General features: G+C 43.6%; 7 protein-coding genes across 20 annotated transcripts in view; 2 read left to right on the top strand and 5 right to left on the bottom strand.

Moving 5' to 3' along the window:
- Positions 1-15,042, top strand: part of LOC144604136 (uncharacterized) — a 54,322-nt gene extending 39,280 nt beyond the window's left edge. For 2 of the 6 annotated variants that reach the window (XM_078418316.1, XM_078418321.1), the window contains 5 exons: positions 8,867-8,932; positions 10,208-11,181; positions 14,191-14,343; positions 14,457-14,591; positions 14,711-15,042. Coding sequence is in view for 2 of the 6 variants with exons in the window: in XM_078418321.1 (XP_078274447.1) it covers positions 8,867-8,932; positions 10,208-10,290 (149 nt within the window). In the remaining 4 variants the exon portion in view is untranslated. Of the gene's footprint in view, positions 1-3,488; positions 3,584-5,060; positions 5,442-8,866; positions 8,933-10,207; positions 11,182-12,441; positions 13,360-14,190; positions 14,344-14,456; positions 14,592-14,710 lie in introns of those variants that run through there. The other 4 variants (XR_013548690.1, XM_078418317.1, XM_078418318.1 and 1 more) reach the window with 4 other exon arrangements.
- Positions 15,043-37,072: 22,030 nt separating this feature from the next.
- On the bottom strand, positions 37,073-47,225 carry LOC144603798 (uncharacterized). The gene is made up of 2 exons (XM_078417508.1): positions 46,674-47,225; positions 37,073-37,789 (listed from the first exon to the last, which is right to left on the bottom strand). Exon 1 carries the CDS (start codon positions 47,161-47,163, stop codon positions 46,678-46,680), a length of 486 nt encoding a protein of 161 aa, XP_078273634.1. The 5' UTR covers positions 47,164-47,225; the 3' UTR covers positions 37,073-37,789; positions 46,674-46,677.
- A 2,091-nt stretch (positions 47,226-49,316) lies between these two features.
- LOC144604135 (phosphoinositide-interacting protein-like) lies at positions 49,317-63,120 on the bottom strand. 4 transcript variants are annotated; one of them, XM_078418315.1, is made up of 3 exons: positions 63,043-63,120; positions 61,128-61,203; positions 49,317-53,504 (listed from the first exon to the last, which is right to left on the bottom strand). In XM_078418315.1, the coding sequence occupies exon 3, from the start codon at positions 53,490-53,492 to the stop codon at positions 53,100-53,102; it is 393 nt and encodes a 130-aa protein (XP_078274441.1). In that variant the 5' UTR covers positions 53,493-53,504; positions 61,128-61,203; positions 63,043-63,120; the 3' UTR covers positions 49,317-53,099. The 4 variants fall into 4 exon arrangements, with proteins under 4 accessions (XP_078274441.1, XP_078274438.1, XP_078274439.1 ...); XM_078418312.1 differs by having other exon boundaries at positions 62,930-63,073; XM_078418313.1 differs by lacking the exon at positions 63,043-63,120 and adding an exon at positions 62,127-62,384.
- A 38,990-nt stretch (positions 63,121-102,110) lies between these two features.
- rsl1d1 (ribosomal L1 domain containing 1) lies at positions 102,111-120,382 on the bottom strand. The gene is made up of 9 exons (XM_078417506.1): positions 120,325-120,382; positions 117,848-117,987; positions 114,469-114,607; positions 112,920-113,068; positions 111,314-111,415; positions 109,326-109,419; positions 107,914-108,039; positions 105,464-105,670; positions 102,111-103,656 (listed from the first exon to the last, which is right to left on the bottom strand). Exons 1-9 carry the CDS (start codon positions 120,352-120,354, stop codon positions 103,333-103,335), a joined length of 1,311 nt encoding a protein of 436 aa, XP_078273632.1. The 5' UTR covers positions 120,355-120,382; the 3' UTR covers positions 102,111-103,332.
- A 19,947-nt stretch (positions 120,383-140,329) lies between these two features.
- Positions 140,330-184,023, bottom strand: LOC144604134 (eukaryotic peptide chain release factor GTP-binding subunit ERF3A). 2 transcript variants are annotated; one of them, XM_078418310.1, is made up of 14 exons: positions 183,773-184,023; positions 163,042-163,086; positions 162,558-162,788; positions 162,294-162,327; positions 160,865-160,942; positions 159,959-160,139; positions 159,374-159,528; positions 155,423-155,563; positions 152,744-152,789; positions 150,689-150,769; positions 149,773-149,946; positions 145,837-145,926; positions 144,190-144,358; positions 140,330-143,557 (listed from the first exon to the last, which is right to left on the bottom strand). In XM_078418310.1, the coding sequence occupies exons 1-14, from the start codon at positions 183,966-183,968 to the stop codon at positions 143,505-143,507; spliced, it is 1,674 nt and encodes a 557-aa protein (XP_078274436.1). In that variant the 5' UTR covers positions 183,969-184,023; the 3' UTR covers positions 140,330-143,504. The 2 variants fall into 2 exon arrangements, with proteins under 2 accessions (XP_078274436.1, XP_078274435.1); XM_078418309.1 differs by having other exon boundaries at positions 140,331-143,557; positions 152,744-152,837.
- Positions 184,024-228,343: 44,320 nt separating this feature from the next.
- Positions 228,344-784,805, top strand: snx29 (sorting nexin 29). Of its 4 annotated transcripts, XM_078418305.1 has the most exons (21): positions 228,344-228,443; positions 242,826-242,887; positions 246,761-246,813; positions 250,303-250,427; positions 267,872-268,052; positions 273,596-273,666; positions 277,119-277,367; positions 279,370-279,769; positions 296,373-296,497; positions 297,286-297,379; positions 297,581-297,660; positions 335,984-336,047; positions 344,999-345,127; positions 376,999-377,084; positions 445,600-445,706; positions 550,734-550,850; positions 578,430-578,485; positions 592,321-592,402; positions 689,438-689,578; positions 728,507-728,646; positions 782,238-784,805. In XM_078418305.1, exons 1-21 carry the CDS (start codon positions 228,437-228,439, stop codon positions 782,362-782,364), a joined length of 2,496 nt encoding a protein of 831 aa, XP_078274431.1. In that variant the 5' UTR covers positions 228,344-228,436; the 3' UTR covers positions 782,365-784,805. The 4 variants fall into 4 exon arrangements, with proteins under 4 accessions (XP_078274431.1, XP_078274432.1, XP_078274434.1 ...); XM_078418306.1 differs by lacking the exon at positions 250,303-250,427 and having other exon boundaries at positions 246,761-246,809; XM_078418308.1 differs by lacking the exons at positions 376,999-377,084; positions 445,600-445,706; positions 550,734-550,850; ... (3 more) ...; positions 728,507-728,646; positions 782,238-784,805 and adding an exon at positions 395,295-395,374.
- A 22,656-nt stretch (positions 784,806-807,461) lies between these two features.
- Positions 807,462-875,091, bottom strand: part of cpped1 (calcineurin-like phosphoesterase domain containing 1) — a 233,636-nt gene continuing 166,006 nt past the window's right edge. For both annotated transcript variants that reach the window (XM_078418303.1, XM_078418304.1), the window contains exon 4: positions 807,462-815,050. In XM_078418303.1, the coding sequence (XP_078274429.1) occupies positions 814,800-815,050 (251 nt within the window). In that variant the 3' untranslated portion in view covers positions 807,462-814,799. The remainder of the gene's footprint in view (positions 815,051-875,091) is intronic.

Raw genomic sequence — 875,091 nt, 5'->3', positions numbered from 1 at the left:
AAGGGTCTCGACCCGAAACGTCACCCATTCCTTCTCTCCCGAGATGCTGCCTGACCTGCTGAGTTACTCCAGCATTTTGTGAATAAATCGATTTGTACCAGCATCTGCAGTTATTTTCTTATACTACTATGTCTCTTCCTGACTTCGGTCTTCCCGGTCGAGTTTCCTTGCCTGGGTTAGAGCCGCCAACACGTCTGCCGGTCGGACTGGAAGCGTCTTCTGCCTCGACAGTTCCCAATAGGGTGTACCTGTTTGCAACAGGCTGAGCCACCGGACAGCCACTGTAGTCCACGTTCACTCCCCCCTGAAACAGTCTCCCACCTTCGCTCGACCTGGACCCTTGGCGTGACAGCCTCACAGTAGATCCTGTCCAGAAAACTCTTGCATTCCTGGATGGCCCCGAGGTCATCCAGCTGCTTTTCCAACTCTGCCACAAGTCCATTCAGGAGCTGCACCTGGACACAGTTCTTGCAGCTGTAGCTCCCAGAAGCTCCAGCTGTGTCCCTACCTTCCCACATCCTGCAGGAAACACACTGCACCAACTTATTGGCCATTACTTTATTGTCTAAAAAAAAAAACAGGCTTAAAAACAAAGGTAACTTCCTCACCTCAGCCTCCTCGCCGAAGACTCGCAGCCAAAGACACGCAGTTTTCTCACAGCGCACTTCCTTCGACAGGGCTGCACTCCCTGTGCAAGTCTTGCTTATATCAGTCACTAATTTACTTAATTGGCCAATTTACCAACCTACTTTAATTGATCAACCAATCCACGTACTCACTTCTATCCTGCCTTCCTGTCGAGCTTGGAGTTATGCGCTTTTCTGACTGACGACTATCGTCCCTTTGGCGTTCTTTTTAAACTGTCTTTTCACACTGCAATTACCGCATACTTTGCTCTCAGCCAACGGTAGTCCTTGCTCTGCTCCTGACTTTTTCTGACAGACTCTTCCTTCTGTTTCTGATAATTCTTCCACACCTTCTTCTCGTGTGGTACTTGCTAGGTGTGCTAGTCTTCGGACAATTGGGCCTAGATCTCTAGCTGAATATGGTGGTTGTACTGCAATAGTTAAATGGGGGACTGCCATACCTTCCAGCGCACATACCCTCTGTTGTGTTGGCGTTAGGCCGACCGCTAGGGCTATGCCTTCTTTTCCAAAATATAGATGCGGGCATACAGTCAGACTATCTTCTTGCCCTAACAATTCTTTTATTTGTTCTTCATATTCTGGGTCAAGATTCCTCAGATACTTTGCAGTACAATGCAAGCGGGTTTTCCAGGGGAGGACTTCCAGCATTAAGTAAAGTGTTTGGGCTGCTGGAGACAACGGTTAATAATAATAATAATATATTCCTTTATTCGTCCCGCACCGGGGAAATTTATAGTGTAACAGCATCAAAGTGGACAGCAAGAGAGCAAGAGATCATTCATTATAATAAAAGATACATAGATTGTCATTTGTTTCCCTGCATTCTTAGCTGTTATTGTTGACTCGTCTGCTGGGAGCAGTGCTGGTTGTGCAGTCTCACAGCAGCGGGAAGGAAGGACCTCCGATGTCTCTCCTTCACACACTTGGGGTGAAGGAGTCTGTCACTGAAGGAGCTACTCAGTGCAGTGACAGTGTCCTGCATGGGGTGGGAGTCGTTGTCCAGCAGCGATGTTAGCTTTGCCATCATCCTCCTCTCTCCCACCATCTGTACTGAGTCGAGGGTGCAACCCAGGACAGAGCTGGCCTTCCTGACCAGCTTGTCGAGTCTCTTCCCTTCCGCCGCTGAGATGCTGCTGCTCCAGCAGACCACTCCTTAGAAGATGGCCGATGCAACCACCGTGTTGCAGAAGGTCCTTAGGAGTGCCCCGGCACTCCAAAGGACCTGAGTCTCCTTAGCACATAAAGTCTGCTCTGGCCCTTTCTGTATAGCGCATCGGTGTTTTCAGTCCAGTTCAGTTTATTGTTGAGCTAGACACCCAGGTACTTATAAGAATCCACCCTCGCGATGTCCATTCCCTGGATGTTCACCGGTGTCGAGGGGACCTGGCTGCGCCGGCGGAAATCTACCACCCTGGTTTTCCCCGCGTTGATCCGGAGGCAGTTCCGCTGGCACCAGTCAGGTAATGGAAATTAGCCTTTACTGAATTCACAAATCACATAAACATTTGAGATATACAATATAATTTTCTAATTGAATTCATGTAGGGCTAATGATTGCTTTATTTTCAATTGATTGATATTGAAACAGTTACCAACACAATAAGACCAAAATCTAAAAAGTACCTTTAAAACCAAGTATTGTAAGCAGCCACAAAATCAGTCCGCTGAGTGTTTCCAGTATTTTCTGTTTTGATTCCAAATTTCCAGTATTCAGTAAACTTTTTGCTCTTACTAATTAAATCCGTAGCAGACATGGGCAGGAAAGTTAAATATAACTATATCGCAGAGCACAAGTCTTCACTGTTTGCAACTCCAAATTTTGTGCCATTTGCAAACTGACGAACCAATCCATCTACATTGTTGTTTATAATCACAAACGAGCGTCCCAGCACCGATGACTGCGGAGCACCACTGTCCACATGATGTGCCCATAGTTTTCTTTGTAATACTATTTCCAAGTCTGGAGTAAGACCTTGCATAATCACACTCTATATTTCAAAACGATAATGACAAGAATTATTTAACCTTAAAAAAAATTCTATTCTGATTTTCTTTAATAGAATTCCAAAATACTCCCTGATTAAAATGAATGTTAACTTATTTTAATCAATTTCCATGAATAACATTTTCTTTGTCTGAAGCATTGGGCTGTGGAAGTTTGCACAGTTTAGGCTCGCAGAAGCAATATTTTTCATAACAATTTCCAACACGCTGAGTGTTGATCCCATCTCCATTTTATGCCAACGTAGTCGAGTCCATCGCACAGATCAAACTCTCCACCATTTACACTTCATGATGTATCGGAAAAGCTGCCAACATAATCAAAGACTTGTCCCACCCTGGACATTCCTCCTATGTGCTCTCAGCGGACAAAAAGATTCAGAAGCTTGTTCAAAAGCTTCAAAAACAAATCTGGGTCACGTTCACAAACCACTTCAGATTTTTATTTTCGTCAATCCTCATTTTAATGCTTCTCTTACATGACTGTCATTATATCAGGCACCGTTTTGACCGTGTGTGAGCACTAGTGCTGGATACCACTGCACCAATAATCCTGAGAGCAAGAGTTCGGGTTGTTATGAGTTTGCTGTTTGAATCTTAACACCATAGTGTTTTGAGAATTTGGAAGTGTGCACCTTAAGACGCAGTTGTTGGAAGGTCATACAAGTGCATTCTCAGGTGCCTTTCTTTTGAGACCCACCAACTTACAAGAGGTACAGCTGTATCAATTGGTGAACTGAATTATGGGCAATCAGTGATGGCATTGCCAGCATAAATATTGACTGGGAATTAATTATGTAAAATGTTAAAATTATTAAAAATGTGCATATTTTTGTCTTTGTAAATGCAGAGAACAGATTGAAAGTTCGAGTCTGGAAGGTGAAAGTAGCCAGAGCTGTCTTCCCTGTAGACCGTTATCTAATATCATTAATGTGGTGGGTAGTGATATATATGCACAAACTGTTTTAACATCATGCCATTGGAATAACATTCATATCAATTTCTAAACTGAAGTTTTCAGTTAATGTTAATGTAATTTATTAATTCAAAACTAATGGTATCAATAACATAACGCAGTTAAAGTTCACAAGTTATAGGAGTAGAATTGGGCCATTCGGCCCATTGAGTCCACTGCCATTCAATCATGGCTGATCTCTGCCTCCTAATCCCATTTTCCTGCCTTCTCCCCATAACCCTTGACACCTGTGCTAATCAAGAATTTATCCATCTCTGCCTTAAAAATATCCATTGACTTTTACAGCCCTCTGTGGCAATGAGTTCCACAGATTAAATACCATCTGACTAACAAAGTTTCTCCTCACTTCTACTTCCTTTCTAAAAGAGCGTTCCTTAATTTGAGGCTATGACCTCTGGTCCAAGCCTCTCCCACCAGTGGAAACATCTTTCCACATTCACTCTCTATGCCTTTCATTATTCTGTAAGTTTCAATGTGATCCCCCCTCAACCTTCTAAACTCCAGCGAGTAGAGGCCCAGTACTGTCAAACCCTCATCATGTGCTAACCCACTCATCTTGAAGAAATCATTCTTGTAAACCTCCTCTGGACCTTCTTCAGAGCCATACACATTGCATTTCTCCTTATAGAGCCTCAGCATTACATGTCTTGCGTAAAGGTTTATAGTTAAGTCTGCCGACAACTCTTTTTCACTTTTATTGATTAGTACTCCGTTCCTTCCATCTCTCTTTCCCACTGGCTTTTTTTCTCTCGTGTACCTGTATTATTTCTTTAAGACAAACTGAAAGAAATGATTTAATTTGTCTGCCATTCACCATCTTTAATTCCCCTGTCTCTGCCTGTGAGGGCCCACACCTGCCAATGTTAGTATTTTCCTCCTGCAGTCCATTTTATGTTCACACCATTCGAGGCATACAGTATGGAAACAGGCCTTTCGGCCCACCTATTCTAGTCCCATTTTCTGACATTTGGCCCATATCTCTTCAAATCTTTCCTATCCACATGTGCCTGTCCAAGTGCTTTTTAAATACTGTTATAGTACCTGTTTTAACTATATCCTCTGGCAGCTCTCTCTATATATGCACAATCCTGTGTGTGGAAAAAGTTGACACTCTGGTTTTTCTTGAATATTGCCCCTCTCACCTGAAATCTATGTTCTTAATGTCCCCGACTCTGGGTAAAAGGCTGTGTATCCATCCTATCTATTCCCCTCGAGATTTTGCACACCTTGACTTTATTCCATCTGGCATTTCTTTATCCATTTCTTGGTTCTCCTCTGAGTTCTAAATGCTCCCATTCTTCAGGTCTAAAATTATTTCTGATGATTTATGAGTTTTTTAACACTCCCTTTAATTCCTCATGCCAGCCATGGATAATTCTTTTTTTTGGGGGGGGTTTGTGCATTAAACTAATTCTCTTTATTGTTCTTGATGTCAGATCACAGGGAAGATATACAAACATAATAAAATTGATCCTGGGACATGTAATGAGAAGAAGAGGATTCGGTTGATCTATGTAAAGCCTGCTGAACAACGTAATACATGGAACACAACGGAACCGATGGAAGGGGAGCAAACAACGAGGAGGTTGAGGAACAAAGTCGAGCCTGCTGAAGAACCATCGGACATTGAAGCAGTTAAGGAATCGCATAAGAAAATAACTGCAGATGCTGGTACAAATCGATTTATTCACAAAATGCTGGAGTAACTCAGCAGGTCAGGCAGCATCTCGGGATACTTGGGATGGTATTCAAAACCTTAAGCAGGTGAAATCAGATGTTGAATCACAAAATGAATCAACAAAATCAAAACCACCGTGGTAAGTAAACAAAGTGAGTTGCTTAGAAAGTATGAATACTCTTTAGAATCCCTTTGCAATGACTGTTGAAATGTGGGAAATGCACTGTTTAAAAAAATCAAAGAAGAAGCACTCGAGGAGAAAGAATAGGGTAGAACCAGTGGAAGGAAATGATGAACCTGGCAAACCAATTCCACGCATTGTGCATGGTCAACAAAAATCCTTTTGCTCTGACATATCCAGAAGGAAACAGCAATTTATTAGGAACTGAACATAATACTTGAAATGCAGTAGTCATCAAAAAGCGTAAATGAGATAATACCTTGCAATAAATGAGATAATACCTTGCAATTGGTGATTAAAATGATAGTTTTATGTATTAATAAGACTGGTCAATCCAGCTTTACATCTTCCTTTCCCCATCCCCCTCTTTGTAAAATACATTAACCTGACTTCTTTTTGTGCCTATTGAGTAATGTCGGGTGGTTCAAATTCATGCAGAGCATGAAGAACTCCAGTTGCTTTGTGTCTTCGGACCAAATAATAAAGGTGATTAGATAGGAAGGGGGAAATTCAGACTGTCCGATTTCTAAATCCTATTTAATGATCTATATCAGAAAGTGTACGTCATTAATGCATTCTCTACCGATACAATAGGAAGGATTAGTATGCGGGTGATTTATGTGTTTGCAAAGACCGAGATAACTAGCTTAGCGGAACTTTTTATTTTAAGAAGCAAATTTGTGCTGGGGTAGGGGTAAAGAAGGAATGTCACCCTCTAGTGTCCAGTAGGTGTCCCTGCCTCAGGGAATGCTGCAAGATTGTATTTGGTAAAGGAGAATGATCACAAAATAATTCAATGGGTTTTACAAAGGAGGGCAGCACAGTGGCGCAGCGGTAGAGGGGCTGCCTTACAGCGCCAGAGCCCCGGGTTCCATCCTGACTACCGGTACTTGTCTGTGCGGAGCTTATCCGTTCTCCCAGGGCTGTGTGTGGGTTTTCTCCGAGATCTTTGGTTCCCTGCCACACTCTAAACGCATAGAGGTTTATAGGTTAATTGGTTTGGTAGAAAAATATAAATTGTCCATTGTGTGTGTTGGATAGTGTTAATGTGCGGGGATCGCTGGTCGGTGCGGACTTAGTGGGCTGAAGGACCTGTTTCCGCGCTGTATAGCTAAACTAAACTACAAGTTAAAAATACAATGCTTACATATCTGTTGTGCTGCTACAAGTAAGAATTTTGATTCAGTCTGAAGAAGGGTCTCGACCCGAAACGTCACCCATTCCTTCTCTCCAGAGATGCTGCCTGTGTTACTGATTTACTCCAGCATTTTGTGTCTATCTGCGATTTGAACCAGCATCTGCAGTTCTTTCCTACACACTAAGAATTTTGATTAGTACATGTGTCAGGTGTTATGTGGAGAAGGCAGGAGAATGGAGATGAGAGGAGAAAGATAGATCAGCCGTGATTGAATGGAGGAGTAGGCTTGTTGGGCCGAATGGCCTAAGTCTGCCCCTATAACTTATGAAATGAAAGCTCGAGAGCTTTTAATATTGAGAGCATCATTTTGAAAGCCACTTCAATGGTACTTTATTGTCTCATGTACCTAGGTAGAGTGAAATTCATATTTTGTATACAGTACAGTAACAATTTTGTTCTAAATAGGGCACAATCGTACTTAAGTACAGGAGTGTGAGATTAGTAGATAACAATAAGGAACTACACAAGAGTTGCCATTTTTCCAGCGACAATTCGAGCCTTTCAAGTTCAGAGTTATCAAAAAATGTGAGAGTCTTAACTTGGCCATAAAGGCACATTGTCCAGGCGGTGGCAGTGGGTTGGGGTTGCAGGGGTCAGCCTGACCAGGCGATGCATTGATGGCCTCCACCGTTGCTCCGCCGCTCCATGCCGCTGCAGGCTGCAGGCTGCATCTGATCCACTCGCATGGCCATTGGGAGCAGCACCTGATCTAATTGAACCCCAGGCTGTTGCAAGGCCTCCAGCGGCCCCATCTTGCCGACATGTGGATCTGGAACACGTCGACCCGCGAACACGCCATCCCTCGCCTCAGGCGACCATTGCTTCTCAGCCTCCGCGCCCACGGCGCCTCCCAGGCATCTGACCTTGGAACACCCGGAGCGTCTCCAAGGTAAGACCCCAGCAGATCACCCGCACTGTTGGGACTGTTTTAATTTGTATTTTCACTTGCTTTTTGTAAAATGGGGAAAATTATTTTGATTAGAAAGGGCACCAGGAACTGCTACTGCAGAGTAAATAAAGGGGAAACAAATGTCGGTATCATCTATATATTAAAACTTTTGTTTGTTTGTTCCTGAACTACAGCCAAAATGGTACACGATAGCGCGACAATTTTAGGCTCACCTTACTCACCGTTATCCCTTTAGTGTTAATGGAAGACGTTTCATTGAAATCGGTGTTATATTTTTAAAGTTATTTTCATTTTAAAGTTTAAATCTATCTCCTAGTGAGGGGAGAAGGTAGGGGGAGGATAAGGGGGGTTGAGGGGGATGGATGGAGTGGGGGGAAGAGGGAGGGGGTCGAGGGAGGTGGAGAAGGGGAGGGGAGGAGGTCGGGGGAGGTGGAGAAGGGGAGGGGAGGATGGAGTGGGAGGGGGAGGAGGGTGTGAGGGGATGTGGGGGAGGGAGGGGGGAATGGGAGAGGAGAGGGTGCTGCACCAATGCAGGAGAGGTTTGGGCCCAACGGATCCACTTGGTCTAGTTTATTTATATTATCCCTTCATATTCACCTTTTTTACTCTATTACCCTCTTACTATACAATTATCAATGCATGCTAAATTTATTGGAGGTGGATAATAGTTGCTCAATATATTTTTAAATGGATGTGCCGGGAATTATCTTCCATGAGCTACAGCAAAGAGACAGTCTGAACATTAATTGAATTAAATTACTTTAAATATTTGTGCCTATGAAGTCAGCTGGAAAATCAAAGAAGCAGCCTTATCAATGGCCACTTATTTGTGGAATAAGTGTTTAAGTTCTATACCAAGCTACTATTCTCCTAAGTTACCTTCGAGGTGTCTAGTTTCTGTAACTCAGTAATAACAAACAATAAATGAATTATCCCTATACCCTCGAACCATGAATAACATTTCATTGATGAATGTAAAACTGTTGAAAAAAAAGTATTTTTCAATTGCTGAAACTGCAGGGTGTAAAATTATTTTTTAAGTGCAACATGTATAATAGATTCATGATAAATGTTGTCTTTTAATATAATTATAGTTATCTTCAGTTTGAGTTCTACAGCTACTGAAGATAAAATATACATTTCAGTATTTGGGTCATACAGCATGGAAACAGGCCTTTGACCCAAGATGCCCCAGCTACACTAGTCCTAATTGCAGCAATGATCTCCTAAGCCAGACTAACATGTTTAATGGTTATTTTGTCTGTCTTCGTTTAGGTCGACACGTTGCATCCAAGGGTCCCAGAATACCAGTATGTGGCCATTGGGCTGAACTCGATCTTGGTAAACACAAATTCCCCATGTTTGGTGTTGTTTGTTTATACTTAGTTTGAACAATGTTTAATTTTTTCAGCTTCAGCTTTCACATGTAAAGCTTACAGCATAAATATCTTAAAACAATTATTCTTCAGAATGAGAATCGGGGGAGAGGGGGACATAGAAAGGGAAGTGTAAGGTGTTAATACGAGACATCACGGAAAATGGAGAAAAGATCATTGTTAGCTAGGAGAAGGTGACAACGAAGCATGCAGAGAAAATTTAATCAGGGAAATAGTCAGACTGGTCAGAGAATTTGGAGGGGGAGGGATGGGGAGAGGGGGAAAGCAAGGGTTATTTGAAGTCGATATTCATACCGCTGGGGAGTAAGCTGCCCAAGCAAAATATGTTGTGCTGGTCCACCAATTTGAGCGGGCCCTCACTCTGACAGTGGAGGAGGCCCAGGACAGAAAGGTCAGTACGGGAATGGGAGGGGAAATTAAAGTGTTTAGCATTTTGGAGATCAGGTAGCTTTAGGTAGACTGAGTGGAGTCAAGGATCGAACCTGGGTCTCTGATTCAAGATTCAAGATTCAAGATTCAAGATATCTTTATTTGTCTGGCGTTGTGGGGCAGCAACTCCACCATCTGTGCCACTGTGCTCCCTTATCTGCTTCAACCACACAAAATACAGGGGGCGCCACACAATGGCTGCCTCACCTACAGTCTGTCTGTCCTTGTTTTTGCCTTCCAGCACAGTGAGGAATGTGGAGGAGTCACTGTGGTGGATGTTCATGTTAAAATGTATTTTGTGTGTCCTGTTGTTTTTTATTGTTATGACTGTATGACAAATGACATTTCTCATATGATGCCAAACATAATCACAGATTAGGCAACCGGTTTGCAGACCCATTACATTTAGTATCCCAAGAGTGAAGCAGTGTGACTATTCGCATGGGGTAGTTACGTTTTTTCAGGGAAAGTCATTCATCATTTGAACTGTAAAAAAAATAATTATTGTCTATTATTAATTCAATTAATATTGCATTAAGAATTGGAATTAGAGTCCAAATAATGCCTAGAATTATACAATATGGTAAATGCCATTAGAGCTAAATGTACAAAAGATATTTTGTAAACTATGACTTACACACTGCACTAAAATGTAAGTTGTTTGGAAAAACTCAATGGCTTGTTTTCAGAAGAATTTAGATTTGTACAATTAGTTTGTACTTTTGGTGCTGATCAGAAAATGTTATTGTTCTACTTTTAACTTTGTATATTTCTCATTTATCTTATTTAGCTGAAATCTTTGTAAATCAATGGCTACCGTACCCATCGTTCTATTCAGGATCGAGTCCAGCCCCCGACATCTGGTATAGATGAACAGATCAGACCCATGCAACGTAAACTTTGTTCCTTCCATTCCGATATGTGTGCATCCACATTGAGCTAAATGGGAGGATTCAATGTTCATGCTGTTGGATTGTAAAATACCCAAGTGGAATATAAGGTGTTCTTCCACTTTTGAGTGTGGCCTCGCTCATATTGATGGAGGTGGCATTCTAGGTGAGACAGAGGTTCACATGCTCCTTCCTTGTCTGCTGCACGCAGTTTTCCAATGTGGCCTCCTACATCGGTGAGAGCAGGGGTGGATTGGGTGGCTGTTTCTCTGAGCACCTGTGCTCGATTTGCCGGGATCCGTTGGGTCTTCCGGTTGCTGGCCAATTCAGCCCCCCCGTCCTACATTTGCCCTCCAGTCCGAAGCTGCCTTCTATACTGGAGTGGGGCCAAATGCATTGAGGTGGGACAGCACCTTTGGTTTCGCTTGGGTACCTTGTATCCTAATAGCATGAACGTTTTGGCAAACACCTGCCCACTTGGATGTGCACACATTTCTCCCTTTCCATTCGTTTCAACTTACATAGATCAACCTTTAGACCCTACCTTCTTTTCTATGGTATAAGAACATCTACATGTCCCATCTTCAATACGCTCTGAAGTACTTCACCTTCTGGCGACTTCGCCCCAACCCATCTGAGACAACTGTCACTGCCTTTCACCTCAGCAATCGGCTGGCCAATGCAAAGCTCTGTGTCCTTTTGTGGTGAGCTGGTGAAGAATGAGGAATTCCCCAAGTACCTCAGAGTTACCCTGGACCGCACCCTCATCTATCGCGAACACCTGAAGAGGGTGGCTGATAAACTGAAAGCAAGGGTCAACATCATCAGGAAACTTGGGAGAAGCAGCAGCAAGAATGACCATTGGCTGGACTTGGTGAGTCACAGGCAAAGTAGGTTTAAACAGAGCGCCAAAGGCAAGTTTGTAGTCTTTCAGTGAGGGTCGGGAGAAGCACATACCTTCAATCTCATCAGAGGAAGGCAGGTTAAGAGTGAGTGCGGGGATTAGCTGAGCAATTAAGTTAGAAGATTGGTAAATTGGCCAATATATTAATTGAACAGCTCATATAAGAAAGGCTTGCTCAAGGGGAGCGGCCTGTTGGGGAGTGGCCTTGTTGAGGTAAGTGCCTTGTGAGTAAAGTGCGAGTCTTTTGCTCGAGAGTCTCCGAGAAAATGAGAGTTTCCTGGGCAGGATCTACAGTGAGGTTGTCACACCAAGGATGCAGGAAGAGCGATGGTGGGTGACTGGGAGAAAAGGGAGTAAACGTGGAGACTCCGGTGGCTGTGCTTAATGAAAACAAGTACGCCCTCTTGGGAGCTGTCGGGGCAGAAGACGCTTCCAGTCTGAGCAGCGGACAGGTCGGTGGCTCCAATCCTGACAGTGAGACTTGAGACAGGAGATTCTGTGGCGGCAGGCAAGACTTAAAGATGGTCTGTTGCCTCCCTGGTACCCGGGTTCAAGATGTCTCGGACCGACTTCAGAACATCCTCGAGAGGGAAGGTGAACAGCCAGAAGTAGTTGTGCACGTGGGCATGAATGATGTCAGGAAGAAGAGGAAGGAGGTTCTGCAAAGTGAGTTCTCGGGTGTTTATTTCTGCAGGGTGGTTATTTCTGGATTGCTTCCTGTACCTCGTGCTAGTGAGGGCAGGAACAGGGAGATAGGGGATATGAATGTATGGCTGTGGGGCTGGTGCAGGGAGGAGGGATTTAGATTTATAGACACCCAAATATTTGTCACAGCCTAGAACTAGCCAAATCACTTGATGTCAGACAAAAACTATGACTTCCTGGTGCAGAATGCAATTAATTTATTAATTTTTGATCATTGTACTTTTTTTGAAAGAAAAGTGCACTCATTTGTTTCCATCAGTTCTTGTAAAATGAAAACTTTATGGTCCAATCTTTCAAAACAATAATTATTACAAATTAAATATGATTTATTACTGTGTAAATTATATTGAAGGTAATAGTTTCCAATATTTGTTTATTTTTATAGCAATATATTTAGTTACTTAATCAGTATCCTATTCAATTATTACGTTAAATATGATTTATTACGATGTGCAAATTTTATTAAAGATAATTGTACCAAATATTTTGAATAGTTTTTTTATAACAGTGTTTTCAAATACACAGGACGTGATGTTAAAATCCAAAGTGCCAACTCTCAACCTGCTCCCGGTGGTGATGGAAGGCTAAAGCACTCACCTACGCTTCTCCGATGTTGAGAAAGGCTGGGCAGACACGCCATTGGGGTTATCAAGTGGGCTCCTATTTTCATCGACTGGGCCCAAGATGTCTCCAGTAGGCTCAGCGGTGTGTTCTGGTGCCCCAGAACCACCCCCCTCTGCATCTGCCTAGCCGGCTTATTTGGGAGACCAGATGTGGTCTTTCCTCTTCAGCCAGAGCCACTGCCTACTCCGCTCTGCCACCCCTGATGTTTCATTGTTGGCCTGGCGTAGGGCTTGTCCGCTGATCCCCAGGTCCTTCATCAGTCTTACAGTTGATGTTGCCACGAAGCTCCGACATCCAACTTCTACCGGGCAGATCTTTGCTCCCCGCTGTTCTGCCTCCGCTGCAAGCTCCGTATATTGCAGTTTCTTTCTTTCAAAGGCTTCCTGCACAGCATCCTCCCAAGGGACTGTGAGCTCCTCAAAATACACCATGCGCTGAGAGTTGGACCAGAGGACAAGATCAGGCCTCAAGTTGGTGATGGCCATCTCTGATGGAACCGTAAGCCGCTGGTCCACGTCCACCAGCATCTGCCAGTCCCGGGCTGCCTCCAGCTGTCCAAACCTGGTCCTTGGTGGAATTTTCCGTTGCCTTTGGTCTCCCTTCCGAACAAAGGCAATTGACATAACTGGGTCGGTTGTTCTGTGCAGCAGGGCATTGTTGGTTGTTCTCCTGCTTTCCAGAGTTGCTGCCAGGCATTTGAGCACTTGATTATGTCTCCAGGTGTACCGTCCTTGGGAGAGGCTCACTTTACACCCAGTGAGGATGTGCTTAAGCGTGGCTGGTGTTGAACACAGGGGGCATGATGGATCTTCACCCAGCCATTGGTTGAGATTTTTATATTTATTTATCAGTATTCTATTCAATTATTACAAATTAAATATGGTTTATTACCATGTGTAAACTTTATTAAAGATAATTGTTCCAAATATTTTGAATAAGTTTTTATAGCAATATTGTGGCGGATCAGGCGTCTTGCCTTTTCTCTGGCCTCCGCCAGGCCACTACAATATAATGATCTAGTTATTTGACTAATAAAGTGTGATTGTGATTGATTGTGATTATTTAATCAGTATCCTATTCAGTGAGCAACTGAAAACAGGAACAGAAAAGCAGGGCTCAATGTCAGCAACTACATGAAGGCAGATTGTTTAGGAGACGAGGCTGTCGCCACACGGTTGCCGAGGTGTCGCCTGTCTGCTCGTGAGTCGTCTCCAAAGAGTCGTAGCGTTTTTCTGGTTGCCGCTGGATTTTGAGATGTTGAAAACTTTTCGGCGACAGTGAATTTGACGCCGATAATCGTAGCTTGACGTCTCCTGACGTAACAGGTGACGTAGGTTGTCGCCAGGTGACGTAGGTTGTCACCAGTGTTGACCGGTGAATTCCATTAGCGACTACCTATGTCAACCGGCAACAGGTACAGAGTTCCCTGACTGCACCTGTACAACGTCATGTCGTGTGGTAGCTGCTGTCTCCATTCTCTTGCATGCAGGCAATTCACATTGATCTTTATTTTTTTTACAGATGACCAACTATGTGTCTTTTTCAAAAGCCAAAGAACAAGATACAAGAGTTCTCTTTTCATCCATCCATCCACCTTCTCCTTTTATTTCCAAAAATTAATTACCTGTATCTTACCTATTTATGTTGCAGCTCATGCAACAGGCAACAGAGTCCAGATAGGCCATGGCACAGCCCCGGACACCACGTGACACCTTCCTGGGATTCTTGAAGAATGAGCTGCTCAAGATCCCAGATAACGTGTGGTTTAACTACACCATCACTGCCCATAACTTCTTCCAGCCAGTGAATATTTTCAGTGATTTTTGTGGGATTTTGGGGACTTTTGACTTTAATATTTGACCTTAAAATTTATAGTTATGTATGAAATATTCACACTTAATTCATGTGTGTTGCAGAATCTGCTGTAGATGGGAAACATGGGACAGCAGCAGATGGGACGGGCTCTGATGGGACCACCACAGCAGATGCCACTGATGGGACCACCACAGCAGATGCCACTGATGGGACCACCACAGCAGCGGGCTCACCAGGTATCTAATTTTGTAATGCTTTGTGTGAATTGGAGTTGGAATTCTTTGTCACCCACAGCTTGGTAAAAGTTTTGATTTCTTTGCCTTTCGCTTAATATTGATATGTTTCTGTGTTGCAGCCACAGTCACTGATGGGACCACCACTGATGCCACCACCAGTGATGCCATATTATCAGCAGGCAACATCATTACCATCACAGCAGGCATACACTGTATTGCAGCCGGCAATAACAGATGAGCCCTGCCTTAACACACCCACACTTGCACCAGTGACACCAGGGCGTACCCCCAGAACAGAGACCCAGGACGCAAGTGTGGATTTTAGTTTGGATATTCAATCTGATCACCCATCACTGTAATGTGTACACATAAATGACGTTAGGTTTTGCATGTTTTTGCACTTGAATCCTGTTTGAAGTTTATTAAATTTTATTGAGATTTATATTTTTATCTGCACTGTTGTATGTTCTCATCAACCTTTATTTAAAAAAATGTTTGTTTCAATAAAGGAAATTTTTGACATTTTGATAAAAGATTGATGTATGAAGTTATTGTATTTCAGAGTAGTTTCTCATGGCATCACTTTCAAATAGTCAAGATGCAGAATGAATGGAAACCCTACCATACACCCCCTTTAATAGGGATACCGGGTGATTCCATTGCTTTGGAGGCCACAATGACGTGAATTGTCTTCAGTTGTCTTCAAGGGTCGTAGCTTGTCGCGGGTGGACGTAGGTTGACTTGGCGACATGTTAGTTGTAAACCTGTGATTTCTACATATGAAGATGTAATTCCACTTCCAAGACCAAAGATTTCAGCTGTTTTACGTGTCACCTTTGCAGCAGGTGTAGGTGTGCTAGATTGTGCTGATGGTGCTTGACTTCCAGTTGATTGTTCATCCATTTTCAGCTGTGTAAAACTTTATTTCACAATAGGCAAATTAAAGCGAGAAGGGTCACAAGATGCAAAAGCAGGGATGAAAATGATAAATAATCCCAATTTACTTCAACACAATAAGGCTTGCAGACAGTCCCTATCACTAAAAATAGACTGGGGAGTTTCCACAATCATGCAATTAGATATTCTCCTTGTCAAGCTTTTGGAAATGTACTTTCCAGCACACTAAAAATAGACTTGACTTAATCTTTCACAGAATTGGAAGAGAAACCAAATATCATCAATTACTAATTTGTATGGGAAAGCACCAACTGTAAAACCACATGTATTTCTATGAAATTCACAAAGACTTGCAAAAATATATATGGAAGCTATTATTGTGCACATATTTAAACTCCATAAAAGCTACCCCATGTTGCTTTAAACATATCTGAACAAAAAGGACGCACTAGAATATAGCACTAATATGTACAATAAACACTAAAGGCAGCTAATATATGTTACATTCATTAATGGATCCTATTCGAATAGCTGCCGTATGAACATAGTAGAGGACATAGCGCTCCAGATTTGGGCTACCGGTGGACCCCCGAAACAACTTCCGGAAAGGGAGAAGGTAGAGAGTGCAAGAATCCCTGGGGCCATTTCCCACAGTGACAGGTATCCCCCTTTGGAATAAATATGTTGGGAGATTGCAGGCAGCTATAATGGGAGGGCATTTTAATTTCCCTAATATTGACTGGGACTGCCAAAGCACCAAGGCCTGAGATGAGCCGGAATTTATCAAATGTCTGTCAGGAAAATATAGACAAGAACATGGAGAGTTGTGGGACAAAGTAAGCTATTAATAGAGATTATGTCCTTCTCAATAAATAGATAAAGTGAAACTCATAATGCCCATCCGTATTCTGATTGTATGCAAAATAACTGATCCTAGTCTCGATTTATCGTATCTTTAAAATAGTATCTCTTTGCTACTGCATTAAAATGTTGGCATATGTTACACCGTGAAATTCCTAGAACGGTTCTTGGGCTTATAATTATTTAACTGAAAGGATTGTGGTCGACAAACGAACTACCTTGATGTCGAAGGTAGATTTGTGGACAGATTATTAATATCAGTGTTATGTCTCTGCTCACATGGTAAAAGTTAGACCACATGCTGGTTGTTTCCTTTAAATTCATGTTGTGCATGTGGTTGATAAAGCCAGCAATTCTTGCCCATCCCTAATTGTCCTGGAGAAGGTGGTGCTGGGCAATCATCTTGCAATGCTGCAGTATAGTGAAGGTCCTAACATTGTGCTTTTGCCGAGGGAACTCCAGGACTTAGGCTCAGTGATAATAAACGACTGACAAATATTTCCCAGTATGGTGTGTTACATAATGGGGAACTGCAAGTGTTGGTGTTCCTAGGAGAGAGGTCATGAGTTTAGTTTAAAGATACAGTGTGGAAACAGGCCCTTTGGCCCACCGAGTCCACGCTGACCAGCGATCCCCGGACACTAGCACAATCCTACACACTAGGAACAATTTACAATTTTTACCGAAGCCAATTAACCTACAAATCTGTACATCTTTGGAGTGTGGGAGGAAACTGGAGCACCCAGAGAAAACCCACACAGTCACAGGGAGAAAGTACAAACTCGCACAGACAGCACCCATAGACAGGATCAAACCCGGGTCTCTGGCGCTGTGAGGTAGCAACTCTGTCTCTGCGCCACCATACCTCCATGAGGTTCTGTGAGTGTGTAACCGGGGTGAGTAACTGGTAGCATTTGTAGATGGGACACACTGCTGCCGCTGGGCTGCGTACACTTGAATCCTGTTTGAAGTTTTATATTTAAAGTTCGAAGTTTATTAAACTTTATTGAAGTTTATATTTTTTGTATGCACTGTTGATCACCTTTTAAAAAAATTAAGGACATTTTTGACATTTTGATGAAAGATTGATGTATGAAGTTATTGTATTTCAGAGTAGTTTCTCATGGCATCACTTTCAAATAGTCAAGATGCAGAATGAATGGAAACCCTACCATACACCCCCCTTTAATAGGGATACCGGGTGATTCCATTGCTTTGGAGGCCACAATGACGTGAATTGTCTTCAGTTGTCTTCAAGGGTCGTAGCTTGTCGCGGGTGGACGTAGGTTGACTTTGGTTGCCATAGGTTGTCGCCTGTGTGGTCATACGTTGTAGTAGGTTTTGTCGTAGGTTGACGTAGGTGCGATCGTAGCAAACGATTTTTACTAATTTTGCCAAAGCCAATGAACCTACAAACCCGCGTGTCTTTGGAGTGTGCGGGAGAATCCGAAGAAAACCCACGCAGGTCACGGGGAGAACGTGCAAACTCCGCACAGACAGCACCCTTAGTCAGGTTCGAACCCCAGGTCTGGCGCTGTGAGGCAGCAACTCTACCGCTAAGCCACCCTATAACTCTCAGCAGCTTCTGCAGATGCGCCATACAAAACATCTGTGTCGGGATGCATCACAGCACGGTTTGGGAACAGCTCCATCCAAGACCCGCAAGAAATCTCAGAGAGTTGTTGTCGCAACCCAGACCATCACACAAACCAACCTCCCTTCCATCGACTCCATCTTCACCTCACGCTGCCACGGCAAGGACAGCAGCATAATCAAAGACCAGTCTCACCCCTGTCACTCCCTCCTTCCCTCTCCCATCGGCAAGAGGTACAGAAGTGTGAAAACACACACCTCCAGATTCAGGGACAGTTTCTTCCCGGCTGTTATCAGGCAACTGAAGCATCCTCTCACCAACTAGAGAGCGGTCCTGACCTCCCATCTACCTCATTAGAGACCCTCAGACTATCCTTAGTCGGGTTTTATCTTGCACTAAATGTTATTCCCTTTATTCTGTATCCGTACACTGTGGACGGCTCGATTGTAATCGTGTATAGTCTTTCCGCTGACTGCACAGCATGAAACAAAAAAGCTTTTCACTGCACCTCAGCACACGTGACAATAATCTAAACTAAACCTATCAACCATCTACAAGTTTGAACTAAATTATACTCTCCCTCTCCCTCTCTCCCCCTCTCTTTCCCCCTCTCTTTCCCCCTCTCTCTCTCTCTTTCCCTCTCCCTCCTCCTCCCTCCCCCTCTCTCTCCTCCCTCCCTCCCCCTCTCTCCCCCCCCCCCCTCTCTCTCTTCCCCTCTCCCTCTCTACCCCAGACACACGTCTAGGATGGGTCTCTGACACTGGGCGCAGCAGGGAGAAGAGTTCAAAGACGTCTCTCCCACAGTAGGGGCGATACCCTCTCGAAGAAACTACCTCCAGCGAGAGCAGAATGACAGTGAGCGCAGGATAAATGGTCACCGTGCCAGCACTGACCCAAAGCCAATACTCTGGAGAGGGGAGGGGAGGGGAGGGGAAGGGAGAGGAGAGGAGGGGAGGGGAGGGGAGGGGAGGGGAGGGGAGGGGAGGGGAGGGGAGGGGAGGGGAGGGGAGGGGAGGGGAGGGGAGGGGAGGGGAGGGGAGGGGAGGGGAGGGGAGGGGAGGGATGCACCCCGGGAATGACCCGTATGAGAAAGGGGTCTTGAGTTTCAAGAGGCGGGTTTTCATGAAGGTGGAAGCGGGGTTGGGTGCTGAGGGGAGCTTCGTTGTGGAGCATAAGGGTCTTCCCAATCGCGTGTATTGGAGCTGGGGAGAGGCGCAGTGTCATGCGTGCAGAGAGTTTGGACATCTCCGTAGAGAGTGTCCTAAGAGCCGGGCCGCTGCTAGAAATTCTAACGCAGGGGCCCAGGAATGCAGTGCTGGCCCGTCCGGGGCGGCCCGCCATGCCTCGGTGGCCCGGGGTGGAACTGCTGACTCGGCTGGGGCTGCTAGCTCCGCCTCGGTGACCCGGGGCGGCACTGCCAACCCATCAGGGGCGGCAAGTTCTGCCTTGGTGACCCGGAGCAGTGAGGGCCCCCGCCCCCTACGCCCTGAACCTGTGGAGGTGGTCGATGGCGAGGCGCAGGGGAAGGGCGAAGGGGGTAGGAAGGTTGGGAGAAGCAGAAGAAGAGGAGGAATAGGAAGGATGAGCCCCTCCAAGAGAGTCAATCACAAGCGGATGGGCCCTTGCCTAGACCTGAGACCACCCAAGGGGTGTTGGGCCCAGTGAGGTCCAGGACACACCTGGTGTGGCTCAGCAAGGAGCTGAGGTGAACCGGAAGGGGGCAGGAGGGGGCAAACATGGGGGTAGAATGGGGGCAGCGGGTGGTGTGGAGGCGGAGGACCCTTCCTTTATGGAGGTCACCGTACCTTCGCATGCCGGCGGGACAAAAAGAAGGCGTGCGCTTGGCGAGGAAGAGCAGGATCGTGGGCCCAAATTAAGGGGGAACGGATATTTCGAGACCTTCCACCCCTGACGAGGTCGGTGACCACGAACTGGTGTCTTATGGGCCGGAGGATGGGCCTCTGGTTCAGGGACCTTCCGCAGGTGCTACCTGATCAGTTACTGGGATCGACTCCCCTGAAATTGTTTCCTCTGGGCCGGTGGCGGCCCCCTCGTCACAGGGGCCTTCCGAGGGAGTCATCTCATCGGGTAGTGGGGTTGGTGCCCCTGGGAGTGTGTCCTCTGGGTCGGAGGAGGTCCCCTCGTTTCAGAGGCCTTCTGAGGGTGTTGGCACGCCAGTTGATGGGACTGGAAATGTGTCCCCTGGGATGGGGGATGAGCAGAGTCAGCCTGAGGGGAGAGGCTCGGGAGATCAAATGTTCCACTCTGTGCTCCTTATTAGAGCCAGTGGAGGTAGTGTGGGGTGTGCTGCCTCACCGGTTGAGGTAGTAGGGCAGACTCCAAAAACACCAGCTCTTTCAGTGGGTGTTGGTGAGGGTGGTGGAGGGTGGAGACTCTCTGGGTGCTGCCAGTGGTGTGGAAACTATGGGTGCTGTGGGGGGCGGGGCGGTTATGGGTTGTGACCCTCCTTTGGATCTCGTGGGTGCCTACGTACCAGGGACCCTGGGGGTGCCTCTTGTTTTTTCTTCCCCAGGCCCAGACGTGGGGGGTGATGGGAGAGTGCAGGAGCCTGGCCTTTCACCGGACAGCTTGTTGCTGTCAGAGGTATCGGGACCCTCCCTCAGCATTGATTCTGGTGGTGGTGTCATGCCGGAGGAGGGGGAGAGTGATGGGCTCGGCCTGTGCAGTGGGGTGAGTGAGCTTTCAGCAAGCTGCAGTCCCTCGAACTCTGACACTGGCCTTGAGCGATGTGCAGAGGAGGCTGCTGCTCCAGGTGTGAGTGGGTTGGCGGAGTGCCCAGACTCCAGGGCTGTGTCTAGAGCAGCCATTATCTGTGAGATTCCGGACTTTCTAAAAATAAATAGATGTGCAAGGACTAAAATTGATGCGGTGCGGAGGCGGTGGGCAGATCTGCCAGGATTTATTAAGGATCTTGATAATATCCTTGGCAGCAAGGGTAGTGATCTTCCTGTGTCTGAGAGGCTTCAGTTTGGGGAATTCTTGAGGTTCCTCAGGGGGAAAGTTTCTGAGTCCACGAGGAATGTGAGGAAACAATTCTAGTGTGTTTGCACATTCACAGTAGCCACATTAAATTTAAATGGTAGTAGAGTGGGCTTTCGTAGATTTCAGCATTTATCAGTCCTTAGAGACGGGAAATATGCAGTGTGTTTTCTGCAAGAGACGCACTGTTGTCAGTGACGAACCCACCTGGCGACTGGAGTGGGAAGGGGGGGGTTTACATGAGCCACCTCAGCACAAATTCGAGTGGGGTGGCTTTTCTGTTGGCCCCGACTTTTCAGCCAGAGATCCTGAAGGTGCAGGAAGTTGTGCCAGGTCGTTTGCTCTATCTGGCCGTGAGCCTGGATGGCATGCCGTTGCATTTTATTAACGTGTATGCCCCCAGTACCGGCACGATGCAGGCCTGCCTACTTCAGGAGGTGACTGCTCTGTTGAGCACTATTGATAGCGGAGAGTGTGTTTTTCTGGGGGGAGATTTCAACTGCACACTTGAGGTGCGAGATCGTTCTGGTATTCAGTGTGCCCCTGCTGTAGCGTTGTATGCGTGGAGCACCACGCACCTCCTCTATCTGGGGGTGTACCTGAGTCCCACTGAGGATGCTTGGCCGGCGAACTGGCAGGAGCTGGAGATGAAAGTCGTCGCTCGGCTGGGGCGCTGGTCAGGCCTGCTTGGAGTCCTTTCTTTTCAGGGGAGGGTGCTGGTCATAAACCAGCTGGTGGCCTCCATGTTGTGGTACCGGCTGGCTACTCTTGTCCCGCCCTCCATCTTTGCAACTACTTTACAGAAGAAGCTGGTGGACTTCTTCTGGGGAAATAGGAAGCATTGGGTTTCCGCAGCGGTCCTGAGTCTCCCGTTAGAGGAGGGCGGCCAGTCCTTGGTATGCGTGCGTACCCAGGTGGCGGCTCTCCGTCTCAGGACTCTGCGGAGGTATATTTATACGGAGAACCCCCCCAGGTAGCACGCACTGGCCACGTATTTTTTCCGTCGGGGTTGTTGCCTACGGGGGGGTTTTCGCGGCTCCCGTTGGTGGGCATCAGTCGACCCGCCTTACGGGGTCTGCCTAGTTTCTATCCGGACGTGCTTAGAGTGAGGAATTGGGTTGTTTTCAGCCAACGTGTTGCTCCACAAGGGGAGGGGGTGGTGTGGCTGCGGGAGTGGCCGGTCCTCACCCTGTCATGGCGGGTGTCGAGGAGAGGCGTGCACCTAGAGTGGTTCTGACTGAGCTTACCCCCGCTCCGTCAGATTTGCTCATCGGGCCTCGGCTCCGGGATTTTTCTCGGGCGCCGGCTCCACACAATTCGAGCCGCCTTTCCGAGATGCCCAGCGTGCCGTTTCGTGATGCGAAGAGACGCACACTGTACAGAATGCTCCTGCACATTCTACACCTCCTTGTCTTCGTCTACCGTCCTGACACATCTTGGTGGTCTGTGTTACCACCTGAGGATGGGGGCGGACCTCAGTGGGGGTCTCTCTACAAGGGAGTCGTTCCCCTTTACATCAGGGACCTGGGGTGGAGAGTGTCGCACAGAGCGGTGGCGTGTAATAAACTGTTGAGTCGGTTCACGGGCTCGTCGGCCGCCTGTATTTTCTTCGGTGAGGAAGAGACTGTGTTCCACGCGTATATGGAGTGTGAGAGGTTACTGCCCCTGTACCAATATCTGAAGGGGTTGTTCCTCATGTTTTAGTTACACTTTAGTCCTACGATTCTAGTGTTTGGACACAAGGCAGGGAGTGGGGAGGGTCGTTCGGGGGGGTGGGACCTCCCTGTCGGTTTGCTCTTGGGCCTGGCCAAGATGGCCATTCGCGGGTCCAGGCAGCGGGCGGTCAATGGTCTTGCCAGAGTCGGCTGCCTGCCCCTCTTCCAGGCCTACGTCCGTGCGCGCGTGTCCCTAGAGAGGGAACACGCGGTGTCCACAGGGACTCTGGAGGCCTTCCGTGGACGCTGGTCACCGCGGGGGGTTGAGAGCATTGTAAATAATGAAGGCAACATTGTACTATAATGATTACTTGATGTATTGTAACCTCTGAATGTGGTTTTGATGTGATGTATCATACGTTTGTGCTGAATAAAGTATTTGAAAAAGAAAAAAAAAGAATTTATTAGCCAGGTATGTAAGAACATACAATATATATAAAATGAGATACATAAAAATGAGAGGAACACTGAACTTTTTAATGTTTATTATGGATTGTAATAATCCTATAATAAATAACTAAAAAGTCCAGATCCTCTCATTCGTTATATATGAATGTATATTTATAACTTTTTTGCTATTGAGGCTATTAAACACTGCAACCTCCAAATAGGCTCCAAACTATACAGTCTAGGGGGAATATTTTTGACATTGCACTATTGTATGTGTGTGCATGGAATACTGAACACTAAGTGTTTTTGTTATTTATTATAATAGTATTATTAAAACCAATAATAAACAAAAACTTTTTTTTCACACAGAGAGTGGTGAATCTGTGGAATTCTCTGCCACAGAAGGTAGTTGAGGCCAGTTCATTGGCTATATTTAAGAGGGAGTTAGATGTGGCCCTTGTGGCTAAAGGGATCAGGGGGTATGGAGAGAAGGCAGGTACAGGATACTGAGTTGGATGATCAGCCATGATTGTGGCGGCGCCTAACGGCAGCGGCTGACTAGCAGTCTGTCCGTCTTTTTTTTCCCTTTTTTTGTTGTGTGTCGGTGTTGGGATGGTTTTTATATATATTTTTTGGTTGTGTATGTGTGGGAAGGGGTGGTGGTGTGGGTGGGTGGGTGGGGGGGGGGGGAACTTTTCTCTTCCTCACGGCGCGGGGTGCGGCTCGGCTGCGGGGCCTAACATTGCCGGTGCGACTTGGCCGCTGGACTTTACATCCCGGTGCGGCTTGGCCGCTGGACTTAACAGTGCCCGGTGCGGCTTGGCCGCCGGACTTTACATCCCGGTGCGGCTTGGCCGCTGGACTTTACATCCCGGTGCGGCTTGGCCGCTGGACTTTACATCCCGGTGCGGCTCGGCCGCTGGACTTTACATCCCGGTGCGGCTTGGCCGCTGGACTTAACAGTGCCCGGTGCAGCTCGGCTGCGGGGCTTAACATCGCCCGGTGCAGCTCGGCCGCGGGGCTTAACATTGCCCGGTGCAGCTCGGCTGCGGGGCTTTTCATCGCTGGTGCGGCTCGGCTGCGGACTTGACATCGCCCGGTGCGGCTCGACCACGGGACTTAGCTGCGCAAGGCTTGGTCGCGGGCCTTTCATCGCCCGGTTCGGCCGCGAGACGTTTCAGTGCCCGGTGCGGGGACTGTGCGGGTCGGTCGGGGACGAGCTGTCTGTCCGTGGGCGTGGGGAAGAGAGTGGAAGTTTTGTTGCCTCCATCACAGTGAGGGGGTGTTTGGAGTCACTGTGATGGACGTTTGTGTTGGGGTCATGTGTCTTGTGTTCTTTTTTTCTATGACTGCTATGTAGTTTCGTTCGGTACTTCGGTACCGAACGACAAATAAAGCTCTGTTATATCTGTTATATCTGTTATATTGAATGGCGGTGCAGGCTCGAAGAGCCGAATGGCCTACTCCTGCACCTACTTTCTATGTTTCTATGTTTCTATGTCCAGCATATATATATATATATAACTTTTTTGTTTATTGTAAAGAACAAAAAAGTTCAGTTCCTCTCATTTTTTTGTATGTATATATATTGGTTTTCGTTTGACTTTTTTGTTGTTTATAATAATCATCAAAGTTCTTTCTCTCTAATATCTCTCTATATATATAGATATTAGAGGACTTTTTAAAATTTATTATGTTTTAAAAATACTATTATCTTTGTTTATTATGGGTTTTTAAAAATACTATTATAATGCATAAAAAAGCTTAGTGTTCAGTATTTCCATGTGCACATAAGCAAAATCAAACATAATGCTGCAAGTCTGTATAGTTGCAGTGTTTAATAGCCTGATAGATGTTTGTAGGGAGGAAGTTGCTCCTGAACCTGGACATTACAGTTTTCAGGCTGCTTTACCTTCTTCCCGATATCAAGAGTTAAGTAGGAGCTTGACAAGGGCGATGTGGCGCTCTGATGATGCAGGCTGCCTTTTTGAGGCTGTGACTCTTATAGATCCCTTCGATGGTGGGGAGATCAGTAACCATGATGGCCCTTACACGGTCTGCACAAGTTCACAAATAGCTGCCTTCCACATTGAAACCTTCAACTTGCTTTGATTGTCAACAATGTTTCCTGTTGAGGACACTTTCCCCATAACTTTCCTGGTTTTTGACAGATCATTGACTTGATATAAATATTTTTTCTCACTCAAACTATTTGACTTGCTCTGTACTTCCAGTAAGTAGGCACTGAATGTATAGTAACCAATATACATTAATGACTTAGATCCGGCCCACCACGAGATTTTATCCGGCCCGCAGCAAGCTCTTAGGGGGCGGGGACTGGAGGCAGAAGCTGCCGGTGAAGGTTCGCCGGAGAGCGGATCACCACCGACCCAGAGCCGGGACAAGGCGAGAGATCGCAGCGCCCCCTCGCAAACAACAAGCCCAAAGAAACTTCCCTCCTCGCCGCCGCTGCCACCGCTCACCCCGGGGAGAGAGAGAGAGGGGGGAGAGTCGGGGTAGAGGGAGCAGCGGGTGAGAGCGGGAACGAGGGGAGGGGGAAGGTGTCAGAGGGTCCGGTGAAGGAGCGCCGCCACTTGCAGGGGCTGCTCTCTCCCTCTCTCTCCCTCTCTCCCCTCTCCCTCTCTCTCCCTCCCTCTCTCCCCTCTCCCTCTCTCTCCCTCCCTCTCTCCCCTCTCCCTCTCACCCCTCTCCCTCTCTCTCCCTCCCTCTCTCCCCTCTCCCTCTCTCTCCCTCCCTCTCTCCCCTCTCCCTCTCTCTCCCTCCCTCTCTCCCCTCCCCCTCTCTCTCCCTCCATCTCTCCCTCCCTCTCTCCCCTCTCCCTCTCTCTCCCTCCCTCTCTCCCCTCTCCCTCTCTCTCCCTCCCTCTCTCCCCTCTCCCTCTCTCTCCCTCCCTCTCTCCCCTCTCCCTCTCTCCCCTCCCCCTCTCTCTCCCTCCCTCTCTCGCCTCCCCCTCTTTCTCCCTCCATCTCTCCCTCCCTCTCTCCCCTCTCCCTCTCTCCCCTCTCTCCCTCCCTCTCTCCCTCTCTTCCCTCTCTCTCCCTCCCTCTCTCCCCTCCCCCTCTCTCTCCCTCCCTCTCTCCCTCTCTCCCCCTCCCCCTCTCTCTCCCTCCCTCTCTCCCTCTCTCCCCTCTCCCTCTCTCTCCCTCCATCTCTCCTCTCTCCATCCCCTCTCCCTCTCTCCAAGAGCCAACGAGATCTGCGCCGCTCCTCCACTCTCTTCCCCGGCCCCGTCTCCCTCTAACGCAGCGAAATATCAACAACCACGAGTGAAACTTCCCTCCTCGCTGGCGCCGCCGCCGCTCACCCGGGGATGCGGGGCTTCTGAACAACAACTACACTTGTGTTTGTTGGTATTTCGCTGCGTTAGAGGGAGACGGGGCCGGGGAAGAGAGTGGTGGAGAGGCGCAGATCTCACTGGCTCTTGGAGAGAGGGAGAGGGGAGAGAAAGGGAGAGGGGAGGGAGGGAGGGAGGGAGCAGCCCCCGCAAGTGGCGGTGCTCCTTCACCGGACCCTCTGACACCTTCCCCCTCCCCGCTGCTCCCTCCACCCCAACTTTCCCCCCCCTCTCTAACCCTCCAACTCTCTCCCCCCCACTCTCCCCCCCCCTCTTCCCCCCTCTCTCTCACCCCCCAACTCTCTCCCCCCCACCCACACTCCCCCCCCCCCACCTCTTCCCCCCTCTCTCTCTCTCCCCCAGTGATGGTCATTGTATTTTTGCTGTTTTATAAATAGTTGTATACCTACGGTGTATATATATATATATTCCAATATTTCAACCTCTTTTATAAAATTGAATATTATTTATTTGTTGCCATATAAACCTCATGTAAACTAACCTAATCTAACCTAGTTTAACCTTTCCTAATCTAATCAAATGTAACCTAGTCTAAACTTTTGTGAGTTCATTAAATTTATAAAACTCACACTTCTTTATTTTTTCCTATGGTCGGCAAAATGTGCCAAATATATAATGTGGCTCTCATGCTGAAAAGTTTGGAGGCCCCTGACTTAGATGAAGGGATTAAAAGTGACATTAACAAATTTGCAGATGACACAAAGCTGGGTGGCAGTGTGAACTGTGAGGAGGATGCTATGAGGATGCAGGGTGACTTGGACAGGTTGTGTGAGTGGGCAGATGTATGGCAGATGCAGTTTAATGTGGATAAATGTGAGGTTATCCACTTTGGTGGAAAGAACAGGAAGGCAGATTTTTATCTGTATGGTGTCAAGTTAGGAAATGGGGAAGTACAAAAAGAGATCTGGGTGTCCTTGTTCATCAGTCACTAAAATTAGCATGCAGGTGCAGCAGGTAGTGAAGAAAGCTAATGGCATGTTGGCCTTTATGACAAGAGGAGTTGAGTATAGGAGTAAAGAGGTCCTTCTGCAGTTGTACAGGGCCCGAGTGAGACCGCACCTAGAGTACTGTGTGCAGTTTTGGTCTCCAAATTTGAAGAAGGATATTCTTCCTATTGAGGGCGTGCAGCGTAGGTTTACTAGGTTAATTCCCGGAATGGCGGGACTGTCGTATGTTGAAAGATTGGAGTGACTGGGCTTGCATACGCTGGAATTTAGAAGGATGAGAGGGGATCTTATTGAAACATTTAAGATTATTAAGGGGATTGGATACATTAGAGGCAGGAAACATGTTCCCAATGTTGGGGGAGTTCAGAACCAGGGGGCACAATTTAAGAATAAGGGTTAGGCCATTTAGAACGGAGGTGAGGAAAAACTTTTTCAGTCAGAGTTGTAAATCTGTGGAATTCACTGTCTCAGAAGGCAGTGGAGGCCAATTCTCTATATGCATTCAAGAGCGAACTAGATAGAGCTCTTAAAGATAGCGGAGAAGGCAGGGACAGGGTACTGATTGTGAATGATCAGCCATAGCGGTGCTGGCTTGAAGGGGCGAATGGCCTCCTCCTGCACCTATTGTCTATTCACCCGTCATTGCTGTGGGGCACCACTGGGTGGGAGTGTTGACCACAAAATAATTATTCATTAAATATTTAAAGGAGTGCACCATTAAATAGGGGAGAGAGAGATGTCTATTGTCTATTGCCTATTGTATTTACAATACAATACAATACAATACAATACAATATATCTTTATTGTCATTGTACAGGAGTACAACGAGATTGGGAATGCCCCTCCCATACGATGCAATAATTTAATTAGCTAGTCAGTATTAATTTAAACGACCCAATGAAACAAATTGTAACAGTTTTAAAACAGAATAAAGTGCAAGTAGGTCTGTGCCGGTTCGCTGTGCGATGTGACCATCCGGCTCAGCAGGACCGGTTCATAGCAGCTATGGCCCTGGGTATGAAGCTGTTCCTGAGACTGGAGGTGCGGGCGTAGAAGGCCTTGTATCGTCTGCCCGATGGTAGAAGTTCGAACAGACTGTTGCAGGGGTGTGAAGAGTCTTTGTGGATGCTGGTGGCTTTTCTGAGGCATCGTGTTGTAGATGCCCTCCAAGGCAGGTAGCTGTGTTCCGATGGTCCTCTAAGCTCTATGGACACCTCGCTGAAGAGCTTTCCTCTCTGCTTCCGTGCAGCTGAGATACCACACAGGGATGCCATGTGTTAGGATGCTCTCTATGGTGCAGCGGTAGAAGGTCGTCAGCAGCTGTTGGGGTAGACCAGACTTCTTCAGTGTTCTTAGGTAGAACAGTCGTTGCTGTGCCTTCTTGACCAGCGCAGCCTTATTGGACCGTGTTAGGTCCTCCGAAATGTGAGTGCCCAGAAACTTGAAGCTGGACACTCTCTCCACACTGTCCCCATTGATAATGATCGGGGCGTATTCCCCGTTGTGTGACCTACGGATGTTGATGATCAGCTCCTTGGTCTTGGTGGTATTTAGGGACAGGTTGTTATCTGAGCACCAGTCCGCCAGGTTCTGCACCTCCGCTCTGTATTTTGTTTCATCACCGTTGGTGATCAGCCTGATCACCGTTGTGTCATCTGCAAACTTGACAATGGTGTTCAAGGTGTGGTGAAGGTGTGGAATTCTCTGCCTCAGAAGGCAGTGGAGGCCAGTTCGTTGGATGCTTTCAAGAGAGAGCTGGATAGAGCTCTTAAGGATAGCGGAGTGAGGGGGTATGGGGAGAAGGCAGGAACGGGGTACTGATTGAGAGTGATCAGCCATGATCGCATTGAATGGCGGTGCTGGCTCGAAGAGCTGAATGGCCTACTCCTGCACCTATTGTCTATTGTCTATTGTCTATTGTTGGTGTCGAATGCAGGAACACAGTTGTGTGTGAAGAGGGAGTAAAGCATGGGGCTCAGAACACAGCCCTGTGGTGTGCCGGTACTCAGGGTGATAGTGGAGGACAGGTGCGGGCCCATTCTCACTGCCTGCGGTCGCTCCAGCAGGAAGTCCAGGATCCAGTCACATAACGACGAGCTGAGGCCTAGCTGGTGGAGTTTGGTGATGAGCTTGGTGGGGATGACTGTGTTGAAGGCAGAGCTATAGTCAATGAATAGCATCCTCACGTACGTGCCCTGTCTCTCCAGGTGAGTCAGGACAGTGTGAAGAGCCAGAGAGATGGTGTCCTCTATGGATCTGTTTGCCCTGTATGCAAATTGATGTGGGTCCAGAGAGTCAGGGATGCTGGATTTGATGTGTGAGAGGACCAGCCTTTCAAAGCACTTCATGACTTTCAGAGTTAGGGCAGCCGGATGGTAGTCGTTCAGGGTTGGTGATCTTTGCTTTTTTCGGCACCGGCACTAAGGTAGCCGACTTCAGGCACTTGGGGACCTTAGCCAGAGATAACGACAGGTTAAAGATCCTGGTGAATACCTCAGCCAACAGTTCAGCACAGTCCTTCAGTACCCTTCCTTGAACTCTATCCGGGCCTGGAAGTTGCAATTGTGAAAAAGTGCCATTAATTAACTCTCCAAATTAGTTTATATCTGCTTCTATTCACAGGTAAATACGGACTTTGAAACTTACTTTCCAATGCTGGTGATATCAAAATAATTAATGCTGAGACCTTGATGCTGAAAGAAGTAATTATATTAGGTGGAGAGTTCACTAATGATTACACTGCCAAAATACTTATTTCAAGTCATCCACATAATGTAGTGCATGTACAGCATATCTGAAACTACATAATTCAGAAAATTTATCAGGTCATCTTATTGAGCAGGTCAGACCCGGGCGATCTGCTCATTAAAGACATGCTGAAAGGATGATCTATCCTGCTCGCATGTTTACTGTCAATAGAATCGAACGTGTTGGCCTGAAAATATATACTTCCATGACTGCATTGCAGTACGTTCCCTTATCCCTCCCTCATCATGTATCTACACACTGTAAATGGCTCGATTGTAATCATGTATTGTCTTTCTGCTGACTGGACTGACACGCAACAAAAGCTTTTCACTGTACCTCGGTGCACGTGACAATAAACAAAACTGTACAGAGAGAGTTTACGCCAGATACCTTGCATTGCAGATGCGTAATCTAAACTAAATGACTGAGTTTACCAATCAGCAGGAAACAGTAAATGTTGCTTGAATAGTTTATACTGCACTTTTGCAGGTAAGCATATGAATCACAAAGTGTGTTCATTAATTGGATCTTCGAAAGGGATTCAATTATTATTTTTGTATTAGAAAAAACAAATAGACGGGCTGTGTAGTTTCATTGTAATGAGCTACTTGGAAATGTTTTGGTTGTCCCTACAGACCATGTTAGGCTAGAGCTGGGAATACAATGAAAGGGTGAAAGCACCTGGGAGAGTGTAATCTGAGTCATTTAGTTACTGAGGGTTGGTGATAAGCCTTAGCAACACTGCTCACATGATCCACACTTACTTCATTCTCATATCAGGTAAACATTATATTTGTACTCAGCGACATACCTTGTAAGCTCCTGGTAATGCCATATTGGATGATATAATGTTTCAATGCTATGCATCACAAAACACTCTATTAGGAAACCATCATGTTACACCTGATAATATTTCATGGAAATATGCCCTTCCTCACACACAATGAACTCCAGCAAATGTTATGCAAATACATCAGAACTTATGCACGAAGCCAGTTCCTGCACATATCAATGAAATGACTGAGCATTTAATTTATCTTTGGTGATGTTTGTTGAGGCATCTGTATTGGAAGCTTCTGCCCTTAGTAACGCCATGGGTTGTTTTACAGGAAAATGGCTTCATTTTCAGCTTAAAACATGCCTCTCTAACAATGTAGCAGACTAACAATGTAGTACAGTGGCTGTTAGCATCCCTGTTTGCATATATGTTTTGCATAAAACATAAGATAAACACTGCCTGCAGTCTGTTTGTCTTTTGTGTTTTTTGTTGTTTTTTGTCTTAATTGTTTAGATGTGATGTAGTGTTTTGTGGTTGTGTGCTATGTGGGGGGTGGGGGGAGGAAACTGTAAAATTGTCTCTTCCGAATGGAGACCCGACCTTTGTTTTCTGGGTCGTGTCTCCGTTCCCGCTGCGGCCTACCATCGGCCAAAAGCCTGGAGCTGGTGGCCTCCACCTGGGACCACCTAGGCTCTGGTTCGCTGAACCCGCGGACCGGACTTACCATCTGCGGAGATGGCTGTCTTCGGGAGTGGCTGCGACTCGCCTGCGGAGGCTTCTTCGGCCGCGGGCCGTGGGCCGTGTGGATATCGGAAGCTCGCAGGTCCTGGGTGGGGGCCGATATCGGGAGCTCCGGCATCGGCAGCGTCTTCGTCCGCCCCGAATCGCGGGGCTTGGATCGGCCCACTGCGGGCCTTTCACCGTCCGGCGGGGGCTTCAATGTCGGGAGTCCCGACCGCCGCGACGTGGCAACTTCAACAGTCTGACCACGGGAGAAGATGGCAGGGGAAGAGAAAAAACATTCTGGCCTTCCATCACAGTGAGCAGGTGACTGGAGGAGACTCACTGTGATGGATGTTTCTTTTTGTTTGGTGTTGGTTTATGATTGTGTGTGTTATTGCTTATTTTTATTGCTCTTATTGTTGGACTGTGGGTAATATTTCATTTCACTGCACATTTATGTGTATGTGAGAAATAAAATTGACTATTGACTATTGACATTATCGAAATATGGTGCAGTGTGTATTCATATTGTTGTGGTGCCCATCTACCAGAGTCCCATTTACCTGTTCAAATATTCCTTCCTTAACCATTTCCTCCTGCAGCCCATTCCACATAGATCCCACCATCTGTGTGAAAAAGGTGCCCCTCAGGTTCCTTTAAATCTTTTCCCTCACACCTTAAACCTATATCCTCTAGATCTTGATTCCCAACCCTGGGGCAAATGCTGTGTGCATACACCCTATCTATGCCCTTCATGGTTTTACACAACTCACTAACATCACCCCTCAATCCTACGCTCCAAGGAATAAAATCCTCACCTGTACAACCTTTCCCTGTAACTTCGTCCCGTGTCCTGGCAGTAACCTTGTACATTTTCTCAGCATTTTTACAGTTTAATAACATCTTTCCTACTGCTTGTTGACCAAAACTGAACACAATACTCCAAAGGTGGCCTCATCAAAGTGTCATACAACAGCAAAATAACATTCCAGCTTCACGTAATTTCCCAGTATATGAACCAAATAGCCCAGTGCCAAATCTATGTTATTGATAATTACCGTATATAATTTCAATCATTGTCATAGAGTGATACAGTGTGGAAACAGGCCTTTCGGAGCATCTTCTCCCAGCTGCACTAGTCCCACCCGCCTGTGTTTGGTCCATATCCCTCCAAACGTGTCCTACCCATATACCTGTCTAACTGTTTCTTAAACATTGGGACAGTTCCAACCTCCTCTGGCAGCTTGTTCCGTACACCTACCACCCTTTGTGTGAGAAAGTTACCCTTCAGATTCCTATTAACTCTTTTCCCATTCACCTTGAACCTATGTCATCTGGTCCTCGATTCCCCTACTCTGGACAAGAGATTCTGTGCATCTACCCAATTTATTCCTCTCATGATTTTGTATACCTATTTTAGTAGGGAAGCTAAATTTATCATTTTTATTACAGGCAAGGGTTTGCCACCAGTGATGTTGTGGTGTCACAGAGTTATACAGCAAGGAAACAGGCCCTTTGGTGCAATTCGTGTAAACTGATCAAGGTATCTACCGGAACTAGTCCCATTTGCCTGTGTTTGGCTCATATCCCTCTGTGCATCGACCCGTGACTTTGACTAGCGGAGTTTCGCAAGGGTCGGTGCTGGTCAGCTACTCTTCACGTTGTATATTAATGATTTGGATGAGGGAAGGATTTGGAAGGCTTTGTGCAAAGTTTGCGGATGATACAAAAATAGTTGGAAGGGCAGGTAGTGTAGAGAAAGCAGGGTCTCTGCAGAAGGACTTGGACAAATTGCGAGAATGGGCAAAGAAGTGGCAGATGGAATATAGTGTAGCAAAGTGTCGAGTCATGCATTTTGGTAGTAGGAATAAAGGCATAGACTATTTTCTAAATGTGATGAGAATCCAAAAATTGGAGATGCAAAGGGACTTGGGAGTGCTGGTGCAGGATTCCCAAAAAATTAATCTGCAAGTTGAATCAGTAGTAATGAAAGCAAACTTTAGGGTGGATGCAGTAAAAATGTTCCCGATGTTGGTGGGAGTCCAGAACCAGGAGTCACAGTTTAGTAATAAGGGGTGGACCATTTAGGACTGAGATGAGGAAAAACTTTTTCACCCAGAGAGTTGTGAATCTGTGGAATTCCCTGCCACGGAAGGCAGTGAAGGCCAATTCACTGGATGTTTTCAAGAGAGTTAGATTTAGCTCTTAGGGCTAAAGGAATCAAGGGATATGGGGAAAAAGCCAGAACAGGGTACGGATTTTGGATGATCTGCCATGATCATTTTGAATGGCGGTGCTGGCTGAAAGGGCCGAATGGCCTACACCTGCACCTATTTTCTATATTTCAAACTCAATGCTAATATTTATTTCAAGAGTGCTTGTATACAAAAACTGGGACGTAATGTTGAAACTATAAGGCGCTGGTAAGGTTGCATTTGGAATATTATGAGCAATTTTGGGCCCCATATCTGAGGAAGGATGTGCTGGCTCTGGAGAGGGTCCAGAGGAGGTTTACAAGGATGGACAATCGGCAATAACGGACACCATTCCCCCTCATGGTACATTATAATGAGGGTTTACCGGATAAAACTTTTTCATTTTTTTCTACAATAGAGAGAATATGATTGGACTGGAGCGAGTGCAGAGGAAATCCACCAGGAAGATGCGTGGGATGGATCATTTCAGTTCAGGAATCCGAGGGCGGCCTGATAGATGTTTGCCAAATTGAGAAATGTAGATGACTAGAGAGTAGAAAACCTTTCTCCATTTCAGAGCTGGAGGATAAGCAACAGAAGACATAAGTTGGTTTTGAGGTTGGAATGTTGAACACATTACCGAGGAGGTGCTGGAAACAAGTACTCTCCCAACATTCTCAACATGAGAACTTGAGCTCTAGAGCACTTGAAGGCCGTTGGGCTAATGAGCTTGTTTTTATGCTGCCAAATCTATCATATCTTAACTTTCAAATAGCACCCCGGTGTTATTAGCAGTTTTGATATCATGCCTGGATGGTCAAAGGTTTCAAAGATCTTTTATTGTCATGTGCACCAATTAAGGTACAGTGAAACTCGAATTACCATACAGCCATACTAAAAAATGCAACCAGACACACAACTACATAAAAGTTAGCATAAACATCCACCCACAGCGGACTCCCCACATTCCTCACTGTGATAGAAGGCAATAAAGTTCAAGCTTCTTCCCCCTTTATTCTCCCGCGGTCGGGGCAGTCGAACCATCCATCAGGGCGATTGAAGCTCCTGTGTCAGGGCAGTCGAAGGTCTACGGCTTGGAGCTCCCAAAGTCAGTGTCTAACCAGGGACCGCGAGCTCCACAATGTTAAAGTCCGCAGACTCCTGGTCGATCCCTGGCAAAGGGATGGCGAGCTCCCCGATGGTAAGTCCCGTAGGCTCCCGCGGATGGAGCTCCCGAAGTCGGTCTCTTGCAGAGGCCACCAACTCCTCGATGTTAGGCCGCAGTGCGGACAGAGATACGATACGGAAAAAATCGCATCTCCGTCAAGGTAAGAGATTTTTTTTAAAATCCCCCTCCCCCATAAAACAAGCTAAAGAACTCTAAAACATACATTTAATACATACTATTAAAACAACAAAGAAAGATGGGACAGACAGACTGTTGGCAAGGCGGCCATTGCTCGTGCCAACCGGTGTTAATGTTTAATGCAGTGAAAATACCACTGGGGTTGCAGGTATTTAGGAGAAAATGCAGTTGTGTTACATGGTTAGTAGCTCACATAGAAACAAACTATGATCACACTTGTGTGACTAAGCATTTTTCATTCATGGAGAAAAAACAAACTAAAAAGCCGCTGTCAGCTAGTGAAAAGTTATCAGAGGCAGTTTCAGTTGTAAGTTTCATTTAATGATGGACACGTTCTACCTTTGACACTTATATTTATGAGCCTACAAAAGTTTAACTTATCCGTTTAAAATTTAATTGCAGAGAGCAAGAAGAGTTAACAATAGTGTAAAAAAATGTGCACAAAAGGGTTCAATTCAGCCACTAGAAATCCAATTTCAGGACTGCAAGGATATTCTTTCTCACTGGTAAGCCAATCACAATGAAAGGAAAGCTGTGATTGTGATAAATATTTTACATTTAATTAATTGTAGCAAAGCAGTGTAATCTAAAGATGTGAAATTTTAATGAATTTAGTAGTCTCTTCATTTCATTTACATTGACAATGCAGTAATTATGGAAGCATTAATTTCCCATTAGAACATTTATGGATACATATAAATTAATAGTTACAATCTGCTCCAAGATGAAAATTCCGACCAGTTTAAATCTTGATAGCCTGGGTTGTGAGGTAGAAATAAAGGTAAGGTATTTCTATTCAACAGCAATACTCCATTAAAGTCCCAGTAGATTTGAGATTTACATGTGAATAGTTTATTGCAGAGATCCCAAAGAGGCAATTGGTGCTTCAGTATTCTTGCCTAATCAAAATAAATCACTTGAACAGATGTAGATTTCATGAATTCAAAAATTAATCTTGATTCAAAGCACACCAAAAATCCTATGATAAGTAAACACTCTGCTCCTGTTCAGCTACATTTATGTATGCAGTTTGTAAATATCATTCAAAACATAAGGTTATTTGAAAAATAAATTAATCATATTCCTGAACAATTTGAATTATTTTTAGTGGTTTTATCTAAATCACAAGTCTGCGTTTCAATCTTTATTTCTTGGTACATCATGCAAAAACTAAAAATGTGATTTTAGCTTCTTGATATGCTGCTTGTGGAAAATCTTTCATATGAATGGTTGCTCAAATTGATAACACCCTCCACTGTTAGAATGTGATGGTGAGTGGGGTGGGTGGAGGGTGTGGGGCGGTGGGGGTGAGGGGTGGTGTGGGGGAGGAGTGGGATGGTGGTGGGGGTGAGAGGGCTGTTGTGGGAGGGGTGGGTGGGGGTAGTGTGGGAGGGGGGGTGTCAGAGTGATGTGGGAGGGGTGGGGTGGTGTGCGGGGTGTGGGAGGGGTGGGGTGGGGGGAGCGAGAGGAGTGATCTGGGAAGGGTGGGGGAGTGAGAGGGGTGGTGTGGGAGGGGAGGGGTGGGGGGGGGTGAGAGGGGTGGTGTGGGAGGGAGGGGTGGGGGGTGAGAGGGGTGGTGTGGGAGGGGAGGGGGGGGTGAGAGGGGTGGTGTGGGAGGGAGGGGTGGGGGGTGAGAGGGGTGGTGTGGGTGGGGTGGGGGGGTGAGAGGGGTGGTGTGGGAGGGGAGGGGTGGGGTGGGGGGGGTGAGAGGGGTGGTGTGGGAGGGGAGGGATTGGGTGGGGGGGTGAGAGGGGTGGTGTGGGGCAGTGAGAGGGGTGGTTGGGGAGGGGTGGGGGGTTGAGTGGGGTGGGGTCCAAGAGGGGTGGGGGGAGTGTGTGGTGGGGGGGGGGGGGGGGAGTGTGTGGTGGGGGGGGTGAAGGGTGGTGTGGGGAAGGGTGTGGGAGTGGTGAAGTGGGTGGTGTGAGATGGGTGGGTGTAGTGTGTGAGGGGTGGGGTGTGGGGGTGTGAGATGGGTGTGGGTAGTATGTGAGGGGTGGGGTGTGGGGGTGTGAGATGCGTGTGGGTAGTATGTGAGGGGTGGGGTGTGGGGGTGTGAGATGGGTGTGGGTAGTATGTGAGGGGTGGGGTGTGGGGGTGTGAGATGGGTGTGGGGGTGTGAGATGGGTGTGGGGTTCTCCTTGAACTGATGGCTGATGGCATTTGACTCTGAAAGGGAGTGTTCTTGCACATGTTTTGGTGAGAAGCTCCCTTCTGTTCCCTGCATCAAATTTAATTGGAGGGCATATTAGAAATTCTGATAATTTGTAATAACATATCTACAAGAACGTTTATTATATTTTAATTATAAAATTATTTTTAAATTCTAATTCACCAAAGTGAACCAATAAATAAATGTACATTCATTATTAAAGCAGCAATTAAAACAGTCAATTCAGACCAGTGAAATGATCCATGATTATCAATGTTCATTGTTCAATAGGTTTCATTTTCCAGTAAACAGATAGTAACAATGGCAGGAAATATTGTGTACATTGGCAGAACAGTGAAATTCGTCTTCTTAAAGTATTATAACAACTGTAGATAAATGTTATTTGATTGTCGCCACTCAGACTTGTGCAGTATTCCTTTTGATGCTAGTAATGGATTCTGTAAAAATATAAATCGGAACCTGTTATCCTGGTTTTACAGATTCTCGTAACAAAGAAATACATATATTTTCATCAAGAGTAACAACATACCATCAGCATTATCATCACCATTAGTGGTTTCAAAGCATCATGACTGACTGAGCTAGCGGGTATTGAAGGGATGACACCAAATGTGCAGTACGCGGTAGGTGAAACAGCAAAGGGGGGAAATAAACTATTTGTTCTTCTCATAAGCAATCTGATTTCAGACAGCTTAACCCTTAACCTGTCTAAATGTTTTTTAAATGCTGCGATAGTCCCTGCCTCAACTACCTCCTCCGGCAGCTTGTTCCATACACCCACCACCCTTTGTGTGAAAAAGTTACCCATCGAGTTCTTATTAAGTCTTTGCCTCCCTCACCTTAAACCCATGTCCTCTTGTTCTCGATTCCACTACTCTGGGCAAGAGACTCTGTGCGTCTATCCGATGTATTCCTCGCATGATTTTGACACCTCTACAAAATCACCCCTCATCCTCCTGCGCTTCAAGGAATAGAGTCCTAGCCTGCTCAGCCTCTCCATGTAGATCAGGCCCTCCGGTCCTGGCAACATCCTTGTAAATCTTCTCTGCACCTTTTCCAGCTTGGCAACATCTTTCCTATAACATGGTGCCCTGAACCAAACACAATACTCTAAATGTGACCTCACCAACGTCTTATATGACTGCAGCATTCTCCAAACTTCTATACTCAGCACTCTGAATGATGAAGGTCAATGTGCCAAAAGCCTTTTTGACCGCCCTATCTACCTGTGGTGCCACTTTCAGTGGTGTTAAGTTCATAATCTATTTTTGGTCCCATCATGAGGTGCCCACTATCACAGAACAATCTCCAGTCAATCTGATTCACTGCAGGTGATCAATAAATGGCTGAGCACACAGAATACTTAAAAACCAAACCCTGGGTCACTGTGCATGGTGTCAGCCATATGAAATCTCCAAATGCATTGCAGTAATCCACCAAATTATCTCCCAAGGTTGTGAGCTGCAGATACATAAAGTCACCATCTCAAAGTTTTCCTCCAAGTCAAACCCCTGCCTAATTTGTAAAGATACTACCGCTGATTCATCAATGCTGAATTCCCCAACAACCTAGTGGAAATGTCGTCACTACATGAACTTCAGCACTTGGAGGGACTTCTGTCTTTTGCATTGAAAATAGGATGTTGATGGAACACCCCCTCTTCAGTGGGACCTAAAGGATGGGCATTAATAGGTTGCCAGACACATTCACATCCCATGAATGAATATAAATATAATCCTTCTAGAACCTATAAAACTCTAATGGCCATTTCTGCACCCATATCTAGGTCTGGCTGTATCCTTTGACAGCCTTCTTCAATGTCTGCAACTCCGCCAATTTCTGTGTTTCACGCAAGCTTACTAACCAACCCATTTACATTTTCCACAAAGTAATTCATATATATCACAAACAACCGAAATTCCCAGCACTGATCTCTGCAGAATACCACTGGTCATAGGCTCCAACCAGACTCCATCACTACCCTCTGTCATCTATGGATAATTCAGTTCTGAATCCAAATCATCAAGTCACCATGCATCCCAGGCATCTTGATCTTCTGGATTAATGTACCATGAGGAATCTTGTCACATGCCTTACTGAAGTCCATGGTGACAATATCCAATGCCCTACTCTCATCAATCATCTTCTCAAAAATGACCTGACCCAGACAAAGCCACACTGACAATCCCTAATTGGCCCTTCTTCCAAAATGTATTAAATCTGATCCCTGGGAATTCTCTGCAATAGTTTCCCTGCCACTGATGTGGGGCTCACTCCTATAATTTTTGTGTTATTCATATTTTCCTTCTTAAACAAAAATCAACATTGCCTACCCTCCAGTCATCTGGGACATCACCTGAAGCTGGAAAGCACACTCATATTTCCTACAAGGTTCCAGCAATCTCCTCTCTTGCCTCTCTCAAAACCTCAGATAGATCCCATCTGGCCTGGGGTCTTAACCACCTTACCTCATGGATTAATTCACCTTGAATCATGAATCATTTTAATTTGTCGTTTAAAATTAAATTTTGAGTTTACTTGAGTACTCTCGATCGGTCTCAGAGACCTGGTAAAATCCACAGGATTCTATGGATGCTGATCCATCTGTGCTGATCTCAGTAGGTTGTCCAGTGTGATACAGCAATTTTGGTATCCTAGGGTCCAAGGATAAAAATCCAGCCATGATTTTGACTATGACCACAAGCACCGACGTCAGTCCTGGACATGACCAGCTCAGTTGTGATGCCCTTGGAAACTATTGTGTTCCTAGACCTCCGAAATATAAGAATAACAACTGCCTGGTGCAAACATTTGTCAGAATACTTACTCTCAAAACCCAAGTTTATTTCTGATGTGAGGCTCACTGGACTATAATTACTGTATTAACAATAATTGTTTTATTCATATTTCCCTTGAACCAACAAACATAAAATTCTGTGATATTGATTAACAGTGTGCAGTCTGTCAATCCATTCCCTCCACAGATGCTGCTTGGCCTGATAGTTCCTCCAGCACATCCTTCAAAGTTTTATTGATTTCAGTTTGAAACACATCCTCACAGAATATAAAATAAAGTGTAATATGAATTATTTCCCACACCAGCATGTTCGGACAGTCTTTTTTTCCCACTTTATTATATTTATTTCTACTATATTATCTCCTTTCCATACGTTTAGAAATTCTTGAATCAAATTAGTTCAGTTATTAACATTGCCATCTAGATGACAGCTTTCTGGACATTGGCTCCATTGAGGATCTTTGCAGTCATTATCTAGATATATGCTCCAATCCAATACCAAAAGAGACACTGTGTTGTCAAGGATTGTAGTTTCGTAAAATGTCAAACATTGCATAACACCTTCAATGAAAGAACAGTGAGTTTAATACCGGATGCAAAAAAAAAGCGATTTATTAAGTTTATGCTCGTTGATCCCTGGTATAGTTGCTCTTGGTAGAGGCCCTACAGTAGCAGCATAGAGTGGCGGTGAAGGGAACTAGCACGTCGTTCTGGACCGGACCGGACCGACCCCACATCATTGATCCAGTGTCGCCAGGACACCAAGCCTTAAAGTGAAAAAAATAAGAAATCATATATCTCCTTTTGGCTCAAGTCAGACTTTTCAGAGACTTGAGACCTTAAAGTTGCACAAGAGTACTGGATCATGGCAACTCTTTATTGCTGTCCCAGAAGAAGATCTGCAATACTTACAAATGTTACACTCTTTTATATGACATGTGATGTCATGAGAGGTTGGGAGCTTTTCTCTTGAAGGTTGGGAGGTGTGGGTGCCGGAAATGAAGACAGAAAAGTTCTTGCTTTCAAACTTAAATTCCATATATTTAGTCTTTTCCAAAAACAGGTAAACTTAATTGTTTGCAGACAGGTACACAAAACCAAAACAGGTAGTTAAATCAAAACTGTAGCTTGCTGCCTTCTTACAAAATATAACTCCCTCTCTCCCTCTCTCGCTCCGGTCGTTGTCTCTCTCTTTAAATACATTGCTTCCCTTCCCTTTTAGCTCTCTCACTGAGGCAATCAGCTCATCTGGTTCAGCTGGGCAGCAATCAGTGTCAGCAGCAATTAGTGTCAGCAGCAATCAGTGTCAGCAGCAATCAGTGTCAGCAGCAATCAGTGTCTGCAGGGCAGGCAGACTATGGGTTTTGTAATCTTTTGCTGGCAGCCATGATGGTTTGTAGTCCTTGTTGCATCCACCGGGAGGAAATGTATTTCCCCTCTATGACTCTACCTCTCATGATATCACAGACAATAACAAACTAAACGAATCCAGTCACCAAGGTAATGTACAATGACTACCTGTGAGGGTTTGGTGTATTGTGCGGAGTGAGGCAAGTTGTATGGCCTCAAGATGCTGAGACATTGGGTTCAGGTCTGCATCAGGCCACCCAGTAACTCTGGCCTATTGATGGCCATTGGCAGCAGCTGCTCCATGTGTTGGCAGAAAGCCCACATCACATCACCTGTGGCTGCGGGTAACATGCGCCCCACCATTGAGTTTATTACCACAGAGAAACCTCTGAGTTGGGCGAGCAATGCAGCCAAAATAAAGAAAAGGGGAGTCAGCAGCTTCTGTCTCATCTAACGGGAGGTGATGAGCAAGAATGTACAATCAGGAACGAGAAGTTCACAATACACTGCCACTCTGCTTAAATCTACGCTGACACCCTGCTTAATTCTCCTCCACTGAGCATTTATTACCCTTCTGAGACTCCTTTGAGAAACATAGAAAATAGGTGCAGGAGTAGGCCATTCGGCCCTTCGAGCCTGCACCGCCATTCAATATGATCATCCAACTCAGTATCCCGTACCTGCCTTCTCTCCATACCCCCTGATCCCTTTAGCCACAAGGGCCACATCTAACTCCCTCTTAAATATAGCCAATGAAGTGGCCTCAACTACCTTCTGTGGCAGAGAATTCCACAGATTCACCACTCTGTGAAAAAAAACTTTCTCATCTCGGTCCTAAAAGACTTCCCCCTTATCCTTAAACTGTGACCCCTTGTTTTGGACTTCCCCAACATCGGGAACAATCTTCCTGCATCTAGCCTGTCCAACCCCTTAAGAATTTTGTAAGTTTCTGTAAGATCCCCCCTCAATGCTCTAAATTCCAGCGAGTACAAGCCGAGTCTACCCAATCTTTCTTCATATGAAAGTCCTGCCACTCCAGGAATCAATCTGGTGAACCTTCCCTGTACTCCCTCTATGGCAAGAATGTCTTTCCTCAGATTAGGAGACCAAAACTGTACACAATACTCCAGGTGTGGTCTCACCAATGCCCTGTACAACTGCAGCAGAACCCCCCTGCTCCTACACTCAAATCCCCTCGCTATGAATGCCAACATACCATTCACTTTCTTCACTGCCTGCTGCACCGGCATGCCGACTTTCAATGACTGGTGTACCACGACACCCAGGTCTCATTGCATCTCCCCTTCTCCTAATCGGCCACCATTCAGATAATAGTCTGCTTTCCTGTTCTTGCCACCAAAGTGGATAACCTCACATTTATCCACATTATACTGCATCTGCCATGCCTTTGCCCACTCACCTAACCTATCCAAGTCATGTTGCAGCCTCCTAGCATCCTCCTCACAGCTAACACTGCCCCCCAGCTTCGTGTCATCCGCAAACTTGGAGATGTTGCATTCAATTCACTCGTCCAACTCATTAATATATATTGTAAATAGCTGGGGTCCCAGCACTGAGCCTTGCGGTACCCCACTAGTCACTGCCTGCCATTCTGAAAAGGACCTGTTTATTCCTACTCTTTGCTTCCTGTCTGCCAGCCAGTTCTCTACCCACATCAATACTGAACCCACAATACCGTGTGCTTTAAGTTTGCATACTAATCTCTTATGTGGGACCTTGTCAAAAGCCTTCTGGAAGTCCAGATATAACACATCCACTGGTTCTCCCTTATCCACTCTACTAGTTACATCCTCGAAAAATTCTATAAGATTCGTCAGACATGATTTACCTTTCATAAATCCATGCTGACTTTGTCCAATGATTTCACCACTTTCCAAATGTGCTGCTATCCCAACTTTTATAACTGACTAGCATTTTCCCCACTACCGATGTTAGACTAACTGGTCTGTAATTCCCCGTTTTCTCTCTTCCTCCCTTTTTGAAAAGTGGGGTTACATTAGCTACCCTCCAATCCTCAGGAACTACTCCAGAATCCAAAGAGTTTTGAAAAATTATCACTAATGCATCCACTATTTCTGGGGCTACCTCCTTAAGCACTCTGGGATGCAGCCTATCTGGCCCTGGGGATTTATCGGCCTTTAATCCATCCATAGAAGGATGAGGGGGGATCTTATTGAAACATATAAGATAATTAGGGGATTGGACACATTAGAGGCAGATAACATGTTCCCAATGTTGGGGGAGTCCAGAACAAGGGGCCACAGTTTGAGAATAAGGGGTAGGCCATTTAGAACGGAGATGAGGAAGAACTTTTTCAGTCAGAGGGTGGTGAAGGTGTGGAATTCTCTGCCTCAGAAGGCAGTGGAGGCCAGTTCGTTGGATGCTTTCAAGAGAGAGCTGGATAGAGCTCTTAAGGATAGCGGAGTGAGGGGGTATGGGGAGAAGGCAGGAACGGGGTACTGATTGAGAGTGATCAGCCATGATCGTATTGAATGGCGGTGCTGGCTCGAAGGGCTGAATGGCCTACTCCTGCACCTATTGTCTATTGTCTATTGTCAATTTACCTAACGCCACATCCCGACTAACCTGGATTTCACTCAGTTCCTCCATCTCATTTGACTCCCGGTCCCCTGCTATTTCCGGCAGGTTATTTATGTCTTCCTTAGTGAAGACAGAACCAAAGTAGTTATTCAATTGGTCTGCCATGTCCTTGTTCCCCATGATCAATTCACCTGTTTCTGACTGCAAGGGACCTACATTTGTTTTAACTAATCTTTTTCTCTTCACATATCTATAAAAGCTTTTGCAGTCAGTTTTTATGTTCCCTGCCAGTTTTCTTTCATAATCTATTTTCCCTTTCCTAATTAAGCCCTTATGTGGGACTCTGAATTTCTGTAAGATCCCCCCTCAGTCCTCCTCTGCTGGACTCTGAATTTCTCCCAGTCCTCTGGTAGGCTGCTTTTTCTTGCTAATTTGTACGCTTCATCTTTTCCCTAATCTCCCTTGTTAGCCACGGATGCACTACCTTCCCTGATTTATTCTTTTGCCAAACTGGGAAAATAGCTTCAAGTCTCTATTTGAATCATTTCTGCTCTCATAATGACACTGTTCCTGAAATTTCTAGTTGCAATTTAGGCAAAATATTGACAACCAGATTAGAACTAAACACAGAAACTGGATTCATGAGCATAAATTCAAGACCTTCCATTTTGAATAACTGTCTCCTTAACTATTCCTCTTCTCTTACAAGTTCATTGTGCCATCCAGTTACATACTCTGAAATGGAGATACAACAGTTCACATATGCTGGAAACTTGAACGAATACTTTGCTCAGCAACTCTGACATTTCCTTTAAATCAGGAAATCTTTCTACATAGACACAACATGCTGGAGTAACTCAGCGGGACAGGCAGCATCTCTGGAGAGAAGGAATGGTCTTGAAGCCCAGTGGTATGAACATTAACTTCTCCAACTTTAGATAGTTCCTCTGTCCCTCTCTTCCCCTCCCCCTTCCCAGTTCTCCCTCTATCTTCCTGTCTCCACCTATAACCTTCCTTAGTCCCGCCCCCCTGACATCAGTCTGAAGAAGGGTCTCGACCCGAAACGTCACCCATTCCTTCTCTCCTGAGATGCTGCCTGACCTGCTGAGTTACTCCAGCATTTTGTGATAATATTGATCGTAACTAACTGAAGGAATCATCGCAATTGAGAGAATTTGATCATTATTGTGCTGATCCTGTATCTGTACACTGTGAATGGCTCAATTGTAATTATGTATTGTCTTCCCACTGACTAGTTAGACACAACAAAAGCTTTTCACTGTACCTTAGTACACGTGACAATAGACTAAACTCAAACTCACTGTGGACTCTCCGTAATTCCACTTTCAATGTTGGTGTAACAATTATATTTGCTCAGAAAGAAACAGCACACAATATTGTATGTGCAGTCATATTAATACCATCTATATAACCATCCACAATTGTTACAAAAACATTGCCACATTTAAACATATTTATTTGATCTGGCAATGCTACACATATTTCATGACTGGTGTTTTCGCACTATTGAGTAGACAATATATGTATGCATAATTTATATTACTATTTGAAGCAAACATTTGAATTAATTTGAGAGTCAAAATGGAATATGGTTGATGGCCTGTACTGTATTAAAATCCTTCACAAGTAAAATAAACTGCAAAATATATCAGGGCCAAAACGTCACCTGTGTTCTCCAGAGATGCTGCCTGACCCGCTGAGTTACTCCAGCACTCTGTATGAGGCTTCTATTGTAAACCAGCATCTGCAGTTCCTTGTATCTATCTACAATGGGAAAATGTATAATTTGTGTTACTGAATGTGTGCTGTCAAAGGGTGTGAATGCATGCAGCAGAAGGTGGTGGCACGTCCTTAGGGCGAATTGCCATTTTCTATCGGATAACATGGATGTCCAAGGGGCAGCTGCACTGGCCAGAGGCAGTCACTCTCAATTATGATGTCACCAACAAGGTTGGTGATACTCACAGAAAGGGGAAAGTCAGTCTGATGAGCAAAACCCTCACCCAGAGCTATGCAGCCAATGTGTGAAACTTTCACAACAAACCATCTCTCGTTGCCACCTTCCCCTCAGCCAACAATGAACCATTCTACATTTCATTGGTCAACTTCTGCTTTAATCTGTCGTTTCCACACCTTACCCTTCCATATCTCTGTGTCTCCCTCTCCCCATGACTCTCAGTCTGAAGAAGGCTCTCGCCTTGAAACGTCACCCATTCCTTCTCTCCAGAGATGCTGCCTGCCCCACTGAGTTACTCCAGCATTTTGTGTCTTATCTTCTTTGTAAACCGGCATCTGCTGTTCCTTCCTACATATCCCTTTCTAAAACCTTTCAACGCTTCTAGAGTCTTTCAGGGCCTTGCCCGCCTGCAGCGTGGGTTCATTGGCAAAGCGAAATTGGACAAAGTCGCCTCGCCACCCAGTCACACAGCGCTGGGTAAACAGTTCCTGGTTCTCACTCATCGATTTCCCAATGGCCCGGTGACACGAACGGTTAATCATTAACCTCGGGGCCAGTGCTCCTTGCAAAGATAACTCCTAAAATAAATATATTTTTAAAATTTAGCGACCGTGGTCCAGTCAACAAGTGTTACCTGACTAGATGGTGATGCTTCTTGCATTGTCCAGGGCGCTGAATTGCACCTCGGTGTTGATAGCAGCGGAGAGGGTGTACAGAGGAGTGGCCGCTGGAGGGACAGTGCGTGAACTCGCCTTGGTCCTTGTGCTCACCGAGCTGACCGTCTCAATGGTCCGGCTGGACAACCTGGTGCCCGACTTGAAACTGAAACTTCTGGAGAAGCTCCTGGAGAAGCTTCTGAAGAAGCCACTCAGCCTGGCGTCCTTCTTGAGACCCACGTCGTCCTGCAGCTGGTCCAGCGGCACCTCGATGTTGCCCGTGTACCAGAAGATCCACCACACCAGGCTGAGGAAGATCACGATGGAGCCGGCGTAGATCAGGAAGTCGTAGAAGAAGACGTTGACGAAGACGCCGATCAGCAGCACGGTCAGTCCCACCGCGTCGAAGGCGACGGCCAGCCAGAAGGCACAGGCACAGCGGCCCAGGCCGGCCTGTAGGAAGACCATGTTGGCAGCAGCGCCCTGCACCTGCACCTGCCCTCCCCGTACAGGTAACCACGGGGAGAGGGAGGGAGGGGGAGGGACAGGTGGCAGCCAAACACAAGCCCATTCACCTGGGCGCAGCACCTGGCCGCACGTCACACGTGGGCGGAGCAGCGGCTGGGAGCAGCTCTGACTGCAGCTCTGACTGCCTGCACTCTGCCACTTGTACACAAACACTCTCACCTCCAATCTCATGCACTCCAGCACAGGGGGGAATGCACACCATCCCGACAACGGGGTCTAGTAGACACTTTGTTTTAACCATTACACCCTTATTTTCTCAAACATACCCACTTAATAATAAGTAGCTATTCACAAAATGCTGGAGGAACTCAGCAGGTCAGGCAGCATCACGGGAGAGAAGGAATGGGTGACGTTTCGGGTCGAGACCCTATAGGTAGTATAAGTCTGAAGAAGGGTCTCGACCCGAAACGTCACCCATTCCTTCTCTCCTGAGATGCTGCCTGGCCCGCTGAGTTGCTCCAGCATTTTGTGAATAAATACCCACTTAATAATGTTGCGTTGAAGTTAAATTTGAGGGGTTCATTAATTCTTAATCTCGCTTATTCTCTCTGCCCTCCAGAGATCGTCGAAATATCTGTGTGTAGGAAGGAACTGCAGAAGGCTGAACAAGGGTCTCGACCCAAAACGTCTCCCATTCCTTCTCTCCTGAGATGCTGCCTGCCCCGCTGAGTTACTCCAGCATTTTGTGTCCACCTTCGGTTTAAACCAACACCTGCACTTCTTTCCTACACAAGCAACAGCAGATGCTGGTTTTACATTGAAGACGGACACAAAATGCTGGAGTAACTCCGCGGGTCAGGCACATCTCCGGAGGGAAGGAATGGGTGACGTTTCGGGTCGAGACCCTTCCTCGGTGTCTGTGTTGCTTTAGTTTCAGGAGATGAGGAATGTACTGGTTTCTGGGCAGAAGAGTCCGGGTCTGGCCGGCTTAATCACACCAGTTATAAGGGATAAGATCGAAACTCAGCGCCGTGACATGTGGCGAATAACTAACTGCACCACGCAAATCGAAAGAAGGACGTCAGGTATCAAAGCTGTAGGAAAGAACTGCAGATGCCGGTTTAAACCGAAATTAGACACAGAAAGCTGGAGTAACTCAGCAGGGGTCAGGTAGCATCTGTGGAGAGAATGTATAGATGACGCCACTGAGTTACTCCAGCTTTTAGTGTCTATCTCAGGTGTCTAAGCTGACGGGCTGCTTTATATTTTTTAATGTTGTATTTCCGTAATGGAACAGACAGGTGACTTTAACACCGACAAGCACAAAGTGGCCGAATAACCAGGTCGCCGAAACTCTGCGCTCGTTGCCAAGTGGTGCATTAAAGCCTGTCCGCGGCGGGAAACGACTATTCGCTTTCAAAGGTTCACCCCCAAACCACAGAATCCTTTATGAAGTTTTGAGGGTTCATGCCTGTATTTTCTGTCAGGATTCCCCTCACCTCAAAGTGCACTTTGTTAATCGTGTCATGCGTGGAGCAAGAAACTACAGATGCTGGTTTACACCGAAGATAGACAATAAATGCTGGAGTAACTAGCTAGCGGGGCAGGCAGCATCTCTGGAATCTGAAAAGGGGTCTCGCCCCGAAACGTCACCCATTCCTTCTCTCCAGAGATGCTGACCGTCCCGCTGAGTTACTCCAGTATTTATTGTCTATCTTCGACGAAAAAATGCTATTCCCTTCAAAACAACCGTTTTGTTTAAATATTACCATTTCGTTTAAATATTACTATAAGTGTGATGTGGAAAATAATCTACTTAGTAGATGAGCTCAGTTAAGGACCTGTCCGACTTAGGCCATTTTAAGGCGACTGCCGGTGACTAGGCTGTCGCCGACGGTTCGCCGGGGTGTCGCGGGCATGACCGTGAGGAGTCTTCCAAAGATCGTAGTGGATCGTAGTGGATCTCGACGCGTCGCTGAGAAATCATCCGGTGTGAAATTTCTCGGCGACAGCTGGCTTGTCGCCAGGTATCGTTGCTTATTGCGGGCGCTGTCGCTGCTGTCCCCAGGTTTGCTAGGTTCTCTTAGATGCATTTAAAAGCACATAATATTCAAATAAGTAAAGTCATTTCAAAATACCATAAAATGCTTGTGTTTAACCAATTTATTTACCGTCAGGACATTTGACAGGTAGATTGGAGGCGACAGTTTTACAGGTGAGCGTGGGAATTTCTCGATGTTTTTGGCCAACAGCCATTACATTTAAAGTGGGCTCCAAACCCAGATACGCAACACAGAAACCAGATATGCATCTCCCTTACATTTTCAAAGAATGCCCGCACACTTTTCACAAAAATCCACTGAACCACTTTTAATTTTTTTTTTTTTAATACAGCTATTAGTAAATTGGAAGCAAATCGCACGGCATTGTCGTGGTCATTGTCGGCGGGTAAAAGAAAATTTCGGCGATCTGCTACGACTTTAACAGTCGCCGGCAGTCGCCAAAAAATCGCCTAAGTGGGACAGGCCCTGACAGCGCCAGAATCAGGTATTCTAACCTTTTAGCATCACACCTGCGACTACAGGCCTCAGGCATTCAAACTACTGCAACCTCCAGCAAAGTGTACACTTTTAAAAGTATTGGAAGTGCATTGGCATTCAGTGTTTTGTGCGGAAAATAGTAAAACGTCCAATACCTGACTTCTTATTTGTAGTCATCGACTCATAGAGTCATAGAGTGATACAGTGTGGAAACAGGCCCTTTGGCCCAACTTGCGTACACCAACCAATATGTTCCAGCTACACCAGTCCCACCTGTCTGTGTTGGTCCATATCCCTCCAAACTTGTCCTGTCCATGTTCCTGTTTAACTGTTTCTTAAATGTTGGGATCATTCCTGTCTCCACTACCTCCTCTGTCAGCTTGTTCCGCACAACTGTACCCTTTCCAGTTTGACAAAATCTTTCCTATAACATGATGCCCAGACTGAACACATTACTCTAAATGCGGCCTCACCAACGTCTTATACAACTGTAACATGACCTTCCGACTTCTATACTCAGGTTATGTAAGTTATGGTTTTCCATAATGGTCTATTTCAGTAAAGTGTCATCTCTCACTGTATGTAGGCGAGCAATATACCAGATAACATTTTTGTAAAAGTGATTTTGGCACTAAGCTTTAGGAATTTATGGGATTGTATAAATGTTCTCCAAGAGGATTGAAAATATTTTTGCGAGCAAATATTATATCATATCAACTCTCATGTTTATTAAAGGATTACATGTCCACAATACTAAAAGAGTCGTTTCTTCAAGGTTAAACACTTCTGGTCACTTTCCATTGAGTGTACTGTACATTAGATATTTGAATAGATTAAAATGTAGGTTGACACAAAATGCTGGAGTAACTCAGCGGGACAGGCAGCATCTCTGGAGAGAAGGAATGGGTGACGTTTCGGGTCGAGACCCTTCTTCAGACTAGTCAGAGGAAAGAGAAACGAGAGATATAGACGATGATGTAGAGAAATAAAGAACAATGAATGAATGATATGCAAAAAAAGTAACGATTATAAAGGAACCTGGCCATTGTTAACTGTTTGTTGGGTGAGAACAGGAACCTGACCTGGGTGGGGGAGGGATGGAGAGAGAGTGAATGCAGAGGTTACTTGAAGTTAGAGAAATCAATATTCATACAACTTGGTTGTAAGCTGCCCCAGCAAAATATGAGATGCTGCTCCTCCAATTTGCGATTACTCTCACTCTGACAATGGAGGAGGCCGAGGGCAGAATGGTCTGTGTGGGAATGGGAAGGAGAATTAACGTGTTTGGCAACCGGGAGATCGGGTAGGTCCAGGCGAACTGAGCGAAGATTGTTATCTTGCAAACGGATGCATTTTCTAAAAACATCTCGGGTTAGCCCTAGTGTATCGATAGCAATTCTTAAAATATATTTTAATTGCAACAGGATTAATTATTTTGGATAACATGCTGTGAATGTAACGTTCGCTATATCAATTAATTTTTAAAAAACATTATATTTATTAAGTACTATTGTGAATTAAGTTCCACTGCATGGTGTATGAGATTAAGAGAAAAACATTTATACCGCAAAATGATGGAGAACACACACAAAATATTGCAGCCTTATGATTTAACAGTTTTGTCTGAATGGTCGTAAAGGGCAGGTATTATAACAACGTTTAAGAATCTAGAGGAATACTTGAATCGCTATGGTGTGGAAAGCTACGGGATAAGTGTTGATGAAAGGGTATTAGTGTAGATGAGCACATGATGGTTGGCATGGACATGGTGGGCCGAAGGGCATGTTTCTGTACTGTATGACCAAATGCCATGACTCAATCTCCACTTTAAACTGTTCTCGTACCCTGACCATTATTCTCTCTACATTGTAGATTAAGTCCAGTGAAGAACGAGAGACTGCTACATTAGTAAAAACAAACACGACCACCGCAATAGCCTGAACATCAGTGGAGCTAGAGACTTTGGACTTTAGTTAGAACTTGGGACCATTTACAATTTTACCGAAGCCTAATTAGCACGTCTTTGGAACGTGGAAGGAAACTGGAGCATCCGGAGAAAACCCACGCGGTCACAGGGAGAACGTATAAACTCCACACAGACCGAACCCATAGTCCGGAACGAACCCGGGGTCTCTGGCGCTTTAAGGCAGCAACTCTACCGCTGTACCACGGTGCCAGGAGGAAATCGCAGATCCGTGAAAGGTAACGAGGCGTGTGTTTAAGATGCTTCTTTCTTCCAAGTTCCAATCAAGACAGAGCACCAAGCACGGGATTGTGAGTTGGACAGTGATGTGTGACACTCGCTAAACATCTCAACCCACCCTCATAGATCCAAACCCACATGGTAATAAAAACAGAAAACCCAGCAAATAGCCAGCAGGTCAGACAGCGGCTGAAGAAAGATGACCAGAGTTAACGTTCCAACATAAAGGAGCGGAGCAAAGTGTAGATAAACCTTCCTGGGAAACAGGAGGTGGGGGGGGGGGGGGGGGGGGAGGTGAGACGGCATGGTGGTACAACGGTAGAGTTGCTGCCTTACAGCGCTTAGAGCGCCAGAGACCCCGGTTCGATCCCGACTACGGGCGCTGTCTGTACGGAGTTTGTACGTTCTCCCTGTGACCTGCGTGGGTTTTCTCCGAGATCTTCGGTTTCCTCCCACACTCCCAAAAGGTGCAGGTTTGTAAGTTAATTGGCTTGTTTAAAGTGTAAATTGTCCCTAGTGGGTGTAGGATGTTGTTAATGTGCGGGGTTCGCTGGTCGACGCGGACCCGGTGGGCCGAAGGGCCTGTTTCCGCGCTGTATGTCTAAACTAAATTAAACTAAATTTAGTTGGGGAGAGAGAGGGAGATTGTGGCCTTTAGAAGTTTCTTTTGCCAACAGTTACTGCATAAATGCCCAGCTTAGGGCGCAGTGTGAAGGGTGGGACACGTCAGGTATTAATGGCCCATGAAGCGGGGAAGAAAGGCTGTTGGGTGATCACTGACAATTACAGATTGGGAACGACCCACTCATTGCCAGAGTAGTTCTGGGTACAATAACCTACCAGGTGAGGTTTGTACAGAGAAAGCTTAGACAGAACGCGACAGGGCGAAGATAGGTAGACACAAGAAGCTGGAGTAACTCAGCGGGTCAGACAGCATCTCCTGATAGAAGGACTAGGTGGCGTTTCGGGTCGAGACTCTTCTTCAGACCAGATACAGATGGCGATGTGGATATAGAACAAATGAATGAAAGCTATGCAAAAAAAAGTAACGACGATAAAGGAAACAGCTGTGGTCTGGGTGAAAACGAGTTTCGGACAATGAGACTCAACAAGACGACTTTGAAACTAGTGCAACGACTTGGATGCGGGATGTTTAAAAAAACGCGTGTCAGATAAACCGGGCAAAACATGTATCACGTGCGCCTGGCGTCCAGTTTCCTGATCAATCCGTTCCGTCTGATCTTCTCCTTGACGATCGGGATCCACACGAGGCCGGTCACCATGAACATCAACCCAATGGAGAGGCACACGGGCCCCAGGACGGACGGGACGTCCAGCACTCCAATAAAGTGCAGGACGGTGAGAATGACCCCGGCCAGTAAAGCGAGAAGTCCGATGGCGAACACGGTTACGGGTTTGTGATAGTAGATCCATTGGGTCAACTCCTGGCGTTCACCTGCGCTGCCCGGCTGGGCTCGGGTGTCCCGCCGCCCCTGTGACCCACCCAACGAGCAGGACCTGGCACTCGCCTGGAAGGAGAGTGGATCTGAGCCAAACTCATTCGAGCTCAAGGCCACAAGTTGCATTTTCCGAATAACCTGCAAAAGCAAAAATATGTCAGTGGAATGAAATTGCTGGTAAACTACTAACTTTATTAGTTCAAGAAAATAACTGCAGATGCTGGTACAAATCGAAGGTATTTATTCACAAAATGCTGGAGTAACTCAGCAGGTCAGGCAGCATCTCGGGAGAGAATGAATGGGCGACGTTTCGGGTCGAGACCCTTCTTCAGTCTGAAGAAGGGTCTCGACCCGAAACGTCACCCATTCCTTCTCTCCCAAGATGCTGCCTGACCTGCTGAGTTACTCCAGCATTTTGTGAATAAATACCTAGCTTTATTAGTTCGGTCTGGTATTGTCTGATGCTTCCCACAAAGAACCACATAAATAGAGGTGTATAAAATGACGAGAGGAATAGATCGGATAGACGCATAGTGTCTCTTGCCCAGAGTGGGGGAATCTAGAACCAGAGATCATAGGTTTAGGGTGAAGAGGGAAAGATTTAATACGAATCTGAGGGGTAACCTTCCACAGAAAGGGTGGCGGGTGTATGGTACGAGCTGCCAGAGGAAGTAGCTGAGGTAGGTGCTATTGCCATGTTGAAGAAGCATTTAAACAGGTACATGGACAGGATAGGTTTGGAGGGATATGAGCCAAATATGGGCAGGTGGGACCAGTGTAGCTGGGATATGTTATCTTCAGTTTAAACCAGCATCTGCAGTTCCTTCCTTACACAGGTCGGCCGGTGTGGGCAAGCAGAGCCGAAAGGCCTGTTTCCACACTGCATGACTCCGTGACTCTAAATTTATGGCAATTGGGAGACCACTCGGCCCATCTTTGCTAAATCTACATGACAGGTCCAGAAGCCCAGCCGGTTGTGCAGAGGAACATGAAGTGTGGGAGTAACTCCGACGGTCAAGCAGCATCTCTGGAGAACACGAATAGGCAACATTTCAGGTCAGGACTCTTCGTCAGACTGCCCTCCAGAGATGCTGCCTGAGCCGATGTTGTTCCAGCACTTTGTGTTCTAGGCAGGATTCCCGCATCAGCAGTTCCTTGGGTCAACAGGTTATACAGCAAATTCTCTCCTCGACATTCTTTCTTGCTTCAGATTTCCACCAACCTTCCACCGTGACAGTTTCAGCATCCATATCCTCTCTCCCCTATTCTCTCCTTTTTACACCTCCTTGCAAGTAAGAAGCCTTCACCTCCTACCCTCAATCACCACCAATTCATGTGTAGGAAAGAACTGCAGGTGCTGGTTTAAATCGAAGGTACACACAAAATGCTGGAGTAACTCAGCGGGTCAGATAGCATCTCGGGAGTGAAGGAATGGGTGACGTTTCGGGTCGAGACCCTTGTTCAGACTGATGTCAAGGGAGTGGGCGGAACAAAGATAGAATGTAGTCAGAGACAGTAAGATTGGTGGGCGAACTGGGAAGGGGGAGGGGATGGAGAGAGAGGGAAAGCAGGGGCTATCTGAAGTTAGAGAAGTCAATGTTCATACCGCTGGGGTGTAAACTAACCAAGCAAAATATGAGGTGCTGTTCCTCCAATTTGCGCGGGGCCTCACTCTGACAATGGAGGAGGCCAAGAACAGAAAGGTCAGATTGGGAATGGGAGGGGGAGTTGAAGTGCTGAGCCACTGGGAGAACAAGTAGGTTAAGACGGACTGAGTGGAGATGCTGCCTGACCCATTGTGTTACTCCAGCATTTTGTGTCTACCACCAATTCATGACAGGAGAACAGCAAATGGTGCAAACACGCAACACGCCAGGGAGCATCTGTGGGGAGAGATACAGAATCAATGTCTCAGGTTACAGATCAGATCTTCCTTCAGAGCTGGGAAAGAAGGAAAACAAGTTAGTTTCAAGTACAGAAAGAGCGGCAGTAGGGTGCATGGGACAAAGGCAGTGTCTCTGGTCTGGTGATGTGATGACAAGCTGCTGCTGAAGCTATCTGATGGACAGATTCATGAAGGCAGCAAGTAGAGTGACACACAAAAGCTGTGAAATGAAGGTCAGAATTACATGACTGGACAGCATCGGCGGAGAGAGAAAACTCATATCATTTGTTATAGATGGAGAAACTACAGCAGAACGGAACAGCATTTCCAAGATTTGCTGTTTTCATTTCCGATTTTCAGCATTTGCAGGTTTTTCTTGTTTTCATTCATTAATCTGTTATCCATTTTTACAAGGATACTGAGCTCTAGGGTGAGATTGGACAAGCTAAGACTTTATTCCTTGGATCGCAGGAGGCTAGGGGGTGATCTTATTAAGGTGTATAAAATCATGAAGGGAATTGATCGGGAAATGCACTCATTCCCAGGGTTGGGGAATCAAGAACCTAAGGACATTAGTTTAAGATGTGAGGGGAAAATTTTAATAGGCATCTGAGGGACAACGTTTTCACTCAGAGAGTTATGGGTATATGGAATAAACTGCCAGAGGAGGTAGTTGAGGTACATACAATAACAACATTTAGAAGGCACTTGGACAGGTACATGAATAGGAAAGTTTAGAGGGGTATGAGAGAAATGCAGGCAAATGACAATAGCTTAGTTGGAGTCGCTTGGTCGACATGATGAGCTGGGTTGAAGTGTAAGAAAATAAGTGCAGATGCTGGTACAAATCGAAGGTATTTATTCACAAAATGCTGGAGTAACTCAGCAGGTCAGGCAGCACCTCAGGAGAGAAGGAATGGGTGACGTTTTGGGTCGAGACCCTTCTTTAGACTTCAGACATACTGCTTGTTTCGGTGCAGTATGACTATGACTTTTTTCTCCACATATCACATAGATGACCTTTCTTCTCTGCCCACTCCCGCTTCTCTAGAACTTAAAATCATTCTTGTTCTCTACCTTTCCCAGTTCCATCAACCTGAAATATTAACTCTATTTTCCTCGCTAAGAATATTGTCTGACCTGCAGTACATATCAAGCATTTCCCGGTTTTTATTTTAGTTCTTGTTCATCCTGAAAGGTTAAAATAACTTGTGGGAAAAACAAGTAACGTGTGCCTTGATGTGCATAACATAAGTTCACTACAACAATTCACCATTTTTTAAAAGTTCAATATTTGAATGTAAATAATACATGGGTTCAAGCTCCGCATTTTAATGGAAGTATTGATTTTTGATCTCTGAAACATGACCTATGGGATCCAGGGGTGAGCCCTCACTAACAAACCACCTGAGGCCTACTTGCCTTCCATGCAAGATATCAGTGGAATCTGCTCTCAGCATCTGGACCATTAACACCAACACATCTCAGTTCACCATTGATATTGGTATTGGTTTGCTATTGTCACATCTAACTTTGTTTTGCACACTATACAGGCAGATCATACCAGACATAAGTACAACAGGTAGTGCAAAACAGAAAATAAACAGTGTAGAATATTGTGTACTTTTACGGGGAAAATGTATAAAAACAAAACAAAACTGCAAGAGCCACAATGAGGTAGATTGGAAGATCAAGAATACATTCTCAGCATCTCTCTGGCATCCGTCCATCTGCGGGAGATGATGGTGCAGCTTGGTGTGGTCCTGCTTGGAGAGGGGGATTTTTCATCTGTGGTTCCATTTCCTTGTGTGACTGACTAGGCTCACCCGTGACAGGCAGATCCTTCCACAGTTTCCACAGGTGAGGCCGTCTCTGGTCGCTGTTCTGGGGTGTCTGTGGCTGCCGTCTTTGACCATATTGCAGCGTTGGCGCCTGTGCTCCAGGGCCTTGAACCACATGCTGTCGTGATGTCCTTCCTCCACCTGCCACGGTCCCCAGAAGCCGCTTCCCAGTTGTCGGTGTGGATATTGAAGTTCATCATATCCCTTTTAATTGTGTCCTTGTAGCGGAGCTTTGGTCTTCCTCTTGGTATCCGAGCATTGTCTCGTCAAAGGTTGGTGACTAAAGCTGTTTTGGAAGAATTTTGTTCAAAGTGGAAAGATCCCACATCTCTAGGAACACATGAAAGCTCTGTGAGATACAGGTGGGCGAGCCTCTTTAGTCTAGGCTTCACTGGAGGTTATTTGGCTGCCAATAATCGTAATTACCTCATTTGTGGTCTTACTATCTTGGGTAATGCAACCACGGGGGTCCTCGACATGGTTACCCAGGGACTTACTGAACTCCGGCTCTTTACTATGCAGAACAGATATGCCCTAGATTATTTGTTGGCTTGGGAAGGTGGTGTCTGTGCTATAGTGAGGTAGATGTATGCCGAGAGTTAAAGATCAGACAGAGAATATTACTCGTTTCATCACAAAGATAAAGGAGCAAATGGACAACATGAAGGAGTGGAATAGTTGGGGTGATTGGGGTTTCAGAGGCTGGATGGACAAGTTGATTAATATAGCGTTGCATCTGGGAATTTTAATTGTTTGTATTTTTGTAGGGTTGGCTATTCTGAAATGTGTATTGAGAAGAATGCAGATGGAGTTAGAGAGTATCGACACTTCAAGAATGTTAGTGGTAAGACAGACTGAATTGTGTGATAAGGAGGCTGAGGATGTTGATAGGGTGAAGGAAAAGTTTGAACGACTAGGAAAGTTATTAGATTAGGGGCTAGCGATGTAGGGGACGATGAAGTGGTTTTGGGGATGACCAACTTAACAGAATAGGTGTAGTTGGATATGTGGCCTTTGGAGGGCGATGCCAAGAGGATGGTGCATGTGTGAAGTTTTGGAACTGAAAGGGTTAAGGCGATGCAGGCAAGAAGCAGTTCATGTAAGAGATATTGTAGCGGGGAGTAGTTTTTCTGGTGTCAGTGATCGTTGTTTAGAAGTGTTAATGACGGTCTAAGTATTGATGTAATTTCCCTTTCTGTAGAAATAAACAAGGTTTGGATTTGGTTGTACTTAGAAGTTTGGTTGTACTTAGAGTTTGTTTTCTATCCACATGAGTGAATATGAAGGCATTGTTTTACTCTGAAGGTGTCTAATGTGGTTTATTGTTTTAAGCTTTAATGGTTGTCATGGAATGATAAAAGGAGGGAATGAGGATCTATAGCGTATAAGGATGCTATCAGCTTATGTAGTTGATTAGTGATATTGATATTTTGTTGTAGATGGTTACAAATAAATTGTTTTAGCTAATAGAAAATGAATGCCTATTTTAAGTAGAAGGCAGTGAAATGGATGCTGGTTTGGAGAAGCTGTGTTGTCAGTGGTAATCTAAGGCCCCCGTCGGTCATGGCTGACCATGGGTGATGCATCCTAGTTGGCTGCTTGCTCCACACCTCAGCTAGAGCAGCGTCGCTTGTGGCTGAAGAGACCAATTCGGGAGTGACAGTCTCTGTGGCAAAGGTCACATTTGTGTGTGGTCTCTGGTCTGTTGAAGTTGCTGCGCTCCTTTCTGCGTGCCCACTTGTCTGCCGCTGCGTTCATCAGTGTCTCTTCCCCCGTTTAGAGGTGTTGGTTCAGGGTACCTCTCCACCTCGTACGGTCAGCTGCAAGGTTCTCCCAGGACTCCACATCGATGTCAAGCGCCTTCAAATCTTTCTTGCAGACTTCCTTGTAACGTAGCTAGGGGCGGCCGATGGTTCTCCTCCCAGATGTCAGCTCTCCATAGAGGATGTCTTTTGGAATATGGCCTGCGCTGCCTGAGTAGAGTGAACATACACGGAAGGCCAGCGCAAGACAGAATCTCGGCATTGGACACTGTCTTGCCAGGATATACCCAGGATACGGCGGAAGCTACTAAGGTGGAAGGTGTTGAGTCTGCTCTCCAGTCTGGCATATGTAGTCCATGTCTCACTGCCGTACAGCAGCGTGCTGTTGACACAGGCGATGTAGACTGTGATCATTGTCTTCACTGTCAGCTTTGGGTTGGTCCACACTCGAGTTGTGAGGCGAGCGAGAGTTGTAGCTGCCTTCCCGATCCTCTTGTCAATCTCTGTGTCCAAGGAGAGGTTGTCGGTGATGGTGGAGCTGAGGTACGTGAACTGATGGACAACATCAAGTTCGTAGTCGTCGATGGTGATGACAGGCAGTGCCTCTGTATCCTGCCCCAGAACGTTCATCTTCTTCAGGCTGATGGTCAGTCCGAAGTCCTTGCAAGCCCGATAGAAGCGGTCCATTAATGACTGTAGTTCCTGCTGGGTGTGGGGCACAACTGCTGCGTCATCGGCGAACAACATGTCTCTGATGAGAGCTTCACGTACTTTTGTCTTGGCTCAGAGGCAGGTGAGGTTGAAGAGCTTGCCGTCTGATCTAGTACACAGGTAGAGCCCCTCTGTTGCGGTGCTGAAGGCATGTTTCAGGAGCAGAATGGTAAATTTATCAGTGGTAAAGAATGTGTTTATTAGCTTGAGAGTGATTGAGGGCAGACAGGCACTAAAGGCTTCTTTTGTTCTTGAATAGATGCTTTATTTCTAGTATTTGCTCGGATGTTGTTGTGATCGGAAGCAAAGTCGTGCAGCTGCAGAATGGCGCAAATAGTGAGATAAGAGTGACTTTTCTTTCTCAATAACAACTCCTTATATGGGCATGTGTGGAAGTAGAAAAGATGCATTTCCCTGGAAGCATGTGACTTGTATTAATGAGTTAAGTTTTGTTTTCTTTGTAACCATGTGAATTGTATTAAGATTGTAATTGGTTGTTGATTTCCTATGTAACACTCCTTTTCCTTTCTGTATAAAAAGTAATCAATTCTGGAAAAGCTGCTCTCTCTCCCTAGTTGAGATTTCTTCAGACACTTGTATTGTATCTGGAGGTTTTCACGGGAAGAACCCCACTGTGGAATAAAATCTGTTATACTCATCCAGCATTCAGATTACGTATTAAAATCCAGACTGAAGGTAAAGAACTCGGATTATCACTGTAGTCCAGGACACGTAATGAATGTACCTTGATACTGCACTGTGCTGTCAGTTTAGATTCTATGCTCAAGCATCACAAGTGAGCAAGCAAACCTTCTGAATGGGAAGACCATCACATATCCAGTCAACTGACATAATGAAGATACTCCACACTAAAAGGTGGAGTAACTCAGTGGGTCAGACAGCATCTCTGGAGACAAGGAATAGGTAATGTTTCGGGTTGAGACCCTTCTTCAGACTCGTCCTGAAATGTCATCTACTCCATTTCTCCAGAGATGCTGTCTGACCTGCTGAGTTACTCCACCTTTTTTGTGTCTATCTTCGGTTTGTACCACCATCTGCAGTTCCTTCCCACACAACTGTCATAATGAGATTGGTCCAGCTTCCATTATGCTCCAGTGATTGTTAAACCAGAAAGTGGAACATCACTGAGCCCCATGTGTCTGAGGCATATTTCATAAGGATTTGAGAGACAGTGCACTTGTATGTGCAGAGGTAATTGATCTGGTTAAAATCTGGAATATAAATTATTCTCTGAGCAACTATCCTTTTCCACCTTAACAAATGCTTTCATCTAGCACCGATGAACTGACTTTATGAGATCCCTCTCTGGCATTTTATTTCCATTTCCTGAAGGACTTGGTACCTTTAGATGGATGAACACAAAAGGGATGAGTTCTGTTCACTGGACACAATGGAACTGGAGAGAGTTGAGGAGAATGTGGGGAAAAAAATAATTGGGATTAGTAGAGTACTGATGGAGTATGAATGGGTATTGGTCGGCTTGGTGGGCCGAAGGGCCTGTTTCCGTGGTGTTTGACTGAGATGTATATCGATCTCTCACCTTATTAGTCGTTTAGCTCCAGCCCAGTGTTCCTGGTCCCTTGGTTAGTTCGCTTGCTTCCTGTTATCTTTCTGCCCTGCATTCAAAATACAACAACAGCAACAAACAAAAAATCAGTAAGGAAACACTGCGGCAGGCATACCGGCATATTTAAATAATATTTAGACACAGAGTGCTGGAGTAACTCAGCGGTTCAGGAAGCACCTCTGGAGAACATGAATAGGCAACCCTGAAGCGGGACCCCGACCTGAGACCTCCACCATATCCTCCAGAGATGTGTAGGAAGGAACTGCAAGATGCTGGCTGACACCGAAGACAGACACAAAATGCTGGAGTAACTCAGCGGGACAGGCGGCATCTCTGGAGAGAAGGAATGGGTGACGTTTCGGGTCGAGACCCTTCTTCAGATAGAGAGATGTTGCCTGACCAGCCGAGTTACTCCAGCAATTCGTGTCTTTTTGTTTATAAACCAGCGGCTGCATTTCTTTTTGTGCCTAAATAATAATTAGCATGTGTGAAGGGCTGACGTTGTTGACCTCCCCGTGGTGAGCCCCGTCAACTGACCTCAGTCAGGCGAACGACAACAAACACAGACAGCAGAAGCAGAAGCTTCATAACTTCTGCTGCCTCAAACGCAAGAAGAAGATGACAGATAACAGATGACCGGGTGTAATTTAACATGATGCCCTGGCAATCTGTGGCGAATTGGGCGTGTAGTGTACCGTTCATATTTGTTCGTCTGTTCATCCTCTTGTACTACTTGTTCGTCCTCGCAGATTTTATACAATTTATGGAGAGAAACATATTATTCTATTGAATCGCGATTTTAGACTTAACATTCGCAGCTGTATAAGGCTAGCTGAAGCATATATCACCACCTGAAATTGATAAACAACGATATCCATTTACTTAAACCCTAGTCCCGTGAAACCGCGTGTTTCTCTCTCTGCGATTAGTTATTTGATAACTTTTTTGCCGAGATTTTATTGGCAAACTCACAATCCAGTTGTCATCTTGGCCCCCTAATGTCCTAAAAAGATCAGCTATTGAAATATATCACAGATCTGCCGGTTATTTACATCTAAAGAACAGTTGATGCGAATCTAGTCACATCGGCTGAAATTTTGCTTCCACACTGAAAATGCCGACAATGAAAGCTGTTTCGGCCTGAACCAATCTGCCTGGAACAACCGTTAGCGCGAGAGAGGGAGAGAGAGAGAGAGAGAGAGAGAGAGAGAGAAGGGGAGAGAGAGGGAGGGAGAGGGAGGGAGAGAGAGGGGGAGAGAGAGAGAGGGAGGGAGGGAGAGAGGGAGAGAGAGAGGGAGAGGGAGAGAGAGGGAGGGAGAGAGAGGGGGAGAGAGAGGGGGAGAGAGAGGGAGGGAGAGAGGGGGAGGGAGAGAGGGGGAGGGAGAGAGGGGGAGGGAGAGAGGGGGAGGGAGAGAGGGGGAGGGAGAGAGGGGGAGAGAGGGGGAGGGAGAGAGGGGGAGGGAGAGAGGGGGAGGGAGAGAGGGGGAGGGAGAGAGGGGGAGGGAGAGAGGGGGAGGGAGAGAGGGGGAGGGAGAGAGAGGGGGAGAGAGAGGGGGAGAGAGAGGGGGGGAGAGAGGGGGAGGGAGAGAGAGGGAGGGAGAGAGGGGGAGGGAGAGAGGGGGAGGGAGAGAGAGGGGGAGAGGGAGGGGGAGAGAGAGAGAGAGGGAGAGAGGGGGAGGGAGAGAGAGGGAGGGAGAGAGGGGGAGGGAGAGAGAGAGAGAGCGAAGTTGGATGTGGACGATTTCTCAGCAAGGCTGTCTGTATACTGGACTCACTTTGCGGATTTCGTCGTTAGATTGCGCGCCCGGCGAATACGATCTGATGAAACAAGATTTTGCAGCAATTCAGCAAAGTTTCATTGCCTGAACTAACGATGAGAATAGATCACCTCTCTGTTTCCCACAGAGCGGGGACAAGCCAGCCCCTGCAGGAGGTGTGTGTAGAGAGTAGCCCACGATCACATGCATCATGCGCGCCCCTTGTATGTCACATCCACTCATATCATCTCTCACACAATTACAATGGGTTTATGTAACAGCAACAAAAACAAATAAATTACTGGAACCCATTCCGGCTGTTCTCCACTTTCGGGATAGGCGTTAACAGAGAAACCAGGGGCAAAGAGACACAAAGGTTCAAGAAAGAAATTCCAAACTCAGGTCTGAATCCAAAGCAGCCGTAAGTACTAGTGCAACACAGGGCAGGCAGGCCATGCAAAGTCATTGCTGAGGTTAGTGGTGTGTGGTGTTGTGAGTACCTCCTTGACCGCAATACGGACTGTCCTCAAGACTTCTCCATTAACTGTCCCAGGTTCCCCAGTCTGTGGTAAAACAGAGGAGAAATACTCACTGAGCAGTTTGCTCATCTCCCGCAGTTCCACGCAGAGACGGCCGCTTTGGTGTCAGAGGGCCCTATTCAATAGACAATAGACATTAGGTGCAGGAGGAGGCCATTCGGCCCTTCGAGCCACCACCGCCATTCAATGTGATCATGGCTGATCATTCTCAATCAGTACCCCATTCCTGCCTTCTCCCCATAACCCCTGACTCCGCTATCCTTAAGAGCTCTATCTTAATGTATTCAGAGAATTGGCCTCCACTGCCCTCTGAGGCAGAGAATTGCACAGATTCACAACTCTGACTAAAAAAGTTTTTCCTCATCTCAGTTCTAAATGGCCGACCCCTTATTCTTAAACTGTGGCCCCTGGTTCTGGACTCCCCCAACATTGGGAACATGTTTCCTGCCTCTAACGTGTCCAACCCCTTAATAATTTTATACGTTTCGATAAGATCCCCTCTCATCCTTCTAAATTCCAGTGTATACAAGCCTAGTCGCTCCAGTCTTTCAACATATGACAGTCCCGCCATTCCGGGAATTAACCTAGTAAACCTACGCTGCACGCCCTCAACAGCAAGAATTCCCTCCCTGGTTACTGGCTTTCCCTTAATGTACTGAGGAAAATCTCTTCGGAATTTCCTTAACATTTCCTGCTGGAGCTAACTCCTGCCCCCTTTTTGCTGTCCTCGTTTCCTTCTCAAGTGCGCTCCCCTGTTCCTGAAACTCCTTCAGGGATGCACTTAACCCAGTGGTCTACACCTGTCCCTCCCCTCATTATTCCTGAGCAGAGCCTCAGTTTCTCTCACCATCCAAGCTTCCTTGTGCCCACCTGCCGTCCCCTTCACTCTAACAGGAACACGCTGAACCCTTGTCACAACACTTTTACAAGCATCCCACTTTCCACACATTCTTTTCCCCATAAACTCTAAACAACTTTAGCAAGTTTCTAAGTTGCATCAAAGTTGGCCTTGCCCCAATTCGGAATTTTATTTGTTGGACCTGCCCTGTTTTTAAACATAACTATTGTAAAGCTAATACATCTGTGTTCGCTGAGCCCAAAAGGCTTGCCCACAGACACTTCAGTCACTTGCCCTTCCCAATTTCTTAAGAGTAGATCCAACTTTGCCTTCTCCCTTGTAAAGCCCTCTATGTGAAACTGTTTTCAACATTTGACAGATTTCACCCCATTAGCACCATGGTAATCCATGTCGACATTGGGAAAGTTAAAATCCCCTACAAAAACAACCTTCTTAGACTTGCAGCTTTCTGCAATCTCCTGACACATTTCTTCTTCTAATTCCCATTGACTATCTGGGGGGCTGTAGTACATACCTAACAAAGTGATCACACCCTTTTTGTTGTAAGAAAATGACTGTAGATGCTGGTACAAATCGAAGGTATTTATTCACAAAATGCTGGAGTAACTCAGCAGGTCAGGCAGCATCTCAGGAGAGAAGGAATGGATGACGTTTCGGGTCGAGATCCTTCTTTGCCCTTTTTATTTCTCAGTTCCACTGGATGGAGCATCAGTAATGTCATCATTGGACTACTGCTCTGAAATTCTCCTTCCTCTTTTCCCATGGCCCCTTTACCCCTTCATGCCCTGAGTTCATCTGTCCTGCCCGTCAAGCCTCTCAGATTAAATGCAATTCAATCCCACAGTCCTTCCTCGCTCTCTGTCATGCTCCTGCCTGTCTGTGCACTGAACTCTCTTTCTACCTACTAAGATATTGGTTCCCCTCCAGTTCAAGTGTAACCACCCATCCCTCTTGTACAGGTCACCTCAGCCCCAGAAGAGATCCCAACAGTCCAAAATTCTGAGGCCATCCAGCAACAGCTCCAGTTCACTAATGTGCCTATAAGGAGCTGCACTTGGACATAGTTTCCACCGGTGTAGTCATCAGGGACACGTGTGGTGTCCAAATTCTCCAGAGATGCTGCCTGACCTGCGGAGTTACTCCAGCACTGTGTCCTTTTGTGAATTAACAAGCAACTGCAATAAAAGGCACAATTTCAATCCAACCCCCTCCCCACCCCCTCCATGCTCCGTTATAGCAAGGGCTTACTGTGTAGCTGCTTCGACTACTTCCTCTCCAAGTTCATTCAGTGTACCCACTACCCTCTGTGTGAAAACATTTCATAGAAACATAGAAAATAGGTGCAGGAGGAGGCCATTCGGCCCTTCGAGCCAGCACCGCCATTCATTGTGATCATGGCTGATCGTCCACAACCAGTAACCTGTGCCTGCCTTCTCCCAGTATCCCTGTATTCCACGAGCTCCTACAGCTCTATCTAACTCTTTCTTAAATCATTCCAGTGATTTGGCCTCCTCTGGCAGAGAATTCTACAAATTCACAACTCTCTGGGTGAAAAAGTTCCTTCTCACCTCAGTTTTAAATGGCCTTCCCTTTATTCTAAGACTGTGGCCCCTGGTTCTGGACTCGCCCTACATTGGGAACATTTTTCCTGCATCTAGCTTGTCCAGTCCTTTTATAATGTTATATGTTTCTATAAGATCCCCTCTCATCCTTCTAAATTCCAGTGAATACAAGCTTCGACTTTTCAATCTTTCCTCATATGACAGTCCCGCCATCCCAGGGATCAATCTCGTGAACCTACGCTGCACGGCCTCAATTACAAGGATGTCCTTCCTCAAATTAGGAGACCAAAATTGTACACAATACTCCAGATGTGGTCTTACCAGGGCCCTATACAACTGCAGAAGAACCTCTTTACTCCTATACTGAAATCCTCTTGTTATGAAGGCCAACATGGCATTAGCTTTCTTCACTACCTGCACGCTAACTTTCAGTGACTGGTGTACAAGGACACACAGGTCTCGATGCACTTCCCCCTTACCTAACCTAACACCATTGAGATAATAATCTGCCTCCTTGTTTTTGCCGCCAAAGTGGATAACCTCACATTTATCTATATTATACTGCATCTGCCACCCTTCAGGTTGATAAGTTCATAAGTAATAGGAGCAGAATTAGTTTTCATGGGAGAGTTAGATTTAGCTCTGAGGGCTAACGGAATCAAGGGATATGGGAAGAAAGCAGGAACGGGGTACTGATTTTGAATGACCAACCATGATCATCTTGAATGGCGGTGCTGGCTCGAAGGGCCGAATGGCCTTCTCCTGCATCTATTTTCTCACCATAAACCTATGCCTTCTAGTTCTTGATTCCCCTATCCAGGACATTGGAACGGCCAAGTTTATGGGTGAATAAACGCCACAGAGATAGGATGATGCAATGGAGTGAGAGGGAATGGTCTTAGTGATGATGCAGGTATGTTGGCTGAGGAAGTCAAATTGGACGCCGAGTTTGTAAACTCGTTCTCTTTTAGTTCCCAGGCAGAGGAATCAGTAGCAAGGGAATGCGATTTTGGACAAGTTAAAAACTACAGAGGGATCAAAGTGAGAGTGTTGAGCCGGTTGTTGTCATTGTATATATGGAACTGAAAGGGTTGGGTGGGATGGGAAGTGCTTCAAGAGATTTTCTGTGGCTACGAATGAATGGATATGAACGAGTGGATGAAATCATAGCTACCTGTGGCGTGGCAACGGGGAGGGAGCCGATGGCCATGTCAAAGTAAGCATGCCAGGAGGGGAGGGAAGGGCTCGATCACCTTTGTCACAACCGCACATGTGACCGCACAGGGTTTGTGGTCGGTGAGAGAGAGATAATGACGGCAAAACTGAAGGGGAGGGGGGAGTTTCTGAAGTGAGTGAACGCCAAGTTGTGGGCCGGGAAGAGAACCTTGACAGGGCGAGAGGATAGAGCATCAGGAAGCCCATGGACATGGTTGGTGAGCGTGACAAATTATACGGAGAAAGCATGTAAACTGGGGAAAGTGCGAGCTCACTGCTGGGCTGGAAGTTTAGAAACAGAAACATTGAAAATAGGTGCAGGAGGAGGCCATTCAGCCCTTCGAGCCAGCACCGCCATTCAATATGATCATGGCTGATCATCTAAAATCAGTACCCCGTTCCTGATTTCTCTCCATATCCCTCGATTCCTTTGGCCCTAAGAGCTCTATCTAACTCTCTCTTAAAAACATCCAGTGAATTGGCCTCCACTGCCTTCTTTGGCAGAGAATTCCACAGATTCACAACTCTCTGCGTGAAAAAGTTTTCCTCATCTCAGTCCTAAATGGCCAACCCTTTATTCTTAAACTGGTTCTGGGCTCCCCCAACAAGGGGAACATTTTTCCTGCTAAAGTTTGATTCTCTGGGCTCGGAGAAGGGTCTAAAGGAGTCAAGCAGGCGGGCAGGGTGGTCTTAATCTGTAGAGGGGTGAACAAGTCTATGGGTTCCACGCATCAGTTGGTTTCAGAAGCAGGTTACTATGTGCAAATTTGTGGTGACTTCTTATTGCATCGCAAAATAAAAGCTCCGTGAAGTCTTGCCATTGACATGGTCGCTGGTCATTTATTAGCGAGCACCATGTGTCACATGTTGATTGGTGTTTACCACTGTCCAAGGGATGCACTTCATTAAATGTCGCAGCATCATCTGCGCGAATGTGTTTCACACTCAGCTGTTGCCATTGAGCACTCCTCAGCGACATGTCCGCACTGCACACACTGGAGATCACAAGCGAGTAACAATCTTTGTGAATCGTGATTTCGCAGGTGCCCTTAAAAAGGTGCTTCCCCGCTCTGACTTGCAGGCACCTCCGAACGGTGCGGAGCCTTGAATCGTTGGAAAAAAGATATCGGTGGAGAGGTTCACACTGAGATTAGAGACTGCAACCGACGTAGTAACTCAGTAAATGTGTTTTGTTTGGTCGGTGTCTGGATGTATCTCACCAGCTGTATTCAGGGGGCCTTTGACCAGATGCAGACTGTTGACGAGGGTTGCCAACTTCCTCACTCCCAAATACGGGACAAGATGACGTCACCACCCCCTGCCAGCGGCTACGTGCTCCTGCTCCACCAATGGCGGCCTCCCTGGCTGGGAGTCCCTGACGGAGGTTGCGTAGCAACCCGCCTCCCGGCCCGGCCCGGGCCGCCGCCGTTGGTGGAGCGGGAGCATGTGGCCGCTGGCTGGGTGAGGTCACGTGGGGCGCGGGGAGGTGACATCACCCTTTGTCCCTTATTTGGGAGTGAGAAAGTTGGCAACCTGACTAATACGGGATAAGGGCGGTCCCGTACGGGACAAACGAATTCAGCCCAAAATACGGGACGTCCCGGCTGATACGGGACAGTTGGCAACCCTACAGGTTGATATGCACTTTCCCCACATAAATTACTTAAGGTCTGCAAACAATCATTCAATGCCGAGAAATCATACGATGAAAGAGAAATTGTTGGCTGTGTTCCTGTGAAAGAGTTAAAGTAACTATAAAAGAAACGGGTCACAAAATGGATGCCTGCTTCTTCTTGCACATTGTAAAGTGCTTAGCTAAGCAGAAAGGGGGTGAGCTGTGTTTAACCTTGAGAAATACAGCATGTACTTCTATATGAAAAAAACTGACCTTTCGTTGGCTTTGCTGAAAAAAAGAATAAGCTGAGATTGCATTATTATGAAAAAAACTGACCGACTGATGATTTTTTAATACCTTAAATGGACATGGTCTTATTTCCTTTTCTTTTTTAAAAAAAAATCTGTTTATTAGTTTTTACAATTATTTCAACAATGAACAAACAATACGTGGAAAGATACACCCCCACCCCCCACCCCCCGCCCCATCCTAGACGCAGAGATAAACATTGACATTAGTAAAACAAATACAAAGTTTAAAAAAAAAAAATTTTTTAATTAAAAATTGATTACAGACAAGGGAGGAAGAGTGTAGGCAGACATATAAGCAGTCAACACTTTGGTTTATCCCCATTCACTAAAACAATCATTAAAGTTTTTGCATAATTTAGAAACGGTAACCATGTTTCTTTAAAGCTTTCCTGTGAACCTTTGAAAGAGAATCTAATCTTCTCTAGCTTTAAGTGATACTAGAACAAGTGTGCCCGTTCAAAGCGGGCCCGTTGGGCCCGTCCCCACACCCCCCATTTTCTCCTCCCCCAGCCCCACTCTTACTCTCCCCTTGGGCGGGGAGGGAGTGGTGGAGGGAGGGAGGTGTTGAGGATGGAGGGGGGGAGGGTGATGAGAGATGGGAGGGTATTTGTGGAGGGGGGAGAGAGTGAGGGGGGAGGGGGAGGGGAGGAGGGAGGGATGGGGGAGAGGGGAGGGATATGGACCTCCCCTTTTCCCAGTACCCCTCTTTCCCCCACCACCAATTCCCCTCCGCACTACCCCTGTTGTCCCATTCCCCATTCTCAGACCCCCCTCCCCCCATCTTCTCTCCCCCAGACATACTCTTAGCATCAGTTAAAGGCCCGGTGGGGGGGGGGGGGGGGTGCGGGGGATCGGATCAGTGAAAAGTCCGGGGGGGGGGGGGTGCAGGAGATCGCATCATTCAAAGGCCCGGGGGGGGGGGGGATGATAGCGGGGGGGGGGGGGAGCGCATCAGTGAAAGGTCGGGGGGGGAGGGGGGAGCGCATTAGTGAAAGGTCCGGGGGGGGGGGGGAGAGAGCATCAGTGAAAGATCCGGGGGGGGGGGGGATAGCGGGGAGAGGATCTCCCGGGTGTGGGAGAGAGGAGAGAAGCAAGGGGAGAGAGGGGCACAGACGCACAGCAGCGCCACGCTGAAAGCCTTCAATAAATCAGTAGGAGGGGGGTGCATGGGCATTTTGACGTCACACGCTGAAAGCCATGGAAAAGACGGCTGGAATTAAAAAAAAAAAAACTAAAACCTCTGTAACTTAAAAAATATACGACCGAATTAAATAACAATATCATTTTCCAGCAGCGTTCAGCGTGGTGATTAAGGCGGTGCAAACATCGTGGCGCTACGGTTCACCGTTTTTGGCGAAAATCAGCCGAAAAAATGAGAGATTTAAAAAAAGACTTTTAAACCTCTGTAACTTAAAAAAATATACGACCGAATTAAATAACAATATCATTTTCGGCAAGCGTCCAGCGGTGTGATTAAGGCGGTGCAAAAATTGTGGCGCTACGCCTCACCGTTTTGCAGAAATCAGCCGAAATCACTGTTACAGATATACATACAAGTCAGAGTTTTAGTAAGATTAGACAATAGACAATAGACAATAGGTGCAGGAGTAGGCCATTCAGCCCTTCGAGCCAGCACCGCCATTCAATGCGATCATGGCTGATCACTATCAATCAGTACCCCGTTCCTGCCTTCTCCCCATACCCCCTCACTCCGATTAGATAACACATCCTTGATCCATCTATTATGAGTGGGTGGCAATACATGCTTCCAATTAAGAAGTATAAGACGTCTAGCCAAAAGAGAAGTAAAAGACATAATTACTTTTAGATATCGGGGGGGGGGGGGGGGGGGGGGGGGGGGGGGGATATTAGTTCCGGAAGGGACACCAAAAAGAGCTGTAAGAGGATTGGGTAGAATATCTATACCGGATATATCCCTAAAGGATTTAAAAATCCCCGTCCAAAATTTAGACAGGCGGGGGCACGTCCAAAACATGTGAATCAAGTCGGCAGGTGTTTGTCGACAACGGTTACATGCGTCACTCGTGCCGGGAAATATTCTTGCTAGTCTAGCGTTAGTGTAATGTGTGCGATGCAAAATTTTACATTGTATAAGACTATGTCTAGCACAAATTGAGGAAGTGTGAACAAGTCCCAGCACAGTTTCCCATGTCCGATCCGTCATGCCAAACCCCAAATCCTGTTCCCAAGCTACCTTAAGATTATGGAGAGATTCAGGCTTAATGGAGTCTATTTCAGTGTGTATAATTGAAATCAGCCTCTGCGCATTGGGATTCAAAAGAAGAATAGAATCAATTTCAGAGTAAGTGGGCTGACTTGGAAATTCTGGAAATCGCCTTTGTAAGAAGTGCCTGACCTGAAGATAGCGAAATAGATGTGATCGGGGCAAGTTGAACCGTTCAGACAGGTCTGGAAATGATAAGAAGGTCCCATCACCATACAGATCATTAACAGTTCTGATACCCTTATCAAACCAGGTTTGAAAAGTAAAATCAGTACATGATGGTTTAAACAAATAATTGCGATGTATTGGAGAATACAGGGATGGCCTTGTAAGACCAAAGTGTCTCCTAAATTGCATCCAGATCTTTAAAGTGTGCGTAACGGTGGGCATAGAACAGGCAATAGAGGTAAGCGGTAAACCTGAACAAACTAAAGAGCAAAGAGAGTACTGGCACGAGGACAGCTCCATTTGTGCCCAAAGAGGAGTGTTTTCCAGATTAGACCAGTAGAGAAGCTTCTGAATATTACATGCCCAATAATACTTAAGGAAATTTGGAAGGCCCATCCCCCCCATTGACTTGGACCGCTGGAGATACTCTTTCCTGATGCGCCGTGGTTTGTTTCCCCATAAAAAGGAAGATATGGTCTGGTCCAATTTTACAAAAAAGCTTCCCCTAATAAATATTGGTATATGTTGAAAAGGTATAAAATTTTTGGTAAAGTAACCATTTTAATTAGGTTAATGCGACCGGCCAGTGATAAGGGCAGAGTAGACCAACGGTTAAAATCTTGTTTACAACGTTCTAGTAAGGGGAGAAAATTTGCATTAAAAATATGGGAGAAGGATTTAGTGATGACAATGCCAAGGTATTTAAACCCACTATCCATGCGCTTAAAAGGGAAAAGTGAATGAGGCATTCTTGTGGCTGCGGGGTTTATCGGAAAAAGCTCACTTTTCTGAATGTTCAGTTTGTACCCGGAGAATCTACCAAACTGCTCAAGGATAGATATAATAACTGAAATGGAAGAGTTGGGGTTAGGTATAAATAAAAGTAGATCATCCGCGTACAAAGACACTTTGTGGGTGATCCCCCCTCTGACAATGCCTTTGAACCTAACCTCGCTACGGAGCCAGATAGCCAGAGGTTCTATGGCGATTGCGAATAACAACGGTGATAGAGGACAACCTTGTTTAGTACCTCGTTTGAGGGGAAAGAAAGGTGAGTGTAACTCATTAGTGATAACGGAAGATACAGGGGCTGAATATAAAAGTTTAATCCATGAAATAAAATCTTCATTAATCCCCATTTTCTGAAGAACAAAAAAAAGATAGGTCCACTCTACCCTGTCGAAGGCCTTCTCAGCGTCCAACGAGAGGACAATTTCAGGGAGTTCAGAAATTGGAGCATGAACTATGTCCAACAGGCGCCTTGTATTAAAAAAGGAGTGCCTCCCCTGGATAAAGCCTGTTTGGTCCGTTGATATTAAATCTGGGACCACGTGTCGAAGACGGTTATAAAGGACTTTGGCCAAGATCTTTTGGTCCACATTGAGAAGAGAAATTGGTCTTCTGCTACTACACAGAAGCGGGTCCTTATCTTTCTTAAGCAACAAGAAAATAGAGGCTTGAGACAATGTTTCTGGCAACTGGCCTTTCTGGGACGACTCATTGTACATAATTTGTAGTTCGGGGCCTAGAAGATGAAAAAATGTCTTGTAAAACTCCACTGTATATCCGTCAGGCCCTGGGGATTTACCATTTTGCATGGCTTTAATGGCTTCTTGGATTTCAAGAAGTGAAATCGGTCTTCCGAGGTTGCTGGAAACCATTTCATCAAGTACAGGATAGCATATACTGTTAAGAGGGTGATCCTGGTCCCAGATATCTGGGGGGCTTTCAGACGAGTAAAGATCGGAATAATAGTTTGCAAAGGCTTTGTTTATATCTCTTGTATCAGACAGAATAGCACCAGTGGGTGATTTAATTTTAGTAATCAGCCTGGAGGCAGCAACTGAACGAGCTTGATAGGCTAGAAGTTTACTTGCTTTGTCCCCCATCTCAAAAACACGTTGCCTAGACTTAAGCAAAAGTGTTTCAGCCTTGGTTGTTGATAACATGTCAAACTCAGTCTGGAGGTGCAGGCGTCTATTATACAGAGCAGGAGATGGGGATATCGCATACTGATTGTCTCATTTTAAAATTTCCTCAGAGATTTGAGACAGTTTCTTTGCCTCTGACTTTTTGGCATATGAAACAAAAGATATTATCTGACCCCTTAAATAAGCCTTAAAAGCTTCCCATAGAATTGATTGGGAGACATCAGGAGTTTTGTTAATTTCAAAATAAAATCCAATTTGAGAGGTAAGATAGTCCTTGAATATCTTATCAGACAGCATTGGGGAATTAAAGCGCCACTGCCTCGATGGAACATAGCTTTTTAATAAATTGATCTCCATAGAAGTGGGGGCGTGGTCGGATATAACAATGCTGTGGTACTCAGATGACTTAAGGTTTGATAAAAGTCTGTCGTCCACAAGAAAGAAATCTATCCGAGAGTATGTATGGTGGGGATGAGAAAAAAAAGAATATGCTTTGGCTGATGGAAAGAAGAACCTCCAGGGGTCGGTTAGGCCGAGTTGTTCAGCATGAGAGGCCAAAACCCTGGCAGAGTTGGAAGGGACATAGTCCTTGGTGGATGATCTATCAAGAGCTGTATCTTGAACCATATTAAAGTCCCCCCCTATAATTAAAAAACTGTTGTCAAGAACGGGTAATGTAGAAAATAACTTAGAGATAAACTGACTATCATCCCAATTTGGTGCGTATACGCAAGCAAGGACTACGGGAGTGTTTTGGATGACACCTGATACAATAACATAACGTCCATTGGGATCAGTAATAGAGCTCAATGGTTCAAAAGGAATATTTTTATTAATTAAAATTGCAGTGCCCCTGGCTTTGTAATTAAACTTAGAATGAAATAAATGTCCAACCCATCCTCTTTTGAGTCTTGAGACATCTGAGGCACATAAGTGTGTCTCTTGTAGAAAACATATATCTACTTTTAAATGTTGCACATGAGACATTATTCGGTTTAGTTTAGTAGCCTAGTTTAAACCTTTGACGTTCCAGGAAACAAAATGAACACTATTCTGAGTCGTAGTTAAGTCAGCCATTTGAAATATAGGAGAGACAATACTTAACCATGTCCGCCGCCATAAAGTAGCCTAGGTACACACACACACACGTGGGGGGAGGGACAAAAAAAAAAAAAGAGGGAGAAAAAAAAACACCAAAAAAAAACACCCCCCACAAAACAAAAAGAAAAAAGAAAAACCATATCTCTGCTCCCAGTCTAACCCCCCCCCCACCCCATCCACCCCCTACGTCTCACCTATCCCCACCCCTTGGCACCTTCCCAACTAAGGCACCTTGAACCCAAACCCCTGTCACAACAAACGCTTGTGTAAAGAAACACAGACGTTCTCTGTCATAAAACTAACAGAGTAACTCCACTGAACCATTAACAAAAATAAACTTAACATCTAGCCATAACTCTAATAGACAGTAAACATAGTCAGGTACAACAGTTGGTCAGAGGTAAATCACAAACATGTCACTGAGTCTGAGTAAAATAGAGACAAAATAGAGACAACCAACTGAGCTGTTTGCAACAAATTACTGCAGAACTTAAAAAATTATCTAGCCCTGAGAGTCAGTAAAGAAAAAGCTTCTCTTAGAGTTCTGTTTCCCTGAAATTAAACAGTCCAGATACAGTGATCAGTGTTTGAAAAGGATACTACATTCTCTGTAGCCCGGTCGCTCCGTCGCAGGTTGTATAGAAGTCCGGCAGAAGAGGAGCGCAGCCTCGGGACTGTCGAATGTGTGGGTGGATCCCTGGAAAGTTAGCCGTAACTTAGCAGGGTAAATCAGACCGAACTTCACACCTGCCTGGTGGAGTTGTGCTTTCACGACCTTAAGCTCCGCTCTGCGTCGGGCAAGTGCGGCAGAATAGTCCGGAAATATGTGGATCCTTTTCCCATGATAGGACAGCTGACTACATTCACGCAATGCGCGGAGAATCCTCTCCTTCGTCTGGTAGTAGTGCAACCGCACCAGCATCGCTCCCGGAGGCTGGCCCGGAGGTGACTTGGCCACAAAGGTGCGGTGCGCTCTATCAACAACCGGTGTGGTGGTCAAAGCTCCCTCACCCAGGAGTTCCCTCAGAAAAGGACCCATGAATGCTGTAGGGTTGTTGCCCTCCTCGCCCTCAGGTAGGTCTACAATGCGTAAGTTCTGACGACGGGAGCGATTTTCTTGGTTATCCACCGCAGCCTTGAGCTTAATGTTATCTGATGCTAGGGAAGCGCACCGGGTCTCAAGCTCCGCTAGCCTATCCGTAACATCGTTCTGTGAGTCTTCCAGTGCAGAGATTTTGTTAGCATGGTCGGCTACTGTTGTTTGTAGTGAGGTCAATGTGGAGCGAAGTTCTTTAACCATTTCTTCCCGCATAGTTAGAGCTTTTGCACGAAACTCAGCCATTATCTCCGCTTGTAGGGCTTTCACTTCGGTGCGGATAGTGTTAATCATTTCGTCCCCTGTACTTAGCTCCGCACCCTCCGCCATCTTATCTGCTGTTTGGCTGGCGGCCAACAGATACTTGTCGATCTGTTTAGTTAATTTACTGCTCTCCCCGCGTGTCTTAATCCTTCTGGGCATCGAGAATGAGTTGCTTGTAGTTTACCACGACACTGTGTTCTTTTTTTAGAGTCAAATGGCTATATTTTATAGATAAATATGTGAAGGTTCAGTGGAGAAGCTCGGAGCACGTCCTCACCCGGCCATGTCAAAACCCGAACTCCCCTTATTTCCTTTTCTACCTTGAGTTGTGTCACATCATTCACTGATAAGAAAAAGATATAACTAAACCGTTTTATCCTTTGTTTTCTAGAGTGGGACACGAGGTGAGAGGTGGGTATCAGAAGACACCCAGTGCTGGGGCGGCACGGTAGCGCAGCGGTAGAGTTGCTGCTTTACAGCGAATGCAGCGCCGGAGACTCAGGTTCGATCCTGACTACGGGTGCTGCACTGTAAGGAGTTTGTACGTTCTCCCCGTGACCTGCGTGGGTTTTCTCCGAGATCTTCGGTTTCCTCCCACACTCCAAAGACGTACAGGTATGTAGGTTAATTGGCTGGGTAAATGTAAAAATTGTCCCTAGTGGGTGTAGGATAGTGTTAATGTACGAGGATCGCTGGGCGGCACGGACTTGGAGGGCCGAAAAGGCCTGTTTCCGGCTGTATATATATGATGATGATGATGATGATAATGACCTCCCCACTTCTGCCTGGCGGAATAAAGCCTTTACTGTTTTACCACTAACTTTGTTGCTTGTTGTCTGTCTAGAGAAAACGAACTTTAACACCTGTGCTCCGCAAAAGTCATTACATATTTGCCAAATATATTTCCAGATGATGCAAACAAGTGGAGATGACAACTTTGTAGGATATCTCTCATTTCAAACGTGACTGCATAATTGGTAATGTGGGACAGTGTTTATAAACAAACGGCCGTTTGCTACAATTTACAAACACACCTCAAAAACATGTCACATTAAATCCAGATTCAATCACCACAGGCCAATAAAGGAAAGCCAGATAGGAGAGTAAACAAAGAATAAACATAAAGACAACCTATAAAAGCTTCCGAACTGACATAAAATGGAAAAAGGCAGCAAAGGATAATGTGGAAACCTCACAGGTGAAACAGGAGAAATGAAATTGGGAATAGGAATGGCAAAGAAATGAACCATATACTTAATCTTTATATAAATTAAAAACCGTCCATGAAATTGTGGAAATTGGGACTGAAAAATCATTGGTGAAATATAAACATTGGAGTAGTTAATTAGAGTGCCAGCTGGTGACTTGCATTCTTACACTTTGAAAGAGTTACCGATGGAGATCGTGCCTGCACATGTTGTGACCTTCCAAATTATTATAGAATCCAGAACACGTCCCACAGAATGGTAGGGAACAAATGTAATCTCACAATTTAAGAGAGAGAGAGAGGAAACTGGGGAGGGGATGGGCTGTCCAGCTGACAAATAGTTGGGAGAACGCTGGAATCTATTATTGGGTGCCAACAGAGCACTTAGGAAATAATAGTAGGATATGGCAAATTCAACATGGGTTTATAAAAGTAAGGTCATGTTTGATAAATCTATTAACTCTTTTAGGTTGTAAGTTGCGGAATAAATAAGGGGAAACAGTTTTGTGAGCAGTTGTAGCTCCACTCTATGAGGAAGGATGTGCTGGCATTGGTGAGGGTCCAGTGGAGGTTTATGAGAATGATCCCAGGAATGATTGGGTTGATATATGATGAGCATTTGATGGCACTGGACCTGTACTCGCTGGAGTTTAGAAGGATGAGGGGAGCAGGGCCGTCTTTACAGCATTATGGGCCCCGGGCAAAGCAGTGTACTGGGGCCCCTACGACAACTACTCACAGGAATAAAAATGTAAATGGTCGATAAAATGGGGCCCCTATGCTCGTGGGGCCCCGGGCAAGTGCCCATCAGGCCCATGCGTTAAGACGGCCCTGGAGGGGAGACCTCATTGTAAAATAACCGAAGTGAAAGGCCTGAATAGAATAAATGTGGAGAGGATGTTTCCACTAGTGGGAGAATCTAGGACCAAAGGCCTTAGCCTCAGAATAAAAGGACCTACATTTGGAAAGGAGATGAGGAGGAATTTCTTTAGTCAGTGGGTGGTGAATCTGTGGAATTCATTGCCACAGATGGCTGTGGAGACCAAGTCAATGGATATTTTTAAGGTGGAGATCCTTGATTAGCCCATCAGGGTTGTGGGGAGAAGGCAGGAGAATGGAAAGGGCAGGAGAGGGAAAGGTAGATCAGCCATAGATCCGATTGATTTGCGGCGTAGAATTGATGGGCGGAATGGCCTAATTCTCCTCCGAGAACGTATGAACATAAAACCAGCAGAAGTGGTATATATTGGGTGATCATCAGTCAGGTAGAAACAGAGGAACAGGAAAGTAAGAGCAGGAATAGGCTCAGGGAACCTGTTCCACCATATGACTCACTTCATGACCGAGCGGCCATGTTCAGCACGTACTGTCATTCTCAGCAACAGCCTCTTCCTCTTTTTGTTAACAGACTGTTGAACAGACCTCCATAAACGAAGGTCCCCACCTTGCGACCTAGATGGGACTTTGGACTTTTTCTCTGAAATTGAGACGCTACAAATGGTGTAAACTATACACAGTACACTGGCATTTTGCTCTTTGCACCACCCGTTGAAATTGTGTGTGCCTTGATTGTACAGTATGACCTATGAGTGTATGATTGTCTTACAGATTGGCACACAGACAAAAGCTTTTCATTGAATCTGGATTAATGTGACAACAATAAACCAAGGTCAATACCACATCTGTTTCCCCCACACATCCACTGATCCATTTAGTTCTCAGAACAATATCTAACGCCTTGAGTATATTTAATAATTTGGATTCAATTGGTTTTCTAACAGAATTTTAGAGATTCATCACTCTTTGGGAGAAGAAATTTCTCCTCTTTAATCTTCAATATCTTTCTTTTATCAATGCACTGTAACTGCTGCTCCCTCCTGCATCTCATCCGTCCAATCCTGTTGGAATTTTGTTGTGATCTCTCTCATTCTTCTGAATTCCAGTGAGTGTAAGCCTAATAGATGTGAAGGAAAAAAACTGCAGATGCTGGTTTAAATCGAAGATAGACACAAAATGCTGGAGTAACTCAGCGGATCAGGCAGCATCTCTGGAGAGAAGGAATGGGTGACGTTTCGGATCGAGACTGCCCTTCATCAGTCTGAAGAAGGGTCTCGACTCGAAACGTCACCCATTCCTCCTCTCCAGAGATGCTGCCTGACCCACTGAGTTACTCCAGCATTTTGTGTCCACCTTCGTATGTCTAATAGACTTCATTTATCTTAATATATCCCAGCAATCAGAGGGTGAACTTTGACTGCAGTTTCTCCACAGCAAGAACATCTTTCCTTGGATAAAGGGGGGGACTAAAACTGCAGTAATTCTCTAGGTATGGTCTCGAGGCCTGGTGCCATTGTAGCTAGAAATGGATGTCCACTCATGAAGGGTATCATACAACTTTCCTTCTAAATTGGCCACTGCACCTGAAAGCCTACTTTCATTGTCTGGTGCACAAGAACACCCAAGACTCATTGCACCTTAGATAGACACAAAAAGTTGAGTAACTCAGCAGGTCAGATAGCATCACTGGAGAAAAGGAATAGGTGATGTTTCAGTTCGAGACCCTTCTTCAGACTGGAGACTCCAGCATTTGAAGTTCCTTCCTACTCATTACACCTTCAACTTTGCTAAATTATTGCCATTCATCTGCCTTCTCATTATTGGCATCAAAGTGGATAGCCTCATGTTTATCCACATTTACAGCATCTGTTGGGCATTTTCCCCAATCCTCAACCACTTTGCATCCCCCTCATGGTTCACCCTCTCATCCAGCTTTTTGTCATCAGCAAACTTGGAGATAGCAATTTTGAATTCTCTCAGCATTTTAGCTACAAGGAGGGGTTGGACAAAGTTGAATTGTTTTTTCTGGAGTTTTGGAGGCAGACGGATGATGCGATATAAAATTGTGAGCTGCATAGAGAGGGTAGACAGTCGAAACCTTTTTCCCAGGCTAGAAATGTCAAATTGAGGGCATCATGGTGGTGCAGCGGTAGAGTTGCTGCCTTACAGCGAATGCAGCGCCAGAGACCCAAGTTCGATCCTGACTACGGGTGCTGACTGTACGGAGTTTGTACATTCTCCCCGTTTTCTCCGAGATGTTTGGTTTCCTCCCACACTCGAAAGACGTACAGGTTTGTAGGTTAATTGGTTTGATAAATGTAAAAATTGTCCCTAGTGTGAGTAGGGTAGTGTTAATATGCAGGGATTGCTGGTCGGCGCGGACCCGGTGGGCCAAAGGGCCTGTTTCCGCGCTCTATCTCTAAACTAAACGAAACTAAATTCTAGAGGCCATAGCTCTAAAGTGACAGGGGGAAAAGTTTAAAGGTGGATGCGGCAAGTTATCTTTACACATAAACTGATAGATGACCATCATGCTGCTGAGTAGTGGAAGTTGATATGATAGTAACGTTTAAGAAACATTCAAGAGGCCTCATGAGGTTCAAGATATGGATAGACAAGGAATTAAGTGGTTAGAGGGCGATGGGATTAGTTTTGCGTGGCATCATTGTTGGCACAGTCAGTGTGGGCTGAAGGGCCTGTTGTTATGCTGTACCATTCTGTTTGTTTTATCTAAGTCAATGATCTGTAATGTGAGTAGCTGGGTCAATTGCAAAACTGATTTTATGGGAGATAATACGATATAGACATTGTTGTTTAAGGTTTGTAACTACTTAGGCATTAGGCGCCTCTCTGTAACTAATTAAGGCTCTCTAGACATTCCTTACCCTTGACACATGTCTGTAACTGCTTTGCTCAGGCGGATAATTAATGGTGGAGCGAGGAGGAGAAATATATGAGTTGGAATGATGGATGAACCAGAATAGAAGATAATGGTGGCAGATAAAGAAAGACATAGGCCTTGGGGTGATGAATGGATGTGAGGGATGGACTAGCAGGGCAATAAGGGAGGCGAAGTATGAAGGGATGTGAGCATTGATATAAGGATATATTACTGAATGGGATTTAATGGTGGCGGGACAGACGGGTGACTGCAAAGAAATGAATGACTGAAGAAAGGAGTGTGGGTATGAGGTAATGTAAAGAAGATAAGGTTTGGAATAATCCTATAAACATAGACTGCCTGATGTACTAAGTGGGCAGTCAGATGGTTGACATCCTGATTGTTCCAGCCGTTGTTTGCAAATAAAGGCTTTTAACTTCTTGAAGAATTCTCCGTGTCATCTGCTTCATTTTGAACACCGGTAACCACGACAAAATCTGTAGTATCTTAATGCTTGCCTTTATTTAAAAGACTCAATTTATTTATTTGTTTCCTGTCAGCCAACCAGCTCTCTATCCATTTCAGTACCTCATCCAGAATCCCAAGTGCTTTATTTTACATTTTAATTTCTGACACAGAACTTTATCAGAAGCCTTCTGGTAAACTAAATGTGCCATATTTTTCTGGGTCTCCCTCACCTATTCCCCGAGTCACATCCTGAAAATTTTTTTAAGTAAAATTTCCTTTTTATAAACCCATTGTGTATTTTTCTGATTGTGTCTCTCTTTGCAGTTGTACAGGGCCCTAGTGAGACCACACCTGGAGCACTGTGTGCAGTTTTGGTCTCCAAATTTGAGGAAGGATATTCTTGCTATTGAGGGCGTGCAGCGTAGGTTTACTAGGTTAATTCCCGGAATGGCGGGACTGTCATATGTTGAAAGACTGGAGCGACTAGGCTTGTATACACTGGAATTTAGAAGGATGAAAGGGGATCTTATCGAAACATATAAGATTATTAAGAGGTTGGACGCATTAGAGGCAGGAAACATGTTCCCAATGTTGGGGGAGTCCAGAACCAGGGGCCACAGTTTAAGTATAAGGGGTAGGCCATTTAGAACAGAGATGAGGAAAAACCTTTTCAGTCAGAGAGTTGTGAATCTGTGGAATTCTCTGCCTCAGAAGGCAGTGGAGGTCAATTCTCTGAATGCATTCAAGAGAGAGCTAGATAGAGCTCTCTAGATAGTATCTCTAAATCTAAAAAAAAATTATGGATAGCGGAGTCAGAGGGTATGGGGAGAAGGCAGGAACGGGGTACTGATTGAGAATGATCAGCCATGATCACATTGAATGGCGGTGCTGGCTCGAAGGGCCGAATGTCCTCCTCCTGCACCTATTGTCTCTTTGCCCAGTGCACAAGTTTATTGCCTTTCATAATGGACTCCAGCATTCTCTCCACCAGCAATGTCACTTTTAACTGGTCTGTAATTCCTTGTTTTCTTTCTACCTTCTTATTAAAATAGAGAGATTACAAAGAGAAATCTTCCATGTTATAATGTCAGGAAATGGCCATCTCACGTCCAGAAGAAATGATTAAAGAAATTGGAGTCCACCTTACTGGCATGGATTGAGGATTGTTTCATGGACAGAAAAATAGAGCAGAAATAACTTTTGGAATGGGATACTGACTTTTGGGATGCTGGTTTTGCTGATATTGAGGAACATTTTTAATGATTTTGGATGAAGGGACCAAGGACAGATGAAGAATTCAAGTTTGCTAACAGAAGGCCAGGGCAGCAAGAATTGTAGCAAAACAGAATCTGCAGGAGGATATAGACAGGCCAAATGAGGTGCAGTGTGGTCAAATGGGAGGTCTATATCCTCCGCTTCGGCAGAAAAAGCATTAGAATAGTAGTTTTTAAATTACTAATAAAAAACAAACTGGCATAATTTCCCTTTGGTAAATCCATGTTGTCTTTATCGGATTCCGTCAGAGTGGCAGAGGTTGGGAAGTCATCCGACAGAATCCTATAAAGACATAACATTGACAGAAGCAGCAGGAATGTTCCTGGCGAGTGGGGGAAGCCCTCCAGCCTTCTTCTTCTTGCGTATGGCGTGCACAGCCTAAAGTTGTAGGTCAAAGGTAGACATCCAGGCCAGGGCAGCATCAGTTGCTGGGTGGATGGCCTTGATGGTATTGTGAGATGCAAATGTGAGTGCTCACAATCACGATGCTCGAGACAATCTACAGAAACAAGTATCGTTTATTTGCAAGTCTGCAGAGTTGGGTGCCTCCCCTCTCGAGACACACCGAGGTCGGGAAAATCCCTTCTTTTTATTCACTTCACTTTACAATTGTCACACCTTAAATTCCTCCCCTCTGGACTCCTTCCAATCGGAGCACTGAGGTGCACAATCTAACGACACCGCCCCTGTTGCCTCCCACATCATACATCGCATGTGCATTTAAATGAGGCATCTTGTCATGCGGGGCGTTTTTGCAATATTCATTTATCTTATTAGGCAGGCGCAGTACAGAGTAGTTCATGCCCTCTCTCCTAGTTCTTTGGATATCTTGCCCTCTCTCTAGATTGTCTCGAGCATCGGGATTGTGAGCTCCCACATTTACATCTTACAATGGCACTAGGGAAAAGCTTCAGTGAGCAGTCAATCACGACGTGTGCGATGGTCTGGTCTGGATAGCCGCAGTCGCCAGTAGGGCTGTCTGTCAGTTCCAGCTGGCCCGGCTCACCCACCGTGGATGACAATGGGACCCGTGCAACGAGAGTGAGGAGGGATCTGCGAGCAACGGGCGAGAGCGAGGTGGGCCATCGTGGCCGAGAACGATGGGGGGGGGGGGGGGGGGCACCAAGAACAAACAAGGGACCCGGCAGGTGGGAAGGCTGCTTTTAGTTTTTCTTTAGATTATTGTCACGTGTACCGAGGTACAGTGGAAAACTTTTGTTGCGTGCTATCCAGTCAGCGGAAAGACAATGCATGATTACAATCATGAGCGAGATCACCCATCGCCAACCGAGATCAGTGGTGTATGACAGTCAAAAGGTAATTGATTAGTACAGGTGGCAGGGGGTTATGGGGAGAAGGCAGGAGAATGGGGTTAAGAGGGAAAGATAGATCAGCCATGATTGAATGACGGAGTAGACTTGATGGGCCGAATGGCCTAATTCTGCTCCTATCACTTATGAACAATCGAGCCATTTACAGTATTTACCGTGTGCGGCAAAAGACAGTGGATAGGAATGTTTGGTGAACTATTGTAACTTTGTCAGCGCCAAACCGTGGTGACACTTGTGTACCGCCCGGGTGAGGTCTGCTACGCGATTTTACCGGGTTGTGTGTAAAACAAAGCATTTCACTGTGCCTAGGTACATGTGACAATAGAGTCTCATTGAATTGAATCAATGGCGGCAGAGGGACTGGAAGTCCTTGAACATGAATTATTAACAATCAATTTGCAGGTACAGCAATAAAATAGAGACCAACACTCACAGAGCACTGAGTACAGGTGTGAGATCTCAATGTATGGATATATACACTTATGACAGAGGTGTCACAATAAATATTTATCAGATTAATTTCAAGGAGAGGAGAGATTAGGCAGACTGGGTTTATACACTAGAATGCAGAATGAAAAGTTTTATTGAAACATACAAAATGTTAACAAGGCAAAAACAGAGGTGGAAGGGTGATGTTTCCAGTTACCAGCTGTGTGAGGGATTATGGTCAGAAAATAAACGCTAGGCCATTCTCAACTGAGATGAAAGTCAAGTCAAGTCAAGTCAAGTTTATTTGTCACATACACATACACGATGTGCAGTGAAATGAAAGTGGCAATGCCTGCGGATTGTGCACAAAAAAGAATTACAGTTACAGCATATAAATAAAGTTAATAAGTTACTATAGTGTAGACAAAAATTTAGTCTCTGGAGTTAGAAAAGTTGACAGTCCTGATGGCCTGTGGGAAGAAGCTCCGTCTCATCCTCTCCGTTTTCACAGCGTGACAGCGGAGGCGTTTGCCTGATCGTAGCATCTGGAACAGTCCGTTACTGGGGTGGCAGGGGTCCCTCATGATCTTGCTTGCTCTGGATCTGCACCTCCTGATGTATAGGACCTGCAGGGGGACGAGTGTAGTTACCATGGTGCGTTCTGCCGAACGCACTACTCTCTGCAGGGCCACCCTGTCCTGGGCAGAGCTGTTCCCAAACCAGACTGTAATGTTGCCGGACAGGATGCTCTCTACAGCCCCAGAGTAGAAGCAATGAAGGATCCTCAGAGACACTCTGAATTTCCTCAGCTGTCTGAGGTGGTAAAGGTGCTGCTTTGCCTTACCCACCAGTGCGGCAATGTGCGTTGCCCATGTCAGATCCTCTGTGATGCGGACTCCCAAGTATTTAAAACTGCTCACCCTATCCACAGTAGACCCATTTATCTCCAGTGGTGTGTACGTCCTTGGATGTTTAGCCCTTCTGAAGTCCACAATCAGCTCCTTCGTTTTAGTGACATTCAAGAGGAGGCTATTGTCCTGACACCAGAGTGCCAGATCAGCCACCTCCTCCCGGTAGGCCTTCCCATCATTGTTGGAGATCCAGCCCACCACCACAGTATCATCAGCAAACTTGATGATGGAGTTTGAGCTAAACCTGGCCCCACAGTCATGTGTGTACAGGGAGTACAGTAAGGGGCTAAGGACGCAGCCCTGGGGGGATCCTATGTTCAGGGTGAGGGGGCTAGATGTGTGTTCCCCCATCCTGACCACTTGGGGCCTAGTGGTGAGAAAGTCCAGGACCCAGGCACACAGAGGGGTGCTAAGCCCCAGTTCCAGCAGCTTCTCAACCAGTCTGCTGGGGACTATTGTGTTGAATGCTGAACTAAAGTCAATGAACAGCATCCTCACATAGCCCCCCTGGCTGTCCAGATGAGAGAGAGCGGTGTGTAGAACCTGGGAGACTACATCATCCGTGGACCTGTTCGGACGGTATGCGAACTGCAGTGGGTCCATGTTGCGAGGAAGGAGGGCGCAGATGTGCTTCTTGACTAGCCTCTCGAAGCATTTCATGACAACCAAGGTGAGGGCCACCGGTCGGTAGTCATTTAAACACGCTGGAGAGGCATTCTTTGGCACCGGTACAATGATGGATCTTTTGAAGCATGCAGGGACCATGGACTTAGCCAAGGAGAGGTTGAATATTGTGGTGAGCACTGGAGCAAGCTGAGTAGCACAAGACTTTAGCACTCGCCCAGATATACCATCTGGGCCTCCAGCTTTCCTCGTGTTCACACGCGTCAGAGCCCACCTCACCTCATGCTCGGACACCGAGAATGTGTGCACATCCCTGGCGGTGGATCCCCCTCCAGCCTCGCTAGCCAGCGCCCCTTCGGTGCTGTTTTTAGACGGCGAGCTGGTGGTGTTACCCGTCTCAAACCGTGCATAAAAAGAGTTCAGGTCATCAGCTAAGGAGGAGCTGGCACTTCCGGTTGAGGGTGTGCTGGACCGGTAGCTAGTTATAGTCCGTAGCCCCTGCCAAAGGTGCCTGGTGTCCTGCTGCTCCATCTGACTCCATCTTGTCCCGGTATCTCCTTTTTGCATCCTTCACTGCCCTTCACAGTCGGTAGGACTCTCCCTTGTAGTCGTCCATGTTGTCGGATGCCAGGCCGGAGTTGTAAGCAGCGGTGCGAGCATTCAAGGCCACGCGAATAGACCTGTCCACCCAGGGTTTTTGGTTAGGAAAGATACCGACCCTTACCATGGGGATGATGGTATCGGCTATTGTGGCAATGAAGTCCGTAACCGCTTCCGCAAACTCATTGACGTCGCTGGAACTTGCTTGGAACATATTCCAGTCGACATCGCCCAGTGCATCTTGCAGCATGGCTTCTGAATGGTCAGCCCACCGCTTTACGTCCCTTGTCACTGTCGCTTCCCGTACTATCCGTTGTTTATATTCCAGCAGCAGTAAAATGGCAGCATGGTCAGACTTTCCAAAAGAAACGGCCTTGTAGCCTTTCCTGAACGGCGTGTAGCAGTGAAAGATTTCTTCATCCAGAAAGTGGTGCATTCTTGGAATTCTCCAGCCAAGAAGTCTGCAGAGGCTCATTTACTGTGTGCATTCAAAACAAAGATTAGCGGACTGACTGTTAGAAATTAAAGAAACTCTTGTAGTTAGTACAAGAACGTAGTGTTAAGAAAAAGATCAACCATGACTTCATTGGACAATGGGACAGGCCTGGAGGATCAAATAGCTTCTGTTCTTAAGTAATTCTTTCCATTTCTTACACAGTCTTGCTGGCTTCCAAAGTCAGCTTATAATTTACTGTCAAACACAGGGAAATATTTAGACCACATTGTGTTCTCGGTCAGCACTGTGGAAAGATGAGCTACTTTGCTTATGCGAATGTATGCTACTTGGGGATGTCAAAATAAAATCAAGAGACTGTCATATGCTATTGCCATGGCAACCTTTGATTCCGCACAATGCTCTTAATTCATTTTATGTCGTTGGTACTGAAGATTAATTTCTTTGTCGGATGCTTAGAGGCTGCTACATACAAGGAATTAGTCATTGGTGACAGTTTTGAGTTCAGGGAAATCTTTGAGTTTGCGTAATTGTTTATGCTATAAGGGAGCACCAGTAACAGTTACATTTGGCACCGCCAGACATAGCTAACCTTACATGGAATGCAGAAACGTGTGAGCTAAATAATAGTTCTCTCCAATACAAACATCTCACATTCAAAAAGGAAATATCACAAACATTTGCTTCTTAAACATAACTGGAAACCAAATCATAATATCCAATATAAACTAATGGGTCGTAAAGTATTTTGTTTAAGTTATAAATAGTAACCTCTTGACAAGAATGAACAAAACAAACTGTAGCATGCAGAGCATTTTTTAATATTGCAATTAGTAAATTTATTTCCAGGCTTGAGACGTTCTTAGCTGCTTCTACCAACTAATCGCTATATTTGTAGTCTTTATTTTCATTTATTGGCCAATTAATTAGATCATTTCTAATGTCAGAGTTTCAGGCTAAAAACAAGTTTCCATACATCCCTCAAATGTGGTAATAATCACATTTCAGCTGTTTCTGCAAACGACATTATTCACTGCAAACCTTGCACTAAGCCTTCTGATCAGAAGAGTTGATCCTTTTCCTGCACTGCCTGGTTGTAGCAGGTCATAGAGCGTGGAAACAGGCCCTTCCGCCCAACTTGCCCACACCGACCAACATATCCCAGCTACACTCGTCCCACCTGCCTGCGTTTTGCCCATATCCCTCTAAACCTGTCCTATCCATAAATCTTTCTAAATGTTTCTTAAACATTGCATTAATCACTGCCACAACAAACTCCTCCAGCAGCTTGTTCTACACCCACCAGCCTTTGTGTAAAAAGCCGACCTCTCAGGTTCCTTTTAAATCTTTCCCCTTTACTTTAAACCTATGTCCTCCACTAGGTCTGGGCAAGAGACTCTGTGTATTTACTCGATCTATTCCTCTCATGTTTTTATACACCTCTGTAAGATCACCCCTCATGTTCCTGCACTCCAAGGAATAGGATACTTGCCTATTCAACAGTCCCACGAGTCCTGGCAACATAAATCATCTCCGCACCCTTTTCAGCTGGACAACATCTTTCCTATGACATGGTGCCCAAAGCCGAACACAATACTTTAAATGTGGCCTCACCAACTGCAACATGACCTCCCAACTTTGATAGACACAAAGTGCTGGAGTAACTCAGCGGGACAATCAGCATCTCTAGAGAGAAGGAATGGGTCACATTTTGGGTCGAGACCCTTCTTCAGACTGAGTCAGGGTGAAAGGGAAACTCGGGATATAGATGGTGATGTAGAGAGATATAGAACAAATAAATGGAAGATATGCAAAAAAAGTAACGATGATAAATGAAACAAACCATTGTTAGCTGTTTGCTAGGTAAGAACGAGAAGCTGGTGCGATTTTGGTGGGGGAGAAATGGAGAGAGAGGGAATGCAGGGGGTTACTTGAAGTTAGAGAAATCAAATTCATACCACTGGGTTGTAAGCTGCCCAAACGAAATATGAGATACTGTTCCTCCAATTTGAGTTTAGCTTCACAGACAATGGAGGAGGCCCAGGACAAAAAGATCAATGTGGGAATGGAATGGGGAAACTAGTGTTTAGCACCCGGGAGATCAGGTAGGTCCAGGCGGACTGAGCAAAGGTGCTCAGTGAAACCAGTCGCTGACCATGCCCAGTCTACATTTGGTCTCTCCGTTGAAGAAGAGACCATATCTTGAACAACAGATGCAGCAGATGAGGTTGGAGGAGGTGCAAGTGAAACTCTGCCTAACCTGGAAGGACTGTCGAGGTCCCTGGACAGAGTTGAGGGAGGAGGTATAGGGACAGGTGTTGCATCTTGTGCGGTTGCTGGGGAAGGTACCTGGAGAGGGGATGGTTTGAGTGGGAAGGGATGAGTTAACCATGGAGTTGCAGAGAGAACGGTCTCTGCGGAAGGCAGAAAAGGGTGGAGATGGGAAGATGTGACTAGTGGTGGGATCCCGTTAGAGGTGGCGTAAATGTCGGATTATGTGTTGTATGCGATGGTTGATACTTAGTACTCTGACTGATGAAGGCGAATGTGTCGAAAGCCTTTTTTGACCATTCTATCTACTATGTGTGACTCCACTTTCAAGGAATCAAGTGATCAAAACTGGAACGATAAACCAGAACCATGCAACTAACATTTCTCAATAACAACCTTAAGAAACTGAAATGGGGATTCAAATGCATCATCTATATACTAAAACTCTCGTTTGTTTGTGACTGAACTTCAGCCAAAACTGTACACAATAGCATTACATTTTTAGGCCCACCTTATTCACCATCATCGCTTTAAAGGTAAAAATTGTAGTTTTATTGAAATTGGTGTTATATTTTTAAAGTTATTCCATTTTAAAGTTTTTAAAAACCAGCGCATGCGCAGTTGGGGCATAACTTAGGGACTCACCTAAGATGGCCACCAGACCAGCGCCTACACTTACGTAAGATGGCTGCCGGGTGACTGCGCGCCAGACGCCCATTTGGTTCTGCGGCCCAAGTGGGGGAAGCGTCACCGCCGCCGCTCCAAACCCCGGGCGTCTCCTTCATTGCTAGGCCCCCGAGCCCCTCTGATCCATCGTGCCGCCGCCGCTGCTTCTTCTTCCCGCTCTAAACCCCATCATGCCCGCTGCTCCGCTGCTCCGCTTTCCAGTTCCTGCTGAGCCATCACACTGCTCCCACTGCCTCGACTCACCTCGCCGCTCACCACGCCTGGCCTCGCCACTCGCCTCGCTACCCGCCAGGCCTCTCCGCTCAGCGTGCCTCACCTCGCCGCTCACCACGCCTAGCCTCACCGCTCGCCTCACTACCCGCCAGGCCTCTCCGCTCAGCATGCCTCACCTCGTCTTGCCGGTACTCACCTCGCCACTCACCTCGCCGCTCACCACGCCTGGCCTCGCCGCTCGCCGGGCCCCTGCCTCGCCGGGCCTCGCCTCGCCTCGCCTCGCCGCCCGCCGGGCCATTGTGATTTGCTGTTGAAGACCACTGGAGCAAGTATGTCTTCAATGAAATTAGGTGTGTGCAGTTTTAAATGAAACTCTTTCTTCATAACTTAGTGATACATTTTATGACCATTGTTCTTTTATTCAATACCAAGAGAATTGGGATGTGTATGGAAAAACCAAAATAGAAAAACCAAAACAAAACAATTTTTTCTTTGTTGTAAAAAGTATTTCTGTTCAATAACTTTTCTATAAATACCAGAATATACTCATGATAGGCCTGACATTGCACATGTAGTCCAAGAACTACAGACTGTTGGAAATAATAGTCGTTTTTCACACATGAATGTATTGCAACGCATATGCGCATTTGGCGTGCATATTTTTTTTGCTGAAAAGTTGCATATTCTGAATTTGATGTAAAATTCTGAATTTTGGACATCACAATTATGAATTTGTAAAACCAAATGTTGGGAGGTTTGTTCATGAACCATACTGTGACCACACCTTGCCATGTTGGAAGAATGGAAGATGCAGAAAGAGATTCCCGAAGCCGTTTATCGAAAGCACAAGGTGTAGAGATGAGTCACATCCTCTGTACAGGAGACGGTCTCCGAATATGTCTCCAAGGGCGGCACGGTAGCGCAGCGGTAGAGTTGCTGCTTTACAGCGAATGCAGCGCCGGAGACTCAGGTTCGATCCTGACTACGGGTGCTGCACTCTAAGGAGTTTGTATGTTCTCCCCGTGACCTGCGTGGGTTTACTCCGAGATCTTCGGTTTCCTCCCACACTCCAAAGACGTACAGGCATGTAGGTTAATTGGCTGGGTAAAATGTAAAAAAAATTGTCCCTAGTGGATGTAGGATAGTGTTAATGTACGGGGATCACTGGGCGGCACGGACTTGGAGGGCCGAAAAGGCCTGTTTCCGGCTGTATATATATGATATGATATGATAATATGGGAGGATTTCAGGGACATCAAGAAGGACGCCGGGATTGACCTATTACTTCTGAATGGGAGGTGCCCTGTAATGCTCAACTCTTGAAGTTGTTCAAATGTCACATCAACGTTGAGGTATGCTCCTCTGTAAAGTCAGTCAAATACGTGTTCAAGTACACCTTGAATGGGAGTGATCAAGCAGTTTTTGGAGCTAACAGGGATGACGAAATTGCACAGTAGTTTACTGGAAGATACATTGGTCCGTCGGAAGCAGTGGGATCAATCCTTGGATTTCCAACCCATGAGAGACGCCCCGCTGTCATTCGACTCCAGGTACATCTACCACAAGAACAACAAGTCGTCATCAGAGTCGATGCTGGTCGGCTGGTGAGAAATTAGGATATCACGAGAACAACTTTAACTGAATTCATGGAATTGTGTCCTTAAGATCAATTTGCAAGAACACTGTACTACGCTGATGTACCCCGATTTTACACATGGAACAATGAGAAATGGCAAAGAAGGAAGGTTGGGAAGATAGTGGAAGATCTTCCAGGTATTTTTGAAGCCAACGTTCTGGGATGAGTGTATACCGTTTCTCCAAGATGTGACCTCTACTACTTGAGACTGCTTCTCCATCACGTAAAAGGGCCAGTATACTTCGATTCATCGAGGACGCATGACGGACATATTCTTCCTTCCTTCAAAGACGTCTGCATAGAAAGAGGTTTGTTGCAAACTGACGACCATTGGCAACAGACGATGGAAGATACTGAGTGGACAAGACTCCCCGAAGCAATGAGAGATTTGTTTGTTTTGCTGACGATTGCTGAGATCAACACTTCTCGACAATTATGGGATCGCTTCAAGAATTCAATGTCTGAAGATTACCTTCAAAGAGAACGGAAAACAATTGATGATCGATGAGAGGCATCATGATCAAGCTCTGCTGTGTATTCAAGACAAGGTTGTGAATAACAAGACACTGGGATATTTTCATGTGCCACTATCAAGACATGGAAGGATGAACCTTGATGGTGACAATCCAGAATTGGTGAGTGAATTGCAGTACAATAGACCTGAACAGTGATTTGTTGAAGAGGAGCCTCTGCTGAATGCTGAGCAAAGAGCAGTGTATGACCATATGTGCAGCTGCTTGGAAAGGAATGTTCCTTCAATGTTTTTCATTGATACACCAGCAGGAATGGGCAAAACAATTCTCACCAATGTGTTCCTCTCCAAAGTTCGAGGTCAAGTTGATGTTGCTTTTGCTGTAGCATCCTCTGGTATAGCAGCCACATTGATGCCTGGTGGAAGAACTGCACATTCTCGATTCAAGATACCCATCGAAGTGACCGATAATACAATGTGCAAGAGCAGCCCTGCCTGCCCCCACAGCGATATGGCATTGACCAACGAGCTTAACACCTTCTTTGCCCGCTTTGAAACTGGCAAAACCACCTTGAGTGAAAGAACCCCAGCCGAGGCGGTGGGACAGGTCTTGCAACTGAGCACACAGGAGGTACAACGTGCTCTGCAAAGGGTCAACCCACGCAAGGCTGCAGGACCGGATGGTGTTCAAGGAAGGGTACTGAAGGACTGTGCTGAACAGCTGGCTGAGGTATTCACCAAGATCTTTAACCTGTCATTATCTCTGGCTACGGTCCCCAAGTGCCTGAAGTCGGCTATCATAGTTCCGGTGCCGAAAAAAGCAAAGATCTCCAACCTGAACGACTACCGCCCGGTTGCCCTAACGCCGATTGTCATGAAGTGCTTTGAGAGGCTAGTCCTCTCACACATCAAATCCAGCATCCCTGACTCACTGGACCCACATCAATTTGCATACAGGGCAAATAGATCTACAGAGGACGCCATCTCTCTGGCTCTTCACACTGTCCTGACTCACCTAGAGAGACAGGGCACGTACGTGAGGATGCTATTCATAGACTATAGCTCCGCCTTCAACACGGTCATCCCCACCAAGCTCAGGTGTGGTGCTACGGAGCTCTGTCTCAATCACTCGAACGAGTGAGCTCTAAACATCTTTTGGAATTCGGAGGAGGTACAGCGGTACTCTAAACATCTTTGGGTATCGCTGCGACGCTACAGAAATCTTTTTTAAAAGGTTTCTGTGTGTTTTGGGGCTGCGAGCGGTGTTATCAATTGACTGCTCAGCTCCCACTACTGAGGCTGGCAACCTGCCAGGAAACTGTGGCGCACAAAAAGGGGGAGAAAAACCTGTCTGGACTGATACACCTGCGTCCAGAACAACCCCCCCCCCCACACTGCCTCGTCGCTACTGACCGGACGGGTCTGGTTTTCGTGCGGTGTGGGAGTTTTTCTACACCCTCGACCTTCTTCTGTGGCCTTGAGACCTGGAGCTGAAGGAGCCTCCTCTCGATCAGAGATAGGCTTCCAACAATAACAGACTGCAGGTGAATCCCTTTCGTTGCTGCAGGAGCAGCGAAGACCAGCGGGGATTGCTTGAGAAAGTCTGCAGCTCACCAGGGAACGCAGGAGAGCCGAGATACCCGGGCCAAGAGGTCGTGACGCAGCAGTTTCTAGTGGGAGCCGCCATTATTGACGTTCGAGGCAACACCACTCGCCTCCCTCCCTTGAACTGTTCTACACTTGTTTGTGTGTTTGGACTTGGCCCCGTGCCTTTTGGATTGTCTTTGTCTTTGTGTATCAGTGTTTTTGTTTCACTGTAGTGCCTGATACCATGCAGGGTCAGCGTTCTGGGGGATCGGGGCCTTCGGGGAGTTATGCTAAGGCGGCTGCTTCAGCTGCTTCGGCTGCTCCTCTGGGGGCCCGGTTCCCCATGAGGAACCTACCCTTTGAACATGGGGTCAGGTGCTACTTGCCCCCCCAAATGAACCTGGAGGACTGCGCGGCTGCTGTGGCAGCGGCAGCCAAGCCTGTAGGCATTGTGTATGTGGGAAAAATGTTTGGGAAGGGCGTGTTCTTTCTGGAGTCTGTTGAGGGGGTGAACGCGACTGTATGTAAAGGGGTCACAGTGGGTGGACTTTTCCTACAGGTCGAGCCCCTGGGGTCCACCGCGCAGCGGGTGGTCCTATCCAACGTCCCGCCTTGTATCAAGAACGAGGCCCTCCTTCCCCACCTTCATACCCTGGGGAAGATCCTCACCGACATCACCCCAATACCCATGGGGTTCCGCAGGAAGGACTTGCAGCACGTTCTCTCCCTCCGGCGCCAGTTGACAATGTTGCTGGACCGGGAGGAGGTGGTCGACGGGCGCTTCTGTGTCCAGCAGGATGGGCGAGATTTCACCATCTTCTGGACATCGGACCGCCCGAGGTGCCACGCCTGCAAGGAAGTGGGGCATATTCGGAGGAAATGCCCCAAATCCCGGGCGGAGGCCTCCGCCTCCGGTGCCACTAACCCCCCTCCCCCCCCCACTCCCACTCCCCCTGTAGTTGAGTCAGGGAACCCTGGGGATGGGGAGGGTCAAAAGAAGGGGGGCAAGGTGGCGAAGAAGATAAGGCACCTGGGGAACAAACCCCCCGGGGATAAGACTTTGCCACCCATCCCGTCACCTCCCGTTAGGGAGTCCGCAAGCCCCATAATCCAGCCAGGGGCGGAGGGGATTGGGCGGGAGGAGGGGGAGCCGCAGACTAGGGTTGCTCAGGTGACCCCAGAGTCTGTGAGCTCCTCCCCTTCGAAAAAAAGAAGGAGGAATCTCTCCAGGGAGGAGCAGAAGGGGGACATAGGGGAATCTTCCAGTGGGGCGAGGAGTGCTGTGGTGGAGGATGACTCCTGCCCTCTGGTTCAGGCCCCGGTTCCATGCTCTGAAGGGGTTTCTGGGGAGGGTGGTGATGGGGACCACTCGGGTGTAATGGAGCAGGGAGAGATTCCTGTTGGGGAGGGAATCCCAATTCATGCACCCGAGGAAGCCCAGGAGCAACCCACCCAGGACGAGGTGCAGAACACGCCTGTGGAGTTAGGGATAGTAGGCGGGGAGGGGGAAGGGGAAACCAGCCCTTCTCTCCCGCAGGACCTGGCTCCAGAGGGACTCCCTGAGTCTGGGGCACCAGAGTCCACTCTGGGCCCAACTGGTGGAGGGATAGACCCCACTGTCAATGGTCTTGACTGCCCAGGTACACCCGAGGAAGGCCCCTCTGCCACTGGCCCCACGGTGGGGACTGAGGTGGAGGAGAGACCAGAGGGTGGGGAAGAGGCAACCGCTGCACAGGGTGGGGCGGGAGTCTCAAGCACAGAAGGTGTGTCCAAGGATGGGAACGGTGACTCCATCTGCAGTGGGGGGGTGGAAGAGGACTCCTCGGGCAATGAGTCAATGGATGTTCTCGCTGCCCCCGACGCCACTCCTCTCATTCCAGTGGAGGAGATCCGCGAGTTCATCGCGGCCACCGAAGGAGCCCAACATCGGCCCAAACTGGCCTCCCTCCGGTGGCCGAACTTACAAGGGGTCACCAGCTCCCTGAACCTCATCCTCAGAAGGAAGGGGAGGGGAAAGGGAGGGACGGGGGTGAAGGGAGGGACGGGGGTGAAGGGAGGGATGGGGGTGAAGGGGAACGACCGGCGTCAGCTCAGGTCTTTCTTGGACGACCTGGAAAAGGACGCCGAGGCCCAGAGCAGCGTCGTTCCTGCTGAGGGTAGAGGGACCAGTAGAGCGTCCCTTGTTGCCAAGATCCGGAAGGTGAAACGCACTGCCAATCCATCTAGGGTCCGTAGCGGCAAAGGCGACTCTGCTGTCAGTGACCAGGGGACTGGTGAGGGGATCTAGTGTACTCCTGACATGGCGATCACCATAGCCAGTTATAACATCAATGGCAGCAGGGGGCCTCTCCGCAGGTTTAACCATCTCTCAACCCTGAGGGATGGGAAATATGCGGTGAGCTTCCTGCAGGAAACCCACACCATCCCAGGAGACGAGTCCACCTGGCTCCTGGAGTGGAGTGGTGAGGTCTTCATGAGCCACCTCAGCTCCATTTCCAGTGGGGTGGCCATTTTGCTGGCCCCGAATTTCCGGCCAGAAATCCTAAAGGTCCAGGAATTGGTGCCAGGCCGCTTGCTTCACCTGGCCGTGCGCCTGGATGGCGTGCCGTTGCATTTTGTCAACGTGTACGCCCCCAAGCCCGCCGTGTTGCAGACGTGCCTGTTCCGGGAGGTGTCTACCCTTTTGAGCTCCATCGACCCTGGCGACTGCGTGATCTTTGGGGGAGATTTCAACTGTACCCTCGAGGAAGGAGACCGTTCAGGTATCCAGCGCGGCCAGGAGTCGGTGAAGAAGTTGAAGGAGCTCGTGGGCTCCTTTGACTTGGTAGACACCTGGAGGAACCTCCACCCCGACTCCAGTGCCTTCTCCAGGAGGTCAGAGGGGGGTGGCTCTCGCATTGACCGCCTGTACATTTCTCGGGCGTACGTCTCCCGGGTCTCGGCGGCCTCCATGCGGCCGATGCCTTGCTCGGACCACCACCTGGTGTGGGCAGAGTTTACCCTGCTGCGCACGAGGGGAGGGTCCGCGTACTGGCACTTTAACAACCGGCTGCTGGAGGATCGCCGCTTCCGGGACTCGTTTGTGAGGTTCTGGACCACTTGGAAGGGGAAGAGGGGAGGATTTCACTCCCTGCGGCTATGGTGGGACGTGGGCAAGGCCCACATCCGGCGTTTCTGTCAGGAGTACACTAGGGGGTCTACCAAGAGACGCGATTCCAAGGTCCGACAGCTCGGGAGTGAGCTGCTCGATTTGGATTCGCGTCTAAGTCAGACCGGTGGGGACCCGACCCTCTGGAGGGAATACCAGGAGAAGAAGGACGCGCTGAAGGAGCTGCAGTTACAGCAATCCCGAGGCGCGTATGTGAGGTCGCGGATCCAAATGCTCCACGATTTGGACCGCGGTTCACCCTTCTTCTACTCGCTGGAGAAATGGCGGGGAGTCCGTCAGCAGTTAGTGGAGCTGCTCGCTGACGATGACTCCCCCGTCACCGAACCAGAAGACATCAACGCGGCGGTTCGTTCCTTTTATGGGACCTTGTTTTCACCGGATAGCTCCGGCGTGGACGAGTGCAGTGATCTGTGGGAAGGTCTAACCACGGTCGGCCCGGAGGGTGCCGAGCGTCTGGACGCCCCCCTGACACTAGACGAACTGACTGCGGCCCTCCATCAGATTCAAAGGGGCAAATCCCCTGGCCTGGACGGACTGACAGCAGAGTTCCTCCGCACTTTCTGGGGGACCTTGGGGGAGGACTACACCATGGTCCTGAGGGAGAGCCTGGCGACCGGGGAGATGCCCCTGTCTTGGCGGAGGGCTGTAGTGGTCCTTCTGCCCAAGAAGGGTGATCTCCGCCTACTAAAGAACTGGCGCCCGGTCTCCCTCCTCTGTACCGATTACAAGGTCTTTGCTAAGGCAATGGCCAACCGTCTGGGCCCAGTGCTGGCCCAAGTGATCCACCCTGACCAGTCTTACACGGTCCCGGGCCGGTCCATCCAGGACAATATCCATCTGGTCCGGGACCTGGTCTACCTGGCTCAGGAGACCGGTGTACCCACTGCCTTTCTCTCCCTTGACCAGGAGAAGGCTTTCGACAGGGTGGATCACGAGTATCTGGTGAGGACTCTGCGGGCGTTTGGGTTCGGACCGCACTTTGTGGCCCGGATCCGACTTCTATACACCACTGCGGAGTGCCTCATCAAGGTCAACGGATCCTTGACGGCTCCCATTCCCTTCCGCAGAGGAGTACGTCAGGGCTGCCCCATGTCAGGCCAACTGTACGCCATCTGCGTGGAGCCATTCCTTAGTCTGCTTCGGAGGAGGTTGACGGGCATGGTTCTACGCGAGCCAGATATGGAGGTGGTCCTCTCGGTCTATGCCGATGACGTGCTCCTCATGGTCACTGACCCCGCTGATCTGCAGAGGATGCGCGAGTGCCAACGAGTCTTCTCGGCCGCCTCCTCTGCAAGGATCAATTGGGGGAAATGTTCTGGACTCTTGGTGGGTCCATGGCAGGTGGACTCCCTCCCTGAGGAGATGCGGTTTTTCACGTGGAGCACCACGCGCCTCCTTTACTTGGGAGTCTACCTGAGTCCCGTCGCGGAGACCTGGCTGGCGAACTGGCAGGAGCTGGAGTTGAAAGTCGTCGCCCGGCTGGGGCGCTGGTCAGGTCTCCTCAGGGTGCTTTCCTACCGGGGCAGGGTGTTGGTCATTAACCAACTCGTGGCTTCCCTGCTCTGGTACAGATTGACCACATTGGTCCCATCAGCCACTTTTGCTGGGATCATCCAGAAGAAGTTGGTGGACTTCTTCTGGGGCAACGGAAAGCACTGGGTCTCTGCAGCGGTCCTGAGTCTCCCGATTGAGGAGGGCGGGCAGTCGCTGGTGTGCATCCGCACCCAGTTGGCGGCTCTCCGCCTCAGGACTCTGCAGAGATACCTGTACTCGGAGCGTCCTCCCAGGTGGCACGTGCTGGCGACACACTTTTTCCAACGGGGCCGCTGCCTTCAAGCAGGTACGCGGATCCCGATGGTGGGCGTCAGCCGTGCTATCCTGCTGGGAATGCCCGGCTTCTACCGGGACTTGCTGAGAGTCTGGAACCTGGTTGCTGTCGACCGGGCCCCCCCTCCGCTGACGGAGGGCGGCGGCCCAGGCGTGAGAGCAGCCGGCCCTTGTCCTGCCCCGCTGGGTGTCGGAGAGGCTCAAATGTGTGGAGCACCTGCGGCTGAGCAAACCCCCGCTCAGCCGGAAGTACTCGTCGGACCGAGGCGCCGTAATCCTTCCCGGGAGCCGGTCCCACACAACATGAGTCGCATTTCCTCGACACCCTTCATCTCCCTCCGAGACGCAGGGAGGCGTGTCCTGTACGGGCTCCTCCTCCACACCCTGCACTTCCTCGCCCTGGTCCACCGTCCGGACACTAAGTGGCGGTCAGTGTTGCCTTCCGGTCGCGAGGTGACCCCGCGGTGGGGGTCCCTCTACGCAGGAATTCTGCCCCTCTCCATCGGGGACCTGGGGTGGAAGATATTGCACCGAGGAGTCCCCTGCAACCTGTTCCTCGCGCGGTTCACAGACTCGCCAGCCGCCTGCCACTTTTGCGGGTTGGAAGAGTCTGTGTACCACGTGTACATGCAGTGTGTGAGGTTGCAGCCCCTGTTCCAATATCTAAAGGGGCTGCTCCTTGCTTTTTGGCTGCATTTTTCACCCACCATCCTCATCTTTGGACACCCTGTGCGTAGGGGAGAGGGTAGGGCCGAAGATGTCCTTGTTGGGTTGCTCCTGGGCCAGGCCAAACTGGCCATCCGAGACTCACGGCGCCAGGCGGAAGAGGGCTCTGCCCGAGCCAGCTGCCTGCCCCTTTTCCGGGGTTACGTCCGTGCCCGGGTGGTGTTGGAGAGGGACTACGCGCTGTCCACGGGCACCCTGGAGGAATTCCGGGACCGCTGGGCACCGCGGGGGATTGGATGTATCCTGGATGGGGATTGTAGTATAATTGTATGATAGTTTTAATAGGTATATTTGTTTGTATAATATTCTGGTGGTGGGTTCTGTTTTGGTTTTATTGCATTGTATATATTATTTTAATATTTGAATAAATATTTTTGATTAAAAAAAAAAAAAAAAAAAAAAAAAAAAGCTCATCACCAAACTCCACCAGCTAGGCCTTAGCTCGTCATTATGTGACTGGATCCTGGACTTCCTGCTGGAACGACCGCAGGCAGTGAGAATGGGCCCGCACCTGTCCTCCACTATCACCCTGAGTACCGGCACACCACAGGGCTGTGTTCTGAGCCCCATGCTCTACTCCCTCTTCACACACGACTGTGTTCCTGCATTCGACACCAACACCATTGTCAAGTTTGCAGATGACACAACGGTGATCGGGCTGATCACCAACGGGGATGAAACAAACTATAGAGCGGAGGTGCAGAACCTGGCGGACTGGTGCTCGGATAACAACCTGTCCCTAAATACCACCAAGACCAAGGAGCTGATCATCAACTTCCGTAGGTCACATAACGGGGAATATGCCCCGATCTCTATCAATGGGGTCAGTGTGGAGAGAGTGTCCAGCTTCAAGTTTCTGGGCACTCACATTTCGGAGGACCTAACATGGTCCAATAACACTGCTGCGCTGGTCAAGAAGGCACAACAAAGACTGTTCTACTTAAGAACACTGAAAAAGTCTGGTCTACCCCAACAGCTGCTGAAGACCTTCTACCGCTGCACCATAGAGAGCATCCTAACGCATGGAATCCCTGTGTGGTACCTCAGCTGCACGGAGGCAGAAAGGAAAGCTCTACAGCGGGTAGTCCATAGAGCTCAGAGGGCCATCGGAACACAGCTACCAGACTTGGAGGGCATCTACAACACACGATGCCTCAGAAAAGCCACCAGCATCCGCAAAGACTCTTCACACCCCTGCAACAGTCTGTTCGAACTCCTTCCATCGGGCAGACGATACAAGGCCTTCTATGCCCGCACCTCCAGACTCAGGAACAGCTTCATCCCCAGGGCCATAGCTGCTATGAACCGGTCCTGCTGAGCCGGATGGCCATAACGCATAGATCAACTTGCACTTTACCCTGTCCAAAACTGTTACAACTGTTCGTTTCGTTGGGTTGCTGCTGTCTAAATTACCTAAATTAGTGCATCGTATGGGAGGCGCATTCCCAATCTCGTTGTACCCCTGGGTACAATGACAATAAAGATATATTGTATTGTATTGTATTGTATTGTATTGAGAAGAACTCCAACATGGTTCATTTGATCAGGAGTGTGAGACTGATTGTTTGGGATGAGTGCCCAATGATTAGGAGGGAGAGCTTTGAAGTGGTGGACAGAACTCTTTGAGATCTATGCAAAAAGAACGATGAGCCTTTTGGCGGAATTCTTACCTTTTGTTGTGGCGATTTTCGCCAAGTCCTTCCTGTTGTGAAATGGGGAAATGATGCTGATGTTGAAAATTCCTGCATCAAGAAATCCTATTAACGTTCAAATTGTTATATTTTGTTATTCACATTTTAAACTTTAATAAATCCCTTTTCCACTTGCTGTGCCCGTCAGCCACCCATGCGCAGTAATACCTCCATGTTCCACGTCACCATGGAAACCTGACGGGCAGGAATGGTGGCGCCGCTGGAGAGCCCCTAAGAATGGAGGGGGGGGAGATAAGGGGGGGTGTTGTGGGTGACTGGGGGGGTGGGAGGGGAAGGGGGAGTGGGTGGAGAAGAAGGGGGGTTGAGGGGATGGAGAGAGGGGAGGGTGCTAGACCAATGCAGAAAAAATCACCATTTTAAAGAAAAATCTTGATTTTCATTGAGATTTATTATTTTTATTTTTTAAGCCATTATTTTAAAGAAAAAAGTGTGATTTTCCCCACATCACAATGGCAACCCAATGAGTTGTGGGCCCAACTTGGTCTAGTTATTAAATAAAAATATTGAATCCAGTTTTCCATAACTAAGCAATGTCAGGAGATACACTTTAAAAAGTATATTTAAAAAAAATATGTGCCCTTCATGGTTTGTGTTTTGATATGTAAATATAATTATAATTTAGGGAAATTATGTAAGCAGCTTACACGCACTAATATTTCACAGGCCTGGGTAGAGTGGAGAGGATGTTTCCACTAGTGGGAGAGACTAGAACCAGATGTCAGAGACGTTATTTTAGAAAGGAGACGAGGAGGAATTTTGAGGCGAAGTCAATAGATATTTTTAAGGCAGAGATAGATAGATTCATGATCAGGGAGAAGACAGGGTTAAGAGGGAAAGATAGATCAGCCATGATTGAATGGCGGAGTAGACTCGATGTGCTGAATAGCCTAATTCTGCTTCTATGACTTATGAGCTATTTTAGAAAATCAAAGACACAAAACAAAGAACTGAAGCGAATTTTTTTTAAAACGTTTTATTTGGTGTCTGGAAGGCCAATATAGTATTAATAAACAAACTCATGATGTGAGTTTATATTTCAATTGACGGATCTCATGGGAAAAATTCCTCACAGGGCAACTACAATGAAGTTGAGCCAAATTCAACACATATACGGGCATATATTAAATAGCACTGCATTCTTGTGCATTGGAAATCAAATAAAAATCTTTCAATGCATTTCCCTATTACACAAAGATGTCACTAAAATTGAACAATCTGATTCACATTGAGAAACATGAGAAATGTTTCAATACAATTTTACATTGCAGTTGATATCAAAATTTAAGGAACATACATTCTTTTGCAAATGTACTTATTCTGCATTGGTTTTGATTACACTGTCATTTGTTCTTTGCAATGGACGGTTGCCTGTACTGAGTTATCAGTAAGCCACTTCTATGGAGGATCAAAGACAAAGCAAATAGGTGGCACAGCGGTAGAGTTGCTGCTTTACAGCGAATGCAGCGCCGGAGACTCAGGTTCGATCCTGACTACGGGTGCTGCACTGTAAGGAGTTTGTACGTTCTCCCCGTGACCTGCGTGGGTTTTCTCCGAGATCTTCGGTTTCCTCCCACACTCCAAAGACGTACAGGTATGTAGGTTAATTGGCTGGGTAAATGTAAAAATTGTCCCTAGTGGGTGTAGGATAGTGTTAATGTGCGGGGATCGCTGGGCGGCACGGACTTGGTGGGCCGAAAAGGCCTGTTTCCGGCTGTATATATATGATATGATGATGATGATATGACATAGGTAAGGCATTAAATTATCACCTAGACTATGACACTGAATCACAATAAAACAATGTTCTTTAAGGAGAAAATGGCTGATGAGCGAAGGAAAATATGTATCAAGGAGAGATAGCTGGTTAGTTTGTAGAAAACTAGACACGAACCTCAAAGTATATTTTTGATTACAACAATAATTGTACTCCATTTCAATTCAATGTAAAATTTTGAATTAAAGTGAACTGATTCTTTATTACCATGATTGGTACACTGATGATGATTATGCAAATAAGAACAACTAAAGATGTTATCAAAGTTATCAATGAAAGGTCTCATTTACATTATTAAACCGAGTCACGTACATCTAAACAGTTATTATAAAAACTTTTCAAACAGACCATTTTGCGTTGTAAAAAATTTACTAGCAGTTTTTGAATAAAAGATTTACACCACTCAAAAATACATGGGTAAAACTCAGACAGACTGCGGAATCTTTCGCTTTTGTTTCCGTTTGGGCGTTTTCACTGTTTTCGGGGCTCCTAGCGACTTTCTCTCAGGTTTTTTAGCTGTTTTCTTTCGTGCACCTTTCTCCAGGGAGGATTCATTTTCTTTCACTTCTGGTTTTGATATCTCAAGCACTTTCCCTTTTTTACCCGGAGTTTGCGGTTTTAGACTTTTTAGGTTCTTGTTGGGCGTTTTCTGCATTTTTTGGCGTTTTATTTGCTGCGATTTCTTTCCAACTGGGGTCTCGTTTTCATCAACTGGCTTAGGTGTGGTGTGGGTTACTCCTTGTAATTTCTGCACAGCAAAAAAAAAGAACATATAGGAGTAAAGACAAATCTGATATTTAATAGAGAGAAAGACTAACGGACTAGTTTTGTAATGACACCCAATTTCCATAAATGGCAACTAATTCACTTCAAATTAAGAACACTTCACAGAGGTATCCTAGTTGCACACAAAAATCACAACTCACTCCCAAATTTACATGTGAGAAGAATCCAAATTCTGTCAATTTTCAATTTGTCACTGCTAGTAGAATCAAATCAACTAAAAATGTGTAGGAAGGAACTAAAAACATGCTAGGCGTTTGCTAAGTTTATAAACAGTCAAGAGTATTCCACAGGGTTAAAAAAATCCTTTCCATGAGAGTCACACTAACTACTAAATTAAATGTGGGCGACACAGTGGCGCAGCAGTAGAGTTGCTGCCTTACAGCGCTAGAGACCCGGGTTCCATCGAGTGCTGTCATTTACGGAGTTTGCACGTTCACCCTGTAACCGTATAGGTTTCTCCGGGTGCTCTGGTTTCCTCCCACATTCCAAAGACCTGCAGGCTTGTAGGTCAACTGGTTTCTGTAAATTGTCCTTAGAGAGTGTAGGACAGAACTAGCATACTGTTTGTTGGTTGGTGAGCTTGGTCAGACTTGATGAGCCGAAGGGCCTGTGTCCACGTCGTATCTCTGAACTGAACTAATTACTTAGTATTCTTTGTTGATATGCACCCCCCCCCCTTTATTTCATACTTTATCTCACTTTATCAAATTCTGTGCCCAAAGTATAATTCCTTTTTTTTCCCCACAGCCTCATAACCATTTCCCTTCCCTTGCTTCACTGTTTCCTTCTTTCAATGACACAGGTGGCTATTTTTCCCATGGGGTCCAAGTTCACACCCAGCAGAGGAACCCCAATTGTGCTATTCCCCCGTGCCTTATTTTCCTTATTTCCTTGTAACACTGCAGCTTATTGTCTTTCTCTGCTAGTTTTCCCTCCTGTATATTCAATGTCTATGCTTGGTCAGTATTCAAAATAAAAATCTCCAAACCTTCTGTCTAGGAAGGAATTGCAGATGCAGGTTTAAACCGAGGATAGACACACAAAGCTGGAGTAACTCAGCGGGTCAGACAGCATCTCTGGAGAAAAGGAATAGGTGAAGTTTCGGGTCGAGACCCTTCTTCAGACTTCAGAGATGTTGTCTGACCCGCTGAGTTACTCCAGCTTTTTGTGTCTATCTCCAAACCTTCTCTCTCCCCTTGTTGATTCTTGGTTTCTGTAGATCTGCCTTTCCATAGCATCCTCCCTCAATCTCAAATTATCTATTAATTTTCAGTCTCTATTCCATTTCTGTCTGCCTTTCTCTCTTTCTCATCCTAAATCATTTCCTAATGCCTTTGCCTTTCTCATCCCCCACCAGTTTTTCTCTCATTCCCTCTCCCACTTCACCCCATTTGTGCCCATGAGCATCCAGCCCATTTCCTGCCTGCGTCCATCTTCCCCCCTTACCCCACCCTGCATCAGTTTTCCTTTCTGTATATCTTGTCATTTTTTCCCTTCTTTTTCTCCCTAATTTTTGCTCCCCACGCCCATTGTGCCTCACCCCCACCAATTCATATCCTGTGTCATCTCATTTGCTTATCGCTAATTTTGCTTAATTACTCACTTTCACCATTTCACACCTGGATAAGATGGGCATATATTTAGGCACATAATCTATAATTCATAGTGAACACACCAATGGTATTTGTACCATGGGATGTCATGCAAGGACACAATTTGTTCCAAGACAGAAAGCAGAAAAAAAAATCCATCTAGGCTATGCAACATACTTGTAATTTTGCCTTCTTTGCAGGTGTTTGCTCTTCAATAGGAACCAGTTGCGGTATTTCTTCTGCGCAATGCTTCTTGGCACTAGAAGGCTTTGTGTTTTGAGTGTTTTTTTTCACGGTCTCAAAAAGAACACTGGTGACCTCAGATGACGGTTCATCAGTTGGAGCTTTCAAGTTCTTAACTTTTGCTGCTTTCTTCTGTTTATTCTGATTTAAAAAAGGATTGTATTTAAAACAAAATGTAATGAGACCTTCCGCCATGTTAAATGATCATCTTTAAGTATAATTACAACTTCATATATATCTCAACAATCTACTCTGGTTCCTGGCAGCTTATTTCATGACGTCTACTGATTGGATATTCTCAGGGCATGGACATTTATTAGAATTAATGTCTTCTCAAAACACAACTACAGTTTGACTTTCCCACCCACTGGAAAGTACAAAGTAGAATATCTCACGAAACAAGCATTCATTGTTCGACATTGTCTTGGGACAAAATGATTTTATTTACAATATTCTTCAAATTGAAATGTGCCTACATGAAGCCTTGATTTCCTTTCGAGGAAATCAATAATTGAGTTGCATACTGCTTAAAACATCAAATGGCAGCAACACCTCTCTGAAGTTTTAATCTGCTTCCATACCAGAAACAGATACATTCACTGCTCAAAACATCAAATAATACATTAAAATATTAGAACTTTATCCCAGCTCCCACTGCAAGAAGCAGTCACATCCAAAGCTTCATTTTATGCCAAAGCTAGGCTTAAAAATCAGCATCACTTTACAAAGGATGATGGGATATTTGTCCATCTGCCTCACCTGGAAAGACTGTTCGGGTCATTGGATGGAGTTGAGGGGGGAGGTAAAGGGACAGGTGTTGCATCTCCTGCGGTTGCAGGGGAAAGTGCCCGGGGATGAGGTGGTTTGGGTAGGAAGGGACGAGTGGATCAGGGAGTTACGGAGGGAACGGTCTCTGCGGAACGCAGAAAGGGGAGGGGATGGGAAGATGTGGCCAGTAGTGGGGTCCCATTGGAGGTGACGGAAATGTTGGAGTATGATTTGTTGGATATGCTGGCTGGTTGGGTGGAAGGTGAGGACAAGGGGGATTCTGTCCTTGTTACGAATGGGGGGAGGGGGAGCAAGAGCGGAGCTGCGGGATATAGAGGAGGCCCTAGTGAGAGCCTCATCTATAATGGAAGAGGGGAAACCCCGCTTCCTGAAGGATGAGGACATCTCTGATGCCCTAGTGTGAAAAACCTCATCCTGGGCGCAGATGTGGCGTAGACGGAGGAATTGGGAGTAGGGGATAGACTTTTTGCTGGAGACAGGGTGGGAAGAAGTGTAGTCCAAATAGCTGTGCGAGTCAGTGGGTTTATAGTAGATGTCAGTCACTGGTCTGTCTCCCGTGATGGAGATGGTGAGGACCAGAAATGGAAGGGAGATGTCAGAAATAGTCCAAGTATATTTAAGAGCAGGATGGAAACTGGTAGTGAAGTGTATGAAGTCAGTGAGTTCTGCATGGGTACAAGAGGTAGCACCAATGCAGTCGTCGATGTAGCGGAGGTAGAGTTCGGGGATGGGGCCAGTGTACATCCGGAACAGGGATTGTTCAACGTACCCGACAAAGAGGCAGGCATAGCTAGGGCCCATGCGAGTGCCCATAGCTACGCCTCTGGTTTGGAGGAAGTGGGAGGAGTCAAAGGAGAAGTTGTTAAGGGTACGAACCTGCTCTGCTAGGCGGAGAAGAGTGTTAGTAGATGGGGATTGGCTGGTTCTACGGTCGAGGAAGAAACGGAGGGCCACAAGACCATCCTTGTGGGGGATGGAAGTGTAGTGACTGGACATCCACGGTAAAGATGAGGGAGTAGGGGCCTGGAAACCGGAAGTTATCAAGGAGACGGAGAGCATGTGTCACTATGGCACCGGAGGAGGCCCATGACAGAAAGGTCAGACTGGGAGTGTTAGCATCCATGTCTTTCTTCATTACTTGGATGAAGTCCAATTGTTCTTTCAAGTGAACATAATAGAGCCCACCACTCCAAAATAAACAGGTAGGTTCCTCCATCCACCTGTCTCCTCCAATCACAAGACTATGGCATTGTGATACCTTGCTAAAAGCAAATTAACAGTCAATTCGATGATACTTTATTGTCGCATGTACAGTGTACAGGTCCAGGTAACCTTCATGGATTACTTAAAAATATTTCATTGATAAGAGTTATTTTGTGGGATTTTGTGGGCTACTGGGTCAGCATCCATTGCTTACCTCCTCCCTCACAACATCAAAAATGACAAGTTTCTGTAAAGTGACCTGATACATTTATCTCTGTCATAGAAGTTACTTGAATAGAAACCCTAACTTCAAAAATCCCCTATTCTACATAGTAATTTAGGGAATACCATGCCCGTTTAAAAAAAAAAAAGATAAAAAAAATTGTACATACTATTTTTGGGAGTTTCTTGGGTTCCTTCTTTTGCAGTTCTTTAAGGTTATGCATATTCGATGTATATATGGGAAGTGCAGGAGAATTTGTGGTTTTCAGATGAAGAATTTTCACATTTTTCCATTGCTACGGTCAGAAAAAAACACTTTTAGGCACGAGGAAAATAGATTAGATACCAATTAAAAGACCATATACAATTGTGAAGATCAGCAAAATCAGAATTGTTTACCCCAAACAAAGTGGTTTTAGACATGTACTACTGTGCAAGCTTACATTGACTAATTCATAAAGCATCACTGATAATTATATTTATAAATGTAGTAAGGCATGCCAAAATAGCATGCAAATATTTAATTGATGGTGTTATTTTGTGTGACTCAGCATCCATTGCCTCCCGCACAACATCAAAATGCCAAGTTTCTGTAGAGTAACCCGGTACATTTAATACAATAGAACTGGACTGGTAATGTTGAATTCTCAGCTTCTCAAGCCACGTGGTGTGGAACAAAAACATGATTGAGAAGACCAATGGCCTAAGATTGGAACTTAATTTCTAATTTTTATCCAATTTTCAAAGTTTGCAGCATTTCAAAATGTAACCATTACAATCTGCTTACATTGCCATAAAAAGTAACCTTTGGCCCAATAGAATATATTTATTCTCTAAATCATTTTCTATGCATCCTAATTTCCTATTAAAAATACATTTTTCTGACAGTATAATTCTAAATTGGCAATTGAGTGCAAGAAACTTTTAACAAAATGTTATAATGACAAGGGGTTGGATGATGCAATAACCTGAGAATTCACTTGCAGCCCATGTCTGTTGTGGTCAAGAGAATTTTTTTTTATCCCCTCAAAACAGGAACATTTACAATCAAATAGCAATTGCAAAGATGCAAAGAACTGCAGATGCTGGATTCTTGAGCAAAACACAAAATACTGGAGGATCTCAGCAGGTCAGCAACATCTATGGTGGGAATAGGCATTGGAATGGGACCTGCCCATTCCCTTTACAGATGCAAGTCTGAAGAAGGGTCCTGTCGCCTGTTAATTCCCTCCACAGACGCCTAGTACCTCCGGCACTTTTTTCTGAAAATGTGATTCCAATTGTTAAGCACACGATCTTCCTGTGTTTCTTACCAGTTCAGACTGTACTGTAATACTGTACCAGTTAAAAATTGAATGTTCTTAAATGCACTCTTTTGGCACTAAAACACGTTTCAGCAATTTGCATCCAAATCAAAAAATGTTAGTGTCAATTGTCCATAAAAATCATCTTTACATCACTTGCAACATTTTAGCCCTCTACATTATTGAAGAGAAAAATTCAGTAGTACAACATAAAACAGTTGGAAGAATGTGTAAAGACTAAATTATGCATACAGTTCAAAGAGCTATATTAAATATACCTGGGGTAACTTGACTTCAATAGTGCTGATAACTGCTGTAACATTTTCCACGACTTCCTCCAGTTTCATTCCAGTATGAGCTACCTGGGAAGCACTAAAAGGAAAAAAGGAAGAAAATTAATAAACTGCAGATGCTGGAAATCAGAAAAACAGAAAATGCTGAAAAGACGAGGTTGTACTGACAGTGCCCTCCATAATGTTTGGGACAAAGACCCATCATTTTTTTTATTTACCTCTGTACTCCACAATTTAAGATTTGTAATAGGAAAAAATCACATGTGGTTAAAGTGCACATTGTCAGATTTTAATAAAGGCCATTTTTATCCATTTTGGTTTCACCATGTAGAAATTACAGGAGGGTTTATACATAGTCCCCCCATTTCAGGGCACCATAATGTTTGGGACAATGTCATGTAAATAAAAGTAGTCATGTTTAGTATTTTGTTGCATATCCTTTGCATGCAATGACTGCTTGAAGTCTGCGATTCATGGGCATCACCAGTTGCTGGGTGTCTTCTCTGGTGATGCTCTGCCAGGCCTGTATTGCAGCCATTTTTAGCTTATGCTTGTTTTGGGGGGCTAGTACCCTTCAGTTTTCTCTTCAGCATATAAAAGGCATGCTCAATTGGGTTCAGATCAGGCGATTGACTTGGCCACTCAAGAATTGATCATTTTTTAGCTTTGAAAAACTCCTTTGTTACTTTAGCAGTATATTTGGGATCATTTTCTTGCTGTTTAATGATCAGCCGGCCAATGAGTTTTGAGGCATTTATTTGAACGAACAGATAGGATGTGTCTATGCACTTCAGAATTCATGATGCTACTACCATCAGCCGTTGTATCATCAATGAAGATAAGTGAGCTAGTACCTTCAGCAGCCATACATGCCCAGGCCATAACACCCCCACCCCACCATGTTTCACAGATGAGGTGGTATGCTTTGGATCTTGGGCAGCTCTTTCTTTCCTCCATACTTTGCTTTTGCCATCACTCTGATATAAGTTAATCTTCATCTCATCTGTCCACAAGACCTTTTTCCAGAACTGTGGTTGCTCTTTTAAGTACTTCTTTACAAACTGTAACCTGGCCATCCTATTTTTGCGGGATAACCAGTGGTTTGCATCTTGCAGTGTAGCCACTGTATTTCTGTTCATGAAGTCTTCTGCGGACAGTGGTCATTGACAAATCCACACCTGACTCCTGAAGAGTGTTTCTGATCTGTCGGACAGGTGTTTGTGGATTTTGTTTTCTTATAGAGAGAATTCTTCTGTTATCAGCTGTGGAGGTCTTCCTTGGCCTGCCAGTCCTTTGCGATTAGTAAACTCACCAGTGCTCTCTTCTTAATGATGTTCCAAACAATTGATTTTGGTAAGCCCAAGGTATGGCTGATGTCTCTGAAACATTATGGTGCCCTGAAATGGGGGGCAACTTTGTATAATCACAGCTGTAATTTATACATGGTGAAACCAAAATGTATGAAAATACCCTTTCATAAAATCTGACAATGTGCACTTTAACCACATGTGATTTTTTCTATTACAAATCACAAATGGTGGAGTACAGAGGCAAATAAATAAATGATGGGTCTTTGTCCCAAACATTATGGAGGGCACTGTATATACAGAAATATCTTTCAGGTCTCTGAGGTTTTGCCAAAGACACAAAAAGAAGAGAGGGGAAAGATAATGAATAAAGCTTCGAATTGAGGATCATGAGGGAGTGAAAACACCAAGAACACAAATGTTGCAGAAGGCAGAGCTGTGGGACATGTCTATGTCAGGCTGTGCTGACAGAGAGAAAAACTGAGGCAATATCAATGATTGTGGGAAGCTGTGGGTTTGGAATTTCTACACATTCATTCTTTCACCAATCTCATTCAGAACTATTCTGTAAATTAAAACATAAACAATTTTGCGTGTTTAGGTGAGGAGACAGATCCTTTCAAATATTGAGAAATAGGTGATGGAGACATAATCTTTAATACTCACTAACAGCTGCCCTTGGTGCTGATTGGAAGGATTGTACCCTGGATTCTTTTATTCAGTTCTTTTGCAAGATCCTTTGAAGACAGTTTCACTGACAGAGGTGCTCTGAAAACAGACAACAAAATCAAAGCAAGTCCATGCACAATACATAGCCATGACAAAATATATTGTACACTTCATTTGTATTTGTGAGCCAGATATCGAAATACCAACAGAATTTCAAACCAGATCCACTAGGCAGTGTAACTAATGCACTTTTGTTCCTTTAATGACTCATAATGTATCCGCACTAAAAAAGGGCGATAAAAACATAAATTTCCTTTGTGAATCGCATCTGAAATTAGAGTTGGAATTCCCTGGAGATTCCGTACAAAGACATGGTTTAATTGCAGTTTCCCACATTACCAAAATCATGATGACTAGATACAAAGGACAAACATCAATGCCAGAGTGCGACCTCCAATGTGAATAGCTCATTCAACTGGAGCCTTAAAGAGAATCAATCCTCACTTCAGAGACCCATGAGCATCATGTAGATTTACAAATGAAGCAGAGGCCACTGTCATTATGCTGAAAAGTTTCTCTCCTCCCCATCTTTAATCCCAAAGTGCAATCGAAAGAAGCCCAGAGCAGTTTTTACAGTGTCCTGGTCAAAATTTTGTTCTTTGAACAACATTGATCTCAATGTCACTGTTCATAAGTGATAGCAGAATTAGGCCATTCTACTCCTCCATTCAATCTGCTACTCATCAGCTCTACTCCTCCATTCAATCGTAGCTGATCTATCTTTCCCTCTCAAGCCCATTCTCCTGCCTTCTCCCTATAACCCCTGATGCCCATACTAATCATGAATCTATCTATCACTGCCATAAAAATATCCATTGACTTGGCCTGCACAGCCTTCTGTGGCAATGAACTCCCTCTGACTAAAGAAATTCCTCCTCATCCCCTTCCTAAAGGAACGTCCTTTTATTCTGAGTCTATGAACTCTGGTTCTAGTCTCTCCCATTAGTGGAGCATCCACTCCACATCCACTCTATCCAGACCTGTGAAATATTTGTGCGTGCAAGCTGGTCACCTAATTTCCTTAAATTATAATTGCATTTACATGTCAAAACTCAAACCATAAAGGGCTTTAAACCATAAATGCATGCATGTACTTTAAAACAATTGGAAACAAATCCTGAAGCCAATTAGTACAACGGCAATGAACAAAACCTTCGCTCTTTTTCTCATTAGAAGTCTGGATGTACAACTTTAGCAATTATTTGTTGCTTCGTGTGTAAACTACCGCCCAACACATCCACTTAATTGTTCAAAAAGAGCGCAATTACGGAGTTCCATCGTTTCATTGAGGATAAACAAACGCACAATGGAAATAAATTAATAAATCATTTATTTCATATGACAGCCCAAGGATTTCTGAAGGCTCCGAATACAATGAGATCAAAAGCTGGGCAATGGTTAAAGTAATAAGAAGTCATAGATAGACACAAAATGCTGGAGTAACTCAGCGGGACAGGCAGCATCTCTGGAGAGAAGGAATGGGTGACATTTCGAGTCGAGACCCTTCTTCAATAAGAAATCACAGCAAGTTTACACAACTTACTTTTTAGACTTATAAAAATGCTTCCCCAAGTGCGAAGGTAAAAGCCGCCTGATTCGATCATCAGCGAGGAACAGATCAAATCTGCTCAACAGGCGACGCTTTGCTTCAAATGGTTTGTATTCGGTCTTCAATGCCTTATATGGAATGATCTAATACAACAACATTTAGATTAGCATTATATTAGTTTCCCACTTAAGGTGTTGCTCAATGATAACCTAGTTAAAAGATAACTATTATTTCTTTTCAGGATAACAAACCCAAAAAAGGGAGATTAGGCCTCAGCAATTTACAAGATTATTAAACATTATGGATTATTTGCTCCAACCTTTATTACTGTAATAAATCTCCTTAATTTTACAATATTACAAACAAAATGAAGGAACGCCATCATTAACCAGTTCATGTAATGCAAGAATCAGAGGAAGAAAAACGCAGAGTCCTAAAAGGGACACAAAAGTTATACCAAAAAAAATCAGATCAATTCATATTTTGCAATTTCAGCCAAAAATTGTTAATCTCACATCGATGTAATAACATGCATTTTTAGACCTTGAAATTAATTTACACTATTATAGCAAAAGGAGCAACAAAATAAATACACGAAAGGGGCAAACTAGTCCCTTTAACGAGAACATTTTAGTGAGTGTCCTTGATCATGAAAAATGAAGACACTTCAGCAAAAAACCGAAGTGCTGGGGAAACTCAGCAGGTCAGGCAAGCATTTTGTGGAGGGAGTAGACAGACAACGTTACAGGTTGGGACTCTTCTTCTGACTGTTTTTCATAACATTGTCTGTTCATTCCCTCCACAGATGCTGCCTGAACCACTGACATCCTCAAAATTCCAGATCTGCAGTTTCTTGTGTCTCCAATTTAAAATACTTAATTGCTTGGATCACTGCAACTTCTTTTTGTATCCAATGGTACACACTAACACGGAGGAAATATCTGCACCGGTCTTGGTGAGAGAAAAAGGGGAAATCAGGCTATATATCAAGCTGTTTCTCCACTCAAATTAGAATAAGGCTATTTTCCAATCCTGGACATGGATTCAGGCACACCAAATGAATGCATGAGAAGAAACATACACCAAAGGCAATTAAGTCAATTAATTTCATTTAATTTCCCTTTCCCATGCATTAAAAATCACTACGTAAAGATCCCCCAAAAATTGAAACATGCCAGTTAACATGATGCTTAGATGCTGTTCCATAGGTCACTACCATGAGAATTATGCAAGAGTTACAAGATTTCAAAGGACAAAACACACATATCAATAAAGAACAACATAGACCTTCATACAGATCATTTCATTTCGAAGAGGCAATCTAAAATAGATTTTCGTGAAAGAACCAGGAACTGCAGATGCTGGATTACAAAAAAAACATTCTCAGTTATTCCCTCCAAAACACACACACAATCAGACTGAAGAATATCCCGACCCAAAACGTCACTTAACCAGAATCCAAAAAAGATGCCCAACTCGTTGAGATAACCCAGCACTTTGTCTTTTTATAAAATTTCACGACTTGCCCAGGTTTGAAGCCTACCTGTGTTATATTCTTAACGCCATGCTTGTTGAGAAGGTTTTTATAGTATTTCTGAGTCTGATCAGTATCCATGTTTGGTTCATCTTTGGTGAAGAGACAAACTTCTTTTGTCTCCACTCTAATTTCATGAGGCAGAGTTCTGCAAAAAAAAAAAAAAGAAATAAGAGTTCAAAGTATTGCCACCCATGCATGGTTTCTTTGCGTTAGTAGTTAAATTAACAGAGCAGTGCAGATTTACACAATGCTAATAAAACTGAAAAGTAAAGCATAGTTTGGGAAAGGTCCATCCAAGAAATTGCAGTGAATTGTGGACAAAGCAACCTCAGAGTGATATAGTGTGGAAAACAGCCCACGCCAACCAACATGTCCCAGCTACACTAGTCCTACCTAGTTTGGTCCATATCCCTCCAAACGTGTCCTATCCATGTACCTGTCTAACTTTTTCTTAAATGTTGGGATAATCCCTGTCTCAACGACCTCCTCTGACAGCTTGTTCCATACACCCACCACTCTTTGTGTGAAAATGTTATCCCTCAGATTCCTATTCTGCATAAGAAAGACTTCTTTCCATTGACACATCATGATGTCTCACCTCGGCAAGACCAGTAGCATAATCAAGGACAAGTCACACCCTGACCACTCCCTCTTCTCCCCGCTCCCATCAGGCAAAAGGAAATCACACACCTCCAGATTCAGGTAGTTTCTTCCCAGCTGTTATCAGGCAACTGAATCATCCTACCACAACTAGAGAACAGTCCTAAACTACTATCTACCTCACTGGTGACGCTCGGACTATCCTTGATCAGACTTTGCTGGCTTTACCTTGCACTAAACGTTATTCTCTTATTGTGTATCCATACACTGTAAATGGCTCGATTGTATTTCGCTGACTGGTTAGCACGCAACAAAAGCTTTTCACTGTACCTCAGTGCACGCGACAATAAACTAAACGGAACTGTAGTTTCCCATGGCTCCCCCCTTACTGATCTTATGTACATTGTGATCCTAAAGTTGCATAAATAGAGACTGCTACCTGATATACATTGCCAATATCAAATAGTATTCATGTGTAGGAACTGCAGATGCTGGTTGCAGACACAAAAATGTTGGAGTGACTCAGCCGGACAGGCTGCATCTCTGGAGAGAAGGAATGGGTAACGGGTCAGAAAAGTCACCTATTTCTTCTCTCCAGAGATACTGCCTGTCCCGTGGAGTTACTCCAGCATTTTGAGTCTATCTTCAAATATTTAAATCAGAAGAATAAAGTGAAATCCCCAAAGAACATTACAGTCACATTACTCCAGCGTTCTGCGTCTACCTTCGATTTAAACCAGCATCTGCAGTTCTTTCCTACAGTCACATTAATAATGGGGTGAAAGGAGTAAAGTATTAAGATCACTCATCATATTATGGTGAGAAATGTGCTACAGTCAGATTCCATTTTATATAACCGTTCATTAGAACTGAAAGTTAAAAAAAACAGGTTTCTTTAATTGGTTCTAGAATTAATTTGTGACTTGTCAAACAGTTTTCTTATTTATTGGAGTAACTTTAAGAAAGAAAATTCATTGGATGAGTTGCATGCCAGGGCAATTATTGAAGTTAAGTGGTGAATTTCTAAATAATGAAAGCAATGATGCTTGTTCGCTCAATGCTGAGTGCAAATTCTGCGCCAAGATGAATTATTTGGATGACAGCTCAAATGTGGTGAAAAGCATCTCACCCTGTTTAAATGCCTCGAACATTCAGAAAAAAATTGCGACATTTATATGGATTAACAAATGAAAAATTGGATAAAATGAAAATGCATTAGTGAGTAATAATACCAACAAAAATGAACAAAACCGCAGCTAAATACTTTTGTAATGAAGGGGTCCAACGGCATAATTGAGTCCAGGGAAAGAGCGGATGGGCAGATACAACGGCAGCTGACCGCCAGCATGTTCCACCAGGTTGTGCGTAGACAACCAAAAGCCATCGCCACTGAAAAGTGGAGGGTATTGACTTCCTATGAAGGGCCATTATTGGTCACGTGTGTGACCAAAAAATATGAACAATTGTGGAATACATTTCTGCTAATTCTGAAAGCATTACAGGTATATTGTTTTGTACTGTATATATGACTTATATATGTTGAAGTTTATCAAGTGAAATTTTTATATGTTATGCTGACAATGTTTGCTTAGGGTCAGAGGTCAAATATGACTGGTCACGTGTGTGAGCATATTTTCATAACTCAGTTTTATCTTACAAACTGTGAATTTTAAAAAAAGACATGCATTATAGTTCTGTGGATAGGAAAATAGCAACGAATAAGATTCATCTCTTGAATTAACGTTTTAATGTATTACTTTATGTGATAATGTCTGGTCACGTGTGTGATATTTTGGTTCACTTTCCAAAGAATGGGCTTGAATCACTGCCCAGGCCAATACGTTTTGTAAAAACCAGACTGCACATTACTTGGAAAATAAGAGTTTAAATGGACTAGAGAACAAAGACATCTGGAGTACAAGTTAAAATTGTTACAAATGTTGAAATACAGGTCAATAATAATTATAAAATAAAGCTTGGCAACCACCAGACTTCTTACAGGGATTTAGAAGTTGTCTTAAACCTGTACTAACTTTGCTTTGACCATACTTTGCAAGCACCACGCACTAATCTGATCACCATTTATACAAACAATGCTGCTCCACAGGAAACAAAAAGAGGTCACAAAGAGAAAACCAGAACTTTGAAATTATACCTGGAATGATAAAGGATGGGTATTTTTTTAAACTGAAATAGAGTCCAACAGAAATCTTTAAAATTAGGAAAGATTCTGATAAGACACAAAGTGTGCGTTTCCATTAGTGAGGGTAAGCGAAACTAGAGGGCATCAAAAGAGGATAGCAATCCACAAATAGGGATTTAAAAATGTCCTGTGTACCCAAGAGGGGTAAAATTATGGAACCTGCTGCCATAAGAGTAGTTGCAGATGATAGTTTAGTTGCATTAGAAGTGAAGACAGATGAGCACAAGATAGAAGGCAGTGGAGAGTAGCCTGACAGTTAATGAGAAACCAAAAGCCGGAGCAAAGTACAAACGCAGACCTTTAATGGCCTGTTGTTACACTGTATATTCAAAGTTAAAACTTTTTTTAAAAAGCGGCCTTATTAATTTGCTGCCCCCCCCCCCCCGCTACACATTCCTAAGTATTCCGAAAGATTCATGAGGCAAGAAGTCTCATTTTGCAATTGTTTGAAACAAACTAAAAATGAAGGTTTGGTACAAACACCACAATAAACAATCTTCAATTCAAGGAAAATGTGGCATCCTATTTTGCCTCAATCATTACATTCAAAAGAGCAAAGGGTTTTGCTCACAGTTTACTCACATTTTTATTGTTTGTTCCTGTTTTGGAATCTTCCACACAGTGACATTTAGCATTATATTTTCATCTTCATTCAGAAATAGCTTTGTGCCATTTTTGCCTTTCTTCACATATTCAATCAATGCATTAACGGCCTTCCGTACCTGATGAGATGAAATGACATGGGTGCAAAAGTCAATACAAAATAACACATCCATTTTGGGATAGTAAGGCATTTCAATTACAAACTCTCTAAAACGTGAGAACACTTGGATGCTGTATTCAAGGCATCTGTGATGCACACCATTAAAATGAATGTGGAATTTTCATGTCATCTTAAATTAAACCATTATTTCAATTTAATTTAAGTTTAAAAGACTCTTGGACAGGTTCATGGCTGGAAAGGTTGTGTGAGAACATAGGCTAAGAGCAGGCACCTGGAGCTAGCTCGGTTAGGCAATGTGGTTGGCATGGATGAGTTGGGTCAAAGGCCCGATTCAGTGGTATACAGCTCAATGACTGTTGCCCTCAAGAATAACATATTTCATTTCAAGGGTTCCCAATACCACAATTTTATATATGCTATGTTTCTTCCTCTCTCTTTACCCTCAATTGGAATCAAGGATAGAAACCCTTACATCCCAGGTAGACACAAAATGCTGGAGTACCTCAGCGGGTCAGGCAGCATCTCTGGAGAAGGAACGGGTGAAGTTTCGGGTCGAGACCCTTCTTCAGACTGAAGGGTGTCGACCTGAAACATCACCCATCCCTTCTCTCCAGAGATGCTGCCTGACCCACTGAGTTACTCCAGCATTTTGTGTCTACCTTCGATTTAAACCAGCATCTGCAGTTCTTTTTCCTAACCCTTACATCCCCTCTGACCCAGAATTCTATAATACTCCTACCAAGCAAACTAAATGGAAATCAAAGCTTAGTATCTATGAAGTGCACTTTTCTTTATACTTTTCAGATCACACAAGCTTTCAGGCAATAACCACAAATTCCATACATCTGAACAAGCTCAAAATTGTAACTAGTACAACGACTAGGGTACAGGAGGGACGGAGAGAGGGGAGATACAAGGGTTACTTGAAGATAGAGAAATCAATATTCGGAAGCTGCCCATGCGAGATATGAGGTGCTGTTCCTTCAATTTGCGTTGGGCCTCATTGTGACAGTGGAGGAGGCCCAGGACAGAAAGATCAGAATGGGATGGGAGAAATTAGTGTTTGGCAACATAGACCCGGGCATCCCTCCCCCAACCTTAGTTGTTGTACTAGTTTCAATGTCATCCTGGTGAGTCTCATTGTCTGTATAACTCGTTTTCACCTAGCAAACAGCTAACAATGACCTGCTTCCTTTATCATCGTTAATTTTGGAAAATCTTCCATTCATTTGTCCTATATCTCTATATATCACCATCTATATCTCCTGTTTCCCTTTCCCCTGACTCTCGGGCTCAAATGGCCTCCTCCTGCACCCATTTTCTATGTTTCTATGGAGAAGGATCTCAACCCGAAACATCACCCATTCCTTCTCTCCAGAGATGCTACCTGTTACTCCATGCATTTTGTGACTACCGTTCCCATTTAATTTTTTTTTAAAGTTCACTTCATAGATACTAAGCTTTGATTTCCATTCCATTTCCATCGTATAATCCCGATATATTTACAGATTTGTGTTGGAAGTTATGAGAAATTGAAAAGTTGAAAATATAAAATGAAAATAGACATCAGTCTGAAGAAAGGTGTAAGAAAATAACTGCAGATGCTGGTACGAATCGAAGGTATTTATTTCACAAAATGCTGGAGCAACTCAGCGGCTCAGGCAGCATCTCAGCAAAGAAGGAATGGGTGACGTTTCGGGTCGAGACCCTTCTTCAGTCTGAGGAAGGGTCTCGACCCGAAACGTCACCCATTCCTTCTCTCCAGCGATGCTGCCTGACCCGCTGAGTTACTCCAGCATTTTGTGTCTACCTTTGAAAATAGACCTGATGGTTTGTTTCCACGGGACGTCCTGGCATCGACTTTTTTCTCGGAGATTAAAAGCCGAAATTCAAGAACATCAACTGCAGGGTCTGTCGGGGGTCGGGGGTCGGGCGTCGGGGGTCGGGCGCAGGGAGGGAGGCTGAGAGTGAACACGAGTAACCTGTGCTGTGAGCCGCGCCGCGCCGCTTCTCTCCCTCCACACCGTCTGCTCTGTGTCCTTGGGCTGCCAGCGCTGGTGCGTGTGTGGCTGATTGCAGGAGCAGTGGTCGTCTCCACCCGGGCGGCGGCACCGCGGCTCCGGCCCCCTCCCCGCTGGTGCCCGAGGCCCAGCCCTGATCCAGGCGCCCGCCCCACGCGGTCACGGCCCGGCCCGGCCCGGCCCCTCTCCCCCGCCCGGACCGTGGCCACGCCGGCCGCCTGCCGCCTGCTCCAGCCCGCGGCCTCGCCTCACCTCACCTCGCATCTCCCCTGAGCCCCGAGAGATGGAGAAACACCGCCCCCGCTGCACCGTACCTGCTCCAAGTCCACCACCGCCGCCATCATTGCCTCCACGTGTGGCGTCCCGACTGCGCGGCCGTCATCCCCCGCCGCCGCCGCCAGGAGGAGCCCGCGAGTCTCCTCCAGCACAAACTCAGTGAACCATCACTAACCAACTTTGTAGATTCTGGTTTACACTGAAGATGGAGCACCAGAGGAATCTGGCCAAGAATATAATAAGTTGGACAGTAAAAGCTTCTTTAGATATGTTAAGAGACAAGGAGTAGCAAAGTCAAATGTGGGTCCCTTGAAGGCAGACACGGGTGAAATTATAATGGGTAACAAGGAAATGGCAGAAGAGTTGAACAGGTACTTCGGATCTGTCTTCACTAAGGAAGACACAAACAATCTCCCAGATGTACTGGAGGACAGAGGATCTAGAGGGACAGAGGAACTGAAAGAAATTTGCATTAGGTGAGAAATAGTATTGGGTAGACTAATGGGACTGAAGGATGATAAATCCCCTGGGCCTGATGGTCTGCATCCCAGGTTACTCAGGGAGGTGGCTCTGGAAATAGTGGATGCATTGGTGATCATTTTCCAATGTTCACTAGATTCAGGATCAGTTCCTGTGGATTGGAGGATAGCTAATGTTATCCTACTTTTCAAGAAAGGAGCGAGAGAAAATGGGGAATTACAGACCAGTTAGCCTGACTTCGGTGCTGGGAAAGATGCTGGAGTCAATTATTAAAGAGGTAATAACGGTGCATTTGGATAGCAGTAAAACGATAAGTCCTAGTCAGCATGGATTTATGAAAGGGAAATCATGCTTGACTAATCTTCTGGAATGTTTTGAGGATGTGACTAGTAAAATGGATGAAGGGGAGCCAGTGGATGTAGTGTATCTAGACTTACAGAAAGCCTTTGATAAGGTCCCACACGGGAGATTGGTGAGAAAAATTAGAGCACATGGTATTGGGGGTAGGGTGTTGACATGGATAGAAAATTGTTTGGCAGACAGGAAGCAAAGAGTAGGAGTAAACGGGTCCTTTTCAGAATGGCAGGCAGTGGCGAGTGGAGTGCTGCAAGGCTCGGTGTTGGGGCCTCAACTGTTTGCCATATATATTAATGATTTGGAAGAGGGAATTAGAAGCAACACTAGCAAGTTTGTGGATGACACAAAGCTGGGTGGCAGTGTGAACTGTGAAGAGGATGTTAGGAGGTTGCAGGGTGACCTGGGCTGGTTGAGTGAGTGGGCTGATGCGTGGCCACATATAGATAAATATGAGGTTACCCACTTTGGCGGCAAAAACAAGGAGGCAGATTATTATCTCAATGGTGTTGGGTTAGGTAAGGGGAATGTGCAGCGAGACCTGGGTGTCCTTGTACACCAGTCACTGAAAGTTGGCGTGCAGGTACAGCAGGCAGTGAAGAAAGCTAACGGCATGTTGGCCTTCATAACGAGAGGATTTCGGTATAGGAGTAAAGAGGTTCTTCTGCAGTTGTATAGGGCCCGGGTAAGACCACATCTGGAGTATTGTGTACAGTTTTGGTCTATTTTGAGGAAGGACATCCTTGTAATTGAGGCAGTGCAGCATAGGTTCACGAGATTGATCCCTGGGATGGCGGGACTGTCATATGAGGAAAGATTGAAAAGACTAGTCTTGTATTCACTGGAGTTTAGAAGGATGAGAGGGGATCTTATAGAAACATATAAAATTATAAAAGGACTGGACAAGCTAGATGCAGGAAAAATGTTCCCAATGTTGGGCGAGTCCAGAACCAGGGGCCACAATCTTAGAATAAAGGTGAAGCCATTTAAAACTGAGGTGAGAAGGAACTTTTTCACCCAGAGAGTTGTGAATTTGTGAAATTATCTGCCACAGAGGGCAGTGGAAGCCAAATCACTGGATGGATTTAAGAGAGAGTTAGGTAGAGCTCTAGGGGCTAGTGGAATCAAGGGATATGGGGAGAAGGCAGGCATGGGTTATTGATGGTGGACAATCAGCCATGGTCTGGGCATTAACTGTATACTCTGTCCTTCCATTCAACCTCCCACAGTGCAAGACCTCACGCTTGTGTGGGCTAAACTCCATCTGCCATTTCTCCGCCCATTTCTGCAGCTGATTTACATCCCACTATATCTTCTGGCAGACTTCCTCACTGTCTGCAACTCCTCCAATTTTGGTGTCATCGGCAAACTTGCTCACCAATCCATCCACATTTACGTCTAAGTCATTTATATTTATCATAAATAGCAGAGATCCCGGCACAACTCTACTGGTCACAGACCTGCAGCCAGAATATCTTCCGTCCACCACAACCCTGTCTTCTATGAATAAGCCAGTTCTAAATCCATACATCTTAATCTTCTTGATCAGCCTACCAGGAGGTAGCTTATTAAAAGCATTGCCAAAATCCATGTATATACCATTCACCATCCTTTGAACATTCCTCAAAAAACACAATCAAAGTGAGACATGGCCTACCGCTTACAAAGACCTGCTGACTATCCCTAATTAGCCCATTCTCTTCCAAATGGGAATAAATCTGATCTCGAAGAATTCTCTCCAATAGTTTCAAGACCATTGACGTGAGGTTCACCGGCCTTTAGTTCCCTGGATTCTCTCTACTTCCTTTCTTAAACAAAGGAACAACATTGGCCACTCTCCAGTCCTCGCTTGCGACTGGAGAGGAAACAAAGATCCTCGTCAATGCCCCCACAATCTCCTCTCTTGCCTCCCACAATAATCTGGGATAGATCCCATCAGGTCCTGGGAACAGTATCCAACTTAATGTTCTTCAAGAGTCTCGGCACGACCTCCTCCTTGATCTGAAACTGTCTTAGCTGATTTGTATTCTCCACACTGATGTCGCTATCCTCCAAGTACTTCTCTTCGATGAATACAGATGCAAGTACTTTTTTCATACCTCACCTATATCCCCTGACTCCTCCCTTCTCCCTGGTCATCCTCTTATTTTTAACATCCGTGTAAAAAGCCTGGGGATTTTCCTTAATCTGCCTCGTCAACAGCATTTAACGGCCCCTTCTGGCCTTTCAAATTGCCTGCTTGAGTTTTTTCCTACTCACTTTATATTCCTCATAAGCCCTGTCTGATGCCACGTTCTTAAACCTGACATACGCTTCCTTTTTCTACCTGACCAAGCTTGCAACTTCCTTGGTTATCCACGGTTCCCTAACCTTGCTGTCCTTATCCCTCCTCCCTATTGAGTAGCAGCAATCAGCAGCCAGTAGCAGCAATCAGCAGCATAGCAGCAGCCAGCAACAGCAAGCAGCAGCAGTAGCACCAAGCTGTGTTGCTTGGGAAGTATTGTGTGGGGATAGTAAGGAGTAAGACCTGTGTGATCTCCCGGACAAGTTTCGATCGCCTAGCTTGGGGTCGGAGAGGAATTTCCCGGATTTTTTTTCCCCAAATTGGCCTGGGTTTTTTATCCGGTTTTTCGCCTCTCCCAGGGGATCACTCAGTTCTTTTGGGTGGGCGGTTGGAGCAGCGGCCGGGCGGTAGGTTTAGAAACCGAGCACAGGGCTTTGTTTGGGGAGTATGAGTGCCAGGGCAGTTTATTGTTCTGGGTGTCGGATGTGGGGAATCTGGGAGTCTGATAGTCTTCCAGACATCCACATCTGCGCCAGGTGCGACGAGATGGGGCTCCTAAGGGACCGTATTAGGAACCTGGAGCGGCAGATTGATGACCTCCGTCTGGTCAGGGAGAGTGAGGAGGTTATAGATAGGAGTTACAGAGAGGTGGTCACTCCAAGACCACGGGAGGTAGACAACTGGGTCACGGTTAGGGGGGGCAAGGAGCAGAGGCAGGGACTAGAGAGTACCCCGGTGGCTGTACCCCTTGGAAATAAGTACTCCTGTTTAAGTACTATTGGGGGGAACAGCCTACCTGGGGGCAGCGACGGTGCCCGGGCCTCTGGCAAGGAGTCCGGCCCTGTTGCTCAGAATGGTAGGGAAAGGAAGAGGTGAGCAATAGTGAGGGGGTCAGATAGGCGATTCTGTGGACGCAGTCGGGAGACCCGGATGGTGGTTTGCCTCCCTGGTGCCGGTGTCCGGGATGTGTCTGAGCGTGTCCAGGATATCCTGAAAGGGGAGGGAGAGGAGCCAGAGGTCGTGGTACATATAGGTACCAACAATATAGGTAGGATAAGGGAAGAGGTCCTGAAAGGAGAATTTAGGGGGCTAGGAAGAGAGTTTAAAAAAAAGGACTTCCAAAGCAATAATCTCAGGCTTACTGTGTGCCACGCGATAGTGAGAATAGGAATGGAGTGAGGTGGAGGATAAATACGTGGCTGAGGAACTGGTGCAGGGAGCACGGATTCAAGTTTCTGGATCATTGGGACCTCTTCTGGGGGAAGTATGACCTGTACAAAAAGGACGGGTTGCATCTGAACCTAAGAGGAACCAATATCCTGGCGGGGAGATTTGCTAAGGTAATTGCGGAGACTTTAAACTAGTATCGTTGGGGGGAGGGACTCAAACACAGATAGCTAATAGGCAGTGTGTGAGGCAGGAGGCAGAAAAGGGAAACACTCAGACCCAATATGTAGGAGAGAAAGAAGTGAAAAGAAATAAACTGAGAATAAGAAATGATGGGTCCCTTAAATGTGTATATTTTAATGCTAGGAGCATTGTAAGAAAGGTGGATGAGCTTAGAACCTGGATTGACATCTGGAAGAATGATGTTGTGGCGATCAGTGAAACATGGTTGCAGGAGGGTTGCGATTGGCAATTAAATATTCCAGGATTTCATTGTTTCAGATGTGATAGAATCAGAGGGGCAAGAGGTGGGGGTGTTGCATTGCTTGTCAGGGAGGATATCACAGCAGTGCTTTGGCAGGACAGACTAGAAGGCTCGATTAGGGAGGCTGTTTGGGTGGAACTCAGAAATGAGAAAGGTTTAGCAACACTTATAGGGGTGTATTATAGACCGCCAAATAGGGAACAAGAATTGGAAGAGCAAATATGTAAGGAGATAGCAGATATTAGTAGTAAGCACAGAGTAGTGATTGTGGGTGATTTCAATTTTCCGTATATAGACTGGGAATCACATTCTGTTAAAGGGCTGGATGGTTTGGAGTTTGTAAAATGTGTGCAGGATAGTTTTTTGCAGCAATACGTAGAGGTACCTACCAGAGAAGGGGCAATGTTGGACCTCCTGTTAGGAAATGAGATGGGTCAGGTGACGGAGGTATGTGTTGAGGAGCACTTTGGGTCTAGTGATCACAATGCCATTAGTTTCAATATAATTATGGAGAAGGTCAAATCTGGACCAAGGGTTGAGATTTTGGATTAGAGAAAGGCTCATTTTGAGGAGATGAGAAAGGATTTAAAAGGAGTGAAATAGAACTTTTTGTTTTATGAAAAGGATATAATAGAGAAATGGAGGATATTTAAAGGTGAAATTTTGAGAGTACAAAGTCTTTATGTCCCTGTTCGGTGGAAAGGAAAGAATAATAATTTGAAAGAGCCGTGGTTTTCCAGGGAAATTGGACACTTGGTTCGGAAAAAGAGGGAGATATACAATAAATATAAGCGGCAGGGAGTAAATGAGGTTCTTGAGGAATATAAAGAATGTAAAAGGAATCTTAAGAAGGAAATTAGAAAAGCGAAAAAAAGATATGAGGCTGCTTTGGCAAGTAATGTAAAAGTAAACCCCAAGGGGTTCTACAGATATGTCAATAGCAAAAGGATAGCGAGGGATAAAATTGGTCCATTAGAGAGTCAGAGTGGACAGCTATGTGCTGAGCCGGAAGAAATGGGGGAGATATTAAACAATTTCTTTTCTTCGGTATTCACCGAGGAGAAGGATATTGAATTATGTGAGGTAAGCGAAACAAGTAGAGTGGTGATGGAAATTATGAGGATTAAAGAAGAGGAGGTACGGACACTTTTGAAAAATATAAAAGTGGATAAGTCTCCAGGTCCTGATAGGATATTCCCTAGGACATTGAGGGAAGTTAGTGCAGAAATAGCAGGGGCTATGACGGAAATATTTCAAACGTCATTAGAAACGGGGATGGTGCCGGAAGATTGGCGCATTGCGCATGTTGTGCCTTTGTTTAAAAAAGGTTCTAAAAGTAAACCTAGCAATTATAGACCTGTTAGTTTGACGTCTGTGGTGGGAAAATTAATGGAAAAGATACTTAGGGACAATATATATAATTATTTGGATAAACAAGGCCTGATTAGAAACAGTCAACATGGATTTGTGCCTTGAAGGTCATGTTTGACTAATCTTCTTGAATTTTTTGAGGAGGTTACCAGGGAAATTGATAGGGGCAAGGCTGTGGATGTTGTCTATATGGACTTCAGTAAGGCATTTGACAAGGTTCCACATGGAAGGTTGATTAAGAAGGTTAAATCGTTGGGTATTAATAGTGAGGTTGCAAGATGGATTCAACAATGGCTGAATGGGAGATTCCAGAGGGTAATGGTTGACAATTGTATGTCAGGTTGGAGGCCAGTGTCTAGTGGAGTACCCCAAGGATCTGTGTTGGGTCCACTGTTGTTTGTCATTTACATTAATGATCTGGATGATGGTGTGGCAAATTGGATTAGTAAATATGCAGATGATACTAAGATAGGTGGTGTAGTTAATAATGAAGTAGAGTTTCAAAGTCTACAGAGAGACTTGTGCCTTTTGGAAGGGTGGGCTGAAAGATGGCAGATGGAGTTTAATGCTGATAAGTGTGAGGTGCTGCATTTTGGTAGGACAAATCAAAATAGGACGTACAGGGTAAATGGTAGGGAATTGAGGAATGCAGTGGAACAGAGGGATCTGGGAATAACTGTGCATTGTTCCCTGAAGGTGGAATCTCATGTGGATAGGGTGGTGAAGAAGGCGTTTGGTATGCTTGCCTTTATAAATCAGAGCATCGAGTATAGAAGTTGGGATGTAATGTTAAAATTGTACAGGGCATTGGTGAGGCCGAATCTGGAGTATGGTGTGCAGTTCTGGTCGCCAAATTATAGGAAGGATGTCGACAAAATGGAGAGGGTACAGAGGAGATTTACTAGAATGTTGCCTGGGTTTCAGCACTTAAGCTACAGAGAGAGGTTGAACAGGTTGGGTCTTTATTCTTTGGAGCGTAGAAGGTTGAGGGGGACTTGATAGAGGTTTTTAAAATTTTGAGAGGGACGGACAGAGTTGACGTGGGTAGGCTTTTCCCTTTGAGAGTGGGGAAGATTCCAACAAGGGGACATAGCTTCAGAATTGAGGGACAAAAGTTTAGTGGTAACATGAGGGGTAACTTATTTACTCAGAGGGTGGTGGCTGTATGGAATGGGCTTCCGGTGGAAGTGGTGGAGGCAGGCTCAATTTTATTATTTAAGAGTAAATTGGATAGGTATATGGATAAGAGGGGATTAGAGGGTTATGGTCTGAGTGCAGGTAGATGAGTCTAGGTCAGGGAGAGTGGTCGGCGTGGACTGGTAGGGCCGAACGGGCCTGTTTCCGTGCTGTAGTTGTTATATGGTTATTGGAACATGCTGAGCCTGCACGTTGATCAGCTGGCCTTTAAATGACTCCCACATGTCCTCTGTAGTCTTACCCAATAACAACTGCTCCCAATCTACTCTCCTTAGCTCCTGCCTAATGACATTGCAAAATGCCGAGTCCCTATAACGTACTCAGCCGAATTGGTCTATGGCGTCCTGCTTACTGTTCCCGGGGAATTTATTCCTGCCGCTGGTGCTTCCCGGGAGCAGCCGTCATCTGTGTTGGTCCGTTAGCGGCAAAGATACTAGAGGAGCAAGATGAACCACTCTGTCGAAATCACCCATACTGAAGTCTAGTGCCCAAAGGAGCGTAATGTCCGCTATTTTAGTTAGCAAAACCCACCGCTCGCTTTGCCTCTCGTAGTGTAATCAGTGTTTGGGGGAACAGTATAAGTGATGATACCATAAAAAAGCAGAATATATCTCATCTATCAATTCACAAATTTTTGATATTTTTCTTTTAAATTGTTTCTGCAAGTTTCTGCCTACTAAAATGGCGCCATGACACACCACGGTTTTTAGGGTCGAGTGGCCTATCTTGCTGTCCTCTATTATCTTTGGTTTGTGGGAGGTCGGCGCCCTTTCTCCTGTCCCGACGTCTCGCCAAGGGGTGGCTCCTGCCCACGTGCCACCAACTCTCATGGACTGTTCGTATGTTTTTCTGTGCCGCGACGCCCACTGGTCGCCTTTGCAGAGCCCGTATGAGTCCCTTTCGGGTGCTGCAGCATGGGCCTACGACTTCAGTTTTGGACATGGGTGGTCGGCAGGAGACTGTGTCTGTGGCTCGTTTGAGGCCGGCCCATCTGGACCTTAGCGAGCCAGTGCGGGTGGCCCAGCCTCGTAGTCGGGGGCGTCCGCCGTCCCGGTTGGTCCCGAATCCGTCCGTACCGGGCGTGTCCCCTGTGCGTGGGGACGTATGCATGAGGTTCGGTCGCCTCGTTCATCTTCCCGTTTGGTTCCGTGCCTCTGGTTCTGGGGGGGGGATCCTGTGGCGGTCCCTGGTGGTGAGCCACTCGTGGTGCGAACCCTCGGCTCGGGGGTGGGGTCACGGAACGTGGAATGGGAAGGAGAGGCAGTTCGTAGTGGAGTGCCAGGAGGAGTTGAACTGGTTGGGTTTGGGGAGCTGTTGGTGCTTGAGGAATAAAGAAAACTTCGCTTGACACGTGTCCCACTTCATTGTCTTTGCTTGGCACTTGGGTCTCGCTTCACCGTTCTCATTTTGGAGTTTAACCCATAATGCCTCAGTAGACGTGCCCTCCAGTTTGTCCTCTTTGATTAGCAAAGCAACTCCTCCACCGCTTTTACCCCCATCCCTCCACCCCTCTCTCTCGTCTGATTATGGTGTGAGATCTTGACAATGCTGACTGCCTTTCTCAGGCAATACCTCCCATAGATCCTTGGTGGGGAAGTCAGTACCTGCGATAGAGTAGCTTGTATCCACCACGTTTTGTGATCTCTTGTCTTTATGATTATATTAATGTGCTGGGATCAGGACAGATCTTAAGAAATATATACACCCGGGAACTTGAAGTCGTTGACTCTCCACCGCCAACCCATTGCTGAGGACAGGTTTGTATATCCTCAGCTTTTACCTTCTGAAGCCAACAATCAGATTCTTGGTCTTGGTGAGGTTAAGAGGTTGTTGTTCAGGCACCATTCAATCAGATTTTCAATCTCCCTGACTCATCATTACATATTATTCCTACAACAACAGTGGTGTCAGCAAATTTTCAAGATTGTGTTGGAACTGTATCTGTCTGTACAATCATAGGTATAGAATGAGTAGAGCAGGGGGCTGAACACACAACCTTGAGGTTCTTCTCTGCTGATGGTTATCAAGAAGGAAGATAGACACAATTTGCCCATTAGATAGAAGGAAATGTTGTTGTCAATTCATACTGATTGTAGCACACCAATGAGGAAGTAAAGGATTAAGTTGTATAGGGATGTGCAGAGACGCAGTTCCCCGAGTTTGATGACAAATTTGGAACGGATGATAGTGTTGATCGCGGAGCTGTAGTCTATGAACAATCGCCTGATGTACGAGTTATTGTCTAAGTGGTCTAGTAAAGCATGGAGAGCCAGCAAGTTCATCTATTGTGGCAGAGACTAATTGTAACAACAGTCTGAAGAAGGGTCTTGACCCGAAACGTCACCCATTCCTTCTCTCCTGAGATGCTGCCCGACCTGCTGAGTTACTCCAGCACTTTGTGAATAAATACCTTCGATTTGTGCCAGCATCTGCAGTCATTTTCTTATACTAATTGTAACGGGTCCAGGTCTTTGGTAAAGTAGATGTACAATAACCAACGGCTCAAAGCACTTCATCACTGCGGACAGTAATGCCGCCGGTTGGTAGTCATTGAGGCGTGGCACCCAACTCTTCCTGGGCACTGGTATTATTCATACACTTTTAAAGTTGGTGGAAACCTCAGATCTTTGTAAAGAGAGGTTGAAGATGTCGACAAAATCTCCAGCTAGTGGTTCTGTGCAGGTTTTAAAAACGTAGCAAATTACACTGTGAATATCTGCCTTCACTGAAAGGATATCGAAAATAGTACATGTTGCTCTGGATCTTATCATGAACCACTGTTGTCACGGAATAATCGGTTGGCGGAGCATCTTTGCTAATATCTCGGCCAAATAGCTTATCCTCATGAATGTTTCAGTGAACAAGTCAAGAATGAGAGAACCTTAGAACATGGATAAACACACGCACTATCTGCACAGCGAGGTCTGAGGTTCCCACTGGCTTTAAAAGGGCATGAATAATACTGATGCCCAAGCAGAATAAAGTGACATACTTCAATGAGTACCGACTGGTGGCACTAACATCTGTATTGATGAAGTATTTTGAGTGGTTAGTTATGCTGCACATCATCTTCTACCTTAGTGAGGACTGGGACTCACTGCAATTTGCTTATCGTCACTATAGATCAGTGTTTCTCAACCAGGGTTCCGAGGAACGCTAGGGTTCTGCGAGAAGTCGCTAGGGGTTCCGAGAGAAATGAGTGTTTGTTGCATTTGGACAGGCCAACTCCAGTACTTTGTATCTATCTTCGAAACTAGGAGGTTAGCTAGTGATGGAATTGGAACCAATTTTAATGACAGCATCTTCAGTGACAGCATTCCCTCAGGTGCCACGCGGCGGAGGCCTTCCCGAGGTACCGCAGCCGCTGCGCGGTGCCCGCCCGGAAGGAACCCGCCCAAAGGCTCGGCGATCAACGGGACCAGGAAGGGACCTGAAGCTGGAGACTTCAGGCGCCAGCAGTGGGCCGGTAGGAGAGTAAATCAGGGTAATGCCTCCAGCACCTTCAAGGTAGGTTGCAGGAAGCACCCCCGGAACATAAAAATGGCCGGGAGAGGGGATGAGAGGAGAGGAGAGGGACGTCGGTTCGCGGGAACTTCTCCCGTACATCGAGCACGCCAACCGGACTTTGAATAATGGTGCCAAAGATGGCGGTGCCCGTCTGTGCAATACATTAAAAAATTTGCCCATCATTTAAGAATGTAATATGAATTAAAAAAAATTAAGTATGTTTATTTTTGTTAGTTTATGAAAACTTTGTGTTTATGTATGCTTTTGTTAGTTTATGAAAAGTTTATGTTCAAGCAGTTTGATTTCAGTTTTTTTTTGCATTGTCAATAAACTTGAGAAAAACGTGTTATTTTGTGCTTAAACTAGTTATCAGAAAAATATATTATGTTTGCCTTATGAACTTGAAGTTTATGAACAAGAAAGAAAGAGATTAATAAAGATATATAATAATTTTTATTTAGGGGTTTACTGAGACATGAAAATTATTCCAAGGGTTCCGCAAGGGTAAAAAGTTTGAGAAACGCTGCTATAGATCAACCGGGAATAGGCTACCATTTCTTGGCCTGGTTCAGCAATTTGACCACCCGGCAGCAAAGGAAGTCACAGAGTGGTAGACACTGGCCAGTCCATCACCAGTACTGACTGCTTCACCATCAAAAGGAATTAGAAAAGGCGCTGGCTGTCGCAAAAAAAGCAGCAAATATCAAAGACCACTTTGGCAATGCTCTCATTTTGTTCCTACCATTTGGAAGAATGCACAAGATTGGCGTCTTCCCAATAACCATCAGGTTCTTCCAAACTAATCTCAGCAACTATCAACTTTCATGGACTGTCTCTTTTTAGTCATAGAGTTATGCAGAGTGGAAACAATTGCCCACACCGTCCACCAATATGTCCCATCTACATTAGTCCCACTTGCCTGTGTTTTGCCCATATCCATCTACCTGTTGTCCTATCTATGTACCTGTTTAATTGTTTCTTAAACATTGCAATAATCCCTGCCTCAACTACCTATTCTTGCAGCTAGTTCCATACCACTCTTTGTGAGAAAAAGTTACCCCTCAGATTCCTATTAAATCTTTTCCCCTTCACCTTAAACCTATGTCCTCTGGTTATCGATTTCTCTATTCTGGGCAAGAGACTGCGTCTGTCTACAGGATCTATTCTCCCGATTCCTCATAACAGACCTCCCAACATTTGATTTTACAAATTCAAAATTTTGATGTCCAAAATTCAGAATTTTACATCAAATATGGCGCGTAATGCAACTTTTCAGCAAAAAAAAGTATGCACGCCAAATGCGCTAGAGTTTCATTAAAAAAACTGCAGATATCTAATTTAATTGAAGACATACTTGCTCCAGTAGTCTTCAACAGCAAATCATAACGGTCCATGTCCCCCCCACCCCTCCGACTCGCCCCCCTTTCCCCAAAATCTACTCCCCCTCCCTTCCTCCAACCCCCCTCCCCCCATTCCCTCCTCCCACTCTACTGCCCCATCCCCCCATCCCCTCTCAACATCAACGGGCCTCACGCTCTGCAGTGAGGCTAGGCCAGCGGCGAGGCCGGGCTAGCGGCAAGAGGTGAGGTGAGGCCGGACCAGCAGCCAGTGGCGAGGCTGGGCCAGCGAAGCGAGACCAGCGGCGAGGCGAGGCTAGTCTAGCAGCAAGGCTGGGCCATTTGGCGAGGCGAGGCGAGCAGTGAGGCATGTGTTTTGCGGAAAAATGTGAGGCAAAATCAGAATGGCGGAAATTAAATAAGAAAGCGGAAACTTACCGCCAAATTCGGAAGGGTTGGGAGTTCTGTCATACCATCACCCCTTATACTCCTGCGCTCCAAGGAATAAAGCCCCAGCCTGTTCAACCTTTCCGTATAATTCCGACCCTCGAGTCCTGGCAATATTCTCATAAATCTTCTCTGTACCCTTTCCAACATCTCTCCTATAACATGGTGCTCAGGATTGAATACAATACTCTAAATGTGGCCTCATATCTCATATAGCTGCACATGACCTCCTACGTACAAAAACATGCTGACTCTTCCTAATCAGCCCTTGTCCATTTAAATGCATGTACAGAATAGTCCAGTAGTTTTCCAACTACATACGTTAAGCTCACTGGCCTGTAGTTCCCAGCCTTTCTTGAATAGAGGTACAACATTTGCCAGAGTCATCCAGCACCCTTCCTGTATTTTCTTCAAATTCAAATTTCTGCCAGGGTTTCCGCAATTTCCTCTCTGGTTTCCCAGTGTCCTTGGATACATCTGATCAGGCCCGGGAGATTTGTCATACATGTCAGGACCTTCAGCACCTCTTCGACTGTAATGCTGACTGCTCTCAACACTTCCATTGACTGCCTCAAGTTCCTCAGTCCTCTTACTCCACAGTAAAAACAGGAAAAACTCATTGAAGACCTTGCCAATCTCATGTGGCTCCATACAGAGTTGACAGCTTTGATTCCTGTGGGGTCCCATTCTCTCTCATTACCCTTTTTCCCTTTATGTACTTCTAAGATCTCTTGAGATTATCCTTAATGCCAAATGCCAGAGCTATCTCCTGTCTCCTTTTTGCCTTTCTGATTTCCTTTTTAGTTTGCTCTGTAATTCCTGAAACTTGATCCCAATTGCCTATACCTGTCCCATGTCGCCTCCTTACTCTTGACCAAAACCTCAATTTCCCTCGTCATCCAAACTTCCTTTTGTCCCTTACATTTGTCCTTTACATTCCTTACCCCTCACTCCAACAGGGTCATGCATGTTCTGAGCTCTTTGGTTGCACAACAGACTTTGGATTTTTTTTGATTTAAAAAAATTATATTTATGTGCATTGTATTTGCAGGGCCTATAAGCTGCCGCAAGAAAGAATTTAATTGTTATATTGGTGATACATATGACAGTTACTCATGACACCAAAAAGTTATTATGATTTGGATGGTATGGGTTGGATTCTGGAGGATTACTGCTGTAGTTGAAAAAGGATTCAGATTTAGTTCTGCAAAATAGCTCCACTCCTGACCCTGCTTACAGTACATCATCAAAAATCATCAGGGTGATGCTTTGCTTCCTACAGGGACGTCGAGTGGTTTGGAACCTAGAGGTAGCCAAGTTCATTTGGTTCTACCTCAGTTATCCACTCTCATTGGAGGGCTGGGAATATCTCCCTGGATCTGCACCAGTGCAAGCTTAGCAGCAGTGGAGCCGGTCTGCGTGACCAAAGAATAGCTGGAGCACGGTGGAAATAGGGTTGGGTCCATGGTAGATTGCAGCAGAGAACAAGAGACATACAGCCACGGAAGGAATGGTGTGATGTGTGTTGTCAGAGTACACTGGAAATGTAACCAAGTATGGATCCTAGTCATTCTGGAAATGGGCCTGAAGTGTGGCTAGAGCAGTTGCAGATGTGTGATTGGAGGGTAATAAGATCCAAGACAAGGACACATAGGAATGGTTGTTGTGTTTAGCTGGAAATCAGGTCATTAGGTCAAATTGTGTAGGTATGCATTCAGGCAAGTGGCTAGAATACAGTGGAAACAGGACAATATGTATGGGGTCAAGCTATACAATACTGTGATCAAAGCTGCCTGCATTTTTTTAAAAAACTGCACAGTAAAATATTGAATTTGATTAAATTTTCATGTACTGTTTCAGAAAATTTATTAACCAAATTATCCACAAGCGACATCATGAATGTGTCTACATATTTAAGAGGCAATTAGATGTATTTAGCTAGTTTGAATGTAGACATGTCAATTTTTACGATTGCAAACATGAATATTGTCTTAAAGATTGTTTAATAGAGGATGAAAACACCACAAATGTTGAAATTTAGAATTTAATATAAACCAGAATTTAATATCCGAAAAAGAAAAAATACATGTTGGTGCTTTAAATGAAAGTTTCGCTGGTTACAAACGTTCCTGAGGGCAGTGCCGTAATTCTCTTCAACTCAGCAAGTTACAATGGACTGAGTGGTAGTCATGCAGATTCCATTTTGAGCTTGACAAAAAAGCATTTTGAGGGGAAAAAAGCAGGGAAGAATCAGAGGTATTTTGAAAGCTGGAAAATTCAATGGCAAAATGGCCAGTGTGTGTTATAACATTCTGTGAATACAAGGAAACACAATTGAATGGCTGAATATAGTGCCAAATTAATTTTGTCTGGAACAGTCTCAATTTCTCACTGAAATTTTAGACTTCAGAGAATGTTCTACTTTTCACTCTGGACATTTCATCTTTATCCTCTGAGCATTAAACACAAACCAAATTCCAAATCAGACACAGATGTCAACACACAACAGATCGTGTTTAACTTGTCACTCAGCAGAAACTGGTTGTGTACGTTTGGAATTAAGTTTGAAATTGAAAATCACCCCATAAGCTTTAATTACATTAAAGCAACCTCAAAATAATAAGACGGCAAAATATTTTGCAGTGGATCTTATAATTGGAACAATCAATCCATCCCATATGATCATAAAACAACAAATTAGAGCAATCCACAATTATAATAATTAATAATTTGGGTTATCCACAATTTGTATCACTGGCTTAATATCCAAATTCCTGGATCAATTCAGCATGTGCAACATGACATAAGTGCATGGGTTTAAAACCTCAACTATCAGTAAATATACCAACACACTGTGTAGGTTGCTTTGCTGAATCATTCCTTCATACACAATTGGCTGGTCAATTAAATTCTCATATTTTAGGAATATTGATATGTGCGAGGAAAATATGCATTTACCAACAATCTTGATCCCTGAAGGAACAGTCAGCCAACTCACACTCATCTCCAAACTCCTGGACCTAGGACTCAACAACCCCTCAGCAACTGGATCCCTGACATGGGAAATCGTAATCTACACTCAGTAAGGATAAGTGATAAAACAACCTCCACAGTAATTCTCAATCCCAGTGTCATGCCTTCTCAGCCCCTTACTATACTCCTATGCTTTCAGGTGACAACTGTACTGAGGCAGATCTCAGTGACAACCTGGAGGATAGGAAAAAGATTGAACGCCAAGTGGCATGACGTCAAGAAAACCCTCTTAATTTCAACAAAAAGGTGTAAGAAAATAACTGCAGATGCTGGTACAAATCGAAGGTATTTATTTCACAAAATGCTGGAGTAACTCAGCAGATCAGCCAGCATTTCAGGAGAGAAGGAATGGGTGACGTTTCGGGTCGAGAGAAGGGTCTCGACCCGAAATGTCACCCATTCCTTCTTTCCTGAGATGCTGCCTGACCTGCTGAGTTACTCCAGCATTTTGTGAGCAAAACAAAGGTGTATGTTGTCAACTTCTGGAAGTGGGGGAGTAATACACCCCAGTCTACGTCAATGGCAAAATAGTTGAGAAATTCAAGTTCTTAGCTGTAAATATCAGCAAGTTTGCCCAGTCCAACCACATTGATGATGTGGCCATGAAAGCATATTAAGATCTATTTTCCTCAGGACAAAGGAAATTTAGCATTTCCCCAATGACTCTTACAGAATTTCGCAGATGCACCATAGAATGCATCTTATTGGGATGGAACACAATTTGGTTGGATAACTGCTCTAAGACTTCCAGCAATTGCAGAAACTTACAGATGCAATTTAGTCTGTTCAGCACACCAGCCTCGCTCGTCTCCCAACTGACTCCATCTAAACTTCACACAGCCTCAGATAAGCAGGTAGCATAATCAAATACTGCTTACATCCTGGTCATAGATACATAGACAATAGGTGCAGGAGTCGGCCATTCGGCTCTTCAAGCCAGCACTGCCATTCAACGTGATCATGGCTGATCATCCACAATCGGTACCCCGTTCCTGCCTTCTCCCCATACCCCTTGATTCCGCTACTCCTAAGAGCTCAATCTAACTCTCTTTTGAATGCCTTTGTCATTCCCACTTCTTCCCTTTCCCGTTAGGCAGAAGATGCAAAATGCTTGAATGCACATACTACTGGATCAAGAACTACTATTGAACTGTCCCTTCTTAAGACAAGGGAGGTCTGATCTCCCAATCTATCTTGTTGCAGCCTTTACACTTGTTTTTTATCTGCACTTTCTGTAGCTGTAACACTATTCTGTACTCTATTCTTCTCTTTGTATCACCTGTTGACCTATGGTTTGATTGTACTCATGTATGGCATTTGACCAGCTAGCATGCAAAACTGTTTTTCATTGTATCTTAGTAGGTGACAATAATAAACCATTATCATGAGCTGGTCATAACTCAATAACAATGAAAGCACAAGGAATCACAGATGCTCATTTTAAAAAGTGCTAAAGTAACTTAGCTGGTCTCAGCTGCATCCATCAACAATAAAAGTTTGTTGTAAAAGTCAGTACATCTGTGCTCTTGATTCCAACATAACTTCTTCACTTAAGGAGCTTCTCTAAAAAAACGGAAGTGGTGGTCCCACATTGCGCAATGATTCATTAGTTAAAAATAATCAATTTCCTATTCCAATCAAATTAAAGGTCTTCCAATGAGGCTTGGAAACGATTGGTGTTTATTTATAATTGAATTATGGAGCTGAATTTTGTTTGTACCAACATCGCGTGCCCTCCATAATGTTTGGGAGAAAGACCCATAATTTATTTGTTTGCCTCTGTACTCCACAATTTGAGATTTTGTAATAGAAAAAAAAATCACATGGTTAAAGCGCACATTGTCAGATTTTAATAAAGGCCATTTTTATACATTTTGGTTTCACCATGTAGAAATTACAACAGTGTTTATACATGGTCCCCCCCATTTCAGGGCAACATAATTTTTTTGGACACAAGAATGTCATGTAAATGAAAGTGGTCATGTTTAGTATTTTGCTTGCAATGATTGATTTAAGTCTGTGATTCATCGACATCACCCGTTGCAGGGCGTCTTCTCTGGTGATGCTCTGCCAGGCCTGTATTGCAGCCATCTTTAGCTTATGCTTGTTTTGGGGGATAGTCCCCTTCAGTTTTCTCTTCAGCATATAAAAGGCATGTTCAATTGGGTTCAGCTCGGGTGAATGACTTGGCCGCTTAAGAATTTACCATTTTTAGCTTTGAAAAATTCCTTTGTTGCTTTAGCAGTATGTTTGGGATCATTGCCTTGCTGTAGAATGAACTGCCAGCCAATGCGTTTGAGGCATTTGTTCGAACTTGAGCAGATAGGATGTGTCTATACACTTCAGAATTCATTATGCTACTACCATCAGCAGTTGTATCATCAATGAAGATAAGTGAACCCATACCTTCAGCAGCCATACATGCACACCCCCACCACCGTGTTTCACAGATGAGGTGGTATGCTTTGGATTTTGGGCAGTTCCTTCTCTCCTCCATACTTTGCTCTTGCCATCACTCTGATTTAAGTTAATCTTTGTCTCATCTGTCCACAAGACCTTTTTCCAGAACTGTGGTTGCTCTTTTAAGTACTTCTTGGCAAACTGTAACCTGGCCATCCTATTTTTGCAGCTAACCAGTGGTTTGCAACTTGCTGTGTAGCCTCCATATTTCTGTTCATGAAGTCTTCTGTGGACAGTGGTCTTTGACAAATCCACATCTGACTCCTGATGAATGTTTCTGATCTGTCGGACAAGTGTTTGGGGATTTTTCTTTATTTTATAGAGAGAATCTTTGTCATCAGCTGTGGAGGTCTTCCTTGGCCTGCCAGTCCCTTTGCAATTAGTAAGCTCACCAGTGCTCTCTTTCTTCTTAATGATGTTCCGAATAGTTGATTTTGGTAAGCAGAAGGTTTGGCTGATGTCTCTAACAGTTTTATTCTCGTTTCTCAGTCTCATAATGGCTTCTTTGACTTTCATTGGCACAACTATGGTCCTCATGTTGATCAACAGTTTCCAAAGGTGATGGAAAGACTAGATGCTGAGAGCTCTCATATACCTGCATTAAGGAGGCAATTAAACACACCTGAGCAATGACAAGCACCTGTGAAGCCATGTATCCCAAACATTATGGTGCACTGAAATGGGGGGACTATGTATAAACACTGCTGTAATTTCTACACGGTGAAACAAAAATGTATAAAAATACCCTTTAATAAAATCTGACAATGTGCACTTTAACCATATGTGATTTTTTTTTCTATTACAAATCTCAAATTGTGGAGTGCAGAGGTAAATAAATAAATAAATGGGTCTTTGCCCCAAACATTATGGAGGGCACTGTAGCTAACCAGGAAAATAGCAATATATAAAACAAAATGGAATGCACCTCTGACAGGTATTGAAACGGAAATTTTGCCCATCTTATTTGCAGCTCCAAAACACTTGGTTTTGTAGGTCCTTTTGTCAATGTATTGGTCTGATCTACTGCAAATAATCCTTTCAGACTCCTGCATGCACAAAATTGAGATGGTTTGTAAGCTCTGTGATATGACTTCACCCAGCAGTAACACATGTCCAAATAATTTGTCTATATTGCATTATTCAAATTATCCACCCTTTGTAAATTGTAGAAACTTGGAACACTTGCTTTTTTGATGACTTTGATCTGGAATCGATATTGAGAAACCCTGAATTTCTGTTGAAACATGTCATCTGAAGAAGGGTCTCGACCTGAAACATCTCTCCAGAGATGCTGCCTGACCCGCAGTTACTCCAGCATTTTGAGTCTGTCCAATTAAAAAAATGCTTAGTCTTTCGGTTCATTTAACAGAAATCCAAAATAAGAAACCAATTGATAATTATTTTAAATTTTTTTGTGTGATAATAATGGATGCATCCCTCAATTTGTCAAATACAATGGATGAAATTTAGCAGGTATCATGGAGAATAGGAAATTTGAGTCAAATTTGATCTGTTCAATGCAGTTTGAATCTAAATGATTTATTTATTTATTTATAAAGCTGAGCTCTACAGGCCATTCCCCAATGTGAATTACTCCTAGCCACGCAATTTATTTCCCATTCCCACTATTAAATATGACCAAAGAGTATTCTTTGCGAAATTTGTTGATGCACTCACCACAAAGAATGGATTAGAAAATCTTCAGATGTCACTATCCAGCTGGAATCCAACTACACCTAATCAAGACCAAGATTAGCCATTTTGCATAGACCCACAGGTATGTGGTATTTTCCTAGTTTGCAACATGTAGCTCTTTGCTACACAAGCCTGTTGACATTTGGGGAAAACAAACCATTTCAAAGACAAACAACTCATCCTGCGATTATGAATAAATGATCTCATATAAACACCTTCATTAAAACTTTATTGCAATTTAACACTATCCGATGTACAATTTCACAACATATACGATTTCATCTTGGGAATCAAGGTCAATTTAGCAAATTTAGGCGGGATTAATGTGCATCTATCCATGAAGAACCAGCATTTCAACACAAACGAAAGACTGTGTACAGTAATGTGCACTTAAATAACCCATTTGCCACAAGACTATTGCCCTAAGAATTCACCAAGTTAATGTTCCATTGCACACAATTTATTTTTAATGAAATTTTGTTTGTATTACTTGTTTTATGATCACTTTTACCTTTCCATTGATTGGTTAATGAAATGATTCATACAACACATTGCATTTTAAGCACACTGAAAGTACAGCATGGACAAAAAGGGTCACTTTCAGCAATTTATACTTCAGTTTAACAGAAATTCAGCAAGTTGATACAACTTTGTTTCTAGCTTTCAACATATTGAATACCATGCATTTTAGTGAACAATATCTTGAATGTCACCTAGGTAACACAGAAAATCACCTGGTTACCCGTGTAGTCCAGTTGCCATGACATCATAGACACGATAAGAAAGGAGAGCCGATTATGTACAAATATATAAAAGATAAGTGGGATTCTGTCAGTCACCTGCGTTGAATGCAGCTGAGAGTTGTACTGCGCTTCTGAGAAATTGATTAATTTCAGAAGCAGAATAAAATGTGCATCCACATTCTTTCACACATATTTAGATTGGGTGACTGCTGCTGAATTTCTGAGCAGAAATGGGTCATTTAATTTAGACACATGTGATTTTGTCAGTCTTCCAAAGACCGAGCTAAATTTACACCTATTACTGTAGTTATCTTCAACAACGGATTGACCAATCTAGATTTCAATACCCAATATGGATAGAAAACGGCACTTCAAATCAGAATTGCTTAACAGATTAAGGCAGGTTATAAAAGGGGTCTGGTCCTTACTGCCCTGGTATTAAATATTTAACAGTCTATGCTGGAGATCTGCAGGGCTTTCTAAAACTGGTAAAGTAGCAACCTTTTTGAAAACCTTTCAGCATATCAATATATTTATAGGAAAGGTGGCAAAGCCTTTTCAATGAAAGCTTCATATCAACCCTCCACTCAATGCATTTTATACAATGGGAAAAAAAACTAGTATCTCTACAGTTAGAAGCAATATTCCAAGGGAAATGAAATCAAATTTTATTTTGCAAGATTAAGAATGCATACAGTAAATTTGTTTACTATACAATACTGTGGTCATATTAACAGCTGTGCTGTCTTACACCAACTTGTGTATTGCCAATGATATTTCATTACAAAACAGACAACTTCAAGTGGGATCAGCAAGATAAAGCCAACATTTCTCCAATTAAGAGCAAGGGCATTTCATATGACACCAATTTAACATTTTCCTTACACACTTCCCAAATTAAATAATTGTGTAAACACTGCAATTGAAACCCTTGAGAAATATTACTATCAATATATCTAAGTGCCTCTCCCCCCCGACCTCCGAGAGCAGCAAATTCCCACTGTTGACAAAAGTGGGATTTTCATTTCCATGCATTAGTGAAAGAAAACCTGTCATTATTAAACATTTGACTCATTAAAATTGATTAAATAAACCGATTAGTTTTTTGGGAAATTGTATACAATTTCAGTGGCAGGATGGAGCTCACTTGAGCAGTGGCCTGTTGTCAATGGAGTTTGCTATGTTTTAGAGTTCAGGCGTATGTTTGTTCCAAGCCTGAATGTAATTTGTTGTTTTATTACAAAATGACACCTAATTGTTGGCAATTCTAGATTACCCATTCATAACACTATTTGTTCTGTTGTTTACAGTTAATCACACCTTTCATAAATCCCTTTCATTAACTGAAATAGTACTTTAACTAGGCAAGGGAATTTGAAAAAAAAACTTCATTTTGACCCTTTAACAGTAGCAAATTTACCATTATATTAAATAACTGCTGCCTCAATTACAAGGTTTTCAAATATGTACAAGGACTATATTTTCTCACATTTCGTATACCAACCACACAGGTTCTATTTCTGATGACTTTTTTCTCTTCATTACTCATCCAAGAAATATTCACTCCTTATAAAATTAATAGTTGATATGAAAGTTGTAGCAAGTGATGAAATTCCCACTTTAAGTGGTATTGTTGTCACATGTGCTTCCACATGTTAACTCTTCTATGTAATGCACTTAAAGCAAGAAAATAAAAAAATCAGCTATAGATTTTCTAATCTGTTATTTTAAATATTTCAAGTCAAAAGAATCAAACCTAGATACTCTAATATACTGTCTGTTCAAAGGGGAATAACACTATAAGCTCATGCAGCAGTAATTTGTTCTTCACAATTCACATCATCTGTCGGATTGCTGTTATGTACCTTCACATGTTTAGAAAAGATTCGATTCCTTTGGAGATCGCATAAATTGAACAGATGCAATTGTTTCAAAATTAACTATTTCACTTGCATCTTTTTCAATGCTTAAGTATTGATATTTTGTTTCCCAGCCAGTAGAACATTTACAATAAAACACATCATGCAGTGTGAATGCTGAAAAATACCACAAAGGGCATACTGTGTGGCTACATGAAAAAAAAATGATGGAACATTCAGCTTGGAAAGAAAATAACAAAGTCAAGAGATCATTTGCTGGGAAACTAACGAACAAGCTGATGCAAGGTTGTTTCAGAAGAATCCTTTCCAAAATAATTCAAATGCCAGAAATATTTCAAATTGATTTTATTGTCTCTCCAGACTCCTTTCTAACACAGGAACACTCACACTGATCTGTTGAATAATCTGACCTGGTTGGAAAACACAGGTGAGCCAAAATGCACAAAAGAGAATGATGCCAGAATAAAATAAACTTTTTTGGTTTAATTTTATTTTTGCAGGCAATTCTGTCCACATCAGTTAGGTAGCGACTGCCGCATTTCTAAGGAAGCAGATTTCAGAAGGATTTAAAATGGTAGCTTTAACAATGGCATAGCAGAGCTCTCAATATGAGAAAGCTGACGTAAAATGTGGACATGTTTACAGCAATTTGCAGTACATGGGGAAATAAAAGTATTGATAGGCAGAGAAACTATGAAAACCAAGAAAAGAAGGCGTGAAGTAGGCTGTTGCCGAGTCCTTTTTCATCACAGTATTGTGCAGCATTAGATTGTGGATCTTCAGTCCTTCTCAGGGATCAACTTCAGGACCTTTCCAATTGCAATAGTTTTACCTGTTGGAGGAAATAAAAACAGTAGTCTATTGGTAAAGCAAACCACAGGACATGTAATGCCATTATCTTGACTACTGAATACCAAACAGTGTTAATTCTATTTTGTCAGAATCAATAACATGGTAAACTAAATTCTTTACTGGAATTTTGCAAAAATGTCAAGAAAACAAATCAATATTTCTCTGCAGTTAGGTTTTCATAAAATATGGAAACAAAACTGAAGTTCCATTTTAAGTTACTTAATTGTTTTTAATATGAAAAACTTGGAAGAAAAATAAACTACTTGGAGCACAAAACTGAGTTTAAAGCTCCAAGTTAACAGACATTTTCTTCCTGATCAAGAGATAAGTCCACAAATCCCATAAGTTTGTTCAGGGAAAATGCAAGGATAATATTTGCAAGTATATTTTTTACTTAATTAGTGAATACAAATTTCATTTCTTGATAAGCTAACCAGAATTATTTCTTTCCTGCCAAACCCTTACTAGATTTCTGGCAGCCAAAAGATGAACCATTTAATGCAAGTTTAAAAAGAGCTAATAAGAGTAATAACGCAAGCTTGAAACCATCATGAGATAGATTGCAGGCAAGGCATCTGTAAAAATATATTCTGCTAAATTTCTGTGGCTAACCTTCATCTCTCAAGGTAAAACGTCCCATCTGAGGAAAATCTTTGAAGGTCTCAAGACAGATTGTGCCTGTCGTCCTTAAACGAGCAATGCAAACCTGATCCTGTTTGACAAAACGAGGCCGCGTCTTGCTTTTTTCTCCAGATCTCTTATCCACCAGACAGATTAAGGCCTAGACAAAGCAATGTTGCAAATTAATTATTTAATGGCACAATTATTTTCTCACTACTAAAAACCACACGACATTATGTTTCACTTCCGTGCGGGTAAATTCCTGTTCAATTTTAAGCTCATCATTCATAAAACGTGGATTGTAATATTTGAAGTTAGATTGACATCCGGAGAACACTGGAAAGTTGCTGAATTGGAGTCACAGAGTTCTGTGTCATTCAGACAAGAGATGAGTACACATTTAAAGTTGTGACGTCTCAAAATAAATATTCCTGGCTTGGATTCTATTGTAGCTTACATTACAGATGAAACCAGCCACCTTATTTTTACCACAATCAAAACTCAGGATCTTAGAATTCACCCTGCATTTCTTGGAAACTGAAGACCACTTGAATCATAAACATTTCAGAAATAACCAAAATACAAAGGACTTGTGAGGAGGCAGTAAAATCATTACAAAGGCAAAGGATCTATAAACGTGTGCATTACATTTCCATCGGACCCTCTAGCCCCTAGCCTGATTTGATCATGGACTCTTCCTCTTGGTTCTAGAATGACAAAATACACTGGAGCTAAAGACAAGAGACCTAAATCAAGGAAGTGCACAAATTTGAGCCACATTTGCAGAATTTAGAAATTGTAGTTACTTAAATGAAATAAAAGGGGAATACAAGGTATATAGAAATTATTATATTCACTGGTTTAGGAATCCAAAACTAGGCCATTCTTTAAAAGCCAAATCAAGAGAAAAAACACCTATAAAGGGCACCAAAATTTTGGAACTGTACCTGGTCAACAGCTAATTTTAAATCAAGATCATTTAATTATTGTTAATCAAAGCTATTTTCAGTTCCACGAATAGAAGGTATGTGAGTTTGGTTACGTATTAGCTATGAATTTATTAAATGGTGGAAAGTGGACTAAGGCAAAAAGAACTCTGAAGTGGATGCGAAGGCAGATGGCAGAAACCAGTAACTACAAAATTGCAAGAAAGAGTACAAAATGAAGAAACTAAGAAGACCATTAACTGTTCTTACACATATTGTTTGAGTTATAATTTTCAATAACATTTGTCAGTAAAAATTCAAATAAAGAACACGGGCCCTGGTGCAGTTTGGATCCTGGCCAATCGCTCCTATTTTATCATCCACAATACACATTTCATGCAGAAACTGAAAATCTTTCAAAATTGTTTTCACCAATTGTTTGTAAAATGAAATTAATTCAGTTCCTGTGGAAACCAGTAAGGGAATCTTAGTACTTAGTATGTGCAGGAAAGAACTGCAGATGCTGGTTTAAATCAAAGGTAAACACAGAATGCTGGAGTAACTCAGCGGGACAGACAGCATCTCTAGAGAGAAGGAATGGGTGATGTTTCGGGTCGAGACCCTGAAACGTCACCCATTCCTTCTCTGCAGAGATGCTGCCTGTCCCGCTGAGTTACTCCAGCATTTTGTGTCTAACTTAGTACTTACTTACCGTTATTTGAACTTCTTCAATGCAAGTATGGATGTGCAGCACTGCATTGTAACCTGGGCAGATGATGGATTTATGCTCAATTATAACTATCTGCAATAAAAAGATATTTTAGTACTAATTTTAGTTAATCTTTTAGAAAACACACAAGGTTTAATATGGTACATCTTCAAATAAGTTCAGAAGTCATAGAAGAATAAGGCCAATCGACCATCAAGTCTACTCTGCTATTCAACCATGGCTGATATATTTTCCTCTCTCAACTCCATTTGCCTGCCTTCTCCCTGTAACCTTTGACACCCTTATTAATCAAGAACATATCAATTGCCGCTTTAAAAATACTCAAATACCTGGCCTCCACCGCTGTCTGTGGCAATGAACTCCACAGATTCACCACTCTCTGGCTAACAAAATTCTTCCTCATCTTCATTCTAAAGGAACTGAGACGGTACCATCTGGTCCTAGATTCTCCCACTAATGGAAACATCCTTTCCACATCCACTCCATTATTATTTGGTAAGTTTCAATGTTTCAATTATTTGGTAAGTTTCAATGAGATCCCCCCTTCTAAACTCTAGCGAGTACAGGTCCAGAGCCATTGATGCCCATCATATGTTAACCCAATCATCCCTGGGATCATTCTTGTAAACCTCCTCTGGACCCTTTCCAATGCTAGCACATACCCCCTCAGATATGGGGCCCAGAACTGCTCACAGTACTTCAAATGCGGTGTGACCAGTGCCCTATAAAGCCTCAGCATTACATTCCTGTTTTTATATTCTAGTACTCTGGAAATGAATGCATTTGCCTTCCTTATTACTGATTCAACGTGCAAATTAACCTTATGGGGATCCTGTATCAGCAATCCCAAGTCCCTTTGCACCTCCAATTTCTGAATCCTCTCCCCATTTAGAAAATAGTCTACTTCATTATTCCTACTACCAAAGTCCATGACTACACCGACCACTGCAGAACACCACTAGACACCAGCAGCCAAGCAGAGGAAGCCACTTTATTCCTGCTCTTTGCCTTCTGCCATTCAGCTAAGCTAGTATCTTCCCTCTAATGCCAGTGTTCCCATCTTGTTTAGCAGCCTCACACGTGGCACCTTATTAAAGCCCTTCTGAAGTAAACAATATCCACTGACTCTCCTTTGCCTAACCTGCTATTTACTTCCTCAAAACATTCCAACAGATTTGTCAGGCAAGCCATGCTGACTTAGGCCTATTTTATCATGTGTTTCTAAGTACTCGGAAACCTCATCCTTAATAATGGCATTCTAATGTCTTACCAACCACTAAAGTCAGACTAACAGGCCTATATTTTCCCCTCTTTTGCATCGTTCCCTTCTTGAATAGTGGAGTAACATTTCCAATATTCCAGTTCTCTGGGACCACTCCTGACCAATGATTCTTGAAAGATCACTACTAATGCCTCCAAAACCTCTAAAGCTACAACTTTCAGAACCCTGGGGTGTAGTCCATCTGGTCCCTGGTAACTTATTCACCTTCAGACCTTTCAGCTTCACAAGCACATTCTTAGTAATAGGAACTCTACCAACTCCTGCCCCCAACACTGAATTTCTGGCATGTTGTTGTGAAAACGGATATAAAAGAAAACATTCAATTCATCAGCCATTTTTTTATTCCCCATTACTCTTCCTCCAACAGACCAATGTCCTCTCTAGCCTTTGTTTTACTCTGTATATCAGAAGAAACTTTTGGTATGCGCTTATATTACTGGTCAGTTTATGATGCGATAGAACTTTATTTATCCCAGGAGGAAAATTGATCTGTCAACCGTCATAAAAACAGTCATTTACCTTCACACTTTATCTTTTCTCCCCTTATTGCCTTTTAGTTGCCTTCTGTTGGTTTTTAAAAGATTCCCGATCCTCCAATTTCCCACTAATCTTTGCAATATTACATGCCTTCTCTTTTACTTTCATGCTGTCTTTGACTTCCTTTTGTTAGCCACAGTCGCCTCATACTCCACTTAGACATTTTCTTCCTCTGGAATGAAAAAGTCCTGCGTTTTGCGAATCAACCCCGAAACTCCTGCCGTTGCTACTCCATGGCCATTCATGCTCGGTCCCCGTTCCAATCAACTTTAGCCATCTTGTCTCTCGTGACTCTGTACTAGTTACCTTTACTCCACAATAAGTGTAAGAAAATAACTGCAGATGCTGGTACAAATCAAGGTATTTATTCACAAATAAATGAGAAGGAATGGGTGACGTTTCGGGTCGAGACCCTTCTTCAGCCATTCCTTCTCTCCCGAGATGCTGCCTGACCTGCTGAGTTACTTCAACATTTTGTGAATATTTACTCCACAATAATATCGACATCTGATTTCTTTTTCTCCCTCTCAAATTGTAGGATGAATTTTATCATATTATGGCCACTACCTTCTAGGTGTTCCTTTACCTAATCAAATCTGGTTTGTTATCAAATCCAGATTAGCCTTTCCCCGAGTAGGCTCAACCACAAGCTGCTCTAAGAAACCATCTCGTAGGCACTCGACAAATTGCTTCTCTTGGGATCCAGTACCAACCGGATTTTTCTGTCTACCGGAATATCAAAATCCTCCATGACCACTGTAACATTGCATTTCATAGTATCGCTTGATGTAATTTGTACCCTATATCTTGGCTACTGTTCGGTGGCCTGTATATAATCTCCCACCAGGGTTTTTTTTAACCCTTGCAATTTTTGAACTCAACAAACAAGGATTCTACATCTTAGAAACATAGAAAATAGGTGCAGGAGTAGGCCATTCGGCCCTTCGAGCCTGCACCGCCATTCAATATGATCATGGCTGATCATCCAACTCAGTATCCCGTACCTGCCTTCTCTCCATACCCCCTGATCCCTTTAGCCACAAGGGCCACATCTAACTCCCTCTTAAATATAGCCAATGAACTGGCCTCATCTTCTGATCCTATGGCTTCCCTTGCTAAGGAATGAATTTCATTCCTTACCAGCAGAACCATCCCACACCCTCTGCCCACCTATATTTCTGATAGGCTGTGTATCCTGGAATACGCCTGGAGTGCTATCCCCATCTCTCACTTTCTTCATCTTTGCCGCATCTGCTCCGAAGACGAGGATTAGCACCCTAGAACATTCTTACATTAGTAGACGTGCTTTCCTCCCTGCTGTCAGAGATGGACCACTCAGCCGCATCATTTTGCCTGTAGTTCTCTCAATTTCACTACCCCTAGACAGAACAAGGATACAGTTCCCTTGCCTCACCTTTCATTCCACCAGTTTCGACATTCAACACATCATTTGCCAACATTTCCACCACCTTCAATGTGATCCCACCACCAGTTCCATCCTCCCATCCCCACCTCATCCATCTTTTTCAGACCCTGCAACCCCAGGAGCTATAACATCTGTCACCATACTTTCTCCCTCACATCCATCCAGGGACCCCAGAAGTCCTTCCAGGTGATCTAGAGGCTCACGTTTCCCTCCTCTAATCTCACCTACTCTATTTGGTGTTCCTGATATGGCCTCAACGTCAGCAAGACAATGCATAGACACAACAACCGTTTCACGGTAGAGCTGTTGCCTTTCAGCACCAGAGACCTGGATTCAATCCTGACTACAGGTGCCATCTGTGCAGTTTATATCATATCCGTGACTGTGTGGGTTTTCTCCCACACTTCAAAGATGTGCAGGTTTGGAGGTTAATTAGCTTCTGTAAAATGCCCCGAGTGTGTAGGATGCTAATGTGGAGTAACATGGAACTAGAATGCGAGTGACCAATGGTTGGCGTAGACTCGGTGGGCCGATGGGCCTATTTCCACACTGTGTCGCTAAACTATTTCTAAATTAAAACCATACATATTGAAGATGGGAAAAGCAGCAAATAATTTCTTGATATCTTGCAGTCAAGGTTTATTCTTCGTAAGAATGTCCCAAGTGAAGTTACCTGTGCATCAAAAGTACGTCCTGAGTGACAAAGGTTGCCATGATCACACAGAATGAATCCTGGCAGAATCTCTTCCTCTTCAATTCCTTTCAGTCGTATTTTCAGATTTTCACCTGGATCTGCTGAATCGGTCTCCACATCATCAGACAAAAGTCCCAGAACTTCAACATTATGCTGCAAAACAGAATACCATATTTAACTTGCATGTTCCCTAATCTGGAAGTTATCTGACCAGCCAAAACTGACATCAAAGCATTGGTGTCACAGAACTGGCTGATCAACTAGAAACAGGCATTTTCCAATGGAACAACACATATTTAGTATCTACCAAATTTTCTATCTTCAGAAATAAAATGACATTCAAGTGCAAACCAACAATTAAATACAAAGGTAACTGAACAATTAAAAACTTTGATCGTAATTCACTGCACTCAGCTGCTACTCCAAGTTTCTTACTCTATCCCTTATTTACAGAATTATATACTGCACTGATTCACTTGATTATCTCTCGTGCATTAATGAAAACACAAACAGGAAATCCAGTTTTAAACAGTCTTAAAATACATTCTTGAAAGAACCACCTCCAGTTTAAATTCCATTTGGAATATTTTGGAGGACCAAGAACTAAGAACTGCACAAGGACAATTAAAGGCAGCAGACCATTATAGTTTCAGGAGTAGTAGTGATAGGTAATAATCTCAAATGTCCATGTCACCAATATTATGCATAATAATACAAAGCAAGTTCCGGTGGCTGAAAACAAAAGTGTTTCTCAAGAAGAAATATCTTACTGCAAATGTAGTGCATTATCTAAAAGATAAGTTGAGCAAATTCTTGTTATATTAATAGTATGAACTTGCAAGATAAATTTGTTAACACTTCAATGATGTGGATGTGCAGTAAAAAGTTTACTTACTTTGTTTGGCATCATAACAAGTTGGTGTCCTTTTCCAATTAGTCCACATTCTAGTTTGCCCAAAACCACGGTACCCATATCCTACACAAAATACCATATATCATTGTTTTTAAGTCACTGTAAACCAATTTTTGCACATAATTACCGCCTACCACTTGCCTTTCTCATCAACTAAATTCGTCATTCCTGAATTAAGTTGAATTTCATACAGCAATCCATATTTAATGAGCCGTTTGCGATCCAAGATTACTTTGGAAAGCTCGCTTTTCTTAATGTACAACTGAAGTAGCTAGTCTATGTTCAGAAAAGAAAACTGGGCTTTTAAAAATAAAATAATTTCACGTTGGCCTTTTTGTAATGACCCACTGATCAGTTACAAATCCAAACCAAGCTGTCCTTGATCTAATTTATTTGAAATTAACCCTTTTATTTGAGCAAAAAGGTTAACATGAGCATACTGGGCTGAACAACCTGTTTCTGTGCAGTCCAAACCAAATAATTTTCCGAAAATCCTATTAAATGCCATATATGCACGAACTGACAGGACTGGCATATTATTTTGGCAAAAACTTGAATACAGTGTTGTAACCCTATGTCCATATTAAATTTAAATTAAAGGCAAGACTTAAAGGTTCAACGTCTAAAGTTCTACCAACTAACAAAGCCCTATCAAATAGAGTCAATACCAACTCTTCTTACACTTAAGGAAAAAAAGTAAATTTCCTCAACTTTACACAAGCAGCTGGCTTGGAAAAAGTTTAATTGATTAAGTTAACCTTTAAAATAAGTTATCTCTATGCTTACAACAATTACAACGAAAGAGCAACTAGTGTTAATGAGCACTCCCATAAATATTTTCAGATACCAAAAGACTATCGTTGATATCTATATTCCAATACATACCGAAGCGGTTAACCCTGGGATGCTTCTGCAAGATAACTAATCATTACCTTGAAGGGATGGATTTTATGTAAACATAGCACAAAAAGTAAGGAAATTTGTGTTTGGTAGATTATTTCTTTGTTGTAACAATGCTTCTTGGCAATAAATCTTATACTGTTGGAAAGCCTGTTTATTTCCCTTTTAAATGGTGCCACATTTGTAAGGAACATGCATTTGTGGGATGAGCAGCAGAGCTGAGTATATGGGTTGCGCCCATGAAAAATTTGCCAAATCTTCTCTGCCAATGCCAAACAGCTTATTCTGCTGTTGCTATTGACTCTTGTTTTGAGCTTCTGGTACCCCCAGGTGCTGACAAGAATGGGATGCCATCCCACAACAGTGTGTGACCAGGCTGGTGACCAGCATGAGGAGGAGGTGCCAGGCTGTTATGGCTGTGTATGGTTCTTCCACACGCTACTGTGGCTCCTGTTTATTAAATGAATAAATTGTTAAATTGCCAATATGTCTTGTTTTTTCAGACTTCAATCATCCAATCCACCAAACAACATCGAACAAGAGTCAATGGCAGAATAAGCTGTTTGGCATTTGCAGAGAAGATTTGGCAAATTTTTCATGGGCGCAACCCATATACTCAGCTCTGCTGCTCATCCCACAAATGCATGTTCCTTACAAATGTGGCACCATTTAAAAGGGAAATAAACAGGCTTTAAAACGGTATAAGATTTATTGCCAAGAAGCATTGTTACAACAAAGAAATAATCTACCAAACACAAATTTCCTTACTTTTTGTGCTATGTTTAGATTATTTTCCACATCTTCACCCATATTTAAAAAGAAATACACGTCATTTGCCATTACCCTGAGCATTATTTGTAAGGAGAACTACTAGTTTACAAAATTTGACTTGCCACATGGTGCGTCTTAAGAGAAAAGTGATAATTAATACTGTAGCCAACGAGGACTGTTTTCTCAAAGGCATTCTAAAAATGGAGCGCGTATTTACACTTAACTACTTCTCATCCACTCAGAGAGCTTGATTTTTCCTTTTAGATGTTTCTAGTTTAGAGAGTGCCTTGCTGTTGCCAGAAATAACAACTTATGCTTTAGAATTTGAATAAAGAAGACTTTGGAACTTAATATCAATAACCTTACCTTATACTTATCTACAATTGGTATCCGTACGGGTCCCGTAGTTGTCCTATTGAAAAGTGGCAAATTGGCCAAATAAGGTATAAATGGTAAACCACTGTAAAAATAAAAAAAGATGTTACTCGCAGCAGTCAAATCTGAAACTAGTGTTTTTCTTAACACAAATCTTAACTCCACTGATAATTAATCATTCATGATTGAATTGGAAGTGCTAATGACTTTACGTATTTTGGCTGATTTGTAATTTAACTTTCCAGCTGCGTATCATGGTGATTTTTTGAAAGACAAATACCAGACTCAAGGATGATGGAGACAAGAAGTTAATGCTGGAATGTTGAACAAAACCTAGCAGGAGAATCAGGTATGTGGAGGGAATAGACAGGGAAAGTTTCGGTTGGGGACACTTCCTCGGACTGATTAGTCGGCCTGGTCAGTACTTGGATGGTAGACCGCCTGGGAATACCAGGTGCCGTAGGCTAAAAAAAATACGGGTGCTGTCTGTACAGAGTTTGTACATTCTCCCCGTGACCTGTGTGGGTTTTCTCCGAGATCTTCGGTTTCCTCCCACACTCCAAAGACGTACAGGTTTGTAGATTAATTGGCTGGGCAAATGTAAAAATTGTCCCTAGTAGGTGTAGGATAGTGTTAATGTGCGGGGATCGCTGGGCGGTGCGGGCCCAGTGGGCCGAAGGGCCTGTTTCTGCGCTGCATCTCTAAATCTAAAAGAAAAACTAAAAAGTGAGTGATATGCACTCCATGGGAATGATGTGTGACAAAGCCTGGCAAATGGTTGGCGGACGAAACAAAGTGCTGGAGTAACTCAGTGGGCCAGACAGCATCTCTGGAGCTGTACTCGTTGAACCTTAATGTATCTTTGGAAGGAGAGAATTTTTTCTTGCTATTTAAAAAAAAACTAGACTGGATCTGGAAGTGGCATGTGAAAGGAGTCAAATTTATTTATCACCAAAAGACAAATACTGTAAAGGACTAAAATAGAGCCCTGAACATTTTAGAATGAGATCTTTCACTGAAAGTTTCAAATGAATAACCAAACAATCATGGCTCACATAAAGGCTCACATAAAAACATGTTTTTGCTTATTTTCCTCCCGAATTTAAATGAATCTCTTTCCAAGTGGATTATGAATTCAACTTTCCCATCTGTTCAAGTTAATTAGCAGCACATCAGAATAAATAAAGTCACTGTGGTCCTCAATATAAATAAATGATCCTAGATTTGAGGATCAGATTATGTAATCAAATATTTATCGATGTGATAAACCTTGGCTGTCTTGCAGACTGCTGGCATTCACCAGAAAAGCCACGACATTCACAACTTGTACACATGCACACTCAGACGTGGAAATCCTGAATTTGATGACAGATTAACGTGTCACTATCAACAATAAATCACATTTTCAAAATTGTTGGAGAAAACAGGGCCTTCATCAGAGCTGGGAAAGAAAACCAGCTTTAGCCTACAGAGGCAAGGAGAGGGATGCACATGATAAAAGGACCCCAATTCGGTAAGGCCAATGCATTACGTTATTAAAACAGCTACCCTGGTTGAGATTAATGAAACATTAGTTCTCAGAAACCTCATGTGACCTTTTGGAGCATAACCCCACCACTAAACATTAAGCCATTGTCTCCCATACCATTCTCTCCCGGACTATTATGGACCTAATTTCCTAGGGCAATCTTCCATCCCGAGCTGTCGCCCAATCGTGCACAGGCTACTCCTAACTCTTCCCTCAATTTATTTTCCATTGCACAGACAAATGCTTCCTGCAATCATACAGAATCCAAAACAACTACAACTTCTATTACCTATTACACTTCCTCCCACCCTGCCTTCACCAAAGACTCCAATCCATTCTCAGAGTCCCTCCATTTTGCTGATGTTGATGCTCACAACTTTTACCACCTTCAACAAAATTCCACTACCATACACTTCTTTCCTTCCATCTCAGATTCCAAAAGGAAATGTTCCCTTTATCACTCGGTGGTCCACTCTTTCATCTCCACCAACCACATTCTCACTGTTTTTTTTTTTTTACAGCCTTCAGACCAGAAGGCTTTAACAACAGCGTTTCACCACAGAAATCCTGTCAGAGATATTCCCTTCATTTTACCCATCCTACCCCCACATTTCTCTGCACCTCGAAACTTACCATCGCTTTTCCAATCTCTGATCGAAGATCTCCAATCCAAAACATTATTTCTGTTTCTATTCCCCCAGACCCTGCCTGGCTGCACTGTTTTCAGCATTGTTTTTATTTTTGTTTTTCAAAATTCTGTTTGCTATTTTTCTGTGATTGTTTTGAGTGTTTTGGGTGAAGAAATTTTCAAAGATATCTTTAGATTTAGGTTTTTTTAAATTCTGTCAGGGTATTCAGAAAATGTGACAGATGACAAAGGAGAGGCCATAACTAAATACAGCTCACAGTTGCATTCAGCACAACACGGACCAATGCTCGTTCATTATGGGAATTAAAATGCAAGTATCCTGAAGGAAATTTAATTCTGACCAACAACATAGCACTCAAGACTTGCAATTAATTGTATTTCCTTCCCATATTAAGTCAGCACAAATATTTGACTTCATTTTTAAAACAAAACTTTTATTTTTACATTTGACCTTTTTCTGTGACAAATAACACAAGAGGCAATTAGGACTTACATGTACCAGATGCAGTTCTCTGCTCGTTCTTTTAGGTTGGCACCAGTCAGTCCAGAACAAGGCATAAAATAAATATCCTTCTTCGGATTGAAACCAACTTTCTTCAAAAATGGAACTAGTTTTTCTTTACATTCCTCGTATCTGAAAGGTAGTGATGGTGGAAGGAGAAAGAAAAGTAAAATTGTATATTTGGTGATGCCCAAAAATCATAGAATTAATCGGGTATGGGATAATTTCAATAACATGATCACTAAAACCTTCCTTACCCCACAATTAGAATAACTTAATTATATAATATACACAAAATCACTCAAAACTTGCATCAATATTTCAAGTTTTGCAACTCGCAAAGGGCTTGTTTCCGAGTTTGTCTTTACCAACCAAGAGAACCACATTGGGTTATTGAAAAAGCCCTGAAGCTCCAGGAACATTAAAGCTAAATGGCACACTCAACCTGTGAAACCTCCTACTGTGAAAAAAATCAGCCACCTAAATCAATAAGATCAAAACAAGATAAGTATTTTCATTGATTAAGCATTCCTTGGCAGTCCTGCTTTCCAAACAAATTTCTCAATTATTATCAAACCCCATTAAAAATCAAACACCTGTATAAAAATTCTTGAATGCAAAGACATAGTAAAGCCAATTGAACTTTAAAAACATTGTTTTGGGAAAGAGTTAAAATGTTATTGTGCTGATGAAATAAAAAAGATATGATCTTGATGAATGTCATAGTAAACTTGAAAGACTGGTAGGCCTACACCTGCTGCTGTTTGCAATCACAACACTACATACAGCTGTGTTGATTAAAAACCAATGTAAATCACTCATTTAAACTGTTCAAAATAGTTTCAAACCTTTATCTGTTAGTGAAAAACAGAAGAGGGCAGTGAACTAATGCTAAAGTTAAATTTAGTAGTTTGACAAGAAAGTGAACATTGGCCTTCACCTCAGCATGAAATGCTTTATTCCTTTTTCTGCTTTGAAAGAAAATAAATTTTTTTTTTTGCCATGGTACACATACAGTGCCCTCCATAAAGTTTGGAACAAATGGCTTCACAGGTGTTTGTAATTATTCAGGTGTGTTTAATTACCATTAATGCGGGTATGAGAGAGCTCTCAGCACCAAGTCTTTCCTCCAGTCTTTCCATCACCTTTGGAAACTTTATTGCTGTTTATCAACATGAGGACCAAAGTTGTGCAATGAAAGTCAAAGAAGCCATTATGAAGACTGAGAATCAAGAATAAAACTGTTAGAGACATCAGCCAAACCTTAAGAAGAGAGCACTGGTGAGCTTACTAATCACAAAGGGACTGGCAGGCCAAGGAAGACCTCCACAGCTGATGACAGAAGAATTTTCTCTATAATAAAGAAAAATCCACAAACACCTGTCCGACAGATCAGGGTCTTCAGGAGTCAAAGATGTGCATTTGTCAATGACTACTGTCCACTGAAGACTTCATGAACAGAAATACAGAGGCGACACTGCAAGATGCAAACACTGGTCATCTGCAAATGGTCATGGCGGCACGGTGGCGCAGCGGTAGAGTTGCTGCCTTACAGCGAATACAGCGCCTGAGACTCAGGTTCGATCCTGACTACGGGCGCCGTCTGTACGGAATTTGTACGTTCTCCCCGTGACCTGCGTGGGTTTTCTCCGAGATCTTCGGTTTCCTCCCACACTCCAAAGACGTACAGGTATGTAGGTTAATTGACTGGGTAAAATGTAAAAATTGTCCCTAGTGTGTGTAGGATAGTGTTAATGTGCGAGGATCGCTGGGCGGCGCGGACTCAGTGGGCCGAAGGGCCTGTTTCCGCGCTGTATCTCTAAATCTAAAAATAGATGGCCAGGTTAGTTTGCCAAGAAGTACTTAAAAGTGCAACCACAGGAAAAAAGGTCGTGGACAGATGAGATGAAGATTAACTTGCTCTTGCCATCAGAGGGATGGCAAGAGCAAAGAATGAAGAAAAGGAACTGCCCAAGATACAAAGCATACCATCTGTGAAACACTGTGGTGGGGGTGTTATGGCCTGGGCATGTATGGCTGCTGAAGGTTTTGGCTCACTGATGATACAACTGCTGATGGTAGTAGCTTAATGAATTCTGAAGTGTATAGACACATCCTATCTGCTCAAGTTCAAACAAATGCCTCAAATCCCATTGGCTGACAGTTCATTCTACAACAAGACAATGATCCCAAACATACTGCTAAAGCAACAAAGGAGCTTTTCGAAGCTTAAAAATAGCCGAGTGGCCTGGTCAATCGCCCGATCTGAACCCAATTGAGCATGCTTTTTATATGCTGAAGAGAAAACTGAAGGGGACTAGCCCCCAAAACAAGCATAAGCTAAAGATGGCTGCAATACAGGCATGGCAGAGCATCACCAGAGAAGACGCCCTGCAACTGGTGATATCCATGAATCGCAGACGTCCAGCAGTCATCAAAATACTAAACATGACTACTTTCAATTACATGACATTGCTGTGTCCCAAACATTATGGTGCCCTGAAATGGGGGGACTATGTATTAACACTGCTGTAATTTCTACATGGTGAAACCTAAATGTATAAAAATGACCTTTATGAAAATCTGACAATACGCACTTTAACCACATGCGAATTTTTCTATTACAAATCTCAAATTGTGGAGTACAGAGGCAAATAAATAAATGATGGGTCTTTGTCCCAAACATTATGGAGGGCACTGTAACTCAGTGTAAAAATTGAAAGGACTTCATACTCCTTCAAAATAAAATTAGAAGGACTACATTGTGGCATTTTGTACCAGCATGTTACCTTCACTATGAATTTACACCTATAAAATTATAGATAACTTGGTAAAATTTTGCTTCTCAAAGCACTTGAAGTGCTACTTTGCACACAATTAGGAACATTGGGTTTCAGTTTTGCAGCCAAAATGCTGTTCGTAATGAATTTATTTCAGCTTGAAGGCACAATTGTAATCTTGTTCCAGGGATCAAATCTAAGCCCACCACTGTTGTCCTGATTCACAATTTGTGGACAGTTGTGTTGAAAATATCGTGGTATATTTGCTGTAAACAGCACAAACTATGGAAATGTTATGACAGTAGAGAGTCGTAATTAAAAGGAAAACGGGATCTAGAAGTACCAAGGAATGAACAACTTAACAGAATTAAGTAGGAAGGAACTGCAGAAGCTGGGTTAAAACTAAGAAAGACAAAAAGCTGGAGAAAAGGAATAGATGACGTTTCAGGTCGAGACCCTGCTTCAGACTGAGTCACGATGATAAAGGAAACAGGCTCACCTAGCTGTGGGCTAGGTGAGAACGAGTTACAGACAATTAGACCCAACAAGACGACTTTGAAACTAGTACAACGACTTGGGTGGGGAGGGACAGAGAGAGGAGAGGCAAGAGTTACTTGAAATTAGATAAATCAATATTCAATCCACTGGGTTGTAAGCTGTCCAAGCGAAATATGAAGTGCTGTTCCTCGAATTTGCGTTTGGCCTCACTGACAATGGAGGCAGCCCTGGACAGAAAGGTCAGTGTGGGAATGGGTAGGGGAATTAATGTGTTTGGCAACCAGATCTGGTAGGCCCAGGCGGACGGTTGTTTGCACATCTTTCACTCATTTGTTCTATATTTCTTTAAATCAGTCTATCTCTCTCGTTTCCTTTGAAGGGTCTTGACCCAAAACATCTCCTATTCCTTTTCTCCATAGATGTTGTCTGACCCGCTGAGTTACTCCAGCTTTTTGTGTCTATTTCAAGGGGAATACATGTCAAAAACAATACTCAGAGGCAGAGACTTAAATCATATTCCCCTCCTCCTCCTCCCCGCACCAATATATTTGTCAAAGTTATTCAGTACGTATCTTTGTTTCGTACAAATGCTTAGTCAGATATACAATATGACAAAGCGTGGTTTGCATAAATATACACCTCTAAAACAGTGTACAAAACATACCTATCTTGGCTCCAGTTTACTGTTGGGTCATCCATTTTATTGATGAGAACTATCAGATGTTTGACTCCTGCCGTTTTTGCTAACATAGCATGTTCTCGTGTTTGCCCTCCTTTCTCAAAGCCAGTTTCAAATTCACCTTTTCTGGCTGAGATGACCTAAATAAACGACAGAAAGGAGTTTTCTTTTGGATTCAAGAACATTTTTATGAATGGGAATTTGATCAACTAGCAACAGGTACATTTAAACTGGCTTGTTTTAACTCAAAAAAAATTAAAGCTATTGAGTGGCCTAATGAAATCATCTAGAGACTTAAAAATATTGGACCTTGCACCAAAATTAACTTCATTTACACATCAAAAATCATCATCTTTCATATAAATTTGTATCACCATTAGGATTTAATGAAAATGTTCAAATATTCTATTGTATGTTGTCTAATTCTTGCACCGATTCCCCAGTTCCCAAATAATTAATGACCAAAATTGAAGTGCAACAAACATCTCTCCTCCAGCTACCCGTTATTAAATGACTTCCTAAACCACCATCTTTACTATGAAGAATTAAGGTGAAAACTGGACCTCTTACCAATACAGCAAGATCAGCTTGTGATGCACCACCAATCATATTTGGTACAAAGCTTTTGTGACCTGGTGCATCTAAAATGGTGAAGTGCTTCTTCTCAGTCTCAAAATATGCACGACCCACTTCAACTGTTTTTCCCTTGTCCCTCTCCTCCTGATTTGTGTCCAAGGCCCAGGATAGGTACCTAAACAATGATATTTTGTAATATGAAACAAAGATAAAGCAACTACACAATTTTGTGCAACTCTTAGCAATGAATACAAATAAACATGCTTCATTCAACATTAAACATATCCAATGAATTGTTATATGATGCATTTGAACTTTAATTATCGTGTTTCCAAACAGAAATAAAAATGCCTTCAACCAAAGAGAAAAGGTAAGGGAAATGAAATGATTTAAACAATTTTAGCTGCATTTCAGCTCTTGGCTATTTAATCACATTGCTGCTTATCGGTAACTTAGTTCTCTAATTTTATTCTCCTTGCATACGGAGATTCCTTTGCTGGGAGCATAATTCCAGGTTCTAAGCTGTGTTCTGCAACTTCAGTAGAGTGGCCATATGCAAGTCCCAACAAAGATCAATGAAGCCAAAATGACAGCAGGAAGACATTAAAATCAAACACAACCTGCACATTTCCAATGTGGATTTTCAGTACATAATACCCTCTTTCCCACATATGATTAAGGGAACCAAATGAATTGTAATAATAGGTAAAAAGTGGATATCGTAACAGAGACACCAGTTTATAGATATCCTTAACTTTATAATTCTCAGATGAATCTCATTGACAACAGGAGTTACACTTCAAAAAAGCAATTGGAAATGGATACCAAAATAAAATTCTAATTTAGGAATCACGTAGTAGGTTGAAACGACCAATTTCAACATACAAATAATGATCTCACCATGTTTCTCTATTTTTCTCCTTGGCTTCCCTTTCGTACTTCTCTAGTGTTCGTTTGTCCACCATACCTGTCAGATACCTTTAAAACAGCCAACAAAAACTCAACACATCTCTTCATGCTGTTGATTTTACTGTGTTTGGGTTCTACTTAAATTTCTATTCATTATGTTAATCGTATTAAAAATGCATACAAGTAATTTAAACTATCAAGTATGCAACAAAATATACAATATTATGTTTTATTTGGCTTTTTCCAGTCGAACCTTTGTATTTATTGCAGTGTGTTCTGTAATGGTTTCTGACACTATCTGTGACCATTTTGAATGTAAATAGCTAATTCTGACTAATTTAGACATTGCAAACACAATAACATTCCAGACAAAATGGAATACTAAACAATTACACCAATGAAAATATTCTTAAAGTTATCCAAGAAAAAGGTCTGCATGAAAATATTGACGGAATCTCTCGCCCCACCAAGACTCGCTTAATACTGCTAAATTGAGCAATTTTCAATCAGATGGCTGCAGAGAACTCCTATTATGTTTAAAAAATTGAAAGACTCAAGCTTCATCTCGAGATGAATTTAACCAAATATATAATTCCAAGTCCAAATTAGCTATTTAGATTCAAAATGGTCACAGTTTATGTCAGAAACCATTACAGAACACACTGCAATACAAAGGTTCAAGTTTGCAAGATATTTTGTTTACATATCAACATAAGAAATCAATATAAGAAATCAACCTTAAAACAAAATAGACAATAGGTGCAGGAGAAGGCCATTCGGCCCTTCGAGCCAGCACCACCATTCAATGTAATCATGGCTGATCATTCTCAATCAGTACCCCGTTCCTGCCTTCTCCCCATACCCCCTGCCTCCGCTATCCTTAAGAGCTCTATCTAGCTCTCTCGAATGCATTCAGAGAATTGGCCTCCACTGCCTTCTGAGGCAGAGAATTCCACAAATTCACAACTCTGACTGAAAAAGTTTTTCCTCATCTCAGTTCTAAAATACAAATTCTTATCTTCAAAAAAGGGCAACTATTCCATGAGATATTAAACACCATATATAATCAGTTGATAATTTAAAAAAACTTTTTAGCAGTATCCGTTAATAGTAGGATATTCCACAGGACATTAGAATATGAATAACCTCCCCAATCATCGTTAGCCAGTAGGCGATTCTGTTTAATATACATTATAGTCAAAGTGAAACATTTCCATTCAAATCCACGCACAGGCCTAAATTCCAAACACTACAGACTCAAAAGAAACAAGGGCATACCCAGAATGAAACTCTCTCTTAAAAGGAGGTTGCAAGAAATAATAGCTTAAATTGTATTTTGTTTGGTAACTATAGATTGAGAACTCCATTTAGTTTCCCTTGCTCTACACCTACACTTATCAGAACCGAAGCAATAACTTACATTATTTGTCCACCAATAGTGGATTTTCCAGCATCTGTGGAAAAATAAAAACAGTTATTATACAAAAGGCAGTGTGAACACATTTTACATTGTATTGGCTGGTGTAGAATTTTCCATTAACAATGTTATGTTGCTATATAAACAGTGAATTTCTAGCTTCAGCAATGGCTGAATGTCAATGCAGCAGGTCATGAGAAAACCAGTTCACCAAATGCATTAAACTAGGAACAAGTCCATGGTGTTAAACTTTATCTAGTAACTTACCTACATGACCTATGAATACAACATTCACATGTTCTTTCCTTGGAGCACCTGGCTCTACCACTGCAACCTTTGGTGAAGACACCTCCTCTTCCTCTTCCATTTCGACTGGAGCAGCCAAAGGTGGACCCCCGTCGCCTGCAGGACCGCCACCTGGTTCTGCTTCACTTGGCTCTGCTTTCTGTTCCCATGATTCTTCAGGCCCAGCTTCTGTATCTCCATTTTCCACTAGTGCTGCAAAATTTAAATGGTCAGGTCATGATAGTCATTGCATTCAGTGACACTAACAGATTGTGGATGCTATCACAATAATAGTAAGCCAAATCAAGAACAGAGCAAAAGGGCAAAAACCCAAATAATTTTTGAAATATATCAAGATAAAATTTAAAAGGACAAAATTGCCAGTTATGTGCTGATTAATAGTTTTATGTACAAGCTGCCAAATCATAACAAATATAAGGCTAAAATCCAGCAAAAGGTTTCTTACCAGGACGTTCTGAAACTTCCATGCTGGGATCTGTAGCATCAGGTCCTGAAAAACAAATAATGACGTGCTTGAAATAGCAAAGTTTTATTGAGGTGACTTGGGACACCCATAATCCCATTGAAGATGGGAAAAATAAATTAATCTTATCACTAACGTTTATTAGAGTGTAACGGAGTAACCCCATAGTCAGGCACGAGTCATTTGGAGGCTGCATAAACATCTAAAACACAAAAAAGTCAACACAACCCTCAATGTAGAATATGGAACTAATAATGACAAGCTAACCTTTGTTAAACCTTCAGCTGCAATTGGAGACCCATTTGGCATTTTGGACAAACTACTGAAGAAGAATCTACCAATTTTTTTTATAAATCACCACAAAAGACAGATGCGAGACCTTGGAGACTGAACATTCAAGGTAAGGTATGACTAAAAACGCTGCAATGGTGGCACAGTTAAAAGAACTGCTGCCTCACAGCTTCGGCATCATTGGGTGTGAAATCTGCACGTGCTCCCAATTTCCCTGGGTTCACCAGTTTTCTTCCACATCCCAAAGATTGGGGGTGGCAGGGGGCGAGGAAAGAAGAAAAAATATGGGGAGTATAGTGTTCCAATTGGGTTGTCTTCCTGATGATTAGCATGGGTACAGTGGGTATAGAGGCCACTGCTGCATTACCATTACATCATGATGTAATCATGATTCCATGCTGCATTACCATTACATCATGATGTTTAAGATAATAACAGCCCTTGCTATTGAGGGCGTGCAGCGCAGGTTTACTAGGTTAATTCCCTGAATGGCGGGACTATCATATGTTGAAAGACTGGAGTGACTAGGCTTGTATACACTAGAATTTAGAAGGATGAGAGGAGATCTTATCAAAACGTACAAGATTATTAAGGGGTTGGACACGTTAGAGGCAGGAAACATGTTCCCAATGTTGGGGGAGTCCAGAACAAGGGGCCACAGTTTAAGAATAAGGGGTAGGCCATTTGGAACTGAGATGAGGAAAAAAAAATTCAGTCAGAGAGTTGTGAATCTGTGGAATTCTCTGCCTCAGAAGGCAGGGGAGGCCAATTCTCTGAATGCATTCAAGAGAGAGCTAGATAGAGCTCTTAAGGATAGCGGAGTGAGGGGGTATGGGGAGAAGGCAGGAATGGGGTACTGATTGAGAATGATCAGCCATGATCACATTGAATGGCGGTGCTGGCTCGTAGGGCCGAATGGCCTCCTCCTGCACCTATTGTCTATTGTCTAAACAGTGCGAAATGGTCGATGTGTTCCAAATGATCGATGTGATCCTAACAAGGCACAAATTCAAAACAAAGTTTTTTAAAAAAGCAAGATTTTTTCCAATCACTGATGCAGCAGTATCCATAAATACTTAAAAAAAATTGTTAAAGAATGCTGGCTAGCATTGGAGAATTATTTTAAAGTATTTTTGATCTAGGATGAAAGGACATAGCCTCAGAATGAAAGAACTCCCTTTAGGAAGGAGATGAGGAATTTCTTTAGTCGGAGGGTGGTGAATCTGTGGAATTATTTGCCACTGCCGCTGGGGAGGCCAAGTCAATGGATATTTTTAAGACAGAGATACATAGATTCTTGTCAGATTCTTGTACAGGTGTCAGAGGTTATGGGGAGAAGGTAGGAGAATGGGGTTAGGAGGGAGAGATAGATCAGGTGTGATTGAATGGGGGTGGGTGGGGCGTATTATTTTACAGCAATAATAAAACATAACTGGATTTTGTGTACAGTGGTTTGTAATACGAATGTGATCAATTCATATTCTGTGCAAAGGTTCAGGGAAGAATTAACTCTAGAGGCTATCAAAACGGCAAGAGAAATCCAATTTTTCACTAACAAATAAAATGATATTGGCAGTTGATCTAGTGTTCAATTTAATCTAGTCAACTGTTTTGACTTTTGCACAAGTTGCTGCTGCGGTTCTTCAACTGGTGAAAGACATTGAACTAAAAGGATTTTATTAAAGGACTAGACGACCCGTGGACCCCCGTTGTTACTAAATGTTCTTCAGTAAAGCTACTTTAGTTTAGCACCCGCCAAGCTTCGCAGAGAGCTCTTCACTCATAGGCTGGTGTGCAAGGCCCCAACAGACGCCAAACATCCTCTGCACCACCTCGCCCAGCATTCACAGCAACTGGGACCTCAACGACTGTCATCTCGTCACCCTTTCTCCCGTCATGCAGCGACCCTCTGTGGCTCCGGTTTCAACATACTAGGAGCATGGAGAACCAGCTGGGAACAGACATCGCGACCTCCTCAATTTACTGTCGCACCGAACACCACAGCTCCACCCGGCTCGGACACGCCCCGCAAAGAGTGGGTCGCCCTGAACCGGCTCCGCATAGGGGTCGGCCGGTTCAACGCCAACATGCATCGTTGGGGGTTGCGTTCATCAGCAGCCTGCATGTGTGCAGCAGACCAGCAAACAGCGCAGCGCGGCATTTTGGGCTGCACTGTCCTCCGTCCCCCTGGTAGAGGGGTAGACCTCACGGCCCTCAACAACAGCACATTGCACTGGCTACAGCGCCTGGAGGGCGTTACATAGTTTCTGCTGCCTCAAACGTAAGAAGACGTAAAGCTCCACCGGTACTACGGCGCTGGCACAATGTTTCTCCATGTACTCCCGGAAGCCCTGCACGCCCATGGCCGCCGCCCCAACCAGCTTGCCGCAGGTTGGTGGGCATGGCAACGGGCAGAAACGGGCACCGTATGGTGAGGAGCAGGAGGCGGGGAGAAAAAAGGCGAGAGGGAGCCACTCATCCCGGCCCCGGGCGGCTCGCAGTAGGAGAGCGGCCGCAAGGCGCTGCTGCACGTCCGTCCAGCCAGCAGCCTTTTTTTTTTCACCGTCTCTCTGCCGTTGCGCTGCACCACGGGAGGAAGGTCAGACGCGGGGCATGCCGGGTTGGGCGCCGGTCCTCCTGGCGCTGCTGCGCAGGCGCACCGCTGCCGGGCCCAGAAACCCTCTCCCTTTGTGGCGCTGTATTATATCAAAACGGCGATCTCATATATAACACGTTGGGTTCCCTTTATGACGCCGAACACGGTAGTATTACTGCACAGGCGCAGCTGCCGGGCACGGGGAGTGGGAGCGATTCACTAAAGTTTAAAAAGTGAATGACTTTTAAAATATAACAAAACTGAACGAAACTTGCTTCTGCACACTGCAGGCCAATGGTGAGTAAGATGCCCCTAAAATTGTTGCGCTATCGTGTACCGTTTTGGCTGTATTTCAGGAACATACATACAAACAAGATGAGAGTTTTAGTAATATGATAATATACTAGACCAAGTGGACCCATTCCTCGCAGAGGGGGACAGGAAGGGGAGAGCGCTGGTGCCCCGTGGACCCAAAGCCTCTCCTGTATTGGTCTAGGACCTTCCCCCCCCCCCCACCACACAATCCCCCTTATCCTCCCTCCTCCCCCCACTCACACTCCATCACCCCTACCCCACCCTCACTTCTCTAAACCCAGTGGAAACAGGGACCTTGTCTGTTTATATATTTTTGAAAAGCTTTAAAACATTGAATTCTCAAAATCCGATGAAGTATTAAATACACATTTTTAAGTTGCTTTATACTTTGATCATTGTGTATAGTCATTGATTGAGTCAAAGTCATACTTTGGCCCACCTAGATGGCGCTGACTGTTACGCGTCCATTTGCATTAATTCTATAATAGTCCTATTATGCGGTTCTCACATCAGTGTGGGCACACCCGGGATTTAAACCTTGGTCAATTAATCTACCAAGCTACCCATCTTGGAAAGAAACCAGAACACCCAGAGCTAAACGATGTAGTAACAGAAAAATGTGAAAATTTCAGAGAGCACCATTGGTCAGAACTGAACCTAGGTTGTTTGAGCTGCAAGGCAGCCACTTTATTATCTGTGCCATTGTGCCAAGTTAATCCAGGCCAGTCAAACAGTCAAGTTCCATACTTTGTGACAGATTTGCATGCCTACATCTGTCAGCTTATTTTACCACTCTTCACACACAGTCTAAGGGACAAAAACTGGCTGATCACCATTTACACTGGAGTAATCAAGCTCAGGTCATCTTTCAGTCTACACTTGGCATATGATCTGATATCCTTGTGTTTATTGGGCTGTAGATTCTATTTAACATTTTGTACTCGGTACAGCAAGCAAAACCAGGAATAGGCCTTTGTCAACTTTCAAATAATTCATAGAACAGTACTTCATTGCAGAATAACCCATGCTATATTCACAAAACAGCTTGTAAAACAGGTAAGCAAGCCAAGATCTCACCCAAATCCAAAATGTTTAATATACCTAGCCTCTCCACAATCAAATGAAGTGGAAAGGAAACAGCACCAGCGACTAAGAAAATGCAGCAAAAGGTGTGAGGTGGTGTGGTATGGGAACTACTCTACTCTTGATTGCCAGATTCGGCAGAGGAAAATGAACGCAACCCAGTACATAATATGGACGCATCACTTCCTTCTATGCAGACCATCTTTGTGGCGCATTACATAACAAAGGCTGGAAGTATGGTTAAGGATGACCTACACTCTGGCCATTCCATTTTGTCTCTTCTAACTTCTTGATGATATAGGAGCTTGAAAGCTCAGACATCCAGACAACTTTTTCTCCACGGCTATCCGAATCCTGTACCAACAACCTCTTTCACATTCAATTCCCGAAGTTGTTACCATATGCTCTTAACTCTACCTCATTCGGTAATTTTGCTATTGTACTTTAATGTTTTATGGACCACTCTGATTTAGCATCATAATCTTGCACCATTCTCCTGTTTTGCACTGGTCATTGTATTTATCATTACGGTACATACACTGCTTAATTTAAGCTTCATGTGAACAAAGAATTCCACTTCACCCTGGTGTAAATGACAATAAAGTAATATAATATATTACAATCAACAAAGAACAAGACTAGAAAATAGCAGGAGTAGGCCATCAAGTCCTTCAAGCCTACCCCATCATTTAATAATATTGCTGATCTCCGCTGGCCTCTACTGCCCTTCTATGCCATTTTCCATTTCTGTTATTCCCCAACCTATCAAACCTACCATGTTATTTTAGCTACTAGTGAAAACTTCCCAACAACTTCTAAACCACTAGGTATGAAATCCCAAACAATTTAGTCTCTCTTGGTAGGCCAACCCTCTCATCCCAGGAATTAGCCTGGCAAATCTCATTTCTACTAACTTCAATACTCTAATATACTTTTTTAGAGACCAGGCGAGGCAACCTCAAACCCTTTGCTATTAAGCCAAATTTTTATTTGCCTTCTCAACTACTCATTGGACCTGCTTGCTAGCTTTGAGATTCATGCACAAGAACACCTAGATTCCTCTGTATTTCAGCAGCCTCTCTCCATTCAGTTAATAATCTACCTTTCGATTCTCTTACTGAAGCACATGACCTTACTTTACCACATGAAACAACATTTGGCAGCCTTTTGCACACACACCATCTATATCTCATTGTCTAATCACAGAATCCTTTTTGCAACATGGCCTTCCACCCAAGAAGAGCTAAGAATAATTATATATTTTTTTGTAGAATAAAGACATGCTAAAGTGAACTGTTCCAGTCTGGATGACGGAAAACTTCTTGATTGCAAGGACCACACTATCTCAGGCATTTCTTAACATGATCAAATACGTATTTCTCACAATTCAAAATCCAAAATATTATTCAGATCCTGGTTTAGGATAGTACGGACCAAACTTCAATATTTCTAGAAACCGTCAGAATATAAACAAAATCAGAAGTACATTTACCTGGCTGCCACACAACACAAATTGAGTTAGAAAGAGATTTGCTGAAAGTTTTTGCCAGACACTTAACACCACCATTCCTACAGTTGTCTCAGCACAAAATAATGCTGTTTGTCACATGGTACGTGCAGCTGTCCCTGTACCTTCAACATTGTCAGCAAGAACCACGAGAAAAAATATTATGAACTAGGCCATCGGGAATGTTTGAAAATGCATGATGTTTCCATCCTTTTGAAACTTGGACACTTAAAACAGTTTGTCCGCTCTGCTTGTTGGTTCTGCTAAACATCAACAGAAGACAATGAAAACCACCAAAAGCCTTAGCAGCATTGTATGTATGCCCTTTTCCTTGTTTTTATTGTTGCCTACTGTTCACATGTCAAGTTTTAGACATCCTTCAAAATGTGAACTAATTTAATAATGTTTTCACAAACAAAGAGTGAACCATCGTTTTAACGACCACCTTTTTACAGATGTCGGATTTAGCAGACAGGCCTGCCGACCCATTCCTGGCTTGCATTGTCCTTTACGGCCGTTTAGAGCCCTGTTTCCACACCACTCCCGATTCTGAAGGTGCACCAGTGAGCCGGCCTTCAACCACCGAAAGGACACAAAGTGCTGGAGTAATTCAGCGGGTCAGGATCTCTGGTGAACACAAATAGATGACGTCGGGACACTTCCTCAGACTGATTCAGTTAGTTGAGTTAGCTCATCTGATTCAGTTAGCTCCACACTATCGTTTCACTTTAAAACTAGGCACCGGGGTCTGCACCAGCAAGCCCCACTTCAACGGTTCACACCGCTGTTGTTGCGGCTCACGGTGTCGCTCTTCTGTGTACCTCCTCAGTCACAATTGGGCTCCCTCCCCCGCTGTCACTTCCAAAGTAGAGTATGTTGACGACTCTGGGGGAGAAGGAGGGGTCCCAAAGGTCTCCCCCCCTCTCTCCCTCCACCAGCGCCTCCTCCCCTGGAGTCGCCGACATACTTCCCCTTGGAAATGACGACAAGTGAGAGGGGAGGTAGCTCCACAGTGACAGAGGGGGCACACTGCAGAGCTACAATGTGAGCCACAATAACAGCCTGGTAAACTGGTGAAGTAGTGCAGACCAGCAGCATGGCCACCTGGTTTAAAGTGAACCGACACAGGGCTGGAATAATTTAGCTGACTGGATTAGTCAGAAGGGTCGCATTGTCATATTCTCCAGAGATCCTGACCATGGAATTACTCCAGCACTTTGTGTCCTGTCGACGGGTGAAGGACGACTTGCTGGTGCACCTTGTGAGTCGGGAGTGATGTCGGAAGCGGGGACTCTAAACAGTCATGGAGACAGTACGAGCCGGGATGGGTCAGCAGGTTATTCAATTCCCAAGAAAGAAAACTGCAGATGCTGTTTTAAATCAAAGGTAGACACAAAATGCTGGAGTAACTCAGCGGGTCAGGCAGCATCTCTGGAGAGAAGGAATGGGTGACATTTTGGGTCGAGACCCTTCTTCAATCTGAAGGGTCTTGACCCGAAACAGCACCCATTCCTTCTCTCCAGAGATGCTGCCTCACCCGCTGCATTTTGTGTCTGCATTCAATTCACATTTAGATTTTATTTGGTTATATTTTATATATTTAAGTTTCTGGCATTCCATGGTGCTTTAGAGGCATGGGATGGGTGTCATTAGTGGGCCAGGGTGTATTGGCGTTTCACTACTACTTGACCTCTGTTGATCCAGAAAAATAGACAATCCAGAAAGGCTCTAGCACAGACCAATTTGATCTGTGCAATTCAAACCGTGGCCCAAATTCATCAATCGCACTGTAAATATTTTGTGTTGCGTAAACACACAATATTCTGGTGAGCCTCTTTCGGATACCCTCTCCAAAGCCTCCACGTCCTTTGTTTCACAGCAACCAGAACTGCACACAATACTCCAAACATGGCCTAACCAGAGTTTTATACAGCACCAACACAACTTCCTGACTTTTATATTCAATGCCCCAACCAATGAAGGCAAATTGGTTGAGAGTGATCAGCCATGATCGCATTGAATGGCGGTGCTGGCTCGAAGGGCTGAATGGCCTACTCCTGCACCTATTGTCTATTGTCTAAATGAATGTCCCAACTGGTGAAAGTAGTTCTGCTGAAACAAGTGTTTGCAAAGCACAAATTGGATATAATGTGAAAGATGAATTAGGCAACGATATTTGCTTTACATGGGCCAAATTGGTAATAATGTGAGTTTGAGTAAAAAAAGATAATTTTGCAAATTGACAAACAGAAATAAAGAGGTCTTTTATTTAAAGTCTTGGGGACAAAAATCCCGTTCCACTCTCCACATGAATCAGGCACCATCGTCTCACAGCTACCACCTCAACCTTGGACAGCCATGAAATTGACAAGCGAACGCTTCTACTGACACTTGTGCAACTATACTCTATTAAACAAAGTATCAAACAGCCGTTTAGTAATTTTTAGCTTGCAGGGGAAAAAACATTTCAATAGAAAATAACTGTTTTTTAAAATCCGGCAGGGAAGAAAATAACTTTGTTATTAAAGTCTGAAACATGTTAGCCCCCTAACCCCCTCTGTCTCACTGACAATCATCCTTTTTGTAACACAATTTTCTATAACATATGGTTTTAGGAAATTATAACATTACTACCTGTAAATGATATGACGGCTTGTGTTGCTACTTTCAGGGAGCTATGGAATTGCATCCCCAGATCCCTCTGAACATCAATGCTCCCAGGAGTCCAGCCATTTATTGTATACCTTTCTTTTATTTATGACCTCCTTATATTTGTCCGGATTAAACTCCACCTGTCATTTCCCTACCCATATTTCTGATTGATGATAATAATAATAATAATATATTCCTTTATTCGTCCCACACCGGGGAAATTTAAATTAATATTTAAAAAACATTTAGACAAGTAAATGGATAGGAACGGGATATGGGCTAAAGGCAGTTGTGATGGAACAGGTGTAGCTGGGGCATTTGGTCGCTACATGCACGTTGGTCCGAAAGGCCCGTTTCGATGCTCTATGACTTTATATCCTGCTGTATCCTTCAATAACCTTCCTCGCTATCCACAACTCAACTACTTTTTGTCTCACCTTCAAACTTAATTAACCCGTTTTCTGTTCAAAACATATACATCGCAAACTCAGATCCCAGCACTAATCTCTGTTGAACACCATTGGTCAGATGTCTTCCAGATATTTCATGGATTCCTGCAGTGCAGTGGACAGAACAATTGGACTAATTGCATTTCTTTTTCAAGCTCCATTTTTCCATTTAGGCACAAGAGAGACAAGAGTTGACCACGTCATCACAATTGGATGATAAACCCATGGTCAGATCCATCACCAATTTTTTCATTTCATGTATGCTTCTCTTACCTCTGTTTCCCCGATTTCTCATCACTTGGCAGCTTCTGAGCCCTTACTTAGTGTTGGCAAGGCATCAGATGAGCACTAGGCAGGCACATTTCAGCAAATGCAAGTAACGATGGATTTGACATTCCCTAAGATTTGCAGTTTCATTTCATTTTTCTTATGGAGCATTATACACCAGCACATGTGCCATGGTAGACGTGTTGAGTTAACCATGCAAACTGTTTAATAACAGTATTATACAGAGTATAATATTTTTGATGCAGTACTTATCATTTGATTAGCTTATTTACAGTTGTTGCTCAACTTATTTGAGTTCTAAGTTTTCTCGCCACGTTCCTAAGATTTTGGTTTAATGCAAGGTTGTGATTTAATACAGCCATAAAGTTAAATCTCTGCATGGCCCCTGATAATCTATGTAGAATGCAGAGGCACTTAAATAAAATCTACCCCAGCTGACTGTCTAATTGAAGTCCTCCTTGCAGTTACTTTTCCGTCCTTAGCCAAAAAAAGCCATACCTTCCAAACCTTCAAATTTACATTATCAAATTTTCCTGTAAAGAAAAACTTAATATAATCCCAAGGGTAAACGATGGATATCAAAAGATACCACAAACAACATGTCACATGCAGAATACCAAATAGAAGAATCCTCATGGATAGGAATAAGTATTTGGCAAAGACAAATAACCCAAAATAACTTAATCATTGTAGTAAGATTTTTGGGATTGTTAATAGTTAAGTGGGGAATAATACAACCATTGGATTTTATCTCAATAACATTCAATCTGATTTAGTTGATAACACTAAATTGGAGAACAGAGGGCTCTGAGATATGAACAGGCAACTTAGGCTGATGTTCAATAGGAGTAGCAGAAACAATCATACTTTGAGGGGTCAAGTTTCACAAGATGTGAAAACAAGTACTATCTGTACAGTATCAGTTCGATGCCATGGAATTATTTGGGAACAGCAAGATGTTGAACGATCATTATATTAATCTGCAGCGTGACAATGTGCCAAAGTTACATCCAGGCAGCCAATGAAGACTTGAGACTTTAAAAACTTTGCATAGAAAAAAATCTCTGATTTTAATGGTAGGTTGTTGCACACAAACCCAAAGAACACAAGAACCTGCTTTATGTGTTATAAATCTGACCGCGAGAAAGGATATCCAGATTTACAAAAGGATCTAGATCGATCAGGGAAGTGGGCCAAGGAATGGCAGATGGAAATCAACACAGACAAGCGAGGTATTACATTTTGGCTTGTTAAACCAGGGCAGGACATACAGTAAATGGTAGGGAACAAAGGAACACGAGAAAATGGGAGTAAGCCACCCAGCCTCTCAAGTGTACCTTGCCATTCAATATGATCATGCCTGGCCTGAACCTGTGCCAGTTCCTCATAACTCAATTCCTCACTCTGAAATATCAATCCATCTCCACCTTAAATGCAACTTATGATTTGGCCTCCACTAGCCTCTGGGGCAATGGATTACAGACATTAACTATCTTCTGAGAGAAGATCATTTATATCATCAGTTCACAACTTTGAGAACATTAGATCATCCCCTAAAAATAACAGCAAAATGTGTTGCATGCCGAAAATCTAAATTTAAAAAAAATGATGGTACTAATAAGCAAACATCAGTATAGCAAGAAATAAAATAATGTTTCAAATTGATGACTTAAGCTGAACTGAAATACAGAGTCATGGACCCAAAATGTTTAGTCATCATCATTCCATTTCGGTATTCTATATTAGAGTAGTCAGTGTACAACGAAAAAATGTAGATTTTAGGTACATAAAACATCCAAAATAATGGGATTAGGCAATGCTTATCCAAAACAATTATTGAACTCTACAAACACCAATGAATCTAAGAACTGCTTGGTTGCAACTAGGGACCGTGGCCATTTTATGTACCAATATTACAGCTTTTTTATTTACTGTACTTTTTTTGTTCATTTTTTTAACCCTTACAATGCTGCTTAACTTGTATAATCGTATTGGAGAGAGCATCATAATGCGGATGCAATAAAATGTTTCATGTGCAGAAGTCTTCAGAAGATGAATGCTCAAACAACCAGGAATAAAGAAAATAATTGTGAATGTATTGTATGACATGGCGAGGATAGAAACTCAGCTCAGAGTTGAACAGAATTCTGGGTGGAAAACTGCAGTAGTCAGTGAGTGGGACACAAACTCAATGTTCAAGCAGGGGAAATGAAATATGCCCAAGAAGATTTTGGAAACACCGTGGAAATACTCTCAGATGGAAGTGTAAATATGGATCATGGACACTGGTACCCAATTACTGCTCTCCCCCCCCCCCCCAAATACAGCCTTTATTTGATTAAAAATAAAACTACTTACTCTGAATTGCCACCTTTGCCAAAATCCAATGTCACCTTTAATTGCACTCATGAATTATGGCTAAAGCAGCAAGAGAATGCAATGCGACTCGATTGACAGAGGAAAGAATCTTGGAGTGAATGTCCAGAGATCATTGCAGATAAGTGGATAAAATGGTTGAGACTTTTACATAACTTGCTTTTATTGTGGGGAGATCTTGCTAAAACTGTACATGGTAATAGTTCAGCTGCATCCAGCGAACCATGGAAAATCACTTAGAACTAGAGAGTAGAAACGATTTCTAGGGATGTTGCCAAGATAGAATTAAAATGTTGAGGAGAAACAAATGAAACTGATATTCAAAACTATTAAAGGCCACTGTTGCCTTGGCAGCAAAATTGAGAACCAGGTGAAGAAACTTAATTGAAGGAAGGAAAAGATTCAGATTAATTTATCATCCTATCTATATACTAAGATTGAATGACATTTCTTGTTCACAAGGAGAGGTGAATGAAATGTTGTTTTACCAAGGAGTATCCAGGGCCTGGAACTCAATGGCTGAAGTGTACAGGAGACTAAAGATCCACCAACATATATTAAATTAAAACCCAAAGGCGGTCTAATCAAACTTTATCTTAGCATTATAAATAGTCAAGTCCTGCTCAGTACCCTGCCAGTTGAGAATTTCATCTTGGCTGTAGGCATTACCCTTGTGGTTGCCAACCAAGGAGACAGCCTACATACATATAATCCTGTATAATCTGAAGGGTCTCGACCCGAAATAGTCACCCATTCCTTCTCTCCAGAGATGCTGCCTGACCCGCTGAGTTACTCCAGCATTTTGTCTACATCCTGTATAGTCTCTTCTTTGACAAGATAGCACACAACAAAAAGCTTTTCACTGTAACTGAGTACATGTGACAATAATAAACTAAACAAAACAATGCCACCCAGCAAATAAAGTCAAAAGTTGAGATTTTTGTTTTTTTATTGTCAACACGGTGGGGAGACGAAAGAGGACGACGTTTTTAAATTTAAATACATGATCAAATGCGCAAAACAGAAATCTAGGTATCAGAATCAGGCCATTCAGCCCATCAATTCAGTTTGGTAATAAAACACCAGTGGAAGCACAAATCCTTACCACATTTAAAAGCCACCTGGTGAGTACTTGAGACTCAACGTACAAGCTTACAACGAGATTGGAAGTAATAAATATTTTCCGTCCCGCATAGGACACAAACGGTTGAATGCTGCCCTTTTGCTATAAATTTATGAATAGAACTTTGCCTCATCCACAAATCTATCCTAAAGTCACATTAGCTTCACTATGCAGGATATGGAACAGAAACTAATTCACTCCACTGATTTTTGTTAAATTTGAAACATTCAGCACCAGTAAAATATCCAAATAGGAGGAAGTTAAAACCATTTTTCCATGTTTTTCCACAACATGCCCAAACAACTGACAATCTGGATGTGTTTTCTTGAACCTCTCAATCTGTAGAATAAAAAGCTCTGGCAATTGTATAAAGCAAAGTCAATGTAGGCCTACATACATCTGTTTCAAAAGTGCCTAAACCCGAATCACTGTTACATTGTCGGAAGTTACAATGGAACAAGTTTGTGATGTTCTTCAGCTCTTGAAAGATAAAAAATAAAAATTAGTGTTGTTAATAAACAAGATTGTATTTAGAGGGTTAGAAAATGTACTTCTACTCACAAACTTTCCCGCGTAAAACTATGGGATATTGTTCTACATCACAAAGCATAAACAAATAGATTGCCAAATAATGCACACACTATCTTAAATGTCACTTTATCCACAAGAACGTTACTGAAACCTCACTATTAAACTCCATTTTCTGACTCAGCACAAATGGTAACATGACATTTCTATTGTCATCGAAAAGACCTGCTGATAATCCAAGAACTCTTTTATGTGAATCACTGAAGTTATATCTTATCCACATTCCCAACTCAAACTCAAAATACACCATCTCACTCAGAATTCCAGAGCTTTCTGCAGAAAATGTGGCCATTTTCATTCATAACAAGAATTTGGATCACCCAAAATATAAATTTGGTATTATTCCATGATGTTGACCAGACTGCCGTGTCTAATACTGGAAGATTATAACACTGCTTAACACTGGCTCATCCTGATTCAATGCACATAGAAAAATAAATCAAAATAGCTCGACTCCCGAGGAGCCGCGGCGCCTGCCCGAAGGCTCGGCAGTCGACAGGACCTCGGCCAAAGGCTCGGCGTTTCATGGCACCAGTACCCCACCCGAATGCTTGTTGAACTGGGGTAATGGCTCCAGCACCTTAACGGTACTGATGGCTGGAAGAGGAGAGGGACGTCGATTCGCGGGAACAGCTCCACGACATCGAGTCGACACATGGGCCGACTGGACTTTGAATAAAGGTGCCAAAAATGGCGGTGCTCGCATGCGTTATACATGCAAAGAAAAATTTCACTGTGCAGTTGCATATGTGACAAATAAAGTACTATTAAAATATTTAGACAATCAATAAAATTGCCAATAGCTAAACTAGTTATATCACTTCATTTCAATTCTCTCTACGCTTACAAGTTACTTCTTTAGCTAGGTTAGTCATGTCCACTAACTTTTCTTTCTAACCTTCTCCTAGCTAACCATGATCCATTCTACATTTCCCTTGATCCCCCATCTCCTCTCATTTTCACACCTTAAACATCCTTATCTCTGTATCTCCCTCTCCCCTGACTCGGTCTGAAGAATGGGTGAAACATCACCCATTCCTTCTCTCCAGGGATGCTGCCTGTCCCGCTGAGTTACTCCAGCATTTTGTATCTATCTTCGGTTTAAACCAGCATCTGCAGTTCATTCTGACACAAACTTTTCTTTGTTGCATGATCCAGTTCCTCTGTGGAGCATCATAGAATTCCTCATTATAATAAATCATGAAACATGCAAACCCAGATGATGAATAATGGGAGGATAATAATTGTCAAGGCCCAAATAATTGTCAAGACTAGCAAGGCACAGCATCAAATATGTCAAATGATCAGTTTCAATTGCATCTTACTGCCAGGTTCCAGATTACAAAATTACTTTACAAGGTATTATTCAGTTGCAAGCACCACAAATTTGTAAAACAAGTGCAATATATACTCATTCAACTTTGGAGAGTGATACCAGGCAGTGCAAATGTCAATAGTCTTCATTGGCTGAAAGAGACAGGGAACAAGTACCCCAGATGTGACGATCGAAAATGAAGTATGTTAACAAATGGACTTTAAAATTAATTTAAGATGTTTTACACCTTAAAATTATCCATTTTCTTTTTCAAAGCATTATTCCCATAGTAAAACTTGTTTTGACCTGTTTACTCAACAGCCTTCCTCTCTACCCACAACTCCAACAATTTTTGTGTCATCTGCAAACTTACCATTCACATTTATGTCCAAGTCATTTATATACATCACAAACAGAAGTTCCAACACAGAACCCTGCAGACTTCCATCGCTCACAGGCCTCCAGCCATAAGAATATCCTTCCACCACAACCCTCTGAAACATAGAAAATAGGTCCAGGAGGAGGCCATTTGGCCCTTCGAGCCAGCACCGCCATTCATTGTGATCATGGCTGATCGTCCCCAATCAATAACCCGTGCCTGCCTTCTCCCCATATCCCTTGATTCCACTAGGCCTTAGAGCTCTATCTAACTCTGCCTTCTATGAATAATCCATATCTAAATCTAAACATTCAGGTCAATAGGGATCCATGCATCTTTAACATCTGGATTAGCCTACCATGAAGGACTGCATCAAATGACTTACTAAAGTCCATGCTATCACAAAATGCTGGAGTAACTCAGCAGGTCAGGCAGCATCTAGGAGAGAGGGAATGGGTGACGTTTCGGGTCGAGACCATTCTTCAGACTGAAGGTCTCCTTCCACTTTTGTGTAAAATGCATTCTGACGAATCCTTCCCAATAGATCCCTACCATTGATGCGAGGCTCACCAGCCTACAATTTACTCAATCATCTCTGCTTCCTTCAACAAAGGAACAACAATGGCCATTCTTGTGGGCCTTACCAGCAGCAAGAGTAGAAAGATCTTCAAGGCCTCAGCAATCCCCTCCCTTGCCTCACTCAATAACCTGGGATGGGGCCCACCAGTCCCTCGGGATGCCTCCATCTTAATGCTCCACAGAGCCTCAATTCTTCTTTCTTGGTGTAGATCACGGGGCAAGGCAAAATGCACGCCTCAACAAAAATGGTTTACTCAGTTTCCTTATTCAATCATTAGTTCATGCGTGCCCTTTTTCCAGGAGACAAAGCACTGTCACCAGCTAGAGAAATAAAATTTCATGACACTCAAGGACAACTTTCAATTAAATTGCAATGGATTATTGACCATTTTGAAAATACAAGCAAATCCATCAATAAAACAAACAATATTTTTGATCGGCCAAAAGGTAAACACTTTACCAAGAGCTGAGACAATAGGTAGGTATTTGATATCTTTGTGAAGACCTCATTCACTCTCACCCCCACCCCCTAGACTAAATTTTAAAGACCAGTTGCCACTCACAATCCTCCATACAATTCTTGCCATTCAATCTATTATTGATAATCCGAGATGTCAGCAGAGAAGCTCAGATCTACATGCAAGCAGGAAGAAAAAGAGTTATCCAAGACGTGTATTTGAGAAAGTGGTGGGGTTAGCAAGGCAATGTGCTAGGCCAGAAGATACCAATGGCAGCTAATGTGGAACATTTGTGAAAGTTATGGAGCACATCAGAAGTGTTAAGGGTGGCTGAAGAAATTGCACATTATCTTTGAAACTCACACTAGGGATGAAACCTCTTACTTTTTGAAGTATTACGAACCCATATCAAAAATGGCATTTCATTGAGTGACAAAACACAGCAACACACAAAAAAATCACATGGAGTTGACTAAACGATATTCCCTTGCAACTGCCTACTCAATATTTGAACAGTATCAAGCCAGGTTTTCACTGTATGCAATTTCAAATCACTCCCACTGTACAGAATTATTCTGCAAAAAAAAAGTTTGTGGCCTCTGATTTTCCCCATCAATCAGCTCAATTACCTTATCGCAAAAATCTCAACTATTTTCTCACAATGTCCCTTTAGTGCAAACTAATAATGCCTCCCCATGTCCTGATCTTTTTCAAATTCCTCTTCATTGATACCCAAATCTTGTCTAGAAGACACTATTCCAAGCTAAATAGGTTATCTGCTTTTCTTTCTAGTTGCACAGTGAAACTAGTAATGAAGGTAGACACAAAATGCTGGAGTAACTCAGCAGGACAGGCAGCATCTGCGGAGAGAAGGAATGGGTGACGTTTCGGGTCGAGACCCTTCTTCAGACTAGTAATGATGCCTGGTCAGGTACCACACTGCTCTGGAATTCTTCCCCGCATCCCACCAACTTATCACCATGCCTCTCTGCACTGCGGCAGAAATCTTTTGCCAGTCAATTCTGGCATTACCCAAGGAATAAATATTCGTCCCTTCTGATAGCTTTCTTTCCCTTTGCCCTTAAAAAATATTTTGGAAACAGCATCAAGTTGCAAGAGAGAGCATGTGGGCATTGGCAACAAGGCCCACACCTTTTAAAGTGGCATAATATAATAACACTCATGTGCAAATCACCTTAAAATATAAAGGTTTGTTCACCAAGCAATTCTCAGCTAATTGCAGCAGAATGATTGAAAATCAAGATTTTAATTGCAGATGTCAGACAGAATGATACAGGACTGAAACTGGGCCTTTAAGACCATGTCCAACTAACCATTAAGTGCCAATCTGTACTGATCTCATTTATATGCACATCATCCACAGCCTTCAACATGGCAATTCAAGTACTTGTCTAGATACTTACAACCTATGTGAACACGCATCTCCACGACCCAGTAGTGCATTCCAAATTCTAGGTGAAAACATTCTTCCTTAGATCTCTCTAAATCTTTTACCCCAAATCTATGCCCTCAACCTTTAGATACCCGCGCTATGGTGAAAAGTTTCCTACTATCTACCTTAAATGTGCCCCTCAATACTGTGCTTTTCAGACACTTCTGCTCCAAGGAAAACAACCCAAACTATCTTCTTTACACAGGTGTTTTGGTTCTACGGGGAATGCAGTATGCTTTTTAAATTATATACTGCACGATCTAGTATCACACTCAGCAGAGAACAAATTAATTTATCACAGATGTGCCACAGTCCTGGTGCTTGGCAGTGGAGAGAGCAAATATTGAAAGGGGGGGTGGGGTGGGGGCTAACTATCACAATTGAATACTGTCGGGTCATTCATGTGTTTCTGGAAATGCACTCACTCAGAAATATGGTGAGTATCCCATCATACTTGTGACTTGTTCTTTGTTGGATTAACCTTCCCATTAGGTGATTACAATGATAGCAGTCCCAATGAGTATTGAAGTCAAACTCAAAGTACTTGAGGAACACAGCAGGTCAGGCAGCATCTGTGAAAGGAATAGTCAGGTGATGCTTTGGGTCAGGACCCTTCTTCAGATTGAAGTAAGCTGGTTAAGACTAACTACTTGGAGATAGTAACTTTTTGGCATCACAGGAAGACAATCTGACCAAAGGCTTGCTTCTATGATAGTGGGGAATTCATGAAAAAGAATCATCGATTGAGTATTTGTCTCTGGAAATATTTCAGCCTCATCTTTTACATCTTTAATACTGGGCACCGCCAGCATTGTAATAACAGCTCCCATTCCCATGAATTGTTTAAAATGATTATCCATGAAAATCTGCAACTGAAAAGCTATAATCCTTGGGTTCCTACATCACAATTTGGCTTAAAGCATGCTATCCCTTCTAAATTATTGTTTCACCACATAAATACAATATTTATATCCATGAACAAAACACAAAATGCTGGAGGAACTCAGCTGGTCAGGCAGCATCGTGGGAGAGAAACTCCAATTCCAATCCAAGATGCTGCCTGACTTGCCGAGTTCCTCCAGTACTTTGTGTTTTGCTCAGATTCAGCATCTACGGTTTCTGGTGTCTACATTTATATACAAATGCATTATATACTGATAATTGCAATTCCATGGCCCATAGCACTGAATGGCCAGTTTTGAGCTGTTTTTGCTTTGTTGATTTTATGAAAAAAGTTTTGTTTAGACAGCGTGGACAGTCCCTTCGGCCCACCGAGTCTGCACCGACCAGTAATTAACTCTACCCTACACACATTAGGGACAATTTTACATTTACACTAAGCCAATTAACATACAAAGCTGTATGTCTTTGGAGTGTGGGAGGAAACTGAAGATCTGAGAAAACCCATGCAGATCATGGGGAGAACGATCAAAGGATTGAACCTGGGCCTCTGGTGTTGTAAGGCCGGTAGTAGCTCTACCGCTATGCCACTGTGCTGCCCTGAATTTATCCAGTTTGATGAGTGTATAATTTCAACTGTCTTTACAGGGACTGTGCTATTATTATGATCCAACATATCAGGGATTGACAGACACGCCTTAAGATTGGTTCAGTTGGTTTGGTAGATGGGGTGTGAGATTTTCTCTTCCAGCTGCCCCCTTCCCAGACCATTTGGAAACAGTATCATATCTGTGCCATGATCAAGACCATCCATTCTGTCCTTGGCAGAATGCCCCTTACTTGGCTCATTTGCTGCTGAAACAGTTCCTCAGTTTGATCTCTCCTAAAATTCAAATCATCAAAAATTGCTACATAATTCTCAAATGTCCAGATCCAAAATGTCATCCATACATTTCCCTTCAGAGGCTCCCCAGAGTTCTTCAAACAATTTCTTTAAGAAACGCTATTTCTCAAATGGCATCAATTTCAATTAATCAATTGTATGTCTGTTCCCACTGACAAACTGGGTCACGTTTAATCTGTGTAAAATCCATATAATGGCTTTGCCTTTACTAACTCGAATCTTCCCTGGGAATTACAGTGGTCCTGAAATGATTGTCACTATCGATGGTCATGCCTTCAGCTGCTTAGCCCCTTTGGAATCGTGTCACAAACTCTTCAACATGTTTCCTCCATTGATTTTTTTAGTTAATTACCCTAATATTTTGTAACTCAAGTCAGTTTATTTGTGTTCTGAAGTTTCTCAGTACATTAGCTCCATTAATAGTACTACGAGTTCAGGTTGCTGTTCAGCTGTTGTTTCTGGTAAAATATAAAATCCAGTCTTTAGATTTGATTTCAGCTTTTGCATTGGAGTTTTAATTACTATAACAGACTAGCCACTAGAATTGTCATAACTGTAACACAAATACATACCGTCTAATAAATCCTTGTGCATAAAATGCAAGGTGTTTGTAACATGATGTCTTCAAAAAGTGCTGAAAGTAGCCAATATGACAATTACCGTACAGTAATCCTATAGGGCATACCAGCATGCATCTTAGCAGTGGTTGCATATCATAAAGTGTAGATTCAACAGCAAATAATTCTACCCCATGCGAATTTTAATTAAATAATTGAAAAGTACCTGACCAGTGCATCTGAAGTTGAGCCTTTATTCCACGAATGGTGATTAAAGTTTGGGTTTTAAACTTTCAAACAAACCATTTACAATAAATAAGTGAATTTACAATCTAAAATAAACCAGTTTCCCCCCGCAAATATTTTTTGTACTTCAAGACCTTAGCTTAGCGTTTACTTAGATACGGGTGCGCTGCCATCATTATTGAGTAGATACCTGAGAGAGTGCAAACAGACGATTCATTCAAATGGAGACTGGTCTCCATATTTGGGCCTCAAGCCTCTATAACAAATTTCTCGACTACCAGATGGAACATTTCGTAATAAATATATACTCGTGCTATGAGAAAAAACAGGGGTTAAAGATCAACTGTGTTTATTAAAGCATTGAAGCCTGAAGTTGACATGGGTTGCAAAACGGCCAATTTGAAGCTTTTTAAACCGCCTTGTTCGACACAATTAGTAGAACTTAGATACAGACGTATCTCGGACAAACGATGGAACTCAGGCCACAAACTCTTTTCACCTCGGAGCCTTCATCCAGCCCAGCATCGCCACAACCCTGCCTGCTGTTACGGACAAATGAACAAAGGCCCCAAGTTGCCCCACACACTTTCCTCCCAGTGTTCTACCTTCTCTTCGCCCCCCTCACTCGATTTAAAAAATAATATTTTTTATTACCTTCTGGCGACTCAGCGGCCTCGTCCGAATCCCTCAGAAACGAGGGGACGAACTCTGCTGCGTGGACGTTTGGAACGAACGGCTTGGCGTTCACATTGAGCTTCGAAAAAGAGGAGTTCATCTGGGCCTCGACATCCGTGTCGGCCGCCAGCTCCCAGCAATCAGGGGCGTAATCCGCCACGTCCTTCGAATCCATGGCCGTACTGAGAATGTTACTGGGCTTAAAAATAACGTGTCCTTTTTTCCCTCTCTATCTCCCTCCCTCCCTCCCTCCTTCCTTCCTTCCTTCCTTCCTTCCTTCCTTCTTCCTTCCTTCCTTCCCTCGTTCGCTCCTCCGTGGCTGTTAGTGCGCGGATTGGAAGGAGGCCTGGGACCAGGCTGTGGCTTGGCCGGTATGAAGCCGAAAGCCTCCTGTCCTCGCCGCCGCTCCGCCCGCTCCTCGTGTGTTTCCCGAAAGGGCTGACGTTCACTTACGTGATAGACTAGTGATAAACGCCCGCCGCTGCGCATGCCCGAGCGGGGCAGGCACGGCATTGTGGGAGCTGTAGTTTAGACGGCGGCAAACTCCCCTTGTGCTTCCGGCGAATGGAACTACATTAACCAGAAGCCCGCGCGCCGAGTCGGCCAACCACCGGATGCGTGACCTCGCAGTAACAGGCGAGCGTCTCCCGGCGGAGGTGAGGGAGTGAGTGAGTGGGTGAGAGAGGGAGAGGGAGGGGGAGAGAGAGAGAGAGAGAGAGAGAGAGAGAGAGAGAGATTACACCATGTCAGGCTTCAATGGTCATTTTTTCCCCCGGATTAGCAAGTTCCTGGCTTCAACGCGATGGAACCCAAAGATCTAGAAACATAGAAAGTAGGTGCAGGAGTAGGCCATTCGGCCCTTCGAGCCTGCACCGCCATTCAATATGATCATGGCTGATCATCCAGCTCAGTAACCTATACCTGCCTTCTCTCCATACCCCCTGATCCCTTTAGCCACAAGGGCCACATCTAACTTCCTCTTAAATATAGTCAATGAACTGGCCTCAACTACCTTCTGTGGCAGAGATTTCCACAGACTCACCACTCTGTGTGAAGAAATGTTTTCTCATCTCGGTCCTAAAAGACTTCCCCCTTATCCTTAAGCTGTGACCCCTAGTTCTGGACTTCCCCAACATCGGGAACAATCTTCCCGCATCTAGCCTCTCCAACCCCTTAAGAATTTTATATGTTTCTATAAGATCCTCCCTCAGTCTTCTAAATTCCAGCGAGTATAAGCCTAGTCTATCCAGTCTTTCTTCATATGAAAGTCCTGCCATCCCAGGGATCAATCTGGTGAACCTTCTCTGTACTCCCTCTAAGGCTAGAATGTCTTTCCTCAGATTAGGAGACCAAAACTGTACACAATACTCCAGGTGCGGTCTCACCAAGGCCCTGTAGAACTGCAGCAGAACCTCCCTGCTCCTATACTCAAATCCTCTTGCTATGAATGCTAACATACCATTCGCTTTCTTCACTGCCTGCTGCACCTGCACGCTTGCTTTCAATGACTGGTGCACCATGACACTCAGGTACCAGGTACCAGGTCACGTTGCATCTCCCCTTTTCCTAATTGGCCACCATTCAGGTAATACACTGCTTTCCTGTTCTTGCCGCCAAAGTGGATAACCTCACATTTATCCACATTATATTGCATCTGCCATGCATTTGCCCACTCGCCTAATCTATCCAAGTCACTCTGCAGCCTCCTAGCATCCTCCTTGCAGCTAACACTGCCACCGAGCTTCGTGTCATCCGCAAACTTAGAGATGTTGCATTCAATTCCCTCGTCCAAATCATTAATATATATTGTAAATAACGGGTCCCAGCACTGAGCCTTGCGGTACCCCACTAGTCACTGCCTGCCATTCCGAAAAGGACCCGTTTATTCCTACTCTTTGCTTCCTGTCCGCCAACCAATTCTCTATCCACCTCAACACTGAACCCTCCAATAACGTGTGCTTTAAGTTTGTACACCAATCTCCTATGTCGGACCTTGTCGAAGGCCTTCTGAAAGTCCAGATATAACACATCGACTGGTTCTCCCTTATCCACTCTACTAGTTACATCCTCGAAAAATTCTATAAGATTCGTCAGACATGATTTGCCTTTCATAAATCCATGCTGACTTTGTCCGATGATTTCACCACTTAACAAATGTGATGCTATCACATCTTTAATAACTGACTCTAGCATTTTCCCCACTACCGATGTTAGGCTAACTGGTCTATAATTCCCCGTTTTCTCTCTCCCTCCCTTTTTAAAAAGTGGGGTTACATTAGCTACCCTCCAATCCTCAGGAACTACTCCAGAATCTAAAGAGTTTTGAAAAATTATCACTATTTCTGGAGCTACTTCCTTAAGCACTCTGGGATGCAGCCTATCTGGCCCTGGGGATTTATCGGCCTTTAATCCATTTAATTTACCTAACACCACTTCCCGACTAACCTGGATTACCCTCAGTTCCTCCATCTCATTAGACCTCCCGGTCCCCTGCTATTTCCGGCAGATTGTTTATGTCTTCCTTAGTGAAGACAGAACCAAAGTAGTTGTTCAATTGGTCAGCCATCTCCTTGTTCCCTATGATCAATTCACCTGTTTCCGACTGCAAGGGACCTACATTTGTCTTAACTAGTCATTTTCTCTTCACATATCTATAAAAGCTTTTGCAGTCAGTTTTTATGTTCCCTGCCAGTTTTCTCTCATAATCTATTTTCCCTTTCCTAATTAAGCCCTTTGTCCCTGATGTTTCTTCCCTGATGTTTCAAGGCCTGCTTTGCAGCGATGTGCCTCAAGGCTAGACCTTCCCCGGGTTCAGTGTGAATTAGACGAATGCCATTTTATACACTTACTGCAATCCCTGAGATATGAAGCACTTAACGAAATGTCCCAAGCATCCCAAGTAACATAATGTCAAACATTATTTCTACACCCTTCTAAGGATCATTAGCATACTGATTGGAATGCCAAATATATTCGATACCGTTGAAATAATAGAATATCGGAACCATTTGTGTCCTTGGCCCTACTCTGCCGTTCATGAGGATCACGGATGATTTTAACTTTAAGCACCATTTTCTTGTCCGATCCCCATCTCTGTGTAAAACCCAGAAACGTATTGATTTCTGTTCTATGCAAAGTTGATGCTTAAACCCCACGGCTCTCCGGGGAAGTTAATTCCGAAGATCTCTTTTGAGTAAAGCAATTTCGCCTTGGTTCAGTCCTTAAAGGTCTACCATATTTTGTGACTCTGATCTCAGTTCAAGATTCCTTAGCTATGTGGAGCGTTCTTCCTTCATCTACATTGGCAAGATTGCATGCTTCAATGAGGTCACTTCTCACTCTACTGAACTCGAAAGAATAGTACTGTATTCAAATGGGGCAGACTTACCATTCCAAAATCAGTCTTGTGAATCTTTCGTGCACTCTCTCTTTAAGAAGTATCAGCAATTGTTTCGTCATTCACTCCATGTTCGTTGTGGAATCCTTACTCTATGGAATCTTGCACTAAAGGCCTTTGTAATAACTTGCTGCACCAATATAAGTGCACATGACAATAAACTCAACTTGAATTTATAAAGTTCTTTGCTATGCCTAAAAATGCATATAACAATGCATAAATCACTTAGCAGGGACATTATCAGACTTAAAATTAACAAGCCATTGAAGCAGATATTTCCACAAGTTATTTGGTTAAAATTCTAGGTTTAATATGTCAGTGGAAAGGAAGGCAGATTGTAGAAAGGGATTTCAAAATCTGGTCCTGACAGTTGTAGATTGGTGACTGAAAGAATGGAAGATAATGGAAATGATTGTTTGACCAAAAGCCTGCATATGGGCCAGAAAGCATAGGAGTGATAAATGAACAGAATAATAAAGTTTAAATAAGCAGGAAAGTGTTGGATGATAAGTTTCTAGAAAGCACAACGAGGGGTGGTGGCTATGAGTGTACTGGAGATTATGTTATATAGGATATCTGCAGATGATCTGAGGCTGTGGCAGAGTCAAGGGATATTGCAGAGACAGATTGGTATGAAACTTAAGTTGGGACAAATATAACATCAAGATTGACAACAGACTGGTTCAGTTTCAGTCAGATAACAGAAAGAAGGTTTGTTGATAGTTACGGAACAGAGTGTAATAGAATTACACAGCCATACAGCATGGAATCAGGCTCTTCGGCCCAACTTTCTCACACCGACCAACATGTCCCATCTACACTAGTCTCACCTGCTGTGTTTGGCCAATATCCCTTTAAACTTATTCTATCCATGTACCTGCCTCAACTAGCACCTCTGGCAGCTTGTTCCATACCCCCACCACACTTTGTGTAAAAAAGTTACCCCTCAGAATCCAATTAGATTTTCCCCCCCTCTCACCTTAAACCTATATCCTCTGGTTCTCGATTCACCTACTCTGGGCAAGAGACTCTGTGTGTTTACCCAAATTATTCCTCTCACAATTTTGTACATCTCTATAAGATCACCCCTCATTCTCCAAGGAATAGAGTCCCAGCCTGCTCAACCTCTCCCTATAGCTCAGTCCCTCGAGTCCTGGCAACATCTTCATATATCTTCTCTGCACCGTTTCCAGCTAGACAACATCTTTCCTATAACATGGTGACCAAAACTGAACACAATACTTCAAATGTAGCCTCACCAACGTCTTACAAAACTGCATCAGTCACGACTTGTATACTCAATACTTTTGACTGAAGAAAGCCAATGTGGTGCTGAAAGCCTTTTTGACCACCCATTTTACCAGTGACGGCACTCTCAAGGAACTATGTACCTGCACTCCAAGATCCCTCTGCTCTGCAACAATCCCCTGAGCATTCCTATTCACTGTGTAGATCCTGCCCATGTTGGACTTCCCAAAATACAACACCTCACATTTCTCTGTATTAAATTCCATCAACCATTCCTCAGCCCACATGGCCAACCGATCAAGAACCTGCTGCAATTTTTAGCAACCATCTTCATTATCTACAATACAAGTACAATACAATATTGTATATGTATATACAATAACATAATGTGTTATATACAAACTCGCTAATCTTGCCATATGCATTCTCATCCATATCATTGATATAGATGACAAACAGTAATGGGCCCTGCACCGAACTCTGAGGCACACCACTAGTCACAGGCCTCCAGTGTGAAAGGCAACCTTCCATCATCACCTCTGCTTCCTTTGTGAAGCCAATTTTCTATCCATTCAGCTATCTCTGCATGGATCCCATGCGCTCTAACCGTCTAGAGCAGCCTACCATGCGGAACCTTGTCGTAAACATTGCTGGAATCCATAAATACAATGTCTACAGCTCTGCACTCATCAACCTTTTTGGTCACATCTTCAAAAAACCCAAATCAGATTTATGAGACACGACTTCCCACGTATAAAACCATGCTGACTATCCCTAATCAGCCCTTGTCCATCTAGATGCTTGTATATGTTATCCCTCAGAATGCTCTCTAGTAACTTTCTGACCACAGATGTTAGGCTCACTTGCCTGTAGCTTTTCTCTGCAGCCCTACTTGAATAGAGGCATAACATTTGCCACACTTCAGTCGTCTGTACCTCACATATATTTAATGATGATTTGCAAATCTCAGCCAGGGCACCAGCAATTTCCTCTATAGATTCCCACAGCATTCTCGGATATATCTGATCAGGCCCAGGAGATTTGTCTATCTTCATACACATCAGGACCTTCAGCACCTCTTTGGCCATTAAATCGATTGCTTTCAAGACACTTCTATTGACGGCCCCAAGTTCCCCAGTCTTCATGTCTTTCCCCACAGTAAAACCAAGAGAAATACTCATGGAGAACCTTGCCCATCTCCAGTGGCTCCACGCAGAGTTGACCACATTGATTCCTGAGGGGTCCCATTCTCTCTTTGGTTACCCTTTTTCCCTTTATCTGTATACTAAAACTCTTGTTTGTTCCTGAACTACAGCCAAAATGGTACATGATAGCGCAGCAATTTTAGGCCCACCTTACTCACCGTTGGTGCGAATGGAAGAGGTTTCATTGAAATCGGTGTTATATTTTTAAAGTTATTCACATTTTAAAGTTTAAATCTATCTCCTAGGGAGGGAGGGGGTGGAGGAGTGGGGGAGGGAGGGGGGAGGAGGGAGGAGGGAGGATAAGAGGGGTTGAGGGGGATGGAGTGGGAGAAGGGAGGGAGGGGGAGGGGAGTGGGGTGGAGGGGATGGGGAGGAGGGGGAGGGGAGGAGGGGGGTGGGGAGGGGAGGGGGTGGAGGGAGGGGGAGGGAGCGAGGGGGAAGGGGAGGGGGGAATGGGGGAGAGGAAGGGAGGGGGTGGAGAGGGTGCTGCACCATTGCAGGAGAGGTTTGGGCCCAACTTGGTCTAGTGTATGTATAAAATCTCAATGCTAGCTGCGAGAGCTATCTCCTGTCCCCTTTTTGCCCTCCTGATTTGCTCTTTTAACTTGCTCCTTTGTTCCTGAAACTCCTCCAGGGATACATTGACCCCAGCTGCTTATACCTGCCCCAGGTGTCCTTACTCGTGACCAGAGCCTGAATTTTCCATATCATATCATCATATCATATACATACAGCCGGAAACAGGCCTTTTCGGCCCTCCAAGTCCGTGCCGCCCAGTGATCCCCGCACACTAACACTATCCTACACCCACTAGGGACAATTTTTACATTTACCCAGCCAATTAACCTACATACCTGTACGTCTTTGGAGTGTGGGAGGAAACCGAAGATCCCGGAGTAAACCCACGCAGGTCACGGGGAGAACGTACAAACTCCTTACAGTGCAGCACCCGTAGTCAGGATCGAACCTGAGTCTCCGGCGCTGTATTCGCTGTAAAGCAGCAACTCTACCGCTGCGCTACCGTACCGCCCAATCCAAGCTTCCTTACGTTTGCCTGTCTTGCCCTTCACTCTAACAAGAATATGCGTGTCCTGGTTTCTTGTCAGCACACTTTTAAAAACATCCCACATTTCTGAAGGTAGACACAAAAAGCTGCAGTAACTCAGTGGGGCAGGCAGCATCTCTGGAGAGAAGAAATGGGTGATGTTTCGGGTCGAGACCCTTCTTCAGACTGAAGTCAGGGGAGTGGGCGGGACGAAACTTTTCTGAAGTTCCTTCACACAACTTGCTCCAATCAATGTAATGAGGAAGAAATGTTTTTAAAAATTTTAGCATTATGAAACTGGAATAAATTTTATTTCATCTAGTTTCGGGTGTTGGAAAAGTAGTCTAAATTTCAGGATTACATTTTTTAAAAGAACTGTGTAAAATAACCCTAATCTGTATGTATCATCCTTCAATATTTTCCCCTGTAAAGTATTTGTAGACTGCAATAACATGCAACAAATGAAATGCATCTTAAGAAATGCTTTTAAAGTGTTATGACATCCATGGTATTTACTCCATTTGGAGCAGCTGAAAGCTGACTATAGCTCTGAAGGTCTTTGAACTTTTGCAGGTTACAGATTTGCAACAGACAATTTAAATAGCTTCACATCACATGATTCTATTTTTAGAGTCAGAGATAAAAAGAACGAGGGATACAGCAAAAATACAAAGAGAGCATGGAAGGGGTATTTTATCTTTAATAATCAACTCTTTGAAATGGAATTACAATATTTTGTCGTGAAATTAAAACTACCTTATGATGCTTTCTCTTATAGGTGCATTCCACGTTTCTATCTTTCCAAAGATCATTTGGTGACATTAATTACAGTGCAAGGAGGCATATATCTTTTAATTTCAAGAAGGACTGGCACATTGGATGAGAGTTACATAGCATGCCAAGCTGCCTGATAAACTCTCCCACAGACATTCAGCAAGTCAAAGTCATAGAGTGATACAGTGTGGAAACAGGCCTTTCAGCCCAACGCCCACACCGGCCAACATGTCCCAGCTACACTAGTCCCACCTGCCCGCATTGGTCCATATTGGTCCAAACCTGTCCTATCCATGTACTTGTCTAACTGTTTCTTAAATGTTGGGATAGTCCCAGTATCATCTACCTCCTCTGGCAGCTTGTTCCATACACCCACCACCCTTTGTGTGAAAAAGTTAACTCTCAGATTCCTATTAAATCTGTTCCCCTTCACCTTAAACCTATGTCCTCTGGACCTCGATTAATCTACTCTGGGCAAGAGACTCTGTGCATCCACCCGATCTTTTCCTCTGATGATTTTATACACCAAGTGAAAATCAAAAATTACAGGTGCTGGCAATCTAAGCAAAGCTGATAATATAGCTAAAGTTTAGGTAAGGTCTCAGACTGATGTCCTATCTTCCCTCCCAGGTAGGTATTAAAAATATTTCCTTGGTGTCAAATGTCTCCCTTTTATAATTGCTTTGGAACATTTCACAGAGTGAAAATTGCCAAATCAATATTAGTTCTTGTTTAAGATGTTAAGTGGTAACATAAGTATTTTTATTTTCCACATTCTTACACAAAGTTCTCAACTAAAATTATGTTTTATGCAGAGCTCTTTAAACAATTTTTGTTATAATATTTTAATAGTACAGCAAAGGACTTTTCCAGCTCACTATAAATTAATATGGAAAATACATGAGCAATGCCATCTTATGATCACACTTGAATATATCACAAAATATGTACATTAAATTACGTTGTTACTTTTGAGAAAGCTAATGCTTTAAGGCTAAAAATATAGTGTTATGAGTAAGATTAATGGATGATGCATATTTATGAGAAGCTAAACTTATTATATATTACAACCTCCAGGCGGGCATGAAACATCACCAGAGCTTGTGGTTCAAGACCCTGGAGTACAGGCGCCAACGCCGCAATACGGTCATAGACGGCAGCCACGGACTCCCCAGAACAACGACCAGAGACGACCTCACCTGTGGAAACTGGAAGGATCTGCCTGTCATGAATAGGCCTAGTCTGTCACATAAGAAAATCTAACCACAGATGAAAAATCCCCCTCTCCAAGCAGGACAACGCCAAGCCGTACCGTCATCTCCCCAGATGGACTGATGCCAGAGAGGTTTAATTTAGGTACCTCAAAGATAGCAGAGAGAAGAAGGCCTTTACCTCAATTCAGAGAGATGAATGGATAGTGTATTAATTCATTATGTGTTCTGTAGTGTCAAAAGAACAGCATTGATCCATAACTCCGTTTTCTTGCATTAGTTGCTCCGGTCCATTATCTATTAAATGCAGGCCTTTACTTTCTTGTTTATGGTATACCATGTGCTTCAATTGCAGAGCTAATTTATATTTTCTATCAAATGTCATCAGAAACTGTATATTTGAATTGAAGGACTATAGTTGCAGAAGGAGCATTTCAAAAACTATCTTCACTAATTGGTGAAATGAGTCGATGTGGCTCATATTAATTTTGTCCTGCCAACTAAAATGTTAAATTCGAGTGAAGAATCTGTTTTATTTATTTAGAATTAGGATTAGGATTCCAGGCAGTGACGAACGCAGTTGCATATTTTAGTTAACAGTCTCTTATCAAAATGGAAGCACTGTTCGACCGGCATCCAATGTAGATCAGGAAGCACAGGGGTGATGCATGAAGAAGACTTGCTGCACTGAGATATGCACACAAAATTTTAAACAGTGGGTGGGATGAGGAGGGGTAGCAGGAATACTTTGAAAAAGGTCAAAATCAAGTGGTAATAAAGGCAGGATGAAGATTTCAGAATGAGGTGGGGCAGAGTTGGGGTAGCTTCTGGAGGTAGAATCGGGATCAATGTGATGGCACGGATATGTGGTCGAGAGCTCAACAAGTCAAATACAATACCATTTGGTTTAGTTTTAGACGTATGCTAGGGTGAGGAATAGAAGGAATCAGTGGCTGTGGATCTGAGATTGCGATGGGAACTGACAACAGTTACTTTACTCCTTCCAAAATGTTGTTTGAGGAAATTGGAGCTCATCCAGTGCTTCATTCCAGTTAAACAATCTGACAATTTAGGGATAGTTGACGGTAATGATGTGAGGTAAACCTGGTGTCACCAACATCCAAACTATTTTGATCCAATGCTTTACCGTGGAGCTGGGTTCTGCAAGGACACAGGTTGTAATTATAATCAAGGATGTTTCTTTTTTTGTGTGTTTTTGGGGTTGTGTAATTTGCCTATTTTAATGCTTTATTGTGTAATCTGCCTATTTTAATGCTTTTATTGTTGGACTGTGGGTGACTGAATTTCGTCCAATTTGGATGACAAATAAAGCTATCTTGAATCTTGAAGGTATTCTCTGAGGATTGGTTTAATTACCCGCCTTATTGAAAGAGATGCTTGATATTTGGTATAAGTTGGGACAATTATTTGATACAACTCTGATGAAATATGCTAAATCACTGACAGAATTCTGCAAATATATTTAAAACCTATAGTTTTAAGATGTTTTGTTTGTGAAAATTAGAATGCATTTTATTTAATTTTAGAAGTAATATTTTAAAAATGAGAAGCACAGTGTTTTGAAAAAAAAAGAGACTAGTTTGTGTTAGATCTTAACTTAAAGCATTAAAATTGCATATTAATTTAATCAGTATTTTTTCAACCAATGAAAAGCCATTGGAAAGAGTATAAGTGCTCCCTGGGTTATGAGCAAAGATGCTAGAGGAACAAGATGGACCACTCCGTTGAAATCGCGTATACTGAAGTGCAGTATGCAAAGGAGCCATTTTAGTAGACAAAACCCGTCATTTGCTATGTCTCTCGCAGTGTAATCAGTGTTTTGGGGGAACAGTATGTGTGATGATACCATTAAAATGCAGAATATATCTCATCTATCAATTCACAGATTTTTGTTATTTTTCTTTTTAAATGTTTCTGCAATTTTCTGCCTACTAAAATGGCATCATGACGTACTACGGTTTTCAGAGTCGAGTGGTCTTTCTTGTTCCTCTAGTATCTTTGGTTATGAGTGACCTGATTTACAAAAATTCTCACTTTAAGAAATTCTCCCAGATGATTTTTAAGCATTTTTTAAGCTAGTAACAACAATAATGATAAAATGTTTCATGAACCTTGTGTTCATTAATTACTGGATACAGCATTTGGGTGGTTTAATCATTAGTTTAATAATGGGTAGTGTTTGGGTGATTATTCAATGAAAGGAAATAATTATATTAAGGTTATGTTGTGTGATTTGATATGGGTAACTGTAGAAAACTGACATTTCTGACTTGGGCGGCACGGTGGAGCAGCGGTAGAGTTTCTGCCTTACAGCGCCAGAGACCCGGGTTCGATCCCGACTAGGGGTTCTACCTGTGACCACATGGGTTTTCTATGAGATCTTCGATTTCTGCCCACACTCCAAAGACGTACAGGATTGTAGGTTAATTGGCTTGGTGTACGTGTAAATTGTCCCTAGTGTGTGTAGGATAGTGTTAATATGCGGGGATCACTGGGCGGCACGGACTTGGAGGGCCGAAAAGGCCTGTTTCCGGCTGTATATATATGATATGATATGATATGATATGATATGATAAACTAAATTAAACTAAAGGAGAAATCAGTTTATAGACAAATCTCAGGAATGGAATCCGTATGTACCCTGATTCTCTGTACATTTTTGATATTATTCAGGGAGTTAATTACTTTTGACATGGTCATCCTGAGTCAGAAAGGATTATCAGTTCTTGGATGGAGACTGGGTTGAGGAAATATACATGTATTTAAAGGCAGGGTAGTACGAGTTAAGGCATCTACCAAAAACGGACCATTAGATTGTAAAGTAGACCTAAGTAATCATCATCTATGCTCTGATTCCCATGTCACTGAGCAATTGAGGGTCCTCGTACATTTCTACCTCTATTCCTGGTGGAGATATCTCTCCAACAATGTCTATGTTCAGGCCTGTTTTTCTAGTGTTGGCAGAGTGGCAAAAATAAAGCATGGATATTTGAATCTTTCATGAATTTTCTCACGTGCTTGAATGAGATCATGGCAACAGCTTTCACTTGTGGTTCTTATTAGGATTTACCCCAACTGTTTTCTACGGTGAAAATATGAAATTTGGAAGTGGAGTATGTACTACTGGTCACTAAACAAGTGAGCTCACAGTATCAGGTGGGCCAAGACGCGAGAAGGGATTTTTGAGGCATGGAGAGCTACAGCATGGTTGGCCCACCAAATCCATGCCAACTATCAACCACAATTTACAATTTATTCTACATTAATAACCATCCTTTCGTGTTTGCATTCTCAAGTACATTTATTTGGTCCGAGGCTCCTTCCCGGCTTTGAAATTTTTTCCAGGTTTAGTCACTGAAAGTTGGCGTGCAGGTACAGCAGGCAGTGAAGAAAGCTAATGGCATGTTGGCCTTCATAACAAGAAGATTTCAGTGTAGGAGTAAAGAGGTTCTTTTGCAGTTGTATAGAGCCCTGGGAAGACCACATCTGGAGTATTGTGTACAGTTTTGGTCTCCTAATTTGAGGAAGGACATCCTTGTAATTGAGGCAGTGCAGCGTAGGTTCGCGAGATTTAACCCTGGGATGGCGGGACTGTCACATGAGGAAAGATTGCAAAGACTAGGCTTGTATTCACTGGAGTTTAGAAGGATGAGAGGGGATCTTATAGAGACATATAAAATTATAATAGGACTGGACAAGCTAGATGCAGGAAAAATGTTCCCAATGTTGGGGGAGTCCAGAATCAGGGGCCACAGTCTCAGAATAAAGGGGAAGCCATTTAAAACTGAGGTGAGAAGGAACTTTTTCACCCAGAGAGTTGTGAATTTGTGGAATTCTCTGCCACAGAAGGCAGTGGAGGCCAATTCACTGGATGAATTTAAAAGAGTTAGATAGAGCTCTAGGGGCTAGCGGAATCAAGGTATATGGGGAGAAGGCAGGCACGGGTTACTGATTGTGGATGATCAGCCATGATCACAATGAATGGTCTCCTGCACCTATTTTCTATGTTTCTATGTCATACTTAATATTATTAATCCTCCAATAGCGATTAAACAAGAAAACACTCTGGGAGGTAATATTAACAGGCTGACCCATTAATAATGGGTCTACCAATCACTTCTACAGAAGTTCTAAATTTGATGAGTTAAAGCAGCCTAACAGTCTTCACCCAACTATTATTTACTATGGGTAGACACAAAATGCTGGAGTAACTCAGCGGGTCAGGCAGCATCTCGGGAGAGAAGGAATGGGTGACGTTTCGGGTCGAGACCCTTCGAAGGGTCTCTACCCGAAACATCACCCATTCCTTCTCTCCCAAGATGCTGCCTGACCCGGCGAGTTACTCCGGCATTTTGTGTCTACCTTCGATTTTAACCAGCATCTGCAGTTTTTCTCCTATACATATTACTTACCATGATTGTATAACACCAAAATGGTGAGTGAGTTCTGAGTCATTTTCGAATGTCGCTCTACACTTCTGCAAATGCAGTATATTATTGCAGTAATAATTTTTCATGCAAAACTGTAAGTTTCAGCAGGCTTGCCACTTTCTACAACAGCCCATGTCATTATTGATGTAAAAACTGGAGGAGCACTGTGTTCTTGAAAGGCTGTAATGTTGCACCTAGTCAGAGATAGGGAATTTGAAGATTAGGATGAAAAATGTGAAACCCAGGTCTCAGTTGAACATGAAACCAGATTGAGAGAAAAGGATAACGGGAACAAAAAATGGTATGAGTGGGCTAATGAAAAGCTGAATTAAGAAGATAATCAGGCATATTGCACCCTTCCTGTTGGTTCATGCACCCCATTTGCCCCCCCCCCCCACAGCTGACTATTTATAAAAAATAACATAAATTGTAGCCCAGTTAGGAAAAATAAATGTGATAAACTCCATGCTACATTGAAATAATTGATCTCACCTAGTGTGCAAAAGGAAGTTTAAAATCATCTCTTAATGAACTGAAAAAGAGTTGTACGAGATTCTGCCAATGTACGATATCCATCTCTCCCTGAAGGAAGTACTTATGTGGCAACAGATTCATGCCAGGATTTGATGCCCTCCCATAACTGAAAACAAATTCTTAAAACTTGTATACGGACAATATACACATGGGTTATGTTGTGAATGGTAACTCACAAAGAACTACTTTGCAAGGAGCCAGCTTCGTCAACAGGGAAAACTGGTTGTGCTGTAAACATAATTTGACGTGATTTTAAGAGAGAGAAGTTCAGAATATTACTTTTGACATCCCAATATTGAATGTGCCTTGATTTTCAAGGGAGTAAAATTAGTGAATTAAAAAAAAGACTCTCATGTTGGTTGGCTTAGAGTTTGACTGGTAGATGAGTGGGACCAGATCACCATCCACCCATAAACTACTAGTCGTGTTAAGACTTGAGGTTTCCCCATGAAGTCCATATCGTTGATAAAAACAAAGTTTACCTTATTCATTTTTTCTTTATTGTGAACATTTCATAATTCATTTCACAGAATGAGGTATTTTACCATTTAACTAAAAATAAAATGAACAAAATTATATATTAATTGCATACTGCAATATTTTCAAACATGAAAGGAACTTGCATAAGCCAAGACTTTTCACAGCCACAGAACGTCCCAAAAAGCTCCATGACCAATAAAAAAAATATTGAAGTGTGTTTATATCTGCAATGTATGAAACAAGGCAGCTAAGAAAGTTCCTACAAACAATGAAAGGAAACGTGTAGAAGAACTTATTTCGTAATGTTGACCTTGTTAAGTTTGTGCATGTACAACATGTCTCCATCTGCTTCTATACTTTCACTGTATCATGTTCTGTCTAAAATTATTTTAAAAAACATGGTGATATGCATCACTTTTGTTGCAAACTAAAGAATTTATTAAATAAATCCCGTTATCCCACCAGTAAAATAAGCCCCTTTTCCATTGTATCTGAATAGCAAAAGGCTGTTTCTCATATCAGAATAATTCTTATTAAGAAATTGTATTTCTGAAAGGCAATGTTTTAGTAGTGCATGTGTGGTACCAGAAACAAAATATCTGAAGGTTATTTTCAAATTGCATGTGGAAATGTTATTTTTTTGCCATTCATATCACACTATTGATAGTCAAGCAATATCTGAAAAATTGCTGTTTAAAATCAGACCATTCCTTTCAAATATCGCACTAATGTTTTAACAATGAAGAAGAAAATGTCCTACCCTGCCCAATCTCTCCCGATAGCTCAGGCACTCTAGTCCAGAGTAAATCTTACCCATAAACTCTTTCCAGTTTAACAACATCTTTCCTGTACCAGGTTGACCAAAACTGGACACAATACTCCAAATGTGGCCTCACCAATTGCGACATAACATCCCAACCTGTTTACTCAATACCTTGACTGATGAAGGCCAATGTGACAAAATCCTTCTTGACCACACTATGACACCATTTTCAAGTACCTGCACTCATATATCCCTCTGCTTTAAAACACTCTTCTGAGCCATGGCATGGCATTCACTGAAGTTCCTGGCCTGGTTTGACTTCCCAAAGTGCAATACCTGGCACTTATCTGCATTAAACTCCATTGACCAAGTTCACAGTGGGCGCTGTGGCACCGTCTGGAGAGAATCGGGTGGGGAATGAGGTTGGGGATGGACTGGTAGCCGAGGACAAGTAAGGGGCTGGTGGTCGAGGGTGAGTAAGGAGCCGGCGGTTGAGGTCAGGCCTTGTGGTCGGATGGGCCAGGTGGATGCTGGACACACCGCCGAGAACAAAGAGGGACCCGCCCTGGAGGGGCCGCCGAGAACAAAGGGGGACCCAGCGGGGTGGGGGGGGCAAGAACAAAGGGGGGCCATTGTGGACTAAATGAAATAGTTGTGTAACTGTCGCCCCCCTATATGTAGCGATTCTTTGCTTACCTTGGGTATCCAAAACAGGATTTCACCATGACATGTCACATGTGACAATAACGTATTATTCATTCATTCATTCAGTCATTCAGTCATTCAATACTTTGCCCACTTGCCGAACTGATCAAGATCTTCTGCAATTTTTGATAACCATTTTTGATAACTACAATACCACTCACTTTATTATCATCTTCAAACTTATTAATCATGCTTTGTACATTCTCATTCAAATCTTTGACATAAACTACGGACAGCAATCGGCCAAACACAAATCCCTGAGGCTCACCTCTAGTCACAGGCTTCCAGTCTGAAAAACAAAAGTTCAGAAGTCGTGAGTCCTCAGATAATGAAGCAATACGTGATCAAATGCAACAAGACTTGGACAATATCCAGGCCCGGGGGCTGATATGCAACAAGTAAAATTCGTGCCATACAAGTGCCAGGCAATGACGATATCCAACCTCAAAACATTCAATGGCATTATCATCACTCAATCCCTCACTTTCAATATCTAAGGGTCACCACTGACAGGAATGTGATGGAATACTCTTCACAGGTTTGGATGAATGCAGCTTCAACAAGGTTCCAGAAGCTATACACCATACAGGACGTAGCAGCCTATGAGAGGTATCATATCCACAACTATCATCTAAACCTATTACCTCTACCTGCAAGCAGAACAGGGGAAGCAAATACATGGGTGCATCATCAGCTGGAAATTGTCCTCCAAGGCACACCTCATCCTGACTTGGAAAAATATTGCTTCTTTATTGTCACTGGTTCAAAATCCTTCTCCCCAACAGCATTGCGGAGAGAGACAATACCTGAAGGGCTGCAATGATTCAAAAACGACAACTCACCACACCACCTCAGATAAAGTAATTGTTGTTTTTAAAAGGACTCGTAGCTAGTTCTAGTTCAGCTGAGGAAACCAGCAGAAATCTTTCACACAAATCAGATATTTTTCCGAACAGCATTTCCAATGACCTGTACAAAGCTATGTGATACCCTAGGTATCAACCAGGTAGTGTGTGCATTTCAACATGTACAGTGGCTTCAGGTGACGTGAATGGATAATCACAATATCCATTGATTTTAAATTGCATGTAATATTGAGCAATAATAACATTATGGATCTCTTTAACATTTTTATCATGAAGGCCCATTAATGTATGCCCTCTAAAGTAATTCTCATTGAAACTAGGTATATTAGAGAAAATAATAATTTTCATCAAGGGTTATGGTGATGGCAAATGTAGATATTTTTACACCATCATAACTGCAAAATTACAGAGGTGGATCTTAAATAAAAACAATTTTCTTATCCCATAATCAGATCATTTGAAGCTTTTACTATCAAATATTCATGCACAATTTTACATGAAATAAAAATTTCAGATTCATTTTCCCAAATACTTCATATATGAAATAAGAAGAGAAATCTTACAAATACTCAGCTGGTCAGGCACTGTCACATTGATGCATGGTTATTGATCTGAAATAATAACTGTTTCTCTCCCTGTGCCCGGTGCGGCTCGGCTGCGGGACTTAACATCGCCGGCGCGGCTCGGCCGCGGGACGTTTCAGTGCCCGGTGCGGCTCGGCTGCGGGACGTTTCGGTGCCCGGTGCGGCTCGGCTGCGGGACGTTTCAGTGCCCGGTGCGGCTCGGCCGCGGGACGTTTCGGTGCCCGGTGCGGCTCGGCCGCGGGACTTAACATCGCCGGCGCGGCTCGGCCACGGGACGTTTCAGTGCCCGGTGCGGCTCGGCCGCGGGACGTTTCGGTGCCCGGTGCGGCTCGGCCGCTGGACGTTTCGGTGCCCGGTGCGGCTCGGCCGCTGGACTTAACATCGCCCAGTGCGGCCGCGGGACGTTTCAGTGCCCGGGGCGGCTCGGCCGGGGGGCCTTCCATCCCCTTGCGGGGGCTGTGCGTGTCGGTTGCCTCGGTAGGGGTCGAGCTGTCTGTCCGTGGGTGCGGGGGGAGGAGAGGGGAAGTTTTGTTGCCTCCATCACAGTGAGGGGGTGTTTGGAGTCACTGTGATGGATGTTTGTGTTGGGGTCGGGTGTCCTGTGTTCTTTTCTCTTTTTGCTGTGTCTTGTGACTGCTGAAATTTCGTTCGGTGTTGTGCCGAGTGACAATAAAGTTTTGTTATGTTATGTTATGTTATGTAGTGTTTACATTTTCTATTCTTATTTCAGTTTTCCAGCCTTTTCATTTTGTTTTTTTGATTACATGCATGAGTTTCATACTCGTGTGGCTTCTTTTGTTAAAACAAGTTTTATTCAGTATGGGGTGTTGTGGATAGTTGATCGTAACATTGGCACTGATTAGTTGGGAAATCGAAAGCTAGACACAAAATGCTGGAGTAAATCAGCCGGACAGGCAGCATCGCAGGAGAGAAGGAATGGGTGACCCCCTCCTCAGACAGAGAGCGAGGGGCTCTCCCTCTCAGTCAGAAGGAGGGTCTCGACCTGAAACGTCAACCATTCCTTCTCCAGAGATGCTGCCTGTCCTGCTGAGTTACTCCAGCATTTTGTATCTATTGTTGCTTTAAACCAGCATCTGCAGTTTCTTCCTACACAGTTGGGAAATCTATGTGTTTGTGCTAATTTGTTATAGTAATTGACATCAAATAAGACTTGCCCTGCTTTCAAATATGAAGGGGATTTTCTTTCGTCTTTGGTAGATGTAATTTTTTTTCTTCATCTCTTCCAGTCAGAAGAAAACATTATTTTCCCTCTGCCAAAAGGCATGGAGAATTACTCTACCCCGACTTTCCCCCCTCTCTCTCTCTCCCCGGGGCGAGCGGCGGCGAGGAGGGAAGTTTCTTTGGGTTTGTTGTTTGCGAGGGGGCGCTGCGATCTCTCGCCTTGTCCCGGCTCTGGGTCGGTGGCGATCCCCTCTCCGGTGAACCTTCGCCGGCAGCTTCTGCCTCCATTCCCCGCCCCCTAAGAGCTTGCTGCGGGCCGGATAAAATCTCGTGGCGGGCTGGATGTGGCCCACGGGCCATAGTTTGGAGATCCCTGAGTTACGTAATTCGGTCTGTTAAGAATTTGCAGCTCAAATGCTTGGTGACTCTGACTATATTCATGCATGCTAAATTGGTAATTGTTTTCTTGCCTTTAGGTACAAATGTGATCTTCAACTAAGTTATGCTTTGTCTTCCACCTCGATGATTTGATACGAGTACTTTCCCTTACTCAAAAGGAGACAACCTAAATGATGGTTAATAAATTAAATGTAATGTAAACTGATTACCATATAATGGTTGACAAGCAAGTAGGTATAGTTTATAGATTTATGCTGGAAGAAAAAAATTGAGACTATTTCCCAGGAAGGGATTAAAGAATTGTAGTTATAGATTTGTCTGGTTTCCCTCTATGTGTGTCCAAGTACACAGACTTAACTTTCTTGTAATTTTTCCAATTTTAATCTAACCATATTTTGTGACATTTCAACTTGACTTGTTTTATGTTTGATCTCTCTGATATAAACGTCAGATTAGATTATGATTACATTTTAATAGAGAAATCCAAGGATACAAAGCCAGTAGAGAAGTGTAGGAAAATAACTGCAGATGCTGGTACAAATCGAAGGTATCACAAAATGCTGGAGCAACTCAGCAGGTCAGGCAGCATCTCTGGAGAGAAGGAATGGGTGACGTTTCGGGTCGAGACCCTTCTTCAGTAGAGAAGGACATTAAAAGGCAACCAGGATTCTGACATAATTTACCATAATTGTCCTTCCCAAAATTATATACCTCACATGTCTATTTTGAATGATGACAGCCACAGGTTATTAACTTATCTTGAATAGTCTTGCAGACTTCCTTTCCATTTGTCTTACATCCAGGCAGGGATGTGGAGCCGCAGTCGGAGTTGTGGAGTTGGAGTCGGAGTTGGACTTGGAGTTGTGGAGTTGGAGTCGGAGTTGTGGAGTTGGACTCGGAGTTGTATGAATTTTGGTGCTGCTGGAGTCTGAGTCGTATACACAAGAAATCAAGGAGTCGGGTGTTTTGGGTATCGACTCCACAGCCCTGCATCTAAGTATATAATTCGTGGTTTTCAATATAATTTAATTAATTGGTTATCCTTGTTAAGTGGTGTTTAAATAGAAAGCAGAAGCCTTATCTTAATTACTTCTTATCTTCTGCCCAAAGTCTATCCCTCTGTTCAATAAGGAATTTTATCTTGAATAATTTGTGCATTCATTTTTTGTTGAAAGCGCCATTTTTCATGGGGACATAAAATAACTTATGAAAATCCATCCACATAATTTCTCTTCAACCACATAATTTCTTTTAAAAATTAAAATCAATTGAGTCCAAATTGCTTTTTACAAATCAGTGCTGAATCTGATTTCCCCAGGGTTTTCAACATGTGCAATGTTACAACTAATGTTTATCCACATCAGATGAAATATACTGAAAGTCACACATTTCTGTACACTTGTGCTGGTGATCAAATAAATTCAGTAATAGATACAGAGTTCAAATTACTCGGTCTCCCTTCTTAGTTTTCTGGACTTATATAGCACAATAATCTTTTTAACAATTAAGAATATTATCCTTGCAGAATGGTCATGACAATATAAAATGGTAGTGGAATAGACAATAGACAATAGGTGCAGGAGTAGGCCGTTCGGCCCTTCGAGCCAGCACTGCCATTCACTGTGATCATGGCTGATCATTCACAATCAGTACCCCTTTCCAGCCTTCTCCCCATACCCCTGACTCCACTAGCTTTAAGAGCTCTATCTGCTTCTCTCTTGAAAGCATCCAGAGAATTGGCCTCCACTGCCTTCTGAGGCAGAGAATTCCACAGATTTGCAACTCTCTGACTGAAAAAGATTTTCCTCATCTCCTTTCTAAATAGCCTACTGTATCCCCCGTTGCTTGCCCGTCAGCAACTGGAAAAGCGGCCGCAAAAGTTTGGCAGCCACGGTGTCCATCAGGCGCTGAAAGGCCTGTACTGCGTTCTTGAGGCCGAAGGGCATCCGAAGAAACTCGAACAACCCGAATGGGGTGACGATTGCCGTCGTGGGGACATCCTCCGGTCGCATGGGGATCTGGTGACATCCCCGGATCAGGTCGATCTTGGAGAAGAACCTAGCCCCGGCCAGATGGGCTGAGAAGTCCTGTAAGTGGAGGATAGGGTAACGGTCGGCGGTCGTGGCCTCGTTAAGGCGGCGGTAGTCCCCGCACGGCCTCCAGCCGCCGGACACCTTTGGCACCATGTGCAGCGGGGAGGCCCATGGGTTGTTGGAGCGTCCAACGATGCCCATGGCCTCCAGACTCCGAAACTCTGCCTTTGCTATGAGGAGCTTGTCAGGAGCGAGCCCGCGGGCGCGGGTGTGGAGCGGTGGGCCCGATGTCACTATATGTTGCATGGCACCGTGCCTCAGGCTGGCCAAGCCGAACTTGGCGGTGACAATATCCGGAAATTCAGCCAGTACTTGGGCGTAGAGATTGTCCACCGTCGCTACGGGGTTGCTGACCAGCGCTGTGGGCGCAATAGAGCGCAAGAAGATCTTCTCAAAAGTTGATGCGTGGACGAGACGTTGGCCCCTCACGTCCACGAGGAGCAACTGCGCCCGCAAGAAATCTGCGCCGAGCAGCGGCTGGGCCACGTCAGCGACGATGAATGGCCAGGTGAAATGGCACGTGCCGAAAATAACAGGAACCATGCGGGCGATGAATGGCCAGGTGGAATGGCACGTGCCGAAAATAACAGGAACCATGCGGGCGATGAATGGCCAGGTGAAATGGCACGTGCCGAAAATAACAGGAACCATGCGGACGCCATATGTGCGGATTGAACTGCCCTTCACAGCAGTTAACGGGGGGCCCCCTTTCACCAGCACGAAGGTCGCGTCCAGACAGGGGCAATACGCTGACCCCGGTGTCCAGCAAGAACCTGAGCCCCGTGCGCCGGTCCCAGACATACAGTCGATGGATCCTGCTGGCCACCGCGGTGACTAATGGCAGCCGGCGCTGCCATTTCACGGGAACGAACATGGCTGGCGGCATTGGCGGGCTGTTGAACCCCAGCGCTGGTGGTAAAAACACCACGTCCTTCTCCTTGGATCTCGTGGGGCCTGCTCAGCCATCCTCCTCTCCTGTGCCACTTGTCTGGTCTGTGGCACTCGTGGGCGTGGCCCTCTTGTGGGCGTGGTCCTGGGTTGCTGGGCCTGCCAGGGCGTGGAATCAATCCGGTCCAACGATTCCGGGGATTCCAGCGGTTCCAGGTATTCCAGTGCACCCACCTGCTGCTGGTCGGACAGCCACAGCTCATCAGGGCGGGCCGCTAGCCGGATGGGATCCTCGAAGCTCTCCCCTTTGATTTGCCGTCTCGCAGCAACCACTGCAGGTAGGTAAATTCAAAGAGCAGGCAGGGCTGGTGGTCGCCCATGAGCGTGAGCATCTCGCTCATGAGGGCCGAGGGCATCCGGTCACCGAGCCCGCCCATGTTAAGGCCCCGACGGGCGCGCTGCATTCGGCTCGGCCCTTAGATCCGGAGCAGCAACTTCTTGAGGCCTGTGTACTTATTCACCGCCGGCGGATTATCCAGGTAAGGAGTGGCCCGTCCGACCGTCTGCTGGTCCAGGGCGCTTACCACATAGTGATAGCGGGTCTCCTCGGTAGAAACGCTGCGGATGTAAAATTGGGATTCGGCCTGTTGAAACCAAACCCCCGGCTGCGAGTTTCAAAATGTAGGGAGCTTCAGCGATACCGCGTTGAGTTCAGCCTCGTCGGCCTTGTGGACGGCAGCGGCAGAATGCATTTTCTTTTCAAATTTCCCCTCCAGGATTACCCTTCCTGGGCGTCGGGGTCACCAATGTAGCAGGAACGCGATGGAGTCCAGCCAAAAACTAATCGGACACCAGTTGCGTGCACTAGACGTGTTTATTCTCTCCAGTACAGCTCCTTACTACTCCCCCAGTCATGGGCGTCGCCCGGCCTTAAATACCAACTCAGGTACCGCCCGCGTGGCTAGCGCCTCCCACACCAAGACGCCGCCCTCTAGGGCCGATGGTTCGTTGTGCCCTTGAGTTGACACCAGGTGTCACCACACTGCCCCTTATTCTTAAACTGTGGCCCCTGGTTCTGGACTCCCCCAACATTGGGAACATGTTTCCTGCCTCTAATGTGTCTAATCCCTTAATAATCTTATATGTTTCTGTACTGACATTTCATTTTGGTCATTTAACAATATTGAATAGCAAAGTTAGCAATGCAAATTATAGTTTCTACTTATTCTTTCCACAAACTATAGATTCGATTAACTTAGTTTAGCTTAGTTACAACATGGAAACAGGCCGTCTGCCCACTGATTCTACGTTGTCCATCGATCACCCATTTACACTAGTTCCATGTTATCCCACTTTCTTATCTACTCCTTACACACTGGACAATTTTACAGAAGCCTCCAAACCCGCACGTCTTTGGATGTGTTTTAGTCTTGCCTGTATTCCCACAACCGAGTTATACTTTTTTGTCAAAACACTAGACAATGACAAAAACAATCCAAGTCAAAAGAGAAAGCTACTACGATCAATTTTCTCAATGATACTCCTCTTCAATACTGCCTCCTTGGGTAATATATTTATGCACAGTGATAGATTTTGCATGCATTGTGAAGGCAAACGGATCCCCTTTATACTGGAATAATCTGGACCTTATGAATAAATAAGGACTTATATCCATTTTTATTGAAAATAAATGCTTTCATCAGAAATTCTGACACAAACACCATTGCATGACAACACACATTCTGTAATCTTTAAATTTATCTGTCTACTTTTTTTCAAACATCCGTTCAAAATGTTTTCCTTCATTCAAGGGATTTTCACAAGCATCGCTAACTGAGGATAGCGTGTGGCTTGGAGGGCAATTTCTAGGTGGTAGCACTCCCATGCTTTTTGCTGCTCTTGCCCTCAAGCTGGTGAAGGTCGTGAACGCAGGATCCTTGCCTCCAGAAGGCAGCTAATATTATTGAAAATACACACTACCTTGTGCATGCTCTCATCTTGCTGTAACCATCAGGAAGAAGGTACAGGAGCCTGAGAAATGTTACTTGCAGGTTCAAAAAAAGCTTCTTTCCATTAACCACTAGACTCTTGAACCACCTCATGGAACCCTAAGAACAACCTTACCTCAGCACCAAACTACTCTGAACTTTGTATAAGGACTGCATTACATACTTTGGCTTGCACTATTAAGGTCTGGTCACATAGTATAACTGATATTTTGTTGTATTATTGCTCATTATATATTTATTGTGTTGTTACATTAATGTGTCTGTAAAGCTACAGCAAGTAAGAATTTCATTGTTCTGGCCCTGGTGCCTATGACAATTAAACACTTGACCTTTGATAGTGCTGTCTGAGGAACCTTGGTGAATTGCTGTAGTGCATAATGTTGATGGTACAAACTGTTATATTGTTTGTCGGCGGTGGAGTAAGTGAATGGCAATGGATGGAATGTCGATCAAGCAGGCTGCTATGTGTAGAAAGGAACTGCAGACGCTGGTTTACACCAAATATTGACACAAAATGCTGAAGTGACTCAGCGGGTCAAGCAGCATCTCTGGAGAAAATGAATCAGGACGAAACCCTTCTTCAGTCTGCTATATTCTTGCATGGTGTCGAACTTCTTCAGTATTGTTCAAGCTGTATTCATCCAAGCAAGTGGAAAGTATTCCATCATGCCCCTGACTTGAGCCTTGTTGATGGCTCTAGGGAATGAGGAGCAGACCAACACACTGCAAGATTGCTAATGTCTGGCCGGCTCTTACAGCCAGATTGTGTACATAGCTACTCCAGTTCAGTTTCTTGCGAAATGGCCGAGGACTGGCATCCATCATGGAGGAAGTTGAGGTGCATCATCCTCAAAGCACTTCTTGCTAAAGAGTTTTGTAAGTGTTTCACATTTCTCCATTGCACTGAGGTACTGGGCTCCCCCACTATTGAGTATGGGGGTATTTATGGAGCCCCCTTCTCCAGTGAATTGTTTAATTGTTCATCACCGTTCATGACTGGAATATGGCAAGGTTACAGAGCTTCAATCTGACCCAATGATTGTAGGATCGCTTACCTCTGTCTATGTGTGCTGTTTATGTTGTTTGGCATGTAAGTAGTCCAGTATTATAACTTAACTTGGGTGATCCTCATTCTGTGGTAGCCCTGGTAGTGCTCCTGGCATACCCAGCTTCAGTCTTCAATGGTATATTATTGTCAAATGTATGTAGACACATTAAAAATCATACTATACATAATCATACTTAAGTACAAGAGTGTAAGACTAGTAGATTACACTGGGGCAGTACACAGGAGTTGTCACTTTTCCGGCTCCATCTGTGCCCTTCAGTCTCATAGCTGTTCAAATGTGGAGTCTTAACTTGGCCCTAAAGGCTCATTGTCCTGGCGGAGGCACTGGGTCGGAGCTGCAGGGGTCGGCCTGGCCAGGTGATTTTGTCGGTGTCCTCCGCTGCTGCTCCGTGCCGCTACAGGCCATGTCTGATCTGTGCGCCTGGCCTCTTGGAGCAGCGCCCAATCCACAAAAGCCCCAGGCTGCTGCAGGGCCTCCGGTGACCCACTCCACCAACACATCGACCCATGAACGCGCCATCCCTTGCCTCACATGGCCATAACTCCATGCACTGGAGTGCCTCCAGCAGTTGAGATGCCTCAGAATCCCCAGAACATCACTGAGGACATGGGATGTGAGCTCCCACCCGGCTCACTGGCTCCACTCCTTTCCTCCGTCCACTGCCGCCATCATTTAGCGAAGTTGTCAGATCAAAAGGAATCTGCTGGGAGTCTGTGGCATTCAGGCCTCAGGCACGTGAGTAGGTGATGTGGAATAGCTGTGTCTCAATCTTCTGCTGGGCCTCATTGTAACAGAGCAGAAATGGGCCTCATTGTAACAGAGCAGAAGGCTTGGATTGGTAGGTTGGAATGGGATGGGGAATTACCGAGGTGGGTATCAGGAAGCTCAGGGTCTGATCACTTGGAAAGTGGTCCCTCGATCTGTTTGGATTTCTCCAACATGGTGGAGGTTGCTTAGCGAACAGTGAATGTTGCCCACTGGATCACTGAAAACATTGTGAGTGAATGCTTGCCTCCTCTGGGCAGAATATTTGGATGGTGGGTGTTGAACACTTGAAAAGTGTTGAAAAACCTTCAACCCAGCACCACACTCCTGGCGTATGGGGCAGGATTGGATTCCACCACCCTGCACCCTTGAGAGATTTACAGCAGCCAACACAATGCACTTGAAAAATGGCGCACATTCTCCTCAAAGCTCATTGAACCAGGCTTGATCCCCTGGTTTGACTGCGATGGTAGACTGGGAGAAGATGCTGGACATGCGATTGCAGATTGTGATTGAGTACAATTCTGCTGCTGTTGATGGCTTGCATAGCTTCATGGATGACTTGTCCTCAGTTGCTAGATCTGTTCGCAGTCTGCCTCATTTAGCATGTACTACAGTACTAGGCAGCAAGTATATATATTCTACTAGACCAAGTGGACCCGTTGGGCCCAAACCTCTCCTGCATTGGTGCAGCACCCTCTCCTCCCCCCTCCTCCCTCCCCTCTCCCCTCTCCCCTCTCCCCCCTCCCCTCCCCCTCCCCCCTCCTCCCTCCCCTCACCAATTCCCCATCCCTCCACTCCAAGCCCCTCAACCCCCCTTATCCTCCCTCATTCCCCCCTCCCTCCCTCCCTAGGAGATAGATTTAAACTTAAAAATGTGAATAGCTTAAAAAATATAACACCGATTTCAATGAAACGTCTTCCATTAGCACCAAAGGGACAACGGTCAGTAAGGTGGGCCTAAAATTGTCGCGCTATCGTGTACCGTTTTGGCTGTAGTTCAGGAGCAAACAAACAAACAAATAAGAGTTTTAGTATATAGATGATGTACTGCTCTGTTAATCCTCTTAAAAGACAATTTTTTGCTTTCTCTCCACAATAAAAATAATTATCTTGCTTCTCCATTATGTCATGGACAATGGGGATATAAACGTACAAACATACAAATTAGTAGCAGGAGCGGGTGCCTTGGTCACTCAAGCTATTTGCCAATTAATAGCATCTTGGCTGATCTGATTGCAACCTCAACTTCATGTTCCCTTCTACCTGCAATAAACTTTCAGAACCTTATCAAAAATATTTCTACCTCCACCTTAAAAATGTTCAAGGACTTTGCTTCCACCACCCTTTGTAGAAGAGAGTTTCAAAAATTAATGACCCTTTCAAAGAAAACATTTCAACTCTGTATAATAGGAGACCCTTTATTTTTAATCAATGACCCTTTATTCCACAACAAGGGAAAACATTTACTCCTTACACACGCTGTTAAACCAACACAAATCTCAAGACCCACTGGACTCAGGCAATAACCATATAACCATATAACCATATAACAACTACAGCACGGAAACAGGCCCGTTCGGCCCTACCAGTCCATGCCGACCACTCTCTCTGACCTAGTCTCATCTACCTGCTCTCAGACCATAACCCTCCAATCCCCTCTTATCCATATACCTATCCTATTTACTCTTAAATAATAAAATCGAGCCTGCCTCCACCACTTCCACCGGAAGCCCATTCCATACAGCCACCACCCTCTGAGTAAAGAAGTTACCCATCATGTTACCCCTAAACTTTTGTCCCTCAATTCTGAAGCTATGTCCCCTTGTTGGAATCTTCCCCACTCTCAAAGGGAAAAGCCTACCCACGTCAACTCTGTCCGTCCCTCTTAAAATTTTAAAAACCTCTATCAAGTCCCCCCTCAACCTTCTACGCTCCAAAGAATAAAGACCCAACCTGTTCAACCTCTCTCTGTAGCTTAAGTGCTGAAACCCAGGCAACATTCTAGTAAATCTCCTCTGTACCCTCTCCATTTTGTCGACATCCTTCCTATAATTTGGCGACCAGAACTGCACACCATACTCCAGATTCGGCCTCACCAATGCCTTGTACAATTTTAACATTACATCCCAACTTCTATATTCGATGCTCTGATTTATAAAGGCAAGCATACCAAACGCCTTCTTCACCACCCTATCCACATGAGATTCCACCCTCAGGGAACAATGCACAGTTATTCCCAGATCCCTCAGTTCCACTGCATTCCTCTATTCCCTACCATTTACCCTGTACGTCCTATTTTGATTTGTCTTACCAAAATGCAGCACCGCACACTTATCAGCATTAAACTCCATCTGCCATCTTTCAGCCCACCCTTCCAAAAGGCCCAAATCTCTCTGTAGACTTTGAAACTCTACTTCATTATTAACTACACCACCTATCTTAGTATCATCTGCATATTTACTAATCCAATTTGCCACACCATCATCCAGATCATTAATGTAAATGACAAACAACAGTGGACCCAACACAGATCCTTGGGGTACTCCACTAGACACTGGCCTCCAACCTGACATACAATTGTCAACCATTACCTTCTGGTATCTCCCATTCAGCCATTGTTGAATCCATCTTGCAACCTCACTATTAATACCCAATGATTTAACCTTCTTAATCAACCTTCCATGTGGAACCTTGTCAAATGCCTTACTGAAGTCCATATAGACAACATCCACAGCCTTGCCCTTATCAATTTCCCTGGTAACCTCTTCAAAAAATTCAAGAAGATTAGTCAAACATGACCTTCCAGGCACAAATCCATGTTGACTGTTTCTAATCAGGCCTTGTTTATCCAAATCATTATATATATTGTCCCTAAGTATCTTTCCCATTAATTTTCCCACCACAGACGTCAAACTAACAGGTCTATAATTGCTAGGTTTACTTTTAGAACCTTTTTTAAACAAAGGCACAACATGCGCAATGCGCCAATCTTTCGGCACCATCCCCGTTTCTAATGATGTTTGAAATATTTCCGTCATAGCCCCTGCTATTTCTGCACTAACTTCCCTCAATGTCCTAGGGAATATCCTATCAGGACCTGGAGACTTATCCACTTTTATATTTTTCAAAAGTGTCCGTACCTCCTCTTCTTTAATCCTCATAATTTTTGGGTGGAACTCAGAAATGAGAAAGGTTTAGCAACACTTATAGGGGTGTATTATAGACCGCCAAATAGGGAACGAGAATTGGAAGAGCAAATATGTAAGGAGATAGCAGATATTAGTAGTAAGCACAGAGTAGTGATTGTGGGTGATTTCAATTTTCCGTACATAGACTGGGAATCACATTCTGTTAAAGGACTGGATGGTTTGGAGTTTGTAAAATGTGTGCAGGATAGTTTTTTGCAGCAATACGTAGAGGTACCTACCAGAGAAGGGGCAGTGTTGGACCTCCTGTTGGGAAATGAGACGGGTCAGGTGACGGAGGTATGTGTTGAGGAGCACTTTGGGTCTAGTGATCACAATGCCATTAGTTTCAATATAATTATGGAGAAGGTCAAATCTGGACCAAGGGTTGAGATTTTGGATTGGAGAAAGGCTAATTTTGAGGAGATGAGAAAGGATTTAAAAGGAGTGAAATGGGACTTTTTGTTTTATGAAAAGGATATAATAGAGAAATGGAGGATATTTAAAGGTGAAATTTTGAGAGTACAGAGTCTTTATGTCCCTGTTCGGTGGAAAGGAAAGAATAATAATTTGAAAGAGCCGTGGTTTTCCAGGGAAATTGGACACTTGGTTCGGAAAAAGAGGGAGATATACAATAAATATAAGCGGCAGGGAGTAAATGAGGTTCTTGAGGAATATAAAGAATGTAAAAGGAATCTTAAGAAGGAAATTAGAAAAGCGAAAAAAAGATATAAGGCTGCTTTGGCAAGTAATGTAAAAGAAAACCCCAAGGGGTTCTACAGATATGTCAATAGCAAAAGGATAGTGAGGGATAAAATTGGTCCATTAGAGAGTCAGAGTGGACAGCTATGTGCTGAGCCGGAAGAAATGGGGGAGATATTAAACAATTTCTTTTCTTCGGTATTCACCGAGGAGAAGGATATTGAATTATGTGAGGTAAGCGAAACAAGTAGAGTAGTGATGGAAATTATAGTACAAAGCTTTACAACTTTGTTAACCCACTGGCTGGCTGATTTGTATTGCAAAATTACATCCTCAAACTTCCTTGACGGTTGTAATAATCATTGAGAAAGGATACTTAGCCCCTCCATTATGCATGAAAAGAGAACCTAATTCACTTTTATGGATGTGGTTGATGTTTTAACATTGGATTAAAATTGTTAGGTGTTGCATTTTGGGAAGTCTAATATAGGCAGGATCTACACAGTGAATGTGTAGTTCCTGCACATATTAGACTTCCCACAGGGCTTTGGGGAGTGTTGTAGAGCAGAGGGATCTAGGAGTGCAGGTGCATAGTTCCTTGAAGGTGGAGTCACAGGTAGATAGGGTGGTCAAAAAGGCTTTTGGCACATTGGCCTTCATCAGTCTATTGAGTATAGAGGTTGGGAGGTCATGTTGCAGTTGTATAAGGCCTTGGTGAGGCCACATTTGGAGTATTGTGTTCGGTTCAGTTCAGTTCTGGGCACCATGTTATCAAGGATGTTATCAAGGATGTTATCAAGCTGGAAAGGGTACATAGAAGATTTACGAGGATGTTGCCAGGAATAGAAGGTCTGAGCTATAGGGAGTCATTGAGTAGGCTGGGACTCTATTCCTTGGAACACAGGAGGATGAGGGGTGATCTTATAGAAGTATACAAAATCATGAGAGGAATATATCGGGTAGATGCACAGAGTCTCTTGCCCAAAGTAAGTGAATCGAGGGCCAGATTACAGGGTTAAGGTGAAGGGGACAGGTACATGGATAGGACGGGTTTGGTGGGATATGGACTTAATGTAGCTGGGACATGTTGGACGGTGTGGGCAAGTTGGGCTGAAGGGTCTGTTTCCACACTGTATCATTCTATATTTTTAGCAACCGCTTATCTCATTTGCTTCAAGTAACCTTTATTATGATGAGCAATTTCAAGCGTCTTCACCCCATGTGACGACAAGACAAACCACCGGGTGGCGCCCTCAGTGGCTGCCTTGCCAACAGTCTGTCTCGTCCCTTCCTTCTTTGTTGATTTATAGTATGTGTTAAATGTATATTTTAGTGTTCTTTATGTGGGGGGGGGGGGGGGGGGGGAGGGTTGGGGGAACCTTTTTAAAATCTCTTACCTCGACGGAGATGCGATTTTTTTCCGTATCGTATCTCAGTCCGCTCTGTGACCTAACATCATGGAGTTGGCGGCCTCTTGCTGGAGATCGACTTCAGGAGCTCCAACCGCGGGAGTCTGCAGACTTTAACATTGTGGTGCTCACAGTCTCTGTTAGAGACTGTCTTCGGGAGCTCCAAGCTGCAGGAACTTCGAATGCCCCGATGCGGGAGCTTCGATTGCCGGCTGCGGGAGCTTCGATCGCTCTGACTACGGATGGTTCGACTGCCCCGACCGCGGGAGAATGAACAGGAAGAGATTAGACGTTATTGTCTTCTATCACAGTGAGGAATGTGGGGAATCCGCTGTGGTGGATGTTTATGTTAACTTTTATGTAATTGTGTGTTTTGTTGCTTTTTTGTAGTATGGCTGTATGGTAATTCGAGTTTCACTGTACCTTAATTGGTACATGTGACAATAAACAGACCTTTGAACCTTTGAACCCTTCCGAAAGACATCTGGCATCCCAATTACTCTTCATGAATTAAAAATCAGTTCACGAGACCTCCTTTATGTCTGATTTGGAATTAAATACAATAAATTTTAGAAATCGAAGGTATCACAAAATGCTGGAGTAACTCAGCGGGTCAGGCAGCATCTCTGGAGAGAAGGAATGGGTGACGTTTCGGGTCGAGACCCTTCTTCAATCTGAAACTGCCTTTTAACACATTTGTATGGGTTTTGGCGCAGTTAAGGTGAACTAAGGGGAACCTCGTATTACAAGTGATATTACAAGTGATATTACAAGTGTAGATGTTTAAATAAGGTGAATTACCATTGGATCTAAAGTATTTGATGATGGTGACCTAAACTTGTCCGATTGGATTCTGCACATGCAATGAGTTTTGTGGTTATGATAAACAAAGATCTCTTTCTTTTGGACTTACTGTGCATCCGCCAACATTTCCTTACATGTGCCATCAAGTTTGGGATCCTGCTCAACTTTCATGTAATACCTTTCAAAGGTGAATAAGCTCACTGCTGGAAAACTCCATATACTTAAATTAAAACGAAGAGTATGTAAAATGATTTTTTTTATGCAGTTACTCATGACTGGGGCATATGCAAAGAAGAAGAGAAGTGAAAAAAAGCAAGGACTACAAAAAGAGAGCTTGAAAATAATTCAGAATTTCCCAAAATCAGCAGAAATCATTTTTATATATTAGGGAAAGGACAATATAGATTCCTTAAAGGTAGATGACAGTGACATGGTAAATGACTTTAAATGCATTAAAGGATCATTTTGCATCGATATTTACTCTAGAGTAAGAGTGTGAAATGCTGAACATGGCAAGGAAATCATTACTGAAGGAATGGAATTCACTAAAATTGTGAGCAAAAAAGAAGAAAGTCGTGCAACAAAAAGTGAAATAACCCAGGAATATCCCTAGAGTTATAGCTGCTCTGAATCGGACCTGCTGAGAGCCGCCATGATCTGTCTCTGCCCCCAGGGTCATCTGGCACAACTGACCCCTGCATGAACCTTTTTTGCACTTTACCTTGTTTCGTTTTCGTTTTCGCAGTGATTTATATATATATTTTATAGCATCGATATGGAAGGGACAGTCTTAATCTCGTTGTACTTGTACAATGACAATAAAGATATTGCATTGTATTGTATTGTCTATGTTTTATTTCCAAGGGTTTTAAACAAAGTGGATGAAAGCCTAATGGATGCATAAATTATAATCTCGCTAAATCTGTTAATTTAGAAATGTTTCCGTCCTATGAGAAAATACCACAGTCACTCAACAATCGAAAAGAAAGACGGGCAAGGGCAATCAGGGAATATAGAAAATATAGTTAGGAAAATAGTTGTTGCTAGTAAATTTAGTACGAGAGTCTGGAGTTAAAGATGGAAGATCTTCAAGGTGTTCGATCATTTTGTTAAGTCTCACAGAATGATAAAATGTAAGAAAAATCCGATGTTTGGTGCAATGCATTCCACTGCAGGGAGAGTGACGGCTGTGAACTAAACCAAAATATTGATGCTTTTATCCGAAAGAGTCAATGGCATTATAACAATTTGTGAACAAAGAATAACGGCTTCCAGAAAGGATTGGATAAAGTTGAAGGTAATTTAATAACAGACTATTAGAAAAGATTGTACCCATGGCCAGGCAGAAGACGTAATGTGTACGAAGGAACTGCAGATGCTGGTTTACAACGAGGATGGACACAAAATGGTGGAGTAACTCAGCAGGACAGGCAGCATCTCTGGATAGAAGGAATGGGTGATGTTTCAGGTCGAGACCCTTCTTCACTCAAAGTCAGGGGAGAGGGAGTCAATAGACAATAGACAATATGTGCAGGAGTAGGCCATTCGGCCCTTCAAGCCAGCACCGCCATTCAATGTGATCATGGCTGATCATTCTCAATCAGTTCCTGCCCTCTCCCCATACTCCCTGACCCCGCTATCGTTAAGAGCCCTATCTAGCTCTCTCTTGAAAGAGAATTGGCCTCCACTGCTTTCTGAGGCAGAGAATTCCACAGATTTACAACTCTCTGACTGAAAAAGTTTTTCCTCATCTCCATTCTAAATGGCCTACCCCTTATTCTTAAACTGTGGCTCCTGGTTCTGGACTTGGCATTATAACAATTTGTAAACTAAGAATAACGGCTTCCAGAAAGGACTGGATAAAGTTGAAGGTGATTTAATAACAGACTATTAGAAAAGATTGTACCCTTGGCAAGACAGAAGACGTAATGTGTACGAAGGAACTGCAGATGCTGGTTTACACCGAGGATGGGCACAAAATGGTGGAGTAACTCAGCAGGACAGACAGCATTTCTGGATCGAAGGAATGGGTGACGTTTCAGGTCGAGACTCCTCTTCAGACTCCAAGTCAGGGGAGAGGGAGTCTAGAGATATGGAAGGGTAAGGTGAGAAAACGACAGATCAAAGCAGATGCTGGTCAAGGAAATGTAGAATGGTTCATTGTTAGCTGAGGGGAAGGTGACAATGAGGCATACAATCAGAAAAATGAATCAGGAGGACAGTGAAACTAGTCAGAGAATTTTAGGGTGGGTGAGGGACAGAGAGAGGGCGAGCAAGGGTTACTTGAAGTTAGAGAAATCGATATTTAAGTTGCCCATGTAAAAAGTGCAAATTCATATTCTGAAAAGGCTGGTGAAAATGCATAACAGGATTTTTTGTCCATTGCCTTCCAATGCACGGAGAGTGGCGGCTGCAAACGCAAGCAAAATATTGATGACTTTTATTCGAAAGAGTCAATGGCATTATAACAATTCGTAAACTAAGAATAACTGCTCCAGGTTTCCAGAAAGGATTGGATAAAGTAATTTGAAGGTAATTTGATAACAGACTATTTGAAAAGATTGTGATCATGGTCAGATGGAAGACTAGACCTTGTCAGGTAGCTCATGCCCCAAAGGTGGAAGAGCTTGCCATTCCCAGCCCCATCGGTTTTAAGAGCTTGCCATTCCCAGCCCCAAAGGTGGAAGAGTCTGGGATTCGGGTCGGATTCACGAGGTGGAAGGGGAAGCAAGTCATCCAGCACCCGGTGGATCTTCGGCAGATGGCGCTGACATGTTGTCTACACGAGGCGAAACCCACTTGCAACCCCAGCGCTAGATGGCGACCTTCTTATTAAAACTGCGAGCAAAAAAATAATTTAAATAACCCAGAGTTTAAATTAATAACCCTTTACCTGTCCTATCTGAGACATGTAACTTTTTACACTTGTGTTGGTAATAATCATGTTTCTTGCTCGAACTTAAGGAGACTGAGGACAAAAGAAACTGCTGGAAGCCGAGTTACTCCAACATTTTGTGTCCATCTATGCTGGAAGATCTCAGCAGGTGAGGCACCTCTGTGGAGGGAATGGGCAGAGGACGTTAAGGATCCTCGGGCTTCCCTCCAGCTGTTTTGTTTTGTTGTCCATTTCCCTCCACAGATGCTACCTGGTCCGCTGAGCTCCCACCAACAGTTTGCTTTTTGTTTGGGTTCAAAATTCCAGCATCTGCAGCCTCCCTAAAGGATTCTTATGGACGATTCCTTAAGCTTGCAGTTGTTTATTGATACGTGGTCCACGAATGCAAAGGACGAAATATTACATTTCTTGAAACATTTCAGTTACCTGGTTTAAAAATATTTTGTAATTAAGGAATACAATTACGTGATAACACAAATGATAGCTTATTAAAAAGAAACCCAAAGAGCTTAAGAGGGAAATCCCGCTGCTCTTTCGATAACAACTTTCTTTGGTTCGCAATTAGTTGCTCTCGCCATTTCTACAGCATAGAAAAAGAGACAAAAGAGACAGAAGTCAAGTCAAGTCAAGTCAATTTTATTTGTATAGCACATTTAAAAACAACCCACGTTGACCAAAGTGCTGTACATCTGATTAGGTTCCGTCCAGAGCAAGTCCTTTTGATCGCGTGGCTCGGGAGTGCCCCAAGTCTTTTTACTGTGACAAGCAGATAGATAGATAGATGTACAACACACACACATATATATATATATGTATAACACACACACACACACACACACACACACACACACACATATATATATATGTATACACACACACACACACACACACATATATAGAAATATATACACACACATATATATGTATACACACACACATATATAGATATACACCCACACACACATACATACATACATACACACACACACACACATATATATATATATATACATATATACACCCACACACATATATAGATATATTTACACACACATATATATATATATATACATATATATATATATATACACACACACACATATATAGGTAAGGGGTGGAGATGGGAAGATGTGGCTAGTGGTGGGATGCCATTGGATATGGCGGAAATGTCTAAGGATTATGTGCTGTATGTGATGGGTGATGGGGTGAAAGATGAGCACCTGGGGACTCTGTCCCTGTTGCGTCTTGGGGGAGGGGGAGCAAGAGCGGAGCTGCGGGATACCAAGGAGACAGGCATGAAGGTCTCATCTCGGATGGATCTTTAGTGCTCTAGCCATTTATTAATCCAAAATCACGGCCTTAATTATGCAGCTCTCTCTAGTTACAGCCCACTGAGGGCAAATCCTCAATCTTAATAAATATGATCCTTGCATTTTATAATTTTATTCATCAAATTATGCACTATCCACCACTATAACATTCATGTCTCTTTATGCTACCCGAGAGCCTTCTCATTTTATTTTATCCCTTCCTACATTATGGTTGTTACAGATCGCACAATGTTTCATTCCATTTGCTATTCCTTAGTAAACAAAATAGTCCTTATCTGCCTGTGGTGAAGCCTAGACAAAATCTTTAACTTTTATATATGTTTATTTTTGATATATCTGTATTAGACACTAATACCCAGGTTAAAATGTACTTTAAAGTGAGCAACCATTCTTATTTATTCGCCTGAGCTAATTCTATTTTTTAAATAAAACTTCATGTTGTAATTGAAAAACAAAAGAAAATGTTGATACTGAAATCAGGACCACATTGTGAGTTCAATACACTGAATTCAAAGAAGTACAAATAAATTGCTGTTTAATGTGGGAAAGAGTTTGGGTCTTGGATAGTGGAATGAGAAGATGTTTGATTTGTACGGGTGTCAGGGGTTATGAGGAGAAGGCAGGAGAATGGGGTTAGGAGGGAGAGATAGATCAGCCATGATTGAATGGCGGAGCAGACTTGATGGGCCAAATGGGCAAATTCTGCTCCTATCCCTTATGACCTTAAGTAGAACATAAGGTGTTGCTACATCCTCAGATGCATGGGAAGGTACTGTGAGAAGAAGTGTGAAGGTTGGTGGAGATGGAAGAAAAACCAAAAGGAATGCTTCCATTCAGAAGCATAGAATGTGGTTGAAATGCTGGAGGATGAATTATTGAATAAGGAGGCTGCAATGGTGGAAGTTTGGACAAGGGAAACCATATCGCTATGGTGTGAAATGCTGTGGTAATGGCTGGCACTATTAGGGTGTTGCAAAGTGTGTCCAAAATTAATTGATCTAGTTGTATTGCAAGATGATAAAATATCAATACAAACAATGATTTTGAAAGCTAGGGAACGCAATCTCCATCAGGTTTCTTGGCACTTAAACGAAGATGGTACTAATTAAAATGGTAGAAGACCGGCAAGTGAATTGGAAGAAACAGCTATGACCAAAAGCATAAAAATTGATATTTTGGGATATTTAATGGATATTCTTTTGATTAGTTGTGCTTTTCATTGCTTTGTTGTATTTTTTAAAATGTTTTAATGGTAATTAAAAGTTTTAAAGTACTTTTTAGTGTTTTTAAATGTCAGGAACATTCATCCGCACTCACAGTCGTCAAGAGACAACCTCAATTGGCTCTCAAATCATTGGTTGGTTTGGGGCCAGTCAGTTTTGACCCAAAAGGACCTGTACTATGATGGCCTTGCACATCAGATGGGATCCAACTCCTTGACACAATCTGATCTGGTAAGAGCAGGCTTCAAGGGCAGGTAGACACAAAGTGCTGGAGTAATTCAGCGGTCAGGCAGCATCTCTGGAGATGTTAGATGTTTGGATAATGTTTTGGGTTGGGACCTTTCTTCAGACTGAAAGCAGAGAGGAGGGAACTGGAGGTGAGAAAAGGCAAGAACAAAGCAGGGCTGGCAACTGATGGCCAAGGAAGGGTGGAGCTCTTAATGGCCCATTGTTTGCTGGGAAGAGGTGATAGCGAAGTATACACAAAGGATGCGAACAGTGGAACTAGTAGGACATCTATGGTGGGGAAGTGGATGAGGGAGGAAATGCAAGGTTTACTTGAAATTAATGTCCATACAGGTTGAAAGCTGCCCATGCAAAATATGAGGTGCTGTTTCTCCAATTTGTGTGTGGCCTCACTCTGACAGGACAGAAAGGTCAGTATGGGAATGGGAAGGGGAGCTAAAATGTTTGGAAACTGGGTGATCGCATGGGCCAAGGCAGACTGAGCGTCAGTGATCAGCGACATGTTCACCGAGCTTGGTCTCGACTATATATAGAAGCCTACACGGAGATCAACCGATACAGTAGATGAGGTTAGAGGAGGTGCAAGTGAACCTCTGCCTCACCTGAAAGGACTATCAGGGAGCCTGGATAGCGCCGAGGGGGGAGGTATAAGGACAGGTGTTGCATCTCCTGCGGTTGCAGGGGAAAGTGCCTGCGGAGGGGGTGGATTGGGTGGGAAGGGAGGAGTGAACCAGGGAACTGCGGAAGGAACAGTCTCTGCGGAAAGCAGAAGGGGGTGGAGATGGGACGATGTGACTAGTGGTGGGAACCTGTTGCAGGTGGTGAAAATGTCGGAGGATGATGTGTTACATGCAATGGTTGATGGGGTGCAAGGTGAGGACGAGGGGGACTCTGTCCCTGTTGCGACTGGGGGAAGGGGGAGCAAAGAGCAGAACTATGGGATACGGAGGAGACAGATGTCAGGATCCCATCTCTGATAGAAGAGGGGAACCCCCGTTCCCTAAAGAATGAGGATGTCCTGATATGGAACACCGCATCTTAGGAGCTGATGCGGCAGAGACGGAGGAATTGGGAGTAGGGGATGGAGTCTTTGCAGGAGGAAGGGTGAGAAGAAGCAGTCTAGACAGCTGTGGGAGCCAGTTGGTTTCCAATAGACATCAGTCGATAGTCTATCTCCTGTGATGAAGATGGTGAGATCAAAATAAGGGACGGAGGTGTCGGAGATGGTCCAGGTGAATTTGAGTGCAGGGTGGAAGTTAGTAAAGAAGTTAATAAAGTCTGTGAGTTCTGCATGGGTGCAGGAGGTAGCACTGATGCAGTTGTCAATGTAGCTGAGATAGACTTCAGGGATAGGGCTAAACACTAACACCTAGTTATCCTTGGCCTATGCAATTTCCCAGTTTCCAAACATTTCAACTCCCCTTCCCATACTGATCTTTCTGTCCTGGGTGTCTTCCACTGTTAGAAAAATGCAAATTGGAGGAACAGCATCTCCTATTTCACTTGGACAGTTTACCCAGTGGTGTGAAAGTTGATTTCTCTCATTTCAAGTAACTCCTGCATTCCCTCTCTCACCCACTCCCCCACCCTAGTCGTCCTGCTAGTTCCACCCTTCGCCTCCTAGTTTGCCAGCTACTAATCTGTCATTGTGGGCTCCACCCTTCCTTGGTCATCTGTTGACAGCCCTGCTTTGTTCTGGCCTTTTCTTACCTCCAGTTCCCTGAAGAAGGGAACCACCTTGAAACGTCACCCATCCTTTTTCTCCAGAGATGCTTGCTGCCTAAGCAGCTGAGTTTCGCCAGCACGTTGTGTCTATCTTTGATATAAACCAGCATCTGCAGTTCCTTGCTACACTTCAAGGGCAGGTGACAGGCAAGCTTTGGCAGCTTGATGGTCAGTGGAAGTATTTTGTTTTTTTTCCAATGATTTCAGATGAATTTTAATGGTTGCCACTTGCAAAAATTTCTACTTCCCTTAAATATTGCCATGGGCACTGTTTACGATACGATAGAACTTTATTTATCCCAGGAGGAAAATTGCTCCGCCAAGTCATAAAAACACAAAATACCCGAAACATGAAATTAAAGTCACGAGTGGAAAGGCTTGGGGGGTGTGCAAAGATTGGGGAGGGGAGGGGGGGCGGGGGAGAGGGGAGCCAGTCTCAGTCTACCCCACGTCAGAAGGGGGAGGAGTTGTAACAGGGAAGAAGGATCTCCTGTGGCGTTCTGTCCTGCATCTTGGTGGAACCAGTCTGCTGCTGAAGGTGCTCCTCAGGTTGACCAGTGTGTCATGGAGGGTGTTACATTCATGTGGGGAGTGGATGTTCTTCAGTTGAACATTTTATGCAACAGATGGATCTTTTTATCAGTGTTGCTCTGTCAATTCTGCATTTATGTCAGTCAGGATTAGGTGATTAACTCTACGAGGGTTGCTTGAATGCATGTCATGTGGACTCCCTTTGTAATTCTAAATGCTACTACCAAACCAAGGCAGACACAGCCACCTCAAACTTACTGACACTGCTACTTTTAATTTGACTCCTGTTTAGTTATTACTATTAATGTCTTTGCTGTCCTTTTATTGTATATTCTAGGATTAATACAATTTTACTGTAGGATTAAAATCATTGTCTGGTTCATCATTCTCCTCTCGGTGACTTTTCGGAATCTGACTTCCATTTGATTTTCTTTGGCACACCGTTTGTGTTTTTGTTCATGAATCGATTGAAAAATAAAACGTTCCAAGTATTTTATGTTAAGCAAAAGCTAATTCCAAGATAACAATTTGCAGAAAATAAGATAAACCATGTAATTAACCAGATATCAACCTTTCCTTTTGCACTATGCAATAGCAATCTTCCATAGAAATATATTCAACTCTTTCAAAAGCTTTCAATCAATATGTGCTGGCTGCATCAGCTGGCAACTTATTTTAAAGCTTTATCATTCTCTGCATTAAAGCATACCCGGCAAGATACGAAATCTAGTTTACTTATACACTTCACCTTATTTTCTCATATTTTTGTCCAATTCATTTTGACTGCTCTCATGAATATGGTTTTGTACTTTATTTATTTTGTAATATTTTAATCAATTCCAACTGAAATTCGTATTTTTTGTATTGCTAAAGTGTTTAACAGCATAATATATGAAGAACAACCTATTTGGCTTTAACAAGTCTTTTCTCCCAAGAAAATCAAAGGCGGGGAATTTAAAATATATATATAATTTATATATTTGTTCTGTTTCTTATCTCCCTTAAATCCAACTTTATTTCATAATCTTTATTTTGCATTCTATTTGTGCATTAAATCTGATGTAAGATCTATTGTAAATCTAAGCTTCAGTGAGGATTATTCAATCTATCTGATTGCCTTCACAGATCTACAAGTGTGTCCAGCTGGAACAGGTACAGTATCAAATTATTGCAAACCCTGCATGAAATGAGAGAATGGTCACAGAACCCCCCCCCCCAATACCAATTCTATTATTATAAAGATTTTAAGATGGCATTACTGTTTTGATGGTTTTCTTCTTGACCCACACTAGATGGTGATACGACTGTGTATTTCTTATTCTTGCCCCTTTTGTTGCATGGCATTATTTTGATATTAATTTATCCATTTGTAATTTTAAGGTGCGATGCTGATAGTAATGTCATCATTTCCAGTGTCAAGAAAACCACACAGGCAGAGGTTGCGCAGGAATTCTCTTCTGTAAGGAATCAGTGTGTGGCCTGGACGTTGAACTGATGGCTGTGGGCCTCCACTTATGCGTGTGCCTGGGGGATTCTCACGTGCCACTGTGGTGGCTATTTAAGTCTATGTTTAATCTTTATGTAGTTATGTATCTTGTTGCTTTTGTTATGTATGACTGTATGGCAAATCAAATTTCACTGTACCTCGCTCGGTACACATGACAATAAAGGACCATTGGACCATTGAATCACTGAAGAATTGGAACAGTTTGTGGAACTTTACATTTCCATTGTCCCATTGAAGGAAGTGAAGTGAAGACATTGATATCAGGTGTTCAGGGAGATTGTGACTATGATGCATCACTTCCTTTACCAGCGACTGAAGAAGGAGCAACAGCTCTTGTCACAACCGAAACCATAGAACGGTGTAAAAAAAAGCATAACTTTAGCAGTAATAATGAATTTTGAAATGGGAATTAGCTGACTAGAATTATGCAGAACAATTCCTGAAAAATTGCTGTTTGTGAGATCTTGCTTTGTGCAAATTGGCTGCCCTGCCTGTACTTCACGTGAACTTTGTTGGCTGTAAGGAATTTTGAGATAACCCAAGGTTGTCAAAAGGGCAAACGACCATATAAATGCAAGTTTTTTTCTTTCATGTGGGCCTTTGCTACAATTTGTAGATTGTAGACTGAGATGAAACCGATCCTGCCAAGTGATTTATCAATAATGTGTAGGAGTGAGCTGCTGATGCTGGTTTAAACGGAAGATAGACACAAAAAGCTGGAGTAACTCAGCAGGTCAGGCAGCATCTCTGGAGAAAAGGAATACGTGATGTTTTGGGTCGAGGTCCTTCTTCACACTGAGAGTCAGGGAAAAGTGAAAGGTATTCCTTTCTCCTGACTCTCAATCTGAAGAAGAGTCTCGGCCCTAAACGTCACCTATTTCTTTTCTCCAGAGATGTTGCCTGAATCGCTGAGTTACTCTAGATTTTTGTGTCTATCTTTGATATATCAATAATGTTGAATTTTCCTCTTTTTTATACCTTCTGGATTTTTGTAGTCAACTGCCATATTTTTTTTCCTTTTTATGGTTTAATCAATTTCCCTTTCTCCATTTCTACCTGTCCTCTCAATGAACCAATTCCAAAGTTTCTAATTTGTTCAAGCAGTTGGGTTTTATTCTTGGGTTCCTTGACTGGTATGTTCTCTAATTCCTTCAGTGGTTTGCATTTTACTGTAATAACATTTAACATTTACTTCCCTTATTTTGTTTGACAATATTCAAATTTACTTTGATTTTCTTTGCTTTTCCTACAATTTCTAGCAATATTATGAAATTAGTTTTGGGTTCTACTTTTATGCATTTCTTTATAATTTATATAAATTTATAGGTCATAATACTGTTTTATAAAATCCTTTTCTTCCATCCAGTTTAAATTTGGGTTTGTAACATTCCACTAGTTCTCAGCTGCTCGCTGCTATTGCTTCTGGTTCCTTTAATTTATAGTTCAAATACTTTTGTTTTTGCTCATTGGTTCATTTTGGCCTTGGGCAAGTTATTCTGTTTTCTCTTTGGTTCTTTCCACTCCGTTTCATATTTTTATGCTCTGGTTTTTCCCCACCACAGTTACTTTTGCTGTCTTCCATGTCAACCTTTTCAGTCTGCAACTTTTGCAGTATTTCTGTCAGAATGACTTCTTGGTCAGTCTTCTGTTTTTTTTTCAGGTACTTCCCCTACTGCTGTTACTTATGCATTTTCCTTAAATTTGTAAATTACATAACTTTACCATTTCTTTAGTGTCGATCCGAAACATCCTGATTCCTTTTCTCCAGAGATGCTGCCTGACCTGTTAAGTTACTCCAGCTTTTTGTGTCTATCCACCTAATACTTGAATTGAATTGAATTTATTTGTCATTCAATAAATTTGACCGAAATGTCGTTACCATAGTCATTGCAATAAAAAGCAAACAAAACGCACAATTACATAAATTTAACATAAACATCCATCAGTGACTCTACTCCAGGCACCACCTCATTGTGATGGAAGGTAAAAAAGTCTTATCTCTTACTTGATGGCTTTGTTCTGCCCCGTTTCTCTTCCAGCTTTCTTCCCCCCACCCACCCAATCAGTCTGAAAATCGGTCCCCACCCAAAACACCACCTGTCCATGTTCTCCCCAGATGGTGCCTGACCCGCTGAGCTACTCCAGCATTTTGAGTCCATCTTTGGTGTAAACCAGTATCTGCTGATCCTTCCACCACCTATCATTTTCCAGGTTTCGTCCTCCCCCATCCATCCCTAATCAGTCTGAAGATGGGTCCCAACCTGGACCGTCCCCTGTCCATGTTCTCCCCAGATGCTGCCTGACCTGCAGAGGTACTCCAGCACTGTGTGTCCATGCTCCAGAGATGCTGCCTGACACGCTGTTACTCCAGCACTGTGTCTATGCTCCAGAGATGCTGCCTGACGCGATGTTACTCCAGCACTGTGTGTCTACCCTCCCTAGGTGCTGCCTGCCCCACTGTTACTCCAGCACTGTGTGTCTACCTCCAGAGCTGCTGCCTTCCCCACTGTTACTCCAGCACTGTGTCCATCCTCCCCAGATGCTGCCTGCCCCACTGTTCCTCCAGCACTGTGTCTATCCGCCAGATACTGCCTGCCCCACTGTTACTCCAGACTGTGTCTATCCTCCAGAGATGCTGCCTGACCCACTGTTACTCCAGCACTGCCTATCCTCCAGAGATGCCCCACTGTTACTCCAGACTGTGTCTATCCTCCAGAGTTGCCACCTGCCCCACTGTTCCTCCAGCACTGTGGGTCTATCCTCCAGAGATGTTGCCTGCTCCACTGTTACTCTAGCACTGTGGGTCTATCCTCCAGAGATGTTGCCTGCTCCACTGTTACTCTAGCACTGTGGGTCTATCCTCCAGAGATGCTACCTGGCCCGCTGTTCCTCCAGCACCATGTGTCTATCCTTCCCAGGTGCTGGCTGCCCCACTGTTACTCCAGCACTGTGTCTATCTGCCAAAGATGCTGCCTGCCCCACTGTTACTCCAGACTGTGTATCTATCCTCCAGCGTTGCTCTGCCCCACTGTTTCTCCAGACTGTGTCTCTCCTCCAGAGATGCTGCCTCCCCCACTGTTCCTCCAGCACTGTGTCTATCCTCCCCAGGTGCTGCCCGCCCTGCTGTTACTCCAACGCTGTTACTCCAGCACTGTTACTCTTCCCCCAGGTGCTGCCCGCCCCGCTGTTACTCCACCACTGGGCCAGATGGTGTCCGGGATGTCCCGGAGCATGCGCACTGAAGGAGCCGTCCTGTGCGTTGTGCGCATGTGCGGCTGGGCCCGGCCCCGGCGACGGCGCATGCGCGGTGCGGGCCGAGTGCGGGGCCGTTGCCACCATGAAGCTGCTATTTACGTGTCAGCCTCTCGCCTGACGCCGGCCCGCAGCCGGCAGACGCCCACCCGCCTGCAGCATGAGCGGTAAATATACCAACCTGGTGATGAACATGTGTTGTGGAGTGTGCACCTGGCTTGGTGCCGGGCCGTGTGTGGGGGCCGGGCTCGGTGACAGTTGACGCTGACTGTGCTGGGGACTCCTGTCAGGCTGCTCATCTGTCTATTATTATTAATCTCCCACTACATCTATTTCCTGAGATTGATCCTCTTGCGTTGTTTGTTTTGTTACTTTTAACAGAGCATTATGTTAGTTTGTTGCGATTGTTGCTGTTCACCTTCGGCCGGTCGATGTTTTTCAGCCCATTCACTCAGGCAAGTGAGATCATTGTGGTTGAATCTCCATGTATTGAGAAGTTGGAATCATGAAGTGAAAGTCTTTGCCAACTGGAGGTTTCAGTTAAAAACACGCTCACTGAAGGAAATTGAAAGCTTGGCAACTCCAACACATATGCTACAAATGCTAAAGAAAGACACAAAATGCTAGAGTAACTCAACGGGACAGGCAGCATCTCTGGACAGGTGCTGCCTGGCGCGATGAGTTACTCCTGCATTTTGTGTCTATCTTCGGTGTAAACCAGCATCTGCAGTTCCTTCCTACACATTTCGTCTGTTACTAATGCTGGTTACACAATTCGAGCAAAGCATTTAAATTCTCACTCTCTCAACCTAATTGTTTAAAAATAGTTTAGGTGCATCAGAGATTGATGTGAGAATTTAGGTGTGCGGTTTTCCACCTAGTCTTTACAGGTGTACACTCCCGTGACATTCGACCTCCGAAAGTGCGACACTTCACACTTATTTGGATTAAACTCCATCTGCTATTTCTCTCCCACATTTCTGCAGCTGATCTATATCCCACTGTATACTTTGACAACTTTCTTCACTGTCTGCAGCTCCACTGAATTTGTACTGTTTGCAATGACAAATCTTGTAAACTTGTCTCATGTTTAATGATTATAAAACCGATGCTTCGGAATCGCTGAGAGTAACAGGTCATTGTACATAAGTGACCATAATTGAAAGTTGGCAATTCCAAACATCAGCAGACATCACTGCAGCGTTAAATGCAATTGAAACCCTTGTTTCAATTCTTTTACATACTTTGCACAATTTTGCAAGGAATTTTGCTGATTATGTTTTTTTGGGCATGGCAACTTAGTAACGTGGAAAAGACACAGATGCGGGTGTAGAGGAAAATTGCAAGCAATGATTCCTAATGGGAAGATGGCGTTAAAAAAGCTGGACTTTTATGTTTAGCCAACTCTCGTACAGTGTGGAAACAGGTCCTTCAGCCCAATTTGCCCACACCGGCCAACATGTCCCAGCTACACTTGTCCCACCTGCCTGCACTTGATTCATATCCTTCCAAACCTGTCCTATCCATGTACCTGTCTAAATGTTTCTTAAACAATGGGATATTCCCAGCTTCAACTACCTCATCTGGCAGCTTGTTCTATACACCCACCACCCTTTGTGTGAAAAAGATACCCCGTGGATTCCTATTAAATCTTTTCCCCTTCAACTTGAACCTATGTCCTCTGGTCCTCGATTCCCCTAATCTGGGCAAAAGATTATGTGCATCTACCTGATCTATTCCTCTCGTGATTTTACACATGTGACCATATTGATTTCAGTTTAAACTGTCAGATACTTATTTGTAATCTCTTCCTTGATTTTAAGACATGTTATTTGGACTCATCATTGACCAATGTTGGGATAGGAATCATAAAAGCGGTATAGTATAAAAGGACCTTAGGATTTTTAATTTTTTTATAAAGGAAGAGAAAAAATGGCAATTAACTATTTTTATCCATTTTCTGGGAAAGGTGCACATTAATAGCTTGATTGTTCATGTATTGATTGTTCAACGCTCACCAAATCCACCCACAACTTCACCCCCAATATTGATGGTTTCCCAGTATCCACCTCCCCTCACATCCGGAATCTTGGAATCATCTTTGATCAAACCCTCTCCTTCGACAAACACATCAAACACATCACCAAGACAGCCTTCTTCCACCTCAAAAATATCGCCCGTCTCCGTCCGTCCCTCTCCTCCACAGCTGCAGAAACCCTCATCCACGCCTTCATCACCTCCCGTCTGGACTACTGTAACAGCCTCCTCTAAGGTTCACCCTCAAAAATCATCAATAAACTCCAATACATCCAGAACTCTGCTGCCCGTCTACTCACCCACTCCCCGATCCGTGACCATATCACCCCTGTCCTTTACAAGCTCCACTGGCTCCCCATCCCCAGAGAATCCAGTACAAACTCCTCCTCATGACCTACAAAGCCCTCCATAACCTGGCCCCATCCTACCTGACTGACCTCCTCCACAGACACACTCCCACCCGTATCCTCCGCTCTGCTGCTGCTAACCTCCTGTCCCCCCCCTTCCGGACCAAACTCAGATCCTGGGGGGACAGGGCTTTCTCCATCGCTGCTCCCACCCTCTGGAACTCACTACCTCAAACCGTCAGAGACTCCTCCTCACTCACCACATTCAAAACATCACTGAAGTCTCACCTGTTCAGCACTGCCTTCAACCACTGACCGTCACCTCACCTTATTTTTCCTTTTCTGTTCGTTTACTTATTATATATTTTTTCTTTCTATGTTTTAGTAAACCCTGTAAAGCGTCTTTGAGTGTTTAGAAAAGCGCTATACAAATGTAATGCATTATTATTATTATTATTGAACCAGCCAAGTGTGTGACCTAAAAGTGAGCCGATTCTAATTATAAGCTTATGTTCTTTAGAATATAAGGAAATGATTTTGTGCCTGGGATTCCCCACGTAATTGCAAGTCCGAATGATGTTGAGTGGAGGCCAACTCTGAGATGTAAACTCCTGTGAAAATTGAGACTGGAATTTAAAATTAGCATCAGTTCCATAGTGTGGAGATTAATTTCAATGTGAAGGGATTACGTGACTATGATTGGCATTTGGCTAGACTATCATTCAGTCAATACTGCAAAGTGGTTCTACAGAGCAGTGTTTGCAAGATTTCCTGCTCATAAAAAATGGAATTTAAAGGTGTGGCGAATAAATCTTTTAATGCTTAATGGGAGTGAAAATGATTTTCCGGCCATGTGAGAGTTTGGTTTTGGCAATGGCATTGCCTTCGACATGAGAATCTATTTTACGAACAAAGTGAAGAAATTGTAGAGTGGTGAGAATCCTCTTCGACAAAGTGCAATAGTTTTGTTGGATTCATTGTAAGATGGGAATTTTGTTACTTCTGGGATCTGGGGATAAAAAATTCCCTCATCGCTGTCTTAAATGGACAACCTCTTGCTTCTCTTACTTTTAGACAGTGAATTCCCAGTCCTAGATTCTCCCAAATAGGACACATCAAGATCATCATATCATCATATATATACAGCCGGAAACAGGCCTTTTCGGCCCTCCAAGTCCGTGCCGCCCAGCGATCCCCGTACATTAACACTATCCTACACCCACTAGGGACAATTTTTACATTTACCCAGCCAATTAACCTACATACCTGTACGTCTTTGGAGTGTGGGAGGAAACCGAAGATCTCGGAGAAAACCCACGCAGGTCACGGGGAGAACGTACAAACTCCTTACAGTGCAGCACCCGTAGTCAGGATCGAACCTGAGTCTCCGGCGCTGCATTAGTTTCATTCTTCTCGCTCTTCTTAATTCCAACGGATAAAGGCCAAGCTTGTTCAGTCTTTCCTCATAAGACAATTCACTCATTCCAGTTAACAGTCCAGTAAATCATCTCTGAACTGCTTTCAGTGCCTCATCCCTTGTATCCCTTGTAGACGAATATTATACAAAATCCTCCAGATGAGGCCTCGGCAATAGTCTCTGTAACTGAAGCATGTAACTGAAGCATTACTGCCCTAGTTTTGCATTCTCTTCCTCCAGCAATAAATATCAATATTCTATTAGTTTTCTTAATTACTTGCTGAACTGTGTATTGGCCTATTGTGAGTCATGCACTTTGACACAGAGATCCCTCTGCATTTCAGAGCTTTTGAATCTCTCACCATTGGGATAGTGTGGTTTCTCAATGTTCCTGTTGAAATAGACAATTTCACATTTCACCATTTGTTGTGAAAGCCTGGTCTAGATTAAATTAATGCCATGGTCTTGCTTTGATGTGATTTATTGAATTTGTGTTGTTGTGTATCTATCGAATACTATGTTTACAAATCTTTTGTGCTGCTGCTGCAAGACAGAATTTCTTCTTAAAATGAAGATAGACGCAAAATGCTGGAGTAATTCATCTCAGGCAGCATCTCTGGAGAGAAGGAATGGGTGACATTTCGAGTCGAGACCCTTCTTCAGACTGATCAGTCTGAAGAAGGGTCTCGACCTGAAACGTCACCCATTCCTTCTCTCCAGAGATGCTGCATGTCCCGCTGAGTTACTCCAGCATTTTACGTCTATCTTCGGTTTAAACCAGCATCTGCAGTTCTTTTATACACAAAACATTCTTCTTTTTCTCTCTCTTGAACAACTTTGCTTTTAAGCCAATATTTGATGTAAATCGTTTCTTAAAATGACTCTTATTGAAGGAGTAAGGATTAAACTAATTCTGCTATTATGCTGGGCTATACATTGTTTGCTTACAACTTTAAATTTATTTTGCTGTTATAGCATAAGCCATAGTCTGTCCCATGAAAACTACTATAAACTGGACTTAATTTGTGAAGTTTCTCACTTTGATGTGAAATGTTACTATAATTATCTAAATGTTGGCATTTGTGAGTGATGCTGGAAATATTAAATAAAAACAAAAATATTGGAAATACTTAGCAGGTCAGGCACTGTTGGTAGAAAGAGAAACAGTTCATGTTTCAGGATGATGAGCTTTCATTTGAAATATATATTTGAGTGGTGAGGACTTATTCTGGGGAGTTTGTTGAAAAATATCATTGGTAATGCTGAATAGTTGAAAAATGGTATATACTGTCAATAAAATATTCGAGTTGCAATTTGTCATTTGTTGATTTACAATGATGTTTGACCTTGCCAAAAGAATTTAACCAAAGCTTGAATCTAATATACAGTGAGCAGTTGCTCCTTGAATAGCCATTTCAGGCCAGGAGAATAAATGTTGTTCATCATCATCTGTTGGAATACAAGTTGTGCAGGTGGTCCTCCTGGGTTTCAATTATCTGTATTAGGCCTGGAATCATTCCATGTTGGGTAAAGTTAGCCAGACTCAGAGAGCAGCATAACTCAATTCTTATCAATTATTTATTCAAACTTAATAACGATGTGGCTAGCTGGTATAATGTAAAGCACTACAAATAATTTAACTTAAACTATTATAAGAAACTGCAAAGTAATTTACATAATGCACAGTTGCATAATAGGAAAAACTCCAAACAAGAATAAAATACCGTGTATAGGAAGGAACTGCAGATGCTGGTTTACATCGAAGATAGATACAAAAAGCTGGAGTAACTCAGAGGTTAGGCAGCATCTCTGGAGAAAAGGAATTGGTGACGTTTTGGATCGAGACCCTTCTTCAGATAATATCAGTGCAGACAAAATACCTTGTGTCAGGATGCCATCCCTTTTTCTCAATTTCATCTTCTCTACTGCATGTGTTCTCAAGATGAGGCCTTCTGTTCCAGGGCCTCTGAAAATGTCATTGATTGATGGAACCCTCAAACACAATTCCTCGATTTATTACTCTCACCATCTTTCCAAGTCAGAACAGCAATAGAATTCCTTTGGTCTCCCCTTTTACCCCATCAAACTGTGCATCCAAAACTTTGTTCTCCTCTATTTCCTCTAGCTTCAATGTAACTCCATAACTAGTCACACCTTCCTTTCCCCCCACCATTCTGCTTTGCCTAGGGGCCTCTCTCTTTATGACTCTGATCTGCCTATCCCTCTCCACGCCCTCCTCATGTCCCCTGCCACTTACCCTTGCACAGTAGGAGGAGTAACTGTCTCTTTACCTCCTCTCTCACCATCATCCAGGGACCTAAATCGCATCCCTTCGTCAGTCGAAATGTCACCTACATCTCTTCCAATCTGATCTACTGCATTTTTTTGAAATCTATATTGATGTAGGCTTTGCAGTATGAGCCAGCATGTAATTGCCCATTCCTAGTTGCCTTTGAAAACGTGGTGGTAAACTGGGTCAAGAGTGCTTAATTGTCATTCGTTAATGACAATGGACAAATAAAATTCTTACTTGCAGCGTAACAAGCCTGTAAAAGCAACAAATACAGATAGTGTATAATAAATAAAAAATGTCAATAAATCAAAAACCTGATACCAGTGCTAAAAACCCCAAAGTCCTTGGTGCAGTCAAGACACTCCATAGTTAATATATAGAAAAAGGCCTGAAACAGCTCCTAGCCATGTTTCCAGAGGTGCCGTGGTTCACGCTGAATTACTCCAGCACCTTGAGTCTTTTTTTCTCTCCATAGGTAAAAGATTAGTTAGTGTTCAAGAGCATAATGGTTGTTGGGAAGAAGCTATTCTTGAACTTGGAGGTCACGGTTTTCAGATGCCTATACCTTCCTGAAGGTCGGAGTAAAATGAGAATGTGGCCAGGATGGTGTGAGTCCTTGATGCTGGCTGCTTTTATGTGGCAGTCCCCCCTTTCAATCCCTTTGATGGTGAGGCGGTCAGTACCTGTGATGGACTGGGTGGTATCCAACATCTTTTGTGGTCTTGCTGAACGAGGCCACAATGACTAGTCAATATGCTTTCCATCGAGCTCAATGTGGAAGTTGAAGAGAGTATTCATCGACATGCCAAATGTCTTCAATCTTCTAAGGAAGTTGAGACATTGATGGGCTTTCTTTATGATTGCACCAATGTGCTAAGACTTGCACGGCTTCAAAAATCAACAATCAGCTCCATCGTCTCGCTGACATTGAGAGCAAGGTTTAAAAAAAAAGAAACAAAAAAAAATCTTGAGTAACTCAGCGGATCTGGCAGCATCCCTGGAGAACATAGAAACCGAGAATAGGTGACATTCTTCGGATTGATTGTGGGGGGTGGGGGGGGGGGAGGGGGGGTGGGAGGGGGGGGGGGAGGGGGGGGGGGGGAAGGAAGAAAGCTAGAAGAGAGGATGAGTACGACAAGGCAAGGCTCATTATCGGTGAACACAGGCGAGGGTGTATTTGATAGGCAGATGGTTGGACAAATACCAAAGGTGAGAAAAAGGTGTGAGGATTTGTGAATTGTTAAGCCAGAGAAAGGAAAGTAGATGGAGGGGAGAAATTACTGTGAGTCTACGTGGTGCATGAGGGAGGTGGGGGGGGGGGGGGGGGGGGGGGGGAGAAAGGAGGGTGTGTGGGGGAGAAAGTGGAGGGATGGGGGGAGGGGTTGTTAGAGTTTGCTCCTGTGCTGATGGTTTTCGAGGAGGAAGTAAAGTTGCTAATTCGGACTGGTTGTGGTCTGTTGATGAGGAAGTTGTATAGAGATATGCAGACTCCCAGTTCCTTGGGCTTAATAACAAGTTTGGAGGGGGATGATGGAGTTGATCACTGAGTTGTAGTTGATGAAATACAGCCTAACTTACATTTTCTAATTGTCCAAGTGGCTCAGCGCAGAGTGAAGAGCCAAAATCGTATCTTCCGTTTATCTATTGTGGTGGTTGTCGCGGTTCCGTTTTTGCATAGGTGGGAGTTGATATGCACCATAACTGACCTCTCAAAGCACACCATTCCCACCACAGACATTAGTTCCACCTATCGGTCATCATTGAGGCATGTCACCTTACCCTTATTGGACACTGGTATTATTGATGCCCTTTTAAAGCAGGTTGGAACCTGCTTTAGTAATGAGAGGTTGAAGATGTCCGTCAAAACTCCAGCTGGTTGTTCCGCACAACTTTTGAGAATGGCCTGGTACACCATCAGGTCCAGATACTTTCATGAAGGATCTTCTCACGTCAGCCTTGATGGCTGTGATTACCATGCTACCACAAGCTATAGTGGGGTGGAGATGGCACATCAGTGTTCTCCCTTTCGAAGCGTACATAGAATGCATTGAGCTCCTCCAGAACTGATGCCTCACTGTTGCTTGAGCTGCCATTTGGTTTGCCTCGTCGAAAATGATGGCATGCAAGCCCTGCCACACTGCCGAAATTCTGCCTCACCCTCTGATTTTGAGCAAAAGTGTATCTTTGCCTTTATGATGGTCTTATCGAGGTCATATCTGGATTTCCGAAAGAACCTGTGTTGTCATACCTCTGGTCCTCAGCAGATTGTGGATCTCCTTGTTCATCCAAGGCTTCTGGTTGGGGAACAATTGCATGATTTGGTGGGAACACACTGCTGCTCCACACATTCCCGAATGAAGTTAGTAATAATCCTGGCAAATTCAATCAGACCAGTTGCCCAGTCTACCGACTCCAAACAATCGTGACGTCGTTCTACTGCCTGTTCTGTACAGACCTCACTGGTAGCTGCCTACACACAGGAAGAAGGAGCACAGCCAAGTGGTCTGATTGCCTAAAGTGAGGGTGAGTGCCCTTGTTAGAATCTGATAAATAAAGAAGGTGATTAATAGAGTTAATGGAGAGGCAAAGGGCAGATGAACCGGATGGGGGACAGAATCTCTTGGTTGATATGTGTGGGTAGAAATATGTGTGGTGAGAAATAATTGTGTTCTCCCCTGTGGGTTGTCAGGAACATTAGCATTTCTGGAAAGTATTCCAATTGGTTAAACGTGTTCTATTCTTCTCTTGTGGGGATGGGAAAGGGAAACTATTCTATCAGAATCGCCAGAAGTGTTTCCTTTCTCTTTTTTCTTTGAATTTCATGATCATCTAAAGGTTTCTGTTGGCTTTCCTGAAAGTGAAGTCAAAAGTATTTACTCTGGGAAAAAATCATGCAGGGTAAAGAATTCCTCTCACAAGATCTACTTCACCAAAATGCCTTCACTTGTGAAGCATGCACTGTGGAGAATTTATGTGCTGTCGCATGGTGTTCCTCACCTTGTGTCCAAATGTTGAAACCTTCACTGTCATGGCTACTGCAAGAATCAAGCCAAAACTATAAGTTTGCTCCAGATTTTGGAGTCACCAGAACTCATTAACTATTCTGGTGTATCCAAAATATTTTGTAAAAAAGAAGAAACGTGTCAGATTAAAGTGTGTCTATTAAAGCACTCATTAACATGGGTTAATCAGAAAATATAGGTGTCATTACATAAATCTGAAATCAGGGATTGGAGGCTATGTTTGGCTGTAGATTGGTGGGGGTACTGGTGACGGGTGTCAGAAAATTAGGGTGTGGTTGAACTCCGAGGGGTTTTGGAATGAAAGAGAGCGTCCAGGGATCTGGATCAGATATTGATAGGGGGGGCTGGGCTGGTAAGTTTGTGGTTTCATCAGGGCGTGGATTAGTGACCAGTGTTTTGAAGCTGATGTTGGGTGGAAGATTGATTTATGGTCAGCGCTTGACCAAGGAATTGTGAATCTGAAATAGTTGACTGCAGATCAATCATTGCGGGACGATGGTAATTGCAGATGGATGATCAAGGTGAATTGGTTAGCAAATGAGTGGTGGAGTGGGATTGAGGAGCAGAATAGATGATGGAGATAGTAGATGTCTGGTGGTCAGAGGTGAAATGGTGTTGGGAGGTAGATATATGTCTTTGGGATGGTGTTGGTGGGGTCAGATGGCTGAGTGGGTTGGTGGATGGGAATGAGGTTAAGGCAGGAGGAGATAATTTTCTTCTGTTTTAGTGGCTTATGTGTGTGTGATGGAAAATCTTGGATTTGTGTCCAAAGTACCACAGCATTTAATGTTGCTGCAAGTTTCTCTGAGATTGTGAGTGAGGTACACTGAGGATTCGGAAGGCAGATTAAAGTCTTTGTGTAATGTGCAACCCTATTTAATTTTTTTGGTGTAATTTTTCTTTGAAACTGAATTGTTTATCACACAAAAATGTTATGTTGTAAACCAGTTTCTCCGCAATTCATTTATAATGGCTTCCTGGCTGAATTCAACTGATTCAGCATGGCCAGTTATTAAACTATTGACCTTCCCCTTTTTTAGCTGAACACAGCACTAAGGTTTGTTTCCTTTCATTTTTTTATTCTGGTCTTTCCTAATTCACAACACCTTTATTGATCAGCAAACTTCTGTTTTTCACTTTATTAAAAATGCCTTGGAGGTTAAAGTGAATGCAGATTTATTACTTTAAAATTAATCTTAGGAAACAATATTTTTAAACCAATGTTGGTTATGCTTTTGATGGGAAAGGAAAACCCCCCAATAAATTTGTTGTATAGTTTCTGTGCAATATCAAATATTAGCAGTTTACAACTTCAGTAAGTTACCATGTCAGTCATTTTATAACTATTGCCATTATGAGAATCTTTGGAACCCTGAATAGTTGACTATTTAAAGCAAAATTTGGTGTGAAATTTCAATGTATGCTTCAAACTTGCATTTCTCATTCTTGATATGCTGAATTGAAGAAACAAGGAACTGCAGATGCTGGTTAACATAAAAAGACACAAGGTTCTGAAGTGGGTCAGACAGCATCCCTGGAGAACATGAATAGGTAGAAACAAAGAACTGTGGATGATAGTAAATACATAATAGGACACAAAGTGCTGGAGTAACTCTGCGACTTTGGCTGCAGGATAGTTAGCTTTTTGGGTCGAAGCCCTTCTTCAGACTGTTTGTTGGGGGGGGGGGGGGCGAAGAAAGCTGGAAAAGGGGTGAGGCAGAACAACGCACGGTAGGTAATAGGTTGATAGAGGTGAGGCGGGGGGTTGAGAGGCAGATGGTTGGAGCAAAGGCCAGAGATAAGAAAGGAAGGAAGGTGTGAGACAAGTTTGAAGAGTTGCAGATTTCAAAGCTAGAGGGCGAAAAATGGCGGGGGGGGGGGGGGGGGGGTGAGTTCAGGTGATAAATAGCTGAGAGTCCAGGTGGGCACAGGGCAGGGATGGAAGGGGGGGGGGGAGATAGAAAGGGGGTAAAAGAGTGTTTGGGAGAGAAATGGGAGGGGTGAGAGGAACTGAAATTGGAGAATTCAATGTTCATACGTTTGGGATGTAAACTACCCAAGCGGAATATGAGGTGCTGTTCCTCCAGTTTGCGTGTTGCCTTACTCTGGCTGTTGAGGAGGCCCAGGATAGAAAGGTCAGTATGGGAAGGAGAGTTAAAGTGGTTAGCAACCGGGTGATCTAGTAGTCCTTGTCAGACCGAGCGCAAGTGTTCAGCGAAATGGTTGCTGAATCTATACTTGGTCTTGCAGATGTACAGGAGGCCACATCGGGAACACCGGATGCAGTAGATGATATTAGAGGAGGTGCACGTTGGAGGATAGGTCACATTTTGGCCCGAGACCTTTCTGCAGACTGATTGTGGGGGGGGAAGAAAGCTGGAAGAGAGGAGGGATAGGACAACGCGTGGCAGGTAACAGGTGAACACAGGTGAGGCGGGAGTTTTGATAGGCTGATGGTTGGACAAAGGCCAGAGAAGAAAAAAATAGAAGCAAAGATAGCAAGATCTATCTCTGACACCTCCCTCCCTTTATTGATCTCTCTGTCTCCATCACAGGGGATAGACTATCGACTGACATCTACTACAAACCTACTGACTCCCACAGTTATGCGGACTACACTTCCTCCCACCCTGCCTCTTACAAATATCCTATCCCTCACTCCCAATTCCTCTGTCTCTGCCACATCTGCTCTCAAGATGAGGCTTTCCATTCCAGAACATCCAATATGTCATCTTTAATTAGTAAAGGTGGTTTTCCCCCTGGTGTCATAGATGAAACCCTCAACCATGTCTCTGTGTCTCATAGTTCTACTTGCTTTCCTTCGATGGAACAAGGATAGAGTTCACCTGGTCCTTGCCTTTCACTCCACCAGCATTCGCATCTAACATCATCCTCTTACTTTTCCGTCATCTCCAATGTGATCCCTCCACCACATCTTCCCATCTCCATTCTTTTCCACATTCCACAGAGACCGTTCCCTCTGAAACTCCTTGGTTCACTCATCCCTTTCCATCGAAACCATCCCCTCGCCAGGTTCTTTCCCCTGAAAACCGCAGGAGATGTAACACCTTTCCTTATACCTCCTTCCTTACCTCCATCCAGGGACCCCAGCAGCCTTTCCAGGTGAGACGGAAGTTCGCATACACCTTCTCTAACCTCATCTACTGCATCGGATGTTCCTAATATGGTCTCCTGTACATTGGCAAAACCAAGCATCGACTCAGCGACTGTTTTGCCGAACACTTGTGCTCGGTGCGCCAAGGCCTACTGGTTCGTCTGGTTGCTAACCATTTTAACTCCCCATTCTCATACTGATCTTTCTGTCCTGGGCTGCCGGCATTGTTAAGAGTGAGACTACATGCAAACTGGAGGAACAGCACCTCAGAGCCAAGACAAAAGTACGTGAAGCTCTCATCAGAGACATGTTGTTCGCCGATGACGCAGCAGTTGTGTCCCACACCCAGCAGGAACTACAGTCACTGATGGAACGCTTCTATTGAGCTTGCAAGGACTTCGGACTGACCATGAGCCTGAAGAAGACGAACGTCCTGGGACAGGATACCGAGGCACCGCCTGTCATCACCATCGACGACTACGAACTCGATGCCGTCCATCAGTTCACGTACCTCGCTCGGCTCCACCATCACCGACAACTTCTCCTTCGACACAGAGATTGACAAGAGGATCGGGAAGGCAGCTACAACTCTCGCTCGCCTCACAACTCGAGTGTGGACCAACCCAAAGCTGACAGTGAAGACAATGATCGCAGTCTACAACGCCTGTGTCAACAGCACGCTGCTGTACGGCAGTGAGACATGGACTACATATGCCAGACTGGAGAGAAGACTCAACACCTTCCACCTCAGAAGCACCTGCCGTATCCTGGGTATATCCTGGCAAGACAGTGTCCAATGCCGAGATTCTGTCTCGCGCTGGCCTTCCGAGTATGTACACTCTACTCAGGCAGCGCAGGCTGCGGTGGCTGGGCCATGTCCACCGCATGGAGGATGGCCGTATTCCAAAAGACATCCTCTATGGAGAGCTGACATCTGGGAGGAGAACCATCAGCCGGCCCCAGCAACATTACAAGGAAGTCTGCAAGAGAGATTTGAAGGTGCTCGACATCGATGTGGAGTCCTGGGAGAGCCTTGCAGCTGACCGTACGAGGTGGAGAGGTACCCTGAACCAGCACCTCTAAACGGGGAAGAGAAACTGATGAACGCAGTGGCAGACAAGTGGGCATGCAGAAAGGAGCGCAGCAACTTCAACAGACCAGAGACCACACACAAATGTGACCTTTGCGACAGACTGTCACTCCCGCATTGGTCTCTTCAGCCACAAGCGACGCTGCTCTAGCCGAGGTGTGGAGCAAGCAGCCAACTAGGATGCATCACCCATGGTCAGCCATGACCGAAGGGGCCTAAGAAGAAGACATGCAAACTGGAGGAACAGCACCTCATATTTCGCTTGGGTAGCTTATAACCCAACAGTGTGAACATTGAATTATCCAATTCTCCTCCTCTCCTGTGCAGTACCCAGATTTGCACATCTTTCACCCTTCCCCCTCAACCTACATTCTTTTCTCTGCCATCAAAATGTGCAACTTTTCAATTTTTTTGTCTCGCACCATCTGTTTTTTCCACTTCTGGTCTTTGTCTAACCATCAGCCTCTGAAACATCCCCCTCATCTGTGTTCATCTATTACCTGCCACTCTTTGTCTTGCCCCACCTCTCTTCCAACTTTCTTTCTTCCCTCCCTACACCCCTATTGTACAATTAGTCTGAAGATAGATCCCAACTTGAAATGTCACATATTCATGTTCTCTCGCGACGCTGCCTGATTCATTGAAGTACTTCATATGCTGAACTGAATCTTTTGTATATTGAAAATATATTCTCGATGAAAATGGGGTGTCACCGAAAAGCAGTTGATCATATTAATTGTCTGGATTGTATTTTTTGCCAGTGGGAAAAATGTGGGCAGTCAGTCTGAAGAAGGGTCTCGACCCGATACGTCACCCATTCCTTCTATCCAGAGATGCTGCCTGTCTCACTGAGTTACCTCAGTATTTTGTGTCCATCTTCTGCATACAGTATAATCTAACGAGAAAATTGGGATGATTGATCGACTAGCTTCAATACACTGAAGCTATCATTTGAATTGTGCAGGTGGATCATTACCTTTTAATAGCTGAAATGGTCATTTTGTGGCACAGTGAATTTTTCTTCTTCAATTGGTTGATCATCTCTCAGTGGAGAAATAGAGGCTGAGTTGTCATATGGCTGACATTTGTGGGACCGGCACTGTACCGACTGGGCACAAGGTATATGGTGCTTACCAGTTTATTCTTTAGTTGTATTTCCAGGCAGATTTATAATGTAAAGACATAGAAAAATATAGTAGCTAATTCTGAACATTTAATCTCTTTCAGTGTCCCAACACAATGAGAGGACGCAGTCCCTGCTCGAAAGGCTTCTTGATGCAGTTAAGCAGGTAAAGAAAATTAGCTTTATATGTAAGATATAATTGTTAATAGGCTTATTGATTACGAAAATGTCCTTTGCAAAAGAAATAAAAACTAAAATTTGCCCAGCCTGAGGAGAAGGGCATCTATCATCCTTAACATTCATTCACTCTGTGAAATTGAAAAATATTTTTGGGGAAGCACAGTGGCACAACTGGGAGAACTGCTGCCTCTTGTGCCAGAGATCCAGGTTCGATTCTAAGCTTGCGTGCTGTGTGGAGTCTGCACGGTTCCCTGTGACACGTGGGTTTCCTTCAGGTGTTCCGGTTTACTCCCACATCCTAAAGACGTGCAGGTTTGTAGGTTAATTGGCCTCTAAATTGCCCGTAGTGTGTGGAGAGTGACATGACATCGAACTAGTGTGAGTGGCATGGACACGGTGAGCCGAAGGGCCTGTTTCTAAGCTTATATTTCAATCAATTCAATCAATTTTAGATGGTACACGCTGCAGGCTTTGCCTCGTCTGTAAATGCACTACATTTACCTAACTTTTACCATTCATCTATCTTTAAATCTCTCCTTTTTATCCTGCTATCTTCCATTCCGCATCAGTCATTGATTTCTCTTTCACTTTAAAATTCCCAACTTGTAAATAAGATGAATCATGATTTTTTTCCCCCCCTCATATCTAAAAAAAAACTGCAACAGCCAAACTCATCTTTTGGATATTCCCATTCCTTTATCTGACTTATGTTAGTTATATCTGCAGTCAACTGAGGTCCACTGGAATCGTGTTCCTAAGTCCCCCTTTATGCCATTAATTTGAACACAAAACTTTGACCAAGTATTTGATCATCTTTCCCAATATTAACTTCTTTCACTTCTTGCTTGCGCTTCATACACTTGCAGCACTTTTGGAATTTGATATAGAAAAAAAGAACCACTGTTGCCTGTAGTTAAAAGAAAATAACAAGATGGGAAGGCTATTTAGGGTTCCTGCTGAGGATGAGACATTATGCGTGATTTACAAAAAATAAGATTAAACAAAGTCAGAAAATCAGACAATGGAAAATGAGGGACGTAAATAACTTGGCATGAGTAGTCAATTAGCAGAGATGTTGAATGAAATTGGAAGAAAGGAGACTCAGCTTAAAGATTTTCAGAAGACAATAGAGTGGAAGATATGACCTTATGACGGATATAAGACCTTATGACGGATATATCCTTATAGTATTCTCCTTGATTTTTACGTACAAAAAGACATGAAATTAAACCCTTTCTGAATAAAATATAACATAACATAACAAACATAACAAAACTTTATTGTCATTCGGCACAACACCGAACGAAATTTCAGCAGTCACAGGACACAGCAAAACAGAAAAGAACACAGGACACACGACCCCAACACAAACATCCATCACAGTGACTCCAAACACCCCCTCACTGTGATGGAGGCAACAAAACTTCCCCTCTCCTCCCCCCGCACCCACGGACAGACAGCTCGACCCCTACCGAGGCAACCGACACGCACAGCCCCCGCAAGGGGATGGAAGGCCCCGCGGCTGAGCCGCCCCGGGCACCGAAACGTCCCGCGGCTGCACCGGGCGATGTTAAGTCCAGCGGCCGAGCCGCACCGGGCACCGAAATGTCCCGCGGCCGAGCCGCGCCGGGCACTGAAACGTCCCGCGGCTGAGCCGCGCCGGCGATGTTAAGTCCCGCAGCCGAGCCGCGCCGGGCACTGAAACGTCCCGCAGCCGAGCCGCACCGGCGATGTTAAGTCCCGCAGCCGAGCCGTGCCGGGCACTGAAACGTCCCGCAGCCGAGCCGCACCGGGCACTGAAACGTCCCGCAGCCGAGCCGCGCCGGAGATGTTAAGTCCAGCGGCCGAGCTGCGCTGGGCGATGGAAGGCCCCGCGGGCGAGCTGCGCCCCGGGGAAGAGACCTAATAAAAGAAAGGTTTCCCCCGCCCCACCCCACCCCACCCACACCCACCCCCACCCCCCCACACACATACACAGCCAAAAACAGAAACAAAAACCATCCCAACACCGACACAAACAAAAAAAAAGAAAAAAGACAAACAGAAGGAAATTAGCTGGGTCTGCGGTCAAGGGAGGGTTTAAGGCCTTCCTGGTGGAGGATGGAGGTGTTGAGTGACTAGACGTCCATGGTAAAGATGAGGTATCAGGGACCTGGAAACCAAAAGTTATTGAAGAGTCGGTGTGTGAGGTGTCTCGGACATAGGTTCGGAGCGATTGCACAAAGGGGGGGAAAGGATGGAATTGAGGTATGCGGAAATGATTTCAGTGGGGCAGGAGCAGGCAGAAACAATGGGCCTGCCAGACAAAAGATGCAAATGCAATGTGTGCTGACGTATTTTAAGTTACATGGATGAATGCAGCTTTTCAGTCTTAAGAGAGAGATTATCTAATGTGTTTGCACCCCTATCCATTATTTTAAACGTTCACTTCCTTCACTGTCACTGCATATTGGTTGCTGTATGTGTCATCTTAAAAATGTACAGGGACATTTTGATTTAGTCTTTTTAGCTCTTAAATCCATAACCTCATACTTAGAAGGTCAAAAGTAAAACAAGTTCCAGGGAACATCATCAACTCCTGCATGCTTCTTAATTCATGCAGTATCTGAATGAGAAATATATTGCTATTCTTTTGTTGTCCCTCAAGTCAAAATCCCAGAACTGCTAGCACTATTTTTGGCACACTTTGCATGAACTGAAGCAAGTTAAGAGTGGTTCCCCACCAACATCTTGAGTTCAATGAGCGATGGGCAAGAAATGTTAATGATTCCCACATACAATAAAAATGATTAAAAAAAAATAAATCCAATGAAGTGAATGAATTCAAATGAATTCTTATTTTTGAAGCCTCCCTCCTCATTTTCTGCTGTTCTCTTTTCTCCTCTTTGCAGAATGTTTAAAAAAAATGTTGAACTACTTTTTTTCTCTCAATTCTCATTCCTCGATACTATTTTCTTTTGATCTTCCAGTTGTGTGTTTGTTTTGTTGTTCGATAATATCAAACATTATTTCGGTGATTTGTTCTGGTTGCACCAGTTGATCAACCAGATGCCAACTGCTTTCCTCATTATGGTGCCATTCTCCATAACTGTTAACTTCAATTTTCATTTGTGCGTTTTTATGGCTGGCGAACTCACATTATTTACTCATTGAATCTTCTAAATCTTTACACAAGTTAATTGGATCACTTAAATGAATACATAGCTTTTCAAGCAATTAGTTGTACGAGGTCCACGTTTACAGTTTAGCTGCTTTCACTTTGGGATTATAGTTAAGAAACTGACCTCTCATGTTTTCTTCCATGTAACTTGTTCACTTCATAGTGAGGTTATTAATTCCACCGAAAATTCAAGTTTCAATTCTTTGTGGAAAAACTATTGTCATTGCAAACTTTGCTGGTAAAACCAATGCTGTTTTTTTTAGTTAAATGTCCTGGCAGTTTTTCCCCATTCTTCTGCTTTTGTACTTGTACTTGGACACTGGCATTATAGATATACAGCCTCAATCATTTGTGCTGAAATGTTAATTTTGTGTGAATTGTCTTAAAATTTGCTAGATTACGCACATATTGCAATAAAAAATGTAATGAAATATTTGCCATCAAGCTCTCTGCTGCTTTGCAGTGTTTGAGAAAGGTGTAATAGGATTTGACTACATAATGTTCATGTGTGTATTCATGCAAAGAGCAGACATGATGTACATGGGCATCATCAGACATGATATGGCTGAATATTACATCCTTTAAATCAATACTAATTCATGTTTGTCTTCAGAGTTTTAAAGTTAGCTGTGTTTCTTATCTTTGATATTTATTTTCTGGTTTCAGCACTGATCATACCCCTTGCTTTTTCAAATATAGTGCCAAATTCGCTTTGGTGGAAGAAAGGAAATTGCATCAGATGCAGATAGTAGGTAAGGCATTTTTGCAATTGTTCCTTACTTTTGATTTATATATACACTCATTAAATTGATTGCTTTTCATTTAGAATTCCAATATTCAGTTTTCCTTTCACTATTGCTGAAACATAGTTCCAGATTGAATCTAAGATATGCCATTAAATAGTGGTTGCAGAAAGTGTTGATAGCTGGAGGGATTTGAACATCAAGATTTGGTGCTTGAGGAAGCATCTGCCACCTGAGGAGCTGAGTGACTGGTAAATGGCTCATTTCAACCCAGAATTTGAAAGTGTAGGCATGTTTAGTTTAGAGATACAGCGTGGGACCTGGCCCTTCGGCCCACTGGGTCTGCGCCGACCAGCGATCCCCGCACATTAACGCTATCCTATATACACGAGGGACAATTTTTACATTTACCAAGCCAATTAACCTACGTCTTTGGAGTGTGGGAGGAAACCTAGGATGTCGGAGCAAACCTAGGATGTCGGAGCAAACCCACGCAGGTCACGGGGAGAACGTACAAACTCCGTACAGACAGCACCCGTAGTCGGGATCGAACCCAGGTCTCTGGTGCTGCATTCGTTGTAAGGCAGCAATTCTACCGCTGTGCCACCATGCTTGATGGATGGTGAAGTCCTTCCTTGGTGCAAAGCTGCTGAACATTCTAGGGGCAGAGGGTCGCATTGTTCAAAAAATCCTATTTAGAATAATGCCCTCTTTTTGTCTCTTCATTCTTCCCACCAAAATGTAATATTTCATATTTCATGGCATTAAATGTAATCTGCGCGTACATCAGCATTCTTCCACCGGCCTGTCTTCATCTCCTTGAAGTTTATTGCTATCCTCCTCATACTTCCTCCGAGCATTGCATCATTTGCAAATATGGAAATTGTGCCTTGTGTATCCACTTCCAAATGTTGTGAAAAGCAGTGGCACTGTTACAGATTCCTGGGAAGCTTCTATGTACATTCTCTCTGGTCAAAAAAAAATCAACAATCAGCATGGTGGTGTGGTTGTAGAGCTACTGCCTTACAGTGCCAGAGACCCGGGTTCGATCCTGACTATGGGTGCTGTCTGTACGGAGTTTGTATGTTCTTCCCGTGACTGCGTGGGTTTTCTACGAGATCTTCGGTTTCCTCCCACACTCCAAAGAAGTGCAGGCTTGTAGGCTAATTGGCTTGATATAAATGTAAATTGTCCCTAGTGTGTGTAGGATAGTATTAGTGTGCGGGGATCGCTGGACAGTGCAGACTTGGTGGGCCGAAGGGCCCGTTTCCGCGTTGTATCTCTAAACTAAACTATAAACACTAAACTCCCTATTATTTGTTACTTAACCTATTTTCTATGCATGCTGCTGCAGTGCCCTTAATTCTGCTTGGTCCAGTGGCAAGAGAACATTCTGCAAGTTGAGTTAGCCTTCGAATATGAAGAGGTTTTGTTTGTTCTATCAATTGACCATAACGTGGCTCTATTTGAGGAAGGGCATGGAAATTCTCACTGTGATCTGCTCCATTTGTATCCTTCAGTAAAAAAACATTTAATGAATTGTTGTGAATGGAAAAGCAAGATTTTCCAGCATGAAAACAGTGACAGAACTTTGACATTCCTTTTTAGTTGACAGAACTTTTATTAGTGACAGAACTTTGCCATTCCAATATCTTGTGGTCAGGGACAGTGAAAAGTATACAGTATGTTAGATATTTCCTTCGTTTGGATATTCATTTATATTGTGACTCTAGTTTGTTTAGTTGTGTTGTAAACTGTCCTTGCAGGCTTGATTTGGTCCACTTACATTATGTCTATGGTTTATGGATAAATCAGATCAGCCTTGCAACAGGAAATTAAATAAATGCACATTCCAAATATTCCCGAGTTGAGGCTTCCCAAAATTCCAAACCAATTCTTGTTTCACTATGTACTTACTGATAGTTCATTAGTCAGAACCATATTCAGTTTGCCTCGAGAGATAATATCAACCCGTTCTATGTAAAGCTCTCTTATCAGTAGGATTTGCAAATAAGAGATAAAAAGGAAATGGATTCTCTGCAGAATTGGAACAATAAAGAGATTTGTTTAGTTTTTGTGATCTGGTTACTGATGAAATTTGTCCCAAGTAGGTGATCGTCCAGACTAAACAAACTTCTGTGTAAACTGATGACATTTTGCACAGTTCATTGGATTATTTCCTAAATCTGAAGAAGGGTCTCGACCCGAAACGTCACCCATTTCTTCTCTCCAGCGTTGAGTTACTCCAGCTTTTTGTGTCTATCCTCAATCTGTATCTCTTTTCAAGGGCTACATTTGGTTACATTATTCCTAGTGTGAAATAGATTTGAACTGAACTGAAAACAATGTTTTTGCAAGATGAATATTAGCTGTTTATGTCTAGTCTGCTTTACCTGGGTATACTTACAAGGGTTGGAGTAAGGGGTATTATTGGTTTATTATTATCACAGCACTGAGATAAAGTGAAAAACTACTTTTCATGCTATTCAGGCAAATTGTACCAGACGTGAATAGACCATGTAGTGTAAAGAAGAAATTAAAGAGGAGTGTAGAATGTCATGTTACAGGTGGGGAATGGTGCGGATAAAAGAATTGCAAGGGCCACAATGAGGTAGATTGGAAGATTGGGAATATACCTCTAGCACGAGAGATCCATTCAAGAGTCTGATAACAGCGGGGAAGAAGCTGTTATTGAAGCTGGCGGAATGTGCTTTCAAACTTCTATATCTTTTGCCTGATGTGAAGGGAAAAAAAAGAGTGTTACGAGAGTGTGAGTACCAGGGTCTTTGATTATGTTGGAGTGGATGGAGAGGAGTGACAAGGGGGTGGGGGTATTAGGGATAGGGGAGTGGCTGGTCTGTGTGATGCACTGGACTATGTTCACAACTCTCTATAATTTCTTGTGTTCTTGGGAATAGCAGTTGTCGTAGCAAGCCAGGAAATATCCTGAAAGGATCCTTTCTATGGTGCGTCTGTAGAAATTGGTAAGAGACATTTACCAAGGAGTGCTGGAACCCTGTGCACAATAGAATGTTTAAATCAACCAACATTTTTGTTGTTATTATTTTTTTCTTTGTATAGAAGGTATATTTATGAGCAAAATTTCATCACAAAATAATTTCTTGAGGTGTGTATTGAAAGATTGTAGGTAACGAAGTGATTGATGCTATATTTGCTTTAAACTTGCCTCTCACCTTAAAGCTATTTGATTTAGTGATTAGCATTAAATTGCCTGTAATTCTTTGGCAATAGATGTTTGACCATAGAGAATTTTAACATCTTGTGTTTAAAGTTAATGTTGCTTGTTCTCAGAAATTTATGAAACTGTTTTTTGTTCAAATTTAGACTAGTTGTTCAAGTATTCTGATAGCCACTTTTTTTGGTGCTTTCAAATCCTAGAATGATTTTGTTTTTAGGTCACCTCAGTTGCAGCAGGTATCAGATTTGATGTATTGGCTCAAAACAATCTTGTATATGTTTCACTTGCTCTGTTAACAGGGTGATCTGTCTCTGTGCTCAGTTTGAGACTGTACTACAGCATGGCTTGAGGAGATGCAAAGGATTAGCACTTACAGCAGCTGCTATCAAACAAGCAGCAGGATTTGCCAATAAAACAGAAACAGGTAATTATCCTAAACAAAAATTTGCACCATGTTGTTTGCTTGATTTAGATTTATTTGCTAAGAATGAAGGAGTGAAGAAGTTCATATTTGATCCATTAAAAATTGCACTAGGAAGCTAAAGTTAGATACTATTAACACTGTTTGTGGTGTATGTTTGCCAAATTATTTTCTCAATTCTGGCCCTTTGACTTTTTCCATAAGACCATATGACATAGATGCAAAATTAGGCCATTCAGCCCCCTTAACTCTACTCCGCCAATCAATCATGGCTGATCCATTTTTCCCCTCTTAACCCCATTCTCCTGCCTTTCTGTAACATTGGATGCCCTTGCTAATCAAAAACCTATCAATCTCCGCCTTAAAATTACCCAATGTCTTGGCCTCCACAGCAGTAGGCAAAATAAATTCATCCTCATCTCCATTCTGAAGGTATGTCCTTTTATTCTGTAGCTGGTTCTAGACACTCCACTAGTGGAAACATCTCTTCACATCTACTCTATCCAGGCCTTTCATTATTCGATACGTTTCAATGAGGGCTCTCCTCATCTTTCTAAAATCCAGCGAGTACAGATCAAGAGCCATTAAACGCTCATCAAACATTAACCCAATCATCCCCGAGATCATTCTCATCAACCTCCTATGGAGCCTCTCCAAAGCTAGCACATCCGTGCTCAAATATGGGGCCCAAATAACCATATAACCATATAACAATTACAGCACGGAAACAGGCCCGTTCGGCCCTACCAGTCCACGCCGTCCACTTTCTCTGACCTAGTCTCATCTACCTGCTCTCAGACCATAACCCTCCAATCCCCTCCCATCCATATACCTATCCAATTTACTCTTAAATAATAAAATCGAGCCTGCCTCCACCACTTCCACCGGAAGCTCATTCCACACAGCCACCACCCTCTGAGTAAAGAAGTTACCCCTCATGTTACCCCTAAACTTTTGTCCCTTAATTCTGAAGTTATGTCCCCTTGTTGGAATCTTCCCCACTCTCAAAGGGAAAAGCCTACCCACGTCAACTCTGTCCGTCCCTCTTAAAATTTAAAAAACCTCTATCCAGTCCCCCCTCAACCTTCTACGCTCCAAAGAATAAAGACCCAACCTGTTCAACCTCTCTCTGTAGCTTAAGTGCTGAAACCCAGGCAACATTCTAGTAAATCTCCTCTGTACCCTCTCCATTTTGTCGACATCCTTCCTATAATTTGGCGACCAGAACTGCACACCATACTCCAGATTCGGCCTCACCAATGCCCTGTACAATTTCAACATTACATCCCAACTTCTATATTCGATGCTCTGATTTATAAAGGCAAGCATACCAAACGCCTTCTTCACCACCCTATCCAAATGAGATTCCACCTTCAGGGAACAATGCACAGTTATTCCCAGATCCCTCTGTTCCACTGCATTCCTCAATTCCCTACCATTTACCCTGTACGTCCTATTTTGATTTGTCCTACCAAAATGCAGCACCTCACACTTATCAGCATTAAACTCCATCTGCCATCTTTCAGCCCACCCTTCCAAAATCTGCTCAAAATATTTCAAATGTGGCATTGGCAGCACCTGATAAATCCTCAGCATTGCCTCCTTGCTTTTATATTCTAGTCTCATCAAAATGAATGCTAGCAATGCATCTGGCTTCCTTACCACCAACTCAACCTGCAAATTAACCATTTGTGAATCCTGTACCAGCACTCCCAAGTCCGCTTACACTGACAATTTCGGAATCCTCTCCCTGTTTAGAAAGTAGTCTAACCCCATATTTCTTCTACCAAAGTGCATGACCATACACTTTGCAAACTTGGCCACAAACCCATTAATTCCCTCATCCAGATCATTAACATATAATGTGACAGGTAGCAGACCCAACACTGAGCCCTGCAGAACACCACTAGTCACCGGCAGCAAAAAACAGAAAAGCCCTCCTTTATTTCCACTCTTTGGCTTCTGCAGACATCCAATTTTCTATCCATATTAGTACCTTGCCTCTAATACCATGGGCTGCTATCATATTTAGCAGCCTCACATGTGGCACCTTATCAAAGGACTTCTGTAAATCCAAGGAGACGACATCCACTGACTCTCCTTTGTCTATCCTGCTTGTTACCTTCTCAAAAAACCCCATCAGATTTGTCAGGCAAGATTTCCCCTTAACAAAACCATGCTGACTGGTGGAGGTGGGACAAAGCCTGGCAAGTGATAGGGGGACACTGGTGAGTGGGGGTTTTCTATTGGCAGATAATTGGATAAAGGACAGAGATGAAAAGACAAAAGTTGTGTGCAAGGAGCCATTTTGCGCTTATTAGCTATCTTAACGTATTATTATATTACTTTGTATCCTGCTGTATTATTTTTGTACACCAGGGAATTGTCCTGAGATTAATGTTGGAGTCTTACGTATATGGACTGGGAGGAGCCGTGGGCGGGGCCAGAATTATGAGTATAATTTGCCCAGCACTGACGTAATGCGACAGAGTGACACCATAGGAGTCTGCTAAACAAAGGGATTTGGCAGACCATACAAGTAACACCAGGAGCTTGCTAAGATAATAGGGGTTTAGCAAGCCAGTAACAGGATACGAAGGAGTGATGGTGAGATACTAAGTTCTTACCAAACAAGTCAAACAAGTTGTCAAACAAACAAGTTAACGACGGGAGATATATTAATCTGTTTTGTATTATTACTTCAATAAACGACTAACTAACTGCAAACGTCGTGAAGATCTCTCTGTTGTTATTTGCGTCAAGAACCATCGTTCCCCTCCTTCGTCAACGGTAAGCTTAAGGACTTTATTGGGAAGGACTAAGTTGCCGCTACATTGTAAGAACTTATCTTTAGCCGGAGTGCAACAAGTGTAAGAACCCTTCTTTAGCCAGAGTGGTATTGTAAGAACTTATCTGAACTGGAGTGATTTATTGCATGAGCTTCCTCAGCCAGAGTGAATAGATCAAGAGCTATCCTCGATGAGAGAAGGTAAGGTAATCCGTCTCTAAGAGTTATTTAAACTTGGAACCGGCTCTAGGAGTTGGGCTGGAACTTGTGTATCGACTGCATGGAACAAACGATTGTTCTATTGCAAAAGCTTTGAACTCAACAGACTGATAAGAGTCATTTTCTGCATAAATCTGACTTCGGAGAAAGGAAAACTTCGAAAGCCGGTAAGTATTAAGCTTTATAGGAAAGCTGTTTTTCAGAAGTTGTATAAGGAAACTATGACTGAAAAACTTAGGAATGCGAGAAACAATGAAGTGACCTTGTGCAAGCTTGCTATCAGTTTTGTTTTTAATTCCTTTAAAGATATGGCTTTGCGTCAGTACGTCTTAAAGTGATATTGACGTACATGTATGCTTGTATGTAAATCTGATGTTCAGCTAGCAGGTGGCGCCATCAGAATGGATTCCCAAAGGGAAAATGGTTTTTCTTCAATAGGTCGAACTTCTAAGTTCTCTTTGTCTCGGTGGGTTTCTACCCTGAAAAGTCAGCTTGAGATTGAAAAAAACCCAGAAAACCTCAAGATATAAACAAGCTACCAAGTTATTAGAAAAAATCAATGAAGAATATGAAGCACTGGTAAAGTTACCACTGCCTGAAGATGAGCTCGGAAAGCAAAATCAGTGGATTCACCAACTCTCAAACTCTAAATTGATCTTCAAAACTCGTTCTTCATCTCGTGCATCTTGGACACACTCTGCTCGTATAAGAAGTTTAAGGCAGACATGGCCGTTCTCGCAGAACGGGCTGCCTTCATGGAAGACAGGCATGAGATTGAGGTACAGGAACAGGAATTGGAAAAAGAACAACTAAGAAGAAAGGAAGAACAGAAACGAGATGGACAATTGAAAACCAAAGAATTGTCAATTCAACAATTGGAAATGGTGCTCGACAGGAAGAGAAGAAAAACTGGAAATGGAGCTCGCATGGGAGAGCCAGAAGGAACAGCTGAGAAGACGGAAGGAATGATTGGAACTAGATGCTGCAATAGCAGCAGCCAAGACAAGACTCAATGTACTTAATGCTAGGAAATCAAGATACAGCTCGACAGCAGCTGCTGAGATGAACTCTTATTTGAAAAGAGGAACCGTCAAAGGCCCTACCTTTGCTAAGGCAAGAGAAATGCCGAAAGCAGTTTGGCAATGACTACAGAACCTGTAGAATCACAGGTGCAAGAAGATCATCCTGAAATACCTCATATTGAACAAAAGGACAAGGAAAATAAACCAGAACAGAAGAAAAAGCCAAGTGCGAGTGATGCTGTTCTCCCATCTAAGACGTGTGACCATATTGGGGTCAGTGATGAAACCTGCATCTCCTCTAAAGCAGTCCAAGCTGATCCATTGGCTGGAGAATTGGGTCCTGAAAATACTTATCTGAGCAATAGACAATAGACAATAGACAATAGGTGCAGGAGTAGGCCATTCAGCCCTTCGAGCCAGCACCGCCATTCAATGCGATCATGGCTGATCACTCTCAATCAGTACCCCGTTCCTGCCTTCTCCCCATACCCCCTCACTCCGCTATCCTTAAGAGCTCTATCCAGCTCTCTCTTGAAAGCATCCAACAAACTGGCCTCCACTGCCTTCTGAGGCAGAGAATTCCACACCTTCACCACTCTCTGACTGAAAAAGTTCTTCCTCATCTCCGTTCTAAATGGCCTACCCCTTATTCTTAAACTGTGGCCCCTTGTTCTGGACTCCCCCAACATTGGGAACATGTTTCCTGCCTCTAATGTGTCCAATCCCCTAATTATCTTATATGTTTCAATAAGATCCCCCCTCATCCTTCTAAATTCCAGTGTATACAAGCCTAATTGCTCCAGCCTTTCAACATACGACAGTCCGGCCATTCCGGGAATTAACCTAGTGAACCATCGCTGCATGCCCTCAATAGCAAGAATATCCTTCCTCAAGCACAGAGATGACTGAGACCAACTCTGAACTAGCACCAGAAAATCGTGAATCTTCGGATCAAGGAATGATAGAACTGGAAACTTCAGGGGATTCTGCACCAGAAAACACAGCTCACTTTGAAGACGTTTCAACCCAAGTAATTGCTGCAAAAGCTAATTCCACAGAGAACTCTACAGTTTTTGTCGACGGTGGAAAACTAAATGAATCCATCACCAGCGAAACTGAGGATGACCATCCAGAATTCTCTGTTACAAATAGAACTACCCTGGATGGTGAACTGAGAAAAGACCACGACAGCAGGGATGGAAATGACTGCCATGCTGCTGTCAATCCAATATCCATTGCAAGCCAAGAGGAGCTTCTGGTCAAGCAATACAATCACGACTTCATAATGGGGAAAATCCAGAATTGACACAATGCTGCGAAAAAAATTACAGCTTCAACTGGACAAATCCATCTTCTGGACTGATAGCACAACGGTGCTTAAGCACATCGACAACGAAACCAAACGCTTTCAAACATTTGTAGCAAAGAGAATCTCTTTTGTAAGGGATGCTACTTATGTATCACAATGGAGATATGTTAGCACAAAGGAAAATCCTGCCGGGGGAAGCATCAAGGGGACTAACTGGAGGAGACCGCTTCTTAAGCTGGAATAGAAGAAGACTGAAGAAGATCCAGTCTAATGGGCAGAATATTGGAGGCTGTACCAGATGCACAAGATTTTGTGCGCATGGTTCAACTTCGGACTAAGAGCAACATCTTGGAAAGACCGATAACGAAGATGTGTCTGCTCTTAGAAGCTGATACCTTAGTACAGCAAAGACTGGTGGTCTTGAAGATTGAAGAATTACTATAGTAGATTAGATGCCAATATATATAGTGCATGCTTTTTTGATTATGTATGGTTTTTATGGCTCCTTTTAATGTTTATTTGTAATTGTTTTGTTATATACTTGGAACAATTAGGGGCCGGTGTGTCAAAGCCATTTTGTATTTATTAGCTATCGTAGCATATTATTATATTACTTTGTATTCTGCTGTATTAGTTTTGTACACCAGGGGATTGTCCTGAGATTAATGTTGGAGTCTTACGTATATGGACTGGTAGGAGCCATGGGCAGGGCCATAATTATGAGTATATCTCTGAGCGGCTGCAGGACATTCTGAAGGGGGAGGGTGAGCAGCCAGTTGTCGTGGTGCACGTTGGCACCAACGATTTAGGTAAAAAACGGGATGAGGTCCTACAAGGTGAATTTAGAGAGCTAAGAAATAAACTAAAAAGTAGGACCTCAAAGGTAATAATCTCTGGATTACTACCAGTGCCACGTGCTAGTCAGAGTAGGAATAGGAGGATATTTCATATGAATACGTGGCTTGAAAAATGGTGCAAGGGGGAGGGATTCAAATTTTTAGGACATTGGAACCAGTTCTGGGAGAGGTGGGACCAGTACAAACAGGACGGTCTGCACCTGAGCTGGAATGGAAACAATGTCCTAGGGGGAGTGTTTGCTAGTGCTGTCGGGGAGGATTTAAACTAATGTGGCAGGGGGATGGGAGCTGGAGCAGAGAGACAGAGGGGTGTAAAATGAGGGTAGAAGCAACAGGTAGCAAGGTGAAAAGTAAAAGTGGCAGGCAGACAAATCCAGGGCAAAAATCAAAAAGGGCCACTTTTCAACATAATCGTACAAGGGGTAAGAGAGTTGTAAAAACAAGCCTGAAGGCTTTGTGACTCAATGCAAGGAGTATACGTAATAAGGTGGATGAATTAAATGTGGAGATAGTTATTAATGATTATGATATAGTTGGGATTACGGAGACATGGCTCCAGGGTGACCAAGGCTGGGAGCTCAACATCCAGGGATATTCTATATTCAGGCGGGATAGACAGAAAGGAAAAGGAGGTGGGGTAGCGTTACTGGTTAGAGAGGAGATTAAAGCAGTGGAAAGGAAGGACATTAGCTTGGAGGAAGTAGAATCGATATGGGTAGAGCTACGAAACACTAAGGGGCAGAAAACGCTAGTGGGAGTTGTGTACAGGCCACCTAACAGCAGTAGGGAGGTTGGGGATGGCATCAAGCAGGAAATTAGAAATGCATGCACTAAAGGCGCAGCAGTTATAATGGGTGACTTCAATCTACATATAGATTGGGTGAACCAAACTGGCAGGGGTGCTGAGGAAGAGGATTTCTTGGAATGTTTGAGAGATGGTTTTCTAAACCAACATGTCGAGGAACCAACGAGAGAACAGGCCATTCTAGACTGGGTATTGAGTAATGAGGAAGGGTTAGTTAGCAGTCTTGTTGTGCGAGGCCCCTTGGGCAAGAGTGATCATAATATGGTAGAGTTCTTCATTAGGATGGAAAGTGACAAAGTCGATACAGAAACAAGTGTTCTGAACTTAAAGAAAGGTAACTTTGAGGGTATGAGGCGTGAATTGTCCAAGATAGACTGGCGATTGATGCTGAAAGGGTTGACGGTGGACATGCAATGGAAGGCATTTAAAGGTCGCATGGATGAACTACAACAAGTGTTCATCCCAGTTTGGCAAAAGAACAAACCAGGAAAGGTAGTGCATCCGTGGCTAACAAGGGAAATCTAGGATAGTATTAAAACAAAAGATGAAGCATACAGATTAGCCAGAAAAAGTAGCATACCAGAGGACTGGGAGAAATTCAGAGTCCAGCAGAGGAGGACAAAGGGCTTAATTAGGAAAGGGAAAATAGATTATGAGGGAAAACTGGCAAGGAACATAAAAACTGACTGCAAAAGCTTTTATAAATATGTCAAGAGAAAAAGATTAGTTAAGGCAAATGTAGGTCCCTTACAGTCGGAAACAGGGGAATTGATCATAGGGAACAAGCAGATGGCAGACCAATTGAACAAATACTTTGGTTCTGTCTTCACTAAGGAAGACGTAAACCGTCTGCCGGAAATAGCGGGGGACCGGGGGTCTAATGAGATGGAGGAACTGAGGGAAATCCAGGTTAGTCAGGAAGTGGTGTTCGGTAAATTAAATGGATTAAAGGCAGATAAATCCCCAGGGCCAGATAGGCTGCATCCCAGAGTGCTTAAGGAAGTAGCCTCAGAAATAGTGGATGCATTAGTGATAATTTTTCAAAACTCTTTAGATTCTGGAGTAGTTCCTGAGGACTGGAGGGTAGCTAATGTAACCCCACTTTTTAAAAAGGGAGGGAGAGAGAAAACGGGGAATTATAGACCAGTTAGCCTAACATCGGTAGTGGGGAAAATGCTAGAGTCAGTTATTAAAGATGTGATAGCATCACATTTGGAAAGTGGTGAAATCATCGGACAAAGTCAGCATGGATTTACCAAAGGCAAATCATGTCTGACGAATATTATAGAAATTTTTCGAGGATGTAACTAGTAGAGTGGATAAGGGAGAACCAGTCGATGTGTTATATCTGGACTTTCAGAAGGCCTTCGACAAGGTCCCACATAGGAGATTGGTGTACAAACTTAAAGCACACGGTATTGAGGGTTCAGTGTTGAGGTGGATAGAAAATTGGTTGGCGGACAGGAAGCAAAGAGTAGGAATAAACGGGTCCTTTTCGGAATGGCAGGCAGTGACTAGTGGGGTACCGCAAGGCTCAGTGCTGGGACCCCAGTTATTTACAGTGTATATTAATGATTTGGACGAGGGAATTGAATGCAACATCTCTAAGTTTGCGGATGACACGAAGCTGGGTGGCAGTGTTAGCTGCGAGGAGGATGCTAGGAGGCTGCAGAGTGACTTGGATAGATTAGGCGAGTGGGCAAATGCATGGCAGATGCAATATAATGTGGATAAATGTGAGGTTATCCACTTTGGCGGCAAGAACAGGAAAGCAGAGTATTACCTGAATGGTGACCGATTGGGAGAAGGGGAGATGCAACGTGACCTGGGTGTCATGGTGCACCAGTCATTGAAAGCAAGCATGCAGGTGCAGCAGGCAGTGAAGAAAGCGAATGGTATGTTGCCATTCATAGCAAGAGGATTTGAGTTTAGGAGCAGGGAGGTTCTGCTGCAGTTGTACAGGGCCTTGGTGAGACCGCACCTGGAGTATTGTGTGCAGTTTTGGTCTCCTAACCTGAGGAAAGACGTTCTTGCTTTAGAGGGAGTACAGAGAAGGTTCACCAGATTGATCCCTGGGATGGTGGGACTTACATATGAGGAAAGACTAGATAGACTGGGCTTGTACTCGCTGGAATTTAGAAGACTGAGGGGGGATCTTATAGAAACATATAAAATTCTTAAGGGGTTGGAGAGGCTAGATGCGGGAAAATTGTTCCCGATGTTGGGGGAGTCCAGAACCAGGGGTCACAGCTTAAGGATAAGGGGGAAGTCTTTTAGGACCGAGATGAGAAAACATTTCTTCACACAGAGAGTGGTGAGTCTGTGGAATTCTCTGCCACAGAAGGTAGTTGAGGCCAGTTCATTGGCTATATTTAAGAGGGAGTTAGATGTGGCCCTTTTTGCTAAAGGGATCAGGGGGTATGGAGAGAAGGCAGGTACAGGCTACTGAGCTGAATGATCAGCCATGATCATATTGAATGGCGGTGCAGGCTCAAAGGGCCGAATGGCCTACTCCTGCACCTATTTTCTATGTTTCTATGTTTCTATAATTTGCCCAGCACTGACATAATGCTTCAGAGTGACACCAAAGGAGTCTGCTGAACAAAGGTATCACAAAATGCTGGAGTAACTCAGCAGGTCAGGCAGCATCTCAGGAGAGAAGGAATGGGTGACGTTTCGGGACGAGACCCTTCTTCAGACTGATGTCAGGGGGGGGCGGACAAAGAAAGGATATAGGTGGAGACAGGAAGACAGTGGGAGAACTGGGAAGGGGGAGGGGAAGAGAGGGACAGAGGAACTATCTAAAGTTAGAGAAATCAATGATTATACCACTGGGCTGCAAGCTGCCCAAGGGAAATATGAGGTGCTGTTCCTCCAATTTCCGGTGAGCCTCGCTCTGGCACTGGAGGAGGCCCATGACAGAAAGGTCAGACTGGGAGTGGGATGGGGAGATGAAGTGCTCAGCCACCTGGCGACCAGGTTGGTTAAGGCGGACTGAGCGAAGGTGTTGAGCGAAACAATCGTCGAGCCTGCGTTTGGTCTCGCCGATGTAGAGAAGTTGACATCTGGAACAGCAGACACAATAGATGAAGTTGGAGGTGGTGCAGGTGAACCTTTGCCTCACCTGGAAAGACTGGGTCCTTGGATGGAGTCGATGGGGGAGGTAAAGGGGCAGGCATTGCATCTCCTGCGGTTGCTGGGGAAAGTGCCTGGGGAGGGGGTGGTTTGAGTAGGAAGGGATGAGTGGACCAGTGAGTTACGGAGGGAGCGGTCTCTGCGGAACGCAGAAAGGGGAGGAGATGGGAAGATGTGGCCAGTAGTGGGATCCCGTTGGAGGTGACGGAAATGTTGGAGGATGATTTGTTGGATACGCTGGCTGATGGGGTGGAAGGTGAGGACAAGGGGGATTCTGTCCTTGTTATGAATGGGGGGAGGGGGAGCAAGAGCGGAGCTGCGGGATATAGAGGAGGCCCTAGTGAGTGCCTCATCTATAATGGAAGAGGGGAAGCCCCGTTTTCTAAAGAATGAGGACATCTAGTGTGAAACACCTCATCCTGGGCGCAGATGTCGCGTAGACGGAGGAATTGGGAGTAGGGGATGGACTTATTGCAGGAGACAGGGTGGGAAGAAGTGTAGCCGCTCCACTGCTGAATAAAGGGATTTGTCAGACCATACAAGTAACACCAGGAGCTTGTTAAGATGATAGGGTTTTAGCAAGCCAGTAACAGGATACGAAGGAGTGATGGTGAGATACTAAGTTCTTACCAAACAAATCAAACAAGTTGTCAAACAAACAAGTTAACGACGGGAGATATACTAATCTGTTTTGTATTATTACTTCAATAAACAACTAACTAACTGCAACATCGTGAAGATCTCTCTGTTTTTATTTGCGTCAAGAACCACCGCTCCCCTCCTTCGTCAATGGTACACTTAAGGACTTTATTGGGAAGGACTAAATTGCCACAACAGGGTGAGATAAGGATAGAAGAGGCATGAAATAAAAAGCCAGAGAAAGAAGTATAGGTGGAAGGGGATAAGACGAAATGGGTGCACATCCAGGTGGGCACAGGGAGGAGGGGGGAAGGGGGAGAATGGGGTTGTCAGGTTAGTTACTTATAATTGGAAAATTCATTGTTCATACCATTGGATTGTAACCTACCCAAGCAGAATTTGAGGTGCTGTTTCTCAAGTTTGTGTGTGGCCTCACTCAGGCAGTGGGGGAGGACCAGTACAGAAACGTTGGTATGAGAAGGTAAGTTCAAATGGTTAGCAACTGGGAGATGCAGTAGGCCTTGGTGCTCCGAGTACAGGTGTTCTGTGGAAAGATTGCAGAATCTACAGTTAGTCTTGTTGATGAAAAGGATACCACGTTGGGAATACCGTGTGCAGTAGATGAGGTGAGAGGAGATGCACGTGAATCTCTGTCTTACCTGAAAAGACTGTTGACGTCCCTGGATCGCTTTGTGGCAGGAGGTATAGGGACAGGTGTGCCACATCTGGATGCACAGCCATTCCCCCCCTTCCACTTCCGCCTGTCCGCTTCCATCTATATTCCTTCCTCTGGCTTCATAATTCTCTCCTCTTCTATCCTGAGCTCACACTTTTTGTCTTTTCATCTCCGGCTTTTGTCCAACCATCTGCCAATCAAAACCCCTGCTCACTTGTACTAACCTATCACTTGCTAGTTTTATCACGCTACCACCTCTCTTCCAGCTTTGTCCCCCCTCCAACAATCATTCTGAAGAAGGGGCCCGATCCGAAATGTCACCTCTCCATATTGTCCAGAGATGCTGCTGACCCGTTGAGTTGCTCCAGCATTTCGTCTTTTTTTGTAAATCCGCATCTGCCGTTCCTTATTCCTACAGAATATTGGTTGTTAGCCTGAGAACATATGATGTTGTTTCAAGTTTATCACCATCTGGGTTAGTGTTTCAAATTTTGCAAACTATTTTGGGTGAACTGAGACAAATTTGCACTGTATTATCCACTTTTGTTGAGCAAACTATCAGCCACAGTGAGACACTGTATTTGAATGTGACTTTATAGTCACCACATTTCATTATGTTTTCCGAGTCAGCGTACCATGAGGAAAGATAGACATAAAATGTTGGAGTGACTCAGCAGGACAGACAGCATCTCTGGATATAAGGAGTGGGTGATGTTTCGAGTTGAGACCTCTCCTCAGACTGTCCCGCTGAGTTACTCCGGCAGTTTGTGGTTATCTTCGGTGTAAACTAGCATCTGCAGTTCCTTCCTAAAGCGTGTTTTCTTGAGGGAAGAACTGATTTGACCAGAAGTTATAAAGTCATGTCAAATGAGTTTTCTTCCCAAGATGTGTGTTTAATTATATTTCCTTCATACTGTGCTATTTTTATCCCAATTGGAAAGTTCCAATTTTAATTTGGAAACTACAAATTCCAACTTGGAAAGCCTTTACTATTGCTGATGTATAATTTTACAGGGATATTTCTTATGTGCAGAATGCTGCAGAGTATATATCTTTCCTTGTTTATATTCATAATCCTTCATTCCTTCAATGGAAACTTGTCTTTATGGTAGGTTCAGATAGTCCTGTGACTGTTTTCCTGTGGTGATCTTGTCAAATAATCATTTTAATCTTTTAAGAAGATCTTTGTTCATGAACTTATGTTAAATCAATCTTTGATATTAGTTGCTATGGCAGTTTTTCCTGTGCCGCATGAGATGTTTCCAAACCTCAGGCACTTTAGGGAAATTTTAGCTGACAATGCTCCTGGCTTTAGTTCTGTTTGCATGGTTCAAGGAAGTGGATATTCTAGTTAACAATTTGCGGTTTGTCGTGTTCAATATAGTTGGTGAACACTGCACTACAATGAAAAGATCAAACTGGGTATAAACAATTTAATATAGTTCGAAAACACGCTTTATAAAGCTGAATGATTGCATTGAAGAAGGGTCTCGATCCGAAACGTCACCTATTCCTTCTCTCCTGAGATGCTGCCTGTCCCACTGAGTTACTCCAGCTTTCTTCGATTGTATTTACTGCTCTTTTCAAAATATTCTGGTTACTCAATTTGTGCATTTTGATCACATTCTGACACCCGATGCTCAAAATACTTTAAAAAAAGATTGTGATTCACAATCCAAATTATAGTTAGAAAAATTCCAGTTTTTTGTTGGTGTGCTTGCTATTATTTTAAAATAATTTGTATGGCTCAGTTCCATAAATTTAATTATTGTGCATCCTGATCCCCCACTGACAAATTTCTGCCCAAATCTGTTACTCATTTGAGTATTCCACAGTGGATTGGTGGGTAGTTGGAACCAGCACATTGACATATGTTTCTAATCAAAAATCATTCCAATTGAAAAATTCAAAATTGGAATGTTCAACCACCAGCTATTATAGTTGATATAAGTGTGTATTTAAATGTTGTTGCTCTGCCAGTTTTCATTCTGGTTACATGGATTTTTCCCAGTGAATTGAATATGTTCAAAAGCTGCCTACATTTGTATTCACTGTTCTTTATTAAAATTAATCATTAACTTTACAGGTCGATCAGTTTTTCAATGAATCAATGCAAACATGAAATAGCTTTTAAAATCCCATTTTTATTTAACAGAAAACATTCTGGTTATTGAGATGCTGTAGATGTGTCATGTTTATACAATAATTTTTTTTTTAAGTTCTTGCCTGGTGTTTGTTTTACCATTCGTAGTCATTTAAAAGATTTACTTGTATTTTCTGGCTACATTTCTTCTCTCCATTAGTCTTCTGCTGGCAGTGGTACCAACTCCACCGCCATTGATGATGTTAACTAACTCAGGACAAATGAAGAATCTATCTTTGGACTTTTTAATTGTATGACTCAATCACACTTTGCCATCAGGAAGCTGCATATGTACACTTCATGGGTTTTTATTAATTATTTTAGAAGGATGAGAGGGGATCTTATTGAAACATATAAGATTATTAAGGGATTGGACACGCTAGAGGCAGGAAACATGTTCCCGATGTTGGGGGAGTGCAGAAGCAGTGGCCACAGTTTAAGAATAAGGGGTAAGTCATTTAGAACGGAGATGAGGAAAAACGTTTTTACCCGGAGAGTTGTGAATCTGCGGAGTTCTCTGCCTCAGAAGGCAGTGGACGCCGATTCTCTGCATGCTTTCAAGAGAGAGTTAGATAGAGCTCTAAAAGATAGCAGAGTCAAGGGATATAGGGAGAAGGCAGGAACGGGGCACTGATTGTGGATGATCAGCCATGATCACAATGAATGGCGGTGCTGGTTCGAAGAGCCGAATGGTCCAATCCTGCACCTATTGTCTATTGTCTATCTTGTCAGACATGTAAAATAAACATATCAGTCATCAAAATTAATTTCTGCACCCTGTCTTCTTAATTTCATAACACAACAGGAGCAGCAAAGCTGAACAATGAAGATGTATTTAATTAATGTAAAGATATGCTCAGTAATACTATTTGATCATCCTTATTAATCAACTAGATGAACTGTCCCTTGTTTAATATTTAATAACCTGTTGATATAACTTGCAGCAAATTTGTTAGCTGTGGATTGAATCACTTTCCTTCAATTGAAACAAAAGAAGTTGATGTAATGGATATTGACTCCACATTTTAAAAGTGCAGGTCCTGGAATGATTGATAAGAAGTGCTGATATTGGTTTTGTTTTTTTATTGTCACATCTATCAAGGCACAGTGAAAAGTTTTCTTTATATGCTATCCAGTCAAATCACAAGTACAATCAAGCCCTATACAAGTAGAACAAGTAGTATAAAGAGAAAAATACCAGAGTGCAGAATATAGTCTACAACATTTGTAGGAAGGAACTGCAGATGCTGGACAGGCAGCATCTCTGGAGAGAAGGAATGGGTGACGGTTCGGGTCAAGACTGGAGAAGGGTCTCGACCAGAAACATCATCCATTCTTTCTCTCCAGAGATGCTGCCTGGCCCGCTGAGTTACTCCAGCATTTTGTGTCTTTCTGGTCTACAACATTATAGTCTAACAGTTTCAGAAAAAAAAATGCAAGGTCCGCAATGAGGTAGGTTGGAAAATTTGGTGCTGCACCTTTGGTTATGGGAGAACCATTCTATAGTCTGATAACAGCAGGGAAGAATTTGTTCCTGATCTGATGGTACATGCTTTCAAGCTTTTGTATCTTCTAACCGACGGGAGCGGGGAGAAGAGGAAATGTCCCTGCAAGTGATCTTTGATTAGTTTGGCTGCTTTCTTGAGACTACGTGAGGTGAAAGTGTAGTTGATCGTGGGCGGGGGGGGGGGGGAGGATGGGGAGGCTGGGTTGTGTATTGGACTAGACTGCAGCTGAAACACTGCAATTCTTTGCAGTCTGAAGCAGAGCAGTTGACACCATTGATGCTGATTGGGGTGTGCATCCCATCTCACTTCCTGAAGCCCATAATAAGCTCCTTTGCCTTGCTGATGTTGAGGGAGAGGTTGTGGTCTTGACACCTTGTTACTCAGTTCTCTATCTCCTTCCTGTACTCTTCATCACTGTTTGAGATCCAGCCCACAACAGTGGTCAAATTATCAGGACCCTGCTTGATTTGCATTTAGTTAAATAAAAGCTAGACTGAGTCATTTCTGTTCCAGGGCAGAGCACTATAAAAAAATATAATTACACTTTTGTGCTTCGTGGTGTTCCTATGAGATTATATTTTTTCTCCTTTTGATCTTGTTCAACCTTACTTGGACTTTCGCAACTACTGAACTTGAAAATATGAGCCAAAACATTAGAGCAAAAATGTGCTTATCTCGCTGTTGTCAAATATAATAATCATGAGCCACGTGCAACTAGCTGTGAATCCAATCTGATTCGAAATAAAATGAACAAGGTACAATTTGAGAAAACCACCAAACTTAAACAAGCTTTTTTTAAAAAACACTGTAGAGCATTTCACTGTATCTCAGGAAAATGACAATAACTGAACTAAATATAATTTTAAGAAGGCCTGTAAGAATTTTCAATGAGATCTTCCTTCTTTCTGGAACCGTTTTCTAAAGTGTATAATTGCTCAGTACAGGATGAAGCCATTTTGCCTGCTGCATCTTGCCAGCTCATTTGAAGAGCAATCCAGTGAGTCATATTTCTCAGTTATTTCCCCATTTCCATTCAATTTCTTTCTTCAAGTGCTTATATTTCCTGCAAGACAACTGCTGAATCTGTAACTTTTCTTACTTAAAGGGTCTGTCCCACTTTAGGCGATTTTAAGGTGACTGCCGGTGACTAGGCTGTCGCCGACAGTTCGCCGGGTGTCGTGGGCATGATCGTGAGGAGTCTTCCAAGAATCATAGTGGATCTCGGCGCGTCGCTGAGAAATCCGGAGTGAAATTTCTCGGCGACATCTGGCTTGTCGCCAGGTATCGTTGCTTATTGCGGGCGCTGTCGCCTGCTGTCCCCAGGTTTGATAGGTTCTCTTAGATGCATTTAGAAGCACATTATATTAAAATAAGTAAAATCATTTCAAAATACCATAAAATGCTTGTGTTTAACCAATTTATTTACCGTCAGGACATTTGACAGGTAGATTGGAGGCGACAGTTTGATGGTCAGGTAAGCGTGGGGATTTTCGTGATGTTTATGGCTATCAGCCATTACATTTAAAGTGGGCTCCCAACCCAGATATGCAACCCAGAAACCAGATATGCATCTCCTGTACATTTTCAAAGAATGCCCACACACTTTTCACAAAAATCCACTTAACCACTTTTAAAATTATTTTTTTGAATACAGCTATTAGTAAACTGGAAGTAAATCCAGTTTATGCCTTGTTACAGTGAAGCTTGGTTTTTAAGTAACCCCTACAAGATGTTATAGTTCAAAACTCTCAAGTACTTACCGACTTGTCAGTGATTTCAGAGAAAATTAGGATGCCGGAGAAGCATTGACAGCGTGGGAATTTCGCGATGTTTCCGAAGACGCTGTAATCTCGCCTCAAAATTGCCTAAAGTGGGCCAGGCCCTTAAGACATAAACTTCAACGTGTACTTAAATTGGCATATGATTCCTGATGAGTGATGTTTTATGTTGTCATTTCATTGAATCTCTCTGACGTCCACATCTCCCTGATGGCTTTAGATTGATTGTTTGATTGAAGCAAGATAGTTTATTATTAGAATTATACATTCTAAATCTGAATGGGCAACGGTAATTTAAAGATGTATTGCTCAAATTCAGTTTCAGCGATGAATCAAGGCTGTGTTCCGACAAATCACATGATGCTTAGGTGGAATTAAATTGTTTTTTCCTTTTAAATCAGTTGCAGACATAATGCACTTTGACCTTTATGCATTGCAACAAATGGCATCGTTTTCTGAGCTAAGTTTATATTTATTCTGTCACATAAGCGGATGTGTTCAGTTATATATAGAAAATATGTTTATGCAATTAGATTATTCTAAATATTACATTTTGTTTACTTTTCAGAGCCTGTTTTTTGGTATTTTGTAAGAGAGCATATGAACAAACATGAGCTACAGCGATACTGTTCTTTAAGGAATATCACCACAGATATAGGCCGGGGCAGAGCTTGGCTCCGATCTGCACTGAATGAACATTCACTCGAACGATATATGCACATGCTTCTTGGTGATGGAAACCAGCTAAGGTAATGTGATTGAGACATTTTGTTGGTTGTAAGATGAGGATATCTTCCTTAAATGTAGGTAATCACTGTAATGTAATTTGGCTTGATTTGTAGATCTCCTATCAGAAAGCTGTCAGTTTGATTCCCACCATGATTTAATCATTTTAGATTATACACTGACAGGGCATTTGGCTGTGAACAGCATGTCATGAGCTTCTTGTGGGCCAGGACCTCTGACCTCCATCTTACCAATGCCCTTGTCACCGAGTCCAATGACAAAGCACCAAATGGTGCTGAGGCAAATGGCTGCATCCAGTCCATCAGGTTTATTCAAGTATCCAAACTCAACTCTTAGTTGCTTCTGTCATGGGGTTGACAGTGTGAACGTTTGCAGAGTGCACCTGTCTAATTCTTTGCACTATTTGCAAAAAACAGTTGCTGCCTCCAGAAAGCAAGACCTTGATAAAGAAGGGTCTCGACCCAAAACGTCACCCATTCCTTTTCTCCAGAGATGCTGCCTGTCCCGCTGAGTTACTCCAGCATTTTGTGTCTACCTTTAATTTTTAATTTACTATTCTCACATCTTATCCCACCTAATATTGCTCATATCATATTCCATTTACTCTTAGACAGGCAAAGACCATAGGTTGAAAGCCAATTAAATATCTGTTCAAAAACTTGATATGTAACACACCCTCTAATTTAGTTTTTGGAGATATTTCAAATATTGCATTTTGGTAATAGGGCTAGAATTGAATGTGTATTTTTGATAACCATAATTTATCTATTCCCAGAATGTTCATTTATCTTGCATATTAATCAGACAGAAACAAACTGACAGATTCAGATTAGATTAGTTTATTGTTATATACATCAAGGTGTAATGAAATTCCTTCCAAACAGAGCAAACGGAGTATATACAGGAATGATAAATACAACAATAAATACAATGGTGAGTGCACAATAACACTGGTTCAAGATTGTAGTGCAATACAAAGTTGTGCAAAAAAATTGAAAGTACAATAAATATCATGATAACATTGAAACATAGAAAATAGGTGCAGGAGTAGGCCATTCGGCCCTTCGAGCCTGCACCGCCATTCAATATGATCATGGCTGATCATCCAGCTCAGTAGCCTGTACCTGCCTTCTCTCCATACCCCCTGATCCCTTTAGCAAAAAGGGCCACATCTAACTCCCTCTTAAATATAGCCAATGAACTAGCCTCAACTACCTTCTGTGGCAGAGAATCCCACAGACTCACGACTCTCTATGTGAAGAAATGTTTTCTCATCTCGGTCCTAAAAGACTTCCCCCTTATCCTTAAGCTGTGACCCCTGGTTCTGGACTCCCCCAACATTGGGAACAATCTTCCCGCATCTAGCCTCTCCAACCCCTTAAGAATTTTATATGTTTCTATAAGATCCCCCCTCAGTCTTCTAAATTCCAGCGAGTACAAGCCCAGTCTATCCAGTCTTTCCTCATATGAAAGTCCCGCCATCCCAGGGATCAATTTGGTGAACCTTCTCTGTCCTTCCTCTAAGGCAAGAACGTCTTTCCTCAGGTTAGGAGACCAAAACAATACTCCAGGTGCGGTCTCACCAAGGCCCTGTACAACTGCAGCAGAACCTCCCTGCTCCTAAACTCAAATCCTCTTGCTATGAATGCCAACATACCATTCGCTTTCTTCACTGCCTGCTGCACCTGCATGCTTGCTTTCAATGACTGGTGCACCATGACACCCAGGTCACGTTGCATCTCCCCTTCTCCCAATCGGTCACCATTCAGGTAATACTCTGCTTTCCTGTTCTTGCCGCCAAAGTGGATAACCTCACATTTATCCACATTATATTGCATCTGCCATGCATTTGCCCACTCGCCTAATCTATCCAAGTCACTCTGCAGCCTCCTAGCATCCTCCTCGCAGCTAACACTGCCACCCAGCTTCGTGTCATCCGCAAACTTAGAGATGTTGCATTCAATTCCCTCGTCCAAATCATTAATATACACTGTAAATAACTGGGGTCCCAGCACTGAGCCTTGCGGTACCCCACTAGTCACTGCCTGCCATTCCGAAAAGGACCCGTTTATTCCTACTCTTTGCTTCCTGTCCGCCAACCAATTTTCTATCCACCTCAACACTGAACCCTCAATACCGTGTGCTTTAAGTTTGTACACCAATCTCCTATGTGGGACCTTGTCGAAGGCCTTCTGAAAGTCCAGATATAACACATCGACTGGTTCTCCCTTATCCACTCTACTAGTTACATCCTCGAAAAATTTCTATAATATTCGTCAGACATGATTTGCCTTTGGTAAATCCATGCTGACTTTGTCCGATGATTTCACCACTTTCCAAATGTGATGCCAGCACATCTTTAATAACTGACTCTAGCATTTTCCCCACTACCGATGTTAGGCTAACTGGTCTATAATTCCCCGTTTTCTCTCTCCCTCCCTTTTTAAAAAGTGGGGTTACATTAGCTACCCTCCAGTCCTCAGGAACTACTCCAGAATCTAAAGAGTTTTGAAAAATTATCACTAATGCATCCACTATTTCTGAGGCTACTTCCTTAAGCACTCTGGGATGCAGCCTATCTGGTCCTGGGGATTTATCTGCCTTTAATCCATTTAATTTACCGAACACCACTTCCCGACTAACCTGGATTTCCCTCAGTTCCTCCATCTCATTAGACCCCCGGTCCCCCGCTATTTCCGGCAGACGGTTTACGTCTTCCTTAGTGAAGGCAGAACCAAAGTATTTGTTCAATTGGTCTGCCATCTCCTTGTTCCCTATGATCAATTCACCTGTTTCCGACTGCAAGGGACCTACATTTGTCTTAACTAATCTTTTTCTCTTTTTCTTTTGCAGTCAGTTTTTATGTTCCTTGCCAGTTTTCCCTCATAATCTATTTTCCCTTTCCTAATTAAGCCCTTTGTCCTCCTCTGCTGGACTCTGAATTTCTCCCAGTCCTCTGGTATGCTACTTTTTCTGGCTAATCTGTATGCTTCATCTTTTGTTTTAATACTATCCTAGATTTCCCTTGTTAGCCACGGTTGCACTACCTTTCCTGGTTTGTTCTTTTGCCGAATTGGGATGAACACTTGTTGTAGTTCATCCATGCGACCTTTAAATGCCTTCCATTGCATGTCCACCGTCAACCCTTTCAGCATCAATCGCCAGTCTATCTTGGACAATTCACGCCTCATACCCTCAAAGTTACCTTTCTTTAAGTTCAGAACACTTGTTTCTGTATTGACTTTGTCACTCTCCATCCTAATGAAGAACTCTACCATATTATGATCACTCTTGCCCAAGGGGCCTCGCACAACAAGACTGCTAACTAACCCTTCCTCATTACTCAATACCCAGTCTAGAATGGCCTGTTCTCTCGTTGGTTCCTCGACATGTTGGTTTAGAAAACCATCTCTCAAACATTCCAAGAAATCCTCTTCCTCAGCACCCCTGCCAGTTTGGTTCACCCAATCTATATGTAGATTGAAGTCACCCATTATATCTGCTGCACCTTTAGTGCACGCATTTCTAATTTCCTGCTTGATGCCATCCCCAACCTCACTACTGCTGTTAGGTGGCCTGTACACAACTCCCACTAGTGTTTTCTGCCCCTTAGTGTTTCGTAGCTCTACCCATATCGATTCCACTTCCTCCAAGCTAATGTACTTCCTTTCCACTGCTTTAATCTCCTCTCTATCTAGTAACGCTACCCCACCTCCTTTTCCTTTCTGTCTATCCCGCCTGAATATAGAATATCCCTGGATGTTGAGCTCCCAGCCTTGGTCACCCTGGAGCCATGTCTCCGTAATCCCAACTATATCATAATCATTAATAACTATCTCCACATTTAATTCATCCACCTTATTACGTATACTCCTTGCACTGAGACACAAAGCCTTCAGGCTTGTTTTTACAACTCTCTTACCCCTTATACAATTATGTTGAAAAGTGGCCCTTTTTGATTTTTGCCCTGGATTTGTCTGCCTGCCACTTTTACTTTTCACCTTGCTACCTGTTGCTTCTACCCTCATTTACTCTGCTCCTGCTCCCATCCCCCTGCCACATTAGTTTAAATCCTCTCCGACAGCACTAGCAAACACTCCCCCTAGGACATTGGTTCCATTCCAGCTCAGGTGCAGACCGTCCTGTTTGTACTGGTCCCACCTCTCCCAGAACTGGTTCCAATGTCCTATAAATTTGAATCCCTCCCCCTTGCACCATTTTTCAAGCCCCGTATTCATCTGAAATATCCTCCTATTCCTACTCTGACTAGCACGTGGCACTGGTAGTAATCCAGAGATTATTACCTTTGAGGTCCTACTTTTAAGTTTATCTCCTAGCTCTCTAAATTCACCTTGTAGGACCTCATCCCGTTTTTTACCTAAATCGTTGGTGCCAATGTGCACCACGACAACTGGCTGCTCACCCTCCCCCTCCAGAATGTCCTGCAGCCGCTCAGAGATATCCCTGACCCTTGCACCAGGGAGGCAACATACCATCCTGGAGTCTCGTTTGCGGCCGCAGAAACGCCTATTTATTCCCCTTACAATTGAATCCCCTATCACTATAGCCCTTCCACTCTTTTTCCTCCTCTCTTTTGCCGCAGAACCACCCACGGTGCCACAAACTTGGCTGCTGCTGCCTTCCCCTGATGAGCCATCTCCCCCAACAGTATCCAAAATGGCATATCTGTTTAGGAGGGAGATGACCGCAGGGGACTCCTGCACTACCTGCCTACTGCTACGCTGCCTAGTGGCCACCCGTTTCCTTTCTGTCCGCTTACCTTTTACCTGTGGTGTGGCCAACTCGCTATACGTGCTATCCACGACCTTCTCAGCATCGTGGATGCTCCAGAATGAGTCCAACCGCAGCTCCAACCTTTCAATGCGTTTTGCCAGGAGCTGCAGCTGGACACACTTCCTGCACATGTAGTCATCAGGAATAACCGAGTGAGATAGAGTTCAGAGTAAGAGTGCATGGCAGCAACTCTGGAAAGGTGGTGAGAAAGAGGTGAGAAAGTCTCGCCGTCTGAGTTTGCAAGCTCCTGTATTGTCTCTCAGAAGTTGGAAAAGTAAAGGAATAGCCAGCAAAACAGCCATCCTTGATGATACTTCACCTTTTCCTCATGCAAAGCACCGTACAGATGGACTAGATGAAGAAAATGATGGACTGGGATGTTTTGCAGGTTCAAGAGTCAAGCAGAGCAGTTGCAATATAGGGCTGAAATGCATCCTGGCAAAATAGAGCATCTGTAGAGGTTCGAGGAATCCTCACAGACATGTTGTATCTTCTCAGATACCTCAGAATGTAGATATACTGATGTGCTTTCTTGATCACTGCATCAGTGTGAAGGGATTAATGGGATGAATATTTTCACTTGTAGATAAAGTAATCCAGCTTCTTAAGTAACCGCAAGAGTTGGAATATATCAGATGAAGTCTGAAAAGATTTTGAAAATAGATTTGATTTTTTTCAAATTTATTCTGACTTATGATGTTTAATGCACATATAAATTATCCACGTGTCTTGTTTTCCACGTGATTTTTAGTGTCTTCTATGAAGATTGGTCCTTTATGAGGGATGAAGAGCATGCAAGCATGCTTCCAACCATGGCAGCAGGTAGGGTGCAAAATTGATCTATCTAAAGAGGTTTTCATTTCCTTTTATTATATTTTTAATATTTATGTGTTGATGTTCACATTGGAATATAAAATTGGGCTGCAAGTAGTAGATCCTGATTTTCTGCAGGTTCACTGAAACGTATGGGGTTTTATATGCAAATGTTAGCAGGCCACACAATGGCTGCAGAATGGTGTGTTTAGGGAAAAAAATATTGTAGATCATGCAGATGCTGAATCAGTCTGAAGGAAGATCCCAATCCAAATGACGCCTGCCATTCCCTTCCTCAGATGCTGCCTAACCCGTTGAGCTACTCCAGCACTTTATGTTGGTATAGCTGCATAAGGTTTGGGACCTTATATGGGATTCAGATTTATTTTTAAGGTTTTGTTGTTACGGTTTGCAATTTGACATAATTTCCATTTAAAACCAAAACCATTGCATGTGACCTGTGGAAGTAATTTTTGCACAGAATGTCGTACAACAGCACGTTGTAACCTTCTCTGCAGCACACCTCATCGAGTTGACAGTAAAATGTTATATTTGTTGGGAACATAAGATTGTTAAATTAAGCCAATAGTACATCAGCCTAATCTTTACTTCATTCGCTAACTGAGCTAGCTGGGAAACATTGAATTAACTTTACTGAGAAGTGAGGTTCAATTCTTACATTGCTGGAGCTGGAATTTTTATGAGGGGAAGTAAGCACTGAAAAAGTGAATCTTAAGTTTCTGCGGACCCATTATGAACACATCTTTCACCAATGCCTATGTTTAACTGAAATTAATATTTTTCTCCTTAACGCAATTTTCCCAATAAATTGCTGAATGAATTATCTTATAATTGGCATGAAGGTGATTTCTGTTATGGATGTAAGTTTATGTTGCCTCATGTTATATGTTTAAGTTGCTCAATAGTCTCCAACCAGCAGATACATTTTTGTAAAGTCAGGAAATTGAGGGCTATGAGGAACTGGCACAGAAGAGGATTAAAGACTTTTTGGCCAAGTTTGCAGAAAATGGGATGAGGAGGCAGAGATCAGCCACGATTGAATGGTGGAGTGGACTCAATGGTAGATCTCTGCCTCCTTATCCAATTTTCTGCAAACCTGGCCAAAAAGCCTTTAATCCCCTTATCCAAATCATGAATATACAACATGAAGAGAAGCAGCTCCAGCACCGACCCTTGCGGAACTCCACTAGTCACTGGCAGCCAACCTGAAAAAGCGCCTTTTATAGCAACTCTTTGCCTTCTGCCATCCAGCCAACCCGTTATCCATGCTAGTATCTTTCCCTCAATAGCATGGGCCTGACTTGCGGCACCTTATCGAAGGCCTTCTGAAAATCTCGGTAAACAACGTCTACAGCCTTGCTATCATCTATCTGTCCTGCTATTAACTTCCTCAAAGTACTCCAGCAGGTTCATCAGGCAAGATCTTCCCTTCACAAAACCATGCTGACTTCGGCCTATTTTATCGTGAACTTCCAAGTACCACGTAACCTCATCCTTTATAATTGACTCTAAAATCTTACCAACCACTGAAGTCAGGTTAACCGGCCTATAGTTTTGCAATTTTCCAATCTTCAGGAACCACTCCTAACTCTAGTAATTCTTGAAATATCATAAGGTCATAAGTGATACGAGTAGAATTAGGCCGTTCGACCCATCAATATTCTGCCATTCAATCATGGCTGATCTATCTCTTCCTCCTAACCTTCTCCCCATTACCTCTGACATCTGTACTAATCACAAATCTATCTCTACCGTAAAAATATCCACTGATGGCAAAGAATTCCACAGATTTCTGTGGCAAAGAATTCCACAGATTTCTATGGCAAAGAATTCCACCCTCTGACTAATTTTTTTTTATCCTCATCTCCTTCCTAACATATCACAACTAATGCCTCCACAATCTCTGAGGCCACCTCCTTCAGAACCCTGGGGTGCAGTCCTGTGCTTTTTTCCTGTGCTTTTAATCATTTCCGAATTCAGGCAGTACTCCTCCCACACAACTGTGCCTCGGAAAAACAGCCAACATAATCAAATACTTCTCCCATACTGGTCAGGCAGAAGATATAGAATCTTGAAAGTGCACACTACCACACTTAGGAACAGCTTCTTTATCAGGAGTCTGAATGGTCCTTCCATGTGGTATGGTATCTTCCAATTCACCTTTATCCCATTGCAGACATTGGAATTTATCTCTGGAGCTGGTGTGATACAATGCTGAAAACTATATTCTGCATTCTGAATCTTCCCTTTTGCTTTACCTATTGTATTTGAGTTTGGCTTGATGGTATGGTATTATCTGATTTGATTGGATAGCATGTAAACCAAAGCTTTTCACTGCACCTCGATACACATGACAGTAATAAACCTAAACTTAAAGGAGACTCTGCTAAATAGGAAAAAACCCCACAATGTTCACTTTCTAAATGATTCATCTTAAATTTTATGATCAATTATGCTTATTTCGATGAGCAGGATTTGTATAATTAGAGGTTTTCTATATTTTTAATTTCTGGACGTCATCATCATAGTCATACAGTGTGGAAACAAGTCTTTCAGCCACCAATTATCAAGCATCCATTTTTACACTAATTCTACATTCACCCCTATTTTCCCATTCTTGCCATATTCTAATCAACTCCTTCATATTCCACCACTCATATTATTCCGCACTCGGTATCCTCCCTGTTGCTCTATCTATTGTACTTGAGTTTGACTTGATTGCATTTCTTATGGTAAATCTCATCTGTATGGATAGCATGCAAAACATTGCTTTTCACTGTACCTCAGATGATGTGACAATAATAAGCCTAAACCTCGTACACATGAGTGGCAATTTACAGTGGACGTTTAACCTACCAAGTCGCACGTCTTGAGGATTGTGCGAGTAAGCCAAAGGCCCTGGACGAAATCTGTGTGGTCACTGATGAGAATGCGTAAACTTCACACAGATAGCAATGAAAGTCAAGATTCACCTTGGGTTACCCGAGTTGTGAGGCAGTAGCTTTACTAGCTGTGTGTCATTGTGCTGCCCCTGTCATTCAAATGCAGATTTTACAAGGCAAAATAAATCTTCAAATTAATGATGCAACAATGATTTATCTTCCATGAACACATCAGATTTATACTATGTATCATGTTCTTCCAGGTCAAAACAAAAGAAGATTATTTTTCTACTTGAATGATGTTCAATATGTATATTTAGTTTGCTTTGCAAATAATTGACAGGATTTCCATAATGCATTCTCATTTAGATTGGAAAGGTTCCTGTTTATAGAGGGAAGTCTAAATTAGTTTGGCTTTCTGATCTTATATTGGCTATTTGTATTAAAAAGATAGTTAATTAGTATGGGGAGGCCTCCAAGAGGGCACTTGCCTGCATTTATTGTATTTCTCGATAGAACTGTGAATCTTTTCTTCACCAATGCCAACTTTATTTAAAGGGTTAAACTCAATCCTCTTTGCAATCAACATTGACAACCAGGATTTGAATGGACCGAACAAGTCTGCATCTGCAGTTGCTAATTTACTGAAGGAATCAACACAAAATGTCACGTGCCTGTTAAAGGAATCCACCCAGGGGGTCAGCACACTTCTGAAAGAAATCTCAACAGTTTCTGCTGTGCCAAGTTTCATGCGACTGGAGCCTGAATCTGACCGACTGCCAGTTCTGTCGAAAACTGTAAACCAAGGTAAGTAGCTTGATTTTTACAAAATGTAAATTATGAGGCAGACCTTTGGTTTAACATTGAATTTTAATTAGTTTTTATTACAGTACTTGAAAGAGGGGAATATCATAAGCATCATTTTGTATGTTGCTGTCAATTGTGTTTTTGGCGTGTAGAATAACTACTTGATGAATTATTTCGTCAACTGAATAAAATTATTCATTATTCATGCCCGCCAACTTGTGGTTTAGAAGCAAAATCTGATGTGCATTTGTAAAATGATGCTGGTGTTCTCAGGGCGTCTGTTTCACAGCCAACACATTATTTAAAGTACTGTTAATAATGTTAGTCAATGAAGCAATGAATCTGCCGATGACATAGGCGCATAATAGACAAACTGCATCTTTTGTAACGATTGTGTTTTGGTGATGATAGATAAATGTTGACCAGGATACCTGCAGTACTTCTTTGCTATTCAAATAGTACCATGGAGTCCTTAAAAAAAACTTTTGGGAGGGGCTAACAGGACCACCATTTTACATGTTATTCCAAAGATAGCACATCTTCAATGCAGGATTCTATCAATATGACACTGAAGTCAAATGCAAATTGTGATTATTTGTTCAGGTCTCCAATGCACGCTGTGAAATGCAGAAATGTGGGTCTTGCAGATAGATTTTATGGGCAAGATCTATCTGCCTGTTGGCTTAACTACTGAACTCCCCATGGAGGAAGATGGTCCTGTTGGGTTTTCCCACGTAATTCTGGGTATTTAGGTTTTAGATTATTACCTTTTAAGATATTTATTTTCAAATGTTTTTAATTAGTTATGCAAGGAGGTGTTTTGCCATGTGTAACAAGTTGAAATAGATATTCAATTTTTATTAATGACTTAATTGAATTTTAATAGTTTTACATGCTTCAATTTCAGGGATATTTTAAAACTACTCAAATCAGTGACAGTTTTCACAGCTGGCCATGTTAGGGCTTTGTCAATGTCAGGACTGTTTAGGGGTGAGGTTTCCTTCAACATGATCTAAGGCCCTGTCACCCAGTAGACCATGTAACTGCATCTGGGGTGCAGACAGGTCGTGTTAAAGAAAACTTTAAAGCACACCACAAGGAACGGACAAGGCAATCAAGACTTTATTTAAGAGCGTAAAATACAGTGATCACTTAGAAAAACATAGAAAACATAGAAAATAGGTGCAGGAGTAGGCCATTCGGCCCTTCGAGCCTGCACCGCCATTCAATATGATCATGGCTGATCATCCAGCTCAGTAACCTGTACCTGCCTTCTCTCCATACCCCCTGATCCCTTTAGCCATAAGGGCCACATCTAACTCCCTCTTAAATATAGCATATTTAATATACTTAAATATACTTAAATATACTTTAATATACTTTAATATTTAATATACTTAAATATACTTGGATCAATCCAGTAGATTGCTCACTGAAGAAAGATTCATCTGCTCCATATGTACCGCGTTTCCCTTTGATGTGCAGTTCATTCCCGCAGGCACTAGCCTTTTCCACTTCACATGGTCCTACACCAATCATACATCAAGCACCTCAGGAAGGCGCAGATTAACAAATACATTTCAATTACACCTAGCGATAGACAGAAATTGCGCCCGGTGAGAGACAGACAGATGTTCTTTTACCCTTTAGATCTCATTTTTTTGTATTTGCTATTTGTTCTTTCACAGTAGAGATAAATCCTTCATATTTATGGACATGGCACTATGGAGAGTGGACAACCTGGCTTACATTGTGTGATTGATGGCACATTTCTGTTCTTTGCTAGCCGATTCTTTCAATCATTCACTCTTTGGGCAGTAATGATATGGCTATATGTTGCATTTATTTATTATATTATTACATTAGTACTTTAACAGCTGTAGCAACAATATATTGTCCTTTAAAAATAAAAACAACTAATGCCATTTTTTCTTAAGCTAACAATCCAAATATGCACTGGTAAAATGTGATAATGTATTATTGTTTTCTTTCCCATGATTAGAAGCGAAAAGTAAAAGAGAAAAGAAGAAAAAGAAAATGGTGCCAAATATTATTTCCTTTGATGGTGACAATGAAGAGGAAGAGCAATGCTCTGAACGAGTGAAACATTCGGATGTCACAATAGAAAGTTTTGAGGAAAATTCAGAAAAATCTTCATCTGTTTCTTCAGCCGTGATTTTAACTGCATTTGCTCCAGATTTGTATGGTAAACCAGATTCTAATGGAGAGGAATTCAGCAACAGTGTCTTGAAGACTGCGGATGTATGTCTAAATGGTGACGCTGTTCACATGAAACGAGATATGAAAAGTATTGATGATGACGATGATGAAGATGAAGATGCAGATGGGGAGCGCATATATCAAAGTAAAGAGAATGAAGAGGACAGACTCCTTTCTGAACAGTGAGTGATTACAATTAAAACGCCAGTCATCTCTTGACTTTTTAAAACATTAGTATTGTCAAGTCATGTTTAATTAAATATTGTACTTCTCCTGTGCTATCTTCAGTAATATTGTTGAAGGTTTGGGATCATGAGTGATAAGAGTAGAATTAGGCCATTCAGCCCATCAAGTCTATTCCGCCATTCAATCATGGCTGATCTATCTTTCCCTCCTAACCCCATTCTTCTGCCTTCTCCCCATAACCTCTGACACCCATACTAATCAAGAATCTATCTATCTCTGTCTTAAATATATCCACTGACTTTGCCTCCACAGTCTTCTGTGGCAAAGAATTCCACAGATTCACCACCCTCTAATGAAAAAAAATTCTTCCTCATCTTCCTAAAAGAACGTCCTTTAATTTTGAGGCTATGACCTCTAGTCCTAAACTCTCCCACTAGTGGAAACATCCTCTCCACATCCACTCAATCCAAGCCTTTCACTATTCTGTACATTTCAATAAAGTCCCCCCTCATTCTTCAAAACTCCAGCGAGTACAGGCCCAGTGCAGTGAAATGCTCCAAACGGATTCAGGCCGACAAACAATTTCCCAGCTAACCTGTATGTGAATTTGACTGTTGAGGTAAAATATGATTTACAAATCTCTTTCCAGTCTTTCCATTTGGTCCTTCAGCCCGTGTGAATTTTCATTTTGTACACCTGAAGAAGGGTCCCGACGAGAAGCATCATCTATCCCATGTTCTCCATAGATGCTGCCTGACCCGCTGAGCTACTTTAGCAGTTTGGGTCCTTGCTTTATCTCTTAATCGCCAGATGAAAGCAAACAGTATCCTTTGCAGATCTTCAGTAAAGCCCCATTAATTTCATTGGCTCTACTGGTAAAAAATAGCTCATTCATTGAAGATCACACATCTTTACTTTAACATCATCTTTAGCTCACTAAAGCTCAGTGCCTCGTGATAGATTGGCCATTGTTTACTATGATCTCACTTGTACAGTTCATTCACGTCTGTTCCTACCTCATTCTTCCAATTGACTTTATTTTGTGAGCAATTCTCCTTTCTCCAGCATCGTTCAATCCGCCTGGGCCTACCTGATCTCCAAGTTGCCAAACACTTTAATTCCCCTTCCTATTCACACACTGACCTTTCTGTCCTGGGCCTCCTCCATTGTCATAGTGAGGCCAAATGCAAATTGGAGGAACAGCACCTCATATTTTGTTTGGGTAGCTTACGGCCCAACGATATGAATATTGATTTCTCTAACTTCAAGTAACCCTTGCATACCCCCGCTCTCTCTGTCCCTCCCCCACCCTAGCTTCCAAGTCGTCTTGTTGAGTCTCATTGTCTGTAACTCATTTTCACCTATATCACAGCTAATAATGGTCTGACAATTTTCCTTTATCATCATTACTTTTTTACATATCTTTCATTCATTTGTTCTATATCTTTCTATATCATCGTCTATATCTCTTGTTACCCTGTCCCCTGACTCTCAGTCTGAAGAAGGGTCTCGATCCAAAACGCCACCTATTATTTTTCTCCAGAGATGCACTCTAACCCACTGAGTTACTCCAGCTTTTTGTGTCTAAACGATCATCATTCTCTCTGGATTGTGAACAAGAATGCTAATTGAATCAGCTGTAAAAGGAATCAATAACTATTGTGCTCTCATTAGCCGAGCAAACGTAAACAGCATGGCCATGTCCGACAAGTGATCCAGAAGCATTTATCAAACTGATGAGTTTTAATGACTAGATTTTATTTTTTTCCTTTTATTTTCTGCTGCTCAAACTGTCAGCTCAGCACTCTGCAGGGTAGTGCAAGATGATGTACTGGTTTGGAGTGGCATTTTTTTGCAATCTAAATAACATGTTGACAACTGAATATTCTCGATAGAAGGATACTAAATAACTAGACCAAGTGGACCCGTTGGGTCCAAATCTCTCCTGCATTGGTGCAGCACCCCCTCCTCCCCTTCACCCCTGCCCCTCACCCCTCCCCCCCTCCCTCCCCTCCCCGACCCCCACCCCCATCCCCTTCACCCCTCCCCTATCCCCGCCATCCCCCTCCCTCCCTCCCCTCTCCCTCCCTCCCCTCTCCCTCCCCCCTCCCCTCTCCCCAACCCCACTCCCCCCTTCCCTCTCCCCCCTCCCCTCCCCCTCCTATCTCCCACCACCCCCTTCCCACCACCCCCTTCCCACCACCCCCTTCCCACCACCCCCTTCCCACCACCCCCTTCCCACCACCCCCTTCCCACCACCCCCTTCCCACCACCCCCTTCCCACCCCCCCTCCCCAACCCCCCCCTCGGACCAACCGTGAAGCAGTAGCTGGGCGGGGCGTGTCCTGGGAAATGTCAATCTGTGGCGGGGAACGCTGGCGACGGCATGGACCCGTTGCCCGGCGGGGAGCGGCTCCCGGGGCCGTGGATGGGCGAGTGGACAGGGAGAAGGCACTGTCCTTGGCCCCATTTCTCTTGCTGCGATTGGCGGGGAACGGAGGAGACGGCCATCTGTTGGACCCTCTACTGCTGCCTCTGTGGCGCGCTGCACCACGGGAGGAAGGTCAGGCACGGGGCACGCTGCGGCAGGCACTGGTTCTCCTGCTGGTCCTCCTGCTGGTCCTCCCACTGGTCCTCCGGGGGGGGGGGGGGTTGGGGGTTGGGGGGTGGACGCAAATTTATTAAAGTTTATTAGGTAAATTGTTTTTAAAAAGTAACAAAAGTGGGTTTATTCACACCACAGGGGAATGGTGAGTAGGGTGGGCGTAAATGTGTCGCGCTGTCTACCGTTTTGGCTGTGTAGAAGAATGGCACACACATAAACATATACACACAAACAAACTCCAAGAGTTTTTGTAATAGATAGATAGATAGATTGACAGATTGATGGATTGATAGAATAGGTAGATAGATAGATAGATTGATAGATTGATAGATTGATAGATTGATAGATATGATAGATAGAAGATAGATAGAAGATAGATAGATAGATTGATAGAATAGATTGATAAAATAGATAGATAGATTGATAGAATAGATAGATAGATTGATAGAATAGATAGATTGATAGAATAGATAGATTGATAGATTGATAGAATAGATAGATAGATAGATAGGTAGATAGATAGATAGATAGATAGATAGATAGATAGATAGATAGATAGATTAGGATAGAATGATAGATAGAATAGGATAGAATGATAGATGAGAAGCATAAATAGGTTTGATAAAGTATTTTTCCCAGGAATTGATTACCAGGATGGAAATCTTAGATACCATGGACTTGGGTGAAAGGAGGAAACTTCATTGGAGATCCTTGAGGGAAGCTTTTCACACAGTGATAAGTGCCTGGAACAGATGCCAGCCAGCAGATGTAGTAGATATGATGACAATATTTAAGAGGCATTTAACAGGCAGCGAAGAAGGGATATCGACCATGTGCAGGCAGCTTGGCTTAGTTTAAATTGGTATCATGGTCACCACAGATGTTGTGGGCTGAAAGGCCTGTTCTTGTACGATACTGCATTCTACACTAATGTTCATACCACAATGTGAAAGTTACATCTTCTGGATGCGTTGGGACACATCCTCAGTGATGTGACCTGGGGTAATCGGGTGTTTCGGGTCTCACAACATCAGACACCCTCGCCCAGGCGACCCAGCCGGGGTTGATCAGGCCCCGACTTGCGTCCCAGCTGCAACCGCCCACGGATCAGCCCTCTTAATCGAAAGCCACCTAGTGGCTTTCTCTGCGGCTTCGCTTGCGGATTGAATGGCCCTCTTCTTTGCCAGCCCCGTAATGCCCAACTGGTTGAGGACTTTGCAGAGTGAGCGACCTGCAAAGCCTCTACAGCCCACCTCTACGGGTTCATAGCATGTCTTCCAGCCTCTGTCCCGGCACATCTCCACCAGTTCCTGGTACTTTGCGCGTTTCCTCTCATTTGCTTCTTCAATAAGCTCTTCCCAGGGCACTGTCAGCTCCAGAATGATCAGCTGTTTTGTCACTTCGGACAGAAAAGCCACCTCAATGAAGCGTATTTCATTTTCAGAACTCATCGGTTTTGCTGCATTTCCTCAAGTCATTATAAAACTAAAGATCTGTATTGGAATTAACAATAACACCGGCCTATATAGGTTTTGCAACTTATTCCAGCTTTCCATCAGCCTGCAATATTACAATTTTAGATTTATTCACAAAAGACGAGGCATGTATTCGGTGCTGCAGGAAACTTGGATTTTTACACCACTTTAACGTTAGTTTTGTTTTTTTAGAAGGTAAGTTACTTATGGTAAGGTAAGGTATTTACAGCACTAACAAAAGGGTGATAATCAAATAGTCTCATTGTAAATATTGATATATTAGTATTTGAGATAACCCTGGTCGTACTGTATGTGAGGGCAATCTGCATTGCTAGAGAATTATTTTCAGGAATGTTGGGGAAAATGGGGGGGGGGGGTGGGTAGGGAGCAAGGAGTCCAATGATTATAGAGACGCCACTAGCAGAGGGATTTGGAGGCACCAAAGAGAGTTATTTCTGGATTTTGCAGCATTTTGGTATTTCTGATAAACTTGAAATGCCAGTTTATAGTTTAAACTGGTATTTAAACTATAAATTTAAATTTATAAATTTAATTTATAAATTAATTAATTTATAATTAATTTAAATTATTTCATATTTGACCATGGGTTTCACAAACAAGAAGCTAGGACCCATGAAGTGAGTGGGGTGAGTAGAGAGAAAGCTGAAGAGGCGATGGTTCTTGATTATTAGGAGAATGCAGGAGCAGGCTTTGTCTGATGTAGATTGCTTTGGTTGCTGGAGTATGGACAAATAGATGGTGTTATACAGCTTTTAAAGAAAAGGCATTTCAAAAGAATGTAACTTTTTGATTTTGTCCCTTTGATATATTGTTTTTGTGGCTATTGAAAAAACACTTCAATCACTTCAATGCCATTGTGTTCCAGCCTCACCTTACTTTATGTCTATTATTGCCTTAAAATTCAGTGGGTGGAAAATTATAATAATTTGCATGAATATACCAAAAGTGTAGAATGGAAAGTTAATAACCTGTGAGTGAATCTGTTGGCTTGTGACATCTTTTATATTTCAATTGAGAAAAATTACCCCAGTGAAATGCTTAATGACAAATGGTTCAAATAGCTCCCAACGGGTGCTGTCAGTAAGGAGTTTGTACGTTTTCCCCGTGACCATGTGGGTTTTCTCCGAGAACCTTGGTTTCCTCCCACACTCCAAAGACGTACAGGTTTGTAGGTTGATTGGCTTTGTAGAAATGTAAATTGTCCCTAGTGTATGTAGGATAGTGCTAATATGTGGGGATTGCTGGTCAGTGCGGACTCGGTGGGCCATTTTTCGCACTGTATCTCCAAACTAAAGTAAACCTTTAAAAAATATATTAACCTTTGATCATTGTTTAGAATAAAGATTTTAGCTGAATTGTCAGCAACAATGTGTTTCTGTTGCCACATGCTTGGCATCAGCAAAGCATAATTATTCTTGCATTACAAATACAAAATATTGAAAACCCTCTGTACTTGCCACCTGCCTTAACCTTACTTCTTCTATTATATCAATTTATTTGCCTGACATTTAATTTTGGATAAGGCACAGTTTCTATTAGTTAACCATGGGATTGTTCAGCCAATCTATTCAGCCCCTGGAACAAGCTCTGTCCTTCAGTCATCAATTCCATCTTCTCACTCTTTAAGTTTATATCATAAGCTTGATATTCTATGCAACACTGAGTTTAGCTTCCAACCTTGTATATTTTCCCAAGATAAAGTTGACCTGACTTGGACTTTTGCAAGGAAGATAGACACAAAGTGCTGGAGTAACTCAGCGGGACAGGCAGCATCTCTGGAGAGAGGGAACGGGTGAGGTTTCGGGTTGAGGCCTTTTTTTCAGACTGAGAGTCGGGGAAAGGGAAACGAGAGATATAGATGGTGATGTAAAGAGATATAGAACAAATGAATGAAAGATATGCAAAAAAGTAACAATGATAAAACACACGTGGCTGTGGTAGCGAGTCTAGGTCTGATCAGTCTGAAGAAGGGTCTCGACCAGAAACGTCACCCATTCCTTCTCTCCCGAGATGCTGCCTGACCCGCTGAGTTACTCCAGCATTTCGCTCTCGTCGAATCGGAGAGCAGGAGGAATCACAGGGGGGGAGCAGCGAGAGAGGATGTTGCAGAACTCTCGTCGGAGAGAGGAGGAGAACTTCTTCAAAGTAGACATACCTTGAGGAAATTTCCCAGTGGAGCAGACAAAATTTGTAGGAAGGAACTGCAGATGCTGGTTTAAACTGAAGATAGACACAAAGTGCTGGAGTAACTCAGCAGGCAGCATCTCTATAGAGAAGGAATGGGTGACGTTTCGGGTCGAGACCCTTGTTTAGACTGAGAATCAGGGGTAAGGGAAATGAGAGATATAGACTGTGATGTCGAGATGAAATTTGCTTTTTTTGTGTGGGTACAGATTTATAAAAGATATTCTAAAAACCAATTTATGCAAATACAGTTTAAGCAAAGTTTTTGCTTGACAGATATTATCAAGAGAAATTACACTAAAAGTGATATATTACTTGTCAGAAACATTTCAAAGCAATTTGATTATTTTGCTGACAGTCACTTGAAATGATTTATGATAAAGAATATGAAAATTCTTCTATTGATTAAGTTTTTAAGTAATGTGGGTTATTAAATGACATGTTATATCAGCATTTAATTTGAAAACCAGCAAATTCCCCTCCAATCCATCTGCTGTTGAAAGCGACGTCCATGTCTTTTTCACCGTCAGCCTCATTCCTCCGTTGTCTTTCTGGCCGGCATTATATCTTCTAACCAGTCTTCCGAAACCTAACTTAAAACTTCATCATTCCTCTCCGGCATTACACCAGGTTTTGGTGACATGTACTAGCTCTTCGACAAAGAGTCATAGAGCTCTACCGCACAGAAACATGACTTTTGCCCACCTTGTCCAAGCCGACCAAGTTGCCTAACGGGGCTAGTTCAACTTGCCTCCCCCTGACTCGTATCCCTCCAAACTATTTCTTATCCATGTACCTGTTCAAATGTCTTTTAAATATCATAACTTTATCTTCTTCCACCACTTTGGCAGCTCTTGGCATCTGTGTGGAAAATTTTGCCCCAACGGTCCTTTTCAAACATTTCCCCTCTCACTTTTAACTGATTCCTTCCACTTTTAGACTTCCTTACCCCATGGAAAAGACTGGAAATTTACCCCTCATGCCCCTCATGACTTTATAAACGTCTATATGGTCATCCTTCAACCTCTTGCTCTCCAGGTAGAAGGAGCCAGCCTTTCCAATGTAACACTCAAAGTCTTCAGACCCGACAACCTTCTTATAAATCTTTATTATTTGCATATTTTGATGACCTCCTTCCTGCAGCGGGGCGACTAGTACCACACACAATACTCCAAATGTGTCCGTACCGATATCTGTAACATGACGGTCAAACGCTTGTGTCAGATCCTCACCCTGAACCGAATGTAATAAACACGCTTCAAGGACACTGAACATAAACGCCATTTGTTCATCCGCCATTCCTTTACATCCTGGCAACATGTGTCCTATGACCTTTCTGACTCATCGTAACAAGCGATACATATAACTACAACCTCAGTTACCTGACATCCCTCCCTCATCAACCAACAAGGATGTTCGCATCATCACATTGTAAACTGAACCTTCCAACACCATTTAGGATATGGCATTTATGGATGTTTATGGATAGATGAGGAAAAATCTTTTCAGTCAGAGGGTTGTAAATCTGTGGAATTCACTGCCTCAGAAGGCAGTGGAGGCCAAGTCTCTGAATGCATTCAAGAGAGAGCTAGATAGAGCTCTTAGGGATAGCGGAGTCAGAGGGTATGGGGAGAAGGCAGGAACGGGGTACTGATTGAGAATGATCAGCCATGATCACATTGAATGGTGGTGCTGGCTCGAAGGGCTGAATGGCCTACTCCTGCACCTATTGTCTATTGTCTATTAGTTGCATCGATAATGCAACATTTTCACTTGTCAATACATCTCACATCTAAAACACTCACAGTCATCTTCAGCTTTGAAATGACCCTTACAATTTCCTTGTCCTGTTCCACCAGTTCATCATCTTGAGTCTGGTTTCGCACCGTCTCCTCCTCAGACTTGCGCATTCTTGGCTCATCAATTTGGTAGTCTTGAGTCTGATCCCCGACAGTCTCAACTTCACTTTGCAGTGTCCCTGTACAATCACAACGGTGATACTTTTCGAAAGATGTTGGTTGATAAAGACAGCAGGACGGTGGCTGTGGAAGTCGGAATCCGCTAAGGAGTGTGTAACAACTCAGCTGACGAATCAACTAGTCCTGAAAATGGATGGCGCAGGAGTGTCGGGCCCATACATGGCCATCGCTGGCAGAGAGAGATAAAAGCCCGCGGGGGCTACGCCGCAACGAGGAGGAGTGCTGCTGCGGTGAGCAGGGAAGCCCAGGGCGTGGGCCCGGGTGGAGCAGCCACTGCGGTCAGCACGGATGCCCAGAGCGTGGGCCCTGGTGAAGCGCTGCTGCGGTGAGCACGTAGGCCCGAGTCGAGCCGCCGCTGCGATCAGCACGGAAGCCCAGGGCGTGGGCCCGGGTGGAGCGCTGCTGCGGTGAGCACGTAGGCCCGGGTCGAGCCGCCGCTGCCATCAGCACGGAAGCCCAGGGCGTGGGCCCGGGTGGAGTGCTGCTGCAGTGAGCACGGAAGCCCAGCGCATGGGCCTGACAAGGTCCCAGTAATTTCTTCCCTAGCTTCCCACAACCTGAAACACTTGTCTATCTTAGTGTTTTAAAAACTCCAGCACCTTCTTTTCTGCAGTATGTCTCTTCAAGACATCAGGTTAAATTTTGAATGTTGATTCTTGTGCCCATCTATTCCTTTTCTGTCTTGCACACCCTAACTGGAATCCATTCTTCTAACTTAAGCCCCTTTGCACATGCTTCCTCTTCCCTTTCTTTAGTTGAGTTAAGTTTATTATTGTTAGGTGTACAGAGGTGCAGTGAAAAGTTTTTTTGTTGCGTTCTTTCCAGTCAGCGAAAAGACTATACATGATTGCAAGTGTGTAGTTTGAGTTTGAGTTTAGTTTATTGTCACGTACACAGAGGTACAGGAAAAGCTTTTGTTGTGTGCTGACCAGTCAGCGGAAAGACAATACATGATTACAATCAAGCTATCCACAGTGTCCAGATACATGATAAAGTGAATAATGTGAATAACATTTAGTGCAAGATAAAGTCCAATGAAGTCCGATCAAAGATATTTTGAGGGTCTCGAATGAGGTAGATAGTAGCTCAGGACTGCTGTCTAGTTGTTGGTAGGATGGTTCAGTTGCCTGATAACAGCTGGGAAGAAACTGTCCTTAAATCTGGAGGTATGCATTTTTACACTTCTATATCTTTTGCCTGATGGGAGAGGGGAAAAGAGGGAGTGGCCTGGATGCGACTCTTCCTTAATTATACTGGCGGCCTTGCCAAGGCAGTGTGAAGTGGAGATGGAGTCAATTGAAGGGAGATTGGTGTGTATGATGGTCTGGGCTACGCCCACAATTTTCTGCAATTTCTTGTGCTCTTGGATGGAGCTATTTTCAGACTATGCTGTGATGCAACCCGTTAAACTGGTTTCTACGGCGCATCTGTAGAGGTTGGTGAGAGTAATTGGGGACATGCCGAACTTCCTAAGCCTTCTAAGGAAGTAGAGGCATTGTTGTGCTTTCTTGGGCATCCATTCATATCAAAGTAATGCACTTTGATATGGCTGGTTCAGGACAAGTGGCTGGTGACATTTACTCCTAAGAACATGAAGCTTTTAACCATCTCTACTTTGACGCAGTATGCATATCACGTCACCTTCTGAAGTCAACCACAATCTCCTTTGTCTTGATGACTCACCATTGTGTGTTTTAGTCATTTAGCAATGGAGATTTCCCTCTCTGCCTCTCTAGTCTTCTGTCCTATGCTAGTACAGTGTGATGAAAGCAAAATCCATCCAACATTTTGCAGAATTTTTCAAGCCAACATCAGTGGAAATGGAATTTAGAATTCAGTTTTTCTCTTTATATTGAAGTATATGATAAAGAATTGTGTTGGAGAAAGGAAGTGGAAAGTGTGGATAAATGGAATGCATTCCGTTGGGTATTAAGTGATTTTCTGCTCTAGTTGTTTGAGCATTAATTTTAAGCTGTGTTTATGGTTGAATAGGATGAAAGAATCCAAATTCCTTGACAAAATTAAACTGAATGGCATGGTAGGTCTTGTAGAAGGGAGCTCTGGTTAGTTTGCACGTGAAGTTCTGCATTCCTGGCACCTCGTATGAAAAAGTATGTATCCTTCAATTGGATCCATTGCAGATTCACTAAACAATTACAATCTACTAAATCCACAGCTCGCTGAAATCCAGTGCGTTGTCATGCACTTAAGTAGAAGTCGGCAAAACTGCAACATCATAATTTTGTGAATATGCAAAACATTTCAAAGAGTATAGATAAAAATGTGTGTTTTTAAAATCCAAGATTAGATATTTACCATCAGAATTTTAACCTTTTACAGTCATGACATTTTAATGTCATGACATTTAGTCTGTTACTTCTCTGTTGCATAGATCATATTTGAAATGTCAGATTACCGATGACAAGTTATCTGTTGAGGGATAATTACAATTGTTGAATTTTACTATTTGGTATTTACAAGTTATTTCAGATGCAGTTTTATTGCAGTAGTTGGGTATCACATGAGGCACAATGGTTCAGTTATTGGACTCGTATCCAGAAGTGCGGAAAAATTATTCCAAAGAATGAGTTCACATTCATCTGGATTTCTGTCAAATTTAAATTAATTACATCAATTTGGAATAAAAAACATTGTGTCATGAATTACAGCAGTGAATTGTTGTAAAAACCTCTCTGGTTCACTTATGGCCTCGAGGGGAGGACCAATGGCCTCCTTTACTGGTATGGCTTACATGTAACTCCAGAGCCACCAATGATGTTCACCTATAAACTACTATCTACCTCATTGGTGACCCTCGGACTATCCTTGATCAGACTTTGCTGGCTTTACCTTGCACTAAATATTATTCCCTTATCATGTATCTATACACTGTAAATGGCTCGATTGTCATCATGTATTGTCTTTCTGCTGACTAGATAACACGCAATAAAAGCTTTTCACTGTACCTCAGTGCACGTGACAATAAACTAAACTCAAACTAAACTAAACTTTCCCTGCCTTTCCGGATCAGGGGCAATCAGGAATGAACATTAAATGCTAATTTTGTTAGCGAAGACCACATGTACTGAATGAATATAAACAAGTGTACACATGTCAATTAATTTTGCTGATATTTTCTCATTATTAGTTGTGAATGATATTAAAGATCAACAACAGATTGGTCTATTCTGCACAATATTGTCCTGTTGTGCAGAATATGGAAAATTAAATGAAAAGAACCAATGCCGCATACACATACTAATCTTTGTTTTAATTTCTACTGGATTTTCTTTTAATTTAACTGTGTGGGTCCCAATAATAACTATGTTATTTTCTTCACCATACTGGATATTTTCATGTGATGGGATGAATGTGGCTTAAAGTAAAACAACATTAATGTAGGCTGTATCATGTATGTTGTCACCTTTTGGAGTCCATCATGTGAATGTTATGAGAAATATTCCACAATAAATGGATGTAATCAAATATTTTACATAAGTTTTTAAGATGGTAACTTTGCTCTATCTCAGCAGCTATTAACATAGAACAGTACAGCACAGGAACAGACCTTTCAGTCTATAATGTCCATGCCAAATGTGATGCGGTTAAACTAATCTCCTTTGCCTGTATGTGATCCATGTCCCTCTTTTCCCTTCATATCCAGGTGCCTATCCAAACACCTCTTAAATGCCACTATTGTCTCTGCCTGCATTTCAATTCCATTATCTCCAACTGGTTATTGAAAGGCCTAGAGTGTAATCTCATTCGAGTGATTGCACCTTTCTTACTTTTGAGGTCTACCCATGGGTGGGAGAACTCTCCAGAATGTCCTCTCCCAGTGCCGCCATGACATTCTCCCTGATTAGTAGAGTAACTCCTCCGCCTCCTTTACCTCCATCTCTATAACACCTGAAACATTGAATCTTTGCAATGTTGAGTTGCCAGTCCTGTCTTTCTCACAAACAAATTTCCATAATGGCCATCACATCATAGTTCCAAGCACTGATCCATTAAATTAAATTAATTAATTCAATCAAATAAAACACTACACATTTGTAAATAATTTTGAGAAGCAAAAAATAGGTTAAATGATTTGCAGTTATATAACTGATAGGATTGTTTTATCTGTAAGAAGGAACTGCAGATGCCGGTTTAAACTGAAGATAGACATAAAAACCTGGAGTAACTAAGCGGGACAGACAGCATCTCTGGAGAAAAGGAATAGAAACATAGAAAATGGATGCAGGAGTAGGCTATTTGGGCCTTTGAGCCAGCACCATCATTCAATATGATCATGGCAGATCATCCAAAATCAGTACCCCGTTCCGGCTTTCTCCCCATATCCCTTGATCCGGTTAGCCTTAAGAGCTATATTGAACTCTCTCTTGAATACATCCAGTGAATTGGCATCCAATGCCTTCTGTAGCAGAAAATTCCACAGATTCACAAGGCTCATGGTGAAAATAGCTGATGTTTCGGGTTGAGACCCTTCTTCAGTCTGAAGTTATTCCAGATTTTTGTGTCTTATCATTGGATTCTCTTAGCTGTTGTTTATTTATTTGAAATGAAAATGATTATAGAACTTGAAGTTACGTGATGTCAAATCGATTAGTGGTGTTGCCGTCATTTGCGCACGGACGCAGCGGCTCACAGCTCTCCCTTTCGGTGCGTTTTATGTGTGTTATCTGTGTTATGTCTGTTAGTCAATTTTAGTCATGCAAACCAGGCAAATCAGGCAAATCCTACCTACAACCGAAAGGATCTTCTGATCATAGGATTCCAGTGCAATCGGGACCTTGTGCGCGAATTTCCACACCCGCGAAATATACCGGAAGAGATAGCCAGGACACCGGGCGCTCCGTGGATAGTTGTCGGCGCGAACAGGCGTCGCAGGCGGAGGAGAAACAGGAAGCAAAAGCGAGGATGCCGGTCCGGTATACTTGCCAAGCTAAAGAGACAGCCACACAAACCACCGCTACCCAGCATGTTTCTCACCAACGCCAGATCCATCATCAACAAAATGGACGAACTAAAACTACAGATATCAGCAAACAAACTTGTGGAGGACTGTTGCATTCTCTTAGTAACAGAGACATGGCTTCATCCACTTATCCCAGACGGAGCCATTGAGCTAGCCGGGCGCACAGCGTTTCGTTGGGACAGAAACATCGACTCCGGTAAGAGCAAGGGGGGGGGGGGGGGGGTTATGCATTTACGTGCACAACAACTGGTGCACTAACATCCAAATCATAGATAGCCACTGTTCTCCTGATCTGGAGTCCCTAACAGTTAAATGCAGGCCTTTTTACCTTCCTCGTGAATTTACAGGGGTTATAGTAACAGCAGTCTACATCCCACCGAATGCTAACGCTAGCACAGCTTTAGGCTACCTGCTCGGTGCAATAAACTCACAACAGAGCACATATCCAGAAGCAGCCCACATCATAGCCGGGGACTTCAATCATGCAGACCTAAAGTCAGTTCTCCCGAAACTTGAACAACACATAAGATGTGCTACCAGGGGGAAAAACACACTAGACAAGGTTTATTCAAATATTAAGAAGGGTTTCAGGTCAGCACCACTACCACACCTGGGGCAGTCAGATCACCTGTCCATATTCCTAACTCCAGCATACACCCCACTCAGGAGGAAAGCTCCAGTCACCATAAAGACTGTTAAGACATGGCCTGAAGGAGCTTCCTCGCAGCTGCAGGATTGCTTCGAAAGGACCAACTGGGATATTTTTGAGGATCAGGACTTGGAGGAGTACACATCAACTGTACTTTGCTACATCCAAAACTGTGTTGACAATGTCACCGTCGACAAACGCATCCGGTTGTATCCCAATCAGAAACCCTGGATGACGAAGGATGTCAGGTCTCTCCTCAAGGACCGTAACACCGCCTTCAGGTCTAGTGATAGAGCTCTATACAGTGCTGCTAGAACCAACCTGAAGAGAGGCATCAAGGATGCCAAAGCGTCCTACAAGAGGAAGATTGAGGACCACTTCACCAACAATGACCCACGGCGGGTATGGCAAGGCATCCAGCACATCACCAACTACAAGACCAGCAACCGCACGACTGCCGACGGCGACGCCTCGCTGGCAGAGGAACTTAACTGTTTCTTTGCTTGTTTCGAGGTGAAAGCTAAAGTGGCAGACATAACACCCTCTCCAGCACCTGACAGCAACACCTTCACTGTGCAGGAGTATGATGTTAAGCGCGTGCTCAGAGCAGTGAATCCCAGGAAAGCTGCAGGCCCCGATGGTGTGACGGGCAGAGTGCTGAGGGAATGTGCAGACCAATTATCTGAGGTCTTCACAAAAATCTTCAACCTGTCCCTTTTAAAATCCACCATCCCTCCCTGCCTGAAGTCCGCCACAATCATCCCACTGCCGAAAAAGTCTGTCATCAGCGGCCTTAACGACTACCGTCCGGTAGCACTCACACCGGTCATCACAAAGTGCTTCGAGAGACTGGTCCTGCAGCACATCAAAGCCAGCCTCCCACCCACCTTCGACCCACACCAGTTTGCCTACAGAGCAAATAGGTCTACAGGGGATGCCATCGACACTGCTCTTCACACTGCACTGACCCACCTTGAACACCAGGGGAGTTATGTGAGGATGCTCTTCCTCGACTTCAGCTCTGCCTTTAACACGGTCATCCCGAGCAGACTGGTCACCAAACTTTCCGACCTTGGATTTTCCCAAACCATCTGCCAATGGATCAAGAACTTCCTGACCAACCGCCCCCAGACCGTCAAAATAGGCCCTCACCTCTCCTCCACCATTACACTGAGCACCGGCTCACCACAGGGCTGTGTGTTAAGCCCCATCCTTTACTCCCTCTACACTCACGACTGCGCCCCCACCCATCCCACCAACACCATCATCAAGTTCGCGGATGACACGACTGTGGTTGGACTCATCTCAGGAGGAGATGAGACAGCCTATAGGGATGAAATCCAAAGGCTGGCAGCATGGTGTTCAGTGAACAATCTGGTCCTGAACTCCTCCAAAACAAAGGAACTTATAATTGACTTTAGAAAAACCAGTGTAGGATACGACCCACTCTACATCAATGGGGTCTGTGTGGAAAGGGTACCCGCTTTCAGGTTCCTGGGTACGCACATCGCAGAGGATCTTACCTGGTCTACCAACACCATCACCACAGTAAAGAAGGCACAGCAGAGACTCCACTTCCTGAGGATCCTCAGGAAAACCAACCTGCAGGAAAAGCTCATGTTGTCCTTCTATCGCTGCTCCATCGAGAGTGTGCTGGCATACTGTATAACCACATGGTATGCCAGCTGCTCAGAAAAGGACAGGAAGGCCCTTCAGAGGGTCATCACGACGGCCCAGAAGATCATCGGCTGCTCACTGCCCTCCCTGGAGCACCTGTTCAGCCTACGCTGCCTCAGTAGAGCAGGCAAAATAATAAAAGATCCATCCCACCCCGGCCACCGTCTGTTTGTTCATCTGCCCTCTGGTCGACGTTTCAGGTCGATCAAATCCCGAACAAACAGACTTAAGAACAGTTTTTACCCCAGGGCCATACGAGAACTGAACACTACCTTTGCACTAGGCAACACCGTTAAAAAATCTTGTACTTAATATAATTGTATTTATGTATTTATTTGTTTTTGCATTTATTGCATATATGTTTGTACGCACCGTCAGGATTGGCTATTTTTTAATTTGGTTGTACTCGTTGCAATGACAATAAATAAATATTATTATTATTATTATTATTTTAGATCAGAATTTTAGGTGGTCAGGTTTCAGAATTCAATCTGACACATAATGAATCTGAGATTTGGAATTTCAACAAATAACTTCAGATGAATAGAAAAGTTTGCTAGCATTCAAACTTTGTATAATCTAACCCTGTAACTTGCTGAAATTTTTCCAAAATTAGTGGAAATAGGTACCTTTATTAATTTTTGAAAGAAAACGTGAATCGGTGATCTTTGAAAATGAATTAAATAGAACATTCTGGGATAGTATTTTAAAAGTTATGAAGCTGTGTAAATATTTAATGGATCTGTCTCGAAGTTAAAATGCATCTCCACATCAGATGTCAGGATGCAGATATAAAATAAATGGCAGTTATCTAAAGTGTTAAAGAGCTCATGCGAAAGAATAAGTGAACAGTAAGTAGAGAAAACAATTGGAAGGGTGAACTTAAAAAAAAAGTTTTGATTGATGTCATAAGAGATGAACTAGTGATTTTTTCCAAAATATTTCTTTATATTTTTGCTTTACAGAAAACACTTGCGGATTTTAAAAAAACTGTGAATTTAACATTTTTTATGTTTTTTAATTTTTCAGACCTCTTGTGGAAAATATTTCCATTGCACAAATGTCCAGCTGGAATACCCTACAAGTTTTGAATGATAATGATAGTTCTGATATCCTGTTTCCAGTTGTTGCTGTGGGTTCCTGTTCGCAGTCTGGTAAGTGCGTGAAAACAGCAGTGATTTATGCTGATTCTTTATTAGCTTGGAGCTCCCTCTGGTGCTTCGCGAATGTATGATCACCTGTTCATGATCAGGCTGTACATCCTGTTTTTCTTTCCATGATGCATAATTTTCCCTTTTTGAAGAACAATCCTCCCCCCCCTCCCAGCATTTTTCTTTCATCCTCATTATCTTGTCTACTTTGAGTGTCTTTCTTGTGGTTGTCATCAATAGCTAAATTGTAATAGTGTAACATGCCGAAGCCAAGCTTGATCAGGGTGAATTACAGTATGTCTTTATTTTCTCCTCCTTCAATCAAAATGATCAGTTAGTAACAACCATCCACTAAATTCAACTGAATTGTTATAATATACAAAATGTCAAATAAAGAAGACTTTTCTCAACTAAGGCATAATTATTTGATATAGTGAAAATCTACAAAGTTCATTATTTTCAGGCAAAACAACACATTGACATATTTTCATCATAGGACATTTGGACCTTATCCTTCTAAACCTGTTCAATCCATGTAATCATGAGTACTTGGCTGAAGAAGCCAACTTGGGAAGGTATATGTGAAATGTTACTCACACTGAATGGGTCTAACCAGCAAATATTAAGGCTGTTTTTCTAAAGATTTGCTGGCAAATAATAAATGTAACTGTGTAAAATAACAAAAGTACTTTGTTAAAGAAAATGTACTTGTCACATGCAGAACTAAATGTATTTTCTGTGTGGCAAATTAACTTATGCGGCTAAGTTATTTAAGTTATCTTGCTGTGCAGATGCCACTTCTGATAACCTGATATACTGCGATGAACATGAAAATGCCTCTCTCGCCGTTGAGCTTGCCCAGAAAGGATCCCAATTTCAGTACAGGTATGATTGTAATGATAATTCTCAATGACTGCAGTGTTGGTGAATTGGTTTCCTTTACGGAAATATTCTATTTGTTATTAACAATGCAAAGCTGTGTGAAACAAAATTTCACAAAGACTATTACAGCTTCTTTTACTGCACAGTTTAGATGCTAAGACAGGTTTTGTTTTGCTGATGTACTATATTGTTTGCCTCATACAGTACTGAAGTCACTCCTCCTCTTCAGGCTGACATTGGTGCTCTTTTGCCACCAGCTGCAGTCCCAGAATCGATGACTGTTGGTGAGTAATGCCACAAAATGATTAGGGTTACATTAAATTTGTTAATGTTGTTCAAATTACTTGTGAACTTTTGATGAATAACTATACATATAGAGTATCTGAATTCACTTCAAAAAAATCAGATCCACATTAGTTTTCCATTTACACTCGAGGTGCAATAAAATTCCTTGTTCGCATTAAGCTCATAATCAGTATACGATAATGATACAATAATAAAGTGTATCATTATTATATTGTATCATCAGTCTGAAGAAGGATCTCGACCCAAAACGTCATCCATTCCTTCTCTCCTGAGATGCTGCCTGACCTGCTGAGTTACTCCAGCATTTTGTGAATAAATACCTTCGATTTGTACCAGCATCTGCAGTTATTTTCTTATAATAAATGCAACAATGAATTCAAAACAGAATGGTGCAAAGCTTGTATTGCAATCTGAAGCAGTGCAAAAAAACAAAAAACAAAGTGTAATAATGGAATAACTATATGAGGTAGAGTTCAGAGTAAGAGTGCATGGTGGCGCCTCCAGGAATCTAGTGTGGATGAGGTGATTGCTTAGGAATCTGATAGCTCAGGGGAAGAAGCTGCTTTTTATGTCTGGACGTCCAGTCTTGCAAGCTGCTGTGTTTATTCCCAGGAGGTAGAAGAGAGAAAAGGGAATGGCCAGGATGGCAGCCATTCTTCATGGTACTGCCAGCCTTCTTGATGCAACGTACCCTGACCATGGACTGGATGGAAGGAAGTGTCAAGCCTGTGATGGACTACGCAGTCTTCATTACTCTCTGCAGGTTCGGGCGGTCAAAAGTGGAGCAGTTGCCTTACCAGGCTGAGATATATCCTGTCGGAATACCTTCTGGAGAGCATTTGGGGACGTCCCAATGAATCCTCGTGGACATGCTGAATTCTCTCAGATGCCTTAGAATGTAAATACACTGATACATTTTTCTCAATCGTTGCATCAGTGTGAAGACATAGATGAAGTTATTGGCAATATGCATGGCTAGGAACTTGAAGCTACAGCAGCTTCATTGATGAGGACATGGTCATATTCACCCAGCTCTACCCCCTTCCATAGGTCAACTCTTCTATCTGCTGATGTTAAGGGCCAAATTGTTATTCTGACACCATGACACAATGTTCACTGTCTTATTCCTGTACTGAGTCTCCTCATCGCTGATGATCTAGCGAACAGCAATGGGATCTTCGGCGAACTTAAAGATTGAGTTGGGGCTTTACTTGCTACACACTGGTGGGTGTGCCAGGAATAGAGTATACAACCCTGAAGGGCATTTATGTTGAGTGTCAAGGTGGAGGAAATGTTAGTGCCAAGTGCACTCTCGTAATTTTGTCCAGATTAAAGGATGTGCTGGACCATCAATTGCTGGAAAATTGGTAGTGGACCTGTACTTCTATCTGGAGAAAGCAATTCAATTTAGTCCAATCTCTCCTTGTAGCTAATATTCCCAAATCCAGGCAGTGTTCCGATAAACCACTTCTGCTACCGCTCCATGCCCTTCCTGCAGTGGGGTAACCAGCAATGCATGCATTACTCTAAAAGTGGACTAAACAAAATCTTCTGGAGCTGCATCGTGACTTATTGGCAAGCATACTGTACACCTTCTGTACCAGAGATTAGGCTGCATTGAATGATGACAAAGCCTCGGGCAGCAGATCATGAGGCCCCTCTCTCAGACCATCCCAAAGTCCGTGTTGTCAAAGGCCATTGACCTCTGGTAATCATTATTCTTTAAAAGAAAATCATTAAATCATGAAAAATAGTAGCTTTATCTGTAACATAATGAAAGACATTAATCAGAAGGTTGGGGGCATGGCTGCGTTCTGCAGCTGCGGCTCACTGGCAGTCTCTCTGTCTTTTTTTTGTTTTGTCTATTGTCATCGTTTAAATGTACGTTTTGATTTATTTTTAACTCTGTTTATGTGGGGGGTGGTGGGGGGGTGGTGGAAACCTTTATTTCTAATCTCCTCCTCAACGGAGATGCGACCTTTACCGTGTTGTGTCTCCGTTCGTGCTATGGCCTAACACCGTGGAGTCGGCGGCCTCCAGCTGGGATCGACCTTGAAGACTCCGGTCGCAGGGCCTGAACTTACCATCTCGGAGGCTTCGGCCGTGGGCCCTGCAGACCGCAACATCTGGCAGTTCGCAGGTCTCTGGCTGGCGACCGGCTTTCGGGAGCTCCAGCCGTAGCAGCTTCGACCGCCCCGGAGCGCGAGGTTTGATCGACCCGCTCGCAGGCCCCTCATCGCCCTGCGTGGCTCAGCTGCGGCACTTTCCATCGCCCGGTGGGGGCTCAGGACTTTCATCGGCCTGCTCGGCTCTGCCCTGGGACTTTCCATCGCCCGGTGGGGGCTTCAAAAGTCGGGATCCTCGATCGCCTCGTGGCACCACGGGAGAAGAATGAGGAGGAGATAAGACTTTTCTATGCCTTCCATCACAGTGAGGGTGTGCCTGGAGCATTCACTGTGATGGCTGTTTGTGTTAAAATTGTAATTGTGTGTCTTGTGTTCTTTATTGTCTACTGCCGGACCCTGACGTGAGAGTACGCTGGAGCTATTTGTTCGCCGCTTCTCCGTCAGGACAGTTCGTCTGTTTGTTTTTATGTCATGACTGTTTTTGTAAAGCGTCTTTGAGCACTTAGAAAAGCGCTATATAAAATAAATGTTTATTATTATTATTATTATTAGAAGTGAAATAACTTATTTCTAGTTTAGTTGATTATTGTCATGTGTTTTGAGATACAGTGTTTGTGTGCTATCCAGTCAAAGAAAAGACTATACATGAATATAATCAAGTCGTCCACAGTGCACAGATAAAGGTACAACATTTAGTACAAGATATAATATCGAAGTCCGATTAAAGATAGATCAAAGGTCTCCAGTGAAGTGGATGGTAGGTCAGGCTGCACTAGTTGATGAGAGGACCATTCAGTTGCCAGATACAGTGGGGAAGAAACTGTCCATGAATCTGGAGGTATGCATTTTCAAACCTCTGCAATTCTTGCCTGATGGGAGAGGGGAGAAGAGGGAGTGACCGGGGGTGAGACTACTCCTAGATTTTGCTGCCGACCTTGCCAAGGCACTGTGAAGTGTACATGGAGTCAATGGAAGAGTGGTTATTTTGTGTGATGGCCGGGACTACTAGCAACTCTCTGCAACTTCTTGCGGTCCTGGGTGAAGCTGTTCCCAAACCAGGCTGTGATGCATCCCAATGAAATGCTTTCTATGGTACATCTGTAGAAGTTGGTGAGGGTTGTTGGAAACATGCTGAACTTTCTAAGCCTTCTAAGGAAGTAGAAGTGTAGGAAAATAACTGCAGATGCTGGTACAAAAATCGAAGGTATACCCAAAATGCTGGAGTAACTCAGCGGGTCAGGCAGCATCGCTGGAGAGAAGGAATGGGTGACGTTTCGGGTCGAGACCCTTCATCAGACTGATGTGATCAGTCTGAAGTAGGGTATCGACCCGAAACGTCACCCATTCCTTCTCTCCAGAGATGCTGCCTGACCCGCTGAGTTACTCCAGCATTTTGTGTATACCAAGGAAGTAGAAGCATTGCTGTGCTTTCTTGGTGATCGCTTCGATGTGGCTGGTCCAGGACTAATTGTAATGCTGGTAATATTTATTCTTAGGAACTTGTATTACTGGTAATATTTATTCCTAGAAACTTCATTTTCCTTTTTGCTCCTTGTCATATCAATTCAGTTTGGTGACTCCATTCAAAGGAATGAGTTAGTTTGATCTACAACTGCCCCTGAATATTGCACTGATCATGTCAAAAGAGTAGGAAGTTAGTTCACTAGCATATTTCTTCTACGTTACAATACGTCGGAAAAGCAATGTTGTTAGCCGGTGGTTCTCTGCGGAACTACCAAAATGTCTCTGCAGTATTGTCATCTGCAGTTCTACATGATTCAGGCCATTGTTTCTTTAAGTTTTGGCACTCAGTGCATTAACTTCAACATCCTTTGCCTCTGTGAAGAGCATAGATCAAATACTGGCTATGAACAACTAATTCAATGCTCCTAAACTTTATAATCACTTTCAGCTCTAAGTTCTGCTCACAATCTCCACTTTTCCACCTTAGGCCAACTACACCATTTGGGTTTTGATGGTCATGTCCTCTTGCATCTTATTCCTGGATTTGCAGAGTTTCTACCATTTTAAAGTGTTTCCTTAAAATTAAATGCCTGGTTATTGTAGTCGTAGTTGATGATAATTGCCTCCAAAAATCCAGCTATCCAGCAAAGGGGATGCTGTCAGATTGGTTAAACAGCGTATTGCGTTGTTGCAGGTAATGAACCAGAAAACATAAAGTGGATTCTAACTATTTTACAGAGCAGCATAATGTGACTGGAACATGTGGATGACCATTTCTAACTGCATTTTATCTCAGAATGAAGATTACCGTTTATGACTTATATTTTTGCAAAAGCCATGAAAGTTGGTTTTGATTCAGGAAGAGAACTATATTTTGACGGTGAACAACTGTAACTGTATCTTTGCCCTGAGGCAGTGATGTGTAATACTGGAGAGGGAATTTATTCCAGATCTCAAAGCTGGAAAAGCTTTATGATTGTTGCACTCAACCTGGAACTGAAGAAAAATAATACTGTGGTCCAAACGTCATATTGACGTAATTAAGTGGTACGTTTGCATAGAAAATGTTCTATTAAGCAAAAATTTCCATTGTTAAATAAAGAAGAATTGAGATGAAAGTTTGAATTTCCTGAGACACCGTGAGCATGAGCAAGGTCAGGCAGTTGCAGTCTTAAATAATGTATAAATTATGAGTCAGTATTATGACTTAGAAAATAAGTTTTGTTCTCAGGAAGAACATACGTGATACAACTACTTTAATGATGTATGGATAGCAGACAGTCATGTAATTTGATGTATATTGTGAATTTGTGTTACTTTTGAAGTTTGCAGCCAAGTTGGTGGTGTGGAAAATCACATTACCAGACGGAAATATAATTGTAACTAATGTCTGTAAAATTGCTGCACTCATGTTAAAGTCTCCTTGAGTAGCGAAGCCCTCAGTAAAATATCACACGTGGGTTTTTGACTGGACTGGATGATTGTACGATTTGCCACATTGATGTAATTTGGGCTATGTTGCGACTCTCAATTATAAATTTGGTGCGTGGAGGATTTTCATTGTGCTAATTGAAAAACAGGATGCCTCCAACAAGATGAAATAGAAAAGCAACACAATTTATGATGAGCGTTGTTCCTCAACAGGCAGGTAGTTAAACTCTTAGACAGTAAACCATGGAGATTTATTGTTCAGGTTCCTTCTCTGTAAGATGTGCAAGCTGACCCTCAACTGAAAATTGTTAAGCTGAATGTCCCATTGTCTAATGTTGAAATCTTAAATCGCATGATGTAAAACAATGCCTTGGTATGTGCTCCACTTTAGGAATGGAACTGCCGTCCAAATTACGGTACGCTAATGTAGGAGTAAATTATCCATTCAAGTATGCAACAGACTAAAACTGTTATCACTGTCCTAAAATGACCCTGGATAATAGACTCTTTTAAGTCAGTTTATTTGTAACTTTGTGAACTGATGTTTTTGTATGGCTTAGATAGTTTAGTATGTCTCAAAGTGTATCAGTGGAAAAAATATGTTTTATTTTGGTCATCTTAGTTTAATTTTATCTTCTGCAAAATCTCACAGCTGACAGAAATAAGTGTGCCATTTCTATTCAGCTACATTCCCCTGACGTAAAACATAGAACAGTACAGCACAACAACAGGCCTTTCAGCCCACAATGTCTGTGCCGAACATAATGCCAAGACCATCTCTCGTTTACCTGCACATCATTCATATCCCTCCATTCCCTGCATATCCATATGCCTATCTATAAGCCTCTTAATTAACACTATCATATCTGCCTCAACCGCCAACCCTGACAGTGCGTTCCAGGCACTCACCGCCCTCACCCCCTCTGTGAGGGGCAAAAAGGGCAGCATGGTGGCGTAGAGGTAGAGCCACTGCCTCACAGCACCAGAGACCTGAGCTCGATCCTCACTACGGGTGTTGTCTGTACGGAATTTGTACATTCTCCCCTTGACCTGCATGGGTTTTCTCCGAGATCTTCGGTTTCCTCCCACACTCCAAAGATGTACAAGTTTGTAGGTTAATTGGATTGGTATAAATGTGAAAAATCATCCCTAGTGTGTGAAGGGTAGTGTTAATGTGCAGAGATCGCTGATCAGAGCAGACTCGGTGGGCCGAAGGGCCTGTTTCCATGCTGTATCTCTAAACTAAATTAAACTAAAAAATCTCTTTTAAAACTTTGCCCCTCTTAAAGCTATATCCTCTAGTATTTGATTTCCCCCCCCCTTGGGAAAAAGGTTCTAACTGTCTGCCTCTCAAATTTTATATACTTTTATCAGGTTTTCCTGCAAACTCTGGTGTTCCAGAGAAAACAATCCAAGTCTGTCCAACCTCTCCCGGTAGCTAATACCCCATAATCCAAGCAGCATTCTGGTAAATCTCCTCTTCACCTTCCCTGGCCTCCAAATCCTTCCTATAATGGGGCGACCAGAACTGCTTGCAATATTCCAAATGTGGCCTAATCAATGTCCTATAAAGCTGTATCATGACATTTTGAGTATTATACTCATTCACCTGACCTCTGAAGGCAAGCATACCATGTGCATTCTATACCACTCTATCTACTTGTATAGCCACTTTCAGGCAGCTATGGACCTGGACTCCCACGATCCCTCTGTACATCAATGCTGTTGAGGGTCATACCATTAATTGTATATTTCCTCCTTACAATTGACCTCCCAGAGTGCAACATCTCGCACTTTGTCCAATTTAACTCCATCTGGCATTTTTCTGCCCATTTCTCTAGCTGATCTGTATCCCGCTGTATACCTTGACGTTCTTCCTCACAGTCCGTGACCACAGCAATCTTGGTATCATCTGCAAACTAACTGACTGACCCGTTTACATTTACATCCGGGTCATTTATATATATCACAAACAGCAGAGGTCCCAGCACAGATCCCTACAGAACTCCAGTGGTCATAGACTTCCTGCCTGAATATTATCCTTCCACCACAACTCTGCCTCTTATCAGTGGGCTAGTTTTGAACCCATATGATCAACCTACTGTCAAGCCTGTACATCATAATATTCTGGATCAACCTTGGGGGACTTTATCAAATGCTTTACTAATATCCATACAGACAACATCCACCACCCTACCCTTCATCGATCACCTTCGTCACCTCCTCAAAACACTTAAACAAGTTAGTATGACATGACCTGCCATGCAGAAAGCCATGCTGACTGTCTGAGCCTGGATTTGTATCTAAATTTATATTCTTTATATCACCATTGCATGCAATCTTATTTGAAAGTCTTAAACTAACATCACACAGCCAACCTATACTTCAGCTATTCAATGAGGAAAGCCACATAATTCAACCCACGTTTCTTTTTCTGGTATTAACCACAGGGTTTACTGTGCTACAGTTTTTACAGCATTTTGGCTCATAATATACTGTTTCTTTCCATATATGAAATGAACACCAATTTTCCATACTTAAGTATAGTATTTTGACACAAATACATGTGACCTAGTTTTGCTGTAAAGGACATTAATTCCTTTCAATTATGTTTGTTGGGGATTTGTGACCATGAAGAACAGGCTCTATTGCATAATGTGGTATAATCCTTCTCAGGATTGAGGTTGACTTGCTTTCACTATGGTTTTGTGGGTTCTGAGGTGGCTGATGAGGCCAATGCAGGAACTGCAAACTCTTACACAGAGGGGTGGGAAGGGATGGTTTGTGAGCTGGTGTGTTCCTTCCCATGCTTTTGGAAGGGAAATACATGCTGGAAATCAAAATGTGCACAGATTGTCAATACCATCCCGAGTGCTCCGTCTCTTCGAATGTTCTATAGTCAGAGCCCTGTAGTTATAGGTTGGGATATTGTATATCTCCACGGAAGTTTTAATCACAACTTTGAATCGTTGCTGCTGTCTCCATCTTAGGTTTGGCCCCCAAAGGTATGCAAACCATGATATCAACCAATGGGTCTGCAACAGAACCAATCTCAATGATGAGTAAAAGAAGTATAAGAAAATAACTGCAGATGCTGGTACAAATCGAAGGTATTTATTCACAAAATGCTGGAGTAACTCAGCAGGTCAGACAGCATCTCGGGAGAGAAGGAATGGGCGACGTTTCGGGTCGAGACCCTTCTTCAGTCTGAAGAAGGGTCTCGACCCGAAACGTCGCCCATTTCTTCTCTCCCGAGATGCTGTCTGACCTGCTGAGTTACTCCAGCATTTTGTGAATAAATACCTTCAATGATGAGTAATGTCATATAAACTGCACTTTTGCCCCAACACTTTTTTTCTTCTTCACTGCAATGATGCACCTCACCTCCAACAAATCTCTTTTGGCAGTGCACCTAATCTTGAGAACAAGTGTGAATGTGTTCAATATAATTGATTCTTAAAAAGATTTATTGGTAATCATGCCATTATTAATGCAAAGTTGGGTCAATTAAATGAGGCAATAGAGAGACTTTGATGGAAGCTGTGATGTTGAAGGGCAGGTTTCTGGACCATCTTGAGAAAAAGAACAAAGAATTAAAGATTATTTTGGGGAACCAGTGGTGGGTAAGTAAATGAAAGAAAATGATATGCGCTTTATGGGAGAGTTGCAATGTCAGGGAAACATCTTGTGCAAAAGAAACAGAGAAGAAGGGAAAATCACCAATTTGTGGCAGGATCGAAGCATATGGGAAGAGACAGCAAGATAAATAATTATAGCTCAGTAACTTGGACCACCTGTTGCACTACCATAAAGATAGACACAATATGCTGGAGTAACGCAGCAGATAGGTCCCAACCCGAAACGTCACATCCATTTTCTCCGGAGACACTCCAGCATTTTGTGTCTTATCTTTGGTATAAACCAAAGTTCCTTTTTATTACTACCATAGACTTGTTTTCTAATTGTGTATGATTGCACTAATGCCTCTCTCTTTGCAAAGTCTTTTTCTTTTCACAGTCGGGTAGGATTTATGTATAATTTATGGTTTTGTGTGTGGTCTGAATCTGTGCCTGTGATGCTGTTGCAAATAAAATTTTCACTCTCTCTGTACCTCTTGGTATTTGTGCAGATAACGAGCTTGACTTGACTTGATTTGACGTGATCTGTGAGTCAGCTTGAGGAAGAATGTTAATTTTACCAGTATTATGAGTTTACCATTTGATTCATCATGAACATAATCACATGAGACTGATTTAGGTATCACCTTTGTAATGGATGTAAGCAATGATCACATGAATATATTGTAGCAACTGGGTCTGTATTAATTATTAAGCACAGAAACTTGGCTGGAATGATTCACAATGTTTTCTGACCACATTATTTTAAAATTGGTGTTGGCTTGAAGTCACACGCACAGTTCCTTTGGCCCACATTGTGTGTGTGAAGAATCGTGTATCTAAATTTACTGATCCAATTTTCCAACATTCAGCCCATGCTAAATATTTCTTTAATGTCTTCCCCAACACCCCCAACACTCGGTGCTTTCCAGGTAATAATCACCCTGGGTGAAATAATTCTTCCTCTAGGTCTCCTACCATTTACCGTATATCTATAGCCTTTGGTTGTAAGTAATGCTGATAATGAAAAAAAATGTTTCTCACCATCTACCCTTCCCACTGTCTCCAATTTTTCGTACTATGCCCTCATAATTTTGTTTATATCAATCAGGTCCCACTTGGTCTTTCCATCTTCAAAGAAAACAAGCATAGGCTGTTCTTTCTTTCCTTGTAGCAAATATGTTCCAACTCAGGGAATATCCTGCTGAATTGTCTGTGCATTATTCGGTGCAATCACATCCCTCCTATGGTGCAGGGACTAGAACTACACCGATAACTCCAGTTGTGGCCGAACTCATGTTTTATGTAGTTACACCACATCCGTCCTGTTCTTATATTCTCTACACGTCCTGTTCTTGTACTCTAACAAATATAACAATCTCATCTTCTTAATCATCTTATCTACCTGTGCTGTTGTTTTCAGGGTTCCTTGAACAGATACACCAAGATATCTCTGTTTCTAACATTCATTGTGTATATTCTTGTCCTCCCAAAATACATCATCACACATTTTTTCATTACTAAATTCTACCTTCTGTTCCCCCATCTTATTCCTAATCAGTATTATTTTGCAGCCAAAGACAATCAATAACACTGATTTTTGTGTCGTACGCAAACTTAATAATCATCCTCGTACCAGTTTCAAGTACAATACATGTCAGGTCACAAGACTTCTGTTCATATAAACAATCCTCGACCATCGCTATAGACCAATGGTCCTATCACCAAGTCATTTTCTGATCCAATGTGCAAATTGCCCTGGATTCCATGAGCTTTTTTGGACTGGTATCCCATTACCTGGTTAAAGTCTTTACTCAAGTCAATCACCTGCACTATTCTCATCAACACACTTAGTTACCTCTTCAAAAAATCAAATAAATTTGGGGCGGCATGGTGATGTAGCGGTAGAGTTGCTACCTTACAGCACCAGAGACCCGGGTTCATTCCTGACTACGGGTGCTGTCTGTACATAGTTTGTACGTTCTCCCCGTGACCGCATGGGTTTTCTCCGGATGCTCCGGTTTCCTCCCACACTCCAAAGACCTACAGGTTTGTAGGTTAATTGGCTTCGGTAAAATTGTAAATTGTCCCTAGTGTGTAGGATAGTGCTAGTGTATGGGGCAATCGCTGGTCGGCACTGACCCGTTGGGCCGAAGGGCTTGTTTCCGAGCTGTATCTCTAAACTAAACTAAACTAATTATGATGGACCTCCCATTAACAGAGCCATGCTGACTATCCTTGATCAATATCACACTCTACAAGTGCAGATTTATTGTATTCATTGTTTTCCAATAATTTGATATATCATACTTATGCTGAGAGTATGATACAATAAATGGTTGTCAGTAAGACTTTGATTTGTGATTATTAGTGCCTTGTAGAAAGAAGTAATTAAAAAAAAGTATTCATGTTGCTTCCTGCCCTCCTTTGAGGACATTTCAAATCACATTGCATAGGAGTATTTCTGTTGTGCACAAGACCATCCCACAGAAAACAATTACTTGTCTTTTTTTGTCTTACTACAGTGGGATAAATACTTCCTTGGTTACTTGTAATAATTTCACTGCTTTCTTTTTCCAAAACAATGCTGTATGATCTTTACCTTGACCTGAGAGATAAGGCTTTAAAATTTAATCTGCAAGGCTTTTCCTGTTTAGTACTGCTTCTAAGCTGCAAAGAGAGCGGAGATCTGGCATGTAATTTTCAAGTGCAGGAGAACGTACTGAATCAATTAAATTCTGACTCAAAGGCAAGAGTCCTCTCAATTGACTCACAATAAATATTGGGTAAGGCTAAAAATCGTGGGCGGTGAAAATATAAAAGAAACACAACATGCTGGAAATAATCAGCAGGCCAGGCATCATCAGCTAAGAGAGAAACCAAGGCAAAATTTTAACTTCTGACGTAAAATCATCCACCTGAAATCCACCCACCCAACATTCGTGGTGTGCTGAGAATTTTCAATGCTTTTACGCGGAAACTTAGATTGTTTTAAAATAAATGTTGCGGTGCTCTGATATCTCGTGTTAATGGTTTCTTTCAAGTAATTAAAGGAGACTGCTGTGGGAAATTGAAATGTCACACTATAGTAGCAGGGGTATTCTGAAGCACTTTGTGTTGGGAGGAACTGCTGATGCTGGTTTAAACCAAAGATAGATACAAACTGCTGGAGTAACTCAGCGGGTCAGGCAGCACCTCTGGAGAAAAGGAATAGGTGACGTTTTGGGTCGAGACCCTTCTTCAGACCGAGAGTCAGGGGAAAGAGGAACGCGAGATATAGACGGTGCATAGGAAAAATGAATGGAAGATATGCAAAAAGCAACAATAATCTAGCAAATGTGGGGCACACATTCGGCTATTGTTGGCTCCGGGATAGGTGACAACGAGTATGGAGACAGTGGAACTCATTAGGACGACAGCAAAACTAGTGCAACGACTAAGGTGGGGGAGGAATGGGGAGAGAGGGGATGCAAGAGTTACTTGAAGTTGGAGGGATCAATATTGGCTTGTAAGCTGCCCAGGTGAAATATGAGATGCTGTTCCTCCAATTTAGGTTGGGCCTCACTCTGAAAATGGAGGAGACAGAAAGGTCACAATGGGAAGGGGAGTCAAAGTGTTAGGCAACCGGGAGATCATGTATGCCAAGTTAAAAAGAGTTAAGTTATAAATTTTTGAAATTGAAAAGATTATTTTTTGGTACCTACTAAAACCTGCATCATGACTCAAAAATCTGACCCCTGTGAAGATCATAAGACCATAAGACAGAGGAGCAGAATTAGACTATTCAGCCCATTGACTCTACTCTGCCATTCAATCATGGCTGATCTATCTTTCCCTGTCAACCCCATTTTCCTGCCTTCTCCCAGTAATCTTATTAATCAAAAATCTATCAATTCTGATTTAAAAATACCCAATGACTTGGCCTCCACAGCCTTCTGTTGCAATGAATTCTGCAGATTCACCACCCTAGCTAAAGAAATTCCTTCTCATCTCCATTCTGAAGGTACGTCCTTTTATTCTGAGGCAGTGGCCTCTAGTCTAGATTCGTCCATTACTGGAAGCATCCTTCCCATGTCCACTCTATCTAGGCCTTTTATTATCCAGTGGGTTTCGATGAGATCCTCCCCCCCCCCCTCATTTTTCTAAATTCCAGCAAGTACAGGCCCAGAGCCTTCGAACACTCCTCATACGTTAACCCAATCATCCCCAAGGTCATTTTCATAAACATCACCTGGACCCTCTCCAAAGCTAGCACATTCTTCCACCGATAGGGAGCCCAAAACTGCTTAAAATATTCCAAATGTGGTCTCACCAGCACCTGATAAAACATTACACCCTTGTAATCTTTTGTTATCTGGCATATAACTGTCATTTATGGAAAATTAAGCTAATTAAATTTGACTTATTCTTATTGGTTTATTATTCTTACATAAAACAGTGACAAACTTTGTTTTGCCAGACAAAACATTCCATACATAAGTACATCAACCATTGTGAAGGCAAAATAAAAGAGGATACCAAAAAGCTTTTGTAGCGACATAAAGAGGAAAAGGGAGATGTGGACATTGAACCACTGGAAAATGACACTGGAGAAGTAATAATGGGGAACAAAGAAACAGTGGATGAACTGAATACGTTTTTGCGTCAGTCTTCACAGTAGGACACCAGCAATGTGCCAGAAATTCAAGAGTAAAGGGGCATAAGTGAGTGTGGTTGCTCTTACTGAGGAGAAGGTGCTTAGGTAAATGAAAGGTCTGAAGGTGGATGTCACCTGGAGCAGATGGACTACACCCCAGGGTTCTGAAAGATGTAGACATAGAGATTGTGGAGGCATTAGTAGTGATCTTTCAAGAATCACTAGAGTCAGGAATGGTTCCCGAGAACTGAAAAATTGCGAATATTACTCCACTATTTAAGAAGGGAACGAGGCAAAAGAGGAAAAATTATAGGCCGGTTAGTCTGACTTCAGTGGTTGGCAAAATATTAGTATCCATTATTAAGGATGAAGTTTTGGGGTACTTGGAAGCCACATGATAAAACAGGCCAATGTCAGCATGGTTTTGTTCAGGGGAGATCTTGCCTGACAAATCTGTTGAATTCTTTGAGGAGGTAACAAAAAGGATAGTTGAGTTTTATAGGAAGGAACTGCAGATGCAGTTTTGAACCAAAAATAGACACAAAATGCTGGATTAACTCAGCGGGCAAGCAGCATCTCTGGATAGAAGGGATGGGTGATGTTTCGAGTCAAGACCTTTCTTCAGACTGAAACGTCACCCATTCCTTCTATCCAGAGATGCTGCCTATCCCACTAAGTTACTCTAGCATTTTGTGTCTATCTTTGGTTTAGTTTTAGTTTAGAGGTACACCGCAGAAACAGGTCCTTAGGCCCACCGAATCTGTGCCGACCAGCGACCCCTGCACACTTACACTATCCTACACACGAGGGACAATTGAAAATTATACCGACCCAATCAACCTACAAACCTGTACATCTTTGGAGTGTGTGAGGAAACCGGAGATCCCGGAGAAAACACCTGCGGATTATGTGGAGAACGTAAAAACACTGTACAGACAAGCAGTATCAAACCCGGGTCTCTGGCGCTGCAAAGCCACCACTGTGCCGATAGACAAAGGAGAGCCACTGGATGTTGTTTACTGAGATTTTCTCAGAAGGCAGTGGGGGCAAGTTCGTTGGATGCTTTCAAGAGAGAGCTGGATAGAGCTCTTAAGGATAGCGGAGTGAGGGGGTATGGGGAGAAGGCAGGAACGGGGTACTGATTGAGAGTGATCAGCCATGATAGCATTGAATGACAGTGCTGGCTCGAAGGGCTGAATGGCCTACTCCTGCACCTATTGTCTATTGTCTATTGTCTATTGTCTATTTTCAGAAGGCCTTTGATAAGGTGCCACATGTGAGGCTGCTGAACAAGATAGGAGCTCATGGTATTGGAGGCAAGGTACTAGCATGGATAAAAGATTGGCTGCCTGGCAGAAGCCAAAGAGTGGGAATAAAGGGGGTCTTTTCTGGTTGTCTGCCGGTGACTAGTGGTGTTCCGCAAGGGTCGGTGTTTGGTTCACTACCTTTCACATTATATGTTAATGATCTAGATGCTGGAATTGATGGCTTTGAGGCCAGGTTTGTAAATGATACGGAGATAGGTGGAAGGGCAGGGTCGTGTTGAGGAAGCAGGAAGTCTGCAGAAGGACTTAGACAGGTTGGGAGAGTAGGCAAAGTAATGGTGGAATACAGTGTGGTAAAGTGTGCGGTCATGCACTTTGGTAGAGGAATAATAGCGAAGATTACTTTAAAAATGAAGAGAGGATTCAGAAATTAGATGCATAACAGGGCTTGGAAGTGCTGGTGCAGGATTCCCAAAAGGTTAATTTGCAGGTCGAATCGGAAGGAAAAGGCAATGTTCGAATTCATTTCAAGAGGGCAAGAATATAAAAGGGATGATGCAATGCTGACGATTTACAAGACGTGGTTTGGCCACATTTGGAATGCTGTAAACAGTTTTGGGCCCCAGATCCATGGAAGCACGTGATGGTTTTGGAGAGGCTCCAAAGGAGGTTTATGAGAATGATCTCGGGGATGCTTGGGTTATCGTATGATGGCTCTGGGTCTGTGCTCGCTGGAGTTTAGAAGGATAAACAGAAGGTCTCATTTAAACCTACCGAATAATGAAAGGCCGATAGATAGAGTGGATGTGGAGAGGATGTTTCCAGTAGTGGGAGAGTCTAGGACTAGAGGGCACAGGCTCGGAATAAAAGGCCGTACCTTTAGAATAGAGATGAGGAGAAATTCCTTTAACTATTGGGTGGTGAATCTGATGAATTGATTGTCACAGATGGTGGTGGAGGCCAAGTCAACGTTTATTTTTAAAGTGGAGATTGGTAAGTTCTTGATTAGAAAGGGTGTCAAAGGTTATGGCGCAAAGGCAGGAGAATGGGGTCGGGAGAGAAAAATTAATCCGCTATGATCGAATGGCAGAACAGACTCACCGGCCGAATGGCCTAATTCCCCTCCTTTGTCTTATGTCTTCTCAGGGAGTGGCAGCGCTACGCAGTAGCTGCGGCTCACCTGCAGTCCGTTTGTATTTTTGTGTGTGTTTTTTTTGTTGTCTTAATTGTAAGTGTTGGATGTGATGTAGTATTTTTTGTGGTTGTGTACCATGTGTGGTGGGGGGGGGGGGGGGGGGGGGAAACTATAAACGACCTTTTTTCTGGGTGGTGTCTCCGTTCACGCTGCGGCCTACCATCGGCCAAACACCTGGAGCTGGCGGCCCCCAGCTGGAACCACCTGGGGCTCTGGTTCGTAGAGCCCACGGACCAGACTGTACTCACCACCTGCGGAGCTGGCTGTCTTCGGAGGCTGTGGTGGCGCTGAGAGTGCGGCTGCGACTCACCTTCGGAGGCTGCAGCCGCGGGCCGCGCTGGCCCTATGGATGTCGGAAGCTCGCAGGTCCCTGGGTGGGGGCCGACTTCGGGAGCTCCGGCAGCGTCTTCGTCCGCCCCGAATCGAGGGGCTTGGGTCGGCCCGCTGCGGACCATTCACCATCCGGCGCGGCTTGGAATAGGCCGCGGGACTTTCCACCGCCCATTGAAGCGGGGGCTTCAATGTCAGAAGCCACGACCGCCCTGAAGTGGCAATTTCGACTGCTTGACCGCGGGAGAAAACGGCAGGGAAGAGAAAAACATTCTGGCCTTCCACCATAGTGAGGAGGTGACTGGAGGAGACTCACTGTGATGGATGTTTTTTGTTTTATGTTGGTTTTGTGATTGTGTGTTTTATTGCTTTCTTTTTATTGCTTCTCATTGTTTACTGTGGATAATGTAATTCCGTCCAAAAACATGTTTTTGGATGACAATAAAGGCTATTCTATTATATTCTATTCTATTCTATTCTATTCTATTCTATTCTATTCTATTCTATGGTAGTGCTAAAGAGTAATTACACACAGTGCAGAATCCAGTGTTACGGTCACAGAGAAAATGCAGAAAATATAAATCTGCCTTTGGAATTGCGATGATCAGTTTGGTCATCGTTGTTATTTCTCCATCTGATTCTGGCAATTGTGAAATGAAGCTATAAATTGAAGGCATCAAGACCTGAGAAATGTAGCAAAAATCCACTAGGAGGGGCAATTGCATTTTGTTTGTGGTTGCAGCAGCAGCACTGAGTTCAAGCCAAATCTTTTGTTGTTTCAGTGCTCATTGAAAATGAATACAAGGTCACTGTGACTGCACTTTCTCAGAAAGGCTTCCAAAAGGTTACATTAGATCTTTTTTGGTTCTTATTCATTCATCTGAGAGTTGATTACGTATATGTACCAGGCAAAGTTGCAACTGCATGCTGGGTTAAGCTAACAGTTATTGTACTAGGAGTCATTTTCCTGCCCTCGATGCAAGTACAATTCTAATCTGAAATTGTAGAAGATTTAGGATTTTGAGTTTTTATTTTTTGTTTCATGTTTTGGCTCTTGTATCAATAGCGAGCACAGCAGGGCAGCACATAGTTGGTGCCTTATAGCACCAGAGACCCGGGTTCTATCCTGACAACGGGTGCTGTCAGCACGAAGTGTGTCCGTTCTCCCTGTGACCTATGTGGGTTTTCTCCGGGAGCTCTGTCTTCCTCCCACACTCCAAAGCTTTGCAGGTTAATTGTACCAAGGATAGTGTTAGTATGCGGGGATCATTGGTCGGCGTGGACTCGGTGGGCTGAAGGGCCAGTTCCCGCGCTGTATATCTAAACTAAACTAAGCAGAATTTGGATGCTGTGATGGAGAAGCAAATATAAAGACACAGCAATACTCTCCAATCATTGAAACCTGCTGGATATGGCATTCATTTGAATGGCGACAATTAGGGTAAGGAAATAACTGCAGATGCTGGTACAAATCGAAGGTATTTATTTCACAAAATGCTGGAGTAACTCAGCAGGTCAGGCAGCTTCTCAGGAGAGAAGGAATGGGTGACATTTTGGGTCGAGACCCTTCTTCAGACTGAATTAGGGTGACAATTAGGGTGATCATATCATTGATATCTTGACAAGAGCAAATGGCTACTGGACTGTAATTTAAAATCTGTTTGTTATCTTGGTTAACTAAGTTGTTAAACAGTGAAGGCAACATCAACATTGCTGCAGGAAATTCAGCATTGAAAACCATAAAGACCTCACAAAGAAACTTTAATGTGGTGAAATAAACTGTAAGCTGTCCTTCAAAGAAGTTGTGTACCAAGTTTTTTGTTATTTCTGTGGTGTGTAATGTTTGACTTAGTTGGATGGTTCTCTTCTTGACTAACTGCTGTTATCCAGCAATTGACTAACAGCAGTATCTAACTGCTGTTACCCAGCTGTAATGAAATACAGGTTTCAAGGATTTGGATCAATGATGGAGGAAGAACATTCTGACAATATAAAATTGAAAGCATACACATTTATTAAAGCACCATTAAAGCTCCAATCAACCAAAGAAAATGTAGCACTAGAATAGCAGTATAACTTCAGTAAAAGCAGCAATAAACACACAAATAATCTATGATATAAATAGCAGCAGAAAATAGTAAGTACGCACTTAATCTCACACATCCTTCAGCCTCAAAGGCTGTCACTTCAAAAGCTTATTGGGATTTCTGTTTAAAAGCTTAGACTGGAGATCTTTTGAAGAACCTGTGTGCCCTGACGTCACTCCGGAAGCTCGGCATGAGGTGAAGTCCCCCTCTCTTTCCCCAAATATGAAATTCACCCAAAATAGTCTCATGAGTCTCATGGCTTTCTGCCAATGGGGGACTCCAGCTTGTGATGGAGAACTCGAATATCCTGGCACTATTCTGTTTCAGTCCCAGGTAAAGTCCTGTGAACTCATGTGTAACAATCATTTTTATACTCAAAAGCCCGAGCTTCCATCCTAATCTAAGAACAACAGTTGACTATGTTTTAAAACTAGCTAACCTCCTAAGTGTCAAAACAAGAATTATTTGTTGTATAAGTTCTGAGCTAGTCTCAGATCTCTCTGAGAAGGTAGAAGTTTATCTCGGTGACCTTGCAGATGGCCTTGTGATTTACTGGCTCTTCAAAGTTAGCCCAAGCATTTTCCCAAATATCTAATTGTTTTTCTAAGTGAACCTGCCTGCTTGACATGTGGTGCTGTTAATTTAGTTGAAAAGCGTGCATATGGCTGTTAGCTGACAATTCCATTTTAGTTCACACAATCTGTTTTAACCCTTACATTACACCAGCTAGATAATTGGAGCTGCAGCAGGGTATCCTTGGAACACTGTCTTCGATGTAATTTTCATTTGCTCATTCCTGTGGTGAAACATTTAGCCATCATTAAACACCTCTTGAATCCCAGGGACGAGTAGTTATGTATCAAGCCAGTCTGGTGTGCAGTTTTGTTTTATTTCCCTCAGATGTATTTTGTATGTTTTCCAACATTGCTTGTTACTACTAACTTGGCAGCTTTTGTATTGAGTGTCTTTCTTTTGTGAGTTCCCCTGTTTTCCCAAGGTGGGTACCTCCTTAGGGTGTTCTAAAATTTGAGGAGAATGTTTCTTTAAGTCTTGTAATTTAGGAGAAAAGTATAATTTGCAAATCATGATCTCCAAAACCAGCCATTTCTAATTTCTGCTCTTGCAGTCAATGATGCAGTTCTATACAATTTTGGAAGAGTTAACTGAAGAAAGCAATAGACAATAGACAATAGACAATAGACAATAGGTGCAGGAGTAGGCCATTCAGCCCTTCGAGCCAGCACCGCCATTCAATGCGATCATGGCTGATCACTATCAATCAGTACCCCGTTCCTGCTTTCTCCCCATACCCCCTCACTCCGCTATCCTTAAGAGCTCTATCCAGCTCTCTCTTGAAAGCATCCAACGAACTGGCCTCCACTGCCTTCTGAGGCAGAGAATTCCACACCTTCACCACCCTCTGACTGAAAAAGTTCTTCCTCATCTCCGTTCTAAATGGCCTACCCCTTATTCTCAAACTGTGGCCCCTTGTTCTGGACTCCCCCAACATTGGGAACATGTTATCTGCCTCTAATGTGTCCAATCCCCTAATTATCTTATATGTTTCAATAAGATCCCCCCTCATCCTTCTAAATTCCAGTGTATACAAGCCCAATCGCTCCAGCCTTTCAACATACGACAGTCCCGCCATTCCGGGAATTAATCTAGTGAACCTACGCTGCACGCCCTCCATAGCAAGAATATCCTTCCTCAAATTTGGAGACCAAAACTGCACACAGTACTCCAGGTGCGGTCTCACCAGGGCCCGGTACAACTGTAGAAGGACCTCTTTGCTCCTATACTCAACTCCTCTTGTTACGAAGGCCAACATTCCATTGGCTTTCTTCACTGCCTGCTGAACCTGCATGCTTCCTTTCATTGACTGATGCACTAGGACACCCAGATCTCGTTGAACTCCCCCTCCTCCTAACTTGACACCATTCAGATAATAATCTGCCTTTCTATTCTTACTTCCAAAGTGAATAACCTCACACTTATCTACATTAAACTGCATCTGCCATGTATCCGCCCACTCACACAACCTGTCCAGGTCACCCTGCAGCCTTATTGCATCTTCCTCACAATTCACACTACCCCCCAACTTAGTATCATCTGCAAATTTGCTAATGGTACTTTTAATCCCTTCGTCTAAGTCATTAATGTATATCGTAAATAGCTGGGGTCCCAGCACCGAACCTTGCGGTACCCCACTGGTCACTGCCTGCCATTCCGAAAGGGACCCATTTATCCCCACTCTTTGCTTTCTGTCTGTTAACCAATTTTCTATCCATGTCAGTACCCTACCCCCAATACCATGTGCCCTAATTTTGCCCACTAATCTCCTATGTGGGACCTTGTCGAAGGCTTTCTGAAAGTCGAGGTACACCACATCCACTGACTCTCCCTTGTCAATTTTCCTAGTTACATCCTCAAAAAATTCCAGTAGATTTGTCAAGCATGATTTCCCCTTCGTAAATCCATGCTGACTCGGAACGATCCCGTTACTGCTATCCAAATGCTCAGCAATTTCGTCTTTTATAATTGACTCCAGCATTTTCCCCACCACTGATGTCAGACTAACTGGTCTATAATTACCCGTTTTCTCTCTCCCTCCTTTCTTAAAAAGTGGGATAACATTTGCTATTCTCCAATCCACAGGAACTGATCCTGAATCTATAGAACATTGAAAAATGATCTCCAATGCTTCCACTATTTCTAGAGCCACCTCCTTAAGTACTCTGGGATGCAGACCATCAGGCCCTGGGGATTTATCAGCCTTCAGTCCCATCAGTCTACCCAAAACCATTTCCTGCCTAATGTGGATTTCCTTCAGTTCCTCCATCACCCTAGTGGAGTAAACATATTCATCTAGGTCTGTTGCTCAAATGATTTCTGTTTAGATTGAACGTATTGGTGAAGAAACAATCGAAAAGGGAAAATAATTTGTTTTGAATGGTGTTATAATGCTGTACATACGAAGTTGAAACAAGAGTCAGCCATTGGGCACTGCACATGCATTGTTAGTAAAATTGTGACTGATCAATCACCTTGTGGTCACTTTCCTGCATGATTCCCATACTGTGTAGGAAGGAACTGCAGATGCTGGTTCACACCGAGGATAGACACAAAATGCTGGAGTAACTCAGCGGGACAGGCAGCATTGCTGGAGAGAAGGAATGGGTGACGTTTCGGGTCGAGACCCTTCTTCAGACCATGATTCCTATACTCCTTGATTTCCCCTATATTCAAAAATCCATCCATTTATGGCTTGAATATACTCAGCCACGCAGTCTCCACAGCCTTCTTAGGTGGAGCATTTCAAAGCGTCACTACACTGCGGGGGAAGAATGTTTTTTTTTATGCCAGTCCTGAATGGCGGCACCCATATTTGGGACTGTGACGAGTCAGCCAATCTGCTTTTGTTTTTTCTGGAGGGGGGAAATCACATTGTGAACACCAAATGCACTACATCAGATCAGAAGTACAAATGAATCCTGGGCAGCCTCTCGGTGGTGGACAGGGAAGAGGCAAAAGCACAGGTGTGGCATCTCCTGCACATTCATGGGAAAGTGCGATAAGATGGGGAGTGGATGGTGGCGATTGATGAGCAGCCTAGTGAGTCGACATCAGAGCCCAAAGCCTCAAGCAACGAGGTGGGAAAGATGTATCTGGTGGTGGAATCGTGTTGAAGGTGGAATAAAATGTGAAAGATGATCTGTGGAATTTGAAACTTTTGGAGTGGGTGATGATGTCCAGGGCAATTTTATCTTTCCTTTGCCTAGGAGGAGATGGTCCTTCCATGTGAGGTAGTGATTCACTTCTACTTCTTCCATTGCTGTGTACTGCATTCAGTGTTCATAATGTGATCTCCCCTAGTTTGGAGAAACCAAATACAATTGGCGTGACCACTTTGCGGTACACCAATGCTCAATCCACAGTGGTGACCAGAGCTTCCTTTTGCATGCCACAATAATTGACCCCATTCTGTCCTATTTGCCTGTGGCTGTTTGTCCTGTTAATATGAGGCCCAATGTACGATTGAGAAACAGCACCTCATCATCTGTCAGGACACGATATTGAATCCTACAACTTCAGGTAAATCAATATGTCAGAATGGTCCAATAATATTGGGTCGTTTTTTTTCTCTGTCCAGTCGATTTGCCTGACATGTGGGGAATGTCCTGGACCCCATGCATTTCACAGCTCATACATTTCTTTGTTCCCATTCTACTCTATTTCTGCTTTTATGAACAAAAGACAATTTTCTCGCTCCCTGATTATCTCCTCCCCATCCTTAACGCATTGATTGGAAGATCTAATTTGCCACATCTCCAGAACAAGCCTGGCCTCGCCTTCCCAGAGGTATTCTTTTTGTTCAAGACTCCAGCATTTGTAGTCTCGTGTATGTCTGTATTTCCTTTGTCCGAGCCAACCCTCCTTCACTGTCACTGTAGTTTGATAGTAACTGTAGTTTTACCTCCTTCCAAGTTCTGATGAGTTCTGACTTCTGAGCATATCCAGCATTTCCTGTTTTAATTTCTGCATATATAACTATCCAGTTCATTTAGACTATGTGATTATACATCTTTGTAATTCCTCAGGCCATTCTATAAAGAAATTTTACAGCTCTTTTTTTGAGAAGTTAATTTACCGTAATTTCTTTTTCAATCGAGAACCCAATTTCACTTGCGTTTCTGAGAGGTTAGGGAAGTTTACTTCAGGCTTGCTTATATAATTTCCTTTCATTCTTGATTCAACGTTTAATTTAACCACTTGCTTTGATTTGAACGTTTCGTGCGTATGTGTTGAAATGTGGAAGTTGGCTAAGATGAAGGTCTCATGTTGATACATCTGATCTCCTCTAGGGCCTGTCTTGCCATTGAATTCAATGGTGAAGTGCTTGGGATATCAAACTTAATACTACTATCTGCAGCTATAATGTTGATTGAAAAGTTAAATTAAATATTTTACTTTATATAATCAGTTTTTGTTGGCAGCCTTTCATAATGTACTTTTCCACATCACAGGCTGACATGTATTTACTCTGCACGGAATCATTTGAGTGGTCCAATTCCCCAACATTGACAAAAACCTGTTGTGACATTACTTTCTTGTACCATAAATGCATAGCTCTTGACATGTGCCTGATGTTCCTTAGATAAAATGACATGTTTTGTGAAATCATAACTGATTTATGCATGGGATATATATACATGCCTGCCAGCAGTTTGAGCGAGTAGGCTCCAGTCCCTCATTAATAATTAACAATGTAATTGTAAATCATCTTATTTCATATTACTGCATTCATATTAAAACAATTCAGGCAATATATCATGGCAGCACAACAGTCAGAGAGCTTGGGCTATTTCTTGGCATCATTTAATCTTTGCTTGCTGGGCCAAAGTTCTGATGTGATAGTATTGTGAATATGTTGTGGTGGTGATATGTACTTTTTGTACTGTGTGAATAGAAAATGTTCTTTTTCTGTCCTATCACTGGACAACATAAGAAACTAAAGGTAGACACAAAAATCTGGAGTAACTCACCGGGTCAGCCAGCAACTCTGGGGAAAAGTAATAGGTGATGTTTCTGGTCGAGACCCTTCTTCAGACCCGAAACGTCACCCATTTAATTTCTCTAGAGATGCTGTCTGACCCGCTGAGTTGCTCCAGCTTTTTGTGTCTATCTTCGGTTTAAACCAGCATCTGCAGTTCCTTCCCAGACATAAGATACTAGATGTCACAGCAATAACTTGTAATTCAGCTTGATTTTAAATTGGAACATTCAATCCACAGTGGTAAGATGTAAGAGTTTGATTTACATTTCATCCAAGCAAGCATAACAGGGTATCCCAGCAGTGCGTGAGTAGACTCTGTCTGGTTTGAATCTTTTTCACATTATTGAGCATTCAAAATGAGATTTTTCAGTCTGGGCATAAGTCTATTGCATTCATACAGTCCCAATGTCCTCAGGATTCCATCTGTGCAGAATGGTCAGATGTAGTAAGTACAGGTTGAACGTAATTGTTTAATTAAAACCTAAAATGGTTATTCAACAACAATAAAACCAACATTTACTTCCAAAGTGCCTTAACGTAACATCATATGGGGCTTTACAGGAAGGTTTTCAAATAATATTTGAACTACAAGAGGTGTAAAATTGGACTGTGCTTATAATTGGCATGTGGTTCTGCAGAGAATTAATGTCAATATCCTGAAAGCTGATCAATTTGTCTGAAGAAGGGTCTCGACCCGAAAAGTCACCTATTCCTTCTCTCCAGAGATGCTGCCTGTCCGGCTGTTTCTCCAGCTTTTTGTACCTATCTGGTTTAAACCAGCATCTGCAGTTCCTTCCGACATAGTTTGTCTCCAATGTGTTTTGTCAGTCAGAGAGGGGTTGGACATCGGATACCAACACATCCTACCTCCCGCTTTGTCGTTAGATTCCCCACTAAGTTCAGTGTCAAAAAACTTCTGCGCTGAAATGAGGGGCCCGAGGCACTTTGCATCTCAGCTCTCATCTTCACGTCGGGGATGGCTGGCATTCCAACTGGGACTTGATTCAGTTGAATCTGCTCATTAACTCTGTGAAAAACGATAAATAAGAGCAAGTGGTTTACTTATTTTACCTCATTCTTTTGAAATATTTGCTATAACTTTTATGGTGCTTCCAATGAACTTTTGTTTAAAATCTCAATAGCTCAATAAAATTAAGCTATAAAACTCTCGATCAGAGACATTTGAAAACAATTCCAAGGGACTCTGATGGCAAATCCAAGGCCTGGTTGTGGTATAATGAGATTACTTATGGTTAAGAGGTTAACTTGACATCGTGTAGCTGGACAGGTATTGCTGACTGAATTTGGGCAACAGCTCAGATCTTGTAGTTTCTGGCCCTTTCGGCAAGACAACCAAAAGCTTGGTGGAAAAGTAGATTTTAAATGTAGTCTTAAGGATAGATTGAAGAACAGTAGATACTGATAAAATAAACTTGGCATCTTGACTCCCACAAGTGGAAAAGTTTGAATTTGGAATCAATTAAGAGATTACAATTGGTGGACACAGATATAGTAGAGGATTTTTAGGTTAGTGCAAATAGTAAAGATAAGGCAAGAAGGCTTTGAAAACAAGGGTGAGAATTTTAAAACAAGATATTGTTTCAACAAGAACTAGTGTAGCACAGGAAAGTCAGGCATTATACGAATGTGAAATGCGATTTAAAAGAAGGGCAGAATTTTTAAATTGACCATACATTTATCCAGGGCACTGCAGAAAGCAATTTGGTGTTTATGTTCTACTCAAGCCCCTTGTTCTCTCTCCACATCTAACTCTTTCAGTATAACCTTTCTTTCCTTTCTCTCCCCTGGTAGTGATTCAATGGATCTGTGCTATTCAACTCAACTGCATCTTGTGCTAGAAAGTTCCAAATTCTAACTAAACTTTAACAAATGTCTTCGTCACCTCCTGGTTTCCCCACAAATAGAGAGTTCTCCCTCCACCGTATCATTTCATCATCTAAAGACTGCTATCAGGCATTTCTACACAATGCAGCCTCAGGCTTTTCATTCTGCCCTGTTGGGCATAACTGCTCTGATGAGAACTCCTGTAGCAATGCTCTTGTGTGAATGGTTATTGGAAATAAAGTGTGATTTTTGTATTCACTTGTCAGTAAATACTGAAAAACATGGTGGTGAAGCCCTTTGAGATATCCCGTGAAGATACCATTGAAAAGATAACTTCATGTCAAATGCCTGCAGTATTTTTTCTAAGCTCCCTGATCCCAATTTCAGTTTAGTTTAGAGACACAGCGCAGAAACAGGCCCTTTGGCCCACTGGGTCTGCGCCGACCAGCGATCCCTGCACATTAACACCATCCTACACACACAACACACTAAGGACAATTTATACATTTACCAAGCCAATTAACCTGCAAACCTGTACGTCTTTGGAGTGTGGGAGGAAACCGACGATCTCGGAGAAAACCCGCACAGGTCAGGCAGCATCTCGACCCGAAAAGTCACCTATTCTTTCTCTCCAGAGATGCTGCCTGACCTGTTGAGTTACTCCAGCATTTTTTGTCTACCTTCAGGTTCCGTTTGGTTGTTCAGAGAGGCTTAACTTTCTGCAGGGTTTTTCACCACCGCAACGACATGGATTGGAAACTGATTAACTGGTAATTAAACTAGTGGAGTACCTTTGGGATTATGTCTGGGCCCTTAGTCATTTACGGTTTATATTAATGAGATATATTAAGATCATAAAGTATCCACGCTTGCTTTTGAAATGAAAAAAAATGAAGGGTGTGTTCTGATGGGGATATTTTGACTCTGCACCAGGATGCAGGTGAGTGAGTGAGTGGGAAAACTTGGCAACTGGATTTTAATGTGAGAAAATATGTCATGAACGTTGTTTTAAGGATAGAGACTGCTGATGAGTGAAGTAGAGAGGGACCTAGGTGTTTTCGTACATGAATTATTAAAAGTTGGCAGGCACAGCAAATAATTGAGAATGGCATTTTGGTCTTGCGAAATAAGTTACGTTTAAAAATACGAATATTATGTACACAGCTATATCGGGTTTTGATCAGGCCCTAATAATGTGCACAGTTTTGATTTCCTTACCTGAGAGTGGGTACAGTAACAATAGAAGCAGCCAAAAGGTGATTCACCAGGCTAATTCCTTAGGACAAGGCTAAACGGTTGGCCCTGCATTCTTTGCATTTTAGAATAAGAGGTGACCTTATTGAAATTTGAATGAAGAGATTTTTTTTCTACCTTCAAAACGTGAAGACAGTGGAGAGCAGCCATCTTGGTGAAAACAGAAATCAACTTAAAAAACCGGCGGGAAGAAGTAGTTTTGCTAGTTCAGTGTTGCTGAGGAGGCAGGACATTAGATTGAAACCAGCATCCAACTGGCTCCGCAAGAGGCAGAGTAGCAAATACAAGGCAAGGTACAACGGAGCGGTCTGTTGGGAGCGGCAGTGTTGAGTGGAAGTGCTGTGTTGAGGAAAAGTGCAGCTTGAGGCTTTGGCTCAAGAGGCTTCGGTGTGAATGGCAGAGAAAGGAGTGCTGACCTGTCAATCCCAGAGCACAGTAGCAGCTAGCGGGAAGTGTAAATAGGAGTTGTTGGATACACATAAACATAGAAACATCGAAAAATAGGTGCCGGAGTAGGACCTTCGAGCCAGCATTGCCATTCAATATGATCATGGCTGATCATCTAAAATCAGTACCCCGTTCCTGCTTTTACCCCAAATCCTTTGATTCCTTTAGCCCAAGAACTAAATCTAACTAAAGGAGGCATGCAGGATCATGCGATGTGCAGCAGTTGCATGATGTGGGAACTGGTGGACCCCTTGATAGATCCTGGTGACCATATCTGCAGCAAGACTGTGGCACACCAGGGATGGCGAGAATGACTTGGATGCTGTGTATCTGGAGGTAGTCACATCTTTTAGAGTAACTATTTCCAACTTGGTCTGTGTTCAGAAGGAGGGTGTGACCGCAAGTGAGGCAGGCAGGGGGGATCGAGGTAAAGTATGGGAAGGAACTGCTGATGCTGGTTTAAACCAAAGATAGACACAAAATGCAGGAGTAACTCAGCGGGACAGGCAGCATCTCTGGAGAGAAGGAATGGGTGACGTTTTGGGTCTGAAGGAAGGAGAGTGCAGAAGCGGCTACTGAAATCTCCAAAAGGAATAGGACAGAAAGTTGAAACATAGAAAATATGTGCATTAGTCGGGCATTCGGCCCTTCGAGCCAACACCGCCATTCAATATGATCATGGCTGATCATCCTAAATCAGTACCCCGGTCCTGCTTTCTCCCCATAAACCTTGATTCCGTTAGCCCTAAGAGCTATATCTAACTCTCTCCAGAAAACATCCAGTGAATTGGCTTCCACTGCCTTCTGTGGCAGAGAATTCCACAGATTCACAACCCGCTGGGTGAAAGATGTTTAATGTATATTAGGAAGGGATAAGAATTGTAAATTAAGAAGGGATAAGAATCTAAGGTCAGGTAAAATTGGGACCTATGTGAGAAGAAGGGTTGTGAATTCCGAACTAAAGGTGTTATATATTTGAATGCATGCAGTATACGGAACCAAATGGGGCAGTTAGAAATTGATAGGTACAACGTCGTGAGCATTACGCAGACGTGGGTGAAAGAGGATCGGAGCAGGGAGCTGAATGTCCAAGGTTACACATCCTATAAAAAGACAGACAGGTAGGTGGAGGGGTGGGTTAGCCCTGCTGGAAAGGAATGAAATTCATTCCAAAGGAAGGAGTGACATAGGATCAGAGGATGTTGAATCCATGTGGGTAGAGCTAAGAAACTGCAAGGGTAGAAAGTCCCTGATGGGAGTTATTTACAGGCCTCTGAATAGTAACCAGGATGTAGGGTACAAATTACATCAGGAGATACAATGGGCATGTGAGAAAGGCAATGTTACAGTGGTCAATGTTACAGTGGACTCTAGAAGGATGAGGAAGGACCTCATTGAAACTTACTGAACAGTGAAAGGCCTGGATAGAGTGGATGCGAAGAGGATGTTTCCACTAATGGTAGAGCTTAGGACCAGAGGGCATAGCCTCTGACTAAAAGGGCGTACCTTTAGAAAGGAGATGAGGAATTTCGTTAGTCAGAGGGTGTGGAAGTACGTGCCTGTCTTGACATTAGTCTTTGTGCTGAAAATCCAAGTGTTGTGTAACGTGGCACGTTTTGAGATTGAGGAGGTTTAGAGAAACATCAGCCCTCTCTCTGTAAGACTTCTCCATGAATTGTTTAGCGTTGCGGACAGCTCTTTCAGCTAACCCATTAGATTGGGGATACTCTGGGCTGCTGGTAACATGAGTAAAGTCCCACTGTGTAGCAAAGAGCTGGCTTGTGAACTGTCTGCCATTGTCTGATATAAGGGTGTGTGGTACTCCAAGAACCGAGAAGTGTCTCTTAAGTTTTAAAATGACGGCTGCTGAAGTAGTGTCTCGAAGCAGGTCGATGTTGAACCAGCCGGAATATGAGTCCACTAGCACCAAATGTCGCTGGCTGTGCCATTTTAAAATGTCTATTGCCACCGTCGACCACGGCATGTCTGGAACTGGATGCAGCGGGAGTGGTTCTTTCTGCTGGGTGACTTTGTGCTGTTACACACAGAGCATGACTGTACCTCGTTGTTGATGTCATCTGCCATTGTAGGCCAGAAAACTATGGTTCTTGCTCTCCTTAAGTTAGCTTCTGCACCAGGATGCCGTCTGTGCATAATGCTGATATACTCTGTGCGCAGCGAGGAAAGAATGACAGCTTTGTGACCCTTCATGATGACCCCGTCGTCAATAGTGAGCTCATCTCGGAAAGGAAAATTGTACAGGAGGAATCGCAGACATATTTTGACTGTAAGTGAGCCTGCCCCAGCACAGCCAGATCAACCAGCACTGCTAGATCCCACTTCTGACACCATGTATGAAGTTGCACGAATAACACCAAGTTATAACTTCAAGCTAAGTTTATTAAGCACGAGGATGCAAAGTTACAGTCCAAGCTGAAGCTCGCGAACAAGATGACTCCCCTGGATACCGCGCATGTGCAAGATGACTTCTTGCAGAAACTGCATTTACTAAAACTCGACATGGACGGACTGTGGATACAGTGACTGATCTACAGTCCTAGCCTGTCATCTCCTACAGCTCAGGTCTCTGCACTCTTTCCAGCTTAACAGCATCCTTCCTGGGGGACCAAAACTGAGCACAATCCTCCTAATGTGGCCTCACCAACATCTGTAACTGTAACATAACATTCCAACTTTTATACTCAATTCCCTGACTGATAAAGGCCAATGTACCAAAAACTTTCTATCTACCTGTGACGCCACTTTCAGGGAACTATGTATCTGCACTCCTGGATCGCTCTGCTTTGACACACTCCACAGGGCACTGCCATTCACTGTGAAGGTCTGTCACTGGTTTGACTTCCCAAAATGCGCCACATCCTACTTATCTGCATTAAACTCCATTCACCATTCTTTAGTCCACTTGTCCAGCTGAACAACATCCTGCTATATAATTTTTGATAACCATCTTCACTATCTATGATACCACCCACTTTAGTGTCAGCTGCAAACATACTCATCATGCCTTGTACATTCTCATCCAGATCTTTGACATAAACCACAAACAGCAATGGGCCCAGCACCGATCCCTAATGCACGCCACTAGTCACAGGTTTCCAGTGTGAAAAACAACCTTCCACCATCACCTTCTGCTTCCTTCTATGAAGGCAGTTCTCTATCCAGTCGGCTAGCTTTCCCTGGATCCCATGTGATCTCACCTTCCATAAGCTCATAAGTCATAGGTTGAATAGCCTAATTCTGCTCCTATCAAGTCTACTCTGCCATTCAATCATGGCTGATCTATCGTTCCGTTTCAACCTCATTCTCATACCTTCTCCCCGTAGTCTTTGACACCCTTACTAATCAAGAACCTGTCATTCTCCGCTTTAAAAATACCCAATGACTTGGCCTCCACTGCCATCTGTTGCAGTGAATTCTACAGATTCACCAACCTCTGACTAAAGAAACTCCTCCTCATCTCCTTTCTAAAGGAATGTCCTATTATTCTGGTCCTAGACTCTCCCAATAGCAGAAACATCCACTCCACATCCACTCTATCCAGGTGTTGCACTGTTTGGTAAGTTTCAATGAGGTCCCCCCTCATCCTTCTAAACTCCTGTGAGTACAGGCCCAGAGCCGTCAAATGCTCCTCCTAAATTAACCCAATCATTCCTGGGATCCTTCTCGTAAACCTCCTCTGGATCCTCTCCAAGGTCCGCACATCCCTCTTCAGATATCCCCTATGTACAAAATCATCTAATTAGGGGTGCCAACTGTCTCACTACCAAATACGGGCAAGGTGACGTCACTGCCCCACGCCCCACGTGACCTCACCCAGCCAGCGGCCACGTGCTCCCGCTTTACCAATGGTGGCCGCCCGGGCCGGGAGGCGGGTTGCAACGCAACCTCTGTTAGGTGGCGCCCGGGCCTCCACTGTCCGGAGCTAAAATGTCGGAAACCTAGAGTGACGGGACCTAAACTATCGGGACCAACAGCGTATGGGCCTACAACGTCGAGGCCTACAGCTTCGGGGACTACAGTGTCGGGGCCTACAGCGCCCCCCGGGCCTAATACGGGAAAAGGGCGGTCACGTACGGGACACACCAATTTAGCACAAAATACGCGATGTCCCGGCTAATACGGGACAGTTGACAACCCTAACTATCCCTGATCAGTCCCTGTGAATCGAATGGGAGAGGTTAGAATGAATAGACTTTAAGGGGCCAGCTTTTAAACTCTAGTGTCATTGAACCTTTTTCTTACAAAGGGTAGTGAGTCTCAGGAAATCTCTGCCCCAATAAGCTTATGAAGGTTAGATCATTAGAAATATTTGAAATGAAGTCAGATACATTCTTGAAAGATCAAGGAATTGAGAGTTTGGAGATCAGGCAAGGAGGAGGAATTAAGACGTGTGGTAGTAACAATGAACTGCAGATGCTGGTTTATACCAAAGATAGGTATTCCCTCACACAATTAAAGCATGGAATAGTCTTCACCTTACTATAGTTATTCAACCAGACGCAACTAAATTTAAGGCAGCTCTTCTCCAAGAAGCCCTCCTTGCTTAAGTCCATACTCCGCCACCTCCAGTTTAAATTCCATTTGGAATATTTTGGAGGACCAAGAACCAAGAACATGGGGTAAAAAAGGGCCTGGGGTAGATCAGCCGTGATCATATTAACTGGCAGTGCAGGATTGAGGGTTCAGAAGGCCTGCTCCTATTTCCATGTTCTTGTGTAAGTTAGTAATTAAATCCATCTACTAGGAGTTATTTTGCTGCATAATTTATCCTCTGCATTATCACAATCAAAAGCTTGTGATTGTGGGTTATGGTTTGGGTTATAATTAGATTGAGATATTTTGTTTATTCGTGTTCAGAAATATTGCTATTTGTACTCTAGATCTTCCCCTGGTAAAGTAAACACAGCCCAGGAGCTGCCTGTCTTCTGTCCAATCCGTAGTTTGTTACGCAATATGGTCAAAACTAGTCTGTCCACAGTATGTTTGCCAAGTATGGCTGTCATTTTGTGTAATTTTGTGAAATGTTGATTATATTGCCCATTTCAAGAGCACCAAGCACTTCCAACTGTCTTGTGCAACGGGAATAACGTGTTAAAATAGACATAAGGATTGAAATTGCATGTAGACTGACAGGTGAAATTTAGAAAAAGTGACTGGGTAAAAGATAATATGGCCTGAAAGGAATTGCTTTGCAAAAATAGTGTCAGGTATCTTGAAAACCTGCAAGTAAAATTTAGAGGGCATGTTCACTTGTATGCATTCATTTGTCATCATCACAAACATGAGATTTTGTTTCTAACAGCTTAACATATTGTTCAAATTTAAATTGCCAATGATTGCAGAAGTAGGAGCAGATAATCCTTCTTAAATATTGAAACAAATATAATGTTTGATTTGTAATCCGAAAATAGGTTAGTAGCCTCTCAGTAGTATTTCTGTATTTTAAATGGGTTATTTCAGAATTTTGTGTTCAGGCTATATTTTGGAACTGAATTATGACCTGTTTTATCCTGCAAACTGATGTGTAAGTATATGAAAGCAATTTTGTCAATTTAAGACTGCAATAAATGGCACATATATTTACATTTCCCATGTTGGCATTAATGCCCCATGTAAGCCTTTTCTGTTCAGTACTCGTTATTAACCAGCGACTTACTTTCTGATGCTTGTGTTATCTGCATTATAATTTAGTTACCATTCTATGAATAAAGTAGAGCAATCAATCAGGAAAAATTGTTAGGAAGAGGGTGTTATTGAATGAAGAAAATTAAAGTAAATGATTTTGATTTGCTTTATGCTTGATGGTTTCCATCAAGCAGTTAATGAATATTTTAGATTTTTCAGTCTGTTTAATATTCCTCTTTTCTGAAAAAAGATGTACAAGATCCAGTAATTAAAAAAATGCAAATAATTTAGCCATTAACAATGAAGAGACTTACTTTATTTCAAGCTGCCTTGAATAATTTTACTAAAAAGTATTCTGGCAAAAAATTGTGTGGGGGGGGCGGGTGTCAATGTTGTCGTTCAAACACCCTTCATCAGAGTTGGACAAGTGAAAGAACAGCATGTTTTAAGTTACAACGTGTGTATATACAACGTCTGTGTATATGCAACGGGAAGCATGGCAGGATATGTAAAGAGAAATCAGACAGAATGTCTCTTACAGTACAGTAGAGGTAACAATTATTTTAAAAATCTGGCAGCGAGAGACTAAAGAGACAGGAAAACACAAAACAAAGGTACAGCCGTATCTCTGGAAAAGAAATAAAGAGAAAGGGTGCAATTATTAAATCCAATGTAGTACTGAGAACTACAACGTGCTCAATTAGAAGGTGAGGTACTGTACCTTGAGCTGATTGTGGCATTATTGAGCAAATACAGGGAAGGTGGAGGACAGATTACAATTGACAAGATGTGTAGGAAATGCTAAACTCTCGTCAAAGGGATCTTCAGACTTGAAACATCACTCATTCCTTCTCTCTTGAGATGCTGCCTGACCCGCTGAGTTACTCCAGCATTTTGTGTCTACCTTTGATTAAAATTGACAAGTAACTAGGAGCTCATGGTCACGCTATGGGCTGATGGAGGTATTCTACCAAGTGGACACCCAATTTGTGATTGGTTTCTGGAATTTGGAGGAGATCATATTGTGAGCACTGAATAAAGTACACTAAATTGGAAGACCTGCCAGTGAATTGCAACTTCAACTGGAAGAAATGTTTGGGTAACTGCTTAGTGGTATGACATGTAAGGACTGCAGTAGAAAGGTAAAGTGTTATGTGAACTGGAGTGAGAAGAATGGTCCAGAGAGTTGCAACAACTGGTCCATTTGAAATTGTAAATCAAAAAAGAACAGGGAAAGATGTGGGCTGATGGTGGAATGTTTTTGAATATGACTGAAATTATGGAGGAGAATACATTGAATGTGGAGACTGGTGGGATGGCTGGTGAGGTCAAGAGGAATCCCATCACTGACCTGACTGGAAGGCGAGGCTGTAGGAACAGACATGCAGGCAATAGTGGCGACATGAATGAGAGCCCTGTCAGCCGTGGGAGGTGGAAAACCGTAGTTAAATAAAAAAGCAAGACCCTCTGAAAGTAGTGATATGGAAAAAAGTCATTATCAATGCAATTATGACAGACATGGAGAGCTTGGGGGAATGAAATGGAATCCCCATAGCAAGCAACATAAGAGGTACTGCAGTTGATGTAGCTCTGGGAGTTGATGGGCTAATAATGAACATTAACCTTTTGTTTGGAATGGATTAAAACTGTCAAGGAAGGAAAGAGTACGGGTGGATCATGTCAAGGTGAGTGCAGAGTGCAAATTGGCAATGAAGGTAATGAAATTGAAGATAGACACATAAAGCTGGAGTAACTCAGCGGGACAGGCAGCATCTCTGGAGAGAAGGAATGGGTGACGTTTTGGGTCGAGACCGTTCTTCAGACATGGTAATGAAACTGTTATGTTCTGAATAATTGCAGGAAGAAGCACCAATTCAGTCACCATTGCAATGGATAAAATAGTTTGGGGGAGTGGGGGGGTGGTGTTGTCCTGAATTGGACTGAAACCAGGCCTGTTTTGCATTTTTTATAAAAGGACACATTTCCAGCATTGCACTTTTTTTTTTTGCATTTTGAGCCCCTGCAATTTTTACCTCAAAATTAAACTGTTTGGAAGGGTCAACATCATTCCAAGGCGATTTGGCGGTGCCATCCCTTGAAAAAACAGAGTTCAAGTTCACAGTGACATCTGTATCCTGGAATGCCTCCGAGAGTCCTCTCGGACTAAAGGTTAATGCTCTACATAACCAAAAGGCCTTGTTCCAATTTGGCGATTTTTTAGGCGACTGCAGGTGACTATGCTGTCGCCACACGGTCGCCAGGGTGTCGTGTGCATGGTCGTGAGTAGTCTCTAGAGTCGTAGCATTTATCTGGTCATCGCTGGATTTCGTGGAGGCTTGAAATTTATCGGCGACTGTTGGTTTTGACGCCAATGAGCGTAGCTTGACGTCTCCTGACGTGGGCGCTGTCGTAGGTTGTCGCCAGGTTGTCGCCAGGTTGTCGCCAGGTTGTCGCCTGGTGAAGTAGGTTGTCACTAGGTTGTCGCCAGGTGTCGTAGGTTGTCGCCGGTACTGACTTCGGCGAATTCCAAGTGTGGACTTGATCTGATCATCCATCAGTGTAATGTGTCCATAAATGATGTTAGGTTTTGTATGTTTTTGCACTTGTATCCTGTTTAAAGTTTGAATTTTAAAGTTTGAAGTTTGAAGTTTATTGAAATTTATTGAAGTTTCTTACAATATTTTTGTATGCACTGTTGTATGTTCTTATCAACCTTTAAAAAAAAATTGTTTGTATATCAATAAAGGAAATTCTTGACATTTTGACGGAAAATTCATGTATGAAGTTATTGTATTTCAGAGTAGTTTCTCATGGCATCACTTTCAAATAGACATGATGCAGAATGATTGGAAACCCTACCATACACCCCCTTTTATAGGGAAAGTGGGTGAAACGTGAATTGTCTTCAGTTATCTTCAATCTTCAGGGTCTTAGCTTGTCGTAGCTTGTCGCGGGTGAACGTAGGTTGACTTCAGTTGTCGTAGGTTGTTGCCTCTGTGGTGGTAGGTCGTCGTAGGTGCGGTCGTAGGTGGACGTTCCACTTGCGACGATTGGGTCGCCGCTTATCGTTTGCTTGCCGTAGCTTGACGTCGATTAGGTGGTAGGTTGTTGTAGCTTGTCGTAGACATTGTCATAGGAGGGGTCCAGTCACCGTTTTTTCGGCGACCTGCTACGACTATGACAGTCGCCAGCAGTCGCCTTAAAATACGCCTAACTGGGTCAGGGCCTTAAATCTACTGCAGCTAAATGACAGGAAAATGATCAGGAAAACAGCTGTCTTTGTTTTTCTAAACTTTAGCAAGCAAAGTTGTACATTGTGCATGGTTACAATTGATAATATATTTTTGTTTTCTAGTCTGTTTGACTTCAATAAATATACTTACAAGCATAAGGTTTTTTTTACTTCTGGTATTAATGATTCTCAAAAGCAATAATTCCAGTTTTATGAGATAATTTACCATCTCTGCTGAGCTTCTGAGCCACTTCACACTTTGCAGAATCAAAGAGGCTTTTGTTGAAAAAGCATAATTTGAAACTGAGATGAAGACATTTAAGTCGAGTTTCATTGTTAATGCGTAGCTGTTGTACTCCTTTGTTTCATTATCATCATAAGTGTTGCCTTTTTTTTTTGTAAGCTCCTTTATTACACAGCCCTATGAGACAGGAGATTATTTTCTGATATTATACAACACTGAGAGTTTGGAGAAAGTACACATGAAAACAAAGTCCCAAGTGTGGTCCTCAATTTGCATTTAGATGTGGCAATAATTAAAGTATGTTCCGTGCAAATGCTTAGATTTTATTCCGAATGTAAATTAAAATATTTATTTTACAATATCTTACAGTAAATTATGGATATAGATATTTGGTATAGTCTGTTCATAAATGTTAATATAGTAAATTCTTGTTTTTGACGGATGTTGGTTATAGTGGACTGACCTGCAGACTCACCCCCGCCTCGTACCGCCAACCCATCCCCGGCTTCCAAGCCAGTCCTGGCTCGTAAAGTGCACCAGCACGCCCTTCTTCACCAACCGCACGGTCCAGTTGATGCGACTGTTGTAGCGGCTCACATTGTAGCCCCTGGGGACAACACTTTCTTCAGGCCGCTGCCACCAACAGGACGCGCACAGTCACCATGGGGCTCCCTCCCCTCTCACCGACTGCCACCTCTTTCAATTGGCCATCGTTTTGTCTGCTCGAATTCTCCTCCCCTCCACCCCCGCCGCCTCCTCCTTCTCCCATCATTCTTATCCACTCAGCCTCTTTCCGCCATCCCCCTCCACCGCTGCCTTCTCCGCTCCTCTTGTTTCTCTGTCTAGTCGGTCTCTTACTGCCCCCCCTCCCTCCTCCACTGCCACCTTATCCATCTCTCCCGGAGTTGCCGACATACTCCACCTTGGTAGTGGGGAGCGGAGAAAGCAACGGTGGATAGGAAGAAGGGGTAGCTGGTGGGGAGCAAAGTCCAGTGGCTGAAGCAAAGAAAAAGGACAGATCTCCACAAGAGGGGAGGGAGCCCCTCGGTGACCGAGCGCATCCTGTCAGTGGCAGCGGCCTGAAGAAAGCCCTGTCTCCAGGGGCTACAACGTGGAATGGATCCTCGATGTCCTCCCCTTATTGTATCCAGAACTCCACACATGATCAAAGAGTCAAAAATCTTTCATTGTCATATGTACCAGCAACAGAAAAATGAAAATCTTACATTCTTCACCCTTATAGGCCCATTAACACAAAACACACTAATAAATATTCAATAATCAATAATAATCAGTAATATTAGGAAAGAGGAGTGACTCCTTTGAGTTGATTGCCTTATGCAGGTTTCTGCAAATTAGATCCCAAACTCTTGCCATAAAACTGGACATGATAATAATTTACTAACTTGATGCATCTGAGCTACTGCTTTGAATGTTTTCTTAACTTAACCTCCTAATTGTCAACTCTTCCGCATTGTCTAGCTTCCCTCTTTCCATATTTTTCAGGAAGATATACCTTTTCAACTTATGGTAAATAACACTTGTTATTTTTTTTTCCATTAAACACCTGTTTTTCCTCCAGCTTGGTATCTTGTCAAAGGCTTCCTGAAAATCCATAGACACTATTCCCGCCACTCACATCTTTTCTCAAATCTGCTCAATGGGTTCAACTTCTGAAGTCAATGTTATCCATTTCAAATTATTTTCCCCTAATTTAGATGTTGTGTAATTCAACTTTTTAAAGGATTCTAAAATTTTCCTGTCATGAAATATTAAATTATCTCTATTTCATTGGAAAATGGGTAATGCATTTATCTCTATGTACATCAATACCTTTGAATGTACAATGTACCTTGTTCAAAATTGTTTCAGAAAGGTACTCTTTGTTTTTCACCAATACAGTAACCTAAGCTTTTCTTCCTCAGATGAACTACGACAAGCCATTGTAGCCATGATGAACAGAAAAGATGAGCTGGATGAGCAAAACAGGTACTGTTTGCTGCAATGTTAAGTAAACGGTGAAGAACAAATCAATCAATTCAAAGGAATGCCACAATTAGTGACCTTTTCAAATGAATTCAAATACCAGACATATTTAGATGTCAAATTTATTTTACTCTTTGTTTAAGCATAGAACGTAGAACAGTACAGCATAAGAACAGTCCCTTAGGCCCACCAAATCTTGGATAATCCATATCCTTCTATTTGCTACTTATTGAAATATCTATCCAAAATGCCAATATTGTACCTGTCTCAACCATCACCCTGGCAGCACGTTTTAGGCTATCACCACCCTCTGTGTAAAAACAAAAGTTGCCCCACACATCTCCATCTTTGGCCCTCTCACCTTAAAGCTATCCTCTTTGTTTTCGATTTTTCCATCCTGGAAAAAAAAGCTTTTGACTGTCTGTATCCATCTAATGCTTTTTTCAGCAATAAACATGTGTAGCCGTACCCTATTTTATACATGTTAGTGGAGTACTTGTAATCATGTCACTCAAACCTAATTACATTGATAAAACATTGCGATCCAATGATGAATTGATTTTGTTCTCCTTCTCTGACATAATTCTAAAATATTTTAGCTATTCCCTTTGCCCACACCTGACCCATATACCTCTCCTCTTTTCTACCAACATACCTGTCTAGTTGTTTATTGATTAAAGAGCCATCTTGTTGATTCTTGTCTATTGTCTCCATTTGGTCTGTCAAATACATAATTTTACACCCACAGCAAAGCGGGTTATTCTTAACTGTAGTTTAAAATGGCCACACAACTCACTTAGTTTTAAGTAAATGCGGGATGGGCAATAAATGCTGGCCTTGTTTTTTTAAATTATTTTTTTTTAATTTTAAATTTTTGAAAAGCATATGTACAAATAGAAATAAAAGACACATTTGTTACAGAGTTCTTACATAGCTTCAATTTTTAATTTTTTAAAGAGAGAAAATAAAAAATAAAGAAGAAAGGAAAAAAAAACAACAAAAAAAACCTATAAACTATTGGGAAGAGAGAATAAGAGGATTAAAAAAAAGATATAACTATAAAAATTAAAGGGAGTAGATCCGGGAGACAATAACCACAGTTGTACATCCAACCCTTAACTCAAGTTTCAACTTTTAATTTAAAAATTTTATTTTAGACCTGTGCCAAACCCATTTACTTTTCTAAAAATTCAATAAATGGAGACCATATTTTAAAAAATAACTCAGGTTTGTCAATTAAGGCAAATCTTATTTTTTCCAAATGCAGGCCTTGTTAATGACACCTAGATCCAGAGAATAAATTCTAGATACCATAAATATGAATATTGGACATCATAATGTAGTAGCTGGTTCCAAAATAAAATCAAGAAAGCAAATGCAGAATATTCTATGTGAAATTGTGTTTGACAAATCTGATAAGAGGTTTTTGATGGGGTCATCAAGAGGATTGATAGGAGCAGGGCAGTGGACATTGTCTGTACAGAAGCAAGGTAGGCGAGTCTAAAAGGCATGGAATCCAAGGTGAGCTTGCCATTCAGAATTGGCTTGCAAGAAGGAGGCAAAGGGTAGCTGTGGAGGGTTGTTTATCTGATTGGAGGCCTGAGACCAGTGGAGTGCTGCAGGGATCCTTGCTGGGCCTACTGCTGTTTGTTGTAGACATGACCGATTTGGATGAGAATGCAGACAGTCAGAACCTTTTTCTCAGGGTGGAAAAGTCAAAGACCTGATGGCATAGCCTTAAGGTAAGAGGGACAAAGTTTAAAGAAGATGTGCGGGCCATTTTTTTTACATGGAGTGGTGAATGCTTGAAACATGTTGCTCTGGGTGGTGGTGGAGGCAGATATAACAGGGGAATTTAAGAAGTGTTTAGATAGGCACATGGGTATGCAGAGAATGGAGGGATATGGATCACGTGTAGGCGGAGGAGATCAGTTTAAATTGGCATCATGGGCCAAGGGGCTTTTTCCTATGCTGTTTACTTCTCCGTTCTATGATGTTACTGGCCAGTAACTATGAATAGCAACTCTACAGATCATTTTATTTTTGTTTCTGATCCCAGAGCTAATAAGGGCAATTGAACCACCCAGTACCATCTGGGATAACCATTCAATGTAGCACAGGGAGTTGAGCTAATCAATGTCTTCCAGGGCATAACTAACCATAGAATGGGAACAGGCCCCTCAGGCCACCTTCTCCATGCTGACCAAGTTGGTATTTTGGGCTAGTCCATTTCCTTCCATTTGGCAATTTGGCAATTCCCTTTGTACTCCTACCATCAATATATATCTGTCAAAATATCTTTTGAAAGTTATAATTGTAATAATCATTGTTTCATTTAATCACAAGGGGAAATCAAACTTTTTAGTTTGCTTTTATTTAAAATTGAGATTAACTTGCAGTCAACCCTGAGTATTCAGAGCCTGTTAATTGTGCTCAGTTCATTGAATAAGCTATGTAATTGCCAAATAATAAGATCATAAAGTAATGCCATCTGTGATAGGAGAAGAATTAGGCCATTCGGCCCATCAAGTCTACGCCGCCATTCAATCATGGCTGATCTATTGTTCCCTCTCAACCCCATTCTCCTACCTGTTTCCCATAAGCCCTGACCCCTGACACCCATATAAGATCATTTATATTCTTGTACATTCTTTTATTCTTTGTATTTTGTATTCAAAGGTTTTCACTGCACCTCAGTGCACTTGACAATAAACTAATCTGAACTGAACTGTTTGAACGCAACTTTTGAAGTTCTTTTGAAATTATTGTTTTTAATTAACACAAGAAACCAGAGAGTCATACAGCATGGAAACAGACCTTGCAGCCTAACTCGTCCGGGTCGACCAAGATACCCTATCTGAGCTGGTCCCATTTGCCCGCATTTGGCCCACATCCCTCTAAACCTTTCCTATCCATGTACCTGTCCAAGTGTCTTTTAAATGTCATTATCGTACCTGTCTCAACTACTTCATCCAGCAGCTCGTTCCATATACACACCACCGTGTGAGTGAAAAAGTTATCTCTCAGGCTCCTATTAACCTTTCCTCTCTCACCTTAAACCTCTGCCCTCTGGCTCTTGATTCCTCTACCCTCGATAAAAAAAACTGTGCATTCAGCCTGTCAATTCCCCTCATTATTTAATACACCTCTAGAAGATCACCCCTTTGCCTTCTACACTCCAAGGAACAAGGTCTTAGCTTACATGATCTTTCCATATAGCTTAGGCCCTCAAGTCCTGGCAACATGCTCATAAATCTTTTCTGTACTCTTTCTATTTTAATGACATCCTACCTATTGATCAAAGCTGAACAGAATACGCCAAATGTGGCCTCACCAATGCCTTGTACAACTTTCACATAATGTCCAAATTTCTACATTAATGCTCTGACTGATGGCCAATGTACCAAAAGTCTTCTTTACCACCCTCTCTACCTTTATCAGAGAACTGTGTACCTGTACTCTGAGATCCGTCTGCTCTACAACAGTCGCCAGGGGCCAGTCATTCACTGTGAAGGTCCAGCCCTGGTGTGACTTCCCAAAATCCAACAACTCACACTTGTCTGCAGTAAACTCCATTAAACTGCAGTAAACTTCATCCCACTTGCCCAGCTGATCGAGATCATGCTGTAATTTTTGATAACCATCTTCACTGTCTATGATACCACCCACTTTTGTGGCATCTGTAAACTCACTAATCATACCTTGCACATTTTCATCTAAATTATTGAAAGTACAACCCTTTTAAAAAAAAAAAAGAGATTTTTCTAACATAGTCTGGAAGTATTATGTATTTCAGCAGGAAATTTGGAAAATACGTTGCTGCTCGCTTGCTGTTCATTCTCTGCTTTTATAGAACCTATAAAGTACTGCACAGGAACTAGCCCTGTGGCCCTCATTGTTTGAGTTGACCAAGGTGCCAATTTAAACTGCAAATCACCATACACCTGGTCCACATCTCTCAATCTCCTACCTGTCCATCCGTCTGCTAAATACCTCTCAACCATTGCTGTCATATCTGCTACCGTGATTTACCATTGCAATGCATTTCAATCACCTACTACAGTGCAAATAAAAAACACTTGCCTCTTAAATCTCCTTTAAACTTCCCTCCTCTCACCTTTCCAGCCATGCCCTCCCTCCGGTACTTGAAACATTCCCTCTGGTAGACTCTGATTGTCTACCATGTCTACTTCTCTCATAATTCTATCTACATTTATCAGCCGGCACTCCAGAAAAAAACAAACACATATTCTTCATCCTCTCTTTTTAACTAATACACTCTCATCCAGGCAACGTTCTGGAACATCTTTTCTGCACCCTCTCCAAGACCTGTCCATCCTTACTGTAATGTGCCGACGAGCAACACACAATAGTCCAAATGTGGCTGACCTGAGGACTTTAGTATCATGTGTACTGGTTGCACATTGGAGAATAACAGAAGTACATGAAGTGTTATGTACTTTAACATAATATACAACAGGAATGTAGTGGATCTTGGTCTACTGGAATATGTTTAAATTGTTTTCTATTTACACAGGAAGAGTGTTATTAAGTATGTTCAAAACTTGTGTCTGACACGCAAATAGAAAGTAGGTTTTAACTAGACTAGGCACCACTGCAGAATTGCATTGTTATTTGATGTAGAATTACAGTTAATTAGGTCAAATCTGAACAACTCGTTAACTTTGAGTTCTGAGTGCCTTACAGATCAACTTCATAACTCCAGAATATACCAGAGATGAACTGAAATGTGGAACAAGAAGATCATGAGGTGCTATTGTAATAAATACACAATGTCATCATTCACATCTGGCAAGAGGAGGACTACGTTAGGGGACCTAAGAAAAAGCACTCTCTCAGCAGTTTTGAGGAATCTGGAGATGGTTCTCCCCACTCTCTGTCAGAAGACAAGTCCTCACTAGGATCCTTCTCAACCACCTCTTCCCAGTGGCTGAAAACCTTCTTCCTGCATTGCAATATGATTCTGTCCTTCTGAAAGCAGAGTGGACATGAACTCTGCTGCAGAACAGCTGAAAGAGAAATAATAGGAGCAGGGGAGACCAAGAATTACAATGGATACCCTCTTCTAATTTGGCTGGCAAAAGAAGTCTATCTCCATCTCATTTTTTTCTCAGGGTGGAAGAGAAGCCAAGATCCTAACCATTGGATCTATAACATTGCCAATCTCAGTGAAGACCACTGTCAAGTGAGGCTGTGTCACTGCCCAGACACTAATGATCAATTTTACGTGCCACATGTTCCACGTCATGTCCAAGCTTTTCACAGGAATGGAACTATTCTATAGGACTATAGGGTCACTGTTCAGAACCACGAACTGAGCTGCAGTATATGCATGCCGATTTATTCACAAAATGCTGGAGTAACTCAGCAGGTCAGGCAGCATCTCGGGAGAGAAGGAATGGGTGATGTTTCGGGTCGAGACCCTTCTTCAGACAGTTATTTTCTTATAGTATATGCATGCTGCTTTTGTATGTGCAGAATGGATACGAAGTGATTGTTGACTTGTTCATTAAAGCTTGTGAGCGAATGGGCCTTGCACTTGACATCCACAAGACAAACTTGCCCGTACTGTGTAACACTGCCCTCTGCTAATGGAGATTTCATGGCAAGGTCTGGAAAAAGTGGACTACTTTCTGTAACTTCGGAGATACCTTTCTGTATAGATAGGTGTCGATGATGAAATGTTACCATTACCTTCATTGTGTCAGCATAATCTTTGGTCAACAGAGGAAAAGCTTGTAAGATGACCAAAAGATAAAACCTGGTATAAAATTAATGGTTACAAACCACAAGGATCTTTACATTCCTATATCTTTCTGACAGTTGAACCATTCGCAGCAGACATCTCAAAGTACTGGAAAGGCACCGTCAGTGCCACCTCTGCAACATCCTCCAAATTCATTGTCAGGTTGGGTGAACTAAAGGCAGCATTTTCTCCCTGGTAATAATCCCCAGTGTTAAGACTCTAATTACTCTCAGTAGGCTTATACTGGGCAAGGAACTTGGTTCATGAACTCAACAGCACTTGAAACAGACACTTTATTGATGTCTGCCGTGGACTTAGGAAGCGATTTAAGTCATCCTGAAAGCCTCTTTGATAACAATGCAAAATACGTTCTGACACTCAGAATCCTCTGGACCATGAGAGGAGAAGAGATATCCAGGATGACACTGAGCACGTGAAGTCCATGCTTCGGAAGCACACAGTACACAGAGGCTCAGCGCAATGGTCGAAGAACTGCACCATCACAAACTACCAACTTGCCCATCTCATCCGATACCTAAGAAATATACAAAATGCTGGAGTAACTCAGCGGGTCGGGCAGTGTCCCTGGAGAACATGGATAGTCAGATAATGGATAGTCAAGAGGACCCCTTAATGGCGACAAAGAAATTGTACGTTACTCGCACTTGGTAGTGTGTAGGGCGGGAGAAGTTTTGGAATGTTAAAAAAAAACAAATTTTGCCGTTTTTTCTCCCAGAAAAAAACGTGAAGTCAAGTCAAGTCAAGTCAATTTTATTTGTATAGCACATTTAAAAACAACCCACGTTGACCAAAGTGCTGTACATTTGATTAGGTTCCAATAGAAAAAAAAATGAAAACATACAGTAGCACGCAAACAGTTCACAGCACCTCCTCAATGAGCCTCAAACGCTAGGGAGTAGAAATATGTTTTGAGCCTGGACTTAAAGGAGTCGATGGAGGGGGCAGTTCTGATCGGGAGAGGGATGCTGTTCCACAGTCTAGGAGCTGCAACCGCAAAAGCGCGGTCACCCCTGAGTTTAAGCCTAGACCGCGGGATAGTGAATAGCCCCAAGTCGGCCGATCTGAGGGACCTGGAGTTAGAGAGGGGGGTTAGAAGATTTTTGATGTAGGGGGGGGAGTGTCCATTTAGGGCTTTATACGTGAATAGGAGGAGCTTGAAGTTGATTCTGTACCGTACAGGGAGCCAGTGGAGAGAGGCCAGAATCGGGGTGATGTGGTCCCTTTTACGGGTACCCGTCAGGAGTCTCGCTGCGGCGTTTTGGACCAGTTGCAGGTGGGACAGGGAAGATTGGCTGATCCCAGTGTATAGGGAGTTGCAGTAGTCTAGGCGGGAGGAAATGAAAGCGTGAATGATTTTTTCTGTGTCGTCGAATTTGAGGAAAGGTTTGATTTTAGCTATGGTTCGAAGTTGGAAGAAGCTGGCTTTTACCACAGCGTTGACTTGCTTATCAAATTTTAATGCAGAGTCAAATATCATGCCGAGGTTTTTGACATGCGGTTTGACTAGGCAGGATAGGCTTCCAAGACTGCCTGTTATCAATTTGATGGAGTCGGGGGGGCCGAATAGGATGACCTCAGACTTGCTCTCATTTAATTGGAGGAAGTTCTGTGCCATCCAACATTTTATGTCCTCAAGGCAGTGTGAGAGGCTGTTTAAATTTGACTGGTTGTTGGGTTTCAGGGGGAGGTAAAGCTGAGTGTCATCGGCATAGCAGTGGAAAGAAATGCCGTGCCTTTGAATGATTTGGCCAAGGGGGAGCATGTATAGAGAGAAGAGAATGGGGCCAAGGATGGAGCCTTGTGGAACTCCGCAGGAGAGGCTAGCTGGAGCAGAGGAATAACTGCCTATGTTGATGGCGAAACTCCTATCTTTGAGGTACGAAGCGAACCAGCTCAGGGCAGTGCCATCAATGCCAACCGCGTACCGGAGACGGTCAATAAGGATGGTGTGGTCCACTGTATCGAATGCTGCGCTGAGGTCGAGAAGGAGCAGGATTGCACAGTCGCACAGATTGAAGGTCAAGCCACATTTGCTTTAGATGTCTAATCCAGTATATTTGACTGACTTCAGGTGAATTTGCCCTAATTTGGGAAAGATCGGTATGGTGGACAACAAATATTCAAGTGGGTACAAAGATAGAAAAAATAAAAATGTGAGGAAACTGTTGAACAGTTTAATAATGCACAGAGAAACGGGAAAAGTCTAGATGGTCCAGCATTAGAAAATGCAGCATGAGGTGATTGGATGAGAATTTTTCCAATGAAGTGATGCTGAAAGAAGTAAGATTTACGAAGGGCCAGGCTTGTTGATGGTGAGGGATATAATGTGAAGTTGAAGAGACCTCTGTCAGCGATTAAGACCACACGATCATAGAGTACATAGAAGATGGCATAAATGAGGAAGAAATGTTTAGTGATAAGATGATGGTGAATTCAGCATAGAAAACCTTAAGTTACCTGATGTAGCGGAATTGCCTATGATTTGTTGCAGAAACTTCCGCCTGAAAGTTGGAAGGAAATCTGTGGGGAATTAAGAATGGGTTTCAAGATACAGGATAATGGGATTAGAGTCTTAGAGTGTTGCCATAGAGTCATAGAGACATACAGTGTGGCAACAGGCCCTTCGGCCCAACTTGCCCAAACCGGCTAAAATGTTCCACTGGCTACACTAGTCCCACCTGCCTGTTCTTGGTCCATATCCCTCCAAACCTGTCCTATCCATGTACCTGTCTAACTGTTTCTTAAACGTTGGGATAGTCCCAGCCTCACCGACCTCCTCTGGCAGCTTGTTCCATACCCCCACCACCCTTTGTGTGAATAATTTTTGTTTAAAGTGATGATTGTACACATTGTCATCAATTTTGGTGACTTCTATCTTGCTTGGTTCTCAGCTTTAAATAATTTAAAACTTTTATTTTCTCATTGAACAATACTAGAGTAGAGAATAAAACAGGTCATTCAAACTGCAGTAGATATTTCTGTAAGAGATATAAAATGGCTGCAATCGTACTTTTGTAGTTTGTATTAAAAATGAGTTTATTGTAGGCATGAGCAGCCAAGGATTGTAGAAATGATAAAGCCATTTTGACGTTTTGTAACTTTGCATTTTCTACAACAGACTGCTTTGTCGGTCTGCTTTAACAGATGGTAAATCCTGTTTTTCCAGATCACTGCGAAATCAACTTGATGGTGAGATGGAGCATTCTGCCGCGCTCAGGCAAGAAATTGACAACCAGCAAAAGAAACTGGCAGAGCAAGAAGAACGACATGCTGCCAAGATTCAGGCTTTGGCAAGGTAGGAGAAAGGTGGATCAACCTGGAACATTAACCCACAGAATAAGTAGAGAGGCACCGTGCATCACAGGCTCATCGTTCCATAAGGGCGATTGGTTTTTTGATATTATATTTCTTATTTCCAGTACAGAAATTGGATTACATAGAAACATAGAAAATAGGTGCAGGAGGAGGCCATTTGGCTCTTTGAGCCAGCACTGCCATTCATTGTGATCATGGCTGATCATCCACAATCAGTAACCTGTGCCTGCCTTCTTCCCATATCCCTTGAGTCCACGAGCCCCTAGAGCTCTTTCTATACTCTCTTTTAAATTCATCCAGTGAATTGGCCTCCACTGCTTTTTGTGGCAGAGAATTCCACAAATTCACAACTCTGGGTGAAAAAGAGTTGTGAATTTGTGGAATTCTCTGCTACAGAAGGTAGTGGAGGCCAATTCACTGGATGAATTTAAAAGAGAGTTAAGGGCCTGTCCCACTTAGGCGATTTTTTAGGCGACTGCCGGTGACTGTCAAAGTCGTAGCAGATCTCCGAACTTTTCTTTTACCCTACGACAATGACCACGACAATGCCGAGTCAGGTCGATACAAGTTACTTTTTTTGTGAAACTAGCACCTGGCTAAGAGATTACACTATTTCGGAAACATCGCAAAATTCCCACGCTTATCAATGCTTCTCCGGCGTCCTAATTTTCGCTGAAATCACTGACAAGTCGGTAATTACATGAGAGTTTTGAGATATAACATCTTGCCCGGGTTACTTGAAAACCAAGCTTCGCGGTAACAAGGCATAAACTGGATTGACTTCCAGTTTACTAATAGCAGTATTGTGGCAGTCCCTGGGCATCAGGCCACTCCTGGGGTCAGTTCCCACAGCACTTGACGGACAGGCTACGGGGTTTATACTCAGGCTGTTTGGGGGAGTGCTTCATCCCTGCGATGGAACTCGTTGTGAGTGGATGCTCACAACCGGAATAAAGGACTTTCTAAACCTGCCTGGCGTCCAGCCTTTTTCTGGCCTCGTCCAGGCCACTACACTGGTGACCCCCGACGTGCATCACGTGTCGTGATGAACCGCAACAATGCACAACCCGGTCCTGCCGACCTCGATGCCGTCGCGCTAAAACTTGCAACTTTGTGGACCGAAGAGCCTGATGTCTGGTTCCAGCAGGCAGAGGCACAGTTTGCTGTGCGGGGCGTGACCGTGGATGAAACCAAGTATTCCTGCGTCGTCAGTGCTCTGGACCAGGCGACTGCGAGGCGAGTTAAACCTTACCTCCACGCCCCCCCGGCAGCTAACATGTATGCGGGTCTCAAGGCCCTGCTTATCAGGAGGTTTGGCCTTAGCGAGTCCGAGTGGGCAGCTCGGGTTATGAGCACAGAGGGCCTCGGGGACCGACGGCCGTCGGCCCTCCTGGAGGACATGCTCTCCCTTATGGGCGACCACGAGCCCTGCTTCCTGTTCAAGCACGCCTACCTTCGGCAGCTCCCAGCCGACCTCCGCCTGCAGCTCGCCAGCAATCCATTTACCGGCACGCAGGTGCTGGGCGAGGCGCTGACCAGCTTAGGATGGCCCGTTCTGGAGGAGCTGGATGCGCTGGCTGTCTTTTCCGCAGCGTCAGGAGGCGCACAGCAGGTCGGGGCCTCCGTTGACCGCGTCGCAGGGCGACCTCCGCGGTGAAAACAGGCCTCCATCGGGCACCCCAGCCCAGGCACGTCGTCCATCGCACGGCCCGCCGGCAGTTCCTTCCGACGCCAGCAGAGGTCGCTGGTGGTGGGCGCAGTCAGCATCACCTCCTATACCGCTAGAGGCCACCAGAGGTCGCTGGTGGTCGTCCCAGTCGGCACCATCGCCTATACCACCGGACACCAGCAGAGGGGGCTGGTGCTATTACCACCGTCGCTGGGGACCAGCAGCCAAACAATGTCGCCCACATTGTGCCTTCCCGGAAAAGGTAGGGGCCGGCCGTCAGTGATTCCTTAGGCGGCCGGCCAGATCCATCGCGTGTTCGCTCGGGAGCGCCGCACCGGGGGTCGGTTCCTCGTGGACACCGGAGCGGAGGTGAGCATCCTGCCTCCTTCCACCTCCTTCCATCGCCGGCAAATGCGCCCGCCTCCTCACTGCGGCGAACGGGAGCCCTATCAGTACTTACGGGGTCCACACACTCGCCCTTAACTTCGGCCAGAGCTGGTTTTCGTGGGGGTTTGTCGTTGCCGACGTTTTCCAGCCGCTGCTGGGCACCGACTTCCTGCGAGCGAATTCAATGCTCGTGGATGTCAGGCGGCAGCGCCTGGTGCACTCCAGCACGCTGGGGCCGGTCTCCCTCCACGTTAGACCCCTGTCGTCCCTGGATGCGACTTACGCGCGCATCCTGGTGGATTTCACGGACATTATTGAACCCCACTTCTGCTCCACATCCCCACCACCGGACCGCCCGTGCACGCCCGAGCGCGGCATCTCGCTCCGGACAAGCTCCGTCTAGCTCGGGAGGAGTTCCGCCAGATGTAGTCGATGGACATCGTGCGCCTCCCCCGATAGCCCATGGGCGTCACCGCTCCACATAGTCCCAAAGGCGGACGGGGGCTGGCACCCGTGCGGGGACTACCGTCGCCTGAATGATGCGATCGTCGCCGACAGGTACCCGGTCCCGCACATCGAGGACTTCAATGCCCACCTGGCCAGAGCATCGGTGTTCTCCAAAGTGGACCTTGTGCGCGGGTACAATCAAATTCTGGTCCAACCCGATGACATCCCTGAGACGGCCATTATTACACCATTCGGGCTGTTTGAATTTTTGAGGAAGCCGTTCGGGTTGAAGAACGCCGCACAGGCCTTCCAACGGCTTATGGTCTGTGTGTGCCGTGGCCTGGACTTTGTTTTTATTTACTTGGGCGACGTACTCCTGGCCAGCCGCTCGAGGCAGGAGCACTGCACCCACCTCCGTCAGCTGTTTCAGCGCTTCAGCGATTACGGGTTGGCCGTTAACACGTCCAAGTGCCGTTTAGGGGCGACGGCCATCGACTTCCTCGGCCATCGCGTGACCCCACAAGGGGTGGTACCTCTTCCGACCAGGGTGGACGCTGTCCGCCGGTTCCCCCGTCCGACCACCATTAAGGGCCTGCAGGAATTTGTTTGGATGGTCTCTTTTTATCACCGCTTCCAGCCGGTGGAAGCCGGAATCATGCGCCCACTTTTCCACCTCATGACTGGTCGTCGCAAAGAGGTCAAGTGGTCCGACGAAGCAGGAGCGGCGTTCGAGCACGCCAAGGAGGCCCTGGCCGGGGCCACGATGCTCGTCCATCCGAGGGAGGACACTTCTGAGGTGGTGGTCGGGGCGGTGCTGGACAGGTGCTGGTGGCCGCTCGCCTTCTTCAGCAGGCACCTTAGTGGCGCCCAAAGGCTTTACAGCGCTTTTGATCGTGAGCCCCTTGCCCTATACCTCGCCGTACGCCACTTTCGGTACTTCCTGGAGGGGAGGCCCTTCACTGCCTTCTCGGATCACAAGCCGCTCACCTTCGCGTTTGCCAAGGTTTCAGATCCGTGGTCTGCGCGGCAGCAGAAGCAGTTGGCATACGTGTCGGAATACACCACCTCAATCCGCTTCGTGGAGGGCAGGTACAACAGGGTGGCCGACGCCTTATCTAGACCCGTGGTCCACGTTCTCCAAGCGGCCGGTGGTATTGACTATTCCGCCCTGGCAGCCGCACAGCTGGTGGACGAGGAAATGTCCGCCTACCGCACGGCAGTTTCGGGCCTGCAGCTGGAGGACATTGCCTGTCCTTGCTCAGTTTTACTCCATGCTTTTACATGGATTTTGTGTTTCTCTTCAGTTTCATGGTATGTCGAAACAAAATTAATACATTCTATTTTATTGAGCTTAGGAAATATAATTGAGTGATAGCTACGGCCACCTGTTCCAGAATAGTTGCCGGCTGAGAATGTGGAAAATTGTGCAAGCACATATTGACTACATTAAACAGAACAAACCCAATTACTGTACAATCAGACAACGTGCTCATTCACCTACAGCATCATGGGCAGTGCCATCAACAATGCTATAAAGTGGCATTTGGACCAACTTTGATTTTTAGTCATTTACCTGATTTGAGACAAAGTCTACTAAGTGCTTGTGCATTAAAGTAGGCCAATGTCAATGGGGGAGAACTTTGGGACCAGTGACAATAATTCTATTAGTTTTAAAGTCGTAATAGAGAAGGATCAGGCTGATCCACAAGAGGTGGGAGAGATATGAAATGAATACTTCTCATTCATTTTTGCTGCAGATAAGATCATGGAAGCTAAGGAATTGAGACAATGGAACTGACATGTCTTAGATCATACACAAATTACCATAGACAATGTCTTAACGTTTTAAGGTAGATAAATGCTCAGGGTCTGACCAAGTACATCCAAATACATCCACGGATCTTAGGGGAAGCTTGGGTGGAAAATACAAAGGCCCTTGCAGAGATATTTGCATCATCTTTAGCCACATGTGAAGTTCCAGAATAGAAGAAGGTGGCTAAAATTGTACAGTTGTTTACAACGGGCAGTAATGTCAAGCCAGAGAACTAGTGAGCCTGACATCAGTGGTGGGAAAGCTATTGGAGGGGATTCTTCGGGACAGGATCTATAAGCATTCAGGTCGGCACGGACTGATTAGAAATAGTCAGCATGGCTTTCTGCATGGGAAATTGTGTCTCACAAGTCTGATCAAAGTTTCTGAAGAGGACAGCAAGAGAATTGCTGTGGGGAGGGCAGTGGACATTGTGTGTATGGACTGAAGCAAGTCCTTTGACAAGGTCCCACATGAGAGGCTACTCTAGATGGTCAGATCGCATGAAACCCCAGGATTCAAATCCAATTGGGTTCAAAATTGGTTTGAAGGAAGGAGTCAAAGGGTAGTCGTGGAAGGTTGTTTATCTGATTGGGGGACTAGGATCAGTGGAGAGCTGCAGGCGTCAGTGCTGGATCCATTGCTGTTTGTTATGTACAGTATTAATTTTGATGACAATGTCGTTAATGCAGATGACACTAGAACTGGTGGTATAGTAGACAGTGAGGAAGGATATCTTAGTTTACAACACAATCTAGAGCAGCTGGGAAGGTGCGCCAAGGAATGGCAAATGGAATTTAATAAGTATGAGCTGTTGCACTTTTGTATGTCAAACCAGGGCAGGACTTGCACAGCAAATGGTAGATCCCTTGAGAGGATTGCAGAACGGAGAGATCTGGTGCGTAGTTCCCTAAAAGTGGAGAGTGGACATTGTGGTAAAGATGGCGTTTGGCAGGCTTGCCTGTATTAGCAATGGTGTTAATGGTACAAAGGTTGTCACATCCTGATGCAGCTGTATAAGAGGTTGGTGATACCACTTTGGAGTACTGTGTATAGTTCTGGTTGCCCAGCTAAAGGATGTCATTAAGTTGGAAAAGGTACAGAAGAGATTCACCAGGTTGTGATGTAAGCTTAAGGGCTTGAGTTATCAGAAGAGATTGGATAGATTGGGACTTTTTCTTTGAGGTTAGGAGGCTGAGGGGTGACCTTATTGAGGTGTCTAAGATCATGAGGGGCATGGATAAAATAAATGTTCACAGACTTTTTCCCGAAGGTGGAGTATTCTAAAACTAGAGGGCATAGGCTTAAGGTGAGAGGGGAGATATTTAAGAGAGACCTCAGTCACAAAATTTTTCACTCAGTGGTTTGGCTGTATCTGGAATGAGTTGCCAGAGGAAGCTATAGAAGCAGATATAATTATGACTTTAAAAGACATTTGGACTGATATACGGATGGCTATGGGTCAAATACAGACAAATGGGACTTGCCCAGTGTGCTAACGATCACAAAGGCAAGGTGGGCCAAAGGGCCTGTTTCTGCGCTCTACAGTTCAACGACTCTCTGCAAAGATTCCAAACTAAGGTCAGAAATATAGAAAGGTGAATGGTGTTTTGCTCATAATTTAGTGTACAATTGAATACATTTTTGCAATTCCTTTTCCAATTCTCCATTCCTTTAATGTGCCAATTCACACCCTGACATAATCAAGTTTCCAATCGTTTGCTGTATGCACATGTTTCATTAAATCATTGACATAATTTGTCAGTAGATTTGTGCTTCTTGTGACGGTTTGTTGAGCAATTTCCTTCCTCTAACTATAAGCAATGTTATTGTATTCTATTCTTTTTATTGCAAATGGGTATGGAATGTGATGCTGTGCCTATTTATTGTAACTCCTTTGCACATACACCTGGAACTATATTTTGTGTTTAAATTACCCGGAAAGCATTAGCAGATTCACAAAAACATTTCTCAATAAATATTGGCTTGCCTTTGCTAATGACAGATTTTTCAAATTTAGAACTTGACAAATTATGGTTCTATGTTGACTGGTTATAACTCAACAAGGTATCTGTCTTAGCAATTTAATTACAAATGTATTTGGCACTTGTTTGTCAATTATGAATACAACTGATTGACAAAGAAGCAGAATCTGCCACATCTGTCCAAATGTAAGCATGTTATTCACGGCCTGAAAAATGACATTGTTGTTAACTGTTGAGAGTGGTTGTTGTTGTGAATTAATGGAGAAATGAAGATGAAATTATTTTTCGACTTGAATACTTTTTCAGCACATTTACTTCATGGATCTATCTTAAGAGGTTTAATTTTGATAAGTGGGCTTTAAAAAAGCAAGGAATATTCTCTGTGACTCTTTGACTAACGACACCTTCAAATAATGTTATTGCAGATAAATGTGAGGTTATCCACTTTGGTGGCAAAAACAAGGAGGCTCATTATTATCTCAATGGTGTCAGTTTAGGTAAGGGGGAAGTGCAGCGAGACCTGGGTGTCCTTGGACACCAGTCACTGAAAGTTGGCATGCAGGTACAGAGGGCAGTGAAGAAAGCGAATGGCATGTTGGCCTTCATAACGAAAGGATTTCAGTATAGGAGTAAAGAGGTTCTTCTGCAGTTGTATAGGGCCCTGGTAAGACCACATCTGGAGTATTGTGTACAGTTTTGGTCTCCTAATTTGAGGAAGGACATCTTTGTAATTGAGGCAGTATTTTCACGAGATTGATCCCTGGGATGGCGGGACTGTCATATGAGGAAAGATTGAAAAGACTGGGCTTGTATTCACTGGAGTTTAGAAGGATGAGAGGGGATCTTATAGAGACATATAAAACTATAAAAGGACTGAACAAGCTAGATGCAGGAACAATGTTCCCAATGTTGGGGGAGTCCAGAACCAGGGGCCACAGTCTTAGAATAAAGGGGAGGCCATTTAAAACTGAGGTGAGAAGGAACTTTTTCACCCAGAGAGTTGTGAATTTGTGGAATTCTCTGCCACAGAGGGCAGTGGGTAGCAAATCACTGGATGAATTTAAGAGAGAGTTAGATGGAGCTCTGGGGGCTAGTAGATTCAAGGGATATGGGGAGAAGTTGGGCACAGGTTACTGATTGTGGATGATCAGCCATGATCACAATGAATGGCGGTGCTGGCTCAAAGGGCCGAATGGCCTCCACCTGCATCTATTTTCTGTTTCTAAATAGTCACAAACTGAGATTTTAATAAATGAATAATTGTATCATGAAATGTCATCTGAACACATTTATTTTAAATTGGCTTCATTGGTCAAACAATAATATGAAGGTAAACTGCAGAGACAAAGTTTGAATGATTTAAAATACTATTACTAAAGATGCAATTATTTACACAAGTATTTTAAAATAGTAAGATTAAACGAGAACTTACCAGTTTGAAGTTTGATCTGTATTTTATGAGGAGTTACGATGAGGGATTACGTGAAGACCCCGTCCAGCACGCATGCGCGACATTCTTCAAAGCAGCGGTGTGGATTCACAGAAAAAACACAACGATTGAAATAAATATAGTAAAGAAAAAATAAGAACTTAATTACCAGTTGATCTGTATAATAGAGGGTGGGAGCGGAGGGCACGTAATCCCTCATCGTAACTCCTCATAAAATACAGATCAAACTTCAAACTGGTAAGTTCTCGTTTAATCTTACTATTTTATTTCGGAGTCACGTGAGTGACTACGTGAAGACTTCAAAGCTCTGTGATTCCGAACCGTGTACCAGCTCATGCTTCACTCACTGTCTGAAGACCTTAGAGGGAGGAAGTATGTTATCGCGATCAAGAACCTGTTTGTGAACAAAAAAGGTTTATTAATGACAACAAAAAACAGAGAGCTCCCCAGGGCTTAAATTAAATATTATCTGCAGACTCTAAAATTCTGTCTGCAAATGTAGCAGGTTGCGCCAGCGGTTTATTATAAAACCTTTGGAAAGTTCTTTCCGGGGACCATCCTGGTCTGGCCAGAATATGGTCCATAGGCACGTCCATTCGACTAGCCGCCGACGTAGATGCAGCCCTGGTGGAGTGAGATTTGTAAACATTGGTATTGACTCCCGCGGACTTAAGCACCTGCTTGAGCCACCTTGAAATGGTTTGGCTCGTCACCTGACCATGAGGCTTCTTGTGGCTTATCCATAAGGCTTTTTCTCTCCCTCTTAAGTTGTGTGTTGTGTCTATGTAATTGGCGAGATGGGTCTTGGCACACAGCCGTGGGTCAGATGAATATGCCCAGAACTCCATGACTGGAGGCGTGGTACCTGGTCTAGTTTGTTTGACCAGTCCCTGAATATGGAATGTGAAACAGTCCAATGATTCTGTCATGCTGTCCAGCCTCAGAAGGTGGAGGGAATGTACCCTTTGAGCTGACACTAGTGCCATGAGCATGACTGATTTCAGTGTAAGTTGTTCCAGCGTGAGTGCCCTGGGCGGTGGCCATCCCCTAAGGTACGTCAGCACAATGCTGACATCCCAGATCTGAGTGTACCTTGGTCTGGGGGAGTTAGTGTTAAAAATGCCCCTCATGATTTTGATTACTAGTGGATGGGACCCCAAAGCCAGTTGTCCTGCTGCTGGAACCAAATAAGCTGACAACGCACTCCTGGCTGTATTTATGGCGCTGTAGCTGAGTCCTTCCCGATGTAATCCAACCAGGAACTCCACAACACTGGTGGGTGTTGCTGTAGTGTAGGTAGTTCCTGTTTTGGAGCAATACCGTTCCCATTTTCTTATGTTGGTCAGGTATTGTCTCCTGGTGGACTCCCGGTGGGATGCGGTCATCATGTTGATGGCGTCCTCAGACAGTCCCAGGCCCAGTAGAGGTCTTTTTAGAATCTGCAAGCCAGGAGATTGACTCTGTCATGGCACGGGTGACTAATGCCTGACACTGGGTGGATTAATAATTCCGGACTGCTGGGGAATTCCAACGGTGTTTCGACAGCCATGTCGAGGGCCACTGGGAACCATGGCTGTGTAGGCCACGGAATCCAATTGAATCTTGCGTAATACCCGACTGATGAGGCAGAAGGGAGGAAAAGCATAAAAGAACATTTTCCCCCAATACAGCGTGAATGCATCAACTGCTGCTGCCTCAGGGTCTGGTTCCCAAGCGACATACGTTGGTACCTGGTGATTCAGCCTGGATGCAAATAGATCGATATCTGGTGTGCCATATTGCTTTGTAATTTCGGCAAATACTTTGGGATTTAACATCCATTCGATGTTATCGTTAAATTTGCGTGACCTGGTGTCTGCCACTTTATTTTGCTTACCTGGTAGGTAAGTTGCTGATAACCAAGTATGTCTTTCGACACACCATTGCCAGATTAGGTTGACCAATTTGTCACACGATATCGACTTTATACCACCCATGTGGTTGATATAAGCCACCACCGTGGTATTATCTAATTGCAACCGGACATGTGCATGATGCGTATTAGATGAATATGCTTTTAAACCATAAAACGCACCCAACATTTCTAAATAGTTGATACCCCGTGTCTGTAGGCAAGATGATTCAGAATTAGTCCATCTGCCCCCTGTGCTGGATTGCATGTTAGTTGCTCCCCAGCCCAAAGCACTGGCATCCGTTTGAATGGTTAATACTGGGTTGGTGATTATTATGGGACTGGAACTGAGCCTAATGTTCCTTGTCCACCATTGTAACTCTGGAATGGATTCAGCAGTTAAATACATAGCTCGGTCAAAGTGACCTGAGTTTTGCTTTAGTGCGTGCACTTTTGCTCTTTGTAAATTTTGGTAGTGCAAAGGCCCAAATTGTACAGCTGGAAAAGCTGCTACCATTTTACCAATAACTCTAGCTACCTGCCGTATGGTTGCCTGACGTTTATGCATTAGTTCGTGGCATGATAGTGCCAATTGTGATGCTTTCCCCTTTGGCAGAGTTACAACCATGCGAACAGTATCAATCGTAAATCCCAGATAGTCCATGGTAGTGGACGGTGTAAAATTGGATTTATCTGGATGTATGACAAACCCCAAAGTTTCAAACAAACGTTTGGTGGCTGCTACTGCCAAAATAGCTGTCTCCAAGGTTTTCCCTACTATTAAAATGTCGTCTAAGTACGCCATGACTATATGCTTTTGTTTTCTCAATAATGCCAAGGCGGGTTTTAAGATTTTAGTGAACAACCTTGGAGCGGAGGTTAGTCCTTTTGGTAAGGCTTTAAATTGCCATAGCTGTTTCATCCAGATAAATTTAAAGTATTTACGGTGCTCCTTGTGTATGGGTACTAAGTAGTAGGCATCTTTTAAATCAATGCCTGCTAGAAAGTAGAAATCAAAAGTCTGGCGGTTTCAAAAGTTTCCATCTTAAAATGTGTATACTTAACTGACTCGTTTAACGTAGTTAAGTCAATGATGATGCGACATCCACCATCTTTTTTAGTTTTAGTGAAAATATTAGACACAAATTCCAAAGGTTCATGTTTTGTTCTTTCAATGACACCTTTTGCTAGTAGCCTCACAAGTTCAGCTTGACCCTCTTGTTTCTCTTTGACTGAGAGGGTGAATACCCTTTGGGGTATATGCTGAACTGGCGGAATGTTTTCATGAACAAAGTCAATTTTATAGCCATGAATGCAGCTTAGTATGTACTTGTCATTAGTGATGGTTTCACATGCATCCAAAAACAAGTGCAATCTCCCCCCTGATAGTATAGAGTCCCTACTGCTCATATGCCGAGAGGTACCAGACCCACCTACCTCCATGGTTACTGGTGTTAATTTCTTCTGCCTCTTCGCTGGACGATGAGGTGTCTGCTGGGCTGTAGAGGGCTGCTGTTGACATTGATGTTGTTGTTGGGGGTGGCGCATTTTCCATGGGGTCCGCTCTGGGCCCTGGCCTAAAAAAGGCTTACGGGGAATGGTTGCGGTCCCCGAGCTTTCACCAGTCCCATATGGTGGTCTATGACTGGTGGACGCCGTGAGGTACTGCCGCCTGGGTTTGTTAGGTCTGCTCGGTCCCAAACCTGCCCTCACGAGACCAAAGGTCTTGGATTCTTCCTCTAGGTCTTTCACCTTTTTTGGAAGGTCCTTTCCAAAAGCAGATTGGAGGTTCTGAACCCGATGTTTTGCGAAGTCCCGCAAACTTAGGGTTGAGGGCAGGCTTGATGATTTCCTTGGTGCACAGCAGAGCTAATGTATCTTGCTGATTTGTGGAGATGTCCACACCATCAATGGACCGAGCATATAATGTCATCCCTGCAGTCAGGGGTTTAAGGATTTTCTGGAGCTTCAACTCCAGGTTCCTGATGTTCTGCCCCAGATGTCCCCAAATTTGGCTGTTTACAGCTGGTACATTCAATGATGTACATTTTTCTGGGGCTGAATATAGTTTAAGAGCCTCATTGACCACCCGTTCTTGTAGGGGTTTTGAGGACAGGTGGTCAATGCTGGCTGCAAGTTTCGGCTCTAAAGGCCGACCCCCTCGTGGAATGACCACGTAGCGGTTGACCACACCCAGCAGCTCTTCCTGATCCTGTACACTCTGCGTACTCCGGACATCTTCAGCCAACAACCCCTCTTCTTGACCAGCCCAGACCTGGTCGCCAATGCTGCCTTCAAAAGAAGGTGAGGCAATGGCCAGTGCCGTAAAGGGCACTGCGGGAGTGCCTGGGCGCTCTGGGCCCTCCCTTGGCGAGTCTGCTGCTGCTCTCAGCAGATCTCGCTGGAGCATTTGCTCCATAAGCCGTTCCATTCGGCTTAGGCGGCTGCCAGTGCCGCTCTCTAGCGGTGTGGCATCTTCATCCGAATCGTCGGATACTACCGCCCGGTTCTGGCTGCAGGTACCTCCAGCTCGCTGCTCAGGCTGCACTAGCGATGCTGGGCTCGGCTCGGTAGTTTGCCGCCTCTTGCCCCCCCTCCAAAGAACGTTCCTCAACGGATAACGAACGGGGGCGAGCTGCAAGTTTCTTCCCTCTGGTCTTGTTCATTCATGGAACATAAAACAGACAAGAGAGAAAATACTGACGGCCACGGTAAAACTTACCTGTCGGCCCGACTTTTCAAATTGTAGCGGGAGCACCTTGAACTCCCGTTCGTCGCGCTGTACTGCATGAACGCTAATGTCCCGCATGCGTGCTGGACGGGGTCTTCACGTAGTCACTCACGTGACTCCGAAATAAAATTGTATTTCTCAGGAGCTGGGCATTGGCGCGGAGGAGAGAATTGTGTGAATGTGAAAGCATTCAAATAGTTGTGTTTCCATGTGTCCAAGTCCTTTGTGTTTCTTGGTGATAGATGCTTTGGATTTTGAAGAGTAGTGTAGGCAGAAAGCTGTGAGTTATTATATAGATGATATACAGTCTGAAGAAGGGTCTCGACCGAAACGTCACTCACTCCTTCTCTCCAGAAATGCTGCCTGTCCCGCTGAGTTACTCCAGCTTTTTGTGTCTATCTTCGGTTTAAACCCGCGTCTGCCGTTCCTTCCTACATTTCCAGCTGTCACTCGATGGCAATGTGAATGGAATGAATATTCATAAGTGGTGCGTGCGAATACCAACATGCGGTGGTGTTGCCCTGGATGGTTGTTGTTGCAACATTCATCTGAGTGAATAGAAGATATTCTGTGACTCTTGACTCAGCCCAGTAGAAATGGAGATGGATCAGTCATTGCAGGATATATGGGCTCTGGTGTGCTGTGTAGCCACATTACGTTTGTCGTTGGTCCAGTTCTGACTAAGGATGATTCTCAGGAAGTTGAAGGAAAAAGAGCCATGAATCATTGAATGTCCAGGGTAGATGGTTGAGCTCGCTCCTGTTGAAGGGAGAACTGCCTGGCACTGTAGTGGTATGAATGTTAACTGTCACATCTCAGTCCATGCCTGAATGTTGTCCAAGCCTTGTTGCAAGCAGCCACATTTGCAGAGGAGTAGTGAATGGAAAGGGACATTATGCAGACATCAGCAAAATGTTCACCATTTCATAAAATGAAGTTCAATGATGAAGCATTGAAGATGGATGAGTTTGACACATTACCCTGAGGAATTTCTGCGGTGATATGTTTGTGCTAGGATGCTTGATTTCTATCAACCACAGTGATCATTCTCTGTGTGAGTATTTATTCACAAAATGCTGGAGTAACTCAGCAGGTCAGGCAGCATCTCGGGAGAGAAGGAATGGGTGACGTTTTGGGTCGAGACCCTTCTTCAGTCTCCCGAGATGCTGCCTGACCTGCTGAGTTACTCCAGCATTTTGTGAATAAATACCTTCGATTTGTACCAGCATCTGCAGTTATTTTCTTATATTCTCTGTGTGAGGTTTTGCTCAAAACCATTGCAGTATTTTTCCCTTATTGTCCATTCACTTCCATTTTCCCAGGGTTCCAAATGTTGCCTTGATGTTAAGAGCAGCCACCTCCACCTGGCCTCTGGAATTCGGCTCTTTAGCCATGCTCAGATCAAGGCTTTGATGTGATCTAGAGCCAAGTAATCCCAGTGAAACCTAACTGGACATGAGTGAGCAGGTTATTGGTGGTATAGACCACCTCTGAACACTGTGAAGAACATCATCCATCGCTCTGGTGATTATTGAGAGTGGACTGTTTGGACAATAAATAGTTGGATTAAATTTGTGCACAACACATAACTTGGCAATTGTCCACATGGGATAGATGCCAGTATTATAACCATAATGGAACAGCTTGGCTGCATGTGCAGTCTGGAGCGCAGATCCTTCAGTACTACAGATGTCTTCTGGTCCTATAGCCTGTACTATATCTAATGCTCTCAGCTGCTTCTTGATGATACATGGAGTGAATCAGATTAGCTGAAGACTGGTATCTATAATGGTGGGGATCTCAGGGGGAAGTCTGTGATAATTGCTTATATTAGTCATATTTTATGGATAATGCATTGTGGAGAATGAAGAATTCCTCATTGAAATGCGAGAGATTTTCTTCAATAATAAATGGATTAATTTAAAAGACAAAAAAAAATAGCAGTTTCAAATTATACAGTACATTTCACAAAGCAGAATCTGAAAACTTGAGATATAAACATGCAGCCTTCCTTTCAAAATTATATTTAGATAATTGTAACCCTTGCTTTCCTTCTCACTGCATCCTTCCCCATCCTAGTTCTCTGACTAGTTTCCCTGTCCTCCTGATTAAATTTTACTGATTGTATGCCTTGTTGTCACCTTCGCCTCAGCTAACAATGAACTGTTCTACATTTTCCTTGAGCATTGGTCCCCTTTGATCTGTGTATTCACGCCTAACCCTTCCATATCTCAACATGACCACTTTAGATAATTGCAGTTTTGTGTTTGCTCATTTGTTTCAAACATAGGAAGTATTTGGTAGTCCTGAAAAAAAGTTTTAATTAATTAACCAATATGCAATTTTTACTAAACTGACCCTGCTTGCTTATACATTGTGTCTGAACTTAGAAAGGTTCATAAGGATGTAATCAAAGAATATAAAAAGAGAAAACAAGTGTTGGTCTTATGTGGGAAAGAAGGGATTTTGTGAGAAAATTCCAGACATTCGGACTTGGTTTATTGAAAACATGACAATGTGAGGTGGAGCAGAAACAAAAGAGGAAGCTCAAGAACCCAAAGGTAGTGAATTGCAGAGTTTAAGTTCATTCTAGCAACAGGTCAGCATTAAATGCTCATCCTCAATTATTCTTTAGGGTAAAAAGACAAACTGCTGGAGGAACTCAGCGGGTCAGGCAGCACCTGGGGAGGGAAATGGACAGTTGTAGTTTGAGGTCGAGACCCGTTGGGCAGAAAAAGAGGGATGACCGATATAAAGAGGTGAGGTGGGGTGGGACAAGTGCTGGCACATGATAGGTGGTTTCAAGTAAGGAAGGTAGATTGGCGGATGGTGATAACATCAGAGTCTGGGTGCAATATTAGGAGGTAACCAGAGGCTACTGAAGATAGAATCTGATGGGAAAGAAAAGTATGGGACCAAATAAGGGAGGAGGGATGGGGTGATGGGAACGCAAGGATAAGGTTCCTGCAGGGGGTGCAGATGACCTAATTAGAGAATTCAATGTTGGTGCTGTCAGGTTGTAGATGGGTGGGATATGAGGTGCTCTTCCACTAGTTGTTTTTGGCCTCACCCTGTCAGTGGAGGAGGCCACAAACAATCAGGTAGTTTTGGGTCACCTGCCCATCAGCCATGCGTTCTTCCCTTGTGATAGTTGTGCAGTAATGTGTCATGCAAGTTTCATTGACCTCCAGTGATCAAAGCCATTTAACCATATATAAAATATGCCAATGGCCTTCAGTTTTTCCAGGACTTATTGATGCCACACCTGGTCAACTGCTTCTCATCTCAACTCAAACATTCAGTTCATATTTACAGTGCCCTCCATAATGTTTGGGACAAAGACCCATCATTTATTTATTTGCCTCTGTACTCCACAATTTGCGATTTGTAATAGAAAAAAATCACATGTGGTTAAAGTGTACATTGTCAGATTTTAATAAAGGCCATTTTTATGCATTTTGGTTTCATCGTGGACTACAGGAAACAGCGGGGGAGTGGACACCTCCCCATCCACATCGGTGATGCTGAGGTTGAAAGGGTCAGCAGCTTTAAGTTCCTCGGTGTGCACATCACTGAGGACCTTTCCTGGACACTGCACACGAACACAATAAGAAAGAAGGCCCACCAGCGGCTCTTTTTCCTGAGAAGACTGAGGAATCTCAAATTGTGGAGTACAGAGGCAAATAAATAAATGATGGGCCTTTGTGCCAAACATTATGGAGGGCACTGTAAATCAAATCTATGATGAGGTCCGGCTGTCAGTGAGCAGCATATTAGTATCTAAGTGCTGTTTTTATGACTTTGCTGATGTTTGAGAATTGATTAATTGCAGAGCAATTAGTTGGCTGTTTTTTTGTGGATAGGAAACAGCTGGGTAATTTTCCACATTTTGAAGTAATGCCATTATTTTGACTGTACTGAAATTTTTTGGCTAGAGATGTGCTTAGTCCTGCTGTGGAAGTGATAAAGTCATAGAGTTGTACGGCTGGAAAATGGTTCTTCGGCTCAACTTGCCCATGAAAACCAAGATGTTTATCGGAGCTGGTCCCATTTGCCAGCAGTTGGCCCATATATCTCAATTTTTTTAATTCTATGCACCCATCCAAATATATTTTCAACATTGTAAATGTATTTGCCTCAACAGCGTATTCTAGCCCCTTGTTCCATACATCCACCGCCTTCTGTAGAAAATGTTGGCCCTCCAATCCCTTTCAAGTCTCTCCCTGGTTAAGCTGTGCTCACTAGTTTTAGATTGCCCAATGCTGCAACCATCCACCTTATCTCTGCCCCTCATGATTTTATGTACCACTCTGTGAGGTCAGCCCTCAACCATGTAGTCCAGGGGAAAGACGTTCCAGTCTTTCCTATTCCTATAGCTGGGTGACCAGAACTGCACACAATACTCCACGTGGGGTCTCACCAATGACGTGTACAGTTGAAACACATATTTTTCTGCTCCAAATACTGTCCTGGGAAATGCAGGCAAGGTTCAGAGTGATAACACTTGCCGTCTGTGCACTTGGCTCAGAGAGCAGCACTTAATTGAAATTAGTTAATTGGAACTAGGCCCTTTGACCCATCCAAATCTGTGCCGACCATCAGTCACCCTTTCACACCAGTACAAAGTTATCTCACTTTCTCATCCACTCCCGACACACTAACAGCGATTTACAGAGGACAATTAAAATACAAACCTGCACGTCTTTGGGATGCGGGAGGAAACTGGACCAGCCAGAGAAAACCCATGCAGTCACAGGGATATCTTGCAAACTCCACACAGACAGCACCCGAGGTCAGGATCAAACCTGGGTCTCTGATACTGTTCGCAGCGACTCTACCAGTTGTCCCAGTGTGAGTTCTTCCCAGTAAGTCAGTATTTAATGAGAGGAGAGGATAAAACAAAGGAAATCATTACCAGTGTTTCTTCAGATATATTGCAAAATAAATTACAAATATAGTCAATATATCTTTTTAAAACGTTGGACTGAATTCATAAATATATATTTGGATGCAACATGATGTACAATTCCTGTATTCAGTGGCTTGATTGATTGACAAGCTTATCCTAGAACCCATATAGAATTTTATAAAAGGCCTTTTATTAAAGTCCATGTAGACAACATGCACTGCTTTGCATTTGTCAATCTTCTTTGCCAACTTAAAAAAAATGTAATCAAATTTGTGAGACCCAAATGTGCAAAACTGTACTGACTATCCCAAATCAATCCTTGCCTTTCTGAAAGCAAGGGACCCTGTCCATCAGAATCCCTTCCAGTAGCTTTCTCACCACTGATGTTAGCCTCATCTACTTATAGTTCTCAGTTTTCTCTTTGCAGGCCTACTTAAATAAAGGCACAATATTAGCCATCCTTCAGTTTTCTGGCATCTCACCTGTGGCCTAAAGACGATGCAAATCTCTCTGCCAGGGTACCATCAATTTCTTCTCTAGCTTCCCACAATGTCCTTACAGCTGAGATACTTCATCTTAATATGCTTTAGCGTTGCCAGCATCTCTTTTTTTGTACTGTGGACTTGTTCCATTTCATCACTATTAATCAGGTTCAGGTTTATTATTGTCACATGCACAGTGAAAAGCTTTGTTTTGCATGCTAGCCAAATAAATCAGAAATACTGTGTTGGCATGAACTGCAGATGCTGGTTTAAACAGAAGGTAGACACACAAAGCTGGAGTAATTCACCGGGTCAGACAGTATCTCTGGAGAAAAGGAATAGCGATGTTTCGGGTCGAGACCCTTTTTCACTCAGATTCAGATATACTATATGTAAACATAGTCAAGTCAAACTAAGGCACAATACACAAAGCAAAGGGGAAGATGCAAATGCAGAATATAGTTCTCAGCATTGTGGCACATCAGTTCCAAAGACAAAGTCCAATGTCTTCAATGGGGTAGAGGTGAATCGGACAGCACCCTAGCTGATGGAAGGACTGTTCAGAAGACTGATAAAAGAGGTGAAGAAGCTTTTTCTGAGTCTGGTTGTGCGCTCATTCAAGCTTCTGTATTTTCTGCCTGGTGGGAATAGGGAGAAGGAATGACCAGAATGGGACAAGATTTTGATAATATTTTAGGCTGAAGAAGGGCCCACAAGCACGTCACTTAACCATGTTCCCCAGAGATGCCCGGCCAACCCGCTGATTCACTCCAGCAGTTTGTATCTTTTTTTTAGTATAAACTAGCATTTGCGGTTCCTTTTTATTATATCTTTGATAATGTTGGCTGCTTTTCAGAGGCAGCCTGAAGTGTAGATGGAGTCAACGGTGGGAAGTTTGGTCTGTGTGATGAACTGGGCTACATCTACAACGCTCTGCAATTTCTTGCAGTTTTGAGCAGTGCTGTTCCCAAACCAAGCTGAGATGCAACCTGACAGCATGGTGCATCCGTGGTGCATCTGTAAAAGTTTTTAAGGGTTACTGGAGACATGCCGAATTTCCTCAGTCTCCTTGGGAAGTAGAAGCATTGATGTGTCTTCTTGGCTGTCGCATCAATATCGTTGGTCCACGCGAGGTCATTGGTAATATTAACACCAGAGAACTTGAAGCTCACAACCATTTCCACTTCTGCACCATTGATGCTGATTGCAGCATGTGCTCCACCATGCTTCCTGAAGTCAATATCTAGCTTCTTTGTCTCACTTATATTGAGAGGAAGGTTATTGCCCTGGCACCATGTCACTAAGTTCTCTCTGTACACGGTCTCATCATTGTTTGTAAGTCAGCCCACCACGCTGGTGTTGTCTGCAAACTTGTTGTTTGTATTAGAGTTGAATTTGTCCGTACGGTTGTGAATCTGTAGGGAGTATAGTGGGGGACAGAACACATTGCTGTGGGTCAGTGATGTTGAGAATTATTGTGAGGGAGGTGTTATTACCTATTCTCACTGATTGAGGTCCGTGAGTCAAAAAGTTGAGGATGCAGCGGCAGCTGATTCCTTGGTCTTGCCGATTTAAGATGAATTTGGATGGGATTATGATGTTGATGGCAGAGCTAGGCATCCTTATTGTGTAGGTGTTCCAAACGTGAGGTCCAGGGAGATGGTGCCTGTTGCGATGGTAAGTGGATCGAGGCTGGCCTAGAGGCTGAAGTTAATGTGTGCCATCACCAGTCTCTCGAAGTACTTCATGATAGTGGATGTCAGAACCACTGGACAGTATACCTTACTTTATTTTTGACACCGGGTTGATATTGGGCTTTTTTGAAGCCGGTCGGGACCTCAGAATGGGAGTGAGAGGTGAAAGATGCCTGTGAAAACCTTTGCCAGTTGGTCCATCCAGGTCCTGGGGACACGGTCAGGGACTCCATCAGATTCACTTTCAGGAAGGCTGATCTTGTGTCCGCCACATAACTTTGGTTCAGGCACACCTGAGACTGGCAGAGCAGGTGGCATTCCACCACCGATCTTCTGTTCAAAATGGGCATAGAATGCATTGAGTTCATCGGGGAGGGACCCATCGTTGCCAGACAAACTGCCTGCCCGCTTTATAGCTTCGTTATAGCACGCAAGCCTTGCCACAATCCACGGATGTCTCTGTCATTCTCTCGAGACTTCAGCTTCGTCTGGTATTCCCTCTTGACATTCTTAATGGCTCTGCAAAGGTTATAGATAGATTTCTTGTACCTCTTGGGATTGTTTGAGTTGAATGCTGCAGCCTTGGACTTTACCTGGGAGTGGACATCGCAGTTCCTACAGGGTTTCTAGTTGGGGAATATGCCTATCATCTTCTTTGGTACACAGTTCTCTACACACTTCCTAATAAAGTCTGTGGCAGCAGAGGCATATTTGTCCGGGTTGGCTGCAGATTCCTTGAATATGGTCCAGTAGAGTTCAACTCAAAGGAGTCACGAATTTCCCTAATTGCTCAGCTTCCATAATCTCAATGTTAAATACTCAACAAGGGATTCTCTTTATCCCAGCTGCCCGTATACCTGTTTTTTTCCTGACCATTGCCTTAATATCCCTCATCTTCCAGGATTTGCTCATCGTGCCAGCCTTACCCTTCACTCTAACAGGGAGGTGCTGGCAATGAACACTTCAGAATGACAGAAGTGAGCTTGTCTGCTTTCATGGGCTGAAATGTAACTTGTACTCTGGTATCACCTGCAGTGAATTGAATTGGCAGATAACTGGCTGCAGAGAGGGTTGGGGCATCAAAAGGAAGTTGTTCCGCTAATTCATCCTGATATTTATTTAATTCATGTTTTTATTTTTTGACGTATCATAATTTTTTCTATTCAGCATGGTTGGGTAGTGCAGTTGGTTATTTTTTTCCTCCTGGGTGATTATGCTCTGAGTTCAGTGTACACCGAGTAAGGCGTTTTTTTCTGCTCTTCTGACTGTGCGGATCCTGTGAATAATGATCTTAGACAAATGCTTCCCATTTCCTCTTTGTTATAAATGAACAGCATAAGAGTGGTTGTGATTTTGCAGTAATTTGCAATACAGCACAGGCCAGCCACAAAGAGGTTTGCTATTTGGAATTTAAACCCCCCTGCGACAGTTAGTATGAAATTGAGTCGTTTGAAGCACAGATTTGCTTGGGTCTTGTGAAATGTGGCCTGGGGCTGCTTGATTTTGATCGTGCTGGAAATGGAAAACTTACTTTATTTTCTAATTATGCGTACTCGTACCATAATGAGCTGAAAAATCTAAATAGCTCTTTATACTGCGTGAATGTTGCAAAATTGTATTCTTGTGGCATACACTGACAATCACTTTGTAAATTGTCAGTGCAAAATGTGAGGTAAGCGAAACAAGTAGAGTAGTGATGGAAATTAGGAGGATTAAAGAAGAGGAGGTACGGACACTTTTGAAGAATATAAAAGTGGATAAGTCTCCAGGTCCTGATAGGATATTCCCTAGGACATTGAGGGAAGTTAGTGCAGAAATAGCAGGGGCTATGACGGAAATATTTCAAACGTCATTAGAAACAGGGATGGTGCCGGAAGATTGGCGCATTGCGCATGTTGTGCCTTTGTTTAAAAAAGGTTCTAAAAGTAAACCTAGCAATTATAGACCTATTAGTTTGACGTCTGTGGTGGGAAAATTAATGGAAAAGATACTTAGGGACAATATATATAATTATTTGGATAATCAAGGCCTGATTAGAAACAGTCAACATGGATTTGTGCCTGGAAGGTCATGTTTGACTAATCTTCTTGAATTTTTTGAAGAGGTTACCAGGGAAATTGATAAGGGCAAGGCTGTGGATGTTGTCTATATGGACTTCAGTAAGGCATTTGACAAGGTTCCACATGGAAGGTTGATTAAGAAGGTTAAATCGTTGGGTATTAATAGTGAGGTTGCAAGATGGATTCAACAATGGCTGAATGGGAGATACCAGAGGGTAACGGTTGACAATTGTATGTCAGGTTGGAGGCCAGTGTCTAGTGGAGTGCCCCAAGGATCTGTGTTGGGTCCACTGTTGTTTGTCATTTACATTAATGATCTGGATGATGGTGTGGCAAATTGGATTAGTGAATATGCAGATGATACTAAGATAGGTGGAGTAGTTGATAGTGAGGTAGATTTTCAAAGTCTACAGAGAGACTTGGGCCTTTTGGAAGGGTGGGCTGAAAGATGGCAGATGGAGTTTAATGCTGATAAGTGTGAGGTGCTGCATTTTGGTAGGACAAATCAAAATAGGACGTACAGGGTAAATGGTAGGGAATTGAGGAATGCAGTGGAACAGAGGGATCTGGGAATAACTGTGCATTGTTCCCTGAAGGTGGAATCTCATGTGGATAGGGTGGTGAAGAAGGCGTTTGGTATGCTTGCCTTTATAAATCAGAGCATCGAGTATAGAAGTTGGGATGTAATGTTAAAATTGTACAGGGCATTGGTGAGGCCGAATCTGGAGTATGGTGTGCAGTTCTGGTCGCCAAATTATAGGAAGGATGTCGACAAAATGGAGAGGGTACAGAGGAGATTTACTAGAATGTTGCCTGGGTTTCAGCACTTAGGCTACAGAGAGAGGTTGAACAGGTTGGGTCTTTATTCTTTGCAGCGTAGAAGGTTGAGGGGGGACTTGATAGAGGTTTTTAAAATTTTGAGAGGGACGGACAGAGTTGACGTGGGTAGGCTTTTCCCTTTGAGAGTGGGGAAGATTCCAACAAGGGGACATAGCTTCAGAATTGAGGGACAAAGGTTTAGGGGTAACATGAGGGGGAACTTCTTTACTCAGAGGGTTGTGGCTGTATGGAATGGGCTTCCGGAGGAAGTGGTGGAGGCTGGCTCGATTTTATTATTTAAGAGTAAATTGGATAGGTATATGGATAGGAGGGGATTGGAGGGTTATGGTCTGAGTGCAGGTAGATGAGACTAGGTCAGGGAGAATGGTCGGCGTGGACTGGTAGGGCCGGACAGGCCTGTTTCCATGCTGTAGTTGTTATATGTTATATGTTATATTAATAATAACTGCTTATTACAACAGCAGTCATTATCTTTTTAATTTTATTTAACATCATAGATAAATCAATAATATAAGCAGTGTCTGTGTACCTCCTAATGTTGAATATTTATTAAGTGTTTAATAACTTGAAGAAAAATTATTAAAGGGTTGCATATTATAATATTCTACAGTGGACAATATGGAATCAATCAGATTCTCAATTGTGATGTCTGGAATAAAATTGCGCCACAGCTGTGGTTATAATATATCGTTTGTAAACTGGTTCAGTTGGCAGACAGAAATATGGGGAAATGATGTGCCTTGAATAATTATGATTGCAGTACCAGTGGCCTTGAAATGAATTGAATTATTTTCAAAGCTTAGGCTTCAATGGTTAACATACCTTTGGCCAGTGAAGGTAATGCATAATGTATTTGGGTTATTGTTGTGGTTTCTGGGCAAGAAGGGATCCTGACCTTTTATGTATTCAGCATCCTTTATCTTTCAGGGCAGAAGTACACTGAAGGCTGAAGCTTGGTGCAATATTTGTTTTAAATGGAGTTGATTTAATTTGAACTTGTTTTTTGCAATCATTATAATTTGCATTTTGAATGCCGACCATGTTTAACATCAGAATTACACAGTTTTAGTAACATTAAGGGAGTTCAAATAAAACTAAAATCTTACCTGCTTTAATATGATCAAATATTGCTTTGGGACACAATCATTGAGAATCTAAGAAAGAGTTTCTATTTTTTTTAAATAAATCGTTGGAAAGCGTTTTCATCACGACAGGACCCTAAAGCAAAGGAGCACTAGTTGAATTTCCACTAAAAGTTGTCCCTTGGTGACAAGAAATGTGGCTGACTATTAAATCTTAAAGTTAGCAGTACTGGGTGAGTTATAGGATTCCATTGATAACCATTCAATTAGCTTTGATAAACTTATTGTCTGTACTGTTAATAAATTGAGTAAAAGAATCATACAATCAGTACAGAAACAGATTCTTCAGTCCACCAAGTCTGAGACAACCAACCACCACTCATTTATATCAATCCTATATTAATTCTCCCCTCATTTTCAACAATTCTGTTTGGATTCTTTCACTCATCTACACATTAGGGGCAATTTACAGTGGCCAATTGATCATCAAAGCCACATGTTTTTGGTTTGTGGAGGGGGGACCAGTGTAACTGCAGGAAACCTCTGTGGTCTCAGGGAGAATGTGCAAACTCCTCACAAACAGCCCTTGAGATCGGGTTTGGACCCAAGACCCTGGCGCCGTGAGGCAGTGACTCTACAGGCTGCACCTCTGTTTAAGTTTAAAAAAGTCAAGTCAAGTCAAGTCAATTTTATTTGTATAGCACATTTAAAAACAACCCACGTTGACCAAAGTGCTGTACATCTGATTAGGTTCCAATGGGAAATAAAAAAAGAAACATACAGTAGCACGCAAACAGTTCACAGCGCCTCCTCAATGAGCCTCAAACGCTAGGGAGTAGAAATAGGTTTTGAGCCTGGACTTAAAGGAGTTGATGGAGGGGGCAGTTCTGATGGGGAGAGGGATGCTGTTCCACAGTCTAGGAGCTGCAACCGCAAAAGCGCGGTCACCCCTGAGCTTAAGCCTAGACCGCGGGATAGTGAGTAGCCCCAAGTCGGCCGACCTGAGGGACCTGGAGTTAGAGAGGGGGGTTAGAAGATTTTTGATGTAGGGGGGGGAGTGTCCATTTAGGGCTTTATACGTGAATAGGAGGAGCTTGAAGTTGATTCTGTACCGTACAGGGAGCCAGTGGAGAGAGGCCAGAATCGGGGTGATGTGGTCCCTTTTACGGGTACCCGTCAGGAGTCTCGCTGCGGCGTTTTGGACCAGTTGCAGGCGGGACAGGGAAGATTGGCTGATCCCAGTGTATAGGGAGTTGCAGTAGTCTAGGCGGGAGGAAATGAAAGCGTGAATGATTTTTTCTGTGTCGTCGAATTGGAGGAAAGGTTTGATTTTAGCTATGGTTCGAAGTTGGAAGAAGCTGGCTTTTACCACAGCATTGACTTGCTTATCAAATTTTAATGCAGAGTCAAATATCATGCCGAGGTTTTTGACATGCGGTTTGACTAGGCAGGATAGACTTCCAAGACTGCCTGTTATCAATTTGATGGAGTCGGGTGGGCCGAATAGGATGATCTCAGACTTGCTCTCATTTAATTGGAGGAAGTTCTGTGCCATCCAACATTTTATGTCCTCAAGGCATTGTGAGAGGCTGTTTAAATTCGACCAATGTCTGAACTTTGCGGTGTTTCCCCTTGTCATCTTATCCCTGTTAGTATTACTGTCAGTACCTGAATTGTTAGAGGGAACCCGGGAAATTTGTCTCAGACTGAAGTACCGTTGACCACTTAGTAAGGCATAAAAGACCCCATGGAAGAATTAGAAGAAATCCAAGAATTTTACCCAGTGACCTGACCAACACACATCCATGCATCAGGCCAATTGTGGCACTTCATCCCCCATATTTAAGGATCTCCAGGACAATATGAGAATTGAGTGACCTGCTTTTTCAAGATAGACAAATGAAGCTGGCGTAACTCAGCAGGACAGGCAGCATCTCTGGAGAGACCCGAAACATCACCCATTCCTTCTCTCCAGAGATGCTGCCTGTCCCGCTGAGTTACTCCAGCTTTTTGTGTCTATCTTTGATTTAAACCAACATCTGCAGTTCCTTCCTACACAGGCTGCTTTTTAAATATGAATTTATCCTTTATAAACAGTGAATTCCTTCAGTGGTACCTGTAGCGAGTCATACAATTTGACTTATGGAAATCATAAAACTGGAAATCTGAAATATAAACAGGGTTTGCTGGAGATGCTCAGTACATAAGGCATCATTGCTATTCTGACTACATTGTTGGCCATTTTCCCATCATGCTCCTCAGTATGTGAACTCTAGGGTTAACCATACTATGACCTACTCTTCTTCCTTACAATTTTCAAAATTCCCCACAACAGCTTCATAGAGTCATTGAGTAATACAGTGTGGAAACAGGTCCTTCGGCTCTACTTGCCCATACAGGCCAACAATGTCCCAGCTGCAGTAGTCCCACTTGCCTGTGCTTGCTCCATATCCCTCCAAACCTGTCCTATCCATGTACCTGTCTAACTGTTTCTTAAATGATGAGATAGTCCCAGCCTCAACCACCACCTCTGGCAGCTTGTTCCATACACCCACCACCCTTTGTGTGAAAAAGTTAACCCTCGGATTCCTATTAAATCTTTTCCCCTTCACCTTGAACCTATGTCATGTGGTCCTCGATTCCCCTACTCTGGGCAAGAGATTCTGTGCATCTACCCGATCTATTCCTCTCAAGATTTTGTATACCTCTATAAGATCACCCCTCATCCTCCTGCGCTCCAAGGAATAGAGTTGCATCATACTCAACCTCTCCCTATAGCTCACACCCTCTAGTCCTGGCAATATCCTCGTAAATCTTTTCTGAACCTTTTCAAGCTTGACAATATCTTTCCTTATAACGTGCCCAGAACTGAACAGAACTGAATCTAAATACGGTCTCACCAAAGTCTTATACAACTGCAGCATGACCTCCCAACTTCTATACTCAATACTCTGACTGCTGAAGGCCAATGTGCCAAAAGCCTTTTTGACCACCTTATCTACCTGCGACTCAACCTTCAAGGAACCATGCACCTGTACTCCTAGATCCCTCTGCTCTACAACACTACCCAGAGGCCTACCATTTACTGTGTCGGTCCTGCCCTTGTTAGACTTGCCAAAATGCAACACCTCACACTTCTCTGTATTAAATTCCATCAACCATTCCTCCGCCCACCTGGCCAATCGATCCAGATCCTGCTGCAATCATTCATAACCATCTTCACTGTCTGCAAAACCACTCACTTTTGTGTCATCAGTAAACTTGCTAATCTTGCCCTGTATGTTCTCATCCAAATCATTGATGTCGATGACAAACAGTAACGGGCCCAGCACCGATCTCTGGGGCACACCACTAGTCACAGGCCTCCAGTCCAAGAAGCAACCTTCCACCATCACCCTCTGTTTCCTTCCATGGAGCCAATTTGCTATCCATTCAGTTATCTCTCCCTGGATCCCATGCGATCTAACCTTCCAGAGCAGTCTACCATGCGGAACCTTGTCGAATGTCTACTGAAATCCATGTGCACAACATCTACAGCTCTGCCTTCATCAACCTTTTGGTCACGTCTTCAAAAAAATCAATTAGATTTGTGAGACACGACCTCCCACGTAAAAAACCATGCTGATTATCCCATATCAACCCTTGCCCATCCAAATTCCTGTGTATCCTACCCCTCAGAATACTCTCTAGTAACTTTCCAACTACAGATGTTAAGGTCACCGGCCTATAGTTCCCAGCATTTTCCCTGCAACCCTTCTTGAAAAGAGGCACATTTGTCATCCTCCAGTCTCACATTTCAGTGATTTTCAGTGTATTCTGAGTCAGCAAATTATACAGGGGTTTGCAAACTTGACAGTCATCAGTTATAAATTGGAGAAGATAAGATAAATTGGAGAAGATAAGTTAATGCCCTGCCCTGCTCTCTTTACACCCATGACCGTGGCTAAGCACAGCTCGTCATGATTGTTTTATTTTCATATGTCCCAGATAGAACAGTGAAATTCTTACTTGCAGCAACGCAACAGAATATTGTAAAGAAGGCAAACTCAATGCTAGCATTTATTTCAAGAGGGCTAGAATACAAAAACAGGTATGTAATGCTGTGGCTTGATAAGGCACTGCTCAGGCAGCATTTGGAATATTGTGAGCAATTTTGGGCACCATATCTGAGGAAGGATATGCTGGCTCTGGAGAGGGTCCAGAGGAGGTTTACAAGAATGATCCCAGGAATGAGTGGTTTAACATATGATGAGCTTTTGATGGGACTGAGCCTGTACTCGCTAGAGTTTAGAAGAATGAGGAGGTACCTCATTGAAACATACCGAATAGTATGTGGGGAGGATGTTTCCATAAGTGGGATAGAGTGAATGTGGGGAGGATATTTCCATAAGTGGGAGAGTCTAGGACTAGAGGTCATAGCCTCAGAATTAAAGGACGTTCCTTCAGGAAGGAGATGAGGAGGAATTTCTTTAGTCAGATGGTTGTGAATCTGTGGATTTCTTTGCCACAGAAGGTTGTGAAGGCTAAGTGAATGGGCATTTTTAAGGCAGAGATAGATAGATTCTTGATTAGTACGGGTGTCAGGGGTTGTGGGGAGAAGGCAGGCGAATGGGGTTAGGAGGGAGAGATAAATCAGCCATGATTGACTGGCGGAATAGACGATGGGCCGAATGGCCTAATTCTCTTCTTATCCCTTATGATCGTTAATATTCCTGAACCAATGATCTTTTTCACACTACCTAGCTGGAGGTGCTGCTACATACTCTTGCTGTCAACTCTTCCTCATTTGGTTATCCCATTATTGTACTTGAGGTTTTTTAGCACAACTTCAGATTGCACAATTTGCACTTGTCGTAAATCATTCATTACCGCATGTTTACTCCTTGGGTTTCATGTGAACAAGGAATTACATTGCACGCTGGCGTGTATGGCAATAAACTAATCTGAATCTTGAATGTGCATTTGGTGTTGTGCAAACTGACGGAAATCACTTTCATAAACAGTAACCACACATAGTTAAATATTTTATCAGCTGTGAAGTGCTTCTGAAATAATTATGAGTACGAGATAAACACAAGTCCTTGTTTTTGCTCTAACTGTTCCAATCCACGTTAAAATGTAAAAGCATCAATAAAAAAGGCGGTTTGGGGAACACAACATGGTATTGAAATTAGATATGAGATTTGTCGTCATTCCCAGTGAATAATGAACTCACCACACTGTCCTCTGTGAATTATCACCAATTTATCACAAACAGAAATTAATTTCATACCTTAATGCTTCCCATGACATGTGGTAGGTTCCATCATCACATAATAATTTGTCAAGCTCAACTAATTTACTCTGTTATAAATACAAGGCTGTTGAATAATTTTTACACAAGAGCTTCATCACGCATACCTCATATCAGCCATTCAAGAACAAAGTCCAAGTGCTTTGAAATCAGTATCTGCTTTAATGAAATCTACATTAGAAAATTCCAGTGCTCGACCGACCACCTGATGTCTCACATGCTGCATTATTATGGGTTCAAGAAAGACTTTGTTATTTATTTCTTAACATCTACCTAATCTCCCTAACTCATAACCCATTAAGGATCAATATTTCTTACATTTTAAAATTCCTCTTGTTTTCAGGTCCTTCCAGAGCCTCATACCTCCTTATCATTGCAACCTCTAGTCACATAAATGTGAGGTTCCTGCAATCCTACATGTACGCCTTTGAGATAAGTACAGTCAGTCCTCCAATGCCATTCACTGGCACAGGTCCAATTTTAATCATACTGTCAACACCATCCGTACATTCAGTTGCCTTGGGCCTTCCCAAAATTTGTGTTTCACAAGAGATCACGGTTTAAGAATTAGTTTTTAGTTTAGTTTAGAGATACAGTGCGGAAACAGGCCCTTGGGCCCACCGGGTCCACGCCGACCTGTGATTCCCGCTTATTAACACGATCTTACACACACTAGGGACGATTTTACATTTACCAAGCCAATTAACGTATAAACCTGTACATCTTTGGAGTGTGGGAGGAAACTGAAGATCTCGGAGAAAACCCACGCGGGTCACAGGGAGAACGTACAAACTCCGTACAGACAGCGCCCGTAGTCAGGATCTCCGGCACTGCATTCACTGCAAGGCAGCAATTCTACCGCTGCACCACCGTGCCATGTTCCATAAAACTTTCTTTGATCATCTTTTATCAATTTTCCAAAGTCTTGATGATTAATAACAGAAATATTTTGATAGTAATGTAGTTATTAAGGATCTTATGTTTTCATAGTGTCTATGAACAGACAGAAAGCCCAGAAATACACCTTTTGGCCCATAATGTCTTTTCCAACCTCCATAACATCTGTCCAACCTCTCCGTAATTAATGTATGGTAGATCCGGCTGACAACAGTAGCATCATCGGCAAACTTAAGGAATGGCTGGCGTTGTATGTGGCTGCACAATCATCGATGTTGAGGGAGGAGAGTAGAGGACTGAGCACACAACCTGTGGGGCAATATTGTTGGGAGGAGGAAATGTTCAAAACAAACGTAAAAGCCGCAGAGCAAATCTGGTGGAGTTGCATCATTAACAGAGACCACTCCTGATTTCAATTCCTTGCCTGTGATGGTATTCAGGTCACCTTCAGTTTATTTGGGGGTTCACTCTTTGCATCCCTGATAGCCTTGCAGAGATCATGGCCTTCTGTTACAGTCCAGAATCAGTGTTCTTGAAAGTTGTTTAGGTGGACTTTAGGAGAGAGTGAATCTTCCTGTTTTTCCAATGTTTCTGGTTAGGATAGACTTTAAATGTATTTGTAGGAACGCACTCGTCGATGTATTTCGTGATGAAACCAGAGGATATTGAGGTACACTCGTTCAGGCTGGATGTAGTGGTCTTGAACATGTTCCAGTCCACCACTCAAGGAAATCCTGAAGTAGACCTTGACCTCCTCAGTCCACTGCCACATTACTTGTTTCATTGGTGCCTCAGGCTTCAATGATCCGACAGGCCCAACATTGAGAGATGATCAGACTGGCATTGTTGAGCCATAGGTATACCTGATAGTGGTGTTGTGGTGGTCAAGAGTGTTGACACCCTGTATGCGGCAGGAAACATGCTGGTCCGAAGAAGGGTCTCGAGCTGAAACTCCTTCTATCCAGAGATGCTGCCTGTCCCGCTGAGTTACTCCAGCTTTTTGTGTCTGCCTTCGACATGCTGATGGTATTTGTGGAGTATGTTTCTGAAGTCAGCATGATTGAAATTTCCAGCAATGATGAACAGGGCATCAAGATGTGCTGGTTCCAAAGAGTATAATTTGCTCAGTGCCATCTTAAGATTGGCTTGGGGTGGTCTGATGAACACTGATAAGATAGATGATTTCCCTTAGTAGATAACAGGGAGAGCATTTCATGAACAGATATTTCAGAATACCAGAATTGTGCTCAGACCATCACATCACTGCAGCATGAAGCATTGATCAAAAGGCAGAGGGCACCTCCTCTCCCCTTGCCTAAGGATTCGGAATGGTACAAATGATAAATGGAGAGACCCTTGGGTAGAGTAGTAAAGTCAGATGAGTCACAGGTGAGCAATGTTTCCGTGAAACAAAACACACAGCAGTCCCTGATGTCCCTTTTAAAGAGCAGCCTTGCTCAAAGCTCTTCAACTGTTTTGTTGAGTGATTGGTGGGGAGGGATCCCCGAGATTTCAACTGCACTTTGAGCCACCTCCCCCCAACCCCCGATGGCCACACTTCCATGTTTTGTTATTACTATTACTCACTGCTGTGCCGGGAGCGATGGATCTAATAAAGATCAATAGTTCCGAGAGTTCATTTGAAACAGCGATGAGTGACAGGAGACTTTCGGAGCTGGAACTCGGGGCTTTCTCAGTGCTGGACTGGATAGATAATTGCAGAAACAATCATAAAAGTCTGCTTTAACTGTTTTAAAAAGGAACTTTGTGTTATATGCACTATCTTGACCGCCACTGCAATGAGATAAATGACCTATTGCTGATGGTTGTTTTGGCAGAACATCAGGAAAACTGGTTTCGGTTTGATCAATGATCACATTAAGTCCCTTTGAGAGGAAAAATAGTGAATGTTATTTAACATTATATCTGATAACTCTGGTGACCATGCTGTGGCTGTACATTTCTGTCATGTTATTTGTTTAATACTAATTGTATATTTATTGTATCATTTGGTAAAACAACACGGTCATAAGAATTGCGTTGTTAATTTGTGAATCAAATATATTAAAACTATATTGGAAATATCTTTGTGAAATTTTTGTTGAAGCAACTAATCTTGTACTTGGAAAATATACTCCATCATTATTCTTACAACCTACTGTGTAATCTTTCTTCATTTAACACATCATTTTGATAAACTTAAGGTCTGATTTGGATCTTGCAGGGAAAACGAAGTGTTGAAGGTGCAGCTGAAGAAGTATGTCGGAGCTGTCCAAATGCTGAAGCGTGAAGGAAGCCAGTTGAACGATGGTAAGGTTATGGCCATCAGTCAATGGAGAAAGTCTGAATGTAATTATTGTAATGTACAGTAAGGCCTGCTTACGCAGTATCTTATCAAGCTATCCCTTAAGGGTAAGTAGGCAATTTCTCTCATACTAATGTACTGAAAAGTAATTCAGTTGCCTTAATTGACATGAAAAACCATGATTGCTTTTGTCTTCTGGACATACTAAGTGATGAATAATTAATAAATAATGCAGTGAGTTTGAGTACATTTCATAATGGGGGAATAGCTTCTTAAATGCGATTTATCTGAAAGACTCTGTATTTCAAAAAATATAATCATTGTGAAATATTTATGACATTTCTTGGATAACATATATTTTCATCAATGGGCAAGTAACTTAATGCAATCATGAGCAACTAAAGGATTTTAAAATACTATTGAAGAGTCTTGGTGTGTCACCTCATCTCATATTTAGAACATAAGCCTATTTCTATTTAAAAGAACATTTAGTTAGTATGGGATAGGTTTTTTAATATATTCCGAAGAATAGTTTGAAAATAATCCTGAGAGAAAAATTGTGATCATGCACATTCTTGTTTATCTTAAGGAGGATCTTAGAGAAGGATAGTGAAGGGAAGAGGCTAAGGAGTTTCATGAAGGATTTCCAGAGTATTTGGATTCATACTGATAAAACAGTATAGGACAAATGGCATCTTGGAATATGGGATAATTCTTTCACTGCTGAGGGTTACAGTGATACAGAAGGTTAGGAGATGCAACAAGATGATGTCCGTGCAAGGATGTGTATATTAAATTGGGGAATCAAACAAGTCGGTGATGCCGGGGAGTGATGTAGTGCAAGGCAAGATGTTGGTGGTACAGCTAGATGAGGAAATAGATGGCCAACAAAGAAAGTGTAGGAAATTGGAGTACGATTGTGACAGAGACACATGTGAGTGTTTCAGTAGCAGCTGGAATGAGGTGTTAATGATATGGCAGTTAGCCATCTTAGTGCTGTTGAAGAGATGATGTTGTAAATTCAGTAGGGTATGAAATAAATTTCCTTTGTTAATTGTCTGACATTAATGGGGAAAATTCACAAGTGGATAGACCTCTCGCCAGGTCACTGATGTGGTCATCATTTAGATCTTCCCATCATTTAGAAGGGTGTTATAGAAAACAGAAACATAGAAAATAGGTGCAGGAGGAGGCCATTCGGCCCTTCGAGCCAGTTATTATTGGACGGTACAAGAAGCAGCATATATAATCAAGAATCTGGGGTGGGGAAGAGGCATGAGCTGCATTTCTGCATTATGTAAATAGAGGATTCAACATTGAGCTTTCCAAATATGTTTAGTCCACCAACAATTTTGACAAATTTTAATTTGATATTTTAAGAAATGTAACCAATGGATGGAATAAATGATGCGCATAAGAATTTTTTAAGAGTTACTGATACCTATATATTTCCACATAAATGTTTGTCTCAGAGATGATAAAATAATAGGTTGGACTTTGTTAAAAAATTTGTGCAATAGCTTCAGCTGAAATAGAATGTAACCTGGAATTTGTTGGTATAATCGTGAAATCGTCGGCCTCTGCTGATATTCTAATTTTAAAAATGTAGCAACTTCTGATATTTAGAAACACTGAGTTAAATCCGGAAGCTGGCACAAGTGATATCCATTCTACGACATTCGAAATGTCCTCGTTCTTCGGTAAACCTGGCTTCCCCCATTGTGTTGTAAATGGATCTCACACCCTTATCTCCTCTGTGTCGCGCAGTTCTGCTCTTGCTTCCCTTCTCCCATGATGGGACAAGGATAGAGTTTCCCAGGGCCTTGCCTTTCGCCTCACCAGCCTCTGCATTCAATGCATCCTTCTTCAACATTTCCACCACCTTCTGCTTTCCACAGAGACCACCAACCCCCCCCCCACCCAACCCCACACAACTTGGCTCACTTCTTTACCTCCTCCCTCACATACATGCCAGGTGAGACAGAGGTTCCCATGCACCTCCTTTAACCTCATCTACTGCATTCGGTGCTCACAATGTGGCCTCCTCTACATTGGCGAAACAAAGTGTAGACTAGGCGACCGTTTTGCTGAACATGCACTCGGTCTGCCTAGGCCTACTGGATCTCCTGGTGGCAAAGCATTTTAACTTCCCTTTCCGTTCTTATATTGACCTTTCTGTCCGTATCTCCTCCATTGCCAGAGCGAGGCTATACACAAACTGGAGGAACAGCATCTCATATTTGTAGTTTGCAACCTAATGGTATGAACATTGAATTTTCCAATTTTGGGTAACACCCAACCTCCCTTTTCCCCTTTTAGTCCCCCCTCTCTTACCTGTGCTCTACCTGAGTGCACCCCCATTTCTTCCATTATCCCAGCCCCCTTTCCCCTTCCCCTGCCTCTTTCCAACCTTCCTCTGGCTTCACATTTTATACCTCTCCTTTTCTTACACCTTTTCTATCTCTTTTTAACTATCTCCGTCTCACTCTCACTCTCTCTGTCTCTCTTTCTCTGTCTCAATCTCTCCCCATCTCCCCCTCTTGATTTTTCTTCTTGGATCTTATATGATCACTAACAGTTTCCCGAGTTATCTTACACCTTGCTGTTACAATAATGCATTTTATGTTTTATTCATTACTAGCCCTGTTTCTTCTTTCACAGATTGAGCTATCCCTTTTAATCATTGTTTGTTCATTTGCAGACTGAGCTACTTGATTGGGACTTTTGCATTAATTGTCACACATGCTGTCTCCTATTTCTTTTTCTTCAGTGCTTTGATTGTTTTAACCCCACATTTGTTCTCTCCATCTCTTCATTGGTGTTCTGCCCAAACTTTTCTTGTTTTGATTCCTGTACTTCATAAGCATGTTCCTTGTGGAATTAAGGTACTTGTTTCAAGTGGCATGCAACATTACTAGACACAAAATGCTGGAGTAACTCAGAGGGAGAGGCAGCATCTCTGGAGAGAAGAAATGGGTGACGTTTCGGGTTGAGACTCTTCTTCGGACTGAGCCTCAGTCTGAAGAAGGGTCTTGACCCAAAACGACACCCATTCCTTCTCTCCAGAGATGCTGCCTGTCCCGCTGAGTTACTCCAGCATTTTGTGTCTATCTTTGGTTTAAACCAGCACCTGCACTTCCTTCCTACGCATACAACGTTATCAAATTTTGGTAGATTTAATGTACTTATTCTACCCTTGGTAATCGTTCCATTTCATAAATAAAACCAGTCTTAATTAGTGCGCTGATCTTCATTTTAGACATAGACCCACCAACATTTTGGACGTAACTGACCATATTTGGTAGGGACATTTATTTACATTTATTCTTAATGTGAAAAAAACTTCAATAAACATTCAGTGTAAACCAGCATCTGTAGTTCCTTCCCACACATTAAAAATGTTAAGCCTTGTTCAAGTAGATTATAGTAAAGTGTGAAGAGAGACAGGTGACAAGTGAAGTCTATTCTCCCCACAAATATGGTGAAGTACAGGTACACTGACAATCGTGCTTGCAACAGCATCACAGGCACATAAACCCACAAAACATAATTAGCACATAAATTATTCAAATCTGACGCAATGACAATAGAAAAAAAGACATTAGTACGAAAATACATATTTACAAAACAAGTCCATGGTAGAGAAGAGGCCATATCTACTGACAACGGATCAAGGGAATCCAGTCCATTGTGTTTTGCTGCTGAAGTACAATTAGGATAGCGCAGCTCATTTCGAGAACCTGATAGTTTTAGGAAAGTAGCTGTTCCAGACTCTGGTGGTGTGGGACATCAGGCTTCTGTAGCCTCCTGCAGTGAGAAGATGGCCCAGATGATGGAGTTGCTTGATGATTGATGCCACCTGTTTGAGCCAGCGCGTCATGTAGATGCTCTCAATGATTGGGAGGGCTATGCCATGATGAGCAGCCTGAGACCACCGCCTACTGCAGCCTGTAGGTTTCAATTTCCATAGCAGGCCATGATGCAAGCAGTCAGAATACTTTCCATACTGCATCATCAGATGATTGTCAGAGTATTCGATGAAATGCTGAATCTTTTTAACCTCTCAGAAAGTAGAGGTACTGATGCGCCTTCTTTGTGACTATATCTACGTGCTGGATCCAGAGAGGGTCATCCTGACTTCTTCGTTTCTGAGCTCAGTCATTACTTCCTTGATTTTGTTGACATTGAGTGAGAGATTGTTGCAGCACCACTCAACCGGGTTTTCTGAACTTCTACATGCAGATTCATCACCAACAACAGTGATGTCGCTGGCATTGGAGCTGTGCTTGGCCACACAGTGATGGGTGTAACAGAGTAGAGTTGGACACTAAGCATGCTGCTTGAAGTGAGGAGTGAAGGAGATGTTGTCACCGATCCATGGTTTGCAAATGAGGAAGTCAAGGATCCAGTTGGAAAGGGAGACTCAGATCTTGAAGCTCGGTGATGAATTTGGAAGGGATGATAACGTGGAAGGCTGAGCACTCGTTGATGAATAGCATCCTGCTGTCTGTGTTCCTGCTATCCAGATGGTTCAGGGCAGAGTGGAGAGCCAGTGAGATAGCATCTGCTATTGACCTGCTCTGGCGATGGGTGAATTGAAGCAGGTCCAGATAACTTCTGAGGCAGGAGATGATTCATTCCATAACCAACCACTCAAAGCACTTTGTTATGGTGGGTGTAAGTGCAACTGGATATAAGTTATTGAGGCAAGTCATCGTGTTCCTCTTGGGCACTGATATGATAGATGCCTTTTTGAAGCAGGTAGAACCTCACACCCCAGAAGTAAGAGGTTGAAGGTGTCCCTGAGTCCTTTAGCCTCCATGGTCTTTAACCATGCTAAGTGGTTGTTGCCGCTAACCAACACATCTGGAACTGGAAAAGCTATTTCACAAGTGTTGAAAGTCTTTCCTTCAAAATAACATAAAATTCAATAGTTATTAAAATTTAAATTATTTGACTTTTAAAAAATAACTTAGTTTCCACATTTTGTGCATTTTCCTTTAACTCGTCAAGGGCACTTCATTCTGTGACTCCTATGATATTTCTAATTACAATACTTATGAGTTAAAATTAACCCAACCTTAAATGAACCTGGTTTGAGGGCACAGATTTAATGTCAGTGGGAATGATTTAAAAGGGACCTGAGGGGCAACTTTTTCATACATGAACGAGCTGCCAGTGAAATTTGTAGCGGGTAGAATTAAGACATTTAAAAGACATTTATATTTCAAAAATAAATTTTATTCAGAATATAAAATATATACAAAACAAAAACACTTCATACCTCTCAGTGTCTAAACATTCAACAGTGCCATATTCAGTGGTGTTCACACCTACCTTCCAAGAAAACATCAGTTTTTACCCCAAAATAAACTTTATTCAGAATAATATTAAATACTAGACCAAGTGGATCCGTTGGGCCCAAACCTCTCCTGCATTGGTGCAGCACCTTCTCCTGCCCTTCTCCCCTCTCCCCCCACATCCCCCCTCCCCTCTCCCTCCCTCTACCCTCCCACTCCCCCTTCCCCTACCCCCCCACTCCATCCCCCTTAACTCCCCTTATTCTCCCTCCTCCCCCCTCCCTCCACCCCCCTCCCTCCATAGGAGATAGATTTAAACTTTAAAATGTGAATAACTTAAAAAATATAACACCGATTTCATTGAAACGTTTTCCATTAGCACCTAATGGACAGTGGTGAGTAAGGTGGGCCTAAAATTGTTACGCTATCATGTACCGTTTTGGCTGTAGTTCAGGAACAAATAAACAAACAAACAAGAGTTTTAGTATGTAGATATACAAAACAAGAACTGTCCAAAAACTCTTCCAACATTCTCAGCATTTATACATTCATTAGTGTTACATTCGGTAGTGTTCACAAACTATCCTTTTACCAAGCACCCTTGCCACTCATGTGGCCCCCCTAGGTTGATATCCCTTCCCTTGCTTGAGGAATGTCTCCACCAGACCCTGCCTCCAAGGATCCTGTTGCGGAAGGACCTAGGATTGTGGTCCACCCCTTTAGAACCTTGGCATTGGCTCCACCAAGCTTCAGCGAGTTCCTCAGCACGTACTCCTGCAGTCTAAAATGGCCAATGGGCAACATTCCCTGACGAACATCTCATTCTGCTGGGAAATCAACAAGTTTCGGGCAGACCAAAGTGCGTCTTTCACCGAGTTAATGATCTTCCAGCAACACTCTGAATGTGTTCCTGGGAACAGTCCGTAAATCAGAGAGTCCTCTGTTACTGTGCTGCTCGGGATAAACTATGGCAAGGGCCCTTGCATCATTCTCTAGATTCTCTTCATAAATCCACACTCGACGAAGAGGCGAGCATCCATCTCGGCTCCGTGGTTGCCTTCCGGAGGGCAGTTTGCAATGGTACCAAAATTCCAATGGTGCAGGAAGGATCTGACTGGTAGGGCCCCTCTCACCAACGGCTAAGCCAGGTCTTGGTGCTTGTTTGGAGAGTTCTGGTGATCAGGCATTTCACCAGACAAGCTGGGCAGTCTGCTCAAGGAACCACACCACAGGATACATTGAATCCTTGTCCTGCAGTGCCTGTAAGATGTTCCGTGCTAATCACTGTCTGATGGAATTATGGTCATAGGTATTGGCCTGGAAGAACCTTTCCATGAAGGATAGACGGTGCGGCAATGTCCAGCTGACTAGGACATTGCACGGCATTGGAACTAGGCCCATCCTTTGCAACACCGGGGATGGGTGGAACCTCAGCAGGCAGTGACCCTTCATGCACACGTGCTGTGGTTCTACGCACAGCCTGATGCAGCCACACACAAAGGTGACCATCGGGATGAGGGCGACGTTGAGCTGGCTTTTGCCCCCCGTTGTCCATCGACATGTGCATCGTGATGCGTCAAATCTGCTCCATCTTTGAACCCCAGATTAACTGGATGACGGCCCGGGTAATCGCTGAGGCAGAGGAGTTGGGGGAACGGGCCACACTTGCGCCAAGCACAGCAGCCCCGAGAGCACCTCGCATCTGATGACCAAAATATTCCCCGTTATTGAGAGAGAATGCTGCTTCCACAGACCCAATCTCTTCTTGACTGTGGCTATTCGCTCCAGCTAATTGCTTTCACACGCCTTGCCCTCCCCCTCCACCCCAAACCCAATCTCTTGCCACTCACCTGTTTGAGGGGAGTCCCCACTGGACTCTCGGACAGGTACATGCATTGGAAAGGTTTGGTGGAATCAGGGCCAGGCACAGGCAATTGGGACCATTTCACCGTGGCTATTTGGTCAGCATGGACAGGTTGGGCTGCAGGACCTCTTGCACGCTATGTAGTTCTATGATTCTATAAGTCATTATTGTACAAAACTATTGCCACAAGTGATTCAATTTGTGCAGAAATTAGGAGTCATTTTGGTTTTAATGCATTGAAAATGTTTTCATTTAAATTAGATCAGTTATAATAGCAATGTGGCCCATTGTGCCTCATTGTGCCTACAGGATACAACAATAGTGGTTCGTTCATCAAAAGGTCTAAATATTGAAGGTCAAAATCATACTGTTTTAACAGTTTATCTACAAGAGTAGTTCAATATCATTTATATTGAAGAAGGGTCTCGACCCGAAACGTCACCCATCCCCTCTCTCCTAGATGCTGCCTGACCTGCTGAGTTACTCCAGCATTTTGTGATACCTTCGATTTGTACCAGCATTCGCAGTTATTTTCCTACACTCAATATCATTTATTGTTATTGTAAAGTCTTCAACTAAAATACATGGATTAAACAGAAAATAAATCGAAAAACTAGGAAGCAACAAATTGCAAGAATAAATCAATCACAATTTGCTATTGTGTATACTTTGAGAATATTTTGATACTTAAAAACATATATTGACTCAGTGGTAAATGTACAATTTGATAAATCTACATCCTAAATGGTTGTCGGGAATAGTTTTAGTGTATTTATTATCAAAAATGTCACTTTTGTTGCTGAGGCATTTATAGCCAATGTTGTTTAATGCTTTTTCATATTAGAAATATTGATGTGATGACAGCGCATCAAAATATTAAAGTTCAAAACTCTCTTAGTGGCAATTTGGCTTTACCTCCTGCAATGTACTGCACTGTCAGGTTGTGGTTTAGCAGATGTTCCACTGGAGCCAAATGATTACTCAGCTGTGGTATCACACCTATGATGTAAGGTAATTTGCTCCATTTTATAACCAGTAACTTCATGGCTCTGGGGTGAATAGATGCAGCGTGAAAATATAAATGTGATTTCAGATGTGCAAAATAATAGTTGATGTTTGTCAGCGCTATAAAATTCATTTTAACAAGCATTTCAGGCATGTCCGCTGAATGAGTTCTGCCCCTTGAGTACCAATGGCCATTTTAAGATTGGCATTTATGAAATGTTAGCTTAGTTGATACACTAAGGAACTGCCACAACTAACAGTGTACAATGAAACTGTTTCCATTTTGTTAGAAGAGATTTGATGTTTTAGTAGCTCCTTCAAACTCCAACTAACAAAAGAAAGATTAACAGCAAAGATAGACACAAAATGCTGGAGTAACTCAGCAGGACAGGTAGCATCTCTGGAGAAAAGGAATGGGTGACGTTTCGGGTCGAGACCCTTCTTCAGACTGATCAGTCCGAAGATGGGTCTCCACCCAAAACGCCATCAGTCTGAAGAAGGGTCTCCACCCGAAACGTCATCCTTCTCTCCAGAGATGCTGCCTGTCCCGCTGAGTTACTCCAGCATTTTGTGTCCATGTTTGATTTAAACCAGCATCTGCAGTTCTTTCCTACAAAGATTAACAGCATATTGCAACAGGCCATGTTCTCTGTGTTCTTTTCTACTAATGTGGAATTTCTTCATTTCTCATTTAAAAAACCATAATGGCAGTACCCTGTTGGTGACATTTCCTGAATTGCTGATATTTTTGAAGAATATTTAGTCTTAGTCTTTAAAAAGTAATATAGTGTCAGATTGTATTCTAGCTGAATATATATGTCGTTTCAGGGAAATGAAGCCGATATTTCTCATATTTTCCAATGGCATATAAGGAGACCGTTCCACCCATTGAATCTATGCCGAGTCCCAGCTCAAGCTTCATTATTCTCCTGCCACCCATTTCTACAGTGGGTAATTTTCAGTTAATTAATCCAAATCCAGCTAATTAATTGACAAACCTGCATGTCTTTGGGACATGGGAGGAAATTTGATCACCTGGGGGAAACTGATATGGTCACAGGTTCAGGGATTAAGATTTATTTTGTATTTCTGTGACCTTTTGCTTAATTTGTACCATAGCACAGTTTATTTCACATAAACCACATTTTAAAGAATTTGCTGTATTTGAACATTATTTGTCCATTAAACCCAGTGCAGAATTAAGGCTGATAATTAAGGGCAAAAGTATTTGTAAATGTTGTGCTCATTTTTAAATATAGATCAATTTCACTGATCTGGAAAAAGACGAATTTAATTTGTTGGATCCTTTCTGCACATGGACAACAGTTCTAAGAGATAGAAAAGCACCCAATTTTAATTGAATTTCAATTTAGTCGGTTTTCCTCTGTCAATTCTTCCCCCTCTCTTCAATTCTCCAAATGTGCTTGCTATGGTCCTGACTCATTAGTGTTACTCGTGGAATGCTTTGTGCCAGACCTGGCTTGCATTGCGTGCTCAGTCCCCATGGCCTCACTAGCATGTCGAAGCCCTGTGGGCCCAATTAGCTGCCACTGTCAAAGTCCAGATCACCAGAGACATTTGAAGGTGTATAGATTTCAATCATTGCAAAAAGCAGTTATTTAAATGAATACATTTATTTAAAACACGTTTAACTGATGATAAATATAAAACGTAATTTAAACGACAGCATTAATCAAAATAAAAGACCCAAACCACTTACCTTCACCTATCTTTGCAATGAAGCCTGACAACCTCATTCAGATGGAAAATGTACCTGGTCCCCTGGCTCTGCATTATTAAGCTCCACTCTTGGACTCAGGTAGGTCAGATATGCCAGCATCTGTGCTCCAGTGCATTCAATGCCTCAGTCCTACGTAGGGATGCAAGTCAGGAACGCACTTACCCATACCACGATGTTAACTGGTGGTTCTCTCTGAAATTATCTTCTTCAAAGACATTGTTTATCCCATGAAACATGGAAGATCCCATTTATGCGTCTTGCCTCACACCTCTGACATAAGCCTGCGCTTCTGTCAAATTACAGTCATGATCTTTGTGAGCAGAAGTGTGCTGGATGGTACACAATCAATTCCTGCTGCTATAGCTATTTTCTGTTCCTAGACTCAGTGTTTTAAAAAATGTCCTTGGTCCTGGTTTGCTTACTTCCTTGGTTAGACAACTTCTCTTGTGTAGGAACATAGACACAAAATGCTGGAGTAACTCAGTGGGTCAGGCAACATCTCTGGAGAAAAGGAATAGGTGACGTTTCGGTTCGAGACCCTTCTTTAGACTCTCCCCCCTCGCCTGCCCATGGCCCCGGGAGACACTCTCCGCCCGGCTGCCCATTTTTGGAAATTCCTCGGATCCATCTTGGCCTCTTTATTTTACATAGGATCTTTATTTAATTGAGATTCATTTTATTTAAAAAAACCCAATTTATTTTAAAGAAAAAACGCGATTTCCCCAGGTGACAATGGAAACCCTACAAGGAATGGGCCCAACGGGCCCCACTTGGTCCAGTATATTACTAAAACTCTCCTGTGATACAGGCGATTTTTAGTAATATATAGATAGATTTTTGGTGCAGATTGTTGTTAGCTGGATAGAGTGGATGTGGAGAGAATGTTTCCACTAGTGGGAGAGTCTAGGACTAGAGGTCATAGCCTCAGAATTAACGGACATTCCTTTAGGAAGGAGATGAGGAGGAATTTATTTTGTCAGAGGGTGGTGAATCTGTGGAATTCTTTGCCACAGAGGCTGTGGAGGCCAAGTCAATTGATATTTTTAAGGAAGAGATAGATAAATTCTTGAAATGTATGGGTGTCAGGGGTTATGGGGAGAAGGCAGAAGAATGGGGTTAGGAAGGAGCGATAGATCAGCCATGATTGAATGGTGGAGTAGACTTTATGGGCCGAATGGCCTAATTCCGCTCCTATTACCTATAACCTTGTGACCCATGTCAGAGGGGCAAGAGTGAAGGAGTACATGTTAGGCTACAGCAAGATCAAGAAACTGAAGAAGTGAGAGATTATTTATATGCAAGTTTCGTTAAGGCTATAGTAATCTTGAGGCTGTTACTGGATTAGAACCCAATGGTGGCGAATCCAGAGATATAAATTCAGTAGATCCAGAGATCTGAGTTCAAACCCAGCAGTAACTGCATTTCAATTCATGTATCTACACAAATCTGGAAAGATAGATTAATATTATTAATGTTGACATTGAAAACAATCAGACTACCATGAATATCCATCTTGTTTGCGCATCTTCCTAAATGATGGAAATATGCCATCCTTACATGATTTGACCTAAGTGCAAGTCCAGGCCCTCACAGTGTGATTAGCATTTAGCTGCCCTCTGAATTGGCACAGGAGGCAATCAATTCAGAAGTCATTTAGCATGGGCGATAAATAATGGCCTTGCATCTACAACGGCAAAATGATTAATAAGTGAATGTGGAGAAAATAAAATGGAATTCATATAGGACTGGTGTAGTGGGTACTTAATGACTGGTGCGGACTCGGTGGACCAAGGAGTCTTTTCGTGCTCTGATTCTATAGGTCTTGTACTCCTTTGCATATTGTTATTCTGAAGCCAGTTTCATTGTTCTCATGCCACAGTTGCACAATACATTTCTATATTCCCACTGCTGTTATATCACAGTGTTCTTAACTAACTGCTCCTGTACCAATCCATAACATGACCTCTTGTGTTCCAGTCCTTTGACTTTTGCTCAATAATCCTGAACAGTTAGATTTCCGATACGCTAGTACTATGCCTGGTTTCGATAAATCGATTAAAATCCATCCTGGAAATAGCTAAAGAAAAATCTTCCCACGACTGCAATATGTAATGAACTATACCATTGATTATTCCCATATTGTCTACATATCAGATGCTGTGAACATATTACTGCCCGTTCTAGTTTTTAAAATAAATGTACATACACACATTTTAAACATGTACAGGCAGTGAATGCAAATAGAAATTGCTGGAGGAACTCAACGGCTGGGGCAACATTTGTCGAGTGAATGAAATGGTTGGGTCGAGAACTGGGAGGGTAAAGGGGAGAGAGCCATGAAGAGGTGAGAGGGAGGGATGAGGCAAGGGCTGGCAAGTGACAATGGAGATGATCAGTTCAGTTTAGAGATACAGCGCGGAAACAGGCCCTTCGGCCCACTGAGTCCTCACCGACCAGCGATCCCCGCACATTAACACTACCCTACACACACTAGGGACAATTTACACTTATACTAAGCCAATTAACCTACAAACCTGTACGTTTTTTGGAGTGTGGGAGGAAACCGAAGATCTTGGAGAAAACCCACGTCAAGTCAAGTCAAGTCAAGTTTATTTGCCACATACACATACAAGATGTGCAGTGAAATGAAAGGTCACCCACAGTCCAGCAATAGAGCAATAAAAATAAACAATTTCACACACAATCACAACCAACACAAAAAAAAGAAACATCCATCAAAGTGAGTCTCCTCCAGTCACCTCGTCACTGTGATGGAAGGCCAGAATGTCTTTTCTCTTCCCCTGCTGTCTTCTCCCGTGGTCAGGCTGTTGAAGTTGCTACGTTCCAGGCTGCGCCGGACAGTGAAAGGTCCGTAGCGGGCCGACCCAAGCCCCGCGATCCGGGGCGGGCGAAGACGCTGGCGCTGCCGGAGCTCCCGATGTCGGCCCCCACCCAGGGGCCTGCGGGCTTCCCACGTCCACACGGACCGCGCCGAAGCCTCCGAAGGCGAGTCGCAGCCGCTCTCGCAGCGCCACCGCAGCCTCCGAAGGCAGCCAGCTCCGCAGATGGTAAGTCTGGTCCGCGGGCTCTGCGAACCAGAGCCCAGGTGGTCCCAGCTGGAGGCTGCCAGCTCCAGGTGTTTGGCCGATGGTAGGCCGCAGCGGGAACGGAGACACCACCCAGAAAAAAAGTCTGGTCTCCGTTTGGAAGAGATTATTTTACAGTCCCCCCCCCCCCTGTCCACCCCCCCCCCCCCCACATAGCACACAACCACAAAAAACTACATCACATCTAAACACTACAATCAAGACAAAAAAACAACATAAAACGCAAAGACAGACGGACTGCAGGTGAGCCGCAGTTGCTGGGGCAGTTCATGTGGTCACCGGGAGAATTTACAAACTCCGTACAGACAGCACCCGTAGTCGGGATGGAACCCGGGTCTCTGGCGCTGCAAGTGCTGTAAGGCAGCAGCTCTACCGTTGCACACCGTGCCGCCCGAGATGGAGTCAGGTCAGTGAAGGGGAGAGTAGCGTTGAGGATAGAGGCTGGAAGGTGATGTGGAAACACATGAAGCTGCAAATTCTGGAGTCTGATAAGAAAGGAATGTGGTAAGTGGAACCAGATAAGGAAGAAATGGTGGGCTGATGGAACCAGCCAAAACCACCAAAATACTAAAGGTATCACAAAATGCTGGAGTAACTCAGCGGGTCAGGCAGCATCTCAGGAGAGAAGGAATGGGTGACATTTCTGGTCGAGACCCTTCTTCAGACTGATACTAAAGGTCATAATCACACATTGTTTGTGGAGACTTCTTATGTGTAAATTGGCCTTCACATTTCCTTCCTTGTGACTGTAGCACTATTTCAAAGAAGAGCTTCAATTGTAAAACTCTTGAATATTTATAAAGAGAGATGAAAAAGTTTATTTTACTTCTTGGTTATTTATTCTATCTCTTCTGACTGGTGATGCAAGCTGGATTACACTGAAGTTTCATATAAATGCAACTGCAATCTTATGCCGTAACGTGACAATATTGGTTCAAATCATACAGCAGAAATTGTTCCAATAAACAAAGGAAAATGCAGGCATATCATCATCAGAATTAAATAACTTTCCTGATGTGTTGTTTCCTACCAAAAGCATGTGCCACAAATATCGAGGAAATTATGCTCCATCAAAAATCATATGGACTGGATCTGAGCATGCAAGAATACACAAGCATCTGGAACCCTTGGTAGATGGATAGTTGAAACAAGTACAGTGGGTTAACGCTTTAAATCCTGCAGCCCAGAGGATTACACAAGCAATGGTAGAATGAATAGGGTATACCCGATAGTGAAGGGCTTGATGTAGCATTATCCATAGTTGCACTTGTAAATGCATTTGCCTTTAACACCATTTTCCCATCCAAGCTCATCACCAAACTCGCGGGACCTGGAGTCAGCACTCATCTCTGCAACTGGATCCTTGACTTCCCGACCAACAGACTCCAATCAGTGAGGATAGGGGACAAATCATTCTCGACAATAATCCTCAACACTGGTGCTCCGCAAGGATGCGTTCTCAGCCCCCTTCTTTATTCCTTGTACACCCACGACCGTGCAGCCATGTACAAATCTCATTCAATTTACAAATTTGCAGATGACACCACCATTATGAGCCAGATATCAAGTAAGCATGAGACGGAGTACAGGAAGGAGATTAAGAACCTCGTGACCTGGTTTCAAGACAACAACCTTCCAATGCCAGCAAGACAAAAGAGATAGTGTTCAATTTCAGGAAGGGAAGCGGTATACATACACCAGTTTGCGTTGACGGCGCCGAAGTAGAAATTCCTAGGAGTTCAATTCCATATTAAACCAATGGCTAAGAAAGCACACCAACGCCTCTACTTCTTTAGAAGGCTTAGGAAGTTCGGCATGTCCCCAACACTTCTCACCAACTTCTACAGATGCGCCGTAGAAAACATTTTATCAGGATGCATCACAGCATGGTTTGCATCCAAGATCGCAAGAAATTACAGAGAATTGTGGATGCAGCCCAATCCAAGACATAAACCAACCTCCCTTCCACTGACTTCATTTATACCTCACGCTGCCTCAACAAGGCCACCAACATAATCAAGCCTGAGTCACATCCTGGCCACTCTCTCCGCTCCCATCGGGCAAAAAGTATAGAAGTGAAAACGCACACCTCCAGATTCAGGAACAGTTTCTTCCCAGGTGTTATCAGGCAACTGAACCATCCTACCACAACCAGAGAGCAGTGCTGAAACACTATGTACCTCATTGGAGACCCTCGGTCTATCTTTGATCGGACTTTACTGGCTTTATCTTGCATTAAACATTATTCACGTTATTCTGTTTATCCTGTATCTGTACACTGTGAATGGCTCGATTGCAATCATGTGTTGTCTTTTTGCTGACTGTTTAGCCTGCAACAAAAGCTTTTCACTTTGACATGACACATGACAATGAACTAAACTCAGATCTTCAATCAGGAAAGATTGCAGGAAAACAAGGAATTCCAGCAAAAGTTTTGAACGTGGAGCGTTCTGCTTTCTATCTGTAGTGTGTCAGGCTGTTTACAAGCACTGGGCGGTATATCTCAAGTTGTGAAGGATGCCTCTGTCAATGGACTGTGAAAATTGGTGTTAAGTCAGTTCAGCAATTTCACTTCTTTATGTTGCGGCCTGACCTTGACCATTTTTAAATGATTGCAAGCACTGGATGAGTGTGTTTAGCTGAAATTCAGTGCCGTCTCTGTGCTGGTAGATACGTAGACTTTTACACTAAAGCAATAACCATGCTTAGAGTATAAGTCCATGTCTTATCTCTCAGAGATGTACTGATCCAGATAACTGAGGTGTTATTGTGATAGTATTAAACTACTTTACCTCGGTGTAGTAAATCACTTGGAAGTCGTTACACAAAAATAATAACATTTCTTTCTGAAAAGAAAGTTCTGAAGTAGCACACTTTTCCATTTCTGTTTACAATTTTGCATCTCAATAAAATTATTTTCCAATGCAGTTGAACTGAATCTTTTTTTAAATTTATGAACTAATGTTTCATCCTAGTGCCCTGATACACTTTTGCAGCTGAAGATAGTATCTGTAAATGTAATGCTTTATCCAGTTATTCTCTTGTGTGAGTGAGTGGTAGTTCATGTGATTTACTCAGAAACAGAAAAATTGCATGTAGTTCTTGCATTGTTCTTTATATCGAGTGTTCAAAATATAGATCAATTGATTTCTAAAAGATTCAGCACAGCATTCGGATACGCTTCATTGATCTTGTTTTGTCATTTATCGCCTTACTCACTGGAATGAGTTGTGTACTTAGTTTAAAGCAGAGTTCCAATTGCCTTTGTGTATTTCATAACATTCTTGAAAGGTCTATGAAAGTAATTAATTATAAATGCTATGTTTTCCCGCTGAGTTCTGAGAGCGATTGCATTGGAGTCCCAGAGATGGATGATTTTTTCAACATAAAAATGTGTTAATGAGGCTTGCTTTAAATACACATTGGGCTTTCTGCCAAGTGGTTCAGGCATCTGGCCAGCAATGTCCACCTTGGACTGGAAATCAGTTTACCTTAACATAAATTGAAGGTTGGAAATATTAAGCATGAACAGCAACAAGGAATGAAAATGATTTGGTCACTTTCTGCCTGCCATTTTGAATGGGGTGTGTTAATATATCATTGAGAAAAGGTGAGATCCATTTGCACTTAAAACATTTGTTCTTATTTTCTAATTGTCGTTCAAATAGAAATGAAAGATTGTCATTTTTTATTGTAGACAACATTAACAGAATCACAGTAATTTATAACTGCAGGAAGTGTATATCAAAATTTAAAGCAAGATAACGTGCCTGTAATGGTGCATATTAAACATGTTGGCACCTTTTTGCAAAGTGGTTATTTCAGGGGTGCATATCTTTAACATAAGCTAATTTGTTACAAAACATTGACCACATATTACATTACTTTAGTCTAGAGATATAGCGCGGGGAAACAGGCTCTTCGGCCCACCAAGTCCGCACCGACCAGCGATCCCCGCACATTAACACTATCCTATACACACTCGGGACAATTTACACTTATACCAGCCAATTAACCTACAAACCTGTACGTCTTTGGAGTGTGGGAGGAAACCGAAGATCTCGGAGAAAACCCACGCGGTCATGGGGAGAACGTACAAACTCCGTGCAGACAGCACCCATAGTCGGGATCAAACCCGTGTTTCCGGGGCTGCAAGTGCTGTAAGACAGCATCTCTACAGCTGCGCCACTGTGCGGCCTGTTTCATCCTGTTATGTAGTATAAAACTTTTTTTCGTTTAATGCCTGTTTGATTAAATTAAATAAATTAATGCCCTGTCTTCTGGTAAACTCACATCTATATACTAAAACTCTCGTTTGTTTGTTTGTTTGTTCCTGAACTGCAGCCAAAACCGTACACGATAGCGCGGTAATTTTAGGCCCACCTTACTCACCGTCGTCCCTTTGGTGCTAATGGAAGTTTCATTGAAATCGGTGTTATATTTTTTTAAGTTATTCACATTTTAAAGTTTAAATCTATCTCCTAGCAAGGGAGGGAGGGAGGGGGAAGGAGGGGGGTTGAGGGGGATGGAGTGGGGGGGTGGGGGAGAGGAAGGGTGGGGGAAGGGGAGGAGAGGGGGGAGGGAGGGGAGGGGGAAGGGGGGGAGGGGGAAGGGGGGGGAGGGGAAGGGGTAAGGGGGGAGAGGGGAGGGGGGAGGAGAGGGTGCTGCACCGATGCAGGAGAGGTTTGGGCCCAACGGGTCCACTCTGTCTAGTTTACAACTAATCCTTTTACTTTGAGTATCAGGTAGGAACTGAAAGCTATTACCAGAGTAGAATTTTTCATGGCTCTTGAGTATTTCAGTGTTTTCAGAGCAGGCCATTGTGGCTGACCTGAACTTGTAAACATAAAATGAAATAGAGTTAAAAGGGAAGCCTCTTGGGAGGGAGAAGTATGTTTACGAAAACAACTTGCTCCATTTAGTCTTAGAGCAGTGGGCTTGAAGGGGATGACCTGCAGTTTGAAAGGCCTCATCATTGAGCCTCTGGGGACAGGGATTAACTGAAGTGGAAACTTTCTGGATGTGAGAATGAGAAAACTTGATGGAGATTTATTTTGAAAACGTTAATCCACTGAACACAATTTTGAGTTTCAAACTGATTTTTGTTTGAGTGATGGAGTAATTTTTGCATTCAATTTAACAAATCAACCAAGGAAGGATTAAACAAGGAAACATTGTCTGTCCATTTCCCTCCACAGATGCTGCCTGGCTCATCACATTCCTCCAGCAGTTGGTTTTTTGACTACAATACTGTCCTTTATTTAAAATATTACATCGATTTCCTATCTTACTGCTTTCTTGCCTGACACTATTCATTGTTCTCCAAGTATGGTGACAATGTTTCTCAGTTAGGAGATTACTTAGTAACTATTTAATTGCTATTTTTGGACTTTGGATAATCTCAGAAACCGGCACATGCAAAAGATTTCAGTTCTAATATTAAATGTAAGTTGTTTCTGCTTGATGTGTTTCTGTTTTTGATTTCATTTAGATTTCCACATAAATTGGGTTGGTTGATTGGAAGATGCTGTTTTAAACCAGGCCTGAGTTACATTTTAACATAGCCAAAATGGTTGGAAGAGGTCATAAGTCATAGGAGCAAAATTAATCCAATAGGCCCATCAAATCAAATCTACTCTGCCATTCATTCATGGCTGATCTATCTTTCCCTCTCAACCCCATTCTCCTGTCTTCTCCCCATAACCACTGACACCCGCGCTAATCAAGAATATGTCAATCCCCGCCTTAAAAATATCTATTGACTTGGCATCCACTGCCGTCTGTGGCAATTAATTCCACAGATTCACCAGAATCTGACTAAATGAATTCCTCCTCATCTTTCTAAAGGTACGTCCTTTTATTCTGCTATGGCCACTGATCCTAGACTCTCCCGCTCGTGGGAACATTGTCTACACATTCACTCTATCCAGGCCTTTCACTATTGGGTAAGTTAATGGGGTCCCCCCTCATCCTTCTAAACTGCAACGAGTACAGGCCCAGTGCCTTCAAATGCTCATCATATGTTAACCCAATCATCCCCGAGATCATTCTCGTAAACCACCACTGGACCCTCTCCAACGTCAGCACATCCTTCCTGAGATATGGGGTCCAAAATTGCTCACAATATTCCAAATGCAGTCTGAGCAGAGCCTTATAAAGCATCAGCATTACATACCTTTAAAAAAAAATTCTAGCACTCTTGAAATATATTTTTTTGCCTTGTATTTGCCTTCATTACTACTGATTCGACTTGCAAATGAACTTTTTTGGAATCCTGCTCCGGCACTCCCTTGTCCCTTTGTATCTTCAATTTCTGAATTCTCTCCCCATTTAGAAAATAGTTTTCAGATAGGAATGTTCATTACTATTTCCTTTTTTCCTACTGCCACGCTTTGCTACACTATATTCCATCTGCCACTTCTCAGCTCACTCTCCAAACCTGTCCAAATCCTTCTGCAGAGTCCCTGCTTTCTCTACACTACCCACCCCTCTGCCTATATTCGTATCATCTGCAAACTTGGCCATAAAGCCTTCAATTCCCTCATCCAAATCATTGATATACATCGTGAAGATATGCGGCCCCAGCACCGGCCTCACCAACCCCAGCGGAAATCTGCTAGTCACTGGCAGCTAACTAGGAAATGCCCCCTTTATTTCTACTCTTTGCCTTCTGCCATCCAGCCAACCTGCTATCCATGCTAGGACCTTTCCTTTGATACTATGTGCTCTCATATTTAGCTGTGTCATGTGTCACCTTATCAAAGCCCTTCTGAAGATTCAAGTAAACCACATCCACTGACTCTCCTTTGTCTATCCTGCTATTTACTTTCTCAAAGAATTCCAACAGGTTCATCAGGCCTTTCACAAAACCATGCTGACTTTCACCTATTTTATCATTTGCTGCCAAGTACTCAGAAACCTCATCCTTTACAATCTATATACTAAAACTCATGTTTGTTTGTTCCTGAACTACAGCCAAAAGAGTACACGATAGCGCAACACTTTTAGGCCCACCTTACTCACAGTCGTCCCTTTGGTGCTAATGGAAGAAGTTACATTGAAATCAGTGTTATATTTCTAAAGTTATTCACATTTAAAAGTTTATCTATCTCCTAGGGAGGGAGGGGGGAGGGAGGTGGGAGGAGGGAGAATAAGGGGAGTTGAGGGGGATGGAGTGGGGGGAGGGGGAAGGGAAGGGGGGAGGGGGGAGGGGAGGGGAGGGGGGAGGGAGACCTTCAAGACAACAATGTACACGGTTACGACTGAACATTACGACTTCATTACGACTGAACATTTTGCGCACTTGCTATTCCATCTGCCACTTCTTTGCCCACTCTCCCAACTTGTCCAGGTTCTCATTGCTCCACTTTGCGGATCATGGACATGTTAAGCCATTATTGCTCAATGCACTCAGAAAATGTAGTTGAAACCAAGCCTTCATTTGAACTGTTTAGGAGGAGAAAGTATTTAAAATGCCCTCTATGAACTATTATATTTTTCATGGAGAAGGCTTCCTTCCCAGTGTGAATCCTATGAAGTGACTTGATTGAAATAAAAGGAGCAAAGGAAAAGCTGTGCCAAGCAGCAAAGGCTCTTGAAACCACTCTGTGCTCTCCTGCAAATGTTAATGATTGCAGAAACATGGCTTTGCTGCTATCTTGTTTTGGCAGCTGTATAATGTTGGTTCGGCTTTCCTTCTGAAGCTGTGGCAGCTGATCAGCAGCAATGGTCCCATGATATGTGAGATGACAAATGTTGAAGAATGTCTGCACTTGAGAGCACAACGCCCACTAGTACAGAATGGTTGAGGTGCAAGTAAATGCAGATCCATAAAGCGGAGATAGTAATGAACATTCCTATCTGAAATCTGCTTCCTGCAAAGCTGATGTACTGTGATGGTGCTGTGGACTGCAACAGTGGATAACCGTGTACAACATTGTTGTCTTGAAGGTCTTCAGCGTAAACCAGCATCTGCAGTTCCTTCTTACGCATTGTCAGGTCTTCAATGGGCATTACAACAGGGCAGACCTTTCACATATCTGAACAGAACAAAACTGCAGGAGATGCAACACCTGTCCCTTTACCTCCCCCTTCAACTCCATCCAAGGACCCAAACAGTCTTTCCAGGTGAGACAGAGGTTCACCTGCACTTCCTCCAACCTCATCTATTGCATCCGCTGCTCCAGATGTCAACTTATTTACATCGGGGAAACCAAACGCAGGCTCGGCGATCGCTTCGCTCAACACCTGCGCTCGGTCCGCGTTAACCAACCTGATCTCCCAGTGGCCGAGCACTTCAACTCCCCCTCCCATTCCCAGTCTGACCTTTCTGTCATGGGCCTCCTCCAGTGCCATAGTGAGGCCCACCGGAAATTGGAGGAACAGCACCTCATATTTCGCCAGGGCAGCTTGCAGCCCAGTGGTATGAACATTGACTTCTCCAACTTTAGATGGTTCCTCTGTCCCTCTCTTCCCCTCCCCTTCCCAGATCTCCCTCTATCTTCCTGTCTCCACCTATATCCTTCCTTTGTCCCGCCCCCTGACATCAGTCTGAAGAAGGGTCTCGACCCGAAACGTCGCCCATTCCTTCTCTCCCGAGATGCTGCCTGACCTGCTGAGTCACTCCAGCATATTGTGAATAAATACAGCAGGTTCATCAACCGATGGTGTCCGCGTTGAACATGAACCAAATTAAACTAATCCCTTCTTTCTGCACATAATCCATATACCTCCCTTCCCTGCATGTGCTTGATTCATTTCTGCTTCCATCACCATCCCTGGCAGCACGTTCCAGGCACCTTTCACTCTATGTAATAAAAAAACTTGTCTTGCACACACCCTTTAAACTTTCCCACTCTCACTAATAAACTTATTTCAGGAATTTCGTCAGCCGAGGTGCTCCAGAGAAAATAATCCAGGTTTGTGCAACCTCTCCTGGAAGCTAATACTCAGCAGCAGCAGCACTCCTTCTGCACCCTCTCCAAATCCTCCACATCCTTCCTGCAATGTGACGACCAGAACTACACACAATACTCCAAATGCGGCCTAACTAAAGTTTTATAAAGCCTCAATGTAGCTTTCTGGCTCTTATACTTAATGCCCCGACCAATGGAGGCAAGCATGCATATGCTGTCTGTACCACTCTATCTACTTGTGTTGCTACTTTCAGAATGGTATGGACTTGGACCTCAAGATCCCTCTGTACATCAATGATATTAAAGTTCTTGTAATTAACTGTAAACTTTCCCCTTACTCACAAAGTGCAAAACCTAGATCAAATCTGCCATTACATAGCCCATATCTGCAACTGATCTATATCCTGTCATATCAAAGCAATATCAAACAACACAAAATCACTAACTCTAGGGAGAAGAATATCAACAGATTAACAAGGAGGTTTCCAGAATCAAGGGTCACAGTTTTATGAATAAGGGGTTGGCCATTTGGGACTGAGATGAGGAAAAACTTTTTCACCCAGAGAGTTGTGAATCTGTGGAATTTTGTGCTACAGAAGGCGGTGGAGGCCAATTCACTGGATGTTTGCAAGATATAGCTCTTAGGGCTAACAGTATCAAGGGATATGGGGAGAAAGCAGGAAGGGGGTACTTGATTTTGGATGATCAACCATGATTATATTAAATGGCGGTGCTGGCGCGAAGAGCTGAATGCCCTACTCCTGCACCTATTTTCTATGTTGCTATGTTTCCATGTATCCTTTGACAGCCTCCTTCACTGTCTGTAACTCCACCAATTCTTGTGCTGTCATTGATTCATGCAGCATGGAAATAGACCCTTCGGCCCAACTCATCCATGACGATCAAGATGCCCCATCCATGCTTGTCCTATGTGGCCACCTTTGAGCAATATCTCTCTGAACCTTTCCTATCCATATATCTGTCCAACTGGATCCCAACACTTGTCACATCCTCCCATCTTCCAACAGAATCCCAACACTAATCACATCTTCCCATCTCCACCCCCAACCGCCTTCCGCAGAGACCGTTCCCTCCGCATCTCCTGGGTTAATTCATCCCTTTCCACCAAAACCACCCCCTCCCCAGGTACCTTTACCTGTAGCGCAGAAGATGCAACACCTGCTCCGATACCGCCTCCCTCGACTCTGTCGAGGGACCCCGACAGTCCTTTCAGGTTAGGCAGAGGTTCACTTACAGTACTCATCTACTGTATCCGTTGTTCAAGATGTTGACCCTTATACATCGGCGAGACCAAACGTAGACTGGGCAATCGTTTTGTTGAACACCTTCGCTCAGACCGCCTAAACCTACCTGATCTCCCGGTTGCTGGACACTTTCATTCCCCTTCCCATTCCCACACTGACCTTTCTGTCCTCGGTCTCTTCCATTGTCAGAATGAAGCTAAATGCAAATTGGAGGAACAGCATCTCATATTTTGCTTGGGCAGCTTGCAGCCGAATGCTGTGAATATTGATTTCTCTAACTTGAAGTAACCCCGGCATTCCCTCTCTCTCTATCCCTCCCTCACCCAAGTCACACCAGCTTCTCGTTTTCACCCAACAAACAGCTTCTTTATCATCGTTACTTATTTGCATATCTTTCATTCATTGTTCTTTATCTCTCTACATCATCGTCTATATCTCTCGTTTCCCTTATCCCTAACCAGTCTGAAGAAGAGTCTTGACCCGAAACGTCACCCATTCCTTCTCTCCAGAGATGCTGCCTGTCCCGCCGAGTTACACCAGCTTTTTGTGCCTATCTTCTGTCTTTTAAATGTTGTTATTAAACCTGCCTCAATGATTTCCCCTGGCAGCTCATTCCATATATCCAGCCTCTGTTTGAAAATGTTGTCCTGCAAGTTAGAGGGACCAACATCCTTGGAAGGTGGTTTGTTCGTGCTACTTGGGAGGGTTTAAACTAGAGGGGCAGGGGGAGTGAACCAGAGTAGTAGGTCAAAAATTGGAAGAACTGATGGAATGATAGAGGTTAGGACCAGTAAGCCTCAAAGGAAGGTCAGGTGGGGGGAGGTGAAAGAATACGGTGACGCTGATGGATTGAGGTGTGTTTAATATTAATGCAAGGAGTATTGTGGAGAAAGCAGATGAATTTAAGTGCTGATGTGTGGCAAATGCAGAAATGTGGCTCGAAAGGATCATGACTGGCTGCTCAATGTTTGTAGGTTTTATTGTTTCAGATGCAATTGAGAGCGAGGCAAAAGAGGTGCAGGAGTTGCACTACTAATCAGGGAGACTATCACAGTGCCACTCAGATAGAACACACTAGAAGGTTTGCTGAAGTAAAATGGGTAGAACTTAAAAATAGGAAAGGTGCAAGCACTGTAATGCGATTGTACTTTAGATCCACCAGGAAGGAACGCAAGCAGGGGATTAAGTGGTCCAAAAGGGACTACAAAATGGTTTTGGTGAGTTTGATTAAAGAAAATCCTAAAACTTTTCATATCTTCATTAAAGACAAGAGGCAAACCAGGGAGAAAGTAGGATTGCTCAAGGATAAAGGAGGGGATTTGTGCTTGGAGTCTGACGATATAGGCGAGGAAATAAATAAGTATTTTACAGAAACATTGCAACTGTTTTTGGATGGCAGTGAGAAAATAGGTGCAGGAGGAGGCCATTCGGCCCTTCGAGCCAGCACCGCCATTCATTGTGATCATGGCTGATCATCCACAATCAGTAACCTGTGCCCAACTTCTCCCCATATCCCCTGATTCCACTAGCCCCCAGAGCTCTATCTAACAAAGGTGATCGGTGGATGTTGTCTACATGGATTGTCTACATGGATTTTAGTGAGGCATTTGATAAAGTCTCCCTTGGGAGGCTGATCCAGAGGATTAAGATGCACAGGATGAACAATGACTTGGTTGTATGGATTCAGAAGTGGCTTATTCATAGAAGACAAAGGGTTGCAGTGGAAGGGCAATATTTCAGGCTGGGGTTCTGTGAACAGTGGAGTTCCACAGATGACACCAACGTTGCTGGGGTCACAGATTGTGGGGAAGCTTGCCAAAGTATATCGCAGAATATAGATCAGCTACTAAAGTGCGTGGAGAAATGGTAGATAGGATTTAACCCGAGCAAGTGTGAGGTGTTGCACCAGTCAAATCTGCTTAGTTTACCCTCAATTAATTCGTCTGAAATTGAAACTGCTCTAAATAGCCATGTAATGAGTTTAGACTGAAGAATTAAATGCTACTTTTTAGTTTTCAAGTAGAATTTAAACTATTTTTAAACAGAATAAACTTATCTAGAGACTATCTATTTTATAGAAGATGGCTTGAATGGACTGGGCTGATGAGTCAGAAGCACGTTGGTTGTCTCATCACTGTTACTGCTGTTGCAATACCTTGAATAATCTCAATCACATAAAACATTTCACTTCAAAAATTAAGTCTAAATCAGTTCTGCTTGATATTTTCCTATTTTTGATTGAAGCTATTTTAAAGTATATTTTTCATTTAAATGTTTTGTTGGACACGTTTTAAAGCGTAATTGAAAGCCATTGACGGTGGTGCAACATTAAACAGCCCGTTGTCTGAGGCCGGTTCTGAAGATGCCATCTGAGGTCTTGTTTTCAATCATGGCCCTTTTTTCAAATTGGAACCACAGAGCTGTAAATAATGAGTATAACTGGAGGAAAAGTGCAGGGCAGGCGAGGGCAGGCGAGTGGATTGAAGTCTTCCAGCCCGTTATACGATGTTGTGTGCTTCTAGATTATGCATTGTTATGAAGTGAATTGTCCTGACAAGGCTAAGATTTTATGTCTGGGTAATATCCCAGGAAATGTTGTCGGTAATGATGGCCTCATTAGTGTAATTGAGCATGATATTCCAGAATTTTGATTGACCAACAGAGAAGAAAGAATTATATATTTCCATGTCGGAATGTGATTAACTTAGGAGGAGATGTTGGAGATGATGCGATTACTGAATGCATATTCTTCTACTTCATCGTGGTGTTGGGTGTTGCAGAGTAAGGAGATGCTGCTGGGAAAGCACTCGTGAGTTGCTGTGGATAGTGTGCAGTGCATCCATGATACTTCTGCAAAGAGGATGCAAGATATAGCTCAAACAAATTTCTTTGTCGTGAACAGCAAGTGTTGTTAATTCATCTGCGCTTCCAATTTCCTCTAACACCTCTGATTTGCCAAGTTGCAGATTCAAAACCCAGTATGAGTTCAACAGCAACTCGTTCTAATAAAATACTGAGCAGGTCAAAGCTATCATTGTAGCATACTTCTCCCTGCAGGGATCCTGGTTCAGCATGCAGCTGAAACTATCATTTGAGGCCACATAACCTTAAGATTTACTACTAAGGCCTTCAGCGATGGTCAGCGTGGACTTGATGGGCCAAAGTGCCTGCTTCCAAGCTGTATCTCTAAACAAAACAAGTACATTTGCATTCATCCAAAATGCTCCCTTATTGGTTATGACTCTTTTGTTCATTAGACTAACTTGGGTTCAGGTCTGGCAACACCACAATTGTAAATTTTTCCTGCATTGTTTTAAAATGTTGCAGCACCCTCATCCCTTTCTGTGAAGCATAGAAACATAGAAACATAGGAAAATAGGTGCAGGAGGAGGCCATTTGGTCCTTCGAGCTAGCACCACCATTCATTGTGATCATGGTTGATCATCCCCAATCAGTAACTTGTGCCTGCCTTTTCCCCATATCCCTTGATTCCGCTAGCCCCTAGAGCTCTATCTAACTCTCTTTTAAATCCATCCAGTGAATTGGCCTCCACCACCTTCTGTGGCGGAGAATTCCACAAATTCACAAATCTCTGGGTGAAAAAGTATTTTCTCACCTCAGTTTTAAATGGCCTCCCCATTATTCTTAGACTGTGGTCCCTGGTTCTGGACTCCCCCAACATTGGGAACATTTTTCCTGCATCTAGCTTGTCCAGTCGTTTTATAATTTTATACGTCTCTATAAGATCCCCTCTCATCCTTCTGCTTTATACTTTTTTTCTGAGAACTCTGCATTTATGAACTCTGCTATCTCTATTTTTTGTTGTCACATGTTTAAAGACCATGTCTTCTGCTGTGTTAGCCCAAGGCTCTGGAATTCCTTTCAGTGACAAATGTGATAATGTCCTTTTGTAGTGTTTTAGGATGTTTAGTGCTCAAGTAATCTCTGCAAAGTATGTGCATTTATCAAATCAAGTAGAAAGTGTTCTATCACTCTTCTCGTGGGCAGCTGAGAGGTTTTGTCATGTCAGGCGATGAGCTACTTGCTTCAGAATACCTAGACCCTGACAAGCTGTTTAAGGCATGGCATTTCTTGCACTGTGTAAGAGGGAACTGCGGATGCTGGTTTAAACCGAAGATAGACACAAAAAGCTGGAGTAACTCAGGCAGCATCTCTGGAGAGAAGGAATGGGTGACATTTTGGGTCGAGACCCTTCTTCAGCCTGGTTATGGATAAGGAAAATGAGAGATACAGATGATGATGATGATGTGGAGAGATAAAGAACAATGAATGAAAGATATGCAAAAAAGTAACGATGATAAAAGTAAAAAGATGATAAAGGAAACAGGCCATTGTTAGCTGTTTGTTGGGTGAAAATGAGAAGCTGGTGTGACTTGGGTGTGGGAGGGATAGAGAGAGAGGGAATGCCAGGGCTACCTACAGTGAGAGAAATCAATATTCATACCACTGGGCTGTAAGCTGCCCAAGCGAAATATGAGAATAGGCTTAGATTTGACTCCAGCTCGCTCTGTGCCAAGCTGCACTGATTTATTATCTGACATTGTCAGGGCGACCCCACACTGCAACCATCATCAAAGGAGTTACTTTGCCTTTCAGTAGCATTGTGGACCAGTTGGGAACTGAAATAAATATTTGATGACAGTTTCCCTTCCAAACGGCACATGAAAAGAAAACAGCAATGTAAAGCGAAGAATACGAGGGAAATCAGGTGAACATATCCATTACTTACCTAAATGTACAGGATGGGTCTCGAGCGAGACTGCTAAATAAAGTCTTGAGCCTTGCTCTCTGGGACAGTTCTAATTTATTGTGAGATTGAGACAATTGTCTTTCAAGAACCGTAAAGATCTTCAAGCTGGTATGATCGGCCATTGGGAGAGCTTCACTTGCTTCCTTTTGACTTCAGTTGTAATAAGTCTCCCGAATGCCTTGGTTGATTGCTGTCTAGATGTCAAAGGCATTCACTCTCTGCTCTCCTCTGGAATTCAGCTCTTGTATGATTGTTTTGATCAAAGCTGAAGAAAGGTTTAGAATAAAGAGTGTAAGAAAATAACTGCAGATGCTGGTACAAATCAAAGGTATTTATTTCACAAAATGCTGGAGTAACTCAGCAGGTCATGCAGCATCTCAGGAGAGAAGAAATGGGTGACGTTTCGGGTCGAGACCCTTCTTCAGACTGATGTCAGGGGGGTGGGACAAAGGAAGGATATAGGTGGAGACAGGAAGATAGAGGGAGAACTGGGAAGGGGGAGGGGAAGAGAGGGACAGAGGAACGATCTAAAGTTGGAGAAGTCAATGTTCATACCTCTGGGCTGCAAGTTGTCCAAGCGAAATATGAGGTGCTGTTCCTCCAATTTCCGGTGGGCCTCACTATGGCACTGGAGGAGGCCCATGATAGAAAGGTAAGACTGGGAGTTGGAGGGGGAGTTGAAGTGCTCAGCCACCGGGAGATCAGGTTGGTTAAGGCGGACTGAGCGAAGGTGTTGAGCGAAACGATCGCCAAGCCTGCGTTTGGTTTCACCGATGCAAAGAAGTTGACATCTAGAGCAGCGGATGCAATAGATGAGGTTGGAGGAGGTGCAGGTGAACCTCTGTCTCACCTGGAAAGACTGTTTGTGTCCTTGGATGGAGTTGAGGGGGGAGGTAAAGGGACAGGTGTTGCATCTCCTGCGGTTGCAGGGGAAAGTGCCCGGGGTTAGGGTGGTTTGGGTAGGAAGGGATGAGTGGACCAGGGAGTTACGGAGGGAACTGTCTCTGCGGAACGCAGAAAGGGGAGGGGATGGGAAGATGTGGCCAGTAGTGGGGTCCCGTTGTAGGTGACGGAAATGTTGGAGGATGATTTGTTGGATACGCTGGCTGGTTGGGTGGAAGGTGAGAACGAGGGGGATTCTGTCCTCGTTATGAATGTTGGGAGGGGGAGAAAGAGCGGAGCTGCGGGATATAGAGGAGGTCCTAGTGAGAGCCTCATCTATAATGGAAGAGGGGAAGCCCCACTTCCTAAAGGATGAGGACATCTCTGAGATGCCCTAGTGCGAAAAACCTCATCCTGGGCGCAGATGCGGCATAGACGGAGGAATTGGGAGTAGGGGATAGACTTTTTGCTGGAGACAGGGTGGGAAGAAGTGTAGTCCAGATAGCTGTGGGAGTCAGTGGGTTTGTAGTAGATGTCAGTCACTGGTCTGTCTCCTGTGATGGAGATGGTGAGATCCAGAAACGGTAGGGAGATGTCGGAGATAGTCCAAGTATATTTAAGAGCAGGATGGAAATTGGTAGTGAAGTGTATGAAGTCAGTGAGTTCTGCATGGGTACAAGAGGTAGCACCAATGCAGCCATCGATGTAGCGGAGGTAGAGTTCGGGGATGGGGCCAGTGTACGTCAGGAACAGGGATTGTTCGACGCACCCGACAAAGAGGCAGGCATAGTTATGGCCCATGCGAGTGCCCATAGCTACGCCTCTGGTTTGGAGGAAGTGGGAGGAGTCAAAGGAGAAGTTGTTAAGGGTAAGAATCAGCTCTGCTAGGCGGAGGAGAGTGTTAGTAGATGGGGATTGGCTGGTTCTACGGTCGAGGAAGAAACGGAGGGCCTCAAGACCATCCTTGTGGGGGATGGAAGTGTAGAGTGACTGGACATCCATGGTAAAGATGAGGGAGTGAGGGCCTCGAAACCGGAAGTTATCGAGGAGACGGAGAGCATGTGAGGTGTCTTGGACGTATGTGGGGAGGGATTTGACCAGGAGGATAGGATGGAGTCGAGGTAGGTGGAAATAAGTTCGGTGGGACATGAACAGGCAGAGACAATGGGTCTGCCAGGACAGTTCTGTTTATGGATTTTAGGTAGAAGGTAATATCGGGCCGTGCGGGACTAGGGAACGATAAGGTTGGAGGCATTAGAGGGGAGAGCGCCGGAATTGCTGAGGTCCGTGATGGTGTTGATGATTAAGGTCTGGTGCTCGTCGGAGGGGTCATGGTCCAAGGATAAGCAGGAGGAGGTGTCTGAGAGTTGTCGTCTGGCCTCGGTCCGGTAGAGGTCAGCACACCAGACTACCACAGAACCTCCCTTGTCAGCGGGTTTGATGACTAAGTCAGGGTTGTTGCAGAGTGGATGGAGGGCTGTACGTTCTGGAGGGGAGAGGTTAGAGTGAGTCAGGGGAGTGGAGAATTTGAGGCGGTTAATGTCATGCCGGCAGTTGGAGATGAAAAGTTGTAGTGAGGGTAGATGGCCAACCGGGGAAGTCCAAGAGGAGGGGGTCCGCTGGAGATGGGAGAAGGTGTCATCACTGGGGGGTGTGGACTCCTTCCCATGGAAAAAGGCTTGGAGGCGGAGGAGACAGAAGAAGAGCTCCACATCATGGCGGACCCTGAACTCGTTGATGTGGGGGCGGAGGGGAACAAAGGTGAGGCCTCTGCTGTGGACAGCCCGTTCGGTGTCTGAAAAGGGGAGGTCAGGGGGGATGGTGAACACCCAGCAAGTGGGGGTTGGGGTTGGATGAAGGAAGGGGGGCAGGCGGAGTTGGAGGTGATGTATGGTGGAGGGGTGGTGGGTTAACAGAGCAGAGGGCGGCAGGAGGACCGATGCGGGGAGTAGTTAGTGTCGCCTGGCTAGAGGGGGAAGGGGGAGACCCAGTGGAAACCTTGCTTAAAGGTTCAGAATGATACCCATAGAAGTGAAACTGCTTTGGTAAGCAGTATGTTGGTAAGTGCCACTGACAGCACAGTTAATGACTTATTCATTACTCTTTTGGTTGGCTAGCAATTGGCCTTATTGATTTGTGTTGGTTTTTACAGACAGAATATACCTAACAATTTTCTGCTTGTCTACATCAATGATATCGCTATGCTGCGGCAGCTGTTCTAGGTGCAAGATATCCCCTGTACTTCTGCTCAGAAGCTGAGTGTAAAAAAAGCTTAAGGTGGCATATTTGCAGAGATGAGTCACGGTTCTAAAATATTGTTTAATCACCGTGATATTAATAATAGCATAGAGATAATCTAAGTAAAGATCTGCATACGTTTTAAACATTTTTATTAATATTGGACAATCGACATACTTTGCCGAATCATTATTTAGTCATTGTTCACCCGGCCCCAACTAAAGATAAGAAAGTGACCTACTACCAAACTATGTTACGACTGCAAAGGTAGTCACAAAATGCTGGAGTAACTCAGCGGGACAGGCAGCATCTCTGGAGAGAAGGAATGGGTGACGTTTCGGGTCGAGACCCTTCTTCAGACTGAGAGTCAGGGGAGAGGGAAACTGGAGATACGGAAAGGTGCAAAGAGAATGTAAGGTGTGAAAGATCAAAGCAGACGATGATCAAGAAAATGTAGGATGGTTCATTGTTGGCTGAGGGGAAGGTGACAACGAGGCACACAATCGGCAAAATGAATCAGGTGGACAGTGAAACGAGTTGGAGAACTATAGTGGGGAGGGATGGAGAGAGAGGGAAAGCAAGGGCTACTTGAAGTTAGAGAAATCACTGCTGGGTTGTAAGCTGCTCAAGCGAAATAGGAGGTGCTGTTCCTCCAATTTGCCGATCCTTTCTGTCACTACTGCCCTGTAGTGGGACACATTAAGTCTATGTTGTTCTGTCTGAAGAAGGGTCTCGACCCGAAACGTCGCCCATTCCTTCTCTCCTGAGATGCTGCCTGACCTGCTGAGTTACTCCAGCATTTTGTGAATAAATACCTTCGAAGTCTATGTTGTTGATCTTTGCTTGGATAAATCAGATTTTATGTACTGCTTCCTGCTTGCTAAATAAATAACATCTGCCTTGTATTCAGAAATGAAGATTGTGAACTCATTGTGTGAAAGTGCGTGAAACATCTAAATCAATGTAACATAAACAACCGGGAATTATTCTCACAGACCTCCACCCTGATCCAAGATTTGAACTCTTATTCAATCTTGTGGAGATTAATCCAGGCCTTTGGATGAGCATCCTGCAGTACCATTATTTTGGCCTAGCTTATTAGATTCTGACAGAGGTCATTGACTTGACAAGTAAACTTTGCTGCTCCATCCAAAGATGCTGCCTGATCTCCTGAATATTTCTAGTATTTTCTGTTTTTGTTTCAGATTTCTTGGCACTGTCTATTTTGATTTTTGCATCGATGTTGCATCCTGTTAAATGTCAAGAATGACAGAGAAGTGACACAGGAAATTAGAAATGCATTCAGTGTTGACTTGTGACCCAATCAAGGCAGTGCTGAGAAATAGTGTTATCTTTTCAGTTTGGTATTTTCATCTTTTGATAATTTCGATTATTACCGTGACTATTATCACCTCCCGTCTGGACTACTGCAACAGCCTCCTCTGGTTCACCCTCAAAAATCATCAACAAACTCCAACACATCCAGAACTCCGCTGCCCGTCTACTCACCCACTCCCCGATCCGTGACCATATCACCCCCGTCCTTTACAAGCTCCACTGGCTCCCCATCCCCCAGAGAATCCAGTACAAAATCCTCCTCATGACATACAAAGCCCTCCATAACCTGGCCCCATCCTACCTGACTGACCTCCTCCACAGACACACTCCCACCTGCACCCTCCGCTCTGCTGCTGCTAATCTCCTGTCCCCCCCCATCCGGACCAAACTCAGATCCTGGGGGGACAGGGCTTTCTCCATCGCTGCTCCCACCCTCTGGAACTCACTACCCCAAACCGTCAGAGACTCCTCCTCACTCACCACATTCAAAACATCACTGATGTCTCATCTGTTCAGCACTGCCTTCAATCACTGACCGTTACCTCACCTTCTTTTTCCTTTTCTCTTTGTTAACTCATTTATCTATTTATTTTCTTTTATGTTTTAGTAAACCTTGTAAAGCGTCTTTGAGTGTTAGAAAAACGCTATATAAATGTAATGCATTATTAATATTATTATTACTATTTATTTACTAATGATCAATAGTGCAAATCCTGGGGAGATTGAAAAACAAATTAAGCTATTGGGGATTTGCAGTTAGAATGAGTTCATGCATTATAATTTTCTTTAAATGGATGTCATGAGTGCACCAGTGGCACCCTTTACATAAGGAAAAAATCTATATGCCTGCAACAGTATCAATTTTATTCTTGTACACTGTGTTCATTTTGCTTTCAGTAGTTTTAATAAGCATCTTGGGCATCTGGAGTGGATAGCAAAATGAGAACAGCTGTCATCAAAACATTCTCAGGGAGCTGGATTATACTCCAACAAAGGATTTTGATAGAGATACAAAACAGAATAGGCCCTGGAGACATAATTCAATAAGGTTGAATTGGAATTAAAGAAGCAAAAGGTACAAATGGGCATGTGTAATGTCATGAATTGAACTCAACTACATCAATTATCTTATTAAATTAATTATACACCAGGAATGTTGAAGTAAAGTTATTGAGCACAGAAACGTTGCCTGAGGCCCACCATGTCCAGGCTGCCCCTCTTACCCATCGATACTATCCCATTTGCCGATACTGGGTCTGTACAGATCTGTGCCTTGCCCATTTAAGTGGCCGGTAAAATGTCTCTTAAATGTTGCGATTGTATCGGACTGACTGTGATTAATTCATCAGTGAAACTTCCTCCACAATTCTCCTTTGTGGTTTCATCACCATTAGCATATTGTCAGTTTTTAAGTATTTTTCTGTGTTAAAGTAATTTGCTGTTTTTCTGTGTTAAAGGAACTTGAAAGGTTTAAAAAATATATTAAACTTAATGTTCAAAAATATTATCCGTATAGAGTCATAGAGTGATACAGTGTGGAAACACGCCCTTCGGCTCTACTTGCCCATACAGGCCAACAGTGTCCCAGCTACACCAGTCCCACTTGCCTGCGCTTGCTCCGTATCCCTCCAAACCTGTCCTATCCATGCACCTGTCTAACTGTTTCTTAAACGATGGGATAGTCCCAGCCTCAACCACCTCCTCTGGCAGCTTGTTCCATACCCACCACCCTTTGTGTGAAAAGGTTACCCCTCTGATTCCTATTAAATCTTTTCCCCTTCACCTTGAACCTATGTCTTCTGGTCCTCGATTCCCCTACTCTGGGCAAGAGACTCTGTGCATCTACCCGATCTATTCCTCTCATGATTTTGTACACCTCTATACGATCACCCCTCATCCTCCTGCGCTCCATGGAATAGAGACCCAGCCTACTCAACCTCTCCCTATAGCTCACACCCTCTAGTCCTGGCACCATCTTCGTAAATCTTTTCTGAACTCTTTCAAGCTTGACAATATCTTTCCTATAACGGTGCCCAGAACTTAAAGCAATATTCTAAATACGGTCTCACCAATGTCTTATACAACAGCAACATGACCTCCCAACTTCTATACTCAATACTCTAACTGATGAAGGCCAAAGTGTCTAAAACCTTTTTGAACTCCTTATCTACCTGCGACTCGACCTTCAAGGAACCATGCACCTGTACTCCTAGATGCCTCTGCTCTACAACACTACCCAGATGCCTACCATTTACTGTGTAGGTCCTGCCCTTGTTTGATGTCCCAAAATGCAACACCGCACACTTGTCTGTATTAAATTCCATCAACCATTCCTCCGCCCACCTGGCCAATCGATCCAGATCCTGCTGCAATCTTTCACAACCATCTTCACTTTCTGCAAAACCACTCACTTTTGTATCATCAGCAAACTTGCTAATCTTTGCCCTGTATGTTCTCATCCAAATCATTGATGTAGATGCCAAACAGTAACGGGCCCAGCATCGAACCCTGAGGCACACCACTAGTCACAGGCATCCAGTCTGAGAAGCAACCTTCCACCATCACCCTCTGCTTCCTTCCATGGAACCAATTTGCTATCCATTCAGATATCTCTCCTTGGATCCCATGCGATCTAACCTTCTAGAGCAGCCTACATGCGAATCCTTGTTGAATGCCTTACTGAATGAAATCCATGTGCACAACATCTACAACTCTGCCCTCATCGACCTTTTTTGTCACGTCTTCAAAAAGATTTGTGAGACACGACCTCCCACGTACACAACCATGCTGACTATCCCTAATCAGCCCTTGCCCATCCAAATGCCTGTATAACCTATCGCTCAGAATACTCTCTAGTAACTTTCCAATGACAGATGTTAAGCTCACCGGCCTATAGTTCCCAGCATTTTCCCTGCAGCCCTTCTTGAAAAGAGGAACAACATTTGCCACCCTCCAGTCTACCGGCATCTCTCCTGTATTTAAGGACGACTCGTAAATTTCAACCAGGGCTCCCGCAATTTTGTCTCTAATTTCCCGCAATGTCTTCGGATATATCTGATCAGGCCCTGGAGATTTGTCTACCTTCATACACGACAGTACCTTCAGTACTTATTCGATGGTAACCCTGACTGCTCTCAAGACACTTCCATTGACATTGTATGTTCTATTATCTATATACTAAAACTCCCGTTTGTTTGTTTGTTTGTGACTGAACTTCAGCCAAAACTGTACACGATAGTGCGACATTTTTAGGCCCACCTTATTCACCGTCGTCGCTTTAATGGTACAAATGGTAGTTTTATTGAAATCGATGTTATATTTTTAAAGTTATTCACATTTTAAAGTTTTTAAAAACCAGCGCATGCGCAGTTGGGGCCGGTCCTCAGATAAGATGGCCGCCAGACCAGCGTCTACACTTACGTAAGATGGCCGCCGGGTGACTGCGTGTGCGCAGTTGGGGGGAGGTTCGCCATTTTCGTTCAGCTCCCACTTCCCGCCAGACGCCCGATTGGTTCCGCAGCCCAAGCGGGGGGAGCGTCACCGCCGCCGCGGCCGCTCCAAACTCCGGGCATCTCCAACATGGACGCCGCTCCGCCCCGGAGTCCCCGTCCCGCCATCACCGCCACCATCACCGCTGCCGCCGCTCCAAACCCCGGTCGTCTCCTTCACTGCTAGGCCCCGGAGCCACCCTGATCCATCGCGCCGCCGCTGCTTCTTCTTCCTGCTCTATCCCCCGGTGGTCTCCATCATGCCCATCGCTCCGCTTTCCAGTTCCCGCTGAGCTATCACACAGCCGCCAATGCTCCCGCTGCGGAAGGGGAGGGATGTGTACGGAAAAACCAAAATAGAAAAACCAAAACAAAACAATTTTTTCTTTCTTGTAAAAAGTATTTCTGTTCAATAACCTTTCTATAAATACCAGAATATACTCATGATTGGCCTGACATTGTACATGTATTTCAAGAACTACAGACTGTTGGAAATAATAGTCGTTTTTCACACATGAATGTAGCACAACGCGTATGTGCATTTGGCGTGCATATTTTTTTTTGCTGAAAAGTTGCATTACGTGCCATTTTATGAATTTGATGTAAAATTCTGAATTTTGGTGCCCTGTCATGCTCAACTCTTGAAGTTGTTCAAATGTCAACATTGAGATATGCTCCTCTGTAAAGTCAGTCAAATACGTGTTCAAGTACACCTTGAAGGGGAGTGATCAAGCAGTTTTTGGAGTTAACAGGGATGACAAAATTGCACAGTAGTTTACTGGAAGATACATTGGTCCGTCGGAAGCAGTGGGATCAATCCTTGGATTTCCAACGCATGAGAGACGCCCCGCTGTCATTCGACTCCAGGTACATCTACCACAAGAACAACAAGTCGTCATCAGAGTCGATGCTGGTCGGCTGGTGAGAAATGAGGATATCACGAGAACAACTTTAACTGAATTCATGGAATTGTGTTCTCAAGATCAATTTGAAAGAACACTGTACTACGCTGATGTACCCCGATTTTACACATGGAACAATGAGAAATGGCAAAGAAAGAAGGTTGGGAAGATAGTGGAAGATCTTCCAGGTATTTTTGAAGCCAACGTTCTGGGACGAGTGTATACCGTTTCTCCAAGATGTGACCTCTACTATTTGAGACTGCTTCTCCATCACGTAAAAGGGCCAGAATCCTTTGATTCATCGAGGACACATGACGGACATATTCTTCCTTCCTTCAAAGATGTCTGCATAGAAAGAGGTTTGTTGCAAACTGACGACCATTGGCAACAGACGATGGAAGATGCTGAGCGGACAAGACTCCACGAAACAATGAGAGATTTGTTTGTTTTGCTGACGATTGCTGAGATCAACACTTCTCGACAATTATGGGATCGCTTCAAGAATTCAATGTCTGAAGATTACCTTCAAAGAGAACGGAGAACAATCGATGATCCAAATATCATGATTGATGAGAGGCATCATGATCAAGCTCTGTTGTATATTCAAGATAAGCTTGTGAATTACAAGACACTGGGATACTTTCATGTGCCACTACCAAGACATGGAAGGATGAACCTTGATGGTGACAATCCAGAATTGGTGAGTGAATTGCAGTACAATAGACCTGAACAGTGATTTGTTGAAGAGAAGGAGCCTCTGCTGAATGCTGAGCAAAGAACAGTGTATGACCATATGTGCAGCTGCTTGGCAAGCAATGTTCCTTCAATGTTTTTCATTGATACACCAGCAGGAATGGGCAAAACAATTCTCACCAATTTGATCCTCTCCAAAGTTCGAGCTCAAGTTGATGTTGCTTTTGCTGTAGCATCCTCTGGTATAGCAGCCACACTGATGCCTGGTGGAAGAACTGCACATTCTCGATTCAAGATACCCATCGAAGTGACCGATGATACAATGTGCAACAATGAGAAGAACTCCAACATGGTTCATTTGATCAGGAGTGTGAGACTGATTGTTTGGGATGAGTACCCAATGATTAGGAGGGAGAGCTTTGATGCGGTGGACAGAACTCTTTGAGATCTGTGCAAAAAGAACGATGAGCCTTTTTGCGGCATTCTTACCTTTTGTTGTGCCGATTTTTGCCAATTCCTTCCTGTTGTGAAATGGGGAAATGATGCTGATGTTGAAAATTCCTGCATCAAGAAATCCTATTAACGTTCAAATTGTTATATTTTGTTATTCACATTTTAAACTTTAATAAATCCCTTTTCCACTTGCTGTGCCCGTCAGCCGCCCATGCACAGTAATACCTCCATGTTCCACGTCACCATGGAAACCCGACGGGCGGGAATGGTGGCGCCGCTGGAGAGCCCCTAAGAATGGAGGGGTGGGATAAGGGGGGATGGAGTGGGTGACTGGGGGGTGGGAGGGGAATGGGGGGAGGGTGGAGAAGAAGGGGGGTTGAGGGGATGGAGTGAGGGAGGGGAGGGGAGGGTGCTTGACCAACGCAGAAAAACTCACCATTTTAAAGAAAAATCGCGGTTTTCTTTGAGATTTGAATTTTTTTTTTAAAGCCATTTATTTTAAAGAAAAAAGTACGATTTTCCCCACATCACAATGGCAACCCAATGAGTTGTGGGCCCAACAGGTCCACTTGGTCTAGTCTGTACTAAAATGCCTTGTATAACATGAAATCTGAGTTTTAAAATAGGTATGAGTACATCAATTTATTAGGTGAGATGTTGGGAGAGGAGAACCTTCATAAATGTTCAAAAAGGAATTGCAGATGTTGGTTTAAATGAAGTTAGATACAAAAAGCTGAACTTAATGGGTCAGACAGCATCTCTGGGTTGTTCTTTTCGAGACTAATAAGATTTAATTTATATTTTGAAATGAATGCATTTAGAAAGTTGTTTTGGCTCTAATATGTTGGAATGCACAACTTTGTGTATTTTGCTTTAGATAATATATTACAAGGGTAGGTCAGGAGGCAGACACACAAATCTGGAGTAACTTGGCGGGACAGGCAGCATCTCTGCATAGAAGGAATGGGTGGCATAGAAGGAATTGGCCTTCATAACAAGAGCAGTTGAGTATAGGAGCAGAGAGGTCCTTCTACAGTTGTACCGGGCCCTGGTGAGACCGCACCTGGAGTACTGTGTGCAGTTTTGGTCTCCAAATTTGAGGAAGGATATTCTTGCTATTGAGGGCGTGCAGCGTAGGTTCACTAGGTTAATTCCCGGAATGGCGGGACTGTCGTATGTTGAAAGGCTGAGCAATTAGGCTTGTATACACTGGAATTTAGAAGGATGAGGGGGGATCTTATTGAAACATATAAGATAACATATAAGATAATTAGGGGATTGGACACATTAGAGGCAGGAAACATGTTCCCAATGTTGGGGGAGTCCAGAACAAGGGGCCACAGTTTAAGAATAAGGGGTAGGCCATTTAGAACGGAGATGAGGAAGAACTTTTTCAGTCAGAGAGTGGTGAAGGTGTGGAATTCTCTGCCTCAGAAGGCAGTGGAGGCCAGTTCGTTGGATGCTTTCAAGAGAGAGCTGGTTAGAGCTCTTAAGGATAGCGGAGTGAGGGGGTATGGGGAGAAGGCAGGAACGGGGTACTGATTGAGAGTGATCAGCCATGATCGCATTGAATGGCGGTGCTGGCTCGAAGGGCTGAATGGCCTACTCCTGCACCTATTGTCTATTGTCTATTGTGACATTTAGAAAGTAGGAAATTGCAATGGCAGAGGAGAGTCCGAAAGAACAACAAAGTATAAATTGACGATTGTCAAATCATATTTGATGAACCGATTAGCATATGACATAGGGTTTACATGCAGTGTTATGATTATTATCTCCATCTACAAAGCCAATTCAGTAGCCCCACAGACTCACAGTTTTTCCTAGAATAAGACACAGGTCCACCACTGACTTTCCAGCACCCTTGGCTCCAGATCATTGCCAGATTATCCGTTTTGCCAGACCAACAGAGATCACGTAATAATAATTCAACAATACACCTCTGACCCAGTAATTATACCCCTCCTGTGTCTCCAAAGCACCATGGACTGTATGAAACTTAAACGAAGCAAATATGAACGTACTGTAAATTAAGTTTACACCCTGCATGGGCAGCCCGGGCGCTGGTTAACGAGTTGCCCTTGGAAATCTTGATGAGTCCCGCGGGACCAATGCGTCGCTTTCGACCAAAGATTCCTCTAAACAAGATAGACCACTCGACCCTAAAAAACGTAGTATGTCATGACGCCATTTTAGTCGGCAGAAACTTGCAGAAACATTTTAACAGAAAAATAACAAAAATCTGTGAATTGATAGATGAGATAAATTCTGCATTTAAATGGTATAATCACACATACTGTTCCCCAAAAACACTGATTACACTGCGAGAGGCATATCGGACGGCGGGTTTTGCCTACTCAAATGGCTCCTTTGCGTACTCCACTTCAGTACAGGCGATTGCAATGGAGTGGTCCATCTTGTTCCTCTAGTATCTTTGCTTTCGTCCAAGGTCGTTCGGCAGGACTACCGAGACAATTCGCCAACCTGAGATTTTCATTTCCCGTACAGGAGGAGTGCCCGAAGATTTAGGAGGCCGATTTTGTTTTGTTGAGGTGGCACATCCAGAGGTATTGCCCGGCCAGGGCGGAGGCCCAGGCTGGCCACGGAAGTGCTGGGTCAACGGCGGTCGGTGGGTTCGAGTCCTCGGAGGACAGAAATGCAAGCTGCAGAAATGGGAGTCCAGGCCGAGATCAGTGGCCTCACCCGGCCTAGGCACCAAATGTTCGAGGGAACTTCTGAACGTAATGTTTTCCCCCATTAAATGAGGCAGCAGACCATGTTGCTGGAAAATCGGTGGTGTACCAGTAAAACGTCTCGACTCGAAAACGTCACCTATTCCTTTTCTCCAGAGATGCTGTCTGACCCGCTAAGTTACTCCAACATTTTGTGTCTATGTACACTACACTAACCTGGCAGAATAAGTTTACATAAAAAGCTGGAGTAACTCAGCGGGACAGGCAGCATCTCTGGAGAGAAGGAATGTGTGACGTTTCGGGTCGAGACCCTTCTTCAGACTGATAAAAATAGGATGCCATTGGTTTAAGGTGAGGGGGAGGAGCTTTAAAGGGGATCTGAGGCAAGGTTTTTTTTACAGAATGCTCGATGTGTGGAATTCACTGCCAGAGAAGACGGTCGGAGACCCTTCTTCCAGTCACTCCAGCTTTTTGTGTCTTATCTTCGGTTTCAACCAACATCTGCAGTTCCTTCTTGCACAGAATAAGTTTAGTCTTTTGGATACATCTTTTGCAGGATTTCTTTACTTTTTAATTGTAAAAGTTGTGCTCCTTGCCATAACACTTTATAATAACACTATTTGCTGAGATGCTTAGATTTTGATATTGTTTTTCCACTGATATGTATAAATGAATAGTCATTTACATAGATTTTTATATTATTTCTCCATCACGTTAATCACCCTTGCAAATACCATTGGTCTTCGGCAGTAAATCATCCCTGCTTTCAAAAGCTATTTTGTTTTTTTTAATAAAGAATGGATTGCTGAGATTTTCAAAATATTTTCAATGTGCAACTTAAAATATCAGATCATCTGAGTTTGTTAATTTTGATTAATCATAATAATATGATAATATAATGTTGCCATCCCTTAAGTGGTGGTTTATGGAAATTAATTTCTGAATTAATGGGAGGCCTTTAAAATGAGTTAGCTAGAGTTCAGGGCCACGCATGTCCTTAATAGAATGAAGGGCAATGCTGGCAAGAGAAGAGAACCCTCGATGACCAGAGATATTGAGGCTCTGGTCAAGAAAAAGGAGGCACATTTCAGGTATAGCCAGCTGGGATTAAGTGAATACCTTGAGAAGTATAGGCCGTGGAGGAGGACACGTTTTTAGTTTAGAGATACTGCGTGGAAACAGGCCCTTCGGCCCACCGGGTCCACGCCGACCAGCGATCCCCGCACGTTAACTTTATCCAATGCACACTAGGGACAATTTTTATATTTACCAAGCCAATTTACCTACATACCTTGTATGTCTTTGGAGTGTGGGAGGAAACTGAAGATCTCAGGGAAAACTCACCCAGGCCATGGGGAGAACGTACAAACTCTGTACAGACAGCACCCGTAGTCGGGATCGAACCCACGTCTTTGGCGCTGCAAGCGCTTAAGGCAGTACATGGATACATGCGGGCGGCACGGTAGCGCAGCGGTAGAGTTGCTGCTTTACAGCGAATGCAGCGCCGGAGACTCAGGTTCGATCCTGACTACGGGTGCTGCACTGTAAGGAGTTTGTACATTCTCCCCGTGACCTGCGTGGGTTTTCTCCGAGATCTTCGGTTTCCTCCCACACTCTAAAGACGTACAGGTATGTAGGTAAATTGGCTGGGTAAATGTAAAAATTGTCCCTAGTGTGTAGGATAGTGTTAATAGTGTTAGTGTGCGGGGATCGCTGGGCGGCGTGGACTTGGTGGGCCGAAAAGGCCTGTTTCCGCGCTGTATATATCATATCATATCATATATATACAGCCGGAAACAGGCCTTTTCGGCCCTCCAAGTCCGTGCCGCCCAGTGATCCCCATACATTAACACTATCCTACACCCACTAGGGACAATTTTTTTACATTTACCCAGCCAATTAACCTACATACCTGTACGTCTTTGGAGTGTGGGAGGAAACCGAAGATCTCGGAGAAAACCCACGCAGGTCACGGGGAGAACGTACAAACTCCTTACAGTGCAGCACCCGTAGTCAGGATCGAACCTGAGTCTCCGGCGCTGCATTCGCTGTAAAGCAGCAACTCTACCGCTGCGCTACCGTGCCGCCCTTCTCTCCACCACTTCTCTCCACAAATGCTGCCAGGACTGCTGAGTTCGTCAGTTATTGCTCAAGATTCTATCATTTACAGACTTATGTCATCATTAATTATTTGTCATTTTCATATCCTTTATCTCAAATAAGTGTGGGTGTTTTTCCCTTCTTGCTAATAAATCTAAAATGAAAATTATTACCAGCAGCCTTTGGGCTTTGAGATATTAGCCAGTGTCTTGAAGTTAGTGGTAATGCGATCAATGGTTTTCACTGAACTCAAAGGCTGGTGACCATGATGGAGAAATCTCTGTCACTAGGGCTTCGTCTGTTCTGAATCTGTAAGGCAATCTGTCAAGAGATGCTGAGCAGTTCAGCTAGTGTGATATCATCTAGCTGACTGAGCAGCCATCCTCACTAAAGAGGTGGCAGTTTGATGCTATAATAATGGATAATATTGTTAAACACAATATCTGTAACCAATTACGTTCATTTCAAATACTGCGTTTCTGTTTTCACATTTTCAGTGACTAATTTGACTGGTACCGAGATTTTTTTTCTTTCTCATTAGAGGCAGACAGAAGCTGCAAGAGCAGATATTGTGACACTCGTACTTAAAGTTATTCAGCCTTGTATACTACCTGATTGATGCCATCAAGTTTATGATTGATGTGATTTTATTCAATTAAAACTCATGAGTTTTTTACAGGTGGGCAATTTTATGTTTTTATGCAGGAAACTAATTTGTTTGTGGAGTAAGTGGCAGTTTGGCGATACTGGCGATTATGTTTTTCTGAGCAGGTGGCATGGATGATGTTGATAGAAAAGGTGGTGGCGATACTGGGAATTTGGAAGCAGTCCCAAAGTGATGCTTTTTCATGAATGCTGTCTGATATGTTGCATGTTTCCATATTCTTGAGTTTTAAAAAAATTTCTTGCTTGCAGCTTATGTCATATTTCACTTGTTTTATCTGCTAGATCTGAAACAGTGGCTTTGCCATAAGGCAACTATATGTTTCATGGATTTTGACGATAACAACAAAGGTATTTTGTCACTAAATTGACAATGCATCTATTCTTTTAAAGATAAACCATGTATCTTACTGATACAACCTCAAAAATATCGTAACAAAGTCCAATAAATCAAATAGAAACATGGGCTAGGTATTTGCAGCTGGTGCTTGTTTTAATTTTATGTAAGGTTGTTAAAGTGTGATATAATATTGCATTAATGAAAGCCCCCTGTAGTTTGGTTAATGATTGTTAAATAGGTGATGAAATTGTACTCATGATAGTGTTCCACTTAGTGGATGCAGTTGCAGCCTCAATAGATTAACTTAATTTCATATTTTAAAGGGTGGACTTGAAATAGACATATTTGCATCAAAACTTAATTTTTTTCCATTTTCATTCTGCAAGGTATAATTAATTAGAAAAGTGAGGATTGGATGTAGAGTCATTGTTTTTCTAAAAAAGAATTTTCATGCAGATAAATCAACTGAATGTAATTTACAACCCATACCTGAAGAAGTTCCACTCAATTTGCTGTTTTATAAATTGCAGAGAAAAATGTAACCTGATCTTTTCTGACAACATTCATTGTAGGTGCCGAACGGAATAACTACCAATATTTGTATAATTCTGGTCAGAATCACAAAAGCCTTGTGTTTCATAATCATAGAATAGTTTGACCGTTAGATAATCCACTCTTAATCAGGAAGGCAATGGAAGTGTTGTATCTGGGTCAGTGAGACCTGGATGAGAAATTTGAAATGTAAACCAGAGTTAATATTCTGCTCCAATTCTTGATTGAAAGGTAATAACTTCTGCAAGGAAATGTGTGTGCGCCGACTTTGATGAGGATGGGGTCAAACATGGTGCTTACTGAGATTCTGTGCACAATGGAATATTCACATCCAGACCTGTACACAGGGAAAGGCTGATTAGTGGTGGTATTCCAATACAATTGTAGCCCATTTAAAATCTATGTTAATCCATTTAAACAGCAGCAGCACATCTGCTCAGATGGAATGGAGTATAAGTAAGGAAGTAAAACACTCCAGCAAGCAATATTTATGGGAGAAATGAGAATGCAAGGACTCACTTTGAAACAAGGACAATACCTAAACCTGTGTCATCTCCTGGTTGCTAAACACTTTAACTCCCCCTCCCCCTTCCATTCCCACACTGACCTTTCTGTCCTGGGCTTCTTCCACTGTCAGAGTGAGGCTCAACATAAATTGGAGGAACAGCACCTCACATTTCACTTGGGCAGCTTACAACCTAGAGGTGTGATATTGACTTCTCTAACTTGAAGTAACCCTTGCTTTCCCTCTCTTTCCATCCCTCCCCCAGTTCTCCGACCAGTCTGACTGTCCTCCCAATTAAATGTTATCTTTGTATGCTTTGTTGTCACCTTCCCCTAGCTAATAATGATCTATCCTACATTTTCCTTGAACTTTGTCCCCTCTGATGTCTCGTTTTCACACCTTACCCATTCATATCTCTGTGTCTCCCTCTCCCCTGACTCTCAGTCTGAAGAAGGGTCCCGACCCGAAACATCACCCATTCCTTCTCTCCAGAGATGCTGCCTCCCCTGCTGAGTTACTCCAGCATTTTGTGTCTATCTTCGGTGTAAACCAGCATCTGGAGTTCCTTCCTACACATAAGGATTAGGAATTGTTAGATAATTCAAATTTAACGACTGGAACATAAGATCTGTTTGCTGAAGTCTTCCCGTAGGTAAAAGTGGAAGTCTAGTCCAGGGCAGAGACTGGTGTGAGTGGTTTACTGCCTTTGATCTACTGAGGAGCGGTCGGACATGGTTGTCTCACTGTTTCCTATGCAGTAAATTCCTCATCAGCCTTCACTTATGAATGAAAATTAGCTTTATTTATTTCTCGAACATAATTATGTTATTTGAGCACTTGAAGCTGGCTGCTTAGCAACATTAAATGAGCTTTGGGGCGGGTTACCATGGGTCATGTGTAGAATATTTGATAAAAGGATTAATGATTACATATTTTCAGCCAAAAGATGTGGTGCTTAAAAGGTTCAAAGGAAAGGAAAGGTTTTGCAGATATCTGAGACAATCTTCATTCCAAGTCATTCTTATGGCTGCATAAGCAACGTCAACAATGGTTAAACTAGTAAGATTCGTTATCAGATATGATTCTCCAGCATTATGGACATAAGACTAATCTCCTCTTTTCTGCCTTTATTTCTTTAAACAGCATCTTTTTATAACTTATTTTGAATATTGCCTATGTGATGATATTTTTCTTTCTGTGTTATTAAGTTTTCACGAAATACAAAATGCGAGCAGAAGCTAAGATATTTTCACTGGCCACCATAATCTTAGTCCTGATGCGGGACTCTAGTTTGGTTTTGTATCTTGGTGTCTCAACCATTAGTCTTTTGTAGTTATTTGAACAGCAACTTCTAATTTGTGTAGCTGTTCTTTAAAATGCACTCTGTATACACTGCAGGGTTCTCTTTGAAACTCCACCTCTTGTTTGTACAAGTACCTTTATATTGCTGGTTTTAATAGAGCTACAAATCGCTAATTTTAGTCAAGCCACTGCAAACATCATTTTCGGATCTCCCACTGATTCACTCTTTGTGAAGCAACAGGTTGCTCCTCTGTGTAATTTGTTTTTTTTTGGCTCGATGTTTTATGTAAATGGAGTGTAAGATCTAATGTTGGCAGTCCAAGCTAGATTAAATCTCTGAAAACAATGTTGAACTTTACATATTTCTAAAATGATGGCCGTGTTTTAATGATAAAGCTACCTGAGAGTATGTGTGAACATTGGTGCTTCAGTGGTTGTGGTACCATCACGCCTGTGATATTGATTTCTATACTTGTGGTAGTTAGGTTGGCTTTATACATTTCTCACTCACATTCTCCCTGACTATCGCTGCTTTCACTGTCGATCAGTTTCTTCCACCATCTATCTCCCTACGTACCTGCTTTCATTCAGTGAATTTCCAGTCTTTACCCAAATTTGTTTTTGTTGCCATTTTGAAGTTTCCAATTTACAGATTTTTGAAAAATTGGATATCCATGTATTGTGTACTGAAGTCATATAGTATTCAGCCATACTTCATTATTTGGAAATGTGCATCTTTTTGTCCAGAAGTACATGCAGTTTTTTTTAAAGATATGCATCTGAAAATCGGTATTTCCAGAATGGAAAGTGATTACATCCATTTCAGATCAGTCTGAAGAAGGGTCTCGACCCGAAACGTCACCCATTCTTTCTCTCCTGAGATGCTGCCTGACCTGCTGAGTTACTCCAGCATTTTGTGAAATAAATACCTTCGATTAGTACCAGCATCTGCAGTTATTTTCTTACACATCCATTTTGGGGCTGACTTGGAATGCCCTGGAAATTTGACTTGGCACCTTTGGTCAGATTCTTCCTTTAAATTAACGTGATTTCTGCATCACACCTGCACAGGTTCATGGTACCTGGAAATGGATCACTTTCCCACATGCAGTTTCAAATAGTTGTAACTCCTGGAACAAGCATGCTTGCCTTATCCCGTTGTCTCAGTGGATGGGAGCCTTCCGGAGCTGGTTACAGGCCAAAGCTGGGAACTCATTCCCCACAGCACCTCTCTCACCACTGATCAAATGTGATATCAAATCTAAATATAAAGATGAACATTCTGAATTTGAAATTTGGAGAGCCACGCTTATGTTGGTCACAAAATTAGCAATGATTGCTGATCGGAATGCAATATGGGCAGTGAAGGCCAGCTACTAACGTTCTGGAATCCAGAAAGTGACCGGTACAGTGGCAGGAGAGGAGGGTGGACGGGGGGGGGGGGGGGGGGGGGGGGGGGAACGGGGGGGGGGGGGACACTTCATTAAATGAGTTATGATGGTTATGGGTTAGAAGTCAGATGAGATTGAAGAAAAGATCCGTTTCTAAAATGATTCGTTCCTAACAACCGTTCGCAACCAGAACTTTTCGTAAATTGGAACTGAACAGAAATCGTGCATGGGAGAGGATCACAGAATCAGCTGGGACGGGAGGGCGAGCAGGTACAGCAGGGGTGGCACTGATCCATGAGTGAGTGTGTGACTGTGTGTGAGTATGAATGAGTGTGTGGGTGAGTGAGTGAGTGTGTGAGTGAGTGGGTGGGTGAGTGAGTGTGTGAGTGAGTGTGTGATCGAGTGTGTGAGTGTGTGAGCGAGTGAGTGTAAGTGAGTGTGTGTGTGAGTGAGTGAATGCATGAGTGTGTGAGTGAGTGTGTGGGTGAGTGAGCTTGTGAGTGTGAGTGAATGTGTGAGTGAGTGAGCGTGTGTGAGTGAGGTTGTGAGTGTGTGTGTGAGCATGTGAGTGAGTGAGAGGGTGAGTGAGTGAGTTAGTGAGTGAGTGTGTGAGTGAGTGTGTGAGCATGTGAGTGAGTGTGTGAGTGAGTGTGTGAGTGAGTGTGTGAGTGAGTGAGTGTGTGAGTGAGTAAGTGAGTGTGAGTGAGTGTGTGAGTGAGTGAGTGAGTGTGTGAGTAAGTGAGTGAGTGTGAGTGAGTTTGTGAGTGAGTGAGTGTGTGAGTGAGTGTGTGAGTGAGTGAGTGAGTGTGTGAGTGAGTTTGTGAGTTAGTGAGTGTGTGAGTGAGTGTGTGAGTGAGTGAGTGAGTGTGTGAGTGAGTGAGTGTGTGAGTGAGTGAGTGAGTGAGTGTGTGAACGAGTGGGTGAGTGAGCGGGTGTGGAGTGAGTGTGTGAGAGTGAGTGAGTGAGAGTGAATGGGTGAGTGAGTGTGAATGTGTGAGAGTGGGAGTGAGTGAAAGAGTGTGAGTGTGTGGGTGAGTGAGTGTGAGTGAGAGTGAGGTAGTGGGTGTGAGTGAGTGAGTGAGAGTGAGTGAGTGAGTGAGTGTGAGTGAGCGTGTGAGTGAGTAGGTGTGTGAGTGAGTGTGAGCGTGTGAGTGAGTGTGAGTGGGTGTGTGAGTGAGTGTGAGTGAGTGTGAGTGAGTGACGAGGGAAATTGGCTGACGAGGGAAATTGAGGCATTGGTCAAAAACAAGAAGGATGCATGGGACAGGTAAAGGCAGCTGGGATCAAGTGCATCCCTGGAGGAGTTTTGGGAACTAAGGAGTAAACTGAAAAAGGAGATCAGAAGGGCAAAGAGGGGCCAGGAGATAGCTCTGGTGGGTAGTATTGAGGACAATCCCAAAAGATTTTATAAAGTACATAAGAGGGAAAAGGGTGACTAGAAAGAGAGTGGGACCTCATGGGAATCAAAGCGGTCACCTCTGTGAGGAGCCACAGGAGATGGGCAAAGTCCTCAATGAGTATTTCTCCTCTGTATTTACCGAGGAGAAAGATAGTAGAACCTGGCGCAGTCAATGGAAGTGTCTTGAGAGCAGTCAGGGTTACCATCGAGGAAGAACTGAAGATACTGTAAGAAAATAACTGCAGATGCTGGTACAAATCGAAGGTATTTAATCACAAAATGTTGGAGTAACTCAGCAGGTCAGGCAGCATCTCGGGAGAGAAGGAATGGGTGACGTTTCGGGTCGAGACCCTTCTTCAGACTGAGGAAGTACTGAAGATACTATCGTGTATGAAGGTAGACAAATCTCCAGGGCCTGATCAGATATATCTGAGGACATTGCGGGAAACTAGAGAGGAAATTGTGGGAGCCCTGGTTGAAATTTGTCTAAAGCGGGACAGGCAGCATCTCTGGGGAGAAGGAATGGGTGACATTTCGGGTCGAGATCCTTCTTCAGACTGGTTGGGGATAAGGGAAACGAGAGATATAGACAGTGATGTGGAGAGAGAAAGAACAATGAATGGAAGATATGCAAAAAAGTAACAAAGATAAAGGAAACAGGCTGTTTGTCGGGTAAAAATGAGAAGCTAGTGCGACTTGGGTGGGGGAGGGACAGAGAGAGAGAGAGGGAATGCCAGGGCTATTGAGGGAAATCAATATTCATACCACTGGGCTGTAAGCTGCTCAAGAAAAATATGAGATGCTGTTCTTCCAATTTGCGTTTGTCTCACTCTGACAATGGAGGAGACCGAGGACAGAAAGGTCTGTGCAGGAATGGGAAGGACTTCTGAACCAACCTGATCTCCCGGTTGCTAAACAGTTTAATTCTCCTTCCCATTCCTACACAGACCATTCTTTATATATCTAATAAATGGATAACATGAGAGCTATTTCTTTAAAATCTTGTTGTGGCTTGAAGGAACTGCTTAATTCAATATTTTAACTGCTTGATTCAATACTTCTAATAGAATAGTCAAGATCAGGTTAAAAATATCAGTCTCTGCACTAAACATTGAAGATTTATTTGATTATGCTTGAAAGCATTTATTGCATTTTAACAAACAGGCACAGAGTGCAGGAGTAACTCAGAGGACCAGGCAGCTTCTCTGGAAGACATGGATATACAAGGTTTGGGTCGGGACCCTTATTCAGATTGGCCCTGCCTCCTGCAAGGAAGCCATCCCCTCTTCTCAATTTCTCTGTCTCTGCTGCATCTGCTTCCCAAGATGAGGTGTTCCATTCTAGGACATCGATATGTCCTCTTCCTTTAGTAACCGTGGTTCCCCCCTCCTCTTTGTAGAGGGATCCCTCACCCCTGTCCCACACCTGTTGTAGATTGATCCCTCCTCCATGTCCCGTAATTCTGCTCTTGCTCCCCCCCTCCCCGGACGGAACAACGAGAGAGGTCCCCAGGTCCTTCCCTTCCACCCCACCGGCCTCCGCATCCAACACTTCACTTAGTTTAGTTTAGTTTAGTTTAGAGATACAGCGTGGAAACAGGCCCTTCGGCACACCGAGTCCGCACCGACCAGCGATCCCCGCACATTAACACTATCCTACACACACTAGGGACAATTTACACGTACACCCAGCCAATTAACCTACATACCTGCACGTCTTTGGAGTGTGGGAGGAAACCGAAGATCTCGGAGAAAACCCACGCGGTCACAGGGAGAACGTACAAACTCTGTACAGATAGCACCCAGAGTCGGGATGGAACCCGGGTCTCTGGCGCTGTAAGGCAGCAACTCTACCACTGCACCACCGTGCCCGCCCATTCTCCTGACATTTCCGCTACTTTCAACGTGATCCCATCACAAGTCACATCATCGCATCCCCACCCCTTTCCGCTTTCCCTAAAGACCCCACCCCCTCCGTACCTTCTCGGTTTACTCATCCCTTCCAACCCAAACCAACCTACTCTCCACTTTCCCCTGGAACCGCAAGAAATGACACCTGTTCCTGCACCTTCTCTGTCACACCCATCCAGGGACCCCTGCAAGCCTTCCAGGTGAGACAGAGGTTCACATGCACCTCCTCTCACCTCATCTGCTGCATTCCGTGTTCCCAATGTGGGGAAAATAATAAAAAGGAGCCTGAAGAAGGGTCCCGACCCAAAACGTTGCCTATCCATGTCTTCCAGAGATGTGGCCTGACACGCTGAGTTACTCCAGCACTTTTTTTTTGTTTTGTAAACCCGCACCTGCAGTTCTGTGTACCTACTTATTATATTTAAACTTCACTATTAAAAGTTACTTTAAAACTTAGCAAAAACTTTCTATGGACAGTGAGCATTCCATTGAGATAAATTGAAATATGTGAAATATGTATAACATCCATGGTTCACATTCAAAGTAGGAATGCTCTGCACAATGTGATATGATGCCCTACATTCTTTGAAATGATCTGTTTTGATGACTGATGAGCCTTCTGTAATAGTACAGCTCAATCATGCAGACCTAGGTACTAAACCTGCGTGTACTTTGAGCGTATTTTGCCTTGTAATATGGGGGATAAAGAAGAGGCAAAAAAAAACCAGTCAAAATTGAATAAATGAGAAAGAGAAAAGACCATAAATCTTCAATACCAAATCAGATTTTAGACTGCAGAAATACAGTACTCTGAAAAGTTAATCATTTCTTGTTCACTGTAATATCTCAAATCTAATGTGAGAGTTAAGCTGTTTCTCCTATCACAAAGAAACAGGAACCCACTATGTGTCTGTACATTAGTGTTCATATTGTGGCCTTCATTTTAGATAATTTCTGACATGTTTTGTTAACCTTTTAAGGCACTAACATGTTGTACCCTAGCTACGATTGCATTATAGTCACAAAACTCACGTATTTAATTTTCTGAAGCAATTTTGCAGTGTTTCGTGATGTGGTAAGGCAAATTTAAACACCACTGCTTCTTTTCAGAGTTTTAGATCCAGTGTTTTTATGCATCCAATTTATGGTGTCTTCTATGAACAAGCCAATTACTTCCAACCTAAACTCGAGGCAATAACTTCTTGATTATTCAACAGGGACCTAATGTACCATCTGTTCTACTTTTGATATTCCATGATGATTTCTCAACAGGACTGTTTGCCTGTTTGATATAATATTTTATTTGCAGATCGCATTTCTCTGCTTTAATAGGCTAGCCAATACCTAGAGTTTAGTTTAGTTTAGTTTAGAGATACAGCGCAGAACAGGCCCTTCGGCCCACTGAGTCTGCGCTGACCAGTGATTCCTACACACTCACACTTCCCTACAAACACTGGAGACAATTTACAATTTTACAAAGCCAATTAACCTACAAACCTTTATGTCTTTGGAGTGTGGGAGGAAACTGGAGCACCTGGGGAAAACCCACCTGGTCACTGGGAGAATGTACAAATTCCGTACAGACAGCACCCATAGTCAGGATTGAACCTGGGTCTCTGGCGCTATCACCAACTGGAGAGTGGTCCTGACATACCATCTACCTCATTGGAGACCCACGGACTATCTTTAATCAGACTTTACTGGACTATATCTTGTACTAAATGGTATTCCCTTTATTCTATATTTTGAACACTATGGATGACGTGATTGTAACCATATATAGTCTTTCTGCTGACTGGATAGCATGCAACCTAAAAGCTTTTTCACTGTACCGTGGTATACAAGACTACACTAAACAAGGATCTCTTTGTCACTTAATTGGATATTTTCTATAATATGGCAAACAGAACTGCACACTATATTCAAGGTGCAGTCTCACCAAAGTCTTGTTCACCTGTAACATGATGTTCCAACTCATGTACTCAGTGCCTTGTCTGATGGAGGTAAGCATGCTACATGCCTTCACCACCATTTTCAGGGAACTATGTTCTTGCACCCACAGATCTCTTGTTCTATAACATTTCCCAGGACCCTGTTATTCACTGTGCATGCCCTGCCTTGGGTTAACTTGCCAAATTGCATCACTTCACACGTCTGAATTAAATTCCATCTGACCCAGGTCTCCTCTCCTTCGATGGCCTATTACCTGTGTGCCGGAAGGAACTGCAGATGCTGGTTTAAACCGAAGATAGACACAAAATGCTGGAGTAACTCAGCGGGACAGGCAGCCGTCTGAAGAAGGGTCTCGACCCGAAACATCACCCATTCCTTTTCTCCAGAGATGCTGCCTGTCCCGCTGAGTTACTCCAGCATTTTGTGTCTACCTTTGGCCTATTACCTGCCAGGCTTTGTCTTGCCCCTCCTGTCTTCCAGCTTTCATTCTCCTTCCACATACAATAGTCTGAAAAACGGTCCCGACCTGACCTGCTGAGCTACTCCAGCACAATCTTCCATCTGCTGTTCCATAATCTTCCATTTGATCTAGATCCTGTTGTATCATTGGACAATCTTCTTCCTTGGTCACCACCACCAATTTTGGTGTCTTTCACCAACTTACGGATCATGCAACCTACATTCTCATATAAATCGTTAATATATGTGACAAACAACAGAGGACCGAATACCCATCCCTGTGACACACCACTGGTCACAAGCCTCCAATCGGAAACATAGCCCTGCACTAAGCCATTTTTGTTGTTATCGTGAAGTAAATTGAAGTAAACAAATTGTCAGCTGAAGATTAATTATTATTTGTGACTACTTAATTTTCATCAGTTATCAATTAATAATTAAGAATGTTGTAGATGAAAGGAGTTAACGTGGATAAACTCCAAAAATGAGCGCGGGTGACACTGTATGTGATTAACCCATGTGTGTTCTTTGCAATGCAAGAAGCACATTAAATTTGTGAGGCTTGCTGTTTCAGTTGATTGCTATTTGTAGGCAGCACTAAGTGTGCTGTTCATTAGTTGCTTATGACAATGGGGGGTCTGATACCCTGAGTGACTTGGATTGTTTAAAGACCATTTGCATCTCTGGAAAGAGAGATGTACTTGGGGCGTGAGAAGTGGCAAGAGACCTTTGAAAAGTGGGTCTGCTGTGAGGCTTTGTGAAGAGGCTGAATGAGCAAGGGTGCAAGCATCAAAGTTTACTGATGACACATTGGAGGCCACAGCAAGAAATGGAGCACAAGAGAAGTGTCTTGTATCCACTGGTGATCTGGGATTATCAATTGTATATTTTACAGGTGTATATTTTTTCCAGAATCTGTTGCCACCTGATGAGTTAAGGCTGGTTACAAATCATTAAACTTGTTATTTCCAATTCCAAGACATACAGTGGAGCCATTGGGTCAGATCCATTTCCTTAATATATCATTGCATAATATTGTAAAATAATGTGCGTTGCATCAAATAATTTGGCTTCTCTCTCTTGTCATTTTGGCCTTCTTCCTGCAACTTATTGCCTGACTGTTACTTCTGTTTTTATGAAGGGTTTTGTTGAAGCTGAAGTTATCATTCACAGACTCTAGTTAGTTGATTCTAACTTGTCATGGAGGTTTGCGTTGTATCTGATGGCCCAGATGGTAAAATTTGATCCATATAGTAAAACGTTTATTAAAAAAGGCAAACTCTATGCAATGAACATTCAAAAGCATAATTGCAATCCAAATACATGTGCTATTTATAGTAGTCTGTAAATGTTAAAAAGTAGTTTTGCTGCATGTTGTCAACCAAATCTGTATAAGCTTGTAAAGCAGTCAATGATTATCTGCTCTGAGTTGGAAGGTAAATCTTTACAATATATTCCAGGTGAATCGATATAAAATGTTACAAATATAATCAAAAATTGAGTTATTGTTTGTGCAGAAAGCTCGTCTTTTCAATTTTTGCCTCTTAAATGAAAATTAGGTAATGTTCTAAATTACCTATTATTCTTCATGAGGAGCAAAGCTCCTACTGCTCCAGATGTACCTAATTGAGCATGGAGTGTTGCACCAAAATAAAAGAAGATGTTGAGTAAATATCTTATTTGAATTAATAATGGAATATAGCTCATTTTAGTTTAGAGATACAGCGCAGAAACAGGCCCTTTCGGCCCACCGGGTCCGTGCCGACCAGCGATCCCCGCACATTAACACTATCCTATACCCACCAGGAACAATTTTTACATTTACCAAGCCAATTAACCTACAAATCTGTACGTCTTTGGAGTGTGGGAGGAAACAGAAGATCTCGGAGAAAACCCACGCAGGTCACAGGGAGAACGTACAAAATCCGTACAGACAGCACCCGTTGTCCCGAGCACCCGGGTCTCCGGCGTTGCATTCGTTGTAAGGCAGCAACTCTACCGCTGCGCCACCATAACTGCCCTAATATCACCATGGAGATTAAATTGCGCTTTAACTTTTTGGCATTTACTTAATTATCAGACCAATTGCCTTGAAAATTCAGTCTGAAGTTTCCTGATATTCCATGGATAGGAAAAAATTTGAGAGATATGGGCCAAATGCAGGCGAATGGGACTAGCCTGGATATGGCATCGTGATCGACATGGCTGAATTGGGTCTATTTCTTTGCTGCATGATTCTATCTGAACTAAAATACCTATTTATTTATTTATGTAAGTAATTTTCTGTTTTGAGTTCAGCCTGATCCAAAGTGGGGTCGAGATTTAAAGAGCAGCCCAGTACTGAACTCTCTCTAAAAGCTTATTAAAGCCAAGACTACAATTCATGTTAGGCACTACAAATAATATAGAACATGCTCCTCCAATAGTCTTGTAATATAGTCTTCACCAAGAGACACTGTGTTCTAATTTACGTTTGTGAAGATGTGCCTCCTTATTAGTTAGCTCTCCATTGAACACACCAGAAGAGTTTGGGCTGATAGATTTGGGTTATGTGACAGCCTTCAACTGCTGTCAAACAATCTCTTTACAAAGGTAGACACAATCTCTTTACAAATATGGAACCTCAACTCTTTGGAATTCAATGATCTTTGAAGATAAAAAGAAATGGAAAGTTGAGATTTTCCTTTTACATTTTTTTTCTATATCTCCTGTCTCATGTACTCCTACTGCTATCTTGTTTTTTCTTTTACTGCAGTTTACCGTCTCTGAATGATTTCATGTTGATTTAACTATTTCAAATTTAGACCTGGTCTAGACCTTGGTCACTTATACCCTGAAATTTGATTCTAAGTGCTTTAATGAAATCCAAAGTATTTCACTGAGTATTGCAGCGGTAGAGTTGCTGCCTTACAGGGCTTTCAGCGCCGGAGACCCGGGTTCGATCCTGACTATGGGTTCTGCCTGTGTGGAGTTTGTACGTTCTCTCTGTGACCGCGTGAGCTTTCTCCGAGATCCTCGGTTTCCTCCCACACTCCAAAGACGTACAGGTGTGTAGGTTAATTGACTTGGTATCAATGTTAAAAAATTGTCCCTAGTGTGTGGAGGATAGTGTTAATGTACAGGGATTGCTGGTTGGTTGCGGACTCGATGGGCCGAAGGGCCTGTTTCCGCGCTGCATCTCTAACCTAAACTGAACTAAACTTGAAATAGTGGAATGCAGCATGCAAGCATTAATATTTTATACATATTTTGCATAAATGTGGATAAACCTACCTCTGCATGTCTCTGTGAGAGTTCGTCAGCATGACTTTTTGTTGTTTCGTTTATTTATAAATGTGATGTGCATTGAGCTGTAAAAGATTCCAAACACTGTAAGTCGCTGATCAAAAGCCCACGTGCCCACAGGCTGCTGTAAATGTGATGAATGCAAAATCTAGTTCTTTTGCTACTGACTGAAATCTGAAATGACATATTTATATGTGAATTTGCTATTAGGACTGGCCATTTAAATGTCTGCATGACTCCCAACTTTGTAGCAATGTGTGTTGCAACTACTGTGATGTGCTAATTTAAAAAAATCTGTGCTCCCTCAGTTGTCTTAAATTTTGTTATATCTTATTTTAAAATAAGTCAGTATTACGTATTTTGCCGAGTGATAGGTATACTAATATAGAATGAAGAAAATGAATGGATAAAAACACATTCATTGTCACACTCACTGAACAAAAATATAATTCAACTGAAATAAACAATCTCTGGAATGGCTGCAAGTGCTTTATATGATATCCAATTATCCTAGCTTTGACAGGTAGAAGAGAATAGTTAATTTAGTGAAGGTATCAACTATGTAAATAGCATTGTATTAAATAGTTTATTCTGCATTATTGACTGTTGTTGTGTCTATGTAACTTCTATCGGCCCCAATACTTTAATTTTGGCAGAAGATGGACACAAAAAGCTGGAGTAACTCAGCGGAGCAGACGGAATCTTTGGAGAAAAGGACTCTAGACTAACCCCCAGTCTGAAGAAGGGTCACAACCCAAAACGTCACCTATTCCTTTTCTCCAGAGATGCTGTCTGACCCGCTGAGCTTACTCCAGCTTTTTGTGTCTGTCTTTGGTTTAAACCAGCATCTGACGTCCTTCCATACATTTGAATTTTGGCAAACAGCATTGTGTTAGGGTTCGCTCAAACGTTAAATTGACAACTAACTATGAATGTATATTTGTAATAAAGCTGAATGCAAATGCAAAAAGTGATTATTTTGTGGATGAGTGACATCAAGGAAAATGTTGGAGGGCACAGTCGCATTGTAGTTAAGTTATTGGGCAATTATCCAGAAGTTTGAGACATGAGCAGAACGGTAATGTTGAACTTGAAACTTCAATCGTTGTGAAAATCCATCTCATCTATTCATGCTCTCCAAGGCTTGGACATGTGCTTTCTTTTCCTGCTCAGCCTTATTTCACTCTGGATTCACCAATGCGATTGACTTGTAACAGCCCATTTCTGTTCAGAGAGCAATTAGGGATTTATAATAAATTGCAGGCATGCCATCGCATTTCACACCCTGTGCACACGCGGACTCAGAATGATAGAGTTGTGCAGCGTGGAAACGGGCGCTTTGGCCCGCTGCGTCCACACAGACCTTTTTGTCCATCTGCACTAATCCTGGAGAAAGTACAGAGAAAGGAATAAGTGAAGAATAAGGAGAAGTTTGAAGGAAAAGATGACTATTGTACAGTTCAGCCTTGTTAGACCCAGGACCCAAGGTACATCAGTAAGTGTAGGGAATTTGGGCGAACAGGATATGGTGCATTTACTACATACGCAGCAGAGTTTTGGCTGAGCTCAAGTTTAAGAAGGATGCCAGGATATCATTAGAATAGACATTCCAGAGTAACAAAGACATTAGAGAGTTTCAGACTCGCACCAACAATGTTCTCTTTTCAAAAATAAATATATTCTTAATAGTTATAAGTTAATTTTGTCTTGACTTTTGTTTTCCAAGACAGCTAGTTCTCCATCTGTTAATTTCCATACTAACTTTTAAGTGGTTCTGTAGTTCCCGATAGAAATCAGTTATCCTATCAGGCCCCCAGTTATCAGTCAAGTTATATTCAATTTGTGTCATGGAAATAGACCTTCTAGCTTTCTAATTGTTATTTTGGATGACTGTCTTGTTGGTGCTGAAATGTACACCTGGATATTCTCATAGTCAACAATGATCAATCATTAACCCGGGGAAAACTAAATTGCCGGAGCAGTTCAGTGGGTCGAGCAGCATCTGAGGAGGCAAAGGGATAGATGATGTTTCAGGTCATGACCCTGCATCAGGATCCTGCAATCTCTTGTGTCTACATTAATCTTTGAATTTTATGATGTGAAGAGTTAATACATTGTGGATGTCAGAGCTTAAACGTGGTAACTTTTGTGGAAAACAGTTAACCAATTGCTTTCCTATCCGATAAACATTGTTTACAACAGAAGGTACAAATGTGAGATTTTGATTGTGAAATGAAAAATTCAGTGCAGAATTTGTGATTTAGATTCATTGAGCTATACTGTATGTCAATAGACAATAGACAATAGGTGCAGGAGTAGGCCATTCGGCCCTCCGAGCCAGCACCACCATTCAATGTGATCATGGCTGATCATCCACAATCAGTACCCCGTTCCTGCCCTCTCCCCATACCCAAGAATGATCAATGCAAACCAAAAGTTAACTCTGTGACTCTTGTTTGCCTTTCATTTGCCTGCATTTGTCATAGTAATATATTACTATTTGGTAATGTTTAGATATTTTGTTGACCTCCAGGATAAATAATTTATGACTTTTTTTGTTAATTAAAAGCAACTATTCAGTAAGTGAATAAATACCACCACCTTTTGTGATTAATTTGATTTTAATTGCTCATCCGAATGGCAGACAGTTTTTAGAATTCTATAGAGAGAATGTTATAAAACTTGCTGTCTTGGATAAAATGCCTGTCATTCAAATTATACTTGCAGAACAGGTTGGCATAGATAATGAATGTTGCTTATAATCCCTGAAACAAATCTGACAAGGAAAGATATTTTCAGTATTAACAAGTGTTGAAATAATTTAGCAATTTAAAAATCCTGAATATATTAATTCTCTGTAACATCGAGCCACATTTCAGTGCCTGTTACAGAAACATGGGTTCGAAATAGGAAGCAATGCTAGATCAATTCCTGGTTACAAGATCTTTAAATGCCAGATGGAGAGGAATAAAATGAAGAGGGGAGGAACGAGTTCTGGTTAGGAAAGTAAATTTGGCTGATGGGAGCATGATATTTTGCGAGAATGATCAATGAATAAAGTCAGATGGGTCAGAAGTCAGATAAGGAAAAAGGTCTTCGGATGACTGAAAATGTATTATAGCCCCCCTCCCCCCTTCCCCCCAAATGTCAGAGGGAGGTAGAAGTGCAAATCAGAAGAGGTTTTGCTGAGAACTACAAAAAATAATAAGTCAGTTAGAGCAAGAGATTAATGTAACTTCAATATTAACTGAGAATCTTGTGAATAAAAAGTAAGGAAGATACAGAATTATTGAAATGCATTCAAGAGAACATTTATAAGCTGAATGTAGTAAGCTGAATTGGGGAGTTTTTTTTGTTGTGACCAGTTTTAGAGAATGAATTTGGGCAAGTGGCAGAGGTGGGAAGCAGTGGTGGTGAGTGTTTTGGAGCAGTAATGATAATTAAAAAAATTATACCATTGTGCCAAATCTAGCTCGACCCAACTCGCAGAACCTCAGGGTCCACCCTTCTTCAAGTGCCTAGTTTGTGGCAGAGGTGAGATTACATGGACAGCAATGCCTCGGTCAAATTTTTTTTCAGGCAGCCATTTGCAATGGCCCCACCACTAGACGGCAACAATGGTTAAGATGCAGGAATGGAGGCTCTTTATCTGCATGCACGCAACACTTCTAATAACATTTAAATTGATGTCACCAATTATATAGATGGGTACAATCTAACCATCATTAGTGAGGAACGGCTGCAAAGTGTTCAAGATTGCAAATTGAATATATCAGGAGACTCAACATTTGGGGAAATAGACCAAGTGGAAAAGGAAGGAAGAAGCTAAAAAATATTTCTCTCTTGATTTCACTAATGTTTAATTAAACAAAGGACATGCACTTTCAACTTTTATGGGTTAATGAGGTGGTTTATCAGAGCGATGCTTGGACTAGGGTAGAAGCTACAGGGAGAAACTGGACAGACTTTGATTGTTTTCTCTGGAATGCTGGAAGTTGAGGGGGACCCAGATAGAAGTGAATATAATGAAGAGAGGCAGAGGTCAGGTAGATAGTCAGAACCTTTTCCCTGGGGATATAAAATATCAAATGCTAGGGGGCATTGCTTTAAGGTGAGAGCAGGGGTGTAGTACTGCCGGAGCTCACCGGAGCGCCACTCCAGCACCACTGTAAAACAAACCCAAAATAAACAGCGGGGAATTTTAACTGGCGGGGAATTTAACAGCGGGGGCTCTGGCACTAATGGCAGCTCCGGCACTTAAAACATTAGCACTGCAACACTCGGTGAGAGTGGCAACGTTTAAAGAAGATGTTTGGGGATACTATTTCACATGAAAGTCATAAGTAAAAGGAGTAGAATTATGCCTTCAGGTCTACTCCGCCATTCAATCATGGCTGATCTATCTCTCCCTCCTAACTCCATTCTCCTGCCTTCTTCCCATAACCCCTGACACCCGTACTAATGAATAATCTATCTATCTCTGCCTTAAAAATATCCACTGACTTGGCCTTCACAGTCTTCTATGGCAAAGAATTCCACAGATTCACCACCCTCTGACTAAACAAATTTCTCCTCATCTCCTTCCTAAAAGAACATCCATTAATTCTGAGGCCATGGCCTCTGGTCCTTGACTCTCCCACTAGTGGAAACATCCTCTCCACATCCACTCTATCCAAGTCATTCAATATTCTGTTTGTTTCAATGAGGTTGGTGAGTGGCTGGAACCCACTGCTTGTGGCAGTGGGCAGTGGAGGCCAAATCACTGGATGAATTTAAGAGAGAGTTAGATAGAGCTCTGGGGGCTAGTGGAATCAAAGGATATGGGGAGAAGTTGGGCACAGGTTACTGATTGTGGATGATCAGCCATGATCACAATGAATGGCGGTGCTGGCTCGAAGGGCCAAATGGCCTCCTCCTGCACTTATTTTCTATGTTTCTATGCTGGAGCTGGTGGTGGAGGCAAGTACGATAGAGGCATTTAAGCAACTTTTAGATAAGCCCATGGATATGAAGGGAATTAAATGGTGTGGATCATGTGCAGGCAGATAAGAGTTGGTCTTGGCATAAAGTTCGGCACAGAGATTGTGGGCCATAGTGTTAATGGGCTGTACGGTTTTGTGATCTATAAGATTGGTGAGAGGGAGGATTATGTTTGTGGTAATAGCCCCAATAATAAAGGATGAATCAAAGCAGTTGAGCAAAAGGATCTTGGTTCCGAAAATCAAGATGAAGAATCATTTTAGATGGGACTGCAAAGCAGGAAGATGGAGGCAACATTTGAAAGATTTGTCTGTTGGCTCTCAGCCAATAAAGGTTGAAGAAGGGTCCCAACACAAAACGTTACCTGTTCCTTTTCTCCAGAGCTGCTGTCTGACCCTCTGAGTTACTCCAGCTTTTAGTCTATCTACGGTTATATGGAGTAGCGTATTGTTCAGGAAATTAGTGGAAAATTTGGGAAAATAGTTTTGTCTGAAAGGGAAGAGTTTATAATACTGTCAAAAAGAACAATGAGACGGATTATTTGAAAATCTCAGAATTCAGCAAGAAATTGAAGGGAGGGAATGTAGAATAAAAGAGTTGTCTGAAACAAACAGAAAAGTAAATACCAAGAACGTCTGTTGATATGCAGAAAGAATAAGGTTAGCATAAGGTAATGTTCATGCCGAACAGATTGAGACTGCTGCAACTATATTTGGAAGAAGGAAGTAAATAAACTCAATCTTTTACATTTGTCTTCACAGAAGTGGTTACAGGAAACCTAAGGAAATAGTCAAGATCAAAAATCTGGAGTGATTGGGAAACTGATTGAAAGCTGATAAATCCTTTGGGTCAGATCACCATAGTTTTCATGGAAACTATGGTGATGGATATAGCTTTCATCTCTTAAGGTCATAAGGAACAGGAGTAGAATAAGGCCATTCAGCCCATCATGTCTGCTCCGCCATTCAATCATGGCTGATCTACCTCTCCCTCCTAACCCCATTCTTCTGCCTTCTCCCCATAACCCCTGACACCTGTACTACGCAAGAATCTATCTCTGCCTTAAAAATGTCCTTAAATGGCCTTCACAGCCTTCTTTGGCAAAGAATTCCACAGATTCACCACCCTCTGACCAAATAAATTTCTCCTCACATCCTTCCTAAAAGAATGTCCTTTAATTCTGAGGCTATGACCTCTAGTCCTAGACTCTCCCACTAGTGGAAACATCCTTTCCACACCCATCTCCCAAAGTTTAATTTGTAGAGAATTGTTATAATCTTCCAAAGTTCCATAGTTAAAGAAGGTGGTAGTTGTTACCCGAATCTAGGAAAGGAGGTCGAGAGAAATGGGGAACAACTAATGAGTTACCTTGGCAGCAGTTATTAGAATATGCTAGAATTTATTGTTCAGGGAATGTTAAGTGGGCACCTTGATAATCATACCAAAAGTTAGCATGGATTTATGAAAGTGAAATTATGTTTGACAGGTATGTCAGAATTTTTTGAAGAATTTTACCATAAAAATAGACAAAGGTGAAAGAGTTGAACTGGTGTATTTGTACTTTTAGGGAGCCTTTGATAAGGTGCTACATAAAAGGATTGAAGATTGTGTCACAGATAGAAAACTGAGAGTAGGAGTGCATGTGGTGTTTTCTGGTTGGAAGGCTGCCTGTCATAAGGATTTACAAGGCCCCTCATATTCATAATCTCTGTCATTGACTTGAATGAGGGGATCAAGTGCATCACAACCAATTTGCTAATTATACAAAGCTAGGTAATAGCGTGGGTGGTGAGAATGCTGCAGAGAAACATCAGTGTCATAGAGACAGATTGGGTTACGAGGATGTGACAGATGGAACGTAATTTGAACAAATATGAAGCCATCCACTTAGGTAGAAAAAGTAGAAAAGCAGAGTACTTTTTGAATGGTGAGGGATTAAAAAATGCTGTTGTTTCAAAAGACATGAGTAAGCTTGTACATATATATCTGCACGATAGCAGACAGCTAGCAATTATAGTGTAATGTTGGCTTTGATTACAAGATAATTTAAGCGCAAAAGTAAATATGCCATTATGGCTCTCCTCACACCACATCTGTTTCTGACCTCAGGAGGGATATGTGAGAGAGGGAATGCAATAAAGATTCGCCAAATTGAGCTTCTTCTTCTTTCGTGTCCATTTTCTATGTTTCAAATGTTACATCACTGTCATCGTCTGTCCTGAAAAGGGTGCAAGCTTCCGGCGACAATCAATGGGAGCCTCACTTGTACAATACATGATGGTGGTAGCAGAATTAGCTCAGGATGCTTCTAGTTTCCAGCCCCGCGATGTGGACGCTTCTGCTATGGGGCCACCAAATTGATAATAAGGGCATAGAATGCTGGAGTAACTCGGTGGGTCAGGTAGCATGTCTGGAGAAAATGGATAAGTGATTTTGGGTTGGGACCCTTCATTAGACTGATTGTAAGGGGGGTGGAAGGGTTGGGGCGGGGAGCAAGCTAGTAGGGACGAGAGGCAGGGCAAAGCATGGCAGGTAATAGGTGAATAAGGGCGAGGGTGTGTTTTTGATAGGCAGCTGGTTGGAACAAAGACCGGAGATTAAAACAAAAGGTGTGGGACTAAAGGATTGGAGTTGCAAATGTGTGAAGCTAGAGAAAGGAATGAGGGTGGGGGAGGGGAGAAATAGGTGCGGGTCCAGGTGGGGCAGAGGGGAGGGGTGGGGGAAGAAAGGAGGGGCATTGGGGAGAAGGGGGCGTTTGTTAGAGGTCACCTAAAATTGGGGAATTCAGTGTTTAAACCATTGGGTTGCAAGTACCCAAGCAGAATATGAGGTGCTGTTCCTCCAGTTCGTGTGTTGCATGTTGCGAAGTCAGGTTGTGTTCAAGGCCACACGCAAACTGGAGGAATACCACTTGATTTGCCACTTGGATAGCTTGCAACCCAATGGTATGAACATTGAATGCTCCAATTTCAGGTAACATGTAACAACCCACCCTCCCCCTTCCTTTGCTCCCTCACACGCCTTCCCCCCCTCTTTTCTTCCATCCCACCTTACTCCATGTCCCACTTGGACCTGCACCTATTTCTTCCCTCTCTCTCCACCAATATTCTTTCCTCTGGCTTCACACATTTGTAACTCTAATCCTTTTGTCTCACCATCTCTCTTTTAATCTCTGGCCTTTGTTCCAACCACCCACCTTAACCCCCTCTTCCCCCTCACCTGTGTTTACTATTTTCTGTCACGCGTTGTCCTGCCTCTTCTCTCTCCCAGCTTTCTCTGCCCCCCCTACAATCAGTCTGAAGAAGGGTCCCGACCCGAAACATCACCTTTCCATGTTCTCCATAGATGCAGCCTTACCCACTGAGTTACCCCAGCACTTTGTGACCATTATTTTAAACAAGCATCTGCAGCTCCCCGTTTCTACATTTCCACCAAGATTACTGGGATGCTGATGTTTACTGGAATGAGGAGAGATGAGGTAGACTTGTATTTTGTTCTCTAGAATTTAAAACAGAGGATATTGAAATGCACAGAATTCTTGGAGGGCTCACTGGTGGTAAATGTGGTAATGAGATTTTCTCGAGTTGGTGTCCAGAGTAAGGTTTCAGATCTCAAAATAAGTGTCAACTATTCAGGACTGAGATGAGAAAAAATTCTGATGGGTGGTTAATCATTGGAGCTCTGATCTGAGGGAAGTCAAATGTAGCTGGTGAATACGTAGGCACAAAATGCTGGAGTAACTCAGCGGGACAGGCAGCATCTCGGGAGAGAAGAAGTGAGTGACGTTTTGGGTCGAGACCCTTCTTCAGACTGGAGAATATGTTGAAGAGCGAATTTGATAATATCTCCAGAGATATGCAGGCCTCCGGTGCCAGCCCACTCAGGCCACACAGTCCACACAGCCCACACAGCTTCCTTGGCCATTTCCAGGCTGTGCCTGCACCGCCACCGCCGACCCTTACCTGCGCTCCGGCCCCGCAGGCCGCGACCAATGATCGACTTTGCCGATCCTCGCATCTCCCCCAGCTAGGGGTGCCAACTATCTCACTCCCAAATATGGGACAAGGTGATGTCACTGCCTCACCCCGCCCACGCCCCACGTGACCTCACCCAGCCAGCGGCCACGTGCTACTGCTCCGCCAATGGCGGCCGTCCGGGCCGGGAGGCTGGTTGCTACGCAACCTCCGTTTGTGGCGGCGCCCGAGCCTCCAGACCTAGACTGTCCGGAGCTAAAATGTCAGAAACCTAGAGTGTCCGGACCTAAACTATCGGGACCTACAGCGGCGGGGCCTACAGGTTGGGGCCTACAGCATCCGGGCCTACGGCGCCCCTCCGGGCCTAATACGGGACAAGGGCGGTCCAGTACGGGACAAACCAATTTAGCCCTAATATACGGGATGTCCCGGCTAATACGGGACAGTTGGCAACCCTACCTCCGGCTGAGGCCGTTAACTCGAGCACTTTGTGTCCTCTTGTGTAATAAACAGCAACTGCAGTCGTTTGTTTCTGCTACTTATACAATAATAATACCGTACGTTGTAGTGGACAGTGGGTAATAACGGGATCCACTCTCCTCCCATATGGTCTGTTATAATGAAGGGTTACAGTAATCCCTGAAAAATCGGATCCGTTCAACACTGGGTTGAATTCCTTCGTAAAATTGTTTATGGTGTAAGTACAGCTGCTGATTTACACAAATAGTGTTTGAGCAGTTCTTCAGGTGATCCTCTGAGACTAAATTAAATGTTATTTTAATCAAAGTTTTCTCATCTGATTAGCAGCTGATGTCATTGTGGCACTTATTTAATGTTCAGTGAGACTTTGAGAAAATTTTGCATATTTCACTCTTGAATACATAAACAACGAATTTAAATTTGAAATTGTTTATTAATTAGGATTGCCAAACTTGAGAGTTTAAATCTTTGTTATTAAATCTTTGTTATTACTTCCATTTGAATGAGGCAAAATGTGAAATATTACTTTAAATGGAATATCACTGCTCTTATAATTCATCATGTCCAATTGTTACATTCAATCAGGGTCTATTAGCTAGTTGGTGCTCCTTGAAGTTCCAAATATCTTTGTATGGTGCTGTTATACTAGGAGGGTCTTGCAGGTTGGCCCCCGTATTTACACATACCAGGAAAACCGACCCATTGCAATGAAATATATGCGGTATTCAAGGATTCGGATCAATGAATGAAGGAACCACAAGGTGAAGAGCACAAAAAACTTTATTCAAGTAAAACACAAAAAACTATCATCAATCAATAAAGAAACAATACAAAATAACTCTTACGCTCCTCTGTGTATACGAGCCTCCTATCTGCACTAGCTGGCATCGGTATACTCCACGGTTCAAGCTCTCTCTCTCTCTCTCTCTCTCTCTCTCTCTCTCTCTCTCTCTCTCTCTCTCTCTCTCTCTCTCTCTCTCTCTCTCTCTCTCTCTCTCTCTCTCTCTCTCTCTCTCTCTCTCTCTCTCTCTCTCTCTCTCTCTCTCTCTCTCTCTCTCTCTCTCTCTCTCTCTCTCTCTCTCTCTCTCTCTCTCTCTCTCTCTCTCTCTCTCTCTCTCTCTCTCTCTTGCTCTCCCTCCCTCTCTCTCTCTCGCTCTCTCTCTCTTTTTTTTCCTTCTTGGTGGAACTCTTTGAACAGGTAATTATATGTCATGCTAGCTATCCTCCTTGGTACCATAATGGTGTGAGTTATGTGTCCTATCAGACATCAAGATAGTCTTGGTTGTCTCTGGGAAAGCAGTGACCTCGCAGGTATCCTCATGATCTCTTGGTCCCTTTGAATTCGCCCAAGCATTCATCGAAAACATCTACTTGTTTTCCTAAGCATGGTTGGAAATGTGCTAAGCATGGTTGGAAATGTGGTGCTGCTCATTTAGCTGACATCTTAATTTTGGTTCACAGTCTGTTTAACCCTTACATTACGCCAATGGAAAAACATGACCATTGTGGCATAAACCTGCCAATGAGTGACCTTGAAAGCAAAGCACTTGATATGAATAATTACCTCAAAAAGCAGTTGATATATAGAAAGTGGTTGAAATTGAAATGTTAGTAACGTAGAAGCATCTGTTAACCCAGTTGTAAATGGTGTAAATCAACATTGGTGTTTGTACATTTTGTAATATTTTTACATCATATGGTTCCATAGGGTTCTGTTATTGACCATCAAAATTAATTTGTCCTATTTATTTTGCAAAGACTGATATTTACATCTTTGAAGTGTAACCTAGTTTACTTTGAGATGACCAATTCATTGGAGGTTGGCCATGTCCCACCAAGCCTGACCTGTACTTATAACATCTCCCAAGATTTGGTGAGGAAAGTAAACCTAACTGCTAGTTGCTGATGGAGAAAGTGAAGGGGGCAGGTCAGCAAGACATGACATAGAAAACTGGGTCTGAACAGTCAGGGCCACAGTGGAATAACTAATGAATTGATGTGCAAACAATTACTGCTTAAACAGGGAATCTGGAGCAGATTGAATGCTTTGAAATGCTCAGTTGAAGCAAGTGACCAGATTACACATTTAGTGGAGTGGTGCAGAGCAGAGATTATCAACTAAAATGGGGTTTAAAAAGTTGGTCTGTAATTTTTGCTTAAGGACCAAAGAATCGTCAGTGTGCCTGAAGCAGATTTATTTTCAAAAGGCTTCGGCCCCACCTACACTTTCAATTATTGGCACTAACTATCATATTACAGGAAAGCAGGTTTTAAAAAAAGTAACTGTACATAAAGGATGTGTAGGAAGGAACTGCAGATGCTGGTTTAAACCGAAGATAGACACAAAATGCTGAAGTAACTCAGCGGGACAGGCAGCATCTCTGGAGAGAAAGAATGGGTGATGTTTTGGGTCGACACCCTTCTTCAGGTAATAGTTAAAGGTGTAATAATCTCCTTAGATGATGCTTGAATGTATAATACTTTTTTTACTAAAAGCTATAAATTGCTCTTTCACAAAATAAAACATTAAGCTGTGTAACTTTAAGTTTATCTTTCATCTCATCTCATTTAGTTTTTCCAAACTTGAGGGGTGGTGATACGGATCTTGTGATCCCAGAACCTAAACCTGTGGTGGATAATCATGAACTGGCGAGCACCTATGAGCGGAAGCTGATTGAGGTAACACAGTCTCGGGCTTTCTTGCTTTATTTAGGTATTTATCTTTTTGGGTAAGCTTTATATTGATGAATGTAATCGTCTTGCGGCAAACTGGACAACATTGGACCTACACTTTGCACGAGTGGAAAGGTGATATGTTGACTGAAAGTCGTTGACATTTACACTCACTTTCCAATCTTAATTGGGTGAACATAGCACACGGTTATGCATATAATATCGGGAACTAAAAGCTGTCAAGGAATCCAATTAAGTCTTAGTTTAGTGTAATTAATCATGTCAGCAAAGTGTTCTATTTTGCCTTCCAAAGGATTTCCAGTTTATAATGTAGGCGACCTTTACATTGCACAAATGCGTCAACAACTTTATACCAATGCACTAATTTCTTCCTTCTAGCGGAAAGGATATTTCTTACTCTCCCACCATAAACATGGGTAAAGCACCTATATTTTTGGTCTTCTGCATAAATACTCATGAATCAATTAAAATAACAGGGCAAGTGTGAAGCATGAAGCAAGAATGTGTAGAAGATGATGAAAGAGCAGAGCCTCAGGGACCAGAACTTCATTTGGCTAATTTCACAACTCAGTTCATTTAGCATACTCAATGGATAAATGTAATCACATTTGAAATTAAATTTGTTTTTGGGGTCTGTTGAAGGCTTCCTCTTTCATAGGGAGGGCTCTGTGGTTTGACCCACTGTTGAACCACAGTAAGAAGTTTCTGTGGATAAGTAAGGACCTTGGCTTGGCCTTTCAGCAGGTCATTTAGTTGGCTAGAAACTATAAATGAAAAGGATGAAAAATAAATAACTATGACAAATGTTGAGACATGAAATATTCCAGAAAAGGCTGCCAAGTAAAAACGGAATCTGTACCTTCACAAGCGAACTCAGGGTTTACAGAGTTTGATCTGTGGTGAAACACACAACCCTAACGTTCAGGTAAGGGCAAGAAAGTCGAGCAGGAGGCAGCAGAAAGCAAATGTAACTCCATCCACAAGCATCTCAGACAAGAACGGACATGTAGAAGAAGACATTGTTGCAGTAATTCTAAACAGAAGGTGAAACTTAAGGAGTTAACTTTTAAGATTTCCACCTGAACTTTGGTTTATTTTTTCTGTGTTAAAACCATCATCTTCTGCACTGTAACATTGCAACACCAAGTATCCCAGAAGATGGCTGAAAATGTCTCTGGAGTATGTTTTGAAATTTGATTTTACTGTATGGAAGGTTTTTGGATTATTCCCAGTTGCTTTTTGCATTTTGTTTGATAAGTTTCCTGTTTGCCTTATTGCATATTTGTCTGTTTATACTTTTCCCATCCAGGTACAAGTGTGGCACTTGACATATTTCAGTGAATAATTTTCAATTACTTTTTATGTAAATTGTTAATTAAGTCACAAGGTGCAAGTTTGATAGGCACTGAGTGTTAGTGACATTTGAGCATGAGAGAAATGTTACTAATTGCTGTATGTGCCATTCAAAACTTGATAATGGAGAAGATTAAACCACGAATATATGGTAAACATATTGTGGAGTTGTGAATGTAGTGAACATGTTCTGAAATTTGATTTATTTGAAAGTTTGTTCTTTGATTATTTTACTGTAGATTTTCATTGCGGTGTAATCTTTGAAATGAGATGTTAAGCAAGTGCTTTCTTCACCTTAAACACACTTGAATCATATTATCTTGTTTCTATGGCCTATATTGGCCAAAATTCATTTTACTCAGAAGTAGATCTATTGATCTTTTTCATACTATTCAATAATATTTGTGCAGGTAAGTGTTTAATGTGGTAGGAGTGATACAAATGTTATATTTGTTAATTTATTTGCTTATTTAATCAGTTATATCTAATATATTCCATCAATTATATCTCCAAGATTTGACCGGCGTGGTAATTTGTCATAATAGTCTTTTATAACCTGTTTATAATCTGCTATAATATTATTAATCTTTGTAATAATGCCATCAGCCTCATAATGGGAGTTCATAAGTATTTAGGATGCATTGCACTTTTACCACCAATGGACTTGTAATCAAACAAATTAAACAAAGTTTAAGGGTGGGACAAACAAGTCCAAAGAACCTTGGATGTCGAACGATATAGTAGGATTGATTCGAAAAAAAAGGGGGGCTTTTGGAAGGCATAAAGAACTTAAGGCACAGACATCATTAGAGGATTACAGAAGGTGTAGGGCGGTTCTTAAAAAAGAAATTAGGAGAGCAAAAAGGGGCCATGAGATAGCACTAGCGGGCAAAATAAAAGAAAATTCCAAAGTGTTCTATAAGTATATCAAGGGTAAGAGGATAACGAGGGAAAGAGTGGGGCCCATCAGGGACCATAGTGGAAAGCTGTGTGTGGAGCCAGAGGATGTAGGAGATGTTTTAAATGATTTGTTTGCATCTGTTTTTACGAGGGAGGAGGGCGATGCGGACTTAGAAATGGAGCAGGAGGGTTGTGATGTTCTTGAGCATATTGCTAATGACAGGGAGGCGGTGCTGGAGGCTCTGGCAGGCTTAAAAGTGGATAAGTCTCCGGGCCCTGACGAGATGTATCCCAGAATGCTGAGAGAGGCAAGGGAGGAGATTGCGGGGGCTCTGGCACAAATTTTCAGGCCTCTCTTGCAACAGGGGATGTACCGGAGGACTGGAGGATAGCTAATGTGGTGCCATTATTTAAAAAGGGCAGTAGGGATAAACCTGGGAACTACAGGCCGGTGAGTCTGACATCGGTGGTGGGGAAGCTGCTAGAAAAGATTCTGAGGGACAGAATCAGTCTTCACTTGGAGGATCGAGGGTTAATTAAGGATAGTCAACATGGCTTTGTTAAGGGAAGGTCGTGTCTGACTAACTTGATTGAATTTTTTGAAGGGGTGACCAAGGAGGTAGATGGGGGTAGTGCAGTGGATGTGGTATACATGGATTTCAGTAAGGCTTTTGACAAGGTCCCACACAGGAGACTAGTCAAGAAGGTAAGAGCCCATGGGATCCAGGGCACCTTGGCAAAATGGATAAAAAACTGGCTTAGTGACAGAAGGCAGAGGGTGATGGTAGAAGGGTGCTTCTGTGACTGGAGGCTGGTGTCCAGTGGGGTGCCGCAGGGATCGGTGTTGGGTCCCTTACTGTTTGTAATCTACATAAATGATCTGGATGTTAACGTACAGGGCATGATCAGCAAGTTTGCAGATGACACAAAGGTAGGGGGGGTGGTGAATAGCGAGGAAGGGATCTGCAAGCTGCAGGAAGATATAGATGAGATGGTCAGATGGGCGGAGCAGTGGCAGATGGAATTTAATCCTGAAAAGTGCGAGGTGATGCACTTTGGCAGAAATAACTTGGAGAGGGAGTACACCATGAATGGAAGGACCCTAGGGAAGACAGGGGTACAGAGGGACCTTGGAGTACAGGTACACAAGTCCTTGAAGGCAGCAGGACAGGTGGACAGGGTGGTCAAAAAGGCACATGGGTTACTGGCCTTCATTAGCCGGGGCATCGAATATAAAAGTAGGGGGGTAATGATGGAATTGTACAGGACACTGGTGAGGCCACAGCTGGAGTATTGTGTACAGTTCTGGTCACCACATTATAGAAAGGATGTGATAGCTTTGGAGAGGGTGCAGAGGAGATTCACCAGGATGCTGCCAGGGATGAAGGGCCTCGGCTATGAGGAGAGACTGAGCAGACTGGGGTTGTTTTCCCTGGAGCAGAGAAGGCTGAGAAGGGACATGATCGAGGTGTACAAGATCATGAGGGGCATAGATAAGGTAGATGGCGGGGAACTTCTTCCACTGGTGGAAGGTTCAACAACGAGGGGACATAGATACAGGGTAAGGGGAGGGAGGTTTCGGGGGGATGTGAGAAAGAACTTTTTCACCCAGAGGGTGGTTGGAGTCTGGAACTCACTGCCTGGGGTGGTGGTGGAGGCGGGAACACTCACAACGTTTAAGAGGCATTTGGATGGGCACTTGAAATGTTACAACATTCAGGGCTACGGTCCAAATGCGGGAAAATGGGATTAAAATTAGACTGTGTTTGGTAACGGGCGGCGCGGACACGATGGGCCGAAGGGCCTCTTTCTGTGCTGTAGGACTCTATGAAATTGCTGCAGCAGGACCCTAATCTAAGAAAAACAGGACTTCTTTGCATTTATCTGTAAAATGTTCAGTGCAATGTAGACATTTGCAAAGATATCATTTGCAAAGTTGACGTAAAAATTTAGACAGAGAGCAGCACTCAGCTATTTAGTTATTGCTGTTTCATTCAAATAAATGCAAGCACGAATTGAGCCTTTGTCCACCTCAATTAAATAATTAGAAATTGAAAAGACCAACAAATCTCCAGACACTTACTTTATATAGTTGCAGCAAAATTATATAATTAATAAATTACCAAAATGACATTAATGCCTGATGGGATATAAAAACATGAATAATTGAGTATGGTATGCATGCCTTCATTGCTCGGGGCATTGAGTATAAGGAAGTGTTGCAGCTTGATATGACTTTGGTCTGGCCCCCCCATTAGAGGAGGAATGTGGAGAGTGCAGAAGATGTTTACCCGAATGCTACCTGGATTCGAGGATATTAACTATAAGGAGAAGTTGAACAAACTTGCATTGCATGGGCATGTTGGGAAGAATACTATTTCTTGGAAGTTAATTTACTGTGTAGTTGTTATCTTGTAAGAGCTTGATTCTAGGGTGGATTCCAGGAACAAAATCAACATTAGGTAGACACAAAGTGCTGGCGTAACTCAGTGGGTCAGGCAGCATCTCGGGAGGGGAGGAATGGGTGACGTTTCGGGTCGAGACCCTTCTTCGGACTGCCTGACCCACTGAGTTACTCCAACATTTTGTGTCTACCTTCAATTTAAACCAGCATCTGAAGTTTTTTCCGGCACAAAATCAACATTAGTGGATATATACCAATTAATAATTCCCATATTCTACAAAATATCTAGAAAGGAACTGCAGATGCTGGTTTAAACCGAAGATAGACACATACTGTAAAGCTGGAGTAACTTGAGTTACTCCAGCTTTTTGTGTCTATCTACTCCAAAATATACACTGGTTCTCCACTGACCACTACCCAACAGAGTGCAGATTTGGTAGAATGCTCTTGATCCTGAAATCTGAACACTCAAAGGTATGTACCCGACTTTGCTTCAAAAAATACATTTGCTTAGACTGCACCGTTGTTTCAAGAACCTGAAGTGAAGCCCATTCTTTCCCGCTGCTGCTTGCTGCTGTGTCAGGACCCTGGCATGAATCTCTGCTCTTCGCTGGTTCTTCCTCAACAAAAAGTCATGGCACAGTTTTGTGAGGGTTGGTGCTGGGTGGACCAGAGCAAGAAGTGTGATTGCACCTTGCCACATGATTCTGGGCTGCTGTCGGGGATTGGCAGCAGCTAGCTTGTGTTGACAGATTGTAGCGGCCTCTCATCACCTTCTGTCGCATGTCCTGGGAGTTTTAGTTTTCACTCCTCTTTGTTTGGCTCCAGAGCTCTCTGCACAATATTTATTTGTATTTCCAAAGTTCACAATCAGTTCCTTGGTCTTACTGACGTTGAGAGGAAAGTTGTTGTTCTGGCACCATTTGGCCAGTCGATCGATCTCCCTCCTATACTCTGACTCATCATCATCATCTGTAATTCATCCAACAACGCTGGTGTCTGAGGCAAACTTGAAGATGGATTTCGAACTGTGCCCGGCAACACAATCTTGAGTATAGACTGAGTAGAGCAGGGGGCTGAGCACGCAGCCTTGAGGTACTCCCATGCTGATGGTTATTGAGGAGGAAGTGTTGCTGCCAATTTGTACAGAATGTGGTCTGTTGATGATGCAGTCGAGGATCCAGTTGTGGAGGGATACTCAGAGACTCAGTTCTGTGAGGTTGATAACCAGCTTGGAGGGGATGATGGTGTTGAACTAGTCTATGAACAACAGCTGGACATGGGTGCTTTCATTGTCCACATTGTCCATTGCAGAGTGGAGAGCCGTGAGATTGCTTATTTAATGTCCTGAACAACTGGCGGCCTTCAAACAACTCAGGCAGGTGCTCCAGGAAAGATATTATTGTTGAGATTTTTATTTTTTCTCAAACAGAAAAACTGTTCAGTTAAACTGCGATTAGAGGTTTTCTTGTTCTATTGCTGGCTGTGGTGGATTTAAAGTAGATTGAAAATGTCAAAAGTCTGCATCCAAAATCAAGTGATTTAATTCTGTGCAGCGTCAAATAAAATCATTTTTTAATCAATGTGATTTAAAAACGGGTGTTCCTCGGAGTTCGTATTTCTGTAGCGCGACATTTCTATTTTGGTTCTACCTACATCATGGATTGGAAGTAGGATAAATGCATTGCGTTTGACAAGTGATTGTGAATTATGTTCTGAAGATCAATCTTCAAGGTCAATCACACTTCCCAGCTGTCAATATGCAGCCTAACAGTTGAAGGCTCTTTAGGTGCTTGTCTACTTATTTTGAAAATTGATGTTAAAGTTTCTGCCTTCATCAGTCTTTCAGGCATTGAATCCCATACCTCCACCACTCTTCGGGAGAAATACATTTTCTTCAACTCTTTTCAAATCCTTTTACCAATTAATTTAAACCTAATTCACAGTTGAAAAGTAGAACAAAAATAATCCGCTGGTTAATCCCTTGCCATTGCCTTACTTGACTGAAGTATGCTTGGTGCTTGCTCATCACAAAGACAATGAGTGTTCTGCTTTTTGCAGATATCATTTTGTCTTTCATTGCATTATGCCATTTATCGACAGCCACTTAATGTGAAATAGTTCTGGTGATGTTGAATCGATCCATGTTTCTAGCTAATTTCAAACAACAATGATACTTCTGGACAAATTATGGGACATTAAAGTTGTGACTACGTTGAGCTGCTGATTGAGTGAAATTAATGTTTTTCTTTGTATGGTGAGGATAATTGTACTTGAAGTTTTAAAAAAAATCAAGAATTTGGCTGTAAAGGAATATGTTACGTTTGATTAAACACTCCAATATTGATCTTTTATCAAAAAATATACTGATTATGGTTTGGGAAGAATATGTTTGATTATTTTTTTAATGTGAGGAACTGCCTTGTTTACAACTGTCTACACTTTGCTAATCAAACTTTTGAATTTTAGCAAAGTCTAATGGGTGTAAGGAACTTCAAACTACATGGATCGGACAGGTTTGGAGGGATATGGGCCAAACGCGGGCAGGTGGGACAAGTGTAGCTTGGACATGTTGGCCGGCATTGGGCCGAAAGGCCTGTTTCCGCGCTGTATCATTCTATGACACTATAACTCTGTGACTCTATGACTAATGATATAGCACAAACTCAAAATTAAGTGTTATTATGTTTCGATTATTGCACAGTTATTAAATAACTATTTCTCATTTCACAAATCTCGGTCTAAGATGACTGGCTCCCCAGTCCCCTGACTAGCCTACTCATGCATTCATTGAATGCATTGAAATAATATTCTTCACATTATTTTCAGAAACATTGGTTGTCCTCACCTTGTGAGTCTTGCAAATTGTAAACATTGACATCTGAGAAGATGGAAGCTGTAGCCTAGCATGCTTTTTTCGGTCTTACTATAAAAGAAAATGGAAAAAGATAACTTGCACCATTTCATTTCCTCATTATAGCAGAAATTGTCATTTAATTTTAAACTCATAATATTGCCCTGATTAGAAAGTGAAGGATATCTTTTGTATGTGAAGGATATCTTTTGGATTCAATTTTCACGTCTGATTTGCTTGCTTATCATGGATAGCTTGAATTATCATCTTGCATTTTAGCTCTTTGTAAAATTTTCATATCATTTGCTAACACTAACTTACGATTTAACATGATTAACTTTAATGAGTGCAATCGAGCACATGCAGATGTGGTAGAGAATTCTTATTTAATGTAGAGCTTGTGTATTATATTATAGATGGAACACAAAGTTTGAATTAGGTAATTATTTCATGATTGAGCTGTCTAAAATAGTCCTGGTCACATTTTAGGCCCCCATGTTTTTCAGTCCCCCATCCCACCACCATATTTCTCAGTCATTTCCCCTCCATACATGTTATTTTCATACATTCACCAGTTGCCCTCTGAATTGATTTTTGGCATGATATTATAACTAATGAAGGAATAAACAACAGAGTCAATAAAGACTTGCTTGTGGCAGGCCATGACATGCGCCATAAACAGTGCTTCCGCCAGTACTACTTGTGTTTATGGTTCCTTTACATTGTGGATGGCACAATTGCCATTGGCCCAGGGAACCTGCAAAGGAATTTTAAGTTTGTAAATGGGAACAGCAAAGGCATCTGCAAATACATCAGGGCTCTAGACATGCTTTGATACTTTTACATATAATATAGGAGTTTATTAGTTTATGAAACAAACACTATCCTGCAACTTTCATTGTATTGTACTCAATCATATGAGATAATGGACCATAATTACTGTGGTATGCTGTGATTTTTTTTGTGTGTGTTGTACTGCAGCTTGTTTTCAAAATGCTTCTTCTAAAGTTAGTATATCCTTTTGCACCAAATGATCCAGTAAGTGAATTATTTAAAGTGGTAGGAGAAGACTCACTTCCATTACTCCTGAGGCCGGAGAAGTTTAATGTTCAGGAAAGCAAGCTGAAAAGAGACATTGCGTTGGACTCGAGCACTAAGAAAACATTCAAAGGATGTAAATATTCATGAGGGTCCATTAAACTGATTGATGTAGTTATTTGATTGAATTATAACCAAATGGTAACATAATTGACATTTGCAATCAAGGAAGGAGGTGTTTAAGTGTAGCAGGTACGGTGGAAAGGTTAAAGGCATGATGTGCTTTTTTAATATTTCAAGATGCCTGAATATCCACTGACTGAAAGAACTGCTAACAGCATTGCAAATCAGAATAAATTAAGACTTTCAGTCATTTTACACTTCACTGGAGGTATTTTTGCTTTGATTCCTAATAATCTTTGACTATAGGCAGTCCTTCTATTACATGATAGTTGCATTCTTAAGAAACTGCACATTACAGAAACAATTGTTGATGAGGAGAAGGTGGGGGGGGGGGGGGGTGGTCGAGACTAGACAGTTTCAGACTCACATTAATCCGGAATCTTGGAATCATCCTTGATCAAACCCTCTCCTTCGACAAACACATCAAACACATCACAAAGACAGCCTTCTTCCACCTCAAAAACATTGCCCGTCTCCGTCCATCCCTCTCCTCCACAGGTGCAGAAACCCTCATCCACGCCTTCATCACCTCCCGTCTGGACTACTGCAACAGCCTCCTCTATGGCGCACCCTCAAAAATCATCAATAAACTTCAATACATTCAAAACTCCGCTGCCCGTCTACTCACACACACCTCGATCCGTGACCATATCACCCCCGTCCTTTATAAATTCCACTGGCTCCCCATCCCCCAGAGAATCCAGTACAAAATCTCCTCATAACCTACAAAGCCCTCCATAACCTGGCCCCATCCTACCTGACCGACCTCCTCCACAGGCACACTCCCACCTGCACCCTCCGCTCTGCCGCTGCCAATCTCCTATCCCCCCACATCCGGACTAAACTCAGATCCTGGGGGGACAGGGCTTTCTCCATCGCTGCTCCCACCCTATGGAACTCACTACCCCAAACCGTTAGAGACTCCCCCACACTCACCACATTCAAAACATCGCTGAAGTCTCACCTGTTCAGTACTGCCTTCAACCACTGAAGGTCACCTCACCTACTGTTCATTTATTTATTTACTTATTTATCTATTTATTAATTTCCCTATGTTCTCAAAATCTCTGTAAAGCGTCTTTGAGTATATGAAAAGCGCTATATAAATAAAATGTATTATTATTATTATTATTAACAACATTATTTTTCCCTGTAGGATTTTCAAAAATAAAGGTCTTTTTAATAGTTATAAGTTTCTCTTTGCTACTGCAATTTAAAAATACTACAGGCTGAATGTAATAATGATTACTAGAGTATCATTGCACAATGATAGAAGCAAGCATTTGCCAATTTCAATGGAAATTGTCACAAACTGGCAGATTATGTCCTTAAGGGACAATGGTATCTGGGCAGGTTCACGGAAACAACTTTTTTTCCTTGTCTATTTTTTTGCAAGGCAGTTTTTTTTCTGCTTGTTAATTTCCAAGTTAACTTTTAGGTGGCTCTCTAGTTCCCAATCAAATTTGCATTATAATCAATTTGACCCACATGATACAAATAATGTTCCCGAATTCAATCAATGCATCAATCATGTTACATTCAATTCATGGCATGGAAACATGTATTATCTTAGAACTACCTGTACTTCAAAATGGACTATCTTGTAAAAGATATAATTGCAGGATTACGCATTAAGCATTAAGCAATGTGTTGCATTTTGTACTTTGTTTATGTGGCCAGATAAAATACCTAATATCAACTTTTTACAGATGTTTATAAGTTAATTGGAAATTTCAGTTTCATTTTTGGTTGTGGTGAGAATTTTATTCAGTAATTACAGAGCAATGCAGATAGTTTCTTTTTAAAGGTATTCTTTAAATAGGCAGAACTCTTCGGACTTAAGAATTTGAGAATTAAAAGCAGGAGGTAACCATTTTTTCCCCCCTGTGAAATTGCTCTATTTCATCAAGATCTACCTTAGCTCCATTTTCCTAGACTATATACAGATACCTCTATTTCCTTCATTTCCAGAATGATTTTTTGTAATGCCCTCCGCGGCTGAGAATCCATTCCCTGGAGGAGGGGGGGAGGAAGAGGAGGGAGGGGGGGGGGGGAGAGAGGAGGGAGGGGGAGGGGGGGGGAGAGGAGGGGGGGGTGTCGGGTGAGATTTCCAAAGATCCACGATCGTCTGAGTTAAGAAATATTTTCTCATTACTTTCTTAAATGGCCTGCCACTTATTCAGCAACTCTGACCTTAGGTTCTCGACAACTTAGCTTGGGGAAACTTATTTTCCGCATTCAGCTGCCATTCATAAATTTCAACAAAGTGTTCATTTGATCTTTTAAATTCAAGAGAATACAACCTCTCCTTAAATGGGAAACTAGGCATCCCTACAACCTGTCTTGCATTCCTTCTGTCATATCTATCCTCAATTAGGTAAAGAGACCAAAACTGTACACAATATTTCTGGTGCAGTTCATCAAGGCTCCTACACATCCTACAGAGTTAGAATCCACACTCCAAAGACGTACAGGTATGTAGGTTAATTGGCTGGGTGAAATGTAAAATGTAAATGTAAAAATTGTCCCTAGTGGGTGTAGGATAGTGTTAATGTACGGGGATCGCTGGGCGGCGCGGACTTGGTGGGCCGAAAAGGCCTGTTTCCGCGCTGTATATATATGATATGATATGATATGAATCACAAATATATTAAGATCCAAAACAATTAGGAAAATCAGAAGGGTCTGTTGAGGAAGTGTGCTCTAATTTGCGTGGATAAGAATGATAAAGTCAGACTAATGGAGTTGGTATATGGTTTATGCGGGCAGGCTGGTTGCCCAGATGGAAGTTCAACAAATCTTTAATCCCTGTGATTATGGGTGGACTTTATTGATGCAGTGCTTGCTATTTGCCTGCTAATTATTGTTCATGTTGGCTTAAGCCCAATAAACATTCTTAAAAAAATATTTATCATATATATCTATGACTGTGTATATACTGTGTATGTGCGTCCGTACATATGTATAATCATTTTTTTTCTATTATCACAACAATGTACTTGTACAAAGGTTCATCAAGGATTGAGAAAATTCCTCCCAAATGGAAGTTTACAGTGTGTTCAATGAACCACTACTGGTTATACACTATTTAAAATTATTTCAGGACACATTCACTCACAGTTTTGGCTTTGTTGTCTATTATTCTCCTTCTACTTTAGACTTCCTACTTTTTAATTTTTATTTTTTAAAGAATATTTTATTTTATTAATATTTTTTTCTCTTTACTGCTATTCATTACTTCTTGGCCTCTGTCCCAAATCAAACACAAACATTGGTATTGTTTTTTTATTGTCACATGTATTGAGATGCAGTGAAAAACCTTTTTGCATGCAATCCAGTGAAATCATATATACATGAGTACAATCAAGTATTTGGGCAAGTACTTTGGGCAAGAGACACCGTGCATCTACCAGATCTATTCCAGTCATGATTTTGAACGCCTCTTTAAGGTCACTCCTCATCTGTGCTCCAAGGAATAGAGTCCCAGCTTGCTCAACATCTCCCTTTAGCTCAGCCCCTTGGGTCCTGGCAGCAACCTCGTAAATCCTCTCTGCACCCTTTCCATCTTTCCTATAACATAACAATATAACAATATAACAACTACAGCATGGAAACAGGCCTGTCCGGCCCTACCAGTCCACGCCGACCATTCTCCCTGACCTAGTCTCATCTACCTGCACTCAGACCATAACCCTCTAATCCCCTCTTATCCATATACCTATCCAATTTACTCTTAAATAATAAAATCGAGCCAGCCTCCACCACTTCCACCGGAAGCCCATTCCATACAGCCACAACCCTCTGAGTAAAGAAGTTCCCCCTCATGTTACCCCTAAACCTTTGTCCCTCAATTCTGAAGCTATGTCCCCTTGTTGGAATCTTCCCCACTCTCAAAGGGAAAAGCCTACCCACATCAACTCTGTCCGTCCCTCTCAAAATTTTAAAAACCTCTATCAAGTCCCCCCTCAACCTTCTACGCTCCAAAGAATAAAGACCCAACCTGTTCAACCTCTCTCTGTAGCCTAAGTGCTGAAACCTAGGCAACATTCTAGTAAATCTCCTCTGTACCCTCTCCATTTTGTCGACATCCTTCCTATAATTTGGCGACCAGAACTGCACACCATACTCCAGATTCGGCCTCACCAATGCCCTGTACAATTTCAACATTACATCCCAACTTCTATACTCGATGCTCTGATTTATAAAGGCAAGCATACCAAACGCCTTCTTCACCACCCTATCCACATGAGATTCCACCTTCAGGGAACAATGCACAGTTATTCCCAGATCCCTCTGTTCCACTGCATTCCTCAATTCCCTACCATTTACCCTGTACGTCCTATTTTGATTTGTCCTACCAAAATGCAGCACCTCACACTTATCAGCATTAAACTCCATCTGCCATCTTTCAGCCCACCCTTCCAAAAGGCCCAAGTCTCTCTGTAGACTTTGAAAATCTACCTCACTATCAACTACTCCACCTATCTTAGTATCATCTGCATATTTACTAATCCAATTTGCCACACCATCATCCAAATCATTAATGTAAATGACAAACAACAGTGGACCCAACACAGATCCTTGGGGCACTCCACTAGACACTGGCACATGGTGCCGAAAATGAAACATTCTTAATGTGGCTTCACCAATGTCTGAAATATCTGCAACATGACCTCCCAATGTCTGTATTCAGTACTGACCTATGATGGCCGAAATAATTTTTGACCACCCTGTATACCTGTGTCTCTACCTTCAAGGAACTGACTACTTGCACTCCTAGATTCTTCTGCTGTACAACACGGCCTAACATTCACGGTATAGGTCCTGCCCATGTTAGACTTCTCCAAATGTAACACCTCACATTTCTCTGTGTTAAATTCCATCAACCATTCCTCAGCCCACTTGCCCAACTGATCAAGATCCTGCTGCAATCTTTTTCCAACCATCTTCACTATCTACAATATCACCCAGGTTTGTGCCATCTGCGTGACCAGAATTGTGCATAATACTCCAAAAATGTTCTAATCAGTGTTGTGTTCAGTGGCAGCAGCATGTCAAAACTGACAGTATGTTGGAAAACAATTTTTTTTAAAGTTGGTAGGTATGCAAATCATCAGTTAAAAAATAATATTTTATTTAGCAAATTCAGAATGATTCATGTTGTTATTACCTAAGCAAAGAATTCTAATTATTTTCTTCCAATTTTCACATTTAAATATCAGAATGTTTACAACTTTTTGCCGAGAAATTCATATTAGCTCTCAGGTTTAGCTCACTGACATCACTGTGAAAATTGTGAGTTGTAATACCTATGAGCAATGCGCTTCTGTTGCACATTGGTGTCAGTGTTACGACGCATACAACATAGTACCGTAGATTCAGTGCCATATGCCACAGTGAATTTTGTTCATTCCTGGTTTTAAGGATCTTTTTTTACTGATCGAGATTATGAAATGATATTCTAGCCTTAGAGGGAGTACAGAGAAGGTTCACCAGATTGATCCCTCGGATGGCAGGATTTTTATATGAAGAAAGACTGGATAGACTAGGCTTATACTCGCTGGAATTTAGAAGACTGAGGAGGGATCTTATAGAAACATATAAAATTCTTAAGGGGTTGGAGAGGCTAGATGCGGGAAGATTGTTCCCGATGTTGGGGAAGTCCAGAACCAGGGGTCACAGCTTAAGGATAAGGGGGAAGTCTTTTAGGACCGAGATGAGAAAACATTTCTTCACACAGAGAGTGGTGAGTCTGTGGAATTCTCTGCCACAGAAGGTAATTGAGGCCAGTTCATTGGCTATATTTAAGAGGGAGTTAGATGTGGCCCTTTTTGCTAAAGGGATCAGGGGGTATGGAGAGAAGGCAGGTACAGGTTACTGAGCTGGATGATCAACCATGATCATATTGAATGGCGGTGCAGGCTCGAAGGGCCGAATGGCCTACTCCTGCACCTATTTTCTATGTTTTCTATGTGTTCTATGATAATTTTGATTAGACAGCAAACCTTTCTCTATTTCAGTGTTATTTGCCTTTTGTATCTTTCCTGAATGCAAAAATGTAAAAATACAGTGCCCAGAAATGCTCCTGCATTACTCCTGAAATACAAATACTCCTAAAAGGCCTGTGGTTCAAAGGGTTGTTATGATCTAGTTGAGGTACAGGGCATACATTTGCCAGAAACCGTGGACATTTCCATCATGACCGAAAGAGTGCTGATAAACCCTATAAATAATTGTGCATTGTCATTTGTTAATATTTGGTTCTTTTAAAGTCTTTGCTTGTTTTCTTAATCTAACAACAGTCCAAATGGGGATGGTTTGTTTCTCATTGTCTCTCATTTTTGTCGTATGTTGTATGTCGTTTCTCATGTCGTATGTTGAAAGACTGGAGCGGCTAGGCTTGTATACTCTGGAATTTAGAAGGATGAGAGGAGATCTTATCGAAACATATAAGATTATTAAGGGGTTGGACACGTTAGAGGCAGGAATACCTCTATTAAATGTAATTAAAGGTATTTACTTTTTGTGTTTATTTAATCCAGGAATATCATTGTTAGAAAATGGACTCTGCAGACTCTTGTACCTAGTATATCAACCAGTATTCCTAAAAACCTTGCTTCTGCACAAATTTAGTTTCCTTTGTTTGCTAGTGACAATTCTTACATCTGTCTGTTTGGTTGCTAATAGAATCATTAAGCATAGAAACAAGCTCGTTGAACCATCGAATCCATACCAATAATCAAGCACCCATCCACACTAGTCCTTCACTAATTCAGTTTTATTCTCTCTACATTCATTTATTGATTGCTTAGCCATCGCAGATGTCATCAACAAAGCCAGTATTTACCATCCATTCTAACTGTCTTCTGTGGTCTCCAATGCCACCTGAATTTGCAATTAGGATAAGTTAAGTAAGGATCAAATATTTCCTTCTCTCAGGCAGATAATGGAACACAGTGGATATTTTTGATAATCTGGTAGTTCTCAAGGTCTACTGTGGTAATATTGACACGTAAGAAACTGCAGATGCTGGAAAGTTGAACATCTGCCAGCATCTGTGGAGTAATTGGATAGGTGATGTTTTGGGTTGGGACTCTTCTGGCTGATTGTAGAGGGGGGATGGGGGGGGGGGGGGGGCAAGTGGGAGGAGTCAGAAACAGAGCCTGGCATGTGTTAGGTGGACACAACGAAGGGGGATTTTGATTGGTTGATAGGTGGAGTAGGTGACAAAGACGAGAGATGAAAAGGAGACAGAAGGGAGTGGGATAAGGAGGAAGTGACATGTAAAGCATGAGGGAGGGAAATAGGAGGAAAGGGGTGGTGAGGAGAAGGAGGGGAAAGCAGGTGAAAGTGGGGGAAATGCGTGTGCACCAGGGTGGGGTTGGGGTGGAGGGGGAATAGTTGCACAAGAAAGAGAGACAGAGAAGGGAGGATGCTTTGTAAAAGTCGAGAATTCTGTGTTCTGTATTCTGGACTGAAAACACCGATGCACTATACAGAAAGGGCCAGAGCAGACTTTATCTGCTAAGGAAACTCAGGTCCTTTGGAGTGCAGGGGGCACTCCTAAGGACCTTCTACAACACGGTGGTTGCATCGGCCATCTTCTATGGAGTGGTCTGCTGGAGCAGCAGCATCTCAGCGGCGGAAGGGAAGAGACTTGACAAGCTGGTCAGGAAGGCCAGCTCTGTCCTGGGTTGCACCCTCGACTCAGTACAGGTGGTGGGAGAGAGGAGGATGGTGGCAAAGCTAACATCGCTGCTGGACAACGACTCCCACCCCATGCAGGACACTGTCACTGCACTGAGTAGCTCCTTCAGTGACAGACTCCTTCACCCCAAGTGTGTGAAGGAGAGATATCGGAGGTCCTTCCTTCCCACTGCTGTGAGACTGCACAACCAGCACTGCTCTCAACTGACGAGTCAACAATAACAGCTAAGAACACACGGAAACAAATGACAATTTATGTATCTTTTATTTATAATGAATGATCTCTTGCTCTCTTGCTATCCACTTTGCTGCTGTAACACTGTAAATTTCCCCGGTGCGGGACGAATAAAGGAATATATTATTGTTCATACTGTTGGGTTGTATGCTGCCCGAGCAGAATATGAGGTGCCGAATCTCAAGCTTTTTTTGCATGGCCTCACTCTGGCAATTGATGAAGACCAAAACAGAAAGGTCGATATGGGAAGAGGAGTTAAAATGGTCGGCATCTGCGAGTTCCAGCAGACCTTGCTGGACCGAGTGCTAGTGTTCAGCGATACGGTGGTCTCATCTACACTTAATCTCGCCGTTGTAAATTGGCCACATTGGGTGCACTGAGTGCAGAAGACAAGGCGGCATGAAGAGGTGCATGTTCAGCTCTGTCTCACCTGGAAGCGTAGCTGCGGTCCCAGGATGGAGGTGAGGGAGACAGTGGACAGGTATTACATCACCCATTCCTTCTCTCCAGAGATTATAATAATAATGCATTACATTTATATAGCGCTTTTCAAACACTCAAAGACGCTTTACAGGGATTACTAGAACATAGAGAAGAAAATAAATAGATAAATAAGTAAACGAACAGAAAAAGGAGACAGAAGGTGAGGTGACGGTCAGTGGTTGAAGGCAGTGCTGAACAGGTGAGACTTCAATGATGTTTTGAATGTGGTGAGTGAGGAGGAGTCTCTGACGGTTTGGGGTAGTGAGTTCCAGAGGGTGGGAGCAGCGATGGAGAAAGCCCTGTCCCCCCAGGATCTGAGTTTGGTCCGGATGGGGGGGGGACAGGAGGTTGGCAGCAGCAGAGCGGAGGGTGGAGGTGGGAGTGTATCTGTGGAGGAGGTCAGTCAGGTAGGATGGGGCCAGGTTATGGAGGGCTTTGTAGGTCATGAGGAGGATTTTGTACTGGATTCTCTGGGGGATGGGGAGCCAGTGGAGCTTGTAAAGGACAGGGGTGATATGGTCACGGATTGGGGAGTGGGTGAGTAGACGGGCAGCGGAGTTTTGAATGTATTGAAGTTTACTGATGATTTTTGAGGGTGAGCCATAGAGGAGGCTGTTGCAGTAGTCCAGACGGGAGGTGATGAAGGCGTGGATGAGGGTTTCTGCAGCTGTGGAGGAGAGGGATGGACGGAGACGGGCGATGTTTTTGAGGTGGAAGAAGGCTGTCTTGGTGATGTGTTTGATGTGTTTGTCGAAGGAGAGGGTTTGATCAAAGATGATTCCAAGATTCCGGATGTGAGGGGAGGTGGATACTGGGAGACCATCAATATTGAGGATGAAGTTTTGGGTGGATTTGGTGAGCATTTTTGGACCAATGATGATGATTTCGGATTTGTTGCAGTTGAGTTTGAGGAAATTTGATTGAAGCCAAGATTTTATTTCAGTGATGCAGTTTGTCAGTGTAGGGTGTGTGGTGGTGGAGATTGACTTGGTGGAGATGAGGAGCTGGATATCATCGGCGAAGCAGTGGAAGTTGAGACCATGACGGCGGATTAATTGACCAAGGGGGTACAGGTAGAGGATGAAGAGGAGGGGGCCAAGGACTGAGCCTTGGGGGACACCTTGTGGGAGGGGAGCGGTGGGGGATTTACAGTTGTTAATGGAGATGAACTGGTGCCTGTCGGAGAGATAAGATTTGATCCAGGATAGGGCTGTGCCGGTGATGTTAAAGGAGGTTTCAAGTCGGGTGAGGAGAATGGAGTGATTTATGGTGTCAAAGGCGGCGCTGAGGTCAAGTAGGATGAGGATGTTGAGGTTGCCAGCATCAGAGGAGAGGAAAAGGTCGTTGATGATTTTGAGGAGCGCAGTTTCAGTACTGTGGTTGGAGCGGAATCCGGATTGGAAAGTTTCATACAGGTTATTGGTAGAGAGGTGGTATTTGAGTTGAGAAGCTACAGCGCGTTCCAAAACTTTGGACAGAAAGGGTAGATTGGAGATTGGTCTGAAGTTGTTTGGGGTGTCTGGGTTGAGTCCAGGTTTTTTCAGAATGGGGGTGACAGCAGCGATTTTGAGGGATGGCGGGACAATGCCAGTGGACAGGGAGGAGTTTATTGTTGCAGTGATAAGTGGAGAGAGAGCAGGAAGGCAGGCCTTGACAAAGCTGGAGGGGATGGGGTCCAGAGAGCAGGTGGCAGTTTTTATTCCTGTGAAGAGGTCAGAAAGGTCGGTGGTGGAGACTGGGGAGAACTGAGGCAGGGGTTGACAGGATAAGGGGGAGCAGGTGGTTTGAGGGGGAACAGGTGCGTTGGTGGTTAAGGTGCTGTAGATGCTGTCTATTTTGCTTTGGAAGAATGAAAGGAAAGAGGTGCATTTGTCAACTGTGAACTGTGTCAGGGGGCTGAGGAGTTTGTTTATTGTAGAGAAGAGTGCTTTTGGGTTTCCAGAGCCAGAGTGAATTATTTGAGAGTAGTAGGTGGAGTGGGCGCGGGAGAGGGCATCTTTGTATTGCTGCAGGTGGTCTTTGTAGGCTTGGGAGTGAATTGTGAGACCTGTTTTGTTGCGGAGTCTTTCAAGTTGGCGGGCATGGGTTTTCATCATGCGGAGTTCAGGGGTAAACCAGGGAGCAGAGTGGGTGAAGGAAACTGTTTTGGTTTTTATAGGTGCAAGCTGGTCGAGGCAGGAGGAGAGAGTGTGGTTGTAGTAGTCAGTGAGGTCAGAGGGGCTGTGGAGGTCAACGAAGGGAGAGGCGGAGATTTTTTCAGAGATGCCTGTCCCGCTGAGTTACTCCAGCTTTTTGTGTCTATCTTCGGTTTAAACCAGCATCTGCAGTTCATTCCTGCACCTTAAATTGGAAGTACCTGAATTGTCTTCAAGCAACCTTTAACGGAATTGGTTTATAAAAGCCAGTCCTCATTTGTGATTATTGTATAGTAAAAGATTCGACATTCTTGTCCCCGTTAATGTTTGGCATAACATATCATGAGAATTAATGTGATGCCTCTATGTCACGATTATTTTTTTTACTTTTTAGTTTCTTGATATTTATCAGTGATGTGTAGACATTTTGAGGGCACCTCTCTTCATGACATAAATCTCTCCTGTGTATGATTAACATAAATTGCTCATTGCCTGAGGATATGGTGTTTCCAAAAAACGTTGACACTCAGCTGGCAATCACAGCTGCTTTATTACTCAAAAATCTTGCATTGCTCTCAAGTCTTCAGATTATTTTGAATTAATATAGAGTTAATGAATTTCCCTACTGGATGGTCAGTTAATTTAGAAGGAAGCAATTAACTTCAAGCTTAATCTATAATGTAGCACAATGTTTCGAGAGAGTGCATACTACATGTTTGCAACGCACCTGTTATCTATCAAAACTTCAGCTGTCAAGTTGTTGGTTCGTTAACGACAGTTGAATTGCATGACAACAGTACGACAGAATTTAGGCAAGATACGCACTTGTCAAAAAAGTGGAAGGAGTTAAGAACCGAGCAATGAAAATGTGAAGACATTTTTGAGGACACCAGCACGTCTCCTATCCATTCCTTCCACAGATGCTGCCTGACCCACTGAGTTATTCCAGCATTTTGTGTTTTATGCAAGATTTCAGCAATTGCAGTTCTTAGTGCCTCCATCCTAAGTTATATAGGAACAACGTATTAATTAAAAAAAGCACAAGATGAAACAATTAAAATTTAAAATGCCTCACTACAAAAGAGCATTGGCATTTTTTTCTCAATTGCTGACCCGATTGGTAGCATTAAACAAAAATATACACATTTCATCATGACATATTTAATTTTAGTTCAGAAGGTGGCTTTTATGTCATTGGACAGCTTTGTTCATACTTTTTTATTCAAAGGCCTCAACTCTATTTAAATACTAGTCCTGGATTTTACAATTTTATATAGACTGACAATGCTGATCACTGAAAGCAAATGCAGTGCCGTGACTATTTTCTGAATCGGTCCATTGCTTTATACCAGTCCATAATAGAGAAATGTTTGCAATATCCCATAAACCGCTTAGGTAATGCTCACCCTGCTCAATCTTGCTAAAGAATGACAGAACAGATGTGAGCATGTTGTGATACTTGGACTTGTCAAGTGAATAAAAACAGTTGCTAACATCGAAGATGATTTCTGGAGTTCAGCAAGCCATCAAATGAATGCAATGATGGAATACATTACCCTCGTCGTACTTCACAGTTGATGCTCTGATGTATCAGAGCTGAACTTGATTGTTGCATAGAAAATGTAATGACCTAAGTTGGTATTTTTATACCAATGTTTCTGTTTTAATTCTGTACATACTCTGTGTACTTTATCCCACAGAAAAACTTATAACCTTGTGAAAACAAATTGATATTCACCTCCTCTCAATCTCATCACCTACATTATAATTATTATCAACTATTACCTAATAATTATGGGTGAAAACTTCAAAGCTACAGCGCTGCTATAAAGTAATTTTAATAATCTTCATGAAAGGTTATCCCCAAATGATGAAGTAATGTTCATGACAATGCTGACTCCCACTTAACATTATCTCATTACACCATGCAAATAATCAAGACCAGGTCTGTGGTCTAATTTTCAATGCAGGATTGAAATATAATTGAATACATCTGATGTGGCAAATCAGTCACTGTGTAGGATGTTAACACTTGATTTGCCCTCCATTCAATGGAGAGGCCAAATGTAATTTGAAAGAACAACATCTTGTATTCTGCTTGGCTAACTTGCAACTCAATGGCATGAATGCTGACTTTTCCAGCTTCAGGTAACCCACACTATTGGTGCTCTCCTCCCTCCCACACTGTTGACCCTATTACTAGGATATATACTGGCATGTACAACAACTTTATAAGCACTCAAGTTACTTAAGCATTGGGCTCAGTCTGAAGAAGGGTCTCGACCCGAAACGTCACCCATTCCTTCTCTCCAGAGATGCTGCCTGTCCCGCTGAGTTACTCCAGCATTTTGTGTCAATCTTCGGTGTAAACCAGCATCTGCAGTTCCTTCCCACACATAACACTAACCTGTCTGTTTTGTTCACTCCCTGCACCTCCCCTGCCCTTTACATGATTCATTCTGCCCAGCATCCCTGTCACCTCCCATTCTCTGCACCCCCAATCCTAACTCCATATGCCCATCATCCTGTCCCCATCTGGTTCCACTGCCACATACCATCCTCTGTCTCTCTCCCCTGATCCTTCGTACTGCTATATACCTGCAATCTTTCCTCTTCCGTCCCAGTCCATAGTGCTGTAAAGCTATCTCTACTCAAAACATTGACGACTGAAGAGTGCACTAAGAATACTGTCTTGGTTGTTTTAAGTGTGGTGTTCTCTGTTCGGTGTGACTGGCATACGCACATGCTGGGCTTGGCAATGCACAGTTGCAATGTGCATGTAGACTGTAGCATCAATTGACAGATTCTGGTCATTGTGGAGATCAGATCTGTAAAGTTATGAACAACCTGCGGAAGCACATTTTCAGTGCAATGTGATGCGTGCATGGCAGAACCCTGGGCTTTGATATTCATCCTTCTGATGTTGACGGTGAATTTGAACTCACAGATGTGTAAGTCAGTCCATAAGCTGCTGATGATACTGGGATACTCAGGCAGCATCGTTATTCGTAACACTGTGCTGCCCCAAAGGAGCACAGCGGTAGGATTGCTGCCTTATAGCGCCAGAGACCCGGGTTTGATCCTAACTACAGGTGCTGTTCCACCCCGACTACAGGACGTTTGTACGATCTCCCTGTGACTGCGTGTTATTTTCTCCGGGTGCTCTAGTTTCCTTCCATTTTCCCAAGATGGCCAGGTTTGTAGGTTAATTGGCTTCTAGTATGTAGGATCGAACTAATGTACGGGTGATTGCTGGTTAAATACGATCCCAAAGAATCCTATTCCAAAGATTCCTCTCTGAGAGCTTCCCTATCACTGATTGAGACTTGCCACCCTATATTTTCCTGGATTATAGACAATAGACAATAGACAATAGGTGCAGGAGGAGGCCATTCGGCCCTTCGAGCCAGCACCTCCATTCAATGTGATCATGGCTGATCATTCTCAATCAGTACCCCGTTCCTGCCTTCTCCCCATACCCCCTGAATTAGAATGATCTCTAATTCCCTTCTGAAACAAAGGAACAACATTGGGTACCCTCTGGTCCTCCTAGACCTCGCCTGTGGCTGGAGAAGATGCAACAAACTTTGCAAGGCCCTTGCAACCTTCTCTCTTGTTCCTCTTAATAGACTGGGTGAGATTCATTCAGGGCATGTGGATTTATCCACCTTAATGCCCTTCAAAGGTGATTGCACTTTTCTTATTTTTGAGCTCTACTTAAATTGCCTCAGTGGACGACCCCCCCTGGTATGACCTCTGTGTGCCGCTGTGACGGTCTCCCAAATTAGTAAAGAGACTCCTCCACCTTTCCTTTCTCCTCCTTCTCTATCACGTCTGAAACATTGGAACCCTGGAACATTGTGTTGTGTGTCCTGTCCCTCTTGCAACTAGGGCGGCACGGTGGCGCGGGTTTGAAGGACGGCACGGTGGCGCAGCTGTAGAGTTGCTGCCTTGCAGCGAATGCAGTGCCGGAGACCTGGGTTCAATCCTGACTACGGGCGCTGTCTGTAGGGAGTTTGTACGTTCTCCCCGTGACCTGCGTGGGTTTTCTCCGAGATCTCCAGTTTCCTCCCACACTCCAAAGACATACAGGTTTGCAGGTAAATTGGCTTGGGTAAATGTAAAAATTGTCCCTAGTGGGTATAGGATAGTGTTAATGTGCGGGGATCGCTGGTCGGCGCGGACCCGGTGGGCCGAAACGACCTGTCTCCGCGGTGTACCTCTAAACTAAACTAAACTAAACCAGGTCTCCGCCACGTTTCTGAGGCAAGTGTGTTTGTAAATTGTACTTCTTTCAATTAACTGAGTACTTTTAAAAAGTTGTTATTTTTTATTCATTCAAAGAATGTTGAATACTCTTCCTTAAATTGAGTTGGAATATCTATGTCACATACATTAGCAGTAAATGTAAAAAAAAAAATTAAAAAAAAAAAAAATCGTCCCTAGTGTGTGTAGGATAGTGTTAATGTGCGGGGATCGCTGGGCGGCGCGGACTTGGTGGGCCGAAAAGGCCTGTTTCCACGCTGTATATATATGATATGATATGATATGATAATATCCTTTAATCTGGGTACAAAGGAATATTAGTGGGAGACACTTCATGGGCAATGTGCATCTTGAGCATCTTGATACACAACTTAGCATGTAACTTACTCATTCACATGATGATGGAAGGTAATAATCTTGAAACAGAATGGAATCAGTTACTTAGTCATTTAAAATGCAAACAGAACCATTAGCGACAGAATGTATTGTTTCAGTTAATTTACATTTTAAAATTAAACATACTTCATTATGGTTTTTAAAATGATTAGTCTCTAAGATACACTGATAATTGTGTAATAAATTAGATATTATTTCTGGCAGCTTTACTGGTGAAATGGTCCCAGATATAAATAAATGTTGTCTTTGCCTAAGATAATTATGTTCGTTCCCATGAGCCACATTGATATTAATTTGTTAGTTATTCAAAAGATGAGACTGACTTAGAACATTTACGCATCTAAAATAATATTCACTTTTCCAATTCAACATCTCTTTCCTTTGTCTCCAAATCAAATTATTACATTGTCTATCAAAACTGAATTGTGGACCTTCGATTCCATGCCTACTCTTTATCATTCTCAATTCAGCTCTTGACTATTTCTAAATCTCAGTTTTTCATTGCCAAAGCTTTAAAACAAATGGCCATGTGGTTTTCAGAATCACTTAATTTTTGTTCCTGTGGTTGCTTAACTGAACTACCCAGAGTAATAATCAACAGCATAATCAAGGACGAGTCCCACCACTTCTCCCCTCTCCGACCAGGCAAAAGGTAATGAAGTGTGAAAACGCTCACCTCCAGATTCAGGGACAGTTTCTTCCCAGCTGTTATCAGGCAACTGAATCATCCTATCCCTACCAGAGAGCAGTGCTGAACTACTATCTACCTCTTTGGTAACCCTTGGACTATCCTTGATCGGACTTTGCTGGCTTTACCTTGCACTAACGTTATTCCCCTATCATGTATCTATACACTGTAAATGGCTCGGTTGTAATCATGCACTGTCTTTCTGCTGAATGGATAGCATGCAACAAAAGCTTTTCACTGCACCAGTTTATTGTGCCAGCATCCAGGTCTTTGACAATAAACTAAACTGAAGACCAGTGCCTTGGTTTTCTGAAACGAATGACCAATTCAGAACCACCGAGCTCTTTTACACCATCAATCAGACACAATTTGGAAGTGTGGTTCCACTCTTCTCACTTGGATGAGTGCTGTTTCCGCAACACTCAGGAAGGTCAGTAGCTTCTGGGACAAAGCAGTCTGCTTTTTTGACACCATCCTCGGCATTTATTTTCTCCACCGATGCCTTAAATATCTACAGACCGTAATGATTAGAAAATGCATTGAAGCAATTTACAAAAGCTTCTTTGGCATCATGTTACTACCAAGAAGAACAAGGGTTGTAGATGCACAAAGACAGAGTCAAAGTCATACTTGACTTGAAAGTCCTGAATTGAAAGCATATCATCATTACTTTCGTGCCCTTTGGTCAAAGACCTGGATGCTGGCACAATAAACTGTGTGACTACCTCCACAACACTGAATTCAAAGGTTCAAGGCAGTGGCTTACTGCTTTTTGTGGGCAGTGTTTGCTGGACTGTCAGTGCTGGTTTTATGGAGGTGTTCATATCCCAACTTTAGTTACCACATGTAAATTGGTGATACACCAACAAGTTCAACTATTTAGAAAATAAAACTATGTTAAGGATGGATATCAAATTTTATCCCTTGATGGGGATGTTATAAGTACGACTTTTCATATAATTCCGATATAATTTTCATGTTGGTCACTCATTAATTTGTCACACCTGCCTTTAATATTTTGGGTTAATGTCAAATGAGAATACCATGTATAGCACATTTTGTTCAAAGTTGTGCAGTGGTCGAGTTGCTGCCTTACAGAGCCAGGGATCCGGATTCCATCCTGACTACAGGTGCTGTCTGTATGGAGTTTGTACATTCTTCCTGTGACTGCATGGGTTTTCTTCGGGTTCTCGGGTTTCCTCCCACATTCCAAAGATGTGCAGGTTTGTAGGTCAATTGGCTTCTGTAAAATTGTCCCTCATGTGTAGGATAGAACTAGTGTACGGGTGATCATTGGTCGGCGCGGACTCGGTGGGCTGAAGGGCCTGTTTCCATGGTGTATCTCTAAAAATAAAACTAAAAGTGATTGCACATTCAATAAAATGATTTCTGCTGTGACAATATGAATATAAGGTCACAGTGGTGTAGTTACAATGTATCCTGGGATCTCAGATCAGCTATTTTAGCATCAATTGCCAGATGGCAATATCTAGTGCATACTGCATACTATGATTTAAACAGTCATATGTAGGACAGAGCTTTGCAGGTTTAAATCCTTTGAGTCCACAGACGTAAGAGTTGACAGTCTGAAACACTTAACCGAGCTCTGGATGCTTTATCAAGTGTCTGTGTAATGGTCCCTCTGAGCTTTGTGTAAAGCTTTTTTGATGTTGCATTGTTTTCCGCAGTTACACTTCAAGTGTTGTCTCATTGAAAAGTATAAAACAATTGGATCAAGGAGATGGAGGATCCAGCTGTCAGATGAGAATCACAAAGTCATAGAACTGAGAATCACAATGAGAATCACAAAGTCATAGAACTGAATATTTAAAGAGGAAATGGACACAATAAGCTGGAGTAACTCAGCGGGACAGGCAGCATCTCTGAAGAGATGGAATGGGCGATGTTTCCAGTTGAGAACCCTCTTCAAATGTCTCGACCTGAAACGTCACCCATTCCTTCTCTCCAGAGATGCTGCCTGTCCCGCTGAATTACTCCAGCATATTGTGTCTACCTTTGGTTTAAAGCAGCATCTACAGCTCCTTCCTACACATTGAGAGTTAAATAGGTGCAATATTTGGATATTTCCCATATGCATTACAAATGTTGTGCTTCGGCTTAACAAAGTACATCCAAGTAAATATTTGTAAATTCAGTCCCAACATTTATAAAAAAGATAAATTGACTATATTCGTAATTTATTTTATATATATCTGAAGAATGACGGGAACTTTCCTTAGCTATATCCCCTTCTCTCCTAAAACACAGGGATAGGTCCATTAAGTGCAGCGATCTGGGCCAATTGCACACACAGCAAGTGTCATTACCCAGAATCTTGCCTGCATTTTCCAGGATGGACCATGGACTGTGTTTGGGAGCAGGATAAGTCACATTTACAACTATACAAGTCATTGGTGAGACCACACTTGGAGTATTGTGTGCAGTTCTGCTCTTCCAGCTGCAGGAAGGATGCCATTAACCTGGAAAGGGTTCAGAGAAGATTTCTGAGGATGTTACCAGGAATGGAGAGCTTGAGTTATAAGGATAGGCTGGGATCTTTTGCCTGGATCGTAGGAGTTGAGGGCTTTTTGTACAATCATGAGAGCCATAGATAAGGACAATGGTCACAGTCTTTTCCCCACGGATAAGGGAATCTAAAATCCGGAATCTTGGAATCATCTTTGATCAAACCCTCTCCTTCGACAAACACATCAAACACATCACAAAGACAGCCTTCTTCCACCTCAAAAACATTGCCCGTCTCCGTCCATCCCTCTCCTCCACAGCTGCAGAAACCCTCATCCACGCCTTCATCACCTCCCGTCTGGACTACTGCAACAGCCTCCTCTATGGCTCACCCTCAAAAATCATCAGTAAACTTCAATACATTCAAAACTCCGCTGCCCGTCTACTCACCCACTCCCCGATCCGTGACCATATCACCCCCGTCCTTTACAAACTCCACTGGCTCCCCATCCCCCAGAGAATCCAGTACAAAATCCTCCTCATGACCTACAAAGCCCTCCATAACCTGGCCCCATCCTACCTGACTGACCTCCTCCACAGGCACACTCCCACCTGCACCCTCCGCTCTGCTGCTGCCAATCTCCTGTCCCCCCCCATCCGGACCAAACTCAGATCCTGGGGGGACAGGGCTTTCTCCATCGCTGCTCCCACCCTCTGGAACTCACTACCCCAAACCGTCAGAGACTCCTCCTCACTCACCACATTCAAAACAACACTGAAGTCTCACCTGTTCAGCACTGCCTTCAACCACTGACCGTCACCTCACCTTCTGTCTCCTTTTTCTGTTTGTTTACTTATTTATCTATTTATTCACTTCTCTATGTTCTAGTAATCCCTGTAAAGCGTCTTTGAGTGTTTGAAAAGCGCTATATAAATGTAATGCATTATTATTATTATTGTTATTAAAACTGGAGGGCGTAGTTCAAGATGAGAGCGGAAATATTTAAAATGGATCTGATGGGTACCTTTCGCACAGAGGATGGTGGGTATATGGAACGAGCTGCTAGAGGAAACTGCCGAGACAGGTACATGTACAATGATTAAAAGACCTTCAGACCAGCACATTGAAAGGGTTAGAGGGATATGGGTGTAACACAGGTAAATGGGACTGGAGTAATGGACAAATTGGTCAGCATGGATGAGTTGGGTTGAAGGGCCTGTCTCTGTGCTGTTTGACTATATGTTTCTCAAATCTGACTGATCTGTTGAAAGATTCATGACCCCTGCCATCCTTACCCCAAGATTGCCATTTTATCTGTGAACTAAAGACAGGTTAGGCCATAAACCTAGAATTTTCTCCATGTTTATGAATTGGTAGCATTTAAACTGTATGTGTAACAATATAATCATCTTTTTTATACAGTATGATGCACAAGTACTTCAAAATGACATGTTTTTAAATTGCAACAGGCAGGAAGGTCCTGTAACTATTTGGTTTTGATGTAAAAAGCACAATGTACCGGAGGAAATGAGTGGGTCAGGCAGCATCTGTGGAGGAAAATAGACATCTGTGGAGGAAAAATTTGGGTCGGGACCCTTCTTCAGACTCATGGGGTAGCGGGGAGAAAACTGGAAAAGACAGGTAGGGATGGGGTAAAACTTGACAAATAATAGGTGGATACAGGTTAGGGATAGTTGGTTGGCAGATAAGTGGAGTGATGCAGGCTGGAGATGAAAAGGACACAAGGGTGCCAGATGAGGAAGGAAGAGGAGGTATGAAATGTAAAGCCAGAGGGAGGGATTTAGGTGGAATGTGACTGGGGAAAGGTTGGATAAAAGGAAAATGGGGAACTTGGAGATGGGAGGGGAGGGAGAAGAACATAAGGAGGAAGGGAAGGAATACGATGATGGGAGACATGTGTATGTGCTGCAGGAAGGGTGGAGAGGACTGGGGCTAGGTGGATATTACTTGAAATTGGGGAGTTCAATGTTCATATTATTGGGTTGTAGTCTGCCCAAGTGGAACATGAGGTGCTGTTTTTTCAGTTTCTGTGTGGGCTCAATCTAGTAATAGGGGAGGCCAATGACAGAAAAGTCGATGTTGAAGGGAAGTTAAAAATGGCTCGCAACTGGGAGCTCCAGTATGTCTTGGCAGGTGAGGGGGGTGAGGGTGTTAGAGGGGGGGGTAGGAGGAGGACGGAAAGTAGAAAGATGTGGGATGGGAAGATGTGACTGGTGGTGGGATCACATTGAAGGTGGTGGAAATGTTCAAAGATGATCATTTTGTCGCGGAGGCTAGTGGTGTCAAAGGAGAGTTCCAGGGGAATGTTATCCATGTTCCGACTGGGGTGAGGGAGCAAGAACAGAAGCACAGGAAACATGAGACACGGGTGAGAGCTCCCTATAGCTACCATTTTTTTTCCATTCCGTTGTGCTCAGAATTAAACATGAGGGAGCAACAATAATCACCAGGTGTTAGTTTTATTTTCTGACACTTTTATTCTGACACCAGCTTAGACTCACCGCAATTCTGTAATCAAATGATGTTAATTCCAACCTGATTCTGTACATTTCCAACAATAAAACATCAGGTGAAGGAAATAGTGTTCGATCATCCTGAACTGCTGTTCTTTGGAAATTGAAAGAAGGGCAAAGTTACCTTCATTAGTATGAATCAAGTATGAATGCATGATGGCGTTGCTTCAGAACGACAACCTTGACTGGAGAGAACACGTATAGAACTATTTAAAACCCCGTGAGACAATTCTTGCTTTATACATATTCATGCTTTTTCATTGGAGCAATTTACTACCCATATAAGTTCTCTATCTTTTAGCGATCGACACCATTTGTTCCTGTCGCATCTTAATTGGAGGCAACCATTGAGATGGTATTTTATTGGAGTCATCCAGCTGTAATATGATGAGATGTTTCATTATCCACTCTTGGCTGAAAAAATATGTCGTTTGGTTTATGTTCTGCTCGTTGCCTTGAATAACTGCTGGATGTATACAAGATACAAGTCGTATACAAGTCTGAAGAAGGGTCTCGACCCGAAACGTCACCCATTCCTTCTCTCCAGAGATGCTGCCTGACCTGCTGAGTTACTCCAGCATTTTGTGAATAAATACCTTCGATTTGTACCAGCATCTGCAGTTATTTTCTTATACAAGATACCATGGACGTTAGGAAAATAAGGAAATGCTGGAAATTGTGAAGCAGCATGAATTAACATTTCAATTTGATATTTTTTTATCTGGGTAATTGACTTGGGCAATGAATTTAGTATAGCAGGTAAAGCATGTATGACCATTGCAATCTCATCAATATCAACTTGGTTCAAAATTAATGGGAAACCGCAGTTATGTATTTCTTTAAGACTAGAATAGTCATTATTCTGGTTTTCCCCATTGTTGAATTTGCAGTGACCATGACCTGAATTTATGATTATTTACCATGACTTCAAGATATGTGCTTGACTCACTCCTTGCTCAGAGCCTGAGCTCAGCAGCAGAGTGACATAAAATCCCTTCTGCCCTGCTCCATAAAACACCAAAAATCTGATCCTTAAGAACTGGATTCTGCAGAAGCAGAGGAAACTAATAAACAGTGATTTATTTATGTTTTTTCTCACTTTCTCTAATTTCCCACCACAAAAAAACACAGGCGTGTCCACATGCACACAGTAAAGCAACAGGAATTTAGGGATGGACAGGGAACGGAACAGCACAGAAACAGGCACTTCAGCCCATGGTGCCGTATCCATCATGTTGTCAATTTAAAATAATTCCAGCTAATCCATATCTCTCTATTCCTGCATTTTCATATCTCTTAATTACCACTATTGTAGTGGCTTCCACCACAACCCCTGGCAGCATATTCAAGACATCTACCATTCTCTGTCCTGCACATCGCCGTTAAACTTTCCCCCTATAACCTTAAAGCTATGCCCTCTAGTATTTGACATTTGCACCCTGGAAAAAATGTTCTGCCTCTTGTAATGTTATAAACTTCTGTCAGGTCATCCTACAGGCTCTGATGTTCCACGGAAAACAATACAAGTTTGTCCAATCGCTCCTTTTAGCTGATACCCTCTAATCTAGGAAGTCTATTCTGCATCCTCTCCACATCCTTCCTTTAATGGAGCAGCCAAATCCACACACAAAACTCTAAATGCGCACAACCAAAGTTTTATAAAGCAGCAACCTCACTTCTTGACTCTTATAGTCAATGCCCCGACTCTTGAAAACAGACACATGCTTTCTTTATCACTGTATCTACTTGTCTTGCTACTTTCAGTGTCATTAACTGTATGTAGACACAAAATGCTGGAGTCACTCAGTGGGACATGCAGCATGTCTGGAGAGAAGGAATGGGTGACGTTTCGGGTCGTGAAGGGCCTTCCTCAGTCTGAAGAAGGGTCGCGACCCGAAAGCTCACCCATTCCTTCTCTCCGGAGATGCTGCCTGCCTTGTTGAGTTACTCCAGCATTTTGTGTCTATCTCACCGCCTATGTCTGCAGCTGATCTATATACTGCTGTATCCTTTGACAGCCTCTTTACTGTCCGCAACTCCACCAATTTTTGCATCATCTGCAAACATGTGTGCAATAAGTACATACGTTTATTCTGAGACTGTGCCCTCCAGTTTATAGACACTTCCATTATTGGAAAAATACTTTTTACATCCACTCTATCCAAGCCTTTCATTATCTGGTAGGTTTCAATGAGGTTCCCCCCTCATCCTTCTAAACACCACAAGTACAGACCCAGAGCCTTCAAACACTTCTCATACATTAATCCAATCATCCCTGGGATTATTCTCATAAACCTCCTCTTGACTTTCTCCAAAACCAGCGCATTATTCCACAGATATGGGGCCCAAAACGGCTCACAATATTTCAAATTTGGCCTCACCAGCGCCTTATAAAACCTCAGCATTACATCCTTGCTTTTATATTTTAGGTCATCTCGAAATGAATGCTAGCATTGCATTTGCCTTCCTTCCCACTGACTCAACCTGCAAATTACCATAGAAACATAGAAAATAGGCGCAGGAGAAGGCCATGCGGCCCTTCAAGCCTGCACTGCCATTCATTGTGATCATGGCTGATTGTCCACAAATTCACAACTCTCTGGGTGAAAAAGTTTCTTCTCACCTCAGTTTTAAATGGCCTCCCCTTTATTCTAAGACTGTGGCCTCTGGTTCTGGACTCGCCCAACATTGGGAACATTTTTCCTGCATCTAGCTTGTCCAGTCCTTTTATAATTTTATATGTTTCTATAAGATCCCCTCTCATCCTTCTAAACTCCAGTGAATACAAGCCTAGTCTTTTCAATCTTTCCTCTTTTGTGAATCCTGCACCAGCACTCCCAAATCAATTTAGAAAGTAGTCTGCGCCTTTATTCCTTCTCCCAAAGTGCATGACCGTATACTTTGCTGCGCTGCATTGATTTGTCACTTCTTTGCCCACTCTCCCAACTTGTCCAAATCCTTCTGCAGCCTCGCTATATCAACCTGTGATATTTCTGCTCAGGTGTTATCCACCATCTCTACAGCAGCTCCGTTACTGAGGACTTGGTTATATTCACAAGAATCACTGGGGATGTTGCATTGCTTCAAAGAGGTTTTGAGCACCTTCTTGGATTTTTATCTCAGTCCACCTAGTAGTTTCTTCCTTCTTGGTTGTGAATTTCTTCACTGAGGTCACTGAACAGACTGCAGATGCTGGAATCTTGAGTGAAGAAACAAACTGCTGGAGGAACTCAGAAGGTCAGGGAGCATCAGTGGAGGTAAAATGGACAGATGATCCTTCTTCAGACCCCAAACGTCGTATGTCCATTTCCCTTCAAATATGCTGCCTGACCTGCTAAGTTCCTGTAGAAGGGTCTCTACCCGAAACATCACCTATTCCTTTTCTCCAGAGATGCTGTCTAACCCGCTGAGTTACTCCAGCATTTTGTGTCCATCTTCTGTTTAAACCAGCCTCTGCAATTCCTTCCTACACAAGTCCCACGAGCAGTTTGTTTTCCACTGAAAGTTGACTTCTTGGATGTGAGATGCGACCACTGTTTTTTCTGGGTCGTACTGTGAAGCCTTCTTGTCAGAGGTCGTGCTGTTTTTCAAACAGCTTACTGTTGTGAATGAGAGAAAGTGCTGCGTTTGGAAAACAAATTGTTTATCTGAATCCTTAAAAATGGCAGATGTCCTTGTTGTTTGTTTTGAATGGTTAACAACCGACCACCAGCTGTTGGTATTGTGCTCCGATGATTCAATGTGTTTTACATTTTCAGTCTTTGTGTAGAGTTGCTCATTGTCACTGTTGGCTCTTTTAGAAATGTCCACATTTTCTCTGAGATTGGCTGAACCATTTTGAGGTATTTCAAACCATTTAAGGGCCTGTCCCATTTAGGCGATTTTGACTAGGCTGTGGCCACACAGTCGCCGGGGTGTCGCCTGTACGGTCATGAGTCGTCTCCAAAGAGTCGTAGCTTCTTTCTGGTCGCCGCTGGATTTTCAGAATGTTGATAACTTTTCAGCGACAGTGGGTTTGACGCCAATGAGCGTAGCTTGACGTCTCCTGACGCAGGTGCTGTCGTAGGTTGTCGCCAGGTGACGTAGGTTGTCGCCGGTGCTGACTTTGGTGAATTCCATTGGCGACTACCTACGTCTACCGGCGTCAAAACGGGAGGCGAAAATGACATGAATTGTCTTCAGTTGTCGCCGAGAGGGTCTTAGCTTGTCGCGGGTGGATGTAGGTTGACTTCGGTTGTCGTAGGTTGTCGCCTGTGTGGTCGTAGGCTATCGTAGGTCCGGTCGTAGGTTGACGTCCTACTCGCAACGATTGGATTGTCCGTAGCTTGACGTCGACAAGGTGGTAGGCTGTTGCAGCTTGTCGTAGACATTATCGTAGGGGTGTCCAGTCGCCAGTTTTTTGCCGAATTGCTAGGACTATGACAGTCGCCTAAAAAATCGCCTAAGTGGGACAAGCCCTACACTGATGGCAGACCCCTTGAACTGATTCAGGGGAAGGCTGAAACTCATTGCTGTAATAATTATTTTCAGAATAAAATGATCAAAAATGGCAGAAAATAACTTTACTTAATATGATAGGTGAACTTTGGCAATAATTTTACTTTATCTGGGGTGCCTTTAGATTTTTTTTTCATTCATTTTATTTGTGTTACTGTTATGGTTTACAGTAATATAACTATTTATCCTGAAGCATTCTTTGAATTTACAAATGAATTGGTGGCATGACTATCTTATTTTGTTGGAACATACCCGAATGAACAAAATTACATGCACTTGTTTTGGTAAGTATTTTGTACTTTTAACATACATTTACAGTAGATTTTTATTAAAGATGAACAACTTCAAGTTACTTTAAATAATGCAAACATTGCAAAATATTTGCTTAAGTTTCCCCCTGTTAATCACTGACTTGAATTAAAAACAATTATGGTTTGATTTACAATTTTTCTAACTTTGAATTTTCACTGGAATGTTACGCTTGAGACGACATGCTCATGATTTATGAGGTTTCATTTCACTATAATGAGGAATGCTTCATGTTAGCGAAAAACAACAATTGAAATCCCAGTCAGGTGAAGAGCAATTTTGTTGTGAACAATGATCACAATGCACCTGCATTTGGACTGTTGTCGGAGGTTGGGGTAGAGAAGAAAAGCTTGGGGGTAGAAAGAGGGTTGAGGTTCGGTGGAAGGGATAGAGGGTTGGAGAAGCAATGGGGGTCGATAGTTGGATTAGGGACGAGAGAGTAGATGAGTGGGTAGTGGGAAAAGGTGGGAAAAAGAGGCTCAAGACTTTGGAGGTGAAAGTCTTTGGACTTTGGAGATTTGAGGGATGGGAAAGTGAGTCGAGTGTTGCTTAGATACATGGCTGGAGCAGGAGATACTGTAGCTGGAGCGGGATGGTGGTGGGGATAGATTGGAGGTGAAAGGAGTCTGGTGTATTTTATGAGGAGTACTTTTAAAGAGTAGATGATGGATATAATATGTGTTTCAATCTTTTAAGATTTATTAACAACATTGTAGATTATTACTTCAGATAAATCCATTGATGCATTTTTAAGTCCTTAGGTATTTTTGAACCAAAAATTTGGGCTCTAGAATGCAACCAGTGTTTTTAAATTGAAACTAATGGGAAAGACTACCATTATCCCACCATTTTCCCAGTGCATAATCCTTTGCAAGTTGAGGAATACCACATTAATAAAATTACAAATGGCAAATATTGGACATTCAAAACAAAAAGGAGCACTCTGGATATGTACCTGGGGAGAACAAATGACAAGGAAAATATAAACGTTCCTTTTCAGAATGAAGACCGAATAATGTTAAAAGAATCATGAACCAAACAGGGAGTGAATGAACGGAGAGAGTTACACAAGTCGTCAATAAATACCACAATCATAAAAACATTTATGTTATTGGGCAAGTCATCAAGACTGGTGGGTAGAACTGAACAGAATGACTTTCGAGAAACTATTGTTCCCATCCATAAGAATAATGAAATAAATGAAAAAAAAAGAATAATTTAACTCCTGGCAAACACTAATTGTTAAGACTGAATGCTGCCCAAAGCGTGCCGGCTCCATGTAAAAACAGCCCGTCTAGAACCACTCCCCCTCTCTGTCAAAAGAGCCCTGCAAAATCTTTCCTTTCAGATACTTATCAAATAATCTTTCAAACACTATGAATCTGTCTCCATTAACCCTCATGCATTTCAGACCCTAACGTCTCACAGTATAAATAGCTTTCTCCCCATGACACTTTGAATTATTTTGCCAATTACGTTAGTTCTTTGCCCTACTTCTTGGATGAATATTACTTTAGCAACTTTGTCCATATCCTTCAAAATGTTAAATATCTCGATTGGACCCCATCACAACATGAAGGCACGGTGGTGCAGCGGTAGAGTTGCTGCCTTACAGCGCTTTCAGTGCCAGAGACGCCGGTTCAATCCTGACTACTTGTGCTGTCTGTACGGAGTTTGTACGTTCTCCCCGTGACCGCGTAGGTTTTGTCCGAGATCTTTGGTTTCCTCCCACACTCCAAAGACGTACAGGTATGAAGGTTAATTGGCTTGGTGTATGTGTAAATTGTCCCTAGTGTGTGTAGTGTCGTGTAAATGTGCGGGGATCCTTGGGCGGTGCGGTCTCGGTCGGATAAAGGGCCTGTTTCTGCGCTGTATCTCTAAACTAAACTAAATGAAACTAAGAGTGTAAGAGTAAACTATCATCTGCAGTTCCTTCCTACACATGTCTTTTAGGTAACCTACTGTGCCTGACATGTACATAGACCTTTGAATTCCCCTGCTCTATGATAGTGTCATAAAACATGAAACAGGGCCTTCGGCCCAAATCGTCCGTGCCGACCATAATGCCACATCTAAGCCAGATTGTAGCTTTAAGGTTTTAATCACTATGGAAATTGAAATGTCTATTTCCTAGCATTAAGGTTCAATTTCAGAACATACTAGACCAAGTGGACCCGTTGGGCCCACAACTCATTGGGTTGCCATTGTGATGTGGGGAAAATCACACTTTTTTCTTTAAAATAAATAGCTTTAAAAAAAAGAATAAATTTCAATGAAAATTGCGATTTTTCTTGAAAATTGTGTTTTTTTCTGTATTGGTCTAGCACCCTCCCCTCCCCTCCCTCACTCCATCCCCTCAACCCCCCCTTCTTCCCCAACCACTCCCCCCCTCCCCTCCCACCCCCCAGTCACCCACTCCATCCCCCCCTCATCTCCACCCCCCCCTCCATTCTTAGGGGCTCTCCAGCGGCGCCACCATTCCCGCCCGTCAGGTTTCCATGGTGACGTGGAACATGGAGGTATTACTGCGCATGGGCGGCTGACGGGCACAGCAAGTGGAAAAGGGATTTATTAAAGTTTAAAATGTGAATAATAAAATATAACAATTTGAACGTTAATAGGATTTCTTGATGCAGGAATTTTCAACATCAGCATCATTTCCCCTTTTCACAACAGGAAGGACTTGGCGAAAATCGCCACAACAAAAGGTAAGAATGCCGCCAAAAGGCTCATCGTTCTTTTTGCATCGATCTCAAAGAGTTCTGTCCACCGCTTCAAAGCTCTTCCTCCTAATCGTCGGGCACTCATCCCAAACAATCAGTCTCACACTCCTGATCAAATGAACCATGTTGGAGTTCTTCTCAATGTTGCACATTGTATCATCGGTCACTTCGATGGGTATCTTGAATCGAGAATGTGCAGTTCTTCCACCAGGCATTAATGTAGCTGCTCTACCAGAGGATGCTACAGCAAAAGCAACATCAACTTGACCTCGAACTTTGGAGAGGATCAAATTGGTGAGAATTGTTTTGCCCATTGCTGCTGGTGTATCAATGAAAAACATTGAAGGAACATTCCTTTCCAAGCAGCAGCAGACATGGTCATACACTGCTCTTTGCTCAGCATTCAGCAGAGGCTCCTTCTCTTCAACAAATCACTGTTGTTCAGGTCTATTGTACTGCAATTCACTCACCAATTCTGGATTGTCACCATCAAGGTTCATCCTTCCTTGTCTTGGTAGTGGCACATGAAAATATCCCAGTGTCTTGTAATTCACAAGCTTGTCTTGAATATACAACATAGCTTGATCATGATGCCTCTCATCAATCATGATATTTGGATCATCGATTGTTCTCCGTTCTCTTTGAAGGTAATCTTCAGACATTGAATTCTTGAAGCGATCCCATAATTGTCGAGAAGTGTTGATCTCAGCAATCGTCAGCAAAACAAACAAATCTCTCATTGCTTCGGGGAGTCTTGTCCGCTCAGTATCTTCCATCGTCTGTTGCCAATGGTCGTCAGTTTGCAACAAACCTCTTTCTATGCAGACACCTTTGAAGGAAGGAAGAATATGTCCGTTATGCATTCTCGATGAATCGAAGGATACTGGCCCTTTTACGTGATGGAGAAGCAGTCTCAAGTAGTAGAGGTCACATCTTGGAGAAACGGTATACACTCGTCCCAGAATGTTGGCTTCAAAAATACCTGGAAGATCTTCCACTATCTTCCCAACCTTCCTTCTTTGCCATTTCTTATCGTTCCATGTGTAAAATTGGGGTACATCAGCATAGTACAGTGTTCTTGCAAATTGATCTTGAGAACACAATTCCATGAATTCAGTTAAAGTTGATCTCGTGATATCCTCATTTCTCACCAGCCGACCAGCATCGACTCTGATGACGACTGGTTGTTCTTGTGGTAGATGTACCTGGAGTCGAATGACAGCGGGGCGTCTTTCATGGGTTGGAAATCCAAGGATTGATCCCACTGTTTCCAACGGACCAATGTATCTTCCAGTAAACTACTGTGCAATTTCGTCATCCCTGTTAACTCCAAAAACTGCTTGATCACTCCCCTTCAAGGTGTACTTGAACACGTATTTGACTGACTTTACAGTGGAGCATATCTCAACGTTGATGTGACAACTTCAAGAGTTGAGCATTACAGGGCACCACCCATTCAGAAGTAATAGGTCGATCCCGGCGTCCTTCTTGATGTCCCTGAAATCCTCCCATATCCGGAGATCGTCACCTGTACAGAGGATGTGACTCATCTCCACACCTTGTGCTTTCGATAAACGGCTTCGGGAATCTCTTTCTGCATCTTCCATTCTTCCAACATGGAGAGGTGTGGTCGCAGTATGGTTCATGAACAAACCTCCCAACATTTGGTTTTACAAATTCAAAATTGTGAAGGGGAGAGGAGAGGGGGGAGAGGAGAGGGGGGGAGAGGGGGAGAGGAGAGGGGGGAGAGGAGAGGGGGGAGAGGAGAGGGGGGATGAGGAGAGGGGGGAGAGGAGAGGGGGGAGAGGAGAGGGGGGAGAGGAGAGGGGGGAGAGGAGAGGGGGAGAGGAGAGGGGGGGAGAGGAGAGGGGGGAGAGGAGAGTGGGAGAGGAGAGGGGGGGAGAGGAGGGAGGGGAGAGGAGATGGGGGGAGAGGAGAGGGGGGAGAGGAGGGAGGGGGAGGGGAGGGAGGGGGGAAAGGAGAGAGGGGGGAGAGGAGTGAAGGGGGAGGGGGGTTGGGCGCTGCGCGAATGCGGGAGGGGTTTGGGCCCAGCGTGTCTGCTTGGTCTAATCAGTCTTACCTTTAACTGCTCGGCGGCAGTGGCTCCGGGGCTGAGCGGTGAAGGAGACGCCTGTGGCTGATAGCGGCAGTAGGAGCGGCGATTCTGAGCGGGAGCTGGAGGGCTGGACGGCAGCGATGGAGACGCCCGGGGTTTAGAGCGGGAAGAAGAGGCACCGGCGGCGGCGCGACGGATCAGCGGGGCTCCGGGGCCCTGCGGTGAAGGAGACGCCCATGGTTTGGAGCGGTGGCAGCGGTGATGGTGGGGACTCCGGGGCGGAGCGGCGGCCATGATGGAGACGCCCGGGGTTTGGAGCGGGGCGACGGCAGTGATGGCAGGGGATCCGGAGCGGCGGCAACGGTGATGGCGGGGGCTCCGTTGCGGCGGCAGCGGTGATGGCAGGGGCTCCGGAGCGGCGGACATGATGGAGACGGCCGGGATTTGGAGCGGGAGCGGCGGCGGTGACGCTCCCCCACTTGAATCAAACGGGCGTCAGGCGGGAAGTGAATGAAAATGACAACCCTCCCCCCAACTGCGCACGCGCAGTCACCGTGCGGCCATCTTACGAAATTGTAGGTGCTGGTCTGGCGGCCATCTTACGTGAGGACCGGTCCCGACTGCTCATGCGCTGGTTTTTAAAAAGGTAAAAATGTGAATAACTTTAAAAATATAACACCGATATCAATAATACTGCCATTTTTACCATTAAAGCGACGACGGTGAGTAAGGTGGACCTAAAATTGTTGCGCTATCTTGTACCATTTTGGCTGAAGTTCGATCACAAATAAACAAACAAACGAGAGGTTTAGTATATAGATGTGCTTCCACTGAAAATCATTTAACACAATTTTGACCATTATCTTAATTTATTCATGGTAAAACTCCAATAATTAGCTCTCCAATTATTCAAAACTCTTGATGCTTAACATCTGGCTCAGTGATGTTTCCCAAACTTTGTTTAAAGTCACCGGGGCTCTGTGCTTTCTATTCTACAGGTATGTAGGTTAATTGGCTTGGTATAAATGTAAATTGGCCCGAGTGTGCGTAGTGAGTGTTAATGTGCGGAGATCACTGGTCGGTGTGGACTTGGTGGGTCAAAGGGCCTGTCTCCGCACTGTATCTCTCAACCAAACTAAACTAAACATTTGTTGTTTCAGAAAATTTAAGCTTTTTCAATCTATCCACATATCTATTCTCCCTCATTCTTGGAATTATTTTGGTAAAGTACAGAAAGGAACTGCAGATGTTGGTTTAAACCGAAGATGGACTCAAAAAGCTGGAGTTACTCAACGGGTCAGACAGCATCTCTGGAGAAAAGGAATAGGTGACGTTTAAGGTCAAGACCCTTCTTCAGACGGGTTTGAAATATCACCTTTTCCTTCTCTCCAGAGATGCTGTCTGACTCGCTGAGTATGGCAGTATAGGAGTAAAGATGTCCTTCTGCAGTTGTATAGGGCCCTGGTGAGACCACATCTGGAGTATTGTGTGCAGTTTTGAGCTAGGACATCCTTGCTATTGAGGCAGTGCAGTGTAGGTTCACGAGGTAAATCCCCGGGATGGCGGAACTGTCATATGAGAAAAGATTGGAAAGTCTGGGCTTGTATTCACTGGAATTTAAAAGGATGAGGGGGGAATCTTATAGAAACATATAAAATTATAAAAGAACTGGACAAGCTAGATGCAGGAAAAATGTTCCCAGTGTTGGGGGAGTCCAGAACCAGGGGCCATAGTCTAAGAATAAAGGGGAGGCCATTTAAAACTAAGATGAGAAAATACTTTTTCACCCAGAGTTGTGAATTTGTGGAATTCTCTGCCACAGAAGGCAGTAGAGGCCAATTCACTGAATGAATTTAAAAGAGAGTTAGATAGAGCTCTAGGGGCTAGCGGAATCAAGGGATATGTGGAGAAGGCAGGCACGGGTTACTGATTGTGGATGATCAGCCATGATCACAATGAATGGCGGTGCTGGCTCGAAGGTCCAAATGGCCTCCTCCTGCACCTATTTTCTATGTTTATATGTTTCTATGTCAGTCCATAATTTTAGTAAATCTCTTCCACACCCTCATCAAAACCTTCACATCTTCCCTAAAATGTAGTATCCAGAATTGAACATGATATTTCAAAAGTGGATGAAGTGGTGTTTTATAAATAGTAACTAAGTAATCATGATGTTTGCATTTTCGTTCCATGCCCCTATTAATGAAGACCAGGATCCCACAAGAATTTTAAAATTCTGTCAAACCGCACAGCTACTATCAATGAACAATTCATACATCTACCCCCACACCTCGCCCCACTCCAGGTTTCATTGTTCTCGTCTCCCATTTAGAATTGTGTCCTCCAGCAAATGTTTCCGAAAAGTGCATTTTAGCATGGAATACATCAATATCTTGTGCCGTGTGGAATGAACACCGGAAATCATTTGTTCTCCAACCCTGCGCTATAAATTGGTGGTGGTGACTGTAACATCGCAGATCTCTGCAATTCTACGTGATACTACTGTCTGGAGTTGACTATTTTCGCATCGTAATACTGTAGGAGCAACAGCAGATTAATGACAGATGACGATGCCCTTTGGCAAGGTGAGAACCATGAGCGCTGCTTTCATGGATTACCAGCTTCACTTGGTGGAGAAAAACTGCTTCCAGCGAGATGAATATGACACGACAAACTACTTATTTGACGGCACAACACAATTTAAACAGAACAGACGTTTTATCGTGTATAAGTTTTCAACCATGTACTTTGTAGAAAGTAAAGAATCTCTTTTATACTGCAGTGCACTAGTTTATATATATATTTTTTGTGAATATTTTCACGGTGAAATATTCACTATTTCTGATTTATAAGTCATATTTTAGAAAACCGTAAATACATTTTGTTTCTTATTAAGTCTTTTCACAACGACGGCAGCTTTTTATTCATTCGTTTAAACGATGTGGGTGCCAGTGACCTGGGCCAGCTATTATGGTTCATTTGTAATTCTGCTTGGATTGAGTGCCTTTTTAAGCTATCTCTGTGAGGATATTTGTGATTCTTTGGTGCCCAGAGTCACATAGAAACCAGCCTCGGGAAAGATAGCAGATTTCAATTCCAAAAGTGTGTTAAACAACCAGATGGATTATTACGATAATCTAATAATTTCATTAGCGGTACTGTTTTTTATTCCAAATGTATTTATTTACTTGAATTTACTTTCCCCAGCTGTCATGGTGGAACTAGAACATCTGTTTCCTGGCCAATAATTCAAGCCTAAAGGTACTTGTCCAACAGCTTAAACACTGTGTAATGCTGCGAGAACTAATATTGTGCTTTTATGTCCCAAATGAGTCACTTCTTCAAGCCTGAATGATTGCAGCTTCTACCACCAGCTTGTACTTTCACAGCCTAGCTTTACTTTGTATCACACTTATGTACCTTCCAGCATGTTTTTATTGATCACAAGAAGAAAATATAGTTAATTTTAACCAAAGCATGACTGCTTATCGAATTAAACAAGGTGAATAAACACAGATTGAGTGGAGTGCTTAATACTGCACCATGGCTCTTTTCTACACTGGATAAGTGGATTTGCCAAACAAGCTACAAGGAAACTAACAGTCGATGTAATTTTACTGTCAACTGAAGAAATGTTTGCATATATTCTTTGAATATTTGTTTATAGATATTTGAGAGCTGTAGTGTATTAGTATAATCATGAAAATCTTCCACTTTTTCAATTTAAATTTGGTTTGGTTCATTTCCAGCTGTTGTTTCCACGGACAAAATAATGGTTATGGTTGATGGTTGCTTTAAAAACAAATTCAGGGGATTTTACTTTGAAGAAGGCAATATTAAAATGTAATACTTACAACAGCATGGCTGTGGTATAAAAACTTATCAGGAGCTGCATCTTTGTCAATAATTACCTCTGCTGCTGAAGTCTTCTCAAATAATACCTCATAAACAATGATGACTGACTTCAACTCCATTTTGGTGCACTCTGAATAGGCCAAAGAGGCCAATGTGGGAATCGCATACTCTTAGTTTTGTTTAGTTTAGTTTAGAGATGCAGTGCGGAAACAGGCCCTTCGGCCCACTGAGTCCACACCGACCAGCGATCCCCGCACATTAACACTATCCGACACACACGAGGGACCATTTACACATACATCAAGCCAATTAACCTACATACCTGTACGTCTTTGGAGTGTGGGAGGAAACCGAAGATCTCGGATAAAACCCACATGGTCACGGGGAGAACGTACAAACTCCGTATGAGTCCATATGAATCTGTGGAATTCTCTGCCACAGAAGGCAATGGAGGCTAATTCACTGGATGTTTTCAAGAGGGAGTTATATTTAGCTCTTCGGGCTAAAGAAATCAAGGGATATGGGGAAAAAGAAGGAATGGGGTACTGATTTTAGATGATCAGCCATGATCATATTGAAGGGCTGTGCTGGCTCGAAGGGCTGAATGGCCTAATCCTGCACCTATTTTTCTATGTTTCTATCTCTACCGCTCCGACAACATGGCCGACCTATTGCAAGGGTAGGCAGATGGTTAGTTTGTGAGATAGACACAAAATGCTGGAGTAACTCAGCGGGACAGGCAGCATCTCTGGAGAAAAGGAATGGGTGACATTTCGTGTCGAGACCCTCCTTCAGACTGGTTTGGGATAAGGGAAATGAGAGATATAGACGGTGATGTGGAGAGATCAAAGAACAATGAATGAAAGATATGCAAAAAAGTAACGATGATAAAGGAAACAGGGTGAAAATGAGAAGTAAGTAGTATCCTTTCTACTCCACAAAAGGGATAGATTTTGTGTCTATCCTTTTTATTCGTGTTTAATTGTCATCTGTACCGACAACGGAACAATGAAATTCTTACTTGCAGCAGCATAACAGGCTTGTAAACACAATACTCATAGATAACATATAATAAACCCAAAAAATCAATAAATTATTAACTCCATATTAGTAAGCAAAAGCGCAAAATCATTTGTGCAACCAAAGACAGTCCATAGGTCAAAGTTTAGTTCATGATTTGTAATGTTGAGAACCTGATGGTTGCTGGGAAGAAGCTATTCTTGAACCTGGTAGTCACAGTTTCCAGACTCCTGTACCTTCTTCCCAATGGTAAAATTAGAGCATGGCCAGGTTGGTGTGAGTTTTTGATGATGCTGGCTGCCTTTTTGAGACAGAGCCTCCTATAGATCCCTTCAATGGTGGGGAGGTCAGTACCTGTGATGGACTGGGTGGTGTCCTTTTGTAATCTCTTTCATTCCTGGAGGTTTGAGTTGCTGAACCAAGTTGTGGATCAACCAGCCAATATGCTCTCTACTGTACATAGGGCTGCCAACTGTCCCGTATTAGCCAGGACATCCTGTATATTGGGCTAAATTTGTTTGTCCCGCCCTTGTCCCGGAGGGGGGGGGGGGGCGATGTAGGCCCGGACACTGTAGGCCCAGACACTGTAGACCCGGGGGCCGCTGTAGGCCCGGACAGTAGGCCCGGGGGCTTACGGAGTGTGTTAGAAAGTTGGCAATCCTAACTGTACACCTGTAGAAATTCAAGAGAGTATTTGTCAACATAGCAAATCTCCTCAATCTTCTAAAGAGGTAGAGATAATGTTGTTAATGATTGCATCAATGTGCTGGGCCCAGGACACATCTTCAGAGGTATGCACACCCAGAAGCTTGAGGTCGTTGACTCTCTCCACCGCTAACCCATGATGAGGACAGGTTTGTGGATCCTCCACTTCAGTCTTCTAAAATCACCAATCCGCTCTTTGGTCTTGCTGATGTTGCGAGCAAGGTGTTGTTATGGCACCATTCAATCAGATTATCAATCTTCATCATGTACTCTGACATCATTATCCGTAACTCGTCCAACAACAGTGGTGTTGTCGGAGAATTTAAAGATGGAGTTGGAATTGTTTCTGGCAGCACAGTGTCTGTAAATGATGTGGAACAGGGAGCAGCTTGTAGAGCTTGTTGGTTGCTTTTATCTGCCAAATAGTCCAAACATTGAGCACATTCTTTTCAAAGTGGGGCAGGTTAATTCGGTCGGTGGCAACCAAGTTCCAATAAATACCAGGATAAGGCGGAGGATTCCATTTGAGCTTAGAATATATGTAGGCAGCTTTACAATGCAGAAACCTTCATGTTAAGATTTGCACCTTTTCTGAAAGCTGAGGTTTCGGCCTTAAAAGGCTTTGTGTTGCAAAATCACCTTCTATTCATTCAGCTTATCACATTGCTTGAATAGCAGAAACGGTTATTAAGCACTTTAATGCCAATGTTTGCCCAAGGGCAGATCAGCAGACACAGTGGAAGTTTACAGCAGGGGCTGGAATGTTCCTCTTTCAGTGTGAATCCTTGACTGATGCAACATTTCCAAATCCCTCCTCTTCTCAGGAAGGACCTGAAGCCAGTCTTTTATTGTTCAGGCCAACTGCTCATTACTTCTGCGGAATTGGAGTCACTGCTTTCATTCACTGAAACATCCAAGGGGAAAAATTGGAAATTACCCAAAAGTGTATGATTAACCATTGCCTACTGATTTCAAGGCAAGCAGCAAACCATCTTTTAACTCCAGAAATCTCTGCATCCTGCTGGTGGCTATTCATCACAATGTTAACTGCAGAGGCTCAATAACATGCCTTGCGAGCATCAGTGTTAACAAGCGGACATTGGCTGAAGCTAGCTTGCATCTGCAAAGGTGCATTGTAAATGGAGAGGTGCTTCCAAAACCATCTGAAGGACAGAAGACTGGAAGAAAATGCGGCATTAGTGTAAAACATTATAATAATACATGTGCACAGTGGTGCAAGAAATAGTTAGGAGTTTTCTGTTGTCTCAGGATTAGGGTTGTGTGAGTTGATTCAACAATCTGGTATTGTGGGAAAGTAGCTGCTTCTGAACATGGTGGAGTTGACTTCAGGTTGTAGATTGATTAGTAGGACTAGATGTTACAATCCCTAAGGTTTGCACTACAATTGACTGGTGTTGTTCTTGGGGATGACCACTAGGTGATGTTGCTACCATTCAGATACATCTTCAGTTGTGTACCTCAACGTCACTGGGTGTTTTGGCCTTTTATCACAAGACACCCTCAGTCGAGGCAGGCCCATCCGCAGGGTGATCAGACCTGGGTGTGTGTCTTATGGTTAGCCTCTAGATGGTCACGTGGCAGCCCAGACAGTATCTTTTCTTTTCAGCCACAGCCAGTGACTGCTCCGTTCGGCGGCATTTGGGCCTGCCCTCTGATTCCAACTTCCCTCAGGAGCCTTGCGGTGGAACTGGCTACAAAGCCCCTGCACCCCACCTCCACTGGACGCACTCTTACACTCCAACCTCGCTCCTCTGCCTCTACTGCAAGGTTGGAATATCTCAGCCTTTTCCTTTCAAATGCCTCGTGCACAGTCTCCTCCCAGGGCACCGTCAGCTCAATGATGAAAACACACCGACAGGAGTTGGACCAGAGGACGAGGTCTGGTCGCAGGTTGGTAGCTGCGATTTCAACTGGGAAGGAAAGCCTCTGGCCTAGGTCAACCCGCATTTCCCAGTCTCTGGCTGCGCTCAGTGGGCATGAGTTGAGAGGCGAGGTGGTAGTCTTCCATTTCTCTCCTTCCCGGATGAACTAAGTTAGCGGGTTAGTCTGTCGGGAGGACATGAATAGGCAACATTTTGGGTTAGGATCTAGGTCTAGTTTCAGTTGTTGCACAATTTTGCCATCCACCGACACTAGAGGGCATAGCTATAAGGTGAAAGGGAGACAGATCTTTTACACAGAGTGGTGGGGCCTGGAACGCATTGCTAGGGGTGGTGGTAGATACCATGGCGGTTTAAGAGAGGCCTATGGATTTGCAGGGAATAGAGAGATATGGATCATGTACAGGCAGAAGAGATCAGTTTGACTTAACATCATGTTTGGCGCAAACAGTGTTTGGGCCCATTCCTGTACTAAAGTGTGCCATGTTCTCTGTAGGACAGCAGCTAACTGTCATGTGTACCATTGCTTCCTTACAAAATTCATATAACGTTGCTGGCTGCACATTTGCAGCACATCTGGGCACACTGTCAACTATTTCATCTTCTCAGCAGACCAAAGTGACACATTGTGTGTGCTCTCAGGATAACGTCTGTGTGAATCTGAAGAGAGCAGAGAGGGCCAGTATTATGAAAGACACGGCGTTATGTGCTAAACCCCTTCAAAGAGATGTCATGTCATCATTGTACGGCCAGCTGAAAGGATGTCTTAAAGGATGTTTTGGCTAATCCTTCATCTGAAAGGCAAGGTTCGTGCGGGCTTGAGATTGCCAGAGGTCAGGACTGCTTACAGGTTCCACTACAGAAGAAATGGATGAGGACTTTGAAGAGGGAACAGGCTGAGGAAGGCTAAACCAGTGATTTTAATGTGCATCACTGACAACTGACTTAAAACTTGTTGGTACTAAAACTTTCATTAAAGGAAACCTCCAGGCGATGAGAACAAATGTTTAATCTAACCAGAAATACATTAGTACTTAGTCGCAAAATACTTATTTTCAAATTTTATTTTAGTTTAGTTTCTGGTTGCCTGAAGTATTCATTTAATTAGACTTTTATGATTGTGGATCCATACGGAATGTTATAAATATTTTAACGTGTAATTCCAATGAAGTGGTGGCATGAATGTTCTTACTCTCATATTCTCAATTGACTCTGGGTCCCATGGTTTGAAGCATTTTTTTGTGGGTGTGGACAAGGGGGGGGGGGGGGGGGGATTATTGTCGTTTTTTTGCTTTATTAATCTTGTTGCATTTGATTGGTAATTTGTTCATTGCTGCCTAATATTGTGTATACATTTCCACCATTTGTTGCAACTTTCTTTCATGCACGAATAGATCTTTGTTTACGGTAAAAGTTCTATTAATCCATATTCATCTTATGGATATCCATGCCATTATTAAAATTGTATCGTTCTTCTAATACCACGGGCTCTCATCTTGGTTAGCAGACTCACGCGAGGCAGTTTATCAAAGGCTTTCTGAAAATCCAGGTAAGCAACATCCACCAACTCTCCTTTGTCTAACCCGCTATTTACTTCCTCAAAGAATTCTAACAGATTCATCAGGCAAGATCTTCCCTTCACAAAACTATGCTGAATCAGCCTATTTTACCATGTGCTTCTAAGCATTCACAAAACTTCATCCTCTATAATGGACTCCAAATCTTATCAACCACTGAAATCAGGCTAACCGGCCTATGGTTCCCCCTCTTTTGCTCTGCTCCCTTCTTGAATAGCAGAGCAATTTTCCAGTGCTCTGGGACCACTCCTGAGTCTTAAAAGATCTTAAAAGATCACCGCTAGTGCCTCCACGATCTCTAAAGCTACCTCTTTTAGAACCCTGGGGTGCAGTCCATCTGGTCCAGGTGACTTATTACCATTGGATCTTTCAGCTACCCAAGCACCTTCTCCTTAGTAATGGCAACTCCACTAATTTCTCACCTTTGACTCTCTTGACTTTCAGGCATGTTGCTGTTGACTTCTGCTGTGAAGACTGATGCAAAAAACCTATTAAATTTATTAGCCATTTTAAAAATTCCCCTTTATTATTACTACAACGTCATTTTCCAGCGGTCCAATGTCCACTCTTGTCTCTCCTTTACTTTTTATATATCTGAAGAAAATTTTGCTATTCTCTTTTATCTTATTGGCTAGCTTACCTTCATATTTCATCTTTTCTCCCTGTTTTGCCTTTTTTGTTACCTTCTGTTGGTTTATAAAAGCTTCCCAATCCTCTGGCTTCACACTAATCTTTGCAATATTATATGGCTTCTCTTTGACTTTTTTGCTGTCTTTGACTTCTGTTGTCAGCCACGACCGCCTCATTGTCCCCTTTCTTCCTCTTTCGGATGTAAAAATCCTGTGTCTTCAGAATTATTCTCAGAAACTCCTGCCATTGCTGTTCCACCGTCATTCCTACTAGTGTGCCTTTCCAATCAACTTTAGCCAGCTCCTCCTCCTGCCTCAGTAGATACCTTTACTCAACAGTAATGCCAACACATCTGATTTTATCATCTCCACAAGTATGTGGAAGGTATTTTGTTGATTAAACAAAAGGTCATGAAGACTTTTGAAAAACGTGCTGGCCCAGCTGAAAAACATCACCAACCTCCTGCTGGATCCCCTGCAGTTTGCATACAGCGCCAATAGATCGGTGGATGATGCAGTCAACCTAGCCCTGCACTTTATCCTCCAGCACCTAGACCGCAAGAGGACCTATGCCAGGATTCTGTTTGTGGACTTTAGCTCTGCTTTTAACACCATTGTGCCAGAGCTACTACACTACAAACTCTCCCAGCTGACTGTGCCTGAACCCCTCTGTCAGTTAATCATCAACTTCCTGACGGACAGGAAGCAGCATGTGAGGCTGGGAAAGCACATCTCGGACCCGCAGACCCTCAGCATAGGAGCGCCGCAAGGCTGCGTACTCTCCCCTCTCCTTTACTCTCTCTACACCAATGACTGCACCTCCACAGACTCCTCTGTCAAGCTCCTCAAGTTTACGGATGACACAACCCTGATTGGACTGATCCAGGATGGGGAGGAATCTGCCTACAGATGGGAAATGACACAGCTGGCTTCCTGGTGCCATCGCAACAACCTGGAGCTCAATGCTCTCAAGACAGTGGAACTGATTGTAGACTTTCGAAGAGATCCCCCTCCCCTCCCCCCACTCACCATCAACAACACCACAGTCACATCTGTGGAGTCATTTAAATTCCTTGGAACCACCATCTCCAGGGACCTTAAATTGGGGGCCACCATCGACTCCACAGTCAAAAAGGCGCAACAGAGGATGTACTTCCAGCGGCAACTGAGGAAACACAATCTGCCAAAGGCAATGATGGTCCAATTCTATACTGCTGTCAATGAGTCCGTCCTCACCATCTCCATCATGGTCTGGTTTGGCTCAGTCACCAAGCACGACATCCGGAGGCTGCAACGGATCGTTCGCATAGCTGAGAAGGTTGTTGGCTGCACCTTCCCCCCATTGACGAACTGTACACTGCAAGGGCCAGGAAGCGAGCTGGCAAGATCATCTCTGACCCCTCTCACCCTGGCCACAAACTGTTTGAAGCACTTCCTTCTGGAAGGCGACTCCGGACTGTCAAAGCAGCCACAGCCAGACATAAAAACAGTTTTTTTTCCACGAGTGATAGTTCTACTCAATAACCAAAGTCTGAAGTCTCTTTTTTGCTCTGGTTTATTTTCACCATTTTATGTTTAGACCGTAATGGTGTATCCTTATTATTTTGATGTGTTTATTGTTTTGATGTGTTTATGCTTTATTCTTAATTGTTAACTGTATGTTTGTGTTGTCATTTGTGAGCGGAGCACCAAGGCACATTCCTTGTATATGCATACTTGGCCAATAAACTTATTCATTCATTCATTCATTCATTCATTCATTCATTCATAAACATACTTTTCTTCGTGTTATTTATTGAATTATTTGGTCATTTTGGAATTTGTAATAAATTCTACATCCACAGACAAATGTATGTATTATAGTTGTCTTATTTAATACGAGGTGTCATTAATTGTACTAAATAATAGCAGGAGATTGGAATATTTGTAGATGGATTTATCTGTAGAAATCTAACCCTGAGCATACCTTAATGAGAAATAACTATGTCCCAGCGCTGATACTGTAGCCGATGCCATTAACTATTGGATGACATTGACAATTCAAATTATTCTTCCTGGTTCACTCTTTGATAAATAATGAGTTGGCAATAGCTTAGGGCCTTAAATAAATAAAGTTTTTAAAAAAGATTTCTTTTTAGATTTAGAGATACAGCACGGAAACAGGCCCTTCGGCCCACCGGGTCCGCGCCGCCCAGCGATCCCCGCACATTAACACTATCCTACACACACTAGGGACAATTTTTACATTTGCCCAGCCAATTAACCTACATACCTGTACGTCTTTGGAGTGTGGGAGGAAACCGAAGATCTCGGATCCACGCTGGTCACGGGGAGAACGTACAAACTCCGTACAGGCAGCGTCTGTAGTCAGGATCGAACCTGAGTCTCCGGCGCTGCATTCGCTGTAAGGCAACAACTCTACCGCTGCGCCACCGTGCTGACACATTTTGTTTTGGACAGGTTAACATTCAGATATCTTCAAATTATGTTTCCAGAGTAAAATGGTAAAATGTCCAAATTTTCTTTGACTTTCATGAACGATGATTCCCAATCATTTAGTTTAGTGCTAAATTTGGATAGAAATGCAAAACTCCAAAACTCCAGATTAATACATTTGGATTTACATCATGATTGCCAACTACTTTTCATTTGGTTAATAATGTTTGTCAGTTTGGTTGTGAGTGTTTGCAAACTTGATGTTCTCTTCCTCTCCCCCTCCACCCCAAGATTAGTTTCCAATTACATCAGCATATTATCATTAACTCTCAGCTTATCTATCTTCAGAACATTGCCGAGTGTATGCTCTGTTCTGTTCAGCTGCCACTGAAACCTTAATATATCTTTTGTGCCTCCATACTGGATTATATCACACTTTTGTTCGGCCTCCCACCTTTTCCACTTCACAAAGATAAGCTCATCCAAAACTCTCCTAATTTGCAGCAAATCTGATTTAGCTGCAATGTTTGTGATTATAGGAAAGCGGAAGTGGGTGTTGGAGAGAAAGGTAAAGAATATGCATTTTTGTTGTAAGTGTTCATGGCTCCATCTTTGTTTTAAGATTCCTTGATTGCTTCGACCCTTCCTTTCTTTGTAAAATCAGCCACAACTTTCTTCATGTTTCTTTTGATCCATATATTCCAATTCTGATGTCGTAGGCATCCCAAAGTAGCTGATGGCTTAATTGCCTTGGCAGAATGACACAATCCAACTCCATCTCAAAGCCCCAATTATCTTCCATGCATAGAGAGACTCTCGATTGGATTTTGACGTTCGTAGCAAGAAGATGCTATTCAGCAATGGCCTGAGACAAATTTGTCATAAAGTGATTGCTGGAGTGTAGGTTTCCCTTTCCCTGTCAGGTATCAACCCTTGGAGATCTCCGGCTGACAGAGCAGGGCTGTCTCCATGTATGCTGAGCAGACAGTCACATTTAACAATTCTCAGTGACAGCAAATCAAGTCATTAATCTGAACTAATTCTTTTAGCATAAATGATTGGAACATGCACATGAAACTAAGGTAGAAAGGGAATTATCAACAATTTTAAGACGATAACACTTAGTATAAAATTGAAATGCGTGAATTCACTTCCAGAAAGTTAGCCCTGGCTGAAATGAATCAGGAGGCTCAGTGTCTTCAACAACAGAGCTGTTGCCAACTCCGCGAATTATTGGAGGACCTTAGAAATTCTCATCTTGTTCATCCTGCTATACATTTTGAGAAATAATTTAACGACGTGAGCTGTGAGCCCTGCCAGACTTGCAAGAAAACTCCCCAGAAATACCAAGAATGCAGTGCAAATGATGAAGTGAAGAAAAAGCATTCATGAAAAAAAAGTATTACTGGGGAAGTCAATGATGGAGAACACTGATAAATCCAAGGAACTGATTACCAACATTCCGGCTACGGAGTTAGTGAATGCCGTGGCTGCATTTTCCAAAATGCTATCGATTCTGGAATAGACTCTGAAAATACAACTCCAATAAATAAGAAAGGAGTGAGAGAAAACTGGGAACAGTGGCATTGGAAAATTGCTGGAGTCTATTTCATAAAAGTATTTAATTAGGTGGTGCAACGGTAGAGTTACTGCCTTACAGCGCTAGAGACCGGGTTCGAGCGTGACTATCGGCTTGTCTGTACCGAGTTTGTACGTTCTCCCCGTGACCTGCGTGGGTTTTCTCCGAGATCTTCGGTTTCCTCCCCCACTCCAAAGACGTACATGTTTGTAGGTTAATTGGCTCGGTATAATTGTAAATTGTCCCTGGTGAATGTGGGATAGTACTCGTGTGTGGGGATTGCTGGTTGGTGTGGACTCAGTGGGCCGAAGGGCCTGTTTCCGTGCTGTATCTCTAAAATTAAAACTAAAACTAAAAACTAAAAGGATGTGATACTGAGACATCAAAGAAATTATAATATGATTGGGCAGAATCAATATGGATTAACAAAAGGGAAATTATATTTGAGGATGTATCTAGTGGAGAAGATGAGAGAGTGTGCGTGGATTCAGATTCAGATGAGCTGAGTGTGATATGCACACAGTGCAATGAAATTCCTTGTTCACATGAAGCACACGGTGTAAACAATAAGTACAACAGTAAATACAGCAGCTCGTGCAAGACAGTAGAATGGTCCAAAGATTGTCATGCATTCTGAAGTAGTGCAGATGGAAAGCAAAATGTTCTAACGGAATAAACGAATGAGGTAGAATTAAGAATCGGAGTACATGGTAGCACCTTCGGGAAGGGAGTGTGAAGGAGGTGATTGTTTCAGGACTATGGAGATGGACTGAATGAACAGAAGTGACCACCTTGAGATGGACTATGCATCACTCACTGCAAGTTCAGGCAATCAAGAGGAGAGCAGTTGTCATACCAGGCTGAGACGCATCCCATCAGAATACTTTCTCTCGAGCATCTGTAGAAGTTCACGACATTTCTTGTGGACATGCTGAATTTTCTCAGATACTTAATAAAGTAAATATGCTGATGTGCTTTCTTGATCACCCCATCAGTGTGAAGGAACCAGACTAGGTTGCTGGTGACATGGATGCCAAGGAACCTGAAGCTCTCAACCTATTCTACAGCAGCTCCATTGATGAGGAGGAAAAAAAACTGCAGATGCTGGTTTAAATCAAAGGTATTTATTCACAAAATGCTGGAGTAACTCAGCGGGTCAGGCAGCATCTCGGGAGAGAAGGAATGGGTGATGTTTCGGGTCGAGACCCTTCTTCAGACATCTGAAGAAGGGTCTCGACCCGAAACGTCACCCATTCCTTCTCTCCCGAGATGCTGCCTGACCCGCTGAGTTACTCCAGCATTTTGTGTCTACCTTCCATTGATGAGGATTTGATTGTGTTCAATGTTTTGCTTCCTTAGACATCTTTCATCTTGCTGATGTTGGACTTGCAACAATTGTTGTTGTCTTGACACCACAACCCAAGGTTCTCCATACCTTTCCTGAACTTCATCTCATCATTGTTGCTGATCTGGCTGACAACAGTGACATCATCAGCGAACTTAAAGATCAAGTTGGTGCTCTACTTGGCCATACTGTCATGATTGTACACGAAGTAGAGAAAGGGCCTGAACGTACAACGCTGAGGGGCACCAGTGTTGAGGGCCAGGGTGAAGGAAACCTTGTGACTGGTTCTAACTGGCTGAGTTCTTCCAGTCAGGAAGTCTAGGCGCCAGTTACAAATGGAGACCCCAAGGCCAAGATCTAGAAGTTTAGAGATGAGCGCATTTGGCACTGCAATATTAGACTTTAGACTTTCGAGATACAGCTCGAAAACAAGCCATTTGGACTCCCCCAGTCAGCACCAACCACCGATCACCCTGTACACCAACACTATCCTACATACTCGGAACAATTTTACTATTTACCAAAGCCAATCAACCTACAAACCTGCACGTCTTTGGAGTGTGGGAGGAAACCGGAGCACCTGGGAAAAATGCACATGGTCACGGAGAATATACAAATGCCGGACAGACAGCACCCAGAGTCAGGATTGAACCCGGGTCTCTGGCGCTGTAAGGCAGCAAGTCTGCTGCTGTGCTGCTGTACTGCGGTGCTCTCTTAGTTGGTGCCTTGCGGTTTAATCTCTATCTGTAAGCTTGCAGATGATAAGAGTGGCCGAAATGAGAGTGAGGGATGGAGCAACAGACACACATGTGGTGGTGCAGCCGTGGTCTGGAGTGTTAACAACCCGTATGGGCAGTGACATGCTGATGCTGTTTGCAGAGTAGTTCTTGAAGTTTCTCCACCCGAAACATCACACATTCCTTCTCTCCAGAGATGCTGCCTGTCCCGTTGAGTTACTCCAGCATTTTGTGTGTATCTTCGGTTTAAACAGTTCCTTCCTACACACCTCCTGAAGTTAGCTTGGTTTAATTCACCTGTGATGATAAATAAGGCATCAGGGTTTGCTGTTTCAAGAGAGTTGGCTACCAAGTATAATTTGTGCATTGCCACTTTGACATTGGCTTGGGGAGGAGTGTAGACCAGGAACTAGGTCTGAGAAGAGAATTGCCTTGGGAGATAAAAGGGACACCATTTTATGATCAGATATTCTCGGTTAGAGGATCAAAATTGAGCTAAGCTACATCAGTGCACCCGCAAATCAAAAAGCAGACGCTGCCACCTCTCCCCTTGTCTGAGGACTCTGTACAGTCCACACAATAAATAGAGAAATATTCAGGTTGTATAACAGGGTCAGTTGAGTCAAGAGTGAAGTCTTTGATCTCTCTTTGAAACAGCAGCCTTGCTCTCAGTTCCTCAGGTTTGCTCTCTAGTGATTAACATTAGCTAGAACTATACTAGGAAGGGCAGGGTCAAAATTCCCATGGTTTTGTGCACGTATAACCTCCCCGACTGTCATGCTTACGTGTTTCTTTGTACTCAGCTCTACCAGTAGCGTAGGTGTAATAAGATTGCTCGTTCCAAGTGCTGCTGTGATTTTGTGATGCTGACAGCAGACTTTCAGGGCAGGATATAATGACTTTCTCTGCACTGGATCAGATAGATAATAAGCAAAAACAATCTTAGAAGGCTTTTTTAACTTGAGCAACACATAAACTATTGCCACTCTCAAACGGACTTTCTTTTCAATACGGTACGTTTGAATGATCAGGTTTTTGATGGGACCTTATAGTCGATAGTCAAGAATGTTTAATTGTCACATGCACCGTCAACGGGACAATGAAATTCTTACTTGCTGCAGCTTAACAAGCATATAAATGCAATAACACACAAATATATAATAATCAAAAGTACAATAAACTAATAACCATACCACCAGCTAACCATAATAGTACGATTAAAAAAATAAAGTCTGTAGTGCAACCAAAGACACGCTCCATAGAAGAGATTGCTGAACAAAGTTAGACACAAAATGCTGGAGTAACTCAGCGGGTCAGGCAGCATCTCTGGAGAGAAGGAATGTGTGACGTTTCGCTCCCTCCCTGACATCAGTCTGAAGAAGGGTCTCGACCCGAAACATTACCCATTCCTTCTCTCCAGAGATGCTGCCTTTGATTTAAACCAGCATCCGCAGTTTTCTTTCCTGTTGAACAAAGTTAATGTACATAGAATTGGGGGTAATATGTTACAATGGATTAAGTTTAGGTGAACGGAGAGAAAACTAAGTGTAGGAGCAAATGGTTCTTTCTCAGTTGGTAGGCCGTGCCTGGTGAGTTGTCAAGGGCATCTCTATCACTGATTTTGCTGAACGGACCAAATGTGAGAGTTCCAAGTTTGCTAATGAGATGAGGCTAAGTGGCGGAGGTTTCAAAGAATCTTCGAAGATGTAGGCAGGTGGAGTGATTGGGCAACAGCATGGCTGATGAAACACAAACTGGCAAAGTCCACTTCAGTAGAAAACCTATTGACATTAATGGATACTTAAATGCCCTTGCACACAAGTCACTGGAAGTTGACAAGCAGGTGCGGAAGGCACTTAGAAAGGCAAACAGTAAGTTGGCCTTTATTATTAAGAGGATTTGAGTTGCAAAAATAAAGATGCAGTAATCCAATTATACAGGTCTTAATGCTACCACGTCTGGAACATTGGGTATAATTTTGAACTCCTTACCTAAAAACGATGCATTTGCTGTGGAGGAAATGCAATGAAGATTCACCAGACTAGTTCTTATGACCGCAGATGTGTTGCACGAGGGCCAATTGAATAGGTTGAACCTCGATTTTTTTAAAGAAGATAAACACAAAATGCTGACCTAACTCAGCGGGACAGGCAGCATCTCTGGGCAGAAGGAATGGGTGATATTTCAGGTTGAGACCCTTCTTCAGACTTCCTACACTCTATTTGTTCACGTTCGGAAGATCAAGAGATGATCTAATTGAAACATAAAATTCAACAAGGTAGTATGTCCATTCTACCCTTGGCTGAAGGGTCTAGAACGAGTGGTCATAGACTCAAAATAAGGGGTAAACAATTTAGGATTGAAATGAGAAGGGTAGTGCACTCCCCAAGAGTGCAGTGGAAGCTCGGTCTTTGGTTGTATTGAGAGCAGAGCAGGCTCACAATGCTGAATAGATATATTTTTTCTTATGATCTGTGAAATCTGTGGAATTCTCTGCCTCAGAAGGCAGTGGAGGCCAATTCTCTGGGTGCTTTCAAAGAGAGCTAGTTAGAGTTCTTAAAGATAGCGGAGTCAAGGGATATGGGGAGATGGCAGGAACGGGGTACTAATTGTGAATGATCAGCCATGATCGCATTGAATGACGGTGCTGGCTCGAAATGCCGAATGGCCGATTCCTGCACCTATTGTCTATTGTCTATGATTCTTTACCTAGGCACCAGGCAATTAGGCATTTAATGTCACCAGAAAAGTTTTTAAAAACTCATTCAGTGAGGAGCAACATTGTCTCTTTTTATACACGGTAGTTGGCATTAATTGACTGATTTAGTCTGATTGGCCCAGACAAGGCTGCAGTAGTGCACACAATGATGAAATAGGATAATTTGGAAATTCATTTTAAAACTGTCACCTTAACTGCATGTCTTCGCAAGAGCTTGTTTCTGATTATCTTCCATTGTAACGGTGAGTGCTGATATCCTTGCAATTTTGCTTAGTAGAAATCTCAGGCCTTAATACCCAAACTCTTTTTTTTACTCTTCCTTTTCTGTAGAGTGGAAGTGAAGGCCCTAAATTGTTCAATAATATAATAGCCTGTAATTCAGCTTTAGAACAATAACTTTCAATGTATTGATGAAAACCAGAAGAACATTCATCAATGAGATAACCAGTGCAATCACACCAGTCCATAATTTGCTGCAGCAAATGCTAAGATTTGGAGTTGTTATTCACACTTATGATTGTGCCACAAACCTACTCCAAAAAGTATTATAAGTGCCTGCTGATAATGAAAGGGGAAACCATTCTACATTTCCTTATCATTGTTGGCTTTGATTTGTCATTTCCACACCTTACCCTTCCACATATCTTGACTTCCTCACCCTTGATTCACAGACTGAAGAAGGGTCTCGACCCGAAACGACACCCATTCCTTCTCTCCAGATTTGCCTGTCCTGTTACTCCAGCATTTTGTGTCACAGAAACAATAGGTGCAGGAGTAGGCCATTCAGCCCTTCGAGCCAGCACTGCCATTCAATATGACCATGGCTGATCATCCAAAATCAGTACCCCATTCCTTTTTCCCCATATCCCTTGATTCCGTTAGCCCTAAGAGCTAAATCTAACTCTCTCTTGAAAACATCCAGTGAATTGGCCTCCACTGCCTTCTGTGGCAGAGAATTCCACAGATTCATAACTCTCTGGGCAAAAAGGTTTTTCCACATCTCGGTTTTAAATGGCCTACCCCTTATTCTTAAACTGTGACTCCTAATTCTGGACTTCCCCATCATGGGGAACATTTTTCCTGCTTTCCTTAAGAATTTTATATGCTTCCCTAAGATGCCCTCCATCCTAAATTCTAGTGAATACAAGCCCAGTCGACCTATTCTTTCCTCATATGACAGTCCCGCCATCCCGGGAATTAACCTGGTGAACCTATACTGCACTTCTTTAATAGCAAGAATATCCTTCCTCAAATTATGAGATCCAAACTGCACACAATACTCCAGGTGCAGTCTCACCAGGGCCCTGTACAACTGCAGTAGGACTTCATTGCTCCTAAACTAAAATCCTCTCCCAAAGAAGGCAAACATGCCATTAGCTTTCTTCACTGTCTGCTGTACCTGCATGCTTAATTTCAGAGTGATGTACAAGCACACCCAGGTCTCCTTGAACCCCCCTTTTCCTCATCTGACACCATTCAGATAATAATCTGCCTTCCTGTTCTTGCCACCAAAGTGGATAACCTCACATTATACTGCATCTGCCATGCATCTGCCCACTCACTCAACCTATCCAAGTCACCCTGCAGCCTCAGAGCTTCCTCTTCGCAGCACACTCTGCCACCCAGGTTTGTGTCATCTGTAAACTTGCAAATTGCAAAAATGAAGGGGGAGAGATCTACATGGCATCTACATGGCATCCATAACCTTGCTAATTGATGGCACTGATATCCTTAGCTTTTTAGATTGAAGAAAAGTTGAAGGTACAGCAGAAAGGGTGGTGGGTGTATGGGACAAGCTGCCAGAGGAGGTAGTTGAGGCTGGGACTATACCATCTCTTAAGAAACAGTTGGACAGGTACATGGATAGGACAGTTTTGAAGCGACATGGACCAAGCGCAGGCAGGTGGGATGAGTGTAGCTGGGACATTGTTGGCCGGTGTGGGCGAGTTGGGCCGAAGGGCCTGTTTCCACACTGTATCACTCTCTATGACTCTATGAAATGGGAATTGGGGTCAATTTAGATAACAAACAAGGAAAACAAAATGTAGGAAAGAAAGGTTCAATTAAGAGAGAGATAGAAAAACAGAACAAATTTTTGTTTTTAATTTAAAAATATTTCAGAACAATCTATTATCCGCAGGAATGTGAACTACTGGTGTAAGTAATCATTACCTTTCCAATCCTCTACATTTGATGATAAGGTCAGAATCAAATTATCTTGTTAACAAGATTCCTGCATCATGAAATAATCACCCTAACTTTCTGTGGCAACTTTAATTTGATTCTTGACACAAAGGGAAATTGACACCTCATTCATGGCATTTGCAAGACTAATATAGAGCCGTACAAATTGTTTTGCAATATGTGGCGATTCCCATGTCACATCATTTCCATAACACACATTGACATCTTTTCAACATTCCAATAACAGCGTGTCATGAATTCATCCTTATTTATTCATCAAATTCTGGACAAATGTATTGGTTCATTTTTATGAAATCTCTGAATATTAATACATAAATGGCAGTGTTGCATGAGACTCATGAAACCTTTGCAAATTGTTTTATTGTGGACGAAATTAACTTAGAGGGAAATTAAAGGAAAAAAACGGAGACTTCGAGGTTTGCTTCAAGAGGCTTTATTGCATGATCTCATGGAGAGATGGCAGCAGTTAACTTCTCACCAGTTCTCTGACTTCACAGCAGAATTAGCCGACAGTTATACTGTGCAGTAAACAACTTTTATTTTTTTTAGATACGACTATACGAAAATACACTTTGTCCTTGGCTATATGTTTTCCTATAACCCATCTATTACATGGGTATTGAATATTGCGCACAGTTCTGTTTGCCTCATTACAGGAAAGATGTGGAGGCTATGGAAGGGGGAGGTTTCCTAGAATGGATTAGGGGGTATTAGCTATAGGGAGAGGTTAGACATTTGAATGGTTTTCACTGAAATGCCAGAGGTTGTGGGGAGATCTGATTCAAGTATATAAAATTATGAGATAGGGTAGACACAGAACGTTTTACTCATGATGGAAAAGTCAAATATTGGAGGGCATAGTTTTAAAGTTAGAGAGAGGAAAAGTTTAAAGGAAATATGTGGGGCAACTTTTTTTAAACAGAGGGCAGTGAGTGCCTGGAACCCACTGCCAGGGTTTATGGTTGAGGCAGATACGATAATGCCATTAATGACATTTAAGAGGCTCTTGCTTAGGTACATGGATATGCAGTGACTGGGGGGATATGGATTATGTGCAGGTAGATAAGGGATGGTCTTGGCGTCATGCTCAGCACGGACGTTGTGGGCTGAAGGGCCTGTTCTTGAGCTGTACTGTTCTATGTTCTATGTTATAACCATCTTTCGTGAATTAACTGTGAGCAGGAAATTCCGAGCCATTAGTCACATGATTATTCAATGAAGTGACCACTCAAGATAATTACTAGTATCGTCAAAATTTAACATTTGTAGACATCCATGTATACCTCATCCCCAATGGAAGAATTTCCATGTCAAGTTTACATGAAATATGGAAGCTCTCAAGAGCCCCTACATATTTTATAATTGCAAAGACATACTGTAAATAAACTTCAGCAATTACACAACAGACCAGTCAGCATCATTAAGAGACTGACTAAAGTTTGTTTACAACCTTTCCAGAGATCTCAAATGCCTTAGTGAAGGATTCCATCTAACCTGTTAATTTTCAATATTGGCAGGCCCTCTGCACATTTCTGCGCAGTTACATTTTCTCCAGATGTACAGCGTTTATTAGTGTTTATTTTTAGTTCTAGTTTTTTTTACTGTCATTTCTGTGATCAGTTTTAATTTGTTGCTGAACACAAGTTAGATTGAATGGCCATAGATGATGATATTGGAAAATAAGATTAGAGAACAAAAGGCTGTGCATTTTTTTAATCATTTATATTGGCTGTGATATCGAGCAAAAGCAAATTACTTTTATACCATCTGTCTTATTAAAACTGACTGCAATAAAAGCCTCATTAGTGCTCATCCACATCGCTGTCTTCTTCCAAAACATTGACCGGTAAATTGGTATGGTGCCTTAGGCGGGAGATTAAAGAAGATCTTTGGGGATGGCATTTTCAACTATAATTTCTTTCAAACAAACAAATCCCAGTTTATTCATTTTGTCATATCAATGCTGTAGCTAATTTAGCAAGACCTCATTGCTGCTTGTGTTGTTAAAGGAAATCACAATCTCACTCCCATTGCCAAAGTACTGTTTCATTGTAAATAAGAATATCTTAGGGAGAGCCCATTATAGTGTTTAGTGTAACACATTGTAATTCTTAGAAATCTATGAACCACGGAACAGCTCATGAGTAGCTCAGGGAGAATACAACAATATCAGCAGTTTCTCTTCCCTTCCCTAACCCTAACCCAAACCGACCAGATTCTGATTATAAAAATATAGATTTTGCTTGAAATAATTCACTTTCAGATACAGGCTCTTTAGAGAAGTTGGTATTCCAAACATGGATGTCAAACAAAATGCAATCAAAACACAGATTTCAGGTCTGGAAACTTCTACAGAGGGAGAGAAAAATAGATTTAAGGTTACAGTTTGAGACTAAGATTGAGATTATCAGGATTGGGAAAACTTGTTTTTACGCAGCGTGGGTTTGGAGGAGGGGTGGGATGGAGAGGTGGAAAGAACAAAGGATCTGCCTGGGAGTCCCAGATAGAGGAAATAACACAAGTGATGGTGATACAAACTGACATAAGGTATCAAAGACACCCTAATTACACGTGATCTATGCAGAAGAAATGAGCGGGACAGGCAGAATATCTGGAGAGAAGGAATGGGTGACGTTTCGGGTTGAGACCTTTCTTCAGACCGAAAGTACAGGAAAGGAAAATAGGAGATATCCAGCTTTTTGTATCTATCTATCTTCTGTTTAGATCTATCTGGAAGAGATGTAAATCAAATAAGATGAATGAACACACAGAATGATAAAAGGAAAAGACAATGCTGACACTAAGAAACACTATAAAAATACTGCAGATGTAAATCTATAATAAAAATACTCATTGCTTGAAATGCTTAGCAAGTCAGGCAGCATCTGTGGCGAAAGAATGTAGTCTACTTCTGAAGTTCTGTTCGTATTAATTTGCCTTGAGGATTCTTGCCCTCATTCCAGCATTGGTCAGTCTTTTGGTTTGGCTCAGTTCCTGTTCACTTATATTGTCGTCTGTTTTAAAAGAAAATAACTGCAGATGCTGGTACAAATCGAAGGTATTTATTCACAAAATGCTGGAGTAACTCCACAGGTCAGGCAGCATCTCAGGAGAGAAGGAATGGGTGACGTTTCAGGTTGAGACCCTTCTTCAGACTGATGTCAGGGGGGGCGGGACAAAGGAAGGATATAGGTGGAGACAGGAAGATAGAGGGAGATCTGGGAAGGGGAAGCTGCCCAGGCGAAATATGAGGTGCTGTTCCTCCAATTTCCGGTGGGCCTCACTATGGCACTGGAGGAGGCCCATGACAGAAAGGTCAGACTGGGAATGGGAGGGGGAGTTGAAGTGCTTCTGTTTTGCTAATTAAAGATTTTTCTACTAAAACTGTCCCCTCTGAAGTGGAAACATTGTCGCTCAACACGCACATTGCGTCAGAGTGATGATCAGGCCCACTAATGCTTCCTCGAACAGTGGCTAAACCAGACCCATTCAACACCATAGGCTGAGCTTATTTCTACTTTAAAGAGCTCATGTTGTAACTCCATTCATTTCTGGTAGATAAAAGATACTGCTGAAAGCTTTTTAGAGGATAGAAAAATGTTCTTAGTTGCATTGGGATAGTTTTATCAACGTTTGGCCAGAGCAGACATAATTGTTCCCATGATTTATTCCATTCATTTCAGCTCTTGTGCTTTTTTACTATTGTGGTTACTTCTGTGTTCTATTTAGGGGAATTTGTGGTCAGCAGTGAGCATTGTCACATTGAAATAAAATGCAGACTTAGTTAATCATTTCAGAGGGTACTTCAGAAACTTCTAGAATGGATCCTTGGTCCACTGAGTGCAGCCACTGAAGCTTTAAAGTCTGAAGAAGGGTTCAACCCGAAACGTCACCCATTCCTTCCCCCCAGATATGCTGCCTGACCCGCTGAGCTACTCCAGTATTTTGTGTCTACCTTTAATAGCATTTGGTGCAATTGCTCAAACAAGCTCTTTCCATGAAATATTGACAGCTGACTGGCAGACTCAGATTAGGTACAACTAATATGGACTCTGAAATATTTCATACATTTTCATCGTTTTTGAGACAAATTTAAAATCCATAAGACCATTAGACATAGGAGCAGAATCAGGCCTTTCGGCCCATCAAGTCTACTCCACGATTCGATCATGGCTAATCTATATTTTCCATTCAACCCCATTCTCTTGATTTTCCCCATAACCTTTGATCCCTTTACTAATCAAGAACCTGTCAGTCTCTGCTTTAAAAATACCCAGTGTCTAGGCCTCTACAGCCGTCTGTGGCAATGAATTCCACTGTGGCAATGAATTGCTCAACCTTCCTACAGTCCTCTAACTCAGTCCTCACCTCTGTTTCCGTGCCTGCCTCACTAGCAGTCACACCCTCTACATCACCACGGACCATGTTGGAAGCAGTTACTCTAGCGGACGTAACTGCCTCCAGATACACAGCATCCAGGTGAGTCTCCCCATCTCTGATGTGCCTCAGCGTTTGAAACTCAATCTCCAGGTCATCCACTTTCAGCCACAGTTCTTCATTCAACCAGCATTTGCTGCAGATGTGGTCACCAGGATTCACCCAGCACCAGGTCCACCAGCACCTACATAACGCAGCTGCAGCACATCGCGTGATCCTGCATGTCTCCTTTGCGTATCTCACAAATCTCCGCGAAACGTTCTACGTGCAGCTGCTCTGGGTGTGACAGGTCCACTCCTCCCTCCTCAGCCCTTCTCTCCGAAGCCTCATGAATGGCTCAGAACATGATCTGGCACGGTGGCGCAGCGGTAGAGTCGCTGCCTAACAGCGCTTGCAGCGTCGGAGACCCGGGTTCGATCCCGACAACGGGTGCTGTCTGTATGGAGTTGGTACGTTCTCCCCGTGACCATCTGGGTTTTTAAAAAAATCTTCGGTTTTCTTCCCACACTGCAAAGACGTACAGGTTTGTAGGTTAATTGCATTGGTATCAATGTAAAATTGTTCCTAGTGTGTGTAGGATAGTGTTAACGTGCGGGGATCGCTGGTCGGTGCGGACTGGGAGGGCCGAAGGGCCTATTTCCACGCTGTATCTCTAAACTAAACTAAACTAAACAAGAGCAAAGGAAAAGTGAAAGAGAAAAGGAATTCAAAACAGAAGTGCCGGCATTAAGAAAGGGCAACCCAAAAGGGGGGAGGGAAAGGAGGGGAAAAAAACAAGATGAAGAACAATTGGAATTGTAATGATACGGGGAACTGTTTCAGACATACGGCACTGAAAGAGCTGAAGAACCACCTTGAAGACAGTCATAAATCAATGTTTAACATTCTTCTGCCTGCTGTTTTCAAGGTGTTATTGGCACATGCATTGAGATAAAAGAGAACTGTCACATCAACAGATTAAGCTTTTGACTGATTACTGTAATTTTCATCTTATTTCAAGATGAATTAATTAATTGCCTTTTGTCCCAATTGAGAAGCACCCAGATATGGTATTATAATTTCCTTTGGGAAAAATGATAAAGGTCCAGTTATTGACCCGGTTGCATTCCAAGACATATCAGTTTATCATTTACATTACACGTTAAATACAACACTGAAAGCATACTAGGCTGTGCCATTTGGTTCACGAGCCAAAACCCCAAGATGCACTTTCTTCCACATGGCACTTCACCTCAACATGGCCGCTCCCAACAGGCCGCTCCCCGAGTCTGGATTCCTTTTTATTTGCTGCAAACAATCTCCAGCTACGCCTACCGGACTCCTGCTTCACACTGATGTCCCGCTTCTGCAATTAGCACTCTGAAACCGCAACTCTAACTTCTTCCCGCCAATGTTTTAAAACCTTTGTCTTTTAACAAGCAGATTCTTACTTGCAGCAAGATTCCTCTTCTCCCTCTGCCTTCAGTTTCTGCAGCAGAAAACTTATTTAAAAGTAGGTTAAAGAGGTTCATCCTCTTGGAAGATGTTGTGACATTGGCACCTTAGACTAAGATCACAGGGTCGTCAGGGGTAGCGAGGGCTTGTGTAGGTGTGTCCTCTCAAGATAACTTGTTTGACTCGCTGAAAGATGCATAAGCCATTGGTTACATACACTAGCACGATCACAGCAGAATCTATGATGATGTAATATAACCAGCTCATTTATTTTATTGGTGGTTTAACCTACTTAAGGAAAGTGGGTCAGTGCACCGGCAAATATAATCAGTAGCTTCAGACCAGTATCTTTTATGCATTCAAATATTGTTTGCTCTAAATGCTGTTTCATGCCTAGTATGCTTTCAGTGTTGTATTTAATGTATAATGTAAATGATAAACTGATATGTCTTGGAATGCAACCGGGTCAATAACTGGACCTTCATCATTTTTCCCAAAGGAAATTATAATACCGTATCTGGGTGCTTGTCAATTGGGACCAAAGGCAATTAATTAATTCAACTTGAAATAAGATGAAAATTACAGTAATCAGTCAAAAGCTTAATCTGTTGACATGACATTTCTCTTTTATCTCAATGCATGTGTCAATAACACCTTGAAAACAGCAGGCAGAAGAATGTTACACATTGATTTATGACTGTCTTCAAGCGTGGTTCTTCAGTTCTTTCAGTGAGTGCGTCGTTGCCGTATGTCTGAAACAGTATCATTACAATTCTAATCGTTCCTCATCTTCTTTCTCCCCCTCCTTTCTCCCCCCTCTTGGGTTGCCCCTTCTTAATGCCTGCACTTCTGTTTTTAAATTCCCTTTAGACAATAGACAATAGATAATAGACAATAGGTGCAGGAGTAGGCCATTCGGTCCTTCGAGCCAACTCCACCATTCACCGTGATCATGGCTGATCATGCACAATCAGTACCCCGTTCCTGCCTTCTCCCCATATCCCCTGATCTCTAATTTTGCCTATCATTAAGAGATCTATCTAACTCCCTCTTGAAAGCATCCAGAGAATTGGCCTCCACTGCCTTCTGAGGCAGGGAATTCCACAGCTTCACAACTCTCTGAGTGAAAAAGTTCTTCCTCATCTCCGTTCTAAATGGCCTACCCCTTATTCTTAAACTGTGGCCCCTGGTCCGGGACTCCCCCAACACTGGGAACATGTTTCCTGCCTCTAACGTGTCCAATCCCTTAATAACCTTATATGTTTCAATGATCCCCTCTCATCCTTCTAAATTCAAGAGTATACAAGGCCAGTCACTCCAGTCTTTCAACGTAGGACAGTCCCGCCATTAACACGACCCTACACACACTAGGGACAATTTTACATTGATACCAATGCAATTAACCTACAAACCTGTACGTCTTTGCAGTGTGGGAAGAAAACCGAAGTTCTCAGAAAAAATCCAAAAGGTCACGGGGAGAATGTACCACATCGACACAAATAGCACACGTAGTCGGGATCGAACCCGGGTCTCCAACGCTGCAAGCGCTGTAAGGCAGCAACTCTGCCGCTGCGCCACCGTGCAGCCACCCACAGGATCATTGTTCTGAGCCATTCATTCTCATCTGTTATTTTCCTTTCTTTTCTCCTCATTTCAAATTCATGAGTTTCTCCAAGTCTTTGCTCTCTTCATTGGCCCTTGCCTCTTGATGTATCACTCCTTCTGCTGTGTTCTTTCTCTTCCTGGTTTCCTTTCTCCTGCTGCTTCCCAAAGCATCGGAGCTGTCATGTGAAGAGGTTGCAGGGTACGTGTGAGGGGAAGGGAGCAGATGGAGACTCAGTCAGCTAGGGAAAAGAAAATGCAGATTCTCAGTGGCTGTTCTTAATGTCAATTGTGATATACGACAGTTTCGTATCATTGGTTGAACCTCATCGGGAAGGAAAATGTTTAAAGAAGATTATGAAATTATCCATGTGTTTCCCAGCACACAATCCTCATCACTTACTGCTATCCTGCTAAACCCATACAAAGCAATTTCCCCATTTTTTGTAGCACATTTTCAGTGGGTTAAGACATTGTGCAAATATATATTTAAAATACATCTGCAGGACACCTAACCCTTTCTCTGTACTGGGCACTACCGACCAATAACAAATATCCCAAAGTTTTGACTTATCATTTTTAAAAAAATCCCTTTCGGTAAAATAAATCAGAGCACAGCCTCTTCAAGTTGTTTTTTAATCAGTTGTTTTACATAGTTGCCTCAGGCTTAGAAATAACAAGCGGTTTATTTTTAAATATTATCTCTCTCTTTGAAGGCACATTGTGGAAGAAACTTAGATTTCTGCCACTAGATACTGAATGATATGTTGCACAGTCACATGTATATCGGCTATTTATTCACATTCTCACACACCGTTCTTTTGAAGGCTGTAATGGAAACTGCAGCACCAGTATGTTACTTTGGGATATCATTGGGATCTATTAGGTGATAAATTTTACTGCCGGTAGCTGTTCAAATTGAGTGGAAAAGCCATCCACCTTAATAAGGATACAGCCATCTTTGCATTTCAGTTAATTAGTTGATTTATGTTTGACCAATGTGGCATCTTCAGGAAAAGTATCTTAATGCCATCTGCTTTACATGAATTACCTCTGGCTTCATACCTCCATAATTCAGTCGTTGAATCCTTTTGAACTAAAACGATTGAGAGGCTTTTAGAGAATACCTGAATGTCTGTTTTTTCACTGAAAAGTGGGGACATCATATTGCAGATGGATTATCCGACCCAGTTGTGGTCACTGTTGGAGATCATCTCACTGAGACAAGTGCAGAGAAAATAGCTGAGAATAAAATGACTCAAAACAGAGTTTCTCCACAGTGGACTTGGAGAATAAACTGTGAGACAAGTCTTATGGTATTCAAATAGTTAGTCCAAAAGGCTTAGCAGTAATGTATCCCAATTAGAAAAAGGCATTCCATGAGAAAGTGGCATAATCTAACAAAGGCATTCAGGGAGGATGTTAATAAGTAGGGGATGCAAAGTAGCAGGTGCTGGCGGTAGGCCAGGGGACTGGGAGTTTTCCAGGATCCGCCAGCGAAAGACCAAAACGTAGAAAAGAAGGGGGATACACCGTTGATCCACCGGGTGGCACCACCAGCACTGGCTGCCTCGCCAAAAGTCTGTCTGTCCTTTCTACTGTTTTTTATTATTTTAAGTATGTGTTAAAATATGTTTTAGTTTCTTGGATTGTTTTATGTGGGGGTGGGCGGGGGGAATTGAGGGAAACTTTTTTTCAATCTCTTACCTCGACGGAGATGCAATTTTTCTCTGTATCGGATCTCCGTCCCCATTGCGGCCTAACATCGAGGAGTTGGCGGCCTTTCCTGGAGACCGGCACGGCGTATCATGCCGCGGGAACGGCGTGGACTTTAACATCGTGGAGCAGCGATCCTTTGCCGAGGATCGACAGTGAAGAGCTCCAACTGCGGGGCCTGTGGACTTTAACACCATGAAGCTGGCGGTCTCTGGTAAGAAGAGGCCGACTCGGGAGCTCCAATGCCACGGAGAGTGTTTCAATCCGTCCCGAGATCGGAGTTTCGATCATCCCGACACGAGGGTTCGGACATTGGACCGTCGGCAGCGGTGATTGCAGATGGTTCAACAGCCCTGACCGCAGGTGAACAAAGAGGAAGATGATTGAACTTTATTACCTTCCATCACAGTGAGGAATGTGGAATCCGCTGTGGTCGATGTTTATATTAAATTTTATGTTATGTGGCTGTGTGTCTTGTTGCTTTTCACTTAGTATGGCTGTATGGTCACTCAAATTTCATTGAACCTTAATTAGTTCATGTGACAATAAATGAATCTTGAATCTTGAATAATTGATTTTAAGAGAAAGCTTGCATGTATATCAGAACTTACACTAAGAGGTTCCATGGATATGTAAGTAGGAGCTAAAGGGCCTGTCCCACTTAGGCGATTTTTTTGGCGACTGCCGGCGACTGTCAAAGTCGTAGCAGATCGCCGAACTTTTCTTTTACCCGACGACAATGACCACGACAATGCCGAGTCAGGTCGACATTACAGCGCCTTCTGAAACATAGCGAAAATTCCCACGCTGTCAATGCTTCTCCGGCATCCTGGTTTTCGATGAAATCACTGACAAGTCGGTAAGCACTTGAGAGATTTGAACTATAACACCATGTACGGGTTACTTAAAAACCAAGCTTCACTGTAACAAGGAATAAACTGGATTTACTTCCAGTTTACTAATAGCTATATTAAAAATAAAAATAAAATTTAAAGTGGTTCAGTGGATTTTTGTGAAAAGTGTGGGCATTCTTTGAAAATGTAAGGGAGATGCATATCTGGTTTCTGGGTTGAATATCTGGGTTTGAAGCCCACTTTAAATGTAATGGCTGATGGCCATAAACATCGCGAAAATTCCCAAGCTTACCTGACCGTCAAACTGTCGCCTCCAATCTACCTGTCAAATGTCCTGACGGTAAATAAATTCGTTAAACACAAGCATTTTATGGTTTTTTGAAATGACTTTACTCATTTTAATATAATGTGCTTCTAAGTGCATCTTAAGAGAACCTAGCAAACCTGGGGACAGCAGGCGACAGCGCCCGCAATAAGCAACGATACCTGGCGACAAGCCAGCTGTCCCGAGAAATTTCAAACCATTTGATTTCTCAGCGACACGCCGAGATCCACTACGATCCACTACGATCTTTGGAAGACTCCTCACGATCATGCCCACGACACCCCGGCGAACTGTCTGCGACAGCCTAGTCGCCGGCAGTCGCCTTAAAATCGCCTAAGTGGGACAGGCCCTTCAGTTAAATGTGGGACCTCTGGACAGTAAGGCTGGTTATTTAATAACAGCAAAGAAAGAAATATCAGAAGTGGTACATCAGCTTTTTGCATTGGTCTTCTCTGTTGAGAACACTGAACATAGGCCACCCCTCGTTATGGGAGTGGGGGGAGGGGAGTGTGCATTCCTAGAAAATAGTCTGTATTGGGGTTTTCCATAACATGTACTATCTGTACATTTGGCAAGAAACACAAGTTGAAAAAATGGTTATTTATGTGTTTTTCTTCACATATATTTCACAAGAGCAAATTTACAGATGCCAATTCACTTACAAACCTGCACGTCTTTGGAGTGTGGGAGGAAACTGGAGCACCCGCACATGGCACGAACTTCACCCATTTTCAGGATTGAACCCGGGTCTCTGGTGTTGTCAGGCAACAGCTCTACCGCTGCGGCACTGTGACGCCCTGCTGTTAAACAGGAACTAGCAAACGTTCATTGGAGTAGGTTGTTTATGCTCAAAGGGATATCTGGAAAGTGGATGCTTTTGAAAGTGTTAGTGAAAGTTGAAGATATGTGTGTTCTTGCTGGAATGAAGTGCATGGCAGGTAAGATTAAGGAATGATGGATGGTGAGAGGATTGAGGTTCTAATCTGGAAACTGGAAGAGGCATGGGATAGGGGGATTGAGGAGCATATTTATGAAATCATGAGGGCAAAAAAAGGCATGAGATAGGTCTGGGAGTTACGTTTAAGGAGAATCCAAGGAGATGTGTGTAAAATTAAGGTAAAAAGAATAACTAGAGAGAAGATAGAGCTCCTCAGAAAACAAAATGTTAATCTGTGCGGGGAGCCACAGATGCTGGATGCAGTCCTCAATGAATATTTTCCCTCTGTTTTATTGTGGAAAAACACAAGAAGACAAGGAAACTTGGGAAAGTTAATGGAGATGTCTTGAGGATAGTCCATATTACAGTCGAGGAGATCCTGGATGTCCTAACATGTGTGAAGATAGTAAATCTCCTGGCCTGGTCAGGGAGATGTGGGAAGCTAAAGAAGAAATTGCTGGAGTCCTGGCTGAGATGTATGAATCATCGTTAGACGTGGGCGAGGTGCTGGAAGACTGGAGGTTGGCTAATGTTGTGCTTCTATTTAAGAAGGGCTGCAAAGAAAAACCTTGGAACAATGGACCTGTAATTCTAACATCTGTTACTTGAGGATTCTGAGGGATAAGATTTATTCTGTAAGTCGGATTGATTAGTGATAGACAACATGGCTTTGTGCATTTGGTTGAGTGTTTTGAAGAAGGAACCAATAAGGGTTAACAAGGCAGGGCCCCATTCTTAGTCCAAATGAACTTCAGCGAGGCCTTTGATAAGGTTCAGCATTGCTTTGCAAATTTAGGTTGCCTAGAATCGTGGGACTGGATACAGAATTGGCTTAATGGTAAGATAGAGAGGGTGGTGGTGGCAGGTTCTTTTTTGGATTGAAGGCAGGTGACCAGTGATTTGCCTCAGGGATCAGTGCTGGGCCCACTGCTGTGTGTCATTTATTTCAACAATTTAGATGAGAATGCATAAGGGAAGTTTGTAGATGACCCAAAATATGTGGTATCGTAGAGAGTGAAGAAGGTTATTAAAAATTACATCAGGATCTTGATCAGCTGGGGATGTGAGGTTACGTACAGTATGTGGAGTGGAGTTTAATTCAGATATGTCTGCGGTGTTGTACTTGTGAAGTCAAGTCTGTGCAGGACCTTTATGGTGAACAGTAGGCCCTGGGGAGTGTTATACAGCAGGGGAATCTAGGAGCACAAGTACTTAGTTACCTGAAAGTAGCGTCATGGGTTATGAAGAAGTCTTTTGGCACATTGGACTTCATCAGTCAGAAAATTGAATGTGGAAGTTGGAACATTATGTTACAGTTGTGCAAGGCATTGGTGAGGCCGCACTTGGAGTGTTGTTTTCAGTTTTGGTCACTCTCCGATAGGGATGATAACATTAAGCTGGATACAGTGCAGAGATGATTTACTCAAATTTACTGAGTAAAAGCTATAGGGAGAGGTTGGGCAGGCTTGGACTTTATGCTTTGGAGTGCAGGAAGCTGAGGGCAGATGGTATGGCAGTGTATAAAATCAAAAGAATAGAAAGGGTTGAATGCACGGAGTCTTTTTTCCCCACGGTAGGTTAATCAAGAACTATAGGGCACAGGTTTAAGGTGAGAGGGAAAAAGATTTAATAGAACCAAAAGGGCATTTTATTCCCCAAGCAGGGGGTGATGGGTAAATGGAAAGAGCTGTCAGGAAACCAGTTGAAGCAGACACAAGAACAACATTTAAAAGACATTTGGACACATGAATAGCAAAAGTGGGGTGAGGGCCAGGATCGGGCAAGTGTAATTAACTTGGATGTGATATCTTGGTCGGCATGGTTGAGCTGTTTCCATGCTGCATAACCATGTGTTTGAGGAGAGTTGACAGAGGGGAACATGTAGATGAGGTGTATTTAGATTTCAAAAAGGCATTTGAAAAAAATGTCACTTAGGAGGCTGATGCATATCTTAAGAGCCCCAAGATACTGAAGGAAGCGTGTTAGTGTGAATTGAAAACTGGCTGTCACACAGAAAAGAGAGTTGGCATAAATGTGTCCTGCTCAGGATGTAACGAATACATAGGGACCAGTACTTGGCCCTCAGTTGTTTACTATGCACATTAATAAACTGGAGGAGGGAGCAAATGTAAGCTTTCCAAGTTTGCCAATGATATGAAAATAGATGGAAAGCATATTGTGATGGGAATATTATGAATTTGCAATGGATAAATTGAGTAAATGGGCAAGAACCTGGCAAATGGAGTTAGCCATGAAGAAGAGCAAAGTTTTGTACTTCGGCCAGAGAAATCAAAGGCAGGTTATTATCTAAATGGAGAGAGAATTTGGTCCCATACCTTAAAACTAGATATAGTAGCAATCCAAAAGAGGTTCACCAGGGTAATACCAGGGATGCGAGGGTTGTCCTATCAAGAGAGCCTGGATGGTGTGTATTCGGGTCTCAATCAAAACGTCACCTATTCCTTTTACCCAGAGATGCTGCCTGACCCGCTGAGTAACTCCAGCTTTTTGTGTCTAACTTCAGTGTATTCCTTGGAGTTAAGAAGAATGAGGGGTGACTTTTCAAATATATAAAATCCTGGATAGATGGTGACTGGATAGATGTTGAGATGTTTTCAATGGTGGGAGAGTCATGAACCAGGGGACAAAGTTACAAATAAGGGGCTGGTCATTTAAAGTTGATGTGCATTAAAATTTCATCCATTCAGATCCTTGGAATTGTTGTGCCCTCAAGATGGTGGAGGCCAGATAATTAGATCTATTTATAAATAACTATTATGTGCTTATCTGTTGTATGCAACACATCATTTGTGCACACATGAGTTGTCCCTGGAGTGGCACAGTTTAAACTGGAAACCATTGCATCTGTTGCTTCTGTCTTCTATTCTGGGAAAGACAACATGATTTTCATGAGCTGAAACAACACTACCATACGATATATGTAGGAAGGAACTGCAGATGCTGGTTTACACCGAAGATAGACTAAAAAAGCTGGAGTAACTCAGTGGCTCCAAAAGCATCTCTGGAGAAAAGGAATAGGTGACGTTTTGCGTCGAGACCCTTTGACACATGATTAATTTTCTAGGCTAGCTTTACATATGAAACTAAATTTTGATCTGTTTTGTTTTGCTGGCCCTTTTACTGATGTTTTTGTATATCTGTCTCTGCTTTGTTCAGCTAGAATAATCAGAATTCATCTTCAGCTCATTTACTTCATTGTATTCATAAGATCCAGGCTGTGAGGAATTCAGATTAATTCAAATTAATTTTGATGTTTGTGTTGGTGCTTATCCTGTGTGTCAGCTGCATTGTTATCTCTCAGTAATTTCACTGCCAATGATGTGCAAGCTTCACTCTTCGGAAGGTCAAAAAACTAGTTGTAAAAATACATCAGAATTGGTCATTGTTATTTGAACCGATTCAAAGGACTGTTGGTTTTAATCAGAGATGCTGCTTCACATTATTAACCTGTGTGTGCTGGTAATGTTGCTTTCATGGATAGATGATGCATTCTTTGTTTTAGTCAATTGCAAGTGATAGAACTTTTATAGTTCAGTCAAAGTACTTTTTAATCTTTGCAATCTATGAGGAGTAAAAAGAAAATGTTGTTTTTGTGTGTTGTGCAGAATTGATAACACAAAAGTAAGTCATTCAGTCAATGCCAATGTTAAACCTTTAAACATTCCTTCTGTAACCTTACTTATCCAATCTTATCGTATGTCTTACTCTTCCTTTTGCTTAGTTTCTCCATAAATACACCTGTGCCATTTGTCTCATTCTCAGATATTCTTCCTCAATGCTTTATCAGATTTATTAGTGATTATAGTGATTATATTAGTGATTATAGTGATTATATTAGTGATTATATTAGTGATTATAGTGATTATATTAGTGATTATTAGTGATTATATCTTGACCTGTAATTTTGGATTCACATTTAACTGGAAACATCTCAACCCTCTCAAACCCTTCCATTATTTAACCCCCCCCCTCCCCCCCACTCCCCCCACTAACATGTCATACCACTGTTCCTGAAAAAGGAGAAAAAGGTGCATCTGTTGGTTCAAACTACTCAATTCCAGTTTCCTCCTTGTAAACCTTCATTGCATCTTCAATATCCAATGGAGCTCTACAGATCACTCTAACTGTGAGAACCATTGTAAAAAGTATCTGCTAATATTATTGGTTTAACTATATTCTGATAATGAATAATTACTAATGAGAGGCTCATTAGTTACGCTGAATATCAAAAACTCTGATATCTCTGATTTTGTACATAGTTGTGACTTGAAAACCGATGGACATGAGCTCAAAAGCAATGCTGTCCCTAGGCATTCTACATATAAACCCAGTAAATCAGTTAAATCAATTAAAATACATAATACTGGGCATTTTCTTTGCTTAATACATTTGAAGTTGATTTTAAAATGTATTTGAAAAAATATTGAAGTGTGTGCTTTAGCTGGTCTGCAATGTATAGCTGACTTCTGCAGTACAGAAAATAGAAATGTAATTAGAAAATCTATATTACAATACAATAACATAGATATGAATAAACATATAGCTGTGATCTCCCATTTTGAGCGACTGATTATAGAAATCTTTCTTTGTTCTGAGCTGTAGCTGAAAGCTTCCAAGCATGGGCTCATTTCCAGATCGGCTGCACTGATCTGTCACCATGGGAAGTGGTCCCATTTGAATCATTCCGATTCCAAGTGTCTATGAACTATTGACTTGATGTATCGAGTCATGCATTCAATAATGTGATTCATGAGCTGGTCATGATACTGTGGCTTTATTATAACGGTTAATACATCATGAATGTCATTGAGGTATTCATATGTGCAAAGCCACACTGCTGGAGGAACTCAGTGTGTCAGGCAGCATCTGTGGAAGGAAATGAACAAAACATTTTTGGGTTTAAAAATGAATTATCTTGAAAAAAATGAGTAGGCTATGTCACGTGGCCATCTTTGTATCCAGTACAGTGAATTCCATTACGTCAAGGAATGCCAAGTGAACATAGCATATTGTTTTTTCCAGAAACTTATTTTTTTCACCCACAGAATATTTGTACATGTAAGATTTGTTATAGCAAAGGGAATTGTCTTCACAGTTTCAATGCCTTGGCTTCATCATTAATGATTAAACATTGAAATCAGATCTGCACCTTTGGATTCTGCGATTTTTGATGTTGTCCAAAGCATGTACACAGCTTGAACATGAACTTTAACGGAGCTCACTATATTCACTTTGGCTGACATTTATTAACTATTTTACCTTTAGGTATCCTCCAGTATCAGTAATTGTGATATTTTAAGTTAAGATTTAAAATAGCTCCACTCGTTTAGGTCAATAAGACGTGTGTGCACCCACTGGGTGCAGAGCTCTGCTGCGGGCGGTTCTGTGGGCACGGCAACCCCCGTTGAGTGGAAACCTCTCCTGCGGACCCGGCAACCCTCGCAAACTGACGATCCGTGGACCCGTTGCCAGCTGTGGGCGGGCGAGGGGGGACAGGGAAGGGGAGAGGGAGCCACTCACCTCTGCCCCGTGAGGCCAGTGCTGCAGCAGAGCGAGCGGTGGATCAGAAACCTCTCCTGCAGCTCGGCGGCCATCTTGTTTGACCCTCTGCCGCTGCGCTGCACCACAGGACACACTGGGACGAGCGACGGTCCTCCTGCTGGCACTCCCGGTGGGGGGGGGGAAGCGCATTTATTAAAGTTTATTAAGTTAATTGTTTTTAAAAAGTAACCAAACGATTTATTGAGACCGCGGGGGAATGGTGGGTAGGGTGGGTCTAAAAATTGTCGCGCTATCGTGTACCGTTTTGGCTGTATTTCCAGAACAAATTTCAAATATATCCATATACCCACAAACAAGATGAGAGTTTTAGTAATATACTACACAAGGTGCACCTGTTGGGCCCATTCCTCGTAGAGGGGGGAGAGGGTGTCACTAGTTATATATATATATATATATATAGAGTCATAGAACTAAACGGCAAAGAAATTTCCTGTTCAATACAACTTGCTGTGCTGATCAAGTTGCCTAACCAAGCTAGTCTCACCCTGCCTATACCTACTCCAGATCCCTCCAAACCTTTCTATTCATGTAGATTTACAAGGGTCTTCTAAATGATATTGTACCAGCATCTACCACTTCCTCTGGCAGGTTGTTCTGGCTACGCACCGATGTCTTGTACAACTACAACATGGCATCCCAACTCTCCTACTCAATACACTATTCGATGCCTTCTTCACCACCCTGTCTACCCGTGCAACCACTTTCATCGGACTATGTACCTGCACCGTAGATAGTCAATAGTCAATAGTCAATTTTATTTGTCACATACACATAAATGTGCAGTGAAATGAAAGATTACCCACAGTCCAACAATAAGAGCAATAAAAATAAGCAATAACACACACAACCATAAACCAACACCAAACAAAAAGAAACATCCATCACAGTGAGTCTCCTCCAGTCACCTCCTCACTGTGATGGGAGGCCAGAATGTCTTTTCTCTTCCCCTGCCGTCTTCTCCCGCGATCTTTATTCTACAACAATGGCCCGACCATTTATTGTATAAATCCTACCCCGGGGACTGTTGATTGTCAAAATAGAGATATGTGTCGCCAGTGAGAAGAACGTAAAGCACAAAGAGATGTAGAAATATTGACAAATAGAACCAGGAAGAAACCAGGAAGAAATCATTTACCATGATTCTCAATTGCACATTGCTGCTCTCTTCACTTATCGTTTGATGTATTTTGTACAGCTTTGGAAATTGTGGGAAAACTAGTTTGATAATAATTGCTGAGGAATATTGTCCTTTTTCATTAAATTACCATTAGGGGGGGGGGGGGGGTTAGAAATACTGAGTGTTGCTGATCTAGATGATGAAGATATACAGGATTCATGGTGGTTTGGGTGTATGGATTAAAAACTGGCTTATTCAAAGGAGGGTTGTGGTGAACGGAATATATTGTGGCCCGAGGTCTTTGATCAGTGGAGTTCCGCAGGGATCTGTGCTGGGACCTCTGATGACTTGGACGTAATTATAGATGGGTTGGTGAGTAAGTTTGCTGACGACACCAAAATTGGAGGAGTTGCAGACAGTGAGGAAGGCTGTTAGACGCTATAGCAGGATATAGATCAGTTGCAGAAATGGGCGGATAAATGGAAGATAGCATTTAACCTGAGCAAGTGTGAGGTGTTGCAATTTGTGAGGATGAATGTAAGGGGAAAGTATACAGTTAATGGCAAGATCCTTAACAGCATTGATGTGCAGTGGGATCTTGGAGTCCAGATTCACAGCTGACTGAAGGTGGCAGCACAGGTAGATAGGGTGGTAAAGAAGGCACATGGTATGCTTGCCTTCATCGCTAGGGGCATTGAGTAGAAGAGTCGGGAGGTCATGATGTAGCTCTGTGGGACTTTGGTTAGGCTGCATTTGGAGTACAGCATGCAGTTCTGGTCGCCCCATGTGGAGGCTTTAGAGAGGGCGCAGAGGAGGTTAATCAGAATGCTGCCTCATTTAGAGGGTTTCAACTACAGGGAGAGGTTGGATAGACTTTGATTGTTTTCTCTCGATCGTCGGAGTTAGTGGGGAGACTTGATGGAAGTATATAAATTTAAACGGGGCATTGATAAGGTAGACAGTCATAACCTTTTTCTCAGGATGGAAATGTTCAACACTGGAGGGTGTGGCTAGAAGGTGACAAAGTATAATGGAGATGTGTGGGGCAAGTTTTGTACTTGCAGCACATTGCCCGGGGTGGTGGTGGAGGCAGATACGATAATGGTTTTTTAGAGGCTTTTAGATAGACAAATGGAAGTGCAGCGAATAGTGGGATATCAAACATGTACAAGCAGATGAGATCTGTTTAACTTGGAATCATGTTCGACACGAGCATTGTGAATGGAATGGCCATGTTCCTGTGCTGTACTGTTCTATGTTCTTTGTTCAACAATCAGTGAGAATGTAGACAGTTCTATTGCAAAGATCTAGACTACAACGAGGTAGTGACAGACGCAGGCTTTTACAAATGTTTTGGAGATGCTGGCACATTGTTTAACCTGTGTGAAAGTCTGAGTCTCAATGTTGTAATGCGCTGATCCAATCTGTCCTCCTGCAGGTTGTAAAACCATCTGATGTTTCAGTCGAGGGAAATGCTGTGTTTTGATCAGGGTGACATTATTAAGCACACTCGGTCGTGGTGCTTCAATATTGCCATTGCAGTTGCCCCGCAGCTTGTCGCACTCTCTTGTTGCTCATTCCAAAACGGTACAGCCTCATGCTAAGCCATCCAGGCACAGAGCTGTTCGTAGGCCCACACGGGCTTCTACAGCCTTCATTGCAAGGAAGCAACTGCCAGGCAGCTCATCTCCTGCTGTGAGTCGGTGCTGCTTTGAAACATCGGTCGGACAAAGGCACTTGGGAAAACACGAGCAAGATGGAAACACCGGGCTGATTAGTTAAACTGATCGTGCTCATGTGACCCAGTTTACTTTTTTCTCAGAATTATTCTAATTTCATCGTTTACAATTCAATCCTTTGTTGTTGCTTTCATGGCTTAGTTTGACTCACAAACAGAGAAAGCCAAAAGCCAAATAAGGTGGTTTGTGTTTGACTTAAACCAATGACCTTCACACCTGCTGTAACACTTGTTGGAGGGAAAGTTCATCAGAGAGAAAGATATGCGTTTTATGAGAATTGCAATAACCTCAGCAAGGAAATAATGTTGAGGGAGGAAATCATTTTGAAGTGAGGAAGCTACATGGCTTAGAGTCATGTACCCAAACAATGGACAACACTCTCTTGTTGCTCATTCCACTGTGGAAGTGGGAGTGGCGCCTAACGGCTGCGGGCTCGCTGGCAGTCTGTTGTCTTTTTTCCCTTTTGGTTGTGTGTTGGTGTTGGGGTGTTTTTTTTTGTTTTTGTTTTTGGCTGTATATGTGTGGGGGGTGTAGGGTGGGGTGGGGGAAACGTTTCTTTTTTTAGGTCGGGGTGAGGCTCGGCTGCGGGGCCTTCCAACGCCCGGCGCGGCTCGGCTGCGGGACTTAACATCACCCGGGGCGGCTCGGCCGCGGGACTTAACATCGCCCGGCGCGTCTCGGCCGCGGGACTTAACATCGCCCGGCGCGGCTCGGCCGCGGGACTTAACAGCGCCCGGGGCGGCTCGACCGCGGGGCCTTCCATCGCCCGGTACGGCTCAGCCACGGGGCCCTCAATCGCCCGGTACGGCCGCGGGACGTTTCATCGCTCGGTGCGGCTGGGCCACGGGGACTTCCATCCCCTTGCGGGGGCTGTGCAGGTCAGTTGCCTCGGTAGGGGTCGAGCTGTCTGTCCGTGGGCATGGGGGTAGAGAGGGGAAGTTTTTGTTGCCTTCCATCACAGTGAGGGGGTGTTTGGAGTCACTGTGATGGATGTTTGTGTTGGGGTCGTGTGTCTTGTGTTCTTTTTTTTGTTGTTGTGTGTTCTGTGACTGCTGGAAATGTAATTTCGTTCGGTATCTCGGTATCGAATGACAATAAAAGAATACAATACAATACAATTAAACATGCCACTGACTGAGCGATTTATTTGTGGTGAGAGGCTACTTTCACAAGTTCACAACCTTCAATCATATATTGGCATTTAGTGCTACCATTGAATAAGTAATGGATTGCAATGACATTACTTCATAGATTTTGGGAAGTAGTTGAAGCTGCTATCATGCAAGTAAAGGAGGCTGGTCAGGGATTCTATGGCAGCAAATGAGACTCCAGGGTGATGTGCTGCCTCCCTGGTGCCAGGGTGTAGGATGTCTCAAAGTGACTGCACCACATTCTCAAGGGGGAGGGGGAGCAGCCAGAGGTCATAGTGCATGTTGGCCTAAATGACACAGGTAAGAATAGGGATGAGGTCCCGTGAAGTGAATACAGGGAGTTCAAAGTCAAAGTCAACTTTATTGTCAATTTCCAGTTAGTTTACACAGACAGAAAATCGAAATACCGTTTCCCACAATCCCGAGGAATAAAGCGCATTAAATTAAGTTAAAATTAAAAGGCACAGCAAACAACAATCAATATAAAATATAGTCACTTCAATGAAAAAAAGATGAAGATGAATATATTACAATAAAAAAATAATGAACAGTAGTGCAAAGCCTGTCCATAGCAGCGTTAAAAAAAGGTGTCTGGTGCTGGATGTGCGTGTGTGTGGGGTGTTAAAGTCCAGGTCCAATGGGGGCAGGGGAGAGAGGAGGAAGGGAGGGGAGAGAGTTCAGCATCCTGACAGCCTGGTGGAAAAAACTGTTCTTTAGTCGGGTGGTGCTCGACCTCAGGCTGCGAAACCTTCTCCCTGAAGGCAGGAGGGTGAAGAGGCTGTTGGAAGGGTGGGAGGGGTCACCCATAATGCTCAATGCTTTGCGGGTGAGGCGGGTGGTGTAAAGGACCAGGAGTGTTGGGAGTGAGGCGCCAGTGATCCTCTCAGCAGTGTTCACTATGCGCTGCACGGTCTTACGGCTGGAGGCTGTGCAGCTTCCGAACCACACAGTGATGCAGCTGCTGAGAATGCTCTCAATGGCGCCTCGGTAAAAAGTGTACATGATGGCTGTGGGGGCTCCCGCTCTCTTCAGTTTGCGGAGGAAGTAGAGGCGCTGCTGGGCTTTCTTGGTGATGGACATGATGTTGTTGCTCCAGGAGAGATCCTCGGTGATGTTCACCCCCAGGAATTTGGTGCTGCTCACCTGCTCCACAGTAGCACCATTGATGGTCAGTGGGTGGGGGTGTTGGGTGTGCGTTCTCCTGAAGTCGACAACAATCTCCTTTGTTTTCTCCACATTCAGGAAGAGATTGTTGTCTGTGCACCACGCGGCCAGCTGGTTCACCTCCTTCCTGTAGTGGGCCTCGTCGTTGTTGCTGATGAGACCCACCACGGTTGTGTCGTCCGCAAACTTGACGAAGTGGTTGGAGCTGTGGGTGGGTATGCAGTCGTGGGTCAGCAAGGTGAAGAGCAGGGGGCTTAACACACATCCTTGTGGGGCCCCCGTACTCAGCGTGATGGTGTCCGATGTGTTGCTGCCGACCCGTACAGACTGGGGTCTGGCAGTGAGGAAGTCCAGCAGCCAGTTGCAGAGAAGGGGGCTGAAGCCCAGATTTGTTAGTTTACAAACCAGCTGCTGGGTGATGATGGTGTTGAATGCTGAGCTAAAGTCTATGAACAGCATCCTAACATATGAGTTTTTAGTGTCCAAGTGGGTGAGGGCTGGGTGTAGAGCAGAGGAGATGGCATCCTCAGTGGACCGCTTAGCTCGATATGCAAACTGAAACGGGTCCAGGGAGGGGGGGAGGTTGGATCTGATCTGCTTCATGACCAGCCTCTCGAAGCACTTCATGATGGTTGAAGTCAGCGCTACAGGGCGGTAGTCGTTGAAGAAGGATGGAGAAGACTTCTTGGGCACAGGTATGATGGTGGTTTCTTTGAAGCATGAGGGAACAACAGCCTGGCTCAGGGAGATGTTGAAGATGTCTGTGAGGACATCTGTGAGCTCAGCTGCGCAGTCTTTTAGCACACGACCAGGAATGTTGTCAGGTCCAGAAGCTTTTCGGGTGTTAATCCTTAACAGTGTGCTCCTCACACTGCCTGGAGACAGACAAATAGCCTGGTCGTTGGGGGGGGGGGGAGTTGTTTTCTGCGCAGGTGTGTTGCTCTGTGCTTCAAAGCGTGCGAAGAAGCCGTTGAGGTCGTTCAGGAGAGAGGTGTCACTGTCACAGGTCTGTGGTAAGGGTTTGTAGTCCGTGATAGTCCTAATACCGTTCCACAGGCTCCGTGTGCCTCTGCTGTCACTGAAGTGGGCTGTGATACGCCGGGTGTAGTGTTGTTTGGCTTTCCTGATGCCACTGGAAAGGTTGGCCCTGGCTGCTCTGAGACCGGCTGGATTGCCCTCTCTGAAGGCAACGTTGTGGACCCTCAGCAGCCCATGGACCTCCCCTGTCAGCCATGGCTTCTGGTTAGCCCGGATGGTGATGGCTCTGGTGTGGGTCACATCATCAATGCATTTGGTGATGTAGCCTGTAACTGTCTCTGTGTATTCCTGAATGTTGGTTGTGTTGTTGTATGTTGCTGCCTGCTTGAACATGTCCCAGTCTGTAGTCTCAAAGCAGTTTTGGAGTGCAGCTGTGCTGTCCTCTGACCACACACGTACCTCTTTTGAAACTGGTTTGGTGACTTTCACCCGGGGTCTGTATGCCGGTTTCAGCAGAACGGTGAGGTGATCAGAGAGGCCGATGTGGGGGAGGGGGGAAGCCTTGTATGCTCCTTTGATGGTCGTGTAAACAAGGTCCAAGGTGTTGTTTTCTCGTGTTGGGAAATCAACATGCTGGTATACTTTAGGCATGACAGTTTTTAGGTTAGCATGGTTGAAGTCCCCAGCTACGATGAGAAAGCCATCTGGGTGTGCTGTCTGCTGCTCAGAGATGGCCCGGTACAGTTCACAGAGTGCCTCCTCTCTGTCCTTGTTGTTGGAACTGGGAGGGATGTAAACAGCGACTAACAGGATAGCTGTTAGCTCCCTCGGGAGGTAGAAAGTCCGGCACTTCACAAACATAAACTCCGCCAGCGGTGAACAGTGTTTGTAGACCAACACAGCGTCCCGACACCAAGCATCACTGATGTAAACAATCACACCGCCGCCGCGAATCTTCCCCCCGCTAACCGTAGCTCTGTCCGATCGGTAGCATGTTAGCCGGTCGAGCTGAACAGCGGAGTCCGGGATGGTGTCATTAAGCCATGTTTCCGTGAAAACGTAAACACAGCATTCCCTCACCTCACGCTCGGTCGACCGGAGAAGTCTTATAGTCCATTTTATTGTCCAGTGAGCGTACATTAGCCATTAACATGCTCGGAATAGCCGGTCTGGGTGGGCTAGCCGCTAGCCTAGCCCGGATGCCTCCGCGCTTACCCCTCGTCTGCTTCCTCTCACACCGCCTGCGGCGTCTCCTCTCACACCGCCTGCGGCGTCTCCTTTCCAGCCGGGGGGCAGCACTCGAGGCCGAGGTCAGGCAGAGTATTCTGAGGCCGCTAAGTTCCTCTGCAAGCGTAGCGTCCAGTGTTGTTGATGTTGTTATTTTCTTGTCCAGCAAGAAATCACGACTATACTGTCTACTTAACAAACTTAACAAACTTGACGAACTTGAGGAAACATTAAAAACACTCGAAAAATCGGGAGAGCGTGGGGCCGCTGCGTCTGCACGCGCCGCCATAGCCATATTCCAGCAGCTTATCACCGAAGTACCACTGCCCAATGGGAAATGAATAAAAAATCCTGCTGGGTGCTTGCCAAGGTTCCTGATAGCACCCGCTGCAAGATTGCAACTCACCTGCGGCTTACTCCCCATCAAAGCTGCACTTGGTTGAGTGCACCCTCAAACACGAAGGGTTCTGCGCACGATGCAGCGATGACATTCTCATCCCCTTTCTATGGTGTATTCATCAATTTGGATGCTCCAAATGAAGGGGTTTTATATAATCCACATGTCATATGTTTTAAACGCCAGTGCATTCCATTCATAGGAGATTCCGCATAATGCCGAATAATCACCGTCTCACTGCGTTTATAGAATAAGAACATTTCTGCTCCATCTCTGTACTGTGTATTTAATACTGTATTGCTTTAGTCTTCAAGGATTGATGTTGATTTTAAAGCCAGCTAATTAACTTAATATTAGTTAGAAATGATTGGTGCTAATTATTTTCGACCCATGAGATGCTGTGATGATTCCTGTTCAGCAGACAGCAGAAGAAAAAATAAGGCAAAATAAGTTTTTGATCCATACCTAGCTCTATGTAAAAAATGGGATCTATGTAAAATGCTTTTGGGGAAACAATCAACCCTTTGATAAACTGATTGGTAGGAGTTGAAGGTGATAGCTGAGCGAAGGTAGCGAACTGTTTGAGCATTTAGACATCTTAGGATTTTACATTGGAATGGTTAAAGATTTTATGAATAATGTAGAACAAGTGGGTAATGTAGAACAAGAAGTAATCCCAAGGAGAGCAGGAAAGATGTACACTGATTAAGGAATAGTTTGTGTAAAGGTGAAGGAATAGGGGATGCATTGTGAATAAGTCATGTCAAGGTAATTGGACGAGGAGATGAAATAGAAAAGTCTAAGGGTCACATTGACTTTGCAAACATGTTTCAAATGCAGGCTTCAGTCAGCTCTGTGCCTCAGCCATCTGCCAGCCAACAGGGACGGGTAGTACAGTAAAAGCAGAAGAGGGAAGAAAGGAGAACAGAAAGAACTGGGGGGAATGCAATGAAGGAGAAGTAAGCGTCGGAAGCTGAAGAATGGTTCTGTGAAAATGCAACACAAAGACATCAAAGCTTTATCAGAGTGTGATTGCATTCTCTAGCCATGGGTAAAGAGATTGACTACTAATGTATTAAAAAAACCATGTCTGCAAGCACTTTCTGTCAGTGCTTCTCATTATGAATTCCTACATTCACATTTATATTGGAAACTGCCGACATTAGGTTATCTGACTGCAATTACATGACTCTCTCCCCCCAGAGTGTTACCGCTGCACAGAATTGACCAGTCACATATAATGCTTATATAACTGACAGTTTTAACTTCTCCCTCAAAGTGCTTATTAGTTTTTGAAAACTGCACACTTCAGTAATTTACATTCAAACAATCATTTGCAATTCTGGAAAACATTTTAAAGTATCATTTTAAATTTGGATTTTGATTAAAAATCATGAAAATGTTTAAAATCTTGTTAATATTTCTACTGAACTGCCTTACATCTGCACGATTCATTGAATGTTGTTCAATCGTGAAGTTTTCAGAACTGGGAAACTTTTGTTTAAAAAGAAACAGCAAAATGTACCAATGTGACTATGTCTAAATCAATAGCTGCTATTGGTGAGGCAAGGAATAGAGCTAATGTTCTTAGCACGGTCCACACAACATTTGGAGAATACTCTGGTGCAGAGCCTCTACAGCTGGGTTAAGATAAGATTCAGTGTGTTTTGGCATATTTTTCTGACTGTTCTTTCCTATTTTATTCACTGGGGTTTATTCTGGGATATGCTTCCTCATGTACGGCTTCAAGGCACTGAGTACTCTTTGGTACATTCCCCAAGTGAACTTTCCACTTTTAGAGACTAGACGGTAGATGTTAGGAAGCTATTTGACATGATCTGCACCGGCCTGAATTTTTACTCCTGACAGTTACAATGATCTACCAAGGGGTCACTGAGTAGCAGTAATGTTTCTTGTGTGTGAAAGTGCAGGATTTTTTAAAAGCAAAAAATGTACCAATATGTTTAAATCAGCACCCCATGTTGGTTGAATCAAGGAACAGAAACATAGAGACAAAGCAACATGGAAAATAGTTGTAAAATAGGAGTAGGCCATTCGGCCCTTCGAGCCAACACCGCCATTCAAAATGATCATGGCTGATCATCCACAATCAGTACCCCGTTCCTGCTTTCTCCCCATATCCCTTGATTCTGTTAGCCGTAAGAGCTTTATCGAACTCTCTTGAAAACATCCAGTGAATTTGCCTCCACTGCCTTCTGTGGCAGAGAATTCCACAGGTTCACAACTCTCTGGGAGAAAATCTTTTTCCTTATAGTTAATAGTTAATGTTCTAAGTGCGGTCCAGACCTTTTTAGAATATTCTCCTTCAGTGCCTTAACAGTTGGGTTAAGATAAGAATCTGCATTGTTTAAGTATGCTTTTCTGACTGCTCTTTTCTCTTTTGTTTACACAATTCTTCTGGGGTTTATTCAAGTTAATTAGGGCCACTTGGCCCTTGACCCTGCACTTCCATTCAGTAAGATCAGGGCTGACCTGCAGAATCCACAACTTGGCATTCCTGCCGAGCCTAACTGGAAACGGGCGACGTCTTATTTATAGAGTTACCCCATATTCTACATTCTCCCCAAAAGGAAACATCCTCTCTACATCCAGCCTATCATGACCCCTCAGGATCTTATATATTTCAACCAAATCATCTCCCAATATTCAAAGCTGCAGCAGATATAAACCGAGCATGTTAGGCCTTTAAAAACGAAGAAAGACACAAAATACTGGAGTAGCTCATCGGGACAGCAAGCAGCTCTGGAGAGAAGGTATTGGGTGACGTTTTGGGTCGAGACCCTTTTCCAATCTGCCCATTTCAAGTAATTGCATAGTAAATCTGGTCCAGCACGTAATATATTTAAAAATCTCCTTGTAGTTTTTCTCTTGCATTTAAACTTATTGACATATGTTGCTGAATGATTTCATAAGCAGGAGTACACTGCAGTGTTTCACTTTAAGTATTTGTGCATCGTGCAGATAGCACAGGCAAGTGATTAGAGTAGGGGTGCAATACAGCTGAGCCAAATCTTGTCCTCATCTTGTACCTAGACACTACTTTAGTGAGGATTGCAGTAGTTACCTACAGAAACATTTGTTGATTTTCTTACTCTTGCCCTGGGTGCTGTGGCCGTTTGTTGCTGTCATCATTGCAACAGAGATCAGCTCAACAAGGACCGACCTTATTAAATGTTCGAATCCAGTGCATCAGTCACCCTTAAAAGCATCACAGTTGTAAAAAAGGAGTTATGTTTGAGATTGTTTGGTGGGTAACCAAAAAAAGAATTGACAGAGCAGATAGGGAAACAAAGAAGAAACCAACGACATAAAAGGCAAAATATCACAAATGTTGGAAATCTGCAATGCTGGAAGTAGACACAAAATGCTGGAGTAACTCAGCGGGTTAGGCAGCATCTCGGGAGAGAAGGAATGCATGACGTTTCGGGTCGAGACCTATTCAGCAGGTCAGGCAGCATTTGTGGAGAGAGACACAGAGGTAATAAATCAATGACCTTCAAACAAAAAATTGTGAAAAGTCAGCAAATCCATTCCCCCTGTTTTGTCTCTCCAAGATGCTGAGTCGGGGTTTATAAGCAGCCATGAAGCTACAGATAAGCTTGCATAACTTTTAGTTTAGTTTAGTTTATTTTTGTCATGTCTACCGAGGTACAGTGCAAAGCATTTGTTTGCATGCTACCCATTCAAAGAAAAGACTACATTAATGCAATTAAGCCATCCACAATGCACAGATAAAGGATAAAGGGCACTGCATTTAGTGCAAGATATAGCATTAAAGTCCGATAAAGTCTGATTAATGATAGTTTAAAGGTCCCCAATGAGGTTCATGGGAGGTCAGGACTGCACTCTAGCTGATGAGAGGACCGATCTGTTGCCTGATAACAGTTAGGAAGAAACTGTTCGTGAATCTGGAGGTGTTTATTCAAACTTCTGTACCTCTTGCCCGATGGGAGAGGGGAGAAGAGGGAGTGACCAGGGTGAGACTGGTCCTTGATTATGCTGCTGGCCTTGCCGAGGCAGCGTGAAGTGTAGATGAAGTCAATGGAAGGGAGGCTGGTTTGTGTGATGGCCTGGCCTATGTCCACAACCCTCTGCAAATTTCTTGCGGTCTTGGATGGAGCTGTTCCCAAACTAGGTTGCGATGAATCCCCCAAAAGATGCTTTCTATGATGAATCTCGAGCAGTTGGTGAGAATTATTGGGAACATGCTGAACTTCTTAAGCCTTCAAAGAAAGCAGAGGCATTGATGTGCTTTCTTGGCAGTAGCTTCGATGTGAATGTTCCAGGGCAAAGTGCTGGTATATTTATTCCTGGGAACTTGAAGCTATCGACATACTTTGAAGCTACTTTGGTGCCATCAATGTAGACTGGGTGTACTGCTTCGCTTCATGAAGTCAATCACAATCTCCTTGTCTTGCTGATATTGAGGGAGAACTTCAACTTGGCCTTCTAAGTCCACACATAGGGATATAGGGAATATCCTGGTCAACTAGTTCAGGATATTCCACATCTATGGGGCCTCAGAAGTGCAAGCTTTATAGCAACAGAATATATGTTGCGTATTCCATTGTTTTGTATATTTATTTTTAAATAGTAGTGCATCATTCGACTTACAGTGAGCATCATTAATCTTTATAGATGAAGAGTTTTTTTCATTTATTTAATGGAGAGTCTTCATGTGTAGGAAACGGCATAAAGCCATATTTTGCACAATTTTTTATAACTCCAGCTGTGCTTTCTCATTGCTGATCCAGATGGAAATGAGACTTGGTGACAGCTTGCAGATTTAAAAATGAAAGGAAAAACATTTTTGAAGTTAGGTGTGAAATCAAGTGGATGTCTTATGCTCTTGTCTTCAATTGCTGAATGTTGCTTTTGTTCAAGTTATGGTATAAGTATGTGAAAATAAAAATGATTCTGATCCAGTTTATGGCAGGGCTCCAACCCTGAGAACTGTTTATAACCTAAGATAGGCACAAAATGCTGGAGTAACTGAGTGGGTCAGGCAGCATCCCTGGCAAACACGGATTGGCAATGTTTTGGGTCGGTACTGGAAACCTCTGACCTGAAATGTTACCTATCCATGTTCTCCAGGGATGCCGCCTGACCTGCTGAGTTAATCCAGCATTTTGTGCCTGTCTTTTGTATAAACCAACATTTACAGTTACTTGTTAAATGTTTATAATTAGAATTGTTCGTAAGTTAGAAATGAACTAAAATAGTATAGGTTCATGCTTATAAGTTCATAAGTGATATTAACAGAATTAGGCCATTCGGCCCATCAAGTCTACTCCGCCTTTCAAACATGGCTGATCTATCTTTCCCTCTTAACCCCATTCTCCTGCCTTCTCCCCATGATCCCTGATACCCGTATTGATTAAGAATCTATCTATCTCTGCCTTATCAATATCCATAGAGAAGATCACAGAAGCAGGTGTGACAGGTGAGCCAGCAGGACCGGGAAGGTCGTCCGCCAGCTTTATGTCGGAATCTCAGTGAGTTATATTAGTGAGTGAGTGGGTAAGACCTAGCCCCTGTTTTTTTATGGCTCAGGTATGGGGAGTAGGAGGGGTGAGAAGGCACACATGCCCTGTACCTATCCAGCAAAAGATGCCTGCAGTCCTAAAGCAACCAGCAATGTCAGCCTTCTGAGCTCATTCACACGTACGTACACATGTCCTAAACATGGAAGAATTCAGCTTTTAAAATTCAGGATTTAAAGATTTGAAGCAGAACAACAATTAAGTTGCATTTCATTTAATCCTTTGCCCTTCCTGTAAAAGAATAGCAATTCCATGTGAGCTGCCTTTGCTAAAAATCAGTGTGGGCCGAGATTAAATGTTTTTTGAGATTGAAAGTGCTCTGTATTTGAAATGAAATGATTCTCATATTCCAAGTAGACATGATATCTTGCTGAGAATTAAACGTAGCCTTCCTCAGCAGCATGACTATCTGATCCAATGCTTCCTCAAGGGCATTGAATATGTGCAATGGTCTACACTGATGAGTTTTGTCTTTTTGGTACATAACAGATCTTGTTCCTGGATCGAAAATGTTTGGAAAATATGTAGTGCCAATATTACTAACAATTTCTAAAAATACCTAATATCATTATTTAAACCCAATTTAAGTAATAGGTGTTTGGTTAGACTGATGTATCAGGAAGATATTGCTTGTGACTCTTTGTCATCTTGTATGATCAACAGATTAATGAAGGACAGACGAGGTGTAAATGTCATCAGGTAGATAGATGCTGGACATTGAGTGTGGAATGTATGCAAGTTTCTGAAATGCCTCAACCATCAATTTCCAGACATTGAGGATTAGAAAATCAATCGTGTTATGTCCTTTTTCCCCCCAGATATACAGGTTTGACAGTGATCTGTAATGTCTCTCGCCTTCAGGAGATTCTATCACTAGACACATTTTCCACTCGTTTTCAGTTATCCATCTGCATCAATAACTACTTCACCCTTTCCCATGTAACTGCAGAAGATGCACCATTTGCCCTTGTTATCTCTTCTCACCAGCAGTATACTCAGATAGACCTCACAGGTGAAGCAATGATTCACAATTTTTCCAGTTTAATTTAATGCAATTCGTGATCTCCTACACATCGAAGAAAGTAAAAAAAGGCTTGAATAGCTGGAGTAACTCAGTAGGTCAGGCAGTATTTCCGGAGAACATAGACAGGTGAAATTTGGGTCGGGACCCTTCTGCAGACTGATTGTGGGTTGGGGGGGGGGGGGGTTGGACATAGGCCAGAGATGAAAAGACAAAAGGTGTGAGACAAAAGGATTGAAAAGTTGCAAATTGTGAAGCTAGAGGAAGGGATGTAGGTAGAGGGGAGAAATAGGTGCGAGTCCAATTAGGGCACAGGGAAGGGGGAGGGACGAGAAAGGGGAGGTGGGGTAGAAGGGAGGGGGCTGTTTACCTAAAATTGGATAATTATATGTTCATACCATTGGGTTGTAAGCTGCCCTGGCGGAACATGAGGTGCTGTTCATCCAGTTTGCATATAGTCTCACTCTGGCAATGGAGGAGGCCCAGGACAGAGAAGGGATGGGAATGGGAAGAATAGTTAAAATGTTTGGCATCTGGGAGATCTAGCAATACCTGCTAGATCTTGCTCTAGGGGACCTAATCAAGTCAAGTCAAGCCAATTTTATTTGTATAGCACATTTAAACACCACCCACGTTGACCAAAGTGCTGTACATCAGTGCAGGTACTAAAAAAGAACATACAATAGCACACAAACCTAACAACATGTACATAAACAGTTTACAGCGCCCCCTCAGAGGGCCTCAAACGCTAGGGAAAAGAAGTAGGTTTTGAGCCTGGACTTAAAGGAGTCGATGGAGGGGGCAGTTCTGATGGGGAGTGGGATGCTGTTACACAGTCTAGGAGCTGCAACCGCAAAAGCACGGTCACCCCTGAGCTTAAGCCTAGACTGCGGGACAGTCAGTAGCCCCAAGTCGGCCAACCTGAGGGACCTGGAGTTTGAGTGGTGGGTTAGAAGATTTTTGATTGGGGGGGGGGAGGGGCAAGCCCGTAAGCAAATAGGAGAAGCAAATAGGAGGACCTAGAGCAAGTATACTTGTTTTAGGGGACCTATAGCAAGCATTTTGCAAAATGGTTGCCGAGTCTACGCTTGGTCTCACTGATGTTCAGGAGGCCACATCAAGAACACCGGATGGTATGGATGTGGTTAGAGGAGGTGCACGTGGGCCTCTGACTCACCTAGAAGGTCTGCTCAGGCCCCTGGCTGGAGGAACGGCAGGACGTAGAGGAAACAGCTGGACATATCCTGCAGTTGTGGGGGAGAGTACCTGGGAGCGGGTGGTTTGGGTGGGAAAAGATAAGTAAACCACGTAGTCGTGAGGGAGGTGGTCTCTGCTAAGAGCAGAAAGGGGTGGAGATGGGAAGATGCGACTGATTGTGGGATCACGTTGGAGGTGGCGGAAATGTTGGAGGATGTTGTTATTGGGACAGAGAAGCACTCACTTTACATCTACTAACACTAACTGACTTCTCTCACTTTCTTTAAGTTAAAGGTGTAGCCATGGACATTCGCATGGGCCCCAGCTCTGACAGCCTCTTTGTCAGTTACAGTACGTCAAACAGTCCGTTTTCCAAACGTACACTGGCACATTCCCTAACTCTTTCTCTGCTACATTGACAATTGCATTGGGACTGTCTCCTGCACCCATGCAGAACTTACTGATTCCATAAACTTCACTACTACTTTCCCCCCCCCCCCACTTAAATTATCCGACACCTGGCTCCCCATTCTCATTTTCACTGTCTCTATCACAGGGGACAGACTATCGACTGACATCTATTACAAACTTACTTAGTCCCACAGTTATCCCACAAGTGGATATCACGTTCATGTTTTTCAGTCATTGGGGCTCAAACGTCTATATATTTTGGCTATTGCACGCGCTCAGCATCTGGTCTTGTGACTTAGCAATGCACCATTCTCCACTTGGCATTTAGCCAACAAGGTTAATGTCCTGTTAGCCTGTTGCAGTGTCCATGTAGTCAAGTATCCTGACATTATCTCTGGTTCTGAAATTTACTCCAACACCCCCAAGGTAAGGCTTTCCATTCGGTGCTTGGGTGCTGTCTGAGTGGAGTTTGCACACTTTGCCTGTTGGTTTCTTCTGGGTGCTCCAGTTTCCTCCCACATCCCAAAGATGTGTGGGCTTACATGTTAATTGGCCTCTGTAAATTGCCCCTCGTGTGTAGGGAGTGGATGGGAAAGTGGGATAACAGAGAACTAGTGTGAACGGGCGATCGATGGTAACCTTGGACTTGGTGAGCCGATGGCCAATTTCCATGCTGTATCTCTAAACTAAATTCCTCTTCCCATTCCCATACTGATATTACTGCCCCGGGCCACATCTATTACCAGAGTTGGGCCATATGCAAATTTGAGGAACAGCACCTCATATTCTGCTTGGGTAGCTAATGTAAAGACAACCCAATGGTATGAACATTAAATGCTCCAATTTTAGGTAACTACCCCCCCTCCCCCTCCCTTGCCCCTGCGCCCCACCTGGACTCATACCTGTTTCTCCCCTTCCTTTCACAATTGGCAACTCTTCAATCCTTCTATCTTGTACCTATCTTTTCATTTCCGGCCTTTGTCCAACCATCAGGCTATCTAAAACCCCACTCACCTATATTCTCCTATTACTTCCCAGGCTTAGTCCTGCCCCTCCTCTCTTCCAGCTTTCTCCTCCCCCACCCTTCCACAATCAATCTGAAGAACGGTCCCGAGCTGAAACATCGCCTGTCCATGTTCGCCTGAGATGCTGCTAGACCTGCTGAGTTACTCCAGCACACGTGTCTTTTCTTGTAAACCAGCATCTGCGGTTCCTCGTTTCTACATCTTAAAGAAAGCAAATGCGGTTGAGATTACTATTTTATGAAAAATCTTTGTTCAGTCGGCAAGGGTGACCCTGAGCTTGCGACTGCTTGTGTTTAATTATCCATTCCATACCTGCTCTGTCTTTGACCCACACTGTTCCAATGAAGACCAACATAAGCTGTAGGAATAGCACCTCATCTTCAGTGTGAACACGTTACAACACTCTAAACTCAGCACTAAATGTAACCATTTCAGATAATCAACCTTTACCAGTTTGTATCAGATTAGCATGTCCTGACATCAGGTCTCATCCAGTACCGTTTATGCTATATTTCTTATACTGGATTTGTTTTGGTGATTGTCTTATAATGCCGGCCTTGTGTTATGGTCTTCCCCGCAAGTGGAAACATTCCACCTGTACCATCTTCATCAAAAGCCTTCATAATATTAAGTCACCCCTCTGCCTTTTAGCTCTTTGGCCAAACGGAATCGAGGGATATGGGGAGAAAGCAGGAATGGGGTACTGATTTTGGATGATCAGCCATGATCATATTGAATGGCTGAATAGCCTCCTCCTGCACCTATTTTCTATGTTTATATGTTTCTGTTCCAAAAACGAAGGACACATTTTGATCCCTGAAAAATTCCTGTTGAATCATTTGATAAAAGACTCCATACTGTTTCTATTTTCATGCAACCCCGAGCTTGCAGGTCTTCGAGGCTCGTGTGAGTGCTTGGTCCTCATATTTTCCCCTCATCCCATTAACTTCCCATTGGTATGACTTGAGTTGTGCAGCTCCATGTCTTCCAACCACGTCTTCTGACTTGGGTTGTGCAGTTCCCTGCGTGCCACAGTTGTTTCTGGAGGAGCATGTTCTTTTTTATCTTAGATGTCAACGGTGGAGATTGCGATCGGTCAATTTACTAATTCTTTCCACTCATTGTGTGAAAGAAGCACTTCCTTAAACTTCTTATCCATCAGAGTTGGACTAAACACCCCTTCCGTAACATCATCAGGATCCCATATGGACACTGCTGTGAACGCGACAGCTGTGATTTCACAAGTTTTGCTGGCTCCAAAAGCAACCTCGCCTTGGAATAAGCAGTTTGCACAGCTGGCTGATCCCAAGTCTGTTGAAAGTTTAAGTGAATCTGATGCACCATTTAAAATTAAATGAGCCTTGAGAGCTTTCCTTATTAGAGCATCTTGCAGCAACTGATTTTAGTTTGTTTGTGTGGCATTGACAACTAACATACTTTGGTGCAGACATTTAAGATTTCCAAGAATGGCTAAATATCAGACTCTTTTATTGGGTCTTCCCGATTGTTCATCAAATCATGCACCATGGAAACAGGCCCTTCAGGCCAACGTGCCCACACCGACCAACACTAGAACTACACTAGTCCCACCTGCTTGCGTTTGACACATATCCTCTAAACCTACCCTTCCCATGTATCTGTCCAAATGCTTTTAAAATGTTCCGATAGTGCCTGCCTCAACTACTTCCTCTGGAAGCTCGCTCCATATACCTACCAACCTTTCTGTAAAAACAGTTGCCCCTCAGGTTCATATCAAATCTTTCCCACTCAAGATTGTGAGACACAATCTCCCATGTACAAAATTGTGCTGACTATTCCTAATCAGCCCTTGTCTATCTAAATGCATGTATATCTTATCCCTCAGAATACTCTCTAGTAACTCTCTGACAACAGATGTTAGACTCACTGGCCAATAGTTCAGCCTTTTCCTTGCAGCCCTTTTAAAAATAGTGGTGCAACATTTGCCACCCTCCATTTCTTCAGCACCTCACCTGTATTTAATGATGACATAAATCTCAGTCTCAGACTCATAAATCTCATAAACCTGCAATTTCTTCCTTATATCTGATCAGGCCTGGTTGATTTGTCTGTCTTCATATGCGTTAGGATATTGAGCACCTCCTCAACCTCAAGCCACTTCCGTTGACTGCCCCAAGTTCCCCGGTCCTCATGCTTTTCTCCATAGTAAAAACAGAGGAGAAATACTCATCGAGGACCTTGCCCATCTCCTGGTGCTCCACACAGAGTTGACCGTTCTGATTCTTGAGGGGCCCTATTCTCTCTCTGGTCACCCTTTCTTCCTCAATGTATTTATAATATCTCTTGAGATTGCCCTTAATGTTATCTGCCAGAGCTATTTCCTGCCCCTTTTTTTCCCTCCTGATTTCCTTCTTTGACTTGCTCCTCCGCTCCGAAATTCCTCCAGGGACACACTTGATCCCAGCTGCCTACACCTGCCCCATGCCTCCTGCACTGCCAATGATTGTTCTTTCCTTGCTATAGATTATGACCACATACATGTTTGCTTGTTCCGTATTCTGCATTTTCTTTTCACTTTAACTCCCCAGATTCTACCATTCACTGAGTCACCAGTACCACTCAGTCTACCAAACTGCACATCTTTGGAATGCTTGAAGATGTGGGAGAACACAGGGAGAACATGCAAACTCCACACAGACCCACCGGAGGTCACATTGAACCTAGATTACTTGAGTTATGAGGCGACAACTATAAACTTGTTATACCGAAGATAGACACAAAAATCTGGAGGATCTCAGCGGGTCAGACAGCGTCTCTGGAGAAAAGGAATAGGTGGCGTTCAGACATACCCATTGATTTTGTGATTCAGCTGCAGTATTTTAAAATATACCTTCACATGCAAGAGCTAACTCACCACATGGTTGTCAATGTGGATCATATGGCTAGTGGGGAAATGTATGGGATTTGGATGAACAATTGAGTGCTACAAACTATTAGTGAAAATTAAGTGACAATTTCCAGTTGATTGCATATGGACTTGGCATGTTAGATTAAAAATTTTAAGATCATCTTTGCATCTCTGGAGAAAAGGAATAGGTGAGGTTTCGGGTTGAGACCTTTCTTCAGACTGAGAGTCAGGGGAGAGGGAAACGAGAGGTATGGAAAAGTACGGAACAGATCAGAGCCGGTACCACTGGCCAAAGAGCCCACAATGGTCCATTGTTGACTGTGGAGGAAGTGATAACGAGGGGATTCTTCACAATTAATTAAGTGGTGTCTCATTAATGCTACAATTCCTTTTACAAATTTTATTCCAGAAACAGTTTGCTTTCACGAGTCCAGATGACTGTATTGTCATATGCACAAGTACCGTCAGGTACAGGAACAATGAAAATCTTGCTTGAATAGCATCGCAGCAGGTTCAGATAACATACAAAAACATAAATTAAAACATGAATTAGTGTTAGGGCGGCATGGTGGCGCAGTGGTAGAGTTGCTGCCTTACAGCAAATGCAGCGCCGGAGATCTGAGTTTGATCCCGACTACGGGTGCTGTCTGTACGGAGTTTGCACGTTCTCCCTGTGACCTGCGTGGGTTTTCTCCGAGATCTTCGGTTTCCTCCCACACTCCAAAGACGTACAGGTTTGTAGGTTAATTGGCTTGGTAAATGTAAAAATTGTCCCTGGATAGTGTTAATGTGCGGGGATCGCTGGTCGGCGCGGACCCAGTGGGCTGAAAGGGCCTGTTTCCGTGCTGTATCTAAACTAAACTAAGATAAATTCTAGACGTAAATTCTATAAGACAGTGAAAGAGAGAAATGCCTGAAAACAAGGCATTAGTGCAAAACATAATTGGGAAACAAGTCCATGGTGGAGCCGGAGGTGGTCGGTAGTGTTTTGTGCTGAGGTAGGATCAGCATGTGCAGGTTGATTCAAGAAACTGATGGTTGTAGGAAGCAACTATACAGCCATCAGACTATTAAACACTACAACGGCCAAATCAGCTCTCAACTACATAGACTTGGGGGCATTAGTTTTGTCTTTTTTCACTATTATTGTTTATATGTGTATGTATATATATATATATATGTGTGTGTGTGTGTGTGTGTGTATATAAGCATAGTACTCTAAACAATATAATAAAGGAGAAACATTTTATATATATATTTTTTAAAATATACGTATGTATATAAGTTTTTACATCCTTTATTATATTGTTTACAGAGTGCTATGCTTACATAGTCTGATGTGCTGCTGCAAATAGGAGTTTCATGGTTCTGTCTGGGACATATGACAATAAAACACTCTTGCCATTACTATTCCTGATCCTGGTGGTGTGTGACTTCAGGGTTCTGTACCTCCTGCACGTTGGTAGCAGTGAGAAGAGGCTATGGCCTGGATGGTGAGGATCCTTGCCGATAGATGCCGCCTTCCTGAGGCACAGCCTCGTGAATGTGCTTTGAAAAGTGGGACGTGGTGTAGCTGATCCCACTGCTCTCTGTTGCCAGGTACGAGCGTTCTAAATCTACGTTTTTTAGATAGAGTCTGCCTTGGCATTAGTTCCATTTGATTTTGTGTGTACACAGGATACGTCAACACTTCTTGGATTATTGAAATATCCCACCATCAGAAAACTACAATATAACTGATATTTAAGAACGTAGTGATAGGGAAAATAAAAATTCATAGGCAGGATAGTCCTACGACATCAAAGGAACTGTAGTAGAAACCATTGGCAGACCTCCCAACCCTTCCGAATTTAGTGGAAAGTTTCCGCTTTCTTATTTAATTTCCGCCATTCCGATTTCGCCTTACATTTTTCGGCAAAACACATGCCTCGCCGAAGGGCCTGTTTCCGCGCTTTATCTGTAAAGTCTAAAATATGCCTGGAACATGGACCGAAATATTGTGGACCACGTTTACTGATACAGTGTGCCACAGATGACTGGCAAAAAGGGATGGACAGAAGGAAATGATAATGGTGAGGACTTGGTGGGCATGGACAGACTGCACTAGACTGGAGGGGCTGATTTTATGTCCACAGTCAAGTGACATGACACAGCAAACCTGCTGGAGCTCTGCCCTTCACCCTCCTGGCAGTAAACACCCTATTCCAATTATATTGCACATCCTCATCCACAGCACCAATTGCTGCAGAATAGTGATGATTACTTGTCTGTTGTGTGGGAAGGAACCGCAGATGCTTCAGGTTTCAACCGAAGATAGACACAAAAAGCTGGCGTAACTCAGCAGGTCAGACAATATCTCTGGAGAAAAGGAATCGGTGATGATTCGAGTCTGAAGTAGGGTCTCGACCCGAAACGTCACCTATTCCTTTTCTCCAGGAGTTCTGTTGATTTTATCTCACACCATGAAGGCTTCTTCCTCACAAGAGAGCAAAGATGAAACATCAGAAATTAATAACCACTTATCCTTTGAATGCTTCAACTTCATTGTTTGCATTGGATCCGTATATGCAGAGGTGCTGATATAACGTATGGTGGGAATTATACAATATATGATTAGTATGTTAATCTCCAACTTGTTTGATCACGATTGTAACAATTCTGAAGCTCAACTATATCAAGATTTTTCCAGATCTATTTAATGACTTGTTTCGCAGGCATGGATTCTCCATCTCAGGCTGATTGCCTCTCCCTGCCAAAATGTGCAAGCAGTGTGCAGTAAAAGACCTGGTGATCTGGCATATGGAATTTCTTTCATTCATTAATTTCTTTTAGATACCATGGCATCTGCCGCACAAATTCCACTTTAAACTCGCCATGTGATTCTAATGTTTTCTTTCATAGCAATGATTATCACATCTTTCCTTGATCTAAATATCTAGGCTCCTATTTAACCGTAACACATTTTCTGTATCCTGTTGATTGTCCAAGTATTGGTCTCAGTATCACACATTAAATTCACTGCTTGTGACAGGTTTTGACAAGCTGGTTAAGACATAAGCCCGTTATGTCAAGTCCGTTTTTGGTTCGATTTGGTTCAAAAGAGAATCAAAAGGCCTTCTTGTTTCTTTTGGAATTAATTGAGAATTGGGAGCCTGCATTCTGCACAAATGATTATCGGTTTCATGTTGAGCTGTTGAGCGAAAGCACAGTATTCAGTCATGCTGAAATTCTCCAATTCTGATCTGTTGTGCATTCTCAGTTTATGTACCATTTTTCCTCTTCCTTGGATCTATGTGACCATCTGGATAGTACAACTTTCTTTCATTTCAAATTTACAGCAACTTTAGTATTTTGTATCTCACAGTTCAATTAACAAGCCTTCACTGCCAACTGCCAACTGGTACCACTGGCAATTGTGTAATTCAGTGTCTCTTGGTCTCTATCCAATCACACTAATTTCCTCCACCCCACCTCCTTCCCTGCAGCGTAAAGCATATTTGTTTCTACCACCTTTCCCTAGTCGCTGAAGGGTCATCAATCTGAAATGTTAATCTTGTGTCACACTTCAGAGGTGCTGCTTGAGTATTTCCGGCATTTTCTGTTTTTATTTTATTAAAATATAACCACTTTTTACATCTGGCACAATATACCAAAGTTTTTTAGGTTTTTTTAAGTATCTACTTAGTGAGATCTGCATCTATTCAGAAGCCTTCAGTGGGTCTGAAGAAGGGTCTCGACCCGAAATGTCACCCATTCCTTCTCTCCAGAGATGCTGCCGGTCCCGCTGAGTTACTCCAGCTTTTTGTGTCTATCTTCAATTCAGAAACATTTCGGTAATGTCATTTGAACCATGTCCTCAAATCATTGCAAGGATAATTGCCTATGAGTATTCTGAAAGCAGGTGTCTCTGAATGGTTAAAGGCTGTACAAATATATTTTCAGAAACTGTTATTTATTACAAAAGGGATTATTTCACATGACAATGGCCAGACAGTGAAGAGTTTGAAGAAGGGTCTCGACATGAAACACCATCCATTCCTTCTCTCCAGAGATGCTGCCTAACCCGCTGAGTTACTCCAGCATTTGTGTCTACCTTTGATGTAAACCAGCATCTTCAGTTCTTTCCTATTAGATTGTGCACATCGGGTTGATTGCATTAGTCGAAACAGGGTAGACCATGTGAAGGTTGCAATCTCCCACCTTGAAGGGGATGGAGGAGAAGTACTTCACCTTCTGGCGACTTCGCCCCAACCCATCTGAGACAACTGTCACTGCCTTTTACCTCAGCGTTCGGCTGGCCAATGCAAAGCTCTGTGTCCTTTAGTGGTGAGCCGGTGAAGAATGAGGAATTCCCCAAGTACCTCAGAGTTACCCTGGACCGCACCCTCATCTGTCGTGAACACCTGAAGAGGGTGGCTGATAAACTGAAAGCAAGGGTCAACATCATCAGGAAACTTGCAGGCAACAGCTGGGGATCCAATGCACACACCCTCCGTACCGCAACCCTGGTCTACTCAACAGCCGGGTTTTGCTCAACAGCTTGGGCTAATAGCTGCCGCACCAAACGAGTTGACGCTGTCCTTAACTCTGCAATGCGGTTCATCACAGGGACGCTTAAGTCAACACCTTTGCAGTGGCTCCCTGTCCTCTCTCACATCGCCCCGCCCAGCATACGCAGAAGGGAGAGGATGTTGACAGATTGGTGCACCATCGAGCCTAACCCTGACCTTCCCATCCATGCTGACTTGAACAATCTGCCCAACATGCGCCTGAAGTCCCGCAAACCCTTCTGGTCTTCAGCCAAACCCTGGAAGACTTTGACCCCGAGACTGAGTGGCGCAGAACCTGGAAAGATGCCAAAACCAACAACGGAGAGGTGATCACAGACCCCACAGTGAAACCACCGGGATTTGACTCCATGGCAAGCAATGGCTAACCCTGAACAGGATCCACACCCTCCATGCAAGAACAGCCCATCACCTGCACCAGTGGGGGATGACAGACAGACAGCCCTGCTTGCAACTGCGGATATCCAGACCAGACCGTCCCACACATCGTGAATGACTGCTCACTGAGGCTTGTCCCTGGTGGCATCAAGGCCATGCACCCAGCAACTGCTGCTGCCCTGGCCTGGGTGTCTCTCCTTGGCCTACAACTTTAGGCTGAGCTCGCCATACGCAAGAAGAAGTTCTTTCCTACATAGTGAAGAGTATTTAGTGGTTGCCTGCACAACAGATCAATAGCTTTAATTAAAGATGTCCGGTTGAAAAAAATATATCAACTGATGTTGGCTATATGTATCCGAGAGCAAATGTTTGACTTTGAATATGATCTCTAAACCCTGCAAATTAAGGATTATGGAAGAGTTTCATTACATGTCAATAAGTAGAAGATTAGCAGAAATGTGTTGTAGCAAGAGCCTTGTCCATTGAAACACTTTTAGATCTGCCAAGGCCTACTGGATCTCCTGGTAACACTCCCCTTTAACTCCCCTTCCCATTCCCACACTGACCTTTCTGTCCTGGTCCTTCTCCATTGCTAGAGTGGAGGAACAGCACCTCATATGGGTAGCTTACAACCCAACGTTATGAACAGTGAATTCTCCAATTTTACCACGCTTTGTCCTGCCTCTCCCCTTTTCCAGTTTTACGCTCTTTACAATGAGTCTGAAGAAGAATCTCAACCCAAAAAGTCACATATCCATGTTATTCAGAGATGCTGCCTTACCTGCTGAGTTACTCCAGCACTTGGTGTCCCATTGGAAATTTTGGAGGTTATTTTGGCCAAAGGATGAAAGCAAGCATTAAATGGGGTGCACTGTTGATAAGGTCCATTTGGATTTAGCACATAATGTTAGTTTTAATTGCCGACTGCCTTAATATGAAATTGCTTGGGGTACTAAATCTGAAAATTGCACATTTAGCAATCAATGCCAATTTGAGACCAATTATATCTTTTGCATTCTGTTCTACTGAAAACGTATGCTGTCAAACGTACATTGTATAGTGGTGTAAAATGACTCAGAAACAAAGGAAGATAGATGCATGGAATTAGATGACATGGCAGAAGTGCCTGTTTCCTTTTCTTTCTCTTTGCCACTGATGGCTGTGGAGGCCAAGTCAATGGATATTTTAAAGGCGGAGATAGATAGATTCTTGATTAGTACAGGTGTCAGGGGATATGCGAAGAAGGCAGGAGAATGGCGTTGAGAGGGAAAGATAGATCAGGCTGATTAAATGGTGCAGTAGACTTGATGGGCCGAATGGCCTAATTCTGCTCCTATAACTTATGAACATGAAAAAAGATGGAACCAAAGTCATTGTTAAGGAGGTTACAGTTCAGTTACATGACTGAACTGTTAAAAATGGATATAAAAAGGTTTTCAAAGAGGCTAGCTGGACTTAAGTGGATAAATAAGCTAATCTGGATGTCAAAATTACATTGGCGCCACCTGCAATCTTTAAGTCTTCCTTGGGCGTAGGCGTGGTGCAAGAGGATTGGAGGATTGCAAACATCTTAATGTTTGAAAGTAATTCCTCAAACGTTAGAGGTATCAAATTAAAACTTTTCAGTAATTATTTAAATGAATGTTTGTCCTATTGTAAATGTTTTTAAATATCTCTGTCAGACATTATTCAAATTATTATGTCAAAGGTCTTTGAATTTTATTTAAAAAGACCTTTGACAGCAGCAAGCTGTCAAAAAGGCCATCAGGGCAACTGGGAAATAGCACCTCAGGACTTGCCATCTGTCGTGGTTTTGGAATTTTAACAGTTTTTTTGTTCAATTGCCACAAATTAACTGTGGCAGCAACATTGAATCCCATGAAATAAAATTGAGAAGATACAGTATGGATGTGCAATTGGTTTTGAGGACGAAAGACTTGCAGCGGTGATCCAGAAAGATTTTTGATCACAGTTTTTAAAATATATATCAGGCAGGGGTGGCACAGCGGTAGAGTTGGTGCCTTAAAGAGCTTGCGGGTGCTGTCTGTACAGAGTTTGTACGTTCTCCCTGTGACCGCGTGGGTTTTCTCAGAGATTTTCGGTTTCCTCCCACACTCTAAAGACGTACAGGTTTGTAGATTAATTGGCTTGGTATAAGTGTAAATTGTCCCTAGAGTGTGTAGAATAGTATGAATATGCAGGGATCGCTGGTCGGCGCGGACTCCCTACGCCAAAGGGCCTGTTTCCGAGCTGTTTCTCTAAACTAAACTGAACAAAAATATCAATGATCTGAACTGCACAGTTAGGATCGTACAGTTGTAAATAAGAAAATCACATTGCAACGTGGAACGTTTTCCGTCATTGTTGTAATACTTAGCAAAAGTAACAGTTTTTCTTTTATATTACATAATAAAATTCACACAGGTTTCAAAAAGTAGTGTCTTGTCAAATGAATTACAGTTGCACAAGACATACACTGTAGCCTGGAGCAAAGCAGACTGCAGGAGGCACTCAGTGGGTCAGGCAATGATCATCAACATTTTGGGTTGAGACTGATATAGGACTCCAGTCTGATGTAGGATCTCAACCCAAAACATCAAATGTGCAGGAAGGAACTGCAGATGCAGGTTTAAACCGAAGATAGATACAAAATGCTGGAGTAACTCAGCGAGACAGGCATCATCTCTGGAGAGAAGGAAATGAGTGACATTTCGGGTCGAGACCCTTCTTCTGACGTTATAGGTTGAGACCCTGTCGACCCGAAACATCACCTGTTCCTTCTCTCCAGAGATGCTGCCTGTCCCGCTGAGTTACTCAAAAACATCAAACTGCTGAATTCCATCATCAGTTTGTTTCTTTGCTGTCAAATTAATTAGTGATCAGAATGATTATTTCTAGCAGTGTGGGAGTGTTCCTGTACATCATTAAATACTTAACAGTAGACACTGTTTTGTCAGTAAAAATTATCACTTTTGGTACCTCCTTATTCTGAATTTAAAATTGACATTAAAAATTTTTTTGGAACAGTGCAATTATGATTGAGAATCATTTGATGTGGGTTTATCTCTTGTCATTCCTTATATTTTCCTTATCTCGCTAGGCAGGAATGAGCACAATCCAGGCCATCGTGGCTGAAAATCACAACACCTCAGATGTTGGAAGTAAGAAAGCAGAAAATGCTAGGGAGATTCAGCAGTTCATGCAGCATCTGGAAAGAGAAACAGTTAACGTTTCGGCTCCGGGACCTCTTATCAGAACTGTGAAATATTATTAATGACATTGCTTGCTATTAATGGGTCTGGTGCAGCTGAAATCTTAATGTCTAATATATGTATCTCTAATATTTTATGTGCTTTATTTTCAGGTAGCAGAGATGCATGGAGAGCTGATGGAATTCAATGAGAGGCTGCACAGATCACTACTGGCCAAGGAAGCCGTCATCTCCCAGATGAGGCAGGAGCTTATTGATTTAAGAGGACCAGTAAGTAGCTTTGCGCAATCTCCTCCGAAATGGTGATAACTTTGAACAATCTGCAAGGAGAAAAGATAACAAAGTATATTTAAAATGTGGCTAAAGTAACTTTGAGCAACTTGGAAAGAAATAGTCTAGAATCAAATATCAAGAGACAAAGAATGATTGTAGTATTGGGATGAAAAATATCTGAGAAATGAGTACAAAGAGCGCTCCTTTGAAGTGTTCATTTTTCTTTAATCATATGGAGACAGCTTCTTGGGAAAAGGCATTAAAATAAGTTAGAAGCCATATAAAGAAATTCACAAAGGAGCAAAGAAAAATGAATTACAGTCGTATTTTAAGAAGTTTAATCAAATTGCAGAATATCTCTGCACTAATATGATTATCATTGGAGTGGTTTAATGAATTCAAGAACCGTGCGGTTCAGCTTAATTGAATCTCTGACCAGTCAATGAAGCTTTTTTGATGTATACTGTTCTTAATCCGAACTAGGAGTCTGAATGCAACATTAATGTATGGACACCCAAAAATATTGTTGGATTACTAAACACCTACACTTGATTAATTCTATTGATTTTTTTATAGTATTTAATGTACTATTAAATGTTATTAATCTGAAGAAGGATCTGGACCCGAAATGTCACCCATTCCTTCTCTCCCGAGATGCTTCCTGACCCGCCTGAGTTACTCCAGCATTTTGTGTCGACCTGAAATATATTAAATTGTTGGATATCAAATCATATCCATACCCCCTGTTCCCATCCTTCGGCAAATGGAAAAGACCCTGCTGGGAGTTATTTACAGGCCCCCAAACGGTAGCCAGGATGTAGGGTACAAATTACATCAGGAGATACAATCGGCATGTAAGAAATTCCTGAGAGGGAATTTGTAGAGTGCTTACGAGATGGTTTCTTAGAGCAGTTTGTAGTGGAGCCTTCCAGGGAAAAGGCAATTCTGGATTTGGTATTGTGTAATGAACCGGATTTGATTAGGGACCTTAAGGTAAAGGAACCACTAGGAGGTAGTGACCACAATATGATAAAGTTCAACGTGCAATTTGAGAGGGAGCAGATGAAATCGGATGTGTTGGTATTACTGTTGAGCAAAGGCGACCATGAAGGCATGAGGGGGGAGCTGGCTAAAGTTGATTGGAATGGGACCCGAGCAGGAATGACGGTGGAACAGCAATAGCAGAAATTTCTGGAAATAATTCAGAAGACGCAGGATCTTTTTTTTCCAAAGAGGGAGAATGATTCTAAGGGGAGAATGAGGCAGCCGTGGCTGTCAAGGGAAGTCAAGGACAGCATAAAACTAAAAGAGAAGGCATATAACATTGTAAAGATTAGTGGGAAGTTGGAGGATTTGGAAGCTTTTTAAAAAACAACAGAAGGTAACTAAAAAGGCAATATGGGGAGCAAAGATAAAATATGAAAGTAGCTAATAATTTAAAAGAGGATAGCAAAAGTTTCTTTAGATATATAAAGAGTAAAAAAGAGCCAAGAGTGGGCATTGGATCGCTGGACAATGATGCAGGAGAAGTGATAATGGGGAATAAAGAAACGGCAGATGACTTGAATACCTTTTATCATCAGTCTTCACAGTGGAAGACACCAGCAACGTGCCTTAAATTCAAGATAGTCAGGAGGTGGAAGTTAGTGGAGTGACTATTACTAGGGAGAAGGAGCTTGGGAAACTGAAACGTCTGAAGGTGGATACGTCACCTGGGCTGGATGGACTGCACCCCATGGTTCTGGAAGAGGTGGCTATAGAGATTGTGGAGGCATTGACAGTGATATTTCAAGAATCACTGGACTCGGGAGTGGTTCCAGACAATTGGAAAATTGTAAATATTATTCCATTGTTCTAGAAGGGAGCAAAGCAGACGAGTGGAAACTCTATGCCGGTTAGCCTGAGTTCTGTGGTTGGTAAGATTTTAGAGTCCATTATAAAGGATGAGGTTTCTGAGTACTTCGAAGCACATGATAAAATAGGTCGGTCAGCATGATTTTGTGAAAGGGAGCGCTTGCCTGACAAACCTGTTGGAATTCTTTGAGGAAGTAAATAGGATAGACAAAGGAGAGTCAGTGAATGTTGTTTACCTGGATTTACACTAGGCCTTTAATAAGGTGTTGCACATGAGGCTGCTAAAGAAGATGAGAGCCCATTGGTATCAGAGGGAAGATACTAGCATGGATAGCAGGTTGGCAGAAGGCAAACAGTGGCAATAAAGTGGGCTTTTTCTGGTTGGCTGCCAGTGACTAGCGGAGTTATGAAGGGGTCGGTGCTGGGGCCACTACACTTCACGTTGTATATTAATGATTTGGATGAGGGACTGAAGGCTTTGTGGCCAAGTTTGCAGATGATGCGGAGATAGGTGGAGGGGCAGGTACTGTAGAGAAAGCAGGGACTTTGCAGAAGGACATGGCAGATGTAATTCAGTGTAGCAAAGTGCAGAGTCATGCATTTTGGTAATAAGAATAAAGGCGTAGATTATTTTCAAAATGGAGAGAAATTCCAGAAATCGGAGGTGCAAAGGGACTTGGGAGTGCTGGTGCGGGACTCCCATAAAGTTAATTTGCAAGTCGAATCAGTAGTAAGGAAGGCAAATTCCTAGCATTGATATCAAGAGGACTGGAATACAAAAACATAGATGTAATGTTGAGGCTCCATAAGGCACAGATCAGGCCACATTTGGAGTACTGTGAGCAAATTTGGGCCCTATATCTGAGGAAGGATGTGCTGGCTCTGGAGAGGGTCCAGAGGAGGTTTACAAGAATGATTCCAGGAATGAGAATGATTACAGCACTGGGCCTGTACTCGCTGGAAGGTTGAGAGGGGACCTCATTGAAACTTAGAGAAAGGCAGAGATTGGGTGGATGTACAGTATTGCATTGTAATTAATTTATTAGCCAAATTAGTAAAAACATAAAAAGAATTTGATTTGGCATACAGTCATACCAAAAAAGCAACAAGACACACAACTACATAAAAATTAACATAAACATTGGGCAGTCGAACCATCCACAATCCACAGATTGAAGCTCCCGCATCCGGCGATCGAAGCTCCCTCGATCGAGGCGATCGAAGCTCCCTCGATCGGGGCGATCGAAGCTCCCTCGATCGGGGCGATCGAAGCTCCCGTGGTTGGAGCTCCTGAAGTCGGTCCCTAACCAGGGACTGCGAACCCCTCATGTTAAGTCCGCAAGCTCCCGCAGTTGGAGCTCCCGAAGTCGGTCCCTAACCAGGGACCGCGAGCTCCACATGTTAAGTCCGCAAGCTCCCGCGGTTGGAACTCCCAAATCCGATCCCCAGCAAGAGGCCACCAGCTCCACGATGTTAGGCCGCATTGCGGATGGAGATACGATCTGGAAAAGTCGCATCTCCGTCGAGGAAAAAGATTTTTAAAAGTTTCCCCCACCCTACACATAATACAAAACTAAAGATACACTAAAACATTCATTTAACAACAGACTAAAAACAACAAAAGAAGAAAAGGACAAGACAGACCATTGGCGAGGTTGCCATCGTACGGCGCCACCTGGTGGAAAGGATGTTTCCACAAGTGGGAGAGTCTAGGACCAGAGGTCATAGCCTCAGAATAAAAGGGCACTCTTTTAGAAAGGAGGTCAGGAGGAACTTCTTTAGTCAGAGGGTAGTTAATCTGTGGAATTCTTTGCCACTCAGGGCTGTTGAAGCCAAGTCACTGGATATTTTTAAGGCAGAGATAGACAAATTCTTGATTAGAATGGCTGCCAAGGGTTATGGGGAGAAGGCAGGAAAATGGGATTAGGAGGCAGAGATCAGCCATGATTGAATGGCGGAGTAGACTCGATGGGCCGAATGGTGTAATTCTACTCCTATAACTTGTGAACTTGTGACAGGTTGGGAGAGTGGGCTGACAGAAGGAATACAGCGTAGCAAAGTGTGTTTTGGTAGTAGGAATAAAGGCATTTATTCATGTATTCTGGTAGTAGGAATAAAGGCATTGACCATGTTCTAATGGGGAGAGAATGCAGAAATGGAAGGTGTAAAGGACTTGGGAATGCTGGTGCAGGATTCCCAAAAAGTTAATTTGCAAGTCGACTCTGTAGTAAGGCAGGTGAGTGCAATGCTAGCATTTATTTTGAGAGGACTAGAATATAAAAACAGGGATGTAATGCTGAGGCTTTATAAGGCACTGGTCAGACTGCATCTGGAATATTGTGAGCAGTTTTGTGCCCATATCTGAGGAAGAATGTACTGGCTCAGTAGAGGGTCCAGAGGAGGTTACGAGAATGATCCCAGGAATGATTGGGTTAACATATGATGAATGTTTGACAGCACTGGGCCTGGAGTTCAGAAGGATGACGGGGGACCTCATTGAAACTTACTGAACAGTGAAAGGCCGGGATAGAGTGGATGTGGAGAGGATGTTTCCACTAGTGGGATAGTCTAGGACCAGTGGCGATAGCCTCAGAATAAAAGAACGTATCTTTAGAAGGAGACGAGGAGAAATTTATTTTGTCAGTGGGTGGTGAATCTGTGGAATTCTTTGCCACAAAAGGCTGTGGAGACCAATTCAATGGATATTTTTAAGGCAGAGATTGACAGATTCTTGATTAGTACATGTGTTAGGAGTTATGGGGAGAGGGCAGGAGAATGGGATTGAAAGGGGAAGATAGATCAGTCATGATTGAATGGCGGAGTAGACGATGGGCCGAATGGCCTAATTCTGCCCCTATAACTAATGAACATGAACTTATTTCCCAAATGCTGATATAAAACAAATTTGAGACCAGTAGCCTAGAGAGTCTGTAGTGCATATATCGTGAGATGGGAGCTGTACGCTGTTAATAGGAAAGATTATACAATTTTAGGTAGACACAAAATGCTGGAGTAACTCAGTGGGACAGGCAGCATCTCTGGAGAGAAGGAATGGGTGACGTTTTGTATTGATACCCATCTCCCTTTGCAGTGACTAGTGGGGTGCTGCAAGGCTCGGTGCTGAGACCCCAGTTCTTTACAATATATATTAACGATTTAGATGAAGGAATTAAATGTAATATCTCCAAGTTTGCGATGACACAAAGCTGGGTGGCAGTGTGAGCTGCGAGGAGGATGCTATGAGGTTGCAGGGCGACTTAGACAGGTTGGGTGAGTGGGCAGATGCATGGCAGATGCAATATAATGTGGATAAATGCGAGGTTATCCACTTTGGTGGCAAGAACAAGAAGGCAGATTATTATCAGAATGATGTCAGATTAGGAAATGGGGAAGTACAACGAATCCTTGTAAATCAGTCACTGAAAGTAAGCATGCAGGTCCAGCAGCCAGTGAAGAAAGCAAATGGCATGTTGGCCTTCATTGCGAGAGGATTTGAGTATAGGAAGCAAGGAGGTCCTACTGTAGTTGTACAGGGCCCTGGTGAGACCGCACCTGGAGTATTGTGTGCAGTTTTGGTTTCCTAATTTGAGGAAGGACATTCTTGCTATTGAGGGAGTGCAGCGTAAGTTCTCCAGATTTAATTCCTGGGATGGAGGGACTGACATATGATGAAAGAATGGATCGACTGGGCTTATATTCACTGGAATTTAAAAGGCTGGGAGGGGATCTTATAGAAACATATAAAATTCTTAAAGGATTGGACAGGATAGATGCAGGAAAAATGTTTCCGATGTTGGGGGAGTCCAGAACCAGGGGACACAGTTTAAAAATAAGGGGTCGGCCATTTAGGACTGAGATGAGGAAATCCTTTTTCACCCAGAGAGTTGTGAATCTGTGGATATCTCTGCTACAGAAGGTAGTGGAGGCCAATTTACTAGATGTATTCAAAATAGAGTTAGATATAGCTCTTAGGGCTAACGGAATCAAGGGATATGGGGAGACAGCAGGAACAGGGTACCGATTCTGAATGATCAGCCATTATCATATTGAATGGCAGTGCTACCTCGAATGGCCGAATGGCCTACTCCTGCACCTACTTTCTATGTTTCTGTGTTTCCTACACATTATATCATTTTAATTATGTAAACAGATTAAGGTTTTCCCCATGATCAGCAAATTTTGCATAATTTTGGAGCATAACAGTTGCTTCTAAAGCATCTGGATCCAAATGGCGGACTTCACAATGTTCCACTGAGCACCTTCTAAGTCAGCTTTATGCAGCAAATGAATCAATATTCCACAGTATGTCAAGCTTGGAGTAGATTGTGACAAGCACATCACAGACTCGATTCCAGCGTCTGATTATGATCTATCTTTTGTGTTAAAATGTTGGTTTTAAACATCAGAGTTATGAAAAACTAACAGAATAACTGAGTCTGAAATAAAGAAGATTAGTGGAGCCTATTGTACTGACGGGCAATGTGTTTCTGGACCTCTGCCACTGTGCATTGCTGCATGAAGGTACAGAGTATGATGGCCACCAGATCTGGGCCACAGTGCCTGGTGCCACAGCTTGATTGTTGCATCCAGTCTGGCCCCTTTCATATGAATGGGCAAATGAAGCGAAGCAGTTTGTCACAACGTTATTTTAATTACCATTGAAGTTTATTGTTAAGTTTTCAAATCACTTTTAATTTTACAGTTAATTGTTTAATTATTTTCATTTTATATAAATGTGATTTAAGTCTATAAATGTCTTTGGTCAGCAGAGGTATTTAGAGCAAGTGGGAGAGTCTTCTGACAGAAAACCACGAAGGGCGGGGGGGGATTAATGCCATCAGGGCTTTTACTGCTATTTAGGCCCTGTGACCACTCAAGGACTGTTCCCCCTTGCAGAGTTAAACCAGGCAGGATGTTGGATGCAGTGCAGCCACAAAAAGTAAATATGAATGAGGGATGGATGGATGCAGGCTGAATCCAATGAGGTTGGACACACTTTTAAACTGAAGATTAAAGATAATGTGCAGGAAGGAACTGCAGATGCTAGTTTAAACCAAAGATACTGTAGATACAAAAAGCTGGAGTAACTCAGCGGGTCAGACAACATCTCTGGAGAAAAGGAATAGGCGACGTTTTGGGTCAAAACCCTTCTTCAGTCTGAGAGTCAGGGGGGAGGGAAACTAGAGTTATGAAAAAGTTCAGAACAAACCAGAGCTGCCACAGCCAACAATGGGTCATTGTGGGCTCCACCTTTCCATGGTCATCAGTGCTGGCTCTGATTTGTTTTGACAATTTTCATAACCCACGTTTCCCACCACCCCACCCCACCCCGACTCTGAGTCTGAGGAAACGTTTTGACCCGAAATGTCACCTATTCCTTTTCTCCAGAGATGCTGCCTGTCCCGCTGAGTTACTCCAGCATTTTGTGTCTATCTTCCTTTAATATGTGTCTGCTGCAGGAAACATATGTACGGCTTGTGCCGTGAGGTGCTTGGTCAACCCTGTACAGTGATGCAGAATGATCCAGAGAGGATAAATAGGTATTAGTTCACATTTCCAGCACTCAATTGCACACATTCCCCACATCTTCTCAAACACTGTTGACAACACTGGCTGCTCATACTTTCTTATTAAATGTCATTTACTATTATTTAAGATTATTATTCTCTTCCTCCTGGTATCAGTAAGCTGTTGTGCACTGTATGGTTTCATTTCCATGGTCTAAGCACTTTGACCCATTTTCATATCTCAGTAGAGTAGATTTATCATTTGTCAATTTGTTTTCCTTTGGGCAGGGCAGGGCAGGTTACATGACTTGGGTTTAAACCAATAAGACGATATGCCCCTTTGTAACAACAAGGAAATGATTAATGATGATTCATTTGGTGTTTTGCCAAATGATAATTGGGAAATCTGTATGGAGCTGCCACTTCTTCAATATCATATTTTGCCACTGATGAAAAATGATAGTGGAATGGCAGTCATCCAATTTCTCCAGATTATTTTTTAAAGATAACCTGAATGTTTTTTAGAATAACTCCCTCCCTCTCTCCCTCCCCCCTCCCTCCACCCCTCCCTCTCTCCCCCCCCTCTCTGCCCCCTCCCTCCCTCTCTCCCTCCCCCCTCCCTCCACCCCTCCCTCTCTCCCCCCTCCCTCTCTCCCTCCCCCCTCTCTGCCCCCCTCCCTCACTCTCTCCCCCTCCCTCCCTCTACCCCTCCCTATCTCCCCCTCCCTCTCTATGGCAGGCAGTGACTAGTGGGGTACAGCAAGGCTCGGTACTGGGACCGCAGCTATTTACAATATACATTAATGACTTAGATGAAGGGATTAAAAGTAACATTAGCAAATTTGCAGATGACACAAAGCTGAGTGGCAGTGTGAACTGTGAGAAGGATGCTATGAGGATGCAGGGTGACTTGGACAGGTTGTGTGAGTGGGCGGATGCGTGGCAGATGCAGTTTAATGTAGATAAATGTGAGTTTATCCACTTTGGTGGTAAGAACAGGAAACATAGAAACATAGAAACATAGAAAATAGGTGAAGGAGTAGGCCATTCGGCCCTTCGAACCTGCACCGCCATTCAATATGATCATGGCTGATCATCCAGCTCAGTAACCTGTACCTGCCTTCTCTCCATACCCCCTGATCCCTTTAGCGACAAGGGCCACATCTAACTCCCTCTTAAATATAGCCAATGAACTGGCCTCAACTACCTTCTGTGGCAGAGAATTCTCTGAATGGTGTCAAGTTAGGAAATGGGGAAGTACAAAGAGATCTGGGTGTCCTTGTTCATCAGTCACTTAAAGTTAGCATGCAGGTACAGCAGGCAGTGAAGAAAGCTAATGGCATGTTGGCCTTTATGACAAGAGGAGTTGAGTATAGGAGCAAAGAGGTCCTTCTGCAGTTGTACAGGGCCCTAGTGAGACCGCACCTGGAGTACGGTGTGCAGGTTTGGTCTCCAAATTTGAGGAAGGACATTCTTGCTATTGAGGGCATGCAGCATTGGTTTACTAGGTTAATTCCCGGAATGGCCGGACTGCCGTATGTTGAAAGACTGGAGCGACTAAGCTTGTATACACTGGAATTTAGACAGATGAGAGGGAATCTTATTGAAACATATAAGATTATTAAGGGATTGGATACGCTAGAGGCAGGAAATATGTTCCCAATGTTAGGGGAGTCCAAAACAAGGGGCCACAGTTTAAGAGTAAGGGATAGACCATTTAAAATGGAGATGAGGAAAAACCTTTTGACTCAGAGAGTTGTAAATCTGTGGAATTCTCTGCCTCAGAAGGCAGTGGAGGCCAATTCTCTGGATGCTTTCAAGAGAGAGTTAGATAGAGCTCTTAATGATAGCGGAGTCAGGGGGTATGAGGAGAAGGCAGGAACGGGGTCCTGATTGTGAATGATCGGCCATGATTGGCGGTGCTGGCTCGAAGGACCGAATGGCCTACTCGTGCACCTATTGTTTATTGTCTATTGTCTATTGACTACCTCCCTCACTCCCTCTCTCCCCCCTCCCCCTCTCACACTCCCTCACCCTCTCTGCTCCCTTCCACCCTCTCTCACCCTCTCTGCCCCCTCCCTTTCTCCCTCTCTCCCTCTCTCTCCCTCCCTCCCTCTCTCCCCCTCCCTCCCTCTGTCCCCCTCTCTCCCCCCCTCTCCCCCTCTCTCCTTCTATCCCTCTCAAAGGTGCAATGCCTTTTACCTTTTCAGCTGCTTCTTTTGAACCCTGAAGCATAATACAAATTAATTTGAGACGTGACCTTTTAAAAAACAAACCCTTGTTGAAAGTCATTGCAATCCTCTAACCCCAGACACTGAAAATATATCTATAGTGCATTAAATCTTTCACAGAAGCACTCTGCTCTATATTGTATGTGTTGATCATTTTGGACATTTTGGAAGGAACGGAGAAGTGAATGCCCTTGTACAATCGTGTAGCTCTGAACACAAACAAGACTTTATGCTGCATTCATTTGTGAGAAAATACGGAGTTCATCGCATTGTGGGGCAGTTGGAGATGGCAACCTGGATATACTGCAGAGGAGAGACTGGGTGGGGGGGGGGGGGTAGAGGGGGGGCGTGGAATCGAGTGTGGGAACAAGATAAGAAGAGATCATCAGAATGAGAGGAGGGTCATTTGACAAGTGATCATATGGCAGGTTTTGCACAACCCAAAATTGATAACGGAATAATAATAAAAGTTGGACAAGAAGAAAATGTCAAAACTAATTAATTGAATTTAAATTAAAGCTACAAAACTGATACAATAAAGTTGAGCTAATAATTTGTGAGATATAATCTCCCACATACAGAACCATGCAGACTATCCCTAATCAGCCCTTGTCTATCTAAATACATGTATACCTTGTCCTTCAGAATACAGTCTGGTATCTTTCCAACCACAGGTGTTAGACTCACTGCCCTGTACTTCCCAGGCCTTTCCCTTGCAGCCCTTCTTAAATAGAGGCACAATCTCACCCAGGGCAACTGCAATTTCTTCTCCAGCTTCCAACAGTGTCCTGGGATATATCTGATCAGGCCAAGGAGATTTCTCTACCTTCATACGCATTAGGACGCTCAGCACCTCCTCGACCATAACACTGATGCCCTCAAGATACCTCCATTGACTGCTCCAAGTTCCCCGGCCCTAGCGTCTTTCTCCACAGTAAAAACAGAGGAGAAATACTCATTGAGTGCCTTGCCCATCTCCGCACAGATTCCTGGGGTGCCCTACTCTCTCTCTAGTTACCCTTTTCCCCTTAATGTACCTATGAAATCTCTTTGGATTATACTGAATATTATCTGCCACAGCTTTCTCCTGCTCCATTTTCCTTCCTGATTTCCTTCTTTGGCATGTGTAAGAAAATAACTGCAAATGCTGGTACAAATCGAAGGTATTTATTTCACAAAATGCTGGAGTAACTCAGTGGGTCAGGCAGCATCTCAGGAGAGAAGGAATGGGTGACGTTTCGGGTCGAGACCCTTCTTCAGACTGATCTTTAGCATGCTCCTCAGTTACCTAAACTCCTCCGGGCTTAGACCTGATTCCAGCTGCTTATACCTGTCCTTTGCCTCCTCGTTATTCTTGACCAGAGCTTCAATTTCTCCCGTCATCCAATCTTCCTTGCGCCCACCTGCCTTGTCATTTGTACACCTGACGACATTCTGATGAGTTCACGTAATTATTATAACAGAGTAATTCTTGAGTTCTTGAGTTGAAGTGCAAGAAGTGCATTGTATAATTGTTAAGAAATATGGCTTCCAGTAAGGTTTCTTTCATTCAGACGAATCTGCCTTGTGCCAAAAGTGGTCACCCAGGTCCTATTTTATAAAATTTGTTATGCAACTTGTCTTTTTACATATTTAATAATTCTACATATGTTTTCTCTTAAAGTTGGTGGCTATGGCACCAGAAACATTTTCATCCAGAAATCCAATCCTGGGCAGTCATTCTAAACTCCGTACAATGACATCAACACATTAATCTGTCCTCCAAATTCCACATCATTGACTTCAATAGAAGGTCGAATCTGTATTCATTTGCCTTCTTCGCTAAACAAAGTTGATCTTGTGTCCATGAGATACTATCATTTATGACTGTGTGGTGAGGGGCTGGTGTAATACTGGGTGGCTGAGTGGGAGAATCTTGGTCTCAGATATGTAAGCATTTTCTCATCCCTTTTAATTCCCTCCGCTTTATATCACCATCTTTTTCAGACTTAGTTTAGGCACTTAAAGAACTAACTAAAAGTGCATAAAAATGTTCTTCTGAATTATTAAAACTTTGGAATGGAAAAGATTCTGTTCTAATCATTCATTTGTGTCATCACACAAAGTTTTTTGGGCTAATGCGAAATGATATGAATTTAAATTGAAAAACTAAAAAGTATATTTTGTAAACTTCAGCAGTTTTGGTAGACTTAAAAAAATGAGCAGCAGAGCTGAGTATATGGGTTGCGCCCATGAAAAATTTGCCAAATCTCTGCCAATGCCAAACAGCTTATTCTGCCATTGACTCTTGTTCGGTGTTGTTTGGTGGATTGGATGATTGAAGTCTGAAGAAACAAGACATATTGGCAATTTAACAATTTATTCATTTAATAAACAGGAGCCACAGTAGCGTGTGGAAGAACCATACACAGCCATAACAGCCTGGCACCTCCTCCTCATGCTGGTCACCAGCCTAGTCACACACTGTTGTGGGATGGCATCCCATTCTTGTCAGCACCTGGGGGTACCAGAAGCTCAAAACAAGAGTCAATAGCAACAGCAGAATAAGCTGTTTGGCATTGGCAGAGAAGATTTGGCAAATTTTTCATGGGCGCAACCCATATACTCAGCTCTGCTGCTCATCCCACAAATGCATGTTCCTTACAAATGTGGCACCATTTAAAAGGGAAATAAACAGGCTTTCCAACGGTATAAGATTTATTGCCAAGAAGCATTGTTACAACAAAGAAATAATCTACCAAACACAAATTTCCTTACTTTTTGTGCTATGTTTAGTTTGCAAATAGCCTTTTCATATGGATTGATAAATTGAGATAAAAGGACCTGTTTACATGATTATGTCGTAGGTTTTTCCAGCATAGCAGCAAACTAAATTGCTAGATACATTTTTTTTAATAAACAAGCCCTCTTGAAACATTTTGGTTTAGTTAGTGTTCTTATGAATCATTCTAGGTGAGCTTGGTGGGGATGACTGTGTTGAAGGCAGAGCTATAGTCTATGAATAGCATCCTCACGTATGTGCCCTGTCTCTCCAGGTGAGTCAGGAAGGTATGAAGAGCCAGAGAGATGGCGTCCTCTGTAGATCTATTTGCTCTGTATGCAAACTGGTGTGGGTCTAGTGAGGCAGGGATGGTGGCTTTGATGTGGGAGAGGACATTTAGTTTGAAGGGGTTTGAATTTATTTCTATTGTAAGGCATCAGGGAATACAATACAATACAATACAATATCCTTTATTGTCATTGTACAAGTACAACCAGATTTTGATTGTCGCTTCCATATCGATGCTATCAAATCAAATATTAAATAAATCACGGTGAACATGCAAACAACAAGAGGGGGGGGGGGGGAAGGAACAAGAAAAAGGGGGAACAAGATAAAGTGCAAAAAAAGGTTCATGCAGGGGTCAGTTGTGCCAGATGACCCTGGGGGCAGAGACAGTTCATGGCGGGCTCTCAACAGGACTGATTCAGAGCAGCTGTAGCTCCAGGGGATAAAGCTGTCCCTTAGTCTGGAGGTGTGGGCGTAGAAGGCTTTGTAACGTCTGCCAGATGGAAGTAGTTCAAGCAGACGGTAGCATGGGTGTGTGGAGTCCTTGTAGATGCTGGTGGCTTTCCTGAGGCAACGTGCGTTGTAGATGTCCCAATGATCCTCTGTGGTGCAGCGATAGAAGGTCGTCAGAAGCTGTTGTGGCAGACTGACCTTTTTAGTGTTCTCAGGAAGAACAGCCGTTGCTGTGCCTTTTTGACAAGTGCAGCGTTGTTGGTGGCCCATGTGAGCTCCTGTGAAACGTGTGTGCCCAGAAACCTGAAGCTGGACACTCTCACCACTTCGTCCCCATTAATGAGGACTGGAGCGTATTCCTCATTCTGTGACATTCTGAAGTTAATAATTAGCCCCTTGGTCTTAGCTGTGTTTAGGGACAGGCTGTTCTCTGAGCACCATCTCGCCAGGTTCTGCACCTCCGCTCTGTAGGCTGATTCATCGCCGTTGGAGATCAGCCCGATCACCGTTGTGTCATCCGCAAATTTGACGATGGTGTTGGTGGCGAATGCAGGGACACAGTCATGTGTGAAGAGGGAGTAGAGAATGGGGCTCAGTACACAACCTTGCGGTGTGCCGGTACTCAGGGTGGTGGTGGAGGACAGGTGGAGGCCCATTTTCACTGCCTGAGGGCGCTCCGACAGGAAATCCAGGATCCAGTTGCATATATGCGAACTGAGGCCTAGCTGGTGGAGTTTGGAGGTGAGCTTGGTGGGGTGACTGTGTTGAAGGCAGAGCTACAGTCTATGAATAGCATCCTCACGTATGTGCCCTGTCTCTCCAGGTGAGTCAGGAAGGTATGAAGAGCCAGAGAGATGGCGTCCTCTGTAGATCTATTCGCTCTGTATGCAAACTGGTGTGGGTCTAGTGAGGCAGGGATGGTGGCTTTGATGTGGGAGAGGACCAACCTTTCAAAGCACTTCCTAACTATCAGTGTGAGGGCAACCGGACGGTGGCCGTTCAGGTTGCTGATGTTTGCTTTTTTCGGCACCGGCACTATGGTGGCCAACTTCAGGCACTTCGGGACCGTTGCCAGAGATAAAGACAGGTTGAAGATGTTAGTGAATACCCCAGCAAGCTGGTCAGCACAATCCTTAAGTACCCGTCCTGGGACTCCATCCGGGCCTGCAGCCTTGCGAGGGGTAGATTTAAATGCTGACAAGAATGTAAAGAGATGATCGATCAAAGGCAGCAGAATTATATTCCACCACAATCTGTAAATACATGGCCTGGCATTACCATTATCTTCAAGAATGAGGACTGATTCTGGTTTAGTGAGTAGTGTGGAAGAGCATGCTAGGACTAGTACCAGCAACATTCACACTGTAGTACCAGCAACAATCACACTCAATTCTTACTATTGAGGGCGTGCAACGTAGGTTTACTAGGTTAATTCCTGGAATGGCGGGACTGTCATTTGTTGAAAGACTGGAGCGACTAGGCTTGTATATACTGGAATTTAGAAGGATGAGAGGAGATCTTATCGAAACGTATAAGATTATTAAGGGGTTGGACACATTAGAGGCAGGAAACATGTTCCCAATGTCGGGGGAGTCCAGAACAACGGGCCACAGTTTAAGAATAAGGGGTAGGCAATTTAGAACGGAGATGAGGAAAAACTTTTTCAGTCAGAGAGTTGTGAATCTGTGGAATTCTCTACCTCATAAGGCAGTGGAGGCCAATTCTCTGAATGCATTCAAGAGAGAGCTAGATAGAGCGCTTGAGGATAGCGGAGTCAGGGGGTATGGGGAGAAGGCAGGAACGGGGTACTGATTGAGAATGATCAGCCATGATCACATTGAATGGCAGTGCTGGCTTGAAGGGCCGAATGGCCTCCTCCTGCACCTATTGTCTATTGTAGTTCTGGTGCCAACTTTGTGAAACAACAGTACCGTCCAAATAGATCTTGTACAGCAGCAGCATCTGTGGATCAGAGTTTCAAATTTAGTTTAGATAACCAATGGTAATCGACTCCTTTCAACCTAGTAGTGATAACTAGCTACTTATAAATCTAACTGCAAGTGCAATCAAATAGAAACATAGAAACATAGAAACATAAAAAGTAGGTGCAGGAGTAGGTCATTTGGCCCTTCGAGCCAGCACCACCATTCAAGTCAAGTCAAGTCAAGTTTATTTGTCACATACACATACACGATGTGCAGTGAAATGAAAGTGGCAATGCCTGCGGATTGTGCACAAAAAAGAATTACAGTTACAGCATATAAATAAAGTGAATAAGTTACTATAGTGTAGACAAAAATGTAGTCTCTGGAGTTATAAAAGTTGACAGTCCTGATGGCCTGTGGGAAGAAACTCCGTCTCATTCTCTCCGTTTTCACAGCGTGACAGCGGAGGCGTTTGCCTGACCGTAGCATCTGGAACAGTCCGTTACTGGGGTGGCAGGGGTCCCTCATAATCTTGCTTGCTCTTGATCTGCACCTCCTGATGTATAGGTCCTGCAGGGGGACGAGTGTAGTTCCCATGGTGCGTTCTGCCAAACGCACTACTCTCTGCAGGGCCATCCTGTCCTGGTTAGAGCTGTTCCCAAACCAGACTGTAATGTTGCCGGACAGGATGCTCTCTACAGCCCCAGAGTAGAAGCAATGAAGGATCCTCAGAGACACTCTGAATTTCCTCAGCTGTCTGAGGTGGTAAAGGCGCTGCTTTGCCTTACCCACCAGTGCGGCAATGTGCGTTGCCCATGTCAGATCCTCTGTGATGCGGACTCCCAAGAATTTAAAACTGCTCACCCTATCCACAGTAGACCCATTTATCTCCAGTGGCATGTACGTCCTTGGATGTTTAGCCCTTCTAATGTCCACAATCAGCTCCTTCGTTTTAGTGACATTCAAGAGGAGGCTATTGTCCTGACACCAGAGTGCCAGATCAGCCACCTCCTCCCGGTAGGCCTTCTCATCGTTGTTGGAGATCCGGCCCACCACCACAGTGTCATCAGCAAACTTGATGATGGAGTTTGAGCTGAACCTGGCCCCACAGTCATGTGTGTACAGGGAGTACAGTAGGGGGCTAAGGACGCAACCCTGGGGGGATCCTATGTTCAGGGTGAGGGAGCTAGATGTGTGTTCCCCCATCCTGACCACTTGGGGCTTGGCGGTGAGAAAGTCCAGGACCCAGGCACACAGAGGGGTGCTAAGCCCCAGTTCCAGCAGCTTCTCAACCAGTCTGCTGGGGACTATTGTGTTGAATGCTGAACTAAAGTCAATGAATAGCATCCTCACATAGCCTCCCTGGCTGTCCAGATGAGAGAGAGCGGTGTGCAGAACCTGGGAGACCGCATCATCCGTGGACCTGTTCGGACGGTATGCGAACTATAGAGGGTCCATGTTGCGAGGAAGGAGGGCGCAGATGTGCTTCTTGATTAGCCTCTCGAAGCATTTCAAGACAACCGAGGTGAGGTCCACCGGTCGGTAGTCATTTAAACACGCTGGAGAGGCATTCTTTGGCACCGGTACAATGATGGATCGTTTGAAGCATGCAGGGACCACGGACTTAGCCAAGGAGAGGTTGAATATTGTGGTGAGCACTGGAGCAAGCTGAGTAGCACAAGACTTTAGTACTCACCCAGATATACCATCTGGGCCTCCAGCTTTCCTCGTGTTCACACATTCAATATGATCAAGGCTGATCATCCAGAATCAGTACCCTGTTCCTGCTTTTTCCCCACATCCCTTGATTCCATTTGCCCTAAGAGCTATATCTAACTCTCTCTTGAATACATCCAGTGAATTAGCCTCCACTGCCTTCTGTGGCAGAGAATTCCACAGATTCACAACTCTCTGGGTGAAAAGGTTTGTCCTCATCTCAGTCCAAAATGGCCTACCCCTTATTCTTAAATCATTGATAGAAGCAAGAAGCCGTCTTCAAACAACTCCCGCTGAAGGTATTCAAACAAGCCTTGATTGGTGTTGAAGTCATGAGCGCAGCTGCCTGAACCAAGTCTTCTCTCTCGGAGAATAGCAATGTGATGTAATATAGCAAGCAGGCACTCTGCCTGTCCTGTGCGAGGTCACACTGTGAAAAAAATAAAGTTCCTCAGTCCATCACAGTGAATACTGGTGAACAATTCAACAGATAACATGGAAGCTGGGGTACTGTTCTATTCATCTCTACCCCATTGAGGACATTTGACTTTGTTTTAGGAACTGATGCACTACAATGCGCTAGAATGCTGAGAACTATATTCTGTGCTCTCTATCTTCCCCTGTGTTCTGTTTCTTGTACTTGAGTTTGAACTGATTGCATCTATGTGTGGTATATCTGATCTGTTTGCATAGCATGCAAAACAAAGCTTTTCACTGTTCCTTGGTACATATGACAATAATAAACCTAAACCTAGGAATCTTCATTAACATCTCAGTGCTTAGTGATGGTGCAACCCAACACGAAAATGCAAGGGGACATAAAAACACAAGTAATAGGAGTAGGACCATTTGGCCCCTTCTGTCTCTCTGTCATTCAATAAGATCTTGTTGGAAATCTTGTACCCCAATGTCAATCTCTTGTACTAACCTCATATTCCTTGATTACCTTAAAATCGAAACCAAATTTGCTTGTCTACTGTCTACTGGTGTTCCCGATGTGGCCTCCTGTATATTGGCAGGACCAAGCGAAGACTCAGTGACCATTTCACTGAAAAGTTGTGCTTGGTCCGCCAGGGCCTACCGATTCTTCCAGTTGCTAACCATTTTAAATCTCCCTCCCATTCCCACACTGATCTTTCTGTCCTGGGCCTCCTCCATTGCCAGAGTGAGGCCTCATGCAAAGTGGGGGAACAGCACCTCATATTCCACTTGGGTTGCTTACAACCCAATAAATTCTCAAATTTTAAATAATCTCTAACACCCTCCCCCCCCTCCCTCCCCCCATAACCCCTTTTCTCCCCCCCTCCCCTGTGCCCCCACCTGCACTCACACCTCTTCCTCACCCTTCACCTACTTTCCTTCCTCTGGCTTCACAATTCACAACTCTTCACTCCTTTTGTCTCACACCATTTTTTTCCATCTCTGGCCTTTGTCCGGCAACCAGTGACCTATCAACCCCCCCTCCCCCCACCTGTGTTCACCTATTTCCTACACACTTTGTCCTGCCCCCTTCTAGCTTTCTTTCCACTCTACAATCAGTCTGAAGAAGGGTCCCAACCTGAAATGCCAACTACCCATGTCCTCCAGGGATGCTGCTTGACCCGTTGAGTTACTCCAGTACTTTGTGTCCTCTTTTGTAATCCAGCATCTACAGTTTCTTGTTCCTACATTCTAAAAAAAAAATATTGTTCTCTGTGTATTGTGTGACTGAGCCTCTCACTCACTCTGTGTCTGAGCCTCACTCTGTGTCTGAGCCTCACTCTGTGTCTGAGCCTCACTCTGTGTCTGAGCCTCACTCTGTGTCTGAACCTCACTCTGTGTCTGAGCCTCACTCTGTGTCTGAGCCTCACTCTGTGACTGAGCCTCACTCTGTGTCTGAGCCTCACTCTGTGTCTGAGCCTCACTCTGTGTCTGAGCCTCACTCTGTGTCTGAGCCTCACTCTGTGTCTGAGCCTCACTCTGTGTCTGAGCCTCACTCTGTGTCTGAGCCTCACTCTGTGACTGAGCCTCCCACTGCTCTCCTGAGTGGACGATTCCAAAGATTCACTACCTCTGGGTGAACAAATTACTTCTCAGCATTTTGCTTGATGGCTGACCCTGTACTTTTTAAATTGTGACCCCTGGCTCTGAGCTCCCCAGCCTTGTGTGCAATATCAGCACTGCATTGAAGACAAGATTGAAGCATTTGAAAGCACCCTCAGCCAGGAACGCTTAACAGATTATCCTTCTTGCCCTACTACTGAGGTTTTTTTGCATCGTGTAAGTCAGCCAGTTTGATTCACTCAAAGTGAAAAGGCAGACCACACTGAAGATAATTCATTCGCTGGGCCAGGCATTATCCTGGGTGTGGGGCTGAAGATGTGTGCTCCAGCACCTTTGCATCTATTTTCAGATATCCATTCCAGGTGCAATATTGGCATTAATGGGAATATAGAAATTTTCCATTTATATCCCATCTACAGAAAGCAGGTCAACCTTATCCCAACCCATTTTAGTCAAATGTTGGTGGATAATGGAAGGTTTCATTGCTAACACTATTGGGCAGAATTTATCACCAACAAATATGGACTCATTTTGGATGGTGCGGCTGGATTATTTGGCTCCAAACCACAGTAATTTGGATCCAAAAAAAGAACAGACGAGCCGGATTTTAGAAGTTGTGAATAACAGCTTTTGATATCATTGTGATATTTAACTAAGTGTGGGGTTTAATGAATCTTGATAACCTTTAGGTCTGTCAAATCAACATGAAAACCCTCTGCTGTTTGCAGCTTGCTGGTGGGGCTAGTGGCAGGGCGGGACCACTCCAACCTTCACTGCAGAACCAGGATCCTGAGAACAGCACACAAGCCATTCCCGTTAACTTTGGACAGTGCCCCAAGCCAATGCCCCAAGCCATTCCCTTTAACCATGGTCATTGAAAAAACGATTAAATAAGAGATGGAAGAGATGGATCTCCAGGCAATTTGGAAAAAAATACATAAGAGCTATGTTTTTATTTCACAAAGCAATCTGTTCATATTTTACTTTTAGAAGATAAACATTTCTTATGCTCATCCTTTAAAAGCCAGGTGATTTGTACCGGTATTTGAAAACATCATGGCTGTGGAGTACTACATCTATAATGTACACTGCACCAGCTCGCTGGTGCTTATTTAGCTGCACTCCAAATATACAACCTCCACACCTGGAATGACAACTTCAGTTGGAACTGCCAATCTGCAAATTCACATCCAAGCCAAGCCCCATCAAAGTTGGAAAGGAGTTGCCAATTCTTCATTGTAGAATACTCCGCCCATTACCAGTGTTACTTGAACCCCCATAGTTAGTGTTCCGGACACTCAGAAAGGCGACTGGCCAATCTCTGGAGTTGGTAGGGATGTTAATGAAATGTTGGCCATGTCAACTCGTGAATAAAATACAAAATCCAACTTATTTGGAACTGATTACGATGCAGAATTCACCTTGCAAATACAGTTCACTTCACTCTAGTGCTCATCATATATAATGAACAATATTCTTGCAATTCAAATTTCTGTAGGGAAATTGTGAATATGTTTCTCAAACCAAAGCATTAGATTAAAATTTATAAATCCTTTGTTCCTAAGAGTAGTGCAATATGAGTTGAAAGAGGGCTTTCTCTGAACTCATTTTACATGTCAAGAAGTTTAGTTTTTTTTGGAATAAAAATGAAAACTGTGATCATAACTACATTGATGTGTCTGTACATCTGTACATTAAGGAATCAGCTGGCCATTACTTCACATAGATTCAAGGTGAAAAGTAAAAGAAGCTGAAAATCGGAAGATGACAGAATATATAACCTAAGAAGGCATTATAAAATCTCATTATATTCTGCATTTCAATTTTCCTTGTCAAAGAATGTAATTTAACAAATGCAATGATCAAATAAAATATCTGCAGTTGATGCTGCATTAACAATGATAGCTAGTGCTGTAGATAGACACAAAAAGCTGGAGTAACAGCAGGACAGGCAGCATCTCTGGAGAGAAGGAATGGGTGACATTTCGGCTAGTGCTGTGTTGTGGGGGCTCACCGGTCAAAAGTCAATAGTCAATTTATTTGTCACATACACATAAATGTATAGTGAAATGAAAGATTACCCGCAGTCCAACAATAAGACCAATAAAAATAAGCAATAAAAATATGCAATAATACATACAATCATAACCAACACCAAACAAAAGAAACATCCATCACAGTGAGTCTCCTCCAGTCACCTCCTCACTGTGATGGAAGGCCAGAATGTCTTTTCTCTTCCCCTGCCGTCTTCTCCCGCGGTCAGGCTGTTGAAGTTGCCACTTCGGGGCGGTCGAGGCTCCCGACATTGAAGCCCCCGCTGGGCAGAGAAAATCCCGTGGCCTATTCCAGGCTGTGCCGGATGGTGTAAGGTCCGCAGTGGGCCGACCCAAGCCCCGCGATTCGGGGCGGGCGAAGACGCTGCCGCTGCCGGAGCTCCCGATGTCGGCCCCCACCCAGGGCAGGGCCTGTGAGCTTCCGATGTCCACGCGGCCCGCGGCCGAAGTAGCCTCCGGAGACGGTAGATGGTTAATATTAATCTTTATATCTCCAATAGGACGGATTGCTATATTTCATGCTGATTTATAGGATCATCTAAATGTTGAATACAAGTGTTTCCTTGTTGCAATTTAAATGGCCTTCCTTATTAGTTAATCCATATGGCCAAACCGATATGCCAAAAGTTTTATCTTTTCATCTCTAGTCTTTGTCCAACCATCTGCCAATCAACCCCCCTCCCCCTCACCTGTATCCACCTATCACTTGCCAGATTTTGTCCCAATCTCCCTACCTCTCTTCCAGCTCGCTCCCACCCCCCACCACTATCAGCCTGGTTTAGTTTAGAGATACAGCGTGGAAATAGGCCCTTCGGCCCACCGAGTCTGTGCTGACCAGTGATCACCCATATACTAGTTCTATCTTACACACTAGGGACAATTTACAGCAGCCAAATAGACAAATAGCCCACAAACTCACACATCTTTGAAATGTGGGAGGAAACCGGAGCATCTGGAGAAAACTCACACAGTCACAGGGAAAACGTACAAACTTCAGACAGACAGCACCTGTAGTTAGAATCGAACCCGGGTCTCTGACGCTATAAGGCAGCAACTCTACCGCTGCGTTACTGCGCCGCCTTTAAGTAAGGTCCTGAGCTGAAATGTAGCCTACCAATGTTCTCCAGAACTGACCCGCTGAGTTGCTCCAGCGCTTTGGGTCTTTTTTTGTAAACCAGCATCTGCAGTTCCTTGTGTCTAGCATTACTCATTTGCTTGGTTACCACAGGCTCTCTTAAACGAGAGAGAGAATGCCTCAGAAACAATGTTTGTAACCCGAGCGTGGAGTTAAATGATTGAATATAATTGGAGAGGATTATTGTATGTGCGAAACAATAATTGTCAATGACTGGTCTTGCTTCATGCAGGTTGAATTGTAGAAGCTAATATTTGCACATTCATCTTTTCAAAATAAACACACCTTTGACCGATCAAAGTCCTGGCAAATTGAAGCATAATTAACTGAGAATCATCTCTGACATCCTGTTGAATTCCTTTTATTCAGGCACAGTAACTATGTTACTTATTGGACTGTATGGAAGCAGTGCCGAGAGGGCTGGGGTGCGCGGGTTAGAGAGGTAACTCATTTTAGCAGCTTTGTGAAATTTCATTTTCTTTAGCAGTCTGTCAGTGCTGTCACTTCATTTCATGAAACGTCAAAGCCTTTGCAATCGTGCTGTCCATATTTAGAAATGTTTAAATTTACCAAGGGCACATTCAGGTGGATTTAAATGGCAGCAGAACCAATTTAGATACATTTAAATATATTTTATGTTCATCCATCTGGATATTTAATTGAAGTATAACTGACGGGTAGATGTGTTTTTGCTCTGTCAGTCCATATGATACGTCGTGCCCCAGGAAACACTTTGATAGGTTCTCTCCTGGCAGGAGTCCATCATTGTTACCGCTGGATTCAGCGAGTCCTGATGGACGTTTCTATTTACTGCTGGGCACCTCTGTGCATTCAGACGCACGTTTTTGGTTTGGAATCGTTAGTTGAAAAGTTAGTTGTGTCAAATTGTGCGAATTGTAGAATAATGGACATTTTCTTCACGAGGACCTTTTAATCAATAATACAGAGTTCCACTCACTTGACCAGGTTGCCAAGGACGCAGGGCACCAACACCATTTATTATTATATTATACTATATATAATATGTTTTATTATTATGTATTCATCATTTTATTTATTTGTCATTGTTTATTTATTATTATATATTTAAATTATTCACATAAATATTATATTATAACATGTATTATTAAAAAGAACAAATAATTTTAATCTTGGGGAATATAAATTATTTTATCACATTAAATAAGCAGTTGTATGATTTGTACAGCGATGAAGAAATATTTTATTAGGATGGAATCAGAGGACATGTTTTGATTTGAATGGCTTGAGAGCATTTTAAAATTATCATTGTGCAAAATTTTAATTTTTTTAATTTTAAGATCCCAATTAAATTTTCAAATGATTAGAGTCGCAAACTGTACGGCACCTTTGGCTCACCTTGTCCATGCCAACCAAGTTAGCATACTGCGATCGTTGCATTTACTTTCTGTTGACATGTAGCTCCCAAAACCCCTTCCTATCCATAGATCTGTCTTTTAAATGTGTAATTGCACCCACTTCTGTACCTACCTCTGACAGCTCTTTCCTGATATTGTCTCCCCTATGGCTGAAAACATTGATCCTAGGGTTAGTCCTAAATCTCTCACTTTAAGCCCTCTAATTTTGAAATCCTCCATTGTGGGAAATTTTATTTCATTTTATCCACGCCACTCATGATTTGTACCCCTCAATAAGATCATCCCTCAGCTTCTTCAAAGAAAAAAAGTCCCGGCCTATCCAACCTCTCCCTACAACTCAAGCTCACAAGCCCAGGTAACGTACCTTTTTCAACTTAATCACATTCTTCCTGTAGTTGGGCAACCGGAATTGTACTCCAAATATAGCCTCACCTCTAGAGCTGTATCATAATGTGGCACCCATTTGTGCTCAAAATCTTTTCCTATGAAGAAAAGCACGCTGAATGATGTTCTCGTTCTCCCTGACACTGAAGTCATCCAGTCATAGCTGCAGTTTCCTCACGCGGTCAGTCAGGAGCTACGGATGGACACATTTCCACAAGTGTAGCCCTCAGTGATACTGAAACGTTCCCTGACTCCCCACTTCCTGCAGCAGGAGCAGACTACTCCCTAACTGCCGTGCTGCCTGAACTTAGGTGAATGAAAAAGGTCACAAAAACAAGATCCAGCCTTATCTTGCCGTCAGCTTCATAACATTGATTTCATGAGATGGAAAAGGGGGGATTTATTTAAGCTCCACTTTGATTGCCTTTCTAAATGCTGGCCATTTTTTGTTATATTAACTCATTGATTGCTCTGTTAAAACAGTACTTTATTGAAACTAACAGCGCTCCTATAGCACTTTAGTTTTAATTTTAGAGATACTACAGAAATAGGCCCTTTGGGCCACCAAATCCATGCCGATCATCATTGATCACCTGTTCCCACTAGTTCTGTGTTATTCCACTTTCTTATCTATTTCCGACACACTAGGGGCAATTTACAGATGCCAGTTAACCTACAAACCCGCACGTCTTTGGGATATGAGAGGAAACAAGAGCACTTGGAAGTAACCCACACAGTCACAGGGAGAATGTACAAACCCCCACAAACAGCACCCATGGTCAGGATCGAACCTGGGTCTCTGGCGCTGTGAGGCAGCAGTGCTGCCAGCTGTGCCACTGTTCATAATGAGTGTGAAGATGGGTGATTAAGCATTGTAGATTAAATTAATTAATTAGAGTGAGAATGTTGATGTTTGTCCATTTATGTTCATTCACACGTTCCTGTTTTGTTCAAAGGCATTGAATGAACTACAGGGCGTGTTTCAAATAAATGGTAGGGAAGGAACGCATGAATACAGTAAAAGTCCACGATCCCAGCACATTCAGTCCACTATCCCAGCACATTCAGTCCACTATCCCAGCACATTCAGTCCACTATCCCAGCACATTCAGTCCACTATCCCAGCACATTCAGTCCACTATCCCAGCACATTCAGTCCACTATCCCAGCACATTCAGTCCACTATCCCAGCACATTCAGTCCACTATCCCAGCACATTCAGTCCACTATCCCAGCACATTCAGTCCACTATCCCAGCACATTCAGTCCACTATCTCAGCACATTCAGTCCACTATTCCAGCCTCTGGTGCAGACGTTCAGGATTATTGAATGTTAATCCTCCCCACCTACTCCTTCCACAATATACTTTCAATTTACTTTCTTTTAGATGTTGTACAGTCGTCTTATAAATTTGCAGTGAACCTGGTCAGTTTGAAGGAAATACGGGAAACCGGACCTCAGTGAGTTTAAAAGGAGCACAGGAAACCGGGTCACGGTGACTTTTAAAGGAACGGGGCAAACAGAGGTGCAATGGGTTTCAAGGAAGAGGTGGAAACAAAGCCTCTGTAAGATTCAAGGAATAGAAAGTACAGAGCCCCGGTGACTTTAGACAAAGTTTGGGTAACATCACACGGCCAGATGTTAACCATCAAGTTTTGAATAATTGGAGAGTTAATTTTTGGAGTTTTACCATAAATAAATTAAGATAATGGACAAAATTGTGTTAAATGATTTTCAGTGGAAGCACATATGTTCTGAAATTGAACCTTAATGCGAGGAAATAGACATTTCCATAGTAATTAAAACCTTAAAGCTACAATCTGGCTTAGATGTGGCATCGTGGTCGGCACGGACAATCTGGGCCGAAGGCCCTGTTTCATGTTTTATGATACGATCAGAGAGCAGGGGAATTCAAAGGTCCATGTACATAAGTCAGGCACAGTAGATAACCTAAAAGACATGTGTAGGAAGGAACTACAGGTGCTGTTTTAAACTGAAGATAGACACAAAAAGCTGGAGTAACTCAGTGATTCTGGAGGTATTCCAGATCTGGAGACAACATCTCTGGAGGAAAGGAATGGGCGACGTTTCGGGCCAAGAACCTTCAGACCCTTCTTCAGACTGAAGAAGGGGTTCGATCTGAAACATCACCTATTCTTTTTCTCCAAAGATGTTTCTGACCTGCTGAGTTACTCCAGCTTTTTGTGTCTATCTACCTAAAAGATATGTGTAGGAAGGAACTGCAAATGCTGGTTTAAACCGAGATAGACCCAAAAATATGGTTTGTACCTAAAAGATATAATGGTTTTGCAACAGTTACAGAGATATTAAAGTTTTATTGCATTTATACAGATCCCTAAGGTACTATGTCAAATTCTCAGACCAGTTGTTTGAGTTTAAACTTCTGGTGGCACAATAGCCTAGGCCTTTCTGTCAAACTCCTACTGTTAACTTCTGAACTAATGACTCCCTATGCTTTCTCTTTGTACGGCTAGTGAATGGGGGAGTTGGGTGGAGGAGAGGTGAGGTGATGAAGTGGTAGCGCTTTTTCTGCATCACTTTCAACTCTCTACATTTGGAGCTTATCCTCCTTGGTGGTCAGTCATCTCTGTGTCCAAGTTGCCTTGTGTGTTACAGAGCCACCTCCTGTAATGATTGTCTTGCAGAATCTAATTTAAAACTATGTTTGTCTCGCAGATTAAATTCTAAAGATTTGTGGATATTAGTAGTGACTTCTATATTGTTTTATTTTCTCATATCATACCAGATGCTCAGTAATTTCTACTCAGTACTCTCTTGCCATATCCATACTTACTCCACTGAAGAAGGGTCTCGACTCGAAACGTCACCCATTCCTTCTCTCCAGAGATGCTGCCTGTAATTTTGTGTCTACCTTACTCCATCACAGTGGCCCCCTGCACAAACAATCCTATGATGTCTTGCCACTGCACCAAACTTTTAACCAATTGTATTATACTTTATCCTGTGCTTGGATCTTGATAATGTTTAGAGGTAGAGTTCTGATAAATATTATGATTCCAACAAGATCCAACTGGATGTCTTTCACTTCTGATAAACTAATAAATCTCCAGTAACAGTCGATGCTTAACATTGCTTTACCAATCTATATCCATGCTTCCCTGGCCTAGGCTGTTGAAATGCCTTCTGTTGGGGAGAAACTGTGCCATCCATTTGGTGTAAACAGCTGATCTAAACAGGTAGATTCCTTGTCATCTTAATTTAAGAGATTTTTCCAGTGTTGATGCGGGGTTAAACACAAAATGAATCTTCCTCCCATCGTCATGCAATCTTTTGCTTAGTAGCTTTGGGTTCAAGCATGGGTGACCTTTCTTACAGCTAAAAAACATTTTTAGAGAGCTTGTCACAAGTATTTTGGCAGAAGTAGCTCCTGGAAATGAGCGAGAACCAGCTTGAAAGATACTGTGGTTAGGAACCCATTTGAGTTATCGATATTCTTTCACGAAGTTGACTTTCACAGTCAACTTAGTCACCGTTAATAAAAACAGAAAATGCTGGCATTTAGGTAGCTTCTGTGGAAAGAGAAAAATACTTCAAAGACTCTTAATCAGGCACTTTATAGTCACCATGAAATCTGAGACAACAGTAGTAAATTGTTAAAGATAAATAATTTTTAACTTTGCAAGGTGTACAATTTGAAATAAGATCTTAAAAGTGTCTTGTGTTGTTTTTTACAGCCGATTATGTTCAGAATTTATTTTTGCATGCAAGTACAAATACCTAGAATCAACATAACAGGGCATTTCAGTAATTTGTATATCAACATTGATTTTTATTTTCATTATTAGGTGCCTGGTGATTTAAGTCAAACCTCTGAAGATCAAAGCTTGTCAGATTTTGAAACGTAAGTCTTGATCTACATTATAATTTTTACGTAGTCTTATCTTGGAAAAATGTACAAATATTCTTATAAACAAAATGTTCAAGTACGTTGAGTTCATTATTTTTTGGCAATGGAGTAATCAACATTATAGATGTCAATAGAAATATCATTAATTTCTATTCATTGCAGTGTTGCTCCAGTGTCTGAGAACGTGCTGCCTTGCATTGAATAACAGTGACTCAACATAAAAACAGCAAGGGCTCGAAACACACAGCAGGTCAGGTAGCATCTGTGGAGAGAGAAAAGTCGAAGACTCTTCATCTAGAAAAATGAGATAGAGAGTTATTATTAAGTTGAGAGAGTTAGAGGTTGGGCAGGATAAAGTGAATAACCTTAATTGGTTGCTGAGGGTTCACTTTGTTTACAAAACAATTTGTTCTCTACATCGGCGAGACCAAACGCAGGCTCGGCGATCGTTTCACTCAACACCTTCGCTCAGTCCGCCTTAACCAACCTGATCTCCCGGTGGCTGAACACTTCAACTCCCCCTCCCATTCCCAGTATGATCTTTCTGTTATGGGCCTCCTCCATTGTCATAGTGAGGACCGACGCAAATTGGAGGAACAGCATCTCATATTTTGCTTGGGAAGTTTACACCCCAGCGGTATGAACATTGACATCTCCAACTTCAGATAGTTTTTCTGTCCCTCTCTTTCCCCTCCCCTTCTCAGTTCTCCCGCTGTCTTCCTGTCTCCTATTACATCCTATCTTTGTCCCGCCCCCTCCCCTGGCATCAATCTGAAGAAGGGTCTCGAGCCGAAACGTCACCCATTCCTTCTCTCCTGAGATGCTGCCTGACCCGCTGAGTTACTCCAGCATTTTGTGTCTACCTTCTGGTTGATTCATTAGTGAGGGAAGTTAGAGAAAGAGCAAGCCTTATTCTAGTATTCCAGTTCACAGCATTCCGATGTTAAAGCATTCTTCTCCTTAAGTTTAGTCTCGTTCAGAAAGATACAGCGCAGAAAAAGGCCCAATGGCCCACCGGGTCCTCGCCGACCAGCGATCCCCACACATTAACACTATCCTATGTAGGAAAATAACTGCAGATGCTGGTACAAATCGAAGGTATCACAAAATGCTGGAGTTACTCAGCAGGTCAGGCAGCATCCAGGAGAGAGGGAATGGGTGACGTTTCGGGTCGAGACCCTTCTTCAGTCTGAAGACGGGGCTCGACCAGAAACATCACCCATGCCCTCTCGCCTAGATGCTGCCTGACCTGCTGAGTTACTCCAGCATTAACACTATCCTAACATACCAGGGACAATTTTTACATATACCAAGCCAATTATCCTTCAAACCTGTACGTCTTTGGAGTGTGGGAGGAAACCGAAGATCTTGGAGAAAACCCACGCGGGTCACGGGGAGAACGTACAATACAAACTGCATACAGACAGCAACCGTAGTCGGGATCGAACCCGGTTCTCCAGCATTGCAAGTGCTGTAAGGCAGCAACTCTACCACTGCACCACCGTGCCGCCATCCTCAGTCTTATTTTCTGGGAACTGTACAATGGTCAGGGATTTTAGGGAAGGGAGGTCGTAGACAATGGCGTTTCATTCTTACCTTACAGGCCATTCCAATGACCACATTTCCAGGCACATTTGTATCCCTACAGCTTATTATCTCTTGTGTATGTATTAACCTCCTTTAATTCTTTTTCCATTCACATACATTAAGGAGTAATTTACAGTAAGTAATTATCCTCACCATACATCTTCGGGAGGAAACCCACACAAACCCAGGCGAAACACAAGCAGCACCAAAGGTCAGGATTGATCCTAGTTCCCTAAAAACTAATTACTGCCTGCAAGGCATCCAAAAGGAAGGTGAATGACTGTTTCTCAAGCTTACATTGGGCCTTGTTGTAAAATGAAGGAAGCTACAGACAGATTAGAAGTGGGGATAAATAGTAAGTGAAGATGAGAGGCAGCTTATCATGCCGAAACGACTACCAGCCAGTGACCTTGACATTCATCATCATGAAATGTTTGGAGAGGCTAGTTATGGAACGCATTAAATCCAGTCCACCCAGCAGCCTTGGCCAACTGCAGTTTGTCTACCGCCACGACAGGTCCATGATGCACCATTGCACTAGCCCTACACTCATCCCGAGAACACCTGGATAAGAAAGACACCTATGCCAGACTCCTATTCATAGACTAATACCATTATACCATCCAAGCTGATCACCAAACTCGCTGGACTTGGTGTCAGCACTGCAACTGGATCCTCAACCTCTTGACCAACAGACTACAATCAGTGAGGATAGGGGACAAATCATCCTCCACGATAATCCTCAACACTGGTGCTCCGCAAGGTTGTGTTCTCAGCCCCCTTCTTTACTCCTTGTTCGCCCACGACTGTGCAGCCATGTACAAATCTAAATTAATTTTCAAATCCGCAGATGACACCACCATTGTGGGCCAGATATCAAATAATGATGAGGCAGAGTAGAGCAAGGAGATCGAGAATTTTGTGTCCTGGTGTCGAGACAACAACCTTTTTCTCAATGTCAGCAAGACAAAGGAGATAGTGATGGACTTCAGAAAGCCAAGCGGTACACATACCCCAGTTTGCACTGACGGTGCCGAAGTAGAGATGGTTGAAAACTTCACATTCCTAGGAGTCAATATCACCAACAACTTCTCGTGCACCACCCCTATTAAAGCAAGGACCAAGAAAGCACATCAAAGCCTCTACTTCCTTAGAAGGCTTAGGAAGTTCGGCATGTCCCCAACAACTCTCACCAACTTCTACAGATGCACCGTAGAAAGCATTTTATCAGGATGCATCACAGCACGGTTTGGGACCAGCTCCATCCAAGACCACAAGAAAATGCAGTGAACTGTAGATTCAGCCCAGACCATCACACAGACCAACCTCCTTTCTATTGACTCCATTTATACCTCACACTGCCTCGGCAAGGCCAGCCGCATAATCAAGGACGAGTCACACCCCGGCCACTCCCTCTTCTCCCCTCTCCCATCAGGCAAAAGATATAGAAGTGTGAAAACGCATATCGTCTGATTCAAGGACAGTTTCTTCCCAGCTGTTATCAGGCAGCTGAACCATCCTACCACAACCAGAGAGCAGTGCTGAACTACTATCTACCTCTGATGACCTTCGGACTATCCTTGGCCGGACTATCCTTGACCGGACTTTGCCGGCTTTACCTTGCACTAAACGTTATACGCTTATCATGTATCTATACACTGTAAATGGCTCGATTGTAATCATGGATTGTCTTTTTGCTGACTGGTTAGTGCGCAACAAAAGCTTTTCACTGTACCTCAGTACACGTGATAATAAACTAAACTCAACTAAACTAAACTTAAAGCTCAAGGTATAGGAAAGAATTGCAGATGCTGGTTTAAATCGAAGGTGGGCACAAAATGCTGGAGTAACTCAGCGGGTCAGGCAGCATTTCTGCAGAGAATGAATGGGTCACGTTTCGGGTCGAGACCCTTCTTCAGACTCAAAGCTCAAGGTTATCTCCTCGGAGTGAACAGTAGTGTTTCACAATGGAATGCATATTGAATTTTTCAAATTTAGGTACCAAACCTACTAATACCCCACCCCCTACCCCTCCCCTTCTCTTCCCTCTGCCCCATTGGCATTGGCACTCTTTTCTCCCTTTCCCTCCCCCCCCGTCCCTTTTCACCTTCCAAAAAATGAGGGACATTTTGCACCTCTTAACTCCCACTTTTTGTCTCTTCATCTCTGCCCTTTGTCCAACCATCCATCATTGAAAACCTCCCTCACCTGTATCCACCTATTAATTACCAGGATTTGTTCTTCCCCCATCTCACTCACAGCTTTCTCCCCCCACAATCAGTCTGAAGAAGATTCCCAACCCGAAACATCGCCTCTCCATGTTCTCCAGAGTTACTCCAGGACTTTGTGTCGGCCTTTAGTTTTATCGTTTGCAACAAGTTATTAACAAAACACGGGTCAAAAAAGATCGCACTGGTATTTTTTGTCCTCTTTGAGTTCATGAAAAATGAGGCCTTGCAGCCAGAAAGACACGTTCCACTTGTGGACACCCTGTGAAGTCCATTGCCAGAATCTGTCAGTACGTGCAGGACTTCCATTTATGACAGTGCATGAATGAGATCCTGGACTTGGTGCCAGTAAAAGGCCGAATACTAGTCCACTGAGAGATCCCAGCGCAATGGTTTTTGGAGATTTCAGCCAAATGGATGAGTTCCAAAAATTGTCAGGAAGAAAATTATGAACACTGTGATTGTCACTGAATAGGTGAGGCTTTGAGCAGCAACCGCTTTCATTGTCCAGAGTGGCATTGAATTTGATTGATTCCTTACACTGCAAAGTTCAATGATGAAAGAACCACGATTTAATTCCTTTTAAAACTGCATCCACTTACTTTTCCTGTGTTCAGCGATGAGGAACGCAGACCTAAATTCATTTTTTGGACTCAGGTAATCACAATATTCCTTGGAAGTTGTTTCATCCCATGCCATGTTTGATTCAGTTTCAGGGACAAATGAAAAGTAAGTGAAAGTTATGCACAAACTTCACAGTTTCCATTCCTGTTCCTCCATATGTGGTAGCAGTGTTGTGCAACACATTCCATTCCTCTATATCATATCGTATCATATCATATATATACAGCCGGAAACAGGCCTTTTCAGCCCTCCAAGTCCGTGCCGCCCAGTGATCCCCGTACATTAACACTATCCTACACCCACTAGGGACAATTTTTACATTTACCCAGCCAATTAACCTACATACCTGTACGTCTTTGGAGTGTGGGAGGAAACCGGAGATCTCGGAGAAAACCCACGCAGGTCACGGGGAGAACGTACAAACTCCTTACAGTGCAGCACCCGTAGTCAGGATCGAACCTGAGTCTCCAGCGCTGCATTCGCTGTAAAGCAGCAACTCTACCGCTGCGCTACCATGCCGCATGTGGGAGACATTTGAAACTTTCAGTCTCTGGGAGGATCTATGTACAGAGTCTCGTGCTCGCATCAGAGGGCTTTCTGTTCTTCATGCCCAACTCTCTTGGGCTCCTCTCCCATCATTCCCACACTTGCTCCACTGCACTCCCTGCCCATCCCATCCATGCACCTTGCACTCTGCCCATCCTCCACCCCCAATCTAACTGTTTAGCCCTGATTCCCAACAGCCTATCTCCCAATCGTCAATAGATTAATATAATCCTTTCCATCTCTGCATTACTGTCCCAGCGTAATCGCTCCTCAACCCCGTGACCATTCTTGGACTTGCCTGGATTTCATTGGCAGCTGACAGAGGAAGGACCTTTCCAGCTGCAAGATGTTCCGTATTGTGCAATGTCTTTGGCCTCATGTACCTTTGAATGTGGTAGACTACTGAATGAATGAGTGTGTTGGGCAGAATGTTAAACTGACCAAATAAGCCAGTTAAACCAACAAGATAAGCATCATTCCGTTTTCAGGCCATTTCTATTTCATCGTCCATTTGTTACACAGAAACATTATTTACAAAAATGTCCAGTTTAGTTTATTGTCAAGTATACCGAGGTACAGTGAAAAGCTTTTGTTACATGCTAAGCGGAAAGGCAATGCATGATTACAATCGAGCCTTTCACAGTGTACAGATAAATGATAAGGCAATAACGTTTAGTGCAAGATAAAGCCCGTAACGTCCGATCAAAGATAGTCCAAGAGTCACCAATGAGGTAGACAATAGTTGAGGACTGATCTAGCTGCTCCACGAAGCCAGCCAAAGGGTTGTGCACAACACCAGTACCAGACACTCTTTTTAAAAGTCAGTTCCAAAAGCATCCTCGCACTATTTAGTGCTGACAGAAATATGTAATTGCACTGGGGTGTATCCATTTTGAAGAAAATCTTTGTCAAATTTAAGTTCAATCACAACAAAGTTCTATTACTTTACCAATGTAAGAAAATCGAAAATGTAAGAAATTTTGAACATCGACTTCTCCAACTTTAGATAGTCCCTCTGTCCCTCTCTTCCCCTCCTCCTTCCCAGATCTCCCTCTATCTTCCTGTCTCCACCTATATCCTTCCTTTGTCCCGCCCCCCCGACATCAGTCTGAAGAAGGGTCTCGACCTGAAACGTCACCCATTCCTTCTCTCCTGAGATGCTGCCTGATCTGCTGAGTTACTCCAGCATTTTGTGAATAAATACCTATTACTTTACCAATATCATTATACTTAAACTGATTTTAGATGTGTAAGAATGTGAGAGTGCATGTTCTGCCTGAGTGTAAATCCTGTGTGAAAGATACATCCTCTGGATGCGCTGGGACACATCCTCAGTGACGTGACCTGGGGTCATGGGGTGTTTCGGGTCTCACAACATCAGACACCCTCGCCCAGGCGACCCAGCCGGGGTTGATCAGGCCCCGACCTGCGTCCCAGCAGCAACTGCCCACGGATCAGCACTCTTAATAACTACTCTGCAGGGGTTGGGAGACTCTGGTGCGTGGAGGGACTGGGCTCTGTGGGGTGAGTCCTGGCCCGGCTCCTCCTGCGTCTGACCAGGTTCAAGGCCTGTGCGATGCACCTCTTTCTCCTTAATTATGCCACCAAAAATTAACACATTGCAACCTCTGTCCAATGAATTAGATTTCAACATTTTTTAAAAGGCTAATTTGTATGTGATGTAGAAAATGTTTGGACACTAAGACTTTGCAGCAGTGTGATTACTTTGTTGGACAGAGAGGAACTTCATTTGTTCATGGCAGGAAATATTCTCTGCATATAATCTCCGGGAGAATCTTTTGTAATGTTGACAGCATAACCAGAATAATGCTGCAGACAGAGCATTTGAGTTTGCTACCTTTTCGTTCATACAGTGGCACTGTACGGTTCAGTTAATAGAATAGCAGCATTAAATGATGCAGTAAATGTTATTATCATGTAGAGATTTGCTGCTCTATTACCTGGCCTATTCCATAATATCTCCTGTGGCTGGAGTGAAGTTGTGCTTTCAACGCAAATGCCTTTTCTTCGGTATTTCTGCGCTGAGCATTTGAGGTGCCTATGACGTGGCATGGCATTGTTTTGACTCAATGTTTCCAGACTCCGGTTATTCTAGGTAATTGATGCCAATTTTCGTGCTTGTCAACTTACATTTCTCACAGTTTTGGTTTCTAATTTCAAAATCTTTCAGATATATTTTGTCAGCTGGTGTATTTTTGTCTCAAGTTAATCTTGTTTGGTTTGAAGATCAGCATGGACAAATCCTCCTGACAAGCATTATCATCGATGCTTGTTTGATTTGAAACAGGTTATCATATTCTTAACTTTTTTCCACATTTACCTTTTACAGATTCTCACTTCTCTTTTTTTTAATCCCATTGACTATCTCCTTGCTCAATGATGATAGCTAAATAGTCATTTTCCTTGCATTAAACTTGTTACGTCTTCAGGCTTTGCTCTTGCTTCTTCAATTTGAAACACATTTTAATCATATTTTTCAACCCAATAGATGTTTCCGATCCATTTTACTCCATCTGAATAGAGTCGTCCATGGTTCAGCATGTGGCACTCTGTGGATTTGAGTCTTACTTCCAAAACCTGAGTTTAACATTTAGGCTGACAAACCAGGCAACACCATGAAAGTGCTGCTATGTTAAAGATGTTATTGTTCAGGTATACTAATACCCCATCTGCTGTCTCAGGTGACATGAAAGATACCATAGTCTGGAGACACAAGTAGGATTCTGACCCGAAACATCATCTGTCCTTTTCCCTGCATCGGTAGTTTGGGTTTGCTTTACATGGAGTGAAGGAGGCTGAAGAGAATGTTTGATTGCCGTATACAAAGTTATGAAGGGCACAGGTAGGGATTGGCATTCCCCTGCATTCCCTCTCTCTCCATCCCTCCCTCACCCAAGTTGCACCAGCTTCTCGTTTTCACACAACAAACGGCTAACAATGGCCTGTTTCCTTTGTCATTGTTACGTTTTTGCATATCTTTCACTCATTGTCCTTTATCTCTCTACATCATCGTCTGTATCTCTCATTTCCCTTTCCCCTAACTATTCTGAAGAAGGCTCTTGACCCGAAACGTCACCCATTCCTTCTCTCCAGAGATGCTGCTTGTCCCGCTGAGTTACTCCAGCTTTTTGTATCTCTCTTCGTTTTTTTTTTCCATAGCAGAACTGTATAAAACTAGAAAGGTTAGCTTCAAGGTTAGGTGCGGGAGATTTAGATGCGAATAAGAAGAATTTTTCACCAAGAAATTGATTGGCATTTGGATAACACTGCTTGAGTGGGCAATGGAGACAAAGACTCACATTTAAAATGTATCCAGCTGAAGGCATGAACTGTGCAGCAATGAAAGCTGTGGTCAAAGTGCTGGTCAATAGGATTGATACTCTGGTTGGTCTGGATGTGATGGACCATAGAGGTTGTTAGCGCTTTATTACTAGACGACCATTAAAAAGGAACATAATGTAGTTATTTCTGGCATACTGGCCAAATGTATCTCCCAGTTAACAACATAAAAATTGATTATTTGATCTTTATTGCATTTTTATTTATGGATCTACTAACACCTTTCCAAAGTACTTTATTGGCTTTGATGTTCTTAGGGGTATTTTTAACATTTGATTTGTTCAAATCTTAACTTATTAATCTGCTGTCATCTTTCAGGTCGTTAATCGTACGTGCTGTAGAATTGTTGCTGTAAACAACATCAGTTCAGAATTTTTTGTCACTTAGTTTTAATGTCTTTTAGTGGCTGAGATAACAAATTCTGATAACAACAGTATTTTTTTTATCATCAACTAAATTCTGTTGGGCTGGATCCAGCCTCCACCTTGTACTCACCCTCGGTATTTTTTCATGTGGAGTCACGAACAATTTATGGTTCCCCCTAAGCTTAATCGGACTCCAGGCCTCACTGCCATCCTGAGACGTGAAGCATTCCCAGCAGAGACTGGGCTTTAGGTAGGGATCATGAGGCCCTGCCCCTAAACAGCCCCGATAGCCTTTTAACCGATTATAATTAGAGACATTTGAAACCAATTGAACTGCGGTTTAAAATAAAAGACGTGAGCCTGGGTCTGACCCCCAGCCCTAAACTCTGTTGGGTTTTCACCATTCCCCTCCCCCCATCCTCCCGACCAGTTCCCAGCGAGGGGCTTACCTTTGTACCCCTATGACCACATCTCAATTTGGACATCACCTGCGGTGATGTTGAACTCTTCTTCCGCCACCTCTGCCAACGGTGTGTTTTCACTGGCAAGGAGTCCTCACCTCCCTTCTCCCTTCTCCAACACTTCTCCAACACTCCTCCACTTATAGACTCACCCCTGCCAGCTTTCTATCCTTTCTAGAGCATTTTATTTCCAATTGCCGGTGCAACATCAAACCGTCTTGACTTCTCCACTCCCCTCACCCACTCCAATCTCATTGCACTCTCCTCCGCTCACTCTGTAACAATCCAAATTAAAATCTGAAGAAGGGTCCCGACCTGAAACGTTGCCTGTCCAAGTTGACCAAAGATGCTGCCTGACCCACTGAGTTACACCAGTACTTTGTGTCTTTTTCTGTAAACCAGCATCTGCAGTTCCTTGTCTCTTGATTGCTATTCTTGCTATTGAGGGAGTGCAGCGTAGGTTCATCAGGTTAATTCCCGGGATGGCGGGACAGATATATGATGAAAGAATGGATCGACTGGGCTTATGCGATCCCAGTCGGATGAGAGGGGATCTTACAGAAACATATAAAATTCTTAAGGGATTGGACAGGCTAGATACAGAAAAAATGTTCCCCATTTTGGGGGTGTCCAGAACCAGGGATCACAGTTTAAGAATAAGGGGTAGGCCATTTAGGACTGAGATGAGAAAAAACTTTTTCACCAGAGAGTTGTGAATCTGTAGAATTCTCTGCCACAGAATGTATTCAAGACAGAGTCAGATATAGCTCTTAGGGCTAATGGAATCAAGGGATATGGAGGAAAAAAGCAGGAATGGGGTACTGATTTTGGATGATCAGCCATGATCATATTGAATGGCTGTGCTGACTCAAAGGGCCGAATGACCTACTCCTGCACCTATTTTCTATGTCTCTAAAAATATATTTAAATACTTTTAAATATTTTTAAATGATTTACAATTATAAAAAAACAAATTTATTTCAAAAGGCATTTAACTGATGTGAATTGATTTTAAATCATTAATACTAATTTTTAAAAATTCCGCCTAGTCAGCAAGTTCATTCAAATGAATAAGGCCATGCTGTTGAAACCAACTGTTGCTGGCGTGAAGCTGAGGTTCCAGATACCAATTGCATTTATCTGCTTGGCTCAGGGTATTCTTTGCTCGTTCCCTGGACCCAGTGCTGTGTCCCGTAGTAGCTGTGCCAGCAACTGATCCAATGCACTCATGTTTCAGCACAATCATGCCTTCCTTGGTGAGGAGGTCAGGAATGCTGAACTGGAAAGAGCTTCACACCCGATGCCTTTCAAGCGGTTAGTTAGTTAGTTTATTATCTTACACGTTTCTGAAAACTATATGTAGGGGAAAAAAAATCTGCATATTATTTAATGCATTATATTTCAATCAGTAAAGGGAAGACAGTATTGAATATGAGAGGTAATCTTTTGCACAAAGAGACAAAAGCCCTTTGTTGTGTACTGTGGTACAGTGAACAGCTTTTGTTGCGTGCTATCCAGTAAAAAAAAAAGACTAATCATGGTTATAATCAAGTCGTCCACATTGTACAGTTAAAGGGTACAACATTTAGTGCAAAGTAAAGTCCGATTAAAGATAGTTCAAAGGTCTCTGAGAAAGTAGTAGGGAGGTCAGGGTAGCACTCTAGCTGGTGAGAGGATGGTTGACTGATAATAGCTGGGAAGAAACTGTCCCGAAATCTGGAGGTTTGCGTTTACAAATTTCTCTACCTTTTGCCTGATAGGGGAGAGGAGAAAAGAGAGTGGTTGGTCTTTGATTATGTTGGTGGCCTCTGCTGAGGCAGCGTGAAATGCAGATGGAGTCAATGGATGGAAGGTGGGTTTGCGTGATGGTCTGGGCCATGTTCCCAACAGTCTACAATTCCTTGTGGATGCTGTTCCCAAACCACGCTGTAACGCATCCCAAAACAAGCAACAAAAAACACCTTTTGTCAACAACAAAGCGCTTTTGTTTCTTTGAGCAAAATATTACTCCTCATATTGAATATTGTCTTCCCTTTACTGATTAAAATATAATGCATTAAATAATTTACAGAATGTTTTTCCTTCATCGAGTCTTCAAAAATGTGGCAGATAGCACATGTGTATTTTCTTTTTATAACATGCTGTTTTTAGAGCATGGAACAGTACAGTACAGGAACAGCCCCTGCGGCCCACAATGCCTATGCTGAACATAATGCCAAGACCATCACTTATCGACCCGTGTATAACCCTTATCCCTCGGTTCCTTGCATATCCATATGCCTATCCAAAGTCTCTTAAATGCCACTAATGTATCTGCCACCATCCCCTGTAGCGCGTTCCAGGCACTCACCACCAAAGATACTAGAGGAACAAGATGGACCATTCCGTTGAAATCGCCTCTACTGAAGTGTAGTACGCAAAGGAGCGTAACGGCCACCATTTTAGTAGGCAAAACCCACCGTTCGCTATGCCTCTCGCAGTGTAATCAGTGTTTTGGCGGAACAGTATGTGTGATGATACCTTTAAAATGCAGAATATATCTCATCTATCAATTCACAGATTTTTGTTATTTTTCTTTTTCAATGTTTCTGCAAGTTTCTGCCTACTAAAATGGCGCCGACATACTACGGTTTTTGGGGTCGAGTGGTCTATCTTAGTCCTCTAGTATCTTTGCTCACCACCCTCTGAGTAAAGAAACATGCCCCACACAGCTCCTTTTAACCTTACCCCCCTCTTCGTGAAGCTGTGCCCTCTCGTATTTGATTTTTCCATCCTGGGAAAAGATTCTGACTGTCTACCCTGTCTGTGCCATCTATCTATTTCTTTAATTTTTTTCTGTGTCCTTGCTCCTCCATAATCTGTCTGCAGTAATCTCATTGTGAGTCTATCTCCTGTTGCATCCAAGTTCCTTCCGGACCTTATCAGTTGTGAACTTTTGCTCTTCAGCCTGCTGTCTGGCATCTCACTTAGAGCTCACTTACGCTCCAGCTCATCATTTCAGGCCTTCTTTTGCACCATGTTATTTATATCTTCGTCATGTTTAATACATTTATTTGAGGCACTTGCTTAATGTTATTTTATTTATATTGAACCTGTAACGTTGCATTGTGATTTATGAAACTCTGTCAACCTCAATCTGAGTGTATTGCATTGATATAAGAGGGGTATCCAGCAAATGTCAATTCCGCCTACTCCAGGTCTCCTGCACCAGTATCTGATACTGCAAAGTGCAAGTTGCAGCTCTTTTGTAATGTTTCTTTCTTCTACTGTGAAAGATCACCTTGCATCAATCAGCTTAGTAACATTCAGGACTGTTTAGAATCGGAGTTATAGACAAATCAATGACTTCCAGCATTGCACATCATTGAAAGAACGTTCCGTCAACAAAAGTAGTGTATTACTGAATTGAATTGAATTAAATACATTTTATTAGCCAAGTATGTATACATCCAAGGAATTTGCCTTGGTGCTTTGCTCACAGGTACCACACGACATACAATAAAACATTAAAACATTAAGAATAAAACATTATAGTTTAAACATGTGAGGAATGAAATCAAATGCCAGAGCATAAGGAGGCTACAGACCTTTGGTTGTTGAGTAATTAAATCATCCTTGTGCAAAGATACACCAATTTTATTTCAAGATAATACTCCAGACGCAACTGAGGAAAAGTGTCTATTAAATGCAGGTATTCTCATTGACATTAATTTTACATTCTCTTCCGGAATATGTGTGCTGTTCGCAAGAGATTTAACATCTGTGTTGAAAGATTTCACTACTTTTCAAATCTATTTCTATTTGCGGTGTGAATTAAGGACAATCTTTTACATTTTGGAATTGTATTATCATGCAGACTTCTATCTGCCTGCACCATCATGTTTTCATGGTCCCTCCAGCACCATCATGTTTACAGTCAGTCTCGGGAGTTCCCCTTGCTCTGACTACCGTGTTGAAATAATTTTGAAGCAATAAATGCTCCTCAGATAGTTGACAAATTGTGTGCTGGCGCTTCAGGCAATAGTTATATTTAAAAATTGTGAAATCAAAATACCTGTAAGCTGTGTTGTGAAATATTATGAGAAATAAACATTAATTTCTACAATAAATTATTTTACAGATAAATGATAAACTATTGGTAATGGCCTATGTAAGAGAGGTTTCAAATACTGGATTTCCTCTTAATTACTTCTATTTGAGGCATTTGCAGTGATCCATCTCAACCTTTAAATCACAATGCCTATTCTTTTCGCAGAATGAACACGAATAGTGATATTTTAAGTCTCTGTTGTTTATCTGCCTTCACAGAATGTTTTAATTTCAACTCTGTAATGTGCAACATTTTTAGTCTGCTTGCTGCAAGTGCCATGTTAGAAATTTTGCACATAAATCAGTTAATTAATGAATTGAGAAAAATATTGATGAGACGGTTTTACCTAGCCAGCTGCCATGCATGGAGATGGTTTTACCTACTAGCCAGCTGCCATGCATGGAGATGGTTTTACCTACTAGCCAGCTGCCATGCATGGAGATTCCAGCCTTGTCCTCTTGAGGTTCCCTTAAAATGTACTAAATGAACTGATTACTTGATTCTAAATTGTTTTGTAAGTTCTATGCATTTCCTTGAAACTCACTGTTGATTACTTTGTGTTTGTCAGGGCTCACTGTGCACTGATAAATGTCTGGATTCCAACAGTGTTTCTACGTGGACGAGCTGCTAATGCTTTTCATGTGTATCAGGTATGAGTCAAAGATTCAAGCGCTGAGAAAAAATACAATGCAATATGTTATGTATTTTTCAAGTTTTTAAAAGATCTGCAAAATGTTCTTTCATTACGCAATTATGTTTCCAGAAAGACTTTCTTTCTCGTCTTCTTAAATATAGCTGCAATCTGAATCCCAAATGTTGTCTTTTCTGAGTGCATTTCATTTGATGACAGTGAATTTAACGAAAGCTATTTGGGTCATTACACTTCTCATTGCACAAAAAATCCATCTTATTATGAATTCCATTTAAAAAAAAAAAATGACCGAAAGGAAAACTGTTCAAAATTACTTTGTGTAGTCAGGAATCATATTCACATCTTTCCGACCTTGATTTCATCGACCATCCGAGCTTTAGGAACAGTGGAAGCTCTGTTTTGCCTTGCCTCTGATCATCTTCCTATCACCCTGGTCACCTCTAATGTATGTGTATGATGTTGTTTGGTGAAATATGACTCCTCAAAATTGTTTGTACATTCACGTACAATGCAAGAATGCATTTAAATTGACATTTTGATAAGAAAATTAGCAGAATGAATTAAAATCAAAATAAGTGTAAATGCAAGTGAAGAAGTAGTAGATATAAAGAATCTCTTTAAATTTGGGATATTTAACATTTTCCCAGTTACTTTGCAATCTTCACAGAGTTTCTTGGGCAATATTTTATAATACCCTCCTTATCGGTAAGGCCTTACTGGTGCAAGGATAAGATTTTCCAATCATTCATGTTGGTGGCACAGTGGCCAGCTGGTAGAGCTGTTGCCTCACAGCACCAGAGACCTGGTCCGGTCCTGATCTCGGGTGTCTTCTGCGTGGAGTTTGCATGGTTTTCTCTGTGATCGCGTGGGTTTGCTGCGGGTGCTCTCGTTTCGTTGCATATCCCAAAGACAAGTGAGATAACTTAGGACTAGTGAGATAACATAGAACTTGTGGTCGTCGAGGACTCAGCGGGCCACACGGACTGTTTCCATGCTGTATCTATTCATCAATCATGGTGTTAAACAGGAAATTTTATGCAAAGCACTTTTCATTCACTGGTAACTACATAACAGATTTAGATATGCCTTTCAAGAATGTGTTCTGAACTATTTGTTAGTTCCATGTAAGTTGTGTTCCCCAGTTATGTTGCTGACTTGTTTCTTTTCAGTCATTTTGAGCACTCATGGCTCAGGTTCTCTTTGTGCTGTTGGAGTAACTGGGAGAGAGAGCCGTGCAAACATAACCATGTTCATTCTGAAGCTTGAGTAGTCATTTAGAGAGCACCTGCCATCATTCTAATGAGGGGAGATGCAAATTTAAAAAAGAGAACACATTAGACGGGTGGCAGGGTGCCGCAGCGGTAGAATCGCTGCCTAACAGCGCCAGAGACACGAGTTTGATCCTGACAATGGGTTCTGTCGGTAAGGGGTTTGTACGTTCTCCCCGTGACCTGTGTGTGTTTTCCTCGGGCGCTCTGGTTTCCACCCACACTCCAAAGACGTACAGGTTTGTAGGTTAATTGGCTTGCTATAATTGTAAATTGCCCCCGTGTGTTAGGATAGTGTAAGTGTGCGGGGATTGCTGGTTGGCATGGACTCGGTGGGCCGAAGGACCTGTTTCTGTGCTGTATCTCTAAACTAAACTAAAACTAGACTAAGATAGTCACCTTTAAACCTCATCAGCCTGAAGAAGGATCTCGACCCGAAACGTCACCCATTCCTTCTTTCCAGAGATACTGCCTGTCCCGTTGAGTTACTCCAGCATTTTGTGTCTATCTTTAAACCGTTCATCCCTTTCCCAAGAGCACCAGATTCAGCTCCCTGTTCTGAAAAAAATCACACTTTTGAGGGTTTCAATTCTTAGAAATAATTGTAATAATGATTATTTTCTTCCATTTGGCAACTTCAAAAGATAACATTTAGCTAGAAAATATTAATGACAACATAACAGGGTGACTGATTAATTTGTTAGCTTGGCATTGTTCTATTCTATTCATTCTTTTAATTAAAGCTCGTTTACTCATGTATAAATTATTAAACTATTCCTGTACATTTTCTGTCCACAAAGTTGAGGCACTGTTTTACTTGAGCATTCACCTTTATAAATATCAACATCAATTTTACAAACTGTAGATGGTTTGAGAATTGTCACTGATTTTACACAGTGGGGCTTGCTGGACAGTTATTTTATATTCCAGTAGATATTATTTTTTCATTAATTTGTTTCTATAATCTCTTATTAGGTTTTATCAGCAATCAACAAATGGCAATGCCACAATTCACTGGTTTATTAGCCTTAGTATCACACTGAAATTTTCATTTTATGCTTTTATATTTAAGATATCTATAATCTCACTAATATGAAATATTATTTCAACAAAAATGTTTAATCAAACATTTGAGAGATGATATATGCCCTGAAACATTTGAGAGATGATATATGCCCTTTTTCTCCAAATAACGAAGCCATCAATACTTCTCCATGTTCCTGTCAGTTACACAGCCTGTTAACCTTGTTTCACAAAAGCTAGACGTCAGGACAACATTGGCAGTGCTTGTGATGTAAGTTTAGTTTAGTTTAGAGATACAGTGCAGAAACAGGCCGTTAGGCCACCGAGTCCGTGCTGACCAGTGATCCCTGCACATTAACACAAATCTACACATGCTAGGGACAATTTACAATTTTACCAAGCCAATTAACCTACAAACCTCTTCGTCTTTGTTGGAGGAAACCGTAGTTCCCGGAGAAAACCCATGCAGGTCACGGGGAGAATGTACAAACTCCGTACAGACAGCACCCATAGTCAGGATCGAACCCGGGTCTCTGGCGCTGTAAGGCAGCAACTCTACCACTGCACCGCCATACTGCCCCTGTGTTAATGTTTTAAAATATATACTTAAAAAGAGGTACAATTCACTCTTTTGAAAACTGATTTTTTAGTTGCAATGTTATGTCTTTGTGTGCCTTGTTGTGCAAGGTTGTCCTACCCTGGAGAATTCAATCACAGGTAAGGCAAGAGTTGAGCAATTGAGATGACAAATGCCAAAGGCCAATAATCTGACCTCTTCTTTGAATCCTTGGAATTCCTGTTTGAAATGTGGGACATCTATTTATCTTCAATAGTTAAAATTTTGAAAGAGTATAATACACATAAGTCGTGAAACTCAAAACATAAGAGATGGTTAATCAAGGAATAAAGGACAGTATACAAAAAAGCTGTTACATGTGGAATATGTGGCTCAAGAATTGTTTGCAAATTGATATTTACTTTTGCAAAGCACAGAGCATCCCTTTGAAGTGAGTTCTGTCAATCATTCATGATCAGAGGTAAAATACTGTCAGCATAAGTAAATTGAATGCTGATTAAAAAATGAAGCACACGTTATACTTGTTTCATTATACACACGTTGAAGCCCTTTACAATTGACGATTGAGCTTAAATTTAGAACAAAGCATTATTTGGCTGGATTCTACACACGGGATTGAAGCGACATTGCTTGCCATAACTTCAAATAACACTGCTCACAAAGATAAAGTGATTTCCTTTTTAATGATTGTTGCTGTCAGGATCAGTTCAAGCAGCTCGTGGGAATCCTTCACCAGCCATGCCATCAAGCTCGACCCACAAGAGACTGCAGCTGCTGGAATCTCGAACAAAAAACACACCGCTGGAGCCGCTGAGATGCTACAGCTTTTTGCTTTTTATCATCAAGCTAGATGAGCCTCTGATTTAAAAAAAAGATTCTCATGGACAGCAAACAGGGAAGAACAAAGCACAGTTATCAGCTAACGTTTTGTGCTTTCTTTCTGAGGGCAAAATAATTTTGCGAATGCCTACATAAGATTAAGGTCCTATCATAAATAATATTTAATAGTATATTTATTATTTTAAAAAACGATTGCATTTGGAAATACATATTTATTTATCCATCTTTCATGATGTGGATGTTGTTGGCAAGCATTTATTGTCCATCCCTAATTAACCATGAGAAGGTAAATGATGAGCTGCTGCCTTGGATCATGGAAGTCCTTGCATCAGAACCCATGGAGTGCTGTTGGCTGGGAGTCCAGGATTTAGACAGAGTCGAAGACGTAGACACAGCTTCTTTCCAAATCAGGATGGTGTAATCTGAAGGGAAATCGGCAGGTGGTGGTCTTTCCTTGCATCTGCTCTCCTTGTTCTGCTTGATGGTGGGAAGTGATGTTGGACTGGCTTGGATAAGCACCTGCAGTACATTTAGTGGATTTGTATTTTAGGACCGGAGACTTTGCTGAATGGTAAAATAGATTTAGTAATAATAACTAGTTCAACACAACTATAACATTTTCAGGATATTTTCTTTTTTTTTTTTCAATTTTACCAATTTCCTTGGTTGCAAAACAACAGCGCATGCAAAGAAAGTTGAATCATAAACAATGGTCAGGAATATCTATGTTAAACATATATGTCTGCAAACATTTTAAAGTGACTGGCAGTTTCACAAAATACTGTAGTTGAACTCTGCAATGTATGCCAATCCAACAAATGCAGAATCAAAGTCAGTATTGTGGCTCGTCGATAAGCCCGAAATGAAGGCGAGGAGCCAGGTGTTTCGGGAGGAATTTTATTAGCTGTTGTTCTCTTGTCCAGTCGGGTCTGCAAGAGAACGATCGCGCCTAAACCCCTGCCCTTTATCCCTGTAGCTAAGGGCCGCCCCTGGACTAGTCCATTCCCGTGCCGAGGGGTTCGATAGTGGAATGGCCCGACCCTTGGGAGCCGCCACAGGACCCCCGCCCCCAGAATAGGAGGCACGAAACGCACCAGCGGCGCACAACCCGACCGGACCGCGTACGGAAATCGGCCGACAGAGGGGCCGGCGGAGGCACAGGTGGAGGCACAGGTGGAGGGAACCACGAAGGGGGGCGACCTCGTGGCCGAGGCTGGACAACCAGCCTTGGTCGATGTCCAGGTGCGCCGGCTTTAACCAGTCAATCGACATGGTCTCCGGCCGGCCCCCCATATCCAACACAAAGGTTGTCTGTCCGTGCTCCAGCACCCGGAACGGGCCCTCATACTGGCTCTGGAGCGGCGTCCAGTGGGCGTCACGGCGCAGGAACACATAGGCGCAGTCCCGGAGGGCCGATGGCACGTGCAGGCGGAATGTCTCATGGCGGGACATCGGCACGGGTGCGTGCTTGCCAACTCGCTCGCGAAGGCGCTGTAGGGTGGATGAGGGCGGTCCCTGCTGCCCCGGCGCCAACGGTACGAACTCCCCAGGCACCATGAGCGGCGTCCAGTAAATGAGCTCCGCCGAAGATGAGGCCAAGTCCTCCTTAGGGGCAATTCGGATGCCCAGCAAGACCCACGGCAGTGCGTCCATCCAGTCCGGGCTGGAGAGTCGCGCCTTCAGCGCTGTCTTCAGCTGCCGGTGGAACCTCTCCACCAGGCCATTTGCCTGCGGGTGATAGGCCGTGGTGTGATGCAGCCGCACGCCCAGCAGGTGGGCCATGGCCGACCACAGCTCAGAGGTGAACTGTGGCCCCCGGTCCGACGAGATGTCCACCGGCACCCCAAAGCGAGTAATCCAGTGCGCGGCCAACGCACGAGCGCATGTAGCTGTGGATGTGTCGGCCAGCGGTATGGCCTCCGGCCACCGTGTGAAGCGGTCCACCACCTCTTGTGCCCCGGGACGGCGGGAGAGGGCCCACAATGTCCACGTGCAGGTGATCGAACCGCCGGCGTGGTAGACGAACAAAAGATCGAGACCGCGACACACCCCGTCCATTAACCGTTGAAATGCCTGCGCGGCGTTCTTAAGGCCGAACGGCATCCGTATGAACTCGTACAATCCAAACAGCGTAATGATTGCCGTCTTGGGCACATCCTCCGGGTGGACCGGGATCTGGGTATATAGCCCCGCACCAGATCCACTTTGGAGAATATCTTGGCCCCGGCCAAATGGGCGTTGAAGTCCTGGATGTGGAGCACGAGGTATCGGTCCGCGGCGGTAGCGACGTTCAGCCGCCGATAATCCCCGCAAGTTCTCCAGCCCCCGCTTGCCTTGGGGACCATGTGGAGTGGGGACCGGGGACCATGGGCTGTTGGAAGGGCGGACGATCCCCAAGGACTCCATCGTGCGGAACTCCTGCCGTGCCAGACGTAGCTTATCCGGCGGCAGTCGGTGTGCTCGTGCGTGGATGGGTGGGCCGGTAGTTGATATGTAATGCACCACCCCGTGCTTGGGGGTCGACGACCGGAACTGTGGGGTCAGGATGTCCGGGAACTCGGCAAGACCCGAGCAAAACAGGAATCCACAGACGACAGGGGGCGTGCAATCGGCTCGTCCAAGCGCTGCCGCCGGACGTCCACCAGGAGGGAGTGAGCCCGGAGGAAGTCGGCACCGAGCAACGGCTGGGAGACACCGGCGATGGTAAACTGCCACGAGAAATAACAGGAGCCGAAAACGATCGGGACCGTGCGAACCCCATATGTACGGATGGGGCTGCCATTCGCCGCGGTGAGGACGGGCCCTTCGCTTACCGGAACGAATGACCACCAGCGAAAGGGGGAGGACACTCAGCTCCGCACCGGTATCCACGAGGAAGCGACCCCCGGAGCGCCGCTCCCAGGCGAAGAGGCGGTGAATCTGGCCGGCCGCCGCGGGGACTATTGGCAGCCGGCCCTGGCGTTTCCCGGGAACGTGCACGGCTGGCGGCATTGTCGGGCTGCAGCACCCCAGCGCTGGTGGTAATAGCACTAGTGCCTCCTGCTGGAGCCGCCTGGAGCCCGCAAGGGCCGTGGGGGGCAATCGCACAGGCCTCCGGGGCACAGCTGTCACTCCCTCCACAGCTCCCCCGCCCGACCGGAGGAAATCAGGCGCTGCCGGAGTGACGGCTAGCGCACTGACATCATTCTGGCGCGCCATCCACAGCGCGTCAGCGCGCCTGTCGACAGCCCGGGTGTTGGCGAATGAGGCGTCGTGACTTGCAGGCAGATGTCAGCTGGCAGCAGATGCAGGTAAACATATTCAAACATGAGACACGGCGTGTGCTCATCCAGCAGCGCGACCATCTCATTTAGGAGGCTTGATGGTCACCGGTCGCCTTGGCCCTCCATATGAAGGAGCCTGGTAGCCCGTTCCATCCGGGTGAGCCCGTACATTTGGAGCAGCAGCTCCTTAAGGGCGAGGTATTTATCGTCAGCCTGGGGGTCTTCGAGGAACTGGGTGACCTCTCCGGCCGTGTCCTGGTCGAGGGGCCCCACCAGGTAGAAGTAGCGGGTGTCGTCCACCGTAATGCCCTGCAGCTGAATTTGGGCCTCCGCCTGCTGAAACCAGACGCGAGGCCGGGCGGTCCAGAACGTCGGTAGTTTGACGGAGACCGCGTCGAGAGATAGGGCCCGGTCGGCTTGTGAGGCGGACATACGGGCGGCTCTGTGTTTTGACTCCATTACGACACCAATGGAGCGTCGGGGTCACCAATGTGGCGCGTCGTTAAGCCCGAAATGAAGGCGAGGAGCCAGGTATTTCGGGAGGAATTTTATTAGCTGTTGTTCTCTTGTCCAGAGAGCTGCAAGAGAACGATCGCGCCTAAACCCCTGCCCTTTATCCCTGTAGCTAAGGGCCGCCCCCAGACTAGTCCATTCCCGTGCCAAGGGGTTCGATAGTGGTATGGCCCGACCCTTGGGAGCCGCCACAGTACCTTGATTCCCATTGTAATCGTTCACCATGCACCATGCTAAATTCATTGATCCATATTATTTGTTTGCAACTTGAGCTTTCAGCTGTCTTCTTTCATCTTCAACTGTGCTTTTTTCTTCTTTTTCTTCCTCCTTTACTCTCCTTTCTGTGTCCTTAATCCTCTGTCCTCCAAGTTTCAATTCTACCTCTCTGGGTTCTGAGGTAGTAATGCGGTCGATGTAAGGCCTACAGAATTGACCCAGGTTGGGAAGCAGGTAGGGAGCTTGACAGGTGGTGCACACTTTCAGCGGCATACTTCTGCGTGATCTCAAGGAATAGGTTTGGTGTTCCTAAAGCCACAAATGCTTCTTCTCCATGTTAATAGACATAGACCAGGAATTCCCATGTGTTGGTATTCCACCGGGTGGCGTTTCGATGGCAACCTTGCCTACAGTCTGTCTGTCCTTTTCGTCTTTTTTTTGTTATTTTTTTAGATTTTAGATTTAAAGATACAGCGCGGAAACAGGCCCTTCGGCCCACCGGGTCCGCGCCGCCCAGCGATCCCCGCACATTAACACTATCCTACACACACTAGGGACAATTTTTTTACATTTGCCCAGCCAATTAACCTACATACCTGTACGTCTTTGGAGTGTGGGAGGAAACCGAAGATCTTGGAGAAAACCCACGCAGGTCACGGGGAGAACGTACAAACTCCATACAGACGGCGCCCGTAGTCAGTATCGAACCTGAGTCTCCGGCACTGCATTCACTGTAAGGCAGCAACTCTACCGCTGTGCCACTGTGTGTTTGCGGGGCGGGGGGGTCGGGGGAAACTTTTTTTCAATCTCTTGCCTTGCTGGAGATGCGATTGTTTTCCGGATTGTATCTTCGGTCGCTCTGCGGCCTAACATCGTGGAGCTGGAGGCCTTGCTCGGGGCTGACTTTGAGCCTCACCGTGGACTTACCATCGGAGGTGATTCCTTGCCTGGGATTGATGCTCCAACCGCGGCCTGCGGACTTTAACATCAAGGAGCTCACAGTCTCGGGTTGAGACTGCCGTCGGGAAGCTCCAAAAGACGCATGAGGTTCGACTAGCCCCAACCGGGGTAAATCGCCTGGCGCGGGGGAACTGAGATCGCCCTGATTGGGAAGGCCATCCGCCGGCTACGGGAGTAAGATCGTCCCGTCAACGGAAGGTTAGAGACCCCCAACCACTGGAGGACAAAGAAGGGAGAAATTGAACTTGTTTTCGCCTTCCATCACAGTGAGGAATGTGGAGGAGTCACTGTGGTGGATGTTCATGTTAAAATGTATTTTGTGTGTTCTGTTGCTTTTTATTGGTATGACTGTATGGCAAATGAAATTCCTCGTATTTTGCAAAACATACTTGGCTAATAAAGTATGATTATGATTATGTTGATTGGTAGAGAAGTAACATTTTGAAGGCTACTTTGAAAACATCCTTAAAATGTTTCTTCTCTGCACTTGGTAATTTTTTCCAGTGACTGAGGTTGGAATAGGGATTTAGTTTTGGACATTAGCTATCAGGCTTATGAATGGTATCGGAGTGTAATTTGGGCCTCAGATTTGGGATGTTGGTTAGTAAGTGGACTGCTTTGGTTCATTTATCCTGTCAAATGATTTGGAAGATTCTGCAGAGGTAGTGTTGATAATATCTCTTAAGTAATTTAATGTGCCTGCTTTTTCATGACTCAGAATCATGGTGGTTCATGAGCTACCTCAGAATCATACAGGAGTGCAAGGATCCTGGTGTTCAGTAAATCAAGAGCTGCTTGCCACAAACAGTATGTGTGTGTATATATGCAGAACTTTTTTTCTCTCGTTTATTATATTGTTTAATATAATAAAGTACTAAACAGAGTACTATGTTTACATATTCTGTTGTGTCGTTGCAAGTAAGAATTTCATTGTACTATTTGGGACATATGACAATAAAACACTTTTGACTTTTGACATCAAGAGCTTTGTGCCATGTTTGAGCCATGCCAATCTTTTCCTCTGATGGCTAAAGGCGTGCATTGCATTGAGGAATACGTTCAATTTCATCATCAATATCTGGCTTCTTGAAGCCATCGTTCCTGAGGTAACTACAGTACAGTCTCCCTGTGTCCATTATGGGGCCAACTTTCCCCCCCAAATACAATGATTTGAGTACGGGGATTAACAGAATGGGTTGAAATTGTAATAACAGATCCAGTAAATTCAACAAAGTACTTTCAATCAATTATGTGGCTTTAAATTATAAACCTTCTTCATCTATCAATATTGTATTGTGATGAAGTTGGTGCAAAATTCCTGACTTAGCCGGCTGTTGAACTGCCGAGGGAAAGATTTGTTACATTAATGGCAGGTGCAGAAAAATCGTGTGCTTTTCCATTATCAGGATTTATTCTTTGCCTGATTAACACATCTGAATTTCAGAAGATTGCAACTGACAGCTTATTGAGTGCACTGGTGTAAAATGCATGTAAATGAGTTTTAAGATATATGCTTTTAGATTTTCGGCTCTTATACCATATGCATTCAGGAAAATAAATACTTCTCAGAAATCTGTGACTATGACTCCGGAGCTGGTGTTTAGGTGGCAGATGTCTTTAAGAAGTAAGATAAAGTTGTTAAGAGAAATACTTTTGGCCTTTGAATAAAACAAGTTTTTTTAAAACTCTCCTATAGGTGGTGTTTGTTCTGCAATGGTTCCTCTGCTTTACTGGGCTGATTTAGGGGCATGCTCAACAGCCAAATGTTTATATGATAGACAGTAAATATATGTGGTTAGCCTTCTCTAAAGGATCAACTGCTTCACCAGCAGAGACTAGTAATCTTCTTCTCCATTCCTCAATCAATCTTCACAGTATAACCTGAATATAATACATTATGCCCTTTCATCGAAGCCATTGAACTAGTATTAACAGATGAAGGTGTTCTACAAAATTGTCCAGCTAACCAGAAAAATACCCATTTATTCCTACTCTTTTTATTGTTTATTTTTTAATCTTTTACCTCTGCTATATTATTAACTACAATCCCATATGCCCTTATTTGATTTGGGTAGTTCTTTATTAAATGCTTTTTGGAAAATAAAAATGTGCGCAGAATTCACAAGTTCCTCCATTTCTGCTACAAAAGGACCTTATAGCCTGACATTGGTAGTGGGGAAGATGCTTGAGTCGATTATTAAAGTTGTAATAGCAGCGCATTTGTAAAGTAGTGACAAGATCGGTCAAAGTCAGCATGGATTTATGAAGGAGAAATCATGCTTGACTAATCTTCTGGACTTTTTTGAGGATGTAACAAGTAGAATGGATAAGGGAGAGTCAGTGGATGTGGTGTATCGGGACATTCAAAAAGCCTTTGACAAGTTCCCACACAAGAGATTAGTGTGCAAAATTAGAGCACATGGTATCGGAGGTGGGGTATTGACATGGATAGAGAACTGGTTGGCAGACAGGAAGCAAAGAGTAGGAATTAACGGGTCCTTTTCAGAATGGCAGGCAGTGACTAGTGGCATGCCGCAAGGCTCAGTGCTGGGGCTCCAGTTAGTTACAATATATATTAATGAAGGAATTAAATGTAACATCTCCAAGTTTGCGGATGACACAAAGCTGGGTGGCAGTGTGAGCTGCGAGGAGGATGCAGGGTGACTTGGATAGGTTGGGTGAGTGGGCAGATGCATGGCAGATGCAGTATAATGTGGATAAATGTAAGGTTATCCACTTTGGTGGCAAGAACAAGAAAGCAGATTATTTTCTGAATGGTGTCAGATTAGGAAAAGGGGAGGTGCAACGAGACCTGGGTGTCCTTGTACATCAGTCACTGAAAGTAAGCATGCAGGTACAGCAGGCAGTAAAGAATGCTAATGGCATGCTAATGGGATCTCCTATTCCCCCCCATCCGGACCAAACTCAGATCCTGGGGGGACAGGGCTTTCTCCATCGCTGCTCCCACCCTATGGAACTCACTAACCCAAACCGTCAGAGACTCCTCCTCACTCACCACATTCAAAACATCACTGAAGTCTCACCTGTTCAGTACTGCCTTCAACCACTGAAGGTCACCTCACCTTCTGTCTCCTTTCTCTGTTCGTTTACTTATTTATCTATTTATTCACTTCCCTATGTTCTTTAAATCCCTGTAAAGCGTCTTTGAGTGTATGAAAAGCGCTATATAAATGTAATGCATTATTATTATTATTATGTTGGCCTTCATTGCGAGAGGATTTGAGTATAGGAGCAAGAAGGGCCTACTGCAGCTGTACAGGGCCCTGGTGAGACCACACCTAGAGTATTGTGTTTAGTTTTGGTCTCCAAATTTGAGGAAGGACATTCTTGATATTGAGTGCAACGTAGATTCACCTGGTCAATTCCCGGGTTGGCAGGACTGTCATATGATGAAAGAATGGAGCGACTGGGCTTGTATTCACTAAAATTTAGAAGGATGAGAGGGGATCTTATAGAGACGTATAAAATTATTAAGCGATTGGACACACTTGATGCAGGAAACATGTTCCTGATGTTCGGGGAATCCAGAACCAGGGACCACAGTTTAAGAATGAGGGGTAGGCCATTTAGAACTGAGATAAGGAAAAAACGTTTGTGGCATTCTCTACCTCAGATGGCAGTGGAGGCCGATTCACTGGATGCATTCAAAAGAGAGTTAGATAGAGCTCTTAGGGCTAGCAAAATCAAGGGATATGGGGAGAAGGCAGGAACGGGGTGCTGATTGTGGATGATCAGCCATGATCACATTGAATGGGGGTGCTGGCTCAAAGGGCCGAATGGCCTACTCCTGCACCTATTTTCTTTTTTTCTTATATGCTCTGAAATCATACGTCTAATCATGTGATCTTCTCAGTGTTCTGCTTTCACAGTACCATTGCTTGTTGCTACCATTTTCCCCCAAAATTGTATTGTGTGATTAATCTCCAGAGATGCTGCCTAACCTGCTGAGTTACTCCAGCACTTAGTGTCTGTTTATTGTAAACCAACATCTGCAGTCCCTTATGTCTCCATTCAACATTTTATCCTTCCTTTCATCCTTGAACATTTTTTTTAACCTTTTGGCCATCTGGGACTGTTTGAAAGCTCACTGCTAATGGTTCAGAATAATGAACATAATCATAATTGAGAATGAGTTGTAATGATATAGCCTTTTATTTTCTGGCTACGACTCCAATGTTAAAACCAATTGTTAAATAATATGTTTGACTGAGAAATACATTAGTCCATTGGTGCATAACAATCACCCATCCTGGTGCGTTTTCAATATATTTGGAGTGCTGATTGCTGCTGTGAAACAGTTCATTATTATTAAGTTTAATCGTAGTGGGGGAAGAAATTTCCATGAAATAGTTTTAATAGTTTTATTGGAGTCTGTGATTAAACAATACATGTATTGTAATGTAGGTTCAAAAGCATACTCATTGTTTACCTATATTATACCAAGCTTGTGGTTTACAGCTGAAATTATTTCTGTACATTCAAATATATAAAATTGAAAAGATATTAGAGATGAGAATATGTTTTAGTACCTGGCAAGCGAAGAGGTTATATTGGATCTAGTGATGAATAAGAGATGGCTTTTAGGAAATACCTTGCAAATGATTACTATAATATTAAATTAAATATTAGGTTTGAGAGGGAGAAGTGAGAATCAAAGCTCCTACTTCGGGTTCAATAAAGCAAATTTTAAATGATCAAAATAAACTCATTCCAAGAAGTGGCATGTTGTCAAAGATCTAGCTACATTACAAAACCTGGTGTATCTGTGCTCCTGTATCTGGTCGTGTGCTTATCCCTGAAGAAATGGTAAACTAAAAGAAATGCAGGGGAAAAAATATATAAACTAGAAGACTGGGAGAGCTTTAAAAATAAATAATAAAGAAATGCAAAGACAGTCAAGTGCTACAGAAAAAAAAGAACAATGATATTCAGGCAGTGTCACCGCTAGAGTGAACGTAATATAAATAAATGAAGAACAAGAGCACATAGGTGTGGATGGGGACTGATTAAAGTTAAATGGAAGTGCCATCACATAAGATGTCAGACTCTTTCAAGTGGTACTTTTTTATTCCACTCGTAATTAAAAAAATTGAAATTAAGATGATAATTTTTTTATTGAATGTGCGATGATGTTTTCCCAGGCTGTAGCTTTTGTGACAAGAGAGTCTCAGAAACCCTGGTCAGACATGAAGGAAAGGGCAGTCACGGTGGCACAGCGGTAGAGTTGCTGCCTTGCAGCGAATGCAGCGCCGGAGACCCGGGTTCCATCCTGACTGCGGGTGGTGTCTGTACGGTGTTTGTACATTCTCCCCGTGACCTGCGTGGGTTTGTTCCAAGATCTTCGGTTTCCTCCCACACTCCAGATATATAGGTTTGTAGGTTAATTGGCTTGGTAAATGTAAAAAATTGTCCCCAGTGGGTATAAGAAGGTGTTAATGTGTGGGGATGGCTGGTCGGTTCAGACCCGCTGGGCCCCGAAGGGCCTGTTTCTGCGCTGTATCTCTAAACTAAAAGGGATGAGGAGAAACTGCTTTTCTCATTGCGTGATGAATTACTGGAACGTTCTATCACAGAAATCTGTAATACTAGATAACTGGATATATCTAAAGTGAGCCAGCTTGGTTTCCACAAAAGCCATCAAACTATATGGGAAGAGAGCACAAATAGGGCATTAAGATGGAGGATCAACCATGATTGGGGGAGCAGGTTCAAAAGTATGAATATCTGCCGTACGTCTATTTTCTATGTTCCTGTGGTGGTGTGGGGCATGCAGTACTTCCCAATAAACATCTCTTGTGCAGCTGCAGCTGTATTTTAAATATGTCGATGAAGAAATAGAGCGTTGTGCAATGACATTTGCCGATAGCTCTACGTTTAAGGTGACACTAAATTGTGCAGAAGTAAACACAAAATTAGAATGGAACAAGGACTGAAATATTGAGTAAAACCACAGCAGATGAACCTCAGCGTAAGCAATTATGAGAAATTCCTCAGGAATCCAGGAAATTCAAACCAGAATGTTTTCTTAATGGTAAGAGATTATGAAGTGTGGAGGCATGGAGATATTTTTGTGTATATCTCAACCAGTCATTAGAAGACAGAGCACAGATACAAAAGTGATCAAGAAGCTCATAATACAATACTATTTAACTCAAAGAGGCCAGAATACAATGTGGTGTTGCCTCAGTCAAACTTATAGAAACAAAACTGTCCAAAGTTTTGGAACGTGCTGTAGCTTCCCAACTCAATAGACAATAGACAATAGACAATAGGTGCAGGAGTAGGCCATTCAGCCCTTCGAGCCAGCACCGCCATTCAATGCGATCATGGCTGATCACTCTCAATCAGTACCCCGTTCCTGCCTTCTCCCCATACCCCCTCACTCCGCTATCCTTAAGAGCTCTATCCAGCTCTCTCTTGAAAGCATCCAACGAACTGGCCTCCACTGCCTTCTCAAATACCACCTCTCTACCAATAACCTGTATGAAACTTTCCAATCCGGATTCCGCTCCAACCACAGTACTGAAACTGCGCTCCTCAAAATCACAAACGACCTTTTCCTCTCCTCCGACGCTGGCAACCTCAACATCCTCATCCTACTTGACCTCAGCGCCGCCTTTGACACCATAAATCACTCCATTCTCCTCACCCGACTTGAAACCTCCTTTAACATCACCGGCACAGCCCTATCCTGGTTCAAATCTTACCTCTCTGACAGGCACCAGTTCATCTCCATTAACAACTGTAAATCCCCCACCGCTCCCCTCCCCCAAGGTGTCCTCCAAGGCTCAGTCCTTGGCCCCCTCCTCTTCATCCTCTACCTGTTCCCCCTTGGTCAAATAATCCGCCGTCATGGTCTCAACTTCCACTGCTTCGCCGATGATATCCAGCTCCTCATCTCCACCAAGTCAATCTCCACCACCACACACTCTACACTGACAAACTGCATCTCTGAAATAAAATCTTGGCTTCAATCAAATTTCCTCAAACTCAACTGCAACAAATCTGAAATCATCATCATTGGTCCAAAAACACTCACCAAATCCACCCAAAACTTCATCCTCAATATTGATGGTCTCCCTGTATCCACCTCCCCTCACATCCGGAATCTTGGAATCATCTTTGATCAAACCCTCTCCTTCGACAAACACATCAAACACATCACAAAGACAGCCTTCTTCCACCTCAAAAACATTGCCCGTCTCCGTCCATCCCTCTCCTTCACAGCTGCAGAAACCCTCATCCACGCCTTCATCACCTCCCGTCTGGACTACTGCAACAGCCTCCTCTATGGCTCACCCTCAAAAATCATCAGTAAACTTCAATACATTCAAAACTCCGCTGCCCGTCTACTCACCCACTCCCCGATCCGTGACCATATCACCCCCGTCCTTTACAAACTCCACTGGCTCCCCATCCCCCAGAGAATCCAATACAAAATCCTCCTCATGACCTACAAAGCCCTCCATAACCTGGCCCCATCCTACCTGACTGACCTCCTCCACAGGCACACTCCCACCTGCACCCTCCGCTCTGCTGCTGCCAATCTCCTGTCCCCCCCCATCCGGACCAAACTCAGATCCTGGGGGGACAGGGCTTTCTCCATCGTTGCTCCAACCCTATGGAACTCACTACCCCAAACCGTCAGAGACTCCTCCTCACTCACCACATTCAAAACATCATTGAAGTCTCACCTCTTCAGCACTGCCTTCAACCACTGAAGGTCACCTCACCTTCTGTCTCCTTTCTCTGTTCGTTTACTTATTTATCTATTTATTCACTTCTCTATGTTCTAGAAATCCCTGTAAAGCGTCTTTGAGTGTTTGAAAAGCGCTATATAAATGTAATGCATTATTATTATTATTATTATATAATCTTATAGAAACATAGAAAATTCTTAAAGGATTGGACAGGCTAGATGCAGGAAAAATGTTCCCGATGTTGGGGGGAGTCCAGAACCAAGGGTCACAGTTTAAGAATAAGGGGGAGGTCATTTAGGACTGAGATGAGGAAAAATTTCTTCACCCAGAGAGCTGTGAATCTGTGGAATTCTCTGCCACAGATGGCAGTGGAGGCCAATTCACTTGATGTTGTCAAGAGAGAGTTAGATTTAGCTCTTTATAATTAAGGTATATGCAGAAAAAGCAGGAATGGGGTACTGATGTTAGATGATCAGCCATGATCATATTGAATGGCGGTGCTGACTCGAGGGGCCGAATGGCCTACTCCTGCACCTATGTTTCTATGTTTTTCTCTGTTTCTAAACAGGGCTTTGATCACATCGGTCTGATACAGAATCTTGGTCGGCATTTTATTCACTTCAGAAGGTGGAAGGGTGACCTAAATAATGGTTTGAAAAAAGTAATACTTTTGGGTTTTGAAAAATGCACGGTGGTTATTTTCTCTGGTAGATCAACCAAAATAGGATGACATAATCTTAATTTTTAGACTGCACCTTTCAGGAGTGCAGTTAAGAAATATATGTGAATCCAAAAGACAGTAGAAATCTATTCTGCTGTCTTTTTAAAAGTGCCAAGGGCGCAAAGTTCTATAGAAATGTTCAGATCTTGGGTGAGCTGATCGTTATTGAGCAAAAGCAGTTTGTGGATGAAATGCGGGAATTAAATTGAAGTAATATCGACTATGATCTGATAGAATGGCAAACAGACTTGGGGCATTTTTTGAAGAGTTTGCATCAGTTCCTCTAATTAGTTATTCCAACGGCTTCCTAATCAATCAATTAATCCATGCAATGGAAAATATTTTTATTTTCCAGTGATTTGCAGCACCTTTCCTCCCTGGTGGCACTCCTTCTGAGATGAAACCTAATCTATAAGTGATTTAGTGAGCAAGTAATTCATTTAATTCATTTACTCAACCAAATTGAGCACATTTCGATTTATCAGCAATTGTTGCAATCAATTTAAACTCATATTTAACACACCATTGCCATTTTAATAGGCTTTACTACTGCCAAAATCAAATGGTTATGGGAGAGCTACCTTAAAATGATAAATGGAACCAGTGAGTTCATCTGCAACACAGGACGAGGTTAGGTTTAGTTACTTTGTATTTGTGTGGCTGAACAAAGACTGAGAGAATACTGAGCACATTTTCCATCTGTGAATCAAAATGCATTTGTAAAAGAGCAATCTCTGAAAATTGCTTGCAGCATCTGCAACTGTCCCTTAACTTTGCTGACAGAATGTTGAATTCGGAAAAGCATTCAGTTTTGAATCTATTGTGATCCGCCACATTCACCCATTGACTGAGGCCAACTGCTTTGGTTGACAGATGTTCATTTAACCAGTCAAGGAACTATTTGCCACACTGCCAATTATTTATTTGTTTTAACGTAAAAATGTACATTTTTTAGCCTTAGGGTTGGAATTTTTTGACAATGTGACAAGTAAAATGGATGAAGGGGAGCCAGTGGATGTAGTGTATCTAGACTTTCAGAAAGCCTTTGATAAGGTCCCTCACGGGACATTGGTGAACAAAATTAGAGCACATGGTATTGGGGGTAGGGTGTTGACATGGATAGAGAATTGGTTGGCAGACAGGAAGCAAAGAGTAGGAGTAAACGGGTCCTTTTCAGAATGGCAGGCAGTGGCAAGTGGAGTGCCGCAAGGCTTGGTGTTGGGGCCGCAACTGTTTACCATATATATTAATGATTTGGATGAAGGAATTAGAAGTAACACTAGCAGGTTTGCGGATGACACAAAGACGGTGGTGAGTATCTGGAACACGCTGCCTAGGGTGGTGGTTGAAGCAGATACGATAGTGGCATTTAAGAGACTCTGGTAGGCAGTATGGATATGCAGGGAATGATGGGATATGGATTACATGCAGGCAGATAAGAGTTTGCCGCAGCATTACGTTTGGCACAGACATTGTGAGCCGAAGAGCCTGTTCTTGTTCTGTACTGTTCCAAGAACTGAGTTGATAAAAGTCTAGTGCATTCAATCTGCCAAAAGCAAACCTGCCCTTCCTGGAACTAGTCTGGTCAACCTACGCTGCACTCCTGCCCTTCCTGGAACTAGTCTGGTCAACCTACGCTGCACTCCTTCTCTGCCAGATGCATCTTTTTTTAGGTAAAACACCCAGAACTAAATTCAGTACACCAGGTGCATTCTCATAATTGCAGTAACTTACTTCTGAACTCATATCCTCTCATGATAGAGGCCACTATGTAATTTGCCTTGCTAATTGCTGCCGCACCTGCATATTAGCTTTCACTGTCTTGTTCACAAGGACGACAGTACTTTTGAAGAGCAACTTTTTCCAATCTGTCTCAGTTTTTAAATAAATTTGTGCTTTTCTTGTTTCTGCACTGAAGTGAATGACCTTATATCTTTCCTCTTTGTATTTCTTCCTCCATGTTCTCAACTATTTAGCTCGTCTAGTATAGTTCACATTTCACCCAAATCTCCTTGGCTTGCATGCAAATATTAAAATGTTGGAATGATTATTTCTTACAGTATTTTTGCCATATGGTTATGCATGTATCATATATCATATATATACAGCGCGGAAACAGGCCTTTTTGGCCCACCAAGTCCGCGCCGCCCAGCGATCCCCGCACACTAACACTATTAACACTATCCTACACACACTAGGGACAATTTTTACATTTTACCCAGTCAATTAACCTACATACCTGTACGTCTTTGGAGTATTTTAACAGTATTTTAAAAATAACATACTTGTTGAGATTGATTCTCCCTCCAGCTTTATACATATGAACAACAATGATTCAGTCAAATTCAAGTACATCATCCCTACAAAGTTCTTCAACTCTGAAGCAATGCCCAGTGCAGAACTAATAGGTTAAAGAAGTCCCAACTTCTGGTTTACACAATTTTGGGTGATCATACCTAAAGATGTAAGGCAAGGTGAACAGTGCAGAGTTTATTATGTGTGATATGAGGGTTACAAAGTGTCACTTTGGTTTGTTCTGCAGTTCCCACAAGACTGGTTCATTCTAACAAAACAGGGAAATTATAATTTCTAGTCTTACTGCTTTTATCATAGTTTTCTGGAATCTACCAGACAAGACCCTAGTGTGGATAGAAATCAATACGAATATTTGTTGCAACTTTCCCGAATTCTGAAGGTGTAGGAATGTGATTTTTTAATTTAGTGAAAGCTTTAGTTTGAGTTCACACTTCATTTATTGATTTAAATCAAGTCAAGTTTATTGTAATATGCACAGGTATGGTGAAATAGAGGTACAATGATAAACAGCATCACAGACACACAGATTCAGATGACAAATAAAAAACATAAATTACATGTAAATTACACCATTTTTACAAGACAGTGAGAAGAAAAATAGAATGTGTGCCAAAAAAAAGATATGAGAGCAGAACATTAGAAAAAAGTAGGCCCGTGGTATTTTAAGAGGTGGTTTGCAGAGTTCTGTTGCCAAGGTAGGATTGTGGTTTTGCAGACCGGTTGAAGAACCTGATAGTTATAGGAAAGTAACTGTACCTGAACCTGGTGGTGTGTGGCTTCAGGTTTCTGTACCACCCGCCTGATGGTTGCAGTGAGGAGAGAGCCTTACTGATAGTAAGGATCCTTGATGATAGACACAAAATGCTGGAGTAACTCAGCCGAACAGGCGTCATCTCTGGAGAGAAGGAATGGGTGACGTTTCGGGTCGAGACCCTTCTTCAGACTTTGATTTCCTTGATGATATTTACTTGATGATAGGTGCAGGTTTCTTGTGGCAATGCATCGTGTAGATGCTGCTGATGGTGGGTGGGGCTGTGCTCATGATGACTGGGCTGAGTCCATCTCTCTCTGCAGCCTCTTGAATAACTATGCAGTAGAATGGCTCTACTAGGTCATGATGCAACCAGTTAGGATACTTTCTACAGTACATGTTTGGTGCAGATTTCCACATCGTGCCAAATCTCTTTAAACATCTAAGGGTAGAAGCATGCCTTCTTTATAATTATGTTTATGTGCTGGACCCTGGAAAGGCCATCCAAGAGTTAGCCTACCAAGCAACCTTGATCCACTGCAGTTTGTCAACCGCCACCACAGGTACATACATGGCTGATGCCATCTCCCTGACCCTACACTCGTCCCTGGAACAACTGGATAAGGACTCCTACGTCAAACTCCCATTCATAGACTACAGCTCCGTTTTCAACACCGTTATCCCAACCAAGCTCATCTCCAAACTCGTGGAACTTGGAGTCAGCACTCCCCTCTGCAACTGAATCCTCGACCTCTTGACCAACAGACCACAATCAGTGAAGGCAGGGGACAAATCACCCTCTACGAAAATCTTCAACACTGCTGCCTGCAAAGATGTCATAGAGTCATAGGGGAATACAGTGTGGAAACAGGCCCTTTGGCCCAACTCGCCCACACCGGCCAACAATGTCCCAGCTACACTAGCCCCACCTGCCTGCGCTTGGTCCATAACCCTCCAAACCTGTCCTATCCATGTACCTGTCCAACTGTTTCTTAAACGATGGGATAGTCCCAGCCTCAACTACCTCCTCTGGCAGCTTGTTCCATACACCCACCACCCTCTGTGTGAAAACGTTACCCCTCAGATTCCTATTAAATTTTTTCCCCTTCACCTTGAACCTATGTCCTCTGGTCCTCGATTCCCCTACTCTGGGTAAAAGACTCTGTGCATCTACCCGATTTATTCCTCTCAGCCCATTACTATATTCCTTATACACTCATGAATGTGCAGCTCAATTTACAATGTCGCAGTCTAGACCACCATAGTGGATATCACCTGTTATCAAATAATGACGAGACGGAGTACAGGAAGGAGATTGAGAACCTCATAACCTGGTACCAAAACAACAACCACTCTCTCAATGTCAGAAAGACAAAGTAGATAGTGATTGACTTCAGGAAGCGAAGCAGTACACACTCACCAGTATATATTGATGGTGCCGAAGTAGAGATGGTCAAGAGTTTCAAGTTCTTAGGGGTAAATATCACCAGCAATTTGTCCTGGACCAGCCACACCAAAGAAATGGCTAAGAAAGCACACCAATGCCTCTACTTCCTTGGAATGCTGAGGAGGTTCAACATGTCCCCAACAACCCTCACCAACATCTACAGATGCGCAGCAGCTACCATTTTATCGGGATGCATCATAGCATGCTTTGGGAACAGCTCCATCCAAGATCGAAAGAAATTACAGAGAGTCGTTGATCTAACCCAGACCATCATGCAAACCAACCTTCCTTTCATAGACTCCATCTATACTTCATGCTGCCTTGGCAAAGTCACCAGCATAATCAAGAACCAGTCTCACCCCGTTTATTCCCTCTTCTCCCCTCTCCCATTAGGCAAAAAGTACAGAAATGTGAAAAAGTATACCTGCAGATTCTGGGGTAGTTTCTTCCCAGCTGTTATGAGGCAACTGAACAGTCCTCCCACCAGCTAGAGTGCATTATCGACCTTCCATGTACCTTATGGAGACCTTTGGATTGTCTTTACCCGGAATTGATCAGACTTTGTCTTGCACTAAATAATATATCCTTTATCTGTACACTGCTTGATTGGAATCATCTATTGTCTTCTCATTGACTGGATGGCACACAAGCTTTCCACTACACTTCGGTACAATCGACAATAATACACTAAACTAAACTAAAAGATGTTAACTCCACAGGAGTTTGAAACTGTTTAAATCCCTCCACCCCATACCCAGCTTTGATGCCAGCAGCCTAGAGCATCTGGAACAAACACTTTACGTGGATTCATGCTCATGAATGATCCTCTGACATCGACCTCAGAGACTGGGATCACAGGACTGTGGGGGTCCTGAAGGGTCCGGCCATTATTCTTCCTTTCTAGGTGTCCATACAAGGCGTCAAGCTGAATCGGAAGTGTCGTCACTTTTTATTTCACCCAGTTTCACTTTGTAGGAGGTGAAAGCATGCAAATCCTGTCGTAAGGTATACTGTTAAACTACCAATGGCTTGGAGTGCAAATCTGCATGTAGGCTCCTTACATGGATATAGTTTACAATGTTATTTTTATCTTTTTGCCCTTGATGGAATATGTGAATCTAAATCAAGAGTCTCTTTTCAATAAAGTCGCTGATGATCTAAAGCTTTGTTGACAGGATATGGTGAAAAAAGGCACATGAATCTCGACACGGCAGGAGTTAGTGTCAAATTCTCAGATTACATTTGCTGAATTTTGCACTGCCAGCTATCTGCTAGGGTTTGTAATATCTATCCTGAGAAATGACACTCCTGCCTCAGGGTGCTGCGAACTCAAAGAAACTATATTGCACTAAAGCTGAGACTGTGCCTTCGTGATAGCAAAAGATGCTGAGTTACACATTTCATACTTCATCTTTGACTGAATATGTCAGAGCAGATCAGAAAACTCTCTTATTTCCTGTGATAAAACACTTTGGTGCAAACCTTTATTTTTGGGCTTGGATGCTCATAAATGGCGAAGTGGAGGAAATTTGGTTTGTCAAATCAAAAATCCTGAGGGTCATCAATCAGATCTTCTTCCAGTGATTGAAAAAGAGTTCTGTTATGTATACCAACATCTGATTTTCCACTGTTTGCCAACCAGTTGGTTTTATCCATGCACAGTCGAGGGACATTTCTCAGATTTGAACATAATTTTAGGAAGTAATATGTGGTGTATCAGCTTTGATACAATGAGACTTTTGCCAAGTACTTTTTTAATCTAAGTTCACTGCTAACTGTTTATGTGGAGGAAATCTATATAGGATATATTAGAGCATCTACATATACAAAGGAGAACAAAACTCTATGGTGAATTCCATCAACAATAATGCAGCCATTATTTCTTCATAGATAGCCCTATGGAGGCCGAGGGACTAACTTTGTAGAAGTATGTGAAATCATGAGAGGATGGATAAAATGAGTAGCCACAGATTTTTCTCCGGGGGGGATGGGGGGGGGGGGGAGAGGAGGCATAAGGCTTAAGTTTAAGGTGAGAGGGAAGAGGCAGGGATGTAAGCCGGGTGCATCCGAGTGGCACAAGTTAAGTAACTTGGCCAGCATGGTCGAGATGGACCTAAGGGCCTGTTTCTGTGCAGTTTGTTGTATAACTCTACCTCTGCTTTCAAAGACTTGGTAAGCCTGGGTCTATCCTCATGCCCATAATGTCTTCAGAAATGCAGGATATATCATACCTAATCCTCTGGCATTTTTGTTTTTTGTGTTGTTGTGTGATTTCCTCCACATGATAAAAGTATGAAATGAGCCACTGTCTAATGTATATTTTGATATATATACAGCTTATTCCATTGGGTGGCGCTGTGATGGCAGCCTCGCCTACAGTCTGTCTGTCCTCTTCGTTTTTTTTGTTATTTTTAGTGTATTTTATAAGTCTGTGTTAATGTTCTCCGGTTTGTTCTATGTGGGGGGTGGGTAGGGGGGGGGTCGGAGGAAACTTTTTTTCAATCTCTTACCTTGCCGGGGATGCGATTGTTTCCCGGATGGTATCTCTGGTCGCTCTGCAGCCTAACATCATGGAGCTGGAGGGCTTGCTCGGGACTTACTTTGAGCCCCACCGCGGGGCGTGGACTTACCATCAGAGCGTGCGATCCCTTGCCTGGAATCAACGCTCCAACCACGGCCTGCGGACTTTAACATCAAGGAGCTCGCAGTCTCGGGTTGAGACCAACGACGGGAAGCTCCATAAGCCACACGACGTTCGACCAGCCCCGACCTGGGGGAAGATCGCCATGCGTGGGGGAGCTGAGATTCCCCCCCGATGCAGGAGCTTGATCACCCCAATGAGGAAGGCCCGCCGCCGGCTACGGGAGTGAGATCGTCCCGACAACGGAAGGTTAGTGGCCCCCGACCGCTGGAGGACAAAGAAGGGAGAGATTGAACTTTTTTAGCTTTCCATCACAGTGAGGAATTTGGAGGAGTCACTGTGGTGGATGTTCATGTTAAAATGTATTTTGTGCGTCCTGTTGCTTTTTATTGGTATGACTGTATGGCAAATGACATTTCTCATATGTTGCAAAACATACTTGGCTAATAAAGGATGATTATGATTATTATGATGATTATGATGATAATCAGGTCAGTTAGTATATTAGTGCTGATCTCCAGAACATCTGCAAGTATTTTTTTCCCATTAATTTGCCAGCTTTTTAAAAGTCACCTCTTAATATTTGCCTTTAATTGTCCTTCAGAGAAAAGTAAAACTTTGCGGAACAACCTAAATAGTTGATCAACTATGCCTCCGAGATAGATTCTTAGAGCAGTTTGTACCTGAGCCTAACGGAGAAGGCAATTCTGGATTTAGTGTTGTGTAATGATCCGGATTTGATAAGGGAACTCAAGCTAAAGGGATCATTAGGAGTTGGTGACCGTAATATGATAAGTTTTAATCTGCAATTTGAGAGGGAGAAGGTAAAATCAGAAGTGTCAGTATTGCAGTTGAACAAAGGGGACTATGGAGGCATGAGGGAGGAGCTGGCCAATGTTGACTGGAAAGAGACCCTAGCAGGGATGACGGTGGAACAGCAATGGCAGGTATTTCTGGGAATAATCCAGAAGATGCAGGATCATTTCATTCCAAAGAAGAAGAAAGATTCTAAGGGGAGTAAGAGGCAACCGTGGCTGACAAGGGAAGTCAAGGACAGTATAAAAATATAGGAGAAATAAAATATAACATTGCAAACATGAACGGGAAGACAGAGGATTGGAAAACTTTTAAAGATCAACAGAAGGTAACTAAAAAGATGAAGTACGAAGGTAAGCTAGCCAAGAATATAAAGAAGGATAGTAAAAGCTTCTTTAGGTATGTGAAGAGGAAACAAATAGTAAAGACAAGTGTGGGTCCCTTGAAGACAGAAACATGTGAATTTATTATAGGGAGCAAGGAAATGGCAGACGAGTTGAACAGGTACTTTGGTTCTGTCTTCACTAAGGAAGGTACAAACAATCTCCCAGGTGTACTAGTGGACAGACGTCCTAGGGTGACGGAGGAACTGAAGGAAATTCACATTAGTCAGGAAATGGTGTTGGGTAGACTGATGGGACTGAAGACTGATAAATCCCTAGGGCCTGATGGTCTGCATCCCAGGGCACTCAAGGAGGTGGGTTTAGAAATCGCAGACGCATTGGTGATTATTTTCCAATGTTCTATAGATTCTGGATCGGTTGCTATGGATTGGAGGATAGCTAATGTTATCCCACTTTTCAAGAAAGGAGGGAGAGAGAAAGCAGGGAATTATAGACCAGTTAGCCTGACATCAGCGGTGGGGAAGATGTTGGAGTCAGTTATTAAAGTTGTAATAGCTGCACAGTTGGATAGCAGTAACAGGATCGGTCCAAGTCAGCATAGATTTACGAAGGGGAAATCATGCTTGACAAATCTTCTGGAATTATTTGAGGATGTAACAAGTAAAATGATCAAGATTGAGCCAGTGGATGTAGTATACCTGGACTTTCAGAAAGCCTTTGATAAGGTCCCACAAAGGTGATTAGTGGGCAAAATTAGAGCACATGGTATTGGGGGTAGGGTATTGACATGGATAGAAAATTGGTTGGCAGGCAGGAAACAAAGAGGGGGGATTAACGGGTCCCTTTCAGAATGGCAGGCAGTGACTAGTGGGGTACCGCAAGGCTCGGGGCTGGGACCACAGCTATTAACAATATATATTAATGACTTAGATGAAAGATATTCACTTTGGTGGCAAGAACGGGAAGGCAGATTATGATCTGAATGGTGTCAGGTTAGGACAAGAGGAAGTGCAACGAAACATGGATGTCCTTGTACGTCAGTCACTGAAAGTAAGCATGGAGGTACAGCAGGCAGTGAAGAAAGCTAATGGCATGTTGGCCTTCATAACAAGAGGAGTTGAGTAAAGGAGCAAAGAGGTCCTTCTGCAGTTGTAGAGGGCCCTGGTGAGACCACACCTGGTGTATTGTGTGCAGTTTTGGTCTCCTAATTTGAGGAAGGACTTTCTTGCTATTGAGGGAGTGCAGCGTAGGTTCACAAGGTTTATTCCCGGGATGGCGGGTCTGTAATATGAGGAAAGAATGGAGTGACTGGGCTTGTATTCACTGGAATTTAGAAGGATGAGAGGGGATCTTATAGAAACATATAAAATTATTAAGGGATCATGCTAGATGCAGGAAACATGTTCCTGATGTTGGGGGAGTCCAGAGCCAGGGGCCACAGTTTAAGAATAAGGGGTAGGCCATTTAGAACTGAGATGAGGAAAAGCTTTTTCACACACAGAGTTCTGAATTTGTGGAATTCTCTGCCACCGAAGGCTGTGGAGGCTGATTCACTGAATGCATTTAAAAGAGAGTTAGATAAAGTTCTCAGGGCTAACGGAATCAAAGGATATGGGGAGAAGGCAGGAATGGGGTACTGATTGTGGATGATCACATTGAATGGCGGTGCTGGTTCGAAGGGCCGGACGGCCTACTCCTGCAACTATTGTCTATGTATCTATGTATCTAACCTAACAAGACAGAAATCAAATATTTGTTTCCTTTCACCACAAACTTTTTGTTTCGTTTGTGAGTTAGAGGTTTGTGTATTATTTAACTGTAAGTGACACATTCGTTGGTTTTGTTTCTGTTTAATTTTACTACTGAATGAGCTCAAAGTTGGGGTTTCTGGCCTAAGAAGCGCATTGTACTGGTGTGTAATAAAAAATAAGAGGGAGCTGCAAATATTGGAAGTTTTCACTGAGCACTGGAGAACACGATAAACCCACAGTCAATCAGCGAGCAGATGTAAAGGGACACAAGAGATGATGCCGTTTTGTATGTACTGTCTTCATCAGAATGAGAAACTGAGATTAAAGCCGACATTTTAGTAAGATTAGAAAAACAGCAGAAGTGGTTTAGCCCTACTGATTATACGAAGCGATGAATAAATGTGTTAAATGGTTTGCAAATTGCTTAATGAAAAGCAGTTTGGTTTTATAAAAGGTCCACAGGGAAAACATGTAGACATATTAGAAAAAAAGAGAAAATTAAAATAATAGGAGTGGGAGGCAAAAATGTGGGATTCATGTCTCGAAAATGTCAGATACGAAGCTGAAACGGGATGTGCAGAGAAAATAAAGTGGATCCACTACTCTCGAGAAGTAAAAAAAATTCAACCATGAACAGATTGCTACTTGCGTGGTGCTCAAATGTCAAGCTTATCTCTACCAGTTTTACTTCACTAGTTGTGTAGGAAGGAACTGCACAAGGAACTGCAGATGCTGGTTTACACCGAAGATAGACACAAAATGCTGGAGTAACTCAGCGGGACAGGCAGCATCTCTGGAGAGAAGGAATGGGTGACGTTTCAGGTCGAGACCCTTCTCCAGTCTGAAGAAGGGTCTCGAACCGAAACATCACCCATTCCTTCTCTCCAGAGATGCTGCCTGTCCCGCTGAGTTACTGCGGCATTTAGTGCACTGGTTGACTGCTCTTCTCTCCCCATTTTGCAACCATTGCCCTGAAGAAAACAACAGAGAGGTGCATAACAATGGTTTGAAGTTCCGATAGAAGGATTGCAGTATGTTAGTCAGGCAGAGGAAATGGTGAAATGGACACATTACAAGCAGCACATCTGCCTACCTGCCTCCTGCTCATTTCTATGAATAAAATAACCAGGCTCTTGCTTGGCTGGACACATCAGAAGGAGTCATGAATGGCTAGTTCCTTTTATTGAGCCTATGTTTTTTCAAATGCGCAGGAAGGAACTGCAGATGCTGGTTTGTAGTCTGAAGTTAGCCGTCTGAAGAAGGATTCCGACCCGAAATGTCATCTATTTCTTTATTCCAGAGATGCTGCCTGACCTGCTGAGTTACTCCAGCATTTTGTGTCTATCTTATTTCAAGTGAGGTTGCATTTCTCAGTAGAGGAGCATTGCAGTTGGTGCAGATGTTGGCTATAATCTGAAAAAAAGAACAGGTTTTTGCACACTTCACTAGAGTGCCTGCTGGACTGGGTGTATCGGTGTAAGGGGACCATGGCTTGATGGCTTTGTGGTCAAGTTTGCAGGTGATACGAAGGTGGGTGGAGGGGCAGGTAATGTTGAGGAAACAGGAAGTCTGCAGAAGAACTTGGACAGGTTGTAAGAGTGGGCAACAAAGTGGCAGATGGAATATAGCATCGCAAATGGTATGGTGATGCACTTTGATAGAAGGAGTAAAGGCGCGGCCTATTTTCTAAATGGGGAAATGATTCGGAAATCGGAAGTGCAAAGGGAATTTCGAGTGCTGGTGCAGGATTTCTGAAAGTGTAGGAAAATAACTGCAGATGCTGGTACAAATCAAAGGTATCACAAAATACTGGAGTAACTCAGCGGGTCAGGCAGCATCTCTGGAGATAGAAAAATAACTGCAGATGCTGGTACATCTCCAGAGATGCTGCCTGACCCGTTGAGTTACTCCAGCATTTTGTGATACAGGGTTTCTGAAAGGTTAATTTGCAGTTTGAGCTGGTAGTAAGGAAGGCAAATGCAATGTTAACGTCCGTTACGAGGAGACTAGAATATAAACACAAGGATATAATGCTGAGGCTTTATAAGGTGCTGGTCGGGCCACATTTGGAATATTGTGAGCAGTTTTGAGCCCCATATCTGAGGAAGGGTGTGCTGGCATTGGAGAGGGTCCAGAGGAGGTTTATGAGAATGATCCTGAGTACGAATGGGTAGGAGGTGAGTTTGAAGGCACTGGGCCTGTGCTCGCTGGAGTTTAGGATGAAGTGGGACCTCATTGAAACCTAGATAGATCTAGGTCTCGATAGATCTAGATAGAGTGGATGTGGAGAGGATGTTTCCAGTAGTGGGAGAGTGGAGGACCAGAGGGCACAGCCTCAGAATAAAAGGACGTACCTTTAGTTTGGAGATGAGGAGGAATTTCTTTGGCCAGAGGGTTGTGAATCTGTGGAATTCATTGCCACAGACAGCAGTGGAGCCCGTCATTGGGCATTAATAAAACGGAGATTGATAGGTTCTTGATCGGTAAGGGTGACAAAGGTTATGGGGAGAAGGCAGGAGAATGGAGTTGAGAAGGAAAAATAGATGAGCCATAATCAAATGGCCTAATTCTGCTCCTATGTCTTATGGTCATGATCTCTGGACTTATTCTCATAAGACAGACAAAACAGATTTTAAAATGTGGGTTATTAATGACACAGACGGAGGCCCTTTGGCCCATTGGGCCAATGCTGCCTCCCAGGCCTGGACCTGATGGAACAATACCCATTGTCCCATTCCCACCATCCCCATTTCCCTCAACTCCTGCAATTTATTTGCTCTCTTGCATGCCCCTTTATGATTCTTTTTCTTGCAATTGGCCAAAGCAAAGGAGTCATTTACTACAACAATTAACCCATAAATACATCTCTGAGACATGGGGGAAAACCAGAGCACTTGGAGCCAACTCAAGCGGTTGTGGAGAGAATGCACAAACTCAGCACCGGCAGAGCCTGAGGTCAGGATTGAACCCATAACCCTGGAGTTGAGGCAATAGCACTAATTGCTCTGTCATCATGCTGATATGTTGTTACCAAAGTTGGACCTTCGATGCAGTGTTGGAAGAAATTTGTTGATCTCTATAAGTGATCATGTTCTATGAAAGTATCTTTAGATTTAGGTTTTTTTAGATTTAGAGATATAGCGCGGAATCAGGCCCTTCGGCCCACCGGGCCCGTGCCGCCCAGCGATCCCCGCACACTAATACTATCCTACACACACTAGGGACAATTTTTACATTTGCCCAGCCAATTAACCTACATACCTGTATGTCTTTGGAGTGTGGGAGGAAACCGAAGATCTCGGAGAAAACCCACGCAAGTCACGGGGAGAACGTACAAACTCCATACAGACGGCGCCTGTAGTCAGGGTCGAACCTGAGTCTCTGGCGCTGCATTCGCTGTAAGGCAGCGACTCTACCGCAGCGCCACCGTGCCGCCTTCATTTGTTCATCTTCATTTGTTTTATCCTATCACTGCACTACCAGTATTGGGCACTGTTGAATTCATTGTGCACCAAATACCCCCCCCCCCTTAATCCCTCCATGCTCAGACCCCCCCCTCAATCCCTCCATGCTCATACCCCCCCATCCCTCCATGCTCAGACCCCCCCCAATCCCTCCATGCTCAGACCCCCCCCTCAATCCCTCCATGCTCATACCCCCCCATCCCTCCATGCTCAGACCCCCCCCAATCCCTCCATGCTCATACCCCCCCTCAATCCCTCCATGCTCATACCCTTCCCCCAATCCCTCCATGCTCATACCCGCCCCCCCATCCCTCCATGCTCATACACCCCCCCAATCCCTCCATGCTCATACCCCCATCCCTCCATGCTCATTCCCCCCCCCCCCAATCCCTCCATGCTCATATCTTCCATCTTGCACCATGTTGTCACTTGTTCATAACAACAGTGTCGCCCAACAGAATGTGGGATCAGACGTCATAGCCTCAGAATTAAAGGGCACTCTTTTGGAAAGGAGGTGAGGAGGAATTTCTTTAGTCAGAGGGTAGTTAATCTGTGGAACTCACTGCCACAGAGGGTTGTGGGGGCCAAGTCAGTGGATATTTTTAAGGCATAGATAGACAAATTCTTGATGAGAACGGGTGTCAAGGGTTATGGGGAGAAGGCAGGAAAATGGGATTAGGAGGCAGAGATCAGCCATGATTGAATCGAGGAGTGGACTCGATGGGCCGAATGACCTAATTCTACTCCAATAACTTGTGAATGTTGGCCACTGGTCTCATGCTGCACATCTAGCGACGTCTCTAGCCAGGCTTTTCCATAATGATTGCAGCACTAGCATGCTCCGTATTGGTCTTTGCAGATCAGTGGACCTTCTGTTTGTTCTCTTATCTAGCACAAGAAACTGAGGCATTGTTACTGGTGCAGATCCAGGAGATATCAGCCTGCCAGATGGGACGTTGATTTTAGACAGCCTAGAGAAGCCCAAAAAGAAAGTGGCTTACAATTTGAAGGCAGCAGGCTGGTAGTGCCTTTTCTGTATTCAAAGCTGGCAGCAGATTTTCTTGCAGCACACTGAGAAAAAACTGAAACTGACTCCCCATCACACCACATTCTCTGGAGGATCTAAAGTTTCCTCAATGCCAAGTAATATCTAAGAAACTCCATGCCATTGAGACAATGAGCAGCATCCCATTGATTCCGAATATTAATTTCTTCCACCACTGTAGTCTTGTGGCTTCAGTGTGAGCCGTAAAAAAAAATAAAAAAATACAGTTACTTACCTAGTTTCCTCTGGCAGCATCTCCCAAATTGTTTTATTCACAAAATGCTGGAGTAACTCAGCAGGTCAGGCAGCATCTCGGGAGAGAAGGAATGGGTGACGTTTCGGGTCGAGACCCTTCCTCAGACTGATGTCAGGGGGGCGGGAGTTTGTACGTTCTCCCCGTGACTTGCGGGACCGCCCCCCTGACATCAGTCTAAGGAAGGGTCTCGACCCGAAACGTCACCCATTCCTTCTCTCCCGAGATGCTGCCTGACCTGCTGAGTTACTCCAGCATTTTGTGAATAAATCGATTTGTACCAGCATCTGCAGTTATTTTCTTATATCTCCCAAATTGTGACCTCCACTACCAAATGCATAAGAGCAACAGATGTATGGAAAGACCATACCTGCAGATGCATCTCCAAGTTGCATATCATGCTGATTTGGAATTACACCACCTTTGTCACTGCAACAAAGCCTTGGAACCCAATAGCATTGTGCGAATACTTTCACCAGAAGGATTGTAGCTGTTCAAGAAGGTGGCTTAATACGTCTTCTCGATTAGGGAACGTGCATTTTGAGGTGGGCAATGATAGCAGTCCTTGCTGATGATGCCCATATCCTGAAAAATGAATACATGAACATAATGCTTAAGTAGGATACCATGAAGACACAATGTGAAGGAAGGAACTGCAGATGCTGGTTTACACCGAAGATAGACTTACAATGCTGGATTTCCTCAGCAGGTCAGGAGGCAACTCTAGATAAAAGGAATAGGTGACGTTTCGGGTCAAGACTTCTTCAGATGTGGATTCCCCTCTTCTATCATAGTTAATTTAAAAAGGAGTCTGAAGAAGGATCTCGACCCATTCCTTCTACCAAGAGATGTTGCCTGACCCGCTGAGTTACTCCAGCATTTTGTGTCTATCTTACCATAAAGCCACAGCAACATAGTGAGAACAGTGCCTTTCTGGTATAGTGTGAATCGCTGCTAACTAACATTTTCCTGATCGTGTTTTACTTTGTCATGAAAAAGGATGGTGAAAGTGTGGGGTGGAGGGGAGAGTCATACCAGCATTCTGAATGCAAAAATGAATTGACATGCTGAAACGCTCCCTGGTAGTAACACCTGCTTTGTGTACTTTTTAGGTATTCTTGATCTTTACAGGCAAAGACCCTGCTTACGTACAGAGTAAACCCAACTCAAAATCTGTGCACTACAGTTTATTCTTTCATCTCCATAGCAATTTAATTATGAGTATTAAGCTTGTAACCCCTGTTACTATGGTTAACATTGCATAATAATTGCTGGCAATATAGTTGTATTGATTTTTATAGTATGTGGGCATTGATAGCAAGGCAAGAATTTATTGCCATTTCATAATTTCCCTCGAGAAGATGGAAGTGAGCTTCCAACGTAATGTGCTACAATTAATATTTTAAAATATCCAAAGTTATTTTATGTTAGCAAAGAGCAAGGGGATAACTTGTCCCTAGTGGGTGTAGGATAGTGTTAATGTACGGGGATCGCTGGGCGGCACGGACTTGGAGGGCCGAAAAGGCCTGTTTCCGGCTGTATATATATGATATGATATGATAAGAAAAGGATGCCGCCTATTCAAGACGATAAAAGAACCTATGTGTGTTAATGGAGGATATGTGTAAGCATCTTCACAAAGAGAGAAGCAATCGCAATTGTATAATTGAGTTGGAAAGTTTGAATGAACATAACAATAGGCCTGAGGGGCAATGTCAATAGTCAATTGTCAATAATGTTTTATTCGTCACATGTACAACTGCACAGTGAAATTCTTTTTGTATATATCACACATGTGGGCACCGCCATTTTGGGCTGCCATTATCCAAAGTCCAATCGGCCCGTCTGGCCATCTTTGTGTCCCAGGGATGCTTCCTGCAGCTGATCTGAAAGTGCTGAAGGCGTTACCCTGGTTCACCCTCCTACCGTCCCAAGCTCCTCACTTCCAATGTCTCCAGCTGCCTCTCGGTTACGCCGACCAGCGAGCCTTTGGTTGTGTTCCTGGTCCCACCGACCAGCGAGCCTTCGGGTGGGTTCCCAGTCCCACCGACCGGCGAGCCTTCGGGTGGGTTCCCGGTCCCACCAACCGGCGAGCCTTCGGGTGTGTTCCTGGTCCCTCCGACCGGCGAGCCTTCGGGTGTGTTCCCGGTCCCACCGACCGGCGAGCCTTCGGGTGTGTTCCCGGTCCCGCCGACCAGCGAGCCTTTGATTGTGTTCCTGGTCCCACCGACCAGCGAGCCTTCGGGTGGGTTCCCGGTCCTGCCGACCGGCGAGCCTTCGGGTGGGTTCCCGGTCCCGCCGACCGGCGAGCCTTTGGTTGTGTTCTCGGTCCCGCCGACCAGCGAGCCTTTGGTTGTGTTCCCGGTCCTGCCGACCGGCGAGCCTTCGGGTGGGCATCATTGCCCTCTCAATCTGAAAACGTGTGGAGTAACGCCAGTGTTGCAGTGGTAATTGTTTAGGTGCCGGAGCTGTCACTGATGCCGGAGCGGCTGCTGTTAAATTCCCGCCAGTTAAAATTCCCCGCTGTTTATTTAGGGTTTTTTTTTAACCGAGGTGCCGGAGCGGCGCTCCGGTGAGCCCTGGCAGCACTGCACCCCTGAGTAACGCATTTGGAGGAATGCTACATGGCCGGTGAATAATCAATAAATGGTGGGCTGTTGAGTGGTGTGGAGGAGCAAAGGACTTTGATACCATGTTTAATTTAGTTTAGTTTAGAGATACAGCACGGAAACAGGCCCTTCGGCCCACCGGGTCTGCGCCGACCAGCGATCCCCGCAAATTAACACTATTCTACACACACTAGGCACAATTTTTACATTTACCAAGCCAATTAACCTACATACCTGTACGTCTTTGGAGTGTGGGAGGAAACCGAAGATCTTGGAGAAAACCCACGCAGGTCACGGGGAGAACGAACAAACTCCGTACAGCACCCGTAGTCAGGATCGAACTCGGGTCTCCAGCACTGCATACGCTGTAAGGCAGCAACTCTACCGATGCACCACCCTAAAAGAAAATAATTTTCCTTTTTTAAGTAAAACATCCAGAATATGCTAGAACGGTAAACAACGCCAGCTGGACTACATGTTTAAACTATGTGTACTTCTGGTCACCAGATTACAGGTATTGTTGCCCTGGAGAAGGCGAGGAAGGGATTTACAAGGATCTTGGCGAGACTGGGAAATTGTAGCCCTGAGGAAAGATTGAAAAGGCTGCAGTTGTTTGAAAATATTTTAAAAAACTGCAGGTTTTGGAAACGTAAAGTACAAAGAGAAAATGATGGAAATATTCAGCAGGTCTGGTCATATCTGTCTGAAGAGCAAAAGAAGACCTTTCGAAGGTATCACAAAATGCTGGAGTAACTCAGCAGGTCAGGCAGCATCTAGGAGAGAAGGAATGGGTGACGTTTCGGGTCGAGACCCATCTTCAGACTACCCTTTGTCAGAACTGGGAAGTGTCCAAAAGAACTGCTTAAATCGCAGGGAAGAAGGGGGAAGGGATTGTCAATGTTTGGGTGCAACTAGGGGAGGGCCATGAGGATTCAAAGGTTTCAAAGATCTTTTATCGTCACGTGTACCAATTAAGGTACAGTGATATGCGAATTACCATACAGCCATACAAGAAAACAAAGCAACATGACACACAAGTACATAAAAGTTAATATAAACAACCACCACAGCGGATTCCCCACATTCCTCACTGTGATGGAAGGCAAAAAGTCCAATCTGCTTCCTCTTTATTTTCCTGCGGTCGGGGCAGTCGAACCATCCACAGTCGGGGCGATCGAAGCTCCTGCGGCTTGGAGTTCCCCAAAATTGGTCTCTAACCAGAGACTGCGAGCTCCACGATTTAGATTTATTTAGAGATACAGCGCGGAAACAGGCCCTTCGGCCTACCGAGTCCGCGCCGCCCAGCGATCCCCGCACATTAACACTATCCTGCACACACTAGGGACAATTTTTTACATTTACCCAGTCAATTAACCTACATACCTGTACGTCTTTGGAGTGTGGGAGGAAACCGAAGATCTCGGAGAAAACCCACGCAGGTCACGGGGAGAACGTACAAACTCCATGCAAACGGCGCCCGTAGTCAGTATCGAACCTGAGTCTCCGGCACTGCATTCGCTGTAAGGCAACAACTCTACCGCTGCGCCACTGTGCCGCACCCCCGATGTTAACGATGTTAAAGTCAGCAGGCACCCACGGTTGGAGCTCCGAGGTCGATCCCTGGCAAAGGGATCATGGGCTCTGTGATAGTAAGTCTACAGGCTCCCTGCGGTTGGAGCTCCCGGTCGATCTCCAGCAAAGGTCACCAACTCCTCGATGTTAGGCCGCAGTGCGGACGGAGATACGATATGGAAAAAAATCGCATCTCCGATGAGGTAAGAGATTAGAAAAAGTTTTCCCCCAACTCCCCCCCCCCCCCCACATAAAACAAGCTAAAGAACACCAAACACATACATTTAACACATGCTATTTAAACACAAAGAAGGAAAGGACAGACGGACAGTTGGCGAGGCAGCCATTGCTGGCGCCACCTGGTGGATAAGATATAAACAAGGTTATCTGGTCAATGAATGAATGAGAGCAGTTAGAGAGAGAGAAAGAGAGAGAGAGAACATGAATAAAATAATATAGACCAATATAGTATGTTGCTGCTGTGAAATGCAGGAGTTGTTTCCGTTGAAGTACAGGAGGTTGAGTGATGACAATATTGAAGTACACTACATTTTATAGGTGGAATTAATATTTTGTCTTCGCTGATAGATCAAATCAAGTAGACAAATAATTGGTAGAAGGCTTAGAAGGGAGATGACAACATATATTTCTTACCCAGAAGGTGAACGGGGTTTGGAGTTCACACTTTGAAAGATTGATGAAGGGCCTACCATAGGTCTGCTGCCCTTTGCTGGTATATGATGGGGATCGCAGCATTGCAGAGTGCTGTTGGAGGAGCCTCTATGAACAACTGCTGCACATTTTATAGATGGCATGTGCTGCAATTCTGATGCACTGAAGGTGAAGGGAATAAATATTTAGGATGATGGATGGGATGCCAGTCTTACAGCGATGGTTAGCATACATCAATTGTCTTTCTTTTTTTTATTTCCATTTCATAACTTGGCAAACTTGAGTCGTTGACCTGGAGGGCAGTTTTGCAGCTGCCTGCACTGACTGTTTTTGAAAGGACACACTTTTTTTTGTTGCTGTTAGTGCCTGGCAAGCCTATGTGAGAAGGGAGAAGAGTGAATAGTAATGTATCATATAATGTCATGCACTGTGATCACACTGCCTTTCTGTAAAAATCTGTGCTCCTTTAAACAGATTTTAATGTATGTTACAGCACTATTTTTAATGTGATGCTTTCCGTAAAAACTGGTGGTTAAGAGCGAAAGCCAAATGGAGTGCTGCAAAGTACCTGTAATGTTATAACAATGTTGATCTGCTCCCCTCCACCCCCTAAATTAGCATTTAATTTAGCAAATTAAATACATTTCGTGGGATAACTTGCTATCATCTTCTTAATGATACAGCCAATTACACATAGCTCTTCATCAATCCCTGCATGATCTCCAGTGATGGCCCACCTTAACCCAGTAATCTAACTGTGTCTGTCGAATTATATTGGACACAATAGATGCAGGCTTCCTCTGCATATGTAACATAAAACATTGAAATGTAGGAAGAGAGATGTTAGATTACATACTCGATGGTCATCACGGTATTTTCAGGCTTGGCAAAATCAGTTTTTGACAATTTCAGCAGATTGGCTTAATTTTTGGTATCTGTTTTGACTTTTAACTGCATGAATTTTCACTCTTCAGAGGATACGAGGACATCAGGAAATGGGAGGGAGGAATTCAGAAAAGGTACGCTCCCTGGGGAAGTAAACAAATTGGAGCTGTGGACTGATAAATCTCTGGGTTCTGACAAACGAAATCCCAGAGTATTAGATAAGTGGTTAGTGGGATAGTTAATGCAATAGTTACTTTAAAAATAACCTCAATTTGGGGATGATTCCGTTAGGTCTTGAAATAACAGCCTCTTTATTGAAAAATTAGGGGGACAGAAAGCAGGAAAGTACAGACCAGTTAGCTTAACATCTCTCAATGGGAAAGTGTAAGAACGTGATGTTAAATACAATATAGCAGGGCACTAACGGAAATTCAAAGCTATCTGACAAGGTCAACATAGTTTTGTGAAAGGCAAATTGTTTTTGATTAATTTAATGGATAATAATGGAGGTTTTCGAAGATGAAACATAAGCTATTCATAAAGAGGAACTGGTTGAAATATTCAAATTAAATTTTAAGAAGGCATATGACCGTGATGCCATATCAAAGGTTACTACAGAAAATATTGTATTGGAGGTAGCTTCTTTGTATGGATAGAAGATAGACTGGCTAAGAAAAGACAGGGTCAATTTTGTAAACTCGCATTTTGCATGAAAATATCAAAGGTATGGCTGCAGGCTTATTTGATGGCATGAAGATAGACACAAAAAGCTGGAGTAACTTAGCAGGACAGGCAACATCTGTGGAGAGAAGGAAAGGGTGACATTTCGGGTCGAAACCCTTCTTCACTCTTATTTGACAACATAGTCGTTAGAAGAGGTCCATTGTGAAGATAACATAAAGAGACCACAAAGGGATACAGGTAGGTTAACTGAGTGGGCAAAGACATGGCAAATGGTGAATAATTTGGAAAATGTGAAATTATCCATTTTGGCAGGCAGACAGAGAAAGAGATGTATTATCTAATGCTGAAAGCTTGCAGAGATGCAGAGGGAAAACAGAGGTGTTTTGGTGCATGATATATAAGTTAGAATGTAGATGTAGCAAATAACAAAAACTAATGAAAAGTTGTTGTTTATTTAAAGAAATCTGTTTTTGAAGAGGTAACCAAGAGGATTCATGAGGGCAGGCGTCTATAGGGACTTAAAGAAGGGCTTTGCCAAGGTTCCACATGACAGGCTACTCTGGAAAGTTAGATCACAGGGGATCCAGAAAGAGCTTGTTATTTGGATACAAAATTGGCTGGATGGTAAGAATTGATCCTGGAGCAACAAGATGTTGCTTGTTATTTCTTTAAACAATATGGTTGTCGAGGCAAGATTATGCAGTTTGCAGGTAACACTAAAATAAGTATTTGTAGACGGTGTAAACAGTGAAGAAGTTTATCAAAAATTATAGTGGGATTTTGGATGGAGGAGTTGGCAAATGGCCTTCGATTTAGAAAATTGCAAGGAGTTGCATTTTGGGATGTCAAACTATGGTCGGACTTTCACAGTAAGCAGTTGGGCCCCTGGGAATATTGTAGAACAGAGGGACTTAGGAGCACAAGTACATAGTTACCTGAAAGTGGAATCACTGATGGACAGGATGGTGAAGAAGGCATTTGGCACGCTACCCTTCATCATTCGGAGCATCGAGTACAGGAAATGCAGCATAGTTTGTTGATGAGGTGGCACTTGTAGTCCTGTGTACAGTTTTGGTTACCCTGCTTTGGGAAAGATATTCATCTGGAAAGAATGCAAAGAAGATTTATGAGAATGTTCCTCGGATTCAACGGCCTAAGTTAAAGGGAGGTGTTGAGCAGGCTAGGACTTTATTTCTTGGAGCATGGGCGATTGAGGTGCAGAGAGGTGTATAAAATCATGAGAGGCATAGGTAAATCATAAGGTGAATGTAGTCAATCTTTTCCCAGGAAAGGAGCATAGGTTTAAGGTAAGATTTAAAAGGGACGAGAGGGGAAACTTCCTCACACGGAAGATGGGATGTATGTGCAACGAACTACCAGAGGAAATGAGGCAGGTACATGTGTAGGAGGTTTAGAGGCAGACAGGCAGGCAAATGGCTTAGATGGACATCTTGTTTGGCATGAATGAGTTGGTCCGATGGGCCTGTTTTCATGCTATATTACTCTATGCCTCCGACAAATAGAATAGACAATAGACAATAGGTGCAGGAGGAGGCCATTCGGCCCTTCGAGCCAGCACCGCCATTCAATGTGATCATGGCTGATCATTCTCAATCAGTACCCCATTCCTGCCTTCTCCCCATACCCCCTGACTCCGCTATCCTTAAGAGCTCTATCCAGCTCTCTCTTGAATGCATTCAGAGAATTGGCCTCCACTGCCTTCTGAGGCAGAGAATTCCACAGATTCACAACTCTCTGACTGAAAAAGTTTTTCCTCATCTCAGTTCTAAATGGCCTACCCCTTATTCTTAAACTGTGGCCCCTTGTTCTGGACTCCCCCAACATTGGGAACATGTTTCCTGCCTCTAACGTGTCCAACCCCTTAATAATCTTATACGTTTCGATAAGATCTCCTCTCATCCTTCTAAATTCCAGTGTATACAAGCCTAGTCGCTCCAGTCTTTCAACATATGACAGTCCCGCCATTCCGGGAATAGAAGATTTGCTTCATTTTAGAGGGCATTGGTGAGATCGGTACGGTATGGTACGGTACGGTGCGGTACGGTATGGCGGCACGGTAGCGCAGCGGTAGAGTTGCTGCTTTACAGCGAATGCAGCGCCGGAGACTCAGGTTCGATCCTGACTACGGGTGCTGCACTGTAAGGAGTTTGTACGTTCTCCCCGTGACCTGCGTGGGTTTTCTCCGAGATCTTCGGTTTCCTCCCACACTCCAAAGACGTACAGGTATGTAGGTTAATTGGCTGGGTAAATGTAAAAATTGTCCCTAGTGGGTGTAGGATAGTGTTAATGTACGGGGATCGCTGGGCGGCACGGACTTGGAGGGCCGAAAAGGCCTGTTTCCGGCTGTATATATATATGATATGATATGATATGATCACAGCTGGAATATTGCATACAATATTAATATCCTGATTCAGTGGAATTAGTTCAGAAATGTTTTACCCAGAATGGGGAGATTGTCTTATGAGGGAGGATCACCAAGAAGGATGCAGAAAGACTGTTTCCCCTTGAGGGAGAATCTAGAACCAGCAGATACGTCATTGCAGACAGTTGAAATGGAATATTTTCTATTCAGAGGGTTGTGAGTCATTGGAACTTCTCTAAAGTCTGATGGAATCAGAATCTTTGAACATTTTTAGATGTAGATGGATAATTGGTCAGCAAAGGGTGAAAAGTTACCGTTGGTAGATCTGAATATAAAGTTGAGGCTACAATCAATGAAGACCTGATTTTTTGATATTGAGAGAACAGGCTTGAAGGAGCAAATGCCCTCATTCTGCTCCTAAATGGTACCATTATATGTCCTGAATTGCTTAAAATAAAAATCATGGGGGCAAATAATTTATCAATGCTGGTATATCACAATCTAGAATTGATTTTGTAGATAGATAAATTTTTGATTAGTACGGGTGTTTGAGGTTATGGGGAGAAGGCAGGAAAATGGGGTTAGGAGGGAGAGATAGATCAGCCATGATTGAATGGCGGAGTTGACTTGATTCTACTCCTATTACTTATGATCTTATGTCTTATGACCTTACGACTTTCAAGTGCAACTTGGGGCTTGCTGCAAACATTGCGATTCACCTCTGCTCCACAGTGCACCTCTGGTGCTGCTGTCATCATGCAGTAGGTCATGTCGTGTATTGGGGCCGAGGTCCCCAAGAATGGTGAAGGGAGGTGTAGTGTGGAGATCTGACCGCAACGCTGATCTCCTCGAGCTGTTGATGCTATGTTCTCCCTTTACCTTGATCTCCCCAAATTAATCACTCACGCCGATCCCTCCTGGGCAAACATCACTCAATTCCAGTTTTTAATTTTATAAATATTTTCTTGTCAATCTTTGAGTGTGAGCTGAAATCAATATCTATGAATGTTTACTGATATAAGTACATTCCTACCAAACCACAGCATTTCAAAAGGAAGACTTCCATTGCACAATATTTGAGTCTGTAAAAATATTACATAATAAAATGCATTGACAATACAACATTGTAAAAATATTTATTTAAAACATTAAGCCAAAGGATTTTTGATATGTGTATTTTCTGCAGCCAAAACTGAATCCAGCTTAGTATTGAGCACTAAATGCCGTAGTCCATTGTGTATTTTTTTGGGAGAACAAGGCTTTCCAGTAATGCAGTGCCTCGAGCTAAGATTGTCGTGCCATCATGCCTGGTTGTCTTTCAGGCAAGAAAACAACAATCAGCGTGTCAAACTCCACATTATTTTCTTGATGTTGTCTGAAATACAATTTCTCAAAAGCAGCTGCACCAGGAGGTTATCCAGCTCCCTGACAACACTTGCAGCTGCACCAGGCAAACATTTTTCTGCAAAAGCTGTAATTCTGCATACATCATTGACCTTCCCAGCGGCACTCAGATACACGGTATGTTCTTCATGCTAAATGACACCACAGAAATGACCCAGATGAAAATTAGTTACAACACAAAACAACTTTTATGAACAGAGCCTCAGGTTTTTTTGAATTTTTTCTTGAGTAAAAATGTTGAAGTGGTGGTTTGAAATGAGGTATTTTTGTTAGATTTTTACTGAAATAGTTAACTGAAAATGTGAATCAGGTGTCATGGAGTCATAGAGCAGTACAGCACGGGAACAGGCCCTTTGGCTCACCTCCTCCATGCCAATCAAGTTGGTATATTGCCTGCATTTGACCCATAGCTCTCTAAATTATTCCGATCCATATATCTGTTCAATTGTTTTTTAAAAGTTGTAATTGCATCTGCTTCTATAGTTTCCTCCTTCAACTCATTACAGATGCAGGCTACCATCTGAGTGAAAAACATTCCTGTGAAGTCTCTCTTAAATCTCTCCTCTCTCTCCTTTAGCATATTTAGTTTAGTTTAGAGATACAGTGCGAGAACAGTCCCTTCGGCCCACCGAGTCCGCACCGATCAACGATCCCTGCACACTATTCTATACACAATAGGGACAATTTTACATTTTATACCAAGCCAATTAACCTACAGACCTGTACGTCTTTGGAGTGTGGGAGGAAACCGAAGAGGGACGGGTTGCATCTTAACAGCAGGGGGACAAACATTCTGGCAGGCAGGTTTGCTAGTGTGACACCTGTGGCTTTAAACTAAGTAGTGGGGGGGAGGGGTTAACAAATTGTGAATATGAAGATGAGGTAAAAGGGAATACAGGAGATATTGCAAAAGACTCTCGGAAGAATGGGAACAGAAGTTCTAGAGGGGAAAAGAAATTAAGGGCAGGGCCAATTGTGAACGATGTGAGAGGGGAGGTAAATACAGAAGTTAAAGTGTTGTACTTAAATGCGCGTAGTATAAAAAATAAAGTGGATGAGCTTGAGGCTCAGTTAGTCATGGGCAAGTATGATGTTGTAGGGATCACTGAGACATGGCTACAAGAGGACCAGGGCTGGGAACTGAATATTCAGGGGTACACAACGTATAGAAAAGACAGACAGGTGGGCAGAGGGGGTGGGGTTGCTCTGATGGTAAGGAATGATATTCATTCCCTTGCAAGGGGTGACATAGAATCAGGAGATGTTGAATCAGTATGGATAGAAATGAGAAATTGTAAGGGTAAAAAGACCCTAATGGGAGTTATCTATAGGCCCCCAAACAGTAGCCTCGACATAGGGTGCAAGTTGAATCAGGAGATAAAATTGGCGTGTCAAAAATGTAATGCTACTGTGGTTATGGGAGATTTCAACATGCAGGTAGACTGGGAAAATCAGGTTGGAAATGGACCCCAGGAAAGAGAGTTTGTAGAGTGCCTTCGAGATGGATTCTTAGAACAGCTTGTACTGGAGCCTACCAGGGAGAAGGCAATTCTGGATTTAGTGTTGTGTAATGATCCTGATCTGATAAGGGGACTAGAGGTAAAAGAGCCATTAGGAGGCAGTGATCACAACATGATAAGTTTTACTCTGCAAATGGAAAGGCAGAAGGGAAAATCGGAAGTGTCAGTACTACAGTATAGTAAAGGGGATTACAGAGGCATGAGGCGGGAGCTGGCCAAAATTGATTGGAAGGAGGCCCTAGCAGGGAAGACGGTAGAACAGCAATGGCAGGTATTCCTGGGAATAATGCAGAGGTTGCAGGATCAATTTATTCCAAAGAGGTGGAAAGACTCTAAGGGGAGTAAGAGACACCTGTGGCTGACGAGGGAAGTCAGGAACAGCATAAAAATTAAGGAGAGGAAGTATAACATAGCAAAGAAGAGTGGGAAGACAGAGGATTGGGACTCTTTTAAAGAGCAACAAAAGTTAACTAAAAAGGCAATACGGGGAGAAAAGATGAGGTACGAGGGTAAACTAGCCAATAATATAAAGGAGGATAGCAAAAGTTTTTTTAGGTACGTGAAGAGGAAAAAAATAGTCAAGGCAAATGTGGGTCCCTTGAAGACAGAAGCAGGGGAATTTATTATGGGGAACAAAGAAATGGCAGACGAGTTAAACCGTTACTTTGGATCTGTCTTCACTGAGGAAGATACACACAATCTCCCAAATGTTCTAGGGGCCGGAGAACCTAGGGTGATGGAGGAACTGAAGGAAATCCACATTAGGCAGGAAATGGTTTTGGGTAGACTGATGGGACTGAAGGCTGATAAATCCCCAGGGCTTGATGGTCTGCATCCCAGAGTACTTAAGGAGGTGGCTCTAGAAATAGTGGAAGCATTGGAGATCATTTTTCAATGTTCTATAGATTCAGGATCAGTTCCTGTGGATTGGAGGATAGCAAATGTTATCCCACTTTTTAAGAAAGGAGGGAGAGAGAAAACGGGTAATTATAGACCAGTTAGTCTGACATCAGTGGTGGGGAAGATGCTGGAGTCAATTATAAAAGACGAAATTGCTGAGCATTTGGATAGCAGTAAAGGGATCATTCCGAGTCAGCATGGATTTACGAAGGGGAAATCATGCTTGACAAATCTACTGGAATTTTTTGAGGATGTAACTAGGAAAATTGACAAGGGAGAGTCAGTGGATGTGGTGTACCTCGACTTTCAGAAAGCCTTCGACAAGGTCCCACATAGGAGATTAGTGGGCAAAATTAGGGCACATGGTATTGGGGGTAGGGTACTGACATGGATAGAAAATTGGTTGACAGACAGAAAGCAAAGAGTGGGGATAAATGGGTCCCTTTCGGAATGGCAGGCAGTGACCAGTGGGGTACCGCAAGGTTCGGTGCTGGGACCCCAGCTATTTACGATATACATTAATGACTTAGACGAAGGGATTAAAAGTACCATTAGCAAATTTGCAGATGATACTAAGTTGGGGGGTAGTGTGAATTGTGAGGAAGATGCAATAAGGCTGCAGGGTGACTTGGACAGGTTGTGTGAGTGGGCGGATACATGGCAGATGCAGTTTAATGTAGATAAGTGTGAGGTTATTCACTTTGGAAGCAAGAATAGAAAGGCAGATTATTATCTGAATGGTGTCAAGTTAGGAGGAGGGGGAGTTCAACGAGATCTGGGTGTCCTAGTGCATCAGCCAATGAAAGGAAGCATGCAGGTACAGCAGGCAGTGAAGAAAGCCAATGGAATGTTGGCCTTCGTAACAAGAGGAGTTGAGTATAGGAGCAAAGAGGTCCTTCTACAGTTGTACCGGGCCCTGGTGAGACCGCACCTGGAGTACTGTGTGCAGTTTTGGTCTCCAAATTTGAGGAAGGATATTCTTGCTATGGAGGGCGTGCAGCGTAGGTTCACTAGGTTAATTCCCGGAATGGCGGGACTGTCGTATGTTGAAAGGCTGGAGCGATTGGGCTTGTATGCACTGGAATTTAGAAGGATGAGGGGGGATCTTATTGAAACATATAAGATAATTAGGGGATTGGACACATTAGAGGCAGATAACATGTTCCCAATGTTGGGGGAGTCCAGAACAAGGGGCCACAGTTTAAGAATAAGGGGTAGGCCATTTAGAACGGAGATGAGGAAGAACTTTTTCAGTCAGAGGGTGGTGAAGGTGTGGAATTCTCAGCCTCAGAAGGCAGTGGAGGCCAGTTCGTTGGATGCTTTCAAGAGAGAGCTGGATAGAGCTCTTAAGGATAGCGGAGTTAGGGGGTATGGGGAGAAGGCAGGAACGGGGTACTGATTGAGAGTGATCAGCCATGATCGCATTGAATGGCGGTGCTGGCTCGAAGGGCTGAATGGCCTACTCCAGCACCTATTGTCTATTGTCTATTGTCTATCTCGGAGAAAACCCATGCAGGTTAGGGGGAGAACGTACAGACAAGCAGCCATAGTCAGGATGGAACCCGGGTCTCTGGCGCTGTGTGGCAGCAACTCTACCGTTACGCCACTGTGACACCCTATGTCCTCTAGGTTTATATTCTTCCACCATGGAAAAAAGACTGAGCATTCACTTTTCCATGCCCCGCGTAATCGTGTATACCTCGATAAAGTCACCCGTCAGACTCCGACACTTCAAAGGTTCCAGCCTTACCTTTCAATAAATGAAAATCAAAACTGCAGACACTGGATTTCCAAAATATAAAGGAAAAATGACGGATATAGAAACAGAAACATAGAAACATAGAAAATAGGTGCAGGAGGAGGCAATTCGGCCCTTCAAGCCAGCACCGCCATTCAATGTGATCATGGTTGATCGTCCCCAATCAATATCCCGTGCCTGCCTTGTCCCCATATCCCTTGATTCCACTAGCCCCTAGAGTTCTATCTAACTCTCTCTTAAATCCATCCAGTGATTTGCTCAAGAGAACCGGCTTTGGATGGTGTTTGCCTCGTGTCATGCATGTGCCTGGTTTCATGAGGCTCATCTATTTTATCCCCAGCAATAATCTTTAACAATAAATTGTGTTCACGTTTGAAGTGTCCCATGAGGCTTCACGTGGAGGGCTAATCCTGACTTGCTATGCAACTTATTAGCTCTGCAAATCAGAGTGCTGCGATTTCAATAGTGCATGCACGCCACTCAGATGAACTGCAAGGTTTTATATTCTTAACTTGCTGCTTTAACTGGGTATTTTAATTGACTACCTGCTACCTTCCTGATTCAGCAACTCGATCTTCATTTTTGACAAGTTAGGAGCAACAATGCCCTGCAAATGTTCTTTTCTCATTCATGGTTGGTGTGAAATGGCTGCTTATAGGACTGAAGTACATGATGATGGGAGGAGGTTTGGACAGTTCGGGAAAGCATACCCAAAGCAGGCCTTCAATGAGCAACTTCAGCATGGAGGTTGGCACTAAAGGATGTGTTCCCCACCTGTGAGTTTGTCACCAGGTGCTGCTACTACTGTAGCTGGGGCCTCAACTGCTGTATCTGGAAGAAGCCCACCTTCCAGTTTAGGACATAATATTTGCCTTCCATTTACCATGGGAGGGAGCAAAATTATTTCCAGGTTGATGTAGAGAGTTGGTTTTGATTATATTGTAAGCTTCTCCAGGATTGATTGTACCATATATTATGTTGTTATGGGATATTTCTCTATGGGAAAGGAAAGGGTCCGTGAAAGAAGTGGTCTCGACCTGAAACGTCACCTATTCCTTCTATCCAGAGATGCTGTCTGTCCCGCTGAGTTACTCCAGCATTTTGTGCCTATCAGTCCTTGAATCATCGCTTGTTAATGATTGCAGGATTGTCCAAATGTCGTGCTATGTTCATCTTTTACGAGCCTAGGTGATTTTAACGGATGGCTGAGTCACAGGCTGGTATCCAGCCAGCAAGGGCAAAATCATGATGCCTGATGGGAAACGGCATACCAAGAGTTATGCCGCCAGAAATATTGTTTAGTGGATTGTCAGCGTGCTTCAGTAACAATGCCCTGGATTATTTATGAGGCTCAATGAATGTCTAGTCTGTGTAATACAACAAATAACTCAATGTATCCTTTAGGTGTTTTATTAATATCATAACTATCAATACATTACAACACTCTCATGTGAAGAGAAATTTGCAGTTAAAATCAGAAATAAATAATCATCAATTTTTAAAAACATATAAATGTTTGAAAAGGAAATAATTCTTCTTAACCAGGTGTTGTCAATTTGTTGCTTAGATCTGTGACTTAATTTATAAACCACAGCATTTGCATTTTGACATCCTGTGAAATCCTGGATTATGTTGCAGCTCGAATCAACTTGCACATTTCAAGTAATTAAACACTAAATAAACAGCAACTACTTAAAACTCGCGAAAGAATAAAATGGAAAAGAACAAAAAAACTGGAAATGATTTATGAAATGCAAATTTGTGAAATAAATTGCTTGTTGATATAGGAGAGGTCAAGTGACCACTTTGGTCATTGGTTTGCAAACATGTTATGTCCTAGATTTTGGCAAGAGTGAATGAACATATTTTATTGGAAATAAAACAGTACTGAGCCTGAGGGGCAGGGTAGGAAAGAGTTCAGGCAAGAACAGAGTGTGAGCCCAAGGTTGGGTTGTTTGGAAGTTGGATCAGTGATCGGCTTTGTGGCTGGTGCTGAGGATCGGATAGTGATGTTCGGGTATCAATAAAGTAAGTGCCCAGCCGTAAGGAGGAAGATGCTTGGGTATTAGATGTGCCTGGGAAGGTTGCATCAATGTTGGTAATCAGTTACTTGGTCAGGAAAGCTGTGGGAGGACGTAAGCTCATATGGGATAGGATGGGTCGGCCCATCAAGTCGACTCCACCATTCAATCATGGCTGATCTATCTCTCCCTCCTAACCCCATTCTCCTGCCTTCTCCCCATAACATCTGATACCTGGACTAATCAAAGTCCAGGTGCTTTAGAGGTGCGTGAGGTGGGTTAGAGTTTGTGAGTCCCCATGTCATGGGGGAACAGAGCTTGGCTGAATCAATTGATAGGTCAGAGGGATATTTGAAGGTCAAATGTGAAATAGGCAGGTGAAGTAGGGATGAGGGGTTCGTGCTTGGTCTTGGACAAATGATCATGGCCGGAGGAGGTGATGGCCTTCAGGGTTTGGAAACTAAGAACCAGAGCTTATCTGTGAATGTGAATGGACTCAGAACTGTGGGATGAGATAGGAAGGGGGTGAGGGATAGGGGTTGGGGGGGTGGGGGGGATGTGGAGAAATGCCAAAGGATATCCTTGTTAAAGTCTGCTGCAGTTCTGTGATGAACTGGTTGTTTTGGGAGAACCAATAATGTTTGATTCTGGGGTAACCTGCTCTAATTTCCTCTGCAATGCAGCAAAAAAGAGTTGCACAGGGAATAAAATCATCCTGAATGATGTTGGATGAAATTTCATAATACTAGCCGGCAAGGCATTTGCTGGTAAGCCCTGAATCGAATGCATGGACTATCACCAATAGAACCAGAAATTACTGCAGTTGCATTGCATTCTGAGCTGCCCATTTTAAGTTGCTTAGCGTCAAATAAACACTACTGCACTAATTTCTAGACAAATGCAGTTATAACAGTATTGTGGAGAAAGAAGCACAAAAAGAAACTTGATTAAACATTTTTGCACTCTTAATAAAGAAATTGTAATATTGCCAAACAGCTTGTATTAAGCTGTAAAATTAATGGCAATCACTTTTACTGATCTCCAAAATTAGTTATTATATGCGTCGTTTAATTTCAGCTTTCATTCCCATCGCCTCTATGTAACACAGCAAGTCTGACGACTCTTTATTTTTCTTTGTTTAATATCAAGTAAGAAACTTGTTTGAACTTTATTCGGCCTTTTGCATGAAACCAACAATCCATTTGAAGCCACATCTAAATAATTGATGTGCATAGTGTATGATTCAATTTCCCACCTTCTGCTACAAAAACATAGTTTTAATATTTTCTACAATTTCGAAAAGCTTTATAGTGTGTATAACCAACAAAATGTTACCTGTAGAACCGTGGTCATGGATTGCCAGTTTCAGAGTCTGATTCTGTGTAGTACATTATATTGAACATTTGGGTCATGTATCAGAAATTATCAAAGCCAGTTTTATGAGGTGAAAGATATACAAGATTTTTATGAGCAGACCAGACCAAGTGAACCCGTTGGGCCCAAACCTCTCCTGCATTGGTGCAGTACCCTCTCCTCCCCCCCTCCATTCTTCCCCCCCCATCCCCCCTCCCCCCCTCCCTCCTCACTCCCCTCCCCATCCCTCTCCATCCCCCTCAACCCCCTTATCCTCCCATTCCCCCCTCCCCTCCCCCCTTCCCAGCCCCCCCCTCCTTCCCCCTTAACCCACACCCCTACCTTCCCCTCCCCTCCACCCTGCCCCTCCCCCCCTCCCTCCCCCTCTCCCCTTCCCCTCCCCTCCCCCCCACTCCATTCCCCTCAACTCCCTTATCCTTCCTCCTCCCCCTCCCTCCCCCCTCCCTCCCTCCACCCCATCCCTCCCCCCTCCCTCCCCCCTCCCCATCCCTCCCCCCTCCCTCCCTCCACCCCCTCCCTCCCCCCTCCCTCCCTCCCCCCTCCCTCCCTCCACCCCCTCCCTCCCCCCTCCCTCCCTCCACCCCCTCCCTCCCCCCTCCCTCCCTCCACCCCATCCCTCCCCCCTCCCTCCCTCCACCCCATCCCTCCCCCCTCCCTCCCTCCTCCCCCTCCCTCCCCCCTCCCTCCCTGCTTCCTCCCTCCCTAGGAGATAGATTTAAACTAAAATGGGAATAACTTTAAAAATATAACCAATTTCAATTAAGCTTCTTCCATTAGCACTAAAGTGATGATGGTGAGTAAGGTGGGCCTAAAACTGTCGTGCTATCGTGTACCGTTTTGGCTGTAGTTCAGGAACAAACAAACAAACAAACAAGAGTTTTAGTATATAGATAACGACTTACCAGACTTGACACAAACTCGCTCAAGAATACTTTCAGGTAAATCTTATTCAACGTAGTAATGGTCAAAGGGAAAATATAGCTTTGCTGCATTTACTAAGAGTGTTATCAGTTGGAAACAGATGGGAGCTTCAGGCTGAAGGGATAATGTATTTAAAGATTGTAACTTCATTTTAAACCAAATATTTGCCAGCACTTCTTAATAAAGTAGCTGAACTGAGCCTGGCTGGATTGATAGAGTCATTTTCATTATTATAATGATAAGTTCAATCCAAAAGACAAATCTGTATACTTTATATGTGGAGATGTGTTTATACCTCTCGATCATGAGCAACATTTTACCACTTTATCCAGAAATGAACATATTAACAACTAATCAGGTATGATGGGACTGGATTGATAAAAGAGTAGATTAAGAAAAATGAATAGCAAGTAGTTCCACATATTCTCAGAAAATGTTTACTTGTATTTTAATATGTTAATAATTGTGCTGGAAAACTCAACACAAGTCCTCCCACCAGCCAGATATAATTGTTTGTGGTCCTGAATCTGCAACAAAATAATGCCTTATCCATGAGGACCAAAGCTTGATAATAAAGTGTTATCCATTTCCTGCAGATATTTGGATGCTTATCTGTGTCCTTCAGCTCACACTGACCTTGTCTCAACTGATTTTAGATTATTTGTGCTCATGGTTGTGGTATTTTGAAGCTTGAATAGGACTTCATGAAGTGCAAAGCCTCAGAACTGCATACAAACAAAATGTACCTTACATGCAAGCTGTAATACCTGGTCTTTGTTAAAGCAGAAGATGGTCAAACTAGAACTCAGTAAATCAAAACAAACCCCATACATTCGCCAGTATACGAAATAAACAATACACAGGAAAAAAATGAAGATGAAACAAAAACTGCAGACAGTGGAAATCTGAAATAAAAACAAAACCACTCAGCCAAGCAGATAGCATCCATGGGAAGAGAAGCCGAGTTATAGCCGGGTCTCTAGAAGGGTCTCCACCCGAAATGTACCCATTCCTTCTCTCCAGAGATGCTACCTGTCCCGCTGAGTTACTCCAGCTTTTTGTGTCTATCTCCGAGTTTTCATCTCAGGTTGAAGATCCTTCGCCAGAACTGGGAAAAAGCTATTCCACTCCCTCTTTGGCAATCTGTTTATCCCCTCCTCTACTGTTAGAACAAGACCGAACATAAGTTTGAGGAACAGCGCCTCATCTTCCCTGCACACATTACAGCTCTCTGGACTCAATATAACCATATAACCATATAACAATTACAGCACGGAAACAGGCCCGTTCGGCCCTACCAGTCCACGCCGACCACTTTCTCTGACATAGTCTCATCTACCTGCTCAATATCAATATCAAATCCAACAATTCAGATATCTATGTTCACCAAATGCTGGAGTACCTCAGCAGGACAGGCAGCATCTGTGGACAGGAGGAATGGGTGACGTTCCGAGTCAAGACCCAAAACGTCACCCATTCCCCCTCTCCAGAGATGCCTGTCTCGCTGAGTTACTCCAGCAATTTGTGTCTATCTTTGATTTAAACCAGCATCTGCAGTTCCTTGCTACACAATGTAAGTTCACCATCTGCATCAGGACTTGGGTCATTCGTGTGTAAGATTGCCTCAGTTTGTTTTCTCTCCAGTATCACGGCCCCACTTGCTGGACATTTCCTGCAGCTTCGCATTTCATGGCTTTTACCTTCCGTTGTGTACTTTTTCTGTAACTTCCCTCATTAACCAATTAGATAATTTCAGCCACAATTTATCACCAGATCAACCTTGTCCATTGCTGATCAGACATTTCCTTTGTACTATCCATCTCACGCCCAGCCCCTGGAACTTCACACAGGAATGCATGTGTTCAGCTGGTTATTTTTGTTCAACCTGGAAGTTCATATGAAGATATGAAATCTTGGAAGACTTGATTGTAATGTATTGGTATTACTGCAAAATTTGGAGATGGAATGGAGTTAGAGAAATACTTGGATATCATTCATCTATCTTCAACTTGTTAATTGATTATAATTGATTCTAGTATTTTTCTGACTACCTTTTAGAGTCATAGAGTCGTAGAGGCTTACAGCATGGAAACAGGCCTCCCCGGCCTACTTTGCCCACACAACATGTCCCGTCTACACTAGTCCCACCAGCCTGCGTTAGGCCCATATCCCTCTAAACCTATCCTATCCATGTACCTGTCTAAATGTTTCTTAAACCTTGCGAGAGTACCTGCCTCAACTACCTCCTCTGGCAAAATGTGCAGGAAGGAACTGCAGATGCTGGTTTAAATCGAAGATATAATCAGACTGAAGAAGGGTCTTGACCCGAAATGTACCCATTCCTTCTCTCCAGAGTTGCTGCCTGTCCTGCTGAGTTATTCCAGCATTTTGTGTCTGCCTCCTCTGGCAGCTCGTTCCATACATCTACAAGTAAAGTTACCCCTCTTTCTATTAAATCTTTCCCCCGTCACCATAAACCCATGTCCTCAAGTCTGCAATTCCCCTACTCTGAGCAAGAGACTCTGTGTGTCTACCCGATCTAATCCTCTCATGCTTGTATACACCTCTACAAGATCACCCCTCAGCCTCTTACGCTCCAAGGAGTAGAGCCCAAGCCTGCTTCGCCTCTCTCTATAGCTTTTCTTTTTATATAATTAACTTAATTTCACTCATTGGTATATTCGATTCACTGCTGCTACATTCTACTTTTATTTCCCTTCTCATTTAATAATGGATCTTTAGTTTCTCTTTTCTGTATCATCTTGGTAATTACAATTGTGAGTAAGATACCAAGCAGACGTACACCGATCAGCCAAAACATTATAGACCACCTGCCTAATAGGCTATTGGTCCTCCGTGTGCCGCCAAAACAGCGCCGACCCGCCGAGGCATAGACTCTACAAAACCCCTGAAGGTGTCCTGTGGTATCTGGCACCAAAACATTAGCAGCAGATCCTTCAAGTCATGTAAGTTGTGAGGTGGAGCCGCCGTGGATCGGACTTGTCGATCCAGCACATCCCACAGATGCTCAATCGGATTGAGATCTGGAGAATTTGGAGACCAGGGCAACACCATGAACACTTCATCATGTTCCTCAAACCATTGCCGAACAATGTGCGCAGTGTGGCAGGGCGCATTATCCTGCTGAATGAGGCCACTGCCATCAGGGAATACCAGTGCCATGAAGGGGTGTAGCTGGTCTGCAACGATGTTTAGGTAGGTGACACGTGTCAAATTGACGTCCACATGAATGGTCGGACCCAGGGTTTCCCAGCAGAACATTGCCCAGAGCATCACACTCCCTCCACCAGCTTGTCGTCTTCCCACAGTCGCTTCGAACCAGACGGGATAGCCATCGTTGCCCTCGCGCATCGATGAGCCTTGGGCGCCCAACACCCTGTCGCCAGTTTGTGGTTTGTCCCTCCTCGGACCACTGTCGGTAGGTACTCACCACTGCTGACCGGGAGGACTGTTTCAGAGATGCTCTGACCCAGTCGTCTGGCCATAACAATTTGGCCCTTGTCAAAGTCGCTCAGGTCTTTACTCCTGCCCATTTCTCCTGCATCCAACACATCAACTTCAAGAACTGACTGTGCACTTGCTGCCTAATATATCCCACCCCTTGACAGGTGCCATTGTAACAAGATAACCAATGTTATTCACCACCTGTCAGTGGTCATAATGTTTTGGCTGATGGGTGATATTTTCCAGTTTATACACAAAGTGCTGCAGTAACTCAGCGGGTCAGGCAGCATCTCTGGAGAAAAAGGATGGGTAACGTTTTAGATCGGGACCCTTCTTCAGAAATTTCCTCAGGACCTGATGTGCATCTGAAGGCCGAGAGGATACTTAAAGGGTGGCTGGGTCCATCCTTCCCTTGCCATAAAGCACAACAATATAGCTAACAAATTAGAGGGAATTAACTTCATGATTAACAGGAAATCCAAGAACATTTCATTTTAATTTTTATTAGAAATACATTTTTATTAGTAACTGTTGCTAATTTGATGATGTTGCAATTAAGTGCAACGCTAGATGTGAACAATGTGGTGCTAAAGGGCAAAATAACCATCCACCCCTCTCTGAAAACCAAAGTGAAATGTTCACGGAATAATACGATTGGGAGCAGCTCACCTGAAGCATAATGCTGTGAAGTGGAAAAAAGTATCACATTTAAGACAATAGTAAAAATGGCCCAAAGTACCACTACAAATTGGACATGATAGAATTCCCCGAGGCGCTGCACTGACAAGCTGACAATAAACATGAGAAAATGTGTTTCTTGCTATTCAGAGGTGTAAGTTTGTTTTTATTAGCAGCTGAATTATGCTCTCCCTGTTCAAAATCCTCCGCCACTGTTTAGTAATGTGCCGTGAAGATTCATTTATTTTCCAGAAATCGTACTTTTTTCTTTCTTTAAGTTTATTTTGTGGTAATGTGCAATAATATAATAGAGGTAGATATCAGACATAAATAATTTTATACCACCTATGTAACATTTCTGTTAATGACTCTTCATAGAGTCGTATAGCATGGAAATAGGCCCTTTGGCCCAACTTGCCTATGCCTACCAACATGCCCCATCTACAGTACTCCCACCTGCCTATGTTTGGCCCATATCCCTCTAAATCCTATCCTATCCATGCACCTGTCCAAATATTTTTTAAACATTGTGATAGTACCTGCCACAACTACCTCCTCTGGCAGCTCGTTCCCTATACCTACCACCCTTTGTGTAAAACAGGTTGCCCCTCACATTCCTATTAAATCTTTCCCCCCTCACCTTTAACCTATGTCCTCTGGTTCTTGATTCTCCTACTCTGGGTAAAAGACTCTGTACATTTACCCTATCTATTCCTGTCATGGGAGGCATGGTCATGCAGCAGTGGGGTTGCTGCCTAACAGCGCTTACAGCGTCAAAGACCCGGGTTTGTACGTTCTCCCCGTGACCCTCGTGGGTTTTCTCTGAGAACTTCGGTTTCCTCCCACACTCCAAAGACAACTACTTTGGTTCTGTCTTCACTAGGGAAGACATAAACAATCTGCCGGAAATAGCAGGGGACCGGGGGTCTACCGAGATGGAGGAACTGAGGGTAATCCAGGTTAGTCGGGAAGTGGTGTTAGGTAAATTAAATGGATTAAAGGCCGATAAATCCCCAGGGCCAGATAGGCTGCATCCCAGAGTGCTTAAGGAAGTAGCCTCAGAAACAGTGGATGCATTAGTGATAATTTTTCAAAACTCTTTAGATTCTGGAGTAGTTCCTGAGGATTGGAGGGTAGCTAATGTAACCCCACTTTTTAAAAAGTGAGGGAGAGAGAAAACGGGGAATTATAGACCAGTTAGCCTAACATCGGTAGTGGGGAAAATGGATTTATGAAAGGCAAATCATGCCTGACGAATCTTAAAGAATTTTTCGAGGATGTAACTAGTAGAGTGGATAAGGGAGAACCAGTCGATGTGTTATATCTGGACTTTCAGAAGGCCTTCGACAAGGTCCCACATAGGAGATTGGGGTACAAACTTAAAGCACACGGTATTGGGGGTTCAGTGTTGAGGTGGATAGAGAATTGGTTGGCGGACAGGAAGCAAAGAGTAGGAATAAACGGGTCCTTTTCGGAATGGCAGGCAGTGACTAGTGGGGTACCGCAAGGCTCAGTGCTGGGACCCCAGTTATTTACAATATATATTAATGATTTGGACGAGGGAATTGAATACAATATCTCTAAGTTTGCGGATGACACGAAGCTGGGTGGCAGTGTTAGTTGCGAGGAGGATGCTAGGAGGCTGCAGAGTGACTTGGATAGATTAGGCGAGTGGGCAAATGCATGGGAGATGCAATATAATGTGGATAAATGTGAGGTTATCCACTTTGGCGGCAAGAACAGGAAAGCAGAGTATTTCCTGAATGGTGGCCAATTAGGAAAAGGGGAGATGCAACGTGACCTGGGTGTCATGGTGCACCAGTCATTGAAAGCAAGCATGCAGGTGCAGCAGGCAGTGAAGAAAGCGAATGGTATGTTAGCATTCATAGCAAGAGGATTTGAGTATAGGAGCAGGGAGGTTCTGCTGCAGTTGTACAGGGCCTTGGTGAGACTGCACCTGGAGTATTGTGTACAGTTTTGGTCTCCTAATCTGAGGAAAGACATTCTAGCCTTAGAGGGAATACAGAGAAGGTTCACCAGATTGATCCCTGGGATGGCAGGACTTTCATATGAAGAAAGACTGGATAGACTAGGCTTATACTCGCTGGAATTTAGAAGACTGAGGGGGGATCTTATTGAAACATATAAAATTCTTAAGGGGTTGGAGAGGCTAGATGCGGGAAGATTGTTCCCGATGTTGGGGAAGCCCAGAACCAGGCGTCACAGCTTAAGGATAAGGGGGAAGTCTTTTAGGACCGAGATGAGAAAACATTTCTTCACACAGAGTGGTGAGTCTGTGGAATTCTCTGCCACAGAAGGTAGTTGAGGCCAGTTCATTGGCTATATTTAAGATGGAGTTAGATGTGGCCCTTGTGGCTAAAGGGATCAGGGGGTATGAAGAGATGGCAGGTACAGGTTACTGAGCTGGATGATCAGCCATGATCATATTGAATGGCGTTGCAGGCTCGAAGGGCCGAATGGCCTACTCCTGCACCTATTTTCTATGTTTCTATGTACGTATAGGTTAGTAGGTTAATTGGCTTGTATAAGTGTAAAAATTGTCCCTAGTGTAGGATAGTGGTCATGTGAGAGGATCGCTGGTCAGTGTGGACTCGGTCGGCCGAAGGACCTGTTCCGCACTGTATCTCTAAACTAATACTAAACACCCCTCATCCTCCTGTGCTCCAGGGAATAAAGCCTGCTCAACCTCTCACCATAGCTCAAGCCCTCAAGTCCTGGAACATCCTCGTAAATCTTCTCTGCACCCTTTCCAGCTTGTCAACAGCTTGCGACCAAAACTGAACACAATACTCTGAATGTGGCCTCACCAATATCTTGTAGAACTGCAACATGACCTCCTAACTTCTACACTCAATACTCTGACTGATGAAGGCCAATGTGTCAAAAGCCTTCTTGACCACCCTTTCTACCTGTGACGCCACTTGCTCGGAACTATGTACTGCACCTCTAGATACCTCTGCTCTACAACACTCCCCAGAGCCCTGCCATTCACTGTCGTTAACAAAACTAAAACTTACCAGCATGCCAGTAAAAAAGATAAGGAAGATTATACATGAATCCAAAGCATCTGTGGAGATACAAACCATTTAAAACTTTTGTTTTGATAAAGTCAATTGAACTGAAAGGTTAAACCATCTTCTCCCTCCACAGATGTTGACTGACCTGTTGAGCCTTTCCTGTTTCTGTTTTCAGCAACTGCATTTGTAGTTAAAGCCTGTCAAAAATCTGCAACTTATGAACAAATGTGACCCTTATGGTCTCAACTTCCACTGCTTCGCCGATGATATCCAGCTCCTCATCTCCACCAAGTCAATCTCCACCACCACACACTCTACACTGACAAACTGCATCACTGAAATTAAATCTTGGCTTCAATCAAATTTCCTCAAACTCAACTGCAACAAATCCGAAATCATCATCATTGGTCCAAAAACGCTCACCAAATCCACCCAAAACTTCATCCTCAATATTGATGGTCTCCCAGTATCCACTTCCCCTCACATCCGGAATCTTGGAATCATCTTTGATCAAACCCTCTCCTTCGACAAACAGATCAAACACATCACCAAGACAGCCTTCTTCCACCTCAAAAACATCGCCCGTCTCCGTCCATCCCTCTCCTCCACAGCTGCAGAAACCCTCATCCACGCCTTCATCACCTCCCGTCTGGACTACTGCAACACCCTCAAAAATCATCAGTAAACTTCAATACATTCAAAACTCCGCTGCCCGTCTACTCACCCACTCCCCGATCCGTGACCATATCACCCCCATCCTTTACAAGCTCCACTGGCTCCCCATCCCCCAGAGAATCCAGTACAAAATCCTCCTCATGACCTACAAAGCCCTCCATAACCTGGCCCCATCCTACCTGACTGACCTCCTCCACAGATACACTCCCACCTCCACCCTCCGCTCTGCAGCTGCCAACCTCCTGTCCCCCCCATCCGGACCAAACTCAGATCCTGGGGGGACAGGGCTTTCTCCATCGCTGCTCCCACCCTCTGGAACTCACTACCCCAAACCGTCAGAGACTCCTCCTCACTCACCACATTCAAAACATCACTGAAGTCTCACCTGTTCAGCACTGCCTTCAACCACTGACCGTCACCTCACCTTCTGTCTCCTTTTTCTGTTCGTTTACTTATTTATCTATTTATTTTCTTCTCTATGTTCTAGTAATCCCTGTAAAGCGTCTTTGAGTGTTTGAAAAGCGCTATATAAATGTAATGCATTATTATTATTATTATTATTATTTTGCTTATCCTACAACATAAAATGACCAGACAGCATTTCAATCTTGAAAAGAAACCACAGCGATTGGTAAACTGAATAATTTTAGACCATTTGATCATGATTTATTCATCCCAAATGTTCACTTTAGCCAGTGATTCAAATGTCGTAACTGTTTGCACATTTTTCAAAGCAAATTACTTTCTTTGCTAATCTCAGTGTACTTTTTTTTTGTTATTTTAACAAAACTTCCTTAAAATTACAATGAGTAATTTATGTACAAAATGACCAATACATTATCGGAAATTCCTGCATTGCTGATTGATATAGGCATCAGCCCATTTATTTTGAATGAATTGATGCTTCTGCTGAATATACAGAAGGAAAGATTTTAGGTGAACACATCAAGGATTCTTACACAAATATACTTTGGTGCAATTTCAAGTCTCACTGGCTTGAGGCATAAGCTTCTGGAAACAGATTTTCAATTGACTTTATAGCTTCTTACTCTCAGTAGCAATGACAAATTGATTTGACATGATCCTGAGACAAATTGCAAAGGCAGAGGATGCAAGCGACGTCTTCCTGATACGCGACAAAGTACTTTGCAGTCACATTTTCTGTTATATTTGTGATAGGATTGATACTTGTACCTTATGTCCCAGTGTACTGAATTCCGACTTGCCAGTGCCAGAGTTTTGCAGAGTGGAAAGATTCGTTGCCATTGTGAAACCTTTACATTTTGTCCGTATGTTAATTTCCAATGTAATTACTAAGATTTTTTTTTTTAAAACACAAATTAAATATTTCTTCCAAGTGTACTGTCAACGCTATGGCTAAATAGGGCATAAAGTGACATAACCATGTTCCGATCTTCATCCAACGTTCATTGGGACTGCTTTCTAGCATGTCATCATTGCAAGTGGGTGCTTAATTTCTAAGCAGATGTCCAAGCACAGTGGTGCATCTGATAGAGCTTCTGCCTCATGGCGCCAGAAACCCCGGTTTGACCGTGACCTCGGGTACTGTCTGTGTGGAGTTTGCACGCTCTGGATAGACTAGGCTTATACTCGCTGGAATTTAGAAGACTAAGGGGGGATCTTATAGAAACATATAAAATTCTTAAGGGGTTGGAGAGGCTAGATGTGGGAAGATTGTTCCCGATGTTGGGGAAGTCCAGAACCAGGGGTCACAGCTTAAGGATAAGGGGGAAGTCTTTTAGGACCGAGATGAGAAAACATTTCTTCACACAGAGAGTGGTGAGTCTGTGGAATTCTCTGCCACAGAAGTTAGTTGAGGCCAGTTAATTGGCTATATTTAAGTGGGAGTAAGATGTGGCCCTTGTGGCTAAAGGGATCGGGGGTATGGAGAGAAGGCAGGTACAGGTTACTGAGCTGGATGATCAGCCATGATCATATTGAATGGCGGTGCGTACAGGCTCGAAGGGCCGAATGGCCTACTCCTGCACCTATTTTCTATGTTTCTATGTTCTCCCTGTGACCGTGTGAGCCTCTTCTGGGCTTCAATTTCCTCCCACATCCCAAAGACGCGTGGGTTTGTAGGATAATTGGCCGTTGTAAATTGCCCTTCGTGTGTAGGGAGTGGATGAGTCAAGTGGGTTAACAGAATTAATGTGAGTGGTGACCGATGGTCGGAATGGACTCGATGGACCGATTTATTTCTCTAAAACAAACAGGAAATAAATTTCACATGGTCTGTCATTTTCGATATGTCATGGTCTATGATGGGTTTTTAAACTGTTTTAGGGACAATAATTTATCTTATTTTAATAATACAAATAATAGAAATTCTAACCATTATACCTTAGCCATGTTTGTAACAAAGGAGCTAAGCCGTTATATTCAAATGCAAATGTCACAAAGTATTATTTAAATCGTAGCTTGCTAAAACGTAAACTACAGTTGGCTGCAACTTATGAATGCCCAACTTATGTGCAATCTGTACACACAAATGAGCATTTTGGAGACCGGGGAGAGGATTTGCCAACTGCTGTGGGGCTGTGGATGACTGCTGTTGACATCAGCTGCAATTTTGCCACATTGATCCCAGGAAGAATACTTTCTGATCAACACATCAATATCCTTTTTGGGAATTCTCTCTTGAGACATGCAGCCCGACAAAGTAGCAGTGTCCTATTTGAAAACATCAATTCCATTTAAAGTGTGTAGGAAAGAACTGCAGATGCTGGTCTAAATCGAAGATAGACACAAATTGCTGGAGTAGCTTAGCGGGACATGCAGTATCTCTGGAGGGAAGGAATGGGTGAAGTTTCGGGTCGAGACCCTTCTTCACACTGATTCCATTTAAACATCAACCTTGCCTGCTGTAAAATCTTTGACAAGGATATCATTATTAGCTTGATGTAGGCATGGGGTAAATTTGTTAATATCAGTTTTATTATTAAGAATGGTGAAATGAGATTGAATATGCTTCATCAGCCTATCTATTCAGATTGGATAACTCGCTGTTCTCTCATGGAATAAGCTGCATTCCCGACTTTCAACGTGTTCATGTTTCAAACAGTTCTCAGGAACGTAACTCACCTGTAACCTACGCAAGACCTAGAAACATAGAAACATAGGTGCAGGAGGAGGCCATTTGGCCCTCCTAGCCAACACTGCCATTCATTGTGGCCATGGCTGATCATCCACAATCAGTAATCCGTGCCTGCCTTCTCCCCATATCCCTTGATTCCGCTAGCCCCTGGAGCTTTATCTAGCTCTCTTTTAAATTCAATCAGTGAATTGGCCTCCACTGCCTTCTGTGGCAGAGAATTCCACAAATTCACAACTCACTGGGTGAAAATGTTTTTTCTCACCTCAGTTTTAAATGGCCTTCCCTTTATTTTAGACTGTGACCCCTGGTTCTGGACTCCCTCAACATTGGGAACATCTTTCCTGCATCTATTTAAATGTTGCTTTTTTCCTGGTTATTTTCTGGTAATTATATCTTGGCTTGGTTAGTTCAAATTAGAGAATCTGTCTGAGGTCTTGACAGGGGATAATCCCTGATAATTTTCGAATTCAAGAAAATCGTCACTTAAAATTGGTGCAAATTTGGTAAATATATTGAAAATTCTAGGCAGCCCTGGAATGTGTAGAATTTTCACACCCTTACTTCTCCCATTTAAAAAAAAAGCATTTTATGCTGCTTTTCACATCCTTTTCAAAATGTGCAAAAGTGCTCTATAGCCAAGAATTTAATGTTGAAACGAACTCTCCATAAAAAAAAAATCATCTATATCATTTGATTAGCCTGTTTCCCTGAGCCAGCACTGGTGTTTTCCAGTATGTTCATAAACCAAGAGGATATTGATCCTTTGCAGAAACAATCAATGGTTTCAATTAGGCTATTATTGCTGCTGTCATGTAGGTTCAATAAAATCCAATTCCTCCCATGGGCACCAACTGATCCCACTGCATCTGTGAGACACTTTCTTTCCACATCCGTGAGCACAAAGCAGAAGTACCATGTATTTCTTTTTGTAACAAAATGACGATTATTGATCAATCTGTTGTAAAAAAGTACTTATATCCTCGTCAAAAACCAGCGTTGGGTCTAGGCCGACGTTACAAAACTAGTGCAACGTCATATAGTGAGTGACTCAGACACATTTTGAGGCTGTCAGAATTTTCTAAATTAAAATTATATTTGAACCAAGGTTGACTGAGGTTGATGTGAAACGTGAATCCCGAATTCAACTATTTTTATAGCTGTAACAGTTTCAAATAATACTCAAAACACTAGTTCGGCATCATTAGTCAATGTACTTCCAAGCAAATAGCCAACATAAGTCATTGTAATGTAGAGAATACATTGAATGAGCAATGTAACCCTTCAGCTCCATGCCTGTGTTTATGCTTCCCCTCACTCTATTTAACATAACTTCTGAGCACATTCTTCTATTTCTCATTCAACTTCCCCTTAAAACATTTTGTGAATGCTCAGAATATATATTTCTTTCTCTCCTGAACATCCAACAAAACTGTAGGTAATGTGTTCTCATTTAAACTGACAATGATGTGTCTTTAATTCTTTTTTACTCCAGTTCTCAAATAACTCACCCAGAAGAATACTTTGGTTTTCTTTGAACTAGGTAATGCAATGTGCAATGTAAATTAACCTTGTTCAAGATCCTCCAGATAGGGAAATCTCCCTGCATCTAGCCTGTCAAGTCCTCAGAATTTTATATATTTCAGAGAGAACTCCTCTCATTCTTCTAAACAGTTATAAATTCAGGCCTGGTTGATCAGACTCCTTTCACCGATCAGCCAAAACATTATGACCACCTGCCTAATATGCTGTTGGTCCTCCGTGTGCAGCCCCATATGCAGCAGGGTGCGATGCATTGTGTATTGCGACACATTCCTCCCGTGACCACCATTAAAATTTTCTGTGACTTGTGCCACAGTAGTCCTTCTGTCGGTTCGGACCAGACGGGATAGCCTTCATTGCCCTCGTGCATCGATGAGCCTTGGGCGCCCAACACCCTGTCGCCGATTTGTGGTTTGTCCCTCCTCGGACCACTGTCGGTCGGTAGGTACTCACCACTGCTGACCGGGAGCACCCCACAAGCCTTGCCGTTTCAGAGATGCTCTGACCCAGTCGTCTGGCCATAACAATTTGGCCCTTGTCAAAGTCGCTCTGGTCTTTAGTCCTGCCCATTTCTCCTGCATCCAACACATCAACTTCAAGAACTGACTGTTCACTTGCTGCCTAATATATCCCACCCCTTGCCATTGTAACAAGGTAATCAATGTTATTCACTTTGCCTGTCAGTCGTCATAATGTTTTGGCTGATCGGTGTACTATTAAACTTTGAAATCAATCTGGTAAACCTCCCTTGCCCTCCCTTTGTAGCCAGTACAGATCTTCTGAAGTAAGGAGAGTAAAACTCTGAACCGAAATGTCACATATTCCTTTTTATCCAGAGATGCTGTCTGACCCATTGAGTTACTCTGGATTTTTGTGTCTATCTTCCCTTTTGTACATCTGCATTTCCCAGTCTCTCACCCTTTAAATAATACTCTGTCTTCCTGTTTTTTCCCCCTCTAAGGAAAAAATGTATTCATGTTATTTTGCATTTACTATGTATTTGCCCACTCAGTCACATTGCATCGTCTTCGCAACTAAGTCCATGCATGTTGTCAGTTTGTACAGTCGAATAATTGGTGACTGTTAGTACAACTACAGATCCCTGCAGTACCTCATTAGTCATCACCTGCTACTTAAAAAATCCCATTTGTTTCCACTCTGTGTTTTTCTGTCTGTCAACCAGTTTTCAACGCATGCCAATATATCGCTGTTCGGTGGGCCAAAGGGCCTGTTTTTGCACTGAATCTCTAAACTAAACTAAATTAAACTACCATGGTAATTAAAATACCATGGCCTTTTACCATGATAAGGAGTCCCGACCCCCCACTGATGACCCCTTCTCCCGTCTCCAATGGACCCCCTCCTCTTGGACTCCCCCCCCGTGTGGCCAACTACCCTCACTAGAACTTTTTATCTCAAACTGCCGGCGTGACATCAGCCGCCTCAAATTCTCCACTCCCCTGACAAACTCCAACCTCTCCCCTCCTGAACGTGCAGCCCTCCACTCACTCCGCAACAACCTGGACTTAATCATTAAACCCGCTGACAAGGGAGGGGCTGTGGTAGTCTGGCGTGCTGACCTCTACCGGACCGAGGCCAGACGACAACTATCAGACACCTCTTCCTACCTATCCCTGGACCATGACCCCACCGATAAACACCAGACCTTTATCAGCAGCACCATCACTGACCTCATCATCTCCGGCGATCTACCCCCCAGTGCCTCCAATCTCATAGTTCCCCAGCCCCGCACGGCCCGATTCTACCTCCTACCCAAAATCCACAAACACAACTGTCCCGGCAGACCCATTGTCTCTGCCTGCTCATGCCCCACCGAACTTATCTCTACCTACCTCGACTCCATCCTATCCCCCCTGGTTAAATCCCTCCCCACCTACGTCCAAGACACCTCACACGCTCTCCATCTCCTCGATAACTTCCGGTTCCCAGGCCCCCACTCCCTCATCTTCACCATGGATGTCCAGTCACTCTACACTTCCATCCCCCACAAGGATGGTCTCGAAGCCCTCCGTTTCTTCCTCGACCGTAGAACCAGCCAATCCCCATCGACCAACACTCTCCTCCGCCTAGCAGAGCTGGTTCTTACCCTCAACAACTTCTCCTTTGACTCCTCCCACTTCCTCCAAACCAGAGGCGTAGCTATGGGCACTCGCATGGGCCCTAGCTACGCCTGCCTCTTTGTCGGGTACGTCGAACAATCCCTGTTCCAGACGTACACTGGCCCCATCCTCGAACTCTACCTCTGCTACATCGACGACTGCATTGGTGCTACCTCTTGTACCCATGCAGAACTCACTGACTTCATACACTTCACCTCCAATTTCCATCCTGCCCTTAAATATACATGGACTATCTCTGACATCTCCCTCCCGTTTCTGGACCTCACCATCTCCATCACAGGAGACAGACTAGTGACGGACATTTACTACAAACCCACCGACTCGCACAGCTATCTGGACTACACTTCTTCCCACCCGGTCCCCTGCAAAAAGTCTATCCCCTACTCCCAATTCCTCCGTCTACGCCGCATCTGCGCCCGGGATGAGGTGTTTCACACTAGGGCTTCCGAGATATCCTCGTTCTTCAGAAAACGGGGCTTCCCCTCCTCCATTATAGATGAGGCTCTCACTAGGGTCTCTTCTACATCCCGCAGCTCCGCTCTTGCTCCCCCTCCCCCCACTCGCAACACAGACAGAATCCCCCTCGTTCTCACCTTCCACCCCACCAACCAGCGGATCCAACATATCATCCACCAACATTTCCGTCACCTACAACGGGACCCCACCACTGGCCATATCTTCCCATCCCCTCCCCTCTCTGCGTTCCGCAGAGACCGTTCCCTCCGTAACTCCCTGGTCCACTCGTCCCTTCCTACCCAAACCACCCCAACCCTGGGCACTTTCCCCTGCAACCGCACGAGATGCAACACCTGTCCCTTTATCTCCCCCCTCAACTCCATCCAAGGACCCAAACAGTCTTTCCAGGTGAGACAAAGGTTCACCTGCACCTCCTCCAACCTCATCTATTGCATCCGCTGCTCTAGATGTCAACTTATTTACATCGTCGAAACCAAGCGCAGGCTCGGCGATCGCTTCGCTGAACACCTGCGCTCGGTCCGCATTAACAAAACTGATCTCCCGGTGGCCGAGCACTTTAACTCCCCCTCCCATTCCCAGTCTGACCTTTCTGTCATGGGCCTCCTCCAGTGCCATAGTGAGGCCCGCCGGAAATTGGAGGAGCAGCACCTCATATTTCGCCTGAGCAGTTTGCAGCCCGGTGGTATGAACGTCGACTTCTCCAACTTCAGATAGCTCCTCTGTCCCTCCCTTCCCCTCCTCCTTCCCAGATCTCCCTCTATCTTCCTGTCTCCACCTATATCCTTCCTTTGTCCCGCCCCCCTGACATCAGTCTGAAGAAGGGTCTCGACCCGAAACGTCACCCATTCCTTCTCTCCCGAGATGCTGCCTGACCTGCTGAGTTACTCCAGCATTTTGTGAATAAATTAAACTACTATTGCATCTAGAATTTGCATTGCTACCTCTTTTATTTTTGTGAGATGCAAACTATCAGACCCTAGTGATTTGTCAACTTTCAATCCCAGCACTTATATTTTATATAGATTGATAGTAAATCGGTGGGCACGATGGGTACTTTTACAAGTACTAATTTCCTTTAATTCTTTCCATAAGACTTTTGGTTCCCAAGCATTTCTCTTTATTCGTGTGTGCTTCTGTGAGGACAGAATCAAAGTATTTGCTTAATTGCTCTGCGATTTCTTTATTCTCTATTCTAAATTTTCCCATTCTTGTCTGTAAGCAATGTAAATTTACCTTCTCATCGGCATTTAGCTTAATTTTTACAAAATGAGTACCTTGCTGCGATCACTAAATCTTGTGAGGCAAGATAATTTACCAACTGCTAATTGGAGAAGGTTGCCTCTGTTTAATTTGAAAGCAGTTTGCATTAGTTTAAATGAAACATTCGCAGCCCAGATACTACCAACTAAAACATACTGTTTTCACCAAGTTGTTAGTCATCTGCTGCGATTGGTGCTAAATTTGATTGTGGACGCTTCTGCATAACATCAAGCATTTGTACAATCAATTATTTCATCTGACTGAGGCATCAGTCACAAACAGAAATTGGGAATTTCATTCCATTTTCAAAGTCTGACTTTTTTCTCCTGGAAATGAATGATTGGAGTAGGCTTTAGATGCTGTGCAGTATCCAACTGTCTCCAATATGTGTTTGATATTGCTTCTGTAATTTTGGACCACACATGAACAGCCTGCAGGCAGTTTGAACCACCTGTGCATAAGCAGTTCTTCACAATATCCGTGAGCTCTGCGTAGGCAGAACTTAAAGGTAACCTCCCAAATCAGAACATTTCTTGCATGATTCACTCCCCAGCCCTCAACCCCAGACCATTAGTTGGCCATCGTGCCCACCGATATACTATCAGTCTATTTTTCAGTACATTTCTCACCACCAGTTTGTAGTCTGATCCCCAGTCAATCATACTCGACCATTAATTTACCTGATCCTCTCATGACTCATCTTCCTCGTGTTTTCTCCCCCTTTTCCGGTGGCGGCACGGTGGCGCAGCGGCAGAGCTGCTGTATTACAGCGCATACAGCGCCCGAGACCCGGGTTCAATTCCGACTACGGGTGCTGTCTGTATGGAATTTGTACGTTCTCCCCATTTGTACGTTCTCCCCTTTGGAGTGTGGGAGGAAACCGAAGATCGGTTTTCTCCGAGATCTTCGGTTTCCTCCCACACTCCAAAGACGTACAGGTTTGTAGGTTAATTGGCTTGGGTATGTATACTTGGTATAAGTGTAACATGTCCCTAGTGGGTGTAGGCTTGTGTTAATGTGCGGGGATCGCTGGTCGGTGCGTACTCGGGGGGCCGATGGTCCTGTTTCCGCGCTGTATCTCTAATCTAAACAAAACCACACTATACTTCACTGATTGTTCACCTCTCACTATCTGGCATCATCCCATCAGTTTTCCACACTGACGCAGCTTTCAATCTCTTACCCCAACCACCCACCCCCTTTGCACTCTCCTTGCTGGGCAAGACGCGGTCCACGCTATTCCTGATTGCTGCATTGGCAAAGTGCACAAAGAAAAGCTCTTTCGCCACATAAGGGCAGGGCACTTGGCCTGCATATATTAGGATATAAATGAGCTGGAAAGGGTGCAGAAAAGACTCACCAGGACTCGAAGTATTAGGATAGGCAGCAGAGGCTGAGCCTATTTTCCCTGGACCAGAGATGGTTGAGCAGTGACTCTATGGAGATATATAAAATCATAAGAGGTGAATGGTCACAGTCTTATGCACACAGGGTAGAGGAGTTCATAACTGGGGGGCATAGGTTTAAGGTGAGAAAGGAAACATTTAAATGAGAACCGAGGGACAATTTCTTCACATGGAGGGTAGTGGGTAAATGGAACGAGCTGCCAGAGAAAAATGACAATGTTTAAAAGTGTTTTAGACAAGTAAATAAATATGAAAAGTTTAAAGGAATATGTACCAAATGCTGGCAAATGTGACGCAGTTATAAAACATGGGTGGCATGGATAAGTTGGACGCTGGGTCCATGCTCTTTGACTCTATGACGTATAAAGTTTGTTGTCTTGTTGCATTAGCGCATTAACCTGCCTAAGTAGGCCAAGTGTAATTTCTAGACAAAGTATCTACAATTCTCTGTGATAATTTAAAATCAGAAAGTTAACATTCTTCTTCAAATGCCTGTAATTACTACACTGCACGAAAATAACCTTAAATAGAAAACAGAAATTGTTCTGTAACAAAACACCAAAGTATGTTATGCATACATTGCAATCAAAATATTACAGAGATGATTTCATCCACAATGAATAATAAACAGAAAATATACAACGGTCAGTATACAGCGAGAGAGAAACGGAATTTATGTTTCAGTTCAGTGACCTTTCAACAGATTTGGGAATGTTAGTGATAAACAGGTTTAAAGGTTAGACACTCTCATTGAACCTTTTCAGTTTTGCATTGTATTTGGTCCTGTCAGTCTAATTGAACTACATGCAACCCTCACACTTGGGGAAGATTACATTGCTAGAAAGCTGCCATATTGCATTTTTCCTCAACATCAAGCCGATGTTGTTTATGCATGTGTTAAGATTTTTTTTTTAAATGGCTGTTTATTTATCTATTTATCTCTTTATTTATTAGTTTGTTTATTCATTGTTCTTGTCACTTATCAAGTGCAGTTTGCACATAGCCCTGCTGCAGATGAAATATAGTTTGTCATTTTGTATTGACTATTCCATTTTAGCCAGAAGAAACATGTCCGATTTGAAATACATTAAAGGCAAAGGGCCCATTAAAATATAAAACATTGCTTACAATGCCAATGAAATCATGCGCAATTAAAAAAAGCACAATGCTTTAAATTTTTATAAATTGAAAGGTCTGCAAAGAATTGGAATGCCATTTCCACTGAGAGAGATTTTGATGCATTTAGAACTCAATGAAGCTCAGAGTTACAGTATCTCCCCATTTATATGAATGACTTTGCACAGATTAACGTAGTCAAAACGACACAGAGTATTGGATTAACTCAATAGGTCAGACAGCAACTCTGGAGAATATGGATAGGTGTAGTCAGGATCCTTCATCATGGTTCAAGAATCATATTCTGAACCGGACTCACTACCTTAGTTGAAGACAGGTCCTGACATGAAACATCACTTATCCATGTATTCTAGAGATGTTGTCCAACCCGTTGAGTTACTCCGGCACTTTGTGTATTTTTTTTGCCCCCAGCATCTGTAGTTCCTTACATCTACTGTCAACGTATTCAGAATTTTGTCTGACATATTGCTTGATGTAGTATTGTAGATTAGAACAGCACTAATTCAACGTTTTAAAGCTTTGCTATTGACATCATCGTGCTAAGTTTGCATCAATTACTTAATAGTTGGTATATTCTCCATAGAAAGAATAAGTTTCTTCATATTTTGTAGCGTTCAGGTAATATCAGACTTTTCTCTAGTTATTATTAATAAAAATCAGCATTTTTATTCAGAGATAAATACTACACTTAAGATGAAAGATGAATAAATGTTCCATTTCACATTAGGTGTTGTGATTAGTGGAATTATATAATTCACTGGAAATTCTTAATTCGTGACACAATGCAGTTTAGTTATGTCATGCGTTTGGTTTGACACCTAATTGTAATCCTTTTAGAAGGCATGTGAACATTTTCACCTTCAGCCTGGCTCTGTAGCAGAATACGTCACATTCTGTAGCATTTAGTCTGGGCAGTTGAGATGGACAAAAAGGAACATTTTGATTGACTGTAAATTACACTGAATGGGCTGATTCACTCTTGATGTGTTGTTCTAAAGTCAGCAGAGTGACATAAAAGTATAGCTTCCAATGTGAAACGCTGATGCAATTGGCCAATATGGTGATGACATTTCTATTTTGATGTCAAAGAACTAAAGTAAATACACACTACGATGCACAGGCTGCAAAACACATTCCCTGGCACCTCCAGCCTCCCCTGTTTCCCGTTCCCTTCACCACACCAATCTGCCCACAGCTCTCCCTCACCCTGGACTGTGTCAGGACTTCGACACATTCAGCATTACACAGCAGCCACCATTTGTCACAAATGTAACATGTGCAAAGCATCATCTGTGCTTACACAAGTGCCAAGACCACAGACTGAGGTGTTTATTAAAAAAGAAAAGGATCTATTTATTACTTTTGACCTCCTGATAAAGTTCTATACATGCTTATAAGTGAAACCACAGAGGAAAAGGCTCTGATATATATTTTTTAATCTTTAGTTACTTTGGGTTCTTTGAGACTGTGTACGCAGTCGATGTTCAGAGATCAGAAAAGGGAGATTGGAGTAAAATAAAGTTACACTGCAATCCACCTGGATGGTATTAATTGTTATTGTGTATTTTATGCATCATATTATACAAGGCAATTGTTACAAACGCGGTGATGTTGATAGATATGTGATAGTAGAAACAGCAAATAGGAAATGTGTAGACTTTTGATTGAATGAAGCCTGCATTTAAAATGGATTCACATTTAAAGGTTGATTCTTGAAATTTTTCACCAACGTATAACCTGCTGCAAACATGTTTTAAAAAAATTGTGGTCTATGTTATTCTTCAGGAATATTATACCGAAAAATTATGAACATTTCCAGTGTGAAGTATTTCCCATGGGCAGACAACGTTTTGGGTCAGGTCCTTTCTTCAAACCCTTTGCCACATGTTCTTGTCCCACCACAGATGCTACCTGACTTCCTGAGTAGCTTCCTTTGTGCTCAAAACTCCAGCATCTGAAGTTTCTTGTGTTTCTCATGAAAAGGTATTGATTTGAAATGCGAACTTTGTTTCTCACCATGTATGCTGCCTGATCTCTTGAGTATATTGAATATCCAGCTTTTTCCATTTCTACTTTTCTGGCTTAAATTCCATTTGCTATTTTCAGCCTAACTGACTCAGTCATCTTGCAGACTAATACTTACTCCCTCCACTGTGCTAACCATGTGGCAGGAGCAGGTGGTCAATGATTTGAGGCAAATGGAAGCTATGCCCCAATGTTCTGTAGTACCTTAAAAGTCACTTCACAGAAGTGTTATTGAATAGCATGTGACATGAGTCATGATCTACTAGAAAAAATAATCCAAACACGTAGAATTTAAGAACTATCTTAAAACAGTGCAGAGAGCCTGGGATAATTGTGAAAAGGATTTAGAGATGATCGTAAGATTGCTTAAGGCAGATGTGTGATTTTGGACTAAATTAGCAGATTGACATATTGACATATTCCCTTCCGACGAGAGTGTGATCAGTTGCAACTCACCAGTTTAGTTTAGTTTAGAGATACAGTGTGGCAAAATGACCTTTGCCCTGACAAGTCTGCGCCGACCAGCGATTTCCACACACTAACACTACCCGACCCACTAGGGACAATTTACAATTTTACCGATGCCAATTAGCCTACAAACCTGTACTTCTTTGGAGTGTGGGAAGAAAGCGGAGCTCTGGAGAAAACCCACGCAGGTCATGGGGAGCACATACAATCTCCATACAGACAGCATCCATAGTCAGGATCGAACCCGGCCGGGTCTCTGGCACTGTAAGGCAGCAACTCTATCGCTGTGCCACAGTGCCACCCCTAATAATGTGAATACATGCATGGTAGACACAAAATACTGGAGTAACTCAGCAGGACAGGCAGCATCTCTGGAGAGAAGGAATGGACCAAGACCCTTCTTCAGATTGGTGTCAGGGAATACATGCATAGTCAGTCAGAGGACACTGGTATGTCAGCGGTGGCTCCGTCCCATGGCTTGGGCATATCCAGAATCTGATGTTTGTGTAAAGGAGTCTCTTAAACTATCAATACTTTGAAAGATTGGTGTGATGTAGAAGTACTGGAAAACACAGGACTTAGGTGACATATGGATTGGAGGCAGTCGCAGATTCTTGAATTGCGAGGGATGAAATTTGAGTCTTTGTACTTAAAGTACTCCTGGAAACAAAGATAAGCTTTGGGGCTATCAAATGGAAAACTTAACTGTTGGCTGCCTCCCAAAATTACAGTCTGTGTCCCATTCAAAACCAAAGTCCTCCCCTGCTTTCCCATTCTTCATATATCTTTTGTTTAAGTAGTTGATGTTCTATTTGTGCTTATCAATTCGCTTTGTAAATATGTAATTCCAGTTAAAAGTTTTCACACGAGACGCTAGGAAGCTTAGTATTTATTTGTTGGATACTTTTATTTTTTCAGAAAAAAATGGTTGGATTCATGTCCAATAATGTTGATGCCTTCCTTCCGTAAATACCATTGTTTTCTGTTAATGAATAATAATGGGCAGCAAATTTTGAAATCTGCAATTTTACCAGTTGCATGCAATATTATGCTGCTGTGAATATTCTCCCACATGTTTTTTGAATCCTAAATAGGCATCAAAATTATCAGAAAATAAAATATATTTTCAAAGAATTTGATTTAAGTTCAAAGGATAGATTAATAAATCTACTTCACCTTCCTGCAATATTTAAATTCATGCAGGCGGAAGAAACTATGATTTCATTCTTTTCCCGCACCCAGAAATAAGGTAATATTGAACTAATATTTATAAAACTTCTCAAATGTCAATAAAATAAACCATGGGTGTAGTGAAAAACTGGTGTTGTCAGTTTGTTTGTCAGATAGAATTTAATATTTCAAAAGACAAGAGGAGCTGTGCATGTTTTAATTATGAAACCTGCTTCAAATAAATCTAAAATCCTAATTAAGTTCACAGTAGTTTGAATAAAGACAAGAAACTCAAATCTTCGTTAGCTGTTGGAAAGCAACTATTGCATCCAGGGAGATTAATAATGGCATGAAGGATCATTGGGGGTGCTAAGACCCAGCAAATGTTTGAGAAGAAATAGTTGAAATCTAGATTTTTCATCCAGGACAAAGCCTTGAAACAAAATTTGGGTGTTAATAGTTTAGTTTAGAGATACAGCGCGGAAGCAGGCCCTTCTGCCCACCGAGTGCGCGTCGACCAGCGATCCCCGCACACTAACACTATCCTACGCACACTAGCGGCAATTTACATTTATACCAAGCGAATTAACCTACAAACCTGTACGTCTTTGGAGTGTGGGAGGAAACCAAAGATCTCGTATAAAATCCACGCAGGTCATGGGGAGAACGTACAAACTCTGTCAAGACATGCACCCGTAGTCAGGATCGAACCCGGGTCTCGAGTGCTGTAAGGCAGTAGCTCTACCGCTACGCCACCTTGCCGCCCTTTGAAAAAATAAGCAAAACGACGTGTTGCATTGTGTGTCTAACAGAGTAACATGGCTCATGGTGCTTTGTAGGAGATTAGCAGAAAAAAGAGGGAAATTGACCGAACGTTTGATCATTGATAGCTTTAAAGATTCCCCGATAGCAGAGAATCAATATACTAGCCAGAATTTTAAATGCCTTGGCAGCTGAGAACCTGATGGACACCACCAATTTTATCCTGATGAATAAAATTGAGATGCCACTTACCTGGGAACTGCTCGGTCAGTGAGCACATGTGATATGTGAACCAGGCTTGACTTGATGTAATAAAAACAATTGCTGAAGTAACTAGGCGAGTCAGGCAACGTTTGCGGACAGAATTGGACAGAAGATGGTTTGGGTTGGGATCCTTCTTCAAGACTGGATTTAGGACCCAGACAGCAAGTTTGCTGAGAGTAGAGACAATGAGATTAACCAGGAATGTAATTGAATAGTCAAGTCCAGAGGTAACAAGGGCAGAGGTGAGGGTAACACCAGCTATGAACCGAAGTAGGTGCAGGGGGCAGCATAAGGTAGTAGATCATTTTGGAGTTAACACAGATATCATATCATCATATCATATATATACAGCCGGAAACAGGCCTTTTTCGGCCCACCAAGTCCGTGCCGCCCAGCGATCCCCGTACATTAACACTATCCTACACCCACTAGGGACAATTTTTACATTTACCCAGCCAATTAACCTACATACCTGTACGCCTTTGGAGTGTGGGAGGAAACCGAAGATCTCGGAGAAAATCCACGCAGGTCACGGGGAGAACGTACAAACTCCTTACAGTGCAGCACCCGTAGTCAGGATCGAACCTGAGTCTCCGGCGCTGCATTCGCTGTAAAGCAGCAACTCTACCGCTGCGCTACCGTGCCGTTCAGAGCCTAGTAGTTCAGAGCCTAACTCATTATCACACCAGTCACAGGAATACGAGAAAGCCATTGAGAGAATGGCTCAGACCCGAAACACTCCATTTTAGCTTTGTAATCTTTTATACTCTTGTACACAGAAAGACTGGTGATCGCAAATTTAAAACCCATCAATAATGAGATTATCATAGACGTGTAGATTTTACATTTGGTTTAAAGTTATCATTGGAGATGTTAAAGTTCAGTTACTGAGACAAAAATGAATTGAAATTTTAATCAGGAAGTTATTATAGTGTTTCATTGGTAATTTTTATTTCTTCCGTAATAATTCTCCTTGCTGGAATTTAGGATTTTTTTCAAACATTTCATAGATGTTTTTGGCTTACTTTCTTTTTTTTGATATACGTAGTTCCTATCTTTTAATTTTATTTAGTGCTGTTTCACTTCGAGCGACTCAACGAAATGTGAGGGAGTGAATCTAACAGCAGAAGTGTGACATTGATGGAATTGCACATTGAAATAAATCTGCTATGTATTAAAAAATCTTATACATAGAGTTTATTTAATTTACATTGTGTGAAGGTTTGGTGCGGTTATTTCATCCCAAATTTTGTAAAGTCCCAACATTTACAATTCCCACCATGGTCCAGTGATCTCAGTGATGAGAACTTTACTTTTTGAATGCTTGCTACTTTGAAGTTGCCGTTCAGGAGGGTCATTGTGGTCCAGCACCTATGATCCCAAGTAACTAGCCCATTAACTTAGTAGTTGAGTTTAGTTTATTGTCATCTGTACGGTGAAAAGCTTTTGTCGCATGCTAACCAGTCAGCGGAAAGACAATACATGATTACAATCGTGCCATTCACAGTGTACAGATACATGATAAGGGGAAGGAGCTGCAGATGCTGGTTTTAACTGAAGATAGACACAAAAAGCTGGATTAACTGAGCGGGTCAGACAGCACCTCTGGAGAAAAGGAATAGGTGACATATCGGGTCAAGACACTTCTTCAGACGTTTAGTGCAAGATAAAGCCAGTAAAGCCCGATCAAGGATAGTTTCTCATGGACATGGAAGCAGATTGTAATTCTTAATTTAAATTTCAAATATTGTACTAATACAAGTGGTGCCAAAGAGTAGAGACATTTTGCATGCAGCTCCCCTTAAAGCAGCCTTCTGTGAGCATTCTTTGCTATTATTTATCCGTTCCAGCACCAAGAAATTCATTAGATCCAGTGTTGAAAATCTCCTTACAAACTCCACAAAATCAAAGCAGCCCTCGGAACTACTGATCTTTATTGGACCCGATGCCTCTGGCACAGCTGGATGTACTAGCGACTGACAGAAGTATGGCTGTCGGTGATTGGTGGGGGAATGGTCCAGGTGTGGATGAAACCTCAATGGCAATTTAAACCTCCCCGCGCCAGCATTTTTCTACCCAATGTTCATTCATTCACAAGTAAACTTGATGAGCTTAGCGCACGGTTTCTGGTTTATTCTTGAATGATTGAACAAACTTGATGACCTTGGTCTTCAGGCAATGGGGAAAGGAGGTGGCATCTGCAAATTGGTCCCATGCACCGTGGTGCACTGATGTGATGGTCTTATCCCAATTCTGGTATTCTGGAATACGTGTTCATTAAATGCCCTTCCTTTTATCTCCTGACAGAACTTGCCTCTCCCATATGGTCAGCCCCTGCAAGCATACCACCTCAATCCAATGCAAAGATGACACTGGACAAATTATACTCACTTGTCAACTCTCTGGAGACAGTTAACCCTGATGCCCTATTCATCATTGTTGGTGACTTCAATTAAGTTCACTTTAGGAATGTACTCCCCATATGATTCCAGCATGCTCCCTGCCCCATTCATGGTGTTAACACTCTACACCACTGCTACACCACGATCATGTACACCTATCACTGTTTCTTCACTCTCATTTTGGCCAGTCTGATCATCTGTTGGTGCTGGTCTTTGTGGCTTACAGTTATATTAAAGCACGGGGGACCAATGTAAGAGTAATACTGCAGTGGCCCTAAGAGGCTGAGGGAATGTCTTGAATCAGTGGACTGGAACATGTTCAAGTCCAGGTTGAATGAGTTTACCTCAGTTGTCACTTGTTTTGTCAAGCAATGTGTTGGGAACTGCATTCTCACAAGGACAGTTAAGGTCATAACTAGAAAACGTGATCAACAGGGAGATTCACTCTCTGCTAAAGTTCAGATCCAGCACTTTCAAGAAGGATGACACCACACTGTACAAGATGGCCAAGCATAATCTCTGCTAGGCTATCAGAAATGCCAAGAGAGTTTTCCAAAACTCGCTGGCAGCACAATTCAATCAAATGGATGTCGCAGGACCTGAATACTGTCAGGGTTTTCAAGGCAATTCAGGAACGGTCTCTGGCCACAGGATGAGCTCAGTTCCTTTTATGCCTGTTTTAAACAGGTAAACAAAGTTCAACCATGGTGCATCCTCACATCTCCCGCCGGCTCTGTCCTGTACATTTTGTGGCAGAAGTCAGATCTGCGTTCATGAGGGTGAACTCTCAGAAAGCAGCCGACCCAGCTGGAGTCCCTGGATGGGTCCTGAAATTCTGCGCCAATCAACTAACTGTCCTCACTGATATCTTACACCTCTCCCTTCAATAGTTTACTGTCCAAATCAGCCTCAAGGACACCTCCATCATTCTCGTCCCCAAGAAGAAGGAAACTATCTCAATGACTACCATGTAGTTGTTCTAACTTCAGCCATAATGCTCTGAAAAGTTGGATATGACCCACATCTGTACCAGAAAATCCAGACCCATTGTAATGTGCACAATGGAAAAATAGGTCTACAGGATAAAGCCATCTCCCCCGCACTAATTCAGATCTAGATCACATTGACAATAAGAACATCTTTGTCTGGATGCAATTCATTGACTACAGCTCAACCTTCCTATAATACAGAATAAACTCACCTCTGAACTTCTGGATCTTGGCCTTGGCCTCCCACCTGCAAAAGGCGTCTGGACTTCCCGACTAGCAGATCTCTGTCGGATAGATTTAGTCATAACATTTCCACCATCTTGATGCTCTTCAGGATGTGCACTCAGTCCCTTGTTCTACTCAGTGTACAACCACCACTGTGTGGCCGACTACAACACCAACACAATCTTCAAATTTGCCAATGATGCCAATATTCTGGCTGGATCACCAGCAACAATGAGATGGAGTACTGGAAAGAGATCAAGTAACTTGCCAGAACAACCTAGCCCTTAAGACCATCAAGGTGAAAGAGTTATGTGTAGGAAGGAACTGCAGATGCTGGTTTACATCAAGGATGGACACAAAATGCTGGAGTAACTCAGCAGGACAGGCAGCATCTCTGGAGAGAAGGAATGGGTAATGTTTCGGGTCGAGACCGCTGAGTTACTCCAACATTTTGTGCCTATCCAAGATGAAAGAGTTGATTGTTGTCATAAGGAAGGAGGGAAGGAGCGGCTTGTCAGAGTCAGATTGGTCTGTGTCATATATACACCAGGCAGCAATGAGATTCTTGATTCGCATGAAACTTGTAAACACTAAATACAATAAATACAACAATAAAGACAGCAATGAATGCAAAACAACAGAATAATGCAAAGATTGTAGTGATATGAAGCAGTACAAAAAAATTAAATTTGGGGTTAAAATTAAGGGTATGTGGTAGCGACTTCAGGAAGGAAATGTGAAAGAAGTGGTTGGTTCAGAAGCTATTCCCAAGTCTAGATGTTTGAGCTTTCAAACCTGTGATGGCCTTGCTTGTGTTCACCACTCCTTGCACGTCCACCTCCTCCACAGCAGCTCCATTTATATGTCATTGGCAAAGTAGTCCTGGGAGTTGGGAGAATTGAGTCAGGGGAGAGGGAAACGAGAGATATGAAAGGGTAAGGTGTGAAAACGAGATATCAAGGGGGATGCAGTTCAAGTAAAATGTAGAATAGATCATTGTTATCTCGGGGAAGGTGACAATGAGGCTTACAATGTAACATTTAATCAAGAGGGCAGAATTGAAGAGTGTTTGTGTGCTTTTTAGGAGCAGAGGGGGATTTTGATGTCTTGATCGTCCGGGTTAGTCCTTTGTAAACAGAAGCTTAGACTGAGTCAAAGATTTAAATAGCTGGAAAAGCAGATAAGCATTCATTGGGTGGATGAATCCTGGGAATAATCAGACTGCAAGCGAGGGTGAGGACGTAGGGAGAATAGTGACGGAGATCTGCTAGTAACAAGTTGTAACTGTGGGGTATGGAAGTAATAGATAGTGCATTATAATCCGTGACGAGGCTTTGTAGATGTGGAAATACAATATTCCTCTCTGGTAAGGCCGTTTTGGTAACAGAAATTCGCCCATGTGGAATTCACCAATCACCATCAAAAAATTAGAGATGCAGAATAAAATTCACTCTTACAGTATGCATGTGAAAAAAATAAAGACAAAATGTACACAGAGAATCTGTCACCTGTGATTTCACAGTGGGGGGAGAGGGTGGCTCTTAAAGGATTTGCTTCGGGAATTGAGAAGGCAATTGATGCTTATTAAAGTAAATTATACTTTAATCAAGCAATGTAATATCCATTGCTAGTTAATTAAAACATCAATTCTTTCTGCCTACAATGCGATCAGAATTTCCTTGCTCATAGACCATGTATCCACAGGAGTATTAATGTTGAGAGAAAGATTTCCCGTGGGAGTGTATCTTCATTTATAACGTGGGATTCAATGGGAAAAAGGGTTTACATCGAGGAAAATCAGAACATGGATGGTTTTCTTGGAATGCAACCTCTGTAACTCGGGGGTTCACTGTATTGGGAACAGATCACAAGCAAGATAGACCCATGATTCGGGAGCACGATGGAAATGTGGAAGGAGTTCAGATGAACAACAAATCTTGACAGAGTTATTTTTGGATTTAACAGTACTAGGGAAGTAAGGAACTTATGGGTATGGGGCTTGACATTATTGGGAGTTGAAAGTCCAAGGGCATCTTTGGCAATAGCTTGTGACAGAGTTGACACTATCCTCCCTATCCTTAAAAACTTTTAAAGTCAAGTTCTTTGCAATGAACTGAAATGGCTGCAAATAATAATTTTTGTCGATTAACAATAAAATATAAAATTATTTAAAAATATATGTTGAATAACGAAGAAACAAGTTTTAATTCAGTACATTTCTGAAAGCCCGAAAATCACATTCTTGGTTGTACGTTGCAGAAGATTTAAATCTCTTGCTGCAGGGAAAAGTGTGACCTTCAAAGCAGGAATGATTTTGACACGAAGTAGGAAAAGGCAGAGGGGGTTCAGGCAGGTGAGAAGTTTCTGGTGGGTGTTCATCTTGAAAACAATGTTTCCACAGTAGGACGACACAAATCGACAGCTGGGGAACCCAGCATGGGAAAGTTAAACTAAGTAGAGGCAAACGTCAGTGGCTCAATGCTACTTTATTGTCAAGTGTACCCAAGTACAGTGACATTCTTTTTTTGCTTACAGTTCAGTGACAATCCTAAATGTAATTAAAATGTAATATAAAAATGAGGAACTTTAGGCAGGAATGAAAATCCTGAAGGACATATATAATGAAATAGGAGAGGGAATTTTTATTTAAACTACCAAATGGAAAGTGTAGCATTTGTTTTCACAGAGTCATAGAGTTATACAGAAACCATATCATCATGTCACCATGCCGACCTTTTTGCCATCTACATCCCATTTGCCTACATTTGCCTCAACATTTTTAAAACAGTTTCTCTGGTAATTATTACATTGCTCCTTTTGAAAGCTTGCTGCCTGCAAATCAACTGATTCGTTTCCAACATTACAAGAGTGAATACGTTTCAAAATTATTTCAGGTAAAGTGCTTTACCATGTCCCAAAATATAAATCTTTGCATTTATGCAGCCCTGCCATGATGTAGATACATTGGAGTCCATAGACACAAAAACACGATGGCGCAGCGGTAGAGTTGCTGCCTTACAGCGAATGCAGTGCCGGAGACTCAGGCGCTGGATAAAAAACTGGCTTAGTGACAGAAGGCAGAGGGTGATGGTAGAAGGGTGCTTCTGTGACTGGAGGCCGGTGTCCAGTGGGGTGCCGCAGGGATCGGTGTTGGGTCCCTTACTGTTTGTAATCTACATAAATGATCTGGATGTCAACGTACAGGGCATGATCAGCAAGTTTGCAGATGACACAAAGGTAGGGGGGGGTGGTGAATAGCGAGGAAGGGATCTGCAAGCTGCAGGAAGATATAGATGAGATGGTCAGATGGGCGGAGCAGTGGCAGATGGAATTTAATCCTGAAAAGTGCGAGGTGATGCACTTTGGCAGAAATAACTTGGAGAGGGAGTACACCATGAATGGAAGGACCCTAGGGAAGACAGGGGTACAGAGGGACCTTGGAGTACAGGTACACAAGTCCTTGAAGGCAGCAGGACAGGTGGACAGGGTGGTTAAAAAGGCATATGGGTTACTGGCCTTCATTAGCCGGGGCATCGAATATAAAAGTAGGGGGGTAATGATGGAATTGTACAGAACACTGGTGAGGCCACAGCTGGAGTATTGTGTACAGTTCTGGTCACCACATTATAGAAAGGATGTGATAGCTTTGGAGAGGGTGCAGAGGAGATTCACCAGGATGCTGCCAGGGATGAAGGGCCTCGGCTATGAGGAGAGACTGGGCATACTGGGGTTGTTTTCCCTGGAGCAGAGAAGGCTGAGAGGGGACATGATCGAGGTGTACAAGATCATGAGGGGCATAGATAAGGTAGATGGCGGGGAACTTCTTCTACTGGTGGAAGGTTCAACAACGAGGGGACATAGATACAGGGTAAGGGGAGGGAGGTTTCGGGGGGATGTGAGAAAGAACGTTTTCACCCAGAGGGTGGTTGGATTCTGGAACTCACTGCCTGGGGTGGTGGTGGAGGCGGGAACACTCACAACGTTTAAGAGGCATTTGGATGGGCACTTGAAATGCTACAACATTCAGGGCTACGGTCCAAATGCGGGAAAATGGGATTAAAATTAGACTGTGTTTGGTAACGGGCGGCGCGGACACGATGGGCCGAAGGGCCTCTTTCTGTGCTGTAGGACTCTGTGAGGTTCGATCCTGACTACGGACACCGTCTGTACGGAGTTTGTACGTTCTCCCCGTGACCTGCGTGGGTTTTCTCCGAGATCTTCGGTTTCCTCCCACACTCCAAAGACGTACAGGTATGTAGGTTAATTGACTGGGTAAAATGTAAAAATTGTCCCTAGTGGGTGTAGGATAGTGTTAATGTGCGGGGATTGCTAGGCGGCGCGGACTCGGTGGGCCGAAGGGCCTGTTTCCGCGCTGTATCTCTAAATCTAAAATCTGGAGAGAGGAAATAGGTGATGTTTCGGTCAGAGACCCTTCTTTAGACCCAACCCAAAACGTCACCTATTTCTTTCCTCCAGACCCGCTGAATTACCCCAGCATTTTGTGTCTATCTTCGGTTTAAACCAGCGACTACAGTTCCTTCCTACACATTGTAGTCACATGATGGACAAGTGCCTCAGGAGGGGTAAAAATGTATCATTGGATGTGAAAGGACTTTATAGGTTTTGCTGAGTGTAGGTGTAGGGACAGAACTATAGAGGGCCTAATCTCTGCAGGAGGTGAGGTCTGTTTCTGTTTTTCTGTTTCTGTTTTGGAAGGGAGAGGTGGCGTTGAGCTAGCAAGGCATAGCAGGACAGTGTAAATCAGGTGTCATGATTTTGCAGCACTGAGCCAGATTATACCTGATGAATAGCACAATGTATTGGAGATAGGCTGGAACGTCTCAGAGGTTAACATGAGAAGAGTCTTGTCCATCTTTGAATGAGAGAAAGTGGGATGATTAGGAGGGAATGCTGGTGGGTGAGGTAATACTCGTTGGTGGGTGGGAGATGCACGGATGGATCAGGTTACCAAATTGATGATTGGTGAGTGGGCAAGGGGGCTTGTGTGGAGGTTGCTACCTGGTTGGGGTATGGGTCTAAGTAAAATTTTGAAGAGACAGTGGGTAGTTTAAAAGGGCTCTTTGTGAAGCAGAATCCCATCACCAGACCCCATGGGCAAGGACCTTGAACCATCAGGAAACATGCTGCACTGGTGCTGTGAATACACTTTATATTCACGTATAAAGCCCTAAATGGACACTCCCCCCCCCTACATCAAAAATCTTCTAACCCCCCTCTCTAACTCCAGGTCCCTCAGATCGGCCGACTTGGGGCTATTCACTATCCCACGGTCTAGGCTTAAACTCAGGGGTGACCGCGCTTTTGCGGTTGCAGCTCCTAGACTGTGGAACAGCATCCCTCTCCCGATCAGAACTGCCCCCTCCATCGACTCCTTTAAGTCCAGGCTCAAAACATATTTCTACTCCCTAGCGTTTGAGGCTCATTGAGGAGGCGCTGTGAACTGTTTGCGTGCTACTGTATGTTTTCATTTTTTTTTTCTATTGGAACCTAATCAAATGTACAGCACTTTGGTCAACGTGGGTTGTTTTTAAATGTGCTATACAAATAAAATTGACTTGACTTGACTTGACATGCTTCTCCATGTAAGCCTGGTGGACAGAAGAGGCTTAGTTTAGTTTAGTTTAGAGATACAGCGCAGAAACAGGCCCTATCGGCCCACCGGGACCGCGCCAACCAGCGATCCCCGAACATTAATACTATCCTATACACACGAGGGACAATTTTTACATTTACCAAGCCAATTAACCTACAAACCAGTACGTCTCTGGAGTGTGGGAGGAACCGAAGATCTCGGAGAAAACCCACGCAGGTCACGGGGAGAACGTACAAACTCCGTACAGACAGCACCCGTAGTCGGGATCGAACCCGGGTCTCCGGCGCGGCATTCGCTGTAAGGCAGCAACTCTACCACTGCGCCACCTGGCATGCTGGCATGGGTGAAAATCTAAGAAGGCATCCCTGATTCAGGATACCAACAAGTGCATTAAGACTTATGTGCGTGTTTGTGTATCAGGGTCTGAAGAAGGGTCTCGACCCGAAACGTCACCCATTCCTTCTCTCCTGAGATGCTGCCTGACCTGCTGAGTTACTCCAGCATTTTGTGAAATAAATACCTTCGATTTGTATCAGCATCTGCAGTTATTTTCTTATACTACTTTATGTATCAGGAAATATCTAAATTAAAATTGTAGCCTTTCTGCAAAGTACAATATCCCCAAATTTCCATTACTTTTCATTTATCTTAGAAATTGTATCAAGTAGCATTGTCTAAATGTGAGCAAATATGATTATGATCCTAATGCAGGCAGATGGGATGATGGGCCATACGCAGGCAAATGGATCACGGTAATGTTGTAAGCAAATGCAGATATGGTCTTAATGCAAACAGATGGGATTACGGTCCTCGTGCGGGCAAATATGGTGTAGATGGGCAAAAACATTGGCACAGACATAGTGGGCCCATGGACCCGTTTATGTGCAAACTCTATGACTTTGTGAAAACGTATAAGAAAATAACTGTAGATGCTGGTACAAATCGAAGGTATTTATTCACAAACACAAAATGCTGGAGTAACTCAGCGGGTCAGGCAGCATCTCAGGAGAGAAGGAATGGGTGACGTTTTGGGTCGAGACCCTTCTTCAGACTGATGAAGGGTCTCGACCTGAAACGTCACCCATTCCTTCTCTCCTGAGATGCTGCCTAACCTGCTGAGTTACTCCAGCATTTTGTGTTTGTGAATAAATACCTGTGAAAACGTATGCTACACATTCCATTTCGTAGTTTCAAAAATGTCTCCCTTTCTTATTTCATTATATATGCCTATCAGGATCTTCATTCCTGCCTAACGTTTCCATTTTTACATTACATTTTAGCTACATTTAGGATTGCCACTGAACTGTAAGCAAAACAAAAATGTCACTGTACTTGGGTACACTTGACAATAAAGTAACATTGAGCCACTGACGTTTGCCTCTACTTAGTTTAACTTATCCCATGCTGGGTCCCCCAGCTGTCGATTTGTGTCGTCCTACTGTGGAAACATTGTTTTCAAGATTAACACCCACCAGAAACTTCTCACCTGCCTGAACCCCCTCTGTCTTTTCCCACTTCATGTCAAAATCATTCCTGCTCTGAAGGTCACACTTTTCCCTGCAGCAAGAGATTAAATCTTCTGCAACGTACAACCAAGAATGTGGTTTTCGGGCTTTCAGAAATGTACTGAATTAAAACTTGATTCTTCGTTATTTAGCAATAGAAATACTTTATTGTCACATGTGACTAGGCACAGTGAGATTCTTTGTTTGCACACACAATGTGTACAAATAGCAGCCACCTATGGCACTGACAACGTTACAAAGCACGCCGGTTCCTCCTTTTGTCCCCCCCACCCCCCCAGCAGTTCCCCCACACCGGGTTCCCATTGTCCTTGCCTCCCCCCCCCCCCCATTGTCCATTGTTCTCCCCCCACCGCCCTTTAAAGAAAAATATTCTTTAACATATATTTTTTAATAATTTTATGTTTTATTGTCAATCAATAAAAATTATTATTGACAGCCATGTCAGTTCATAGCACATTGCAAAGAACTTGGCTTTAAAAGTTTGTAAGGATAGGGAGGATAGAGTGTCAATTCTATCACAAGCTATTTCCAAAGATGCTCTTGGACTTTCAACTCCCAATAATGTCTAGCCCCATACCCATAAGTTCCTTACTTCCCCAGTACCTTTAAACCTGAAAATAACTCTTGTCAAGATTTGTTGTTCATCTCAACTCCTTCCACATTTCCATCGTGCTCCCGAATCATGGGTCTATCTTGCTTGTGATCTGTTCCCAATTCTGGCAGGCAGTTTTGCTAGCGCATCAAGCATGGCTTTAAACTAAATAGTGGGGGGGAGGGGTTGACAAATTGGGAATATGAAGATGGAGTTAAAGGGGAAGCGAATACAGGAGAAATTGTAAAGGACTCTCGAATGAATGGGAAGGGAAGTTCTAGAAGGGATATGAGAGTAAGGTCAGGGCCAATTGTCACCGGTGTGAGAGGGGAGGTAAATACCGAAGTTAAAGTGTTGTATTTAAATGCGCGAAGTATAAAAAATAAAGTGGATGAGCTTGAGGCTCAGTTAGATATTGGCAAGTATGATGTTGTGGGAATCACTGAGACATGGCTACAAGAGGACCAGGGCTGGGAGCTGAATATTCAGGGGTACACAACGTACAGAAAAAACAGGCAGGTGGGGAGAGGGGGCGGGGTAGCTCTGTTGGTAAGGAATGATATTCACTCCCTTGCAAGGAGTGACATAGAATCAGGAGATGTAGAATCAGTATGGATAGAGATGAGGAATTGTAAGGATAAAAAGACCCTAATGGGAGTCATCTACAGGCCCCCAAACAGTAGCCTCGACATAGGGTGCAAGTTGAATCAGGAGCTAAAATTGGCATGTCGCAAATGTAATGCTACGGTGGTCATGGGAGATTTCAACATGCAGGTAGACTGGGAAAATCAGGTTGGTAATGGACCCCAGGAAAGAGAGTTTGTGGAGTGCCTCCGAGATGGATTCTTGGAACAGCTTGTACAGGAGCCTACCAGGGAGAAGGCAATTCTGGATTTAGTGTTATGTAATGAACCTGACTTGATAAGGGGACTTGAGGTAAATGAGCCATTAGGAGGCAGTGACCACAATATGATAAGTTTTACTCTACAAATTGAGAGGGAGAAGGGAAAATCGGAGGTGTCAGTATTACAGTATAGCAAAGGGGATTACAGAGGCATGAGGCAGGAGCTGGCCAAAATTGACTGGAAGGAGGCCCTAGCAGGGAAGACTGTGGAACAGCAATGGCAGGTATTCCTGGGAATAATGCAGAAGTTGCAGGATCAATTTATCCCAAAGATGAGGAAAGATTCTAAGGGGAGTATGAGGCACCCGTGACTGACAAGGAAAGTCAAGGACAGCATGAAAATCAAAGGGAAGAAGTATAACATAGCAAAGAAGAGTGGGAAGCCAGAGGATTGGGACTCTTTTAAAAAGCAACAGAAGATAACTAGAAAGGCATTACGGGGAGAAAAGATGAGGTACGAGGGTAAACTAGCCAATAATATAAAGGAGGATAGTAAAAGCTTTTTTAGGTATGTGAAGAGGAAAAAAATAGTCAAGGCAAATGTGGGTCCCTTGAAGACAGAAGCAGGGGAATTTATTATGGGGAACAAGGAAATGGCAGACGAGTTGAACCGGTACTTTGGATCTGTCTTCACTTGGGAGGATACAAACAATCTCCCAGATGTTCTAGTGGCCAGAGATCCTAGGGTGGCGGAGGAACTGGAGGAAATCCACATTAGGCAGGAAAAAGTTTTGGGTAGACTGATGGGACTCAAGGCTGATAAATCCCCAGGGCCTGATGGTCTGCAACCCAGGGTGCTTAAGGAGGTAGCTCTAGAAATTGTGGACGCATTAGTGATTATTTTCCAATGTTCTATAGATTCCGGGTCAGTTCCTGTGGATTGGAGGGTAGCTAATGTTATCCCACTTTTCAAGAAAGGAGGGAGAGAGCAAACGGGAAATTATAGACCAGTTAGTCTGACATCAGTGGTGGGGAAGATGCTGGAGTCAATTATAAAAGACGAAATTGCGAAGCATTTGGATCGCAGTAACAGGATCGTTCCGAGTCAGCATCGATTTACGAAGGGGAAATCGTGCTTGACTAATCTACTGGAATTTTTTGAGGATGTAACTAGGAAAATTGACAGGAGAGAGCCGGTGGATGTGGTGTACCTCGACTTTCAGAAAGCCTTCGACAAGGTCCCACATAGGAGATTGGTGGGCAAAATTAGAGCACATGGTATTGGAGGTAGGGTACTGACATGGATAGAAAGTTGGTTGACAGACAGAAAGCAAAGAGTGGGGATAAATGGGTCCCTTTCAGAATGGCAGGCAGTGACTAGTGGGGTACCGCAAGGCTCGGCGTTGGGACCGCAGCTATTTACAATATACATCAATGACTTGGATGAAGGGATTAAAAGTACCATTAGCAAATTTGCCGATGATACAAAGCTAGGTGGCAGTGTGAACTGTGAGGAAGATGCTATGAGGTTGCAGGGTGACTTGGACAGGTTGTGTGAGTGGGCGGATGCATGGCAGATGCAGATTAATGTAGATAAGTGTGAGGCTATCCACTTTGGTGGTAAGAATAGGAAGGCAGATTATTATCTGAATGGTGTCAAGTTAGGAAAAGGGGACGTACAACGTGATCTGGGTGTCTTAGTGCATCAGTCACTGAAAGGAAGCATGCAGGTACAGCAGGCAGTGAAGAAAGCCAATGGAATGTTGGCCTTCATAACAAGAGGAGTTGAGTATAGGAGCAAAGAGGTCCTTCTGCAGTTGTACAGGGCCCTAGTGAGACCGCACCTGGAGTACTGTGTGCAGTTTTGGTCTCCAAATTTCAGGAAGGATATTCTTGCTATTGAGGGCGTGCAGCGTAGGTTTACTAGGTTAATTCCTGGAATGGCGGGACTGTCATATGTTGAAAGACTGGAGCGACTAGGTTTGTATACACTGGAATTTAGAAGGATGAGAGGGGATCTTATCGAAACGTATAAGATTATTAAGGGGTTGGACACGTTAGAGGCAGGAAACATGTTCCCAATGTTGGGGGAGTCCAGAACCAGGGGCCACAGTTTATGAATAAGGGGTAGGCCATTTAGAACAGAGATGAGGAAAAACTTTTTTAGTCAGAGAGTTGTGAATCTGTGCAATTCTCTCCCTCAGAGGGCAGTGGAGGCCAATTCTCTGAATACATTCAAGGGAGAGCTAGATAGAGCTCTTAAGGATAGCGGAGTCAGGGGGTATGGGGAGAAAGCAGGAACGGGGTACTGATTGAGAATGATCAGCCATGATCACATTGAATGGCGGTGCTGGCTCGAAGGGCCGAATGGCCTACTCCTGCACCTATTGTCTATTGTCTATTGTCTAATACAGTGAACCCCCGAGATACAGAGGTTGCATTCCAAGAAAACCATCCATGTTCTGATTTTCCTTGATGTAAACCCTTTTTCCCATTGAATCCCACGTTATAAATGAAGATGCATTCCCACGGGAAATCTTTCTCTCAACATTAATACTCCTGTGGATACATGGTCTATGAGCAAGGGAATTCTGATCGCATTGTAGGCAGGAGAAAGGATTTAAAAAAAATTAACTAGCGATGGATATTACATTGCTTGATTAAAGTATATTTGACCTTTTAATAAGCATCAATGAGAGATTGCCTTATCAATCTCCTAAACAAATTCTTTGTGCCCTCCCACTGTGAAGTGACAGGTTCTCTGTGTATATTTTGTGTTTATTTGTTTCACATCCATACTGTTAGAGTGAATTTTTATTCTGCATCTCTAATTTTTAATGATGATTTGTCATTTTATACGGGCAAATTTCAGTTTCTAAAACTGCCTTAATAGAGAGATATATTGTATCTCCACATCTAGAAAGCCTCGTCACGGATTATAATGCACTATCTATTACATCCATACCCCACATTTACAACTTGTTACTACCAGATCTCCAAGTCACTATTCTCCCTACGTCCTCAGCCTCACTTGCAGTCTGATTATTCCCAGGATTCATCCATCCAATTAATCCTTATCTGCTTTTCCAGCTATTTAAATCTTTGATTCAGTCTAAGCTTCTGTTTACAAAGGACTAACCCTGAAGATCAAGACATCAAAATCCCCCTCTGCTCCTAAAAAGCACACAAACACTCTTCAATTCTGTCCTCCTGATTAAATGTTACATTGTAAGCCTCATTGTCACCTTCCCCGAGATAACAATGATCTATTCTACATTTTCCTAGAATTGCATCTCCTTTGATGTCTCGTTTTCACACCTAACCCTTTCATATCTCTCGTTTCCCTCTCCCCTGACTCTCCGTCTGAAGAAGGGTCTCGATCTGAAACGTCACCCATTCCTTCTAACCGGAGATGCTGCCTGTCCTGCTGTTATTCCAGCATTTCGTGTCTATTGTCAATTATCCCAACTTCCAGGGCAACGTTGCCAAGTACAGAAATGAACAAAATTGCTTCTCCTTGTCACCAGTGCTATTGAATGATCCTCCCCACTGCTGTCTCATTTAATGTTATCTTCCTGGGTTCCTGGAGCTTTAAAAGTAGAGATAGGAAAATATGTGGATGTTAATTAATCATGCTAAAGATGCTAATTAATCAAAGCTACCAATTCCTTCTCTCCTGAGATGCTGCCTGACCTGCTGAGTTACTCCAGCATTTTGTGAAATAAATACCTTCCATTTGTACCACCTGCAGTTATTTTCTTACACTTAAAGCTACCAATTTATAATTTGCGTTAAATTTGAACTAAATAATTGAAGTTCAAAAGTTAAATTAACATGCATTGCAATATAAATTGACCATTTTATAATATAACGTGATCCTGATAACTCCTTTTACCTTGCAGCACACAAAGTAATCTGTTTTCCTATTTGTTGACAAAGTATCATCAGTGTTTGTTTTAAATCTTCACAAGATTTCACACTTTGAATGTCAAACTAGTTATAAATGCAAAAAATTAGTCATATCATTTACTTCAAGCTTGAAATTAATATCACCTGACAACCCATGATATAATTTTGTTAAATCACGCTCTCAATTTATTTGCCTTTAAGATTATAAACGGTGCCCTTGAAATGACAGGGGTTTAGTTTTGCAGTGTAACAATCTATTGTGCTATACATTATGTAACGCTTCTGGCTTCAAAATATAGTGAATTGTTGCCTTATTGTGAGGGTAATCCATTTATTTCTGGTTGAATTTGTAAGAATAGTATTCTGCTCACATTCATCAATGTCACCTACTCATCAGGTACAAAGCAAGGACTCAATCCCAAGATAGAGTGCTAGAAATTCCCAGAATTTTAGGAATAAGGAGCAAAGGGAAACAGGGGCATTGTATTGCTGCAGTGTATCAATGCTATTACACTTTCAAAACTTTGAAAATGAAACGTTGCTCTGTATTTGGAGTGAGAGATTGGTGATGGTGTTTGTTTACAACTGGTCCAGAGCAGAGGCCGCCTCTCTGGCCTTAAACATATAACTGGAACATCTCGACAACAAGGACACCTACATTAGATTTCTATTTACCGACTGTAATTCTGCCTTCAACACCATAATCCCATCCAAACTCATCTCCAAATTCATGGACCAAGGAATTAGCTCCTCCCTCTGGCACAGGATTCTCTACTTTCTAACCCACAGACCGCAGTCAGTGAGGGTAGGTCACAACACCACCTCCACAATAGTTCTCAGCATCGCCACCCCACAAGTATGCATTCCGAATCCCTGAGGATATCTCCCACACACTCACGACAGTGCGGCCAAATTCAGGTCTAACTCTATCAATGAGCTTTGCAGATGTCACCACCGTAGTGAGCAATGACGAGACAGAGTACAGGAAGGACATAGGGAACTTAATAACATGGTGCCAAGGCAACAACTTCTCTCTCAATGTCCTCAAGATGAAGGAGTTAGTTATTGACCTCAGGAGGCATGTTGGAGTACATGCCCCAATCAGCATCACTGATGCTAAAATGGAAATGGTTGAGAACTTTGAGTTCCTTGGTCACAGAGTTCCTTGGTCATAGAGTTGGCCCTTCGGCCCAACTTGCCCACACCGGCCAACAGTGTCCCAGCTACACTAGTCCCACTTGACTGCGCTTGGTCCATATCCCTCCAAACCTGTCCTATCCATGTACCTGTCCAACTGTTTCTTAAATGATGGGATAGTCCCAGCCTCAACTACCTCTTCTGGCAGCTTGTTCCATACACCCACCACCCTTTGTGTGAAAAAGTTACCCCTCGGATTCCTTTTAAATTTTTCCCCCTTCACCTTGAACCTATGTCCTCTGGTCATCGATTTCCCGACTCTGGGAAAGAGACTCTGTGCATCTACCCGATCTATTCCTCTCATGATTTTGTACACCTCTATAAGATCACCCCTCATCCTCCTGCGCTCCATGGAATAGAGACCCAGCCTACTCTCCCAAGAGCTCACACCCTCTAGTCCTGGTAACATCCTCGAAAACCTTTTCTGAACCCTTTCAAGCTTGACAATATCTTTCCGAAAACATTATGTCCAGAACTGAACACAATATTCTAAATGCGGTCTCACCAATGTCTTATACAACTGCAACATAACCTCCCAACTTCTATACTCAATACTCTGACTGGTGAAGGCCAAAATGCCAAAAGCCTTTTTGACCACCTTATCTACCTGCAACTCAACCTTCAAGGAACCATGCACCTGTACTCCTAGATCCCTCTGCTGTACAACACTACCTAGAGGCCTACCATTTACTGTGTAGATCCTGCCCTTATTCAACATCCCAAAATGCAACACCTCACACTTCTCCATCGCACAGACTAGATTCCCCACCAATGACTCCATCTCCACCATGCTGTCTCGGGAAAGCAGCCACATGATCAAAGATTTGTCCCATCCCGGTTATTCCTTCTTATATCCTGAGGATGCTGCAAGTTTAAGGAACATGCATTCTTCAACAAGACCTCTTAAATCTTTGAATTTCTCCGTGTAAGAGAGCAGAGCTGCAGGTGCACGGGTACATCATTCTGCGCCATTCCGCATCTTAAGTTACACACTGCATTGACTTGGAATAATATCACCAGTCCTTCATTGCCACAATAGCAAAATCCTACCTAACAGAGTTGTGGGAATACTTTCACTACCTTCTCAAAAGCAGATAGAAAATACATTTTGACCGTGCCAAAGTTACAGGCCACAAGACCTACATCTGCTGCTATTCCATCATGTGCATGTGGGTCATGTACACTGGGGACCCAGAACATGTTTCAGAAACTTCAAGAGCATGCATACATGATCAGGTTTTGGATACAATTCTGTGTCTCAACAAATATCAGTGTTGCGCAGCATGGCAGAATTTCTGGGCCTTGGGTTTGTGGGAGAGATGATATCAGTAGGTTAGAAGCATAGATAGGAACGTTGTGGAAAAGGCTCGGAATTCCTAGAGAGAGTAAAAAGGAAATTTGATAATAAAGGGACATATTAATTGGATAGGAATGATGGGATTAAGAGCTGGTAAAAGATTAAGAAAACAAGCCATCGGGAGGAAGTAAATAGACAGCAGAGATAATGATCAATAATTTGATGTGGCAGGGTGTTTAACCGTACTTCCTGTTAGTAAGATTTGGCCATAACCAGTTGGATTGAAGGATTGTGAAATTAATAGTACAAAGAATAAGAAGGAAATTAAATGCAGAATTAGAAACAGAGAACAAGCAGGCAAAAAGTCTAAAAGAACAATAAAAAAAAAAGACATTTAAAAAATGTCTTCATCAGCAATTGAGATATGGTGATGAAATGCCATACTCCTAATGAAAATAGAAGATGGTGGTTAGATAATATCTGTGGAGAGAGAAATAAGTTCATTTCAATGTAAGAAGGAACTGCAGATGCTGGTTTAAACCAAAGATAGACACAAAAAGCTGGAGTAACTCAGTGGGACAGGCAGCATCTCTGGAGAGAAGGAATGGGTGATGTTTCGGGTCGAGACCTTCTTCAGACTGTATCTGACATGACTTTTTATCGTAACTGTAATTAACAGCTCAGCGTAGATTATTATTTAAACGGAAATAAATGTGAGACACAGTAATATTTAAAATAGGAAATTTTCTGATGATATGTTGTTCGTATGACGATCCTGAGGAAAAGTTCATTTTTAGTACCTGCACTGATGTACAGCACTTTGGTCAACGTGGGTTGTGTTTAAATGTGCTATACAAATAAAATTGACTTGACTTGAAAAGGGTAGGGAGAAAATGCAGTCTGATTCTAATTTATAACACTTTGAAATTGCACCAGAGACTGCTAAAAACATTAAAATGTCAGCATCACCGGCAAACTGTAGGTGCAGAAACAAACTTGTTTAAAACAATCTTGTTTTAGCTTCTTTAAAGCTAAAAGATGAAAAGATAGCATTGACCAAGTGACAATTCCTCAAATGGACTTTGACATTTATATTAGCTGATCTTATGGAGGTGAATAAAATCATGAGGAATAGATCGGGTAAACACACAGAGTCTCGTGTCCAGAGTTGGGGAATCGAGAACCAGAGGACGTAGATTTAAGGTGAAGGGGGATAAATGTAATAGGAATCTGAGGGGTAACGTGTTCACACAAAGGGCGGTCGGTGTATGGAGCGAGCTGCCAGAGGAGGTTGTTGATGCTGGGACTATTGCAACATTTAAGAAACAATTAGACGTTCGATAGGACAGGTTTAGAGGGATGTGGGCAAACACAGGCAGCTGGGACTAGTGTAGATAGAGAGTCATACTGCACGGAAACAGGCTCCTCGGCCCAACCCATGTATGCCAACCAAATTGCCCCATTCAAACTAATCCCATTTGCCTGCATTTAACCCATATCCCTTTCCTATCCATGTAGCTATCCAAGTGACTTTTAAATGCTGTTTTCATACCTGCCTCAACTAACACCTCTGGCAGCTCGTTCCATGTACTCATCATTCTGCTAGTTAAAAAGTTGCCTCTCAGCTTCCTATTAAACACCTTAAATCTGTGCCCTCTGGTTCTTGATTCCCTGCTCTGTGTAACAGACTGCATTCACCCTATCTGTTTTCATCATGATTGTTCTACACCTTTATAAGATTACCCCTCAGACTTTTACTCTGTTAGGAATAAGGTCACAAGGCCATAAGGAACAGGAGTAGAATTAGGCCATTCAGCCCATCAAGTCTACTCCGCCATTCAATCATGGCTGATCTATTCTAACCCTATCTCTTCTAACCCCATTCTCCTGCCTTCTCCCCAGTCCTGGTCTTGAAGTGACAAAGGGCTGGATTGGGCTCCACTTTAATCCTGACTTCAGTTGTAGCAGGAATAACACTGATAATGCATTATGGAAACACATGGGAGTCTGGTGATAATAATAATAATAATAATAATAATAATAATAATACAGGTATTATTATTCGCTGCTGGACTTCACATCTCTTTCTCTGTCTCCTCGTACGATATTTGACATAGCAAAAATAAAGTTGTAAATTGAGGATGTGTACCCCAAACAATTAATGGCAGAAAGAAAAAAAATCAAATGCTTGTTTAAATAGAGGAATACTCGGTGTAGCAGGCTACACCCGCGGTCTAGGCTTAAGCTCAGGGGTGACCGCGCTTTTGCGGTTGCAGCTCCTAGACTGTGGAACAGCATCCCTCTCCCCATCAGAACTGCCCCCTCCATCGACTCCTTTAAGTCCAGGCTCAAAACCTATTTCTACTCCCTAGCGTTTGAGGCTCATTGAGGAGGCGCTGTGAATTGTTTGCGTGCTACTGTATGTTTCATTTTTTTCCTTAGTACCTAATCAGATGTACAGCACTTTGGTCAACGTGGGTTGTTTTTAAATGTGCTATACAAATAAAATTGACTTGACTTGACTTGACTTGACATTCAAAAACAGTTTGCAATTTAAACATTTCTCAGGTCACTCATCCATATGGTAGATTTTATGAAGGTCATTTTACCTCCAAAATAAGTGGGTTTGGTTTGGGTAGCAAGTTAAATGTTGAAATTCTTAAACGGAATCTAAGCTGTTTCAAATCCTCCTCATCTTCAACAGTCACGGAAACGGAACAAGTTTTCGTGTTCTTGTTCTATGCCTGTATGAAACTTTGCAAGGTACAACAGAAGTCTTTATTACAGTAACTCAATGCTGGCAGCAAGACAACTAAAATGGCTGCCACCCCACACTCCACACTGTGTACAGCCAAGATAACTACGTACAAAACATCTCCCTTTGTCCTGTGCAGCGCCACCTGCTGCACAGGAGGAGCAACGGGTCCTCCCACCCCACACAGTCCATCAAACATCACACAAGTGGCAGGTGATGAATGTACACTTGAGACAGGTCGGGCATTTAACATCTCTTAAGGAGGTTGCTTACCTTCCTTCTAACAGAGAAACAGAGAAAATAGGTGCAGGAGTAGACCATTTGGCCCTTCAAGCCAGCATCGCCATTCAGTATGACCATGGCTGATCATCCAAAATCAGTACCCCGTTCGTGCTTTCCCCATGCCCCTTGATTCCGTTAGCCCTAAGGGCTATATCTAAGTCTCTCTTGAATACATAGTTTCTATTTTTAATTCTGTGCCTGGGTTGTTGGGGCTTTGGGAAACAATACAGGTAAATAGAAAACGAAGGGCTGGATCAGGATTATCAAATGGATTTGGGCCAAGAAAGGCTGATTTCAGACATCCTCACAATCTAATTTGACAACATCAATCGCACCCTGCTTGCCGGCCCCTTCCCTTCTCTATGCTGAGACTCTGCTCATACTAACCAGCAAGCCTACCGGCCTCTGGGCTTCATTCAATTCCACAGCCTACCCTACACATCTGGCAACCAAGCCTGACAGACTGACTTCAAGGCATGAAATCTATTCATGAAACAAGTCACAAACTCAGCAACATTAAAGTTTGGACATGTGTCCAAATATTGCCATTACATTTCCAGCCGGCAACTCCAATACCTTATCACTGTGTATTTCTGGATAAAGCCTTGTGGAATTCTCCTTCAGAGCTTTGTTATCTCTCATCTTTAATTTCATGCTGTTAAATTGAACACATTACTGTTAAGTGGCATGTTTTATTGCAGGAAACTGAAATACTATCATTTTGAAATGAAGTGCCATTTGGTGAAACAAAAAAACTTGCCAACTTCAAGGTGTTAAACATTTAACAGACCCTTCTTTTTCATTTGATTGTTATCTTTTTGTGTTGAGAGAAGATAATGTAGTACCTTTCAACTACCTTCTACATTGGTAGTTGATTTTCATTATCTTGAGTATGACTGTACATCATTGTAGAGATTGTACAATATATAGAGTGCAGATCATTACAGAGTGCAGACTCTTCTTGATAACAGCTTGCTGCAAGCATTGTAAAGTGATAAATCGTCTGGCTCCCATGCGCACAGCTACTTTAAGATTGAAGACAGAAGCTTCATACTTTTACTAAGCATGTAATTGAGTAACAGGATGTTATCTCTATAAGCACCAACATCACCATTCACCATTTGGTTTTGTGTCACGGCAGGTTTACATCCGGATCAAAGATGATGAATGGAATGTGTATCGGAGATACACTGAATTCAGAGCATTGCACAATAGACTACGGACCAAATTCATGACAGTGAACACTTTTCGTTTCCCACCTAAAAAAGCTATCGGAAACAAGGTACTTTAAAGATTTTGTGGAAATGTGCACATTTTTGCCCTTGGTAAATTGTAAATGTTCTAATTTCTAAACTATCATTGGTGTATTCATTTGTTATATATTATATCTGTTTTCATTTTAACTTTTCCAAAGTATCTTAAACTGTGCATTGACTTCAAACTTACATGGAAATAAGACTAACTGATCAAGCAGAAATAGAGAGTATCACAAAATGCTAGAGTAACTCAGCGGGTCAAGCAGCATCTCTGGAGAAAAGGAATGGGTGACGTTTTGGGTCGAGACCCTTCTTCAGTCTGAGTACCCAGTTAATAGCCTCCTCTCCCTTCCACCCCCTTCTCCTCCCTCTGCCTCACCAGGGCTCCCACCTATTTTCCCCCTCCACCCCCCCCCCCCACCCCCCGCGTCCTGCTACTTTCCTTTACTGTCCAAAAACCCCCTCGTCTGTGTCTGCCTGCCACACTTTGTATTGCCTCTCCCCATTCCCAGCTTTCTCCCTCACGTACAATCATTCGAAAGAAGGGTCTCGACCTGAAACATCATCTTTCCATGTTCTCCAGAGATGCTGCCAGACCTGCTGAGTTACTACAGCAGTTTGGTGTCATTTTGTGGACAAAAGGACCAGCAGCGATGTGACTTGGTGTCTGTCCTCTGTGACATCTCCTTCACTGCCATTTCAAGTGCCATTCAGCACTTTCTTGGGCCAAAATATTTACGCCCCTTGAAATTATAGTTCTGCAATACACAGACCTTTTCTTATCTATCTGTTTTCCGTCTTATAATTGGAACTAAACACTATAAGACTATTCAGAGCTTGACTGAATAATTAGTTGTACTGTTTTCCTTCACACCTGGTGATTTTGCATTCAAATTTGTATTATAAAATTCCACAACTTTTTCTTGAGGAGCCGAAACAAACTCTTCTGATGTGCCATATGATTTCAGTTCTACAATCTTTTAACCTCTGTCTCTCGGTAATATGATCCATTGTATCTCAATTACCATATCACCAGTTTTCCATTTTGTTTTTTGTGGATTTATTTTCCCTTTCTCTGAGCCACGTGTAGATAATTGCTTAATGACAGAGGAATCGCACATTCTTCAGGTGAACAATGGACCTGCTTCAATCACAGGCTGCAGTTCCTTCCTGCACAATAGTCTCTTATTTTGATAGTATTTTAAAACCCTGAATCTTCATGTCTTTATATTTCAAAAATAAACTTAAATAATTATATTTAGTTCATAATAAGTTCCGTCACTTCTCGGAGCAGAATTAGGCCATTCGGCCCCATCAAGCCTACATCAAGATTCAATCATGGCTGATCCATCTCCCTCTCTCAACCCCATTCTCCTGCCTTCTCCCCGTAACCCCTAGACGTCATAGCTTTGTCCTTCACTTTGAAATAGTTTGCTGGCCTGAGTTCTTATTGCTGCACCAACGTACCACTGTTTTTCTGTACTTCCGTACTCAATCTTTTTGTTGCAAACGATTTCACGTAATAATGATATCTTCAATTTACAAATAATCCATAAATACTTATAGTAACCTGCTATTCTGAACAAAAAATTGCATTCAGCTCCAAAAAAGAATTGATCCCTTGGTTTGATGTAATAATATCGGAAGTGGAATCTAAATCTACAAGTGGCAGTAATCTAGAGCACAACATGAATCACCAGTCCTGCTCTGAATCCATCCCACTTACCGTGATGGCGGTGCAATATAAATTCATGGTGTTTCCAGTGTCAACTGAGATTTTTCTTTTCAAGGACTGCTGCTCCAATCAATTCTGATGCAGAATAATCCATTTGCTGTCAATAGATTGAAAAGAGTGGGGTCAAGTCTGCTACCCCGGTTTTTTTTCTCTTCCCACTTTTCTTTCCAAATACACAGGACAAGATGTTAGAAATCCAAAGTGCCAAATGTCAACTTGCTCCCGGTGGTGATGGGAGGCTTATGCACTCACCTACGCTCCTCCGATGTTGAGAAAGGCTAGGCAGACACGTCATTGGGGTTATCAAGTGGGCACCTACTTTCATCAACGTTTCGCTGATTGGACCCACGACGTCTCCAGTAGGCTCAGCAGTGCATTCTGGTGCCCCAGAACCACCCCCCTCTGCATCTGCCTAGCCGGCTTATTTGGGAGACCAGATGGGGTCTTTCCTCTTCAGCCAGAGCCACTGCCTACTCCGCTCTGCCACCCGTGATGTTTCCTTGATAGCCTGGCGTAGGGCTTGTCCGCCGATCCCCAGGTCCTTCATCGGTCTTACGGTAGATGTTGCCACAAATCCTCGACCTCCAACTTCTACCGGGCAGATCTTTGCTCTCCAGCCCCGCTGTTCTGCCTCCGCTGCAAGCTCTGTGTAGCGCAGTTTCTTTCTTTCAAAGGCTTCCTGCACAGCATCCTCCCAAGGGACTGTGAGCTCCACAAAATACACCATGCGCTGAGAGTTGGACCAGAGGACAAGATCAGGCCTCAAGTTGGTGATGGCCATCTCTGATGGAACCGTAAGCCGCTGGTCCACGTCCACCAGCATCTGCCAGTCCCGGGCTGCCTCCAGCTGTCCAAACCTGGTCCTTGGTGGAATTTTCCGTTGCCTTTGGTCTCCCTTCTGAACAAAGGCAATTGACATAACTGGGTCGGTTGTTCTGTGCAGCAGGGCATTGTTGGTTGTTCTCCTGCTTTCCAGAGTCGCTGCCAGGCATTTGAGCACTTGGTTATGTCTCCAGGTGTACTGTCCTTGGGAAAGGCTCACTTTACTCAGTTAGGCAACTCAGGACCTGGCTTGGTCAGTGATGAAGATAAATGAACCGTTTGATAATGAATCTATTAGCCCACAACAATGGTAAATGTTGCTTCGTTGCTGTTATTGGTTTTTTCAAATATCAACAAGGATAGTGGATTTATTGGAGACGAGTGGGCAGTGGTAATTGGCCTCAGATTCCTTGGGCTCTGTTTCACTCCCAGGACCATTCTGTGATTATTATGCACCACTCTGGTGGGTCTGTGCTTCTTGTGGAACAGATTATACACTGTGATTGTGATGGGAGATCTCTGAACAGCAACTGAAAATGCAATTCTACGGTTACCACTGTGTCAGAATGGTGACTTAGTGAATCAATGGTACATTTCTCCCTCTTCAAGCACAAGTCCCCAGGTGTACAAGTGGAGAATTACATAAGGTTGACTATACTGCATCTAATTGTAGGTGATCATTTATGCATGAAACTTCTTCTCAGGTCAATTTATTTAAAAAAATTCTACCGACCATTATTATTGCAGTTTAAAATACATTATTGGTAATTTAAAAGGCAAAGGAAGGCAAATCCCAGAAAGAGATTGGGGTCAGTCAATTTTGTCACCATATTTCACATCAGTAACATGCATTGTTTAGTTTAGATATACAGCGCGGAAACAGGCCCTTTCGGCCCACCGTGTCCACGCCAACCAGCGATCCCCGCACATTAACACTATCCTATACCCACTAGGGACAATTTTTACATTTACCAAGCCAATTTACCTGCAAACCTGTACGTCTTTGGAGTGTGGGAAGAAACCGAAGATCTCGGAGAAAACCCACGCAGGTCACGGGGAGAACGTACAAACTCCGTACAGACAGCACCCGTAGTTGGGATTGGACCCAGGTCTCTGGCACTGCATTCGTTGTAAGGCAGCAACTCTACTGCTGCGCCACCCTGCCGCCCGACATTGATGTTTACTAGATGCTGATGGAATGACTATGTTGTAATTTCTCCAATGTATTTGAAGGAGACATAAACAGTATTTCTACGGTAACAATCTAAATTAATGGAAAATCTTATGTGCAAACCGAAAAGTAAGAGAGAGCAAATTAACGCATTGCTGACACACAGCTAAGAAATTATTCCTCTGATAACTAATTCAGGTGGACAGCCACAAATTGGATAATGTTGTTTTCACACAGCAATATCTCTGATAAATCAACTTGTGAATCTTCAGAAGAGTTTGTGATGTTGTTTAAATTCACCCCCACAATGTTTTCTGTAGAGTTTTCTTGATACAATTAAGCTAAACATCAGATGAAACAGATATACACCATCCTCACAGTTAATAGTGTGTACTTAATCGCACAGCAGTGTAGCGTGGGATGGCTACGTGTGCATGGTAAAGCGAAGGTGAAGAAGTAAGGCAATTGAAATAAGTCTTTTGACCAGAGAAGACATGGTACGGTGGCACAGTGGTGGAGTTGCGGCCTTACAGCGCCAGAGACCGGGATTCATTCCTGACTCCGGGTGCTGTCTGTACAGAGTTTGTACGTTCTACCTGTGACCTGCGTGGGTTTTCTCCGGGATCTCTGGTTTCCTCCCACACTCCAAAAACATACAGGATTGTTGGTTAATTGGCTTGGTATAGTTGTGTATTGGCCCTATTGTGTTGGATAGAGTTAGTGTGCGGGAATTGCTGGTCGGCTCGGAGTCCGTGCCCCAAAGGACCTGTTCCCGCACTATATATCTAAACTAACCTAACCATCTCTAAACAAAACTAAAGTGCTGGAGTAACTCGGAGGATCAGGCAGCATTTCTGGAGAAATTGGATCAGTGAAGTTTCAGGTTGGGGCTCCTCTTCAGACTGATTATCCGAAAGAAAGCTGGAAGAGACCAGGATTCATTGCCTCAATGATTCAATGGTACTTTATTGTCTCATGTATCTTAGTACAATGAAATGCTTTGTTTGACATACAACCCGGTAAAATCACGTAGCAGACCTCACCAAGGCAGTACAGAAGTGTTGCCACGTTTTGCCGCTGACAAAGATACAAAAGTTCACCGAACATTCCTAACTACTGCACCTGGCAACAGCCCCCCCCATCCCGCCGGGTCCCACCGTTCTTGGCGGCCCCTTCACCAGGTCCCCCTTCATTCACGGTGACTAACCCCCCCTCCCCATTGTTCCCCTTCGTTCTTGGCGCACCCCCTCCCACTCCCCCTGACGGGTCCCCCTTTGTTCTTGATGGTCCTTCTCACTCTCGGATGGCCTCCTTCGGCTCCCTGATAGCTCTCCTTGCTCTCAACAGTCTCCTCGCTCTCCAACGGCCCCCTCGCACTCCAATGGCCCTCCTTGCTCCACGACAGTCGCCTTGCTCTCAGATAGCCCTCCTTGCTCCACAATGGTCTCCTCGCTCCACGACGGCCCTCCTCGCTCCATGACGGTCCCCTCACTCTCAGATGGCCCTCTTCGCAGGACAAAGCCTGGCAGGTAACAGGTTGATACAGGTGAGGAGAGTTTTGGATAGGCAGATGGTTGGTCAAAGGCCAGAGATGAAAAAACAAAAGGTGCAAGAGGAAAGAAGTGAAGAGTTGTGAATTGTGAAGCTAGAAGAAGGAATAAAGGTGGAAGGGAAACCGGGAGGAAGGAGAAGAATAGGTGTAAGTCCAGGTGGGGTACGGGGTGGGGGAGGTAGAATGAGAGGGGGAGGTTGTTTAATATCAGTTTAGTTTATTGTCACTTGTTCCAAGGTACAGTGGAAAGCTTTTGTTGTGTGCTAACCAGCCAGCGGAAAAACAATACATGATTACAATCAAGCCATTCACAGTGTACAGATACATGATAAGGGTATAATGTTTAGCGCAAGAAAAAGCCAATAAAGTCTGATCAAAAATATTCCGAGGGTCACCAATGAGGTGATTGCTCTCTAGTTGTAGTAGGATGGTTCAGTTACTTGATAACAGTTGGGTAGAAACTGTTCCTGAATCTGGAGATGTACGTTTGACACTCCCATACCTTTTCCCCGATGGGGGAGGGGAGAAGAGGGAGTGGCCAGGGTGCGACTTGTCCTAGATTATGCTGCTGGCCTTGCCGAGGCAGCATGAGGTATAAATGGAGTCATTGGAAGGGAGGTTGGTTTGTGTGATGGTCTGGGCTGCGTCCACATTTCGTTGGATTTTCTTGTGGTCTTGGGTGGAGCTGTTCCCAAACCAAGATGTGATGCATCCTGATAAAATGCTTTGTACGGTGCATCTGGTGCTGTATGTTCAGTCCTCTGCCTCTATACCAACTATACCCATAACTGTGAAGGAAGACATAGTTCCAAAACCAACTTCAAATTCAACTGCAATACAATCAATGTTGGATCAATAACAGATAACGCTGAATCAGAGTACAGGAGAGGGGTTGTTCATCTGGTTCAGAGGTGCCAGAACAACAAAACTTACTCTCAATGTCCGAAAGACCAAGGAGCTGATTGTTGACTTCAAAGAAAGTCATGAAGCTGTCTTCATCAGCAAGATGGCAGTGGAGAGATCTCTGATGATCTGCCCTGAGCCCAGCACATTGAAGCAATCACAAAGGAAGCTCATCAATGCCTCGACTTACTTCGAGGCCCAACAGCTGAGGAAACACAATCTGCCACAGGCAATGATGGTCCAGTTCTACACTGCCATTGTAGAGTCCATCCTCACCTTCTCCATCATGGTCTGGTTTGGCTCAGCCACCAAGCACGACATCCGGAGGCTGCAACGAATCATTCGATCAGCTGAGAAGGTTGTTGGCTGCAACCTTCCCCCCATTGACGAACTGTACACTGCAAGGGCCAGGAAGCGAGCGGGCAAGATCATCTCTGACCCCTCTCACCCTGGTCACAAACTCCTTGAAGCACTTCCCTCTGGAAGGCGACTCCAGACTGTCAAAGCAGCCACAGCCAGACATAAAAACAGCTTTGTTTTCGCGAGTAGTAGCTCTACTCAACAACCAAAAGTCTGTAGTCTCTTTTTGCTCTGGTTTATTTCACTCACACATTTAAACTGTAATATTGTATTCTTAATGTTTTATGCTTTATTCTTAATTGTTTACTTTATGTTCGTGTTGTTACTTGCGAATGGAGCGCATTCCTTGTATGTGTACATACTTGGCCAATAAATGTATTCGTTCATTCATTCATTCATTCATTCATTCATTCATTCATTCATTCATTCATTCATTCATTCATTCTTTCATTCTTTCATTCTTTCATTCATTCATTATTTCATTCTTTCATTCAAGTTTGAGGAGAATCGGCATGTTGCCAAGTACTCAGTGGCACAAAGGTAGAGTTGCTGCCTTACAATGCCAGAGACCCCGGTTCGATTCTGTCTGTACAGAGTTTGTGTGTTCTCCCTGTGACCGCGTGGGTTTTCCCCGGGCGCTCCAGTTTCCTCCCACATTCCAAAGACATGCAGGTTTGTAGGTTAATTGGTTTCTGTAAAATGTTCCTAGAATGTAGTGTTAGGGCGATCGTTGGTCAGCATGGACTCGGTGGGATAAAGGGCCTGCTTCAACGCTGTGTCACTAACAGATGAGATCAGTTTAACTGGGCATTATGTTCAACATATACATTGTGGGCCGAAGGGCCCGTTCCTGTGCTGTACTGTTTTATCTTCTAAGTTAGAATCTCACTGATCTGTTCCCACTGCATGTGGTGATTAAATACTCTTGACTCTTGAACATAGTGCTGGGCACTGGTAGTACTTCTATTCCAAAATTTGATTTTATTGACCCTCATAGAACGTAACTGTTTAGGAGAGTTTATCGCAGAACCGTTTCCAGATGGCAAAAATCATTTTTACACAAGCCACCACAAGTGACATTCCACCCCAAGATAATCTTCAGCTAAAATGGTGTGCACATCTTTAATGGTGTAGAGCTGGGTTAATACAAAGGGCAATTGAGAATCAATAAATATGATAGTTTTGAGAATGTTTGCAAGTTACAAATTGATTGGTGTATTTTGAATTATCCAAAACTAATTATGACACAGAAATGGGCATTGCACATTGTGTGGTTTTGTTTAAATCTCACGCAAAGATTTCTTAATAAAAGGAGTCTCCATTGCAGTTTTCTCAAGATGGTTTTAAAATTAGCATGATTTATTTAAGTCATAAATCAAGATTTCTATACTCATCATTTATGTGTTAATTCCAGACTTAATATTGTCATGCTTTATCCAGATGCTTCGCAGATGCACAAATCTGTCTTCAATTCTACGCCTGGAATGCAGCCAAAACTGCATTCACTTGACCCACTCACTATTGGCTGCATAGTACACGTAAAACATAGCTGAAACATAGCCAAGAAATCAATCTTCTGCTACTTTTTACAATGAATATCCATAGCATTCTGAACCCACGGCATTTCAGGTGAGATAGTACAAACTACTACAAAGACCCTCCTCTGCCCTGCCATGACTCCATTGTTGTTAACAGGTTGACCAGGGTGATCTTGCTAAAATCACGGCTGAGATATTCATTTTTGTATTCAATTCCCAAGTTCATTTAAAGACATTCACCGATAGAAATGTATTCTTTACAAGGAGGTTCACCAATCCAACTACCCAACTGCACCTTTTTTCTTCCTGACCTAATCTCCATGGCAAACTACTCAAGCTACAAGCAACCTGCAAAAGGATCTCAGCGAGTCGAGAAGTATCTGTGGTTATTCAGGAATGGCTGGCGTTTCGTGTCAAAATATTGCGACAGAATCCTGAGCTCTTTAAAAGACCAAGGCCCCCTTCATTCCTTGTCATTTGGGGATCTCTCTCCATCTCAAATATAACCTCATGTTACCTTTGAACATGGAGATTGAGTCTTTGAACATTGTTCCATGGGAGATGTTCCCATGGGAACATGGGAGATTGTTACTCCCATCTTCCTTGCCTCAGGACCATTCTAGGCTGTTGCTACTGATCTCTGTTACATTGAAACTTTGCTACTCGTTGCTGTATTTGGATGATCACCTAAATGCTCGAATGACAGAGGGGAAACTTCACCCACTTTGCCTTCAGCTGACAGAAGCAGTCTGAATAGGCTCGGAGGTTTTCCTTCATTAAAGCTTATCTGCATTCGTCTAGGGATTTGTAGAGTTCTTGTAGAGATTTCCATGGCAACCTCCTGCCTGGAGCACCTGGCCATATCCCTGGAGTGTGTCGCCCCTTTGCACAAAGAATATGCCTCTTGCAAACACTGTTCCTCTACAAAGGGCCACTTTTCAACATAATTGTATAAGGGATAAGAGAGTTGTAAAAACAAGCCTGAAGGCTTTGTGTCTCAATGCAAGGAGTATACGTAATAAGGTGGATGAATTAAATGTGGAGATAGTTATTAATGATTATGATATAGTTGGGATTACGGAGACATGGCTCCAGGGTGACCAAGGCTGGGAGCTCAACATCCAGGGATATTCTATATTCAGGCGGGATAGACAGAAAGGAAAAGGAGGTGGGGTAGCGTTACTGGTTAGAGAGGAGATTAAAGCAGTGGAAAGGAAGGACATTAGCTTGGAGGAAGTGGAATCGATATGGGTAGAACTACGAAACACTAAGGGGCAGAAAACGCTAGTGGGAGTTGTGTACAGGCCACCTAACAGCAGTAGTGAGGTTGGGGATGGCATCAAGCAGGAAATTAGAAATGCGTGCACTAAAGGTGCAGCAGTTATAATGGGTGAGTTCAATCTACATATAGATTGGGTGAACCAAACTGGCAGGGGTGCTGAGGAAGAGGATTTCTTGGAATGTTTGAGAGATGGTTTTCTAAACCAACATGTCGAGGAACCAACGAGAGAACAGGCCATTCTAGACTGGGTATTGAGTAATGAGGAAGGGTTAGTTAGCACTCTTGTTGTGCGAGGCCCCTTGGGTCAAGAGTGATCATAATATGGTAGAGTTCTTCATTAGGATGGAGAGTGACAAAGTTAATATAGAAACAAGTGTTCTGAACTTAAAGAAAGGTAACTTTGAGGGTATGAGGCGTGAATTGTCCAAGATAGACTGGCGATTGATGCTGAAAGGGTTGACGGTGGACATGCAATGGAAGGCATTTAAAGGTCGCATGGATGAACTACAACAAGTGTTCATCCCAGTTTGGCAAAAGAACAAACCAGGAAAGGTAGTGCATCCGTGGCTAACAAGGGAAATCAAGGATAGTATTAAAACAAAAGATGAAGCATACAGATTAGCCAGAAAAAGTAGCATACCAGAGGACTGGGAGAAATTCAGAGTCCAGCAGAGGAGGACAAAGGGCTTAATTAGGAAAGGGAAAATAGATTATGAGGGAAAACTGGCAAGGAACATAAAAACTGACTGCAAAAGCTTTTATAGATATGTCAAGAGAAAAAGATTAGTTAAGGCAAATGTAGGTCCCTTGCAGTCGGAAACAGGTGAATTGATCATAGGGAACAAGGAGATGGCAGACCAATTGAACAAATACTTTGGTTCTGTCTTCACTAAGGAAGACATAAACCGTCTGCCGGAAATAGCGGGGGACCGGGGGTCTAATGAGATGGAGGAACTGAAGGAAATCCAGGTTAGTCGGGAAGTGGTGTTAGGTAAATTAAATGGATTAAAGGCAGATAAATCCCCAGGGCCAGATAGGCTGCATCCCAGGGTGCTTAAGGAAGTAGCCTCAGAAATAGTGGATGCATTAGTGATAATTTTTCAAAACTCTTTAGATTCTGGAGTAGCTCCTGAGGACTGGAGGGTAGCTAATGTAACCCCACTTTTTAAAAAGGGAGGGAGAGAGAAAACGGGGAATTATAGACCAATTAGCCTAACATCGGTAGTGGGGAAAATACTAGAGTCAGTTATTAAAGATGTGATAGCATCACATTTGGAAAGTGGTGAAATCATCGGACAAAGTCAGCATGGATTTACCAAAGGAAAATCATGTCTGACGAATCTTATAGAATTTTTCGAGGATGTAACTAGTAGAGTGGATAAGGTAGAACCAGTCGATGTGTTATATCTGGACTTTCAGAAGGCCTTCGACAAGGTCCCACATAGGAGATTGGTGTACAAACTTAAAGCACACGGTATTGAGGGTTCAGTGTTGAGGTGGATAGAAAATTGGTTGGCGGACAGGAAGCAAAGAGTAGGAATAAACGGGTCCTTTTCAGAATGGCAGGCAGTGACTAGTGGGGTACGGCAAGGCTCAGTGCTGGGACCCCAGTTATTTACAGTGTATATTAATGATTTGGACGAGGGAATTGAATGCAACATCTCTAAGTTTGCGGATGACATGAAGCTGGGTGGCAGTGTTAGCTGCGAGGAGGATGCTAGGAGGCTGCAGAGTGACTTGGATAGATTAGGCGAGTGGGCAAATGCATGGCAGATGCAATATAATGTGGATAAATGTGAGGTTATCCACTTTGGCGGCAAGAACAGGAAAGCAGAGTATTACCTGAATGGTGACCGATTGGGAGAAGGGGAGATGCAACGTGACCTGGGTGTCATGGTGCACCAGTCATTGAAAGCAAGCATGCAGGTGCAGCAGGCAGTGAAGAAAGCGAATGGTATGTTGGCATTCATAGCAAGAGGATTTGAGTTTAGGAGCAGGGAGGTTCTGCTGCAGTTGTACAGGGCCTTGGTGAGACCGCACCTGGAGTATTGTGTGCAGTTTTGGTCTCCTAATCTGAGAAAAGACGTTTTTGCCTTAGAGGGAGTACAGAGAAGGTTCTCCAGATTGATCCCTGGGATGGCGGGACTTTCATATGAGGAAAGACTGGATAGACTGGGCTTGTATTCGCTGGAATTTAGAAGATTGAGGGGGGATCTTATAGAAACATATAAAATTCTTAAGGGGTTGAAGAGGCTAGATGCGGGAAGATTGTTCCCGATGTTGGGGGAGTCCAGAACCAGGGGTCACAGCTTAAGGATAAGGGGGAAGTATTTTAGGACCGAGATGAGAAAACATTTCTTCACACAGAGAGTGGTGAGTCTGTGGAATTCTCTGCCACAGAAGTTAGTTGAGGCCAGTTCATTGGCTATATTTAAGAGGGAGTAAGATGTGGCCCTTGTGGCTAAAGGGATCGGGGGTATGGAGAGAAGGCAGGTACAGGTTACTGAGCTGGATGATCAGCCATGATCATATTGAATGGCGGTGCGTACAGGCTCGAAGGGCCGAATGGCCTACTCCTGCACCTATTTTCTATGTTTCTATGTTTCTAACATATTCAGGTGACACTGATCCGATGAAAGAACACTCCCACATATTTCCCTCAATGTAGCAAACATTCATTCAGTGGTGATGCTCCTCAAGAGCTGGAAGACTGTAGTTGGCATTGTGTGCAACACTTTCAGGGCTGACGTTGTGTACTGCACTTGCTGAGTTAAATGGTAACCAAAGCAAAAACTCGCAACACATCTTCAGAGATATATCACCATCTATATCTCTCATTTCCCTTTCCCCTGACTCTCACTGAAGAAGGGTCTCGACCTGAAACGTCACCAATTCCTTCGCTTCGAGATTCTGCCTGTCCCGCTGAGTTACTCCAGCTTTTTGTGTCTATCTTCAGTTTAAACCAGCATCTGCAGTTCCTTCCTACGCATTCAGAGAAATAACATCAGTTTCAGCACAACATTACGCATGTACACTTGATATTGCTCTTCAGTGAATGACATATTTATGTTCCCTCTCTTTATGTGACTTCCACAGTGTTAAGGTTCCACTTCAGTGCCAGAACAATGGTGTAAAGCTGTTTCTAAGCCTTGAGCTCTTAATTACCTTTCACATGAGCAAGGCAAAATTATGACCTTCAGTCGGAATGGCAGTTAATCTTAAATGATCTCATGCATGTATGTTTATTGATTAGACCTTGTCAACTAAAAAAAGATGCAGATTTAGTGTAGCTGGAGGGACGTGGTTTGTGTTTTATGTAACAAAATATGTTGTTATGCTTTCCTGTGAGCTGTAAGCTTGAAAACTGGTGACTACCAAGTGTTCTTGTACCTGTGGAAGATTAGCACAAGGCATCAATGAAATAACAGCTGTAAAATTGGTGCACTGATCCACTTTAGCTTTATGTTCACATAGATTAATGTATGTGCAGACAAGTGTAGATAAGTGAAAGCCAATTGAGTTTAATACCAGAAAATAGTTTTGCATATTTATTTGTCAATAAAAGGACTCACTTCCAAATAAACCATTCTTGCATGCATCCTATTGGCTTAATACGTGTTCAGAGCCAACTACACAGGTAGGAAGAGGTTCTGCTGAAGGACTTGGGTCTAAATTAACAGATGGAACCATAGAGGTAATGTGTAGGAAGGAACTGAAGATGCTGGTTTAAACCGAAGATAGACACAAAAAGCTGGAGAGAAGGAACCGTGATATTGACGGTGATATAGAACAAATGAATGAAAGATATGCGAAAAGTAACGTTGATCAAAGAAAGGTGGAGCCCACATTTGTCCATTGTTGGCTGGGACTAGGTGATAACGTAATGTGTCTGGTTAAGGTTACCTCTCGATTTCAGCAATAAACAGCAGACTGTGAACAGACGTCTGTCTGCAGCACCAATCTGGAATTATCTTTAGGCTGGGAAACTGAAAGTGACCATTGCAGTCAAGGCACAAGTGATTTTGCAGAAAGCTACTACAGTGAAAACAAAGAAAGTAGATTGTTGATCCATCAAAGAATAGGAGAAACAGGTAGAAAAACCTGCAAAATGCAAAGAAAGTAGTTTGTTGATCCATCAAAGAATAGGAGAAACAGGTAGAAATACTTGGCTCCTGACTGAAGTCATCCCTGATCAGTGTGGCTGGGCATTGTTAATGTGAGGAAAAGGCACACTGAATTCAGGTTCTCTACTTCCTGCCTGAGATGGCTGACATGTGAATGACAGTTCTATTCATGTGAATAGGCCCGTTAACTCTGTGGAAGAGCTGAAGTGCAGCAAATGTTTGAGTTATTTGTATTTTAATGCTTTCATTATTTGCCACTTTGTGGTATTACAATTAAGTTTAATTTTTTTTCACATTTTATTGATTAGTACGGGTGTCAGGGGTTATGGGGAGAAGGCAGGAGAATGGGGTTAGGAGGGAGAGATGGATCAGACATGATTGAATGACAGAGTGGACTTGATGGGCTGAATGGCCTAATTCTGCTCCTACCACTCATGACGTTATGAATTTATGATGTGTAATATTATGAGGGGCCTAGATAGAGTATTCAGGAAGAATATGTTTCATTTAGTAAAGAGTTAAAAGCCAGGGGGCAGAGACTTAAAGTAGCTAATGGAAGCAGAGATGAGTACATCACACAAAAATAGGCCATTCAGCCCATGATGTTTGTTCCAGCCATTTGGTGCTTACTCATACGAATCTCTTTTTTCTATTCTTAGCTCATCGCCTTCTTTGTCGTGCCATTCCCAGATGCTTACCCAAATATTTGTTGTGGGAGGGCATGCCTTCGCCCCTCTGAGTTCCCAATTTCAGGCGCCCATTGAGTAAAATAACATTCTTCCTTAAATCCCCTCTAAATCTCCGATCTTTACCTTATACCCTTGCCCTGTGGTTAGTCACATCTCTATTGAATGGAAACGTTTCTCACTATCTCGGCCCCTCATCATTTTGGTTACCTCACTCAGGTCACTTTAAGCTCTCTCTGCTCCAAAAAAGACTCAACTCACTCTCTCCTCGAGCTGAAAGACTCTATCCCACTCAATGTCCTGGTGAATTCCCTATTTTCTAAGAGAAAGCGAGCAGAACTACACACAATTCTCCAGCACAACTTAATTAATGTTTTATATAGGTGTACCATACGTCATTTAATATTCCATGCCCAGTCAATGAAGGCAAATATTCCTTATATGCTCTTAATTAGCCATCTTATCTACCTTGCTACACCCTGAAGGGATCCTTGGAGATGAACACCAAGAACCCTCTGTTCCTCAGTACTTCCTTGAGTCCTACTATTCATTTTATATGTCCTAGCCTTATTAGTTCATCTAAAATACCTCATCTCATTATTTTCTCGGATCTCTTCCACTTCTCAGCCCATATTATTAGTTATGATCTCATTTTGTAGCCAAAGATGCCGCCCTCTTAATAAACCTCTCAATTTACCTCTCAATGTAAGTCTGAGAACTTACTTACCATACCTTCTGCATTCATATCCAGATCATTATTATCTGGCAAACAGCATGGAACCCAAAATAATCTCTACAATGCTGATTGTAAAAAGTCCATCACCATTCACCTCTTTCACCAAGCCAATTTCAGATCCAAATTGTCAAATGAACCCAGATCCAATATGTTCCTATTTGAGGATCTCGACCCAAAACGTCACCCATTCCTTCTCCCCAGAGACGCTGCATGTCCCACTGAGTTACTCCAGCTTTTTGTGTCTGTGTTCCTATTTGAATCTGTTTCTCATGTTTAGTGTTTTGAGATACAGCGCGGAAACAGGCCCTTTCGGCCCACCAGGTCCGCGCCAACCAGCGATCCTCGCATATTAACACTTTCCTATACCCACTAAGGATAATTTTTACAGTTTTACCAAGCCAATTAACCTACAAACCTGTACGACTTTGGAGTGTGGGAGGAAACTGAAGATCTCGGAGAAAAGCCATGCAGGTCACGGGGAGAACGTACAAACTCCGTACAGACAGCACCCGTAGTCGGGATCGAACCCAGGTCTCCAGCGCTGCATTCGCTGTGAGGCAACAACTCTACCGCTGCGCCACCGTGCCGTCTTTATGGAACCAGTTCTCATGGTGAACCTTGTTAAAGTCCTTATTGATGTCCATGTAGGATCCATCAACCACACTAACATAGATCAAACAGAATCAAACTAGTTAGACAGGATCTCTCTCTCCTGAGCAAACCCACGCTGACTTCCCTGATCATTTCCTGCCTCTCCAAGTGCATATTAATGGTGTCGCACAGAGTGAGCCCAGTGCTGGAAGATGGAACTAAAGTGGCTAATTCCTTTTCGACACTCTACGCATTAACAATTTCAAGGCTCATTCCTTCTTCCTGGAGATCGACACCCCTGCAGCATATTTTGTCTTGATTCTAACTTATAAGTAATGCTCGCAAACACCCACTTAAAATTCGTGTTGTGTTTTAATTCTGTGGCAAGAATGAATTGAAGCAATATTTGCCACTGATTGTTATCAGCGTCAATGTATTACAACAAAAATAAATTGGAACACTTGTTCCAGACCCGTAGGAACTGAATTATTGCATTTTCAGAAATCTGTGCAAGTAGAACATTAATGGGAAAAACCTTTTTCAAAAATAACGCTGTTTAAAGCATCTTTATTACAAGAATGCCTGTTGTGTAAGAAATTAGAACCTGTCACGTTTGATATTTCATATAGGGTCCAGTAGTCTTAATGGTAATGAATTTGATAATACAGATATCATGAAATTTAAATCTCACCGGAATAAACTTTGTGAATGAATACAGTAGGTTTGGTAAATGTGCCCTGGCACCAGGAAATGATTAGTAAAACTTTTTGATAGTGTTAAACAGAGTGGCACTGTGGTACAGCGGTAGAGTTGCAGCCTTCTAGCGCCAGAGACCCGGGTTCATTTGAGTTTGAGTTAAGTTTATTGTCACGTGTACCGAGGTACAGTGAAAAGCTTTTGTTGCATGCTAACCAGTCAGCAGAAAGACAAAACATGATTACAATCAAGCCATCTACATTGTACAGATACGTGATGAAGGGAATAACGTGAATAATCTAGTGCAAGAAAAACTCTAGTAAAGTCTAATCAAAGATATTCAAAGGGTCGCCGATGAGGTAGATAGTAGCTCAGGACTGCTCTCTAGTTGTTGGTAGGATGGTTCAGTTGCCTGATCACAACTGGGAAGAAACTGTCCCTGAATCTGGAGTTGTGCGTTTTCACATTACTATACCTTTTGCCCGATTTGAGAGGGGAGTGGCCAGGGTGCGACTCGTCCTTGATTATGCTGCTGGCCTTGCCGAGGCATCGTCAGGTGATAAATGGAGTCATTGGAAGGGAGGTTGGTTTTTGTGATGGTCTGGGCTGTGTCCACAATTCGCTGTAATTTCTTGCGGTCTTGGATGGAGATGTTCCTAAACCAAGCTGTGATGAATCCCGATAAAATGCTTTCCACGACACACCGGTAGAAGTTGGTGAGAGTTGTTGGGGACATCCGAACTTCCCAAGCCTTGTAAGGAAGTGGGGTCTCTCCCCCCCCCCCCTCCCCTAACATCAGTCTGAAGAAGGGTCTCGACCCGAAACGTCACCCATTCCTTCTCTCCCGAGATGCTGCCTGACCTGCTGAGTTACTCCAGCATTTTGTGACTGCCTTACTTATGTTAGTCAGGGGAAGGAATCAGTCACTCGTGATTTGCATAATGAATGAATGAATGAATGAATGAATGAATGAATGAATGAATGAATGAATGAATACTTTATTGTCACATGTGACAAGTCACAGTGAAATTCTTTGCTTGCATACCCAAGGTATGCAAATAGTCACCACATAAGGGTGCTGACAAAGTATGCACAGTATCCGCACCAGGGCCCTCTCTTTGTTCTTCCCCCTACCCCTCCCTAACCCCCCCCCCCCACCCGCACCCCTTACGGCAGTCCCCCCCGCCGGGTCCTCTATTGATCTCCCCCCCTCCACCCCCTCCCTCACGGCAGTCCCACCACGCCAGGTCCTCCATTGTCCATTGTTCTCCACACCCCCCTCACAACGGTCCCACCACGTTCCTTCCCAGGCACAAAGGGATGTGGGCAGTTTCTTAATTTGTCAGGATCAGGTGTGATAGATTTAATCTCTAAATTGTACCTCTAATTTTTGCCCAGTAGTCTGGTGCATCACTTCCTAATGTTTTTCAAGATGATTTATTGACGTGAATTATTTAGGTGAAAATAATAAGTCGTTAAAGTGATGGAACCTACCTGCTAAATCCATTTTTACCACTGGCTTTAATAGAAATGCCAATTCATGGATAGGAGGCATGAATGGATTTATAACAGAGGATGGTCAGGTAACCTCCTTCCTTTGTCCCGCCCCCCTGACATCAGTCTGAAGAAGGGACTCGACCCGAAACGTCACCCATTCCTTCTCTCCCGAGATGCTGCCTGACTTGCTGAGTTACTCCAGCATTTTGTGAATAAATCGATTTGTACCAGCATCTGCAGTTATTTTCTTATACTTCTTAACCTCCTTTCTATGTTTCTCCTGTTTCAGCAGTTGTTGGTATTTCCATGGCATTGACAATTTACAAAACCTGACAAAGTGTCAATTCTGAACATCGTCTTAGAGGTCCTTGAGTGAGCAAATGTGCATCCTGAATTTTCGCCTGCAAATGGCATGCCCAGAAAATGGTTACAGGACAGGGTGGCAGGGTGACCTAGCAGTAGAGTTGCTGCCTTAAGGGCCTGTCCCACTTTAGGTGATTTTAAGGCGACTGCCGGTGACTAGGCTGTCGCCGACAGTTCGCCGGGTGTCGTGGGCATGATCGTGAAGAGTCTTCCAAGAATCGTAGTGGATCTCAGCGTGTCGCTGAGAAATCATCCGGAGTGAAATTTCTCGGCGACAGCTGGCTTGTCGCCAGGTATCGTTGCTTATTGCGGGCGCTGTCGCCTGCTGTCCCCAGGTTTGATAGCTCCTCTTAGATGCATTTAGAAGCACATTATATTAAAATAAGTAAAGTCATTTCAAAATACCATAAAATGCTTGTGTTTAACCAATTTATTTACCGTCAGGACAGGTAGATTGGAGGCGACAGTTTGACGGTCAGGTAAGCGTGGGAATTTTGCGATGTTTATGGCCATCAGCCATTACATTTAAAGTGGGCTCCCAACCCAAATATGCAACCCAGAAACCAGATGTGCATCTCCCCTACATTTTCAAAGAATGCCCACACACTTTTCACAAAAATTCACTTAACCACTTTTTAAATTATTATTTTTAATACAGCTGTTAGTAAACTGGAAGTAAATCCAGGTTCTGCCTTGTTACAGTGAAGCTTGGTTTTTAATTAACCCATACAAGATGTTATAGTTCAAAACTCCCAAGTACTTACCGACTTGTCAGTGATTTCAGCGAAAATTAGGATGCCGGAGAAGCATTGACAGCGTGGGAATTGCGCAATGTTTCTGAAGACGCTGTAATCTCGACTTGACTCGGCATTGTCGTGGTCATTGTCATCGGGTAAAAGAAAAGTTCAGCGATCTGCTACGACTTTGACAGCCACCGGCAGTCGCCTTAAGTGGGACAGGCCCTTTACAGCGCCAGAGACCCAGGTTCGATCCTGACTACGGGTGCTGTCTGTACGGAGTTTGTATATTCTCCCTGTGACCACATGGGTTTTCTCCAGGTGCTCCGGTTTCCTCCTACATTCCAAATATCTGCAGGTTTATAGATTAATCAGCATCTGTTAATTGTCTCTAGTGTAGGATAGAACTTGTGTATGGCTAATTTCTGGTCGGTGCGGACTCGGTGGGCCGAAGGGCCTGTTTCCACGATGTATCTTTAAACTAAACTTAACAAAGTGATACACTTCTTACATGTTTATAATTCACTTTGCTAAGACTCATATTGTCAAGATATTTAAAGTATAGAAAATAAATTTGAATGAAAAAGATAAGTATTGGCATGAGGCATTAACATTTTCAATGTGGGCTTTACCTCAATGCGGGCAGTGTTACCTTCCTGCATATTGGCCTTGCAGTATTAGTAGTAAAGGAAGGATGATGTTGATTTTCATTCAGGTCCCAGACAATGATTTCATTAAAAAACAGATGAAGAAACGTTATTTTATTGCTGTTTTGTTTTACTTTGTTGATGGACCACCTCGGGAACTTTGCAGAATTGGTGATATCTTGTCAAGTATGTATGACCGACAAAGCTTCAAGTCTAGAACTGACTTCAAGTCATTGTTTGTTGTATCCTGGGCAAATATAAATTCTAATTGGTTCTGTTCAGCTACAGCCTTTTACCCTCTAGTAAAATTACTGTTCGGAAGAATCCTTATAAACTAATAAAGTGCCAAAGGATTATTCCAGCAATGAAATTTGTTTTTATCCAGTTGCAACTGTGTTTTAAAAAATATACCTGCCATCGTAATGTGATAGGATAGGTTAATCTGTAGAAGCAGCACAGTCAGGTCATGGGTCTCCAAGGTTTATTGCATTTCAAGAAATTGCTGCAGAGAAGGGTATTTTCAATTCATTCACAAGGCACACAGAAACTCTGCAGTCACCAAATGGGTTTGTGTAATAGAATTTTTTCAGTGAGCAATGTACTGCCAGAACATTTTACTGGGTTTTCAAAGTGTTGAGAGAGATAATGAACTATATATTCTAAGAAGCGACCAATTCTGCAGTGTTCCAGGAGTGCTCCATAGGCCAAGCAGCACAAAACAGCAACAAAAACAATTTCTCTTCATGTGGAATCATTGACTGAGACTCAAATGAAAATTGACAACCTCCTTCCTTTACTACGAATACAACCATTCTAAGGAGATATATAAATCAAAGGAGCATTGCGTGATATCATTTGCATCATTGCACAATGCATAAAATCACTCCAGCTCTGGGCACCCAGCTTGTAGGAAAGATGTATTAAAACTGAATATAGACGCAAACTGCTGGAGTAACTCAGCGGGACACACAGCATCTCTGGAGAGAAGGAATGGTGACGTTTGGGGTTGAGACCCTTCTTTAGACTGAAGATGTCACCCATTCCTTCTCTCCAGGGATGCTGTGTGTCCCGCTGAGTTACTCCAGCAGTTTGTGTCTATATTCAGTCAAACCGCAGGTCAAAAACCTTGGCGTGATATTTGACTCTGCATTAAAGTTTGACAAGCAAGTCAATGCTGTGGTAAAAGCCAGCTTCGTACCATAGCTAAAATCAAACCTCCAATTTGACGACATTGAAAAAATCATCCACGCATTCATTTCCTCCCGCCTAGACTACTGCAACTCCCTATACACTGGGATCAGCCAATCATCCCTGTCCCGCCTGCAATTGGTCCAAAACGCCGCAGCATGATTCCTGACGGGTACCCGTAAAAGCGACCACATCACCCCGATTCTGGCCTCTCTCCACTGGCTCCCAGTACAGTACAGAATCAATTTCAAGCTCCTCCTATTCACATACAAAGCCCTAAATGGGCTTGCGCCCTCCCCCCCCCCCCCCCCATATCAAAAATCTTCTAACCCACCACTCTATCTCCAGGTCCCTCAGGTCAGCCGACTTGGGGCTACTCACTATCCCGCGGTCTAGGCTTAAGCTCAGGGGTGACCGTGCTTTTGCGGTTGCAGCTCCTAGACTGGAACAGCATCCCTCTCCCCATCAGAACTGCCCCCTCCATCGACTCCTTTAAGGCCAGGCTCAAACCTATTTCTACTCCCTAGCGTTTGAGGCCCTCTGAGGGGGCGCTGTGAACTGTTTATGTATGTGCTGTTATGTTTGTGTGCCATTATATGTTCGTTCTTAGTACCTGAACTGATGTACAGCACTTTGGTCAACGTGGGTTGTTTTTAAATGTGCTGTCAATAAAATTTACTTGACTTGACTTGACTCTCCAGAGATGCTGTCTGTCCCGCTGAGTTACGCCAACATTTTGTGTCTATCTTCAGTGTAAACTAGAATCTGCAGTTCCTTCCTACACATTTCTCTGGAATTAAATTGAAACAGGTATAAAAATGATTACCAAGAACTGGGTGTGGAGGGATTGAGTTACAAGGGGAGGCTGGATAGGCTGGGTATTTTTTCCCCTGAGCGTACGTGGCTGAGTGGTGATCTTATAGAGGAATGCCAAATCATGAGGGGCATTAATAAGATGAATACCCAGAGTCTATCCCGGTGGAGGGGAGACAAAACCCAGTGGACATAGGTGAAGGCTGGAGGAGGCAACTTTTTCTTACAGAGAGTGATGCGTACATGAGAAGAGCTGCCAGAGGAAGTGGTACAGGCAGGTACCATTACGACATTTAAGAGACACTTGGACAGGTTCATGGATAGGAAATGCTTGGAGGGGTATGGGCCAAGCAAAGGCAAATGGGATGTCCTCAGTTAAGCAACTTGGTCATTGTGGATGGGTTGGACTGCTTGTGCCTGCTTCTGTGCTGTGAAGCTTCATGACGATTTGTATCACAATATACCAATAGTCTTCTTGCGTTTGAGGCAGCAGAAGTTATGTAATGCCCTCCAGGCGCTGTAGCCAGTGCAATGTGCTGTTGTCGAGGGCCGTGAGGTCTACCCCTCTACCAGGGGGACGGAGGACAGTGCAGTCGAGAATGCCGTGCTGCGCTGTTTGCTGGTCTGCTGCACACACGCAGGCTGCTGATGGACGCAACCCCCAACGATGCATGTTGGCGTTGAACCGGCCGACCCCTGTGCGGAGCCGGTTCAGGGCGATCCACTCTTTGCGGGGCGTGTCCGAGCCGGGTGGGGCTGTGGTGTTCGGTGCGACAGTGAATTGAGGAGGTCGGGAAGTTTGTTCCCAGCTGGTTCTCCAAGCTCCTAGTTGAAACCGGAGCCACAGACGGTCGCTGCGAGAAAGGGCGACGAGATGACAGGCGTTGAGGTAAAAGTTGCTGTGAATCCTGGGCGAGGTGGTGCAAAGGATGTTTGGCGTCCGATGGGGCCTTGCACACCAGCCTATGAGTGAAGAACTCTCTGCGAAGCTTGGCGGGTGCGATACCTGCGAGCACCGGCAGAAGATCCGTGGGAGTAGGGCGTAGAGAGCCAGTGATGATCCGCATGGTGTCATCCCCACCAAGCTCATCACCAAACTCCACCAGCTAGACCTTAGCTCGTCATTATGTGACTGGATCCTGGACTTCCTGCTGGAACGACTGCAGGCAGTGAGAATGGGCCCGCACCTGTCCTCCACTATCACCCTGAGTACAGGCACACCACAGGGCTGTGTTCTGAGCCCCATGCTCTACTCCCTCTTCACACACGACTGTGTTCCTGCATTCGACACCAACACCATTGTCAAGTTTGCAGATGACACAACGGTGATCGGGCTGATCACCAACGGGGATGAAACAAACTATAGAGCGGAGGTGCAGAACCTGGCGGACTGGTGCTCGGATAACAACCTGTCCCTAAATACCACCAAGACCAAGGAGCTGATCATCAACTTCCGTAGGTCACATAACGGGGAATATGCCCCGATCTCTATCAACGGGGACAGTGTGGAGAGAGTGTCCAGCTTCAAGTTTCTGGGCACTCACATTTCGGAGGACCTAACATGGTCCAATAACACTGCTGCGCTGGTCAAGAAGGCACAACAAAGACTGTTCTACTTAAGAACACTGAAAAAGTCTGGTCTACCCCAACAGCTGCTGACGACCTTCTACCGCTGCACCATAGAGAGCATCCTAACGCATGGAATCCCTGTGTGGTACCTCAGCTGCACGGAGGCAGAAAGGAAAGCTCTACAGCGGGTAGTCCATAGAGCTCAGAGGGCCATCGGAACACAGCTACCAGACTTGGAGGGCATCTACAACACACGATGCCTCAGAAAAGCCACAAGCATCCACAAAGACTCTTCACACCCCTGCAACAGTCTGTTCGAACTCCTTCCATCGGGCAGACGATACAAGGCCTTCTATGCCCGCACCTCCAGACTCAGGAACAGCTTCATCCCCAGGGCCATAGCTGCTATGAACCGGTCCTGCTGAGCCGGATGGCCACAACGCATAGATCAACTTGCACTTTACCCTGTCCAAAACTGTTACAACTGTTCGTTTCGTTGGGTTGCTGCTGTCTAAATTACCTAAATTATTGCATCGCATGGGAGGCGCATTCCCAATCTCGTTGTACCCCTGGGTACAATGACAATAAAGATATATTGTATTGTATTGTATTGAATTGTATGGGTTGTGTCCAGCTTGCTGGTATGGGCACTGCGGCACCATGCTGGGGCGCGTACTCAGCGGCGCTGTACACGAGTGCAAGAGCACTGGTTCGAAGAGTAGATGTCCTGGCGCCCCATGACGATCCGGCCAAGCAACGCAGGAGGTTGTTCCTTGCCGATAGTGATGAATGCTATAACATAGCATTTGACATAAAAACACTTAGCTTTCCAGAGTTCTGCCCCTGCTTGTAATTTTTTTAAATTATATTTTATATACATTTTATAATTATATTTTACAGGTGTCAGGGGTTATGGGGAGAAGACAGGAGAATGGGGTTAGGAGGGAGAGATAGATCAGCCATGATTGAATGGCAGAGTAGACTAGATGGGCCAAAAGGCCTAATTCTACTCCTTTTCCTAATCTCATAACTTTATATGATATCAAAATGCAGAATATATGTTCAAATTTAGTAATATGTTCTTCAGATTTTTTGATATTAAATATTTGCCAGAAGGAGTGCAAGGCGTCCACATTCTCGAGGTACGGCTCAGGCTATGTTCAATGTGATGATGATCACCCCTAAAGGATGATGGTGTTATCAGACAGGTACTGCAATATAGCGCTTCAATTTCCTCGGTAATTTATTGCATCTCATTCTGCACGGAATATATACCAATTTAATGCAAATTAATTCAAAAATAGAAAACTGCTTAAATGATTTATGTGATTATCCTTACCGTACAAGAATCTGAATGGAAAGGATAGTAATTCAGGTATTAAAATGCAAGGAGCTGTAAGATGCATGCCAATCTCAAAGGATATAGGATTTCCCATAATCGTGATTGCATCTCAGATGCAATAACAGTAAAGGCAGGTCATTGCTAAACATTGGCCAGTTTCCTAATGTGCTTTCATTTTGTGTGTATGAATTCCAATAGACATATCCTGTAGGTGCTTTGGATTTTGTATTTTTGCAAGGAGGGTATTGGCATTGGGCAGTTTATTAAATGTTTCTCTTTGGTGCTTTGTTTTCTTTATTTTCATCAAGTTCCCGCATTTGTACATTGCTGCTGAAAGGCTAGCAGATGATGATAAATTTCATTATTTGACGATTGCTTAAGTTGAGAGGTCGTTCCCAAGATTTTGGAAGCGGTCCGTGTTTTCCAGGGACGAAGCAACAAACTGCTGGAGGAACTCAGCGGGTCAGGCAGCATCTGAGATAGTCGACATTGTGGATTAAGACCCTGCTTCAGGACTGAGCATGTCGTGATGAGGTAGCCATTGTAAAGGATGGAGGGATGTTGTGAGGCAGGGCTGGTAGGTGGTAGGTGGACAGTGTCAGCTGGGGAAGGAGAGGGTAGAAGTAGAGACTGGAAGCTGTTGAATGGAGACAACGGAGGTCGGAGTAGCAGAAGGCTGGAAGCTGTTGAATGGAGACAACGGAGGGCTACACATTCTCGAATCTGATGGGGGTGGTTATTTCAGAAACATTTCAAGGAAAAGCCCAGGAACTGGGCCAGCGGGGGAGGAATGGCAGATGGAGTCTAATTCAAATAAATGAGAGGTGTTTCATCTTGGTAAGATAAACCAGGGCACGACTTAGGCAGTACCAGGTCCCTGGGGCGTGTGGTAGAACAAAGAGGCCGAGGGGTACAAGTACATGTTTCCCTGAAAATGGCAACACAGGTAGACTAGGTGATGAAGAAGGTGTTTGGCATCAGTCAGGGACTTTAATGCAGGAATTGGGACGTCATGTGACAGATGTACAAGACGTTAATAAGGCCACATTTAGAGTACTGTGCACAATTCTGGTTGCCCTGATGTAGGAAGGATGCCATTAAACTGCAAAGGGTGCACAAAAGATTTACGAGGATGTTACCAGGTCAGGAGAGCTTGAGTTAGAAGGAGAGACTAGATAGGCTGGGTCTTTCTCCTCTGGAGGGTAGAAGGCTGAGGAATGACTTTATCGAGGTTTATAAAATCATAAGGAGCTTAGCTAAGGTGAGTAGCCACAGTCTTTTCTCCATGGTAGCGGAGTCTAATATTAGAGTGCATCGATTTATGAGGAGAGAGGAAAGAGTTAAATGGAAGCTGAGGAGCATCTTTTTCACACAGAATATGTTGTGAACATATGGAGCAAGCTGCATATTTCACATTACAAGAGGAGGTGGTGGGAAGGGGTACTAGTATGACATTTACTAACCACTTGGCCAAATGCTTGGTGGGATATGGGTCAAGCAGAGATAAGTGGGTGTACCTCGACTGGGCAATTTGGGCGGCATGGATAAGTTGGACCAAAGGGCATGTTTCCTTGTTGTACAGCTCTACGATATTGATACAATGATAAGCAAGGAGAGTGATACGTGGAGTCAGATACCGGAGGGTGATGGGCAGATGGAATCAGTGGGGAAATGGTTGGCATAGGAGATCCAGTGGATTGAGTTAATGGGTAGATGGGAAGGGGAAGAGAAATAAACCCAACAGCAGGGGATTTGGAAAGAAGGGGGCTGAGAGACCCTGAGTGGATCAGAAAGTGAGAGAAAGGAAGAAAGGATCATATGGTTAGTTACAATTTAAAAGTTCAATGTCCGTGCAGCGGTGGAGTTGCTGCCTTATAGTCAAGGGTCCGATCCTGACCACGGGTACTGTCGGTACAGAGCTTGTACGTTCTCCCCGTGACCTGCTTGGGTTCTCCGGGATCTCTGGTTTCCTCCCACATTCTGAAGACGTACTGGTTTGCAGGCTAATTGGCATTGTATAAATGTAAATTGTCACTAGAGTGTGTGTAGGATAATGTTAGTGTGCAGGGATCGCTGGTCGTCGCGGACTCGGTGGGTCGAAGGGCCTGTTTCCGCTCTGTATTTCCAAACCAAACTAAACTATTGTGCTGAAGACTACCCAAGAACACTATGTGGATATTTATTGTCGGATGATGGCATTGCACAGAAAGGGCCTAATGATAATGGGCCTTTGTTCTGCAACTGTTAAATTTATGCCCCACTTGCTCATTTGCTTCAGTGAACAAGCTAGCAATGACATGAAGCTCGACCTCTGAACACGTGCAGTCTGCAAATTGCAACTTCACAACTAAAATTGGGATGACCTTCTGGAGTGGAGGTGGCATTGGTTGAATAGTTTCCAATTTGTCCTCCACTCTACTCCAGCAGCAAGCTTATCGAAGATAAGGTGCAGCATTGTGGCAGGAAAGTTTTGTAAAGTGTTGAGGTGATAACATAATTACTAGCATAATCACTTATTCATTGTTAACATTTGCAATCCAACGTTTATCGTCCAGAAAGTATGCAATTTTAAATGTGGTATTATAAAGACTGCGAATCATTTCAGGAAATTTTGAAATTGTAATATTTTCTATTTAATTTACTTATTTTCATTTTTTAAATCACATCTTTCTTTCTGGTTCTCTATTTCTCTTTTCATATCTGATTTGACATTGAATTAATTGATTCTCATTCCCCCAATCTTCTCTCCTTTTTCTCAGTTTTTTACATTTTATTAATTAACAAGATGCCTCATTAGTCCCATTGTTCACCAGGGCTCCAGATGCCTGTTGAACGTTTCTGAATTATTTATCATCTTTCACTTCCAGCAACGTTGTTGGGAATTTTTATAAAATTTTAAATGTGCACAAGAAAGTTGAATTAATGGGATATGCCAAGTTGTGCCACACTTCAAGGCCTGGGCCACCATGCTTTTAGTTGGAAACATTTCCTGACCTTGGACAGTATTTTCTTGAATGTTTAGTTTAGAGATACAGCGCGGAAACAGGCCTTTTTGGCCCACAGGGTCCGTGCCGACCAGCGATCCCCGCACATTAATACTATCCTATATCCACTAGGGACAATTTTTACATTTACCAAGCCAATTAACCTACAGACTTGTATGTCTTTAGAGTGTGGGGGGAAACTGAAGATCTTGGAGAAAACCCACACAGGTCACGGGGAGAACGTACAAACTCCGTACAGACAGCACCCGTAGTCGGGATTGAACCCGGGTCTCCGGTGCTGCATTTGCTGTAAGGCAGCAACTCTACCGCTGCGCCACCGTGCCGCCCTTGTTGATGAGTTTGTTACCTTGCCTCCCTTTTGGAGACTACAGCTAGCCTTCAAAGCATTATACATGGAGCTGTCTGTACCTAAAGGAGATGTTCTTATTTAAATTCATCTTCCATGTTGGTGGCTTTATCTGGACCAGCTCCCTCGGTATCAGGAAAATATGGATGTCCTAGTGACATACTTAAATGTCTGGCATAGTCAGACAATTTTCCTTTAATTTTCTCATGAGTATTTCTGATTTTAAAACGGCAATCTTCTACACAGGCACAGAACATGCTTTTTTTACTATAAAGACCCCCATAAGAAATATTAAAAGATCTGGCTCTCATAATCCCCCACCAGCGTTTAAATCATTGAAATACTAGAAGCCTGACATGTGAGGTTGCATGTTTGCTCCCTGGCTCATTAACTTCTTGTTAACAAATGGATCACTCTGTGCTCCGGATAAGTCCCTCTTAACGAGGTGTCTCTGGGCTTGCAGGTTTTCTTCAATCCCTGGTAAGGAATGCTTTGTTTGTCTGAGCCTTCAACGTTTAAATTAGTATTAGCTTTTTCCTTTCACAGCTTTCAGTCTGAGCCCAGATTTCATTTGAGAGCAATTCTCCACACATTTCTTCTGCGGAATTGACAAACTCATTTCACATTAAACTTTAATGCCACTGCTTTGGGCTCTATTGTAACCCAGAACCCAGGAAGCAGAACAGACAAGCTACTAATATTAGTTTTGATCCATAGAAACATAGAAAATAGGTGCAGGAGGAGGCCATTTGGCCCTTTGAGCCAGCACCGCCATTCATTGTGCTCATGGCTGATCATCCACAATCAGTAACCTGTGCCTGCCTTCTCCTTAGAACAGTAACTGTTCTAAGATTCTTTTGAAATATTGACATTTTTTCTGTCGATTTGAAAGTCTAAGTGGTGTTAATAGTCAGTTGAACTCATTCTGGTTGTTTTCATTCTGTGCCAGTGGAGGAGAGTTACAACTGCACAAGAAAAGCATGTTCACAAGTGACTGGATCATTCCAGTGCATTGGTTTTCAATACAGTAGCCAGGAACGCTCAATAATTCTAATTGAAAATGTCAGCAGAATCTATCGCATTTGCATTGCTGGCCATTGCCGTATTTCAGTTCGAGAATATTCAGAGGACCTCGACCTTCTGTTGCCTGTTTGCCATTACCAGCCCCAACTTGAGTAACAAAAATAAAAAAATGCAGGAAACACTCAGCAGTCCAGACATTATCTGTGCAAAGTGTAGAAGTTAATGTTTCTGTTTTCTGGCCTGCTGAATTTATTTGAGCATTTTCTGCCTTTATTTCAGATTTCTAGCATCTGTAGATTTTTGATTTTTATCTTACAACCCAACGGTATGAACATTGAATTCTCCAATTTTAGGAAACCTCTAACAATGACTCCCACCCCTCTTCCTTTCTCCCCCACCCCCAACACCTTTCTCTCCCCCCCGCCCCTGTGCCACACCTGGATTTGCACCTATTTCTCCCCTCCCCCTCCTTCTACATTCCTTCCTCAGGCTTCACAATATGGACCTCCTCAAACCATTTGTCTTATTCCTTCTGCTATAATCTCTAGCCTTTGTTCCAATAATCTGGCTATCAACCCTCGACTGTTCCCTGCCACGTTTGTCATGCCTGACCTCTCGCCCAGCTTTCTTTCTCCCCCTTCGCCTACAATCAGTCTGAAGAAGAGTCTCAACCTAAAATGTAATCTGTCCATGTTCTCCAGAGATGCTGCATGACCCACTGAGATACTCCAGCACTTTGTGTCCACTCTACATTTTGCTAGGGTTTGAATTGACCCATCTTTCTGTGTGGTACTGTATGAGACTTAAGTCATGGTCCCAACACGTTACATAGAAACAAAGTAGGTGCAAGAGTAGGGCATTCAGCCCTTCGAGCCAGCTGATCATCCGGAATCAGTACCCAGTTTCCGCTTCTTCCTCATATCCCTTGATTCTGTTAGCCCTAAGAGCTAAATCTAACTCCCTCTTGAAAACATCCAGCGAATTGGCCTCCACTGCCTTCTGTGGCAGAGAATTCCACAGATTCACAACGCTCTGGGTGAGAAAGTTTTTCCTCATCTCAGTCCTAAATAGCCTTTACGCCGTCTCTTTCATCCGTTTCACCCATGGTCAGCCGTGACCGAGGGGGGCCAACAAATTCATAAGAGTTTGCCAACAAAGAGGAAAAAAGAGGCATGTATATTGTTTTGTTGGATGTGTTCACATTTGCAAATTGTTTAGCATTGTTGGTATGATTTAGCTTTCTATTTTTGATGCAAAATACTATCTGTGATTTGATATTCAAAAATGATCGACTGAAACCACATTACACGTATGAGTTCATTGGAGTATTTCTCACACAAATTACTTCACTTTTTTCAAAGGAATAGTTTTGGCATAAAACTGTATTTCTGCAGACAATAATAATGAGCACAAGGTATTTAATTGCCTGTGTATGTGAGTCAGATTTAAATGTCAGACTGCAGTTATTTTTGTTGAGGAATTATACAGACTTGAAGTGACTTGGAATGTCAGTGATGCGCATCAAATAAAAAATATTCAGTGCAATTCATATTGTCACTAATTTATCCACGACAACTTTATCTTTGCGCAAGTTCTGAATTTTAAGGACATGTTGGCACGGTGGCGCAGCAGTAGAGTTGCTGTGTCTAGAGGACTCCAATAGAGGACATATAGGAGGTGCTCCAATATGAGGACATCTCAATAGGTGCTCCATAGTTTGTGCCTATTGGTCCTCTATGCAAAGCTGAGGACCTCACAGAGAACAACATCTTCAAACACTGAAGTCACTGTCTTGGGCAGCTCACAAAGGTCGTCTGCATAGATAAAGCGACATGTACCTTCACTTCTAGGTTGGTCATTAGTGTAGATGTTGAAGAGTATTGGTGCAAGCACACTTCCCTATGGTAGTCCGTCCTTGAGTTTCTGCCACCTGCTCTTCTTACTACCCAGTTCTCGAGCATCCTTTCAATCAATTCTGTTTGACGGATGTTCTTGGTAAGCTCCAGGATCTTGTGGGGAAGGCCTCTATGGTTAACAGCTTTAAGGTGAGAGGGACAAAGTTTAAAGGAGATGTGCAGGGCACAACTTTACACAGAGTGGTGGGTGCCTGGAATGTGCTGCCTGGGGTGGTTGTGGAGGCAGATATGGCATTTAGGAGTCTTTTGGACAGGCACATGGATAAGGAGGGATCTGGAATACATGCAGGCAGAGGAGATTAGGTTCACTTGGCATTATGTTTGGCATGGACCATTGTGGGCTGAAGGGCCTGTTCCTGTACTGTACTGTTGTATGTTTTATGTTCAACATATGACTTTTGTACCCTGTCCAAAATCAATATACTTGCTTAAAAAAAAATGCTTGTGAGGTGCAGCAAAAGAGCTGTTGCCTGCCAGAGACTTGGGCTCAATCCTGACCTCGGGTGCTGGCTGTGTGGAGTTTGCATGTTCTCCTGTGATCACATGGGATTCCTCCGGGTGCTGCGGTTTCTTCCAACGTCCCAAAGACGTGCGGGTTTGCAGGTTCATTTGCTGTTGTAAATTGTCCTGTGTGTGCAGCAAATGATTGTGAAAGTGGAATAAAATAGCACTGATGTGAGTAGGTGGTTGTTGAACTCGGTGGGCCAAAGGATCTGTTTCCACGCTGCATCTATAAGTCATGATTAAGAATCTGAGTGAGAATAAATACAAGGGAAAGAAGCAGGAATGGAATTGATGGGGTTACTCTGAGGGTTGGCACAGACTTGATGGACGGCATGACTTAGTCTGTTGTTTGTGGTAATAATAACTGCAAACGAATAACACATGCAGCATGATGAATATATTAAACACTTCAGTCCACTTTCATAATAGAAGCAGTCTCGATCTTAATGAAGCCGTGACTGTTTGAAATGAGAAAATGTTGGTTTCCAGCATCCATGGCTTTTCTTTGCTTTTGTTTTAAATTTCTTTCAATTTAAATTCAGTTAATAAATTCGGAATTTTGTATGTAAGCCCAAGATGTTTTACCGGATCAAACTGATTATTGTTACTTCTTTACTTCCAGGGTCCATCACATATGCTGAAAACCTTTATATTAATTTAGATAATCCTTGAATTTTATGCAAAGACACTGTTGCCATACTGTTTCCAAATCCAAGAAATCCAAAGTGCCAAATGTCAACTTGCTCCCGGTGGTGATGGGAGGCTAAAGCACTCTCCTATGCTCCTCCGATGTTGAGAAAGGCTGGGCAGACATGTCATTGGGGTTATCAAGTGGGCACCTACTTTCATCGACGTTTCGCTGATTGGACCAACGACGTCTCCAGTAGGCTCAGCAATGCATTCTGGTGCCCCAGAACCACCCCCCTCTGCATCTGCCTAGCCGGCTTATTTGGGAGACCAGATGGGGTCTTTCCTCTTCAGTCAGAGCCACTGGCTACTCTGCTCTGCCACCCCTGATGTTTCATTGATAGCCTGGCGTAGGGCTTGTCCGCTGATCCCCAGGTCCTTCATCAGTCTTACAGTAGATAATAAATACAATTTAGTGTTGAAAAACATGTAAACAACCACAACTGGATACTGTATTGTTCTTGCATCAAAGGGCAGCATGGTTGGGCAGTGGCAGAGTTGCTAACTAACCGCTCTTACAGCGCCGGCGACCCGGGTTGGATCCCAACGACGGGTGCTGTCTGTACAGAGTTTGTACGTTCTCCCTTGAGCATTTTAACCAAGATCTTTGGTTTCCTCCCACACTCCAAAGATGTACAGATTTGTAGGTTAATTAGCTTGGTATAATAAATGTAAATTGGCCCTAGTGCGTGTAGGATAGTGTTAATGTGTGGGCATCGTTGTTCGGCCCGGACCCGGTGGGCCGAAGGGCCTGTTTTCGCGCTGTATCTCTAAGCTAAAATAAACTAAACAATAGGAGAGGTGCATTGAATATTTGTTATTTTTAAGTTAAATATGAGCCCAGCTAAGAGGACATTTCTGCTCACCAGCAGATAAGAGTGGGCAATGTTCCCTCCATTTCAAGTGCTTAATGTGTCGTGCTGAAGGTAAAGAAAAGAATAAACAAAATTAATTTGCAACCCGAATCCAAGTACACACCTTCGGAAGGGAATAAACGTGATAGGTCAGGTTGTGCTGGTTGAGATTGGGTGCTCCAAACAGGACCACTGGTATTCAGCCAATAAAACTGAAGTTCTCGACGTACATATCCGAGAGTTTGGGACATTTTTTGCCAGATTTGAGAGGCTGCATCATTTTGGAACTCCATTCCTGGATCCCCCATGAAGTCCAACACTGTGGCACAGTCTTGCCACAATTCCCAAGCACTAGGCTGGGAAATCCTAATTGCACGATTTGCCTGGTCAGACCTAGAGCATGATATAAAGGTCTACTTGCAATTCTTTGAATTTAATAGGAATTCTAGTGCTGCAGATAAAATGGCGAAAGGGAACGTAAGATTTTAATTATTTTCAGTTTAGTTTATTGTCGCGTGCACCAAGGTACAGTGAAAAACTTTTGTTGCATGCTAACCAGCCCATGGAAGACAATACATGATTACAATCGAGCCATTCATAGTGTACATGATAAGGGAATAACGTTTAGTGCAAATCTTGTCTCTTGACTCTTTGCACTTGTACTCATTGAATAATTTTAATTATTGATATCATATCATATCATATATATACAGCCGGAAACAGGCCTTTTCGGCCCACCAAGTCCGTGCCGCCCAGCGATCCCCGCACATTAACACTATCCTACACCCACTAGGGTGTTTGCATCACTTAAATTAAATAACTTTCTTGAAACGTTAAAAAAATAATTCCTAACCAGTTAGTATTGAGGGAAAATGACCCCTAATTAAGAACGTTTGTACCCCAGTCCTCAAAATGTTTTACCTAATCGTCATGGATGTAAATCAAAACAATTTTGTTGTTTTTAGCCTGATCCTAAAGTCTAAAGTCTGCTTAAACCTACCTGATCTCCTGGTTGCTGAGCACTTTAACTCCCCCTCCCATTCCCATACTGACCTTTTTGTCCCGGGCCTCCTCAACGTCAGAGTGAGGCCTAGCGCAGATTGATTTTGCTTGGGCAGCTTACACCCCAGCAGTATGAATATTGACTTCTTTATCTTCAAGTAATCCTTGCTTTCCTTCTCTCTCCATCCCTCCCCCTTTCTAGTTCTCCGACCAGTCTGACTGTCCCCCAATTACATTTTATCTCTGTATGCTTTGTTGTCACTTTCACCAAGCTAACAATGATCTATTCGACATTTTCCTTGATCTCATGCCCTTTGATGTCTCCTTTTCACACCTTACACTTCTTCATCTCTGTGCCTCCTTCTCCCCTGACTCTCAGTCTGAAGAAGGGTCTCGACCCGAAACGTCACCCATTCCTTCTATCCAGAGATACTGCCTGACCCGCTGAGGTACTCCAGCATTTTGTGTCTGTCTTCGATGCAAAAGCATCACTTCAGTGTTAAAATTTCCCAGTAGTCATGACTGTTGGAAATAAATATTGTCAAATGCTGGAGTAACTCAGCAGGTCAGGCAGCATCTCGGGAGAGAAGGAATGGGTGACGTTTCGGGTCGAGACCCTTCTTCAGACTCAGTCTGAAGAAGGGTCTCGACCCGAAACGTCACCCTTTTGTGAATAAAAACCTTCGATTTGTACCAGTATCTGCAGTTATCTTCTTATAATAAATATCATCATCATCAAATATCATCATCATCATTTACAGAACATTAAGAGAAGAGTCATTGCTGCCTAATTGTCATTGTACTAATTGCAGCACTTTGGAGCATGTTGAAATTTATCTATGCTACATTGAGAGCACAACATATATTTTGAAAGCTTTTGCAAGAATACATTTACAAAGTCATTTTGTAAATGAATCATTGGTTCTGATGGATCTGGAGCCATGGCCAGCATTGTAATTTGGTTTATAGTGCAATAAAAACTGATCTTGCAGTTGGATGGTTCATTTTCATATTGTCTTTCTATTCCTTGGAAATAATAAGAATTCTTCACTTCCAATTTGTTTTAACTCATTTGTTTGCTTAATTAATGCTGTTAAATAGAAAGTTCAAGATTTTACAATAATGTCTCAATGATATGCATTTTCCTGATGGATTTTGGCATTGGTTTGATAATGAGCATGTGCCATTTGCTGAACTATCTCCAGCTTTAAATCACAATCTTGTATCTGTAAGGTAATAGGGCTTAGAACACGATTCAATGAAGCATTATTTTTTATATATTGCAATTAAAATAGAAATTGAGCATCTGAAATATTATGAAATGCAGTGCATATAAATTATTCTCTGAGCCGCTCAAAATACTAATTATGAATTCTGTGTCTTTTCACCTTTGTAGATTAATACTTCACTTAAGTCTCAAATGTGATGGAATCTGCTGTGTAACCAGCCATTCACATTGAAATTATATCTATCTGACATTTACAATCCAGAAACATGGGTTATTTCTGCTTGAGATTATCAGTTTTCACACTGAAAACATCAATTACTGGAATTTCTACTGAAATTATATTTTTTAGCATTGGTTAATAACTGGCTGTTAAATGTTTTGAGTTACACAAATATAAAATAGACCCACACAAGCCAGGCAGCAACTTTACAAAATGGATTCAAATTAAGTTCAAAATAATATCATTCATCTTTTGGATAAGATGATTTGTGGAAGTCATGCAGCTTAATAAGTTTAATTCCTCAACAAAAAATGGATGTAATTTGTCACCAAAGTTATCTGCTGGAAATAAAATTATTCACTCTGGTTCAGTTGTTCCAGCGATGCTTAGTTTCGGGCATGATGTTGGAAAAGAGTTTGGAAAATTCTGATGGTGATGTAAATTAGATCTTGGTTCTTGTCTTTGGTATTTTATCTCACCCTCATCATCAATGGTCAGTCACAAAAATTAAGATGCTTCATGGGACTTTATAAGCACCGTTTCTGGTTGGACAACAGACAGAGGATTAAAACATAGAACATAGAACAGTGTAGCAAGGAACTGCGGACGCTGGTTTACACCGAAGATAGACACAAAATGCTGGCGTAACTCGGCGTGACAGGCATCATCTCTGGAGAGAAGGAATGGGTGACGTTTCGGGTCGAGACCCTTCAACATAGAACAGTACTGCACATGAATGAGTCGTTCAGCCCACAATGTTTGTGCTGAACATGATGCCTAGCTAAACTAATCCCTAAAGTAGTGTGAACAGTTTTAGATGGAAAGTCATAGAGCATGTACATAGAAGAGATGATTGTGTTGAAAAAATGTTTCAGAAAGAGACTTTATTTTCTGTAACTACTTCCATTGGCATAGACTAGGCTAAAATATTTAATAGAAATGATGTCAAATTATGAAATGTTTTGATGAGTTAAGAAAGGTAATGTTCTCTGAATAGAAAATGGTAGGTTAGTGACAATCGGTCATCAATTCAATTTCCCCCCTTAAGAAAGCTGGATTCAAATTCTTTATACAGCGTTATTTGAAATGGAAAGCAAGCCCACGGGAAGCAATTAAGACCGTGAAACTCTTTCACCTTTTAATGGAGCAGTAGATAAATATTTGAAGCAGAGATTGATGATACATTGCCACAGGCAAAGCTTCCTTCAAGATCTACTGTGGATGTGCAGTCAAATGTCTTCCTTGTGCGCTATAAACTTCTGTGTCTCTAAAATAAGCTCTCGCCTAGCCAAGCACAGTGTTTACAGTAACATTTCTCCATGAATATGGCATGTACTGTACTCTGTACGGAAATAACATAATTATTAAAATTCATTGTAAACCCAGTCCTGAGAAATTATGCCCTATAAGAATATTAACTGCCATGTTGTCAGACACAAAATGCTGGAGTAACTCAGTGGGACAGGCAGCATCTCTGGAGAGAAGGAGTTATTTAAACGATTTAAACCAGCATCTGAGTTCTTTCCGACACATGTTGTCAGACACCTCAACTTTCAGCCGATTTCGTAATTGCTTAAATAGAAAACCTTTCAACAGGATGACTTCTCAGAGATGTAAACTTGTTGCTCCTGAAGTCCAACCCATAACTTCGGAAATCTAGCTTTAAAGAATAAACAAAAGAATAAACGCAGCATGTACAACCACACAACATTTCTCGAGTTTGTTTAACCTAGGATTAGCACAAATCTATGTGTCATCTGCTTATACAATCCATTTGATTTAACTGTTTACCTGAACAAAAACAAACAGGTTGATATGTTGACATGGGCAAACTAATAGATTTGTGACTCTTCGAAATAGTTGCTAAAATTGTAAGTGGTTGATTTTACAGACCTTAGGCAGGAACAGCAAGAAAAATAGCAATTTAATGTATTTTGGTTTGTTAGTTGCGATTTAAATGGCAGCAGAAATGACAAGAGTGCTAAAATGCGATTCTTCCGACAGGTGCTTTTTACAATCACAGAGCTGTTGTTACGCAGAAGGAGGTCATTTGTCTCACTGCATCTGAGGTGACGCTGCAGAACCATCCAGTGGGTCCTTTCCCACAGCCCAGGGAGCAAAGTTAGGCATAGACATTCATAATCCTAGAACTTGCAAACAGGCCATTTGGTCCACCATGTCCAGTGGGCACCAAAACATTGAAATCCAATCTTCCAGCACTTGGCTGTAGCGTTTAGTACCTAGGTGGTTAAAGTGCTTGTCTAGACATTTCTTAAATGCTGTCAGCAAATCTGCTGCTACCACTCTCTCTGGTAGTGGATTTCACATGTACTCACCACCCTCAGGTGTGGTCACTAAAGTATCATGTTTTCATGTGTTGTCTTAAGTGTTATCCCCAATCTAAGCTTGCAGCTGAAATCTTTCAAACTCTGGATCCATTCTTATAAATCATATCTGCACCCCGTCTGGATTCTTTGTCTTTTTTCCTAAATTACGATGATCAGACTTGCAAACAATAGTCCAACTGCTATTTTATTTAAGGATGTGAGATGATCTTATGCCACCAGTAAATATGCATTAGAATGCACACTTGTACATGTGAAGTGTGTGCTCTAAATTATGGAGGATATAAATGTGGTTGTTTTGGCATCTTTCTTTGTTCAAAGTTGCTTAATTTAAAATCTTGCATTTTATTATGAAAACTTTAATTGCATTAAATCAAAAAAGGAGAAGATAGTTTTCAATATATATTTAAATACAGAAAAAATGTCTCTCTGCCATTAACATTCATTTATTGTTTTAACAGCGAGTGAGAATCCTGGAACTCTCTATAGTCACTTTTTATGTGGAGCTCAGTAGTTACTAGGCTTGAATCCAAAATATCCATTACATTGGAAAGCAGTACCTTTCTTTATTATTTCATTGTCTGTACTCGTTCTCACCTAGCACACAGCTAACAATGGTCTGTTTCCTTTATCACCGTTACTTTTTTGCACATGTTTCATTCATTTGTTCTATATCTCTGTACATCACTGTCTGTATCTCTCGTTTCCCTTTCCCCTCCCTGACTGTCAGTCTGAAGAAGGGTCTCGACCCAAAACGTTACCTATTCCTTTTCTCCAGAGATGCTGCCTGTCCCGCTGAGTTAGTCTCGCTTTTTGTGTCTCTCTTCAGTTTAAATCAGCATCTGCAATTCCTCCTACACCTTTCTTTATTCACAGGTACCACTATTTAAGTCTTACATCAGATAACTTTTACATTTATTCCACAAACATATAGGTATTCCTTCGTTTAGTTTAGAGATACAGTGTGGAAACAGGCCCTTAGGTCCACCGAGTCTGCACCGACCAGTGATCCCCGCGCACGAACACCATCCGAGACACACTAGGGACAATATTACACCCACACCAAGCCCATTACAGCCCATACACCCTGTACATCTTTGGAGTGTGGGAGGAAACTGAAGATTTCGGAGAAAACCCACGGGGAGAACGTACAAACCCTGTACAGACAGCACCCGTAGTCGGGATCGAACCCGGGTCTCCAGCGCTGCAAGGCAGCAACTCTACCGCTGCGCCACCGTGTCCTGTGTTATTTTTTGAGAAAAATCAAGGGGCAATCTATATAATTTTCCAGATCCTAGGATAATCATGACTGTAAAACAAAATATATAATGGTTGTTGGTCGGTGCTGCTGAGGTGCATTGGCTACAGACGATCATTGGCTGCAAAAGCTTAATAACAGTCTTGTGGTATTACTTTGTTAAGAAAAGGACAGCTTTGCAATTACGTCATTTGCATTTTCCTGTGCTTTTAAGGATGCAAAGTTTGTGGAGGAACGCCGTAAACAGCTCCAAGAGTACCTGAGGAACATAATGAACAAAATTATTCAGATCCTCCCAGAATTTACATCCAGTCCTAGGAAAGAAACCCTTATAAAGCTGCTGCCATTTTGCATGTAAGTATGGAATAGTTATTTATTAAAAATATTAATTAAAAATACATTTGGGGAGCATGTAGGAGAAACATGTTGGTTTATTTTCAGTCCTGCTGCTTAGTTCTAGCATGATTTATATATTTAATTCATAGAAAGTGTATCCCATTGTTCCATCTGATAATTATTCACATCACTCTCATCATTGCTTGTTTAAAACAACAGCAATTAAAGTAGTACAGGAGTTATGCTGTATTCATCTGCAAGACAAACTAGTTGACTTCTGTAATCCTCGCCTGCAGAGGCTTATTGCATTGTCTCATTTATTACGTTCTTATCTACAACGGATTTAAGGCATTTACCTTTAGTGACTGTAGCTTTCGAGGTCCTAATTTTCAGGATGTATTATGCAATTTGATTCCAAAGCAATAAATATCATCTGAGTAGTTGGCTACTGCCATTTATATGCCTCAAACCAGTATTAATAATAAATTCCTAATCACCTTTATTATGGTATTAAAAACTGAGCACTGTTTAAAACATAAGGCAGAAAAGAGTATCCTGCAAGATTCATTATCATCTTTTGCAAAATAATGATCACTGGAGCATTTGGCATTTAACATTCAAGTAATGTTCAGTGGCTCAGACTGGCAAGTTAGACGTTTTGCTGTTTTGTTGTGCATTGGAGTTTTATTTCTGCCGTAAAATTCAATATGTTGGCTGCACCATTAGAATAATTCCCTTTGTTACATTGACCAGTCCTTGAAATCTGCACGGAGTCTTTATTGATTCTCCACATTTTACGATTTCCACTAATGAAAATAAAGACCAATGTCAATAATTAAATAATTGCACTCATATTTGCTCAGCACTGGTCGAGATCTGGGACTATTTGGTGCAATATGAATTTGGATGAATTCACATTGTAAGGGCACGCTATTGCCAAGGACACGGCAGCCATCGAATTGATAGAGGATGTGTGGGAGGATGAGTCGTCCCATTGAGGTGTGCCATCATATAACTTGCTGGTGCTGTTTCATTGTTAATTAAGTAATTGTAAATCTTTTTTTATTGTCGTGACTACTCTGTATTAAAAAAAATTGAAGAGAATGAATTTAAAGTGTTCCTTCACAAATGTTTAATAAATGCATTGTGGTGGTGGTTCATTGCACAGCACACATGCTCTAATCAAAGCAGAAAATGCTTGTAACATTTAGCAGGGTTGGCAGCATCTGTGGAAAGAAACCCTACATTAATGTGGCAAAGGCCAAAGGAACTTTGTCAGAACAGTTCTCTGATCTTTACAGATGCTGCCTTACCTGTTGAGTATTTCTAGCATTTTCTGCTTTTATTTCCTATTTCTAGCATCTGCATTTTTCAATTTCTAGATAATCAAGTACTAAAAATCAAATGGTCTGTTTCACACTATAAAGTTGAACAGATAGGAAACCTTCATCTGAAGAGACATAAACAGCACACTAAGGGGTGATGGAATTTCAAAGATTTTCTTTTGTACTTTGAGGCAACCAAAGCCATTTTCTTTGATCCTCGAAATAAATTGGGATTCCCTACCCAGCTTCTTCATACATCTCCCTGGCAACTATCTGGTACAGTCTGGCCTCTGTAGCATTGGGAATGACACCAGCTTCGGCAGTGACCACACTGACACTCGCAGTAGGGTGTATACATTTTATTTACAGTGGTAAGAAAGTCCAGGACCGTATGGGGCGCTGAGCTTCACCATTCGGGCGCATGTACGGGAGGACTAGCGATCTCAGGGTTGTTCCGTCAGCTCAGTCTTGGTCTTCGGAGGAGAAGGGGTGGCCATCTCAGGCGAGTCTCCCTGCAGTTCACCCTTGCCTGAAGAGGAGTCGCTGGCAGTCTCACGTTCATCCTGGTGGCTCAGCTTTGCGCCTGGTATTAATAATTGCACATTAGCACTTGTGCCTTCCAATACCAAGGCAATTGTCTCTAGAATGTATTCCTTAATCATCCCTGCCTCACTACCTCTCTTTCCTCGTGGGACAAGTATTTTTGCCATTTAGCGTAACATCACCTTACAATACAATACAATACAATACGATATATCTTTATTGTCATTGTACAGGGGTACAATGAGATTGTTAATGCGACTTCCATACGATGCAATAAATTAATTAGCTAATCAACAGAAATTTAGACAACCCAGAGAAACAAATTTAGAAACAGTTAAAAACAGTATAAAGTGCAAATAGGTCTGTGCCGGGTCGATATGCGACATGACCATCCGCCTCAGCAGGACCGGTTCAGAACAGCTATGGCCCTGGGGATGAAGCTGTTCCTGAGTCTGGAGGTGCGGGCGTAGAAGGCCTTGTAGTGTCTGCCAGATGGTAGAAGTTCGAACAGACTATTGCAGGGGTTTGGGGAGTCTTTATGAATGCGGGTGGCTTTCCTGAGGCATCGTGTGTTGTAGGTGCTCTCCAAGGCTGGTAGCTGTGTCCCGATAATCCTCTGAGCTCTGTAGACTACCCGCTGAAGAGCTACCCTCTCTGCTTCCATGCAGCTGAGATACCACATAGAGATGCCATGCGTTAGGATGCTCTCTATGGTGCAGCGGTAGAAGGTCGTTAGCAGCTGTTGGGGCAGACCAGTCTTGTTCAGTGTTCTCAGGTGGAACAGTCGTTGGTGCGCCTTCTTGACCAGCGCATGGTGTTAGTGGACCATGTGACGTCCTCCGAAATGTGAGTGCCCAGAAACACTCTCTCCACACTGTCCCCGTTGATAAAGATCGGGGCGTATTCCCCATTATGTGACCTTCGGAAGTTGATGATCAGCTCCTTGGTCTTAGAGGTGATAGGGACAGGTTGTTATCTGAGCACCAGTCCACCAGGTTCTGCACCTCCGCTCTGTACTGTGTTTCATCACCGTTGGTGATCAGCCTGATCACCGTTGTGTCGTCTGCAAACTTGACAATGGTGTTGGTGTCGAATGCAGGAACACAGTCGTGTGCGAATAGGGAGTAGAGCATGGGGCTCAAAACACAGCCCTGTGGTGTGCCGGTACTCAGGGTGATAGTGGAGGACAGGTGCGGGCCCATTCTCACTGCCTGCGGTCGCTCCAGCAGGAAGTCCAGGATCCAGTCGCATAACGACGAGCTGAGGCCTAGCTGGTGGAGTTTGGTGATGAGCTTGGTGGGGATGACCATATTGAAGGCAGATCTATAGTCAATGAATAGCATCCTCACGTACGTGTCCTGTCTCTCCAGGTGAGTCAGGACATTGTGAAGAGCCAGAGAGATGGCGTCCTCTATGGATCTGTTTGCCCTGTATGTAAATTGATGCGAGTCCAGTGAGGCAGGGATGCTGGATTTGATGTGTGAGAGGACCAACCTTTCAAAGCACTTCATGATTAGCGGAGTTAGGACAACCGGACGGTAGGTTCAGGTTGGCGATTTTTGTTTTTTTCGGCACCGGCACTATGGTAGCCGACTTCAGGCACTTGGGGACCTTAGCCAGAGATAACGACAGCATAGCTCAGCGTAAGATTTTGTATGATCTTAATCTGCTTCTTGGAGGTCGCTGATGACTTGTTTTCACTCCAGATGTGGCTGATAAGGTCTTTGCAGGATCTGCAAACTCTACCAAGGGGGCAATAGGTGCTTGATGTGATGGATCGTTCTGTGCTTTTTCATTGAGTTTTGTGTGGTCTTTACAATATCTTGTTGAAAAGCTTTGTCTTCAAAGATGCTACTCCTCCACCTTGGTCAGCGGCCAAGGATTTTCATGCCCCTCTGAGGGTTTGAGAACGTCCTCCAGGAAATCTAAATGTAACAGAGCTCAGAAGAGAGTACTTGTTTCAGGCATGGTGGCTCACTGGAGCTGGCCGATCACATTGCCTCAGAGAGCACGTTCAGTTATCCTGCCAATGGATTCGAAGAATTTTGCAGGGAAGATGTTTGTAGTGCCTTAGAGGTGCCGGTTGTTGAAGTGCTGCATTTCTGTAGCACACAGGAGAACAGGGATCATTGCTATGAATGGACTGTAAGTATAGCACAGGGTTTGAGGTCTTGATCTTCAAACACTAATTTCCTCAGATAGCCAAGGACTCATCTAATGCATTGGGGAAGATGGTGAATTTTGCTGATAATATTTGCCTTCATTAGAGGTGGCAGCCAGAAGGTTGAAAGTGATCCGTGTTTTCTAGAATCCCATCATAGACCTCTATTGTTGGGGAGTGATATTGAGCCAGTTGGTAAAGGACATTTGCCTGAATGATGTGCAATTTAAGGTTCTTACACTTTCATATTTCAGTGAACAAGTCAATGATGGCTTAGACCTTAGCTTCCAAGTGTGCAGTTACAGAAGTCTCATCTGTGAATTATAGCATAATGACTGAGATTAGAGTGATTTTTGTTCTAAAATGGAGGTGGCAAATAATAAATAGTTCCACATTAATTAGTTCCATTCCACTGAGGAGCCTGTTAGAGGTGAGGTGAAATATTTCCGTTTGAAGGTTGTGCAGTGGTTGGGAGTGACATCAACAAAAAAATCACCACTGCATCCAACGCACTAGCATAGTCTTTGTTGTCCAAGGAAAAGAGTGCAGATCAAGACCTCTATTGAGATTTGGTCTTTGGCCAACCTGTGGGTTCAAATCACAGCTTTGTGTATCATCATGCAGCGGTGGAAAAAAGAGATGAATTTTGATTGCAACCACATTTAAGAAGGTTTCTCCACAATCCTTCTTTGTGACAGGTTTTTGTGAGATGTGCAGTAGATAATAAATTCACCACATGTGTATCTCATCGCTCTTCAGGGATCTTTGGTACATTAGCTACCAACAGGTCTTTTACGATACGATGTGATACAATATAACTTTATTTATCCCAGGAGGGAAATTGATCTGCCAACAGTCATAAAACACAGGATACATGAAACATGAAATTAAAGTGATGAGTGAAAAGGAGAATTGGGGATGTGCAAAGATTGGGGAGAAGGGGGGGGTGGGGGGAGAAGGGGAGTCAGTCTACCCCACAACAGAAGGGGAAGGAATTTTCACTGGTTATCAATTTTTCTGAAGGAAATAAGTAATTTCCCTGCAAAACTGCTGAATTTTTCTGAAAGTGTGTTTAGGTGCCCTGGGCAAGTGGAAGACACTATGACATAGCACACTTCAAATCCTCTTGTTACTAAAATAAATAAGTGCAGAATTTGCTGAGTTATTATCAGTGTTATTTTCAGTGTTAAAATGAGCATCTTTGAACAGTATCACAGGATTATGTTAGCTTAGTCCAAAGATTGGAGTCTGCAGCAGACCGTATATGCCTGCGCTGATTCCTGAAGTATGTTCGTAACCAGTTAATGGGAACGAGGTAGGAAGCCATCTTCATCCATTCCAATAATCTCCTGCATGGCATCAGGAACTGGTGTAAATGCAGCCATGTTGTTAGTCAAACAACTGGTTAAGTTGTGTGCCCAAGTCAGCTGGTTGACAAAATAACCAAGAAATTCTGAAATCATTCAGATTGGGTAAAATAATTTTTTTAATACAAAAAGTGTAAATGAAAACAGCATAAAAGCCCACTTATGAACATAAAATATTTGAATTAACTCAAATAGTTAGGAAAAAGCTGGATTAGTTCTGCTCAATGGGGGGAGCTGGCCATTGTGGGCACATCTGTGAGCAGATTGCCCACGTGCAAGTGGAAGCAAGTCCCACAAAGTCATTCCTGCTCACTGGATCCCACGAGGAGTCCGCTTTGAAAGGCTGGCATTAAAGGACTTCTGTATTCATAATTCCTGGACATTGGTGTTCACATGGAAGTATAGTTGCAGACCAGTAATTACATTTGCAGGTACCGACATAACCGCATAAAATTCAGATAAACCTTGATAGACAAATACATTTAGACCAAATCATTTGCAAAGTACAGTGATTCCAAGGGGTGTAAAAGAATGGAAGTCCTGGAATTTTAATGGGTGATATACAGAATAAAGAGAGGGGGGAAATCACTACAGTTGAACAGGTTCAATATACTGAATAAATTTAGATAATTGCATGGAAAGGTTACTGCTTAATTGACATAGCCAACATTCTAGCACTGTATTGAATGATATTCCTGCTTTAACATTCGCAAATCTTCATGAAATATTCAAGCAAACCAATCTTCCTTCCAATGTCTCCATCTACACTTCACCCTGCCTTGGCAAGGCCACCAGTATAATTAAGGACCGGTCTCATAACGGTCACTCCCTCTTCCCTGCTCTCCCATCAGGCAAGAGGTAGAGAAGTTTGAAAATGCATACCTCCAGATTCGAGGACAATTTCTGCCCAGCTGTTATGAAGGAACTGAACCATCCACTCACCAGCTAGAGAGTGGTTGGTCCTGGCTCCTATCTACCTCATTGGAGACTTTCAAACTACCTGTAATCGAATTTTACTGAACTTTATCTTGCACTAAACGTTATACCCTTCATCCTGTATAACGTTTAACCTGTAACACTGTAGCGTGTTCTTGGCTTAATTTTGATCATGTGCAGTCTTTTCACTGACTGGATGGCACGCAAAAAAAAAGGCCTTTCACTGTACCCGGTCCTCGTGACAATAATAAACTAAATTAAACTACACTAAAGTAGACCTTTAGTTCAATAATCACCACTTGTGGTGCTCATTTTTAGTTGAGGTAGTTTTGATTTTCTTGATGCATATGAGAGGAAGTGAAACACCCCTGAACTGTAACGCAGCAAAGTTGCACTGCCATTTGCTTTGGTTCATATTATTCCGTTGCTTTCCTCATGTTCAATCCAATTATCTTAGGCCAGAGGTCGGCCAGATCCGGCCCGTAGCCCAAAATCATCCGGCCCGCAGGCTTTGTTTTTTTTCAGTCATCTAGACTTCCGCCATTTTTTTTCCATCATCTAGACTTCATCTAGGACTTCCACCATCTAGAATCCTAGAACAAGCGCAGACAGTGAGCGTGGGAAAACTACAATTATCTGTGGGGGAAAGCGACTCTCTCTTACTTGTTTTTGTACAGTAACTGCAATGAGACAGACAAACAGACAGACAGAGGGGCGAGCGTAGTTTTAATACCAGTGTCTCAAACTAACTGCTATGTTCAGTAGACATAATAATGCTTATCAATATAAATATAAGTTTAGTTAGTATGTATTATTATTACCTCCATTTATCAACTATGGCGATAGATGCGGCCCCGCCATCTGCTCACAGACATGGGTCCTGGCCCCTGTGCAGAACAAGGTTGGCCACCCCTGTCTTAGGCAGAAGACTTTCTCCTTCACTATTTGAAAAATTGAATTCCTTTTATGGTAGTTCAGCGGTAGGTATCCCAGTGGCTACTTCCCTTTTACCTTCCAATCGAGAAGCTCTCAGTTCAAATCCTAATTGAGGGATTTCAGAATAAACTCCCAACAAATGTGAAGGAAAATAACTGCAGATGCTGGTTCAAATCGAAGGTATCCCAAAATGCTGGAGTAACTCAGCGGGTCAGGCAGCATCTCAGGAGAGAAGGAATGGATGACATTTTCGGGTCGAGGCCCTTCTTCAGACTCAACAAATGTGATGTTCAGGGGTTGGCATGGAGTCAGATTTGCTTGAATTGAGACCCATCTTTTTTCTGGAGTGAGTGAGCAAGATTTCATGTAAAAATGTAAATGTAAAAAAACTTTATTGTCACTACACAAAGTACAGCAAAATTAAAGCAGTCAAGATGATGCAATCACACACAGCAGACAGTACAAAGGATAAACCTTTATCCATAACAAGCTAAACCTAATGTACTGAATTAAAATATCTGGTCGACTATAGCTGTAGCTGTAATTACAGCTGTAAATGTAATTCGCCCAACAGAACTCAACATTAACAAGTTGACAAAACAAACAAAACACACTTAAATAGCACTGAGCTGGAGAGCTTAAAGCCGCTGCGTCTGAGCACACCGCCATTGCTATCAATGGCACTGCGTGAAGAAAAGTAGGGTAAATCTCTCCAGTGGTGTGGCTAATATTTACCCCGAATCAAACCCCATAAATCTCAATATCGAGCCATGGTCAAACACTGTTGCAGCCACATTTTCCAAAATATCCAAAAACCATCACACTTTAAATAAAGTACAACATCCGAATGTCATAAAAATGTCTCATAGTTTCAAGTTTTTGTTTCACAGCAGAACGTTGGGATGCTGTCAACATCTATAGCCTTGAGTGCCAAGCTGGACAGTATCACATGATTTTTCCACACTGTTGTGAAGTTAAATGTTAAAATAAAAACAGCAACTGGTATTTATATATGGAGGGAATATGGACAGCCAAATTTTGGGTGAAATAATAATGTCAGAAGGGACACTACAAGTCAAGTCAAAGATACAAAAGCATGAAGAGATCAAGTAAGAATAAAACCTTTTGATGAGTGGAATATGGGGAGAGTCAGGCTTCAGTCGAGAATGTTTAATTGTCATATGTACCGAAAGAGAACAATGAAATTCTCTGTAAATGCAATAGATAACATAAACAACAAAAAAGGAGCTTGTCTCTTGGGTGAGCAGAGTGGCAAGATCTTGTACAGCAGGGTTGAGTCTGAGTCAATGGCCAGGATCACGATGGAGTCAGTGAAGAGTAAGTGCAGTTTTTGAGTAGATGCCAGAGCATGGCTTTGATGTGCAGCTGAAGGAAAGCTTGACTCATCCATGACAACTTTGGACTTTAATGCTTGACAGCAGAAGTTGATTACGGGGTTGAGGAAAATGTTAAAGCAATGGAAGTGAGTGACGTTGACGTACATCCTTTGAGTGAATCATCAAGGAGCGTTATGAAGGCTGAGACCAAGGTCAGATCATTGTCTACCTCCTTTAGAGTTGCACATTCTGCAGCATCCATTATACATCAGCAGAGTTACAGCTCTAGTCCTGTCGGGGCAGTGTGATCACACAATAACACCACAAACTGAAATTTAGATGTAGGAGGCATTGACACTATAACCTTAAATATTTGGACAAAAGCAGGAGATGCTGCAAATAAGTAACTGTGGACTTTACAGACAGATGAACATTTTGAGTTGTCATTGGAAACAAGAAGGATTATAGAGGAGCAGTGTTTTATAATTACAGTGCTTATGAGACTTTTAGACAGGTAAATGGATAGAAAAAGTGTGGAAGGATATGAGCCAAATAGAAGCAAATGGAAGTAGTCTTAACTAAAACACGGAAACACCAGCTCTGCTCAGAGGTTGACCGCCTAGTATATTTACAGGATTTAATATTTTTGATTTAGATTCCTCTGGATTTCGATTTTTTTATAAATATCAAATATCTCAGGTGTCTTGACACCAATGGAGACATTTCAGTCATTAAACCAAAGTGGCCTGTGATAGGAACCAATGTTAATCTAAGGCAGGCAGAATCCATGATGCTCTGGCCAATATTTTCCCTCATCCACAACATTAAAACTAATTAACTAGACATAATCTGTATTGTTGTTTCTGAGATCTTGCTGCAAATAAATTGATTATTTTATTGTCCCAAAAATAATAGTGATTAGACAGCAGAGGTAGTTAATTGGCTGTGAAGCTCTATTGGACATTCTGGGGACATTAAACTGCAATGCACTTTTCTTATTTTAATTCAGTACCATTAGTTTTATCTAGTTTCTGACTGAATTTCTTCTGTCACATTCAATAGAAATTAGATGATTGGATTAGACGAGGACCAGAGGACATAGGTTCAAGGTGAAGGGGAAAAGGTTTAATAGGAATCTGAGGGGTAACTTTTTTCACACAAAGGGCGGTGGGTGTATGGAATAATCTGCCAGAGGAGTAGTTGAGGCTGGGACTATCCCAACGTTTAAGAAATAGTTAGACAGGCACATGGACGGCACGGTGGCGCAGCGGTAGAGTTGCTGCCTTACAGTGAATGCAGCGCCGGAGGCTCAGGTTCGATCCTGACTACGGGCGCCGTCTGTACGGAGTTTGTACGTTCTCCCCGTGACCTGCGTGAGTTTTCTCCGTGATCTTCGGTTTCCTCCCACACTCCAAAGACGTACAGGTTTGTAGGTTAATTGACTGGGTAAAATGTAAAAAAAATTGTCCCTAGTGTGTGTAGGATAGTGTTAATGTGTGGGGATCGCTGGGCGGCGCGGACTTGGTGGGCCGAAGGGCCTGTTTCCGCGCTGTATCTAAATCTAAAAATAAATAAATGGATAGGACAGGTTTGGAGGGATATGGACCAAATGCAGGCAGGCGGGACTAGTGTAGCTGGGACATGTTGTGGGCAAGTTGGGCTGAAGGACCTGTTTCCACGCTGTATCACTCTATGACTCTATGACTATGGATCAAAAATGGGGAAAGGTGATGGCATATTTATTTCTGGAAAGAACATCCCCAAGGATAGAAATTGACAAAACAGTTGTGATGGCAATTAAAAATTCAGACTTAACCTGCCCCAATGTAGGCTTATGTCGAACCAAGCGATACATCATGACGTGAAGTAATTAGAAACATAGAAACAGAAAATAGGTGTAGGAGTAGGCCATTCGGCCCTTCGAGCCAACACTGCCATTCAATATGATCATGACTGATCATCTAGAATCAGTACCCTGTTCCTGCTCAGTCCCCCATATCCCTTGATTCCGTTAGCCCTAAGAGCTATATCCAACTCTCTCTTGAATACATCCAGTGAATTGGCCTCTACTGCCTTCTGTGGCAGAGAATTCCACTGATTCACAACTCTCTGGCTGAAAAGGTTTTTCCTCATCTCAGTCCTAAATGGCCTACCCCTTATTCTGATGCTGGGCACAGGAAAATATTTGATTTTAATCAGTTTCATCACATGATATGTGGTTTGTCGGACTTTTTAAAATGAATTATAGGCTCATCACTTGCCTCTGAGATGAAAACAAACTTGCTATTCATATGCTGTGATTATAGTATAATTGCTTCAGTTTGAGCACAGTGCAATTGCCTTATTTACAGAAGGGACCAACAACCAGTAATCACTAGCTGTGGCCAAGCATAATATTTGCTCTTCATTGAATGTGCTGGTAATGCTTGCAGAATACCCAGCTAAGTAAGCAGAAGTTGCAGGTAGCAAAGACTACGCTGAAGCAATATGCAGACTTCAGCAGCCGGTCTTCACCCAACTCTGTGAACCATCATAAAGACAAGGGCCTCGACCCGAAAAAACGTCACCCATTCCTTCTCTCCAGAGATGCTGCCTGACCCGCTGAGTTACTCCAGCTTTCTGTATCTATCTTCAGTTTAAACCAGCATCTGCAGTTCCTTCCTACACGTAAAGAAGATTGATCTGTAGCAGGAATTCCACACCTGATTGTACTGCCCGACAGGAAGCTTCCAAAGTGGAACAGTTCCGTAACAATTCATATCTGAATTTAAATCCTGCTGAGAAACACAAAGCATTCAAATCTGGTCGAAGGAATATTCTCGCTAGTGTTGTTGGGCTTCAATGATATCCACTAACTGGAGAGCAAATATAATAGAGCAGAGCAAGATAGACCACTCGACCCTAAAAAACGTAGTATGTCATGGCACCATTTTAGTAGGCAGAAACTCGCAAAAACATTTTAAAAGAAAAATAACAAAAATCTGTGAATTGATAGATGAGATATATTCTGCATTTTTATGGTACCATCACACATACTGTTCCCCCACAACACTGATTACACTACGAGAGGCATAGCGAACGGTGGGTTTTGCTTACTAAAATGTCGGACGTTACGCTCCTTTGCGTGCTACACTTCAGTGTAGGTGATTTCGACGGAGTTGTTCATCTTGCTCCTCTGGTATCTTTGCTGGAGAGGCAAGAACAATTCGATACAGATTTCAACCAAATTCGTTTCAGCTTTCTTGAATATTTGCTGGAGCATTGAACCACAAACCATTCATGTGGAGGAAGGAACTGCAGATGCTGGTTTACACCCAAGATGGACACAAAAAGCTGGAGTAACTCAGCGGGACAAGCAGCATCTCTGGAGAGCTGCTGGTGACGTTTCAGGTCGAGACCCTTCTTCACACTGAGAGTCAGGGGAGAGGGGAGACACAGAGATAAGGAAGGGTAAGGTGTGAAAACTATTCATGTTGTCTTTCACAATCTGGTTGTAATGACATTGAACTTGCTGCCATGTTTCGTGAACAGCACACTCACTCTGTTACCCTGCCCTCAACTACTGGGTCCTCTGCCGCTTGCTACTCAGAGTCCAAGTGGCTGCTGTTTACAGACAAGCATTTGTGCCTGAGCTCTTAGACCACAGACACTTCAAAATCACGCAACTTTCCATCTCCCGTACTGTAGCAACTGGGGTACAGGAGCGAGCAGACCATGGGCACTGGAGGCTCACGCCTGGCTGGTGGATAGTGCTGGGTATTTGTATGTCATTTATCTTCTGTAGATTACGTCTTCATTGTGCCTCTGTGGGAATTGAGCTCTTTTTAATTTAGAGATACAGCGCGGAAACAGGCCCTTTGGTCCACTGAGTCCGCACCGACCAGCGATCCCTGCACATTAACACTACCCTACACACACTTGGGATAATTTACACTTATGCCAAGCCAACTAACCTAGAAACCTGTACATCTTTGGAGAGTGGGAGGAAACCAAAGATCTCAGAAAAAAACCCACACAGCTCATGGGGAGAACGTACAAACTCCTTACAGACAGCACCCGTAGTTGGGATCGAACCTGGGTCTCTGGCGCTGCAAGCACTGTAAGGCAGCAACTCTACCACTGCACCACCGTGACCAGCTTTCTTGGAACTATCTCTTGTTGATAATTTTTGTTTCTGTTTCTTATTCCCCATTACACTATCTCCATATATTGAAAAAAATGCTGTCAAATTTGGGAAAATGTACTTAAGAGTTTTTTTTAAAAAGGCTGCTGAATTGAACACCTGCTCTGTGGGGTTCCTTTAAGCATTGAGTCAAATATATTGACCTCTCGGTTCTCTTCATAAAATCCAACCATTCATCTGATAACTGTGTCTCACAGCTGGGAGCTCAACAAAGAATAAGAAAATTTGAGACAATACACTGTTCAGTTGAATCTATTTACTTTGTTTCTAAATAATCTATAATACTAAAACTCTCGTTTGTTTGTTTGTTTGTTCCTGAACTACAGCCAAAACTGTACATGATAGCGTGACAATTTTAGGCCCACCTTACTCACCGTCGTCCCTTTGGTGCTAATGGAAGAAGTTTCATTGAAATCGGTGTTATATTTTAAAAGTTATTCACATTTTAAAGGAGAGGTTGCTGCACCAATGCAGGAGAGGTTTGGGCCCAATGGGTCCACTTGATCTAGTACCCCATTAAACACATCGTAGCACATCCATTTTCATTGCAGAGTTTGGTATTTTTTATTGATATGGCACGACATGTTATATTTTGGTCATTAGATGACTAGGGATTCAAAAGGTTTGACCTCAATTTACGAAGATACTGGAAATCACTGCTTTCTTATTCATTAAAAAATAAATATCATTAACTCCCAGAAACTACATATTCTCTCCCTTGAAATCAATTATAATGCTGAGCAGATAATCCTCTATATACACCGATCAGCGAAAACATTATGACCATTGACAGGTGAAGTGAATCACATTGATTATCTTGTTACAATGGCACCTGTCAAGGGGTGGGATATATCAGGCAGCAAGTGACCAGTCAGTTCTTGAAGTTGATGTGTTGAATGCAGGAGAAATGGGCAGGAATAAAGACCTAAGCGACTTTGACAAGGGCCAAATTGTTATGGCCAGATGACTGGGTCAGAGCATCTCTGAAACGGCAAGGCTTGTGGGGTGCTCCTGGTCAGCAGTGGTGAGTACCTACCGACAGTGGTCCGAGGAGGGACAAACCATAAACCGGCGACAGGGTGTTGGGCGCCCAAGGCTCCTCGATGCACGAGGGCAACGAAAGCTATTCCGTCTGGTCCGAACCGACTGTAGGAAGACGACAAGCCGGTGGAGGCAGTGTGATGCTCTGGGCAATGTTCTGTTGGGAAACCCTGGGTCCGGCCATTCATGTGGACATCAATTTGACACGTGTTACCTACCTAAACATCGTTGCAGACCAGGTACACCCCTTCAAGGCAATGGTATTTCCTGATGGCAGTGGCCTCTTTCAGCAGGATAATGCACCCTGCCACACTGCACACATTGTTCGGGAATGGTTTGAGGAACATGATGAAGTGTTCATGGTGTTGCCCTGGTCTCCAAATTCTCCAGACCTCAATCCGATTGAGCATCTGTGGGATGTGCTGGATCGACAAGTCCGATCCACGGCGGCTCCACCTCGCAACTTACAGGACTTGAAGGATCTGCTGCTAATGTTTTGGTGCCAGATACCACAGGACACCTTCAGGGGTCTTGTAGAGTCCATGCCTCGGCGGGTCGGCGCTGTTTTGGCGGCACACGGAGGACCAACAGCATATTAGGCAGGTGGTCATAATGTTTTGGCTGATTGGTGTATATATCCACTCAGATCTGTGATATTTTCTGCTTAAAAGATCAACTATTTTCCCATTCTGCCCATGATAAGTGACATTCTGAGGCTAGAAATATTTTGAATGGTGGTTTACAAAAAAAAAGTGCTAGAGTAACTCAGCGGGTGCGGTGGCATCACTGGAGGATATGGAGAGGTGGCGTTTCGGGTCGGGACCCTCTTCACACTGATTGTAGTAAAGGGATGAAAGCTCGTAAAGATGTGAGGGCAAGACAAAGCCTGGAAAATGATTGGTGGATACAGATGAGGGAAATTTGATCGGCTGATGGGTGGACAAAGACTTGTGGTAAAATGGAGACAAAAGGTGTAAAATTAGAATTAGAGTGAAATCATAATAATAATAATAATAATAATGCATTACATTTATATAGCGCTTTTCAAACACTCAAAGACGCTTTACAGGGATTTCTAGAACATAGAGAAGTGAATAAATAGATAAATAAGTAAACGAACAGAGAAAGGAGACAGAAGGTGAGGTGACCTTCAGTGGTTGAAGGCAGTGCTGGGGAGGTGAGACTTCAGTGATGTTTTGAATGTGGTGAGTGAGGAGGAGTCTCTGACGGTTTGGGGTAGTGAGTTCCATAGAGTTCATCATAATCATAATCATACTTTATTAGGCAAGTATATTTTGCAACAGACAAGGAATTTGATTTGCCATACAGTCATAACAATAAAAAGCAACAAGACACACAAAACACATTTTAACATGAACATCCACCACAGTGACACCACATTCCTCACTGTGATGGAAGGCGAAAAAATAGTTCAATCTCTTCCCTTCTTTGTTCTCCCGCGGTCGGGGGCTTCGAGCCTTCTGTTGACAGGGCGATCATGGCTCCCGTAGCCAGCGGTCGGACCTTCCACGTCGGGGCGATCAAGCTCCCGCATCGGGGGGATCTCAGCTCTCCCACGCCGGGCGATCGGACCCCGGGTCGGGGCTGGTCGAACCTGCTGCGACTTTGGAGCTTCCTGACATCAGTCTCTACCCGAGACTGTGAGGTACTCGATGTTGAAATCCGCAGGCCGCGGTTGGAGCTGCGGGGCTCAAAATCAGTCTCGAACAAGGCCTCCAGCTCCATGATGTTAGGCCGCAGAGCGACCGGAGATACGATTCGGAAAACAATCGCATCTCCGGCAAGGTAAGAGATTGAAAAAAAAATTCTCCCCCACCCCCCACATAAAACCACCCAGAGAACCAGAGTGAAGCCAGAGGAAGGGATCGCCTTCAAATAGGATGAGGGGAAGAGGGAAGGGTGGGGGGATAGTGGGAGAAATAGATGCGCACCAGGGTGGGGCACAGGGAAGAGAGAGGGGAAAATCATCGCATTCGATGTTCATACCGTTAGGTTTAGTTTAGAGATAGTTTAGGTTGTGAGCCACCCAAGTGGAATATGAGGTGCTGTTCCTCCTGTTTGCCTGTTTCCTCACCCTGGCAATGGACGATACCCTGGACAGAAAGTAGGGCGGCACGGTGGCGCAGCGGTAGAGTTGCTGCCTTACAGCGCTTGCAGCACCAGGGACTTGGGTTTGATCTTGACTACGGGTGCTGTCTGTACGGAGTTTGTACGTTCTCCCCGTGACCGTGTGGGGTTTCTCCGACATCTTCGGTTTCCTCCCACACTCCAAAGACGTACAGGTATGTAGGTTAATTGGCTTGGCGTATGTGTAAAAAAATTGTCCCTAATATGTGTAGGATAGTGTTAATGTGCGGGGATCGCAGGCCGGAGCGGACCCGATGGGCCAAAGGGCCATCCACGCTTTTTTCTTCAAACTAAACTAAAGTATGGGTATGGAATTGGGAAGGAGTGTTAAACTGGTTAGCAACCAGAAGATCCAGTAGGCCTTGGCAGACCCAGCGCAAATGTTTAGGGAAACGGTCACCTGGTCTACACCTGGCCTCACTGATGTCAAGGAGCCTACAACAGGAACACTGAGTGCAGTAGATGAAGTTACAGGGGGTGCATGTGAACCTCTGCCTCCCCTGAAGGACAACTAGGGTCCTTGGATGGATGTGAGGGAGGAGGTGCAGGGTGTTGCATTTCCTACAGTTGCGCGGAAAAATATCTGCGGAAGAGGTGGTTTGGGTGGGAATGGATGAGTGAACCAAGGAATTACAGAGGGCGTGGTTTCAACGGAGAGCAGAAAGTAGTGGGAATGGGAAGATGTGACTAGTAGTGGGATTACATTGAAGGTTGCAGAAACGTCAGAAAACGTTGTGTGTGGAATGCAGTGGTGGGGAGAAAGGTGAGGATCCTTGTCCTCCTTGTCTGCTATCCTTGTCCTGACTGGAAGGAGAGATGTCAGAGATCGTCCAAATAAATATTGTGCTCAGGGTGAAGTTAGCACCTCATATTCCAATTGGACAGCTTACAACCCAACGGTATGAACATTGAATTCGCCAGTTTTAGATAACAACCCTCTCCCAGTCTTCTGACCTAGGAGAGGTCGGAATGAGGTCCTGACCTCCCATATACTTTATTGGAGACCTTCGAACTTATCATTAATTGGGCTTTATATTGCACTGAATGTTATGCCCTTTATCCTGTATCTGTACACTGTGGACAGCTTGATTGTAATCATGTCTAGTCTTTTCGTTGACTGGTCAGCACGCAACAACAGTTATCACCTCCTTCGCACACGTGATGATAATAAACTAAACTAAACTACCTATATGTTAAGATGCTACAAAACGTAGCCATAGTGGTGATGTTGATGGAACTTGGGGTAAAGAAAATCAGATGATGACAGCATAGCACTTTACTTAGTTAACATGTCTGCTCTTAGTATCCGAGTAAGAGTTATTAAAGATGAGAAGTTGATGAATCACCTTGTTTTGAAGCTTATGATATGATGGTCAGTGCCTCCATCAGTGTCATGATGTATAAAGAACTTGTCTTCTGGGACTTTCCTTCCAGTGAAATGCCAGCTCTTCATCAAGGAGAATGGGAAAAGGTAAGACTTGAGATTTTTAAGGTATACAGAATACAGAGAATACAGAGAATACAGAGCTTTATTTGTCATTCGGTACCGAGGTACCGAACGAAATTACATTTCCAGCAGTCACACAAAAAAAAGAACACAAGACATATGACCCCAACACAAATAGATCAAGTGGACCCATTGGGCCCAAACCTCTCCTGCATTGGTGCAGCAACCTCTCCTCCCCCCCCCCCCCCCCTCCCCCCTCCCCTCCCCCTCTCCTCCCCTCCCCCTCCTCCTCCAGCCACCTACAGCCCCCTCCCCCTCTCCCTCTCCTCCCCTCCCCCTCCCCCTCCAGCCCCCTCCTCCCCCCCTCCTCCCTTCCCTCCCCCCTCCTTCCCTCCCCCTCCCCTTCCCCTCCCCCCCTCCGTAGGAGATAGATTGAAACTTTAAAATGTGAATAACTTTAAAAATATAACACCGATTTCAATGAAACTTCTTCCATTAGCAACAAAGGGATGACGGTGAGTAAGGTGGGCCTAAAATTGTTGCGTTATCGTGTACCGTTTTGGCAGTAGTTCAGGAACAAACAAACAAACAAATGAGAGTTTTAGTATATAGATGTGGGAATTGATAGGATACATCGTCTTAATATGAATATGAATAAGTTTATTGGCCAAGTATGCATATGCAAGGAATGTGCCTTGGTGCTCCACTCACAAATGACAACACAAACATACAGTTAACAATTTAGAATAAAGCATAACCACATCAAAACAATAATGACACACCATTATATCAAAATAAACTAGTGAAAATAAACCAGAGCAAAAAAGAGACTACAGACTTTGGATATTGAGTAGAACCATCACTCGTGGAAAGAAGCTGTTTTTATGTCTGGCTGTGGCTCCTTTGACAGTCCGGAGTCGCCTTCCAGAGGGAAATGCTTCAAATAGTTTGTGGGCAGGCTGAGAGGGGTCAGAGATGATCTTGCCCGCTCACTTCCTGGCCCTTGCAGTGTACAGTTCGTCAATGGGGGGAAGGTTGCAGCCAACAACCTTCTCAGCTGTGCGAACGATTCGTTGCAGCCTCCGGATGTCGTGCTTGGTGGCCGAGCCAAACCAGACCATGATGGAGAAGGTGAGGACGGACTCAGTGATAGCAGTATAGAATTGGACAACGCTGCTGCTCCATCTGCGAACTTTGGGGCCTGAATAATACCGTGTCATTTCATGGTTTAGAAATTCCTATCTACTATCATTTGATGATTCACATTTATTTAAATATACCATGCCTTTCAGTGGCATGAAATTCACCAGATTGTTCCCCCCTCCTCAAAAAACATAAGTACCTTTGGAGAATATGTTACACATGCTAGCTCCACAAGAATGATGCTGGCTTCCAGCAAACTGCCAAATCAAATGCCTTATACAAATGTGCCTGACAGAGTTACGCATAACAAATTAGATCATTTTTTAAATAATGTATCAAGTTGTCTTATTAAATGCATCCCATTACTAATTGATGGTTTGATCTTAGGGGGGGGGGAAATCCCAGAATTTTCTCCATTCCCCAGGGCTCTTTGTTTGAAGCAATGAATTAACCGGCTTTAGTTTAAAGTTGACACTGTTGAGACATGAGCAATTAGAAAGACAACTAGTACCTTCAGCATCTTTAATATGACAACATGGCCCAAGATGCTTCACCAGTGTAATCAGAATGAATTTGACACAGGTCTCGTGAAGTACTGCAATAATTATGAGAAGCAATGTCAGTGGGATGGGTTTTAAAGACTGTCTTAACAAAAAAGAGACAGAAAGGGAAGAGAATTCTGGATCTCAGGGAGCAGGCTGTGGAAGGAGGGATGGATGATCAAGGGGCAGAATTGAATGAACAATTTAGAGGGTGGCATTGCAGACATTAGGAACGATGAGATTTGAAAATGAGGATTTCAGATTTAAAATTAAGGTATGGTTTAACTGGCATTAAGGCAGACGCAAAATGCTGGAGTAACTCAACAGGACAGCCAGTGTGAAGAAGGGTCTCGACCCGAAATGTCACCCATTCCTTCTCTCCAGAGAGGCTGCCTGTCCCGCTGAGTTACTCCAGCATTTTGTGTCTACGGTTTAAACCAGCATCAGCAGTTCTTTCCTACACATGGTTTAACTGCCATTGAGTATTGGGTGAGCGAGGCTTTGAGTGAATCATGACATGGGAAGAAAAGGTTAACAAAGGATAGAAGATGGGAAGCTGCCAGGGGTGCTAAGCTAGTTATGGCTGGAGGTTTAATGAATAGACATGGATGTGTGTTCTCAGCAGGAGAGCAACTGAGGTTGGGGTGCAACAGGCTAAGTGAAGGCATGGAAGTTCCTTTCTGGGTCAAAGCATCATGATTAGTCCAGTTCAGTCTTGGAGAAATGCCACAGAGAGGTATTGGGATGGTGGTTCGTCAACAGTTTGTGTCAAGGACTAACGAAAACGACCTAGCTTCCCAACATTTAGTTGGGGGGTATTTTTCTTTATCCAAAGTAATATGTCAGACAAGCAGTCTAACAATTGAGAGCAAGGGGAGGGGTCGAGAGTTGGGAGTGAGTTAGAGCTGAAGCTCATCAGACTATCTTTATAAATGGACTCAAATTATGTTGAAGGCCCACACATAGATAAGTAATGGCCAAGAAATAGACCACCAGCGGTACCTGTACAGGGATGGAAGGAGAAGTCATTTTAGACGTTTCTCTGATCGATAGGAACAGAAGTTTTCTTCCATTGATACATGCCCCAGTAACACAAACTAATGCATGCCATGCAATGTTTGATCATCTCCATCCACATGTAGCTTCATAATTTACCATCCCTTTCAGAACAGGATACTTATGAAGATAGACACAAAAAGCTGGAGTAACTCAGCGGGCCAGGCGGCATCTCTGGAGAGAAGGAATGGGTGACGTTTCGGGTCGAGACCCTTCTTCAGTCTGAAGTTACTCCAGCTTTTTGTGTCTATCTTCGGTTTAAACCAGCATCTGCAGTTCCCTCTTACACAGGATACTTTATGAAGCTCTTTGTGAATTATTAGGATGCAAGTATCTAAGTGTGCGTGCTAGCACCGAAGACCTTTTTTGGCTCATCTCCTTTCTCCTATAAATGTCTCACAACAGTCATCACACTTAAGATGTAAGACTTTACAGTGTTAAAAGTAAAACGACAACAGGATGTCACTAATTTTCTACTACGTCTTCTGGTCTTGGAGAGCAGATAGAGAATTGTTTAAAGAAAAGCTGCTGCTCTCCCGAGAAACCGTGACACTCCACCCAAGACCTGGGAGGTTTGCCTTTTTACAGCATTTACATCTCAATTCCTTAAAGGAGGCAGTAAGAATTGCTCACAGCTTCAGCATCATATCAGCAGAGTAATCTATTTAGTTTAAAACAATGTGCCCTCTCTATAATTCCAACCAAAATCTCTTGGACCTAGGATTCAGCACAGCCCTTTACAATGGTATCCTTGAACTCCTGACCCAGAGACCACAATCAGCAAGTGATGAAACATTCTCCACGGTGATTCTCAATGTTGGTGCTGTGCAAGGCTGCGTTCGCACCACTTATTTTACTCCCTGTACATTCACAACTATCCAGCCAAATTCTGCTCCACTTCCATGTAGAGTTTGCAGATAACATCATTGTATTTGGGGCAGATCTCAAAGAATGTACAGGAAGGAAACCCAACAGGTTTGATTGTCTATAAGCAGAGGACCACCCCTAAAAAGGCCACAGCTGAGGATTAGGCCAAGCTTCCTGTTTGTTGGGGTTAACGGTCAGAATATCAGTCAGGAGTCAAGAATTGAGGGAAGTAAAGAATGCACAGAGTGAATGATGAGGCAGATCGGAGGATGTGGGGTAGGGTTGCCAACTGTCCCGTATTAGCCGGGACATCTCGTATATTGGGCTAAATTGGTTTGTCTCATACGGGACCGCCTTTGTCCCGTATTAGGCCCAGGGCGTGCTATAGGCCCGGACACTGTAGGCCCGGGGGCCGCTGTAGGCCCGGGCGCCGCCTAACGGAGGTTGTGTAGCAACCTGCCTCCCGGCCCGGGCATCCGCCATTGGTGGAGCGGGAGCACATGGCCGCTGGCTGGTTGAGGTCACGTGGGGTGCAGGGCGGTGACGTCACCTTTTCTTCCTTATTTGGAAGTGAGAAAGTTGGGAACCCTATTGATGGGTGATGAACGTGTGATAAAGAGGGCTGTCCAATTCCGTAAAAGTGGTTGGATTGTGGACTGAAAGAAGCACTCCCCTCTTTACCCTACAAACATGGCTTTTAAAGGCCACGTAACCTTTCTCAGAAATAGTTCAGGAACAAGAAAGTCTCAGCAAAAGATTTTTAGGAGATTACTAGACTGTGGACCCGTTGGGCCCAAACCTCTCCTCCACCCTCTCCCCTCCTCCCCTCCACCCTCCCTCCCTCCTACCCCCTCCATCCCCTCTCCCTCCTCCCCTCCCTCCACCCCCTCCCCCCTTCCCCTCCCCCCCACTCCATCCCTCCCTTCCTCCCCCCTCCCTCCCGAGGAGATTAATTTTTTTTAATGTGAATAACTTAAAAAATATAACACCGATTTCAATTAAACTTCTTCCATTAGCACCAAAGAGACGATGATGAGTAAGGTGAGCCTAAAATTGTCGCGCTATCGTGTACTGTTTTGGCTGCAGTTCAGGAACAAATAAACAGACAAACGAGAGTTTTAGTATGTAGATACTTGCACTTTTCTTGGGCAGGAAGAAAAACCATTGCTGCAAATTAACTCATTTAATCTTCCCAAAATGATGCAGGGATTGTCATTTTTGGAATGTATCCGAGTGACAATGAACAAACACGAATGTGTGTTCAAGTCAGAATTACATGCAACCACTGGAGACTTCAAGATGACAGCATTTTAATGACATCATCTTTGTATTCTTCAGGGTGGTAGGGATGGAAGGTTTGTGAGGTGTTGGATAAGAAAATAACTGCAGATGCTGGTACAAATCGATTTATTCACAAAATGCTGGAGTAACTCAGCAGGTCAGGCAGCATCTCGGGAGAGAAGGAATGGGTGAGGTGTTGGTGCAGTTAGCTTGGTGAGTTGGTGCACTACCTCAGATAATATGGGCTGGTGCCACTGCAAACCATTTACAGAAACACTGATTTGTGCTGCTTCCTTTTGTGTTGTTGCCAATCGATGAGGTAAACATCACCTCCTTTGAGATGAACTTTCTAAATAATGGAGAAGGTGACACATACCACTGCACAACCCACTTTCCATCTTTTCATCTTGCGTACAAATTATTAGACTGATCAATAGTGACATCTTATAATAGACACAAAAAGCTGGAGCATTTCAGCGGGACAGGCGGCAACTCTGGAGGGAAGGAATGGGTGCCGTTTCGGGTCGAGGAACTTCTTCCTTCTCTCCAGAGATGCTGCCTGTCCCGCTGAGGTACTCCAGCTTTTTTGTGTTTATCTTCGGTTTAAACCAGCATCTGCAGTTCCTTCCTACAATCACAGTGACATTGTATTGTCGATCGTGAACGATGTATAATTGAACGATGTATAATTGACGGTCTATTCTGCCTGCTGCCCTCAGGCAGAAGCATCAGCTCCCGTACCACGAGACACTCAAACAACTTTTTCCCCCAGGCAATCAGGCTGCTGAACAAACCAACCCTGAAACTCACCTGAACTGGACTCTGTCTATAATTTAATGTTTACTTTATAATTTAATGTTAAAGTTACTGTACAGAATCCTCCAGCACAAGATTTTCCCACAGGATTGTACCGTGTATGGAACTGGCTTGACAATAAACCCCTTGAATCTCTTCCCTGGTCCCATAGCAAAGGCTAAATCTAGTATTCTCAGACGTAACAATATGGACTGAATCAAATCGAGATCTCAGTAAGGTTCCAACAAGACTTACAGTGATAGCCTAGAATGCAATACCACAAAACCACTAGACAAAATCTTGTTAAAGTAGGTTATCTCATGGCACAGTTGTTTTTCCACTATCTTCAAGCCCACATAAAATATTGCCACCAAACTTCAATCACCTGTAACTTTCTCAATGCGTAATTGAATTCCCCAATTCAGGTAAAGGAGAGGAAAGACAAAACAAGTAAAGCATGTCTTTTTATAAACGTGTGCCGGTCCATCACTGATTTTACGGCACCCTTTAGATGGGGGTGGGGGAGGGGGGAGGGTTGGCAGATGCTTGGAGAAAGACATGAGATGAAAAGACAAAAAGTATGGGATAAGGAGATAAGGATAGAAGAAGTGTGAGTTGTGAAGCCAGAGGAAGGATTGTAAATCGAAGGGGACAGGGGGAGGGGGAAGGGGAGAAATGGGTGAATCCAGGTAGAGCACAGGGAAGAGAGGGGGGACAAAAGTGTGGGGTAGTGTTTGTGGGTAATCAGCTAAAATTCAATGTTTTTACCTTCAGGTTGTGAGCTACACAAGCGGAATATGAGATGCTGCTCCTTCACGTTGCATGTGACCTCACCCTGGCAATGCGGGAGGCCCGGGACAGAAAGGTCATTGTGGGAATGGGAAGGGGAATCACAATGGTTAGCAAATGGGAGATTCAACAGGCTTTGGTGGACCAGGCCCAAGTGTTTGGCAAAACATTTGCCTCGTCTGGACTAATGTAGCCTCTTGTGCTTGGTCCGCCAAGACCTACAGTATTTCCCGGTTACTAACCCTTACAATTCCCTTTTCCCATTCCCACATTGACCTTCCTGTCCTGGGTCTCCTCCATTCCCAGAGAGAGGCCACAAGCAAACTGGAGGAACTGCACCTCATATTCTGCTTCCATTGCTTACAACCTAAAGGTATGAACATTGAATTCTCCAATTTTAGGCACTGTATATATAGGGAGCAGTGTAGGGCATAGAAGAATCTACTCTGCCATTTAACGTATGAAGAACGTTTGAAGGCTCTGGGTCTGTACTCGCTGGAATTTAGAAGGATGAGGAAGGAATCTCATTGAACCTTACCTGATAATGAGAGGCCTAGATAGAGTGGACGTAGAAAGGATATTTCCAGTGATGGGAGAGTCTAGAACCAGAGGGCTCAGCCTCAGAAATGTCCCAAAATTATGGAGGGCACTGTAACTACCTACAAACACTCACCCCCTGCCCCCCCCCCCCCCCCCCCCTCACTTTCCCCCTTCTCTGAGGCCCACATGGATTCACACCCATTTCTACCCATCCCCCAGTCCCTTCCACTGATATTTCTTACTCTGGCTTCACAAATCGCATCCCTTCTATCCTTATCTCCGTATCTCACATTTTTTGTCTTTTCTCCTCAGGAACTATCTGTCAACCCCCCCCCACGTATCCACCTATCACTTGCCAGGCTGTGTCCTGCCACCATCTCTCCCCCCCCCCCCCCCACCACAACAATCAGCCTGAAGAAGGAATCCGACTTTTGTAGTGAGATTAATGGTCTAGCAGGTTCTAAACAAAAAGGAGATTCATGGGCAAATTGCTGTTTATGTAAAAATTAAAACACCAAAGTATCATAAATTGATTGTGTTATGGAGATTTGCAACATGCTGTTATTCCTTAATCCCGTGTATTTGCTGCTTGACCTTTCCAGCAAGACGTACACTTTTGTGCCAGATATGACTACAGCCACTGGAATTTTTTTGATTAGCAACAATTTTTAAGGGGTCCTTGGGCTAAGTGTACCTATTCTCATCTCAATCTCATCAAATAACCACATTTAGAGTTATGGAGTCAGACAGCATGGAATCAGGCACACTAGTAGGATTGCCAACTGTCCCGTATTAGCCAGGACATCCCGTATTTTGGGCCAAATTAGTTTGTCCCGTACGGGACCGCCCTTGTCCCGTATTAGTAGGGTTGCCAACTTCCTCACTCCCAAATATGGAACAAAGGGCGACGCCACCGCCCCACGCACCACATGACCTCACCCAGCCAGTGGCCACGTGCTCCCGCTCCACCAATGGCGGCTGCCCGGGCGGGAGGACATGGCCGCTGGCTGGGTGAGGTCATGTGGGGCGCGGGGCGGTAACGTCACCCTTTGTCCCTTATTTGTGAAGGAGGAAGTTGGCAACCCTACACACTGGCGACAATTTACAGAAGCCAATTAACCTACAAACCTGCATGACTTTGCAGTGTGGGAGGAAACTGGAGGAAAACCCACCCGGTCACAGGAACAACATGCAAATTCTGTACAGACAGCACCCGTAGTCAGGATCAAACCCAGGTATCCAGTGCTGCGAGGCAGCGGCTCTACCCGGTGTGCCACACTGCCGCCCAGTGCCAGCGCCAGCAGAAGTGCCAGCTTTGGCCTTATTGGCACTTTTGCCTTATCTCAGACATACTTTTGCTGCACGACACTGACTACACTTCAAAGTAAACACTCGAATGCTCCAAAATACAAAATGTGTAACAGAACATTTCTTTTACAAAACTATTGTTTCTATTCAGTAAGCTATTCCATTGTTGTTATGATACTGACTTCTAACTGAAAAGATACAGCGTTGGATTGGTCTGGCAAGCCCACTAAATGCAGAATAATTTATACCTGAAATCAGCACTCCACTCACCAGTAACCTTGTTGCTGCTCGTTTTAGATTTGGTTAAGAACTACACATATTCTGATTTCACCACACCCTGATACCATTGGAAATGCCAAAGCTCAATGTTGGAAGAGAGATAAAGTCATACAGTATAAAAGCAGGCCCTTCGACCAATTCTAGCTTGTCCAGTCCTTTATTAATTTTATATGTCTCTTACATTCTTTGTCTTTGTTGATGTTGCAAGTGGAGCTGCTGAGATGCAAGAAAAAATTTAGACTTGATCTGACAATAAAGTATTATCGTATCGTATCGTAAACTAACCCCAAAGACAAAGTCTGAAGAAGGGTCTCGACCCGAAACGTCACCCATTCCTTCTCTCCAGAGATGTTGCCTGTCCCGCTGAGTTACTCCAGCTTTGTGTCTATCCCCAAAGACATGCGCATTTGTAGGTTAATTGGCCTCATTAAATTCTCCCTTGTGTGGAGGGAGTGACTGAGAAAGTGGGATAACATAGAACTAGTGTGAATGGGTAATCGTTCATCAGCATGGTGGGCCGTAGGGCCTGTTTCCATGCTGTGTTTCTACACTAAACATTGAGCTGCATCCTTTTTTCATTACTACAATTAAAATGTTGTCAAGACTGTAACTTACAGTATGAACAGCAATCTGAGCCAGTTCATTATGTAACAGTGAATAACACACCTTGGCTGGAGAGGAGCATCTATTTATAGTGGGCACAATGGCGGATCAGTGTGTTATTGCCCACGGTATTTTTGGGTGAAGATATTTGCGAATAAACAAGCCTTTTCCTCATTAAAAATTCATAGGTGGCGTTTCTTCATGATGTTGGAGCTTTCTGCTCCCATTTGTTACCTCTGGCAAGATAAAATATTGAGCACCTATGTCACCCCATTTAATCAATGTGATTGTTTAAGAAAGTTGTTTACATACTTGCCTCTGGTGTGTAGAATTCTCTGCACATTTGAAAACAAAGCTTTCAATTTATGCTTTTTTGAAAAGTAAGCTGCAAAGCATATTCAGCAAACCACAAATAACTCAGGAGTCCACACCACAGACTCTGGATTATTTCTCTGCTGGGATGAAATAAATCTTGTTAGCTTGCTGCCGCGGTGGGCTTCTTTTTGTATCCTGGTCTCTGACCTATCTATAATCTTTGAGCCAAAACTCCTTGAGCAAACAGATTGCTAATTAACAGAGATGCTTGTCTATTAAAAGGAAATAAAAAAAACAAATCTTGATGAAAACAAAAACAACAGGGCATTTGGAAACATAAAGGCAGCTGAGTGATGCAGAGACGGAGTGCAAGGAGCGACAATAATTGGAGAGCTGTGAGATATTTCATTACGCACTCTGTGGTGTTCCTGTCTCCGTGCAGGGAACAATAATTCTGGGGAGGCTTCTGTGTGCCTCCTGGAAGAAACTTTACAGTGGTACTTAGGGAGGTTCTTCAGCGCGTTAGGTGGGGTTGCCAACTGTCCCGTATTAGCCGGGACATCCCGTATTTTGGGCTAAATTGGTTTGTTCCGTACTGGACCGCACTTGTCCCGTTTTAGTAGGGTTGCCAACTTCCTCACTCCCAAAGAAGGGACAAAGGGTGGCATCACCGCCCCGCGCCCCACGAGACCTCACCCAGCCAGCGGCCACATGCTCCCGCTCCACCAATGGCAGCTGGGAGGTGGGTTGCTACGCAACCTCTATTAGGCGGCTCCGGGGCCTCTGGACCTACACTGTCCGAACCTACACTGTTCGGAAGGTAGACACAGATTTTAATCAGCATCTGCAGTTTTTTTCCTACTACACTGTCCGGACCTACAGCGTCCGGGCCTACAGTGTCCGGGTCTACAACCCCCCCCCCCCCCCCCCCCCCCCCCCGGGCCTAATATGGGACAAGGGCGGTCCCGTACAGGACAAATCAATTTAGCCCAAAATACAGGATGTCCCAGCTAATACAGGACAGTTGGCAACCCTTGTTCCTATACTCCCTTCAACACACTGGGGCCCTGGTTCTTATTCTGACTGTAACACACCAGGGTTCACATCTCCATTTAGCATGTGAGCGCCCTACTTCAGCTACTATTTTTGTGCTTTTGTGTTAAGATATGGGCATCTTAAGGTCAGAACATAGAAATCAACCATGTGTATAAATTTACAGTGTCACAGAGAACTGCAGGCAAAAATGCTTGAAATTATAGGTAGAGCTTCTTAAAACAGCACTGCACAGAAAAGATGCACAGCGGGCCCTCATTCTGTTTAAGCTGCTAAATATAGATTTTCTCTTCCTCATTATTGGCCATTAACCGTACAATTCCTGAAACACCTTAATTTTACTGCTTGTGAAAGTGTGGATAGCATGTGCTATTGCTTTCTTAAATGACATTAACTTGCTTATGTTGCTAATCTAAAACGTTCGTTCGGCAGATGTTTCTCTGCTGTGGGATTGTTGGCTTTCTGCCCTTGAGCCAAGCTGTTTCTCCCATCATGGTCTCAGGCATAGTCTTCCATGGGGAGCCAGTCCCCAGTGCTTTGGCATGGCGCAGTGCTACATAGGAACTGTCTCAGGAAAGGCAGTCAGCTACACTCACAGAACAGCTTTAACAGCCAGTGCAGCCCGATGTTAAAGCTGGCACTGTCGTTGAATATTTGTAACTTCTTTCAGATTTGTAGACACTTAAAACCACCAGGAGCCATGTTCCTGACCTTCCTTGAAACTCACAACGATTCCCTTCTTGTTGCCCCCTTTAATCTCACATAGTTTACCAGAAAATATATTATATTGACTGTAAACGACTCAAAGTGCTGGAGTAACTCAGTGGGTCAGGCAGCATCCCAGGAGAACATGGACAGCTAACATTTTGGGTCAGGGCCTGTCTTCAGACTGAAGAAGATCAGACTGAAGAGCATCAGACATCACTTCACATATTCATCAGGGGTGCTGCCTGACCTGCTGAGTTACTCCAGCATGTTTTGTCCTTTTTTTGTGAACCAGCATCTGCAGTTCCTTGTTTCTACATTTACTGTACTGTGTAAGAGCAAAATCACTGAATTAAAAGTGTCTTGGAATAACATCTAACAGTCCATAAAATTTGCCAATCTAGCACAACCAAAGTCCCGAATGTAAGAGTTTTACTGAAATTGACCAATTCTCTTCACATGCCAATGTATTACCTCCCACACCATCTTTGGAGTCCACCTCGGGAGTCCACACCAAACATCGATCTCCCGTTCACACTAATTCCACATTATCCCACTTTGGCATTGACTCCCTACGCACCAGGGGCAATTTTACAGAGGCAAATTAACCCACAATCCCAAGCGTCTTTGGGGTGTTGAAAGAAACCAGAGCACCTGGAAAAAACCCACGCAGTCACCTGGAGAGCGTGCAAACTCCACACAGACGTCACCCAAGGTCAGGATCGAACCTGGGTTTCTGGTTCTGTGGGGCAGCAGCTCTATCAGCTGCGCCATTGTTTTAAAAGTTTAAAGACCCAAAAATATCGACATACTTCAAAACAATAACAAAAGATTTAAATGTACTCAGAAATGTTCTGTTTTCCTTTCTCCCACTGGCTGATACCTCCCATTTATTTTAGTAGTGTTGCTGTATGAGCTAGGTCTTCTTCCTAATCCTAGCCCTCTCCTTCCTTAGAAGGCTTAGGAATTTCAGCATGTCCCAAACAACTCTTACTAACTTCTACCGATGCACCATGGAAAGCATTTTATTGGGATGCATCACAGCTTGGTTTGGGAATAGCTCCATCCAAGACCACAAGAAATTGCAGAGAATTGTAGACGCAGCCCAGACCATCACACAAACCAACCTCCCTTCCAATGACTCCATTTATACCTCACGCTGCCTCAACAAGGCCAGCAGCATCATCAAGAACAAGTCGCACTCTGGCCACTCCCTCTTCTCTCCTCATCCATCAGGCGAAAGGTATAGAAGTGTGAAAACGCACACATCCAGATTCAGGGACAGTTTCTTCCCGGCTGTTACCAGGCAACTGAACCATCCTACTGCAACCAAAGAGCATTCCTGAACCACTGTCTACCTCATTGGAGTCCCTCGGACTATCTTTGATCGGACTTTATTGGACTACTGGCTTTATCTTGCACTAAACATTATTCCCTTATCATGTATCTGCACACTGTGAATGGCTTGATTGCAATCATGTATTGTCTTTCCGCTGACTGGTTAGCACCCAACAAAATAACTTCACTGTACCTCAGTACAGGTGACAATAAATTAAACTAAACTAAAACTAAACTAGGCTTAACCTAGAGTGGATGTAGAAAGGATATTTCCAGTAATTGGAGAGTCTAGAAGCAGAGGGCTCAGCCTCAGAATAAAAGGATGTACCTTCACAATGGACATGAGGACAAATTTAGTTTTGTTTAATTTTATTATTGTCACATGTACAGTGAAAAGCTTTTTAGTTGCGTGCCATCCAGCCAGCGGAAAGACTATACATGATTACAGGATACAGGATCAGTCTGAAGAAGGGTCTCGACCCGAAACGTCGCCCATTCCTTCTCTCCTGAGATGCTGCCTGACCTGCTGAGTTACTCCAGCATTTTGTGAATAAATACCTTCGATTTGTACCAGCATCTGCAGTTATTTTCTTACAATACATGATTACAAACAAGCCGGCCATTGTGTACACATACAAGATAAAGGGAATAACGTTTAGTGCAAGATAAAGTCCAGTAAAGTCCAATTAAAGATAGTCTGAGGGTCTCCAATGAGGTAGTTGATAGCTCAGGACTGCTCGCTAGTTGTTGATCGGATGGTTCAGTTGTCTGATAACAGCTGGGAAGAAACTGCCCCTGAATTTGGAGGTGTGCGTTTTCACACTTCTGTTCCTCTTGCTTGGTAAGGGAGGGAGAAGAAAAATCGACCGGGATGAGACTAGTCCTTGATGATGCAGGTGGCCTTGCCGAGGCAACGTGGTGTAGATGGATTAAATGGATGGGAGGTTGGTTTGCGTGATGGTCTGGGCAATTTCTTGTGGCTTGAATGCAGCTGTTCTCAGATATTTATTTAGCCGGAGAGTGGTGAATCTGCGGAATTCATTGATACAGATGGCCGTGGAGGCCAAGGCATTGGGTATTTTTAACGCAGAGATTTGGAAGTGGCATCAACATTTACAGGGAGAAGGCAGGAGAATGGGATTGTGAGGGAAATGCTGACTAATCTGTTCATCTCTGTTTCAAAGGAAGATAATGACTGATATTCCAATTCCAATTCAGATTCATTTCCCCCGAGTGAAAAAAATTCTCCTCATCACTGACCCAAATGACCGACTGCTGATGCTCACCCTGCTTTTTGGCCCAGGACCACTCAGTCATGGAAAACATTCTCCCTGCAACTAACCAGTCAAGCACATTAAAAAACGTATAAATTTCAATGAGATCTCCACTCATTCTTCCAAACTCACACAGTCCTGGTCTGGTCAATCGCTCTACATGGGCACAACCCACAATCGCATTGAATGGCGGTGCTGGCTCGAAGGGCTGAATGGCCTACTCTTGCACCTATTGTCTATTGTCTATTGTCTTCAATCAGTCTAATGAGTCTTTCCTATCCTCTTTGCCAAGCACATGCATCCATTTTGAGGTAAAGAGACAAAATCTGTACATAATATTCAAGGCTCGATATCATTGCTGTAAGATTTACTTTATCTTGTGCTCTATTGCTTCATAATTATACATTACTGTACATTTTTATCAACAGGAATATAATTTGCAAACAAATCTCAGAACCTGAGTTTGTTGAAATATATTCAATTTTTTTTTAAATGTGCATATTTTTATATTTGAGTGTATTTCAGCACTTCAGTGATAAACAAATATCATTGGGTTTTTTCTAATCATACCTTATAATTCTGTGTGTTTATTAAAATTAATAAACATGAAAATACCCTAAAAACACAAATTATTCTGGAGGAATGTTCTTAATTACACCAAGATGACAACTATGTTAAACAGATTCAGAGATTTTATTTTTGGTTTAATTATTCATTATAGATTTGTAGTTTGGCATTGCTCAGCATCAAACTCTCTAAGTTATTAATATTTATACATGGGAAGTGCTGCTTAGTGAGAGCCAGAATTCCATTGAACATTGTATCTGGGGGATTGAACCCTGGTAAACACAATTCCTCAGTATCATATCATATCATATCATATATATACAGCCGGAAACAGGCCTTTTCGGCCCTCCATGTCCGTGCCGCCCAGTGATCCCCGTACATTAACACTATCCTACACCCACTAGGGACAATTTTTACATTTACCCAGCCAATTAACCTACATACCTGTACGTCTTTGGAGTATCTTTGGAGTATCTTTCATAAGCAAAATAGTGTTTTTTCTTACAAAGTCCTTCTGTGGCGTAAAGTTATTCTGCTTCTGATTGGGGATTTCTCATGCCACTAGGGAGCTGCTAACTGACATCCGCTTTTGATCTATTTGCATAATTCTTCAGCATGTATTTTTGTAAAGTAGTATTGCTTATATGTGTAACCGTCCAGCAATGTCTCTTATGAATTGAAGCTATTGCCAGATTAACTGTGATTCTGTAATCACAATGGGAATATGAACTGTACTTATTCCTCATGTAAAAATGTACGTGTCATTTATGTATCAGCGCAACATTTGCACATTGCTCACGAAATGAAAGAGTGCATGTTGTTGCACAAGGATGTCCCCCACTGGAACAATAGGTTATTTATTTACAGTATATTTAGTCAGTACAAATGTTAAGAACGTCTCCTCAGCCAATCTTTGGCTTGTAGGAAGGAACTGCAGCTGCTGGTTTACACCGAAGATAGACACAAAAAGCTGGAGTAACTTTGCGGGTCAGGCAGCATCTCTGGAGAGAAGGAACAGGTGATGTTTCGGGTCGAGACTCTTCTTCAGACTGACACTCAGGGGAGAGGGGAAACTAGATGTATGTAAAGGTACAGAACAGATCACAGCCGGCACCAATGACTCAAGAAAGGTGGAGCCCACAATGGTCCATTGTTGGCTGTGGAAGAGGTGATAATGAAGGGATGCAAACAGTGGAACTAGCAAGTTGATTAGGGTGGGGAAGAGACACAGAGAGAGGGAATGTAAGGCCTACTTGAAATTAGAGAAATCAATATTCGTACTACTGCAAGCTGAGGTGCTGTTCCTCCAATATGTGGGTAGCCTCACACTAACAGTGGAGGAGGCCCAATACAGAAAGATCAGTGTGCAAATGGGAAGGGGAGTTAAAATGTTTGGCAACTGGGAGATCGCTTAGGCCACGGCGAACTGAGCGAACTTTGCCTCACCTGAAAGGAATTGTTTCAACTAAGATAGTGGTAGCAAGGCTACCATAATATGTCCTTTGAGTTTTAGAGGGGTAACTTACATTGCATTTTACTCAAATGTATTTAGAATACATTGTATTTAATTAACTAGGAGGCAGAGTAGCGCAGCGGTAGAGTTGCTGCTTTACAGCGCCAGAGACCCGGGTTTGATCCTGACTACGAGCGTTGTCTGTGCGGAGTTTGTACGTTTTTCCTGTGACCACGTGGGTTTTCTCCGGGTGCTTTGGTTTCCTCCCACACTCCAAAGACGTACAGGTTTGTAGGTTAATTGGCTTCGGTAAATTTGTAAATTGTCCCCAGTACGAGGGATAGTGCTAGTGTACGTGATTGTTGGTCAGTAAAGGCTCGGGGCCATAGGGCCTGTTTCTGCACTGTATCTCTAAAGTTTAACGTCTAAAAGTAAAGATGATGGCTTGTTCATGCCTTGTGCCACTGATCGGGTGACCAAGTTAGACAACTTTGTCCAGCTTCATTTGTAATACTCCAAATGCAGCCGGATACAAAAACAGTGGTGTTGAATTGTTGAAATGTAATTTATTGCAAAAATCTGACAAATAGAGGTACCACATTAAATACATCGGAATTAATACCCAGGCAGTGTTCAAGCTAATTTAGGATGTCATAAGATCATAAGGTCATAACTGATTGGAGCAGAATTAGGCCATTCGGCCCATCAAGTCTACTCCACCATTCAATCATGGCTGATCTATCTCTCCCTCCTAATCCCATTCTCCTGCCCTCTCCCCATAACCCTTGACACCCATACTAATCAAGAATCTATCCAAATATCCATGGACAATACACCAACCATCCTTCATGTAGGCCATTTAGAACGGAGATGAGGAAGAACTTTTTCAGTCAGAGAGTGGTGAAGGTGTGGAATTCTCTGCCTCAGAAGGCAGTGGAGGCCAGTTCGTTGGATGCTTTCAAGAGAGAGCTGGATAGAGTTCTTAAGGATAGCGGAGTGAGGGGGTATGGGGAGAAGGCAGGAATGGGGTACTGATTGAGAGTGATCAGCCATGATCGCATTGAATGGCGGTGCTGGCCCGAAGGGCTGAATGGCCTACTCCTGCACCTATTGTCTATTGTCTATTGTCTATTGACAACCTCCACTGCCGCCTGGGGCAAAGACTGGCATGGCATTACAGATTTCGGCATGTATAAGTCTTGGATTTCTGCTTTTTTAATTGAGATGTTTAGAGTCTTAGAGTCATACAGCATGGAAACAGACCCTACTGTCCACACCGACCAACATGTCCCAGCTACACTAGTCTCACCTGCCTGCGTTTGGCCCATATCCCTCCAAGCCTGTCCTATCCATGAACCTGTCTAGCTGTTTCTTAAACATTGCGATAGTCCCTGCCTCAACTACCTCCTCTGGCAGCTCGTTCCATACACCGACCACCCTTCATGTGAAAAAGATACCCGTCAGATTCCTATTAAATCTTTTCCCCTTCATCTTAAACCTATGTCCTCTGGTCCTCGATTTACCTACTCTGGGCAAGAGACTCTGTGCATTTACCTGATCTATTCCTCTTATGATTTTATACACTATAAGATCAACCCCACCCTCGTGCGCTCGAAGGAATGGAGTCCCAGCCTACTCAACGTCTCCCTGTAGCTCAGACCCTCGAGTCCTGGCAACATCCTCATATGTTTACATTCATAAGTGATAGGAGAAGAATTAGGCCATTCGACCCATCAAGTCTACCCTGCCACTCAATCATATCTGATCTATCTCTCCCTCCAAACCCCATTCGCCTGCCTTCTCTCCAAAACCCCTGATACCTGTACTAATCAAGAATCTATCTATCTCTGCCTTAAAAATATCCTCATAAATCTTCTCTGTACCCTTTCCTGCTTGACAACATATTTCCTAGAACATGACGCCCAGAACTGAACACAACACTCTGAGTGCAGACTCACCAATGTCTTATATAACTGTTTGAGCTACATACACCCACATTTCCCCCCATGCTATTTGTTTTCCTTTGAACTTGAGATATTGTACATCAAGGATTCATCAACTGCATGATCCTCCCCAGGTTTACGCTCTGTACCTACAGCCTTAAAGAATTGCAGTTTTTGTAGCAGTCAACTGTGAAATTGCTTCAGAAAGTTCAAGTCAGTGAGACAGGACTTATTTTTCCAAGCATCCTGCGGGGATCCTGTAACAATTGATCGTGAAGACGGTTATCAACAATTACAATTGGTCTTGATGAGGTGGGCACGTGGGCTGAAGAATGTTTAATGGAGTTCAATGCAGATAAGTGTGAGATGTTGCCTTTTGGGAAGTCAAACCAGGGCAAGACCTTCACAGTGAATGGTTGAGCCCTATGGAATGTGATAGCTGTGGCAGGGCCTGCACACCACCACTTCCTACAAGGCGTATCCAGCGGCCAGCTCGAGCGACAGTGAGGCATCACTCCTAGACGAGGTCAATGCATTCTGCGCACGTTTTGATAAGGAGAATGCTGGTGCCTTCCCGAGCCCCCATAGCCATGATGGTATTGCAATCTCAATCACAGAGGCGAACGTCAGAAGATCCTTCAGGAAGGCGAACCATCGGAAAGCATCTGGACCTGATGGTATACCTGGTCGTGTTCTTAACTCCTGTGCAGACCAAGTTTTTGCGGACATCTTTAACTTCTCATCACTGAAGTCTTTGGTTCCCACCTGATTTAAAAGGGCATCAATAATACCAGTGCCCAAGAAGAGTAAGGTGATGGACCTCAATGACTATCGACCGGTGGCACTAACGTGTACGGTGATGAAGTGTTTAAGAGGTTGGTTCTGACACATAGTAACTCCCACCACCACAAGAACCTGAACCCATTACAATTTGCCTACCGCCACAACTGTCCAACGGAGGATGTGATCTCACTGGCTCTCAGTTCCATACTGGACCACTTGTACAATAAAACACATACGTCAGGCTGTTGTTTATAGACTACATCTCGGCGTTTCATTCATCATTCCCTCGAAGCTGGTTACCTAGCTCACATAACTGGGTCTCAGTGCATCCCTCTGTAACTGGATCCTTGACTTCCTCATCAACAGACCACATGCTGTATGAATTGGCAGCAACACTTCCTCTTTGATAACACTCAGTACAGGAGCATCTCAAGGCTGCGTGCTCAGCCCCCTGCTCTACTCACTCTATACTCATGACTCTGACGTTCGCCTCTGTCGGACTCAGTTCCAACTCCATCTTCAAATTCGTTGACGACATCAGCGTTTTTGAATGAATTGCAGATTACGATGTGTCAGAATGTCGGAGGGAGATCGATCGACTGACTAAACAATGCCAAAAAAACAACCTTGCTCTCAAAATCAGTAAAACCAAGGAATTGATTGTTGACTTTGGAAGAGGAAACCTGTCTTCATCGTCGAGACGGTGGTGGGGAGAGTCAAAAATTTAGAATTCCTGGGCATGCATATCTCCGAAGATCTGTCCTGGACTCAGCACATTGATGCAATCATCCACCAAGCCCATCACTTCCTTAAAAGATTCATGTTGACAAATACTCTCCTGAACTTCTGCAGGTGTACAGTGGAGAGCATATTGACTGGTTGCATCACGGCCTGGTTCAGCAACATGAATGCCCAGGAGTGAAGAAGATTGCAAAAAGTGGTGAATACTGCCCAGTCCATCACGGGTTCTGACCTCCCCACCATTGAAGGGATCTACAGGAGTCACTGCCTCAAAAAGACAGCCAGCATGATCAGAGACCCACACCTCCCAGGCCACACTGTCATTTCACAGCTGCCATCCGGAAGAAGGAATAGGAGCCTGAAAACTGTAAGGTCCAGGTTCAGGAGCAGCTTTTCCCCGACAAACCGGGCTTTTAAACGCCACAACCTCCAAGAAAGCTCTGAGGCTTTTGGTACAATGGCTTTCATCAATCAGGATATTAAGTATAGAAGTTGACACATTGTGTTACAGTTGTACAAGATGTTGGTGAGGTTGCATTTGAAGTATTGTGTTGAGTTTTGGTTATCCTACTATAGGATTCACTCATTCATAAACCAATATTTTCTTTTTAAGAAGATTATGGGGGTATGGAGAGAAGGGGGTAGTTAGGGTAGTGTCTCTTTGTCCCACCTTGTATATACTCCTGCTGCATTCAATTTATCATCCACACTTTCTGAGGTTGAGGGGTTTTTTAGGCGGATGCTCCTAATATTTCTTTTTGACAAATTCCAGTTTCTATTAATTCCATCAAGTGCAGAACGAGTGACAAATGAACAATTCAAGTCCCATAATCACATCAATGCAAATAGTTTAACATTATTGGCCTATTTCATATCTTGAATTCTGTAATTTAAATTTAAATTGAGTGGCCTAAGTATGCCTTTAAGTTTTAAGATGGAATTTGTGCAAATTTCTATCAATAAATGTTGTGAAAATAAGAAAAGATGATGACTGGAATGATACAACACTAAAAAATCCTTGTAACCTGTGGTTTATCTTAAAGGAAAACATTACATTTGCTTTCGAGAATGATATGCTACATGTATAAAGTATGGTTTAATGTCTTAAAATTTCTTTAGTTTATGGGTATATTTTTGAAATTGGATCTTGCCTCATGATTTCTGAAATGCTTGGACTAATATTCCATGCTGTGACAAAATATGTTATAGTTTTAGGTCAGATTTTTGGTTATTGGAGAGTACAGAGAGTACAGGAGCTATAGGTTTTATCTCATGTTTATTTTTTTTCTGTACTTCATTTTTTACTATTTAAAACAAATATATGAATCATTACGACAAACTTGTGTCATAGAGTCATAAAGTCATACAGCGTGGAAACCGGCCCTTCTACCCAACTTGCCCACACCGGCCAACATATCCCAGCTACGCTAGTCCCACCTGCCCACGTTTGGCCCATATCCCTCCAAAACTGTCCTATCCATGTACCTCTCTAACTGTTTCTTAAACGTCAGGATAGTCCCATCCTCAACTACCTCCTCTGGCAGCTCGTTCCATACACCCGCCACCGTTTGTGTGAAAAAGTTACCCCACAGATTCCTATTAAATCTTTTCCCCTTCACCTTAAACCTATGTCCTCTGGTCCTCGATTCACCTACTCTAAGCAAGAGACTCTGTGCATCTACCCGATCTTCTTTGAAAATTTGAGGCGTTATTTTCTTATTCTCTGCTCTCTTTAATTACTGATCCATAGGCTATATATGATTTAACATATAGCCTGGTGGTTTCAATACTTAGAACCAAGTTCATTTTTGAACAGTTCAATCCTTCAGTTTGCTTTGTAGAGTGCAAACTTTTTTCAGTAGCTGCAGGGAAAATAGAAATGATAGCATCGTAGAACAAGAAAATGAAGAGAATTAGGAACAAATCTATTTCTCTGTTATCACCTTTGAAATATGTTTGAAAATGGCAAATTCTTTCGTATTAAAAATAAGCATCATTGGTGGATATGTTCTGACCCTCAACACCTACAATAAAAATCTATAAAGACTTTTCTTTCTGAAAGCAAAATCATTGCTAATACTTGGATAGCAATGGTTCAAAAGCTTTCACTTCCACCTTTTCAGTGTAAGCAGCCACAGATAATTTAAAAAAAATGTAACTGCCTGCCATCAATACCTGTCCCAAGAACAGAAAAAATTATAAAATGGATAAAAATCAGAGTTCCTCATCAAAACCCGATTTATTTAATTGTTAGGCTTCAAAACATGGAAACTATGACATAACGGCTTTCAATTGTTTCAGAGACATGGTGTATTTTCTTTTCAAGGATAATGGAGGGAATTTATGTTTGAAGTCAGAGTATGCAAGTGAGCTTAGAAACAAACATAAATTGGTCAACCGGGCGTAAGAAGAGGGCAGAGAGGAAATGGATGGAAGTGTTACCGACGTGAGAGCCCATCGGCCATAACCTAGCAGAGGCTCACAGATTGGGAGGAGTGACGGACTGAAAACCACAATCCTACAGAAGGGCAAGGGGAAAGGCAAGTAGATTTGGACGAGGGTAATGAGATCATGGGCTAAACCAAAGTGGCAGTACGTGGTGAAAAGGAATCTCCAGGAGGAGATCATTGAGCACCAGAGGGCATTTTGTCCCACTGCCCAATAAATGATAACCTAGTCCTAATGTACTTTGCATCTGTATTGACCAAGGAGAAGGGCATGAAGGACAGTGAGATCTGTATGGGACATACTAATATGCTACGGTAGTTTGAGATCATTAAGGAGGTGGTGTCGGGGCTGTTGGAAAGCAGTAAGTTGGATAAATCCCCAGGGCCTGATGAGATCAATCCCAAGTTATTGGGAGAGGCAAGAGAGGAGATTGCAGAGGCCTTGGTGAAAAGTTGTGTATTCTCTGTAGCCAGACCCCCCAGGATGGGAGAGTAGCCGTTGCAGTTCCTTTGTTTCAGAAGGAACGTTGAGATCATCCAGGAAATTAACAGGTGGTGAGCCTTACATCAGAGGTAGGGAGGCTGCAGGGGAGGATCCTACAGTGCAGGATTACTCACACTTGGAAGGTAATAATTCAGGATTATTTGGGACAGGCAGCGTGGCTTTGTCCACAGCGGGTCGTGTTTTATGAACTTGATTGCGATATTTGGGGAGGTGACAACATTGATCAGTAAGGGCACGGTGGTGGATGTTGTGTGCATGGATTTTAATAAGACATTTGATAAAGTTCCCCATGGTAGGCTAATTTAGAGGATTAAGATGCATGACTAAGATCCACAATGACTGTAGTTTGGGTTCAGAACTGGCTTACTCATAGAAGACAGAGGGTAGTGGTGGAATGATGTAATTTAGCTGGAGGTCTGTGTCCAGTTTTCACCAAGGATTTGTGCCGGGACTCTGTTGCTTGTCATATATATAAACGATTCGGACTTATGCATAGATGGGTTGTTCTGGTAAATTTGCAAATGACATCAAAACAATATTGATGTACAGAGGAATCTTGCAGTATATATCCATTCCATAACTCCCTGGAAATGGCAACACGAGCAAGTAGAGTGGAGATAAAAGGTGGGGTAGCATGCGTAGGGTAGACAGTCAGAACCTTTTTCCCAAAGTGCCAATGTCAAAGATTAGACAGCATAGCTTTAGGTGAGAGGGACAAAAATTAACAGAGATATGCTTATTTGTTTGTGTGCCTAGAATGGACATTGTGTTCTCGGCACCCACCACTCTTTACACAGAGAGTGGTGGGTGCCTAGAACATGATGCCAGGGGTTACACAGCAGATACAACAGTAGTGTTTAAGAGGCTGTTAGATAGGCATTTGGAAATTCAGGGAATAGAGGTGTAGAGATCAGACGCAGGCAGAGGAGATTAGTTTCACTTGCCATTGTGTTCAGCACATATATTGCGGGACGAAGGGCCTGTTCCTCTGCTGTACTGTTCTTGTGCGTGCGTGTGTGTGTGTGCGCGTGTGTGCGCGCGCGTGTGTGTGTGTGTGTGCACTGCCACTGCCATTCAAACTGAGGAATAAAAGATGTAATCAATAATATTGCAAAAATTCATGATTTGGCACTCAGTGCATCAAGTTTTCAAATCAGGTGCTGACTGAATGATTGCCTAATACAGTATTTCTATCATTTTACATCCTTTGGCTAAATATGTTAACATCTCTTTTCCATTAGAGTCATAGAGTCATAGAATGATACAGTGTGGAAACAGGCCCTTCCTGCCTGTGCTTGGTCCATGTCCCTCCAAACCTGTCCTATCCATGTACCTGTCTAACTGTTTCTTAAACGATGGGATAGTCCCAGCCTCAACTACCTCCTCTGGCAGCTTGTTCCATACACCCACCACCCTTTGTGTGAAAAAGTTACCGCTCGGACTCCTATTAAATCTTTTCCCATTCACCTCGAACGTATGTCGTTAACTCCTTGATTCCCCCACTCTGGGCAAGAGACTCTGTGCATCTACCCGATCTAATCCTCTCATGATTTTGTAAACCTCTATAAGATCACCCTTCATCCTCCTGCGCTCCAAGGAATAGAAACCCAGCCTACTCAACCTCTCCCCATAGCTCACACCCTCTAGTCCTGGCAACATCCTCGTAAATCTTTTCTGAATTCTTTCAAGCTTGACAATATCTTTCCTATAATATGGTGCCCAGAACTGAACACAATATTCTAAATGCGGTCTCACCAACGTCTTATATAACTGCAACATGACCTCCCAACTTCTATACTCAATACTCTGACTGATGAAGGCCAAAGTGCCAAAAGCCCACTCGACCTTCAAGGAACCATGCACCTGGAGTGTTGGACGAAATGGGAGCACCTGGAGAAAACCCACGCAGGTGACCGGGAGAAAGTACAAACTCTGTACACACAGCACCCGTGGTCAGGATCAAACCCGAGTCTCTGGAACTGTAAAGCAGCAACTGTACCTGCACTCCTAGATCCCTCTGCTCTACAACACTCCCCAGAGGCCTACCATTTACTGTGTAGGTCCTGCCCTTGTTAAACGTCCCAAAATGCAACACCTCACACTTCTCTGTATTAAGTTCCATCAACCATTCCTCCGCCCACCTGGCCAATCGATCCAGATCCTGCTGCAATCTTTCACAACCATCTTCACTATCTGCAAAACCATTCACTTTTGTATCATCAGCGAACTTGCTAATCCTGCTCTGTATGTTCTCATCCAAATCATTGATGTAGATGACAAACAGTAATGGGCCCAGCACCGATCCCTGAGGCACACTACTATCATAGAGTCATAGATAGAGTCATAGAGTGATACTGTGTGGAAACAGGCCCCTCAGCCAAACTCGCGCACACCGGCCAACAATGTCCCAGCTACACTAGTCCCACTTGCTTGCGCTTGGTCCATATCCTTTCAAACCTGTCCTATCCATGTAAGCATGGATCCATGTATCCAATGGCCCAACATTGAATCCTGAGGCACACCACTAGTCACAGGCATCCAGTCTGAGAAATAACCTTCCACCATCACCCTCTGCTTCCTTCCATGGAGCCAATTTGCTATCCATCCAGCTATCTCTCCTTGGATCCCATGCGATCTAACCTTCCAGAGCAGCCTACCATGCAGAACCTTGTCAAATGCCTTACTGAAGTCCATGTACACAACATCTACAGCTCTGCCCTCATCAACCTTTTTGGTCACGTCTTCAAAAAAATCAATCATATTTGTGAGACACGACCTCCCACGTACAAAACCATGCTGACTATCCCTAATCAGCCCTTGCCCATGCAAATGCCTGTACATCCTATCCCTCAGAATACTCTCCAGTAACTTACCAACTACAGATGTTAAACTCAAGGCCTATAGTTCCCAGCATTTTCCCTGCAGCCCTTCTTGAAAAGAGGCACAACATCTGCCACCCTAGTCACAGGCCTCCAGTCCGAGAAACAACCTTCCACCATCACCCTCTGCTTCCGTCCATGGAGCCAATTTGCTATCCATGCAGCCAATTCACTCTTTACCCTCCTACCTTGATGTCTTTCAGCTCACAACAAAGGAGCATCAAAACCTCTCTCTTGCAACATCTGCTTGGTGATTCTCACCCATTCGCTTAGCAATTTCTCACATTTCCATTTCACCCGGTTTTTAAACCTTTACATTTTCATTAACTAGGTTTTGCATTTACTTGCTTTGCAGGTTATTTTGATATTCAGGTTCTCATTTTAACGAAAGGACTATATCCAAACATATGATCAGCCATGATCATATTGAATGGCAGTGCTGGCTCGAAGGGCCAAATGGCCTACTGCTCCTATTTTCTGTTTCTATTGCACCATCTTTTTCATTCTTGGTGGATAGTCAACCACTCTTGTCTTTGTAGCTTTCTATCGGGACTGCAAATGTCCAGAGCAGACGTTCCCTGCAGGCTGATTGCTCACCTTTATATTCAGGCATGGTGCAAAGAACAAATGCCAAATAATTAACGTTTAGGAGAACTTAAGCAACAAATTTATTTTTCTCTGGAATTCATATTTCATGACTCCGATTCCAATGCAGGGTTTCAAGCCAAATGTTGACTTTGCTTTGTCTCCACAGGTACTGCCTGACCCACTGAGTTGCTCCAGCAGTTTGATCTTTTTTCACTAATACATTTTTTGATGAGTTTGTCAGTCTCAGTTCCTGAACCATTCAACTGTGAAAGCCCTGATATGGAGGTTCTAACTGCATTTCCAAAAAACAATAGTTCAGTGCAGACTTTTCCAAACTTTTATAACAATGTAGTTCCACTCTTGCCATTTAAGAGGATCATCATTTTATTATATATTTACAAACAACAGTGGTAAACGATATTAAAAAAACTCTTCATTGTGAACAGTAACAACAATAACTACCATTCTTTCCTCTCTTGAGACTTTGTTTAAAAACTAACTGCAAAATGTGTTTTTGATAGGCAGCTTTGTGAACTGTTTTTGAAATTTATACTGCTGTTAACTGGTATTGACATTGGTCACCTGTACTAAGATGCAGTGAAAACATTGTTTTGTGTGTTATCCAGACAAGGTATACCATACATGAGTACATCAGATAGTACAAACGTGAGAAAAAATTGTGCAGAATTACAGCTACAGAGGAAGTGCAGAATAGAAAGTTCAAGGGCCGCATTGAGGTAGATTGGAAGATCAAAATTCATCCTTAGCATTTGAGAGTTCAGATAACAAAGGGGAAGAAACTTTTGGACCTTCTGCCCGATGGGAGAGGAGCGAAAAGAAAATGACCAGGCATTATTAGCCACAGCGTCAATGTAGTTGGATAGGAACAAATCTCAACCATCTCCACTACAGCACCATTAACACAGACTGGGGCGTGTACTCTACCCCACTTCCTCAAGTCATTGACCAGCTCCTTCATTTTGATGACATTGAGGAAGAGGTTTTTATGTTACTAAACTGTCCATCTTTTTCCTGTACTCTGTCTTGTCGTTGTTTGAGATCCAGCCCACTATGTTGGTGTCATCTGCAAACTGGCAATTAAGTTAGAGCAGCATTTGGAAGCAGAATCGTGAATTTATAGGGAGCACAGTAAGGGGCTGAAAACGCAGTCTTGTGGGATACTGGTGCTTAGAATTATAGTGGATGGAGGATGTTTTGTCACCTATCCTTAGTGGTCTATTGGCCAGGATGTTAAGGATCCAGTGGCAGAGATAGGTGCTATTTCCTAGGTCCATGAGTTCAGAGATGAGTTTGATTGTTTTAGTTCAGTTCAGTTTAGTTCATTGTCATGTGCACCGAGGTACAGTGAAAAGCATTTTCTTGCATGCTAACCAGTCAGCAGAAAGACAATGCATGATTACAATCAATCCAGTTACATTGTATAGATACATACAAAGCAAAGTCCAGTCAAGGATAGATCAGAGGCAGATCATAGTTCAGCACTGCTCTCTGGTTGCGGTAGGATGGTTCAGTTGCCTGATAACAGCTGGGAAGAAACTGTCCCTGAATCTGGAGGTGTGCGTTTTCACACTTCTGTACCTTTTGTCTGATGGGACAGGGGAGAAGAGGGAGTGGCCAGGGTGCGTCTCGTCCTTGATTATGCTGCTGACCTTGCCGAGGCAGCGTGAGGTGTAAATGGAGTCAATAGAAGAGAGGCTGGCTCGTGTGATGGCCTGGGCTGCGTCCACAAATCGCTGCGATTTCTTACGGGTCCTGGGTGGAGCTGTTCTTAAACCAATATGGTGTTGAAGGCAGAGCTCTGGTCAACAAACAGGAGTCTGACGTAAGTGAGCCTGTTATCCAGGTGTTCCAGGGACGAGTGCAGGGTCAGGGAGGAGGTGTCTGCAGTGGACCTGTTGTGGCAGTCATGTGAATTGCAATGGATGCAGCCTGTCCAGCAGGCTGGAGTTACTGTGCAGTTTCTTGAATGATGGATTTCAGAGTTACTGGATGAACAGAAACAGAAAAGCATTCCTTGAGATTGCTAAAATAGGAAAGATATTGGTGCACTTTTATTCATCCTATTTTCCTACAGGTTGACGTAAACCAGCCTAGGCCTGAGGTCAAAGGTTAGAATAGAATGAATCCCAGAAAACCTGACAATTTGATAGAGTACCATGTGAACTTTGCTTGAAAATGAGTGTAAAGCAACATCAGGACATCATTTTTGATTAATCATATTGATCATTAGGACAGCATATATGTATAAGAAAATAACTGCAGATGCTGGTACAAATCGAAGGTATTTATTCACAAAATGCTGGAGTAACTCAGCAGGTTAGGCAGCATCTCAGGAGGAGAGAAGGAATGGGTGACGTTTCGGGTCGAGACCCTTCTTCAGACTGATGTCAGGGGGACGGGACAAAGGAAGGATATAGGTGGAGACAGGAAGATAGAGGGAGATCTAGGAAGGGGGAGGGGAAGAGAGGGACAGAGGAACTATCTAAAGTTGGAGAAGTCAATGTTCATACCACTGGGCTGCAAGCTGCCCAGGCAAAATATGAGGTGCTGTTCCTCCAATTTCCGGTGGGACTCACTATGGCACTGGAGGAGGCCCATGGCAGAAAGGTCAGACTGGGAATGGGAGGGAGAGTTGAAGTGCTCAGCCACCGGGAGATCAGATCGGGCCGAGCGCAGGTGTTGAGCGAAGCGATCGCCGAGCCTGCGTTTGGTTTCGCCGATGTAAATAAGTTGACATCTAGAGCAGCGGATACAATAGATCAGGTTGGAGGAGGTGCAAGTGAACCTCTGCCTCACCTGGAAAGACTGATGGGGCCTTGGATCATATTTGTTTGTTAAAATAATTGTGATTATAGTTTTCTTTATTTTTGTAGTTTTTCAGTGGTGGTAAGAAATATCATTCTATCATTTATATAGTCTATCATTTCAATTAGCTGCTGTGATTTTTTTTAAATCTTCATTGTCTAATTACAATAGATTTGGCTGTTTCATATACATTTGTAAAAGAGCAATCTCATTAAATTAGCAGAGACAAACGACGAGAGGTTGTGGGGCTGTGGATCTATTAAATGCCACCGATGGGTACAGAATTAAATTCATATCCCATGTGTGAAAAGGCAGTACTTCAAAGTAACTTGTTTATTTTACTTATCGAAACATATATATGATTGATTTGTATGACTTTAAAAGAATCTTACCCTTGTTAAACTTACCGAGAAAACATATTTAACAGCATTGTTGCCATTTATCATTGACTGGAACTAAAATTTACTGATAAGGTTTTCTAGTTAATTATTTCGTGTAAATGCCAAATGAACTTAATCAAGACAGATTGTCAATTTATAAGTTGTGCAAAGTCAAACCCAGACTTTGTGGTAAAGACACAATGGATCTGCAGAGCACTTGATTACTGCAATGGGTAAAGAATGGGAAACAGCACCATGGCAATGTGCAATATGTGAAGCATCTTTCAAGGTGCATTGGATGGGTGCATTAAATCAGTTCTTTAATTTATTGTCGCGTGTACCAAGGCACAGTGAAAAACTTTTGTTGCGTGCTAACCAGTAAATGGACCGTGCCATGAGATTTATTTATTTAATTTGGTCCATGAAGCTAAGCTATAAAAACATGGTTTCCAAAGTCCAAACCATTGGCGAATTGTCTGGTCCTAATTGTCGTTGGTTACTGAGCATGTGTCCGTGCAGGTTTTTTCTGATTTACAGGCTTATTGCTTTACAGCAACATGGGAGTGAACCTCCTATGTGCCACAATCTTGACTAAACTAAACATTCAGCGTTATGATTCCTGAGCAATCTATCTATTTTGAGTTCCGTATCAATACATTAAAAAAATCAAAAACAAGGAACTGCAAATGCTGGTTTACAAAAAATGACACAGAGTGTTGGAGTTCCTCAACTTCAGGGATCAGGCAGCATCTCTGGAGAACATCGATAACTAATCTATCTATTGTGATATCATGAGAGGTAGAGTCGTAGAGGGGAGATACATTTCCTCCCGGTGGATGCAACAAGGACTACAAACCATCATGGCTGCCAGCAAAATACTACAAAACCCATAGTGGGGGCGTGGCTGTGTTCTGCAGCTGCGGCTCACCGGCAGTCTCTCCGTTTTTTTTTGGTTTTTTTTTCATTGTCGTTGTTAAGTGTACGTTTTGTTTTATTTTTAATTCTGTGAATGTAGGGGGGTGGTGGGGGGGTTGGGGGAAACCTTTTTTTCAAATCTCCTCCTCAACGGAGATGCGACCTTTACCGTGTCGTATCTCCGTTCGCGCTACGGCCTAACATCGTGGAGTCGGCGGCCTCCAGCTGGGATCGACCTCAAAGACTCCGGTCGCAGGGCCTGGACTTACCATCTCGGAGGCTTCGGCCGTGGGCCCTGCAGACCGCAACATCGGGAGCTCGCAGGTCCCTGGCTGGCGACCGGCTTTTGGGAGCTCCAGCCGTAGCAGCTTCGACCGTCCCGAAGCGCGAGGTACGATCAACCCGCCCGCAGGCCCTTCAACGCCCTGCGTGGCCCGGCCGCAGCACTTTACATCGCCCGGTGGGGGCTCAGGACTTTCATCGCCCTGCGTGGCTCGGCCGCAGCACTTTCCATCGCCCGGTGGGGGCTCAGGACTTTCATCGGCCTGCTCGGCTCGGCCCTGGGACTTTCCATCGCCCGGTGGGGGCTTCAAAAAGTTGGGAGCCTCGATCACCTCGTGGCACCACGGGAGAAGAATGAGGAGGAGATAAGACTTTGCCTTCCATCACAGTGAGGGTATGCCTAGAGCAATCACTGTGATGGCTGTTTTGTGTAAAAAATTATATCTGTGTGTCTTGTGCTTTTTAATGTCTACTGCCGGACCCTGACGTGAGAGGACGCTGGCGTTGAGTATTCGCCGCTTTTCCGTCAGGATAGTTTGTCTGTTTGTTTCTATGTTAATTGTTTTTGTAAAGCACTTTGAGCATGTGATAAGGCGCTATATAAAATAAATGGATTATTATTATTATTATTATAGTCAGCAGGGCTGCCTGCCCTGCTGACACTGATTGCTGCTGACACTGATTGCTGCTGACACTGATTGCTGCTGACTGATTGCTGCTGACACTGATTGCTGCTGACACTGATTGCTGCTGAAATTGATTGCTGCTGACTCTGATTGCTGCTGACTGATTGCTGCTGACATTGATTGCTGTTGACACTGATTGCTGCTGACACTGATTGCTGCTGACACTGATTGCTGCTGATACTGATTGCTGCTGATTGATTGCTGCTGACACTGATTGCTGCTGACACTGATTGCTGCTGACACTGATTGCTGCTGACTAATTGCTGCTGACACTGATTGCTGCTGACACTGATTGCTGCTGATACTGATTGCTGCCCAGCTGAACCAGATGAGCTGATTGCCTCAGTGAGAGAGCTAAAAGGGAAGGGAAGCAATGTATTTTAAAAGAGAGACAATGACTGGAGCAGACAGACAGGGAGAAAAGCAGTGTTTGAGTTATATTTTGTAAGAAGGCAGCAAGCTACAGTTTTGATTTAACTACCTGTTTTGGTTTTGTGTACCTGTCTGCAAACAATTAAGTTTACCTGTTTTTGGAAAAGACTAAATATATGGAATTTAAGTTTGAAAACAAGAACTTTTCTGTCTTCATTTCCGGCACCCAAACCTCCCAACCTTCAAGAGAAAAGCTCCCGACCTCTCAAGACATCACACTATGTTCTTCAGAGATGCTGCCTAACCCGCTGAGTTACTCCAGAACTTTGTGTCTTTTTAATTTAAAAATCCAGTTAGTTTTTCATTTATTGTAGTCCAACACTGAGCACCACAGCTATTAGATTATCTTGATTAACTGCTATTGTTAAGTATAGGTTTACGGTAAAGAGAGGTCAGCAGCTTTGTTCCTATTCCTATATTCTGATTTTTCCATCTGCTACTTCTTCCATTCAACTTCTCCATTTTTAATCAATGCATCCTTTAGGTTGTAAGCTCTGGAATTCAATATTCTGACCCCCAAACTCTAACCCCTATGCTTTCCACCCCACTCCTATTAAGGTGCTCCATAAAATCTACTGCTTTATCACCTGTTATCTTGCTTGACTTGATATCAAATATAAAGCAACGTGGGAGATAAAGGAACAAAGGGGGACCTGGCGCGGATATTTTGTAACTTTGTCAGCGCCCTTTATGTGGTGACTATTTGTATACCTTGGGTAGGCAAGCAAAGAAGTTCACTGTGACTTGTCACATGTGACAATAAAGTATTAATTCATTCATTCATATATCTGACACACATATTTAAACAAACTGGCCGATGAAATTAATATCATCATAGTACAGACTCTGCTGAAATCAAGACAGTACAGAAGGGTCTCGACCGGAAAAGTCACCTATTCCTTTTCTCCAGAGATGCTGCTGAGTTACTCCAGCTTTTTGTGTCTATCTTCCCTAACAGCTAACCTGGTTGGTTACATCTCAATAAGAAGAACTGTCGCCTGATCTGTATAAAAATGCAAAATCAAATGTTTACAATTTGCTGCCTGAAACTGAGTTGATCTTTTGAGGATAATTGGCATTCTCTGGTATGGTTTTAATTAACTAAATCAGGCATGCTTGCTTCATGCCTGAAATGCAGTATTTATCCAAACATTCCTGGCTATTAAATAAAGCCTAACAAGAGTTAACCCCACAGCAGATGCATGGACCTGATAATTATCACCCCTTCCTTTCCCTCAGCTCACAGTGGGTATGAAAGTGTTGAGCGGCATTTTCAAAGAGCGATGTGCAATTTGTATTGGGGAAATCCTGAGTCTCCATTGTGGAGAGGGAGGATGCTTATCAGATGTATGAGCCAGTCACGGCTTAGTTTGGTCCATTCTCACTTTTGAACCAGAGGTTTGGAGGAACAAAATGTACACACAAGGAATGGCAGATACCGGTGAATACACTAAAGTACACAAAGTGCTGGAGAAACTCAGCCAGGCCAGGCAGCATCTCTGGAGGACATAGATAGGTGATGTTTCAGGTCAAGACACTTCTGACTGATTGTAGGAGGGAGAAAACTGGAAAAGGGAAGGGTCAGAACGAAGCGTGACAGGGGAAAGGTTGACACAGACGTGGGAGATGTTCCAACATGCAAATTGATGGAACAAAGGTCAGAGATAAGAACATTACGTGTGAGACAGGTTTAAAGAGTTGCAGATTGTGAAATCAGGGGAGGAGAGTAGTGGGGGGGGGGGGGGATTGGTGGATCGAGCACAGGTGTTCAGGGAAACACTGTCAAGTCTACAGACCAAACGTAGAAGCAATTGTTTTGCTGAACACTTGCACGGTCCACTAAGCCCATTTGGATCTGCCAGTTGTTAGCCATTTTAACTCCATTTCCCATTCCCACACTGAGCTTTCTGTCCCGGACCTCATCGATCGCCAGAGTGAGGCCCCCACATGACCCCTCATTCCCCTCCCTCCCCCTGCCTCCCTCCCCTGGGCCCCAGCTGGATTCTCACCTATTTCTCCCCCTCCATCCCTCTCCATTCCCCTCCATCCCTCTCCACCCTCTCCATCCCCTCCTTCCCCCTCCATCCCCCTCCTTCCCTCTCCATCCCCTCCTTCCCTCTCCACCCCCTCCATCCCCCTCCATCCCTCTCCATCCCCTCCATCCCCCTCCTTCCCTCTCCACCCCCTCCATCCCCCTCCTTCCCTCTCCATCCCCTCCTTCCCTCTCCACCCCCTCCATCCCCCTCCTTCCCTCTCCATCCCCTCCTTCCCCCTCCTTCCCCCTCCATCCCCTCCTTCCCTCTCCATCCCCTCCTTCCCTCTCCACCCCCTCCATCCCCCTCCATCCCTCTCCATCCCCTCCTTCCCCCTCCATCCCCTCCTTCCCTCTCCATCCCCTCCTTCCCTCTCCACCCCCTCCATCCCCCTCCATCCCTCTCCATCCCCTCCTTCCCCCTTCCCCCTCCATCCCCTCCTTCCCTCTCCATCCCCTCCTTCCCTCTCCACCCCCTCCATCCCCTCCTTCCCTCTCCATCCCCCTCCTTCCCTCTCCACCCCCCTCCATCCCTCTCCATTCCCCTCCATTCCCCTCCATCCCCCTCCATCCTCCTCCACCCCCCTCCTTCCCTCTCCATCCCCCTCCTTCCCTCTCCATCCCCTCCTTCCCCCTCCATCCCCTCCTTCCCTCTCCATCCCCCTCCTTCCCTCTCCACCCCCCTCCACCCCCCTCCATCCCCCTCCTTCCCTCTCCATTCCCCTCCATTCCCCTCCATCCCCCTCCATCCTCCTCCTCCCCCCTCCTCCCCCCTCCTTCCCTCTCCATCCCTCTCCTTCTGCTACTTTCCTGCCCCTGGCTTCGCAATCGAAAGCCCTTCATACCTGTGTCACACCTATTGTTCTTATCTCTGGCCTTTTTTCCAACCCCGTCGCCTGTGTCGACCTCATACCTGCGTGCTTCATCCTGCCTCATCCCTTTCCCAGCTTTCTTCCCCCCTCCATCTACAATCAGTCTGAGGAAGGGTCTCGACCTGAATCGCCACTTATCCATGTTCTCCAGAGATGCTGCCCGACCAACTGAATTACTCCAGCACTTTGTGGCCTTTTGTCTGATTGTGGTTACAAGTTACACTCTAGTGAGTTTGGTACAAAAATATTGGCCAACATTCTCGAGCAATTCTGAGGGATTTCTAAATTATCCAAAATGATTCCTTTTGGATGATATGTCAAACTAAGGATTCATCTGCTCTATTAAATGAATATAAAATATCCCACAGCTCTATTGTCCAAGAAGTGTCCCCCCTGATGTCCAGGCCTTCAGTCAGAATCACTGTCATTATCCCTTCATTGACAAGCAGCAGACGGTGGGAGCTTATAGTGTTTAAATTGCAGCTTTGACTACAGTTTATATGTAATTCATTAGCTATCATTCGGAGAAACCAGTGGGGTGGCACAGTGGCAGGGTTGCTGCCTTACAGCACCAGAGACCCTGGTTTGATCCTGACCAAGCGTGCTGTCTGTCTGGAGTTTGTATGTTCTCCCTGTGACTGCGTGGGTTGTCTCCAGGGACCCTGGTTTACCCCCACATTCCAAAGACGTGCAGGTTTGTAGGTTAATTGACTTCTTTAAATTGTTCCGAGGGCGTAGGATAGAACTACTGTACGGTGGTTGGTGTGAACCCGGTGGGCCGAAAGGCCTATTCCCGAGCTGCATCTCTAAACTAAACAGAACTAGAATCCCAGGAGTGTGCAGAGCTGAAGAAGGTTACACAAATGAGCATGAGATTTCAGAATCCAGGTGTTGTAGGATGTGATCAATGGGTACATGAAGGATGGGTGAATGGGGCATTTTCAGTTAGGATATGCCTGCCAACCTCAGATGTGTAGAGTATAGAAAACTGGCCAGTGGATTATTCGAGTAATAAAGAATGGTTGGCAGTTCCCAAAGATCACAGGTGGGGACCAGGAGGGGAATTATTATTTTTTCCCCATCTGCTTCAAGGCAAATCTTTATTCGCTCCCCACCACACTGACAACCCCTCAAGTCACACTCAATCTCCTTTCGAATTTTGTTTCAAATCTTTGCTTTAGCTCATACTGCCTTCAAGTTAGTTTAAGTTGCTGGTGACTGAGGTTCTTAAGGTTTAGAAATGTCATTTCCTATCGCTTGGATTCTTTCTGTGTCTGATCCAAAATGAAGCAATGCCAATCCCTTAAGCTAGTTTCACACTATTTCTCACAAGTCCAATTATACTGATACACACTGCCTTAAACCATTTATATTTGAGACTCCATGTCAGTGCAATGTGTCAAGTGAATGCACATCGAATAGTGAAAGGCCTAGATAGAATAGATGTGGAGAGGATGTTTCAACTCGTGGGAGAGTCTAGGACGAGAGGTCATAGCCTCAGAATTAAAGGACGTTCCTTTAGGAAGGAGATGAGGAGGAATTTCTTTAGTCAGAGGTTGGTGAACCTATGAAATTCTTTGCCACAGAAGGCTCTGGAGGCCAAGTCAATGGATATTTTTAAAGCAGAAATAGATTCTTGATTAGTACGGGTGTCAGTGGTTATGGGGAGAAGGCAGGAGAATGGGATTAGGAGGGAGAGATAGATCAGCCATGATTGAATGGCGGAGTAGACTTGACAGGCCGAATGGCCTAATTCTGCTCCTATCACTTAAGACATGATATTGGCTATATTTGTGGTCTCATGTCATTTGTAGACTTGACTCCGGGAATCTCTGTGAATTGTTTTTAATTAGTAATTCATTCAAGCGTTTTTTTAGCAATGCTGGTAGTATCTTCAAAAGATTAGTGAGGTGATTTGAATTCCAAATTGTTAACAATTCTTTAAATATTGTTTTTACCTCCACAGTGATTTGCAGCCGACAGCAGAACCTGCGAATAAGACAAAGTCGAAGGTGGCCTCTAAGTTTTCTAGATTGAGCAGGACTCACCACAGAGAGACGAGGAATCCTGAGCCGCAGAGTGGTGACTTATGACCAGTTAACGGTCTGAAGATCTCAGCACACTGTACAGCTGCTCTTTATTTCAACCATCAAATAACCTTTCCACGCACGGTTGATTTAGAGGAAGAAGATAATGCCACAGTGTTATTTCTTGGGAAAAGATGTGGGAATATGGTGCATTTTCATGCACCTTTCATTGTTGGTAACTTTGAATTTATTATTTGCCTTAAAGAACCATCGAGATAATGTAAGACTCCTTTCACCTGCAGAGTTTGGAATATTTACAATTTGCATTGATTATTTATTTTGGTGACACAATCAGAAGATCTCTCAATGACTATTTTTGGCCATGAATTCCAAATGTGATTCCTCATCCTCCAGAACGATATCAACTTCCTAGTGTTCACTTTTACGCCTTCAAATACACTCCATATCTGTGTACAATATCTTGGAGAAAGAAAGATTTCTGTACCACTTTACAAAAAACACATCTCTTTTTACATCACATACTCAATCGATAAACATCAAACAGCAAGAGTTTCAAGTTGAATACAATTTTTTTGATGCAAAATGGCAGGTGCTTTTCTTCTCTCTTCCCGACCTTACAGGCAGTGTGAAGAGAGGTTTTGTTGATGATAAGGTACTCAATATGAACTGGAAACCCATGCTATTAAAAAACAGCATTTTGTGTAAAATAGTTTCCAAAAGTCTGAAATCCAATGTAATCCTTACTTTTGTTTCTCAGTACAATTTCCAAATTGATTCCTTAGTTTATATTTGTCACTGCAAATTTATGAAGCCAGAGGCTGAGAAACAACTGCAGCTTGAGATAGGCAAAGTGCTTAAAGCATCAGAAAGAGCCTTATCAGTTGACACAGATCCTACTGAGAGCCCGGTAGAGAAGAGAGCACATCAGTGGCATGGTTTCTACATGCAAGTAGTGAATAACCCAGGAACAATTTAATAACCTTCACACCTTAATCCTTTTTGTAAGATTTTTAGTACGGTAATCTTGACTTTACTCTTTTACAGTGCAGAATGGGGATGATAAGTAGCTGTTCTTCTGAGCTAATACTGGCATTCAGTGCTCAGGTCATAGCTACAATTGCATGAAGGCATGGGTTGGGTACCACAACTTAATACATTTGAATAAATTCTAAGATTCTAAGTCAATAACATGCGTTCAGAAATATTAGCCTTAAAATTAATATAGAAAGCAAACATACCTATTCTTAAAGCAGCTGTAAATTTGAATGCTCAAAATATCACTTTTAAAATTATACTTAAATAATAAGTATAATTGACTTTAAGAAAGCATGTTTACTTTGAATATTTTCTTTACTTTGAGACTTACACTTTTACTTCTGGGTGTATTTTTTATCCATTTAATGAAATTTCATTGGGACTCTCCCATTTATGGCATCACCAAGGCATATTTTGGACCCTGCTTAAATGCACCTTGCTGACGACTATTTCTCTGAAAGTTTACACTGTAAATAGAATAATATGATTTGCCATGCAAAGGAAAATGCTTTCCCTCTTGAATTCCTTTTCAGCTTTTATATTAAATACATTTCTGCATCTGATCGTTTTTAATCAATGTATCAACAAGATACAGCCATGATTCATCTTGAAAAACAAATCTGCCAGAATTACAAACAATGAATTGTCCATCTCAAAATATCATCAAATTACAATGATTTCACTCCTGCTTTTCTACTTTTATTCCAGCTCTCAAATTTCTCAAGTTTCTTAATCCACTATGATTAAAAGTCTCATTAATATGCAACTAAGTCTTTCTTTGTACTCTGCACCACTGCAACTAATTGCCCCACTGCAGCGGTGTGCTGCCACTAATCCATCCGACTCACACTTCAACTGCCCAAGATTTCTCCTATCAATTAGCGACATATTTATAATGTATATTGCATTCATCATCCAAGAGGTCTTGAATTTGCTCAGTCCACTGTGTGCAGTCTTGGTGAAAGAAGACTTAGGGTCAATGAGAGAGAGATGGAACAAGCTAATGGTGAACATGCTGATGTTTTCCACAAAATCTTTTGGCCATTACATTTATGGGCACTTATTCAAACTATTGACCCCCTTGTTGGCACTTGTACATTAGACAGGTTGGCTATGATATCAAACAGATTAATCTCTCCCCTGTCAATGTGCAGAATGGAACATTCAATTGATGTTGAACACTGCAGTTAACATTTTACTTGTCATTAGAAATGCATTGAGGAAAATATTTCATTCAATTGTTTATAACTTGGCCATTTATAAGTGAAACAAATGCTAAGCGGACCAACATGTGCTTCCCTAACAATAATGTGTAAAATTTCATGACTCTCCATTGAGAGTTCACCAACACTTGTGCCAGGAATCCATAAGATGTCCTTATATCCTGTGAGGAGATTTAATTTTCCCTCGGGAACACACAAAAAAGCTTCAATAAATATGCATGATTATGATTAAGTGCAAGTTGCTGATTTTTTTGTTAAACTTTTAAGTATTTCCTCTTTATGAAGTGAGCATTCTTGCAATACTGTTTGTGGATGATATGCAGTTGCATGACTTTTGAAGTTTTGCATTGAAGTTGTACAAGGCAATTCTCAGGAGTGCACCTCTATTCCCCTTCAAGCCTTTCTTCAAAAATGTAGTACTAAATAGAAGTAATTTAATGTTGGATGCATTGTGATACTTTGCCACTCAAATGGTGTGGTGAATTTATTTTCAAGCAAGAGCCTAGACATGGACCTTCACTTTGATGAGGGTAAATATCATCCTGGAAACTGATCTCGCAATGCATCATCACTAGAAAACATTCCACTGACTGGGGACTCCAATAGATTCAAATATTAGAAAGCATCCTATAGCTAGGTCACTGAAGATAGGCCATCCTTTCAGTTAAAAGTTCTGGACTCCATAAATATGTTGAAATATTTTTGAGACCAAGTTTAAATTAATATTTTGAGCATAAATTAGTCCCTTATTAGCATTCATTTGTGAGCTTCATTTCCACTGGGATGTTTATTTGTTCAAACTGGCTTTATAATAAGCTGAGGAAATCACCGTAACAGATATGAGATCAAATTCCCTTAAGTTACTGACTAGAATGGATGGCTGCAAAGCAAAGTAATATATTTCCTATTATATTAATGAAAGGACAACTAGTCACTCCACCAGACTTGACACTTCATGATTGTAAATGCATGAGTCATCTTGCTGGTAGTGTTTGGTATTCATTGATAATTTTGCCTTACAAAAATGAAAAGTCACTTTGTTGTTGGTGCTGTGCACAGCCATCTCCATTCATTGTATGTAGGAAGGAACTGCAGATGCTGGTTTGAACCGATGATGGACACAAAATGCTGGAGTAACTCAGCGGGACCCGACCCGACCCGAAAAGTCACCCATTCCTTCTCACCAGAGATGCTGCCTGTCCCGCTGAGTTACTCCAGCTGTTTGTGTCTATCTTCGGTTTTAACCACATCTGCAGTTCCTTCCTGCACTGAGTTACGCCAGCATTTTGTGTCCATCTTCCATTCATTGTATAACATACAAGGAATGGTGCCAGAAGGGGATTTCATCCAGTGCAGTCTAAAGGTTGCATCAACCACAGAGAATACTATTTATATACTGATGACTTAACGTATTGTCCTCTTGACCATCATGTTAGGTTTAAAATACATCTTTACTATCAATTCCATAAAGTTAGACTAATAATGAACAGGATCGAGTGGTTCATTTGAAATAGATATTGAAGAACTGGTAAATTGGAAGGGGAAGCAAACAGATTGATAGGTGTACTTTGAAGAAAATTTTCTCAACAAATGTATTGTTAGCATTTAGGCTCATTTATTTATACATGCCCAGCTTCCAATTACTAATGTTAATGATCTGTGACGGCAGTCACAATGAGTGTGTGGTTCAAGATGAATCAAACTTTCATCTCTAATTACACTTTCTGTAAACTGGCAGCATTACTTGCATTCAAGAAACCAACTGTGATGCATTTGGGAAGGGGACCATTTGTCAATGTGTATAAAAATTGTGTTTTAGTTCAAGTTTAATTTCACTCACTGAAGGTGCCGGTAGTTCTGCAATAAAACTGAGTAACCAACAAACCTACAGAAATGTTTGTAGTTATTTGGATCGTGAACTGGGCAGCTTAACATTTGAAGCTATTAGAAACATAGAAACATAGAAAATAGGTGCAGGAGTAGGCCATTCGGCCCTTCGAGCCTGCACCGCCATTCAATATGATCATGGCTGATCATCCAGCTCAGTAACCTGTACCTGCCTTCTCTCCATACCCCCTGATCCCTTTAGCCACAAGGGCCACATCTAACTCCCTCTTAAATATAGCCAATGAACTGGCCTCAACTACCTTCTGTGGCAGAGAATTCCACAGACTCACCACTCTCTGTGTGAAGAAATGTTTTCTCATCTCGGTCCTAAAAGACTTCCCCCTTATCCTTAAGCTGTGACCCCTGGTTCTGGACTTCCCCAACATCGGGAACAATCTTCCCGCATCTAGCCTCTCCAACCCCTTGGGATCAATCTGGTGAACCTTCTCTGTACTCCCTCTAAGGCTAGAATGTCTTTCCTCAGATTAGGAGACCAAAACTGTACACAATACTCCAGGTGCGGTCTCACCAAGGCCCTGTACAACTGCAGCAGAACCTCCCTGCTCCTATACTCAAATCCTCTTGCTATGAATGCCAACATACCATTCGCTTTCTTCACTGCCTGCTGCACCTGCACGCTTGCTTTCAACACTTTATAACACTTTTGTTTCATTTAATATTTTAATTTGAATGTCAGTAAAACGATTTAATACTGTGGAAGATAACAAACCATCTAATAGAAAGGAAATAAAATTAAATAAATGAAGAAAGCATGTGATGTGGTTTCCATGTAGCTAAGTGCACAAGTGTTCATTTGTGCACCATTTTGTAATGCCAAGAGCGTAGTTATGTGAAAGAAGCTTTTAAAGTTGACTGTAGGCAGTCTTCATGGTTATTTAGATCTGTGGGACTTTGAAGGGATGCCTTTGACACTTGGTGGAAGCAGACAGCAAAACCCTTTGCTGGGATATTCAACAGTTAACCGGGAACATATTCATTGGCCCATTCCCAAAGAATGTTTTTGCCACAAGGCAGGCATGGCTGGAGGGCTAAAGGGAGAAACGATGTGGGAGAATAGGTCCCACAAAGGATAGAAATCCCTTTGTTACAGAGAGACAATAACTAGTCGGATAAACACAAAATGCTGGAGTAACTCAGCAGGAAAGGCAGCATCTCTGGAGGGAAGGAATGTGTGACGTTTCGGGTCAAGACCCTTCTTCAGACTTCTTCGGTTTAAACCAGCATCTGCAGTTCCTTCCGACACATAACTAGTAGGATGGTGGATGTTGAGGGACAGATAAGGTGGGGGGAGTATTGTGATGGTCTTTTTCTGCTCAGAGGAGATCATCTGTTAGACAGGTACATGGATAGGACAGGTTTGGAAGGATATGGGCCATTGTAGGCAGGTGGGACTCGTGCAACTGGGACATGTGGGCCGGTGTGGACAAGTTGGGCTGCAGGGCCTGTTTCCATGCTGAATGACTCCATGACTTATCAGTGACGCTCAGATTTTCTTCATACAACACTGTTGCTAGTTCACTGAGTATAGATTCAAAGTGTATTCTAGAAGCTTTTTGACAGTTTTAAGTGGCTGTATTAAGGTGCTGATAAGGGTTTAGTGTCGTTTAGGGATTCAGAGTGGAAACAGGCCCTTTGGCCCACCGAGTTCACTCCAACTAACACCTTGTAACTAACAATGTATCTTACACATTAGGGACAATTTTCAGAAGCCAAAAAGGCTACATGTCTTTGGAATGTGGGAGGAAAGCGGAGCACCCAGACAAAGCCCACGTGGTCATGGGGAGAACGTACAAACTCCGTACAGACAGCACCCGTAGTCAGGATCTAACCCGGGTCTTTGGCGCTGTGTAGCAGCAACTCCCCCGCTGCGCTACCATGCTGCCCTATGGAAGTTCTATGTCAAATCATACCGCACATGATTATATCAGGTGGTGCAAAACAGAAAAAAACTTGCTGATACATAGGAAGTGCAGATACAAAAAAAGTGTAAGAGCTGCAATGAGATAGATTGGGGGATGTGGAATACTTATGAAAGACCATTTAAGAGTTTGATATTAGTTTGAGTTTGGGCGGCACGGTGGCGCAGCGGTAGAGCGGGTGATGTCTGTACGGAGTTTGTACGTTCTCTCCGTGACCGTGTGGGTTTCCTCCCACACTCCAAAGACGTACAGGTACAAAGGTTTATTGGCTTGGCGTATATGTAAATTATCCCTCATGTGTGTAGGATAGTGTCAATGTATGTGGGGATCGCTGGTCGGCGCAGACTCGGTGAGCAAAAGGTTTTTGTATCTGCGTTGTATCTCTAAACTAAATAGCAAGAAACTGTTCTTTAATCTGGTGCTATGTGCTTTCAAGCTTTTGTATCTTCTGCCCGATAGCAGATGGAAGCAGAGAGAATGACCAGGATGTGAGAGGTAGACACAAAAACCTGGAGTAACTCCACAGGACAGGCAGCATCTCTGGAGAGAAAGAATGGATGATATTTCAGGTCGAGACCCTTCTGAGACCAGTCAGAAGATTCTCGATCCAAAATGTCACCCATTCCTCTCTCCAGAGATGCTGCTTGTCTCGCTGAGTTACTCCAGTATTTTGTGTCTATCTTCGGTTTAATCCAGTTCCTTCCCTACACAGAATGTGAGACGTACCTGGTTATGGTGGCTGCATTCACGAGGCAATGGGAAGTGTAGCTGGAATTGATGGGGGTAGGCGAGGGTCAGGTTTGCATGATGGGCATGTGAGGGCATAGTTCAAAACTCTCTGTGATTTCTGTGGCTTTGGCAGAGCGGATGCCATATGATGCATCTGGATGGGATACTTTCTGTGGTGCATCTGTAGAAATTGGGAAGAATTATTGGAGATTAATCCAATTGGTAAACATCATTGCCAAATTTCCTTGACCTTTGTAGGAAGGAGGTGTTTGTGTTCTTTCTTACCTGTAGTGTGAATGTAGTGGGACATTAAGGTGAATAATGTTTAGTGCGAGATAAAGCCTGTAAAGTCCGATCAAAAATAGTTCAAGGGTCTCCAATGAGATAGATAGAAGTTAAGGTTTGCTCTCTGGTTGTTGGTAGAAGTGTTCAGCTGCCTGATAACAGCTGGGAATAAACTCCCTGAATCTGGAGCTGTGCGTTTTCACACTTCTATACCTTTTGTGGAGAGGGGAGAAGAGGGAGCGGCCAGGGCACGACTCGGCCTTGATTATGCTGCTGGCCTTGCCGAGGCAGCGTGAGGTGTAAATGGAGTCATTTGTAAATTGAATTAGACTTGTACATGGCTGCACAGTCGTGGGTGTACAAGGAGTAAAGAAGGGGGCGGAGAACACAGTGTTGAGGATTATCGTGGAGGATGATTTGTCCCCTATCCTCACTGATTGGGTCTGTTGGTCAGAAAGTCGAGGATCCAGTTACAGAGATTTGTGCTGGCTCCATGCCAGTCGCTTTCTGCGGCTTCACTCTCGGGAATTCTGGGATCTGGGGCACTGTCGGGGGACGGATGGCCCTGAGGCCGTTGGCCAAAGATGTCTACCCACTGACTTTCTGTTCACAATCAGCATCAAAGACATTGAGCTTGTCGGGAAGGGATGTGTTGTTGCCAGCGATTCTGTCCCACTTTGATTTGTTGCCCATTATAGCCTGAAAGCCGTGCAGCTATCGATGGGAGTCCGTGTGATTAAAACCGGAAATGCCAAATTGCAAATTTACTGGACAAATTGCTGGTATGGAGCCTGACCATTTCAACTACTCCTATCCTCTGGGTAGAGGGAGCTGAAATTCTCTCTCCTAGAATCTATATACTAAAACTCTCGTTTGTTTGTTTGTTTGTTCCTGAACTACAGCCAAAATGGTACACGATAGCACGACAATTTTAGGCCCATCTTACTCACCGTCGTCTCTTTGGTGCTGTGGAAGAAGTTTCATTGAAATCGATGTTATATTTTTAAAAGTTTAAATCAATCTTCTAGGGAGGGAAGGAGGGAGGGGGGAGGAGGGAGGATAAGGGGGTTGAGGGGGATGGAGTGGGGGCAGGGGAAGGGGGAAGGGGAGGGGAGGAGAGAGGTGGAGGGGAGGAGGGAGGGGGAGGGGGGGAGGGAGGGGGAGGGGGAAGGGGAGGGGAGAGGGGGGAGGGGAGGGGAGAGGGGGGGAAGGAGAGAGTGCTGCACCAATGCAGGGGAGGTTTGGGCCCAACGGGTCCACTTGGTCTAGTTATAACTAAAGTCCAGTCCTCACAATTGATGTTTATGCTGGCACTTTCCCTTCACTACAATTATCTTTCAAAGAAGACATGGAGATTTTTATCCGATTGGTGTTGAACCATACTTTTGACACGTGATCCGTTTATAAACAATACATTACTAATTTGAAGTCTGAAGACGGGTCTCGACCTAAAACGTTACCCATTCCTTCTCTCCAGAGATGCTGCCAGTCCCACCGAGTAACTCCGGCATTTTGTGGCTAATCTAATCTAGTTTATTTCCTTTTAAAATCAATCAACTAATTGATTGCATTATTTAACAAAACGCAAGGGCTGATTTTTCACCTTCCACATATTAGTGATGGACCCAACTTCAACTTCAACCAAATACAATTGATGTATCACATAATATTCTACGTTTGTCCTTGTCCAAGGGTGAAAATGAACAGACACCTACTGTGGTGATTTATTCTAAATCTGATGTCATGCTGCTGAAAGTAAATTGTTACTTAGGCATAATGTAATAATAGAATTTAATTGTATTTATTAAATATAAATTAAACATGCTTCAGAAGAATCTCGAGGGGGGGCAAGCAGTGTTTAGGTTATTACTTTTAATTGGCTGTGCCTGCATTTGTATTGGTTTTTATTTTCCATTGTAAACATGTTTAATGAGCAGGCCAACTGCAGAGGAACTGGGCAAACGGTGGGGGGGGGGGGGGGGGGGGGGGGGAGGGAGGGAGGGAGGGGGGTTAGTATTTGCTAGTATTGTGAATTTATAGATAAATTAGAAGCACTATGTTCTTACTGTTCAGTATCAGGTTTTCCTCGTGAAGTCAAATAATGCTGCAAATTAGTAATGAGGTTTATTTGAAAGACCTTTATGCCTCCTACTTCCATATTTTAACTATTAGGCTGCAGCTGATAAGCAAATGTTTGAAGGCATGTTACACTTTAAAAACTGATAGAAGGCCAATCATTAACTGTAACAAGGAAAAAGTGTTAACTATCAATTTCGTAAAGGCAGACTAATAATGAACAGGATCTAGTGATTGATTTGAAATAAATATTGAAGAACTGGTAAATCAGAAGGGGAAGCAAAAAGACTGATAGGTGTACTTTGAATAAAAAGTTTCCTTAACAAAAGTATTGTCAGCATTTATACATGCCCAGCTTCCAATTACTAATGTTAATGATCTGTGACTCCTGAAACAATGAGTGTGTGGTTCAAGATAAATCAAACTTTCATCTCTAATTACACATTCTGTAAACTGGCATTCGAGAAACCAACTGTGATGCCATTTGGAAAGGGGACCATTTGTCAATGTGTATAAAAATTGTGTTTTAGTTCAAGTTTAATTTCACTCACTAAAGGTGCCGGTAGTTCTGCAATAAAACTGAGTAACCAACAAACAAACCTACAGAAATGTTTGTGGTTATTGGGCCGTGAACTTTAAAAGCATGTCACACTTTAAAAACTGATTGGGGGCCAATCATTAACTGTAATCAGGAAAAAGTGTTAACGTTTCAAGTAATAGAATTGTACGGCATGGAAATGGAATAGCTGCCCACCAACTCCATCATACTTGTGCCCTCTATACTAATCCCATTTGCCCAGTCTTTATCCTTCTAAGCCTTGGCTATCTAATTGCCTTTGTAATAGTATCTAACCCTACCATTTATGTCCCACACCTATTTGACATCCCAAAATGCATATCCTCATATATGATCGGATGAAATTCCATCCCTGATCAATTTTCCATCCGACCGACATCCTGCTGTAATCTTAAACAACCTTCCCCACTCTCTACAGCAGCACCAACTTTCATCCCAGACGCAAATGTACTAATTGTACCCTCTGTCTTCACAACCATGTCAATGATATCTCATAAACAACCAGGATTCCCTGCAGTCTACCAGTGGTCAACGTCTCACAATCAGTAAAGCATCCTTTCACCACTACCCTCTGCCTACAACTCATCAGCATGTCTTGTGCCTTAATATTCTGGGTACGCCTACTATGTGGTACCTTGAACCTTTCTAAAGTCCATCGGGACAACATCATCAATTTTCTTGGTTACATTAATGTGTATCTTTTTAATGCCGAAAAATACTCCAAACGTTAGTACCTTTTACAACTGTGACGCGCGGAGTATTTCCAGCTTTTGAAGGCTATTTTCCACAATTCACAGCTTTTATAATTCTGTTTTAAAATTCCTCCAACAAATGTTCTCTTGGTAGTGTCCATAGTTAAATCACTAAGGGGAACTTTAAAGAAAATAAGTCAAAAATATGAAGCAAGAGAATTCTTTGTACGTCATGATTTTTTTCACAAGGAAACTGAAAGGTCTCGGGAACAGTTCTTCAGTCGTGTGTCAGTTGTTGATGTACGTTTCCTCAGTGTTATGAGAATCCTTTGCACCTTTACATTGCTGGATAATGTGTGCACGAAACAGACCAAATCAGTTTTAACTTTAACTGCAAATAATGCAGGAATTCAATAACATCTTTAATCTGCAGAGCTGAGGAGATTTCTAAGTGGAAGTGAATGTGTTGAGTGAAATTAACCTGGGTTTGAAATGCAATTTAAACGCTTTCCAGTGAAGATATCTACTAATTGCATGCCATCACTACATGTACTTTATGAAGATATGCTTAACATGTCATACTCAATGAAATAGAATTATTGCCATCTATATTACTGTTATTTTCAGTTATGTGGAAATCTGTTATATTTCATTACATAATACATTATGCTGCTGTAATCTTTCTAATTTTGTTGGTTTTAACAAATTACCTTTCACTTATGATTTAATCTAAAGTAAACAGTTTTCACTTCAAGCTGCAGTTTGTGTAAAGCTCGTATTTTCTTTTGTATTTTTGCTGATAATGGAAAAAGGACAGTTTCCATTTCACAGCAGTAATAGACCTGCGTTCCGTTGGTGAGGATAAATAACCTTTGCAGAATTGATTCCGATAGATTCCACACTGCGCTGGGAAGGGAATTCACATACAATCCCCTTTTCCATTTTACAGAGTATTTGTGCAAGTTAAATCAAGTGTATTGTCACGTGCACAAGTGCAATGAAGTACAGATACACATACAGTGATATGAACAATACGCCCATATCGCGGCACATTTTAAGGAACTTATGAACTGATTGTGCATGACATATACGCTGATCAGCCAAAACATTATGACAGGCAAAGTGAATAACATTGATTATCTTGTTACAATGGACCTGTCAAGGGGTGGAATATATTAGGCAGCAAGTGAACAATCAGTTCTTGAAGTTGATGTGTTGGATGCAGGAGAAATGGGCAGGAGTAAAGACCGGAGCGACTGACAAGGGCCAAATTGTTATGGTCAGACGATTGGGTCAGAGCATCTCTGAAACGGCAAGGCTTGTGGGGTGCTCCCGGTCAGCAGTGGTGAGTACCTACCGACAGTGGTCCGAGGAGGGACAAACCACAAACCAGCGACAGGGTATTGGGCGCCCAAGGCTCATCGATGCGCGAGGGCAACGAAGGCGATCCCGTCTGGTCCGAACCGACAGAAGGTCTACTGTGGCACAAGTCACAGAAAACTTTAATGGTGGTCACGGGATGAATGTGGTCCGAGGAGGGACAAACCACAGTGCATCGCACCCTGCTGCGTATGGGGCTGTGTAGCTGCAGACCGGTCAGAGTGCCCATGATGACATCATGTTTCGGCTCATCAGTGTATGTTGTATGTAAATATTTTGGGTTATGAACTGACAAGGTATTTACAACAAGAACCAATTGAGCAAGATAACATTCCTGCTTCCATTTAATGTGAGTGCACAGCACTCTCCTCTGTGTTACACACCATTTGGTAAATGGTAAAGATGTAGATCATGGTGAAAAATCAGCCAGGCCGTGCTTTTCTTGAAACCAAATGCACAAAAGACAAAATGCACTTTTGCCTGCTGTGTGAGTGTGGTTGTGGGATCACCTGGTCAACAATAGTGATTATTAGTTCAGAATTTCTAATCAGAAATGCTATTAGTTTTGAGCCTGGCATCAAATATATATTTCACCTAAAAATGTATTCTTCGTGATGCCTTCAGCAGTAAATTGAGTGTGGTCTGAGCAGACGTCCCATGGGGTTCTGTGTGTGAATTACTGGCATTACACTTCATGTAGTCGAGAGCAACTCAATATGCTGGAGGTAAGTGGCAAGTTAAAGTAGATGTTTTAGCTGTCAACTGGTCCACTGGGCATAATATTGCAAGTGTCAGGAGCTACTTTACTGGAGACGTTTAATATCGTAGAGGGAAACAAAGGTTATACCTTCTTGTTTTGAAGTATTACATGTTTCTCAGCAAGTTGTGCAGTTGAAACGGATCCTGTGAGCAACTTAACTTATTTAAATACAGATTTGTTAATGCAGCATGGGTTGGGGGCTGTACTTGAGTACATGGAAATTATTTTAACAGTCACCATTTTAGGAAAAGCTACTTAATGTTAAGCGGGAAAAGTCCACAAAGCATACGGGTTGCATGTTTTACATGAGACTTTGGTCTTGCCCTGTCTTGTCTGCCACTTCTGGTAATTCAGAATAATGATCAAAGGGCAGGAGACGATATTCTGTTGGAATCATGACGATGCTCTTGGCACAGTAAAGGTTGAGATTAAAGGGCCTGTCCCACTTTAGGCGATTTTAAGGCGACTGCCGGCGATTGTCAAAGTCGTAGCAAATCGCCGAACTTTTCTTTTACCCGATGACAATGACCACGACAATGACCACGACAATGACCACGTCAATGCCGAGTCAGGTCGAGATTACAGCGTCTTCGGAAACATCGCGAAATTCCCACGCTGTCAATGCTTCTCCGGCGTCCTCATTTTTGCTGAAATCACTGACAAGTCGGTAAGTACTTGAGTTTTGAAATATAACATCTTGTATGGGTTACTTAAAAACCAAGCTTCACTGTAACAAGGCATAAACTGGATTTACTTCCAGTTTACTAATAGCTGTATTAAAAATAATAATTTTAAAAGTGGTTAAGTGGATTTTTGTGAAAAGTGTGTGGGCATTCTTTGAAAATGTAGGGGAGATGCATATCTGGTTTCTGGGTTGCATATCTGGGTTGGGAGCCCACTTTAAATGTAATGGCTGATGGCCATAAACATCGCGAAAATTCCCACGCTTACCTGACCGTCAAACTGTCGCCTCCAATCTACCTGTCAAATGTCCTGACGGTAAATAAATTGGTTAAACACAAGCATTTTATGGTATTTTGAAATTACTTTACTTATTTTAATATAATGTGCTTCTAAATGCATCTAAGAGAACCTATCAAACCTGGGGACAGCAGGCGACAGCGCCCACAATAAGCAACGATACCTGGCGACAAGCCAGCTGTCCCCGAGAAATTTCACTCCGGATTATTTCTCAGCGACGCGCTGAGATCCACTACAATTCTTGGAAGACTCCTCACGATCATGCCCACGACACCCGGCGAACTGTCGGCGACAGCCTAGTCACCGGCAATCACCTTAAAATCACCTAAAGTGGGACAGGCCCTTTAGTTTAGAGATACAACGCGGAAACAGGCCCTTCGGCCCACCAGGTCCGCACCGACCAGCGATCCCCGCACATTAACATTATCTTACACCCACTGGGGACAATATTTTACATTTTACTAAGCCAATTAACCTACAAACCTGTACGTCTTTGGAGTGTGGGAGGAAACCGAAGATCTTGGAGAAAATCCACGCATTTCATGCGGAGAACGTACAAACTCCATACAGGCAGCATCCGCAGTCGGGATCGAACCCGGGTCTCTGGCGCTGCATTCGCTGTAAGGCTGCAACTCTACCGCCGCACCACCCAAATGGTGCTGTCCACGTTTCTCTGATCCTCCAGGAGCTTTGCTGCAAGAGTGTTTTGCTGAGAACTGGCTTTCACACATGCTCCTTTGCTCTGCACGTTTCAACATCAATGCAATGTCGTCTAGCAGGTCAGTCCATTTCATCTGAATGATCATGCCTAACTCCCTGAGTGCAAACTAAAATCAATTATGCTCCTACATTGCACATGGAAATCAAAGCCATGCTTGTTATTAACCGAATTGATGTTAGAGGCAGATAGAGGCCATTTGGTGGGGTCTTTGAAAGAGCAACCAATTAGTACCACTCCCCAGTGTTTTTCCCAGAAGCTTGTTATTTTTCTCTTTATATTCTGTCCTTATTTTTGTACTTCTGTATAATGGAAGCTGCCTTTGCAAATTGGTCACTGTATCACTACACCGCGGGCGCAGCGGTAGAGTTGCTGCCTTACAGGACTTTCAGCGCCAGAGACCCGGGTTCGATCCCGACTACGGGTGCTGTCTGTACGGAGTTTGTATGTTCTCCCCATGACTGCCTGGGTTTTCTCTGAGATCTTCGGTTTCCTCCCACACTCCAAAGACGTACAGGTTTGTAGATTAATTCGCTTGGTATAAATGTAAAATTGTTCCTTGTGTGTATAGGATAGTGTTAATGTGCGGGTATCGCTGGTTGGTGTGGACTCAATGGGCCAAGGGGCCTGTTTCCACGCTGTATCTCTAAGCTAAACTAAAAAACTAAACTACACAGCAGTGATGATCCAGGAATATAATGATGGGAAATGGGTGCACACTAAGGTAGGGGACACAGGGAAGGGAGAAGGGGGTATGATGTGTATTACCTAAAAATTGAGGATTCGATGTTCATGCCTTTGGGTGGTAACCTGCCCCAGCTGTATATGAGGTGCCGGTTCCTCCAGTTTGTGCGTGACCTCTGGCAATGTGGAGGCTCAGGACTGAAAGGTCAGTGTGGGAATGGGAATGGAAAGGGGACATAACGTGGTTAGCAACTGGGAGTTCCAGCAAACCTTGGTGGACAGGTGTTGCCAGAGCTGTCAGCTAGTCCACACACGGCCTTGCCAATGGAGAAGGCTACACTTGGATTTGCCAATTTCTTTAAAAAGAAGGTCACATCGGGAGCACCAGATGCAGTAGATGAGGTTTGAAAAGGTGTAAGTGAAGCCCTGTCTCACCTGCAAGGGCTGTTGTGGGTCTTGGGTGGATCTGCTCTCACCCCATCCAACACTTGTGTTTTACGATGTTCAATGGATATTGGTTTCAGTGCCTTGCAGGTTAAAGTTTTCCAATTAGTCTCTCTTGCAGTTCAATACTGAAAATAAATGAGGTTAGCAAAAAAAGTAGAACAATGCTGCAGTATTGAACTGTTACCAGTCAAGGGAATTTATTCACAAAATGCTGGAGTAACTCAGCAGGTCAGGCAGCATCTCAGGAGAGAAGGAATCGGTGACGTTTTGGGTCGAGACCCTTCATCAGACTCAAGTTCCAAGAAAGCAGATGTGGCTGTGGTAGCGTGTCTGTGTCAGAATGTGGTCATAGAGCAGGAGGGCAGGAGAAATCACAGAGAGAGCATGTTGCTAAACTCTCGTCGAAGAGAGGAGGACAACTTCTTCAAAGTGGACATACCTTGAGGAGAAATCGCAGTGGAGCAACAAGTAGTGTAAGAAAATAACTGCAGATGCTGGTACAAATCGAAGGTATTTATTCACAAAATTTATACCAGTCAAGGGAAGTTGTTCTCACCAATAGTTGCCTCAAGTATAAAGTTCAGTCAGCAAATACCCAGTGGTATCAAGTTGAAGAAAACCGTTCACAAATGCAGCCATCAGTATCTCCGACAATTTAACCTGGTACCTTAAACTAGATGATGGGCTGAACGATGTTTCTCTCTTGTTGAACTTAACACTCCATTTCAAAGAGTGTTGGTCATCCACTGCTCTGAGTGGTAGCAGACCCACCTGATGATAAGTTGGCAGTCCTAACAGATCAGTGAGATAGCACATCTGAAAAGCATCAGCTTGGTATAAATTAAATTTGCAGCAGAGAATGTTGGTGTCAAAATATATTAATCAATTGTGCTGCATTTACTTCCTCAAAGATTGCATTGGATGGCACATCCTGCTCTCCCACACCATCTGCTGATGTGTGATTTTGGGGATCAGCAGCAACAGTGGGAAGGAATTGGATGTTCTTCAGCTGTCTTGATAGATACCTCTCATCCAACTTGTTTTCACAAACACCAATATTTAGTTTTTTAGATTTTTTTTTAGATTTAGAGATACAGCGCGGAAACAGGCCCTTCGGCCCACCGAGTCCGTGCCGCCCAGCGATCCCCGCACATTAACACTATCCTACACACACTAGGGACAATTTTTACATTTACCCAGTCTTTGGAGTGTGGGAGGAAACCGAAGATCTCGGAGAAAACCCACGCAGGTCACGGGGAGAACGTACAAACTCCGTACAGACGGCGCCCGTAGTCAGGATCGAACCTGAGTCTCCGGTGCTGCATTCGCTGTAAGGCAGCAACTCTACCGCTGCGCCACCCAGTTTTCAGTTTAGAGATACAGGCCCTTTGGCCCACCAAGTCTGCGCTGACCAGCGATCTCCGCACATTAGCACTATCCTACACACACTAGGGACAATTTTTACATTTACCAAACCAATTAACCTACATACCTGTACGTCTTTGTTGTGTGGGAGGAAACCGGAGCACCGGAGGAAAACCCACATGGGTCACGGGGAGAACGTACAAACTCCGTACAGACAGCACCCATAGTTGGGATCTCTAGCGCTATAAGGCAGCAACTCCACGCTGCACCACTGTGCCCACTATATATCAATATAATATTATTAATATAAATGAATGTTTCTCTCAGAGTTTGTTCCAGACCTGCGTTGGGGGGCAGTGTGGGAGGGTGTGGTTTGGTTTCTTCCTATCATGTCCACCAAGATACAGGGGAAGAATAGAAATCCATCCCTAGGATATGAATGGTCTGGTTAGTGGTCTAATCACGGCAGGGTAGACACTGATGCTGAATCGGGCGGTATGTGCGCTCAAGCTCTTGCACCTTATGCCAGATCGGAGAGATATACAAAGAGAATGACAGGGGTGTGAGTTGCCTTTGATTACGCTGCCCGGTTTTCCAAGGCAGAGTGAAGTGTGGATGAAGTTGGTGCTGTAGGGAGGCAGGTATACGTGGTGGACTGGGCTGAATTCACAGCTCCCTGCAATCTCCTTGGTCTTGGGCAGAGCTGTGCCATCCTGCCCTGTGGCATCAGAGCAGGATGATTTCCATGGGCATCTGTAGAAATTGCTAAGAGTCATGGGAGGCTCAATAGCCATCTGTGAAAGTCCAGGCATTGATGTGCTTCTGTGGCTGTACAGTCAATGTGGCTGCATCAGGACAAATTGTTGACGATGGGGCAGAGGGGAGAATGAATGGATGAATGAATCTTCTTTCATACGTCAACTACAACAGTCAAAAGTGGCAATTGGTGCTTCAGAGTATCGTAGTTGGCGCTTTGCTGCAAATGTTGCCAGTTCCGTAGAACTACCCAGGGTGGACGAGGAGGATGTAAGGCAGTTCCCACTCCGATGAATGAATGAATGAATGAATGAATGATACTTTATTGTCATATGTGACAAGTCACAGTGATTTTCTTTATTTTGCATAACCAAGGTATGCAAAGGGTCACCACATAAAGGGCACCCTCAAAGTTTCAAAGTATTTTATTTTACACAAACCATTTTTAGCATATTCTATTTATGGTCCTCCTTCATTCTCGGCGGTCCTTCCACGCCGCCCCCCCTTATTCTCCACACAGTGGACTCCCACGCCGGCCCCCCTTTATTCTCCACACAGTGGACCCTCACGCCAGGCCACCCCTTTATTCTCCACACAGTGGACCACCACGCCAGGCCCGCCCTTTGTTCTCAGAGGCGCATCGTCCTCCGGCATCCACGTGTCCCGTCTTCAACCGCCGAGCCGACCTCGACCTCTGACCCCGACCATGCATCCTGGGTTATTTCAGCAAACTCCTTGTTATTTAGAGCCATTTCTTGTTGCCTCTGACATTCAGTGTGTGATAGAAAGGCTGAAGGAAAAGCCATCAAAAATGCCATCAAAACACATGAACTGTTTTACCAATCCTGAACCACAAAGAAGCAATTGAAGTTCATTCCTAAATGGCAACGGAAAAATGAGTTACGTTGTGAGGCAGTCACATCCGATATCGAGGTTTCACTAAAATGTAGAAGATGATTCTTCTGAATGCCTGCTGTTGGGGTGAATGTCCTTGAGCATTCTACTCCTTCTACCCTTGGTCTGTTTTTGACTTTCAATTGTCTTTTGTTTCATGTTGACCGCCTGAAAGAGGTGCCACTGCAGAACAAGCTCGATACTAATTGCAAGGTGACTGAAGGGGGAGAAGGAAACAATGAATATAGGATCTGGCTTCTCACAGCTGAGATTGAATAGCAGGCAAAAACTTTGGAAAGCAGCAGCCCGTTCGGTTGATGCGGTAGTCAGGAGGTATCTATGTGTGCAACTTATTTGATGAAATACAAAGCAAAGTAAGCAGGGAACTACCTGTGGTGCCACAGCAGCAGTAATGAGTTGCAACTTGGAATTGAGAGACCTCCTGCAGCTCAAAACCCAACTGCTGAAAGTAATTTTATTAAGAAGTAATGTATTGCGGTCATTAGACAGTTGACCATGGAGACTGCGATTGTAATATGCTACAAATGGTTCTTGGTAACAGGTCTTTGTACTTATTCATTTTTAATAAGATTCTGATGGCAGAGTTTTAGTAAATGCTAGTTAATCATTTGAATGAATAATATAATGAAGTGTGGAACCTGAAAATATCACTAAACCTTAATTATATTTTAATGTGTTTTCTTTCGAGCAAGCTGCAACATGTTCTCCGTTTCTGGCAGCTGTTCACATTGTTTTAACTCTGTGGAGGGGTTTCATTATGGAAGCTGATTCTCTCCCTCTCTGTGCCAGCTGTAAAGTGACTTTAAACAGCCTTGACCTTCAGTTCAGGTGAGGCATCAAATCTTGCAGCAATGTTCAACTTTTGCCAAGCCGGCCCCACTACTGGCTGGGGTGGGGAATCCAAACAATTAAAATTGTTTGACTATCTGACTCAGGAATGAAGTATGTTCTAAAAGCATGTCAGTGTTTGATCTAAAGTGCTGGCACCTGTAGTTTGTCCCAGCCCAAGAAATCACCCAAAATAATTTCAGCCTTCCCATGATGCAGGACCTTCTGTTTTTTAGTTTTAGTTTTAGAGAAACAGCATGGAAACAAGCCCCTCGGCCCACCGTGTCCGCGCCGACCAGCGATCCCCGCACATTGACACTATCCTACACACACACGAGGGACAATTGACATTTATACCGAGCCAATTAACCTACAAACCTGTACGTCTTTGGAGTCATAGAGTCATAGAGTGATACAGCGTGGAAACAGGCCCTTCGGTCCAACTCGCCCACACCAGCCAAAAATATCCCAGCTACACGAGTCCCACTTGTGCCTGCGCTTGGTCCATATCCCTCCAAACCTGTCCTATCCATGATACCTGTCCAACTGTTTCCTAAACGATGGGATAGTCCCAGCCTCAACTACCTCCTTTGGCAGCTAGTTCCATATGCCCACCACCCTCTGTGTGAAAAAGTTACCCCTTGGATTCCTATCAAATCTTTTCCCCTTCACCTTAAACCTATGTCCTCTGGTCCTCAATTCCCCTACTCTGGGCAAGAGACTCTGTGCATCTACCCGATCTATTCCTCTCATGATTTTCTATAAGATCTCCCCTCATCCTCCTGCGCTCCGTGGAATAGAGACCCAGCCTACTCAACCTCTCCCTAAAGCTCACACCCTCTAGTTCTGGTAACATCCTCGTAAATCTTTTCTGAACCCTTCCAAGCTTGACAATATCTTTCCTATAACATAGTGCTCAGAACTGAACACAATATTCTAAATGCAGTCTCACCAATGTCTTATACAACTGCAACATGACCTCCCAATTTCTATACTCAGTACTCTGACTGATGAAGGCCAAAGTGCCACAAGCCTTTTTGACCACCTTACCTACCTGCGACACGACCTTCAGGGAACCATGCACCTGGAGTGCGGGAGGAAACAGGAGCACCCGGAGAAAACCCACGCGGGTGACCGGGAGAAAGTACAAACTCCGTACACACAGCACCCGTGGTCAGGATCGAACCTGAGTCTCTGGAACTGTAAAGCAGTAACTCTACCGCTGTGCCACTGTGCCACCCCTTCTGCCCGAAGCCAAATCAGAAGGTTCTTTACCTTTCGGTGGAACTTCACAAATACAATTTTCCCCTCACAGATTTAGCAGAATGGTTCCATGGGTCAGGCAGTTTAGTTGTGAATTTAGGCCGGAAATGCTGGGGATGAACTCCTTGGAGTTGAGAGACTCGATAGAGGTACACAAAATCACCTTAGGTTAAGATAACATAGGCAGAGAACACTGTTCCCATTTGCTGATGTAAAAACTAGGCAGCTCGTCCACCAGCGAGAGAGAGGTTTGGGGGGAAGGTGGAATGTCTGAGGAAGATAGACATAAAAAGCTGGAGTAACTCAGCGGGACAGGCAGCATCTCTGGAGAGAAGGAATGGGTGACGTTTCAGGTTGAGCCCCTTCTTCAAACTGAGGAAGAACCTTGTCTATTGAGCACGGTTGATGGAAGTGGAAATGATCAATGGTTTCATAAAAGGAGTCTACTTTCAGGGCCGTGAGGAGAGATCGAGGGCATGGGACCAACAGTACAGATCCAGTGGATTGAAGCCTCCTCCCTTGTACAAGATGGCGGCCAGAGTGTGACCAGCGAAGGTGAGAAATCACTGGTCCATTCGGGTAGCCATAAAAAGCCAATAAAATGTCATAATCATAATCACAATCACACTTTATTAGCCAAGTATGTTTTGCAACATACGAGGAGCTTCATTTGCCATACAGTCATACCAATAAAAAGGAACAGAACACACAAAATACATTTTAACATGAACATCCACCACAGTGACTCCTCCACATTCCTCTGTGATGGAAGGCGAAAAAAGTTCAATCTCTCCCTTCTTTGTCCTCCAGCGGTCGGGGGCCTCTAACCTTCTGTTGACGGGACGATCTTGAACCCCTTAGCCGGTGTTTGGGCCCTCGTGTCGGGGCGATCAAGCTCCTGCATCTCAGCTCCCCCGTGCCGGGCGATCGGACCCCGGGCCGCGACTAGTCGAACCTTCTGCGTCGTTCAGAGCTCCCGACATCGGTCTCCACCCGAGACTGCGAGCTCCTCGATGTTGAAGTCCACAGGCCGCGGTTGGTGCGTCGATCCCAGGCAAGGGATCGCACACTCTGATGGTGTCCATGTCCCCGCGGTGGGGACATGTCTCGAGCAAGGCCTCCAGCTCCATGATGCTAGGCCGCAGAGTGACCGGAGATAAGATCCAGAAAACAATTGCAACTCCGGCAAGGTAAGAGATTGAAAAAAGGTTTCCTCCGACCCCCCCGCCCACCCCTCCCACATAAAACAAACCAGAGAACATTAACACAAACTTTTAAAACACACTAAAAATAACAACAAAAGACAAAAAAGACACAGACTTAGGCGAGGCTGCCATCGCGGCTCCACCCGGTGGATATTACAGCCAGTTGCACTTCACTGGCTCGTGGACCATGAAGAACTGATGGCCAGTGACATCCAGGTGTCCTACTGATAGCCTTCATGTGCGAGCCACGTATGTGCTTCGGTCTGATGTCGTTTGGGAACTAGGGATCTAGATTCCAGTTTCCTTTTCTTCCAATCATGCAGCATCGCAGTATTGTGCAAAGTGTTAGTCCATCTGTTTTCTACTGGGATATCGTGATTTATGTTGAGCTAACCAGTTCATCAGATCCTGCAGCTGGGTGAAGGGCAGAGTGCCAGGTTACCTGTGCGGAGAGACGGGTCTGGCAAGGGAATATTTTGGCAGCAATTGGAAGTGCCAACACTTGGTGTTTGGAAAACCTGGCAACCACAAAGAATCCAGCAGTCAGTGTTACATACCAAGCCTGTAGGCTGGGGAGTGATTCTCTCAGACCACCAAATAAGTCTTGTGCTGTGAGAGGCTGACCTTCCCTGCTTTCCCTCCTCTATTACAATCTGAATTCTCCCCCTAGGTGCCTCTGGGCCATCAGCTGAATTGTAATCTGAATAGCGGTCAGAGAGAAAATGGAGTGTGTCAATTTGGTACTCTGGGCCTGCTTTAACTTCCACCTTGTGTGAATTCCAACTCCCTTTGTCTTCTTTCACCCAAGCGTGCTTGTTCACTCCCTCCTTTAAACATCTGGGCATCTTTCACATGAGCCTGACTTGCTGGGTGTTTCCAACATCATCTTGCTTCATATAAAACATAAGAATGGTTGCCTGAAGATGGGTTTAGTTTAGTTAAGTTTAGAGATGCAGCGCGGAAACAGGCTCTTCGACCCACTGAGTCCGCACCGACCAGCGATCCCCGCACATTAACGCTATCCTACATACTCATTAGGGACAATTTACATTTATACCAGGCCAATTAACCTACAAACCCGTATGTCTTTGGAGTGTGGGAGGAAACCGAAGATCCCGGAGAAAACCCACACAGGTCAATGCACAAACTCTGTACAGGCAGCACCCGTAGTCGGGATCGAACCCGGGTCTCTGGTGCTGTCAGCACTGTAAGGCAGCAACTCTACCTCTGCGCCACCGTGTTGTAAGGATGATTGTTGTGAGGGTGGAAGTGTACGAGTGTTAGCACCGGGCATCTTTTAAGCTTAGCCATGAAGATACCGTGTGGAGATAGAGTGGGAAGGTTTACTCCAATACAACCATTGACGTGGCTGTAAAATGATCTCGTCTTATCTTTAGAAAACAAGAAATCACTGATGAGGTTTAAGAACCTCAGAGTACACATTTACACCTGAGTAGCCCGGATTCAAGCTACCTTGTTTTTGACTGTGCACTTTCCATGAATAATTTAATTGACGCTAGATCTTTCTGTGCAGAGGAGAGCTTGCTTGGAATGAGATGGCTTGATCAGTGTGTGTTCTGGTTCTCTTTACTTCACAGCGGTGTTGCCGTTTCAAATTTACTCCGCGTTGCACAGTAGGGTGCTTTCACTTCACCTGCAGAAGTGCCCAAATTATATAGCTACTTACTGCTAACAAGGAAACTCTTAATGAGAAATTATTGACTTCAAGGAGCTGGCCTGTCACTTGGCTGGGGCAGGATTTTTGAAAATGATTGCATTACACAGCTATGTTTATATTAAGGAACTGTCTAAAATTTGACTAATTGGATGAAGACCTTTCCCCCAGTTATCTTCACAGGAAATATTAACAATGTAATTACATTGTTCCAAACAACTAATGTGTTTGAGCTATGATGCAATTATACAAATGTGCAGCATGTCACACATTACAACTTTATAAACACAAATGGCCGCTATTCACATAAGAGCACTTTTTTTCCTCAACAAAATTCAGAAACAAGGCAAAGCAGTTTCTGTATTCTTCACCAAAATAATTGTTTAAAGTTATTAAAAGATCAGATTTAAATTTCAAAACTGTCAGCATCAATCTATGGCTCAGGTTGTGAGAACAGAAATGGATTCAGCTTCAGAAATTTGAATGAGAGAACTTACAAATTCCAACAAATTTGACAAGAACATTCGATAACAAAAGTTCTGTTTAGTTTTAGTGTTGATTTTATGTCAGAATCTCCTTAATATTACCTTCAAGAACTGAAACCTGGTCTACTGTTTATTACAGAAGTATAAGATTCTGCAGACGCTGGGAATCTGAAATAAAATAGAGGTAGAAATGTTCAGCAGGTCAGGCAGCATTTGTGGAGAAAGAAATAGAGATAATATTAACACTGATTCTCTCTCCATAAATGCTGGCTGACAAGACGGACTCACTCTACACCTGTAGGAAGGAACTGCAGCTGCTGGTTTAAACTGAAATTAAACACAAAAAGCAGGAGTAGTAACTTAGCAGGTCAGACAGCAAGTCTGAAGGAAAGGAATAGGTGACGTTTCAGGTCGGGTCTGAAGAAGGGTCTCGACCCGAACCGTCACCCATTCCTTCTGCTGACTGACCCGCTGAGTTACTCCAGCATTTTGTGTCTAACACTCTACACCTTCTGTTTGATTACAGTTATCAATGACATTATTTGTGATAATATTTCTCCCACCATTTCTCCCCATGATTCGGGTGGATAAACAACCATGGATATGCCTACATGCTGAATGTATTCATAGCAGGGTCCAATCCTGCTCAATTAATACTTCCACCACCAATTCACCCATCCAGTCTTCTCCCTGACTGTTAGATACTAAGATCAATTGTAGCATTCCATGGCCAGTTTGACTAGTTTAGTTTAGTTTAGAGAAACAGCGCTGAAACAGGCCCTTCAGCACAGAGTCCGAACTGACCAGCGATCCCCGCACATTAACACTATCTTACACACACTGGGGACAATTTACACTAATACCAAGCCAATTAACTTACAAACCTGTACGTTTTTGGAACGTGGGAGGAAACCAAGATCTCGGAGAAAACCCACAGGGGTCACGGGGAGAACGTACAAACTCCGTACAGACAGCACCTGTAGTCGGGATCAAATCCGGGTCTTCGGCGCTGCAAGAGCTGTAAGGCAGCAACTCTACCGCTGCGCCACCGTGACGAAGATTAGCCAATGCATCAGATCAAACTGGGGATCCTTCTAGTTTACATGGTCCTGCATTATACATTGCATTCACCAATTCAACTCTCATCCAGTTAATGTTTTACAGAGGGCTATGGAACCATGTGCAAATAGACAAAACAATTTTATTACAGCAAACACAAATGATTGCATATGGAAATAATATATAATCAAGCAGATTTTCAGTGAAGGGCAAGAATTGCCTGGTGTCTTCTGAAAAGTAATCTTGCATTGGCAGTCGGTTTTAAATTTGAGAATGTAGATTAACATTTGCAAAATGAGAAGGATCATTGGTATTATTAAAACAAAATGGCAGATTAAGCATTATAGCAATGTTGATGTTTTGTAGTTCATTGCACATATTCATTTACAGTATACATTGCAAAAATAATGTTATTAATATTATTACAGTTGGTGCATAAAAGAATCACAAAAAAAAATGTTTTAAGTTAACAGGCGGGCCTGTCATTTCCAGCAAGGTTGATTCACATTTAGGTTTTCACATTTTATACGGGCAAGTTCCTGAAATTGCAATTAGAAACCTGAGTGACCAGGGCACGGAGCTTTGGATCACATTAATTAACCAGACTCTAGGATTGCAAATTAACAATACAAGGATAGAAACATGTACATTAGAGTGCAAATCAAAAATTAGGTTGGGAAAGCCAGATAATTTGATTTTTAAAGGAAAATCAGAGGAAGAATGGAATATTTAAAAAAAACATTTTAAAAGTCCAACAATTTAAATTTGAAGGAGCATTAATTACATACAGGTAGCTGATTATTGCTTATGGAGTTAGTTATTGTCCTTAGCGGAAATGTGTATAATTAGTTAGACAATAGACAATAGGTGCAGGAGAAGGCCATTCGGCCCTTCGAGCCAGCACCACCATTCAATGTGATCATGGCTGATCATTCTCAATCAGTACTCCATTCCTGCCTTCTCCCCATTCCCCCTGACTCCGCTATCCTTAAGAGCTCTATCTAGCTCTCTCTTGAATGCATTCAGAGAATTGGCCTCCACTGCCTTCTGAGGCAGAGAATTCCACAGATTCACAACTCTCTGACTGAAAAAGTGTTTGCTCATCTCCGTTATGATCAGCCATGATCACATTGAATGGCGGTGCTGGCTCGAAGGGCCGAATGGCCTACTCCTGCACCTATTGTCTATTGTTCTAAATGGCCTACTCCTTATTCTTAAACTGTGGCCCCTGGTTCTGGACTCCCCCAACATTGGGAACATGTTTCCTGCCTCTAACGTGTCCAACCCCTTAATAATCTTATATGTTTCAATAAGATCCCCTCTCATCCTTCTAAATTCCAGTTTAGCTTGTATTTTGGCTTTGGGCTTGAGCATTTATCCTCGTGTTGCAGCACAAGTGTATACCTTGTATTTTAATTGCAATTGTTAATTTTCAGTAGCAAAGAGAGTGATGGCTTCTTCTTCCATTTCTTTTGTGTCCATCATCCATGTTTCAAATGTCACATCACTATCATCATCTATTGTGCAAGTGATGGCTCCCACTGGGAGTGATGGCTGTTAGTTAATAAATTGCTGCTGCTTAAGAGATATTAATAGTAGTAAAGATTTTGGCTTGTGGCAAATTTAGTTTCACATCTACTACACAATGGCTGCAACTTCACATGGTATATAAACTATGTTAATGGTCAGCGAAATGTCATTTTTGGATTGCTAACAATGGAGCATGGCAGCACGGACAAACCATAGTTTAATTGTGCCGGATCTTTGGTAGATGTTGCTGCACATAAACAGCAGTGGGTACCTTTAGCATGAAGTTTAATTTGACAGCACATTTAGCCTTTAAAAGCTGGAGAAGAAAGGGAATATAATTGAGGCTCCTCGGCACATCTAACTTTCCATATATAGAAATGAAGCCAGCAAACTCTAAATGATTTAACACACGTTCGTTCCATTCATACTATGTGAAAGTCACCACGTTGTTTGTTAGTTTGGTAGTACTGAGGCATGGGGCATACTCAACACGAGGCATGATCATGTAACATATTTATAAAGGTTGGTTATACTCCTGCTTCCAAATCAAGAGGTTCTGAGTTTAAGTGTAGGAAGGAACTGCGGATGCAGTTTTACACCGAAGTTAGACACAGAATGCTGGAGTAACTCAGCGGGACAGGCAGCATCTCTGGATAGAAGGAATGGGTGACGTTTCGGGTGGAGACCCTTCTTCAGATTGAGATTAAGTACCACTTCAGGTGTTTGAGTGCAAAATGCAAACGGACATTACAATGTACTGCTGAAGGGCAGCCGGAAAGTCAAAGGTGGTGATTTGTCATTGAGATGCTAATTCAAGATCTGCTCTGCTCTCTCAGGTGAACATGCAACTTTATAGCATGACTTAGAAATGTTTCTTAGAAACATAGAAAATAGGTGCAGGAGGAGGCCATTTGGTCCTTCGAGCCAGCACCACCATTCATTGTGATCATGGTTGATCATCCACAATCAGTAACCTGTGCCTGCCTTCTCCCATATCCCTTGATTCCACTAGCCTCTAGAGCCGTATCTAACTCTCTTTTAAATTCATCCAGTGTATTGGCCTCCACTGCCCTCCGTGGCAGGGAAATCCACAAATTCACAACTCTCTAGGTGAAAAAGTTTTTTCTCACCTCAGTTTTAAATGGCCTCTCCTTTATTCTTCGACTGTGGCCCCTGGTTCTGGGAACAATGGGAACATTTTTCCTGCATCTAGCTTGTCCAGTCCTTTTATATTTTTATACGTTTCTATAAGATCCCCTCTCATCCTTCTTCTTGCGTTTCTTGGTAAACCGATGGTCTCAACATTTATTCAGTTGCTGTTTGCAGCAGTTTGCTATGCCTCATCAGACTGCTAGCATGCCTACATTTTAACAGTGACTACATATCCCAAATATACCACACTGGCTTTCGGGCCTCTTGCGGTTAGAATGCAAGTCTTTAAAAATCCTTCACCTGCTTCTTCATCGGTTTGTCCAGAAGTTACCTATTGATCGTGTATAAAGGTGAAGTAGTCACACAAATTATCCTGTTGAGAAACAGGGCACTAACACACTTTATGATTTGTTTGATATTAATGTTCTCTTTACCGGTGCTGATCAAGTAAGAGAGTAAAGAGTAAAGATTAAATATATTTTACAAAACCGATTTTAGGAAGGGGAAGTTCCATTGCCCATAGATAGACACAAAATGCTGGAGTAACTCAGCGGGACAGGCAGCATCTCTGGAGAGAAGGAATGGGTGACGTTTCGGGTCGAGACCCTTCTTCAGAGTCAGGGGAGAGGGAGACACAGAAATAAGGAAGGGTAAGGTGTGAAAATGAGACATCAAAGGGTGTGCGGTTCAAGGAAAATGTAGAATAGATCATTGTTAGCTCGGGGAAGGTGACAACAAAGCATTCAGAGATAAAAATTTAATCAGGGGACAGTCAGACTGGTCGGAGAACTAGGATGGGGGTGGGATGGAGAGAGAGGGAATGCACGGGTTACTTGAAGTTAGAGAAGTCAATGTTCATACCGCTGGGGTGAAAGCTGCCCAAGCGAAATATGAGGTGCTGTTCCTCCAATTTGTGCTGGGCCTCACTCTGACAATGGAGGAGGCCCAGGACAAAAAGGTCAGTGTGGGAATGGGAGTGGGGGTTTAAAGTGTTTAGCCATTGGGAGATCATGTAGGTTTAGGCGGACTGAGCGGAGGTGTTCAACGAAACGAGCAGCGAGCCTGTGCTTGGTCTTACCGATATACAGGAGTCCACAGCTGGAACAGCAGATACAGTCCTTCCTACACAGTTCCATTGTCCAGCTGGGACCTTATTAGGACATGTGACTGGAGTGCTACTAAATTTGTATGTGGTTGTCAAAAACTGTGGTCCAAATTGATTTTCTTGTTGTGAATTCACGTTTATTGTATGTGCTGATTGTATGACTTTAAATATGGAACTGTATATCTAGATGGGTCACTCGTAGCCATTATACATTGTCATCTAATTAATAAGAACTCGTCACTGTCGCACTCTAATAACAGTGCTGTGACAAAGCTGACATGGATAGATCTTTGTTCCTTTGCTTGCTCTCTGAAACGGCTTGCAATGTTTTTCTGGGTTAATGATGCAGTGTGATTATAAGTTGCAGTATCATCTATGCTGCGGTTGCTAGAGCTGGATAAATGCAACAGCTCCTTGTGGTACCTGCCATTGTATTCTACAACTTTCAGCTTAATTCGCTACATTTGAGATTCCCGATGGTCCCGTGCAAGACTAACTGATCTCGGTGCCAAAGGGGACCGTAAAATGTCATTCAGGATTATATTGATACCACTTAAATTTAGCTGAGACCTTGATATGTAGTCGTTCCTGTTCATCCTGGCACTGCCACATTAGTTAGTTTGTAGTCACGTGTGCCGAGGTACAGTGAAAAGATTTTGTTGCGTGCTAACAAGTCAGCGGAAAGACAATAATACATGATTACAATCGAGCCATTCGTAGTGTACAGGTACATGATTAGGAAATAAAGGTTTTTAGTGCAAGATAAAGCCAGTGGAGATTTTACAATGTGGGGCGATTGTGGCTGGCACGCAAATAGTCGCCCGGGTTGGGAGGCATGTTTTGTTTAGTTTAGTTTAGTTTAGTTTAGTTTAGTTTAGGGATACAGTGCGGAAACAGGCCCTATCGGCCCACCGGGTCCGCGCCGACCAGCGATCCCCGCACATTAACATTATCCTACACCCACCAGGGATAGTTTTTACATTTACCAAGCCAAATGTTCCCAATGTTGGGGGGAGTCCAGAACCAGGGGCCACAGACTAAGAATAAAGGGGAGGCCATTTAAAACTGAGGTGAGAAGAAACTTTTTAATCCAGAGAGTTGTGAATTTGTGGAATTCTCTGGCACGGAGGGCAGTGGAGGCCGATTCACTGGATGAATTTAAAAGAGAGTTAGATAGAGCTCTGGGGGCTAGCAGAAAGAATCGGCCTCCGCTGCCCTCCGTGGCAGAAAATTCCACAGTTTTAAATGGCCTCCTCTTTATTCTTGGACCTTCATGTTATTTAGGCAATTGCCTCAGAGTAAGAAGTAGGCCATTTTGGACTGAAGGACTGTGGGAACATCATGCTTACTTATTGATTTCATAATCTCTTATGTATTATAAGTACATAAGAAATGTATTTATAATACAGCTACCATATTGAAGTTGCATAGCAAACCTACATAAAGTGTGTTGAAAGGAGCTGCAGATGCTGGTATATTCTGACGATAGATGCAAAGTGCTGGAGTAACTCAGTGGGTCAAGGCAGCACCTCTGGAGTAAAAGGAAGTGGTGACATTTCGGGTCGAGACCCTTCTTCAGACTGAAGGAAGAGTGGAGGGAAAAGCAATCTGAGAAAGACCAGATAATGTGTATTTTGTTTGTGTGATACTCATTGACATTTCTGATGAGGCAGCACACCCTCAATGCTGAATAGACCTTTAGCCAGGAGTTTTGTGCTCACTGATCATTGATACATTGACAATTTGGCAGTCAGTGCCGGGAAGACAAAAAAAAAAGGTTATACGGGGACAGCAGACCACAATAGCAATGAGATTCTGTGTCAATTTTGGCACTGAAATGTTTCCCACGTAAAGAATGGTTTACAGATTATGGAGAAGATGTCAAGTGGCTTTTTGTTTTGCGTTACATTTGCATCAGTCTGAAGTGAAAGCAACAATGGCTCAAGCTGCCTCAGAACCACAGCGATATCCAATTAACACACTGATTGGACACATAACGAAGTATCTGCTAGAGGCTCTGTCCAATGGGAGGATTCTGGAGTGATAGTGAAATTGCTCTATAAATGGAATCCGACAAACTGCTCGTACCAGAAAAAAGAAAGTTGCTGTAATTTGTAATTAATTAATCTAACACTGAACATTTCAAAAACTATATCCTGACTACAGGGCCTGTCCCACTTAGGCGATTTTCTAGGCGACTGTCAAAGTCGTAGCAGATCGCCGAAATTTTCTTTTACCCGACGACAATGACCACGACAATGCCGAGTCAGGTCGCGATTACACCGTCTTTGGAAACATCGCGAAATTCTCACACTGTCAATGCTTCTCCAGCGTCCTAATTTTCGCTGAAATCACTGACAAATCGGTATGTACTTGAGAGTTTTGAAATATAACATCTTGCCCGGGTTACTTGAAAACCAAGCTTCATACAAGCATAAACTGGATTGACTTCCAGTTTACTAATAGCAGTATTAAGAAATGTAATTTTAAAAGTGGTTAAATGGATTTTTGTGCGGAGTGTGGGCATTCTTTGAAAATATACGGGAGATGCATATCTGGTTTCTGGGTTGCATATCTGGGTTGAGAGCCTACTTTAAATGTAATCGCTGATGGCCATAAACATCGCGAAAATTCCCACGCTTACCTGACCGTCAAACTATCGCCTCCAATCTACCTGTCAAATGTCCTGAAGGTAAATAAATTGGTTAAACACAAGTATTTTATGGTATCTTCAAATGACTTTACTTAATTTAATATTATGTGCTTCTAAATGCATCTAGCAAACCTGGGGACAGCATACGACAGCGCCCACAATAAGCAACGATACCTGAGGATAAGCCAGCTGTCGCCGGAAAATGTCATACCGGTTGGTTTCTCAGCGACGCGCCGAGATCCACTACGATTCTTGGAAGACTCCTCACGATCATGCCCGCGACACCCGGCGAACTGTCGGCGACAGCCTAGTCACTGGCAGTCGCCTTAAAATTACCTAAAGTGGGAGAGGCCCTTACCACTTTTACTCTGTGTTGTTTTGGTGTTCTTGCTTTTCTATATGCTAAAACTCTCGTTTGTTTGTTTGTTTGTTCCTGAACTACAGTCAAAACGGCTGTTAAAGTTTAAAGTTTAAATCTATCTCCTAGGGAGGGAGTGGGTGGAGTGAGGGGGGGGGAGAGGAGGGAAGATAAGGGGGTTGAGGGAGATGGAGTGGGGGGAAGGGGGTGGAGGGAGGGGGGGAGGGAGGAAGTGAAGGGAGGTGGGGAGAAGAGGGTGCTGCACCAATGTAGGAGGGGTTTGGGCCCAACAGGTCCACTTGGTCTAGTTTCCTTTAATTATTTGGATACCTCAAGAGTGTGACAGATTGTATTCCTGGTTAATAAGGGTGTTTCTTGATTAGTAAGGGTGTCAAGGATTATGGGGAGAAGGCAGGAGAATGGGGGGGTTGAGAGGGGAAGATAGATCAGCCATGATTGAATGGCGGAGTAGTCTCGATGGGCCGAATGGCCTACTTCTGCACCGATGTCTTAAGAATTCATGAGTTTATGAACAGAGGGTTGAGTATAGATAATGAAGTTGCCAGAGACACCGGCAAAAATAAAAGCATAGTCTGAAAATGATCTCAGTATGGAAGCTCCGATTTTATATAATGTTTTTAAGATAAATCTATGAACTTTCAGCAGATGTACAAATGCATCCATTGATGGTCCGCGAGTGCCCCATCTCACCACCTTTCATTGTAGATGGGGATTTGGAGCCTTGACCTCACTAGGGCAGGAGAGCACCTCGTCCACTGTCACGTCGTTCAGCTCATCCAGGCTGATGTACTTGTGATGGATATTCTCCTCCGTCACTGCCACCACCCGCACACCGTGCTTGTCCTGTCCCAGCTGGCAGCCTATAGCCGACGTCACCACCATATCCAGGTCTTTAAACCTTCCACCGGCGTTCTGATGGTAATGGCCAGAGAAGACAGCGCGCACACCTGGAACACATCAAAACAGATCCCTGTTTAGCTTAGGAAAAAAACTGCAGATGCTGGTTAAATCGAAGGTGGACACAAAATGCTGGAGTAACTCAGCGGGTCAGGTAGCATCTCAGGAGAGAAGGAATGGGTGACGTTTCGGGTCCCGAAACATTACCCATTCCTTCTCTCCTGAGATGCTGCCTGACCCGCTGAGTTACGCCAGCATTTTGTGTCTACCCATGTTTAGCTTCGTTTAGTTTCGAGAGACAGCACGGAAACAGGCCCTTCAGTCCACCGAGTAAACGCCGACCAGCGATCCCCGCACATTATCACTACCTTACCCACACTAGGAACAATTTACACTTACACCAAGCCAATGAACCTACAAACCTGTACGTTTTTGGAGTGTGGGAGGAAACTGAAGATCTCGGAGAAAACCCCCTGTGGTCATGGGGAGAACGTGCAAACTCCGTACAGACAGCACCAGTGGTCGGGATTGAACCCGGGTCTCCGGCGCTGCATTCGCTGTAAGGCAGCAACTCTACCACCGCACCACACATTATAAATGTATTATGTTGTGTAACGCACTGCGACGCATTTCATTTCTTAGCTGAGTGCTGCTGCTGAAATGTTCCACCATGTTCCCAGCGTCAGCCATACAAGAAACCATGAGAGGTGTTTCCACATTTTACTACCAATCTCGGATATTGTGATTACTTACCACTGTTTTCCACTAGATTCCGCTCGACGGAGTCAACATGGAAACTGTTTATTTTATTTTATTGTCACGTGTACCGAGGTACAGTGAAAAGCTTTTGTCAGCGGGAAGACAGTACATGATTACAATTGTGCCAGTCACAGTGTACAGATAGGTGATAAGGGAATAACATTTAGTGCAAGGTAAAGCCAGTTAAGTCCGATCAAAGATAGTCTGCGCATCTCCAATGAGGTAGATAGTAGTTCAGCACTGCTCTCTGGATGTGATATGATGGCTCAGTTACCTGATAACAGCTGGGAAGAAACTGTCCCTGAATCTGGAGGTGTGCATTTTCACACTTCTACATGTTTTGCCTGATGGGAGAGGGGAGAAGAGGGAGTGGCCAGGGTGCGATTCGTCCTTGGCTGCGGGGGCTTTGATCCGACTGCAGATGGTTTGACTGGCCTGACCGCGGGAGAACAAAGAGGAAGAAGTTTAAACTTTATTGCCTGCCAATAGTTAGGAATGTGGAATCCACTGCGATGGATGTTTATGTTAACGTTTGTTGCTATTCACTTAGTATGGCTGTATGGTAACTCAAATTGCACTGTACCTTAATTGGTGCATGTGACAATAAACCGACCTTGACCTTGAAATGGTCATTAGCAATAAAAGTGGGAAGTGGGTAAGTGGGAGTGGTGGTAAAGTCTGGCCAAGTGCTAAAGCATGAAGTCAATGGTGGTTTGACAATAACATCATTCCCTTATTCAATAACTCCTCTCGTCATCGTGTTCTCTTCAGTAACATCTAAGAATATCACCAATAATTTCCCTCATATAAAGAAAAATGACCATTTGATCCACCAAAGAGGAAAAGTTGAATTCCAAAGTAAATGCTTTCCCTTCAATAATTGAAAGAGAAAATTCTCACCTTGGAATTTATTTGCATTTCTCCTTTCTCTGGGAAATTGGCTAGCATAACATTTTGCAAATATCCGTTAAGGATTTACTTCAACACTTGATCTTTGAATATGTGTACAAAATATATCCCTAAAAGATCATTTTAAACAAGTCGGCGATAAAAAAATGTTTGGATCGATGGAATTGTACAAAAGCAATCTAGAATGACTTTTTAGTGAAAGGGCTTCATTGAGTAATGTGAGCTCTGAGACCTTCTGCAACTTGGTGTCACTCGAAGCTGCCTTGTGGTAATACCACTTGACATTTCAATTTATTCAGCTTGATCACATTTCATTCAATCATTTGACATTGAGGAGAGCCACACGCAGTAAGTAACCTGAACACATGAACGGTGCAGAAAGACACCACGCAGCCTGATGGGAACTGAGATGGCTCAGAATGATGCAAACATCATTCACCAAGAAAGAGCATTTCAAATAGGGGCCCTAATATACATTTATGTTGCTCCGAGGGGAGGGGGGGGGGGGGGAGGGGGGGGGGGGGAAACAAACACATGCTGGATATTTGGAGGTCTCAACCTGTGGTGCCTACACTTCTGCACTCACCTAATCAAGAGGTGGAGGTTCAATCTCACTGACCCACTACATCTAAGTGTTTGGGAGTAAGGCACAATGAGATTCGGGGTGCCAACGATCTCACTGCCAAATACGGGACAAGGTGACATCAGCGCCCCGCGCCCCACATGACCGTACCCAGCCAGCGACCACGTGGTCCTGCTCCACCAATTTTTTCAGATTTTTACTTTTATTAAATTTGTATCTTTTGTAGGAAAAAAAAATCCATTTATATCTACATTATTTTAATCAATGTCTTTTCTGCATGCAAATATGTTTAAGGTCATAAGGTCATAAATGATAGGAGTAGAATTAGGCCATTCGGCCCATCAAGTCTACTCTGCCATTCAATCATGGCTGATCTATCTCTCCCTCCTAACCCCATTTTCCGGTCTTCTCCCCATGACTTCTGACACCTGTACTAATCAAGAATCTATCTATCTCTGCCTTAAAAATATCCACTGGCTTGGCCTCCACAGCCTTCAGTAGTAAAGAATTCCACTGATTCACCACCCTCTGACTAAACAAATTCTCCTCATCTCCTTCCTAAAAGAATGTCCTTTAATTATGAGGCTATGACCTCTTGTCCTAGACTCTGACACATTTAAATGTCTGATATTCAGAGATAATAAGGAACAATTGTAATGCGTGAGAAGATGAAGACAACTATTTTAAAAAACCTGATTATCTAAAAACACCAGCATAATCTTGGACCTGGTTAAAAAATGCTAGGTTTGAGAATGACTCTTTTAACTGCTCAACCTGCTTCTGCCACGTTTACTACAGAGCCACTTTGCCCATATACAGACATACTGTTTACTTTTATATAAAACATCCTTTTACTGAACAAAAACAATATGCACTTTCCCCAAATACTCTTCCGCAGATGAAAAGCTAAACATGTCAAAAAAGTACAGATACATAGTAATTGCGCTGTTTTGTTAAATAAAATACTGTCTGTTAATTGTTCCGTAAGTGGTTATTTATCACACTGTTAATGCAATAGATACATACTACTTTATTAAAACAAATAATCAGTCTGCTACGTGATACCAATTTATATACAATGCTTCCCAAAGCAGCAAATGTTGCCAGGAATTAATCAGTGATCAGGTGGAGCAGAGGTGTCACTGGCCACATGTTGTGGAAGAGGCAGTGGAAAGGCAGGATTTCAGCACCGAAATGGGTCACTGCAAATTTTATTCACTTCGTAGATTATCAATCATCACACTTACCCAGCATTATATTAAATTAACAATTTAAATAAGGTAGTATATGGTAAATAAAAATCGTAGTTTAGTTTAGTTTAGTTTAGAGATACAGCACGGAAACAGGCCCTTCGGCCCACCGGGTCCGCGCCAACCAACAATCCCCGCACATTAACACTATCCTACACACACTAGGGACAACTTTTTACACATATACCAAGCCAATTAACCTACAAACTTGTACGTCTTTGGAGTGTGGGAGGAAACCGAAGATCTCGGAGAAAACCCATGCGGTCATGGGGAGAACGTACAAACTCCGTAAAGACGGTGCCCGTAGTCAGGATCAAACCCGGGTCTCTGGCGCTGTAAGGCAGCAACTGTACTGCTGCGCCACCGTGCCGCCCTAATCCTTGTACACCCCGTACATCCTTGTTCTGTCTAAGGTTTTAGACTATTTCTGAGCTAGGGCGTTTTCAATGGTTTCATTTAGTTCAGTTCAGTTCAGTTAATTATCACGTGTACCTCGGTACAGTGAAAAGCTTTTGTTGCGTGCTAACCAGTCAGCGGAAAGACAATACATTATTCCAATCGATCCATTTATCGTGTATAGATACATGATAATGCAATAAGAGATGTTGCTGGAGGAATAGAGATTTAAGAGTGTGGAGTGATTGTAATATGAGTTTGTAGATCTGCTTCTGTGGCTGGCACGTAAATAGTCGCCTGGGTTGGGCACCATCTTGGATCAGAACCTGGATCAGATCAATGGATGATAGCAAGGACTGTTCCATCTTACTGTTGGAAGTAATAATGGTGTTTCTTTGTGGATAATCTTTGGAACGGTACTCTTTTATTGAAGCTCACCTTTCTTTTAAACTCTAGCAGATTACACGCATCACTGTTCAATTTTCCTCAATAACAATTCTAAAACATTTCGAAGGTATTTATTCACAAAATGCTGGAGTAACTCAGCAGGTCAGGCAGCATCTCAGGAGAGAAGGAATGGGTGACGTTTCGGGTCGAGACCCTTCTTTAGACTGAAGACATTTCAAATTTGATTCTAATTTCTAAAACATTTCAATTTGTTTTAGATTTTCTAATCTGATTGTTGAGCAAATATGTTAACTAAGAGACATTTCATCAAGAGGCTTATGCTAAACATTGCATAAAGAGGGAGATAACCCAAGAAATTCATGTTACCATAATAATTTGGACTATGGGTGCTGTCTGTACGGAGTTTTGTACGTTCTCCCCGTGACCTGCGTGGATTTTCTCCGAGATCTTCGGTTTCCTCCCACACTCCAAAGACGTACAGGTATGTAGGTTGATTGGCTGGGCAAATGTAAAAATTGTCCCTAGTGTGTGTAGGTTGGTGTTGGTGTGCGGGGATCGCTGGGCGGCGCGGACCCGGTGGGCCGAAGGGCCTGTTTCCTCGCTGTATCTCTAAATCTAAATCTAAAATCTAAACCTTTGAGGAAAATGTCCTTGGTGCAAGAATGTACAGAAATAATTCATGAGAGTGCCACAATGAGTCAGTCAGTTTGCTAGTGTCTACAAGTGAGTGGATAGTTTGCTAAACTTCTATACTCACCACGAGAAACCAATTATCATTTTGAAAAGTACATTTCAAGAGCTTTGACATCAAGACTCATCTATACACCGTGCATGTGATCTGATGCATGGTTTACAATTAGTAAAGGATGATTAATAGGGGTCTGTTTAAATCAGGAGTGTAACGGGAAATCAGAAATCTTAAAATTACGGGTGGCACGATGGTGTAGCAGGTAGAGCTGCTGCCTCAGCACCAGAGACGTGGGTTTGATCCTGAATTCGGGTGCTGTCTGTGTATGGGTTGTGCATTCTCCCTGTGACCGCGTGGGTTTCCTCTGGGTGCTCTGGTTTCCTCCCACGTCCCAAAAATGTACGAGTTTGTAGGTGAATTTAGTCTCGTAGCAATTGCCCCTAGTGTGTGGGGAGTGGATGAGAAAGTAGGATAACCTAAAATGGTGGTCGATGATCAGCGTGGACTTGGTGGGCCGAATGGCCTGTTTCCAAGCTGCATTTTTAAATTAAACTATTAGACAGTAGTCAAACCTGAACTTTAATAAAAATGGTTCACTTAATGCTAGTTGTTCTTCAAGGATCACAAGATCTCTACTTGTAGAATACCTGCCTAATGTGCAAATATTATAAGGGGGATTAGCACCTTAAAGCCCCTGTCCCACTTAGGCGATTGTTTAGGCAACTACAGGTGACGAGACTGTTGCTACACGGTTGCCGGGGTGTTGCTGTACGGTCGTGAGTCGTCTCCAAAGAGTCGTAGCGTTTTTCTGGTCTCCGCTAGATTTTGAAATGTTTAAAAAATTTCGGCGACTGTTGGTTTGACGCCAATGATGGTAGCTTGACGTCTCCTGACCTAGGCGCTGTCGTAGGTTGTCACCAGGTTGTCGCCAGGTGACGTAGGTTGTCGCCGGTGCTGACTTCGGAGAAATCCATTGGCGACTACCTACGTCAACCGGCGACAGGTACCGGCGTCAAAACCGTAGGCCAAAATGACGTGAATTGTCTTTAGTTGTCGCCGACTAGGTCGTAGCTTGTCGCGGGTAGACGTAGGTTGACTTCAATTGTTGTAGGTTGTCGCATGCGTGGTCGTAGGTTGTCGTGGGCGCGGTCGTAGGTGGACGTTCTAAGTCGTGACGATTGGGTCGCCGGTTGTCGGTAGCTTGCCGTAGCTTGACGTCGACCAGGTGGTAGGTTGTTGTAGCTTGTCGTAGACATTGTCGTGGGGGGGTCCAGTCGCCGGTTTTTCGGCGACCTGCTATGACTATGACAGTCGCCTAAGTGGGACAGGCCCTATAGACAGGAAATGTACCACCAAGTTTATGTTGGTGTCTTTAGATAATAAACAATGATGCAGGTAGAAATGGGATTCTGTTTGCAATGGATGCGTGTGAGATTTTTGACCATTCATGGAAATCTATTCAATATCGTTTTGGGATTTAGAGTTTTTTAGTTTTTGTTTTAGAGATACAGTGCGGAAACAGGCCCACCGAGACTGCACTGACCAGCGGTCCCCGCACATTAACACTATCCTACACACACTAGGGACAATTTAACCTACATACCTGTACGTCTTTGGAGTGTGGGAGGAAATCAAAGATCTCGGAGAAAACCCACGCAGGTCACAGGGAGAACGTACAAACTCCGTACAGACAGCACCCATAGTCGGGATGGAACCCGGGTCTCCGGCGCTGCAAGGGCTGTAAGGCAGAAACTCTACCGTGCAGCTATTTATTTTTGTTGCAAAACATGAAGGACAGCACACATAATGCAGGTATTTTAAATACTGAGATACATGGACAATACAAATCCAAGCCGGCAACATGGCTCATATGCCTTTCTCATATATTCTACACAGTGTTATAAGAAAATAACTGCAGATGCTGGTACAAATCGAAGGTATTTATTCACAAAATGCTGGAGTAACTCAGCAGGTCAGGCAGCATCTCGGGAGAGAAGGAATGGGTGACGTTTCGGGTCGAGACCCTTCTTCATACTGAACACTTCACAGTGTTTCTCTGCTCGTTGAGCTTCTTGTTGCGCCATTTTTACACAATATTCATTACGTGGATGACAGATACAAAATGCTGGACTAACTCAGCGGGACAGGTAGCATCTCTGGAGAGAAGGAATGGGTGATGTTTGAAGAAGGGTCTCGACCTGTCTGAAGAAGGGTCTTGACCCGAAACGTCACCCATTTCTTCTCCCCAGAGATGCTGCCTGACCCGCTGAGTTACTCCAGCATTTTGTGTGTATCTTCAGTTTAAACCAGCATCTGCAGTTCCTTCCTACTCATGAAGTTCATGCAAACAGATTCCAACTAAAATGAACCAAATGGCGTCAGTAACTTACCTAAGCACTGTGACCCACATCTTAGCTAGTCGCTTTTTAAAATCCCTGCATGGCAAGAGATTCGATTTATATATGCCTCGATAAACCAACATTTAAAATTAATAAATTAATAAACAGCTGAAAGGTCACCACTTTCCGTTCCAACTCATTCAGAATAATTTCCCTCCTGCTTTATAAATGAAGTTTAGCTGAAACTCAACTCAAGATGGCAGGGGATATTCTTGTGCCATATATGGCCATGTCAAAGTCATAGCTGTTCAAAAATAACCCCAGACCATAAGCAGTCATTATGCAAACACATATTACTTGGGTACATGGATATTAATATTTCTTTTGGAACATGTTTCCAATCTTCCATCCAGCTGTGCCAGTAACTTTCTGTATATCTCTGGGCTTATTAGCTACCATGTGTCACTCAGCTGAGGGCAGAGGCTCTCGATGGTCTGTCTTGGCCATTTAACTAAGCTATTAAGGGGGATGTGAGACACAAAAAGCTGGAGTAACTCGGTGCATCAGACAGCATCTCTGGAGAAAAGGAATAGGTGATGTTTCAGGTCGAGACCCTTCTTCAGACTCAACCCTTATCGACCCAAAACGTCACCTGTTCCTTTTCTCCAGAGATGCTGTCTGACCCGCTGAGTTACTCCAGCATTTTGTGTTTATCTTCGGTTTAAACCAGCGTCAGCAATTCCTTCCCACACATTAAGACGGACGTGACTTCTAAATGGCATAAAAATTGTCGGTCCTCAAAGTCTGCCTCCACCTTTCCGCCAGAGTGCCCTGAAGGCAACTGAGATACTAAAGGCACCATGTGGAGCATCAATGGAGAAAGCCAGCACTTTCACTTGCCAGGGATGATGGTGGAGGCAGATACGACAGTGGCGTTTAAGAAGCTTTTACATGGGCACATGGAAGTGCAGGGAATAGAAGAATATGTGCAGGCAGATTAGATCAGTTCAACTTGGCATCCTGTTCGCCACAAATAATGTGGGCCGAATGGCCCGTTCCTGTGCTGTACTGTTCTATGTTCTATGTTAATTTGTGTTCGTCGAGACACTTCTTAAATGTTGTCAGCATCTCCGCTTCCACTACACTCTGGAACAGTTTCATAGTTTTGTGAATGCTTCTTAATATCAAAGAATATTTACTTTGTAGGTATTCCACTCCTTTACAGGTTTAATAGCCAACTGGGTTCAGCAAAAATTGTCGGTCCTCAAAGCCTGCCTTCACCTTTCCTACAGAGTGCCCTGAAGGCAGCTGAGATACTAAAGGCACCATGTGGAGCATCAATGGAGAAAGCCAGCACTTTTCAGCCAGGAATTTAGAAGGATGAGAGGAGTTCTTATCGAAACGTATAAGATTATTAAGGGGTTGGACACGTTAGAGGCAGGAAACATGTTCCCAATGTTGGGGGAGTCCAAAACAAGGGGCCACAGTTTAAGAATAAGGGGTAGGCCATTTAGAACTGAGATGAGGAAAAACTTTTTCAGTCAGAGAGTTGTGAATCTGTGGAATTCTCTGCCTCAGAAGGCAGTGGAGGCCAATTCTCTGAATGCATTCAAGAGAGAGCTGGATAGAGCTCTTAAGGATAGCGGAGTCAGGGGGTATGGGGAGATGGCAGGAACGGGGTACTGATTGAGAATGATCAGCCATGATCACATTAAATGGCGGTGCTGGCTCGAAGGGCCGAATGGCCTACTCCTGCACCTATTGTCTATTGTCTATTGGCTCAGTGCAGCACAGGCCAGCAGAAATCCCACGAGAGCAGGCAACCATGCAGCTCGGTCTCACGTCTTGGATACTTTAGCAGGGGTGTGGTAAATAAGAATATTTTTGTTCCTTCGCGCAAAACTCATGCATTTGTGAAGAGGGTCTCTTTATATCTCAATCTTTCCAGAACAAACACCATCTTCCATGAGCGTGCAGGTAGGAACTGCAGATGCTGCTTTAAACCGAGATGGACACAAAATGCTGGATTAACTTGGTGGATCAGGCAGTATCTCTGGAGGATAGACACACAGTGCCGGAGTAACTCAGCAGTTACTGGAGGGACAGCAGCATCTCTGGAGAGAAGGAATGGGTGACGTTTCGGGTCCAGACACTTCTTCAGCCAATATATTTACTTGTGCTTACTCAAGACTGCAGCATCTGCAATCCCTTGTGTCACAACAGGTTTCTAATCGTACTCCACAAAACTGGAAGAATGCAGTAGAACAGAAAGCACCCGATGGAGAGAGAACCAGTCCTGAGATTCAGTGTGTAGGGAGGAACTGCAGATGCTGGTGTAACTCAGCGGGACAGGCAGCATCTCTGGAGAGAAGGAATTCTTCTTCAGAGGGGTCTCGATCTGAAACGTCACCCATTCCTTCTCTCCACAGATGCTGCCTGTCCTACTGAGTTACTCCAGCATTTTGTGACCATCTTCCTTGAAGCAGTTTTGCATGGGGTGGGGGAGGAGACAGATAATCCAGGGAATGCTGAAAGCAGACAAGTGGGATGCGATGCACAATTATGACACTTGTATACTTGCCCGGTATTTATATAAGCCATGTATTGTCAGTGCTAATCTCAACATTCAGAGGCCCACGCCTCGGCAGGGGGCTCATGTGAATCAAAGTTTGCCTGAACTTCTTAAAGGGGAGGTTCTCTGTGACTAATGCAGCTGCCAGGAGTCCAATGGGAACTGAGGGCCAAGAGAGTAAGAAGAAAGACACAAAATGCTGGAGTAACTGAGCGGGGACAGGCAGCATCTCTGGAAAGAATGGGTGGGTGACGCATCCATCCAGAGATGCTGCCTGTCCCGCTGAGTTGCTCCAGCATTTTGTGTCTATCTTCGTTGTAAACCAGCATTTTCAGCATTCAACACAGAGTAAGAAGCAAATTGGAATTTGGAGAGAGCACGCACATGGAAGTCTTGATGGAGGAGTGGAAAGTGGGAGACATAGAAGGTATCTTCAGGATTCTCCTGGACATGTGGGGCATTACACTGGCTACAGGGAGCCTCTACATTCTATGCCTGAATAGAACCCAGGATCTGGTTCATAAAAAGCACAACTATGTCTAATGAATAATTGTGAATGCAGTTTTAAACTCCATATGTCTCAGACATGTGGGTGGCATGGTGGTGCAGCGGTAGAGCCGCTGCCTTACAGCGCCAGAGATCCGTGTTCGATCCTGACTACGGGTGCTGTCTGTGTGGAGCTTGTACGTTCTCCTCGCGGGTTTTCTCTGGGTGCTCTGGTTTTCTCCCACACTCCAAACCTTCACGTACAGCTTTGTTGGTTCATTTGCTTCAATACAATTGTCCCTAGTGTGTAGGATAGTGCAAGTGTGCGGGAATCGTTGGTCGATGCAGACTCAATGGGCCGAAGAGCTGCTCCCGCACTGTATCTCTAAACTGAACAAAAATAAAACTAAACTAAACATTGTTTAATTCACCGCACCCCAACCCTCACCTACCGTTTTCCATCAAAAACTGAGCTCAGGCCTAACATCAAGTGTTGGAGGAACTAAGTGGATCAGGTAATATCGGTAGAGGAAATGGATGGGTGTTTCGGGTCGGGACTCTTCTTCAGACTAAAGGGAGAAAAGGAATAGGTGATGTTTCAGGTCGAGACCCTTCTTCAGACTCAACCCTTATCGACCCAAAACGTCACCTGTTCCTTTTCTCCAGAGAAGCTGTCTGACCCGCTGAGTTACTCCAGCATTTTGTGTTTATCTTCGGTTTAAACCAGCGTCAGCAATTCCTTCCCACACATTAAGACGGAAGTGACTTCTAAATGGCATAAAAATTGTCGGTCCTCAAAGCCTGCCTTCACCTTTCCTACAGAGTGCCCTAAAGGCAGCTGAGATACTAAAGGCACCATGTGAGAAAGCCAGCACTTTCCAGCCAGGAATTTAGAAGGACGAGAGGAGATCTTATCGAAACGTATAAGATTATTAAGGGGTTGGACACGTTAGAGGCAGGAAACATGTTCCCAATGTTGGGGGAGTCCAGAACAAGGGGCCACAGTTTAAGAATAAGGGGTAGGCCATTTAGAACTGAGATGAGGAAAAACTTTTTCAGTCAGAGAGTTGTGAATCTGTGGAATTCTCTGCCTCAGAAGGCAGTGGAGGCCAATTCTCTGAATGCATTCAAGAGAGAGCTAGATAGAGCTCTTAGGGATAGTGGAGTCAGGGGGTATGGGGAGAAGGCAGGAACGGGGTACTGATTGAGAATGATCAGCCATGATCACATTGAATGGTGGTGCTGGCTCGAAGGGCCGAATGGCCTACTCCTGCACCTATTGTCTATTGTCTATTGGCTCAGTGCAGCACAGGCCAGCAGCACAGGTCGGGACTCTTCTTCAGACTAAAGGGTCCCGACTCGAAACACTGTCTGCCCATTTCCTCCACAGATGCTGTCTGGTCTGCTGAGTTACTCAAGATTCCAACATCTGTTCTTCCTTGTGTGTCAGGCCCAACATGCTCACCCCTCACACTTAGAATTGTTACACACCTTGCACTCAATATTTCACCACCTGCACACACCATGGGAATCTCATTATCCACACACAGAGTAAAGCGAGCATCCGTATACTTCACTCTATTTACAGGAGAAGAAAGCGCATGATCAAAGGCAGCAGGAACTAACAGGGGCAAGACATGCACTTTCATGCTCCAAAGAAAGAGATAATGCGGCCATTTGGGCACTGTCTCTGTGAGCTCAGGTGCTGTCTGTGTGGAGTTTGTACGTTCTGCCCGTGACCTGCGTGGGTTTTCTCCAGAATCCCTGGTTTCATCCCACGCTCAAAAGGTACCCACGTTTGTAGGTTAATTGGTCTTGGTAAAATAGTAAATTGGCCCTAGTGTGTGTGGGGTGGTGTTATTGTGCGGGGATCGCTGGTCGGCGCGGTGGGCCGATAGGCCTGGTTCCGTGCTGTATCTCTAAATTACATTAGAGTAAACTAAACATCAAGCCACTGACGCTGCGTGTAACTTAGAGGAGAGCGGTGTCTAGGAGCTGCATGTGGCAGTACTTCAGGCACAAGTGGCATTCAGCCAGGGTAGAGGACAAAGACAGATTTCAATGAGGCAACCTACTAAAGGCTGAAGGGTAGACATAACAAAATGCATTGGGAAGCCTGCCAGATATGCCCGGACTCAAGCATATGACAAGAAATAGAACCTGAACTAAATCTGTGTCCAATGTCAAGAAGTGCTGAAGCATTGTGATTGAAAAGTTTGCACAGGTTACAAAAACGTGTACAAATTATCAGTGCTGTGAAGTTCAGTTTAGTTTATTGTCACGTGTATCCAGGTGCACTGAAAAGCTTTTGTTGCATGTTGTCACCTCCTGTCCGCTCTCAGGGCCAACAATCCCACCATTGCCACCCAGCTCTGTTCAGCGCATGTCTTCACACTTTTAAGGCACTTACCATTGTCTTGTTGAATCAGAGAAAGAAATTTGATCACATAAGGCCATAAGTGATAGGAGCAGAATTAGGCCATTCAGCCCATCAAGTATACTCCGCCATTCGATCATGGCTGATCTATCTGAGGCTATGACCTCTAGTCCTAGACTCTCCCACTAGTGGAAACATCCTCTCCACATCCATTCTATCCAAGCCTTTCACTATTCAGTAAGTTTCAATGAGGTCCCTCTTCATCCTTCTAAACTCCAGCGAGTACAGGCCCAGTGTCATCAAACGCTCATCATATGTTAACCCACTCATTCCTGGGATCATTCTTGTAAACCTCCTCTGAACCCTCTCCAGAGACAGCACACCCTTCCTCAGATATGGGGCCCAAAATTGCTCACATTACTCCAAACGCGGCCCGACCTGTAATATCGAGCCTCAGCATTACAACCCTGTTTTTGTATTCTAGCCCTCTTCAAATAAATGCTGGCATTGTGTTTGCCTTAGACAATAGACAATAGACAATAGGTGCAGGAGGAGGCCATTCGGCCCTTCGAGCCAGCACCGCCATTCAATGTGATCATGGCTTTTCATTCTCAATCAGTACCCCGTTCCTGCCTTCTCCCAAACCCCCTGACTCTGCTATCCTTAAGAGCTCTATCCAGCTCTCTCTTGAATGCATTCAGAGAATTGGCCTCCACTGCCTTCTGAGGCAGAGAATTCCACAGATTCACAACTCTCTGACTGAAAAAGTTTTTCCTCATCTCAGTTCTAAATGGCCTACCCCTTATTCTTAAACTGTGGCCCCTTGTTCTGGGCTCCCCCAACATTGGGGACATGTTTCCTGCCTCTAACATGTCCAACCCCTTAATAATCTTATACGTTTCGATAAGATCTCCTCTCATCCTTCTAAATTCCAGTGTATACAAGCCTAGTCGCTCCAGTCTTTCAACATATGATAGTCCCGCCATTCCGGGAATTAACCTAGTAAACCTACGCTGCACGCCCTCCATAGCAAGAATATCCTTCCTCATATTTGGAGACCAAAACTGCACACAGTACTCCAGGTGCGGTCTCACTAGGGCCCTGTACAACTGCAGAAGGACCTCTTTGCTCCTATACTCAACTCTTCTTGTTGGCCAACTTCCATTGGCTTTCTTCACTGCCTGCTGTACCTGCATGCTTCCTTTCAGTGACTGATGCACTAGGACACCCAGATCTCGTTGTACGTCCCCTGTTCCTAACTTGACACCATTCAGATAATACTCTGTCTTCCTATTCTTACCACCAAAGTGGATAACCTCACACTTATCCACATTAAACTACATCTGCCATGCATCCGCCCACTCATACAACCTGTCCAAGTCACCCTGCAACCTCATAGCATCTTCCTCACAGTTCACAATACCACCCAGCTTTGTATCATCTGCAAATTTGCTAATGGTACTTTTAATCCCTTCCTTGCTACCGATTCAACATGGTGGGTTAGAGCGCACAAAGATATAAATGGCATCTTTATCTATTAAAATCACTGCTCCCAACAGCTGTAGGCTTCAAGGCCTTGTCCTCCACGATTACATGCAGTCTCCCAACAGTCACGACAGTCTCAGGAACAACTGGCTCAGTATGTAGGCATCACCATTGCAAGTCAGGATGAGCTGCCTATGGTCAGAAGGGGAAAAGGTAGGAACGGGGCACTGATTGTGGATGATCAGCCATGAGCCTGGTGAATGGCGGTGCTGGCTCGAAGGGCCAAATGGCTTACTCCTGCACCTATTGTCTATTGTCTTTTGTCTATTGACCCGAACCAAATTACTGAAGAGCTCCTCTATCATTTTTGGCAAATATGGATTCCCAATGCAAAGCAATTCCCCATGTTCCCCCTCCTCACAGTCCCCAGCGCCTACTACCCCCGATACACTCCCTCCGCCCATTACCAGCTTGCCCTGTCCTGACCTTCCTTACATGGCCGCCTTCCCATTACCATCTTGTCCTGTCCTGACCTTACTTACATGGCCGCCCTTCTAATGCCATCTTGTCCTGTCCTGACCTTCCTTACATGGCCACCCTCCCATTACCAGCTTGTCCTGTCCTGACCTTCCTTACATGGCCGCCCTCCCAATACCATCTTGCCCTGTCCTGACCTTCCTTACATGGCCACCCTCCCATTACCATCTTGCCCTGTCCTGACCTTCCTTACATGGCCGCCCTCCCATTACCAGCTTGTCCTGTCCTGACCTTCCTTACATGGCCACCCTCCCATTACCATCTTGTCCTGTCCTGACCTTCCTTACATGGCCGCCCTCCCACTACCAGCTTGTCCTGTCCTGACCTTCCTTACATGGCCACTCTCCCAATGGACACTGGAAAGAAAACATCTGCGCACAGCAGCAAAACTGGCGGGATCGCATTAACGATCAGCAGAAACTAATCAATCAGCAACTAACCTATCAGCAGGTAAACGATGACCACTTCACAATGGCACAGTGATGCTGAACACTGTTGGAAGTTCAGAGAGGGTTTAACGGAGCAATGGCGTGCAGAGGCAGGTCAGACTGAGGGCATGTTCTGCCACTGATTGTTCACTGCACCCCTGCTACAACGCAGCATCACTATTAATTCTGTGTGTAAGAAAGAACTGCAGATGCTGGCTTACATCAAATATAGACACAAAATGCTGGAGTAACTCAGCGGGACAGGCAGCATCTCTGGAGAGAAGGAATGGGTCACGTTTCAGGTCGAGTCAGAAGAAGGGTCTCGGCCCGAAGCATCACCCATTCCTTCTCTCCAGAGATGCTGCCTGTCCTGCTGAGTTACTCCAGCATTTTATATCTATCTTCATTACGTATTCCACTGCCTTATGCCACAGGTGTGTGCACAGTAGAAACCATTTAAATTTGAAGGACACTTAGAACATTAAAGGGAGCCCCAGTTGACGGTGTTTCCTCCAAGTTTGAATGTTAAAATGAATTGAGTTTTGATGAATTTAATGGAATGAGCTCTCACATAGACAGTAGGTGCAGGAGGAGGCCATTCGGCCCTCCGAGCCAGCACCGCCATTCAATATGATCGTGGCTGATCATCCACAATCAATACCCCGTTCCTACCATACCCCTTGATTCCGCTAGCCCCGAGAGCTCTATCTAACTCTCTTTTGAATGCTCTGAATTTAAATCTTGGCCATTCAAATAACTCCCAATAGATAGGGTGACTCCTCAGCTGTGTTGATTTGACAGAAGGCTTCACGGGACGCAAAGACAGGGAAACATTGGTTGGGGAGTCAACAGTGTTTTGTTGTCACATGTCCCAGATAGAACAATGAAATTCTTCCTTGCAGCAGCACATCAAATTCAGGGGGGTCTAATCCTTCCAATTGTATCAGAGGAATCATTGGAAGACAAGAAACCCAGAAAAGATAAAACAGGGAATATGATGGAAAAGCAGGAAGTTCAGGAATGAGGATTAAACAATAGCCAGCTCTCTGCTGGGATGTACGTTTCCAGATCTGGTTGAAAATCAAAAAATGAATGCCTGCAGACGTTGGAAACATTCAGCATCATCCACAAATATAACCCGGGTTGTAGTGTCAGGTTTAGGCCCCTTCCTCACAACCAATGCTGGTAGATGTTGCCTGACATAGAAACATAGAAAATAGGTGCAGGAGGAGGCCATTTGGTCCTTCGAGCCAGCACCGCCATTCATTGTGATCACGGGTGATCATCCACCATCAGTAACCTGTGCCTGCCTTCTCCCCTAATCCCGTAATCCCTTGATTCCGCTAGCCCCACGAGCTCTATCTAACTCTCTTGTGGCGGCTCCCAAGGGTCGGGCCATACCACTACCGACCCCTCGGCATGGGAATGGACCGGTCCAGGGGGGCGGCCCTTTGCTACGGTTATAAAGGACGAGGTTTTGGCCGCGATTTCACTCTGGCAGACTTGACCGGTCTAGCAAACATATTAAATTCAAACCTCCCGAAATACCCAGCTCCTCGCCTTTATTTCGGGCCTTTTTCGACGCGCCACACTCTTTTAAATTCATCCAGTGAATTGGCCTCCACTGCCTACTGTGGCAGAGAATCCCACAAATTCACAACTCTCTGGGTGAAAAAGCTTTTCTGCATCTCAGTTTTAAATGGTCTCCCCTTTATTTTTAGACCGTGGCCCCTGGTTCTGGAGGTGCTGAGTGTTCATAAGTTGTGGCAGCAGAATTAGGCCATTCGACGCATCAAATCCATTCACCATTCATTCATAGCTGATCTATCTCTCCACAGCCTTCTGTGACATATGATGAAAGAATGGGTCGGCTGGGCTTGTATTCACCGGAATTTGGAACGATGAGAGGGGATCTTATAGAAACATATAAAATTCTTAAAGGATTGGACAGGCTAGATGCAGGAAGAATGTTCCTGATTTTGGGGGAGTCCAGAACCAGGGGTCACAGTTTAAGAATAAGGGGTAGGACATTTAGGACTGAGATGAGGAACAACCTCTTCACCCAGAGAGTTGTGAATCTGTGGAATTCTCTGCCACAGAAGGCACTGGAGGCCGATTCACTGGATGTTTTCAAGAGAGAGTTAGATTTAGCTCTTAGGGTTAAAGGAATCAGGGGATATGGGGAAAAAGCAGGAACGGGGTACTGATTTTAGATGATCAGCCATGATCTGGCTCGAAGGGCCGAATGGCCTACTCCTGCACCTATTTTTCTATGTTTCTCCTTCCTGACCCCATTCTCCTACCCAGGGCCGTTTTTACAGCATTATGGGCCCCCGGGCAAAGCAGTGTACTGGGGCCCCTACCGTTACTCTCCCCCACCCCCCTTTCCCTGTCGTGCCGGCGAAAAGCACTTACCGAAAAGCACTTAGCGATGGACTTAGGGTGCTACATTGTTGCGAAAAGCACTTACAGATTGCTGTGAGAAGCACTTAGTGACCGAAAATGTTGCGAAAAAAGCACTTATTGAACCTACATTTTTAAAGTAGTATTTATTTATTGCAAGTCACTTAACATACACAGATCAGCATGGGGCCCCTATGTCCCCGGGCAAGTGCCCATCAGGTCCATGCGTTAAGACGGCCCTGCTCCTACCTTCTCCCCATATCGCCTGACACCTGCTCTAATCAAAAATCTATCTATTTCTGCCTCCATTGAATGTTTCCCATTTTCCTTCTCCCTACCCCCCATATCTGGTGTCAACTTGTGTAAGAAGGAACTGCAGATGCTGGTTTAAACCGAAGATAGACACAAAAAGCTGGAGTAACTCAGCGGGACAGGCAGCATCTCTGGAGAGAAGGAATGGGTGATGTTTCGGGTCGAGACCCGAAACGTCACCCATTCCTTCTCCCCAGAGTTGCTGCCTGTCCTGCTGAGTTACTCTAGCTATTTGTGCGTATTTTCTGGTGTCAACTTGCTCCCAAGCCAACTCCAGTACAAAGTGGAGATGCCCTGTGCTATACAAATAAAATTGACTTGACTTGCCTTGGAGACAGGGTCCTGAGCAACATCATGCTGTCAAGTGCATGTGCCAAATCGCACCACACCTGCTCAGAGAAACTGACCGAGGGTCTTTCCACATGTGCTGCTTTACCTTCTGAGTGTTCCCAGCATTTATTTTGTACGTTCAGCATCTGCACTTGTATAACTTTCAAACAGAAAAGTGACCACCTGCTGAGCCCAGTTGGCTGTCAAACCTGCAAAGGAGTGGAATACTTACAAATGTCCTTGACATTAAGAAGCATTCAAAAAACCATGAAAAATGATGAAACTAATCATTAAAATATTTAAAAATTAAGATGCTTGGAAACACACTTAAACAATTAAAACCTTAAAGCAAACTTAATTAATTCAAAAAATGGATGTGCCTCTATACTTAACCGAGTTCCAACACGGTCAATCGTTTCTATTCGAATCAATGGATTCTCTGTTATAACCTGGGGTAGGGATCAAGGAAAGAGCGTTCACGTCCCGGCCCTGTTCCCACCCATCTTTCCACCACTACGCACAAGAAGTGTGTAGATGCCGAGAAGTGTGTTCAACTCTGGCAGAACAATTTCTAATCTTGTGGTGTGGACTCGATAACAGGACTCGGGGTAGATGCTGGGGACAAGTTTGAACTCACTTTAACTTATCTGAGGGTAAGGTTGTAAACGATTTAGAGTGTATTTGAGGGGGACCTTTTTCACCACACAGTGGTGAGCATCTGAAATGGACTGTTCCAGAGTGTAGTGGAAGCAGGGATGCAGACAGCATTTAAGAAGTGTCTAGACTAACACAAATTAACATAGAATGTAGAACAGTACAGCACAGGAACGGGCCATTCGGCCCACATTGTTTGTGGCGAACAGGATGCCAAGTTAAACTGATCTAATCTGCCTGCACATATTCGTCTATTCCCTGCACTTCCATGTGCCCATGTAAAAGCCTCTTAAACGCCACTATCATATCTGCCTCCACCACCATCCCTGGCTATGCGGTCCGGGCTCCCATTACTCACTATTTAAAACATTTGTTCCGCATATCTCCAGTTAAACTATCCCTCTCTCACCTTATCACTATGCCCTCTGCCGTTGGATATTTCCACCCCGAAGAAAGGTTCTGACTGTCTACCCTATCTATGCCTCTCATAAATTTATATAGTTCTATCAAGTCTCCCCTCAACTTCTGATGTTGCAAGGAAAACAATCCAAGTCTATCCAACCTCTCCCTGTAGCTGAAACCCTCCAATCCAGGCAGCATTCTGGTAAAACATTATTTTGGCATGGAACACTGTGGGCCACGTGCTGGGTCAAGGATGGATTCTGACTGGTTGCCGAGGAAGTGGTGGGCAAATTATTTTCCACGCTGTGTAACTAACACCTGGGATAGATTCTATAAGGACGGGGTGCAGCGGTAGAGCTGCTGGCTTACAGCGCTGATAGCACCAGAGACCTGGGTTCAATCCAGACTACTGGTGCCATCTGTACGGAGTTTGTACGTTCTTCCCGTGACCGCCTGGGTTTTCTCCGAGATCTTCGGTTTCTTCCCACACTCCAAAGAGGTACGTATTTGTAGGTTCATATGGCTTGGTATAAATGTCAAATTGTCCCTAGTGTGTGTGTGTGTAGGGTAGTTTTAATGTACGGTGATTGCTGGTCAGTGCGGACTCAATGGGACGAAGGGCCTGTTTCCGCGCTGTATCTCTAAAACTAAAACTAAAAACTAAAATTCACTTTCACCCTGCGGTAGGTTCTGATTTCAGCTGTTTGCACTGCACCTTGACTGTACGAGGACGATGATGGACTGGGAACTACACTGTCAAAGAGTGGCCAACAGGTGTGGAACTTCCTCATTCACGAGAATCCATGGCACTTGCACACTGTAGTATCTGCAGAGAAGCCCCTTCATTCCACCTACTTCAAGCTGACCGTCAAGCAACCATTTACACTGATTCTATTCCGATCCCTTTTTATCTCCCCAAATTCCCATCAAACTTTCCTCCCATCAAACTTTCCTCCCATCAAACTTTCCTCCCATCAACTTTCCTCCCATCAACTTTCCTCCCATCAAACTTTCCTCCCATCAACTTTCCTCCCATCCCCACCCGCCCACAAGGTTCTCCTGCTCAGCTGCATGCTGGGTCAATTTACAGAAGTCAATTAACGTGCAAACTCCACAGAAACAGCATCCGAGATCAAGATGGAACCCAGGTCACTAGGGCTGACAGGCTGCAGCTCTATGAGCCGTGCCTCTGAGAAATGCTGGCAGCTGAGCTGAAAGAAGTGAAAATAAACTCAAAGACTACAAATTAATGCTTTCTAATTGTATTCGATATTTTCGTGTCTGGTGGAATTCATGTATACTTTATGTATAATGCATGCTTCTGCGCTGATTGAGTCTGAGTGCCTGGGATGTTGTAGCAAGCCAGGTATTTATTGCACTTGTACCTTACTGTACATGACAATAAATTCAGCTTGACAAAAAACCTTAAGATAGGCACAAAATGCTGGAGTAACTCAGCAGGACAGGCAACAATCTTTGGAGAAGTGACGTTTTGGGTCGAGACCCTTCTTGAGAGTCGACCTGAAACATCACCCATTCCTTCTCTCCTCAGATGCTGCTTGTCCCGCTGAGTTACTCCAGCATTTTGTGTCCATCTTTGGTGTAAACCAGCAGCAGCAGTTCCTTCCTTGACAAAACTCTTTCCAGCTCCAGTATTCACAGGCCATAGTTGCCTGCTCTTCAGATGGACGGCTCTTTATTTCTACCAGTTCCTGGTCATTGCAACCAGAGGTACAGCTTCTGAATTGTATACTCAGTGCAGCCCAAGTGTGGTCTCCAAGCTTTAGTGATCTCATGGTCATCAGCCGTCTGCAGTGACTCAACAACTGACCACAGGATAAGCTCATTCCAAACTCAGAAATGGCTTTGACCCACTTTCCAGAGGGACTTGCTTTCTGTCCACTGGAAGTTTTAGATAGACCTCAAAATACTAAATAAACCTGTGGTGCTTTGTAAGTGTTTCCATATTAAAGATTTACTTGAGTGGCTACATTTCATGCGTTATTTTCAGCCACAACGAATTTGGTGCTATAAAAAGTGGCTGCGTCAGGGATTTTATGTGAAGGACAATTGTTTTTTAAGCTCCGTGATTTCATGCATTTCTAAACGTAAAGCCCTGTGAGAAAATGTGGGTATTAGCTGATGTGCAAAGCATTGCTAACACTAGAGATACCTTTCAATGCATGAAGAAGATCTTCCTATCCCCTCTGCAAGCTGAATCCTGAAAAGCCATCAAACTGGATTTCTCTCAGCGTTTTAAAATATCAAATTCTCTTCCCGCGATTTAAAAAAAGAATGTTGGTTGTGTTTGAATGGAAGAGGAGTTATATTTTGTGAAGCTGTTACCCAAAATAACTTCTTAATTAACTTCATCTGAATTATAGTAATGGGATCCTTAGTCTGGGCTACTGATATTTTCTGTAAAATTGGTATATTTACCTGCAAGCTCTGAAACCCATGACTTCTATCAGCTAGATGGATGAGCAGCAAAAACATGGGAACATCACCACATGGAAGTTGTCCTTCAAGCCACATAACATCTTTACTTGCACATATTTTGTTGTTCCCTCACCACCAGGAACATCAGATCCAGGAACGCTGAGGCCCTGTACAAGATGGGACAGAGCTGGCTGTGTTTCTTGAGAAGGCTCCGCTCCTTCAACGTCTGCAGTGAGATGCTGCAGATGTTCTACCGATCAGTGGTAGCCAGTGCCATCTTCTTCGCTGCCGTGTGCTGGGGCAGCAGGGCGAAGGCTGCGGAAGCCAATAGGATTAACAAACTCATCAGGAAGGCTTACTCCCTCCTGGGGGGGGGGGTGAAGTTGGATTCATGGAAGGTGGTCTTGGAAGGGAGGATGCTCTTCAAACTGCGGAGCATCTTGGACAATGCAGCTCACCCCCTCCATGCCACACTGGTCAACCTGAGGAGCACCTTCAGCAACAGACTGGTTCCACCAAGATGCAGCACAGAACGCCACAGGAGATCCTTCTTCCCTGTGGCTATCAAACTGTACAACCCCTCCCTCTTCTGTCGTGGGGTAGACTGAGACTGACTCCCCTCCACCCCCCTCCCCTCCCTAAATCTTTGCACATCCCCAATCCGTTCCACTCATCACTTTGATTTCATGTTTCATGTATCTTGTGTTTTATGACTGTTGGCAGATCAATTTCCCCTCCTGGGATAAAGTTGTATCGTATCGTATTATACCATATCACTGGGTCAAAATGCTGGACCTCTCTCCCGATCAGCAGTGTGAAGTACCCGCACCTCAAGGCTGGCAGTTTTAAAAGACTGGGCCATGGTCTTGTATCCACATTTAGTTTTAGTGTTCCTCAGGCACCATAATGACATCACATTTATTTAGAACCATCTTATAACTCTTGGGTGCTTCAAAACACTTTGTTACCTTATTTACTGAAACATAATGGCCGAAATGACGCAATGCAGATATGACAGTCCAAATAAGCACAGCAAGATTCCACGACAAAATGAACATTCAACACAATATTCTTACAGACCCGGGTTCAATCCCGACTACGGGTGCTGTCTGTACGGAGTTTGTATGTTCTCCCCATGACCTGCGTGGGTTTTCTCCGAGATCTTCTGTTTCCACCCACACACCAAAGACATACAGGATTGCAGGTTAATTGGCTTGGTATAAATATAAAGTTGTCCCCAGTGTGTGTTAATGTGTGGATATCGCTGGTCAGTTCGGAATCGGTGGGCCGAATGGCCTGTTTTCACGCTGTATCTCTAAAACCAAACTAAAAGTAGACATTCTGATGGTACTCGCTTTGAATGAGGGTAGAATGTTGTCTGGAATCCCACTTACTCACTGAGATCTCTAACCATTATCTGAGAGATGGCTGGAAGTCTTCGAAAGCCAGGGTCTACATAAATGTAGTGGTACCTCAGGGCTGTGCTAAAATCCCCAAAACGGCACCCATTCCTTCTCTCCAGAGGTGCTGCCTGTCCCACTGAGTTACTCCAGCATTTTGTGTTCTATCTTCGGTGTAAACCGGCAACTGCAATTCCTTCCTACACATGAAACACTACAATGTGATGAGAAGAAACAAATGAACCAAGATGAGGTTTAATTAACAACCCTCCTAGTTACACGATGCACCATGTATTGGTATATTATTGCCAAGTGTACCGAGACACAGCCATAAACATTGTTTTGCATGCTTGCTCAACAGATCATACCATACACAAGTAATCAGGTCATGCAAAAGAGTACGATGCCCTTAATTATTTTGCTTTAATGGCTTTTATGTAGTCACTGGTTATGGAAAATCAGTAACCACCAGCAATCATCCATTGTGTTATAGCTTAAAATATTCTATCTTCATTATAAGAACAAATCTACAGTTGCATCCAACTTAATCCTTATAATTCTGTGTATAATCCTTACATGGACGTTGATTAAAAAATCCAAGCAAAGGCTCTTCATAATGTACAGAAAGATGCAGTGTGAGCTAGACATTGGGTGCCAGGGGGGCATTTTCTGAAATGAAAATGCTTATTTATGCAATGCTTTACACTGAGAATATGGATTATTTTTCAAATGCTGTATCACAATTTAGAACCTGATGATACTTTTTTTTTATAGTAGTGTGATGTATCGTTAGAATAGTTACAAGATATTACAGTGGATATATTCCCATAACAGAAGAAAATATAAATGTGCACATTTTGCACTGTAAATATTTCATTGGGACATGTCCTGGCTACAGACCAGCTCCTCTCCCAGCGGTACAAGACTCCAGATCTCTGCCTGCCACATACCTGCTCCCACTCTTGACTAGACACAAAAAGCTGGAGTATCTCAGCGGGTCAGGCAGCATCTTGGGAGGGAAGGAAAGGGTGACGTTTCGGATCGAGACCTTTCTTCAGACTGATGTCAGGGGAGGGGGTGGGACAAAGATAGGATGTAGTCAGTGACAGGAAGACTACCCACTCTGGACTACATGTTCTGTACCCCTCCCCCCAAACTCCTGGTCAGTTCTGCCATGCGTAAACTTCAAAACTACGCAGAAAGCGCGCCAGCCACTGTTTATGGAGTACTTGAGTTCATCATTTGAGAGGGACTATGGCAGTCTTCTCAAATTGTGTTAAATCACCCTTCATCTTGCATCTATTTCATACCACTAACTAATTGGCCCACAACAGACTCAATATCAGGTCTGGCTAGTGTTAAGCAAGGCTCTGTGGTCTTCCTGTGCAGGAAGGAACTGCAGATGCTGGTTTAAACCGAAGATAGACACAAAAAGGTGGAGTAACTCAACGGGACAGGCAACATCTCTGGAGAGATGTTTCGGGTCGAGACCTTTCCTCAGACTCGACCTCGGTCTCGACCCGAAATGTCATCCATTCCTTCTCTCCAGAGATGCTGCCTGTCCCGCTGAGTTACTCCACCTTTTTGTGTCTATCTTCGGTACAAAGGTATCATGTTTGATCTTCCTTTGTCCTGACTTCAAAGCAATCAAAAGGCGTAAGTCAGACCCTGCATTCCCCATGAATTTCCACTGTAATGCCCTGAATGGGAAAATGCAATGAGTGATTGTAAATGAAAGACTTTCCCCCAAAGACACACATTTCCATTGTCCCACTCTGCTGCATTACTGTTGTGCTTAAACTTCTAATAATTTGAATTCTTAAAGCAAACTTGATTTGTACTCCAAAGCGTGACATTAAAAGTTTATCAGCTCCAGACACAAGATGCTTCAGACTGTTTTCCATTGGGCTTAGATGTGGATTCAAAGGCTTTACTGTTCTCCCAGACTGTGTATTGTTAACAGGACCACTGCACACCTCAGTTCATGGGAAGAGCTTTGCCCAGGCAAGTGTGAGATTGGCTTTGTGCAATTGGCATGAGAAAAAGATTTTGCGCATCCTGCCTGAAACTGAAATGGTGACAGTACTTTTTAGAAGATAACGTGGAAACTTGCAAAGGGAAAATTGTGTGAAGGGTCTCAACTCGAATCATCACCAATCCATGTTCTCCAGACACAAAATGCTGGCGTAACTCAGCGGGGCAGGCAGCATCTCTGGAAAGAAGGAATGGGTGATGTTATGGGCATAAGTTTTAAATTAAGGGGTAAGAGTTTAGAGGGCCTCAGAAGGTGGTGGTTACATGGAATGCCAAAATAATGATTGAGGCAGAAACTCTCAACCCTTCGGTGTCTGGGAAAGACATAGAAACGTCAGCCATTCCTTCTCTCCAGAGATGCTGCCAGCCTCGCTGAGTTACTCCAGCACTTTGAGTACTTCCCATCCTTTTCTACTTTGCACGTTTACAGGATTTCGCTGTGGGAACCACAGTTGTAACATGCCTCGATGTGAATTTCATGCAGCTAGCTGACAAAATTATTGCTGTATTTTTGTTACCACTCTCTCTGGTTCTGTGCTAACAGTTCCTACTAATACCAAAGGTTGATCCAATATAATCTGTAGCAAAATCTGTGTTGCTTGGTGTCACTGGAAAGGCGGCCATTTGGTTCACAGTGCACATACGAGCTCTGAGGAGGTGATACCCTGTCACCCCGTCATTCCTCCCCGCACAGCCCCGCCGCCCCTTCCTTATCAAGTGTTTATGCACTTCGTCTTCAAACGCTCACACTCAATCTGCTTCCACTGGGTTTTCAGGCTTTGCATTCCACCGCTGAGCAGCTGACAGCACACAATGTCTTGTGTTGCTCATGTTGCCGTGGCAAATCATCCTATATCTGTATCTGCTGGTCACTGGCGCCTGTCACTGGAAACATGTCCAAGTGATCAATGGGCTAGGTTTTCCAGGAAATGGCAGCAGTTCTGGGCCTGTGACGCATCTCCCCAGCAGACCTGAGAGTGTTTGGGATCTCTGTGCGTGTGTGCTGGAATGCTGAAGTCGCACACTTGCTGACTGCTGCCCGCTGGCATCTCTTAGACCGGGCATCAACATTACTCCGATACAGGAGTGTCGATCCGTGGCGGCACCAATGATGGTGGGGAATCCATTTGGACAAATCTACATCCTGCTGCACCTTGCGCGGAGACCTCTTTGATGTCAATGGACCGTTAGACCATGAGACATAGGTGCAGAATTAGACCATTTGCCCCATCAAGTTTGCTCCGCCATTAGATCATGGCTGATCTATTTCCCCCTCACAAACCTATTCCTCTGCCTTCCTCCTTTGATGCCCTTCACGCCCTTGGAGATGAGTGGTTGCGAGGGATAAGGTAAGGAGTGATATATTTGGATTTCGGGAGTAGGGTGAGGTTAATGATAGTGCAGGCGGTCAAGGAGGGGCCACGTGGGTGCCGGGCGACACACCCGCCGCTAACAACATAGGAGGACCCAGCGTAAAACTTATTGATCTGTAGTAGTTTTAGAATGTTTTCAGAAACATTCGAGTGTTCGACATCTTTGAAAGCAGGCTGAGCGAGAGAAGCTGCTTTCACCTACTGGTTATTATTCAGCTGCGGAGCGGTGCTTATTTAGGCTCACCCTCTTGCCCCCAGGAGACAGCTGTTCACCACCGCCATTGTTCGGCGGTGGAAGAGCGTTTTAATATCAAACAATTACAATCTGCAAGCTGGTGGGCTGCTTGGACCAGGGAATGATGTCTCACTTACTTATTATGGTGGCACAGTGGCGTACTGCCTACTGCCTTACAGCGCCAGAGACCCCAGTTCGATCCTGACTACGGGTGCTGTCTGTACGGAGTTTGTATGTTCTCCCCGCTACCTGCGCGGGGTTTTCTCCGAGATCTTCGGTTTCCTCCCACACTCCAAAGACGTACAGGTTTGTGGGTTCATTGGCTTGGTACGAATGTAAAATTGTCCCTAGTGTGTGTAGGGTTGTGTTAATGTGGGGAATCGCTGGTCGGCGCGGACTCGGTGGGCTGAAGGGCCAGTTTCCGCTCTGTATCTCTAAATTAAGCTAAACTAAAAGAAGGCAGCCTTTCAGCACGTTGGATCATGCCAGCTTCCAGCACAGCAATCAACATTTCCCAGCTCCCTCCTGTTCTCTGACACTTCCATAAACTCCCCTTTGATTCTTTTTGCCCCTTAAATACATAATGGAGTAATATACATTTCTGCCAGCACTTCTGAGATGTAAAACAGGCCGCTGTGAGGAGAACGTACAATTTCCCCACAGACAGTTTGGTTTAGTTCAGTTTATTGTCATGTGTACCAAGGTAGAGTGAAAAGCTTTGGGTGCGTGCTAACCAGTTAGAGGAAAGACAATAAATTATTGCAATCGTGTGCAGATAAAGGGAATAACGTAAATAATGTTTAGTGCAAGGTAAAGTTCATTAAAGTCTGATCAAAGGGAGTCCGAGGGTCTCCAATGAGGTAGCTAGTAACTCAGGAGGTGAGGTTGTGATTAAACGGGCTCTGTGGTCACTGCCGGCCCACTGGATGGTGGGGGAAGGGGCTATTTGACCATCGCACAACCAGAGGCCACGTTGAGGGACCATTGGTGCTAGCAGTCGTTTCCCACCCCTGCCAGGCCAACATTCCTGTAAGAAAAATCAAAAGACTGCAGATGCCAGAAATGAGCGGTCACGGTGGTGCAGCGGTATAGTTGCTGCCTTACAGCGAATGCAGCGCCGGAGACCCGAGTTCGATCCTGACTACGGGTGCTGTCTGTATGGAGTTTGGACGTTCTCCCCATGACCTGTGTGGGATTTCTCCGAAATCTTCGGTTTCCTCCCACACTCCAAAGACATACAGGTTTGTAGGTTATTTGGCTTGGTAAATGTAAAAATTGTCCCTAGTGGGTATAGGATAGTGTTATGTGCGGGGATCGCTGGTCAGCATGGACCCGGTGGGCCGAAAGGGCCTGTTTCCGCGCTGTATCTCTAAACTAAACTAAACTAAATTTGAAATAAAAACACAAAATGCAGGCAACACTAACCAAGTTGGGCAGCATCAGTGGAAAGAGAAACAGTGTTAACGTTTCAGGTCCCTTAGTTGAGGGTCTTTGGTCTCAATATTGACCATTTTCCACAGATGCTGCTTGTTCCGCCAAGTGTTTTTGCAATGTTATTTAATATTCTTGCCTCAAATCAAAGTATTGTGCAAAGCAGTAAAAGCCTGTGGAGAGGCCGAAAAAGGAAATTAGGTGGTAGCGTTCTCTGCCGACTGACTGCATGAACAGGCCAGCAATATGTACACCAGGTTCCAGGGTATTTGACTGACACTGCCCGACTTGCTGAGTATCAACAGCATTAAAAAAAAAAATCCTTATCAAAACTTTAGTCCCAGCAGCTTTGATGTGCAACGTATCCATCTCTGATCGGGTTTTTCATCACTAATATTTCTCTCAACACCCAGTATTCAGAAGGCACCCACCCCTCCACACTAGCCCCTCCCCCCCTTCACATTTCTCCAGTCACATATTAACCTGCTTTACTTTATTGATCCTAAGTGGCCACATGGCCATGGAAACAATCCCGAGATTGTGACCTTTGCGTTCCTGTTCGCTGTCTTCCCATTATGCTTCCCAATGGCTTTAACCCTATTTCTATCCACAACCCAGCAGTTCTTGTTCAAAGAAGTTTCACGTCCTGTTGAGTGATGTCCTTGACCCTGGCACCACGCAGGACTTACTGCTGCCAAAAATATCCTTCTCTGGGGCTGCTTGAAATTCCCTCAAAGAAAGTAGAGTTCACACCGTGCTAGACCTTCCAGTCAGCCGGGACTGTGTGCCTCCTGCCTCCTGCCTCCTGCCTCCGCCTCTCCCCGGGCTTTGACTGCCTTGCAAGAACGGTTGTTGCTTTGCTTCCTGCACAAGTACTAATAAGGACAAATTTGAGCTCTTTGCAGAGAAGTGACATTTACAGAAAAGTTGTGAATAGTTTATGGTTTAAAATTGGGCTGTTGATGTGGCCAACCTCACGACAATTGACAAGAACATAGAACAGTACAATGTTTGTGCCGAACATGATAGCCAAGTTAAACTGATCCCATCTGCCCATCCATGATCCACATCCACTATTCTTGCACTTCCATGTGCCTATCCAAAAGCCTCTTAAACGCCTCTATCATATCTGCCTCCATCACCACCACCCCTGGCAATGCGCTCCAGGTTCCCACTGCCCTCTGTGTAAAATACTTGCCCCGCTCATCTCCATTCAACTTTCCCCTCTCACCTTGTACCTATCCCCTCTGATGTTGTACACATCCACCCTGGGGAAACGATTATAACTGTCCCCTCAGCCTCCGACCTTCTAGAGAAAACAATCCAAGTCCATCCAACCTCTCCCTGGAGCTGAAACCCTCTAATCCGAGAAACATTCTGGTAAATCTCCTCTGCATCCTCTCCAAAGCCTCCACATCTTTCCTGTAATCGGGTGACCAGAACCGCAGTTAATGCTCCAAACGTGACCTAACCAAAATCCTATAGTGCTGCATCATGACTTCCTGACTCTTATATTGAATGCTCCTGGCAATGAAGGCAAACACACCACACACCTTCACGACCACCGTACGTGTGCTGCCACCTTCAGTGAGCTGTAAACCTGGACTCCAAGATCCCTCTGCGCATTAGTGCTGTTGAGGGTCCTTCCATTAACTGCATACTCTCTCCTTACATTCAACCTACCAAGATGCATCATCTCACACTTCAACAGTCCCTAAGGGGTGGGAGCAGGTCCTCGTCCAGGCCCAGTCTCCTCTCTTGCCTCCCTCAGTCAGCGGGGAGAGATCCCATCAGGCCCTGACGACTTATCCACCTGAATGCTCTTCAGGAGCCTCGACACCACCTCCTTCCTGACCTCAACCTGCCCTAGTATATGTGTATTCTCCCCACTGATCCCACTGCCCTCCAAGTCCAAGTATCATATCCTCTACCTGCTGTTGGGTGGCCGATAAATCTAATCCCATTAGAGTTATTGCTCCTTTCTTATTTTTCAGCTAAATGCCTGAGTTGACGTAACCTCGAACATGAGAGCCGCTGTGACATTCTCCCTGATTCGTAAAACAACTCCACCTCTTTTACCCCCTCTCTATCTCAGCTGAAACATCGAAGCCCAGGCACGTTGACAGCCACTGGTGTCCCTCTCAGATCCACGTTTCCGTCATGGCCACAACATCATCGTTCCACTGATCTAGGCTCTAAGTTCAACAGCTTTACCCACAATAATCCTTGCATTGAAATAAACACACTGCCACTCTTCATCTTCCCCGTATATTCCCCATAAAAAGCGGTACTTTGTAACTTTGTTGGTGAATCTTTGGATGCCCAGATGTGCAAAACAAAGCCTTTCACTGTGACTTGCCACATGTGACAGTAAAAGTATTTCATCTCTCTCTCTCATATTCATGAACCTCTCCCTGCCTGTCCTTCCTTTGAGACTTACTTGTCGCAGCCTCCACTTTCTCGTCAGCCCTTCCATTTGCCGACCTGCTGCCCTGGTTTCCACCCCCCTGCCATTCTCGTTTATACCCTCCTGAGTAGCACTAGCAAACCTCCCTGCCAACAGGGATGTTGGAACCCCTCCAGTTCAGGTGCAACCCTTCCCACTTGTACAGGGCAGCCACGGTGGCGCAGCGGTAGAGTCGCTGCCTTACAGTGCTTGCAGCGCCGGAGACCCAGGTTCGATCCCGACTACAGGTGCAGTCTGTACGCAGTTTGTACGTTCTCCCCGTGACTGAGTGGTTTTTCTCCGAGATCTTCGGTTTCCTCCCACACTCCAAAGATGTACAGGTTTGTAGGTTAATTGGCTTGGTGTATGTGTAAATTGTCCCTGGTGTGTGTAGGATGGTGTTAATGTGCGGGGATCACTGGTCGGTGCGGACTTGGTGGGCCGAAGGGTCTGTTTCCACACTGTATCTCTAAACTAAAAAATAAAATAAAAAATTAAAGTGACCTTTCCCGCGGAAGAGATCCCAAAGGTCCAAAAACCTAAATCTCTAACACCTCCTCATCCATCCTTTCATCTGTCCTATTCTCCTATTGCTATCCTTACTAGCACACTGACAATCTCTGCTTCCTTATTACAGGGTTTGTGGAAAGCACCTCAACTTGGAACGACGACAGGGCTATTAGGAATTAATTACAAACAACCTTGGAGACACATGTGATTCAAACAGTGCAACAGAACTTGTCCCTTAAAGAATAAATGTGTAGGAAATCCTGGTTTAAATCAAAGGTAGGCACAAAAAGCTGGAGTAACTCAGCGGGACAGGCAGCATCTCTGGAGGGAAGGAATGGGTGACGTTTCGGGTCGAGGCCCTTCTTCAGACCGTCCATCAGTCTGAAGAAGGGTCTCAACCCGAAATGACACCAGTTCCCTCTCTCCAGAGATGCTGCCTGTCCCGCTGAGTTACTCCAGAATTTTGTGTCTATCTTAAAGAATAAATCCCCTCCCCAAACAGATTGAGTGGAAATGTTCTCTGATCCAATAATTCCTATTAAGCAAACACATTTGAATATATACAGGGAATTAACTAATCCCGAACCAATAACATTATATTGTAAGTTTTCGTTAAACAGGTGGCCATTAATAAGTAAATTTAGGCTGAAGCAAACATGAATACAAATTATAATGATTCCTCTAAACATCAAAAATCAAGCCTCACTGTGACACTTTTAGGAACAAGTAACTTAATTTCTCACATGAAGAATCAAATGTTAGCAAACCTAAAAGAGCTGGTGCCATTTGACAGTCATTTCTAAAATGTGCGTCTTTTAAAGAGCTTGAAAATGATTTACACCATGACCCAGGTGAATAACATGATAGTGTGTGTGTGTGTGTGTGTGTGTGTGTGTGTGTGTGTGTGTGTGTGTGCGTGCGTGCGTGCGTGTGTGTGTGTGTGTGTGTGTGTGTAAATGGAACAGATGGCAGCATGAAATGATCTGGCAGTTCAGTCCCTGGGAGCACTGTGCAAATTCTGGAATTACTTTCAAGCAACTGAGCTCTTTCTTTGGTGGAAGTGCAGGTGGAAAACTACTGTCTGTCAGCGTTTCAGCTTTCATATTCATGCTGAATGTGCTCAACAGATATCATAAGAAAAAAACAGCAACCTAAGACACTACTGACAAGTTAGATTTTACTACAGTTCATTCCAAGGATCCTCAGTATTTTAGGTTGAAAACATTGAGATACAAAGATGAACCCTTTTGAATCCCTACCTAGTCCTTCTTACTAGAAGAGTTCCTTGGATAAGCTTATATTTTGATTGATCTTTTAAACTGATGAATAAACTTGGTTTATAAACAGATATCAATAAATATATCCATAGAATAAACTAAATTTGTACTTCAACCAAAGAATTTTAAGTGCAGAAATATAGTGAGCATTTGTCAGCACTGGGCCTGCACTCGCTGGAGTTTAGAAGAATGAGGGGGGACCTTGTTGAAACATATAGAATATTGAAAGGCATGGATAGAGTGGTTGTGGAGAGAATGTTTCCACTAGTGGGAGAGTCTAGGACTAGAGTGCATAGCCTCAGAATTAAAGGACGTTCTTTTACGAAGGATATAAGGAGAAATTTATTTAGTCAGAGGGTGTGAATCTGTGGGATTCTTTGCCATAAAGGGCTGAGGTGGCCAAGTCAGTGGGTATTTTTAAGGCAGAAATAAATAGATTCTTGATTAGTACGGATGCCAGAGGTTATGGGGAGAAGGCTGGAGAATGGGATTAGGAGGGAGAGATAGATCAGCCACGATTGAATGGCAGAGTAGACTTGATTGGTTGATTGGCCCAAATCTACTATTCCTTATGACAATATGTAAAGGAAAATTACTGAAGATGCTAGGGGTTATTAAAACATGCTAACTTGTAAAATGTTTCCATAGTCCTTCCAACTTAAGGTTGCCAATTGTCCTGTATTAGCCGGGACATCCCGTATTTTAGGCAAAATTGGTTTGTCCCTTACGGGACCGCCCTTGTCCCTTATTAGGCCTGGGGGGCACTGTAGGCCCGGACACAGTAGGGCCGGACACTGTAGGCCCAGACACTGTAGGCCCGGGGGCTGCTGTAGGCCCGGACAGTATAGAACCGGAGGCCCGGTCACCGTCTAATGGAGGTTGCGTAGCAACCCGCCTCCCGGCCCGGGCGGCCGCCATTGGTGGAGCGGGTGCATGTGGCTGCTGGCTGGGTGAGGTCAAGTGGGGCACGGGGCAGAGACATCACCTTGTCCCTTATTTGGGAGTGAGAACTTTGGCAACCCTCTACCAACTCCACTTTCATCGTCCACAGTCCACTTCCATAGCCCTACTAAATCCAATGGTCGAGATATTGTCATAGCTTGAAAATACTAACGACAAGGCTTGTTCTACACTGGGCCTGAAGACTCAGCTCCAGGATTTCCAATTGGAAATCCAGACTAGAGCCGACTCCCGCATGAGTCCGGGTTACAGACAGGAGAAGCAAAGATGAGAAGGCGAGTGCAACCATCAGGCTTTCCACGTGGCCATTCCTCCTTCAGTCTCCTCACTGACACGAATGAAGAAACAAAAACTAACCATTGCTCTGGTTCCCTGTAAAACCACTGGATGGACCACTGAAATATTTGAGAAAAGCATGTGGAAGCATAATCTTCCAACCAGTTGATGACTTTGATCCCTGAAATCTGAAGGAAGCACAAGGACCCTGATTAATAAATTCCTGCTCCTGTGTAAAATAAACTTGCTTACTTTATTTTGTCAAATACTATCCTCTGGCAAGATAGTTCTGGAGCACAACAGCACTCGAATAGTGAAAGGCTTGGATAGAGTGGATGTGGAGAGGATGTTTCCACTAGTGGGAGAGTCTAGGGCTAGAGGTCATAGCCTCAGAATTAAAGGACGTCCCTTTAGGAAGGAGATGAGGAAGAATTTATTTACTCAGAGGGTGGTGAATCTGTGGAATTATTTGCCGCAGAAGGCAATGGATATTGTTACAGCAGAGATAGATAGATTCTTGATTAGTAAGGGTGTCAGAGGTTATGGGGAGAAGGCAGGAGAATGGGATTAGGAGGGAGAGATAGATCAGCCATGATTGAATGGCAGAGTAGACTTGATGGACCGAACGGCCTAATTCTGCTCCTATCACTTACACGATCTTTTGAACAGCACTGCTTGCTGTGGCCCTGAACTATTCTTTGAAGGGGTCACACACTTGGCTCTGGGACTCCAAAGTACATGTGCCAACTATCTAATCTCTGCCTCAAGCATTCAACAATGAGTGACTCAATCCCAGAGGGGGTGAGATTCAAAATACAATGCTAAAATGTTGAGTTCCGACCCCCCCAAACAAAATAAAAGCAGGCACGACTCATCGTCCCTCTCCTCTCCATCTCTCCGTGAATGGAGGAATTTGGATTCAACTAGATCAAGTGGACCCGTTGGGCCCAAACCTCTCCTGCATTGGTGCAGCACCCTGTTCTCCCCCCCTCCCCTCTCTCCTCAACCCCCCCTCCCCTCTCTCCTCAACCCCCCCTCCCCTCTCCCTTCTCCCCCACTCCCCCCTTCCCCCCTCCCTCCCTTTTCCCTTCCCCCTCCCCTCATTTTAAACTTTAAAATGTGAATAACTTAAAAAATATAACACCGATTTCAATAAAACTACTTGCATTATCACTAAAGTGACAATGGTGAGTAAGGTGGGCCTAAAATTGTTGCGCTATCGTGTACCGTTTTGGCTGAAGTTCAGTCACACACAAGATAACAAACGAGAGTTTTAGTATATAGATATGTATGACGGGGAATAGATCATGAAGCCATCTGCCAAAGTCAACCTTCTTTCAAAGATGTGAAAATTACTATTGATCCATTTCTGTTTGATTTTCTGGGCTTTGATTTATTCATTAAAAGCGGACTGATTCCAGTCTCACTGCCGACAATACGAGGTGTCCTCTAACCAGTTGACAGCAGTTCCAACTCCACTTATTCAGTATAAGAAAATAACTGCAGATGCTGGTACAAATCGATTTATTCACAAAATGCTGGAGTAACTCAGCAGGTCAGGCAGCATCTCGGGAGAGAAGGAATGGGTGACGTTTCGGGGCGAGACCCTTCTTCAGACTGAGAGTCAGGGGAGAGGGAGACACAGAGATATGGAAGGGTAAGGCGTGTAAACGAGAGATCAAAGGGGATAAAGGTCAAGGGAAATGTAAAATATATCGTTGTTAGCTAGGGGAAGTTGTCAACGAGGCATACAAAGATAAAATTTAATCTGGAGGACAATCAAGCTGGTCGGAGAACTAGGGTGAGGGAGGGATGGAGAGGGAAAGCAAGGGTTACTTGAAGTTAGAGAAGTAAATGTTCATACCGCTGGGGTATAAGCTGCCCAAGTGAAATATGAGGTGTTGTTCCTCCAATTTGCGTTGGGCCTCACTCTGACAGTGGAGGCCCAGGACAGAAAGGTCAAGATGGGAATGGGAGGGGGAGTTAAACTGTTTAGCAATTGGGAGATCATGCCAAGGCGGACTGAGCGGAGGAGTCCACACCTGGAATAGCAGATGCAGTAGATGAGGTTGGAGGAGGGGCAAGTGAACCTGTGCACTAGTTTGATAGCAAAGATCCAGTTGTCCCTATCATTTGCTCAGATAGTTAGAAGGAGAAAAGTTTGAAGAAGGGTCTCGACCCGAAACGTCACCCATTCCTTCCCTCCAGAGATGCTGCCTGTCCCGCTGAGTTACTCCAGCATTTCATGTCTATCGAGGAGAAATGTCTACTTGAACCCCAATATGAATCGTGGGTAAAAGTATCGCCACAGGTTGTACTCACACATGTGCACCCAGTAGAGCAAAGTCAGATTGAATTGAATTGAATTGAATATTCAGAGGTGAGTGAGTTTGAGTAGCCAAGGAGCTAAACACTAGCAACAGGGATCAATGTTGTCTGCATAATGGGGCATACGCAGCAGAAAGAGAAATGAGAACCGTAGAAGCCCTTCACAAGCAGTATTTAGTGAGGTAGCTCTGCCACATCTTTCTATTACAATCCAATACCCAGAGCAGGCATTCAAAGCAACCAGCAGTAAATTTGCTGCTAATGGGAAGAGCTCTCAAAGGGCCGCTTCCAACTGCTAAACTAATAACAACGTGACAGGCTGCTCTGGTTGCAACCTACCGTCATCAAAGCTCTCCGCGGGAACTGCTGGAGCTCCCATACCTACAACAACTGGCCAATAAACAACAGAAATAATGCATTCTTAAGTTTTAATTGAATTGTCAAAGACACATCTCTGTTGTATTTCTGTGCTGAACAGATTAGCACCTGCCAGAGTTCATTTCACAGTTGTGCTGCATTTCTTCAGCTGATTTTTACTAATGGAAAACGTTAGCCGGTGTAAAATTGCAAGGACAAAATACTCTCAATTATTTCTCCACTACTTTCTCCATCACTGGGAAGACTCCACACACTCTCAATGCATGTAAGAGGCGCTTGGAAGGTTATTTTAAGAAATGAGGAGAGTTATGAGGACAATCGTACATATAGATCTTTTAAAGTTAGCACACTGAAGAGTTGGAAGAAATTAAGGCTCGAGTTACCAGCCAAGTAACATCCCATAACGTCCTAAGTAACATTCCCTGCCAAGTTTGATAGTAACACTTGAAGATGGTGTATGTGCCCAGAAATTCATCCTGGTACCACAAAACATGTTATACAACAAGTGGATTTGGACTTGGATTCCAAAATGTAGTGCATTTAGCACTGAGCACATTAATTTAATAGACACAGTACAGCACAGCAGCAGGTCATTTGGCTCATCATACCTGTGCCAACCATGATGCCAATCTAAACTAATTCTGTCTAAGGTAAGGGTATTGTTACTGATATGGATACAGTGGTCATTGGAGTTTAGCCCAAAAGGGCTAGATTACTAAAATTGACACTAAAATCGATTGTAATCATGTATTGTCTTTCTGCTGACTGGTTAGCACGCAACATAAGCTTTTCACTGTACCTCGGTACACATGATAATAAACTGAACTGAAAAACAGTTTCTGGGATGGATGCAACCGTGACATTCGCTAGATCACAACTTTGTAATTAATACTAAGCTTTCTGACCATTTAATGAAAAACAAAACCCACCGCGGACAGTGGGAAAGCTTAGGAATTTTGTTCTTCGTAGTTTAAAGATACAGAGCAGATCAGGCCCTTCGGCCCACCGGGTCCAAATTACACCCTCCTCTCTTGGAAATGCACCACTGTGTCTTCATTGGGCCGACAAACTGGAACTCTCTAGTCAACAGAGATGAGGGAGCACTCATACCACAGGACTGCCACAAGACCCCCCACTTCCACTCTCTCAAAGGCAATTAGGGATGCACAACAATACTGGCTTTGTCAGCAACGACCATCTATATCCCATAAATGAATAGAAAAATAACCTACAAATTGAGTGCCATTTGCTTTACTGGTACCAGTCTGAATGATAACTTCATGATCCCAAGGGAAAAATGTTCCCCAATGCTAGGGAGTAACACACCTCAGTATATATTACCAACAGTGTGGTTAAAAAAGCCATTAGTTTAATATCTGACCTTTAAACATTCCGATTTTTTGAGAGAATTTCTGATTGAACAAAGTAAACCGTTTGAACTAGCAATCAAAATGCTTGTCGATATTCCTATTTACTGATTTTACACATTCTCCTGTAATTTAGCTAAAAACCGTGATACCAGGAAATAAAGCTAGTTCGGTTATTGTAATCTTGCAGTGTTTTGAATAATCGGGAGCAATACATAATTTGTAAAAAATACAGGTTTTAGCATCAGTTTGCTGAATTTTAATTGAGTATTTATGTTATTTGGTGTCAAAATATGCAATTAAAATTTCAAATTGGAATTATTGCCAAATTAAATTGTGCTTTTCATTCCTCGAAGAAAGCGCATTCCGTAGACACGTACTGCACCGAGAGTTAAATCCTTTCAATTTCACGAAATGAGATTTGATCATCTCTTTGTTTATTATCTCATACGTTTCATAAATTATAATATTTAAAAGTTGTCTTGATCAGATGACAAATCGGTTTAAATGCAGCTTCAGTTAAGCTGCTTACCCCCCTATGCATATGTCAAAGAGCATTTTCTGGCATTAATCTGTGTTTTCAGTATGACATAATCTTCCATTAATCATAGAATAAAAAATCATAAACACTCGGGATTAATTGATTTTTTTAATGAAATTCAGATTTTCATTAGCATTCTTGAAAAGAATTGCATCTTTGGTAAAGGTAGTCAGTTTTTTCGTATCAAATTAATTTTGCCTGAATGTGTTCTCTTCATTACTGTCATTATGTATTGCTGCAAAGCCTTGTTGTCCTTCCCTTAATGCCCAGTGATGTATTTTTTCATCACTATTCAAGATTTCTAAGTTAAAAATTAGCGAGATTGAAAGAGCAGACTGAAGCTTTCATTACATTCCAAGCAGAGTTCCAATGAATGGCATAACTGGAGTTCAGAATGAAAGGACATTAACACCCATTTTAAGTGCAAACAGGTTGGAAATACGTTGAGTACACAAACTACCTACTTAGTTTGAGAGGTGTGTTTGAGTAATGGTACGGCAGTGGAACCAACTTGTTATTTTTTTTTTCATATTTCAGATACAGCGTGGAAACAGGCCTTTTCGGCCCACCAAGTCCGCGCCGCCCAGCGATCCCCACACATTAACACTATCCTACACACACCAGGGACAATTTTTACATTTACCCAGTCAAATTAACCTACATACCTGTACGTCTTTGCGCTTCAATAATTACGTTAATGTGCTTCAATAACATGAGAATTTAGACAGGGTGGCACGGCAGCGCAGCGGAAGAGTTGCTGCCTAACAGCGCTTGCAGTGCCAGAGACCCAGGTTCGAGTCCCGACTACGGGTGCTGTCTGTACGGAGTTTGTACGTTCTCCCCCTGACCGCGTGGGTTTTCTGAGATCTTCGGTTTCCTCCCACACCCCAAAGACGTACAGGTTTGTTATAAGTGTAAATTGTCCCTAGTGTGTGTAGGATAGTGTTAATATGCGGGGATCGCTGGTCGGTGCGGACTCGGTGGGCCTGTTTTTGCGCTGTATCTCTAAACTAAACTAAACTGAACTGTCAAGCTTCCATGCAAAACTCAGAATGGTATATGCAATTATTACCCTGGTACCAACTTGGTCAACTAATCTATGTAAGAATTTGTGCTCTACTTGAACTGCCCCCCCACTCTTCCTTCATCAGCAAATCCTTCTCACATATTTATTAATGTCACCATCAAAGCACCTGTCCTACATACGTCAACTGTATGCCATCCAACAATTTCAATGCACTCTGGATGGAAAGCCATATTTTAAATCACTACCATGTATGGGCGGCTTCTATTTTTATTCTCCCCTTCAGGAAACAACTTTCCGAGTATCCTCTTTTCATAATTAAAGGCCTCAACTGGGTAACTCTTCAAATCTCCTTTTCCAAGAGACCCAGTATGTGGATCACCTCCTGAAGAGTACAATCTGCCCTTTATGGTATAATTTTTTTTTTAGTTTAGAGCAGGGGTGTCAAACTTATTTTCACCCCGGGCCACATCAGCATTATGGTTGCCCTCAAAGGGCCGGTTGTAACTGGCCCAACCTTTGCCCCACTCTTTCTTCCTCTCCCCCCCCCCCACATTCTCTCCTCCCCCAGCCCCACTCACTCTCCCCCAGCCCCACACCCTCCTCCACCCCTCCTCACCCACCCCCGCCTCCCCCACTCTCTCCTCCCCTCACCCCTCTCCCACCCCTACCCTCCCCTCCACCCACTCGCCCCACCTGCATTCTCACCGTCCCCCTCCCCCCCACTCTCCCCCTTCTCCCCACTATCTTCCCCCACCACCACCCCCCTTCCCCCCACACTTCCTCTCTCCTCCCCCCACCCTCACCCTCCTTTCACTCTCACCGTCCCATTCCCCCTCACCCACCTTTTCCTCCCTCCCCCCACTCTCCCCTCTTCCCTGACCCCCACTGTCCCCCTTCCCCCTCCTCCACTCTCTCAATCCCCCACCACCACCCCCTTCCCCTGCTGTCCCCTTCCTCCCACCCTTCCTCCTCCCCACCCGCACTCTGCCCTCCTCCCCAGTCCCACTCTCCCTCCCACCCGCACACACACTCTCCCCACCCCTCTTTCCCCACCATCCCCCTTTCCCCCACTTTCTCCTCCCCCCACCCCCTCATTTTCTTCTCCCCCAGCCCCACCCCCCTTTCCACCACTCTCTCCTCCCCCAGCCCCACTCTCTCTCCCACTCCTCTCCCCACCCTCACCCCCCTCCTACCCCCACCCTCCCCTCCACACACTCGCCCCACCCCCATTCTTACTGCCCCTCCCCACCCCCACTGTCCCCTCTTCCCCACCCCCACTGTCCCCTCTTCCCCACCCCCACTGTCCCCCTTCCACCACCCCCTTCCCCCCACACCCCCTCTCTCCTCCCCCACCCCATCCTCCCCCACCCCCTCCTCCCCCCACCCCTCCTCCCCCTTTCACTCTCACTGTCCCCTTCCTCCCCCCCACTCTTCCATGACCCCCACTGTCCCCTTCCCCCCACCCCCACTCTCTGTTCCCCCCACCACCACCCCCTTCCCCAGTCCCATTCTCCTTCCCACCCCCACTCTCTGCTCCCCCCACCCTCCCCCTCCCCCCACTCTCCTCTTCTCTGACCCCCACTGTTCCCCTTCCCCCCCACCCCCACTCTCTCTTCCCCCAACCACCCCCCACCCCTGCTGTCCCCCTCCCCAGTCCCACTCTCCCCAGTCCCACTCTCCCCCTACTCTCTCCTCACCCACTCTCACCCCCCCCTTTCCCCACCACCCCCTTTCGCCCACTCTCTCCTCCCCCCACCCCCCCATCCTCTCCTCCCCCCACCCTCACCCCCCTCCTTCCCTCCACCCACTCGGCCCCCACGTCCACTCCCCTCCGTGGAGCCGTTGGCGGCGAAAGGCACTTACTGAGCGTGCAGGGAGGAGGAGGGAGCTCCGGACTACGCGAGTTGGGCGGCGCAGGTTCGACTACTCGGGGCGGGCGGCGGCTACTCTGGGAGAGTGGGGAGGGGAGAGAAGCGAGGGGAGAGAGGCGCGGCGGGAGGCGCGCACAAGATGGCGTAGCGTGAGGGCCGCCATCTCTCTGAAGTCGCGTAGGGCCGTCGGTGGCAGCGTCCCTCGTTGACGCCACCATCGGTGGCAGCGGCCGCTGAAGGAGGAGGAGAAGCTGCCCGCTGCGCTGCGGCTTGTGTGCAGTAACGGTTCGGGGGCGCTGGGCGTGGGTTGAGGGGACGGAAGGGAAGGATGAGGACCATCAGTCCGACCATCTCCCTCCTGCTCGGGAGTGTCCCCCGGCGGGGGGAGAGTGAGGGGGGAGGAGGTGATTGCGGGCGGGCGGCTCCACTAATGGCGGCCATCTTGTTTGTGCGAGTGAGGAGAGGCCGTGCCTCTGTGGTGACGTCAGACGCACAGCACTTGGAAAAAATGTGTTTAGAAATGAAACTTAAAGTTTAAATGTCTGTAACTTAAAAGATATTCGACCAATGACAAGTAAGCTCTCACGGGCCACATAAAATGACGTGGCGGGCCGGATTCGGCCCGCGGGCCTTGAGTTTGACACATGTGGTTTAGAGGTACAGCACGGAAACAGCCCATCGAGTCCACACCAGCCAGCCATCCCTGCACACTAACACTATCCTACGCACACTAGGGACAATTTACATTTATACCAAGCCAATTAACCTACAAACCAATACGTCTTTGGAGTGTGGAAGGAAACAGAAAATCTCGGAGAAAACCCACGTGGTCATGGAGAGAACGTCCAAACTCCGTACAGACAGCACCCATTGTCGGGATCGAACCCGGGTCACCGGCGCTGTAAGGCAGCAACTCTACCACTGCGCCACCATGCCACCCTACCGTTCATCCTTTCCATTAGTTCAATTTAATAGAACAAGCAGCACAACATACAAAGTTAAGTTAACCAACATTTAATACAGGTTTTGTAGGAAAGAAAACGGCAGATGCTTGTTTAAATCAAAGGTAGACACAAAATGTGGGAGTAACTCAGTGGGTCAGGCAGCATCTCTGGAGAGAAGGAATGGGTGACGTTTTGGGTCGAGACCCTTCTTTAGTCTTAACCCATCCACCTTTCAGTTCTGATCTTTGGGTTGCTTTCATTATGGCTTTCTTAACCAGTGTAGCTGCTTCTCGTGATTTGTATTTTGTACTTCCAGATTTATTTTTTGCATGATTTGCAACAGAGCTTGGTCTTTATCATTCATTGCTACTTCTGGAGTAACAGCAACTTCTGGAGTAAACGTGGAACTAAAAAACAATTACTGCTCCTGCCCAAATACATTGTTTTGCAGCCTTCTGAAATCAACTTAATGACTTGGATGAAGGGATTAAAAGTACCATTAGCAAATTTGCAGATGATACAAAGCTGGGTGGTAGTGTGAGCTGTGAGGACGATGCTATGAGGTTGCAGGGTGACTTGGACAGGTAGTGTGAGTGGGCGGATGCATGGCAGATGCAGTTTAATGTGGATAAGTGTGAGGTTATCCACATTGGTGGTAAGAATAAGAAGGCAGATTATTATCTGAATGGCGTCAAGTTAGGAAAAGGGGACTTACAATGAGATCTGGGTGTCCTAGTGCATCAGTCACTGAAAGGCAGCATGCAGGTACAGCAGGCAGTGAAGAAAGCCAATGGAATGTTGGCCTTCATAACAAGAGGAGTTGAGTATAGGAGCAAAGAGGTCCTTCGGCAGTTGTATAGGGCCCTAGTGAGTCCGCACCTGGAGTACTGTGTGCAGTTTTAGTCTCCAGATTTGAGGAAGGATATTCTTGCTATTGATGGCGTGCAGCGTAGGTTTACTAGGTTAATTCCCGGAATGGCGGGACTGTCATATGTTGAAAGACTGGAGCGGCTAGGCTTGTATACACTGGAATTTAGAAGGATGAGAGGGGATCTTATCGAAACATATAACATTATTAAGGGGTTGGACACGTTAGAGGCAGGAAACATGTTCCCAATGTTGGAGGAGTCCAGAACCAGGGGCCACAGTTTAAGAATAAGGGGTAGGCCATTTAGAACGGAGATGAGGAAAAACTTTTTCAGTCAGAGAGTTGTAAATCTGTGGAATTCTCTGCCTCAGAAGGCAGTGGAGGCCAATTCACTGAATGCATTCATGAGAGAGCGAGATAGAGCTCTTAAGGATAGCGGAGTCAGGGGGTATGGGAAGAAGGCAGGAATGGGGTACTGATTGAGAATAATCAGCCATGATCACATTGAATGGTGGTGCTGGCTCAAGGGCCGAATGGCCTACTCCTACACCTATTGTCTATTGTCTATTGTCAAGAGGTTTGGGTATTTAGCAACTATTATCTCTGTGAAGGAAATTCTGGAAGTCTTATACTTTGTTAGATGTGATGTAAGTGAATTTTCATGACAATCATGTTAAATCAAGTTGAGTTTACTGTCATAGTCAGGCTCAGTGAGGTAGAGGTATAATGAAAATCTTGCCTGCAGCAGCATCACAGATTAGCAGACATAACCAACACACAAAAACATCAATTACACACAAATTGTAGCCAAATCCTGCAAGACAGTAAAGAAACACTATACAAAAATAAGACATTAAGGCAAAACACAATTGGTAAAACAAAAAGTCCTTAGTCATGCAAGTGGTAGTCCGTAGCTTCCCATTGTTGAGGTAGGATTAGAGTTATGTCATAATTATTGTCCAACATGAGAGGAATAGATCGGGTAGATGCACAGAGTCTCTTGCCCAGAGTAGGGGAATCAAGGACCAGAGGACATAGGTTCAAGGTGACAGGAAAAGATTTAATAGGAATCTGAGAGGTTGGTGGATGTATGGAACAAGCTGCCAGAGGAGGTAGTTGAGGCTGGGACTATCCCAATGTTTGGGAAACAGTTAGACAGGTACATGGATAGGACAGGGTTGGAGGGATATGGACGAAACGCAGGCAGATGGAACTAGTGTAGCTGGGACATTGTTGGTCGGTGTGGGCAAGTTGGGCTGAAGGGCCTGTTTCCACACTGTATCGCTCTATGACTCTACTCTCAGCTCTGAAAAAAATGTGTAGTTTGTCAATCCCTCAAATAATTCTTTACAAAATTCCTTGATTCTTAAAAAAAAGAAAACATAAAGTTGCAACTTTTAGAATTCTAACTACAGCCTGGTTGTGATTCCCAGCCAGCGGCATCCATGTCCCGCTGAGTTACTCCAGCTTTTTGTGTCTGTCTTCGGTTTAAACCAGCATCTGCGGTCCCTGACTGCAGATGCTGGTTTAAACCGAAGACAGACACAAAAAGCTGGAGTAACTCAGCGGGACAGGCAGCATCTCTGGTGAAAGGAATAGGATGTTTTGGGTCATGACCCTTCTTCAGAAAAAGGGTCTGAAGAAGGGTCTCGACCTGAAAAGTCACCTATTCCTTCTCTCCAGAGACCCGCTGAGGTACTCCAGCTTTTTGTGTCTGTCTTCAGCATCCATGTAGAGTTCAGTCAGGGAATGAATCCAAACTATAAGGCACAGGAGTTAGAAGCCCCAGACCTCTGCTGAGACCAACCTTGCCAGTTGCACAATGGCTGCCTCTCACCTTAAAATTAAATCAAGACTCCACATAGTTTCAGGCAGGTGGAACTCAACCAAGAATGAATGAATTAGCTGGCCGTGAACTGTAACTGTTGGCCTCAGTTAGCAGACTCATTCTTTTGAGAGCCACACAATTTTAAGATCTGAAATTCAAAGATTTGAGGAACATTATTAAAATGTCCTCCTGTTACGCCCCACATCCGAGTCTCAGTCACATATTCTGCCATGTGTTAAAGAAATTCAGACCTCCTGTATGATTTGAAGCCTAATTTCTATCACCCTCTTCATACACTTACCAATTATCTCAAGATGTGTTATACTACTCTACGGAAGTCAGTAGGACACACAGTACTCCAGACAGAATCTAGGCACGAGCTGGCTTATTGTGTAACTGCATTTAAGGTATCAGAGAAGATTGATCTGCATGTAATTCGTTAATTAACCCAGACTGCAAATAGTGCAATAATGGACAAGAATATAAAATGTAATGATCTTGGCATTCACAGTGCAGGCACTCATATTTTAAACAATATTGTGTTCTTATAATATATTTTGCAATGTGTGACTGGACTGATATAAAATATGGCTTAGTTGTTCGTGTGTTCAGAGGCAGGAGGTAATTAGGTTGCTTCATCTTTTTCATACAAGAATGACAGCATGGCTTCAGTGGAACATTTTCCAAAGGCTTCGAGATATAATGCAAGGAGCCCAAACAAACTGTGCGGCCAAACAAGATAATAGTCCTCCAGTGGCTGGCTTCTCTCGATTTTCGATTGATAGAGCATTCTCTGGTGTGTGTAAAAGCTATCCCTAATCATGGCCATGCTAAATTTTATTTCACCCCAGCTGCCAATGGTGTAGCAAAAATAACTGGAGTTATTGCGTCTGAGTTCCTTCCCCGGCCATCATAATTCCTGACTTGTACAATTCAGAAAAGGCTAGCGCACGAAGAACAAGACTGTGGGGACTGCAGCTGAAAATGTAAAGGCCCTGTTTCTATGGAAACGATCAACCCTGATCAGTAGATGAGCCTTTATTGAGTTATCTCACCAAAAAACGTGGGCTTGGTAAAATTGGCCGTTGTATTTACACAAAATGTAGTTTCCATACTTGGCAATAAAAACCCTCAAAGTCTTTATGAAATATGATGATTTAAATGTCTGCCCAAATCTCTATTCGGCACGACTCCTGCTACACAGGATGAATGCGGCAGATGCAGTCACGTTTATTGTAATTAATGAAAGTTAAATAACAATGACACAATATGATTCTGTATAAGAAAATAACTGCAGATGCTGGTACAAATCGATTTATTCACAAAATGCTGGAGTAACTCAGCAGGTCAGGCAGCATCTCGGGAGAGAAGGAATGGGTGACGTTTCGGGTCGAGACCCTTCTTCAGACTGATGTCGGGGGTGGGACAAAGGAAGGATATAGGTGGAGACAGGAAGATAGAGGGAGATCTGGGAAGGAGGAGGGGAAGGGAGGGACAGAGGAGCTATCTGAAGTTGGAGAAGTCAACGTTCATACCACCGGGCCGCAAACTGCCCAGGCGAAATATGAGGTGCTGCTCCTCCAATTTCCGGCGGGCCTCACTATGGCACTGGAGGAGGCCCATGACAGAGAGGTCAGACTGGGAATGGGAGGGGGAGTTGAAGTGCTGGGCCACCGGGAGATCAGTGGCATTAATGCGGACCGAGCGCAGGTGTTCAGCGAAGCGATCGCCGAGCCTGCGCTTGGTTTCGCCGATATAGATGAGTTGACATCTAGAGCAGCGGATGCAATAGATGAGGTTGGAGGAGGTGCAGGTGAACCTCTGTCTCACCTGGAAAGAATGTTTGGGTCCTTTGATGGAGTTGAGGGGGGAGGTAAAGGGACAGGTGTTGCATCTCGTGCGGTTGCAAGGGAAAGTGCCCGGGGTTAGGGTGGTTTGGGTAGGAAGGGACGAGTGGACCAGGGAGTTGCGGAGGGAACGGTCTCTGCGGAATGCAGAGAGGGGAGGGGATGGGAAGATATGGCCAGTGGTGGGGTCCTGTTGTAGGTGACGGAAATGTTGGTGGATGATATGTTGGATCCGCTGGCTGGTGGGGTGGAAGGTGAGAACGAGGGGGATCCTGTCCTTGTTGCGAGTGGGGGGATGGGGAGCAAGAGCGGAGCTGCGGGATGTAGAAGAGACCCTAGTGAGAGCCTCATCTATAATGGAGGAGGGGAAGCCCCGTTTTCTGAAAAACGAGGACATCTCGGAAGCCCTAGTCTGAAACACCTCATCCCGGGCACAGATGCGGCGTAGACGGAGGAATTGGGAGTAGGGGATAGACTTTTTGCAGGGGACCGGGTGGGAAGAAGTGTAGTCCAGATAGCTGTGCGAGTCGGTGGGCTTGTAATAAATGTCCGTCACTAATTTTTCTCCTGTGATGGAGATGGTGAGGTCCAGAAACGGGAGGGAGATGTCAGAGATAGTCCAGGTATATTTAAGGGCAGGATGGAAATTGGAGGTGAAGTGTATAAAGTCAGTGAGTTCTGCATGGGTGCAAGAGGTAGCACCAATGCAGTCGTCGATGTAGCGGAGGTAGAGTTCGGGGATGGGGCCAGTGTACGTCTGGAACAGGGATTGTTCGACGTACCCGACAAAGAGGCAGGCGTAGCTAGGGCCCATGCGAGTGCCCATAGCTACGCCTCTGGTTTGGAGGAAGTGGGAGGAGTCAAAGGAGAAGTTGTTGAGGGTAAGAACCAGCTCTGCTAGGCGGAGGAGAGTGTTGGTCGATGGGGATTGGCTGGTTCTACGGTCGAGGAAGAAACGGAGGGCTTCGAGACCATCCTTGTGGGGGATGGAAGTGTAGAGTGACTGGACATCCATGGTGAAAATGAGGGAGTGGGGGCCTGGGAACCGGAAGTTATCCAGGAGATGGAGAGCGTGTGAGGTGTCTTGGACGTAGGTGGGGAGGGACGTATGCTGTCTTGCAGAAGGAACTGGATAAAAATTGGAATTATTTCAAGGTAAATGATGCTGTATTAGTATATTTTATTTGCAGCTAAAGTAGTGACTTGTGCTTTTCAGTGCAAGAGCTTCTCATTCTGGCCGAGCAGAGCAATCCTTGTATTGTTGCATTTTGCCTGCCTGGAATTCTCTAATTCTGATTTTAACTTTAGCAGAGTGAGAACATGGAGCCAGCTTCTGAGCGTAACTTCAGCAATTGAGCAGTGCCTGGTGGAGTTCTAAATCTGGAGCTGCTGCAGAAGGGAAGCGATAGGTAAACTACTTGTTAGGTGGGTCAATAGACACCTTCACTGCTGGTACTGAAGTTATACACTGAGGTTATAGAGCGTTTGACAGCACTGGGTCTCTACTCACTGCAGTTCAGATAGATGAGGGGGGACCTCATTGAAACTTACCGAATAGTGAAAGGCTTGGACAGAATGGATGTGGAGAGGATGTTTCCACTGGTGGGAGAGTCTAGGACCAGAGGTCTCAGCCTCAGAATTAACCAACGTTCCTTTAGGAAGGAGCAAAGGAGGAATTTCATTAGTCAGAGGGTGGTGAATCTGTGGAATTCATTGCCACAGAAGTCTGTGGAGGCAGTCAATGGATATTTTTAAGGCACCGATGGATAAATTCTTGATTAGTATGGGGAGAAGGCAGGAGAATGGGGTTAGTAGGGAGAGATAGATCAACCGTGATTGAAAGGTGGAGTAGACTTGAGGGGCCGATTGGCCTAATTCTGCTCCTATCACTTATGAACATAAACTAATGACTCAAGTGCATTTCCAGAGACTTGCACAACCCCCCCCCCCAGCTAATATTCCAGTCCAGAACTGAGGGGTGGGGTGGGGGGATGCATATTCAGGGCTGTCATCCTTTGGATGAAACGTTAAATTTATGACCCCCTTTATTTAAAAAAAGACAGAGGTCATAAAATGAGACAATGCTGGAAACACTCATCAGGTCAAATAGCATCACTGAACAAAGAAACACTTACCTAGCTATGCCTGCCTGTCTTTGTCGGGTACGTCGAACAATCCCTGTTCCAGACGTACACTGGCCCCATCCCACTACATTGACTGCATTGGTGCCCATGTACTCTTGTACCCATACAGAACTCACTGACCATACATTTCACCACCAATTTCCATCCAGCTCTTAAATATACTTGGACTATGTCCGACATCTCCCTACCGTTTCTGGACCTCACCATCTCCATCACAGGAGACAGACTAGTGACTGACATCTACTACAAACCCACTGACTCGCATAGCTATCTGGACTACACTTCTTCCCACCCTGTCTCCTGCAAAAAATCTATGCCCTGCTCCCAATTCCTCCGTCTACGCCGCATCTGCGCCCAGGATGAGGTTTTTCACACTAGAGCGTCAGAGATGTCTTCATTCTTCAGGAAACGGGGCTTCCCCTCTCCCATTATAGATGAGGCTCTAACTAAGGCATCCTCTATATCCCACAGCTCCACTCTTGCTCCCCCTCCACCCATTCGTAACAAGGACAGAATCCCCCTCGTTCTCACCTTCCACCCCATCAGCCAGCATATCCAGCAAATCATCCTCCAACATTTCCGTCACCTCCAACGGGACCCCACTACTGGCCACATCTTCCCATCCCCTCCCCTTTCTGCATTCTGCAGAGACCGTTCCCTCCGTAACTCCCTGGTCCACTTGTCCCTTCCTACCCAAACCACCCCCTCCCCGAGCACTTTCCCCTGCAACCGCAGGAGATGCAACACCTGTTCCTTTACCTCCCCCCTCAACTCCAGACCTCCCAACATTTGATTTTACAAATTCATAATTTTGATGTCCAAAATACAGAATTTTATATCAAAATTCATAATATGGCACGAAATGCCACTTTTCAGCAAAATAAGTATGCGCGCCAAATGCGCATACACGTTGCGCTACATTCATGTGTGAAAAACGACTATTATTTCCAACAGTCTGTAGTTCTTGGACTACATGTACAATGTCAGGTCGATCATGAGTATATTCTGCTATTTATAGAAAGGTTATTGAACAGAAATACTTTTTACAACAAAGAAAACATTGGTTTGTTTTGTTTTCTCTATTTGGCTTTTTCCTTACTCAAAATGTTATGAAGAAAGGGTTTCATTTAAAAATGCACATACCTAAATTTTCATTGAAGACATACTTGCTCCAGTGGTCTTCAACAGCAAATCACAACAGTCCGGGCCGGGCCAGCGGTGGGCGAGTCGGGGCCAGCGACGAGGCGAGGCCAACGGCGTGAGGCGAATGGCGGGGCGAGCGGCGAGGTATGTGTTTTGCAGAAAAATGTGAGGTGAAATCGGAATCGCGGAAATGAAATAAGCGGAAACTTTCCGCCAAATTCGGAAGGGTTGGGAGGTCTGCAACTCCATCCAAGGACCCAAGCAGTCTTTCCAGGTGAGACAGAGGTTCACCTGCACCTCCTCCAACCTCATCTATTGTATATGCTGCTCTAGATGTCAATTTCTCTACATCGGTGAGACCAAACGCAGGCTCGCCAATCGTTTCGCTCAACTCCTTCACTCAGTCCGCCTTAACCAACCTGATCTCCCGGTGGCTGAGCACTTCAACTCCCCCTCCCACTCCCAGTCTGACCTTTCTGTCATGGGCCTCCTCCAGTGCCATAGTGAGGCCCACCGGAAATTGGAGGAATAGCACCTCATATTTTGCTTGGGCAGCTTGCAGCCCAACGGTATGAACATTGACTTCTCCAACTTTAGATAGTTCCTCTGTCCCTCTCTTCCTCTCCCCCTTCCCAGTTCTCCCACTGCCTTCCTGTCTCTACCTATATCCTTTCTTTGTTCTCCACAAGGGATGGTGCAGCAGTAGAGTTGTTGCCTTACAGAGCTTACAACGCTTACAGCACCAGAGACCCGGGTTCGTTCCCGACTACAGAGTTTGTACGTTCTCCTCGTGACTGCGTGGGTTTTCCCCAAGATCTTCGGTTTCCTACCACACTCCAACGACGTACATGTTTGTAGGTTAATTGGCTTGGTATAAATGTAAAAAAATGTCCCTATTGTAGGATAGTGTTAATGTGCGGGCATCGCTGGTCGGTGAGGACTCGTTGGGCCGAAGGGCCTGTTTCCGCGCTGTATCTCTAAACTAAATTAAAGTGCTGCCTGGCCTGATGAATAATTCCAGCACGTTGTACTTCTTTGTCAGATTGCCAGTATTGGCAGAATTTACTAGTAAAGAAAAAGCACCGCATTAAATTATTTTTCCTTGTAATTTGACAAAGCAGAAGTAATATTTTGGAATTTGACTATGCAGACTACATAGTTACAGAAAGGATAATTATATCAACAAATGGCAACATCAGTGTTAGTAGGCCCTTCAGACAGTTGGGTTCCTGATTGCTTTTGATAAAATATTTGAAATCTGCACAATGGAATATTGGAGCATCCTGTTGGGGGCTACAACGTGATATTTTGTCTATTAACCTTCACCTGCAGTTCTTTGTTTCAGATACGCACGATGATAGTACCTTACTAGGTTATAGCAGACAATTGGCAATAAAGGACACCACTCCCCCTGATATAGTTCGTTATATCGAGGGTTTATTGTATACGGACTATAGTGGAGGGAGTGGGCTCCGTTATTGCTGGTGACTGCAGGTGATGGTTAACAGACAAAAGGACACAAAGTGCTGGAGTAATTCAGCGGTTCAGAATCTCTGGAGAACGCAGATAGATGACAACGGGACCCTTCCTCAGACTGATTCGGTCTGCTGAGTTACTCCAGCATGTTGTGTCTTTTCACTTTAAAACTAGGCGCATATTGCCGCTGGTCAGCACCAGTGAACCCTTCCTCACCGATTAGCACAGCTGTTGTAGCGGCTCACGTTGTAGTCCCCGACAAGACGTGCTCTCTTCAGGCCGCTGCCAACAACAGGACGTGCTCGGTCATCATGGGGCTTCCTCCCCTCTCACTTGCTGCCGCTGCTTCCAAGGTGGAGTAAGTCAGCGAAGGAGGAGGAGGAGGTGGTAGCGGCGGGGGGAAGGAAGGGGAGGGTGGGGGGGGAAGAGGCCAACTGTACAGATCAGTCGTGGTTGAGCAGGGAGCGGACAAAGTCACCACCCACAGCAAGAATCAGCAGCTGGTAAGAGGGGAGGGAGCCCCATGGTGACTGAGCGCGTCCTGTCTGTGGCAGTGACCCGAAGACAGCGTCGTCCCCAGGGGCTACAACGTGAGCCGCTACAACAGTCGCGTCAGCTGGACCGTGCGGTGGGTGAAGAGGGGCTCGCTGGTGCGCCTTGCGGGTCGGGAGTGGGGTCGGAAACCGGGGCTCTAAGTGACCGGGCTGACGGTGGGAACCAGGGATGGGTCGACAGGCCTGTCCGCTACATCTGAAATTCATCGTTAAAACGAGGGTTTACTGTATTGCCTTTGCAAAACAGTTAGGAGAGAAGATTGAGAGCAGAATTGAAAAGGGATTTTGATGCTGCCAGTAAATTAGAGAAGGCTTGACAGGAAATTCAGAGTTGTAGAGGGTGAGGGGAGAATTGACCAGGATGGTGGGAGGAGGGGTTGTGGGCTGGTGCGTGGGGCCAGGCAGAGTTGAAACACGATAAAACTTAAACATTGAGCCAGCAGAGGTAGAATTAGACAAGGCCAATGCTTAGACCTCAATGCTCAGATGCAAACAAATAACTCCTTCGTGAGATAGGGACACAACAGGAAAGAGCGCTCACCACCCACAGCGCCACCTGTGGCCGCTCAGGGAATTTCATCTGAAGTCTCGTCATTTTACCCTGATTATAAGGGTGGACAGACCATCAGTTACCGGAAGGTTCAACATGTACTACTTGTATCTGCCACTATTACCACCTCTGGCAGCATGTTCCAGTCACCCACCATTCCCTTGCCACACACATCTCCTTTAAACTTTCTCCCTCTGACCTTTAAGCCCACCGGTCTTCGAACTTTCACCCTGAGAAAGTTTCTATTGTCCACCTTATTTATGCCTCTCATCATCACTCTCGTTTGTTTGTTCCTGAACTACAGCGAAAACAGTACACGATAGCGCAACAATTTTAGGCCCACCTTACTCACCATCGTCCCTTTGGTGCTAATTGAAGAAGTTTAATCGAAATCGGTGTTATATTTTTAAAGTTATTTGCATTTTAAAGTTTCAATCTATCTCCTAGGGAGGGAGGGGGGAGGGAGGGAAGGGGGTGGAGAGAGGGGAGGGAGGATAAGGGGGGTTGAGGGGGATGGAGTGGGGGAGGGGGAGGGGAAGGGGAGGGGAGGTGGAGGGAGGGGAGGAGGAGGGAGGGGGAGGAGGACGGTGAGGGAGGGGGAGGCAAAGGTGCTGCACCAATGCAGGAGAGGTTTGGGCCCAAAGGGTCCACTTGGTCTAGTTTTATATACTTTTATCGGTCTCCCCTCATCCTCCGATGCCTCAGAGTGTACAATCCAAGATTGGCAAACCCCTGTAGCTAATACCATCTAATCCAGGCAGCGTTCTGGTCAACCTGTGGAAGAAGGAACTGCAGATGCTGGTTTAAACGGAAGACAGACACAAAAGGCTGGAGTAACTCAGCGAGGCAGGCAGCATCTCTGGAGAGAAGGAATGGGTGATGTTTCGGGTCGAGACCTTTCTTCAGACTGAAGGTAAACCTCTTCTGCACCTCTGCAAAGCCTCCAAATCCTTCGTGTAATGAGGCGATCAGAACTTTTCGACCAGCTCACCTTGAGGGACTTCACCAAATGCTTCTCTAAAATCACTGTACACAACATCCACTGCCCCACCCTCATCAATTACTTTCATCACCTCTTCAAAAAATACAACCATAATTGCATGACCTGATGCACATAAACCCCACGCAGACTGTACCCAATTATCTCATTACCTTCCAAAGCTGAGTCAATCCTATCTAAAGAATCCTCTCCAATAGCTTCCCGAACAATGACGCGAGGCTCACCAACCGATAATTTCATGGTTTATCTCCACTTCTCTTCATAAACATAGGAACAACATTGGCTACTCTCTCATCCTGTGGAACCTCACCTTTTACTAATAAAGATCTTGAAATAAACATATTCTTTATCTTGCTCATAATCCTCTCTCCATTAACATCAATAATGCAGATTTATCTGGTCATTATTTTTAAGAAATTCATTATTGAGATCTGGGTGTCACTTACAAGGTCAGCATTTATTATCCATCCCTGACTGAGCTGCTCCTGTGAATGTGTTGGAAGGAACTGCAAGATGCTGGTTTAAATCAAAGGTAGACCCAAAATGCTGGAGTAACTCAGCGGGTCAGGCGGCATCTCTGGAGAGAAGCATTCTCCACTGAGATGCTGCCTGTCCCGCTGAGTTACTCCAGCATTTTGTGGTCTATCCTGTGAATGTGGTGTTCAGCCTTTTGTGTGAAGGTACAAAATGTGGCATTTGGGATTTAGACTCAGCAGAATAAAGGATGGATAAGACTGGGTGTAGTCCGATTTGGAGGGGAAACTGTAGGCGATGATTCTCTTCCGAAATGTTTGTGAAGTGCTGTGTGGTTGAGGCTGCTGTCATCGTGTACATGGAGTACAGTGCAGCTGCCGTGCTCCAGTGAAGGAGGGAATGAACACTGAGTGCAATCAATGGGATGGTCGATCAAGCTGGCTGGGTCATCCTGCATGGTGCTAGTTATTGGTGCTGCACTTATCCAAGGCAAATGAACAGAATTCCATCAAGCTGCTGATGTGTGCGTTGGAGATGGTGGGGAGTTGAGATGAACCTTTCTTCACAGGATGCCTGGCCTCTGACCTGCTCTTGTTGTCATGGGATTTATGTAGACACAAAATACTGGAGTAACTCATCAGGTCAGGCATCATCTGCTGCAGCAGGTGCTGCCTGACCCACTGAGTTACTCCAGCATTTTGTGTCTACCTTCGATTTGAACCAGCATCTGCAGTTATTTTCCTACACATGGGATTTATGTGGCAGGTCCAGTGATGTTTCTGGTCATTGGTGACCACAAGATATTTATAATGGGAGACTCCGTGAGAGTAGAACGACTGAATGTCAAAGATCGACACAGAATGCTGGAGTAACTGAATGTCAAATGGTAACACTCTCCCTTGTTGGAGAGGATCACAGCCTGACACTTTAGTTTAGTTTAGAGATACAGCACGGAAACAGCCCTTTGGCCCAGCAAGTCTGCGCCGACCATCGATCTATGTATACTAACACTATCCTACACACTGGGGACAAGTCACAATTTTTTTTCAAAGCAAATTAACCCTGTACGTCTTTGTAATGCAGGAGGAAACCGGAGCACCCGGGGAAACCCATGCGATCATGGGGAGAACATACATTGTCATGCTGCGGAGATACTGCGGAAACAGGCTCTTCGGCCCATCGAGTCCGTGCCGACCAGCGATACCCATACACTGGCTCTATCCTACACACTGGGGTCAATTGTACCAACCCAATTAACCTACAAACCTGCACATCTTTGTAGTGTTTTAAGGAAACTGGAGCACCTAGAGAAAACCCATGCGGTCTCGTGGAGAATGTACTAACTCCATACAGACAATATCCATAGTGAGGATTGAACCTGGGGCTGGCGCTGTGAGGCAGCAACTCTACCGCTGCACCGCCGTGCCGACCTAAGCAACATGAATTTCATTGGAGGAAATCGGAAACAAGATACTGTGAGTGTGGATATAGTTTTAAGCAGAAAGGATGTAGGCAACTGAACAAGGTGAAGCCACAAAACTGGTAGTTCAAGAGGGTAGAGGAAACTAAGCTAAGGATCATTCAACAGAATTCTTTTAACTAATATTAGAAACCATGAAACTACCAAGTTGCCACAAATACAAACCTGATCAAAACCAAGAGTACAGTGGGAACAATGATCAGCAGGAAGGTCCCAATTATGATGGCAAAGTTCAGGCTCCCTGGATGTGGCCATATCGATGTCAGCTCTGGCGTTATGAAGTACACGTCTAATTACACGCCATAAACCGTGCAGGCTGACTGCAACCAGGCAACGTGCTGAAAGATGAAAGAAAGGCATCTGTAGAGAGGAAAAGGCCTCACTTGAGATGTACGTGAAGAGCAAAGCTTTCAACTGCTAGAATAGTGTCACAAGTAAAGGAAAATGACAACATTTAGGGGTAAAATGGTCATCAGCAATTTCCAGTAACACTGGAGAGGTAGGTTGAAATGAGAAGAGGACGTTTGTAATTCCACAGTGATCCTGTAATAGGTGGAATCAGTAGATGCGAAACCCAAACTGCGATGAGATCGCAAATCTGTACATCAAGAATTTACCTAGTCACGCAATTAAAAGACGATGAGGTGATCCAATCAAGGTTGGGCTGTCAAGTGTTGTCAATGAAGACCCCCCTGGCCACAAAATGAACGGCGCACTTGGACCTGAGCGCTCAGCCATGGTCTGAGGGAGATTCCATGTGCCCTGCGCGCTGCTGCTACTCTGCTTAGTTTTGTACGTTCTGCTTCAGAGAGGAAACCAAGAGCCTGAAAGCATAAAGAAGAGCTTCATTAAATTGATACTCGGAGCTATAAAAGAGCCATGGAAACACGGCCTTCTTTTGCGAGGGGGCTGAAGGTCACGTGAAAGAAACCCGACTGTGCTTTAGAAAAGGTAAATGAAGGAAAAATAGTCTTCAGTGCTCTTTTCTGTGCTTTGGGGCATAACTTTAGCCAAAAAGAATAAAGAGGATATTCGGACTCTTCTGTGCAGAGTTGTTAGGACAGTGTTGAATCAGAACCAACGACCTCCAACAAAGGGGTGAATATTTATTTGGAATAGAAAAGATTAAAGCAGAACACGCTGATCAGCACGGGACGGTGGACTGCCTCAGCATGTGCCGTGAGACACAACCAATCTTCCTGAGGTTGAACGGTGCAGGAGAAGGCTTTTCACCTCAGACTGCAAATTATTTTCCCATAAATGGCCATCCAATTCCTTTTGAAAGCCCTGACAGGCCATTTCCACCACCTTCTAGGCAGCGAGTTCATGATCTTCGCCATGCCCTGTGTAATAAAAGTCAACGCTTGCGTCTACCGCCCCACTCACCCCTCTCCCTGCCATCCGCTGCCCGGCAGCTTGAACCTGGCCTCAAATCACCCACTGCAGGGAAAAGTTTCCCTCTGTCCATCCCACCTCCACCATCATGATCTTTTAGTTTAGAGATACAGCGCAGAAACAGGCCCTTCGGCCCACCGGGTCCGTGCCGACCAGCGACCCCCGCACATTAACATAAGCCTTCACCCACTAGGGATAATTTAAAAAAAAACATTTGCCAAGTCGATTAACCTACAAACCTGTACGTCTTTGGAGTGTGGGAGGAATCCGAAGATCTTGGAGCAAACCCATGCAGGTCACGGGGAGAACGTATAAACTCCGTACAGACAGCACCCGCGGTCGGGATCGAACCCGGGTCTCCGGCGCTGCATTCGCTGTAAGGCAGCAACTCTACCGCTGTGCCACCGTGACCGCCCGATCTAGTACACCTAAACTACATATTCTCTCAAGCTTTAGTGCTACCACCAGCACGTGTCGTATGGCACCAGAAGAGCAGATCCATTCTACCACTGCCATAGCACCATGTAGTGTGTCCATCGATCCATCACCCATCCCTCACTGTGGGAGATCTGGCCACTCGGCCGTGCTGCCTCTTCCTGCATTTGGGCACTGAAGAGCCCACCCCCCGCTGTGAGGACTGCACAACGCTGGTCAGGGGAGGCAGAGGAACGACTGCGGGACTGCTTGGAGCCAGTAGACTGGGCGATGTTCAAGGACTCGGCAACGGACCGGAATGAATACGCCAGTTGTAACTGACAATAGACAATAGACAATAGGTGCAGGAGTTAGGCCATTCGGCCCTTCGAGCCAGCACCAGCATTCAATGTGATCATGGCTGATCATTCTCAATCAGTACCCCTTTCCTGTCTTCTCCCCATACCCCCCGACTCCGCTATCCTCAAGAGCTCTATCTAGCTCTCTCTTGAATGCATTCAGAGAATTGGCCTCCACTGCCTTCTGAGGCAGTGAATTCCGCAGATTTACAACTCTCTGACTGAAAAAGTTTTTCCTCATCTCCGTTCTAAATGGCCTACCCCTTATTCAATGTGTGTAGGTCTGTGCTCCCACCAAAACCATCCGAGTGTTCCCCAACCAGAGGTCTTGGGTGAACCAGGAGATCCGCATTCTTCTGAGGACCAGATCGAGGGTAGAGGTAGAGGTAGAGGTAGATGCAGAGGTATACTGGAAGTCCAGATGTGACCTTGATAAGGCCATCAAAAAGGCCAAAAGGGGCTTTCCCTCTCAGCTGGAGGATGAGGCGGATGGTCGGCAGCTGTGGCAGGGCTACAATGCACTGAACTGGACCACTTGGACAATGAAAACACTTGCGTCAAGCTGTTGTTTATAGACTACAGCTCAGCGTTTAACACCATCATCTCCTCCAAGCTGGTTACCAAGCTCACGGAACTGGGTCTCTGAGCATTCCTCGGCAACTGGATCCTCAACTTCCTCATTAACAGACCACAATCTGTACAAATTGGCAGGAACACTTCCTCCTCGATAACCATCAGCACGAGAGCACCTCACGGCTGCGTGCTCAGCCCCCTGCGTGCTCAGCCCCCTGCTCCACTCGCTCTACACTCAAGATTGTGTAGCCGGGCACACTTTCAACTCCATCTTCAAGTTTACCAATGACACAACCACTGTTGGACGAATTAGAGATGATGACGAGTCAGAGTGTAGGTGGGAGATCGATCGCCTGGCCAGATGGTGCCGGAATGACCACCCTTGCTCTCAACGTCAGTAAGATCAAGGACTGATTGTGGACTTTGGAAGAGGAAGGATGAGGACCCACAAACCTTCCTTCATTGAAGGGACGATGGTGAAGAGAGTCAAAAGCTTCAAATTCAAATTCTCTGAAGATCTGTCCAGGACCCGGCACATTGGTGCAATGTAGAGCGGGCCCACCAACACCCCTACCTCCTGAGAAGATTGAGGAGATCCGCAACGAATACTCCCTTGAACTCCTACAGGTGCGCAGAATGGACATAAAAGAATATCGAGGAATGCGATGGACAAGCAGTAACAGCTTCTTTAGCAAAGCACAAAGTACTGGAGTAACTCAGCAAAGGTATTTATTTCAGTAGCTCAGCAGGTCAGGCAGCATCTCAGGAGAGAAGGAATGGGTGACGTTTTGGGTCGAGACCCTTCTTCAGCCTGATGTCAGGGGGGAGGGACAAAGGAAGGATATAGGTGCAGACAGGAAGATAGAGGGAGAACTGGGAAGGGGAAGAGAGGACAGAGGAACTATCTAAAGTTGGAGAAGTCAATGTTCATACCACTGGGCTGCAAGCTGCCCAAGTGAAATATGAGGTGCTGTTCCTCCAATTTCGGTGAGCCTCACTATGGCACTGGAGGAGGCCCATGACAGAAAGGTCAAACTGGGAGTGGGAGGGGGAGTTGAAGTGCTCAGCCACCGGGAGATCAGGTTGGTTAAGGCGGACTGAGCGAAGGTGTTGAGCGAAACAATCGCCGAGCCTGTGTTTGGTTCGCCGATGTAGAGAAGTTGACATCGAGAGCAGCGGATACAATAGATGAGGTTGGAGGAGGTGCAGGTGAACCTCTGTCTCACCTGGAAAGATTGTTTGGGTCCTTGGATGGAGTTGAGGAGGGAGGTAAAGGGACAGGTGTTGCATCGCCTGCGGTTGCAGGGGAAAGTGCCCGGGGAGGGGGTAGTTTGGGTAGGAAGGGACGAGTGGACCAGGGAGTTACGGAGGGAACGGTCTCTGCAGAACACAGAAAGGGGAGGGGATGGGAAGATGTGGCCAGTAGTGGGGTCCCGTTGTAGGTGACGGAAATGTTGGAGGATGATTTGTTGGATACGCTGGCTGATGGGGTGGAAGGTGAGAACGAGGGGGATTCTGTCCTTGTTACGAATGGGAGGAGGGGGAGCAAGAGCGGAGCTGCGGGATATAGAGGAGGCCTAGTGAGAGCCTCATCTGTAATGGAAGAGAGGAAGCCCCGTTTCCTGAAGAATGAGGACATCTCTGAAGCCCTAGTGTGGAACACCTCATCCCGGGCGCAGATGCGGCGTAGAAGGAGGAATTGGGAGTAGGGGATAGACTTTTTGCAGGAGTCAAGGTGGGAAGAAGTGTAGTCCAGATAGCTGTGCGAGTCAGTGGGTTTATAGTAGATGTCAGTTACTAGTCTGTCTCCTGTGATGGAGTTGATGAGGTT

This window comes from Rhinoraja longicauda, chromosome 21, assembly GCF_053455715.1.
Source record: "Rhinoraja longicauda isolate Sanriku21f chromosome 21, sRhiLon1.1, whole genome shotgun sequence".
Classification (NCBI taxonomy): domain Eukaryota; kingdom Metazoa; phylum Chordata; class Chondrichthyes; order Rajiformes; family Arhynchobatidae; genus Rhinoraja; species Rhinoraja longicauda.
The sequence above is the reverse complement of the archived record's forward strand: the minus strand, read 5'-3'. Positions and strand labels throughout refer to the sequence as shown.

Coding starts and splice junctions, on each gene's coding strand:
- snx29 (XM_078418305.1), top strand. Junction 273,667..277,118: donor GCTTCCAACCATGGCAGCAG/GTAGGGTGCAAA, acceptor CTTTATTTAAAG/GGTTAAACTCAATCCTCTTT. Junction 279,770..296,372: donor GACAGACTCCTTTCTGAACA/GTGAGTGATTAC, acceptor TTAATTTTTCAG/ACCTCTTGTGGAAAATATTT.
- LOC144604135 (XM_078418315.1), bottom strand. CDS start 53,492: ATGCAACTTGTGGCCTTGAGCTCGAATGAGTTTGGCTCAGATCCACTC.
- LOC144604134 (XM_078418309.1), bottom strand. CDS start 183,968: ATGGATTCGAAGGACGTGGCGGATTACGCCCCTGATTGCTGGGAGCTG. Junction 160,943..162,293: donor ACTATTGGTGGACAAATAAT/GTAAGTTATTGC, acceptor GCTGTTTTAAAG/GTATCTGACAGGTATGGTGG. Junction 155,564..159,373: donor GTAAACTGGAGCCAAGATAG/GTATGTTTTGTA, acceptor ACTACCTTTCAG/ATACGAGGAATGTAAAGAAA.
- LOC144603798 (XM_078417508.1), bottom strand. CDS start 47,163: ATGGTCTTCCTACAGGCCGGCCTGGGCCGCTGTGCCTGTGCCTTCTGG.
- rsl1d1 (XM_078417506.1), bottom strand. CDS start 120,354: ATGATGGCGGCGGTGGTGGACTTGGAGCAG. Junction 114,608..117,847: donor CAGGAACAAACAATAAAAAT/GTGAGTAAACTG, acceptor TTTTTTTTGCAG/AACTCTGCCTCATGAAATTA. Junction 111,416..112,919: donor CATTTTTATAAGTCTAAAAA/GTAAGTTGTGTA, acceptor GTCTGTTTTCAG/AGCACCTCTGTCAGTGAAAC.